At 41.6% G+C, this 955,509-nt stretch overlaps 4 protein-coding genes and 2 long non-coding RNA genes across 24 annotated transcripts; 4 read left to right on the top strand and 2 right to left on the bottom strand.

The window, feature by feature from the left end:
* The first annotated feature begins 35,477 nt into the window (after positions 1–35,477).
* On the top strand, positions 35,478–320,708 carry ESR1 (estrogen receptor 1). 5 transcript variants are annotated; one of them, XM_039530311.1, is made up of 9 exons: positions 35,478–35,781; positions 138,748–139,252; positions 175,531–175,721; positions 209,817–209,933; positions 252,511–252,846; positions 286,715–286,853; positions 303,331–303,464; positions 314,823–315,006; positions 316,326–320,708. In XM_039530311.1, exons 1-9 carry the CDS (start codon positions 35,664–35,666, stop codon positions 316,555–316,557), a joined length of 1,956 nt encoding a protein of 651 aa, XP_039386245.1. In that variant the 5' UTR covers positions 35,478–35,663; the 3' UTR covers positions 316,558–320,708. The 5 variants fall into 5 exon arrangements, with proteins under 5 accessions (XP_039386245.1, XP_039386248.1, XP_039386249.1 ...); XM_039530314.1 differs by lacking the exon at positions 35,478–35,781 and adding an exon at positions 35,971–36,092; XM_039530315.1 differs by lacking the exon at positions 35,478–35,781 and adding an exon at positions 73,658–73,681.
* Positions 82,182–106,377, bottom strand: LOC120400948. Of its 5 annotated transcripts, none has more exons than XR_005596187.1 (5): positions 105,580–106,377; positions 91,086–91,157; positions 90,270–90,325; positions 87,545–89,256; positions 82,182–82,354 (listed from the first exon to the last, which is right to left on the bottom strand). It is a non-coding gene; the product is annotated as an uncharacterized LOC120400948 (long non-coding RNA). The 5 variants fall into 5 exon arrangements; XR_005596186.1 differs by lacking the exon at positions 105,580–106,377 and adding an exon at positions 93,314–93,385; XR_005596185.1 differs by lacking the exon at positions 90,270–90,325 and having other exon boundaries at positions 87,541–89,256.
* Positions 320,709–329,719: 9,011 nt separating the features above from the next.
* LOC120400830 lies at positions 329,720–348,585 on the top strand. Its single transcript, XR_005596101.1, has 3 exons — positions 329,720–329,741; positions 330,808–330,875; positions 348,425–348,585. It is a non-coding gene; the product is annotated as an uncharacterized LOC120400830 (long non-coding RNA).
* SYNE1 (spectrin repeat containing nuclear envelope protein 1) lies at positions 341,946–814,659 on the bottom strand. Of its 6 annotated transcripts, XM_039529938.1 has the most exons (145): positions 814,370–814,659; positions 804,616–804,904; positions 719,400–719,643; positions 718,573–718,634; positions 701,190–701,285; positions 697,781–697,864; positions 692,649–692,741; positions 686,746–686,924; positions 684,244–684,440; positions 684,001–684,107; positions 676,885–676,992; positions 674,851–674,988; positions 673,299–673,463; positions 669,249–669,361; positions 668,529–668,697; positions 666,092–666,188; positions 663,119–663,321; positions 658,152–658,316; positions 656,199–656,351; positions 655,597–655,740; positions 653,693–653,866; positions 651,845–652,003; positions 645,946–646,110; positions 645,282–645,416; positions 641,149–641,307; positions 640,582–640,790; positions 640,186–640,294; positions 635,376–635,540; positions 629,584–629,751; positions 625,074–625,250; positions 623,785–623,925; positions 622,351–622,511; positions 617,393–617,543; positions 613,703–613,930; positions 613,027–613,125; positions 609,643–609,830; positions 609,406–609,529; positions 608,157–608,323; positions 606,933–607,086; positions 606,010–606,638; positions 605,034–605,213; positions 601,280–601,430; positions 599,473–599,631; positions 598,032–598,214; positions 595,465–595,566; positions 594,498–594,701; positions 592,841–593,048; positions 592,148–592,281; positions 591,242–591,447; positions 590,136–590,291; positions 588,553–588,844; positions 587,920–588,092; positions 586,725–587,034; positions 583,750–583,914; positions 579,221–579,577; positions 576,606–576,742; positions 572,439–572,616; positions 570,119–570,301; positions 568,084–568,227; positions 567,579–567,734; positions 564,224–564,388; positions 561,806–561,978; positions 560,064–560,217; positions 558,747–558,890; positions 556,922–557,086; positions 547,035–547,352; positions 546,452–546,607; positions 545,163–545,333; positions 543,732–544,058; positions 540,650–540,802; positions 538,634–538,801; positions 537,333–537,509; positions 535,223–535,369; positions 532,717–532,842; positions 531,112–531,288; positions 528,329–528,594; positions 524,799–526,959; positions 524,033–524,370; positions 523,043–523,187; positions 520,108–520,326; positions 516,092–516,354; positions 515,091–515,256; positions 514,059–514,214; positions 513,691–513,843; positions 510,966–511,148; positions 509,111–509,248; positions 506,335–506,520; positions 505,078–505,200; positions 503,097–503,279; positions 500,182–500,325; positions 494,560–494,754; positions 493,279–493,419; positions 481,376–481,543; positions 479,188–479,349; positions 476,775–476,969; positions 472,113–472,286; positions 464,582–464,773; positions 458,266–458,400; positions 457,346–457,452; positions 455,810–455,966; positions 453,849–453,980; positions 453,490–453,645; positions 450,431–450,640; positions 448,399–448,500; positions 446,282–446,401; positions 443,615–443,815; positions 442,849–443,022; positions 442,202–442,333; positions 440,680–440,876; positions 439,555–439,687; positions 438,861–439,043; positions 436,861–437,010; positions 430,738–430,914; positions 429,551–429,706; positions 425,848–426,003; positions 424,198–424,368; positions 419,829–419,962; positions 418,170–418,374; positions 414,541–414,723; positions 412,798–412,944; positions 411,068–411,222; positions 405,935–406,082; positions 404,131–404,225; positions 402,852–403,086; positions 401,520–401,714; positions 395,650–395,775; positions 394,548–394,703; positions 391,529–391,687; positions 390,516–390,682; positions 382,991–383,153; positions 376,130–376,317; positions 374,615–374,765; positions 369,513–369,695; positions 368,963–369,100; positions 364,389–364,580; positions 363,165–363,498; positions 359,049–359,191; positions 357,195–357,321; positions 355,748–355,959; positions 354,230–354,430; positions 353,272–353,400; positions 352,497–352,709; positions 351,138–351,230; positions 349,278–349,336; positions 341,946–343,062 (listed from the first exon to the last, which is right to left on the bottom strand). In XM_039529938.1, exons 5-145 carry the CDS (start codon positions 701,229–701,231, stop codon positions 342,822–342,824), a joined length of 26,190 nt encoding a protein of 8,729 aa, XP_039385872.1. In that variant the 5' UTR covers positions 701,232–701,285; positions 718,573–718,634; positions 719,400–719,643; positions 804,616–804,904; positions 814,370–814,659; the 3' UTR covers positions 341,946–342,821. The 6 variants fall into 6 exon arrangements, with proteins under 6 accessions (XP_039385872.1, XP_039385867.1, XP_039385868.1 ...); XM_039529933.1 differs by lacking the exon at positions 719,400–719,643; XM_039529934.1 differs by lacking the exons at positions 719,400–719,643; positions 814,370–814,659 and adding an exon at positions 814,197–814,333.
* Positions 814,660–841,811: 27,152 nt separating this feature from the next.
* LOC120400828 (vasoactive intestinal peptide) lies at positions 841,812–896,994 on the top strand. 4 transcript variants are annotated; one of them, XM_039529941.1, is made up of 7 exons: positions 841,812–841,931; positions 888,817–888,933; positions 891,308–891,448; positions 891,679–891,783; positions 893,841–893,972; positions 894,439–894,553; positions 896,149–896,994. In XM_039529941.1, exons 1-7 carry the CDS (start codon positions 841,912–841,914, stop codon positions 896,155–896,157), a joined length of 639 nt encoding a protein of 212 aa, XP_039385875.1. In that variant the 5' UTR covers positions 841,812–841,911; the 3' UTR covers positions 896,158–896,994. The 4 variants fall into 4 exon arrangements, with proteins under 4 accessions (XP_039385875.1, XP_039385874.1, XP_039385877.1 ...); XM_039529940.1 differs by having other exon boundaries at positions 891,305–891,448; XM_039529942.1 differs by lacking the exon at positions 841,812–841,931 and adding an exon at positions 887,283–887,504 and having other exon boundaries at positions 891,305–891,448.
* Positions 846,788–865,303, top strand: MYCT1 (MYC target 1). Of its 3 annotated transcripts, none has more exons than XM_039529944.1 (2): positions 846,788–847,039; positions 863,345–865,303. In XM_039529944.1, the coding sequence occupies exon 2, from the start codon at positions 863,350–863,352 to the stop codon at positions 863,875–863,877; it is 528 nt and encodes a 175-aa protein (XP_039385878.1). In that variant the 5' UTR covers positions 846,788–847,039; positions 863,345–863,349; the 3' UTR covers positions 863,878–865,303. The 3 variants fall into 3 exon arrangements, with proteins under 3 accessions (XP_039385878.1, XP_039385879.1, XP_039385880.1); XM_039529945.1 differs by lacking the exon at positions 846,788–847,039 and adding an exon at positions 862,503–862,533; XM_039529946.1 differs by lacking the exon at positions 846,788–847,039 and adding an exon at positions 863,098–863,156.
* Positions 896,995–955,509: the final 58,515 nt, after the last annotated feature.

Here is a 955,509-nt window from a genome sequence, read left to right as displayed (position 1 = left end):
TAATTTGTCTCTGACTTTGTTGCCAAATAAGACACATCATGTACAATTTTTAAAATGTTCTAAATGCAGACATAGTATAGTACATCAGTGAATACATCCCTTATTCTAAATATTTGCTTTTCTTCTGGAAGAGTTACTGGCATCTTTGCTCATTTAGCTAAAGCAAATAAAAAAATAAATAAAGCAGTAGTTTGACATGAACAAAGTTCAGAGTGATTTTTTTTAACCATGCAGTTTAATTAACCCCTGAACAAAGTTTAAGCTGACTTGTAATCTTCTATTGGGCTTTGTTTCATGTAATGTTGAGAACTTCAGACTCAATTTTAATTAAATCAGTTTTCCTTGTGAAAAATAATCTTTGAATCTTTCATTTTCAAACCAGGATGCAGCAACCGAAATCCAAACTAATTAAAACCTTCCCCAAAATATGTTTTAAGATTGAAAAGGCTTGGAATACCATGCACTAACCATTACTCATACGAGTAGAGTATTTTTTCACTGGCTTGCTTCTGTGAGTAAGAATTAAAAGAGTAAGAGTTTGCAGAATCAGCCACTATTTCTTTATAGGGATTACCCTTTCACTATAGTAAAGGATTATATTAGGTACTATATATATATATATATATATATAAAAATAAAAAATGCATTTGCTTATAATGTGCAAATTTTGCTCTCAATTACAGTGGTAAATCTGGAGTAATTCCACTGAAGGCAGTGGTGTTGCTCAGATTTGCAATGGTAAACAGAGCAGAATTTGGCTCCTCTTGTTTACAATTTTCAAGGTAACCACTGAAATTAAACAAATAAATTGCCCATAATTTGTTGAATTTTAATCTCTCTGCCTATCTTTCTTTGAACAAATTGTCTCTTACAGTATTTGTACTGAAATACAATATTGTATCATGTGTGCCACAAAAATTCCGATAAAACATTGTTTTAAAAAAAGAAGTGATCTTGAGTTAATTTTTGTACTTGATAACACACTTGTCACTACTATGTTTTAAAAACAGAGAAATTATGCAATAGGGCCTTGATTCAGCAAAGCACTTAAGCAAGCTGAAATGCTTTACTGAGTTTGAGCCTAGAAGATGAGATCCCCATGAATAAGTGCTCTACCTGGTGGAGATTTATTTTTTTTAAACTTTGAGAACATGAGCCATTGACATTTCTTCAAAAACAGAGGGACCAATGGTACTCATGTGAACTGGTCAGTTATAATTTTGAAGAAAACACAAATGAGGGGACCCAAAGCTTATAAAATGTTGACAAAGAAAATCTTGAGTATACTTCCAGAAAGATACAAAAGTTCTGGAGCAAAACTACTGTAAATGCTATCATCACCAAAACTCTTTGATAGTGATATGTTTTCTGTGCTTGAAATGGTGGAAGAGACTATCAAAGGAAGAGAGACTCCTTGAATAGAAGAAAGTATCATGAAGTTAGAGAAGAAGATTATGTACTGGTAGGATTGGAACCCACAAAACCAAATGAAAAAACAGGTTTAGAAGCTGGATAACTGGCTTGGGAGGAGGGGGAGGTCTGACAATATTCTTCACAGTAATATTATATGATTGACATAATTGTAATGTATTTTATGCAAGGTAAGTCATGTGAGGTGTCATTGCAAAAGTTATGATTTGCTGAATATGATTATCCTATTTGTGTGCATGTATCATTTTTGTATCGCAAGTTATGAATGTTGACTATGCAGCTGTATTTCAAATGTAGTTACACCTGGGTAACGCCCACTAGGCGAGATGCTTTCAGTCTAAATAGTGGGTGGGGAAGAGCCTATTCTGGGCAATGGGCCATTAGGAAAAAACAATAGGCCATCTGAGAAACTTATTTCCCACCTGGGGAGCCTTCCTGAGAACGCTACATACAGCTGCCCCATAATGGCTGCTATGACTCTAAAAGGACATGTGATCAGATCACATGATGCTGGACTCCATCTTGAGATGTCACTATTTTTCTACAGACTGGTCTGGGAACCAAGCTTTGAAACAAAGGGTTTCTGCCATATGCAAAAGCTATATAAGGCAGGGAGTGACATCATCTGGTGTTCTTCACGCCCTGCCCAAGAAGACTCCTGGAAACAACCAAGGAAGAAAGACTGAACTGGGGAAAGTGTTGGACCCAGGCTAAAGGGATTTTTAGCCTATGAATGGAACACCTGGGGATTCCAAACTATAAGCAAGAGCAGCTTGCCCCTTAAGAACCTGTAGCCTGATTGTATCATCTCTTAGGGTGAGAATCTGCTAATTCATATCCAGTCTATTTAGTATATTAAGCTTGGTTTGCATTTTTTGTTTATCTGCTAGGTAATCTGCTTTGATCTGTTTGCTATCACTTATAGTTATGTAAAATCTATCTTTTGTAGTTAATGAGCTTGTTTTTGCTTTATCGAAACAAGTGAAGTGTATGGGGCAAAAGCCGGTGCATATTCCTCTCCACATTGAGGGAGGGGGCAAATTTTATGAGCTTGTGCTGTACAGTTCCCTGTGCAGTGCAAGATGGTATAATTTTGGGTTTATACTCCAGTGGGGGTGGGGGTGAGTCTGGAAAGCTAGGAAATTTTCTGCTGTCTGCTGCATATGATTTTGAGTGGCTTGGGTGCAGCTGCTCTCGCATGTAGCTCACTTTGGCTGTGTGGCACCATCTGCTGTCATGTTGGGTGATAACAGGGCCTGGGTCCCCAAGCAGTGTGAGCAGGGCCAACCCAACTGAGTAGTTAGAGGGGGCCCCAGCAGTTCCCACAGCTGCCAGACCACCCCAAGGGTGACAGCTCATCACAGGAGGGATGGAAGAATTGAGGGTTAACAGAAAGGACTGGTAAAGTTGCTCATTCTTAATAATTTTCAAGCAGCAGTTTTCAATTTGCTTTGGTTTTCTTGCCACAAGAAGTGATAATCTTGCATAGATTAAATTGTCTGAAATTTTTTTGGCAGGAGAGGGTTGATCTTAGATGGTTCCACACATAAATATTGTTCAGCAATAGCCTTGAAATTACATAAAATGAAAGGACGATAAAACAAAAAAAATCCAACTTGCCTGACAAAACTGTCAGACTTCTCTGGCAGCTTCAAAGGTCAGCTGATGACTCATGGAAACAAAGAAGAACATTCCTTTTATAAATTGATGAAAAAAATCAGATATATTTTCTGTGGGTTTTTCTTCTTTTTCTTGATGGCAGTATATCATATATGAAAACAAGAAATTTTTCTTTCCTAGGAGTTCATAGGCTTCTGTGGCTTATGTAATAAAATTACATTTGTCAACATGATCTCCACAACAGCTGTGATATCACAGACCTGACAATTGGTGCCCTTATTGGTAGACTAAATAAAGTAATTATGGAGTGAATTGGCAAAGAGATTGAAGCATCCTCTCAGCCTTCCCTATCATTCCTCCAATAGGTAATAAGGCACAGTAATAGGGCAGTGGAAGTAAGCTTGTATTGCTGCCTCTCATGCTGTACTTATTCGATGGCTCCCAATAGGAGTCATTCTGTAAGTCAGTAGGGCACCTTTCACAGACACAAAATTCATATTAATAAACCTCTGGCCTCTTGAACTTTTTCTCACCTAGGCAAACTTCACAGTAGTCAATCACATTCTCAGGTTCCCAAATGTCACTTAGGCCTGTAAAGTGCTGAATGTCTCTGGAGTGGTACTGAGCACCTTTAACTCCCATTGCACTCACTGCCAGAGGCAGGTGCTCAGAACATCAGAGGTTTGAGCCTTGATTATGTTCAGTCGGAGTTTGGCATGCACAGAACTTACAGGATCAGGTCCTGCATCCTACAAGACATTCTTGTTGTTGCTAATATATATTATAGCTCTAACTATAGAAACAGATCCTATGTGCATTTTATTTAAGTATTGTTACCACAGTTTTCAGTTATGTCTAGAAGAAGTCTGATCTGTTACTAAAGAGTACAAAATTGAAAAAACCTGAAAAGTCATTTGTCTATATATCACTTTGTTTGAAGATAGATTACTGATTACTTTTGTGTTATGGATGTGAGGTATATACATTGAAACTGTGGTCATACTTGGTACTATAACTACCAAAGCTTGTCTCTCTCACCAACAGAAGTTGGTCCAATAAAAGATATTACCTCACTCACCTTGTAGCCATGTCAGTCCCAGGATATTGGAGAGACAACAACACTGCACACATGTACTCTGAGTTATTTAAATAATTAACTGTTTGTAAGTGATTGCTATTTAAATTAAACAAGGTTCTGCTCGTTATTATGCATTATTAGAAATAATTAACAGATTACATTTAGGAATAATAGAATTCATCTCAAAAGATCTGAAAGTGCTTTACAAATGTAACCTCCTAGATGGTTTTATATCTCATGGGGGGAGCTGTTCAAGTTTACTGCCAATAGTCATAGGAAGTGGTAGGTTTAGATTTTATGTCACTGTTTACTTTGGGTAACATATTTCTGTGTTTTAAAAATAGTTAACTGAAGTACTGAGCTGCTACAATGATAAACACTAGAGAAATCAATGAACAAGTGAATAAGAAACACACTGTCCATCTCTGGGTAATATGTGGCATTTAGCATCACTCAACTCCCCTGTACACAGGAAATGAAGCACACTTTATTAGTTGAAACGTCAATCAAATAGTGTATCAACTGAAATTGAATGTAGGTAGACAGAATGTAATTACTTGGGTTGGTGTTTGGCAAGTTACATGAGACTTGATTCAGAGTGTCATATACTGAATCATCAGTATTATTTCATGTGGGGATTGTGTTTCCACTAGAAGACTGCTACTCAAAACAGCAATCCAGCAGTGTTTCTGAGGTCTGAGGGAATCAAAACAAAGATGTTTCCAGTTTATTATTGTTACTGATTTTTTGCAATACTAACTTTCAGTTTTTTTAAAGTTTCTTGTTTCAGTGGCTGTTTTAATTTTTTTTGTAAAGAAGCTGTTAAAATAGTTTCATACATAATCTGGACAAGAGTCTCTGTACAAAATCATCCTGCTGTCCCCATATAACTAAGCATGATGTTCTCTCTTCTGATTATAATATGTTGTAACTATCAAACACCAATTTAAACATACATGTAAAATGGGTAAAAAGACACTTTAAAGCATCTTTAGTCCTATCCAGGCTGTATTCATATATAAAATGGAGGAAGGCAATAAATCATGCAACTTTTTCAATTATTAATGCTTGTTTTCATTGTATGTTTAACAATTTTAACACAATCTATTCTTCAACCTGATCAGTAGATTTCAGAAAGGGGAGCCAGATATTCAAGTAACTTTCCTCTTGGTAACATTTATTATATGTTAGTTAGCCTTAGCTAACAGTGATCCTCTAGAAGAAGGTTGCATACAGCTTGACCTTGCTGAGAAGTACTGCACTGTGCCTTCCTCTGGAGCTCATCAGTGCTTCTCTGAACATTGAAGAGAGAATGGTCATTTTGAGTTTGATCTTGTACATACATGGCAAAGCTCCCATTGACTTCAAAGGGGCCGGATCAGGCACTTTCTCCCTGTGAAGCAATTGCAGAACCTGCTAGCGATGGTGAGCTCAAAACTGAAATTCATACCCCTTAGATCTAAAGTGAGATGGAATCGGAGACCAGACCCAAACAATTTTAAACAGCAGACAAAGACTATAGAAAGTAAAAGATAAAATATAAAGGGATCAAAACACCAGGAACAGTATTTATAAACTTGGTGCATGCTCTGTGTTTTGTTACTGTAGACGCAAGGGTTATGTGAGCATGTAAATGAATCTCTGTGGCTTGTCAAAATTGGCTCAGGGATCCTAATGAACCTAATTAACTTTGTTCAAATGAAATATTTGGTTAATAGATTTTATTTTGGTAGTTTGTTAAACCTGAAAAATCAGAAGAGTTGCAATGTTGGCTACCAGCAGCATTTTTTATCTTCCAGGTATGACATGGAAATATAGTCTCTAATTTCTAAAGGAAGTAAGGGGTTTTATTTTGTTTTTTGATCTGTATACTGTATTGTACACAAGTGCAGCCGGGGCTCGACCCTCTCCGGGGTGGAGGGGAGCCACGCCGGCTCACTACACGCCGGTGGGTCCGGGGAAATAGCCCGGCAGTCCTTCTGTCAATCGCCTGCCCTGTGGGGGGCAAGGGGCTCAGGCCCTTTGGCAGGGCTGAGCCGTAACAGCTATGAGCCTGGCCCTAGGTCAGGGCGGGGCAGCAAAAACTGAGTCAGGGAGCTCAGCCCTTAGGCAGGGCTGAGCAACAACAACAGGCTTTGGCCTCCTCAGGCCACAGGGAGGGGGAGTCTGCCACCCAGGAATGGGGTGGCAGGGGGGACGCAGGCCCTCCCACTCCACTGCGTCCCAGCCCGGGGCCCTAGCTGACGCTCCGCTGCTTAGTCAGTGGGGATCCTGGCCACAACACACTGACAGGCTCTGGTAATGCTGCAGCCAGACTGGGGTCAGCTGCCCCCGGGCTGCTTCTGTACTCCCCCTCGGGACCTACCTGGGTCCTGACATCGGCCTCTGCAGGGTCCAGGAGCATGGGCTCGTCATGGCCGGGGCTGGGTGGCAGGTCCGGCAACTCCTCCGGATAGTCTGCCCAGGGTAGCTCCGGCTACTCCTCCGGGTAGCAGGTGCAGGGGAGCTCTGGCTGCTCCTCCGGGTAGCAGGCGCGGGGGAGCTCTGGCCAGTCTGGGCGGCTGCCTTGGGCCAGAGGAGCTTCCCAGTCTCGAGCTCCCCAAGGGACATCTGCTCTCTCCGGCTGCTGGGGCCCAACTGAGCTCTGAGGGCCGGCCTTTATAGTTCTGGGTCGCTGCCTGACCCTTTGAGGGGCAGGCCTAGAGCTCCCTAGCTCCGCCCACTCTGACCTCGGGCTGGGCTCTTCCTCCTCTGGGCTGGAGGGGAGCCACACTGCCTCACTACATGTATATATGAGCTGTTTGACAAAGACTCTATTCTATAATTGCGAACAGGGGCCACTAACTGGGAGTGTCGAGAGGGAGTTTGGAAGGGGAGCGGGAAGGGGGCGAGGTACACTTGCCATTCTTTAAAATCTTTAAACTAAACTATAATCAAAACTTCTTGATTTAAACAAAAACCCTATCATGAACCTACGTAGCTGTAGGAGAGTATGCAGGCAGAAGCCCAGCAGCACAGTGGGTGCTATCTAGGATGACCAGACGTCCCGATAAAATCAGGACTGTCCCGATTTTTAGGCGTTTGTCCCACATCCTGATCGATGTTTGGTTGGGACGCAATTTGTCCCAATATTTCGCACTGGTTTTTTTTTAATTTTTGTTTTGTTTTGTTCCACCGGCAGGAGTCCGCTTTTTTTCCCCTCTCTCTCTCTCTGCTGGCAGGACTCCGTTTTCTTTCTTTCTTTCTTTCTTTCTTTTTCTTTTCTCTCTCTGCTGGTGGGACTCCAGGACTCCGCGCTTTTTTTTTTTTTGCTGTGCCGGTGGGACTTCGCTTCCCCCCCCCCCCGCCGGTGTGATTCCGGGACTCTGGGGCTTTTTTGGTTTTTGTTTTTTTCCTCTCTCTGCCAGCGGGACAATTGGGACTCTGTTTTTTTTTCTTCTCTGCCGGCGGGACTCCATTTTTTGTTGTTGTTGTTGTTTTTTTCCCCCCTCTCTCTGCCGGTGGGACTCCAGGACTCCATTTTGTTTTTTTTTCTTCTCTGCCAGTGGGACTCCCCCATGTGTCCCGATATTTTCTTCATCTCATCTGGTCACCCTAGCGCTATCCTGTTTATTGCCTCAGTGTAGCATGTATGATTACCTGCCCAGTGGGCAGGTGGCATATGTGTGCATTCGGTGCAAAGAGCTGCTGGCCTCAGAGACCGCGTGTGGGCTTTGGAGGCCAGGGTGGTGGAACTAGGGGAGCTAAGGGAGGCAGAGAGGTATGTTGATGAGGCTTTCCGGGACACTGTAGAATTGTCCCACCTCTGGTCAGACAGCCCCTGCGCTGTTAAGGAGGATGAAAGGCTCAGTGAAGGAGAACAGTTAACAGGAGCAGAGGGAAACCTTCCCATAGTTGGGACCCTCCTTCCAGATGGTGCTGGGGTTGCCTCTCGCACTGAGGTTGCCTCTCCGGGGGAGGGAACTCCAGTCACTAGGAAAAGGCAGGTGTTAGTAATGGGAGATTCGATCATTAGAAACGTAGATAGCTGGGTTTGTGATGACCGGGAGAACCGTATGGTGAATTGCCTGCCTGGTGCAACGGTTGCAGATCTCTCGATAGACTTATGTGTAGTGCTGGGGAGGAGCCAGTGGTCGTGGTACATATAGGTACCAATGACATAGGGAAGGGTAGGAGAGACATCCTGGAGGCCAAATTTAGGCTGCTAGGAAAGAGACTGAAATCCAGGACCTCTATGGTGGCATTCTCAGAAATGCTTCCAGTTCCATGCACAGGGCCAGATAGGCAGGCAGAGCTTCAGAGTCTCAATGCATGGATGAGACTATGGTGTAGAGAGGAGGGGTTTAAATTTATTAGGAACCGGGGAAACTTTTGGGATGGGGAGAGCCTATACAAGAAGGATGGTCTCCACCTAAACCAAAGTGGATCCAGACTGCTGGCACTTAACATTAAAAAGGTTGCAGAACAGTTTTTAAACTAAGATGAGAGAAAGCCAACAGCTGCAGAGGAGCATGTGGATCGGACAGAGACTTCTCTTAGAGGAGAGCTTATTGATAGAGATTCTCTAGGATTTAGTCAGGAGCAGAGGATGGAAGAGGATAATGTAAGGGCCAGACCAGACAAGAAACATTCACATAAAAAAGAATCTGACACATCAGAAAAGGGCAGACAAATAAACAGTGACAAGTTTTTAAAGTGCTTGTACACAAATGCTAGAAGTCTAAATAATAAGATGGGTGAACTAGAGTGCCTCGTGTTACAGGAGGATATTGATATAGTAGGCATCACAGAAACCTGGTGAAGTGGGGACAATCAATGGGACACAATCATTCTGGGGTACAAAATATATCAGAAGGACAGAACAGGTCGTGTGTGGGGGGGGAGAGGGAGGGGGCAGGGAGTGGCACTATACGTGAAAGAAAATGTAGAATCAAATGAAGTAGAAATCTTAAATGAGTCCACATGTTCCATAGAATCTCTGTGGATTGTAATTCCTTGCTCTAATAAGAATATAACAGTAGGGATCTATTATTGACCACCTGACCAGGACAGTGATAGTGACGATGAAATGCTAAGGGAGATTAGAGAGGCTATCAAAATAAAGAACTCGATAATAGTGGGGGATTTCAATTATCCCCACATTGACTAGGTACATGTCACCTCAGCACAAAATGCAGAGACAAAATGTCTCAATACTTTAAATGACTGCTTCTTGGAGCAGCTGGTACGGGAACCCACAAGGGGAGAGGCAATTCTCAATTCAGTCCTGAGTGGAGTGCAGGAGCTGGTCCAAGAGGTAACTATAACAGGACCGCTTGGAAATAATGACCATAGTATAATAACATTTAACATTCATGTGGTGGGAAGAACACCTCAACAGCCCAACACTGTAGCACTTAATTTCAGAAAGGGGAATTATGCAAAAATGAGGCGGTTAGTTAAACAGAAATTAAAAGGTACAGTGACTAGAGTGAAATCCCTGCAAGCTGCATGGACACTTTTCAAAGACACCATAATTGAGGCCCAACTTAAATGTATACCCCAAATAAAAAAAACAGTAAAAAAACTAAAAAAGAGCCACTGTGGCTTAACAACCATGTAAAAGAAGCAGAGAGAGAGAGAGAGAGAGAGAGAGATAAAAAGGCATCTTTTAAAAAGTGGAAGTCAAATCCTAGTGAGGTAAATAGAAAGGAGCATAAATACTGCCAGATAAAGTGTAAAAATGTAATAAGAAAAGCCAAAGAGGAGAACGGCTAGCCAAAAACTCAAAAGGTAATAACAAAATGTTTTTTAAGAACATCAGAAGCAGGAAGCCTGCTCAACAACCAGTGGGGCCCCTGGACGATCGAGATACAAAAGGAGCACTTAAAGACGATAAAGTCATTGTAGAGAAACTAAATGAATTCTTTGATCCAGTCTTCACGGCTGAGGATATTAGGAAGATTCCCAAACCTGAGCTGTCCTTTGTAGGTGACAAATCTGAGGATTTGTAACAGATTGAAGTGTCACTAGAGAAGGTTTTGGAATTAATTGATAAACTTAACAGTAACAAGTCACCGGGACCAGATGGCATTCACCCAAGAGTTCTGAAAGAACTCAAATGTGAAATTGTGGAACTATTAACTATGGTTTGTAACCTGTCCTTTAAATCGGCTTCTGTACCCAACGACTGGACGATAGCTAACGTAACGCCAATATTTAAAAAGGGCTCTAGAGGTGATCCCGGCAATTACAGACTGGTAAGTCTAACGTCAGTACCGGGCAAATTAGTTGAAACAATAATAAAGAATAAAATTGTCAGACAGATAGAAAACATAAATTGTTGGGCAAAAGTCCACATGGTTTCTGAAAAGGGAAATCATGTCTTACTAATCTATTAGTCTATTATTCTTTGAAGGGGTCAACAAACTTGTGGACAAGGGGGATCCAGTAGACATAGTGTACTTAGATTTCCAGAAAGCCTTTGGTCTCTCACCAAAGGCTCTTACGTAAATTAAGTTGTCATGGGATAAGAGGGAAGATCCTTTCATGGACTGAGAACTGGTTAAAAGACAGGGAGCAAAAGGTAGGAATAAATGGTAAATTCTCAGAATAGAGAGAGGTGTTTGCCAAGCATCAGTCCTAGGACCAATCCTATTCGACTTATTCATAAATGATCTGGAGAAAGGGGTAAACTAGTGAGGTGGCAAAGTTTACAAATGATACTAAACTGCTCAAGATAGTTAAGACCAAAGCAGACTGTGAAGAACTTCAAAAAGATGTCCCAAAACTAGGTGATTGGGCGTAGCGAGCTGATCAGCACAGGTGACCATGGAGTCCCAGAATCGCAAAAGAGCTCCAGCATGGACCAAACAGGAGGTACTGCATCTGATCACTGTATGGGGAGATGAGTCCGTCCTATCTGAACTCTGTTCCAAAAGATGAAATGCTGGAATATTTTAAAAAATCTCCAAGGGCATGAAGGACAGAGGTTATAACAGGGACCCGCAGCAGTGCCGTGTGAAACCTACCAAAGAACCAGAGAGGCAAATGGCTGCTCTGGGTCAGAGTCCTAGACATGTCACGTCTATGATGAGCTGCATGCCATTCTAGGGGGTGCCCCTACAACTACCCCACCCCTGTGCTTCCCTTCTCCCCAACCCCACCCAGGCTACCCTGGCAGTTATCCCCCCATTTGTGTGACAAATTAATAAAGAATGCATGAATTTGAAACAACAATGACTTTATTGCCTCTGTAAGTAGAGAACAAAGGGGTGAGGGGAGGGCGGTTGGCTTACAGGGAAGTAGAGTGAACTGGGGGGCGGGGGTTCATCAAGGAGAAACAAACAGAACTTTCACACCGTAGCCTGGCCAGTCATGAAACTGGTTTTCAAAGCTTCTCTGATGCACACCACGCCCTGCTGTGCTCTTCTAACCGCCCTGGTGTCTGGCTGTGCGTAATCAGCAGCCAGGCGATTTGCCTCAACCTCCCATCCCGCCATAAACGTCTCCCCCTTGCTCTCACAGATATTGTGGAGCACACAGCAAGCAGTAATAACGATGGGAATATTGGTTTCGCTGAGGTCTAACCAAGTCAGTAAACTGCACCAACGAGCTTTTAACCATCCAAAGGCACATTCTACCACCATTATGCACGTGCTCAGCCTATAGTTGAACTGCTTCTTACTACTATCCAGGCTTCATGAACCATGGGAGCAAAGAGTAGGCTGGGGTAGGTGTGACCGTGTGGTGCTGCTGACTGGGAGAACAGCCTGAGGCAGAAGCCTCCAGCTGGCATGATATTCCAGTGAGGACTGAATCTCCATTAGATGAAACTTAAAGAAGAGAATGATCTGGAGTCATTCCCATTTTTGTCCAGGCGCCCCTGACTGACCTCACAGAGGCCGGCCAGGAGCACCCATGTCTGCCCAGGCGTCCCCAACCAACCTAACTGAGGTCGGCCACGAGTATCAATGGGACAAGGACAACAGCTAGCAGTCGTATTGTACCGTCTGCCATCTGCAAGGCAAGGCAAGGGGATGCTGCTGTGTAGCACTGCAGTACCGCATCTGCCAGCAGCACCCAGGAGACATATGGTGACAGTGAGCTGAGCAGGCTCCATGCTTGCCGTGGTATGTCGTCTGCATGGGTAACCCAGGAAAAAAGCGAGAAACAATTTTTTGCCGTTGCTTTCATAGAGGGAGGGAAGGGGGCCTGATGACATGTACCCAGAACCACCCGCAACAATGTTTTTGCCCCATCAGGCATTGGGAGCTCAACCCAGAATTCCAATGGGCAGCAGAGACTGCGGGAACTGTGGGATAGCTACCACAGTGCAATGCTCTGAAAGTCAACGCTAGCCTCAGTACTGTGGATGCACACCACCGACTTAATGTGCTTAGTGGGGACACACACAATCGACTGTATCAAATTGATTTCTAAAAAATTGACTTCTATTAAATTGACCTAATTTCATAGTGTAGACATACCCTTAGTGCCAAAAGAGCTGAACAGTGTGGACAGTTCCAGACAACCCTGCATTTATGTCTGTAAGCCTGCTGCAGTGGTCCATCAGTCCTTGCGGCACCCTGAAGAAATACCTTTTTCTGTTTATAAAGTCTGCATCTGGCAGGGGTGGTGGTGGTGGTACAATGAGTTGCACCTATACAGTTTGGGAACCCCATGTGTGCAAAGCCATCAATGATCTCCCGAGAATTACTCAGGTTCATGACCTGGTTAGACAATATCTTATCAATGCCCCAGCAGATCTGCAGGACAATGACCCCAACAGTCGATCTTCCCACTTGGAATTTTTTGGCTACTGACCAATAACATTCTGGGGTGACCAGCTTCTCCATGAGTATGTTGGTATGATGTCACTGACACTTTAGGGCCTGACCTGTAGAATCCGGGGCAGCAATTTTTGCTTCAACTATAAGTGATATAGAAACTGCTGCGGACAAGTGTGAGATGGAGGAGGGTTATATTCAGTGTTCCCAGTTCTTGTACGGTAGATTGCCAAGTGTATATGCTTGATAATTCCCTTTACAAACCTTTAAAACATCTCTGAAATTCAACTTTTCTTCTCTGTCCTCAGAGCTTCAAAAAGGTAACCCTGAAGTTCTCTTGCCACAGTTGGGTGATCTAGCTATGCAGAATAATCCTCTCCCACCAATCCATGATAGCTTCCCAGACCCAGAAATGGCACTGAATGCTGTGTAGGTGATCCAGGAAGTCCTTTTGTTCCAACAGCTCAGTATCCTCCTATTCTTCTACCTCATCCTATTGCCACTGATGCAGAGCATCCCATAGAACAGTCTCTTGTGTCAGCATCAACTGCTCAGTGGTGTGACGGGTGGCATCCAATGCCAGATTCAACTGGCTCTGAGTAGGGTCATACAGCCCAAGCAGATTGTGTGTATTCTTGCTTATCACCATAGTGATGTGGAGCATTGTTGGGTCCATGCTGGCTGACGGTAATTTGAAATGCCATGAGCCAGCTCGGAAAGGAAGCATGGGATAAAGACAGTGGAATCGTGAGATTATTTTTATTTAAACCCACCTGGCTTCCCACAATTTACAGAGGGAAAAGGAAAAAAAAAGCATCCATGGCTTGGATGAGATCCTCTTGAATCCTATGGAAACCATTTTCAGTGTCAGTAATACAGATGTCATCAGTACGCACATGCTTTCCAGCCTGCAACCTTCAGGAAAGTTGTAAGTACATATATTGAACAAAACGGGAGCCAGCACTGACTCTGGTGGAAGGCCACTGGGGAGATGTTTAAGGAGACTGATTTTTCCCCCATAACTGGCAGGGTGAAGCTTTAGTTACTGATCATTTCCTGGATGATGTTTGCTCTGCTCCAGACATTTGGGTTGCTACAATCCTGGGCTCAAGGACTGAGAGATCAGAGTAGGCAGCTTTTGGTGACTGGACCAAAAGGAGCGATGAACCCATTGTGGATGTTATCCAGACCAGCTTTGGTCTAGATCAATTTCTGAGCAGAGTAAACTTTTAATCATATCTCCCCAAATGACATTATGTTTGTCTGAAAGTGCAGTAGCAGTCAGAACACTAACACTTTGGTTCTCCTAGGACAGTTCCTTAACCTTTTCCGGGTGATGATCCCCTTACTGGAAACATTTTCACAACACCCTTACCTTTGCTATAAAAGAGTACAGTGTAAGTGGTAACCCCGTAACATTTATTATTGTGTGCGTTTCAAGAGGTAGACAGAGAACACTTGACCTGGAAGGGTAAAGGTGTGCCTGGAGAAGAGGAACAAGGTTTAATTTGCTTTAGATTATAATACATTTTTCAATTTCTTGCAACCCTCTTTGACTGCCTTTTATGAAAAAAAGTTTGCTTTTTTGCCAGAAACTTCCAGTAGTTTGGCTTCTTCTGTTTTCCCAGAGAGAGACTGTGGTTTGCATAATTCTGCTCAGAAAGAAATTGCATAATAAGAAAAACAAGCCCAGCACTAGTACACTCTCCAAAAGCTTGAAAGTGCACTTCTAAAATTTTTTTTAAAAAAAGACAAAGTTCCTGAAATTATTATTTACTATCTTTTTTTTTATTTTAGTAGCAGCTAGGAGCCCAGCTGTAGACCAGGATCCCATGAAGAGTTACAATCTCACTTAAACATGGATGTGGAAAAACAGTTTTACAAGCCAAGAAGTGACTCCTCAATGGTGAGGAGGGAAGTACAAGCAGGCTTCTTGTCACTTCTCCAAGAGGCTGTTGCTGGTGGGGATAGAGCATCGTGCAAGGGAGGTGGAAGGCTGGTTGAAGTGCAGGTTGGGAATGGAAGAAGGTACAAAACTGAGAGTAAGAGAAGGTCACAAAATAAATAAATTCATGCTAGGGCACAGGACTCACACAAAGCCCTTCAAACCACAAAAACCCTTACGGTGGGGCTTTGTAGGGTGTATACTGAACCTGACTCAACACCCATGGAAGGCAAGAGGTATAATATTTCTACTGATGTCAAATGGTATTGGATTAGGCCAGTTATGCAGGTGAATTCTCCAAAAAGGAGCTTTAAAGGGAGTTTAGGCTGAGTAAGGGCAGTAGATTTATGTCTACTATATGAACTTGTAAATAAGCCCACGGTTACTTATTGGCTTGAATTTCTTCCCCCTTTTAAAGAACATGTTTTAATATGGAATGATTCTCAGCCATGCAATTCATGCTTTGTTTTTGTCAAACAGGGTGGTATGGCATTTTCCACCTATAGCAACAATACAGATTACCCATTCTAGTTCCAGTCAAATAATTTTACATTTGAATTATATATTGGCTTTGTTATTCTTGAAACCCATGGAACATGCAATGAAGCTTGATGTAATCAATCTTTTTTTCAGCAGGTTATGCAGCTTTACAAATATTTTTTCATTCATATGCTACATTTAGGTTTAGCCAGTTCTTGAAATAGTTACAAAATGAAATAGTTACTCCTATGTAGCATTTATTGATTGTGCGAAAGCTTTAGGACTTGGTTCTGCAGGAGCTGGTGTTTGGAGTATTGAGATGGATGGGAGGAGGACTTCAAGAAGTGGCAATGACAGAGGAGCTGTACTGAAGGTAAAAAGCTAAGGTGCTAACAGTACATGGAATTTTGGAGAGCTTTGAGGTGGTGGTGGGGTTTAGACAAGGCACTGCTGAGTTCCCTTATCTTCATCCTAGTTATGGAGTTCATTAGTAGGAGAACCAAACCTATGGAGACACAGAAAACTAATGAATGCTGACCTTCTGGCCCTTTTGGCTGACTGCAAAGAGGTATTGGTAAATATCATGGGTGTGGGCATCTGTTTTTGAAGACCATGGTTTGAAGGGAAACACAAAGAAAACTGAGGTTATGCAAGTAGGGAAGGTGGAAGAAGAGCTGTTGATTGAAGTTTTAGGAGAGAAGCTAAAGCAGAAGAAAGAATGTGTGCTTGGGAAGTACATCGGTGCTGGTGGCGAGAGATCTGGAGGAATGAAAAGAAGAACCCAATGTGCATGAGCGGCAGTGAGAAAGGTGAGATCAGCAATTAAGTAACAAACTGAAAGGAAAAATATATGCTGCATGTGTTTGCCCCTGCCTGTTCTATGGTGTAATGGTGGGTTTTATGCAGATGGAAGAAAAGAAAATGCAGGTAGTAGAAAAGTGCCACCACTTGCCTCAAAGGGTGGGGGGACTTGATAGGGCTGATGTTGAGACAGGACAGTTCCATCAGCGAGGGAGCGCACTGCTCCTTTTGTCCTGCTTCATCCCTTCTTCCTGCTTTGGCAGGGAGGGGCTCTTGGGGCTTTGGTCAAGGGTACAGCCAGTGGCCCTGTGGGTCCTGCTCCAGAAGCTGCTTTGGGGTAGCTAGGCAGAAGAACTGGTCCTTTCCCCCCCTCCGTTGGTGCAGAGGATAGGGGTCAGGTTGTAAGTATTAGGAGGCCCTTCCATAGGCATCGGAGGCACCTAGCCCTGCCCTACTGGAGAAAGGTGGCCTTGGAGGTGGGTGTGGGTTCATTTGGGCAGCTTTGCAGGGGAGTTGTGGGCCTGGGATCACTGCCCTGTGGGGAAGAATGTGCTCAGTCTTCACAGGAGCAGAGATTGGGCGAGGACTAATGGCCTGCTAATGATGCAGAAGGGGAGTCACAGGGTTAGGGGAGCAACTGGGAGGGAACCAGGACCCCAGATGGGACAGTTCACTTTGGTGATGTTGGATTCCTCCAAGAGGGAGCTCCTGAACCCTTCATACAGGAGGTCCATGGGAAGGATTTGAGATCTGAGATTGAGGATAGCGAGGGTCTGAGCCTCATCGAGGTGGACAAGGATGATGAGGAGCGGGTAAGTGTCCCCAGGCCCGCACTCACCAAGAATCCTACAGGCCTCCTCAGGATATGGCAGTAGAGTTTGCCAGCAGCCCACAGATACTGAAGAAGGAATTGTGAGCCTCAGTGCTTGGGGGAAAAGGTAGCTGCCAGGTAGCTCCTCCTTTTGACACTCCCCTCAAAGGATGTGGGGTGACCTGGCAAAATCATTGGCACTGGTTGCCATAGGCTGGGCAGCCTGCCGGAGAAGAGTGGGCCCTCTCACATGAGGGGGTAAACCTGTCGCGTGTTTGGGTTGGACTGACATGGAGCAGTCAGGGAGGGATCCCCACCATCGCCAGGCAGCAGCATTCTTAATGGGATAGAGATGGGAGCTATGGTCAGGGCCGGCTCCAGGCACCAGCTCAGCAAGCAGGTGCTTGGGGCGGCCAAGGGGAAGGGGTGGCACGTCGGGCTCTTTGGCGGAAATTCGGCAGCGGGTCCCTCGGTCCCTCTAGGAGGGAAGGACCTACCGCAGAATTGCCGCCAAAGAAGAAAGCGGCGCGGTGGAGCTGCCGCCGATCACGATCCGCCCCCTCCCCCCCGCTGCTTGGGGCGGCAAAAACCCTGGAGCCGGCCCTGGCTATGGTGGCTAATGCCCCTGGATTTTATGCAGAATCCACGTGGCTGCTTAGTCTAATGGCTAAGGGAAAGATTTAAAAGGGGCAGTTTGTGGATTTATTTACTTGCTGTTTAGGAAAGACAGAGGAAGTGTATAAAAAGGACAAAAAAAGACAAAAAAAGCTAAGGTGCCCCAAACACTTGAGAAGTGGTCAGCGGCCTTTTGCATTTATGCAAGTATAGTTTGTGTGGGGAGCCCCAAGAAATGTATTTCTTTGTTCAAGTACGAGGATTTAATAGCAGGGTTTATGGTACATGTAGTTGCGTAGCACGGTTAAGGTATGACAGAGAATTTAGAAAGGGCAGCAGAGGAGCCTGAATTACGCTGGCAAAAAATAAATCAGGAGCTGTGGCTGGAGTGTATGATTCTTTATTGCCCCATCCAGCTGGCATTCACAGACAGCAGGTTGCCAGTGCCAAAACCTCCTTTTCAAAATGCAGAAATGTGTACTTTGCATTTAACTATCAAAATGTTTTTGCTCCCAAAGCGAGTACAAATATTGTTGTCGGAGGTGCGGGGGTCAGCACAGAGCCCTGGCCTGTTATTAGGGGTGTGACACAGAGGCCCATTTGTGGTTCACTGTTCTGTGTCAGCAGTTCTCATCAGGCCTGATATACTCACTGCACCTAACTCACTGTGGTTATAATCTGTATCGGAAAGGTGTCATGTAACATGGCACTAGAAAACTAATAACTCACCGATCATTAATATTCTTGTGTGATGTATGTATGAGGTGTATACTAAAAGTTATAGATATATGCTGGTTATGTGAGGTGCTTATGTGTCTTTCAAGGAGAAAATGAACCTTAATATCTCCCTGAATGGTCCAGGAGAGGGCTGGACATTGCAGAGCACAAATCTTTGAGAAATGTGGCGCTGGGAGTATGTTGGCGTCAACCTGCAAGGCTGGTAGGGACCAGGGAGTGTGAGTGGTGTGTTGCTGGCAAGCTGCTGGGATCAAAGCTGCTGGACCAGGACTGCAGTTATACACAGACGCTCAGTGTATGGAAGCCAGTCTGGGGCTGTTGTGCTGTAGGCAGGCTGCTGGAGTCAGAGTTACTGATCCAGGGATGCACAGCACACAGACATTCAGGGTATGACCTGCATGCTAATCTGCTGGCTGCTGGTGTTCAGACAAAAGAATCACAGCAGCAGAGCATTTAAGACACCAAGGGTTACAGGACAGGCAGTGACACAATCCCTCACTGGTCTGGATTGCAGACTGGTCCGGTAAATGGCAGTTCCAACAGGGTGGTAGGAAATGGGGTCAGCAAGGACAGAGGGAGACAGTAACCAGGGGAAAGGCTCCTTCTCCAGTTAAGATACAGGTAGTATGGAATTTGTTACTGAACTACCCCCAGACAAAAGTCACAGCTTATCTATGGAATGGATTTTCGGACGGTTTTCAAATCCCAATGAGGGAGTGAGGTGCCACTTATGGGCAGAGAACTTGAAGTCCATTAAAGGCTTTGAACATATAGTGAGGGCCAAGATCACCTTGGAAGGGGCAGCAGGGCGAGTGGCAGGCCCCTTTCCACGTCGTCCAGTGCTGGAATTGCACATACTTCCCCAGGGTGTGCTACCAAAGAAGGTGAAGGGTGAATACAGGCTTATCCATCACCTGTCCTACCCCCAGGGCTCATCGCTAAATGGCTATATTGACCCCTCAGTTGTGCTCGGTGAGATACTCCTCATCTGATGCTGTGATAGCCATAGTGAAGGAGTGTGGCTCTGGGGGCGGCATTAGCTAAATGCAACATCAACTCTGCATTCCAGCTGCACCCAGTGCATCCCAGGGACTTCAACTTGCTTGGGTTTCAGTTTGAAAGCCACTGCTACTTTGATAAAGCCACGCACAGGGGCTGCTCGGTGGCATGTGCTACTTTTGAAAGATTCAGCTCTGTGTTGGAGTAGGTGATTGTGCACAGTTCACTATCGCCCTGACTTCTTATTTGCAGGAAGATTAGGGACAGGCAATTGCAAGTACTTGCTTCAGGCATTCCAGAACCTAGCCAAGTCCCTGAGGGTCCCCTCACCACAGAGAAAACAGGAGGCCCTGCCCAAAATGTAATGTATCTGGACATTGAACTGGACAGAGTTTGGGTTGTTTCTCCTGCAGAGAAGTTGGAATTGGTCAGGGCACTGATATGGGCTCTCAAAGGGGCAAAGAAAATTACACCAAGGGAAGTACAGGTGCTCATGGGGCACCTAAACTTTGTGTGCCAGGTGTGTCTCCTGGTTGGGCATTCTGTACCTACCTGACATCAGCCTATTTAGAAGTATGGGAAAGTTTTCTGGAGGTGTTGAATGATGCTTCAATATGGCATTCAGACTGGTTGCTCAGAACTGAGCCGCAGGTACAATCCAATGTCTCAGGAGGCCTAGGTTTTGGGGTTTACTTTCAAGGAAAGTGTTGTGCACAGAGGTGGCCAGAAAGCTGGGTGGTTCAGGGAATTATAAGGGATGTCACCTTCCTTGACTTTTCCTATAATGGTGGCAGGCACTATCTGAGGAGAGAACTTTCAGAACAGAAAATTCTGTTGCTGGTGCAACAACAAATCTATGGTCCATATTGTAAACAGGCAGTCGGCTAAGTTTGCTCAGGTAATGAACCTGGTGAGGGCCTTCATTATACACTGCCTGTAGTTTAACATCCTTTTTTCATACAGTGCATATCCTAGGAGAGCAACTCTGGAACCTGGGCTCATGATTGCTTTGTGACTAGTCTAGGACTCCCTTGCTCTATGGACTTCGGGGGTCTATAAGGCCAGCCTTACAGAGTTCATGGAATTTAGGGCACAGGAAGGGCTTCATCATTGATGCACCCTACTTACACACCAGGTGGTGCAATGTGTGGTGTCCTTGGCCCACTGTGGGTTGGCTTCCTCCCTTATATCTGGCCAGCTACCGAGTCTGTCATACTGGAGTAGGCTGGTGGGTTTCCCAGACTCACACGGACATTTTGTAGTGTGGAAGCTGTTAGAAGGGTGGCCTAGGAGGGGTGGGTGCCAGTGGGATGACAGGTTACCCATAACACTGAAAACCCTGACAGTGTTATTAAAGGCTCTACCCTGAGTCTGCAGGCCAGTTTAATTAGGGCAGCATTCATTGTTGCCCTTTTCGGCGCTTTTGGAGTGAGTGAGCTGGTGCCTTTGGCAGCTGCAGACAGGTTCCAGCATTCATTGAAATTAATGGACTCTACCTACAGGAACAATGCTCCTGTACTTAAGGTACTCAAAAACAAACTAGAAGAGCAGTGGAGCTTAAGTGGTACTGAAGGAATGTGCAGACAAATGATTATGCCCCCATAAAGGCAGTAAAAGCCTTACTAAAAATACAGGGTCAGCAGCTGGGCGCACTGTTCACACAGGGCAATGGCAGCTTCCTGACAAGGTACCAATTCACTGCTGTACCAAGAAAAACCGTAAGCTACTGAAGTCTTGCCCTGGGTAAATTTGGTACTCATTTTTTCAGGGCAGCAACGTCAGCAGCTGCAGGGAGGTTTGGTCCATGAATGGTGTAAGCAATAGGGCACTGGAAATCAAGGTTTTACATGACTTATGTCCACACCAAGGAAAAGATGACAGGAAATAGTAAAATGTAACTAACACAACGCATCTTTTGTTTCAGAAGATATCCAGAGCATACTCAGTATTTGGATTTTCAGGCATTCTGTAGTGCATTGGGCCCACAAGAGGATAACCAGGTCAGCAAGCGGATTTCTGCTGGGCTTCAGGCCTGAAGCTGTTCTCATCCAGTGGTTCAGCAGAAAATATATGCAGTGGGAGAAGCTTGTGCCTCTTCTGCACCCGCTGATGAGCAACATGGAATCACCTCAGTCCTGGTTATTCACCTCAGGTAGAACAATCTCAGGGGCTGTACAGGAGTCAACGTAAGGGACAGAATCCAGAGGGATGTTAGCGTGCTTAGGCAATCATGGGCAGAGGTGAGGTTGCTCTGGTCAGAAATGCTCACGAGGCAGGTTTGGTAGGGAGCCACAGATACAGCCCACATGAACAAGGCTAGTAAGAAAGTGGATAGGGAGGTCGCTAGGATATCCCTGGATAGAGGGGGTTCAGTGATACCACATAGGAATATCCGTTATAGTCGGCCTGAATTTTCAGGGATGATGGTGTACACTTGTCAGATGGAGGTGCTGACATTTGGATATGGAATGTGAGGGAATGGATTGGGCAGGAGTTGTGATTCCAGGCAGCGTGATTGTGAGAGGGTGTGGGGGGAACCAGGCTAGTCACTGGCACCCCCAGTGGTCAGTGTCCAGTGTGTTTAAAAGGATAAAATGAATGGTTCCCAGAGGTAAGAGACCTGGGATTTGCTGATGGGCCTTGGGTTCATGGGATGGGGTGGGATATTGTGGCCTTCATGGGGCTCAGGTCAGACCTTGTGGGCTGAGGTCCCTGCCCTGCTGCACCCTCTGTCCTCCTTGCAGGGGGAGGGTGATAGGACTCCGAGTAAGTTGAGTCCTGGGGGCTAGGCTGATGGGTTATATGGTAGGATCCCTGTAACCCCTGGACTAGAACCAATTAAATGCCTGGTATAGGAAAGAATGTGTGATGGGTGAGTAGCACCCTCCTCTATATTAAAGTTTAATAAAAGTTGTGGCCTGCTACTTAAAATCCATCCATGTGTCTGTCCTCATTTTGCCACTGTGTCCACATAAGAACATAAGAGTGGCCATACTGGGTCAGACCAAAGGTCCATCTATCCCTGTGCCATGTCTTCTGACAGTGGCTAATGCCAGGTGCCCCAGAGGGAATGAACAGAACAGGTAATCATCAAGTGATCCATCCCCTGTCACCAATTCCCAGCTAATAGTCATTGATGGACCTATCCCATCAATAATATTCTGAGGAAATGGCAGGCAAGCGGAGGATAGACAGAGTGTGCATGGCAGAAATTACGGGGAAGATGAAGTTGGGACTCTCACTGACATATAGACTGGAGAGCATAGGTTTGAGGTGGGATGGACATGTGACAAGAATGGGAGAAAAATGACCAGAAAAGAGAGCCTTGGAGGAAGAGGACAGTAAGAAAGGATGTGCAAGACTGAGGATATAATGGAAAAACTTTGTCAAGAGAAGTTTGAAGAGAAAAGGACTGGAACTCCAAGACACAGTGTGTCACACACTGGAAAGAGTGGTGAAGAATTGTGGGCACTTCCGACCGTGTGTAAATAGGAATAGGAGTTGAAAAGTGAAATGAAGTGTTGTAATCACTGCCTGGAAATAGTTTGCAAAGAGAATGTTGTTAGAGCAGTAATCAATATACAGAAAAGGAGGAGTTTCTTCAGCAAAAGGGTCATTAGTTTGTGGAAAAAATCTGCCACAAGAACTAGCTGCGGTTGCTGGTGTAATAAGAGGTTAAGATTAAACAGGACAGTCTTTGGGACATACCTGTACATGCCTGCAGAGAAGCTGGTGGTTTCTGTCACAATTTAGAAGTTGAATTAGGTGGGCCAAAGATTCTTTCCACCCAGAAATGTCTATTTCTATGGTACCGTAGACTCATCTAAGGTTGGTAATATTTACAACAATCTCTAAACATATAAATAGCTACTAAATAAATAGCTATTACCAATTTTTGTCATCCTGTTTTTAACTTTAACTTTACAGTTAAAAGTAAAAATGTTTCTTGTATTAGGAGTAGAAGGTGGGTTATTTTTTAAGCATAATGATTGGCTGCAACAGAGTACTCGTTTAAAGGAGTTTTATTCTTTATAGAAAGTTTGGGGGGTTGTGTCGTTTTAAAGAGTATCTGATGGCGATATACAATTGTACAATAAACCAGGTGAGCTCGCAAAATACATTCAAAATGGAGGTTTACTGGTTGATAATCTAGGAAGAAGTTAATATTTTGGTTACTGGAGGAGGGTATTTTTTGCACTGCTTCAGAGCTCTTCTTCTAAGAAATCCAGCCTTTACAAAAAAGTGAGATGCAATATCACTGAGCGTTTAAGAAGCCATTTACTTAGTATATTGTTTTACATTTGTATTTATTATTTTTAGTCTATTACAAAACATTAATATGAAACTGAAATGTGAGTTTATTGTTGGTCTCTCATGTTGTAACTGATTCTGTAGACTTGTATAACGAAGTGCTGTTGTGATACAGGGAAATACATTCAATGATAATATAGAAAAATAAAGTCAGAAATTAAAATCAGTGCTTACAGCACAGTAGTCAGTGGCCCTTTTATGCCTAATAAGGTTTCCCAAAAGATAAATGTATCTGTATATTTTTGACACATACGGGATGTGGGAATTCTCATGTGAATTCCCAATTAAATCATTTTAGAGGCATGATAACGTCTGTTCAGTTCACTGAACACCTAGCTATTCCTTCAGGAACTAGGTTCTGCTTGTTACTTACATAGGTCTTAAAATCAGGATGACTGACTGGGGAATATTGAATAAACTCTATTAGCACATGAGAACAGCAGAACTGAAGGACAAAGTGCTGCAGATACTTTTATGGTCACAGTATCAGTCTTTTGAGGTTATTACATAATTCTGTTCTGCAAATACATTCAGGTATTTGCATCTGTTATGTTAAAAGGCTGCCATTCTAATGGAATCAGTTGATTATAGTGTCGTGCAACTCTAAAGGTTAGTACGTTATTTATGATACATGTATTTTAATCACTAGATTTTTTTCATTGCCTTTTGTTTTATATTTTCTATCTCATGATTCAGGCTGTATTGTTAATATCGATGTAGACGCCAGTGTAAAACATTCCCTACATCAAGAAATTCTGGAAAATGTGGTATTCTGCTCACTAATGAGAATTTAATATTTTGGTAGAGTGGTTTGCATTTTTATCCCTCATTATCAAGAGTCCATAAAACTGACTTCCATTTATAGTTCCAATTTAAATTGTTCAATAAACTTATCAATGAAAATTGATTTATATCAAGTTGGCCATTTGCATCTGATAGCTTAGCTAAACAACATGTATAAAGGAATTCCATAAAGAATATATGCGGATATTGATAAGCACTGAACTAGTGATAACTAATAAACATTTTTCTTTGAGCAGCAAAGTACACATATTTATCTTTAGCAGAGTGACCCACCAAAGCATTGTCAGACAGCCAATCAGATAAAGGTCAACTATTGAGCACCCAATGAGTCAGTACATTGAGCACCTGAGTGACTTGGGCAGTGATACTTTTTTTTTCAAATGGAGTATTTATATTTGAATAGTACATTTTAAAACATAGTTTAAAAAAGAAATGGAAATTCTCTGAAATAAATGTAATGTTTAAATGCTTCTCATTTTTGAGGTTTAGTAGCTCAAAGGAGATTGTGAATACTGAAAGCAAAAAAACAGAGTTAAAATATGTTACATCTTACTCTTTTTCATTTCCTTGCACTTTTCATTTAGCTAGCCAGACTAACTCTCCCCCACACTGTGATTAAAATTGGAAGGAAAGACTAGCTAAAAAAATCAAGAGATTAAGAAGGAAGATATATGATTTTTCTTCAAATTGTCTTTGTTCAGAAGTACAGGGGTTTAAGTTTCACACTGTAATTCAATGTCTTATTCCTTCATAATTTTTTAATATGTGTTTAATCATTGAGTTCAAACTGGTTTCAATGTACATAAAAAGGGATGCAACTAGAAAAAGTATATTTGATTCTATGCAAGGTGTCCAATATTTGTCCTATTCCAAAAGCACTTTTGTACGTTTATTAACAGATCTGTTTCTTGATTTATCATGTATAATACACTAAGGTCAGTTTCAGTTTGAGGATATATCTAAACTGCAGGTTCTCTGCTTGTTGTTGCTCAACCCTCCATCTCCCACCACCCACACTCAAAATCCTTAAAAGCATATATAAGCGCATGTTGAACTCATGCTGGCATGCTAGGCTGGGGATACGGGGCAAAGTGTGTGTTGAGCTGTGAGCGGTGTCCCCACTTTGAAGTGTACAGTGTGCTACACTTCTGTAGGTTGTCCTCCAATTCCATACCCATAATTCCCTGTATCTTCCAGCCCTTCTACCTGCTCACTTCTCTCTTGCTGCCTCTGCAATGGAAGCCACCTGCTGGTTTATATATACTTGCTTGGTGTTTAACCCTTCATTTCCATGTGGCCTACTCCAGTTCCTGCCCAGCTCAGCCCAGCTCTGCCAAACAGGAAGCCTGCAGCCTGTTTCGCTAGTCAAGCCGAGCAGCCAGGGCTCCACCCCCTAGTGTGCTGCTAGCTGGCCAGAGGAGCACTCCAGGGTTGTGGTTAATGAGGTGTGAATACAGCCAGGATCATGATTTTGTGAGAAGCACCTGAAATATCCACTTTTATGAGACCATCTAGACGACACTAGTGGAGGTGGCCATCAGCTGGACTGGTGTGCAGTGCAGGCATGCATCAAGCGCCTGAAGATCCTCTACTGCAAGGCTAAAAATGGCAACAGCAGGTCCAGCCACCTGTCTATATGCACCTTCTGTGAGTTTGATTGGGTGCTTGACACCACCATGAGCACAGCGCCCACCATCCTCCGTGACATACTTCTGAACACAGACAGTCTGACATTTAGGTTGGCGGAAGAGATTATGGGAACAGCACCGAAGGAGACTGCAAGTGGAGCAAGGGGCAAAGTCCCAGGAACAGACTACAGAACTGGAAGCCCAGGATCAGCCCACACAGCCAGATGGGCTAGTAGGTATCCTGGATGAATTTTCTGAGGACAGTTCAGGGATGGTCCTGGGGAATAGTCTGGCGAGGGAGTGACGCAGAAGTAGGAACTGGATCCGCAGCTGGGTAAGTGGTACCTGCCATCTTTATTATCACGGGGAAAACTATAGGATAAAAGGCAGGGATTTCTGGATTATGACCAATAAAATTATTGTTATGGAGGATATTGCTTGGTGTTTAACCCTTCATTTCCAATGAGTTAGGTCTAGCATTCACTGAGGGCAGTTGTCCTCCCCCATTCTCCCACCACTAAGTGTGATTCAAATTTATTAAGGCTTACAGTCTTAGCAAGCATGAGTGCACATCTCTGGAAATACTGCTCTTTTTTGTAACTCAGTCACACTGGTGGAATGATATAGCTTTATACTATAACTAGCATTGAAACATTGTCCCAGACAGTGAGGATTATAAATTGCAGTGTCTGTATTAAGTGGTAAAAGTCCCTGGTGGACCTCAGCGCTTGGCCTTCTGGTTCTGTCCGTTTGCAGCATATTGTCCAGTCTGGGGCAGGGGATGAGGAAGAGGTGTGAATAAGTTCAGCTGTTAGCAAGCCTCTGCATCCTAGCTCAACATCCTGTTAATTAATAGAGCTCTACCTCGATATAACGCTGTCCTTGGGAGCCAAAAAATCGTACTGCGTTATAGGTGAAACTGCGTTATATTGAACTTGCTTTGATCCACCAGAGTGCGCAGCCCCGCCCACCCAGAGCACTGCTTTACCGTGTTATATCCGAATTTGTGTTATATCGGGTCGCGTTATATCAGGGTAGAGGTGTATTTCGGCAACATTATTGGGTCAAATAGTTTAGTCACCAAAAAAAGCAGGTATGGTTGACCCATATTGTGAATCTAGCCCACCATTTATTTTGCTTTATGTCAAAAATTGTCCAGAAACTAAAACAAAATGGAAAATTTCATTCAACCGGAAACAAAATGTTTAACTTTTTCGATTTGCTGATTTTTTTTGACATTTTCGGACTCTGTTTGACACAAATAATTTTTTTTTCTGTTTTTCAGAGTGCCAGCAAACTGAAAAAATAGTTATTCACCCAGCTTTATATTGATGTTCACTCAAATTTTCCCCCACGCCTGGCTGGTGATGCTTGAGAACTTTTAATACAGGAGAAACTCATGATAGTTTGTGAGATTCCTGGGTAAGGCAAACTTCCAACAGCTGGCTCTGTGACTAACTAGCCCTCTCCATTCCTTGATATGCTGTTCAGTCACCAGGCAATACAAAAATCTCCTTTGCATGGATAGATGGAACTCCACAGGTAGTCTGGAAAATTTGTCCCTTCTTTTAGTCCATAATCTCCAAAATAGTAATATCCTTTAAGGTTTCCCTGTCCTAAAATAATGTTGAAACCAATTCTGGTAACAAGGCCCTGGTCTCATTGCCCTAGCCCCCTTCCCCAAACCAGATCCTAAAACTTTATTTGTTTGTATGTTTGTTTAAGTAATTAATTAATGAATTACATAAATCTAAAGTTCTTATCTAGGTTTGCTTTGGTCTGGGTATGTTGCTAGAAGGAGCTTCTGAATAGCCTAGTGTATGAAAGAGGAAATAAAAGCATACTAGGTTGTTAAAAGTTTCAAACCATGCCGTTGTCTTGATGCACCATGTAAAGTGGAGGGATTCTTTCCTTTTTTTTAAATTAAAAAATATATTATGCTCTTGGCAGGCATTTCCACTTCAGCTGCACTATCACTTGCACCCAGGGGAAAAGACCCTGACCCAGCTTTGGAAAAGGAAGAGGGTCAGAAAGAAGATGTTCAGTGATGTGATGTGTGAGATGGAGACCATTGGGAGTATCAAAAAGCAAAGGAGGAGCATGAGGAAAGAATGGTCATCCAATTCACCAAGTATGACCATATTCTCACAGATGAATGTCTACCCTGCTATCTGTATAAACACTTCAGCCACAAGCAGGAGCAGCTCATCCAGTGGATCCATGCCTTGGCACCAGCTGGAAAGAACAGAAGTGAGGAAGGTGTAGAGCGAAATGTACCGGCAGGCTAAAACCACTTCTACACAGTGGTCTAGGAAGGACAGACAAGTTCTCCTACAATACACTGCAAGCCAATTCCTAGAGTGGCTCCATTTGGCAAGATGCTAGAAATCCCAGTGCCAAACAAATGTAATTGCAATGCCACTGTGGACATGGGCACACTGCTATAGGGCACATGCTGTTCTGCAGGGTGGATGCTCAGAGGTGGGCTTGGCTAACACAAGCAGACACACACTTCTGTGTAGACATATCCTAAAACATAACATAACTCTTCCTATGTCACAATACCACAGAGGTCAGAAAACCAGTAACATCTACTTCCTGCTGTTTAAAGGGCCTACTCCCTGCTGATGGGAGTAGTCAAGACAAGAGACAACCAATATACTGATGAAGGGGATTAGCTGTATTCTGTCCATACATTGTTTTTAGGAGGGTTAGCAGTGGGAATGGAGAGGAAAGGGTAGATTTTGGATATGTTATATGTTTGGAATTTGTGACCTCCCAAACATGGGGGTAATCTTAAGAGAATAAAATCAAAAGGAAAGAGAGAAAAAGTGGATAAAACAATTACTATATAACCCTGCTATGTGTTGGATGAAGGATCATTCAAATCTGTTAGTTGCTTTAATCTCTTTTATTTTAATCAGGTCAAATTCTGCCCTTGTATACACATTCAAAAGCCCTGATAAGGTCAGTGGGAGTTGCACATGTGCTGGCAAAATTTTGACCTCAGTGTAATGCATGAGAAATATGTCAGCAGTTTGCTTTTGCTTCTATTCTCTTGTCTTTCTGAGAATCTCACATAGGTCAGCTAATTTGTCTAGTCCTCTATTAACATAAGAATATAAGCACATGGGATTTGCCATACTGGGTCAGACCAGCATTGCCTGAAGTTCAATATCCTATATCAGTAGGGCCAGCTCCAGCTTTGTCACTCCAAGTGGCGAAAAAAAAATCTGCAATCGGCGGCACTTTGGTGGTACCTCTACCACGCCGCTTCATTGTTCAGCAGCAATTCGGCGGCAGGTCCTTCCCTGTGAAAGAGAGTGAGGGACCTGCTGTCGAATTGCTGCCGAAGACCCGGACATGCTCCCTCTTTCCATTGGCCACCCCAAGCACCTGCTTCCTTCCTGGAGCCAGCCCTGTATATCAGGCAGTGGACAATGTAGAATACTGCAGAGGGAAGGTTCAAAAAACTGTAGTGGACAACTATGGATTAACCTGAGTTTCTTCCTAATCCCCATCAGTTAGTGGTTGGCTTGTACCCTGAAACATGAGAGTTTACATTCCTTCTAAAATGAATAACAATAATAATGTACACTACCTACTGTAACTTTGGATGATGTCACTATACAGATAATTGTCTATTTATCTATGTGAAGTTAGGTAACTGTTTACATCACCATCTTTTGTTTTCTATGTGGCTGTTATTGCACATCTCATAGCAATGAACAAATATCTTCCATGATGCAAATAGCTGAGCACCCTCAACTCCAAGTAAAGTCAGTGTGAACATCAAGCTGAATAGGTTACTACATATATTAATCCTTTAGTATTGGATTTTCCTTTTAATATTCATATTCCCTTTACAAATATTTCATCCAAGGTAACAAAAACACACATCATTTATCTGAAACACCTTGAAATGATGTTATGGTCTGTGAAGCACATATAGGGTCATTTAATTTCCTCTTGGTACGTGCACGTAAATTCTATTATAATAAATGGAAGTTACGCAGAGAGTAGGAACTGGAACTGAGTATTCTCCCCTTAAAACAAAAGCAAACTACCCCTCTCCCCGCAAACCCTCTGTTTTCTGTAAGGCTATAAAACTCAGAAGCTTATTCTGCCGCTGGTCAATACACATTACCCCCCTGTAATGGGAATTACATGTGTGCATCAACAGTAGAATAGACTAAAGAAACCCAGGAGAGTCTATAGCAATAGACTAAAGAAATATTAGTCTAAAGAAATCTAGAGTGATATGATGGAGAAAGTAGAGTCCAAAGAAACTCAGTGGTACCATATAATCTTGCTTTAAGTGATTACTGTAAGTAAAAACAACTACTGTAAATAATTACTAATTGTTCAATTACAGACACAGTACTGGTTATAGAAACTTGACAGTGGAGATTCTTTTTCATTTAACTGTAGTTTTTTTGTTTGTTTTGATTTCTAACTGTGCTACTTATGAAGCTGGAAATGAGTATGGATTTTTTTGTTTATGTTCTGGTTTGTGCAGCAATATCCCCAGCAATTGTCAGGATTATTTTAGGAAAAGATTTAACTGTTTCTAGGGTGTCAGCCAAAGGAACACAAGCTGGTATAAACTGACAATATTTTCCTTTTTATGTTTAATGTGTACTAATATTTTTCTGTGGTGCTAGAAGAATAATGTTTCTGGAGCTGGCATCCACTGCAGAATTTTTTTTTCTCTTTAAAGTGCTCTGGCAACACTGGAAGTCTCTTTTTAGTCACCACCTGCTTTTTATCTCTGCTCTCTCACTGCCTTCCTGCAGGATGAGTCAGGCGTTAATATAACCCGGCCCTCTCTTTCCTCATCTCCCACTTACTCTCTAAAAGTCTGAGCCAGCAAAAGGAAGGATGTTCATGTTGGCTTCTTTCCCTTAATGTGGGGCAGCTTTTGCTGTGCCCTATGAACTCTGGGACTCCAGCCCTAGGGTAGGGACACTTGAGTGCTATCTCCCCAGTTATGTTTCAGACAAAACTAAATTATCGTAGGTGGTGACCTTAGGGACATTAATTTTTCTATCCACCTACACTAGTATTGCCAGACTCAGAAATTCAAAAATCATGGATCAGATGGCCCAAAATCAGGAAACTGTTTTGGTTTAAAGATTACATCATGCTTTTTGGGCTGTCTTTGGATTTTTGAACTCCTCCTGCCCACCCACCTACTGTGTGTGCGTGTGCGTGTGTTTGCCAAATTTATAGTCAGGTGATCTGACCCCTGCCGCAGGAGCTCTTGCTTGCTGCTTGACAGTGTGCACCCCAAACCTCAAAATTATCATTAATTATGCACACCCCAGCTCCACATCTGCCACTCCAGAGCCCTGTAATTAATTCTGCCTGCCAGCCCCAGATCTGTCCCAGCCTCAGAGCTGCATCTCTGCTCCTCCTGCCATTCCAGGGATTATTTACTCGCTCTCTCCCTTCCCAGGCCTGGTGTTGCCTGGCTGGGAAGGTGTAGAGGTTGAGAAGCCACAATTGCCCTGATTGGCTGGGCTCGTTCCTCCTTCCCCCGCCCCTCTTGGGAGAATGGTGCCAGCTCCAGAGGGGAGGGGGCTCTGCCTGCTTCCTACAGCAGTTCTGATTGGCTGCTCTTCTCCAGGAAGCAGGGAAGTGGGGAAAGCAACAAATCAGAGAGGGGTTTTCCCCAGTAGGCAGGGTTGAAATTTGTATGAGGGCAGGAGCTTCTCCCATCATGGCCAGATTGTCTCCATCAGGGGGCTAGAATTGCTTTCACTGCCATCCCTGTTAGTTGCTTCCCAGATACCAAAGAGAGGAGAAAGCACCTGAGATCTTATGGATGTTCTGCCAAAAGCCGTCCAATCTTGTTCAGCATTAGAAGCCTTGAGTCCTAAGGAAAGATGGTCAGAAAATGGGAGGTCCAAGGTCAGGAACCCTACAGACAGTTCTAAACCAGGCACTGGTTAATAGTAGTAACCTGAGAACCTAGGCAAATCAGAAGCATTTGGACCATCCAAGCCCCCTGCAGGGTCACTGGAATCAAATAAGGGGCAATTGCTGGCCTAGGGTGCAGACTCTGCTGGGCTAGTAGCACAGGGAGCTGAGACAGAAGCTGTGGGAAGAGTCACTTCACTCCCCACTGTGGGGATGGCAAATGGACTCAGCTGGGAAATGATCTGTTTCAATTCTGATGAGAAACCCATGAATCAGAAGGGCGTTTTCTGTTGTGCCTGCAGAAGCCAGAAAGAGACAGAATTATTCTGGGAATATAGTTTTACTGTTTGTGGAGCACTAGTCAAAGACACAAAGACACTATTCATACCAACAATATTGTTCTTTTCAATGTTTAATGCACAGTGATATTTTACAGTAGCACTGAAAGGACAGAATCTATGGGGCTAAAGTCCACTGGTGGAAAATGTATTTTTTCATTTAAAGTGCTTTGAAAGATGCCAGATTAACAATATGAGAGACAGAAGCCTCTGCTTTGTTCACCACCAGCTTCTGTCTTTTCTCACCTGCTCCTCTTCTGCAGGAGGAGTGGGATGTTAATTTTGGGATAAGGGTGGATGGCCCAGCAAGCTGGAGGCTCTCTCTAGAGAACAGTAAGCTAAAGCACAAGCTCTCTCTAAACCACGCATTTAGGTGAGGCGGGGAGAATTTTGGAGGGAATTGGACTCTACCTCTTACCATGTCCTTCCATGTCCTCTGCTGCTTATCAAGGTTGTACAGGCGGAGAGAAAGGGGCTGGACGGAGGGTTCCAACTTCCACTGCCCCTCTCAGCTGAGGGAAAAGGGCTTCAGGTTGGTGTGTAGGCTCCATCTCTCACACCACAGCCTCCTGCAGGGTTCATCCAAAGACTGGAGAAACATATCTGGCTGGTCTACATGGTTCCTCCTCTTTCACGATGGCACCCAGCACAACCCAGCCTTATGAAGGCTGCATGGCTACTGGCTGGTCCAACTCATTCTGGCTCCGCTTACTCATTGCAATAGGCCACATGATACATATTAGGCCAGAGAAGGGCTGTTGCTTGGTCCAAATGACTCCAGGAAAGGGAAACAGGGCTTCTGCCTTTCAAGTCAACATCGCAGGAATATGTTTCTCCCTGTTCTAAGGAGGATTGATTCAGGACAGAGCCAGAAGCCAGATTCTTAGAGGGAAGGCAATGATCTGCAGACCCCTGACTCTCAGATCTTCCCCCTCTCTGAGCAGAGAGATTAACTTGTTGCCTTCCTCTGCCTTAATATACTTCATCATTCAGTTCTCCTCTATCCTCATAACCCTGTCTGGATTGGCGGTGGAACAGGGAGATGAGAGGACTGAGGCATGAAGAGTATTTTAAGAAGGGTCCTGTGTATTTTATTCTGACTCATAGCTCTCTTCATCCCTTGTCCCTTTCATGCTAGATGGAGTCATAACAGTCTGCTAGGACTGGTTTTCTTCTACAAGGTGGGAAAGTAGTAGTATTTGGAAAGTGATTCAGTAGGGCCTACTGAAATTAAAAAAAGAAACATGAGCAAAAAATGCATTATGGCACCAAAAAGTCAATTCAAATGTGTGCTGCATGCAAAGAGGCATCACAGCACAGAGTGGGAGGTAATAACTTCTTTCTAGACATTTGTAGTGGGGCCACACCTGAAATGTATTGCATTGAGTTCTGGGCAGAGAAATGCTGATAAAATGATGAAGGCACTAGAGAGATTGGGGAAAGTTTACGATTTCACACATGCATAGTTGAGTCAGCATAGAATCTGCGAGGACGTGGATTTGTGTAAATATCTGAAGAATGTGGTCGGAGTGTATTCTGAAAGCCACAAATCCCAAGGAGAGAGAAATGATGTTTAGTGCACAGAACTAGAAGTAATAGGATAGGATGAAAAATAGAAAATATAGGCTGAATATCAGGACAAAGTTCTGGACACTGAGGTCTGTTAGAATGTGGAATAATCTTCCAAGGCAAACAGTGGACATTTTTTAGGAACTTTTAGAATGGCACTAGAAAAAGCACTAGTAAATATACAATAGGCAACAGTCTGGCAGTAGTAGAGAGGTAGATTAGATGAGCCAATGGTATTCTGTGCCATTTCTAACACTTCTGAGTCTATGAAAGCGTAAGCGTTGGCTAAAAGATTAGAAATGTTAGGAGCTGGAAAAGGCTATCCAGCCCAAAGTGCCTGTCTTTGTAAAAATTTGGACCCTCCTTTTCTTCTTTTTCATGATCTCTATATCTACTGTATATTATCTGTTTATGCTTTTCTGATGTGGCCATCAAAATAGAACCAAGGTCAGCCATCCCCTTCCAAAATCAAAATCTGTTGAAAGTAATGAATGTTTTCAATACCTCTATATTATGTTTTTTTTGCACGGAGGACAGGGCCTGGTAAGGAAATTACAAAGTCATTTTTAATAACACTATAAAATAGATTTTGTTAGGTAATTTAGGTCCCCATATGAGGTTTTGGTAACAAAAAGGTTGAACAGGACATAAGCTCAATAGAATCATAGAATCTCAGGGTTGGAAGGGACCTCAGGAGGTCATCTAGTCCAACCCCCTGCTCAAAGCAGGACCAAACCCAACTAAATCATCCCAGCCAGGGCTTTGTCAAGCCTGACCTTAAAAACCTCTAAGGAAGGAGATTCCACCACCTCCCTAGGTAACCCATTCCAGTTCTTCACCACCCTACTAGTGAAAAAGTTTTTCCTAATGTCCAACCTAAACCTCCCCCTCTGCAACTTGAGACCATTACTCCTTGTTCTGTCATCTTCTACCACTGAGAACAGTCTAGAACCATCCTCTTTGGAACCCCCTTTCAGGTAGTTGAAAGCAGCTATCAAATCCCCCCTCATTCTTCTCTTCTGCAGGCTAAACAATCTCAGTTCCCTCAGCCTCTTCTCATAAGTCATGTGCTCCAGCCCCCTATGTGCTTTAATGTATTTAAAAACATATGTAGAGGGTTTTATGCATTTAAACATTCCTCTGCCGTTTTTTCAGCCTAACAGTTGCGGTATTGTTGGATTTCATGAGAACCAGAAAGCAAAGTTCATTTGAAATTGGCTATAAACAAACATTAAAGTGACTGGTTTGTTGTTTTTCATTCCCCAAGCTGAGTGAAATGCAGTAAGGTAGCAAACAGCATAGATGGCCAAAAGTTAGATTTTAACAAACTATTTCAATGCTGAAAGTCTTAAGTCGCAGTTTGTAACACGGATATCAAATTTGTTTTTTAACAAATATGATTTTTTAAGTGGAGAGTGTCCCTTTAAATTGCTTAGCTATATTTTTAGCTCATTTTCTACCTCAGAGTCAGAGGCAAACTTAAATTGCTCCAGGAAACACCAGGCAGAAATGGAAAGATCATGTGACAGAGGGGAAGGGCTTAAGAGTCAGTGGGGAACTAATCCCTTCCAGGGTCACTTCAGACAAGTACCCAGCTACTTAGCGGTAAAGGAGCGGAGGGCAATGAATGGGCAATAAAAAACCTGTTCCTTAACGGGGCACGTGAGTCTCCCGTTCCGTTTCTGCACATATTTGCCAGCGTTCTGCATATGTTTCTTTTCCACCGTGTGCTTACCCCCACGTATTTTATTATTTTTTTGTCCAACTAATATATTTCTAAGAAACCCAGCTCAAAACAGTTTAAAATGTTTCCAAGATTTATAGCACAGGGAAAGAAAATCATCTGGACTCCATTAAGATTTTCCTGGCAAATTAATAACGCTGACAATGTATCTTCATCAAACATCTCCAATAACAGCAATGGTAAGTAAGTTAAAATCATGCTTGCAGTGTAGAGACATGATCCAAAGGGGCCTTTACGGTTTAAGATAGTTTTTCCATCCCTAGGCGAATGGTGGTGCTAGTACTTTATTTTTCAGTCACTGTGTTTCCTCATTTCATGGTCATATCAGCCTCCTGGTTACTGCCAGTAAACGGATCTCGTCACAGCTGAAAATACAGGCACACATGCACAGAAGCCATTCAATGGACATGAAATTGTAATATTTCATCCGCTTCATTTTTGCTTTAAAATAAGAAGACTGATTGATTGCAAGTCATACGCTCCTGTGAAAGTAGGTAATCTTATTTGTTTCTTGGTCATTTATGTCTTGATTTATATTTATGGTAACTTTAGCCCATGCGTTTGTGTATACATACAGTGGCTAGGTGTGTATTCTTCCATGTTAGTACATGCATCCACTGCGCATTTTACAATGTGGGTTTATGAGAGCTGATCTAAAGGATTCTAACTAAACCTCCTGCAGTGGAAACTGACATCTCGGATAGTAATGAGCTGAGCTGTAGTGTGAAAAGGGTGTACTTTTCACAGAGCAGTGATGACAGCCTGTCCTCTGCACTCCAGGCAATATATATTGCACCCGGCTTCCTGCGTGTGAAGTGCCACAATGTAGGAATACCTGTTGGCATCACACAGTTCTTAGTTCAGTTGATTATGCCTGGGCTTGAAGGAGAATATTTGAGCTAAAGATGATCCTGTACCCTATTAAATTTGTGGTAACTAGTATATGGATTCACATATTTAATAAATCCATGTGAGTTCAAGTAAATATTTGTCAGTTACAAAGTAAATACAGTTGCCTTTAGGTTTAGAGAGATGTCTTTCAGAAAATGTTTGTTGACTTAGAAAATGTTGTGCAGTAGCAAGCAGATCACCACTGTAGCTTCGCCCGTCCAAGCTCACAAACTTTAGCTTGGAATGTTGTGGCACTTAGTTCTGGGCCGCCAAAATTCAAATGGCTTCAAATGCGGGAACTACTGGATTTGCAGGGTAACTCTGGGAAGGAGGTTACCTAACGGATGATCCCAGGCAGACTGTGGTGTTTTCTTATGGTTGTATACAGCGTGTAACTGCCAGACAGAATTACAGCGATGCAGTGATAGACCACCTCTTTTAAAATGTATTATCCTGCTTTTCAGTAAGAGAAGGGAGGCTTTGGATTGTAAGCACAGGATCAGCATTAAATTAAAGCACTTTTAAATGAAAACTTTCCCCCCTAGAGTTGGGGTGTCTGTATACAGGTTTATTTTGTTTTCTAACATCTGTTTGAGGGAGTAAACATTTGTGGGTATCTAAACAACTAGTTGTAAGTATTTACCTAAACCTTTATTCATACACTCTTCATATTGTACCTCACCCCAAACCTTATTTATTGACACACATCATTTGTTCATAAGTTTGTCATTTAGAATGAAGTGGGAGGACTGCAGGAGACTCCAATCAGAGTGCTAGCTCACTATAACATCCTAAGACACCTGTAGACTCCAATCAGAGTGCTAGCTCACTATAACATCCTAAGACTGCTTCATCTTTGCATACTGGCCAGGTGCCACTTAGGCTGTTTCAAACAGTTGCAGCAACCACAGCAAAGAGGACTGAATACTCCATTGCAATGCAATGGCTTTGCTGTGGGTACTAGAACAAGGCAAACACATTTAAGCCACTCTAACAGGAGTTCACTTTGCTTCATCAGAAACTACCTCGCCACTGCAATATTTCCACACAGTTGTCTTTTCCAGTGTTCTAAAGTGAAGTTGCATCTCCCCTAGGCAACATGCAAAAAGGCATAAGTTGGAAGCAGCAGGGCTCCTTTTCCATGTCAAACACAAGGAAACAGAAAAAGACCACTGAAGAGACAAAAATGCAGATAGTACTCTGAATACACTCTGGTGGGTGGAATTTGTAACATTTAAAATTTTATCCATGCAAATACAAGCTGAACAGGAACTTCATGAAAGGCAAGTGGATAGATCTCCCAGTTCTAGCTACTTCAAAATGAATACTTAAATATGGTATTTCTATTCAGGGTTCACAAAGTTTTCCTTTCTCCCTGGCTGATCTCTCACGCCAAATGTAAATCATAATGGATTGGTAGCTTACTGGCTTGTTTTCCATGCTGAGCCTCCTGGATGAAGGATAGTGAATTTGGGTAGTTTTTCAGTTAGCCTAGAGACAGAACTGTACTGAGGCTGAGTAACCATTCTGGTTTGCTTCTACCACTGTCTTCTCCTCATTTCCTGAGCACAGAATGAGAGGTAGACATGTCCCGAATGGGAAAACTTCAATTTCCACTTCACAAACTACTGCGCTTCTTCAGCATTTTTTGTGTCACTGCTGTTTTTACTATGACAGGGCCAGGAAGAAGCATCTCTGGGGAGCCAAATACTTTGTCAAAATTTAAATCTTTGATGGACAGTTTGTGTCAGCCGTGGCTAGAAATTTCTACCATTGCTCACCCAGCAGAAAAAGAGGCACACAGAGGAGAGAAGTTCTAACAAATAGTATCTTTTTACTTTGGGCTTACAGCTTGGACACAAAGAGGAAGATAATATTCTCACTCATCATAAAATCCACCAGTTTGCAACAGAGATGTGGTCCACACACCTGTCAATGCAGGGCTGTCATAGTTAAGGCCCTACCATAGGTTTTGCCTCCATAAGAGACAGCAGTTGTTGTTTGTTTTCCTGCTTGCACAATTAACATAAATCCTGAAATGAGAGCACTGAAAGTATATGATTTGGGGAGGAAGGGGAATTATTATTTTGGAAGCACACTTAGCAGCTGGTGTTCCCACCACACCATGCTTATTATAAAGGAAGATAAATGAAAAAAAGCCCAAAGCAACTGAAAATGTTGTTAAAATTGAAACAAATTTGCAATTATGATGCCCACTCCTGAGAGCAAATTCTGTCTGCTATGTGCTAAGCTCCACTTAGCACAGCTAGCAATTTAGAAATGTTGGATTCAGAACAGGAGCTTCAGAAAGAGGTTATTTTCCCCCTTTGTATTCCAGGAACAGACTGAATCAGCAAATAAACAAACAGGCAAAATTCTAGCTTTTCAAGCAAAGGAACATAGGAAAGGAGTGTTTCCTAGTGGTAAAAGCACATGACTAGGAATCATGACTTCTGGCTTTTTTTTTCTAGTTCTGCCCATGTCTATGCTAGGGGTCCTCAAGCTAGTTACTTCAGTTTCCCTATATGTAAACTTAATTTAATAAGTACCTCTCAGATGAGTTCTCAATGAAAGGCAACATGGAACTGCAAACATGTGACTAATGTTAATTAACTAATGCCCCAGCAGAGAAGCATATTGTGAGTGGCAATTCTGAAACCTTACAAATAGAGCCAAGAGCAAATTTTATCTTCTGCTGTACTAATACCAAGGCAGTACTCCACCAGTACAGCAATTCCATTGGAGGTTCTGAATCAGATTACTTTTTCATTTGTGAGGGAAACAGGTATTTTACTTTCGGTGCCATTTAAATTGACTACTTTATCAGGCTTTATTTAAACTCACTCTACACAGATATGCCGGAACACACAGTTGTCAGCGAATCATGGATAGTCATTAACTGAAATATAATACAGTGAACACAGTCATAGTGATTTAATGGAAACCATATCTGTGATCTGGGAAGTTGAAAAGATTAGTTCATGAGCAAAAATCAGAGTTCATTTTGTGTTGTTAAAAAAAACAGTAATAAGAAATCAAAGAAATACACAGAAGATAAAAAGAAGCCAGAAAGAAAAAAGTCCTGCTCCAGTACACTCGGTGCAATTTTTTTCCTCAAAGAAAGGGCAAAAATTCGAAACCAGAGGCAGCTGGCTCAGTCTATGATGTACATGCACGTGTACCAGTCTATTCCCCTAGCCTAGACAGATACAACGAACAAGAGGGTGGTAAAGGAAACTGGGTTCTTCTTACTAAATCAAGAAGACTTCAAAACCAAAAGTTAATAGAGAAAGGGCGAGCTTGATTTAAAAATAAACAATGTAGAATCTTCTGTAACTTGACAATCAACAGTATCTTAAATATATTTTGCTATGCTGGAAGAATGTGACAATATTCAGATCAATTTTCTGAATAAGGTTGGGGAATTCAAACCAGTCATTAACAAACCTTCTTTAGCAGGTGCATTTATGGGTGGTATATCAATGGAAGAACTCTAGTTAGGGCAATGGCGTCCAGTATAACATCTGTGGTTAGGCCTTGGAAAGTAGACAGCTTTTTGAAACGCTTGTCTTTAGCTGAGATCGGTGGCAGGTAGAGAGGAGTTACATAGAGAAATTCTTAAAAAAGCAATTTCAAAGGGATAAGTTGCCTCCATCTGCAATACCACAAATGGAGGAGTTCAAATCATTCAGAGGAACAGCTTCTTTCTGCTCTATCCAGGGCCGCCCGGAGGGGCGGAATTTGCCCCAGGCCCCATAGGAGCCCCCACGAGAGTGTTTCGGGGTCCCTGGAGTGGGGTCCTTCACTCGCTCCGGGGCCCCCAGAAAACTCTCGCGGGGCCTGGGCCCCCGGAGCTTCTTCCACTCTGGGTCTTCGGTGGCAATTCAGCGGCAGGGGGTCCTTCCGCTCTGGGACCCGCCGCCGAAGTGCCAGGTCTTCGGTGGCAATTTGGCGGCTGGGGGCTCCCGCCGCGGAAGACCCCAGGCCCCCTGAATCCTCTGGGCGGCCCTGGTTGTATCAGAAATCAAGAATTATCAGAAGGGACTATTTACATGGCAAAGATGCAAGAATAGGTCTTCATAAGGTGGAACATATGGACAGAATTTGGGCAGCAGGGTACATCCTTGAATTCTGGACTCAAGACAGAATTCAAGATAGAGGATGTGGGAGCTTTCAAGCATACACCACTGAACTTTGGAGGTAGTAAAGGATACACAATAGAACTCACATTGCTTATTCAGTGTACAAATAATCTCCGGCTTCATAAAAATGGGGGGAGGGGAGAACACAAGTTATGTTTTAATAATCCATGAAGTATGGATTTTAACAGACTTTGGATCCTAATAAAACTAGTATTAGGGCTGGTTTCTGCAGCAGGGGGTAAAATAGTACTTTAGGGAACAGCACAATAGATGTTAAAGATAGATAAACTTGTTGTATCATTCAGTCCCTCTCCAGGTAAGTGTAGGATTGTTCCTTTGAGTACAGTTCTTAGTCTTTCCCAGTCATTTTAAAAGCCCTAAGCAACTGGCTTTTCACCACATCCTCTGGAAAACTATTCCCCACCTAATAGATCTCACAGTCAGGAAGCTTTTCATTCATCATGTGGCTTTATCATAGCTTTTTTCTTTATTTAAATTTCATACCATTATTCCTACTTATGCTTCTGTATGCTACACAAAATAATTCCTTTCCCTCCTTGGTACACTTTCTGTATTTAAACTGTTGACTCTTAGTTATCACTTAGCCAAGGTATACTTATGCAGTTCTTTTAATCCTTCCTCAGAGGTCAAACTCTACAGCTACCTGTTGATTTTTGTTTCTCCTCTCTGAACTCCCTCCAACATATCAATATCTTTCTGGTGAAACGGTGCCTCAAAATTTGTGCGCTTGCACCACAGACATTCAGAGATGGCTGTTCACTTTCCTGCTCTGTGACCTGATGCCTTTTTTGGTTATGATTATTTATTTGTATTGTGATATGTTATACAAATGTATTACAAATCCTCAGTCCATCTCCTAAGATCTTACGGAAGACAAGCAACAGATGATTGGTAAAGAAAAGGGATAAAACATGTAATGAAAGTTTCCACCAACTGCCTCTCCATCTAGCCATTAACAGTTTGGCTAATTTCTTACATGTGTAGTGGTAGAAATGAGTCATCAAGAGTAGGAGAGAATAGTGACCTTTATAGACGAGTTCAGAGAGTGTATTCCAAATGTAAAGGGACACATGGAAAACTGCTCTGAGATGACTGGGAGAAATGGACTGGCTGGCATAACTGGTGAAGCAGAGGGGGCTGGAGGCTGGAAGAATGCGACACGACAGAGCAGACAGTAGATAGAGGCAGAATTGTGAAGGGCCCAGGTGAGGATGAGATGTTTGAATTATATCTCCAGTCTGAATGGTGTTCGTAACTCCTCCCAATTAAGGCACTTCCATGCTAATGACTGAGTCTCTAACTAGTTAGTGATGAGATTAGTCCTAAACATAATTCATGTCCATACACAACATGATGAATTATGGCATCTAATAGTGTTCCACCCTGTCTAGAGGTCTAGGCTGAGACATGGCTGTTCTCAGTGGCCACAACTGAACTGTTTGTCATAGCAGATGGGAGTGGTCTCAACAAGGTTTAAAAAACAAAGCTGTATTTGTTCTCCTGAAACTTGTGTGTCCCTTTTTTTTTTTTTTTTGCAATACATGCTGGCCTCTCTAATCATACCTGTTTAGCCAGTTTGCCAGCTCTTTTATCCTCCCAGCTCTGTGTGTGCTAGGACAGCCTGGAGTGCACTGACCTGCGTGCTGCTGGTGTTGCTCTGCTCGCCTATTCCCTTGCTGAGACACTATAGGATGCTGCCCAGTTTTTCCCAAGATGCAGTGTTACAAGCCCAGTTAGAGCGTGTTGTAAGTGTGGATGTGCAAGGAGGTTAAAACATCTTTTATCCAAGGGCGGCGTGCTGTCTTTGCACTATTTGAAGCAATTTTCTGTGAGGTGTGTTACAGGCATACTAGTAGGGGGGACCAAAAGGTCATTAGTGTGCCAAATCTCTCTAATGTAGACATGACCACAAATGTGAAAAATGCTACTTGGTGGACACAACTCAGCTGTGTACGTAGTACGTTATAACCAGGTTGTATGAGAGTAGTCTCAAACTTGTTCAAAAAACAAATATGTATTTGTAGTGCAGACAGAGCCTTAATATAATCTGTGGCTCTTATGTGCTGTTTGCTCCCTCTTACTGAACATCTGAAGAATGTGGGTATTCTTGCATCTGAAGAAGTGGGTATTCACCCACGAAAGCTCATGCTGCAGAACGTCTGTTAGTCTATAAGGTGCCACAGGATTCTTTGTTGCTTTTACTGAACATGTTCATTAAATGATTTGTAAGACCGGTGTTAACATGCATCACTGCCCCACTATACATCTTTCTAACATGATATATTTGCAATTTATCATTATCCTTTGTTTATGGTCTTTTAGCTAGTTTTCATTACACTTACCAGTAGACAATTTGAATTAGTTTTCAAATTAAGATGTGTCAGACACTGTATCAAATGCTTTACTAAATTTCAAATATATTGCTTCTAATACATTCACCTCTTCAACTAATTTTATAATTGCATTTTTGGAAAGAATCAAGTATGTCTGGCAAGATTTTTATTCTTAATAATCCAATACTGTCTAATTCTCTTGACTCCATCACCATCCAGATCTTTAGTGGATATATTTTTGAATATTTGTTCCATTATTTTATTAACAATAGAGATTAAATTGATAGGATGCTTTTCTCCTTTCTTCTGATACCTCTCCAGATGCTCATAACTTTTCAAAAAGAATTTACAATGGTTCAGTAAGTGTAACAGGTGTAATATGTTATGATGCATATTATCTCATTCAGCTGATGTCCAAATTTTCCATATATTCCCTAGACTTTATCTTTTCCTAGAGATACTATTCACAAGGATTTCCTTTCTAATTGTTCCAACTTTCTATATATTGGGATACAGCAGGGCCAGGGAGCAGTGGGAGAGGGGAGAGTTATAAGCCCTAGGCTAATTAAGGCATGGTTCCCTGTAGACTAGGGAAGGTTACTACAGGTTAATTGGAGCACCAATTAAGGCCCTGTCAGCAACCTAATAAAACCCCCTGCTTCAGGCAGACAGGGTGGTGTGAGGAAGGAGAGAGGACTGGAGTTTGGAGGTGTGTTACTGAGAATTGAAAGACCAGAGAACCAGAGGATGGGATCCTCTGGGTCCCCAGTGTCAAGGACCAAGGGTAATCCTACCCAAGGGGAAAGAGGGTAAGAAACCTGCAGGGTTGAGAGGGGCTGGGGCTCAGAGTGAGGAGCAAACCCAGACCCCTTCTCTGCTTCCCTCCTCTACCACCTTCCCGGGCCACTAGCAGGGTCTTTGGTGCCCCAAAATCAGGGGTAAGAGGTGGTGTCCAAGCCCCCCACCAAGAAAAGCATGGGATCCTCATACCAACATTGGCTATTTTGCTACAATATTTTGTTGAAAACAATTTAAAGTGGAATTAAGTATCTTGGCTATTTTTGAGTCCTTGTTAGTGTGACGGGTTTGGTCACAGCTGGCCCTTTGGACTGTCACCTGATGTGCTGGAATTACGTCTGAGCCCGTTTTCTCTGCCAGCTTGGGACTCCAGAATCCTGTCTTGTTAAGCCAGGCATGCTAGCCTGCTGCAACACAGGTCTGGTCCATGCCCCCAAAACTGCAGGCTTTAACCAAAAACTGCTCAGCAGATCACCTGTCTCCAGCACCCAGACACCCAGCTCCCGATGGGATCCAAACTCCAAGTAAATCCGTTTTACTCTGTACAAAGCTTATACACGGTAAACTCATAAATTGTCCACCCTCTATAACACTGATAGAGAGATATGCACAGCTGTTTGCTCCCCTGGGTATTAATTACTTACTCTGGGTTAATTAATAAACAACAGTGATTTTATTAAGTATAAAAAGTAGGATTTAAGTGGTTTCAGGTAATAACAGAACAAAGTAAGTCACCAAGCAAAATAAAGCAAAAACACGCAAGTCTAAGCCTAATACATTAAGAAACTGATTACAAGTAAAATCTCACCCTCAGAGATGTTCCAATAAGCTTCTTTCACAGACTGGAGTCCTTCCTAGTCTGGGCCCAATCCTTTCCCCTGGTACAGTCCTTGTTAGTTCCAGCAGACATCTTAGATGGAAACTGGGGGTATTTTCATGACTGACAGCCCTTTGTTCTGTTCCACCCCCTTTTATAGCTTTGGCACAAGGCAGGAATCTTATGTCTCTCTGGGTCCCCACTCCTCCTAAATGGAAAAGCACCAGGTTTAAGATGGATTCAAGTATCAGGTGACATGTTCACATGTCCTGTGAGACCCCAGCCTCCATTCTTCCTGGGCTGGCTCACATGAACACAGAAAGGCTTGCAGGTAAATAAACCATTTACAACCAGTTGTCCTAGTCAATGGGAGTCATCAAGATTCTAAACCACTATTAGTGGCCCACACTTTGCATAATTACAATAGGACTTCAGAGTTATACTTCATATTTCTAGCTTCAGATACAAGAATGATACATGCATACAAATAGGATGAACACACTCAGTAGATTATAAGCTTTGTAATGATACCTAACAAGAGACCTTTTGCATAAAGCATATTCCAGTCACATTATATTCACACTCATAAGCATATTTCCATAAAACATTATGGAATGCAACGTCACAGTTAATTTAACATTTTCATTTATTAAATGGTTTATTTTCTCACTGATGTGTAGGCTGCAATCAGATGACACATGGCTAGTTAATAAAAACACTTTGTCATAATAATTGGGTCAGAAAATCATGCAGTAAAAACATGTAGAATCACAATAAAGAGGACAGGGCTTCAGATGTTTAATTAAGGTAGGTTAGTTAAAAGTTGTTTAGGAAGAGGGAGAGTTAAACTCCACAACCCGGAGCAGAGAATGAATCCTTTGTCATCATAACTGGATGGATGGAATCATGTAGTGATACAGAAAATTTATACAATTATCAATTTTAAGGACAGAAGGGACCAATATGATTATCTAGTTTGACTTTGTGCATAATATAAAACAGGTAATCTCACCAAGTTTTTCCTGAGGTTTAATCTAAATCTGCTGTGCTCTAGTTTGAAGTCATTACTGCTTGTCCTGTCCTTGGTGGCAAGAGAGAACATTTTTTCTCCATGTTTTTTATGGTAGCCTTTCAAGTATTTGAAGACCAGTATCATGTCCCCCTCTTAATCTCCTCTTTTTCAAACTGAACATACCTAGTTCCTTCAGCCTTTGCTCATATAGCTTGCATTCCATCCCTTTGAGCATTGTTGTCACTTGCTTCTGGATCCTTTCCAGTTTCTCTACATCCTTTCTATACAGTGGTGACAAAAATTAGCCATAGTACTCTAGCTGAGGGCTACCCAGCACCAAGTAGAGCAGTACTATCACTTCCTACGACTTGCATGCTTTGCCTCTGTTAATGCAACACAAAATTGCATTTACTTTTTTTGCAACAGCATCACATTGTTGACTCTTGTTGAGGTTGTGATCCACCACAACTCCCAAATCCTTGCTGCTGCCAAGCCAGTTATCCCCCATTTTGTATTTGAGCATTTGGTTTCTCTTTCCTAAGTATAGCACCTTACACTTGTCTTTATTAAATTGCATTTTGTTGTTTATAGCCCAGTTCTCCAATTTATCAAGATCCCTTTGAAGTTTAGTTCTATCCTCCAAAGTGTTTGCAGCCCCTCCTAGCTTTGTATCATCTGCAGATCTGATCAGTATGCTCTCTATTCCTACATCCAAATAATTAATAAAGATGTTAAACATCACTGGACCCAAAACAGATCCCTGTGGAACCCCACTTGAGACCTCCCTCCAATCTGACATAATTCCATTTATAACTACTCTTTGTTTGAGGTGTTTTAACCAATTATGTATCTACTTAATGGTAGTTCTACCCAAGCACGCATTTCTCCAGCTTACTTATGAGAATGTCATGTGGGACTGCATCAAAAGTCCAGGTATATTATGTCCACTGCATTACACCTATCCACTAAACCAGTTGCCCTGTCAAAGAAGGAAATCAAGCTGGTTTGGCATAATTTGTTCTTGGTAAATCCATGCTGGCTGCTAGTGATCAGCCCTTCATCCTTCAGGTATTCGCAAATGGAATGTTTTATACATGGTGTGAATAGCAGCAGGCCTTGCTGACTTGAATCCATTTAAATAAGTCAGAAGATTTCTGACACGTTCTTTACTTATTCTGATCTGCATCTCTTCCCCTTTATTGTCTATGATAACTTTGTTAGTCATCCGGTCACATTTTTTGCGTGAAGGCTGAAGCAAAGTAGGCAGTGAGCATCTCTGCCTTCTTATATCTTCCGTTAGTAGCTCACCTTCTCCATTAGCAGCAGACTCACACCATCCCTGAACTTTCTTTTTTTGTCTGACATATTGTAGAATCCTTTCTTGTTGTCTCTAACATTTCTTGCCAGTTGTAACTCATTCCTTGCCTTAGCTTTCCTGATTTTGTTGCTATTCCCACATATATTTTCTTAGTGACATGCCCTTCCCTCCATTTCCTGTATGTATATCTTTTTGGTTTTAGATGGCTAAAAAGCTCCTTGTGTGGCCGCATTGGCCTCCTGTGGCTCTTCTTACTTTTCCTCTGCATTGGAATAGCTTGATATTGAGCAACTAGTATTACATCTTTTAGGAACTGCCAGCCCCCTTTGACTCCTTTTCTTCCTAATTGATCTCTCCATGGGACCTTGCCTACTTTTTCTCTGAGTTGGTTGAAGTCTGACTTTTTGAAGTCCAGGGTCCTTGTTTTGCTGTTCTTATGTCCTCTGTTCCTTAGGATCTTGAATTCTATTACATCATGATCACTTCCCCCCAAGTTCTCAACTACCTTTGCGTTTGCAACTAATTCATTCCTGTTGGTCAAAACTAGATCCAAAATCAGAGGGGTAGCCGTGTTAGTCTGGATGCATCCGAAGAAGTGGGTATTCACCCACGAAAGCTCATGCTGCAAAACATCTGTTAGTCTATAAGGTGCCACAGGATTCTTTGCTGCTTCTATAGATCCAAAATGGATCACCCCCTAATTGTTTCCTCAACTTTCTGAATCAGAAAGTTGTCCCCTACACATGCTAAGAATTTGTGGAATGTATTATGTTTTGTTGTATTTGTCTCCTCACAGATATCAGGAAGTTACCCCCCCCATTAATACTAGCTCATGTGTATTAGCTAATCTTGTTACCTGCTTGAAGAATGCCTCATCCACTTCCTTTCCTTGACTTGGTGGTCTCTAACAGACCCCCACTATAACATCACTACTATTCTTTTCCCTTTTTATCCTCATCCAGATACACTCAGTAGGTCTGCCACTCACTTTGTCTTGGATCTCGGAGCAAGTGTATACATTCTTGATGTACAGCGCAAGGCCTCCTCCTTTTTCTATATCTATCCTACTGAAAAAAACTATATCCCTCAATGCTGGTACTCCAATCATGGGAGTTGTCCCACCAACTCTCCGTAATGCCAATTAAGTAACAATTTTCTTCATATATCACAAATTCTGGTTCATCCTGCTTGTTCCCCATACTCTTTGCATTGGTATATACTATATGCATCAAAGATATTTTGCAGACTGCCCTGTTGTTCAGGCATATTATGTCAGCACAGTGACTATTATCAACAAAACTTGTAATCTCATCAAAAACAATATCAAGTTTGTTTGACAAAATCTATTTTCCATAAAAGAATTAGATTGGCATTAATTATGCATATATTTTAATTGTTTATGAATTGCATCCTGTCACAGGGTGTATTAGTCCTTTAAGAAAACTCTTCCAGGGAGTTGGAATGAACAAAGACCCAGAAAATGTCCTGGTAGTGGAAGAGAGGAAGTGCTCCTCGGGAATGAGGTGTTAGGGGGTGGTGGACCCTAGGACACTCTTCCTTTATGGAAGAGTCCTGGAGTCAGGAGCTCTGTAATGTAGGGTGGCTTCAGATGGAGCAGACTGACAGAGGAGGGGCTCTAGGTGTGCCAGAAGAACCGGAACTAAGTATGAACTGTTGAATTATGATTATGGACTTTATGTTGGGGGCTCATTGAGGATTGTTTGGATTACTTTGTGATTTAGGACTATGAGGACTGTTTCATATTAAACCAGACCCAGAAAGGGGTGCTATGAGCCATAGCAGAAACTGTCTGGAGTGTTTAAGGGGCTCACAAGAGAGGGATAACTGGGGCAGGGCATCTACAAAGTGACCATTGGCCATGAGGGGATGCTCAATGGTTGGCACATCCCATATCAGTCTTTCCATAATTTTTCCCAGGATCAATTTTGCCCAGGTTAACTGGTCTAAAGTTATTCAGGTCATCCCATCTGCCCTTTTAAAGGATTGGCACAAGATTAGTTTTCTTAAGTCTTCTGGAACTTCCCAACCATTCCAAGATTTGTTAAAATGGACATCAGTGGTTCAGAAAGTTCCTCCCTCAGCCATTTTTAAAAACACTCTTGGGTGCAAATTATCTTGTTTGTCTGATTAAAAGTTTTAAAGAGATGCTATTTAGCATCCTCCCTAGTTACAGATAGAATAGAAAATATATCCATATCATTGGAAGATTTGACTACATCAGCGGTTCTCAAACTGTGGGTCGGGACCCCAAAGTGGGTCAGGACCCCTTTTTAATAGGGTCACCAGGGCTAGCGTTAGATTTGCTCGTGGCCGGGGCTGAAGCCCGAGCCCTGCCATCTGGGGCCAAAGCTGAAGCATGAAGGCTTCAGCTCTAGATGGCAGGGCTCAGGTTACAGGTCCCATGCAAGGGCTGATGCCCTTGGGCTTTGGCTTTGGCAACCCCCAGGACGGCAGGACTCAGACTTTGGTCCCCCCTCCTGGGGTCATGTAGTAATTTTTGTTGTCAGAAGAGGGTCAAGGTGCAATGAAGTTTGAGAACCTCTGGACTACATCATCCTATTTCCTTCCAAATACAAAACAAAAATATTTATTGAATACTTCTACCTTTTCTGCATCACAGCATCATAGAAATGGACTGGAAGGAACCTTAACTGGTCATTGAGTCTATCCACCCTCATGCTGAGGCAGGACCAGGCAAATCTAGACTACCCCTGCCACATTTTCTAACCTGTTCTTAAAAAAACTGTAATAACAGGGCTTTTACAGCATCCCTAGGTAACTATTCCAGTATTTAACTAGCCTTACAAACAGAAAGTTTTCCCTAATATCTAACTTAAATCTCCCTTACTGCAGATTAAACCAATTACTTCTTGTCCTACCCTTGGTGGACATGGAGAATAATTGATCATAGTCCTTAACATATCTGAAGACTGCCATCAGGTTCCCTCCCCTGCCCCCCTGCCTTTTCCCCTCAAGACTGAATATGCCCAGTTTTTTAACCTTTTCTCATAGGTCATGATTTCTAAACCTTTCATCATTTTTGTTGCTCTCCTCTGGATTCTCTCCAATTTGTCCACATTTGTCTTGAAGCATGGTGCCCAAAACTGGACACAATACTTCAGCTGAGGCCTCACCAGTGCTGACTACAGCAGAACAGTTTCCTCCTGTCTTATATACAACGTTCCTGTTTATATACCCCAAAATTATTTTTTGCAGCTGCATCTTATTGTTCACTCACATTCCATTTGTGATCCACTATAACCCCAAGATTCTTGCCAGCAGTAATACTGCCTAGCTAGTTATTTCCCATGATTGACAATGTTACCAGCCTTATCTGGTATCAGGCCTATGCCATTGTTAAGATTCCATTTGTTCCTGATTTATTTAAATAATTTTCTCATTGTTTTTAGTCCCTCTGGTCATAGATTTTTTTCTTAAGTACTTCGTACTGATAGCTTCCCTTATCAATTGTCTGTATTTCCTAATTGCTAGTTTGTACTCCTTGCTGTCAACTTTCACATTTTTCCATATGTTACATATTGTTTTTTAGTTTTAATTGCTACTTTCACTTCCCACCAGGATGGTGCTTTAACTGAAGTAGCCTTCGTATATGATTGGGGACTTGTGTGTTTTTTGGGTATGTAATAAAGCATTCTTAAATAATTATCATTCACATTGTTATGTTTAACTTTTTCCTCTGACACAACTTCACTCGTGATTGTTTTCAGATTAAAGCAATTGGCCCTTTTAAAGCACCCAAAATATATCTGACTGGTTGGGGCTATATTCTGTTTGCACATATCAAATTAAATTAGGTTGTGATCACTTGCACCTGGGAAACCATCAATTTTTAGTTCAATGATCAATTCATCTTTACCCGTCAGAATGAAGTTACTGTAGAATTACCCCAAATTGGTTGCAATGGTGGCTTTCATGCATGAGCATAATTATAGGAGGGCTGGATGACAAGTCTAGTCCAAGTTTCAGCCTGAGGGGTGGGAAAACAATGTCTTTGTCCTCCACACCCCCCACCCCACATGAACACAGAGTAATGGCTGGCTGGAGGGGAGGGACGAGCACAGAGCAATCTGAGGCTGCAGTAATGCTCAGAACTCTCCTCTTCCCTCCACCTTCCAGCTGCTGAACCGAGCAGTTGGCCATGGAGAGAGATACAGCTGCAGTGCAACTTTTTGCTTCTATGGGGGCACTCTGTCCTGTTTTGGGGCAGGCTGGAAGCTGTAACTCCTCTCTGGAGCTGGCTTAGCTTCCTCCCTCCTTGGACCCATCTCATGCAGTTCAAAATGTTGAGGGGAAAAGGACTAGCAGCACCTCTTCCACTGGGGCAGAGGAAGCAAAGACAAGAGGCACTTGGAGAGAGAAGTATGGGTGAGGTGGAGAAAAGTGGGTGTGGTTGTGGGACCCTAAGAGGCAGAGAGGGGAATGGCAGGGGGAATGGAAAGAGAGAATGGGATCCTGGTTGGGGGCAGAGCAAAGGGGACACGATAGGTGTAAGTTTCTGAAACCTAGGGAGCAAGAGTGCTGGGGGAGGTGGGAGAATGGTTGGGGACCAACTGCAAAAGGGGAAGAAAGAGACTGATGGGGGAGTAGGAAGAGAGAGTTAGACATGAGGGAGGGGAAATCAAGTGGAAGAGGAACTTAGGGAAATGAGATTTGGGGAGAGAGGGAGGAATGTTGAAGGAGGAGAGAGACATAAAATGAAGAGGGAGGCTGGGAGGATTTGGAGAAAATGTTCTCTGTAGTGAGTAAGTGCTGCCAACTCATGATTTTATCATAAGTTTTGCAATGTTTAGTGTATTTCTTGAGGCCCCCGCTCCTGAAGTTGTGATTATGTGAGAATCTCAGATTTAATTTAAAGCAGTAAATTAGCCCTCATCGTTCCAGAGGGACACTGGAAAACAAGACCCCTAATATTAAAAAAACAGATGGCAAATCAAAGAACCCCATATTTATATTTTTTCGAAATCCTATGATTTTATAAAGCTTGACTCCTGATTTTTGAATGGTTGGGACTGACAATCATAAAGAATCAAAGAGCTTTGAGAAAAGACTTGGAAGCAGGAAAAATGATGGGACTGTGAGAGGAGACTGGTGTGGGTGTGGAGGTTTGGGAGAAGAAGTAAGGCTGGTAGAGAGAGAGTGAAGAGAGAAAAGAAAGCAACATCATTTGTTAGTTGAGATAGGTGCGTCCATCCCACAGATCATTTAGCAGTTTGGTGAGTATGATTTGTAAACTAGGATGGTGTCAGAATAAGAATCCATTCTGACTACACTGATTATAATTGCAAAGGTAGTACTTCTGAGTTTTACCTTTGGGAAGCAAGGTCTTAATGGTTGAGAACTTTTGATCTGGAAGCATAATTATTTATCTACATAAATAAAAAAGGCAAAGTATTTGGGGATGCTTTATGATAGAATAAAATCAAATGCAAAATGATACAACACAATGAAAGCTTTTTAGTGGTGGCACAGATCTTGATGCCTAAAGTTAAGGTTACCCAGTGCTTTCTAATATAAGACTGTTTTCAATTGCTTGTAACTTTGCCAAACTTCAATCACTTGGGCAAAACTTTTCATGCCCGTGTCTGCATAGGCTGAATTCTTTTGGAAAATGTCAGTCAAAATGATTCAGCCAGTTCCGAGAACTAAGTTACTTAAAATACATTGACAAAGAGTTCTGTGGCACCTTATAGACTAACAGAAGTATTGGAGCATAAACTTTTGTGGGTGAATACCCACTTCGAAGTGGTATTCATCCACGAAAGCTTATGCTCCAATACTTCTGTTAGTCTATAAGGTGCCACAGAACTCTTTGTCGCTTTTTACACATCCAGACTAACACGGCTACCCGTCTGATACTTAAAAATACATTGTTTTGCTCATGTTACAGTTCATCCCTATGCCTTGAGCAGGGACTTGAACTTGATAGAAGGGTCACCTTGGTGTCAGAAATATGCTTTTTGTTGTTCCTGTGCAAATCCACTCAAATTTGTCCAAGTTATGAGTCTCTGCAAATCTGTTTGCACATGCTCAGTAGATACTTGTTAGAGTTTAGTAGCTAAATTCGCTGAAGATTTCATCTCCACTGAGCTAACTGTAGCCTCAGGCTGCAGGGACTAAGCAGGACTTTCTCTGTAGTTGTTCCTCTCAGCAGCCTGTGGCTGCTGGGGCTCCAGGTATAGACGCTGAAAGCGGGGAGACTCTCATGGTTCTCAGTGCTTCTCCTGCTGGTGTGAGGAAGAGGAGAAGGTGAAAACATCCTGATGTGAATGAAAAGTGGTGAGGAGGTGGACTTGGGGGTGGTGGAGGTCTGAGGGGGAAGACTGAAAGGAATGGGGGGAAGTAGTGATCGGGTGGGTGCTGAGACTTGGAACCAGCAGGAGGGGTGCAGGACTGGGATGAGCTGAAGGCAGGTGGTGGTGGATGAGACTGGGACTGGGATGATCAGGAAGAGAAAGGAGGGATTGGTGGCTTAGGCAATGGAATTCTGCCTTGAAGAATGGGATTCTATCCCTGCCTCTGCCACAGAGTTCCTACATGATGCTGGGCAAATCACTTGAATCAAACTTTTCACAGGTGGCTACTAATTGTGTGTTCCTCATTTTCTGGGTTTCTGACTTGAGACACCTGGGGTCCAATTTGTGGATCAGCACTTACAGCTATAACTGAAGTCAATGAGAGTCTTAACAAATGAAGGGCTATAATATACAAGGTTCTCTGCAAAAATCAGGTCCTACGTCTCTCATATTCGGCACCCCAAATTAGTTCACATTTTTTATATAAATGAGTCTGTTCCTCAGTTCCCCATCTGTATAATAGAAATAGTAATACCATCCTTGACTTATAGGGATGTTGTTGTAAAGGTAGATTCATTAATATTTGTGAAGCAATCACAGGGCTGTCCGCACACTGAATGATGAGGATAAAATGAAATACTGAATAGTTCATTAAGTGAGCACTATCTGTGCCGTACACTGAATGAGGTAGAAGTCCTGTAGAAAAAATAGTATGTTATCATGTAGTTAAAGGCTGCATCATAATGCATACAAGTAAGACAGCCACAGTAAGATTTCACAGGCAATCTTAATTCAGATGTTTTCTAATGTTTGAGGGCTTGACTTTTCAACTTTACTGTTAATTTAATTTAGTGTTTTGTATGTAATAATAAGCCTTATTGTAATTATTAGCCCTAATCTGGGTTTCTAAACTGAGAATTGGATCATGTAATATTCACTGTGGCTAAACTTGGGCAACATGTGTAGTGTCAGGCAATAGTAGAACCATATTTAAAAAGATATACAGTTTTAATACATATTACTACATTCACACTGCATCAGAGGAGCCACATTAGAAACTGTTTTAGAGGAAATGATATTATAATTGAATATAAACATGGTTCCTTGAAGCCCTTTGTAGATGAATCAAAGACTGAAAAACACATGAGGACATTGAAATATAATATATGTGAATTTCAGTAGGTTAGAATCATAAAAGCTGGAGATGGAAAAAACTTATTAGATAGCCTGTTCATGCGTCTACCACTGTGCAGAAAGATTATCCCTTACAGGACACTCTCTAGAGTTTTGTCTAGTTTATTTTTAAATGTTTCAAGAAGTGAGCCTTCCAGAGTTTATCTTGGGATACTCTAACGTAATCTACCAGCTATGATTGCTAGAAAGGTTTGTTTTGTTTGGGTTTTTTTTTCTGTTCGTATGATGCTTGATTGCTTATTGGTACTCTTTATTTTTTTCTATTTTGTAGCTGGATATTATTCCCTCTTCACCTATTCTTCATTCTAATTGTATTATTTTTATTCTCTATTATAGCTTTTTGTACTGACTTACAGCGTGGAATTTATCAGTTAAATACAGCAGCTAGACTACAGTGATATGTGATTAAAACAGATAGAAACTTTGATCTTTCTCCCCAGGTTTGAGTGAAAGGCAAAAGTTCTGTGGTATATGAAACCCTGCAAAAGGTTAATCAGTTCTCATTAGTTGTTATGTAAAGATGCCTGTGTCAGGGTATTTAGCCAGTGCGTATTCCAATGCTGTAAATACCTCTGACTTGTACTTCATTTGCTTAGTTTGTTGTCACTTAGTATCCTGCTGGGATTGTTTTTCAGATGGGGCTCTGTAATAAACCAGAAAAAAACAACGTCTCCTGCTCATGTAGTTTGAATTAACCTCTTAGTATTTAATAAACCTTGAGGAGTTTTTTCTTAATTATTTTTATTTCAGAGACAACCAGATCACATCAAGGAGACCAGAGCTTGTTCCTTTGCTCACACAGGCAGAGATTACCACGGGCACAAGACTCCAGGCCTGTTTTTTGGCCTGCATATTGAAGAAAGTGTTAACTGCCTGTTGGGAGCAGCTGTTTCCCTGCACTTGAGGAGCACCTAGTCCCACAAATGTAGATATCAGTCCATCTGTCCTTGTAAATCTGTCAGTGTGTACCTGCTGATTTTGAAGACTCCTAAATACAATTTGAAACTTTCCACTCTCAATTTTTTTTATTGGGAAGAAGTTCATAAATTAGGTCACTGCTGCCTGGTATTTGGAAAGAAACAGAACATACTAATGTTTCAGAGGAAGAGCAAGGTTGAAAGGTAAAAATAGGCCTTTTTACATTGCTCTTTGCATTATATATATATATGGAGTCCTGAGATGAATAAACAAATTTAAAACAATATCACATTTTAAAAGACCCTTTCAAAAATATAATGGGAGCTGTTAGAGGGACATTTATTGATTGATACTTTATGCTAAATTGTTTTGGGGAGGGCAAGAGAGAGAACAATACAAAACAGCCTCCTTTTATTTCTTTTTCATATCTGTTGCCCTTGCTTTTAACTTGACTTGGGTTTTCTCAAGATTATGTCTACTGACAACACAATTTGTTAATAGATTACATTTTGGGAGGTCTTTTGATTTTGTTCTATTTTCTCCTTTTTATCTTCCCACAAACACACAAGTCCTTTATCATGGCCACGCTCTCTCTGGTTAAGGAGGATGGACTTCAGTTCCCTCTCGGGTCCATCAACACTGCTTAAAGTTGTGGTTCCCAAATTGTGGTTCAGGGATCACAAGCGATGTGCAAAGCACTTCTTGGTGGTCTTCAGAATAGAACATATTATGAACCAAGCAATAACATTTTGGAGGTTGAGCTGCTGGCAGTAAGGTTAGTCCATAGGGATGCTCTTACCAAGTAGTTCATAGAACAAAACCTTTGAAGAACTATGGATGTAAAGCAATGGTTTCTTCTCCCATACCCTAGCCTTTACCAGCCTGAATCTCTTGCATGACATTTTCTAGCTGCCATTAGTCTGCTAGCTAAACCTGACATAGGCAGATTTGTGATGGAAAGCTTAAACTGCATTATAATGTTTAGTCACTAGGTGGTACTGTGTGAAGAATACTGCAGCACATATTTTATCAAGTGCCGGAGACAGTCTACCTTCTTTATTTACAATGAAGTTGTTGTTGTTAGCATACATTTTGCCTCTGGCTTAGAGTGACTAACTCAACATTGTGTCAGATGAATAATAGAAGCTGCTGAATTTCATCAGAATGCCATAGTTTCATGCCCCAGAAAGCTTCAGCTTTGAAAGACCAGCAGACTGGCCTGATTGGAAGGAGAGGTTTGCATGTTTTTACATTGTGACTAAACTCCACGAGGAGAATGGGGAGATGCAGGTGCATTTCCTAGTATATGCCATGGGCAATGAAGCTGAACATATTTTTAAATCCTTCCCCTTTCCAGAGGAGAACCGCAAGAACACCTATGTGGTGGTGCTGGCAAAATTTGAACATTTCATAAACCACATTAAGCTGTGGTATAAGCAAGCATGATTCTATCAGCATGTTCAAAAACCTGGAGAATCTGTGGAATCTTTTAAAAGGTGCTTGCAGAAAACTGATTTTGAAGAGAAAAAGGAAGAGCACATTAGAGACAGAGTAGTGACTGGCATTTTAGACAAGGGACTGACAGAGAAACTACAAATGAAGAGAGATTTTTATTTAACCTCAGAGCAATAGAAATGGCAAAACAATCAGAGATGATTAAAAACCAAAATGGAGATCAGTGGCTGCCAGAAAGAAATCTAGAGGAACTGACTTACAAACAAAGTCATGATGGGAGATATAGCACAGCTGCAAAAAGGCAATGTGAGGCAAGCCGCAGGTAAAATAACACTTTTCAGACTAGATGTACTAGATATGAGAGAGACCCCGTCCAAGAGGTGATTGTCCAGCTAAGAGAGTCAAATGCTGTAAATGCCACCAAATTGGACATTTTGCTACTGTCTGTCGCACAAAGGCAGTTCAGGACATGACCACTGAGAATCAAGAGCCATTTTTTCTGAGATCAGTCACACGTATCATCCACCCTCCTGAGCCAGCCTGGAGGGTAGAACTGAATATTTTTGAAAAGACTGTTACTTCTAAAATAGTTTCAGGGACAGACACAAGTCATATCAGAAGGGACTTAGAATCACCTTCAACCCCTGCTGGAGCTGAAACCTGCAAACATGGTCCTAAATTACCCTGGAGGTATTGTGAAGTGCATTGGACAATTTTCCACAGGAAAAGAAATACAAAGACGTAAGCTTTAATTTTAATGTATGTGTGATTAGAGACATCTCAGTTGCAGTGTGGTTGTCATGATGGATCTAATATGAAAGATGGAAGAATTTAATGGACTATTTGGTGATATTGGCCTTTCAAAAAGGAGATCCAGCAGAAATGATCTTGACACAATTCTGAACCTACCGTCCTCACGGCGCGTGATCGATGTCCGCGGCTCCCCATGTCGACTCCGCTACCGCCATTCGGGTTGGTGGAGTTACGGAGTCGACAGGAGCGCATTCGGGGATCGATATATCACGTCTAGATGAGACGCGATATATCGATCCCCGAGAAATCGATTGCTACCCGCTGATGCGGCAGGTAGTGAAGACGTACCCAACATCTCTGGGTCAATACCAGGGTGCACACCAATGGTACCTGCTATAAAGAAAAATGGGAAAATATGAATGTGTGGATCTGAAAGACCTGATGAAGCAGTAGTGAGAGAAAAATGTATCTTCCCAACACTAGAACACTTCATCCCTAAAGTGGCAGGAACTACTTTGTTCTCCAAGCAAGATGCCTCAAGTGGTTTCTGGCAAATTCTGTTAGCTAAAGAGAGAGCTAAACTGACTACGTTAATTACACCATTTGAGAGATTTTGCTTTCAAAGTTTATGATGGCAGAGCTACTAAAGAACACAAATGGGGTGGTTGTTTTAATGGACAACAGTTTAATATATGAGTTGTCAATGCAAGAACATGACAAAACCCTCAATGAAGTTCTGAGCTTGATCAACAAGTCTGAACTCAAACTAAATAAAGAAAAGTGTTTTCTCTACCTGCACCAAATTGAATTTTTGGGACAGATGATAAACAAGGATGAAATTAGCCTAACCCTGAGAAAGTAAAAGCAGTTAGAGAATTGAATGCACCAACAAATGCACCAGAACTGAGACACAGGCTGGGGATAGTAAATTATCTTGGCTGATACCTGCAAGACCTGTCTACAGAGTCAAAACCACTGAATGAATTATTAGGGTCCAATACATCTTAATTATGGGGGCCAAATCAGGAAACTCTTCTCAAAAGGGTAAAAATATGATCTCGACTGCTCCAGTTTAAAAATTCTATGATGTAAAGAAACTCTTGGCAGTCAGTGCTGATGCCAGTAGCTATAGCCCAGGTGGTGTATTGTTGCAGCTACATGGATCTGAATGGAAGCCAGCTGCATTCTGCTTTCGTACACCTACAGAAGAAGAAAAATGATATGTGAAGATTGAAAAGGAGTGCATGGCAAGTGCATGGGCATATGAGAACGTCTACAGATATCTGTGTGGACTGGGGTTCCTTTAGACAGATAACTGAGCATAAACCACTTATAACCCTTACCAACAGAAAAGACCTGGATCAAGCACTACTGAGATGCCAGTGTCTTTTGATGAGGCTAATGAGATTTAACCCAACTGCTGAATGTATTCCTTGTAAAAATCTGATAATAGCAGACACACTGTCATGGAGCCCAGACTTGCACGCAAACACTTGTGGGCTAGAGGAAGACATAAAGGCTTAACTGGATGCTGTGGGAGCTTATAGACCAATGTCAGGTAGGAGACTCTAGCTGCTATAAAAAGCAACCTTGGCAGGTAAGCAACTTCAGGAAGTTTGTAGTTACATTTGGGCAGGATGGCCCAAGAACACTGTGGCCGTGGCAAGAGACTATTTTGCTGTTTGCAAATTAAGCAAGTCCCAGGAACTGATGATGAAAGGTAATCACATTGTCATTCCATGTGCTTTGAGAGAAGAAATTCTAGTCCTCATCCATGAAGGATATCAACGACTAACTAAATGCCATGAACAGGCCAATCAGTCAGTTAGCAAGGACATAAAGAATACATCTTCATGTGAACTTTGCAGAACTGCCAGACCAACAGACTGCAAAGAGTCTCTAATAATAGCTCTACCACACAGACCCTGCAAGAGGCTAGGAGAAGATGTATGCGAATTCAGAGGACATTATTATCAAGATGTAGTGGATTATTTTTCTAGATATATTGAAATACTAGTTGCAGTGTTACTGAGAAATTCAAGAGCACATTTGCCCATTTTGGTATTCCAGAACAACTACTGATAGACCACAGACTGCAATTCATCGAAGCTGAATTTGGAATTTAAGTTCTAAACCAAATATGATTTTGAACACATCACTAGCAGCCCGTGTTACCCACAGCAAATGGAAAGGCTGAGGTGACTGTACAGACAACCAAGAAAATATTGAAACAGAAAGATCCATTCCTTGTTTCTCTGAGCTATGGATGAACACTGTTAGCAGCCACTGGCTCTAGCCCAGTCCAGTGGGAAGGCAACTCAGGACTACAGTTCCAACCCTGGGAAAAAATTTAGCCCCAAAGTGGCCAGACCTGTGAAAAGTAGCTAAATTGGATCAAAAGGCAAAAAGAGCTGATGAGCACTTTTATAACCAATATCACTCATTTAGAGAATTGCCTGATCTGGAACCAGGTGACCATGTTTGTGTCAAACTGGATGGTGGAAGAGGATGGAAGAACTCCCGCTGTTGTAAAGAAAATAATGTATCATCTAGGTCAGAGGTTCTCAAAACTGTGGTCCATGGGCTCCATTCAGGTGGTCTGCAGATAGTTCCCTCTAAGGTGCACACCTGGGCAGCCGCACAGGAGAAAATGAAGGGCCACACCTGCGAGGCTCCACTAATTAGGTGCCTGGACCCTGGAGAAGATGCACATGTATAGTGAGGTGGTGGCCTTGGGGGGAATAGAGGGTAGGTGGGAGGGGGCAGTGGGGTGAGAATTTGGGAAATGCAGGGCTGCAGCGGCCAGAGAGAGAGATGACTTTCCCCAGCTCCAGGGCTGCGGCTGCCAGGGAGAGAGATCTCCCTCCTTCCCAGCCCCAGCTCGGGGGCTGCCACAGCAGAGGAGAGAGGGAGAGACCCCACTCCTTCCCAGCCCCAGTTCATGGGCTGCTGCATTGAGGGAGAGAGGGAACATCCATCGCATTAGAAAGGTAAGACTACTGATATTAAAATATGAGTTGTGTGCTTTTATTTGTAGAACAAAAAATGCTTATTATTATTAAGGGTTTTTTTCATATAACACTTTTATCCAAAGCACTTGACAATAGTTAGCTAACAGTACAAACAACATTTGGAAAGATCATTACGTTGTCCGCTGAGACCCTCAACAATTTTAAGTGGTTCGCAAAAAAAAAAAAAAAAAAAAGTTTGAGAGCCACTGACCTAGATCATACACTATTGAGACAGACCGCGGAGAGTTCAACAGAAACCACTGACATCTTCAGTTCATTCCAGAGCCAGAGCAATCAACTGAGCAAACTCTACAAATTGCAGATGCAGAACAAGGAGAAGAAGATTCTTCTATTCCAAATCTGCTGTTGCAAGTAAGACAGCCTAGTTACCAAGTTGTTACCTATTCTGGCCGTATAGTTAAAAAAAACAGTCTGATTTAGAGATGAGTAATGGATGGATATGTGTTGAAATTTAAAGTTATTTTAAAAATAGTTTTATTGTTTTAAAATTGTTAAAATGCAGATAAAGAAAAATTAAAAATGGGATATCTGGTGGAAAGCTTAAACTGCATTCTATTGTTTAGTCACTAGGTGGCATGGTCTGAAGATTACTGCAGCACATCTTTACCTGGGGCTGGAGACAGTCTACATTCTTTTTTTTATAATAAAGTTGTTGTGGCTGCTGCTAGTATCCATTTTGCCTCCGTCTCCGTGTGACTAACTTGGCAGGGTTATCTCGATAAATTAGGGCCATTTTTCTTATACCTGGTTTCCTTATACCTGTTAGCAACTTACTTTGTAAGTAGTCCTATTGATGTCAATCCTTTTCCCATTGGATCACTCCATTTCATACTTGCCAAGTTTAGATTTCCCCTACACTGGATTTCCTGACTCTGGTAGAGGTCAGCAGGCAACTCCCTAATTATAGGGAAATCCATGTCTGATTGGCTACCCTTTCTCCATTCCACTTCCTTTTGTTTAAGGGCAGCTAGTTAGAGCTACTGCATGTTCTGAAGGACAGCCTGGTTCTTCATCACATGGAGTGACTAGTATTCTCTCCCTCTGAAAAAATGGGGATAAAGTGCTCCTGCAAGAGCTCCCAGCCTTTGAACAGAATGGCTATTCTATTCCATGTAAGGTCTTTTACTACCCTCATCAGCATAGAAGCTGACCATCTTATATCTGTCACATGTATTTGTTCTCGCTCTCATCCTCTCCCCAGGAGGAGAATTGTGTGTGGAGTGTTTTATTTTGTTGGCTTTTGTTTCATGTTTTTAAATGTACATGCTGCTATGTGTTTGTTAAAGAAAGCAAAGTAGAAGAAGTGTGCCTTGCACTTGAAGCAGAAGGTGGTGAGGTTTGTGATGGTTCTTAGTTCCTGTGGGAATTTATTCCATAGTCTTGGTCCTGACCCCTGAGAAGTCTCTGTCTCCTGCACAGAGAAGCTTTACTCTTAGGCTCAATGGAACTTTCTTCCCTGATTCTGAGGACTGGAGTTGTCAGCTATGGTCTTCATCCTGGAGCTTTAGGTGATCTTTTAGACAATTTGAGCCTAGGCCATTGGGCACTTGAAGAGAAGGACTGACACTTTGAATTTGATTTGATATTCTACAGGAGGCCAGTGTAGAGAGTGGAGGACAAGGAGGAGAGTGCTCAGGGTAGCCTGTGTTGCCGAGTAGACATGCTGAAGTCTTCTGAGCTACATGGAGTTTCGTAAGGGCTGATGGCTTCATGCTCCTGACAGATCTACAGCTCCTTCCGCCCATCTGATTCTTCATTCCCACTGCGAGATGAAGAGCCCGAAACTGCCCACACCCCATTTCAGTGAATTAATTGGTCTGTGTTTGGAAGAGAGAGAATTTGAATGAGAGCTTGGCAGAAGGTGTCATGGCTGGGTCATGGGCAGCCATACCTAGTAGTTTGAGCAGGTAACAGGAGTCAGTTTGGTCAGGATTCGTGGAAGTCAGAGGCAGGAGCGAAACTGTAGATCAGAACCGGAGCTGGACCCAGTATCACGGCTGCCCAGCGCTGCGTGGGGCTGTGAGTACTGGGGCTTGTGACTCTGCACTGGGAACAAGGAGGGAGGCTGTAGCTAGTTAAGTGGGGAGGTGGTCGCTCTGTGGGGCTTTGCAGAGAGCGGCAGGAGAGGGCACCGGAGGGGTTTGCTGGGGAGAGTTCACTGGCGCCGAAGACGACCAGGAGCACCCAAGACTCACCACCAGACTGGAACTTTGCTCAGGCCTCCTGAACTCTGTGCAGAGTCACAAGCCCCAGTACTCACAGCCCCACGCAGCTCTGGGCAGCCGTGATACTGGGTCCATCTCCAGCCTGTCCTTCTCGGGCGATTCCCCCCTGGCACAGGGCTCCTCCTGGCTCCTGTCCTGGGCTGTCCCCGATCGGGTCTGTCCTCCTCAGGCAGGTTCTCCCTGCTTCACTTCTCCAGGGCCAGCCGTGCTGCCTCTCTCCCTCCCTGGAGCTCCAGACCCGCCCCCTGGAGTTTCCCTCCTTTTTTCTTACTCTCCCCCTCCCCCCGGGAAAAAGATTTAAAGGGGCCATGCTCTCTAAACCCCAAAGGGGTTACACATGAGTAGGTAACCAGGCTGGGTCAGGATACAGAGAGTCAGAGGCAGGAGCCAAACTGGAGATCAGGAACCACAAGTCAGATGCTGGGAGTCAAGCTGGGTAGGGAGGCCAGGAAATCAAGCTGGGTGAGCAGGAGCAGGAAGCATAAGGCAGATGGTCCAGAGCAGGGTGGAGCCCAGATTTTTGGACAGCTTCCTGTTCTTGCTGATGGTTTAAGTAGGGCCAACGGGCAAATCAGCTGCTATGGGACTTCACCAATCAGACTTCAAGAGTGGAGCCTCACTCTGGGGCTGTGCTACATGGGGCCCAGATAAGCAATTGTGAGCAGGCTGCCAGGTAAAGGGTTGGAGTGTGGCTAATCCTGTGGGCCTGGGTTTGAGACCCATGGATCATGATAGAAGGAAGGAAATAGTATGGGGAGTTCATGGGGGAGAAGAGAAAGAGGCTACTTCTTTGTTCTTTAGCTCAGTGGTTTGAGCATTGGCCTGCTTAAACCCAGGGTTGTGAGTTCAATCCTTGAGGGGGCCATTTAGGGAACTGGGGTAAAAATCTGTCTGGGGATTAGTCCTGCTTTGAGCAGGGGGTTGGACTAGAAGACCTCCTGAGGTCCCTTCCAACCCTGATATTCTAGGATTCTATGACTCCTCAGTCTCTCCCACCAAAGATCTAGTCACCATTTTATCTCCAGATCCTCTCTTCCTTATACATACTATTCCTTCCTCCCCTCCACCCAAATTATTTTTAGACTATAAATTGAGGGTAAGGTTGAAAACGGTAGAGGGAGAGAGCACCTGCCACCATCACCCAGTGGGCGAGGAGTCAACATGCCCTGCAACACTCATCCTCACCCGACGATTATGCTGCCACAATCTATCACACCCTCTCCGGCCCTGAACCCAGTGGGAGAAGAGATGGCATGTACTGCCCATACCTTTGGAGTGCCTGCTCACACTAAGGGAGAGAGAGGCTGCAAGCCCCTAAGCAAACATGTGAATAAGTTTTAGGCAAATACATATAATGTTCTGCTAACCCAGGTAAATTTAAAAGCCCTTTTTGCTAGATGTTGGCAGGTATGCTATTTACTAGTATGCTCATTTTGAGCAAATCTATTTGGATGCTCAGATTATTTTTTGTTTTAAATAAAATTCATTCTCGTGCCCTAAGTTAACAATGAAGTTTATTTGAATTAATAGTGTGATGTATAAATTGCCTTCTAAACACACCATGGTGCTTTGAAAATAGTATATAAAATACTGTTATTTTTGTCTGGGAATACCAAGTTCACTTAGTTCATGATGACTGTGGAAAAACAGCAATAAATAAATCCACATTTGCAAGCTGCAGATCTCCCGTGTCTTGGCAAAACCAATACAAATCAAAGAGCTGTATCACTAAATGCTTTTCTTCCCAAACCCCCTTTCCTTTCTTTCTTCAAAAGAAATGTATCAAAACTGAGATCTAGAGAATGTTTGCAAATTAACTTTAAAAAATATTGATGCTGGTAAGGCTAAAGAAAACAAAATTACCGTTAAAAATGTACTGACTGTGGTTAATAATTACAGTGTTTACTTCCAAAGGATTCTGTCTCTCAAACACACATTCTGGGCTTCATGCTTTACTATCGGTTTGTTTCTTTGTTTCTTTATTTCTTTATTTGTTTCTTTATTCTTTATTACTATTCTGTAATAGTTTTTATTTTGTTTGTAACTGTATAAGAGAATCATATCCTACAAGTATCTTAAAATATATCACACTGGACTGTGTAACATTAGACTGGAATAGTGTGTACATACTGTAGTATGAAATGCCAAAACCCTGGGCTCAATCTTGTGGCCACTCTACATATAGTACCCCCAATGACTCCAGTAGGGTTTTTGTGTGGAGTGGCTGCAGGATTGAGTCCACTGAACTTAAATAATGAAATTGTGACAGCAATACAAAAAGGGCAACTAATTATAATTGAAGGATGGCTCTGACCTTAATTCAGATGGTAATGGAAAAATCACAGACGCTTGTGTTAATGGTGGAGATGTCAGCTTTACTTTTGAATTGCCTGACTTGTGTTGGTTAATATCCTAGTTATTGTTTCACCCGGAACTGGGTGGCTGCTCTAATTAAGGTTTCATGACCAGTTCTACTCCAACCTCCTCTTTTCAGTTGCTCAAAACTTTCAGCATTTAGGATGTAACTTTCTATACTTGATCTCTGCCCAAAGATGAGGTTTTTTGTCATTTTTTTTAATGGAAAGTTTGAAGGAAAAACTGGTTCTGCAATTTTATATTAGAGTATAAAAATCCATTATCTCATTACAATACAATATGTGTGTGACATTCAAACAGCTCTGCAGAGCAAATTCTGAGGATTGAAAGTTAAAATTTGGCATGAAAATAGTCCTCAGCAAGAATACTTGGTTTTGACTATTATGAAAATAGCTTTGATTAGGCTATGTTATGAGTTTTATAAAACACACTCTTAACAGATGCAGTGCATTTTGCAAAGAGTTTTTCTGTACAGCTCCTAAAGTGCATGGCTCTGAAAGGCTACCCTGTGCACTACTGAGTGGCTAACTTGACTGCATAGTGAACCATGTAATGAACGTATACATGGCATGAGGGAAAAGCTCTGCAGAAGCCCTTTGCTCAGTCCCTGCAAACTTTCATATCCTCCTCAATTTCTTTTACCTTTTGGAGATCCTCCGTTTCTTCCCGCTTAATGATTCTCTCAATTCCACATTTTTACACCCCTCTTGCTTCTGTTAGACTTCACCTAAATTCCCTCACTGTGATTGCTCTTGAGTGCCGGCCTCTCTGTTCCCCGAAAACTGTTTCTTCTAAGCAGAGACACCAGAGTGTATAGCTGCCGAGATGTGAAAGGGGACATCAATCTACTGCTAGCCTACTACTTGCTCTGTATAGCATCCTCTTTTGACAGGAGGCCAACACTGCAGAACAACAACTTCAGGCTTCAGCAGCTGCAGTGCCTGGGGAACTGGCCAGGACCATGAATATGTGAGAGAATGCTGACCACATCACGAATGTGGCAGATATCCCAAATAGGAAGGTCCTATAGCAATTCATAAGGAATCTCCTTTTTATAGAATTTTTAAATCAGTTATATCCTTGCTGCTATAGAATGCTATCATTCTCTACTAAATTGTATAGGTTAATTTAAAAAGTCTATGAAAAGGAAGTGATTCACTATTAAAATGTGTGGGTTTTAAGAATAGTTTCTACATAACTATTTAATTTCCATAGAACTCTCTATTCTATAGCTTAGTTGTTCAAAAGTGACTAGTACTTTGAGGTGCCTCTGTTTTTGAGTACTCGACTTTATAGCCCTTAAAGGTTTCAGAGGGCATGTGTTCATCACTTTCAGAAAATCAGGTCCCTTTAATAAGTCTTAAGTTGGATACTCAAAGATTGAGGTCACCATACATCACTTGAGACTTTTGAAAATGTAGAACTAGGATTTGTCCACAAATGGTTAAGTAATTTACTATATTGACCAAATCAATGAGAATTTATTTTGTTGATGTCCCTTTAGTTCTATGAAAACATTCTTACAGTTGTATGCTCAATCATGCTTCTGTGGAAGACAATGACAGAATTCCCATTTGCTTCAATGAGAGAAAGCTGAGGACGTATATTAGGTATCCTCTCAGTCAGGTGCTTGCCGTAGGCCTGGGTAAAGTCTTGGCTATTATGAACAGGTTATGCCAGGGCTAGACACTCCAGGTATGCAAACCACATCTCATATAATGTATTCTGTTATCATTTTATGGTATATGTAAGTTTCACCTAGCAAACAGAAAAAACGTGTTAAGAATCTCCTGATACACTTGAGGCCATTCACATAAATTTGATCTAAAGACCATTGAAGACAATGGTAGTCTTTCCACTGACTTCACTGGATTCTGGATCAGGGCTGTAATGTCCAGAAGTCATAACACGGAAGTGAGTTGTATGACTTTCCCATTTGCAGCAGGATAGAACTTTTGAATTGGAATCCAGAAATTCTGAATTATTAAAGAGTTGTTGGTGGGGAAATGTGGCCCTTATTGAGTGGCATTTATGATATGCTGGGTAGAGCCCATAGTTTATTGGTAATAAACAGGCAATAATATAATCTGTTGGTAATAAGGCCTTTTATTTGAACACATATAGTACAAATTGAGATTTTATGTAAAAACATGAGTGCTACTCGCCAGTCAGATTCTTCAATTTAAATACCTAGGTCTCTCTTCCATTAGTGTGTGGTTGCTTGGTGTTTTTTACTACGTGAGGCTGTAGTGCTGAACATATTATAGAGTAAATCTTGGTTATCCATTTTTTAATTATTTCTGACCATTAACTGCTGTACTGTATTTTCTGGCTGAAGAAAGATGGGACCTGTTCTTTCAAATAAGGGGCCTGATCTTGCAATTCTTAAGTAAAATTTCCATTAAAACAGCATTGCATTTCCTGAGTCTGCTGAAATAAGCTGAAGTCACAAAGTTGCAGCTACATTAAAAATTGCTTATTGTGTATATTGGGGTTTTCCCCTTAACTAACTTGTGCATACAATTCATACAGAATATCTTGGTAGCAATATTAAATTGGATTGAGATTTATAGATTGTTAGTCTCTGAAATACTTCTGTAAAGCAGGTTGAGATTGTGATAGCCTGGCAGCTGGGAGGGTGGGCATTAGATAATGTCCCATCCCTAGAAATTTCCTGGTTTCCTGCCATTTCATTATGCTATATAAGGACTGGGTGAGGCTCGTCTGTTGAGAATATGGTCTGAGAGGCAGTGAGTTATTTCAAGTATTTTTCAATAGTAGGCCAAGTTGGTCCTGAGTGAGTGAATGTGTGTGTGGATCAAATGTTTCTGTTTCAAAACTGTTCTTACAGAATTTCACAGTATCATTATCTTTCAGTTTGATAAGGTAAGACCTCCTTTAAAGGTTGGTAACTGCATTTTAAGGAAACTCTCCCTTGTTTAGTGTTTGTTTTTCCTTAGAAATTGTTTTATTCAGTGATTGTTATTTCTAGCAGGGATGAGATATATGAGAATGTCTTTAGAAGTGTAGAATAGTGCCTTTGGGAAGATATATGTTTTAAATAGATGTAAGCCTCCCAAGAGTAAGAGGAGTGGATTGTGTTATTTTGCTAAAGCAGACTGGATTTTTCTGTATGAGGGATGAAAGAGTTTTTTGTTTTTGTTTTTTTCCAAAATTGTGCATAAATTCTTTTTTCCAGTGATAGACATCTAAATCTATTGGGTGACCACTTACGTTGAGAATCTGAGAGCTGTGTTTTCCACCAGAGTGGTTCTATGAGAATAGCTTTGCATTTATGTATATTAATTTCTAAGCCAGATGTATCACCATATTAATTTAGAAAATCTGGAGAGAGAGAGGTTTGGGATGAATTTAAATAAATTAGGTAGTCATCTGTACACAGGCTTATCTTTATGTTCATAGAGACCAGTTTTGACACCAGGGATATTAGAGTGTTCAAATGGCTATGCAGGCAGCTACTGGTTTGATTACTGTTACATATAAGAGAGGTGAAAGAGTGTAGCCCTATTTGACTCATCTTTTTCATTTTAACAGTTTAGGTTGTATATTGTTTGCAATAATTTTTTTCCTTGATTGTTGGAAAAATAAATTTATCCAGGATCTAAGTTGCAGAATAAAATCCCAAAACACTCTGTTGAATATCTTTTCTGAATCAAGACAGAATAAGCTGTCCTGTTTTATTCCGTTATAATTGGTTGATAATACTTAATAGCCTTTTGATATTGTTGTTGGCCATTCTATTAAGTAAATCTGAATTAATCTGAATGGATAATAGAGGATAAAAGAGTATTAATTTTTTTGTGTATACTTTTGACAGAATTTTGCTATCCTTAAGGGAGTTCATTGCTTTATTTGGGAACTCAGTGATAGTGATATGATTTAGGTTTTAGCATGTTCGTGGTGAGGAACATGCATTTGTGTGAGGGTTGTATATACAGTGTAAATAGGGAGTGATCAGAGTATTGCGTTTATAAACAGACAGGGAATAGCCAGTCAGCCTTGCTACTTTGTAGCTTGAAGATATTTTATTACTTTATTGATTTTTGGCTTGGGAGAGATTCTCTTCATATAGTGAGATGTTTTGGGGATAAGTGTAAACCCTGAACCAGGCTTGAAAAAATTACCCAGTATCTACTAGCCTGAGGACTAAACAAATCAGCCAGAGTATAAATAAATCTAAAGGCCCTACATCTCTTCCCCTGAAATTAAAAAAAAAAAACAAAAAAAAAAACAAAAAAGAGTTCTGCACTATATTTAATTGCAACATACTGTCAATCAACTTTCTACTGAATACATTTCAAAATATGGGACTTATTATTAGGGCAGGTCAAATAGCAATCTCCCCCCCCCAACATATTTGTCAAATATAGTATTTGATTTATTTTCCTGCTATTTTCTGCATATCACACACACACACACACACACACACACACACACACACACACACACACACACACACACACACACACACACACACACGTATTTGACTAACTATAGAACCAGTTGAATATTTCAGAAAAAAGCATTTGTCACATTACATGGCTATTTAATGGCACTCCACAATGTTATAGAGCAGTTTAGGATGGGAATGAAGAGTGTTACTAAAAATGGGAAGCTAGAAAGCAGAATGCCACAGAATCCTTCTAAGTTTCTGAAATTTAGAAAATGTCAATTAGTTTTATAGTTCCACTTCTGATCTTGGGTATCATTCTCATCTCTAAATACCTTTTACTTGGTTCTTAAGATTTTTACCTTGTATTAGGGCCCCTTTGTTGTCTGACTTTCTTTGTGCTCCTTTTCACCTTAATCTCTCTCCTTAAGGTTGTCTTCTAAACTTCATCTCTCTCTCTTTCTCATCTAAGCCTTTCCACTTCAAGAACATATTTCTGTCCTTACCTTCCCAGTCCTCTACCCATTTGCTTTGTTGACTATGCTTCCTTCAGAGTTTGACTCTCTTGTTGCTATAATTACATTTCTATCCCACTATCCTTGGGGTGGTATATTCTGGCATTCCTCAGCATGTTACTGTGCTGAACTTTGGGAATTGCACTATTTTAGGCAGGTGGCACTGCTGAAAAGTTAAAGGTGGGAAACTAGAACCTATAATGTTACCATCAGGATATGTCATTGATCATGAGATGTTGCTGAAATGATAGCAAGCATGATTTGGGAGGGGCAATTAGAATCTCCTGAGAGTGGTTCCACTTAAATCTTTCTAGATCATTCCCAGAGTGGGAGTGACTACGTCTTCCCAAGTGCTGTCAGCTGTGGGTCCAGTCCTGGTAAGGTTCAGTCCTGTTATGTTCTGTTCAACATATGCTGGAAGCCAGAGCAGAGGAGAGGGAGATGATGTGAGTGGCAGTGTCATCAATACACCAATGACACCCAGCTCTTGATCTGACCCAGACACTGCTGTCTCCAGTGTCACTAGTATCTGTCAGAGTTTGTGATGAAAGCCAACCACTAGCAGCTCAACCTGAGGAAGTAGGAGGTGATGCTGATCAGCAAGGGGAAAGACTTTGAGGCTTTAGTTAAAAATATAATGATTCCTTCAGCTGAGGTCATCTGACCAACTATCACTGAATTGATCTACAGTCTCAGGGTCTGTTTATTTATTCACCAGAGTAGAATCATTTAGTGTTTGGCTAGCAAAGAGACTGTGGTTTTTTTTGTTGTTGTTGGTTTTTTTTCAGTTTATGTTAGGTATGGATCTTGCCTCAATAATCCGTGGTTTTGTAACTTCTTGGTTGGACGATTCTAGCAGACACTACCAGAGACTATTTTTGAAAGCCATTCAGAAGGTCTGTAGTAATCCAGAATGCAACCATCTTTTGAGTGGGGTGTGCCAAAAAGAACACATCATCCTTGAATTCTGTTCTCTGTACTGATTCTCCATTGACTCTCATGTGAAATTAAAGGGCACTAGTTCCTATTGACAAAGTCCTAATTCATCTAGGCTCACTGCAGCAGCCTATAGGATGGCCTCATCATCTGAAAGCCACTGCACATCATGCTTTCCAGAATGCCGAAGCTCTATGTTCCAGAGGTGAAGCTTATGGGTGCTGGTAACAGGATATTTTTGATAGAGGGCCTGCATTTCTCTTCAGAAATATGTTTAAGCATGAACCTTGCCACATTTAAAAAGAACTTCAGGGTGCTCATTTTTTGGTCTAGACCTCACTGATTAATAATCCATAGGGTGGGCTTTTAGCTGTTAGATCAGATTCCTCTCAATCTTCTTTCTTGAAACTGTGGATCTCAGGGGAGCATGCTGTGCTCCCCGTCCCCTTACTTGGAATGTTAGAGCCCAGTCCTGCTTCTATTGAAGTCAGCGGAGAACTGCCATTGACTTCATCATGCAGGATTGGGTGCTGAATAACCAAATTCAAACTGTTAAGGTGTACCCAGATACCAATCACTGTGCTATCTTTGCATGACTGATAAAATAATAACAAATACCTTCATATTATTATTTATATGAATCACATAATACACATTTTATTCTTTATTATAAGAAAAAAATGAGGCCAAAGAAGTTTGAGAAGATTTTCTTTGAACTTTATAGGCAGTTACATTAACTAGATACATGCTTCCATTCCTATACTTATAGTGAATGCCTAAATTTTTCCTTTCAAATACTGAGGAAAGGGTTAGTAAAAGTGGGGTTCACCTAATTGACATGATAAAGGGCAGTTTGATACCCATATTTATGCTGTGTAGTACCTTACTCCATAAGAATTTCCACTCTAATTAATGGGACTTCTCATGGAGTAAAATACTCCTTAATATAACAGGGACACCCAGAAGATTCAGGGGGTCTGAGGCAAATTTCGGGGGCCTCTTCCATAAAAAAAAGTTGAAATACTATAGAATACTATATTCTCATGGGGGCCCCTGTGGGGCCCGGGGCAAATTGCCCCACTTGCCCCCACCCGGGCAGCCCTGTAATATAAAGTGTATTAGAATCTGGCCCAAAGAAGTTTACAAAACGTTAGCTGAAAAAAATTACTCTCTCTTTGTCGGAATAGATGTATAATTAGTTCTTTGGTGCATATTCACAGGTTTTTTTTTAAATGTTCATCTGAGATCATATAGTTCAAACAGATTTCCTTTTGTATTACTTTATCAAAGGAATGCTAACCTAACTTACTCCCCCCCCCCCGACTCCTTTTGTGATTTCTACTTCTCTTCAACAATGTGGATCTCTGAGCAAAAATTTCATATTGTGTTCCCTGTCCCAAAGCCTGTCTGAATATTTGCTTTGAAAGTTTTGGAGTCTCAATATTTTTCCTTGGAACTGTAAGGTGAGGGTCATTCCCGTGAAGAACTTTCCAGTGAAACAATAAATTCTCTGCTGCCCTTGTCCTGCCATCATACAGACATCCCCTGCTGCTTGATCATCCTCCCCTACACATTCTTGCTCTGTGCATCCCTTAGTATCTCTCCCCCTTCAGTAACAAATGTGACCGATACATAAAACAAAGAAGACACTTAGCAATTTATCAAGTTGAAGCTGCATCAAGCTAAAAACTCAACAAGAAACCTGAGTAAACCCTTAAAAAGTTTCCTGGTGTGAAAGTTACCTAGGGGACTTGTAGTAATTCATGCTAGTGTCATTGTGTTATCTGCCTGAATCTTTTAAAATAAGGTGTCTGGAAAAGCTTCTTTTTTGAATGGTGCAATTAAGCAATGACCTTGAAATCAGACAGTAGCTAATTTGCATTTAGCTGTTAGGACATCAGCACAGCTTGTTAGTCTGGGATCCTTTGCACTTTATCTCTATTTATAACTTGCAGATTTACGGCACGTTTTAGTAATTTGTAGTTCTGCAACCATAAGTTTTACTTATAAAAGAATGAAAACTGTACTGCTCAGCTACATATGTTGTATAGCACTGCCATTTACCTCCAGAAAATATGCATTTTTCTTATGACTTCCCTTTTAGATACCAATAGTATGACTGAGATATAAAAACCTTAGACAGAGAATGAAAACAGCTAGAATAGTGGAAGATTTTGGTTTTTAAATCAACCAGATAATATATATTTTTAAGGTCCTGGTAATATATTGAGAATTGTTAGCGTTTCAGTTATACACTGATGAGAGCTGAAATTTATAGTAGAAAACTGTTTCCCCCACGCATTGAAAAGATGAGTGATATTGGGATATAATGTTCAAAGTCATAGGCTAAGGGTATTGTGGCCTATCGGAGGCCACCTTTTCAATCCAATGGACCATACTTTCCCCTATAAATTAAACACTCCAGTCTAGAATATGCGTGTTATATCATACCATTTAACATGTATTTTGTTTCAAACCTGTTGCTGCTTCAGTTTCCCTCTACTAAGGCTTTTCTATTTTAGTTCACATGGGTCATGTGACCCTCTCAGCCAATAACAGAACTCCAGAAGTAATGCCAACAGCCTTCTTGGATAAATGTAAGTGAAAATAGCTCTGTTTTTTCAGTTTCCTTCCCTCACGCTCACTTTTAAATGTTGTTTTTACTCACAACATTGCTGTGCATACCTCATGGTGCCCCGGGGAATGCTAAAAGTATTGTTTTAACTCTTTTTCTAACGTCAATTTTATTTACTGTTTCTTTGTTTTCCGTGTCCTGCAAAAAGCAGCAGAAAACCAAGGGAATGCATTCCAAACGTTGCCATTAAGTATGGAATAAGTGTCCAGTGAAAATCTTTAATGCAGTATTATTTAGCCTTAAGTGTGCAATAGCATGAAAATTACCCTTTGCTGAAGCTCCAGACACAGTCACATGACTCTCTGAGCCAAAATTGATCAGCTATGAGAACAGTTGTAAATGAAATTATTAGCTCTCTTGATCCTGTCTCAACCAATCACATTATAATGAACAATTAAAGGGTTCAATAATTTCAATTCCAGGACATAGTAAACATGTATAAAGAGAGGGAATGCAGTACCTTTTGGGGTGATGTATTTATTATTTTCATGAGTCACAAAAAGTCTACCTGGTTCCCTTTAATGAGTGTAAGTACTGTATTTTGATTCTAAGAGATGCTGAAATCTATTTACAGAATATGATATTTAAGTAGTGGGTATAATGAGTTTTTTTTTCTCTTTCTTTACTGTTATGGGTACATTCTTTAACCCAAGCAGAGGGTCTTTATCTGAGCATTAGTTTTTCCATTAAAAGGATTTCTGGGACAAAATTTTTAGCTTAATAAGCAAAGATTATCTCAAGTATTTTGAGCTGCCTTTTCGCATAGTAGGCCTTTTTCCCCCTGAGATAATACGTATTTATTTTCCTGTGTGGCACATACATACATAGTATTTTGCCTTGACTACTTCATTATTTTGACAAACTACAGATACACTTTTTGAAGCTTACAAATAATCTTTATAGGCCTATTTTTGTTTTCTAAATCAGTATGGGGGCGATACCAATTGATAGTTTTGGGTTTTGCATAGAATTTGGAAGTAAACTTTGTAGTGAGGGCCTGATCCAACACATGATGAAGTTAATTGGCATCTTTCTATTGACTTCAATGGCCTTCAGATCAGGCCCCATGTCGCAGCTCTTTTAGGTGCAAAGGCCACCACAAGAGCTTGTTACCTTTTTTATGTATTTATTTTTGTGTAGCTAAGATATATACTTAATCATGAGGCATATCTCACGTACATATAATGAACCAATTTCACAGAAGAAAAGTGATACAAAGAAGCCCAGACATATCTCTTAGCAGTTTTTTCTGTATTGTACAGCAGAAGGTGTGACTCTGTGCATTTTAGTTTTGTTTAACTGGATGTTTCAAGCTCATAATTTGGGAGGGGGGGGTATTTACTTTTTTGCTTGTTTGTGACATAAAAATTCTCAGACTTAATATGAATAGAATTTTTTCATTAATTGTTTAAATTGAAATAAAGAGGTTTTTATTTTATTTTTTAATATCGTCCAAAACAATAACACCAACATTTCATAAACCCGAATGAAAACATCAAGATAGTAAACCAAAAGAAAAAGTGATCAAGTGGGTTATTGTCAAAGAGTACAAAGCAGATGTTGTACAAAACAAATGAGAGGTTTTGGAATCTTAATAAGGAAATAAATTGGTGAGGAGTACTGCCTTTGTAATGCAGCTTCTCATTTCAATGTACGTGATGAAAGGTAAGAGTGTATTCAGATATCTGATGTATTTGATTTCAGTATTCCCCCCTGTGGTGTTGGAAACCCAAACACAACTGCCATGTGTTGGTGCATGATATTCAGAAATAAAAACAAATTAGAAAGAGAAGACTATTTGCATTATTCAAGTTGAGTGAGCATCAGGAAGCAAATAGATTTACTAACATTTTGAGTGTGAAGTCAGGAACAATTGTATTTGGTGGTAACTCCTTTGTGTCAAAATTGCACAGGCTAGGAAGGGGAATGTATTCAGTTTTTGCCATTTAAACAAATATGGTGGTTCATAACATTTTAAAGTATATTTCTAATTTTATTCAACATAACAAAACCTTTCCTTCAAGATCCTGGCAATTCCTCCCTGGTGTTGAGTGCCCTCAACTCCCAGTGACTTCAGGAGGAATTGAGGATGATCTGCACAATGTAGGAGGTGCTCACCTCCTACCAGAGCAGGGGGCCTAACTTTAACATAGCCAGAATAGTGAGACAGGTCGCATTAACAGCTGAATAACACCATGCATCTACTTATTCAGCACAGTGGCATCTGAGCACTTTCCCATCTGCCCCCAAATTAAAAGAAATGTGGCAGTTTTTCCATGAAACAGCAATACAATGCAGCACACAAATTATAAATAAAACATAATTAATTGGAGGATCTGTTATCACTTCTGTTCCTGCTTCCATGTTTTCTGCTATTGCAATTTCTTTGCTGCTTATCCACTCGCCTCCTCCTTTACTTTCAATTTCATTAGAAAACAAACAAACAAAAATCACAGCTGTGAAATTAGACCACACCATAAAACCAGTGGGAGTGAGATCAGAAGTCATGTGTGTATGAATTCTAAAATATTTTCTTTCCCTCATGTTATGCCCTCCTCTGATCTTGGTCTCACCTCACTTAAACTTGACAAGTGCTACTCATCTGGAATAACCGCCACACATATCCAAACTGTCACTGTTTCACTCCAGCCAGCTGAGATGTCACTCATAAGCAGTGCAGCAGACAGTGAGCAAGGTGTCCCCTTCAGCTCTTCCTCCTGGCTGCTAGAGATTACTTCTGGGTTTCTGCTCAGGCAGCCAAAGGTTTCTCTAACCTCTCTCTTCTTAGTGTTACCTGTACTGAGTCACTCAGGCCCACTGAGCCGCCCAGTGTGCCAAACAGAGGCAGCTAGTAGAGAGGAATAGGTGGCCAGACTTCCTGCTTTCTGGTTCTGAACAGTAGCATGTTCTACCCTCAGGAGGCAGCCAAGGGAGAGGGTGACAGGTCCAGAGAGAATATGAAGAAATTCAGGGAGAGAAAGGATTGTGGTTGAGATTGGACCATTGCAGGCAGAGGGTGAGTAGCAAAAGGGGGGCTAGAGGATCAACACGCACACACTTCCCGCATGCTGCCATGTTACCATATTTGAGTACAACTGCTTATTGCAGCAAGGAACATGGCACAGGCTGAACAAGGGTTGCAGGAGCCAGCAAGGGAAACTCTGAGAGCTGGGAAAGGAAGCGAGGAAGCATTTTTCAGGGTGGCCATTATTGGCTAGAAGAACAAAAGCTATAGCAAAAGAAAGAAATACATTATTGCACAACTTTGCTGTATGCAGGACAACCTAGTGGGCCTCTGGGATGGGGGAGACAAATGTGGAATGATTTAGCAAGTCTAAATAAACAACTAGGAAAAATAGTTACATGTAAAATTAAAGTAAAAACATCTTCACTTATAAAATAGAAACACCAAAGCATGAAAATACAAAAGCATTAACAGATAGTAATACATGAACATCAATTTTAAATAGAAAAAGGACACTGAACAGTTTTAACTCAAATTCCCTTTGGAAAAGCAGATTAGATTTCCTGTTTTTTTTCTGCCTCAATAATCTAGGCTTTGATTCTGCACAGCACTTAACAACATTCTAAAGTCACATTGATTTCAATGGGATATAAGTACCTGTTTAAAATGAAGCATGTATTTTAATTCATTTCTGAATGAGGGCCCTATGTTGTGGTTTATTAGTAACAGAGAGGTAAAGTTTAAAAATATGAACTGAATTTGACTATATCTCTTTTGACTGCATTTTTTCAGTCTGGCTTCTTTTGTGGTGACAACGCCCTTGGCAAAACGTGATAGGAGTTAATACAGTGCTTCTTTCCAAATGGAAGTTCACACTAGACTTCTTTACTGGTATATCCACTCCTCCTGGGTCATTTTTAAAAGCTGTACATTGTAATAATTCTCATGGTTTGAGATAAAATTAACACATACTAAGACATCAGTATCTGTGTGAGCTATTTTGTTAGCACTCAACTAGCTGGTTTGAAAAAGGAAAGAAAGCTTGACATATTTTTTGCAGTATTTTAAATCATACTATGTGATATTAAACATTTGCTAAATGTACAGGATACATTTACATTTCATTTGCATATGAAGTGGTGTTACACCTTCTGTACATTCTGTCATGAGCAGTGTGGCCTTTTGATCTCTTGGTATCCAAAAAATACTGTTTTTCCACCCCATCATATAATATGCTAAATTTAGTTGGGTTTAATTAACTGCATTAATAATTGCTTACAATATGTCTGCACTGCATTTGGGAGATGTGATTGAAGCACGTGTAGACGTACCTGGGCTAGGATGACCAGACAACAAATGTGAAAAATGGTGACTGGGTGTGTGTGTGGATAATAGGAGTCTATATAAGAAAAAGACCCAAAAATCAGGACTGTCCCTATAAAATCAGGCCATTTGGTCACCCTAACCTGGGCTAGCTTTGATTTTGCAGTGAAATTGTGGCAGCATGGGCAGGGCCTGATTACTCCATCACTGGGCCTTAGGCAAACATACGCTTCTGGGTCCCTACCTTCTAATATGACCATGTGCTAGGTTGTAATGCCTCTTGCTCAAATTGGTCCCTTTTTCATGATGGAGGGGTTACTGGGCCAAACTCAGGTGAGTGCTATTATGACATGGTGCATGGGGTTGCAGCGCTACTCGGATTTGGCCCAGTCATGAATGTGGGGTGAGGGGTGGCCAAGCCAAACTGACACCTCCGTGAATTTCCACCCCCTCTCCCCAAATTTGGGCCCTAGATGTGTGTAGTTTGCCTATGAGTTAATTTGGCCTTGAGCATGCACAGTGGCTGCTTGAGTATGTAACCAGAGTCCTGGGTGGGCAGGGTTAGCCTGTACAGTCACCTGTGTTGCCGTGGAATTACTGGAATTCATAGAAGATTAGGGTTGGAAGAGACCTCAGGAGATCATCTAGTCCAATCCCCTGATTTAGTTTTGCTCTAGCTAGATCAAACTAGCTCTACATGTGCTGCAGTCACATCTCCCAACTGCATGGGCAGCTCTGGTGCACGTCTAGCTGTGACATGAGTGCACAAATAACTGAAAAATTACATCTTGTGACCAGCAACCAACAAGGCACTAGAAAAAAACATCCAGGCTTGTCAAAAACAGGTCAAGTGGCAACTCTAATTATTATTATGTAGATTCCTATTAAATTCCATGGGACAGTCACATAATGGTGGTTAGGGATTTTTGTACTTCTGCATTATCTTTCACCAAACTGTCCTCCAGTTTTCTGGCAAAACTAATCAAATTTCATGGCCAGGTTAATCAAGATAGTTTCTTTGCTGTCTAATTCTCTTTCTGTATCTTCAATCCATATGTAATCAGTAAGGCTGTGAGTCTTTCACGGAGGTCACAGAAGTCACAGTTTCCGTGACTTCTGTGATCTCTGTGACTTTCTGGGACCTCCGTGACTTCCGCAACGGCTAGTGGGCTGACCTCAGGGCTGCTCGAGCAGCTGGGGCAGCCCTGGAGCCAGCCCCACCGGCCGCTGCTCCGACAGCCCCAGGCAACTGGTCCCGGGTACTGCCCTGAAGCAGCTGTCTGGGAGCAGCAGCAGCGCCTAAGGTGACCAGACAGCAACTGTGAAAAATCGGGACGGGAGTGGGGAGTAATAGACACCTATATAAGACAAAGCCTCAAATATCAGGACCGTCCCCATAAAATTGAGGGCCCCGGACTGCTCCTGACCCGGAGAAACGGCAGTGGGGCTCTGGGCTGACCCTTGCCTGGAGGAGTGACAGTGTCTGCTGTCAGAAACCCTCCCCCTCCAGCACCTAAGATTTTGTTAGGGGTATTTTTAGTAAAAGTCACGGACAGGTCACTGGCCATACCTTTTTGGTTATTGCCTGTGACCTGTCCATGACTTTTATTAAAAATACCCAGGACTAAATCGTAGCCTTAGTAATAGGCCCTTCCAGAGGGGCAACTAGAGACAGGTTCTCAACTGGAGCCAGTTTTGAAAGTCCACATTAGTTGGATTTTAATTTTTCAAATCCAAAATCAGTGATGGCTCACATAGGTGTTTAATTTTATCAGCCCTCTGAAAGTTTGTGTGGGTGCAGGATACGTGATTATGTTTTTATTCAGATTTGTATTTTTGAGAGAGGTAGGCAAAACTGGATTAGGTTTTGCAAACTAGGTAGTAGGGATTTTGTTTTGCAAATCTAAAACCAGGGGTGTCTTATAGTCAGGTCCCATTTTATCTGAACCCATGAAATTGGGATGGCGGGGTTCAGATAAATGATTTTGGGTTCATCTCTATGCACAGCATTCTGTTTCTGATGTAATTATTTGTTATATGACTATAATTAAGCAACTCCTTAATCCCCTCCAAGAATACCACAAAACTCAGAGAGCTCTGCTGTATGTTTCTCCATGATCATTGCCAAGCAATATCTCTATCCTGCCAATAAATCATTCTATTTCTATTGCTGTTAACGATTTCTGGCTTTGTGTAAAGGGCCCTTTTAATATAGGCACTGATGTCCTGCTCTTATATCCCACTTTTGGATGAGATAGAAAACAGAGATATTGACTGCTCATGGTCAGTAAAAATCCCATGTCGCTTTTCACAAGAGGGTTTTAATATCAGTATCCTGGCCAATTTACAATTTGGATTGCTAGATTGTGCCAGCTCAAATTCTCTCTTCAGTTCCCACTAAATACATTTCACTTGGATTCACTTCTTGTTCTAAACTGTTGTGTCATGTTGCTATGCACTGTTAAACAGCTGCTGTGCTCTGCGCCAGACATGGCTGCATGTCCGTGGTGTTTGTGTATGCAATGATTCCTCTATATATAGCTTTTAAAGAACCTGGGGATTAATGACACCAATAAATATATTTTTATTATTTTGTTAGCACCTCATTTTCTTGGACAGTCTTCCTGTCAACAGTACATTCCTTATTATTCCTTCATTTTCATATTACAGTATGTTCAGCATAGAAAAATTGTTTTTGTTTTTTTAAAGGGGGCAGGGGCACATGCACATTTTACCTTCTGGAGTGACAGTTGGCACAGCACTGGGTTGTTTTGGTTTTTTTTTTTAATACTTCATTTTCTTCCTTGAGCTTTTTCTCTCAAAACATAGTAATATCAAAGATACACTACCCCTTGTTTTACAAGGAGAAGCCTTTAGAAATGCAACAGAGAAAGACAGCTAAGTGCAAAATCAGTGGGGATTCAAGAAAGCAATGGTTTAAGTACCATGTATTGAACTAAAGTGGTGTTTGGATGAAAAGGTAGAGAAATCATGTATAATGAAGGTTTTGTTTTCGTACCTAATGGATAAATCCTAGGCTCTGTCAAGGAAACTACCAAGCACATTTGACCTTCTAAGTCTCAAATGACTGACAGCTAGACAAAACACTGACAATTAATTAATTATGTTCAAGACAGAGATTTCAGGCCTGGACAGTGTAGTACACGATGTCATCAACAAATTCCTGTTTTTAGCTGTGGGGCAATGTAGCATCCTTGAACCCAAGCTTTGGATATGTAAAATAGCCAGGGGGTTAAAAAACTAAAGCAAAAAAGAGAAGAAAGAGTAGGCATCTTTAATGAATATTGAACACTCATTCTTTCAGAGAAAAATAGCTTAAATCTAGCCAAGTATATCTTTATGTGTTAGATTGAAGAGCTCTGTTATCAAATTTCTGTTCTCTGTATAGATCCTTATAGACTGTGATCAAATCATCCTTAACATTCTTGTTGTTAAGCTTGAGATAGATCTCCTTGTGTCTTTCACAATAAAGCATGTTTTCCAGTCGTTTAATTATTCTCATGGGTCTTCTCTGAACCCTCTCCAATTTATCCACTGTCTTTCTTGTACTATGGACACCAGAGCTGGACACAGTAGTCCAGTAGTGGTCACCCCAGTGCCAAATAAAGAAGTAACATAATTTGTCTAGTCCTGCTCAATATTCTCTTGTTTATACATCCAAGGATTGCATTAGACTTTTTATTCAGTGTCTCACTGGGAGTTCATGTTTTGGTGGTTATCAGCCATGACCTCTAAGTCTTTTTCAAAGTTCATGCTTGTCATGATAGAGTTCCCAATTCTTAAGTGTGGCCTGCATTCTTTGATTCTAGATGTATGACTTTACATTTGGATATGCTGAAACACACATTGCACACAGCTTACCAAGTGATCTAGATTGTTCTGTATCAGTGACCTGTCCTCTTCAACTTGTTCTTTACCAGTTAGAACACTTATTCTCTCTGGCCTTTAAATTTGATATAAAGAAGCCAGTGGAGTGAGAATCTTACCACAGGTATAGTAACACCAGAATCATATCAAGAGAGAGCCTATTACCGCCCTGCTTTGTGGCATAATACCATAGCATATAGATCCTAAAATCATATTGTCATTTTCTTGTAGCTGTGATCACATTTATCACATTGCAAACACATCATTAATTTCATATTTGCTTTATTGTGATGTCTCTTTCAGTGTTTCTGCTTACAAAGTTTCCTTCTTACTCCACCCATTAAGTATATATGTTTAAGATGATTTTTCCCTTGATGTATTCGCTTGCGTAGAAAATTGGAAGGGTGAGGTCATAGTTTCAGTCTTGGTGTTTATGTAAAGTAGAGTGATGTTCACATCCTGAAAAACACATTTAAAACAGTGTTAAACAGAGAGTTTTGCTCAACAGGAAAGTTCAAATGGGAGATTTTGTTCCAAACTGGGCTGTTGGGCCAGTTGTTCATTATGTTTGTTAGCAGTGCCAGTCTGGAAAGTAATAGAGTAGGTTAGGACTGGGAACACTGACAGAGAGAGAAGAAAAAACACGGGAGCTATGGGAACTGGTGAAAGTATGTGGAGATGACTGGGGGACCTCTCCCCTTAATTGAGTAAACTGTTGGTCAGTGAGAAGTACAATCCAAAGAAAGTTTAAGATGTACAAAGAGAAGATACTGTTAGTGACCATTTCAGTCTTAATTCTGTAAAGTTCTATTTAGCTTCTTGAAAGAATGTTTCTGTACCTGTACATTTCTTCCAAACCGTTCATCTATTCAGAGTTCAAAAACTGCATTTTTCCAGGTTGAAGCTTATTTTATTTTCTGTGTATATTCTCCATTTTTAAAGGGCCTCTGGTATTATTTCTCTGTTTTTCCTGGGATTTACTGTTCCACTCAATTTAGCTTATTCTGCAAATGTCATTGACGTGCTGTTTATTTCCTCTCTCAGACAGTAAATACGTTAAATAACCTGCACCTCACCCAACTCAATATACTGTCATTTAGGATGCATGTTAGTCAGTTTGAGATACACATGGCAAAATGAACAATTTAATTCAATTATTTTTTCTTACATTTTAAGTTAAGATTTTGTGAGGCAGAATCTCAAAGATTGTGACAGGAGTGGGGCAGCTTTTACCCTCAAGATACTGTGCTTTTAAGGTGTCAATAGTCTCTGGAGTCCTTGCAGCCTTTCACCCCTCCTTTCTGAGCCTATGCACTTCTCCTAAGTGCCATTGGCCCTTTAATTAATGGTCCTATAAAGCCAGGCCTACCACTTGCCAGTATATTGCAATACCTCCAAACCACAAGGCAGGGGTGCTATATGACAAAGCAAGTTATATGTTTACTCTCCTTCCACTGTTCTTTTTCTCTACATCATTGGTCCTTCACCTATTTCTCTTCTTCCCTTTTCTCCTTTGTCCCTAGCTAGCCAGCTGAGCACATAAGCACGTGCTAAAATTTTAAATTAATGGTAAACTTCAGTGGGTTTAATAATATGATTGAAGTTAAGCACATACCTAAGTGCTTTGCTGGGTCAGGGCTCTAGTTCCATCTTGTTGCTTTTTCATTAACATTCTTACTCTTTTATCTTGCTTTTTACTTCCCTCTCTTGTCTTCACTTTATACTTTTTTCTTCATCCTGTCTACAAGTCCCACATAGCTTTCTCACATACTTGGGGGCAGGGATAGCTCAGTGGTTTGAGCATTGGCCTGCTAAACCCAGGGTTGTGAGTTCAATCTTTGAGGAAGCCACTTAGGGATCTGGGGCAAAAATTGGTCCTGCTAGTGAAGGCAGGGGGCTGGACTAGATGATCTTTCAAGGTCCCTTCCAGTTCTAGGAGATTGGTATATCTCCAATTCTTACCTATTACCTTCCCTGCTTGGCTCTACTTCCTCCCCTGCCCTCCCTTTCCAATCTCTCTCCCTCCTCCTCTTCTCTCCCTACAATATTTTTGACCCTGAAGTACGAGTTACACAAGCCGACTTTATGCTATCAAGGTTACTATTCTTGGCGATGGGTTCATCCACAGTGTCTGGTGATAGCATTAGAAAGAAGTCTCTTGTATTGAAAAAGGGACTGCACTTTGTAATGATAGTGACATCAAAGAGCCTCAAAACCACAAAGTTACTAACAGCTATGAAATGTTTCTTTTTAAAGTCTAACTCCTGGGGTAATGATAGCAGAAGTAAGACAGCTGTGCAGGTGCACTAATTACATTACTAGCCAGGGAAAAAAGGCTGGCGGTTACGCTAAAAAGAGAGATTTGTTCTCTCCCACTTTGTAAAAAAATATTAGTCCTGCAGTACTGGAAAAGCAGATTGTGGGACACTGAGAAATATACCATGGAAGTGGAAGCCAAATGTAAAATGTAAGGGAATAGCTGTTCTGCTTTGTCAGGGTTTATGGGCTCTTGCAAAATCATTGAAACTCATGCACTTGAAACCATGAACCTTACTCCCTTCTTTGTACATCAGAACACTGATGTTACCTCCTACTTTGTGACAGCTGCTTGCTCTATGCCTGTTTCTTTTTTTAAGAGATAGTATCTGAAAACTCTAATAACTCTAATTTGCTGTTCAAGGCTTTTTGTGAGGGGCTTGAAGAATAAATGTTCCCTTTCTCCTGGAATGACTGTTATATTTCAATTGAAAACTAAAACGTACACCTATAAATTGCCAACTAACTTCACAGGATGTTAGCATGTTCTGGGAAGCATCAATAAAATAAAATGCTTGTAGAAGAATTTGTACAGTTGATTTCAGCACCTCTTCACTTTTTCTTGGCAACCAGAAGAGGAAAACTTGATTTTACAATAGGAATTTGAACCAAAATCTTCATTGTCTTAAACTGATACAAATGGTTCAGGTTGTAGGGGAAAAATATTTTTCCTTGCTCTTTGACTCATTTAATCTGCATCACTTTATCATGTAATGGGCGCACAGCCCATTTGCTGGGGCTGCCCCTGAGCTGCAGATTTTGGATCAGGCTTCCCAGCAGCCTGCCAGGAAACCAGGCAGGGTTCTGACAGAATCCTGCCTGCCATTTGATGAAGGTTGACACCCTGAGACAATGTTGTGAAACATTTAAGGTTTGATTAATCAACATTTTCTGTCAGAAAATCTCCAACCAGCTCTAGCCACACTAACTATCCTGAACTGGTGTAAGGTTTCCACTGTGTCCACGCAGCACTGATTGCCTTACAGTGATTCAGGTAGGATGGCTGTTGTTTTATAATGAAGGATACCACCAAGATAATAGAGTCATGCAACCCAACGGGATCCAATGGGACCTGACTACAAGTGTCAGGTTCAAGTTGGGTTGGGTCTGAAAATGACATGACCTTCTAGGGCTTGGGTCAGGTCATCTCTGATTGTGCAGTGGTGGCTGCATGTCCTGCTCCTACTGGGCACATGCCCTGCTCCTGCCGGCCACCACCACCTTGCTGCAGTGTGTGTATTGCAGTCATTGTACCAACAAGTTGCAGTGTCTCTCGCCATATGGCAAGTTGCGATGGTGGCAGCCAGTGTTGGTGGGAGCACACAGCCCACCTCTCAGTATTGTGCACAGTGTGGTGAGGCAGAGGTGACTGGTGGGGTCAGGGGGCACAGCTCCTTCTCACTCAGGTGAATTCGGGTCCTGTTAGGGCTTTAAAATTAGCCCTGATCAGACTTGTACAAGCTAGAGAAAAAGTGATTCCCAAAGAAAAGGACACAAGGAAACAAAACCTTTTTTGTAGAAAAGTTTATTCAACTGTGGGTTTACCGTTCCGCATAGTGAACCATTATGATTATGCAAACTGGGATGCTATGTCCAAGTTCACCAATGGGCTGTCTGAAGGCGAGTTCTAGTTCCTCATGGTGGAAGGTCAGGTGGTTGCAAGGTCAGCTCTGCAGGCTTCCCTGAATGCTGTGGACTCAGCAGCCAGAGTCATGTCGATGGGAGTAACCATGCATAGCTCACTGTGGCTTCTGTCATTGGGGATTCCTAACTCCTCCCCTCCCCCATATGCCAGGCTGCATCTCAGAGGTTTACAGACATGGCTCAGGTCAGTGCACTGCCCTGAGGTGCATCACCTGGACAGACTAGTGTCTATCCCAGACAAGATCCTATCATCCTTGGTTTGGTGGATTAACAAAGACAATGTTTGCACAGGAGTCCTGTTCTCCCCAGCTCTCCCCTCTTGACTTTGGTAATGGATGCTTCAACCACTGGGTGGGAGCACATCTAGGAAACCTGGAAGCTCAGGGCTTGTGGGCCACTCAGGAGGCCAGACTACATATATTATCTTACAGTTATGGGCGATCACTAGAGCCTGACGCCAGTTTTTGCCACATATACAGGGCAGGACTATCCAGGTGTTTACCTACAACACCACATCACTAGTTTTTTTGTCCATGAAGAGGGGACACCAGATCAAACAGCCCATTCCAGGGGGCAGTCAGGCTTGGAATTGCTGCATACAGAATTCCCTGACTCTCATAGCATCACATCTACCAGGGGCTCACCGTGATTTAGTGGACTGACTGAGCAGCTCATTCCATTCTAACCACGAATAATCTGTCAACATGGCTATTCTAAAACTAGTGTTTCAAGTAAGGGGAGTCCCAGCAGCGGACTTATTCTCATCCCAACAGAACAGGAAATATTCCCAATTTTGCTCAAGGCTGGGCCACAACTCGAGGTCCATCTTGGATGCATTGCTCTTCCCAGGGGTCAGGAGCCTCCTGTATGTGTACCCTGCAGTGCTGCTTATCCCCAGGGTAATTCTGAAACTGAAACAAGAACGAGGGAAAATGATCCTCTTACACTAGCATGGGTGAGACAACCATGGAACTCACAACCTGCACAAGTTAACCATTTGGGAACTTTTCCCCCTCCCTTTCAGCAAGGACCTGTTATCCCAGAACCATGGGCAGGTGTTGCATCTGAACCCCCAGTCACTGAATCTCATGGCCTGGTTCCTTAGTGGCTAAGCCCAGAGGAGGCACGCTGTTTGGCAGCAGTCCAGAATTCCCTGCTGAATAGGTGGAAGCCATTCACAAGGGCTACTTACCTTAGTAAGAGGAAGTCCTTCTCTACCTAAGTGGTTAGCCGTAGTGTGTCTCTTACTCAGTCTACAATTCAAAAAGATTTTGGACTATTGATTATCCTTAAAAAGAATCCGGTTTGGCAGTCAGCTCCATCAAGCTGCAATCTCTGTGTTTCAGCTCTGTATCATGGGTAGGACTGTATTTTCTAACCCCATGACTACCAGATTCCTGAAAAGCCTAGAAAGATTGTTTGCACCTATCAGAGATCTTACTCCACAATGGGATTTTAACTTAGTGTTTTCCCCCGATGTCTCCCCGTTTTGAGCTGTTAGCCTCTTGCTCATTGCTACACCTCTTGGTGAAGGCGGCTATTTTCATAGCCATCACTTCTGTGAGAAGAATGTGTAGGAGCCACATGCCCTGGAAATTGATCTTGGAAATGTTAGAGGTACTGATATTTGTGAACAAACCTTTTCTACTAGGAAGCTGAACAAATCATCAGAAAAAGGCTCACACCTACATTCCATGTTGCAGGTGTCCACCACAAAGATAAAGCCAATCACCAAGAAGCTGGTGTCAGAGAAGCACAGCTGGTCTTCCCCTTGATACTCCTTCCTTTGCAGTCCTGGAAAAACACATTTTGTCTTTGTTTTCTGCTGTGTACCCTTGAAAGCATTTTGTAACAAAAGAATAACTGTACATTTATATAACTAAAATTCTGTGTACATTTGTATGAAAGTTAAGTGCTGTTCTCGGGCTAGTGCCAAGTTGCCTGTGCAGCCCTCGGTACTTTGACATATCATCTTCTGCAAAATCATATGTCTTTGTAAGAGCCAGGTGACCATTAAGGTTCTGCTCAGGTAAGTATATCCAAATTTAACTAAACCTCTTAGGTCTACAAAAATTGGGCTGGAAATCTCTCACACAGTTCTTCTTGTGGGCTTTCCTAGTACTACCTGCTTGCAGTTGGGGTGGAAATAGTGAGAAAAACAGCCTTTAGGCTGTCTGTTCCTTGGGGAAGTGGATGTCTCTTCTTTTGCACCTTGTACAGAACAAAGCATGCAGATAGCACCTGCCAGATAATAAACAACAATATTGAAGTGCCTGTGCAGTCTGTCATAGCAACATGGAAGTATAGCCATGTACAAAAATGAAATACTGTATAAAGAAAAGCCAACTTTCTGCCCCCTCAAAAAGTAGGTTGGGTTTGCATAGATATGAGTTCTTCAACAAGTGGAATGCAGGCTGGGGAAAGGACTTTGTATTTTATCTGAACTGATTCATCCAGCTTTATGAAATTTGTCACTTGCAAAGGTGATTGGAGGTTTTATGTTGTTGCAGGAAAAATAGTGTATAATAGTGTTATAAAATCAACAAGAGGGAGGCACAAGCCATCACTGAGTTTCCCAGCCCTGTAAGCAACATTGGAAAACTACAAATAATGAGATTGGGGACAGGGAAGAAATGAGGATACACCAAATTCATTCCACAGAAATGAAATGTACTGGGAAAATGGTATATATCAAGAAACCATATGGGGCCAGTTGTGTGTTTGTGAAGTGAGCACTGTATTGCTGGAGGATAAAAGATGGTGTGGCTGAAATAAAGGACTCAAAATTGGGTGACTGGGAATGGTCACAATAACTTCCGGTGATTTCCTTATTCCTACCCTGTAATGGAGATTTTCAGTACTCCTGCTGCATTATTCTTGACTCTATTCTCAACTCTGCCAGAAACTCCTTGTGTGACTCCAGGGAAATCACTTAACCTTTCTGTGCCTCAGTTTCCCCATCTTTAGAACAGGGATAGTGCCTCACAGATGTGTTGTGAGGCTTAATTTGTTCATATTGGTAAAGTTCTTTGAAATCTTCATATGGAAGATTCTGTGGAAGTGTAAGGTAGTATCATCCTAGTTTTATTGTCCACTGGGCCGTGTATCCCTCAAGGATTTGGTGCTCTTATCTTTTACAATATGAATGGGTTTTTTTCTTTCAAGAGATGCTTGCTTTTCAAAAGCTTTCAGATTGTGTTTGAAGAACAGCTTATTTATATTGTATTGCTCTTTCCCAGACTCCTGCACCACATTATGTACGAGGTGAAGATTTCTATTTTAGATCCTACTCATCTCCTTTTTCTTTGTTACTTCCTGCTGTCTTGTTAGCTCTTTGGATCCACTTTGCAGCATCCTCTACTGGTAGCGAGACCGTGACTCTTTCTTCAACCTTGCTGTTACTGAAACAGAAATGAGAGCGCACTTGACAAAGCAAAACCACTTTAATTTTTCTTGCATTTCCCTAAGTATCAATATGGGTTTGTCCTTTAGTCTTGTGCATCATGGAGATTTATGATGCAAAATTTATGATGCAGCCTTCATCTGCCCTTTGTGTAGCTATTATTGCACCTTAATGAGTGCCAGGAAATTTAATAGAAATACGGTCTTCTGTGTGCAATAGGATCTATGACGTAGCCTCTGGGCTTCATTATGCAGGGCCTTAAATACATTCTACTTATGATTACATATAATTGATTCCAACTATAAAGAAAGCATTTTGCATTTACAGGAACTTCATGATAAGAGTCACACTGAAGACTCATCTTGCTCTACTTTCCTCGACTTATCTTCTGCTACAGTTTCTTAACTTAGGAGGGCAGTGGGTGCTATAGCTTCAGGGACTGTGACCAGTGCGGAGTTACTAGTCATCATTTAAAATTCACAGAAATTGTCCTATTGCTTTTTATCTCTGACTGGATTTCTGGGAAAGTCTGTCTGTCTGTCTGTCTGTCTCTCTCTCTCTCTCTTTTTAAGTAATTCTTGTGGTTGACTCCCTGTGTGAGCAAGTGTTCGTGCATGTGTCCTCCGTCTCTCAGACACGTAGAAAGAGAGAAATATTAAAATTCACCTGTCAGGCAGGTAATAAATAATGTGATTAATTACATAAAAATGTTTCTAATTCTGTCTGAGCCGGAACAGATGTATGTATTGAAACTAGTTGACCAATCTAGGGTAAGCTGATCGTTGAGCGTGAAGGTTATTTAGAATATCCTTCATATAGTCCAACTACATTGTATACACAGATTCATTTATATGAATCTTATTGTTCTGGCTGAGAGAAGTAGTAAAGAGATGGAGACAGTGTGTGAGGCTGCGAGATGCTAAGGCCAGGCAGTTCTTTTTGCAGAGGAGGATTTTCAGTATGGAATGAAATGAGGTTACAACGTTTATTTCCCAGATACAACCCACATACCTTGATTTTGTTTTTCACAGTCAGGAATTTTGAAACATTAATTCCGCCCTCCTCATCTTCAGGAAGGAAGTTGTATATTATTAAAGTCTTGTGCAAGACAATAAATTATTTGAATTACATGGATACAAAGGCAATTACAGTGGTCAAAAGCTTGTATGTTATTCCCTCCCTTGCTAATCATTCAGCACAGTATGAATGGAGAGGGGAGTGTGTGGTGCTAATCAGTTTCTCATAAACAGATAATACTGTGTACATGAATGCCCTTATAGCCTAAGCGCAAAAGAGACACCAGCAAATATGTTTTTGTTTCCATGTAACACACTCGAATGAATGAACCATTGATTAGCCAAATGGGTTGTGAATGGTATGTCCTTTGGTCACGGTTTTTTAACCACTGAAATGTTTCCCCGAGGTGGATATTTCAGATTCTTCACACCACCACAAACTAAATCTTTGACTTAAGATTTTAATTGCCTTTTAATGATAATTTCCAATTACATTTTGTAACCCTTTGCATCATGATTTTAATAGCCTTTCTGTAGTCCAGTTATATACTGGAAGAGAGAAGCAGTAAAAATGATATATTGATCTCTCATTGCCAATCTAGAATAAAATGCAGATATGCCACGTAAATGCAATATTATACACACAAGTGCACATGCACATAACACACAAACACACAACATAATATACCTCTCTCTCTCTCTCTCTCTCTCACACACACACACACACACACACACACACACACACACACACACACACACACACACACACTTTTGCAGAGTTGAAATTTGTTTGGAGAAGAATCTTGCAAACCTTGAAGATCTTCCACATTCACATGAATAGCTTCCCAGAAGTGAAGGGCTTTGGAGGATGGAACCTAATTTTCTTTTATACATAATTAAAAGAAAACAAGTTTTAGATTCTGATTTTTTAAAAAAACCCAAATACCCTAATTTTTACTTCTAAGAATGAGTTACACTTTGCCTAAAAATGAATGAATCACAACCCAGAAACCCATGTCTATGTGCAAAATGTCAACCTTAGGCTGGTGCAGGAAAACTAAGATTCTGAACCTGCTATCAGAACCATACAGGCCACTTGAAAACACTGGGGCTTTGCATGTGTGCAAGGCTCATCTGGCCTCATTCTCACTACAGGACCAAAACAGACAGCTACCGGTACAGTTACTGTGAGAATCATACTCAGTGTCCTCATCTGTGCCTATAAACTGTCAGTCATAACTTTTTTCACATTGATATTTGTATATAATTTCCTTAAAAAAATGAAGAAGAAAAAGTACTTGTGCAATTGTTTTAATGTATGTGCTTGAATACATGTGGTGATCACATGGTCAAACGCTTTATGGATCCACTGGATAGTGTCACAAAGCTTATTAATCCAGCTCTCTGCCTGGAGAACTGGCTGTTGAGGGGCTTTGCTGCTGATCCATCTCCTGAGGTTGGGGAGGTTTACTCTTCTGGTCCCAATAGAAATGATGAGCATCCAACCCTGTTACTCAGATTGAGTGTTGAAAACAGGGTTTGTATCAAATTCTGATCTCAGATGCATATGTGAGTCTCCCAGTGATACAGTTAATGCTAGCCAAGTGCATTCAGTGGCAGAATTTAGCCTTCTATGTATAGCATGAAAATTCTTTTGCAAGGATGTCTTTGTTAGGCAGCCAATCAGATGTAACATATAACATCTGTTTATTACTCACACAACAATTTACTGTTAAGAGGCAGCTTTTACTATCTATCAGATTTGCTAAAACCAAGTATCTTTAATTATCAGTAATCATGTGCACCTGCACATAGTATGAATGCAGCACTTTTCTGAGGAATTGAATCTCTTCACATCTTTGCATTTCATGTTGAAAAGATAATTTTCCTCTAGATTTACCCCGGGAGAGCAAAGGGAAACTAAACAGCATGTGCTGAAAGGAAGAATTCCTGGTGTTTGTTGGTGTTTTACCACTGATAGTCAAGAAGAAGTTTTGAAAATGTTCTCAAAACACGGGCAGAAAGTAGTGGCTTTCCTATGGCTATGATCCCTTAAACACTGCTTACCCTCCTCTTATCTCCCAATATTTATTTTCTGTGGCTTTGTGTGAGAATAAGGAATGGATTTTTACAAAAAATATTTACACCTACATATTGGTAAATATCACAACAATTCCTACTGTGTTAACAACGTCTATTGGCACAAATTCCAGCATGTTACCTGGAAAACAATGTGTTTTCTCAATCTATGTTAAAATATGAAATCAAATTGATACGAAACCAGATTAATAAGAAATCAAATTGCATAAAATGTGCATCAAGTTGATATGAAATCAAATTGCATTAGAAGTATACCTAGATATAAATCCAGTATCTATGGCGCTGCAAGGCTCTACCGGGAACCGCAGCGGTGAAAGCAGCAGCCTGGCAGGCTGCCACTCCCATGAGCCAGTGCCCTGCACTGGCAGCTCCTCCAGCATGGCTATACTGCCCCCAGCCCTGTCCCCAGCCCCACCCATTGCACTAGCATGGCCAGGGACAGCTGCCAGTGAGCCTGCTGCCTGCCCCGGTAGGCGGGGCTAGGGGCAGTACAACTACTCTAGAGGAGCTGCCAGTGTGGGGTGCTGGCTCCTGCTTTTGCTGCTTTGGTTCCCAATAGAGCCCAGCAGCTCTGCAGATACCTAATTATATCTGCGGATACCCACATCAGTGGATATAAACTTTGTATCCGCGCAGGGCTCTAATATTGGTTGCAGCTGTGAGCACTCAACACTTCTGCAAATCAGACCCCACTGTCTCAAATTGGGCACACAGAAAAGAAGAAACATGGAATTAGTTAACACGTGAAAAATTTCATTTAAGTAACTCATCTGACAGGAACTCTGTGACAGAGGCAGGTATAGAATCTAATTTTCCGGGGCAGCTTTGAATTTTCTTGACCATGAGACCCTCCTTTCTCTTCCTGCAATTCACTGCCTCATTCACTATATATCTTCCAATTTGTGAAACAAATGAGGCAGGAGTAATAAAGACACCAACCTCTTTTAGTACACAAGCTTGATTCATTCCCAGAGCAGGTCAATCTGGTGCACTGAATGAGGCTGGGGTCCTATGGGAAAAAATAGTACGTGATCACGTAATAAAAGACTGTAATACATATATACAAAGGGGCTGAATTAAAGAGTATCAAGAGATGACATTACTTCTGTATTTGGCACGAGTGCAACCACTACTGGAACACTGTTCCAGTTCTGGTGTCCACAATACCAGAGGATGTTGATAAATGGGAGAGTGTTCAGAGAAGAACCACAGGAATGATTGAAGGATTGGAATACATGCCTTATAGTGATAGACTCCAGGAGCTCAATCTGTTTAGTTTAACAAAGAGAAGGTTAAGGGGTTACTTGATCACAGTCTCTAAGTACCTGTGTGGGGAACAAAACTTTGATAATGGGGATTGTTCAGTGTAGCAGAGAAAGATATAGCAAGATCCAAGAGCTGGAAGTTGAGGCTAGACGAAAGATTAGAAATAAAGTGCAAAATTTTAACAGTGAGGATAATTAATCATTGGTACAATTTTTCTCAGCCTGTGGCAGGGCCGCCCAGAGGGGGGCGGGGGGGGGGCCCCCCCCCCGGCCCTCTGGGGCCCCCCCCAGAAGAGAGAGCTCCCGCCCCCGCCCCTCCTCCCTGGGCAGCGCATCAGCGCCGACTCCCCTCCGAGCCCCCCCCCGAGCCGCCCGGTGAGGTGGGGGGGGGGCGGCTGGGGCAGCGGGCCCCCCCTCGCCCCGCTCAGCGGGGCGGGCGGGCGGGGGCGCTGCCTCGCCTCGCCCCAGCCCTCCCCCCCCCCCCGCTGCCGCGGCTCTGAGCGGAGCCTGGCCCCCCCGGCCGCCGCCGGCCGGGCCCGCGCCGGCCGGGCGGGGGCGCGCGGCGGGCGAAGGGCCGCCGGGCCGGGGGGCCGGGGGCGGGGGGGGGCGGGGGGGGAGGAAGCGGGACCCGCACAGCCCAGCGCAGCCCCCGGTCTGTTCGCCGGGCCCGCGCCCTGCCCGCCCCGGGCCGGCGGCGACTCCGCCCGGGGCGCGGGCGGCACTTCGGGCGCAACGGGCGGAGGGCGGGCCCCCCCGCCCCGGCCCCGGGCCCCCCCAGCCTGTGGTGGATTCTCCATCACTGGCAATTTTAAAATCAAAATGCAATGTTTTTCTAAAAGATATGCTGTAGTTCAGATAGAAATTAATTTGGGGAAGTTCTATGGCATGTGTTATGCAGGAAGTCAATCTAGTCAATTACAATGGTCCCTTCTAGCCTTTGAATCTATAGATTTCAGAGTAGCAGCCGTGTTAGTCTGTATCTGCAAAAAAACCAGGAGTACTTGTGGCACCTTAAAGACTAACAAATTTATTTAAGCATGAGCTTTCGTGAGCTACAGCTCACTTCTTCGGATGCATAGAATAGAACACACAGACGGGATATTTATACATACAGAGAACATGAAAAGGTGGAAGTATGCATACCAACAGGCAGAGTCTAATCAATTGAGATGAGCTCATCTCAATTGATTAGACTCGGCCTGTTGGCTGGTCTGCATCTTCCACCTCTGTTCATGTATAAATATCCCCTGTCTGTGTGTTCCATTCTATGCATCCGAAGAAGTGAGCTGTAGCTCACGAAAGCTCATGCTTAAATAAATTTGTTAGTCTTTAAGGTGCCACAAGTACTCCTGTTTTGAATCTATAGAGTTGCACAAGCAACCTTAGTTCTGGCATTTCCTAAATTATGAATGTTTGGCTTTGTAACTTTAATAATAATCTTTTAAAATAGGATTTTTGTGTGTAATTTCCTATGTTTAAAAAACCAGAAATTCCATCATGTAGCATCATACCGACATCCATATGGTTCATCAGCAGGGTTGGAACCTTAAATCCACTTCACAGACCTCTGCCACTTGAGCTAATGGAATAACTCATAGCAGTAGTAGTTTGTTATCCTCTATGCAGGCCAGCACTAGATGGGGATGAGACACACACTTTGCTAGTGGGTTTCACAAAGATTTGCTGACAGCAGAGGAATGGCGAGACTCAGGAATCCAGGTTTCCATTCTAGGCTGTGGAGGGAAGAGTGATCTTGTGCCCATTTTCCCCAAGCTTGATGCTTTCATCCTGTCCTCTCCAAATAGTCCCTGTCCCAGTCCTGTCTCTTCCCCTCTGCTCTATGCTTCCTGGGCCCAGACTGGGGTGCATTCAGGGGGCAGGAAGAACAGGCTCCCTTATCTCAGTTACAGTGCTAAGCTCTAGTCCACAGCCGCTGGGAGCAGCCATCACAGGGAAAATCCAGCTTCGTTCCTGTAGCTAAGGGCTTGAGCATGCTCATTCAGTCCGTAGAGAGGGTGCATGTGCAGCTGGCAGCTGAGAGAGGCTCAAGCATGATCAGTAAGGATGGAATCATCAGAGATTTTAGTTGCTAAAGTCTAAGAAGTCTCTACTGAGCACATGTGAACTGTGATTTTTTTCCAAAGGCTTATAACTTGGCCAAATTTAGGTGGATTTTCACAGGAATAGCACAAGGCACATCCCTAATACAAAGGGCACTCCACTGCCAAATTTCTCTAAAGCATAAGGATGCTAGAGCTGTTAAAATAGGAATTTCTTACCATGGGCAAAATGACGTTCTCCCTTCCCTCCCCGATTTGTTCTCAGAAATAGCTGGACTTTTGCTGAGGTTTTCCATTTAAACAAAAATCAGCCCAAGGCAGACACCCATCGTGGAAAATTTCAGCCCAAATGGTTAAAATTTGTCCAAGTTATAAGCAACTGAAAACTGAGTCTTATAATAATAAGTGGCTCCTCCAGCTCCCCTATAATGTATTTAAATGAGTTTTACATTTGAGAAAGTTATAGTGCTTTTGAAAGAACAGGTCTTAGAATGAATTACGTGGTGAGGATATAATATGTGACAAAATGGGAATATTCCATTTATATAATTACTAATGAATGAAAGCTATTAATTGAATTATCAAGTTTATTAGTGGTGACCCATGAACAATTGTGTTTAACACACTTTGCATAAATGTTTTGTGAATGTGCATATAACAATTACAGATTAATGTCCCAAGGTGGTGAGCTGCAATCTATAGACTAAATTCTGGCTAGGCCTACTCGAGTATGCTGCTGAGAAAAGGGCACTTGGAGCCTCTTCTCCTACGCTATTGACACTGCACAGTACCCTGGCAGAATGCTTTCACTAGCATTCCATAAACACTACAAAGGAACTGGCTAGTGTGCTCAGCAGTAAGTTGGGGAGGTGGCAAGGGCCCTGCCTTCCCTGTACACCTGCTGGCATCCAGCTGCAGGCACTGTGGGAAGGGTATACTTCTTATTTTTGATGAAATTGTAAGGGCCGATGCAAAGTGTGCCACTCCACCATAGCAGCTCTGCTTTCTTGTGCTGTACAGAGGCAGAAAGTTGCAAGGAATCTCTGCATGGCTTCTGGAGCTTCGATCCTCCCTCCAGTGCTCCTTTCAGGAGGAAAGCCAGAGTGCAGTCCTATAATGTTACGACTGTTATTTACCCGTCTGAGAGTCCCTAACAATAATCACATGCTTTTTAAAATACTTTTTAAGCAGTGATTAAAGTAGATCAAAATTTGAGGGGGAGCTCACCAGTGCTGGTTGTTGTGTGTTGTCATGGATGTTGACAACATGTGATGAAATTACATTGAATCATCTTGTGATGGGACATGGCAAAGGGAAGACAATAGAGAAAAGGAAATAAATGAATTGGAAAGGAGTTAGTTGTTCCTGCCCAAGTCCATTGTCATCCAAACAAAGCTGGGTGTGTGGCCTGCAAAAGTGCATTGTGTATAGGGAACATCCTCGGTGTTCCAAACACCTTTAGCTTTTACCCCTTCCTCACCCCTACATGCTACTGGAGAGTGCCAGAAGGGAAGAGGGCACTAAGAGGGTCATGTTTCCCTTTGATTTGGCACAGAATGGGGGAGCCAGTGCCACGGTCTTCCTTTGTCCATGTAGGGGAGAACTGAGGGTAGCAGGCTGTCTTTCTTTCCTTCTCTGTCCCCTGATCTTCAGTCAGGGACCAGATCCTTCTAATCCTCGCACTTTAAAACCTTCCATCTGAGGAATCTTTATTTCTTCAGCCACTGAAGAGGCAGGAGGAAGGGGCGCTCTCTCACCTCAGGAGAGGGACAGGAAGCAGAAATCTCCCACTGTTGTAGCCAGGAAGAGGGGAAATTTGCTTTCACACACTCCCCCTTACTTTTAATCCCTAGCTACTAGCATATTCTTAGGGACAGCAAGTCTCCATTCACCTGTTTGTGCCAGGCGGTCAAGTGGTTATCCATATGTTATCCAACCCAGGGCCTTTTCCCTGTAAAATGACCTCTTTTCCTTCCTACTCGTTCTTAGAATTCATTGTTTCCTGTTAGTGACATCAAACTGCTGCTGTGGGAATGGCTGGGATTTTACAATGACAGAGATCACAAAGGATTATGAGCTCTCCATACAAAGAAGAAACTGGCAAAGGGATATGGGGAAAGTCTGCTTCTCACACAAACAACTTCAGAAAAAGCACTATGAAGAGAGGAACTAGAAACATTGTTGAAAGGTAACTTGATTTACATTTAACTCTCTTACTGATCCCTCATTTGAATTAATACAAAAGTTAATTTTAAATATAGAAATAAAATAAGACAAATTTCCCCCTCCCTCTTGGCAAACTGTAGAAAAAGTGATCTTAATCCTAGGGGAAGTAACACCTTTTCCCCCAGGAACTAAAATGACAGTACCAGAACGGCTTGCAATGTCTGCATGGCTGTGGGTCTTAGCATTGGCACAGGGGATATAGGTTTTTACATAATTGGAAGCCCATTGCCCAGCACATCTGTACACACAAATGATGTCTGTCTGTCCTGCATTAACTGGATCTCTGATGTCATGTTTGCGAGTAATGTCTTCAGATAGTTAACCATTCCAAATACTTAGTATAACTGCGATGTTCTGAGGGATAGGATCTCTTAGATGTCTTTGATTTGAACTGAGTTGCATTTTAGCTTCCAGGGCTCAGTTGCATTTTAGCCCATATGTCCAAAATTCGGAACCTCCCTCATGGGGATAGATCATACTGCGACAGTGCCTGAGGGCTCATGATTCCAGGGGAGTCTGCAGGAGTCTCAGGAGTAAGAGACAGATTCTAAGCAATGGGGTCACCCTTCAGTGAACCAGCAGACGTGAGGAAAAGTTCCTCCTTTACTGCAGGAAGTTCCTCTTGCTACCAGGAAATGGCAGAAGTGGCTAATGACTTGTTATAGGCATCTCACCAACCCATTTTATTAAGACGGTTAATTCCCACTTCTCAGGGAGCAAGTACATCAGTGTGACCATTGCCTCCCCCATCCCAAGCTCCCTCAGAAAACTCCTAAATCAGCAGGCAGCCATCTGTCCAGGAAGGTAGCAGATGATGGCAGCTTCTTTTTCCAATCACTACGTTAGGGTGAGGCAGAGACACCGTGCTGGAGAGAGGGACCAAACCACAAAGGACTTCAGGAAGGAAGTGAGGAGAAGGGCAAAGTCACCAGGGACTTGGTGGTGAGAATAAGGACTGGAGGGCAGAATCAGTGGGAAGGGGGTGGCATGATTTGGGTGGTCACTTTGGATGACACTCAGATACCACGGCGATGAACATAATATAAATACCAATAATAAGTAAACCAAAAGGGAAAGGATGTGAGAAGGATGTATTCAAAGTTGGGTGCTCAGTTTGAATTTGTGCTTGAGGGCCCGTACAACTACTGTTATGCCCCTGATTTCACTTTTTTTTTAACTTGGCACTTGCCCTGCTTTAGTTTTAATCACAGTATTCAGCATTGTTTTCAAACATGAAGTATGTACCTCTTCTGTCTTTCTGGGTGTAAGAATGTCATTGTGACCATGGGTCACTTTAGGCTACCTGTGTCACCTGTAGCTGTGGAAATGGGTTACTATACCAGGACTCTGTTTAGTTGGGCCTTCAAAGCTTGAATATTTGAGGTGGGATTTGTTTTGCTGTTTGGGAAACTGCTGTGGCTCATTTCACTGGGTTTAAAAGTGTGGTGTTTTTGTTAAAATCCTTGCTCCTGGTAATTTTCACCTGGAAGTAACCAGCAGACTTTTAAGATTTTTACATTAACCAGAAGAATTTCTTCATGCTTCTTGAAGGAGGGTTCCCTCCAGAAAAGGACTCAGGATCTGACTGAAGGTGGTAGTAGTGAATTGAAGGGCCTGTGGTTGAAGCAGTACAACTGGGGCTATGACTTCCCAAACATTTTGTCCCTGAGGGTATGTCTACACTACAGTTAGACACCCATGGCTGGCCGAGGTCAGCTAACTTGGGCTAGCGGGGCTCAGACTAAGAGGCTGTTTAATTGTGGTGTAAATATTTGGGCTTGAGCCCGAGCTCTGGGACCCGGGCTCGGGCTCCAGCCCAAATGTCTGCACTGCAATTAATCAGACCCTTAGCCTGAGCCACACGGGTCCCAGGCAGCTGACCCAGGCCAGTTGCGGGTTTTTATTTGCAGTGCCGACATAGCCTAAGAATCTCACAGACAGAGAAGCTGTAGGGAAGGGTCTTCCTATGCTTCATCTAGGGTCATCCTCTAGGAAAGGTGGGTTTACAGGCATCTGCAAGAGAATGTCTCAGTAAAGTCCATTTTAACTGACACTGGAGAGAATGGGGAAGATGTTTCCTAGGTGATGCCTCTCTGGTCTGGGATCTCTGAATTTCCTACCAGTTAAACAACTGGTCATATTTTGAGTTTTTCGCTGTTGTCCTTGTGCTTGTTTTTTTCAAGCTTCTGTGTGTTTTCACCAATAGATTACCCCTCTCTTTCAAGCTCTTTCAACCTGTTTCTCAGTAATCCACACTGTCTCCCTTGGCACAGACAGCCATTATTACTAATGAGCACGTTGGAGCTCAGACATTATTCTCTAGACGATTTCAACTAAAGAGGCAATTCCAAATGGAGTTTGCTGAAAACAGACTCTTCCAAATGGGGTTATAAATGTGATTTTGACACTGTCATTGTGCAGAGGTAGCCAAAACCCAGTGAAGAGAAAACACAAGCTCCATCTAATTTAGGAGCAATATCATTCTAATGTAGGAAGCATAAATCTTTCTCGTTTCACTGCCTCATTCAACAGCTTAAGGTCTGCTCAAATTCTTATTCTCCCATTCTTTTTTGCCTCTAGGGTTATTGGCATACACCCCAACTCATTGGCTCACTAATTTCCTCTTTGAAGTTTATATTTTTTATTCTGATTAATGTTTGCTTTCACTTTTGGAAGCATTTGAAAAGGACACACCGTCTGGTGTATCAAATCTATGGGATGTAGATTGATCTATAGGAAGAAGATCTTTCATTTCAGTTTAAACTAGTTGAAACTTAAGACCAGTGTTCTTGGACCTCTAGGTTTACTTCCTCTACTGGGCACAGGAGGCCCATTCTACAGACTGCATCGTAAACAGTAAATTGTTGTTTGTTACTAGAAAGTTAAAATTAACAGCCCAAATGTAATTTCCCTTGTGAGATGTGTACATTGGCTATCACAGGCTCGAGCAATGTCTGCTGTGCTATGTACTGAAATGATTTCTGGGATACTGTAATTATATCTTCATCTGAATTGATCTTAAAATTCACTCTTCTGACATATAGCTGTACTGCTACTTGCTATATATTACTGTTCTCTTCACAAGTAATCAGTCCTAAAATCAATGCTCTTAATTCCTACTCTTTGTCTCTGACCACGATTTACTTCACCATTTTAGTGCAGTGGATCACCTGAATGTGTTCCAGTTAGTTGCATTTTCTGTGTCTTTTGTTTCATGCTGAGCAATAATCTTTTGATTGTGTTTGTGTTTGCAGTGAGTGCCAGATCCTTCCTTTCTGCTACTTTTCTTGAGTGTATTCCATTTCTTTCCTTACTCTTGTGTAAAATGATTTGGCCAATAAGCAAAGTCACCTGGGTTTTTAGTAGTTTCCTGATCTGCATTTTGATTTTTAGGTTCCGACAAAGCTCCCATTTAAGTCAGCAGCAAAACTACTATGGAGTTCAATGAGATCAAGATCAATCCCTTAATGAGTTTAGAGTGGCATGCTATTTTTTTTTGCATTTTTTCAGTGTCATCTGTAATGCTAGTGATATTCTTCGTCATAAAATCCCGATTAAAAATAGATACCAGAAGGATTCTTCTTTTGTCTGCCAGATGTTGTTATGCTTGGCTAGTTTATGCAAGCTTCTAATCATTTATCATAATAATGATAATTAACACTTCTATATTGTCTTCCATCTGAAGAACTGTATGCACTTGGCAAAGATTAATGAATTAATCTTTACCCATCTCACCTGGTTGTTGTATTATTATCTCCACTTCACACAAGTGGAAATTGAATCAAAGGGTATGTCTAGACTAGATTTTTTGGTCCTGTTGTAACTTGAGTTAACTGATTAACTCGAGTTGTAGTCCCACTGTAACTTGAGGTAATTGATTGCCAATACTTAACTACCACCATTGTACATCCTAATGTAAACACTGCACAGATGTTTGTTCCATGACACAAACTTTTGTGGAATGCCTAGATTAGTATTTACAAAGGCGTTATAGTTAACTGGCAAATTTACGTTACAACCGGGCCACAGATTCTAGTTTACATATACCCAAAGAAGCTTAAGGACTTTCTCAAGCGGACTCAGCAAGTTTGTGGTAGAGTCAGGAGTAAAGTCCAGCTCTTCAGACTCCCAGCTGTGTGTATTAATAACTGAGCCAAGCTTTCTCCCTAACAAATGCCTCCATGGATTTCCTGGTGCCCTACTTCTCATCAGATTTCTTTATTCCAATAACCTAGTTACAGTAAAAGCTTTTTTATCTGGCATGCTGGAGGAATGTGGGGTGCCGGTAAGTGAAAAATTCCGGTTAACTAAGAGGGCGGGAGTTTGGGTGCAGGAGGGGGCTCAGGGCAGGGGATTGGTGTACAGGTGAGGTTTCGGGGTGCCAGATCTGGGGGGTGCTCACCTCAAGCAGCTCCCCACAGGTGGCAACCTGTCCCTGCTGCTCCTAGTCAGAGGCATGGTTAGGCGGCTCCGTGTGTTGCCCCCGTTCTGAGCACTGGCTCCGCAACTCCCATTGGCCAGGAACTGCATGTGAGCCGCCCGAGGTGAGCGACGCCCAAATCTGGCACCCCAAAACTCCTCCTGTGCCCTTGCCCCTCACCTCCTCCCGCACCCAAACTCCCTCCCAGAGCCCATGCTCTGCATCCCCTCCTGTGTCCGAACTCCCAGCCCTTCACCCCCTCCCACACTCCAAACCCCTCGTGGCCATTCCTCCACCTAGGAGCAGCAGGGACATGTCGCAGCTTTCAGGGAGCCATGAGGAGCCAGGTAGGGAGCCTGCCGGCCCCGCGCCAACCGGGCTAGAGACTGGACTTTCTATGAAGTTTAGAAATGCCCGTTTAGAGAGCTTTCCGGTTTACACAGAGCTGAATAACACAGCTTTTCCTGTATTTACTGGCCTCCTCATACGTAAAAAACACTTAAAGAAGTGCTTAGGCTCTTTCATTGTCTCATATGGGAGAGTTAATTTCTTTTTTCCTCATTCAGATTGGCAGAAATATGAAACCTGGTAAAATGCTGCTTCAAATTCAGGCAACAGTAATAGATGACTGAGCTCTAAAGGGTAGAGCTAAGCAAATAGTGGGACAATATATCTGTGAACATATTTACTAAATCTAATTCAAAATTAAATTTGTACCCATTTTTCAATTTGCTTTACTGTGACCACCTGAAACCCTATTTTTTTATTTATACATATTTTGGGGAGGGGGGCAGGGGATGACTTTTATTCATAGGAATGTGGTTATTTGGAATATAATGCCATCAGGCTTACTAGGCTGTCCATTTGGAAACAAAGGGTGGGATTCACAAAGTTACTTAGGTGCCTATGAGTGAGATTTAGGCATCTAAGTGTCGAGTTTAGGTGTCTAAGTCCCAGTTTTAGGCTCCATTGTGATCCACAAAACTCCTGCTGAACACTGTAGGTGCTTAAACTTACTCAGCACCTAAATTTTCAGGGTAAAAGTTCCCTTGGTGCCTACATTTCTGCCTCTGGGCACGTGCACTACTGATTCCTTCTAGGCATCTGGCCACATATCTCCCTAAGCCTCAGAGTGATTCACAAACTGGGGGAAGACAGGCATTTGAGTACCTAGCTGGCATGTGGGGCTCGAGCCAGTAGGTGTGCTTGGAAACTTCCTATCAGATCAGGTCCCATGTAAAATCTGGCTGGAGGAGGAATGGTTGTGGTGGGGCCCACCTTATAACTCAGTGGTTAGAGCACTTGCCTGCAATGGGGAAGACTCAGACAACCAGCAAGACTAGGTCTCTGTTGACAGAAGAAAGTTTCCAGGCAGTTTGTCACAGTAAGTGGGTGGCTTAAAGTAATATGCTGTGGTTGTTGAATCTGAGCTGCCCACATGCATTGGGAGTTTGAGTCCTAACTCTTGGCAGCTTTCCGAGAATGTGTATTGTGTACATTGCTTGTGCTTTGCCTACATTCTGCAGGGGCTCCTTTTGGAAGATTTGCCCCGACACCAACATTTTTCTTTTAAAAGTGAGATTTTAAAGTGCTCCAAAATCCATATGCAGACTCTGATTTTGTTAAGGATATTAACAGTAATTAAATAAAGGGAAAATTAAAGACTTCGGTCAGCAGTTAGGATAACGTAATCATTACTCATACTCTTAACCCTTTCTTGAGCAATGGAACTGAGAGTGACTAAATGAAAGCAGTTAAGGTTGCCAAATGGTGGTTCATGACATCAAGTTCAGCTGAACTCAAACCTCTGAAAACAAGGAACAGAAGCGTTAAAGTAACACACACTTAAACCTCTGAAAACCAAGAGATAGAGAGTTAGGGAACGTGCCATGCTCACAGAATAACCTTAACTCTGCCCTCTTTGAGAGCTGCTCTAACACATTGATAACACATATATTAGTAGTCTTCACTTGCAACAGAACTCTCAGAGAACAGAGCATATGAGCACTGTAGGACCAAGTCTAACACCTTCTCTTTGCTAAGACAAAACTTGGGGTTAGGTCCAGTGTAGGGAACAGGAGCTACCAATACCTGGCCTGCACTCAGACACTGAACCTGCTCCACACAAACCACCCGCTTGCTAAATATTACAACCCTTTCACACTTGCTCAGAGGAGTCCTCCTAAGACATTGCCCTCTCTTACCCATCACTAAACTCCAGAGACCAATCCCCAAGACAAGAAGGCTGCTGTGCACCACTGTTGATGCAACCTACAGAACTCAGTGGTGAAATGAGCCGTACTTGAATCTTCATGGTACTCATACATGTCTCTTCATATCACAGTGACAGCTTGTTCAATCTGCTCCAACTAATTCCTCCACTGCCTAACACAGTGAATACAGCTGGAATACGTGCAGATAAATGCTGGAATTCAAATCTGTGGAACACAACACAATATACGCAATGGTGCCTTCCCCTGGTTCACATGTCTACTTATTATGGCATGAACCCTATTGAACCATTCCCAGTGACTATTTCCAACTTCAGTGGATAGAGTTAAGTTTGTGATGTGGGGGTGGCATGTACCTTAACTCTGTATTTCCTAGTTTTCAGAGGTTTAAATTTGCGTTCCCGTAACTTTTTATTTCCTGGTTTTAATTAATATTATTAGAGATATGTATCCATAAAGGCGAGCCTTATAATGCTATTTAATTTCCTGGTGAATGATATCTGAGGAGGGAGCATTCTGTAGTGGGTAGATGAAGGGACTAGAAGCCATGATACCTTGTTCTAGCTGTTCCTGCTCTGCCACCAATTTGTTTTAGGACCTTGGACAAGCCATGTAACCTCTTTGTGGCTGTATAGAGGGTATAAAAATACTTGCCTACGTCACAGAGATGTAGTGAGGCTTATTTAATATTTATAAATAACTTTGAGAACATTTATGAAAGCTGATGTATAAATGCAAATTAATATTATTATATTAACTTTATTAGATGGCAGTTGGGTGGGGGAATTGCATAGCTGGAGGCCATGTGCGGGTTTGGGAAATAGGAAGGTTGAAAACCTAGGAGGTGTGTTGGGCAAGATACAAGGTTAGTGAGCGCAATTCACAAATGAATATATTTATCTGTATTACTGTGTACTGCAGTACACTTTAGTGAGGGCAAGTATTCTATCCAACAGTAGCCTCAAGGTTACCTGTTGTTTTGCATAGACATTGTAGCACTCACCTGCTATCTGTATGGCACGTCAACCAAGCTTGACTGATAGATAATTATATGTGCAAAGTCAGGGCTGGTTCTAGGGGTGGAGCAGTGGAACAGTTGCTATGCGATTGTGCTCTTTTCCCCCCTTCCGGTCTGATTGGCTGGCCTTTTTTTGGCCCACTGGTGGTGCAGTGCTGAAAATGTTTTCCACCCTGGCTAGCAAAATGGCTAGAGCCACTTCTGTGTCATATGGCAGCTTTATTTTAGAACCAGTAGCTGAAAGCTGTTGCCGTTGCATGGATGTTGTAGTTGGGCCAAGGGAGCCATCATCTGCATTCTGTATTCAATTAATTTTCACTTTATGTTCTCCTTCTTTTATCCACTCTGTGGCCAGAGAGGGTAGCCTTCTTTCTTGGCATTGTGTGTGGTCAAAACTTTGAGGGGAGCACATGGGAACCATTTTTACTTGTGCCCAATCCTGTATGGCTTGGCATCAGATTATTCCAGTACTAGTGGAAGGGCTTCACACCAGTATGCCTGTGTACTTTTTTGTCAAACACTGTGTCAGGAAACACTCACAAAACATGGTAAACACGCTAACACAACACAGAGCTGCATGTGTTAGTGAACAGGCAATCACATGGAACGGCAGTAAAGCCAGATAGGTAAGTAGTATTTTGGGGGTCTTGTTTCTATGTGCTGTGTTGTAGTGAAAAATGTTGCTGTTTGTACATGTTCCCCAAAGTTTGGTCACGGGACTTGCCTCAGCTGGAGACACAAACACTTCTTTGTTATCCCACACAGCTGTTACTCTCACTTTCTCTGATCAACTGTCACATTCCAACTGCCACAGAACTTGTGGACTCCAACATTCCATCTGGTTCTTACAGGGCTCAGGGATGACTGAACCTGGTGGTATTCCGAACAAAAAGGGCTCTCCGCCATGCTTGTAGCTGTTTCCATCAGTTCACACTGAAAGATTTGTGTTGATAGTGAATGAGGGGTATGTGTTGCCATGGGGGACTATGTGTGTTTCAGGTTGGTTGTGTTGTTGTGTGGGTGGTTTTGAAAAACTGTGGCACTTGCATGGATGCTAGTAATCACTCATCTGTGCAGTCTCTCTCCTACAAGCTATGAAATTGTTGCATGCAAATTAGCTGTAGTATAAGGCTGGTGATTGGTTGAGTTACTTCTGATACCACACTGGTCTTGAACTCTTGGCATGGCATACTTGGCATTCCTTATGGTAGCTGTACACTGCATGGGTGTAATTTGTAAAGTCAAAATGATTGAAAGCTTAAAAATTGGACTGTAACAGTCTACCAAACCCAGTGATGAGTCAATCTGGTGATATTCTGATCAAAAAGAGCTCTCAGCTAAGCTTTACAGACATGCTAGGCTTCAGAGTGACCTACAGAGTGACAATCCTGGAATCTTATTATATAGATTCCCTTGTTTGTGGGCTTTATGTTGCACATTAATTTCAAATCTAGTATAGTAGTTTGTATATCAGTTCCATTTTAAAAATAAATAGAAGCTGAAAATTTGGCAGGGAAATGGCTGTGAGGGAGGAGAGGTGCATTTCAATGTTCTGTGAAATATAGCTTTTGGTTTGGATGTGTTAAAAGAGTTTGAAAAGCATAATTTGTGCAAGCGCAGTAGTCTTTAAAAGAACATTCGTACTCTTTTCAGCTGTCTTCCTCCAACAGTTTGAAAGAAAGTGCTGCACTGCGCATGTATGCACAGCTAGTTTAGTATCGTAGTAAGAATACAGGAAATCCTGCATTCTTCATTTAAGCATGACCTCAGTGAAGGAAGTAGGCACTCCAAGGTTCCTGGAAAGCTCTTACCCCCTTCACATACATTTTCCATGTTAAATGGTGGAATCTGATGTCACTGGCAACTTTAAAAGGCCAGATTCTGAGCTCGTGTGGATCAGTCTAGCTCCACTGAAGTCATTTAGGATCTGGTCCAAATGTGCAAGCTGCATGAAGTTTTCAATGTAGTGGCAACACACCTAGTTTCAAGAGAACTAATAAAAGTGTTTTTATTATTTTTAATATTTTCTTCAGAAAAAATACAACAAAACCCTAGGAAATTTAATTAAAAATAAAATAAAAAGCAGGTCAGAAGAAATATTGAGGTCACAAAGAGGAGCACTCACAAGTGAAGAAATGCCAACCTTACATTGTTTGCACAAATGCTTGCACAATCTTAACTTTGCTATCTTCCTCACAAGTGAGGAAATGCCAGACTTACAGTGTTTGCACAAATGCAACAACCTTAACTTTGCTACTTTCTCTGACTGTATTATGAGACAAACCTAATTCATTAGGTCTGGCCAATCTCTGCTCAGCACCGAACCTGGGGGAGGGAGGGCAAAGGTGGCTGTATGCAATATTTATTCCTCTCTTTCTTTTCCTGGAACTAGCAAAGGATCAGTTTAGCCTCTGGTGAAAATTAGAGCAACCCCAGGTCTCCTCTTATTTGCTCCCAGCTGCAATGGCCCCCAATGAGCTGTTCTGGCAGCCAGGGATCTACAGGAGTTCCTGCAAGGACTTCTTCCCTCAACTATGCTGTTGATGTGCTCTACACTGGGGAATTCAAGGGTGGGTTATGTAGGGCTGGCTACACAAGCCATTGGGAGATTTGCAAGGAGAATCTTCAGCTGGGTACATAAGCCAGCTTTAACTCTGCTTTGTGTCTGTGGAGCAGATTCCAAAGGGGCTACTCACACATGAGTAAGTAACGCATGTGTATAAGCATTGGCAGAACAGTGGTTCTAAGTTTCACATCATCTAGGCTAGTTGATTTGTGTATGTTTAAATTTCCATGGATTTTTACCTACTCTTTATCAACAGCTAATTTGGTAGTCTTCCTCATTTCCTAATTATTCAAACTACTTTTTGTTTGTTAAAGATAGATTTTTAAAAGTTTAGTATCTCAGCCATTTTTGAGTCATTAATTTTCTCATTTATTATTAGGAGTATTTTATCTCTAATACTTTCCCCATTAAATATTTATTAAAACTCTCTTTGTTCCTTTAATTCTTTTGGCTACCATCACTTCATTGTGCTCTTTTGCTGTCTTTTTTTCTCTCTGCAAGGTTTACTTTAGCAGCTGTTTATGTTGGACTGCGTCTCTACTTTTCTATTAACAGTACAGAGGTTTTCTTCAACCTCAGATCTTAGAGCAGTCTCTTTCCTTGTTACTTGTATTCTTCTTTTTCAGGGGAATTGTAATCTTTTGTGACTTAATTATGGTATCTTCTTGGATTCCCCATACTTGTTTTCCACTGATGGGTTTGAATACGTCCTTCTATCAGACTTTACTTTCTAGGGGACTGCTTCTGTAACCCTTATTAACACAAGTAGTCTTTACTCACACAGTTAGTTCCATTGGACAATTAGGACTATACTCATGAGTAAAGGTTTCAGGATTGGGCTCTAGATTTAATATTTCCCCCAAATTTGCCTTTCTGAAATGTATTCCCCTGGAACACATTTTGCGGTCACATTCCTTCCTATGCTGAATTCAAATATCTTGTGATGAATGGTTCCAAGCTTCTCTGTTACTCTCATATTGTCAATGCTTTTCTCTCTGTTGGTAAGAAGTGGATGCAGGATAGGTTCTCCGGTAGTTTGACTGACGTGATAATTCTTTCACACAGTGGCAGTTAGCTGATAAGCCTCCAAAGTCCATACTGTTGAATCACATTCATAAGTTACTCCAAAACATTGACAGAAGCTTGGGAATGAAAAGTTAACACTGTTATTCTGTCTTTAACTCATGAAAAGAAGAGGCCCTGGCTTGAGTTAAGGAAAGAATTGAGTATTGACCACCAATTTAAATTTTACTGCATTTTGACATTTTAAAGTCAAAACATATAAATGTTATTTTAAAAACCAAATTACTTGGTATCTTATTTAAGAGAACATCTTTATTGAAGATAATAATCTGCTTATTACTCATCCAAGAGACAAGAGCATCTTAGAAAATACTTAATGAGCTAAATTTTTTTAGGTGGAAAGACCCATTCAGTGCGTATTTTAAAATGCTGTCTTTTGCAATGGATGCGGGAGGGGGGTGAGTAAAAAAATCTTTTTGCCATTTGTACAGGATTTTATATCAGAAGTCCGAATAAATCCTGCACAGGAAGGAAGATATTAAGGTTCCAAATCAACAGTCATGTCAGTTTCTAAATCTGTGGACAGCACTGCCTTCTGAGGGTGGAAATACTGAAGGTTTTGAGGGGAGGGCGTGATCGATACACAAGGATAGACCCTCTGCTGGAAAGCACAGAGACACATCATTTCATGCTGCTAGGGAGCATATTCTTAAAGATGGGGAAACTATTGTAGTAAATATGGGAAACTATTGTAGTAAATATTATTCTTTCTCTGGTTCTCTTTGTGACCATATTATGCAGGCATGTTGTTTTTACTCTGATTTTACCATTTTCTCATAAGTGGCATCAGCAGAAAGAACTCATGACCTGCTCTGAAAACACAAATCTCTACTACTTGAGCTAAAATTAAAGAAGCTCCATTGTCTGTCCATTGGAGAAAGACTTATATCATTTTGGGGGGCCTGCAACATGATCAAAAAAAGTTTGAAAATCCCTTATGTGAACTCAAAAACTTCAAAACCACACATGCTCTCATAGAATCATAGAATCTCAGGGTTGGAAGGGACCTCAGGAGGTCATCTAGTCCAACCCCCTGCTCAAAGCAGGATCAAACCCAACTAAATCATCCCAGCCAGGGCTTTGTCAAGCCTGACCTTAAAAACCTCTAAGGAAGGAGATTCCACCACCTCCCTAGGTAACCCATTCCAGTGCTTCACCACCCTACTAGTGAAAAAGTTTTTCCTAATGTCCAACCTAAACCTCCCCCTCTGCAACTTGAGACCATTACTCCTTATTCTGTCATCTTCTACCACTGAGAACAGTCTAGATCCATCCTCTTTGGAACCCCCTTTCAGGTAGTTGAAAGCAGCTATCAAATCCCCCCTCAGTCTTCTCTTCTGCAGGCTAAACAATCTCAGTTCCCTCAGCCTCTCCTCGTAAGTCATGTGCTCTAGCCCCCTAATCATTTTTGTTGCCCTCCGCTGGACTCTCTCCAATTTATCCACATCCTTATTGTAGTGTGGGGCCCAAAACTGGACACAGTACTCCAAATGAGGCCTCACCAGTGCTGAATAGAGGGAAATGATCACATCCCTCGATCTGCTGGAAATGCCCCTACTTATACAACCCAAAATGCCATCAGCCTTCTTGGCAACAAGGGCACACTGTTGACTCATATTCAGCTTTTTGTCCACTGTAACGCCTAGGTCCCTTTCTGCAGAACTGCTGCCCAGCCATTCGGTCCCTAGTCTATAGCAGTGCATGGGATTCTTCCGTCCTAAATGCAGGACTCTGCACTTCTCTTTGTTGAACCTCATCATATTTCTTTTGGCCCAATCCTCTAATTTGTCTAGGTCCCTCTGTATCCTATCCCTACCCTCCAGCATATCAACCACTCCTCCCAGTTTAGTGTCATCTGCAAACTTGCTAAGGGTGCAGTCCACGACATCCTCCAGATCGTTAATGAAGATATTGAACAAAACCGGCCCCAGCACCGACCCTTGGGGCACTCCACTTGATACCGGCTGCCAACTAGACATGGAGCCATTGATCACTACCCGTTGAGCCCGACCATCTAGCCAGTTTTCTATCCACCTTACTGTCCATTCATCCAGCCCATACTTCTTTAACTTGCTGGCAAGAATACTGTGGGAGACTATATCAAAAGCTTTGCTAAAGTCCAGAAATAGCACATCCACTGCTTTCCCCTCATCCACAGAGCCGGTTATCTCATCATAGAAGGCAATTAGGTTAGTCAGGCATGACTTGCCCTTGGTGAATCCATGCTGACTGTTCCTGATCACTTTCCCCTCCTTTAAGTGGTTCAGAATTGATTCCTTGAGGACTTGTTCCATGATTTTTCCAGGGACTGAGGTGAGACTGACTGGTCTGTAGTTCCCTGGATCTTCCTTCTTCCCTTTTTTAAAGATGGGCACTACATTAGCTTTTTTCCAGTCATCCGGGTCCTCCCCCGATCGCCATGATTTTTCAAAGATAATGGCCAATGGCTCTGCAATCTCATCGGCCAACTCCTTTAGCACCCTCGGATGCAGCACATCCGGCCCCATGGACTTGTGCTCGTCCAGCTTTTCTAAATAGTCCCGAACTACTTCTTTCTCCACAGAGAGCTGGTCACCTCCTCCCCATACTGTGCTGCAGAGTGCAGCTGTCTGGGAGCTGACCTTGTCTGTGAAGACAGAGGCAAAAAAAGCATTGAGTACACTAGCTTTCTCCACATCCTCTGTCACTAGGTTCCCTCCCTCATTCAGCAAGGGACCCACACTTTCCTTGACTTTCTTCTTGTTGCTAACATACCTGAAGAAACCCTTCTTGTTACTCCTAACATCTCTGGCTAGCTGCAACTCCAAGTGTGATTTGGCCTTCCTAATTTCACTCTTGCATGCCTGAGCAATATTTTTATACTCCTCCCTGGTTTTTTGTCCAATCTTCCACTTCTTGTAAGCTGTTTTTTTGTGTTTAAGACGAGCAAGGATTTCACTGTTAAGCCAAGCTGGTCTCCTGCCATATTTACTTTTCTTCCTACACATCGGTATGGTTTGTTCCTGCAACCTCAATAAGGATTCTTTAAAATACAGCCTGCTTTCCTCGACTCCTTTCCCCGTCATGTTATTCTCCCAGGGGACCTTGCCCATCAGTTCCCTGAGGGAGTCTGCTTTTCTGAAGTCCAGGGTCTCTGTTCTACTGCTCTCCTTTCTTCCTTGTATCAGGATCCTGAACTCGACCATCTCATGGTCACTGCCTCCCAGGTTCCCATCCACTATTGCTTCCTCTACTATTTCTTCCCTGTTTGTGAGCAGCAGGTCAAGAAGAGCTTTTCCCCTAGTTGGTTCCTCCAGCACTTGCACCAGGAAATTGTCCCCTACACTTTTCAGAAACTTCCTGGATTGTCTGTGCACTGCTGTATTGCTCTCCCAGCAGATATCAGGGTGATTAAAGTCACCCATGAGAACCAGGGCCTGTGATCTAGCAACTTCTGTTAGTTGCTGGAAGAAAGCCTCGTCCACCTCATCCCCCTGGTCTGGTGGTCTGTAGCAGACTCCCACCACGACATCACCCTTGTTGTTCATACTTCTAAATTTAATCCAGAGACTCAGGTTTTTCTGCAGTTTCATACTGGAGCTCTGAGCAGTCATACTGCTCTCTTACATACAACGCAACTCCCCCACCTTTTCTGCCCTGCCTATCCTTGCTGAACAGTTTATATCCATCCATGACAGTACTCCAATCATGTGAGTTATCCCACCAAGTCTCTGTTATTCCAATTACATCATAATTCCTTGACTGTGCCAGGACTTCTAGTTCTCCCTGCTTGTTCCCCAGGCTTCTTGCATTTGTGTATAGGCATGTAAGATAACTCACTGATCGTCCTGGTGTCCCAGTATGGGGCTGGAACCCTCCCCTCTTGCACTCACCTACTTGTGCTTTCTCCCGATATCCCACTTCCCCACTTACCTCGGGGCTTTGGTCTCCTTCCCCCGGTGAACCTAGTTTAAAGCCCTCCTCACTAGGTTAGCCAGCCTGCTTGCAAAGATGCTCTTCCCTCTCTTCATGAGGTGGAGCCCGTCTCTGCCTAGCAATCCTTCTTGGAAGACCATCCCATGGTCAAAGAATCCAAACCCTTCTCTCCGACACCATCTGCGTAGCCATTCGTTGATTTCCACGATTCAACGGTCTCTACCCTGGCCTTTTCCTGCCACAGGGAGGATAGACGAGAACACCACTTGCGCCTCAAACTCCTTTATCCTTCTTCCCAGAGCCATGTAGTCTGCAGTGATATGCTCAAGGTCATTCTTGGCAGTATCATTGGTGCCCACGTGGAGAAGCAGGAAGGGGTAGCGATCCGAGGGCTTGATGAGTCTCGGCAGTCTCTCCGTCACATCGTGAATCCTAGCCCCTGGCAAGCAGCAAACCTCTCGGTTTTCCCGGTCAGGGCGGCAGATAGATGACTCAGTCCCCCTGAGGAGAGAGTCCCCGACCACCACCACCCTCCTCCTCCTCCTCCTGGGAGTGGTGGTCGTGGAACCCCCATCCCTAGGACGGTGCATCTCATGCCTTCCAATCAGTGGAGTCTCCTTCTGCTCTGTTCCCTCAGATGTATCATCCACTCCACCCTCTACACTAGTACCTGCGGAGAGAACATGAAAACGGTTGCTCACCTGCATCTGTGTTACTGGTACATGGACATTTCTGGTACTCTTTCCTCTTCTGGAAGTCACATGCCGCCAATTATCCTCACTGGCCTTCTGTCCCGCTGCGTAGCCTGCTCCGAATCTTCAGAACATTGTGCCCGCTGAAGCTGATCCTGATGTCTATCCAGGAAATCCTCATTTTCTTTTATGGAACGCAGGGTTGATATTCGTTTCTCCAGACCTTGAATCTTCTCTTCCAATATGGAGATCAGCTTGCACTTTGTACAGACAAAGTCGCTCCTATCCTGTGGAAGGAAGACGAACATGGCACATCCTGTGCAGGTCACAACAGCGGATCGCTCAGCATCTATAGTCTCTTCCTTCTAAGAGCTTCCTTACTTGTGGCAGACGCTACTCAGAGGAACCTCAGTAGGCTCTCTCCAGGCAAACTCCCAGGCAAACTCCTTCTGTTTGCCTCTCTGCTGTTCGCAGCTGACTGCCTTTTTATAACAGTCAGGCCCAGCTGGAACAAAGCACTCCCAGGTCACACTGGTCAAACAAGCAATCAAACAATCAAGCACACAGTCAAACTGCCAAACTGCCCCCCCAACAGACACTCAGATACTCACCAGCGCAGTCCCCCTTCTGCAGCACTTAGCGTACCTCTGCTCAGAGGGATCCCAGGCAAACTCCTTCTGTTTGCCTCTCTGCTGTTCGCTGCTCTGAAGAACTACACACATAATTGTTTGATACTGAATTGCTTCTGTAGTTTCAGTAGGCTTTATTGCAATGTATTTTGGTATTCCAGACAGTAGAATACATACTGCAAAGCACACAACAAAACGTGAGATGAGCGGTAATAATCAACACCTACGGCTGCTGTGAGCTTAAAAGGATTCCTATTAACTGAGCAAGTTTGAGACATGGCAGATTGCTTTAGTATAGTATCAATTCTTGGGTATGAAGGAACTTTTTTAGCACTGAGAACAAAGACTATGACCTTCACTTTCTTACGTGCCCAGTGGTGGATAAAATTTAAGAGTCTTCCCAAGGAATTTTTAGAAGATAATAAAGCCAAATTGAAGACAAATTTGATTAAATAACTCTCAAGTATTCCACTGAAAACCAGCCAGTATTCTGGCCAACTATTTACGTCTTTACTCATTAGTGAATTTTAGGTCTGTGAAATAGTAAGCCAGACCTTTTTCACTTGGTGGCCAATTGCATACATTCTGAAGTCTTTCCCTTGCATGTAAGCTCATCCAAAACGACTTGAGGGATAGAAGCAAGGTTTTGGGAACATTTAGATATGAAAGTCTAACAAACTCTAACTGCATATGTCAAGTATCGGGGGTAGCCGTGTTAGTCTGTATCCACAAAAACAACAAGGAGTCCAGTGACATCTTAAAGACTAACAGATTTATTTGGACATAAGCTTTTGTGGGTAAAAAACCTCACTTCTTCAGAAGAAGTGAGGGTTTTTTTTAAACCCACAAAAGCTTATGTCCAAATAAATCTGTTAGTCTTTAAGGTGCCACTGGACTCCTTGTTGTTTTAACTGCATATGGACCCCCAATTTCAATCAGTTCAAATAACTGAACTAGTGTCATTTCTAATTGCAGTGACTGTTACGTTGAATGCCTCTTCATTTGCATTGGAAGCAATTGCTGTGTCATCATACTGACCTCCATCATAAATATCAGAGATCCAAGATTATTTGGCATGTGAGGGAGCTGTCTTGCCTGAGGAAATCTCCATTTTTGCTCACTGGTGGAGCTACTACTTGTAATCTACAAGGGATTTGGTTCAAGTCATCTAAGCCACTGTGGTGTGCAGGGTATATACACAATTACATTCAGCAATTGCATTGGGGACTCTATATTAATAATAATTAGTTGGTTGCCTGACCCAGTGTCTATCCACTGGTTAGCAAACCAAACAACATCTTTATTCCTGTTCTAAAAAAGAACATGAAGTCTTCAGTATTCTGCTGATATCCAACTCTGTTCTCCATCTTGCCTAATTTACCTAGTATCTGGTTGAGACTGGAACATGGTATGAAATATCTACACCCTTTAGCAATGTAATTAAGCTGACCTAAAGTTGGCATAGACAGCATTACGTCAGTGGAATATTTCTTCCAATCTACCGCCTTTCAGGAAAGTGGATTAAGTATGCCTACAAGAGAACCCCACCTGGTAATGTAGAGAGTGTCTGCTGCTGACATTTGTAGCATTTCAAATGTAGACAAGACCAGATTGGTAAATTTAGGAAAGCAATGGTCTGATACTATGGAGACATTACTGGTCCCTTTGAGGATGTGCAACTGTCATCTGTCACTTGACTTAATGTGTGTCTTTTTAGATCCCCAGCTGCTGCGAGATGATCAGATAGCAGATGTGATTAGACTTTCTTTTTTCTATCTGCTTCTGGTTTGAATGCAGCATCTGCAATGTTATCCATTCCTTTAATCTTGAGGTGACACATTACTGCAATGTGCTTCACATGGGGCTATGCTTTAAATCCTTTTGGAAATTGAAACTGGTGCACAATGTGGGAAACCTATTTATTAGACAACGTATTTCACTAGGATCACTTTACACCAGTCCCACATGATCTTCATCAGCTGATTGTTCATTTCTGGATTTTGTTTAAATTGTTATTGGTCTATAAAAGCTTCCTTGAGAGATTGCAACTGCAGCAATATCAAAACCAGGAGAGATGCAGTCAGTAGAGACACTTGAACTAGAGTCCCTTCAAAGAGGAGGTTGCTGGCAAGATGTTCTTTATGAAGGCCCAGTGACTTTAGAACAGGGGTCGGCAACCTTTCAGAAGTGATGTACCGAGTCTTCATTTATTCACTTTAATTTAAGGTTTCGCGTGCCAGTAATACATTTTGACATTTTTAGAAGGTCTCCTTCTATAAGTCTATAATATATAACTAAACTATTGTTGTATGTGAAGTAAATAAGGTTTTTAAAATGTTTAAGAAGCTTCATTTAAAATTAAATTAAAATGCAGAGCCCCCCGGACCGGTGGCCAGGACCCAGGCAGTGTGAGTGCTACTGAAAATCAGCTCATGTGCCACCTTCGGCACACAGGCCATAGGTTGCCTACCTCTGCTTTAGAACTTACTCCTCACACCCGATCTGAAATACCCTAAAAGTCAACTCATTTAGGTTATGTTGCAAGCTTAAGCTTTTTTCTTAAGCTTTTGGGAAAGGGTGAAAGGCTGGAAGGGTGAGGCGTTTTCAGGGCTTTTTTAAAATATAAGCTGTGGGTAAACTGTTGGATTTATTATTTTTATTGTATGATTTGTGGTTTTAAATGTGTTAAAGAACCCACAGACTGGGTTGATACCTTTTTAATGTATCAAAGTAGAAATAAAGTATTATGGAGGCAGTGTTAGCTTTGTTTCTAAATCATTGTGTTGGCACAAGATACCTTAACAATGTTTTAATAAGGCCAGTTGTTTGCTAAATATATATTTTTTTAAATGGAAGTATCTGTTAAAAGAAAAGCACGTAAGAGCAAATAGACATGTTTTGTCATCTTTGTGTAAAGTGTAAGTGTCACCTAGCATGCCTTTAGGAAAGTAGATCTGTTCTGCTTCCCTTTATGGTCCTCTAACACTGAGAGCTTATGAAACAGCATTTCTTGTGGGCCAAGAGATGCTATAGTGTAGCCACTGATATTGGCATATAAGGGAAATAAAAAATGAATGAGTTTATCCCCTCATAGTGAGCACTTGAAGGTAATTCAGTCATTTGGCTTTGCCTGCAATTCAGATGCTGCTACTAGGGAATCTTTTATCTGAAGTATCTACATCTTTTGATTCAGCCTCATAAATTTTAAGGAGTGAGTGGGAAATCCTGTCATGAAATCAACTGCTGATCTCAGTATGGTGCTAGCGTAGTCAAATAAATGGGGCAAACGAATAATAATTTGTAGTGGAATCTTTTAATAAGATGTAGGGCTCTGTTGTGTACCCCTCACTGAAGTTAGTGAACGCTTACTCACAGGAATAGTCAAACTGATTTTACTGGGATTATTTGCATAAGTGTTCAACAATCAATACTATAATGTTTATGGTTAGTTTGTCCTGTAGGTGAAATGTTTTTAGTAGCGAAAACAGCTACTCCATCTACCCACTGCTTGGATTCTGCATAAATTTCTGTTTTGTGACAGAGTGCAGATTTCTAAGGCACATTAATAATTGTAGGTGCTTATTACCACTTCACAATAAAGGCAAAATACATATTTTTGCCATTTAAAGTACAACAACAAGCAATGAGGCCAGAAATACCTAACAGGAAGAAATAGGTTAAGCCAATAATGGACCTTGGCTGCCATTTTTGTGTAAAGAGTCACTGTACTGTGAAATTGATTTGTGATGGAAAGTGAAAATTCTGTACGCTGGAAACTTTTGGCTCATGGGTCCAGATCTTGCAATATGCTGTGGTGGAACAGACAAACTCTTCCCCCTGTACTCCCAAGTCAACAAGGGGTTAAATAACTCTGGGAGTCACAATCAACCCCAATCTGCAGTTACGTGCTGAAGGCCTTAACAAGCTTTGCTGTCTCTGTACAGGTTAGCGATAGACACACACCAACCCCGCAAGTCCTCTGAGCCTCCCTCTGGAATGCTCAGCCCCTGTTCAACTGAACAGTCACAGAACATTCAGCTTTGCTATCCCCAAAGGAACAGTATATGCCAGCTTGCAAGATTCAACTCAGGATCACCACTCTAATTAACACCTAGCACTTATATACAGTGAAAACAAGAACAAGTTTATTATCAAAGAACAGAGATTCAAGTGATAGAAAGTAAGAATTCTGGAAACAAATGGTTACATATAAAACAAAATCATAATATGCATTCTAGAGACTAACAGGGCATTCCTGTATCTTCTACAAGATAGCTCACCCCAGGTCCTTTCCCCTACTTTTTCAGCACGTTTGGCTGAGATCCCTTCTTATAAGATCAAATGTGTCAGTGGCTTGTCCTCACAGTTTGAAGTAATACCAGAGTGTGTCTCTCTGCACCCTCAGGTATGCCAGACCAGACCTCTGATGTTCACCTGAAAATAGGGTCTCACCCACTCTGTGCACTTCTTCCTGTTTATAGGGAAATTAACTCTCCACAAGCTCTTCATTAACATTTGACTCAGTATGCTAATAGATTTATGTTGTATGACACGCTATACACAATGGTCCACTACAGTGATAAGTGTCTCCCCCTTCTGTCTGAAAAAGTTTGTCTCAAGATACCCTATCTTTGAATGAGCTGCTTTTAACTACTGACCCAGGGAACATATTTTTTAGTATATATACATAATTCCTCACATATTTTCTGTACATACATCTCACAATGATTATGATGACCAGTGTAACACATGCTTTCAGAAGAGGCCATACATGACCCCTTTTAGTGAACCTAAGGCATCCCTTACCCTAGGTAAGAACATAATAATGACCATACTGGTCAGAGCAATGGTCCATCCAGCCCAGTATCCTGTCTTCTGAAGCGGCCAATGCCAGGTGCTTCAGAGGGAATGAACAGGGTAATCATCAAGTGATACATTCCCTGATGTCCAGTCCCAGCTTCTGGCAAACAGAGGCTAGGGACACTTCAGAGCGTGGTTTTGTATCCCTGCTCATCCTGGCTAATAGCCATTGATGGACCTATCCTTCATGAACTGATCTAGTTCCTTTTGAACCCTGTTATAGTCTTGGCCTTCACAATATCCTCTGGCAATGAGTTCCACAGGTTGACTGTGCGTTGTGTGTTTGTTTTAAACCTGCTGCCTATTAATTTCATTTGGTTACCCTTAGTTCTTGAGAAGGAGTAAATAGCATTTCCTTATTTACTTTCTCCACACCAGTCATGATGTACTTTTGTGACCTCTGCCAGTTGACATCAAGAGGTCCTTGGATCACACTATGAAACTATTTCCTTTTGTTTGGACTATTTTATATCTTCCTGGAAGTGGGCAGACTCATTAAGAGGTACAGCCAGAGGGCTATACCCCAGGACCAGACCACAGTGCTGCCCTCAGCAAGGGAATGATGTATGAGGTAAGCAAGGTGCCTGCCTTTACCCCAAGGGGGTGATCTCAAGACATAAACTTCAACAAGTGGAGAAGGGGGGCAGGCATCCCAGCCCTGTAATAGATTGAAAGTTAATACATATGAAGAGATGTAGACAAATGCAGCATGAATTCAGAACAGTGGTTGAAATGGTTAGCTGAGAACTACCCACAGCAAGCAGTGCAGCAGCAGCAGTTTCAACAACAATTATTGTAGCAGTGTGGAACACAGCAGCAGTTTCAGACTGCCCAGCAGCAGCAGCTGTTACGTGAACTGGTGACCCAGCAGAAAGATCAATGACAACAACTGGTGCAGCCACTAATGGGGTGGGGTTACAGCTACTGCGAACAGCCAGGGGCCACCATTACTCATGAAACTTACAAAGATGAGTCTGGATAATGACTCCAAGGTATTTCTGATTACCTTTGAATGGGTGGTGATGGTGACACAATGGGCACCAGAACACTGGGCCCTTGTACTGTCCCACTACCTGACTGGCCTAGCCCTGGCTATCAGAGGCTAAACTCCATGGCTGTACAGGATTATTCATTAGTTTAGGTGGCTGTCCTGAATTTTCTGGACATTAGTGAGGAGCTGCACTGCAGTTGCTTCTGGGTGGAAAAATACCCCCTGGGAGTCTGGTCATGAATAGTGGCTCAAAAACAGAGACCATAACTAACCGTGGTTACGGCCTAAAGAGCAGACTGGAGCACAAATGGCAGATTTGATCCTGGTGGGAGCATTTATACAAATACGCCCCACGGTGGGGATGAGATTGAATACTGAGACACCACTTGGGGATATTATCAGAAGTAGTACCATTCAACTAGCTGAATGCATATACTACCACATCAAAACAATCCCAGGACAATGAGTTAGATACCTCAGCCCCTACCCTGGAAGATCCAGGGTGTGGTTCAGGAGGAACTATGGGCCATGCTCGATTTGGGGGTAGTCAAAGAGTCTCAGAGTGACTGGTGTAGCCCTATCATTCTTATTCCCAAGTCCAGCTCAACACACTTTTGTATAGATTTTCGGAAAGTGAATGCAATTTCAAAATAAAATGCATATCCTATGTTGCACGTATAAGAATTACTAGAACATTTAAGATCTGCCAAATATATCAGCACCTTGGACCTTACAAAAGGTTATTGGCAGATCCTAGTGTCGTCACAATCTTGGGAGAAAACAGTCATCTTGTCATGTTTAGGACTCTTCCAGTTCTGTATGATACACTTTGGCCTGCACAGAACAACAGCAATGTTTCAGCAATTAATGGATCAAATTCAGGCCCATCATCAGTATGCCGCTGCATATTTAAATGATTGTCATATATGATGGAGATTGAGATACTTGCCTGTGTCAGATCTGAGCAGTCCTCCAATCTTTGGCTGAGGCTGGCCATATGGCAAGTTTGGCCAAGAGTAAGATCACTAATTGAGAAGACCTTGGATCTACCATGGGGGAAGGCAATTTAGACTGCTGGTTAACAAGGTACAGGTTTTATTGATGTGTCCCATACCTCACACAAAGAGGCAGGTGAGATGTTCTTCAGCCTGGCTGAATGCAACCGGCAATTTATACCTGGTTTTGCTACCATTTCGCAGCCCCTCTCAGAGATCTAATAAAGGATGGTAGCCTGAAAGATCCAATAGACCAGTGGTTCTCAAACTTTTGTACTGGTGACCCCTTTCACATAACAAGCCTCTGAGTGCGACCTCCCAATAAATTAAAAACATTTTTTATATATTTAACACCATTATAAATGCTGGAGGCAAAGCGGGGTTTGGGCTGGAGGCTGACAGCTCGTGACCTCCAACCCTCAGTTTGAGAACCCCTGCAATAGACTGAGGCTTCTGGGGAAGCCTTTAAAATGATTTTGCAAGAACCAGTCCCTTTTAACCCAAACTTTACAAAAACATTTATCCTGCAAACAGTTGCTTCTGATGCCAGCCTGGGGCGGGTCTTTCTCAGAGAGTGAACGATGAGGAATATCTTGTCCTATATCTAAGTCAAAAGAGTTTTCCCAGAGTGAAAAAAAGAAGCTCTATGGTCAAATGGGCTATAGACGTTCTCAGATGTTATTTGTTGGGTAAACCTTTTTTTCTCATTACTGATCATGCTCCACTGGAGTGGCTGAATAGGATGAAGGGAATGAATTCCCGCATCCTATATTGGTATTTATCTCTCCAGCCCTATAACTTTCAAGTTCAACTCTGCACAGGAAAGGTATGCAGCAACCCAGACTTCTTGTGAGAAGTGGGTGAGTCAGGCTCAGACATTGAGACCACCCCCAGCCCCTGCCCCCCCGCTCCCAGTGAAAAAGGGGTTAAAAACTGTTGTGGTCACAATCAGCCCCAACATGCCACACCTGAACAGCCTAGGGATGGGCCTTGAAAGGGAGGAATTCTACACAGTTGGGCTGGCAGTCTGAAACAAAAAGAGCTAGAGTTCCCAGACCAGGGCACTGTGCTGAAGCGTGGCTTCAGAGCACTGCAGCCCGACCCCTCTGAGATAAGAAGACAAGCTTGTTTATTTCTTTTGTTGAAATCACCAGGACTAAGTCATAGCCTCTGGTTGGGTAGGTGGATGGGAGCTCAGACTTCCTGCGGAGTCTGCTGAAAAACTGCTTCCTTCCTTTGCATGAGGGAGGGATCTGGCTCCTCCTGGGCCATGAAACTATTTTCCTTTTCTTGGATTGTTTTATACCCCGGCCACCCTCCAGATGGAGTTGGACTAATTAAGAAATACAGGGCTATACCTCATACCCCAGGACTGGGCCACAGGACTGCTGTCACCCTGGGAACAATGTATGGGGTAATTGAGGTGCCCACTTTCATCCCAAGGGAACAACCTCAAGATACAGTATTCAGCATATGGATACGCACAAAATCTGCCAGTGCCATTGGGTTTTAAAATATATTGAAGATTGAGAGCCAACTGATATTGTAAATCACCCAAATTGTGCCCACAAGACATTTCAGGTTTCAGACCAAACCTGGGCCCCCACATCTTACTTGAATATGTCACAAATATATTGCTATATTAAAAAAAACAACTAAATAGTACTGAAATATTAGGCAAGAATCAGATAGAGTAAAGCTAACCACAACCTCTCCCTGCAACTGGCTCACTGGCAGTCCAAAACCAATAAAATTGATTTAAAGGACAAATCTGAGAAATCCACCTGCCCAAAAATAACTAATTCCAAGAAATGATATTCCAGAACCATAAACATGACCCTGTTGGGTAGGCCAACAGTATCAAACTCGATGGGGAAAAAATTACCCAAATCTGTTTCTATGGCTCTTGCTCATGTGAGTGGTTTAACTGACAGCAAGACTAATGACTACAGAATTGGGCCTCAATAAGGACAGTAATTCCTGCACCAACTGAAAACACTTTGTAACTGTATATTCCATGTTAGGGCCATACCAAACTAGAAGGGAACTTTTAATAGTTGTTTATATTCCAAGACATGAGCTACAATGTATGAGATTTTATAATGTGGGTGTTTGCCCAAATGTGATGTTGTGCAACAGATAGAGTGCTGTGCAACATTTATCTACTATTTGGAATAACAAACTATTTTGCAATGATGGCTGATGAAAATATGAAAATCATTCAGTAATGAACAGCTATTCAAGTGATTCTTCAGCGTGGGTATAGGTTTGGGAATCTTTGAGTTCACACTAGGGCTTTTTAAACGTCTTTAAATACACAAACTCTGAGCTTATGATGCTAGAAGCAAAGAACAGTCACTCTTGCTGCCTCGGCTTCAGTAATTGCTGAGCATAGGCTTACATTGGTGATATTAACATGAGTGGATAGTATAGTATAGTAATGTTCCAAAATATTTAAATGATAAAAATAAATCCTATGCTTTGAATGATGAAGATATTACTCTGAATAATTTGTCCTCTAGTTCTTATTAATGTGAGGCATTTTTGAAAACAGCCCTACATTTCACTGCAGAAGTTGTAAGTGAAAGAATGTTACCAGAGGTTGTAAGTATTAGTAACTGTACATGCAAATGCCGCTAGCAATAGGAGACTTGTTGCTCAAGCAGTTTTGATGAACTTCTTCAACAGTTTACATTGCAAAATAGCCATTGCACTAAGTTATTGACGATAGCTGTCTACTTCAGAAAGAACTCCATCTTGTTGCAGAAAACAATGAACATGGTAGAAAAACAAATAAAGAAATGAGAATGCTGAAATAATAAATAACTTTGACCTTTTTTTTGGCACCCAGTAATGTCCTTTGATCTTCTCTGACTTGAACAAGCAAACATCTGCCAAGAAAGAGCAACTGTTACTGCATCACTGAGGTCCTATTTGTTCCGCTTGAGAGATGACAATGCATTTTTATCTTTCTACAGCAGCATGGAGACAACCTAGAAAACTTGAAGTAACCATCCAGCAATGCCAGGTTTTTGCCAACCTGCTTGGTGGCTTGATGATTAGATGATGTTTTGCTGACTGTTGAAGCATTCTGTGGATGACGGTGACAGCCCTTCATGACAACTTATGGTGCTTGGAAAGCACTTGAAGATAGGGGGTTTTGTGTATCTGTGTACTCTTGTTTTTTGGTCAAGAACTGAAGTCTTACCATACCCGTAACATATGTAGTGAGGCTTCATAGTTAGTGTTTCTGGTGTGTCAGGGTGAGAACCTTGATTTCCTTCCACAATTACAATTTACTAATGCTAATCCTAAACCCCTTGTATTTTCTATTACCAATTGTCTGATAGCTTGACACAAGGATTTTTTTACAGGGGTAAAGTAGTTACTTTTATTAAATGAACACAGCCCCATGATGGAAGTGTGAGATCCTGCCACATTATCACGTCTGTCTGTATGTGTGACGTAGTAATGCATTGTTTTCTGTGTTTTCTTTAACGATATTGTTTTTATTTGTTGGTCTTATAATGTCTAGACCTACGTTTACATTCGGTAGGTACCTATTGTTGTATATGTGTACAGTACTTGGCACAGTGGGCCACCAGTTCCTGATTAGGGACTGTAGGTGCTACTCTAGTGCAAATAATAATTGGAACAGAAATTTTTCAGGCAGGACCTTTTTTGTACCAGCCCCAGTGGGCATAACTGTAGATTCATTAAGTCAGTTTTAAGACTGAACAGCTTCCCGAAAGTAAGGAGTTGACCTTATGCCCGAGGTACAGAGTTTTGGAGAGTGGTTAGCAAAGAGTGAAATATTACTTCCATGGCTGCCAGTTTTGACTGCTGCAATAGCTGAAGATCAGAGAGTGAGGGAGAGAGTTCAGGCCCTGATCCAGCAGAGCACTTAAACACATATTTAACTGTAAGCTCACAGCTAGTCCCATTAAGTCAGTGACCCATGCCTAGTAAAGCACAGCCTTGTTTAGTTTCTCTTGCAAGTTCTGATGGTACATTATATTAGTCAATACTGTCACTGTTAAATTTTGGAAAAAATATATTGTGGTATTAGAAAATTTCTTATAAAGTTGTATGTTTATATCCACCAGTGCCTGCAGCTATTTACTAGTTTGGAGCTGTCTAATAGCTTCTTAGATTGCATTTAAACTAATGTCATTCTTTAAATTTGTGGTAAGTTTTTTTGTTAATTTGGGGAATTGTATCTTCTGCAGGAATTTTTTGATGTCAGTATGACTCTTCTTCAGGAGTTCACATCTGTGTAGATATCAGACAGGTAACCGTGTTAGTCTGGATCTGTAAAAGCAGCAAAGAGTCCTGTGCCACCTTATAGACTAACGGATGTGTAGAGAATTTCAGGAATATTTTATTAATTGGAGATAGCACTTTATAAATAATGCACTATACTTGAGTTATGTTATAATAGCTTTTTGATGTTGGAGTTTATATAAATTGGCCAGCATTTTGCCAGATTTGGTCCCAAATTTGAATAGTTTCTGTTTCTTATAAATTTCTATTATTTTTTTTCAGATAAGGGAATGCCCAGTTCCTTTTTAGCATGAGTTACCTGTTACAAGTGGTTAGAGTCAACATTCTAATAGCTTTCTTGTTTATTCACTTGTTTTAGGAAATCCCTCTTGATTCGGGAAGTATGGGCTATTGTAATTCCATGCAATTCCATTGTGTGGAAAATAATTTTAGGGTGTTAATTAAAAAAATATTAGGTTTGTGAAATAATAAACATGACCAAATAGGGATTGTCTAAAGTTAAGTAAGAAATGTCCTATGTGGTGGGAGTCTCTTAGGTCTTTAGTGCCTGTCCAATGGCCACTGAAAAGACTCCTACTGATTTCAATGAGCTTTAAATCAGGCACTAAATCACCTATTCAGAAGTAGGTAACAGTGTAATCAGAGATTATTATGAGGCCTATTGCTGAACCTGCACATCTCTTGGTAATTTATTCCAAGTGTCAATCACCTTCTCTGTTAAAAAATTGTGCTTATGTCTAATTTGAATTTGTCTGGCATTCATTTCCAGACATTAGTTCTTGTTAGGCCTTTACCTACAAGAATGAAGAGCCATTTCCTCCCTGATAAAATAAACAGATTGGGCTCAATTAGTCTCTCGTTGTAAGGCACTGTTTTCCTGTCTCAAATAATTTTTGTGATTCTTCTCTGCAACTTTTCTAAATTTTCAGCATCCTTTTTAAGAGGTTGATGCCAGAACTGGACACACTATTCCAGTATTTGTCTCACCAGTGCCATATACAATGGTAAAAATTAAATCCTTACTCCTTCTCACTACTGCCTGTTTACACATCCAAGGATCACATTGGCCCTTTTTTGCCACAGCATCGCAGCTGGAGCTCATGTTCAATTGCTTTTCCACTATGACCCCTAAATCCTTTTCAGAGTCACTGCTTTCCAGGATACAATCTCCCATTCTGTAGGTATGGTCTGTATTCTTTGTTCCCAGATGTATGACCTACATTTGGTTGTATTAAATGCAGTGGACCCAGTTTACCAAGCAATCCAGATTTCTCTGTATGACTGCCCTTTCTTCATCATTATTTACCACTCTTCCAATCTTTGTGTGATCCACAGATTTTATTAGCAGTCATTTAATATTTACTTCCAGATAATTGTAAAAATATTGAATGGTGTCAAGCCTAAATCTGATCCCAGCAGAAACACTGAAGGTGCTCCTATTCAATAATGACTCCCCATTAACAGCTACATTTTGAGATCTGTTCGTTAGCAAGTTCTCACTCCATGTAACATGCTTTTTTTATATTATATAGTGATAGTTTCTTAATCAGAATATTCTGAAATACTAAGTCAAATGCCTTACAAAAGTCTAAGTATATTATAGTTGCATAGTTACCGTTATCAACCAAATTTATAATCTCATCAAAAATGAAATCGTGTGTTTGGCAAGATCTATTTTCCATAAAACTGAGTTGATTGCATTAACTATATTCCTTCCTTTAATTCTTTATTGATTGCCTCTTGTCAGCTTTTCTATTACTTTGTCCTGGATTGATGTGAGGTTAGCCAATCTATAATTAACCAGGTCATTCTGTTTTCCCTTTTTGAATATTGGCACCACATTAGCTCCCTCCTAGTCTTCTTGAATTTCCCTGGTATTCCAAGATTTATTAAAAATTAACATCAGTGTGCCAGAAATCTGATCAGCCAATTCTTTTATGGCTGCAAATTATCTCAGCTTGTTAATTTAAAAATGTTTACCCTAGTAGATGCTGTTTAACATCCTCATTTGTTACTAAAGGACTGGAAAATACGTCGTTATCCACATGTAATACAAGCACATCATCCTGCTTCTTTCCAAATACAGAACAGAAATATTTATTGAACACTTCTGCCTTTTCTGCATCATTTTAAACAATTTTACCATCTCCATCTAGTATTGGGTCTAAATCACTATTAAAATTTCTTTTGTTTCTGATATACTAAAAAAAAATTCCGTCATATAGTCCTGAGCCCTTCCAGCTGTGGAGTTTTCACTGATGACTTTAACTTCCCTTATCAATTTCCTATATTTAATATCTCTTAATTTATCTTGCTTATTATCTACTTCTACTTTAAATGTCTTTATTTGTCAACACCAGGGCTGTCAGCAAAAGAGGAGTTTAGCTGGATTTCATTTATTGAAAGAGAGAATTATGTAGTATTTCAGGAGGCCAATCCATTGTCTGGTATTTCATAGTAATTTCCACCTTATATGTTGATATCTATTGAAAATAAATCTAAGTCAGTCTATATCTCAGTTGATTTTTTTAAAGTACATATACTGTCAATATTGACCTTATTCACATTTAAGAGTTCCAATATTACAGCATCAATCTCTATAGGTGTTTACAATGTAAATAACTTTAAAAAAAAGTGCTGCTTTGATGTGATGTGAACAACATACAGAATGTTTATCCTTCAAAATTTCCCACCAGTCATTTGTTCTCATTTCTTTTTAGTTGTGTTTCTTGCAAGTGGGCAATTTCAATTCTCTTTTTAAAAAAATGTCAGAGCATGTATATACATTATATGTGTGTGTATATATACACATAAATAATGTCTGTGTATCATTCTTATTATTTTATTAAAACCAAAAAACTAAAAGAAATGTATGTGAAAAGATAATTATTGAGGTTGCAAAGTTCTAGCACTCAAAACTTTGGAATTGCCTAACTTGCCTGTGCAACCTTAGTTCAGCCCCCTTCTTGTGCGTATGCATTATGGTACAGTCTTTAATTACATGATTACAAATTATTTTTTCCACTGGACTTCTGCACAGTATGGATTCTGCCCACTCAATGAGTAGCTATTCAATATTTTGTTTTTTCATCATTGAACAATGTGTGAACAGTGCTATGTTTACTGCACACTATTTAAACCCTGCTGCGAGGACAGAATTATTCATTTCCGTAAGGAATTGTTTATGGTGCTCTCATTATAGTCCAAAATCTCTGTGAGTGTAGTGACTTGGAATGGTTCCTCCCTGTCAGTGTCAGAAGGAGGCTGCTCCACCTTGCTATGCCATCTAGCAGCTGAAAGGCAATCAACAGGGAATTAGCATGGTCAGGCTCAGCCCTCTGGGCTGGGCAGAGCAATTGCCAACACTTAGGCTCCCGCCCCACTGGACAGGGCAGCACAAAATCAGTCTATGGCCCAGCATCCTGGCTGGGGCAGAGCAAAAGTAGTCTAGGAGATTGCTTTACCTTTCCTGCTGAGTTTCTTTCACTACCCCTTTTGATCTAACTTTATGCATTCAGCCATGGTAGAAATCACACAGATACACTGAGGAGCATAAGACATTTATAAAAAATAATACAAATATTTCCCAGTTCTACACACATGCAATTAAAGATTGTATCAAAATCCATACATACAAAGGAGTGGATTAAGATCACATAGACAACTTTAATCCTAGCATTTCCTAATTTTTGAGTGCATAACTATGCAATTTTAATAATGTTCTTTGAACATGTTTTTTAAATGTAATTTCCTAGGTTTTTAAACAAGCAAAGTGAAAAACTGATTCCAACTGGTGGCATCATATTGACACCAAACTGGTTCATCAGCAGGGTTGGAATCTTTAGATCCACTGCACAGACCTCTAACTGGAGCATATGGAGTAACTGACAGCAATAATAGCAGTGCTTAATTTGTGCCATGGCTTATCTCTAAGCTTGGCAGTTCGTAGCCCCAGCACCTCTGGTTTGGCTGCGTTAGTTATGAAAGTGAATGAGATGCTGGGGTTCAAGCAATTTTTTTCATTACAAATTAAGCACTAAATTATAGGTCATAGTCGTCTGTGGGAAACAGCATTATAGGGGGATGAAACACACTTTGTCAGTAGGTTTCACAGACATTTGCAGACAGCAGAAAAATAGTGAGATTCAGGACTCTTGGGTTTCATTTGAGGCCCTGGAGGGATGTGTGCTCTAGTGGGTACAGACTCTTGCCTATTCCCACCAAGTCTGACTCCTTCTGCCCCATCCTCTCCAACCTCTCCTTGTCCCAATTCTGTCTTTTCCCTATGCCAACTCCTTGTCCCTGACCCATTCTCCATTCCACAGACTTCTCATTGCAGTCCTAGTCTCCTTGCTTAGCCAATCCTAGTGTCTTTCTCAGGGCTCATTGTCTGAATCCCAATCTCCTCCTCAACTCCCAATCTCTCCCACTCCCCAACCCAGTCATGGTCTCCTTGACCAGCCAGTCCCATTTCCCCCATCCCAGCTCCTCATCCAATTTGTCTCTCCCCTTTCCCTCCCTTCCTAGACTCTTAATCCAATCTGTCTCCCCACTCCCTTAGACTCCTCACTAGCTCCTTGTAACAGTCTTTCCGCCCAGCCAGTTCAATTTCTGTCTATGCACCTCAGCTCCATGTCAGATCTCTCTCTTCTCCCACCTCAGGGCCAGCCTTACAGGTAGTCAAGGGGGGTGGCGTGGCCAAGAGGCAAGGAGCGGTGCGGGCCTGGGGTGTGAGACTGCAGAAAGGAGCTTGGGGCAATGGGCAGGGGAGGCTTCGGGGTCAAGGGTCAATGTGGAGTGGGGAGCCCAGGGAGGCAGCAGGAGCTACGTGGGATAGGTGGGGAGCCTGGGGATGCAGTGGTAGTCAGAGGTGATGGGGAGGCAATGGGGGCCCAGGGGCTCCAAAAAAATAAGTTCACTCTGGCCTATCCCAGCCCAAAACAGCTGGGAGCAGCAATTATAGGTAAAGTCCTTCTGAGCCCCTGTAGTCCCGAGCTGGAACATGCTCAGTCCATCTGTGGTGATGGCACATAAGCAGGCCAATCATATGCAGCAGCTGTGAGGGGATGCAGCATGCTCACGTGCTCTATGGGGATGGTGAATGTGCAATCTGGTTATCAGTAGCAGTTGTGGGAAGCTTGTGCATGCTCAATGAGTATAGAACCTTCATAGATTTAAACTTTTGAAGAAGTCTCTACTGAACATGTGTCAACTGTGATTTTTTTCAAAGGCACTTGGCCAAATTTGGGTGGATTTTTGTGAGAGTGGCAAAAGGCTCATCCCTGACACAAAGGCCTGTGAGTCTTGCATGTAATTTTTGTTTGATTGGGTCCTAAATGCCCTGGATGTTCCAAGTGCAGAACTTAAGATCACGCTTACCCTGTAATATTCTGAATATAATAAAAGTAACATGGTACCATGATAAGTGCTAAAAACATTGTATACAATAGGCTGCCATCCACTATAGAAGCAAGCGTCAGGATTTTCCGAAAACTACCATGTTTAAAATAATAAAAATTAGGCAGCTTAATCTCTAATATATATATGTTGACTTTAAAAATTATTTAAAAATATTTGTTCCTGTATTCTCTATTTTTGTTTGGGCTGCTTGGTCAGATTTTTTTTTTCACGAAAAATTAAACCACCATCTTTAATTATATAAACCAATCCAAAATGTGTGTAAAACTAGGGATCTTAAGACCAAGCCTTTTGGCACCATCCCTATTTGTAGTATGTTACTGGGAAACTGCAGATTACATATGCCCCTCATATCAACATATGAACATACAAACATTATAAGCCCTGCATAATATATTGAAGAGCTTATCTCTTTGTTGATGGTGTAAGCAGACCCTGAGCATACTTCAGGGCTTCATCTGGTGATGTGAAGGTTTTATGTTCTTTTCTGGTGATGATTTATAAAACAGATAGATGGTGCTGTATCTCTAGCCATCTAGCTTGAGGAGCTTCCTCACTGCTCGAAGGGCTGCATGATTTCTCTGCAATGCAACAGAAGAATCTTGGGAAAACATGGTGTTCTTGCTGTTATATGCAACAGATTCTTCTTTAATTGCAGCACCTAAAACAATTTCTCTCTTAATAGTTGTGGGAACCAAACTAATAAAGTTTATGGTCTTTCATGGTCAGCAGACTTAAAGGCAAATGTGCAGTGTACTCTTTCAATTCTGAATTTGCCATATTTTGTTGGAATTCCTAATAAAATTGAAAGTCAGGATTAAAAAAACCAAAATAGGATTCCTTGAAGATACTGACATGCCTAAACCTATAATCTGAATATTTTTCATATAACTACCATTTTCACTTTCATCTTGTACCTCAAGCTGTTATAGTTTTCCAGGGACAGAAATACAGCTGGCTGAAAGTTGAGATTTCTGGTTCACATGAAATATTTTGAAACGTGGAAATTTCTCATGAACTTAAAATTAAAAAAAATTGTTTTGGAAATATGGACATGGTGTTTCTGAAAGGAAATATGCTCCCTGGGATCATGGCAGCTGCTGACTGAAACTGAAATTCTTGTCAGTTTCAGTCAGAAGCTGCCTAGGCACCAGGGCAGCCCAGCAGCTTGGACTGCTCTGCTCTGGGGACCCCTGAGTTTCCAGACTTCCAGGGTTGCTGGCTCCCTGGGCTGTCCTGGAGTTGTGAACCCTGGAAACACATCCCAGAATGCTCCAGACTCCCACCTCTGCAGCAGGGAGCCAGGAAGTCCTAATAGCCCTGTGAACCCTAGCTTGAATTGGGGTTCAGGCTTTCCAGGCTCCCAGCTCCATGGCAGGGAGCACTGGCATGGTGGCGCTGCCCTGGAGTCAGACCCTGTAAACTCTGGGCTTCCTAACCTGGGGCAGTCCATATGATGGGTCTGCCTCTGAGCTGTGCGCCCTGGAATCCTGGGCTTCCCAGCACCCCACCAGGCGAGCAAGCAGGGAACCAAGCAAGTTTGTTGAATCTAGCTTATTTTCACAAGACATTTTGGGTTTGACAAATTGGCATTTTTGTTGGAAATGACCAGCTCTAGCTGGGAGTCTGTCTTCATGTTCATGCTGTTGGTTTTTTCCCCCATAAGCATACCTTGCTGCTCTGCCACTTCCTGTTGCTCAGGCAGGTCTTTTCATTTAGTAGAAAACTTCTCCAGGGTAGAATGCAAAGAGGTTTGGAAACCCTGAAACTTCATTTCTAATATTATGGTAGAGTTCTATGTCATTTCTACCACAGTTCTGGCTTCCATTGGATCTTTTTCCCCCGTCTTCTGTTGCTTGTGCTAATTCCCAGAAATGGCCCAATGTTTCTGCTATTGTAAAATTCTAATTTGGTTTGGTATCTTCTTTTTTGCTGGTGAGTTTATTGGATCAGTGGGGAAAAGGAGCCAAAACTTAGTGTGAATGCAGCTGTTAGTTAGATCTGCATCATGTGACCATTTGAAACTAGGTTTTCACCAAAGGAGTCAGAAGAACTGTAGGAACTACAAACCAACTGGTTGCATCAGTGCCCTAAAATTAATAGGGAATGCCTATAAGTATAAGAAAAAGAACCTGTACATTCTGAAGCTGAGAGATCCATGAATTGTAAACAATGTTAATTTAACCATAGAATTATGATGGTTAGTGCATTATCTATTTAGTTTTTATTTAGTGCCGTTCCAAGTGCAGCTTTGAAGTGTCCCAAAATAGCAAGTATTTAGTTTGGGATTTTAAAAGTACAGCAGAAGATTTAGCCACATATTTTCCAATAACATTAATAAAATACATATATCTAGGTCTTGTAGACTGCTTTCAGAATCTCAGTGTAAAAGAGCAAAGACTTGCCATGGCGCCTCCTGCTGGTCATCTGGGAATTAGCGCTTTCCAGTGCTCAGAGTGCCTCCTGGTGGCTGGTGTCTTGCCTGCCTCAGGCCCCCATGTCCCTCCTGGACCGGGTGCCCCTTACCCTGGGGTTCTGCCCCCCCAGCAGTCCCCACGCTCTGGGTCTCCCCTCCCCAGGAACCTGCCCCCAACCCTCTACACCCACCTTGCCTTAGTGGCTATTGCCAGTCATCATCTAGCCCCCTTTCGCTGGGGCAAACAGCAGTCTGTAATGGCCACTCATCATTGGCAAGGAGGTCAGACCAGCTGCCTCTGCCTATCCCCAGGCTACACCTCTGCAGCCCCAGTACCTCTTTAGGCCTTTAACAAGGCCTCAGCCTGGGGAGTTGCCAGGCTGGAGCTCCCCAGCTCCTCTTGCTCTGCTCTGCTCTGCTTCTAGTACCCTGTGCTCCCAGGCAGCTAGGCCCTTCTCACTCTAGCCCTGGAGTGAGACCCACCCAGCTCCTCCCTTAGTCCTTCTTATAGGGCCAGCTGTGGCCTAATTGGACGTGGCCCCAGCTGTGGCTGATTCCCCAATCAGCCCAGCTTTTTCTGTCGGAGCGGGTAACTGCCCTGCTACACTCAGACATAGGCTTTTTGTCTCTATCACCACGAAGGTCGGTGTGCGCGTGCGCAGATAGTTTCTGCTTTGGTTTATTTGTTGTGTGCTTGGCACACCTCAGTTGCAGAGACCTGGCCCTTCCTTCACAATGTCCCTCTGTTGCTATCGTCTCTTTCCTTACTTTCTTCATCCCTTTTTGGTCATAGGCATATTTGGAGATGGATCAAAGCCAGAACTATTTTTATCTGCACATTTCTAAACTTTGGGAATTTAGATAAAATCCAATCCACCCCTCACTGAGGTTCTGTAAATCTCATCTGCTGAAGTTTTGTAAAACCAAATTCTCTTTAGATTTTACAAGAGAGAGTGACCCAGTCTTGTCTTGTTAATATATGCTGTGTACATGCCAAGGGCACAACTGGAATTTTCCTAAGGAGGGGGCCCAGAGCTCTCATTCCCCTGCCTTGCACCCAGCCCCAAGCTCTCTCCCCTGCTGCTCCTTTATACCTAGTCCCGAGCTCACTCTCACTGCCTTTTCACTGAGACCTGTGCTCTCTCTCCACACACAGCTCCACACAGACTACCTTCCTGCTGCCCCACACCGATCCCCGGGTTTTCCCCAGGCATTACCCCACACCTAGTTTCAAACTCTCCCCTCTGCATTCACCCCCATGGTTGTTCCTCTCCACATGCAGCCTCATGCTCTTTCCTTGATCGTGCCCCACACCCAGCTCTGAGCTCCCCACCCGCACACCACACCCAATGCTAAGCTGTTTCCCCAGAGAGGCAGTCAGGCTGAACTGCCCTATCCTTACCAGGGGCCAGGCTGTTCTGGGAGCCCTAAGTCCCATCCTCCTTCTGCATCTCCGCTTCCCCTGAAAGCATCAAAGCCAAAATCCAGTTCTCCCATTCTCCTGGGGACTGGGAGTTTCTGGGGCCCCCTATTCTGCTTGTCCCCAGGGATTGGGGGACCGAGTGCCCCTGGGTGCCGAAGGACTGCACACATGGGAGATCAAGCAGACGCAGGGGTCACAATGCTACTCAAATTGGCCTAGCTGCCCTTCCATCATTGCCCAAACTGCAACTTCAAAGCACTGTCTATGCAGCTATTTTTAGAGTGCCAGCACGAGCCTGCTAATCAAAGTCTGTCAACCTGGGCTGAGAAGCTCATTCTTGCTCCTACCAAAAAGCTGTGTAGACATATCACAAGATGTTTGTTAGCTTGGCTGGAATTGAATATAAGCACCCTCTCTGAAACCAATGGACCTGCCATTGACTGGGTATTTTTAAAGAACTTTTGACGAGTGTGTGAAGTGAAGGTGTTGCAACATGTGTCTGGGGTAAATTTTGCGGTTTAGTTAATGTACATGTCTTTTAAAGTGCACAGCAAATGAAGCAGGTTTTATTTTGCAAGATATGATGTAAACTTAGGCAAATGACTAATTTTTCAGTTCATTTGTAAAGTGTGGCTACTTTGCACACATTTTCTGTAAAGCATTTTGGGATCTACCAATGAACAAGTGCCAAATATTATTATCAGGCATATTTCAAAGATGGACTTGTGTGTAATGGAATAATCCCCCTGACCTCTAAGCATAAAGACCTGGTTTTAAACTCTGGGTCTCACATTCATTTATTATGTAAACTTGTGCAGAACATTTAGCCCCATCTGTAAATTGCTTTGAGATTTATAGAAGAAAGTAAAAGTGAAAAATGTCATGGTTTATCAAAGGCTTTCACTAGTTCGTAAGTTATGTGCTGATGCCTAGTCTTCTTGCTCCAAACCAAGTCCATACACTATGCAGAGTCAAAAATTCACCTCCTTCTTGGCATTTGGCTTTATTAATAAAGAATATATCATAAAATTCACCCAGAACCTTCTCTCCAGGCTTGGCTGTGTTCTAGGACTCCTACCACAGGACTGCTCAGCTCACCCGCTAGATCCTCTCTTTGGAGAGCCACTCTCACCTTCCTTATATGTAAGTGGGGTAGCAAGCCATCTGAGACAGTGAGTCAGCAGAGCCCACTTAACCCTTTTGCATCAGGATCAGCATCTGCTGACTAGGTTGGGTAATTCAGGCAAACACCGAAAACCTATTACAGTTTAGCTTAAGGGTCTATTTTAGCAGCCACTCTGCATCAATTGCATAGGATACTGGGTCAATGTAAATGCAGATCCCATGTTTCCACTCCTCTGATGGGTCCCGCCTACCCTCCTTGCAGCCATCCACCCTGGCCTATATGGAACTGGTGCAGAGACCCTGAGTTAAGGTGATATAGGAAAGGAATCAAGATTCCTACACCATGGTTTGTACTTACTGTACCACACAGAGGGTTCTAATGCCATCTAGAAAATAGTTGTACATGGGTAAATTCAATTAAAAAAAACTGTATTAAAAGAACATTAAGGTTGCAAAGTGAAATACTTAAAAGTCAGGAAGTGGTAAAGTTAAATTTGTGTGCTTAACCTTAAATCTGCTCTCTTCTGTATATGCATTATAATGTAGTATATTATTACATAATGATATAATAGATCACACAACATTTTAAATAAAGCCTTAGATTCCTTCTTGCAGCACGTTGTAAAAATAAATGCTACTCTTCCTCTGGGATACTGTCACATTGTTTCTCAGATTATGCAATATAATACCATAGTATGTTAGACAGTATTGTGTTTTAAATATTAGAGATGCACCAAGTGACTCTGTAGGCAGTAGCCTACCTTAAACTGGTAATTGCCCTTCGTTATAGCCTGTGGAGCCAGCTACTGGCTCTTATCTTCAGGAAGATGTTGAGAGCTGTGCTTGCTTGCTCTTTCAGGAGCCCTTGCAAATACACACACACACACATACACATGCACTTTCTCTCTCTCACCCCCTCTAATACACATGCATTTGCACACTTCGGCATATTTTTAGAATATCTCTTGGAAGACTCTCACTGTTCTGCTGGGTATGATTGTCTGATGTTTTTCTTACCAGGTACTTGTATAGTTCAGCCTTATTTAAACATTGTTATCTCTTTGATCAAAGTCTATAACCTGAAATTTGAGCTGGAAAAGAAGGGTGGGGGGAATCTATCAAGTACATATATATTAAACGTGTGCTGCTGTCTCTGTATGTATGCAGTGATTCAAATGTATTTACTTCAGTGAAATCTTGCAAATGCAGATTAATCATTGGCTTTTTTAGCAAAAGCTCTAAAAATGTAATATGATTCAAGTATTGTCTGTTGAATTAAACAATTTATAGTAAAGTTGTTTTGAAACTATTTTAAGTTGAAGACAAAAAATAAATTTCTCAGTTGATTCTTTTTAAACCCCCATCTCACTTGATGATCAGAATTTCCAAATGCTGGGCTGAATTAATGTAGAATTATTTTAGTATGGCTTGGATTTACGTTAATAACTAAATCATGTTATCTAGAGCCTTGTATGCGTCTATTGAGGGTTGGCACTAACCTAACTGTGCCAGCTGAACTGTAGACCATTATAGCATTGCTATAGAACTTGAAACAATTTTCGGAGGTTTTCATTAGCCTGATGCAAGACAAGTAGCTTCTGCAAAGTTAAAATAGTATAGGAATAAGTTGCAAGATGAAACTTGCTTGCCACACCTTTGCTTTACAATTCTGTTTTCTCTTGCTGAGTTTTAAATATAGTTTTAAGGGGGACAGTTCAATTTATTGTAAAGTTGGTCCCTTTGGATTTTTTTGATTTCCCAAACTCTGATCTCTAAGTTGAAGTGTGCCAGGTATTTGTCAATGGACAAGGAGGAAGAACATCCTCCTGCTGGATTCATTAATATTCAGTTCATATTTCACGTAATTAACATGAATTTTGTCTAACTGTCTTTGGTTTTACATGAGGGTCTGAAAGATGTCTTGTTTCATGTTTAAGTTTATGTTGCTCTGATTTTACATGCTGAACAAGAAGCAGGCAGAAATGTACAGAAGAATTTAACTAAAGGTTTCCCCTGCCTTTTCATGTTACTTTTTACACTTCAGCTAAATACCAGGAATCATTATAATTTAGCACATTTATATATGACTTTTCTCCTACATAGATAGAATACATCCATTGATTTCTGTTAAATACGGTTTTACTGACTGGCTGGCTGCACAAACACACACACACATACTCTGCTCTGCCATATCTCAGTTACAGCATAGTCCTACCCAGGGTCATTACAATGTACACATTACATATTTCTAGCAAACATGAAAATGAATCAAACAGGAGTAGAGATAAACAGAGATAGATTGGAGCCTGGCGGGGGCATAAAAGCAGCAAGCTGACTGACCACTGGACTAGTCTTCCTAGTTTGGTATAAGCACTGTTTTCCCTTAGCCACCTTAGAGCAGCAGGACCCCATGAAGTGAAAAATTAAACAACTAATAGGAGTAAAGTTTAGTGGAACAATTATTTGGTATCACTCCAAAACTAATTGTTTCTGAAGAGATGTTTAAACCAATGTCAGTGCAAGGCAAGAGTTCTTGGCCTATGGCCAGCACCTTTGTAATGCATATTAGCTCAGATGAGGAGTACTTAGAAGTTAGAGAGAGAGGGAGACAGGGAGAGAGAAAGAGAGCGTTTTCTCACTGCTCATGCTGCATTGGATTGTATTCTTGTCCTTGCTGAGACCAGCTGAATACCTGTGCAGTGCTTCCTTAACATGATTTTTGCCAAGGCTGACACCAGGTTCTGCTCTTTTTTCAGGTGGACTATCAGCTGTTGATCTCTCTGCTGACAGTAAAAACAGACATGCCAATTGCTCGCTGCCATTAACAATGACCATGACCCTTCATACCAAAACCTCTGGCGTTGCCCTGCTGCACCAGATTCAAGGCACTGAACTGGAGACTTTGAGCAGACCTCAGCTGAAGATTCCCCTGGATCGGTCGCTCAGTGAGATGTATGTGGAGAGCAACAAGACTGGGGTTTTTAACTACCCAGAAGGCACCACTTATGACTTTGCCACTGCCGCTCCGGTGTACAGCTCTACTAGCCTCAGTTATGCCCCTGCTTCTGAATCATTTGGGTCCAGCAGTCTGGGAGGGTTTCATTCGCTGAACAATGTCCCTCCAAGCCCCGTGGTTTTCTTACAAACTGCGCCACAGCTCTCGCCCTTCATCCATCACCACAGCCAACAGGTACCCTACTACCTTGAAAATGATCAGAGCAGCTTTGGGATGAGAGAAGCTGGCCCCCCAACTTTCTACAGGTAAATCTTACCTTTGACTTATTTTCACAGGATATGCAAAGTAGGATGTAGAGAAGCACGCAGAATTGTCTCTGTATAAAAGGCCATGTAGTTTGATCAATTGAGTCAACAGTGAATAATTAGACTGTAAATGATAGTGGGGAGTAAACAAAACAGCTGTTGTGACTGTTGAGTAATTGTTGCTGTAAATGTTAGAAAGTGTACATATATGAAAAATATGTCTGATAATGAACATAAATGTGACCTAGGAAAAACAAGCCTAAAATAATAATCTGCAAAAGAATGGAAAACAAGAACAAAAAACACATTAAAGAAAAATGAGAGTCTGAAATACACTAGAAGGGATTTCTCCACCACCTTTGGTTAACTTCAGACCTGGTGTAAGTGATAGTTTGAGTCTGTAGCAAGAGGCTCTTTCCTCTGGCTGCCTGTAGAATGCTATGGGTGGCTTATACGAGAAGCTGTTCAGAAACTCAGTGTTCTTAGCAAAACTGTTGTAGTTGACTTAATGACAAACAGCATTTCAATCATACAGAGCCTTTAGGAGAGGCAATAAATGCCTCATACCTGAAATGCATATTTGGTTGGAGAGAGATAAAGAGATATTATTTCCCTAAACTGGCACATTTTATTAAAAGACGGTATTTTTACTTTCTTTTCTCTATAGCTTCTTGTGTTCCTTAGTGGAACACTTTTATAAAGATGTTCTATGTGGGAGTACTGCATTAATATTTTTGCAGTTGTAGATGCATTTCGGTACTTTTTTCGGATTAGGTGGTGGAATGTGGCTGCAGAAAATTTTTAGATGGCATAGAATATATAAAACATCTTTAAGAGATGCCAAGGTTTTTATCAGCTCTCCTTCCTCATTCTTAATTTAAAAATAAAATACCCCACCCGCAAAATAAATAAATAAATCTCCATGACAAAGTGAAAATGTATTTTTTCTTTATTGGGAAAATACCAGGAATGCAATGCCCCTATATCCACTCTCTCATGAATTTTAATGTTTAGTAGCAACATTTTGTAGGATATTGTGCTGGGTTATGTTAAAGGCGATTTCCCCCCCTTTATCTGTGTCTCTGTCTCAGTTATCTGGGAGGTCTGAGCAACAAACTGCAGCTTAGGAAAAATTACTGTGTGTAATATTTAAGGCCAGCTTCCTGCACCCTAACTCTGTTGGACAGTAAAATAATACTCAGTATGAGTAAGAATCAGGCCACAAATCAGAGAGGAAGATTGAAGTTTTGAAAATGATTTGTGTATCAGATGGTCTGTACTGATTATCTCACATTGGCAGCCATGGTAGTAACTTGAACTAAGTTAGAGAAAGCAGTGCTGTTTCTATCTCTGTAGGGCTGTACTTGATTGGATATTGCCCTGAAAACACTAAACTGTAGCTCTTTTTTCCTCTTGGGCACGGACCAAATCACAAATATCCCAGCAAAAAAAAATAATTTTAATAGTGCTCAATTTATGAAGATATTTAAAGATAAAATCAGGAGTTAAAGTACAGGCATTTCCACAAAGGCAGTAGAGGGCACAAATTCCACACATCTCCAGTTTGCTTTACTCATTTCAGTTATCCCATTGACTTCAATGGGATTAGATGCGTAAGGAGAGCAGGATTTAGTCCTTTGGTGTAATAGTGTTGTATGATTGTGTTGGAGAGTCACAATATTTGCAATGGAGCATCACAATAACATTATGGTTTAGGGATGCAAATGCATTCTCTGGGGCCAAATCAGCTGGAGCAGTAACTATTTAATAATTACTTACGATAAGTAGGAGATGAAGGTGTATTCTGCCATACACTGCCCCACTTTAACACATGGTTAAAATGTTAGAAATTTTCCTCCTCCTCCTCACTCTCTTATTGAAGAAGTTAAATACATATTATATTATATTTAATTAGCATGACATGTTGCATGTATACAGATAGGTCTATGTATGAATTCAGTATCACTTTGATTTGATTTATTTATTAATTTTTCCTTGTTTTTCAATACATTTCCATTGAAAAATAGTTCCTCTGAATTTCACTGCATGCTATGACATACTGTATGTCTAGTACTGGATACTATCTTTTCTTATCTTACCAAGATAGTACGTTCAAATCATGAGTGAGGAGTAGCTGTGGTTAATCTTTTAATTTTCTTAGAATTTGTGCATGTTTTATTGTCCTTTCGCTATTTTTAGTACTTAATTTATCAAATATTACTATGTATTTTCATGAAAATATTGTATTTTATATTTTGTGTGTATGAGTATCTTGCTATCAACTAAGAAATGACTTCAGGCCATCTCAGTTTTTATATTAGATTTTGGTGTAAAAATTTTCACTGTACTTTGCAACAGGTTTCTGTCTCATTCAGGAAACACCAGAGGAGCTCTCCAGTGGCTAACTTAACACCTGTAAATCCCCATAGACAGCAACAGATTCATTCCTTTCTGTTGCCCTATTAGAAAACTAAAAGGTTACCCCACAGGCCTTGCACCTTCTAAGGGTCAGATATAAAAACTTGTCTGCCCGCTGTCTGGCTAAGAAGCTGGCTCCAAATTCAGCACAAGTTCACACAAAACCAGATTGGACTTAGTATCCAGTCGATTATGGAGCCACTTATTTGTCAGTAGCAAAACACAAGACCAAGTCAAGTCAATACACTAGAGGAAACATTCTGTGAAAAAGCATCTGTGCATCACTAACACTCTCTGTCTTTCTCTCTCAAATGGAGCTGGAATGTTTTCTGGTGCCTCAAGCCTAGAGCATATGGATAAAGTATCTGTTTAATTTTGCAGATGCGTAATATCTCCAATGCTTATTAAGGCTGAATTATTATAAAATGTCTCTTGGCTGTTTCCCATCAATGTGATCATGTTCTTAACACTTGCTTAAAGCAGTCCAAAAAAAATGACAAAGATACATTGATCCCCATCCTGCTGGAGTTCATAAATCCCCACACAGGGTATCAGAATTTGGAAAAAGAGAGCTGGCTCTGCTAACCTAAGCTGTTCTCTTTAGCTTGAACGACTTCAGTGGCTAAACCTTATGGCTGTTTATATAGGGAACGGAATTTTAAAAAGTACTACAGTATGTACAAAATCCAAGGATAAAATGTTTCTTTTTCTTTTTAAATATAGCGTGGTATGCTCTCATATAAGGAAATACCCACATAGTAGTCTCTTTTCTGTGGAAAGTTTCCTTTTGATTTCACAGTTGGCGTTAGGCATCCATAATATAGGAATGCTGATGTTATGTCCTGAAGACTAGGAATGGTTCTGTTTATAGAGCCTGTCCTCCTGTCCCTGTCAATTTTGCAAAAATGGCTGATAGAGGAAGGATGGCACCATGCTTCCCTATGTTATAAGGGTGTTGTGAGAATAAATCCATTAGAGATTGTGATGTGCTCTAATTTTATGGTGATGGGGGCCATACAAGTACCTAAGAGATCTATATCTACTAGTTTTCTTTGAGTATGTGTCAGTGTGGGTTCCACTCTAGGTGCACATATGCTCCATGCACTCAAGATTGGATTGTTTTTAATAGCAGTGCCCATTGGGGCTGCTCATGTGCCCTGTGCCTCCTTGTGCTCCTCTGAAAGAGCATAAAGGGCAGTGCACTCACAACCCTCCTGAGCTCTCTTACCACTTGCCAGACTTCATCGGTGGCCCCTTTAAGTCTGTTCTTCTGTGAAACAGCCAATACACAAGAAGATCTTAGTACCCCATCCTATCATAGCAGGGCTGGCTGGAGGTTAGAACTCAAACATACAGAAAGGAGTCCCCTTTTCATTCCATCCCCTGACAAAGACATTAATTGTGGACAGACTGGGGAGCTCACTTGGGCCATTTACAAATCCAAGAACCCTGGTTCCCGAGTGACATGGAGCTACAGATAAATATCCTAGAGCTCAGAACCGTAAGAGTGCCGTACATAATATTCCTACTGGGCTGCCAAAACTCAGTCGTGCATATCTTCACAAACATCATGATAGCCATGCATGACATAAATAAGAAAGGAGGTGAGTGCTCCACACCCATTTGCCTGGAAGTCCTTGACCTCTGGAATTGGTGCCATCAGAATAGGGTAACTCCAATGACCCTTTGTCTCCCAGGAGTCAGCAATAACTTAGCAGGCTTCTTGAGCAGGCAATCAGTGATCACCCATGAATAGTCCTTGCACAGATCCATCACAGAAGAGCTAGTCGATCAGTGGGGATTCCCCCCAATAGACTTGTTTGCCACCAAGGACAATACAAAATGTCAGAACTTTTACTCTAGGAGAAGCCTGAGTACAGGGTCACTATTGGATGCCTTCCTTCATCAGTGGAACAGAGGCTTATTATGCTCCTTTCTACCAATTTCCCTGATTCTGAGGGTGATTTCCAAGATAAAAAAAGATAAAACCATGATCATTCCAGTACTTCCATGTTGGCTGAGGCAGTTCTTCCATTCAGCATCTCATCCAGCTCCCAGACAGACTGGATTTGATCTCACAGAACCCCAAATAAATGCTCCATCCAGACCAGAAGTCAGTGTGCCTGAGGACTATGGCTAGGGACTGCTCCCTACAGGTCCAGGAAATCCTCATAAAAAGCAGGAAGATGTCTACCATAAAAATGCACTTTTCAATATGAGAGGTCCTCAATAGGTTCAGGTCTCTCTGAGCTGCCCATAATTCAGTCCTCAAGACTGAAGATTCTTGACTACCTACTACACCTCTAGGAGGTTGGTCTTTTTCTCAGCTTTATTAAAATCCACTTTGCATCGATGTTGGCACGTCACCCAGCTGTGCAATCATGCTTAGTCATCTCTTACCCCACGGTATCAAAGTTCCTTAAAGGGCTACTACACACTTAACCCCCAGTTAGAGAACTGAGTCCTGCCTGGGACATCAATACAGTCCTCCTGAGACTTGTGAAGTCTCCTTTTGAGCCTCACAGGATGTTTCTTACACCACTTCACTCTGAAGATGATCTTCCTAGTAGCTGTTACTTCAGCCAGAACAGTGAGTGAGCTTCAGGCGCTTTTGGCTGAACCTCCCCTTCAGCATTCCATAGGGACAAGGAAGTGCGAGATAAGTTACTGGAGAGGTGATGCAGAGGCAGTTAAAGGTGATGGCACAGAGATGACATCACCGATAGAGGCGGTGGCATGGCAGGAGATGATACAGGGGCAGTAGCAAGGTGTCTCTCGATGGAAGCCAGATAGCTCTTTTCCCTAGGGGCAGAAGATGGACCTGCCTGAGTGCATTCCTGGGCTGTGAGACTTCACTAACTACTGAGCACAAACCGTGGGTAGGGAGCATGGAAAGGGAAGAGGAAGAAGTGAGGAGTCAAAACAACATATGTCTTTTGGACTGTTGCACCAAACTGAGGCAAAGGGCTACCCCTAAGATGCTGAGGGGCTGGTGTTTTACTTACTATTCATTTAAACATACAGGTGTTGTCTTGTCCCAAAATAATGTTGTATTTCTTTTCCCCCAGTGAAGTTTTCTTTGTTTTATACATAGACTCAGTGCTCGCGAGAGGGGAAATACTGCCCATTCAAGGCATGCAGGGAAGGTATTTAGTTCTTCCAAGATTTCCGGAGCTGGAGCTGGTAGTATTTAGTTTTAAGAGGAACACCAGGATATTTGAACCTGGCCCTTTCTGCAGCCAAGAACACCTGGCAGAAGGGTTACATGTTTAAGTTCCATGGTTTTATGGATGTGAATAATGGAAATAAATAGGGCAGTTGCAGTTTTGATTAGCAGTTGGAGCCTAACAGCAACAGGAGAAAATTAAATGTTTTTGTTAAGGGCGGCAGGATTTTCCTCTCCTAGTAAGAAAATCCTCAGAAAAGGAAATGCAGAAAGAGCTAGAGGGCATCAGCAGTGTAGGAGAGCAACTATGTGTCCAGTTAATATCAGTAGCAAGTAAGCATGAATGTGCATGTGTTTGCTGGAGACTATACTGAGTTTAAAAACACTGAGCCTGATTCTGCTCTACTCATGTAAATTTAGAATAACTCCATTCAATTCTACTTAGGCTGACCAGACGTCCCAATTTTGAGGAGTTTGTCCCGTGTCCAGAGTATGGTCGGGAAGCCATTTGTCCCAATATTTTGTTTCCTGATCTTCGACGGCAATTCGGCGGAGAGTCCTTCAGTCGCAGATGGTCTTCGGCGGTATTTTGGCGGTGAGTGCTTCTGTCTTTGGCGGCTAGGTTTATTACCCACTGCCGAAACACTGCCTAAGACGACCGTGACTGAAGGGCTCTCCGCCGAATTGCCGCCGAACTCCCGGACAGGTGAGTGTAAAAAAACCCAAACAAAACCACCCACCCTGCGGTGGTCCTGATATTTCCCCTTTAACATCTGGTCACCCTAATTCTACTGGGAGAGGATCCCTCCCCATTTGACGTTAAATTCCTTTTGTATTTGTAAGCAACACATCACTCAACATCCATGTGCCATACTTGCAAGTAGCAAGTAAATTTGTCAAAGGTTGGTCCTAATGTCCCAGGTGGTTTTAGCAAAACCTGCTTTTTTTCCTGGTTTCCTTGGAACTGGTCAGGCTCTTCCTTATTAGCTGCTGTATGACACAGCTGTGCCTGTCTCAGCCTGAATACACTGCCTTTTCCATTGCTGGCTGCTTCAGTGTTGATTTGCTCCAGCCACCACAGGATTTTGAAGCACAATCTGGCTTGTGGATGTCCTATAATTCACTATACAACCGCATGGCAAATTCTGTTAAGAAGTGGCAGGGTGACAGAGTGGCAGAAGATTTGGTCCCAGCACTAGAAACAGGTGCACCTGACAGTAAAGTGGGTGGGAAGTTAAAATGGCAGTAGCAGGAGGGGTGAATGCAGCAATATTATTCAGGGCCCAAGGTCTCCCAGGAGGGGATCTGGAACAGATTGTGTGCCCCACTAAGCCCCACCCCTCTCTTTGTCATTTCCTGCTGTCTAGCTTAGGTGGCTAAGTGTGCTGGCTTTTGTGAATTCCATTCTTAGGTGCCTAACTTTTTCCATGCATTGTATAGGGAGTGTGGTCTCCTAACTCAGGATTGTGAATTCCATCTAGGCATCAGGGAGCCTAAAAGTTAGGTGCTGCGACGCTCAAGTCTCTTTGTGATTCAAGCTCCTGGTGTCCAAAGAAAAATAAATTAAAATAAGTGACCCATGTTTATGTTTTGGTTATACTTTGAACCCAACAGTTAGATCCCTGTTTCAAACCATGTGCCACAGAATCCTTTGTATCAGCATGTTCCCTTAAAATGACTGTAGCAGTTGCAAAGAATACTTAGGTGTGCTTGGAGCAGATGTGCCAACTCCAATCATAATTTGGGTAGCTAATACACTGAAGGACAGCTCTATCTATTTACTTCCTTTATATAGGGTTTGTCTACACTATGAACTAGGTAGCAGCAGTGGAGGCATGACTGGGCTGTGCTGAGTACAAACCTGTGTGAAAACTGTGCGTATGTCCTTGGCACAGCAGAGCCGTGTCTCTACTGCTGCTGCCCATGCTACCACAACTACAGTACAATTTATACATGCACTACCTCTCATTGAGCTACTGTGAGTATCTGTACATGAGCAGAGAATCACAGCCCTAGCTTGCAATATAGACAAAGCCATAGTATCCCTCCGTAAGCAAAAATGATTAATATAAGCAAGAAAAAAATGTGCATGCCACTAATGTGTAAATTCCTGTAGCTCTTTTATTACCTGGAAATAGAGTGCACAGTGTGGATTATTTTAAACTTAAAATGTATAGATAAAGAAATATTTCTCTCTTTGTTTCATCCCCTATGAGAACTTGTATCCCATTTTCTTGTGGGCTGCTGTCCTTATTTATATCAGTAGTAGGGATATGCATGCCAATCCCAGAGTTGCAAATTCAGCTGAATCTTCAAAGACTGAGAGGATGATTCAGACATGTTTAATGGAAAGTGGTGGTGTGATAAAAAGCCAAATTAAAGGAGATGCAACATAAAATTATGTAACTGGATGTTCTTTATGATAAGCATGTGAGAATCAGTACACTTGGAATAGGTGTAGGAGTGTGCATGAGGCATGCACAGCACCAGTCAAGGAAGCCAAATGTTGCTAAGATTGGGTGTCTGAGTGAATGTTTATTATTGCTGTTTCTTGCTGGTCCAAGTTACAAGTATAACAAACAAGATGAAAGAAATAGGAAACACATCGAAGAATACTACAAAGAGAATGCAGCAAAGAGTCTTGTGGCACCTTATAGACTAACAGATGTTTTGGAGCATGAGCTTTCGTGGGTGAATACCCACTTCGTCGGATGCATCCGACGAAGTGGGTATTCACCCACGAAAGCTCATGCTCCAAAACATCTGTTAGTCTATAAGGTGCCACAAGACTCTTTGCTGCTTTTACAGATCCAGACTAACACGGCTACCCCTCTGATACAAAGAGAATTTTTCACAAATGTCTTGGAGGTAAATTTCACTGTTCTTATGGACACAGTGAATTGGTAGTGCTGCCTATACTTAAGGTTGCCCTACACTTCCCATTTTAAGACCCACTTTTCAGTTGCTTATAATTTTGTCAAACTTCAATTGTTCAGGCTGAAATTTTCTATGCCAGGTGTCTGCCTCAAGCTGATTTTTTTCTTTTTTTAAGTTTCAGGCAAAATGGCTCAGCTGTTTCTGAGAATGATGGGAAAATACCTTGTTTTGCCTGTGTTAAAATAGTCTTGTTTGTTTTTTTGTGTTTTGTTTAAAATTGAGTATCAGAGGGGTAGCCGTGTCAGTCTGGATCTGGATCTGTCTGTTAGTCTATAAAGTACCACAGGACTCTTTGCTGTTTAAAATTGAGACATTCTAGTGCCTCCATGCTCTAGAACAGTTTGGCATTGGGAGGTCACCCTGGTGTCAGGGATGTGCTTTTTTGCTTTTCCCAGGAAATCCTGCCCAAATTTGGCCAAGTTATAAGCCTCTTAAAAATCTCAATTTGAATGTACTCAGTAGACATTTGTTAGAGTTTGCCAGTTAGATTCTCTGAAGATTTCATCTGCACAGAGCATGCTGCATCATCTCATGGCTCCTATATGCTGACTGGACTGTGTATGCATCACCCCAACAGAGCGACTGAGCATGCTCCATCCCAGGGCAGCTGGGGCTGTGCAGGACTTTCACTGCAATTACTGCTCCTGGCTGACACTGTGGTGTCAGGCCACAGAAACTGGTATCTGGAAGACCGTCTCTCTTGTACTCTTAAGGACCCTCCTGCTGGCCCAGCCAGCATGAAAAAGCAGCCTGACTCAAATGCAGAGAAGTCAAGAGGTGGACTGGGCAGTGGAACAGAGAGAGAGAGTAGAGACTAGATTGGTACAAGGAGTGTGGGGGGCGAGGGAAGGGAGACTGTGAGTGGGGTGGGGTGAAAACTGGGAATAGGAGATCAGGTGAGGAGACTGTGACTGATTGGGTAAGGTGACTGAGAGCTAGGAGCTGGTGTGGGGGTGGCTGCGTGAAAAGACTAAGATTGGATGAGGAGCAGGAAGGAGACTGGGTCTGACTGGACAAGGAGACTGGGATACGGAGCCCGGGAAGGAGTCTGGACTTTGACAGGGGGCGTGGAGAGCGAGACCCAGACTGGGTGAGCAAGGGCATTGGGATGAGTTGCTGAGGGGAGGAAGAGACAGGACTTGGGACAGGTTCAGGCTGGAGAGTACAGGAGTCAGATTTGGGGGGAACAGGGGTACTATTGGGTCTGTCCCCACTAGAATACACTCTTCCGGAGCCTGGAATGGAAACCAAGCTTCCTGAGTGAGTCTCACCATTCTTCTGCTGTCAGCAAATATCTGTGAAACCCATTGGCAAAGTGTATATTTCATCTCCCTTTAGTGTTGGTCCTACGTGGAGGATGATGACCTACTAGTGTTGTCAGTTATTTCGTTAGCCAAATGGCAGAGGTCTGTGCAGTGGATCTGATGTCCCATGTAGGTGTCAATATGATTCCACATGTAGAATTTCTGTTTTTCAATTACTTTTTTTAAAAAAGAACCCTAGGCAAATATACACAATTAATAGAATGTTAAGATTGCAAAGTCAAGCTCACAAAAATTAGGAAATGTCTGACTTAAGGTTGGCCATACAACCTTAATTTGGTCCCCTCGTGATATCCATATTTTAAGGCTACGATTTTGTCACAGAGGTTGTGGAAGTCATGGAGTCTGTAACTTCCAAAGACCTCTGTGACTTCAGCCTGCAGGCAGCTGGGAGCTGTAAGGTCCTGCCAGTGGCTGGGAGCTGTGGGTACCCCTGGCACCCAAGGCAGCAGGGCCCCCCTGAACTCCAAGCTGCCGTGGGCAGCAGGGGTACCCCACAGCTCCTGGCTGTGGGGGAGGGAGACCCTGGAGTTCCGAGCCCCCACAGGTGATGGGGGCCCCTGGAGCTCCCAGCCAGGCTCCCGCAGCTGCGCAGCAGCTCCCCATTTTGTCATGGATATTTTTAGTAAAAGTCAGGGACAGGTCACGGGCTTCTGTGAATTCTTCTTTATTGCCCGTGACCTGTTCCTGACTTTTACTAAAAATATCGGTGACAAAATCTTAGCCTTATCCATATTGTACTGACTTTAATTATATGATCACATATTATTTTTTCCACAGGATCCCTACATCATTCAGTGCACGGGATGGACTATGCTCTGCAGATCAATCAGGCTTGTGTAGTGAATGAGGCTGTTGTCTGTAGGACCCCTATGTTATTTGTTGCAAAAGTTGGAAGACATGCAGTGAAAAAGGCATAGGATTGCAGAAAGAGAAAAGATGGTCTGATTGTTAAGGCAATTGAGTACTGCCCTGGAGAATTTGAGTATATCCCAGTATCAGCCAAAAGTTCCTATGTGATGTTGAGCAAATCACTTAAACCAGACTTTTCACAGGTGGTCATTAAGTGTGTGTTCTTCATGTTCTTCATGCACAGCTTGAGACACCAGTGTCTGATTTGCAGAAGTTCTGAGCACTCACAGCTGCAAATGAAGTCAATGGGAGCTGTGCTTTTAACATATAAAGTTCTATACACTACTAAATATTCTATAAAATCAGGTTCTAAGCATCAAATTGGGCACCCAAAATTCAAATTAATTTTTTACCTTAACCTCTCTGTGCCTCAGTTCACTATCTGTAAAATGAGAATAACGATACCATCTAACTTCACAGGGATGTTGTGAGAATAAATGTATAAATGTTTGTGAAACACTTAAGATACTACAGCGGTGAGCACCATGGAAAACTCCATTAGGAAATTCATAATTCTGTCTTTAGAGCAGGGTTTGAAAAGTGTGTAATAAATAAGGCATGAGGCCACAGGTTGAATAATGAGGAAAAAAATATAGAATAGCTTGTGAATTCAGTAAGACTGGCCCTAGAAATCAATGGGAATAGGCAGATGAGAGACCATTGCACAAGAACAGAGTCAATAAACCATCCCTTAGGCTCCCCTTGTTTCCTTCTTCTGACATGCATTCTTTGAGCTACTCTTCCCAATTTCTTACATGCCCCAGCTCAGGTGAAGAATTTTGCATACTGTGTTTTAACGAGACATTGAAAGTCTTACTCCTTAAGAATTAGATGTCTCATAATAATATTATAGTGGAGCGCTAGTTCCACTGTAGTTAAGGTTGATAAACCCTTTCTGTATAAAGGATTATTCTTCTTAGTGCTCTAAAATCCTCACAGTTACTCAGATTGCCTTGAAATTTAGTGTGCCTCATGCTTTTCTTAGGGGGTCTGCCTTGCCTCCTCCACATGTGATCTGGGATGTGTAGGAGAAAGTATTGGTCAAGGAATCTGGTCCAAGGAATCTGGTCCAAACACAAGAGGAAGCACAGCATAAACTGGCGAGACCTCAGAGCAATCCAATATGGTCTTAAGGCTCTGCTTCCATATCTGGGCTTACTTCAAGTGCTGATCATGACAGACAGCACCTCAGTGATGTCATACATCAATTGACAAAGGGGACAAGGTCTACAGTCCTTCAAAGAGAAGCTCACCTCATGATGACTTGGTCAAAAAAGAATCTGCAGTCAATTTGCTCCATTCACATCCAAGACAAAATTGAATGTTACAGCCAACTGGCTCAGCAGGCAAAAGTTAAGTCATCCAGAATGGATACTATGTCTAGAAGTGTTTCATCTCCTGGTAAAAAATGTAGTCTCTCTCTGTGTTAGATCTGTTGGCCTCCCACCTGAATCAAAAGGTTTCAGTGTTGTTGTCTTTCAGTGGGATCGCAGAGCCACAGCAACAGATGCCTTGTTGCAAGGATGGCCAAAAGAGACTCTTATATGCCTTCCATTCCTTTTCCTCTCCTCACAAAAATACTGCAGAAGAACAGATCAGGAGAGAAGCAGCACTGGTAATTTTGGTATTCTGATTCTAATCAAGGAGGCCTTGATTCTCTGATGTCTTTGACGGTACAAAGACCTCCCCATCTACTTCCCATTGAGAAGGGATATGATATTACAAAAGCCAATCATGCATCAAGATCCAGACAGTTTGAGCCTAACTGCCTTGTTCTTGAACAGAGCCTCTTAAGCCAAAGAGGTTATTCAGACAGCTAATATCCACAATTTTAGCTTCCAGGAATAAATCTATTATCTTAGTGTATTCAAGGGCCTGGTTGAGCTTTAACAATTTGTGCCAGGACAGGGGTCTCACTCCCACACCCTTTCAGTCTGCGTCAGTTCCACAGATTCTCAAATTTCTTCAAAATGAATTCGGGTTAGGCCTGGTAGTTAAGACTCTAAAAGGTCAAGTTGCTGCTTTGCTGTACTAAGGATGCTAGACAAAGTAGTGAATTCCATCCCCCTACATGTCCAGCATTTTTCTATGAGGGCAGCATCTCTTCTACATCATCCTGACGTGCTGCTTCTCATTGTCATTACAGGCCCTCCATTTGAACCACTCGCAAAGGTGTCTCATTACTTTCTAAAAATTAAAATGGCTTTTTTCATGACAATCATGTCTGCTGGGAGTGTATTTGAGCTAGAAGCTCTTTTGCTACAGACTCAGTGCTGCACACAAGATTAAAGTGGTACTCAGAACCAACCCTGTCTTCACAGTAAAGAGCTTCAGCACATAGCTGACATCAGAAGGACAAATGCTTGACAAATTGTGTTTTATTATCCAATATGAAAAGGAAAGAAGGTTTTAAAATCTTCCATTTCCAGGTGGATGAGATATTGAATCTTAGAAGTCAGAAAGCGTAGCTCCACCCTGAGAACCAGGGCAGCCTCATGGGCAAAAGATTTCAAGTCTCATACCAGAAAATCTGTAAAACAGCAACCTAGTCATCTGTTCATGCCACCTTCAAACTTTTACAAGCTGGATATCAGGCATTATCTGATGCTGCCTTCAGTAGACAGGTGCTCCTTGCTCTAGCATCACAATAACTACGAGGAAAGGATTATCCCCTTTCACATCTGTACATAACTGTATAGAGTTCCCTCCTGTTGAGTGGACACTGCTATAAAAATCCCAATGTCATGGATCTGTGGATCTCATTACAAGTAAGAATAGGAAAATTTATCTGAGTCTTACCTGACAATTTCCTTTCTTCAAGTAGTGAGGTCTACAGAACCAACCCACCCTGAACGGGGTGTGTTGGGAAAAGATACTGAATTATTAATTGGCACTCAAAGCCTGTTGTTCATGGAATTCCTTGCTCTGCAGAGGATTGCTCAATTTAGTCAATATTTAATTTTCCTTACTGATCTAGAATACTTAGTTTTTCCTAGGCTATGGAAGTGTCTCAACTGATGGTTTCTCAGGTGGAGCCTTAAGTCCCCTGCCTCTGACTGACAGGTTTGGCCTACCTCCAAGGCCGCATAGAGCAGAGTGCCATGGATCTCTGGCTCTAATTACTTCAAGAAAAGAATTTTTCAAGCAAGCTATAGATAAATATTCCTGTTTTCAGACGGAAAAGGTCTGTTTTTTGATTTGTTGTCTTTTTCTCTATTCTTTTTTTCCCTCCATCTCCCCCTGCAAGTTCTTGGAGAGTCCTTTGTATGTCTCTGCAAAACATTTCAGCTTTGACAAAATAGTATATTTTGATAAAAAAACATTTAATGGAAAATGTTCTCACCCGCTCTAATGCTGAGCACCAGCAACTCCCAGTTGAATTCAATGAGATTTGTGAGCGCTCATTATCTTTGAAAATCAATCTGCTTATGTAGGTGTCTAAATCTTACTTTAGGAGCCTTAATTTAGATACCCAAGTTTGAACACTTTGGTCAAGGTGTGTAATACTGTTTCCATACACACAAGTGCATGGATGGAACTTACAGTATAAATGTAATCCAAAAATAGATGAAAACTGATTGTCTCTACATTTATAAAAAAGCAGGCATCTTTGGAAAAAGGATATTTTTCTGTTAGACTTTCTCTCCCCTATCCCAGTAGTTTTATAGAAAAGCTGAGCACTACTGTCCAAAGACAATCAATGGTGAGAAAGGTAATGAAGTACCATGACATAGAAGCCAGAAAGAGTTCTCTAGTTCTCCATTGGTGAGATCATTGTAAGAACGACATCAGTAGATTGGAAGTATTTGTGAAAAACAAAACAAAACTTTTTATTTTATAAGTTTTGCAAGAAAATTAACATCAACACAAAGGGCAAAACTAAGGAGAACATACCCAGAATATTATTTATTATTACTAATATTTATTCAGCACCCATGATTGTGATAGTTGCCACACAAATCCAAATGAAAAGATACAAATCCTTGCCAGGAGAGCCTGAAATCTAAAAATAGTCAAAATACAGACAGAGGAATGAGAAATAGGAAAAGGCAACATAATTTTTCTTATCACAATTTTTCATCTTTTTCCCTTGATTATTTTAACATCAGTGTCATAGTAGCCTTAAGCCAAAATATTTAAAAGGGCCCTCTGATTTTAGGGCTCAACTTGAGATATATTTGTCCTGATTTTCAGATATGCTGAGCTAGTCAGTCAAAAGTTGGAATTTTTGCTCCATAGGAAATTTCAAAAATAATTTAGTTTAATTTTGGAACAAAAAGCTGAATTTTGAAATTTACCATGGAAGGGAAATAAAAAAAAATCAGGAGTTTAGCAAACTAATGGGGAGTTTAGCAGACTAATGGGGAGCTAGGAGCTACAGCTCCCATCTCTGTCCAGGTGTTCATCCTACAATACCCAGTAGCCCAGTTGTTAAGGCATTCATGAGGGATATGGGAGACCCAGCTGTGGTTATTCACTCTGCTGATTTGGAGCAGTGACATGAACCCATGTCGCCAACCGCCTAAGAAAGTGCCCTAATCATTGATGTGCAGCTTTCAACCAAGCTCTCAAATCTGATGTTTGGAGGGTGATGCTGGGGGCTGTGAGGGAGTGTGGTGAGGAATCCCATTTCTGTATTCCTGGCATCATTTAACAGCAGCAGGTTTAGTAGTAGCACATCTATGTGTGCATCCCTTAATGTAGGTGTGAGGCCAAAGGATCTAAGCCATGTTTATCTTCTGAGATCAACTCCTGTGGCCATTTCTCTCACACTGTGTCCAAGGTGTTTTATGCTGCTCTCAGAGCATGTCTAGCAAGTGTATGACCCTCAGTGCCAAGAGTTTTAGTTGCTTCTCTTTGTTCTTCCAGCAGGGAGTCCAAGATGAGACTCATGGCATCCCACATGACTGTGGGACATGGCGGCCAGATAATTGGCAACCCAAAGGCCAGAGGAACTAGGTGAATAAGCCCTTCTGTCAAATGTGTCCAGCATCTCTCTCAGTCAGTGTAGGTGGAATGAGACGCTCTGTTTAGCTCTTACCTCTACTGCCAATGTTACTGTGGAGTTGGCTGGAGGATGCTGTAACAGGAACTCGTGTCCTTCGGCAGATATAGGATACATACTGTCTTCTGTCTTGGACAATGGCAAAAATGAAAAGAGTGACAGCCAGATCTCCTTGGCGAAATTGAGGAGACCAGTGCTGAAAGACAGACAGCTTTTCTTTGGTATATGTCTGTAAAATATCAAATAGGGGATCAAATATGTCTGGTGCTGTGATCCCTGTTTGCATGAACCATTCTCCCTTGTAGTTCCTGGAATTGCCTCTGTTCATCAGGAGGTAAAACACATGAAGCTCCAATTTGGTCTCCTGGTGAGGTACTGTCAGTGTGTTCCTTCAGTGGGGACTCATATGAGTCCTCTAAAAGGGGATTTCATTCCATTCCTCAGGAATGCTATGGATCTGAGGGATCTGGTGCCAATATTAGTCCTGGTAATGAAGGCTGCATTGGTGCTGGTAAGGAATCAGCTCTGGTGAAGACATCAGTGCCAAAGGACAATACAGTGCTGGAAGGGATATTGGTGCCAGTGGTCAGTGCTGGAGCTGGTCTCACAGTTTCCAAAAGGGCTTTCAGAGTCCTGTTCATTAAGCCATGTAAGCAGTTGCTGTAGACCCTGAATAATGTTCCGCCATGAGACCTGGACTTGAGAAAAGAAAAGGGGTGCAAATATTCCAAGGTAAAGTTGAGGGACCCTCCAAACGCATCTCCAAAGGTGTCAGAGGCACTTCAGAATGACCCCAGATCTGAACAGGTGAACAAGCAGTAGCAGAGTCCAAGCAGCAGTAAAGCATGTGGTGATTCCCAACTCATTCATGGAGAAATCAAAACTCCCGTTGAGATCTAAAATGGTGACTTGTTCAGTTTATCGGTGAAGAGATGTCTGGCGCTGGAGGTTTGTGAAGAAGAAGTAACAGTTATGCCATTTGAGAAGTCTCAAAACACTCCTATGTTGGAAAGTAAGAAAGATGAAAGAAATTGTGCTTCCTCTTTCTTTTGTTTAAGCTCCTTTTGTGGAAAGGTGTGCTTCCTCTCCTCCTTTAACGTATCTGAATGGGTCTCTGACCTGACTTGAGGTGTCGAGGCAGAGGTATCGTCACAAAGGGACAGGTCTGTTATAGGTGTCAGAGCTGGTGCCAGTGGCAATGGCACTGGATGAAGAGTCAGCATGGAGTTGGAGCTTTTGCAGCTTTATGGAGGCAGTGCTGACTTAATCTTTGGTGCCGATTTTATGGTCATAGACTTGACCGGTACTGACTAGTACCAGCCAAGGGATTTGCTCTCAATATGGGGCTGTCTCAAACTCTTGGTGGAAAGCAGCACTGGGCCAGAGCTAAGAGGTATCTTCGATCCTATGGAAGAGGACTTCGGCACTGAGGTTGGTCATGACACTAGCAACGGACCTGCCAGACTATCTGGCTGTAGGTCCTGAGAGGCAGATGAGTTTGGCTCCTCAAACATGTCTCTTTTCTGGCCCAGTTAGTAAAGATGTGGGAGATCATACTCTGGGTAACAGAAGAGTCTTCATCCAGACATAGAAGGCATGGGAAGATATCAGTCCCTTGGTATGATTACTGGACAAGAGGCACACCACTAAAATCCCTATAGGGCTCAGGGCCTGATATGGTCCTGGTAAAATTGCTCAGAGGATCCCAGGACAAGGAAAAGAGCTCAGTTAAAAATGAACTTAACCTCACTGCACTCTGTACTAACTATTTACAAATACAAGAAAAAGATTAAATGAAGGTCTAGTCCTAAAGACATTAAGCTAAATCTGTTCACTCTCTGCAGCAGTGATGAATGAACTCAGGCAACTGAGGAAAGTGCACTCCCTCATAAAAAGTATAGTAGTGATATCACCCACGGATGAGAACGTCTATGCACTTCCTAGCAGATGTGGTTTTTCAAGGCAGTGTCTCACCTCAACCCCAGAGATGCCAAATCGCACAAGTGGGAATACACACGTCCTTGAAAAAGAATTTGTCCAACCCAAACCATTCTAGTGTCAACATGGAGGCAGACAAGATAGAATGATTCAAATATTCTTTTCACCAGTGTCCCATAGTGCACTGATGTCCTTTTGATTGCAACTGAAACAGTTAAGAGCATTACTGTGGATACAAGACAAATGCAAAGGTGCTTAAATATGCTGAAGCATTTGCACTTAAGTGTTCAGTAATTGTCCAATTACAAATGGTTTAATTCCCCGGTGTAGACTACGTTCAAGAAGATCCGTACCCACCCACCCAGAGAAAAATAATATGAACAGCTCTACTTTCTTTGTTGCTCCTGCCTGCCAAAAGCAGGCCAGGTAAATGCACTGAAATAGCCAGCTACTGGCAGAACCTGTTTGATTGCACATTGGTATGGTTCTCTGTATCATACACAATGGGCTAATTCAACATATTTTATAGAATCAAGGTTTCCATGGGATGCCAGGTCTAAATGTTCATTGTTATCTGTCTTTGTTGGTTTTGTGTATGAGCAGGAACTGTGTGAGCCATCCAAGGAGTTCCAACTGAATTTCTGTCCTTAATTCAATATATACATTTCCTGGTTCATAGATCATGCTTGTAAGACTGTTGTCAAAAGTTACAAACTGTATATAGTTTATATATAGATTAGTACTAAAAGGGAGTTGATTTGCTACTAGGGCGCAATGAATTAGTTAGTACATTAAGCTTTTAACTTCTGGATTATTGAGTTAAAATAATTGTGGGTCACTAATGAAATGAGTTTGATTTTGTGCTGTTCCATGTCACAATACAATTCAGTATAATTTTCAGTCTTTGTTAAACAGAAGCTGAAGATTAGAAGAGTGGAGGTCAAACATTAAGATGATGGGTTGTGATATAAAAAATCTTGATTGGATTGGCTTGACTTGACTTTAGTTGAACATGTTGCGAGTGAAGAATGAGGCACATTGTCTGAACTTGCACGGTGACAGGTTTCAGAGTGGTGGCCGTGTTAGTCTGTATCAGCAAAACCAACCAGGAGTACTTATTGTTTTTATTGTCTGAACTGTGTGCAGATATACACAGCACCTGTCAACACTATCCCTGGGCAGAGCTGCTAACAATAGGGGGACAACTGGGACTGTTGTCTAATGCCTGGGCTTTATGGAGGGCTTGGGAGTGACAGTTCCCTACCAGATTTCCAAAGTTTGTGCTGTTGCAGCACCAACTCTCACTAGGCAATCAAATACTTCTCCTGCAGTTTGTTGTAGGGAGTCAGTAGGGGGAAGTTTGAATAGAAGTGCTGTGTGAGGACATCTTCACACACAGTACCTCCCACAGAAACTCGCAGCATAAGGAGTCTTGAACCAGCCATTATGACATATGGATCTAGTAAGAGGAATAGGGGGCCAAATTCTCAAAGGGATTTAGACATTACAGTGTTCAGCATTGCAATGCCTAACTACTCGGTGCCCTGCCACCTAGTGGCATTTACAGGACGGAGTTAGGGGCCCAGGCTTCCCAGGCATTGTCTGGAGAGAGAGAAATGCTTAAAAGAGAAATTCACAGAAGCCAGCAAACTAAGTAGGGAGCTGCATAAACTACCCACAAATTAAAAGAAGAGGAAATAGGACCCAGCTCTTCAAAAGGACTTAAGTACCTGACTCCCCAGGCTCAAAGAAGGCATCAATCTCTGCTCAAGATTCATGAGCCCTCTCGTGGAGTTAAGTGCCTAAGCCAGGTCAGCCCTTTCTCAGGGTAGAGGGGGAGAGGAGAAAGACAGACTCACCTATACCATTGTAGCCAATAGCCTGCTGGTTAGGGCACTCAGTGGGGAGGTAGGAAACCTCTTCTCAAATCCCTGATCTACCTGACTTCCAACTTGAATTTTTTTTCTTAGTTTTCAATTCCATGACAAATTTTGATATTTTGACCTTTATACCAATTTGGAATGAAAATAAATGTTGAAATGTTAGATTTCCAACCAGCTCTACTTACCTGGTTTCCTCACTACAGCTGTGATGGAACTGCAATTGGTCTGTCTATTAGAATAATTTAAAAAGAGATGTTGTCTCATGCAGGTCTCACAGATTTTTCCAGTGCTGTTGTGGAAGTTATTGAGTCGTCCTTTAATGATTTTTTTAAACAGAAAAATGTAAAACACACATGTGTTTTGTGTATTGTTTATGCTCACAACAAAGGGATTATTAATAATAAATGAAACCAGCAGATAGTGGAGTAATGTGTTCTCAGTTTCAACAATTAAGCTTACATTTCATGTTGACATTAATGATATGTAAAGAAATGTTAGAACACTCTGTATTACCATAGAATTTACAGTTTTTAAGCTCAAAGTAAATGGGAACAATTTATTTACTTGCTTCTATGCCTGAAGAGGGATTTTCCTACAAAATTACAGATTTTTATGCATTTAACATCACAATTTAATTTTAAAGTTAAAGGCAATGTAATACCTTAAACTAGTTTATTGGTCAGTTAACCTTAGTTGTTTTATCATGCAATCTTAAAAAGTCAAAAAGAGGGATTGCCTAATAATGAAAGAAGCATGTGAACCTATCAAAACACCACAAAGCGATGAAGACAGATTTATGACTGATTAAAATCAACTGTAATTTCAGTTTGCATTTTGCTCTCTAAGTGGGTGTAACAAGCTGGCAGCATTTCTTTGAAACTCCCTATCATATCACATTGAGTCATCAGAACCCACTTACCCTTTTCCCTGCAGATTTAAGGGAGGTGGGAGTGAGTTTCTAGAAGAGAGAGGACCTAGGGTATGGACTGAATAATTTTGAGGGAGGTCCTATCTAGGAGCAGCCAGCCTGGAGATAAGATTTGATCTGGCCTTTATGCTGTTTTACCCTTAAACTGTGACTTTCTAATTCTGTGTACTTAAGTCTTAACAAAAGAGTAGGTAAAGGTGACCATATTTTTATGAAATGTATATGCTGGAGAGGAGGCCAGACAGCATGGTTTGAGCAGCTGGGGATTAACAAGTACTTGTATTTCTTTCTTATCCTTCCAGCTTTTCAGATTCACTCTCTGCTTTTACACTGCTTACATGGGCACTACATTTTGTTTCCCTCCAGAGGCAGTTAGTTTTCTGTTGCCAAGTCCCCCTATTTCAATATACCTCTGAGCACAGCTGCCTTTGTTGGCCCTTGACACTACTGCTCAGATTCCTTCTTCCTCTACTATCAAAGCCACACACACACTTTTTACTGTTGCCAGACTTAGTCAAATCTGTGATGGGGGCCAAATGTGCTGCACCTCTCTCTGTCAACTGCTTCCTCATCAAATTTGGCATGCTTCTGTGCAATGAATTATGGGTTGTCTCAGATTGCACTTCATACTCGACAGGCTGGGGGCTGGCATGGTTCAGAGAGTAAGAGGTTGGCAGAGAAAGATACAGCATTCAGGCACAACTGTGCCTTGACTGCAGCAGGGAGTTAATCCCAGAGTTGGTAGGGTGGTCACTAGTTTGGGTACAGTGAAACTTGGACAAAACATGGATTTAACTAAAACTGTCTGAGACACTGAAACCATCCCTCAAAAAAAAAAAAAAAAAAGGGCATCTTGTGATCCCAGTGTAGGCCCGATTAATAAATGTTACACTAAACGCTGATTTATGTTATTAATACTAATCCCCAAGGAAACAGAATTCCAATATATTTTAATTAAACAGATTACTTTGGTAGCTGTTAAAAATAGCTGTGATCTGAAAAGGAGCCATTTGAAATTCATTACAGGCACTAAATAGCGCAGTTGCTGCCATCAGCACACACATATATATAATCCAGGAGCCAAGAGTTTATATTTGTATATAAAATCTTGACTCTTGCATTGCCAAATTCAATTTAGTTGTCTGAACTAGAGTCTGGTTAACTAAAATCATTGTGTACTGTTGCCTTATTACCTGGCCAGTATTTTTTTTTTTTATGGCCTAGCTGTTAGTCAAATCCAGAAGCCCTTCACAAGTTAAGGGCTTGGCTACATGGGGAAATAGCCCAGAATAGCTATTGCAGAATAGATATTCCACACTAGCTCCCCATGTGGATGCTCTTACTCTGCATTGTGGGTATATTTACACTGGAGCTGGGAGGGTAATTTCCAACTTGGCTAGTCATACCTGTGCTAGCTTTAATTGAGCTAACATGCTAAAAAGAGAAGTGTAGCTCTGGCGGGAGGGGCTAGCTGCTCAAGTAAAACCTAGTGTCCCCTGGAGCTATTGTAGTCGGACCAGCTAGCCTATCTCACCTCCTGGGCTGCTGTGGCTACATTTCTATTTTTAGCACATCAGTTCGATCAAAGCTGGTGCACATAAGTCTACCTGAGCTGGAAATTACACCTGCAGCTCAAAGTGTAGTGTACCCTAAGAGTGCTTTTGTGTGACTTGGGTTAAAACACTTTGGAAGTCGATTAAACTAATCTGAAAAAAGGTAGTCTTAGTGCAAAATAAGTGTATCCACATGGGCAGTTAGAATTCACCCCCTAGCTTATTTCATAATAGCTTTGCCATGTAGATAAGCTCTGAGATTGATGCTGCAGCATATATAGGTCATAAAGAGTCTGGGTCAAATTCTGTTTTCAGTTTAAATGGGTAGATCTGTGGTAACCCCACTGGAGTCAGTTCACACACAGACTAATATAACACCTGAGTACCAGAACAGAATTTGGCCCTCATATTAAATACTGTCTTTATGCAGCAGTTGGGGCATATTTTCTTTCTGTCTTTATGCATTATAGGCTTGTCAGCTATACTCAGTTGCATTTTATACTCTCTTATTTCATATAAAACTCACTACAAATTTAGTAGGATTAACTTACAAAGTGCAAAGTAACATTAGTTTGAGTAAATTCTGATGAGACTGTCCCCTGATGAGACAATATTCCTTGGGACATTCCACATGGGACATATAAAGGGAAACCGAGGCAAGTGTGCATGTTGTGCTGCAGCCTGCTGGGGGCTGTTCCATGACAGTGAGTCATTAGGAAACCCAAATGGTGCTGCAGAAATGGAGATGACAGGGACTTACTTCTGGCTTCCCTTCCATATTTAAGTTTTATTTAAACTCTGCATTGTCTCTGGAATAACAAGAGACAGTGGCATATGGGGTTAGAGGTATGTTGTTATCCTTATTGTATGAGTAAAGGGCAGCAGAACTGTTCTTAGCCTATCCTGACTGAGGGGATCACTCTAAACTGAAATTCACTTGCTAATTAGCAGGTAGGGATGGCAAATTCCAGTGAAGAAGAGCAGGGGTGTGGAAAGGTGTTCCTTCTGGGTGGTGTGGGTGCCATTTGACCTTTCACTCCCCAGAGCTTAAAGACTGTGCTGGTTAAACTCAACTGAGAGTCATCATTTCTGTTCAACTATTGCCAGAGCTGAATCACTGATAAGTAGGTCTAAGGGCTATTCCTTAAACGTGGTATAGGGACAGTGGTGAAATGAAAGACCATGCAGAGGCTGTACTGGTGGTGAGGTTCCCTGCTATCCACTGAAATCCCTAAAAGACCTGGGTTAAGTGGTGGAACATAAGAACGTGGCAGTGTGTGACCAGTGACTACTGAGAAAAGCAGTGGAGGCAGTGGCAAACTGCCAGCTGCAGAGGTGCACAGAGACATCGCTTGATATCTCCCTGCTTTTTGGGTGGGGTGACCCCCTGTGAATGCACCTTGGAACTCTGGGTCTTTGCTAACCAAGGACAGCCAACTGTGAGTGTGGTGCACCAGAGGGAGAAGGGAGTGATGTGTTAAAGGAACATTTGGTTGGTGGACTTTCCCACTGCAAGGCGGGAAACTGAGGCAAAAGACACTGCCCAATACACTGTGGGTTCAAGTTTGCTTATGGTCATGTTCTTTTGAATGTGGGTGTGGTGTTTTCCCAAATTAATGTTTGGTTCCCTTTCCCTTTTAATAAAATTTCTCTTGCTATTCACAGATGCAATACTTGCAAGTGGGGAAGAATTGCTTCTTGCGGGTTCCTGGGGTGGTGTTAAGTTCTCCCAGATTTCTGGGTGGGGACTCAAGCTAGTTCTATTTTCTATTATTAAGAGGAACCACTGAACCTGGCTCTTGTTGCTGCTGACTCCACCTGGCAGAAAGGTGACACTAGTCAAATCATTTAAACCAAACATGTATTTTTAGGTGCCTGACCTCAGACCCTGGGGTCTGATTTGCAGATGTGCAGAGAATTCACAGCTCCAACTAGAGTCAATGGGAAGCTGTATTTTGAAAATATATAGTGCTCAGCACTCTGAGAAATCAGGATTTAGGTATTTCAAATTAGGTGTTCATTTCCCCCAGAGCCATTAATCCCTCATTCATTTTCACCATGCACTCCCAGTTACCTGCTCATTCATTCATTCAGCTCTCTTCATGCTCAGCCACAGAGAAGGGGGGAGAGAGGGCCTGAAACACAGCTCAGGTGATATTGGGGCGGGGGACTGGAAGAACTTCTGTACTGAGAATTTGCACAAATGTTTTTTGCTCTGGCAGACTTCAGGTGTCACACTTGATTTCCTCTGATTTGAGATAATCTGTACAGGCAATGGAGGGAAAGGGGTCTAGGGTGACAATGCAGCCCATAATGGGAACTGATCCACCAGGCAGTTGCTTGGTTACCTGGCAGCCCAGTCCCAACCTAGCAGGAATCATCCAGCGACATCCTGTATTTTCAAACTCTTTATTTTGGGAATAACTGTGGTTGACTATGTCCCCACTTCATTGCTTTCTTGTGAGATAAATATCAAGGCAATAGATCCCTTATAAATACCTAAGACAGATGTCGTTATACTTATTTTTATAGCTGGACAAACTGCTGCCAGATTGACTTTCCCAAGGTCAGACAGCAAGTTGACAATGAAGCAGAGCCAAAACAAGGAATCCTGGTTGCCAGCCCCTGCTCACTAGGTGCCACTTCCATGGCTATTACATATTATTTTGCTGTTTGATACATGTTGTTACAATTAGTTTAATTAGAATGCTAAAAATTATGAGGGTATCTCTTCAAAGTCTACCTTTTTTGCTTTTAGCTAGAAAGTAATTTTTTCAGTCTGGCTAAATCTTCCATCTGAGATTACCATTTAATTTATTTGCTAGTTTCCATTTTTGTAAAATCACCGTCACTTTATAAAAAAGTTTAATTTTGTCCAGATCACCTAGTATGACCTTTTTTATATATCAAATGGAAATTGATATTCTAGAATATTAATTCCATTTTGGAGAGTAGACCATAAGACCAATACCATACTAATGATTAATACAACTGTACAAAATATTCCCAGTCAACCTCAGTTACACTTAAAATAGGTCTTGGTTTCGGGTTTGATGCATGTGAACTTCAGCCTCATCTTGTAAATGTGGACTAGTCTTGTTTTCAAAGCTGGGAATCCCACAAACTTGCATCTCCCTCACTCTCTCTAACAAGGGTTCCCTTACTCTCAGCAAACCCTGGGACCTCCCCTCCCTCTTATCTTAGATGTCTTTAGGTTTGTGAACAGGCTGCATTCCTACCTCACTTTAGCACAGGACACAGGGATCCTGGGTTAGAGCCCAAACTGACCCCTCTTCCTGGGATTGTGGGGTTTTTTTTGTTGGCAGTTGAAATAACAATAACATAACCCAAAACTCAGACTAAGTCACCTCCCTCTCCCCCAAACTAGGTTGTTCCTAGGGTTTTACTGCAGAACTTTTCCAACCCAGACCCTACATCCCTCTGCTTAAAGAGACTAATCCTTAGTATAGCCAGGTAAGCTCCAGAGAAGGTTTTCAATTTAAATAATGCCAAACTTATTGTTATGCACAAAAGGGAAGCTTTAATTTTCAGTCACAAATTCCATGCTATGTTTGGTTTTTACTTTCTGGGTCATTTGGTTGCCCCCACCCCCAGCAGTAGTCAATAACTGGTTTGTTTGTTACCATTTGCCACTTGCAAAGAGCATAGAGAAGACTAGTGTTGCATGGTAATAAAAAGGCTGTGCCCTTATCTTTTGGACATGGTGATGTCATCAGTGCTTTTGACACCTCTCTGTTAGATTGTTGCAATGTACTCTTCACGAGGCTACACTTGAAATCATTCAGAACTGGATCTACTGCACAATGTAGTTTCTTGCGAGGAGCACGTTGGACCTGTGATTCATGATGTGCACTAGCTAGCAATTGAGTTCTGGGTGAAATTCAGGAAACTGCTTTTGACTTTAAAGCTGTAAGTGGGTTGTGTCCTCTTTACCCAAAGAATGTCTGTCTCCTCCTGTAATGTTTTAATGCGATGCTGACATGATAATGCAAAGCTCATGCCAACACTCCTCTGCAATAAGTGGGAGGGGCTGGCAGCAGCATAGTTCTGGTGTGGAGTGAGGGGTCTGTGGCACTGCAGTTTGCTTCCCATTTTGGCATACCAGATCCTGGCTATGAGACCCTTACGACAAACAGCAGGACACAGTTATTTTTCCTAGACTCTTTCTAAAGGGGATGTTTGAGTGGTGATGTTTCTGGGGAGGGAAGCCAGGAAGGAGAGTCTAATATTGGAAGGTGCCTTTAGGTGTTTGTCCCGCGTCCCGACTGATTTTTAGTCGGGATGTAATTTGTCCCGATATTTCGTTCTGCCGGCAGCACTCTTTTTTTTTTTTGCTCCGCTGGCAGACACTACCCCCCCACCCCCCAGGTGTCCTGATATTTTCTCCCTCTCATCTGGTCACCCTAGATCCCACATCTCTGCTAAAATTGTGCAGTAGAGAAGTGTGATGTTAAAATTCCATTATAATTGCAAATTATACTACAGAAAGTATTACTATTTATTATGTCTATTTATATATTAAATATATTTATATAAATAATTAAAGTATGTAAATTAAATACATTATATATAATAAATATATAAATAATTGAACTACACTGGTCAAATAAACAAAGCATATTCCATGCTGCATTATCTCCACTTTAAGTATTTGCTTTATTTGTATTTTCCAAAATTTATTAATTTGCAATGGGTCTCCACAGTCATTCATGTGAATTAGCAAGATTCAACAATAGGTTGTTGGGGCTTTTTTAGATATGATATTCATGTTACAACAACTTAAACCACACCCATAAAGTGTTTATGAGGTGTCAAAAGCAATGGGAAATATGTCAGAAGTTGTGTTGTTCAGGTATAAATATTCATATTCAGTTGTGGTGAATTCTCAAGGAAGTATCTTGAGACACTAATACTTGGAGGCAAAAGAATAACATGTAAAGGTATCGGTTCAGATTTTTAGATATAATTTTGAATGCAAATTAAGATGGATTAATCACAAATTGTGGGGTGGAAAAATTATTGTTATTAATATGTCAGGTGCATATTAATAACTTCTGACTTGCTCTAATCTCCATCCCATGCATTCTTGTTTCCGTTTGGGTCTTAGCTATACATTCTGTAACTAACAAGAAAAGAGGACTGTTGCAATATTTCAGTTTATTCATGCATTTTCCAGAAATGATATAAACATTTTGATAAAGAATAAAATCTTCCCTGTCCTATCAAGAACACAATGAAGAAAGAACCTTATGACTCTGTATTTGTTAGTGAGGCTCTTAATGAAAGTGAACCTTTGAAAAACTCTGCCTATGTTCACAGAGCCACTGGGAAATCCTGACCTATTTCAAATGTGGGAACCAGTGATGGTGCCATTATAAAAACATATGTTCAGAGTAGGACATTGCTTTGTGACCTCAGTGTGAACATGCAATGTAGAGAATAGGGCCTGGTCCAAAGCCTATCAATAAGATTTAGGCTCCTAAATGACTTAGGTGCTTTGATCTCAAATGGTTTGGTAGGCAACCCTGATGACTGAAGATCTCCAAATGTTTGCTGGGATAATGATGCCTTTTACTGCAACCTTTTTTAAAAATCACTTGTACTTAACTGCAGGAAGCCCTGTACAGCTGAATTGGAGTAGTTGGCAAACATTTGAACTTTGCTAGTAGGTCAGGAACCAGGGTATTTGGAACAAGTAGTTCAGACCTGATTGGCATGTGGCAACAGCAATGAAACACTTAACCCCACTTTTTCTTCTGTTAACAGTAGTTTGTGTGTAGAAAGTGAGCATTCCTATGGGTGATTCACAGCTGTAGGAATCCCCAAAGCTGAGCCACTGGGGTTCTCTCTTGCGGCTTTTTTCTATTATGAGGGAAGCTGATGGAAAGCACATCAAAACTGGGCAAGATAACAGAGTGGCTATTATGGGACTCTATGAATAAGACTGAAAAGAGGGTAATATAACTAATGTCAATTAGCATGGGTCTTTGGAAAATAGATCTTGTCAAACTACCTTTTTCTTTTGATGAGATTACAAGTTTGCTTGGTAAAGGTAATAGTGCTGATGTAATATACCGAGACTTCTGTAAGACATTTGACTTGAAACCACCCAGTATTTTAGTTTTTCAAAAAAACCTTAGAATGATATAAAATTAACCTGGCACACACTTAATGGGTTTAAAACTGGCTAACAGATAGGTGTCAATGTACTTGTAAATGGAGAATCATCACTGAATGGGTGCAGGGATTGGTTCTTGGCTCTATACTATTTAACGCTTTTATCAAGTGTTTTACCTGAAAGAAAACATAAAATCATCAGTGATAAAGTTTGCAGATGACTCAAAAATTGGGGGACTGGGAAATAATGAATACAATAGGTTGCTGATCTACATTACTTGGTAAACTGCTTGCAAACACATTGTGTTTTTAATATGGCTAAATGTAAATGTATACATCTGGAACAAGGGATGTAAGTCATATTTACAGGATAGGGGACTCTATCCTGGGAAGCAGTGACCTTGAAAAGGATTTGGGGGTCATGGTGAATAATCAGCTGACCAGAAGTTCCTAGTGCAAGTTCCTAAAGGGCTCCTTGGATGTATACATAGGGGAATCTCAAGTAGGACCAGAGAGGTTAATTTCCTGGTACTGGTCCAACTGCTGGTGGAATACTGTTCCATTTCAGGTGACCACAGTTCAAAAAGGATGTTTATAAATTGGAGAGGGTTCAGAGACGAGACCATGAGAATGATCAAGGGATTAGAAAACATGCCTGATAGTGATAGACTCAAGGAGATCCATCGGTTTAGCTTCATAGAGTCATAGGACTGGAAGGGACTTTGAGAGGTCATCTAGTCCTGCATGAGTCTCCTGCACTCATGGCAGGACTAAGGATTATCTAGATGAGGGGTGGGCAAACTACGGCTCGCGGGCCAGATCCGACCCCTCAGGGCTTTGGATACGTCCCGCAGGCTTGCCCCCTGTGGCGCCGTGGGCCCTGTGCTGCTCACAGAAGTGACTGGCACCACATCCCTGCAGCCCCCAGGCGGGGGGGTGCGGGTGGGGGGCAGAGGGTTCCGTGCATTGTCCTTGCCTCCAGGGGAACTGTGGCCAATGGGAGCATCGGGGGAGGTACTTGGAGGCATGGCAAGGGCAGTGCACATGGAGCCCTCTGCCCCCCACCCCCAAAGGGGCTGCAGCGCTTCCTGGAGTGGCTCAGGGCCGGGGACAGAGAAGGCATCCAGGGAACCTGCCCTGACCCTGGTGCGCGCCACTGCCACCCCGGAGCCACTTTAGGTAAGTGGCGCTGGGCCAGAGCCTGAACCCTGCCTGCATCCTACACCCCAACTCCCTGCCCTAAGCCCCCTCATACAACCCTCCTGCACCCCAACCCCCTGCCCTGAGTGCCCTGCTGCATCCTGCATCAGGACCGGCTTTAGGAAGTGTGGGACCTGATTTGAATTGTTTCGACGGGGCCCCGGCAGGGATGACTCACCCGGCGGCGCTCCAGGACTTCCGCGGCACTGAAGGACCTGCCGTCGAAGTGCTGCCGAAGACCTGGAGCACTGCCCAGTGAGTAAAAATTAAAAAGGCGCCTAAGTTTGGCGCTCTTCTTTAGGGCTCGGGGCCCTCTTAGGCGCAGGCACGGGGGCCCTCTTAGGCACAGGGCCCGATTCAAGGGAATCGGCCTAAAGCCGGCCCTGTCCTGCACCCCTGTGCACCCCAACCTCCTGCCCTGAGCCCCCTCATACATTCTGCACCCCTCCTCTGCCCCAATCCCTTGCCCTGAGCCCATTCCCACACCCTGCACTCCCTCACTCCCGCACCCCAACCCCCTGCCCCGGCCCTGCATACAATTTCCCCATCCAGATGTGGCCCTCAGCCCAAAAAGTTTGCCCACCCCTGATCTAGACCATCCTGCATAGGTGTTTGTCTAACCTGATCTTAAAAATCTCCAGTGATGGAAATTCCACAACCTCCCAAGGCCATTTATGCTAGTGCTTAACCACCTGGACAGTTAGGAAGTTTTTCCTAGTGTCAAACCTAAACCGCCCTTGCTGCAATTTAAGCCCATTGCTTCTTGTCCTATCCTCAGAGGTTAAGGAGAATAATTTTTTCTCTTCTCCATCTAAACCTTTTATGTACTTGAAAACTGTTATCCTGCCCCCTCTCTGTCTTTTTTACTCCAGACTAAACAAACTCAATTTTTTTCAATCGTCCATCACAGTCACATTTTTCTAGACCTTTAATCATTTTTGTTGCTCTTTCTGGGACTTACTCCAATTTGTCCACATTTTTCCTGATACTCCAGTTGAAGCCTAATCAGCATGGAGTAGAGCAGAAGAATTACTTCTCAAGTCTTCCTTACAACACTCCTGCTAATACATCCCAGAATGATGTTTGATTTTTTTTGCAACTGTTACACTGTTCACTCATATTTATCTAGTGATTCACTCACCCCCAGATCCCTTTCTGCAGTCCTTCTTTCTGCAGTACTCCTTTCTAGACGGTTGTTTCCCATTTTGTATGTATGCAACTGATAGTTCCTTCCTAAGTGGTGTACTTTGCATTTGTCCTGAAAATTATTCCTATTTCCTTCAGACCATTTTTCCATTTTGCCAGATCATTTTGAATGTTAATCCTATCCTCCAAAGCACTTGCAACCCCTCCCAGCTTGGTATAATCTGCAAACATTATAAATGTACTCTCTATGCCATAATCTACATAATTGATTAAGATATTGAGCAGAACCACACCCAGAACTGATCCCTGTGGGACCCTACTTGATATGCCTTGCCAGCTTGACTGTGAACCGCTGATAATTACTTTCTGGGAATGATTTTCCAACCCATTATGCACCTATCTTATAGTAGCTCCATCTAGGTTGTATTTTCCTAGTTTTTTTATGAGACAGTCACATGAGACAGTATCAAAAGCCTTAATAAAGTAATGATATACCACACCTGCTGCGTTCCCCCATCCACAAGGCTTGTTGTTCTGTCAAAGAAAGCAATTAAGTTTGTTTGACATTATTTGTTCTTGATAAATCTATGCTGATTGTTACTTATCACCTTATTATCTTCTATGTGTCTGCAAATTGATTGCTTAATTATTTGCTCCATTATCTTTCTTGGTACTGAAGTTAAGCTAATTGGTCTGTAATTCCCCAGGTTGTCCTTATTTCCCCTTTTTTAGATGAGCACTATATTTGCCTTTTTCCAGTCCTCTGGAATCTCTTCCCTCTTCCATGACTTTTTGAAGATAATCACTAATGACTCATATCTCTTTAGTCAGCTCCTTGAGTATTTCATCAGGCCCTGGTGACTTGAAGACATCTAACTTGTCTAAATAATTTTTAACTTGTTCTTTCCCTGTTTTAGCTTCTGATCCTACCTCATTTTCACTGGCATTCACTATGTTTGATGTCCAATCGCTACTAACTTTTTTGGTGAAAACCAGTGATGAGCTGCCAAAATATTAACAACCGGTTCCCTCCTTCTCACCCCACGAGGGGGTCGTCCCCCCCTCTGCCCCCGGGGACTCCTGCCCTATCTAACCTCCCACGTTCCTTGACACCCCATCCCCAGTACCCCTGCCGCCCCATCCAACCCCTCCTCTTATTCCTGATGGCCCCCCGGAACCCTTGCCCCATCCAACCCCCCCTTCTCTCTGTCCTGACTGCCCCTGGAACCCCTGCCCCTGACTGCCTCCCACCGCCCCATCCAACCCCCTCTCCTTCCTGACTGCCCCCCCAGGACCCTTGTCCCCATTCAATTCCCCTGTTCCCTGCCCTCTGACTGCCCCGAGTCCCGACCCTAATCCACCCCCCACCCTCTATCCAACACCCCCTCCCTGCCCCCCTTACTGCACTGCCTGGAGATGGGGGCTGTGGGCGCCAGGCCGGAGTTGGGGGCTGGGCCAGAGCCGCTGGCCAGCCTGAAATCGGGGGCCGGCCCGCAGTTGGGACTGGAGCTAGCCCAGAGCTGGGGGCCGGAGCTGCTGGCCGGCCCGGAGTCGGGGCCAGGGGCCGGCCTGGAGCCACTGGCCAGGCCAGAGTCGAGGTCCAGGCCGGAGTTGGGGACTGGGGGCTGGCCCGAAGCTGGAGGCCGGAGTCGCTGGCCGGCCTGGAGTCAGGGCCGGCCCAAAGTTGGGGCCGGTCTGGAGCCACTGGCCAGGCCGGAGTCAGGGGCTGGGCTGGAGACTGGAGTCGGGGCCGGGGGCCGGCCCAGAGCCACGCCGCCCAGCCAGCGTCGGAGTTGGGGCCGGGGGCTGGCCTGGAGCCGCGCGGCACCTAGAGCCTTCCTCATGCCCCCCGCCCCAGCTCACCTGCAGGAAGCTGCTGCTTCCTTCTCAGCCCTCTCAGGCTTCCCGCGCTAACAGCTGATTGGCGGGAAGCCCAGAGGGGAGCCTTCAGAGGAGGAGGCAGAGCTGGAGCCAGGTGAGCTGGGGCCTGGGGCAGGGCAGGGAGCTGCTGGAGCTTTTGTTAAATTTAAAAGCCCTTTACAACCGGTTCTAAAAGGGTTTCTAAATTTAACAACCGGTTCCCACGAACCCGTGGGAACCGGCTCCAGCTCACCACTGGTGAAAACTGAAACAAAAAAGTCATTCAACACTTCTGCCATTTCCACACTTTCTGTTATTGTTCCCTCTCCCTGCCCCGCCCGCCGCCCCATGGGAGTAACAGGCCTAACCTGTCCTTGGTCTTCCTCTTGCTTCTAATGTATTTGTAGAATGTTTTCTTGTTACCCTTTATGTCTCTAGCTAGTTTCATCTCATTTTGTGCCTTGACCCTTCTAATTTTGTCTCTATGTACTTATTTGTTTATATTCAGCCTTTGTAATTTGACCTAGTTTCCACTCTTTGTAGGACTGTGTGTGTGTGTTTCAGATAATTGAAGAGCTCCTGGTTAAGACAGGGTGGTCTCCTGCCATACTTCACATTTTTCCCGTGCAGTGGGATAGTTTTTCTCTTCTGCTCTTAATGTCTCTCTGAAAACTGTCACCTCTAGAAGTGTTTTCCCGCTTAGACTTGCTTCCCATGGGATCTTGCCTACCAACTCCCTGAGTTTGCTAAAGTCTGATTTCCTGAAATCCATTATCTTTATCTTTATTTCCTTCTACCGTTCCTTAGAATCATGAACTCTACCATTTCATGATCATTTTCACCCAAGCTGCCTTCCTCTTTGAAATTCTCAACCAGTCCCTCCCTATTTGTCAAATCAAATCTAGAACAGTCTCTCCCCTAATAGCTTTCTCTGCCTTCTGAAATAAAAAATTGTCTCCAATACGTTCCAAGAACTTGATGGATAATCTGTGCCCTGCCACATTATTTTCCCAACAGATGTCTGAGTAGTTGAAGTCTCCCATTGCCACCAACTTCCTTAACAAAGAGATGGTTAAGTGATGCCTATGTTCCAGTCTAGAAGTATCTAATAGGGTAAACCTATTTGATAATGGGCTTTTCAATCTAGCAGAGAAGGGTGTAACATGATACAGTCTAGTTTCAACTTCCGTCTATTGGAAATAAGGCACAATTTTTTAACAGTGAGGGTAATTAACCACTGAACAACTTGCAAAAGGTCACAATGGATTCTTTATCAGTGGCAATTTTAAGTCAAGATAGGATGCTTTTATAAAATATATGCTCTAGGAATTATTTTGGGGAAGTTATATGGTCTCTAGACAGGAGATTAGAGTAGATCACAATGATCCCTTCCAGGCTTGAAATCCATTAATCATTTTGATGAATAGTTAAGTGTATAGTCTCATTCACCTAAACTGGTGTATAGGTTATCCTTGTTAAAATGTGGCTAAAGGTGTTTTGTTAGTTTATTTTTGCTTTTCATTGGAGTAAAAACACTGAAAACTTCAAAAAGCCCTACTTCTGGAGGGCTGTTAATTTCCTGAGTTACGTTGAGGCTATTGGGGCTGGCGGACAAGAGGGAAGATCTGTGATCATAATGAGGCAGAGTTAGGCCATGAATTCTGTTTATGAGTCCAAGCTAGTCCACCTCTCCCCTGCCAGAACCATCCTCTTCTCCGAGCTGGCCCTGTTGCTGTGAGGTACTTCCCCTTTCCAGTGGCTCCCATCCCCTACCTCATACCAAGAAACAATGGGAGGGTTGGGAATCTCAGAAAAGCAGCAAAGACTGAAGCGTGGAGATCTCTTCTCCTCCACTATGGCCTGGTCTACACTGGGGGGTGGAGGTGGGGATCGATCTAAGATATGCAACTTCAGCTATGAGAATAGCGTAGCTGAAGTCGACTTCTCTTATCAAGTATCAGAGGGGTAGCCGTGTTAGTCTGGATCTGTAAAAGCAACAAAGAATCCTGTGGCACCTTATAGACTAACAGACGTTCTGCAGCATGAGCTTTCGTGGGTGAGTACCCACTTCTTCAGATACTTGCATCTGAAGAAGTGGGTACTCACCCACGAAAGCTCATGCTGCAGAACGTCTGTTAGTCTATAAGATGCCACAGGACTTCTCTTAGATCGACTTAGAATCACTTTGCATCCTTGCGGCGCGGGATCAATGGCTGCCACTCCCCTCTTGATTTTGCTTCCGCCTCTCGCTGAGCTGGAGTTCAGCAGTCGATGGGAGAGCGATCGGGGATCGATTTATTGTGTCTACACTACACATGATAAATTGATCCCCAATAGATCAATCGCTACCCGCCAATCCGGCGGATAGTGTAGATGTACCCTAAGTGATGGTCTTAGCAGTTCCATGTGTTGGAAGGAAAGGGATGTTCTGGCATCTTTATGGCTGTGGCGGAAGGGTACAGGGAAAGTATAAAAATGCAGGTTTGATTAGTGCTTGGCTTCTTTTGCTTATTTCTAAGTCTCGGCAACATGGGAGAAGAAGTAGTGAAGTGATACAGTAAAAGGGATGTGGTTAAATGAGACTTTGAGGTAAATCAGCTTCAAAGGGAGAAATCAAAGCAATGAAGGACAACAAAATGATGGAAAAAACAGGAAAGGGTTAAAAGTAGACCTAGGGAGGGAGGTCTCCCTCCTCCTCTTAAATTTTAATAGTATCCAAAATATGCAAATGAATGTTACTTTGCATATTATGGTCATGCTTATGGTGTCAGGAATTCTGTCACCTCCCCACTTTCTAGAACCTCCGAAAAGCCAGAGGTCTGCCATGTCTGCATTTCACTGTTCACAGCTGTTTTCAACTTACACAAGTCACAAATAAACCACAGGTGAATATTAAAAGAAGAGTCCAAAATGAACTGGAATACAGGGCTTGAGGCAAAAGCTTTCGCTTGACTTCAAAAATGCTGTTAACCTGGATTTTTGGCATAATTCAGTTGCTTAGAATAGCCTATCACTCTGATATTCTATGATTCTATGACAATACCTTGTATTTCTATAAGTGATATCCATTCTAAGCAGTTGAATGCCAATGAATTTAATTTGGGCACAGAAGGCATATGAGTTTTGACAGGTATGGATGGTGGCATTTGGGAGTGGCATAGGAATGCTTCCAGGAAGTTTTGGCTGATATGGATACTTGGGAGGAGTGACAGCAGATGTTGGGGAGTAATTTTAGTTACATGAAAGGAAGATGGCATTTGAGAGTAGGAGTCTTTGGAGAATTGTTGGGGAGTTTTGGCTAGGAGCTTGAAGTTGCTGTTTGTGACAGATGCCTCATTAATTAAAAAAAACAGGGATTCCTGCTGCACTCAAAATGGGGAAGAGGACAACATGTCTGCACCTAAAAGTAAAACCTGGAGAAAGGTCCAACTTGTTAGATTCAGAAACACAATGTAATTGGCTAGGACAAGATCATATGATCCTGATAAAATAACTGACATCTGTTCAAGAATTGAAAATTAAATAAACTTAAGTGATCAGTATGTTAAATAGTAAGCCAAATAATTTTTAGTATTTTTGGTCTCATGATTCTATCTCAGACAGTTGCATTCCATTTCCCAAAGCAGTCTTGTTCTTCGATATTTTCATAGTGCGGACCACATCTCAGCAGTGTCTCTCTGACCACATTCCCTTCCATTTTCAATCCCACAAATCACTTCCATTCCTTTTCTTCCTTGTGATCATATAACATGCCTGTGGCAATTACTTACATGTAAAAGTAATGTTAAAGTATTTAATATATTTTAATGTAACTCAGCATCTGGAATGAGACCTTTTAATATCAATAAATTCACTGAAATTTCATTTTACAGGCCAAGTTCAGATAACAGGCGACAGGGGAGCAGGGAGAGGATGTCCAGCACCAGTGAAAAGGGCAGCCTGTCCATGGAATCCACCAAGGAAACCCGCTACTGTGCTGTGTGCAATGACTATGCTTCAGGCTACCATTATGGAGTCTGGTCTTGCGAGGGCTGTAAGGCCTTCTTCAAAAGAAGCATTCAAGGTAATAACTTGTGGAAGGGTAGTACTAAGTTCCTTATTCCTAGGGAATTGTGTATTTGTGAAGGTACGGAGACTATAGATTGATTCCCGAAGAACAAAACAGTATATTTCACAAGCTGACAACCATCATGCATTTATGTCCCTGTTTGTTAAATTATATATATCAACTAATAACATTGTAATTAGTTTAGTCCAAGATTTAAAAAACAAACAAACAAAAAAACCCACTTCTCCTTTCTATCGTTGGGTTCGTGTATGTCTCATCATGGCACTGGTGAGGAATCTAATTTAAAAATAAAACTCCATGCTGAATCCTATTCAACGTTCCAGGGTTGTTCTCTTCCCTCCTCCCGCCTTCCCTTTGCACATATACTGTGCAAAGCTCTTTTATGTAAATACTCCTTATCTGAAATAGCCTTTTCTTGTGAATTCCCTCTCAGAGTGCAGCATAATTTTTGCTCATTGATTTATTATAAATTCAGTGCTAGATTAGCAAGATAGTTCAGTTCAAGGCACAACTTAAGGACATCACCTCTTTGAATGCAAATGCAATAAAATAGGTTTCCTTTTCAAAATATATTGTGTCCTGCAAGCAGTTGGGATGGGCGTGAGATGGGAAGAGTCACCCTCATGTTGTCTCTTTCTTTCATGGCCGTTGCTGTGCCTTGCCACTTGGTATCACACAGGGAGGTACAGCACACCATCTCAAAAAACAGTGACCAAAAACTGAACTGTCCAGGTAAAACCCTGTGGAACAGAGTACACCTGGCAGAAGTAGAACTGAAATCTAGTGGTTAAAGCTACTGAATAGTATATCCTGCATGTACAGGGTCTGTTGGACAACTGATTCTGTTGTCTGCGGCAAGTCATTTGACTGCTTGGTATTTCATTCAGCTCAGCTCCAAATTTAAGTAAGAAGCAGTTAAAACTCACTAAAAACCATACTTGGCTGCTGTAGGGAAAAAATTGAAACAACTTTGTTTCTTTCTGAATACAAACTAACCAAGCATGAAACTTGGGTGACCTCTATACATTACCTCCAGCTCATATATGAGCACAGAAGGCTCTTGTAGCTTTTTTCACAATTTGAACTAAACATAGACTATTCCTACCTCCGGTCACAAGAATGTGATTATTGCCTCTTTGCATAGCTACCACTTAGATGAGGCAAATGTTGTTGTTCTGAGCATTCAGCTAAAGCTCCTCATGTTTCTGCAGGAAAAGTGTTTTTGTAACTTTTCAGTGAAAGGTTGGCTCCAGGGGAGACATTGGTGGATTTTAGTGGTAGTGGTTGGTTACTAATCATTTGTATTTCTGCTTTCCTAGGCTCATCTAAGTTATCTTAGCCATGACTTCATTATTTTTACTCAGTTATAAGGGGAACTGGAGGGAGGCAGAATGAAATGCAGTTATCTTGATAAATTCAATGACTCAATATAAGTTTATGTAAAGGACAGATCTCCTAATTAAGTGTTTATCAGTTGAGTCCTTAGTTACAGGTGACATGGCAAATGGGGATGGAAAGGATCTTAGATGAAATAGCATATGTTTCTATTTATGCAGTTTCTATTGTCTTCATAACAGAGTATAGAGAGGCATCTGTGAAATAATTCATTTGCAGAGTTGGTCAGGAATTCCCCCCGCCCCCCCAAAATGTTTTTTTTGTCTAAACTGAAACTGTTCACGAAATAATATTGAGATCAACAAAATACCAGACTTGTAATATTTTCAGTTAAAGTAACATATTTTGAGACTATCAAATTTTAAAATTGTCAATCTAGAAAGTTTTAGGTTTTTTTAGTTGAAACAACTTTTCATTCAAAATTTTAGAAAATTTACCCTGAAAGAAGGAAAAAAGTTTGAGATTGAAAGGAAACATTTCAAAATTATCTGAACATTTTGATTAAACCAAAACAAATGTTCTGGATTTTTAGTTCATGAAAACTTGGGTGGTTTTTTTTGACTTTCGCTTGATTCACTATGGGATTTTTTTTCAAAATCCCAAATTCTCATGGGACAGAAACAGTTTTCCACCTAGCTCTAGTCATTTATACTTTATCAGGGTCACTGCTCATCCAATGAATAGGCCTTCTCTATGGACATTTATTGATCTAAGATGTAAATGAAGCAAGTTAGCATCCTTTAAATCATCTCATTTCATTGCCACTTCTGAAAAGAGGTGGGTAAAATAGAAAAGACCCTCCTCATTTGTCTTGTACCATGCAGCCAGTACTTAAACTCAAGTGACAGAGCACTCTTCTGGGAAGTTTGCAGACCTGAATTTTCAGAAACTACTTCATTACTGAAAAATTGAGAAGAGCTACAAGAATGATTTGAAGGCTGTAAAATATGCTTTGTAATGAGAGACTTTAAGAAGCTCTGTCTATATAGTTTATCCAAGAGAACATTAAGAAGTAACTGGATCCTACATAGAGAAAATATTTCTAATAATAGATGGCTTCTTAATCTGGCGGAAAAACGACATGAGATCCAATGGTTGAAAGGTGAAGCTAGACAAATACGGACTAAATGTAAAGTGCACATTTTTAACAGGAAAAATAAATAACTATTCGAACACCTAAGGACATGATGGATTCTCTATCACCTGAAGCCTTTAAATCAAGCCTGGGTATTTTTCTAGATGAAATACTATAGTTCAAACAGAAGTAAGAGGCTTGATGCAGAAATTTTTAGGTGAGGTTCTTTGACCTGTATTATGCAGGAAGTCACTTCTGGCCTTTAATATTTTTTAATAGTCTTCAATTAAGACAGAGACATGGTATAAGTCTCATGACTAGAATACTGGTATAAAGGAGCACAGCTTGTTCAGGAAGGACAGGCTAGATTAAATGGGAGAAGGTGTTGCATTATACATCAAGAATATATAGACTTGTTCTGAGGTCCAGAAGGTGGTGAGAGGCAGACCAGTTGAAAATCTCTGATTAAAGATAAAAGAGGTAAAAAATAGGAGTCATATCATGGTAGAGGACTACTATAGACTACTAAATCAGAAAGACGATGAGACATTTCTTGAACAAACAGAAATATCCAAAATATAAGACCTGTTAGTAATGGGAAATTTATCTACCCAGATATGTTTAAAATTATGGCAAAACACAATTTCCAATAAACTCTTGGAATGTACTGGGGACAACTTTTTGTTTCATAAAGTGGAGGAAGTAACCAGGAAGAAGGAAGATCCGGGGAACTACAGGCCAGTCGGCCTCACCTCAGTCCCTGGAAAAATCATGGAGCAGGTCCTCAAGGAATCAATTCTGAAGCATTTAGAGGAGAGGAAAGTGATCAGGAACAGTTAGCATGGATTCACCAAGGGCAAGTCATGCCCGACTAACCTGATTGCCTTCTATGATGCGATAACTGGCTCTGTGGATGAGGGGAAAGCAGTGGATATGTTATTCCTTGACTTTAGCAAAGCTTTTGATACGGTCTCCCACAGTATTCTTGCCAGCAAGTTAAAGAAGTATGTGCTTGATGAATGGACTATAAGGTGGATAGAAAGCTGGCTAGATCATTGGGCTTAATGGGTAGTGACTCTATGTCTAGTTGGCAGCCAGTATCAAGTGGAGTGCCCCAAGGTTGGTCCTGGTTTTGTTCAATATCATCATTAATGATCTGGAGGATGGTGTGGATTACACCCCCAGCAAGTTTGCAGATGACACTAAACTGGGAGAAGTGGAAGATATGCAAACAATTTGTAAGCACCTAGAGGATAATGGAGTTATAAGGAATAGCCAGCATGGATTTGTCAAGGACAAATTGTGCCAAACAAGCCCAATTTTCTCTTTTATCAGGGTTACTGGGCTAGTGGATGAGGTTGGGGGAGCAGACATGCTATATCTTAATTTTTAATAAGACTTTTGACACACTTCCACATGACACATTCTCCTAAGCAAACTAGAGAAATGTGGTCTAGATGAAATGACTATAATGTGGATGCACAACTGGCTGAAAGATTGTACTTAAAGAGTAGTTATCAATGCTTGCGGGCAAACTGGGAGGGAGTATGTAGTGGAGTCCTGCTGTGGACATTCCTGGATCTGGTACTAGTTGTCATTTTTATGAATGACTTGGATAATGGTGTAGAGGAGTATGCTTATAAAATTTGCAAATTACACCAAGCTGGGGGGGGGGGGGGTTCAAACACTTTGGAGAAGAAGGTTAGAATTAAAACTAACCTTGATAAATTGGAGACCTGGTCTGAATTCAACAAGAACTTCACTTAGGAAGGAGAAAAAATCAAAAGCACAACTACAAAATGGGGAATCACTGGCTAGCAGTAGTACTACTGAAAAGAATTGGGGCTATAGTGAATCACAAATTGAATGAGTCAACAAATATGCTGCAGTTGCAAAAAAGGGTCATACCAAACACCAGAATGGATAAAGGTCATGTTATATGTAAGACGCAGGAAATAATTGTCCCACTCTACTTGGCACTGGTGAGGCCTCAACTGGAGTACTATGTCCGATTCTGGGTGCTTCACTTTAGGAAAGATTTGAAGAGAGTCCAGAGGAGAGCAACAAAAATGATAAATGGTTTAGAAAACCTGAACAAATGAGGAAAGGTTAGAAAAACTATGTGTTTAGTTTTGCAGGGCCTGATAAGTCTTCGAATATGTGAAGGGCTGTTATAAAGAGGACAGTGATCAATTGTTCTCAGGGTCCACTGAAGATAGGACAAGAAGTAACGGGCTTAATCTGCAACAAAGGAGATTTAGGTTAGATAGTAGGAAAAACTTTCCAACTATAGGGATTGTTAAGATATGGAAAATACTTCCAAGGGAGGTTGTGAAATCCCCATAATGGGAGGTTTTTAAGAACAGGCTGGACAAAGATGGTCTAGGTTTACTTGTTCCTTTTTCAGTGCAGGAGTCTGGTCTTGATGATCTCTCAATGTCCCTTCCAGCCTGAAATTTCTGATTCTTGCAAAGCAGTTTAAGGGCTAGTCTACACTTACGAGCTGGGTCGACGCGGTGAGTTCGACTTCTCGGAGTTCGAACTATCGCGTCTAATCTGGACGCGATAGTTCGAACTCCAGAAGCGATAGTTCGAACTCCAGTACTCCACCACTGCAAAAGGCGGTGGCGGAGTCGACCTTGGAGCCGCGGACTTCGATTCCGCGGCGTCTGGACGGGTGAGTAGTTCAAACTAGGGTATTCAGCTACGCTATTCACGTAGCTGAATTTGCGTACCCTAGTTCGACCCCGCTTCTTAGTGTGGACCAGCCCTAAGAGAGCAGAATGCATACCTGATTACTAAAGAAGTTATGTACTATCTTCCATTTGACTGTGTTTGAGGAAAAATAGAGAGCACTAGTGGATACCTATACATTTTGGTATTCCTTATTGCTAGTTGTACTGTTTGAGCCATATGGACTATACCAGGAGTAGGCAACCTATGGCACGCATGCCGAAGGTGGCACGCGAGCTGATTTTCAGTGGCACTCACACTGCCCGGGTCCTGGCCACTGGTCTGGGAGGGCTCTGCATTGTAATTTAATTTTAAATGAAGCTTCTTAAACATTTAAAAAACTTTATTTACTTTACTTACAACAATAGTTTAGTTAGAGCAGCAAAGAGTCTTGTGGCACCTTATAGACTAACAGACGTTTGGGAGCATGAGCTTTCATGGGTGAATACCCACTTCGTCGGATGCATGTTTAGTTTAGTTATATATTATAGACTTATAGAAAGAGACCTTCTAAAAATGTTAAAATGTATTACTGACACGCGGAACATTAAATTAGAGTGAATAAATGAAGACTCGGCACACCACTTCTGAAAGGTTGCTGACCCCTGGTCTATACAGAAGACAGGCAGAAACATATGACGTTCATGCATAAATTACTGGTCTAAGGTTTCTCCCGCTTTGTGCCGGTGCGAATACCCACAGAAATTACAATTTCAGGAGACTAAGAGATTTATTAAGAGCAGTTTGCATTTCAAACGCACAAAATGGTAAATATCACAAACTATTCCTGGGAAGGATATTCCAAGATCCCTATCATCACTCTGTTACTGTCCCTGTAAAATTTTGAACCCTGTGGATGCCTCTTATGCACGTCCAGAACTTTAACATGTCACCTTGTGCTCATCCTATACTGCTTCTCCTTGTCCTGAGCACTCCCTTTTCCAGGTATTGGCTCCTTTGCTACCATTGATGTTTACAAGAATAACATGATGACATTATAGCTAAACTGGAGAAATCATCAGTTTCCCTGTTTTTTGGCTTCCTTGTTATACCCCTTGCCCTCATGGCTTGAGTCAGTATGCTCTAGTCGTTCCATGCACGGTGCTCAGCAGTATTCATTCTATAGTTCTGTGTTCCACTTGGTAAAAGTTGGTTATTGCTACACTTGCAGGTTGGATGGTAATCTAATCTTTAAGTGTAAGAACTTTAAAAAAATAAAAATAAAACTTCACATCTAAGTAAGTTGTTAGCACTCAATACAAATTATTCTACCATCTAATTTTTTGCATGTCCAGAAGATCTGGATACTGGTTAGTATCTCAGTAAGAGAAAAACAAGGAGAGATCGCTCAGTTGTGGCAGCAACACCCCAAAAATCTCACCCTATGAAAGAATGCCAACCTCATTAGCAATTACTTAAATTTATGGCCAGTGTTGACATAAGAACAAATGGATAGAAACTAGACATGAACAAGTTTAGGCTTGAAATTAGATAGTTTTCTCCATCAGAGGAGTCAAGTTCTGGAACAGCCTTCCAAAGGAAGTAGTGTGTGCAAAAAACCTAACTTATTATCAGACTGAGCTTGTTAAATTTATGGAGGGGATGGTATGATGAGATTGCTTACAATGGCACATGGCTGATCTGTAACTACTATTGGCTAATATCTCCAAAGGCTGGAAATGGGACACTAGATGGGAAGGGCTCTGAATTATTACATAGAATTATTTCCTATGTGTCTAGTTGGTGGATCTCACCTGAATGCTTGGGGTCTAATGGATTGCCATGTTTGGGATCAGGAAGGATTTCCACCCCCAGGTCAGACCAGCCGAGTATCTGGCTTTTTTTCCCTCCTTTTTCTCTTTCATGGGCCAAAGGTCACTTGCTGGTTTGAACTAGAGTAAAAGGTTGATTCTCTAATTTGAAGTCTTTAAATCAAGATTTGAGGACTTTAGTAACTCAGCCAGAAGATATGGGTAAATTGCAGGGGTGGGTGGGTGAGGTTCTGTGACCTGCAATATGCAGGTCAGACTTGATTATCATGATGGTCCCTTCTGGCCTTAAAATCTGAGTTGGTATGTGTTGAGCAATGGCACTGGAAATAATAATTCCATCTCTGTCTCTTTTTTTAAGCAGTCTCTCCCCCCCGCCCTTCCCTAAGGGCATTTTGGAATAAGTATTGGCTTTGAGATAATTTACACAATTATATCTGGCAAAGAAGTATAGGTTTACTTGCAATATTTCTTAACAATTCACCTAGACACAACCTAAGCTTTCATAATGCCTTAATAACAATAATTGCTTCGGAAGGTTCAGAGTATTTCTAATCTACGTTTTTTTATCCTATAATTTCAAACATACTTTTTTCAAAATCTTTTTCTCTCATTCAGTAATCCTTTCTCTCACATGCAGTTCTCTTGATGTCAGTGGAAATAGCACACGAGTAAAGGCTACTTGTACAAGTGTTGGCAGGAGAGGCCCTATATTTTAGTTTCCTTGGTAGGTTATTCTTCCTGGATGGGCTGTTTTAGTGTAGTGGTGCAAATGGACAAGCTCCTGCCCCACCCTGCCTCTTCCCCGCTCCCATTCCGCTGAGGACTCCAGAGGCGGTCGGGCCTGCACTTATCAGTAAGTAGAGTGACCCGGCCCCAGCCTGCTCCGCTCCCCTGGCCCTCAGCTGCGCCACCGGCAAGTGCTGGGGGGTGGTTTCCCCCGTCCCCCAAAGCCTGGGAGCCAGGGGAGCAGAGCAGGCTGGGGCCGGGTCACTCCACTTCCTGCAGGAAGTGGCCAACCCCCCTTCCCCCCATCCCCCACGAAGGCCTGGGGCCAGCCCCCCCACTCCCCACTGCAGAGGCCTGGGGCAAGGCCCCGCACAACCCCCCCCCCCACACGGCGGGGCTGCATAGGGCACCAAAATAGCTAGGGACGGCTCTGTGCACGAGTATGGGCCAACATGAAATAAAATATTTCAACGAATGACTAATTTGATGATTTTCATACATTTTAAAATAATTTAAACACATTTACAAAGAATACACTTAATTATATAAGGTGGGTGAATTATAGCAAAAATGGTCATTTTATTAATTATCAGGACATTTATCAGGTAAATATCACTCAACCAATTCTAGTGTGTACTTCTTTTAAATAAATGTGTACAGATTTTTAACTTCATGCATTTGAACAATTTAGCTGGCACAATAGACTGGAGTCATTAATGTCAGTGAGGATGAATAATCAAAGGGCTTAGCTCTTATATCAGAGAATTGTGATAATCAATTGGGTCAAAAAACCTCTTTAAAGAAAGTTTCATGCACTAGTTTGTAATATGCATGAGCCTAATCCTGTGAATGCTAAATGCTTTGTTTCCAATGGTAGTTGTGAATGATCCATACTTTGTGTGTGGAGAGAGAGAAATTCCCTTGGATCCATATAAGGAAATCGCATTGATATGAATGAGGTGGAGTGCATGTGTGTGCATGTCTAAAACACTATATAACAGTTTTTAAATCAATTTTTTGTTTCTTTGTATTTAAATGAAAGGGCTTAAAATACAGCAGAACCTGATTAATCAGTCAGTATAGCTCTTTTTCTCTTCTCAAAGGTTTCATAGTAGAGATGCTATAAGGAGGTACCAAGTGAAGATTTTGCTTTCAAAATGTTCAGAGTTTTTATTAATAGCACTATAAATGAGTTACAGATATCAATTAAATGAATATAGCACATTTTGTGATCTGTTATCCTTGAGGTTTTTTTAATGTGTTCACTTATTCATGAATTCCTAGAATTCAAATAATTTGCAATAGGTCTATTGGTCAGTAAGGTCAAATAGTGATGGTGAACTGCTTGTATTTCTCCCACAGTAATTGGAATGGCTTAAGAGATGTTTTTTGCAGCCTTTGGATGACTTTCTTACGTCAAATAGCTGAAAGCTTGAAATACAGCCAGAGTTGGATGCTCTAGTGCTTTTTTGCACTCACACAATATATATGTTTCATTTTTTGATTGAACTGCAGCATGAGTTAATGGCAATGTCAAGTTCATCCTGTAGTTTTAGATTTTAAGCCTTCTGCCAATTTGTCCTGATTACAAATGCTATTTTAGTGTCACATAGTTAGGAATGTTTTTGTGAATAATAATCCTCAGAATATTCTCAAATATTTAACAAGAAAGCAAACCAGATAATAAAATGACCAATCCATTGCATGCCTTGCTTGATGATTGTAAGAGTGTTTTACCCCTCAAAGGCATGCAAGCTGTAGGCGTTTTGGGCAGGGATGTGCTGGTTTGACTGACCTTGAATCCAGAGGTATGGTAGGAGTGGTTCTTGTACCAGGCGCACACTGCCAGAATAATTAGAAATGCTTCAGATAGAAGGTATGATAGAATTAGAATAATCTATTAAAACTGCTCAGATTCCTTAAATACAAAAATTGGTCACTGGCTGACACAATTAGGAGAGCTCATCACACACTGTAATGAGTTGGGCAGAGCGCTCAAAAAGGTTTGAGCTATTTTATTTTCTGTTTCTAATTCTTTAAGACCTCCAGGGAGGTGCTTCGGTAGGAACAGCCATTTAGTGACTTCTGCTTCTAAGAGTTGAACTTCTCTGTGTTCTAAATGCAGGAAAAAAGAATCCAAGCATATGCTTGTAATTAGAAAATAAATGGAACTGGTTTATATCTTTTTCAATAAAAATAAGGAGGGAAAATGGTTTGACTTGCACTTATTCATAAATGAGGTGTTTTACTCTTTCTTCCATGTCCCCCTTTCTCAATACCTTGTTTAAATGTTGCTGAGTTTCAAAGTTTGCCAGCACACGTCAGGCTTTTCAGAACCCACAGACCTGCTTTTTGTCTTTCTTTTCCCATGGGAAGTGACCTGGAAGGTAACATTCTCCTATCTAAAATGCTATTCTAGCATTACAAGCAGCCACAGTAAGTTATACTTCTCTATTCACAGATTTAAGGCCAGAAGAGACATTAGATCATTTCATCTGACCTCTTAGAACACATGCCATAGAATTTCACCCAGTTGTCCCTCTATTGAGTCTAATACATTGTTTTAATCAAACACCATCTTCAGAAAGGCATCCAGTCTTGATTTGTGGACTCCAAAAGCTAATAAACTTTTCTTGTTAGTTTGTTCCAATAGTTAATTTACCCTCTGTTAAAAATTGTCTGATTTTTTTTGTCTGGCTTTAACTTCCAACCATTTGTTCTTGTTTGCCTTTCTCTGCTAGATTACAGAACCTTTTAATACCTACTATTCATCTCCCAGGAAAGTACTTTTAAATCATCATCAAGTCCCCTCTTGATTATCAAAAACTAAACAGATTAGTTCCTTGAGTAGGGCATTTTTGCTAGCCCTCTAACTTCTCCATCCTTTTGAAACCATGGACACAAATACCACATCTAGTTATGTAGTGTTGGTTTTGTCAGTCTCAACTCCCTCTCTACTCCTCCTCTCCTCTTTTTTCGCCCCTGTTTATTGCTGCACTCCTTTGCAGTCAAGGCCATTGCAGGTGAAGGAATTACTCTTGCTTTCCCAGAGCTGGATCCAGGAAAGTGCCGTGCATGACTGAGGTATGGGACACCCTCAACTTCCACTGATTACAGTGTGAGTTGAGGGTGCCTAGAACCTAGCAGGATTAAACCCCCTGGGAGAAATTCTCAATCTCAGAACTGCCAAAGTGTCTCACATCTTCACCTCCTCCTTCCACCCATCCCTCATTATTTTCTGTCTGTTTCCTCCTTTTTATCCCTCTAGCTGCAGGTCTTTACAATTTCTTTGAAATTTCACAGATTTCTAGTTATGAATGAGGCTGTACAGTAAGGTAAGGTAAGGTCAGCTAGGTAGGAAAGAGCTGAGACCAGAAAGTACATTTTTCCCCAAGTTCCTAAACACAAGTAACGTGCTGACAATGTGAATGAGCATTCCTTAATCTCTTAAACCACCCAGACGTCTGGGTCTCTAGCACTGCGGGGATAACCCAAAGAAATGAAGTATTTCAGTCATGCAGCTGAGAATGGATTGTATGTACCAGTCATGCATTCTGGGCCACAGGGAGGAGAACCTTTTGGCAGTGGATATGGGGCTTTATCAGTTGTTGATTTAGCTGCAGAGCGATAGCGCTGGACCCTGTTGAAATAAACATTTGAACTGCAAACTTTCAGGGTTGGTAGTAACTTTTTTCTTTTGTGTTGGGGGTGGGGAGGGCCAGGAATGGAATTCCAATGTCTTCATTTCCACTAGCAAAAGATGCCTAACAAGAAGGTTGCAGGTATTACTGTCACAGCACCTTAACTCCAGGATTTTCAGCTAGTCCAAGTGGGTTTCATGAACCGCTCATACCGGTATTTCATTATTGCCTGCCTCCTCCTTGCATTTCCTTGTTTAATCTCTTTGATAGTAGCTACAACTGCTACAAATCATCCTGCAGCCAAGAAAGCAGAAACTTTTTAATAAGTTTGTGTATCCAGTAACTCACCAGTGTGCCCATTGCATTGCTCTGCTATAAACATCAACTGAAGATTGTATCATAAGTATTATCAGAATAGTTGTTCTTGCATAGCTCCCACTTTATTGGAGCATAAATAAAGTTAAACCTCTATTTTTTCCCTCTGTCTGGGACCAGGGAAAATGTAATCAGGGTAGTCTGTTGGAACAGTTGTTGAGATTTTTTTTCCCATCCCGAAAAGAACCATTGAACAGATCTGACAATATCCTCACATGTTTTATAAAATGAAAAACAAAATGCATAATATGTGATTTACGTCATAGATATATTTGTTCTTCAAACATAAAGACATTTGCATTATCCCAAATGAAAAGCTTGGAATTCTGAAAGTAAAATGTAAGAACACAATAATTAAGTCTCCAGTTTAACTAATAGAGCTGGCAACAATATTGCAACAAAAATGGAAACAATTTTTTAAAAACTTTTAAATATGTTTTCCATGTTCTGACCCATTATAGAACTAGGTGGAAATGAAAGAATTGAAAGACATCCCCCCCCCCAGAATTTCAACATCTCTTTTCTCCTCCCCTCCCCGCAAACACATACACGTTCCTACCTCCTGTATTCAGGCATAGCTCTCATGTACCTGCCCTTTGATACTGATATACTTTTACCAATGTTTTCAGAATCTGAGACGTTATGAGCTTTGGACAATCTGAATGTGCTAAAAGCAAAGAGCTAGATCCACAAAGAGACTTAGGTGCTTAACTGCCAATTTACACACTTAAGTCCAAATTTGGACCTTCAAAACCTCCTCTCAACTGTTATCTAACCCTGTAGATGCCTAAATTCCCTGAGCAACTAAATTTGTTTGCTTGGGCAGGCACAAAGCTGCCTCAGTTTTGATGACTCTGTGTAGCTCTGTGCCTAAACTCCATCAGGATCCTTGAACTAGGTGTTTTTCTCAACCTATTTTGCCTGTGGGGCCCGATACAATAGGCTTTCTTAGAGCATGCTATGGGATTGGGCCCCACACAAAATAGCCGATAAGGTAACGGTGATGCGAGCTAGTCATGAACCAGGACCCCATTGTGCTAGGCTCTATACTGACATAAACGAAACAAGAAGTCCCTGCCCCAAGGAAGTTACAATTTAAACACTGAAAGAGAAGTAAGGAATTCTGGATTATATTCCATCACAAGTGTCTTAGCTTCTTGTTCTGAGCTCACCTTGTGAGCGTTGTATTTAGAATTATACATGATGGCCAAGTTATGGAATTTTTCTGAAACTTCTCTTAAATATTTTGCCCGTGTGTAGTTCCAGGTCTTTATTAATTAGGCCATGCCATATTTCCACTGACTGTGCAGCAGTAGTGCTTGTGACAGAAGTGTATAATCTGTAATAATGCTTTGAATACCAAGCTATAACAATTTTATGGGCACTGTATGTGACTGGTCAATAAGTGGAAGTTATTTCATATTGAGGGTCTAATATTTTCCTGTATGAATGCATTCATTTAGATGAATAAGGGGCTGTGGGAAAAATAAACAGGAAAGAACATAAGAATGGCCGTATTGGGTCAGACCAAAGGTCCATCTAGCCCAGGGATAGGCAACCTATGGCATGTGTGCCAAAGGCAGCACGCGAGCTGATTTTCAGTGGCACTCACACTGCTGGGGTCCTGGTCACTGGTCTGGGGGGCTCTGCATTTTAATTTAATTTTAAATGAAGCTTCTTAAACATTTTAAAAACCCTTATTTACTTTACATACAACAATAGTTTAGTTATATATTATAGACTATAGAAAGAGACCTTCTAAAAATGTTAAAATATATTACTGGCATGTGAAAACTTAAATTAGAGTGAATAAATAAAGACTTGGCACACCACTTCTGAAAGGTTGCCGACCCCTGATCTAGCCTGTTGTCTGACAGTGGCCAATGCCAGGTGCTTCAGAGAGAATGAATAGAACAGGTAGTTATCAAGTGTTCCATCCCTTGTTGCCCATTCCCAGCTTCTGGCAGACAGAGGCTAAGGACACCATCCCTGCACATCCTGGCTAATAGCCATTGTTGGACCTATCCTCCATGAATTTATCTAGTACTTTTAAAAACCCTGTTATGGTTTTGGCCTTCACAACATCCTCTGGCAAAGAATTCCACAGTCTTACTATGCAATGTGTGAAGTAAAATGACAGTGGCTACAGATAAGAACATCCCCATCCACACTTAAATGACAATGCTGGGACCTAACAGATCAAAGGGCAATGTTGTAGTTGTGATGGTCCCAGGGTATTAGAAACAGTTTTTTATTGCATCATCTTCTGTTGGTGAAAAAGACAAGCTTTTGTGCTTACACAGTTTTTCTTCTAGTCTAGGAAAGTACTTGGAGTCACAGCTAAATACATGGTGAAACGGATTGTTTAGCATAAGTAGTTCACACACATTATGAAAGACCACTCAAGGTGCACTGGCCAGTTAACACCTCTGCAGTCAAAGGAGAAAAAAAGGGGGCTAGTGGGTTATTTTGTTGTAATAAGCCATAAATCTAATGTTTTTATTAAGTCCATGATTTTTAGTGTTTAGCAAAATTTAAGCTTCCAGGCTTGTCTTTTGAAGGTGTTGTGTAGATTTCCTTTGAGAATGAGGACTGAGAGGTCAGATATGGAATGATCACCATGAAAAGTTTTCACCAATGTTTGATAAGGTGTGTTTATCATTTTTTGTATGAGTTCTTCCGAATGCATAATGACAGTCTGTCCCACCAACAACTATGTGGGTGAAACCATTTAGTACACTGACTGAGATATCCCACATTTTTGATAGGCATGTGTAGGACCCATGGATCTTGAAAGGTGTGTTGTGGGAGGTATTGATCCTCCTAGCAGTGGAGATATGTCTGCAGGTTTTGCATCTGTTGTTCTGGCAGGGTCTGGTGCTGCTTTGAGTTGGTGTGTCCGGATCTGTAAGCGGCTTGCTTCTGATGAGCTTGGTGACGTTGCAGGAGGAAGGCGTTTGAAGGCCAGAAGAGGGGATTTGAACAGGATTTATTTCAGGGTGTGGTTCCCATCGAGTGTGGGTTGTAACTGTTTAATGATACCCCACCCTGAAACCCATACAGGGTTGTAGGTGACACTAGCTGTGTGAGGCTGGAGGGTTTTCCCCCCCCATATTGAAGCAGGTTCACTCTGTGTATTTGGATGGCCTTTTCCATGATAGAATCTACTTCTCTGGTGGAGTGTTATTGTTTGTATGTTTTTTTGTTTGTTTGAAGGCAGTTTTAAGTGTGTTTATAAAGTGTGTATCCCAGACTTTCTCCTTGGAGTATATTCTGTGGTATCTGAGTGCCTGGCTATATATAACCGATTTCTTGGCATACTTGGGGTAGTTACTGGAACTGTGAAGGTAAGTGTGGTGATCTGTGGGTTTCTTGTATATAATTGTCTGTAAGGTTCCATTGCTGAAGCTGATTGCGGTGTCCAGGAAGTTGATGCTGTTGTGGGAGTGGCTCTCAGAGAGTTGATGGATGGGAGGTGGTTGTTGAAGTTGTAGTGGAAATCTGTGAGGGAGTTTAGGTCATCTGTCCAGAGGATGAAAATAGCATCAATGTATATCATTGGTTTCATGGTGCATTTGTCCAGAAATTCTTCCTCAAGGTAGTCCATAAAGAGATTGGCATATTGGGAAGCCATCCTACTACCCATGGCTATTCTTATAGTCTGGACAAAGTGTTTGTTGTTGAATGTAAAATTGTTATGAGCAAGGATGAAATGGATGAGTTTGGAATTGATATCTGAATGTAGTCCATTGTCTTGTAAATATTTGAGGCAGGCAGCAATGCCGTCATTGTGAGGGATGTTGGATGTCACCTCCCTATACATCATGGTGCCAAGGATGGTGTTCTGAGGGAGATTGTTAATGTTGCTGAGTTTCTGCGGGAAGTAGATTGTATTCTGCCAGCAGCTGACTCTTTTGTGTGGTGAGTGACTGGAGCATGGTTTCTATGAATTCTCATATTCCTTCAGAAAGAGTGCCATGGCTGGATATGATGGATCTGCCTGTCTTCTCTTGTTTTGTGTTCCTTGGGAAGCATGTAGATGGTTTCTGGAATGAGATCACAGATGAAGTTGTAGACTTTCTCTTGGAGTTGTTTGGGGAAGGATTTGTCGATATCCTTAAATTCCTGGGTGAACTGTGGTGCTGTGTCTTCTCTGAGTTCTTTATAGTAGGTATCAGAGTTGTTTGTTGGCCTCATTAATATAGTCATCATGGTTGAAGACTATGATGGAACCCCTGTTGTCTTTGATCATTATCTGGTGGTTGTTTTTTAGGGCCTATATGGCTGTCCTCCCAGCAGGGGAGAGATTGTGGTGGACGTGATATTTAAAGATCTCAGTCAATTTTTTTGTTTTGTTTTTTTGTGAAGCAATCAATATAATGATAAATAGTGTGGTCTCACCTGCTGTGGGGTGTCCAGCTAGATGATTCTTTTTTCTTATGACTGTTGGTGTGGGTGTGGTAGTTATGGGTGGTGGTGTCACTGTTGTGAAATAATTCTTTGAGGTGGAGTTGGCAAAATAATCTTTTAGTTCTCCACATGTTGGTATGGTATCAGGTTCTGTGGAGGGGCAAAAATTTGATCCCTTCAGAGTACAGGTAATTCAGCTCTGGTTAGAGGTAGTCTTGATAAATTGATGATGTTGGGGTGCTGTGTATGGCCCATGTGGAGGGTCCTGAACAGTTAGTGTCTTTATTCCTACAAAGGAGTGTGAGTTGTCAGGAGCTTGTGTGTGTGTGTGTGTGTGTGTGTGTGTGTGTGTGTGTGTGTGTGTGTGTGTGAAAGAAAGAGAGAGATTGAAAAAGTCTAAAGAAAATGGTCCTTGCTGGATCCATGGAATGCTAAACCATTGAAAAAGCTAGAGATGTGCACAGTCTGTTTTGTTCAGATATGTTGTTTTTCTGAAATGCTTTTATTTTAAATGATACCTTTGCTTTAAGGAAGCTGTTTGGTCACTGATTACCATGGTCATTTCCCCCAGAGGGAACATAACAGTAGGGCCTGAGCCTAAGTCAGACCTGCTGAGGTAACTGAAGTTAGTACTAGAGGACTGCAGCCACAAGCAGTTTGAGAATTGTGTCATTCCATCCTGAGACAAGTGATGACAGCTAGAAACTTGTGACCAAGGGTACGTCCATACTACCCGCCCGAGTCGGCAGGTAGCGATCGACTTCTCGGAGTTCGATATATCGTGTCTCATCTAGATGCGATATATCAAACTCCGAATGTGCTCCCGTTGACTCCGGAACTCCACCACCGCAAACGGTGGTGGCGGAGTCGACGGGGGAGCCGCGGACTTCGATCTCGCGCCGTGAGGATGGGTAAGTAGTTCAAACTAAGGTAGTTCGAGTTCAGCTACGCTATTCACGTAGCTGAACTTGCGTATCTTAATTCGAACCCCCCCCCTCCCCCAGTGTAGACCAGGCCCAAGAGTGGGTGCACTCAAAGGTGCAATTAGCCTGGTAACTGTGATAGTGCCATTACTCTATAATCTTCCAAATACTTCTTAAACACCTTTCAGTAGCTTTTGCAAACTTAGTGTTTCTCTGTGGAGTCCCTTTAATTGTGTTTTGATCAAACCCTCTTTATGCTCAGTGAAAATGTGAGTATTTTTAGGGTAGTTGATCTCAATGCAGAGACACAGGCCTGGTCTACACTAGGCGTTTAAACCGGTTTTAGGAGCGTAAAACCGATTAAACGCTACACCCATCCACACTGAGAGGCCCTTTATATTGGTATAAAGGGCTCTTTAAACCGGTTTCTGTACTCCTCCCTAACTAGAGGAGTAGTGCTAATATCGGTATTACCATATCAGATTAGGGTTAGTGTGGCCGCAGATTGACGGTATTGGCCTCCGGGCGGTATCCCACAGTGCACCACTGACCACTCTGGACAGCAATCTGAACTCGGATGCAGTGGCCAGGTAGACAGGAAATGCCCCGCGAACTTTTGAATATTTCCTGTTTGCCCAGCGTGGAGCTCCGATCAGCACGTGTGGCGATGCAGTTAAAAATCAAAATAAAGAAAGAGCTCCCGCATGGACCATGCGGATGTGATCGCTGTAGGGGCAGGCAAATCTGTTCTATCAGCGCTCCATTACAGAAGACGAAATTCAAAATCATTTTAAAAAAATCTCCAGAAAGACGCCATAGCAGGGGCTCAGCGCACTGCTGCGTGACAAGCATAACGGAAAGCCAAAGAATCAAATGGACGCTCATGGACTGGAGGACTCAAGCTATCCCACAGTTCCTGCAGTCTCCGAAAAGTATTTGCATTCTTGGCTGAGCTCCAAATGCTTCTAGGGTCAAACACAGTGTCCGCGGTGGGTCAGGGCATAGCTCGGCAATTTACGCACCCCCCCACCCACCCCCAGAGGTGAAAGGGGAAAAAATCCTCTCTTGACTCTTTAACATGTCACCCTATCTTTACTGAATGCTGCAGATAGACAGGATGCTGCAGCACTCAACACCAACATCCTTGCTCCCCCCCTTCCCGCCATGGGTGGCTGATGGTGCAATATGACTGGTACCCATCCTCATCATCAGCCTATAGGCACATGGGGCAGTCCAAAAGGACTGGTAACCATGCCGACTAGCATCAGTTAGGTCAATCAAGGGCGCCTGGCCCTAATTTTTCCTGGTAGATGGTGCAGTATGGCTGATAACCATCGTCATCATAGCAACAGGGGGCTGAGCTCCATCAGCCCCCACCTTTCATGTGTAAAGAAAAGATTCAATTGCCCCTGGACTAGCAGAGGGATGCTGGGCTCCTCTCCTCCACACTCCTTACTGTCCTGTCTGGACTATCATAGCAGCTGGAGGCTGCCTTCCACTCATTTCTCACTAACAAGTCACTGTGTCTTATTCCTGCATTCTTTATTACTTCATCACACAAGTGGGGGGACAATGCTACGGTAGCCCAGGAAGGCTGGGGGAAGACCAGAATGAACAGGTGGGGTTGTTGCAGGAGCACCCCCTGTGAATAGCATACAGCTCATAATTTCAGCAGGATCTGACACAGAGCAGCTGTGCTCTCTGGTTCTATGATACAGTGGTTCTCTAGTACACTTGCCCATATTCTAGGCAGGACTGATTCTATTTTTAGATACCAAAAAGGAGGGATTGACTCAGGGAGTCATTCCCAATTTTGGCTTTTGCGTCCCTGGCTGATCTCAGCCAGGGGCACTTATGACAGCAGCAAATGGTGCAGTGCAAAAGGACTGGTAGCCATGATCATCTTATTACCAATTTATCATATGGTAGATGGTACAGTATGGCTGGTAACCATCTCTGCTGTCATGCAAAAGCAAAAGCATGCTGCTGTGTAGCGCTGCTGAATCGCCTCTGTCAGCGGCATCTAGTACACATACGGTGACAGGCACAAAAGGCAAAACAGGCTCCATGGTTGCCATGCTATGGCATCTGCCAGGGCAATCCAGGGAAAAAAGGCGTGAAATGCTTGTCTGCCATTGCTTTCCCAGAGGAAGGAGTGACTGACGACATTTACCCAGAACCACCCGCGACAATGATTTTTGCCCCATCAGGCACTGGGATCTCAACCCGGAAATTCCAAGGGGCGGGGGAGGCTGCGGGAACTATGGAATAGCTACGGAATAGCTACCCACAGTGCAACACTCCAGAAATCGACGCTAGCCTCGGACCGTGGACGCACACCACTGATTTAATGTGTTTAGTGTTTTATACAATCTGTTTTGCTAAACCGGTTTATGTAAAATCGGAATAATCCCGTAGTGTAGACGTACCCACAGATGTCATTGGGATTCAAGGGCATCAATTCTCTTTCAGTCAAACAACTTTGAGACTGATGGTAGTTATAAAAGAATTTATGAACTTCCGCAACATGTTTTGTGACTGTGTATGTTACAAAACTTTCTCAATAAGGTTTGAATAGTATGTTCAACATGCATATGTAAAATTTTTAGGATGTTTGCACTTGAGAAGTTCTTTCACTTTTCATTTTTATATCCGTTGTCTGCCCAAATGGCAAATGCCTTCTCATGTTTTTCTCTGAATTCTTGGATTGCATCATCAGCAACTCAAACAAAATATTCTGCAATTCTATTTTATGAAATAGAATCAATAATTTATGTAGGAATGTGTTTTCTCCCAGTATGAATGGATGCATTATCAGATCATTTCTCAGTTTCAGCTAAGCATTGTGCTGAAATATCAATACTGTTGGGTTTTTTTTTCTTTCTTTAACATTTCCTCTGATTCCTTACTAGCAGCAACTACCAGTGGACCTGAATATTTAAATTACTTATAGGTTTGAGTGCTTCGCTTCCTTGATTTAGCATTTTGTGCTACTTTGATGGAATTTTAAGGTTACAACTTTCTTATCAAGTTCAAGTCATTGCCTTTTGATCTTTGCTGGTTTTTGGGGTAGGTGGGATTTCAAAAACGAAGATTTCTTCTGAATGAAGATGCTGCTGAAAGGCCTGAAGCAGGGACATAAATTAACCATTGTGCCAATGTTTCAATTATGATAACTATGAAATGCCTCACTCACAGGATTGTTACATTCATCAGTGTTCTATCCTTTCACTTCAGTGTACAGTGTTTCATTTAGTGATACACTTGATCTTGAGAAATCCAAGGAAACTAATTTGCTGCACTTTGAACACAAATCCTTTCTATCTTGCCACAAAGTATACATTTTACTTTCATAGAGCCATCTCTTCCATTAGCTCATGCATTCACTTGATTTCTACCACTTCTTAAGGCAGGGGTCGGCAACCTACAGCACACGTGCCAATGGTGGCATGCGAGCCGATTTTTAATGGCACACCAAGGTCCCCTGGGGTGAAGGGAACCCCAGGCCTGTAGTGGGCTGAGCAGAGCTGGCGGCTGAGACCCCGGCTGGCAGGAGCTGGTGGCCAGAACCCCAGACTGGCAGTGGGCTGAGTGGGGCCCTGGCCCTGCTCAGCCCACTGCCAGACCAGGGTCCCGGCCGCCAGTCCCGCTCAGCCCGCTGCTGGCCTGGATGGGTGGAACCCCGGGCCGGCAGCAGGCTGAGCAGGGCCAGTGGCTGGAACCCCGGCTGGCAGGAGTCGGCGGACAGAATTCCAGACTGGCAGCAGGCTGAGCCGCTCAGCCCGCTTCTGCTCTGGGGTCCCTGCCACCAGCCCCTCTCAGCCGGGGTCCTGCCCACCAGGACCCTAGCTGGCAAGGGGCCGGCAGCCGGAACCTAGAAGTGAAAGTAGGGCAGATCGTGCACGCTTGGACCTGGCCGATGCTGGGGTGCTCTGCTGCAGCTGGAGCCACAGCGCGTGGCGTGCTCCCAGCTGCGGTCCTGCTGGCTGCTAGAACTCTCTGGCAGGCTGGCGCTGGCGGCCCCATGCACCAGACTAAGCAGAAGGCAGTCAGGCAAGTGAAAGGGGCCAGCAGGAGGCGCGGTGGAGGTGTCCGTGTCCCAGCCTGTCCTGCTGCCCCCCTCTTGCCACTGTGGCTGAATTCCAGGGCACTACAGGCACATGCTGTCCCTGCAGCATGCACAGCTGCGGCCCCTCGGGGGGAAGGGGAAAGGAGTGGCAGGCCAGGGGCTCTTCTGCCACCGCCCCCCATTTGCCTGCAGATGCAATGCCCCCACACAGCTGGCCCAGAGCTCCCTTGGCAGGAACAGGAACAGTGTGGTGCAGGGATCCATCCACCATCCAGGTAACCTGGCTGCAACCGAGACTGTCCCAGGCCAGCCCCAAGCCCCGGCCCCCCTAGGACTTCCCCCCTACACACAGATATCAACCCCCTGCCCTGAGCCCCTCATGCCACCCAACCCTGATTCCTGCACCCCCCATGCTCCCAGCCCTGACTCCTGCCTCATCCACATCCTCACCCCCTGCCCTGACCCTGCTGCACCCCAACCCTCTGCCCTGAGTGCTCCCCCTCACACCTACACATCCCCAGCCCCATAGCTCCTCCCCCCAAGGGGGGTTGCAATATGACAGTACCTGTAAGAAATTTAAGTTACTTTCACCCCTGCTGGAACCCCAGACCAGCAGCAGACTGAGTGGAGCCAGCGGTGGGCTGAGCGGGGTTCCGGCCGCCAGCCCCGCTCAGCCCACTGCCAGCCTGGGGTACTGGCAGCCAGCCCAGGGCTCTGCCCCTGGCCTCAACCCAGCGCTCTTCAGTCACTCCCTGCTGTAACCCCCATTGGAAAACTCAGCAAGGAAAAGTGAGGGCAAGGATCACATTAAACTGGTAAGATCTGCATTTAAATTTTATTTTAAATGAAGCTTCTTAAATATTTTAAAAACCTTATTTACTTTAAATACAACAATAGTTTATTTATATAATATAGATTTATAGAGAGAGACCTTCTAAAAACATTAAAATGTATTACTGGCAGGCGAAACCTTAAATTACAGTGAACTTGGCACACCAGTTCTGAAAGGTTGCCTACCCCTGTTTTAAGGCATCTTAGCTAAATCCATACACTTCTGTTTGCTAGTTACTAAGCCCTAGATCATCCACTTACACTACTGATCATCTTTCATGCTGAAGTTAGATTGGGGAAAACTAATGAATCTAACAATGTCAAAGACTGAAAAGTAAGGTGAGCCAGCCAACTTTAAATAGAGCCACATTTTAAAGCACCCATCCACCTTCCATAAGTTTCTATATTGTAGCAAACCAAGCCCCACAACAGCTTGTATCACCTGCTTCCTTCTTTCCAATATCTAATGATAACTGATTATATGCACTAACCAAACACCTCTCCCAGTCACCAGTGTCTCTACCCATTCCTTTCTAGTCAGTTTTCTAAGTTTCTTATTGTTTTCTAATTGTCAAAATGAGAATCTTGATGTCCTCATTACTCCTCCTCACATTTTTACAGTGGTGAAAGTTTTCATTCTGAAAAGAGACTGAAATTAGCCTTATCTAGTGATAGCATATACTGTAGTATTAGATAAAGTAAAATAAAGTAAAGTTTTCAGGATTAAAATTTGTTACATGTGCATTAATTTCCTTTAATGTTGATACAATCTCTGTGCTAAGCTATTATTACTTAAGAAGCTAATTTATTATTCTGAACCCTCTTCTGAGTTAAGCACTTGGATGTTGGAAATAATAGTACAATGAAAACTTTTATCAATGTTACAGTTAACATGACTAACGATGCATAGAGACATTGAAAAACATCAGTTCACATGTAATGAAATGAATGCAAAAAAAGAAGTGAATTGTTAGAAAGAAACTCTTACCAGGTCATATTGATTTCTTCAGTCTGCAGGGTAGTCTCTTCTTTGCATTATTAATTTAAGAATGGCTTTGATTTGATTTCCTGTTTAAATCAGGTGAACTGCAAATAAATAGAATATTAATTGGGTTTTGGTAATTTTTCTTCCTGTCTGTAATTCTAATCTCATTCAGCTCTAACAGAGTGCAGTGTTGTGTCTAGCCATTCACAGGTACAGAACTGAATTTGGTAAGAAAGGAATGGCAGGTTAGAAATAATCAGCAGGCTACAAGTGACATAAATGTTATGAAGGCTTCAGGAGCATAATGTCACTATGGGCAATGACTGACTTCAAAACATCAAAGTGCCTCCAATCTTAAATATTTAGAGTACTCAGCAGAGGACAGCGTACTGTACACAATAACAATACTTTACATTTCTATAGTGCCTTCCATCTGAGTATCTGACTTCATTTTACAAGCATTAATGAAGTAAGCCCCACTTACATTAGTGATATAGGAACCATAAGTGGTGTTATGCCCGTGTTATGGAGGGATAAGCTAGGCACACAAGAGTTATGTCAGTTGACAGAGCCTGGAGTAAAATTCAGGAGATTCTCAGTCCTGTTTTAGTGATAAGAGTTTCCTTTCTCTGCTCCACATAAGCATAGCTTTGAATGAGAACTTTTGGAAGAGCAGCCAATGCTAGTGCTTCTCTAATCTGTTTTAAAATTTGTATTCACTTGGACAACACATTTCACTAACATGAGAAGAATGCTACTTGTTATCTAATCACATAGACTGGTATTGAGTGATGAGAGGTTCTTTTGTTTACTACTCCAAAGCTGTGCACACATCTTGGGCAGAATTCTGAGACCTTGCTAACTAGGAATTGAAAATTAAAGACTCTAATATTTCCTGTTTCCTCCTTCAACGTATATTTGGTTGTTTAGTTGGAAAGACACCGCAAATGACCTCACATGTTATTTCACACTCCAGACTGCACACTGCACTTCAGATTTGATTCCTAGCTGAGAAGACCATGCATTTAAATCCATTAAATAAATATAATGAATCTCTTCATATTAGCCATGTAAATATGAGGAATTCTGAGAGCTTTAAGGAGTTGTCAGGATTAGTTCATTTTTGTAAATTATTAGATGTTATGAGGATAAACTGAGACTGAGGGTGCTAAGTGATTTATCGGCGGTCAGATGGTCCATGACAGAGCCAGTAATTGAATCAGAGCTCTTGACTTTCAGACCATAATCACTCTTTAAGACTTAAGGGTGGGATTTTCCATACAGCATAAGGGAGTTGTGTCCAACTCCCAGTGACTTCTTATTGGAGTTGGGTGCCTAGCTTCCTTGTGCTCTGTTGAAAATCCAGTCATAAGACCATTTATGAATTTCAAAAGATAACCACCCCTATTTTTTATGATGTGTTGATCTGATCATTTGGATTCTTAAGCATGTAGCTGGCTTTTTTTTCAGTGAGGGAGCTAGGACACTCTGTTCAGCACAAATACCAGTATTACCACATTGGCTTGTCAATCTTAATAGTGCCCACAGGAAAGCATTTTGAAGTGGCTGCTGAATCACCAGCAATGACTGGTATAGCAGGTTGTATTAAATGTACCCAATGCTAGCTCATGTTATACTCAGTGCTATCTATCTCAGCAGCACAAATATTCACTAGAAAAATAAAAGCTGAAAATCCTCATTACAAGAATTTTATCCTTAAGAAGTGCTGATATATTGTCTAGCTGAAAAGGGCTTAACTCTCTTATCAAACCAGTTTTATTTCAGAGCAACTCTATCCACCTCAGTGGAGTTACTTTTGATTTACACCTGGGTGAGTGGAGAAACAGGCTCAGAGTTCTTTGCCTATTAGACCTGAAATTGTATCTGAAAAGAAACACCTGTTAGCGCATTGGAGTATTGATTTAGACTGTACACTCAGCTGCATCAGTGAAATCTCCACTGAAGTCAGAGTACCCCAATGCAGAATTTGGTCCAAATGTCCTGTTTTGATTGTATTTTTTGAAAAAAGTTATTTTAGTCAAATTGGAGAGAGAGCATTGTAGGATAGCTAAAATGATAAATGTACGGGAGGGATTCACCTGTGAAAAGACCTTTGTGAAATTGGTGGCATTTAGCTTTCAGAGAAGACTAACACCACTTGATTGAAATATTTAAATGAGCTAAGGGTTGTTAAAAATTAAACTTGTTAAGTTTACATGGTATTTAACCATTGAAACAATGTACCAACAGAATTGGCAATTCATTATTACTTTGATTTGAATCAAGACTGTACATCTTTCTAAAAGATTTGCTGTAATTCAGCTACAAATTATTGGGCTTAAGGGTGTTCAGTTACATATTAGGGAAGAATAATTACTGGAGGAATTAATGGGTGAAATTCTATGGTCTGTGTTATACTGGAGGTCCCACTAGGTGTCTTAATGGTCCCTTTGGGTTTTAAAATCTTTGCTTTATTTTAGTTTAATTCGACAAAGTAAACAAAGGGGGTATTGGTGTAGATTAACAGGTATAAGAATAATTGCAGCAGGTTTTATTTTACAGAGAAAGTTCTGAATAAGCAAAATGGGCTTTCTATTAAAGTAGTGATTTTCAAAAGTATTAAAGCATTTAAACAAAAATACTAGGGGACTACACTACAACTTCAGTTAAGCAAACTTCTGTTGCTGGGAACTCCCTTTGTTAAAAACAGCAATAACCACTGATGTCTATTAATTACATTGAAAATTCTCTCAATTGTCGCTTAGCCTGCCTGCCTCCCTGCCTCAGTTTCTCATCTCTAAAATGAGGGTAAGAGAAAACTTCCCTATCTCTCAGGGATATAGAACACTTCCCTATCTCTCAGGGATAAGTACATTAAACATTGTGAGGTATTCAGATACTACAGCAATCAAGATCATATAAGTACCTAAGATTTAGCCAAACTATCATGTACTCCATGATGATCCAACAATACAGGCTATATATGAAATTCAATTAGATATGTTTATTTTCTGCTTGGGAGTAGCTGACTGAATTTTTTTAGGGGGGGTGTCAAGAGGGACTTAATTGATTTTTAGTTTGTATCCCCATGTTGGCTATGAAGTGTTTGCATAGTAGTATTTTTCCCCTTTCTTACGCAGGTAGTTTAAGAGGATGGGGATATCAGAAATGTCATTCGAAAGTCCCAGAAATAATAGTCCTACATGACTGTGTAACTCTGTAACTTTGTTTCTGAGCCATAAGGAGCATCACTGAAAATACTTACTTATTGTCTCTGGAGTGATCACAATGAGAGAGATGGTTGCGAGTGATACATCATGTTTTTTTTTCTTTAATACAGCTGTTGGTTTGATCATGTGCCAGACATTTAAAACAATTGTGATTTATCAAGTAGAGAGAGACTGAAAGAAAATGTCACTGTTCCTTGCCAGACTCCTTCAGAGATTGGGATCTGCCACAGTCAAGTGGACTGGAGACTTATTAAAAAAAAATGTCATCTGGAAAAAACATGCTTCCTATTTTATTACCGTATCTACAATTGAAAAGATGCACATTGGGGTGTGGAGGAATTTTAATGCACAAACAATGCTTTAGTCTTTTTCTCGTTCTGTTATATAATCTCTAAGTAAAAAAATGAAATGCCATTTAAGATTTGGGCTTGGAGGCTGGTGGAGAAGCTCTCCACTGATCTGCTATAATAGAAAATAATTAGATGTATTTCTAAAGTAATGTTTTTCTTTTTGTGTCATTCTTTATGGACTTCTGGGCTTAATGATTATGAAATAGTCCAGATAACAGCAAATTCAGTGTCCACACCAATTCTTGTGCAATGTGTGCTCTCCAACTCTCTTGCTTCAATTTGTCTGGGTAACTGGATTGGCAGAAGGAGGGGTGAAAGGCAGAGAGGAATCTCATTAGTTAGTTCAAGTCAAATCTTACTGAAAACATAGGACTGTTCAGACTCAAAGGGCTTTATGAACATGGAGAGGGTTTCACTGGAATTTGAAAGTGACCTACAAAATCTGGCACGTGAGGCAGCACTTAATATACATTAGTAGCTGAAAGCCCATGATGTTATATGGGTGTGGCTGCTGCGCCACACAATCCACCATCTGTTGAGTCTACCTTATTACAACTAATGAAATTGTTGCATGTAAATTAGCTCTAGAGTTAAGATGTTTGGTTGAGTTACCTCTTAACTAGGACTTCTGCCGTGATGCACATAGTTACCTTATTGTAGCTGTACACCACATGGGTGAAATTAGGAAAGTCAAACTAGCTGAGAACATAAAAATTGGATGGTAACATTCTGCAAATTCAGTGATGATTGAACCTGGTAATATTCTAAATAAAAAGAGCTCTCAGCCATACTTGTAGCTGTTTCCATCACTTCACACTGACTCAACAGACATTCTGTCCGTCAGAGTGACACACACAAATTACTTTGCGGTTGATCAGTTTCACTATTGCATTGCCTCCCTTTTAAAGCTCAAAATTGAAGCAGTGTGAAATACTCAAATGAAAGCCCCAAAGTACTCAAAATCAGTTTTGGGTCAACTTTGATCTGCATTTGCATACCCTAGTCTATGCTAAGTAGGGTGACCAGACAGCAAATGTGAAAAATTGGGACAGAGGGTGGGGAGTAATAGGAGCCTACATAAGAAAAAGACCCCAAAATCGGGACTGTCTCTATAAAATCAGGACATCTCGTCACCCTAATGCTAAGCAAGGCTGAGGTTTATGTAAATAGGAAACTTCCCTCTTCTCAGTCAGCCTCTCTTGCTCCTTCATCAACAGCTCCCCCCTTTTCGAAGGTAGCTAAGATGAGAAAGGGGCTCTAAAATTTGCTGGTGGGGAAGAGTGTAGCTGAGCAGTGAATCCCCTGAAAACTTGAATTTATTACTATTGTATTTGTATTACCATGCCACCTATGAGCCAGATCAAAAAGATGGTTGCTCCAGAGAAGAGCTTAAAATTTAACTTGAACCCTCAAATGAACTTGCAAAGGCTAATTTCATTCTTACTTAAGGAACGGGATTGATTTGTATGATTTGTCTTGCTCTTCTCAGAATGCTGGGCAGATCCTCAACTGGTATAAATTGTTGTAGCTCTATCAACTTCAGTTCAGCCTTATAAAGGAGGTCTGGATGTCAAATCTATTTTATGACTTAGTGACTGGTCTGAAATTGCTCAAAGGCTGACTTTGTATATTTTTTTTGGCTTCATGTCACTGCAGCTGAATATCCCAATTTGTTTCTTGGAGTGAAACTATACAGCAAAGACATGTATAAATTACAATAGTACTTTTTAGATTTTGGTCCTTCTTTCTTTTTAAGTCATTCATCGGTGTCTTTGTATTTTCCTCTGAAAGAAAGGCCACAAAGTGAGACTCAATTGCTCACCGGATGAAAAGAAAATAATGGATGTATATAAAACCGGAGGCCCTTTACCACATATTAAAAACTTCATCTTACATACAATAAGCAGCTTTTAGTTTAGATTTAAAAGCAGTGATTCAGCATTTCATCCAAAGTCCAGGGGCCTTCAGTTTATATTATGGACATACCCAATGATAACCAAAGTTGTGTATTTGGGGACACAATGTGAAGAGTTGTCACAGAGGTAGGTGTGGGGACTGTCAGGAAGTGGTGAACTCTTGAAATCAAAATGATGACTTATTGGGAGACACTAAAGAAACTTTGGAGACAGATGTGAACTGGCAGTTCCCAACCCTCATTCGATGTGATGTGTGTGCCGGCCCAGGACCAGTGTCTAAATCTCACCACCTTTCCAAGGATTCTCCTTTATTCCTAATCAGGACAACAATATAAACCTTACTCTGAACATCTGAGATGATTCTTCTAGGGTTTTGCCTTGCAAAACTTTAGCCTGAGCCCCAGTCTGTTGTTTGCCTTAGGGAAACTCCACATTTTATCTTTTGAGCTGGACTAATGAAATACTGCTGATGTGGCTGTCAAGATGGGTCCATAGAATAGCTTTGTATTGCCAATGCAGTGCCCTAGAACCTACTGTCCTGATACAACGGGGGTGAAGAATGCTTGAAATAGCAACATTTAAAATGAACACTTGGCCTAAATGAGCAGAATTGATATCTAATCACTGCTATCACTTTAATCAGTTTAATTATCTCTCTTATAATTCCAGTGACTATAAATTACATGTGAGTGTGTTATGGAACAGAAGGTGGTGGCATCTAATTATACAAAGTGTCTGAAACCTTGTGCTGCTGTATTGAAATCTATATTGGTTTCAGTTTAGGTTTTTGTGTATGTGTGGTTACTACACTAATTAAATTAAACATACTTTTGAGCTCATCATTTCTGGGATAGATTCTTATTTTCCTTCACTGAAGTGAAATGAAAGTCATCCATCAAATTAGAAATTAAACTTTTTGTGGGAGTGCTCACAGAATAATAATAGGATAGGCTAGTAGTTTAAGTCCAGTGACTGAAAGGTGGTACCATATGATGGCTGTTTACTAGCCTATGTGAAATGAACTGATGATCTCAATCAAATTTCTTGTGTAGAGGTGTCCAATTACACAATCACTATTGCCATTTGCACTATTTGCATCCTTGCTATTGACCCAGATGGAATTATTGGTAGGGTCAGGGCCTTTGTCTATGAGGCAGGCCCTTATAGGGTCTGTACGATGCAAATCTTTTAGAAGTGTGATGGGCCTGGACTTAGACACTTGCCATGTGACTTTTGATGACTCTTAAGAGAAAGCACAGTTCACAACAGAAGTGTTTTACTATCTTTCATACAGCATGTGCAACAAGAAATATTCTCTGATCATGAGAGAGAACCATTTTGGCCTAATGAATAACCTTGATCTTGTTGCAGTTGCCATTGTGCTTCCTCAAACCCACCCTCCTAAATGTTTGTTACCTGTGCATGTGGTTTCACCTCTATAACCAGAATGCAAGCTCTTTGTAGAAGGGACCAGAATTTGTAAACTGTTCTGTAAAGTGCCAAGAACATCTTTAGGTGCTGTAAAATATACAGAATATTCTACTACTACTACTACTAATTAATAAGGCAGACTTTAAAAAGAACGGTTGAGCTATGTAAACCCATGATATCTCTAAAAACACCCACAATAGGAAAATTAACCATTTAGATCCCAATTCAACAAAACACTTGGGCATACGTTAACTTTTACCTCAATGGAACTACCACCTCCCTTCTTAAAGTTAAGTCTGTCATGAAGTAGTTTGCTGAATTGAAGCGCTAGTCCTGCTCCTGGTCTCGATGTGAGTTTTAACCTGTTGACTGCTATCGGAGCAAAGTCGGGATCTTTAACAGTCAAGATAAGCAACACTACTACACACAGCTCACAATAAAGGGTATGCTTACACTCTTTTCTCCATTTCAGTGCTCTCACATTCAGTTTATAAACTGAGACTGAGGAATGGGGACAAGATCTACAGTGATTTTTTTTGTTGCTGCTGTTTAACTTGACCATATAAAACAAGATTTTTTTTTAATGTTACTTTACTTTTTTTTCTAATAGATACCACATCTTTATGTGGTTGGAACTGTTCTTTTTCCAGCTTGACTTTTTTACATGTGAAATGTTTTGAATCAGATATAGAACATACTGTATAATACCAGAAGGAAGTGGAAAATTTAAAATGGGCTTGCTTAGATTGAGGTAGTATCTCTGAAATATTTCTTGAGCTCAGTCCTGGAGCACAGCCTGCAGATTCAGGTTGTTTTAGTCACACCACTCTATTAGCCAGGGCTTATAAATAATATTAATTCTAATAATTAATATGCCTATTTATTTCAGGCAGTGTGTGGTCTGCTGTCAGCATATTAGCAAGTTACCAGTTCTGCAGCTGATTTTGATTGGATCCCAATTATGCAGCATAAAACAGCAGATGTTCTTGGTGTAATCTGATAGCCGTTTTTATTCTGTATTTTCTAATGTATAATCAAGGATAGAGGGTTTGATGAGACCAAGGCCTCTGTCAAGCCCCCACCCCACTCTACCTCAAACTGATCCCTGACCTGAATAAGGAACAAACAGTTCTGCAGTAAAATTGTTTCATTCTGTGCTGTACCTTGTCCTGTTTAGTTGGAAAAATAAAGAACACTATGCAAGATCTGTTTGGACAGCATTTTCCATCCTCAGCAACTTTCTCTATAACTGGAAAGTTGTAGGGTGTTTTTTTTTTAAATATGTGAGACAAGAAAAATCCTTGTGCATAAATTTAATACCTCTTACTAGGAATAGATAACAAGCCTATGGAAAGTAATCACCTCTATTGTGGCAGACTTGACTATATGGTAACTGTCTGCAACAAGAATCAACAGGTTTCAAATGCAGTGGTGCTCACAGTGAAAAGGCACTACTGCTGGAATACTCTATTAAACACTGTCACTTTTAAAATTTGTAATTTAACCCAAGTTGAAGCCCACCTAGATATGAAATGCAATTAGTTGATTGTTTGATTTATATTTGGCACTTCTGTATTATGTTTTTATGATTTCATGTACTTTTTTCACTGCCCAAAAGTGTTGTGGGTGCTAAAAAATATTCTATGGTCCTTTCCATTCCAAGGACATTTGGGAAGTATTGTAATCAATTACCTAATCCGCCCAACAGACCTGTGTGGGAGGTAGGTAGATATTTCACCTATTTTCCAGATAGCTAAACTTGAGGCACTAAGTTACTTGCCCAAATGACCTCAAATCAATGATCGAGCTGGTAATAGAACACAGGAGTCCTACTATCAATGGAACCGCTAAACACTGAGGATGGAATGGAGGTTAAGGATAATCTAGGCATGGCCCAATATCTAAACAAATACTTTGCCTCAGTCTTTAATGAGGCTAATGAGGAGCTTAGGGATAATGGTAGGATGACAAATAGGAATGAGGATATGGAGGTAGATATTACCACATCCAAGGTAGAAGCCAAACTCGAACACCTTAATGGGACTAAATCGGGGACCCCGGATAATCTTCATCCAAGAATATTAAAGGAACTGGCACATGAAATTGCAAGCCCATTAGCAAGAATTTTTTATGAATCTGTAAACTCAAGGGTTGTACCGTATGACTGGAGAATTGCTAACATAGTTCCTGTTTTTATGAAAGGAGAAAAAAAGGTGATCCAGATAACTACAGGCCTGTTAGTTTGACATCTGTAGTATGCAAAGTCTTGGAAAAAAATTTTAAGGAGAAAGTAGTTAAGGACATTGAGGTCAATGGTAATTGGGACAAAACTCAACATGGTTTTACAAAAGGTAGATCATGCCAAACCAGCCTGATCTTCTTCTTTGAGAGGGTAACAGATTTTTTAGATAAAGGAAATGCAGTGGATCTAATTTTCCTTGATTTCAGTAAGGCATTTGACACGGTTCCACATGGGGAATTATTAGTTTAATTGGAAAAGATGGGGATCAATATGAAAATTGAAAGGTTAAAGGGGAGAACACAATGGGTCATACTGAAAGGTAAACTGTCAGGCTGGAGATAGGTTACTAGGGGAGTTCCTCAGAGATCAGTTTTGGGACCAATCGTATTTAATCTTTTTCTTACTGCCCTTGGCACAAAAAGTGGGAGTGTGCTAATAAAGTTTGCGGATGACACAAAGCTGGGAGGTATTACCAATACAGAGAAGGACCGGGATATCATACAGGAAGATCTGGATGACCTTGTAAACTGGAGTAATAGTAATAGGATGAAATTTAATAGTGAAAAGTGCAAGGTTATGCATTTAGGGACTCATCAATTAGAAGTAACAGAGGAGGAGAAGGACCTCAGAGTATTGGTTGATCACAGGATGACTATGAGCCGCCAATGTGATATCGCTGTGAAAAAAGCGAATGCAGTCTTAGGATGCATTAGGCGAGGTATTTCCAGTAGAGATAAGGAGGTGTTAGTACCATTATACAAGGCACTGGTGAGACCTCATCTGGAATAGTCTGTGCAGTTCTGGTTTCCCGTGTTTAAGAAGGATGAATTCAAACTGGAACAGGTACAGAGAAGGGCTACTAGGTTCACCCGAGGAATGGAAAACCTGTCTTATGAAAGGAGACTCAAAGAGCTCAGCTTATTTAGCCTAACCAAGAGAAGGCTGAGGGGAGATATGAATCCTCTCTATAAATTTATCATAGGGGTAAATACCAGAGAGGAAGAGAAATTATTTAAGCTCAGTACCAATATGGACATAAGAACAAATGACTTGAAATTAGACGAAGGTTTCTAACCATCAGAGGAGTGAAGTTCTGGAATAGCCTTCCCAGGGGAGTAGTGGGGGCAAAAGACATATCTGTCTTCAAGACTAAGCTTGATAAGTTTATGGAGGGGATGGTATCATGGTATGGCCTAGTTTTGGCAATTAATTGATCTTTGACTATTAGCGGTAAATCTGCCCAACTGCCTGTGATGGGATGTTAGATGGGATGGGATCTGAGTTACTACAGAGAATTCTTTCCTGGGTGTCCGGCTGGTGAGTCTCGCCCACATGCTCAGGGCTTAGCTGATCACCATATTTGGGGTTGGGAAGGAATTTTCCTCCAGGACAGATTGGTAGAGGTCCTGGGTTTTTTTTGCCTTCCTCTGCAGCATGGAGCCCGGGTCACTTGCCGGAGGATTCTCTGCACCTTGAAATCTTTAAACCATGATTTGAGGATTTCAGTGGCTCAGACATAGGTTAGAGGTTTGTTGCGGAAGTGGGTGGGTGAAATTCTGTGGCCTGCATTGTGCAGGAGATCAGACTATATGATCATAATGGTCCCTTCTGACTTTAAAGTCTATGACTCTATGACAGTCCTCTGTTTTGACTATTAGAATTGTGGTGTCCATTCTTTTTATTAAGTAAATGTTGGCATATTTCTAACACTTCTTCGATATGGGATACTAAAATGGAACTTACAGTGGAAGTTTAGATTCTGTCTTCACTATAGAGCCACTACCAACACATCCGTAATAAAGCACAAGTATACACCTAACACGCTTGTTTGGGGGAAAGCTATCAATTTCCTTATGATTATAGCTGTCATGAAAAATACTCAAAGAGAAATTAAGATAAAGTATTACAGGAACCCTGGAAACTACTCTGTTAAGGGATTGTCTATTTTTCATTAATTCTACTTTGTTTTTCCTCTGGCTTTACAGGGCACAATGACTACATGTGTCCTGCTACTAACCAGTGCACCATCGACAAGAACAGGAGAAAGAGCTGTCAGGCCTGCCGGCTGCGAAAGTGCTATGAAGTGGGAATGATGAAAGGTGGTACGTACACAGCAACCAACACATTTTTTAGCACTGATGGCTGCTTAACTGGACAACCAACACAGTTAAGCAAAGAGGCAACTGTTGTTGTGGGCCAAAAACCCCAACCAATGCAAAATGAGGGTGATATCCTGGCTGAATCGAAGTCAATGGAAATTTAGCCATTGACTTCAGTGTGGGTAGGATTTCACCCCTAATATTTTATAATTCATTTGTTTTCTCACAAGTGGATTTGTCTGGCCGCAGGCTATCATGAGTGAAATCCAGTCCTAAATGTTGTTTCTTTCTGCAATATGCCATTCAGCACTCTGTGAAACAAATTGATGGTCTCAGTTCAGTTCCCAGTGGACAGGTATCCATATTGTAAAACCCAGCATCATTATTGCGATCTTGTGGACTGTTTCTGAGTGTAGGACAAGAGTTGTATGGGAATAGATGGTTGATTAATTACCATTTATCTAGGTCAGGTATGAAGCACATTGGTGGGGTAGTTTGGAGAAACTTGCAGTACTGCTGCTCCTACTGTACTACTTCTGTGGATTAATAAAGGGTTGCCACCTTCAGAGCTATTATTCCAGCACCCTGCAACAGCACGCAATGCACCTGAATTAATTTCTTTTTCCGGTATTGAAATATTGAGGACCTGATTCAGATCTCAGATACACTGAGCTAAATCACAAGTAATTACACTGAGACACTGGAATTATGCTGGTATGAGAGAAGAATCAGTCTTAGATGTCAACACTGGTTGCTGCACATCCCAAAACTGATTGTACTAGAGATATCTGGTGTTTAATGTTCAGAGGAAAAGTTTTATAAATAGATGACACTGCCATCAAATAACCTTTATTGTGCTGTTCTCAGAGCAAAGGTTCTTTCCAAGGGGCCTTTGGGATGTTTTAGTAGTGAGTTTTTTGAGCATTTCCCCAGTAGATGTCTTCTTTCCCTCCTTTAAATTACTGCTCCTTTTATTTATAAGAAATAGACAGAAGGCAAGGGGAGGGGACAGGCAGAGATAAAAAAAATTAATCGTGACTAATCGCATGATTAATTGCGCTGTTAATAATAGAATGCCACTTATTTAAATATTTTTGGATGTTTTCTACATTTTCAAATATATTTATTTAAATTATAAATAAACAACATAGAATACAACATGTACAGTGCTCATTTTATATTATTTTTTATTACAAATATTTGCACTGTAAAAAAAGACATAGTATTTTTCAAGTCACCTAATACAAGTACTGTCATGCAAGCTCTTTATCATAAAAGTTGAACTTACAAATGTAGAATGATGTACAAAAGAACCCTGCATTCAAAAATAAAACAATGTAAAACTTTAGCACCTACAAGTCCACTCAGTCCTACTTCAGCCAATCCCTCAGACAAACAGGGGTGGTTACAATTTGCAGGCAATAATGCTGCCTGCTTCTTGTTTACAGTGTCACCTGAAAATGAGAACAGGCGTTCGCATGGCACTGTTGTAGCCAGCGCACAAGATATTTACGTGCCAGATGCACTAAAGATTCATATCTCCCTTCATGCTTCAACCACCATTCCAGAGGACATACGTCCATGCTGATAGTGGGTTCTGCTCGATAACGATCCAAAGCAGAGCGGACCAATGCATGTTCATTTTCATCAGTTGAGTCAGATGCTACCAGCAGAAGGTTGATTTTCTTTTTTGGTGGATCGAGTTCTGTGGTTTCCACATTGGAGTGTTCCTCTTTTAAGGCTTCTGAAAGCATGCTCCACACCTCGTCCCGCTCAGATTTTGGAAGGCACTTCAGATTCTTAAACCTTGGGTCAAGTACCTGTAGCTATTTTTAGAAATCTCACATTGGTACCTTCTTTGTGTTTTGGCAAATCTGCAGTGAAAGTGTTCTTAAAATGAACATGTGCTGGGTCATCATCCGAGACTGCTGTAACAAGAAATAAATGGCAGAATGCGGGTAAAACGGAACAGGAGACATACAATTCTCTCCCCAAGGAGTTCATTCATAAATTTAATTAACAGATTTTTTTAACGAGCATCATCAGCATGGAAGCATGTCCTCTGGAATGGTGGCCGAAACATGAAGGGGCATATGAATATTTACCATATCTGGCAAATAAATACCTTGCAATGCCAGCTACAAAGGTGCCATGCAATGCCTGTTCTGACTTTCAGGTGACATTGTAAAAAAGTAGCGGACAACATTATCTCCCGTAAATGTAAACATATATTTTTGTCTTAGTGATTGGCTGAAGTAGAACTGAGTAGACTTGCAGGCTCTAAAGTTTTATATTGGTTTTGAGGTCAGTTATGTAACCAAAAAAAATCTACATTTGTAAGTTGCGCTTTCACAATAAAGAGATTGCACTACAGTACGTGTATGAGGTGAAATGAAAAATACTATTTCTTTTGTTTATAATTTTTACAGTGCAAATATTTGTAATAAATATAAAGTGAGCATTGTACACTTTGTATTCTGTGTTGTAATAGAAATCAATATAATTGAAAAAGTAGAAAAAACATCCAAAATATTTAATAAATTTAAATTGGTATTCTATTGTTTAACTGTGAAATTAATTTTGAAATGCAGGGAATTATAAAACTGGAGATTAGATGCACCTGATTTAAAATGGAAGGAAGATAGTTTCTGTGTTTTTAATGAAAAATATTTCAAAGTAACATTTATTTTAAAAATGATTACTAACCTCATTTCAACCTATTTGTAATGGAAGTCTTAGCAATAGTATCTTGCAGAGACTTAAACCTGGATGATGATGTCTTCTGAATGTTCAGACTCATTGGGAGGGTTTCCAGTGCTCATTCTTTATTTTTTCAGGTGAGAGAGGTTTGGCTCAGGACTCCAATTTTAGGCTATTCAGAATGTTCCTGCTTTTCTCCATCATTATTTCTATCATCCTGGTGATTAGGAGCAGCCAATTACTCCCTTCATGTGGTTTCTAGCTTCAGACTGAAATAGAACTTCGATAATTGATTCATGGAATGCATGTGTGTGTATTGTGGCTCTCTTAATATTCTGGAGCACCTGGCTGGAGTTCATTTCCATCATGAAAAACGTAGTCCTTGCAAAACAAAAGAAAAAAATACAGTAAAGAAATGTTAGGGCTATATATTTAAGCAATTAGAAAATATCACAATTAAGGCTGCAGCTGCTACCTTAACTCTGCCCTCTTGTATATAGGCAATATCATAATTTTCAGCTATATGATCATACACTATTTCTCATATACAAAATATTTGTATAATTTTGTGCTACACCTTACACTTGATATATTTTCATTCATTTATATTTACATTGCTTTCATTGTCAGAATAATCCAGTACATCTCTATTGAGTTAAGATTTCTTGATATTCTCTTCCCTCTCAGGTATGCATTCTATTAATTTTCTCACCTGTGATATATTCAACAGCAATGTACATATACTTCTATTTTTAAGCAGCAGTATAGCCTTAGCATCAGTTCTGGGGATTAAATTTAGGACAAAAAGGAATTGCTACTCTTAAATTTAAATTCATCCCTGACCACCTCCTAATTCAGGGGTTCTGAAACTTTTTAATAATGTGGACCATCTCTTAATAGAGAGACTTTTTGTTGCCACCATCCTTCCCATTTGCAGTCCCATGGACCTTTCCATGATGTCATAAAATCCCTGTGGCAACTGTAGCAACTGATATTGAAAAATATTAGAAAACCAGTTAATGTATTTTAGCTGTCTTTTAACTCACTTTAATAGCTGAAAATAGGAAGAGCCAATGCCCTGTGATCAGCCAATTCTCTGTGCACTGCAAGCAAGCACTGTATGTGAACCACCAGTGGTCCACAGAGAGTAATTGGAGAACCTCCGGTTTTAATGCAATCCTGTAGAAATGTCTTAATATCCCTCACCACCAGGCTCTATATCTCCTCAGAACCTATGACCATTACCATCAGAAAGTTTCAGTGCCTGACAAGATAATACCTGGATCCAGAACTGATAGTTCAAACTACACCCAAGCAACTCTATGGAGACATTGGTGATCACTTAGTTCTCATTCTGTGCTTGGACAGCATAGAGGTAATTGAACGAGTTATGTACCTCCATGATGTTCTGTCCTGAGCCAAACTTAGCATGTTACATGGTAGAAAACTTCTGAAGGACAGCCATCATGTTTTAGGTCTTCTGGGAGTGCTTGAAAGCAGCAGAGAAAACTTGGAAATGATTCTTACAAAGAGGTTGGTAAGCATTTGGAGCAGATGACCTTACCACCTTAGGGAGCATTGGTGACTGGCATCTATTCTTTCCTAACTGCTGTCTTTAAGGTGGATTTCAGTGAGGCCAGTGACTGACATCTTTAACTTAGACATTTCTTTGACAAGCAGCACCTTTGAGCCTTCCTTCTTCAAGGGTAACATGTTCCACATTCTGATATGTAAAACCTGTATTTGTTAGATTAATTTTTATAGGTCTCAAGTCAGGTTGATCTGAAACACAGCACATTTTATGAGTTTCATAATAGTCAGGTGGGAGGTCACTAGCTCATCCAATTCTATGCCGGGGTCCCACACAAAGACATGAGAAACCTGTGATAGGGTTTACCTGCTCCAATACGGTTGCAAGTGTCCGGTATAGTGCATTGAGTGCAGGTAGTTAGGTTGTGAACTGGTGAGATGTGGCAGTGTGGTTGTGGCAATCATGCAGTACCAGAATCAAAGCTGCTCAGACAAATACCTCTTCCACCATAGTGATGTTGGTGGGAAGAACAAAATGTTTTAAGGAGCCAGTCAAGACTCTGACCACTCCTTCCAGTGACATCTTCTTTCTTCCATTCAGTGACATAGTGTGAAGCCTTTGAGGTCCTACTGGACTTCTCACTAATTCGTTTGTCCACGTAACTATCAAAAGTGAGAAATGCCTTCCTACAGGTGTCAAACTGTCTGGAGGGGCTCAGGAGCATAAATACCAACCTCCAGGGCAGATTATTAAGAAACAGGGCACAAATCCCAAACTGGTTGTGAATTCCATACTTAGATTCTACCAACAAAGTATCAAGTACAAACTCCTCAAGCACTCTCACAGCCTTAACATGGAGTCACAGACTGTACCCATGGGTACTTGCTGCCCAGGAAAGCCCGTCTTTGTGATAGATGGTCCCTTACACCAGAAATCACAACAATATTGAGGTTACTCCGAGTTCCAAAGGACCAGTCACTTACCCCAGGTTTATTGCATCTTAGATCCTACACCAAAGCCAATGCTTGTAACCAATCCTATAATAAATTAACTAAAGACCTATTAACTAAGAAAAAGAAATGAGTTATTTGCAAGGTTAAATATACGCAGACAAATGAGTTCTAGTCTTAGGTTCCAAAAGGTGGTAGAAGCTTCTACAATAAGGAAGCTCTATAAGTCCTTTAGGGCTGACCCAGGTCAAGCAATGGGGATCATTTGCTAATGCAAATCTTGCTCTCCCCAAATCCAAGCAGCATAGAGGCCTGGTCTACACTACGCATTTAAACCGGTTTAGGAGCGTTAAACCGATTTAACGCCACACCCGTCCACACTAAGAGGCCCTTTATATCGATATAAAGGGCTCTTTAAACCGGTTTCTGTACTCCTCCCTAACGAGAGGAGTAGCGCTAATATCGGTATTACCATATCAGATTAGGGTTAGTGTGGCCGCAAATCGACGGTATTGGCCTCCAGGTGGTATCCCGCAGTGCACCACTGACCGCTCTGGACAGCAATCTGAACTCGGATGCAGTGGCCAGGTAGACAGGAAAAGCCCCGCGAACTTTTGAATATCATTTCCTGTTTGCCCAGTGTGGAGCTCCGATCAGCACGGGTGGCGATGCAGTCCGAAATCAAAATCCAAAAAGAGCTCCAGCATGGACTGCACAGATGTGATCGCTGTATGGGCAGGCAAATCTGTTCTATCAGAGCTCCGTTACAGAAGAAATTCCAAAGCATTTTTTAAAAATCTCCAGACAGATGCCATAGCAGGGACTCAGCACGCTGCTGCGTGACAAACGTAACGGAAAGCCAAAGAATCAAATGGATGCTCATGGAGGGAGGGGGGACTGAGGACTCAAGCTATCCCACAGTTCCTGCAGTCTCCGAAAAGCATTTGCATTCTTGGCTGAGCTCCCAATACCTGTAGGGTCAAACACATTGTCCGCGGTGGTTCAGGGCATAGCTCGTCAATGTACCCACCCCCCACCCCCAGAAGGAAAAGGGAAAAAAATCATCTCTTGACTCTTTTAAATGTCACCCTGTGTGTACTGAATGTTGCTGATAGACGCTATGCTGCGGCACTGAACTGTAGCATCCTCGCCCCCACTCCTTGGTGGGTGATGGTACAATATGGCTGATATCTGTCGTCATCATCAGCCTTGTGGCAGATGGTATAATGCAATAGGACTGGTATCCATCCTCGTCATCATCCCATGAGTGCTCCTGACTGGACTCCCGGTCATTCCCAGTAGACGGTACAGAACGGCTGGTAACCGTCTTCATCATAGCAACTGGGGGCTGAGCTCCATCAGCCCCCGCCCTTCATGTGTAAAGAAAAGATTCTGTACTGCCTGGACTATCATAGCAGCTGGAGGCTGCCTTCCCCTCATTTTATTTCACTAACAAGTCACTGTTTCTTATTCCTGCATTCTTTATTACTTCAGCACACAAACGGGGGACACTGCCACGGTAGCCCAGGAAGGCTGTGGGAGGAGGGAAGCAACAGGTGGGGTTGTTGCAGGAGCACCCCCTGTGAATGGCATGCAGCTCATCATTCCTGCAGGATCTGACACAGAGTGGCTGTGCTATCTGGTTCTCTGATACACTGGATCTCTAGTACACTTGCCCCATATTCCAGGCAGGACTGATTCTATTTTTAGATACCATAAAAGAGGGATTGACTCGGGGAGTCATTCCCATTTTTGTCTTTTGCGCCCCCGGCCGATCTCAGCCAGGGGCACCTACGACAGCAGCAGAAGGTATAGTGCAATAGGACTGGTAACCATCATCTCATTGCCAATTTACAATGGCATGGTAGACGGTACAGAACGGCTGATAACCATCTCTGCTGTCATGCAAAAGCAAATGAATGGTACTGTGTAGCGCTGCTGAATCGCCTCTGTCCGCGGCATCTAGTACACATATGGTGACAGTGACAAAAGGCAAAACAGGCTCCATGGTTGCCACGCTATGGCATCTGCCAGGGCAATCCAGGGAAAAAGGGCACGAAATGATTGTCTGCCGTTGCTTTCCCGGAGGAAGGAATGACTGATGACATTTATCCAGAACCACCCGCGACAATGATTTTTGCCCCATCAGGCACTGGGATCTCAACCCAGAATTCCAAGGGGCGGGGAGGCTGCGGGAACTATGGGATAGCTACGGAATAGCTACCCACAGTGCAACGCTCCAGAAATCGACGCTAGCCTCGGACTGTGGACGCACACCACCGAATTAATGTGCTTAGTGTGGCCGCGTGCACTCGATTTTATACAATCTGTTTTACTAAACCGGTTTATATAAATTCGGAATAATCCCATAGTGTAGACGTACCCAGAGATCCAGTTTATTCTTGTCAGGGATTTTTACTCCCTTCCCCTGGAGTTCACGCTGATGGGATAAGTCAAAATGCAGATCTCCTCTTCAGGGAGGAGAAGTAATCAACAAAGTATCTGTCCTTTGATGTTTCACAATGGCTCATTTGATTTCTGTTGGCTTTCTTGTGGGCAGGACCCAACACCTTCTATAGGAAGCGAGCCTTTACATTAATTTATGCTTCTTTCCTGTTTGGTGAGTTACACAGTTAGAGGTTTATAATGCAAACCATAACCATATAACATGGCGCACGGATGTTCAATGAGATTAATACATGCAGCAGCTTGCAAGCATTTCATTAAGTCTTAACACTGAACACTGGCTCATAACCCTAATACCTATTTTAGCAAAAGAAGGGTAAGACTGACTTGTTTCCAGCTATGCATTTGGCAGTGTTCAGTTGGGGCCTAGAGGCCTTAGCACCCTGGTCTGCCAGCATTACATCAGAATTTGCCAGTAAACAAGCCTCTTCATCTCCTATGAGTTTTTATGAATCATGCATTTGTCACCTGCAGATTGGACTATTGTAACTCACTATATCAGGGACCAGAGATGGCCGCATTGCAGCCCAACTTGTGTGGAGTGCAGCATACCACCTCAACAGGAAAAAGCACCCGAGAACACATTGCACTGCCAGTGCTGTTGCTCCTCCATTGATTCCCATTTTCTTTCTCATGTTAGTGTAAGGCTTTGGTCCAAATGGATTCAGTCCTGTTACAACAGAAACCACTGAAGCACCAGCACTCTTGTGGCAAATTCAGCTAACAGTGCACAGGACGCACACGAGATCTGGAGATAAGGCATTTTTGGTCAAGGGAACTGCCTGTAGAATGACCAATTTTAGAAGATGAGACTGAGTCAGTCTGTTTTCAGGACACGCTACATGAGACACCTGTTTGGCAGAAGGTTTCTCACAATAATGGGTCCTTATCCATGAGTAATGCTCCTCGGTGCTACAGTAATACAAATACTAATAGTAACAATAAGAGAGCAGTATGCAGAGCTACTGAACCCAAGAAAAATAAATGGCAGAGTTCCACTATAGATGACGCTATGCAAATCTTAATTATTGTATTCAGTGCAAAAATCTTGAAGTAATGAGTGCCCTGAGGCATGTTAAATAAATAAATTAGTAAAGACTTTTCTGCTTGCGTATGTAAGGCCATAGTGTCAGCTGATGTAAATCAGCATAGCTTCACTCACTTCAGTAGAGCTTTTCAAAGTCATTCGGTGGAGAAGGTGAAATTCATTTTTAGTTATGGTACGTAGCCATACATTTAGGATACCTTACCCCTTCCATCCACAGCAGAATCTCCATGGATGTCAATGAGAAGATGCACGAAGATCAAGGGTGTAATCTAGCCTGTATGTAGTAACTAAACTTTTAATTACTATTATGTATTTATTGTCACAATCAGTATCACTCAGTGGGAAAATATGCCTCCCTCTTTGGATCGCCACTGTGTTTACCTATTTTATTTCTTACTTGTTTTTGTTTTTCTCCTGTTCTCCTGTAGCTCAGCCTCTCCCACAGTTCTGATATGTATAGGCTGTTCCCCTTCTGTCTGCAGTTTGAGGAGGCTGTTCAAAGCTGTAGCACAACCTGTGCTAGCCACTCCCCCTTCTTCAGCCTGCTGCCAGATCTTTCTGCCTCTGTGGCAACAGTCAAGTGGTGGTTCACTTTGCTCCAGATTTTTTTGACAGCTTATTATTTTAGCCAATTTTTCAGACAGTAGCAAACAGATTTTCTTCTCCCTCTCCTGGTTTGAATATTGAACCGTGGCATGGTCTCATCCATCCAGAGCCAGTACTGCAACACCTCTCTGACAGACGCCTCTCCTTTGCCCCCGCAAGGTGTGGTAAAGCTGTCATGCAAACACGAGCTTAAATCCAAGCAGTGTTCTATTTGTGAAGCAGCTTTTAAGGCTCATAGGAGGGCAAATTGTGCCCTGCCTGTTCTCAGCCAGCTGACCCTTGCACTGCTAAGGCAGCGGGCTGTCAGGCAGGCATGTTGGGTCCCCACCTGCCCCAAGAAGTCACGATTCCCACACACAAGAGCCTGATCTGGAAGTGTTGAGCAGAATGGGGGAGAGACTCCATGGATGAGGAGAACATCAGCCAGCCTGGGGTAAGTTCCAAGGCAGAACAGGCCAGGGGAGTGGGGGAGGGAGAAACCCTTAACAGGTATGTGTCCCCCCCCGAGCCCTGAAATGGGTCTCACGTTCTGTTCTTCCCAGTTCAAGTCAGGGAACCTATGGCAATGAAACCACATCCTACAGAAAGGGGAAGTGCAACCCTGAGAGGGAGGACATGAAGGGAGATGCATCTAGAGGACTCAAGGTGCTGCATAAAACACCAAAAAGACCATGTGTTAGCCACAGCTGGGCAGCAATGCCTGCAAAGTGGGCCAAAAGGCTAAAAAATCCAAAAAGAGCAAAAAGGAAAATAAAGGCTGTCTACTGAGGAAGGGAAGCTCTCAGATTCAGGCACTGAGGAGGACATGTAAAAATGCAAAAAGGATTTTTTTCCCTCCTTAAATATTCGAAAGCATATGCAAGAAGGTTGCATTCAAAATCCTGATCCAGCCTGAACTGGAGGTAAAGGCAAGACTAAATGCAAATACAATACCTGCTGTCCAAAGTCTCACCTGAGACAGCAATCTCGCTGCACACATCCTTTCAGATTGTGATCAGAGAGGAATGGGAAAAAACCTGACAAGGGTAAACACGTAAGTAGGCATGCATTTAGATATGAGTTGCGAGAGCTGAAAAATGCCATTAGAGGAATACCAATGGTTGATTCTTTAGGGGCATCTCTAGCTAAATATATGATGATTCCATTCAACTATTAGAAAGGTGGAAACCACCCTCAAAGGGACTTTGAGGCCTTGACAGCCACTTTTAAAGCAGTCTTGACAGCTACATGCTTTGCAAGAACTGGTTGGATGACCTTAAGGCCCTGAAGGATAAACTGTTCTGACTAATGGTCTATACTTAAGGAAATTTCTGTAACATCAGCCTTTGTGATAGAGGCCTAAAAATGTATGCAGTGAGATTTTAAGCCATATCTGGCTTCATCCCAGAAGTCTGATACTCACTCCAAATATATTCTGTGCTCATCTAAATTCCCAGGCTCTCCCCATTTTTATGGAAAATCTAAATCAAGTAGTGGCAGAGAATACTGCCAGACTGAAACAGTCCCCCCCCTCCACCCTCAGTGCTCCAAGAAAGAACTACAGGGCCATCAACAGACAAAAACACTCCTTTTGTCCATCCTCACAAAGGTACCAGAGGAAATAAACAGGTATATAAAGGGAAAACCCTGGAAAAGGGTACCAAGTGGAAAATCCAGGGGTGGAGCCACAGCGTCTAAGAGCCCACTATGATGATAAACAAATATGCCTCTGCCGAGACCTGAACTTATGAGGTAGAATTTCCCATTTCTTAGTAGAATGGTCTTGATTTACCACAGACAAGTGGATGAGAGAGAGGAGTTGCAGATACTCCCTTGAATGAAAGGCCATACCCCATCTCTTCATCCATTTCCCCCATCTCGAGTTACCCCATAAAATGAAATCTTGCATCTCTTGGACATAGGATAATAGAAAGGGTTCCCCCAGAAGAAAGATTCTTAGGACTGTATTCCATTTTCGTCATTGTCCAGCAGTGTATGGGTGGGTCAGAGCCATCCTGGATCTCAAGCTGCTGAAGAAACTGATGAAGAAAATGAGACTCCAGATAGAGATCCTTGCTTTCATGGTGGCATCCCTATACCAAGGGGAGTTTCTTGCTTCAGTGGATCTAGCACAGGGATTCTCAAACTCCCACACACACACCAATTCTGACAACAAAAATTACTTTACGACCCAGGATGGGGGGACGGAAGCATGTGCCCACCGAAGCCCTGCTGCCCCAGTTGGGGGGCCAAAGCTGAAGCCCAAGGGCTTCAGCCCCGGATGTGGGGCCTGTAACCTGAGCCCCACTGCCCCCAGCTGAAGTGGAAGTCTGAGTCCCAGGCAGTGCAGCTAGGGCTTGGTCTTGGGCCCCAGGCCCCAGCCAGTCTAATACCAGCCCTGGTGACCCCATTAAAACTGGGTTGTGACCCACTTTGGGGTCCCAACCCACAGTTTGAAAACTGCTGATCTAGCGCATACATTTCTCCACATTCCCATATAAGCATGCCACCACAGACTGCTGAGATTTGCATATGGCATGGCCTGCTGCCAGTACCAAATGCTCCTGTTTCAGCAGTCCCCAGGCTCTTTACCAAGATGCTGGTGGTAACAGCGAAATTCAGGTCTTGCAGCACTCACCTGTATCCCTTCCTAGATGACATCTTGATCAGATTTCTGGCCCAAGCAGTGGATGCTGGATCTGCTTCAAACACATGGATTTACAATAAACACCAAGAAGAGCTACTGGATTTCTTCCACATAAGTAATTCACCTGGGAATGGAGATAGATGCTTCTGTGGTGGCAAAGGTCTACCCATCACTGGACAGATTCCACAAGATATGGAACCTGATATCCATGTTGGTAAAATGTGCAAGGCTGAGCCTAGCTCAGTGTCTACAGCTATTGGACCTCTTGGTTTCATGTACAGGATTCGCTCTAGGGCAAAGTCCCATATCAGGTGCCTCCATGCCTTTCTCATGAAACTGTGGAACAATTCACCAGAACACATGCAAGATCAGGTACTGATTGTGAACAAGGTGCTGAACTCTAATGTGCTGGACAGTCCTACAAATGTCTGCAAGGGTCTTCCCATGTGCCTTTTAGATCCAGGCGCACACACAACTGATGCCAACCTGACAGGATGCGGAGTGCATCTGGGGCACAGAAGAGTTGAATGTACTTGGATTCCCAGAGAAAGGAACCAGAGAATAAACCTACTGGAGATCAGAATTGTCAATCTTGCCCTATGGAAATTCCAGAACTACCTGGAGGGTGACTGTGTTCTGGTTCAGCTGACAATGCGATCACTGTGGTATATATCAACAACCAAGGGGGATCAAGGAGTGCAACTCTTCCCGAAGAAGTGATGGAGATGATGGAATGGAAACTTCCTTCTATTAGTGCAGTACACATAAAAGGAGAGCTGAACCAAAAATCAAACTGGCTCAGCAGATTCACAGTCAGCAATTCAGAATGGTGCCTGAATCAGGAAGTCTTCACCCTGATATCACAGTACTTCACCAAGGAAGCAGATCCCAAATTACTGGGGACAGATGCCTTTTCACACAGATGGCCACAAGGTCTGGTACAGTTGTTCCCACCCTTTCTATTTCTAGGAAAGGAGATCCAGAAGATAAGGTGAGAAGAAGCAAAGGTGATAGTGATAGCTCTGCACTGACTAAGGAGACCACGGTTTGCTGATCTGATAGAGCTGAAAATCGTACTGGTGTTGCATCAATCAGTGAGACCAGATATCCATTACCAAGGCCTATTCCTCCTTCCAGATCCAGACTGCCTTCAAATGACAACCTGACTATTGAGAGGGAAGCATTAGTTCTAGCACAGCTCTCTTCCAAAGTGATTGGAACTCTCCTTTCCTCGATGAGCTTCAGCACTAAAGGCCTACTTCTCCACCTGACAAGGTTTAGTTTGTGGTGTCAAACACAATGAAAATCCCAAGGATCCTGGTTTCCCAGTTACCATGGGCTTTCTTTAGGAAGATGTAAACTAGGGACTTCAGTCCAGCTCTATAGGGTACAAGATGTCAGCATAAGTAGTGTTATATTCGCAGGATCCTCTGATTCCTTGACAGATATCCAGATTTGTCAGAGCAGTTAGTCTGGTTAAACCTGTGGTCAGAACAATCTTTCCTAAGTGGAATCTGCCACTGGCATTGAAAGATCTAACCACACACCCTTCTGAGCTACTGACTTCAATATCTCCATTCTACCTATCCATCAAAACCTGTTTTCTGGTTGCCATCGTGTCTACTAGGAGAGTGTTTTTGTTTTGTTTTTTTAAACTGGCAGATTTATCTATACTGAAACTCTATTGTATATCCATGGTGACAAAGTGGTGTTAAGAACCCAAAAATTATTCTTGACTAGAATGAATTTCTTTCCATGCCTCACAGGAGATTGTCCTCCCTTCATCCTGTCCAAAACCACGGCACTTGACAGAAAAGCTGTGGCACACCTTAGATGTTTGAAGATTGCTGAAGATCTCTGTCAAGCACATTGAATCAACAAAAAGTTCCTTGTTTGTCTCCTTTCATCTGAATTGCAGGGGCTCAGGGTATCCAAGCTATCACTAGCTAAAATGGATCAAGCTATGCGTGCATTTACAATGCAAGGAGTCATGTGCTTCTGTTCCAGATGGCATCAAGGCACATTCCACAAGATCTATTGTGACTTCATGAGCAGAAGGAGCTTGCTTCCATTGCAGAGATCTTCAGGACAACAATGTCATCAATTAACACCTTTATCTGATGCTATAAGGTTGACTTTCTGTTCTCTGCAGAAGTATCCTTTGGCAGGAAAACACTGCAACTGGAGGTCCAGTAATAATAATGCCATTTTGGGCAATTAACTTGGGTGTAGGTCTTCCCTATCTCACTCTGCTTTTCTTATGACTCCTTATTTCTGTTCACAGCTTGCTACTTTCCATACATATCAGAATTGTGGGAGATGCTGAGCTGCAGAATGGTAAATTTCTTATCTGATGATTTCCTTTCTGCTAGTAGTGTCTTTCACAATGCTACCTTCTGTGGTTGGCTTCCTAGCCAAGGGACCATATTTAATTTTTATATGTTTGGTTGGCCATATCCTACTATACAGAGTTTACTGGTTGGTAATGAAGTTATTGTTACTAATCGTATTCTATAAATTTTTTACACAGCTTTGGAATGAATCTTCTGTCAGCAGGCTACAGAAGGAGGCATAGCTATCATGGGCTGTGCTATAGTTCTGAACTGCCTGGAAACTACAGACAGAAGGGGAATAACCCATACATTTCAGAATTGTGGGAGATGTTGCTAGCAGAAAGGAAAGTATCAGGTAAGACTCTTACCTGATTTCTTTCCTTTCCTGCAGCAGTTTCCAGTTCTGACACTCTGAGCTTGTCCTCCACTCCATCCCCATTCCATCTGTTAAAATGATCAGCTTTGCAATACTTAGTGTTGACATTAAAGTGTTGTCATCATTTTAGTTAACATTCCAGTTGGGGTTTTGGAGTCATCCTATGGAGTTTTGGAGTTCTTCAGATAACTGGGTTCTTCTCTCTGTAGAGTAATAGAATTCCTTAGTTTCCCATGGGTTTCTGATACTCCTTGCTTTGTCACTAGTGAGTAAAGCAGATCATCCCAAATTCATGATAATAAAACCTTATATATACATTAATTTACTTCCAGATCTGGAGTAGGGAAACCTCCAATACCTAAGATTGGATGCAAAAAGCCACTCTTCTCTGGTATCCTCTCAGGGTATGTCTACACTACCAGATTAGTTCGATTTAACTTAATTCGAATTTGTGGAATCGACCTTACAAAGTCGAATTTGTGTGTCCACACTAAGGACACTAATTTGACTTTGTGAGTCCACACTAACGGGGCAATCGTTGACACTGGAAGCGGTGCACTGTGGAAAGCTATCCCACAGTTCCTGCAGTCCCCGCTGCCCATTTGAATTCTGGGATTTCCCCACAATGCATGCTGGGGGGAAAATGTGTCAAGGGTGGTCTTGGGTAACTGTCATCATTCAACGTGCTTTCAGACATCTCAAGGGGAGATGGAGGAGCTTACTGACTCGCTCGGATCTCAGCGAAACCAATATCCCCATTGTTATTGCAGCTTGCTGTGTGCTCCACAATCTCTGTGAGAGCAAGGGGGAGACCTTTATGGCGGGTTGGGAGGTTGAGGCAAATCGCCTGGCTGCTGATTACGTTCAACCAGACAGCCGTGCAATTAGAAGAGCCCAGCGGGAAGCGCTGTGCATCCGGGAGGCTTTGAAAGCTAGGTTCCTCAGGGAGCAGGGTAACCTGTGACTGTTCAGTTTCTTTACAGAGATGCTGAACCTGCCCCTGCTTCACTTACTGTTGACTTTCTTCTGTGATTACATACCCCGTTCACCACGTTTCCCCCCTTCCAACACACGTTTAAAAATAAAGTTAATGGAACATTGTTAATTAACAACGTTTTCTTTATTAATGAATTCGCGTTAAAGGGTTGAAACAGGGACGCAGACTGTGGTGGGTAGGGTGTGCAGTGATGTTAACACCGCTTCTACACTCGAGGAATGATAGGCTCCTGCTCCTAGAGCGGTCTGCAGTGCCGGACTGGTTGTTTCAACGGAGCCTGCCATCCCTCCTTTTCGGGACTCTGTGTGCGGGGGCTATGTGACCTTGTGGCGGGGGAGGACGGTTACAGATTCCCCTGCTGCGTGGCTCTGTGGTCCAGGACAAGGACCGCTGCATAAGTTCTGTAACATGCCACATGCCACAAAGTCACATACCCTCCACCCACACAGAACATGGAAAACACCTCCCAGACCGACCAGGGTGCCTACTGACTGCACTGTGTGTGTGACCTGCTGTTGATCCTGCCCCCGTGTCTGTACCCTGGTAAAGGTGACTGTCCTATGCAATTAACAACCCCCTTCCCCCCACCCTTCACAGACAGTCTTCTGTAGAAAAATGTGGCGGAAATAGTAATTAACAGCAAACTACTTTTAATAATCAACTACACAGTTAGGGGATGAAACTGGGATTGGGGCTTCGGTGAGCCAGGAAGGGAAGGACTTCTCAACATTTAGGGAATGAGATCCTTCTTGTATTTGTGCACTCTGCAGGGGTGCAGTGACAGTTTTCATGGCCCCTGTCGCCCCTCCTTCTTGTTACTTTGGGTGAGGGGGGTTGGGACTTTGTGGCGGGAGAGGGCGGTTGCAGATACAGTGCAGGGGGGCTCTGTCCTCCTGCCTACGGTCCTGCAGAACATCCACAAGGCGCTGGAGCATGTCAAAATTTCCCTGGGCATTTCCTGTGTAGCTGGTCAGAACATCCAAGCTCGGACTGCTGTCCAGAGCGTCAACAGAGTGGTGCACTGTGGAATAGCTCCCGGAGCTACTAAGGTCGATTTCCGTCCACACATAGCCTAATTCGACATAGCCATGTCGAATTTAGCGCTACTCCCCTCGTCGGGGAGGAGTACAGAATTCAAACTAAAGAGCCCTCTAGGTCGAACTAATTAGCTTCCTGGTGTGGACGGGTGCACGGTTAAGTCGAATTAACGCTGCTAAATTCGACATAAACTCCTAGTGTAGACCAGGCCTCAGTTACCGTTGGACCAAGTACCCACTCGTATCCAGATGGGCTAATGCTGGTCTTTCAGTCTCATCTAGCTAGGCTGGAATGCTGAGGCAGGACAAAAAGTTGAAACCACAGAACAGAATAAACATCCTTGGAAGGTCCTATCTTTTTTTTCTTGTGAGGAACTTCCAAACCCTTTGATTTTTGTCTTTTGTGGAGGGGAGCTGCGCTTTGTTTTTTCATAGTGTAGGTTCATGAGATGTTAAAAAATAACAAAAAAGCCAGGTAGTTATTAAAAGCATTTTCAGAAACAGGGGTAAGCAAATGTTTAATGCAACAACTGGAAAAGTTCCAAACGTTCTAGTCTGTCATGCAATTATCTTCTAGTGCAGCAATTTATTAAAAATAGAAATTGTTGAATAAGAAGAAAGCAACTTAGCTATGAAACTGTTTGTGTTGTGTCTGAAGTGACTCTATAACATTTACTAGACACGCTGTTCTGTTCTCATGCAAATTGGTACAGGTGGTGGGAACTAATACAAATAGGAATAATTGCTTATTTTAAAGCAATAATTGATTAAAAGGATGCAGACAAAGTATTCTTAAAACAATTTTTTCTTAGTGTTGTTTATAATAGCCACTTGGAAGGAAGCTGGAGCTGAAATCTGACTCTTTATTGAAATTTCTATTCACCCACTGTGCCCACATGCAGAGTGGATGATTATTGTAGTATCATCCCAAAGTTTAATCTGTTCCCCAAACAGAGCAAAAGGTAGATCGTATTGAACCTTGATTCTTAGCTGCACATGTGCTTGTTTATTATTTGAAAATGCCACTTGGTCATATGCAATGGCTGCTAGGCTGTTACTAGGGATGTAAGAATATTCGTTGTGCAGTTTTTCATGGTTTACACATGTACATTTGTTTAAGATTGTATGAACTAAGGATATTTGGATATTTATTTACCTTTGCTTATCTATTTATGTCTGACATTTCTTGGCAAGAGGTATGTTAATGAGGCAACCTTAACTTATAGGTAACATTATAGGTATTTATCTGCTAATTTCCTTTAAAAACAAGGTCAGGGCAAATTTTAGGATCTCTGTGGGATCACCAACTTCTCCATACAATGAGAACTTTATGGGACTGTAGGTTTTCTGTTTATCTGTAGCTTGCACTGTCCTATGGAGTTTTGGAATTCTACAGATAAGTGGCTTCTTTTCCCTGCAGAGCTTTAGAATTCCTTAGTTTCTTTGCATTTGACTCTCCTTGCTTTGTCATTAGTGAGTAAAGCAGATCATCCCAAATTCATGCTAACAAAAACTCATATCATCCAGGGCCAGATTTAGTGGCAGACAACCCATTACCAGGGCACTTGAGGGGGCACCAGGCTCAGGATGCTGTTTTTGTTGTTAGCAACAAAAGGGAAAATAGAATGTTTGAAGTAGAATGTATCAGGTATTCCGTATGTGGATTAATTTTTCATTAACCTCCTAGAATGTTCTGGATCTTTCTAGAATCTCGTGGAACCTTCCAGACTTTCTGAGAACTACATTTTCCTTGAACCTCCTACAATGTTGTCATCCATGTCCTCACGGGTACATAAGGGGCAGGGTGTCACCATCAGTCCGTGAGATATAAGAATGCAGTGAAGTGAGAGCCCAGCTGCAATATTGTGAACTTTGTTTTATTGTGTAATTGTAAGCGACCTTTTGATTTAAAGGACTAGGATTTTAAGATTCTAAGGCTGTCACCTGTTGTAACGCTATTTAATACTGGTCCACCCAATGTTGGTACAATTTCTTGATATTAGTACATTTCAGTTATTCTTAAAATTAAAAAGTTTCTGTAAGCTTAGAGGCAATGATTTTTTTTATTTGCTTACATATGGCATGAATAAATATAGATTTACAGATCCTAGCATGCAGATTGATCATCTTATATGATGGAAATAAATCATGCATGCAAATCGTGCATCAAAGTCATGAAATGGGCTACAAATGCAATACAAAATAAGGCATCCAAAAGTTTAACAAATAGAGCGGCAGCACCAAAGATGCTCATTGCTTGGGGCACAATTTGCTCTAGGACCAGCCCTGATACCATCCTACACCATCATATATTCATTCTTTCTCCCACTGTATGCATATGAAAGGTTATAACTATGGAATACATTTCTTAATTCTCCAACCATGTGGCTGAGAGAAGAACTATGAAAAAGTGTTTATTGTGATCTTTTTTACTGCTTCAGTTGCATTCTGCCTACTAATCAATCTTCCCTGAGATTTATCCTAGTATTTCAAACCAATCAATATTTAAACAGCCATCGCTAAGGAAAGCACTGTGTCAACTTTTATTTTTTTCTTTCACCTCGCCCCAGAACTAAAATTGCTTGGATGCAGGAATTACCAGGCTGTGTCAGAAATGTTATATTAACTTCTGGACCAGTGTTTCATAAAACACAAAGTTGTGAGTGATTAGGGGTTTTTTTTTGTTTTTTTTTTAGCATTCCATTGGAGAGCTGGGATTACATGATTTCCAATTGTATAAAGAGTTCAGTTCTTCTACTGCCAGTCATGCAGTGCTTAATTTATGCCAGGGCTGAGCCCCGGTACCTCTCTAGGCATGGCAACTCATAGCCCTGGTATCTCTGGGCTTGCCACAGCAGTTATGAAAGTTAAAAAATTGCTTGAGCCCTGGCAACTATTTCATTACAAATTAAGAACTGCAGTCATATTCGACTGTATAATCAAAACACCCTGATTTATAGGAAAGCTCATATCAGTTTTGGAAGTTTCTAAAATGTATTAGTTACAATTTTCTGTCTGCCACTGAGGCTGGTAAAATTGGACTTGTAGCCATAAGGGAACCTGACTTTTCTGTAGTATCTGGTTTAACCAAATACGTCATAGTATATGGTAGTATAAAGTATTGGACACTTGTTTGTGGCGTCACCATTGTGATAATGATCTAAAGTAGATATGGAGCTGGATGTCATCTGGCTGTTGATGTCACTTAAATGTGTGTTTATCTTGCAATTTCCCCTGAGTGACTTGATATTATAAATAAGATGTCAAGTAGATGGGGGAGAAGGTTGAATCTCATGTGACTCCATGGATAAGGGCATTTCAGGCAGTGGAGCAGTTTCCTTTTATGATTGTCTGCATTTGGTCTGATGATTGATATCAAATGCAACAGGGAGATCCAGAGGAATGAGCATGGATGGTAAGCCCCTTGTCCACAGACAAGAGGAAGTCATCTCTCAGTACATCTGGGGCTGTTTCAGTTTCATGCCCTTGCATGAAACCTGTGAGGATCCACAAATGTGATTCAGGGTCTTCTGGCTCCTGAACAGCTGCTGTGTCCACACTGCCACCTGACAGCTCTGTCGACAGGGGCGGCTCTAGACATTTTGCCGCCCCAAGCACGGGGGCATGCTGCAGGAGGCGCTCTGCCGGTCGCTGGTCCCGCGGCTTCGGTGGACCTCCCGCAGGCGTGCCTGCAGAGAGTCCACTGGTCCCGCGGCTCCACCGAAGCCGCGGGACCAGTGGACCCTCTGCATGCACGCCTGTGGGAGGTCCACCGGAGCCCTGCCTGCTGCCCTCCTGGCGACTGGCAGAGCACCCCCCGTGGCATGCCGCCTCAAGCACATGCTTGGCGTGCTGGGGCCTGGAGCCGCCCGTCTGTCAAAGCAGGAAACAGCCTTTGAGCCCTATGGGATCAAGCACAACTGGATGTCCCACCCCCTTGGAGGCCCTGACTGGCACTGCCTATTGCATTTCCTGATTTGTCTCAGGTATGCTATTTAAGGCCCAGAGAATACACCTGGAGGCTGTTTGCACAAGTAGGCAGATCCCCAGCTTGCTACTACAATAGATGCTGTTGCCTGTCCCCGATACCTTGGCTTGTTTCTGGTTCCTGGCCCCAGCACTGCTCCTGATACTGTGAAAGGATAGATACCTTGCCTCTTTACATCTCACCCTGACGCCAGCTGACCTACTCAGCTCTGACCCAGTGTGGCTCATCAACTTGACTCTGACCTGATCCTACAGAGTGACACTAGCACGAACAGGGCCGGCGGCTCTAGGCACCAGCAAACCAAGCACGTGCTTGGGGCAGCACATTTTCAGGGGCGGCATTCCAGCCATCTTTTTTATTTGCTTCAGGTGGCAAAAGCCTAGAGCCGGCCCTGGTAGCAGCAGCACGTCGTGCGCGGGGGGTGCCCTGGGGCTGCTATGGTTCGCGCCATGGGGAAGCAGCACCTGCGCCTTGTGGGGGCCGGGCAGACTCTGAGCGTGGGACACTTGGGCTGAGGGCGACCCCACGGGGCACACTGAGCCGCCTGCAGGTGCCGCAGGGTAGCCGCCTCCCAGTGCCACTGCCGGGGCTGGGCAAAGCAGCCCGAGCACCCAGGGACTGTGTCAGGGCGGCCAGAAGCAGCAGCGGGGCCATAGAGGACAGGATGCTGCCGTGCGGGGCCCACATTCTGCTCTGCAGGGCTCGCTGGGGCTACCCTGCCCCGGCTCCTCAGCCTCCTGCCAGGGCAGTCCCCCGGCTCTGCCCTCCCGGGTCCCAGCCGGTCCTGGAGGCAGGACCCCTGGCTGGAGGGACCCTGGGCTGAGGTGCGGCCCAGGAGCCCCACTGCTTACCCCAACCCTGCCAGTGCCAGACCAGCTGGAGGTGAGGGGGCAGCAGGCGGAGTCAGTACTGGAGGGGGGAGCCCAGGGCTGGGGTGGCAGGGGGTGCAGGTGGGGGGGGAGAACCCAGGGCTGGGGCGGCAGGGGGGTGCGGGTGGTGGGGAGAGCCCAGCGCTGGGGTGGCAGGGGGTGCAGATGGGCAAGAGCACTGGTGGGGGGGGGTGAGAGCCCAGGGCTGAGGTGGGGGGCAGTCAAAAATTATTTTGCTTGGGGTGGCCATAAACCTAGAGCCGGCCCTGAGCATGAATGGCTGCTTCTGGCCTTTTTCCTTTGGACTGAACTTAGATCTGGTTATTGAGCCCTCCATCCAACCTAGGCCCCAGTCTTGACTTGCACCTCATAGCTGGGATCCTGACAAAATCTGATTGAGAGGCATCTGGGATATGGCAGCTATAGGGGAAATGGGAGACTATTCTTTGCTAAATTCTTGGTCAGCTTGCTCAGAAATTAAAGATTGGAACGAATGTCAGTTTGCAGGGCTATTGGCATTCAGCAATGATTTCTCTTGCTAATAAAACCTTTGTATACAACCTTGTATGCAAAATATAGTGTTCATAAGTTAAAGTAGATGAGCTTGTGCTTGCATCCACCTCAGAATGGTCATGTCTTCATTTTCAGTTTGTGATGTAATAAAGTATTTATCTAAACTCTACCTTTCCCAGGGCTCACCCTGCTGTTGCTTTTGCTCCTAGAAGTTTTCTAATTCTCCAGTACAGATAATGCACAGTGACTGAAAATAGCTTCTTTGAAAGAACAAAATGGTCGAGGATTAAGTCTGGTGATCACCCAGGCTGGTGATGTAGCCACAATACTACTCTTTCTTTCGGTAGATGGATTCATGTATTGAGAAGATTTTATGAAGCAACTATAGAATTGAATAATCATAATCAAGTTACATAGCTATACATGAAACAGTAATTAGCAATGAGTGGCTCTCCTAATATATAACTTCCGTGAAATGATTTGAAAAACTGGAGTGTTAGCAGCCTATGTATCTGGAATGTAGTTTTCTACCTGTAATGCTATGTGAAATGGGCACTGTCCCCTCCCCCCATTTCCAGAAGTACCAATCCCAGAAGGGCCACTTTTAGGTATGATGTTGTATTAGAAATCTGGACTGTCTTCTGATGCTGCTCTTACAACTGTTGTCTTATAGGAGAAGTAATGCTATTTGGGCTATAATGACAAATGGCAATATTGAGGTTGGCCTATCCAATGGCACCCTTATAGAGGTATTCTACATAATTTAACTAGGATGAACCAGCTCTATAAGAACTTTAGTATAATTTCCATAGAACCTTTTAAACACCTATGGAATTTAATATAAAATGTTTTCCTTTATGCAAGTCTCTTACAATCATTACATAAATTCAGTAGCAACGATATCATTAGTTAAGTGCTCTAGTATGGTCCAAAAAGAGCTGTGACTTTTTATTAATTCATTAGTTTGGTTTTTCACCCCATGAGGGCGCATGAGTGCACACAGAATTTTCCAGCAACCTTCACTCGCTTGATAGAGAATGGCCAAACCAAACTAAGTTTAAACAGTTAGAAGCTCCACAAAACTTTTTAAAAAGTGTCTAACATATAGTATTACTAGACTCAGAAATCTAATTTGACATCTTTGTTTCATTCCATTTGAGCTATCTACCTAAAGGTGTCCTTGTGTTTGGCTCCTGTGCAGAATTCAGCATAATCAGAAGGGTTCCTGAAATATTTATTGGTAACTCTTGCATCCGAAGAAGTGGGTATTCACCCACGAAAGCTCATGCTGCAAAACGTCTGTTAGTCTATAAGGTGCCACAGGATTCTTTGTTGCTTTTACAGATCCAGACTAACATGGCTACCCCTCTGATAATTGGTAACTCTGGAGTTTTGTTTCTCTTTGAAACAAATTCTATCTACTCTTGTCTGTGAATAGTGAAGTCCATTACACTGTTGCGTGGCTGTGAAAATCAGAGTCTGAATATGAATCAAAGATCACTCAGGGAACGTTTTTTTCCTAAGAAGGAAAATCTTTGGTGTGTGTGTGTGTGTGTGTGTGTGTGTGTGTGTGTGTGTGTGTGTGTGTGTGTGTGTGTAAACTGGACTGAGGTACAGGGTGCTGGGAGCAAAATAAATTGTGGAGGAAAGGGCAAATTTGGATAATCAGTTTAATTTACAGCTAATAAAACTGGTGGGGAGGTGGGATTTAACTTTTTTACTTTCACAGTTCAAACCCTCTGTTTTCTTACTGCCAAAGACCATTTTTGCAGAGATTGAAGTTTGAACTCTGCTAAGCCAACAGAGGGGTTGCAAAGCCAAACCAGAATTAACTCTGGGTCGGGGGTGGGGAAGGAGTATTGAAAGCATTCCAGGAATTGTGTAGCCAAATATATTGACTTACTGATAGTTTTTGTTAAAATTCACATACCCTTATAGGAACATAATAAAACTTTAGTAGCTCTATTTTCCCCAGTGACTCCTCCAGGCCACCTTATATATAGTACTTATTTGGTGAGTAAGGGAAGCCCACTACAAAGGTTTGTCAAAGAGATCAAATTTGTTCAATTAAATGTTGCATCTGCTGTCTTCAGCAATTAGTTTTAAACTGTAATTGACTATATGTTAAGCTGCTTTCTGGACCCATTTGTATGTACTGTATGCAACATTTTTCTGTGTCTTTATACTGCAGTGGTTCATCCCCTACACAGAATGTTGGTAAGTTATTGCCAGAAATGTACTCTATTTCATAGCCAACCAAAATATATCCTACACCAAGCCTAGAGATGTCCTATTTCTCAACAAACAGGACTTGAAAGTATGATATATTTCTTGAGCTTCTACATAACCACTTAATCCACCAAATGAGACACAGACATATGATCCAAATGCCAAAGTACATCTGTCTGTGCTTTCCTGGCCCACAGTGCCTGGATTTAGCTACATCTCTTTTTAAACAACCTGTTGTGCAGTGCAATATTCAGTAATGAGACAGTGAGGACTGCAGCAAAACAACACCTGCGTTGAGGATACAGATACACACATAGAAGCAAATTATCTTGATAAGTGAGCAAATCATTCTTCCCCTGCAAGGTTATGCATTTCATAAATGGTTTGGTTAAAAGTAAGCAATGAGCAGCAGAAAGATGAGGATAAATCTGTAACTCAGCATGTCCATCTGCTATCACACAAATAAATCACATTCTCTTTTCTGAATGTTTAAGTATTAGAAAATGGCAGATTTCCCATTACATGTTACCCCAGACCTTTTGAATATAGTAACTAGAACTGAGGTCACCCAGCCTTACTTAAGGTGAAACTATCAGAAGAAAAATTACATCTGAAAAACACCCATTCCCTCCCCACTTCAGGCCATTTTCCTTACCTACATTACGAATAACAGCTTAGATCATTAAAAATGAAATAAATAATGGTAAAAAATAAAAAAAATCTTAGTTGGAGTCAAGAGGCTGGATTTTAGTCCTGGCTGAGTCATTGGCTCACTGTGTAACTCTGGAAGTCATCTAATCTCCTTGCCTCAATTTCTCCATCCAAAAACTGGGGATAATATTATCCCATCTACCTACCTCACAGGTATGTTGTGAGAATTCATTAATAAATGTTTGTAAAGTGCAGTATAGGTGGTAGGGAGTATTATGATTATTTCCCTCCAGTCTTATATTTCACTGTACTTGGACAATGAAAACGGGTTTGTTAATCTGATTTTTGTGTAAAATCAGTTAGTCTCATGATCTATTGCCAAGGGACTAGTCCAGTGTTGCAGTGCTTGGGATACAAACACTTCAAGGGAATGTTTAAATCAAAAACATAGTTTATTGTCTGTAAAAACCTAAATTTGGGGTTTTAATCAACCTTTGTTATTTACTTTCTATTTTATTTGTATTTATTAGAACTTGATGAATAATGAGAAAAATTAATTGAATAAGTTATTTGTGGTAGTAAAATCAATTGAATACATTATTCAGCCAATGCTGTTACTTACATAGTGCCATACATAAAAATCATCTGTCCAAGTTGTTTACAATATAGATGACTAACACTGGGAAGGATGACAATAAGTAAAGAGGTATGGGAGACATGCACTACAACAGTGAAAAAACTAAATTATTTCCATATATTGGAATTTGTGAGTGGAATCCAGAATGAAGGCCAACATACTAAGAACTTTACAACATCAGTATCCCTTTTAATTTACTGCTATTCCCAAAGATAGCTATTCTTTCTCTTAATGACTAGACTTTGGGTCAGCTCTGAAGCATCATTACGGAAAAGCTGCGCTCTAAGAGGCGTTACAACTCCTGCTCTAGTAAGGAGGTACTTACAGAAACTACAAGAAAGCTAAACAACCTTTCAAAGCATTTACAGTTCCTGCTTGATGGTCGGTACAACAGGATAAGGAGAGTCCAAGGTTCTGAGCACTCCTATAGAGTGAGGGCATTCGACAAATCTCAAATTCATGATCTTAATGTGTATTCAGAACATTATCCTAATAGTTTAAGAAAATCAATATGGATGCACTGGATATGGCAAATTCTTGTATTTTAACTCTAATTCCTTTTCCTAAGATGGAAAGTGACTTAAGAGTAAGACACCAATTTTAAAAAATGAAGTCAGGCAACTGCATACCGAGTTTGCAAGCAACTCCATACTCAGTTTGCACATACAGTTACTGCACTTGCACATGAAAACCAAGTAACTAATTAGCATTTACAGTTCCAGTAACTGCATGCCCTAATATCCACCCTAGACCTCCCCCACTCCAACTTGAGACCATTGCTTCTTATTCTGTCATCTGCCACCATGGAGAACAGCCTAGCTCCAACCTCTTTGGAAACCCCCTTCAGGTAGTTGAAGGCTATTATCAAATCCCCCCTCACTCTTCTCTTCTGCAGACTAAATAAGCCAAGTTCCCTCAGCCTGTTTTCATAAGTCATGTGCCCCAGCCTGCTAATCATTTTCGTTGCCCTCCGCTGGACTCTACAATTTGTCTGATACTTTCTGTAGTGGGGGGTTCAAAACTGGACGCAGTACTCCAGATGTGGCTTCACCAGTGCCGAATACAGGGGAATAATCATTTCCCTCAATCTGCTGGCAATGCTTCTACTAATGAAGCCCAATATGCTGTTAGCCTTCTTGGCAACAAGGGCACACTGTTGACTCATGTCCAGCTTCTTGTCCACTGTAATCCCCAGGTCCTTTTCTGCAGAACTGCCACTTAGCCAGTCAGTCCCCAGCCTATAGCAGTGCATGGGATTCTTCTGTCCTAAGTGGAGGACTCTGCACTTGTCCTTGTTGAACCTCATCAGATTTCTTTTGGCCCTATCCTCAAATTTGTCTAGGTCACTCCGGACCCTATCTTTACCCTCCAGCATATCTACCTCTCCCCCCAGTTTAGTGTCATCTGCAAACTTGCTGAGGGTGCAATCCATCCCATCATCCAGATCATTAATGAAAATGTTGAACAAAACTGGCCCGGGACCAATCCCTGAGGCATTCTGCTTGAGACCGGCTGCCAACTAGACATCGAGCCGTTCGTCACTACCCATTGAGCCCGATTATCTAGCCAGCTTTCTATTCACCTTATATCCATTCATCCAGCCCATACTTCTTTAACTTTCTGGCAAGAATACTTTGGGCGACCATATCAGAAGCTTTGCTAAAGTCAAGGTATATCACGTCCGCTGCTTTCCCCATATCCACAGAGCCGGTTATCTCATCATAGAAAGCAATTGGGTTAGTCAGGTATGACTTGCCCTTGGTGAATCCATGTTGACTGTTCCTGATCACCTACCTCTCCTCCAAGTGCTTCAAAATGGATTCCTTGAGGACCTGCTCCATGATTTCTTCCGGGGAATGAGGTGTGGCTGACCGGTCTCTAATTCCCCATATTCTCTTTCTTCTCTTTTTTAAAGATGGGCACTATATTTGCCTTTTTCCAATCATCCAGGACCTCCTCTGATCACCACGAGTTTTCAAAGATAATGGCCAATGACTCTGCAATCACATTAGCCAACTCCCTCAGCACCCTTGGATGCATTGCAGTAGTGGTGAAGCTGCAGCAGCATAGGCAGTGGCCATTCGTGTATCTGTGTGTACCCAGGTGATGCTGCCCATGCTGCTGCAGCTCCACTGCCATTTGATCTAACTAGATCAAAGCTAGCTCAGATAGATCCACAGATCCTCAGAGAGGGAAAACATATGGGACTTAACACAGGACATGCAATGAGGGCCCGGGTAAACAGGGATAGTGAAGCCTTGTTCATACCATAAGTAACATCTGATGATTGATGTGGGAAGGATTCAGAAGAGCCAGGTGGTGGTGTGTAACCTATATCCCCATAAGCACGTCCCTGAGGCATTGTGACTATGGGAAACAATTCCCTCATGTTTCATTTTTGCTTTGGGTGGGGGTGTTATAATTTTGCTGCTGGTCTATAACAGCAGCAAATGACCACCACCTCTGTGCCAGCTCAGTTTGTTTGCCAGTGATGTGGGGTGTGAAGATCAGACTCTGCTCATTCTATATCCACTTCATCTGGATGGGGAATAAGCAGCATCCATGTACTCCTACACACCTGAACATAAGGTCCAGGAACTCAGATCAACCTGGATGGTCTACACACTCCCTTTTCCTCCCTTACATAAGGTGCGTAGTCCAAGTCCCAGTCTAGTTCTATGGATTTGGGCAAGTGTTTATGGGCTACCATCTTAACTGTGCAGTTGAATATACATTTGTTTTAAGACAGACCTTAATGCTAAAAAAAATTCAGCTAATTCCTGACAACATTTCTCTTTTAAAGTAACTGTTTACCCAGCTGGGACTCCAGCACCATTCAAGTTTCTATTTAATGGCATTCTTAAAAGCATTCTATAATAAATGAGTGTTCAGATGGTCTGAATTGGATCCAAAAGTAGTACATTAATATCTATAAATCCTGAATTTGGAATATTTTCACAGTCAGCTTCCCAATGATCACAGTAATTTATAGAGAGAGAACAAAATGGAAAAAGAAAGCATCTCAGTCTGCCAGGCCTCTAAATCTCTTTGGGAGGACCATCATGCTGAAACACAATAGGACATTTGGACTTAGAACATAATCACAAGTGGCTTTGGCAAATCTCCATCTTCTATAAACATAGTTTTTAAAATAATGAAAATTGGTTTGAAAAAACAATACAACCCAGCCTTCTGCTCTTATCTAGGCCAGATAGCAGCCCCAGCAACTATATATTTTTGGGGCACCCTTAGAGCCTAATTCCACTTCACTTTGTTAAAGCTATTGATTTAAAGAAGTGCCTGATTGGGAGTCCTGTGTATAAAGCAAAATAAAGGCACTGAAGTGGTTAGATGTGTCAGTACAGCCTCTGGCAAGAGTGAAACATAACTAGCTGCCATGTATTCTAAGTATTGACCATGCTGTGTTCAGACCATGCCATGTTTAGTGCCAACCATGCCACTATTGGCTTGTCTATGCTACTTTTCCTGGGAAATCTCTCACCCTTGTACTACCACTAGTGCAGCTCCACCAGTGGTAGCAATAGCAGAGGTTTTAATGTAGACACAAAGCAGTTGGGCAAATCCTTCTTCTTTACAGTTCTTTGTGTGATATGTCAGAATATTGATCCATAGCCTGCTGATGCTATTCTGTGTGCACGTCACACTCATTCCTTTTTTCTATCAGTGCCCAGTCTATACTAGTGTTTCCATTGCTGCTAAATTAAATCATTTTCATTATTCTCTATTATATTTATGCTTTCAAATTGTTAATCAAATCAGTTTCCAACTCAATTAGAAGAAGTGTCACTAATTTTACTATATGTATTTTTTGGCACCAGCCAGAGTAAAGAAGCTTCCAAGTTGCATGGAGTCTAAATTCTGGAAATGAAGTAAAGTCACATCTGCAAATAAATGTAGACTATAGAGTATCTTAAATGACCCAACCCCCACCCCCAAAATATTATCTTCATTCTGATGAAAATTGTAGTATCCAGTCATGGTCTGTAAGAAAAATAAATTGAACCAAGTACATTTTTGGGAAGGAGCATCTGCTTTTTAATTAACCAGTTATAACTTCTTTTTTTCAGTGTGCAAGTGGGCTGGATTGTACCTACAACCTGTGCAGGCAGTATACTACCAGTTTCTATTCCCACTTCATCTCTCAAATGTAGAACACAGCAATCCATTAACAGACCCTGTCATTTCCATATTTTATTGCAAAGGACTAGAGAAAATCACAAATGGTGATATAATTATAATCATATATATTGCATACAGTTTATTCTTAAATGTATTCTGTTAAGTTTCACCCAATTCATGCTAATATTCACTCATACAAATTAGAATGATTAAGATAACAGCTTAATAGGTACCTTTGGTACATTGGACAGTTGTGTACTTAATCACTGTATTTATCTGCAAATAATGTGCAAGTTTTTACTAGAAGAGGTTGATTATTACTAGAACATTTAGAAAGTACCTATCTATTTGAACTGGCCTCTTCTTTAGAAAGTACCTATCTATTTGAACTGGCCTAAGAGGACTGGAAGGCTGAGGTCTGCCCAGTGTAATGTTGAACGATTTCATCCATTGTAATGCTCTCAAGAGGAAGAGCTGCTGGACACCTCCCCACTTCCACACCCGTATCCTTATATTTCAAAATAGCATGGACTCACTGATGGAGAAACCACTGTTATCTCAAAAATGATTGCATTTTAAGGTTTTGGATAGTTTGGCAATTTCAGAAGTATAGTAGCAATTCAATTTTTCATTATTTCCTATTTCTACCAAGTATAATTCATCATTATTTCATTAATGCTTATGTTGTCTTGCCTACACTGGACGTGGGTGTTATGTAATAGTAGGCCAAAAAGTATGATCCCTGTCTTTGGCAGCTCAGCTTCTTCTTCCTTATCTTTAAAGACTTCTGCAAAATAACTGTTGTTTCCTTAGATTTCTCTCCAATTCCTTCTTAACAATTTTTACAATTTTCTCTTAACTTCTGTCTGTATAGAATTCTTTTATTGAACATTTTTCTCTACAATTTGATCATTATGTCTTGTTTCTCATATTATCCCTTTCACTTGTTTCTGCTTGGTTTTGTGTAGTTCTGAAATCTTCTTCCTTTTTTCAGGTGTTTATATTTTTAGTCATATTATTGTTTAATCCCGTCTTTTAAACCCCTGCTTAAGTATACCAGTTCCTTCTAAATGTGGGATTCTTTACAGGAGAAAGGTTGTACATGTATTGGGAGAGCAGTCTATGAGGTTTTGTTATTGTGATATATAATATAGTAGGTTATTGCAGTAAAACACCACAATGTCATATAAGTTGCATGGATAAAATGATTGATAGCTGAAAAACATATATTTGATCTAATCTCATAAAATAAACCAACTGTATTGCTGAGGATGAAATAAAATGACCAGAAAAAAAAGAAGAGGAAAGTCTGTATACCAGAAATCCAAAATGGGGAGAAAAAATTTCTGGTTCAGGAGAGCTAAAGCCCAAAGCTATGCAGCAAATGTCTAGATGGAAGCTTCTTTGTTTATTTGGCAAATCAGCAGAAATTCTATATGCAATAGCACTGATGTGGAAAAACAAAGCAGTACTCCGGTCCTTGGAGAGAAGCTGCTACCTACAATCCAGTTGCCTAGTAACTGGACTCTAACTCTCCTGCCCTCTCAGAAATTTGCTTTCTTAGCTTGATAGAAGTGTCAGGTTTCCAGGACTATTGGATTCCTTGCCTTGTACATTTTTGGATTTTTACCTATCTGTCATCTGCATGGGTTTCAGTCTAATGGGTATCGACTATAGGACCCTGAAATTGAGAGGTAGCAGGCTGCTTAGAAGTACCTTTACTCTAGAGTGTTTAGAGGTTAGAGGACAAAGAGACCAGGCATGAAGGAAGGGATGGTTCTTGTAAGTTATTATTTTGGGCCACCATGTCGACAAATTAATGCCTTAATTCTTGAATATTTTGTTTCTGAGGTGGTATTCTAACTCAGGGAGCAAGTTTTTAAAGCTAATGTAAGATGGCTCCTCTTCCAGACCCTCTGGCTGTCTCTACCATTAAATTCATAGCCTGCAACAACATAAGGAAGTAGGGAATTTGAGGTAGAGCTGGAATGTTTTTTTCTTTTCGCAGCACAGAACTCCTGTGCCAGTCCAGTCAATTGCATCTGCAGAATTAAACAACATTAAAAAGCAATATTTCATTTATATGAACAAAACTTTTTCCTCTGTCATAGAATCCAGATTTTTAAAAATACCTGTGCAAAAGTGTGTGAGCTGAATATGCAAAATGCCCAGTGGGCATGTAGAGGTCAGGGCTACATCCACAAGTCTCCATCTTGCTGCAAGCATCTGGCATTCATGTGCTCAAAAACCTGCACACTTTTTGTGGGCCAAAAGTTTCTGTTAGATGTATTTCAAACAATGACTTAATAGACAAGATACTCATGGTTAAGGCAGAGCAATGTGTCAGGTGATCTAGGGTCTATTTTCAGCTCTGCTATGTATATATTGTGTGACCTTGGACAAGTCACTTAATCTCACCATATCCCAGTTCCCTACTTCTCAGGAGCACTGGGAACTTAACTCACGTATGTTTGTTAGCTGCTTTGAGATACTCAGGTGAAAGGGGTGATAGTAACCAAATTTGTTGTTATACTACAAGTTCATGTAGGGTTTTCTCCATTATTTCATCACATACAGTCTGTACAGCTGATTTAAATATTTCTGCTTATATCTATCTATATCTATATAGATATAGATATGTAAGGGCTGGTCCACACTAAGAAGCGGGGTCGAACTAGGGTACGCAAATTCAGCTACGTGAATAGCATAGCTGAATTCGAAGTACCCTAGTTCGAACTACTCACCCGTCCAGACGCCACGGAATTGAAGTCCGCGGCTCCAAGGTCAACTCCGCCACCGCCGTTTGCAGTGATGGAGTACCGGAGTCGACCGCGGCGCTTCCAGAGTTCGAACTATCGCGTCCAGATTAGACGCGATAGTTCGAACTCCGAGAAGTCGAACTCACCGCGTCGACCCAGCTGGTAAGTGTAGACTAGCCCTAACAGACTGCAGGAGATACTAGAGACCAGATTTTGATTTTTGATTCAGCACGGCTTTCTTAAAGAAACAAACAAAAAGCAGAATAATTAGTTTCTATAGCAGTGATACTCAGACTGAGGCTCGCGAGCTGCAAGTGACTCTTTAAAGTGTCTCCTGCAGCTCTTTGCAACACATGATATTAAAAAACTGTGTGCTTTTAATTATTAGCCAATTTTAGTTATTAAGCAATCCAGATGCTTTTATAATCAATTTGGATGTTATTAACCAATTGTAGTTGATAAAATAATAATAGTTGGTCAGTCATTTTGCTCTCTGTGTGTACACACACACACACATTAGTAAACGAAACAATGAATTCACACTACTGTGGCTCTTTTGGGTAATTTGGCCCCTAAGCCACTGAGGTCTGAGTATCACTGTTCCATAGGAAACCAATGGTTATTTCATGTTGCTAAGCAACTGCCCGCAGGAGGACAAATATTCTGGATCTGCATATATTTATCATTTGAAGTACTGGAATGGGTTACCTAGGGAGGTGGTGGAATCTCCATCCTTGGAGGTTTTTAAGGCTCGGCCTGACAAAGCCCTGGCTTGGATGATTTAATTGGGGTTGGTCCTGCTTTGAGGAGGGGGTTGGACTAGATGACCTCCTGAGGTCTCTTCCAACCCTATTTTTCTATGATTCTATGATAACAAACCTGTTTAAGAAATCTTCAATATAGTATTAGCACTGCAAATTGTAAATAAAAGATCCATTTGGTGTTTTGTGAGGTAAGCAGATATGAACGTGCTGTTTGCCATCATTAATTACCCTTCTGTGACTGAAGCTAAATAGGAGAACTGTGATCTACACCACAGAACAATAGGTACAGGAAGGCTCTTATGTCATGATCGTGAGCACAGCCTAAAGAATGGATGTCCTTCATAGAGACGATACTAGATTTGGGGAGAAGGAAGGGAAATAGACTCACAATAGACAAGTCTTCTTCCAGCCTATTGATGGAGAAACATTGCTATCCTTGCCCTCCTTTCAGGAACATAAAAAAGAAAAGGTTTATGGAGAGAATAGTGAGAATTACTGTACAATAAAGGGAGGAATATCTACAATTCCCTGTTAGGATCTGTCTTTGATCATGGACCAAAGCCAAGAATGATGGAAAAGAAACTCTTTTCAGTTGTTATTCTTTCAAAATAAACAAAAAAGCCCTCCCAAATTAGAGAGTACTGAGGATAAAAACCAGTTTTTATTACAAAAAAGTTTAAATTAATGCTTATATTTATAAGGCAGTTTTTCTAAGATAAAGTGCACATTGACCTACTATATAGAGTCAGAAAGCCCCTTAGGGGCTCACTATCTTAGAGCCAAGATCTCCTGTCTGACCTGACTTTAAGGGCATGCAAGTACTGAAGTAATTTATATAGCTTTGCACACCAATTGACTGATCACAAACAAGAAGTTGTCACTGAAAATGAATGGCTAGCTGAGGTCAAGCTGCACATCGGTGATGAACTTTCAGATGATTTCTTGAAGAAAGGCGATAAGGCCTGCATCCCTACCAAGTTAATCAGTGCTATGGAGAATTCTCACAAGCTACAAGGAGTTGGACTAGGTCATGGTTTTTTTTGTTTTTGTTTTAACGGGATACCTTGAGAAGAATGCCATAGCTGCAACACATGGGTGCTTCAATAACATTTTCAGTCTCAGTCGCTACTGAACCAGGGCCCCAGCTTGGTACTAAGGTGGGATCTGGACTGCTGTAGGCACTGTCTTTTGAATGTGATGTATAACTAAGGAGCTGACCACTTGTGGTCCATTAAGATCCTATGTCACGTACTGCAACAGTGAGGATATTCACTGCTGGTCTGAATTCTCATTTAGCCTACTTAAATTGCTCTACAATTTTTATAGGATACTGCGCTCATGTCCTGTCCTAATGTGCGCTTTTAAATGGCTGTTGTTTCATCTAGTGGTAACTACATTTCAGTTATAGATGCAGCAATTCCTATGTACTATGTGTTATATAAAATATATATAATACATTAAAAGTATATTAACGTTGCAAAGTTAAGCAGTCAAATGTTAGTAAATGCCAGAATTAAGATTGTGTGCAAACTTATTTCAGCCTTCTTGTGCATATGCATTATGATACAGTCTTTACTTGCATGATCACATGCCCATCAGTTATTTGTATCATCCCTCTTCAAGAGGGTTTGCAAGGTTTTGTTATTACTGCAGCTCTTAGACTCTCTATCCCTATTAGTAATAACTGGTTTCACAGATTGTTTGTTACTATTCATATTCACCAACATATGTTTGAAACCAAGAAGAAGGATAATTTAAAGATTGTCCAAAGTGTCTTAGTAGAGTTGATGGTCTCCTTCTGTTTGTCATACTTAGTACTTCTGAGGTAGTGAATGCACAATAATGACTGAAGAATCCAGTGGTAGTTACAAAACATGCAGAACTTTTTTTTTTTAGGTTTCACAAAAGTTTCCTTGCGTTTTGTGAAATACTTTCCCCCACTTAATTTAAACCATTGTTTTTAAACAAAAATTTAATTTAAAAAAGAACCATGCTTTAAGTACTGCTGTGCTATGAAAACAATAAGTTATTTGTTTGATAGTTGCCAAGCTTCTAGGACTACAGAAGAAATAAAATAGCAACATATAAATCATTCCAACACTAAGGCTTTTCCAGAGTGAAACAGAATTTGGACTTCAAAAATGTTGAATGATCTTCTCAATCTAAAATATACAGTTTGGGGTCAATTCTGTGCAAAACAAATTTTCCTGCTCTCTCAGGAATAATTGACATAATGTACAAATGAAGTTGATGTTTCATCACTTTCCACTAGTAGATGGGAGGAAAAATAGAGACTGTCAGAAAGATTAGAAGTTGGACTTTGGGTTAGGTTAAGATAATCACCCAAGAGTTCTACTGATTATTCAAAGCATTTCTAAATTATCTAAGCTTATTAGCAAAAGTTTTCAAAATAGGTGGCTAGATCCATATATAGGCACTAAATATATGCTCTAGTTTTCAGCTGTTGAGCAGGTCCTATTGACTTCTATGGGAGCTGCCAGTGCTCAACAATTTTGAAAATTGGGTACTTATTTGGAGTTTGAAAAGCTTCATCCTCGTATCTTTAAAACTCAAATGGAAATAGTGCAAGAACAAGATTTTTTTTGCAAGATTCTCAGTACTTCCATTTTTGGTAGAATAGCCTTCCTCATAGTATTTTTGCAGTTCTGGTTCTGTACAGACTGGAATTAATGTATCCATACATTGTAGAAACTTAAAGATTCAGTTCAAGTTTGGCTATAGAAATGGGTCAGTCAAATTGTAACTTGATAGAAATGTTTGCCTTAGGAATAAGGGTCTGTGGCTTGTTTTTCTTTTACTTATGAAAACCCAAGTTAAAATTTGATAGGTTGAAAGAATTTTGGAGGCCCTCAAATTTTTCAGGGAGAGACTCATTACTTTAGTCCAAGATAATGAATAATAGAATAAACATCTCATTTCTCCATCTAGGAGATAAGTGAAGAGTTAGTAGCAGAAACTTACATAAATCTCTGCTGAGCAGTAATTCTTATGCAGATTTAAAGGACTTTCTGTCTGTGATCATAATAATTTCACTGCCTGATGTGAGACATGAGGAATGCATTTAAAATTCTCAGATTCAGTCTCTGAGGCTGCAAAGCAGAACCTTGGTTATTAAGATGTTTCTTCTGAAGTAAAATATAACACTTGGTTTGCACCAAGGTATGTTGGGTACATTCTCTGGGTTCAAAGAGCTGACTTCTGAAGAAACCTCTTTCTTCATTTTTAAAGTAAAGTTAGTGGGAAACTCTCAAAAATCAATCCAATATACACATATGAAATGTGAATTATTTGTATGATTACAAGTAGTCAGTTCTTTCACAGGTCAGCAACAGCATATGGCACATAAAATAACTGGCAGACATACTTCACCTGTGTGTATTGCCCAACACTTCCCTGTCTGACTTAAGAACACAGACAGCCAAATATGGAGCTGTTGAGGAGACAGGTTACATAAATTTGGTTAAAATATTTGCTTAGATTAATACTCTCATTCTCAAACTGTGAGACTGGCTCTGATTTTTTCTAGTGGAGGCACAGATGTGCCATGGGGAAATGAAAAAAGAAATATCTTTTCTTAAACAGATTATTTTCACTTAGGACTCAGCAGAAATGGACCTGTTTAATTAAGTGAATATTCAATATTGAATATTCAATTGACAATTCAGCTTTTGTTGATGTTAAGTGCCAAAACTAAGAGTTCCAGCAAGAAAATGAAATTAACAGGTTGCTCTGTAGTCTGCGAAAATGCACCATTTAGAACAGTTTCCCACTGAAACATTTTATCTCACTGATGTCAAAGGAACCCTAAATATTTCCTTAACATATAGAGAGGAAAAATCCTGGATTAGGACATAACTAATCTAAATCCTAACCTAAGTGATAACTTCCAATCTAAAATACAATATGGCCCGGTCTAAACTTGATTTTCCTGATTTATAATAAAGTACCCATTTCATTTGTCGCTGCATGCATAATTTAAACAAAACAACAAAATTAGTTAACTGACATTAAATAAAAATAATATGCTCCATCTAGAAAATAAGCACATCATCAATACTGTATATTCCCCACTTTCACCACCAGGCAGAGAGTCCTGTGAAAATAGATGGTCTTTACACCATGCACTGAAGGTTGACAAACTGGCTCTTTTGAACCAATGTGGAAGTGAATTCCAGAATTGTAGATGTCCTATCAGGAGCCACCACATATGCAAGTCAAGGCAATGTTAGAAAGAACACTGCACTCTAGTTGATCTGAAAGATCATGGTGAAACAGAGAGACAGGTGATATCTCAGGTATGTATGATCCAACCCAGATAAGACTTTAAAGATCACTTTAAATTGCATTTGTAGGCAAAAAAGATGTCACCAGAAGCCACTGTTTGCAATGCCTTGTGCTGCAATGTATATACTACATATTAGCACAGTATTTTACAAAAATTTTTAACAAGCATTGAGTGTATTGGTTGTTATTTGCATGACTGTACCATGTTTTGTGTACCAGTTGACTGTACCACTGACCATCACTGGAATGAGATACTTAGCTTAATTCTGGCTGAACTGATGAAGGTCTACAAATGTTCCTCTGCAGTATGGATAGAAGCAGGGGCGGCTCTAGAGCCCAGCGGGGCAAGCACCCGCCTGGGGCGGCCCTTTCCCGGGGGGGCGGCAGGCTGGGCCGGCGGACCTGCCGCAGTCATGCCTGCGGGAGGTCCACCGGAGCCCCGGGACGACCGGACCTGCCGCAGGCATGACTGCGGACGGTTCGCTGGTCCCGCGGCTCGGCTGGACCTCCCGCAGGCATGACTGCGGCAGCTCAACCGGAGCCGCCGGACCCGCGAACCGTCCGCAGCTGCGGGAGGTCCAGCCGAGCCGCGCGACCAGCGGACCCTCCGCTCGGGGGTGCCTCCCGGGCATGACTGCTTGGGACGGCCGAATTTGTAGAGCCGCCCCTGGATAGAAGGCAAGTTTAGTAGACTCATGAAGTTGTCAGATCATCCTAGCTCCATCCTATAATGCAGTACCTTACCTTTAGAAATTACCTCTGCTCCTAGCAATAATCATGAGCACTATCAGAAGGTGTCCGGGAATGAAATGTGGGTGTGTAGAACAATTTTGACACACCTATCAAAAACAAGTGAGCCAAAGCAACAACTACATGCTCTGTCTCTCCAATGTGTTTTTTCTTGTTTAGTATAGAAATAGTCTTTTGGGTTTATATCCTGAGCTAGTGTTATGGAACTCAGCTAACTTTTACACCATGTGAGGATCTGGCCCTCTGCATCTTGATCACAGGAAGACCAAACAATTCGGTAATTTTATCCATGCCTTGCTAGTGAGGAATCTTCCATTTTTAAATTTGATCTTGATCCTGCACAGAGATTGGCCCATATGGACCTTTATGCCTGTGTAGAGTCAGTGGGACCCCATGTGGGTGGATTGCTGTGCAGGATCAGCTCCGTTGTGTGTTTGGTTTCCAGAAGAACATATTTAGAACATAGACAAAACTTGTAGAAAATCAGAGTAAACATGGATTGTAGAGCACTTAAGAGTCAAACTTTAAATTTTAAACCTTAACTATAGAAGAGTATATTGTGTTTTTGAAGAGGAGAAAAAACCCTCACACAAATATAGCAAAAAAAGATAGTGTACAATAATTCGTTACACCAGACATCTACTTAGATGCTTCACTGCTGTGTAAGATATAAGAAATATAGGCCAGCCAACTTTACTGGTGACTTAAATTCGCAAGACAAAATTCACCTGTATGGATATTAATTATTAGTGTATACACTTATTGAATCTTGGAATATTTCTGGGCCTAAAATGTTCATGTAATCTTTTTTGTCTTCACTGTAGGTCTATTTGACCACTGAGTGGTATTATCTGGTGTTGGTTTACACCATATCACATGTTGTGCTCTAAGTGAATGTTCTGTGATCTTCTTTGCTGTAATGAGCCATGTGACTTTATCAGAATTTGGTGGCATTGAGAATGTGTGATGAGGAATAGTGATGAGACCATCTTGCCTCCACTCCCAGGCACAAAGCTTTCTCATGACCTTGGTGCCAGTTCAGATGTGGTCTTCTGGTTTCAACATCTGCTAGCACCAAACTTATCATTCTGTGAAACAATGATCTGGGAAGAAGGAATGACTGGATGGACAAAGCATATAAGAAAAAGTCTTTTTCACACACAACAGAATGTTGCATTCTTGCTAATGCCAAGTGGTGATTTTTAATAGATGAGTTTTGGGGTGGGTTTCGTCTACACAAAATGGGCATGAATTTGCATGTCAATCGATTATATACTGCTAATCACAGCAAGCGAGTAAATGTTAACAGGTTTCATAGACATGCACATTTTATATTTCAATCAATCTGACTTTTTTTTTAAACAAGAGATGTGTTGAATCAGTGATTCTATAATCCAGGATGTGGTTAAGTTATGATGTGCTCAAGTATATGTGAACCACATGGCTTTTTTTCACACAATTGTGGCTGCTGATTTCATAGGCAAGTTTTAATTCACAAACATCATAGTCCTATAAACCATGCAACAGAAAATAGCAGTTAAGATCTCTTATTCAATAGTCTCCAGTAATCTACTTGTGAGAATTGGTGTTGGATGAAGTTTTGCCAAAATGTCTTTTGTTCCTGCTGTTAGGAAGCTTTTGTGGTAGGCAAAATAGCAATGAATTTATGAAAAATGGGAAAATCAAACCTTTTAAGGTACTTGGCTTAGAAAAAATATTAGTTTAACTAATGGGTAAAACATGAAAAGGTCAGGTGATGGGTGTGAGAGATTTAATGAACCCAGTGTATGTGGAAAGATTCATTGAATATGGTTAGTGGAGTTAGTAGATTAGAATAAAAATTCTGCCCTCTTCACTCTACCCTAGTTCAGTGAAATGTCATTTTCTGTGGGAAGATGTTTATTCATAGAGATCAGAGATCCTCAGCCTGGAGGTCATGAAGAGGTTTCAGGAGAGTCATGGCCACCCTCCCTTTCTTTCAGGTGTGTGTGTGTGTGTGTGTCTTCTTATCTTGTAACATTGGTTCACATTATGGGAAAGTTTGAAAACCATTTATATGGATCTTTGTTTACAGAAAGAGAGCACTATGTTGGGGTGGGGAGTGTGGTGTCAATGCTACCAAATTTGGGGCCCCTTTTTATATTTAAAGCATGCCCATAAGTGTGACGATTTTGACACCTTTGAGAGGGCTTGAGATGAATTGCTTTTCAGTGGGTGCAGTGAGTGCCCAATATGACACATCCGCCCCACCCAATCAGCATGATATCTCTTGACCACTCTCTGATGGTGTCAAGGTTCCTTCCCCACTCTGAACTTTAGGGTACAGATGTGGGGACCTGCATGGACACTTCTAAGCTTAATTACCAGCTTAGATCTGGTATCGCTGCCACCATCCCCCAAGTACTACCTTTTTTTCCCTTGGGTAGTCTTTAGAGACTTCACCAATTTCCTGGTGAACACAGATCCAAACCCTTGGATCTTAAAACAAGGAGAAATTAACCATCCCCCCTCCTTTCTCCCACCAACTCCTGGTGGATCCAGATCCAACCCCCTTGGATCTAAAAACAAGGAAAAATCAATCAGGTATTAAGAAAAAGGTTTTTAATTAAAGAAAAGAAAGGTAAAAGAAAACCCTCTGGGAGAGATTAGCATACCAGCTACTCTCACAGACAACAGATTCAAAACACAGAGGATGTTCCCCTGGGCACAAATTTAGTTACACAAAAATACCCAAATACCCAATTTTGATAATTCCCTTAATGGTATCAAGACAAGTTACAAAGAAAATAAACATAAACCTATTTATTCCTTTCTAAAACTTACTACTCTGATAAAAGGCTGGTTCCTTGATCTTTTTCACTCCGGCTGAAACTGAAACTCTCAACAAAGGAAAACTTCCCTCCTTCCTTTTGAAACATCTTGTTCCCACATTGGTTCCTCTGGTCAGGTGTCAGCTAGGCTAGGTGAACTTCTTAACCCTTTACAGGTAAAAGAGGCATTAACCCTTAACTATCTGTTTATGACAGGTGGTTCTTCTAAACCAGTGGTTCTCAAACTTTTGTACTGGTGAGTATAAAGTACAAAGTGAGTACAAGCCTCTGAGTGTGACCCCCCTTATAAATTAAAAACACTTGTTTATATATTTAACACCATTATAAATGCTGGAGGCAAAGCAGGGTTTAGGGTGAAGGCTGACCGCTCACGACCCCCCATATAATATCCTCCCAGTCCTGACCCCCAGTTTGAGAACGTCTGTTCTAAACTATTCTCCCAGCCTCCTCCCCAGTTCCCTATCTGACCTCTGTCTTCTCTCTGCATTGATGGAACCCACCTACGCCCCTTCAGAATACTTTCCTTGTAACTTTTTCGACAAAGGGAGATTTTGTTCTATGGCCAGGCTTTCTGTTGTAACTGCTGCTGTTACTACTACTATGGTAGGTATCCCAATCAAGGATCAGGGCCTCACTGTGCTAAGCACTATCCAAACAAGGAACAAAGACAGTTAATGCTCCAGAAATCTTACAGTCCAGGTGTATTTTCTGTGCTTCTCTTCACTCAACAAGAGGTTGCCATTTTATATTTATATCTTATCTTATCATTTTATATTTATCCTTATTATATAGTTTTTGTCTGCTTATGTAGCACTCATTACCATAGTATCTGAACAACATATGATGGGGAAAACCTCCCTGAGTGGTTCTTCCCCACTAACAAAGAACAAGTGCTCAGTGCTGGATTAAGCTCTAATTAAAATAGTTCATGGATCCAAGCCTCGTAAGGCTTTCAACACTAGCACCACAGCATTCATGAACAGTTTTGGGGTCTAACATTTGTTATCTATTTGAGCCACACATAGTGTTCAGCTATCCCTGATGACCTGCTCAGTGAAACGTGTGTGATTAGTTGTACGCTAGAAGCTAGGGCATGCTTTGGCAGTTCAAATAGTAGGACAATATTTATTCAGTTCAGTTACTGATTTTTTTATTTTTTGAGGAGTGGAGCATCAAATCATGGCTCCCCCAGGCTGGTGTTTGACAAGCTTGTCCCAAAACCAAATCCATTTAAATGTTATGAATCACTTGCAATAAAGAAGCATTCTTAATGTTATACTTTACAAATATACATAATGTTCTCCCTGTGTACTAGCTTAAGATTCTATGTTTACAACAGATTCTTGGGAAAACAAACCCAAAAGGAGTGCTGCATGACGCTACACAAACATCTGCTGATTGGTTGAAGTTATAAACATGATTAGTTGTACAGGTTTAAGGAAAGGAAGCTAATCGTATTCTTGTGTGTCTCCAGGGATCCGAAAAGACCGCAGAGGCGGGCGTATGCTGAAACACAAACGTCAAAGAGAGGAGCAGGATGCCAGGAATGGAGGGACTTCTTCTACTGAGATGAGAACCCCCACCCTCTGGACAAGTCCTCTTGTGATTAAGCATAGCAAGAAGAACAGTCCAGCTTTGTCCCTTACAGCAGAGCAGATGGTCAGTGCCTTGCTGGAAGCTGAACCACCCATAGTCTATTCAGAGTATGATCCTAACAGACCTTTCAGTGAAGCCTCCATGATGACTCTGTTGACCAACCTTGCAGACAGGGAACTGGTGCACATGATCAACTGGGCAAAAAGGGTCCCAGGTAAGAAAACAGATAATTTGAACACTGGTTAACTAGAAAAGTTCCAATATGACATTTAAGTGAAGAAATTTCCTTCGCCCTCTCCCTACTCCACAGACACAGTTTCCTCATTATCTACAAATCATTCATTTAAATATCCTTATCCATAAAATTGCAAACTTCATGTGGTGCTCCTTAGAAGGAAACTTTTGGGAAACACAGGTAAAACTTTAGGGAAAAAATCAGAAAAATTCATTACTGTACATTATAATATATAGTCTGGCAAATATACTAGGTAGCTTGCGGGTAACTGGCACCAGTCTTTCATTGCCAGGTCAGTGAATCAAACTTTGCCTAGATCTGTCACAAATGCAAGTCATTGCTGTATGAAAGATGTTCAGAGGCCTATGTGAAATGGGCTAGTTATCTTGGGTCTATTTCCTAGCGCACAGGTGTCCAGATCACAAAATGCTACCAAATTTGGCACTGATTGACAGTCCAAGCAGAGAAACCAGTAAAAACCCTCTGATGTCTGAAGTCGTCAGAGTTGAAGGTCATTGACAGGGTAGCGTGGGGAAGATCGCATTTCTGCTGGACAGACTGATCCTGTTATGTGGATAAAAAGAAGATACTAGCCTCCAGAGCTATCAGTCCAATACCTTTCATAACCATTATATTCACTAAACATTTATTATGAATGCTGACTCTTTAATTTTATCACAGCACTTCTCTTTACTAGGCCTACTGGCACAATATACATACTGGTGTATTTTGCCTAGTTTAGCCAGTTTTTAATATCTGTAATTTCATATTCTAGCCCTTTATTTCATTAACATTATGTAGATTCTGTGAACAGCTGTTCTGAGAATGTCCACTACTACAGATTTAGTTAGGTCAAATGCTGTAGGTCGTGCCTCTTTTCTGTGTCCTTCACTTAAGCTTGGCAAAACTTTACTTAGTAAATCAATAACACAGAGAGTCTGTTTTCCAGTCCTTATGTGTTCTTTTTTTACCACCTTTCACATCTCACTTTGTGGGCTCAAGCTGTGATCAATGAGAAGCTGTAAGGGATGTGTGATTTCTCATAGAAACTTAAAGGAAATCACATGGGGAATTTTATTTTTAACTTAGTTGCGTTTTTAGGGCCTGATTCAAAGTCAGTGAGAGCCTTTCCATTAATTTCTGTGTGCTTTGGAACAGGCCTTTACAAAGTATTTTTGAAATAGGGACCTTAATGTTTAAAGCTATTGGTCACACTAATTTAAACACAGTAATGGCAGTGTGGACTAGAAAGGCTGAATTACAAATCTCTTCTCTGGTGATATAGACTAGAATGTCTGTTGCATGGAAAAGAGAAGCACACTGCACTCTTGTCTTGTCTTGCTCTAGAAAAATATCTCAAGTTTTGGATTAATTTATATTTAGAGTTTATAGGAATTTGAAAATGGATATCTTGTTTAAAGGAACTTGCCCTACAAACTTTTAACCATCCGAGGGCTAAACATAGAGTTAAATTATGTGTGATCTTACACTGTTGTGCAAGTTAGTGGAAAGCTTTCCTCCTATTTACATCCCTGTGAAAAGTCCAAGCATGGCAGCAGTCCTTGTGTCCCTGTGAACAAAGTCTGCTCAAGATCACTGCTACTTGCCCCTAGTAGGACTGGTGGAGCTCATGCAACATCCTGTCATAGGGTATCACAGGGTGTTTGCACATCTTTCACATAATGCCTCTTGGAGCTCTCCTGCAGAGGTGCGTCTGCACAAATGAATTCATAATGTACACTTTAATGGCCACTCCAGGTTCTTCACCTTTGTTAAGGTGATAGGAAGGAGGCAAGGATGTCTGATACAAGTGCCTAGAAATGTACAGATATCACTCTTCTGAATGTGCATTGGACACTATCTGCCACTGCAGGAGTTAAGCTCTAGTATTGGGCATGGATACCTGCCCCTTTCCTTTCCCAGTGGCAGCATAAGTCAATTTGGAATGAACACTGGAATTAGCGAATACTGTTTTTCCTCCTTCAGTTTCTCCTCCAGTATCTTCTGCTGCCGCTGGGTAAAGGAACCATAAGAATCATTTTTTGGAACACGCTTCAATGAAAGAGTAAGAGGATGAAATATTTGAGCTTGAAGGAAGGTATTGAATAGATCTAGTATTTGCCAAATCAAATGCTTCTACCTAGCTGATCTACAGCTTTCTCTTATATATAAGTTTAAACATGTTAGGTCAGAGTCATCCTGGGTATAACTCTGTTAAAGCCTATGAAGTTACAATTGGGCTGAATTTGTCCCATTCGAAATTATTTATCAATAGTCCATTTTGCAGTGTTAAGTGGAGAAGTTAGTCTTCTATGGCATTTGGGTTTGGTTTGTTAATTTAATGAACCAAAATATATTCAGATAGAGAATAAATTGTGTTTGGGGAACTAAAATAAATTTTTATTATTGTAATTATCCCTGATGAGAAATCCATAAAGTTGCTTACTACTGGAATACAGCCATTTATGATAAAAAGCCTTCTGAAACTGGAAAATCAACAGTTCTCATTGTCAGCCATTTGTATATATTACATGTTTTATTAGTATGTCATATATATATTAATGTCACTGTCAAGTGCCACACAACACAAAGAAAGATAACTGCTTCCTAAGTAGGGATAGAGAGACGAGGACTTACAAGGAGAGACGGATGAGCATATGTAGCTAATAGCTCTGCGTAGTTTGAAAGCTTGTCTTTCTCACCAACAGAAGTTGGTCCAATAAAATATATTACCTCACCCATCTTGTCTCACAGATGAGCATGTTAACTTAGGGAGGTTTTTTTTTTCTTCTTTTAAAGTTTGGTTCCTGATCTCAGATTCTCTTTCTCTAAGGTAGTTTTCGGGTGGAAAAGGAGTTTTAATGTGTGATTATTGTGGAAGGTGTGAATCTTCAAGAGCCATTTGAACATGAAAGAGGGTGAGGACCTGGCATGCTGGGTTTGAGTAATTATTCCATAGAAAAGGCAGCAGGGAAGAAACTGAAGTGGCAAAAGAACATGAATAGAGTAGTGAGACTGGCTGCGCTGGCAGAATAAAGAGGGCACAGGAGAAAGATAAGGACATGATCTGAGAGGTAGGGCAAGGCCAATATGTGCAGGCCATTAAGGCAAGGACAAAAAGTTTAAACTTGTTGCAGTGGGCAATGGTGATTTAATGGAGAGATTTTAAATGGGACTACCTACGCGGTGGTAAGTATCTATGTGATAAACTGCAGAGCCATCTGATACATTGCATTAATCATACACGTTTGTCCACCTCATCTGCCTATTAATCCTCTAGTGATTCTACTTTCAAAATTCCAAACCTCTGAGCAGCTTCAAACAACTGCTTTTTTTAAAAAAGAAACCACACACCTTTCCCCAAAATGGTTTCTTCTTTCCTCACAAAATTAGTTTACACTGGTGTTCAGGACAGGCAATTTTCAGTCTATGACTAGTAGACTATGTTATGTAGGACTTCAAACATTGCATGATTTTATATAAAAAAGCAGGTTGTGGTAGGAAGGGAACTTGCAAAATTTTAGTTTTGATTTTTCTTTCCCTCTGAATATTGTACAGTGGCACTTGTGATTAATAAGGTAGCCTGGCTTGGTGTAGGGATATAAAATATTCAGGATAAAAGTTTGAAAACACCATCAAACATTTCTAAAATGTTTTTCTGTAATACAGGCAGTGCCAATAGAATTCATGATGGTGTGGTGTGGTATAGAGGTTTTACTGATATGTTTTGCACATGACCTGCAAAACTTATTGGTAGCCTCAGCACTCATGAGTTAATGCAGCTCTCCTGAACTCATACAGATAATACCTTTATAACATACTATCTTGTATTGTCTTTCTCTTACATAAAGTGAAATTTATTCCTATGCAGAGGGCCAGCACAAGACCTATGCACCTCTTAAATCAAACTTAATACTGCACGGGCCTTGTGCTGGCTCTCTGCCCAGCAGTAAATTTCACCCATGCTGAATATCTCTATAATATGGCGCTTAATGATTGAAAAGGCTACCAACAACAATTATGCATCCAAACAGAATGTGAAAATACAACTGCCTTTCCTACTTTCACAAATATGCTGCAGCACCTGTACAAAAGTCCAGATCATGAACTTTGAGGTGTTCATCACCTCATTGTGGGTGCACTGTACCTTAAATGCCTATTGATGTTAATGTGAGTTAAAAGTGCTGAGCACCTTGCAGGTTTTGGGCCTACATCTGTTGCTCTGAAATTGTAGACTGGCTCTCTACAATCCTTGTGTTACAGAGCTAGTCTATGAACACCAACATTTAAAGGGGATGTATCTAGTGATAATATTTTGCCCATTTATAGCACCTTACATTTGAATATCTCATAGTATTTAACAAATATTGATTTATTTATGCGTTACAGCAACCTTTTGAATTAGGGAAACATTATTATACACCTTTTACACATAAGTAAGTGCTCTACGAGTGCATTTAAATGAGTTTCGGTTCTGAGAAATAATCTTGTGAAAATATCATCATGTTCCAAATTTATCTATCAACTATTTCCATATCCAATTTCCTAAAGTTACAAGTAAAAGGATTTTTTTTTCTAACTGCAAACTCAGTCTGGGTTTTGAGAGTCAAGATGAGTATTTGTACCAGGAATAAAGGCAATTAGGCCTGCAATTACACCTGTGCAACTTAACTGACTTCAATGGGGTTGCATTGGTGTAACTAATTGGAACTTGGTAAACAGTTCTGTTAGTGCACAGTAAAAAGCATGCTGATTATGAATGCATCCTGGTTATATTGACTTGGGGAGTAGATCTGTTGAACAAGAAAGAAGCCATTTTTATAAAATCACTTTTCAGAGTAGAATCACATTTTGAGTAGCTTGATGAAAGTGCAATGCATGGATTCAGTGGAAGAAACAAGGACAGAGCCTAGGAGTCCTGAATCCTGGTTTGTTGGTCTAACCACTAGACTAGACTCTTACTACATTTACCAAAACAAACGTGTCAAATATCAATATTATGTCAACTTTTCTAGCCCAATAACTGTGCTAAATCTACTCAGTCATTTAACATGACATTTGCTAGGATCTATAAGGAACTAAGAAAGCCTCAAATGAAACAGCTGCCACTGTCACCATTAAATTCATTTTCCCTTCCGTTGATGGAAGTGGAAGCTATTGTACTATACCCAGATGTACAGATGCTCTTTTCGCAACTATGTATTATATATTTTTTAACATCAGCTTCAATAAAATTTGTAAATCTATTCTCTGTTTCCTTGTTGATCTAAATCTTTCTTATAATTGTATTCTACATCTGAGGTTTGGATCTATTCTGACCTCACATTGGCATATTGTATCTGAATCAGTCCAGTAACTTGAGTAATGTTCCTCAATTACTATTTTCTTATGTGACAGCCTGATCCATGTACCCTCCCCAAAAGCAATCTCCAGTGTCAAAGTATAGCATGATTGCTAGCTGAGGCCCTGAAGAAAACTCCCAGGTGACAGTGCAGCTCACAATTGGCTAAGTGCACTGCAGATTTGTTTTCACCTCCTTTGAAGCATCATGTATGGGCTACTGCTGCAAATAATATATCAGTGTAGATGGGTAAAGAGTCTGATCTAGGTTGGCATAGCCTGGCTCTCTGTCCTCCTCTAATGTCTGCACTATATAAATGTTTTTGAGTCTGCTACAGCCTTGGAACTAATATACTTGGGATTTTTTTTAATTTCGGCAGTAAAGGTTCGTGGTTTTAGATCCAGGGGGTCCTAGGTTCTATCCCTGCTGCCAATAACACATCCACAGGCATCACAGTATTATAGCAATCCTGATGAAATAGCAATGCTGGGAATTCATAGACAGTATTTTATTTTTCATATATACCACTGTATTCATATCTGGAGCATCACGTGAAAGGGAGGAAGTTAGTACTTCCAGTGTGACAGTTGATGAGCATGTTTGAGGGGATGTTTGCTAGATGTTTAGGTTGTATAAATAGTGGAGGGGCAGAGGAGAGAGAGAAGGTAGTTTTGAGGAGTTTTGGATTAAAAGGTGCAGTTTTTGGCACAGCTAATACAAGCTTGGCTAATTATTTATTCTGAGTACAGTAGCTGAACAGTTTAATGGCCCTAAAATGGTACATTGGGCATACAGGCTTTGAAGTTTTGAGATGATTCACGGTGCTGTACTTATTTTATGGTTTCATGAACTGAGAAGATAAACATTTTGGCACTGAATTTTTATTTTAAAGCTGCAGAAGTTGCTATTTTCTTAAGATATTGTTTTCTTATTTGACCTTCTAAATTGCTCTGTTTGTTAAATTAGGAACAGTGTGTGAAGGGACCAACAATAGCCACTATTTTACACTGTGTTTTACTGACAGCAAAAAAAAAATTGTTGTTTGAAGGCAGGTACTGATATACTGAAGTGCATATTACTACTGTACGTGTTTATGTACATGGTGGTTTGCAGCACTGTTCAGTGTAGTAGCCTTCCTGACAATAGATAATCCATATCTCTGATGCTGTTAATCCAGGCAAATAAAGTGCATTTAGTGCCAGTGACTCTAGTTGTTGTTGTTTAAACCCTCTAACATATTCACTATGTTTTCTTATCTGAGTTGGCTAATGAGCTGTATTGGAGACTGTGACAATGTTATCAAGTAATATTCTATTTGTAATCAGTTGTGGGTTTCTTTGACAGAGCTGGCATGTACCACACTCTGGAGGTTTGGTACCCCACATATTTAGGGAAGATTAAAATAACTAAATATGTAGCTAAATGAAAAATGATGATGAACCTAATTCTGATTCCAAACCAGCTGTATATTAGCGTAACTTCAATGAAGTTACTATTGATTTACATGGATGTAAGGGGGATCAAAATCCAGATGGCAGGATATAGTAACCACCTATAAGCCTCTGACGATGGTAGACACCAAACAGAGAGAGGTATTGGTCCAAGGGAAGTATAACTAGGAGTGATGAGATGAAATAAAGCAAAAGAAAAAAAGAAAGCTGAATATCAAGTAAAACCTTCCTAATACTCTGATCTGTTAGTTTGTGGGCTAGTCTCTGTGTCAAGAGCCCCATCGCTTGAATTGTTTATATCTAGTTAGGACAAAATACTGATGAATATGCTGTCAGGAGCAATACTGTTCTGATGAGGCAATGGGCAAGACTATTAATAAATAGTAGGAATAGTTTATTTAGTGCCATAAATATACATTATTCTTTACAAACGTAGAGTAAGGTATGTTCCCTGCCACACTGAGTTTCCCCTAGAAGATGGACCAGACAAATTAACATGACAAGACATCGGAGGATAGTTTTAGAGAAGAAACTGCAAGGAGAGATTATAGATAAGGAGAAGAAAGAAATATCAGTGTAAGAAGTTGATTCAAAAAAGGAGAGAAGGGTTTGGAAAAACTGGAAGTTAGTATCACAAGAGTAGGAGTAACATGTTAGAAGCATAAAGACACAAAGGCAAGAAGGTAAAAAATAAATAAAAGAAAGATTAAGTTGTAAGGATTTGGGGTGGGGGCAGCATAGGGTTCAGCAGTGGGAGTAAGGGGAGAGGAGATCAGAGATGCGTATATATAGACTGGGAGGTGATGACAGGTGTTTGAATTTGATGTGGAGACAGAAGAGGAAAACCAGAAAATAGACAGTTATATAATCAAGGTGACTGACCAAGTTGTGGGTAAGGGATTTAGCAGTGAAGATATGGAAAGGTGACTTAATATCTTTTCCATCTTTAATGTTTATAATTCTCTGTTAAGACTCCTAGGAGATTAAAGCAGTAGCCTAACACTAATACCGCACATCTGTTTTGTTTTCTCCTTCCAAGATGCTGCACAAGTTGTTACCTTTAGGCTGAATTTCAGAGATTACTTCATTGACTTTTAAAACAGGCTAATATTAACTGTTGGGTTTGTTAAGCAGAATGTTGTGTGCACTAACCTGCAGGTCATAGAAGGCCTGTGAATGAACATAGATGAACTCATGTGGAGCTTTCCACCCTGTATTTGAATTGTGTGAGGACTTTGGGGTAGACATGAGCTGTTGTTGTGGGCAGAGTTTGGTGAAATGTAAAGAGGAGAAAGAACCGCTGATGCAATTAATGAGATCTCAGTCAGCAGAACATTTGGGAGCAGGGAGAGCTCATGTTCCAGTGAAGCATTTGTGTTCATAGAAATAAAGGGAATTACTACTGGCTGAGTGTAATTAAGAGAAAGGAAGCAAAATTATTCCTCCCCAAGCCAGCATCCCTCAATGGCTTTGCAAGTTAGGGTTAAAGTCCATAGATGTAATCACTAACTTGCTGCAGGAAGTTATCACACCATGCACAACATTAAATGAATACTCTATTTACACCAGGGAAGTGACTCTTTCCTAGTTATCCCATTGACTGGGAACTTTCAGCTAACTGCCTTTCTCTCTCGGATTTGTGACACTTCTCTTTGGGGTCTGTTTTCATCGGGGTAATCTGGTTGTTTTGAGATTCAGGGTACTTGATTGGAATTGGGAGAAAACTATGATTTATTCAATCAGAAAGAAATGTGATGTGCCATGGACTAATCTGTAAAATTTGCATTAGGAGAAACCCTAAAGAAAAATATGTAGTTTGCCATTTGATTTTTGAAGTGCCAGAACCAAGTTATTTATAGTCCCCAATAATGCCAGTTTAAATCCTGGGTAAGGGAAAATCTGTAAACGGGAAAAATGGGAGTTCTGTTAAAGAACTACAGCAGTGAAGAATCTGGTCTATTTAAGTGTGATGATTCTATAGTATACTATGGTATGGAAGATAAATGTGTCTGTTATCTTTGTCTCTGCCTAAGAAGGTTCTATGCCTAACTTTGCTGTGGATAAAATGAGAACTGTATCTGCTGTGTGACTTTCTTTAAAGGTGCAGCAATAATTAATCATTTCTCAGGTTACAAAGACTCAGCAATGTAGTAATTCCTAGAAAGTGCTATGCTAACATTTCATTCCAGAAATGCAGTTACTTTGCACATGTAGATGCCAGCAGGAGTTGAGAGAGAGAGATTGAATCAAGCATAGGATCCCATATTTTGGTTTCCCTGCTTCTAGAAGAGCTGTAGAACCTTTTTAGACAAATGTGGGGTTAGAGGCCAATTCAATTAAATTGCTGATTGTAATGATTATTCTGTCAAGTATCAGGGGGTAGCCATGTTAGTCTGTATCCACAAAACCAACAAGTAGTCCGGTGGCACCTTAAAGACTAACAGATTTATTTAGGCATAAGCTTTTGTGTATCTGAAGAAGTGGTTTTTTACCCATGGAAGTTTATGCCCAAATAAATCTGTTAGTCTGTAAGGTGCCACTGAACTCCTTGTTGTTTTAATGATTATTCTGTGATCATAGGCCAATAAAATGGCATTGTGTCCCAACTCTTAAAGCTTCTTTTTATACATAAATGAATGTGTAATATGAATTTAAAGTTCATCTGTCCGATATTTTCAGGTAAAAGCATTTCTATGAGGTGGTACTTGGATACCATCCCTCTTGTTGTGCCCTATTCTGCAAACACGTTGCCCCAGTGTGGTGAAATCTATTTCCTCCACCTCATAAAGCCTTGAATAGTTTGACAATTGTCTGCAATCAGGCAATTGTCAAACTTCAAATTCCAGTAACCAACAGTAACCAGTCTTTCAGACATTGTTTTATTTGTTGTGGGGGAGGGAGGTTGTCAAAGCAGTCTTAGAGGAAGGATACAGCTAGAAACTGGCCCTCTGAGCATAGAAAGGATAGGAGATGCCTACGGTGTTACATTTAAGATTGCACTGTAACTCAGAGAAAAGATATACTTCAAGTAGAACTTGAGTTGGCTGGCCAGAAAACACCCTGGAGCCAACACCTTGAAATCAATCAGTGGAAATGCGCATACTTATCTCAGTGGTGAATTAGTATTTTTAACCTCTGGGAGCCCACTCTGAAGTTTGCCTAAAGTCAAGTTCTCTCTCCTAGTACATGGTGTGAGGCTATGGAAGAAAGTGAGGTGGAGGACCTTGAGAATGGTGGAGGGGAAAAGAGATGAGGAATAGAAAGAAGAATTAAGCCTGTTGCTAAAAAGGACTTGTAGGCCATTCTTTGAAAGAGATGGGCTATAGGTCACAAAATTAGGGTTCAGGTTTGAGACCAAATTTTACGTATCCTGCCCCAAAAGGGTCAGAGTGGATTTAGATTCTGGTTACCAGTTTAGACCCTGATTTCATTTATGCTAGGCTAGATCAAGGGGCAGATCCACAAAAGGGTCCTAGGTGCCCTGCTATGCTCTCCAGGGCCATTCACAGTCCCAAGTTAAGTGATGAAGCTCCCCATGCATTGCATGGGAAGAATTAGGCACTTAAGAAAGGGGTTTTCAGAAGCCAGAAAGCTGAGTGAGGAGCTGCCTAAGCTAGCCAGTAGGAAATGCTAAGGAGAGGGGCAGAGCCTAAGCCTCAAGAGTGGTAAGGCCCTTATCTCTGCTTAGGATTCACAGCCGTGAACCCTCTCCTGAAATTAGGCATCTAAGCCAAGTCAGTCCTTTCTCATGCAAAGCAAGAAATAACCCCCCATCTCATTATAAGCAATAGCTCAGTGGTTAGGGCGTGTTCAACTTCCTGCTCCAAATCAAACAGAGTGAATGCAGAGGTCCCACATTCCAGGAGAGTGCCCTAATTGCCAGATAATTGGGGAGAGGGGTGTTTCTGTCTCTCCTGTGGAAGCTGTTCCACTTTGAATGAATAAATAAATACTGCAAACTCAAATCCCTTATGAATAAAAAACTTGAGAAAAATGAGTGGCAAGACAGATAAATGTCAATTTCTGAGTCTGTTCATTCAGCTTTACCATTTCATCAGCCTAAACACTAAGCTATTTCCCAGTGTTTTATTAGTCTGCTTAAAAAATAAGGGCTACATTTTCCAGAATTAGCACACCATGCATCTGTGTGAGAAAACCAGGAACTGAATATGCACATGTCTGAACAAACTACTACTATTACTTGAAGCATTCAGTGCATGCATAGACTGTTTTTTAAACTGGTGCAAATATGTTAATGTATGCCTGAGCAACTGTTTCTGCCATGTGCAAAAAAGCTGGAGCAACACTTACTGTCACATATCTGTAATTTTCATAGGAAAATGACATGCAGTTTATTATAGTTGATCATGTTTAAAAAAATGGAAGCTCAACAAATAATCCCTATACATTATGAATCAGTAAGTCGAAATGTTCTCTTAGGGTACGTCTACACCACGGGATTATTCAGATTTTACATAAACCGGTTTAGTAAAACAGATTGTATAAAATTGAGTGCACGCGGCCACACTAAGTACATTAATTCGGTGGTGTGCGTCCACGGTCCGAGGCTAGCATTGATTTCTGGAGCGTTGCACTGTGGGTAGCTATTCCGTAGCTATCCCATAGTTCCCGCAGTCTCCCCTGCCCCTTGGAATTCTGGGTTGAGATCCCAGTGCCTGATGGGGCAAAAATCATTGTCGCGGGTGGTTCTGGGTAAATGTCGTCAGTCATTCCTTCCTCCGGGAAAGCAATGGCAGACAATCATTTCGCACCCTTTTTCCCTGGATTGCCCTGGCAGACGCCATAGCATGGCAACCATGGAGCCTGTTTTGCCTCTTGTCACTGTCACCGTATGTGTAATAGATGCCGCTGACAGAGGCGATTCAGCAGCGCTACACAGCAGCATTCATTTGCTTTTGCATGATAGCAGAGATGGTTATCAGCCGTTCTGTACCATCTACCATACCCTTGTAAATTGGCTATGAGATGACGGTTACCAGTCCTTTTGTGCTGTATCCTCTGCTGCTGTCATAGGTGCCCCTGGCTGAGATTGGCTGGGGGTGCAAAAGACAAGCAGAGACAGTTACCAGTCATATTGCACCATCTACCACCAGTGAGGGGGAAAGAGGATACTGCAATTGAGTGCCGCAGCATCGTGTGTACCAGCAGCATTCAGTAGACATAGGGTGACATTTAGAAGAGTCAAGAGACAATTTTTTTCCCTTTTACTTCTGGGGTGGGTGGGGGCTGTAAATTGACGAGCTATGCCCTGAACCACCGCGGACAATGTGTTTGACCCTACAGGCATTTGGAGCTCAGCCAAGAATGCAAATGCTTTTCGGAGACTGCAGGAACTGTGGGATAGCTTGAGTCCTGAGTCCCCCCTCCCTCCATGAGCATCCATTTGATTCTTTGGCTTTCCGTTACGCTTGTCACGCAGCAGTGCGCTGAGTCCCTGCTATGGCGTCTGTCTGGAGATTTTTTAAAAATGCTTTGGAATTTCGTCTTCTGTAACGGAGCTCTGATAGAACAGATTTGCCTGCCCATACAGCGATCACATCCGTACGGTCCATGCTGGAGCTCTTTTTGGATTTTGATTTCGGACTGCATCGCCACCCGGGCTGATCGGAGCTCCACGCTGGGCAAACAGGAAATGATATTCAAAAATTCGCGGGGCTTTTCCTGTCTACCTGGCCACTGCATCCGAGTTCAGATTCCTGTCCAGAGCAGTCAGTGGTGCACTGTGGGATACCACCCAGAGGCCAATACCGTCGATTTGCGGCCACACTAACCCTAAACGGATATGGTAATACCAATATTAGTGCTACTCCTCTCGTTAGGGAGAAGTACAGAAACTGGTTTAAAGAGCCTTTTATATAGATATAAAGGGCCTCTTAGTGTGGACGGGTGTGGCGTTAAATCGGTTTAACACTCCTAAAACCGGTTTAAACACGTAGTGTAGACCAGGCCTTAGAGGAATTCCTCTAGTAGCTCATTTTAGATGGTAAAATGCTTCCATTGTTTTGGCTTAGAAAGATGATCTTTTAGAAAAACAAGACGACACTATGTCCTAAGGAATATCAAATACATCGAGTAACAGTTTTCACTTGGCAGAAGAGCATATTTTAGAGTAATATGTTAAAAGCAAACTGTTTTGAGTGTGTGTGAGATAAATCAGCACAGTAGCTGTGCTTTACTTGTAGTGATTTAAAAATTACTTGTTTGTAGTGATGGACCTGAAATAAATTTCCACATCTGAACACCCCTGAACTTCATATATTCTGATCCAGACCTGAATCAAATTTTTTTCTATCAGGCTCCAATTCCACAAACAGTAATGCATGTAAGTAGTTTCCAGTGAGTTCAACAGGACTATTCACATGTGTAAAGTTGCTTATGTACAGCAGAGTTTCTTCAGATTGAGGCCCAAACTGGTAACATGAGCCAGATCCATTCAAAACTTTCCAGGCTTTGAAATCTGGTCCCAGACCTGTTTCTTAATTTTGTGACCTGGGGACCGCTTCTCTTAAAGAATACATCTCTTTGGCCACTAGTATTGGCTTGTAGATGTTCTACAGATAACTAGCCTAACCTTTTGTTTTCCTTTTGCTAAACAGCCACAGGAGCAAAGTCTGATGTTAACTTCATTAAAACTTGCTAATATTCTTTTAGTTATAGCTAACTGGAGATTTTTATCCATTTACTGAGAGTTCATTGTCCATCAATACTATACATGCTCAGAACATTTTTTCCAAAAGGATTTTTTATTATACAGGTGAAAAGGATATGAAAAACAAGCACCAACAATATAATGTTTGATATTTTAAATAATAAATGTTATAAGCCCTTAAAATTAATTTTTGAAAAATTCTTCAAAGATAGGGAGCTTATCCCTTAAGCAATTAAAGGGAAATGCAAGTATGTGAATTGATTATTATCGGATTGAAACTTAGAGTTACCAGACAGCAAATGTGAAAAATCGGGACAGAGGTCGGGGGTAATAGGAGCCTATATAAGAAAAAGACCCAAAAATCAGGACTGTCACTATAAAATCGGGACACCTGGTCACCCTATGATGAAACTCCAAGCAGGGCCAGCTCCAGCTTTTTTGCCACCCCAAGCGGCGAAAAAAGAAAAACCCAACCGCATTGGGGACCCCTGAACTAAGGGAATGAATTCAAATAGTCGGTTGGTTGGTTGTATAGGGGATAACCAGGATGTGTGGTGATTCTGACACTGATAACCCTGTAGAGAAATGTTTAACAAAATAGACATCTACACACAAAACTACACTAGCTTTTCTGTAAGTCAATGTTGATCAGTAGGAAGTAGCTACTCAGAGGAGCGATGCAGAAATATGCATATGCAGGACACTATAACTTTAAAATAAGATCTATGTTCCAGATCTATATAACATCTGAGGTGTCCCCTATTTAGTAACATTTGAAGGATGCTTGAGACATTTTGGAATCAGTAGAAGTCGTCAAACCTCATTTGATTTATCAATGTAGAAAATACGGCATATTGCTAGGTTCTGTAACGGTGTGGATTTACCAGTAAGTAATTCAATTGAACCAATGTTATTTGGCATGATTCAGAGGCTTAAGTATAGCTTTAAAGCCAGATTTTCTATCTCTTCTCTTAAACTAATTCACCTTGCTTTCTGGTTCTAGGATCTTAAAACTATAGGATTTCTATACCAGGTCAGACCACTGGTCCATCAGTTCCAGTATCCTGTTTCTGTCACTAGACAGTGCCTGATGTTTCAGAAGAAAAGTCTCTCTTGCAATGGATGCAATAGCAGCACACTATCCTTGTGAAAACAGTAGTGACAATTGTAAACGCTAGTTGTGAGTAACCATCAACAACAATGCACAACCATTCTGTACTAAAACATTGAACAATATTTGATCTGTCATGCACTTGTTTCTGTTATGTTCGTTTTTGCTAGGATAACAGTAGATTTATTTTGTTTGGTAAATTGCAAAAAAATTGTTTTGATAGGTGAGGAAAAACTACCTTGTAACAGTGGACTGTTTATTATCCAGTCTTCAACATGGCCTTACAGAGCATTCTTTAGAAGTAATTTTTTTCCATCAACACTCTTGATAAATTCAGCAAGCATATTAAGAATTTGTCCTTTTGTGCATAGTTCATTACACTTTCATGCCAATCTTTATTGGTTAAATGCCTGTTTAGTAGTAACAAAAATCTCAACAATGTCAAAAATCTCATTCTTTTCTTTTTTTAAATTTCCATTTCCTTCTGCCCTTGCAGAATTTTCACTGTATCCTGACTTCCAGGTGTTGATATCATTCAGTCTTTATGCCACTCACTGAAGTATATATTATACACCTTTTGTTGTGGTTTTATAGGCCTATTTGCTCCAAAATGTTTACTTAGATATATTTTAACATCACTCTGTGGAACCTCTCCAATGGAACGGATCACCACCTTTTCTGCTGTTCATTCACTTGTGTTATCTGTAGGCCTAAAGAACTTCTTCTGATTTGCATCATGCTTAGTGATAATTGTGGCTATTATTTTTCAGAACTCATTCTTCTGCCTTCATGTTCCAGCAGTACATCAAACTATTTGTTTGTTTTGCTTCTATCTGGAGTTGTCCGTGAATGAACTTGAGAGCCTTGCGTAAGTTCTGGAAGTCCTTTCAACTGAAGTTTGAACTCTGCATACAATAGCTGGTGATCTGAGTCAATATAGACACAAGGCAAAATTTTACAGAATTCAGATTTTTTCCTCTTCTTCTGAATAGCAAAATCATGTTAGTGTCTGTGGAACTGATCAGGAGACCACTAGTGTATCTTATTCCATGGTACCGGAATGAAATATTAGCAATAATTAATTTTCTGAAGATAACAAAGCATTTTACATAGGAGAGTATCACAGGTGGGTAGGGGGAGCTGCAAATAGGGACACAGCATATTAATAAAGGCTTCTGCCATATGCAGGGGCGGCTCCAGGCCCCAGCACACCAAGCGCGTGCTTGGGGCGGCATGCCGCAGGGGGGCGCTCTGCCGGTCGCCGGGAGGGCAGCAGGCAGGGCTCCGGTGGAGCCGTGGGACCAGCGACCGGCAGAGCACCCCCCACAGCATGCCACCCCTGCATGGGGCGGCAAAATTTCTAGAGCCACCCCTGGCCATATGGCATTTTAAACATTTATTATATGTACAACATGCCCTTTCTTCTGCTTAGTATTCATATGAACGCAGCTATGGAGAAGCAGTGGCATTCATATGAATACCAAAAGCAAATCACATTGTATTTTATTACATTGCATCTGTTCGGTGGAAATGTGCCCTTTAGAGCAGGGGACTAGAGCGTCTAGCTTTATTCCTGGCTCAGCCAGTGACTCATTGTTTGACCTTGGACAAGTCACTTACCCTCTCTGTGTCTCACTTTATCCATTTCTAAAACAGACATGGTGACCATTACCGGTCACTCTGGAGTGTTGTGAGTCTTGCTTAATCGACCTTTATAAAACATTCATTCTTGGCTTAAAGGTATGATACAACTGCACATTATTGGTTTTATTATTTTTCTCCCACTTTACAGCATTATAACTGCCCATGATCAGCAGTACATCGCTCTTTGGGACAATGTCTCTTACTTTTCCCAGGTGATTCAAACACTGTTTCATCAATGCCGTTAGACATGTGCCTTAGGGAATGGTCAAGTTGACCCCAATGTCCAAGTTTCTCTATAGGAAAACAGGATTACATTATAACATTGAAAGAATTCATTCTAGTACAATGTAGCAATATACTTGTTAGGAAACAGAGCTGAGAAATAGAAGTTATTCCAAGCTACCCATATAGTACTATTCCTATGGAAGTATTCCTTGATTATTTTGAAAGGGCCACTGCTAGTCAAATTAGTTTCAGAAAGATTACAGTACTGACACTTGGGTGAGACCACTCTTGGGCAGAGCCACTGCCTCCTAAGCACCTCCTCCCGCCCACAATGGATTGGGTGGCTTTGTGATGCCCTGCCTCCGTTTCCCCTCTTCGGGGCTCCTTAATAGACTCCACACAGACATTTTGGCCAATAATGCTGCTCCTACCTGGGTCTAATTTATTGACATAAAACTCAATCCTGTGGCTTCCCTTTTCCCCTGGACTCTGCTCTCTGCAGCACTTCCCTTCTTTGACTGACCATTCTCAGCCCTGCCTGGCTGGAGTCTTTTTTTCCTACTTCCCAGGTGTTTGCTCCCTCTGGCTTCCAGGCCCAAACTTCTCCTGTGGTCAGGGGCCTTCTGCTTTCTGCAATCTCTGCCACAACTTTCTGTTTCCAGTTCCCCTCTGGCTCTTTACAGAGACCAGATGCCATTTATTGGTCCCATCAAGAGGCTGTTAGTGAGGCACAGCTGGTCTGCACCCGTTCCCTCTTAAAAAGCCCCATCTACCTTTTGACAGACAGGATGGCACAGTTTCCCCATTAATGGTGACAGGTTTCAGTGGTAGCTGTGTTAGTCTATATCAGCAAAAAAAAACCAAGGAGTCCTCGTGGCACCTTAGAGACTAACAAATGTATTTGGGCATAAGCTTTTGTGGGCTACAGCCCACTTCATCAGATGTACAAAGTAAAAAATACAGGAGCAGGTATAAATACATGAAAGGATGGGGGTGCTCGTTCACCTGAACGTCTACCAATGTGATAGATGCCATCATGTGCCAGCAATGGCCCTCTGCCATGTACATTGGCCAAACCGGACAGTCTCTACGCAAAAGAATAAATGGACACAAATCTGACATCAGGAATCATAATATTCAAAAACGAGTAGAACACTTCAGTCTCTCTGGTGACTCAATAACAGACCTCAAAGTGGCAATTGTTCAACAAAAAAAACTTCAAAAACAGACTCCAACATGAAGCTGCAGAACTGTAATTAATTTGCAAACTAGATACGATCAGATTAGGCCTGAATAAAGACTGGGAGTGGTTGGTTCATTAGAAAACCTACACTTAATTTCCCCAATACTAATTTCTCCCAACTGTTACTCACACCTTCTTCTCAACTGTTTGTAATGGGCCACTCTCTTACCACGTCAAAAGTTATTTTTCCTCCCTTGGTATCCAGCTGTTAATTGATTTATCTCATTAGACTGACCTAACACTTGGTAAAGCACCCCCATCCTTTCATGTATTTATACCTGCTCCAGTAATTTTTACTTCATACATCTGATGAATTGGGTTCTAGCCCACAAAACCTTATGCCCAAATAAATTTGCTAGTCTCTAAGGTGTCACGAGGACTCCTTGTTTTTTTTCCCCCCATTAACTATCTCATTTCAGCAGATATTTCAAGTTGCAAGGTTCATTTGTTTAAATCCCAGACAGCCATTTCTGTGACTATCAGTAGTAGGACTCCTGAGAAATTTTGTGAAGTCCATCATTGTGATCTAATGTATTTGGGCCTGTTCTTTTTTTAGCAGCATAGTGTCTAACTCAAGGGTTCTCAAACTGGGGGTCGGAATCCCTCAGGGGGGTCACGAGGTTATTACATGGGGGGTTGTGAGCTGTCAACTTCCACCCCAAACCTCGCTTTGCCTCCAGCATTTGTAATGGTGTTAAATATATTAAAAAGTGTTTTTAATTCATGGGGGGAGGGGTGTTGCACTCAGAGGCTTGCTATGTGAAAGGGGTCACCAGTACAAAAAGTTTGAGAACCACTGGCTAACTTGTTCTTTCTTTCCTGAAAGATGTTTACTTATAAGTGATATAAAATAAGTAGTGGGTTTAAATTGGTATCACAGTTAATGTACTCAGCTTGCCACTGGAAATATGTAACACTGTAATAAAAGGTGATTCTAGTTCTTAATGGATCAGCATTCTGTATGAGAAAGCTAGCAGCACATAATGGCATTATCCTGTCAGTAGCTGCTAAAAGATGTATAATGGTAGAATTCCAGAAATGTTCAAAATGTTCCTTTGTGGCATCTGCTTTCAGTATTTCATTAGAATTTTGATCATGTGATCCTCCCTTTCAAACAAACTGCCAGTCTAACTCCTTGCCTATTGACATCTGGTTGTTTAAACTTAGTTATCTATGTGCATTTGATGTTCTCCAAATGGCTCTTATGACTAGAACTTTTAATTATACGAACTACTTGGGCAACATCAAATGCTTTATTTGCTGCCCCCTTCAGTCCTGCACCAAGTACAACTTGTCCAAAGCTTTCAACCCTGTTTGTAATATTTATCCGATAGTTTCTGTAGGTTTGATATGAATATGGTTCATAAAAAGTTGTCCTAGCGCAGGTTTGAGCTGTGCAGGGAAGTTCCATTGTCTGGCCATAGCCAAAGTTTTCATTCTCACCTGTGAGCTGTCAAATTCAATAACTAGGTAAAAGAGAGAAGAAAAAGCAAATCAGACTTTATTGTAAAACAGGACAAGACAAACTACAGACTTTTTTAGAACTTCAAAAGGATTATAAAGCAAGATTTTTTTTCATAATCATAACATAAATTACCCCTCTATCATCTTCTCTTTTTCTGCCAATTTACTCAAGTTATTTTTAAAAAATCACAATGATTTGTTACACGTTTGTCTGTGATGACATTCTAATCAGTTTTTCAGCTGTGATGAAGGATGAGTAGGGTTCATAGGTCCAGTTCAGATTGGATGCAGTTTCAGATGCTTATTCAGACTTCTCCCAAATCTTTGTATTGGAAATTTGGCTAAAAACTTAATGGGAACAAGCTTTCTCCACTTCCTAATTTCATCCAGTTTGGAAATAATGCAACAACAGTGCTTGGTATTTTGTTATTTCACTTTCCTGACCAAAGCCAGGAAATGCAGTGGCATGTGAAAATATACATTAAAATATTGTTTATATAACTTTTTCTGTAGTTTGCACTATGAGTGAAATTTTGGGCTTTCACCTGAATTGGGAATCAGCTTCAATTAGAGATGGCCAAAAACTGGAAAAGAGAGACATTTCTAATCTTCCTGAGAAATGGCAATTCAAGTGGGAAGCTGGGCAAGTTTAAGTCAGAACCTTGGTGAAATCAGCACGCTCCTGCAGAATGTCTTGATTTGATCAAATTGGTATTTTCTGATAGAAAAACATTCCATTGGAAAATTTCCAGCCAGTTGTAGCTTCAATGTATGTGTGGGCGCTTACTGTTACACATAAAAGGCAGATTTCTCCAGTTAGACTAACTGTGTTGTGTATGCATGCAAAGGATTTTCATTCACCCCAAGTTTCTTTGGTTGTTTGAGGCTTGGCAGGTGCCAGGGACTTCAGTAGATCTTGTTCAACAAGAGGTAGTTCACAGCAAAAGGAGCTTGAGCTTGTTAGGTAAGCGATGTGTTTTCTGGGAACATGCTGCTTGTTAACTGAAGTTTTACTAGACAAGAAAATGAATACAAATGGTCAGCTGCATTCCAACTTCTAAATCTTCCCCTTATGTATTCCTCTGCTCTCTTAGATTGTGACACTCCCACACAGCAGCTAAAGTGCTCATGCTATTGCAGTGGTTAAAGGAAATTGCTGCAATTAATTTTGCTGTCTCTTTTCTCTTTGATGTGTCCTCATGATTCCTTGGATGATTTTTCAGAGGTTGGATTCTATTCAAAACCAATTGTTTGGGAGTTGGGGGAATGAAAGGGGAAAAATAAATTTTTAATAAAGATTATAAAAGCATTATTTTTTCATTTGTACTTTCTGATGACAAGAAGAATGTCTCTAGTTGACGTTTAAATCATACACACGCTACATTTTAAAGCCCAATTATTATTTTTTTCTGCTTGGGTGACATATACAAGCCAATGCAGTTATTTTGAGAGAGAGAACATATATTTATATTTGGTTGGTATTGCGCACATACATACATGCAATAAGCAGGAGGAATTTTCCAAAATTCAGCCATAGGAAGATATAAAATGGCTGCAGGTGTCTTAGTGGAAGACTGATTTTATTTTCTAATGACTAAAAAGAACGACCAGACCATGAACCCTGAGGTTATGCTTCATTTCTTGGGTACAGTACATTATGTTCTGAACAGTTTCTAATTGTAGTCTTGAAGCTGTTTTAGTCTTCAGCTGCCTGACAGTTATTCCTCCCCCTCCCCCCCAGCCTTTGGATTGCAAAAGAATCCACTTTTCTGTTTGTCCCATATATTGCCATACCTGAAATGATGACTGACGGGTTCAGAGATAATCACAGTAGATATTAGACTGAAACATGCTGTGGGATAGAAAGCTTCGTAAAGCGTCTTCTTCTTTTTGGTTTTACTATGAAGAATAATAATAAAAAATCATACCTGTCATTTTTCTCAATTCTTTCAAAAGTCGGAAAGTGATTATACTCACAGAGGTGTTAAAAACAAAACTGAAACTTAAGCTTCCAAAAACTACCGATAGTAGGTGCTCTAGTGATTTTAAAAGGGAAAAACTAGGCCCAGGTGGAGGTTCAAAATAAATAGATATAGGCAAAGGCTTAAAATAGAGGAGAAGATGGAAACAGAGGTTTAAAAAAGAAAACAAATGGAAAGAAAAATGATAGGGGTAACATTTTCAAAAGCACATAAGTTTCATACCTCATGCCTATTTTCATACCTTAACATCTAATAAATGGGACTCAGGTTGCTGAGTCACTTACGTGCTTTTTAAAATTTTACCCCTATCGTTTTTACCCCTATCGTTTTAAAATAAGTTGGAACAACCAAATTGTTTTTTTAGACGTGTAACAGTATAAATGAATGCAGTTCATTGACAACCGGGGTAACTAATAATGACTTTTATCTATTTATATTTTTTTTAACGCATGTGCACGCGAGCATGTGTGTCCATCCATCTCCCCTACCCTTCGTATGTTTCTTTTCCTATTACATTGTACATTCCTCAGTGCAGAAATGGTACTTTTTGGTTCTGTAGAGTATCAAGAAGAACAGAGTCCTGGTCATGATTTTGGCCTCTAAGTGCTACTGCAGTATAAATAAATAATAAGTAGGTATTCTGCTTCTCTCACAGAATGAAACAAAAGGAAGTTGGCTACAATGGAGTCCTTTGTGGGTTTTTTTTAACTTTAAAAACAGTCCCCCTTTAGGTTTCAAAGGGACACTTTTCAGCATGCACAATGATCAAAATGGCTTTTTGAATACAAAAATCAGCCTACACAACAACTGTTTGGTTTTCTTCCTTTCATGGGCTGCACCTTCACTAAGCATTTTCAGAAATTCCCCAATGGGCTGGCACAGGTGTAGCAATGGTGGGAGCACTACCATAGACCAGCTACAGGCATTGTAATACTGGGTTGTCTTGATCTGCTCAGAGTAGGTTGGATGACACCATGCCAGCACCTGTGGAGCTGCACTGATTCTACACTAACAAAGAATTTCTGAGTAAGCTCAAATACAGACACAGGACTGGGCCACTTTCTTTTATAGCTGGCATATGCGTGATAAGACAATAGTAATAGAATGAAAGGTTTTGCTCAAATAATGGACTGTAACAACTACAAAAATAAACCCCTTATCTTAACCTTAGCATTTATCAGCCTCTGATTTAGACCACTGCTGGAACACAGCCTTTCCTTTTAGTAACGTTGTCATCTAGTTCAGTGGTTCTCAAACTTTTTTTTTTCGTGGACCATTTGAAAATTGCTGAGGGTTTCGGTGGACCACTTAATGATCTTTCCAAATGTTGTTTGTACCGTTAGCTAACTACTGTAAAGCGCTTCGGATAAAAGCACTATATTTTAAAAAATCCCTTAATAATAATGTTTTTTTGTTTTACAAATAAAAGCACACAACTCATATTTTAATATCAGTAGTCTTACCTTTTTAATGTAATGGATGTGCCCTCTCTCCCCCACCATGGCAGACCCCGAGCTGGGGATGTGAAGGAGGGCGGGATCTCTCTTCTGCCACAGTAGCCACAGAGCTGAGGCTGGGAAGGAGGGCCATCTCTCCCTGGCAGATGCAGCCATGGAGCTGGGGAAAGTCACCTCTTTCTCTGACCTCTGCAGCCCTGCACATCCCAAATTCCCCCCACCTCCTCTTCCCATCCCACTGCCCCCTCCCACCTACCCTCTATTCCCCCCCAAGGCCACCACCTCACCTTATGTGTGTGTCTTCTCCAGGGTCCAGGCACCTAATTTAAAGGAGCCATGCCTGCACGGCTCCACTAATTAGGTGGATGGCTTTTCATTTTCTCGTGTGTGGATGCCCAGGTGTGCACCTTAGAGGGAACTATCCACGGATCACTGAATGGAGCTCGCAGACCACAGTTTGAGAACCTCCAATCTAGTTAACTGATAAAACACATTGAATTCTCAATGAAGCACCCGAACCCATTTGTAGCCGTACCAAACATCGACTAATCAATAAAACAAAGGCTCCCTTCAACTGGACTGAAACCTGGAATAATTGTACAGTACTAAGTATCCAGGGAGGAGGAGGGAGACCTGCTCCTGTACCACTAAAGCCAGTGTGAGTTTTGCCATTGACTGTTTGTTTCTTGACTTCAGTGGGAGAAGCATAAGGCTTGTGTTGCTCTGTGGGCAGTCAAGGCCTTATCCATTTGGATTGTAAATCTGAATTTCCCAAGGAAAACAGACAACCTTAAAGGGAAAGAAAGAATAAACAGCAGAAAGAAGGTGATACATTCATCAAAACCTAGCACGAGTCCTGGATAAGCATTACTGGACAACTAGATTAGGGACACAGCAGAAGCAAACAATTAACAACACATGCTACGGACAACAAATGTGTGTTGTTATATTTGACTGTTATATAGTGATGAACATCATTTTGCTGATCTTTGTTATATCAAAATAATTGTTTCTTAGAGGCAAAATACAGAAGTTATTCCTTTTACCTTTATAAATACAGTATAACAAACTCTTACTGGCAAGTTGGCAGCCTTTACTAACAAATAATCTTTAAAAATAACCATTTTACATAAATACTCCAAAAGATTTTCTTTGAGGTGGATGGGGAAGTTGGGTCAAGCCAGATGCAATGATTCTCAGTTACTTTGCTCATATTAATGAAGGTTTGTACGGACTAATCTGTGTGCCTTTATTTCATTCCAGCCAGGACTTTCTGCTCACATTTTAAAATCAGTTACTCCCAGCTCTCATATAGTGAGGCTTTCATCTGCTCTTTAGGAACAGTTTGGTTTCACTTGACTTTATTTGTTCTTTTAATTGATTCACAAGTACCAGAGTGAAGGTTGAACTAGATTTCAAAGACAGTTCTGCAGCTTGAAGATTTTAGAGGATTTGAGTCTGGTACCTGGGAGCCAGATGTGTCTAAATCCTAATTCCAGTCTGCCACTGACTCGCTGTGCAGCCCTGCACAGAGCACTTAACCCGGCTGTGCGCCATCTGTAAAATGCAGTTAATAATATTTAATGCCCTTTGAAAATGTGAAGTGCTGTCTGAGTGCTAAGTATTTTTATGATGTTGCCCTGATGGAAAGCTTTAACATATTTGTACAAAATGGTCATGTTAATGCACTTTCTGGAATATTCTTTTGTTAACAAAATGACTGCATTGCCAAATGAAAGTACATTTCACTCAATTTAGACGTTGTGAAACATGCTGAAAAAAGCCAGGAAATTAAGTTATGGTTGATACTTAGCCTCATGGTGACCTGCAGAGAGAGTTTTTTTTTCCCCAATGAAAAACACGAAACCTATTTTTTTTTAAATCCTACATAAAGAACAGAATATATAGGAAGATCAAGGGCCCGATCCTATTCCCACTGAAGTCAATGGGAGGACTGCTTGTGCAAGAGAATTGGGCTTTTTGGCTACAATCATACACAGCCTTAACTTTATGTACCTGAGTATGAGACTACACCCATGCAGAGAGTTAAGCATATGCATAAGTCTTTGCAGGATCAGCTCTTTAATTAGTCAGGATCAGGTCTGTGTGTTGTCCCACTGAATTCTAGTGGGACTATTAAAGTTATGCACATGCATAAAAGTTTCTAGGATGGAGGCCCCAGAAACAATACAGCCCTTTCATCGCCAACATTTTGAGATAAAGTGAGTAAAAATAAGCCATTCCTTTAGCCTCACCCTTGTCTTAGAATCTGAGTCTGCACTTTCAGTATCTCCCTACTACTGTTGATTGTAGTGCATGGATCAGTGTTCACATTGCACTCCCCGTCAGTGGCCGGGCCGGGGAAGCTAATGATCCAATCAGCGGATTAAATTTGGTGGTTAATCCTGGTTGTGTGCCACCTGAGGCACATTGAACATCCACTAAGAAGACCACTGTTGATAACTTCAAAGCCACCATTGACCTTCAGTAATAATTATTGTTCTTTATGTATTTGAGTGCTGGAAATGTATTTGATGCTGTACAACCTTTACAGGAAAACCGTGTCTGCCTCAATGCACTTGCAATTCATGGTAGAGAATATACAACATGAGGGGGAAAGCAATGTGTAAAAATCAAAATTATCTAAAGCCATTGGAGCGTATCCTCTCTTGGCACATCTCCTTTTAAGAACTGAAGCTGGTTTTGTTTCCATTCTGTTCTCTATAGGTTCTTATACCATGCTCATCCAGGGAATATCTGAGCACCTTCCAGTAATGCATTAAAAACATGACTAACTTCTGTTCTTGTTCTCAGCCTGAGAGGGAAGCTTGTTGTGAGAGTAGTTCTTCCCAGGATGTCAGATTTATCTAACTAGATCTATTTTAATCTATCACCATTTCTTCATGTTTGTGCTGGGGCTGATGGTAGCTATTCGTTGAGGGATGTTACCTCATAACCATCTTCCCCCTCCTCCCCCCACCATTGTGTGTCTGCCTCATTTCCATAGAGCTTTGTTCCCAGTGTAGATTGATGCCTTTTGTACCTGATTTTGAAGGGTTGAATTACTACATAAAACAGTAGAAAGCAGCTTCTATTAATGTGTAATGCTATTTTTCAAAACTTTCAATACTGCAAATAACAATAGTTTGTTATAATGAATACCAAGGTATGTGAAAAGGGGACCATATCTCAAATTTCCCTGAAGTCCCTAGATGGTAGTGTCTTCTACAGTGTATGGATTATAAGAGACCTCTTGTTGTTGGTTTGAAGACCTTATAGACAAAAGCCAGGAAATTCAATATTAAGTTGTCTCAGTAGGTCCTATTGTTTATCTTGGGAACAATGGGATGGGCTTTGGATAGAGGGGCAGCTTTAACTTTGAATTTCCTGGGGTTTTGTTGTTGTTTGTTAGGTTTTTTAAAGTGTTTATGTTAGTATAGTAAAGATGAACACAGCTTGTTTTAAGTATTTCATATTGGGCTGATTAGAAAGTTCTGTTCAAAGGGAACAAAAACAAGATTTTTTGTCTCTTGTATAACGTCCTGTTGAGCCTTTTAGTAATGTGTTGCTCACTGGAAAATAGTAGGAAAATATAAAAATCCCACATCTTGCATGGATGCTCCGAGAATGGAGAATTTGGTTTGATACATCAGATGATAGATGAAGTCTGAACTATGTCATATGTCGTTAATTTGGAAAGGGTTTGGTGAAATAGTTTCATATGGATTATGGCCTGGAACAGCAATAAGCAAGGGACAATGTCCAGCAGTCAAGAGACAGATGATAAAAAGGATACAAAGATAATCTTTAATAATTTTTTCCTAATTGCTTTTCATTTTCTTTTTTTATTTGATTTTACACATGTGTTTTTTATGGCCCACTGAATTTTATGGCTCTTTGATCATTAGAAATTGTGCCCCATTGTAGTCTACTTTGCATATGAAAAGTTGCCTGTTTGCCTTATTTCACAGCCACACCTGAGGCAGCCTACAGACTGAGGACAATTTATGTACTTCCTTTTACTTCCTGGCCTTAGATGGAGTAGGTTGGGAGATGGTGGGACAACATATTTCATCTCAGCCAGAGCAACAGAGAGGGTTTATCTATCATTAGAAGGGTTGACTCCCGAGTACTTCGTTCCCTTCAGTAACCAGAAATGTTGCTGCTTTTGACATTTTTCCAGGAGTTATTAGTGAACACCTTTGCCCAAGAAATTACAGTTCTAGAATCCAGTGAAGTTGGAAGCCATTGACAGATGTTTATTTACTTTTGATATCAATGTTGGAATCTTAGTGGGGAAAAACTTCTTGACTAGTGAGTGGAAAACCCAAAGGGGTTGGATAGTTGGTTCTGCTCAGATATACACATTTGGTCTAATACTGGTCTTTTGCCTTGCTGTGGTGTGGCAAAGAGGCCAAAAAACTATCCTAAGTGGTCAACTATTCTGGAGGAATCCCTGGCTGGCATTCTGCTAGAGCTGGAGCACATTGCAACTTGGTGTTCCCTGATGGTGTAATGGCCTATTCAGGGAGTATTGCAGGCAAGTGTAGTTTTAGTGCAGGGTTAGGCAACCTATGGCACGCATGCCGAAGGTGGCACGCAAGCTGATTTTCAGTGGCACTCACACTGCCCGGGTCCTGGCCACTGGTCCGGGGGACTCTGCATTTTAATTTAATTTTAAATGAAGTTTCTTAAACATTGTAAAAATCTTATTTACTTTACATACAACAATAGTTTAGTTATATATTATAGACTTACAGAAAGAGACCTTCTAAAAACGTTAAAATGTATTACTGGTACACAAAACCTTAAATTAGAGTGAATAAATGAAGACTCGGCACACCACTCCTGAAAGGTTGCCGACCTCTGTTTTAGTGCATCCTCAGCTACAAACTATGTTTGGGAGATGACGGAAAACAGGCCAGAGGATTCCAAAATAGTTCCTTTGTGATTCTTTACCTAAGTTGCACCCGCTAGTCGCTCCTCCTGCCCAAGGATTTGAACAATCCAAAACTCTTAGGAATGCAAAACTGGCTGAAAATCTCAGAACAGTAGGGTTTCTGAAAATATTTATTGTATTTCCCCTTTTCCATTGGGCTAGAAATAGTGAACTGTGAAATTTTTAGGGGTTCTTGGCCTGGCCAGAGCCTGGAAAGGCAGAGGCCACAAAAAGTAGAAAAATTAGTTAGAAGGGAAAAAGAAGACCAAAGTTTTGGTTCAAGTCTTGAGCAAAGGTTTAAATTCTTACTTTATTCAAATCACTTTGTCTATATTTGTTCTTGACCCCCCCAAAAAAAATAACACTGTGTGGAGTAAAGAGCCAGAGTGATGTGATGTAGAAGATGGATTGATGTATCCTGGAGATAGGAATAAAGTTTGACCTACAGCATTACTGGATAAGTTATGGAAAAGAAAAAATAAGAACTGCAAATAATGTATTTGTTTTAACAAGAACTCAAGAGACGGTTAACGGAATATTGTATGAACAGAGGGATGAGGCTAAAGGCTGATCTCTTTAAGGTCTGCTTGAAATGTTGTATGTGAGTGTGTTTTTTTTCTTTGCTTTGCTTTGCTTTTTTCTTCCACCAAATGGAGTTTGAGTTTTAGGAATATTTATGTTAATGTGGCAGGCGTCACCTACTTGCAATTTTTTTTAACGTACATCTGTACCTGAGAGACTGTGATTATAATCCATGATATAAAAAATAAGAAAAGCAGATATATTTATAATTGTATCAGAGGATAAACTGAGGATGACTTATTAGTATCGTTTCCTACTGCAAGAGAAACTTTATACATTTCATCTGGCGAGCCTTGGTCTATTTTTCAAGAAATGATAGACGTTCACTGTAATGATCCTCCTTGTGGTGTGAAGGCAATCAATGGGATTGTTTTTGCATATGTAGGCTGACAGCCTTGTTTGTATGGCTTTAGTTCCTTTCCCTCCTTCTTCTGAAAATTGTGGTGAGTATGCTATTTGGGGAATAAAGAAGTGCAAGATAGCTGTCAAAATTATAGAATCTTATTATAATATCGCACCGCTTTTAAAGCCTTCTGTGGAGGGCATTTAGGTTTGAAGAGAGCTCCCGTATGCTTTCAAGTCTACACCTCTTTTACTTAGTTAGGATAACTCATCCACCGTTTATATAAGGTATTATCTAATTTAGTTTTGAACTTTTCCATAGGCCACACTGGAAAAATTCCTCTACTGACCCCTTAAAAGTAAAATAAGTGAATAAATGAAAGCTCCTTCTGCATCATTTTGATAATTTTGTAATTATGCAGATCTTTTGAAAGTTTAATACCCTTTTCTGCAGTCCCTTCCACTAAGCAGTAAAGGAGAAAGATGTTCTAGATAACAAGTTGTCTGTCAGACCTTGAGGGAGTTGTAAATACAAATGATGTAAAGCAAGTCACTAGTGTCTTATAATGAATGTATAGGGTCTGATCCTTCCCTATTGAAACTGATGGGAGTTTGGCCACTGGCTTGAATAGGAGCATGGTTTTGTCTAACACGCTGAAGAAATCTGAATCCATTGGCTTTGTGGATTGGACTCTTAATAACCAGCTCCTGGCTGGGTTGCTTCACATTTGTGTTTAAAACATTCTCGCTGTTCATAAGCAAGATGCAGGTATCAGTAAAGCTCCAACAGAAGAACACAAAGTCACCTGCAAGCTTGATAGTGGAGATGTGGGTTCCAACATACAAGTGGTTGTTGTCCCTGAAACACACAGACAACAAGTGCCCTTTGTCAAGGAACTTGGAACAGTGGAAGAGTTTCTTGCACTTGCAGTTCAGCAAACACATTATTTCTTGTGTTCTGAATCAAATTTAAATGAATGTGAACGCATCAGTGTAACAAGAAATGAAAACCAATTGACCACTACATAGTGTTGTGTCAAAACAAAACAACTTTGTGCACAAACATCTTCCATGAAGTCAGCATGGGAATAAATTCTACCCCAGCAGCCACTGACGTGATTGGGTGCCTTCCCAACTACCTTGAAATACTTTCCATGGTGACACTTCCTCCAGTAGGAATGCTCCAAATGCTAAATAAAGAAGGTTATGAGAGTCTACAGAGGTATGTGCTTCCTCCCACCATGTGTGGCTACTCTGTCTGTTTTCAGATGGTGGGACCTGCAAACTTTGAATCCCCAGTCTTATTCCATTTTTTGTAGTCAATCAGTGAAGGAATATGGTATTGCTTCCGCTCCATTGATTTGCTGCTGCTTTAACATGCTCTGCCTCTCTGGTATAAGGTATAATATATCAGCTGGTGTATGCGGCATATACTGCTGCCTTCTACAGGATAGTGTATGTGTCAACTGGAGCCTGTGACAGCTCTATTTGTAGGCAGAACTGGGCTGATTTTATAGTTTATTATTAATTTGTCAGCAGTGGAGTGTGTTGTTTTTTTTAAAAGCACCAAAATGAGATATTAGAATCTGGAAGAATTTCACTTTCAGACTTTAACAACATGAATGTAGCCAAAAATGGGATTTTATGAATGTACGCCGTACATTTTGAGTGTCGGTAATGAAAAAAAGTAATGCAGTATCCCAATCTATAGATCTGGCAAAGTGTTTTATTAAGTAAGCACTTTGTTGCTTCCTGTCTTTAAATGTCATGTAGACTTGCTGCTAGGGATGAGCAAATTTTTTCCTAAATGTCCTTTTTGGGTTTCAAAATTCAGTTTAAAATTGAATGTTATTGCTCTGATGTGGGGATGGGGGACGAAAGGGGGACCAAAACATAGCCAGTGAAAAAATATAGGGTTAAAAATGGAGCAGAAAATAGGCAGAGTGAAAAACAAAGACACGAGCGCATGTGAGAAATGGAACAGAGGAAGAGAAGTTCTATTTGGGGGAAATAAACATTCTATAAAGGGCAGTCTAGCATTGATACACTGTTTTCTATCACTAACTTGTAGCAGAGGCCTCCCTTTCGTTTGAAAAATGTGGTTTTGCTTTTTTAAAAACAGAATAAAATAAGTTAAAATAACAGGAAGAAAAGGCTTACAACTCCTAATTCGCAAACCCAATAAACAGTTCACAAAACTTTAAGTTCCATGACGTTCGCTCATTTCCAGTTACTCTGTTCCTAAGCAATAGCAATGGCTGTATTTCTGAGGTGGGTGAAGTTGGTTCTTATGTTTTATTAAATGATTTGGGAACTTTTGGAATGAAAAGAGCTATGTGGGATGCTATTGTTGTTACTTAACTTATTACTCTGCTGAGTTTCAAAAAGGAAGTGGTGGCTTTGTTTGTTTTTGCTTTTAGGTTGAATCCAAATGTGAAATATGGCTCTAGCTTTACAGGAGTGCCAAAAATTTGGCATTCAAAGTACTGTAAAACTACCACAGTTTTACAGTGTAGTGGATTAGGACAATTGCAAAAAATTCAAATTGTCTGCAGCATATTCTTTTTCTTAGAAGCATTCCATTGTGGGACAGTGTGAAATGGTGGCGATATAATTGGCTTTTAATATGCTGAATGGGAATTTGAAATAATGGTAATCTGGGGGGCAAACTGCAAAAGAAAAGTAGTGATACTCTTCCAGGTTATTGCTTACAACCCAAGTACCACCAACCAGAGGCACTAAAATGAGACGCACCACTTACACTAGATAGCTTGCATAGCCTGACCATTTTTCTTATTCCTTGCACACTCTGCATGCAGTGATGTCAGGTTATCTTTATCTGTGTTCATTCTTGCATGCTTTGATTAGCACTGAGAGAGTTAACAACGTTCATGTTTAGGCTGCAGCTCTATTGTTTTAGGCTGTCTACAAATTCAGGCAGACATCAGTGTATCAGTGCACAGTTTATGGTTGCAAAGAGAAACTTCAAAGTGGGAGAAAATTACTTTTTTTAAGAAATGAAAGCTTAGATTTTTGGACACAAGATTGCGTCCTCCAAAACAGTAGCAGCATAGTGAGCTGTGCTGAGCTGGCCCACTTCACCCTCGTTTGTCATATCTGAAAGGATTTAATCCAGGATATAATCAAGTTCACCAACAATTTGAGTAGGATGCAGTTCACAAACAGACCTGTTTAACACTCAACAGCATTACATATAAATCCATAGTTCAGTGTTTTGAGGGAAAGAAGTGAACATATTTTTTATTTTCTATGAATTAGATCTGTTCTTTCTCCTCTTTATGTACTAATTCAAAACCACATTTTTAACACAACAAACAGCTTGAAATGTGGAGATAAATACAATACCAGTTTCTTAGACATCTCAATGTAGTGAAGAGAGAGAGAAACCAATTCTACACTATTGACTACATACAGTAGTATATTACTTGGAAATTATTCATTTACTTCTTCTGAGAATATTATTTGAAAGCCAAGAGCACTTACTTGGTTAATAAGGCTGTTTACCATGTAACCTGTGTGCCTTAATGTGCAAGTATGAATCATTTATAAAATCTTTAAAAATATTTCACAGTGGTAAAGATCAGCAGTATGGTTCAAGTGTTCAGATCAGAGTTACATTGTATTGGAGAGAACTATATACAAATGATAAATAACATTTGTTTCAAGAGAATTTCTATGTATTTTGTATATTATCAATCTCTCTATAAATTCAGACTGGAATTTCAAATTCAGACTAGAAATAAGGCACACATTTTTAAATGTGAGGGTAATTATCCATTGGAAAAACTTACCAAGGTTGGGCAGTCTCCATCAGTAGTCATTTTTAAATCAAGATTGGATGTTTTTGTAAAAGATCCGCTCTAGGAATTATTTGGGAGAAGTTCTGTGGCCTGTGTTATACAAGAGGTCAGACTAGATGAGACCAGTGGTTCCTTCTAGACTTGGAATCTACGAACCTTTTAATGAAGTACATATAGATATGTTATTTTGTAACTGGTCTCTTTTTGTTCACTTCATGTTGTTGTACATCTTTATAACTTCCAGGATATGTTTTGTGTCATCTAGTAGGTTATATTATGCAACCAATACATTATTTATTCCTTTGGACTGAATGTAGTGCTTATAAAAAGAGCCCGATTGTCAGACCTGGAAACTGAAGTCCCTCTATCTGCAGAACATGTACAGCAAGGGCAATAGTAGTGGATGCTTCTCCTCACTGCCCTACCAATTTACTGCAACCCTAGAAGAGACAACTTCTAGGAATGAGATGATTCAGTCTCCATACTCAGTAAAGCCTGGGTGTGTCTATTGTGATGATTGTAACTGGGTGGGGTTGTTTTGTTTTTGTGATATGGACATCTGTGTAGTGCTATTAATCTTACCAACTCATTTCACTAGGCAAACAGATGATAATGGCAGCCAACCAAAGCAGAAGATCATTCTCTAAGACTTTTTGATACCAGGGACTGGCTTACTGCCTTCCTAAACTGTGCCAAGGAGATCTCAGGGACTGGTGCCAGTCCACAGACTGGTCATTGAGAAACACTGCTCTAAGAAACTACTTTGTTTCAGGCCAGTGACATAGAGCCTAATCTGGTTTTACACCCGTATATCTACACTGAAGTTATTGCTGCTTTATATCAGTGTAACTAAATCAGAATCAGGGCCATAGGAGTTGAAAGGCTGTGTATCTCATTAGCATATCACTTGACTACCCAGACAATGTGCTTTTTATTTTACCATTTATTTATTTCCTTGCTGACACAGTCTCTTCCATTATTATTATTATTTTATTTATTAATTTGTATTGACATATCATTCAGAAGCCACATTTATATCCGCTCCATCACACCAAGGGCTGTACAAATGCATAGTAAGAGACAGACTGCAGTGTCTTCGGTGAAGGGACTAACTCACTACAAAAGAAAATTGTTGCATCTAGGAGCTGCAGTTAGGCTTTCATAAGTACTTGCTAATATATTTGTAGCACTGTCTCAGGCAAAAGCACAAACTCAACATTTACAAGGTGCTTAGTTGCTCCAGAGCTCATGCAACATCTGTTCTACCATGAAGTTCATAATGTTCCAGGTTCTGGTGATTAGAGCCATTATTGCGAACTATTAGTCAGTTTTGCCATTTTGTCATATTTTCTAAATGGATGGTAAAAATGATAACTAGTATATGTAGATATGAGTCAGACATGAAAACAAGGAACTAATTTTTTTTTTAATTCAGACCATCTAGAACCCAGCCCTAAAGCCTCCTAATACAGCCTGTTATCTGATTTTCTAAATACTTCGGTTTACTAACAGAAATATTTAATTATTGTTTTCACACAGAGTATGGATCTCCTGTAACCTGTTTATTTTTTTCAGGGTTTGTGGATTTAACACTCCATGATCAGGTACATCTACTGGAATGTGCCTGGTTAGAGATACTGATGATTGGCTTAGTCTGGCGTTCAATGGAACATCCAGGAAAACTCTTATTTGCACCTAATCTATTACTGGACAGGTTAGTCCACTTATTATTTATTTTTGTTTGTTTGTTTGTTTATTTATTTATTTATTTATTTATTTATTTATTTAAATGAAATGTATCTCTACCACGTTTAGTCATTTTTAGCCTGCAGCCATCCCACCTGATGCTGAGATCCCATCACATTTCATAAATTAAGTAGCACTGGCCTAGTTAGTATTGAAAGAGGTACCTCTAAAGAACGCCACCGAAGGTGTTGTTAGAAGTGGTGTTGGTGATTCAATAAATGGCACTTTTAGTTGTGAGCTAATATGGTGTTAGAAGGTCCTCTCCTGCTGCAGGTGCTTACTTTCAAAGGAGACAGAAAACGAAGGTACTTGCCATTTGTAGTCCTTAAAGAGTCCATTGCGCTTTTGGCAAGGGTAAGGATACGGAATCCAGTGTTCTGACCAGAAGCCATTTTGTTTATTATTTCTGCCTCCTAAAAAATCTCCCCTGCAGTTTCAGCCAGTTTTATACTAGTGCTATGTGCCATTAAACAGCTGCCTCTTGCCATTTTAGAGGAGACTACTTTTCCACTGTAGAGGAAAACCATATGCTAGACCTCACTCTGTTTTGTGATAGTCTGGTTATACCAAGCCACCCAAAAGCTGGCTTAACTGACCGCATTTCGGCAGCGAGGGGCCCTTCAGTGCTGCTGAAGATATGGAGTGACTGAAGGGCCCCTCGCCGCCAAAATGCCACTGAAGACCCAGACCGCCGCTGCTTCCCCTCTTTGCCCCAGGCCCCTTGAATCCTCTGGGCGGCCCTGCCTTGGGCAGTAGAATAATGAAAACAGCTCACTGGATGTTCTGATTTGTTCCACAGGTCTGAGCTGTAAAAGTGGTTTAAAGCAGGCCCCACCCTGCCCCCCTCACACACTTTTAATCTCTTGTTCTGGGCTCATCTTGGCTGGACTGGAGGGTCCAATCCAGGAATGCTATAGAAAAACAGATCAGTGCTCTGTCAAATCCAGTATCCTGAAACTTAGTGTCTCTTACTACATACTTCAAAGGGAGATGGAAAAACAACTATCTACTTGTACAATATGGTTCTATGAAAGTGGGGAATTTCTTGTTGATTTCAGCTGGCATTCATTTCATGCACTGAAGCATGAGAATTGACATCTCTTAAAACTTATCCTAGCTAATGTACTATAAATTCAAGTGCTTTCCTTATATTCATGAAAACAATCATGTTTCAACCCCAAAGGAATTTTTTGAGAAAGATACAAAGAGATGAAAAAAGTGAATGAGAAGAGAAACAGTCTCTCAAACTTATAATAGTCACCCCAACTAACATTATAATATCCATGTCATGTTCTGGTGAGCAGTTCAGACCATTGAAAGGTTGTGTCACACCTTGCATTGTAAACCTGAGTGCCCCAAAATGCTTCTGCTAGTTTTGGCTTCCTGCCTGGGTCACACACACAGCCAGCAGCCAGCATGCACTTCATGTTCTGTGTGCTATTCAGCTCTGATTCAGCTACTTTGAAACCAACAGCCTGCCAGCAGTTATCACAGACACACTCTTGTCTTTACCCGACTTGGTTGATGTTAACAGGTGACCCCAACACTTTCCCAGACTTGTGTGTTCTGCAATGTCCAGCCCTCTCCTGCAACATTCAGAGGAATAAAAAGATCTGTTTGCTCTTTTAAAGAGACAAAACCCAACAGCTTGCCACATTGACTGGAGTTAACATTCATTTTTACTTAAACACAGTGCTGTTCATTGAGATTAATAGGAAAACAAGCTGATGAACAACAAGAAGGAAGGATTTTAAGTGACCAAGTACAAGAGAGAAAGTTAGAAATGGTTGCAAGCAATGAAAAGTGAAAACATGCATCTAAAAGTCTAAAACTTAATTTAACAAAACACAGGCTTTTTTCAAGATGGCTTTGTTCATGATGGGTTTTCTCACCCATAGTGTTCCAGCAAGATGGTGGCTGATTTCCTCACCCTGGTCAGGATTTCCTCCAGAAGCCCCAAAGTGCTGGTTCCTTTTAGGGTGACCAGATGTCCCGATTTTTGCGTCTTTTTCTTATAGAGGCTCCTATTACTCCCAACCCCTGTGTCACATTTGCTGTCTGGTCACCCTAGTTCCTTTGTCTTTTTAGGTGAAAGAGATCACTTGGTGTTTTCTGCCCCTCCCTTTTATAGTCTAGTGAACCTTTGAAATGGATTGTTTCGAAGGTTATCCCTCAAAGTAAAGTTTATTCAATCTATAAGGAAGGTGACATGGGGTCTGGTAGTGAAGGAAACTCATTGCTGTTCCCCCTCTCCCCACTAGTGTTTGCTAAAATGCAGATTGTTCCGTTTCCTGCAATCTCCTCTCTCTGCTGTCTTGATAGTCCTGATTACTGCTTGTATGTAAACGGAGGTAAACCCACATTCCTTTGTTTAATATAGACCTGTTTTTAACTCCCCTTGACATGCCTGGTGTTTAAATACACTTTAGTCATAATTCCGGCATATATCCATAACTCTTAATAAACACAGCTATTAATGATCAGTGGGTTTTCAAATGATACTTCACAAGGAATATTTTGTACCGAGATATTACAATTCTGTGGAGGGTGTGAATACCTGGGTGCTGGACTGGGTCACAATCCACCAAAACTATTTAAAGAAAAGCTTGCTAATGTATTTTCCTCAATAATTTTCTGTGCTGATAAGTTCCACAGACTTATTCCATACTGCATAGCAAATTATTAGCTTCATCCAATTGTTGCATGCCTTTGGAGCAGCCTTGCTCTGTAAAGTTTGATCCAACAGGATTGGTGCAAGCCAGAGGATTAGCACTGAGCAATCTGCAAGAAACAGGGTTTTGGTTTTTGTACTTTTAATCAACAGCTTAATAGAAATGCTAATATATAATAGTATAATAACTACTATAAGAACAGGAAATAGATATATTTATTGCCTCAGAAAAAGCCCTATTCTGCTTAAGTTTCCATTGAAGCACATAATCTTTCTGTGTGCTTTGGCATTAGGAAATGTATAAAACATTTTCTCTGTACAGAGTAGGAATTTCTCTGTTCATTTAAACTTAGATTTCCACCAGTGCTTATACTGGACAAAAAAATCAAGAGAACAAAATAAAATTTTAAAACAGTCTTTAAGTCTTTGCACAGTAGCAGTATAATTTATTACTTCAGGAAAGAAAATAAAGAATATTACTGGAAAATACAACATAAAGTACATATCTACCTTCCAAGAACCCATCTGCTCTACGTTTGATATTTTTCTAAGAAAATTGCAGAGAAACATTTGCAAAATAGAGAGCAGAACCAAAGTACATCTTTTATTTTAAAGAATCCTTATTGAGGTTGCAAGAACAAACCATCCCAATGTGTAGAAAGAATAGTAAATATGGCAGGTGACCTGCCTGGCTTAACAGTGAAATCCTTGCTGATCTTAAATGCAAAAAAGAAGCTTACAAGAAGTGGAAGATTGGACAAATGACCAGAGAGGAGTATACAAATATTGCTCAGGCATGCAGGAGTGAAATCAGGAAGGCCAAATCACACTTGAAGTTGCAGCTAGCAAGAGATGTTAAGAGTAACAAGAAGGGTTTCTTCAGGTATGTTAGCAACAAGAAGAAAGTCAAAGAAAGTGTGGGTCCCTTACTGAATGAGGGAGGCAACCTAGTGACAGAGGATGTGTAAAAAGCTAATGTACTCAATGCTTTTTTTGCCTCTGTCTTCACAAACAAGGTCAGCTCCCAGACTACTGCACTGGGCAGCACAGCATGGGGAGGAGGTGACCAGCCCTCTGTGGAGAAAGAAGCGGTTCAGGACTATTTAGAAAAGCTGGACGAGCACAAGTCCATGGAGCTGGATGCGCTGCATCCGAGGGTGCTAAAGGAGTTAGCGGATGTGATTGCAGAGCCATTGGCCATTATCTTTGAAAACTCATGGCAATCGGGGGAGGTCCCTGATGACTGGAAAAAGGCTAATGTAGTGCCCATCTTTAAAAAAGGGAAGAAGGAGGATCCAGAGAACTACAGGCCTGTCAGCCTCACCTCAGTCCCTGGAAAAATCATGGAGCAGGTCCTCAAGGAATCAATTCTGAAGCACTTAGAGGAGAGGAAAGTGATCAGGAACAGTCAGCATGGATTCACCAAGGGCAAGTCATGCCTGACTAACCTAATTGCCTTCTATGATGAGATAACTAGCTCTGTGGATTAGGGGAAAACAGTGGATATGTTATTCCTTGACTTTATCAAAGCTTTTGATATGGTCTCCCACAGTATTCTTGCCAGCAAGTTAAAGAAGTATGTGCTGGCTACATCATCGGGCTCAACAGGTAGTGATCAATGGCTCCATGTCTAGTTGGCAGCCAGTATCAAGCGGAGTGCCCCAAGGCTTGGCCTTGGGGCCGGTTTTGTTCATTATCTTCATTAATGATCTAGAGGATGGCGTGGATTGCACCCTCAGAAAGTTTGCAGATGACATTAAACTGGGAGGAGTGGTAGATACACTGGAGGGTAGGGATACCATACAGAGGGACCTAGACAAATTAGAGGATTGGGCCAAAAGGAATCTGATGAGGTTCAACAAGAACAAGTGCAGAGTCCTACACTTAGGATGGAAGAATCCCATGTACTGCTACAGACTAGGGACCGAGTGGCTAGGCAGCTGTTCTGCAGAAAAGGACCTAGGGGTTACAGTGGACGAGAAGCTGGATACAAGTCCACAGTGTGCCCTTGTTGCCATGAAGGCTAATGGCATTTTGGGCTGTATAAGTAGGGGCATTGCCAGCAGATCGAGGGACGTGATCATTCCCCTCTATTCGACATTGGTGAGGCCTCATCTAGTACTGTGTCCAGTTTTGGGCCCCACACTACAAGAAGAATGTGGAAAAATTGGAAAGAGTCCAGCAGAGGGCAACAGAAATGATTAGGGGGCTGGAGCACATGACTTATGAGGAGAGGCTGAGGGAACTAGGATTGTTTAGTCTGCAGAAGAGAAGAATGAGGGGGGATTTGATAGCTGCTTTCAACTACCTGAAAGGGGGTTCCAAAGAGGATGGATCTAGACTGTTCTCAGTGGTACCAGATGACAGAACAAGGAGTAATGGTCTCAAGTTGCAGTTGGGGAGGTTAGGGTGGATATTAGGAAAAACTTTTTCACTAGGAGGTTGGAGAAGCACTGGAATGGGTTAGCTTGGGAGGTGGTGGAATCGGCTTCCTTAGAGGTTTTTAAGGTCAGGCTTGACAAAGCCCTGGCTGGGATGATTTAGTTGGGGATTGGTCCTGCTTTGAGCAGGGGCTAGATGACCTCCTGAGGTCCCTTCCAACCCTGATATTCTATGTTTCTATGATTATCCTCCCTTTAGCTAACTTGGGGAGGGGAGCGGAGGAGGAACTGAGGGGAAACATTCAGAGAAGAGGAGGTCTGCATTGACAAGTAACATTTTCTTCTCTGTCCTCATTTCCTGGATGGGGTGGTCACGCCTATGAGCCATTTCCCTGGCCACCCTTGTGCAGATGGAATAGCAACAGACTTTAAGAGCAAAGAATGCTGTTTGGGAGTCAGGAAGCAATTGTACAAACAAGAATCTGTTTCTGTTGCTGTACTGTTGATAGTGTAACTAATGAGACAGATATCTCTATCAGGGTTAAAATATTAGGGACGATTGGTACAATACATGCAATTTTAAAGTGATAGCTGGCCCCTTTAGAGAAGCTCAGTTAATACATATTGTGAAGTAGAAAAATAGACACACTTCACAAAAAGTCATGCAATGTACATGGTTCTTCTGAATGATATGCCATTTTTAAGACTATATCTCATGAACAGGCCTGGTTGGAAACAGATGCTTTAAGCTGTTGAAAAGGGGAGATGCTTTGCTCTCCACAGGACAAGGCAGATGTTGCTAGTCTGGATGGTGCCCAAGAAAATAGATTTTAAAGATGTCACTAGTCCAGGACTGAAATTTGATAGATTTGACCCTTAGCTCATTGTCATTTGGGAGGGAAATGTAACATTACAAAACAGAACCAGCTCAAGAACAGTAAGTACCACCCTGGTACAACTCTAAGACAGAATTCTTCCTCTCTCGCAAGCACTATGTCTGTGCTTAAAAAAAAAGCTTTTATTAAGAGGAGAGGGAACACAGCATCAATTATGAAAAGTGTGCAAGCAGTAAGTAAACACCTGCCCCACAGTATCTTGGGTGGTAATCGTTTGCCCCTCAACTAGGGCATATTAAGTACAGTTCTGCTGCCCTTTAGTCAAAATTTAAGTGAATTTTAACCCAAAACAGCTACAGTTTGGCAAAACATTCTACTGAATACCTTGGCAAAGTAGGTGTTTCTGTGCAAATATGCTCTGCCACGGAGGTCTTTCCCTCCATGTCATCAACAGATGGCAAGAGAGAATTCAGATCACTGGCTTATGTCATCTAAGCCTATGATTCTATCAGCTTTCCTGGTACAATGCTATGTTGGTAGTGCTGTATTAAGCTCCAGATATGTACCTAAATTTAGCTGAATGTTAGCCCCTGACATCATGTGACCTGCAGTGTCAACAGCCTTGTTCCTTCTGTCTCTTGTTGGAGAGGATAACTGGGCAGAGCCACAGGGTCCAGAGAGCAACAGAAGGGTTGTGAATGGGTGTCTGGCTGTAGAGTACCTCCGTCCATGACCACAGATGGAGCACTCCCCAACTGGCATTGATTCCACGGAGTGGGCAACCTTTTAAGCTGCTGGCCTAAATGCTGATCTTTCCCTTTCAATTCATGTCCTGCTGCTAGAATTACCAGGAAAACAATAATAATAATGAAATTAATTAATAAGGCAACAACCTAGCATTAATATTTCATAATTACATGTAAGTGTGCCAGACTCTATCATCATTACTTCAAAAATGGATAACAGTACATAATACTGTTATGCAAACCCCAACTCTTCTACCAGCCTACTTTTGTGTTGTTGGGGAGAAACTCAGGGGCTTGCTGGTCCCATTTGGTGTGTTTGGGACAAATGTATGTCCAGCATCTTCTGGGCCTTCTTCCCTCTCTGTTTCTTTTCCTGGGGATCCACAAAGGTCTCTCTTCACTCCCTTTTATGTTGAACAATGGCAAAGGGCATTGGTTGGGTATCCTGCTTAACCCACAGCTCTGGGTGAATCAAATAATTTGAAGACTAGCATAAATATCTGCTGCATTCATCAGCTGAGTGCAGATGAACAGTTTCCATTCTTATTTAGCTTTCTGGCTTTGGTTTGAAAATGTCCCACCACATCTAAAAACTGTCTCTTACTGAGTTTCCTGTGCATGTTGTGCTTTCAGGCACTCAGATTCTACAGCAATGAGTCTGTAATAAAAGGCTAAGCACAATAGAATAAAATCAGAAAGGGATGCTTAGCTGGTTCCTCACATCTCATAAAATGTTTCAAATGCCTCAGCACATCACACTCTTAATAACTCTGTCTCTTGATTAAAGGGACAGCAAAACTTTGGTGCAGAACAAAGTAAATATGATTGCTCCAATTTACCATCAGCTTATTAGAAAAAATAGAAGCAGGGTGGATACAGAGCTTTGATTCAAAGCGTTTAATTAGTGACATACTGTTTGTATTTATTGCCAAGGAAGTAAGCACATAAACACTAACTAAATCCACTGCCGCATTTCAAAAACATTTTTTTTAAATCTATGTATAGATTTTATTTTCAATTAACCAATGACAGCGACAAGTTCCACTCTGGAAACCAAACCTCCAACAACCAGTCTGTAAACAAGTCACTTACTTAACAGAGCTGAGTGCAGCAGCCTGCAGAGAGCTAATAAAATGCAGAAATTGATTAAATTCTCTTCCACTTTTTGCTTTATTGATATACTTTGAGGCTTGTTATTACATTGGAGTTATAGGCTATGGATAACTAGATAAACATGCATTTTAAGTATCAGACTTGCAATTCCTTTTCAAGTTTTCAATTCTGCTTACTTGTATTTGGGGTCTCTACAAGCCACAGTGAATACTTTTCAAGGGTATTTCACAAGTCAAAGAACTTTAAAAATAATCAGGAGAAAGTCTATCTAGAGTTTTGGATCATCTTGGGTATTTATAGTCTATTTATATTATGGTAATGACATTATGATTTTATGTAAGGTATATTAGAAATCAGAACTTGGAACTATAAACAAAATCCCATAGTGGTGGTGGTGATGTTCCTTTATATTAAGAACAAGGGTAACCCCAGAGATCTGTAAATATGATTCCCCATCAGAAACTCTTGATAAGAGTGTCTTACATCCTCCGCACCTCTGTGCCAACTGCTGTCATGTTTTGAACACAATAGCTATCCCAGTTTTATTATAATTATCATAGCAGAGGCATGAGGAAGGATGGAGATTTCTGCCACCTGTTAGCCTACAGATCTATTAAATATCACCTCTCATCAAGATGAATGAAGCCTTCTAGAAAAGATGCTGTGCTGCTTGCACACTTCAGGACAAATTCACCCCTGGGGGTTGAAATTCCATCAACCTCAATGGAACCGTAAATGTGACCTTTCTAATAAAACTGCAAAATTTGATTAAAATGACTTGTCCAATGCTCATTTGCTTTATTCTCACCATAATTAAGTGTATAGCAGAGGCTACACTGATCTGGCAGTGCCAAATAATGCTACCCCTGAGTGAAAAATGATTGCTAAAAAAATTACTGTTTGTGTATGAATTTGCATTTGTAAAGCACTCATCTCCATAATATCTAGTGAAGTATGCAGCAAGAGACATTTTTAACCCCATAAACTGATATTAAAATGCATTTATATAGGTTATGGCCCACAGTTGATCCAAACCTTTGTGAGGGATGTTAGCATCTCTTCAGAACAGTGCTATAAGAAAGAGGCAGTTGCTATTGAGAACTACAGTGTGCAGTGAGGCATAATGCCACCTGTGAAGATCAGAAATATGCATAGCCTGTACTTCAGTAACAAAGGAATTCATTCTTACTACAGTAAAGAGGTTTATTGGTTTTCTATAAAATTTCTATAAAATTCCTTTCTTTTAGTATCAAGGAGAATAATGGTTCAGGGCTAGCTGTCCCCTGGATCACTTTCTAGTTCCTGAGTGCACCTTTTCTAATGACAGGCCTTCACTTCTCTCAGGGTGGAATCCCACAATTCTCCTGTTATTGACTGCTCCCCTGCACTTCCCCTGTGCAGACCTGACTGGGTTCAACTACTGCAAGTCTCCTCCTTGGGAGCTGTGACCAGTGGTGAATACAATAACCCCAAACAGTCTTTTAAAGAGAGTATTGTTTGTTCTCAATAGTAGGAACAAAGCATAAAAAGAGAGAAGGGTTTCACACAACCAACCAGTCTACATGCATCTGTCTCTTACCTTATGGCCCAGACAAGCCTAGCTTATCCAAGAACCCCACCCTTTCCCCAGCAGTCCCTGCCGTCCTCTCTCCCTCTTGGTCTTCACAGGCTGTCCTTTTATCTGCCCCAAAATTCTGGGATTCAGTTTTTCCTGCTTGGTTCCTACTCTCCTGGGGTTACCAGCTAAATCAGTGGTTCTCAAACTTTTGTATTGGTGACCCCTTTCACACAGCAAGCCTCTGAGTGCGACCCCTCTTCTGAATTAAAAACACTTTAAAATATTTAACACTATTATAAATGCTGAAGGTGAAATGTGGTTTGGGATGGAGGTTGACAGCTTGTGACCCCCCCCCATGTAATAACCTCATGACCCCTGAGGGGTCATGACCCCCAGTTTGAGAACCCCTGAGCTAGACAGTTGAACCCAGCATGGTCAGAGGTAAAACTTCAGTGAGAATGACAACCATATTGTCCTTTAAGTACCATCTGATGCTCTTGTCTCCTGTGTAAATGCAAATAACCCCTGCTTGAATTAAACATGTGTAATTATAACAAACCCCACAATTTTTTTTAAATGGAGATATACCTATCTCATAGAACTGGAAGGGACCCCAAAAGGTCATTGAGTCCAGCCCCCCTACCTTCACTACCAGGGCCAAGTACTGATTTTGCCCCAGATCCCTAAGTGGCCCTACTTGAGGATTGAGCTTACAAGCCTGGGTTTTGCAGGCTAATGCTCAAACCACTGAGCTATTCTCCACCCAATACTAAGACAGATAACATGTAATATTTGTGAAATATTAGACAGCTCTCGCAGCCTTTACAAATAATCTACTGCATTATGGCTGTTCTGAATTGCTTTATTATCTGTTTCCAGTCCTCATGCATTTTGCTGCTGCTGTTTTGTTTTGATATTTCCCATGTAGGCTGAGAATGAGTCACTCTGCTTTTATGGTGGTTACAGCTAGTGTATCCTCTTGTATAATTTTCTGTGTTTGCCATCTAATTATTACAGTGATAGTTGCTACATAAATATACTGATGGATTGTACAGGTTAATTATTTCTTTTTAACTTAAAGGGTATTTACCACAACATTCCCCAAATGACATCTCATACCATAGCATCCTGAGGCAGAGTTAAAAATGGGCCCAAGCTTTCAAATCCAAAATAGCGTTTGAATCCAAACATCTCCAAAGTTTGAGGTTAGTTTGGAACTGATGCTCCAATTTGGCCTCTTTGAGGAAAAAGGTTGGAGTTGCAAAGACCCAAACTAAACTTCCTCACTATTTGGGGGCAAGCAGATTTCATTCCACCTATTAGTTTGGGTCCAGTTCTAATCCCCATACTGCTAGGGATTCTTAGACTGTGATTCGTACATTGACTCTATTAGCACATGCTTCTGCATAAGGTGACAAAATATTAATGTTATCTGAACAACAAAAGATAGCTGCTGTTAGGGCTTGAGATATTAACTGAAAAAAAATCCCCAGTAAATTAAAAAGCAGCAAATACTGAGGAAAATCATACACACAAAATCCATACATAGGACGTGACTGACGAATGGAATACATTTGTTATTTATTTTTAATTAAATAGAAATATGAGGATCAGAAGTAAGATGTATTAAAGGATTGGGACGTAATGTTTTAGGGATGAACAGAACACTATGGATAAAGTAGACTCTCCATTCCCTCCAAATCTTTGTCCAAAATTAAATCGGAACCAAAACTTAACCGCTTTTTGAAAAATGAAAAGTTCATGCTCAGTTACCTTTTTTCATTTTTGTGCACATCTTCACTCAGTGCCAGTTTGAAGCAGAAGCTACAACCACAGTAGTCCAAATATAAACCTTTTGCCACGGTCTTTACAGAGGAAACCATCTTGAAAGAGGGTGATGTAAAGGCTTTTATTCTGTATTCAGGTGCTGGCTGTGTATTTGTATACTTGGTTAAAAGGCTCAACACTAATAAGAAATAATTGCTGGAACTAGACCTTCCATGAACCTCTCCAAGCACTCACTTAAAATCCTTCTTTTTTACCATAGTATAACAATAAAGGATCAGGTGCCACTGGGGACTTATAAGTATCTGACAGAAATTTCTCACACTGAGGGCTAGTCTACACTGGCAACGCTAAAGCACTGCCGCGGCAGCACTTCAATGTGGCTTGTGAAGTCACGGCAGAGTGCTGGGAGAGAGGTCTCCCAGCGCTCTAAAAAAACCACCTCCATGAGGTCTCGCATTTCAGAGTAAACAGACAACAGCTGCTTTCACTGCTCTTGACAACATTAGTAGGGATGACAAAGTAGAGAATAGGAGTATTTGTGGCACCTTAAAGACTAACATATTTATTTAAGCATGAGCTTTCATGAGCTACAGCTCACGCATATTCTCACCAGTAACTGCACACCGCACCATAGTAACTCTAGCTCAGGAACCAACCCATGCAACAAACCTCGATGCCAACTCTGCCCACATATCTACACCAGCAACACCATCACAGGACCTAACCAGATCAGCCACACCATCACCGGTTCATTCACCTGCACGTCCACCAATGTAATATATGCCATCATATGCCAGCAATGCCCCTCTGCTATGTACATTGGCCAAACTGGACAGTCTCTAAGGAAAAGGATAAATGGACACAAATCAGATATTAGGAATGGCAATATACAAAAACCTGTAGGAGAACACTTCAACCTCCCTGGCCACACAATAGCAGATCTTAAGGTGGCCATCCTGCAGCAAAAAAACTTCAGGACCAGACTTCAAAGAGAAACTGCTGAGCTCCAGTTCATCTGCAAATTTGACACCATCAGCTCAGGATTAAACAAAGACTGTGAATGGCTTGCCAATTACAGAACCAGTTTCTCCTCCCTTGGTTTTCACACCTCAACTGCTAGAACAGGGCCTCATCCTCCCTGATTGAACTAACCTCGTTATCTCTAGCTTACTTCTTGCTTGCATATATAAACCTGCCCCTGAAAATTTCCACCACTTGCATCTGAAGAAGTGGGTATTCACCCACGAAAGCTCATGCTGCAAAACGTCTGTTAGTCTATAAGGTGCCACAGGATTCTTTGTTGCTTTTAAATAAATTTGTTAGTCTTTAAGGTGCCACAAGTACTCCTGTTTTTTTTGCGGATACAGACTAACACGGCTGCTACTCTGAAAGTAGAGAATAGCAACTTGAGAGTTCAAGTAGTGATTTTCAAGTTTGTCACTTAATTTAATTTGACCTCATGCCCCATAGTGTGCTATACTTAGCCTAAGCTGGTTTAAATAGATGTACAAGCTCGAAATGTTTGAAAATACTCTTATTCATTGTTGGAAGAATAAAAGGCAACAGAGCAGAACTCTGACAGCGGATGTGTTAACAGTATCACTATCTCACAATGTGCAACAGCCAGCTGCCACAATACAAAGGGGAAAGTAAATGAGAGATGTGAAGGGTTGGTAGTAGGGAGTGCAAGTATGAATTACAGCTTCCTGATTGTGGGCAACACAGAAGAGGTAGAAGTTTTGAGCTGCATTTGAAGAAGGGATGAGGAATCAGGAGGGATGAGAGCAGACTTCACCAAATAATTGCTGTGGGAGCAGCAAAAGAGCAACCTCTGATGTAGGTCGACACTGGAGAAAGGGGATGTGGCAGACGTGAGACTTCGGAAACATGGAATATTCAATGTGTATTATAAGGAGACACACAGATGCCACAGAGATATGGTATATTCAAAGACTATTATAATATTTATGTGTTTGATACATCTTTATGAGCTTGCAGGTGATTGAGATTGGATTTCTGTCTCAAGGGGTAAGATAAAGGAGGTGTCTGGCAGGAACTAAAGTCAACGAGAGGTAATTAATGAAAATCTCCAATACCGAAAACAATGTAGGTAACAAGTCATTTTGAAGTTTCACTCCCTAGAAATAGCTCAAGAGGCCTAACATGCAAATACCTGAAAGTTTATAAAGTGACATTCCTAACTTAGAAAGAGGGTGTCACTCACACTTGATCCAAGAACTGACATGAGTCTATGATCAGAGACAAGCCCTATGAGAGGTCTGAAGTACACTAATCCTATGAGGGGCTCCATGTAGAAGATGGCTGACCAGCTGGTAAGCTAAAATGCAGATAAGTTGTTTGTTTTTATGATACGTTTTCTCTGAATTGCTTTTGTTCTGAATAAATAGCACTTTTCTGTCAGAGCTGACAGTCACTGATAACCCTATTATTGCTCCTGAGAGAGTGGAAATGCAGATGCTGAACTGAGGTCAGATATGGTGAAGTGATCACAGTGAATTGCAGAAATCTATAGCCTAAGTCCCCAGTTTGAAGAGAGAGGATTGTTGCACTCTGCTCTGAGATAGGTGATTGCTGAGTGGGGTGCTCTCAAGCAGGCCATGAAGGGGTCAGAGGTGCAGTTATGTTGGGAAGTGTGACAGGAAGCAGAGGGAGAGATGAAATATTGGGATCATGAGGGTTCTTTAAGATGAGGAGAGCAATCTTGAGTGGGAAGGGAGTCAATGGATAATCAAATATTCACTGGTGTTTTCACTTTCCTTCCTAAACCAAGATACAGACATCCCATAATTTCTTCCCCATAAGTTCTGTCATATGAGCATCCTATACTCTAAGCCTTCTAATACATGCACAGTTGGTCAAACTTTAAAAATCCTTGTGACTGAAAGGATCTCTGAAACAAAACAAACAAATAGCATAGAGTCCTCACCAGAGAAGTTTCTTATTTTCTCTTCTGGAACAGATATTAATTCATCTATCGCCTATAGCTTTAGCAGGGTAGTTTATCAGCAAAAGGCATTAAGAGCCAATTGGCCATCCTGGCAATATTAGACTCGTGGCCAGATTTTTTTCAAAGTTGCCAAGCACCTGCAGCTCCCATTGACTTCAGTGGGAGCTGAAGTTGCTCCACAGCTCTGTGAAGAAGGCACAAGTCTCATAAGCCAATATTTTCAAATCTGGGAACTTAGCGTTCGGCAACTAAACCCACATTGACACCTAATTTAAAAAGTTGGATTTTTTGGAGGGTCTATAGTATCCTCAACTGCCATTGGAGTAAATGGGAACTGCAGGTGCTCCGAATCTCTGAAATTCAGGTAATTTTTCTGGAGATGCTTAAATGTGAATGTAGTACTTTTTAGACACAAGTTTGAAAATTAAGGCCATGGTATTGCAAATAACTAAATGATAAATATTTAAGATTTTTGCTCTGGCCAAAGTAATCTAAAGTTTTAGCCATACAGTAGAGCTACTTGACAAGGCATCCTTGACTGGAGTATTGAACTTGTGAACTAATAGCCATTAAAATATCTAAATAGGTCAGTATCGTTATACATGAAGTTCTTTACAAAAACATCAGTAGGGTACCTGATTGACCAAAGTATATTACTTGCTACTGAAAGATCTTTTTCCATTCAGTTGAATCATATGACTCTTTAAAATGAGAGCTCATTGGAGCACCTAAAAAAATCTATCTTTGCCAAGAAATATACATTGAAAACAGTAATGTGAAAATCTCAGAATCAGTCCAGACTGTGTGATGTTCTTAGGTGCTTTAAGCTGAAAACTGGCTGATAGTAGCTAGATGGCTTTTGAGGAGCAAGTATATTTCTTACACAGCCTCCTTAATGGTCTGCAATGGAAACATTCTTGTCTCATTTTTATCTGGGAATTTCCAAACCGTTGAAATGAAGACTTTTAGCTCCTCTGAAACCTTCTACATGTGGAGGTTTAATCCTGCTCCAGTTTAACACAAAACTACTAGCTGCACTGCCAAAAACAAAGAAGCTGAACAGAGCAAGATGCCTGCCTTCTTATAAAACTTCATGGAATGATTCAAGGGTTTTGTTTTCTGAGGATGTACATTTTAACAGGAAGTAGAGATTTGAGGAAAAGCGTGAATTGTATCCATCTTTTACCCCTTACTTTGCATTACTAGTTATTTTTATTTGTTCATGAAAATTGTTAACACCTCTTTTCTTTTTGCTTTATTGATGTCCCTACAGAGAGGTACATCTTACCTTACCAATGTACATACTTTCCACACTATTTTACCCATGCAGCGTTTCACCAGTCTTACTGCTCTGATGTTAGTGAGTCAATACTGAGGCTGAGCAGCAGCTGCTTTTGCAGATGATCACACCCTGTCTTTTAGCTGTTGTTACTGCTCTGAAATCAAGTGACTGATAACTAAAATTTTGAGAGAGAGACCCCCACTCCAGAACAGGCAATAGCCCAATGGTTAGGGCATTAACCTGGACCGTGAGTGCCTCATTCAGAGCAGGGACTTAAACTTGGGTCTCTAACCGCCCAGGTAAATACTCTACCCACCAGGCTATAGAGTCACTCACACTCTTCCTCTTCCTCCTCTGCCCCATCCATGAATATTTATTTATACTAACTACTACTCTGAGTGCATCTGAACTATCTGATTTAATCACCCAAAGTCTGTCATTGTGAACAGTGGGTCCTGGATTAAATGCCATTGTTAGTGGGCTGGTTGGATGCTTTACAGCATCACTGAGCTTTGTCTTGAGATAAACAAAATCATATAATGTCATGACATGAGTGCCATTAAATAATAAGGGACTCCTGAATCATTACACTAATGTAAGAGAAATATGAGTAACATGTCAGAATACTAGTTTACAATGCCAACAGGAAAAGATTAGGGAGAAGTACTGTGAAGCATAAAGAAAAATGTTTGAGGGGTTATGTAAAGAAAGAGTAAAGAAAAAGAGAAGACAAATTAATCAAAGCGGGAAAAAGGAAAATATCTTTTAAAAATATCTTTGTTCTTAAGATGGTTTGCTCACAGGAAGTTAATCTTCATGATGACTCCTACTGGTGTACAGACCATTAAGTAATTAGCAACTCTTTTGGAAAAATAAACATTTCTATATTTTAGCTTTGAGATGTTGGCCCTTATCCTCCACTGCCTTCCACTTTGTTTAGACACGTTGGTGCAAAGTGAGCATAGTGAGTAAATGCACTACACAATCAGAATGGAGTTGATAGTTAAGAAGTCAAAGTGTAGTGGAAGGATCTAGGAATGAAAAACATCTTGCTGTTTGGATAAATTTGTGAATAGCTTGCTCTGTGATTGTGTTCTTGCAGGAATCAAGGGAAGTGTGTAGAGGGCATGGTGGAGATCTTTGACATGCTGCTGGCCACTGCTGCTCGGTTCCGTGTGATGAATCTCCAGGGGGAGGAATTTGTGTGCCTTAAGTCAATCATCTTGCTCAATTCAGGTAAGTGACATGTTCACCTATAACACTTTTATTATTATTTAATGTAGTAATTTAATTTTACTATTGCTGTGTGATTTCAGTTGTTGTTTAATGCGAAAAGAGGCTGGATCGGAGAATTAGACTGGGAATTTGTGATGTAAAGCCTTAAGGCAAAGACAGACAGTGTAAACTTGTGCAGTACAAGAGGGAGCCAGGGAATTAATTAAAAAAGGAATTGATATACTGAAAGCAACAGACCTGAAGGATGATTTGGGCAGTATTTTCAATGGTTTGGGGGTGAGTCAAGATTGGTATGAAAAAGATCTGAGAGGAGGTGATGATAGTAGTTGAGGCAATCCTCATAATGTCAAGGGGTGATTCTAATTTTAGTTTTAGAACTGGAGCATAAACATTCCTGTTTAGGTGGTAAGACTAAGGGAAGGGATGGCAAAGGCATGGCTAAATTTGTCAGAACTTATGTAAAGACCTTGAGATTGAAATGGCCAAATAAAGCTGAGAAGTAAGGCACAAAAAGAAAAGATCTTGCATCTCTGACCAGAAGGTTTTGTCTGTTTAAAATGAAAGAAAATAGAAAAAGATTTATTCTAAATGCAGGCTGAAGCATACAGCACTTTTCTAAAGCCATAATGTTAAGTTCTGTTAAACAAGGCTCTGCTCCCAGAAGTGATTACAGAAAATTGACACCACCTATGTTAAAAATATATTTAACACTATTATAAATGCTGGAGGTGAAGCAGGGTTTGAGGGGCTGGAGGCTGATAGCTTGTGACCTGCATGTAATAACCTCATGACTTCTTGAGGGGTCACAACTCCCAGTTTGAGAACCCCTGCTCTAGTTCAAACCAGCAAGTAACCTGTGGCCCATGCTGTAGTGGAAGTTGGCAACCTCCTAAGTACTCTACCAATCTGTCCTGGTGGAAAGTTCCTTCCTGACCCCATATTTGGCAGTCTGTTAGATCCTGAGCATGTGGGTAAGACCCATCAGCCAGACACCTAAAAAGAATTCTCTGTAGAAACTCAGAGCCCTCCCCCTCTAGTGTTCCATCTACGGGCATTGGAAATATTTGTGAATAACAGTTGTAGATGGGCCATGTGCCATTGTAAGCAATCTCAACCTTCATAAACTTATCAAGCTCCATCTTATAACTTAGGTTTTTTGTCCCCACTGTTCCTCTTGGAAGGTTGTTCCAGAACTTCACTCCTCTGGTGGTTAGAAGCCTTTGTATAATTTCAAGCCTAAATTTGTTTGTGTCTAGTTTATAACCACTTGTTCTTGGCCAATGCTGGAGCTTAACTTAAATAACTCCTCTCCCTCCCTGACATTTATCCCTCCGATGTATTTATAGAGAGCAATCATATCTCCCCCCAGCCTTCATAGAATCACAGAAGATATGGGGTAGAAGAAACTTAAGGAGGTGATCTAGTCCAACCTTCTGCTCAAAGCAGGACCAACCCCAACTAAATCACCCCAGCCAGGGCTTTGTCAAGCTGGGCCTTAAAAACCTCTAAGAATGGAGATTCTACCACCTCCCTAGGTAACCCATTCCAGTGCTTCACCACCCTCCTAGTGAAATAGTTTTTCCTAATATCCAACCTAGACCCCTCCACTTCAACTTGAGACCATTGCTTCTTGTTCTGTCATCTGCCACCACTGAGAACAGCCTAGCTCCATCCTCTTTGAAACCCCCCTTCAGGTAGTTGTAGGGTGCTATCAAATCCCCCCTCACTCTTCTCTTCTGCAGACTAAATAAGCCAAGTTCCCTCAGCCTCTCCTCATAAGTCATCTGCCCCAGCCCACTAATCATTTTCCTTGTTCTCCACTGGACTTTCTTCAATTTGTCCACATCCTTTCTGTGGGGGATGGAGGGAGGCAAAACTGGATGTAGTATTCCAGATGTGGCCTCATCAGTGTCAAATAGAGGGGAATAATCACTTCCCTCAATCTGCTGGCAATGCTCCTACTAATGCAGCCCAATATGCCACTAGCCTTCTTGGCAACAAGGGCACACTGTTGACTCATATCCAGCTTCTCGTCCACTGTAATCCCCAGGTCCTTTTCTGCAGAACAGCCACTTAGCCATTCAGTCCCCAGCCTGTAGCAGTGCATGGGATTCTTCCATCCTAAGTGCAGCCTTCAGTTGGTTAGGCTAAACAAGCCAAGATCTTTACATCTCCCCTCATAAGGTAGGTTCTCCATTCCTCTGATCATTCTAGTTGCCCTTCTCTGCACATGTTTCAGTTTGAATTCATCTTTCTTAAACATGGGAGATCAGAATTGCACATAGAATTTCAGATCAAGTCTCATCAGTGCCTTGTATAATGGTACTAACACTTACCTATCTCTACTGGAAATACCTCACCTGATGCATCCTCAGTTTTCATTAGCATTTTTCACGGCCACATCATGCTAGCAGCTCATAGTCATCCTGTGATTGACCAATGCACCCAGGTCTTTCTCCTCCTCTGTTGCTTCCAACTGATACATCCCCACTTTATACCAAAAATTCTTGTTGTTAGTCCCTAAATGTATGACTTTACACAATTAAATTTCATACCATTTCATTTACTCCAGTTTTCAAGGTCATTCAGATCTTCTTGTATGATATTTCTGGTCCTCCTCCATACTGGCAATACCTCCCAAATTTGTGTCATCCACAAATTTTATTAGCACATTATTGCTTTTTGTTACAAGGTCAATAATGAAAATGTTAAATAAGATTGGTCCCAAGACTGATCTTTGAGGCACTTTATTTGCAACCTCCCTCCAGGCTGACAGTTGATCTTTCAGCATGACCACTATACTCTCCCCTGTAACCAGTTCCTTACCCTCCTTTCAATTCTCATATTAACCCCCATCTTGTCTAATTTAATTAATAATTTGCTTGTGGAACTGTATCAAATACTTCACTGAAATCCAGGTAGACTAGATCTACTGCATTTCTTTTGTCCTGAAAATTGGTTTTCTTCTCAAAGGAATAGATCAGGGTGGTCTGGCATGATCTACTTTTGTAAAACCGTGTTGTATTTTATCCCAGTTACCTTTTACCTCTATATTCTTAACTTCTTTCTCTCTCTCTCTCAACATTTTGTTCTAAAACCTTTCATACAATTGAGGTCAAACTAACAGGCCTGTAGTTTTGCTGATCACTTTTTTCCTTTCTTAAGTATAGGTACTATATTTGCAATTCTCCAGTCATAGGGTATGACCCCCAAGTTTAGGGAGTCATTAAGATTCCCTACTATTAGACTAGCAATTTCATATGCCAGGTCCTGTAATATTTTTGGATGGAGATGATCTAGGCCTCCCAATGTGGTCCCATTAAGCTGTTTGAGTTTGGCTTCCAACTCAGATGTGGTGATTTCTGCTTCCGTATCCTTGTTCCTATTAGCCTTGTGCCACTGCCCCCATAGCTGCTCATTACCCATTTTAAAAACTGAGGCAAAGCATTTGTTGGGCCATACCTAGCTTATCTTTAACCTCCACTCCATCCTCAGTATTTAGCAGTGCCGCTGCTTCTTTCTTTGTTTCCTTTTTATTTATATGGCTAAAGAACCTTTTACAATTGTTTTTTATTTCCTTTGGAAGGTCTAGCTCAGCTTGGCTTTTGGCAATTCTCACTTTTTTCTGATGCTTTCTGACCTGCAAGAGACAGTTTTCCTTGCTAATCCATCCCTTATTCCATTACTTGAAGGCGTTTTGCTTTCTCTTAATAACCTGTTTGAGATGCTTGTTCATCCAGTTTGGTCTGCAACCTTTCCCTACGATTTTTTCTGCTTAGTTTGGGATGCAGGGTTGCAGAATGTTTTGTCAGTTTAAAATCAGAGAAAATAGACAAATGTTTATTTTAAATGCAAGCTGAAGCATACAGCAATATTCTAAAGTCATAATGTTAATTTCTGTTAAAAGGTTCTACTCCCAAAAGTGATTATATAAAATTGATACCACCTTACCTAACAGTGTCATTTTTAGTCAGAATCTAAAGTAACTTTTGAATAATGTAGAGTTCTGGTAACTGTGGGGTCAAAACAGCCATGGGGGAGCAAACTGAATTCTGTTGTAAAGTGCATAATTATCACAATGGAAAATTAATTTCCAGTGGTACCGGACCACACTCTTATTCTACTTAACCTTAGAGTCTCCTACCCTTCTCCAGGTTATGCTCAAGGTGAACACAGGTTAGAATCCCAGCCTTCTGACTGACTCCCAGGCTGCTTGGGCACTGGCAGTACTTCTCAACAAGTGCTGGATGGAGAACTGAAACTCTGTTTCACAGATGTTTCTGAAAATTTGGTTTGGTTCCAATTTTGGGACAAAAAACAAAAATTTCAAAATTCTCAGTGAGAGAAATCTGAAAACTGTTTCATTGCAAAAATATCAAATATTCATTTTGATAATTTCAAAATGAAATAGTTTACAAACTCTGCAAAAAAAAAACCCAGTGATTTGAATTGGATTGGGGAAAAGGAGCTGCTCTGTGTGGCATGCTTACCTGAGCAGCTGTAATGGGTCCTCTATGCCTTTGATAACTGTTTAGAAGGTCACTTAGGGTGGTTGTGAGATACCAGCCAATGGTAGTGTGACATTTTGGTTGCCCCTACTATGAATAGTTTGGAAGGGAGTTCTGAGGCAATTTCTACATGGGAAATCAGCTCTACGGTGCCTCATGTGTATCCCCACAAATCTCAGCCCAGTGTGGTTTTTAATGCATTTACCAATAACTTTAGCCACACCATTTGTCAGTAATTATCACAAAGTGCATCTGAGGTAACACAGTTATTCAGCATACTTTAAATTGATATGGCAAATGTAATTATCAATGTGATAAATGGAAGATAAAATGACAAAATATAAAAGTCTCTTCATAAAAGCAAAACATTTTAATACTTCCTGAAAATAAAAAAGATCTGTGTACGTGATTATCATGGCAATTATGATCATTTTTAGCCAATACATTGAAACTGGATTATCCTCTTTGCATATTGTTGATTTACAAGAAATATCTGATTTAACCCTAGAAAATGATTACTACATCATTCAAGTTTTTCATTCCATTTATGTTTCTTGTCTGTTTTGTTTGACCCACACTTTGAAGTGTCCTTGTTCTGTGATTGGAGTTTAGCAAGTTGAGTGTTCCAGGTGCAATGCCATTTAGACTGGCAATAGCAGGACTTGCTTAGAAAGTGTCCTTGCCAGACCTTGCCCACCGTGCTTTGTGGTATCTATCCGGCTTTTGTTATAGAGGGTTTTGTTTTCTTCTTATAATGGGGAAATTGTACAAAGCTAAGAAGTGAGTGCACTTGGATCTATATAGTCTATGGTTGATGTATTCTTACCTCTTGGGTGTCTGAGCAAAATAACTGTAATAAATCTCCCGTCCAGCATGCACTATTGAAAAACGAATGCAAAGTTTTTGTTCTGTATGTGGTGGTGTGCTATTAAAGAAACATTTTATTGTAATGATTTTGGGATGGCATGGCTGCATTACACACTCAGCACTGAAGAGAACAACTCTGCAGCCTTCAGAGGGAGAGAGAGACACACAGGGCTAGCAGCATATGCTGTGTGTCCGTTGAAAATATATGTAGCAAAACTTCATACACTCCCTCTACCTCCTAGTTGGGCTGTGAGATATCAGAACTTTAATCAGGTCCAGGAGTGAATATTGCCCAGAATTCACCTCAGGTCAATGTCACTTTTTTGTGGATGGTTTAGGTCCTCTTGTGTGTACATATTATGGTTCATTTGTTAATTACACAATCACATACTGGTTTTTCTACAGGCCCCTACCTCATTCAATGCATAGGATGGCCAGTGCTGTGGGAATGAATTAGGGTTGTATAGAGAATGACTGTGGTATCTGTAGGACTCCTGTGGCTTGTTTCTTGCAGGAATGTGTGTAGAGAAAAAGGTAATGGGCCACAGAAAGAGAAAGAATAGCATCGTGGTTAAGCTCTTGAATGCCACCCTGAAGAATTGGATTATATCTCTGCCTCTGCCACAGAGTTCTTGTGTGATGCTGAGAAAGTCTCTTAAACCAAACTTTTCCCAGGTGGTCACAAACTGTTAATTTTATGGGTGCCTAACCTGAGACTCCTGGGCCTGATTTGCAAAAGTGCTGAGCTCTCGCAACTGCAGATAAAGTGCTGAGCTCTCGCAACTGCAGATAAAGAGCTGCAGCTACTTAAAACCCCTTGCAGTATGGTCTGAGGAATGAACATGGCTTAGGAGAAAGGAGGCCCTATGTTTGAAACCTAGGCAAGTCACTTTGCATTTCAATTTCCCCATCTATAAAATGGGGTCATAGTATTTCACCCACCTACCTCACAGGGGTGTTGCGATGATGAATTAATAAATAACTGTACAGTGCTGAAAACATATAAAGTGCTAAAAAATGCTAAGTACTCTGTGAAAAATCAGGTTTTCAATGTCTCAAGCTGGCTGCCCAGTGATTGAGCCACCCACAAAAAAGGCTTGCAAAGTTTGCCCTTAATCTCCCTCTGCCTCAATTCTCCATCTGTAAAAACTTCCCCCTCTCCAGGGATGTCATAAAGATAAATTAATGAATATTTGTGTTGCACTTAGAAACTACTATGGTAAGTGTAATAGAAAAAGAAATGAGTAATTCTGTACTCAGTGTGGATAGTGTGTGGTAAATCATGCCTGTGGCCACACATTGAATGAGGAGGATAAACAGAAATATTTTACAGCTACCTCATTCCATGTATGCAGAAGGAGATGGGATGCCTGTGGAAAATATGCAGAAAACATACAGCTATTATATTTGGAAAAATAACCTATAGAAAATACACATGAATCTCACATAGCAAAAGCAGATGAAAAATGCACACAAAAATCTTGGAAAAACTTATTGAGAACCATGTTACGCAAATTACATATACATGGAACAAACACAATTGATCTCAAGAGGAACTAAATGTGTTTTCAGCCAATTTGAATTAGCCATATTTAGCCATAAATATTTAAAATCAATCTCAAATCTAATCTGTTAAATTGCATTTCTAAGGTGTTGTGTAGATTTACCGCACCAGATAAATGGTTTTTATTAAGTCTAGAACACTTTCCTTTCCCTGAAATTTTTAGTGCCTGGTCATATTAGAGTATCAGAGGGGTAGCCGTGTTAGTCTGGATCTGTAAAAGCAGCAAAGAGTCTTGTGGCACCTTATAGACTAACAGACGTTTTGGAGCATGAGCTTTCGTGGGTGAATACCCACTTCGTCGGATGCATGTCATATTAGAAAATATTGAGATTAATTGTAGACATATAGGACAGGAAGGGACCTCAAGAAGTCATCAAGTTCATCCCCCTACGCAATAGCAGGACTAAGTAAATCTAGACCATCCCTGACAGGTGTTTGTCCAACCTGTTCTTAAAAACTTCCAATGATGAGGATTCCATGATGTTATCATCATCTGCTATCTAATTCCACAATTCCTCCACCACCAATCAGATCTCTGTCCCTTTTCACTGTTTCTTGTAACTTCTTTCTTTCCCTGGCCTTAATCAGAAAAAAATAAAAGTGGCTTTTTTTCTTAAAGCCTCTCTCCTTCTGTATGGAGAAGTGAGAGTTTATATTTGCACTGCAAGATACACTATATTGATACCATTTGTGAATTTCTCCCAAGATACCATGGTGACAGCTTGTCTCTTATAACTAGGACAGTGCTGCGGTTTCAATAACAAAACAGAATCTGTCCCTCCAGGGCTGCAGAAAATGAAATAAACCCTTCAGCTGCAAAACAAAGCTGTATTTTGAAAAGCACATTCAGTTCAGCTGTGCAGTGCTTCAAGGGCTCTTCCTTACCATTGGGGTCAAGGAGAACAAGCACCAAAAACACAAAGGCAACAACATAATGCCGGACTTCTTGCTGTTGGATTGGATCTGATAAAAGGATCAGTGGTATGTGGCAAAGTGATCACCCTTTCTCTCTGGAAACCAATGTGGTGTTATTTCTGTCAAGGCAGAAAATTAATTTAATTGGTTTGCCCATGGAGACTGACAGAACTGAGTTAGTTGTATGAATACTTCAGGGAGAGTACTATACAGTCTTAAAACCACATAGTGGATGGCTTCATGGGACAGCATAACCACCTGTTGTTCTTTTCCATTGATATCGTGGTTTTTAAACATCCTTTCCCACTGAGTCATTCTTATATGTCAGTGGTTTCCAACCTTTTTTCATTTGCAGACCCCTAAAAAGTTTCAAATGGAGGTGCTGACCCCTTTGGAAATCCTAGACAGTCTGCGGACCCCCAGGAGTCTGTGGACCACAGGTTGAAAACCACTGATCTAGGTCATTTTGTGGGATGACCCACAAAACATGCAGGGTGGGATGTTGCATTGCCAGTAGTGGTCTTCAGATTCCAAGGCTGAACAGACACTTTACACTCCACTTGTGTGGCTCTAGAAAGGGTGAAATGAGCTTTCTCCTCAACAATAGCATCCAAAAAGTCTGTCATTACCATTTGCCAACAGCATATATGGTAACATACTGTTTAGCCCCCTCCACAAGTTCATTTGAAGCACAGCTTTGCCTTATTGGCACAGAATGTGGGCCTTACCCTTGCAGTGGCTCTGGTTTTCCCTGTGTCTCTCCTTCCATGATGTTCAGGATATTGGATTGTTATACTGATTTGGAAGAAAACAGTTTTGAAGGTACTTACTTAATCTTAGATTTTCTGCTTCAGGGCTTCGAGACAGCTTTAAGGCAGCCAGGACTTGCCTTGCTGAGCAAACTTTTCTGAAGGCAGCAGCCCTTCTTTCTGGTGATGAATAGCTGATATTTCTGTTTCTGAAATGCCTGCTCAGTGAGGAAAGGCAGCAGTAATCACCTGGGGCAGTGAGATAACCGATAACTGTCTTTCATTCAACATTTAATTAGTAGGGGTTGCCAATTGCCCAAGTCTTTGGGCATTTTGGGGGTGTTTGTTTTGATATTTTTAAACAAAGCTCTTCTATGGCTCCTCTGTTAAAGAAGTGTGAGACCTGGGAGCTCCTGGCAGGACTCCTTCCTTTTGAGAAGGTTTTAGAACTCTGAAACTAGGAGGAATTCCTAAAGTATTCATAACACATGGCAGCATCCCCTGGCCAAGCTGAGCTGTGCTGGTGCTATTATGGGACTATGAAAACATTTCCCACTAATGGATTAAGCCCAGTGAGTCAGAATTAAGAAATTAGTCCCTCTAGAATATTGCTAAACCATAAAACCTGTTAGTAGCATGGATGTGTGGAGGGTTGAAAATCATTCGGCTGAGAAAGGTCTAAGGGCCTTGTTCTCTTCAATGGAGTTGCTCCAGTCTGAAAAATGATATAGGACAAGCAGTCACTGCTTCATATTTGTAAAACAACTTCATAGCAATAGTCCAGTGCAGGCAAACAAATAAAAGGAAGCAGTAAAGAATCCTGTGGCACCTTATAGACTAACAGAAGTTTTGCAGCATGAGCTTTCGTGGGTGAATACCCACTTCTTCGGATGCAAGCAGTGGAAATTTCCAGGGACAGGTGTGTATATATAAGCAAGCAAGAAGCAAGCTAGAGATAACGAGGTTAGATCAATCAGGGAGGATGGGGCCCTGTTCCAGCAGCTGAGGTGTGAAAACCAAGGGAGGAGAAACTGGTTCTGTAATTGGCAAGCCATTCACAGTCTTTGTTTAGTCCTAAACTGATGGTGTTAAATTTGCAGATGAACACTGTAATAGCTGTTCTGTTCTCTATCAGTAGGATAGATTCTGATCTCACTTACTCTGGTGTAAATGCAGGGCTGGTGCAACCATTTAGGTGATCTAGGTGGTCGCCTAAGGCGCTAGGATTTGGGGGGCGGCATTTTCTTTGGCGGTGACTGTGGCGGCCGGATCTTCGGCTGCCCCGGTCGCCGCCGGCATTTAGGCGGAGGGAGTGGGGCAGGGGGACGCGGGGAGGGCCACCTGCAGCAAGTAAGGGGGGGAGGGTGGGGGTGGGGAGCTGCTGCAGGGGGGGCCTCAGGGCGGAGGGGAGGGAGCTGCCACAGGGGGGGCGCCTCAGGACGAGGGCTCGGGGACAGGGGAGGGCGCAAGGTAGAACTTTCGCCTAGGGCGTGAAACATCCTTGCACCGGCCCTGTGTAAATGCCAATGAAATCAACAGAATTACACTTATGATCATTATTATTATTATTATGATTATTTCTAATGGTGTCCATAGGAGCTCAAGATGCCTCTCAATACAGATAGAAAACCTGGTCCCTGTACCAAACAGCTAACAAATGTGAGGGACTAGGAGGTGACAAGACAGTAGAGGCAGGGACGGGAGTAACTTCAAAGAGATTACACAATCTGAGGTGTAATACACAGCATGATGGAGCAAGGAAAGTGGGAAATGTATTATAACTATAGTAAATTGATCTCTTACCTGGGTTTAAATCTGGAGTAACTGAACTCGTAATCTGGCCCATTTTCTCCAGTTCCACTTGACTGTTTCTCCAGATGCTGTCATCACTACTACACTGGTTTCAGATTGCACCAGTGCTATCAGTCTGCATTGAAAGAAATAGAAAACTGCAAGCGTTAGATTTTATTGTAGATTGTTTATGAAGGTGTGTGGCTTGGAATTTATAAAGAATAGAGTTTAGTCTTTCACAGATCCCACCCATCTTATTTGAACAAGACAATAACTGACCTAATAGCATCACCTGCCTTGGGGAAAAAAAAGATTCTTTGAAATAACCAGAGACCCTAAAACATGGAGCAGGTGGGATTAAGGCTGCAGGGCAATTTTCCCTTTCAGTCACTTTGATTATCCCACATTATGTATATCTATGAGAAACACTTTTCCTCATGCAGAAACATTTTTCTACCTTGTTTTATTTTAGGTACAGCATAAAGGACTCCAACCAAAGTGCCAATCAGTTTGCTTTCATCATATCCTCTTTGTGTGTGTGTGTGTGGAGGTGGGGGAGTTGGGTTGGTTTGTGCATGAAAGCCACCACCGTTTAATAATAATCTCTGGGAGCTGAAGCAGCAGGAGTAGAGGAGGTTTAACAAGAAAACTGATTATTTATTACTTCATACTCATATTTGCAGTTTGGGTTGTATAATATTTTCTGAGTATCCCATTGTTTTGTTTTTCATCTAGACCAATGTGTCCACTCCTGAGTCTCACCATTGTCATTTTAGAGAGACCTCCATTCTTTCCTTAGCCATGTTCTCTTTAGATTGTCTCTAACCTCTTACTGCCAGAAGAGAACTAAGTTCACAGTGCGGTTGGCTCTCACGCCTCTTCTGACCTCTTAAGATACCTATCTATGAGACTGTAGCTGTGAAAATCTAATCTCTCTTTGTGTTGTTCCCCCCACACCCACCAGGTGTGTATACATTTCTTTCCAGCACCTTGAAATCTTTGGAAGAGAAGGAGCATATTCATCGTGTTCTGGACAAAATCACAGATACGTTGATTCATTTAATGGCCAAGTCAGGTCTCTCTCCAGATCAGCAACACAGACGACTGGCTCAGCTCCTCCTCATACTCTCGCACATCAGGCACATGAGGTGAGAGAGTGCACATGCAGCCTTCTTGCATTGTACAAGGCAAAGGCACAAAATTCAGCATGCAGGGAAGGTTTTGCTCTGTTGATACAGCCAGACTCTGATAAACTCATGTTGAATAGTAACTTACTCCACAAGTGGGCTTTTCCTTCAGAGACTACTTGTGGGGCAACATGCTAGTCAGTGTGAATGAGGGTGTTACAGTGTGGCCCATAATTCCGAAATACAAACAGCCCTTTGCTTAATATCATGTGGGAGGGGAAACTGTCCCTAACGCTGTTTGTTTCTTGTGCTCTTTATGGTTCCTCTGCTTCTGATGTCACTATACTGCAAATGGGTCTGATGGTGGAGGCAGGACCTGATTGTTGTTGTGTTATACACAATGTCTTACTCTGTTTATAACATACCGAGTAAATTGAAACAGTCTGTAACACCCCAGTTCTGCAACCCCTACTCACATTGAAGTAGGGGATTCAGACTCTATCTCCATGATTTTTAATAATAATTAACAGTTAGAGGTGATGTGTTTGAAGAATTTAATTTGCTCTTAATCTAAGCAAAAGGTCTATAAGATAAGATAAGAATGGCCCTACTGGGTCAGACCAAAGGTCCATCTATCCCAGTGTCCTGTCTTCCGACAGTGGCCAGTGGCAGGTGCCCCAGAGGGAATGAACAGAACAGGTAATCATCAAGTGATCCATTCCCTGTTGCTTATTCCCAGCTTCTGGCAAACAGAGGCGAGGGACACAACCCTGATTAATTCAATTATTCAGTTCTTGAAGTGAAATTGGGCTCCTATACCTTATAGCTGGAGTGTTAGAAATCTGACAGTTCTAAACAGGTACTGTTTATTTTTAAGGTGTCAAAGCACACTGATTGGTTGGTTAATGGAGTTATGGTTCCTTGATCCCACTACATAAGTAGCATTTAAAATAGTGGCAAGCGTCACTGAAGTTACTAATGTGGGTGGTGAAAGGGTTAATAACACTCCCTAATTTTTTTTCCTCCCAGAACTGATCTAAACGTTCAGGCAAAAGCCAGAGTGGTGGTTTGGTTTTGTGTTTGTTCTTTTTACTTTTGTAAACTTTAAGTTATTTTTCTTGTTATGGTAAGTCTGACAATCATTGAGTTGGTAGTTATGGACTGGATACACGATTAGCATTAAAAGCCAACACTTTGTGGGGGAAACTGTGATATTGTAGATATCATTGTGTGGTAACTGTTGCCAGATGGTGGCTTTTTAATGGCAATCACTATAAATATTATGGCGTGTCATCTCATTATGGAGTGTCCTCTGACTTTGTTTTCATTGCAATCCACAGCAATAAAGGGATGGAGCACCTATACAACATGAAGTGCAAAAATGTAGTCCCGCTTTATGATTTATTGCTGGAAATGCTAGATGCTCACCGACTGCATGCCCCAGCAGCCAAAAATGCTCCCCAGATGGAAGAAGAGAATCGGAGCCAGTTGACAACTGCATCAACTTCATCACATTCCTTGCAGTCCTTTTATGTAAACAGGGAAGATGAGAATTTGCAAAATACAGTATGAGCGTTCACATGTTAAAAAAGCCTACAAGGTTCTGAGAATCCCAACAGCATACTACCTAGTTCATACATCACTTTAGCTAAATTGCCACACGTGTAAACACTCCAATAGGCACCAGTGATTTCCAGTCTGAGTGTTCATTGATCACTTGCTAAAATCCTTAATGGAAGAGGTTTTGTTATTACGGCTGGCCTGCAAGGATGGGAGGCCAACTTAATTTGAACTGGCTCTTATTTACCCCGTGTATTAATTAGGGTGAGGATTCCTGTAGCCTTTATCAGCCCAAGATTTTGGGCTTTGTTGACCGTTTGCTGGGAATCATTTGAGCCTGGGCCCGAGCTGATTTTGAGTAATTGATGTTTCCACTGAAAGGTTGAGTGGCTCCAGGATGAGCCACAAGGAAGCCCCACTAAAGACTAGTTACATAGCTCAGATCTTGGTAGATTCCAGCCTGTCATATTTGCACCGTGACAAAGTACTCCTTTCTGAAAGTAATATTATTTTAAAATTTCCCTTACTGGCTGACATCAGCAGATGTTTCCCCCTTCATGAATACATAGAATTTATATCCAGTTGCGGTTATATCATCCAATGGCCATACTGGATTGAATGCACTCAGTATTCTCTGATCTCAGTCCTGGGGTGGGTAGTACTTTGATGGAAAGCCAGCTGGGAAATGTGTGCCTTTCTGTGGATGTATGCCATTGCCTTTAATATTAATAAGTGTTGTCAAACTCTATTGAACTCACCCATCCATTTATTTTGAGGAAGCTTTATGGCTTGTGTTATACCGGAGGTCAGACTAGATGATCACAATGGTCCCTTTGGGCCTTGGAATCATGAATGTATGTAATTCCCATTGATACTAATAGGCGTTTAAACCACTTATGAAGGGCATCTAATAAAGGGGAAGATAAACTTTAATCTTCCCTGTACTGGGTACCATTAAAAATTAGGCATTTACCACCCTTTCTAGTTCAGTTGATTGCAGTATCTCACATTCTAATTAAATGATCATTTCTAATGGTCCCCACTGCAACAAAAGTAGAACTCCTTGTATGCTGATAAACAACTTGCAGTAGGGAAGAACAGACATAGAGAGGGACAGTACAAGTGTATGCTGCAAGCCAAGGGCCTAATATACCCGCAGGCATGTGCATCTTGACCTCAGTAGAAGTTGGGAGGGGGAGGGGGGAAAGGACAGGAGGATGTATATATCAGAACACAGACTTTAGTTCTAAATCTGCAGGTAACTGCTAGCTGCATGTGTTGTATTTTTTCAGACTCCCTAGGAAGCTTGTGAGCTTTCAACTTGTGAAGCGCTTTCATCTCATCTTAATTTAACAACCCTCTTGCTAATGCAGATCACTAGTTTCGTTTCCAGTAGCCTCATTTTTTTGTGACTATGATAAAGCACTTGTCTTTGTGCTTATGCAGAGAAAGCATTGGTCTTTCTTTGCAATTCATTACCCAAAGGCCATTGGGGGCTCCTAAGTGCCTTGTCCAAAATGTACACATTTTTATTTCCATTTTATAGCAATTTTTTTTGTTGAGAAAATCTTGGTGTACTGTAAATTATGGACATAAATAAGCAAAGGTGAAGATCTGAATGGGCCACAGGAATCTTGTACCTAAGTTTAAAAGACAAATGTCACCCAATTGTAGCCCAGAGTTGCCCATCAAATATAGTGTGTTTACAACTTCCATGTTCTTTGTAATAAACTAGACAGAGCTCCTCTAAACTTCACATTATCTAAATTAATGGCTCCTTCCTTGGTTCTCCCAACAAATAAGCACACTGGGTCAAATTAATCCTTGGATGAATTTAAATAAATGCATTTGGGCCATGGCTGGCAACTGGAAACAGAGGGCTGGATTCTGATACTTTAGCCATGGTGAGTAGCACCCTCAGCTGCAAATTGTCCCACTGAAGTCAATGAGCCTGCATATGGAAAGTGCTACCCAACATAAGGAAGGCTACCAAAACATGGCCCAGACTATTAAAAATGATTTGACACACCAGCAACTTGGGATTCTTTGTTAGCCTTGGCCTTTGCAATAAGACCTCATTTAGTTCAACTGTACATTGTAACAAAAGCAGTGGGAGCCCAAGAGAGAAAAATAATGATTTCCCACAATACATATTTTTAACTCGGAGGCAATGTCTGTGATTGACATCATTAACTTGTTCAAAACTTAATTTTTTCTTTAAAAAGCACCTTAAATAATGTTATATATAAAAGATGCATTGCTCACATATCAGACAATTGAATGTAGCCATTCAGTAAACCCAGTTGACAAAGTCTATAATACATAAAACAAAATATGTTTTCATATGCTTTTGAGGTACCATATCACATATGTAGTTATTTGTGCCTGAGGCTAACTGATTGTTAGCTTATATGATGATTATATTTCATCTATACTTTTATATTTGCAGTAGATAAGCCAGCACTAACTGCAATACCTAGTGCTGGATATGAAAAAGAAAAATAATATCCTGTAGTGACTACATTTGAGAAGGAAAAATATTCAGGGAAGCTAATTATGCTTTTACCAACAATAATGGAGCAGATGAACTTGCTTTGCATAGCAAACCTGTTGCCATTCAAATAACAATCATTTTAAGACATTCAGGGCACATGTGAAAGTAGTAATGTGAACTTGCTCATCTGATGATGTCAGGGTTTCCAACAGAGTATGAACACTTTCCAACACGTCTTGTTTGTAGTGGACTTGATCTTGCAGACTTTGTCTCAGGTAAAACTCCTATGAAAGACAACAGGAGTGGTTCTGAAGTAAAAATAAAACAAACAAACAAAACAGGAGCAATTTCTTGGTGTTTGTGGTGACTTTCCTGATTTTTCCTTCTTGTACATTTAAGAAATTGGTAGATTAGAAAACGTGTCACTAAGGAAGAAAGAACAACTAGCTTACATTTCTACTGATAATGCAAGGTCAGTATGTTTTGCAGTGGAAGCAGTAGGTCTCATACTGGAGTCATGATCTATTTCAATAATTGATTACCGGTATTTTAATTCTTAAAGAGCTGTGCCAAAAATGAAACCAAACATCTAAGAATTAGAATTCTTTCCACCAAAATCCTGCCCCACTGAAGTCAATCTAACCACAGACTTGAATGGGAACAAGATAAGTCCCTGTTCTTGTATATATATGTATATCCTGCTTTTAAAACTAGGATGCAACCCAATTTAAAACTAGCAGGATTGTGTGGATGCAAACACTAAGATAGTGACAGCAGAATTAGTGTGATCAATTACTCTACATTATGTCAGCTATTTTGAAAGCTATTTACAAATATATTACATCTTTACAAACTGAATATTTTTGTATTTACGAAGTTAAGACCAGGTCTTAATGCATAGCATGCATAGCTAGTACCCAAAAATATACCACAATTTCAGATTGCCTTCAGTGATTTAAATTTTGGGTACCAAAAATTCATATTTCATTAAAAACCTTTTCTTTCTACTTGCATTCTCTTTTTTTATGTTTTAATTCAAATGTAGATATTTTTTATGTCCTAAAGGTTGTTTTCTAAGTGATTGTTGCCTTTGTGAGGGCACTTCAAATTTTGCACTGTCTGTAAGAGATTTTTTTTTTTTTTAAAAAAAAACCTCATTTTTTGCATTCAAATGTGCCTAAACTTTTAAAGAAATATATGCTGCCATATTGCAATCCCCTCTTCAATGAGTGCTCTGTATCCCTGTGCATCTCCAATAAGTAATCTGTTTTCATTAGACAGTGACCATCTGAGAGTGAAAAGAAAGAAGTTGCTAGTCACAAAGACTTGCATTAAAAAGCCACTTTATGCTCCCTTATTGTGTGTGTATATATATTAAAAAGAAGCTTCTTTTGTGCACTACCTATTTTTTCATTGTAGAGCCCTTTCTTTAGTACCAGGCTCAAGTGCCATAATGTATTTGTTGGATTATTCTGCTGATGCGTATACTGTTTTTGACGTCTTCTTGTTTTGTTAAAGTTTTGCTATGTTACATGAAACACACATGTAAACCTCTTTTGCACCTTGAAACGAACGTTACAAAAGACTTTAAAAAAAAATCCAGCAGCATACTTGACCTGTCCAAGATTTTCTCAACCTATTTGATGTCAAAATAAAGAATTAACTAAAACAAGGTCTGTTGGATAGTTTTTAAAACTGTTTTTTCTGCTTATTGCCTCTTGATGACTAGCTAGATGATGGGTAATCATTTAGTGTTATAAAAAATGTCCCTAGTGCATTTGTCTAAGGCTAGAAAGTGCATTTGCAAAAAACATGGAAGTTTTGCCTTTATTGCAGGGAGAGAAAAGACCTCTTGAATTCTCCCATGGTAGTACCCACATCCAAAGACCGTGCATTGCCTGTGTGCATGTATGTCTGTACCTGTTGAGTCAGGGCTCCTGCCAGAGCATGGATGCTCAACCTGCTGACTGCAGAGTCCTAAAATGTGGCTATGGGCTGCACCATTTATGAGCAGTTGGAGGCTGAAGAGAAACCCTTATGGCCATGAGTCTTTTGTCTTTTTTTTTTTAAATGTGACTCTGTCATTAGATTTCACTGAATCAGTCCTTCATGTCACAGGGTTTGGGCAACTTCCCTGCACAGCCACTCACTTAGCACTGTGCGGCACTCTCTCCTTTTCCAGAGTCAACAGGCATGACTAGACTAATCAAATAGATTGTGTTTTACAAGCGGTTAGTCATTTAGCATCTAGTGCAGACAAAGATAGTGATGGGTTAATCACAACCAGCATATACATTTTTTTAAAGATCACTGTCTGTCTGCACTTGTTAACAGTAACATGTCACCAGGACCAGATGGCATTCACCCAAGAGTTCTGAAGAACTCAAATGTGAAGTTGCGGAACTATTAACTATGGTTTGTAACCTGTCCTTTAAATCAGCTTCTGTACCCAATGACTAGAAGATAGCTAATGTAATGCCAATATTTAAAAAGGGCTCTAGAGGTGATCCTGGCAATTACAAACCGGTAAGTCTAACGTCGGTACCAGGCAAATTAGTTGAAACAATAGTAAAGAATAACATTGTCAGACACGTAGAAGAACATAACTTGTTGGGCAAAAGTCAACATGGTTTCTGTAAAGGGAAATCATGTCTTACTAATCTATTAGAGTTCTTTGAAGGGGCCAACAAACATGTGGACAAGGGGGATACAGTGGACATAGTGTACTTAGATTTCCAGAAAGCCTTTGACAAGGTCCCTCACCAAACGCTCTTACGTAAATTAAGTTGTATGGAATAAGAGGGAAGATCCTTTCATGGATTAAGAACTGGTTAAAAGACAGGGAACAAAGGGTAGGAATAAATGGTGAATTTTCAGAATGGAGGAAGTAACTAGTCATGTTCCCCAAGGGTCAGTCCTAGGACCAATCCTATTCAACTTATTCATAAATGATCTGGAGAAAGGGGTAAACAGTGAGGTGGCAAAGTTTGCAGATGATACTAAACTGCTCAAGATAGTTAAGACCAAAGCAGACTGAAGAACTTCAAAAAGATCTCCCAAAACTAAGTGATTGGGCAACAAAATGGCAAATAAATATAATGTGGATAAATGTAAAGTAATGTACATTGGAAAAAATAACCCCAACTATACATACAATGTGATGGGGGCTAATTTAGCTACAATCAATCAGGAAAGAGATCTTGGAGTCATCGTGGATAGTTCTCTAAAGACGTCCACACAGTGTGCAGTGTCAGTCAAAAAAGCAAACAGGATGTTAGGAATCATTAAAAAAGGGATAGAGAATAAGACGGAGAATATCTTATTGCCCTTATATAAATCCATTGTACACCCACATCTTGAATACTGTGTACAGATATGGTCTCCTCATCTCAAAAAAGATATACTGGCATTAGAAAAAGTTCAGAAAAGGGCAACTAAAATGATTAGGGGTTTGGAGAGGGTCCCATATGAGGCGAGATTAAAGAGGCTAGGACTTTTCAGCTTGGAAAAGAGGAGACTAAGCGGGATATAATAGAGCAGGGGTGGGCAAACTTTTTGGGCCAAGGGCCACATCTGAGTGGGGAAATTGTATGCAGGGCTGGGGCAGGAGGTTGGGGTGCAGGAGGGAGTGTGGAGTGTGGGAGGGGGTACGGTGTGCAGGAAGGGGCTCAGGGCAAGGGATTGGCGCAGAGGAGGGTTCAGAGTGTATGAGGGGGCTCAGGGAAGGGGGTTGGGGTGCAGGAGGAGTGCAGAGTGCAGGGGGAGGCTCAGGGCAAGGGTGCAGGAGGGGTGTGGACTGGGGGAGGGGGATCAGGGCAGGGGGGTGCAGGAGGGGTGCGAGGTGCATGCAGGGGGCTTAGGGCAGGGAGTTGGGCAGGGTGCAGAAGGGGTTCAGGCTCCAGTCCGGTGCTGCTTACCTAAAGTGGCGCCGGGGTGGCAGCGGCGTGCACCAGGGCCAGGGCAGGCTCCCTGCATACCTGCCCTGTCCCTGGCCCGTGCTGCTCCAGGAAGCGCTGTGGCTCCTGGGGGAGGGAGGGCGGAGGGCTCCAGGTACCTCCCCTGAAGCTCCCATTGGCCGCGGTTCCCCATTCCCAGCCAATGGGAGCTACAGGGGGCGGTGCCTGGAGGCAAGGGCAATGCATGGAGCCCTCTGCTCCCCCCGCCAGGGGGCCTCAGGGACATGGTGCCAGCTGCTTCTGAGAGTGGCACAGGGCCCATAGCGCCATAGGGGGCAATCCGGTGGGCCGGATCCAAAGCCCTGAGGGGCAGGATCCAGCCCGCGGATCGTAGTTTGCCCACCCCTGTGATAGAGGTATATAAAATCATGCATGATGTGGAGAAAGTGGATAAGGAAAAGTTATTTACTTGGTCCCATAATATAAGAACTAGGGGTCACCAAATGAAATTAATAGGCAGCAGATTTAAAATAAATAAAAGGAAGTTCTTCTTCACACAGCGCACAGTCAACCAGTGGAACTCCTTGCCTGAGGAGGTTGTGAAGGCTAGGACTATAACAGGGTTTAAAAGAGAACTAGATAAATTCATGGAGGTTAAGTCCATTAATGGCTATTAGCCAGGATGGGTAAGGAATGGTGTCCCTAGCCTCTGTTTGTCAGAGGGTGGCGATGGATGGCAGGAGAGAGATCACATGATCGGTTCACTCCCTCTGGGGCACCTGGCATTGGCCACTGTCAGTAAACAGGACAGTGGGCTGGATGGACCTTTGGTCTGACCCAGTATGGCCGCTCTTATGTTCTTAAGTGATGTTTAAAATACATTTATTTCCACAGTCTAGCCAAGTCTAGATTCTTTTATTTCCTGGGAGTATTCATGCCTAAGTGGACTCTCAGGATGCCTCGTTACCAAAAGGTCTGCTCTTACCAAGTATTACTAAGTGCATCCTAGCGAAGACAAGGTTGTTTGTGGTTTTTCACTACCTTAGCAGGTCAAGGTAAAGACTGCAGAGGAGCGTAGACTGAAAACTCGGGTGTTGTCTTGTGTTTGCTAATACGGGTAAGAACACATCTTTTTCCTAGTGAAGACTTTACCCTTTGCAAAAAAAAATACAGGTATAGCCTCAAAATAATTGTGTGTCTCTGAGCACAATCAAGGCAGCAACATGTATATTAGATTAGATTCTGTGCTGTGATTTTTTTCGAAAAAAATCTCTTTGCAGTGCTACTTCAGGGAGGGACTATTGGCTCCGCTGATTGTGAGCCTGTACATTCAGTAAGCGTGGGATTCACAAAGCTGTTTAGGCGTCTAACTCCCATTGATTTCAGTTAATTTTGGATGACATCAACAGAAATTAGGTGCCTTTGTGAATCCCAACCTACAGGTGTGCTTTTGGATTATATTTTTCCCTGCTGCACAATGCTTCATTTTGGCTTCTAAGCAATGTAATTTTTCACTCTACATAGCCCAGCATAGGAACCAATAAGGATATTATCCCTGGAAGATTATAAATAATTTGGTCAAGATCTGTAGCATGTTTTCTACATATGAGTAACAGATCACTCTGCAGCCTGCCCGACATGATTGCATATGAGCTATTTGTTTTAAAAGGAAGCTTTGGATCTTTGAGGGCCAGCACTGGGCTTTTCTAGCAGAAATGAACAGTGGTCCTCCCCCCCCCCCCCCAAAAAAAAACAACCCAAACCAACACAAAACATTTTACCGGTACTGCATTTAACGATCAGAAAACCAGGTTGTGAATAACATCATACCCAGCTCATTTAAAGTGCTTTTTATCAGCAGCTCGCAAAATGATTTAGAAAGGAGAGCAGCAGCCTCATCCCTATTTTACAGGTGGGGAAACTGAGGCACAGCAGGGAATGTAACTTGCCCAGAGTTGTGCAGCAGGCCTGTGGCAGAGCTGGGAATAGAATCCAGGTTTCCTGAGTTCTAGTCCAGTGCTCTATTCACTAGGAAACACCGCCTCAGTCATTCCCCACACAGTCACCCTCACACATATGCCTTGGGACATGTGAAGGATTTGCCAAAGATTTAGATTCATTGCACATCTGTATGTGATCAAACACATAAGCCAACGGACATGAACTGAAGTAATATCTCATATCACAGGATTGGCTCACAATCTAGCTGCACTCACTGGAAGCATCTAGTTTTATCTATCCATTTGATCAATCTGACGCTATATTTGTAAATCACAAATGGGATGTTGGCTGATCACTGAAAACTGTTTTAAGATTGCTAATTTGGTTCACACACTTCCAGGGCCAACCCAAGAAATTTTTCCCATCAGTCTCTGTGGAGTCAGCCATGGTGCAACCCCTGGCCTTAGCTCCTCACCAACCAAGTCCATACCAAGCTCAGCCCCTGCATTCCAGCCAACCCCATTCTGATGCAGTGTCACTCCCCTCACTCACTGGGATTCCCCCACCCCAGTGCATGGGGTGGGGGAATCACAGCACCACTCTCTCAATTTTCGCCCCCCGCCATGGCCTTTTCACCGTGATGGAGGGGCCACAGAGCCAAGGCTGAGCAGTGTCCCCTCCCTCCATGACTGGGGTCACAATGACACTCACTCAAGTTTGGTCACATGGCCTGAGCTGGCAGTGGGGCAACCAGTGCTCCTGTTCCTGGCTGCTGGCACCAGACATACCGTGCACAGGGCTGCAAGTGCTACTGCATACCTCACTGACAGAGCACAGCACAGCCAGGGATGTGAACATAATGGTCTGTGGCTCAGTGTCAAGCCCATCATGGTGCCAGTCCCAAATCATTATTTGAAATGTCATTGCATGTGGCTAAACCTTCCATTAATGAACAGTTAGAGGGTAGTTGGGTATGGGGAAGGCATCCCCTTGCAGAACGCTGAGTTGACCAAAATCGGCTGAAAGCAGGTACTGCACAGTTCAGATTGCCTTCAGGATACTGCTGACAGAGGGCAGCATTACAGCAAGCCAATCACGTCCTATCCCCCCCTCCCCCAACACCTTTACTCTGCCAACCCACAGTTGCTGAAAGGAACAAGCCTGTCATCGCTGTCTTTTACAAACCATTCAGGCTCACCCACAGGATTCAAGCTACTACTATTAAAGGACAGCAACAAAGGCTGCCCACCCCATCCATTTGCTATCATCTACCATCATTGACCTCACACTCACCATCCCTTGGGTAGGGCCAATTGAATCGCCCGCTCCAGGCCCTGCACTGGGGGAGGGGGCACCCTGTGGGCTGGTGCGATTGGCCGGCACAGTCAGTCCTGGAAAAGATGACTCTGTCACTTCTTCCCCAGGCCCCAACTTTTCTCAAATAACATGAGTTATTAAAATCTTTATTGCCTAGGTGCACAAAGATTGGGGCTAGACAGAGCGGTGGCGGGGAGTTCACCAAGTGGTACATTTCCGCCAACTACTCAGCAAGCACAGAGTGGCTGCACAGAAACCTGCCATGATTTTTTTTCTTTATTGGCACATCACACTGTATTCCGTCCACATTGCACATCTATGCAAGCAAAGAAGTTAGCATGTGCCCAAAGGCTGGTCACAATTTGGGTTCCCCCAAAGACTTAGTGGGTGTCAGGACCTACCTTGGGTAATAATTGAGTGGCTGAGACCATTTTGACTTGCATCATGCAATAATGTGAGCGCTAGTGCTGCACCCAAAAAAACCCAAACCAAAACAGCAAGAAACTTTTTGAAAAATGGCTAGGTTGGGCTTATATCTCTGGAACGCCTGGCTCAAATGACTGCATGAATGGGTCACTAACCCTTCCACAAGGCACAGCACATCAAGAAAACTGGTGCAAGCAGGCAGATTTTAGAGCAGTTGTCCTTTAAACAGGAAGGACAGAGGGGCGGTGGAGGGAAAGGGTGCATCTGCACATCCATCTGCACCATAGGAGGCTCTGCAAAGTGCGAAGTGGCCTGTTGATCTCAATGTGATGTTTCTCAACTGAATGAGCTCACCCCATGGGGATGAATACAACCCAAAACAATAGCTCTGAGCCATGTGACCAGCTCCATTCACCTCAGTGAGTGTTTCCATCCCACTCTTATGGGCTTTAGAGCTGTGCATGAACTATGTTCTCAGCTCTCCAGCCAGATCCTGGCTCACATGGAGAAAACCTCGCAGACCCTCTCAAAAGGGCAAGACGCCTCTTCACAAATCCAGTTCATGTGAGGGGCATTAGAATTCAGCTCCTGGCATACACCAAGGAGGCAATGAGAGGGGCTCAGACATTCACAGAAGGGCATGGTGAGGGGGCAAGGCAGGGCTCTCAGACACCCCCTCAAGGGACAAAAGCACACGCATGGGAGCGGAGCATGTGGGGCTGACAGGTATCCCCGCCCCTAGTCTTTCCCCAGGCCCCTGCCGCTCATCCACACATCCCCTTTACCACGGTCCCACATCTCCTCACTTGAGCCCCCAACCTGTCTCCCCTCCCCTACCACCTATCCCCATTTATCCCTCCTTCCTGTAACGCCCTCACCTCACTGCAGCTCAAACCCCTCTGCCCCCAATACCCCTCCCACCCAGGAAGCTTTGGCTTCTAATTTTTTCCTCCAGCTACTTTGACTACATGTCCCCCACAAAATAAATAAATAAAACTGCCACCCTTGCCTCTCAAATTGTAGCAACCTCCAGTCACTTGATCCAAAACTCATTTGGTCTTAGGTGGGGGCCTTAGTTATGTTCAAGGAAGGGTGAGGTCACAGCCTTCACCAGTCAGTTGTACCTCTCAGTTCACGGTGGTAGAAGGACACCGGTTTTTTGGGTGTGGGGGGGAGAAAGGCTGCAACTCAGGAATCCGCTGGTCAAATGACCCTAAATTTGGGTCACTAATGCTACCCCACATCCCCATGGGGCACACCAGATTTCAAAGCAATCCAAGTAACTGGTCATATTTTAGAGCACTTGCAAGAGTCGAGCTTTAAAGCATATAATGGGTGGCCAAACTCAATGACCATCTGAGCCACATACGACAACCTTCAGAGGTTGGAGAGCCGGGGTGCGCCTGCCAGGGCTTGGGGTTTTAGCCCTGCAGTGGGGTGGTGGGATTAGGGGCTTCAGCGGGCGTGGGGCTGAAGTCCTGATCCCCAGGAGGTGCCTCCTGTGGGGCTGAAGCCTGAGACCTCCCCTCCCCCTCACTGGGCAGAAGCCCCAAGTTCCCTCAAACAGTCTGGTAGGCAGAGGGGGTGGGGGGGGGGGGACATGTGGGTCATTCTGCAAGCTGCACTTTAACTGTAAAAGAGCTGCATGCGGCTCACGAGCAGTTTGGTCACCCCTGGCATATAAAATGGCAGGAATGGAAACGCTGGTATCATTTTTCTGTATTGGTCTATGCGCACTGTAAAAAAAGTGTAGTGTCTTAAACAGTGTTCTCAGCTTACGTCTCCCAGAGCTTTACTGAGTGCCATGCAGCACCGCGGGGAACACACCCACTTTGACTGGCACCACATCAATGATTTGATCTCTAGCTCTGCACAAATCCCCACCCCCAAACCAAACAACCTCCCCCTGGAAACATTTTGGAAAATGGCTATTTATTTTGAGCTTTTATCTCTGCAGGCCCTGTCATTCAAGCTACCTTGCACCATCCTAAAACACATAAAATTTCAAAGGAATTGAACTAAGACTGTCAATTTGAGAGGCCCTTTAAACAGAACTTTAATGTGACACAACCTTAACGACAGCAGTGCTGCTGAACCACTGTAATACAGTCAAACAGCAGGCTAGGGAGCCTGCCACGTTATGTCAGTCAGGTGTCCCATGGCCAATTCTGAAATAGGGCTAGCACCACTCAGCTTAACTTTCCCGGCCTATTGCCCAGGCTCCCAAACTGTTTGTGACACAAACTTTACTGCACATAGCTGTAGCATCTTGATCAGTGAAATAAATGGGAGTTTTGGCTTGCCAGCACCTCTGAAAATCCGGCCCTGTTGATTTCACAAACTCAAAAGCAGCTACTAAGGAGTTTCTCCTTCAGAACTACGCCAAAGTATCTGTGAGTATTGGCTGTGCTCATGGGATCTTGCAAAACCTTATGTGTTTGTCCCAGCCACTGGCCAACCTTTTAAGTGACAAACAGACACTTCAGTGCAATGCAGAGTACGGAGCTCTTCAGAGCACGGACTGTCTCTTTGTTATATGTTTGCACTGTGCCTAGCAGAATGCGCCCTCATTGTAGACACTACCACATTATAAATAACAACAATCATTAATACACCCTAATGGAAGAGATCACGCCAGGGTTTCAATGGCATATTTGATCAGGGATACAGTTTCTGCAATCAGCAAAGGTGAAAGTACGCCAGTCCGCTCCAGTGTATCAGTAAGAGCCGGCACACAGCCCACTGTACCGGCACCGGGCAGCTTCCCCGGGCCAGCAATTTAAAAAGGCCTGGGGCTCTCACAGAGGCCGGAGCCCCTGGACCTTTAAATCACTGCCAGAGCCCTGGGGCTCCCTGCCACTGCCACAGCTACTGCTACCATGGGGCTCCGGTGGTGATTTAAAGGGCTCGGGGCTCCCAGCCGCCGCTACCACAGCCAGAGCCCTGGGCCCTTTAAATCGCCTCCAGAGCCCCAGGGTAGCAGCGGCAGCCGGGAGCCCTGGGGCTCTGGGGGCGATAAAGGCCCTGGGAATTTAAAGGACCTGCTCCTTCTGCCGAGGCCCTGCCCCTTCCAGTTGGGCCCCCCCCCGCACACCTTACTCAGGACCCCACCCTGCGTATTGGTAAGTCCCTGGCAATCAGATAGCAACATAGACATGAATTGATCCTCACACACATTTGCCGTGACCTCCCCACCCTCCACTCAACCATCACTTCTCCGTGGCATTTTTTTCCAAGCTGTACATTCCTCAATACCTCCCCAAGAGACCTTCCTCTGAGCTCTGTAAGGGAATCAACTAACTGGTGCCTAAAATTAGGCTGATTGTGGTTCACTCCCTGGGGCGGCAAGCTGCGGGGGCGCCCTGCCGGTCCCTGCAAGGGCGGCAGTCAGACAGCATTCGGCGGTGCGCCTGCAGGAGGTCTGCTGCTGGTCCCCTAGATTCGGTGGCAATTGGGCGGTGGGTACGCTGAAGCTGTGAGGCCAGGGACCTCCTGCAGGCTGCCTGACTGCCGTGCTTGGGGCGGCAAAAAAACTGGAGCTGCCCCTGACTCTATACTAGCAAGGTGAGCCTTAGTGACATCAATAATAATATCATGTCATTATCCTAGTAATAGTACTCTGGATTGTGGCCAAACGGTGATCTGATTCTAAAAAAAAAAAGAAAAAATATATCAGCCAAATGGGAGGATCTTCTACTCTATTATAAAGTAACCCCAATTAGCAGATTAGGATTCACATCCATGACATTTCCGCTGTTGTAGCATAAGCAACCAATCACTGTATAGCTACAGCACCCCCTCTCCTCCCCTGCCCCCAATAAACCCCACCCTTCATCCAGCCTGCTTCAGCTGCTGTTTCAATTAAAGAGACTGGCTTTGTCTCTTTGCTTCCCAGCCTATAAATGATTTATCAGTCTGCCCAGCACAGCACTCCTCTGACAAGGAAGCTGGCCCATTCAAAACTGTTTAATTTTCTGGCTCATATGCAAGTGTAGTAAATATATTTGTGACTGACAACTTTTATTCTCAATTGGGTCAGTCAGGGCGAGCCTATTGCCATGGAATGATAACAGGTCAGGGATCTGCACTGGAACAGAACATTTAATGCCGCCACTACATTGTAGCGTGGCCTGCTTAAACATCCTATGTAACAAGTTCTTCCTATAAAAGCTGATGCACCTTCCACAGAACCAGAACACAGTTGCTGACACCCACAGGCCAGAAGCAGCACAGGCTGAAGACAGGAAGATAGAAAGGTAAACTAAATGAAAAAGGAATATTAATTACTCTGGTGACTGGTAATCCTTAAATATAGTGAAGCTGCACAGGCTATTCTTACTGCAATAGGAAAGTCTGTGGGTTTTTTCATCCATATATGATCATACTAGCCTTTAAAATCCTTCGCAATGATTATTTCTTGGTCTGGTTAAACACTGCATTCCTTTCCACTCTATTACAAAGTCACTTCCTTCAGATCAGCTAGTTAGAAAGAAAGAAAGAAACCTAGGCAGACCACAGCAGCATGGCAGTCTACGGTCGGTGCTGCTGAAAGTGTAAAATCACCCACTGAATGAAACCCACTTATGTTCTTTTTCTATGGCCCACCAGGCTGTAGTTATTTCCATTTTATCATGGCAACCTGCTGACATATATAAGCAAATTGGGGGGCATGTCAGCTATTGGGACGTGACAATTAACAGGCAAAATATTATATTTAGAGCACTTCAGATTTTTTCCCTGCTGAAATCTCTCTGGGATCTCTGCTTTTTCGGGATTTAGATATCACCACCAAGGGGCCGTCATTAGGAATTATTTGACTTTGCTCTGTCACATAGATGATGCTTGTATTTATCTTCTGCTTCCTTCAGGTCTCAGATGTGTCCATGTTAGCTCCAGCTTTGGCTGCCTCATTATTTCAGGAAACTTAATTCAAATGCAGCTGAAATTGTATTAGTCCACTCAGTGAGGTTTCAACCATAGGGATTTTGGTACATAATGTATACTCTGAGATTTTTCTCAGGGAAAAAGAGCTTGCATATTACAAAGATCAGCTATCTGTGGGCATGCATCTTTGCTCTTTCACTAAATATGTTTACAAAATAGAGGCTGAAAGATCCTTGCTTAGCATGAAAGCCTTGAAGCTGCTGAAAAAATACCTCAGTTTGTCTTTGAGAACATTGCCTCTGTGTATTCACATTTGTGGGATTCATCTCCCTCCTTGTGACAGACCATACCCCTATGTTCATCCTTATTACAAGACTAGGATACATTTTGTACAAAGTATGTCTTGTGAGGTATCATTTGAAAACTCAATCTGCTGAACATTATTGTCCTGGTAAAATATGTGTATCAAAGTTGTTTGTAAAGTTATAAGATTCTCTTGTATAACATTGCTGTAACATGCTCCAAAATTAGAAACGCAGGCCCAGGCAGTTCTTCAGAAACAAAAGACACACTGAAGCTTCAGCCAGGTATCAGCATAATCAAATGGACTATCATGACCTATCATCTGGCTAAGCCGCCATTCTTTGGCAGGAAGAAAGGTGTGAGTAAAAACTTTACATATTGGCAAAGACACAGCGGGGGGGTTCTGTGTAAACAGACTGGCTGTTGCCTGAAACCCAGCTGGAAATATACCCTCCTCCCCTCTTTGAGGATTAAGAATGAGAAACAGAGCCCCCCCCCTCCCCCCAATCACCTCTCTCCCCTTATCTGTACTCACGGCAGTAACAACGTTTGAAAGACAAAGGAAGCATCATTAAACTGGAGAAGGGGTCATTTTAGTTTGTGTTTTACCTTTTATTTCTTTGCAAACAATTCTGACGTTTATGCCTCATTACTTGAAATCACTTAAAAATCTATCTTTCTGTAGTTAATACATTTGTTTTATTGTTTTATCTAAACAAGTGTGTTTGGATTGAAGTGTATGGGAACCTCCATTTGAGACAAAGGATCTGTGCCTGTCACTTTCCATTGATGAAATGATGGACTTTATGAGCTTGTATTGTCCAGAAGGAGAGATTTGGGCAGCACAAGATGCACATTTCTGGGGAAGGTCTGGGACTAGGAATTTGCTGGTATCACCATGTATGTAATTCATGAGTGACTGGCCAGAGCATTCATGTAATACAGCTGGGAGTGATCTTGCATGTTGGAGGCTGGATGAGCAGGACCAGGAGTGATTGCTCTCACAGCAAAGCAGTGTAAAAGGCACCCCAGATTGCAGAACTGAAGGGACACAGCTATTCATCAGTCCAGATTCTACTCTGGGGAATGTCACACACAGCCCCACCTATATCTGGTGATGCTGAGCTTCAGAAATCTGCTGTGTCTTTTGGCCAATGACAGGCAATGGGAATTAAAGCAGCTTTGAGTAATGCCAGGAGATCACAGGGCCCCAGGACTGGGGTAGTGGGAAGGTGGTTTAAAGCCACCTTGGCACCCCACTCTTCTGAGCTGGCCCAAACACTCTTTGGCTGCAGCTCAGGTGCTAAGCCAACATTTTGAATAGCCTTAACATCTGCCAGAAGAAGTAGGCTTTAATGGTTGAGCTTCTTCACTGTATGGCACAGAGGAAATGTCTTATGCCCAAATTCCAAATCTGTACTAAAAGTAGTGTCTGATTTTCACCATTAGCTTCTCTCTCCAATCCTCTCCTCCTTTCCCCCTCATCTTCCATTTGCCCTTGTGAACTTCATCTCTCCAGCTATTTTCTCTTCCTTCCTCCCCTCCTCTCTTTTCTACCTGGAGCTTGCTCCTTTTGGGAAGTGGAATCTAGTTCCCACTGCCTGGTCTTTCCAGACCAATTAAGCCTAGATGTTGTTGCAGTATGTGGGCTCTCCAAGCATTGTAGCTGTCCTTGTCCAGACTCCGGCAAGACTGGCTTTTGCTTTTAGGTGACAGTACTCCAGATGAGGCCACACCAAAGCTGAATTGAAGCTATTTCCCATCCTCTCTAAAAACAATCCTAAAATGCAAAGGGAGTTTTGCCCGAATGAGGACTGCAGCTTGTTAGTTGCTATGGCGTACACTACCTGCATCGGCATTGATCACCATATTTTCTGTTCCTAAGCCATTTTCCTCAGAGTACCCTGGAAATCCTGAACCCACCACTGTTTCTGAAAAAGATGCATTAGCAAAATAATGCAAAGAGTCCTGTGGCACCTTATAGACTAACAGACGTATTGGAGCATGAGCTTTCGTGGATGAAGACCCACTTCGTCGGATGCATCTTTGCTGCTTTTACAGATCCAGACTAACATGGCTACCCTTCTGATACTTAGCAAAATAATGTATTTCCTCCCCAAAACAGTTTAAATTTAATCTGCCATTGTGCTGCTCAATGGCACCGTGGTGAAATCCATCTGCTATTTCTCAGGGCCTTCACTGGTTTTAAGCCAAACAGGTTTGTCTACTTCCTCTTGCACATACAATAATATATTAAATAATTCAGAACCCTAGGATCTCTCACTATTCATTTCCCTCTGCTCTTCAGAGCAGCCATGTAATATAACTCAGATTCCTATCTCTTAACTAGTTTTTAATCCATGACAGGCCTTTGCCCCGGTCCCTGTGATTATTTATTTTCCTTTATCACTTCTCAGCAACTTTATTTAAAGCTTTTTTTTGGCAAACCAAGTAGATTGTATTTGTTTGGTCACTGCTGTCTACTCCTTTATCGTCAATTATATTGAAATAATTCTAATAGTATTAAGCGAGTCAGAGCTCTCCCTTTAGAGATATGCTACTATAGAGGTCTATATTTTGTATTACCATTAAAAACAATCCGTTTTATATTGCACCTTTCATGCAGCCACCCTTGGGTTTGAGGTCAACAATCAGCTGGTGGGGGCAGTAATGGGATAGTCTGGCAAAGTCACTGGCCTATGACAACCATGGAAACTCATGAATTGGGATGGGGAAGCTCCATATCCAGGGGCTTGCATAGAAGACCCCTAGGACTTACACAGAAGTCAGATTTTTTTACCTTAAAATCATGAAGTCTACAGCCACTCGTTGGAGGACTTGAACCTTGTTTGTACCAAATCCAGGTCCAACCTCAACCAGGCCGCTGGTCTTTCTTCCATTGACCAGTTTCCTGAGACGCAGGTGAAAAAACCCAACAATCTAGATTTCACAGTATCTCCATTCACCCTGCTTCCTGCCCCACTTCTAAGCATCATATTACTGACTTTCCAGCTCACAGCAAGGGTCTGCTTGTTGAAGTGTTTATTTCACACCCATGGCTCTGGCTTCATTATTTCCCACTTATCGTCAGAATCCTCCTACAAACACCAGCTAAATCCTGGGGAGTTATTGCTGTGGAGTGTCTCAGGTTGCTGAGATACTTCAATCTACATTAACCCTTTGAACACCAGTTTGTTCTGAGGTAACTAGCAGCTGGAAATAGGAGTGGATGGTCAGTCATCTAGAACTAACTTGTCCAGGCCTAGGTGGGGGACAAGGGAGAGGAAGCCAGACCTTTACTATCTCATTACTACAAGGAACCATTCCAGCCCCTTCATCCTGATATGCTCTGTACTCACCGACCAGTCCAGGGTTACTAACCAGTAGTGGGGACAGGCTTCATAGGACTGGCAGGCTGGAGGGTGGGATGGGGTTGTGTGTTGAGTGAGAACTGGCAGAGTAGCTGGGAGCACACATTTGGGCAGCTGCCAGGTAGGTAGCTTTGTTGGAAATGAAGCAGGGATCTCTGGGGGATGGGTGTGAGGCGTGAGGCTGAGCAGTCAGGCTTATGGCTGTCAGGATTACAAGCACGCATGAGGGGCGAGTAGGAACAGTTCGTGAAAACACAGCCAACCCCAAATGTTCAAAAGTTCCAAGTTGGCTGTGCAATCCTGAGATTGTATCATGAGTTTTGGGCTGCCTTTCGCTTTCCAACCTCCCTCACCCATCCCCCGTCTGGGTGACAATTAAGCTATGTCCACACTACAGCTTACGTTGGTATAAGTTACGTTCCTCGGGGGGTGAATAAGCCACCCCCTGAGCGATGTAAGTGCCACCGATGTAAGCGCCAACGTGGACAGGGCTGTGTCGGTGGGAGAACTTCTCCCACTGCCATAGCTACCACCCCTCACAGGGGATGAAGTCATTAAGTTGACAGGAGAACTCTCTCCCCTCAGCTTAGAGCATGTGCACTAGCAGCCATAAAGCTCTGTAATGTAGCCTAGTACTGCCAACTCTCCCAAATGTATAAAAATGATATTGGCCTCATTGCAGGAGCTCTCATTGGCTGCCTTATGGTGCAGAGCTTGCCCCTTCTCCCCAAAATTATAATTAACTAATTACACCCCCCACCTAGAAATAATTATGGAGCTTCCCCCACATACATTTGCCCATTCCTCCAGCCCAGCAATTAATTATGCAACCCCACCGCTGCCCACCCTCTACCTAAGCAATTAATAATACATCTCCCAGCACAGCAATTAATTATGCATACACCCCAACACAGCCCCACCTCTGCACCTACTACAGCCCTCTCCCCCTTCCCAGCACTGGTGTTAAGGGGCGGGGAGGGGGAAGGAGCAGAACACAGACCGACCCATTGTTCCTCCCTCCAGTCCCCTGAGAATGATGTCAGCTGCACCCTCTCCCCTCCCTGAAAACTCCTCTCAGCCAGTCAGGCTAGAAAGACCCCTCTTGTGCCTCCTGCAGGATCCCAGCCTCTAGGGCGGGAGGGGGGGTACGTGGGGAAGGCAACTGGGGTGGCTCCAGCAGGAGCTAAAGGTTTATTTGCTGCAGTGAGTTGGCAACACTGCTTTATCCCTCTGACCCTTTGATGGGCCAGCAGGGGTCACCAAGGGCTCTTGCCCTGCAGACTGGGAAAGAGAAAGACAGAGAGGTGGGGGTGTGTGTATGTGTGTGTGTGTGTGTGTGTCTTGTCCCTTCCCTCCTGCCTCCAAACCAATCACAGGAGAGCTCTCCTCCTGAGTCCCCACTACTCCCTCAGCCACAGCCTAGGAAACGATGCGCCACTGTGATACCAGCTAGCTGGTTTTTGGGCACTGTTAGTCCTATTCTCCTGCCTGAATTGACTCCAGAGTATCACAGAAATGAAGCCGAGCGCCAATGCCTGTAGGCACTGAAGCAACCTGTTCTCCCACCTGTCCCACGCAGATTTGTTGCTACAGCAATTTCCTGCAGCACTCTGAGCTAAAACAAAGAACAACAAGAAAAGTACAAGATGACGGCAGTACCCAGGGGCAGTAGAAACCGTCTGTGCTAAGAGGGCTCTCTCTAAGGGTTTGAGTGCCAAGCGCGAGGGTGTTGTAAGTGTAGCAGCTGAGTGACAAGAGGCTCCAAGCTGAGGGCAGGAGTGGGAGACAAAGGGAGCTGTTAGAGAAAGGACTGGAGGGGATGGGAGACATGGAGAAAGGGAGAGAGACAGGACAGAAGGAGATGAGAGAAGGCAGAGTGGAGTGGGACTGAATTATGAAGGGGGAGACCAAGGAGCTTGAATATTATGTAGCAATGGAGATGGATCCAGTAATAGGATTCAAGGAGCAGAGAAGGGGTGGGGAGGAGAAAGATCATTGTATTTTCAACAGCTGAGTGGATTGGAGGAGCGAGGTAGCAAGAGGCCTGAGCGGTTGAGAGGGCAGCAACAGAGGGGAGAGGCAATAAGACATGGGCCAGCAATTTGACCATAGGGACGGAAAGGGCAGATTTTATGTTAGCTTCTAAAGGCTTCAATCCTGATTGTATCCCCATTGCACTAGGCAGCGTACGGACACATAGGGCTAGATGTACAAAGGTACTTTGGTGTTGCAAGGCACCCTGCTGCCCAGGGGCAGACTCAGTCCTGAGTTAGGTGCCCGGGATCTTCATACAATGCATGGGTTGTAGGAGATGGGTGCCTAAGGAAGGGATCCTCAGAAGCCAGCAAGGAGCTGCCTCAGCTAGCCAGGAGTGAAATGCTGAGGAAAACGGCAGGGCTAAGCGCCCAGATTCTCAAAGGCAGTTGGCACCCAACTCTCATTGATCTGGGCCTTAGGCACGTGGCTGACTGGCTGGAAGGAGGCCCCTTCCACGGCTCAGGATTCTCAGCCATGAATTGTCTCCCAAAGAGTTCCATGATTAAGCCAGGTCAGCCCTTTCTTAACAACAAAAAACCCCCAAACAAACAAAAAACCACACACCAGAGTGAGAGAAAGAGAGCCCCCCACAATAGGTGTTGGAACTAGGGGTGCTGGGGGTGCAGCCACACCCCTGGTTTGAAGTGGTTTTCATCACATATAGCGTTTACAGTTGGGTTCAATGGCTCTCAGCACCCCCACTATACAAATTGTTCCAGCCCCCATCCCCACACCCATTATAACCCATAGCCCAGTGGGGTTTTGGGAGACCCAGATTCAAATCAATGCTCCAATGCCTTTTTAATTGTTTGTACAAAGTGGAATAGCTTCACAGGCGAGATTGAGAGAGACTCCAACATGGAATAATCTCCAGTGGTTGGAGGACTCCCATGGCTTCCAGACCCTGCTCCAAATCAGCCAGAGTGGTGATTTGAAAACAGACCTCCTACCTCTGTTGAGTAGTGAGTGGCCTAACCACTGGGCTATTGCATCAACACTCCTGTGGATCCAACAGGTACGCTTGTAGGTAGGCCCGTTTGAGAATCTCACCAGGGCTTAGCCCTGAAATACGATACCAGACTGCTCAGCATCACGAGGATTTAGGCAGCTTTGCACATGCCCACCTGCAGTGAATTCAGGCACCTCCAGGGTTAAGGGACAGGGTTTTGAGGATCTCAGTGGTGCCTAACGGTTGGATTTAGATACCTAAAGTAGATCTAGCCCATACAAATAATGGAGTGAGTAGAGCAACAAGGGATCAAACTGAGGTTGACAATACTAATTACAATTCTTCTTAAAAACTATTCCTTTGTACTAGGGCTGTCAATTCATTGCAGTTAAGTCACACAATTATCTAAAAAATTAATTGCTATTAAAAATTAATCACACTTAATCACAGTTTTAATCACACTGTTAAACAATAGAATACCAAGTGAAATTTATAAAATGTTTTTGGATATTTTTCTACATTTTCAAGTACATTGATTTCAATTACAACACAGAATAAAGAGTGTACGGTGCTAACTTTATATTATTTTTGTTTTTGCAATCCAAAAAGCATAAACATAAATAGTATTTTTCATTTCACCTCATACAAGTACTGTAGTGCAATCTCTTTATTGTGAAAGTGCAACTTCCAAATGTAGATTTTTTGTTGTTACATAACTGCACTCAAAAACAAAACAATGTAAAGCTTTAGGGCCTACATGTCCACTCAGTCCTACTTCACGTTCAGCCAATTGCTAAGAAAAACAAGTTTGTTTACATTTACGGGACATAATGTTGTCTGCTTATTATTTACGTCACCTGAAATGAGAACCGGCATTTACACTTTTGTAGTCAGCATTGCAAGGTATATTTACCAGATATGCTAAACATTCTTATACCCCTTCAAGCTTTGGTCACCATTCCAGAGGACATGCTTCCATGCTGACGACACTTGTTAAAAAAAATGTATTAATTAAGTTTGTGACTGAACTCTTTGGGGGAGAATTGTATGTCTCCTGCTCTGTTTTACCCACAATCTGCCATATATTTCATATTATAGCAGTCTTGGATGGTGACCCAGCACATGTTGTTTGTTTTAAGAACACTGCAGATTTGACAAAATGCAAAGAAGGTAACAAATGTGAGATTTCTAAAGATCGCTACAGCACTTGACTCGAGGTTTAAGAATTTGAAGTGCCTTCCAAAATCTGAGGGATGGGGCGTGGCGCATGCTTTCAGAAGTCTTAAAAGAGCAAAACTGTGATACAGAAACTACAGAACCCAAACCACCAAAAAAAAATAAAAAAAAATGAACTTTCTGCTGATGGCATCTGACTCAGATGACGCGAATGAACATGTGCCAGTCTCCACTGCTTTGGATCGTTATTGAGCAGAACCTGTCATCAGCATGGATGCATGTCCTCAGGAATGGTGGTTGAAGCCTGAAGGGACATGTGAATCTTTAGCGCATCTGGCACATAAATATCTTGCGATGCCGGCTACAACAGTGCCATGTGAACACCTCTTCTCACTTTCGGGTGACATTGTAAACAAGAAGCGGGCAGCATTATCTTCTGGGTGATTGGCTGAACAAGAAGTAGGACTGAGCGGATGTGTAGGCTCTGAAGTTTTACACTGTTTTATTTTTGAATGCAGTTTTTTGTACATAATTCTACATTTGTAAATTCAACTTTCACGATAAAAAGATTCCACTACAGTTCTTGTAATGGAGGAATTGAAAAATATAATTTTGTTTTTTACAGTGCAAATATTTGTAATAAAAAATTAAGTGAGCACTGTACACTTTGTATTGTGTTGTAATTGAAATCAATATATTTGAAAATGTAGAAAACATCCAAAAATATTTAAATAAATAGTATTCTATTATTGTTTAACAGCACGACTAATTGTGATTAATTTTTTTAATTGCTTGGCAGCCCTACTTTGTACCCTTCCTAATAGGTCCTACTCCCACCTTCCCTTCCTCTCCATGATAACCAGGATTGGCCAATGTCCATTTCACCCCTTCTTCCCCCCACATTTCTGATTTTCTCCAGTCTATGACCCCCTAACCCCATAGCCCAGGGGTTGGGAGTTAAAGGCCAGAGGAACCAATCAAGAGATGCCCTAAACAGAGAGAAAAGTCACTGCAAACCAAGAAGTTTCTCTGAAGATACTGACACTTCTCCCCTCCTTGGAGAATGGGGGTCGGAGGGCACTCCTGGAAGACTTCACTGTCCCTGCTAGCTTCTCTCATACTGTAGTGGAAGGCTCAGCTCCCGCAGACTATTTGACAGACAGAGGCTTCTGCACGGTCACCATACACCATCCTTGCCCAAGTGGCCCAGCATTCAGAGGTATTGTGGAGTAAGCAGCAAGAAAACTGAATGAGCAGGGGAGCCAAGGATGAGAAGCTTTCAAACCTGGAGGACAGGGAGAATAGCAAAGCTGCAACCAGATGGGAAAGGCTGGTAGAAGGACAGGAAGTTCAGTTTTGAATGGATAATTTAAGGCTTAATGTCTTACCTATTGCCTCCTGTATAAGACTTATTAAATAATCTTTTTCTCCCTCTAATTTTTAATTCATGTACATTAGCACGTACTGATCCCTGGGAAGTCACAGGTGAGGCCGTGTACTCTTCCTAGCACCCTCTTTGGTGAACTCCTTGAAGATAAAACTTTAATGCTGAGTACTTGCTTTCAGATAACATTTGCTGGCTTCCTTGCCTGCATTGCCATCTCGTGCTTCACAATCTCAGCTTTCCTTTTTAAAAACTCTCTAATCTGTATGGCTGTGAAGAAACCTTCAAAAAACACAAATCCAATTCAGTGACATCTGCCCAAGAATCTGGAACAATTGCTCTGAGATTTTATGAACTGCCACACATGCTAACTCGGATGCCTACTGGTGATAATTTTAATGACCTCCTGACTGGCCTCAATAGCTCAGTTCTAATCAGTCTCAATTCAAACCATTGCTACCCAGAAAGGCAATCCCAAGAAGCATCAACAATGCAGTAGTTTTGTTTTCTTCAGGCTCAGCAAAAACAGGGCTTCTTTCCTTCTGCTTACACACTCCAGACTATTCGCTCTATAAATGAAAACATTTGTTCCTAAAAGTAATGGGAAAATATACAGTATGTGCAATAGGTTTTTTTTAAAAAACAGAAAAAACTTATTAAACCAGAGATAACTTTAGGGCAACACTCTGCAATTTCTCAAACTTGAAAAGAATTTTGTTTTGGTTAAGTTATGACTCATAAGCTATGTGAAGTGCCTGCTGCTGCTCAGAGAGTGAGTTTGCTGTAATGTTTCTGGGAAATTTATGAGTTTTCATTTTGTTCTGTTTTTCTGCTATTTATGCCTGTGTGTTGGGTATATTCCATGACAATACTTCAGCTATTGGTCAAGCATAAATATCAGTCTTAATGTCAGTCTATATCAAGCTGCTATGGAGAAGATTTAAACGTTTTCAACTCTCAAAAAACAGTCTTCTTCAGTGTTGACTGATAATAATAATAACTGGAGTATGGGAGGCAGCATATATACACATAAATCTAACAGTTTGGGAAACATGGACTGTAAGAAACATATTAGAAAAATCTGGAGTTTCCAAATGTTAATTCATAATTAAACAGCTTTTTATATTCATCACTGATTCTATAACTGTATACTTTCCCATATCTCATACTGTTCTGCAGCAATTTTGCAAGGTCTTTCCATTCCCACAGATTCCTGCTACAATTCATTATTACAGCATTTCTTTTTATTTTATTTTTTTCTTTGAGAATTGCAGCATATACATGGTCTTATAATTGTTTTTACCATACATTTCTCATTCTAAACTTACAGGTTTCTAGAATTGTCATTAAAAAGCACGTAGACAAAATATTGTATGGTATCTATAATAAATGCAAAGAAATCATTACAAACAAAACTTGGCTTAGCAAACTGTACATACATAAATAGGTTCCTTTTTATACTTGATATTCAATATTTTTTCTCATAAAACCTTCCATGATCTTATTTATTACATCCATTTTTTAAACCTTAAAAAAGTGCCTTTCAGATTTACAGCCTGTGCATCCAAAGAAAAGGTTAGAACGCCATGCCCAAAACAAAAACCAAGGAAAAATAGTACATTGCCATACAAGCTCTTTAAAAATGTATGTTACAAAGTCTTTCAAATGTCCTTAGCACTGGTTCGTTTGAATACTGTTAGATACTGATAATATATTTAACAAAGATCGGCTAATAGCTCATTCAGAGCCGCACACAGGAAAGGTTCTATTGAAAGTATAAAGTCCTTGGGCTATGCATAGCACAGGGCAGTGACCCAGATATAAAGTGGCCAGAAGATCCAGAATGTTGGATAGAAAGAAAATTCCCTCACTTATTTCATAGCTTTCTTAGTGCCAGAGATGTGAGTTTTGAAAGGATATTACTCACGTAATGCATTACACATTTTGGTACGGATACATTATTAATTTAGTGCCAGCAGAATGATATGGGAACATTGGCTACAGTAGACAGATAAAGCTGCCACGTTGAGTGCATTGACATTTGAAACAGGTCCATCTCCTGACATGCTTCTCCAACTTTAATAGCCTTTCTACTGCTTCATAAAGGAGGAGGGCCATTAGTATATCTTAACATGGGGTGGAAGGACCGGGCAAAATTATTCGATAGGGTACAGCTGTAGTCCTCCTCAGTCACTGGTACAAGGCAGGCAAGACCAATCAAGAGCAGCAGAAGAAGCTGAAGTGGTAGAGCAGCTCTGAGGACTCTCAGGAAGAAGGACGGGTGCTGCTGAGCTGCCAGTGTCTCAGAATGGGAGGAATCTGAGCCACCTCTTATGGACCTGAGAAAAGAAATCAATGCAGGATAAACAGATTTTATCAAAATGGACACTGCTTACTGGAAAAACAACAACTCTTCCTGGGGCATTAACTTTAAAATCAATACAAATCCTATCATTAACAAATGCCAGAGGTGTTTTATAGTGAATATGCCATTACTCTGACACTGTCACTATTTAGCACTGGGATTGGAAAAAAAAACCATCTGATCAATCATAAAAAGAATAGCACATGGGCAGCTCAAGTGCCATCATTCTTACTTAATTGTGTAAAAGATTTTCCATGTGAAAAAATGAATGGATTGTACTCTCTAGACAAGACAAAATATATTCTATCATGTCAGTTGCTGACTTAGTCAATATCTGCACACAGTCTAGAAGGGAAACCCCATTGCTTTAAATGTCAACTGCATTTCCTTTTAGGAATTATCACGATGAGTCATGCAACTAGAGCAATAATATGCCAGTGTTGGATCAGAGGGATCTCAGTGTCCACAGAGTACAGCATAGCTTCATTTTGCACTGAATCAGAAGTTAAAGTTCCTGAACTTGGATGGACTTCTTACCCTTTCTTTGGAACTTATTTCCTTGCGGTCTTTCTATGAAAAACCTATTACTAGCATTGCAGTCACAGCCTACTCTCAGTATCTGGTGGGGAGGTAGGCCTCGAGGTCAACATTTTCTAACCTGTATGTCTGAAGGTAAAGCACCTAAATCCATAGCAATTTTTTAATCGATAGGAGATGTGGGAGCTCAGCACCTCTGAAAAACAAAAATCAGGCTATCCATTTAGATGCCTAATTTTAGGTACCCACATTTGAAAATTCTGACTGAAGTTTTTAGGATTTCCTGTAACATGGAAGTTCTCCTTTCTAGCACTGGATACAGTTTGAATTCCATTTTGACACAAACCCAGAGTTGCTGGAACTGGAGGTGCTGTTGCACCCCCTTACTTGAAGCGGTTTCCATCATATACAGGGTTTCCAGTTGGTTTAATGTCTCTCGGCACCCCCACCATAAAAACTGTTCCAGCACCTCTGCACAGACCTTCCCATTTTGTCCTCTTGACCTAACCTGTCAGAAAACTACTACATGGGTGACCTACTGAAAGGCTTCTTACAAGTTAGATGGGTTGATAAAGCCTGAAGGTTAAAAAACCCAAACTGAATGATTTAGATACATGAATTATGTGGCACGGAAAGGTACTGTGTTTCGGCAAGTACTAAAATGCACAGGAATTTAATGGTTCTCAAGCTATCTTCTAATATTACAGCCTACGTCAATCTTGCTTCATTTCTTTTTATTATTAAGTGTGTCTCTGATATGGAAGTCTCACAGCAATTTGATTACAGTTCAGCAAGAACACAATGGTGTACTGAGGCTAAGGAGGTAGAAAGACGTATGTAAAACAGCACAAAGGAAGATGAGAAGCCATCTTCAGAATTACCTTTGCCATGAAATTATGCCCTCCCTTGTACCTTCTGGATCACCGAAGAAACTAGTTCTCCAATTATTAATATCTTACTGGAGGACATCATTTGTTGTTACTTGCTCACTTATCTACAGATGTCTTCCCATGCTGAAGACTTCAAATGAAGCCAGGCAGCTTTTGGTTATGTTTAGTTGACTAATGGAGAGCTGACTATTCGAGTCCACTAAATGATTAACTTACTGGGATGATTAGGTCAAGAGGTCAAGATCAAAACAAAAGATTACACATTGCTTAAATCCACAGCATTGGAGCCAGAATGGAAAGCTGCTTATTCTTGCATCATGTAAGATCATATATTATATAGAACGCAATGAAAGGACATGGCACATTTAACAGCATCAGAGCATTCCATATTAAAGTTCAATTAGACCAGGCCTTCCACTGTATAAGAATGCCAACACAGAGAGTTAATGGGCTGAGGTAGGAACAAAAGGAACATGGAGTGCTTAATTACCTTCCAAGCATTTCGCTGCACAGTCTACCTACTTACGTGGCTTTTTGCATAAATACTATTGCTTACAGCTCATCAACAAATGCCACATTTTGCAGAGTGTCCACTCGTCATTGGGGTTAATGATCATGATTTGAAAAGCGGAGTCTTTTTTTTAAATAGTTATCCAGTGACCTGAAAGTTTTTCTGGGACTACCAAAAGGGTCTCTAAGGGAATTTCCAAGAGACAGATCAAAGGAGTGGGCTTGTTCATCAACTAGTAATTTTCCTCTCTTCTCAAGTCTATGGGCAGCGGAAATGCACCACCAATTTTGTTTCTGTATTTATTGAAAAACATAAAAACATTCAAAGTAAAAGGTGGTGGTGGGAAGTGTATGGAGGCTCTCGATTATGAGCCTAGTTAATTCTCTGAAGAATTAATGCCGTTATTGGAAAAGTGCTCTGAAATATAGTAGTAGTAGAGCAGGGCTGTAAACATTAACGGGCTAATACTGTATGGAAATGATACAAGAAATGAATAATGAAACATTTGCCTCTGTAGGAAATTCCTTCAGAAGGGTCTGTTTTAAAAAGTTCAAGCGCTATATTCCTTTGGCGACATAACTGCTGTTTATTACACTTACTCATACCATAATGGACACATTAATAGTGATGGAAAACTGGATATGCAGCTCAAAGTGTTTAATTGCGGGTGGAAAGGGGTGATTAAATGGTAACATCTGCAACCAAAGACCTGCTGTGATATTGAAGTAAATGGAAAACTTCCTATCAATTTCAGTGGGTGGGGACTGGGCCCAAGTGCTATACAGTATATTACTTTTGGGGGAAAGCATAGTTCGTTTCTCTTGCCCATTGATTCCCTGCCTTCTCTTTCAGACTGCTCTGCCATTTGTCACACTGACAGCTGCTCAGTTTGGACTGAAGTCAGACTACTTCACAATTGTTCTTTACTCCCTTAAATAGATTCTAGTGACTAGATATTGTGGAAGGCACAGCTGCAAATCTGACCAAATGCATGTTTCCTAATGTCAAACCAAGTCATCTACACAAGAACTCTGATGACTTGACCTTAAGTTACATAAAGCAGTCCAATTCCTCACCTACAGAGTTTGCAAAGTCTGGAGAACTGGAGCTCTACTCGTCTCTTCTGAAAAGCTTAGCTGATAGGCAGAAATTAAACTATCATGCACGGTTACCAGATGAGCAGGGGGAATTCTCATTTCACCTCCTGTGTATCTTCACCTTACTGCTCAGCATGCAGCTCAATTAGTTGTTCTTTGCTACTGTGTGTTCTACATTGGCTACTCTGCCTTCCTCCTTCCCCCAAAGTTAGCTAGCTTACATTGTAAAGAAGATTAATATATCCATTTTACAGTTGGTTAAACAGGCAGTTTAACTGACAAGCCCAAAGTCAAGAGTGAGTGGCAGAACTGGGAACAGAACCATGGAGATCTGAGCCCAAATCTCTTGGCCTAATCAGTACACTTACACTGCCTGCTATTATGCAGTCAAAGCCAGTAAGAATCCTGCGGCCTAGTTTGGTTCAGGAACTAAAGGTGAGTTTATAAAATTGCTATTTGATTCGGGGTGGAGGCAGAGTGCTGGTGGTGTTAGGAAGTGGGGACTGAATCAGTGGCGCCAGAACTTGAATAAAGCTACCAAGAAAGACAATGTAAACACACTGATGCAAACTGTACAATTATTTTTGTCTTTTTAACATTTTAATCACTTCAAAAAATCTGCAGGCAGGCATAGGTCCAGGTGTGCATTTTCTGAAAGCTATGTTAGCTGCCATGGGGAAAATGCACTTCTGGGATTTGCTTTTCCTAAATAGCATGCAACAGCTTGTACTGCCTGGCAAAACAGATTCATGCCATACTGTAATCGTGGAGATCTGGGAGGATATCTTGATAAACAGACATGGGTTATGTGACAAATGAACAGGATACAGTAAATATGTTAACCTATTTGTTATGATAATGGAAAGGCAAAATGTCATCAAGCTTAATATAAAACCCCACTGACCCTCTAATTTTTAAAGTAAGTAACTTTCCATTGCAAAATCCTATAGGATAAACATTTCTAATTTCTCTTTGGTTCTCCCTTACACTATAGTCTATTAGGGTTTGCTGATCCAGTGCAAGATCAAACACAAAGTACTCTGATCAGAGGCATGTCAAAATATTTAAAAACACAGTGACAGCTTGTACTGCTTTATCAGTTAAAACCACATTACACATCAACCACAACCTGTCTGGCTTGCGCATTTGATTAAGTTTCCTATTCAGTAGTAACTCATTTGTATTCCACGCTTGTCTGAATGACAAATTGAATATTGTGTTGAACAGCTATGAGATGTGTTAATATACAGTGCTGAAGAAAGCTGATCTGAGAGGTGCCGCGCAGATGCCACTGTTAGAATGTGGGCTGATCCCAAAGCTGCAAAGCGCTGCTAAGACGCACGCTGGGCCAGTTGCTAACCCTTACAACACAGAAGCCTTCTCAAAGGGGTGCTTGTGTGGCAGTGCATGTAAAGGGGAGCAGAGGAGCAGACACAACATATTCCTTTAGTTCAGTGTTGCTAGTGCAAGCATGCTTATCTGCCTGATTTAAACATTGTTCTTCAGACAGATTCATAAAAGAAATATACTTAGCTGTTAATGGTCATAGATTAAGTTTCCGATCCCCTCTTCCCCCTTTCTATAAGAAACAGAATGCCAACCCTTATAGTGACTGGAGGTAGAAAAATTCTCTCTGAGTCTCCATTTGAGAGAAGAACAGAGAACTGGGGTCACTTGTTTAAGTATACATCACTTATTCTGTATGCTATGTTACTGTTTTTTCAACCAAGCAATCTACTTTCTTGGAAGCATTGGAAGACTAAATGTTCTACCTACCATATATCACTTGGATTTTGATTGTGAACTGGTACAACTAAAGTCATGAACTGAATCCCTTTACACATTTAAAACATTGCAAATATTACTTGGAAATAATTTGGATATTGACTAGTTCTAAATGCTAGCAGTTTTTGCCTCCCCCCACAATATTTCACACTGTTGCTTTGTTGAGCAAAAGCAAGGTTTGTCTTTATGGAATAAAGGTTATCAGGTACAAAGTGCATTCAAGGTTTTTTTTAAATGCCTGACCATTGCTCAATCACTGTATAAATCTATTTTGGCCCGGCTTCAAACCTAAAATTTCTTGCATTTGAACAAGAAATATTTTAGTGGATTTCAATTTTACTACATAGATGACAAAGAAAGTGTAAGTTTGATTACAGTTCCATATAAATTTCCCCCCTCCCAATATAATTTTAATTTGTTGTTGCAACTCACTAGATGCTGGAATGGGACAGGGCCTGTACCTTACAATGTTTATATATTTTTTGTTTTTTAAAACATTATTTGTTTATTCTATAGGGCGAAGTGAACTGATCAGTGAAAGAGTGAAGGGACGCACACATCACACCAACAACAGAGAATGCAGAAGCACTGTTAGCCGCAGAGATGACAGATTGCTGGAGACAAGGTGGAAAGCAAAAAGCTGCAGCTGCAAGTCTGCTCTCTAGTGGTCATCTAGAAATGGGGCAGCGCTGATCCTAGAGTGATAGTGGATGCAAGCACTTGTCAAGTGTCACATTAATGTCAGTGTGTAATATCTGCAAAGAAGTTCTATGATTTCAGAGAGAAAAGATGCTACCAATTTTTAGGATGAAAATTCTCAAATTCTGACTTTTCATTCTGAATGATGAGAACTGAAAACCCACAAACCGAACAAAATATTAAAAATTAAAAAAAAAAAAAGAAGAGGATGTTAGTGTGTTTTCTTCAGATTTGTGGGTTTTACAAATTCTAAAATATTGTATTGGTCTAATGCCTGCCTTAATTTAATATCTAGAAATAAAGAGGATGATAAAAAGTCTTTGCCATGAACCTCATGGTATATCTGCTGATCAGGTTTTAATATAACAAGCAATATTATGAATGTAAACAAACACCCATGTGATCAAATAAATAAAATAAATTTAAATTTAAATGATGCTAATGGGAAGCAAAAGCTGTATATTCCAAGAATTACCCGATATTTCTGTTTACAGATATTTTGGTTGTAATAATTGAATCCTGCTTACAAAGGAACTCTGCACTTGAAATGGTTAATTCCTGTCCTTTTGACAGACTAAGTGTGGAGAGACACTTAATGGACATCATGGGCAATTTCCATCATCCTCTTGGAATTCTAGAACAGAGTGCGGAAACCAGGAGAATAAGGTACCTGCTGTGTGGACTGCTGACAGAGGGTCCAGGCTGTGAGACACTACATTTGCCCCGTGGCTGTTTGCAATGAACAGGGGGTAAAGAAAGAAGAATGTTCAGTCCAGGCAAATAAAGACAAGCTACTGATGAAATCAAATTAAAAGTGCAGCAAAGGAAACATAAAATCAAATGAAGTGACCAATACCCATGAACCAAGGAAACTGGCTTTTCTTCTGCTTCGAGCGGAATATGAAAATGCTTTGAACAGACAAAAGAAACTTGACAGAATGTTTTAATCATTAAAATAAAAATCATACTAGGCTTGGTACCAAAAAAAAAAGTGTTAAATATTTTTTTAGCTCAAGTGATTTGTTACATGAGATATTAATTAATTCATCTTATTGAAAGAGATGCACTTAAGTGTATTTATATTTAATTGCAGCTGAATTAATGTTCTGTAGAACATTAAAAATTATATTCCAAATGGCACCTTTAAAAAGTCTGGCTTCCTTCTTTCCACCCATAATTCTGAGGGCCAAATAACTGCGGGTGCATTACTGCACTTGCAATTATTTCCTAGCATAATTAATGCTGCTTAGAAAGTTAACTAGCTGAAAGTCTCTGGATGGTAGGCAATTATTATAGATATAGCACTGGTGATGTGCTTGGCATTAGAATTCTAAGAGACATCAGTTTTTGTTTCCAAAATTATAGGTGCAAAAAGGGAGGCCCTTAGGAGTCTTGCATTTTACACTGTACATTATGGACAAAAATGAAGAAGATAATGTTTGTAAACCACAGTATTATATTAGAGATGAACAAATACAGATTAAAAGGTTAATATGAGGCATACTACATTTCTACCAATTCTTTAGCCAAAGTTTGCTATAGTAAATTGCTTTATCACTTTCTGCAGTGTGCAGGCATCTTCTAGTTTATGGTATCATGACTTTTACTAGTAATTTTGTAAAAGTGGCTAATAAAAATATGAAATTAATGACTCCAGAAATAAAATGTTTCATGTTGTTCTCAACCCTTTTGAAAAGCCAGTATTCCTTTACATTCTCAAACTAGGATCTAAAGAAAACTAGTGAATGTAGCAAAATCAATTTCAAGAGACCACAAAGTTCATCAGGACAGAACTCAGATGTTTTATAAAAAGTGCAAATGAAAAATCGATCGTTAAGAACGAAGGAAAACTGAATAATAATTAAAATAAATCAAACACAAGAACTGTAAAGAAAGACAAAAATTCCAGTTCCATACAGGGATCAAAGTGTGGAGAAGCAGAGTGCAGCATGGCGTGCTGCATTTCTTGTATTGTGTTCTAGTGGTGACAACATGAAACATTAGAGCTGTTGTCACAGCCATTGATCAGGTTCTGTTCCAGTGTTTCTGCCAATGCCTTATAAGCTTTCTATGCAGCCTCTCAACCAAAGTCTCAATAAAATTCTGGCTCCAGCTACAGTTTTAATCAATCATGAAAACAAAGTTTTATTGAGGTTCTTGACAAAGCAGCTCTGCAGAGGATGCCAGGTAGAAAGCAGAGGGATTGGCTGGAACTGTGCTGGGACAAGACCAGACCTTGGGATGCTGCCATCGCTTGAACAGAACACAAGAGAGTGTGCGCCATACCACAAAACTCCAGCCACAGTTTGAGCCCAGATTTTATACAGAGCAGTTTCTAATTCTGATTTCATGCAGGGAGAGAGAGATGCAGCAGGGTTGGGGAAGCAGCTTTGTTTGAAGGGAATTCTTGGTTTGTGCCCTTTTCTTTCCTATCAGGGAGACGGTGTAGACCTTTCAGCTGGCTCCACCTACTGTAAATATCTGGTGCTCCCGCCCAAGAGGTGATGGAAGGTATCTGGCATGAAATTACCGTTCTTTGTCTGCTTGGTGTGCTTCTTCCAGATACAGGACTGAGGGATCCTGAAGTGTCCAGTTCATCAGCTGAGGACCATGAAGACAAATCCTAAAGTTCAGAATCATAAGAGATTAGAAGAACGTAAGTAATCTGCCAAGGAAACCACACTCAGAAAAAGGGAATGAAATCCTTGGTTTTAGCAGAGTGCTTTGCACTACTGATCCTTGAAATATGACAAAGGGAGGTTTAGATTTATGCAAATCTGTAGGATTAAACCACTATAAATTACATGTTAGGATCTGAAGAGAAAGACAGGCAAATTAATATGCTGCCAGAAATAACATTTAACTGCCCAAGGTAAGGCAAAGGCAGTACCAAGAAAACGACAGCTCTTTATTGGTTTTTAAAAGGTAAAGAGTTGTTGTGTACTCAGTGAAAATTCCCACTGGAATCCCAGACATCACTTTATACAGATAGAGACAGAGACAGAGAGAGACAGACACTAGACAGATTAAAAACAGATCACATTCTTCATACTTTGTGCTAATTCTGGTTTTGGGGACTACAAGAGGAGGGACTGAGAACAATGGAGAGTGTTAAAGTCTTCTGACTGGTGCAGGTACAATGAAGACACATGCATAACATTCCCAACTCTCATCTGCAAGAGAACTTGTGCTGTTATGGAATACACTTCCAAAGCTAAGAAAACACAAACAAATAGGGTCTTTGTTAGCAAACTAGAGAATTTATTTCAAGCTTTTTCATTAGTCTGTCAATAGGAAAGCAGATGCTGTTTACTCTGTGGAAATAACTCACATGCCACAGGTTCAGATACTGCAGCTACAGTAGCTACCCCATGTACTCTGCCAGTTGACTGAATCAATGGCAGCAAAGTAGGCAGCCAAGGCTGGAAGCGGAACCCAGACAAATTCAGATTGGCAATAAGGTGCCAATTTTTAACAGTGAGGGTAATTTAATGACTGGAACAGTTTACCCAGGGTCATGCAGGATTCTCAATCACTGACGATTTTAAAGCAAGATAGGATGTTCTAAAAGATCTGCTGTAGCAATTTTTTGGGAGGGATGTTCTTTGGCCTATGTAACACAGGAGGTCAGACTAGATGATCACAGTGGTCCTGTCTGGCCTTGGAATTTATGAATTGCTGTCTCAGAGACAGGAAAGTTATTGGCCAGTACAAATTATGAAGGAGATTTCATAACGGTTTCATACCACTTAGACAGGCATCACAGTCCTAAGCAACAAAATAAGGGCCAATAGTGTATTTTACAGCTGATCATCTGAAAAAGGTCAGTGTGATTACAAAACTAGCCCTCAATGAGTGGTAAAGGAGAGAATACAATAGGACAATTTACCAGCTGACTGCTTGAGATGTCTAAGATTTTCTCTAGGTCCTTGATATGATGTGTGACCTCCTTCAGTAGGAGCTTGAGTCTGTTTCCAATGACATGGACCTTCTCTTTAGCTTCCAGGCAGTCCTTGCCTTCAGCGTTGACCAGCAGTTGGCAGGACATATCTTGGAGTGACACCACTTTCAGCTGAGACTCTAGCAACTCGCGTCTGATTTGCTATTGCAAAGCCAAAGAATCACATTTTTTTACTTAAATATTATGAAATGTGAAAGAGAATGCTACAACTTCCACAAAAACAATAAAACAGACAGATGGCAATGACTTCAGTTTCCAAGACGACCACTATAGACACACTGAAAAAAGCTTTATTAGCCCTAAAATTCTGGCAGGTTATAATGAAGAAAGGTGATAAATGCCTTGCAATTTCTTTTAAACCTCATATCACAAGCAGTAGACTCTTTTAGACTTCCTGTCGTGCCCAACAAGTTGCAATTAAAAATAGCCTTTTCAAAATAATAACCCCAAACTAAAAAACAAACAAACAACAGCCAATAAGGTAATTAGACATATGTTTTCTATATTAAACCAAATGTTTTTAACCACCAATTTCACTACCCCCCTCTATCCATGCTAAAGAGAATCCCTGACCTTCTTAGTACCACAGGGTTAAGTATACTATATACCTCACAGACCAATCACTAACCTCAAGAACTACCTTCTCTATGCTTGTCAAATTTTTTTTGAAGGCTTTAAACATTCCAGGCATTTATGATCCTACCATTAGCAGTCTGTGATGATCCTGCAGAGTATCCAAGTCTTGGTTTGGATTAATAGGCAAGATCTCATTTTTTCTTCTGTCAATATTCTCCAACCAAAGCAGCAAACCATGGCTCATTTCATGGAAATCCTACAAGAGACATGTGAGAGCTTAAGAGAACCCTGAATTATGCCGAGGTTTTCTGTCACAGTGCTATTTCCCACAACAGATTCGATTGGTTATATTCTTATATTACTATAGTATTACAAGCCTATATTAGTATACTCGATTACAGTATTATTGCAAATATTGATGGGGCTGATACCCCTGCCACTGCATGAATACTGTTCTGCTCTGGTAGTGGTTTACACCCACTTTGCATTTGCTTTCCATAGTGTGAATGCTAGCATACAGAATATAGATGTGCAGAAACATCTTTTAACTATACTTCAGTTTAGAATACCTGGAATGTCGACTTAGAACACACCTTTCAAGAGCCAGCCTTCACAAACTGAATTTTAGTTTGCATATGTGGGTAGCATTAGGTTTGATCTTTCAGGGCTAGTCTACACTTACCTGCCGGGTCGACGCGGTGAGTTTGACTTCTCGGAGTTCGAACTATCACGTCTAATCTGGACGCGATAGTTCGAACTCCCCGCGCGCTCCGGTCGACTCCGGTACTCCACCACTGCAAACGGCGGTGGCGGAATCGACCTTGGAGCCGCGGACTTCGATCCCGCGGCGTCTGGACGGGTAAGTAGTTCGAACTAGGGTACTTCGAGTTCAGCTACGCTATTCATGTAGTTGAACTTGCGTACCCTAGTTCGACCCCCGCCCTTAGTGTAGACCTGCCCTCAGATTAGGAAGCTGTGAAGTAAATTGTGTGTGTAAAAGCTGATCATTTAAAATGAATCTCATCATCTCTAGAATTCCTCATTATGTCCAAGAAGGGAACGAGATTTCACACACCAATACTGACCTGACATTGCATTAGCGCATCCTGCAGTGAGCAACGCCATTCTTCAATCATACTGCATACACGTTCCCAGCGCATGTTCATCTGAGATAGGCGCTCCTGCAGCTTCTTGCTTTCTTCACTATCAGATTGAGTGAATTCGGAGCTGCACAGGTTGATGGACAGGACAATAGCTTTGCGGTTATCAACAGCTTTCTGCAACTCCTGGATGACAGGAGAATGGAGTTAAAAACACCCAGTAAGCATGCTACAGACTTTTAGAAGAATCAAATGTAGTGGTTGCCATTAAAGAGCAATTATTTGCTGTACAGTAATGCAAGAGTATTTTAGCTAACCAGGTTCCCTCTTTACTTAGGACAGGAAATATCTGTGGCAATTGTCGTAATACTGGAAGTGTTCACTCTTTAACGTCTACTATTTTATGTTTGCAATACAACTTAATATACGCCAGTTAAACTTTTAAGATTTAAAACCCTGTTGTCATGGCTGAATTTTAAAGATCAGAAGAACTGGCTTGTGTTTCAAATGCCTGAAAGACAAGGAAGGCCTGGCAAAAAACAAACAGCCTAGTTATGCAAATGTTGGAGCAAATATGAGATACAGGGAAAAACTGTGGTGTAGCTCCTGACAAATGCTTGACAACACTAAGGCTTCTGCCTCTTAGTTATGTTGAAAATTATGTTGGCTTTTTTATGTTCATCATCTTCAGACCACTGTCCATATTATTCTTTTTTTTTCCCCCAAAGGAGAAAAAGAGGGTTCTTATGGAAGATTCCATTTTTCTCCCTAGTTTACAGCCTTTTCCGCATGTCCCCATAATGCCCCGTATCACAGTGACTTTCATATCAATGAGGGCAGCTGGACTGGCTTCCATCTAAAATACATTAATGCTGCCCCTGAATTGACTAGAGAGGCCACTGAAAGCAGCACTCTCCCTCTCCCCGGATATCCAAGTGCTGAACATGCTGCCTTCCCATTGGCTCTGACATCCTTCTCGCCCAGGGTAAGAGACACTCAATCCAGCAACTGAACCTGGGTTGGTAGGGTGGTAGCAGAGCGCACCAAGCTTAGGACCGCTAGGAAGGTGCAATGTCAGGACTCAGAGAAAGAAGAGATTGTAACGAACAGAAAAACAGAAGCGTACCATTTCTTTTAAAAACGGCTGGGTTTTGTCATGAGCTGGGCTAGGATAGATTTTAATTTACTTAACTTGGCCTTTTCTAAGCTTCATGAATTCAGCTGGCTTCTGCTATTCTGGAAATGTAGCTTGCATATAGAGGGGTTTCCAACATTGATTTGGAATTTCAGAAAAATGGTGGTGGTTTATTATTCTGCAAATAAGTGATTTCTCAAACCATTTTTCCAGTTCCTCACCCCAATCATTAGTCACATTCTCCTGTGCAGGGAATGCAGAAAGTGAATACTAAATATCAACTGTATCTCATGAATGGAGTGCAATGCACAGGATGCATGGTAGGCCATTACTGAAGCAACTGCCAGAAAACTGAGATAAAACCTTACTTTCAGTTTTTTAATTCGGAGCTCAATGGTTTGTATGTCGGTGCTGAGATCAAGATGACAGAGTTTCTCTAGCTCCTCTTCAGTCTCCACTAACCAAACCCAAATGTTGTTCAGGTCAGAGTTGAACTGCTGCCACTGCTGAAGGTTCTGTTTCATTCTCAGTTCCTTGCTTAGAGCTTGGGCCTGGATTAACTCCCAGCGATCAATCACACCTGCCCAAGCAGAGACATAATACAATAAAAACAAAGGCATATACATAATATGCACAATTACATCCATGTTTACACTAAATACAACACTCAGTATGCAGCAGCCTAAACAAAACATTAGCACACACAACATTAAGTTAAGACGACACTGGGTATGTGGCTTTACATAGCAAAAGATGGACCAGCTGATCTAATAAGTCTTTTTCAACTCTCACTTCTATGACTTTATGCAATTAAATATTTAGCCCACTGTGTGATATACAAGGGTGTCAGAAAATAAAACTACCCGTCTATATTTGCATGCACACTTATACCTACCTATATTATAGCACTTACATTTACAAAGCTCTTTGCAGATATTAGTTAATCTTCACAACAGCCCTGCGATGTAGGCAATTGTATTATTATCCCCACTTTACAGTTGGGGACACTAACGCAAGAGACTAGGTCGCTTGTCCAAGGCTACACAGCAAATCCATGCCACAGCCAGGATTAGAACTCAGCAGTGACTTATTTCTCTCCTGAAGCCCTACCTCCATGAATAAAGCTGTTTCATTCATATAATGAATGACTGCGTGTACAATAAGGATTTTGTATTTGCAAATGGCCATTTATATATTTAACTAGCCATCTGCACATATAATTATTGCTATCTGCATGCATCCTTGGACTTTTTCAATAAAAATGTTTGTCCTTCCATAAATATGTTTAAATTACTGCCAGTGTATAAGACATACATCGGTGTTACATGGAGATAAATAAAGGCTGTTTTCCATAGTCATTCACCCCATTTTTCATGTGGCTTAGAGAGGAGCAGGTTACAATATTCACTTTGCTAAAAATGTAAAAGTAATTTAGACCAGTGATTAAAATAGGCACAAAGGGTATTTTGTAAACTCAACTTTAAACACTTTTTTCCCTATAAGAAGATATCTAACTTGTATGAGCAAATCTCTCTAGATGCTGTACAAGTTCTTAGAGATAGATATAATGTGATGAGTTACTTAAAATGTGCACGTGTTTGATGCTTATGCCTGGTCGATACAAAGAACTGATTCATAAATAAAATGACGTGGAAACAACCATACGTACATACACATATGGAGTAGCACAAGCTTGGTCAATATGAAGCAAATTCCTACTTTCCTGCATAATCCCAAGTGCTTACTCTGACAATACTATACAGATTGCTGCTCATTTCACATGCGTTTCCCATGGAAGGATTCAACACTACGTACCAGCTGTTTGTGTTTCAGTACTATTCAGGTTTATAAATCCAGAGAGCTTCTCCTCTTCCTCTTTCAGTTTGTAACCAAGCCTTTTTACTGAGTCTATGCTGCCACTGCACTCACCCAGTAGCTTCATCTGTTTAAAAAATATAGTTCTCATTAATCTATGCCATGGTAGAATAACTCTAGAGGTAAAAGGCTAATTACAAAGCAATTTTCAAAAACATTCTGAAAATGGGTCTTGACATGACAGAATGGGAAGCAGTCTATTGTTTTAATGATCTGCCAATTGTGAGTGTATCTTTCTGTCTCAAAAGCCATTAGATACCCTGGCCAATACAATCTCAATGAGACACTGTGTCTCTTGATATTATTTTTATCATTTTTCCATTGATCCACACACAAAAAAAGAACTGTACATTGAGATTTAAGGGATTAAACGTAGAGTAGAGGCTCAAACGCCACTAACAGAAATAATTCAGTGGCACTGTATCAGGATATTGCCGCAGTCAAAGAATGGACGTCTTCAGGTGATATTTTTTCTATAAACACTAAGACACTAGGACAGTGGTGCCCAAACTTTTGAGGGGCATGCCCCACCTTTACCCCTGTCCGTGCCCCCCAAGTCATGGCTGGGAGCGGGGCCACGGCTCAGGGGGTGGAGAGAAATGAATGCGAACAGGGGTAAGGGGCCAAGGCTGGAGCCATGGCCCGGGGCAGAGGCTGGGGCAGGACCTGGGCTGAGGTGGGGGCTAGCAGCTGGGCCCTTGGCCAGGTGTGGCTCTGCTCCCAGCCCTGCTCCCCACCTTGACCCTGCTCCGTGAATGGAGCCGTGGCCAGCAGCTGAGGCTGGGGGCGGGGCCGGGAGCAGAGCTGCACTGAGACTGGGGCCAGGTGCAGGACGGGCTGCAGGGATGTGGCTGCGGGTGGGACCAGAGCAGAGCTGGGGCAGGGAGCACTGGATGATGCCCCCTTCCTGCACCCTGTGGGGGCTGGCCCAGGCCCTGCCACGCCCTTTTGAAGGCTCCTCCACCTGCCCTTGGGAGGGGGGATGCATGACGCATTTTGGGGACATCTGCCCTAGTAGCTGGAAAGATGATACCGCAAGACTTGGGGAGTGAAAGTTACACAAGAGTGGAAAAATTATGGTGCATCCACACATAAAATCTCTTTCATTCTGAATATCATAGAATCATAGAAACGTAGGACTGAAAGGGACCTTGAGAAGTCAAGCCCATCCTGCTGCGCAAAGGGAGGACCACATTAAACCTAGCTGCTTACAATGCTGTGTGTTGAGGTTTAGTCTACAAAGTTTTCTCATTAAACTTTTTATCACTGATTCCCATATACAACATGTTTATAATGTGTCTTTAAAACAAGTATCAGGCATTAGTCTATAAAATTCTGATCTTAACAGGTAAGGAAGTTTTCTTTAAAAACAAGAATGATCTCATTAGAGGGATAAATGGGTGCGTGTGAAATTACTCTGGGATATCGAGACAAATTTAATTGGAAAATGAACTGACTGGGGTTATGTTCCTACAATCTCTATAGACTCACAAATAATTACATAAGTTCAAAATAACAATAACTGTATGTGATCCGAGGGTAGAGATTGTGTGAGAGAATGGGGCTGAGAGGCAGTAATAGCTTTATACCTAACCATCTGTTCTATTGCAAGAGCCATTTTTTCAATGGCTATTCTGTTAATTTATTAGCACTTGTACTCTAAATATAGTGCCCTGTCACAAGGACTGTTATTTTAAGTATCAGAGGGGTAGCTGTGTTAGTCTGTATCCACAAAAATGAGGGGTAATGTTATTTTAAATTCAGTCACTAGGTGGCAATACACCTTGTACTCACATATCCTTTGTAACTAGAATCTAGTTCCGGTCCTGTGGGCGTTTTGCTGCGAATGATGTTTTCTGTTTGCTGTATTTGGAAACGACTAGTGTCCAAGGCCTTGTCCAGCTGACGGATGTGTGTTTCCAAGGCACCCGGTTCTCCTGTGGCAAAATTACAAAAGATGTGACTACTGATTTGAGATTTTTCAAAGCCTTTGCTTTATATCCAAGGAAAAACGTAAGAATTACTAACCAGGTTAGACAGCATGGAAAAGGTGGCTGCAATAGCACGTGTGTTGGGAAATGACAAAGCAAATTTGTAACTGATTACATGTTAGCGGGTTAGCAACTTTCCAGAGCACAGATGGTTATACTGATGAATGGGCTTGCCATGAGAACACTATTAAAGCTTCCATAGGTGCAAGTAGGCCTGCAACTTGTTGTGAATAGACTCTCTCCCCAAAATAATTCTTGATCCCCCTGGAAGTCTAAATTCTCAGTGGGCTTTATACTAGCCTCTCACAGTGACATTTTCTGTGACATCGCTCCTTTTCGGACCTGGCAATCACTCAGGACTAAGTATTTGTGCCCCTCTCCTCAGTTTTTATTTTAAAGTTCAATTTTTCTCTCTCACTTCTTTTTGCAGTAGACATTGTGGCATTTCCCCTGAAGCTAATAAGAGTGGAATTTTGGTGTACATTAAGGATTCTATTGCTATACTACTTTTGAACATGAAAAGCAGTATGTAAATACCAAGCGATGCTGTTATAGTTACATCCACCAGGTCCAGCAGGCAATGCTTCTAAAACATGGCAAGCTTGTGATTTCTTCCTAGAGATGAAGTCACTTTTGGAATATGCCTGATCTCCATTGGTTTAGGTAGGAGGAGATGTTCAAAAACAACATTTTTTTAAACAGCTGCAGATGATCTTGCATCCCTTATGAAACCAGCGTCTTCCCGGAGGAAAACCAAGGGTTGGTTCCCTGTTATAAGAATCTCTTATTTTGAATCCCTCTGCTACAATACTGGAGTCTGGACACCAAGGAGCCAGTACCAATTTGAGTAAAATACTGATTAGCTACATCTAGTTAGCCAGTAATTTAGCTAAAAGGTATTGCACCCTAGCCAGCTTTTTAAAACTCTCTCCACTCCTGCTGGGTGCATGGAAGAAACAAGACCTTTATGAATGGTAGTAAAGCAGGAAAGTTCTGCATGAACATGCTAGTGCTGTCATGTGAGAAAATAACTATCTTGTGAGCTGTGAGAAGTACAGCAGATGAGCTAAGAGAAGAGGACACTGTTACAGGTATGGGTTGGGTTATCTGGGTCTGGCTATGCTTAGGCTTTTTTGATGCCTACCAGAGATATTTCTGAGTGCATTTTCAGTAAGTTTTACATAGGCCTCGGGGCTTTCTGGGATCTCTACATCTGCAAAAATACAAGCACAATCTGTGTTGATATCTCAGCAATTGTTGTCTTCTTGAAACAGGAAACCAACTTTCCCGGAAGGAGAGTAGATCACCAGTTCTAATTTCCAGCACATTTTCCTTTTGAATAAACGGAGTTAAATTGTATCACAAAATTCCTGCTGAAAATAGCTTTAAGTAAGTCAGCCTCTTCTTAGAAAGTGTCAAGGAACTGAAAAGCACAAGACTATCACAATTAAAGACACAACAGAATCTGGAATTTAGGCTTCCCTAACAATAAATGGACCATGTCTACATGCTTCAAACACATAGACACATTAGTCCTCATTAGTAATTGTTACACAATATGCACATAGTCATACAGACAGACAGGTTTCATGAACTCATAAAAGGCCAAGTCTTGAAGTCTATGTAAAACTTCCCAAAGATGTCAATGTGAGTCTTGCTTGAGTAAGGACTGAGTAAAAACTCACTCAGGGTACGTCTACACTACCAGATTAGTTCGATTTAACTTAATTTTAATTTGTGGAATCGACCTTACAAAGTCAACTTTGTGAGTCCACACTAATGGGGCAAGCGTCGACATTGGAAGCGGTGCACTGTGGGAAGCTATCCCACAGTTCCCGCAGTCCCCGCTGCCCATTTGAATTCTGGGATTTCCCCACAATGCATGCTGGGGGGAAAAATGTGTCGAGGGTGGTCTTGGGTAACTGTCATCATTCAACGTGCTTTCGGACGTCTCAAGGGGAGATGGAGGAGCTTACTGACTCGCTCGGATCTCAGCGAAACCAATATCCCCATTGTTATTGCAGCTTGCTGTGTGCTCCACAATCTCTGTGAGAGCAAGGGGGAGACCTTTATGGCGGGATAGGAGGTTGAGGCAAATTGCCTGGCTGCTGATTATGCTCAGCCAGACAGCCGTGCAATTAGAAGAGCCCAGCGGGAAGCGCTGTGCATCCGGGAGGCTTTGAAAGCTAGGTTCCTCAGGGAGCAGGGTAACCTGTGACTGTTCAGTTTCTTTACAGAGAAGCTGAACCTGCCCCTGCTTCAGTTACTGTTGACTTTCTTCTGTGGTTACATACCCCGTTCACCACGTTTCCCCCCTTCCAACACACGTTTAAAAATAAAGTTAATGGAACATTGTTAATTAACAACGTTTTCTTTATTAATGAATTCGCATTAAAGGGTTGAAACAGGGATGCAGACTGTGGCGGGTAGGCTGTGCAGTGATGTTAACACCGCTTCTACACTCGAGGAATGACAGGCTCCTGCTCCTAGAGCGGTCTGCAGTGCTGGACTGGTTGTTTCAACGGAGCCTGCCATCCCTCCTTTTCGGGACTCTGTGTGCGGGGGCTACATGACCTTGTGGCGGGGGAGGACGGTTACAGATTCCCCTGCTGCGTGGCTCTGTGGTCCAGGACAAGGACCGCTGCATAAGTTCTGTAACCGCCCTCCCATGCCACAAAGTCACATACCCCCCACCCACACAGAACATGGAAAACACCTCCCAGACCGACCAGGGTGCCTACTGACTGCACTGTGTGTGTGACCTGCTGTTGATCCTGTCCCCGTGTCTGTACCCTGGTAAAGGTGACTGTCCTATGCAATTAACAACCCCCTTCCCCCCACCCTTCACAGACAGTCTTCTGTAGAAAAACGTGGCGGAAATAGTAATTAACAGCAAACTACTTTTAATAATCAACTACACAGTTAGGGGATGAAACTGGGATTGGGGCTTCGGTGAGCCAGGAAGGGAAGGACTTCTCAACATTTAGGGAATGAGAGCCTTCTTGTATTTGTGCACTCTGCAGGGGTGCAGTGACAGTTTTCACGGCCCCTGTCGCCCCTCCTTCTTGTTACTTTGGGTGAGGGGGGTTTGGGACTTTGTGGCGGGGGAGGGCGGTTGCAGATACAGTGCAGGGGGGCTCTGTCCTCCTGCCTGCCGTCCTGCAGAACATCCACAAGGCGCTGGAGCATGTCGAATTTTCCCTGGGCATTTCCTGTGTAGCTGGTCAGAACATCCAAGCTCGGACTGCTGTCCAGAGCGTCAACAGAGTGGTGCACTGTGGGATAGCTCCCGGAGCTACTAAGGTCGATTTCCGTCCACATATAGCCTAATTCGACATAGCCATGTCGAATTTAGCGCTACTCCCCTCGTCGGGGAGGAGTACAGAATTCGAACAAAAGAGCCCTCTAGGTCGAACTAATTAGCTTCCTGGTGTGGACGGGTGCACGGTTAAGTCGAATTAACGCTGCTAAATTCGACAAACTCCTAGTGTAGACCAGGCCTCAGACTTTAACATGTGGTCCAGTGGGTGAATATGTCAGACATTTCTTTGGAATTTTCTCTCCCTCCCATTTTTCTTGCAATCATCCAGTACCATTTCCTCCAGTCAAAAGACTGTATTAGCCAACCCTGTTATAGGCGAGACCAGTCACATCTGGCAGACACAGCGTGCAATAAAATAGCCAGTTCCCTCTTTGTCATTCAGTGAATATGCCTCTGTGATATTCCAAGCCTGCACTCATCCAGAAGCCTGTAATATTGTGTCAAGAAGGCTAAAGACACCATTCCAGGACAGCTAGTTGAGGTCTTCTGAAGCTCTTTGGAATATTTTCCCATTCCTAGGAACTCCCCAGCAGTATGATCCTATATGCAATATTTATTTCCCTTTATTGAGAGCGATATAAGAGAAACAATCAATACCTGCTATACTAGCTGCTCCTCTAAGATAGAAATCTGTGTCTTCTTGTCCTTCCTCCTCCTCTAAGTGCAGTGCCCTCGAAACGGCTGTCTCCAAGTCCCGACTGAGGTCATAGTCATGATCCCATTCCAAGGGGATGGAATCTACACTTGCAGGAGTATCCCGCCCTGACCGCTCACTTCTCATCGGTTGGGCAAGTGACAGTGAGAGGTTGGAGGAGGGGTGGGGGAAGAGAACGCTGTCTGCAGATTTGTCGTGCCAGTGTATGTCAGAGAGATCTGCTGATTCATCCAGATCCACCTCTCTGTCAGAGAGGTCATGTTCATCGTCTGTCAGCTAGAAGGAAACACCAGAACAGAGACTATTAATTCAACCCATGGAAACAATGTCCTTTCTACCTGGGTCAATGAGATAAAAATGTCACTGGATAACATTCAGACTGACAGGATTCCCATTTTGTTTCCTTCTTTGATCCTCCTTTGATTTTTTAAAAATGCATATAAAATAAAAAGATAAAATGAGTAAAAGAGGCTAAGAATAAATTCATCTTCACTGCTTAATGCTCATCTGTATAGTCTCATGTAAGGCAACTGTCTCCAAATTTTCTCCAGATATTATCTCTACACAGACAGCAAAATTAGAGCAACATTTTGGAACCAAATTATAGAAACTATAAAAGGCGTTTATCTTGACTGTTGCCCTCATCCATTCTTTCATGTTACGAAAAGCACTTCTCACTGCTTTCCCTCAGTGGGTTTTCCAGTTTGATTGCCAAAATCACCCTCTCTCACTTCCCAGCTGTACATTCAGTTCTGGATATTTAAAGTTCCCTCTGCCCTGCAAGGAAGGAGTGTCTTTATTTCTGTGAACTCAATGCTATTCAACAGAATTCACCCTGCAGGGCAAGAAGAATTTTATGTCTCCAGTACTGCACCATAACGCTCATTCATAAAGCTCTGATTTATAATGCATAGGTGTGCATGATGCTTTATAGAAATGAGACAGGTTCTTTGCCCTGAAGAGTCTGCAGTCTGAGTAAGACATAACACAATATGTGATGATAACACACAGAGGTGCAGGGGGAAGGGAAGAATCAGGGTTACAAGAAGTAAAGATTATGGGGTGTTTTGTCATATACATTACACCCCCCAAAAAACTCTTTCACCATTATTATATTTGTAAATTAATAATAAATCTTAAAAAAAGGAAATAAAGAGGGTACATACAGGAAGGCGGATCAATTTCTTGTGGTAGCGTTCCACACGACCAAAGACCTCTTGACAGTAATGCCGGAGCTCATCCAGTTCTTCTTCAATGACAGCTGCATCTATGGGTTCGCTTTTCTCTATCAGCTGCTCACCCTGGACAATTATCTGATCAATTTTATTGTTGTTCAGGGAGATCTCTTGCTGGAAAGCCTGTGCAGCATAAAAAGCCATGACTTTATGTTATCATTAAAACCAACATCAAACAACCCTCGGTTACCAAGAATGCTATGTCTTACAGAGCTGTGTAGCAGAGATGGTATATCTACCAAACACAAACAAGGACCATTACACAGAGTAAGCAAAATTTGATGGTGCAACTCAGCATTCCCTTGCCATACTCTCCCATATAAGCTAATGGGGTAGCACTTAAAGTTCGACCCAGCAAGTCTCATGATTTACCGTGCTGTACTTGGGAAGAGGACTGTCCTCTGAACAAGCCACTCCTGAGAGTTTTGAAAGGCTTAGGTAGATAAGGTGGTTAGAATGAATGCAGATTCTAAAGCTATACTAACAAATTGTTTTATGTAGTGCCGTTTACACTGCAGATATTCCAGAGCGCTCAGCAAATGATGAGTCACATTGTGGTAGAGCAGAAACCGTGCACAAACAGGGCAGGGCAGTTATGCCCTCAGTCATAAACATACATAAAATCATTTCCAATGGCCAGGTTATCGAAAGAGGAAAAATCAGAGCACTGAGGCTATCCCCTATGCTTTTTAAAAAACCCATCTTTAATTGCCACCCATGCAACCTCATGTGGGCATAGCTCTTCTCTCTCACCGAACCCTAACACACTCTAATAATCTTGTTCTGTAGTGTCAGTACTGGGGCTGAGCTCATGACATTAAACTGCATCCTCCACTGCCTTGTGGATGTACTTCTTGGTTGAAGAAAGGCTAAGGGATCTCACCCTGATTAGAAAAGGTGCTCACACTGAAGCCAGAGGCAGTTAGCAGCTCTATGTAATTTGCTCTCTGGCCGGAGATATAGCCTCTATCACTGAACATCCAGACTCTCTCTGACTTTGGATTCTGGCTTAGTGGTCTAAAGCAGGGAGGGTGACATGTCTATGGCAGCCTCTGCTCCTCCATAACTTTGTCTAGGCGTATGTGCTGAAGGTCTTGGCAAGATGGTTGCAGGGACCTGAAAGAGGCATAAGGGCTGTGGGGCAGCTAACAAGATTTCCAAGCAGCCCAGTTTAGGGATGGCCTGCTTGCCTCATGTGAGGGTGGCCCTAGAAAAGGTGGGTCAGACAAGCCCTGTCTCATTGTTTACATTCTGGCCCAACTGCTTTTACAAATAGAATTGCTTGCTGGAATATTCGGACTTTGACCCCTGGATACGACTTTGATCTGAATTCGGATTTGAGGAAAACGTCTGTGTTGAGTAACAAGCTTGCATGTTTCAGAATTGATACTGCAGCTTTTTTGGAAACTCAGCTCTCCGACACAGGGTTCAGAAGGGAGAAGGACTACATCATTTACTGGTATGGCAAACCTGAAGGAGTGTGGTGTGGGTTTTGCTCTCAGAAATGAATTTGTCATTGTGTGAAGCTCCGATTGCAGTGTCCGTACGTATCAACTAACTTCAAGTTAGTCTACAGAAAGGATTCATCAACCTCATCAGTGTCTACACACCAACTCTGCAGGCTAGCAATGAGGAGAAGGATAGCTTTTACCAACAGGTGGAAGAACTGATTGGAAGATTCCATGGAGAGAACACATCCTAATACTTGAAGACTTCAATGCAACAGTTGGATCCAATGTTGAGAGCTGGCCTCAGACTCTGGCATGGCATTGAATGTATGAATGATAAGGGTCAGAGAGTTCTTAAGCTCTATGCCAGGCAAGGCTTATACGTGACCAACGCCTTCTTTGCTGGTAACATAAGAACAACCACCTGGTGGAGACACCTGAGGGCCAAGCACTGGCATCAGCTGAAATTGGTACTGATAAGACATACATATTTGAAAGATATCTTGCATACATGATCCTTCCACAGTTCAGACTGTGACACAGAAGACTCTCTTGACTGCTGCAAAGTGAAATTTCAAGCTAAGAGGATGCACCTAAAAAAAACTGTCATGCAACCTCATATTGACATGTGCCAAATCAATGATCCTATCAAGAAACGGGCTTTTTAATGAAGTAGCAGCAAAGACAATCAGAACAAATGAAACTGCTTCAGATGCATGGGAAGTGCTGAAGATAAGTATGTACAATGTGGCCATCAAGAGTTTTGGCAAGAGTACAGAAAAAATGGTACACAGACCATTTGGAAATACTGCTACCACTCACTGATAGGAAAAGTCTGTGCTGATCACTTACAAGTCTACTTCTACTACTGATTCGTTCGACAACCTAAGAGAAGCTCGTAAGGTAGTTCAAATAGCTTCCAGGATGTGTGCTCAAGAATTTTAGTTGGGTCTCTGTGACCGGATCTAACAGGCAACTGACGGAGGCGACACAGATGGTTGTATGAGAGCATTAGAAAAGCCATTGGGCCAATAAAGAACAAGACAGCTCTGCTGAAAGATCAGGATGTCAATATCATAACAGATAAAAGGAAAGCAATGGGTGAGGTGGATTGAGCACTATGGAATGATATACTCAAGGGAATCTGTAGTAGGCCAATGTGTGCTACACAAATTTCCAGGGTTTGAAGTTTCTGGATGCCAAACCTACACTAGAGGAACTTGACCAAAGCACCCAAAAGGTTCCCAATAACAAAGCTTCAGGATCTGTTTCTGCTGAAATCTACAAATGTACAAAGACTTGCTGCGAAGATTGCATGAGGTATTGCAATGCTTGTGGAAGGAAGGAACTGTTCTACAAGATTTTAAGGATGCTCGTTTCAGCCAACTCTCTAAAAACAAGAGAGACATAAGTGATAGTAATAATCACAGAAGTATCTCTCTTCTTAACATCGTTAAAAAAATCTTAAACTATATTATTTTACTTAGACTTCAAACTTTAGCTGAGAGAATCTATCCTCTAAGCCAGCGTGGCTTCCACTAAGGAAGGTCTACCATAGACATGGTCTTCTCCATGAGACAACTGCAGGAAAAGTACAGAGAGAAGCGTATTAAACTGTACATGGCTTTTATAGATTTAACAAAAGCCTCTGAAATGGTTAGTCGGTCAGGGCTTTACATTGTTCTGAAGAAGCTTACTTGTCCACCTATATTGCTAAACCTTGTGAAATTCTTACACAATGACATGAAGGCAACTATAATGTATGAAAATCAAGAGTCTGACTCATTTAACATCAACAATTGAGTGAAGCAGGGAGGGCTATGTACTGGCTCCTATATTGTTTAATATTTACTTCTCATTCCTGCTTCAACATGTGTTCCATGATGTTTGAGAGGGTGTCTATCTTAGCTCTAGACATGATGGAGGTTTGTTTAACATTGCAAGGTCAAGAGCTAAGATGAAGGTGAAGGAGATATCATAAGGGACCTGTTGTTTGCAGATGATGCTGCCCTTGTGGCTCACAGTGTTGATGCCCTACAACATCTTATTACCAAGTTCTCTGATTCATGCAAAATCTTTGGGCTAGCAATAAGCTTGAAGAAGACTGATCATGCACCAAGGCTCTTCAGAATCAGTTCCAGATATCACCTTATTCATATGGATGTTGTTAACCAATTTTGCCACCTTGGCTCTACTGTTACCAGCAATGTAGATCTGGATGCTGAGCTTACTAGTAAAATCGGCAAAGCCGCTAGGAACTTTGGTCTTTTGTAAGACAGAGTCTGGAACAATAACAAATTGTCAACTAAAGTGAAAATCCATATTTATGAGATATGTGTTTTATTCACCCTTCTATATGGCTCAGATACATGGATGACTTATGCCAAACATAGCAAAAGAATAAACAGCTTTCATGTTAGATGCTTGCATAAAATTCTTCTAATAAGATGGCAAGACAGGGTGACACATGCGGAAGTGTTAAATTGTGCAGGTATGTCATTAATGGGAACATTGATTAGTAAGAAAAGACTCAAGTGGCTTAGACATGCCAAGCAAATGCCGGATTACAGGATCCCAAAGAGTGTGCTGTACTCTGAAGCTTGCGAAGGGGTCTAGAAAGAGATGCAGATTTCAGGATGCTTACAAAGATGATGTAGTATCCTTTGGAATCTCTGCGGATGATTGGAAAAGGAGTGCAGAATGCCGCTCTGGTTGATGGAGACAGCTTGTAGATGGAAAGAGGCGTTGCAAGGTGGGCTGGATCAAGCTTTGTAATGACTGGCATCAGAGGAGGAAAGAATCTGTTGCTCAGATTCAAAGGATTGCTAGTGCATGGGTGTGCCCGACCTATGCACAGGACTGTCACTAGTGCACTGGACTCAGCCGCACATACACCATGCTCTATAAAGAGCGACGGTTCCATTGATTGACTGGGGCTGAGCTCACATCCTGGGAATAAAGGGTTTTAATCACATAACACTATTCATGGAACATTTCTTACACTCTCAGTTCCTATTTGGATATTTTTGATGCCACAGACTGGCTGGCGTCCCGTACCTTGAGTTGCTTTATCTTTGCTTGGACGTCGCACTCTGAGAAATGTTCAATATTCGTCAACTGCAGATCCATCTCTGTTAGCCAGACCAGAATGTTGTCTCGTGCTGTCTCAAACTCCTCACGCTGGCCAATAAAATGCTGAAAAAACATAAGGGAAAAAACAACCGAAACAATGTGCCGCCTCCACAAAAGTTAGTTTTCACTTCACTACCTTCTGAGTCTGACTGAAATCAGTACACGTTCTTCACTGATCTCCTCTATGCTCTTTCAGATTCCCACTTCAGTACCATTGTGCCTCTAGCAGCAAAGAGCAAAGTATTCTTGGTCTTCTCTTCTAAGGGGAAGTAGGGCACCCACGTCCAACTCTACATCTTCCTGCAGCGTATTACTTAACTACTTTAGATAGAGCGCCCACGAAATCATCAAAATAAAATTTAAATAACCCAGCCAAAGAGAAAACTTGCATGGGCTTGAGGAGTCAGAAGCTCACAATATCGTTCATGCATACAGTCTAGTTCTGTAAGAGAATGGCTTGAAAATGGAGAAATACTTTTAGCCTGCGCAGGATGGAAGTGACTCGCTTTTGTAAGTTGTCCCATCTCTGGTTCCCTTCATGGACCATTTGTTTGAGGCTGCAAGCAGAGTCAGTGCGGTTTTCTCGGGCCAGGCGACGGTACTGTTTATTAATCAGTTCCAGCTGTGTCAGACTTTCATGCACTTGTCTTTGGAAGGCCTAAAACAAAACAACAAAAGACACTATCAGACTGTCAGCTCCTGCAATTGGTAAATGGTCTCAGATTGTTCTTGTCTTTGGCTCCACTCCTGAAATTAGATCTGTACCAACATGGGTGCAAACATTTGCTGGTCCTGACCTGATTGTAAGACTGGGGCCTTTTGATTGGGATGAGCAAAGAGAAATGTTGTTGTTTACAAAATCAATAAATGGCAGTAAGGACCAAGCATTTCAGTGAGAATGCTCCTGTCACAATGGCAGCAGCAAGCACAGTTTTATTCCAAGAATGAGGTACTGTCCTTTCTTGGCTGGCCAATATTTCACCTGCATATTTTAGAATATGGAGGGTGTAAATTCTGAAACAGATTAAAAGTCTCTTAAAATGTTACATTAGAGGGCTGCATATGATATTGGCTAATTAAATTTCAGTGGGTTACAAACAAACAAGCACTGTAAATGGTGATGTCAAATTTTTAAAGACATCAAAGCAAAAATTTCTATGGTTTTATAAGATTTCTCAAGTCTCAATGAATCTATTTAGCACTACCTCTTGGCAGATGCTGAGAAGTCTTCATATGAATAATAATTGTGAATTTGCTTTGACAGTATTCCAGCTACCTTTTATTTATCTTTAATATGACAGGTATGAGACCCATTTTTATTTCCACAGTCACAGAGAAAGAAAGTTTTGTGAATATTTATACAAATCTGTATTTGAGCAAATGGCCAGGCCACATGTGACTTATTCAAATCCTACTTGTTACCTATCAGCTCTGTGTTCTTGGGGAACCAGGGTGCAGTACCCAGCCTGTCTGACTCACAAAAGACCGCCCCCAACTCTCCCGCCAGCCTCTGCTTGAACCAAAGCCGATCAGAAGAAAGACTTACAGAAAGCAATGAAAAGGCAGTGCAAGACACACCTAAACCCCTCTGGACAAGGGTGACAGGATTAAGGAAACTCCCATGGCCTCATTTGCATCAAGGATGGGACAGGGAGGCATCTCCATTAGCATATAGAATGGAGAACAGAGATACAAAGGCGAGAACTGCACTGAACTCTGGGGGACCTCTGCTCCAGATGTTAATGAACCCATGCCTGCATGCACCCAGCTCAGTAGTTATCAGACCAACTCTAGTAATAAATCCTTTATTGGTATCCAGAATACTGAAGCTGCCTAATTGCATTGTGGAGCACCCTCGAAGGTACACCGTCCATAGCCAGGAATGAGCAGTCCCTATTGTCTAGCCCAGGGGTTCTGAAACTGGGGGTCAGGACCCCTCAGGGGGTCACAAGGTTATTACATGGGGAGTTGCAAGCTGTCAGCTTCCACCCCAAAACCCGCTTTTCCTCCAGCATTTATAATGGTGTTAAATATATAAACAAGTGTTTTTAATGTATAAGGGGGGTTGCACTCAGAGGCTTGCTATGTGAAAGGGGTCACCAGTACAAAAGTTTGAGAACCACTGGGCTAGACTGAACAAAACAACTTTGGTAAATCTAGTGTTCTCCCTCGAACCACTGTTCTTTCCCTACAAAAACTCCTACCCATGCTCAAGTAAGTGCTCTGATGCCTGGATCCAACATTTGCATCAGTTTCATTGGGACCTCATCTTCTCCTGACTGATCGTGCTGGGGGCTCTGCCTGTCTCCAGCACTCTGGACCCTCAGCTACCACCAACACTTGGGACCCCCAATCAATTCAAGCTTCACCAAGTGGTGAGATCCCAGCTCTCTCTCTCTCTCGGTATAACCTTCTGACCCTGACTTGTGTAATCAGTTATAGTTTTCTAAACCTGACTTTTATAATCAAATTTAAGTTAGATTTAATATTATAACTGTTTTGTTTGTTTGGCTCCCCTTGTATGGCTATTACTTGGCAATAAATAACTTTCATGGTTAAGCTGGTTGCTTCTCTCCCCCCCCACCTGCTTGGGGGTATTTTTTGGCTTCCCCATTCGCTCTGCAGCAACAGTCCTCATACTAAGCTAAAGATCCCTGCAGCACCCAAAAATCCTGTGGGGTTTGCTCATTAAGTGGGTTACTACCAGAAAAACTGTAACATGAAAGTGGGGATAGAGACATGCTGAACCTGGGGCATGCGAGGCTAGCAGCCTGGAAGTGCTGCCCAATCCAGCCTGCTGAGTCCAGGGGCATATAAGGGTGTCAGATTGAAAGTGCTGCCCAAAGCAGCCTGCTCAGGCGTGCTCTATTCCGACGCAGTGTCCATGGCATATGAAGGTGACAGCTTGGAGGTGCTATTCGACCCAGCCTCCTGAGTCCAGGGACATATAAGGGGTCAGCTTGGGAGTGCTGATTAACCCAGTCCTCTCAGACGTGCTCTGTTAATGTGTGTGTGTGTTTGCCTGATTCTGGGGCTGAAAGAACCCAGCCCTGGGGAACCTAGGTCTTGCGGGATAGCTGCATTGGGAGGGAACTTGCAGAAGGGAGAAGTGGAGCTCTGTATAAGAACACAAGTGACACAAACAATACATTGATAGAATTACAGACCCCCGTACACACATAGAAGAGTAACCCTAATAAATGAGCATACCCCAAAGTAATGGGCAAATATGGTAACATTCTCCAGGTTATAAAAGTTTCAGTCAACCAATTCGGGAACAGAAACAGTACCATGTGACTTAGATGATCAATCACACTGTGTGAATAGCAAATACTCACAAAGCAAATCATAGTAAGAACCTGGTGAGCACTTTGTAGGCTTGAATTTGTTCACATATTTATTGTTGAATTTCTCAAAAGCAAAGTTTGTTTTGCTGATAACTCATGAACAGAGAAAAGGGCTAAATGTGCTGAATATTTCACTCAGCTATATTTGGGACACATACAATTTAAAGGAAATGATAAAGAAGTGAATTGGCTTTGGTTCCAGACCACAGTTGTGCACGTTTGCATTGTGTAGCATTAGGTAGCCAAAAAAGTGACAATGAGGATAGGAGGAGGGAGAGAAATGATAGCACTGGAAAACAAATATGCTAGCGGACCCGAATAAAAATTCATTATCAGTATCAGCTATGTTAATGCATATTGCCTCAATCCTGCCACTTGCCAGAATACGTGTTAATTAAAAATGAAAATAAGCACTTTTGTGCAATGAAGTCACAGGGATAGCTAAAGGAGCTAGTTAGAAACAACCAAATACACCGAAGGGTCCTTGTCACAATAATTACTTTCTTTGTTTAAATGCCAATGAAATAAGAAAGCAACCAACATGCGGTTCTGTAACTGGAGTGAGAAGCACATTCTCTCACACAAGAGACATAAATCTGACCACTGATTTACTACTAACTCAAAAGATTTAACCTTGTAATCTACAACTTTGTGTAAATTTACGTCACCTCACCTGTTATCAAGACTTGTTTAGCAAAAGAACAATTATATATGTTTTCCAATGTTCAGTTCAGCCATGCAGTAATTCATTTGCTTATGTTCCTCTTTGCATTACAGCCTCAGTGAAATACTAGACTACCGTGTGATTTTGTACAATGGAGTTCATGACATACTGGATAACTGAAGCCTTCTAATGTGCTTTGCTAAAGTTCTTAAAGGTTTTATCTTATTGGTGGGATGGATAGGAGAATAAAATTAGGAAAAATTACAGTTACAATCTGAAGGAACTCAATTTTCTACCTCTGATCATGGCTGCCCCCATGTGAACATTAATTTTGGAATGACATCCCTACTTTGAGATGATAGTAGCTGCACGTACATGTAGATGTACCAATTTAAACAGGAGTACTAGACTAAAAACTATTCTCCTTGTCTGCAGTCTAAGTTCCATATGTCTGGGTGAGAATACTGTGGTGTGTGTTGGAAGATAAAGGTCAGTGTATAAAGGTTGACACAGTGAGAGAGCATAGACAGAGAAACCGGCTAAGGGCAAAGTTAGGTCAGCTGTGATCATAGGAGACAGCTGAGAGATGCATGGTAGTCTCTCATTTACAGTAACTCACTAAACATGATTTAGACTCTGGTCACTGAATGGAGGGAGGATGGAACGAATGGACAGGATAATTGTGAATTTGGCTTCACTATAATTAAGAGGTCTGTCAGTGGTTCAGTAATGACCATAGCTTCCAGAGGTTTGTACACAGGTAATAAAAACTGAGCCTGGCTGAAGCATTCCAAAGCCTAAGCCCAAAGAGTTTATTTTCTTGTGTTCACAATTAGGAAAGAAAACTGAAACTAACTCACCTGAAGGGCCCCCAAAGGGTGCCATTTATTTGCACACCACACATACACTAGTCACAAACACCAATCAGTTACATAACTATAACATGGCTAAGCCCCAGGTAAGGCCCCACCCCTGCTAACACATAGGCACATGCTTAACATTTAGCTTGTGTGTGCCCGAGTGATGTCAAAGGGAATACTCACACACGTAAAGTTACTTAGAGTATAAGTGTTTGCAGGATCAGGATCTAAGGTGGGAATGTGGTAACACTTTGCAAATATATGAAGAGTGTAAATATGAAAAGGGAGAGGAGTTATTTAAGGTGGTACACTACCAGAAATTACAGCCAGGAGCAATGGGATGAACTATAGTAAAACAAAATATTTAGGGTGTATATAGTCTTCAAAGAGAAATGGTAGAAGGATTTGGGACATTTAAAAATTACAGTGGACAGAACCGTGGACGATGCACAGTAAGGAACAATCCTGTATTGACAGGGTGAGACACTGGATGACCTAGTATGTCTTTTCCTATATCTCTATCTATATATCCATATATCTATAGCCTCTAATTTTTTTTCTTCAAAAATGCTAGTGGGGACAGCTGCAAAATCATCAACTCTTCTGTATCGAGTGTCTGTACTGAGCAGCTTATATACTGAAAGGAGAACCAGCTGGCTGCTGTAATAGGAACTGGAGATATTAAATTTCAAACATAATAAGTTACCTCAAATTTCTTTAGCTCTTCCTTGGCAACCGTATACAGCACACCAGAGGAGCTAGGAAAGGCAGCTGTCCTCTCTGAAATTTTCAGCCAGTCTTCAAAGCGAGAATAGTCATCTAAGAACTTTTGCCACAGTCGCCATGTCTCTTCAATTCTGCGACAGAAAATGGAAAATTAGGATACGTTTAGATTTGAGGTCATTTGCCCTGCATTGCGCTGTCTGATCATAAGCTACAGTAGGGAACCAGGGCTGCACTGAACAATAACTGGCTCTCAACCAAGCCTTGATTGCAAGGTTGATAAATGGACAACATAAATGGCTGGTTGATTCCAGTTTAAGCTGGAATAAGACAGCAATGTTTTTTTGTGTGTGCTGCAAATCCTCATTTACAATTGGTATAAAAAGAACATTATGAGCTGTAATAGGAGTTCTAAAAATGTGGCCATTTGCCAAAATGTAGTCCTATGTATACAAACTCCAATTAGTTGAATGTTCTAGAGCAGTGGTTCTCAAACTGGGGTCTATGGATCCCAGGGGGTCCACAAGGGTATTCCACGGGGTCCACGACTCATGTCCGGCTCCAGGGGGGCCCGAGAGTCATGTCCGGGGCTGCTGGCCCCACTGACCAACTCCTCCCTCCCAGTGCCTCCTGCATGCTGTGGAACAGCTGTTCTGCAGTATGCAGGAGGTGCTGGGAGGGCAGAGGAGGAGTGGGGACGGGGTGTGCTTGGGGGAGGAAAGAGGAGGGGTAGGGGTGGGGCCTTGGGGGAAAGTGTGGAGTAGGGGCAGGGACTGGGGCTGAGCAGGAGTTGTGCACCCCTGGGGAAAATTAGAAGCCAGCTTGGGGGTCCACAAAATTTTTTAAATCAAAATGGGAGTCCTTGGGTTGCTACAGTTTGAGAACTGCTGTTCTAGAGACAACATTCAGCTGTAGAATCAAACCATTCCTATAGGAAACTAAAATGTTGCAGCATGAATTGTTAAATTTTCCAGGGTAACTCAGCCAGGAGGAGGTAGTGTATTGGTGCTATTTAAAAACAAACATTAAAATGACTACGTATATCTGTCATAAATGACTTTGAATTAACATAAGGATGTGGTGACATTCTTTTGCATTCATCAGTAAAAATCAGTTTCAAGAATATCCACTGCAAATATGTTTTTGTAACAATGTATTTTTAAAACATGAAATAAGTCACTGAAAAAAACATGTCAGCTGATGAAATAAACATGTTGTTATAATTATACATGTAGTAGAAATGTAATTTGAGCCCTGATCCTGCAATTCAATGGACAGACTTTTAGGACTGTACATAACCCCAGTAACGTCAATCTGGTTCCACATAAGTGCAGAGTCCTGCTTGCGCAGACCTCCTTGCAAGAGCTGGGACTTGGTCTGCTTTTTAAATATGGAGAATATTTTCTCAGGTAAGTGAATGTCTGAGAAAGAGCAACTGTTTTTTCCAGATTGAAACATCTGGAAAATCTCTTGGGTTTTATGAGTACTTTGTACTTACTTAAGTCGCCTTTCCATTGACATTGCACAGATGTTTCTCCATCTTCTGTCCAGGTTCCGGGTGGCCTGCTGGATGGAGTCGCACTCTGTTTCTGTGGCACAAGCATCGCAGTCATGGAGAAGTACCTCACACAAGTTGAGAACAGATGCAACTCCAGTGCTGTGTTTCTCTATGTCCCTTTGGAGTTCCTGCAGGTCAAGAAATCAAAGCTTAAATATGTAAGCCAAACCATGTGCTCTTTGAAAATATGCTATTTAATACGCTATTAAATAATATAAAATAAAAAGTCAGGCAAGCTCACAAGAATCAGGCTGAATGAGTATTAAAATGCCCAACCTACATGGCATTACTGCAATGTTACTAATAAACAAGTAGGTTAGTAGAGGTAGGTGATAGTTCAGAGCTATCCAGTACTTGAGAAAACCTGCAGATAGAGGACAGATTCTCAGCTGGTGTAAACTGTCATAGCTTCACGACAACCAACGAAAGTTTTGTCTCATCAGCATTTCTCACCACTGCCATATTACAATGGAACTGGGTTTTTTCCAGTTTTCTTCCTCCTCTTCCTCCCCCCCTCCCCCGAAACACAAAACAGAATTTCAAAAGAGAAAAAAACTGACAGCCAACAGGGACAGAAGCAGACAAAGCAGGGACTACTGAACTGGGGGTGAGAGACTCTGACACACACACACACTGGGGGCTCTAGGATCCAGATGTGCCTCACAGGCCCCTCGCCACATGGGCTTGGGAGAAAACTGCAGAGAGGAGCCAGCCAGAAACTTGAGCTGGTAGGAGCAGAAGCAGCCAACACAAGGACCTTTGGACTTTCAGAGAACCTACTACTACAGTTTTGACTGGATTTTCTCTGCCCTGTGCTCATTGGTGTTTGCTCCAAACCTACCCCGCCGGTACAGTCTCTTCACCTCAGCATCACTCCACACCTGTCCCCCCATCCCTCTCACCCTCTGTTCCTTTTCCTTCCATTTAGCTGAGCCTCTTGTTGAAACTAACAAGCCACTTGTCACCATCACATTGTTCCCTCTGCTTGTGTGTTCTACCCCTTCCCCCACTCTGCGTTTGTCTTGGCTGTTTAGACTGTAAGTGCTGCAGGGCAGGGACCATCTATTGTACTGTGTTTGTTGGGTGCTTAGCACAGTGGGGCCCTGTTTTTGGTTGGCCCTTAGGCACTACTATAATACATATGATGATGGTGATGAATGTGTGTTAGCATGCATTGAATGCCTGCAGGAGTCTCACTGGGAGAGAATATATGAACAGACACAATGAGGTCAACAAGTGTCTGCACTGGAGCCTCTCTGGGAAGCATGGATTTAAAGAAACCATATGGTATTATGACCACCAACTTGACAGTGATCTACAGAACAAAGAGGCTAAGATTTTATTGGATCTCTCAATTGTGGCAGCCCGAATGGTGCAGGCAAATAGGCCGGACATAGCAGCTGTAGGAAAGATGACAGACAAGACCAGGTTAATTGATATTGCCATACCAGCAGATAGACATATAAAAAAAGGAAGAACAGAAAACAGACCAAAGATGATTACTTGAGCACTTGGGGCAACCTCTAAGGGTACGAATGAGCAGCTCAGGAGCATGTTAGGTGTGCAAGACATCATGATCAGTGATCTCCAGAAGATAGTGTTCTTAGACCCCGTGAGAATTTTAAAGAAAGTCAAAGGTGAATCAGTGATTTGAGCACCTAAAATGCTGGAGTTCTGTGAATAGCTTAAGAAAAGCCCTGACTACCCAAACTTACAGAGTCAGTTCATGGTCAGGATTCATTGGTGACTCATGGGGATACATTTTAGACAGTAGCTTTCCTCTTTTTATGCTTAAGTATCTTTTATGTTGTGAAGGCTATTTCTTAAAAAAACCCACATACCTGTCATGTCATACTGAGTGATGATGATAATAATAATGGCAAAAAAAAATAAGTTCCACTGTACTGTGGGCATACACTCTGCTATACTGTGTTCCCTTCTAATTCTATTCTTCGCTAAGTCAAGAGGGTGTCTCTTGACATGTTCTGCAGGTGGGGCAGCAGTAGCACGTATATAGAAGTACATCTTTAATACGAAATGTTGTTGTTTTCCTCTCAGCTGTCCAATAACAACATTGTTTTTAATTGGTGATGGCAGGGGAAAATACGGGAGAAAAGTGACTTTCCACAGAAGTTTCATAGACATGGAAAGAAAAAGCAGTCCTCCTAGTGTCAGCACATTTACAGCAATTACACTCTAACTAATCTATGTCCATCTTATTGTAATAAATTAAGAGGTGCGAATAGGAATTTAAAAATTTATCCTGAAATTGGTTAGCTTTCCAACTCTACACATCTATAGTAAAATCCACAACAAAAATGAAGAAGACGCTAGAGACATGTGGACAAGGTGAGTAAGGAATCAACATAGGTTTGTGCCTGTCACAACTAGAGCCTGTCAAACTAATTTTTTTTTAAATGAGATTACAGATTTGGTTGATAAAGGTAACAGTGCTTTGATTTGGAACCACATGACATTTTGATTAAAAAACTAGAATGATATCAAATTAACATTCTACAGATTCAATGGATTAAAAACTGGCTAAATGATGGATCTCACAATATAGGTGTAAATGAGGAATCACTATCAAGGGAGTCTATTTCTACTGGCGTCCTACAGGGATCCATTCTTGACCCTACATTATCTAACATTTTTATCAATGACCTAGAAGAAAACACAAAATCAGCATTGATCAAGTTTGCATACGACATAAAAATTAGAGGGATAGTAAATAATGAAGAGGACAAGTCACTGATACAGAGCAATGTAGATTGCTTGATGAACTGGGCACAAGCAAACAAACAATGTGCCTTTTAATATGGCTAAATGTAAGTGTATACATCTAGGAACAAACAACGTAGGCCATACTTACACAATGGGGGACTCTATCCTGGGAAGTCACGACTCTGAAAATGATTTGGGCGTCGGGGCGGATAATCAGCTTAACAAGAGTTCTCAGTGCAATGCTGTGGCGAAAAGGGCTACTGTACTGTGATCTCTGGATGCATAAACTTGGGGATCCTAAGTAGCAGCAGAGAGGTTATTTTACCTCTGGATGTGGCACTGGTGTGACTGCTGCTGGAATACTGTGTCCAGTTCTGGTGTCCATAACTCACAAAGGATGTTGATAAGGTTCAGATAAGAGTCACAAGAATGATTAAACGATTAGAAAATATGCCTTAGTGTGATAAACAAAATAGATTGAGCTCCTTGAGTCTAACAAAAAGAAGGTTAAGGGATGACTTGACCACAGTTTATAGGTACCTACATGGGGCACAAATATTTGATAATGGGCTCTTCAATCTAGTAGACAAATACATATGATCCAATAGCTAGAAGTTAAAGCTAGACAAATTCAGACTGGAAATAAGGTGTAAATTTTTAAGAGTGAGGGTATCCACTGGAACAATTTACCAAGGATAATGTTGGAGTCTCCATCACTGGCAATTTTAAAATCAAGATTGGCAAGGTCCCAGCATTCTGCAACACTGTTACAGCAAAGTGGAAATTCTTTGGCAGCTTTATTTTAAAAATGGAGCTTTTTTGTGAAAATGAATGTCAGAGTCAGTTCAATAGCACGTGTACTATTTACTTGAATATTACATTTCCCAGAGAGCCTGCAGTTAGGATAGCCACATTTACTGGGCGTTTTTCCTATGATGATCATCAGTAAAATTGTTAACAAATGTTGCCTTTTTAATTGTCATCTTTAGGTTTCAGATTTCATACCCTATTCAGACCACACCTCTCAGAGTCATTGTTTCAGGATGTTGTAGGCTCAAGAAAAGAAAGATGCACTGGTTGCAGTAAGCCCCATTTTCAAGGTTTTCTCTGCAACTCTAGGGGCTAAAAGCCAATTTAAACAAACAAACCAAACAACTGATATTTTTTAGTACAATTCCACAGGATGGTATAGATTCTGCAGTAAATTTTGTGGCCTTGGAATTATAGATTACATGGGGACCAGCCAATACAGAAAACCATTTGCACAAGTTTGGTTAAATGAACATAGATCTTGCCTCCTCCCTTGTGACTTCCTCTGCTGCATTATTCATCTGCACATAGCATAACCTCAGAATCACCTTTTTGAAATGGAACTCAAACATGAGTCAGTTGTTGCCATGAATTCAGTGAATGCTTTTGCCGAAAAATCAATCCACAAATGAACACTTCAGTGTTTTTAAAGTCCAGTCTGCATCCATAAATGATTTACTGTATATTTGCTTTTACTTCTACTGCTTTTACTTTCACAAGGTTTAGTTGCTAATCTGCCCCTAGCACCAGCAATCCACACTATTGCAGCTCATACATTTCTTAACAGTGTTTTAACTCTTGGGAGTACTCCCAAGGACATGCATGATACAGGACAACTATGAACGCCATCTGAAACATCCTCAAGGATTGCATTGCTCAGGTATGATCCTCTTTATTACTAATCTCCACTTCTTGGTTTTCATGACCTTTTTGCACTGGAACTGATGTTCCATCTTAAAATGTCATTTTAACATATTTGTCTTCAACACATTACTGGTGCTTGTGAGACAGACTGTGAAAATGATCTGCTATTATTCCTGGATATGTGTAAGAAAAATTCCTGCCCAACTGCTGAATACATTTGGATTGAACCTCATGATTCAAATGGCTGGTTAAAGATGGAGAGTAACACTACCTGCAAGGAAACAGGAGGGAGGTTTCTGTAACACCTTGCCATGTTTCACATTTGTTGTGGCCTGATTAACAAAAAAGAGAAAAAAAAACAAAAAAGCAAAAAAAAGGAAAAAAAACTAGTTTTCCAGGGTTGGCAGATTGCAGTGAGGTTACACTCACTCTCCTTCAGATCGTACTGCTTTAACTGCCCCCGAAGAGCAACTGCAAAGTTACTATGTGTGTTCCCCTCCAACTCAGACTTGGCTGATGAGCCAGTAGAAGCAGAGTGTGGGAGCCATAGAACTGGTATCCAGCCCTACTTTCTGGCAGGCAATGCTACATTTTTAATTAAATTTGAGATTTGTAGTTGAGTGATAGTTTGTGACAGTGGAGGCGGAGAGATAACATGTCCCTAAGAGAAAACAAATGTGGAAAATATACAGCTCAAACAGAAAGAAAAACTAGTGCTGACATAGCTGGCTGAAAAGGTAGCTGAAGTAACCTGTGCTGTGAAAACCAAACAAATATTACTAGTAAAAGCTATAATAAAAATGCTTTCTTCTTGATGTTAAAAGTTCATGTTTTCTTTGCTGTTAGTGTTATAACAAATTGATTGGCAGGGAGCTGCCAAACGTACTATGCTTACAAGGCAAAATACACTTCCAGTGTTTGTCCCCTTTGGATTTCCAATGGAACCACTGGTACTTCAAAATGAACATGCCACCATCTAGCATTGCACAGAAACAACCACCCAGAACTGCAGAGACTGAAGAGTTCAACTGATGTCTGTACCCAGAATGAATGAGTAGCAAAAGAATCATAGCAAACCTTGGGATGCCCACGTAGGTACACTTCCAGCAAATCTCTAAACATCTGCTTTAACATTAATACTTAGCACTGGACAGCACTTTACATCTTCAAAGCTCTGCACAGTATTAGCTACACTTCATACCTGTCCTGTTTGTATTATTCACCCCATGTTACAGATAGTGAAGTGTACAAAGAGGTTAAAAGGCTTTTTCCCATAGCCACACAGTATGTCAGTTTAGGAGCTAGGATTAAAACTGAGGATATTCTTAGTTTTTAGACTTTCACTCTATTCACTGCACCACATTGTCATTCTACATGCTTTATAAATCAATTGTCTGCAAAATGTTACAGTACTTTTTTCCCCACAAAAAATTAAACTTCTCTACTTTATTGTGTGTTAAGGACAGGTGTTATTTTGCTTTTCACATGCTCATCACATACTGCACTGATATCAGTCAGCGACCAATCTGCCAAGAAATAACTGATGAGAAAGCAATCTGCTATGTGACAGGCAACAGCATTTCTGCCCAGTGTGTCAAACAGAACTGGCATAGAGAAACAAAAATACGTACAGAAACATGTATTGCTTTACTTTGCAAAACTGATGTTACTCTTTCGTAAGTTGTGATGGAGGTGTAAAGTTTAGCAGGAAAGGGGAAAGGAAGCATACTAACAGTGCAGTACAATGTAAAAACTACTACCAAAAAAACAACAACAAACCAACAACTTATCTTCCCCATCCCACTTTTCCCATTTGCAGCATGAACTGCTTCATTCCAGCACTGTGTGCAGGCTTTGCACAGTGCAAATCAGTTTAAAGTTAAACATCAGTTTTGTATTGCTCATGCAACTCAGCATGCAAAGGGACTCAAACATGTTTATGAACTGCGAAACAAAACAAAATCAGAAGGCATTTCCAAAGATGGACAACGTCAAGCACTTATAAAACTTGCAAGAAAACACTACAGTATGGTTTCATTTTAATTCTGGAAGTGGACGGTAGTTCATTATATACTAAAAAACAAAGAAAAAACCTCAACCACAACAGTAACCCACATTCTGGACATAACATCATGGTACCTTACCTCTTTCTGTCAGATCAAGCAGCTCCTTGTAGATTCAATGTCAAAGCCGGCAGAAGACTCTACCAGAGTGATGCAATAAGCACTATCTGCCTTGAAATCTAAGGGCATCTTCTCTGCATCAGTGCCTTCTTTCAACACTGAGCTGGATACCGGCAGCCCAAGGGTATACATTACTTGGGTCTCCCCACACCACAGTGCAACTGCCAGTGTGGTGACTGTGTCAGATTTTTTTACTCTTCTAACTCATTTTGTATTTTACCTGCTGCTCGTTCAGTTTCCTTTGTATCTCTTCGGAATCACAGGTTTCGTAGACAATGGGTTTGGACAGCTCTGACTCAATATGAGCGAGCCAGGATCTCAAGCTGTTCATGTTCTTATCCAGCTGCTGCACAGCAACCAGGGTCTCCTTCAACTTCTTCACCCTGCCAAAAGGAGAAACAAAAGCACGTGCACATCATTAAACAGCCTTTATAAAAAGACATCACTTCTGCATAATTTTCACTGGGAAAGAAATTCAACTTAACCTTCACACAAACAACAGAATTGCTAATCTAGGGCTTCCCCTTACTATTTACAGAACTACAAGCATATAAATAGTGTCCAAACCCAGTATTTATAATTAACAGAAATACAGGATTTTCAGAGGCCACACACAGAGATTTTATAGGCTTCTGTATCTCTGCCGGTGGAATCAAAGCTTGCTTTGGGGAAAGAAACCGTATTTAATACGGTCAATGTAAAAAAATCCATCTAAATGAGTTGTGCCTTCTGTTTCACTAATGTAGACACCTGGTCAGATTACAAGTAAATGGCTGTTGCAATTACCAAAAGGAAACTGACCTGCACTGGTGTTGAACTACATGCATCTAACAAGACTTATTCACCTATAAGTTCTAAAGACTGAACTCTCTCGCCCTTAGAGATAGTGAGCTCAGTCCTTAGCTGGAGCAGAGCTCAGTACACTAACTCAGACCTCCTGTGGGTACACAGAGGTCTTCCAGGTGGTACATCAACTCAACTAGTTTTACAACAGACTATATAGAAAGCACTAGCGAAGTCAATGCAAACTAAAATTTCATACAATGACTTGTTAATACTGCTCTATATACTATACACTGAAAAGTACGTACAATATTTATATTCCAATCAATTTATTTTATAACTATATGGTAAAAATGAGAAAGTAAGCAATTTCTCAGTATTAGTGTTATGTGACACTTTTGTATTTTTATGTCTGATTTTGTAAACAAGTATTTTTTAAGTGAGGTGTAACTTGGGGTATACAAGATAAATCAGACTCCTGAAGGAGGTACAGTAGTTTGGAATGTCTGAGAGCCACTGTATTAACCCACTCTTCTACCTTCTTCAATCTTAAGGACTACTCTGACTTGCACTGGATTTTAATAGTTACTTCAGATTTACACTGGTATGTAACTGAGAGCAGAATCTGCCCCCACAATGATTTCTTGGTTGTAACACGACTGGTAACCTTGCTGTACAACAGTAATCACCAAGGACACCAATCAGCTCTCTTTTCAATAGAACATTAGATAGGAGAATGAGAGACCTAACCACATTCCATAAGTATTTATGGTCAGATGTTAACCATTAGAACAATTTACCAAAGGTCATGGTGGATTCTCCATCACTGAGAATTTTAAAATCAAGATTACAGGTTTTTCTAAAAGATATGCTCTAGGAATTACTTTGGCAAAGTTCTATGACCCGTGCTATACAGGAGGTCAGACTAAATGATCACAATGGTCCATTTTGGCCTTGAAATTTATGGATAGTCCTTTTGGTCTCCACAAATATCAGGGTTGTGCTGTTAGTGTTAAAAATCCCAAAGAGAGTGAGTGTGTGAGAGGCAGAGTCACAGTCCTATCCCTACTAGTGTACTACTTTGTGGAGTGGAACTGGCAGAGGGACAATCTATGCTTCACTGTTTAGAGCAGTAGTTTTCAACATGTGGTCTGCGGACCCCTGGGGGTCCGCAAACTGTCTAGGATTTCCAAAGGGGTCTTGCACTTCCATTTGACATTTTTTAGGGGTCTGCAAATGAACAAAGGTTGAAAACCACTGGTTTAGGGGGCTCAGCAGTAACTGCTGCTATGTATTCTCCCGGAACTATAGGGCCTGCTTCAGACACAATGACTCCAAACAGGGGCTTCTGGGGAACTGTGATTCAACCACTCACCGCAGAGCATGTAATAAGCGTGCACCCCACAGAGCTATTTTCAGGGCTTCAGCTTTTATGATTCCTCCAAAAAAATCAGATCATATTGTCTCTGAAATTTGGACAAGTTTGATTGCAAACTTCGTGGCTTAAGTCCATCTCTCTAGTCTTTAGGAGGTTAAAAGCAAATAATTACAGAGCTGTCATTCTGTTCTGTGTTTGTGCCTAGCACAATGGGATTTTGATCCATGTGTAGGGCTCTAAGAGGCTTTTTAATTATTCATCAAATGTGTAAATCTCTCAAATAACCTCAACATGTGCCTTTAATTACACTGAAAACACACCTGCATGCTTATCCAGTGGGACATGCTTACATGCTCACCTAATTATTCCACCCCCCTCTAGTTTGAGCATATAAGAAGTTTTAAGCTTTGTGTCACCCATTGAAATTAATTGCACGTGCACAACTACATATTTTGTGCATGTAGCAGAGGCAATATATATATATATATTTTTTTTTTGGAAGAAACTTATTTCTACATTCTTCAAGAGTCTAAAATCCTGCCCCTACAGGGTCTGAGAGATGGTGGGACTCATGGAGTTCTGCCAGCAGGCAGGAAGGGAGCAGGCTACACAGAGTCTACACATGGGGGTCTGCAGCCCCCTGAGCAAAATGCAGCTGTGCCCTTTTGGAGTTTCATTTGCAACAGCATTATATGAAAAAAAGCAAATTCTTCTGGGAAAATCCCACTAAACGTGTTACTGTAAGAGGCTTTGGCTGAGTTCCCCTGCTTGCTAACAAGGGTTCCTAATTCAAATTAGATGCTTGGAACTATCACATGGCAGGTTTAAGCAGGGCTGTATAAATTTAGCAAGCTTGACATATAAGTACAGGAAGTCCCTGAAGCTTGCTGTACTTTTCTCGTAGCCCATATTAAATCTCAGGCATTTGTCCTTGCTCAGGAAGGAAAATACTATGTAACGCAATTGCTCAGTTTTGCAGTTTATTGCTAATGAGAAAACATTTGAAAGTTTAAATTAGATCATTACACATGCTGGTATAATTTAATATTTAAAGGAAAACAACATGATTCTTTTTTAAAAGCCAATTTCAAACCAAGAAAAATACTCAGAAAATATTCTGGAGCTGAAAACAATATGGAAGGTCTTTTAAAACGCAAACAGTTAGCTAGAGTTAAACTAAATATGCTTAAATTCTGCTTAACTCTAAACATATACTGCCCCATAAGCACACAACAGCGTAGTGTACAGAAGTCATAACTTCAGTATTAGTCATTAGACAGCTGGTTACTAACATTATCTTAAAAACCAACCATAAAATATATGCATAAAAATGTGACATCAGCTGAATCTATCACCAGCTTATAGTTTTAATTAGCTGTTAATCATTCACACACAATGTCTATAGTAATATCTAAGCTCAAACAAACCAGAGTGGCAAAACACTGGAATTCCAACTCAAGAGGGAGAAAACAATGAGAAACGATTACTCCACCCATTTGGAGATACTTGAATTCTCAAATTTCAGGCAAATATATTGCAAGAACATAATGCAAGTGCAGTATTCATACTTGAATGCTTCTGTTTGGGGAATAGTACCATGGGAAATGTTATGCATGCACCTGAACATATTGTAAAATTCTATCATCTAAAATAAATTAAATAGTGAAATGCAAAAAAAAAAAAAAAAAGCTTGCAAAGTTCAGTAACTAATGCGTAGTTGAAAATGCCACATTTACTCTTCAGATTCTATACTTTTATCTTTACTGAAAAATTATTTTACAACAACTCACAAATTAGCTTACACTAAAAATAGTGAAAAAATACAAGATGGAAAAAAAAGGGAGAATATTTGACAAAAAATAAAAATCTTTCAGTCCAATTATATACATTGTTCAAAATTAAGCTACGAAGATCCATCTGGCTACAGACATTTTAATAATATGTACATGGAGGACGAGCTTAGCACACACCACATATTTTTGACTTTTGGATGTAGCCAGGCCCCCTTGATTACACAAACAGCAGGTAGTAAATTACAACCCTCTGGATCCTCTCACATGTTTACATGATCTTGTATTAAAAACAGTAGTAAAATCAGGTCTATGGTTTCACTCAGCCTAATTTAAGCACCTACTTACTAGTAGTGGTCAGGCTGTTTTCAGTTAAGACACACATTCAAGGATCCCAGAATTACAGCAATACAACAAAGCACATCATGATTTCCTAACACTCATCAACACCACTAAAATTCTGGACGGAAAAAAAAAGTTTTTTGGTAAGGCAGCATGCCTATGGATTAATATCATGACAACTAGTTCCTCAGCCAGTTCAGCAAGCTATAACAAATTCCAAAAAAATGCATAAGAAAAGTAAATAGCTGCCTGCCTTGTGACATCGCAATTGCAGTCTGGGAGGTCTGAATCCACACTGCAGTCCTCTGCCATCCTCACAGCACATAAATCCTCTCCTACCACCATGAAACTTTCCAGTACTAAAACCAAGAACTTGCGGTCCAAAAGCTTGTAGCCCAGCAGACTGTCCTGCAGGCAAGCTTGCCTTTGCGAGTACTGTACAAAAATGCTCACATTCCAAACAAATGTTAGTAGACCCGGCCTGCTAACATGAGACTAAACGGTGACAAGTGGTCATGTTTCTAAATAAAACTTACATTCATCAACATGCGCCAGGCTTGATCTCCTGGAATGCAGGCCATGAGTGTCAGGAAAGGGGCGGAGGGAAGGGAGGGAAAAAGAGGCCTTCAGTTGTAAACTTAACTGCCCAAGAAAAGTCTTGTATAAAGCATGCAGCCACACACTACCCCTTTACTGTGCACATATGCAGCTGGCCTATTTATCATAATGGACAATTCGTAGGGAGAGAAAACTTTCCAGTCATGAGAGGTCAGAAATGGGAAATCACTGAAGTAGAGAGGCAGCTGTCTTTCTGGGGAGTTCTCCCTTCTCCTCCTCTCCCTTCTGCAGAAGGAGTCAGAGCATGTTGAAGAAAAAGTGAAAAGAAAATATGTGTGTGAAAAAGAAAATAGGCCAGAAGGAATATTTAAAATGATTACCTGAAATGGCATGAAAAAATAATTTTCTGACTGAAATATTTTCTCCAGGAAGAACAACTTGCTGTAAACAGAACATAACATTTTAGCCTGCTCACAGGTTAAAGTCAAGATTCTTTAATACAAGAGACGTAATTTAAAAACACAAATAAAATGTTATGTAGCCAAAATATATTATATTCTTATTCATCTTCTGAAACAAACATACTATGTGTCTGTGTTCCTACGAGAGACAAAGTGGGTGAGCTCTGTGTAGTTTGAAAGCTTGGCTATTTCACCAAATGAAGTTGGTTCAATAAAAGATATTTCCTCACCCACCTTGTTTCTCTAATATTGTGGACCATCACACTACAACTCTGTATTCTATTTTCCTGTAAATAGGTATTTCCCATTGGTGGATGGCTGCTGAAAACAAACCAATAAGCACATTCGAGCAAAAGATGGCCTTGGCTTGACAGAGAGAGCAGACACATGGAGAATGTATGGACACAGTTAATATTAATATTGTCAAGGATCCAGAATGCAGAATTTGCACTATAATGTCAGCAGTGCCAAAAATAAGCTGCATTTTCCAGCTGAATGTATGAAAGTAGTAACATACTCTTATATGCCAAAGTATTTTACAAACTGTTTTTTGAGATGTGGGCATCTTTTCACTAGGAACTTTTCTCTTTTCATCTTTTCACTTTTCACTTAGATCACAAGCTCATTTCACGCAGGTTAACAACAGACATTAGATAAGTCACAACCCACTTGGGCCAGAGATGAATTAGCAAAAGCTCTCTATCCCTTCAGCAATCTTTTGAGCCATTCACTACTTCAAGTTTAGCCACATGATATACAAACTTCACGTAGGGATTCCTTCACTCACAATTCAAATGCAGCCAGCTCTGTGGTGAAAAGGGGCAACACTAAATTTATTAAATAAGAAAGTATCCAACGGAAATTGACTGGGAAATTGAGGCAAATCTGTAATCACACCAATTAATCTATGGCCAGGAACATCACTCTGTACTTGAGGAAAATGGCATGGGAAGTTCAACAAGTGTGTAACAATTCAGTTTTACAGCTCATCTGAAAAGACCACTGAGAAATAGAATCCTGAGACCCTGATCACCCTCCCAAGGTACAACATTAATCCCAGCACTGAGCATAACAGATACCTAGAGTACACTTTGCCATCTGCATATACCATCGCTTCTCGCTGGAAACCTCTTAAAGCTTGGTCTGGGCATAGTTATGTTTAAACATTAGAAATGCCTTCAAGAAAAAGTATAGAATGAAGGTAAGTAACTGTTTTGCTTAAGACCCGGTGAGACACCACATCCTCTGAAACCAACAGACTTTTAGTCTGTAAGAAATGCCACTTCCTGAATAATGTTACATTAAAACAAAACACAGCCACCTTCATTTTAAAAGATCTGTACCCCTTAATGGCTTTGCCACTGTGAAATTCACTGATTCCCCACACTCACAGAATTCTGAGGAGGAATATTGTAGTACCGGGATCGGGGAAGTGACCAAACATATTTACAGAACCTAATGGATAAAGAGAGAAATGTAAAAGGAATTGCTGCAAATAGGACACTGGGTATTGATACAGATAGAAATATCTTTCAAGTTACGGAAACTCAAGCAACATGTCAAACATCCTTTATACTGCAGAGTACAGACACAATAGCCAAAGCTATGGCAAAAACGATTGTTAGCTGGAAAGTAGTTGCACTACAGCTCAGAATGGACATTAGAAATTTAAACGAATATTCTTCATGTACTAACCGAGAATCGCATGTGCACAGTATATACTTCTGTAGATAACCTACTGCAAACAACTTTTTTTTTTGGTTTTTGTTTTTGCAAGCTATTAAGCCCAATGGACATACATGTGTCTACATTATTTTCTCTCTCTCTCTCTTCACTAATCTAAAAACAGACAGAAAAACTAAACCACCTGCCATAAACTGTCCTTTGGGTAGGATTTTTAAAAGTGTCAAGTATCAGAGGGGTAGCCGTGTTAGTCTCTCTAGAGTAGCAGCAAGCAAACCACTGAGAGTTAGAGAAGAACAGAAGAAGCATGAGCTGAGCCTATTCACCCACTAAAGCCACTGCTGCAAAACTTAAACTTCTGTTATGCCACAGCCATTCTTTGCTGCTTCTACATTTTTAAAAGTGAGTCACTTAGCACCCTTTGTGCTGCCTTTAAAGGGAACTGAAGATTTACGTCTCGCTTTAGGCACCCCGTTTCAACCTAAATAACCACCCTCGACCACAAGACACTACTCTTCTGACTGTAGCCAGTCTTGGTCATCCTAATAGATACAGTGGATCAAGAAGGATAAGTTCAACCAAGCATGTTGGCTGAGAGCACTTACAGATCACAGTTAAGTGGACAGAGTGGGTAGAGACAGGTAAGAAAAAGTTCTGAGTCCTTCCTTGAGCTAGGAAGTCAGCTGTCTTATGAATGTCAATACAGGTTTCTATTCCATGAAATGTTTAAAAACAAAGCAGCTGTTTTACCTGGCTGCAATCAGATCCAGAAGGTGCTGCCATCTGTCATTGACCTTGCCAAGTTTATATTCAATTTCTGATGCTTTGCTCTCATGACTGGCTTTGGCAAGACGCTCTCCCATTTGCTGGAGCTGGATTTTATTCTCTTGGGCCATGGCAATTTCATCTTGATAATCCTAGATGGCAAAGAGGAATCACAGAGATCAAGAAGCTTATTCAGAATGCATTCAGCTCAGCGCTGCTGGAAGAACTAGAATAAACATAAGCAGTGTCTAAGGGTAGGTCCATACTTACCCGCCGGGTTGACGCAGAGTGTTCGACTTCTCGGAGTTCGAACTATTGCATCTAATCTAGACGCGATAGTTCGAACTCCGAACACGCTCCCGTCGACTCCGGAACTCCACCACCGCGAACGGCGGTGGCGGAGTTGACGGGGGAGCCACAGAGTTCGATCCCGCGGCGTCTGGACAGGTAGGAAATTTGAACTAAGGTAGTTCGACTTCAGCTACGCTATTCGCGTAGCTGAGGTCGCGTACCTTAGTTCGACCCCCCCCGTAGTGTAGACCAGGCCTAATACTAAGTTGGAAATAGCTTGGTGAATGAACAAATCCTTGTAAACACCACCACCATATAAACATAAATAATCAAAAGAAAGAAAAATATTTTGCAAATGCATGTACAATAATTCATAAGTGGTTTACGGACACTTGTGATCAGGCATTTAGTAAAGCATTCACCTTTCTTGGTGGTGTATTCATTTGGGGTATTTCTTTGTATTTTGAGAAATCCACTTCAAGAAGCACAGGGGAAAAGGCACATAATTAGAGAAAAACATTGACAAAAATTCTCATTGGAACATACAAACTGCCATATATTGGATCAGACCAGTGGCCCATTTAATACAGTGTTTCTGTCTATAACACAGGCCAGTACCAGATTATTCAAGTTCTGATAACCCAGAAAGAGAAGAGGAAAAGGTGCACATAACAGTAGTTAAACATATAAAACCAAAAGAACTTTACCTTCTTGAGTTTCTCTATCATCTCTTCTATGAGGATGTCTCCATTTTGAGACACCTTACTCTCCATTTGTGTCAGCCACTCACAGAGCTCCTTGTTCTTCTCACTGAAGACTGCCCACTCATTCAATCTCTCATTCACCTGCTGCCGCCGCAAGGAGATCTTGTAATGTTTACAGAGGGAGTCAATAAAAGAGTACAGTTAGTAGATGAGAACACACTAGTTCTCAGAGGTAATTTCTCAGCCCTGCAAAGAGTTTTAGCTACCTGGCTGCCACTAAGGTAAAAGGGAGTTGTGCTGCAAAAATCTTGCAGGACTCATTATAAATTCAAGGTCAACATTAATCTCAGGATGCCGGTAGCCAGATCCTGTTGCACACAGGGAAGCGTATACTCTAAATATAATTTGCTTCATGATAAGATACAAACCTGTGGCCTTTAATTCAGGTTTCCATAGCACAGTTATAAAATAGCCCTTTCATTGTCTTTAGAGTCAATATTTTCATTTATTAAGAATTACAATGTACATGTAATTACAATGTACATTGATACTTTTGTTTATTTGGAAGCACAAACTCCAACAGAGACAGATTGTTTAGCACAAAATAGATGCCTGACCCTTAGAACAATGACATTTTTAAGACCGCAAACCAAATGGATGTCTAGGAGGATGCATACATGGTATGGCCAAACTATAAACAACTGGTATGTCAATTGTATCTGTAAAATGTGTGCACGGATGAGATAGGCAGCACTCCTAAACCAAGCAATTGCAAATGCATGTGCAATTCCATGCTTGTGTCCACATGCACATATTTTGTGAGTGCCTCTAATTTTGCAACATTGCTACTCCGTGACCAGAGATTCCCAAGGGCTAAAGAATGCTATGACAGAAATGAACAGGCGATAAGTGCAGACTGAAACAGAGAACAAAGCAACAGCATACACAGGAAATGGAGGCTTGTGTCACGTCACTTGAAAAGTAAGAGACTGCTGTACATTTAAGAAATTAGAAGAATGATATTTCAATCTCAAACTGTGAATTACAAGACATTTGGGCAAATATGAAGAGGACTTGAAAGAATATTAAACACAGTATTCACAGTAAACTAATCTCTCCTGTCAGAATTTCTGATAATCACATGGCTACAATGTAATGACATCCTACTTACTACAGCTTCTTCCTCCTCATCTGAAATATGAGTTGCTTCTGACTCTACATCAGCTCCACTGATCATATGAGCATTGCACCTGCTCTTTCGTATATAACTTACTGCTCTTCTAACTGAAGCTTTTGATTTTTAAACTCAGATACAAATGACAGCACATTTCCTTTTGTGGTAACACCCAACTACTGAACAAGAAAAAAAAGCCTCATTCGATTACATCCTGGAAGGTTAAATATATAAATAACAGACTAAGACATCCAATCTTTAATCAGCCCTCCCCTTTAGCATGAAAGGTGTGTTGCAAGAATCTGGGAAAACCAATCAGAGTCTATATGGAAAAGGTCTTCTAGTCCATTCACCCACATGCAGCCACTTCAGCTTCTGCTTTGTTTCATGAGAGTTTATGATGCATGAAAGCTTTTCACCCATGAATGCTGCTTAATGGTCTCTCTTTCTCATGACCCTATCAAATTCATTCACAAGACAGGAAAAGCATCCTCCAACTGGAATTCTACAGGTTTCCAAAACTAAGTCTATTCCTTTGATACCTTTTAATGTTTATCCTGCAGGACAGATTTGTTTGCACCATACCATAATGAGAAAGGATATCACGTCACTGGCACAATATAACTATGTTTTGCTGACCTACAATGTTTGTTTGTATTTTGACAGTGAAATGGTTCTTCACTGCTCGATACGTTTTGGAGTACACAAGTAAAATCAGGGCAATCCGGAAAATTTGGGATAGGTGGCAACTTTAAATCTGGAGCCAGGATTTCTAAGCATAAGCAGCAACTATAAAATGCACCGGGAGCACTGTGTATTTATCTCCCACATGGTGCCAAGGGATTAAGCGAGCAGCCAAGCCAAAGAGAATGAGAAATGTGTAGTCTTTTTTTTAAAACACAAGGAAAAGCATATCAAGAGTACAAGGTACAGTAGATTTTTTTCTCACATCAGACTATCTTGTCCCCACCTCCCTCAAGCCAATGATGCTGTTCTGTTTCTTCTGTATTCCTGTGGGCCAATTATGCCATAAATTTAACGTTAGCTTTAATATAGTTTTTCTGAGTTTGTTTATACCCTGGCTCAGTAAAGTGATCATTTACAGGAAGTCTTGAAATATTAGTGGTAACTAAAGCAAATACTTGAAGATACACTGGACTGTTATTAATCTTAGCTCCACAGAGAAGCAAAGCTTTTAAGAGGAAATATTCTGCTGTTATAATAAAATACATAATCCGGCTTTCTTTCTTTTGTTGGTCTTGGCATGGCCATTGATTTCAATGGACATTTCACCAGGAAAGTTGGTCTCCAGGAATGTAAGGATGAACCCTTTTAGAGATTGCAGACACATACTGTACACATCCTTTAACTATGAGGTTAGTCACAATTTCCTTCCTGGAATGAGATTCTTTGTGATTATTGTTCCATTTCATGGCCAGACTTTTGGTTATTCCACTCTAAGTTAGCTATTAAGTGAGTGATCATGTTAAGATTACATCTGCTAACTCCTGAATTTTAGTGGGTATTTTCTCCACTCTTTTGTTTTAAATATCTGTAAATCAGTATGGCTGAAAATATTTCCCACCTCGCCCTATCCTCAAAAGTGTGTGTTGTTCCTCTGGATAAAGCTTGCATTTGACATGCCAAATTCTACTTCCTTAGTTCTGCCTCTGCATTAGGAGACTGATGAGATTATACCTTACAAATGGATGAGTCTCAGTTCAAATTCAAATGCCAGGTTTGTCATCCAGCTGGTACCTGTCGGTTCTAACAGTTGCTAACCATATTCAGCTGTTCCTGTGCCCCTTTCACATGCATAATCACATCCAAGTTCAGTGTCACATTTACCTGGTGGCACAGCTCCTCCCATTGCCTGTGCAGCAGCTCAATGCGCTCGTTGAGGATCGAGATATCATCAGCACTGATGTAGGTAGCTAGAGTCTCCTTCAGCAGTGTCAGATGCGCAAGGTCATCCGTCCACCCTTCAACAGCATTTTCTAGCTCCTGGTTTAAAAAAAAAAATCAAGCTCTTTATGCTACTAGAGGTTTGGCAATAGTTGTGTTATACAAAGTTGTGTTTATTTGTTAACCATAGGCCCGAGCATTGAAGTCCTATTGTATCTAGCAAACCAAGTCTGATAACAGAGCCAATGTTTAGATGGAGAATTACAACTATATTTAATAGTATAATTTATAATAGACCACCTGTAAGACAGCATTATTTTTTCAGTTAGAAGGGAGGTCCCATTGGTAGTAAAACTGATACAGCAAGATACATCAGCCCTTAAACAAGTTGAAATGAGTCTAAACTAAAATCCCAGAGTCTAACTTCTCCAAAGTTCAGGGCTATCTGGACTCAAGATTTTGGTTTGGGCTCGTCTCTAGTGATCACCTTTGCAGTCTGCACCATGTTTACCCTCTGATTTTAAGAAAGGAAGAATGAGATTGGGATTCCAAGTTTGTTTCTAAATTGCAACTAATGCAGGATAAAAGTTTGTGAGCTACAATTATCCTGAGTAGGAGTAAAGAGCATTGAAATGACACGGTTTTTAAATCTGTGAACTTTTACTTGTCTCATCTATAAGAATCATGCAGTAAGAACTTCTAAACTAAAAAGAACCGCCAATACTTAGCACTTTTATAGCTCTTTATGAGCCTAATTCTGATCCGATTTACTTTAGTTTTACATTGATGTAACCTAATTTACACCTATGTTAGATTAAAGACAGGACCTATATCTTCTAAGTGCTGTACAAACATTAATCAGTGCTATGCAAACACTAACGAACAGATGCACACACAAAATGTGCATGCAGACACAGGCAGGAAATTGCACATGGAGTAATTATGGGCTGCTGGTGTATATAGTCAGTAATGCCAAGGCTTATAACGGCTAAAGATGTTCCAAGACAAGCAAATTGCAGATCAGATGGTGCTCAGAGTGCTTTACCTTGCAATGAATCTGCTCTGTATGCAGCTCATCGTGGTGATCGGGCAATGGCTGAGAAAGTTTTTTCTTGAAGGATCTTAGTTTCTCCAAGGAGTCTGCTATGCCCTTTTCACATTTTTCCCAGTCCTGAAAGCAGAACAACTATTATTAGACTTTATTCCAGATGAAGGGGGGGAGGGGAGAGAGTGGAAAGACGCTCATCATGCTGAATCACTCAAGCTGACTAAATAATCATGGAATCATAGGACTGGAAGCCACCGCAAGAGGTCATCTAGTCCGGTCCTCTGCACTCATGGCACCAATATCAACAAGCAGTGAGGAGATTTGCATAATAGGATGTCCCCATAAGCCCTTTTTGTATAACATTCAAGTCTCAGAATCTGGATGGCATGCACCAGTAGAGCATATTGTCTATTGTGCTGTGCTCCAGTGCTAGCAGCAGGCAAAACTAAACCCCTCCTATTGCCACAGAGTCCTCAAAGTCTGATTTTGACCTTGCAATGTTGCTTCTCTCTGCCAAAAAGGGTTCCATGAGTCCCCTTAGGAATGACTTCATTAGGCAACCCATTGTACTTTGAAGAAGTAATCCCATTCAGTCTACTAAAATCCTAGTAGACAACAGCTGACATACATAAATACTGCAGGAATTGACCAGACTAAAGAACTCAGAGGAGTACAGCTATACGTTTATTTTGCAGAATGTCAGTTGTATGATACTAGAGAGGCCAGGATTTAGCTTCACAAATTCCTTTTTATGATAGCAGATAAAAGTGTGTGTGTGTGTGGGGAAAACAGTTAAGAATACAGGGAACACCCCAGCTGATTTCTCCCTTGAAGTGGTAAGATTCTATTTCTGTACATTTTTGGGGGTGCGAGTTTCAGCATAAGAAAGAGTTTTGCTATCACATTACCTTTCAAAAATAAAACAAAAAGACTTTGCAGTCATAGACTACAAGTTTCCTTCTGATCAAAGATTTTCGACCATCTTCGGATGATGTAGTAAGCAAGAGGAAGGCAAATGCATCATTCCATCAAAAAGCACAGACCCAGTTAACATTTCAGTGTCAGGGCTATTTCTAAATATCACATAATGAATAAACTAGATACATGCTCTGTAAAGTTGCATTTGCAAGTTGTTGAATGAATTAGACCTTGCTCGTTTCAACAGTGAAATGCATGAAAAAGAAAGCCTTGTGAGTTTATGTGGATGAATTTTACTTACAGTGCCACTTGTTTATAGCTGTTTAGCCAAAATTTCTCACAAGTGGCATAAGTCATCATGCATGTATTTTTACTGGAGTTTTTGATGCACACTTTTAACTACCTAAAGATTCAAGTTCTGAAATGTAAGGCACCACTCATCTTCAGTAAGAACTTCCATTGCCACTGCTGACATTTCTGTTGTCTTAATGAGGTCATAACTATGGTGGATAAAAATCAATTATTTTTATATTCAAATTATTTTTTTATTTACATCATAATAAGTTTTACTTTTTAAAAATGAGCCGGTTTAAAATGAAATCTGAATTTAATACAAAATACGTTAAGGCCTAAACTTATCATAATCTCTTAAAACATTTAAATAAAAAATTGTTTTGTATGTTTAATTAAATCTCAGTTACCATCTTAATGCAGATTGACACAAATCATGAGCAAAAGTTAATTATCTAGTAAATAAGCAATATATCATTCAGTATTTTCTTACATACTAAAATGTACAATTAATAAGAATCTGAAAATATTACATTAGATGATTACTTAAATAAAATGTATATAGTTATAGCATACCTTCCAATTTGTGGTACTGTCTTTTCCCCTGGGGTGCAACAAGGGACCCAGGTACCTGAAATTAATGTGAGCTGGCACTAGACTGTTTGTACAACTCTCATTCTTAAGTTTCTTCCCCTTCTCCACTTGGGAATGTCATGTGACATATTTTTGCTTGATCACAGGGATTTCAGAATCTATTAGACTTCCCTAACTACCAGGAAGACTTCAAGTGCATGACACTTCCAGACCTGGTAAGGGATTTGATGACATAGCAGCAAAGTTTGTGCAAGTTGGGTATGGAGGAAGGAGGCTGGAAAGAGAGAATTATTTATTTGCGCTTTTACAAACCATACATGGTTTGGCCCTTTTTTCTTGAACTATTTTGCTTCCTCCTACTTATAACAAAACTAGAGACATTATGAAAAATGGTTAAGAGCCAACTAGTTACATCTATTGAACCCAAGTTGTAAGTAATTAGTTGCTTCTCAGGGAGACGGGTGGGACTAAGAGGCACCAGGTGATAACTTTATGGAACCTGGGCCTCATAAAAGAGAGAGAATTCAGTCTGAGGGGAGGAACCACTGGGAATCCTGAGAAGGGTCCTAAGCCAGAGTCTGTAGGAGAACAGACACCTCAAGAAGGCTCAGTCGAGGGGCCAGTGCTCAGTATGGGAGCTGGTGGAGAAAACTCCAGCGTAGCTGAGAAAGGAGACTGAAGCCAGGGCCCAGTGGATAGAGAACTTACTTGCCTTTCTGTAACTGGAGTTCTTCAAGATGCGTGGTCCCTATCTGTAACCCACTCTGGGTTCATTTGTGCTCCATGAACATGAGATGGGGGAATTCTTGCTAGCAATGTACGTTGGCCTGTTCCTGTGCCCTCTCCTCACTGAGGATGTCAGGGGTGGGGCAGACTGACCATTTCTCCAGTTTCTTTCCTACTATGAATCTTGCCAAAAATCAAAGCAGAGGGGAAGGAGAGTGGGAAGTGGAATACAGACCCAGACCACACATCTTGAAGAACTCCAGTTACACAATAAGGTGTCACTTTCCCTTCTTTGAAGGGATTCCACTGTGGGTGGGTGATGAACAGTACTCAAAGAGAAGGAGGGAACAGTGATGCAGGTGGTACTACTGCTTCCAAAATCACTGTCCCAAAGAATGCATGAGCCAAGGTGTAACATGTAGATGGAACTCCAAGAGGTGCTCCTGCTTAATATTTGGAGGGCAACTATGTGAAGTGATGCTACTGAGGCTGCTTGTGCCCTTGTAGAGCCCTTGCCCTGGGTGAGAGAGGAAACTGTGCCAACTGGTAACAGAATATGATAGAGCCAGAGATCCACTTGGAGATTCTTGTCCTTGTACTCATTCTGCTATGGCAATGAACAGGCCAGGTGACCTTCTGAAAGATTTTGTTCTCTTCAGGTAAAATACCAGTGTTTGTCAGATGTCAATGGGATGAAGTCTCCTTTCCTGGTTAGAGGCTTCAGGAAAAACATGGGTAAGTGTTCACATAAACAACTGGTTTATGTGAAATTCTGAAACTATTTTAGGAGTGAATTTTGTTGTGGTCAGAGAGAAACTTTTGTCTTTATGGAATATTGTGTATGATGGATTGGCCATTAGGGCCCCAAGTTCACTTACTCTTCTGGCCAAAGTGCTGGCAATGAGGAAGGCAACCTTTATCGACATTTGAGACATAGAATACTTAGGCTAGTGGTTCAAAGGGTAGCTTAGTGAACGCTGAAAGCACTAAGTTAAGATTCCAGTGAGAGGCTGGTTTCTTTATTGGAGGAAAGGTTCTGATCAGACCTTTCAAAAGTGAAGAAAAAAATCAAACACCACCCGATGTTGGATGACATACACTGACTGCCACCAGGTGAACCTGTAGTGAGTTAAGAGAAAGGCCTGCTGTCACAAGAGTAAGATAGTCTAAAAAAGAAGGAATATCGTGGTCTCTGGGTTTTGCTTGGCCCAGAGAGAGAAATGTTTCCACTTGGCAGGTAACATTTTCTGGTGGAAGCTTTTCTGCTATTAAGAATGAGTTACACAGCTTCAGAGCAGGAACATACTAGGCTTGATGCATGAGATGAAGTGGGTTGGGATGTCTGAATCTGCTAGTCTCTTTAGTCTCAGAGATCCAAGAAAGGCCAAATGCTGTTAAGTGGATGGGATGACATTTGTAGGAAGACTTGAAAACTAGAATTGCCTGGGCCATTTGAGGACGATGAGGGTGCCCTATCCAGTCAAATCTTCCATAGAATCTGAGGTAGTAGTGGGATGAGAAGGAAGGAACAGCTGAAGTGATCTATCCAAGGCAGTAGTATAGCATCACCTCTGGAGTACTGACCTTGAGCTCCCATGCAGCAGTATTTGTTGTACTTCCTGTTTGCCCAAAATGCTGTTCACCACTGAATCACATAATTCCTACATGTGATCAATGGCAAAATGCCCGTTTAGGCTGTCTGCCAACAAATTCTGGGCTCTTGGAAGGTATGCAGCCAATAGGGTGATATGGTCCTTGATACACCAGTTCTATAAGGTGACCACTTCTATACACAGGGGGATGGATCTCCCTCTTCCCTGCTTGTTTATGGAGAATACAGTTGTTAAACTGTCCAACATTATGAAGATCTGAGAACACGGATGAGTGGTAGATATGATTTGTAAGATTCTGGAACTGCCCCATGTTCCAGAAGATGTGTATATGTTCTGGTCTCCGGAGGTGTCCAAATGCCCTATACTGTCTGATCATCCATGTGAGCTCCCCAGCCTACCAGGAAGGCACCTGAATTATTGTATTGTCAGGTGTGGGGGATGCTAGAAGATGACAGGGATACTGGCCTAATCCATGAGGGAAGCATTAGAAGGGATATATTTTGATCTTAGTAAGATTTTTGACAGTCCCACATCACATTCTCATAAACAAACAAAGGAAATGCAGTCTAGATGAATTTTCTAGAAGGTGGATGCACAACTGGTTGAAAGACAATACTCAAAGAGTAGTTATCAATGGTTCACTGTCAAACTGGGAGGGTGTACCTAGTGGGGTCTCACAGGGCTCAATCTTGGGTCTAGCAGTACTCAGTATTTTCATTAATGACTTGGTTAATGGAGTGGAAAGTATGCTTATAAAATCTGGGGATGACACCAACCTGGGAGGGGATGCAAACACTTTGGAGGACAGATTCAGATTTCAAAATGACTGTAACAAACTAGAGAACTGGTCTGAATGCAACAAAATGAATTTCAAGAAAGACAAGTACAAAGTATTTCACTTAGGAAGGAACAAATCATATGCACAACTACAAAATGGGGAATAACTAAGTAGGTGGTAGTACTTCTGAAAAAAGATCTGAGGGTTATAGTGGATCACAAACTGAATCAAAGCCAACAATGTGCTGCAGTTGCAAAAATATTTCATCATCATCCATGGGAATTTAATGACATGTCCCATTTCCATTCATGAAATGGATGAAAGAGATGTGGCTAAATTCCAGTCTATCATGTTGGGTGCTTACATTGGGTTTAGCACGCATTTTGGAGACTTCTTAAAATAAAACATGTTTTAACAGTCTCTCCTCCAAGATCTAAGAAATTTGTCTTAAATAATGAGTAGTCAAGATGCTGGAGAGAAAACTAGATTATTTGGTGGCTAGGTAAATCCATATACTGGCATTTGAGTTGAAGGGGGAGATTTGCAATATTTGTAATATAATGTATATGTGGAATGATTAATCATAATGTTGCAAAATAAAATGCACATGCTTTCTGCAATGTTCACGAAAAGTATCAGCATAATATTTAATACATATATAGACCTTTACACATCAGTGCTGTGCAAACACTAACTAGTAAATATTCACAATAGTCACATAAGAGAGGGAAGTATTATTACTCCTATTTTATAAATGGGGAAAATGAGCAGTGTAGTTAAATGACTTGCCCATGTTTATACAGTGAGCGAGTGGCAAAGCAGGATTTAATACACAGGAATTCCTGATGCCAAAGCCTATGATCATTCCTCTTGATTACACTTCTTCACTATGCCATAATAGTTATTGTGTGTGGTTTTGTGCCTATTCGTTCAGCACGTGCACTTACTTTCAGTAGGAAGGTGAACTGTTTCTTCTGTTCCTCAAGATGAATGGTGGCTAATTTCCAGTGCTCCTGAATTTCCGTGAGTTCTGTCTGCAGGGCTGCTTCAGCTCCACTATCAGCAGAGAGCAGCAGCTGCTTCCCAGCTTCCACAGTTAAAATGTAACTCCCTTGTTGCCGTAGGAGAACTTTCTCTCTAAGCTGCAAAGAGTCAATGATTTGTTAGCATCTTGTTTTTAATTCCAGTGAGTTATTACGTGTAAATGACCCTAAAGCCAGCATTGATAAAATACATTTTTCATTGCTACATGAGAGATCTTAGCTTAGATACAGTGGGTTGCTACCCAAATGCATAAAGCTACCATTTTACAGTTCAACCAGTAGATCACTAGACAGAAGGTTTCCTCTCTTCCAGCTTGGCTACACTTACAAATTTGCAGCGCAGCAGGTGTGTGTGAACACACTCTGCAGCAGCGCTGTGCGGCGCGCCGCCGCCAGTGTAGTCAAGCCCCAGCGCTGCGAGCGCGCCCCCCGCTCGCTGTCCTCCACCGGGGGCTGGAGGGAGCGGAGGACGGCTGGAGGAGCTTTTTCTCGCTCGCTGCTGCTGAGCGCTGCGCTTCGCGCGCTGCGCTGCGCGCGCGCCCAGCGCCAGCGCGCGCTGCTAAAGTAAAGCCCTTCATCCCCAATGCATACAGAGATTTTGAGGGTGGTGGGGATGAGAAAACTGACTTCTCCCGGCTCCTCCTCCACCTGAGTAGTTCAGAAACTCTGCAAGGGAGAAGCTCCTCTCTCCTGACTTCTGCTGTGAAGAGCACAGCAGACACGTACGTGCATCAGCACTGCTATTTTCAGCCCTGCCAATTCCAAGCTAATAAGTGGATTTGTCTGACTTTGCACAAAGATGGACAGCATGAGAGATCAAGGCCTTCTAAACATTATCTTAGTTCTGGTATGTCTTTATGACCAAAGACTAATTAAAAAAAACATAGAGGAGCACATACAGACTTCATTGGGAGGTCAGTTGTGAATCAAGGAAATAGGTAACTGGGTGAAAGGAAATCCTCAGTTGTTGCTTGCATAGTCTTTGTTAAACACTAAGTCACTGGGATTTCTTTAGATCTATAAATCGAGCTTTCATTCTTTCTGAGGCATGCTACTAAGTGTATTCTCTACTGTGAAAAACAACTATGTCCAATATTTCTGTGGCTGGACTCCATTGATCCATGACTATAGTAGTTAATTCGACTCTAGCACACTCTTAAGATAAAAAACCTTTCAACTAAACATGAAAGCATATGGGAAAAGGACTGTACAAGTATTTTAACATATTGGACATACCTGCACTTCATCCAACAGGGCTCTGGCTTGCTGCAGTGGAATAGGAACACCACCCAGTCCACTTACTGGCTGATGGGACACTTCCACCAGCCATTTGCGTAGTCTTTCTGCCATCTCTGTGTAACGCTGCCATTGGCGGATCTGGCTGTCAATGATTCCCCTCCTCTGCTGTGCCCTGCGAATCACTCCTTGCCATTGATTACTGAGCAGCGTCAGTTTCAGATTAAACTCATCCCTATTAGAGAACAAACAAACAATACAAACCTGGGGTAAGAACTGTATCTTTGATCCATTTCTTTAATAAATGAAAAGCTGAAAAATGTATGTTTTCTGACAGCTATCTCTAAAGTCCGAGTAGAAAGGGATGCACTACTCTTTCACATGGCAGCTAACATTCAACTGGGATCTAAAACTACTACATTTCAGGACAATAGCCAGAACCAAAAGGCTGTAATTCTCTTCTCAAGGAAAACATCTTAATCCAAACTGAAATCTTTGTAAAAATTATTGGCAAACCCAATGCAAGTTCACAACCCTCTCTCAGACAAATCTAGACATGAAAGACACCTATCACTGATCTCAAAGTAGGAAACTAACATTTGTACTGGGAGAGGGATTTATGGCAAGTCCTGATATATAGTACAGTTGAATAAGGCTGGCATCTCTACAGCAAAAGCATTCCATATACATTAGTGGTATGTGTTGATTTTTACTTGTTTCATCATTAATATTTAATTCTCCTGGCCACATGCTTGTTCTCACTCCATCCCATTTGTGCTGCTCTGGTGGTACAAAGTGGATAGAAAACTGATATGACGACTCAGTGGCGGTTCTACTGGGATAGTGTAATTCCCAAATGACATAAAGCAGGTGTAGCTGTCTGTACACCACCCACTGCTCGCCCCCTTGGCGTAGGGGGCATTTTGGAGGCACGTCATTGTGGAAGGTGACAGGGACTATGTGCATTCTAGCCTGCAGAAACAGCCTCGGAGCTGCTCTGTTCCCAAAAATGACAAGTTGGAGGAGTAAATGAGAATAATTTACATTAAAAACCCCAGTATTGTGCTGACACAGCATTGTATTACCAAGACATGGACAATCAGTACCTTTAGCTGCTTTACTTACATCTTCTGCGACTTCCACCTATCCTCTGCCTGTTTGGTTTTAATGGTGTTCTCCTCAATGTCAGCACCATATTCCTTCTTTTCTGTTTGGCAACTACCTAGCACACAGCATGTGTTACCACACATAAACAAACAACAAACACACGAGTGTCTACCTGTCATCCACCTGTCCTTGCTCAAGTAGGTGCTGCCCATCAGCGATGATTGAATGTAAAATCTGCTGGCGACTGAACATCTCTGCCTGGAACAGCTATTACAAAAGAGACAGAAGTGGTTTCAAAGCAAAGGTCTCAAAGGTTTTCACCTCAAAGGTTTTTGCTATCACCGGCAAAAATTTCACTTCTCATTTAATTCACTCAGGCTTAATCCTGTTCCGGGTGAGCTCAATGGGAGTTTTGGTATCAACTTCAATGAGAATGGGATTAAACTCTCAGTCTTGGGGAGGAGGAGGGAGGAGTAATTATTCTTCCCAGGAATGGAATATTTTTTACTGTACATAAAAGCTAAACAAGTTCAACAGAATCTCAGCTCTAGGCATCCTTTGGAGATAATACTGTGATTGACAGTATGTTTTAAACACAAGCTGTATGAGGAATTTAGAATCTTGTGGTTTGGGAGTATTTGTGCACTTCTCATTTTCTGAAATGTTTTTAAATATAAATATGTTCTAGTTCTTTGCTTTTTGAAGTCAGATATCTGCATGCAGAATTTTTGAACCAAAACCTGGTACAAACTTAACAACATTGTAAGACAATTTTACATTGCTGATAAACCCTCTTTGACGGAGGTGCACAGTTGTATGGTGACACTGAAAATGTATTGGCTACTTTTTTATTTTTACACTAATCAAATCAAAATTTTGGATTTTTAAAAAGCTTTTAGTAGAACTACTACTACTGGAGTCAATCACCATAACTCTGCTTAAGTCAATGGAGTTGTGCTGATTTACATCAGTGAGCATATGGTCCATTGTGTGATTATTTAAAAATATATTTTTCTGAAGGACTCAAGGAGGAAAAAAGACAAGGTAATATTTTCAGAAGAGCCCAAGCGACTTGGGAGCCAAAATCCCATTTTCAAAAGTGACTTAGGCACTTGCAAGCCCTAAGTCTTAATCAAAGTCAATAGGATTTGGGCCCCTAAATACCTAAGTTACTATTGAAAATTTGTTTAGGCTCCTAAGTCACTTAGTTCCAGATTTTAAAAGGTATTTCAGTGATTACTTCTCATGGGAGTTAGGTGCCTAAATATCTTCAAAAATCTGGGTCTTAGATCTTTTGAATTTTTTACCCAATATATCTTATAACTTTTCAGTACAGAAGAATGGTGCTTTCTGATATCCTTGCAGAATTTTTCTGACAGTATTTTTGGGGATATGTAGAAACCTGAGGCAGAGAATGTTTTACGTTAAAACATACACATGCACACCATTTGTATGTTTAATCCATGTAAAAAACTAGTATCAATTCTGTTACCGGTAGGTATGTGGCACAGAAAGGAGTTCATCACTTAATCATCTTGTTATTGCCAAAACTGGGCTGTGGGCCTGAGAATTTCAGAAAGGCAGCTAAGAAGCTAGTAGTTAATACGTTTACAGAAGTTCCCATCATCTCAATCTCACTCCAGGAAGCTAACTGGATAGGACAGGGAGACGAGGATGGAGTAGGGGAGCAATGGGAGCTAAGAGCGTGTTGGGAGATTAAAAAAGACTGGGAATTGATGCAGCAAACACTGCAGATGAGGACAATGGGATGTCAAATGGAAGAAACAACCCTGTGAAATTACAAGATGATTTTTATATACAGAAAATATATATATGGGCCACAGACTGCACACTAGTGGTCTATACACATGCTTAAATTATTAAGGTACAATATTCTCAGTGAGGATATAACAGAGGTAGCTTATTTCAGGGTACGGTAAAATGTCTCTCCATAAAGTTGGTTTGTTTTAACTTGCCTCGTGTGCCCTCTGTTGCTCCAACAAACTCTGGTAGTTTCCTGAAATCTCTGCAGCCAGTTTCTGCTCAGTCTGAACCAGAAATTCCATCCAACTCTCACATTTATCCAAAAAGGTCTGGTGTTGCAGCAAGAAAGACTGCAGCTTACTAAAATGATGAAAGGTCGATTCATTAATGCCTCCAGCTCACACAAAATAAAATGACAGTGGGTTTCCAGGGAGTCATTACAATTCTGGCTGATGCAGCTTTTCCATCACAAACCCACATGCTGCCTTATCCTAGAAGACTGTTTGATGTGGAACCCCTTGTCCTCTCACCCTTTTTTCCCCATTTGTTTAGTCTACATGTAAACAAAAATAGTATCATTTAAAATGTCAACTTGTGTTCATAAACAGACAACCACCATAACTTTTCTTTTGGTAGAATTCCCTTTGCCTCTTAGCTCAATATAAAGAGGAACAAGCTCATTATTACTTTATAACAATGCCTGAGGTCACGTCTCCACTTAAAAGGGTTTGCCAGTAGAGATCTACCACAGAGCTATACCTCCCTAGTGGAGACATAGCTCACACTGCTAAAAAAAGTTCTTCTGATGATATAACTTAAACCAAGCCCCTAAATGGAATACCAAAATAGGATAACTGCATCTATACTAAATGGGTTTTTTGCCAGGAGAATTACATCTACACTAGGGCTTTTGCCAGCAAACCTATATTGTTTAGGGAGGGGTGATTTTTCACACTCCTAATCTACATAACTGTGCTGACAAAACTTTTGAGTGTAGACGGAAACCCTAGTTGTGATCCCAAAGGCAAGTAGCATCAGTTAATGCAATATTGATAACATAAAAAGGCCTGATCCACATTTAAGTTTTACTGGCACAGCCACATTGGTTGGGGATGTGATTTTTTTTTTACCAACATAAATATACTGGCAAAAGCCTTGGTGTACATGCAGTGATGCTGGAACAACTGTATTTATATCAGCATAGTTTATGCTGGTTTCAGAGAAAAGTATAAGAACTTTTATACTGATATAACTACATCCACACAAGAGCTTTTGCCAATGTAGCTATACTCAGGAAGACATGGGCTATAAAAAGTCAGCTCCTAAATGAACAGTGGAGCTAGCAAACAGGAGTGACTAACAGAGGAGTTTTGCGAGGGAGTTTAAGATACATGTAACATTCTTTAAACTTCTTTAAACTTAAGCCACAATCTCACCCCCCCCCCCCAAAAAAACCCCAAAACCAAAACAAAAAACCAAAACCTCAACAAAGGAACTAACTTCAGGAGCAAAAAGAGAATTCAGGCAGAAGTCCTGCAACAGAATGGGGGCTATCCAGTTTATTGCATCCGATGCAGCATGTCTGATTACCTGCCCTATGGGCAGGTGGCATGTGTCTACATTTGGTGCAAGGAGCTCCTGGCCCTCAGACCATGTATGGGCTTTGGAGACCAGGGTGGCTCAGCTGGAGGAGCTAAGGAAGACAGAGATACATAGATGAGACTTTCTGGGACACAGTAGAACGGTCTCACCCCCATCTAACAGCCTCTGTGCTGTTGAGGAGGATGAAAGTCTCAGGGAAGGAGAACATCCAACTGGAGCAGAGGGAAATGATCCCATAGTTGGGACCCTCCTTCCAGATGCTGTTGCGGTATCCTCTCCCAGGGGGAACTCCAGTTATTAGGAAGAGACAGGTATTAGTAATGGGTGATTCGATCATTAGAAACATAGATAGCTGGGTTTGTGATGACTTGAGACATCTAGATAGACTTACATGTAGTGCTAGGAAGGAGCCAGTGGTCGTGATACATGTAGGTACAAATGACATAGGGAGGGATAGGAGAAGAGGTCCTGGAGGCCAAATTTTGCCTGCTAGGTAAGGGACTGAAGTCCAGGACCTCCACTGTAGCATTCTCTGAAATGCTTCCAGTTCTATGTGCAGGGCCAGTTACACAGGTAGAACTGCAGGGTCTCAAAGCGTGGATGAGATGATGGTGTAGAGAGGAGGGGTTTAGATTTATTAGGAACTGGAGAAACTTTTGGGAAAGACGAGCCTATACAGGAAGGATGAAAAAAAGTCCCATTCAATTACATCATGTAAATGGCAGACAGCTAAAAAGTGATAAGTTTTAAAAGTGCTTATATATAAATTCTATAAGTCTAAATAATAAGATGGGTGAACTAGAGTGCCTTGTATTAAATGAGGATATTGATATAATAGGCATCACAGAAACTTGGTGGAATGAGGATAACCAATGGGGGACACTAATACCAGGGTACAAAGTATATCGGAAAGACAGAACAGATCGAGATGGTGGGGGAATGGCGCTACATGTGAAAGAAATTGTAGAATCGAATGAAGTAAAAATCTTAAATGAACCAAACTTTACCACAGAATCTCTATGGATAGTAATTCCATGCTCAAATAATAATATAGCAGTAGGGATATACTACTGACCACCTAACTAAGATGGTGATAGTGACTGTGAAATGCTTAGGGAGATTAGAGAAGCTATTAAAATAAAAAAAAACCCTCAATAATAATGGGGGATTTCAACTATCCCCATATTGAATGGGAACATGTCACCTCAGGATGGGATGCAGAGATGAAGTTTCTTGACACCTTAAATGACTGCTTCTTGGAGCAGCTAGTCCTGGAACCCATAAGAGGAGAGGCAATTCTTGATTTAGTCCTAAGTGGAGCACAGGATCGGGTACAAGAGGTGAATATAGCTGGACCCTTTGGTAATAGTGACCACAATATAATTAAATGTAACATCCCCGTGAAAACTCCACAGGAGCCGAACACTGTAGCATTTAATTTCAGGAAAGGGAATTACACAAAAATGAGGTGGTTAGTTACACTAAAATTAAAAGGTACAGCACCAAAAGTAAAAACCCTGCAAGCTGCATGGAAACTTTTTAAAGACACCATAATAGAAGCTCAACTTAAATGTAAACACCAAATTAAAAAACATAGTAAGAGAACCAAAAAAGAGCCACCATGGCTAAACAACAAAGTAAAAGAAGTAGTGAGAGGCAAAAAGGCATCCTTTAAAAAGTGGAAGTTAAATCCTAGTGAGGAAAATAAACTCCGGCAAATAAAGTGTACAAATATAATTAGGAAGGCCAAAAAAGAATTTGAAGAACAGCTAGCCAAAGACTCAAAAAGTAATAGGAATTTTTTTTAAAGTACATCAGAAGCAGGAAGCCCGCTAAACAAGCAGTGGACAATTGAGATGCTAAAGGAGTACTCAAGGATGATAAGGCCATTGTGGAGAAACTAAATGAATTCTTTGCATCGGTCTTCATGGTTGAGGATGTGAGGGAGATTTCCAAAACTGAGCCATTCTTTTTAGGTGACAAATCTGAGGAACTGTCCCAGATTAAAGGTGTCATCAGAGGAAGTTTTGGAACAAACTGATAAACTAAACAGTAATAAGTCACCAGTACCAGATGGTATTTGCACAAGAGTTCTGAAGGAACTCAAATGTGAAACTGCAGAAGTACTAACTAACATCTGCTTCTGTACCAAATGACTGGAGGATAGCTAATGTGACGCCAATTTTTAAAATGGACTCCAGAGGTGATCCCGGCAATTACAGGCCAGTAAGCCTGACTTCAGTACTAGGCAAACTGGCTGAAACTATAGTAAAGAACAAAATTGTCAGACACACCAATGAACATAATTTGTTGGGGAATAGTCAACATGGTTTTTGTAAAGGGAAATCATGCCACATCATACTTTGAGGGGGTCATGTGGACAAGGGGGATCCAGTAGATATAGTGTATTTAGATTTTCAGAAAGCCTTTGACAGGGTCCCTCACCAAAGACTATTAAGCAAAATAAGCTGTCATGGGATAAGAGGGAAGGTCCTCCCATGGGTTGGTAACTGGTTAAAAGATAGGAAACAAAGAGTAGGAATAAATTGTCAATTTTCAGAATGGAGAGAGGTAAACAGTGGTGTCACCCAGGGTCTGTTCTGGGCCCAATCCTATTTAACATATTCATAAATGATCTGGAAAAAGGGGTAAACAGTGAGGTGGCAAAATTTGCAGAGGATACAAAACTACCCAAGAGAGTTAAGTCCCAGGCAGACTGCGAAGAGCTACAAAAGGATCTCTCAAAACTGGGTGACTGGGCAACTAAATGGCAGATGAAATTCAATGTTCATAAATGCAAAGTAATGCACATTGGAAAACATAATCCCTATACATATAAAATGATGGTGTCTAAATTAGCTGTTATCACTCAAAAAAAGAAATCTTGGAGTCATTGTGGATAGTTCTCTGAAAACATCTAGTTGATGTGCAGCAGCAGTCAAAGCAAACAGAACATTGGGAATCATTAAGAGATAGATAATAAGACCAAAAATCCATGGTACGCCCACATCTTGAATACTGTGTACAGATCTGGTCACTCCATCTCAAAAAAGAGCAACAAAAATTATTAGGGGTATTTAGCGTCTGCCATATGAGGAGAGATTAATAAGACTGGGACTTTTCAGCTTGGGAAAAAAGGGGGATATGATAGCGGTCTATAAAATCATGATTGGTGTGGAGAAAGTAAATAGGGAAGTGTTATTTAGTCCTTCTCATAACACAAGAACTAGGGCCACCAAATGAAACTAATCGGTAGCAGATTTGAAAACAAACAAAAGGAAGTATTTTTTTACCCAACGCACAGTCAACCTGTGGAATTCCTTGCCAAAAGATGTTGACCAAGGCCAAGACTATAATAGGGTTCAAAAAAGAACTAGATAAATTCATGCAGGATAGATCCATCAATGGCTATTAGCCAGGATGGGCAGGGATGGTGTCCCTAGCCTCTGTTTGCCAGAAGCTGGGAATGGGTGACAGGGGATGGATGACTTGGTGATTACTTGTTCTGTTCATTCCCTCTTGGGCACCTGGCATTGGCCACTGTTTGAAGAGAGGATACTGGGCTAGATGGACCTTTGGTCTGATCCAGTATGGCCACTCTTATGTTCTTGCTGGTTTTGTTATATCACCAAAATTCACATCGTGCAGGCAAAGCCAAAGTTCCACATGCCATGCATTAAACTGCATTTTCCAGCTCAGAATGACTAATAGAGAGTAATACATGTCCTTCTAGCTGACCCAACCTGAATCTTTCTGTCGTCTGAGATGAGATTATGGACCACCGCCTGTTCAGATTCTGCATCCTTTTGATTTCTTTATCATTCAGGGGTAGCCTGTAACCCAACTCGTTCAGACGGTCCAAGTCCGGTGCCATGCTACTGAACTTTAACATCTGGCTCTGGAACAAGTGACAAAGAACATATGTAGCTATAGACAGAGAAATTCAATAATTATCTTATTGGAATCTGAAAATTATGGGAAAGCTCCCAGTTGACAAATTTGGGATGGCTTGGATTGCCACCTTGTGGTAAGTGCTCTCCATTGCCAGGCAAGAGACTCATAATCCTAGATCCTGGCAAAAGGAGGCATCTCTTCAAAGATAGTGCACTTAGCCTGTGAAAAGAAATTTCTTGTGCTGATCAGTACACCCACCAATTAAGACATAGTGGAGAGAAGTTCTGTAGCTATTTCTGGTGGAAGGATAACAGCAGGGCTAAAATGGAGGAAATACTGGGTTTGTGGGGGAGAAGGGGTGTCATCAGCTTTCTGTCAGGGATTTGTTCCTGACAGAAGTAAAAAGACAAACAAGTGACCATATATATAGTATAATACACATACACATTCACTTTAATTATTAAGATATTAAAAAATGAGCATATAAGAGAAATTACTTAATTTAGGGTGTAGAAAATATCACTACATAAAGTTCATTTGACTTAACTTGCCACTTGTGCAGATGTTAAGATATATTTTAAAATGTGTAATACTTTCTAGAGTTGGTAACAGACCAAAAATCTGGATGTGCACACTCCCAAACTCGAAGAAGTTTGGATCTGGTCCTGAATTTCCAACAGAGTATTCTGGGAATCCCCTGTATAGTAAGCAGATTATATATTAAATTTCAAAGTGTGGTCATTCTCATGGGATCAGGCTATTAAACTCTGCTTCATATTCAGGGGTCATTGATGCATCTTGCATCTCTGTTGAAATGTTACATTGGGGTATTTATTTTCTTTCCTGACACTATCCAGATATGAGAGGAAATGAGATACAGCACATAATATTCAGGTAGCTGTCCAAATGTTTGAAGGTTCAGTTTAGGTAAGCACCCAAAGTTCTGGATGTCCAAATCATTCTTATGTGAACCTCTTGTATCTGCAAAGCTTATGTGAACAGTCTTCCTGCTTCCATGTAGGCAGAAATAAAAGAGCTTCTTTTGTGGTACTTTATCTTTTCTACTTTCTGTGCCGGGCTCATGAACTGCAGAGGTTCAGGAATATGAAGAGAACAGAGATAAAAGAAAATACACAAACTTTTCTGAACTTCTAAATCTGTTCAATTCAAGTTTGGATGTTTTCGTACTTATTTTATTCCAATCAGTTTGCCCACCCAGATCCTTCTTACACTGAGGCACAAGGAAGGCAGTTAAGAATAGAATGCCAGAATTAACTTTTGGTTTTCTGTCTTTAGTGTGTGTATGTGAGGCCTTTGATGAGAAGTGAATGCATGTGTGGATTTTGTGCATACGGTATACTATACATACGCTCCCCGGGTTGTGCAAACCTGACTTACGGAAATCCGCTCTTACAGAAAAAGTTCCATATGCCTTTTTTTTTTTGGGTGCATAATTGTCGGAGATATGTTCCCGATTTACACAAAATTCAGAACGGAACGCTTGCATAAGTGGGGAGTATCTGTGCATGGATCATGCTGACCTCAATTTAATGTCATACTGTCTATATTTGCCACTCACTTTGAGTTCTTCCATCCTAATCTGGATTGTAGAGAGGTCAGATGAATGACTGGGGTCTTGTCCTTTCAACATTTCTTCAGCTTCTGTTATCCAGGCCTCCAGACCTTCTAGGCTCTTAGCAAATCTCTCATAGTCTAGAATTCCAGCCTTAGAAAAGAAAGTCCACAATTTAAAAGCTTAACATGAGGTCACATAATATTCATGTTCTTGCTGTGCTCTTCACTGCCCTTTCAATCATCCTGATGCTCCAACTCCCATAATAGCAATTCTCATTGGTAGCAATGGGACTGCTGATTGCTTCTCCATGGTAGAACCAATATTTTTTTTATTACAGAGGCAGTGATAGTAAAGGCTGTATTTGTTTTGAAAGTGAGATTATAATCCTTCTGCTAGGCATGAAAACAAGAGTTGATTGTAACAAAACTTACACCATTTAGTCTTTAAAGCACCAATTCAGCAAAGTACTTAGCACATGCACACTGAAGTCAATGGGACTTAAGCACATGCTTAAGTGTTTGATGAATAGAGGGCAACAGTAAACCTTTACTTTTCAAGAAAGTTGCGAGTAAATCAGCTCTGTTAGGAGTTCAAAGGAATTAACAATGGCGCTTTTCAAAAAAATTAGGGCTGATTTGGAGGTCCTTTACCATAAAAATAGCTTTGTTGTAACACTTGAAACTCTGCAAAAATGTAATTCTAAATAAAATCACATACACAAATTAATTTAAAAAGAAAAATTCAACCCCCAAAATTCTTAGCTTTATCTTAATTTTAAGGTTTCAAGACTGAATGCTAAAACTGTAATGTTATTTTAAAAATAGTTAAGGTGTCTTGAGATAATTAAACTTTTCCCTTTATAAAACCAAATTGTCGGCTTAAGTAATACTGTTAATAAAAATTAAGAGTAGTCACAGTTAAATTCTAGATTGCTATAAACCCCCCTTCTTTTACACTGTTTAAAATAACAAGCATGCATGCCATTTTTTATAGGTTTAACAAACCGAACCAGCAGTCTTATGAGCACTTTCTACAGCACACAGCCATCTGGATATAAGCTACTTCCCTGTACTTTTTTCATGCTTGTGTACGTTTGCTGAAGGACTTGTGCTGTGCCGCCATTGTTGTGCTTTAATCAGCGGAACTGGACATTTCCCATGCCATTGGCAACTGATTTATGAGCACAGTTTCTTTACTGACTCCTGTACATATTTAAAGTGGGATTTTCAAAAGCATTCAGCAATGGCCTTTTCCCATTGAAGTAAATGGTAACACTCTCACTGACTTCAATAGGAGCAGAGCTAGGTTAATGATGAATGCTTTTAAAAATCCAACCCTGGTTTCCCTACATGTTTATTGACTGTGAGGGACTCCTTGATATTTCCTAGCCCCTTATAGCTAAGTAGTACCTGTGGATCTGGAGGTTAGCTCTATACACTGACTGACTGACTGTCATGTCCACAATTGCTACGTGGTTTCTAGCTTCCTATGGTAAATTTCTGCCCCTCTTGCAAGGTTTGTTGTCCCTTTTTCAGCACTGGGATTCACCTTCCTAATTTCCTCTTATAGGTTTGGGCATGCTAGTTGGATTCTCCCACCTTTAGCTTCACTACACATACTACATGGATCTCTAGGGAATACACCTGTGCAGATTATGCACCTTTCTTTGGGTGTAATTTTCTGTGCACACATTTTCAGGCAGAATGGAATGATCAGGAGCAATTAATACAAGCAAGCTTTTCATACCTGAAGTATAGCCTTTTGCCTTATGAGAGCCTGCTCTAAGGCTGACAAGTTTTGGCTCAGGGAGAGTTGATCAGACTGAATAGCTGCTGCTGCAGAAGTCTCCACTTGTTGCTTAAGCTGCTCTCCAAGTTCATGAAGAAGAAACAGAGAATCCTGCACTGTCCCCAGGCATTTCAATAGATCCTGTAGTGAACAAAAGCTTAAAAATCACTCTGATTCAAAACAATCTCAGCTGAGCTCTTGAGGTTCTCAAAATCTGTAATGTAACTCATGAAAAAAAAACTGATTACATTTAAACATAAATACTACTACATTCCACTAGAAAAGCTTTTAGTAACTCTTGATTGACCTCTGTAGTATGGAAAAGAGCATGTTTCAATACATATGTTCAAAGGATTGGAAAAGGAATGACTGATCAGCTATTTAAATGCAAATTTTGAGCACTGATCAGAAACATGTGGAAAGCATCCACGTGGATCAGTTGATATGATGTCATTTCTAGAAGCGAAAATACCTCACTTTGGATCAGTAAGTTCAGCTTTGACTGGAAACACCCTCTTTTTAAGTTAACTAATCTAGTTGGAAGATTTTTTAAATCCATATATTTTTGTGCTTATTGTCTTCATGGCAAAAGCATGCCAAATGAGCACAGGAGGAAACAATCCTACTTGGGTTCACAACCAGAAATGCCAAAGTGCCTGCAAAACCCATGAATGCAATTTTAGGTTACAATTTTTTATCTGTATATTTTGACAGCTTACACTAAATAGAATGAAAATGGTGAGGACCTGTGTCACAGGATGGCTGGCCCCAGTAAACGAAGCAGGTCCAACTCTCTGTGCCAGAATAGGTGAACATAAGAATGGCCATAGTGGGTCAGACCAAAGGTCCATCTAGCCCAGGATCCTGTCTTCTGACAGTAACCAATGCCAGGTGCCCCAGAGGGAATGAACAGAGCAAGTAATCATCACGTGATCCATCCCCTATTGCTCATTCTCAGCTTCTGGCAAACAGAAGCTAGGGACACTGTCCCTGCCCATCCTGGCTAATAGCCATTGATGGACTGATCCTCCATGAATCGATCTAGTTCTTTTTTGAACCCACTTATAGTCTTGGACTTCACATCCTCTGGCAAAGAGTTCCACAGGTTGACTGTGTGTTGTGTAAAGAAATACTTCCTTTTGTTTGTTTTAAACCTGTTGCCTATTAATTTCATTTGGTGACCCCTAGTTCTTGTATTATGAGAGGGAGTAAATAACACTTCCTTATTTACTTTCTCCACACCAGTCATGATTGTATAGACCTCTATCATATCCCCCCTTAGTCGTCTCTTTTCCAAGCTGAAAAGTCCCAGTCTTATTACTCTTTCCTCATACGGAGGGCATTCCATATCCCTAATCATTTTTGTTGCCCTTTTCTGAATCTTTTCCAATTCCAATATATCCTTTTTGAGATGGGGCGACCACATCTGCACACAGTATTCAAATATGGAAGTACCATGGATTTATATAGAGGCAATATGATATTATCAGTCTTATTATCTATCCCTTTTTTAATGATTCCCAACATTCTGTTCGCTTTTTTGACTGCTGCTGCACATTGAGTGGATGTTTTCAGAGAACTATCCACAATGACTCCAAGATCTCTTTTTTGAGTGGTAACAGCTAATATAGACCCCATCATTTTAGATGTATAGTTGGGATTATGTTTTCCAATGTGCATTACTTTGCATTTATCAACACTGAATTTCATCTGCCATTTAGTTGCCCTGTCACCCAGTTTTGAGAGATCTTTTTGCAGCTCTTCTGCCTGGTACTTAACTGTCTTGGGTAGTTTTGTATCATCTGCAAATTTTGCCACCTCAGTGTTTACCCCTTTTTCCGGATTATTTATGAATATGTTGAACAGGACTGGTCCCAGAACAGACCCCTAGGGGACACCACTATTTACCTCTTTCCATTCTGAAAACTGACCATTTATTCCTACCCTTTGTTTCCCATCTTCTAACCAGTTACCAATCCATGAGAGGACCTTCCCTCTTATCCCATGACAGCTTACTTTGCTTAATAGCCTTTGGTGAGGGACCTTGTCAAAAGCTTTCTGAAAATCTAAAGCTACCAGTTTGGCCAATTAAGAGGGCCAGTCAGCACCTGGGGCTATAAAGAATGGGGAGAATTGGAGACGTTCTCTCAGTGAGTGAGTGAGGGCTGTCTTAGAGCACAGTCTGAGTCATTCAGGAAAAGGGCAGGTGAGAGCTGCCAGATACCAGGTGGATGGCGAAAGGTCCCAGGAGGAAGCTGTGGAAGGTTCCAGGGGAAAGCTAAAGGCAGGATAGCAGAAGAGGGGTTTGCTGGCCGGCATCCCCAAGCCAGAGAGCTGATGGCAGGAGACCAGTGGAGGGGCTTACTTGCTGATACTTGCTTGACTCCACACTAGAGAGGTGGGTCCAGGGAAGGATACTCCCCTGGTGAGGGATGATCTCCCAGCAGAGCAGCTGTAGGGGTTTCCTGCTGGGAAGAGCGGGGTTGCACTCTAGCTGATAGGGCTGGGTGGCTGTCCTAGCAGAGGGACAGAGGAGCTTACATGTGGCAGATGGCACCAGAGTGTGGTAAGGAAGGACTACCCACAGAGAGGGCAGGAGGGGGGTGCTTGCTGGGAAGAGCAGGGCTTTAAAGACTATATCCACCAGATGTGGGAGATGGACTATGTGTGGGACTTCTGTTGCAGATGCAATGAGCTATATTTTGGTAATAACCAGTTCTAAGAAGGGATATTATTAAAGCAGGAGAGCCTGAAGTGGAGTGACTGAGGACTCAGAAAGAGTGAACTGAGGCTGACATGCCTGTTGTGCCATGGCCTGACGCTGGAGGGTGCTCCAGGCAACCTTCTATGACAATCTGCCTATCAAAGGCAGTGGTATAATGGGCTATCGTAACTCATAAATGAAGAAATTTGTCCATGTTTAGGAGATAAATTGTACCTTTGACATGAGATGTGGGTAAACTGGTGAAGGGTTAGAATCTTGAGATTTCAACAGAGTGCATCATGTCCTTTCACAATCAAAGAGAGTCGGGAAAAGATTTTAAACTTCTCTCTTCTGTTCTGCCTGACGTATTTTCCAGTCTAGAGTATGTAGGCTAAATCATAACAGCGAACCTTGCAATCCTCTCTCATGTGAGCACTCCCACTGAAATCAATGGGAATATTTGACCAAGTAACTGTGACTTGGATAAGGAAAGACTGAAGGATTGGGTCCAAAGATAGGTGCACACAGTAATTTAATTCATCTGCCTCTAGCATGGGCCTAGACCAATACACAGAATTGTCTGAACTAACATTTAGGATGAGGAATGAAGTTTGTGTGAGAAAATCCGAGGAACCCAGGAGAACTCAGTACCCTGAATTCCTGATTCTGGAAGGTGGGGGCCCCTTTGGCCTTGTCCCATGGTAGGATCTGGGTAGGAAAGGCAAAGCCCATGGTTAATGCCTGAAGGATTCTTTAGTGAAGAGAAAATATCTCCCCTACATACAAATCTCAAACTATTTTGATTAGCCCGGATAAACAATTTAGTATAGAAAACCCTGTTGTGATATTAGCCCAGGTAATTGTGCTAAAGCAGTGAGCTTACATTGCAATCCTGAATCCAAGTAGTGACTTCATCATCAGCTATGTCCTTGTTAGTGGCTGTCTTCAACAGCTCATTGGTTTGGTCCTCATGCTGCTGGACTGAGGCGGAGCACTGGCTGTAACAGTCTTTGTACTTCTGCCAGAGCTGAAGCAGGGCCTTACTGGAGTGTAGCTGCTCTGCAATCTCTTCCAGAAGGTTATTCCACCTGGCAGATATATCAAATGGATATGTCAAAGCATGTGAGTTAACAGAGCTATACAGAAGAAGTCCTAAAGTAGCAATTATATACTGTTCATAGATACGTAAAGAATTACACATCTGTTTGCTTTGACAAGCAGTGGTATAGAAAACAAGTGAGTAACTCTTATGACACTTAAATTAGATTAGATCATGGTTATTACATAAAACTGATGCTGTTTTAAATCATACTTTTAAAAAAAATCAGTAGTACAATATTCTCTGAGCACTTAAACACAGGAATGTATGTTCATATGAACTGCCATACTGCATCATATTTGTCTCTGACAATAGCCAGCACTAGACGCTTGCAAAAAAGGGGCAAGAAAAACCGCACAGCAGGCAGAAGAGGGGCGATACAGTCTCCTGCTAACTTCTAGTAGCCACAAATTGGTTAAAGCTCTGAAGTCTGAGGGGTTACATCCTTTCTAAAAAATCCTTTTAAAAAAAAGTATTAACTATAACAACTTTGGATATTCTTGTTATCCATACAATCCCTCTTTAAATCTTGCTAAATTCTTGGCTGCAATGACATCTTGTGGCAAAGAGTTTTACAGTCTAATCATGTTTTGTGTGAAAAAGCGTTTCCTTTATCAGTTTTGAAATTTGCTGCCCTTCAGTTCACTCACTTTTCCAGAACTATGAGACACTGAAAAAAGAAATTCCCAGTTTACCTTCTCAATATTGTATATTATTTTTAATACTTTTGTCAAGTCCCGTCTTATTCCTCTGTAAAGTAAAAATCCCAAACTATTCAATCTCTCCTCTTATGATAATTTTCCATACCCCTAATCATTCTCCTCATTCATCTGTGGAGCCTTCTAATTCTGCAGTATCTTCTTTGAGATGGGATGATCAGTACTACAAACAGTATTCAGGATGAGGGCGAGCCATTGATTTATATAATGGCATAAAGATGTCTTTGGTATTATTCTCCATCCTGTTCCCTGTGCATCCTAACATCTTGTTTGCTTTTTTTGACTGCAGCTATACCCTGAAGAGAGGCCTTCATTGAGCTGTTTATGTGAAGCCCAGGTCCCCTTCCAGAGTTGATACACTTAATTTAGAATACATCTAAACACTGTAGGTGCATGCGTATATGAACATTTAAGTTTTTCCTTCCATTTTGCATTACTTTGCATTTATCAACATTGAATTTCATTTGCCATTATGTAAGCAAATTACTTGGTTATGCCCTTCTGTTTCTTCAGTCCTCTCCGGACTCAAGTAACCTAAATATTTTTGAACAATTTACAAATTTTAAAGTATATTTAAAGCTCTAAAATATTTCATACAAAATCAATGAACAAAATAAAATAAAATGAGGAAATCCAAACATATTTAAATTAGGTTTTGAGAGCTGGTAGCTTTCAACTGTAACTTTCAGTTTAACAACGTTGAACACAAAAGCAGCCTTTGTACCTCATATTGACTTCTTTCAGAGAGTCAGAAAGTGTTTCAGTGACTGGTGGGTGACACTCTTTTAATAACTGGTTTGTCACTGAACCAAACTTCCGTAAGCTGTTCTCTTGCTTTTCCAACTCATCCTGCAGGCTCTGTATAGAGAGAAAAAAGAAAAACAACAACATTGAGATCTATTCCACTCCTGTAGAATAAAAAAGATTTTAATCTCACCATAGAAGTGCATGAGTCATATGACTTCATGAAATCAAGTTACATTTCTTATTTTTACCCCTATATTAATTCAAATCATACTTAAATACATGTTTAAAGAAACACTGTCAGGTTAAATTTGGCTCAAAATCTAGATTTTATAAAAATTACATTTTTACCAAATAAATCCATTTACCTAAATGTAAAAACCTTTCAACGAAACAAATTGACTTTAAACAAATAGTCACATGCAGTGCTTGCAACCAAAAGACTACGCTATATGCTAGTCTATCAGGAATAAAAAGCAAAACTGACTGGAGGCTAACTACTGAAGAAACAATATTAAAATTGACTAGTATATTTTCCACAATCCAAGTGAGAGAAATGCACAAAAGTGAACTAGCAGCACAAGTAGTGAAAAGTAAACCTTATTTTTAAAATTCTTTCGCTTATTAATTTAGGATGTTCTTAGCAACACAAGGAAGTATGTTTACAAAAATATTGTTAACCTATTTATTTATACTGAGCAGAAGTTTAAACAAGCGTGGAATTCAAATCATCGCCATTAGGGGATCTCAAACTTTTTAAACAATGTGATCATGAGATGCTCTCTTTGTTAAGAGACCTCCCAACCCGTCCTTGGACTCATGAACAGCTACAATAATTGCTGAAGGCTAGATCATGAGTTAACAATCTACCCTCAACAAGGGATAGTGCAGCCTGAGAAGGAACTTGTGACTAAGGGGAGCTCTACAGGAACATTTAGTTCAGAACAATCTGGGATGTAAGTCTATCCCACACCAGTCTTCCACAGACTAACTCTCCATGTGGACCCTGCTGACACACACGAACAGTCCATTAGTGAACTCTGATCTACCCTGCTTTGAAATGGGAGTAGATGAAAGTGTTAGCGCATGGCAGCAGGGTCCACATGGAGAGTTAGTCTGCAACAGGCTAGTGAAGGGTAGATTCACACCCCAGCTTGCTGCAAACTAAACGTTCGCGTTGACAAGTCCTAAGGGTATGTCTATACTGCAACTGCAGCACGTGTAGGCATAATTGAGCTAACTTTGATCTAGCTAGCTTGCTAAAAACAGCAGTGAAGCTGTGGCAACACAGGCAGTGGCACTGGATAGCCACCTGAGTATGTACCCAGGGTACTGGTCGGTCGGACTTATACTTGCATCATTTAGCCTATATCACCACCCATGTTGCCATTTTTAGCGAACTATCTTGATCAAATCTAGCTTGGCTATGCCTAGATGTGCTGCAATCACACCTCTTGACGGCATAGCCTCAGATCCTTTCCCAGTCTCCCTGCTGCTTCAAGGAGGGCGTAAACTGGACTGGGTCTGTCTGCTGCTGGATGTGTTCGGGGGGAGAAGGGGTACAAGGGAGCTCTGCCCAGTCACCTCCTCCTGCCCACCCAAATAAGGAGAGGAGGAATACAGTGCTTCTGCTGAGCCTATTTCCCTTCCAGTGCTGTGAGTGGCAGTACAGGCTGTCAGCTCAAAGTAGTAAGGTGACACCTTGGGCCCACAATCTGTCCCAAAGAAAAAAAAAATCGAAAGTATTTATTGTTTTACTTGCTGCCTTTTATGTAATGTAATATCTGTGAACAAGGAAAAGAGGCAGCACCATTTGTCAGAGAGTGCTCTGTGGACCTCAATTTCGGAATTGCAAATTTACACATATGCCATTTTCACCTTCACTTGTATCTTTGCAACTCCACTGACACATGTATATAATCTATCTAAACTGCCAATCATTGCAACACCGTCAACTTAAATTTGCCCCCAATTTAACTATTAATAAAACACATTTTTAAATAAGTCCTAAGACACATGAAATGTTTCCACAATTATTTTTAATTCCAAAAACAACTGTTTTAAAACAAATACACTTCTGTGCTGGCAGTGCTTTCAACGATCATGTTTTTTTTATGAGCTTGTGATAGTTGATGTTTTTCATAAATCCCCTGCTCCTGGAGTCATTTGAATATGTGAGAATCTCAGCTTTTGTTTTTTAAAAAGTGTAAGCTTCTAGCCCTCATGATTAAAAAGGAAAACTTGAAAATGTGACCTGAGTGTTCCCTAAAGACTCAGAAACCTGAAGGCAAATAAAAAGGACTCTATTTTTCTTAAACCCTCATGATTTTTAAGCTAGTCACATGGTTCTGAAAGTTTGGGGTTGGCAATACTGTGTTTGAAACACATACACTGCAACACTGAAACCTGAAAAAGGAAAAAAAAAAAACAATTACTTGCCTTTCTGTAACTTGTTCTTTGAGATGTGTTGCACATGCCAATTCCACTGTAGGCGTGTACATGACTTGTGCACAGTTGTCAGAAAACTTTTTCCCCTCAGCAGTACCTATCGGGGCAGCTCAAGCACCCTCAGTTGTCACGTGCCACTGCATGTTGGCACAAGAGGATGGAGCTGCCCCGACCTCTCTCAGTTCCTTTTTACCTCCCACAGTGAGGGGAAGGAGGGCAGGTTGTGGAATGGACACATAGACCACATCTCGAAGAAGTTGTTACCGAAAGGTACGCAACTTTCTTTTTGTCTTCAAGTGCTTGCATATGCTATGCATATTCCACTGCAGGTGACTCACAAGCAGACAAACGTGGAGATGAGCTGAGTCTACCTAAACTGTGACTGTATGACATCGCCCTTAGACTGAAATGGCACTGCCCTTTGGGGAAGCTTGGGAGGTAGTGGTATGGTGAGTTCCTGACACAGAGAGGTAGGTGCTGCAGGCATCGGTGCTAACAGAAAACTTTCTTGCACTGCTGGAGATACCGGTACCGAGAAGCTAAGCAGGTCACTGTGACTGCATACATCTTTGGGGTGGTTGGGAGCAACAATGAGTGACGGCTCTGCCACAGAGATCTTTCGGGGATGCCCTTGATGGACCTGGCACAGGCTCTCGAGGTGGCGATCAGGTTTTTTTAAGCTGTAGAGTGCTCCAGTGAGAGACTCTTCCCTGAATGTCTCTTAGAGTCTCTTCCTCTATTAGGCTTCAGCACCAACATGCCTGAGCAAAGTACTGAGCCTGAGGAAGGTCTAAGACTTTCCTTTGGTATCGTGAATGGGACTGAGGAGCTACTGTCACTTCTGGTCTTCTCCAAACTTAGGCCAATGTACTTGGGGCACTCTTCGTGTGAGAAGATTCTGATGGGGGATGAAGTGCTGCCTCCATGAGCAAATATTTGAGCCTTGCCACTTTAGCTTTCTTTAAGTGGGGCTTAAATTCCTTAGAAATGTGACAATTGTCACTTATGTGGGATTCTCTTGAATATTTCAAACAGGCTGGGGGTGGGTTACTGACCAGCATAGATTTAGCACAAGCGAGGCGGGATTTAAAACCTGGTGAGTGCAGCACCATTTCAGTACTGATCTCGGTACCGGCAGATGAAAACTAGTCCAAAAAGACCTAAAACAAAAAATCTACCACTAAAACTAGCTAAAACTAACTTAAACTTAACTGACTAACTACTTCCTAACAATAACAAAGTACAGATACGAAAGAGGGAGGAAGCTTATGACAATAAGTTTGAGATTGTTTTGACAACTGCCACTGGTGGTAAGAAGGGACTGAGAAGGGTTGGGGGGCAACTCTGCCCTCTTATACTAGCATGCAGTGGCCTATGGAGACAGAGTCGCTCGAGCCGCCCTGACGGGTACTGCTAAGGGAAAGAGCTCTCCGACAACTGAGCACAAGGCCCGGACCTCCCTAACAGTGAAATGGACATGTGCAAACACTTGAAGAACTTATGATAAACAAGTGAAACTGACTTTAATTGTTCAGGGATGGAGAAATGCAAAAGTTATCAGCGCATGAATAAAGACAAGTAAGTTGGATTTTAAACATTCTATTAATCTTCATATATTTTTAACAACTAGAGATGGTTACAAAATGTAGAGGAAAAATATTTTGATTAAAAAAGCAATTTCACAAAAAATTACTTTTTTTAAAAAAAATCAGGACCAGCTCGTCTAGGAACGCATATAAGGACATTTGTTAACATCAAATGTTGTGGTTTGGCAGAATATCTAAGATTCCATATTTTAAGGGCCAGATTCTGCAGTCAGCTACATCTGTGCAGTACTGAGGGCAGAATTTATCTTTAAATCTTTTCTTAAGATGTCAGGAGGCTCAGTACTCATTAGTCACCTGAAGGTTATCGACTTGGACTTTCACTGCTTCCAAGGAACCTGTGAGGAGATGAAAGCGGGACAAAGAATATCTAGCTTCCATCAGGTAACTATTCAGTTCTTCATAAGCCACTTTGTGAATGCTCCACTGATCAAGCACAGACTGCAACAATATCTTCAGCTGGCCGACCTGGGAGGAAAAAAACAATCAATCAATCAATATGGAATGTGTGAGACGCATTTGCTATTTGCTTAAATTAATTCTCTTCATTTGATCTTGAATTAAAAAAAAAGGTTAAGCACTCCAGGCTCAGTGGTATTTGTTCTACAGTCATGCTTAACAAGAAATGTGCTTGGTCACATAACAATTCTAGCCAAGATTTTCAGATGTGATTAGTGACTTTGGGTGTCTCAATTTTTGGCTGCACAACATATGACACCTTAAAGGGGGTCTGATGTTCAGTACTTAGCCCTTAAACCACATGGTTTGTCATTATTGATAGCACACACAGTGACTATGAGAAAAACTATTTTTCACAGCTGTTGATCAGGCTTTTTCATGGGCCAGTACACAGCAGGGTGAGGTACTAGAATGTCTCTGAAGCTCCTGTCTTGTTCTCTAGAATCTCAGCTTTCTTCTTTTTTTTTTTCCTCTAGTAGTTATGGGTGAGAAAAAAAATCTCAGATACACAAACTGAGTGTAACCGTTGCAGCATTGTCTGCAGAAAGCCTGGAACAGTATATCTGAGAGTTGTGAACTGCCCCCTGAATCCTAGTGAGGCGGTAACTCAGAAGCCTACTGATGATAGATAATGATGCTGACATTTTAATGATTTTATTCTTCATTAAAGGAAAGGGACCGACCTGCACAAGTTACTGTAAATGGTGTCTCGTTTGGTGCCAAAAGTGAGTTGCGTTTGGAAAGTTCTGCCACCCCCCACCTGCCAATCAAAAAGCAGCCCAGCCCAAGGAGCAGAACCAACAGCAGAGTCATGCCCCATGGAGGGGGAGTCAAATTAAAGGAGCCCAGTGGAGCTCCGAGAGCAGCATTTTTTTATTTTGATCCTCTGAACAATCTAATGGGAGCAGCGTCTGATTTTGGAAACTCTTATGGGTGGAGATTACTTTTGTGGGTGGAGCTTGGAAGCAGCAGTGCTGGAACAATTTGTAGAGCGGGGGTGCTGAGAGCCATTGAACCAAGCTGCAAGCCCTGTATGTGATGGAAGTCACTTCAAGCCAGGGGGTGCTGCCGCAACCCCAGCACCCCTAGTTCCAGCACCCCTGCCATTTTCCCCCTAATTCAACCTGTGGCTGTAGGTTTATTTATAGGCTCGAGGCAGTACTGCATACACTTTACTTGTAATGTGTGTACTTTAAAAGGTGGTCTTCGTAATGAATACAGTGCATTTCATGTGAAATCTGAAAGCACTGTGAAAACTTTAATAAATAAGAATTCAATACCCCTGTGAAATAGGAATTTTTATACCCGTTTTACATGTGTAATCACATGAAGGTTGGTAAAGACTCACTGCCCAGTCTCCTGGAATATCTACTCCCCTCCCTCCCACTCAGAAGAAATCCACCTGTTGCTTTCTGGTAAGAGCCATCTGCACTCATAGGAATACCAGGCACAGTTTGCCTCCTGATTAACAGAACCACGTTCTCTCACCATGTGGTCCAAATTGGCCCAGGAATGGTTAAGTTCTTGGAGGGTACTCATGACAACAGTAGAGACTTCTTCCTTCTTATTCCGGACCAAGGAAAGGCCACTCTGTTCTATTTTCTCGACTTCTTTTTCCTTTGCTTTAATCAACTCTTCCAACTCCTGAAAGAAACAAGCATTCATGTATTGGGTTTAGATCGATAATGCTTCCAGATACAAAACTCTCTGCAAACCCCCAGCTTCTGCAATAAGAATGGGAAGAGCACAGTGGTATGCTTATTATTCCCTTAATAATAAAAATCCATCAACAATTTCTATGGCATATTTTCTATTTCCCATATTTATTTTAAAGAAAAAAAAACAATGTTAATGCTGAGTGTGCGTGATTCTATTTACATTACTACAATGCAGAATGTCTTGGTCTCATATACAGGTCCAAAATCATTTAAAATAATAGCTAAGAGATACATGGATCTACAGGAAACTGCTCTATTAATTATCAAAAGAGAAGCATTTTCTTGTTTCTTAGTTCATTCATTTCACATACCTTTTAATTGGTCATTGGCATCTGGATTTACTAATCCTAACATGGACCCATTATTAAGAAATGGAGCACAGCAGCTCTGCTGCATGAGCTGCTCTGCCTGCAGAGACTCCACGCTTCTCAACTTCTCCAAGGCTCCAGCAGTTTTGGAGTGGAGTGACAAACTCGGATGGAGGGTGGAAGAACTGAGAAAGGAAATGCTCTCAATGGCGTGCTCCCTTGGCTAACTGGTGCACTTCTAAGTGGAAATCCCTAACACCTTGGTGGAGCAGTAATTACTCATCTATGCCCATCCTGTTTGGAGGTAGTGTAAAGGGATCCATGCTGCCAGGTCATGGCTTGGGATCTGCAGGTCTGCCCTCTGGGTTGCACACTGATCTTGAGGTATCTGAGTCTGCACTCCCCACCTCCTCTATACCCCCAAAGCTACTCCTTTCTGAGAGATGAATCAGACAAAAACTGTAGATACTCATTAATATTCATCAGGTAGCAAGTGAGTATTAAGGACCAAACCCTACCCAAGTTACACCCCTGAAAAGCCATAATATCAGTAGGAATGCATGAGCAGAATTTGGGGCTCAATCTATAGCATACAGAGACATAAGCACATTCTAAGTTTTACAAGTATGATGAATTTCAGTCTATTGTTTCTTCTTACCATTTCATGCATTCTGTTCCATGTTTCTATTATTTTTAACTTTGTTATAATCCTCTGTTTCTCTTATACTCTTTATTTTCTGAGCTCATGGCATCTGTTTTAGCAACTAAAATGTAGAAACTAGGTGATAATCAAATCATTTGGCATATTTTTCTTTACTGAATTTCAGTATTTCTACGTATTTCCCCCGCAATCTCATGGACAATGGCATATAAATTGGGATGGACCCAAACCAGAACATTTATTGTCCTCTCATCACTCCTTAGTTTTGGTGGTTGTTTCCAAACCAAGTCTGCGGTTTGGAATCAATGAGGTTTCAGAAAATAAAAACCTGGACTCCTTGGTCCATCTCCAGAACAAGAGCTTGGAATAATACTTGCATCATTTTCATAACATCTGACACCAAAACAGCCAATTGTTCACTTTTTAGCAATGCTAATTAAATCTGACATTTTTAACCAATCTAATTGATTTTAATGTTAAAATGTATTATTTAAGTCTGTATGTGGTTGTTCCAAAAAAAAAAAAAAAGTGGATGTGATTTAAACTGGCAAAGCATCAAACGCCAGAAATACACAGGGAGCCAGAAATATTTACAGAGGAAACTGAGATGTCTATCCTTTCAATCTGATAACTCAGTTAAAGAGTCATTTATGTTTCTGTTCTATGATGAAAAAAAATAAAGGCTGCCCTTAACTATTTAAGTGATATTGGATCAGTCTCAGTATCTGTTAATACATAAACTGTAGCTTTTGTGTTAGTTTAACTGAATACCTGACAATGTTTGACACCCTAGTGAAGTTATTTTTTAAACAATTTGTTTTTCTAACGATCAAAGTCTTGCCATTCACACAGCTGTGAATTTGTTGACATCTCTGACCCAAAGGAACCACAAGTGTAATAAATCGGATCAAGCTTTGGACCTCTGCCAAGCAGAATCTGCCAACTATGTCAAGTTGTGCTAATTATGCATGGTGGCTTCATTGTATGGGTTATTTGCTTTATTGTACTGAAATAATAAAGTCATTTGTACTGAAGCCACAAGTTGGATTCAATTTGAAGTTCACAGGAAAGAACTTTAAAATAGTAACTTCTGACACTGCCAAACATACCAGCCCTCTGCATTCACAGAAACATAGATGGAATTACTAAATTCATGAATCCTGGCAATATTTTATTGTACTTTCTAGGATCTCAGTTTTCATGTGAAAAAAAATTTCAAGCCCTTCTGATTATGACGATTTACCTGTGTCTGATGAAGTGGGTATTCACCCACGAAAGCTCATGCTCCAATACATCTGTTAGTCTACAAGGTGCCACAGGACTCTTTGTCGTGATTTACCTGTGACTTAACTAATATAGGGTCATAATACCGTGTTAATGGAAAGCTTGGGGAGAAAGAAATGAACAGCACCAATAGGTGAAAATTCCCCTATTCTTCTTAACAGGACCATAACATTGAGCATTACAGACTCTCCACTCTCATGGGGATAGAGCTGGCCTACAGCTTTGAATTTTTCACCATTTCACCATTTCCTGTTTGTTGTCTAGTAGATTAAATCAGTCTGGAGGGATCTGATCCCTGATACCACACTGATGCTCTGGCTTGGAAGTCCCTATCCAAGCTGATTTCTCTAGAGGCTCCTACTCTATTTTCCCTGATCTGAAAAGAAGCAAGACATTCCTTCACATTTACAATTCCTAATATCATGCTGTCCCTACTGGACTAGAGAGCTGATTGTGGTTCCCTGATTCAGGCCACCAGGCCCTGGAGCATGTTAGGGCTACCAAGGCTCAGTGACTTAAGGCCAGTGGAGGGTTCCATCCATGCCATGCCTCACCTCCTCCTCCCTCTCACAGGAGGGGCAAGGGGGAGGGCAGATGATTCAGGCGGTGCCACCTTCACCAGCTGTCCATCAGCAGAGAGTTCCCTGGCAGAGGTGGAGTTTTCCACTAGCTGTCTCTAGCTGATTTCAGGCCCTTTGAGTTGCTTATGTGACACAAAATGGCCTTAGTGGTCCAGAAAATCTGAATTAATTTGGTTTCTTTGTGCATTTTCCATAGGGAAGGAGTATATAGGCCAAATTTGTTTTAAAGCATATTTTCCCCAGCATGTCCAAGGAAGGGAAGGCATCAGAAGGAGGGAAAGTAAACTTTTTAAGCTGTCAAGCGCAATGTTCCTAACAGTGAAATCCAGAAAAGTGGCTGCCCAGAAAACAGAATGTATTCCTTTAACTCATAGAAATTCAGCATACCTGGGCATGGCCCTGCTTCATTATTGCTATTACAATTATTATGCTAGTATTCACATAAGTGTACGCATTTAGGTACGTTCAGCACACTATTACTCCTTTACACGTTGCACTTTAGTGGTGAAATCTTTACCTCACTGAACTCAAGGGGAGTTTCATCATTGATTTCAATGGAGCCAAGATTTCACCCCATGTTTGTTAGGTGCTGTTTCTATATGCAGGAAAGAGAACCCGCAGTTTTCAAGAAAATGTTACCTGGCAGTCTTTCATGGTATTCTGGACTGAAGCCTGATCTCCAATTCTCTGTTGTTTCTTCAATCTCTTCTCTTGGGTATCAAACCAAGTTTTCAAGCACTGCACATTGTTTTCATATTCTGTCCAGGACTCCAGCAGGCTTTCCAACAGCTGGATCTGTAAAGAAATTCATTTAGGATAAATACATATGTAACAGCTTCTCTGTCAAGAAAATTAAATAATTCAGTGCAGATGAATGCTGATAGGTGCTTTCCTCAGAATTCAGTGTATTCCTGCATTCAGAATTTAGAACAGAGTATATAGTCAAACTCTATTTTATTCATTCTCGATTTATTAAGGATTAAACAGCAAAGAAACAACTCAAAGAAGTCTTTCACTGAGGAGTTTCTCTAGTGATCTAGCTCATGATACCCCAAATTTGTGACAAGATGGAAGGAGATTTCCACATAAAAGTTTACATGGAGTGGAATTCTCTTCAGGTGAATGGTGATGGAGTGAAACAACATTTACATTGAAGAAGAATTCCAGGCCAAAATTATTTCAATGTAATTTACTTCTATGCATTTGTGGTTAACGAGAACTACCACTCATTAGGCACATTTATATTTTACTTTGAAATAAGATTATAGGTTATTCACTTTTCTATTTTATGTTTGTAGAGTGCCTGGCACAATGGATTCCTGATCTTTATTGGGCCCTTCAGTGCTATTCTATTATAAAACAAATAAACAAAAAAATATAACTATACGTGTGTTCTTTGACAGATTAGCAGAATTTGCTAGTTGACTTCATAAGCAAGAAAAGTCTGCTGATGCCCAATTTTAAGCTCAACCTGCCACAAGTGACAGGTTAAGACAGCATCAATCTTCTGAGCACTTTAACTAATAGACATTGGAGAAACAGAAAGCATTCATTCACTCTTTGTTTCAATCTGAACACCATGGTCATAAGTGTGCAGGAGCATTTGAAATAATTAGGAAATGCATTAACATAAATGTAAAACTACTATTGGAAAGAAGATGACAAGTCTCTGAGAACACTGAAGCAATTATGTTGATGCTAGATCTTTTGCAAAGGTGGTGTTCATATTACTCAGGACATACTAAATTACTTTTAGTATGTCTACTCCTGAATGAGTTGCATCTATTTTTAAATGCACACTTAAGAGCAGCTGGCCTTTTTCTTACCTTTTCTGTTATCAGGCTCTGGAGGATCTGCCAACGTCTGTTCATTGCTCCAAGCTGTTCTGCAAAATCAGTCTTGTCGCTGCGTTTGCTTTCCACATCCTGGCTGCTAATCTGTAGTACGGACTGGTTCACAAAGTCTACTGTCAACTGTTTGCAATTTATATCAATTCTAAAGCCCTGGCAAAAAAAGAGAGGGGGAGAAGGGGAGGATCCATCATCACTTTTCATGCTTATTCCTGGAGAGTTAGCATGGAAAATAGCATTTCTGGTTTATGATCTAGCAATAAACCAAGAGGTAAAATATCCAGACAATACACTTCTAAAAAATGAATGTAAAAATATCAGTCCTTAAAACTGTATGTACTAACTTCTGGAAAGTTTATTGATTATTACCTATTCTGTAAGTGTTGTTCTTCAAGATATGGGTGCAGATGTGCTTTTCACTAAGGTGTGTTTGTGCCAGGAGTACCAGAACTGGAGATTCTTCTTCCATAGGTTGCAGATGTGTATTCTACTGAGGCAACTCACAAGCAGTACCGTAAGAGGGGGGCTACTGAATCTATTTAAATAATGATTGCAACACATATTTGCAAAGTTCACATCAAATTTGGATGAAGTGGTGATGGCATAATGAATGAACGTACATACTGAGGTCCAGGTGGCGGCCCTACAATTGTTCAGTATAGAAACATCTTCAGGAAGGTGACAGAAGTAGCCTGGACCCTTGTTGAAAGGCAGAGAGTCTTTGCACAGGAGTACTGGCTATCCTGTAGGCTGTTGTAATGCGGGAGGTAATCCATGTAGAGATCATCAGCACTGACACTGTTTGACTTTTCATGCAATCAGCACTGGAGACAAAAAGATGAGAAGACTGAAAGGCTTGGTCCTGTCCCGACAGAAGGCCATTGCCCTCCAGACATCTAAGGTACGTAGATCAGAATGTGGTTTCAGGAGGAAAACCAGGAGATGCATTGTCTGACTTAAATGAAAAGCTGACACTACTTTATTAACAACTTGGGGCTGCCATCAAAGCTTCTAGTTCAGATGCTCTCCTGGCCAACATAACAGTTACGGGAAAGTGATCTTTTGGCTTAAGTGAGGTGAAGAGAAGATTGTCAAGGGCTCAAAGCCCATAACAGCTGCTAAGGTTGAGATCCCAAGGAAGTACCATGTCCTTAAATAGGTTGGAAAAGATGTGCCACATCTTCGGATGACTTACTTAGCAGAATATTTTCTCATTACCACGAATAGTCTCTCCAACCAGTGTGCTGAGGTCCATCTTCGAAATTTAGTCATCATGGGGTTGGAGAATAGCAAGGCTCCTTGGACAGGAGGGTGAATAGCAGAGATAGCCACGAGGTGTACCCTCAGAGCTCACAGAAATAGGATCTCCAATGCAGAAGATACTCTGCAATGTCTTGGACCCTCACTTTTGAAGGCTGTATTCCACGATTAGCAGACCAGATGGGAATTTTTTTCCACTTAACCAGGTAAGTTTACCTTGTTGATTGCTTCCTACTGTTGAGTAAAATCTCTTGAATCGCATGCCCTATACTGGCCTAGCCACTCACAAGCCATGCCAGGAGATGGAGGCTGCATTTGTAGCAGTTGACTGTGATGCTGCGACAGTCTGTCTGGGAGGAGAGGCAGACTGTGAAGAGATTGAATTGAGAGACTGTGAAGGTCTGAGAACAAGCATCCCCTGTCGTCCATTCCCAGCTTCTGGCAAACAGAAGCTACGGACACTTCATGGTTTTGCATCCCTGCCCATCTTGGCTAATAGCCACTGATGGACCTAGCTAGCTCTTTTTTGAAGCCTGTTATAGTCTTGGCCTTCACAACCTCCTCTGGCAAAGAATTCCACAGTATTAACATAATGTGATCTTGTTTCAGTTTGTGAATGACATGTGGCATCAGAGGGACTGGGGGAAATGCATACATTAGCCCCGCTCTCCAGTCCAATATCAAAGCATCGTTTAGTAAGCCCAGACTTTGAGTTGCCCAAAAGCAAAATTGCTGATACTTTTTGTTGTCTTTTGTATGTTGACTGAAGGAATGTCCAATGCCCAAAGGATGGACCTCAGCATCCTGGTTTTGAGACACCACTCATGGTTGTGGGAAAATCTACCGCTGAGGAAGTTGGCCAACTGGTTCTGGGCGCCCAGTAGGTGTGCAGAAACAGGAGTGATATCCTCTGTGATGCAAAACTCCCAAAAGCTCATTGCCTCTTGGCAAAGCTGGCTAATGTGAGCCCCACCCTGCTTGTTTAAATAGTACATTGCCATTGTGCTGTTGGGCAAAATTTGGAACAACAAGCCCCTAATGCAGTGAAGGAAAGCTCAGTAAACTCTCTGACTTGCCCAGAGCTTGAGGACATTGATAAAGATCAGACTCGTGCTCCATCCAGAGTGCTTGTGTCCATGACCCTTCTAGGTGAGCTCCCCAACCTAACAAAGAGGCACCTGTTACAACTGTTGCAGCTGGGGTGGGGGTGGGAGGGTGAGAAAAGAGAATGCCTGTACATATGTTGTCCTGGTTTATCCACTGCCATAGGGCATGCAACATTGCAGGTGGGAGCTGGACCAACTTGTCAAAATGGTGCTTACTTGATAATAGACCAATTTCAGCCATGCCTGAAGCATATGAAGACACAGTCTTACACACTTGGTTGCACAGGAACAAGAGGCCGTGTGGGCTAGCAACCTCAAATGAGTCCATAAGAACGTAAGAATGGTCATATTGGGTCAGACTAATGGTCCATCTAGCCCAGTATCCTGCATTCTGGCAGTGGCCAATGCCAGGTGCTTCACAGGGAATGAATAGAACAGGTAATCATCAAGTGAGCCATCCCCTGTCATCCATTCCCAGCTTCTGGCAAACAGAAGCTACGGACACGTCATGGTTTTGCATCCCTGCCCATCTTGGCTAATAGCCACTGATGGACCTATCTAGCTCTTTTTTGAAGCCTGTTATAGTCTTGGCCTTCACAACATCCTCTGGCAAAGAATTCCACAGATTATTGTGTGAAGTAATACTTCCTTTTGTTTGTTTTAACCTGCTGCCTATTCATTTCATTTGGTAACCCCCAGTTCTTGTGTTATGAGAAGGAGTAAATAACACTTCCTTAGTTACTTTCTCCACATCACTCACAATTTTATAGATCCTCGTATCGTATCCCTTAGTCATCTCTTCTCCAAGATGAAAAGTCCCAATCTTATTACTCTCTCTTCATAAGGAAGCTGTTCCATACCCCTAATCATTTTGTTGCTCTTTTCTGAACCTTTTCCAATTCCCATATATATTTTTGAGATGGGGCAACCAGATCTGCACACAGTATTCCAGATGTGGGCGTACCATAGATTTATATAGAGGCAATATGATATTTTCTGTCTTATTATCTATTCCTTTCTTAATGATTCCCAACATTCTGTTCACTTTTTTGACTGCCGCTGCACATTGAGTGGATGTTTTCAGAGAACTATCCACAATGACTCCAAAATCTCTTACTTGAGTTGTAACAGCTAATGTAGACCCCATCATTTTATATGTATAGTTGGGATTATGTTTTCCAATGTGCATTACTTTGCATTTATCAGCACTGAATTTCATCTATCATTTTGCTGCCTAGTTCAAGCCATGATGGATAGATGAGACCTGAGGGACATGTATACGTTGTAAATCATTTGAAATCTCTATTGGAAAATGAAAAGCAGTTAAAATTGTTGAGTCATGCAGGGTATGAATGAACTGGAGTTTTGAGTAGGAATAAGTGTTGATGTTTCCCTGTTCAGGGTGAGTTCCAGATGACTGAAAAGACTGATGGTAAACCTGACAAGGCCACTAATCTGGCCCTGGGATGGCCCTCAAATCAGCCAATGATTCAGGTGAGGGAAGGCATGGATTCTGTTCTTTCTTAAGCAGGCTGTGAGCACCATCATGCCTTTGGTGAACACACGAGGCACTGATTATATGCCAAACGGAAGTACTGTATACCAACAATGGTGCCCCCCCGTCACATAATCTAAGGAATTTCCTGGGACTGGGCAACATTGTGTGTCTTGAAGAGCGAGGGCAGTGAACCAATTGTTACAGACTAGGGAGGGAACGATTGATGCTAGGGTAACCATGCAGAATCTGACTTGCTTAATAAACTTGTTGAGAGCCAGAAGGTCCAATATGGGTCTCAGGTAACCTTTGGACTTGGGGATCAGGAAATAGCAGGAGTAGAAACCCCACCCCAAAACCTTTGGGGGAGGGATAGCTCAGTGGTTTGAGCATTGGCCTGCCAAACCCAGGGTTGTGAGCTCAGTCCTTGAGGGGGCCATTTAGGGAACTGGGGTAAAAAAAAATCTGTCTGGGGATTTGTCCTGCTTTGCGCAGGGGGTGCACTAGATGATCTCCTGAGGTCCCTTCCAACCCTGAGATTCTATGATTTCTAACCACCGGGGAACTTTCTCTATAGCCCTCAGAGTAAGCAGAGTCTGAACTTCTTGTAAGAATATACATTCATGAGATGGATCCCTCGAAAGAGACAGAGATGGAGGTTGTGGAGGTGGGATGGAAAGACACTGGATTGAATATACCAGTCCCAGCACTCAGGACCTACTTATCTGAGGTTATTGCCTACTAAGCACTGAAGAAGTGAGATAATTTTTCCCCAAAAGCAGCAGGAGAGGGGAGGAATGGGAAGATCACTGCAGGCTGTATTGCTTTCTTGACAGCTTGTTGAAGGGGAGAAGTTTGGTTAAAACTGGAGAAAGATGACACTCTCTTCTGAGGCTTATGTTTCCTCCTCAAGATGTCTGTTGGCTCCGAGAACAGAAGGGCTGAATGGTACTGGTGAGAACATTGCTGTGGAGGCTTATATTGGCATCTCTTGATAGCTGGACTATAAACTCCTAGGGAGCGGGAGAAGCACACAAATCTTTAAAAGAGTCAACACCTGGTCAGTCTGGTGCTATACCAGATTTATATAATTATGATGCCCTTTTTATTATAATTACAGAAGCTATCACCCTTGAGGGAGCATCTGTGACTGGAGCAAGGTCTTTGCAGCCAACCAACCCTCTGCTATGAAAGCCCTGAACTCCTCTTTTGAGTAGTCTGGCAACTTATCTGAGCAGTTAGACATTGCCTCCCAGTTGAAAAAATCATATTTTGCTAATAGAACTCATTGGTTCACTATGCACACCTGGAGCAAGGCATTGGAATAAATCTTTCTTTCTAACGAGTCCAGTCTTTTAGGCTCTTTTTCCTTTGGAATCGACTTAAAGTTCCCCGCCGCAATTCTCATTGTCAGTGGCCATGACAATTAGGGAGTTTGGTGCTGGGTAAGAGTAAAAACACTCAAATCCCTGAGATGGGATGTCATATCTCGTCTGTTAATTTAGCTGTTGGGGTTACACACACTGGAGTAAGTCATAAGGCTTTCACTGGCTGCAAGACAGCTTTGTTAATCAAGACGGCTACTCTTCCTGGAATTGTTGCCTGGAGGATGACCAATAACTCATGGGTATTTTCCTGTACGAGTTCAGCATGAATATCCAAAGCTATAGCCACTTTCCAAAGGGTACTATTGTGGGGAAAAAAAAGTCTCCAGCTCTAGTATGCTTTATGCAAATACACCTGAGGGAATACATGTCTGCAGCGATTTGAAGAAGAACTTCTTGTTGTTGATGCTCTTTTAGAGTAAAAAAAAAATCTGACATTGAAAATAAAATGCTTATGTGCAGATGTATTTATCAGAGTAAGAATGTTACCAATTTGAAAGGAACTGGAGTTAAGAATTTACATTCTAAAATTTTGTCTTTCAAATTTCATTTGGATAAGGAATTTTTCCTATTTGGCCTAAACCATTGTCTAGAATTGTTTGGTGCTAGAAAACAACAGTTACCTTCCTATTTAAGAGGTAGGTGATCTTTCTATGTAAAGAATTCATAAATCAATATGCAACATTTGCCGAATGTTTTGTGGTCTTTGGACAAAATTCAATCATAATAAAATTCAATTATTTTCATGTCACCTTGCCTTTGTACTGAACTTACAGAATACAGAGCTTTAGTTCATATGCTGAATCTGATAAAATAAATCTCATGTATTTGCCAACCATCCCCAGTTAATTACCTTATACTTCTGTAGATAATCCTGAATGGCTTTATGTCCTACTACATTTTTTATATTCTCCTCATCCTCCTGAATGATATTTTCCATTAGTGAAATCCAACTCATGAGTTCAGTAATGGCATGACGAGAAGGAAGCTTGTCCATCTGAAGCTGTAAAGGCAAAGGATTTCAATTAATGACATACTGTCAAGAGAATGGATAAAAGCACTTTGCTCTGTTAATTCAGCATACTCTATCTTTCTCTGTCTTCATTATTCTGCATACTTACCAGATCATTTGGTCAGGTTTTCTGGATGTTTATAAACTGTAAAGTATAAGTTCTTTTTGGAAGTATATTATATTACATATATAATTATACAGGTTAATTATTGGTTTCAGAGTAGCAGCCGTGTTAGTCTGTATCCGCAAAAAGAACAAGAGTACTTGTGGCACCTTAGAGACTAACAAATTTATTTCAGCATGAGCTTTCGTGAGCTACAGCTCACTTCTTCGGATGCATAGAATTTTTAAACCGTAATATTTTTAAACCGTCACTGATCGTAAACCATAAGCAATTTTGGATTTACTTCCATTTGTCACTGTCACTTTAGGTAGACATCTGAATGAGCCTATGAAGATTCCACTACTGAATTTTAATAACCTGTCAATTATCAGCTGTAACTACACTAATTACACATTGTACTAGATATACATGGGTCCCTGGACAATATCCTATACCCTCTTCCTTATTTGTTAATGGCTGATGAGCAAGTTTGCTGCAATGATTTCCTACTTCTATGCCCTCTTCCTACGGCAGTTGATTTCTCAATGGATTTGGGAGACTGGATTATTTAAAAAAACAAGCCATTTTCAGCTTTTGATGCAGCATTTTTAACTTAAATTTAGTTCTTCATTTCTTTTAAAAGGATAAGAAAATTATTCTCCCTGATGGCAGCTTATAGCTCTCTATCAGATTGCTTCTCTGTTTCTTAAGAAAAATAAAAGTATATAACCTGCATTAGGAGACGTTTCAGAAGGCTACAATATGGTACTATTTTGCATGTATGACACGCCATCTAATGCAGTGAGTGCAATTAAAACTTTTTTGCCTTTTTCCCAGCGTGTATACTATTACCAGGTCTAGTAGTATTCCTCATTATATAGTGAAAATTATACCTGCTTGAAGCCATAATACCTTACCTACCAATGAAAATAATAGAAGAAAACTTCTTCACTGAGACCATTATACCCTGTGCAGTAGTACTGAAGTTAACAAAGGAAAAGTATTAAAGTAAAATTTCCTATTTCAAACATCCAGTTTCCCCCTATGAGGCCTGCAGCAGCCTTTTCTATACTTGTTTTTGTCTTTCCCAGAGTTGAACTCTGCCCACGCAATTTTGGCATATAAGCAACAGCCTTTAACAAACAAACCCCTCCTAAGCTGACATTTCTGACCACAGGCTACTAAAAGGCTAGACTGCAAAATGTAAAAATGACTCCCCCTGTTTCTTGCAAATGCATATAATAAAGTTCTAATAAAATATAAAAATATGTATGTTTAAAAACACTTCAGGCTTTTTGCTTCAGTTTGTAAGATAAAATGTAATACTTACAGCTTCACTTAGCATTTGTGAAAGCAAAGGACTCCTAGCACTGACTAGAGTCAGACACAGGGTGGGGTACACACTGTGTAAGCTTTGCCACAGAACTCTGCCACTGCACATTAGTAAAGACTTCTATCCCAGCCCAAGTGTAGGAGGTTGGAGGGGAACCGTGCTCTCTCTCTTTAAGAGACTGCCAATTATGCCAAGAGATATGGCGGTGTGTGATGAGAAAGATGACGAGGAGAATCCATTTTAATTTGAATTGGTCACAGTTTGAAACTTAAGTGAAAGGCAGTGTTATTGATCCATTGTGCCACCCAACTGCACTTTAAATATTTCAAATGCAAAAGCTTTGAATTCAGTGACTGTATTTCTCTGAACATCAAAGGCTGTTGTAGCAGTAAACTTCTCCCCTACCTGATGCAGTTTTTCTTGTACTACTGGAATTTGTGTAAGTAACTCTATCCACTGGCTGTCGATCTGAGACAGTCCTGCACGCAATGCTGCTGTATCCACTTTCTTTAGCCGAAGGAGCTGGTTCCCAGTGCTTAAAACAGAAGATTTCTGGGATGATTTGGCATCAACCTCTTTTGAAAACTCCTATAAAAGGATCATAATTTAATGGAGATAAATATGTGATATTAACCAACTAAAACTAACTTTATTCCTCTACTAAAAAAGAAACATCTTTTAAAATATGTATTGGATTTGGTAGCCTCTTACATTTTAGTCTAGGTGAAAATATAATTTTTTTAAAATTTCTTTTTTTGTGTTTTAATTAAAAGTACAAAATCTTTGTACAAGAACAAAAACCATCAAAGCCTACAATCACTACATACAATAGGTGTTACAAAGTACGAAGGGCACTTTCTAGTGACTTTGCTCAGACATTCTGTATTTAACAGTGCTGTTTAACATTCAGACATTTGAGGTGGGGGTTTAAAAAGCAAGCATTGTATTGTACAGCCGGTCTACACACACACACAGACAAGGAGAACATTTTTTCACGTGCAACATTTTGCTGATGACATATGCATAAACCTTATGAGAGTGGGACCATTTGTTTGCAATAAGAGATGAAAAGGTGCCTAAGATTCCTCAAGTGACTTACCAAAAAAGCATTCAGATGATCTCGCACCATTTCAAGTTCTTGAGGGACTGTTACTGACTGCTGAGTCCAGAACTCCAGCCGGTCCATTGCCGATTGTAACCAATGAATCAGCTCAACTGATTCACTCTGATATCTGTGGGGATATTAATGATAAAAACACAGTAATTGCCAACCCTAGTCTCTAGTCTAGTCTCTCAACAAATGAGGTGCTACACTGGAAGCCTGATTTTACAAAGACCACCACCTTCCTCTCCTAAAATCCACAAAAACATCATATGGACTTGAAAGTTGGTAGGAGAGAACTGGGGCCCAGCTCAAATTTGTTTTGGTTAATTGTGATGTCCTAAAATTAGAACTGTTAAAGCCAGCTACAGAAATGTACTTTTCCCTACTTTCTAGCAATCCCCAGCCTCCATCCAGAAGCAAGATGACAGATGAAACCTATTTTGTCAGATTCCTCTTGCAGAGATCTGGTAACCAGGATCAATAATTAGTGAATAGAAGTCAAATTACAAAAGTTATTAATATTTTCCTGGTTTGACAAACTACATACTGAGGCAAGCTTTCCCTACTCTTCACTGGGGTGATTCTACCAAACGTGAATGGCACAAAATGTCTCCGTTATATGAACAACATCTTAATGGCAGGGTCCTATATTTCCATCATGGTCTCTCTTTAGGAGATTGCCAATTATGCCAAGAGATATAGTGGTCTGTGATGAGAAAGATGATTAACCAGCCCATTAACCCAGGGTCATTAGACACAGAGCCTGAGTGCCTCCATATACAACACTGTACATACGGATCATGGAGTTAAAGCTCTCAGAAAAAGCAAAGATTAGTATAGTGACAAATCAGCCCATTTAGTATCAGAAACATGTATTGGTATGTATTAAATTATAATACAATTGTTTTATGGTACACATTTTTGAGAGTTTTTATTGAAAGAAGAGAGTCAGCTGGCACTTTATGTGGGCAGAAGTAAGGTAGTTTGGGAAGTGCAACTTTAATATTAATTTCCTGGGATTTTTAAAAAATAAACTCTACGAGTTTTTGAAAACATAACTCTCCTTGATTTTAATGGCACAGGATCAGACACTTAATCCCTCAGTTTCATTAGCACTACCTTGTCCAGTGCTTTAGTATAGTCTCCAGTCTGTGCAGTTCCTTGGTCACTTTGCTGGTGTTGTTTAACCAGTGCTCTCCTAACTGGTTCAGTTGACTTTCTAGAGCTGAACAGCTGATGGAAAAAAGTAGTCTTTTCCCATCATCCAACACCTGGTAAAGCTTGGGCTGGTATTCAGTCAGGCTAGATTTCAGGCGCTGTAATGACAGAGGACAGGAAAGACGGTTGATCAGTAGCTTCTCAGTGCCCCATTTTCCTTTTGCTGTTTTGTTTGGTATATCAAACTCCCTCTCTGTTTCAAGGTCTCTTTTAATTCAAATTCTAGAGCTCAAGAAGACCAGGCAAGGAAACACCGGCTGGACCTCCTGTTCATCATTTACCATGCCACAAAGTTGCTCTGCTGAAAATGACACTTGCAACATGGTGTGTGTGGTGTTTGCATGCCTGAAATTTCAGGGAAGCTTGCAGAAGCCAACATTACTACTGAGAGGAAAGCAGAATCAAACTCAGAGCCCAATCCTCTGACTGCTGAGCATCCTTGACTTCAATGGAAGTTAAAAGTGCTTGCAGGATTGGACCCTCAGACACCAACTGCCAAGCCTCGTATCTCCTGTAGTGATTCTCCTCAGCCACTAGGTCTTCTATGTGTCTTCTCCTTCCATCATCACTGTGACTTTCAGCTGTGCAGGTGCACAAAATAAAAGTTCATTCAACCTGTCCAGGCCATAAACTGTGTAACTGTGGGGGGGTGGGGGAGGAACATCTGGGTCATATGCAAAGTACAGTACAGTTTAGGATGGACAGTTAAGTGGGTGAAAGGAAAAGAGCACAGGCACGTGAGAGTCTTAAATTGTGCAGAATGGGAAATTAAACTGAATTTTTTGATTAAAGATGGGGGCGGGGTGTCTTTTGACCCTGACGGGTAGCATAATTTGCATTTTTCAGAGACATTAAGAAAATGTGGTTTCATTATTCAGGCTGTGGAGACTTTAGAGACACATATACATGCATCCCCCAAGGTAGTCCAGAGCATATGGCAGTGTTCTAAGGGTTAAGAAGTAAAACACAACATCAGAATAATCACATAGTACGGGGAAAAATCTCTTGAGCACAAAATGCAGAGGGAAAGATCAGAATATGAAAATCACTACTGTGGAAGAGCATCAAGATGGGTCCAACGCTTTCAAGCTACAAGGAAGCATCTAATGTTCCAGCTGGTGAACAGTAACGTAGTCGAGAAAGAATAATCCAAAATATCCACTAAAACTCAGCAGTGACAGCATCAGAAACCTAGTTGCGACTGGGTCTTCCTCTGGGTTGGACAATCTTGCCAGTTAGAAGATAATCAGGAAAAACAAAGATAGGCACATCCGTCAAGACTGAGAGACTAAAGCAGAAGATCTTTCCATGCAGGATTTAGTAGAAATCCAGATGTAAACTACTAGCTTTTACTGTGCTTAAGAGATTTATAATGAATGATCAAAAAGTACATCATGTTTGAAAATCCCATGCTGCCACTGACCTGATAAAGCGTGATCCGGTCTGTAAGCCTTTCCTCTGTCTCCTCTACCAAACCGACACTAGGGATGCTACTTTCAACAGCCTCCAGCTGTCTGGTCAGTTCCTGATAGTCCTCGTCCAGGTTTGTCCAGGTCTACAAGAATAATTTATACATACGTATGGCAAATACTTGCTTTGACTTCTAGGTTTTTATTTCCAACTAAATTTAAAAATATTATCTACATCCTTTACGTAAATTTCTTCAAATGCATTTTTCCAGCTCTAAAGGAAATGCACAGTGTATATATATATAATATAATGTTACCTCTGTCATAGACACTCAGGATCAGCCTTTAGTCATGTGATCCAAATCGTAGACTTGGCTTCTGCTTGGAAGATGACATTTTCTCCTCCTTGACGGGTCAAGTCCATTTAACTTTGAAAATGCTATACTACTAACATTATGGTTTGGCTGCTGAACCTGATGCTCTCATTGCTTCACAATACATGAGCATCAAAGATCGCACATAATTCTCCACTCCGACATAGGGGAATATGACAAGAGGGACCAAGGTTCACCAACACTGCCCTCCCTTTTCAGGGACAGGTGGGATGCACCCTTAATAGCGTATCATTGCAGAGGAAGGAGAAAACAGAGAAACCCCTCACCTCTAGAATGTATTCCAGCTCAACACCCCGCTTGTGAGCTTGTTTTAACACAGCAGAGGCTTGTGCCATCTGTTTCGTATGTGACTGGGTTTCCCTCAGGAGGGCAAAACTGCTTATCTTTCTAAACAGCGTTTCTGTCAGGATCATGTGAGATTCCAGACCCAGGAAATATTCCTGAAAGGATTCCAGAAAACAAAGATCAGAGTGTACCAGTTAGACTCAAGTCACCATAAAAAAAATTGCCAAACTCAAACCTTATCTAAAGAAAATAGCATTAACTGGTGTATAAATCAAGCAACTTTTATCTTTCTAAAGTTTGCAGTGTATTCCTGACAATAGCTTTAACATGGTCAATAGGTTGCTTTCAAGCAATAAGAGAATACCGAGTACAATGATGCATTCCAGAGAGATTCCCAAGTTCTTCAGCTTTGCTAGGCAGCATAAAAGCATCAGACTTGTTATTCAAAGTCAGAATAAACTAGAATGAGTGAGAAAGTGACTACCATAATATATGGAATTTACTTACTGCAAGAGTACTTGCCAAACAATCCACGCTAGTCACTGATTACTCAATTACTCAACACCATTTAGTTAAAAAATACTGCATGTATCCTAAACCAGCAGTAAATCACCATCAAAATCCCTGATGCCTCCCCAGATGTGAAGGCTGGCTACAGAATGGTCAGAAGTTAGTGGAGTGCAAGACAAGAGTTTTACTTAGCCTTCAAATAAACAGTTTTTTTTTAAATGCATATGTTGTTTTTACCTTGTGTTTGTCTAGTAGCATTTGGACTTCCTCCTTGGAAGCAACAATAATTTTCTGGTCACCTGCCATCTTTTCTTGCCCAGTTTCTATTAGGTCAGCCAGGTCCTGCAAAGCTTGTTCATACTGACCCTTGAGGGCCAGATTTTGGTTCAGCCCACTGCGTCTGGATCCAATGATCATCATCAGTTCATCATACATGTCCTTGGGAGAGACAAGCATCAACAGCGTTCCTAATTTCATGCATACTTTTACTGAACACATTACTTATAAGCCAACACTGAAAATGTGCTCACTATATTCAAACAATGTTACCACAATTAGAGCTTGTCTTCACTGTGCCGCTGTAGTGCTTCAGTGAAGATGCTACTATGCCTATGGAAGAGTTAATCCACCTCTCCGAGAGGCGCTAGCTATGTTGGCGGGAGAAGCTCTCCTGCTGATATAGCGCTATCTACACAGGAGGGTGCGGGGAAGGCCAGTATAACTATGTTGGTCGGGGGTGTGTGGATTTTTCACACCCTTCAGTGACATAGTTATATTGATATAGGTCTGGAGTGTAGTCCTGGCCTAAGTATCTGAGTTGGGAACCTGCAGAGGGCGTAAACAGACATTGAAGACACACTTAACTCACTGGCAAATTAACAGTTCAGTGTTTAAAGAGAAAAACAGGTGAGAACTGCACCACACTTGAGACCCTGTGTTTAAGAATGAAGTTAACTGAAGTGGCCTTCCTTAAGTAGCAGAGCAACTGGAGAAAGGACACACCCAGACACCTTGGGATTCAGTCTCAGTTATACCAAGACCCATTTACACTGCTCTCGCAGTGTAAAGGGGCTTTAGGCCTGGTCTACACTACAAACTTATACCAGGATAGCTATGTCACTTGGGGTGTGAAAAATCCACACTCCCTGAGGAACAGTCATACCAACTGAACCCCCGATGTGGACAGCACTAGGTCGATGGGAGAGTTTCTCCCATTGCCTTAGCTACCGCCTCTCAGGGACATGGGATTATCTATGCTGACGGGAAAAGGCACGCCTTCGCTGAAGCGCTACAGCGGTGCACCGCTGTATATGAAGACAAGCCCTTACAATCAGCAGAAAAGGACCCCTAAAATTTTTCCTACGTAGAGCGCCTTCCTGACCAATGCAGAACTGGCATAAGGGCTGTAACTAAATGCTGCCTGGCGGAGAAGATGTGTGTGCACTATGGCTATTCCCTGCCTTCCTAGGGCCACAAAAAGCAACCACTCCACAGCTCATCCTGTCCATCTTTACATGTAACTACCACAGACAGCTAAGAACAAGAGAGATGACTCAGTAAGAAAACAACCCAAGGAAAACCTCCATGAGTTGGCAATAAGAGAAACAACTAATAAAAGCTGGCTTATTGTTTCTCTGGACTAATTATTTTGTAGTATTTTTAAAAATAAAATTGGTATCCAGCAATTTAAAATGACCCCTTCCTACTCCACAACGATAAGAGGAGCTAGAAAAGAAAGTTGCAGTCTGAATTGCTGAGGCAAAATGACTACCCTAAGGCTGCAGATGGCTCTCTCTCCCGGAGTTAAAGGGAGAGCTAGCAGAGATGCATGCTGGGAGAGGCTCCTATAAAAGAGAAAAGTCAAAGTAGGTAGTTCATACGTAATCAGGCAGGATGACTGGAGGAAAGACTGATTTCTCACCTTCCTGAAGGCTAAGGAACCGCAGGTTCTAACTAGATCTCAGTGAGCATGCACATGAGCAATTAAAGTCTGTCTTTTGTTTTGTGACTATATGGCTGTTTTGTTGAGCTAATAAATCTCCACGTCCCCTCTAAAGTTTAGCTTTTTCCTTTGTGTCAGATTTATCTTCCTTGGGACAGTTATATTACCCTGTCATTGGTCCCAAGCACCTTCACTGAGTTAGTCCTGCTGGTTTCTAGGTCTTTGTCCACACCTCCCCACCCAAAAGGATCCTGCAAGTGAAGAGCTAATTGAGTTCTAGAATGTGCTACCCCTGCATAGATATTTTGAAGAATACGTAATATATAGTCATGCAAGCTGCATTAATTCATCAAGTTTTAGTTGATAAGACTGTAGAAACAGTAGAGATACACACAGGTTACAGAAAATAGAGGAATATCAAATATATGTATAGAGACCCTGAAAGGTCATTGAGTCCAGCCCCCTGCCTTCACTAGCAGGACCAAGTACTGATTTTGCCCCAGATCCTTAAATGACCCCCTCAAGGATTGAACTCACAACTGTGGGTTTAGCAGGCCAATGCTCAAACCACTGAGCTATCCCTCCCTCCTTTAAAATAATTCAATTCAGATGGAACATAATAGAGGTCACGGAGCTCTGGAAAGGACAGAGGTCAATATACAGCAAACGTGCACACGCTTAACTTTGTTCACCTGAGCAGCCAATGGGACTGCACATAAACTGGAAATTAAGCAGGTAGGGATTTGCAGGATTGAGGTCAGTGATGCTACAAAAGTGTTAAATACAAGAACAAGGAGGATGTTATGGAGAAAATTATAAATCTCTTTTATACACAGTGAAGTGCTATGAGACATATTTTTGTAAATTGCCCCATGTACAATAAAGATAAGGGCAGTTTACAAATATCCTCAATATCAGTAGGAAGTTATTATAATATACCTTTCTTTGGAAGGGAACTATACCTGGAGCTTAGATAGCTCTTGCATGGAAGGCTGGTCAATCTGTAGCTTGTCCCCACGTTTCTTTAATTTGCTGATTCCAGCATCCAATTCCTTCAGACCATCTTCTGCCTGTAGTATAGCCTGTATCAGGGAATTAACAATTAGCTAGAAGGTCTCAGAACAACCTTTTACCTGCACTACATGATTACCATCTACTTGAACTGTTTTAGATATGAAGTATTAATATATCCCCATTTTTTTACTTGTGAATTTTGTATTTGTGGTGTTTCACAGAGAAACCTGGAAACTGAACAACCTGAAGAAATACAGCATAGGAAGCAGAAACAATCATTCAAGATAATTTTTTGATTAAAGGTTTATTGTAGCATGGCACTTTTATATCACATACATTGAATGTTATATTTGAATTGTTTAAAACAAAATCTGATTCTAGTTCTCTATTACTGATTAGTAATATATCATGTTTATATTAGAAATCTTACAAACAATTAATTTAGCTTTGCAATGACCCTGATGTTGTACCATTGAAGAACATAAGCGCTTTGCAATTATCCTCATTATTAGTCCCAACATTGCTGTCAGGTAAGAATGTATAATTAGCCCTGTTTTGTAGATGGGAAACTGAGTGACTAACGGTTGGATTTACAAGACTCTCAGTGATGGCCTAACTTCTCTCACTGAAGTCAATGAAAGTTTTACCAATGACTTCAGTGGAAGCCGTGAGACCAATGCCTTTTGAAATCTCACTCAGGTGTCTGCTGAAGATCATACAGAAAGTTTGTGTCAGAGCCAGGAATAGCATGCTGATCTCCTGAGACCCAGTATAGTACCTTAACCACAAAGCCAGCCTTATTTTTTAAGGCCCCTCTCCTGAAAGCATTTATACAAGTGATTGATATTTCACATGCACAGTCTCTTTGACCTCTAGAAACTTAGAGCAAGTATAGTTTTAGGACCTAATCCTGCAAACACTTATGGATGTGAGCAGTTCTATTGACTTCAGAATTGGGCCCTAAAACTGTACTTACCCAGTGCAGGGCTTGAATCCATGACACTGAGATTAAAGGATCTATGGTTCATCAACTGAGCTAACATATTATTTCAGTCTGTTTCCTTGAATACTTGCTTCCCTCCTTGTGTTCTATATATTGGGAACTAAATTCTGATTGCCTTTTTTGGGTAGGTAAGCTAGGGAGGAAAGGGGTACCAGGAACTACAAAGCACATCATGCATGAGCCTGTCAGAATACAGACCTAAACACTCTCTGCACTGTAAGGGTGTGTGATGCCTAATGTCTAAGCCCCACCCACCTACTGGCATCAAGCAACAGATGCTGGAGCAAGAACTCAATGAGTTTTTTAAAAGCTGCTCTTTGGAGAACTTCAAACCATTATGTTTAGGTTTCTCCAACACAGGCAGAGTGACTGCCAGAATCAGTTTATTTATTTAGTTTCTCATATAGGTACTCATCATGGTAGTACCTGAGCAAATCACTTTGCTTCTACATCTCTGCTCCCACCTATTTCCTATCACAAAAAAGCCAGAAAGTGGCCATTGATGCACACTGCATTCACCGAAGTTTGTTTTCAATACCAGGAATAACAAAAACATGGGACAAAAGATATCTAGGTTGAGATTAATTATTCAGTGCACATTTCCTGCTAAAGCATATTTTCCTCAGTCTGAAAAACACAGAATGTGGAGGTCAGGATATGAACACCTCAGAGCACCAAAACATGCCACTTAATCAGTCACCAGCAAGACAAAACTTACTGAAGAGATCTAGGTCAAGGACTTATCCTTCTAATTTGTCTGTACTGAAATGACCATACTTTTGGATGGTCTCTGTGTGTCTATATGAATCTCCTTAGCTGCCTTGGTTTTCTGTGCGTGTATTCCATGCCCCTTCTATTTTAGACGTTTTTAATATTTTGCAGAAGTACATTCTTGGACATGCACACATTTTATTTTCACATACAATGTACACACCATAAACATCCTACTCCACACATCTGGTTCTTGTCCTACAGAGACTATTTCAACCTCAAGCAGAAAATCTCTCTGTATTCACCATACTCACACTGCTCTTCTTGTTCATAATAGATATTTGATAATACCTGCATTTGTTCCATTTCAGGTCGCTCAGCTGCCTCTGCTAGTTTCTGCAGAACTATGTATTTGTGATCAGCCAATGATGTAAACAGTAGCTTTAGATCGTTCTATAAGAGACAATAAAGTTCAAGTGAAGTTTTAAAAGAAAAAAATGATAGCCAATCATAACTCACAGCAATTAAACATTAGTCTCTTCCCAAACCAGAGTATATCACTTGTTGACACAATGGACTAAATTTTCAGAACATGGTATGTTACTTGTATGTATTCAGAATGGGAATTATGAACACAAATGCATACAATCTATTGTGGATTCAGTTAGATGTCAGATGTACAAAATGCTTTAAAAACACGTGACACTGTTGACAACTTCAAAAAAAGGTGAAACAACAATTATGCAAGTGTAGTGTTCAGAGGAAAAAACAAAACAAAAACCCCACTATGTGGGCCCTTTCCATTCCAATTCGACAAAATGAATTCATACTTCCCCTAAGAATGCCTTCTTTAACAAAAATGAATAAGTGACAGCTCAAATTTTTCTAAATCGCTCATTTTAGCTATCAAGCTTCTTCTATGAAAAATAATCTTTTTGCCTGTAAACTGAGCAAATCTAACATGGAAGTCAATGGGACACAACAAACATGGAACCCAATATTGCCGTTTTCAGTCATTTGTCAAAGCAGGACTATATTTTAATCTGTTTGTTGTTTTTCAGAACTACTCTCTAATCAATTCTTAGTGCTTTCTTCTCTGTTCACATATTTAGCACAGCTATGCTCACAATACCAGAAAGCATCAGCAACATCACTACATTTTCAGACACCCAGCAAAGGCAGAAAATAATGGTGATTTATTTTTAATTTCATATGATGACTTCTTGTACAACAGTACCTATGGTATTGCAACAATATACTCTTCTGATCTCTTTTCTCTACCAGTTAGGTGTTTTACACCTAACACTTGTTGCTAGTGTTTGTTTCATTTGTGCCAGAGCAAACTATCTCTATGGGGGTTTTGGAGTTTAAAACAAAGAAACATGACAGGCTGTGTGTTGAGGGAAGTTCCAAATATATGTAGAATAAAGATATTCATTCAAGATGAGACAACACAGGCATATGTGTCTAAAATAGATACTGTACTTGCTTCACTCTTGAATGTTATGAAAATCCTTTTAAAATACTCATTCGGTTTGTGATCCTGATCTAAACAGAGACAGAAGGCATGGGATATACCAATTTTACAACAGTTGCTGGAAGTTCTAATTCCTGTAAGAGACTTACTAAAGTGACTGGCAGTGTAAGCTTTATGTGGCAGGAAAAGGGGAGAAGATGGCAGTAATCCCCTGATGCCTGAAAAAGTTTCTAGGCGAATAAAGGGTGAGGGTAGTATGTACAGAGTTTTTCACACTGTAGGACATTTGAGGTAGGAGTGGTAAAGGATAATGGGATGGTGTAAATAAAGTTGAGAAGGCAGATATCAAAACAAGGCTAATATTTGTTATATATTTTGCACTGTATCCCACCTTACCAACAAAGCACTATGCTGTTTGTACCTTAGAAATATGAAAGCTATAGTTACTTTCCCCCCCTTATGTATAGCAGTCAAAGACTGCTGCTTATTGTAATACCAAATGTGTGCCACGCATTATTAGATGAACATTTGCTGTAGCACACAGGGAACTATACGTACAACTATTCTGCTAAAAATAATGTGAGTTGAAACTTTGGCCCAAATTTTTAAAAGGAATAGTGATTTTGGGTGCTTCCATTTTTGGATACTCAACTTGAGACAGACATCACAGTGTGAGTACTCAACACTTTCTGAAAGTCATGTTTATTTAAGGTGTTACCAGTCAGATACCAAAAAAATGAGGCACTTAACATCTCTAGTTACTACTGAAAATCCTGTCTTAAAACTCCACTTGTCATGTGGAAATTTTACCCATTTATTCTATTCCCTAATAATCCCCCAAAACTTTCAACAGATAAAGTGACATGGGAGAGGGTCTAGAGAATTCCTTGGGAATAGGCAACCTACCTGGAAGGTGAGTATTTGCTGAAGTCTCTCTTTCATTTGATGGCATCTCTGATTTACTACTGACTCCAGCATGGTCAGTCTCCCCAGTAGACAGTCCAAAGTGTCCTCTATAACATCCTTGTTATCGCTGTTCTCGGGAAATGTTTGAGAAAACAAATTCTTGTTCTTATCCATTTCTTCTGACATCTCTTTGATATCTTTGGCAAGAGACTGGAGTTTTTACAGAAGAACAGAACAATTTTTGGAATTAGACACAAATAAGTAAACCTACTGTATTGCTGTAACTACCACCCCTTCATTCACAATAGACTTTAAAACCATGCTAAAAAGCCCAGGAAATCTTTTCAGTAACAATAAAAGCCCATTGCTCTGAGAAAAAAAGCTCTGAAACATAAAAGGGCTGTGGAACGGAACCCTTAGCCTAAACAACAGCTGTCCTATGTCCAGCTACTGCAGAATGAGGCCGCCTTCTGTTCCACTCAAGCAGGGTCTGGTCCTTGTGAATTTGCATTGTGCATACAACCAATGGCTACATCCGCCATTGCTCTACTTCATTCCAATTTCTACATAGTAATATGGACATGCACCATCTTGCAGGAGTGCGCAGTGTGGCTTGTTTACTGATCCCTCCAATGCCATGGCCTGGTTTTGAAATTGATGTTTTATCATCCTTCTACATAAGCTTGTCAGTTTACTCTAGTCAAAGAGAGTAGGCACAAGAGCCTCTAAAAGTGTGTGATCTTATTTCTCTTCTGACTAGACAAATATTGGGTCAGATTCTGCTTTCTGAAATCAGTACAGTCACTTTACACAATGTAATGTAGCTGAAATCATATTTTGGCCCACTGTATGCAAGTGTGCTGTTCACAGAATCACCGAAATGTAGGGTTGGAGGGGACCTCACAAGAGGTCATAAAGTCCATCCCCCAATGCTGAGGTGGGACCAAGTAAACCTAGACCATCCCTGACAAATGTTTGTCCAATCTTAAAAACGTCCAGTGATGGGGATCCCACAGCTTCCCTTGGAAGCCTATTCCAGAGCTTAAACTACCCTCATAGCTAGAAAGTTTTCCTAATGTCTAACCTAAATCTCTTTGCTGCAAATCAAGCCCATTACTTCTTCTCCTAGCCTTGGTGGATGTGGAGAACAATTGATCACTGCCCTCTTTGTAACAATCTTTTATATATTTGAAGAGTTCTCTCTCTACTCAGCCTTCTCTTTTCTAAACTAAACATGCCCCATCTTTTTAACCTTTCCTCTTAGGTTGTTTTCTAAACCTTTTATCATGTTTATTGCTCTCCTCTGGACTCTCTCCAATTTGTCCAGATCTTTCTTGAAGTGTGGTGCTCAAAACTGAACACAGTACTCTAGCTGAGGCCTCATCAGTGCCAAGTAGAATGGAACAATTACCTCCAGTGTTTTACATACAACATTCGCGTTAATACATTCCAGAATGACAGTTGCTTTTTTCACAATTGCATCACGCTGTCCACTTATATTCAACCGGAGATCCACTATAACCCCCAGATCCTTTTCAGCAGTTTTACCGCCCAATTATTCTCAATTTTTTATCTGGGCTCTTGGTTTTGCTCTGAAGTGTAGTATTCTGCATCTCTCTTTATTGAATTTCATCTTATTGATTACAGACCAGTTCTCCAATTTATCAAGATCATTTTGAATTGTAGTCCTGTCCTCCAGAGAGCTTGCAACGTCCCCCACCTTGATGTGATCTGGAAATTTTATAATTTGACTCTCCACTCCTTCCAAGTTAATGAAAATATTGTATAGTACTGGACCCAGGACTGACACCATGCAGGACCACACTTGAAATGTCTTTCTGGTGTGAGGGGAAAACATTAATAACTACTCTTCGATTTTATTTTTTCAACCAACTATGCACTCACTGTATAATAATTTCATCTAGACCACATTACCCTAGTTTGCTTATGAGACTGTCATGTGGGACTGTGTCAAAAGTCTTACTAAAGTTGAGATATATCAAGTATACTGCTTCCCTAGGCCAGTAACCCTGTCAAAGGAGGAAATAAGGTTGGTTTGGCACGAGTTGTTCTTGACAAATCCATGTTGGTTATTAGTTGTTCTATTATCCTCTAGAAGCCTACAAATTGATTGCTTAATAGTTTGTTCCAGTATCTTTCCACATATTAAAGTTTGGCTGACTTGTCTATAATTTCCCAGGTCCTCCTCCTCCCACTTTTTAAACATACATACTCTCTTTGCCTTTCTCCAGCCCTCTGAGACCTCACTCATCCTCTAAGAGTTCTCAATGGTTCCAAGATTGCTTGGGCTCTTCCTTAAGTACCCAGGGGTAATGTCATCAGGCTCCGCTAACTTGAATACATCTAACGTATCTGAATATTCTTTAACCTGTTCTTACCCTCTTCTGGCGTGTTGCTTCCCCCTTGTTGTTAATATTAATTGTGTTAATCATTTCAATGAAGACTGAAAAATAATGGGCATTAAATACTTCAGCCTTTTTTGTGTCATCTGTTATTAACTCTCCTTCCCTGGTAAGTACTGGACTTACACTCTCCTTTGTCTTTCTTTTGCTCTTATGGTATTTCTAGATCATCCTCTTACTGCCTTTTATGTCCCTTGCTAGGTGCAACTCATTTTGCCCCTATATGCTTGTGCTATTCTTTTGTATGTTCTTCTTTCCACTTTTTGTATTATTGCTTTCTGATTTTAGATAGTTAAAGAGCTGCTGATACAGTCACTCTAGACTCTTACTGTTCTTCCTCTCTCCTCCTCATCTGCATAGATTACTGTTGTGCCTGTAATACTGTCTCTGAGGAACTGCCAGCTCTCCTGAACTCCTTTTTCCCTTCGCTTTCCTTCCCACACTATCTTACCTACCAATTCTCTATGTTTGTTGACATCTGCTTTTGTGAAGTCCCTCATTCTTATGATGACAGAGTCTTAACTGGAAGGAGTTTTCCAGTTGCATTCAGTTATGCAAAACTATTATTCTAGAGTCTTACTTCTCCCCAAAATACAAAGCAAAACAGAACCTGATTGGAAAACTAAAAATACTTACTTCCTGGTTATACAGGCAAGTTTCTGTCTCTTCCGGAAGCAGGGCTGTAGCAACAAACAAGCATTCTTCAACACCATCTAGCCAAGAAGAGGTGGCTGCGACGCTGTCATACAGCTTCTGCTCCACGTGCAGGCTTTCCTTCTCTGCTCCTCCAGCCTGAGTGAAAGGAGCCAAAGTGATAGGAATGTCTGTCAGTTCATACTGTCTCCATACAGGGAAGCCTCATACCTTACTAATGTCCAGTGGTTCTCTAGTGTTCAGGGAGGCCAGCTCACTGCCAGGGGGGAACTAGAGGAGTGTTCATGCTGTACAGCAGCTCTGCATAAAATTAGATTTAAAAACAAACAATGTCACTGTACCTGAGATGAAACATCTTCAAAGGCCCGGTTCAAACCAACCAGTATAGATTCAAATGACGATTTATCTTGTGCCTTTCCTTCCCCTTTATACAAGGGTAGGCCAGACATCAGTCTGTTTGGTCTGTTGTAAAGCTGTTAGGAGAGAAGTAGTGGTTAGAGTATTTCTGATGTACACTGGATCTCTCAAACAAAAACAGATACTACTGCTGGCTGAGGAACCCCTACCAGGGCCGGTGCTACCATTAAGGCGAACTAGGCGGTTGCCTGGGGTGCCAAGATTTGGGGGCGCCAAAAAGCGGTGCCCCCAATTTTTTTATTTTTTTATTTTTTTTACAGCGGTTCCTCCCCAAGCGCGCAGTCGCTGCTCCACTTCTCCCGCCTTCCAGACTTGCAGCACCAATCAGCTGTTTGGCGCCGCAAGCCTGGGAGGGGAGGAGAATTAGAGCAGGGGCAGCGTACTCGGGGAGGACGTGGCGCAGAGGTGAGCTGGGGTGGGAAGGTGCTGAATGGCTCCCCTGTGGGGGGGGGGGAGCTGCCACGGGGGGGTGCCTCAGGGTGGGGGGGGGCGGGGAGCTGCCACAGGGCTGGGTCGGGGGAAGGCACAAGGTGGAAGTTTCACCTAGGGCGCAAAATTTCCTTGCACCGGCCCTGGCCCCTACACTATTAAATAAGTTACACACACTGTTATAAATTCATATTGTATAAAAGCTGCTCACACTGGAGGGTCACAGCATGTATGGACAGTTTAGCTGAGCTAGACTTAGCAATGAGATATGTATACCCCGAGATGCTGAAGTAGTAATATGTTGGAAAGCTACAGTTACTACACCATTCTGGAACAGAGCACTAAGCCAGTGCCTAACAAGAGAAAAAGTACAGTATAACACAATCCAATGGCTGGGAGCTGAAGCTAGACAAATTCTTCTCTACCTTGCATAGGCACTGACTTTGTGGGTGTGCCAGGGCTGGAACACTCATGGAAAAAAATAGTGGGTGCTCAGTTTTTGGTTTTTTTTAATTAATCAGGACAAATGAGAGGCCAATGAGGATCGCTGACTATATTTATACTGTACCATATTTTTAAATAACAAAACCATCTACATTTGCACATAAGGCCCAATCCAGCTTCCATTAACATCCACGGGAAAGTTTTCACTGGGTTTTATGCGAACTGAGTCAAGCTCAGAGTGAGTCTACATAAACATGCACCTTCATCACTGTTGTTCTCATTCTTCTTTCCTCATTCTCTGTTTGATGCACACACTTGTTGCATTTCACTTTAAACTGGGCTGCAAGCTCTTTCACACAGACCCTGTCTCTTGCCATATGTACAGCATCTCGCACAGGAAGGCCCCAATCCTAAATGGGGCCTCTGGGCACTACTAAAATACAAATAAACTAATAATAATTATTAGTTTTAATCTCAGCCAGACCCTTGGATAGTTGATAAATGGTTCTGCTTACATCTAAAGTGAAGGTGATCTTCGATCCACACAAATCTTGAACCATTTATCTCTTGCAGTAAAACCTCATGAGTGAAATCCTGGCCTCACTGAGGTCAGTACACTGAATGGGACCAGGATCCCACACAATGAGTTTAAATTCTTCTCTGATTTACTCTAGATTCACCCCAGCATAACACAATTGATTTGAGTTGAGCTACGACAGAATTATATTGGAATAAATGAGAGCAGGACTTGGTTCATAATTTCCTAGACGTTTTATAGGTTTTTCAGATGTATGGAAGCATGTGGTTCAAAGTGTTTTGTCTGGGATTAATACTACTTCCAATTCTGGTTAATTTGTAAAATTTTACAAAAATCATGTTTTATGCTCCTTGAACTGACTATTTTTATATACATGTATTCTACATAAGGCATTTTCTGTGCATAAACTGTACTTTGTGTGCTCAACTATATGCTTTTCATATAAGAGTGCACAGAGACATTAAAAATAGCTACCGGCTGTGCCTCTTCCTGTTCCAAAGCATTCCGCAGCAGTCTCTGTTTGGTGCTGAATTCCTGGTGCAAGCTTTCCCATTTCATTTTCATTTGATCTTCAGCTGATGGAGTCTCACCTTCCAAGCCTAACTCCTGAGATAACACATCAGGCTTCTCACTGTGACAAAAAAATATAAGTTAAGCTCAAACTATACAGGAAGTATTGTAATTAAAGGTGTTTCTTGCCCCTTTCAATTTTGATTTTTCACGTAATTCAATTTTGAAATAAAGGCCTTTAAAAAAAAAAGCTTTTACTTGTGCTTTCAGGCAGTAATATGAAGGATACATTTAGAACAGAAATAAATACTCAAATATAACCAGACAAGTCCAACTCTTATGAACTGTATGGAGCTGAAAACACTCATATAAGCTAATAGGAATACACATACAACCCCCAAATTGATGAAAAATACATTACATTCAAATTAAAAATCTGAATCAGTTTTTATTTCAAAGAATGAGAAATTGTTATTTAAATTACTAGTTATTAATTTGGATCAACTCTCTCTTTCTCTCTTTTTCCCCCCGTATGTATCCTGCACTACTTCTCCTCATGTCAGACATGTTACCTGAACCTTGGTGAATAAAAGGTTAAGTTCAACTTTCCCCCTTCTTTTATAACCAAGTTCAGGGGTAAGGCTGTGAATGGGGCTATTTGGAAAACAACTGTTCCACAACTGGGTTGAATCCCAAACTTGGGAGATTTTCAATTTACTTTAAATTATTATACTTCCTTGCTGTAAACACTAACCCCCGAGGAAGACAAACTGCTGAGAGTAACTGACCTTCTTCCCCTGCTGAGTCATTTCACATGCACTGGTTTTGATGTAAAAATCCCTAATATTGAGCATCAAAGCTTTTGCTCCGCAATCCTATGAGCCACCTTTATGCCTCCCAGATTCTGGCACATTGCAGGAGCCAATGTTATTTAAGCAGCCCTGAGAGCTGTTCTAATTTATGGCATCCTACTTGCCCCACCCCCAGGGCTGTTAATGGCCAGCTTTGCAGCAAATGGAAATCCAGGACTCTCCACATTCCCCAGCCCCACCCCTGCATACTCCCATGCCATGGCTTGCGGGAATCCTCAAGCAGGCTGTATATGTCTTCTTCAGTTATTGCCAGGGAGAATTCTCCCCCAGCCTGAACCAACGATTGGCATAAATGGTCCAGAGTAAGGGTGAGAAGCTCACCCTAAGGCTCAAAATTCAAGAAACACTCCGGGAGCCAAAGATAAAAGTCTTAATTAACTTAATGCAGAGAAAATAAGTTATAGACACTTCAACTGTTAACAAGATTATGCTTTCAGATCACAATGGTCTGGGATAGTATTATTAGGAGCCCCAGTCATGGACCAGGGCCCCATTGTGCTAGGCTCTGTACAAACACAAACAGAACAAAAATTAGAGAACACGATGTGGAAGAAACAGACAGAAGCAAGGAAGCCAAAGTATGAAGGCTTAGGGATCCCCGCTGAAAAAAAAATGTATCAAAGCTCACCTAGCTCGACGGCCATCTGGAACAGAGTGTTGGGTTAGGATTTCTTCTCCACGGCTTGCTACTAAACGAAGCAGGTTCTTCTGCTCTGCCAGCTCTTGTTCCAGCTCCTAACAGAGAACAAAGACAGCTATGTTAATAGGTTGGTTTTTTTTCTGATCATAAATTCATGCATATACTATGCATGTTTTTACCTCTCTTAACCATCAGAATTGGACAGCCATCAAAATAAATGCTCAGGAGATATGCATAGATGCCCACAGATCTTCCCAGAATGATATTGATGTCCATAGCCTTCCCCTCATTGTTATTAAGGTGAGTAATCTCAAAAAACCAATATGCTACTTATGACTCAGTCATGCCAAACTATGACAGCACAAGGGTGCATGTATCTATTGTCTCCATCAAGACAGCAGTGGAGCACTTCAGAACCCTAATGAATGTATCCTTACAACACCTCTGTGAAGTAAGGTATTATCCTCAATGTACAGATGGGGAACTGAGGCACAGTGAGATTAAGTGACCTGCCCAAGTTTACAGAGGAAATAATGGGCAGAGCCAGAAACAGAACACAGACTTCCTGGGTCCCCATTCATTGCCATAATCACAAGGTCATCTTTAATTTGGTCTGGCTGGCTCTATCAGACCTTTGATGGGGAGCATAATCTCTTTAGTGTTCCAGGTATGCAGGATAATGCAGCATGCTAGCACAAAGCTTTTAGGCCCTTATTCAGAAAGTATTAAAGCACATACTTAAGTAATTTGCTGCACTGGGGCCTTAGATCCCGTGGTGCTATAGAAAACCCTGCAACATGGCTCCCTCTCAGTAGCTAGGTAGCTTGGCTGGCTTGTGAGAAGAGGAGGTGGAAACATGGCCCCATACCCACCCTTTGGTCGGTGCATAGGAAGTACAAAGTACTAACTTTCTGTTGCTGGAGGTTACTCTGTTGCTGCTGGGAACGGGTTGTTCGTGCTTGTGCCAGCCATTCTTGGACACTGGGACTGTGTGAGGATACCAGGTCCAATTCACACTCCTCCTTGTCTTGTAAAGTTCCCTGCTTTGATTAAGAAGAAAAGAAACAATCACTTTATATAACAGGGACCTTTAATGTTACAATGAAATGTGAGACACTGGCTTGCTCAGTCCATATTAATGTGGTATAGTGCCTTTCAACTCTTAAGTTGCTGGTTTACATAACTTCAAGTCACAGCTGAGCTAAATTTATTAGTTTGTTGGTCTGTATCAGGTAGGTCTCCATAACACAAACCAAGCAAACACCTCCACCACAACTGGCATCTTGCTAGCAGAATCAGAGGAACAGGACCGGCATAGACTTTCTTACACGAGGTCCCTTAAGTTCAGAGAAAAGATACATTAACAAGACAGCAATGAAAAGGGTTGCAGTTAGAACAGGGCAAAAAATTGATCTTTCAGTTCAGCCAGCAAACCAAAATATTAGGGACAATATTTGGTTCAGTTTCATTCAGAAAATGTTTAGAATTTGTCAGCAAACTGGAAAAGTCCAGTCAGATTCAGAAAAGTGAGAGCGTGTTTCCTTTTAACCTTTAGCTAGTGATGAGGGAACTGGCCAGGCATGTGGGAGACCTGTGAATCTCCACTCTAGAGCAGAGATTTGAACTCAGATCTCCCCCCTGAGCAGCCTCACCACCAGGCTATCCTGGGGTGAGTTACTCTCAGTCTCACCTACTAAAGATGCCCCACTCTGTATACATATTTAAGCAAAGACTTAAACTGAGGCACCCTCTTCTACTATGCAAGTACCCCAACCACCAAGATATTAGCTATTCTGGGACAGGCTACTCACTCTCTCCTGTTCTGCTTTGTATAACTACTTAACTATCCATTGGACCAGAGAACACAAGAGAATAAAGCTCTCACCTGGGAGGTAGGAGATGTGAATTTAAATCTCTCCTCTGAATCAGGCAGAGAGAAGATTTGAATCCACACCTCTTAGCACCAGGTGAATCCCTTAATCACCAAGTTATAGCCTCTCTCTCTCTCTCTGACTCAATTATAATCAATATATAGAGTGGAACAACTTCAGCAGAAGAGTTTGTGAGTAGTATAGCTCAGTGGTTAGACAGCTCACCTGGGCTAGGGAAGCACTGAGTTCAAGTGTTGCTCCAAAGTAGGGATTTAAACCTGCATCTCCCAGCTAAGTGCCCTAATCACTGGCTAAAGGTGACACAAGTATAGTTTTCTGAGACTGGCCCTGAAAAAAATGTTTCTCAGATGAAACTAACTGGGTCAAATTCATGAATCATTTTGGGTCAATCAGAACTGCATTTTTTCATTGAATAAACTACTAGTCTGAAAAATTTCACCCAGCTCCAGTTGCAATTGCCCTGTGCATTCATTTTGTGAATGTTATTTCATGGATAAACTGCAGATCACTTTCTTCAGGGCTGCTAATCCAGTACCTCACTCAAACACTCCATTTGTTTTTTAAAAGTGAAGACCTCCACTAATTGATCCCTGGCCTAAAATGCCTACCAGCTTTAAAAGTTCCAACTGACAATGATGGGAATCAGTTGATTGTTTCCATCAGCTTACTGATTATTTACAAATGAGAGAATGCTGGTTGTCATTCTGGCTTACACACTAAGCCCCAAAATTAATAAGTATATTTGAATCAGTTTATCTGTGGTAGATAAAAAGATAAATACAAAAGATGGAGTGTTGATTGACAGAGAGAGACAAAGAGAGATAAAGAGATGGACAGTCAGCAATTTTAGGAAAACTGATTCCCATTCACCCTCCCTTACACTCTCTCTCTCTCTCTCTCTCTCTCTATATATATATATATAGATCCTTTCTTCTCAAATAAATTATTAGACAAATTTTTTGTATAAACAAATCCCAAAGAGAAAACAAAGCCCTCAATTGTACAGATGATATTTCGTTTGATCCAGCCACCTTTCCATAATCCTTGACCCCTAAAATACTCAATGAAATCCACATCCATCGTAAATTCAGAAGTGCTGATCAGCAATAGCAGAAGAATGTATTTAAATACAGGGATTTAAGCACAAATTTTCTTCTCCAGCATTTTACAGACATGAACTTATATGGTTCTGGAATTTTGGGGATTTGTGGTTGTCTGGGTATATTCAAAGTTAGCACCTTTTAAATATCTGTATACAGAAATACCAGGCTATCATGGAACACTTTCTCCTGTTGTTTTTCTTTACTGATTCCAAAACCCCAAAATATATTGTTTGCTTTGAAAGACTAAGAATTGCACTGCTTACAGAGCTACAAGAAATGAAAAAAAAAAAAAACCGAACAAAGACAACTGGGAAAGAATCTAATAGTCACTGAATTTGTAGGAAACTAGGGACAAATTCTGCCCTCAGAGGGGCACAGACAGCTCCCACTGATTTCACTGGGAGCCAAATACGTGCAGTCAATGGTAAATTTAGGCCTCTGCTTGATTTTTAAAAAGCTACATGAAAGTTAGCCAACAACACTTGAGTAACTACACTGAAATTGTGGTTAGTGGGCTTTTAACATTAACTGAACTATAGAAATTTGGGAACTTTCTGAGGAATAAAATGTTTTTCAGTCTTTTATTGCATTAGAAAAAGTAAGTGTTTCACTGGGAGTTGTGGATGCTTAGCCTTTCTGAAAATCAGGCCATTTATTTAGATGCTGATTTATGGACATAGGAGCCTAAATTTAGACATCACTTTTAAAAATTCTGGCCATTATCTTCACCATTTTCCTCATCTTTGCCCCTCTGCATCACCATTTCTGGTTGCAAGCCCATGATTTAGGGAGGGGCTAGAACGGATTGGGCCTAGGATGGGAGATGGGAAGAGGACCTGACCTGTAAACATTTAATTGAATGTCTCTGGCTTACAGGTCTCTGCTTCCTTCCTACCCACAGCCTCAGGCTTCCTCGCCCCTCCTGTCTAGTCCCTTCTAAACCTTTCCATTGAACACCTCCTTTTCCCAGCCTCATTTAAGAACTTGTCTCTGCTTCTTTTTCTGACTCCTTGGCTTCCATGAACTCATAGAATCCCTGCTTCCTGCTCAGTGAGAGGGGAAGGAGCAAAATGAGGCTGGGACATAGACTCAGGGACTGGGGAAAAAGCAGAGAGAGGGGATGATATGGCTCCCCATATAAGAAGTGGGTGAAGGGGCCAGAAAGTGGGATCAGGGAGAAGTGGAGAAATTGGGCAGTGGAATGAGGATGTGCTGCAGGGAAAATTGGTTAGCTGGAGTAAGACAAGTGTGTATTATGTCCCCACTATTATTTGACTTTGCCATGAGGACAATAACCACAGAAGGCAACTGAGGAATTTTATGGACAAATGATAGAATACAATTGGATGACCTCATTTTGGCTGAATACATTGTCCTGCCTCAGTTCAACACATTACTTAATAGAAGAAAAGACACAGCTTTTAGCAGAAACAGCAAAGCAAGTTGGTTTGTTCATCCACAAGGGGAAGATAAAATATATGGCTATCAATGTCCCCTAAATAACCATTTGAATGGACAAAGAAACACTAGAAGTAGTAAGTACTTTAATCTTTCTAGGGAGTGAGTTGTGCAATGATGGTGACACCACACTTGATGTCAAGTAACAAATATCAAAAGCAGCAAACAATTTTCATACAACTGGAAAAGATTTGGAGAAGTTGCATGATTGGCACTGACAGAAAATGACACATTTTTAACACTAGCATCATGTCAGTCCTCATTTATGGAGCAGAGTCATGGAAATCTACAACAGAAACTGATAAGATCAACTCATTCATGCCTATGGACGATATTCAGAGTCCATTGGAAAGAGTTTCTTACAATATCAGAGAGTCTAAGTAGAGTAAACCAATCTAAAGCATCAAACATGGTAAGACAATGATGGTGATCGCCATATTTAGGACACATTTTAAGTATGCCGCCACCATGACTTCCATGGGAAGTGATATTATGGACATTATCTGGACAGAGAAAAAGGGGGCAATCTAGAGAAACGTTAAGCAGAACAACAGAGAAAGTAGTATAGCCATCAACATGATACTCAAAAAGCCTGAACAGACCAGCAAAAGACCTAAATAAAAGGCAGAAACTGGTGGATGCCCTGTGCATCAGAGGGTGCTGGAAGACAAAGAATTTTGTCTGCAAAATAGTTTGTGCTCAAAGTAGTTTAACTTCTCCAGCGTATTAGAGAGCAAGCTATTAGGATAGGTACAGGCACAGAGCAAGAGTGTTTTGCAGCAGTTTATATACTGGGTCACATTTGCAGCAGGGATGTGGGGGAAGTGAAGCACCTCAGAGGGCACAATGCTTCCTGAGTCTCCTTGAGGAACAGGGGTAAAGTGGTTGCTGTAATATTACTTGGGACAGAACAACATGCATTCCCTTCATTGCTATCCAGCTCTATTGTCTGGTATAGGTTGAGGAGAGACCCTCTTACCCCTCTCTGTGGCAGTCTTGTACCCAAGAGCAGTGACCTAGAGAATATGCAGGTTCAGGAGAGAATGATAAGCCTGTGATTTTATGTTTGCATTTTCATCTGATGCGAGCAATAATGGCCTTGGCACATAACATCTCCTCAGGATCAGTGATCAGCTGGGGTTAATGTCCCCTCAACTATATGTCAGGCCATCAGCTCCTCTGATCATTAATCCACAGGAAATTCCCTATGCCTTGGTCACCTAATCAAGGAAATAATTATAAGATGAGAATCATGAATTTAAGAGAAGAGAGGATGCAATATAACTTGTAACTTCTTGAAATAGAAGTTCAGACTAGGAAATTATTATAAGAATGGGTCATTTACTAAAATATCCTTCACTGATCTGATGTTACACAGCTTCCTCTATCTTCTTATGTTCATGACCTGCAACTGAAGTCCTAAAAGCTAGAATAGCTGCTTACATGGATATATAAACTTCTAAGAACATGGTCTTTAAATAAAATGGAAGTGTTGCATTTATGTAACATTTTGGGGTAAGCGAATGATTTAAGTCCGGTAATAATTTTAAATTATAACAAAATTATCTTAATATTAGCAAAGTAGCCAAAAATTCTGTAAATAAGCTTACAATAAAACTGGGGTTCATTTATCTTATCGTATTTAAAAAGCCATCATGCAAGAAATAAAATTTTGATACCTATTTCTATCTTTGCATTTTGCCAGTGATTTTATTTGACATATATGTGACAATATTATACCTCAGCACACTGCTGATAACATTTATTTAATTTGCATAATCATGAGGTTTACTTTGAAGGGGTACTTGGGATAAAATGTTTTCTTTTCAGAATAAAAAATTCTCAACACATCTAATACCTAATCTGAACAGCAAAAGCATGATATCTGCTTTTTTGAAGAAAAAAAAAAGTTGTTTTTTTTTTGCACTTCTGGACTAAAAATAGTTCCTAGTAACTTTTCAAGCTAAGTGCTCTATAAACTTTAATCTGTATTACAATACAGACATCTTTTGAAGCTTATCATGTATTTGATTTGCACACCAAAGGCTAGAGAAGAAAAAAAATCCCAGAGCAAGCAAATTCAAAACCAAAAGCAAGTCTGTCATATTACATGTTCGACTTTCTTGCGTGCTTTCACTTCTCCCCATGCTAATTTAGCCTAAAGAATAAATAAGAACTGTTAAAACAAAAGACATTATCTAGTTGCATTAGGTACAGTCATACTGATAGGAATAATATCATAAAGCAATATTCAGGTTAAATCTGTTAATCTTTGTTCCTCATTTCTTCAAGAGAGAGAATACCTTATCTAGTTGGATGATACTAGTTACCGATTGCAATATTTAATATATGTTCCATTATTTTGTTGACAATTTGGTTCTTGTATGGAAAAAAGTAAGTACAGTCCCTGCCCCAGAGAGCTTACAATCTACAACAGACAAAAGACTGGGGACAAGGGTTCAGTAAATTTAGGCCAACTAATCAAATAGTAATGTTATTGCTGTCTAGTAAAGATACTGAGATAAAAATAGCTTAATTAATTATGAAATCAATGATCTGTGTTATATCATGCAAATATTCAGCTACAGCTTGCTAGAGAAATTCTGTATATGTTTTAGCATACTGCTATTTGTTGTTTTAATATGTGTAACTTACATTATAATGGTAAAACTTTTCTTAACTCCCTCTTCCAATTGTTGGAACCCCCCTACCTCAATTGTTAGGGGGAAAAATACTGGTCCCTGCAAAGCCAATTACAAAGAGCTGCTTACTTGAATGTTGATTTGTTTGTCGTGCAGCACTCTCTGCAGCTCCAGAAGGCTTCCCTTTAAAGTTCTGAGCTTTACCGCCAACAGCTCTGCCTCATCCTTTGTGTGCGCCTTTCCTTCCATGAGCAGGTTCTCATTGTGCACGGAGAGCTCTGACAAGGCCACCACTTTCTGTTCTATTTCCACCAGCATGTTCTGCAGCAGCAAAAACAAAGAGGCAAATCCATACATTTTCCAGCATCCACCAAGCTTCCTGGCAAGGAGACCCGTGGCCTACCTCATCCTCTTCCAAACTAAAGATTTTCCTTGTTTTACTCTCCAGTCCCCTCCAGAGTCCTCAGAAATATGCTTCCAACCTTTTGCATGTCTCGTCTTTTTATTTTTGGTTGTAAATTTTAAAAGAAGTTCATTGAAAAGTTGGCTTATTGGAAACAGAAAATGTGCTGCAAAGGAGACACCCTTTTTTGCATTTAAACGGCAACTGTGGCTAAGATGCCTAGTGGCTACTTCATTCTTTTTGTGATGGACAGTGACACCACTGCATAAGGACAATAAATAGATCACACACAGCTATGGCTACTCCTTTCCTCTTCATTGAATATACAACAAGAAATAAGTCATTCTCTCTGCCTTCCCACCCTCCTTCCCCCACAGTGCTGTGTCTGTATTGATAAGCTTCTCTTCTCACTGTTTGCCCTTTCTGATTGGTGCTTGAATGGCCCTGAGATCCCCTGTTTAATCCTCTTTAGTCTAGAGAGCGATTTATAGTGACAAATCTGTGGCTTACTTGTTTTCATAATCTATTTTCCTGATATGCAGCTCACTATTTATATATTAAATAGATAATGAGGCACATTTTGCTACTTCCAAATTAAAAGATGATAGATTTTTACTCAGATTTAGTTTGATAAAGGTGCGTTTCCATTTTCCACAGCACCTGTCAAGTGCTCTAGAGCAGAGATTCTCAAACTGGGGGTCGTGAGGGTATTACATGGGGGGTCATGAGCTGTCAGTCTCCACCCCAAACCCCGCTTTGTCTCCAGCATTTATAATGGTGTTAAATATATAAAAAGTGTTTTTAATTTATAAGGGGGAGTCGCACTCAGAGGCTTCCTATGTGAATGAGGTCACCAGCACAAAAGTTTGAGAACCACTGCTCTAGCAGCTTTGTCCTCTGAAGGAATGTGTGCTGTAAAAGATGGGCAGAACTTGAAAAAATGAAAACATTTGTTAAATTTGTTACACAAAGGATTGTCTTGTGAATTTTGAAACACAGGCAATTTAAAGTACCATTACTTGAAGAGCAGTACTAATTTTTCCACACTAGATTAGCTATTGCCTTTTCACTAATCCATTTCCTATAGTTTACATACAAATGATACATCATTCCACCATTTTATTTTAACTTCAAAGTGTTGGTCTACAGATAGCAACACATTTCCCAAGAATGAACAGTGAAAGATCATGGCAGGATTGGGCAGACTGAAAATCCAACTACTGAAGAGGTCTTAAAGACTGGAAATATGGTTTGATGCTAATCTCTATTACATCAATTTTCAACCAGTGTAACACCACTAACTTCAACAGAGTTACTCATGATTCACCCCAGGGTAGTTGAGCTCTGAATCAGTGCATAAAGGAAGACTAACCAGCACAGAAATCAGGGACCAGACCAGGGCTCAGATTTTCAGTACTCTAGCATTACCCCAAAAGAGTATGTGGCATTCACCAGTCCTTTTGGGGGAAATCATATTAAAACATTATTTAAAAAAAAAGAGTTTGCTTCTCCACTTATGCACATCAAGGATAGGGTGACCAGACGTCCCGATTTTATCGGGACTGTCCCGATATTTGCTTGTTTGTCCCGCGTCCCGACCAATGTTAGGTCGGGACACTGGACAAACAAGCAAAGGCTCTGGAGCCCAGAAGGGCTCGTGCCCTCCCCCGCCCTGACTCTGCCCCCTCCTTCCCCCATTGGCTCCCTCCCCAAATCACCGCCTCTTGCCAAGCATGCCATGCCCAGGAGACGCAGGGGAGTGCGGGGCCGGGGTGAGTGTGAGTCTGGCCTGGCCCCGAGCAGGCAGGACTCGGTACCTGAAGGGAGAGTAGGGGGGTGGCCCGCGGGGCCAGGCGGCGGCTGTTCTCCCCACCTGGGCAGCAGGACTTGGGAGCAGCCGCTGCTGCAGCTCCCACTGCTGCGGGGGGAGGAAGCAGCCAAGCACGTGGCGCTCAGCGGCTGCGGCTTTGGCGCCCGGGCCAGAACCCCCCGAGCCCGGGCCTGCTGCAGGGACCCAGCAGCGCGCACGCTGTGCCCAGCCCCTGGCCAGTCGTGTCTGGGCTGGCTGCCCGGCTGGTGCAATCCCGCAGTGGAGGCATCGGCAGCCCAGCCCCATTCGTTCTCCTGCAGGACCCAAGCGGGATGGGGGGGCTGGGGCCTGCTGCCCCCACTCTGGGGCCGCCCGCGGGATTGCACCAGCTGGGCAGCCAGCCCAGACATGACTGGCCAGGGGCTGGGTGCGCGCTGGGTCCCCGTAGCAGGCCCGGGCTCGGGGGGTTAATGGGTGCTAGAGCCGCAGCCGCCAAGCTTGGCCAGCGGCCGCTTCCTCCTCCCGCGGCAGTGGGAGCTGCAGCAGCGGCTGCTCCCAAGTCCCGCTGCCCAGGTGGGGAGAACAACCGCCGCCTGGCCCTGCAAGCTGCCCCCTACTCTCCCTCCAGGTACCGCGCCCGAGTCCTGCCTGCTTGGGGCCAGGCCAGACTCACACTCACCCCAGCCCCGCGCTCCCCTGAGTCTCCCGGGCCTTCCTCCAGCGCTTGCGGAGGGAGGAGGAATCGGGGGTGGGGGATTTTTTTTTTTGTTGCTCTGCTGCCATTTTTTCCCCCTCTGTCCCTGTTCTCCCCCCCCCACCCATGTCCTGATATTTGACCTGGGTGATCTGGTCACCCTAATCAAGGATTACCCTGAGCATCTGCAGAGAGAGGTACTAATTACCTGAAAAAAAAACTACCTCCACATTACAGAACCTGGGTGGTTCTTAGGCTATGTAATTATTGTTAAATCTGAGCACCACAACTGGCTGTGTGAATTTTAATCCAACCTAGGGTAGAAATCTGAAGTGAAAAAAGCAGGCATGATGTTCCAATCTACCTCTATCAAACTGGAATTTTTATTTCGGGAAAATATAATCTGAATACAGTAGAATATTCAGAAGTGTCACGACCAGCATGTTGGCAGTCTGACCTAGTGGTCAGAGCAGGAGTTGGGAGCCAAGCACGATCAGATGCCAGGAGGTCAGAGTCTGAGACAGATCAGAAGGCAGCCTGAGAGTTAGGTGCCAGGAGGGATGCAGGGTCAGGTTACCAGGAAATTACTGACAATAGGAGCAGGTACTGCAGGAGAAGGAGTCCTAAACAGGGAAACACAGTTGTGCAAACAACTTCCTGCCCCCGTGCTCTGTTTAAGTACAAGCAGGGAACCAATCAAAACCCCCAGAGCTCTGCCAATCATAGCCCAGCACTTGAGTCCTCTGTTGGAGTTCAGATTCTAGTTGTGCAACTGTTAGCAGATCACTGGATGGCAGGTTAGAGCTTATTGGGGCTTACAAGCCCTATGGACCAGGGTTTGAGACCTCTGATCCCTAAGAAAAAGGCACCAAAACTACTTCTTAAAAAGAAAATAAACTACCCAAACAAATGCACACTTGGAGGGGAGGGTTCTTAGGGGTGGAAAAGTAGGTGGGAAGCAGCGTGAAACACTAAAACGGGGGACATGGGGCTGGGAGAGTAGAGGCATCTATCTGCCCCCCTTCCTGTGTGCACCACAGTCTGAGGGCCCCCAGCCCATCTACAAGCATGTGACACCCCCGATAGGAGCCAGGCTCTGGAGGGAGCTTGCCAATCTGGGGGTCTGAGCCCTGCTTGCTGTCCCTCATGTGTGTGCCCAGAGCTGGGGCTCCCTGAGCATCTCTGGTGGTATGACCCATCCTTCTCGTCCCCAACATGAGCCAGGTTCTGGAGGAGCTTGGTTTTCTGGGAGGGTTGGGCCCCTCTCCCTACCTTTTAATATGTAAACTGGGATCTGTGAGGTCTCTGCCTCCCTGCTGGAGTCTAACTGTCTGAGCCCTGCTGCACTGAGTCTGTGCTAGGATCTGGGGCACTTGCCCATCTAGGGGAGGGTTGACCTTCCATTCTTACCCCATCATGTAAGCCAGGTTCTTGACTTTCTGCAGGTGTCTGAGCCCCTTTCCCTCTGCCACCCCGCATGTGAGCTGGGATTTGGGGTGTCTTGTCCCTCTAAGGGGATCTGAGCCCATCTCTCTACTGTCCCCCGACTCTGTGAACCAGGGTCTGGGGAGGCCCTGCCCCTCTGGTTTGGGAGCATGCTCCAAGAACACAGTGCTGAGTGTTCTTATTCACGTATTCTACTGTGGCTAGATAATACTCAAATAGTGCTGGGGTGGGGAGCTGAGAATGGATATGCCTGACATGTATCAGAGTCTCCAGCACGGTGGAAGTGAGATGGAACACCGACTGACATGAATGGAGTAATTCATAAGTCTCAAAGCTCTTGTTTCAGGCTGTATTCATCTCCATTTCTCTTTCACTTGAGAACATCCCACTGAGATCAATGGGCAATGTCAGACCCCTAAGCCTGCTCTATTGCTAACGGATGTGTAGAGCCCCTCCCCAGAGTTAAGGTTAAGGCCAGCTTTTGATTTCAAGAATGACTCTTCTAAATGCTCTAAAAATCTATGTGCGTATACAGATTGTCTTGAAAATTGTTATGCCTCATGAGAGTGTAGGGTAGGATTAGTGATCCAAATGTGGGCTTGTTTGAGCAAAGAGTTCCTGAGATACAGCCCCCAGAAAAAACAACAACATTTCATTAAGTTTAGAGATTCTTGCAACTTTGAGGTTTGAAACCCACCCTGGGCTGAAATCTGAGAAAGAGCTGTAAACATCTGTAAAAATCTGCTTCTGTCAAGTGCTGATATGGGTTTATTTACTTTTTTTTTTTTTTTTTTTAAAAGAACTGTCATCTGTGTACAGTGGAATATTCAAAAGACGCTGAAACTATTTTTGAAAAGAAAATAAATTACACGTGCATTCAAATGCTTACTGACAGGGAAGTGGTGATTGGGCTAGGGATGTGGGGGAATGGGTGGATAGGTCAGGGCCTAAGATGAGGGGTAAGTAGGTAGCAATTAGGGGAAGAAGATGAAAGGGGCTGGAGAATGTGAGAGGTAGCAGAAGATGATGCTGTTGTCAGTCCTCTCAGAACCAGCTATGCTGAATTCTCCCCTTCTGGGGATGTGCTGAGATCTGGGGGAGTCCTAACCCCCTGCAGGGGTCTGAGCACTCTCCCTGCCCACTGTGTGTTCTGGGAGACCCTGCTCCTCTTGGAGCTGGAATTTCAGGTGGGGGAATAAAGTTAACATGAATTTAAACATCTGAAATTGAGAAAGTGAATAGTTAATAATATACACGTTACCCCAGTTTGGGGGCTGGCCCATGTGTGGGGGAGGGGCGGACTAGAACATAGATAGGTTGAGATTTCTTGGAACAGCCTTGTTAGCAACTACACATTGCAAACATTTCAAACCATGACCATCATCCCCATTCCACTGTACCAAACCAACAGGAGGGGGGAGGAGCACTGAGGAATTACACAGCAGCCATGTGGCCTAGTGGAAAGACCACTGAACTGAGACTATTGCTAGCTCTGTGACTGGCCTGCTGGGTGACGTTGGGCAAGCCACTTCACCTCTGTCTCTCAGCTGTAAAATGGGGATAATGATATAAAGCTCATTGAGATCTACTGATGAAACACACTGTATGAAGACTAAGTCTTTTGAGTATTATCTAGCCACAGTAGAATATCAACTGCAAACTTAGGTGAAAACCACAACTGCCTAAATGATCACTACCTCCTACCAACAAACATTTCTCTGTTTAAAAAACTAGGAAATTAAATGGCAAAAAAGACTACATTAATGCAGAGTTAAGGCTGCCCAGTGATAGCTTGTGTTCTTCCAGAGCATCGAGTTCAGCACAACTCAAACTTCTGAAAACCAGGACAAGCCAAGTTCAGGTAAACACCTATCCAACTTCAACTCTGCCCTCTTTGAGTGATGCCTCACCCTCTTTGAGCGATGCCTCACAACACCCATAACACACACACTCCCACTCTGACTTTTCACTGTGAAGGACAGGCTCTATCTGCACCATGCTCAAACACTGAGCCTACTTGTCTGACACAATACTAGACTTGTAAAATTTAACAGCTACGTCCTATCCTTATATAACCACTTCACACTTGCACACAGGATACCACCTAAACCTGTACTTTCCCACTCCCATCATTACCTCCACAGACAGTTCTCATATCTCAAGATATTGCAAGATGACCCCAGTGCCCTGCTACTGTCACCACCTCCACAATTCTGTATTGCAGAGATGCAGACCTCAAGGTACTCATGCACCTCTTTCCTTTGATGCCTCACATGGGGGGACTCAGATCCAGATCTCTTCATATCACAATCACAGCTCTTCCAAGCTACTCCAACTTATTCTTCCACCATGCAGAACAAGCTACACCTAACACAGCAAATGCAGCTGGAGTGTATGCCGATAATTCCCAGGGGCTATTGCCATCTTGAAAGGGGGTAGATTTAAGGTCGCTGGCTTTACCTAAACTCAGTATTTTCTGGTTTTCAGAAGTTTGAGTTTTGCTGAACTCAATGTTCTAAAAGGGCACAAGCTATCACTGGGCATTCTTAACTTTCTCAACAAAAGTTTTAAATATTAAGGTTCCATTTTTTGTTGGAAGGTTATAATCCCAAGGATCTCAGTAACCAGGATATAACAGTTTGTTAACATTATGTTTAAATATTGTTCCTTTTAAAACATGCTTTGACTGTGCTTGATCACTCTTTTTGTAGGTATGTGGGTGGAAAAAGCTTCCTAGACACCCCCTCCCTCCCCGCAGGTCCCACTGTCCATAATTTACCTTCTCTTCTACCCCAGCTGGCAACACTTGGGGTGGCTGGAAAAGAGACAGTATCTCAGACAGCCCCAGGATGTTTGGCTTTATCAGCTTAGTCTCCCAAAATCTATTGCCCCTTCAAGGAGTTTACCTCCTACCCCTCTTCCTGGGGCATACTGCTTTGCTGACAGCCAGGGCACCTCTGGGAATAGTTTTTCCCACAGCTGACTCCTCCTCAGTTACCCTCAGTCTCTTGGAGGAGCAGTCTTCTTACTGTTCACCATGCCTTACCGTGGTAAAATTCCCCTTTTAAGCTCCTCCTGTTCTGGTCTGAACAAGCCCTGCAGGTGCGCCTTGCTAGTGCAGCACAGGCCCAGAAGAGCTCCTTAGCTTCCTCCCGGAGGGTGTGTCCCTTCACATGGTAACAAAGAATAGGCCTGATTCTACTTTTCTAATTCCACAGTGATGTCACTGAAGTCAATGGAACTATTCATGGAACAAGGTATTAGTCAGTGTAATAGTAGAAGAACTGAACCATCATTATTGTTTTACCTGACAGTCAACCAGTTGAGCCTCCATGTCCATGGGTTCCTCAGAAGTAATCAAAGTGGTGTCCAAAGAGGCTCTAGTATTGAGTAGCCAATGGTCAAGCTCATCAGCTTCACAGCGATATCTCTGCAGGGCTTGCTCTTGTCGCTGTTCTTCTAGCTGCTCATTGAGTTTTTCCTAGTGGTACAATGTGGGCTGTTATTTGGGGGGGGGGTGTCTTTCTTTAGAAATACAATATAAAGCAGATGAGAGGTACCTTAAATGGCAATATAGTAGGATGTGAGAAAGGCCGTTGCAGCCAGAATGTAGAACCGAGTTTGAACCAATAACTTCTATATGCAGAATGTACAATAAAATTACCATACTATTCCATCATTAAGAGTATTCTGTCTTTTTTAAAAGACTACTGATACATTGTATGTTTCTATCTCTGTCTCTCTTTCACACACAAGTTCTCCAGCCATCATCTGTCCATTTTTGCATAGCAACTGGAAAATCTTATAATAATGCTTCCACCTACAAAAACGGTTCTTTAACACCTGGAATTCTCTATTATAAAAGGAGCCAGATTCTCAGCTGGTATAAATCGGTGTAGTTCCACTGAAGTCACTGGAGCTACGCTGCTATACACTAGCTGAAGATATGGCCCAACATTTCCATGACACATACTGAGTTCATACTTCCTCTCTATAAGTATGATCCAAAGCTAACTGAAGTGAATGGGAATCTTTCCATTGAATTAATTGGGCTATTAAATCAGGTCCTATTGGGGGTAGGCAAATACTAGACACAGCATATGTTAAGGATCTGGGTAGTTTTCTAGATGTTTATCTTGTTCATTTTATCTTAAAGAAGATAAATTACACCGCAGGACTTTTGAAAGAATTCTGCAGTTGGTTAAGTATCTCAGCCAGCAAATACTGAATTTAACACTATTCAAGTTCTGGTTTACTTGTTAGTTACTTCCACATGTGGAGTAACACGGACATCCCACACTCATGGCAGTACAATCTGTATATCACACCACTCTAAAAATATTTCTATATTTATATTCCTCATGGATGTAGGCAGAGCTTGCTTTCTGTACAATAATAAGAAAAAATAGCAGAAGGCAAGAGCAATAATACCCTGCATTGGCTAAGCCTGTGAAATATTACACAGTATCATATTGATGTTCTTCAGTAGGTACAAACAGGACTGGAAATAATGAATGGATTAATACCGCGGGATAAATTTGCTCTGTTACTCTATAAAAATCAATATTCTAGTATAACAGAGCAGTATTTGGCCTTGCATTTGTGTGAAATCGGTCATAAGCACTTGCCTCTTTTTATTTATTTGCTATGATCTCCTAAATGCAATCAAGCAAACATACAGCCCAGTGCTACAAAATGCAAACTATACAGAGGGAGGTCCTCATTCTTGTTCCAGGACCTTTATGGCACATAAAAGGGTCCTAAGAGCCCTGGTTCTGGCTGAGAGGATTCTCCCAGTTCAGGCACTGTGGAGAGTCCAAAGGCTGCCTCCTAAGGACTCTTTTTCAAGTCCTGGGGGCACAGGAGGTGTGCTGGGGGTGCAACGGCAGCACTCAGCACTACTCCTCACAGGGCAGCCCTAGGAACTGCCATAATTTAGACAGGGTCCCTGGGGGAAATTATGCTGTGGGTTCCAGAGTAGACCAGGGTTAGGAAGCCATGTTAGCCTTCTCTCCCCTCCCCCTGGGCTGTGAGTTCTGTGCTCTGCCTCTTAGGGTATGTCTGTGCGGCAATCTGAGGTGTGACTGCTGCATGGGTAGATGTACCCACACTAGCATGGCTAAAAATAGCAGCGACGATGCAGCTAAGATGAGCTAGCAATGTGAGTATCTAGGGTCCTGGGCATGCTTGTATAGCCCACGCTTAAGTCCGTGCCACTGCATCTACATTGCTATTTTTAGCCATGCTGGTTCACGTAAAGCTTGGCCGAGTATTTCTTTTGTGAGTGCGCTGCAATCACACACCTTTGATTGTGGTATAGATATATCAAATGACACAGCACAACACAGAACAGAACCAACCCTTCAGTATTTAAAGTAATCTTATATGAAAGACTGTAGCCAGACTCATAATGTGATTGCATTCTCTTACCTGCAAAACTCTGCAACATTTCTGAATGTAAGCAGTTAGTGAAAAATTAAAAATGCTTTCAAGTAATTCTGTTAAAGTCAGTAGTCAAAAAAATGAAAGGGCCCATCTTCCTGCTAACTGAAAAAAGCTAATTGAAAAACTCAACATTAATAGAACAGCGTATGAATGCCATCTCTTTCAAACTGTTTTGTTCCTCAGTTTTCACTCCATCCCTTAACTTCCAGCTTGGTTAGCTGGACTCCTATGTAAAGATATGTAAAGTCCTTGTCCTTAAAACATTCTAGTATCACCTTAGATCAGAGGTGGGCAAACTACGGCCGACCGTCCTGCCCGCACCCCAAGTTCCTGGCCCAGGAGGCTCACCTCCAGCCCCTTCCCGCTCTTCCCCGTCGCCCACAGCCTCAGCTCACTCGCTCCGCCGCTGGCGCAATGCTCTGGGCGTGGGGCTGAGAGCTCCTGGGGCAGCGCAGCCACAGAGCTGGCCTGACTCAGTCTCTGTGCTGCATGGTGGCGGCGGCGGCGAAAGCAGCATGGCTCGGCTCCAGCTGGGTAGCGCGGCTGTAGTGTCGCCAGCCACCGGTGCTCCAGGCAGCACCATAAGGGGGCAGGGAGCAGGGGGGGTTAGATAGAGGGCAGGGGAGTTCGGGGTGGTGATTGGGGGCGGGGGTGTGGATAGTGGTTGGGGGGAGGAAACAGGGTAGTTGAATAGGGCAGGAATCCCGGGGGGGGGCAGTCAGAAAGGAGGGGAGACTGAATGGCGGTGGCAAGGGGCAGTCAGGGGCAGGGGTTCCGGGGGCAGTCAGGGGACAGGGAGGGGGGGTGGCTGGATGGGGCAGGGGTCCCGGGGGGGCTGTCAGGAATGAGAGGAAGGGTTGGATGGGGCAGGGGTCCGGGGTGTGTGTGTCAGGAATGAGAGGAGAGGTTGGATGGGGTGGCGGGGGTCCGGGGGCAGTCAGGGGACAGGGAGTGGGGGTGTGTGTGGATAGGGCAAGAGTCCAGAGGGGCCATCGGGGGGGGGAGGTTGGATGAGGCAGGAGTCCTGGGGGGGGCAGATAGGAGGTGGGGGCAAAGCCATGACCCCCTCCCCTAACTGGCCCTCCATACAATTTACAAAACCCAATGCGGCCCTCAGGCCAAAAAGTTTGCCTGCCCCTGCCTTAGATAATACTATCTCAGCATGCGCAGCATTTACTTTATTTTACTTCTCCTGGGGTAAGTATAATATCTAGGGAACACTGGACATACTGAAGTAATGTTATCTAAGGCTAATTAAAAAAAATTATGCTTGACCACTGAACGGGGTGTTTTGATGCTCTTATTCCCTGAGATTAGGGACTGAATTGCTAAAAAAAATTAAACAAGGTTTGAGGAGCATTTCCTTGGTGGAAGGGAAAGTGAGAAGAAAGCAAAACTGGGGTGGTCCAGTGTTCATTTAACTGGGAGTATTTAAGGGTGATTGGCTAATAATTCCTTAAAATGTGGTTCTACTCTGAACAGTGACTAAGAATGTCACCTTATTACATAATAGTTCTGCTTCCTGTTGGTATTCAAAGTCATACCTGCTTATGTAAAGATAAAAATTACAGTTTACTGCTTCCAACTACAGAGTTACATTCCTCCCCGTTAACATGTACAACTCCTTGAAAGATCCCATGAAGACAATAGGGATGGGCATGTGTAGCCAAGGGCCAGGCTTTTAAAGCCTGAATAATTTTTACTACTGGTGGTGATATGTGAGCTGGAAACAACATTGTTTGCCATCGATATCCTAGAGTGATGTTTCAGGGCTGCCAGCTCTCAGCTGGAAGTCACTGAGGAACAATACATTTGCAACCTTATATTGCAATTTTTTCAGAGTAACTTGAAGTGTGAGGAGTCACAGGAGAGGATGTTCGTGGAAATTCTGCTCGGTCAATGGGGAGTTTTTCTAAAAATGAGAGAAGAGAAATTGGCTGATACTGAAGTTAATACACAGAGGAGGCAGAAGGGACAGAAGGAATAAAGTTGGTCCTTTGATTAGCAGGTACAGGAGGAGGATTGCCTGAGAGTAGAAGTATCTTTGTGTGTTGCTTTTGCTAATGGGAGGGAAACAGAAATATTTAGTACTGTGATTATGGTGAGAACCAGGCTGGCCCTTTGGTTAACAGGATGATTGGGCAAGTTTCTCAATGTGAAAGAATGAAAAACTGAAATCAGATGAAGCTGAACTAAAGTTTGTGGAGAATTACCTAAAATAGAAGGGAAGGAGGAACAGAGGATCAATCAGGATAGAAGCTGGGTGGTCAGGGGGTAATAGGAAAGTAAAAACAATTATCAACATGACAAAAACCCAGAGAAGAGTACAGTAGCACAAGGTCTCTCATGTGTAGCATTTTACATACACTGAAGTACACATTGTGATATCAGCAGAGTGGAATGTTGCAGCAACTGAAGTCTTTGGAAGAAAAAAGTCCTTGTCTATTTAAATATGCTAAACCCAGTTTTCAGAATCAGAAATGTGGGGGAAAAAACAAAAAATCCTTTCAAAGTTCTCTTGTACCTCTAGCAGTTGTCGTTTTCCTGAAGCTTTCATTCTAATAGTGGCCATTCTCTCTGCCAGGACAGTGAGCGTGGACTGCAAAGCCAACTGATCAGCAGCATCTGTGTCCAGTGATTCCGACAGCAATTCCTCTGCTAACGATGTTTGAAGCTCACTGATTTCATCTTGTAACATCAGAATCTCATCCATCAAAGCCTATTCAAAGTAGAAGCAGACAGACAAATTGATTGGTTCATTTCTTATTGGAAAAAAATGTAAAGAAACATATACTGGTATAAGAAACTAAAATGGAAGTGGTCTAAGTGAGTGCAAATGTGTTAACATAGAACTCACTGCAATGCAGTTTATCATATTTTACTCTTCAAGATCAGGGGGCTAGAAAGATTGGAGCTTTAATTTCTATGCTTATTTGGGGATCATTACATCTCCTAATTTAAACGTGGATTTCAGGTATATAATTATTAGCAATCTGTAGGAAATTTTATAAGCGAGCTTGAGCTCCACAGCAAACATTTAAGGCTGTACAAGAGGTTGTCTATAGCAGACAGAAAAGACAATATTATTTTAAATATGGCTGTGATATGGGTCCAACTAGAAAATTCAATTAACCTAAAATTATAGCGGGTTTTAGTTTTAAGGAGGAACTGAAAACCTCCACCCGGATACATAAACATTCAGAAGATGCCTCTATGCTGCATAGGAAATTCCTTCTACCATTCCCATTTTAGAACCCACCTTCCAGGCAAATCAGTAGGGGATGGCCCCTTGCCAGCCCCTCTGCATGGATGCTTCAGATCCAGAAGAGTTTGTTTGGCTCAAATTACAAAGAACCAAATTTTGTGTTCCTTAATTGCACAATGCTCCCACTGAAGGGAAAGGTGGCTCTTCAGACAGCTTGATACTAACTCATGGATTGTTTTGGAGATCAGGACCAGGGCTTGCACTGAATCCAGTATTTGACTGGAGTCCCTGAAGTACCTGGAGCACTCAGCTACAGTAGCTGCCAAGAAGGCAGGTTGCCACATTCTGAACTAGTATTTTGCTGAGTCTAGTTTTAATTTTCTGAAGTGTGCCGTTTGAATACTGTTCACTAACAGGAATACTGGAAGGGTTTTCCATTACAATGGGAGTTCAATTTTCTATTGTGTTATTTTTGTCAGAGCATGGCTAGAAAACATATGCAGCCCAGAAGAATGTCTGGGTCCAGATTTTTGCAACCTTTCTGCATCCACATCTGCATGTGCAGTTTTGTTCCCACAATTATTTGGGGGTGCAAATTATATAATTTATATATCTAACAATTTGATAAACAGTCCCAGTCAGAGGCATGCCTAAATAGCAAACTGCATGTCAATTACTTTGTGAGCACAAAAAGGGAGGGTGGATTAAGTGTGGGCAGAAAATTAGGCCCATCGTTTTTCTCCTTGGGATAGATAATTTTGAAAGGCTAAACCGAACCCATTTTTAAATACGATGACTAGCTGGCTGGGATACTGCATCTTCCTCCTTCCCACATGAAGGGGTGGGACAAGTGCTTCCTCTCTGGCATCATCTACCCTCCCACCCTATGGACTTCGCTCACTTGTGAGTGCAAATATCTCCAGGTGGCACAGGCCATCCAGATTTCTGTGCCATGGAAATTTTCCAGATTTTAATTTGAAGCTTTAAGCAGTTGAGTATGAACCCTGATAAAATAAGTCAAAAATGAAAATACTGGTATAGCCCATTGCTCTGACAGTAAAGTTGTATATGCTAAGGGAAAAATCCTACTCTGAGATCTACATGCGAGATTTCAACTCTATTATTTTGCTTCTCTTGTGCTCTTATCACTTGTGTCAAGGTTAGAAACAGCAAAGAATCCTGTGGCACCTTATAGACTAACAGACGTTTTGCAGCATGAGCTTTCGTGGGTGAATACCCACTTCGTCGGATGCAAGGTTAGAAACGTGCATGTTGTGTGGCTATCAGAACAAAATGGTTATTATACAGTCTTATTATTTCAGAGCCTCATTTCCTAAGATAACCATCATCTGTGCTTATAACAAGCCAAAGATCAGAATGAAACTGATTAAAATGCACCCAAACTAGTTATAGTCTTCTCTTCCCTTAACTGGCAAATTTAAACATTGTGAACGGCCAAATGCTGTGCTGACTGACACACTGTGTTTTGCTGAAAATGATGGTCTAAACCCTGTCTTTTTTTTTTTTTTTGAGTCACTTCGTAAATCTTTTCCCATCTCCATAACAGTGGGGAGTTCAAGAGGAGGAGCAGTCTGCAGGGAGCTCTTTCCTAAATAGAAAAATTACATTTTAAACAATGTTTCAATCAGCCTGCATGTTTTTGTGAAGCATTCCGTGAGCAATGATACAGCCATTTAATTCAACAAAAGCTGTAGCTAGTTAGCTTTTTTACCTGATGTGCAGCCATCTGGCTCTCTGGGCTCTTGCCAGGTTCCAAACTTTCATTCAGCTTCACCTCAATGGTCTCCATTTTTGTGGATATGGACTGGAGTGAGTCTTGGTATTTCTGCTGGCGTTCAAGAGCTTCATAGAGGGTGCGCTGCTTTTCACTTATCTAAAGAAGAAAGCGAGCTGTAAGCAGATATTCTGTCTCCTGAAGTAAGTTTTTGCTCATTCTTCTCTTCTCCCTCCTACATCCATGGTTTCCATGGGACACTAAGCCAAGAGCTTGGTCTGCAATACCAGTTTTTAAGAATATAAATTATATAGCAAAACAGTCATACTAAGGATGTTTAGTCACAGTTGGCCAAATTCTAGTTTCTATGCCTAACCCCCCTTATTTTAATAAAAGGGTGAAAACTAAGCACATTTCTCCTGCCACATTCTGGGCTGTATGTACACAAACATGCCATGTGCATAAATTGCTACAGGCATGGTTCCACATTCCACATAATAGCTACTCTGTCTCTAGCAAGCATTCGAATTAATACCACATAAATGAACCTCTGAGGAAAAGTGTATAGGATGGGTTATGTTTGTACATTGCTGGATAACTGGGCTTTGCTGCTGTGCATAAATGTGTCAGGTTGATCCAGTACTTCTCAGGATATGCCTACATTGCAATCAGAGGTGTGACTGCAGCTTGGGTAGGCAAACTCGCACTAGCTTTAATCCAGCTGGCGCTGCTAAACATAGTAGTGAAGACATGGCAGTGTGGGCTTTCGTGTGAGCTGTACAAACCTGCCAGGAACCCTGGGTGTGTACTCATGTTCCTCACGAGTGCCAAGGTCCATGGCACTGTGTCCTCACTTCTGTATTTAGCTGCACTAGCTAGATCAAAGCTAGCCTGCGTATGCCTACATGAGCTACCGTCATACCTCTGAATGTAGTGTAGACATATCCTCAGAAACAGGATCCCTGAACTTTCTCTGCCCTCCCATACAGGATGTGTGGATTTTTGTGCAGGGTTATTTCAATTCATAGCTGGAATAAAGTCCTTGTGGGCTTAGAACAGACAAAGAATTTTTTTCCCTTATCATGCTTAGAATGTCACTTTGGATGGTACACGCCCATCTTTACTCAAGCCTCCTTTGGAACTGTATAACTATATACCTTCAGTCACAGAACTACCAAAGACGAATTTGGGCATTAATGACAATTGGTGTGTTTCTAGAGGGAGCTATCATCATTTATGATTTACTCATATTTTCTGGCTTACAAATGGCCTTATTTTGCAAAAGACTTTCAAAAAGTAGGGCTTAAATAAGTAGGGAAAATGGCAGACTATCGACCAACTGCAAGTAATGTATACACACACCTCCTCCTTCCCTCCCCCACCCCCGGAACAGTGCAAGTAAGTAGGGAAAAAGCCAGAATGTCCAGCAAAAATAGGGATAATATTGAACCTGGCTTTGGCACAGTTAATTGAATCGGAGCCTCCACAAATCTCTCCTCAAAACTCACCTTTGCCATGCTGCCTACAAGACACTTGAAAATGGGCTGACCGCTAGTATGCTGAGACCACTGGCCATCATACCAAGCACAATCATATGTTCCCCATCTGTTTGCTGTGTTCACCCATTGTCTCTCAGACTCAGAGTGTCAATTCTTTGAGGTAGGGGCTATCTTTGCATTACAAGCATGTGCATGGCTTAGCACAAAGGGGCCCCAATTCCTCATTGGGGCATCTACATGCTACAAATAAATAATAATAAGCCACAATTGAGGTGATGGAGAGAATAGGGCTTCCCCACATCCACTCCCTGCTAAGCTCTAGAGTGCAGACACTCAGCTACAGGGTTCCCTCCAAGGTTCAGCATCTACTGTTCAGACACTTATTTCCACACCACTAGTGAATCAGAAGTACCTATGCAAATTATGCCCTTGTGTGTTGTCGGATAGTCCATCACCCTCATTCACTCAGGCAACAGCCTGCCTTCATTGTATATATGCAGCATGGTATAATACCATGTGGGACTGGCAGTTCTTGTTGCCATGTGAATGCCAGCATTTAGACCAAAAAGTGTTGAGAAGTATTATGTAGAGCTGCGCCTCTGAGGTAAATTAGTTGTTTGCATTTTATTCCTATGAAACAGACATACCACAGATCAGTTTTGATACCTCTACATTCAAGGACTTACCACATTCTTCAGTGTTTCCCAAGAACGCTGCAAATCATCCAGTTTGGCACTGGCAGCTGACTCTAAGCCTGGCTCATAGAACTCCGGAGTGGATGATGTGCTGGGCTGAATCTTGGCCGCTTCTGTCTGCAACTGTTCAGCAGATAAGGCTTGGTAATAAGCAATGTCCTACGAGCATCAAGCACAACATTGCACTTTCAAAACAAAAAATATACCACCTTGCTGTAATTATATTCCCTTAACAGCTACTCTAAGGTATAAATCTATTGACAGCCAAGACCATGGTTTATCTTATTTTTTCTTTTTTTAATAAACAAACATACAAACATTAAAATGTGGTGCACGGTGATTTAAGCAAAACTACTGATATGGTTTGGAGCTCTAACGTGGTGGAGAAGGGAGCACTTGGCAGAGAACATGATGTGTTTTTTGCCTTACTGTCTTTGAGCTAAAGGCCAGGAGGGCAACTCAGGTCTGAACAGTGAGGGAAAGGTCAGGGCTGGAGAGCTAGAATTGGAAGTCAAATGTGGGGAGATGACAGTCAAAGCTATGAGAGTGGATGAGATCACTCAGGAATAAAGGGTAGAAGTGGCAAAGAACATAGCACCAAGGGGCTGTGACTCCAAGAGGGAAGGAGAGGAGGAGTCACCAAGGGAGACACTGAAAGAGTGGTTAGAGAGATAGGAAAAGAATCAGTCAAACAAGCAGACTCCTCCATATTGTGTGAGCACATCCTTTCCTAAACTTTGGGAAGCTGAGGCTCCACTGGGGAAAATGAAACCAATCACACCTACCCTGTAATGTATTGTTAAATGTCAACCCACTTTGATTGTAACAATTTGCACTCCCCCCCCAGGTATGCAGCACACTTTGGGAAATACTGTGCTAGTGCAACTAAAGCAGACAGTGTAACTGGCTGTGAATGTCAGTTAAAATGATAGGTTAGTGTCTGAGCTGAAAGGTACAAAAAGAACAGACATACATTGAGCTGAAGTAGGAGAAATAAAAGTGATGCTTTTAAAATATCCTTCAGTTTTTATAACCTAGGGGGTCACTAATAACACAGGTAAAGAGTCCCTTTGAACTAGAAGTGGTCAAAACCTGTGTTCCCTAACCAGCCAAAATTCCCACTCAATTCAGTGGGAGTTTTGATTGAATTTGGAATAAAGGGCTACAGGATATAGTCCATGACTTTTAACCTGGTGTCTCCCATAAAACAGTTAAAGATTGATTTTGATCTCATTTATTATACACCAGTTCAACAATTACTGATTACTTTACTGGTATCACCTTCGGTAGAGTTACTCCTGATTTACATCTGTATAACCTGAACCAGGGTTCAGGTCCATTATTTCACATCATATCTTTTTCTAATGGTTTGGACCCAGTCCTTCAGAGAGCTCCACACTGATAGACTCCTGTACTCATGTGGAGCCCCACCTGAATTCAATGGGACTGCATTCAGGCACAAAGATCTGCCCCTGCAGAGCTCCGTGTGGGATCAAAGTCTTAGATTTCAAAGGAGTAGCTTAATAAATAAGCTTGAGAAATCATTTAAAAAATAAATATGGGACCATGCTGTGTCCTCTATTTGTAATCGTTTAAGGAATTCAGTTGAATTCAGTGGGGAATTCTGCTTAAATATGGAGGAAACATAACCATGTAATATGTCTTTTTAATTGTGTAATATTTATTGGTAATAATTGTTAAGTGATAACATTTGTTTCTTATTTTTGAACATTTAATGTATAGTAATAAGTGTGAAAATAGTATAGAAGAGTATGAATTTAGAAATAAGGGCCTGAAATTATGTGTTGTATCTCATGGAGGCAACAGCTCTTTGTTGCCAAAGGACATTTCTATTTATTTGTACACATATATGAGTTAGATATATTCCATTTTTGAAAATACAGTTTAAGATCACAGAATATTGTAGAAGAGTTTAAAATGTTTTCCTTCTTTCCCTCATAAGAATTTGGAATATCTTTTGATCAGTTAGGAATGAATATATTGCTGGCTCACAAGTTACAAAGCTCAAGCCGAAACTTGGCATGCAAGATTTTCACATGGGAACAATTTATTTTTTAATCTAAAACAAATGGTTTACTCCTTTCTTGAATAGCTGATGAGCAAATAAAGAGATAAGTAAAAATGGACATTTGTGGTTTCCTACATTTAAACTGGTTTTATTATTTCTTTAAAATTGAACATATCTCAATTCTTGGCTCATTATATAACAAACGGCTGTGGGAAGTTTGAAAATACAAACAACTCAATTGTTTCATTTGGTAAACAGCAGCCTTTCTACAACTTTCTAACATAAATGTGGCCTGCTTTAGTGGTAGTTCCAATGATGTAACTGAAAGTAATGGCTATCAGTCTACATGGTCTGTGTCTGGAAGTGTGGAGGGGCTTAGTGTGGGGGGAGAAGATTCTGTGTGTGGTAATCTGGCTGCAGACGGCTCGATGGGGGGTCCGGGAGCAGGGAGAATGGGACTCTGTAGGGGGTTCTCTCCGGCCCTTCTCCTCAGTGCCTCCCTTGCTTATCCTGACGTACACCCCCCACGGCTGCTGAGGAGGGGCACATTAATCAATTGTTCTGTAGGGAAAGTAAAATCTGCCAGGAGCATTAATTCTGTGATGCGCAGTGGCGCAGAATTCCCCCAGGGGTACCAGATATGTGCCTCTGAAACATTCTAGTAAACATGCTAGAAAAACAAAAATGTTCAAATGTTTGTGAAAAGTTATCATAGTACAGGGCACAGGCATAGCTGAGTCAAAGTCACTTCAAAATAACTGAAGTCCTGACTTTGCCACCTATGCTCATATTGGGTAAACAGTCATCATATCTTCTCTCCTGTCAGGGAGACGAGATCTGTCCAACTAAGGTACTTATAGGCCCCCATTTCTACAACCTCACAATCTTTTAATGCATTTAGCTTCAACACCCTGTGACGTAGGGAAATACTATCCCCATTTTACAGATGGGGAACAAAGTTACTATGTGACTTGCCTAGCTTCACGCTGGAAGTCTATGGTGGAGCAGGGACTTGAACTCAGGTCTCCACTGGACCTTCCTGCCTATCTGCATGGCCTTGACAGCTGACTTATTTCTGAGACTTTAAGATAAGGAAGGATGGGGAGGGAAAACTGAACTGAACCAGTCCCTTTCCCCCTTTCGGTACATTCTGCGCGTTCACAGTGCGGCAGCTGCTGTTGTCAGATTTCAGTAGTGACACAGAGCGGGGAAGGAAGGAGAGAGAGATTTAAGCACATCAATCTCGGCAGGTTTTTCTGGTTAGTGTGTATTTTTGGTGTGCTTTATATATAAAAATTCTTTCCCTGCACAGGGATGGAAGTCTAACCACCTCCTTTTTCCTCTGTGGAAACTGTCCAGAAGCAAGAGCAGCACTTATGCTTCCTTATGATGTTTCCCCTATTTAAGGGCAGAGGAGGGGGGGATATTTTGGTTTCATAATGAATCTGACAACGGCTGTTACTGCTGTTGTCTAGATTTCATGAGGGTGAGAGGTGATGAAGGTTTGTTAACTAAGTCCTGGACAGGGAGAGAAAATGTTAACTGTGGCCCGGTGTTGGAATTACAAGACTCGCTGTGGCCAGAATGGGTGTGTGTCAACCCTTCAGCTTTCCCAGTTCAAGCAGTGCCCTGCTTTTATATCTCAAAAAATTGCACCAAATGAAAAAAAAAATCTTTGAATAAAGAATAAGTATGAGAAACTTCAAGCCAAAAGGGGCTTTCTGTAATTGCTTCCTCCTTCACAGTTGCAGTGGATACTAGCATGCTGATATATGGTCTGTGTTTATATCACAGACATACAAACAAAAGACCGATTCAAGTAAGATTATCTTTGTGAATAACATACACACAATATTAGGACGTTCTCCCCTGAGGCGTGGAGTGCTTTGAATCCAGTGCTGAGCCTCCTCCACTCCCACTTGCTTCAGTGGGAGTTGAGCATCTCACAGCACCTCACAGAACAGGGCCTATGAGGAACAAACTATTTGCTTAATTTCCTTATGTTTCAAAACAAATTGCATGAAGCGATTGCTATCTGTTGCAGAAATGCTGTACACCATAAGAACTTTTAAAATCCTTTGGGGGTTTAAAAATTATGCTTATACCCATATTTAATATTTTTGGTGTTGTTCTCTTTTAGTTCTGATCTCTTTAGAGCAGCCCTAATGGCTGCTGTATTTAGTGAGCAACTGATATTATATATTTAAAATGTACAAGTGTCAATTTACCACATTCCTAGGTTTTGGGATATCTTTTTAGTATTTATACACTTCTATTTTGGTCTATTATAAGTAGTATCTTGGCATTGCCATTGTTATGCTCATGATCTGTGATATTAAGAACAGCCCAAAGGCAGAGGACAAAAGGCACCCAGATATCTGGTGATGAACAGGAGCTGGCTTAACCAATTCAATGTACCGCACTTCTTTAATGTCATGAAATATATCTGATAAGTGCAGTGCAAGGTGTCAATGAAAAGCTCACGACTCACTGCTTATTAACATCTTCATGTAATGTAGGGCAAGCAACTGATGCAGTTATGGACATAAACTGAAATTATAATTCTTAGTATGTGTTTGCCAGCCAAACAGAAAATACCCCAGCCTAGGAAAGAAATGTGGTTTCCCCCACCTGGGTATTACTTCCATAGTATTTTGAAAGACAATGAGAATGTATTTACATGTCCTGTAAACAGACTCATCAACCAAACAAGTGGTGGAGGCAAACCACACATTATCACGGCAGGGGAGGAAACTGATAATCACGTGTCTAATGTTCATTCATTTGAAGTGGAGGGGGCAGGAACTAAAAAAAAATGCATTTTAGCAGACATCTCCAGCAGAGGAAGAATCATCAGGAAACTTCCTTCAAGATCGACTTCATTTTGCCTACCTTTCAGCTGGATATAGACATTTATCTGGAGGTATTCTTCAGAAGAATCAATTTCAAAAGATTCACTGGACTATAAAAGAGAGGGGCCAAGAAACCCCAAGTTATCTTTCATCTAAGACGACAAAAGGTACCAGCCCTTTGACTTTGGGAGCTAGGTCCTGATCCAGGAGTTTGGTCAGCTACCTTGAAAGAAAGGTGTGTTGAGGATTTTACCTAGAACCAAGTCTAGCTTGCTAAGTTTTAGTTACTTGAAAATGTTTTATCTTTATTTCTCTTGTAACCATTTCTGACTTTAAACCTTATACTTGTACTCATTTACAATGTCTCTCTTCTTAATTAAATAAACTTGTTTTATTTTTAATCTAAACAGTCCAGTGCTGTGTTTAAACTGAAATGTTTGGTAACGCCAATAAAAATAGCAAACGCTTGAATACTGATTCTTCAAGGAGCAACAAAGTGTAATGTTCCTCTGATTGTTCCAGGAAAAGGCTGGACATTTCAGAAAACATGTTTTTGGGAAAATGTGGGGCTAGAGAGAATGTGGAGTAACCTTATCACTCATTAACTAAGGTTGGTGAAGACCAGTGGAAGTCTGTGGTATTGCAGGCAGGATCCAAAGCATTGGACCAGAGCTGCCTAATACATGGACATAAAGTGCATGCATTTTTTTTTTTAAAACAGAGCAGGAGACTGAATTTCATTTGACTTTCATAGTGCATATAGTAACACAGCAAATCTAAATTGTTTGCTAAAGCATAGAGTCTTCAGTGCAATGATTACACTGAAATAATCACTGGATGTAAATGAAAAACAAACAACCAACTGCAGCTTAATCATCATGATGCTTGCTGCTGACTGTGGGTGGCCCAGGCAGAGAGCCACAGTAGCAAGGGATTATAGGGTAAGAAGTGATACAACTCTTCACTGGTCAGGATCGTGCTCCAGAATGAGACATGATCTTATTTCTTTTTTTCGCCAGTAGTTTGTAGCATTTTAGCAAGGTGTGAAAAAGTACCCCTTTTGTAAAATGTCCATGATGTTTAATAGGGATGAAACCAAGGGACCCTTACAGAAACTTAAGTAGGATCTATAGAAATTACTCAAAATATTTACAGAAATTAAGACAGAATTATCTCCTCTCTAGAGGTTAAACTGAAATATCCTATAGAACAGTGTTTCCCAAACTTGGGAGGCCGCTTGTGTAGGGAAAGCCCCTGGCGGGCCGGGTTGGTTTACCTGCTGCGTCTGCAGGTTCAGCCGATCGCGGCTCTCACTGGCCATGGTTCACTGCTCCAGACCAATGGGAGCTGCTGGAAGCGGCGGCCAGTATGTCCCTCGGCCTGTGCCGCTTCCAGTGGTGTCCCAAGTTTGGGAAACACTGCTATAGAATACTACTTGTGTGTGTGTGGTGGGGGAAGGATTCTATACTGAATTCTATAAGGTGGCTATTACATTCGATAGCTGTGGTTCTCAACCAGGGGTACATATACCCCTGAGCATAGGAAAAGGACTTCCAGGCAGTACATCAACTCATCTAGATATTTGCCTTGTTTTACAGCACTATTGAAGTCAGTATAAACTAAAATTTGATAGAGACGACTTGTTTATACTGCTCTGTACTATACACTTGCATCTGACGAAGTGGGTATTCACCCACGAAAGCTCATGCTCTAAAACGTCTGTTAGTCTATAAGGTGCCACAGGATTCTTTGCTGCTTTTACAGATCCAGACTAACACGGCTACCCCTCTGATACTTGTACTATACACTGAAATGTAAGTACAATATTTATATTCCAATGGATTTATTTTATAATTATATGGTACAGAAGCTCTCTGACTTACGCAAGCATTCCGTTCCTTGCGTAAGTCGGGAACATATCTCCGACAATTATGCAACAAACAAAACAAACAGCCAGATAGCTTACGGAACTTTTTCCGTAAATCCGGATTTCCGTAAGTTGGGTTTGCGTAACCCGGGGAGCGTCTGTATAAATGAGAAAGCAAGCAATTTTTCAGTACTAGTGTGCTGTGACACTTTTATATTTTTTTCGTCTTATTTTGAAAGCAAGTGATTTTTAAGTGAGGTGAAACTTGGGGGTTCGCAAAACAATTCAGACTCCTGAAAGAGGTACAGTAGTCTGGAAAGGCTGAGAGCCACTGGTCTATAGGACTCTTCCATAATGAGCGCTGGTCCCCAGACCGGTTGTAGAGAAATGCTGCCCTAGATGATCACTGCAGTGAAGTGCTCTTACCTAGACTTCTCCATTTAAAAGGATTCCATCTTTAAACTGAAAAAGCCTGGATGTTTACTTCCTTAAGATGCACTGGAAAATCTCTCTCTCACACCAAGCTATTGCTAAAACCTTTTTAAACTAACTATGAAATAGCTCCAGGCTGATAGTTGTAGGGGAGAGACCTTAATATTGATGCAAAAATATTAATTTTATCATTAAACTTGCCTGTGCCTTTAGTGAAGCTTACGATATTTATAATTACTTTCATACATATGCTGCTTGGAGAAAAGTACCTCATATGCATATATTTTTGTTTATTAAATTATTTTGAATAGTCAAGCTAACCAAAGAAATTTGGGGAGGCTTCTACCTTAGCTCCCAAGGACAAGCAAATGTCAAGGAAGATAAACATGGCTTTATGGCTAAGAAGATTTTATTACCCTAAGCGTGTTTATGCAAATTCAGAAAAGCTGTGTTTTAAAATTTACCTTGCTTTAACTTTATATTATTTTCATTTGTGCTACATTTAAAAAATATAGTGATTACTGAAATGTGCACTTTGTACAAAATATTTAAAAGCAGTTTAACAAACAATTGTAATTCTAAGGAGTGTGGTTCACAAAACAACAAACTATGTAAAACATTTATATTTTAGGAAAATGAATGCAGGGTGATGTTGTCAGAACAATAAATCCAAAGGTAAAGAGGGCTTATTGTTATAATAATAATAATAGGAGATTTACCAATCTCCTAGAACTGGAAGGGACCTTGAAAAGTCATTGAGTCCAGCCCCCTGCCTTCACTAGCAGGACCAATTTTTGCCCCAGATCCCTAAGTAGCCTCCTCAAGGATTGAACTCACAACCCTGGGTTTAGCAGGCCAATGCTCAAACCACTGAGCTATCCCTCCCCCTGACATCACCCTGCATTTGTTTTCCTAAAGCGTAAATGTTTTACATACTTTGTTGTTTCATGAGCCATTTATTTCCAAAGAAAAACCCTTCTTGTGTTTTAAAGCTTTAGAAAAAAAACCCATGTGTAGTTAGAGATATTTTATACTTTTGTTTATTTCTTAAATGTTAAAATGGCAAACACTTCTGTGAAATGCATATGTTAGTTAATGCAAAGCTTCTAATATCACTGCTATATAAATGGCAAAAAACGATGTACCAACATGGAATCTAAGGACCTTGCTAAACTAATAACTAATGCAGGAAGCCATTTATGTACAGAAAAGGGAATTAATTAATACTGGCAGTGTACATGAAATCCCTCCCCCAACTCTTGAAGACAAGAATCATCTCTCCAAAAATTGTTATATGAGTCAATTTTTTAATTATATATAAAAAAAAGGACTTTGTAGGAATTACTTAAATTTTTTAAAGACTGTTTTGAGAATTAAAACCTTGTATATAAGGAACAGGAGTCTGGACTTTTTGAAAACAGAATTTAATTTCCTGTCAAAATCTAATAAAATTGAAAGAATATCTCAGAAAATGGATTCAATAAATTAAGTTAAAACTAACTTTAACAGTTATTTGACACTTTCCCACCATAAGAAGAACAAAAGCAATTAAAGAATGTTGCATATTCATTAGGCAGACTGCATACTCAGAACTGAAGGTGTCACCTAAGGCGACCCCAAAGGCTCGGAGCCAGTGAAAGGGTAACAGCAACCAACTCTGCATCTAAACAAGGCAGAAAGAGGTGTGTTTTCCTATAATTTCATTAAATAGGAAGGATAAGGGTATACAAAACTGAAGTGAGCACCACAGGAACACACCCTGTGCTACCCCGCTTTGACAGCAAATACTCCACAACTCAACCTGTCCATCTCTACTAGCAAGCTGCGACAGACAGATAAGAAAAACAGATAATATTCAAGAAGAAACTAATTCAAGGAAAATCTCCTCAAGACTTGAACATGGATGGTGAGAGAAGGTTAACTAAATCACAGCCAAGGGATTAGATTTAAACTCTTGTTATGAGTTGTTTGGGATATGAAATTGCTATTGTAATGTAAAATACTAACAATTTCTCCTGTTAATCACTAGCATGGTTAGACCATGTGTTCCTGGAGCAGAAACAGGGGCTAAACCTTGGTAAACTGAGAAATAGTGGAATTTAATTGGATTTAAGATTCTTAATCTTTATAATTGGCCTATCTCTTTTTATTTCTTTAATAATATAACCATGATTAATAATTGTGAATATTTTCTTGGTCTTTATCATGGTGTCCACTGAGATATGTAAGAGAACCTCTGGGACTAAAATAGTGGAAGCAGTAAGAGAAACAGTTAGAGTTGGCCTACCATTTCATGTTTCCTCTGGACTAAATATTTCTAGTAATTTTTAAAAGAAAATTTCCTGTGTCCAACAACTAAAATTATCCCCTTTCTACCCCACATAGTGTTTATCAGAAAGATTTAGGCCATGTCTACATGGTATGTCAATCCACACTGAAGAGGTGGAAATTCTAGTGCACACTAGTGTGTTGTACACTAACTGGTCTGCATGGATCCTGCTGGCATGCATTAAAAGTTCCCTCACGTGTGTAAATGTAGTCGCAATTCAAAGAGCACTACTTTAACATGCACTAGGGAACTTTTAGTTCACACTAGCAGGGTCCATACAGATCAAGGGTGCATACTAGAATTTATGCCCCTCTAGTACAGACTAAACCACTATGTAGACAAGCCCTTAGAATTATTCTGTAAAAGCCTTCATTTCTTTCAAGGTTAGATTACTACAATTTCCTGGAATTCCTGCTCAGTTTCTAGGATGCAGCAGATCACATTCTCCCAGGAACACTGCTCTCTTAGCGTATTACTCTCATTTAAAAATCTTTACTTTAGCTCCCAGTAAAGTTTTGCATTGACTATAAATTATATTACTTACATTTAAGAACCAGAATTGCTGCAGTCTGGCATATTTAGCCTATCTTCTCTCCTTGTACATTCCTAGACATTCGTTATGATCTGAACTGGCAAGGTTATTTAGCTTGTTTAGATTACAATTTCATGTGAATAGGAACCTAAGCATTTTGTAAGTAACCCACTTGATTGTGGAACTTTCCTCCTTTTATTGCTTAGATCATCCAGTTTGTTTCAACATTTATCAACAGACTGAAGAAACCTATGTCTGCTGACGCTTTTATCTATCCTGACATCACCAATAATTTTACTGCTTTTATGGGCTCAGTGACATTTTGTGAAAGACACTGTGTAAATATATTTTCTGCCTACTAAGTTAGGTTCTACAACTTTTGTATTTCTTATGCCAATTCTTGAGGTAATAGAATTTCTCACTGGACTTTTGTCGTTCTTTGAGCTGTCTATGTTGCTAAACTGATTTTCATTCTTATAAGAGAATTTTAGTGAGCTTACATTGAATTGCATTGTGTTCATTACCAATTGCATTGTGTTCATTATCTGGCCTTGTAGATGTTTCACTGTTTGTTTCATTAACATGGCCTCCTGAGTCTTCTGCTGAATAATGGAACTGCCTTTCCACTGCAGGCAAGCTTCACTGGGAACTATCCTATTGTGTAGTGTAATATGATTTTTAAAAGCTCCTGGATTATTAAATCCCTTTGTTTGACTTTCTTTCTTCATATGGCTTGTCACTGATAATTGCCTTATTTTTATGTTTGTTCTTGGCTTAGCCAGTACAGCAGAATCATTATCTATTTAGCAATAATTTCAGAAATACATGCATCTTTGAAAGAAATTGTGGGAAGCTTAGAAGAGTTTTAGCAAATACCATAGCTATACTTAAAAAGATTAAAACAACATCATTGTATTTCTTTGGTACTGAACTTAAAAGAAATACATGGTCAAGGAAAGCTTCATGTCTTCAGTTACTCAACTCTAGAAATACTTAGCCACAAAAATGATAAAGAAAAACACTGTTTAGACATGAGGAATAAAAATCAGATGTTGAAGTCAATGGAGTTGGGCCTACTCAGATACACTGCATATATCCATCTACATACATGATATTGAAAGCACAAACAATAAACCAGCCTACCAAGAAAAACAAGTGTGATGTACACCAGGTCACTTGAGTACCAGAAGTCTTAGTTCTACTCTCAGTTTACATATGTGACCCCAGTGATTTCATGGGGTTTGAACTGTTACAATTGAAAACAGAATCTGACCCAAAGTGTAGAATGAACACAACCCCCAACAAAATACATCACAGTTGATATCTGAATAGCTGAACCAAGGAAGACTGAACTGTGGCATCGGTTGGACAATGATACAAGGCAGACAGACAGACACACACATACAATGTAATATTTCATCACATGAAGTACAAAATTGTGTTCTCTCAGAATGCCAGATGCCATCATATGTACTATTTTGAAAACAAAACCATGCTATAAATGCAACAGACACACCAATGAATTAGAAAGACTATGTAATGCTCACTCAAAATTTGTTTAAAAAAGTAACCAACTTATTGAGTCTTTTTTTGCCAATGACAAAGGGTACCAAATTGATATGCTTTAAGCTTCTTGCACAGTATTTGTAACTTTTATGTATTTGGAAGCCAGGTCCTGATTATGCTTGATGACTATTCTCAATTCACAGGATGGGACACTGAAATTGTGTGCCCAACATTTAAAGAAAAATCTGCCCAAATTTTCTGAAGAAGGAATCAACCACAGAGTACACAGAATGGGACCATGCATCTTTCCAGAGATCATAGCTGAATGAATGCCAAGAGGCAGGTACCTGGTTAACAGAAGCATCTGTATTAGCCACAGGTGAAGGAGAGCGACAGGCAGGTGGAGAAGAAATCTCACTGTTGGTTCCCTCCTCCCCAGACTCCTCAGTGACAGGTGAGAGTAGTGTGTGACAGCGACCAGCAGTCATCTGTCACAGGAAATGCAACCCCAAAGGACAGGAAGAAGATCTGTCAATCATCTCAGTAAACGTTTGCATTAGATGCAGACCAAAACAAGAAAACTCACACAACGTTGGAATTACCAAAACACAATTTAAGGACTGCTGCTTCCTCCAAGCCCCTCAAGAGTTGCTATATTAACAGTTCAGGAAAGCAACAGGCAAGTAGAGGTATTTACTGCTGATAATTTGTTACTGAGATGTTGGCCATCTCCTGTGTTGCTAGGGAATTTAAAGAAGTTTCTACAGCCAACACATCAAAAATAAGTTAGAGGGTAACACACACAATGCATTAGGAGAAGTTATTGAAAGCCACAGAGTAATGCTGCAGATAGCCAGAACTACTGCCCTCAATACTTTACCTTTCAGGCCTGGTTAAATGATGAAGGAAAGAATGTTGCAGAGCAGAATTGGATCCAGGTTAAAAAACCCACAATATACTATAATAGTAACATCTCAGTTTTGCTTTTCTAAGGTTTTAATATAGGGACAAATCCTGAAGTCGTCACTCCATTTTTACTCAGTCCTTCTCAGACAGAACTCCCACTGACATCAGTGGGGGTTATATTTGCATCTGGACTGAGCAAAATAAAGTAGGAACTCCAGCATGTATATATTTATTCATCCTTTATAAACGCGAGGATATAGTAGCAACAATGTCAATTATTGCAGCATATTTAATCAAAAAATGTTTTCCAAAAAAATCAGGGGTATAAAATATGCTGCAGAATACATTTGATTCTGCACCCCCACCCCCTTTGTCATTCATTTCAGTGCTTTTTCAGTGTTTATTGTGGTGCATTGAGAAAACAACTCAGCACACATCCTGAAAGGTAAGAGAGCTTTAAATATTATTTTCTTTTTAACGGACTGATTTCTGTTATCCTCATAAACAACTTCATTCCCTATCTGTTGGCTTAGAAAACGGAGGTGACACAAAGACACTATAAGAAGTTGCAGTTTGTTCTACACCTGCAACTTCCAAAACATGTCAGTAAAGCAAAGCACACAATGTGCATTGTGGCAGTTAGCTGTATGGTAGGGTTTGAACAGCACAAAAGAGAGCAAGCAGCACCTAATGAACAGTGATGATACCAATTCAATTCTTACCATAACCACAGAGGGATGAGCTGAGTGTGTTGGGAGGAGTTCTGAGTCCAGCTCCTCCAGTCCTTCTGATAGCCCTTCCACTTCTGTCACTGTCAACAGCATAGTGGCATGTTTGGCTTTCATTGTTAGCATCTTGCACTTGGAATTCAAAGAGGCTATTTGCTCCTGGTATCCTTTAATCTTCTGCGCCAGCTCCTAAGGAAACATTTTTTATTCAGTGGGTCAGATGCAGGATATAAAGGCCACAGAACTAACTAATAGCAATTCAGCTTCCGTTAAGTACGCAGGCTACCTCTCCGAGGCCAGCCAATAAAAATCACAGCTCTGTGTCTCAAGCCCCGATCAGCAACAGCACAAACTGAAAGGCAGGATGTTGACTGTGGTAAAGAACAAGTCAGGCAGCATCTCACTGCACAGCTAAACCACAAAGGAGCAAGCTATGCAGTGAAACCGGAAAAGCTCTGTGAAAGCCACATCTCTGTAGGACACTGACAAAAGGGAAGAATATGTCACACTCACATACAATTCCTAATCTGCAGCAAATTCTATAAGCTTTATCTTAAAGCGGAGGAAAGGGGAAGCTCTCTCTTTTTCTCCTGTTACTAAAACAAGATGAAAATCTCCAGATGGTGCATACCATGGAAATGAGGTCATGTGATGACTGGAACTGTAAAAAAATGCAACACTCAGCTCTCACCAGTCTGAACACAATGAGTAGCAGAAACAGATACATATAGTGGTTTACATGCTGGATCACTCTTAGTTATAACACATACGTGTTTGCATGGAGGTTGGAGTGGATATATTTTATCTTCTATGTATAATTTCACAGATATTTTTCCTTAATAATTTTTGTTTTGCTTATGTCTTCACAGTCAAAATCCAAATTGTACAGTTATGTCCCTATATGAATTTGAGTTCGGGAATTTGGCTGAAGACAGGATTGACCAAAAGCCATTGTTTTCTCATTGCTGTGCAGTAGTCTGTGTGAAATCGATCCAATTCCCAACACTGCTAAAACACACTATCACACCTGTCATGTCAGTGACTGCAAAGGGACACACAATTAAATAGGCTTTAGACTGAATGATCCTTTCACACATAGGATTGCTCCCGCCCAACAGGGGCACATCTAGTGTTGTCAGTCCACCAATTTTCAGAGCACTAAATTCACATTAATAAATACTAAAAAAGATCAGTGGGGGAAGATCACACTGCTAGAGATACTCTTTCTGTCTCCATGGAGACAGGAGCTGCTCAAGTCATAGGAAACTAGACAGCTGCCTAGGGTGGCAGATTCTGACTTGTACAAGCAGGGATGGCCAGGCCAAACCTGAATGGCGCTGTGACCCTGCATGCCAGGTCAGAATGTCACTCACTCAAATTTGACCCGTCCAGCCCACCATCATGGAGGAACAGCTGGGCCCAACCTGAGTGATGCTGACCCCTTCCCCCACCAAACCTAACCACCAAACCCATCAGAAGGCTCACTGCACCGCCCCACAAAGGACTGGTGTCTCCATCTCCCTCTCCCACCCCCTAGCTGAGAAACTCTGTTCTAGCGGGTAGGAGAGGGGTGGCACTCTGAAGGTTTGCCCAGGGTACAGAGTGTCTTGAGACACCTCTGCCTGGAAACTCAGTAACACAGCAGCATATTGATTTACAAAGTGTTAACTAAATGTGCAGAGTTATTGCTGCTACACCAGCAACCACTGTGTTTATTCTTTCAAATAGATATTTGTATTTTACTTTAACATCTGTTTAGATGTTTTTCTAATGCTGGCTCCCAAATCAAAAAGACAGGAGAAATGTCTATTTATAAATAAGGCTACAATTTAGTCATGGGTATTTTTAGTAAAAGTCAGACAGGGTCACGGGCAATAAACAAAAATTAACGGGCCCGTGACTTTTACAAAAAATACACGTGACTAAATCTTAGGTGATCTGGGGCACTGCAGCTGCTGTCCTGGGGCCCGCCGCTGCTGCTGTGTGTGTGTGTTTGGGTGGGGGGGGGCAGCCCAGGGACCCACTGCTGGTCTGGACTGCTGTTCCAGGGCACCGCTGCTACTCTGGAGGCCCCTGGAGCCAGCTGCCTGGGCCCACCTGAGCAGTCGCAGGTGCAACTGGCCATGGGACCGCCCCAGCTGCTCAGGCGGCCCACGGGATCAGCCGCACCGGCTGCTGTAGAAGTCACGGAGGTCCCAGAAAGCCACGGAATCCATGACTTCCGTGACCTTCGTGAAAGACTCGCAGCCTTATTTGTAAAGCATGAGTGCCAGTACCTTTAATATTTCAGAACTATTAAATGCAGTGGAAATCTATTCCCTTTACTTCTGGGGCTGCCCAGGAGATCCTTCTCTTCAGTACTACCTGCTCTGTGTATATGAGCAACAATTAAACATTGAACAGCTGCTGCAAAGCATACTAGATAAATATTCAATAATTAACATATATTGAAAAAATGAAGCGGATAAGTTATGGCAGCCCCAGGGCAGTTTAGCTTTTGACTCTGCAGGTTATGTAAACTTTTATGAAACTACTTACTCAACATCTCAATGGAAAATTTCCAGAGAGGTGAGATACAGAGTTATAAACCGACACATATTACTACTTAGGGTGAGCACCTTTCTGACCTGAACTAGCCTTAGACTGGTGCTCTGCTCCCTATACTCTTTGCACTTTCAGATGTCAGCAACCAAAGGGATTCTCCAGCTTCATCAGGAGGCTATGCAAAGCCTCAGGTGTGAAGCAAGTGGTTTTGGAATAAACAACTTTTTAAATCAAGTCAGGTTCTAACTCCAATGACTAATGGCCCCAAAACAGTTATTTGCTCCATTTGCCATGATACTAAGTTGTGAGCCAACCCCCACTCCAACTCAGGAGCTGAGCAGAAAGTCTATCACAGTTCTACCCACTGGGCTTTAGTTACTTAACTCCATTACTACTATTAGGACTCTGTAACATCTGCACAGTTAACAACCAGCACATTGAGTACAAAACATACCCCTCTCCATCAAAATATATACAGTATTATAAAGTAGAACCTCGGTGTTACGAACTGACTGGGCAATGACACACTTCATTTGGAACTGGCAGAATAAAATTAGGCAGCAGCAGAGACAAAAGACCCTTCCTCCCACCCCAGTACAGTACTGTGGTAAACAAACTATTACAAAAATAAGGGGAAAGCTAATTTTTTTTGACAAGCTAAGGAAACTGTTTCAGTGCTTGTTTCATTTAAATTAAGATGGTTAAAAGCTGTATATTTTTTCTGCTTGGTAAAGTTTCAAAGCTGTATTAAGTCAATGTTCAATTGTAAACTTTTAAAAGAACAACCGTAACGTTTTGTGTGTGTGTCTATATATATATATATATATATATATATATATATATATATGGAACAAAATATATTATACAGACAGATATGTTATATAGACTAAACAAGCCTAAAACTGAGATTCAGAAGAGAAACGTATGGGTGTAAAGAAAAACAGGCGAGGCAGCTTGTGAGTACACACAGAAGTGTCAGATTTCTTTGCACTCGTCATTTTGTGGGAGCGCAGTTTTTCAATCAATATGCCACAATGTAAATCCAAGTTATTTTTATGGATTTGATTCAACAAACTACATATTGTGCCTGGTCTGCATGCCATAGGTACCCAAATTGAACTTTTTGGTAGGACAACTGCTTGCATCGTAACATCATCATGTTTACACTAGAAATATCCTCCAACAAAGTTGTGTCACCACACTGTAATGCAACATGATAACACTGAGAACATGATCAGGCTATATTGTAATCTCACGACTGCATGGGCATCTAATGATTGCAGAAGACACCTACTATCTTGCAAGCTACTGTATTGCCCATCAAAATCACAATGCTCCCAGAAACATCAGAATAGGTGGCCATTCTATAACATGGAAGCCCAGAGAAAAAGACTTCTGTAAACATATTTATTGGGTAGAATGATACTCTGTGTTACCTATGTACAAGGCTACTGCAAAACCAGGGGGAAATGACTTTCTTCTTCCCGTCTTATCTTTGTATTTTAAACATAGCTACTGTGTGTCCTGTTAACCTTCACACACATGGACTACAATTATATGTCCGGGTAAACTGTAATTTTTCTTTTCATTTATGCATGCAATCTGCATCTTGCACACCTGATTAAAAATAAAAGGTGTAATCATACAATGACCCTGTAAGTCTTGTTTGTTGTATCGTGTACTCTTATGCAAAACTTAAGCAAACAAAAACTTAAATGCAGAAATGTGCATCATCTGTGTCTCTTTAAATGCATTCCTTTGAGATGTTTCAGACATTATACTCCAGAATGAAGCTCCATTTTATTCTACTTCCCACCATGTGAAATTCATACACCTCACCTCCACTGCCACCCAAACACTGAATAAATAGGGTTTGGGCAGGGGATAGACGACACCTCCCCAAACTTGGAGCAGCTTGCAGGTCTGCACCACAGCCGTTTTACAGCTAGTGGTTCAAATAAAAAGTACTGGAACAGCATCTATTGCTTCTCTATGGTCCTCTAAAGGGATTCCCAGCTACTTTACTCATACATGTGTGGGTCCAGTGAACCCTGTGCCTGCCCCACTCTTAATGCCTCCCTCTGCACTGATGTTTTCAGATCTGTCTGTGGAGACATTATTAGGAATACCCTTCATGAAAACAGCAGAAAGCATTTGTATCAAATAGCTTCTTTTTCATTTTACTAAATAGCTTCTATGACAATTGTGACAGAAAATTAACTAAGCAGTATAGGAGGAGTATTTCAGGGCTAAACATGGACTGTGAAAGACAAATGTAACCTTTTCTTCTATAACTAAAGCATAATGCCATCTAGTGTCAAAAACTAGGCAAGAGAGCCACTACCAATTTGGCAATCTAATGCATGGCATACCACAACACAATGTGAAGACCTGGGATTCCAAAATCAGTTTGGTGGCATGGAGCCTCCACACAGATTGTCCTGTCCTCATCTGGTCTCCTGAGATCCACAGGGTTTGAGGTCTGGACCTGAAGCTCATTCCTCAGAGACAAAACTTTGCCCCACCGACAGAGTAACCAGAAAAGGACCCTTTAAGATGATCTTTGCAGAGTTTTCTTCCTCTAGAACTGCCTTCTGTGGGCTTTACCTCAGGAGGGGTGATTCTGACCCTTGCTTTAACTCTGTCTGTTCTCAGGCATAGCTCTCAGTAAACGAGGACTTCAGGATAGGCCTAAGATCACTAAGTGAAAATGATCTTCAGCACTGTGTTACCGCATGATGCAGAGAGTTCCCACTGAAATATTTTGGAATTCCATACACTGTGTCTTTCAACCTTTGGTAATTACTTAATGCTTTAGTAGATTACCATGCCCTCAAGCCTTCAGGAGACCTACTCGGTAAAGAAAAAAAAAAAAAAAAGAGATGCTTGGAACCGTGGTGTTAACAGGAATTTGCTATTTGTGAGTATGTGAGGTATAAATCCTCCCTGCTAAGCTAGCCTTTGTGGACCTCTAAAAAACTGCTCTGTGACCTCAAGAGAACTTAAGCTGACCAAGAGATCTCTCAAACTAATTAACTGAGAACCTGGACAGTTGCATCTCTGCTGCATTACCTCATGGCGTGAAATCTGGGCCTGCAGCTCCTGGATGTTACTGGTTGCAACAGGTTTGTCTTGGATCTCACGGTGGGCACCCTCTATCATTTGCTGTAAATGCTTCATCTCTTGTTCGTATTGCTCATACTGTACCACTGCTTCCTAGAGAGAAAAGATACAGGAGATGTACACAGAAATAAAACACTGATAGTATTCATTCGATCGATCCAGCGCGGATCAATTTATCGCATCTAGTCTAGATGCGATAAATCAACCACCGAGCGCTCTCCCGTCGACTCTGGTACTCCACCAGGAGCAAGAGGCGCACGTGGAGTCAACGGGGGCGCGTCAGCTGTCGACTCACTGCAGTGAAGACACCGTGGTGAGTAGACCTAAGTACGTTGACTCCAGCTATGTTAGTCATGTAGCTGAAGTTGCGTAACTTAGATCGACCTCCCCCTGCCCCTGGTGTAGACCAGACCTAAGTGCTATAAACAGCCAGCTATCTGGAAAACAAGATATGAACAGAAAGCATAACTTACAGCTGAGTAGTACAAAGTCTTCTGCTTACACCACTTCAAAACTGGTTATACTCAGAAATGTTACTGGAAAAATGACATTGGGAAGCTCCACATTCCCTTTTTTTTTTTTTTTTTTAATACTTTCATATCAGATTCTCTTATTTTAAAACTCATGTGTTTTTTAAATACATACACCACTGTAAATGCACTCATTTGGGACCTGAAGATAAACTTGCTTTCTTCCTATCTGCATTATACTTTAGCTGATGTGTATTCTGAGCAAACCTAAAACAGAAGATATCTGTATTCTGAAGATAGTACTGCAAAGCCAATATAGCTAGCACTAGTAAAAGTTTGATTTTGGCTGCCAAGTAAGTAGATAATACTACTTATAAAGGGAGTCAATATGTCAAGTGAGAACGGGCCACATAATCACACTATCAATTTCTTAGTTAACAGGAGAGTTGGTAGTCTAGGGGTTAAATCAGAACTGCTGGCTTTATTCCCACCTTTGCCACTATCTTACTGTATGATTTGGAGTGTTACTTAACCTAACCTCTTTGTGTCCCAGTTCAACCACCAATAAAATGGTTGTGATACTATTTACCTTCCTCCCAAGGCGGCTGTGAGAATTAAATGACTGAAATGCCCACAAAAACCTTTGGCACCATATAAAATGATGTTTATTACGGATACAGCAACCTTTTGTCAGCTACATTTATAATCAAAGCTAATTTAATTTGAAAACAAACTTCACTCAATAAGTCTTATTGAAGAGCCATGTCTATACACATTTTGAAAGTAATGGTGCATGACTAGAAAAAATATTACCAAATACATTGTAGAGCTCACTACATAAGAAATATTTTCTGGTGAGATATATTTCTGTAGACAGAAGAATTAATAGATTTTTTCTTGGCATGTAATTAATATGGAGGGTTGTTGAATAATACAGTTACAATGTTACCATGCAAATAACCACAGAGAACGTAGAACTGGAAAAAAATTAGTATTCAACTTTGCCCATCTCCTTTCCAATGATTAATTACTCTGTACAGTATATTCAGTTGTTTTTTCCAATCTGTTTTTAAATTACTGAAAAGATGTCATCTTCCACCTTTGTATTAGCATGCAAAAATAATAGGCTGAGACTTTCAAAGCTGGCTCATTAATTTAACTGGGAAGTGTGAGAATAAATCCCCTAGTTGGCTTTGAAAAAAATCTCAGCCACATAAGCCGCAATGCCAAAGTGTAATGATGGGATGAAGGTCAGCACTGGCAAGTAAAGCAGGAGTGCTCTCATTGAGAAGCTAGTTCATTGGGGGAACATTACGAGTTGCAAGGAAGCAAATAATTTAAAAAAGTCTTTAGGCATCTGAGCAATTAAGATGGGCTTTGAACTGGCAATGCCCCAACAGAAGTAAAAAAATATATATATATATGATAAAGAAGCCTTTTTAAAAGAGCAAATGTCAACCACTGGGGCTCAAGACTTGCCACTGGCTGCTTCACCAACCATGCCCACCAACAACACAGTGTTGCCCACTCTTCACAATTTTATCACAAATCTTGTGGAATTTGTTGTTTTCTTAAGGCCCCAAGTCCTGGGGCTGTATGGGAATCTCAGCTTTCATTTTCACAAAAAAAGTTTCTGGCTCTCTTGTTTGTGGAGAAAAGCTTAGAAACATGATCCGAGTGCATGTTAAAGGCTCTAAAACCAGAGAACAAATAAAAAGAACCCTGAATTAATAATTGGGGGAAAACCATAAACTCATGATTTTCACGATAATCTCATGATGCTTAGGTCCTGCCTCATGATATTTGAATGCTTAGGACTGGCAAAACTGCATGGTCCCAACAACATCATCAGGAAGAGACTGCTACAGGTCACCTCAGGTTCTTATCCACCATACAGTAAAGAAACCATTAACTACATTTGAAATGCAAATTTCATTTTTCAATCAAAATGGATAGGTTAGACAGTCAAATTATGCCATGGTGACGAATGGAAGACCCAGGAGATTAACAAGAAAACACAATTCAGATTTTTGAAAATTAAAGCAATAACTGGATAAGTTGTGCAATAACCCTTCACAAGGACGTGGAATGAAAAGGGGAGTAATATTTTTTAACAATGATCACAGGGTAAAAGGCTAATTGGGTACTGAAGTTTTATTTCCTTACTTCTTTGGGAATTAATGCAGACTGAGAAAATTGTCTAATAATATGCTTAAAATTCCAATAAACATGGAGTTCAAAATCTTTCAAATATAAGTAGTGGGCATGTTATGCTTCCAGGCAAACATTGGGCTTAAAAAAAAAATGTGAGTTATTCTGTGCCAGTATAAACCTTTCTAGTGGTATCACAATCTCTAACCCCCTACCCTCACCCACAGCTCAGTTTGCACTTGCCTGCATTATATTGCATTGCTGGATAGCCATGTGCTGCAGACGGCTGGCTTCCTCCTGAAGTCTGAGAGCAGTGTGACATATCTGCAGGCTGGTGACCACCTCTTCAGGCATCCTTAAGGCACTCTGGCAGACCTGCACGGCATGAACCTTTGGCTTCAGTGACTCCATTTCAGACAGCAGATGCTAGAAATAAAATTGGTGCCATAGTAAGTCATTCTCCCATGAATTTCAAAGACGATTCACATAGCCAGTTATTAACAAGAGTGAGTTCAACCAGCAAAATAAAAGATGAATTAGATTACCCACAGTTAAATGAAGCATAACCAGGGCACTCTCAGAGTGGAGTTGCTTGTTGATTTTGTGATAAATATTTTATATTCTTAATTAAACAAAATGTATTTCAGCTAATAAAGAGGAACAAAAATGATGCAATTAAATCACTTTATGAGCCCCCTTTGAAATAAACCATTGTTTATCCCTGTTCATGGGTTTATGTCTAGACTGAAAGTAATTCTTTAAACTATTCTAGAAAATACATACAAAAATGCTTAAAAACCAAACGTAGTTTCTGAGCTACAGGCATTTGTTTAATTTTGTTTATATGCACATTTTAAACGTAAAACCAAACTGGGAGCCCTTCTGAGATACAGTTGCACATTTTCAGATGGGGCATGTAAAACCCATTATTTCTGCTCATAATCCTCCTTTGAAAATTTAGACCATGGCTAAAAATGATGATGTTTAAAATTAAATAAGCAACGAAATGGAACAAAATGCAGCTACATAAAGATTCTTCCCCTTGAATAAGCACCATCTGGCCTCCTTTGTTTATCTGGCCTCTCTCCAAGCATCTATTCTTCCCACATGCATGTGCCTAACTTCCATTCATATGCATGAGAACTGCATATGCACAATTACAGGGGGGATAGATTAGATCTACATTCTTTTTATTGTCATTGAGGAGTTTACTGAATTCTCAATAAAAAAAATGCATGAATGAAGGCATGTGTAAACATATGCAGTCTGAAATTGTAAATTCAACAGGCTGAAGCCTCAGTACCAAAAATTTGACAGTATGAAATACAGACACTCGTCCCTTTCTCCCTCTATTGTGCCCCCAGGATTACGGCAATGGAACTGTGGTGATGAGCTAGGGGAAGACCCTGAGATCTGGGGCACCCAATGTGTTATAGACTCACAGACTCTAAGGTCAGAAGGGACCATTATGATCATCTAGTCTGACCTCCTGCACAACGCAGGCCACACAATCTCACCCACCCACTCCTGTAACAAACCCCTAACCTATGTCTGAGTTACTGAAGTCCTCAAATTGTGGTTTGAAGACCTCAAGCTGTTGTGGGTTATTTTCCCTTTTATGAAGGAGGGTGGATGAACTAAAGGTCGGTGGTGCATACCTATTTCTTCTCTCTGGCCAGCTTTGAAGGGGAAAGCGCTGCTTCTTTCCGGCCGCTGGCTGCGTGGCTGCCCCTGGCTCCTCCTGAGTCCTCCAGCCGGGCTCACAGGGCCGCATTCCGAAAGGGGCTTTAGAGCTGCAGGCCAGGACCCCGGGGCCCCCTTAGCCCAGGGCCCTCCAGCCCCTAAAGCCCCTGCATTCCAGGTGGCCCTGCCTGCCGGGGGACGGGGAGGGGGGCAGATTCCCCACTCGCTCGCTCTCTGCCTCCCTCCCTCCCAGAATGGGGGGGAAGTGCTGGGAGGGGAGAAAGGGAGGGGGAAGAGGAGGCGGAGAAGAGGAATTTGTACAATGCTCCCTTGTAAAGTCAGCCAAACGATGTTATAGGGGAGCATTGCACAACTTTAAACAAGTATGTTCCCTAATGGAGCAGCGACATAACCTCGAAACGACGTTAAGCGGGAGGACGTTAAGTGAGGAGTTACTGTAGTGCCTTACTCCATGGGCAGCCCCACTGATTAGAGCTGCTCACTTTGCTTCTATATTATCTTTGTGGCTTAACCCTTTTACCTGTCTGTGAGATAGCTGTTCTTTTAGACTCAAACGCCCAAGCTCTGGAGAGGTCAGGGTAGCTTGGGCTTGTTCCAAAGCAGCCTGTAGAGTTTTCACCTCAGCTTCAAATTTCTTCATATCCTGCCAAAAATAAAATACAGGGACAAACAAGAAAGAAATGAACGCCACAGATGTATCTGGCATTATAGTATCTACTATGTAATCCACACACAACACCAGTTTTTCCCCCCAATATAAACTACAATTTTAAGTTATCGTGAGTGTCAAAAATCTTTACTCTCATTACACCCCTCCAAGACACAGATATCACCGACAGTATCCTCTCAAACAAATTCAATCTGGACTTGATTCAAGTGATGCCATTCACTTCCGTGATACTTAAGTATTCAGACCAGTGTCTGATTTGTACCATAAACAATAAAATCAGCCTTGACTTTATGAGCATTTGTGGTTTGACACGTTTTGTGCCTCAGATTTTATTTAAAAGTTCTGTATCACCTTACTGTACTTTATTACAGAACATCTGCTACACTGTAATATATGATTGCTGCGCTCAGATCAAGGACCGCATTTCAGATTTAACTAGAAAAAGCAGAGCTATCTGCCATACCTTTAACTGAATTTACATAACTTTCCCATATTTATCAATTTATATCTTTTCTGTACAGCATCAGAAGAAATACCTTAATTGCAATGGAAAACCCTCTCCAGCACCAAGAAAGCTACATTATGATACAACAGTTTCTTGTTTGACTATTGGCTTAAAAAATAAATCTTTGAGCCATTTTCTGGCCGTAAAAGTGATAGTTTTTAAAAAAAATTTCCAGTGGGTGTACTGAAAAACATTTCTGCCCTTTTGCACGTGCCCTTGCCGAACTGTGCAAATCCCTCATGCACATGCACTAGGTAGGGTTAACACACACATTGTGGCGTTTGCATATTAAATCATGATACATGTGAAAGTGCACACTCTTTCGGGTACACCCATTTGGAAATGGGGACCTTACTCTACAGTTTTGCCACAATCCAACTCCCACTGAAATCAGCAGAAAGACTCCCATGGACTTCAGTAGGAGCTGGATGAGACCTTGTAGAAGGAAGATATAAGAAATGGCACAATATCAGTTCCATTTCTTTTTCTATGATAAACTCTTTATAAACCATAGATGACCTGTTCTGCTGCTGCTCCTACAAACATGACAACATGAACAGTTACTCCAGTTGTCAGCCAGTTATGAAGAGCACTTCAAGTACCTTGGCTGCATCCTGGAGATTTTGGAGCCGCAGTTTGATAATTTGCTGTAGCTCTTCCGTCTGCCGTCCCAGTTCCGACACTTGCTGAGTCATCCCTTCAGTATAGTAAACGCTTGAAAGATATTCTATCTTCTCATTCATGGACTCGAGATCACCATGAATCTCTCCAGACTCCTCAAGCATGGCCTGAATGGAAGAACCATATCAGAGTTAAGTGTCACCTTTTAGGCCCTGATTCAGCAAAACATTTAGGCATATGTTCAACTTTAAGCACACCTTTATTTAGCACAGCACTTAAAAACCTACTTATTCTTAAGCATATGATTAAGTTCTATGGATTTCAATTAGACTTAAGCAAATCTTCACGTTGAGCATGAACTTCAGTGCTTTAGTTTATTAAGGCCATAAAACACTAGCATAAATTTTATCATTTCAGAAGCTGTACCTCTCCATACATCAGTTTTTTAAGAATTTCTCGATATACGTTAGCATGTTGTTAGATAAAAATATAATACACACTAAGTATGGCCCTGATTCAGCCTGAACATCTGCTGGGCCTACGTGGCAGCAGAAAGATCTCAGGTGGAGCAAACAGTGCGGTGGCAGAGACAGTGGGTGTTAGCTCGGCCTAAAAAGTAGATGGCCTGCCCAGGAAGTAGGCAAACTCAGGGTGTCCTGGGGTGTGTGCTGAATCACCACAACTCCTTAGTAGCCTGTAACAGCAGGGTGGGAAACCGTCACGGATGGGAGAAATAGCAGCTTCCTCAGGGTGAACTCCCTTGGAGCAGAGCAATGTCACTAATACAGGGAACTGTAACTTATACCTTCCTGCTCTAGTGAGAATTATACACCTGGGGCCAGATTCACGAATACATTATTTTCTTTTGGTCTTGGTGAGATGACAGCACCTGCTGTTGGGTCGGATTTATTTTCTATTGATGGATTGGGATGGTCTGATTCTCAGAATCATGTAACACTCCACTATTCCCATGTATGCACAATCCACACAGTCTCACACACACACTCCCCATACAATCAACACTGTTCAGGGGACATCAAAACTTGTGGATAAGCAGAGATGTGGAATATTCAGGGAGCAACTAGGAAAGTGGCTACATTTCCCAAAGGATGGGTTCAGATAAGAGGTAGCTGTGATTCAGCAGGGCTTGGTAAACGGGTTTGCTGTATCATCATAACTGTTACATTTTTTAAAAACTGCACCAAAGTCATGTTTAGAAAATATACAGTGGAATGCACATTTGCCTGCAGAATCAGTTAATGACACATATTTACTGTAACTTGTCAATCTGTAAAGAATTTTGGAACACTTAATATGAACGTTGCCATATGAGATCAAAGTCTCTTATTTTAGTTTACACTAGAAAAACACATCAGTGCATGTGTTACCAAATATATAGAAAATGTTGCTAGACATTGCTACACAATGCTAGACATCTGGATTTACCTGTCTGACCAACTTGATTACAATAGGGACAATGACAGTATCTTTACATATAAGGTAAACAAAGCCATCAAGTTAACAGGTCGTGGAGGAGACAACTTAGTAAGTATGCCAGAGAATGTAGTCTACGCCCCAGGAAGGCTTCTGAGCTCTTGAGACCAAGACTATGGACTTAGAGAAATATAAGGGGAGCAAAAAGACATTTTAGTTATCCATCTCTTGGTGGACATGGGGTACAGCACTCTCTGAGCCTGTGAAAGTTGGATTCCCTATGCTGGTAGCTAGACGTAAGTAAAAAAACTGCTTAGGCAAAGACTGTAACTTGCTAAAATTAAGTTTTAGTCAATAGAAAGCTTGTATTGTTTTGTTTATTACCATACCTGTCTCTTTCTCTTGCTTAGTATCACTTAAACCTCTGTTCCTTGTTAGGTTTCAGAATAGCAGCCATTGTTGAGTCTGAACTTTTGATGAGCTTAAACTTAATCCAGACTTGATGTCTCTGTCTGAAACTTTTAATCAAAGCTCTGACCTGCGAACTACTCATGACACCCCCTCTCCCCTTAAGTAGCCATCTCCCCTTTTGTCTTTTTAAATCTACATTTTAACCTGTTTTATCCTGTAGAATCTTGATTGATTATGCATGACCATTATGATCTGTTAATCACTTTGTTTACTTCTGTGTATAAATATTGATGCTCACCCCTAATAAACTTGCCACACCTACTCCGAAGGCTTTTAAGCTAAGGATAGTGTGAGCCCGTTGATCAACGAAGTGTTGTCTGGTCTCTGACAGATTTGTGAGCCCCATACCAACTCCGCACGAACTCGGGTGCTGGAGAGGTGAGTAAGGACTTGCTTTTTTACCTAACACCGTGTTAGTCTGTATCCACAAAAAATACTCCTGTTCTTGTTCCTTGTTAGTAAATGTATTCTTAATTTTACTTATTCTAAATTTCAGTGCTGTTATAACTGAATTAAAGTGTGAGTCCTCAATTAAACTAACAGGCTGGTGTGCGCTCTGTCTCTTTGGAAGCAGCAAAGAACGATTTCTGTTAATGTCCAGTGAGAGGAACTGAAAACTGCAGAGTGCTGTCTTTGGGAGAACTTGGGCTCACTGTATGTTACCTGCAAGGTAACGTTTAGACTGCCAGAGTCTCAGGGATTTGCTGGTAAAGCAGACAGACACACACAGTCTAATCCCTCACTTGCTGAGGCAGAGGGGTAACACACTGGCTTACGGTTCTGGGTATCCTGAACAGAATGTCACAAATGGGAATTAAACTGTCCCTTGAAATCTGTAGCTCATATCGTCACCTGATATGCCATAAACTGGTCACGAAGCTGGGAGGCAGAATTCCACGTGATGCTACCATGCACTAGACTCTTAGCTTTCTCGATCCATTTCAGTATGAACTCCAGCATCTCACTGTATTCTTCCAAGTGTGAAGCAGCCTGAAAATAAAAAGATCAATTTTATTAACCTGCACAGTAGGACTCTGAACATTTTTTTAAAAGTGGCAAAAGTAGATCAAACTACCTATTTTTTGGTGGGGAAGGTTATTTGTAATATTTTTCAATCACTATTATTAATTATTATTATTATTGAATTTAGTAAAAGTATTCCACATTATGAAGATAATGTATGTATGCCTCTAAAGTCTGGAGTAACTATTTTTTGAAAGTTCTTCCTCAAGAAACTAGGACACATTAGGAGTATGTGGGTGGATGTGCATGCCTGAGATTGTCACACATGAATGTATTCTCCCTTCTTGCTCAGCTCAAGACTCCCACTTAAGTATAGTCATTCTTATCTTTGTGCCTTATCTTAGGCTGTCCCTTGTGTCTCTCTTCCCCACCTGCAATCCCACACATCCCCCGCTCTCTATTTAAAGCCTGCTTTCTCTGTCTGGCCTATCAATGTTAATTTTCCAAAAGATGAAAAGTGGTATACTTATTTTAAAAATACAAAGCCAAAAACTGCACTGATTTCTGATACACCCACTTTTCTGGTTAGCAAGTATATTATAACTCTGATTCTCTACTCACTTAACAGGAATAACTTTGCTGAAATCAATGGATTTGCATTGTGAGAATGGAGACAGACCCTGTGTATCGGAATTGTATTGTTTGCCTAAAGCACTTGGACTGTAAGCTTCTTGGGATGGGGAATGGGGTTTCTTCTGTGTTTTGTACTCTGCTGAACTAAAATACCGGACAACAAATAACTCTTTCACCAAGCACTTTTTGCTAAAAGTAACACTGATTGAAAATTATTCTGACAGATATTTCCGACCTTCTTTTGGGAAAACTTTCTTGCAGAGGCAATGGAAAAGAATACCATCAAACACTATCCACTTCAAGTTCTGTAATATCTTCTCAAAGCATTTTGAAAATGGGGCTCATGACGTATTAGGATTATGGATGGCAGGACCACAAAATGTCCCCTCCCTCACTCTTATCTCAACTATTCAAAATACCAACATGCCAAGATAGTATCTCAACCTCCTTCCTTGTTAGCCCCTTTTTCTATGGCTCAATTGCTTGTACTGATCTAAATTTAGCAAAGCATGTGCTCAGTTAGACTTTACACACTGAAGTCAATAGGACAAAGCATGTGCTTAAGTGCTTTGCCGAGTAGGAACAGACTGCTGAATTGGAGCCATTTTTAATAATTTTATTTCTAGACTTTTCTATTAATGTATACAGGCTATGGTCACCCTTCCCCCCAGCACCCCCCATGGTGCAGGGCATTACAACTTCCATCCAAATGAATAGGAACGGGGAGCTGCACTAGCAAGATTTAACTCCAGAGGAGGGGACAGGTACTGCACTGGGCATGCTGTCTGTTGGAAGGCAGCTTTAAAACCTGGTTAGGTCTCCATAGAAGCTTTGCTGACACGTTTCCTGGCAAAGGTGCTGAATCAGCATCTCTCCAAGTTAGAATTATTCCACCCTCCTGACTTGGCCACACTTCATTGAGCCAGACTTACATCTGCCTAATGCCCATCCACAAGGAGTGAATTTGGCCCTGAATATGCACATATTACACATTATTCCAAGAGACAATAATGTTTTATGTAACTATACAACAAATAAAAGTCATTAATCAGAAATCGCCATTTTCTTGGAGCCTCTAAAAGGAAATAAATTAAATGATTTGACACCATACCTGGTTGAGTTTGGCTGCTCTGTACTCAGCCTGCCTAATGGTCTGTTGGTGTAGCCCAGTCAGTTTCCCTATCCTATTAGCCAGCTGTTTAGCCAGCTGGTGGTTCTGCTCTGCGAAATCTTGTACAGATGCGTCCAGTTCCACCAGCTTTATATTGCAGCTGTCCAATTCCTCACCTAGGATCTGGAACAGGGAGAGAGCATTTTACTTACAAAATCAGTTAGTGGGGGTTGGTTTTTAACAGCCTTTTTGTGATTTTGACACTTTCCGAAGTTTCCATAGTTTGTTCCATTTCTATTTTGGCTGCATACCAGTAATGTTTCTTTAAGCAAAAAGGCAGTAGAGCAGGATGTGTGATCATCTCTTCAATGACTGTCATTGCTGTTTCTTCCCCGTGTTCCTGGACAAGATGGATAACATTTTCCCTCCCCCACCAGAAAAATGAGTCACTTAGTGTTACATCTACCAGTGTTGGCTGTGGTCCTATGTTTGTCCTCAAACTGAGTGGTCAACACATTGTTATCAAGATGAAGGTTTGGGTTGGTCATATGGAGTATGGGTTTTTTTTTAACAAAGAAACCTTTTCTGAAAAATTCAGAATGTGTCATTAAATATCAGTGTGTCCAGACTATTTTGTTTTTTCTTCTATTAGTACCATCAGTTTGTGCTGTGCACCTGACAATTTGTTCTTGTCACTGGAGGAGTTTGGACAACATTTCAGTAGAAAAAAAAAAGAAGACTTAATCAACAGAATCTCTTAGGTAGAAATAGACGTCATTGTGTACAATGGTGTGGTGTGATAAAGATATTATACGAGTTTGGGAGGAATCTACCACAACAGGAAAAGCCATGAATTATGCAGTTCAACTTAAATGAGTGACAATAAAACTTTCTAACATACCAGACCTTAACGTATTTTGTCCTGTGTGGATGTATTTAAAAACATATTGGAAATGATTTAAATATAGTGTTTTATGTACACCACCACATGCAAAGGCAGGTGTCCTAGTTATCTATGATTCTTATTGCACAAATCTGTGAAGGAGAGAAGAAATGTTAGCTATTCCATGTTAGAAAAGTTTTTATTAAAAATTAAAAAAGTGACATGACATCTTGGAATCATTCAGGGCTGCAAGAATATTACATGTATTATGCTGGAAATCACTCATTTCTGGTGGCACAAAGTTCAAACAAAAAAGTTCAAGTTGCACTTTACAATTATTATTACACAAATCAAACAAAAAAAAATCTGGTCCAGGACTGAACATTGTCCATGATGCATCTCAGAACAGTTTTATTGTGGGGGAAATTCTAGTTTGGATTGTTTTTCTATGATGGAGAAGAGTCCGGGAAGAAAGGAAACATTTATCTGGCAGGTTAATCTTTATTTTTAATAGGATCTGTTTCAAGCTATTCAGAGATGCGGAATATTCTGAAAATGATGGATTAAAGCGCAAATGGGATGGGTAAAGGTTCATGGTAAATCAGCATCACGAAAGTGACACAGCTAATCAATCTATCCATAGACATACCTATACAGATATACATCTACCTATTGCAACACACCCTATTGTACTGTAGGTGTGAATATGTTCATCTCTATATTGCAGTATTGAAAGCTGCAGAATTTATATTGATTAAAGTTCCAATTTTTAAAAATGGAGCAACGAGAAATAATTTGATATATTCAAAACTAATTTGTATTCCATATATATAATTACAGCCATAGTTACATCATTAAACAAAACTATTACTGCTGTGATAGAAGCCAACCTTGTCTCACAATTAACAGATAAATGCAGCTGTGGAAAACTACTAGATGTCCAATGATGCAAGAACATTTCATCTAAAGTTGGAGATACAGGAATACACATTTAATTGGTTTTACACCAACTTAACTGGGGCAATTATGAATCAGTTTCAGTGGGATGCATTTCAGTGACCCTGTAGAGCAGATAAGTATACTTGGGAGGCAAAATTTTAAAGCAGCATACTGAGAGAGACTGGTACTTTCTGTCACATCAGTAAATTTTCCTCTGTGTGCTGCACTTTGCTCACTTCCATCGACCAAGTCCATCTTACCTTAGTGTAGTTTTTAAAAATATGTAATATTTTGTGACAAACTTAATAGCAACTCTTTCATACAAATGAGCATTTGTGAGCACAATACATGTCTAACAGCCTCTGCAACCCAGCAAAATCATGAAGGGCCAGATTGTGTCACCCTTACTCAAACTGAGCAGCACATTGAGCTTCATGAGCAGTCTCACTGATATCAACGGGACTACTTTCTCAGAAAGGTACTAATCAGCATGAACAAAGATAGCATGAGTTATCTCAATTGGCTGTTTTGGTGCAGCCTGAATAAAGGGGCAGTGTGGTTGTCTCATGAGGCTCCCTAATTTCACTGGGTATGATGGGGGTGATTTACCACACCCTCTTTTTTTTGGTGGGGGGGAAGCATACTCTTCTACTTATGGCCTGACAGCTCTGCCTGCTCCCTGTCCCTCTCACCCACTTCATATTTGTTCCCATGGGAAGCATTTGAGGGCAGCCCTGCATGTGCACATGTGCAGAGGTTGTGGAAACCCTCAGACAGCCTGGATAAAAGGGAACCTTTACTCCTTCTAGCTGCATAAGGCAAAGTCACCATTCAGCCCTTTGCGAGCTGGAATGTGCCAATTCAGAACATGCCACCGTATAAGCAAATAAAGCGTTTTCTTACCTTTTGATCTATTTTAGCTTGTGCTATATTATTTGTCTTCTCCTTCAGCTTGGACAGAATTCCATTTAGTTCTTTTGCTATCACCTGGATTTTCTGACCAAACTCTTGGTTTAATGTTTTGCTCTGCTGGACTTCCTTCTCTTTGGCTTGAATCTACCAAAAACAGCAACAGTAAGCAGCAAACCAATTAACCATACACTTTTCTTTCATAGGAGGATTCTCTTGCAAAACTAAGGAGATAACAACCCTTTAGAGAGTTTTAGTATGATCACACTTGGAATATCACAACATTTCATTCAGTTACTGTCCTTTTGAAGATTATCATAGTATCATAGGTTTATATAGTGCCTTCTTCCAGTAGATTTTACCTGGTCATGTATAGTTACCAGGGCTAGTCCCACTTCTGCTAACTGAAGAGACAGTTCAGAAGGTAAAATGGTGTAAAGCCCCAGGTACTTATTCTGCTGCTGTTCGGCCATTTTCTCAACAGCTTGGCGGTGAGTAGTTACTTCACTGAGGAGAGCCTAGAGGATAGAAAAAAAGATGTAATTCAGGAACACTGTAAAAGAAAAACAATAACTGAATAGAATTAGCTTGCAGGCATCAAGAGTAGAGGCATGAGAATGTTTGTAACAAAGCCTAGAATCACATGAAAATCCCCAGTTTTTGAGTTTCACTAAAAATTGAAAATTCAGATCAGTTCCATCTGAATGTTTGCTAGCTAAAGTAAATCAAACAATTTAGAATTTTGCATCAAAACATCATGCAAACATTTTCTGTTTCATAACATGGTTTTAATACAAAACCAGCAGTTTATACTGAGATTTTGGGTTCATTCATACACAAAATGTAAATCAATACTCAGGTAAACTGATGCGGAAATTATTATAAAAGCTGTGTTGGCTCTTAAGCACTCAATCCTTTGTTAGACAGGGAGTTGTCTGCATAGCTAATTTCTGTACATGCCATTATATTTCAGTTCACCTTCTCTAACACTTTTTGCCACCTAAAGAAAGAAAATACTTGTGTGAGCTCATCTCTATTGAAACATCTTTGAGCATCTTCATTGAAAATGTTTTTCCCCCAAGAAGAAAATAAATACTTTATTATACTCTGCCATCCATATTCTAGAGTTTACTTTTATTTGAGATAGAATGAAGAAAGCTGCTAACTCCTATCCTAGGTATCTAGGAAGGGAGAATGTATCATAGCTCTCTTGCTACACATCATTTCTGAAGCTGATGGGATTGTTTTATAAGTTTGTCCAATCGCTAGTGAAAAGATTTCATTCTTATTGTATAATTCCAATTCATTATAATTCAATCTGATTTAGTGCTAATAAACAGAAAACACCAAAGATGTTTCACAAGGGGCACAAGAAGATTACAAGTTTGATATACCTGCAACTCCTCAAGTTGAGCATCTATTTCCATGGTGGGGTTTAGCAAATATTCTCTAGTTTCCTGAATCCAAGACTTCACTATATTAATCTCTAGCTCCACCTCCTCACGCTCCTTGAGTTCCTGTTTCACCAACTTCCCACTTTTCTTCACCTTCTGTTGCATGCTTCAAGACATAAAAAAAATATTTGTGAAGAACTACAGCTTGCTAAAAATTTCATTATATTTTGTCAAATTTTACTGAATGATACAAAGAACAAATAAGGGAGACGGTTGCACAACATTATGCATTTACAGGGTGACTAATAAAAAATAAAGTGGTGTTACAGAAAACTAAGTTTCAGATGTTTAACTCCACAGATCACCCATTTTACGTAGTGTGTCTTGACTGTATATATGCAGTATTGTTGTAGGCATGAGTGTCCCAGGATATCAGAAAGACACGGTGGATGAGATAATATATTTTATTATACTATCTTCTGTTGATGAGAGAGACAAGCTTTTGAGCTTACACAGAGCACTTCTTCAGGTCTGGGAAACATACTATGAGTGTCACAGGTAAATACAAGGTGGAACAGAACTACTTATGCTAAACAATCTGTTCCACCTTGTATTTAGCTATGACACCCTGAGTACATTTCCCAGACTTGAAGACGAGCTCTTTGTAAGCGTGAAAGCTTGTGTCTCTCACCAACAGAAGTTGGCCCAAAAAAAATTATTATCTTACTCACCTCTCTCTCATGACTGTATATCATTGTGACACTCAGAGAGAGACGGGTATTGATAGAGTAGCTGTTATAAGACACAGTTTAGCCATTTGGACTTGCTACTTGATCAGGCTACCCTGACTTTAAATACATTTACCATACTTCCATCGAGGACTTGAGTCAGAAACTGAAGTTTTTGAACTTTTTATTGGTATGTTGCCAACAGTACACTAATGTAAAAGAAGATGACTTTTCTAGCAAATATACTTTATTTAAATATTGTTTACTCCTTACTTGTGGCATCGGTCTTGCATTGCTTTGATTTCTTGCATGAATGGTAGATCCTCTTGAGAAGAAGTCTCCATTTCCACATCCTGGAGCATGCTCACTGCATGCTGCTTGAGCAGACCCAGAGAGGACAGCTGCTGCTCCAGCTCCAGAATGAAAGTGCTGTGGTAACCCAGAAGATCCAGAAGCTCTGTCTTTGATGCCTTCTCAACTGAGCTCTCTGGTAAGCGACCTTGTAGCTGATCTATCATTATGGTGGATTTTTGAATCTAAGGAAACGATACAGGTTTTGACAACAATAAAAGTAAAACAAAAGGTGGATACAGTTGATAGGAAAAGATTTAAATCTAGTGCTGTATCACTAGATCAGTAATGCATTATGATTATACAGGACCTGGGGGATCCTAAAGCTATGTTATGGTCATACCATAAACCTGAGCACAACACCAGGCAGTGAGTTCAAATCCAACCTATAGCAGAAATCTGAAGTAAAAAAACAAACAAACCATCATGTTGTTCCAATCTGCCTCTATCAAAGCTGGATTTTTTTTATTGGTAAGGGAGGGTACAGCTTGTTCAGGAAGGTCAGGCAGGATAAAAGGGAGGAGGTGTTGCCTTGTATATAAAAGATGCAGTGTAACTGAGATAGAAGTGGGAGGCAGAGCTGATGAAAGTCTCTGGGTAAGGATAAAAGGGGTAAAAACAAAGGTGATATCATGTTAGGTGTCTGCTATAGACCACTAACCAGGAAGAAAACATGGATGAGGCTTTTTTTAAACAACTAACAAAATCATCCAAAACAGGAGATGGTGATGAAGGGGGACATCAACTATCCAGATATCTGTTGGGGAAACACTGCAGCCTGGCATATTTTCCAACAAGTTCTTGGAACGCTTGGGAGACAACCTTTATTAAAGAAGGTGGAGAAAGGGACTATGGGTGAGGCTGTTCTAGATTTGATTCTAATCAACAGGGAGGAACTGGTTGAGAATTTGAAGGTGGAAGGCAGCTTGAGTGAAAGTGCTCATGAAATGATAGCATTTATGATTCTAAGGAACGACAGGAGAGAAAACAGCAAATAAAAACAATGGACTGCAGGCAGACTTTTGCAAACTCAGAGAATTGTAGGTAAGATTTCATGGGAAGCATGTCTAAAGGAAAAAAGAATTAAGGAGAGTTGGAATTTTTCAAAGAAACATTATTAAAGGCACAAAAGCAAACTCTCTCGATAGGAAAGATAGGGAGTATGGTAATAGACCACCTTGGCTTAAATAGGAGATCTTCAACAATCTGAAATTAAAAAAAAAAAAAGTCATATGAAAAGTGGAAACTAGGTCAAATTATGAACAGAAAAAACCCAACACAAACATGTAGGGATAAAATTAGAAAGGCCAGCATACAAAGCAAGATTAAACAGGCTAGGGACATAAAGGGTAACAAGAAAACATTTTTCAAATACATTAGAAGCAAGAGAAAGACCAAGGACAGGTGGGCCCATTACTCGGTGATAAGGGTAAGACACTAAAAGAAAATGCAGCAATGTCTGAAGTGTTAAATGCCTTTTATATTTCAGTTCTCATCAAAAAGGTTAGCAGTGACTGGATAACTAACATAGTGAACATCAGTTTAAATGCGGTAGGATCAGAGAGGCTCAAATAGAAGAGTTACTTGAACAAATGAGATTTCTTCAAGGGCCTGATGAAATACATCCTAGAATATTTACGGAACAGGCTGAAGAAATATCTAAGCCATCAGCAATTATCTTTGAGAACTCATGGAGGATGTGAGAGATTCCAGAGGACTGGAAAAGGGCAAATATAGTACCCATCTATAAAAAGGGAAATAAGTACAATCCAGGGAATTACAGACCAATCAGCTTAACTTTGGTACCTGGAAAGATAATGGAGCAAATAATCAAACTATCAAACCTAATAGCCTTCTCTGACAGGACAATAAGCCTTGTGGATGGGGGGAAGTGTTAGACGTGGTATATCTCGACTTTAATAAGGCTTTTGATACTGTCTCACATGACTTTCTTCTAAACAACCTAGAGAAATATAGCCTCACAACTGATTGTAAAAGCGTACTCAAAGAGTAGTTAGCAATGGCTCAAAATCAAGCTGCAATGGCATATCAAGTGGGGGTCCCACAGGGTTCCGTCCTGGTCTGGTTCTATTCAATATTTTCATAAATGATTTGGATAATGGCATAGAGAGTACACGTATAAAGTTCAGAGATGATACCAAGCTGGGAGGAGTTACAGGCGCTTTGGAGGACAGAATTAAAATTCAAAATGATCTTGTCAAACTGCAGAAATGGTCTGAAACAAATAGGATGCAATTCAATAAGGACAAATGCAAAGTATTACACTTGGGAAGGAATAACCAGTTGCATAAATACAATATGGGAAATCATTGCCTAGGAAGCAGAAAAGGATCTGGGGGTTAAAGTAGATACAAACTAAGTAAGAGTCAACAATGTAATACTGTAATCAAACATCATTCTGGGATGTCTTAAGCAGGACTGTTGTAAGCAAGATACTAGAAGTAATTCTTCCACTTTACTCAGCACTGATAAGCAGCAATCATAGAAAACTTTTTGCCAAGGAAAAATGCAGAATTTGTATTTTTACAGTGAATCTTTCATTTTTACGTTTTGTGAAAATATAAAAAAAATTAACTACAGGGCATCCCCATTTATCCAATCTAACTGGGACCATGGTCAAATTGGATAAGCAAAACATTCAGATAATCTGGAAAATGGGCAAAGAGCTTCAGCCCCAAACAGTGGAGCTCCCTCTGTCAGACTTTCAGCTTGAGCCCCACTGCCTAGAGCTGAAGCTCTGTGCCCATTCTCTGGATTATCCAAATTTTTCCCTATCTTGTCTGGACCCGGTCCCTATTAGATTGGATAAATGGGGTTTCGTTGTATATTGTGGGTAGGGAAACTAAAGTTCAGCATTTCATTTTAATTGTAGAAAAACACAGATTTTAATGTTTTTTAAATCTGAGAATGTTGTGCTTTTTAATCACAAAAAAGTAAGATCGCTGAAGATAAGGCCTCAACTGTAGCACTGTGTCCAGTTCTGAGCACCACACTTTGGGAAAGATATGGACAGGAGGGTAATCAATTGTTCTCCTTAACCACAGAGGACAGGACAACAAGTAAGGGGCTTAAATTGCAGCAAGGACAATTTAAGTTAGATTTAAGAAAAACTTCCTAATTGGAAGGGTACTTAAGCACAGGAACAAATTATCTAGGGAGGTTGTGGAATCTCTGTCACTGCAAGTTTTAAAGAATAGGTCAGACAAACACCTGTCAGGGATGGTTTAGATAATATTTAGTCCTGTCTCAGTACAGGGGATTGGACAAAATGACCTATTGAGATCCCTTCCAATCCTATATTTCTACAATTCTAGGATACTGGGCTGACCCAGTAGTCATTGAGGGAGAGCTCATTTGGGTTCAGAGACTGTACTTTCACTCTGGCAGTTGGCAGTGATGGGGAGGATGGTAAGGGAATGCCTTGCATTGCCATTGAGTGTTGAGTGACACCTTGTTGTTGAATCAGGCATTGTACCCCATTCTCTTTATTCAGAAGGAGTCGTCAGCCTAGAGTTGGCCCTTTGGGAAGGCAAAGGAAAGAATGAGGGATTAGAGAGAACTACCAAAAGTATCAAAAACAAAAACAGGATTGAATTTACTGTACAGAATGTTATTTCCATTCCATTCCAGGAGTGCAATATGGTCTGGAGGACTAGGCATAGGTGTCAGGAGTTCTGATCCTGCTGTTGTTAATCCCTTGCTGTTTGGCCTTGGGCAAGTAGCTGGGCTTCTTAGTCTGAGTTTCCTCATATGTAAAAACGGGGATGACAACATTAATGGACCTATCGAACTAATTCAGCCTTCAGCCCTGTGAGGTAATGTCTGTACAATGCTCTGAATCTGTAACACATTATATATTACAAGTAGTGAAAATGTGCAAACAATTAACTAGAAAGGAGTTACTCAGACCCTTATACCTTATCATTAAAGCATTTCCACTTCTGCACTGCATCTTCCAATATCTTCTCCTGCTCTTGGGCCACACTCCGGAGCCGTGCCCAGCGCTGCCAGACAGTTGTCATTGACCTGCTTATGGTTGCCTTACTGGCATCATTTCCGATTTTTTCCAGCTGAGAGGCCTTTTCCTCCAGAGCTGTGATCTTCTCATGAAAGGCATTTACCATAGACACCAGAGACTGAAAAAGCAAAACAAATGGCAGGGTTTTCCTTTATATAGCAATACCTAACAGTACCAGAGTAGAAGCTACATCAACATTTCCCTTGTGAAGTCTATAGCACAGCTATGGGCTCAAATGAGACTTTAGCCTCAGAGCATTTATTTTCAAAATAGTTTTTTGCCATTAGAATGTTTTACATACATACATAATTTTAAAGTGTATCCATTATCAATATTTGCATGCGAAGATTTATATTCAGTAACTTCAAATTGCAAGTTTGTCTAATGAGTAGCCAACTTAGCCAAATCAGTTTTTATATTTTAAAGCTCACTTAATTTATAAAATGCCTTGTGGGCAAGCCTCAGACTAACTGCATTTTACAAACTTGGTTTAGATCTGTGCAGTATTTATACAGGTATTAATGAGTGAGGAGTCCATGAGCAGAATGCGAAAAGTTTTGCATACCAGCAGTAGCTTGAGTGGAAGCTATGTGTGCACACTAATGAGTTTAAACACTAAGGCCCTGAATCGTCACTCGGTATGAACTTGGACATAATGGACACTAGTAGCCAAAAGGAGCCAGTTTCAGCTCCTCAATTCAGGGCCACCTGATCCCAGCAGAAGTCAGAGCAGAAGGAGGTCAACTCTAATTTCTGTCCCAATCCCCAACCTACTGGGACGGTGCGTTCACTTGGCAAAGGAGGCAGATAAGTCACCAGTACCAGTTCTATGTCAGTGGAAATTCTCTGCTGGGAATCTCCAGCTGGTCTCCAATGCTAGCTTTAAGAAATCTGGAGAATCTGGCCCTAGGCATAGTTCTCTACAGTGAGTAAACGTTTGAAGCTCCATATGCACCTGCTTTCTTAAGCTGCGTATGTGCTACAAGCTAGGGATGTAATTTCTTTGCTCGTGTATGTGTGCTCACATTATGCTCGTATTAGTTTGATGAGAGGTAAACAGCAGCGTACCTGCAGTAGCATTGGTAGCTACAGTGGAGGCATGGTTAAGCCATGCCGAGCAGAAACCCACCTGAAACCAGTGGATAAGTACTCGGCACAGCTCAGCGCTCCCTCCTCTGCCACTATCCTTGCTACTGCAGCTACACTGCTATTTATACTCGCACTGGCTTAATGAAAGCTACCGTGAACAGGTATATATGAGCAGGGAAATCACACCCTTAGCTCTGTGTGGACATAACCTCACTCTCAAGAACACAAGGTAAAAAGGGGTGGGTGTGACTGAATGCACCCCTGTATTTATACCTACACACCACTGAAATAATCCTTGTGAGGTATCATTTGATAACTAATAGCTTGCTGATTAAGAATATCATAGTGAAATGTGTGAGGCAACATTACATGTAAACTTATGAACATAAGATGAAATTATGACAGAAAGTCTGGGGCGGGGGTAAACCTGTTCCTCAAAGACAAAAGTACAAACTAATGCCTCTAACCAAATGTCATCAAAGTTACAGGGCAACTGCCTGTCAAGTGGCCATTCTTTGGCAACGAAGAGGGGCAGGAACAGATGTGTCTGCATTTTAGTAAATAACCACATGGGATCTCTTTCACCACAAGACTCCATGTTTCCATCCCCACAGCAGGAAGGAAATTTATCTCGGGATAACCCTCAGGAAAATGCATTTCAAAGGGTGACTGGACTATAAAAGTGAGGGGCAAAACCAACCCATGTTATCTATCTTTCTCTCTGTCTCATTTTTATCTAAGAAGACAAAGGAACCAGCCTTTGGACTTTGGAAGGGGTTCTGATCAAAGAATTTGGTCATCCCTGTTGCTGGGAATATATAGTAAGAATTTTATCTTGAACCAAATATAGTTGGTTAAGTTTTAGTTACTAGAAAGCATTTTATCTTTATTTCCCTTGTAACAATTTCTGACTTTAATGCCTTATATCTGTACTCACTTAAAACCTCTCTCTTTGTAGTTTATTTAACTTGACTTACTGTTTTTAAATCAAAACTATTCCAGCGCTGTGTTTAAAACTGAACTCTTTGGGTAATTCCAGTTAAAGTACCAAACTGTTTGCATATGGACTCCTTACAGGGGCGACAAACCTCTAATATCTGAACTGCCCAGGAGCAAGCAGAACACACGTCTTTGAGAAAATTCAGGATTGGGAGTGTGTTGGGGTCACCCTGCAAGTGGTAACCAAGGCTGATAGAAGCCTGAGTGTGACTGGAGTGTTCCTGACAAGCTGAAGCTACACACAGACACTTAGGGCGTGACCTGCATGCTGTTTGTAAGGGGAGCCCGGGTTGGGAGCTACAACTGCAAAGCACTGTGAGGGAACCCAAGGTTGCAGGGCAGGTGGTGACAACCCCTCACCAGTCTGAATTGCATCCCAGAATATGATAGTGGAATGCGAGTGTTTAAGATATCCCTGCAATACCATGAACTCAACTCAGAATTTTTAAACTTTTGATTGTTTAAAATAGATCCATATGAATATTTCAGTGCAGTTATTTTATATTTAATTAAGCCTTTTCAGCGTCTACCATTGAAAACAATATATAGAGGAAGAAGTCACTCTTATAAGACAACTCTTATTTCATTTAGCCTGTAAATAAAAGTCTACATTATAAACCTGACACCTCATCACCTCACATATCTATCTAGTGGAAAACAAACAACGATGCAAGTCACTGACTGTCCTTGGTATCCTGCGTATGGCACAAGATTTAACTGATTCATAGCGTTTTCAGTAACCTTACCTTATGTGCTAACAATTTCTGTTCTGCTTCATGACCAGAAGGAGCCTTGGCTACAGAGAATTCAGATAATTTCTCCTCAGCCTCATTCATCAATTCAATAACCTGCTGCCTTGCTGTTTGGTACTCCTGCCACTGAGACGTATGCCTTGGAAAATGAAACACCAGCAAGAAAGATTTAATATAACACAAAATCATTTAGAATCAAACATTGTAACACCAGGGTCTACATTTCACATACTTTGCTATTAGCAAATATCTCCAATGGCTGGACATGGGATGCTAGATGGGGAGGGCTCTGAGTTATTACTGATAATTCTTTCCCAGGTATCCATGTCTTGCCCACATGCTCAGGGTTTAACTGATCATCAAATTTGGGGTCAGGAAGGAATTTTCCCCCATGTCAGGTTGACAGAAACCCTGGGTTTTTTGCCTTTTTTTTCCCTTTGCCTTCTTCTGCAGCATGGGACAGAGGTCCCTTGCGGGTTTAAACTAGTGTAAATGGTGAATTCTGTGTAACTTGAAGTCTTTAAACCATGATTTGAGGACTTCAGTAACTCAGCCAGAGGTTATGAGCCTTTTTCAAGAGTGGGTGAACGAGATTCTGTGGCCTGCAATGTGCAGGAGGTCAGACTGGATGATCATGATGGACCTTTCTCGTCTTAAAGTCTCTGAGTCTAATACCTTTCATGAGAGAAACTCAACATTTCCTACAATCATAAATCTCACAAAATCATGAAGCCCTGTAAATAACATTGATGGGTACCACTATACTAATTTAAAAATAAATAAATTGAAACTTAGAGAACTTCCTAATGGTCAGACAGCAAGTCAGCAGCACAGGAGGAAACAGAATCTAGGAGTTCTGAATCACAAGCTACTGCTCTATTCAATAGAATACACTCTTTAACAAACTCCAGTGAAGTTTCTGAAGTGTCCCCCTTTCTCTCATCAACAAAACATGTTAAATTTAAAAAGTGAATAAAAAGGTACTTCTGCAGTTGATCCTGCTGGGTTTCAAATTCTTGCTTGGTTTCCTTGCCCTTTTCTTCTAAAACAGCTACATTCTGTAACAGCTCCTCTCTTGCTGTGGCCTGGATAAATGGTTCCATCTCAGACACCAGGGCTTGCAGCTCCTTCAGATGACCAAGGAATTGGTTTTCTGTGCTGAAAAATTCAGTGTGATTCCTCAGGTTCTCCTCAGAGCTCTCCACATCCAGACCATTCCTTGCCAAATGTAGCAATTGCTGGGCATCCTCAAGCCAGTCACCAGCTGTTTGTATCACTTGGTAGTACCTTTGGCATAGGCTATAGAGTTTAGTCAAAACAGCCTGGAACAACAGTGAAAATACTGCACACAGTTACAGAGGCAACTATCTACAACAGCAACAAAAAAAATCACAAACAAGGTGTGACAGCTCCACCCACTCCCCACCCCTTTCCATCCTCTTGCTCATTGGGGGAACAGCAGCTGTGGACAACGTTCTCTCTCTGCCCACTACCGAGACTCAAGCTCTGAGGAGGCCACAAGGAGTATGTGTGTGAGCTGGGGTGGGTCTTACTTCTTTTCTGTCCCTATACCGCTTCATAGGACTGGGCTATGAACTGTGCCTAAGACCTCAGAAAAGACAATATGATTAGCAAAGCCAATCTGTTCATCATGATCACAGACAATAAGCCAAGGCAACCTTATAATGATTGTTTTCAGCAAGAAGCAAATAAATAAATAAATAAAATACAGACTAAATGATGCACTAACCTGCCTCATATGAATGGCTTCTTGAACTTCACCATCTAGTTCCGATAGCTCAGCGAGGCTGTTCTCCAAGTCAGCAGGTATCAGTTCTTTAGCCTTCACGTACTTCTCCTTTTCTTTACGGTTCAGCGCATTCATTATTCTCAGGCTTGACTGCACTTCTTCCTGATGAATCTGAACCTTTCGGATCTCTTCCTGAATGTTTTGCAGTTTTGGGTCCAAGCTTAACGTTCCATTAAGTTCTGCTTTCACCCATCTCAGCCAGTCAAGTGAACGGCAGATCTCAGTCTGGAAGTCTATGCTTTGCACCAGCCTGTTTTCACACTCCATCACTGTGTCATCAATGGCAGCATGCAACAACTTCATTTTCTCTTGCCAAGACTGTACCTGAAGATTTGCCATCTCATAGATGGATGGGTCAAGCTGAGGATAAAGTGCTTCCAGATGTTCAGTAACTCGCTTCAAAAGAATCCCTGTCTCTTGCAGGCTGCCAGCCAGAGAATGGTAGCTTTTCAGCTTCTCCTCTGCTGGGAGTGTTTCTTCATTCACTTTCATCTGATCTCTCTTCACTGCCTCTAATTGTGTCTCAAGCTGCAGGCACATTTCCTCGTGTTCCTTGTAGGCCTCTATAGTGTCCTCCAAAAGATTAACTCTCTGTTCTATTTGCCTTTTCAGCTTGTGATACAGGGTGGTGAGTTTTAACATCTCTTCAGGTTTCCATGGTTGGCCAGTGCTTCGAAAAGCCTCCTTCTTCTGGTTCAATTCATCCACTGCTGCACCAAGGTTAACCAATTCACCTAAGAGAGCTTTGTAATCCTGCTGGAGTGACACACTCTCTTTGGATAAAAGAGCCGCAGGAGCTTTGTTCATGCTTAAAAACTGATCTTCCAGTTCAGTTAGAGCCTTAGTTGTCAACTCAATCAATGAAGCGTATTCTTTGCGAGCATGAATTGCTTCCTGAACCTTATAGAACTTATCTTTGGCTAAGGCAATGACAATATTAAATTGCTGTGGCAGGGCATTCAGTTTTTCTTCCAGGTAAGAATGATCCACTTCATTAAGCGATGGCAAGATCTCCTGACCATCCTTTTCCAGTGTAAGTAAAAGATTTTCATATTCAGGAGACTGCTCAAGAATCTGCTGATACTTTGCCAGCTGTGAGTATAATTCAGAGTTACTATTCATTAAATTTATTTCTGGAAATGTGACAATATCAGCTTGTTTTATCCAATGAGAAGCTTTATCCAAATCTTCCTTGAAATATTTCCTTGAAACCATATTTTTCTCCAGTTCTACCAGTCGCTGGCTACACTTTTGTAAAACAGTGTCATACACATTCTGTAATTCCTGGAGTTTGTTTAACACCTCATTCTTTTCTTGTTCTGTTGTTTCTTTCATTAAATCCCTTCCCTGAGCCCACAGCCCAGTTATTTCACTCTGATAGGCCTTCAGGCTAGCTTGGGCACTCTTACAAGTCCTGATCTGTTTGCTCACATCTTCTGGCAACAGACAGATATGTTCATGGAACATTATCTTTTTCTCATGTTGCTGAATTTGGTTTGTAGCTTGAAAAGCTGCCATAAGGAACTGAGTCTTTTCAGATAATGACTTATTCAGGTATTTTCTCCTCTGGCCAACCAGATCACTAAGACAATCCATGTGATTCTGTGCATCTGAAAGGGACTTCTGGAGGATCTGCCTTTCATTAAGGCCAAGGTTAGTCATCACCCTGTCAGCATCCTTTATGAGTGCTTTGAGAACAACCTGTTTGGCTTCCAGTTCACTGCAAATGGTGAGATGATCCATGAGAAGGCTCTGAGCCAGGTCTGGAGGAGGGCTTTGTTTAACAGCCTCAGAGATGCTAGGCTGCTGCTCTTCTGCCCACTCCATCAGTTCCTGAAACTTAGAATGGACCAAACTCAGTTCCTCTAAGGTTGTAACAGAAACCTGGATTTTCTTCTTGACTAGATCCTCCAGCTGAGACCAGCGTTGTTCAAAATGACCAGTCTGCTCTTTCACTAATTCTTTGTCATCTAGATTCAGATGTTCCATCATTTTCTGTTTCTGGTCTTTCAGGTCTTCAAGGGCAAATCTCCTCTCCTGCAGAGCCAATGCTAAGTTTTTCAGAGCCTCAAGGTGTACAGTCGTACTTTCAGCATCTGATCTGTTGACAAAATGCAGGGTACAAAAATGAAACGCCAGATGATATCTCAGGGTACGGTTTTCAAAGGCGCTAAAGACAGTTAGGTGCCCACATCATATTGAAGTTCATTGGGATCTGGGTGCCTAAATCCCTTAGCTCTTTTGAAGATAGCTATCTCAATCATTAACTACAGGTTTAATATTTCTACTATTCCTCCCCCTCCTCCACAAGGTGTCTGTCACTTGGTAAAACATTCAAATTAGCAATGTAAGTATGGCAGTTCACACATGTAACACTGTATATGTAAATAACAAATCAAATATTGCACTAAAGAAAATATTACAACAACAAAATATACCTTTGGTTAGGATCCAATCCAGTCAACTCAAAGGGAGTTTTACCAATTGACTTCAATGGGAGCAGAATTGACTGTTACTCTTTTAAAATATACGGTCTTTGGCAGTGCCCAAAATATTATCTCAGTGATGCAGGAGAAATTAAGCTTTCAATAATCTGACCATTAAAACTAACCATTATATAAAATACAATGGAATAGTTTAGATATGTGCTACTAATATCAAAGCATGCCTTTTGGAAGTGCATTCCTGATTAATTTGGTCATGTATTCATTTATGATTACAGAATTATGCATGCATAATTATGCAAGATCTGACAACCCCTGTGAATATTAAAGGGCTTCTAAAGGGGAAAAGGTAGCACAAGTATAGGCCCAAATCCTCAGCTGGAGTTAGTTAGTGTACACCCCTTGAGGACAAGAGCTGAGGATCTCGCCTATTTAAAAAATACAAGCATTGTGTACTTCAACCTCCTTCCACCTCAAAATAACAAATTCTGCAATTAGGAGTTTTTATTAAGCAAGGTATAGAAAAAGGATTTTAGTGGATGTTGCCTCTTAAGACACTGTAACAAACAGGGTTGCCAGTTGTCTGTTTTTTTACTGAAAAGTCCGGTTGAAAGGGGACCTGTACAGAGTCCGGTCACGTACTGACCAGACACTAAAATTCCAGTTACCACAGGGGGGAAGGTGAGGGGGACAAGAGAGGATGTGCTGGATCATCAACCCACGCCAGCCCCTGCTCAGCTGGGGCTGCCTCCTACCTGCATCTCATGGGCAGGCAGGCTCCCGTCCTAGCCTCAGAGCAGAGGGATCCCAGCTCGTTGGAGGGGAGAGAGGGGGTCAGGATTGAGCGAGAAGAAAGGGGGAGAGCAGTGAGTGACAGGGGCGGGGCCTCAGGGGAAGAGGTGGGGAGGGGACCCCACTTCTGCTGTAGTGTCCGGTTTTCAGAAATCAGAAAGTTGGTAACCCTAGTAAGAAGGTTTCTTAACAAGTGTGGGATGTGTCAGCTTTGTGTGAGTCAGGCCTCTCTACCTGGCCAGGTTGTCCCATTCCTTTGTAAACTTTTGCAAGAAGATTTCTACTACATTCATGCGATCATGGTAATCCCTCGTCCTCTGAAGATCATCCTCCCGTTGTATGAGCAAATTGTTTGCCTGAAGGCAGAGGTCCAGCCACTGGTTGCTGAAGTGACCTATTTCCTTATGCTCAGGAGACTCCTGTCCTTGTGTTAGTTTATTCACCTTTTCAGTCACAGCGTTAAGAGCTGCCTCTTTAGAATGCAGCTTCTGACTGAATTCCTGTTAGAGACACAAAACAAAAATGAAATGGAGATGTTCCATTATAAATATAATCTGAGGTTTGAATGAAAACTCTGAAAACATTGTGCTTAGAGCTAGGCTGTGGCACAGCTTTATGCAGCTGTGCAGGCATACAAGGGGGAATAAGATCCTTTCCTGACCCTGGCTTGCCGCTCCAAGCACCGGCTGGGGGAAGGGTATAAGAGCAATCTCCACAAACCTGCAATTGGGAAGAGGCTAGTAGCAAATTACATCCTTCATGGGAGCAAGGATGGACAAGGAGAGGGATTGTGACTGGAGTTATAGTCCCTTCCCTGGACTTCTCCTGGGCACACAGCTAACCCCACCTCTCCCACAAAGCAGAACAGTCTAGCTTTTATTAGAGTCAATTCTGCCAGTACTATATATATCTATATATCTCACACATTTTTTTTTAGGGCTGCCTATAAATCGCAGTTAACTCACGTGATTAAGTACAAAAATAATAATCATGATTAAAAAAATTAATTGCAATTAATCGCACTGTTAAACAATAGAATACCAATTTAAGTGTATTAAATATTTTTGGATGTTTTTTCTATGTTTTCAAATAAATCTATTTCAATTACAACACAGAATACAAAGTGTACATCACTCACTTTGTTTATTAATATTTGCACTGTATAAATGATAAAGAAATTGTATTTTCAATTCACCTCATACAAGTACTGTAGTGCAATCTCTGTCCTGAAAGTGCAACTTAGAAATGTAGAATGTTTTTGTTACATAACTGCACTCAAAAACAAAACAATGTAAAACTTTAGAGCCTACAAGTCCACTCAGCCCTACTTCTTGTTTAGGCAATCGCTCAGACAAACAAGTTTGTTTACATTTGTAAGAGTTAATGCTGCCTGCTTCTTGTTTACAATGTTACCTGAAAGTGAGAACAGGCATTTGCATGGCACTGTTGTAGCCAGTGTCACAAGATATTTACATGGCAAACGCACTAAAGATTCATATGTCCCTCATGGCTTCAACCACCATTCCAGGAGACACACATCCATGCTGATGACAGGTTCTGCTTGATAACAGTCCAAAGCAGTGTGGACCAACACATGTTCATTTTCATCATCTGAGTTAGATGCCACCAGCAGAAGGTTGATTTTCTTTTTCAGTGGTTTAGGTTCTGCAGTTTCCACATCAGAGTGTTGTGCTTTTAAGACTTCTTAAAGCATGCTCCATACCTCATCCCTCTCAGATTTTAGAAGGTACTTCAGATTCTTAAACCATGGGTCAAGTGCGATAGCTATCTTTAGAAATCTCACATTGGTATCCTCTTTGCGTTTTGTCATATCTGCAGTGAAAATGTTCTTAAATCGAACAATATGTCCTGGGTCATCATCTGAGACTACTATAACATGAAATATATGGCAGAATGCAGATAAAAGAGAGCAGGAGACAGTCAATTTTTTCCCCAAGGAGTTCAGTCACAAATGTAATTAATGCATTTTTTTTTAAACGAGCATCATCGGCATGGAAGCATGTCCTCTAGAATGGTGGCCAAAGCATGAAAGCGCACAGGAATGTTTTGCGCATCTGGCACATAAATACCTTGCAAAGGCAGCTACAACAGCGCCATGAAAACACCTGCTCTCACTTTCTGGCAACATTATAAACAAGAAGCAGGCAGCATTATCTCTCGTAAATGTAAACAAACGTGTTTATCTGAGCGATTGGCTGAACAAGAAGTAGGACTGAGTGGACTTGTAGGTGCTAAAGTTTTACATTGTTTTGTTTTTGAGAGCAGTTATGCAACAAAAAATTCTGCATTTGTAAGTTGCACTTTCACAATAGAGATTGCACTACAGTATTTATATGAGCTGAACTGAAAACTACTATTTCTTTTGTTTATCATTTTTACAGTGCAAATATTTGTAATAAAAATAATAATATAAAGTGAGCACTGTATACTTTGTATTTTGCGTTGTAAATTGAAATAAAATGTTTGAAAATGTAGAAAAAAGATCTAAAATATTTAATACATTTCAATTGGTATTCTATTGTTTAACAGTGCGATTAAAACTGTAATTAATAGCGATTAATTTTTTTATCGCAATTAATTTTTTTTAATCATGTGAGTTAACTGCAATTAATCGACAGCCCTAGTCAAATTATATCAGACAATAGTTTAGACTGCTTTAGAAATAGTTATGTTATTTAGTTAGTTTTCATAGTATGTCACAGATTTTAACTTCAGACCAAATGCAATAGGCAATTAGCCTCCTGAAAACAAAGGAAACCTAGCACAGTAAAGATTTGACTGACTGCTCTAAAACCATAGGGAAGTATTAAAGTACTTCCCTTTTTGCTTTAGCTCTCCGTAGCACCAAAATAATAAACACAGTCCCCTCTAATCCTTGCTTGCATGGTTGTTACAGAATTAATGCACCCACCGCAGGGCATACAGCAAGTTCTATAATCAAATGAACTGTTGGATACATTTCCTCCTTTCTTCGCTTTTAGAACACGACTCCTTACCTTAGCCTGCAAAACCATGTTCTGGGCAACGTTTAGTTCCAGTTCTGCCCATCTCCTCTTCATATTCTGTAGTTGGTAGTCTGCATCCTGGAAATATATCCAAAGCTCAGCCTTCATTTGTTTGATCTCTTCCCAACCCTGAGCCAGGTACTGTGAGTGCATTATCTGCTGCTCGATCTTAAAAAAAAAAAATTAATAGTGATGGGGATGTTTTAATGTAATTATTCATGTGCTGTGTGACATGTACAGTAGAACTGTGCAAAGGACAGATTTGAGGAGTAGATTCTTGAGGGGACTAAGTGGAGCTTGCAGAAGGCATTACTGTCCAAAAAAAGCCTTAACCTTGGAAAGCCACAAGAAATTACTAGGAAAGCTAACAAAGAAATTCATTTTGATTCAATTGTGAAAGAGGCTTAAAAAGAAAAAGAAACTAACAATTATTTAGACATAATTCAGGGCTCAACGATTCCTTTAAAAGCTCAAATCAACTATACAATTAAAGTCTCTTTACTCTCTTGCTTGCACTTCATGAATCACTGACTTAGTGAAAACTTAATTCAATTTATGTGTTTCATTCTAATTTGCCTAACACAGTTCTTTTGCATGTGTGTCTTTTAGGAGAATTCCAAGAATTCAGCAAGGAGAATGCTTACCAAATCTGAGTCCATCAGTCACGTTAAACCCATATTAACAGAGTGTCACTTGCTTCAAATGCAACAGTGAGATGCCTTTAAGACTTAGGTTCTCAAAAGGCTTAAAATGTCTTGGTGCTATCCTACTTATGTTTTTTTCTCCTGCTTGTTATTTAACAAGCCATTCCTATTGCTAAGACTAGAAGAACCTTTTATCTATTCTGTATATATCCGCAGACTGTAGTTTATGGGTTGCTTGGATATGGATTTTAACTTGCTTCTCTAATATGGAATATGGTTACTGTATGGATTAGACTGTTACACTCAATGGAGTGAATTTTAAATTTTATCAGAATGTGGTTTCTCCTGGTAAAGCATATTCTGCAGTGAGATGTTTTTATGGAAGAATGTAACTGATGTTTCTTCGTGGATAGCTTAGGTGTATATATTTTTAAGTTAAATCTCTGATATAATAGTATATTTCTACACATGCACATGTAAAAGTATATTTTATTTAAAAATTAAAAGTACCATTGTAGAAGATTTTATGGTATACCACTTTTAGTGATAAACAGGAAAATCAGCCTAGTGTTGCTTAGTGTGTAAGAAAATATAAACTTATGAATTAGAAAATAGCCAAAGTCATGTTTGTGCAACTGAAAAAACAGTAATACATTGGCCCAGTTCTTCTTTCTCACACAGCCATAATATACACTATATACTGCTGCCCTGAAGCACTGTTCCTGAATATCCCCACTCCAGCAACCTTACTCTAAGATGCTTGTGTTGGATAGCAGGATGGCAGCATGAAAGTATAATTTTAAAAGAAGTAAAATTTCCTCAGGTGAGAAAGTTAAGATGCAAGTACAGAAGATGTTTCTTTACCTAATATGAACCTTGTATAAGCGGATAGATCAAGACAATTAAAACTCTAAGGAGGATTAGAGGTTGGCTGCTGTGGTTTATCTCCTACCGTTTGCTTTGTTTGCTGAATGTCTGTTGCTGTATTCTTCACTCTGGTGTCTGACAAATCGCACATAGAGCACAAGAGATCCAAGTATGTGTTTGCCTGTTCCTGCAGAGCTCGGAAATGTTTAACCTGAAGGAAGACAATCCTCACATATATTCTGGAAGTCATCACATTGCATTAAAACTTTCATTTGTCATCATTTTTAGATGGATAGTAAATGTAAGAGACCAGCACTTCAGAGAAGGCTATTTTGTCTTAACCACAAATTACCTGGACTATTTACGAATAAGCTTATGGGAAATATATTGCTCACAATGCTAAAGAATGACGACTATATCTTGTTTATTTTTTAGATCAAAGCACTGAAGGACATGCTCCCCCCTATACAGATTATTCCCTTACAAAGAACTGGATGCTCTGCATGTTTAAACATGCAGAGTTTCATCTAGATCATTTCCTCAGTAGAAAAGGAAACAGGATTTGCCCCACTGTTGAACTGAGAGAGGTGGCTGTCTAGACCTATGAATTCTCCAAGATCTGAATAGATTCTGGGGGGATTCAAGGTAATCTGTGCAGAGGGCTGATTTCTCCATATTCCCTTCAGAGCCCTCCCAATCCTCCTTTGCCTCCATGGCAGCACAACTCTGACAGGGTTGCGGGCTTTCCCCTCCAGCTACTGTCCATGGGATGCCCCTTGAAGGAGGTTCCCCGTCACACAGGAAAGGGTTACATTAATGTTGACAAGCACAGCACTAACTTACCTACTAAGTCATGTGTGGCTGGTAAGGAAACTGTATCCTATAGAAAAAGCTGTCTCCCATAACTGGCCCCACCACAGAGTGAAAAACCGTCCCTGAAGAACTCTTTCAAAGAGGCTCAAGGGAAGGGAAAAACAATGCTACAGGGATGGTATTTCCTCCTTCCCTATCCTACCCAGCCATAATCTGTGGCATGAGTCCTCTCCACTAACAGATGTAGGTGATATGACCCTAAATTTCTGAATGCGCAGCTTCAAGTCAGTTCGATTTTAATACAGGGCACAAAATTTATGCAAAATAGTTAAGTATTAAAAACAACCGCGTAATAATGAAACAACAACAACAACAACTCCAAATTACTCCAAATTAAGATATCAGAGTCTTATGACAACACCTTACTTCATACTTCCTTTGTGTATGGGGGAAAAAAAAACAACCAGCAGAGGTCAAAATCCACAGAAAGGGACACGGAAAATTCCTTAAGGCAATTTTGTATGACATAGTGATTCTGCATGGGTGCATCTGAAATCAGATCTCAGATAAGGACATTGTCAGATGGATCGGGCCCTATGGGATATACAAGCTGTAGAAGACCAGAGATACTTCATTTCAGGTTGACAGAGCACAGAATTAAAAACTTACCTACTAAAGTCACGTGTGGCTGATATCTTATAGATATAGGTATCTTATAGAAAAGCCGTCTCCCATACCTGGCCCCACCATAGAGAATGGCTGGATGACTATGGAGGCCACCCCGCCACAATGCCAGTGTGATGGCTGCAAAGCACGTAGCTGTCTGGAGATGCGGAAATTCATATGCGAGCTCCCCAGTTTCCGCACTCCACTATCTACCTGTCTTGTCATTTATATCATCATTATCACCACTGCTACCAAGGTCTCCTAGTCCTGATGGTTGGGACAGTGAGTATTCCTATCCAACAGCCAGCATTATTTTTGTTTGTCTAGGATCTGGGAGAACTCCCCTGTGTAGCTGTGGGCAGAGGAATTGATCAGCTTTGAACTTAGCTTTGTGCACTTCAAAATAAAATAAAAAAATCCTGGAAGCACCTGGGGATGGATCTTCTCTACCAACTTCCAAGTGCTGACGTGCCGTGAAAAGGAGAGTGTCTGCCACCCTCTACTGTTTGGTTTCCATTGGAGAGTGTGGATGAGATGCTTTTTTTCAAGTCCCATACTTCTGTGCGAGGTTCTGGGGAGCCTACATATCTCCTTGCTTCCTTTCCCTGGCAGAACTCCAAAAGAAAGCTATCAACCAGGGACAACCCAATAACCTCAGGCTGACACCTTTTTAAATGTTTCCCATGACACCACTGTGTGCCAATGACACCATTGTAATGGGGCTGGTACAAGAACATAAATAGACAGATGGATGGCTAGGCAGACAGGGAACCTCAGTGTTAAGCTCTTCAATGAAATCTCTGAGCAAGTTTACTGAGTTGCTCAACTTTATGTTAACTATCTTATTTTCATTTATGATGCTGGGCTAGCAAGAGTCTCAGTCCTGGGATGGAGTAGGTGCATGGTGCCTAAAACTGTATTATGCTGCCCCTAGTGCATGAACACTTAACATTTGGAACTGTGAGTAGCCAGTGAGGCTCTGAAGTTTCCATGAGTGAAGAGCCAGAGAGGCAGTTTTCTGCTATATTAAGCACTTGGATTCACACCAAAAAGCATAACTGAGTGTATAAACCCAGTTTGCTCAAAATGTCGCTCACGTGCACAACTTTTACCTGCTTAACTGCATCTGCCAGACTGAAAGGTGGCCACATGCTTGGTTTTAACTCTAGCTGAACCGTAGAGAGCCAAGCCTGACACTGTTGTAGAGTATCCTGATGGTTAACATGCTTCTGGAGTTCATGTTCCAAACTCTGGTACACCTAGAATAAAAAGAACAGTAAGGTAATTGACACTTCTGACACTGATTAAAAAATGGAAGATAATATAAAATACAGGTCTCTCAATAAACTCCAACCAAGCTGTATTTTTCAGACATTAGGTAAAATTTGCAAAAGAGGCTAAGGGCTTGTCTACATGGTACCTTAGTCTGAACCATGGTGCACTAACTGGCCCATGGTGGAACTTGCTGGCATGCACTAGAAGTTCCCTTGTTAAATTAATTAATTAATTAATTAATCTTGTTCAAACTTCAGATGCTTTTAAAAAACAACAACAACACTAAATCAGTCTAGTACAATATCCATAATATCCTGTTTCTGTACTTCAGCTACATCACATTCTAGAAATATTTATATTTTTTTCAATGTAATATATCTTAATTGAATAGGATGAGGCAATTTCACACTTTTCAGGGAGTTTAGGTTAATAACTCTAGATGGCGATAACTGTTGCTTATCTGCCATGTTAATATTCATTTTTCTTAATGGGAAATCATTTGGCTAGTGTCAATTTGTTCAATGATGCTTAACTATGTGTTGAAAAATTAAGCTCTGGACTTTTAACAGAGACAGTTTCAAATAAAGGCTTGGTTATGCCTTGTAAATACAACTCCATCTATGTGGTTGGGAACAGTGAAGAGGTCTGGGAGTGAGGGGGGCATTATGCTTTCTGGAGCAACCCACCAGGCCATAGTTAGTTAAATCTACGTATGGAGTGTAATGCACAATCCCTTTTATGATTGGTCAGATCTGCTGGCACGTACAGAGAGGCAGGACCATGGGTCTACTGCCTGTGGGGACTGGCAGCCCTAACACTGTGGAGTCTTGTGAGAGCAAACCCTGCAGTGGTGTCTCACCCCATGAAGTCAGGGGTGTAAGGGGGAGGAAAGCTCCTGATGCTCTCACCATGCCTTGGACACTTGAGGAGGAAACAGACACTGTGTAGCCCAGAGATTTTAGGAGGAAAAAAACAGATATGGAATGAAGTGATTATTAGGTTGTTTTTGTATCTTTATTCATTACTTTTCATTTTAGGTCTTTTCTGCATACACACACCCCTTTTTAAAGAAAATGGCCCTTTCTGCTAACTGGATCAACAGGAAGGCCTAGCTAAGACTCTTCTATTGTGCCAGGGAAGACAGAATTTCTTAGCACATCATCAGTTGCTAGTTGATGTTCACAAAATGCTGGCACTAAGTATGAAGTTCACCCCAATGAAGGGGACCCCACACAAGGTTTTCTTCAGAGGGGTGAATTTCACTCTAAAGAGTTGAAACAGACTTCACTACTGCCCCAATCCCGTGAAGAATTACCAACATGTTTCACTTTACACACTGAACAATTCCATTGACTTCAGTGGGATAACTCATACTGCATTAAGTGAAGCGAGTGGGCAAGTGTTTGCAGAATCTGGGCGTATATGAATCAATCTAAACCTAAGCTTGCTCAAAACAAATAAGCTTCAATAGAACTTTGACCTCAGCTGATTTTTAACACCTTTTATTATATACAGCATGGAGCTCCACACGTGGATTTTATTTATTTAGCCAAACTTAACCTTTATGCTTTAATAATAAATATAGTCAAACTCTTTCTAAAATTTGATTTAAAAACTCAGTCCCTTCCTGGATGGAGACCATGTTTCCCTGATTTTATATTAATAATACATTTGTATATCCCTGTAAATAGGGATTTTAAGTCAATCTGGGGTTACGTGGAGTATAAATTATGGCAAAAAATGGCCACTTTAATCAATTTATCTCTAGCATAAGGAATGGTGGCACAGTTAGTAACCTATAGAGTCAGCTTTTACACAATTTCATGAAACATCAAATTATTACAGAAATTCTAATACATTATTCCCATCCTGCACAGAATTACAATATTGTACATAACCAGCATGTTTATAGTTATATCCCATATACATTGTTGAAAAAAGACTTACTCTCTGAGCTGTACTACATATGGCTGAATAACTGTCCCTTGTCCCCTGCAGATGGGTTTGTATGTTTTGCTTAAATTTTGCTTGAAGATGTTCTGCACATTGATTGATCAAATAGTCACCTTTATTTTTAAGGCTGTTCAAATGGTCTTCAAATCCTGCAATCTCTTCCATCATTGCCTAAAAAAGATTTTAAAAAAAAAACACAAAAATACTTTGATAGTCAAACTGCATCTGAGTGATGACTTCTTAAAGCAACACATTATATGCTTGAATATTTTTCTTAAATGTATTTGTCATTAGATTTCATGAGAAAACTGTTATGTTCAAGCTATTGGACTGTACAATCTGTCTTAAAGCCTTTGTCACCCAAGAGATCCTAGTTTGTCACAATCAACAGAATCCAGCAATTTCACATACATAGGTATCCTCTAGACATATTACAAACATCTTAAATGAGCCAACATGATGTGCTTTGTCCTAAATTGAGGAACTTTCATCTTTCCTTGTCAACAGTCCCTCCCTGTTGCTGCTTATCATCTCTTTTTCATATCAAATCTAATATTAGGATCAAATTTTGACATTGACAGTAACTGATCCAAAATGGCCCCATTAAGAACAATGGATGAAATTATGGCCCCATGGACGTAGACAGTAATTATGCCATTGACTTCAAGGGAACCAGGATTTCACACAATGAAACGACTTAAGGAGTAACATGCTAATCAAAAAGTAAGTTAGGACATCACTATCTGGCCCATAGTTTGAAGGCATTTTGAGGTAAGGATTTTGACTTTCTTTAACTTCAGTGTGTACTAACCACAGCTGTTGGTTGCTAGCAATAATTATGCCTTCAATGAGAGTATTTGAGGGTATTTTACAACCTAACAACAAGAGAATTATAATACAAACTCTTCTAAAAACTAGGAGGTTTTTGTCCTCCCAAGAATCAGGAATCAGTAGTGTCCCGGTAGGAGGGCCCTCCTCTGCCTCTTGCGGTCTATTTCTTCTCAGCATGAAATAGAGAAACTCTAATACAAAATTCAGACATATATACATAACCTTCACATGTTGTCACTGATGCTCACTGAAGGTGACATGAATCAGAAACACACTGATCTGGATGTAGACAGTGAGTGCATCAAGTTATTCTTGTTAACCCAGTCAATGTTACAGATATTCAAGTAAGTACAGAAAAGGATGATAAAAAAGTTACAGCTCCAGAACTGAGATGGGGAATTGCTGGAGTAATACTTTTTTATTTTTACTGAGTAAATTACATGTGTTCAAGTACAAAGACCTACCTTGTGGTTGGCTAGTTGCTGAGTTATTATTTCTACACTGCTGCTCTCCATAAGGTCAGGAGCGACCAGCCTGCTGGACATCTGTAACAACCACTTTTCCACTTCTTGTAAGTCACAGTTATAATCTTCATGCTCTTTTACTTTCACCTCCAAGCTTTCAGCATGTGTCTGTGGGACCAACCAAAATACAATTTTAGAGACACTTTCAAGAGAAAGGATGTCAAAAGTTGCTTTGAAACCTGAAAAGTTACTAAGACTGATCCTGCAAACTATTTATTTCATAGGAGTAGTGCTTATATGCCTCGATCACAGTGAACACATCAAAAGAACTTCTTGCATCAGGATGGGTTGGGCCCAATTAAAAAAAAAGTACAAAAATATTAATGATAAAGAAAATTGACTTTTTTTTTTTAAGGGCGAATATCAACTTGAAATGTAGTTAATCCTTGTCACTTACAGTAATCGCACACGTTACTTGTAATTATAGTAGCAAAATAACAGACAAGAATGTTACTTTTAAATTGATGATGTCCTTTTAAAATATATTTTACTGTGAATTTTTTCTGTTAAAAGTTATATATATGTGCTAGAGTTGAAATCACCCAGCTTGCCAAACAGCCTTGGGGGAGGGATAGCTCAGTGGTTTGAGCACTGGCCTGCTAAACCCAGGGTTGTGAGTTCAGTCCTTGAGGGGGACACTTCAGGATCTAGGGCAAAAATCAGTACTTGGTCCTGCTAGAGAAGGCAGGGGCCTGGACTCAATTACCCTTCAAGGTCCCTTCCAGCTCTAGGAGATAGATTTGTTATAATAATAATTGGAGATACACCTAACACAATAAAAATCATTCAGAGAAGCAACATTTTGTTCCTGTAAATTATAACTCACACAAAACAAAACAAAACGACATCCACAAATTTGGTTCTCTCTTCTTCCGCCCTGGGAAGAAGGAATAGCAATTAAAAGGACACTACACAGTTTTACTGTAGCCTAGTCCTGTTCGAGGCATCACCTGTTAAGAGCTTTAGGAATTATTTTATATATATATATATCAGCATTATATTTTCAAATTATTATATACACATTAACTAATTAATTAAAATTACTTAAGTAAATTTTCCTTTGTGATCTCAGCCATGCCTAGCTTGTGAGATCTGGCAGGAACACTATAGAAGGTGATGTGATTCAAGGACATTTTTACTTTTGAAGGGTCATTTACTCAGGAAACTACTTTTATGCAATGAGATTATTAGACACAGGTCTGTGCCTTGTGCTTGTCTGAGAATTCCTTTGCTAAGTGGAGGCACTTCTCTAAGGTCATATGCTCATTCCTGATAGAGTTGGCCCAGTCTTCAAGTTCAGAGTGGTCACTGGTATCTTTAAAGCACTCTCCTTTAAGCTGTAAGTTTCAAAAGGAGACTTCTCCCCTAGTACCTCAATACTCATTTGAGCTCTCCTTGTGATATTTACATAGGTACTCATAGGCGCTGAGTTCTACTGGCGCCGGTGGGTGCTCGACCCCCTTCTGCCCCTGGCCCTGACTCTTCTAACCCATTCCAACCCCTTCCCCAAAGTCCCCACCCCAACTCCGCCTGTCCCTGTTCTGACTCCTTCCTCAAATCCCCGCCCTGGCCCCACCTCTTCCCTGCCTCCTCCCCTGAGCATGCCACATTCCCGCTCCTGCCCCCTTCCTCCCGGAGCTTGCTACAGCTGTTTGGCAAGTGCTGGGAGGTAGGCGGAGGAGCGGGAACGCAGCTCACTCTGGAGAGGAGGTGGGGCAGGGCGGGGCGGGGCGGAGCTTGGCTGCCGGTGGCTGCAGAGCACCCACTAATTTTTCCCTGTGGGTGCTCCAGCCCCACATAACCTTGTAAAGGGGGCTTCTACCAGCCCTCTGCATTGGGATAAAATGTCACCCACAGGAAAAAACCTCAACCCTTTAAACTGGAAAAAAAAAGTTTCTCATATTGTGTGTTAGTGACATAAAAGGATCCCACAATCCCCTTGCTGATTTCTTTTACCTTTGCCGCTTTGCAGAGTTCCTGGTAATTGGCCTGAAGTTTCTGAATTTTGTCCCCTAAAGTAACGTCATGCACAAGTTCAAGAAGGGCTTCTCCTTTTTCAGTCACTGATTTTATGGAAGGCTCGTGGGACAGCACCGTCTGTTGTACTGACTACAAGTGCAAGCATTATAGTGAAAAAATATACTGTAAAAAGAATAAGGTAAGATCACTTCCCTTAAATTCCAGGCTCAGAGGGTCCCCTCTAATCATGGATCTTCCCCTTCTCATACAGTAAAGGGCGCAGCCACCTCTGTGGCACCATCCTTCCCCAACCAGCCTCCAGAGCTGTATTATTTTTTCCTTGGAGCCCCCTCAGGAATTCTTGGGGCAGCTACAATAAGAGACTGAGCATGTGTGTGGAAGGGGGCAAGTGCTAGAGGCCAGAGCTGGTGCAGAGGCAGAGTGCCTCTGATCACATGGCTATAATCTGCAGGTTTGGGGATGGACCCCACTGCCTTTTCCAGGAGAAACTCCATCCCCCTTAATGGGATGATGCAAGGGGAAACAATCTGGTCAACTGTCCCCTTAATCCTGCCTTTTTAGAAACAACAAATGACACAATGGCAGTGTGTGCATGTCCTGTCAGATATTGGCTTCCTCATACCTGATGCCTGAGAGTTGCAAGCAACATCTGCAGCCCTGTGGTGTTTTACAAAGACACTAATAAGGTGGGTGATTGGTATTATTGTTGTTGCAATTTTTACTTTTGGAGAGTTATTATTTTGGTACAATGGTAAATGTTAAATAAAACTATTTTTGTCTGCAATGTTGTTGTAACCGTGTTGTATATTAGAGACATACGGTGAGGTAATATCTTTTATTGGACCAACTTCTGTTGGTGACAAAGACAAGCTTTTGAGCTTACATAATGCTGTTCCTCAGGTCTGGGAAACACACTCAGACCCTGCCAGAACAATAGATGCAAAACCTGTAGACATCTCTCCATTACGACAATGATCAACACCGATAACACACCATTCAAGATCCATGGGTCATACCTATCACAACATGTGGTGCACATCATCCAGTGCCTGACATACCCCACTATGGTGTGAAATCACACTCATTACGCTCTTGAATAAACTCACACAGGAAAATGATAATAGACAAAAACACCCTTATCACCTGTGGGCGAACATTTTTCACAAAACTATCACCCTTTATCTGACCTCTTAGTCCTTATTCTCAAAGAAAAACTGCACAATACTTTCAAAAGATGGGCCTGGGAGCTTAACTTTGTAACTTTGCTAGACACTAAAAATCATGGACTGAACAGACACTGGATTTATGGTTTATAATAACAGTCTATAACCCATTAACAATCCCCAACACTAACTGCCTTTTTTTCCCCGCTCTCCCTTCCTTCCCTTCCTGTGACTAATGGGGTATTAACAAGCCACTTCACCTTGAATGGTCTCTTGAAATATGTGTGATAAACAATCTGTTCCACTACTTGTTGACTGGTCAATAGTAGAAAATTAAATAGTAAAACCAATGTCGGTCAAGGATGTGAAAAATCCACACCCTAGAGCGTCATGGTTAAACCTACCCAAGTCCGCATTTAGACAGTGCTAGGTAGATGGAAGAATTTTTCCATTAACCTAGCTACTGCCTCTCAGGGAGGTGGATTACCTATACTGACAGGGGAATCCCTCTTTGTTCCACTGTAGCATTTTAAGTGTAGACATACCCTGAGTATGTTTCCCAGACCTGAAGAAGGGCTCTGGGTAAGCTCAAAAGCTTGTCTCTCTCACCAACAGACACTGGTCCAATAAAAGATATTTCCTTACCCACCCTGTCTCTCTAAAACTATTTTAATTCTTAATATTTTTATAATGCTTTTAAAATTAATTAAAAACAATGGAGCCCACACTCTCCCATGTCAGCTAAAGTTTCAGGTTTAGTTTAAAAGACATCTCAGAAGAGTTCTGAATTATGCGTCTTTTGTCTCAGACCAAAACAGGCTAGAATTTTTTAGACTATTCAATAAATCAACAGGTATTTTAAATTAGCCAAACGTGTGGCATGGCCAAATTCTGCTTTCAGCTATATCAGCATAAATCCAGAGTAACCCCACTGAAGAACAAAATTTGGCTCAATTCATTGTGTCATTACACCTATAAAGCTAGTAGACTGATGAGGAGTTCTTATTCCTTCAATATTCAGGGTTAAAATCAGAGGTGATACAAATAACAGTATGCAGTACATTATCTATATTAGCATGTATCGCTAGGTGAAAACTTATGCACTTTAGGAATACAAAGGAAAGGTGCAACAGAAAGTGTAATTTAGATGCTGAGTAGGGGAAGCTAAATTAGGAAATGTGTAACTTACACACATTACACGTGTAATTTACACACTGAAGTGGCAGTGTGTAGTCAGAAAAGCATTAATTAGAGGTCTATCTTGATTTCCTTTTCACCCTCTTATTAGTTGCTTTCCCTGCTATATCCTTGCCCTTCCATTCCCCACTAATGTTTAAAACTATAACAACTTCTCTGAGTTACCACCATATAATTTTATACCACCATTTATGTCACCTCTGAATCTGGCCCTCAGTTTTCAGGTTAATTCTCATTATCTTTGTGGTAAATAGTACTATAAACAGTACTATAACCTATTTTCCATTATATAGAAAACTTAAATATAGCAAAAAAACAAAAGCATAAGGAGGCAATGTCAGCAGTGACAGAAAAGTTCCAGAAGACTGCAGGTCAAATTCTATTGTCACTTAAACTAGTGTAGATCCAGAATAACTATTGATATCAGTGGAGTTACTCCATACTTATTCCATCAAATGAGAACAAAAATTAGCCCCAAGTGGATAACCTTCAAACATGGAAGACTTATTATGGCACCAAATTCCACATTTGGATGCTTACATTGGCTCTTTGGCGCGGACACTATGCATTTATGATTTGAGCATACAGATGAGGGATCTCATGGAATCTATCAAGGCCCCCATGGCTGAAAACTGGACCTCAAGGACTTTTAGCTCTAACCCTCATTCATACGATAGAGTCACAGCATCAATTCTTACCTTGTATTTGGATAACTGGGCCTTCTTCTCATATAATTCAGTTTTGGGCTCCACTTGAGTGTGCAATATGGCTTGGTACTCTGTAAGCCACTGAGTCTGTGCCTTGTACTTGTCTGAGAATTCCTTTGACAACTGGAGGCACTTCTCTAAGGCCATATGCTCCTTCCTGATAGAGCTGGCCAGCTCTTCAAGCTGCTCCATGTAATCACTGATCTCTTTCCTTAACTGGTCAGCTTTATTTCCTTCCATGTATTTAATAGCCCGATCACCTTTCTCACGGGCAGATTTCAGCAAATTATGGCCTACATCCATGTCACTCAAAAGAAGCTGTAAAGAAAAATATGGAGATTAACAGAGAAAGTAGATGGAGTCTTTACCCCTTTCAGTCTCCTTTGTTTTAATTTTTATGTCAAAGAGATGCTAGTAGCAATGTCTTTTTCAAACTACTGAGGCCAAAGAGATCGAGCAGGGAAGTGTGGAGAAGCTTGCACTTGTGCTGTAATTCAACACAATATTGTCAACTGAGGATCTGGACTTCTCTCTCGAAGACTATCAGCTCACCACTTTTCATAATCAAGAAATTCACTTTAAAACAGATAACTAAACAGTTCAAATTCATTATACTGTTTTATTGCAATACAATGAATGCTGACAGTAGACGTAGAGTGACTACTATATGTTTTATCACCTAGGTCAATATTTCAAAGGCTGGCTTAAGTGGAACAGATACAAGAAAATATAATTCTTCATTCTCTACTGCTTATTAAGTAGGGCTAACTGGAAAAACAAAACAGTGTGCATCTCAGAAAGGAATTAAAGCTTTTATTAATTTAAAGATACAATGTTTTAAAACCACATAATAGAAATCAGCCAGTGGTGATGAAATTTCAGGAGTTGAACCAGGAAATTTTATTTACGGAGTTTGTCAAATACAACGTACACAAGATAATGTGGAACAGTTGAAAACTGTTCTTTGGCACAGCAGGTTTAAATATTGCAAGGAGACTGAGGAATTAATTCACAACTCTGAGGTAAAGTGTGAGTTCTACCACTGGGTTAGTTCAGTGGGAGGAATGGAAGAGTTTTGCTCCCCACAATGCATTTTTATAATAAAATTTGTATCACATGATCATTTGAGTGTCTTTTATTTTAAACTAAATCAAAATATAAACACCCTCTATTAGAAGAATGGGATTATACCATTTGGCATCATCCATGAATTTCACTATGAAGTTACCAATGTCATCGAACTCCACACACTAGGAGAGCATCAAATTTTACACCCAATGCTCTCTATGCTGCTAACTACTCTGGACTGTTGGAATCAGAATTCGGAGTAACTGTGAATACACCATTAAATGTGGACTAGTGTGTGTGACATAACTCATGAAGAAAAATGACTAACAAATCCCAAGTTCAGGTGTACTGTACCTCCAGTTTCTGCATTTTCTTCTCCATTGCTGTTTTATCCACTACATCAGTCTTGGTTACCACATTTTTAAAGTTCTGGCTAGTGGCTCCATACCAATCTGTGTAAGTGCAGAAAGCTAATTCTGACTCCTCCATACTTCGAATCTCTTCTTCCAGGAACTTTATTTGTTCCTTCAAACAAATGTTGGAAACAGAAAGTGAAATGCTTATCGTTGTCCAATTCTTGACAAGAGAATGTTTAATAAAAGCAACAAAATACTATTTTATGAAAGAATAATCAATTTACTAAGTTCATTGACTTGTAAATAAGTCCTTTCATATCCACCGGATAATTGTTCTCTTAGGGGTTTTCTGTATTCTCTTCTCAATGTGTGTGTATAGCAATCACTAAATGTTAAAATGGAGTAATATTTTAGCACTAAAGGGGGAAGGTACAGGTGATAAAATTCTATTTTATATTTTTAAGTCAATTTAGGCCTGATTTTCACTAGGAAATTATGTAGGTGAAACTTACACACCCCTGAGCAATACAGTTAAACCGACCTATCCCCCAGTGTAGACAGTTCTAGGTTGATGGGGTAATTCTCCCACTGAAATAGCTGTCGCCTTTTGGGGAGCTGGAGTACCTATATTGATTAGAGAAGCTCTCCTGTCGGCATAGGTAGCATCTTCACTGAAGTGTTGAAGTGGTGCAGCTGTGCCGCTGCAGCATTTTAAGTGTAGATGTACCCTTAGTGATTGTGAGAGGTGTCAGATTGAAAGTACCATAATCTGAAGTGATCTGCAGAATGGACCTTGCCAGTTCAAGTTTCCCCACAACACCTCATCGATGTGCCTCCTCCATAACAACCTGAAGGCACTTCTCTAAAATTCATTCAGTGTCCATGCACACTGAACCCTCAACTTGTCTGCTGGGACTGCCAAAAGAGGCATCAGTCGGTATCCCCTGGCATGGTATTTTTGTGATGTAGATAATTTACACACACTGTCCATAAGAAAACAGAATGTGACTACCAACACATTTCACACAGATTGCTAAACACCCATGACATGGTGACAATTTATGATTACTGCAGAAGTTGGCTGAAAGGTCTGTTTCCTATTAACAATGCTCTGATCCATCTAGCCCACTGAAATCTAGAGAGAGGAGGGTTCTTGTATGTGCACATTATATGATTAAGGATTCTACATCAATGATTTCTGCTAACCGCGCCCAATAAATAATACCTACCTGTGTCTCCCCCTTTGCTGACATTGCATAATAAAATGAATGAATTTCCATTACTTACCAGTACATGAAGGATAAGAGCTTGGTACCGAGAGGTAAGCTGGGTAGCTTGATTTCCCATTCTACTGGTGGTATGACTTTCTTCCAGGATTTGCTGAGCTAATACCCCAACTTCCTCAACATCATCCTTGTAGATTGTTATTTCTTCATGCCATTTCTGAGACAAAGAAGACAGACATTATTAAGTGTATGTGATTACAACCATGTATCTTAACACTGGAAATGTAGTAGTTTACTTTGGTCAGCATGGCAGAGACACTCAACACAGCCATGGGAGAGTGCACTGGATTCGATTCTGGTTCCCTCATCATGAAAATAATTGAATAGATTCCAGTTCCAGGAACAAACTCTTCTCTCTATTGTGCCTGTGCACTCTACAGGCCAATTGAATTTCAGATCCCACACTGAGATTACAGCTCTGGCAAAATCATCTCTTCACCTGTAAGTGGAGCAAATTTGATCTGGACTCCCTGAGAGGCAACGGCAATGTCATATTTACAGTCATTTTTCATCGCAGATCTACACTAACATATAAACCATGTGTGATATATACAGGGTTTCTCAAACAGATGGAAAGTAATTACCTTCATTTGCTGTAGCTGCATCTCCTTTGTTGCTCTGTCAGACTGCCGCCCAGTCCTGATATTAACTTTCTCCTCCAGCGTCTTAAGCCAGTCATCTACCTTCTGAAACTTTTTCTCCATTAACCTCAGTCTGTTCAGAGTGGTGTTTAGCTGGGTCCTGGCCTCAGAAAGCCTGTGCTGGTAAACTTGCCAATCCTGTCGCATTGACTCCAGTGCTCGGTCTTCTATCTGGGGTATGCCCCAAGGTATCACCTCCTCCCTGCCATGGAGTGCTGCATTTAGTAATGCCTGTCCCTCTGCACAATTGACCTGTAGTTCCTGCAAGTTTACAATTACAGGGGTAACTTTTTCACATGTTTTACACTAACAGTGGTAATCACGTTTTGCAGAGTAGATAACAGCCTAGCTCCTTTGACTTCAATGGAGCCACAAAATTACCCAGTGTATTTAAAGTTGAGTACCTTATACGACCTCAGTGGTAGTCTGGTCATGAACACCTTAACACAGCCTGGCACAGTGATTTTTTTTTTACATGATCACTAGCGTTGCTCAATGAATTACGGGATACATTTATGGCCAAAATGTGCTTATGTTCCTCCTTCAGCTGCTGAGCTTATCAGAACTTCCAAAACATAGGTCATCTTTGCCAGCATGGGCACTTGGGATACCTGAGCACATTCAGCACATCCTTGAACTCAAGGCTTTCGGGCTGGCAGCCAGAACACTACTAGCTTGCCAATGTGGTAACTTTAAAAACCAAATCTGTTTAATTAATTCCTGGATCTGTTTTCCATTGATCTTAGCCAGATGCTTATTTTTGCCCTATGTAGCTAAAAACAGCCACAAAGGGTACCACATTTTAAATAAAGTTGATTAAAAAAAAAAGGCATACAAAATCAGGAAACAGCTGGTTTGGAGGAGATTTATGGCCCAGATTTTTTAGTAATAAATATGCCAGCATTTTCCCTGTAAATATTTCACATACAATTACAAACGAATTCCCGGCATCCTTTATAGTTAAGAATTACAACGTGCTGGATATTAACTTTCTCCTCCAGGGTATTAAGCCAGTCTGGTTTTATTTTGAGACTGTGCAACTCAGGCTCGTCATAAATCCATTTGATACCAAAATGGGCTAACCAAATTATAGAGTATGATGGTCCCCAGTTTTCTGATGAAGATATCTGAAACAGAAGACACACTTGAGTTTCTGCTGTTAATTCCAGAACAGAATGAAAATGACTTTAATAAAAAAGCCAAGAAGGGACCATCTGTTCAAACACTGCACAAGAGAAGAGCACAGCAATCTGAAACGTATACTTCTTTTCATTTATTTCTATGAAAGATCCCATCCTTAATTTTAAGAAACTTTCCTTCCATGTAAATATTTTAGAAGTATAATTTTGCAGAGAGATATATACACGCATATCCACACTGACTTTAATACCTTTAAAAAATCTTGTGTAAGATAGTGGGTATTTCACATTTGCAGCCCTTAATCACAAATTGTCCCATCAACTTCATAAATAGGTTATATTTGATTAATACTGTATAGCCCTTTGTGTTATTGCTATGTCAAGAACAGGACTAAAAAAAAAAATCTCTCAGTTGCTAAGTCATGAAAGACTTAAGACTCAATGAACAAAATTCTCTCTAATGTGATCGTATGGATTTATTTCAGCTGATTAAGAGAAAAGTGGTATCATGTTTCCTCTTCAGATCCCTTCAGTTCTGGCTTTTAAAACCTGACAGTACTTTACTGTAATATTGTTGACTATATTGTAGACTGAGAGTTGTACAAAGTTTTCTTCTTAAAGACTTAAATTCAGGCCAGATTTACTGCAGTCTGCAAAACTGCAAAAGTTTTGTGTGACTGTGGCCTTATGGGCTGATATATGGGGTCAACTGGAAGTCACAAAACTCAATCCCTAAAAGTCAACAGGATTTTAAACAAGAGTTTAAAGGCACCAGGATTGAGTCTACTAGTTGGGCCTTATACAAGAGTCCTTGTGCAAAATGTAAATCAATTAACAAGTCCAAAGCCCACTATATCTAGAGATCTAGAAAACTTACCAGTTTCAGTCTGCAGTGGTTTGTGTGAACCACTTTGCCAGTTTTGGTTCATGAAGGCATTGATTCTTTGAGTTCTGAGTTCAAACTACACCTGAAACTCTAAGAAAAACTCAGCTGAAAATATTAGGTTTTACCTGATATTTTTGCTCTACTTCCATTGCATAGTTAAATAAAATAGTAGTACCAACAACAACAATAATATAGTCAGAGCCATAAAAAAGAACTGTAAGAATCTGAAGGAAGCCTTTGATGAACCACAATATGTTGGGGAGGAGTCAACATGGCTACCTATAAAGGAAAATCATGCCTCACAACTCTAAAAATATTATTTGAGGATGTCAATAAGCATGTGGACAAGGGGGATCCCCAGTGTAGTTGGACCTGCAGAAAGCTTTTGACAAGGTCCCACATCAAAGGCTCTTCAGCAAACTAAGCAGTCATGGGAAAAGAGGGAATATCCTCTCATGGATCAGTAACTGGTTAAAACATAAGAAACAAAGGGTAGGATAAATGGTTAGTTTTCACAATGGAAAGTAGTAAGTAGTTGGGTCTCTCAAGGATCTAGGATCTGTGCTGTTCAACTTATTCATAAATGATATGGGAAAGGGGGTGAACAGTGAGGAAACTCAATATGCAGACCATACAAAATTACTGAAAATAGTTAAGTCCACAGCTGATTGCAAAGAGTTACAAGGGGATCTCACAAAACTGGGTGACCGGGCAACAAAATGGCAGATGAAAGTCAACATTGAGAAGTGCAAACATATATTGGAAAAAATAATCCGTACAATACGTACAAAATGATGGGGTCTAAACTAGATGTTACCACTCAAGAAAAAGATCTTGAAGTCCTCATAAATAGTTCTCTGAAAACATCTGCTTAATATGCACAGCAGCAGTCAAAAGCTAACAATGTTAGGAACTATTAGGAAAGGGATAGATAATAAAACAAAAATATTGTAATGAGGTTATATAAATCCATGGTGTGCCCACATCTTGAATACTGCATGCAGTTCTGGTTTCCCCATCTCAAAAAAGATATATTAGAATTAGAAAAGGTGCAGAATAGGACAATGAACATGATGAGGGGTATGGAACAGCTTCCATATGAGGAGAAATTAAAAAAAAAGACTGGGACTGTTCAGCTTAGAAAAAGAATGAACTAAGGGAGATGGATATAATAGAGGTCTATAAAAAGGACAGTTACCTGTTCCATAACAGGCGTTCTTCGAGATGTGTTACTCATGTCTAATCCACAGTAGGTGTGCGCGATTGCCATGTGCACCAGTGCCGGAAGTTTCTCCCTTAGCAGTACCCATACTGGGGGAGCACTGTGGCAACCCCTGGAGTGGCGTCTGTATATCGTGCTATAAGGGGGACCGCGCGCTCCCCGCACCCTCCATTCCTTCTTGCCGGACAACTCTGACAGAGGGGAAGGACGGTGGGGTGTGGAACAGACAGGAGCGACATATCTTGAAGAATGCCAGTTATGGAACAGGTAACTGTCTTTTCTTCTTCGAGTGATTGCTCATGTGTATTCCACAGTAGGTGATTCCAAGCCATACCTGTTGGAGGTGGATAGGAGTTCACAATAGGCCAGGACAGAGTACTGCCCTGCCGAACCCGGCGTTATTCCTAGACTGGGAGACGATTGCATAATGTGAAGTAAACGTGTGAACAAAGGCCCAAGAGGCTGCTCTACAAATATCTAGGATAGGGACATGGGCTACGTAGGCAGCTGAGAAGGCCTGAGCCCTCGTAGAGTGTGCCCTGATGATTGGCGGTGGGGGAACCCCTGCCAGATCATAGCACGTATGCATGAGGTGATCCAGCGGGAAAGGAGATAAGTTGCCCTTTTACCCACTCGGCTGAGGCAACAAAAAGTTGCGAAGATTTCTGGAATGGCTTGGTCCGATCCAGATAAAAGGCCAGCACTCTACGTACATCGAGTATGCGGAGGCAGTGTTCCTCGTTGGAGGAATGGGGCTTAGGGCAGAGCACGGGAAGAAAGATGCTCTGTTACATATGGAAGGCAGAGATCACCTTCAGAGGGAACGCCGGGTGTGGGCGGAGCTGGATTTTGTCCCTGAGGGTGGAAGGCTGATATGGCCGCCAGGTGTACCCTGACAGAGGCAGGTGCCAGTCCCTGGGTCCTAAGGGACACGAGGTAGTCCAGGATAAGCTGGAGAGGAGCGGAGGAAGGGGAGACTCCCTGATCACTCACCTACTTGGATAACCTGGACCATTTCACCATGTATGTCCCGCGTGTGGATGGTTTCCTACTTTCCAGGAGACCCGACTTACCTGCTCCGAACATCTGCCCTCCTCCTCGTCTAGCCACGGAGCAACCACGCTATCAGGTGGAGCGTGGCTAGATTGGGATGGAGGAGGCGGCCCCCATCCTGGCAGAGGAGGTCCGGGCGAAGGAGCAGTGTCCTGGGCGGGGAAGGAAGGAGGGTCCCGTACCAGTGTTGGCGGGCCCACGCTAGGGTTATGAGGATGACTTTCGCTTTGTCTGCTTTTACTTTCTGCAGGACTTTGTCGATGAGGGGGAACGGCGGGAAAGCGTAAAGGAGCTGGCCCGACCACTGCAGGAGGAACGCATCGGAGATTGCGCCCCTCCCCACTCCTCCCCTGGAGCAGAACCGCGGGCAATGTCGGTTCTGGCGGGTTGCAAAGAGGTCGATCTGGATTTTGTCCCTGTGGGTGGAAGGCTGATATGGCCGCCAGGTGTACCCTGACCACTTGTACTTGGGGGAGAAAACCCTGCTGAGGCGATCTGCTTGCATATTGCGGTCGCCCGGGAGGTATACGGCCCTCAGGGAGATATCGTGGGCTATACAGAACTCGCATAGGCTCAGGGCTTCCCGGCAGAGGGGTAGGGAGCGAGTCCTGCTTTGCCTGTTGACGTAGTACATGGTGGCAGTGTTGTCCGTGAGGACCCTGACCACCTTGCCGCAAAGGTGCGTGTTGAAGGCCACGCATGCCAACCGTACTGCCCTGAACTTCTTGACATTTATGTGAAGGGCCAAGTCCAGGATTGACCACGTCCCCTGGGTTTGCATGTTCCCTGTGTGGGCTCCCCAACCTAGGTCCGACGCATCGGTCACCAGGTCCATAGATGGGTTGGCATCCTGAAAGGGAACCCCTTGCAGCATGTTGCTTGGGTAAGACCACCATTGAAGGGAAGCCAGTATCGGGGACGGAACCATGAGGACCTTGTCTAGTCCATCCCGGCCCTGGGAGAATTGGGAGGCTAGCCAGAGTTGGAGGGGCCTCATTCGAAGCCTGGCATGGCGGACCACGTACGGACATGTTGCCACATGCCCTAGAATTCGAAGGCACGCCCTTGCCATTGTCACCGGGAAAGCCGTGACCGAGGTGATGAGACCTCTTAGGGCCTCAAAGCTGTCCAGGGGAGAGAGGCTGTGGCCCTTGAGGAGTCCAGCAGCGCCTCAATGAACTCTATGCACTGAACTGGAACTAAGGTTGATTTGGTCTCGTTCACCACTAGGCCGAGACCAGCACATGTTGACAGGAGCAACTTCACGTGGGTCTTCACCTCGGAACAAGAGTCGCCCTTGAGAAGCCAGTCATCCAGGTACGGGAAGATCTGTACCCCCTCCCGCCTGAGGTAGGCCACTACCACAGCCATACACTTTGTGAAAACCCTGGGTGCCGTGGATAGGCCAAATGCGAGGACTGCAAACTGGTAGTGGTCCATCCCCACTAGGAAACAGAGGAAGCGCCTGTGGCCCTCGACAATATGGATGTGGAAGTACGCATCCTGGAGGTCCAGGGCCGCATACCAGTCCCCCGGGTCCAGGGAGGGTATAATAGAGGCCAAGGATACCATGCAGAACTTGGAGTGGGCTAGAAAATGGTTCAGGCTCTGCAGGTCCAGGATGGGCCTGAGGCCTCCTTTGGCCTTCGGGATCAGGAAGTATCGGGAGTAGAACCCCTTGCCCTGGAATTCTACTGGTACTCTTTCCACCGCCCTCACGTGCAGTAGACGGTCCACCTCCTGCCCTAGGAGGTGGGCATGCTCCGGGTCCCCAGGGCCTATAAGGGAGGGCGGGTGGTTCGGAGGGGAGGAGTTGAACTGCAACCTGTAGCCCTGGGAAATGGTGCTGAGGACCCACTGGTCCAATGTCATATGGGACTACGCCATGCGGAAGGCAGACAAACGGTTGCAGAACACAAACTTTATTAATCGGGGGGTCTCCCTGACAACAGGCCCGGTGCCTCCCGGCAAATAGTCAAAACCGCCTCTTTCCCTGCCTCTTGCTCTTAGAGGGCCCAGACTGCAGGGTGGAGCAGGACTGCCGCTGAGATTGTTTTTGGTCTCTTATAGGGGGGCTTGAATCTGCTCCTTGCACGTTGAGCTGATGGTTACAGTCTGGTCTCGTCCTTAGTTGGAAGGATATAGAGGCCCAAGGTATGCAAGGTGGTGCAGAAATCCTTCATCCCATGCAGCCTGACATCCGTCTGGTCCACAAAGAGCGCTTTCCCATCAAACGAGAGGTCCTGCATAAGGGATTGGGCCTCCATCAACAGTCCAGACAGGAGGAGCCACGACGCCCTGCACATGGAGATCACCGAAGCCATGGAGCAGGCTGCAGTGTCGGCTGCATCTGACGCCGCTTGCAGGGCCACTTTCGCTGCCGCTGCTGCTGCCCCCTCTTCTATTAGTGCCCTAAAGTCCTTCCTGTCCCAGTCTGGGAGGAGAGGCTCAAACACAGGCAGAGACTCCCACAGGTTAAAGTCATATCTGCTCAGTAAGGCCTGGTGGTTGGCTACCCTGAGCTGGAAACTTGCCAAGGAATAAATCTTTCTACCAAAGGAGCCCAGTCGTCTGGCATCCTTATTCTTGGGGGTAGGTGCCAGATGGCCTTGACGCTCTCTGTGGTTTACCAACTCTACCACAAGCGAGTTAGGTGCCGGGTGGGAACAGAGGTACTCATGGTCCTTGGCGGGCACAAAGTACTTCCTTTCAGCCTTCTTGGAGATTGGCACCAAGGAGGCGGGAGTTTGCCACAGTGTTGGAAATGTTGGCTACACCCTGGTGCAGGGGTAGAGCCACCCGTCCTGGTGCCAAGGGGGACAATACATTAAAGAGGGAATCGGAGGGGCCCTCCATTTCCTCAGCCTGCAGCTGAAGGCTGGATGCCACTCGCTTTAGCAGGTCTTGGTGTACCTTAAAATCCTCCTGAGGGATTGGTGGTGGAGGCACCGTTATGGTGTCATCCGGTGCCAGGGAAAGAGCAAGCACGGAGCCGTGGGCCTTGGTCAGTACCAGGGGGGGGGTCGAGCCCCAGATCAGAGTCTGGGTGTGGGTCCACCGACTCGTGGCCCGCCAATCTGTCTCTTAGGCAACCAGAAGACGCTGAGGGAGCCTGAGATGCCCCGGTGACCGAGCGCGCCCCCCTCTGGGCGGGCATCGGCGGCCACAGTGCCCACTGGCACCACTGTCCCTGCCACGGGGCCCCTTACCACTGACCTGGCTGCGGGCCCGGTGGCGGTAGTTGTCCCAGCTGAGCCACGTGGGCTGAGGCTGGGCGTCTGGGTGCGAAGGCCGAGGTCACCGTCAAGCGCACGGTCTCACGGGAACAGTATAAGCAGCGGTGCCTGCGATGCCGCCTCCCTCGGGACGTGGACCTCTAAGTCGAGGAATGGTACCCGCCCTCGAAGAGCTGCTTCAGTACTCATGACGGCAGCGGGAGTTCTGGTGCCCCGATGCCGAGGTGTCGTGAGGGGAATCTCAAGCACGATGTCTAGTTGAGCGGGAACTGGAACGAGAACAACGACATCTATCCCATCGAGACCGGCTGCGGTAGTCGTGTCGCGAAGGGAAATGTTCCCGGTGCCGCTCTCGATGCCTGTGCTCACTGGAAGGCAGCGTAGAGGGTCCCCAAGACTCCCATCCGGGTGGTGACCGGGATGGTCTGGTCGGCGTCGAGGAAGGGCGTGAGCTGCTGGACGACCGGTCGCTGCACAGTGCGGGGAATGGTCCTAAGAGTGGGAACTGTGACCCGCAGGAGAGGTTTGATGGGCACCGATTGGAGGTTTGGCCCGGGACTGGGGACCCATCACCGGTCGCGCACCTGGAACCGGGAGACTCAATGTCTTTCGCAGTCTGAATCGCCTCCGGTGTCGATGGCATCCATATCGGTGGAAATGTGTGCGCAGACGGCGCTGGGCTGCTCCGCTCAACACGAGTCAGAGGTCTTGAGCACGGGGGTGGGGGGGAGGACCGTCGGCTGCCCGACGCAGGAGCAGCCTCCCCTCTTTCCTTGTCTTGGCGCCACTGCAAGTTAGGGCCCTTTCCCTGCTTCTTGGAGGGGGAACGGTGTCGGCTAGTAGAGGGTGGCTCGCTACGTACCGATGGTGTGACGACGGGAGCAGAGTCCACCCGGTGCGCCGGAGTTGGGGCCAACGCCGATTCCATCAAGAGAGCACGGAGTCTAATGTCTCTCTCCTTCTTGGTCCACAGCTTGAATGACCTGCAGATCTTACAACGTTTGCAGATGTGAGTCTCACCCAAACAGTGGAGACACTCAGCGTGCAGGTCACTCCTAGGCATAGAACGGCGACAGAAGTCGCACAACTTGAAGCCTTGGGCACAGGGCATGCCCCGAGCCCACTCTAACAACTGAAGTAACAATTCCATGAACAGTACCACTAAGGTCAAGTAGAAAGGCTGCAGCAGAGCTGGAGCACAAAGTTCCGACTATCTTCACTGGCAGCAAGAAGGAACTGAGGGTGGGGGGAGCGTGCGGTCCCCCTTATAGCGCGATATACAGGCGCCACTCCAGGGGTCGCAACGGTGCTCCCCTAGAACAGGTACTGCTGAGGGAAAAACTTCCGGCACCGATGCACGTGGCGATCACGCACACCTACTGTGGAATACACATGAGCAATCACTCGAAGAAGAATCATGAATGATGTGGAGAAACTGAAGAGAAAAGTGTTATTTACACCTTCCCGTAACACAAGAAGTAAGGATAACCCAATGAAATTGATAGGCATCAGGTTGAAAACAAACAAACGGAAGTACTTCTTCACACAACACACAGTCAAGCTGTGGAACTCATTGCCATGGGATGCTGTGAAAGCCAAAAGTCAACTGGGTTCAAGAAAGAATTAAATAAGTTCATGTAGGATAGGTTCACAAATGGCTATTAGCCAAGATGGTCAAGGATGTGACCCCATGCTCTGGGCATCTCTAAACCTCCAACTGCCAGAAGCTGGGACTGGACAACAGAGGACGGATCATGCGATAATTGCTCTGTTCTGTTCATTCCCTCTGAAACACCTGATATTGGCCACTGTCAGAAGACAGGTTACTGGATGAGATGGACCATTGGTCTGATCCAGTATGGCTGTTCTTATGTTCTTCAGATGAACTAGTAGGCTGGAGGTGAATTGCTTGTCCCTTTGAAGTGAATGGGATTTTTGCTATTGATTTTATTGCCGTCAGGATTTCACTCTCATTTTCCGCCAATACAATGGGTGGCATATAGATTTCTCATTTGTATCCAGAAATCAGGTAGTTAGAAATAAAGTAAATGTCATTATCTGTGCGTGAAAATGGGAGGACCTGTTGAAGTCCACTTATAAAATCAAGGCCTGTAAGTCTTTTGCATGTCTAGAACGTGTTTTAAAAAACAACAATAGCAAAATAATTGTGTTACTGTGCATTAATTTTTTTCCAAGATAAACAAGGAATACAACCTCTCTGTCATGAAATTATTGTTATTCTATTTTACAAGTGGAATTAATTTAGATTGGGTGCCATGCCACGCATACTATACCTGTAGGTCCCGGAGTGTTGACTCATGTGTCTGAGCATCACCTTCAAGGTATGATAAACATTCAAGTTTTTCCTGTTCCTTTTCCAGCCATATTTCAAAGGCCTTCAGTTTTCTTTGGTACTCATGATGTAAGTGAAGCAGTTTCTCAGATTTGGTTACAGCCTCCTGTTTGTTAAAAATACTTCATTAGAGCCACAGCCAGTTAAGAGATTATAGAATCATAGAAACATAGAACTGGAAGGGACCTCAAGAGGTCATCTAGTCCAGTCCCCACTCAAGGCAAGACTAATTATTGTAAATTATATATCCTAGAAATGGAATACAAAGTTTGGATCTAGAGCTGAACTTTCCCAAAGTTCAGGGTGTCTAGATTCAGGGGGATTGTTTGTGTAATTACAGAAAAAGAGGGTGACATCTATGAAGATATAGATGTAGATTCAGTTGGGAACTTTGGCTCAGTTTGAGGCTATTTGAATCTGGTCTTTTGGTTTGAGACCATTTATAGTTAAATCATTGATTAATAGTAACAATGGCCCAGATTTCATTTCCTTTGTTTTTAAACTAGCACAACTCCAGTGACTTAGTTGGAATTATTCCTGATTGTCATAAGTGTGATCTCAGAATCTGGCCCATTTTCTTTTCAGGAATTCAGACCCTTGTCAACTACATACAATAATAGTTCCACCTCTTATTTAGAGTATATAATAGCATTCATTATGGAGAATCTCACAGTGTTTTGCTACATCTAAAGATGACTTTGCTGATCACTAAGAACTAGACTGTAAATCCTATACTTACACTGATAAACAATCACTTTCATGAGTAGTCCCTCTGATTTCACAATCTGGCCCTAAAACACTGCCATATCTGGGGCACACCACCATAGCCATCATATGTCAGCAACATTACAGAATGGTGTTTTCACAGGCAATACTAAAAGATTATCTGCAACTGAAACTGCAGGGGGATTTCTGTAATTACCAGCAGAGGAGTTTGGTCAGGACACTAGGGTTAAGTCCCATGCTTACTAAATGTGCCATGAGATCTTTGCTGACTACAAGAAGGTTAGGCTTCATTTTTACATCTCATGTAAAAGATAATGACCCCAGCATTATGCTGGACTACTACTTCAGGACTGATTGAGAATCTCAACATTATTATTGCACCTCGATTTCTCATCCACATTTTGTCCAGGCCCTCACTGGTTATTTTTTTTTTTATCAGATGTCACAAAACCACAGCCCAATGTGGCGTGACTACAGAAGAGTTTCTGCAAGTACATATAATTTTCAAAAGTTCATGATTTTTTTAAAGATATTGTATTAAAACTGCTTCAGCCTTCATCAGTCTGTGACATAAAACTTTCCAAAATCCTTTCTGGGCTAGTGCTGGAACCCGCCAGCACTTACCATTGAGTGTAGCACGTACTCTGATGAGTCATATGACACAGAAGTCAATGGGACTCAGACCAGTAATAAGCACTATATGTAGTAGTAACTGTTTGTAAAATTAGGCCCTTGGTGAATTACTTAACAGTTTGTCTAGTGTTTACATTTGCTGTATGACATGCATTCATGGTCAAACAAAAATCCTTCTTTGTATTTGCACTAAATGTTTCTAAGCTTTCGGTCCTGTTGGGTGAAATCCTAGTTATACTAAAGTCAATGAGAGTTTTGTTTTTGAATTCAAGATAGCCAGATTTAATATATCTGCCCCCCAAATTATACACATTAAAAAAATCTGAAATATACAAACCAACAGGCCCTCTCTCCTTCCACCCCAAACTCAAAGAAAAACGTTGGAGTACTGCCAAGATAAACTGTACCATTGTCCTGTCTTTGAGGAACCTGTATCGTTCTTGGAGGTCCTGGAGTTCAAGCTGGGTTACATAATGCTCAGTCATGCCAGTGCCTTTTGCTTCAATAGTCTCTAGCAGGCTGCTGTGACTCAACACTTCTTCACTGAGTAACTGCATAACAGAGGGTAAATGGACAGGTTTACTAATGATCAATATTCAAACAAGTCCAGAGACAGCTTGTTTGTTTGTAAGGTAATTAGTGGGGATTTTTTTGGTCTGTTAGTTTGTTACTTACATACATTGCTCTTAGAGATTCTGCTCTCAATAGGTCTGCACAGGCCTAAGTGACAGTGGAATTGTGCCCACTGAATTTATTATGGTTCAAGTTCCTCCAAGTGCAAGACTAATTTCTTCCACCTTGCTATTTCTTTCATAAACACATAGCAGTGTATGCATTAGGGAAAAAAAAAGACTCCAAAGCCAGAGATGCCTATCAAAATAGAACTCCACTCCACATACCTCTCCCTTGGGAGAGGATGAAAGAAGGAATGAATCACAGTCAGATGTTAGCCACATTGCTTAATGCACAACTCAAAGGCACTCCGATATAAAGTGGTTAAGGGTGTGCATGTGTGTAAGAAACTATCTAGCATAACACTTCACTGGAGAAGTAACAGCAATAATGACATTGCATGGCAATTAATAACCACCTGGATTAAGCACTTGAGGCTTCACCTTGGGTCCTTAACTCCTTTAACTGGCTATTTATTGCAATCAAATGTCTGACTCAAAACACATTATTACTTAACTAAATGCAATGGATGACTATAATGCAGAAAGGGTCTGATTCACTGTTGCCCAGCACTCTGTGTAGTTATATACACCAGCACAGAAGCAATGCTGTGAAGTAAAACATGTCCATTCTAATTTGGTAGCATATTGTGCCATTTTGCACAAGAATATGAGAGAATGATGAGAATATAAACTTGAAGAAGATTTATCTCTACGGCTTTTTTTTTTTTTTTTAAAGTCAGTTGGCCAAAATTTGAACTTCACCCTACCATGTACAGATTTCCTGTCTAGTATGGTTTATAGTACAGTTTCCCCGCGCCCCAGAAATTAATGGCTGCTGCAGCAGATTTTAATGAGGAAACAGGACTTCAATCCGAACAGCTATTTGCCTGATTTCTAGTGCGTACATCAGGGTAGCATCTAGGTATCAAACATTTGTATCTGTCGGTTTAGACATCATCATCATATTTATTCCATTATAATATATAGTAAAACTATTACTCATACTACCAAAGAGGATTTTTCTTAAGACTATAGTAACAGTAAACAAACCTTTGCTTTGCTGAGGACAGCTGTTTTTTCCCTCAGCTCTGCACACTGTCTCTCAGAAGCATTCATGCTCGCTTCTACTTTGTCCATCCAGCTGGAAAATTTATGAACATCATCCTGGTAACTTGTCCATTTGGACAGAGCTCCTTCCAGCTGACTACAATTTAAAAATGCATATCAGTTGATATTCAGTATCTCATGTTATTCTAGCAATGAGTTAAGGCAATAAACTGTAATTCAAGTTTTATGTTTATTAGGGGGACAGAATGAAAGGAGATATGTAATATGCTGAACTGCCCCACGAAAAGTTGCAAGAAACTGTGCTCTGCTACAGATCTTGGTTGGTTAATATACAGAAGGGTACCAATACTAAGGCTACTTGCTCACATCTGAAAAGGGACAATTAAAGGACATTAGTGGTGGATACAGGATGCTCTAGTAAATATATGGGTAAAGCATGGTATAAAGGAATAGAATCTATAAGTCTTGACTCCAAGTACCCTACTTTATATCTTATCATACACTAGGGAGCAGATACTATCTACTGATAAATAGTCTTAGCTGTTTGAAACTTGGAAACATTTGTAATTAGTGATGCTTACCATATCAGACCGCATTTTTCTGTATTTCCTATTTAAGTATCATCACCATGACTCTCATTGACAGTGAGGGAATTACTATCATCACATTTTACATAACATTGTTCCAGCCTTTGAGGTCATGAGTACCTCCCGAGAAGTACCTAGTGACACACAGTTCTACTGAAGTCAGGATCTTGCAGGATTTGGCCCTTAATTTTCTTAATGTCCCTTTTATTTGGATTTCATACCATGGTTTTCATACAGCACAGTGATTAAAATAACTGAATGAAACTTAAAATATTGGAAAATAAAGCTTACAATCAAATTATTAATACAGAGTCCATTTTTAATGGTAACAATAATGGCCTGTTTACACAGTGAATTAGTGTGTGGCAGGCCAAGGTGTGGATCTACAGCACACCATCTTGCCACATAATAACTCGCTGTATGGATATGTGCAGTGAAAGTCCCAGAATGCCCTGTAGTGGTGTCCACATGGCAAGTTACAGCGTGGCAAGTTGGTGTGCTGTAGATTCACACTGTGGCTTGCCGTGCACTAATTTGTTGCATAGACAAGCCCTTAGACTATAACTGTAGTATCTTTTAGTGGACCAACTTCTGTTGGTGAGAGAGAAGCTTTTGAGCTACAAGGAGCTCTTTTTCAGGTCTTGGAAATGTATTAGGAGTGTCATAGCTAAACACAAGTCATAAATTCAGTGTCTTTATTAAGACCATGATTTTTATTAAACTATTACTTTTTAAAACAGTTTTAATAAAAACCATGGTCTTAATAAAGACATTTGAGTTAAGGCTTTTTACAACAATCTGTATCCCACAACCTGCCTTTTTGTCCTATGACTACAGGGGTGTTAACTGGCCACTTTACTTTGAATGGTCCCTTAGAATATGTGCTCACTACTTATGCTAAAATATCTGTTCCACCTTGCATTTAGCAGTGACACACACACAGTACCTTTCCCAGACCTGAAGAAGAGCTCTGTGCGGCTCGAAACATGGTCTCTCTGATCAACAGATGTTGGTCCAATGAAAGATATTACCTCGCTCACCTTGCCTGTCTTGTAATCATATGACTTCTGGAGATAACGCTAATATTTTCAACTGTGTTGTCTTCTGTTACCATTCCCCACTCACATCTTTTTTTACCTTTTACAGTGAATGCAAGAGGACAAGAGAGAAGCCCATGTTTCCTTAAGCATCTGTAACTGTTGTTCAATGACAGGCACTCCTGCTGGAGAAGTGTTTTTCAGAACAGATTCTCCTCTTGTCAGCATCATTTTCATCTGGATTTCCTTCTCCTGCTTCACCGATAACAGTCCCTAGAAAGCAAACAGATCTTGTTCTAGCCTCATTGTTGTGGCATATATGCAGTCCTTCTTCTACAAAGAGAAGAAATGGTTAATAAACGTCACTAGAAAAGGAGCTGTTACACTACACCCTGAATGGATTATACAAGCTGTTTATCGGGTGGGTGGGCTTGACAGATGAGCCTCCCTAGTGAAAGAGGCCTTTCAAAGGAAGAGTTTGGGCCATAAACGAAACCCTAGGACTCAGGGAGAGACAGTTTTCCTGGAATCTGGGCAGAAAGGGCTTTGTTCGACAGATTTCAGAGCTGAACACTACAGAGAAGAAGAGACTATAAAAACAGTGAGAGTTCAAGTTCCTAGTGATCCATGGAGAACTGGAGATATTTTGTGGTGAAAGAGCCCTTCTGCTGCGGTGCTGAAATAAAATTGTGTTTAAGACCCACCTACAACATCGACATGCCTCGACTTTTTAAATCCAGTGACCCCAGTATTGCCAGCTCTCACAATTTTATCACATCTAGCAGCATTTGGTGTTTTTCCTAAACCCCTGCTCTTGGAGTTGTGTGTGTATGGGGTTTTCAGCTTTCATTAAAAATAAAAAGGAACTGTCTAGCTCTTATGGTTGTGCAGAAAAGTCTGAAAACATTAACCATGACAGCCCCTCAAAACAGAAGGCAAATGAAAAGAATGCTACATTTATTATTTGGTTAAAAAACATGAGATTTCAACTCATAATTTTGGGGGCCTGACTCAGGATTTTTAAATGCTGGAGATTGACAATGCTGGGGATGCCCAGTGTTACAGACAATAATGTAACCAGATCATCCACCACTTTTTTTTTTTGGGGGGGGGGGCGGCGGGAGGGTAGAGCATTGCAACATTATCTGAGAGTCACAATTAGGGTTACCATATTTGAACACTGAAAAAAAGAGGACACTCCACAGGGCCCCCGGCCCCACCCAAACTCCGCCCCTTCCCCACCCCCATTCCAACCCCACCCCCTTCCTTCCCCATTGGGCCCCAAATCCCCACCCCACCCCGCTTCCTCCCTTGAGCACGCCACATTCTCCCTCCCAGCCACCCAAAACAGCCGCCTCCTCCCCAGGCTCCAACTTTCTCGGCTCCTGCCGCTATCCAGCCCGTGCGCCCTCGGACGGGCGCTTCCCCGCGCAGCAGCAGTCGGAGCCAGGGGCCTGCCCCCGAGCTGGGCATCCCAGCCCCAATACGCTCCCAGCTGCGAGGCTGCATCCCAACCGCAGGCTCCCTCCAGCCCGCTACCAGCTGGACCCAGCAAGGCTGCGGCAGCTCAGGCCAGGCAGCTGGGGGAGGCGCTGCAGTGCGGGCCCTTCCTCGGGGGGGAGGGCTCCTGAGAGCCACCGCTGCACGCCGAAAAACTTTCCCCTGCGCCGGGACCCTCCCCCCAGGCAGTGGCTCCGCAGAGGGGTAGGGGGAGGCAGCCTCAGCTGCACGGACCGCTGGCAGGGGGGCTCCTTGCACAGCCGAGATGGAAGAGGGAGACTGAGTCCCTGCCAGAGCCGTAGGGGATGCTTGGAGGAGGGAGAAGCGGCCACACGCCCCCCTCCCCCACCCGCAGCTGGCTGCAGAGACACCACCGCTCCTAGCCGTGGGGCACGGGGTTGCAGCAGCAGTGGGTGGGGAGGGGAGGTTGCAATCCACAGGCTGCAGCAAGCTGACACCCCAAGAGGAGAGCGGATCAGTGGGTAGGGTTATCATACGTCCGTATTTTCCGGATATTTTTATATATTTAAAAAATCCTTCCGGACGGTGATTAACAAATAAAAAGCTGGACATGTCCAGGGAAATACGGACATATGGTAACCCTAACCACAATCTACCCTGAATGAGCAATGCATTAGTTACTACAAACAAACAACAAACTACGTGAACAGAATGTTATGGTTACACAATACAGCACTTAAGTCACTTGTAAAATTTGACAGATTGTGTAACTAAAGAAAATATCATACTTTCTCTATAGCCTTAGTTAACCATGTATCATCTTGAAATTTTTTCTTCAATATTTACACCATTGTTCATGTCACAATGGTCCAGTATATCTTTATCTTAAATAAGGCCATTTTACTCCAAAAGGCAACATTTTTCCAAATGTTTTTTTTGAAGTACATGAAAAATTGGTGTTTGAATTTTGCAAACTTACTTATAGTGGTCAGTATTTCATAGCACCTGAAGGAATGGGTCCTATGTATGTCATCTTTGTATCCATTTGTTTACATACCTCCAGCTTTAACATTCTGCTGTCTAGAACACTTTTGTCAGCTGTAGGGAGACAGTAAGATTCCAGCATATGAACTACATCAGCCATCCAGTCCTGGAGTTCTTTCATGCCGTGAGAGAACTGATGGTGCTCTGCGACAATCCTATCCATTCTGGAAACCTTCTCCTGAAATTCATATGGATATTAACACTCCTAACCATTTCAGTGACTGCTCAGTATGCACTTAGAGCTTGAGATGCAGGTGGCTAAACTGTGTCTACCATATTTCATGCATATGTTGCATACTCAAGTGCGTATACTTGCAGTTATCTACTTTGCATATACAAACATGAGTGGTGCACACACTATATGCATGTGCCAATTTTACAAGTACACTCCATTCAGTCCCCCAAATTAGAAGATTTGGCTCTTCAAATATTCCCTTTTTCAGTCTGTTCAATGTATCAATAGATTTAAGTGTTTAAACAAATCAGTCAGTCAGTCTCCTAAAATACTACACTAGTAAAACCATTTGAAGGGCCTAGTTACAAGTGAGAATTTTTTTTTACGTAAAGTAGCCATTTTCATTTACATTTCTTCGATTCATAGATTCCATGGTCAGGAGGGACCACTGTGATAATCTAGTCTACCCACCTGTATAACACAGGCCATAGAACTTCCCCCAAATAATTATCAGAGAGGATCTTTTAGAAAAGCATCCAACCTTGATTTAAAAATTGTCAGTGGTGGCGAATCTACAACAATTGGTAATTGTTCCAATGGTTAATTATTCTCACCATTAAAAAAGTATGGCTTATTTGCAGTCTAAATTTGTCTACATGCAATTTTCAGTCATTGGATCATATTATTAAAACTTTCTCAGCTAGACTGAAGAGCCCATTATTAAATATCTGTTCCCCATGCACATATCTATAGATTGTAATCAATTCACTCCTTAACTTTCTCTTTGTTAAGCTAAATACATTGAGCTTTTAGAGTCTAATCACTGTAAGGCATGTTTTCTAATCCTTTAATCATTCTCGTGACTCTTCTCTGAGCCCTCTCCAAATTATCAACATCCTTACTTAAATTGTGGACACAAGACCTGGACACAGTAGTCCAGCAGCAGTCACACAAGTGCCAAATACACAGGTAAAATAATCTCTCTCTCTCTCTACTCGAGATTCCCCGGCTTAAGCTCTTTTGGCCAGAGCATCACATTTGGAGCTCATGTTCAAGTAATTATCTGCTCCCACACAAAACTTTTGCCATTACTGCTCCCCACTATAGAGTCCCCCATTCTGTAAGGATGGCCTATATTCTCTGTTCCTAATGAATAAATTTATATTTAGCCATATTAAAACACGCAATGTTTGCTTGTGCCCAGTTTACCAAGTGATCCATATCGCTCTGAATCGATGACCTGTTTTCTTCATTATTTCCCACTCCCTAAATTTGTGTGTCCTCTGCAAACTTTATCAGTGAAGTTTTCTTTCAGTTCACTGATAAAAATATTAAATAGCATAGGGCCAAGAACTGGTCCCTGAGGGATCCCACAGGAAACACAGCCACTCTATAATTCCCCATTTACAATTACATTTTGAGAGCTATGTTAGTCACTTCAATATATACTCTATACAGAACTAAATACAAAGAATGATTAAAATCATATTAGATACTAGCGCTTAACTCTATAAAAATACGTATACTTCATAGTCTATCATCCTTCTAGAGGATGGACACAAAACCTGACCTTGTGGACAGTAAATTCACTCCTTAATTTTAGTTACTATCTTTAACTCAGCCCATTGTGTCTATGTTCTGAAGTGTCATATGGCAGAGAGATTTAGAGTAGTTAATGGATCCCAAATTGCATGTAATTTCTAATTTGAATTTGTCTCACTTCAGTTTCCAGCCATTGGTTTTTGTTAGGCCTATTTCCATTTTCTTACATCCACATGTGGACTTTGCCTTACCTTACCAATGCCTTCATCATCTCAGGACTGAATTACTTCAATACACTCCATACAGGGCTGCACCTGAAGATCACTTAGAAACTTCTAGTAGTACATAATGTGAGAACACACTTGTAGAAGGCATCTCACAGCTCTGTGCAAGCAGTGGCACTCTGCTTTGGATGCTTTGGGTACAGATCTTTGGGATTGCCCCATATAGGAAAGCACAGAGGCGAGGGGGGTGGGGGGGTGACATTCCACAAACTCCCATTCTCTGACTTTAAGATGTGCAAGGAATTCCATTAGTTTCAACTCATGAGAATTTCCCCATATTCCTTTTCCCTTCCTGTGGTTTTTTTTTTTAAATCATGAAGAGCAGGATATGGCCCTATATACAATATTTTTTACATTATATATGACTATATGTTTCATAATTCTCTATTTGTATACACTTAGTTGACAAATTAACAAACTAGTAATTATTAAAAATAGAAATGAGATACTTTATTAAATGGTCTCAAATGAAATGGTCTCCAACACACTTCTAATATTCATAATTGTTTATATTACAGTAGTGCCTGTAGTTTCCAACTGAGATCAAGGCCCCACCACAATAGACATCACAGGAGTGATAGTCCTTGTCCTAAACAGCTTACAATCCAAATAGACAAGGAAGACAGAGGGTAAGAGGGGAAAGGGAGGCACACAGTGGTGAGCTGACTTGCTCGATGTCACACAGCAGGTCAGTGGGATAGGATGCAGGTCTCCCAGCCTCAATCCAGTGCCCAAGCCACTGGAGAATGCTACTTCGCTCTGATAACTCCAAAGCACACTAACAGCTAACAAATGCTTTTAAAAAATGCTGAAACCAATCTTCCAACTTCTAGACACAGAAATTAATAATGCAGATAATAAACTTTAAGAACTGGCTAAGTATTAGCAACATTTCATTATTGTGATTCCGTATAAAATACCCCCCAAGTTTTGAAAAATAATTACTGGTACCTTACATGCTCCTGGGGATACTAATTATCAAACTAAATTATCCTAAATGCTGTAAATCATGGCTTGCTTTTTTTCATTCAAAACATCCAAATTTGTTTCATTTCAAACATAATTCCCTGTGATGGGGGGTGGGGGGTGGAAGGGGGCGGGAGAAATTATATACCATGTATGTGGACTCTCAGTTTCTCTTCTCAGACCAATGCATTGGAAAAAACAATTAGCTCAGTGTTCAATCAGGTAAACGATCCACACATACCTTTCCCCTCTGCAGCACAAGCCTCAGACATAGGATAGAGCAGACATACCGTACAATACAGCAGCAAGACAGTTGCGATATTTCAGAATTCAATCATTTGTTTTCACATCGGTCACATTCACAAGAACTGCTGGAAAGTGCGCACGGGGGGGTGCATTACCTTGGTTAGATTGCTTAGAGCTAGGTATTGAGAAGATAGCTGAGACACTCTGCGCATAAAGCTTTTGCTGGCAGCTTGCTCCTCCCACAGCTGCTGAGCTTTTTCTTTTAGCCTGTTGAGCTGAGGCTCGTGGCAGCTTATTTCCTCAAGGACAGACTGTAAAGCACAAGCATGTTACTATTAAGTGCGGGTGCAAAAGAGCAAGCAAAAAAGAAAGCAAGCAGCCCTGTTAACATGGACATTCATGCCCTTGCCATTAGCAAGCATCTTAAACAAAGGCAACAGTTGATCATTACGCACACGAGACAGTCACAGAAAGGAAACAACACATGTCATCAAGAAGTGCTGAGACAAAAAATCTGCCTGAGGATTGAAGTAGGCCCCAAAACTGGATGCAGCCTTTAGTTGGAGATCAGGGTGCCAGCATGATCAAGCATTTATTAGGAATTCATGACACAGGAAACCAGGCTAGGGATGGCTGGATGTGTTTTTAGGCCCTTATCACCTGTAACTTTTGTTGTTCTCTCCTCTTTGCAGGGAGGTCATGAAGTCGACTACTGCTTTCTTGCACCATCTTCTCAGTTGTGTTCAGCCAGTCCTGGAGAGGCTCAGCACTTGTTTCAAAGTCCTTCATCTGGATCTTTAAGTTCTGTGGAGACATGCGATATGCACATTTAAAAAAACAAAAACAAAAACAAACAAAAAACAATGCACCACTATGTTTGCTGCAATGTTATTATGCAATCTATAATCCAATCACAGAGGTATGCTAAGGTGTGAAGGGTTCATTTCAGCTCTGCTTTCTCCCCTACCCTGCACAAACGCTCAGAGAAAAGGCTATGTTTGGTAGCCAGAGTGGGGGAAATGATTTAAAAATGGACATCTTCATGGTCAAGAGCTGTAGGACTTAGTTGAACCATTACTTTCTGATTGTAATTTGCTTTACTTTCAAGGCCTTATAAATAAGCCTTACAAAGCCCTTGCTGACTGCATTTTTTCCCCCATGGACTCATTCCATTGGCTGAGTGGAGAATATCTAAAACAATCAATGTGGAGTAAAAGCTCTAACCAGCATAGTTCAAGTAGTTTAGTTTTCTCAAGATTTTTAGACTAATTTTCTTTTCATCCCCATCACTTCAGAATGAAAGATTTAGGATGTGGATCTGAAAATTCTGGGGTTAGAAGGATTAATCCATGTGAGAATTAGTCCATGTGAGAACAGCACAGGATGTCTCTACTGTTCTGTGTGACATCTCTCCACACATCCACTCTGAAACAATGAAGGCCTAAATCAGTATAGCTCCATTGTCTTCGGTGCTGATTTACATGAGGTGAGGATCTGGCCCAAAGAGTTTCCTACATTTCCTGTCAATGCAATTTAAAACTGACCTAAAAGATATTTTCAGTCTCAACTAGAAGTTAGGGCTTGAAACTGGAATCACTGGGAGAGATTTTATGGCCTATGTTATGATCATCCAGTCTGAAGTTCTGTGTCATGGCCCCTTCTGGACTTGAAGTATACTGTGTTAGTTTTAAAGATGTTTAATTTCTATGATACTTGCATCAGACATTTTGAAAGGAGCAGACTACTGTGGTATCACATTGTATCTATGATTAAAATATTTGCTTGGGTAATTTTTAATTACATTTCAGTGGGACAAACTTGGTCTACTGATTGCATGAAGGCCCAGATTCTGACAGCAAGGTACTATTAAACACGAGTAAGACTATTTGAGCTGGCCCATTTAAATCAGTCTAACTACTCATGGAGCAAGGGTATCAGAGTCTTGCCCTAAAACAATGTATTTTCATGCATCTTAGCTATTTGGTTTATTGGATGAAGCTCAAGCTGCTGAGGTTGGGCCAGATTCCACCATCCTCTACCTTGACTAGTACCTTATTATGTGAGCTATGCCATTTAAATTAATGAGATGACTTGTTTGGTAAAGAACTACTCAATGGGAATAAGGGTGGCAAAATCTGACCCTCTGAGTTGAGCCATTTTCCAGTTGCATCAAAGGAGAGGCACTTAGAACTAGTTGTCATAGAGCCATAGATTCCAAGGCCAGAAGGGAGAACCATGTCATCTAGTCTGTCCTACTGTCTATCACAGACAACCACCACCACCACCACGCATCTGTACACTAAACCTCCACCAAAATTAGGACAAAATATTACAGCCCACAGGAGATTAAATTATTATATGTGACAGGCAGAAAATAAGAGGAACCGAGACACAATAATACCCACTTAAACCCAGCAAGTGACCCACACTCCATGCTGCAGAGAAAGGTGACTCCTCCTATTCCCCACAAGCCACTGCCAATGTGACTTAGGGAAAAATGCCTTCCTGACCTCACATATAGGTGATCAATTAGACCCTGCGCATGTGAGCAAGAACCAGACAGCAAAGTGGACCTTACTCAGTAACAAGAAATGTAAACTACTCAGTCTATCAAGACACTTACGATCAGAAAGGCAAAAGAAAAAAAATAAAAAGGTTTCTAGTCAATCCATTCCCTGTTTGACTGGCTCCATACCTCCAAAGCAGATTCCTTCTGGTGCAGGGTGGAGAGAAAATTTTTCCAGTCTTCTTTAGCAGTAACAACTTTGGCCTGGATAACTTTAGCCTTTTCTTGGGGCAGAATAGTGCTCAGCAGTTCTCCCTTGAACACCACAATGTTTAGTTTATGCTGGCCATTTTCGCTTTCAGATAAGGATTCCTTGGCAAAAGAAACTAGCCAATTAGTTATAGATAATGTGCAGAAAGAGCTTTCACAATCACACTAATTCACATTTGTTTAAATTCATTCCACTTTATACCCAGTAAAAATCAGAGGTTTTAGGGACAGCAACAACCTAGATCAGAGGTACCATGAGCCTAAACGAAATGGATACTAACAAGCTAGGGCTGTGTGTGAATTCATAAAATGACCCATTCTTTACTGGGATAGGATCTCTCTTTGAAAATCTCAGGTGTGTTGCAAGAAGAAGCAATACTAGGGATTCAGTAGGTGACAGGTAGACTTTGCTCAGAGTAGATACTGAACCAATACCCAGGCATAGTGGTCTCAGTTACTTTGCTACTGAAGAGATCATCTTTTAGGTGACATACAGTGTACATACAGTGTAACTCAGTAGGAATCTTCAATAATCACAGGCCTTTAAAAAAAACAAAAACCCAAGAGTGTTGGGTTGTTAAACCTGGTACTCGGGACAAACGCTAATTGTGGTAGTTACATTCTGCTTAGTTACTTCTGCAATTCAAGGTATTCTTCACTTCATGGACCTATTGCATTATGTGGATAGGTTAATGAACAGATTTCAAAGTTTCACCTCAAAAGTACTGTATTTCAGTTATGTGTGAAATTTCTATGAATAATTTGTAAAAGTATTTTGTGACTCTCTGGACTGAAAGAAAATATATAACTAAAGACATTTATTATGATGATCAGAATTGCCATAATATAAAGTTTCTGGTTCACAATTACCTTACTAAATTACCTCCAGATTAACAAATTATAGGCTTAATGCATAAATTACTGGGTGAAGTTCTACGTTACACAGGAGGTCAGACTAGATGATAAGACTGGCCCCTTCTGTCTCTAAAATCTATGAGTGAAAACCCAGCCCCACTGAGGGCAATGTAAGTTTTACATTATGAACCTATGAATGTTTACTGATATCAAACAGGCTAATGGATTCCTAAATGTTGGAGGGATTAAGGAATGAAAGTGAACATGGTTTCTTGAGAAATGCCTGGAAGTATGAGCAGAATTTCTTTTATGTAGAAAGCGTATATTGTGCGTAGCAATTATGAATTTATGCTTTTAAGCAGAAGGTGAGCAAATTATTATTTTAATCATGAAAGGTTTTCATGACGACTAAAAATTGCTTGCCACTGCTCAAATGACAAACCTAAGATTTAATGGGCTGACATTTCTGTTATTCACAAACATGGTTACCAGAAACAGCCAAAGAGTTCTCTCCTTCTAAAGTGGGCTTCCTTAGATGAAAAAGTGGAGATATTAATCCAACATTATGCAAAATTTTAAGTACAATTCCAAGGGGAAAACTATCTGTTTTGGGACTTGGAATCTGCAGATAAACTATTGGAGACATATTAGTATTACCTTTAAATGAAAAATATACAAGTTAATTGCCTGCCGGCATGATTGTAGTCCTTTACTTACATTATATTATAGATTATATTCATACATGATGAAAAGTTTGCAGAAACTATTACTTTGAAATAGTTTCAGGTACCACATAATGTTCCTGCCTTCCATTTTGTGTTGTTGTTTTACAACCATTTCCTATTTAAAAAAAAAAAGTGTCCCCCCGTCAGTGTGTGAAAGACCCAGATGGAGGGAGGAAACTGACTATGAGTATATCTAAATGTAATCGCACAGTGTGACTGCAGCTCAAGCTGACATACCTGAGCTAACATTAATGGAGCTGGCTTGGGTCCCCAAGTGGTGACGCTCTGGCAGAATGGGTTTCTGCACAGACTGTACAAGCCTATCCAGAACCGTGGTTAGACCATGCCTGCGCTACTCAGACTTGAGCTAGCTAGAGAAAAGTTAGCTCAGGTACGTGAGTTTGGGCTGTAATCACACCCTGTGTTTACAGTATAGACATATCCTATAATGGGGAAAATAGTGAAAATGGCTATCCACAAAATGAACAAACCAAACGAAGAAAAAAAAAAATTTCTAGTCCTTCTCAGTTATAATCATCGTTAGTCTTGCTGTAACAACAGTAAACTAAAAATAGTAAGTAAACAAAATTCAGATAGATGAGTTGGTTTTAAGCTAATCATGTCTCTCTTAAATCACTATCTGACTGCGGTACAATTACCTGTATTTTCTGTAGACTTGCCAGTGCTTCATTGATATTTTGAGGCACGTCAAAACATTTGGCGGTGGTGATTTTTGAACTGACCAGCCACTGTTGGAAGTCCCTGAAAGCTGTCCGGAATCTCTGCTGCAAAACCTGCTCTTTATTCTGACAGCCCTTTGAAGCTTGTAGACAGAGGCTGAGTTTGTCATTTTACAGAGTTAAATAAAAACAGGGGGGAATGGGAGATTCAATTAGATACAAGGAAATAGGCATTTCCACAGGTATTACACTAAGACTCTCATTATATATAGTTTGAGACTAAAAGCAACTGAATAAACTGTTTAGGGTTAGATTGCGTTCTTATCTTGCATGGCCATGGGTGAAAAAGCCACATCTCCTTAAAAACCTAAGAGGTCTAGAATGCATACTTCCCACCACTACAACCAAGTAAGAGGGAGTGAGCAGAACCTTGGCTCCACCCTGACATTGCACCAGCCAGCAGAGTTGAGCTGAAGTGATGGCAGTAGGGGAGGAGGGACTAAAATGAACACTGTAAAGAGCTGTTGCAACTTAATTCCTCCCAGGAAAAAGGGAAAAACGGGAGGAATTGTGAGCCCGAGTCACAGATTTTTGCCAGGGCTCATTCTGATGAGTAGCCCCCTTTGCTAGAGCTGGGTGACTTTTTCCACATGAATAGTTCACCAAAAAAAATGACATTTTGGTAGACTATTCATGAATTCAACAGCAATTCACTAAGTCGTTTCAGACACACTTCCCCCCCCTCCCCGAATTTAGGTGCTGTTACAAAATGGCCAGTGGTGATGCTTCTGCCATCCTTATAACTCTTAGCTAAGTGTGCAGGACACTCACTTGTAATGTGGAAGACCCAAGTTCAATTCCCTCTGTGATGGGGGCCCTGCGTGTCGAGTTGGGGTGCCCCCATCGGCCTAGTGCCGGTTTGGTACACCCTGTCATTGGGATTCCCCGTTAAGTGGGTGATTTCAGCCAAGTGGGTCTTGGTCACTTGACAGGGTCACTTAACCAACTAGTCCGTGGTCTCTGGGCAGACAAAAGGAATAAACAGCCGCGGGAGGTGGGGGGCAGGCAGTAGTATTTAGCAGCAATCAGGTTGCAGCCCCTGGGGGGGGTACATAAGCAATCTAGGGCCCTGCAGCCCCCCAGCTGGGGTAGCAGCGGCACTTGGTGAATTAGCCTTCTGGGCACGGCAAAGCAGCAATCAGGCTGCAGCCCTGGGGTGGGGCAAAACAGACAGTCTGTAGGCCTTACTTCCCTCTGGGCTGGGACATAGAGCAGGCAGCAGCCTCCTCAATGGGCAGTGGCTTGGCTTCCCCAGCAGTCTCTGCCATTGGCAAGTCACCAGGAGTGTCGCAGGAACTGGCAGTGTACATCCTTCCTCCTCTGACACCTGCCCTACCTGAGCTGGGCTGCCTCCTTTTATCTAGTTTCTCCACCTGGAGCATGTGCAGCAGGGGAAAGGGGGCATGGCTGCCTGGGGCCACGATTGGTCCGCCCCTGGCGGCCCAGTGCGGGATTGTTACACCCCGTCACACACCCTCCCCCTCAAATCCAGATCAGATGGTTGCCCCCCCTCCTCTCCTTCCCCACTCCTACCAGGAAAAGAAGTTTGCATTTGCATGGGCTTGGCCCAGGTGATGAAGTACCTCAAATTCGTAGGGTTGGAGGGCAAGGTACCATCTCATGATCCTGGCATTAGTGTCTTTCATAGAACGGAGCCATTGCAGGGGTGCATGACCTGTGATAAGTTGGAAGTGATTACCCACCTGGTAGTACCATAGGGCTTCAACGGCCCATTTCACATCCAGTGCCTCTTTTTCCATTGTGGAGTACCTTGTCTCGCGATGGAATAACTTTCTACTCAGATGGAACATCGGGTGCTCCTCCCCCTCGTGCTCTTGTGACAGGACCACTCCAAGACCTACCTCTGAAGCATAAGTCTGGAGTATAAACCTTTTCGAAAAATCTGTGTGAAAAAGGACTGGCTCACTCAGGAAGTCCCTCATCAGTCATCAGCCATTCCCACTTCACTTCCACCATTTCCCCTCCTGCGGAGCGTGGTTCGGAGCTTTCTGCAGGGCAAGAGGGTCTCTCCTCCCGTCCTCCTTCTTCCTTCTGGCCTAGGAGTCCCCTCACCCGTGGCTTTTGGTTCATTTCTGCCAGCAGACGGCACCTCCATTCTCGCAGAATCTCCCTAAAGCAGGAACAGTCACAACCTAGGACTGTGGGATATGCCATCTTTTTGGCCAGGCTGACCTGGCATGTCTCCTCGTGATCACCCACCGTTAGCTTTTCCTTAGCTCTGGGATACAGTTGTACATCCCCGTGGATGTACCGGAGGCATATAGGGGCCTCTATCAGGTCCAGTGACTTCACTAGATTGGCCCGTATGAGGGTCTGGCTGCAACCCAAGTCAATAAGACTGGATACTGGGGTGCCATTGACCTGCATAGGGATTATCAGTTTCGGTGAGACTCTTTGCCGGGCCCGAGAACCTGCTACCTAGACCTGGCCATAATTGCAGTCCATGAAAGGCCTTTAGGTCATCTCCAGGTCCTATCTTGGCCAGTCTCACTGGTAACCCAGTAAGACTGTTCTCTGAACCCTGGCTCACTCTAGCAGGTCCGGGTGGGCCCCTAGGTTGCAGGAGCACCGCCATCTGCCGAACTAGCTGTTCTTGCTGGGATTGGTGTTGTGCAGCTAGCTCTGTAATCAGCTACTGCTGCTGCTCTTGGTGGTGGGCCATCTGTTGTTTTGTTGAGCGGCCATTTGCTGTAGCAGCTGGGCTTGTTGTTATTGTTGCTATTGTTGCTGCTGTCTTTCCAGCATCCATTTTAATATCTTGTCGCTATCCATGGTGTCTGTGTGGCTCTTTCAAATAGATCTCCTTGGGTTTGTCCTCTTAGTAGGACCCGATCAGTGCCTATATTCTCCATCACATGTGACGGGGGCCCTGCATGTTGAACTGAGCTGCCCCCATCGGCCTAGTGCAGGCTTGGTACACCCCATCACCCTGTTGTCAGGATTCCACGTTAAGTGGGTGATTTTGGCCAAGTGGATCTCAGGCCCCCTGACGGGGGTCACTTAACTAGTCTGTGGTCTCAGGACGGACAAAATAAAACAACCAGTATGGAGCTCTCTTCTGGCTGGGCCAGCAGTGGCACTTGGTGAATTAGCCTCCCGGACAGGGCAAAGCAGCGAGCAGGCTGCAGCCCTGGGGTAGGGCAAAGCAAGCGAACAGCCTAGAACCCTGCAGCCTCCTGGCTGGGGCAGGCAGTAGTACTTGGGGAATTAGTCGCCTGGGCAGGACAGTTAGTTTATGGCCCCTGGATGGGGCAAAACAGTCTGTAGGCCTTATTTCCCTCTGGACTGGGATGTAGAGCAGGCAGCAGCCTCCTTAGTGGGCGTGGCTTGGCTTCCCGGGCAGTCTCCACCATCGGCGAGTTGCCTGGAGCGTAGTTGGGCTCTACCGCCAGGAGCGTTGCAGGAACAAGCAGTGTACATCCTTCCTCCTCTGTCGCCCGCCCGACTGAGCTGTGCTGCCTCCTTTTATCTGGCTTCTCCACCTGGAGCATGTGCAGCAGGGGAAAGGAGGTGTGGCCACCTGCGCCCACAATGATTGGTCCCCAGCAGCCCAGTGCAGGGTTGGTAAACCCCGTCACACCCTCCTCTGCGTGATGTGAAAAAGGGATGCGAACTTGGGTCTCCTACACTGCAGGAAAGTGTCCTAGCCACTAGATTATGGGATATTCTCCCAGTCTCTCTTGTGGAAGCTTTTCCACTTTGTATAAACAATTAAATAACGATTGAAGCAGGGATTTGAATTCGATTCTCCCACATCTTTGGTGAGTGTCCAAATCACCAGGCTAGAGAGTTATTTTCACTCTCTCTCTCTCTGGCCCAATGACTATCTGTTGTCATTCACAGTGACAATTCTTAACCATTCAAAGCAGAGTCTTATGGCTCAATCGAGGCCTTAAAAAACAAGATGGCAATTTTTTCAACCTTTATTGCCATTGAGTTTAAGGCAATCAGTAAATAATCAATCCACTGTTCACTTGTCATTTTTTAACTTATGATATCCTAGATCAAAATGTATATGTTATACACACAGAGTATTGTTTAACTGTATATAAGAGGAATGCTTACCTATTGTACTCTTTAATTAACCCTGAAACTTTTGTAGAATAGGTACTCAAATCCCTGGAAAATCTACAAAGGTCATTTAATTGAGTCTTGAGCTCTTCTGTCATATTCTCTGCCTTTGTTAGAGCATCCAGTGTTTCCTGGTGGGGAAAAAAAAAAACAGAACTGAAAATTGTGGCTGTTCAATACTGTTATCGACCAATTTAGATGAGGTGTGCCTTACATTGTTTGTGCTGTGTTAAAGTGAGATTGTACTATTACTCAGAAAAATGGGATGTGTACAGTTCCTCAGCACTGTAACTTTTAAATAAACAAATAAAAATCAACACAGAAGCAAAGTGTTTGGTACTTCTGCAAGAAATACTGTCATATACAGTTCTTTTGTAAGACCTGGCCAATATTTTTAATTCTCTATGCCTAAAAGAAGGCTCCCAAAATCAAGTTTAGGCACCTAAACAGAAATTGCCTGATTTTCAAAGGTGCTGTGCACATCCTGTTCCCGTTAACTTGCAATAAGATATTTACTATCTTATTAGCTATCCCTTTCCTAAAAAGTCTCGTAACATTTTATCTTTTATGACTGCCGCTGCACATTGAGCAGATGTTTTCAGAGAACTATTTATCATGACTCCAAGATCTCTTTCCTGAGTGGTAACAGCTAATTTAGATCCCATCATTTTGTATAGTTGGGATTATGTTTTCCAATGTGCAATATTTTGCATTTATCAACATTGAATTTCATCTGCCGTTTTGTTGCCCACTCACCCAGTTTTGAGAGATCCCTTTGTAACCCTTTGCAGTCTGCTTTGGGCTTACCTACCTTGAGTGGTTTTGTATTGTCTGCGAATTTTGCCACCTCACTGTTTACTCTTTTTTCCAGATCGTTTATGAATATATTGAATAGGATTGGGCCCAGTACAGATCCTTGGGGGACTCCACTACTTATCTCTCTCCATTCAGAAAACTATTTATTCCTACCCTTTGTCATCTGTCTTTTACCCAGTTACTGATCCATAAGAGGACTTTCCCTGTTATCCGATGACTGCTTACTTTGTTTAAGAGCCTTTGGTGTGGAACCTTGTCAAAGGCTTTCGGAAAGTCTAAGTACATTATATCCACTGGTTCACTCCTGTCCACATTATTAATTTTCCTTAGGACTCTTAATTTTTAGTACTCCCTATGTTTCACTATAAATTAGATTATAAAGTAGAGGCGTACACAGTACGACTTCCGTTTTTCTGCATTCTACATATTCTAAATCAGCATATTTGCTATTAAAATAGCAAGTATATTAGACAAGTACTACATTCAGCTACAATTTGTACACAGTATAAATATTAACAAGCAACATTTTGAAGTCTCTTGAGATTTTAAGGAGTTTAATATTTGTTTTTTAATACAAAATCTCTGGTAATTACTGTATGTGTGTTGATAATAATACAAGGTTAAAAATAGTATGAGCCAAGGGGAATTTTGCATATTCATACCCATAATATTTAAAGTAGTATTACAGCCTCATCAGACCTGCTGCTGTGCACTGAATGCTGCATAGTGGTACTGTAAATCTGCATATCAGAGGGGAATTCTGTGAAAGGGGAACTAACTAAGCAGGAGATGGAGATTAATAATCTCAGGTTAAAGGAAGAACACTTCTGGAAGTTTTAGAACATTTCAGATCTTCAGTGAAGGAGTGATAGTGCAAGCAGTACATGGCTCTCTCACTCTACTAGGACTGCTTTGGTGCAAAGCTAGCAGAAATTGAAACACTCTGCAACCTTTTTGGGACATATAACCAGAGCTTTGGAGCTGTGCGCCGGCTCTGCTCCAGGCAAAAACCTGCAGCTCCACTGCTCCGAAGCTGCTCTGCGCTCCAGCTCCAGGCTCCGCTCCAAAGCCCTGCATATAATATTCACAGTTATAATACAGGAATCTTTTTGCCTCTGCTGTGGAAGATCGGCTTGGAGAGAAGTAAGAAGGAGAAAGCGTTTCGACTGCCTCTCTCTCTGTCTTGAAGTAGTGCTGCTGAGCTAGTTAAGGGAACAGTTAACAAGTAGACAATAGCTTCTAAGTCCTCTTCTCTAAATATACACCGATAGTTTATAATGCACAACGCCAAGATGTTCTGAGAAATGAGAAGAATAAACTGGCAAAAAGCAAGGATTAAATACAAGGAAACATGATGCCTGTGATGGCTATCTGACCTTACGGAAAACCACAACATACAATACCCATTTCTGCAATCATTTGCTTTTGTGGCTTGAAATACTGAGGGATCTTGAAGGAAAACTCAAAACTAGCATTCACTGGTGTCTGCCTCTGCTGAAAGGCCCTGTTTTCAGTGTCGGGAGAGCTGAGAAACATATATTATGCCTTATACAATGGAGGCCAAAGAGAAATGTCTCCATAAAAACACTGCACACTGTGACTCCTTTTTAAAAAGTTTACAAAGTCATTATTAGAGATTTCAGCTTTGAATTTTATATTTAAAAATGTATTTCAAGGCTTTCTACTTTTCCTATGCCCGTGTATTACAGTCACTTGCTGGTAAGTTTTCTTCAACAGAGTATCTGTATATTTACAACCAAAAAAAGGATTAGAGAAACAGAAAGTGGCCTTACTTTTTCTTGGTGCCAGCATTCAATTATTTCTTTATCAGTTTGCTTGCCATCCAGGAGGGTCAGCTTTTGAGACCAGGCTGCAAGAAGCATGGTGAACTGTTGCAGGGCCTTTTCCAGCTGAGCAACCTGTGCTGTGAACTCCTGCTCCGAGGAGGCCATTTGGCTAACTATATCCTCCAAGTTGTTTTGGGTTTGAAATATGCTCTCTTCCCACTGCTTCCAGTCCGCCCGGAGGGCCTGCATCTCTGCATCTAGCAGTTCGCACCCACTGGGAGTTGTGTTCTGTTTCACTGCAGGAGCCAGTGTCTCCACTCTGCTTAGGCGGCTTGCACCAATCTGCCTGGAATCTATCAGCTCCTGCAATGGAACATTGCCATGGTAACTGAAAGTGCTGTGATTCACTACAGCTGGAAATCTGAACACTTACAAATGGAGGGCAGCACATTCTACTGGGAAGTAACAGCCAGCATTTTGTGGTGAACAAAGCAGCAGTTTCAACAAAACCATTTTCACAATACCCACACCATCTAAAAATGTAAGTGAAAGGTTAAAATAAAATTAAAATAACAAAGCAGACAGAATGCTTTAAACAGAGTGACTCTGCAGGTAGTAGACTCTTAAATTTTCAGAAGAGTAGAAGAAAAACAACTTTCCTTAGATAACGCAAAGAAGCTTTTTTAGACTAAGACGGGGAAAAAACATGTTATCTTTAATACAATAAATGCTAGTGTGTAGCTGATCTCAATTGTTTTAAGGACATATAAACAGAAATGTGAAGTGCAGAAGGAGTGTTTTGCAATTCTGTCCATGATTTGTGATGCACCATTATTGGCTACACAATTTCTTGCTTTCCGTGAGACAGCATGTTGTGTATATTTGATTTCATACATACATGTGAGATCACATGCTGTGATAGGGACTATAAAAGACCTCTATAACCTGGGGGGATATAGCATGGAAGAAGCAGCTCTCTAAATAGCCATCTATGCAGTATATGACCCTAATATCAATAGTACTTGAGTGCCCCCCAATCATTCATGTATTTATTCTCTCAACAGCCCTGTAAGGTAGGGAAGAACTCTCCCCATTTTATAATTGGGGAACTGAAGCACCTGATAGACCAAATGGCACAATAAGGCTATGACTGGGAACTGAACCCAGGACTCTTTGTCAGTCTAAAAACCTGCTTACCAGACCAGCTTCCTACACTTTGCCTCAATCTAAAACTCCTCTATGAACATCTGAAGTGAAATGTTTTGACAGCAAATATATGTGAACTCTGCTCTTATACTGCATGCAAGGATACATAATTTGCTCTGGAGTGTATAAACACATTGACAGGCCCTCAGGGATTCAAGGGGGGCAGGGAGCGTGCAAGGAGACTCCCTCACAATATGGGCCCCATGCATCAGCACTTCCCCAGTGCTTGGAGAAGTGCAGAGATCGATCTCCCTGTGCACCCCAGGGCACACATTGCCCTAACACAGGGGTCGGCAGCCTTTCAGAAGTGGTGTGCCGAGTCTTCATTTATTCATTCTAATTTAAGGTTTCGTGTGCCGGTAATACATTTTAATGTTTTTTAGAAGGTCTCTCTCTATAAATCTACATATTATATAACTAGTGCTGTATTGTAAAATAAACAAGGTTTTCAAAATGTTTAAGAAGCTTTATTTAAAATTAAATTAAAATGTTGATCTTATACTGCCGGCCCACTCAGGCCGCTGCTGGTCTGGGGTTCTGTTCACCTAGGCCACTGCCGCTCAGGCAGGGGCGGCTCTAGAGATTTTGCCGCCCCAAGCACGGCAGGTAGGCTGCCTCCGGCGGTTTGGCTGCGGAGGGTCCGCAGGTCCCGTGGCATCGGCGGACCCTCCGCAGGCAAGCCGCCGGAGGCAGCCTGCCTGCCGCCCTTGTGGCGCCGGCAAAGCGCCCCCCACGGCTTGCCACCCCAAGCACGCGCTTGGCGTGCTGGGGCCTGGAGCCGCACCTGCGCTCAGGGTTCCATCTGCCGGCTCCTGACAGCTGGGATCCCAGCTGCCGGATCCGCTCAGCCCGCTGCCAGTCTGGGGTCCCGGCCCTGCCCACATACAGTGGGTACCTACCTTCTCCCTGGTTCTGACCCATTCTCTTCCTCTCTCTGCACTGAGCTGGGGGTGGGAGTGCACTGAGCACAGGGCTGGGGGTGAAGGGCCAGGAGCTAGAATGAGGGAGGGGGCTCAGGGTTGGAGCAGGAGGTTTGGGTGTGGGGCACTTACCTGGGCAGCTCCCATTTGATGCGAGGGGTGCAGGTGGGAATGTGTGGGGGGGTTCAGGAGCTCCTATTTGGTGCTCAGGGTGGGGGGGTGCATGCGGAGGTGGGGGCTGCGGATGTGGGGGGTGCAAGAGTCAGGGCACAGGGCTGGGGGCACGTGAGGGCGGTGCAGGTGTCAGGGCAGAGGGGGGCTGAGTATATGTGGGGGTGCCAGAGTCAGGGCTGGGGTCGTGGATGGGGGTGAAGGAGTCAAGCAGAGGGCTGGGTGTGTATGAGGGATGTACAGGGCTCAGGGCAGGGGCCTGGGGGGTGTGCGGGTCTCAGGGCAGAGGGCTGGGTGTGTGTGGGGGGGGCGGTCAGGGCTCAGGGCTGGGTGACTGCCCCCCTCAGAACCCGCAACCGCCCCACTCCTTGGCCCCTGACTACCCTCTCCTGGGACCCATGCCCCTAACTGCCCCCCAGGTCCCCACTCCGATCTAAGCCTCCCTGCTCCTTGTCCCCTGACTGCCCCCCCTAGGACCCTACCCCCTACCTGTCCCCTGACTGCCCTGACCCTTATCCACACCCCTGCCCCCAGACAGACCCCCAGGTCTCCCATGCCTATCCAACCGCTCCCCGCCCCCTGACAGGATCCCCAGAACTCCCGACCCATCCAACCCCCACCTGCTCCCTGCCTGCCCCAACCCCTCTCCGCACCCCTGCCTCCTGACAGGACCCCCAGAACTCCTGACTCATCCAACCCCAGCTCCTTGTCTCCTGACCACCCCCTCCAGAGACCTCTCCACCCTAACTGCCCCCCCGAGGACCCTCCTTGATCCCTGTCCCCTGACTGCTCTGACCCCTATTCACCCCCCATCCCCTGACAGACCCCAGGACTCCCATGCCCCATCCAACCTCCCTGCTCCTTGACTGCCCCCTCCAGAGACCCCCCCGGCCCCTAACCACCCCACCTCGGATCCCACCCCCATCCAACCCACCCTGCCCTCTGTCCCCTGACTGCCCCCACCCCTTATCCAACCCCCCTGGCCCTGGACCCCTTATCATGAGGCTCCAAGCAGAGCCAGATACGCTGCCCCGCAGGACCGTGCAGCCCCGCCCCTCAGAGCATTGCGCGCGTGGCGGCAGGGCTCCAGTTAAGTGGGGAGCGTGTCTGCCTCCCTGCGGAGACAAATACTGCCCTGCGGGAGTGCACAGTCCCGAACCCCAGAGCGCTGCACACGCGGCAGGACTCCAGGGGAAGGGGGGAAGGCGGGGGAGGAGCTGGCGGTTTGCTGCGCTTGGCTGGGCGCTCCAGCCTGGGAGCACGGACCCCGTGCCTTGCCACGCCGGGAGAGTGGGGCCATTTGCCCACCCCGTGCGCACGCATATGCTTCTGCTCCCTGCCCCTGCGGGGGGAGCGGAGGGCAGAGGAGAGCTGGCCAGGCTGGACAGGATATTTAATGGCACGCTGGAGTCCCAGCAGGCAGCAGCGTGCCATTAAAAATCGGCTTGTGTGCCGTCTTTGGCACGTGTGCCATAGGTTGCCGACCCCTGCCCTAACAGGACAGGAAGAGATGTGGCAGAGGGGTGGCCCTGCCCTTGTCTCTGTTTCCTCTCCATATAGCTCTGCGGATGGGGCAGGCATTCTCGGAGGACCAGGGTGGTGCAGCCTGTGTATTGGCCCATTAAGACAGTGGTTCTTAACCAGGGGTCTGCAAGCAGGTTTCAGGGGGTCCACCAAGTATGTCCAGTGTTAGACTTGTTAGGGCCCAGGGCAGAAAGCTGTGCAGGACTGCAGCCCGAGCCCCAGAACCCAGGCCTGAAATTGAAGCCTGAGCAATTTAGCTTGCTGATGCTCCTTGTGGTGTGGGGCCCTGGGCAACTGCCCTGCTTCTTACCCCTTAATGCCAGCCCTGGATTTTATATTGAGAAAAACAGTTGTGGCACCGGTGGGCTGTGGAGTTTTTATAGCATGGGGGAGGAGGGGTGGCTCAGAAAGAAAAACGTTGAGAACCCCGGCATTAAGGCACAATTGCGCTCTGAGCCCACTGAGATGCTGCTGCTTCCAGTGTGAGCCTGTGACTGAAGACCTCCGTTTTGGTTTTACTTAAACCACAGGCACAGCAGCTGAGAACAGAGTTTGGCATAGCAAGTGCACTCTCAGCTCAGTGAAAAGTAACAACCATTTCGAACAAATAAAGGGAAACAGTATCTTTAGATCCCACAGCACTTCTGGCCATGTCCTGTTTTAGTGCCCAGGGACAAAGTTACAGGTAAAACCAGTCCAGTTGACTTTTCTTACGTTAATTTTGGCTAGTTTTTTCTGTATGGCTGATGTATCTCCAGACGCATCTGACCAGCGATGCAGTTCTTCCTTTGCAGAATGGAGCCAGTCTGTGAATTCGTGGATGGCATCAAGGTATAGCAAATGGTCCTTCACAATATCTTCCACTTTCCTCATTTTCTCCTGTCAATCACATGGAAAACACTCATTTGTGCACTTAAGGAGTAGCATAATCTTTGGTTTCTCCTCCCCTTCCGTTTGTAGTGCTGTTTTGCATGCCGTTTGCAGGGCTGCCTCCAAAGTATTCTTTTTAATAATTGCCTTATAAACTATCTATAGTAAAGAGCTATGTTTTGCCTGGTCCTCCCCTTCCCCATTATGCCTCAGCATTAAAGATGTGCACAGTTTGGTTGAGGAGAGGAGAAACTAGCTTCCCCAAAGTTCAGGAGGAGGGGAAAGTGTGAGAGCAGAGCCATGGCCCTGCTTCCCTTCTGCACCAGCCAATAGGGAGGCTGTAGGGAGAACACTCAATATATCCTTTCAAAGGATGGCAAAGCTGCTGCTGTGCTGATGCAGCATGTAGACCCAGATAGCTCCCTTGTAGACCCAGATAGCATTCTGGTAGAGTGAGCAAAAGTTGCCACTTTCATGTTGTAAATAAGCAACCTGGCTTTCACAGTAAGCCAAAAACCAAGCTTATCCCATTTCACTGGCTGTAGTTTAGATGCACAGTCTGGCCTATCCTCCAAAGTACTTGCAACCCCTCCCAACTTGGTATTGTCCACAAACTTTATAAGTGTACTCTCTGTGCCATTATCTAAATCATTGATGAAGATATTGAACAGAAACAGACCCAGAACCGATCTCTATGGGACCCCACTCAATATGCCCTTCCAGTTTGACTGAACCACTGATAACTATTCTCTGGGAATGATTTTCCAACCAGTTATTCACCCACCTTATAGTAGCTCCATCTAGGTTGTATTTCTCTAGCCAGTTTATGAAAAGATCATGTGACACAGTAACAAAAGCCTTACTAAAGTCAAGATATACCATATATAGGCTTTTATATTTTATATAGGCTTGCAGAATTCAATTTTTATTTATTTAAAATTTTCACAGTTGGGCAAAATTATGGTGTTTAAAGGATTTTTTTATTTAAATTTTCAGTTGTGTGAAGTTATGGGAGTCAGACAATAACTATTTAAAAACAGTGGATGTTGAGATTCATCAAGTTAAAGCTTTATAACCATTAAAACACGAATTGTCAGCATCACATGTCAAAACATACAAAGTAAATATCCTTAAATAAAACTGTAACAAGTTCTCAGCCAGCATTTTTTTTATTTTGCCTATCTGTAAATTTCTATTATTATTGGTGGAAACATGTTTTCATTGGTTTGCCTGTGACTGGTGAGTCTATCAACATTTACTAATAAATATTTAATCCTTCCAAGCCTAACCTTATGGAAAATGTTATACTGCTGGCCCCTCCTTATTAAATTGAGTAAATTCCAACTTGAGTACCTCTGCTGACTGCAGCTGACGCATAATGGCATGGGGAGAGAGGTAGTCTCTCAGACAGGCAGGTCCCAACCCATTTAGGGTATACAGGGCAGAACAGAAACATATATACCACTAAAAGCCACTCAGGGATGAAACGTGTCAACTGTGCTACAACGTGCTACAACATTACATAGCTTCAGGACAGGAAGGAAAAACAAAGAAATATTGTATCCAATAAGAAACTAGTTCTGTGGCCTGTATTATGGAGGAGGTCAGACTGGAAGGTCACAGTGGTCCCTTTTGGCCTCATAATCTACACATTTATGAATCTATTGATTACAATCCAACTTTGCCTCCAGGACATTGCAAGGAAGGTGGGGAAAAACAGAAGACCTCCGAAAAATTGGTCCAACGCAAAGAAAATCCTTCATGATCTAAAAACAGACGATTTGTCAGACCTGCAGCACTTTAAAAAAACACAGCTCCTACACTACACCTGAGGGAGGGCAGCTAGCAGGAGCAAGAGGCTTTTGAAAGGCCTTGGAAAGTATAAATATGGGTGCAGGGGCATACAGGAGTCAATTAGCTAGCCTGGGTATTCACCCCCAGCCAATGGGAAAGTGGCAGACCTGAGGGAGGGTGGGCTCCCCCCTTTGCCACATTAGCCCCCGTGCACACGCACACACACTCTCTCTCTCTCTCTCTCTCTATTTGGGCATTAGGTTGCATCCCCTGCAGTCTGTCCAAGATCCCTCCCTTGGTGAGCTTGGGGGAGAGACATTGGCAGAAGGGGTCCAAGAACAAACAGTTTGTATCCTCTTTCCTCGGAGACCATAAAGGTGTGCCCTATGACATACCTAATATTCAATGGCCCATAAAACAGATACTTTCATCTTCATCTTCTTTATAGAAATGTGTTTTCTGTTCATTAAAGCAATTTGTTCTTCTCTCATGCCTGTGTAAAACACGCCCCCCCTTCTTTCCCATACATACACAAGTGAAACATGATGGAAATAAATGAAAAAGAAATAAAGTTTAAAAAAAGGAATTGCAGAAATAACATTGTATATAAGACCTCAAGCTTGAAATATATGGATCTCATTACTCAAAATTCATAAATATTCCATCTGATAACCCCAGTTTCCAAGGGAAACAAATTGTTGCATCCCAGTGAATTACTGCAAATTAAATTAGACTCTATCTTAATAACTGAAGCAAAAAAGCGAAGAAAACTTCAACACTTACATGGCTTTTCATGCAAGTAAAATTATTGAAATTGAGTGTCAGGACTGCCCTCTGATTATGTTTCAGCATAAATATGCAAGCAGTATGTTATTTAAGATGTGGTTCTTTAGTTTCCTTCTATGTTGATTTTACAGAAGTGAGTGTAAATATGCTCATTACTTGAAATGGAACTGAAATCTTGGCACAAGCTCATTTAATAAAACAAGTATGTAAAAGTTTGCCTTCTCTTATGAGGCATTTACCTTGGCCACAGTGGTGATGTCACTAAACTGTGTTTTCAGTTCCTCTTCAGCTGCTTCCCTGATAGAAGCATCCTCAGTTTTCTCATATAGTTCCTTGGCTTGTTCAGTGAGTCGATGCAGATCACTAGAGTGATCCTCTATATCAGAAACGATAGCCTGGAAGTGATCCAATTGAGAAAACTTCTCTTTCAGACCAATCTGGGTCTGTAAAGGCTGTTCAATTTTGTGATCCACTGACTCCAACCACTGGTCCAGCTGGCTTTTCCGCTCCAGATGGTCATTCCACTGCCTAATCACAGACTCCAAACAGCTTACATTAAAGACACAAACACAGATACAGTACAGGTCAGAAGTCTTGCAGGCCTTAAGGAAAACCAATTCAGTGGCTCTATAATACTCACCTGAGGAGCCCCATGGAATAGTGTTCCACAGCCTAGCACACTGACAGATGTTGTTCAGTATGTAACCCCTCTTTCACTAAAACTACTTTCACTAAAAATAGTATTTTGTAAGAGTCAAATTGCCTGAAATTCAGTTGTGAAAATTTTCACAAACATATTTTCAGAATTTCACACAGCGCCAGAACAATGAATTGCAATCAAAAAGTTTTCATTCACCATTTTACTGGTAAGGTGATATTACCTGTTGTAGCCCAATTCCCTCTTCATAATTGTACTGAATACAGCAATTACATAGTTGGGTAATATTGACTAACTCCAGACAAGGAGGTGCTCTGCAAGTTTCACATGAAACTCCTATGTACCTTAATCCTGACTCCTGAATAAAAAATATCCCTTGTCTCAAAACAATAATAAAAAGTGCAGCAATTCGGTGATTATTGAAAAACTGACAATTTTTGACTACTCAGTTCTAGTCCTCTCAGTCTACCAAGCACACTGAGCTGTGAGAGTTTTCTTATTGAGGGAAGTATTTTTGCAGTGACCAGTTTACACTGAACTCTGAACTCAAGCAGAGGAATCACCACATTGTCTTTCTCCATATTTTTTTTTTCAGATAAGCACTTCTAAATTACATTTCATTCTGGGCCAGATTCTGCCAGCATTACTTACTTCGAGCAGAACACTACATTTCAAGTAGTCATCAGTGGAACTACTTGCAGTGTAAGGTACACATCGCTGGGAGAAAGGATGTCAGAATCTGGCCCTATGTTTAAAGAGAAACACAGTGAGTTTACCTCTGACAGCTCATTGAAGTGTTGATGATGTCATTCCATACATCCTTTAACGTTTGTAGCTGGGTCTGTATCATCTTCTGCCCTTCCTCATTACTGCTTCGAAGGGCTTGTTCGCCTTTACCAATGGCCATGTTCAACTTAACTTCACCTTCGCCTTTCATTAAAAGGATCTCCTGTGCAGCAAAAAGGATCACATGTATCAAATCCAACCATCCAGCAAACATAAAGGAAACCTCCGAGTTGCTACTCCTCTAGCAATATTCACCATTGTCATTTAGTTCATTTACCCCTTCTGCACCATACTCCTGTGCATCTCTAGTCAACCTGGACTGCCTCACTGTAAGCTCGAAAGCTTGCTTCTTTCACCAAGAAAAGCTGGTCCAATGAAAAATATTACCTTGCCCATCTCGTCTCTCAATTTATATTTATGCAGAAGTGCTGTAGCAGCAAAGCATAAAAGCATACAAGTGCCATCTGGTGCCTCCTAAGGCATTTACCTATTTTGCAGCAGCTAATGAATAGCTATGCCCTAAAGTTGTATGACTGTGGCAGGAAAAATCCCTCTGTTTCCATGAATTAAACTCTAATGCAATTTTGACCTGATGTGCTAGCTCATGTAGCCTTGTGCTTTACCTGAATTTGCATCAGTCGCCTCTCTAATGTGGCTTTGCTGCCGACAGTGCTCTCTGCAGAAGCCAGCTTATCTTGAACATCTTTCACCCAGGACCACATACTCTGCAGTGCTTCCTCCAAGGCTTGATGCTCCTGGAGTGCAACCTCACATGTTCGCAACTTCTCCTTGACAGTTTTGACTAGGTTTTGATAGCTGGTGAGGTTTTGCGAAGCCAGACGTACTTCCCTACCAGCACCATGTCCTTCTTCATTTAAAGCTTGAGCCCTCTGGGAAAGTTTAGCAAAGGATTCTCTAAAAGAAAGATTTGGGATTGACAATTAATTTTAGAAACCACTTGAACAGTTATTGCCATAGTGATGATGGAAAATTACTTAATGCTGCCAGCATAACCAAGTTTGACTGCAGTCAGACAACTCATAGCTCCTAGAAAAGTTATCTGAACAAAGCCAAATTTGAGTGTATAATATATTGATTTAAAGTAACATAAATAACCGTAATGAGGGCCTACACTCTTGCTTTAGCAATAACTGTTTGGTGCCAACAGTAATCAAGCTAAGAGCAGCGATCAGCTCGTTCTAATTGTATTTCCCATGACATCCACGTCTATTGATATTGCCAATTCCTTCTCCAACATGTAATCTATCTTAAAATATTTATCTGGCTCCCATTACAGTAGTATCAGAGCACTTCACAATCTACGAGGTAGGAAAGTATCATTATCCCCATTTAACAACCAGAGAAACCAAGACACAGGAAACCAGAGCTAAGTGACTTGCCCAAGGTCACACAGGAAGTCTGTGCTGAACAGAAAACTGAACCCAGGTCTCCCAAGTCCTAAACTAATGCCCTAGCCACTGGATCATCCTCCCTCTTGTTCCTGTATGTACTATGTTGAAGTCACATCAGACAAAAACCCTGCTGGAACAGCCCTGGATGGATGGATGAGGATCGAGTAAGTGCCTTCTTTTAGTATACTGTGAGATTTAGCAAAACAATTGAATAATATTTTTTCTACCTTTTCCAACAAACTATAAAATGTTTGCACAACTACACAGTATACTAAAAATGGCAATTACCTCGTCGTCCACTGGCTGATTCCCAACTCAAGTAGGATTCCATGGATGGGAGGTTTCATGGGCACAGTGCCTGGCGGGCAGCATATGAGCGTGCAATCCAAGTGGAACTGGATGCCAGGGGGCAAAAGCAATAAAACAAAAAAGTTTTTAAACGGACAATGTGATGACTATTACATTAATGTGACTTTTGGGGGACATCTAAACCATATTGCTAAAGCTGAGGGTGCTGTGCTGTAGTGCTGTGCAGATCATCTTTACTAACAAAGTTACTTCAACTCCCCTTAAATAGAAATGAGCCTCAGCCATTAAGTTTGGATCCAGATTCAAATTCAGATTTCCCCAAAGTCTGGAACGGTTTGAACGCAGCCTCTTGTAAGTTGTTCCTCAGACAAACTGCATCCTCCAGCACCTCTCTCTCATACTACCCAGTCAGTTCATTTAACTATGGCTGAACAGAAGGAATAAAGAATGCTGGCAACAGGACATTAGAAAAGGTGTTTTTATACCTTGCAGCCAGTAACTCTTCAAGAAAATTTTCCACTTTCTGCACCTCATTTTTCTTCTCTGGGATGTGCTGTTTGCTCTCTCCTAGTGCTTCAGTACTTATCCTTTCCTCCATTCCACGGATCCACAGGGTCAGTTTCTTATGCTGATCCTCAAAGCTACAGAACAGAAAAGTATCCCTTTAAAAGCAATTCCTAGGTGTGCAAAGATACTATTGAGTTTATACAATATAATGCATACCCAGTAGAGCAGAAAAGCAGGCTGGATACCACTTTAATTTTTAGTGAATGAGAGCGTCACACACAGCATATGTCTGCAGTGACTACTAATCTAAAAATACTCAGCAAGGCTCTAAAAATGTTCAGCAAGATCATGGGAATTATGGTGTGCAAAGAACCTTCCAAAATTTAAAGTGACAGTGCTTGTATTTGTTACTATATTCAGTAAAGATAAGGAGCCTTAAAAAAAGTCTCTCCAAATCTTGCTTGTAATTAAAATTTAACCCAAGATTTTATTTTTTTTTAAAAAGATGTCTACAATTAGGCTCTTAAAATGAGACTTAGGCACATAAACAGTGGCCAGACTTTAAAAAGTATTGTGCACCCAACAGATCCCATTGAGGTTAATAGGAGTTTCTGGATGATCAGTATTTCTGAAAAATAAGGCCATGGATTTAGGAGTCTACTTTAGTTTCCTATTTTTGAAAATCTTACTTCAATGCGCATGCAGGCACACACGAAATTTCCATCTGATCTAATCTTGCTGTTTCATCCAACTACCCATTAATACTCTTCCTGTTACATTAGCAGTAAACATATTCTGAGGTAATAAATACCTTAGAGCCTTTGGCTTTTGAGTTTGTTTAATCTAACATACAGAGCCCAATTGTTTCTCCAAAATGATTAGCAGAGATGAATCTCTGAACTTCTCTCCAGAGGAGGGGGTGAACAGGCCCATAGTTATTACTTCTTTAACTGCAAGTTTTAATCTCAAATCATCATCTATATCCTCACAGTCTGAAAATTTAAGCATTCACTGTAGTGCCCCACCTCCAAGCCATTTTATAATAATGTTCTGCAGCACATCTGGTTCTGTTGAAATAACCCACCTTCCCAGTTCTAAGGCACAGTCTTCCAGAGCCTCTTTATCTTTCAGGCATTGTTTCAGGAACCCCTGGAAGTCCTGGTGTGACTTTGCTATCTGCTCCTGGATACTGCTCACAACTGGTTTGGATAAATAAGCATACACATTTTCTCCTTGCTTGGAGACAGCATCTAGTTTGTTCTGTCCCTCACTAATCGAGTCCAACACTCTCTGTGTGAGAAAAGAGTACAGGTTAAACAAGCAGGATTAGCCAATAGCTAAGGAAGCACTGTATATACTAGGGATGACCAGACTTCTCCAAGAAGTTCAGAGCCAATGTCTAGCAGTGGAACTGATTACAACTGGACCATTTTATTAAATCTATGATGGATAGAATGGACAATTCCTGTCTGTTCCCAATACATCCCCAGCCCTTTCTGCCTGTTTTATGTAATTTCCAAGACTATGGGCAGACATTTTAGGGATTAGGGTTATTTACAAGAATTGGAGCAGCGTTTGCCCTGTTTATGCTCTTTTCCATGACAGATCAAGGAAGTCCTAATATATCATATCATTGTATATCTCAATGAAGGAGTGAGCAATAAAGTGTGGAGGAGTGGGAAGAAGAAAGAAAGATATTGTAGGGACAGATAGGAAAGGGGTAAGGGTCAGAGTGAGAGGAAGACAGAGACAAAGGAGAAAATAGGATATAGAAATTTGCAGAGAGGAAGCAAGAAGAGTTTGAACAGAACAAAAAATCCCACAAGCTGAAATACATTTGGTTGGCATCTTTTGGATGTGGTACAGTAATTTATTGCTATTTGGAGCCATTTTGATATTTTCTTTCTAGAAAAAATGGATTTGTCAGATTTCTGTAGATATAAATTAGATAAGACATGGATGCAAATTGCCAAAAGTAGCTAATTATCACCTCTTGATTTGATATCTCTACCTGCAAATCATGTAGCTTTGCTTCTATGGCTTTGCTGTCCCCAGACCTATCAGACGACTCTTTTACTGCTTCCTTCACACCAGAAAACCACTCCTGGAATTCCTGCATCGAAGCTTTTAAAAAGAAACAGAAGATATGAACAAGTTTCCAAAAAGGCATTTTACACTTGTACAATCCAAAATACCAGTGCAGATATCTTATCATCCCTCATTAGGCGCCTGATCCAAAGCCTGTTGGAGCTAAAGGAAAGACTCTTATTGACTTCGGTGGCCTTTGCATCAGGCACCATGAGACTGGCCTTGGTGATAGACTATATAGAGCATTTGTGTCCTATAAAGAGATGTTTTCAGGGGGATTATAATGGGACTAAGTGGAAGATGAGAAACACAGGAGGATTTCATCAGGGAAGGCTGAATTGGAACTCCTGTCATGAGGACTGCGTGTATTAAATGAGGTTGAATTTTGTTTTTGTAAATCCTTCAGTTTGCAACAGACGTTGAAACTAGCATTTGGTGAAAGCACTTTTATGAAAGTCTCTATACAAGAACAAGAGTGTAACTGTAAATGATGTCAATGGAAACTTTCCACCAACACTCTCTGGCAGACTCTTCTGAGGCAGTCTGATTCATGGCTGCAGTCTAACGGCTCATCTTAACAAGCACTCAGACTCACTGAGGATGTGTTTCTCCAGAGAGTCCTGCATGCTGGCCTGCGTTCTGGAACACAGTTGGGTCACAGCTTCATACTTCTGTATCAGTGAAGTGACACTGCAACCCAGAGTCTCCAGTTCTACTGTGTGGTACTTGCGGCACAGGCTATTGAGATTCTCCTGAGTCGAATCGATGCTGCTCTGCTGGAGCTGAAGCTCTTTTTGTGTTTCCTAAAGGATAAGATTGCATTGTCAGTGTGACACGCCCAGCTAAACAAAACAGCTGCCTATTTCCTCTACTTTCCTGCTCCTCTGCCCTTCATCCAGCCACTAATTGCAGCTACCAAGAGCACTCTGCAGCAAGGAATTTGTGGAGGGAATTGAGGAACAGGGTACTGGATTATACAATTTCCTGAAATTTCCCAACTGAGATGGCTCCTAGAGAATGTCAAATCAGCACAGAAAAATAGCTCTTTTTAGCATTCACCACTGTCATTTTTTTAAAATATACTTTTTCAAAGCACAACTGAAAATAATGTTTATTTGCAGTCAACAGTGAGGGTTCATTTGGGGTACAATAGAGCTGTGTGGAGAAAGATCATTCCATTAATGGAGGATTTTGATATTTCAAAATTTGGTTTCATTCTGCTTTGGAACAAAAAAACAATTTTTTGGACATTTTCCGTTAAATGAGATGGAGCTCCAGCTCCAGGGCAGTCCATCCGGTGGGCTGCCCCAGAGCCATGGACTCTGGAAGCACTGGAGTCTTTGACTCCAGCTGCTGAGGAGCCAGGTGGGCAAGCTGGCAGAAAAGCAGATCAGTTTCTGATCAAAACCTGCCTGGCTGACAGGGTTTCACTGGCCCCAGTCTGTGTCCCATCAGAACTTTATAAAAATCAAACCATCTCTGTAAAACATTTCTATTTTGACAAACTGGCACATTCCAGCAAAAAAATGTATTGTCAGCATTTTTCTGCCCAGGTCAAAGGTACATTAGGAAAGCAATGTGAGTTGCGAGTTTGGGAGAGAGTGGGAGGATCATTAGCATTGCCTTTACCCATCTGGGGAACAGCATACAAAGCTAAATTTATATCAAAACTGAAGTTTCATCAGAATTGCTATTTATTTACACCACAAAAACTTCCATGCTGTTTGTCATGATATGGCCATGCGTGGTAGTCAGTATTCATGGAGAGTCTAGGATTTAGATAGCGAAGCTGCTGCCGGTGACAACTGAGGTGCATTAGGGCAGAACCTAATATTATGCTGAGTTCTATCAGAGCTATTAGCCCCTTAATTGCTCCAAATTCACAACAATTAGAAGGGCAAAAAACAGGATAGCATATATTCTAAAGCAAAGCCTGAAAACAGTTTGATGAAACAACATTAGTTTCTGTCACAATAAAAGAGACTGCTATTCATTTCATTTCTCCAAAAGCTTTGCAATACAATGAGAAAAAATGAAGATCAGAAATGCTGTTCATTTCTTTAAAAATATGACTGTGTGTTCTTCATTGATATCCTAAAGTATAAAAATAGATAGTTTTAATCTGATCAGATTAAAATTAACATGTACATTTTAATAAATTGACTGCCATTATGACCAATCACATAAAGCAATGCTAGAGTTAAATACAGGAGCCACTATGCAATAGAAAGTTTATCTTCTGTAACACTTACCTTCACTTTACCTAGGCTCTTGGGATCCTGGTTACAAGCACAGTTTAACAGTGACTCTTCTACTTTTGTGAGCCAGTCTGTCATGTGATCTATAAACTTTAATAACTGCATCTTCTGAGCACTGAAATCTTCCAGTGTGTCTTTTGCTGTCTCAGACATTTCTTTGGCATGTTCCAGTTTTTGCCTTAAATCTGCTTCTAGGAACTAAATCCAAAATTTCATACATTAGAGCACTACAGTGAATCACTTGGGCCTAATATTGTAACTGATGGGCAGTTCACATGGTATAACAGATGGAAAAAAAGGAAAGTGAGATGTGAGGCCCATTTTTTTTTTATGTGAATGGAAACAAATATTTAAAGTAAATGAAAATGGCAGACACTGAGGGTGAAATCCTGGCTCCACTGAAGTCAATGGAAGTTTTGTCATTGACTTCAGTAGAGCCAAAATTTAACCCTGAATGAATGGCCATCCAACTCTGAAAAAATTAAAAATTTAGTCTCCCTCTCTGCAGATTCAACATCGGAGTCATTAAACAAAATGAGTCTTCATCTGAATCAGACCTCCAAAATAAAAATAAAAAAACAGTAAATGGGGATTCATGGTTCCTGTTTTGGCCAATTTCTAATAATAATTAGTCTGATGCACTGATTCTAATCCAATGTGCTGTTTCTTGGTTTTGTAAAGTAGGCCAACATAATTATGCTCCACTGCAACACCACTGTTCAAATAAGAAGCTATATCTAAATTCAGATGGAGGCAAGTGCTTATAAAACTTCAACTTCTCTGTATTCTACAGTATTTTGTTCAGAAACAATGTCAGTAACTAATTTAGAACTCTCTCAGTAGGAAGAAAAATGATCAGAATAAGAGCAAGTGTAATATGTTCCCCCAAATAGACAAAGGCTATAGAAGGGGCACAATTTCAGAAGGATACAGATTGTGATGAGTGACACCTATATCTTACCTGAAGATCTGCAGTTGACTCTTGACTATTGGTCAGTTCTTTGAGATCTGAAACTTTTGAACTAAGCTGCTCCAACTTCTGTCCTTTATCTATAACTTCAGACTGTAAAAGAGAATGTAATAAATATTTTATACTGATCATAAAGAGCTGAATGAAGCTATAGGTAGGTGCTTAGTAAATAGAAAGAAAGAAAGAAAGAAAGAAAGAAAGAAAGAAAGAAAGAAAGAAAGAAGTTTAGCTATTCAAACACAGTTAAACATCATTATCCCTCGGTTTCCTTGTCTCACAAAAATACTTCACTTTCTTCCTTCTTTATATTAAGTTCAGACATTTCACTAAAAAACCACACAGCTCATTTTAGAATTTAAAATGATTAACAGCTTGAGTCTCTGAAAAGTGGCTCAGTAAAAATGGGAATGCCTTTGTTTATGAGACTGGAAAAATTTATTATGGTCATTAGGTTCCACTTAATGGAATAAAGAGTATAATGCACAACCCTCTGTTTTTTATTACAGAGAACTGAGCTCTGAAAAAAAGTCAAATGCAGAACTAAATTCTGTGTTGAAAAGAGAGTTGAAATAGGACTGCTGCCTTTTATTCACTGACATGTTAGGATCTCTAGTTTATTCTATATATTTCGATGAAAATTCTAGAGAAACATTTTATTTCTCAAAAATTACAGAGAAAACTCATAACTTTCACTTTGTAGTTTCCTGAGATCTGAAATACCAAACAAATTTTGGATACAAATATGCATGCTATTTCAGGGAACATTAAATTAACACAGATCTCATTGATTAGAAGAGGTACATTAAGAGCTAAATTGTGGCATTAAGGTGGTGCAGAACCACCTCAGCAAAAATTCCAGGAGGCCTTGTGCTTCAGGGATGGACAATGCCTTCCAGAGCTCCTGAGACATGCAGATGCTGTGGCACTTGCAAAGTGTGCTTCTCTCTGTGCTGCTGAGACTTCTCTATTGGCTGGTCCAGATAGGGGGCAGGCGGGGGGTGGGGTGGACTAATGGGCTACAGCCCTGCTCACTCCCTTGCAGAAGCCAATGCAGAGTAGTGGTAGCTGTGCAGAATTCCTGCATTCCTTGAGTGTAAAGACATCCACTGTACTCAACTCCTGTACAGTTCTTGAGCTCAGTTTGTCCCTTGCACACCTGAGGCCTGGGCACAATCTGGTTCCATGCAAAATCAGTTTGTTTGGCTGGTCCCAGTGAGAAATGGATACTATCGAATACAGTTTTAATGTAATCGAAGCAAATACATTCCCTTTGAAGCATTTAATACTATCTACCTGTATTACTAATACAAACTTATTATCTGTTTAATACACGATCACTATCTTTTTTATTAATTCCAGACGAAGTAGAAGAAGCCCATTCTACAATGGACCTGCTGTATATTTTTGACATAACACTGTTCTCCTAAATACCCATAGCAAGGGAGTGCTGTAGAACCACAGCTCCTTCACTTTTCTAGGATTTAGAGTCTAATACAGTGAGTGGCTCTCAAACTTTATTGGTTCACATACCACCTTCTTAGAAAACTGTTGAGAAGTGAACTAATGGGCCATCAAGCTCACATGCCACCAATGGTCACATACCAGAATTTGGGAATCTCTGGTCTAATGTATTAAATCAACTCTTATTTAACAGCCCATTCGAGACAAAAGGAAAAGTAATGTATTAGAGTATTATTAATGAATGTGAATCTGCTGCACTTGCTGTTAATGCAGGGTAATCACAGTGTCACAGAAATGGAGTACTAGTGAACTTCAACACTGGATCCACCACCTGCTGTGTGACTAAGGCATAGCTCTAATAAAGTAATGAAACATTCCAGATATGCAGAGAGATTTACCATGGAGTGAGACTTGCAAGAAAGGCTGCTGCAAGGAATCAGCAGCAAAAGGGATTTGAGGCACTCAAACCAATTTAAGAGTGTCCACGTAAGTGGGCTTGCTCTTATTTTACTAAATTAGTTTCTGAACATATTGAGTGAAATCAGAGCAAGCCCAAATAATTTGCCCTTTACTCTTCAGCACACATCACCTTCATTGTATCTACAGGAACAACTGACTTTTAAATTGGGATTTTCAAAAGTGCTCAGCATTGGCCTAACTCTATTCCTATTGAAGTTAATGGTAAAACTCCCATCAGCTCCAATGGGACTAGAGTAAAGCCAATGCTGACTGTCTCAAAATCCCATCCTTAATTTTCTGACAAGACTAATAAAAGGAGGCATGGTTACAAGAAAGATAATGACGGAGTTTAAATGCAGTTTAATGCCAAGGTACATCAGTATTAGTTCTGATACTAACAGACAGTCTCAAAAAGAGGGTGGGATATAGCTATTAGATTTTTGACATTCTCCCTAATGGGTTGCTATGTTTGGTAATAGTGTAACTGAACAAAAGATCAAGAAGAAAAAAAGCCAGATTCTCGGCTGATGTATATCGGCATAATTTCACTTACTTCTGTGAAGCTATGCTGATTGACACCAGCTGAGACTCTAAATTAAAGCATTTCAAACATTTGCATCATTTTTTTTGGTAAGCACCTGAAATTCCTTCAGGAAGGCCTCCATTTTCTGGCTGCTGTTCATGTTGCTGATACCTTCATTCAATTGAGAGATGGCATTACTGCACCATGCATCAATTTCATCTCCAATGGTGAGCACATCATCCCATAGAGACACGCTTACACTCAACTTTTCTACATTGTCTTCAGTCCTCTCTGACACCTGTTGGAGAGGGACAGACATCAATATCTTTAATAATTAATTTCATATTTCTTTAAGCTTGAACCAATTGCAGGAAAAGTAGCTCAGAAACAACTGGAAAACCTAACCTCGGGTTTCTTATTTTACAGACAGAAACACATTCAGAACAGCAAGACTTCATTATCTGCATTTTAGGTTTATTTATTGTAAAACTGAAATAAACCAGTACATGCCAATGCCTGTGAATGTGTATACTTTGACTAGGGAAAGAGTCGCAAGTGGAATTAGCTGAACAAACATCCATTGACTTTAAAATGTGTTATATTGCTAGAACCCCACCAAACATTGAAAATTCACCTTAGAGCCAATTTTGATGCATCAAAACTGGTTCATTAATAGTGAGGGATGAAATGGGTCCAAAAAACCCAAGTCTCAAACCAAACATGAACCTTCTTTTAGATTAACTCTCTGCGCGCGCGCACACACACACACACACACTCACTCTCTCTCTCTCTCTCTCTCTCTCTCTCTCCTTCCCAGCTTCTCTTCTTTGACTACAAATAAGCATCATACCTCTGCTTAAACCCATCTAGGGACCTCAAATGGCTTAGCAGTCTCAGCTAAATAGGCTGCGGTTTTCAAAACTCATGAGGTTTGCAACTAACCTGGGGTCAGGAGGTAAGTAGGGAGCAGTTCATCATGCACGCTAAGGAATTTTTCATCTGAGAAAATCCCAAATGTATGGTACAAGAACAGAAAAGAGCAGCTCACTAAGAGCTTCAGAAGGATTTCAAACCATAAGGGAATTTGCAAATAAAGTTCTATAGATATGAAATCTTAAAATATTACATTTTGTAATATACGATGGGCCACATACTCAGTTGGTGTAAATCAGAGTACCTGCATTGACTTTAATGGAGACTCACTGATTTACAGCAGATGAGGATCTGGTCCAAATTTACACATATTTCAGACACCAACAGAACTGTGCACTGGTCTAGTTTATAGTAAATTACATCCAAATAGTCAGTTCCTCATAAAATGCCTTTTTTAAAATCTAGTAAATGTACCTAATATATATTTATATGAGCACATATTGTAGGTATAAACCAAACCCCAAATACTCATGATTTAGCCCTCTGAGATTTATTCCAAAGTCACCTTTAGTTAAAAAAAAAAAAGTATTTTCAGTTCCTAAGAGAAGCACACACATTGCAACATATTCTCGGACTGTAAACTGAGTCTGCCGTATGAGAAAAACATCATTCATTGTCCTTACATCCAGCCACTTGTCCACAGTACTGTTCATATCTGTTTTCACCAGCATGGGATCACAGTTATGAATTCTCTTCAGCTCTGCTAGCAAGTGTTTTCCTTTATTAGTGAAGGCATCCAGCTCTTTCTGCTTGTCATTTAGTTCATTCTTGACAGCTTCATGCTGTAAACATAAATATTTCTTTGTTTAATGCAGTCATAAATAAATAAATAAATAAAAATTCAGCTCCCCAGCCATCCACCTCTAGAGACCTAAAGTCATTGAACATATGGAATGTGTTTTATAGTTATTCTAGTTTCTTACTAACAGTTGTCGGTGTCACTAAAGACAAGGCAATCTATAGTTCTTGGAATAAGTGGAATAAGAAATTAATGTTCTGACAGTTAAAATACATAAGTGGTTATGCAATAAGAGCTAATGGGCCTATTACAGGACTGAGTGGGTGAGGTTCTGTGGCCTGTGATGAGCAGAAGGTCAGACTAGATCAGGGGTTCTCAAACTGGGGGTCGTGACCTATCAGAGGGTTGCAAGGTTATTACATGGGGGGTCACGAGCTGTCAGCCTCCACCCCCAAATCCCACTTCACCTCCAGCATTTATAATAGTGTTAAATATAAAAAAAGTGTTTTTAATTTATAAGGGGGAGTCACACTTATAGGTTTGCTGTGTGGAAGGGGTCACAATACAAAAGTTTGAGAACCACTGGACTAGATGATCACGATGGCCCCTTCTGGCCATAAAGTCTATGAGTGGGAGTTACAAGATCTGAGTTGTTTTCCCACTCTGCAATAACTTGCTGTGGGACCTTGGGCTAATAATTTACAAACTTTCCAAGCCACCATTTTCCCACCTGCAAAATGGGGATAACAGAAACACATAACAGTCATGCAGCATAATTCACTAATGTTTGAAAAGTGCTTTGAGAGCCTCAGACAGACGTGCATGTAGAATGTGCTGCAAGTGAGGGTTGACACATGCTGGCATGGCTGTATGAGGAATCTTGCAAACTCCTGCATATGTTTTTTTGGCCAATGTTGTCAGGAGGTCATTGTCATAAGGCTTATATTAAAAAATGTTACCAGCAACATCAAAATAAACTAAACAGAAATAAAATAAACCCTTTGTAAAATAGACGTAGCACTATGAACTAAAAGTCTTCTATGCAACAGTTTGTGAAGTTATAATTCAGAGAACTTCACTTTAACAGGATGATTATCTGAATTATAATTCCAGATACTATGATTTTTATAAAACATAGCCCATAAAGAGGCATGTTTTAGTATTGTGTGTTTTATGGTGCTGACTACTAAATATGAATGAGGATTTTGCAATATATCCACTACAAGCTTCCCATCAGAATTAACACTTTCTAATGAATGGAGAGAGTTTAACTCAGAACTTACTCTCAAGGCGGGTTGAGGCTTAAGAGTGACTTCAGGCTAGCAGAATTGGAAATTTAATAAATGTAATTCATGAAGTGTATGGAATATAGGGAACCAAAGTCCTTGACACTTTTCCGTGTCCAGTACTGTATCAAAGTAATCACTTTGGAGAAACTAATCCACAGGCGCTGTCTTTCCAAAGTGTCGGGGGATGCTCAACCCCCGGTTCTGACCCAGGCTCTGTCCCCACTCCACACAAGGCCCCACCCACCCCGCCTTTTGGGAGATGATTTGGCACCCAATACTGCAAGGAACTTTAAGCAAGGATCAGAGACCAACTTCTCTTCAAACAGAAAAAGAAATGATTCACCAAATTTGTTGAAACCGAAGATCCATTCAGTTATTTTTAAATGAAAATATCTGAATTACCTTTGATAAAGCCCTTCTGATATCCTCCTGATCCTTCAAAATGGATTTGGTCATAGTCACGTTGTCACCATTCTCTATGACTTTAGTTACTGCCGATTTCAAACACTGATATTCTTTCATCAAATCAACCAGGACGCAGCACTGCTCCTGTCTGTAATGGAAAATAGCTGTGTTGAAAGAATGGTGTTCATTCTGACATTTGTGAATCCAGGGGCTGTGACACAGGCATTTGTCAGGGAGGCCTTCCTCCAGAGTGGCCCAGGGGAATCAGGTTAGAATGTTAACGCAGCAGGATCTATGGAGTTTTGTATATAATCATCCTTATCACTTATACAGCACTCTGGATTCACCAATCTCAAAGCACTTCACAAAGGAAAGGTCTCTCACTGCCATTGTACAGGTGGGCTACCTGAGCAAAGTGACTTGCCAAAGGCTACACAGCAGGTCAGAGCTGGCAGTACAACCCAGGTTTCTTGATTTCCGGTTCAGTGTTGTACTCACTGGACCATTCTGTCTGAAAACCACAGTGCCATGTAGCTGGCTTCTGATTGTGCGTTTTCAACCTCTTGTATCAACTAACTTAAATTCGGTGAAGGATTTCAAGCTTCTTGGTTAAAAAGGAAAAAGTAGAAATGAAGGCTGAAGAAGAGGGAGACCTGTCCGGCCTCGCTGATTTTTCAGTCAAAATATTTTCTTTCTTAAGTTTAAAATATTGTTTCAAACCTCTCTGGCTTGAGACCATTCACCTGGAAAAGGGAACAGTTTGCTGCTGAAGCTGGATGTTATGATTTTATTTTGGATTTCCCTGCCTAGACAGGGAACTTCAGGTTCAATAGAAGTTTTCAATCAATTCAAGCTCTTCACGAGGAGGAGTCAGACAGAACAGGAAGCCCATATTTCCTTTATATAATTTACTTTGTTATAAACAGTGTTCCATTGACAAAAGGAATTTGAGAGCCACAGATGACAAAGTGTGAAAGACGGTCACTTCTGAGTTCATCTCCTTCTCAGGAGCACACCAGAGAAATAACCATGCACAGCAAGATCCCCACTGGCTTACAGGAAAACAGCTTAACATAAAGAATTATATTTGTTAAAAAATGAGAGTTCAAATTCTATTTCTTCAGGTCAGAAAGACTCACTATGAAACTGACTTTCGGGTACTTATATGGTTCCCATTACCATAGTATCTGAGCAACTCACAGTCTTTACTGTATTCATCCTCACAACACCCCTGTGAGATAGGGAAGTGCTGTTATCTCCATTGTACAGATGGAGAGATCAGGCACTCAGTGACTAAATGACTTCCCATATAGCAAGTCTGACACAACAGGGAATTCAACCCAGGTCTCCTGAGTCCCAGTCTAGTGCCCTACCCACCAAATCATTCTTCCCCGCTGCCATAGCTGGCCTGTAGTTGGGTGAGTTAAAGGGAGCTAAATAACCCAGTTACATAACTCTTAAAACTGCATGTTTTATTCTTGGCTCTGTCTCTAACTTGCTGCTTTGTGTGTCCATGGGTAGGTCATTTGGCTGTTCTGACTCAATTTCCCCATATGTAAAATAGGGATAAATATACTTCCACAAAGGATATTATGTGGATTAGTTAGGTAACGTCTATTCATTGCGTTGAACATGTACATGCTATTATTAATTATTATTTATTATTAAGCAAGCAGGTATGGCTTTATATACGTATGGTATCTTCAGTTCCCAGGTGGTGATGTCTGGCCTCTGAGACATCTGAGGAACTGGGAGGCACTGGGGCTAGTGCCTCCACAATGGAAATGCTGATCTATATTTCCATCTCCATGTGTCATTCTTAAGTGAGTTGTTTTATGCACTCGGGCTGAATGGGGCTCCACGACTTCTGGGAGTGGAGGTGAGAGCAGGACCCAGAGCAGCTGTCGCAGCGGGAGCAGGCAGGAACTGGGATGTTAGGGTTGGGAGCAGCTACTCCACTGAGAGACGCAAATCTCCAGAACCCCGCCCTCAAACTGTAGCTGGCTGCCCCCTCCCAAAGGACCCCAAGTCTTTGTAGCTCTCCTCACTCCCCATACAGAGCACCCACCCTGACTCTCCTTCCTATTCCTGACACCCCGACCTCCCGCACTGTCCCTGACTCTTCCCACTCCCCATGTCAAGCAGCCATCCGGACTTCCTCCTGCTCCCCAGGTTTAGTACAATGCGTTGTGTGTTTAGGTCACCTCTGTCCCCCGCCATTCAAAGTGAGCTTCCACTGCTTTATCCATGCCTAAAATAAAGATGAGCAGCAGGTAGTGACCTTGACAGAATAGGTATAAGAGCCTGGTAAATTCAGTCCTCCTCCTCCCCTTTGTTCAGATCTGTCCACCTCGTTACCAGATAGATATTGGGAAACTAGAGTGCATTCAAATGAACATAACACCTGTGGTGACTGTGATAAAGGGACTGACAAAGGACGAAATCTATAAAAGTGAAATGCACATAGCTTGGCTAAGTGCCAGCGTGTATACAAATATTGGAAGGGTGTCAGTACGAAGGAGAGAGAGGAATTTTACAGTATAACCCAGAGTCATGTTTGAAAGAGCCTACCGCTTATTTCAGCAAAAAAACCCAAACAAACAAACAAACAAAACCGAATGTACAAGCCAAAAACCTTAAAAGAATGTTAGTTTTCTTTTCAAACAAATGCAAATGCAGTTAAGACTGGGAAAAAATTACTGGAATATATATCAAGAGAATATATATCAATATATACGTATATAGAGAGATAGACCCCACCATGCCCTGCTGAGTATTATCTAACACAGGGGTGGGCAAACATTTTGGCCCGAGGCCACATTGGGGTTGCGAAACTGTATGGTGGGCCGGGTAGGGAAGGCTGTGCCTCCTCAAACAGCCTGGCCCCGCCCTATCCCCAACCCATCCACCCCCCCCCCGCCCGCTCCTTGTCCCCTGACCGCTCCCTCCTGGGAACCCACTCCCTATCCAACCCTCCCTGTTCCCTGTCCCTGACTGCCCCACCCCCTATCCACACTCCCACCCCAAATCCCACGCCTATCCAACCACCCCCTGCTCCCTGACTGCCCCCCGGAACTCCCTGCCCCTTATCCAACCCCCACAGCCCCCACACCCCACCTCCATACCATGTCGCTCAGAGCCAGCCACGCCGACCAGAGCTGGCATCGTATCGCACTGAGGCTGCAGAGGAGAGAGGACAGCAGGGGAGTGGCCAGGGACTAGCTGGGCAGGACGGTCCCACAGGCCGCATGTGGCCCGTGGGCCACAGTTTGCCCACCTCTGATCTAACAAATGGCTTGAGTTATGATTTTACTCAAAACATAATCTTGAGCTGGGCTGACTGCCTAGAGGGTGGTGCTACATGCAGACACAGAGGAGACTTAAGCTCAGGAGTAGTTTCAAGCCAGTGGAAGATTGGCATGTTGCAGAGGTAGCATGCAGGGAAATAGTGCATTATGTACATTCTAATTACATAATATTCATGTAGTCTTAATGGACATTTCCAAACTTTCCAGCCATAGGGTAAGTTCAGAAAAGCACAAAAGAGCACATAATTAATGGATTTATTAATTATATCATATTTGTACAATGCTTTTAAGATATCAAACAGTATATGATTGCTAGGTGGTATTATTGTATATTGGAGTTGATGTAGCAAAAGAAATAATATACAAATACCTGAGCTCTCTTCCTCTACCAAAAGAAAGGTACTCCTTCTTCTTCATTTTAAGTATATCCAAAATCTACTTACTTTTCATGGATTAGTTTCTTGGTATCCTCCCAGGTAGCTTCCAAACGATTTATCTCTTTGTCAATTTCAGGCGCTAATGTTATATCCTTCTGGGCCATTTGTTTTGCTTTGTCCATCAACCAATGCAGTTCATGCTGGTGAGAATTCAGTTCATCCTCTAGTTGGTTAAAGATCTTTAATCTGCAAATTGAAAGAGTGGTTACATATTTACTTCTTAGCTTCACTGAAATTGAAATGAGAGCGAGAAAGGGAGAGATTGTATATAAAACATGTCTGAGGGTCAATGATTGGCTTTAGATGTAACAGTGTGAATCTGGGACAACTCTACTGAAGTTACACTGGATTGATGCTGGTGAAACTAAGATCAGAATCTAGTCCTCTTTGTTTCTATAACCACACATGCATACGCCCCCTCTCCTCACTTCCCACACAAAGTGTACTTGGAAATATTCTTCTAGAATTTTAGAATCCCTTTTAAGTCAGTCTCCTTTATAATCTGACAGTTTATTACAGTTAATGGGTTCCATTCATGCCCTGCTAATGTGTGAATACACAATTTGCAATGTCTGTGCTAATGGAGGCAGCTGTGCCTCAAGAAAGGGCTAGCAGTTTTTGTACTGACACTTTACAGTATGGATTCTCTCAGGATAAAGCAACTTTTAGTGGCAGGGATTTCACCATCTGCTTTTCCAGAGAAAGAGATCTGAGGGATGTGCTGAAACAGAGCATCTGCCGTGCCCTCTCTTCTGCCAGACTGCTCACTTTTGGAACTGTGCTGGCTGGCACAGATTGTGTGTAACTTGCACCACTGCAACCTTTTCCTTTGCAGACTTTCTACCACTGGAGACCTAGAGGAGTGAATTTAACCCCAAGGAATGAAATGATTATGGAGTAGTCTGTCATCAAAACATCTAATACTACGGAACAAAAAAAAAAAGGCACCAAAGATCAAGTACTCCTAAGATTTTTGTTTTACCTTTGTTGTAGTGCCTGAAGTGTTGGCTCCTTCAATCCTTCTTTGTCAGCTCTTTCCTCAATATCTTCAATGCTCTTTAACATCTGTTCTTTACGTTCCATGAAAGACTTCTGTAAGGCTCCAAGGGCTTCTGCTTCACTCTGTTTGGTTCCCAACAGATTTTGGACTGACTCCAGTTCTAAGCACAGATTATCAGCCATAGCCCTACAGGATGACCTCTGCTCAGAACTTCCATGTCTTAGATGATATTGGGCTTTTGTAAGGGCTCCATCCAAACTGATTGCTGCAGGTGCTAATTTATTAATATCTTGAACAACATCCCTTAGTTCTTTCTCCAGCAGTTCTGATTTAGCCTTATCCATGTTTCCAGTAGTCTCTACTGTCTGCCTCAGGTGATCTAGCACACTTGATGCAGCAGCATGTAACTCTAGGAACACCCCAAGCTGATTCAGAGCCTCTTGTCTTCGGCTGGTTATTTGACTGGCCTCCTGGAAGAGCAGGATGCAGTCTTCAGCCTTCCCCTGTAGCATGTGGTGCTCCTCTGGGCGACTAAAAGAACACAGCTTTTCTACATGTTCCCTCAGACTTTGAAGTTCCTGTTTCTTGCTTTCCACTTCCATAGAGTGGTCCTTTTAGAAATAAAGGAAACAAACTGATTTTCCATACAAAGGTTCAGAGACAAGTCTTGACAAAAGAAATTAAGCTCATCAGTACAATTAGCACTAAATAGAACCCAGTAGGAACAATGCTGCATTGCTGACTTGCATTAACCCAATCAAAAAAAGTGAACTGTGTAATATGGACAATCAGATTTCCAACAGGTTAAGCAGCTTCATCATAGTTTTAGCTGCATGGTCTTTGGAATGCACTGTGCATAGGATGCTTTTCTTTATTTTTTCGAATATTTCAACTGGATAGTTTACCTGATTGTGGCATACAGCTGGGTGCTGATCAGCTGCGTTTATCTCAGAAGTGTCTTGCAATTCACCAAGAAACTGGTTAATCCATTCTGAAAAACTGAGCAGCAGTTCATCAAACGCCCCATGTTCAGCAACAAGAGACTGAAGGAAACTGATCCTACAGGATATCAAATATAAAAATGAAAAGTTAACTTTTCAGTGTGAGTGAGTCACTTTGATTAATCAAAACTGCAGCTGACTAGACAGTATTAAAATACATTCCAGGTGAGAAAGAAAGAAAGAAAGAAAGAAAGAAAGAAAGAAAGAAAGAAAGAAAGAAAGAAAGAAAGAAAGAAAGAAAGAAAGAAAGAAAGAAACTAGTTAATGGGAGCAAAGGTTGCAGGAATGGGCCCATGATCTTAAACTTGAATTTTCAGACATAACAATTCTGTTTAAAGTAACTTCAAGCAAGTGCACTTTGGGCTCCATCCTGAAAGGTGCTGAGCAATCCAGAGAGATGTTCATCCTTTCACAGGCGTACTCAAGATTAAGCCATTACATACTAAACTGAAAAAAAAAAAACAGCTATATCATTTCCTATGCAGGAGAAGACTGAAGGAGGACAAGAAATGCTGCAAGATTTCCCTTGCAGAATTCCATACATATTCCCCTCGAGAGAGTTGGCATTTTCTCTGAAGAAGTAAAATGTTTAGTCTCCAAAATCAGGGGATACTTGAGATCCATATGGATCTTGAGGAATCCATGGAGACAGGAATATCTGAGTCGATTCTAACTCACAGCGGCTATCAGCGTGGTTCTTGCAGAGGTCAAGATGGTAGGGGCTCCCGCACCAGCTGCTACACCGGGGCCTCCCCGCAAAAGGAAGGTTCCGTTGTACCGAGCAGGAAACAGCAGTATGTTAATGCCAATGTTAACTTACATGAGGAAGTCCCATGGCATTTGTGTGGGGATAATACTGCCTCCACCGCCTGCCCCACCCTCCTCCTAGCACATAGATCCTCAACACTTCCACTGGAGAAGGGGAAGAATGATGTCACAGAGGCAGCATGCTGGATCTGTTGGATTCCCATACTCTCCACTTCTGCGAGCATATGGCCCATAAAACCTAACATTTCCAGTGTCACACTGTAAAGCTGTGACTGAGACAGGGTATTCTTCATCTGCATTGCTGATTACTATTTTTGAGCATGTAAGGACACCATGTTAGACACACCCGGAAACACAAACCTCTTGCTAACAGTCTGTGGTAAAGCTTTCCATCTCCCATCCAGCTCTTCGAACTCTTGTTTCATGGCTTTCACGCTTTCTTCAGAAGCTGTTGTGAACAGTGACTCATTTAACTGTAACAGGCTGGTATACAGTGAAGCATGGGATGTAATATCAGCTTGCAAATCCTGGGGAACAGTAGATTGCACATTTTAGGGTAAATATGGTATCATAGTATGCAAGTAAACATGTGAGACTGTAGTCAGCTGGGGAGCTCCAACACACTACTCTCAGTCAAGACTCAGGTATGACCAAATCCTTACAGGTGTTCAGGGTTTTTAGGACATCTAGACACTCAGCAAGTGCTCAGTACCTCTTGAAGGGCAAAGCTTTGCAATCATTTCTCTGCTTGTGAGCACTTATTCAAACAAATAGACAATGAAACGGCTTGTGAGATTAAGAGCTCACACAATGGCTGCAAAATCTAACCCAGAATTTGGTCCTTGTCACCAGTGCTAGAGCTGTGTGAAAAAAATCACACTTTGGCCTGAACATAGAAAAACCTCTCCATTCTCTTCAGTACTGAAATGAAATTATGTCTTCATCCGATTTGTAAAAAAGAGCTGCTTTTGCCCAAATGCTTCCCATTAGTCCACTACACAACACAGGGCATTTGTTCACAGGGGAAAAGTGCCTTAGACCTGTGTGAAATTTTACATTCAAAAACTCAGTGGAAGTGCTGCAAAATCACCATTTCTATTCTGAATGCAAAACCCCTGCAAGCTTTGCTCTCTGAAGTCTTCTCATATATGAAAAAAATACACAAGTGTGTGACCTAAAGAAAATACAGCCCTGCAGTCTGAAGATCCTGTGACACTCACCCTGAAGCCCCTCAGTCCCCGGTGGGTGGTAGGGTATCCTATAGAACTCTTCCCCAGGAAACAGCATATACTAATTGCAAAATATTTTTTTCCTTAAAACCCCCTCTCTGATTTTGCCTGCACTTTGATAAACACCAATATCTTTTCTGAGTTTGTACAGCACCTAGCACACTGAGGTCTTAGTCCATGAGTGGGGCTCCTAGGCACTATGATAATAAATGAATCAATAAATAATAATGTAAGCACTTTCAGTTGAGTGAATCTCTACAATTCAACGTCAGCCAGATTGTCAGAGGTCAAATGAGCAGATCCATTCCTATAAAGCTTCAGAAAAGCCAATCCATAAAAGCAGGTACACTTCTGGGCTAACTTTCAATCCCAACATTTACCTGTACTGACTGTAATTCACCTTCCAGTTTGACTCTGTCAGCGGAAACGTACTGCTCTGGAGGTCCGGCTGCAGTTTCACACCTCTCTAACCAGGTCAGGAAGATAGATCGCTCCTTCTCCTGCCTAACAAAAGCATGGCACAGAACATTACCGACTCAAGCGCCCCATGTTCTCTTGGACAATCTGCAGAAAAAGTCTCTTGTATTTGTCAAAATAAAGGCGAGCGGGTTACTCACCTCTGCCACTGTGCTAGCAGAGTCTCTAGTAAGATTTGTTTCTCTTTAGCTCTTCCTAGCAGCTTTTCATATCTCTCCTGTAACACTGTAACCTCTTGAATAGCTTTTTCTTTGTTGCTGACCTTATGGGCAGAGGCTAAAAGGGAGGTCACAGTGTTGTTCAATTTTCCCACAGCCTGGCAGAGATCCTGTTGATGGTGATAAGGAAATACAAGCCACAAATTAATAAACAAACAATAATACCCACGAGCCAACTCCTACTCCTCTACAGAGGCTCAAAGGAGGCCATGAAATTGGTAAGGTTTCTCAACACATGAAGGGAAAAGCTATGCACAGAGAGGACTCCTTGCTCCCTGAATGGCATGGAGCATTATTCCGTAAGTGCTTGGATTTGATCCATGCTACTCCTTAGGAGGCAGGCCAGGGAAGTGGCAGGACTGTGCCAGGACATGAATAACTACCAAGATCCAGTGGCACAAATCCTGCTGAAAGAAGCACAGTATCTGCAGCACTGCTACAGCCCAAGGATGATGCAGTTCCTGCATAGGTGCTCCATGACATTAGAGAAAGGATTCCAACACCTCTGCCCCCCAACAAAGGTCCACTGCACGATGCTCCTTTTCTCATTAGGTCGGAGAATTTGTCTTCTATTAGAAACAAACAACATGAGCACATCAGACACAAAGGGTATATAGTACGTGGGGTAAGAATGTCCTTGTAAATAACTAGGGAAAAACCCACTCAGCTATGAAATGGCCAGATCCTCTGGACTGGACAGGCTGTGCTTGGCACAAGGCTGGGTTGGAGGCCAAAGATCCAGACTCCCTAACAGCTGCCTAAGGCTGTTCTCATTTCTTTTGGCAGCTCATAGCCCTACGGGGTCATTCCAGCAGCCGAGGATAGCTACAGAGTAGGGACACTCAGCCATGCCCTATGTGCTGGAGTGGGGGGAGGCATGAGAACAGTTATAGGGGATATACACTAACTTAGGCAAAGGGAATCCTGCACTAAACAGCTCTGCCAGTCTTAAAGCAGCCTTGTCATGTGCCATCTCAGAACTGGGGCTAAAATGTCTACATGGAAACAAACCAGAAACAATAACAATGTTTCTGAACCCCCCCCACACACACAGAATCCTAAGCTTGAAATAGCAAAGCAATTCTATCAAATGAATTACAAGGTGTGGAAAAGGATGCAATTATATTTCATCACAGAAGAATCAGTCTACAGTGAGTATCTCAAAAAGAAACAAGAACGGCACAGAAAGAAATGCTAATATTTTAAGGTAAATAAGGATGCAGAATTTGTTCTCAAAAGATTACATTATCATGGTACAGTATTCATTAGTAATGCTTAAGCGCCAAGCCCATTATGACTGCTTAATAAGCAGTAACAGTAGAAATAATTTCATCTAGTGTATGGCTACATATCCTACATGCAACAATATTTTTTCCTCATTAAACAGACCTCTGTTGTTGCTACTATCTACAACTTTTTGCAGTTTAAGGGGATAGATCATCCTTGCAGATGGCCTTTGCAAGCAGCTGTCATTGACTTCAGTAAGAAGTATGCACACATATCTGCAAGGGCGCTCTGACCAAAGATTTGTATTTATTTTCCTAGAGGAAATAAGAGAGAAGTAATGATGAATGTGTATGTAATATATAGAGAGAGGTGAACCAAAACCCTGGAAGAAACTCCCCTGAACTTTGGCTTTTTGAAATCTGAATCCAGATCCAAATTTTGCTAATTATCTGTATCTTTACAATGGACGACATCAAAACTCAAAATGGAAGCGCCCCGAGAGTTCTAGAAGCTAGAAATCTGGTTCTAGATATGAATTTTCCAGCTTAAGTCCATGTCTAGTGTGAATAATCAGTGCGATAAAGGGAAAATAAACAAAAGAAAATCCATTCCTAATCATAGATTTCTATAAACCAGAGGTCACCAACCAGTCAATCACAATCGACTGGTCAATCCTGGAGCCTCTGTCAGTCGATTGTGATCTCTGGACGCTAAAAGTCCGGTGGTGCAGCAGGGCTAAGGCAGTCTCCTTGCCTGCCCTGGCCACGCGCCGCTCCCAGAAGAGGCCAGCATGCCTCTGAGGCCAAGGGGAAGAAGGGGAGGGGCAGGGGTCTCCGTGCGCTGTTCCTGCCTGCAAGCACCATCCCCACAGCTCCCATTGGCCAGGAATGGGGAACTGTGGAAAAAAGAGAGCGGCAGGGAGGAGAGCAGCGGTGCCTGCAGAGAGGGGCAGTGTGCAGAGCCATGTGTCCTCCCTCCCCCCAAGTGGCCGCATGGACATGCTGGCTGCTTCCGGGAGCAGCGTGGGGCCAGGGCAGGCAGGGAGCCTGCCTTAGCCCTGCTGCACTGCTGCCCGGGAGCCACCCGAGGTAAGTGTCGCCCGGTGGAAGCCTGCACCCCTCCCACCCCCCAGTCCCCTCCCAGAGCCAACACCCCAAAACCCCTTCTGTACCCCAACCCCCTGCCCCAGCCCTGAGCCCCCTCCCAGAGCCAGCACCTTGCACCCCTTCCTACACCCCAACACTCTGCCCCAGCTCGGAGTTCCCCCCTCCCCCCAAACTCCCTCCCACAGCTTGCACCACTCACCCCCTCCTCTACCCAAACCCTTGCCCCAGGCTCAGCCCGGAGCCCCGTCCCACACTCTGATACCCTTGGCCCCAACCCAGAGCCCACACCCCCTCTCGCACCCAACCCCCTACCCCAGCCCAGTAAAAGCAAGTGAGAGTGGGGGAGAGCAAGTGACAGAGGGAGGGAGGGTGCGGGGCCTTGGGGAAGGGGCAAAGTAGATCCTGAGTTGCACTTAAATTCAAAAAGTGATCTTGTGCATAAACAGGTTGGAGACCCCTGCTATAAACCAAGACAAAATGTCTTGACATTTCTCAACAGGAACATTCATAACTATGTGCATTTCTTATCTTTTATTTATGACAATGTTTTAAAATGCAGACGAATTTATAAGTTCTCAAGGCTTGCTTCACTCCTTTATCTGCCTCCCAAGAGCAGAAAAGTCAGCCTGAAGGAATGGGGAGATGTAGTGACAAATCCCACTTGGTTGTGGGACTGGGCTATCTGGGGACATGTGTAGATTTCGTGTATTTCCCAAGGAGTCTCCTGTGGAACACTGGCCCAAATTTAAAAGCTGTGCCTTCAGGCAGAACCCATTAGAAGGCATAGCAGGGTGGGGGTTGGTAGCATTAACTTGCATGCTCCTCCCCAGATCCAGTTGCTCCATAGCCCATGGAGGTAAATCAGTCTCTCATCCGTAAGTTATTTCTGTTTTCTGTAAGAAGGTCAATGTAATACAGGTTCCCTCAATTAGTAAATAAATATACAAGCAGCAATTATGGCACGTGTTTTTACCATGTGATCTTGAAGAGCTTTGTAAGTATCCGCTGATGAAAAACATGAAGTAGCTGGCTCAGCCAGTTTAGCTTCAAATCTAGACACAGCCTGCTGCACCTATGAAATGTATACAAAACAGAGGTTTAAAAAAACTGCAAAAAACAAATTCAATGACACATTTTAAAATTATATGTTTGCTAATAAATTAAGTATCAAGAGCCAACTACAGTTTGAAGGCCTGACCCTGTGAGGTGTTTTGTGTTTCCTGAAGTTAATAGGAGTCTAGGGCACTCAGATGCTTTCAGGAGATGCTTAAGCACCTTGCAGGACTGGCCCTTTATGCAAACAATATTCATTCCAACCTGGTACTGAAGATGGACCATTTCAGATGTCAAGTGTCTGGACTGGACCTGATTTACTGTTGCAGCATCCAGAAGAATTTTTCTGTTATTTTAAAGGCATATAACACTATGGTTCTGCATTATGATTTGTCTATTTCATTACCTTTTAAATCATTTTAAACAAAATTTACCAGTGGAGGATTTGAAACTGCTTAGCTAACTAAAAATAGACCTTAATACAATCTCTTGTATAATATAATATGCTGTATGTGTAATTTTAGGGTTCTACTGGGAAACTATAGACATTCTATATATTGTCTGTGAATAGTCTACTGAGAGTTTGCAATGTTTACCTGTTTGAGATTTTCTTCATATTTCTGCTGCTGTGATGCATTCCCCGCGATTATTCCTTCCAAACAGTGTGCATGATCTCGAAGCTCTTCCCAGTACCTTCTGATCTGTGTTAACTTGGCTCTAATATGGGCAGATTCTCCAGAAGTAACAAACTGAGAAAAAGACTGAGCTTCCTCTTCTAGACTTGGGATTCCATTTATTTTACCATCTATTTCTTTACTAATAACCTAAAATGTAAATAATAATAAATCAGCAGCCACAATAGATTTTCAATTGATCAGAATAATCACTCTCCGTTTTCTTTCTATTAGTGCTAATAGTAGTCACAATAATTTTCTTATAAATTAATGTACAGGACAACTCAGAGATCACCCTACACATATGGTTATAAAAATCCTTATTATATTATCTAAGCTCCCTTTCCTTCTTGGATTTAATGTTGGAAAGCTGATTTAAAAAAACATTATCTACAAAAACCAACTCGTGCAGGTTAAATGAAATTTACATTAGTATAAGCAGACAGGATGATATTTAGAATCTTCTGCCTTTGGAATTGGTTGAATAATTCTGGTTGGGATTCAAGAAGGAAAAATAAATGTAACTTAGTCACCAACTGACATTTAAAATTAGGCTTGACAAATAAACTTAGTAAATGTACAATGAAAAACAAACTACATTGATCAAGAGACAAACAATAAGCGAGTATGAATGTAATTTAACAGTTTGCAAGCATGTGCCCTAGAGTATAAATAGGAGCATTTTATTAATCAGAAAATAGGCATTATCTATCTCAATTTTATGATCTCTCAGTATAAATCAGATTAGAAACATAACTAGGGTGATTCTGCCTCTCAAGCACAGGGTTAAATGGAGAGCCAGATTGGAGTTCAAGACAACATTCTCCTCTAGGGTAGATTGATAGTGGCCTTTGATACTGTTCAACTTGCTCTGGGTCATTGAGCAGAGGTCTGGGATAATCTAGCATTGGCTTCTGATTTCATTAACTGCTTTGCAGGTAGGCACTAGCTGATCACAGTTTATCTTATTTTATATGCTTCTATGCTTATTTTCATTGGCAATTAGAGATAAGCATGAGACCTTCACACATGTTGGAAACTTGTGACACCTACACATATTTACTCATTAAACATCTGTGCACATGGAAAACTACATTTTCTTCACCAGGGAAGAATGTTCACTCAGACCACGTGGCATGCTCATGAAGCTCTGCTCACAAGTAGTGAAATATAGTTATCAGAACTGGCTGGCAATGGGGAGAGAGAAGCCCTCTTTTACTAATGTTGGGAAATGCTCTATCATCCTCATAAATGTTTATGTAAAGATATATGTGAATGGAAGAATCCCAAAATTGTCATGAAACTGTACCATTCTAGCCACTAGATCTACTCAACCACTGTTATCATGATGATAACAAAAATACGAATTATATTTTACTTGATATTCAAAAATAATTACTCAATTTTGGATGAATAGAATTTTGCAAGATTAGTATCTAGAACAGCAAAGTTATATAGTATAGCTAGAATGCACTATAGTAAATCAGCAGTTATAAAGTCTATGTGTAATGTTTTGAATTAATTCAGATTATAAAATAACTTTTTTTTCTCATGAAAATAAAATGCTAATGAGAGGTACTAGATTGACAGCACTGGAGCTGTAATCCTCTCTCAGCAGAACAGGAATAAATTAGGCAGTACAAGTTTGCACCTACAGTGCACCTAAGAGGAGGTGGATAACTGAGTCTGCCAACAGTGGTACCATTTAGTGATAACTGTAGTAGTAATTTCTGTGGAATTAGGAATTACAGTGAAATCGCCTAGGGTGAAACCCTAGCTCTACTGAAAGCAGTAGGAGTTCTGCCACTGACTACAAGGCCAACATGTCAACCTTATTAGACTTTTCACATAGGGGTTAGTGAACAGTCATGCAATGATAATTATATTCATCTGTTCTGGTGATCTAGAGATGAGAAAGTGTGTCTCACACAATTTTTCCACTGAGCCACTCAGATTGTGACTTGTTTAATACTGTCTACTACACTATAAGCACTATTAGGAATGTGACACAAAGCAGCAAATACACCACAATACACAACACAAGTTCTTCAAATGTAGACAGAACTATAAACATTATGAAAGCAACTGAGGTGGCATCTATTTATGTCTCGATGTTGAGGGACACATAGCTAGTTTCACACTTTGTCGTGCATCGCCTTGCTTTTGTTCATTAGAAACACACTCATCTTTATTTCATGTAGCTTCATGTTGAAGAACTTTATTTTATGGTAATTCACTCAAATGTTTATCTATTTAAAATAATTTTCAGTCTGATAACTGGCATTTAGTTGAAGTGTTATACTGAATTTCTCATAAACTTACACTGGGATGGAATGTAATCACTGCTAATCTGTTCAAGCACAGCACACAAATAGGTGCCAATTCTCCAATCAGATCTGCATGGATGAACCACTATGTATTTGCGTAAGTCAGTTAGTCTTCATGCAGAAGAACCAGTTCAGGGACGTGGTTTCTCAGTTATAACATAATGTCATGTGCAATTCAGATGTGCTCAATTTTCTGCATCAGAGTCACTGGGGTTCTATCTAGTAGCTGCTAACAAATAGGGATGTATGATTTAATGTGTCTCTGTGAAAAACACAGAGATATTAATTTTACTCAGAGTTTTTTAGAAACATTGATTTAACGACAAGGCAAGAATTCAAGCAGTGCTTTATTTTTCACTGCTGCAATCAAGAGATAGATGATTTCATTTATTTAGTATATGTTAATATGATCACAACTTCAGAAATTAAAAGAAACTCCTCCAGTCACCTGAATCAAATTGGACTTGGGACCCTTTCAAAGATATATTGTAACAGCCTGCAGCAGCTGAACTGCAAACCATTGCAGAGTTAAAGGGTTTATAGAAAACTCTACATTTTGGGACTTTGGATCCATGAGCACATGCAGGTTGAGAAGACATACCTATTATATTTTGCAGGGGGATGTAAAGTGATCCTTGGAACTGACAGCGTATTTTTTACTAAATGCAACTTTTAGAGGTATTGGGCATCTCTGAGGCCAATAAATGAACTAGGAGAAAATGTGTACCTACAATACTGTACAGATAATTTGGAATTCTGTAAATACTGTAGCAATAAAGGTCTATGGGTGCACAAGCTAGTGAGCACACTAGTTCCTTTATTATTTCAGCATAAAAGATACACAGAACATCAGGTGCTATAAAATAAGGTGCTATAGCCACTGACTGATGTACATTTTACAATACAAAGGCTTTCTACACTCCGTATTAACATACCACATGACTATTTTGTAAGCCAGTGAGCTTCATTCAAAAAAAGAAAAAAACTGTGCATTAATTAAAATGTTTTAATATTACATACAATGAAGGTTTTGTAGGTATAAACAGTCACTAACAGAGAAACCAGCCTATAATGTTTTTCCTTTAGCTCTTGCAAAATCTTTGAGCTTGGTATCTTTGTATACAAAGTGTAACATCTTTACATCATTGTAGCTCTGAAACTTGAGTCAAATGTCTGTTCCTTGCCCTTGCAGCCACTAGCAAAAAAAAAAAAAAAAAAAAGAAAAAGAAAGAGAGAGAGAGAGAGACGAGGTTTTAATGCTTAATGTAACATGTGAACCAATCACCTTCATTTGGCTGGTTTGCATATCCAAGGGAGATGATGATGTTTCCAAGGTATCCAGTTCTTTTTCTTTTTCAGTTATCCAGATGGACAGAGCTTCAAAATTATTGCCAAAATGTTCCCACTTGCTTTTCACCATTTCCATGGTTTTAATACTAAAATTAACCAAATTAAGTAGAGAAAATAAACAGTTTAATATAATGAAACTTTTCTTTTGAGGTCTAATTAAAAAAATACTACTTACCCAAATTACAGGCAGTTTGTATTTTCAAAAGAATGTTTTTAGAGAATTTAGATGTGTGTTTTGGACCAAAGTCATATCAGACTTTGCACAATTCCATTAATTTCAATAGTGGTACATACAATATGAGTATGTGTAAAATCTGTGTATGAAGGAACACAAGAAATAACAAAGAGGAGCAATCCAGGCACCATATATACATAATAATGTGTGGAATATGAACATTATATGGCTGTACCAGATCCCTAAAAATAAAGGGGTCTGCTTTATTCTCTTGTGCTATAAACAACAATCTGCCAGCCTTGCAAGTAGCTGCTTTTTCCGCAAGAGTTAACACCGAGTGAAAGAACGGAAAACTGATGACGCCTGAGCTTGGTCCAAAATATGTTTTTGCCCATAAATGTACATTTTAGATGTGTTAAAACAGGAAGAGATTCTGCTTGCTCTTGGCTCGGGTCCAAGGCTTCACACAAGAGGTACCCTTCTCCTTTCTCTCATACGCCCCCTCCCCCCATTGGGTATATCAAAATTAACTCCTTGGCCATAGCTTCAGCTCCTCTCAAAAAATAGGACAGTGATTATGAAACCCAGGCCTGCTTGGTGTGGCACTTTACCTCCTCTAGTGGCAGCTAGACCAGATAGTGAGTAATGAACCTGCTACTGTGTTGGCTAAGAGAGGTTTGTCTTTTAGCTCAGGCATACGAAGGTCATGCATTAAGCTCCAGAGGTCCCAGGTTTGATCCCAGCTGATGACGACCAGAGTCTGTCAGTGTTACAAGTGGGGGCTCATCCGGAAGCCTCTGAAGCTCAGGATGTGCTTCCCCAGCTAGAGGAAGCACGTAACCCATGTTTGCTTGATGTGGCACTCTGTCCCCCAAGAGATTGATGAGCCTGCTGCAGTCTTAGATAAGGGGTATGCATGTTTTAGTTCAGGCAGGAAAGGGTCATGCATTAAACTCTAGAGGTACCGGGTTTGATCCTAGCCAACGACAAGGGTCTGTCGACATTACACTCAGATAAGGTGGCAATACGTATCCTAAGTGCATCATGATTCCGGGGATCAGAGTACAGGAATCAAAACACTGAGCAACTGGGATCTGATTTCCTTATGATTCCTTGGACTCTGCAGTATTTAAGGACACTCTATGTCCCCTCTGATCAGCTACAAATCCATGTGCACAAAAAGTATGTGTGTCAGTTTTGCTGTGTAGCTGACCATGAAGAGCTGTTATTCTTTTTTCTCCTCCTGAATGTTTTCCCAGAGAAGAGCAGTGTGTGAGACCTGCTGTGTTTAGGGGGACATCTTCAATACAAATCTATGGGACCACATTTCTAACCACTGGCACTGCTATTCTGCAGTATGCAAGAGCCACCCCATGACCGTATGTGCAAAATATTCACTTCAATGTAAAATACATGTTTTGCAGGTTCATCTGGTTCTAACGTCCAGTTATACAGGCATGCATGTTTTGCAGGAAGAAGTTATGGGCTATTGGGTAAAGATGCCCTGTTCTATCACAGTATCACAGACATATGACATGATTTTACTTCCAAATGAAAATCTATTCCAAACCTAGGCTGCACGGGAATATGGCCAAACTGTCTAGCTTTCTGCAAGGCTTTGTAAAATGATACCACATTATTAAAAACAAAAATTAATATATATCACTGGCAGTAAGGGGCTACTCAGAGTCTGTTGAATCAAAGGACACCAGTGGCCTGCTCAATGATGGTGGGAAAAATCACACTAGCAAGTCAATTATTAAGTAGAAAATTATAGAATATTTAACAGTAAATGAATATAGTATTTCACACATTTTAGTGAGGGAGTGTGTAAAGAATGAAACTGCCAATAGCCAAATACATGTTATAGTAGCTGTTGGGATCAGGAGTCACATTCGGAAGAAAAAGTGGTTGAACTATAATCAAGCTCTTTCCAAAATTTCAGAGTAGCTGGATAATGATCAATAATGAAATAGCCAACAATGTTGGCATTTGAGTTGCCTTTGGTTAGGCAACCACTGAGATGGACAGTAACAGATCTTACTTCTTGGAACTACTGGGGCAAATTCAACCCAAGAGTAACTCCAGTGAGGCAGCATGGGACTGAGATATACTTGGAAGTTTATCTTACAACCAGTGGATCAGATCTCCAGCTGGATAAATCATTGTAGTTCCACTGAAGTAAATGAAGCAAAGCAGATTTGAACTAGCTGAGAATCTGGTCCACTATGCTCGGAAATGCATATGTTTAATGAAAGCTTAAATGTAGGGCTGTTGATTAATCACAGTTAACTCAGGCGATTAACTAAAAACAAATTAATTGCGATTAATCGCAGTTTTAATTGCGCTGTTAAACAGAATACCAATTGAAATTTATTAAATATTTTTCATGGTTTTCTACATTTTCAAATATATTGATTTCAATTACAACACAGAATACAAAGTGTATAGTGCTCACTTTATATTATTACTTTTGATTACAAATATTTGCACTGTAAAAATGATAAACAAAAGAAACAGTATTTTTCAATTCACCGCATACAAGTACTGTAGTACAATCTCTTTATCGTGAAAGTGTAGCTTACAAATGTAGATTTTTATTTGGTTACATCTGCACTCAAAAACAAAACAATGAAAACTTTGGAGCCTACAAGTCCACTCAGTCCTACTTCTCGTTCAGCCAATCGCTCAGAAAAACAAGTTTGTTTACATTTACGGGAGATAATGCTGCCCACTTCTTATGTACAATGTCACCAGAAAGTGAGAACAGGTGTTTTCATGGAGCTTTTGTAGCGGCATTGCAAGGTATTTATGTGCCAGATATGCTAAACATTCGTATGCCCCTTCATACTTGGGACACCGTTCCAGAGCACATGCTTCTATGCTGATGACACTCATTGAAAAAATAATGCGTTAATTAAATTTGTGACTGGACTCCTTGGGGCTCCAGAATTGTATGTCTCCGGCTCTATTTTTCTCGCATTCTGCCATATATTTCATGTTATAGTAGTTTTGGATAATGACTTGGCACATGTTTGTTCATTTTAAGAACACTTTTGCTGCGATTTGACAGACCGCAAAGAAGGTACCAATGTGATATTTCTAAAGATAGCTACAGCTGTCGACACAAGGTTTAAGAATCTGAAGTGCTTTCCAAAACCTGAGAGGGATGAGGTGTAGAGCATGATTTCAGAAGTCTTAAAAAAGAGAAACATTCCAATGTGGAGACTACAGAACCCAAACCACCAAAAAAGTGGTGGCATTTGACTCAGATGATGCTGAAAATGAACATGCTTCGGTCCGCACTGCTTTGGACTGTTATTGATCAGAACCCGTCATCAGCGTGGACATATGTCCCCTGGAATGGTGGTTAAAGTATGAAGGAAAATATAAATCTTTAGCGCATCTGGCATGTAAATATCTTGTGACACCAGCTACAACAGTGCCATGAGAACACCTGTTTTCACTTTCAGGTGATATTGTCAAGAAGCGGGCAACATTATCTCCTGCAAATGGAAACAAATTTGTTTTTCTGAGTGATTGGCTGAACAAGAAATAGGACTGAGTGGACTTGTCAGCTCTAAAAGTTTTACATTGTTTTATTTCTGAATGAAGTTATTTTCTGTACATAATTCTACATCTGTAATTTCAACTTCCATGATAAAGAGATTGCACTACAGTACTTGTATTAGGTGAATTGAAAAATACTATTTTTTTTGTTTTTTACAGAGCAAATATTTGTAATAAAAATAAATATAAAGCGAGTGCTATATACTTTGTATTCTGTGTTATAATTGAAATCAATATATTTGAAAATGTAGAAAACATCAAAAAATATTTAAATGGTATTCTATTTAACAGTATGATTAATCACATGATTAATTGTGTGTTTAATTTTTGAATCGTGTGATTAATCACGATTAATTTTTTTTATTGCTTGACAGCCCTACTTAAATTCTAAAGAAATTGTTGAGATCACAACATGGTGCAACCAATATTTTTTTTGACACTGAATGCCAGTTTCACCTGCACTCAGGCCTCTATAGCTGGGCTGGATAAGAGTTTTTGGTACTAACAGCCGGAACTATGTGAATCTACCAACAGTTTCACTAAATGTCACTGCCCACGCTGAAATATTCACAAACTTGTGAAAATATATTACATTTTTTCAAATGCAAAATGTCACATTTATTTTTCAGGATTTTCTCAATATTTCCATGGATCTTGATCTTTCCATTTTTACACAAATTTTGGCAAACCTTTTCTTATTTTCACCAGCAGAAATACTTATTGCATTGCCAATGAAAATCAAATTGGGCCATTCACTAAGATAAAGGCACTTCTTGACATATTCCTGTGGAGAAGGTGGGAAAATGTGAGACTAACATGGTAATTGTGTTGCTTTCAAAAGGTTCTAGTACCTAGAGAACATGACTAATTCGCAAGATTGCAGCTGTGGCTTAGAAATAAAAAATTCTATTGGTTAAATATGCCTGGAATCATTGTAATTACTTTGTATTATCAAGCCACTATTTTCTTTATTGGTAGGTATTTGTGTTCTCAGCAATGTTTAGTACTATTCTCCTGGTTATTATCCCATGGCAAGTTGAAATGTACAGTGCCCTTTGAGACTTAACATGAAATGTTGACAATGTAATGTAAAAATCGGATAAATTCTTATGGCAGAGAGGAAATACTAGGACTTGTTAAGAACGTACTCTTCTTCAAGGGTAACTTCCACTTTTTTCACTTGTTCCTGGATTGACTTTGCCTGCTGTTGAAGGGATTGCTTGTTCTTTGAGCCCAGCTGTATCTCAGAGGAGTTCTTCACAAGATTCTCAGCCTGTGCTGCAATGGCTATAGTCTGTTTAGAAAGTTCCTGTAAAGAGGCATCATAGTTATTATGAAAAAAAATGTTTTACATATTCTGATCCTAAATTTATTGTTTTTTCTTCCCCTGTGGGGAGAGAGGGTGTTTCCATGATTATTCATATTTATTTGTGGTATGTGTAAAAACTCAGGAGCTTTTTATTTTCACATTTCTATTCACAAATCCTCAGTTAACTATTCCGATCAAACTAAGGCAAGAAAGTACTATGATATGATAATAATATTTCAATGTACTCAGTTAAAAATCAGTGTACCAGATGGATTGTGAAGCAGTTTTATTAATGAAATTGCAGAGGGCAGTGTGTCTAGAATATTCATTACATTTAATATCTTTTAGGTTCTATAACCCCTACATATACGGTGGATTTATAGCTTCATGTAGCTTTTAGCGTCATGTTTTTCTATGTTTAGCATTATTTCCTTTCATACAAGATAATGGTGGATTGCTAGATTGACCAGATTTAGATACAATTTGGTATCATAGTCAACAGGGAAAGGTATAAGTATTGAGAAAAACAATACACTTAGCTAGGGGGAAAAGCAAGCACTATGGGCCCGAACCTGCCCCCATTTAAAGTCAGTACCAAAGCTCTGATTGACGTCAATATAGGAAAAGGATCAGGCTTTAGATAATATGAGTTGTGTTGTCAACACCAGAGGGAGAGCAGAAAGAAAAAAGAAAGAGGATTTAGAGAGAGAAAAAAGGAATTAACTAGTGCAGTGTTATGCTGAATGTGAGGAAAAAAATCAACTTATTTGATGAACTGACTTCAAAATTACTTGCAACAACAGGCTGTTGCTGTGCACGCTGTAGAGAAGAAACACATATCAGAGACATGATCTCCAGACAGAGTGGGAGGGAAGTAAATAGTTTTGTTTATATCTACCCTTAAATTTATAATACTTGTATTGAGTAAACTAGTAAAGCTCAGGCAATTACTTTACTCTCCATATATGTGCTTCACTGGCAGATATATTCATTTCAGTGGTGAAATTATCATTTAACTCCTGAAGGCACTATACTGTCTCCAACCTGCATTCACAGCTTCGACAGACATTAATGGGAGGTTGGAAGTGGTATAGCTCGAAAGTTTGTCCCTTCCACCAACAGAAGTAGGTCCAATATAAGATATGACCTCACCTACCTTGTCTCTCTCATTAATGGAGAACCATACAGAGATCAAAAGACAACTTTTGGCACTACTTGTTAACAAATAAGAACAGTGTCACAATTCCACTAATTCACACAGTGGCATTTATACCTTTGTCTGATCCAGTTCTGATGAGAGGCTCTCTAAACTGCTAAAGCTTAAGATCCGTTCAAGCGCAGAGCTTGCTTGCTTAAGATATTTGACTACTGTTTCTTTGTCTCTTTCAAACTGTTCCCATTTGTTTACTGTGACCTACAAAAAAAAAAAAAGACAACAACAGAAAAGAGGTCAAAGGTTACAGACCTAAAAGCAAAATACAGCCATCTTTTTTTCCCCCTCTCAGAACCCCAGCTACACTACAGACACAACCATCTAGGAGACAGTTACGGTCTGGTTGATCCCTGGCACGTGTTCTGTTTTGTTGCATAGAAAAGCACAGTTCTCTCTGGTACATTTCTCTCTGGATTTTAAGCACGTATCTGAACCTACTAAAGCCTCAAGGCTATATAAGTAAAGGTGGAAGGACTGGATCGCTGCTCAATGATACCTATAGAATTAGAAAAAAAAATGGTTAAAAAAACCTAGACAGGCAAAATGGTAATTGTATTAATACCAAGCTGAATATAGAGAGCTATCTGTTCTGTTTATCTAACGTAAATTTTGGTTAACATGTGGCATTTGATTATTAGCTACTCCAAGTTTGGAACCCAACCTAGTATCATCAGTGTAATGAATATTTCCTTGAAATGTCAAATTTCTGAAATAAACTGAAGCCCCTATTAAGACTTGACAGAAGGTAGACCTTTTAGAAATATCCTAATTTGCTTCCACCAATAATTACAATTAAGACATCTTCTAATACTCTGCAATGTCAACCATATAGTTTTAACCTATCATAACAGGAAATAACCATGGTGTCGTCAAACCTCCAAGCAAAATGACAAATCCACCCTTCATGAATAAATATGCCACATAATCCCCATCTAAAAACAAATTCATAGGCATTTTGTTTATTAAATGAGAATTAACATAGTCAGTTAGGACTGAGCTAGAAGCTAATAAAAAATTAAATGATGTACTATAATCCAAAAGGGTTCCCACATTTGGCTCACACAAGGAAAAAAAAGTATCAGGAGGGATGGCTGGGTTCTGACTGTGAAGTTCTCACATACCAAGTTTCAAAGGTGAGAAACTGATCACAGGTTTGTTAAAAATGTTAAAATGTAGAGCAAACGCAACTCTCATCAGACAGATACAAGAGCAAGTTAAAGAAAAAGGCATTGACCTGTTACCACTGGAAGAAGTAGGAAGTTGTCAATCCTATAACTAAATTACATGAAAAAATGGGAAAATAGAATACAGGATACTCATTTCTGTAATGTTACATGCAGAACACTCACCTGTAATTTTTCTTCCCGTTTCTCCATATTCTGCTGCATGTTTTCTAATGTACCTTCCAGCTTCTGTAAATCTTCTTGCACAGTGCTAGGCAGTCCTCCTTCGATCTGCAGCTCCTTAGCTCGCACAATCTGCTGTTGAACATCTTGCCTCTTTGCACAGAGCCTCTTTGTCCTTTGCTAGAAGCATTTATTCAAGAGGATTGATACAAATTTAAATGATTCTTAGTTAAGTGTTGAAAACAGGCACACCAGAAACACACGCACAGCTTTCTGTATGTGTATATCTATTCAAAGGGAATAATAGACAAAGGGCTACACTATCTCCTCCCTGAATAGAAAGTCAGTCAGAGGGCGAGGACACATGCAGCCTTTTTGCCCTGCTTGTGCACCCACACAGGAGGCAGGCATAAGCTGGCTACCAAGTAGTGAGTAATGGCTAGAGGCTGGCTCACGCTGCTTCACTACCCCCTGCCTCCAGAGCACCTTTGGTTGTGTTCTGAACATGGCAGTAGCCCTGCTCCTTCTCTGTGTCACTCACCAGATGCAGAGCAGCACTGAGGGAAGTACACTGTACAGCCACACAGCCAGCAAACAGCAAATGCCAAAGCTCCACCCCCTTGCATGTCAGTGTCCCACCCACCTCCAGCTCTGCCTCGGACATGTCCCTTTGCTGGGGTTTGTGAAGGAATCCTCAGAAAGCAGCCTGCCTGTCTCAGTTCTCTTCTGGCCAGTTCCAGGGCTTTTAAAGACCCATTTGTACCACTGCCCCCATCTGCCATACAGGGGCCAGGACAGGGTGAGAATTTCACCCATGACTCTTCCTGGCTTATGAAAGCCAAGTCTCTGTGAGTAGTGCTCCTCTTCTTGCCTCTCTCAGACTGGCTCAGGTTTGCGGAGCCTTAAAACCCCAGCACATACAGCAACTATAACACAGACGTAGTTTTTACAAATATGACACGTGCTGTATAGAAACAGAGCTACAACACAGCATCGTCTGGTTAGACAACAAGGCACATCCAACTGTGCAGAAACACGGGTTAATAAACACCATTTACACCAGGCACCGACACTGAGAATAATGTGATTCTTATTAAGGAAGCCCCAGAATGACTGTCACACAATACAGCCTTATTCTACAGCCTGTAATAGAACATAATCCTCAACCTTTATTTATTACTAATAGTAGTAGTAGCAGCAGTATTTGTTGCTATGATTGAAGTGAACAGGAACAGTTAGCATAGATTCACCAAGGGCAACTCATGCCTGACTAACCTAATTCACTTCTATGATGAGATAACTGGCTCTGATGATGAGAGAAAAGCAGTGTACGTGTTATTCCTTGACTTTAGCAAAGCTTTTGATATGGTCTCCCACAGTATTCTTGCCAGCAAGTTAAAGAAGTATGGGCTGGATGAATGGACTATAAGGTGGATAGAAAGCTGGCTAGATCATTGGGCTCATCGGGTAGTGATCAATGGCGCCACATCTAGTTGGCAGCCAGTATCAAGTGGAGTGCCCCAAGGGTGCGTCCTGGGGCTGGTTTTGTTCAATATCTTCATTAATGATCTGGAGGATGGCGTGGATTGCACCCTCAGCAAGTTTGCAGATGACACTAAACTGGGAGGAGTGGTAGATACGCTGGAGAGTAGAGATAGGATACAGAGGGACCTAGACAAATTAGAGGATTGGGCCAAAAGAAATCTGATGAGGTTCAACAAGGAAAAGTGCAGAGTCCTGCACTTAGGACGGAAGAATACCATGCACTGCTACAGACTAGGGACTGAGTGGGTAGGCAGCAGTTCTGCAGAAAAGGACCTAGGGGTTACAGTAGACAAGAAGCTGGATATGAGTCAACAGTGTGCCCTCGTTGCCAAGAAGGCTAACAGTATTTTGGGTTGTATAAGTAGGAGCACTGCCAGCAGATCGAGGGACATGATCATTCCCCTCTATTCGGCATTGGTGAGGCCTCTTCTGGAGTACTGTGTCCAGTTTTGGGCTCCACACTACAAGAAGAATGTAGAAAAATTGGAAAGAGACCAGCAGAGGGCAACAAAAATGATCAGAGGGCTGAAGCACATGATTTATGAGGAGAGGCTGAGGGGACTGGGATTATTTAGTCTGCAGAAGAGAAGAATGAGGGGGGATTTGATAGCTGCTTCAACTACCTGAAAGGGGGTTCCAAAGAGGATGGATCTAGACTGTTCTCAGTGGTAGCAGATGACAGAACAAGGAGTAATGGTCTCAAGTTGCAGTGGGGGAAGTTTAGGTTGGATATTAGGAAAAACTTTTTCACTAGGCGGGTGGTGAAGCACTGGAATGGGTTACCTAGGGAGGTGGTGGATTCTCCTTCCTTAGAGGTTTTTAAGGTCAGGCTTGACAAAGCCCTGGCTGGGATGATTTAGCTGGGGATTGGTCCTTCTTTGAGCAGGGGGTTGGACTATATGACCTCCTGAGGTCCCTTCTGTGACGAACTGGGAATGTTCTTAATGTTTTCTCTGAATACTGTGTTGGTGCCTCAGTGTCCCCTATGTAGTTCTTAATATCTAGGTGGTGGAATAAGGGTGTGTGATTGCTGCAGAGGAAGGGGGCAGTGCACCTAAATGCCTGACACTCTGTCTCCTAGCAACTGATGGCCTGGGCCCCTCCCCTGCAAGGTGCCAGCTGAAGGTGTTGGAGACAAAGATATCAGGTGACCTCCTGGCCCGGGGAAGGAGCTGAGCAGAGGAGGAGGGACTGGAGGGGATTGTTATTCTGGAGTTGGCTGGGGACGAGGAGTGAGGGCAGATGTGGGGGTCTGGCTCGCTAGGCCCCAGAATGGACCCGGCCGAGGGGTCCGGTTCGCTGTATCTACAAGCTCTGTTTTAGACCCCGTTCCTGTCATCGAATAAACCTCTGTGTTACTGGCTGGCTGAGAGTCACGTCTGACTGCAAAGTGGGGGGTGCAGGACCCTGTGGCTTCCCCAGGACCCCGCCGGGGCGGGCTCACTGTGGGAAGCGCACGGAGGGGCAGAGGATGCTGAATGCTCCAAGGAGAGAAACCAGGAGGTGAAGATGTGTGAGCTTCTTGCCCTGAACAAGTCTGCTCCAGGGGAGAGGAGGCTCCCCAAAGTTCTGACTGGCTTGGTGGGGAGCAGTTCCAGAGCATCGCCCGGTGACTCCGTGACACCTTCCAACCCTGATATTCTATGATTCTATGAAAACAGAGGTGTGTGTAACTATTGCATAATTGGGTTCACTGTCTGTTAAGATTTAAAAAAAGCTTTTTTTAATTCTGTTTACCTGCAATCAGTTAAAATAAGAACCTATTACTGCAGAAGCTGAGCACCTGATTTGGTGAAAATATGACATCTTGCATTACGTATCAATTAACGTTAGCTACACAAAGCAGCTTTTTATAGTCAGCCAGAATATTAAGGACAAATTCTGCCTTCAGTTATATACACTCATGTAACTGAAGGCAGAATCTAGCCCTCAATATTAAAAATATTAATTGTGCAAATTGAAACATTGAGTTAATTGAACCATGGCAATATAATGTCATCAAACCAAATTCTGTTACTGGAGGCACAGTTCTGGAAGAAATGATTGCTGTAAATAATTCCTCCAATTACACTAACAACAATCAGATCAGAATCTTAGCCTTTAAAAATGGTAATACTTGTGCACCTTGTCAAAAATTTCTAACTTTGGCACTTAAATAAAAATGGTCTGATTTTCAGAGGGTCTGGAACGCAAGTGAATTCAATGAGAGCTGCAAGTGCTCATTACCACTGAAAAATCTGGCTATTTTTATTTAGGGCACTCAGGTTTGAAAATCTTGGTCTCTTTATTTCAAAACAAAGTAAATGCCATCATTATAAACTATTATCACTTAGATCATGTCTACACTAGCACTTATGTCGGCAAAACTTTTGTCGCTCTGGGGTCTGACAAAAAATACCCCACCCCCTTGAGCGACATAAGTTTTGCCAGCATAAGTGCTCATGTGCACAGCGCTATGTCGCTCATTGAGCTGATTTTATTATGTCGATGGGAGAGCTCTCTCCCATCAGCATAACGTAGCTACATGAGTACTCTTAGGGTAGGTCTATACTTATCTGCCGGGTCGACGCGTAGAGTTCGACTTCTCAGAGTTTGAACTATCGCGTCTAATCTAGACGCAATAGAATATCAGGGTTGGAAGGTCTAATCGAGACGCAATAGTTCGAACTCCGAACGCGCTCCCATCGACTCCGGAACTCCACCACCGCGAACGGCGGTGGCGGAGTCGACGGGGGAGCCGCGGACTTCGATCCCGCGGCGTCTGGACGGGTGAGTAGTTCCCCTAGTGTAGACCAGGCCTTACAGAGACACTATTTCCCTATGCTGGGGCCATACTTTTTACCTGACATTGTCATATTAAATACACTGCAGTAAACCATAGGAGAAGCCACACAAACACTCTATGCTTGTCAATGACACAAACTCCACATAACAAGTATATCAAATCTGGGTATGACCAGTGTCCTACCTGATGATGCAGAAGCAGTTGTTGAGCCTGTAATAAGCTTTCTGTATCTAAGATTTTCTCAGCCTCGACCTGGGCTTCTTTTGAGTTGGTAATTAGTTCTTCTAGGGCACTTTTTACTTCTTCTTTGTATTGGACACAATCCCCAACAGTGCTTAACATCTTCTCAATCTATATTTATGGACAAAATTGAAATATGCAATAGCTGAACAGGGTTAATTTACATTTGGGGTATTTTTTGTAACACATGATAATTGTCTGTAATGCAAAACCCATACACCTCCAAGTCGTTTAGGACCTCCTTTTTGCTTTGTATTTAAAGAAAAACTAAAAACATTCATAGCCCTAAAACATGACTACCCTACCCTAATTTCTATCTGTTTGCAATGTCTTTGTAATACTTTATGGGTCATATCTTCAAGTGGTATAAATTGTCATAACTCCATTTATTTCAAATCAGTTATGACAATTTACACATTTTGAGGATCTCTCTCAGTATATTAATTGTATTTCCTATTAGCCTAACATTCATCAACAATTCTACAATAATATACCAGTGGAAGAAAATACAAATATAAAATGTAGTTAGTCAGAAAACAGATTTCAGTTTTTAGAAATGTGTGAAATATTTCAGACAGATTAAGAATCAACAGAACCTTCACTCTAAATTTGAGGACAACATAAAGCCAAACCATATTTAGGTTCTGAAAAAGTTTAGTAACCATTTCCTGGGTTTATTTTAAATGTTCATGGATCTCTGCTCTTCTTGGCTCTTGCTTTTGGGTGAGACAAGAGGTAAATTCACTTAAATACCATGAAAAGTTATATTATGCAGTATTTCCAACCCACTGGAAATCAGGACATTATGAACCAACAGTTTTCACAAAATTTCAAGCCCAATTTTCACACCAAGGAAAATTAAATTAAGTGTGAATAAATACTTGGAGCCTGTATAAATCTGGAGCAAGTACAATGATGTAAGAAGGTCTCTGCAAGAGACTGCAGTGAAAGTGCCACTAGAGTCTCCATCCTGAATTTCATCTTCCTCCTAACAAGGACATCCCCAAACTCCTCCTAGTCTCTCTCTTATGAAAAATATGGAGTAGAGTCTTGAGAGGCAGGCTCAACTGCCTCTAGACCTAAGAGGAGCACAATTTCTCCAGGACAGTTTGATGCTTCTCGTTGTCTGTCAAAGCTGGATGGGAAATAGATAAGAGCTGTGAGGGTATCCATGTGTCTGAAGTTGACAGGGTCCATAAACTTAAGCGAGATATCTTGCCTATTTTTCGAAGAAACAGGCCCTTGAACAGTCACACTGATGATGGCTATATCCTATTACTGAATCTAGTCTTCACCGGTGTTTTGTGCACAGATTCTGCCCCTGGAATGTGAAGAGTCTCTCCTTGGGTTAGGAATGAAAGGATCTTCTACCTTTGTACCAGAGCTTGTAGTCCTTTGAGCTTGTAGGAGAGCCGGTAGTGCTTTGAGGGCGTCATTAGAGTAGATAGCTCACACTATGGCTTATCTGCATTGTCAGCCACCACCTTATCAATCATTTCCTCCTGAGATTTTTGAGGCACAGAGAATTTGCTATGAATAATTTGCTGCCCAGGTCAGAAGCCAGAGTCAGTGCCTGAACATTGAGTTTGCTGCCATGACTCTTGCTGGCAACTTTAAGAAATCTACAGATAAACTGGTATAAATATGACAGCCAGGAATATCTTCTATTGTATCAACTTACTTGAATTCATCATAGATCTGGAGATGCAAGCATTTTATATCATTATAAATATAAATATTTTGGCTCAGTAAAACTGGTGGTTGCTAGAGAGCCCTTTGGGCAGCTGAAGAAGTTTTGAAGTCGCTTCTGAGGATGACTTCCATCATCTAGTCTTCTGCGAGAATTATCTTGCCATTTTCCACAAATGGCTCTATTGCATCAGCTGTAAAATTCTAGGACATCCCAAGTGATCCTTTCCCCTTTATCTAGAGTTTCTCCCCATTAACATCTTTGATGAAGGAACGTCGGGGGTAGCAAAACTTTGTCATGCTGGCCACCACTTTCGTCCTCTTGGTTTGAAACATCTCCAGGGGAAAAAACTTCTCCTGCTTCTCTGGCTCAGAGTAATAGTCTGAAATCAAGAGTCTTCCCTCTTTAGGAAAGTAACTGGAGCTCATGGAAGGAGTTGAAGAGCTGGAGGGCTTTGGGGATTTTTTCTAGTGTCTCCTGTAAATTTTTGGCTTTTTTCTCATCTTCTGCTCAATTTTTCACTTCCATGGCTGTAGCTCCTGCCTGAACATTGAGGGGTGGGGGAAATTTTCACCCTTTGTCTCTCAGAAACGCCACCTTGGGACTCCTAAAGTATGAGCAGGTGCCCACTCCAGACCTCCGGCTCCCTTGCTTTGTCTGCCATTTCCTTCATCTGCTTTCAACACAAGTCCAAAACCTTTAGCACTTGGTACAGGGGTTCATCCCCTTTGGTACAGGAATTCACAAGAGAAGGTTCCTCACCCTGTGCAATAACTGAGACTCTTTGAAATGGTGTCCCTGTGGGTGCCCCATTTCAGGTGTTGGTGTGTCCCTGCACCTTTGAGCAGAGAATTTCAGCAGCAGTGCTCATTTGAGTTGTGCATGTGCTCTCCCCATGTTGTGCCATTTTCAGTGCCTATCTAGCACCATACTACCAGACCTCCCTCAATTACTTTCTTATTCTTCGAGGAGTGTCTCTGTGGGTCCTCTACTTCAGGTGACTGTCAAGCAGCGCCCCTTGTTGGACGGAAGGGGCTTCGGAGTTGCGTAAGTCCTACCAATGCGTCCAATCTTGAGCTCTGATTTATCACATAGTGTTTTGTTAATGTCTGTGCGGAAGCCCAGGTGGCCGCTTTACATATGTCCTTGATTGGTACATTGTTGAGAAATGCTACTGAGGTTGATAATGACTGTAGAGTGGGTTTGCATCCCTGGTGGAGGTTATATGTCATGCTGTAGGTGAATACATCCAGAAATCTATTTGAACAGCCTCTGCTTGGAATAGACAATGACAACGCAGACAAATCTTTAGATAGTTCCGAAGTTCTGAGTCCACGAGCGCAGGGCTGGCATTTGGGACTTCCAGCGCAGGGAGGCAGCCGGGACCCCGGGCGAGGGGCAGCAGCCAGGACCCCGGGCGAGGGGCAGCAGCGTAGTTCTGCGCGTGCAGGCTGGCAGCAGAGTCCCGGGAGTGGGCGGGCAGCAGAGTTTAAACGTTAATTGAATACATTACCAATAAGATTGCTGCTTATCAGTTAACCAGTTAACATTTTACATACGTACACTGGACCCTTACAAATATGCAGCATTTTCTGAGGTCTAAGATAGACCATTCTTTTCCTGAGTTAGGAAGTAGTGGGAGTAAAAATCCTTCCCTCTGTGTTGCGATGATATGTGTTCCAGGACATCCAGATGTGGGAGATGATTTACTTCTTGCCGTAGAAAGTGTTTGTGAGGGGGTCCCTGAGGAGGGATGGTGGGGGGGGATTAATGCTATTGTATAGCCTGAAAGGATTATCTCCAGAACCCATTTCTCTGTGGTGATGGATTACCATACTGGGCATAAACAGGTCAACCGGCATCCAAAACGAGGGATGGTTAGTGATGGTGTCAGTGCATAAGAATGGAGGAGGTTGGTGATGCTTTGAAGGCCCCTGTCTTTGCCTTTGCGTGTCGTAGTGCCTCAGTTGTGAGGTGTATGGGACAGTTCTTGCGCACTGAGTGGGCTAGTATTGACCCTGTTTTCTTTTTGACGCAGGTGTCTATATATCCAGGGAGCAGAGTGTCACCCTCGAGTCTTTCAAAGTATGAAATGACTCATCAGTTTTTGCCACGAACAGCTTCTGGCCATCAAATGGGAGGCTCTCGACAGTGGATTGTACCTCCCTTAGGAAGCCAGACAGGTGGAATCATGAAGCCTGGCACATAACTATAGCAGTGGCCATGGAGCATGCTGCTGTATCAGGAGAGAGATCACTTGATCACTACCTGTTAAGTTCACTCCCTCTGGGGCACCTGGCATTGTCCACTTTCTCTAGACAGGATACTGGGCTGGATGGACCTTTGGTATGACCCAGTATGGCCATTTTTATGTTCTTATCAGCCACATCTAGAGAGGCCTGTAAGGAGGTTCTAGATAGGAGTTGGCTCTCTGAAATTATGGACTTAAATTGGTCTCTTTTGTTCTCTGGTATGATGTCAATAAATTCAGTGAGTTTGGAGTGTGGTTGTATTTTGCCATTAGGGCAGCGTATTTGGCAATCCAGAACTGAAGAGTGGTGGATGAATAGGCCATGTGGCCAAAAAGATCCAAACATTTCCGCTCTTTGTTGTATGGAGTGGATCTGTGTTGTTGTTGTCTGCCTCGTTAGTGAATTTGGTGCAGGGTGAGAAAATAAGAAGCCTAGTCCTTTAGAGGGAACATAGTACTTCTTATCCACTTTCTTGCAGGTGGGTGGCATCATAGCTGGGGTCTGCCATACATTTTTGGCTGGTTCCATTGGTGCACCATGTATGGGAAGTGCAATTTTAGATGAGGAGGATGTATGGAGAATGTCCAGTAGTTTGTGCTGGGACTATGGAACCTCCTCTAGACGAATCTCTAGGATAGCAGCGATTCTTTTAAAGAGTTCCTGGAAGGGTTTAAAATTGTCCAGCACTGTGGGTGGCAGTGGCATTATGGCCTCATCCGGCGACGAAGAAGGCTGTTGGTGTTGTAACCTGTTTCCAGGCTTCTTCCTGTTCTTCAGCTCTCTCCTCAGGGGGCTCTGAAGGTGCAGCAATGGAGAGTGATGGGGGAGACCTAAGCGTCTCTCTGTATAGGCTCGGGGGGTTGAGATACTGTCTCCTGTATGCCCTCAGAGGTCCCAGTAGGGTCACTGAGTGGGGAATGGCATAAGCAGTGGCATCCAAGGGAAGCCCCACCAGGTCTGGATGTCAGCCCTGTGATGGGTTTTAGGCTGTACCAGTGGACCCAGATTAGATTCTATGAGAGAAGACTGCTAAGATAAGAAGACACCTTCCTCTTCAGTATCTTCTTCCTCACTAGAGAATGGAGTGGCCAGAGGTGAAGTGGGCTGACGTGGTGCTGGGGAATCATCGGTGCCCAAAAGACGTGATTCAGGCATTGATGAACCATGCAAAAGCAGTTCTGTTTGCAATGACTCATCAAAAACCCTTTTCACAGGCCAGAAAGTAGTGTCCTAGTATGCTGTCTCTTAGGGGCCAAAAACACCCACTGACTTCAGTGGTACCAGAATTTGGTTGCAGATCAGCCAGTAAGGATGGCAGGGGGCCCCAACCACTTAGAGCCTGATTCTGCCAATCTAATTCATGTTAGATGTTCTTACTCTGGAGTGCAAGGGTGTGATTTAGCCTAGGGGTTGCAACAACTGAAACCTGAAACTTCCAAACCTGAGAAACCCACATCACCAGGCTGTCAATGTGAAATGCCTGATAGTATTTAATTATAGCAAACTAATGTTCCTCTTTTAGATAAAAACTCCTAAAGCACTGCAGATATTCTGGATTCAGAAATGTTCATCCGAAGCAGAGAAAGATTCAGGAGTCTGCTGATCAGCTCTGTCAATATTTTTGTTTGTTAGACTCAAGGCTTTGTTGCATCTGGAATCTGAATGAATTTGGGTTATTGTGTGCTTCTAGTGTAATTAAAAAAAACAGCAGGTCACTTAGTGTTGTGCAGCATGGCTGATGTCTCTACATAGGATGCTGTAAATGTAGTGGCAGTATGTTTCTCATATTATACCTCAGCCAGCAAATGTAGGAGTCCCTTGAAATCACTAGAAAGTTTAGATAACTCATCCTCTTTCTTTCTGGCTTCATCCTCGGCAGAAACCTCAGTCAGAACAGCAAGTCTAGATTTCAGCCAGTTGACATTTTCTCCTTGTTTGCTGATATCTTGTCGGATTATCTACACAAGAATCACAAATGTACAAGCTTAGAATCAATTAAATATACCAGCGAATAATATTCATGGGCAATTTGCCATCAATCCTATGGTTAGCAGCACAAAAGTATGTGTGTAAGAGTCTGTGTATTATCCTTTGAAGACTGCAGGATAGAATTTTTCTCTAATTCCCATGGGGTCTGTCATGTTCTACATAGGGCTGAATCCTGCATTCCTTCCACAAGCAATACAGGATTGTCCCCTACTGATTACATTGCTGAAGCCTGTTTTTTTTTCTCCTACAGGTTAGCATTTTTGGTGCTCATTATCCACATGGTATATATTGTATATATTTTTTTCATATATTGACCATACCGTATCCTGCATATATGTATCTAAAATAGGATTACATTGCATATTTTAAAGCAGGGATCGGCAACCTTTGGTACTCGGCCTGCTAGAGTAAGCATCCTGGCGGGCCGGGCCGGTTTGTTTACCTGCCGTGTCCACAGGTTCAGCTGATTGCGGCTCCCACTGACCGCGGTTCGCCATCCCAGGCCAATGGGGGCTGCAGGAAGCGGCACGGCCCGAGGGATGTGCTGGTCGCTGCTTCCCGCCACCCCATTGGCCGGAGCGGCAAACCGTGGCCAGTGGGTGCTGCGATCGGCCGAACCTGCCAACGCAGCAGGTAAACAAAGCATCCCGTCCCTTCGGGGGGCTTACCCTGGTGGGCTACGTGCCAAAGGTTGCCGGTCCCTGTTTTAAAGAGTAGGGGGATTAGCCAAATTAGCAACATTTTATTATGTTTTCATCTATTTTCAGATACTTAGGCCAGAGTCACAAAGAAACTTTTTTAGAGCACTGGTGGGTTCAACTCCCTTCTCACCCTCAGGTGGCGGGGTGACAGAACTGGCGGTCTCCCACATCTCAGGTGAATACACTAGCCACTAAAAGTTAAGAGGGAGGTTCCCCCCCTCCATTTTGTATCAGTTTGTCTATAACTGCTGAATTTGGAAGGTGAGGACTGAATACGCTTCCTGGGTGGGCAATTTAGGAGGAGGAACACTGATCTTCTCTGGATTGTGCATTGCTCTGAGGCTTAGGCATCCAGACCCTTGGAGTGAGGCTGCTGTGATCTTGCTCAAAGGCAGAAACATAGGCACCCAGGGAATTTTTACTGCACAAATGTAGGTGCCCACAGGGTTTGGTGACAGCTAGGAGGGGGTTTTGTGAATTCCAGTGGTACCTGATTTTGGGAGTTAGGTGCCTAAAACGGCAATTAGGCACCTAAGTCCTTCTGTGTATTAGCACTCACAGTATAAAAGGTAAGTGAAGCACATTTTCCCTACATATAAAAACCCATGCTTTTAAAAAATATTGATGTGGTCATTTTAGGGACCAGTGGTAAAGCCTTTCTGCATGTGAGAAGTCCCATTGACTAAAATGGAACTGCTCAGAGGTGTAAGGGCTGAAGGGCTATTTACCAAAAACAACACTATTTTGCCATCTTACAGCTATCTCTCAGACGTGTATACCTTCTCATCACATCACAATGAAGTCATTCAATGAGGTATTAGCACTTCAGTGCAGTGTTAATAAACTGGTACTTAAACCAGTCAAACCTTGCCTTCTATGGCATGTAGAAATCGCCTGCGAAATCAGTGGGGAGTTCTGAATAAAACTGGATGGCATGGTATGGAAAGCATTGCATTAGCTTTGACTGGCTTTCATTAAGTACCAAGAAATGGCTTTTATCTATAGGTGACCGCACAAGCTCTTCTACTCAACACAGCAGATGTGGAAATTAGGAATGATCCGAATAGAAACAAAATGTTTCTTATTATACCTTCATATTTTTTACAAGGTGAAGAATGTTAACAGTGCAAGAAATCTCTCTGCTGCTTGTTAAAGAAGCCACAGTTATTTATAGAATGTAATAAAGATTTTATTTATAATTTGTAATTAATAATTTAATTTCTATTATTAACTCTGATTTTCCCTAGAGTATTATTTGTTGAATAATATTTCAAATTATATAAGCATCTATATACTTTTTTAAAATTTCTAAAATAGCAATTCTTTCCCATTTCATTTACTTTTTCCCAACTGTTTATGTCTCTAGGCTAGTGCTAATAAGAGAATATAGCAGAGTCATGCCATTAATCCTCTGACTTGTGTGCTTTTTCAAGGTCACTCAGATTCCTTTTCTCTGCATAGATATGCCTTATAATCTGTTAATGACTTTCACAAACCTCGAGAAACTGTACTAATTTGTAGACCTGTTCTCCCTTCTACTGTAAAAAAGAAAAAGGGTCAAATTCTGTCCCAATATACATCTTGAGTTATTAACATCAATGAATTTAATCAAAGGTTCAGATCCTCAGCTACTCTACCAGCTCTCTCGTCTTAAAGAGCTTAATGCTCTCAAAGGGGGTGGGGAGAGCCTGGATAATTTCCATCCCAAAACACTGAAAGAACTGGCACGATAGATTGCTAGCCTGATAGTAAGGATTTTTAATACTTCTGTCTATTCAGGGGTAGTGCCATAAGATGGCACAACAGCTAACACCGTAGGTATATTTAAGAAAAGGAAAAAAGTGATTCTGGCAATTACAGATCTGTTAGTCTGACCTCAGTTGTTTGCAAGGCTTTAGAACAAATTGTGAAGAATAATTAAATTCATGGAGGCAAATGGAAAAGGGGATATAATGCAATATGGGTTTACCAAAGACAGACTATGCCTAACTAACCTGATTTCCTTCCGTGAGAAAATAACTGATTTTTTAATAAGAGAAGTGCGGTAAAACTAATATTTTGGGACTTTAGGAAAGCATTTGACATGATACCACATGGGAAATTATTAGTTAAATTAGGGAAGGTAGGGGTCAAGAGAAGTATTGTAAGGTGGAAAAGGAACTGGCTAATGGGGATAAGACAACAGGTTCTACTGAAAGGTGAATTACCAGACTGGAGGGAGGTTACTAGTGGAGATCCTCAAGGACCAGTCTTGGGACCAATCTTATTTAATATTTTTGTTAATGACCTTGGCACAAAAAGTAAGTGTGCACTAATGAAATGTGCTGATGATACAAAGTTGGGAGGCACCATCAATCCAGAGGAGGGTGGGAATATTATACAGGAAGAGCTGGATGACCTTGAAGCCTGGAATAACAGAAATGGGATGAAATTCAATACTACAAAGTGTAGTCTTAGGCTCTAATAATAAGAATTTCTGCTACAAGCTGATGGCTCATCAGTTGAAAATCACAGTACAGAAGAGAGACTAGGTGTGTGGGTCTATCACAGGATGACTATGAGCCACCAATGTGATGCAGCTGTGAAAAAGATAAATGCAGTCCTAAGATTTTCAAGCTAGGCATTTCCAATAGGGATAGAGGGGTATTAATGCCATTGTACAAGACTGGGGTAAGACCTCATGTGGAATACTGTGTACAGTTCTGGTCACCCATGTTCAAGAAAGATGAATTTAAACTGGAACAGGTGCAGAGAAGGGCTACTAAGATGATCAGGGATATGGAGGGCCTGTCTTCTGGGAGGAGACTGGAAGAGTTGGGCTTTGTTTAGTCTAGCAAAAAGAAGGCTAAGAGGGGATATGATCGTTTTGTATAAATACATCAGAGAGGTAAATACCAGGGAGAGTGAAGAGCTATTTAAGATAAAGGACAATGTTGGCACAAGAACAAATGGATATAAACTGGCCATGAATAAATTCAGGCTGGAAATAACAAGAAAGTTTCTAACCCCCAGAGAGGTTCCATCAGGAATTGTGGAGGCAAACAACTTAATTAGTTTTAAGAGAGAGCTGGACACATTTATGAGTACGATTGTATGAAGGGGCCACTTGTGATGGTGGAGGGCAGGGCTTGGCATCCGTTCCAGTTTATGTCCTACGCTCCTAAAAATCTCGTGTTTCAGGGCTTCAGCCAGTCACCTACAGGGGTCAGGAAGAGATTCCCCCACCCAAATGTATTCTAGGGTCTTTTGTCTCCTTCCTCTGAAGTATCAGGGATGGCCACTGCTGAAGATGGGACACTGGCCAGGGTGGGATGTTGCACTGAGGTGGTGCCCAACTTTCTCTCTTTCAGGTTGGCTGATTCTTGTTCACATGCTCAGGGTCCAACTAATGGTCTTCTTTGGGGTTCGGAAGGATTTTTCTCCCAGATCAGATTGACAGTGACCTTGGGAGGGTTGCCCCAGTATGGGGTGTGGTTAACTCTCTAGGATCATTGGGGTATCCCTCACTATATTCCCTGCTATTGCAGGGGTCTTGGGCATTAGTGCCACTTGGTCCCTCCTATTCTCTGCTTGTGGCAAACAACAGTTTAGTCTTCTGGGGGCTGTAACACTTCGGTCTAATTTTGGTTGTTGGGTTTAGTGTGTGGGTGCTGGGTGGTGTTGCTGGCTTGTGATATATGGGTCAGACTAGATATTCTGGTTGTCTCTTCTGGCCTTAAACACTATGTCTCTGTGTTGCCAGCCAGGTCTGCTCACTGATGTGAAGGTAGGTGGTGAGATGGACCTTGCCTCTAGCTTCTCTTTTTGTATAGGCCATAGGTACCGACTCTGTGCAGCTGAACTGATGGGGAGCACCGTTGAAGTCCAGGGAAGAAATCACTCTCCTTTATTTGAATATAAGCTAAGAACTAACCTCTGTGGCTGTTTTAAATTGTTTGTATTTGGTAGTATCATTGACATCATGCTTAATCTTCTTTAGCTCACTCTCCTTTGATGAAATCCAACTTGCTAATTCAGATATTCTGAAATCAAAGACACACAACAGAAAACAAGTTAAAAGTTAGCTGTAAACTAGCCTTTATCAAGCCACAGCTGATAATTATTAGCTTAAATTAAAAAAAACAACAAGAAGAAAAACAGATTATTTTGGACCTACTATGTAAAATAGAGTTTTCTGTTTGTGAACAAAAAAAGCATTTACTATTCCTTGAATTGTATTTTTCTATGACTGGAAGTTTTAAAGAAGAGCACATATACTAATTGTTCTGACCAAGGCTCTATCATACCCAGCTAACAACAGAACTAGTACCTATTCCTGTACTCCTTCCATTTGTCAGGGTTCTCTTTTAGCTTCACATAGGTGCTATCAATCTGAGATTTAAGTTCCTTGAGGATTTCTTGGCTGCTTTCTGATGTAGTCTTAAGTTGATCCCATTCTGGGAGTTTTAGGCACAGTTCTTCAATTAGCTGCAGCCTTTTCTCACACAACTGATAGGGTCCCTTATCACTGAAGAAAAACTGAAAAGGGGGAAAAAGCAACAATAAATCAAACTGACAAAGCCACAAATCACATTTTTTTTTAAACTAAGTAGGCTCCCAGCTTTTGCATATCAGTACAAATGTAAATCAAATTCACCTTTCCTTTAATATTTCAAATCTTAGTACACTTAAAAGTTTTTCAGAGAACTTATAGAACCTCCATCCAGGGGGTCCAATTTACTGCCATGTTACACCAGTTTCACATTGCTGAAATCAATCGAGTTGCATTAGTGTGAATCGGGAATAACCTGATTGTGTCAATGAGACCTTGGTTTTTATATCCTTTGTATTTGAATGCATTTACACACACGTCCACTTGGTGGCACATGGTGCATACCTTGTGCTCTTTGATGATCTTTTCACTGCCCTTGCTGGCAACCAGCTTGTTCTCTCTAGCAAGTTCAGATCTACACTCTTCCACTGTGCCTAGGAGTTTGCTTTTCTCCACTTCAATCTTCAGATGGACCAAATGATATGGGGCTTCTGCCTGGAGATCCTATACTCCATAGGGAAAAAACAAACACAGAAAGCAAGCATGATTCTCATTCATCCAATGTAAGGCTACTAAATGAGAATTATAGAACAATTTTTAAAGTGCAACAGAAATCACATACATGCTATAACACACAGAACAGATGTTGTTCAGCATTCATGTATGAAGGGAAATAAAATAAATCTATTACACAGAATTACTAGTTATATACTTAGATCACAAGCTCTTTAGGACAGGTACCTTCTTTCACAAAAGTGACAGGTTTCAGAGTGGTAGCCGTGTTAGTCTGTATGAGCAAAAACAACGAGGTGGTACCTTAGAGACTAACAGATTTATTTGGGCATAAGACTGTCCAGTTTGGCCAATGTACATTGCAGAGGGGCATTGCAGGCACATAATGGTATGTGGACAGTCTGTACGCAAAAGAATAAATGGACACAAATCTGACATCAGGAATCATAACATTCAAAAACCAGTAGGAGAACACTTCAATTTCTCTGGTCACTCAATAACAGACCTCAAAGTGGCAATTCTTCAACAAAAAAACTTCAAAAACAGACTCCAACATGAAACTACAGAACTAGAATTAATTTGCAAACTGGACACCATCAGATTAGGCCTGAATAAAGACTGGGAGTGTTTGGGTCATTACAAAACCTAAACCTAATATCCCCAATACTAATTTCCCCCTACTGTTACTCACACCTTCTTGTCAACTGTCTGAAATGGGCCACTCTCATTACCACTTCAAGTTATTTTTCCTCCTTTGTATCCTGCTGTTAACTGATTTATCTCGTTAGACTGACTTAACACTTGGTAAACCACCCCACATCCTTTCATGTATTTATATCTGCTCCTGTATCTTTTACTTCATACATCTGATGAAGTGGGTTCTGGCCCACGAAAGCTTATGCTCAAATAAATGTGGTAGTCTCTAAGGTGCCACAAGGACTCCTCGCTGTTTTCACAATAGTGTGTACAGTGCCTGGCACGGTGAGGTTCTGATCTATGACTGGGGCTTCTAGGTGCTACCTCAATAAAAATAAATAATGAAGATAATAATAGTGTGGCTGCATTAGCAACAGCCCCCAAGGGCACCTGCTTTTGTGTATATAAAAAGCCACAGGTTCACATATGGGGCAGGATTTTCCAAAATAGCCAGTGTTGGCCTAATTTTGCTTGCATTGCAGTCAATGGTAAAATTCCCAGAGAATTAGGACAATGCTGAGTGCTTTTGAAAACCCCACTCTAGATATTTAGCTACCCTAATGATGTATGCAAGATGGACTCAAATGGAGAGCTTTGTGCTTCCCCACATGTTGAACCTGAACATTCTCTAGGCATGTTCTTAGAGGACTATTTGAAAACTTGGCCCATAAAGTATAATACAATTGTTCCGTGACTTATTATCAGTCTTTACTCAGTCACTTTAGTCTTTGGCAATAAGCACTGTTTAAACTGAAAGCCTAATCTATTAAAAATCTGTTTTATTAGTGTTACTATGGTAACGACAGGCAGCTCTGCTTCAGTGTAAAGCATGAAAAGGTTAGGTGATATTAAAGGCAGCACTAGTAGCAGCACTGGTACCACCTCTTATTGCTCGACACTTCCCATTATAAAACTTGGGTTTCAGCTGCTTGCAACTTTTCCAAACTTTAACTGTTCTGGCTGAAATTTTCCATGTGAGATGTCTGTCTCAGGCTGATGATTTTTTTTTGTTTAAATTTCAGCCAAAACAGTTCAGCCATTTCCAAGAATGAGACTAGGGAAAAAACATAGTCTGGGCATTAGAAATGAGAGTTGGGACAGGTTTGGCAAGGAGACTGGAGGTGCGGGATGTGCGATTGGGAGCAAACAGATGGAGTGGAAAGATTGAGATTGGATGAGGACCCTGGGGAGAGACTGGGACTGGCTGGGGCAGTGGGAAGAAGGTTGAGTGGACACATCTGACAAGAAGCGAGGATGTAAGGGGAGAACTGGGACAAGGAGATGGCTGGTGGGGAGACACTGAGATTGGAGCTCAAGGAGGGAGGGAGACTGAGACTGGGAGCCAATGGCAAGGGGGAATGTGGGCAGGGGGTGACTGGAGGCTGAGGGAAGAGGACTACTTCAATGAGAAGCCGAGAGTGGGAAACTGGTACTAGCTAGTCAAGGAAACTGGCACTAAAAACCTGAGGAGAGAACTGGAAAGGACAGGGCAAGGAGACCGAATCATGGACATGCGGGGAGGGAGACTGGGACTACTATTCTAGTGGAGTAGACTACAACTGGGTAGGAATGGAGACTGGGACTGAGATTAGAAATCTAAGGAGTGGAGATTGGGTAGGTGAGGAGAATGAGATTGTGATGAGGAGTCAGGGATGGGAAAGAGACAGGACTGGAACAAGAAGAAGTTGAAAGGGACATAACAGAAGAAATCAACCTAGGGAGGAAACAGGCAGAAGAGTCTCTACCCACTAAAGAACACATCCCTCCTCAACCTGAAATGGAGCCCAAGATTCCTGGGTCTCACCATTCTTCTTCTGTCAGGAAATATCTGTGAAATCCACTGACAAAATGTGTGTCTCTTCCCCCTGTTGTGCTGGTCCATATAGAGGATAATAACCTACTACTGCTATCAGTTAGTCCATTAGCTCAAGTAGCAGAGGATTGTGTGGTGGAATCTAAAGGTTCCAACTCTGCTGATGATCCACGTGGGTGTCAACATGATGCCACATGGTGGCTTTTTTTTTTCAGTTTGCCTTTTTAAAAAAAACCTAGGAAATTACACACAAAAATCTACATTAAAAGAACAAAGTCAAGTACTCAAAAGTAGAAAGTGCCAGAATTAACTATGTCTTAGAAATCTTACTTTAACCCCACTGTGTGTATACATTATGATACAGTCCTTAAATACATGATCACATGCTGTTTTTTCCACATGATCACTGCATCATTCAGTGCAAAGGATGGACCTGCTCTGGGAGATGAATCAGGGTTGCATAGCAAAGGAGGCTGTCATCTGTAGGACCCCTATCTCATTTGTTTCAGAAGTTGGAAGGTGTGTAGTGAATAAGACAGAGGACTGCAGGAAGAGAAAGGTGGGTCTCATGATTAGACAGCTAGCCCTGGAAAACTGGCCACCAAGTTTCTATGTGACGGTGGGCAACTCACTTACACTAAATTCTTCACAGGTGGTCACTAGCTGTGTGTTCCTTATTCTCTGGGTGCCCAACTTGTGATCCTGGGGTTTGATTTGCAGAAGTGCTAAGCAGTCACAGGTGCAAATGAAGACAACGGGAACTGTGTTCAAATATATAAAGATATAAAGCAATATACTACTAAATATTCTGAAAAATCAAGTTCTAGGTGTTTCAAACTGAGCAATATGCTTGACCTAATCCTTTGGTGCCTCAGTTCCCCATTTCTCTAATGGGGATAATTTCCCTCACCTCACAGAAGTATTGTGACTATTAACTCATTAATGTCTACGAAGCACTCAGATTTTATAGTGATGGGTGACAAGAAATTAATAATTCTGTCTGTGTTTGAATAGTACAATAAGGTCTAGAGCCTAAACAATGAGGGAAAAAGAAAATATTGAATAGTTGCTATTTAAGTGAACACTGTTCATCTTGTGTTCTGAATGACACAGGCATCCTATGGAAAAAATAGTATGTGACCATGTAATTAATGACTGTATCATAATGCATATGCACAGGGGGACCAAATTAAACTTGCACAGGCAAGCTTAATTCTGGCATTTCCATTACTTCTGTGTGCTCGACTTTGCAACTGTAATAATATTCTTTTAACATAGTTTTGTGTAACGGTATTTGATTTTACAGTCAATGTGTCTTTTTCACTTATTCAGAAAGAGGAAAAAGGAAGAAGAGGGACAAGATGTCCCCAGTTTCCATCCACAACATATTGCTTGGGCAGTTGGGTCTCTGCAGCTATTCAGTTTACAATTCCAGAGTTCTAATTTAAATACTAACCTTCCACTGCTTATGGAGTTTCCGAACAGCTTCCTGCAGGCTGTGTTGTTCTTGCTCAGGAAGGATGTCAGTAAGTTCATCACAAGCTTTCAGGAAGGCATTAAGCACTCTTTGGTCCAACTGGCTGAAAAACTCCTGATGTTGAAAGTAAAGGTTAGAAGAATAAGTTGCTTAGTGTTATTGATATGGAAAGCAGCAGGAATGAAGTTCAGAATTACATATTTTATACTACCACATACAAGCTCTCTGCAAGTTTGGAAGATAGCGCATTAGAAAGACTGAATTCAAGTTAAGAAATGGTACAATATTTAGCAGGAAGTTGGAGGAGTTAGCAGGAGATATTCCTGAATAATTTCTAAAGTAGAGAATCAACTAACTCTTGTACATTTCAGTAACTGTACAGAGTTGGTAGCTTATACACATAGGATTCTGCACTGAAACAGTATTTTTAAAGAAGAATAAAAGTAGTAATATTACCAGTTAGCTCATTTACTTAATAAGAACTCCTATATTTTTTCTTGCCACTACGTCCTCCTGAACAGTATCATTCTAACATCAGATTCCATGTCATTTATAAGATTAAATAGACTTTGTACTAGTGTAACATATGTCCATTGTTAAAGCCTACATAGTGACTGAAATGAACGTCAGAGAATCTACTCACAGTATGTTTCCTGAGAAGTTCTTCAGGATTTCCTTTTTCTTCTAGGTATCCATTGGCAATCTGTAGCACCTTCTCTAGTTCTGCCCTGGACTCCTCAAATTTTTTCATCAAACGGCTATTTGCTTCTACATTTTTTCTCCAGTCACCAGTCTTCTTGACCATATCCTACGTTACAAGTGAAGAAAAAATGATCTTGTATTTTTTCCCCAGATTATTTTCTGAATGATGATCTTTATTGACTATACTATCCACAGTCCTTCATTAAAATGTTTCCCGCTGCCCTTTGGGTTTATGGTGTTCACAGCTACTCCTCTGGTACCTATAAATGTCCATGCTAATCTCATTCTCCCATTAACATAAAATAAATCTAAGGTAATGAATCTGGGGGATGTCCATATGACCTATCATTATGACCTTTTTTAGACCTTTTTTATGCGAAGTAAATCTTGAAATGTAAACTGGCTGGTACTGTAGGAAGTTTGTCACTCGGATTTTTCTAAAGATCACAAGTTATTCATGGTCCTCTCCCATCAGAGATACCCTGGTTTGGCATTTGAGACCCATGAACTACAGGTCTCTTGATTTTTGAGGGGCCTAAACCAACCTCCAGATGTGGAGGTTGGCAAAAAACTTATTTCCATCTAGCTGCCTGCATCTGAGCACTGTGAATACTGCTCAGTACTGTGAAAGACAGTCACTCTTATGGTTTAATCCCAACTCTAACACTCAGTCCTTCTGTGGTCTTTGTCAAATCACTTAACTTTTTTGCTTTAGTTTCCTAATCTGCAAAATGAGAGGAACAATACTTACTGATGGGAAGAAGAGAATGGAGAATATCATGTGTTTGTGTTAGCTAATGTTTCTAGAGTTCAAATACACAAGTTCTCTTATTCACCAAGATGCATAAAAAACCCGCAAAGGGCTCGGAGCAATAAGCCCCCACAGAAAACCAACAATCAAAAAAACTTTTCTATAGCTTACCTAGCTGCACTTCTCTTGCAGCAAGAAGCCTGAAGATACCAACAATGGCAACAACTCCTGCTCACCAGAGACACTTTAAAGAACAGTGGTTTTCAAACATTTGGAGCAGAGACCTCCCCTTTGAATTACAATTTTTGGTTGTGTCCTCCCCCAACCCAGACAAAAACAGACACATGCAAAAGTATGCTTGATAGCCTATTCATAAACCTAACAGAGACCTTAACACAACTTTAATTAAATTACAAATACACCGATACTTTAATGTGAAGGGTGTGCCTGTTTCTCTGTTGACAGTTTATCAATTTGTAAGGATTTTTTTTTTGAAACTGACATTCTGAGGTTGTCCTCCACTTCCAGTCTCAGATGGTACTTTGTCTTTAGCACAGCCAACACAGAGAATCTGACTTCATACAAATAAGATGAACCAAATGATAAAAGAGCTTTGATTACACACTTTGACAAAGCAGGATATTATGAGCCAACTTTCAACCAAAAACCCCCCAAAGACTTTTTTTTAAATTGAACGTCCAGGGTGCTATCACCCTGTCCTGAATGTCAGGACAGCTTGTCCTGAATGTCATTTGAGCGATGGGACAAGGTCACTGCCTCAGCTACAAAAGGTTGGATAATCCAGTCATTCAGGGGTGTGTTTCCTTTGGGAAAATATTTACCCAAACTGGCTCTGAGAGAAGTCAAGTGATTCTCAGTTGGCTCCACAACACTGAATAGTTCTGTTTTGTCGATAACATCAGTTAACAACAGAACTGGAATGCTTAAACCAGTTTTGATTTTTGTTTTCCAGAGATCTAGTTTTCTCTTGAATGCCGGTATTTTGTTGTGCAGTAAAACATAGTACTTTCTGCTCCTTTCAAAAAGACAATTAAAAAAGAATTCATTTTGTCAAAAATATCAGCAAGGTAAGCCAAAAGCACAAGCCAGCAGGGATCACACAGTGTCTCCACACTGGTGAAATTAAAATCCACCAGAAAAAGTCAAATTTCATTTCTCAGTTCATAAACACGTTGCAACACTTTCCCACTGATAGCCAACTGACTTCCATGTGAAGCAACAAAGCATCATGCTCCTCTCGCATTTCTGCAAAAAGCATTGCAAAGAGAAGTACCTTTGTGGGCTGCGTCTTGATAAAGTTCACGATTTTAACAGCAGAACTGTAAGTAGGTGATCCATTTTTCGACTTTCAAGGGCTTTGCAGTGTATCACACAATGAGTCCACAACATATGAGGCACGATTTCAAAGACTTAGGCCTTTAAGTCTGCCCTACCTTCAGAATCAGAAGGGGCTCTATCCGTGCAGATTTCAATGCAGGCATCCCACTTCAAGTCGTGGGAAGTTAGAAAGTCACTTAAAATGTTAAACAGTTCAGATCCAGTTGCATGAATCTTAATTGGCTTCCAGAACAAAAAAAACTCCCAATATTGATGTTTTGTGAGAGTACCAAACGTAAGCAATTAAATGAGCTTTTGATGTATGCATTGCTTCATCCAACTGGATTTCAAATAAACTGGTTTGCAATCGAGAGATCAGCTGTGCAATATTTTCTGACATGTCAAAGATTTGGCAGCTGACTGTGTTGTCTGACAGCAGGACCATTTTTAACTTCTCTGCCACACTGTCACCAAGCCTAGTCCTGCCAACGTCAATTGCTGCTGGGAGAATCAGTTTTTTCCCTAATTGTATAAGGCTTTTTATTCTTGGCAATGTGGTATGCAACTGGATACGATGCCTTTAAATCACTTGCAGGGGTGGATACCACATTTTTCACTGTGTTTTTTTGTTGGTTAATTTCTTGTACTTTCGTTCGAAAAAATCTGTTCTTTCGTACCAGATTCCATGTTTTCTTTCTAAATGGCATCTTAATTTTGTTGGCTCCAGGCTATTGTTTGCTAAAGTTACTGCACACACTACACACTGAGGCCTGACTTCTCTGCTAACGGCAATGGAAGTGAAACCAAAATGCAAATATGCTTAATCATATTTTCTTGTTTTTGCAGATTTTTTTGTCTGTAACGACTTTAGCCATTTCAGTTTCTGCCTTTCGTTTCGGAACACTACCATCCTTTGGCAATAACTACCAATCCCTTTTTCACCAGTGGAATAAGCATGGCATAACTGCTTGCTGTAATGACAGGATACGATATACTGAACTGGAAGGCAGGAAAGGTAATTATTGCTATAGAAACGATCATTGGCATATAATTAAATACATGGCAACATTTTCCTGTGTACTGCATCAGCAGCCTTGTAGTGTCCAAAAAAGTCCATCTGATTCAATCAGTTGCAAAATGTTTACTCCTACTTAAGGCCGTACTTAATTTGCGATATTGTGGAAATTGCAGATCCCACAATATTAAGACTCCACCGCAAATTTGTCAACCGGGTGGCTGACAGCGGGAGTTCTGCCATACGTGGGGCTGACAATGGGAGCCTTAGCCCATGGCGGTTGATGACCAGGGTTCCCACTGCTGGCCCCAGTTGGCTGGAGGCACCTGGCTGACAAAACTGTGGCGGAAGGCTAATGTTGAGGGATCTTCAATTTCTGCAATATTATGAATTAAGTAGGGCCTTAGTAATACCAATTTTTAAAAAGTAAAAAATGCTTCGTGCATCATGCCCACCCCTGAACATCTCTCCATGCACCAGTTTGAAAACCTCTGTTATAGAAAATATGTCAGTTAATTACAATACCTAACTCCTACATAACAAAGTGCCACATCCTCTTTACTGTATTTATCTTCGCAACATCCTGTGAGGTAGGGAAGTATTATTATGCTTGTTTTGCAGATGTGAAACTGAGGCACAAGAGGCTAAGTGACTTACTTAAGGTCACACAGGAAGTCTCTGATGGAACAGAGTCTTGAACCTGGGTCCCCCAAATCCTACACTAATGCCCTAACACTGAACCATTCTTTTGGGGTGCCTCAAATAATCATCTTTCTCAATCTCCCCAAAACTCCCAGGCTGACTCTGTGCACAGTAGTATGTTCGTATAGGAACTGGTTCCATTCATTGAAAAATAATAATCCCCAGGTCCACAAATATACTAAGGCTGGCTCTGCCCCGTGAGGTAGGTCTTCTTCAAATGTAAACTGAGATAAAACTAACTACCCACTATTATAAGACTGGAATACTGTATAACATGAGCTACTTATCAAGCTCCATCAACTGAACCTGCCTTTGTAACCCATAAATATAACCCAAGAAAGCACTTTTTTAATGATAAGCCATATAATGATATCTACAGATCTTCACTGAGAATCCAGATGTTCAGAAACACTCAATGACAGCAGTGGTTCTCAAACTTTGTACTGGTGACCCCTTTTCACATAGCAAGCCTCTGAGTGTGACTCCCCTTATAAATTAAAACCACTTTTTAAAATATGTAACACCATTATAAATGCTGGTGGCGAAGCAGGGTTTGGGGTGCAGGCTGACAGCTTGTGAGCCCCATGTAATAAGCTCGCAACCCCCTAAGGGGTCCCAACCCCCAGTTTAAGAACCCCTGATTTAAACAATCAGCACTTCAGTGTAGCTTAAAATTCAAAACATTACATTTCATAGAGTAATTAAGAGTCCAATTATGCCACCCTTATATTGAATAGTACATTAAAAGGAGTGTCCTTGAAACCAACATTTGGAAAATCTGACTCTAAACCATACTGGATAATTATGTGCCAGACTTTGTTACACTTACGAAAGTTATATAAGTACTTTACTACTCAAATAGTCCAGAAAATATCATTGAAACTATTCACAGAGTAAAATACTACTTCAAGTGAGTAAGTGATACAGATTTGGGCACTAAATGTGGAGTACTATATAAACCAACTGTAACTGTGATTTATTTCCAGTGGAAAAACAAACCCAGCAACACTGAGTTTTGCAAAATTCGCCATGCTCTATTCTTTGAGTGGGGTGGGGTGCATGAACAGATGGTTGCCAATGAGAGCCCTGATAACACATGTTGATAAAGAGGTCTGGACAGTAACACGGAAGGGCAGTCCCTCTGTGTGGATCTTCAAACCCTGTGAACAGATGGCCTGAAATCTGTGGGATTTCTCTGTTGATCTCAGGTTATCAGAGGGGTGCAGAGGACTTCTGACCTCTAGGTCATTACATGGAGAAGCAGACCCCAAGCTTCCTGAACGCAGGACACCATGAAAAACCTGAGAGTCTCAATTCACAGAGCTTTGTGAATTATCTCCTCCACTCCCACTGATCTAGTCTTTATTTCTGCTGCAACTTCAAATTCTAAAAAAGGTGAATTATCCCACTGTATCATGGCACTGTTGGTACAGATGGGAGTAAGAGAAAGATTTCAGTGAGAATGAGCATCCGTGGCTGTGTATAAGTATATTGTATTAAAGTATTAAAAGTATATTAGATTTTAAAGTAATTTAGTTACATCAGTGCAAGTTTTATAATACACATAAGCCCCGTATTTGGTTTAAAGAGTATGTGGATGTCAGGAGAAGAGAAAAACAAAGGAAACATCTTTGTGCTCCCTGTGGCAACAGCTGAAGACTGACAGAAAGCAAAGAGAACACAGTAACAACAAGTGCATACTAAGGGTATGTCTGTCTACACAGCAGCTAGACCCCTGTGGCTGGCCCATGTCAGTTGACTCGGGCTCCCAGAGCTCAGGCTGCAGTGTTGTTTCACTGCTATGTAGACGTCTGGGCTCGGGCTGGAGCCTGGGCTCTAGTACCCTGTGAGGTTGGAGGGTTCCAGAGCTCGGGTTCCAGCCCAAACCCAGAAGTCTACAAAGCAATGAAACACCCCTGCAGCCCGAGCTCCACGAGTCTGAGTCAGCTGGCAAAGTCCAGCCGCAGGTTTTCTTTGCTGTATAGACATACTCTAAGAGATTCTCAAAAATATACTAAGAAGCAGCAAAACTACCTGAAAAGCGACCTGGATCTCTGTGACCTTCTTCTGAAGCATCAATGGATCAAAATGTTGTAACACCTTACTCGAAGCCACAAACTTCAGAATGCCCTGACTGTTTCTCTCAATCAGGGACAGAGCTTTCTTGCAGTTTTCTTGGTATGCTACCAAATCCTGAAAGAAAGAAACACAATTCTGTTCTGGCCAGAAACAAAGGAAGGAAAAGTTCAGGAAAAAAAACGTAGAGGGGCATTTGTGACAATAAGAAAATGGACATGATCAGGCTCCATCAAGAACAATTCAAACAAGACATGAGAGAGAATAATATAGATCCTGCAAACTTTTTCCAGGGGTGCTCAACCCCATCCACAGGAATTCAGTCATAGCTTGCAGGATAGGATCCATATGGGTAGTTTTACAAAATGCAAGGGTCTTTTCTGGCTTTGTGATTCTGTCATTACTCTTGATTTGGGTATTATTAATATCTGTACCCACAGTATCGATTGCAAACCAGATGTCTTCATTTATTCAGTGAGTAGATAAAAGAGTGACAACACTCCCTAGCTTGCTAAAATGCTTACACATATGGTCCTTGCCATCTATCAATCCCATTATTGGAATTTAAATGACCACAACAAATCATTAGACAAGAGAATCAGTAACTACAACTACACAAATAAGAAGAAAAATTTCATTAATTCTCATGAGAGGAAAGCACACTGTGACCCTTTACTGTTTAATGAACTATCTATTCCATGATTTACTGATCAGAAATCAGCAGCTTCTGTATAATCTGGCAGACTGTCACGGCTCTCAGTTCCATGGTTGATAAATCCTTTTAGCAGAAATAAGCCATTTACTTAAAGTATGATGTCTGGGCTATGGTAATCTAAAAGCTGGAGACTTCATGATAATGCACTCTCCTCATTCTGCAGCTCTGACACCTGTTTCATTTGGTGTCTATGCTCAGACAGGACAGGATTTGTTCAGAACAGTGAGGGAGTTTAGATCAAGGCTGGACTGGCTCACATGCACAGTCAAGCTCAGCAGCCCAATATTATTATTCTTCAAAAAACAAAGACATAGCTTCAAATCACTGGTGGAGCACAGGCCTTCCCTGACTGAAGTGTGGCTCACATCTCCATAGTCACTGCAATTAGAACACGATTTCTCACTGTTCTTTCATATACTGTACTAAGTCCATTATTTTGCTAGCAATATAATCTCCCTGTACTTGACTCTAAACAGCCCTTTAACATTCCAGCCTTACATTCCAGATGCAAGAAGCCAATCTGAGATATTTTCTTCTAGATCCAATATGTTCTTTCATTGTCTAACACAGTTCCTGCATTTCTTCCTGCAGGACAGGTGGAAATTTAAGGCTCCATTACATTATATCTCCCCCACCTCCAATGACTTCAAAGAAAACTCTTGTCAAACACATGGGAAGCCCACCAATGTCCATGAAAATCAATGAGAGTTCCTAAGCATTCTCAAGGAAATCTCAATGTTCACTGATGCTGTGTGCAATTGTATAGGGGCCTGATGTAGTTTCCATTGAAATCAAAGGAAAGTCTCCCACTGACTTCAGTGAGAGATGAAACAGAGAAATCCACTTTCAATTTATGTGAGTTTGTGGGAAAGTTGGTGGGCAGAGGTGAATTGTAGAGCTGGCATCTATATCCCAAAGGAAGTGTTTAAATATTATTAAATGAAGATTAAGAAATTGCCACTCAATTAAGAATTGCTCCTCAATTCTTGCTGCTGCAATCCAGAGTCCTAGCAATCTAATGTGTTGCATAAATACTCACAGGGAGTCTCATATTTTCCAGATAGGGTTTTGGGTGTTTTTTTTAAACTTACCTGGTGGTTTTGTTTAAAAACAGCTGCAGGTTGCACTTCAGGATCTAACGCAGAAATTATTTCATTGACTTTCTCAAGAGACTCATAAAAATATGTAATTTGCTTTTCTAATTCTTCCAGAGGAGACAGCAGCTGCTGAGCTTCATAGAGCAGGACAGGGCAACGCTCCTTAGTCTTTTGGCAACATAAAGAACAAATCTCATTACAACAGAAAGTTACTGAAATGCAATAAACAATAAATAACTTTTCCATGTACACTACTTTACGTAAGCCCCCTCCCGCTTTTAAAGGTAAATGGACCCGATATTTACCATTAATATCAAGTACTTCAGGATCTGGTAATATCTTCTTGCTACTATATTCCACCCATAGTTATTTTAATATATGTGCACTAGATATCATCTGAACTTTTGTGTGGGAGATCTCTTCTTTTATTCTCGGTTACATTATTTGCTACCTTCTACCTCATGGTCTCTCTCCTGCATTTCTTTTTCTCCCCTTCCACCTCCCTCCTTCTCTCTTCCATCCCATCCTTCCACTCTCATTTTTTCTACATACCCCTTCCTTTCTCCATTTCTTTTGCTTCTCTTTCTCTCATTCTCTACATTGTCTCTGGCCCAATCCTGCATCCCTTACACAGGAGTGTTGCATATATATGATTTGCAAGATCATCTATCTCTCCCCGCTGTACCTCTTCAGTTCTCCATCACTACTTCCCACTCAGCTTCTGTCTTTCACTACTCCATCCCCTTTATTGAGGTGAGTTTGAACTACTGTATTGGTTGAGAAGACAATATTGACAAAGGGGGGAGAAGGTGTAGGATGTTTGGGGTGTGTGTGTGTGTGTTTTGTTTTTTTTTACACTCTCTGTACCCAAAGGAAGACTTACAAAAATGAATACAGTCTCAGGCTATACTATTTTTGGATTCCCCCCACAATCCCTATTGGGACCCTGAATGAAGCTGCCAGGGGAGAGACCCTGGGAGCCTGTCAGTTTAGAAGTAGTGCAATGGTAGTGACACAAGCTAAGGTTCCATGCTCAGGCTTAAGCTCCATGAGATGATACGGGTAAGAAAGAGTATCTCATATATAATAAAACCATCTATTCAACTCAGGAGGAGTGTTAATGACTTCAGGAAGAAGCTGCTTACAACACTCTGACTGTAAGGACAGGTCTGACTAATGCACAGCATTTGGTGTGGAGAGAAACTTGCATATGAAAAGTGTGCACTGGTCTATCATATATATGTACTGACATCCTGGTATGGGAGCTAGCACTCAGTCTAAATGCATACACCTGAAACATTATAATATATATAACTTCAATGATTTTTTCCAAGTTTATGCATTACCTGCAATACTTCAGTTATACCAAAAAACAAACAAACCCCACCCAGCTATTTTTGAAAATATCAACAATTCTAACATAAGTTTTCTTTTTAAGTAAATTGCCCATGTGAAAGCATATTTTTCAAAGACCGCTTATAAATGTCACTTTAGTACAGAATCAGATGGACAAAACTGGGGTGGTTTCAATTATGAAAAAAAAAACCTCAAACCGGGGGGGGGACAGACTCAGATATGGCTCCCATTTTATCTAACCCCCTAAGGTCTGGAGGGGGAGAAGAGATGTTTAACATAAATAGTTTAGGTTTTAGCTCGTGTCCATTGGAAATAAAAAGGGGTCCAAACCAGAGTGTAGGTTTGGCTTTATAAAAACTCATTGTGTGAAACAAATCATAAGCAACCAGCACTAGGCCTGGTTCAGATATGGGTCCCATTTTACTGAGTCCCCTGAGCTTGGGGTTGGTGTGACACTTGGCTACATGGTTCCTGTTTGGGCTCATCTTTAATTATTAGGCCAACAGTAAACACACTGCACAGCAGAAAAGATATTCCAGGACCTTGCTTAGCTGTGCTTTGATCCCTGTCATAGTTGCAAGCATTTCATTGACTTCTTCTTGGGGAACTTCCTTTGTAACAAGCTGTGCTGTCCTTGTAATTATCTTGTACTGAGCTTCCATCACAGGCACCTTCTGTTTAATATCCTGCAACAAATATTTTAACAGGTACTGTTATGAATTCATGTGGCACATCAGCTTGTTCTCACAATAGCTGTAGGCAATAGATCCAACTCCCATTAACATCAATGGGATTTTTTCCATTGGCTTCAGTGCGTGTTGGACCAGGTCCAGAATGTATTTGATATATACTAAGTGGAGGAGTTCATCTGCAAAGCTCTGTATTAAAGTTCAGCATTCAGCTGAAAATCTAGCAACACCCCTGCTTGTTGCATTAGAAATGTGTTCCTGAAACGTCACTCATAGAATGCAATCTTTTAGATTACCTAAAACACAAAATGCACCATTGTAGCATAAAAGTGCTGATAATGGCTATGTAAATAAATAACCTTCTGATCCTTTTATAAAATTAAATAGTTAAATAATTCTCTCTTCTGGGAAGAAAAAAAGAGAGAGAGACAGATAGACAGAAGGAAGAAACTCACCTCCAAATCTTGGACAAACATCTTGACATTTAGAAAGGACACTTCAACAGGCACAGAAAATTTTCCATTAGTGCAATCAGCAAAGGTAGACAATGCGGCAACACCATCCAAGTATTCCTTCCTCATTCTGTCAAATTCATCTGCCCGAGCATACTATGAAAAATGGAAAATAAAAACACAGAGAACATGTCAAAATATGCAATGCTGCTGCTTAAGGAAACTAATGCGTTCTTGGGAGTAACTGTTTAATTTTTCTTTTTATTCAGTGTGATTTGCTCGTGATCTTTTAAGCTAAGGGTCCAGCAAGTCACTGGCTGGTTGTTTTTAAAAAAAAAATTATTGATTAATGAAGCACATAGTTCTTTTCAGAAATGGGAAAACTTGTTTCCAACCCTCCAAATGGCCCTCACTTCAATTCCATCCATGAAAGAAAACCCAAACATATTTTAAAGTTTGGATCACTTTGAGAACTCCTTTCTCTCTCCAGTTTCTGAAGTGGACCCAACTCCCCAACTCACTACTCCTGACCTACTAGTAGCCTTCGTTTTGAGGCTTCGTATTGTACCCTTTACTCGGTTTTGGCCCTAGACAGGGACACATCCCACCTGAGCATCTACTTTCTCCCAAACTGTGATTTCCTAGTTTATCGGTTCAGTGGGTAAAATGTGAATAGTCTCCTAATATTCTCAATCACTGCAACCCTCTAATAGTGTCTTTGGGGATCTGGTTTTAATGATACAGCAAATATGGCAGCCTCTCCACTAAGGTCCTGGTGCCAGTCCATTCACATTCTCTGCATTGTTGACAGCATTTGACTGTGAAGCTATTAACATCAGGAAATATAAACGCATCAGCATCTGCAGCTCAGCAGGGAGAGAGGTAGCCAAACAAAACTGGGGGAGGCTGGGAGGACTGAGGAGAGAGAGGTCAGGGAATTAGTTGAGGGCTGAGGTGAAGGAAGAACTGAGGAACTGTTAGAGGGCACAAAATATACTGGAAATAATTGAGTGGGAGAATTGCTAGAAGGTCATGGAGAGGGATGGGAATAGGAGTAAGGGGAGCATTCAAACTCTGGGTATTAGTGCCCATCACTAGCAAATAATAAAGCTGTGACTATGGTACAAGCAACAGTTTGAAAGGTTTAAAAAAATAAGAGCCAAATGCTGACCACTTTACTTATGTGATATATTGACAGCAATGGGAATACGCATGAGAGTAAGGAGAACAGGATTTGGCCTCAGGTGAGTAGTCAAAAGTAATTAATAAAAAAGTTCATTAGCCATATGATTACTTCAGTGCAGATGTCTTTAAATGTATATATAAAGCTGTCAAATACTTTAGTACAAGTTATATCTCACATCTTCCCTCCCGCCGTTTTGAATAACTTCTTAAAATAACATTTATTTTCCAGCCAGGTGAGTCTCTTTCCTGAAGCAAAGTTTTTTGTTCTCTGTGCCTTGTAGAGCACAAGACAACAATGATGTCATCATAGCTTTGGGAATGGGATTGGTTGATTAATGTGTGCTGCCTCTACTGCTGATTGGCTTTAGCCCTATGATAAGTAGGTGCAGCTCCTATTAAAGAGCATTAGATGCATCCACTTACACAAACAATGGCTATTTTTTGAAAATCATTTTAATTTCTCAACTATAGAGAATGTGCATTTTTTAAAAAGTCAAGGTCAAATATTACAGAGATAAGCTACAAAGTATGTTTGCTGATGAACTTGAACAAACCATCTCTAGCCATCTTTCTAAAAAGGTACAAATGCAACCAACTATTCTGGTGGCATGTATTGATTTACAATTTTCATATTATATACATTTACATTAGACATGGCCCCTGGACTCCTGGTAAATTGTCGATGCAGGCTTTAGTGGTGCAAACCTTAGGCAGCCTTGCTGCACTGCAATGGTAAAATAATTATTTAAATACAACCATAACAACACATACTTGCTTAACTTTCATAAACAACTCTCTCCATCTTCCATTTAGTAGCAGCAGCTGTTGTTTAAGATCTCTGGAAATAGTCTCATCACAAGTTTCAATAAGAAAGTTACCAGCATCATTCATGGCTGTGTGCTGCTGGATCCAATGAGGTAAATGTCGGAAAAATTCCTAAACACAATATAAGCAACATTGCTAAACATTTTGCAAAAGTCAGTATGTTACACAATAAAATATAAACCTAATCACCAACTAAGGACATGGATAAAACTGCCTTTTCCCTTCCAGGCACATTATCCTCTGAAGCATCCAACATTGGGTACTCTGGTAAATTCTTATGTTCCAAACTAATATTTTAAAATAGAACTATCAAGATAACCTGCTGTGTTAATGGAGGGGACTCTATATTATATATCTATATCTATAATATGGATATAAACTATCAGTACCTTCTCAATTTAATCAAGTAGGTAGCACTACTGAAGTCAATGGGACTACTCTCCTGAGTAAGATAAAAGGATCTGAGTCTTAATTAACAATATTGTCACTGCTTCATCTAATTTCTGTTTAATTTCTACACACTTGAAGATTACTTTTGTTCATTTGAAGCCAATGAACTACTAATTCACTATGGGCTGAATTGCAACTTGGACTTCCTGCCAGCACACTAGGAAGAAACCCCCTTGTAAACCCAGGGCAGGTAATTGTGGGCCTCAGAGCAGAGGGGAAAACAAGTGCTTCATAGCTGCTTACTCTTACCTCACAGCAGGTGAGTGGGGAGGGAGAAGAGAATGGATGAAGCCTTGGTTATGTCCCACTCTAGTATTCTAGGCTACACAGCTGAGTCTGGGGGTTGGGGAGGTGTGTGTATGTCTGTGCAGGGGCAGCTCCAGGCACCAGCACGCCAAGCGCGTGCCTGGGGCGGCAAGCCACAGGGGGCACTCTGCCGGTCGCCGCGAGGGTGGCAGGCAGGTTGCCTTCGGCGGCATGCCTGCGGAGGGTCCGCTGGTCCCACAGTTTCAGCGGACCTCCCAAAGGTGTGCCGCCAAATCCGCGGGACCGGGGACCTCCAGCAGGCAAACCGCCGAAGGCAGCCTGCCTGCCCTGCTTGGAGCAGCAAAATACCTAGAGATGCCCCTGGTCTGTGTGTGTGTGTGTGAGAGAGAGGTGTGTATGTGAGATGTGTGTGTGTGAGAGAGAGAGAGAAAGAGAGTGTGCATGTGTATGTGTTTGTGTTAATTTTCTGCTGTGAGAGGTCCCCAACAAATGACTCCCCACCTTCCTTTTCCTTTTTTCTCTGCCCTAGGAGCAAAGGGGATCCAGGGAGGAACTGTGCTCCAAACGGCTGTCTGAAGTACAATCCTTCCCAGCGCTGCTCCGGGGACGGTGCTGTTTACACATTGCCTCTTGCTCATGGCTGTACCAAGAAGCGCAATCTCAAGGTTTCAGAAAGTCTCGTGACAACACAATAATTGATGCAGATGTCATAACTTATCCATATTTAAAACACCTCCCATATAGCTACAAATAAAATGTCAAATGGAGGCATATTGCTTAAATGTGTTGGACAGATAATTCAACATGTTATTTAAATCCCTAAAGAAGAAATGAGTAAAGAGCACTTTTACTATGTACATAGACATATTAGTGAATAAGCTTCATCGTCTCAGAGTACACTGGGTGTCACCTTCCATCATCTTTGAGTTTGAGAATAGTGTTGCTTTTTCCTGGGGCCCAAGATAACAATACTGATTTGTCAGGAAATACCCAACAGCATCCCAGATATATTATATAAACATTTCCTTGTTGTTTTTTCAACTGCTGTACAGATGCCAGGTATGCTAGAAGGAAAACAAAAACAGCAGTCCTGTTTCACAATAAAATAACCCCTTCAGAACAGGCACTGACCAGTTCTCTTGTTGGCAGACTTAGCAAAGAGGTCAAAGAAGAAATGAGATGGTAGAATGAATTACTCTGCAGAGGCAGATCTTCTTCATTCCAGGTGTGAATCTCCTCTCCAGCAATGGGAAGCAGGGCTTGGATACCTCTGAGGCACCATTTCCCACCCCAGACCCTGCAGAAGTTTCTCTGCATAGACCCATCAGCATGAAGGAGGAAGCAGAGTCAGGGCAGGCTGGGGAGCAGGCTGGGGGGAGAGGCACTCCCTGACCCAAAGGAAGACTTACAAAAATGAATACAGTCTCAGGCTATACTATTTTTGGATTCCCCCCACAATCCCTATTGGGACCCTGAATGAAGCTGCCAGGGGAGAGACCCTGGGAGCACGGCTCCAATGGAGCTGTGCTGGGGGGGATCTGAGAGGGACTACTGGGGTTGAAAGGGTGTGGGGTTTCCCTGTGAATGGCTGAGGCCATCTGCAGGTCCTCAGGAATCCACTAGGTTGGAAGGCAGGTCTCAGCAGGTGACAAACCCTGCTCCTCCTGACAGCATGGTGCAGGGGCATCACAGATATTTCCCAGTAAATAGCATCCTTGTGCAACTTTGAAATTACTGGGCCAAATTTATCTTTAGTTAAAGTTCCTGGTAGTTGATGGAGTTACAGAAAAGATGGATTTGTTCAGTGATGAATTTGTTCTGTTGTATTTCAATTAACCAATGGAAAACGGGGAAGACCCTTATATTTTAGCATTGCAAACACAACAATGATGCAAATATAGAACTTGTAATCAGACAGGGAGATAAAAGAGAGTGAAAGCATTATGGTGTGGTATGAAGGTTTTATGGCCTACATTTGGGATGCACCATAATTCTCATGAGTGGTGAATTTAAGAGTGAGTTATGTAGGTCATTCTATGTGAGTGCCATAAAGCCCTTATATCACTCCACAGCATCGAGGATTTTCTATGTGACACATACATTACATTATAGAACAAATATTTTAGAAATATTTCAGTAAGTTTTACTTTATGTTACTGATGCTATTTAATTACCTCTATCCATCTAGAAGCCAGGATGCCTTTGTTAACATTAGTTGAACTGTACAAACCTCAGTGAGAGTGAAAGTTATACCTGATAAATTATAAAAGCCTCTTAAATGACCTAAAATAGATTTGCCATACATGATCATGTCACTCTCTTAAGGTCTAGTATAGCATCTTGAAAACACCTAGGACCAGAAGCAAATTCTGTTACCTTCTGATAATTGGGAACAATTCTGATCCTTGAGCCACTGTAATATGAGGGAGAAACTGCACATTTTGGGGGAAAGGGAGTAATATTCCTGTGTCAGAGTGCTGTATTTATGTATTTATTTATTTAAACTGGCTATTTGAAGCTGCTGAGAGATTTGGAACAGGATTGCCAACCCTCCAGAATTGCCCTGAAGACACCAGGAATTAAAGATTAATCTTTAATTAAATATCATGTCATGTGATGAAAACTTCAGGAATACGACCAACTAAAATTGGCAACCCTAGTAGTCAAAGAGTCCCTGTGGAGACAGATTAGCGGAGTGCAGATTAGGAGAGTGCAGATGGGCTGGTCAAAGCTGCATAATGAACGCAATTCATCACATGGATATCAGTAGCACATGTGTGGCATTATACACGCATGTTCAAATTTTGTTTTTAAAATCTGCTTTAAGGTGAAATTGTAGAACAGACTAGACACACAGATGTTGACTTAAATGTTCATATGCAAAGAATATATCAATATTTCATTTTAAACAATATATACCCACAAACATAAACCACACATATAAGCCACTGACACCCGTGTGCATTTATCATGTGTATGACCATCTGACTGTCCCATTAATCTACTGTTGCCTGGATAATTTATAAGATGCCAAACCACTGAGACAACTTTTACAGGCACAAATTTTGTTTAAACATGAGAAATGCTCCTTTCTTTCCCCCCAGCTCAAAGTACTGAATTTCTAAAACAAAACAATTAAATTGGCTTGTGGCCCACAATGTGCAATATTCTGTCCTTAGCTAGTGTCAGGATTAAAGTCTGATTTTTTTTAAATAGGAGATATTTATTATTGGTAGTCCCAAAGATATTAAAATTGTGCCATTCAAATTGTAGTGTTATCATTGATGTGTGTGAAAAACTATTTTAGGTCATTTAAAGAAGTTTCTAAATGCATTTGTCATAATTTTTCACCCCCTCTGAGGTCAGAGTACAACTCATGAAACCAAGACAGACAGTCTTATGGTGAAATATATAAATGCACACAATAGTTGGAACAACTTTTAGAACTATTTAAATCATTTCTAAAATAGTTTTTAAAACATCCTTATTTTTTAATTTGCTGGGCAAACAACTACATATATACGTAGATAAACTGGCTGCAGGCAGAGTGATTATTCAGAGAAGTTACCTAAGTGGTAAACAAAAAGGTAAAAGCATTATATTTACCGCACATAAATGCTTGTATAAGAAGACCTTATTAAAACAGGTCACTTAAACTCCTAAACTGTTGCAAAGAAGAAAAGGGATTAAACCAGTTTTACTATAAAATATGTGGCATATACAGAACACATAATGATGTAGTGTGATATGGCACTTGTTTTGAGTCAGCTCATAACAACACATTCTTGGCTTTGCCATTTGTGAACAATGCAGCCATCATAAATTCATGCAAATAAAGCCTTTATGCTATACCATCATAAATGTGCTCGTTCTCTTCCCATATTTATACATGCATACATGAGTGCACACATGCGCACACACACAAACCTAAGACAAATATGCTCAGACAGAAAGTGTACTATGCATCTGTGAAGGTTTCTGACAGTGAAGAGAGTAGGGCAGGAATTATTCCATGCATAAATCTCAACCTGCCACAACTCTCATCATCTACCTGCCACAACTTCTCTCCAGTCTTCTGCAAACAGCCCCCTACTTGGTCACTGATATATTTTTTTTAAACTTGTTTCCTGTAGGTTGTAAAACTTTTACTGAATAGTCATAAAAGCCATATGCAGGGGTTGGATGAAGTTCCTTACCTTTTTGGCATGTTCAGGCTGATTCAGCATTTTTTCAGCATCTTCCAGCCAGGCCTGCAGACTAGCCACAGTGCTGCTATATCGATCCCAGTTAGCAATCACTTCTTCTAACATGCTCCTCACACTTCTCACCTCTACCGACAGGTTCCTCCACTGGGCTGTTGTTTCATTCATGAATTTCATCACATTCTCTGCTTCTTCCACTAAGACACAGAAAGCATATTGAATTTTTAAACCCAACTTAAAGTCTTGGAGCTGCTGGAAGTATTTATCCAAGTATTTAGCATGTGTTTCTTTTATTAAAAATATTAACTCTCTTTTATTATTCTTGTTAAGTAATTATATTTTATATTCTTTTCAGCATCAGAAGGTTTGTTTAAACATATATTAAATGCACAACCTAATCACAGAATCATAAAACCATAGGGTTTAACCTCCTGCTAAGATGCAGGATTTGTTGCGTCTAAATCATTCAAGACAGATGGCTATCCAGCCTCCTTTTGAAAAACCTCCAGTGAAGGAGCTTCCACAACCTCCTGAGGCGTCTTTTCCATTGTCCTTCTGTTCTTACAGTTAGGAAGTTTTTCCTGAGGTTTAATTTAAATCTGCTGTGCTGTAGTTTGAACCCATTGCCTCTTGTCCGGCCCTCTGTGGCAAGAGAAGACAATTTTTCTCCATCTTTTTGTAGCAGCCTTTCAAGTATCTAATGACTGCTGTCATGTCCCCTCCCCCCCTTAATCTCTTCTTTTCTAAACTAAACATACCTAGTTTTTCAGCCTTTGCTCACATGGCTGGCATTCCATCCCTTTGAGCATCTTTGTCACTTGCCTCTGGATCCTTTCCAGTTTCTCTACATCCTTTCTAGACAGTGGTGACCAAAATTGGACACAGTACTCCAGCTGAGGCTTAACTAGTGCCAAGTAGAGCGATACTATCACCTCCCATGACTTGCATGCTATGCCTCCGTTAATGCAACTTAAAACTACATTTGCTTTTTTTGAAACGGCATCACATTGTTGATTCATGTTGAGGTTGTGATCCACCACAACTCTCAGATCCTTCTTAGCAGTGCTGCTCCCCCGTCTGTATTTATGCATTTTGTTTTTCTTCTCTAAGGGTAGCACCTTACACCTTTGTCTTTGTTGAATTTCATTGTCTCTATAACCCAGTTCTGAATTTTAGCTTTATCCTCCAAAGTATGGGCAACCCCCGAGTCCCTCCCCGCAAGCTCTATGTCATCTGCAACATTAAGGTTGAGAAATTAAGCATACATTGTATAAAATAAAGGATACAAAGAATGTCACAATAACTGAGTCATGTTGCATACCCTGCATGTTATTGGTGTATGCATCTAGTAACAAAAAGGTAATATAGGAAGGGCTATGTTTAACAAGGAAAGAGAAATAGAAAACTGTATGTATGGCTGATTCAGTGCGGAGTTTGCATTAAAATATTAACTGAAAATCTATTCTCATTTACAACTATGTAAATCCAGATTAATGACATTGGATTTTTGTCATTTACTTTTTGAATTTTCTGTCGGTGGTGTACTTGACTTCTGGGTCATACCATTGCATTTGATTCCCTCTTTTTAAGGAAAAAAGATAATGCATCTGCAATGCAAGATCCTTTAAGAAATGAATTCATAGCTTAAGTGTCCTTAGTTTGCGCTATTTATGCTGCAAATAACTCAGGTGAATATTATTTGTTGGAAAATGACTTATCGCTGGGTTTTTTTAAAAAAATCATGAAATAATGTATATTGCTCTTACATTTTGTAAAGTGTATTTTTACAAAAATCTAAGTTTGGGGACAAATTTGTGTTGACAGTGTCACTTTAAGTGGGTAAGATATTCCTTTTCACTCCCTATCCATAAGCCATTTTAACAACTGCAGCATCTCACTCCAGAGATTGATGCACTATTATTTGACAGTGTTTAAAGTAGTCCCTACCAGATGCCTCCAGAGCCATCCATGCAACCTCATGGGACCCAGTGGGGTTGTATAGGGGGAACAGAGCGTAGCCGATCCATCCATAGGTCATCGTATACTGCACCTATCATTTTGATCAGTCTTTGTAATTCTGGGAAGCTTGTGAAAGATACTTCAGTGAATACTGTCTCTGCTAATGATGATACTGGATGAGACTGCTTTGCACGTAGGTGCAGAGGCATAGTAATACAAAAGATCCTTCCACGGCTTGCACACCAGGAATAAAAGGCCACTCCTTAAGCCTGGAGATAACAGGATGATGCAGCTTCCCCCTGTGTACTGGGGAGTTTAGCAAGGGCTAACAATCCCTCTACAACTTCCCCCTGGATAGCTGCTGCTCTGAACTGCCCCAACACAAGGCTGTTCAAAATGGCACAAATTGCATCATTAATATTATTGTTGTGACTGTCATTAAATCCCCATTCCAGATATTTTAAGAGGAGGTCGTTGCTTTTTTACGCCACCCACCCCCACCCCCCAAAAAAGCACAGATGACCTATGTTACTCAGGTCTCAGATATTATCATTTCATAACTCCTTCCAGTTATTCAAAGTGGGTGAAATTCACCCCAGTCCAGAGGGCCAATACAAAGTATGTGAGACTTATTTCATGCATGGGCATTGTGCTAGCCCTCTGCACCGGAGTGAATTTCACACTTTGTGAATCAAAATCATCTTCAGTTGCAACCAGGGGTGCTTTTTCTACAAGTCAAAAGTGGAAGAACATTTTTACAATTAACACTTAGATTTCCTCATGTTCCAGTAGCATATTCTAACAATCACACAGTCAACACACACTGGCAGAAATCCACTGGATTCTAGTTTTGTCAGATCCCACGTGGTTAATTACAGCTACAGTAGAACTATATTGCACAGAAGGAATTGGCTTCTAAATATACTCTGAGGAACTAATTAAAAAAGGATATTAAAATCAACAGGACTAAAATGCCTTCAGAATTGCAACAGATACAGAGGTATTTACCTGAGCCATTAGCTTTGGCATACATCTCAGCTGCCCTTTTCAAGATCTGGTATGTAACTTCATACTGCTCAAAGAATTTACTGTTTTCAATAACAGACTGAAAAGGAAAAAAAATGGTTATAAGGGGCAAAAGTAAATGTCACATGGAATAATGACAATTCCTTTGAATTACAATTGCATTAAGATACGATTTCTCCAATTTCACCAAACCATCCCCCACTTAATTTACAAAGTTCTATCCAGAGTTCCCTTTGACAATGACAGGACAGGATAGTCTCCTCCCATAGGGTTTTTCTTTTCTTTTCAATAGTACATTTAGGATGAATATTCTTAACATGCTCATAAGGCAACCTGTTAATTGCTCTTTCTTGCTGGAATTCTTGAGACTTCTTAATACTTAGAATTCAGCAGAAGCCAAAGAATTGCCAGAAGAGTCACTATTTATTAGATAACTCCTTCTCTGCTGAGATCTAAGTGAAAACAATTCAGTAAGGGCAAAATTAATCTTCATGAAGATGGCTACCACAAAACCTATGCACCATTTAAATCTCACTTAAGGCTTCAGAATAGCCCTTGTGCTGACCCTCTGCAAAGGGATAGATTTCATTCAAAGAGAAGAAATATATTCCATCAAACTTCAGTTTGCATTCACATCTTCCAGAAGAGATTGAACAAGGTGTTAAAGAAATTCTACAATAAGGGATGCTGCTTTACAAAGTGTTGCATAGGTTTTTACCTTTGCGGTTGATGCTAAAACTCTATATCCTGCTTTGAACATTTGCTCTTAAACAGAGCTGGGTAAATAATTTATAGGGAATGCTCATTCAACAAATGTTGCCCCTTTCTTTGTTTATGGACGGTCAGTCACTTGGTTTTTTTTTTCCAAATGTATTTGTTTTTCAAAATTATTTGTTAAAGTTGTTAATGTGCTTAAGAGTTTTCAGGGTTGAGTTCTTAGTTAGGCCAACTGTCAAATGGAAATAATGTTTTCCTACCTTTGTAAATTCCTTTCAGATATGTAAGTGCAAGAAATATTAGCCCTGTTTTTCAGATAGGCTAACCAGGCTCACTGCTTTGCCACGGACAGTGGCACCAAAGGACTTGAGTCCCAGTTTTGTATTGGACACATAATTTGATATGATTTTTAAACACTTTTTGCCAACATTTTGAGAGAGTGTATGTTGTACAATGAAGGCATGTTGGGCTAACTTAGCTATGCAGTATACAAGCATACTTTATATCATCAGATACACACTGAAGCCCTACCCCAATCTAGCAAAGCATTAAGCACATTAGTAAACTTTAAGAATGTGAGTAATCCTACTAAAGTAAATGAGAACACACATTCTCAAAAGTTAAGCACGTGATTATTGAGTATTCTCTACTCTAAACACTTTGCCCATTCCAAATTAGCATTAAGAGTATGGAATTCTTGATATGCAACGGCTAGAGGACTATAATTATTAATACCGTCAGTGAGTTGCTTTGATGAGCACTAAAAACATAATGGAAGTGAAATAATTGAAAGGTGCTTTTGGATCATTATTTTATAGTAAGCAGGAAATGATCTTATTTTTAACTATAAAATGAAAAGTTATCTCAGGTAGTGAATTTGTTTTATTTTGAATTATTGATCTGTTGCTCTGTACATTGAATTTGGCATGTGTACACATTCCAAAAACAAACAATACAAGAAGATATTGAAAAGGAACAGTTCAGACTGCTAACAGTAGTAATGTGGGGAACTACCACATCATTTACAAAACTGAAACACATCAAAGCAAGGGAATAAATACACGAGGACTTCATAAATCTTACATGGCACATAATAAATACATTGGGCAAGAACCTCACCTAATGAATACTCAGCTCAGCTGAGGGGGCTCAAATGTGCCTTATGTGTTTTCCCATTCTTAGAGCTGCTCTGCCCAGGGCGGAGCCCCCAACACAGGTTAGACTGATCTGAAAGCTGCTTTATTCTCCATAAGCCACCAGTGGTCTCAAGGAGCCAAGTGACAGCTGGGCACCACAGTGTAAGAGATCCCTGACCATGCCCCCTTCCCCAATACCCTGGGCAGCCGTCTGCAAGGAGCAATGATGTGGAAGTCCCCATGGTAGTTCTGCACCACCCAAAGATGCTCCTAATTAGAGAGGCTGGATCTGCTGGGGTTAGAAGAACTTTGTACCATTGGAGCAGCATGAACCAGTTGGAGCACAGCCAGGATTGGGGGCCATCTGCTGGATTCTCTGTTGTCCTATACTTTCTGTGGTCCTTTACACCTCTTCAGATTGGGTGCAAAGTAGATGTAAAATGCGGCCCTTCTCTTACGGTAGCATGTTACATTGTCTTTACATAGGTGTGAATCACAACATAAGGGGCAAGGCAGTGGAGTTCAGATGTAGATGAAACAACATTAAACAAAGAACAAAAGCTTACAATATAATTTTGTAGAAGTAGTTCTACCGACTCTCGTCTTCCATATTTGATAATCCATGACTTTAACTTTGATTCTGCAAGGACTAACAGTGACAGCAGACGGTATTTCAATTCCAGAAACTCCATTTTCAACAGATGGAGTTCAGACGTAGATGCAACAAAATTAAACCTAGGAATGAATCACACTGTAGTAAAAAAGTGCAACATTCAATATGTAGGAGGAACGGAAGGATTTTTCTATAGGTTCAAGCTACCTTGTTATGTGTGAGATATATCTCTATTCCTTGCTCTAATGCAAAGCCTAAAGGCATATTTAATTTTGTATGATAACCACTCTGAAGGCTGCTCATTAAAATGTTATAATTCTGTTTATACACAGAAGTAAAGCATCAGTTTAGGTCTAAGACTAAGTTGTTTTCATTACCAAAGCATCCCTCTTCCAGTTTGTTCATAAGCATTATGCTGTTACATAATGTTCCTTCCTATGCCGAGTCTGTCTGAAAAATTATTCCTCTTTGAAAAATCAATAACTTGTTCAAATTGACCACTATCAATTATGAATATCAGGCTTTTCAATATATTTCTCATTTGTTTCAGCTCCCATTCTTCTTAACTAAGAACCAAATGTAAAATCTGATTTTTACATGAAAACATTATAAATCAAACAGGTTCTCTGTCATTCACAGAGGAGGTTTCATTTAAGATTGAAATTCTTCTTACCTCTCTGCCATATCGTCTAACTGCTCCAGTGGAACAGGGACTCCATTAACAGACCTAGCCCGGTGGATCCCTTGAAATGCCTTTTTGTGACCATCTATGTTTTTAAGCAGGTCCTGGTTTGATTCAAAAAGAGAGAAAAGGCTCACAGCAGACTAACTAATAAGCATGATTTTAAGGCTGCAATGATGAGTCAATGTAGTTAAGTATTTGAACATGCTGTCACATTTGCATGCAAGTTAATTCCTAATATAAAAGCATTATATAGCAGCTTGAGCATCCGCACAGTGAAAGTACCTTATGAGATGTTCTGCTAAAGCTGTGCGTTATAATTCTGGCAGTTTTTAAAATAGATGGCACTTGCACTGCCTCAGAGATTTAAAGAAACACGATGAACTCTGTTATATGTGACTAATCTGAGATAAAGTCTGCAACTGCTGAAATTTCATGAGTACATAATTTTGCTAAATTTACCATTTATGTCTTTACCACAAATACCAGCTTTTATTAATTGCTATTTCAAATATTACACAATTAGTCTAATCCCTCCCCCACAATACAAAGAAGCAGATTCAGGGTTCCTGATGTTATTGCATATTCAATGTGAAGTGAACTCCTGACTCTCAGCACTAGAAGATTCAGTGATTATATGCTATATATTACGCAAACCTACACTGAATGCAGTACCTAAACCTGTAGGCTTATGATAAGATATGAACAACCATAAGCCTCATAATAGCTCATTTCTATAGTAACCAAGCAACACTACTTCAAAGGATTTCCTGGAGATTACTTATTAAAATGAATGAGTGGCAACGGTTTCCAAAGCGGTAACCATAACGATGTCAAGTCTTCAGAAGGCTGCCAAAATGTGAGGGAGTAGATAGCTTATTGTACAGTCCCTCGCTGAACCTGATCAGTATTGTACTGACAAAGAATATCATGCACAGCTCCTCCTCTCTCAAGGCTGAGGGAACTGGGTTAAAAACATACAAACTAGTACATTTATCTCAAATGTCAATTTTTTCAATGTATTAAAATATCACCTCTCCACAGACTGCTCTGACTGAGCACTTGTGCAACAGCAGAGATAAATATACAATTCTATTGGCTCAATTCACAAAATTGTGCCCAATATCCCCCATGATCTTCCACCAACCCACCTGACTCTACTCAACCCTCCCCTTTGGAAGAAAGTTTGAGAGAACAGATAAAACTCTCAGTGTTTCTGAAGGAGGATATATCAGGCTTTGTAAGGCGAAGGGGATAGGTCAATTTGAGAATCAAGAAACCCTGGCTGAGAATTCTCTGCAGCTAGCCCTCTCACATTTAAATGAGGGATGTTAGAACAAACATTTCACATGACTGCATTTGCCACCTGGCCATGCAAGGGGGGAAGTTGTCTCTAAGGGCTTGTCCACACTGCCCCACAGTTCAGAGTCCAGGGGTGTGAATAGCAGTAAGCACCAAACTGCTGCTTTGCAACCTCCCCACATATGGATGGAGTGGGCATGAACTGAAAGTGTCTTAGTTCACATTAACATAGTCCTCAGCTAACCAGACTACATTAATGAAAATAGAAACCTTTTAGTTTGCACTCACAGCATCCACACGGGGCAGTTACAAGACAGCACTTCGGTGTGCACTTCTAGTCCCACTCCCATGTAGACATAGCCTGAGATCCTTAGATAGAAACAAGCTTTTTAGATCTTTATTAGTCAAAACCAGTACTTGAAACTTCACCCACTAATCTAGTAGAGGCCAATGAAAACTCTGGCTTTCAGATGCAATTTGTTCCCCAAGTGAATTACTAATTATTAAGGTCCTGACCCATCAAAGACTAATATACGTGTTTAACTTTGAGTTAAACAACTGTGCGTAGTCCCACTGACTTCAATAGGGGGCAGGGCTGCCGAGAGCAAGTTCGGGTCCCGGTGAAAAAAAATTTTCGGGCCCCCCAGCAAGGGCGGACCGGCTAAACAGGGCCGACGAAGCTGGCCCCCTTCCGGACCACTGGGTCCCGGTAATTTGTACTGGCTTCCCCTCCCCGCCACCTCATTGGCCCTGAATAGGACTACTTATGGATGTAAAGCTGAACACAGCAAAGTTTGTGCAGGATGGTGCCTAAGAAGGCAAAACACACTTTGAAATATACTGATAAAAGCACTATATAAAAGCTAGATGTTATTATTAATAATAATGTATTCTGCATTAGGTGAAACTTCAGAATAACCTTAAGGGGCCATATAATATGTAATGTCATGTAACAACTTCTGCAGGTGACAAAGGTATGGATAATGTGTTGAGGTTCCCAGCAGAGAGAAATTTAAAAAAATATTGCAAAGCACAGCTGCAAAAACACACTGAGCCATTGCTGTTACCTAAGCAGCTGAGGACCTTCATGACCCCTGCGTCACGAACCTGAGTGACAAAGATGAGCAAACTCATACAATACAGGGAGCTGATTTCTACTAATTCTTCTGATGCTTTCTCCATCTCACATGCACTACATATAGGGCAGTGGTTCTCAACCTGCGGCTCGAGGGCTGCTTTCAGCCCATCAACACACAGCTGCAGCCCATGTGATAACTTCAGAGCCACACAGGTAGTACTGAATGTGGCCCACATAACACATATATGTGGCCCAAGGTGTTAAATAGGTTGAGAACCACTGATAAAGGGCTTGAAAAATTTACCTGACATCTACTAACCTAAGGACTAAGTTTACTTGTCAGGGTGATTAATTAAGATGTGAGAGCTCAAAATACATATCTCTAAGACTTCCAGGAGTTGTTCTAGCAAAAACAAGGGCTGACATTCATGATATTGCCAAGATTGACAAAAACTTTTTTGCTAAGAAACCTTTCAAGCCTTCACTATACTGTACACCATAAAGAAGCTAAAAGGACTACAAATATAATTTTAAATAAATCCTTGCCAGATTATTTTTGCAGCAATAAAACAGTTGTGCCTTGTATTTCTTTATACCATGCCGTCAATCAACTTTCAATATAAAACATTTTAAAATATAACTTACTATTACAGCTCTCTCTTGCTTCTGTAATACCTTCTTTCCCTTGCTGGTTCCACTCCAATTTTTCTTCCTTTTCTATCCTTATATTTTCAGTGTCTGTCCTCTCTTTTATTCCTCTCTTTCCCAGCTTACATACCCTTTTTTTCTTTCCCTACATTGTTCTCTACTTCATTCTCTATATTTCCTGTCTCAGCTTTCTTCTCCTACTTCTCCCCAAAGATTTTTATCTGCCTGTCTATATATACAACTTACTTTTAAATGAGAGCTTAGAATCTGCAGATGGCACTAATATTCAAATTTGCCAATGAAAGCTTCTTATTCACCATAGGAAAGTGGATTTTTCAAGCCCTGTTCAGGCGCAAAATGATCTAGGTTCACCCCATTCTCTTCCAAGCCTCAGTCTTGGTTAGGCATTGGTTAAGACCAACTGCAATGCGGGTTATCAGCATATTTAAAATGTTGTAGTCTCTCCATTACCTCACTATTTCACTTGGTTCCCATATAGGTTGAGTAATAGAATGGTATAGGGTGGAGTTCTGTAGGAGAGAGCTCCTGGAGCAGATGAACAGCTATGGAATATTACACTCTGGGACCTCTCAAAAAGAAAGGAATAAGAGCCATTCAAAAATAATTCGAACTACTTCTTCTAGAATCTGCAGACATGTTAATAAAACCTCATAGTCAAAGGTATCATCTGATAGATCTAAAAGAATAGGCATGGACACCTGATCCTCATCTACCACCGGGAGGAGATTATCTACCAATACAACTAGTACATGTAGCCTCCTAACTACAGCATGTCAAAAACCCAATTTGTATGGCATCAAGGAAATCTTAGGACTCCATATGTTGTGCAAATTGCCTCATCATCACAATTCACTTTCAAAACAAACCAAGTAACAACAACCACAAAAATTTGTTGTTCATACAGCATGAGTTCTCAGTCACCCACAATCCTAGGAACAGTGGCCACTCTGAAACTGGAATGTCATGCATAGAGATGTCTCATACAGAGTTACCTTATGCTGTTCAAGCTTCCGATGTATTGTATTTGCTGTTTCCTCATGAGCTTGCTGGACAATTATTTCTTCCCTAACGGCAGCCTCTGCTCTGTAAAGCCAGGCACCTATGGTACCCAAAGGCGCAGGAAGAGATTTATCAAGATATTTGTGCCAATCTAGTAGCTGGAAAACAAAATTAAGAATACTGAATATCCTTCCAGGATTAATTGCACAAGTAACTATCCAGACAATCAGACTCCTAACAAACCTGGAGCTGGATAATTACAAGGCCAAAAAGAAATTAAAAGAACAATAAGTGATGTATAAAATGTAAATGTTGATATTCAGTTTATGGCATTACAGTATTAAGGATGGTAATTTATAATTTTCCATTACAACAATTTGTTCTGGATAAACCATGCATGGCATCATTATTCATTAATGGTGCAGGTTACATTAATACATATACATTAGTAAAACTTGTCCACCACCATAAGCAATCAGATGTTCTATATTTATACCACAGATGTGAACAGGTTTGTGAACAAAAACTGAAACCATGTCATAAATTGAACTTCATACATGTCAGATAGTTTCGTCTGCCCTCTGCTCATTACCCCATCTCAGAGGAGACAAATGTCAACATTCCAGGGATCTCAGCAGTTTCAGACAGATGCTTATACACTGTGCTTCAGAAATGCAACTTTATTCCACCTAGCTTCCCATTTCTCTTCAAATTATAATTGTCTGGCATTATGCAGACTTGAACCTGACAAGCTTAATATGTCATCAGTTATCAGGGATAGTAACACTTTCCTTATCCCACTGAATGCCAAGAATGCTTTTTCCAGGGGGATACAGCACTTGTTTCTTACCCTGGTAGACTGTAGAAGTTCAGATCTGAAGATTTAATATTAGTTATACAAAGAAGCTATTTTCAGTAATATTGAAAGATCTCTATTAATTTTTCTCTTCCTCAGAAGCCTGTACATTTGGATCTATAGAAATAAAGTAGCCTGTCTTACTGGAAGAGTCCCAATTAAGAAAGAGAAAAATAATGTCAATAACAATTATAAAGCTTCAAAATATTTCTAATATAGTTTATTTTAAATACATGACATAGAAAAATTCATGACAGCATGGTGATTTATAAAGGTTTCATTGGCTCTTATTTGGAATGACCTACATACTCATTTGTTGCTTCACCACTCATAAGTAATGTGTCCATGCCAAACGAATACCGTTACACTTTTACAACACACTGCAACATTTAGTAGTTGGTAGGCAGACACAAATTGTTCTGTAAATGAGCAGATGTAGAATTTTATAGGGCATTCAATATTGTCTAAAACCTGTTCTGTCAATCCAATTTGAGGGGAACTGTGTATTGTACTTTAGTCGTGTTTTCAAAATACTCAATACTACTATGTTTTTATCAACAGATTTTCTAACAAAAGGCAGTTCAAGGTAGATGCCCTATTCTAAAGACTTTATTCAATCTTTGCTTCAGCAAAACTTAAAAATTTAGGTCTAATAAAATGTATGTAGTGTATTAATTTTTTTAACTTACCCTGGAAGAAACCCTGTCCCAAGCTTGCTTCACCATAGCTTGCTCAAGTGACAATTTACCATCTTTACGTGAAGACTGGATTACAAGTTCAATCTGTTTCCTCTTTATTTCATACTGGACTCGGAAGTGTTTAAATGACTGCATGAAAAGAAAATCAGTACGAGGCATAGAAGGAAATAACAGGACACGTACGGGGTAAGGTTGGCTATTTTACAATTCTGAATTGATAAAAGATTCTACCCTTCATAAGTGGGAATATGTATTCAATTATGAACTTCCTTGAAATACATTTTTAATAAATGTTTTAACAAGGTAAGAGACTCAAGGGACCTCTGTAGAGATACAGGACTCCTTTGTTTTCCTCCAGTTATTAGGTACCTGAACCCTACATGAAAGGCAGAAATTACTGTTGAGTAGAACTAGCAATTACATTCAATTAGCTTTTAGCAGGTTAAAAGAGGGGTTGGAGCCCCTCTCAGAGGCAGAGAAAACTAGGTTTTGGTACAGAAATGGCCTGTATGGAAACTCCTATGAATAACCATATTTGAAGTTTAGGCTGAAGTTTCCGATGTGGTGTTACCAATAATGCCAAACCCCAGGAAGAAGCAGGACTCTGATACTGCAAACGTTTATGTATTTGAGTAATTTTATGCACAAGTGTGCTCTGAATGAGCTGGGACTATTCGCTTGTGTACTTTTACTTATATGCATAACTGTTTGCAGGCTCAGGGCCTCCATTTGGACTTCATACATTGTACATATAATCTGTTCAGCAGAGGATGGGAATTCCATCTGCTTCAAAGATCTACCATGATTTTTGAACCAGCATCTTACAATCAGGAGTTGGTCCTGTAGCTGTCCTATGTATGGCACTCCCACTGAAATCAATGAGTATTTTGGCTGTGGTAGGATTCTGAGAGGAAGACTTATGGTATCAAAAAAATATAATTGGGACTTCACTGCTGAATCTGACAAAATAAGAAAGTAGGCTGTGAGGCAAAAAAAACCCTATGATTTAACAAAAACTGCTGAAATCCACTCTTTAGAGCTAAAGCAATTTAAATCCAGTCACACATGAAGTTCAACAGCCTTCTTCAGGATTCACACCAACAACTGAGTTACTCCAAATTCATACAATTATAACTGAGCAGAATGTGACCCAAATACATATATTTAACGATAGAAGGAAAATAAAGTAAAGTGCAGGCAACGAAAACTGCTTCTTTATTTCAATGATTTCAGGACCATTGTCAAGGCCTAGATCATCACTTCCCACAGCAAACCCTAGGGCAGGGTTTTTAGAGGGAGCAAATCTCTACAAACCCTCCCTGACATCATCCTGTTACAGGAGAAGAATTAACCGATCTAGAAAAGGTGGTAGGATCTGCACCTAAATTAGGCAGGGAAGACATATCCACTGGAGGCAGACTCCATATTGACTCTGGCTCTTATCATACCCACCCATTCCCCCACATGCAGCATGGCTCCACTGGAGCCACACTATCAAGGCCTATCCTGGGCTATGACTGCCCCAGTGGAAGAAGGGGTTTCCATTAAAATATAATACAGGCCCATTCTCCATTAGCCATTTTGACTAATTTCTAGGACCTGGCTAGAGGGGAGTGAAATGTGGCCTCCATTCCTGCCCAAGGCCTGCCCACTCTTCCTCTTGGCCCACCTCCCCTTCAATTATTCCCCCTCACAGAACCTCTATCATGCAGAGCAGCCTCTGCAGCATCCAGAATGTATGTTTGGGGAGAGAGGACTTAGCTGCCCCTAGTTGCCCACCTAAGGGCAACCTAGCCGTTCTTCCATCCTGCAGGATGCAGATCTGTGTTAGTCAAGTCCCCTTTATTTGAAGGGGGCACAATGGAGGCATCTGCAGACTTAGATTTGTTTCACCAGTGAAACACTGTATACTTTCATGCAGTGAGCACACTGTATTAGTTATATGGAAGGATACAAATTCCGGGGTACATATTACACCAAATCATGACAAAAATCTTCCACCATTTAAAGTTTTCCACAGCTTACCTGGTATTTTTCCTGTAAACTTGCTTCTGCCATCTGTGTCCTGGTCAGGTCCCTTTCAAACTGTTCTACCCAAACTTTGAGGTCTCTCAGCATCAGTCTATCTTCTTTCTGTGAGATGGGAAACCCAAACAGCATTGTAGATGGTTATTAGTCAGTGCCAAAGATAGGCAATATATTATTCTTTCCTAGAAGGCCAATTTCATTTACAGAAAAAGTCAATGTAGACATTTGGGTCAAATTCGACTGTCTATTATCTGCACACAACCTGAATGAATGGGGTTGCCTGGATGTGAGAGTAGAATTTAGACCCCTAGACATGAGGTTCATACTAGCAAGGGGTACTGCAGTGTCACATGGAGTTCTCATTTAAAGCCAATTTAATGTGCAGCCACTGCAATAAATCGCAACAACTAATTTTAATCTGCCACAGATTAAATCATAATTTGTTCACAGTGAATTTCAATGAAGGTCAATTTGTTTGGAAAAGGGCATTATTCCTGATTTTATCATTTATTATCACTTATGGTATTGATGATAAACCGTGTGGTCATAATGACATCCTACATTACCAGACTGTTGGCTCCCTGATTTAAGTGCACCCTCCGGTATCAAACAGCAAGTTGGTATAAATGACAAATGCTTACATATTCTACCATTTTAGTTACGACAAAAAAAATTTGCAAGGTACTGATCTTCACAGTTTCTTTTGCTCATATACCACAACACACTGATCTTTCTACATTCAACAACAGTATACTGTTTATTCATTTCAACATTGCTTTAGTACGGTGTACTGTCAATCACACAGTTCTTATTAATGCTGTATCTGGAACACTGTGATCAGAGAGTCAGCAACAGAAAAATATCAACAGGAAATCACAGATCTGTAAACTTGTCATATCAGGATTTAGCATCTGATAGAAGGGACATTTGTGCAATGTGTAAACAGCCTAATCCTTAAGCAAGATATAAGTGACTGAGATTTGCACACAGTGGGCCACATGCATCTCTCACTATCACTAGTGTAACTCAGGAGTAACTTCATTTAAATGAATGAAGATATACTCCTGTAAAACCAGTCAGAGGAGAAGCAAATCCATTATATTCAACTAAACCCAATTATTTAGTAATCTAAAGTATGTGAGTAAGTTTCAAACATCACACCAAATTAGTGGATTCATGCTTACAAAACTGTAGAGGAAATACCTATACGTTTTTAAAGCAACTGAAATGTACTAAAGAACAGTCATTTTAAACTTAAATATTTAAGGTTCCCTCTTTACCAAAATCCTCTCCTTACAGAGGGTTGTCACGGAGTCAGTAATAGCTCTCTAATTCTCAAGCTGCCCTCAGCCCAGAAGTATATTAGGGCAACCCTGGGGAGGCTATTATTTTATAACCATTAGCTATGGTCTCTTTGGACCATCCATCAGCTGAGAATTGCTGTATGGGAATGGAGCAACCCAATCCCTCAGTGCTGAGATGGCAGGATAGGCAAATCTGGCACAGGAGCCATTTCCACTGGCTATATGCCTGATGAGAATTCCCTTCCAGGGGAGTTCTCAGCAGGATAGCTGCAGCCAGATTACATTAACTTTGCATGCATCTTGTGGAATTATTTATACCTGTGCAAAGTATGTACAAAGGGCTTGTCTACATGGTCTGGCAGTACATGGGAAAACTGGGGTATAAATCTATAGCGCTCTAGCCTGCTGCGCACTAAACAGCTATGTATCCCTGCTACCGCACACACACTGAAAAGCTCCATCGTGTGCTCTGATCTACAGCAGTGGGTCAAAGAGCACTACGGAACTTCTAGTGCACGATAGCAAGGTCCACACAGCAACTTAGTGCACAGCAGGCTAGTGATTTGTACCCCAGCTTGCAGCATACTAAGTGTTTATAGAGACAAATCTAAAATGGATGTAAAACACTACCATTCTGACTTGGTGACTGACTATATAAGCCACAAAGCCATGTGGGGGAATCAGGCCCAAGATTCTTTGAAACACAGAATCAGCAGCCGCAAGAACATGTCTACGTTAGCTGAAAGTAGACTTAACAGTTAAAATAAATCCTTCCATAATGTCCTTTGAAGACTGCTAAACAATGTGTACAATCTTGTCATCTAACAGCAAAGAAAAAAAAGGAGCTACTTCTATATGCAGTAAGATTGATTTTTAAGACATCACAATTCTAAAAGAGTGACAGGCATCAAGGTTTTGTGTTATTCCTCAACTGGACTTCCATACATTCTGTATCTGACGTATAAATACCAATGGGTGGGAGATACTCAATAGGTGAGACAACTTTTATGTGATCTTGTGTGTAACACAGAAATGATATGCTCACTTATGAATATGAGAAGAAACACTACCTCCCCTGCAGTCAGTGGGAGTCTTGCCATAAGGCCAGGATTTAAGCCCTGAAGTTTAGCTCTTTACTTCCATATAGCACATTGTATAGTGGCACACAACCTCTGGGTGAAATTCCTGATCCACTGAAATAAATGGAAGTTCTGCAACTGATTTCAATGAAGCCAAAATTTCATCCTATATCTGTAAATTCCAATACCGTATTTCATAGAAACCATAGAAATGTAGGAGTAGAAGGGACTCAAGAGACCATCTAGCCACCCGCATGCTGAGGCAAGTCTAAGCATACACAGACCATCCAGGACAGATGTTTGTCTAATCTACTATTAAAAAACTCCAATGACAGGGATTCCACAACCTCCCTTGGTAACCTGTTCCCGTACTTAATTATCCCTCGCATATTTGAAGAGTGTCATCAGGTCCTGCTTCAGTCTTCTTTTCTCAAGACTAACCGTATCCAATATTTTTAACCTTTCCTCATAGCTCATATTTCTTTTTAGCATTTTTGTTACTCTTTTCTGGACTTGCTCCAATTTGTCCACATTTTTCTTAAAGTGTGGCACCTAAAACTGGACACACTACTCAAGCTGGGGCCTCCTCACCAATGCCAAGTAGAGGAGGACAATTACCTCCTATGCCTTATATACAATACTCTATTAACACACCCTGGTATATCTGCCTTTTTTGCAACTGCATCACATTGTTGACTCAGATTCAATTTGTTATCCACCATAACCCCCAGATTTTTTTCAACATTACTAATGCCCAGCCAGTTATTCTCCACTTTGTATTTGTTCATTTGATTTTTTTCTTCCTAAGTATAGTACTTTGCATTTGTCTTTATTGAATTTCAGACCAATTCTCCAATTTACCACACTGTATAAAACAAATTATTCATGTTGATAGACATGGCCCCATTATAGAGAAGGGATCAAATTCAGCTATGCTGTAAAATCAACCTAAAGTCAATGGATTTGTATTTACTTACACAAATGATGAATTTGGCCCAGAATGTTTTTGCTTAGGAATAATCGTTTGTTAATTTCTTAAACTTTTAGCCATGCTCCTATTTTACCACTCTGTTTTTGCAGCCTGCGTCACTGGACACCCAACTGCTAGGCACCTTTGAAAATGGCACCCTCAAAATCATCACAGACATATGGTAATAAAAGCTTCATCAAACCTCACATTGTTATGCATATATTTTCTCTTTCAAACACATATAATATATACCACAGCTACGTGAAACAACCTAATAGCTACCCAGAGGTTTTCAAACTGTGGGCCTGAACTCCACCCGCACCTGGCGGCAGCAGGGCTCGGACTCCAGACCCCTCTCCCCTCCCTTTTCCCCACACCCAGAGTCGTGTAGTAATTCATGGAGGACAGGTCCATCAATGGCTATAAACCAGAATAGGCAGGGATGGTGTCCCACGCCTCTGTTTGCCAAAGGTGGGAATTGGCGACAGGGGGATGGATCACCTGATGATTACCTGTTCTATTCATTCCCTATGAAGCACCTAGCATTGACCACTGTCGGAAGACAGGATACTGGGCTAGATGGACCTTTGGTCTGACCCAGTATGGCCATTCTTATGTTGTCAGAAGGGGGTCATGGTGCATGCTAAACTCTATCTATCTACAAATAGATAGATAGATAGATAGATAGATAGATAGATAGATACTTTTCATTTATCTATCCAACCCTGTCTTTCTATATATAGACTTAGATTTAACAAAACCATAATGAAGCATGGCTGAGATACCCTACATATAAGTTGTTCTGCTTTTCTACCATATCACTATAGAATTATTTACTAAATTAAGTGTCAGTGAAAAAGTTTATAGGAGTAACTGGTGTGAAAAAGTAGCAAGCAGTAACACTCAGTTGAGGGATACGTTCTTATTCCAGAGTGTTTAAACCTTACCTTTAATTTAGGAATAATAATGGAAAAAGTTGGGATTGCCTGAAGTGTGTCCTGGCAGTATGAAGAAACAATGGATAGCCAATAAAACCGAACCAAACCAAAAAGCAGAGCAGATACAAAGAAGTACAGAGAGAAGAAGTACATTAAAAAAGTCACTCATTTAAAGAAACAGAAATGACCTTCTTTGAAAGAGAGTGACATTGTGAGGTCAAGGTCTAAAGCTGCTATAAAGGGTAAAACACTGGATGCCTGTAGTGATTGCATCACAAAAACAGCACAGAATGACTTTTACATGCTTAATTTATTGTGTTTTCCTACAGTGACCTGACACATTTGCTGTTTTACACTCAGTCTCCTTTTTCTGGAACTGGAAATTTTTTCTACATTGCAATAGCACAGCCCAATTATTGGTCCAAAATACTACATAAACCCTGTATCTCCACTCTTAGTTTCTCGCCTCCATAATACTACATACCAAAAAACAAAAAAAATGGTGGCTGCATTATGTTTATTTTAAGCAATCATTTTTTTACCACAATTGGCCTCTCTAAGCTCTGGTAAAATAGAGACTGTGTATGTTCAGATTCAGCAGTTCATGAGATCAGTCTCTGGTTATATATTTGCTGTTCTGTGTAGCAGAAATGGCATTGCCTTACAAATTCAGCTGTCCTCCCCCAGATATCAAAGCAAAATGACTGAAATAATAATACAAGTGTGGAGGTTGCCAAGTGAAGGCTCTCAAACCAATAAATCAAGAAGACAACTCCAGAGACTGTATATCGAAGCCAGACTCTACCAAAGCATTGCCAGTCTGTTGATATTCGGCTTTCTCAAAAAGCTTCTGCAGCAATCAGTTCCACGTTAAACAATCCATTGGTGATGTGAAAAAGGGCAGCTGGTGAGTTCTTCATCAAGGGAATTAAGATTTCTTGGAAGTAATAATATAAGATTAATGATAGCTAAAATTAAAAATGTTGGTGTGCTACTTCTTCTATCATTTATTTTTCTTGGACAAGCCCACAGCCTGCCAGCTGACATCAGTAAAAAATATAGGCTTTCCTCAGGTTAATATAATCCGGGTGGTATCTCTGGAGTGGTCAGAAACCAGACAGCAAGCCATGGCTCCAGTGCAAACCCTATTGAAGTCAAGGGAGTCCCTTCCATGGACTTGAATGGGCTATGTTTCTGGCCCTATGTTCCTGGAATTTAAAACAGATGCTAATAACTCAGAATTTCCAGAGTCTAATTTCCAATTCATTTCCCATGCTTGTATTTTAACAAAAGAGGATTACAGGAAATGTCTATTAAAGTTCAGCTGCATCTTTTAAAAACTCCTTTGAGAGTAAAGCTAAAAGGCCTTGACAGATCATAACAGGCATCCATAGCAATGATTTATGCAGTGCAATATTTATCCTTTACTGTTCAGGGAAGTGCTAGTTATATCAAACTACCTCTAAATCTTTCTTAGAGAAGAGAAACCCACAATGAGAAGAGGTGATTCTGGACAGACGGACAGACAGGCAGACATATGACTGATGTCAAATGAATAATAATGTTGTTCTTGTTCTTCCAGATGATCCATTAGGGAGCTCCCTAGGATAAATCAATATCTTCCTTCTTTTCCAACTCATGCATCACAGTCACTGGTGGTTTAGCCAAGGAAGATCAGATTATGCTCCATTCTGAGCTCCTCAATATCTCTCCATAATCAGCCATAGGAACTGTGGCTGAAAACTGTTGGATACATCTTCCCACTTTTCTCCTTTGTCAGAGGCTGAGCAGATTGTCTCTGCAGTATTTCCAGCCTCTGACAACCCAAGGAGCAAATGATCAGGATTAAGAACTAAGCCATGGTCTCTTGCACAGAGCACTACCATTTAGAAGGGAGGCCAGTCCCAAAGAGCATGTGTAAAATTGAATCAATAACAAGAAAAATCATTGACTGAAAGCACCTTTTTAAGGTGAAAAATCACGCCAGACTGTGCAATGGAAAGGAGACCTTCTTGCCATCATAACTAACTCCCAAGTCCAGAAGATGCATTCGGAGCAGGCTTGGACATAAGCAATTTTTCAAACTTGAGATCTTGATGAAAAAAAGCAGTGGTGGAAATATAGCAAAAATAACTCATTCCTTCAGGTAATACATTATTCCACTTTCACTGACATTATGTTTGAAAGCCACCTACAATTTCCTAGGGTTACTCAGGCCTGGCCTCTGCCTCAAAATTTAGGTCAACATAGCTACAGTGCTCAGGGGTGAAAAATCCATACCCCTGAGCACCACAGCTATTCTAACTTCATCTCTGGTGAAGACACAGCTAGGTTGACGGAAGAATGCTTCTGTCAACCTAGCTACTGTCGCTCAGATAGGTGGTGTTTCTATAGCAATGGAAAAATCCCTTCTGTGACCGTAGGCAATGTCTACACTATGGGATTATGCCATTATACCTATGGCACCACAGCTATGCCACTATAGTCCCTCTGGTGTAGACATGGTATGATATTGCTACTGTTCACCAGAGCTACTCCTGCTCCCTCTGCCTTCTGCTGTTATATGCAGGGTCATTATTTCCATCATCATTCTATTCTCTCCCACTTCAAAATTGTTACTAGTGTTCATTTACAACACTGGCTTCTTTTATAGTCAGCTAGTCATTTCTGGACAATGGTCTTTCTAGCTCTGGTGGTTCTGCACTCAGCTGCTCCTTAAAAAAACAAACAGAGATAACCTATATGTTTTGAAAATAGATGTCAAAATACGGCCATTATGTGCATAAGCAACTGATTAAAATGGAAATGTAATGGACACCTACATCATTCTCCTGCATTTCAGTTGTATTATGAAGATCGGGATACTGTTTCAGGAACTGTGCTACATAGGTCATGATAGACTTTTCGTCTGGCTTGTCAACATCCACATCTGGAAGAGTGCAGAATATAAAGTAAATTAATTCTTAATTGCACAGCAAAAATGTTACATACCATTGAAAAACTTCCAAACAAAAATTAGCCTATCCTAGTCCAAAATTTGATGCAGTATAGTTTACGTAAAGTACCTTCAGGATCAAGAAGTCTTGGGATTCCTAGTTCTGTTTCTGCAATTGTGAAGGCCTCATTTAGGTTTTCCCTATTAGATCTTCCTTTCACTTTCTCCATGTCCACTAGCTCTGGACGAATAGCATGAATAACTGAATGAAAGGCAACACCACTCCTCCAACTTCGTCCAAAATCTTTGACTTCAATTCCAGCCTGCCTTAAAATTTAACAAAAAGAAAAAAAGAGACAATGTATCAGTCTAGTCATATGAAGACACGGGATACAAGGTTATGTTTTCTATCAATGGCCAAGAGTGCATTTTCCAATATGCCTCAAGCTAAAATTTCTGTTTCCAGTGAGCTGTTTGGTTACATTAAGCCCCATGGGTTATGAGCAAATGAACTACAACTCTGTTTTTGTATGTGAGACACTACAAAGTATGTTGCTATATAAAACACTACTCACTATTCCCTCCCCCCTTACTGAACCCTTCCAGTCTTCCTTCACAATAAGTATACTTACCTCATTATCTGCATCTGGATTTTTAAAGTAAATGATTACAATAAAATTTTCTCATTTAAAATAACATCCTAGGAAGTAATGCCATTGTGGTTCAGTCCAAAAAGGTAATGTGGAGTACTTTCTTACAGTTCTTGTTCCATGAATGAGTGATAATGTCCTCACACAACATCCAATCCGCCTACACTGCCACTGTGAAACTCACACAATGATGCAAGAGGGAATCCAAGGGCATGTCTACATTATGTGCTGGATTGACGGGCAGCGACTGATCCAGCAGGGGTCGATTTATCGCATCTAGTCTAGATGCGATAAATCGACCGCCGAGCGCTCTCCCATTGACTCTGATACTCTACCAGACTGAAAAGGGTAGGCGGAGTTGAAGGGGGAGCATCAGCTGTCGACTTACCACAGTGAAGACACCGCGGTGAGTAGATCTAAGTACGTCGACTTCAGCTACGTTATTCACATAGCTGAAGTTACGTAACTTAGATCAACCCCTCCTCAGAGTAGACCAGGCCTAAGTGATTAGCACTAAAGAGAAAATAATCAGCAATGGGTAATACTTTAATTTTTCAAAGTAATTCTGAAAACTATGTTCATGTCCAGATACTGAAGTCCTTATCCCACTTTTTATACAGTCCTTATTCAGGCAAACTTCCAGTGAGGCCATCTTGTGGCCTTCAGGTGCTTGCCCTTTCTTGGGGTAGTGCGGAGTCGCAGGGGTAGCTTAGAGAGGTTTGTTTTTCATGGAGGCAGTGTCTTTCTCTGATCCAAAGCCTGATCCAAAGCCCACTGAAATCCTTGGAAAGATTCCCAATCCCTTCAGTGGGCTTTGGATCAGTTCCTGAGGGCTGTTCAGGGTACCCCATGCTTTCAGACGGCACAGCCTGCTCCTGCAGTGCAGCCATTCCACTCTGTGAGTTTGTATAGAGGGATGGGGACCATGATGCTCCTTCCGCTCCCCATGTTTGGGTCAATTTGGTTGCTGTATTCACCCATCACTAGAATTTTTCACTTGCCACCTGTCTGGATGGTGCTGCTATCGGCTTTCAGTAGTCTGTCTCTCACTGCAAACAATTTTGTAGGAAGAATGGTATGCCAAAGTAGATTGCATTGTATTGTAAATTGCCTTATACTGACTGCTCTGGTGTTATAGAGACCCGGACATAGGGTTCTATGACATTCTGATCATATTTACTCTCTCTGGGGCTCCATTCTATTTCTCTGTGCTGGTTGTTCTCCCTGGATATTTTTGTGGATGTCTGTATGTTCAGATAATTATTTGTTTTATTTGAACAATTAAATACAGTTTATTCTTTTATGGCTTTTGGGTGAAGGATCTGTCTTTTTATTTTTCTTATTGTGGAAGTAATCAGATCACTACTGTCTCTTTGATATAATTTACTTTTTGTTTTATGCCCTCTTTGGAATCGGCAAACATAGGAGAATTGTACCAAATGAAGATAAATGTTTTGAAGCCAACAAGAGGCTGCCCTGTTAAACCTCTGAACCAATTTAGTTTAATAGGAAATGAAAATTAATGCAATTTTTATAATAATATGTAACTGTGAGTATCAATGATTAAAGCATGATAGTCAGAATTTTCAACAACTCGCACTCAAGTACAATTGTACTCACTCACTGAGACAGAAATGACAGAAAAGCAGTCTGTAAAGAGTGCCCTTTCAATATGGGGCAAACGTTGTATCAAAGGTTTTGGCAGCAAGAGCCAACACTGTGCCATTCAGACAACATCCAACTCTCCTTCCAGTTTTTCACTGTCTCAGGGATAATTCTGCTTCATATACCATAAAATGGGATTGCTTTGCAAACGTAATCTAAATTATTATTCATTATTATTATTTGTATTATAGTAACACCGAGGAGCCCCAGTCATGAGCCAGGAACACATTGTGCTGGGCACTGTAAAAACACAGAAAAAGAACTCCAGTCCTACGTAAAAAGATTACGATCTAAATTAATTCATGAGTTTAACTTACTTTGCTGCTGTGTACTGCACCCACTTTAACAAAGCCTTCTTAGCGTTTCCTTGAACTTTGAGTACTACCTTCCGTTTTGTTGGTGGACTTGCAGCTTCAGAGCTGACGACACTGTCCACAGAAGATGTACTGCTAGACAATGACTGCAGCTGTGGAAGGTTGCTTGTCAGCTCTTCAATCTGTGTTTAGAATGACATCAGTTTATTGTAATACTGATATTTATTTTAATCATAATGAACAGGACATTAACAGGAAAAGACAATTCCATCAACTTAAACAGAGCTGCATCTCCTGATGCCATTGGTGAATTTGAATCAGAGTGAACACTTGAAAGCGACCTTTCCAAATAGGCTATGTTTAACGAACAATGGCCAAGAAGAGGGCATTTGGTGGCAGCTGGGGAAGTTAACAAGGCCTCGGTCCTCTTTGCATGACCTCTTCAAAATAGTTAAAGTACTCTGATGAACTCAGTGTAGTAGTTTCATTTTCATCCCCAAACTAATCCATTGTTATGGCTTGATTCTGAATGACTGGATGTCTCTAGTTAGGAGAGGCCTTGCAATGGAATAGTACAGGGGTGTACATCAGCAAATACCGGTGAGGGAATTCGCAGAGCACTTATATGCCCCATGCTTAGCTCAAATGAAAACCATTAGTGCCACACTTTTAACAGCATTACATTCACAACTTGGTTTTAATAGGAAATAGTTTTTTATACATATATTTATAGTTGGCACATATTTGCCTACTTGAAAAACAAAGATTCAGAGAGTTTACACTGCTCATTACAGAACAGCTCAGTACCTTAAAGAATCAGGCTCTCCTAGAGAGTATCAGGGATTGGCAACAGCTGCTACATGCCCATACCCTGTACCAGCACTTCTCTGGTGCAAAGGTTGCTTTAGAGACAGCTTGGAATAACAGCTCTGCCGGGTGAGAAGTGCCCCACTCATCTCAGTGAGACATTAACTCAGTTGCCCAGTGATGATAATTTAAATGTCAACATGGTTAATTATTGCGTTCCTCATGTAAGAAACGAGAGGGAGAATCTCAGATCTGCACAATTTACTGTAGTAATTTTGGTGCCACATATGGGAGATACCACCACTTTATTTTTCCCCCTGGTCAAGAAGGAGCCAAGCCCAAGAAGCCTAGCAAGGCCCATGGGCCAGCTGAAGCTATACCAAGGGGAAGCCAAACTCAAGGAGCCCTGTGGAGCCAAAAAGGACACACCATCATCCCTTTGTGAGCAGTGTCTCATTCTGTCAGCTCAGAGGGGCAGAGTCTGAAGAGTAACACCATCTTTTTTCCAATTTTGACCCCTGGGGAGCATTAATGATTTCCACTCTACCACCCACAGTGCTGCAGGGTGTATTCGGCTTTTGCAGTTCCCTGCTGGAGGCCCCATGGTCCTATCATACCCTGCCCCAAGAAGCAGTGTGCTGAAAGGAAAAAAGCAGCTAATGTGGGTTCTTCAAGCTTGCCTAGAGAGGATTCTCTGGAGTAGTCATTTTGAAAGCTAGAGAGATGTGGCCCTCCAAGGGATAGAGGGGCTAGCACAGCCAATCAGGGCCCCGCTGGCCTAGACAAAAGAAGCTGCCTGGCCCGAGCAGCTCAGTTCCTGGCTGTTGTGTTGATGCTCTTATGAGGCAGTCATCCAAGTATAGGAAGATCATTACCCCTTACATGCAGAGGTGAGCTGCAGCAATGGCTAAGACTTTGGAGAATACCCTTGGGGCTGTCAATAATCCAAAGGGTAGCACTTTGTATTGGTAATGTTGATGGCCTAGTGTGAAGCGCAGGAATCTTCTGTGCGCTGGATGAATGGTGACGTGAAAGTAAGCATCTTGTAGGTCGAGGGACAAGAGACAATCTCTTTTCTCTAATGCCGCAATTATGGTTGCCAAGGTTACCATTCTGAAACGCTGAATCCTCACAAACCTGTTGAGTTTGCGTAAGTCCAGAATGGGTCTCCATCCACTGTTCTTTTTCTGAGTGAGAAAATAACGGGAATAAAACCCTCTTCCCCTGTGCTGAGACTGTACTCGTTCCACGGCTCCTAGTTGCAGGAGGTGATTTATTTCCTGCTGTAACAGGGGTGTGTGAGAGGGGTCCCTGAAGAGGGATGGGGAAGGTGGGTGGGTAGGGGGAGTAGAAGTAAATGGGATAAAGTTACCCTTCTGGATAATTACCAGAACCCATTTGTCTGTAGTGATGTTGTTCCAGACTAGGTAGTGTGGTAGTACACGGTCTGCAAATGGACTGGAGGTCATCTGATATTCCAGGATGGGAGAACACAGAAGTCTCGAGCCCTCGACTGATATTTCCAAACAATTGACATGATGTTGAAGCTTGAGACGTGGCGGGTTGATCTTGGTTCTGCCTGAGCCTCGATTATTTTTGTTTGCGGTGTTGATCATAATGTCTCTGGGGGTGAGTGTACAGAGTAGGGCATAATCTTTTAGTGTAGAATCTGCCCTGTTTCTTCTTGTTTGGGGGGGATGTAAATATCTAAGTTTTTCAAGGTGGTTTTCAAGTCCTTTAAGGTATGTAGAGATGCATCTGTGATTTCTGCAAATAGTTTTTATCCCTCAAAGGGAAGGTCCTCAACTGTGGCTTGTACTTCCATAAGGAATCCAGACAGGTGGAGCCTTGATGCTCGATGCATGACCACAGACGTGGCGATATAACAAGCTGCCATGTCAGCAGAATGAAGGGAGTCCTGTTTTGTAGAGCTGTTTTGGCAATTAAGGAGCCACACTGTTAGCTTTGTATTTTTTTTTTATTCCTCCGGCATTTGTTCATAAAAGATGTCATTTTATTAAACAAGTTGTAAGTGTATTTCACCAACAGAGCCGAGTAGTTTGCTATGCGAAATTGCAGTGAGGCCGAGGAACAGGCTTTGCATCTAGAGAGGTCAAGCCTTTTCCAGTCTTTGTCATACTGGGTAGTTTTTGGCTAGTGCTGTTTTCCCCTTTGGTTTACTGCCTCTACGACCAGTGAATCTGGAGCTGGGTGAGTAAATAAGAACTCAGCCCCTTTCGCTGGTACATAATATTTTATGTCTGAGCATTTACAGGAGGGTGGGACAGTGGCAGGTGTCTGCCATATTATCTTTGAAGGTTCCATTATAGCAGCATTGATGAGCAGAGCTATCTTTGCTGATGGGGATGCCTGCAGGATGTCAGTAAGTTTTGCTGGGTCTCTGGCAGCTCTGCTAGAGAGATGTCCAGGGATTCTGCAACTCATTTGAATAAGTCCTGGAGAGACCTGAAGTCATCTCCTGTGGTGGGAGGCGGTGGCATAATTGTTTCATCTGGAGACGAGGATGAAATATTTGTGGGTGGCAGTGTGCCGCCCTGAGGGGCCTCTTCTGGCTCCTCTCCCTCTTCCTCCTGGGCCTCTGATGGTGGTGCATTCGTGGGTGAAGGGGACCAGGTGGCCTTGATGCTTGTAGGTTGGGGGGTTTAAGATTCTGGGCTCTGTAGATTGCCCATGAGTCCCAATATGGCCAATTGGGTGGCATAACAACGGACAGTGGCATCCATGGTTGTGCCTGATAGCTTTGCCCTTGCATAGATGGTTGTTGGTGAGAGGGTCCCGGTTTCGGGGAGGAATGACAAGGGGGTATAAAGACCTGATTCATCCTCTTCATCCTCATCACTAGATAGTGGAGGTGCAAATCGACTAGGAGTGCCTATTCGGCTCGGTGCTAGTCTAACTGGGGTACCATTGGTGCTGAACAAGGGAGTCCCCAGCATGGAGGTGACTAGAAGGTCCGTGTGCCTGCTGAACTGGCATGGTACTGGGAAGCTCGGTGTCGGGGATGGGAGTACACTCTAACTTGCTGTTGATATCAGAACTGTTAGTACTGCAGACTTGCTATGCTGCGTGGGTACCGAGGGTGACCTCATTGCAGTACTTGGTGCCGAGGATTTCCTTGGCTCCGCCGATGCCAAGGTAGATGTTTTATTCTTATGGCGCACACCTGAGAGAGAGCTTACCTGTGCTGGGTCTTTAGCGCCACGGGATGTCTCCCTACCGAACATTCCCGGTGCCTCGCAGTCCGACAGTTTCGGTGCTGTTGATACCAGGGCAGATTTTCCACCTGGAGATCACATTCTTTTGGGCGAATCTCTCTGTGGGGATGTATGGGTCCGCTTTTTTGCATCCTTTTTGAAAGCAGGCTCCTTGGTAACAGGCTTAGAGATAGAACCCCTGTCAGAGGCTACCGATGGTGATCATTGGCCCGAATGCATTCTGGTCTCAGTGTTGGAGGCTGGTCTGAGGGATTTTTCCATCCTTAATAGTTTAAGTTGAAGATCCCTCGCCTTTTGTGTCCTAGCAGTTCATTTTTTACAATGCGGACACTTCTAGGCAATATGTGTCTCTCCGAGGCAGCGGACACACTGAGCATGGCCGTCCAATACAGGAATGGAGAGTCTGCAGGTTAGGCAGCGTTTGAAACCAGGAGAGCCAGGCATGCCTGAGGGAAGGAGATGAGTCCCGCACTTAGCTGTTGTTATTCAAAGTTGGGCCTGCTGGAGGCGAGGTGAAAGAAAGAAACTATACAGAAAATGAAAGGAAAGGGTAGCTATTTATGATTTGAGAGAGGCGCTGCTGGCGGTCCAACTCAAGCCAAAGGCAATAGAGAAGGAACTGAGGGATGGTTGGCTGTGCATGCTAAGTGGCCGCTCAGAAAACCGGGGCACTGCTATTACAAATCTCCGATTGCAAGCGCAGGGCGCCAAGACACCTAAAGTGGAGCACCCAGAGGGACACTCCTTGAAAAAGAACCAGAGTTTGTTTCTGGCTGCATTTGCTTTATCTGGGTTTGCAGGGAGAGGGAGGGTCTAAGAACCTTACCCTAAGATAAGCTAACATGGATCAGGTAGGGAGAGGGCCAAGGAAGAAGCAGCAATGAACTGAAATCAAGCCATACATGGCTGCTGTATACAGGATTACTAGATTGTAACTCAGAGCAGTGTAACCCAGGCTCCCCCACTGGCCACAATAGCATCAACCACAAGAAGGGGGCAGGGCTTATTTTAAAGCCTGAACAAAGGGCTGAATTTAAAGAGACCAGAGCCAGGGACTTAATAGGACTGTTCATTTAGTAGCTCTTTACTATTGTGGTAGGGATTCATTTGGACTTTGTGACTCAGTCAAAGGGCCAAGCCACAGAAGATCCTAAAAAGTCAGCCAGCAACCTACAGGGGGTGCCAGGAGCAGGAAAAGGCATGCAGTACCACTCCCAGCTACAAGAAAGTGCTCAGAAGGTGAGTGCCTCATTACACACAGGATCAAACTTTGTCCTTGAAAGTAGCTGCAGCTCCCAATGAAATAAGCAAATGTCACACACGTATATGTGAGGCCAGACTTCAGCCATTAAATAGTAAACTGTGTTTACATATTGAATGTGCTGGACTTGAAAACTTGGTACATTCGCTAGCAGGCTCTGTTAGTATAAATAAGGCTTACAGTGATTGATGGTGCTTGTTTACAACTAGTCCTTTTTTATTTACTTGGTTATATGTATGTATATATACATACACACACATACACTCCCACTTCTTTTCCTGAAGAAAGCAAACTATATATATACTATACTATATATATATAGCTTGCTTTCTTCAGGAAAAGAAGTGGGAGTGTATGCCAATAATCACTTGGCATCATTTTAAAGGTACATTCCTGAGCCTCAATCCTGTAAAAACTTACACACACGTTTAACTTTATACATAGTGAATAGTCCCATCCTCAAACATACATTGGGCGAGATCCTCAGGTGGTGTAAACTGCCATAGCTTTAATGAAGTCATTGGAGCTACACCAACTTATGTCAGGTGAGGATCTGGCCCATTACTTCAAAAAATAATAGTCAAATGTAGAAAATACAATACCTGGAAATATAAAATTATGGTCCACATCAAGCCAAGTACAATAGAAGGCCTACCATCGGCAATATCAGTTGAATTGATGTTGACTAGCTTAATCTGTTTAGAAAAGAAAATACACATTATAAAGCAAATGCAGGAGAGAGTAACAATTCTGGATTCTGAATGGGTTTGGTGTGTAACAAATTTATGCAAAAATAGTTTTTTTCTTCAAAAATTCAGTGCAGTGACCAGAACTTCAGTTAATATATTGCACAGCTACAGTAATGCCTTAAAATGGAGCAAGATAACAAACAGAAGTATAACAAAATGAATATATTTTTCAGTTTGTGATTAAACATGATATATCATAAAATCATAGAAATTACATATAAAAACTAATCTAAACTACCACCTTGGCCAATACTGGATTGTTCCATTAATATATTCAACTTCAAATGGAAAAAATATAACACTTAATTTATACTTTTTGTACTTATGCAAGTTTGTTATAGGGTTAAAAATTCCAGAAAATCTTTGTACCAACCGGTGATCCTCTGTACATGGACTAGCATGAAAAGCAAAGGGGAAACAGTGATATATAAAATCAGCTTAATGTGATACATTAATTCCTTTTACTGGTAATTAAATTCTGGAATGTAAAGAAAGCACTGCTATAACAAGACTAATCAGCAATGCAATGCATAGAATCCACAGTATTCCATTCTTGTACTCACTTGCTGTTATCTCAAGTTACTCGTTTAGCTATGAACAAGCTGTTCTTGCCATATTTTGTGTGAAGATGATCAGGGAAAGAGAGAAGAAGGAAACAGGAAATAAATGGGGAGCCAGAAAAGAATAAACAGACGTTGAAAAGAAAAGATGAGATGTGTGTCTAGGAGAGATCTTTTCATCCAAGCGTTGTAAAGGACTTTAACAACATTAAGATTAACTATATACCTAGTGCAGTTGGCATTATTATGCATCTTTTAAAATAGGTAAATGGATGCACAGAGAAGAATGAATGACTTTCCAAAGTCATGCAGTAAATCAATCACAAAGACAAGAACAGAATCCAGGATCAGAATCCGACTCAGGGCTGGTCTAGACTACCATGATAAATTGACCCAAGTTATGCTACTTAAGTTATGCGAATAACATAACTGAAGTCGACATAGCTTAGGTCGATATACCATTGTGTCTACATCGCGCTGTGTCGACGGGTGATGCTCTCCCATCGACTTCCCTTACTCTTCTTGGGGAGGTGAAGTACACAAATCGATGGGAGAGTGTTCTCCCATAGACTTAGCAGATCTTCATCAGACCTGCTAAATTGACACCTGTTGCATCGATTGCAGCAGTGCTGTTCTACCGGTAAGTGTAGACATGGCCTCAGGGTCCTACACTAACCACTAGACACATGCTCACCAAAAATAACCTCAAAAGACAAAACTCAGTAAAGAAGAGGTTGAATATAAAATAGACTGTAGAATCAAAGAAAATGTAACAGCAAAACAGAAAACCATGAAACAGAAAAAGAGAGAATATCCACAGAATTAGCATTAAAAAGCAAAGAAAAATACATAGTGGATCTGATTCTTCTGTCAGTTACAGTGATGCAAATCATAAATAACTTTTCTGAAGTCAATGTTACATTTGTGTAAAACTAGTAAATTTCAACTTTTTTCTTCTTTTTCACATTGGATTTTTGATATATTAGGTTTCTATTGAAATTTTTCAAAAACAAACACAGACAATTGGAAAAACTGTGTAGCTTAAGATAAAGCACCACCTCCCAATACATCATCCTGCTGAGAAATTCAGGAGAACTTCCTTTTGTTTAAAGAACCAAATATCTATGCACCTGGGCTTAAATTCTCAAAGAGTATTTCCCGGAGCCCCCTACATCGCACCCTCCAACATGTTATGAAAACTCCAGGGGGGTTAAAAATATTTACCGGATCTCCGCTCCAGACAGTTCTGGCTGAATTTCAGCTCTGCCATGCACTTCCAAAATATATTAATGAATAAATGAATTAATTTAATGTCAATGTTCTGTATCCTCAGGCAGACAGATCCTCCTTTTTTCTGTAAAAAGCATTAGTACTGCCAGTCACCACCAATAACTTTTAAAACACTCCTTGGGTGCTCCCAGTCACTGTGTTATCTCTGACCAAGAACTCCCAAGGTGTCCTTGTTATGCAGGTATGTTTGTGAGAGGAAGATGGGGATGAGGGTGGAAGTCGGTGGAAGAACCTTCAAATGTTGGTTGGCACTAAGAGGGCAGGAGACTAATTTCATGTGACCTTTAACCATATGGAGAAAAGAGATGTCCTTTGACCCAGCAACAGAGGAGTCACAGAAGCTTCTATAACAGGGGTGGCAAACTACAGCCTGTGGGCCAAATACATCCCACCAGCCATTTTAAGCTGGCCCTCGAGCTCCTGTTGAGGAACAGGGTCTGGGGCTTGCCCCACTCCGGTGCTCTAACCAGGGAGCAGGGTCGGGAGCTGCTCCATGTGGCTCCCAGTAGCAGCCACATGGCTCTGCTCTGGCGCTGCAGCCAGGGAGCAGGGTCAGGGGCCACTCCACATGGCTCCCAGAAGCCATGACATGGCCCCCCTCCAGCTCGTATGCGCTCCAATGGCCCCCTCTGGCACTCCAATGGGAGCTGCAGGGGCGATGCCAGCAGACGTGGCAGCATGCAGAGCTGCCTGGCCACGCCTCCACCTAGGAGCCGGAAAAGGGACATGCTGCTGCTTCTGGGAGCCACTTGAGGTAAGTGCCGCCAGGAGCCTGCACCCCTGAGCCTCTCCCCATGCCCCAACCCACTGCCCCAGCCCTGATCCACCTCCCCGCCGAACCTCTCCATCCCAGCCCAGAGCACCCTCCTGCACTCCAAACCCCCAGAGCCCACACCCCAACTGGAGCTTGCATCACTTCCTGCACCCCAACCCCAATTTTGTGAACATTCACGACCTGCCATACAATTTACATTCCCAGATGTGGCCCTGGGGCCAAAAAGTTTGCCCACCCTTGTGCTATAACATTTAAAGCAAAGGATCAAGGTTTGTTTGGCAAAACTTTCATGTAGGGTTGTACAGCTAACTCCCTCCTCTCTTAAAATCCCACAGAAACCCTGAAAAGAGCCCTAGAGGAGAATTCCCCACAAGATATTTTGACAATCCACTCCACAAAAATCTGGTATAAGTCTCCTGGGGAAACTAGGATTCTGTATTTCTTCTACTGGTTAACAAGGAAAAGTTACTGTATATAGCCTAGCTCAAAAAATATATATTTGGGGGCTCATCCCCCAAAGCTGCCTCAAGCCCCAACAAATCTTCATTTCCTCTAGAAAGTGAAGCTTTCCTAACAGATCCCACAGATAAAAAGATTGGCAGGGCTCTCAAAAAAGCTTTTGATTAGGCAACTGCTCATATGAACATATCCCTTCAAGTACTGTATTTTCTTTGGCTTGTACCCTATTAAAGTTGATTGAGGAATTAGAAAGGAAATCTTCCAGGTCCACGGCAAAACCCAGTTTTGTCCAAAAAGATATTAGGTTAGTGCCAATTAGTTTTCAGATTTTTGCACAATGCAGCACATGACTCACTCAATTCTACCTCCGAATATATGAAAATGGGAAGCAATGCTGTAGCTCAAAGGGAACTTTGATTGAATCCCTAGTCCCAGCCTTATCACAGGAATATAAAATATTAGCTTCATTTTTAAAGACATCCCTGTAGTATTTGTAGAATCACTGGATAAATTCATAAAACTTATCTGACAAAAGCTTCGCTACCCCAACCGAGACCAAAGACAACATTCAACAACAGAGCGTAAGATGGATCCCGGGGCTCCTTCAATAGATGGTCCAGCATTCCTTCTATACAGAAGGAGAGTTTTTTGATGAAAGAGTGGAAATCACATGAGATTGCTTTAGGTTATGTAATGTGGCCTCTACTAAAGATTACGCAGGCCTCTCTGAGAGGAGGAAAATAGGTATGTCTTTCTTTTTGCACCCCGGGTTCCCTCTTTCCCTGGTCCTAGTCATTTTTTTTTGGCACCACCAGTCTGAGCAGGCAAGGCAGCCCTCACTGCATTTGAGCACAAAGTTCTCAGGGTGAACGGCTGCTGTAGCTCAGTTTGTATTAACAAACTTCACTAGGTCAGCCGAAGCAAAATTTTGTTTTGGGAATACTTTTGTCTTTTCTTGAAATCTACCTTTCCCACCCATGACTCAGCCAAAAAAACCCCAACAACCTGAGGTGGATTTATTTCTACAGGGAGCTGCTATGACAGTCTCTTGTGTGGCAGAAAAGTAAAGTAATTAGGTCAGAGATATCATAGTGTGAGATGGAAGCAAAATGTGCCAAAAATCACTGATGGCTGTTGGTTCATAGGTTTAATCTCTCTTATCACTATGCTATCAGATGCAATCTGGTGTTGCAGAAATTTTAAAAAAAGCCAAATGTAAAAAGGAACTAAAGACATCTAAGCTAATAAAAAAAGATAAACGTAAGTCAAAAGACAGCAGGAGGAGGAGACCCAGGAATACATGCAGAAGTAGGATTACTTTATTTGGCATTCATACCAAGAACATTCTGAATTTTATTTATTGTGTTTTGTTTCATTTCTGGCACTAAAATGGCAACAGTTCGGTTTCTCCAGAATCAGGCAGGATCTTGGCCTGAATGCCAGTTAGGGAAATAATGACCAGAATGTTTTCAAGTTCTCACATCTATTCTTTTCGGGAATTTATTTTTGCAAATATCATTTAATTAAGTTTGGGGATGTGTTCTAATTGCAGATGAGCTGCTTACCTCAAATGTATCAACAGGTAGGGCAGCTTTTTATTCATAACGGGATCTAAGAAAATTAACTGAAGAGCACATAATAATTGAGGAGTCCATTAATAGTTGTTCAATGTCCAAAAAAGAAAAGTTGCACCAAAAATATCATATCTTGGAAGTTGATATTCGGATTTCTTTCTGTCATACGTTTATAAGCATATCTCTGTACAGCACATAGATACTTAGGATTCTGTGTAGCTCAGACGCTTCAAGATTACAGCCATTAGGTGAAGATAGAATATGGACTTCAGGAAAGAACAACTGAGGAAAACAAAATGGTGCTGACAGAATGTTAATTAAACTTACCCGCCTTCCTTCTAGAAACTTAAGGGCAGAGCCAATATTAGCCACCCAATGGATTCTCTTCAGATGACGTCCCTGCTCGCAGGGCTTAAAGAAAGAATAGTGCAAATTACAATCAGATTTATACCAACGTTCTTACAAAGTGACAGCCATGTCATTATAAAAGCACACATGCATGTGCTGTGACCTGATTGATATGTGAAAATATTGTTGAATGCACTCAAATTAGGATTTTTGTATATGCAAATAGATATACAGCTAATATAATAATAGATACGAATACTGAAGGCGAATTTTACAGCTTTGCTTAAATTTTAGATCTATGTATTGCAATCCAAAAGTATAATCAAGTTCTATTTAGTTAACAACCTCACAACACAAGCTAGTAAAAACAATATTCACTAATTTCTCTATTCTTTACTACATTTTTTTCTAAAGGTATAAATTTAGAAGATTCACTGAAGTTTAAATAACAAATCACAATTCCTATAATACTAATAGCTATTTTTCTTCCCAATAACTCTTATGTATTTAAGCAGGTTTTGTTTTCTGGACACATAAGTAAGGGAAGTGAACATGCCATCTCCAAAGTATTGTTTACAAGGGAATGATAATGGTGGTTATTACTTCAAAAACTCAATTTGCAGTAGATCTTTTCACTTTTTCCAGGGGAACGCTATCAAATATGGTTCACGGCCTTTCTGAGGCCAGCAAACTATCATGAGTCCTTTCTGAACAGGGGATTTTCTCCAACGGAGAGACATACAAGTCTTTGAATGTAATCAAGACAAAAACACCCCTTAAATCCTAAACTTTTAAAATTTGAAAGTGAACATTAACATTTACATCTAATCATCCTGTGATACATTATTCCATCAAGAAAGATAGAGAATGGTTGTATCATTCTCAATTAATCTCTTTGGTAAATTTTAAAATCAAAGTGTAGTCTAGACAAGTTTTAAGATCAAGTAAATTTCATATCTGAAAAATGGATCTCTGTGACCCAGACCCATAGGTTTCCCCTATCTTGAACAACTCATTCTACAGAATGCACCTAATAGGCAATCCACATTTTGGTATCACTGGATCATTACCTATTTCCATTTTCATTCCTATTCAGAAAATCATGAACAACTTTAATAAAGGTCTGCTATGGATCCTGAAATTCCCCCTGCAATTCAGTGGGTTCTAATAATCTTCACTTCCTGTCTTAAACTGTAGTGTGCTGTTGCTGTGCACTGTAAAACACCAACTATGTTCCACCCCAGCAGTGGCTGTATTTCCAGAGATGGTAATCCTAACTAATACTTATATATACATTATAAAACACTCTGGCATCATACTGGATGAAAAGTCCTTTTCAACCTGTAAATTATCTATTATTATTCTTTTGCCTATCCTTTCAGTAAACCAGATACAGTGGTTTTTTAAAACTCCAGTCATTTTTCTGGGTCTATGTTGCTTCTTTTCTTTCAATAGTGTATTTATGTTGACTTTGATATAATGAATTTGAATGTCACTATTAACTAAGGTAAAGTTCCTTTCTTGGATCATGAATAACGTTTTACCACAAGGGGGAGACTTCCCTTCTTGGAAAAGCATAGAACAGAGTAAAAAAACTAGTGCAGTTCAACACAGCAGAAATCCTAGTAACCCTTCAGAACACATAACTCAAATTAAGCAATCTTCATTCAAGTGAAGTATCCTTATGCATGCTTACTGTCAGACTGGCAAATAGTTTAAATGACTTTAAAGCTGTTATAATCTAGTGTAGGTTGCCATCTGGAATCAAAATGCCTCCCTATATTTTATGGAAGCAGATGATAGCTAGATACGACTAAAGAATAATGGCTGAAGTGTGGCATTTAGATAGTGACTTGAGTAGGGGGCAGAGTGAAACTCCTGAGCCCTAGAGTGAGTTCAGGGAAGGATTCTATCTCTATCCTTTAGGAACTTGCAATCTGAACCCTGGGCTGGTTTGGAAGGAGCTGGAACTCCTAACGGATAACCCTACTCACCTCTGCTGACCCACATAGGGCCAAGTTGGCCTCAGAATTAAAGACTGATTTATCCTGACATTTCATCTCAGGAGGTATGCTGCCTGCCAGGGGCCCGTATCCAAGATGTTATAGAGGCATTGTTGAGGATCATCCAGCCCTCTGACTACTACCCCATGCTACTCATCCATGTGGGAACAAATGATACTGCAAGGTGTGACACTGAGCGGATCAAGAGCCATTACATGGCTCTGGGAGTACAGGTGAAGGACTCAGTAATAAAAATAATGTACAGTTGTCTCTATACTTTACTGGACCTAAACAGAATAGAAACACAAATAAGGTGCTTTGCATGTTCTTGTCTTTTATTGTTGTTTCTTTTGCTTTTTTGGTTGCCATTTTTTTTTAAATAAAGACTTGCTAGCTAGGCCCTCAAAAGTGATATTAACAAACATACAAATATCACTTTTCACAGCAGACTTACTCAGCCCCAGCAAGCCAGAGACAAATTAAGCCCCGGATGAGGAGGTGGGTAGGGAGGCAGCAGAGGCTAGGGGCAATGGGGGGGATGGATGGCAGGCTGGGGAGATAGTGGGGGCCAGGGACGATGTGTGTGGGGGTGAGCCGGGGGCCGGCACGTGAAGCCAGAGTCCATTGCCAGGCACCTACAGTCCACCGACCCGCAGCTGGGAGGATGGAGCCCACTGACCCAATGCTGAAGCCAGAAGCCCAAGTCCTACTGCCACCAGGAAGGAGGGGAATTCACACCGTCTGCCTGCTCCTCTGGTGTTTGTGGCTCCAAAGGGGGGAAGGGCCCAACCCCTGCTGGCGGCCCCAGAGGAGGAGCTACTGCTTTGCCCATCCCGTCCCCCTCCAATCACTGCCCAGGAGCCTGTGGCCTCAAGAACAGCCTCTGGTGGCCGGTGGCCACATTTGAGAAACGCTGCTCTAGCTAATATTAACTATTCACGACTCTCATAAAGAAATGAATAAACTAAACAAGTAAGATAGCCACTATTTCTGTGAGATGTACAGAAAGTGTTGTATGTTCTTATTTTCCCTCTACTGGCTCTAACGGTGCACAAACACAACAAAAATAATGTTGTGTTTTAATGTTAAGCTCCAGTGAAACACATACACACTGATAGCAACAGACACTGTGTGCATATTTTCAGCATATCACAAACAGGGAGTAAAACAAAAAATGTCAGTCTATAATAAAGTATTCCTTATACCTTAACCCGGCAGACCACACAGCTAATATACCTGTTTTATGCTGTAACACACAGGCACCTGTTGACTTTCATGTATTACAATGTAAAAAAACAAAAAACTGAAAATTATTTAATTATAATAATCAACTCAGAAGTTCAGAGAGCCATCTTATCTCAATTGAAATGGAAACAAATCCTTACCAGTTTCTGACCAGAAAGAACCTCCAAAAGAGCAAGTAGCATAACTCCATCTTTGATATCTTCAAACAGATCATTGACCACCAAGGGGGGATTGCGCTGAAAGGTGAAAAGAAATCAGATGTCATAACTACCAATACTACTACTTTGTTAAAATAGAAAGGGATAGAAAATTAATCTGGTCTTTGTCAGCAATGGTTTAATGGGACAGTTACTATTTGGCATTGCTGGCTCTGGAATGTAATACTAGATGAATTCATATCATAATGGAAGGACCTGAAATAAATCTACTACCCTGCACAGTGAAGGCATGGAATGTTGAACATATAGGGCCAGATCCCCAGCTGATGTAAATCAGCATAGCTCCATTGACTAGCTGTGAGATCCAGGTAAAAATGACAAGAGGGACCAAGAGTGAAAGGTAGCTATATTCTGCATTAGTGAGATAGGCAGCTGCCAAGTTATTCCCACCAACTAGCAGCATTAAGGTCAAAGAGAGGAGAGTAATAATAGGCAATATACCAATCTCCTAGAACTAGAAGGGACCTTGCAAGGTCATTGAGTCCAGCCCCCTGCCTTCACTAGCAGGACCAATTTTTGCCCCAGATCCCTAAGTGGCCCCCTCAAGGGCTGAACTCACAACCCTGGACTTAGCAGGCCAATGCTCAAACCACTGAGCTATCCCTACCACCTGTGTATAGTTATATGTTCAGTTTTCATGCTCAGGATCACACTTCAGCTTAAATCTGTTTATGCACATTGATTTGCCCTCCCACAATTAGTTCTGGTTTTGATTCTGTGTTCTTGAGAGGAAGGGAACATTCAAACAATAGGCTTAGATGCTCCATATGAAGGACTATGCCTACTTTTTAATCTTATTAATAATGCCCATGGATAGCTTCCACATCCACTTGCAATGAACACATAGACTTGCAGGATACAAAGTTATTATACAGATGTGCAATGTAAAAAATAATATGGTGGCACTTTAAATATTCTTAAACTGTAAGCCCACATCACTGAACCCTTTACCTTAAGTCCCGGCTTTGAGTGACTGTTTACAATTTCAATAATCATTACTGATTTCCAAACCTAAAAGCATCTTTCATCTACATTTAGATTCACCATCATTTTTGCTGTAGAAACCCAAAAATCTGTCATTCTTATTAAAAACTGTAAACTTGGGAGGAATCTACAATGGCGATATGCACATTAAGAAACTATTAAGTAAGGTCAAACACACAGTTCCTGAATACAAAATTACAGTCATATTTTGATTTATCTCATATTCCACCTAGTATTCAATACAATACAGGAATTTCAACAGTATCTAAGCCTGAAACATACAACTAGGTGAGTAGTATGAAGGGAAGACAAGGTGTGCCAGGAAGTCTTTAGTGTGCTGGATCTGTTGGAGTGACAACACTACTTTTACATTGCTGACAATTGTTTCAGAAGGTTGCCATATTTCCCCCTCCCCTTCTCCTCAAGGCACTGCAGTTCTCCAACACTAAGTTACTCAGAACATCAGTTCCCGCTCATGACAAGTTACTGTAACACATGCTATTAAATTTTCAGAGACAGCATGATAATATTGAAAATATACTTAAACAGATTTTGTTTCCAGATATTCTGAACAATAAGATGTCATCATTAAACTCTACTCTCTCAACTGCTTTGACACTTCTTATGCCATTTTATGTAACTCTATCAGTTGGCTAGTACAATAACAATTTCATGCATTTTCCCTAACCTAGCACATCAAAAAATATAGTGAAATCCTGGACCCATTGAAGTCAGTGGAAAAATTCACATTGACTATACTGAAGCCAGGATTTCACCTCGAGTTTATAAGCATCCACATGTTTTGTTGCTGATAATTGTCTAATAGGGCAACAATAACATCGATTTTTCAGGTGCACACTTTTTTTCTAAACTTTATTTTTATTTCTTTATATAAAACAGGGGTAGGCAATCTATGGCACGGGTGCCGAAGGCGGCACGCGAGCTGATTTGCAGTGGCACTCACAGTGCCCGGGTCCTGGCCACGAGTCCAGGGGGCTCTGCATTTTAATTTAATTTTAAATGAAACTTCTTAAACATTCTGAAACCTTATTTACTTTACATACAACAATAGTTTAGTTATATATTATTGACTTATAGAAAGAGACCTTGTAAAAACGTTAAAATGTATTACTGGCACACGAAACTTTAAATTAGAGTGAATAAATGAAGACTCGGCACAGCACTTCTGAAAGGTTGCTGACCCCTGATATAAAATATAAACACATAATGAAACAATAACAAAGTTCAGTCTTCATTGTTTGTAAAACCTAGAAAAAAAAGAAACAAACAAAAAACCCTGAGCTCACAGAAGTCATGCAGGATAACAACTGTTACCGTGACTAAATAGATAAATAAGTGAGAGCATAACCTATGAGTATCAGGGACTAATATACACTAAACTGCAAAAGAGGTGCCTATTTTGTTTTATGGTTACATTAGATGTACATCTGAAAAATCATGCTTGCACAACTAACTTGATGTACTGCTGTTGTATAGTTAATACAGAAAGTAACTGAAGAGCTGGAGATAAAAAAAGAAGCATTTCCCTTCAGGAGCAGCGATCATATAACAAGGCAGGAAAAAGCAAAGTATCCCTGGGTTTGTAGCCTCCAACACTGAAAATACTCTCCCTTTGTTGTTTTATCTAGATTATCTATTTCTTCTATGAAAAAATACTTTTAGCATTAGGTGAAAAGAACATTCTTTTGTTGAAATGAGTCTGTACATTTAAGACTTCTTATGTGGTTATGCTGTGACAGCTACAGGAAGAGAACTTCAGGTTTCCTTTACATTACTGTACAATGTGTTGTACAATTTTAAAAAAGATGATCAGAATAACATGTAAACTTCTTTTCATTCTGATATGCCAGTGTCACCAAACACCAGTCGGTAAATTTAACAGTACCAGATTAATGAATAATTTTGTTTAAAGAAAAACCCTCCGCTTACCACACTTACATTTTTACTCATACCTCGATGTTAGACCAAACTCTTCCTCACTGTGACTCCAGTGAAATCAATGGAGTAACAAATTCACTAAGAATGGATTTGTCCCAGGCAATCTTGCATTACATGCTACAGATATAGATACAATTCATTTCCTTCTGTGATGTTTTTTCCCATGTAAATTTTGAAGCAACATTGTACTTCTTTCAAGTATTTGGATTTAGCAGTGAAGATAATGATCCATAAGGGAGGTCATCATATCAATAACTGTGGGTGAAATCGTGTCATTTTGCCATTGTCTTCAATGAAACCAGGATTTCTCCCAGAAAATTTAACTTCTAAAATGCTGTGCTTTCCATGCAATCTAAATCTGTGAAGACAGATTTCATAGAACTTGGAAAAGGAGACAAAATATAAAGAGTGCTGGAAAAGATGAGAAGTGGCAAAAAAACAACCAAATTATTGACAAGCAAAGATTCTGAGATCAAATGCTGAGAAGTAAGGGAAACCACAACAGTTCCTCTTAAATCAAGAGACTGCAATTCATCTCTTGCTGGTACTAGCTGGTAAAAATAAACCTCAGCGTATTCTATTGACTGAAGTTGTCTTATTTTTTTCTCTTTACAATCACTCGCAGCGCATAGCAGAAGAGAACACGTGCATAGAGATATAAATAAAACCAGTACAAAAGGGATAAAAGGGAAGCAGAAAACATAGATAAGTGACATGAACATTTAAGAGCTAACTTTGTGCAATACACAATTACTAGATTGGTACCATTCCCTCATAAATTGGAAATTAGGTAGGTAGCTTGCTTCCTAGCCCAAAATGCTTGGTGCAATATACATCATAATGTAAAGTCTTCTAGTGCCATTAAAATATTGACATCTGTTTCAAAAGAGAAAAGCATCTAAGGACCCGATTAAAAATAACGTGTATGCATAGCTAATAACTCAAGACTCTTTCTTACGAACAATAAGTAAATGACATAGCAACTTTTTTTTGTTCTGTTTTTTTTTGTATGCTGCCATGGTCACGCTGTATTAGTTAAGACATTACTGATTTAGCAGAAACAAACAACAATATAAAGCCAAATGCTTTGGCAGCTCTTAGAGTTCTCACTGACTTCCGTCTGTATTCTGGTTATATTGTTGCAGAGTGTGATGAAGTGAATTGGGATTTTGCCTGAGTAAGATCTAAGTCAGGACTGCATGATTTGGCACACTGCATTTAGAAGCATCTATATGTGAAGCATGTATACAGTCTGCGATATTTAACTGCAAAAAAATCCAACACGCACATCGATCCATCTCCAACATGTTTATTATCAATATACAGTGGTCACAAACTCAACATTTCTCACACTGTTATGCCTATGATACCACAATTATCTCCTGGAGTATTTCATGCCAGTGTGAGAATGGCTAGCAAATGTTAACTTTTTTGGCAATCACTAACTCTTCTTTTTAAGGTTGCTGTGGACATCAGCCTTATTGTAGTTCAGCTCCATGTACCTATGAAATTCAGTATATCCCAAGTAGCATACACAAACTTCCTGACACTAAGAAGTTTCTAGATATTTATTTTATACTATTGTATATGCAACACTAAATATGATAGCTTAAATAAAATTCCTGTTTTTCATGGGAAAACTTTCCATTCACACTAACATAGAGTGATTCTTTTACTAGAATAGATAAACACATGTCCCTTGGCAGCATATGTAATGTCAACTTGAATAATGTGAGTCAGCTAACATGTACTTTTTCCTTGGTAGCCTCCAAATGAGAAAGTCATTACCTTTTGTTAAAAATGTGAATAAAGTTAAAATCTACTGAATACTGTTTATACTAGAGATGGGCCAGAACTTAACAAGCATTCCATCCAGCTACCAGTGTGTACTGTCAAAATGTTAACATGAAATCTGTAGAAACACGTGGTACAAACATACCTGAACTTTAGAAAATATTAGATCTATATCCAGACACTGGCTTTGTGATTGGTCCCTACAGCTATAGTGACTGAATAAATAACATTGATCTTAACATGCCATATGTGCTGGCATTATAGAAAAGTTAGTGTTGATATAATATATATGATTTGCTATTGCTTTGATACTTTGTTATACTGGAAGCAGTAAGCAGATAACAAAGGCCTTGTCTTCATTAGGAAAAGGGGTGTATTTTTAACATATATTAACTAACATACATTAAAATCCTAGTGTAGCCAAGTCAAGCTGTAAACATATAATTTTCCTCAATCAGCTAACATGTATATAAACTACAACTTACCTTATCTATACTAGGATTTTAATACATCTTAGTTTGTTAGCTGATGTGTTAACACCCTCTTTTCCTAAAGAAGACAAGGCCTTAGGTGTCTGCTTTCTTCCTCCAAAATATCAAAGCAATAGCAAAGCACACATATTATATCAACACTAACTTTTCCATAACTCCAGCACATACGGCGTGACGGTTACACTTGAGGTAATAATGATATTTAAGAGTGGCTGTGAGGAGGCAAGACATGAGTGGTGAGGCACATTCACCACAAGTAAATTCATGAGCACTGTGGGAGGCATATGAATTAACTGGGAAGCTTCTTAAAGGCTAGCAAACTGATTTTTTCCCATACTAAGTATTTTATTTAAATACAGATTAGAACTGATCACAAATGTAACCTAATGTGGGAATTTTTTGGATAATCCTGTTGCTCTTTGAAATTGGTCTCTCGTTTGTGCTAATATTCAGAAAATGTCTTTGAACATTGAAAGCAATACAATTTAGAGTTTATCAATTAATATACATAGTATGTAATTATTAAAATCAGAAAAGCAGATTTTTAAACAGCCTACAAACTGTAGTCTCTCGTCTCTCAGAAGTATTAAACCGAGTAACAGAAAACTTTTTGAAAAACCCGGACAAAAATCATGGAACAAACAAGACATTTGCTAAACTTCTCTGTTCTGTCCTTTTTTTTTTGTTGTTGTTGCATTGCATCTCATTTTCTGTATTTTTCTGTTGTCTCTCTAAACTGTAACTGCTCTGAATCTTTCTTCGCACCTTTGAGTGCACTGCCTAAAAAACACTGTTGGTGCTGTACAAATGAAAACAATAGTGTTCTGCAGATCCTCTGTAAAATGTTCTGTAGAATGTCGTGAGACTTCTGTTACTAAAATAAGTGGTAGCTGAATTTTCGAGTAGCTTCAAAACTGCATGAGCAAATCTGGCACATGCACTCACTCGCACAAAGTGATATCTGTGTGTATAATTACCTGATTTGTTTGCACTGATTTGTCTGAACAAGCTGATGTGCATAATTTCAAAGGCTGTTTTGAATATCTGACCTTTACTCCTCAATAGCAATTTGAAGGATTTATCCTGAAGCCTCTGGATCACATGCCCCTTCTCTACAGGCATGCTCATAGATTTATGTGCCATCCGTGTGAGTACGGGCTGCAGGATTAAGCCCTAGACTTAATGTGGCAGTTGTCTTCCAAGGATACCTTTAACCAATGTTTCATTATTAAAGGAAACATACCACAATTATTGAAGCAGGAGACTGGGAGTCAAACCTCCTGGGTTTTCTTCTCAACATTAGATTGCTTGTTTTTTGGCTTATTGTGTGACTCCATGCAAGTCACTTAGTTTATCCAAGCCTCAGTTTTCCCATTTGAAAAATAAATATAATAGTACCCAATTCTGATGGTTACTTATCTAATAGATGTAAACTATTCAGCTCCTTGTATGAGGCCACTACATATTCTAAGTGCAAAGTATTATTACAATTAAGCTCACAGTTGACTAGATAAGACCTTGTTATGGTCTCAAAAATTCAGTAACTATTATTATAGATGACAATATCTATTCTTGGTTATATTTCTATTTCCTTTTCTAAATCTATAGAGGTTTTTTTTCAGTATACAATCCTGAATATAGAGATACATCCACAGTACAACATGACAATGCAGAATAGTGTTTCATAAATATATCCTAAAAACCTTTCAATCTTAGCTTTATTTTGGTTTATTATCCCTCATCTGCTTTTGTTTTATGATACTCTCCATTCTCCTTTTTATATAATTATTAAGTGAATCATATTAGTTCATTTCTGTGGGTGTCTGTTTCAGAAAGTAGCTTGTTCTGCCTGACACTTGGTAGCAGAAGTTAGATAAATACTGTAGGTATTCCCAAAGTTGGTGGAATGAGAAGTTACTTATTGTGTAGACTTACCAGGGTTGTTTGAGATGTGTTCTCCATATGCACCTCATGAGCCAGAGATAAGAGGGTTTTTGGCCAGCAATACCCATGTGCTCTTTCAGACCTAATGCTTTAAAGTGAGAGCAAATGGGGTGAGGCCCACCAATCATCATTTGGCTCCTTCTCACTGAAGAATTCCTGGAGGTAAGGATTTTGAGTTAGAGGGGATGGAAGGACAGGTTGTAGAATCTGCATATGGACAATATATCTTGAGGTACTCCAGTTACTGTACACAGTAACTTTTTGCTCTCCTTCAAGTGCTTGTCCCTATGCACATTCAACTGATGGTGACTCCCAAGCAGACATTTTGTTAAGGAGGTGGGATCTTGGAGTAGTTAGGTAAACAACGACTGAAGAAGGGTTTTATCAAATGCAGCATTGGACCTGGAGGCTTCAGTTGGGGCACAGTGTCATGTGAACATGTGGACTGAAGCCTAAGTCATTGCTTTACAAATGTCCAGTACTGTAAGTTTTGCAGTGATGCTGCTGATGCAGCTTGTGCTCTAGCAGAGTGACCTCTGATTGTGGACTGTGCATCTACCTTGGTCACCTTGTAGAAGGTTCTATTGCATTTGGAAATCCTGTTCAATAGTCTCTGGGAAAAACTGCAGAACCTTTGTCCTGTCTGCAATAGAGACAAACAGTCCTGGTGATGTTCTAAAGGGTTTTGTTCTGTTTAAGCAGCAAGCCAAGACTCTCCTAATGTATGCAACGTTGGCTCAGATCTGGCTGCATGGAGTTTCGGGATGAATATTGGTAGATGTATTTGTTGATTCAAATGGAATACTGTCACTACTTTGGGGAGAAATTTAGGGTGTATTCTCATGGACACTGAGTGGAACACCATGTGTGGCAGGGTTAGCCATTATGGCCTCAATCTCTCCCACTCTTCTAACCCAAGTTATAGCAACCAAAAATGCCACCTTCATTGACAGGCGTAGCAGAGAAGGAGCCCAGAGGTTTTGAAGTGTAGTCTCATGAGGGCTGCAAGTAATAGGTTTAAATCTTGTGGGAGTACAGGTTCCTTGACAGGCAGGAACATTTTATTAAGTCCCTTTAAAACCAAATTACTGCTGGATGGGAGGAGACTGTATGATCCTCCACTAGCAGATGGTGAGCTGAAATTGCTGCCAAGTGCACTTTGAAGGGACTGAGGGACAAGTTCATCCTTTTTCATTATTGAGTAACTATCTGAGAATCTGTGGAAACAAGAACTGACACAGAATTAATAAATTTTGGTGGCACCAGGGGGAGATCCTCAGCTATTTTGCCAGTAAGTCCTCTCCCACTGCTTGTTGGAACTTTTCTAACCAGGGAGGAAAAAGCCTGCTATACCAATGACATCCATCCAACTGCCATGCTGAGAGATGTAGGGATGTTAGAATCAGGTGTAGAATCTGTCCCTGGTTCTGAAACAGCAAATCTGGGAGTAGAGGTATGGACCTGAGCTGAGATACTGACTGGTTCAACAGCTCCTTGAACCAGAACATGTCTGAGCCATGCTGGAGCTATGAGGATTAGCTTTATCAAGGCCTCCTTGTGTTTGCAGAACACTCTGGGAATCAGAGGGGTCAGGGATAAGTATACATCAGGTCTCCTGACCATGGTATGAGAAATGTATATTCTATAGACTCTTGACTCAGACCCCTTCTTGAGCAGAATTTCTGACACTTGTACTGAAGTTGACAGCAAGGGGGACTGTGGTTCCAGATGTATCTCCATTTCCATCAGGCCACGTACTTGAACAGTGCTGTGCAGGGAAGTGTAGATAGGTGTGCTGGAGCCAGATTTTTCTCAGGGTGGTACCGCAATCCTTGTAGTGGCAATAGTGCGCTTCCCTGGTTGGCTTGGTTCAGGTGCCCAGGGAGTTGGCATTGGGGCTGTTGAGGTAGACGATGTCAAGGTTGGTGCCAAACTTTTTCCCAAAGTCATGGATTTTGGTGCCAGGTGCTTTGTGCCATCAAGTGGGAACCAGCACAAGACTGAGTTTCAGCAGGAACCATTCTAGGCTGCAAAATCCCAGATGATGTTCAGTACCAGGGGAGGTTTTCTTCTCAGAGGAAGCCTTGTTCAGCAATCTACTTCTGGGGCTTCTGGCTCCCTGCAGCTTGTCAGAGGACGACTCTGTTATCATGGCCATGGTTCTAGTCGAGGCTCTCAACAGCAAAAAGCCTGGCACTTACGCTCTTGGGCTCTGAAGGTCCCTGAACTGGGGGTGGGCGGAGGGGTGTCATCTAGCAAGCCCAAGTTGGAAGTGGGTCTCATAAATTTAGTCATCAGGAAGACCTGAAGGTGGACCTTCAAGTGCTTCCTAACATAGGAGCTGAAGGACTTACAAATTGCACATTTATTGGGAAAGTGTGATTCTCCCAAACAACAGAGGAACTCTGAATGTCCATCTGAGGTTAAGATAATTCCTTCACATGAGGGGTAATGTTTGAATCTGGGAGAACCAGACGATGCCATACCAGCAACAAATAAAACTAAAAGCAACTGAACAACTATAATTACTGTAAAAGCAGCAAAGAGTCCTGTGGCACCTTATAGACGAGGGGTAGGCAACCTATGGCACGGGTGCCGAAGGCGGCACACAAGCTGATTTTCAGTGGCACTCACACTGCCTGGGTCCTGGGTCCTGGCCACTGGTCCAGGGGGCTCTGCATTTTAATTTAATTTTAAATTAAGCTTCTTAAAATATTTTAAAAACCTTATTTGCTTTACATACAACAATAGTTTAGTTATATATTATAAACTTATAGAAAGAGACCTTCTAAAAATGTTTAAATGTATTACCGGCAGGCAAAACCTTAAATTAGAGTGAATAAATGAAGACTCGGCACAACACTTCTGAAAGGTTGCCGACACCTGTTATAGACTAACAGACGTATTGGAGCATGAGCTTTCGTGGGTGAATACCCACTTCGTCAGATGCATGTATATAATTACTGGTTAACTATGAACTAAACTGCAAAAGTAATAAGCTATCGACTATAATAGAAAGGCTGCCAGTACCTCAGGCAGTCAGGGTACCATCTCTAAGCCATGAGGAAGCGAGAGGAACTAAATGGCAGCTGGCAAGCCTCACTCTTATATGATTTCGCTGCAGAGCATGAGGACTGAAAGAGTGCATGAGTGCCCTATGGGTACTGCTGGCCAAAAAGACTCCGACTTCTGGCTCATGAGACACATTCACACTGTCCCTGGAATGTGCATAAAGACAAACACTCAAAGGAAAGCTGACATTTCCTGACTGGTTAAGCCTGTGTCTAGTTTATTGCCTTTTTTAAAGCTTTGAAATTACTATTTTCAATCACCTTCTGCCAATGATAACACTAGCAGAAAAAGATAGGTCTTTTGTTTATTCTGACAGTGAACGTCATTATTTCCTCTTCTTTAATTACTCAAGGCTTATCTAAAAATTCAGGAAGACACTGAAATGGAAAACTCTTGAATAACTGCTGCTCAGAACTGCTGTACTAAATCAGTGTTGCAAATATTTCAATTTAACTTTGCAGTGCTGTTGTTCTCCATTTTAAACTCAGGCCCTAGATAAATTCATCCAAACCAGGAACAGGCAGCTTTCTCAAATTATTTCAGATTTATTTTTATGCCTGCCCTTGACAGAAATAAATAACCTTCATTCAAACAATCTGATTTTAAGGTTCAAGCCCCAATCCTGTGCAATCATGCATATGCCCAACTTTATGAACATGAGTAGTTCCACTGTCTTCATGGGTTTTCTCATGCACAAAGTTAAGCAGATGAGTAAGTCTTCACAGGATTGTAGCCTTAAATTTGAAATTATCTCAAGGTTTTTAGTTAGTAACTTTTGACTTACTGGAGATTTTAAATATGCATTGTATACTGAAAGTATTTTCAGCATATTTTTTAATCTATTTTTATCTATTGTGAGTGTTTTAGTGATGTTCATCCTGAGCTAGAATCAAATAAGTAAACTAGAGGTAAAGCGATTCCATATCTCATTAACAATCCATGGAGATATCCATTCCCCTTTTTACTTTTATTTATAACTTTGTATAAACTTAAATTCTATAAGTTTAAAGATACATTCATTTACTTATGATTTCATAACTAAAAAATAAACCTAACCTTACACTGATCAACTGTTACATTACACAAAGCAAACAAAAACCTGACATTTCATGGAGATTTATTAAGGACTCAAATACCACTCATATTCAACCCTCACTTACCAAGGTGATAGACATGTTCTAGATTAGACACACTTGATAAAATAAGATTAGACTAAACCACACTAAAATAAGATTAGATTAGACAAACAGAGTAGAATACATTTCAGTGAGAGCTTGTGTCCAAAATAACAGTTGCCAACATTTAAAGAAAAATCCTTGGACCAGTCTGCGAATGGTACACCTGACAGAAGGACAGAACAGATTTGATGCTCAAAGGGCATGGCAGAAGGTGGCTTGCTGGGTTAGGGGAGCAGAAAGGATTCCGTAAATTAGAGAGGCAGGAAGGGGGAGGCAGATGTGCCCAGCTACAGTAGTAGTGTAGGAAAAGGTTCACTAAACTACAGGCTAAGAGCTGAAGGATCTAATCCTTGCTTTTCTACTGAAGCTTTTAATATTTCCATTCACTTCACACCCTTTATTGACAAAGGCTGCATAACCCAGACCAAGGAAAGGCAACTATCATTTACCCATTTTACAGATAAGGAAACTAAGAGGTTGCACAGAGTCACTGCAGGTAGAGCTGGGAACCTATGTCTCATCCACTTTGCTACACTTACTTTCAGAAGAAATAGGTCAACACATGCTAATACTCTTAGTGACTATTTGCCCCTCCCTGGTGGCTAGACCATATGTAGAGGTTTATGAGTCTGGTACTGCCTACATACTAATAGAATGATCCTGTAGTTCAAGGCCTATGCTCAGATATCCCAGAGTTCAAATTCAGCAGAAGACCCAAGTAGGGCCTATATTACACTTAGCGATACTGTCTGCAAGCATGAAACTATACTCTATTCTCAGAGTCAGGAAATGAACCCCAGAATCCTGATACCCAACTTTCTAGTGCTGTTTCACAAATAGTCATGGTGAATATTCCTGTTTATACCCAGGTAGCAGGCGGTGATATAAATACTGGCTTCTGGAAGCACACGCTACTGCACATACTTGACCAAAATGATGTAAAGACAAACAATTCTACAGAGACAAATTTGGCTCTCAGATGCACACACACAGGGCTGCTGTTGAAGTTAAATCCAGTTTTTACCCATGTGCATATCCAAGGGTAGGATCTGGCCACACGTATCTTCTTTGAGGTCACCATAGTCTAACACTCCTCTCCAAGGAGAAATTAAAAAGGAACCAAGTATCAGAGGGGTAGCCATGTTAATCTGTATCCAGGAAAACAATGAGAAGTCTGGTGGCACCTTAAAGACTAACAGGTTTATTTGGGCATTAGCTTTCGTGGGTAATAAACCCACTTCTTGAGCCTCCATGCATCTGAAGAAGTGGGTTTTTTACTCACGGAAGTTTATGCCCAAATAAATCTGTTGGTCTTTAAGGTGCCACCAGACTCCTCGTTGTTTTTATTCAAAAGGAACTAGCCCTAAGCAACGTTTCAGGATCAGCAGAGCTATCAGTTGGTTATAACCCAGGATACAAGGCAGAAATCAGTTATGGTGAAACTTTGTAGTACACATCCAAAAAAAAGGCAGACAATATCAATCTAACGTATCATGAAATTGCTAAGCAGGCATTTATTGAGAGCAACAAGACACAAACCAATTAAACTTACTGCAACACTACAGGACCAGCCACTGAACATAGCAATGGTAAATTACACACCCCTGAACCAGCCTGGCTGGCCCCTTGCAGCATTCACTCCAAGAGTGATCAGGATGTGATACCACTTCCATGTTTTTAAATTATGGTGGATGCTCCCAAGGATGCTCACAAGTGGAGCAGAAGCAGTGCATCACATACTTGGCCTGGCCATACCCCCTTCTAGTAATGCTTTTTGGTGTTTTTCCTGTACATGAATTTTGCATCATTTTCAGTCTTTTTTAAAGGTTTTCGGGAGGGAGGAGATGTCTAAAATCCTTCTCTCCATCCCCCTCTCTGTTGTCACCTTCTTCTCTCCTCTCCCTACCAATGAAATATGAAATTTGGGGTGTTGTCTGTCCCTTTTTTATTGCCACCATATAATTTGGGGGGGTGAAACTTCTCTCTCTCCTGTTCTCCTTGGCCTTGTCTGCCACCCCATGAGAATCCAGAGGTTTCAGCTGCTGCAGTACCTCAGCAGAGAAATAAAACAGAGGGGAGAATAAAGTGGAAGTCCTATAAGCCCAATGCAGCCCTGAAGCACAGCTAACAATTTAGATGGGGGCAGTTTGTTTTGTTGAGAAACAGGGACATGTTTCTTTGTTCACCATACAGGGATGTTTTAGTGAACGCTGCCTGCACTTATTGAGGTTCCGGGGATGGGAGGGTTTGGCCCCATCCACATCTAAGCCTAAAGGAGGAGCCACTGGACCTAGGCATAAACTCTGCCTACAGCTGAGGAGACAGAATGAAACTAGGGTATTTTTTAGTGGAAGGGCTGCTGCCCTCCAGTTTACATAGTTATAGAACTATGGACCTTACCGTGATCATGACTATCCAACCAGGCTTCTGGACACACCTGTTTTCAGAAGTACCTGCCTAGGGGACTGTTAATGGAATATGAAACCTTCCATCTTTGGATCCCAAGTTTGATTCTGAGCCATGCTGATAGTGTCAGAAAGTCATTACCATGTAATGGCTGTTTGGTGAGCAATGTGGAATAAGCTGAAAATATCAGTCCAGTTCTTAGTGCTCATATCATACTAGGCATCTTGTTGCAGGTCTCATGGACTTATAGACTTTAAGGCCAGAAGGGACCATCATGATCATCTAGACTGACCTCCTGCACACTGCAGGCTACAGAACTTCACCCAGCCACTCCTGTAATGACCCATAACCTCTGTCCAAGTTACTGAAGTCCTCAAATCAAGTTACAGAGAATCCACCATTTAAACTAGTTTAAACCTGAAAGTGATCTATGCCACATGTTGCAGAGGAAGGTGAAAAACCTCAGGGACTCTGGCAGTCTGACCTGTGATGGCCTAGTGGAATGGGGCCTGGCTGTTCCCCATCCCCTCACTACAGCTGCTCTGGCTGTTCCCAGGATACCATGAGCAGCTTCTATGGTGGAGGCATGACCTCAATACTTTAGAATGATCAAGACTGGCTATTATTCTGGCAGATGGCCAAAATTTAAAAGTTTATATCTTCACCAAACCTGAATGGAATTTCATGGGGAAAAAGAAAGATGTATCTCCAGGGCTTTCCCCTGACAAATTTCAAAGGTCTACTGGAAACAACAGAAGTGTGAGAGCAGCTCAAGTAAAGGTCACAAGAATTTTTTATGTAGAAAGTGTTAGACAATCTACATATAGGAGTCTTTCCCTTCTACATATAGGAGTCTTTCCCTTCTTTCCCTATATATCTAGAGTATGGGTGCATTCCAGGGGTTTAGAAATCTCATCAGCAGTTCCTACAAGGTATGAAGAAGTTGATGTACACATTTTTTACACTATTCAAAACCATGTTTGTGGCTAGCTAAAACGATAACACTTTAACACTCAATAGAATATTCAGCATATTCCTTCTGTTTTTCTGAGTCTAAATTCCATAAACAAATCCTGTTAAGGGACAGACACACACTTATGGGCCTATAGAAATTAGGGATGTAAAATATTAAATGGTTAAACAGATAACCTTTAAGTATTAGTCTTGCTGTTGACATATTGCAGTTAACGTTTAAAACACATTCGTAAATCAGGTGCTGCTCAGCTCCCCCTGCTTCCAGCAGCTCCTTTTCCTCCTTCTCTTCTGCCGGTACCTGGGGGAGGCGGCGGCAGCCGCTGCGGGGACATGTGCTGGGAAGCATGTGCCCAGCCAGGGGAGGGGAAACACAGCCAGGATGTTCCTGCCCTAATACAGTCTGCTTCAGCTGCTGCTGGGCCCCCAAGTCCCTGCCAATTTCTACCCATTCAGCGGCGGCCACCCGCAGGTGGCTGATCACACTGGGTGCTGAAGACCAAAGAGGAGAAGCATGAGCGAGTTCTGCTACACTACCACCCCATCCCCGCCGCCTCTCCCATGCACCCGTCCCACCCACCCCCCCACCTCTGCCCTGGCTCCCGGAACCTCGCATGTACACACCACTCATGTGCAAACAGCCTTCTCCAGTTGCAGATGGTGCTGTGCCCCCTTCTGCTGGCTGAACTTGTTAACGATTAAACGGTTAACCAATATAATTTTAATAGTTTAAATGGGTACTTTTTAAAATGGTATTTACATCTCTAATGGAAATGATCAACTGTTAGCAATAAATAATAATTAATAAGTTTGTCTCAAAAACTGAAGATTCCCAAAGAAAGAGGTGACTTTTCCCCCTCCAGTAAATCTTTATGGCCTGATTCATCTAAGCACTTAAGCTCATGCTGAAGTCCCCCTGAAATCCAATTGAAGTAAATGTGACTCCAGCATGTGCTTAAGTGCTCTGCTTAATCAGGGCCCAGGCGCTGGTATTTCCATGCATTTCAGGAGGGTTGGGGAATGAAGCTCATTCCTACTCTAAATCCTGAGCACCCAGAACCAGGACGGTTTAAAAATGCCCTTCCTCTTGCAGCTGAATTCTGCAAAGCCAAGTCAATTCATTTCATATGGGGTATTTCTTATATTTTCCTCTATAATGCAAGTAAGCTTTGTTGATCCATTAAAGTAACGCAGTAGGCCATATCAGATGGATATATTTGATTATCTAGAATATACAGAATTGAATATACCCTTCAGCCTGGATATTTTTGAGAATGTATTAACCAGTACATTCTATAGAGTAAAACATCTCTTCAGGCTTTTAGATACATGACTTAGAAAATATGCCCTTCAAAAAGCACTGCCTTTATTTAAATATTGTAATTTACCAATTTAATTGATAATCACAGGTAGAGCTGTGTCCTAGAGCAGGGTCCAGGAGCCCAGGCTTCAGCCCGAGCCAGGAAGTCTATTCAGCAATGAAACAGCCCTGCAGCCTGAGTCTGAGTCAGCTGGCACGGGCCAGCCGCAGATTTTTCTTTGCTGTGTAGATGTACCCTATGAGTCTGAGAACCTAAGGAGCAGCGGGGTCAAGTTTTCTCCTACTATCCTTTGAGTGATAGTATCAACACTGCTCAGCCTGCACAATGTCCTGGTTTGTACAAGGCAGTCACACATTCCTTCTTATATCAGAGGGGTAGCCCTGTTAGTCTGGATCTGTAAAAGCAGCAAAGAGTCCCGTGGCACCTTATAGACTAACAGACGTATTGAAGCATGAGCTTTCGTGGGTGAATACCCACTTCGTCGGATGCATGTCCTTCTTACTGACTGTAGTAGCAGATGCTGTGCTACCCTTTTTTCCCAGGCAAGGGGTTTTGGCCAATGCAGCTGAGCAGTTGTGATTCTACTGGCCATGCCACAGCCCCCAAAACCATTGTCATCTTGAAACAGGTTAAACCTCTATAACGTACAAGTAATGTGGATCCCATTTTGAGGGGTCTCTGCAACCTACTTCTATCCCAATCAGCAGAACTGCAGAGGTTCCATTGCCTTAAACCCTCCAGTGCCTAGTTATCAGGGGCGGCTCTAGAGCCCCAGGCAAAGCACGCCTGGGGCGGCGGCCTTCCCAGGGGCGGGCGCGCAGGCTGCGCGGTGGACCTGCCGCATGCCCGCGGAGTCGAGGGCGCCCGGGGCGGACCGACCGGACCGGCGCATGCAGGCGCGATCGGGCTGGTGTCGCTGGGTCTCGCTGCTGGAGCTCACCTCCGCGCAGCTCGCGCGCGGCAGCTCAACCGAGCCGCGCCAGCCGCGGCGGGCGGCTGCGGCCAGCTGAGCGAGCGCGGAGCGACCGGCCGCGCGCGCGGCGCAGTCGCGCAGTTCGCTCTCGCGCTCCCTCGGCGGGCGGGCTGGGGGCATGATTTGCTTGCCCCTGCCCCTGCAGCGCTAGTTATCAGCAGAGGAGCAGGATTTGAATTAAAAAAAAGATCTTTCCAAGATGTTTATTACCTTGGCCAGATGAGTGTTGATCCATTTTGTGAAAGTCCTCTTTTGCACTGCCTCTTGCTCATCTGGAAAAAAAAATGGAACCCATGTGATTAGACATTGCTAAAGCTCACTGGGGAATTACATGATGGGGGAACAATATTCACTACATATCATGCAACAGCTCCACAAATGTCACTTTTTCTTGTAAATCTGTTAATTTTGCCTGTAATTCCCCTGTAACAAAAAACTGTATATTCTCCCAGTAATGTCCTGACAGTTGTTTATTAGCAGTGCTTCACAACAGTGTTTAAGTATTATACTTTCTTTGTGTTTTGAGAGAGAGTACAAATGGAACTGCCTAAGTTAGACTCCTAAATCCGTGTTTAGGCTCTGAAAAAAGAGGCCTGATTTTTCGAGGTGCTAAACACTCACAATCTCCACTGCATTCTGCATCTCTGAAAATCAGGCCATGTTTATTTAGGTGACCAACTATGGATTTAGAAGCCTAACTTTTTGGGACATTGCCAGTATCAGACAAGTTGACAATGCACCCTAGTAAGCAGGAGCTGCTAGCATATCCAGTTTCTACAGCACTCTTGCTCCTTGCACTGGCTTAAGGGGCATGTCTGCCATTACAATGAGCTCTGCCAATTCTCAGCTGGTCCCTTGCAGGTTGCTGATAGCTGACACAGGTGAAAACAGTTTCTGAACTAACTGTTCTAACCTATGCTGGGGTTACAGCTGTAAAAAGCAGAGAATCAGAGAGCCATAACTGGTGACTGAATTTGGCATAGGAAAGAATTTTACACCACTGGGGTCAAATGCATAAAGTTTTTTTTTTAAACTACCTGTTTCACCAATAATGTGATTTTTTTATCACCACTGAATAGTTTTGAACATTGCTCTTGTCCTACACTACAGAAAATCCAATGCTGGCTGAAGTTCTTTCTTTCTTTCTTTCTTTCTTTCAATAAGGATGCACTGTGGTTCACCAGATGACACAGGTCTAGAGCCATGAAACTTGGATTCTATTCCTGCCTCTGCTACTGACTTGTGGTGTCACCTTGAGAAAATCATGTGAGCTCTCTTGAGCTGTAAAAATAGTATGAAATAATGTTTAATCATCTTTCTAATGTGCTTTGAGACTGAGAGATGAAAAGTGTTAAATAACATTATTAATAAAATGCCCCCTCATTTCTAATTTTCATTGTGGTCATACTACCAAGTACTCTGACAATAATACCACTATCTCTACCTTCCCACTACCACTGCCTTTCTAACTCTGGAATGTGTTACAGCAATGTTATAAAGTAGAAACTTATAACTTTACATACAATGTTGATATATATATTTTATCAGGACAATAATGATCAACAGATTATGAGTTTTCAAATGATACATCACAAGGCATACTTTGTACAAAATTTAGCATAATCTTGTCAAAGTGGTGACTAATAGTATAGACTGTCACAGTATGAAGGTTTGTTGTTTTTTTTTTACGAATAGCAGGACAGATATTTTAAATGGTTAGCATATACACAAGGAAGGACAGTAAAAGAGGGAAAATACATTCATGAAATGGCATTACATAAACTAGTGAGATGAGTTCACCATGAATAAAAGTGGTGAACTTTTTATAATTATGGTATTTATCCTCTACTGTACATTTCAGGAGCTATGAACTGGACTGGGGAAATAATTTGAAACTTGCAAATTACTTTTGCGCTGTTAATTTTGTTAATCTTCGCTATGGTTGGTGGGTCTGATCCAGTTTTCCCTTGTTAAGTTCATTCAACTTTTAGAGATTCTATTGGTTCCACTGGTATTTCCCTTTATATAGGTATAAGGAATATCATCCAAACTGGTAGGGGATCTCTCAAAATTGAACGAATTTTTAAAGTGCAACAACTGCAGCTGCCCTGACACAGAGTTGCAGTTATAAAGTTATATATAATTTGTAAATCTGTATATCTTAGAAAAAGGAATATTGGCGTGCGATAGTGAAATTGTTACCATACAATATTTCAAATCTAACTGACCATAACAAATATAAAAATGATCCTAGATGAACACAAAATAAATAGTTTTAGTTACATGTGCAACAAGACTATATTCAGGAGTGTTTCTTTTGGTAACCAATGTAAATAGGGTATTTCACATGTGATGTGCAGTAAGTCATAAAGGTCAAATTCGGAATCGATGAGCATTTGCTCATGTAAGTAGCCTCATTAATTTTAGTGGAACTACTTGCAGAGAAAAGTACACTTCCACCTGAATAGGAATTGGGACTGAGACACAGAGGCTATGTCTACACAAGGATAAAAACCCCATGACTGGCCCAGGTCAGCTTACTCAGGATCGTGGGTCTTGAGCTGTGAGACTGAAAAGTCGCTGTGTAGATGTGCAGGCTCAGACTGGAGCCTGAGCTCTGGGCTGGAGGGCGGAGGATCTCAGAGCTCGGACTCCAACCCAACCATCAGCACAGAGATTTTTAGCTGCACAGCCCAAGCCCAGCAAGCCCGAGCCAGCTGTGGCCCGCTCAAGGGTCTTTTAGAGCAAAATTAATCCCTGATTGCTATTTCATTTACACCCCTGTTTATTAGGAGTAACTCCATTTAAATCAATAGTGATGAGAATTGGGCAATTAGAATTCAACTTTCAGATCAAAGAAATAAAACAAAAGGGAAAAATAATCAATTCTGGCCTGCTTGTGAAATCTTGGAAAACTCCCTAGGCAGAATACCCACAGGGTTTATTGACTGTCCTTCTGACAATATACTGAAAATCAGGTGAAAAATCAGGCTAAACTCCTAGCTACTAGTAGCTGACCTATGGTAGGCATAGTCAGTTTAGATCAGCAGATAAGAGAAACATTCTTTAATGTGACCAATCCCAAAGCAAAATCTGTTGACTCATATACCTTTCGATCTGTAAAATAACTATTTTCAATAGTTTCCTACTTTTTAGTACTTATTCTTTAAAAGTGTAAAATAAATAGACTGAATTACACCATTTAGAGATCCAAGATACAAGTAAAATAGAAACGTGGTTTGATTTCTACAAATACCATGGGAATTTAGCATGTACTTTTTACAATTTCCATGGACAGGAGGGCAGTACTTTCCATTTGTTAAGATAATTTGAATTCTCCTTAGATTTCACATTTCTCCAAGATCACAAGACACAAACACTTTACAGTTTTTACACCCTGTATGCCATTGCTTACCCCACTTGCAAGGGTTGTCAGTGCTTCAAATTGCACCACTTACCCAGCTGGTATTGAAAGAATCCGGTCACCAAATTTAACGACGTAACCTTTTTGCCACTAGCATCTTTGTAACGAGCCATTGCTGCTGTTGCTGCTGCTGCTACTTTTGCGTCTTATATAGTAAGCCTTGGTTATTTAGACTTGAGCTAAGAGGTAATTTTTCAGGAAAGATCATATTATTTCCTTTACCAAAAATGCATGCCTCTTGCATAAATCCCTCTACCGTTTCCCATTTAAAGTGGGATCACATTAATGCAGGGTTTTTATAGCATCTTTCACATATTTTTTTCATACTACCCGACAAAGCCAGCTGTGTTCTGAGTAACAACCCTGCTGGTCTCACTGTCATCATTCCTCCTAACTGTTTTCCTGAGGAAAGATTTTATTTTGTAAGCCCCAGCCAATCGGCTAGTGGAAATCTGTGATGTCAAGAGCCTGAATAATTTATCCAGGGATTGGGACAACCCAAATGTAATGCTGAGAACCTAAAGCAGTAGGCTGTGTGGCTGTAAAAAGCAATTCAATCTTCTCACCAGAACTTTGATAGTAATATAATGTACAGTAAGCATAAAAACACTGAATAAAATATTCTGTTATTGCTTGATATGCAAATATATATGTAGCTTTTAAAAACAACCACTTGGATTCATCTTATCACACTGTATGTTCAGACATGGATGTCCTTCAGCTTGTATCTGAAGTACTGAACTGGAAGAGATAATGAGTAATGAATCTGAAGAGACATATAGGCCAGTTAGCTTTTAATAATGTATTAGAACTATTTTATAGTGAATATGAAATATATCTAGTGATGCACACAATTTTGTAGTGTATTTGAGGAAGCATTATACATGCTGAAAAATGTGAAAATATGCAGTATTTCCTAGTTCAAAAGCAAAAAATCTGAGGTAAATAGGTTTGAAATAGACTTTGTTTTGCCATACTAAAATAAATATAGTGATAACCAATAAGATCTGGAGCACATGTAAATGTTATGCAAATTCTGTTTATTCTAGCAATAGAATAGCATATCATTTTGAAGAGGATAAAAGTTGTCCACTTTGTGTGTGCTGTTCTGTGTAATGTACCTTACATGTACAGGCTTTTTAAATTCACTTTAATAAATTAAATTTGGAGGTTCAAATGCTGCCTGCAATTATGCCTGTGTAAGACCCATGAATTTATGCAGATGTGGCTAAAGAAAGAATTTGGGCCTACAATTTTGTACAGAATACCTTTCCTTTATTTGACTTGAAGTATTTGCATTTTTTTTTCCTAATGCATCACTAACAAATTACTTTTTCAGGTAGCTCAAAAATAAGCAAAGCTATAGTAACTGGCTATTTTTGTTTACAATAACTATGGATAAGATGCTATGAAAGATGAACCAAAACAATTTTCTATTTTTAGATATTTGCAAATATGTTGCAGAAATCTTCAAGAGCAACAGGTATATTTTAACAATCTGTGGACAAAGCCATTCAGCTATCAATAATTACCGGTATTATTTTATTTTAAGCAGCATGGCCCCTACTTTACACTTCTCATGCAGGCAAAACTCCCTTTAGTCTTGAATGTGGAGTGTAGACTTTGGCTAACTGAACAGCACTATGAGACATTTAGCAGATGATGGAGAGATTTTCAAAGGCCGAAATGGCAGGTAGGTGCCTAATTTCCTTTGAAAATTAATGACAGCTAGGCGCCTAACTGTCATTTATTCCTTATAAAATTTCCCCCCATGTAGAATGTTGTCACAGGATAATGTCCAGCTAAGCAGGCAGCAAAGCAAAACCTATATCTATACTTTTAAAGTTGGCAGCACTGATCATACCACATTTTCCACACAATGTTTCCGCTAAAGTTTATGGGCCAGATCCTTAGCTGGTGCAAAGCAGCACAGCTCCATTGAACGATGTGTACTATTAAATTATAGACCTGGGCCACTAAAATATATCTTTTGATATCTTAGGCTACCATACAGATTGTTTGCTCTGATGAAACAAAAAAGAGTATTCCAGCTGCTTACTTTTCCCCATAATTTTTTTTTGTAATTTGTCTTAAAAACTATAAAGAGTTTCTCATTAACCTGCTTTCATTTTCATTTTCCAGGGGGATTTCAGAGCTGCTAGGAATAGTGTCAAGAGATCCATAACTGCACAGAAGAGTGCCAAATCAGCTACAGCATGACAAGATGGCATCTGGGAACATGTAACACTCGGCATACAGAGATGCGAATGGCACTGCTCAAGGAAAGTTCCTTTGGTCAGCAGTTTGGCACTGGCACTGTAAAGCTTTAAGTGAGCAATATTATATGGCAATTTCCATCTCCATTAATTCAATTTTTAATTTAAAGCAGCTGTACAAAGGCTTGCCAAGTCAAAGCAACAATGTGGACTCTTTACTTATAAAAGGTAGCAATGTTCTACGCTTACATAGCAGTTATTGCAAATCTACTCCGCTGAGTACATGAATTACCCCATTCAGACTTACTGGACAAAGGGGAACCGGGAAAGACTTAACTGTATTTTTTGTATTTTTAATTATTTTTTACAGGCCTGTGCCAGAACTATGCCTCTTTCACAACAAAAAGGAGAATGATAGCGACGCTAAAACCAGTGTATGCTTTGTAACGTGCTAGGCCTACCCTGTCTGCTTCAATCAGGACAGAAATAAATGATGGGGAATAGGAGGAAGAAAATGAAGGTAGATGAAAAGAGATTCAACAGCAACAGCAATACAGAAGCCACTGAAATTCAAGAATGTGCATGTACTGATGTTGGGAGAGCCAATATTCTTCAGATACTCTATGTATTCACGTGAATTTTGCCCCTCCCCTTTTTTTTTTGTGGTGAAGGGGAAAAAACAGGATTTGAATCAGTATGGGCTTGGGCTATATCTGTCTCTACTGAAGACATTTTATCAGGCCTTAGTGTGCCAATAGAGATGGTGGGACAGCCTCATCACCTGATCAGTTAGTGTCCTGGCTCTGAGACCTGGTAGTCTGTTATTTGGAGAGTGCGAAACCTTCTCCGAGTGGTGGACATGGTTGAGGAAACAGAAAAGTAAAAGTACAGTATATCAGCTGTTTATATATGGAGTAGATGGTTGTTGGTTTGATTAGGACAAGGGCAGTTGTGATTATTGCCGGTATGGAGTTTGCTATAAATATTTTAATTTTTTTTTTCCATTTCTAAAACAGAAAAGATGCCCATCCAAAGCTCTAGGAGCCCTGCCATCTCTTAAAATCACGTACAAAATTAGTCACTTGTCCAAATCAGCTTTACCCCTTAACAAAATACAGGTATAGTCAAGTATTAAAAATAAATGAATCAGTAGGACATCCTGCCTCAAATTCTGTTCCGATCATCCTATACTCCTACCCTCCCCAAAATCCCACAAAAACAGAAGGGTTTGCAGTGTGCCTGGATGGTTGGCATATCTGGGCTATTTCTGACCAAGGTGAGAAATAAATTCTAAAATCTAGGAGTGCTGATGAAGAACAAACTGCCCGTAGCTCCCTCTCACACATAACAAGAGAGCGTATTGTGCCTGCCAACTTGCCACATTTACAGTTCTATAAGGATACCAAAGAATTAATATACCACAGACTTTCCCAAGAAAACTACAGCAATGTCAAAATCACTTCCTGGTGGAAACTGTTGCAGAGGTCAGCACAAAAGAAGAAAACAGATGTTGAAACAGATTCTGGACTATGTGCCTGCCATTTTTTTTCATTTTTATTGGTAGCTTCACAATAATTGTTCACTTACACTGAGGATATTTAACAGAAAAATGATTTGGAAATGCACTTATTTACATTTACAAACTAACAGCCTATCCTCCCTGGTTCAGTTCATTCTCATTTAGAGAGGAGGAACAAATTAGTTTTGACGCACTGACAGAACTTTCTGGGAGCCTGGTTTGCCTTGCCCCCCACGCCCCTTCCCACACACTCCATGGATCTGGAATGGGGGTTGCTACTTGGAACACACAGATTTCAGGTTTCAGAGTAGCAGCCGTGTAAGTCTGTATCTTCAAAAAGAACAGGAGTACTTGTGGCACCTTAGAGACTAACAAATGTATTTGAGCATAAGCTTTCATGGGCTACCGCCGATTAAGTGGACTGTAGCCCACGAAAGCTTATGCTCAAATACATTTGTTAGTCTTTAAGGTGCCAGAAGTACTCCTGTTCTTTTTACAGATTTCAGGGGAAGCCAGACCATTTGTTCAGAAGCCCTGTGCTTCCACACTATCTCCTGGCCCAGATTCATGGCAGCACCTTCAGGAGCTGTGCTCTCATTGTGTCACCAACTGCTGCTGCCACAACCCCCTGATCTGTGAGAGAACCCACATAAATTAATGCAAATAGAATCAACATTAATTTATGGTGAAAATCTGCACTAGGTTGAGGGTTTGGGATGATGCTATAGACTAGGGTGACCAGACAGCAAATGTGAAAAATCGGGACAGGGAGTGATGGGTAATAGGAGCCTATATAAGAAAAAGACCCAAAAATTGGGACTGTCCCTATAAAATCAGGACATCTGGTCACCCTACTATAGACAGTGACCTCTCTACAGCCTGCTCCTCTTGTTCCAATCTGTGGATGCCAGTCCCTGCAGCGTACTCACACATGTTTTTCTGAAAGGTTGGGGGTGGAGCGGCACTCCCCATGTAACCAGCACTCCCCAACTTCTTCAGCATGCCTGCCTGGGTCTGCTACATTTTGTTCCCCTCCACTAATGGTAGCACAGGAGCGCATTTAGCCCCACACACTATAATTATAATTGCATTTCATCCATACAGCATTTCCCCTGTGAACTGCAGCTCTTTTATTGTTCTTATTACCTTTATTAACCTTTGTCTTAATCTCCTTGGGGATTTAAATGCATGTGTTTATTCTCCCCTCTTTCTCTGCTAAATTATTACTGTCCTAGACTGTATTCATTGGGATGTATATGTATTTTTTCTTTTTAACCCTCTCTTCTTACATTCTGCCATTTAAAAGTATTTGATTATTTTCCTGTTAAAATAAAATAAAATAAAATAATAAAGCTTTGAACCAGCTCCAATAAGCCTTCCCTTTCAGGTATCCAGGCCGTCAACTCATAAAGACCATCAGTAGACAACAATCCTCATTTCAATGTGGTGGCCTGAGGCTTTCTCCACTCTGAAATCCTGATATTGCACAGAGAATTGTTGGACCTGTGTGGACTATATTATCTTCCTTCATACTATTCTCAATGAAGTGAGTAAAGCTGCAAATGAAAACAACCTCCTATTGGAAAATCATTGCTATAGTTTTCAAGAGATTTACATGCATTTAATCCACCTTTCAAGGCACTAATCTAAAGCTGGTTATTAGCTAAAATCAGTATAATCAACTATTGAGGTGATTATTTGAAGCGAATTTAGTGCTTGTGAAAGATGCCAGATTGGCAGCCCTAGCAGCCTAATTGCTCTGTTTATTCACAGTCCAGGTACAGCAGAAGCAGCACAAGCTTCTGCCTCCGCATGCCTCAAACCTGACCTAGATGGATCACCTCTTGGGGTGACAAGGTACTTCATTTTCAATACCCATCCAACTCCCAGCCTCTCTGTTGAGACTGCCAGAAAGGATGCCAATAAATGCCAATGGTTGGTGATCAGAGAGATAAGGTGGCTGAGGTAATATCTTCTATTGAACCAGCAATCTTCTATTGAGAGAGACAAACTTTCCAGCTTACACTGAGCTCTTCTTCAGGGCTAGGAAACATACTCAGAGTGTCACAGATAAATACAAGGTGGAACAAATTATTTAGCAAGGGAGGAGGGTCCAAGAACCCAGGCTCAAGACTGAGCCTGAATGTTTACACTTCAATTAAACTGTCCTGTATCCTGACTCCCACAAGCCCAAGTCAGCAGACACGGGCCAGACATGGTCGTAATACTGTCTCAAAGAAGTCTGTCTGATCTATGAGCGCCCTTTTCCTTAGCTTCCTTTGCAGCATGCAGAGTAGTTGTAATACTAGTCAGCAATGGCAGAGTGGGTGCAAATGTGAAAATGATCTGATTTTGCTGACTGGGGTGTGTAGCATGTCTGCATCAGCTACTGAGGTCTGTCCCTACTGCAGCAGAGTCTGGGGTGTTGCCAACAAGTGGGAAAATGCAGTATTGCTAACTCTAAGAGTTCTAAAATCAGAGCACAATCCAAATTGGACCCAGGTGATTTATTTCCAACCTCAAATGAATGTGCAACCCATTCCTGGTACATTTGTGCCTGTGTCCTAAATACCTATTATGGCAGCATTGAGAGCAGCAGCATGTCCTGAAATGATCAGGAAAATACTCCTCTGGGGATAGTTGAGACAGTACTGCACTTTCTGTTTCCCAGTCAGAAAGCATTGCATTAGATTCAGCCATGCAGTCCCCTTCGCCAGCACAACTCACACCCCAAACCCAGACACACCTCAGAGCTTTTCATTTGTTTTGGCTGGGACATTAACCCTAGGTGACCTAGCCCACTTTAAGCCTTGATAATAGCATTTCTCTCAGTAGTGGATTAACACTGGGAGGCTTCACTGAGGAAGCATGTTTTGAAGAGGAGCAGGAAATTGCTTGCCACTCGAGTTTATGGTGAGTGTTCCAGAAGTAAGAAGCAGCAAAGAAGAAGGTGTTTCATGTGCCACATGCCCTCTGAGGTCCATGCAGGTTTCTACAGGAGACACTTCTTTTTTCTGAACTGAAAATAGGGGTTTGTACTGAAAACCTTGAATAACCATAACCAAAGTAATGCTATCCAGCCTGAAGTAGAGTTGTTTTCATCACAACAAACTCCTAATCACTCAGGAACAAGGGATTTTTACATCAGCCAAACTGACACTTTGGAGTCCAAAATATCCCTCACTCCAGAACATGATTTCCAAGTTACAAGGTTCAACACAGGATATGAAATCCTTGCACCACGTGATAATAGACCACAGGAGACATTAACCCTTAAGGAGTATGACTAACAGATTTTGAGACTGCTCTTTGGGCTGCCATGAATACCTGAGCATTAAAAGTAAAATCCTGGCTTCACTGAAGTCAATGTGAGTTTTATCATTGATTTCAATTAAGTCAGGATTTCACCCTAAACCTCACATCTCTGCAAATTCCTTACAAAATATATCTATCTCAAAAACGAAAACTTTGTCAGCCTAGTGGTTACATCTTAAGCTTATGAGACTGCTACCAAATCTATGTTAAAAAGTCACCAGCTTTTCTTCACTGATATTATGAAGCTAGCTCAGTGATAACACTACACTCATATTCAGTGCCCATTCTTGCCGTCCTTATTCAAGCAATACTCATATGGACTCAAATGGGAGTTTTGCTTGAATAAGGTCTATAGGATCCTGCAGACATTTCCATCTTTCTTCATGTCAATATTCCCACTGAAGTTATAGGAATACTCACTGACCCGTAATCATTTTCAGTGACCAGTACTGATAACTACCATATGAAAATACTGTGAGTGTTCATTCTTAGACCATTACACAAAATACTTTTTTCTTTTAAACACCATTAAACAAATATCATCATTTAGTATGGGACACTGGGGGGAGGAAAATCCCTAAATAAATAAAATCATACATAGTTTTTATTTTATTTTCAGTCATATTTCACCAGCTATATTGACTTCTGTATTTTGGAGATACCCTAATTCAATCAGAATCAGAAGCTAAATGAAACACAGGCCTTTACCAAGGAAACCTCTAAGCAGCCCAGCAGAATTATCCTCCAGGAATTGCTATAGCAACCCCACTGTACAGGCATTTCATTATCATTATCCTTTTTTATTCTCCTCTGCCTCCGCAGCAGGTTCACTGCTCCTCAGATTCCAACTATTGCACAAATGCCAAGAGATTTTCATACAACTTTGGGACAAAGGGAGGAAAAATTTGATTTTTATACATTTCCTATTTAAACAGTATTACAGCACTACAAATATTATTTTAGACAAATAAGAATAGAAGAAGAATCTTCGAAACGTACAGTACCAAAGTTTGTCAGTAAAAACAGCATCCCAGGCATAGGCTATCAGTAATGAAGACAAGAGAAAGAAAAAATAGTGTTCTGTTAGCATATTGCATAGTATTTCTACATTTCTGGTGGCAATGCAATCACCAGAAAGAATCTCTACTTCAGAATAAACATCTCAAAAAAGTTATTAAAAAAGTATGATATATTAAGAAGGCTCCATAGAGGAGAAAAAAGGATCATTAAGAGTAATCTCAAAACAGCAAACAAAGCAACATTTAGATCTAATAAAATAATAAAATATTTGCAAACACTTTATATAGTCTAAATAAATATTTTGCTTGTGTCATATGTGTAAAACAATTTTTCTAACATTTTAATAATCAAGAACCACTTTAGAAACAAGTTCCATGTCAGAGTTAAAAAGAGCTTCTATTTTGCTTCTGATTTTTCATTAGGGGAGAGGGATAGCTCAGTGGTTTGAGCATTGATCTGCTAAACCCAGGGTTGTAAGCTCAATCCTTGAGGGAACTACTTAAGGATCTGGGGAAAAATCAGTACTTGGTCCTGCTAGTGAGGGCAGGGGGCTGGATTCAATGATCTTTCAGGGTCCCTTCCAGTTCTATGAGATAGGTATAGCTCCATATATTAAATTTTAATAACTACCAAAATACTGTAGATGTTATAATTACATTCCTTTTAAATATTTTGTTGAAAACAACAGTCTATATTATCTATTCTTGCACTAATAGAAAAACATGTCTGTTCTAAAAAGAGACATTTTCTGCAATCAAATCTCAGTGATTTTTATAATAAAGTGGCCAAAATTAAATGAAATTAAAAGTATTATTTAAAAGGGCTTATTCTTATCAACAAGTAAAAGAGAACTCACTAAAATCATAATGTCACGGTATCACTTCAAGCAGATTCTGCTTTCCAATCAAAACTACTGTATGTTCAAAGCTCATTTAACTTATGATTTAAACAATGTACAATGCTTTTTATTTACTCTGTGGATAATCTGGATGATTTCCAAAGTTGTTCTCTTGAGAACACGTTGCAATAGTTACAACATAACAGAGGCGTGATGTTCCATTAACATGTACACAGAGGAAGGAATACAGTTCTTCTGGACACAGGAAGAGTATGAGAAGGGCTAAATTATGTATCATTTATTTGCACATGAAATCCTTTTGAAGTCAGTGGGACCACTGCTATGAATAACTGCTTACCAATGTGAGCAAGGGATTCGCAATATTGCCCAAAGTAATCAGAAGAGTTTCTTGAACCTTGATTCTGCCAACACTTAAGACATGTGTAACTTTATGCATGTGGGCTATCCCACTGACTTCAATGGATTAGTCCTGTGTAAAGTTACACACATGCTTAAGTGTATGCTAGATGAGGGCCTTAGATTGCAAGCTCTTTTGGAGCATAGACTGTAGTATACTGAAGCTACATGCATGTGAAAGAATTCACTTCTTTGAGAAATTGTTATTACAACTCAGTAACACAAAAGAATGTCAGTTGATTAAAAAATATATGATACCTTCAACTGTAGCAAATGATTATTTACAGCCATTTGGAACAGGGTTTCAACCAGAATTAATGTTCAGAACAAATGCTACTATGTTAAATATTTTTAAAATTCATTTACTAAATAATAATTGTCCCAATTCTGCTACTCTTACTTAGGCTGAGAAGTATCTTACTCAGTGAGTAGTCCCAAGCAGGGAATCAATGAGACTGCTCACTAAATAACATACTACTCCACTTGAACAAGGCAAGCAGAGACAGATCATTCATTCATTCATGGTCCCAAGAGGTGGATGTTACTGATGGTGTCTGGCCAGCGATCTCTGGAATCCTTCTGAGGCAGCGACTGCACTTCTTCAGCCGCCTTCCTGTCTTCATCATGGTGATGGCCGATGTCTGGTGGATTTGGTGGTGCTGGTCTGTTCAGGAGTTCAGTCCATCCACATAATCTCTCTTGTCCTTCCTAATATTCCTCTTCACACTCTGTCTTCTTCTTCTTTCTGTCTTCTATCTTTGTCAAGGACTCTGCTGTGATCCACTCTTTCTGCTGGTGTTTCTAATTCCAAGCACTTCCTGGCATGCTGACCTAGTGTGTTCTCTCTTCTCTCTGCTCTGTTTGTGTACACTGTCTTCTTCTTCTCAGACCGATCCTGTAGTAGTACTGAAAACTTTTCTCAGCCAATCCAAAAAAATCTTTTTGTCTTTTTGGTCACGCCTGCTCCTCTTCTAACTCTAACGTCCTGCAAGGGATCTGAACTAAGATGCTGCCTCCTATGACCAGATTGTTAAGTGCACACAGATCCACAAATCTCTCTCCTCTCTCATCTCTCTCCCAGTCCCAAGGATGGTAATGTCTTTGTCTGGGAGAGTCTCTAATATTTTCTGGAGTCTGTTGTAAAAGTAGTCTTTGTCCTCCTCTCTTCACTGTCATTGGTTGGCACTGCACTGAACAACATTCATCTTAATCCTCTTCATTTAGTTCTGAAGGATACTGTGATGATCCCTGGGACCATGCCTCCCAACCAATCAACCATCTCTCTGTGCTCATGTCCTGAATACAGCAACAGCTCTCCTGTCACAGTCGCTCTCTGTCCAGCTTGCCCAACCCTCCTCCTTTACCCTGACTTGGGACAGGCAGATGGCCCCAAAGGACCTCTCTGGTGGAGTTAGAGACAGATCACTATGATTAAATATCCTACAATGGCGGGTTTTCCAATAATTGTTTATTTCTCTGTTCCCGTTCCTGAACATCTCACATCACATTACAGACTCAAAAAACAAGGGGAAACCATCAAATAGCATTATTATAAAAAATACTACCCAGGGGGTAAAAAATATGGTCTGGATCCTCAATCCAGGAGAGCAGAAGTTGGTAGAACTAAGGAAGGAATAAAAGGCAGTAGGTGGAATTAAGTCTGTACATTTGTATCTGTACACAAATGCCAGAAACCCTTAGGTTTAAAGGACTTGCAGATGTGGCACTTGTTACTTATGTGCCCTTCGCCTAAGTACCTTAGGCAGCTGGTATGTGGATCACTGATGGGCATAGGACATTTGCAGCGATTGCAGGGCTTAAAGCCTGGGGACCAGGGCATGACCCGTCCCGTGGCTGAGTCCCATTTGGGACTAATGAAAAGTTTAGAACTACTACTAAGGGTAACTAAGAAACTACTAACTATATACAACTATATTACAGGTTTTCAAAGTTCACAAGAACAGAAAACGAAACAACGCTAGCCGAAGCAGCAGATGTTCCTGCACCATCACTGTTGGCAAGAAGGAACTGAGGGTGGGGGGAGCCAGCGGTGCCCCCTATACCACGCCATGTGGGCGCCACTCCAGAGGGCACCAGAGCCGCTCCCCTATGGATACTGCTGAGGGAAAAACTTCTGGCACCGGTGCATGTGGCAAGCACACACACCTAATATGGAATGGACATGAGCAAGCACTCAAAGAACTAGTATGTTTATGTACACTTTTCATTAGTCAATGTAGCTTATGTATTTCCTGGTCTGTATTTTACCTGATTTGAATAAACAAGGAAAAATAATGAAACTACTACTCCAAAGCTTGAAAAATTCACTCACCCAATCATCAATAGTAAGGGGAAGTTTTACTAATAAGCGTAGAAGCCTAAGGTATCAATTTCTGTAGAATATACAATTTATTTAAAAACACAAGAAAACTACATTCAATGTCATGGCTGCTATTCAGAGCCCTGTGGGCATCCATGAAATTGACAAAATGGGCAAGAGAATTCCCTTTTCACCAAAGCATTGTCCATAGACCTCAGGGGTGGAAACCTCACCCACATCTTTCCTATTTACCTTGAGCTACTAGATTTAATCTTCCGCCTCATATGCGTCTTTAAAACTGTTCAAATGCTGTACTTCCAACATAATTCTTGCTCCCTGAGGACAACAGCTCCCAGCAAGCCCATATTCAAATTGATATAGTTTATAATTCTTTTCCCCCTCACCATAACTGTAGAGAGAAACACCCACATAGCACAATACAGAAACCCTTACGCAACTAATTGTCACTCTCAAGGATGATCCCATTGAAATCTCTGGGATTACTCACATGAGAAAGTGTTTCAATTTGGATCCATAACAAATAAATTGAAAACATCATTCTTTGGAACTTTTAACAATAAAATCAACTCCCTTCAGTTTTGTGGATTTTTTCTTTATGCTGCTTATAAATTCTGATCAGTTACAGAAACACAATGGGCAATTAAAAACAGCTCAACAAAAAACACAACACCTTCAAATTAAAGGAAAAGTAAGTGAAGAATGGTAAAAAGGTTAAAGCAGTACTAGCTTTCTGGCATCCAATCACAGATCCCACTGAGTTCTACAATGAAACTCATCAGCATAGCTTGTGAAGAGAACAACTAGTTGCCAAATGGACATCAGGTAGGAACATAAACTGCAGCGTGTACAACGTGCCAAGATGTCAATGCCAAAACAAAGTTAATTTAGGCACACAGCCTGATCTCCAACCCAAATTCTAGTAGGATCATAGTTATCTTGGTGACTATCACAACGTCTATCTTCAGAGCCCTGGAAAAGTGACCCATCTTGTGTAATTTTGGGAAAATTCTGTTCACTGATTAGGTACCACTCTTGTCAATCAGCTCTTTAAGTGAAAGCTGCACAGGAAATACTGTCTAGGAACTCTTAAGTTCTGATAGGGCTGGGACGGGGGTCCTCACCTCACTGGGAACATCTTTGAAATTAACATACAGATACTTGGTTGAAAGCATCTCATTTCTTAAATAGTCTGAGTATGTGTCAGGCACAGTAAATTTCCCTGGATAAATTAAATAGGAGGGAGCCAGTGCCCTGCCTGAGCAATGGTGGCAATTCAACAGAAGAACTGCCTGACGCTTACAATCTAAATGTGAGAAACTGAATTTCTGTTTCTTTTCCATGATGAGGTACTGAGATACAATATATGCTCAAGTTTTGATTAGTCTTAATGAAAACTTGATATTTATGGAAGTTTTTTTGTTACAGTAAGGTAAAGAGTTGGAAGGCTACCCAGTTGCTCAGTATTGTTCTAACTGTATTCTGTTATAACCAGTTCTACCTGAGAGAAGGCGTTGTGGTTGAGATATAAAGGCAGTGGTGATTTATTAGATGCAATGTTTTACCAAGTCTTCTAGAAAAGTACAGTACTTTTTGCCAACTCATGTAGGTAATGATATATAGATATAGATGTACACATGCATATGTGATATAGATATGTCAAAACTCTCTTTTAATTTTAGATTGTCATTGTCCTCACCCTCATGCCTTTTTTCTTTTGTTTTTTACACTTTTTATTCATATATTTGTATCTCATTGCCTTGTACCATACCTGTTACTATAGGCGGGGCTGTTGGCACTACATGTTATTAAAATTCCCTGACACTTCTCATTAAAAGATGCTGGTTTCAGTTGCTTTACAACTTTGATAAACTTTAACAATTTAGGCTTAACTTTTCCATGCCAGGTGTCTGCCTCATATATATAAAATGTTCAGCCAAAATGGTTTAGCCATATCAGAGAATGAGGCTTGAAAAAAATAGATATAATTTTGCCCATGTTAAAAAATTCTCAAGACCTTTTCTTTGAAATGTTCTATCACCCCCTATACTTTGGAGTAGAAATCTAAAATGTGGCAGTGGTTGGCCTTTCTGTCAGGGATGTGCCTTCTGCTTTCCCCATAAAAATGTGGCCAAGTGATAAGCCTTTGAAAATTTGCAGTTTATACATGCTCAGTAGAAGTTGAAGACTCCAACCTCATGGAGCATATTCCATCTTCTCATAGCTACTAGTGCTGATCATACAGTGCATACATCATCACCACAGAGTGACTAAGCATGCTCCAAGCCCACAGCTACGGGGGCACAGAAGGACTTCCTTCTAAAAGCTGATCTGTGACAGACTGGGGCCGGGCACTGGAACTGAGAGCAGGGAGCCTGTTGCCTGTGTTCTCTCTCTCTCTCTCTCTCTCTCTCTCTCACACACACACACACACACCACCCCTGGCACTAAGGCAGCATGGAGAAGATAGCCTTCTGATTCAAATGTGGACAGGACAAAAGCTGAACTGGGGAGAGGGAAAGTAGTAGAATGAGGAAAAGAGTGTGGTGAGACTGGGACTGGAAGGGGTGGGAGAGAAACTTGACTGGAAATTGGAAGGGGAGACTGGGACTGGTTGGGCCAGGATACTGGGAGTCAAGGGAGAGGGCAAGCCAGGACTGGGTGAGTTGGGAAGATGGGCTGGGTTGGGCAAGGAGACTGGAGGCTTTGAGGAGGGGGAGAACGGGGACTGGAAGCTGGTGAAAGAAACTGAGGGGTGCATGGGGAGTGGAGACTGGGAACCAACTGTTGGGGGGGCAATGAAATCAGCTGAGGAACTGAGGTGACAGGGGAAATTGGAACTGGCTGGTCAAGAAATCTGGAACTAGGAACCAGTGGGGGGTGGGAGGGAGCAGAGACAGATTTGATAAGGAAATGGGTTGTGGGAAGAGAACTAGGACTGGCTGGGTTCAGAGACTAGGATATGCAGTCAGGGGGGAGGTGGGGTGGAGACCGAGATAAGAAGAGCAGCACTGAGAGGAGACTGGGAGCCAGGGTGGAGGATGGAAGAGGGGATCAGATACAGAGCCAGAAGGGAGAAATGGACCAGATGGGCAAGCAGTGTTGCATCAGGAGGGGAGAAAACTAGGGCTGGCTGGGCAAGGAGACCTGGACTGAGTGTTGGGTGGGAAGAGACCGAGAATCAGGGAGGACTTTGGGATTTAGACAAACGCCCTGTCAGGAATGGTCGAGATATTACTTAGTCCTGCCTTGGGTGCAAAGGACTGGACTAGATGACCTGATGAGGTCTCTTTCAGTCCTACACTTGAAGGATTTGGACACCAAGCCCAGAGGCAGGGACTAAGACTGGCTGGGCAAGGAGACTAGGACTACAATGAGAACTGTAAAGAGTAGAAACAGGAACTGAGTCAGCAAAGATAATACGACTTGGACAAGAGGCCGGGGGGAAAGACAAGACTGGGACAAGGAAAGCTTGGAAGGGACAGGTCAGAATAGGTCAAGCTTGAGGGAAACAGGCAGAAATGTCTGCCTCACTAGAGCAGACTCCACTCCAGACCCTGAAATGGAACCCAAGATTCCTGAGTCTCATCATTCCTCTACTGTCAGAAAATACTTGTAAAACCTGCTGATAAAATATGTGTCTCATTTCCCTCTAGTGCTGGTCCACACAGAGATCTCAACTACTACTACTATCAGTTATTCCATTGGTTCAAGTGGTCTGTGTGGTGGATCTAAAGGTTCCACCCTCTAGGTGTCAATATGATTCCACAGGATGGATTTTTGGGGGTTTTTTAGTTTGTTTTTTAAAAAATCCTAGGAAATTACTCACAAAAATATGTTACAAAGTCAAGCACTCAAAAGTTTGGAAATACCAGAATTAAGGCTGGCATATATATTTGTATTCCTAACTTTCGACTTGCTTGTAAACTCTGCCTATAAAAACTGTTCTAACAAACGTAGTTTAAAAGTAGATCACGTTGAGATCAAATAGCTGCTAGCTCTCTGAACAGTAAGCAATCAAAGGCATATATATTACTCAGTATAGCTCATACCCCAAAAACCCCTTTCTGTGGTACTAGTCCACAAGTGTCCCAGAACAGATAACCAAAAAAATCCCAAACTAAATTAGTAATAACATATGAAATGTGTAGCAGTATTTATTGCCTGGAAGCAAAAAATCTCCAATAAGTTAATAGGATTAGCTCCTAGGCCTGGGTTTGCTGCACTGGCAGAACTCTCTGCCCTTAGGGGGAAAGGAAGCAGCCTCACATCTCTTTGCATCAACTCCCTGGCTGGCTTAGAAGTAGCACTGATGAACTCCACAGGGAGTTCCAGCCAGTTCTCCTCAGCAGGAAGGTCACCACAATGAAGAAACTTGAGGGTTCTGGGTCTGAGTAAATAGTGGAGGAGGGAGAACAGGGCCTGAAAGCAAATAATTCTTCTTCTCCTCCTCCCTTAAAATCCAGCAACATGATATGTTAATCTTTAATGATACAAGGCAACTACTTAAGAAAACAACAAGGTCATTTTGGGTAACTGACTGATATAATAAAAAGGCTTATTAGCCCTGTACCTCCTTGCTACTCATCATTTTTTCTCTACGGCAGCAAAGGATTTTGGGGGAAAGGGCAAAGCAGGGAAGGAATTATGATTTTCACAGTCTTTCCCAGGGCTCCTTCTCAAGCAGTGGAACTACACACGCGCCCTTATGCAGGATTACATCTAAAGGTACAATCCAGCCCTAAACACATTTAATTTAGAGTGTGTTTTGTGATCTCTATCCCTTGGGCATTTCATTATTGAAAAGTGAATAGTGAATAAAACAGTCATGCTTTCATGATGCTTGGAGCAAGAATTTAGAAAAGAGCCCTTTGAGCTACAAGGCAGAATTCTAGGTGAATCAGCCTGAATGCCTTCTGCTTCCTCCAGGCCTCCAACATGGGAAGAAGAGTGGGGTAAAGAATGCTGGAGGTAGTCCCCTTGTGGCTGGGGGCACTGGAGAGTCAGATGCAGAGAAGTTAAGTAACTTCCAGAGAAGTACTGAGGTCTGGTAATTTTGGTACAGGAATGCAAGGACTTGGGACTAATCCAGGCTCTGACATTAATACAGGAACCAATCCAACTCCCATTGAAATGAATTGGAGTATTTCTATTGACTTCAACAAAAGTTGGATTGGGCCCTAGCTGAATAATCTTAGTCAAATCTCTTAACCTCTCTCATCTTACATTTTGTTATTTGTAAACTTGAGATAGTGTTTTTTTGTAAGTGGCAAAAATGTGAAACTATATAAGGTTTAGTTTTAGCATGTCCACAGCCACAGGCAGGCAGGGTTCATGTTTGTTTCACTGTGAAAGTACTAATTTATATATACAGTGTCCTTGTTTAGGGACATGTTTCTCTGCTGAAGAAGTATAACCAAAAACAACAATAGCAATGCATAATTACTTATAGGGCCTAAGACATCTGGGTGCCTAACAAAATGTAATCAAATATGTTTTAAGCAAAACCAGAGATTAAAATGATTGTATACAGAGCAGGTGCAAAAACAATGAAAGCAAAACAAAATCCCATAGCCATCACCCAAACATACAATAAATAAAACAACATCCATCATAGACTCTAAAAAGAAAAAGAAAACAAGAACATCTTGAATCTCCCCAGGAATGATGTGATGAGTGTACTCTGCACTATATTTAACGCAGTATTTACCAAATCCAACAGTTTTACCTTGTTCTTTAATCAGCAAAGTTTCCCACAATCTCAATGCAAGTTTTGCCTGAGTAAGAAGTGTAGGATCAGGATCTGTACTGGTGAAGCATAGAGACAGTGAGTGAAATCCTGGCTCCACTAAAGTCAATGGGAGTTTTGCCATTGACATTAATGGGACCTGGATTTAGACAAAGTATTTAGAAACTATGGAGGGTTCTTAAGCTAACGGACTGATACGCATAAGAAAAAAATGACTCTGGAAGAAAATATTGGTACATGATTGAGAAAAGATAACTGCAGACTGAAACATAAACAACAAGGGTAACCTGAATATTTTAAACAAAATTGAAAACCACGGACAAGACAATGAAATCCTCCTGCCAAAAAGACACTAAGGTCTACACATTGCAAAGAACTAAGGTCAATAGGAAATTAATATGCTACACTTCAACAAGAGCAACTGTCACAAGAGAAAATAAATGTTGGGACCCCTCCTTCCAACTAGCCATAAAAAAAAAGGAGAGTGATCACAACCCCCTAGACCTACTCGTGACCCCTTACAGGGGTTGTATCCCCCAAGGATACAGCAGTGGCACTGTTTGTAGTCTGGTGAAATAAACAAGACTCCAAACACTATTTATTAAAAGATTGTTTGTTATGCTGAATGGTATTTTCATAAAAGCAGCAAAGAATCCTGTGGCACCTTACAGACTAACAGACGTTTTGGAGCATGAGCTTTTGTGGGTGAATACCCACTTCGTCGGATGCAAACATAGTAACCAGAGTGCTGCATGCACTATTCATGCCCCCGCCTGCCCCTAATCTGTCCCTGACTCACCTCCTCCATGGAAGGGGAGAGTGGGTGGCACAGAGTTGAGTACCCTGGCTACATGCCACTGGGAAATTCTCAAAAGGAAAATCCCAAGCTGCCCTTTAAAACAACTTTGTTCTGCTGGAGCAATGCAAAGGAGAAATACGCTGGGTAGGGGTCAGGTGCAAGAATAGGTTGATTACTACTAAAAATTGTAATGGCAATGATAGTGAGCACTAGATGTCTAGTTATGGTTTCAATAGGGATTTGTAATCAGCACAGTAGCACCATCAGACATTTCAGGGGCACAACGTTTATGAGTTTTGCTGGCCAGAGGAGGCTGAGGACGTGGTAACAGAAAATGCTCCTTTTCAGGGTGATCCAATCAATAAGGAACAGACAAAAGTCAGGTGTCACTTTCCCTTCCTGGCAGGTACCACCAGCTACAACAAAATTGCAGACCTATCTTAAGGTTAAACTTGTGTTTTTTCTTTTATTATTGTGTTTACTAATCAAGGAATTTACAAGGGAGTGGTACTTTGTTTTGAGGGCTGCACTGGAATTGCAAGCTATCACTTTATGGGCATTGAAGAGGTGTCCAGGTCCTGATTGTGGGCTAGAGACCTCTGTAACAAAGCATGCAAATACAGTCATTCTGGAAACACCCAACTTAAAGCAAGGTGGGGTGAGTTGTGACACCCTGCCTTAGTGGAGCAGCTTATTTTCTCTATTTTGGGTTCTTGTATGTTCTGAACTCTAAGAAATAAAGTAGGGTAACACAGTACTTTCATTTTTATCTAATTTCTCTGTTTCCATGCCGTAAAGATCATGTACTATCCAACAACTAAGCATGTAGTGTATTTGTTTGAATTTACAAATATTACAGTAAACTAATGAGAATACTAATTTAAGTCTTTCTTTGGACCAATGCTGAATATGTAGGACACCATCTGACATTCTGCTGAGACATTTTCATTATGTCTAGTGCATGTCTGTTCTTTTTCTGTGTTAGTGTGTTCCATGGCATCCCAGAAGGCATTTTTATGCAAATTGTCCTAATGCTGTCATGCTGAACACTTAAAAGCCTGATCTCATCTTAAAAGCTCAAGTTGAACACTTAAAAGCCTGGCCTGATCTCATACTGCTCCATCTACTTCATTAAAATGGCTCCTGGTCTACATTGTTGTGAGAGCAAAGCAGACCCACAGGTATCTTTTTAATAAATACTGTAATTCTAGTAAGCATACAGTACAGGCCTGATTCTGATCTCAGTTCCATTGGTGCACATCAGGAGTAACTTCACTGTAGTCTATGGAGTTATGTGGTGTAAAGTCAGGAGAATCAGACCATATTTATTTGGAATCTCCCTTTTTAACAGACATTTTTTCTTTTGGTATTTCCTATCACACTTTTATTTTATTCGAACAATAAGAAAATGAAGGTGCCACCACACAGATACCCATTAGCTGAATGTCCTAATTGGCAAACAAAATTCCAGTGGTTTACTCATTTCAGAAGGATCAGTGTAATTGCCATCCTGAACTTTGCTAAATTTAAACCATTTGGATTGAAATTTTTCATGCCAGACGTCTGCTTCAGGCTGACATATATAGAAAATAAATAAATAAATTTGTTAGTCTCTAAGGTGCCACGAGTACTCCTGTTCTTTTTATATATACAAAAGTTTCAACTAAAACAGTTCAGCTGTTTCAGTGTAAGAGGTTAGGGTAAAATACGTTGGTTTGCACGTTATACAAATTCTTGCAATTGTTTCTTTAAGAAACTCTAGCACCCCCTCGCATTAGAACAGAAACTTGAAATTTGGCAGGGTGATCACTGTCATGTCAGGAATGTGCCATTTGCTGTCCCTTTAATATCAGCCCAACTTCAGCAAAGTTATAAGACTCTGAAAAAATCTCAGTTTGCATATGCTCAGTAGAGATATCTTAGAGTTTAGTAGCTAAATTCTCCAAAGATTCTGTAGACACTGAGCATGCTCCATCTCCTCATTGTTCCTATGTGGTGATGAGACTACATATGCACCATCTCCACCAAGCTGGGGAATGGGGGAATGACCAGAGGGGGCAGAAGAAGATGGTGAGGCTATGAACACAGTGAAGGGAAGCAGGAGCAGATGAGGGAAGACAGGAACAGAGGGGGAGCAGGGGCAGGAGCTGGGAGGAAGGATAGGAGCAGTGGGTGAGGCTAGGGCATGAGTTGGACACGGGGCAGAAGGGGATAACAGGACTGAGGAGGTGATAATAGAAGAAAAAGGGGACAGGAAGAAACTAGCATTGAAAGATCTGTAACAACTAAATAACACTCTATTCCCCTCTAGTGGAAGGCTACTCCACTATTAGTTCAAGTGGCAGAGCACTGTACAGTGGGTATAAGATCCCAATCCTGCTGATTCACCATCTGGGTGGGAGGGGCAGTATGGTTCCACAAGATGACATTTTTATGTTTTCAAAGTTTAAGTTTTAAAAGTCTAGGAAATTACTTTAAAATATATTAAGAAAACACTCAGGTTGCAAAGTCAAGCACTCAAATCGAAGTAGTACGTGTGTATGTATTAGTTTTATTACATGGTCACATTTATTAAATTTTTCACAGGACTTTGAACCCTTCATTCTAGCATTTCCTAACATTTGAATGCTTAACTTTGCTATCTTAATGTTCTTTTAACATAGGTTTTTCGGATGCAATACAACATTACTAGTTATAACATTATAAGTGCCTTACCAATAGTAACTGATAGGTAACTCCTTATACAAGGAGTGTAATGCAGCTCTGGCAAAAAACTATATCAATGAAAAAATGATAGCAATGGCTTTTTTATTTATTAACATCTTTATAATAAATGACAACGCATAACTATTTGTATTATTTTTATGCAGGAATCATGAAATGATAAAGGAGTTCTTTATAAACTGGCACTGCAGAAGAATGTGATGACATCAGTAAGCAGAATGACAAAATGATTTTACTCCAGTTCCTGTATTAGAGATACTATCTATATAACCACAGGTGTTATCCGGGTATTGCAACCATGGCATGGGCTAACAGCAGCAGAAAGTGACTTCGATTTGCAAAAATTATCAGCATTTTTGGAGCATAGCAGCAATTTGGCTAGTATTTCAATTTTCTGTAATTCTGAAGTTTCTTTAACACTTTTAAATATAGGTGAGGAAATTGCTGTGATAGCAGAGACAAACCAAACTACATGCCACTTTGCAAATTAATATTTACATGTTACATTTTAATTTTCTGATTATTAGAACTGTCAAATAACTCTGACATTTTTCTGCAAGTATTGCTCAAATAAAATACTGAATTAGTTCTGTTCTCCTGTAGCTTCTCGGTAAGGTTGTATATGTCTGTCATAGCCACAATCTCCATGGAAACGGTGACAGAGTTTGTTTGTTTCAGAAAAAGTCCTGGTCCTAGTCACCAGAGTAAGTTCACTACTGAGCAGACTTCCTATATGATTAGTTATAAATTTGGTTTTCTACATGTCTCGTGAAGAGGATTATGACACATAATGTTGAGGACTGCAAAATGACTCAACTTCCTGGAGGTTTTCATGCCTTGAACATCGTTGATAAGAACGCTGTGGCTTGACTTGATCCTACAGCCCTGGGCTGACCAGAATCCAACTACTGTTAACAGAACAGAGATATTCATAGCACTTTATTAATACTGAGCTAAATTCTTCCATCTTTAAACTACTTCTTACACAAGTTCCATTGACTTCAGTGGGACTACTTACATGAGTAAGAATCTAGGAGAACCTGGCTCTTTATTATTAACAGTGCTATTTTACTATTGGATAGCAATCAGGTATTATGTCTCACAAGTTTGTACAGAATCCACTTTTTCATCAACTTACCGGTAATTACCATTCCAGCACTAATGACAATTATTGTATTCAAATGATTTTTCAAATTCAGGGCTTTTCCTGTAATTCTTTCCTTTGATATCATTTTCCCTATCCTGGGAAAAGCAGTATTTCTTAATCGGTCAAAGGGCAGAAAATCAAACACTGTCTAGTAAACAAACATGCCCATACTTGTCTTTTGGAAAGTACTGCAACAGCATACAGAGCTTGAAGGTTGTAACATTCACAGTTTTCCAACCAATCTACTTACAGCACTCTCAGCCCCAACTGCATTTAGATTCTTTGCATACTGCTTAGCAGCTGCACATATATTTTTATTCTAGAAAGCTAGAACAGTGCTAGAAATGACTACCTGTCCTAACCTAATGTGTTAGTTTCTCCCTTGAAAACTAAACTACATACAATAGTTGATGCTTCCTAGTTGCTATAGAGATAACGTTTTTCTTCCTAAAAGAAATCAAAAGACACAAAGGGCCTGATTCAAAGTCCAAAAGCTCCCATTGCCTTCAGTGGGCTTTTGATTGATGTCTAAGCTGAACTGAAGCAAAACTATATTAATTGCAAGTATTCCAGTTCGCTATTGATATTCTGGACTAGCCCAAGTCTACATGCAATTTTTTTAAACTAACCAGCAGAGTATTCATGAATTATCCTGAAGGCAAATGACAACATCATGCAACTTACACAGGACCAGAAAGGAGTAATAAGCCCTTCATGTCAGGAACAGTATGAGGACAACTCTGTCATCTATGTGCCATATAATTTACTTAGTTCACAAGCATTCCTACACAAGTATTTTTGTGGTCAGCAAATATTTTCATATTTTAAACTTTTAAAAACTTTTAATTAAAATTTCTCATTTTTCAACTGTATCTTTTTTCAAAGATGACTAAAACTGAATGCTATACTCCACATGCAGACTAACCTATGTTTTTTGTAAAGCCATAGCAAAATCTGCTTGAACTTATCGAATATATCACACTGTTGATACAGTATATAAAGATGCTTTTAACATGCCTAATTAAACTATGCTTAGCTTGACCTGAAAGTGTGACTATGGTTCCCTTCATTTTCATCTGCTGTCCTTTTTGTTTTGTATTATCAGAAAGGGTAAACAGGAGCAAACGATGTAGTTATTTCATTAGAACATGATTTATACCTTTCACAAATCTATGTGCAGCTGGTAAATTTTACATTTCTAAATATATCCTTAAACCAGCCATAAATATAATCTCCAAAAATGTGCTTATTACAGGCCCTGATCCAGCAAAACAGTTAACTTTAAGCATGTGACTAGCCCCGCTGAAGTTGTTTTTGAACAGGCATTTTTACTATTATTATTTAAATATAAATAAATTAACAAACAGCTTAGAAGAAATGAGCTCATACTAGATAACAGAGCCAACAGAAATGTGGCATACAAGGTGTTAACTCATGACAACTCCGCTAATCTGAGGTATAATCAGTTTTAAGGATTTTGAAATTACTGTAGTGCTTAATGGTGTTAGAGGATCATTGGTTATTAGTGGCAGTTAGCTAGTTAATAAGGCAACAGTTATGCATAAGGCAAGAGTTGCACATTTCTGATTATGGAAACTTAGCTCTACCAGAAGAGGAGCAAGAGGAGTTGTGGAAGTACAGAAAGAACTAACAGGGATTTGTAGGGGATCTTAATGCATGACAGTCTTTGTTAGCAAGAGTCAGGCTAACTGTAACCCCAATAACGCAAGATTTGTAGAAGCAAGGATTGTGTGAGGGGAGTGGAAAAGAACTGTGTGAGAAGTTGTTTTTCGACCTTGTGTAGATAATACAATATGTAGACTGGTGTCTCTTAAGTGAGAAAAACAAGATATCAGGATGACCTATGTATAAACAAAATGCAGCTGTTGCTTATTATTGTCTGTAACAAAAGTATAAATGCTTGCTGTAATTGTTTACCTGCTGAGAGACCTGTCTAGGAAGGGGAGACCTTATGTCCTAGTGCACTCTCTCCCTGTTGTAGCTGCTAAACAGAATAAAGTATCTGACTCTGCTGCACCCAAACAAAAAAGCGAGAACTGAGTTTTTCTCCGACAGAGTCAACTCTTACTAAATGATTCCAGTTTTCTTTTTCATTAAAAATATTTCTAGTTTTAATCTCCTTCTTCCCCAGCTGTACAGTAGTTTGAATTTGTTATTTTGATCTACCAGAAGTACCTATCCCAAAATCTAGGTATCTGGAGGTAAATTATTTCTAACATTTATTAGAAAAAATCCACACAAAATTCTAGCAGCTTAGCAACCACTAAACTCCCAACCCACCATAAAAACACCTCCTATTACCAACCCATAATAATCACCTACCCTCCCTTATCAGAAAAATCCCGAGGGCTAGATGAAGCCTAAGTAGGGTTGCCAACTTTCTACTCGCACAAAATCAAACACCCATGCGCTGCCCCCTGCCCCGCCCCTCCTCTGATGCCCCGCTCCTTCTCCGAGGCCCTGTCCCCCAACTCACTCCAACCCCCTTCCCTCTGTTGCTCGTTCTCCACACCCTCACTCATCCGCTCATTTTCACCAGGCTGGGACAGGGGATTGGGTTGCGGGAGGGGGTGAGGGCTCTAACTGAGGTGTGTGGTCTCCAGGGTGGGTCCAGGAATGAGGAATTCAGGGTGCAGGAGGGGGCTCTGTGCTTAGGCAATGGGTTGGGATGCAGGAAGGGGTGAGGGCTCCAGCAGGGGCGCAGGCTCTGGGGTGGGGCCAAGAATGAGGAATTTAGGGTGCGGGAGGGGGCTCCTCTGGGCTAGAAAAGGGGGTTGGGGTGCGGGGTGTGTGTGTGAGGGCTCCGGGCTCGGTTTGAGGGGTTTGGATGGCGGGAAGGGGATCAGGGCTGGGGCAGGGGGTTGCAACATGGGGGGATGAGGGCTCCTGCTAGGGGTGTGGGCTCTGGGGTGGGGCTGGGAATGAGGGGCTTGGGCTGAAGGAGGGTGCTCCAGGCTGGGATCAAGTGGTTTGGAGGGCGGGAGGGGGATCAGGGCTGGGGGAGGGGATGGGGTGGGAAGAGGGCCAGCGTGTCAGGGGATCAGGTTCCTGGCAGCTCCTGAAAACAGTGGCACGTTCCCTCTCCTACATGGAGGCATGGCCAGGCGGCTCTGCATGCTGCCCTATCTGCCGGCGCCGCCCCCGCAGCTCCCATTGGCCGCGGTTCCTGGCCAGTGGGAGCTGCAGAGCTGGCGCTTGGGACGGGGGCTGCGTAGGAGTCGGAGGGGGACATACCGCTGCTTCTAGGAGCTGCACAAAGCCAAGAAAGGCAGGGAGCCTGCCTTAGCCCCCCTGTGCTGCCGACTGGACTTTTAATGTCCTGGTCAGTGGTGCTGCCTGGAGCTGCCAGGGTCCCTTTTCGACCGGGCATTCCCGTCAAAAACCGGACACCTGACAACTCTAGACAGCCTAAGGCACAGTCCTGAGCCCTAACCCATAAGGAGCTCAGCGGAGGGAACCATTACCCCTCCTCTTCTTCACATTTTTTGGGGTGATGTGTGTTCTCCAGAGCTCAACGAGGGAGCAGTCTCAGCACTCCCCTGAGCACAGGACTGCAATTGTCCCTGACCCTGGCTCAGGGCATGCACTGGTGAGAAGGAACACTCCTTGAGCCCCTTCCCCCGCCCCCATACAAACCCACGTCAGGGCTAGTGACAGTATTGCCAAACCAACATGCTCAAAAAATGTGCATCAGACCCTTCAAAAATCATGAGATTGACTTTAAAATCATGACATTTTTGAGAGGAATGACTTAGGCATCTTTTTATTTGTCTTCTGGAGTCTTAGCCTTTAGGGGTCCTGTTGCAAGCTATTGTCACCACCTTATGAAATTAGTAGCTTTTAAAAAAAATTAAAACTTGGATTTTCATGTAATCCCATGAATTGAGAAACTGGGGCTTTCAGTAAACTACCAAATATTGTCATGTTTGACAACGTTGCAATCAGGACCTGAAAAACGAAAGGGGCCTTACAGCACACTTCAAAGATTGCAAAATCCAGGTGCTGTAAAACCAAGCAAGGAAGTTTGTTCCAGAGATGAAGAGCCTTACCTGAAAATGCCTTACTGTGTTTCTTGTTCTAACACTTAATGCTCTGCGCACAGTCCTGGAAGTAACTCTCATTTTGAGCAAGCCTGGGACTGTGTGAGTACTAGAAGCTACACAGAAAGAAAGTTACATGGTCAGCTACCATAATCTTTAGCACCTTCATAATTCAGAGATCCTTGCTGCTTTATTGAATGTCATTTGACTTTTGTTTAAAATACCAAACAACTTTTTGTCTGAAACTTCCTGTACATGGTCCTGATGAGTGCTGGACAGACAAACAGATCCATCTTCCTGTTTAAAAGTTTAACTTGTGCAAATAAAACAACATGTATTCATTATGGTAAATAAGATTCATGGGAAAAGATCTGTGTGTTAAGAGCAGAAGAGGGTTTTATCAGAACTATGATATTGTGCAGCATTTATTGTAGTCCCATTGAAAACAGTGTAAAATCAAAGTTGTGTTACTGTTCCCACTATCTTAAAGTTATTTTTAAGTGACAAAGTGAAGTGTCAAGATTAAGTACTACTGAACCAGGCAGGAAGTTCTGCATAGGTAGCATGAATTGCTGCAGAGCATTCTCAGCCAACATCTCACACACATACACACAATTCCACATAAGGCCTTAAGGAGGTATCTGATTGTGGTTTATTAACCTAACAATACAGTTTTGCTGAACAACAGAGAATGTGAATGCAAAGTCTGATCCACATCTTTCCACTGGAAAGGGTCCACGGAGAAAAAAGCAACATCTAACATGCTTCAAAAACTGCCTATTCCTTGTTACTCACTGTCAAGCTCATACTTAATCTCTACTGTATCTTTATAAATCTTACCATGCCCACTATGGGCAAATCTGTAAGCCATACTTGGGTTTTCCTCCGTTTTTACTTAATAATAAAAATAAATAAATAAAAAATAATAAAAATAAATAAATAAAAGCAGAGTAATAACTGAGTAAAGACCTTGGGATTTGGCCTTAATTTACAGTTCAGAAAGAATAAAGAATACCCAACCTGCAGGATGTAGCAGAGATGTAGCTTTTTTAATGCCAGAGAAAATATTATGAACTGCAAATGTACCTTTTCTAGGCACTTCGTGCATTATAAAAAAGGATCTTCTTACCACAAGGAAACTTATATTGTTTTATTTAGAATTCATAATGCAAGTATTTTATTCTTAGAAATTGAAAACCAATCTATTCTTAACCTCTGATCATGTTTACTAGGTTGAGAGTACTTTTGGCTTAATAAGGTGGAGATAGAAAATGCCTTCTTCAAATTATTGTGCATTTAGAGAGAGTCAAAATAGGAAATCCTGTAAATTAAAGAGTTTGGGGCTTAGGAGAATCACCTTTGATTTGCAGTCATCATGGGATCAGCAGAGGACGGTGAGAAATTTTTGTTCTTTACCAAAAGACTCCTCTTAATTATGTGATGGAGCTGCTAAGCAGGGGACTACAACTCCCATCAGTGCCACTGCACTTCCCTTTCTTCCTGGCCAGGTCAGAGGAAATGTCCTGAACCAGGAGTGCTGGGCTCTGTTTGGAGAAGTGGCACTGGCAGCCACATTGAAGCCAGGAGCTGGACAGAAACTGGAGGCAGAAAATCCCCAGAAATCATATGCAGAGCTGCGTGTGGAACAGGTTGTGAGTGTCAAAATTTACATCTGGGTGCAGGTCTGTGTGGGACTTATGGGGGAGCAGCAGCAGTTGGGCAGGCAGCCAGTACAGAGGGGCCCCAAGGAGAGACACTAACTGAGCCTCACTTGGAAACCCACAAGCTCCTATTTTCCGGAATAGACCCTGGACTGAAGAGGACACCCCAAGTACTAAAAATCTGAAGAACCTGACTCTCCATTTGACTAGCTCAGAGGCCCAAACCAGAACCACTACTGCTCCCATTGAACGGTGCCTGGCTATCTGCAACCTTTGCCCTTTTCTGCCAGTCCTAGTAAAATACTTAGCCATGTTTCTGAGTGATTTTGGGGACCCACCAGGGCTAGCACTGACAAGGCCTAGCTGCTGAAAAAACTACAGTGCTTACCTCCCAGTCGTGATACACCTGGCACTAGAGTGGCCACTCACATGTTCCCAGAATACCAGACATTCTAGCACTTCAGTGAATGGCACAGACCTGCCCTGCCGGCGTACCTGGCCCGTCACCATGACCTCATATGTCACATGGGGGATGCCACTTTCAAGAGGGCATCATCCTGGCCCCGCCAGCCTAATCTCACATGCAGCATGTATACACGGTCACACTGGTGAAGGTGGAGTGGTACACTGTTCAAAATGGTGTCCCCTGTCCTATACCGGACTAAGCCACATCTGGTTTTGTCTGAGTCCAGGATGAGGGCCAAATCAGCTAAAAAGAGGGCTGTCTGGTATAAAGCCGGACAAATGGCCTCCCTACCTGGCACACTACTGACACCCTAAGGGTTTGGTGTACTTCAGCACTGAGCAGCCATCTCTGGTACCAATGACCATTTTTACAGCAAATCTATTTCATGCTATTATTTTTTCAAAGTTGTCCATTAGTTAATGAATTAATATTATGTACGCACCAATGACCCAAATGTGTGCTGGGTTCCAAACAGACCCCTACAAAATACACAGTTTCTATCCCAAAAAGATGGGCTTTTCCTTTAACCCATGAGTCACCTCAGTGATATCAGTGACAAATACATGTGGGCATAAAATTACAGGCCAGATCCCCAGGTGACATAAATCAGTATAGCTCAACTGAAGTGAATGGAGACAGGATGATTTATGTCAGCTGAGGATCTTACCCTATATCTTTAAGTCTTGGCAAGACTGGACCATATATGAAACATGCTTTAGTGAAGTGATGACAAAAGAGAAGGATGAAGATAGAGCATATAGCTAATATTGCCATGGGATTATTATGTAATCATGGTTGATTCTGATTTAAATTTTACTTTAAAAATTGTAAGATAAACATAACCAAATAAAAGAGCTGCTTTGAAGTAGGTCTTACGAGATTATACTTGATCTTTAAAATCAATCATAGTTATTTCCTGATGTAATACATAATCTTTAGCTACTGCAATTTTAATACAAATTTCTCAACATATTATTTCATAATTCTGGATATCTTGGCTATTGCATGGGTTAGTGAGGAGTAAATCTGGTTGAAGAATGTAAACACAAAAGAGCTAACTTTGAAACCTGAACAATGGAATTTGAAAATTTACAAAAAAAATGTGTTCACCAGGTTATGAAATGGACCCATTTAAAATTATATATATCATTTTTAAATGCACAGCCATTCAGTTTCATCCAGTGTCCCCTTGTTCTTGCATTATGCAAAAGAGTAAATAGAAATGCCTGGCCCACTTTCTCTGTATCACTCATTATTTTCTATACTTTATCATCTCTTCCCTTATTCATCAACTGTCAATGGTAAACAATCTGCAATCTTTTCAGTCTCTTGTCATAGGGTCATTTTTTCAGGCTTCTAATGATTCTCTGCCCCCATCCTGAACTGCCTCCATTTCTGCCACATCCTATTTGATATAGGACAACTAGAACTGAACAGTTTTCTAGATGAGAGTGTACTACTGCTTTATATAATGGCATTATAAATTTTGGTACTATTCTCCATCTCACCATTACATCTGTATTCTAACATGTTATTTCCTTCCTTGAGCAGTGATGCTCACTGAGTAGAGGTCTTCACTGAGTTGCCCACAAGGATGATACAATGATCTACTAGCTGTTAAGTTTTAGCAGGATTGTACTGCACCCAGAGATTTTAGGGGGTGCTTTTATAAATTTAAGTAAATAGCTAAATGCTTTGTAGCAATTAACATTATTTGAATATTGAAAAACAGATTAGGAAACACAAAACAGGGCTTTTTAAAGGCTTCTAAATGTCAAAACTTGGAAGGAACTAATGTTTTGTCACAACTCATCAAGATCAAAGTCAGTCAAGCTTTCTTGTGAATTATTTAATAATGCACAAGAATAGTTTTCTTTGGGTATGTTCAAGCCTGAGTATTATAATGACAGGGTAAAAGAATTGCTTGCGCATTTAAAAGGAGCTTCATTTTTTATTATTAGAGAAACCCACAAATCCCACTAAGTCAGTTGGAACTGCAGGTGTGCTGCATCTTAGAAAAATAGCACACTCGTATAATGTGTCTAAATATGGATTTAGCTGTAGGTACCCAGGTTTGGAAATGTTGGGGTTAAAGAAATAGATTGAGTAGCTCTATTGCAGTTAGACTGAAAAATCTTAAGACTTCCCCCAGGCCTGAGAAGGATAATTAATAGAGCCCCAATCTCCACTGTGTGTGCCACTACAAATAATTGTTTGATTGTAGATGTCACCCTGTAACACACACACACACACACACACACACATACACACACACACACGAAATATAGGATTATTGTAGCAACCTTTTCAACTTTCAGTATACTGAGAGCCAGAATACTACCAGTGACAAAGTCTATGATGCCACCCCCAACTCCCGTTGAAAAGGGGATTTTCTGCAGCAGTTTTCCATGATACCCACCAGCAGTTGCTCCAGTGATACTGTTGGGAGTTTCAAGTATGATGATGTTGTTTTTATCCTTGTTGTTTTTATCCTTGAAGATGTAGGGTTTGCTTGATAGGGTCTCATGTCATTGGATATGGAAGTCTCTTGAAGCCACATACTGCACATGCTTTAAACAGCCCTCCCCCATTAAGACCATAACTAGATGTGGATCACCTAAAGCTGTCATCCAAGGTTTCTCTTGTCATGATAAACTAATTAATTCTTTGTCTTATTTTTTGCCAAACACAGATACTTTTCTATTTCAGTGCCCTAAATCCCACTGACTAAAAGAGCTCTAATCACCCACAGGATCTCTTTGGGGAAACTTTTAAATCTATATACTATGTTAGGAAGAAAAGAATCTGAGTTGTGCTGAAAGAGGATATAGAGAAAATTCTCTAAAGCACCTGTAAATATTAAGAGAAAAATTAGTTGACAGCCTCTCTCCACAAGCCTGAAAAACATGCTGCTTTTGCTTCAAAATCTAATGGCAAGAATTTCACATTTGTAAATGAAAGAAGATTAGGATAATTAAAGATTAGGATAATTTAATAATCCTGTGCCTGCTGTTCACTTCTTTGCTTTCCTAAAAGAAATAACCCACTCTTCAAGTTCCTATAGTCCATCCACTCATTATCTTGACAAGATTTTAATTTACTATTAAATTTGGAGGAACAAGAATCTCTCTTTTAGGAACAAGTACTAATGAACTGTATACTGGAAAAGTGTCACCAAGGACAAGTGTCCCATGACTGGCCAAGTCTAACCAAGGACTCAGTGGAGATCTTACATGAGCTATCTTATCCTTGCCTGATGTTTTCTGTTTTTCATTCAACTGGCTGGAAAACAAGCACACCTCATTTACCCAGCACAGTAGATATGACTTTTCAAAAAAGTGATAGCGTCCCAATGTCTTGTTTGAATCTAAAGTTTTTTAAAATGTAAATATGCAGGAACTCTTACATTCAAAACTAATGAAGCCTGAGGAATATTTCACAGCTGTAATCATTAAAGTGAGACTGTGTCATTTTATTACTGAGTCACTGCTTTAAAAATAAACTCTCTGTGTAACATCCAGGACCAGACTCTATAGGATAGATCAATAATTTGGGCTTAAGCAACTAAGGGTATGTCTACACTACAAGAGTAGTTCGATTTAACTTAGGTCGAATTTGTGGATTCGACCTTATGAAGTCGAATTTGTGTATCCACACTAAGGACACTAATTCGACTTTGTGAATCCACACTAACGGGGCAAGCGTCGACATTGGAAGCGGTGCATTCTGGGCAGCTATCCCACAGTTCCCGCAGTCCCCGCTTCCCATTGGAATGCTGGGTAGAGCCCCCAATGCCTGCTGGGGGAAAAATGTGTTGAGGGTGGTTTTGGGTAACTGTCGTCATTCAACCGTCACTCCCGCCCTCCCTCCCTGAAAGTGCTGGCGGGAAATCTGTTACCGCACTTTTCTGGTCAGTGACAGCGCAGATGCCACAGCACTGTGAGCATGGAGCCCGCTGCGATCATCGCTGCACTTATGGCCGTTGTCAACTCCTCGCACCTTATTGTCCACCTCTTCCACAGTCAGCTGCTGAGAAATCGGGCTAGGAGGCTCCGGCAGCGCGGTGAGGACATGAAGTGTCAGAGTGGCACAGACCTCTCACAAAGCACGGGATCCTGCGCCGCAGAGATCATGGTGGCAATGGGTCACGTTCATGCTATGGGACGGCGATTCTGGGCCCGGGAAACAAACACGGACTGGTGGGACCGCATAGTGCTGCAGGTCTGGGATGAATCACAGTGGCTGCGAAACTTCAGGATGCGTAAGGGCACTTTCCTTGAACTGTGTGACTTGCTGGCCCCTGCCCTGAAGCGCCAGGACACCCGGATGCGAGCAGCCCTGAGTGTGCAGAAGCGAGTGGCCATAGCCCTCTGGAAACTTGCAACGCCAGACAGCTACCGGTCAGTAGCGAACCACTTTGGCGTGGGCAAATCTACCGTGGGGGTTCTTGTGATGCAAGTAGCCCACGCAATCGTTGACCTACTGCTCTCAAAGGTAGTGACCCTGGGAAACGTCCAGGTCGTCATAGATGGCTTCGCCGCGATGGGATTCCCAAACTGCGGTGGGGCTATAGATGGGACTCACATCCCTATCCTGGGACCGGCCCACCAGGCCAGCCAGTATATTAACCGAAAGGGCTACTTTTCAATGGTGCTGCAAGCACTGGTGGACCATAGGGGACGTTTTACCAACATCTACATCGGGTGGCCGGGCAAGGTTCATGACGCGCGTGTTTTCAGGAACTCTTGTCTGTTTAGACACCTGCAGGAAGGTAGTTTCTTCCCGGACCACAAAATAACTGTTGGGGATGTGGAGATGCCTACAGTGATCCTCGGGGACCCAGCCTACCCGCTAATGCCCTGGCTCATGAAGCCCTATACAGGCGCCTTGGACAGTGACAAGGAGCTCTTCAACTATCGGCTGAGCAAGTGCAGAATGGTGGTGGAGTGTGCTTTCGGACGTCTCAAGGGGAGATGGAGGAGCTTACTGACTCGTTCGGATCTCAGCAAAACCAATATCCCCATTGTTATTGCAGCTTGCTGTGTGCTCCACAATCTCTGTGAGAGCAAGGGGGAGACCTTTATGGCGGGATGGGAGGTTGAGGCAAATCGCCTGGCTGCTGATTACGCTCAGCCAGACACCCGTGCAATTAGAAGAGCCCAGCGGGAAGCGCTGTGCATCCGGGAGGCTTTGAAAGCTAGGTTCCTCAGAGAGCAGGGTAACCTATGACTGTCCAGTCTCTTTACAGAGAAGCTGAACCTGCCCCTGTTTCAGTTACTATTGACTTTTTTCAGCGGTTACATACCCCGTTCACCAGGTTTCCCCCCTTCCAACAGACGTTTAAAAATAAAGTTATTGGAACATTGTTAATTAACAAAGTTTTCTTTACTAACGAATTCGCGTTAAAGGGTTCAAACAGGGACGCAGACTGTGGTGGGTACGGTGTGCAGTGATGTACAGACCGCTTCTACACTCGAGGAATGACAGCCTCCTGCTCCTACAGCGGTCTCTGGGGGGAGAACGGTTACAGGACAGTTTGCAGGAAGGGGTGGGTTTGCAGGAAGGGGTGAGGGGTGTGTGGGAAGGGTGAGTAGGTGTAGGGGGATGATGGCTCTGGCTGGGGCTCAGGGCATCGGAGAGGCTCATGGCTAGGGTGGAAGGGCATGGTAAGGGCAGCCTGCCTTGCCATTTGTGGATGCCAGGCGCTCGGACCCTGGGGCAGCATACACCTCCCAGACTGACCTGGGGCAGCAGACACCTCCCAGAGTGACCCGGGTGCCTAGTGACTGCACTCTGTGTGTGACCTGCTGTTGATCCTGCCCCCATGTCTGTACCCTGGTAATGGTGGCTGTCCTATGCAATTAACAAACCCCTATCTCCCCTTCACACAAAGTCTTCTGCAAAGAAACATGACGGAAACAGTAATTAACAGCAAACTATTTTTAATACTCAACTACACAGTTGGGGGATGAAACTGGGATTTGGGATTGGGTGAGCCAGGAAGGGAAGCAATTCTCATACTTTAGGGAATGAGAGTGTTTGGTACATGAGCGCTCTGCTGGGGTGGAGTGACAGTTTTCACGGCCCCTAGCGCCCCTCCTTCTTGTTATTTTGGGTGAGGGGGGGGACAGGACTTTGTGGCGGGGGAGGGTGGTTGCAGATACAGTGCAGGGGGGCTCTCTCCTCCTGCCTGCAGTCCTGCAGAACATCCACAAGGCGCCGGAGCGTGTCCGTTTGCTCCCTCATTAGGCCAAGCAGCGTTTGAGTCGCCTGCTGGTCTTCCTGCCGCCACCTGTCCTCCCGTTCGCTGTGTGAGCGCTGCTGCTGAGAGAGGGTCTCCCTCCACTGGCTCTGCTGGGCCGCCTCGGCTCTGGAGCAGGCCATCAGTTCAGCGAACATCTTGTCCCGAGTCTTTTTCTTTCGCCGCCTAATCTGCACCAGCCTCTGTGAGGGGGATGCCGGGGCAGGTCGGGAAACAGCCGCAGCTGTGTGATGGGAAAAAGGAAGTGATTTCCTTGCAAAGATACATGTTTGCGAACACTGAACACAGTCTATTCTGTTTCTGTGAACAAGACCATACACGGCACCTATCTCATGCGCTCTCAGGACAAGTTCGAATTTTCGGCATTCGCTTTCATTGCCTGGGGTCTTGCACTGGAGATCAGACAAGCGGGGCAGGACAGCAGAATCCGTGTAGCAGCCAGGCCTGGTAAGCCGTAAGCTTTAGGCTGTTTAAAAGTTAATGTATAGCAGTGCCCTCCTGCTGCAGGCAATCTGGAAAGCATAAAGTCTGACCCTGTTCCACCCCCTCGCGGCTGTCCCCGGGAAAGATCCCTGTATGCTTCCCCTCTGCAGCCTCCACCACGTGGCTGTTAAACGACGCTTATTGTTATGCAAAGGAAAAGTGAAGCATTCCCAATAGTAACATTACACTAATTCCCCTAAGTAGATGCAGCAGTCGCCGAGCAAGATCACCTTGAGGCAGGTCACTAAGAGAGACAGAGAGCGCATGCTGCGTGAAACCCTGCACAGACCAGGGCCCTATGCTGCCATGCTCGTCGAGGCAATGCTCCCACTGTACGTGAGGATAGCCTGGTGCGGAAGAGTGTGCTTCCACGGAGCACCCAATAAGGCACCTCTCCCCAGGAACCTCCTGCAGAGGCTTTTCGAGTACCTCTACGAGAGCTTCGTGGAACTCTCCCAAGAGGATTTCTGTTCTATCCCCATATGCATTGACCTTCTTTTCATATAGTTTTATTCCTGTTTTTTAAAAAATAAATGTTTACATGTTTATAGCACTTACCGACTGATCCTTCCCCTGATTCAGAGTCCGGGTTAACGGCCGGGGAGGGTTGGTAGGGGATCTCTGTGAGGCTGATGAAGAGATCCTGGCTGTCGGGGAAAGCAGTATTGTAAGCACTGTCGCCTGCCTCGTCCTCCACAAACCCTTCCTCATCTTCCCCATCCGCGAACATCGCTGAGGAACTGCCCATTGACACTATCCCATCCTCAGAGTCCACGGTCACTGGTGGGGCAGTGGTGGCAGACGCACCGAGAATGGCATGCAGTGCCTCGTAGAAGCAGCATGTCTGGGGCTGGGCTCCGGAGCGTCCGTTTGCCGCTTTGATTCTTTGATAGCCTTGTCTCAGGTCCTTGATTTTCACGCGGCACTGTGTTGCATCCCGGCTGTATCCTCTGAGTGCCATGGCTTTGGCGACCTTCTCATAGGTCTTTGCATTCCGTGTTTTGGAGCACAGCTCCGAAAGCACAGACTCATCGCCCCACACAGCGATCAGATCCAAGACTTCCCGGTCAGTCCATGCTGGGGCCCTCTTTCTACTCTGAGATTGCATGGACCCCTCTCCTGGAGAGCTCTGCATCGTTGCCGGTGCTGCTGAGCTCGCCCCGATGTCCAACCAGGAATTGAGATTCAAACTGGCCAGACAGGAAAAGGAATTCAAATTTTCCTGAGGCTTTTCCTGTATGGCTGATCAGAACATCTGAGCTCGGACTGCTGTCCAGAGCGTCAACACAGTGGTGCACTGTGGGATAGCTCCCGGAGCTACTAAGATCGATTTCCGTCCACACATAGGCTAACTCGACATAGCCATGTCGAATTTAGCGCTACTCCCCTCGTCGGGGTGGAGTACCGAATTCGAACTAAAGAGCCCTCTAGGTCGAACTAATTAGCTTCCTGGTGTGGACGGTTGCACGGTTAAATCGAATTAACGCTGCTAAATTCGACATAAACTCCTAGTGTAGACCAGGCCTAATAGCCTAAGCCACAGGCACTATGGGTGAAATCCTGGCCACAATGAAGCCAATGTCAAAACTCCTATTGACTTCAACTGGGCCAAGATTTCACTCTATATTTTCATAAATATTTACTTAATTGTCCTTTTTGCAATGGACATTTCCTGAAGATGCCTTCTTTCAAGGACTATGTGAAATTGAGGGTCATGACTAAGATAATTAAAGACTGTTGAGTCCTTTCCACAAAAGATGGGGTATTAACCCCATTGTCTTGGCCAAATTCCAATCTGAGCAATTACTCTCTAGTTGCCCAGATTTCCCCTGCAGATTAAATTGAATGATATGGTTTGTTGCAGTACTGTTGTGCATTTTTAAAGGCAACTTGCAAAGGAAAAAAAAGTGACTATTTCATTTTTTCCTTACTGAGTATGAAAAAGGCCTGCTATTTTTTACTCTTTGTTAAAGATTTCTTCCCTACTAAATTTTATGTTAGATATTCTGCTCTTATCTACTCTGGAAGTCTTCCATGACTGGAGATCTAGCGAGATTATGACATCATAAAAGACTAGAAAATGAATAGTTAAGAGGGGAACTGATTGTTGGTCAGGTGGCTTCCAATTCTTTGTTTTTTGTGAAAACCTTTTCAACTCCAGTGCCAAATTAACACTTGAGAAATAGGCTGTCTTTGTTAAATATATCCCATCTCTTCAATTATAGGATGAGAGAACAATCCCTGATGCCTAAAGTGTAATCTGTGGTGGGCAAGGGGACAGCACAGGCTGCACCATCTTTTAGAATGGTGCATCTTGTTCATCTGTTGCAAGCAGGCTTCTCACCAGACCAGGCTGCTCACCTCCTTCCCTGCTCTTTAACCCCTCAGAGAGCCACTGAAGGAGTAGCCCCTAAATGCACACAAGTGCAGGGACTGCAATTGTGACACATCCTTGTGCAATGAGAGATGCCCCTAGTGGGGAGGAAAAATGGATGGGTCTGTAGCAATCTTGCCCAATGAGAGCCGAGACTGGACCGTCATATAATTTTATGTAAACAACCATATATGTGTTACTGGAAAAGTGGAAAAACATTGGGACTCTATCACTTTTTTGAAAAGTCATATCTACTGTATTGGGTAAATGAGGTGTGCTTGTTTTCCAGCCAGTTGGATGAAAAACAGATCCGATTTGCAGACAAAAAATAATGGAAATGTCTCTGAGTTTGAGCCTGTCTTCCTATTTATGGTCAGATCAGTAAGTGCAGCCATGGTAAATTGATTAGTCTGGGCCTGCCAGGTGAGGCAGTCATTCTTATAAGTAGCTGCTGAGTGAGCAGAGGCAACTGCAGAAAGCATGGGTAATTGTGGCAGTAGAACTCAGGCCATGAAAATCTATTGCAGCAAGCAAAGCATGCTACAGCACAGCATCAAAAACATATGGGGTGAGAGAGGTAAACCTAGGTCAAAACTTAGCAGGAAATATATACACTGCACCGCTAAAATTACCTAAGGCATAAATGTGGCCTCAGAAAAGTAGGATTTTTTCATACAAGTTATATTTTTTACATGAGCTAGCATGCAGTAGAACGCCCAGCTCATGTGACAAAATCAGAACATTTCTCCTGGTTAGGGTGACCAGGTGTCCTGTTTTCGACCGGAACCCCCAGTTAAAAAGGGGCCCTGGCGGCTCCAGTCAGCACTGCCGACCAGGCCGTTAAAAGTTCGGTCGGCGGTGCTGCAAAGCTAAGGCAGACTAGTCCCTACCTGTCCTGGCTCCGCGCTGCATCCCATAAGCAGCCAGCAGCTCTGCCTCCTAGACAGGGGGGCCACGGGGCTCTGCACACTGCCCCCACCCTGAGTACCAGCTCCGCACTCCCATTGTCTGGGAACTGCGGACAATGGGAGTTGCAGAGGTGGTGCCTGTGGGTGAGAGCAGTGCACAGAGCCACCTGCCGTGCCTCTGCCTAGGAGACAGACCTGCTAGACACTTCCAGGGTGCAGTGCGGAGTCAGGACAGGCAGGCAGCCTGCCTTAGCCCCCCCGCTGCTCTGCTGACTGGGAGCTGCCAGAGATAAACCCAAGCCCCCGCCCCAGCCCTGAGCCCCCACCAACCTGGAGTCCCTCCTGCACCCCAACCTCTCATCCATGGTCCCACCCTAGAGCCTGCACCCCGAGACAGAGATAAGCCCTCACCCCCCTGAACCCCAACCTCATGCCCCAGCCCAGAGCCCCCTCCCACATCCTGAAGCCCTCTGCCCCATCCCCCAGCCTGGAGCCCCCTCCTGCACCCCAAAGCCCTCATCCCCAGCTCCATGCCAGAGCTGCACCCCCAGATGGAGCCCTCACCCCCCTGCACCTCAATCCCCTGCCTCAACCTGCAGCCCCTCCACACTCTGAACCCCTCAATCCCAGCCCCAACTCCAAGTCCACACCCCAATCCCAGCCCCCTCCTGCACCCTGAACCCTTCATTTCTGGCCCCACCCTGGAGCCTGCACTCCCAGTTAGAACCCCCACCTGCATGCCAACCTCCTGCCCCAGCCCAGTGAAAGTGAGTGAGGGTGGGGGAGAGCAAGCCACCGAGCAAGGGGGGGAGGTAGTGAGCGGGAAGAAGCGCATCGCGGAAAGGGAAAGGCTAGCGTGTTCAGTTTTGTGGGATTAGAAAATTGGCAACCCTACTCCTGGTTACCTCAGAAGTTAGAATAGTGAGGGCTATTTGGGAATGTTCCAGATAAACATTTTTTTCATGGGAAAATGCTGATTCATCAAAAGTGGAACTTTTCATGAATGAATGTTATGTCAGGTGTCTTGCTGAACTTAACAAATTTTTGGTTAAACATTTTTTGAGATTTTTGTTCCAGAAAGTTTCAGTTTTTTTAGTCTAAACAATTTTTCATTTTGAAATTTTAGTAAATTTACACTATTTTTAAGGGAGAAAAGCCTATCAAATGAAATGGTTCAAAATTATCAAAAAAAGTGATCTGAACCGGAAAAAAATCTGATTTTTGGTTGGTGAAAATCTTCAAGATTTTGACTTTTCATCCCTATTGAAGACAGCAAAAATTTCCAAATGTTAAAAGTTCTCACAGGTGTGATATCTGTTTCCTACTCAGCACAAGTCTGTAGTAATATTAATGATTCAGATTATTTATACCCTACCTTGCTACAGCTGAATTTAATAAAACAGTTATTCAATCTCAGCAAGTCAATTGGGAGGCATACACAAATATATTTGTTTTGAATGACTCTTTAGCGGTGAACAGTAATTTGTTCTGCATTTAGTTATATCATCCCTTTAGAACACTATTTTAAAATAAAGTTATCCAGTTTCACATTTCTAATTATCTCCTTGATATATCATCCTAGAGGTCCAGTCAGCAACTCCACTCCACATGGCAAAAGCTCATCTCCTTCTTTTTTCTCTCATCCTCTATTTTCCATTGACATTGACAGCATCTCCAATCACACTTCATCAGCAAAGATCAGAACCTTGTTGCAATAGTCACCTCTCCTTTTTCTTTTGGCAATTGTAAAATCCTGCCTGATCTTTCTCTCCAATGTCACACAATTCAAACACTTCCTCCCTACTCCTACAGACAATATGTTTGCCCACAGGGCTATCTCCCCACCTCAGCTACTCCGAACTCCTTCTCTTGTCTTGTTTGCACCATCTCCATTGCACTCTTCAGCGGTACCCAGAATGCAGCAACTAAAATCATCTTCCTCACCCACACCTTGGGAAATCCGACCTCCCCTATCTGACTCCTTCCCTTAGCTTCTTCTCACTTTCCATAGCCTCATCCTTATTTTCTAGGCTCTTCATGAATCTGGCCCTGCTTTTTCTTCTCGCCATTAGTTTTTTCCTCTCACTTTTGTATTCATGCTTTCTTTCAGGCTTCCTCCTATACCTGGAATGCCCTCCCTATCCCAGAGTGCCAAGCTTACAGCCTTTCCTCTTTCAAATCCTTCCTCAGAACTTACCTCTTCCATAAAGCCCACAGATGTTAAGCCATCTAAGTAAAAATGCTGCCAGACACCCAATAGTTAAAAAAACAAACATTTCAAAGACAGTATCTTCCTCTGAGTCTCCGAGGACATTTAGAATCCAGTTTCTGTATTTGAACATATAACATTTATTCGTCAATTGAGATAGTTCCTTGGAGTAGGGACTTGGGTCTTCTTCTGTATCTTATATAATGGCAACCACATTGTCAACACTTAAGACATCCATGACCTTAATGAAAGACTCTTTCAGATGTTTCCTAATGAAATTATTCAGAATTTATATAACTCTCTCTCTCTCTTTCTACCTATCTATATATATATACACACATACACACACACACACACATATACATATAAAACTCCTTCTCTCTCTCTGTATGCACACACAAACACACACACAATTTTGTTTGATTTAGCATCAGTACTGCCTGTCTTTGAGGTAAACATTGACCAAGACAAATCTTCCAAGTCAATACATTGTGATGTTCACCTCAACAGAAGTCAGTAGGCCCAATGCTTAATGCAACTCAGAAGGATGGCGGGGGGCACAAAGGTACACTCTTTGCTTCTCTGATTCTGATCTGTTCAGGTATTGGGTCAGTTCCTGGCATAAATTAGAGCAGCATGCTTTCAAGAAGCTGTTATAGCAGACTAGGGTTGTTGGAGCTCAGGCATCCCCTAGTAGCATATCTTACACCAGCTGCAAAGAGAGGGTTGATATATGAGCCATTAAGGCAACTCTACTACTCCCAAAGATACTCCTATGAAGGGAAATCCTTCTGTGGCCTGTTAAGATGGCTATGGAGATGTTTTGTGCTGTTGGGACAGCACAAAACTTCACCAGAACAGCCACAGGTTGGATCCAATATTTGTTATCACTGGTAAAAGAAGATGCACATTTACATCTGACTTAGACACAAAGGAAATTAGTCTAGTGATCTCATGTAAAAACCAATCTACAGAGGCCATCCATCCTCATCACAATCTCCCTACACATACTGGGTTAACTAATTGTCTCTGCTTAAGAGAGTCCAACAATCAGTAAGTTGTGAAGGTCAGGGCAGAGGCAACTGGTTATGTTGTGTGGATAAGTTTGGACAAATACTATTATATCTGTTTACAGCTTTCCTAGCTTCACCCAATGTTAGTCCTTCATATTTATGAAGACTAAAAAACATCAACATTTTATGAAAGAACCCCCTTCACAGACATAATTCAATATTTGAAAGTTTATTTTTTAAAAACCATAAATTTAACACAGGAATTATATTTCCTTTTCCTGACTTTCTGCCATGATTTCAATTCTTCAGGAAAACAGTGTATGGGTGGAGCACTGTAGAGATTGGAAAGAACTGCTATGACCTCATCAATTATTCTTGTTAAAGCAGAACAGTCAGGCCTCTTTCATTGAAAACATTTGCGATTTCAGATAAGTTTTTATGGGGTGCTGTTTGTTCACTCCCAGTTTTCAAAAAGACTTACTCCAGTTTAATAAGAGGAGCATAGAGCAAAAAACACACAACAAAACATTTAGCGGTTGATAAATCAGCACAATATTTCTGAACAGAGATCAAAAGATTACTTGAACTGCATACATTTTTAAACAAAAGGGAGATTTATTATAATTGATGATCCAGAAAAGAGTATCTACGGCCCCTACTACAAACCTCCTGCTCAAAACTTTTTAACAATCATTTCAGTATAAGGTAATATTTCACATTATTTTTTGATTTGCATGTCCTGTGACTACAGAAATGCCAAAAGACTGCAAGAGGGAGGCTAATATTGGCATTTCTGCCAAAAGCAGGAAGTTCCATTAATCCCCTAAAGGCTGCTCTCATGAGATTTCAGGCCGTATTTTGAAGCCCCAAGAGTTCTGCATAATTTTGATAAGCACCTGACCTTTTGGATGCTTATTCACACCAGACTCAGGTTTACCCATCACTAGTAAATTGTGCCTAAGTTCACAAATTTTATAGAGCATTAAAATAATAAGTAGAAAATATATTACAAAGAGAGTGAATCCTGTTAAAGTGATTTTTTGCCACAGAGGTTACAAGGTACTAATAAAATAAACAATTTGCATATAGATAACACTTTTCATCCACACAACTCAGAGGGCTTTGCAAAGGTAGAGAAGCATCTTTATCCATGTTTTACAGTTGGGAAAACTGAGTCACAGAAAAGGGTTTGAGGATCTTCTTTATGGTCCAGTGTTTAGGGTACTAGCTTAGGGCTTGGGATATCTGGTATAAAATCTATGGCCTTGTCTCAGACTCCTGCAACCTTGGACAAAAGGCTTAGTCTCTCTGTGTGGGAACCACAAAGTCTGGGGTTTAGTCACGTTGGTCCCAGTTTTGGCTGGACAGCGATCCACAAAGCTGCTGCCTAAAGTCACTCAGTGCCTAAGTTTGCAGAGTGAAAGCTCCCTACGTGCCTACATTTCTGCCTCTGGGCATGTGCACTGCTCCACCACTTTAAGCATGCAGATGTCCATCTCCTGCTAAGCCCCACACTGATTCAAAAACCAGGGGAAGATAGGCATTCGACCACCGTTGGAAGACAGATACTGGGCTGGATGGACCATTGGTCTGACCCAGTATAGTTGTTGTTATGACCACTGAAGCTGCTTGCAGGGCCTGATCCAGTAGGTAGCTCCCGAATGCCTACCAAATCAGGTCCCATTCAAAATCTGGCTGAAGGAGGAGATGGAGGTGGTGCCCAACTTATAACTTTTAGTCCAGTGGTTAGCACACTTGCCTGGGATGCAGGAGATCCAGTTTCAATCCCCTTCTCTGCCTGATGGGGTGAAAGAATTTGAATAACGGTCTCCTACCTCTCAGGAGTATACACTAACCACTATGCTAGGTGACATCCTGATGTGGGGCTCAATCAAACTGTGCTGCTGAAGTTGTTCCAGGGTGGATAAATAATGAAACAGTGCTTGGAACTGAAGGTCTGGACCCAGGGTCTCCCATCTCCCAGGAGAATGCCCTGACAAATAGGCAACAATTATTATTCCCCCCACCCCCACCCAATGATTGTTTAAGTATTTATCCACAAAGTAATAGTCACTGGGACAGAGAGAGCATGTGAGAGAGAATGAGAATGACTCTCGCATTGGAGGTGGGTCCAGTCCCCTACTCCAATGATTCTTTCATTATCTGTCCACAGTGGAATAGCTTCAACAGACTGAGGGAGCCTTACATCAAAATACCCCATAGCTCAGTGATTAAAGCACTCTCCTGAGAGGTGGGAAACCCCTGATTAAAATCCATTTTCCCCCTCTGGCAAAGAGGGGGAAACTGAACCTTGGTCTCCCACATCCCAGGCAACTGCTGTAACCACTAGGCTAAAGCTTATAAGATGGGCACCACCATCACCACCTCCTCCTGCTCCAGCCATTATGTGAGGGATGAGGCAGGTGTCTTACTCATTGCTGTAAAGAACAGCTTAGGCATCTAAGCCACTGGACTCCAGGAGATGGGTTCCCATTTGTGGATCACTCAGCAGAGACAGGCGCCTCCCTGCAGCCCGTACTTAGATGCCAGCACTTAGCACACACCCCTCTTATCAGTATCTCCCATTGGCTAGCTTAGGCAGCTCCCGATTAACTACTGGCTTTTGTGGCTCACGTTCTTAGGCGCCTGTCTCTCCCTGTTCACTGTATAGGCGCGTAGGTGCCTAATTCAGCTTTATGGATCGCAGTGTTGTTCCTGTGATTTCCTATGTCCCTTCATTGATCTCACTCTCTGTGCCTTAGTCTGTCATCTGTACTATGGGGATAACAGTATAATAGTACTTCCCTGGCTCACAGGGGTTTTGTGAAGATAAATGTATTATATATTGTGAGGTGCTCAGCTACGATGGCAATGAGGACCATACAACTACTATACAGAGACAGGAGTAACTTGCAGAAAGATACAGTGAATGAGTAACAGCATCAGAACCAAAGTGTCTTTTTCCCCCGCACTAATACTCAGTTCACTAGATTATGGCTGCTTCTGATCATAGCGTCAATCCACCCTTCCACTCTGCCATCCTTTTCCTTTGAACTCTAGTATTTATTTGTCCCCGGTGATGATGATTTTTTTTACTGCCGTGAACATTACTTTGTTCTATTTCAAAGATAAAAATGATGTTACAATTCTTAGACCCTATTTTTAATAGCACTTATGACTCTACTTTGTGCAAGTTTTGACATTTAGAAAATGGATCTTGCTGTCCATTAAGTGACCTCACCTTTAGCTCAGGATCAGGGTGGATAAAAATAAATGATTTTTTTTTTAAATCAAAAACATCGGATATATTTTATTTAATTCGGATTTTTTGATAAAATGCTTTTTGAGGAAAAAACCTATCTAGAGATAGTTTTAATTACGATACATTATAGCTCAAAGATATCTCATCATGGAATAGGGATTATAAATTCTAATTCTATAGTATGAGACAATATATTCATGTAACGTTTAAGAAAAGTTTTGTAAATGAGTTCCAATAGTTCATTGATTAGGGACCCAATCTTATGGGGTTCCACAGGCTTTGGTATAGATTATTTAGGTTAATCTTTCCATCTACCCAATGGGACTCAGTGCTCAGTCTAGAAAATGCCATCAGAGATGATTAGTTTTGCAGTTCTCAAACTGTGGATTTGTGTCTCCAGAGGTAACATGCTTGTTAACAGCAAAACTGTTTTTAAATAAATAATATATAGAGGTGAGAAATAACAGACCTCAACTCTACTGTCCCTCTGCAAATTTGTGTACACAGAGTCAATCCCTTACATCTCTCTAAAAGTGAAAAGTTTCAAAAAGTTTAATGAATAGAAGATAGTTGGGGGCGGAATAGATCTGGACAAGGAGAAGAAGTCTGGAGATAAATGTGAGAAGCGAGGGACATATGCTTGTTTTGTTAAAATATTATATGTTTGCTGTTGAAAAAAAAATCCAGAATACTCAAAGTTGTTGTTTTAGTTAAATAAAACAATTTAAATGTCTGTCTGGTGATGCTCTCCTAATACAACATGGCAAGAAAATCCTCCAAATATTAATGATTAACCTGTTGAATTGGAGATAGTTCACCTCCCAATGACTTCATAAATATCTGCTTCAATTACCTTTGGTAAATGAAATAACCAAACAATCATTCATTTTCTGATATAGCTGTAAAACTAATCTGAAAAGTTTTCAAAATAAATCACTGTTTAAAAATGAATAGTGTGTACTTTCTAAAAAGGAAACCTACATCCATCTGAATTATGGAAGAATATGTATTAAGGTTATAAGAACCAACAAGAATGCACTTTTATGTAGAAAACCATGATTAAATCGAGTCTTTCCGACTAATGATTTAAATCAATTTGATTTAAATCAAATCCACCCTGCTCAGGATGTATTAATCCTGTGGTTGCAGACCATAATCTGATCAGCAGGGCCTGCAACAACAGTGACTATTGCCCTGGTTAGAAAAAAAGTCATTTGGGGATCAGAGCTGGCTAATATAAGGGTGCACTTCTGGCGATCAATAGCCAAGCTTCCAGATCGCACAGGGGTACGAAGTTGGTAAGGGCATTTGTTCTACAATGCTTAACCTTCAATATGGTCGGTGGAATGGAGATTTTTGGCTCCAGCTTACAAGTTGTTTATTTCGTTTTCTTTTAAGGAGTCTTGCCAGAGGGACCTAGACAAATTAGAGGATTGGGCCAAAAGAAATATGATGAGGTTCAACAAGGACAAGTGCAGAGTCCTGCACTTAGGAAGAAAGAATGCACTGCCTGCTACAGACTAGGGGACGAATGGCTGGGTAGCAGTCAGAAAAAAAGGACCTAGGGGTTTACGTTGTGTGAAAAGGTGAATGAATATGAGTCAGTTGTGTGCCTTGTTGAGAAGGAGAATGGCATTTTTTTTGTTGTGTAGGGCATTTCCAGCAGAGCAGAAGGATCATGATCATTCCCCTCTACTCAGCACTGGTCACTGGCCTCATTTGAGTACTGTGTCCAGTTTTCTACACACCACAACTACAAGAAGGATGTGGATAAATTGGAGAGAGAGAGGCAACAAAAAAACAAAAGGGGGGAGGGGGCTGAGGAGAGAGGGAGAGGGAAGGACTGGGGATTGTTTAGTCTGAGAAGAAGAGAAGAGAAGGGGATTTGATTTCATATTCCTGAAAAAAGGGGGTTGGGGGGGGAAGGGATGAGACTGTTCTGGTAGAAGACTGAGAAGAGAACAAGACAACAGAGGGTAATGGTCTCAGTTGGGGAGGAGGAGGAGTTGGATATTAGGAAAAACTTTTCAACTTCACTAGGTGGGGAGGGGGTTGGTTACCTGGGAGGTAGTGGGTCCTTGGTCCTTAGAGGTTTTTCAGGTCAGGGCTTGACAAAGGCTGGGCTGGACATTTAGTTGGCTGTGGTTTTGCTTTGGGGGGGTTGGACTGACTAGATGGTCTCCCACCCCTCTGACTCCCCTGATCCTCTATGATATGATTCAATTCTAGGATCCAGAAAATGAGCCGCCTATGGGGCCCTTCATGGAGGGCGGTTGTTGCAGCACCAAGTCAAGGACAATGCGGCTGCTGGTGCCCCTCAACAATCACACATGAGACAATGGGTCCTTTATCCCCAGTAGGGCTGCTAGGCAAAAGGCCATTTGGAGATGGCTGGGAACCCGGCTGGGTGTGGGGAGGAGGCAGCAAAGCTAATGGCTGGCGCCTCCTTGTTGCTGATGCTCAGTGCAGGTATTCCATAAATTAAGGCACAAAAGAACGAAAAAATGGCTTGGGAAAAAAGGAATTAAGGAGAGGTGCTCGGTAATTGAGCAAGCTGGGGGCAGTTAGGGACTCCTATGACTGGCATAGCAGGGAGCGACCCCCCCCTTCATTAGTACATCTTAACCCCTCCTACAAGGGGGTGTGGTTGGTAAGGTCCTGGCAAGGAAATTGCTGGAGGGACGTGGTCCCGGCAAGAAAATTGCTGGAGGGACCTGGATGAAAAGGGGGAGGGGAATTGGTGAAAGCTGTGGAAGCCCCACCACCACCAAAATTGGCTGGAATTGGTAAGGTCCCGACAGGGAATCTGCTGGAGAGACATAAATTTTGCACCTGGACTGTACACATTTTATCTGCCGGGTTAGTCCCAGACATCTGTCTAATAATAAAGTTGCAGCGTGATTAAACCCATATCTAATGTCTCCTGTCATTCTTTCAGCATAGTCAGACAACAGGTTATAAGAGGAATTTGCTCACTTTGATAAGTTCCTCTTATTATTTCCTGATATTTTCCTCTTTTCACTTCCCCTCACCACCTCTTGCGCACTATCTCCAGGTCACTTTAAGCAATAGTATTTGCCCAACCTGAGATCATTGCTTTTTGAGTGATAGCACTGCTCAGTTTATAAGAGTTTACAGTAAGTGTGTTCACAAAAATCCTGACTTTTCCATGCACAGGCACGGGCACGTTTTTACTCTCACCCAAATGGGAGAATCCCATAGGACTATCATTCAGCACAATCGTGCTAGTTGCAAAGTTAACGAAGCCCCGTGTAAGGACAACGTGGAGCAACACTGCTCTAAGAGCACAGGAGAGCGTTTGCCTCAGGAGAATCTTGGACAGAGATTGTCTCAGGAAGAATCTCAACTGGGGCTTCTCAGTGTACATAGGAGGTGTGCTGTCTATAACACCCATTCGGATGAGACAGATTGCTCTCCCCTCTGTGCCAGTCCCATTCCACAGACCTCTGCCTCCTCCCTGCCTTCTTTCAGGCAATTGGTTCATTGGATGAAGAGGGGACAAGCAGGCCATGTTCACAAGGACTGCTACTGTGATTAGCAGTTTCATGTTTCAAAGGTGAAAAGGCTTCTTGTGCATATATGTGTCCCCACCAGGGCTGAAATCAATCTAATCCAAAACAGAGTGGTCAGAGGTGAACAGAGAAAGTGGGAAGCTGACATTCTTTATACCAATATTAAATACAGAAATTACAAAAGGATAATACATTCCAAAACAAGGGTTACAATGATCAACTGTGGGAAGCACTCTGTGATGCAGTGAAATTAATCATATATTATATATAGATGCCTCAGGCTGCCAATCAATCATTTTAAAAAACAGACTACAAAAACTAGGCTTACATAATAGGCCATAAACTACTTCAACCACAAAAAAAACCAAAACCCTACACAACATACATTGCTATATTAATTCCATGGCCAAGACAGTCCATACAAAACAAGGACAGAGTCTGGTAAACTGTGAAGTCAAGGCTTCATGTGAATACTGAGATAGCAATTTCCAAATAACTGATCTTATCAAATGTTTGATCTACAAATCAGGATAGAATAATTACAGATTTAGTTAAAACGAAATTTACTGAAGAAGGTGCTGCAAAGAGCCAAAATCAATAATAACCGAACATTACTGCAGATATTACATTTTCAATTAAAAATGAAACAAAAAGTTAACTGTTACATCTCCTTTCCCTAAAGCAACATTAGGAGGGATGAGCTTGAAAATAGTTATAAACCACTCTTACAAAACCATAATAACTTTGCCAGTCACACTCATAAAAGAAGTCACTCATATCCCCAGGGCCTTGGTGTCAACAAGGGATAGGAGTCTCAGGATCTGATCCAATGCTCAGTTAAGTCTCTGGGGGAAAAAAAACCATTTACTTTAACTGGTATTGGATCAAGTTCTCAGAGCTGAGGTCTCAAGTGGCAGCCATTGCCTATCATTTGATACTTAACTCTGAACATCTAACTTTATATGCCTTTGATCTCTACACCAAATACTTTTCTAACATCTTTTATTATTATTTTATTACACCTTTACCCCAATATAACGTGACACGATATAACACAAATTCGGATATAATGCAGTAAAGCAGTGCTCCAGGGGGAGCGGGGCTGCACACTCCAGTGGATCAAAGCAAGTTCGATTTAACGCGATTTCACCTATAACGCGGTAAGATTTTTGGCTCCCGAGGACAGTGTTATATCGGGGTAGAGGTGTATTTTAAAGAATCCACTCTGAGCTCAATATTATCTGTATATAGTGCATTGAAACAGAGATGGAATCAAGACACAAAGTTCAGATCTACAGATTTTCCCTAACATTCAGGGATATTTGGATCTGTAGTTTTCACTCAGCCCATTACAGAGATGGCCTCAAGTGACCAAGCTGATGAATATGTAAGTCCAGAGGGTTTGTTTAGTAGGGATGGGCCCATGTGTACACTGAATTGGATACAGTAGCTACGGCCTTCATTATATAAAGTACTGTAATAACTTAACTAACTGCCAAACACTGCTGTAATGAAATACGAAGATAATGAATAAACTGTTTTTAAAAATTGTGGGAATGCTAAGGTGTTTCATAACTTTTCAAATAGGATATAGGTGAGTTCCCATATTAGCTGTTATTGTACATTTTCCTGTATGGGATCTATACTTAATAGACGACACCACTGTACCTGTCATTAAATACATGTACTCTTTCCTCCTGAATTGCTACTTTTGAGGATATCCCTTCTCTTATATGTCTGTGAGAGTCACTCCTGGAGGAGGTTATTGGGTCAAGTACTGTGGCTGGATTTAAGAGGTAGGATAATCGTATGCCCAACAATAATGCTGTAGCTAGATAAACTAGGATCATGCTAATGGTAGTCAAATCTCATGTTGGAGAGAATAAGGTTATCATCTGAAGGTGTCAGGAAGGATTTTCCCCCTTCTTGTGTATTAGCTGCTGGTGAGGGCATATGTCTGGATTATGTAAGTTGACCGATAGTTGGATCCTGACTGGCAAATCCTACTGGATATACTTCCATGTTTCTGTGTATATTCCTTTCCTTCTCTCAAGACATTAACAGCAATATTTTCAAAAGTTCTCTCTGGTTATGAGTACCCAACCTGAGACACCTTGAATTTCCTGATTCTGAATGTACTGAGCATTCACAACTCCATGTGAAGCTAACACTTTGTAAAACCAGGCCCGAGGTGTCTCAAGTTGGGCACCTAAAATCTGAGGCACTTTTGAAATTGTGGCTGCAAATATTTGAAAATATTGCACTATATCGTATGTTTGTCAATGGTTTCTTGGTTGTCTTTGTTTAACGGAGAAGGGGAATTTCAACCAAATTCGATTTTATTCCTGATTCCTCTTGTCGATGGCAGGGCAGAGTAAAGGTGGAAAATGAAAGGGAAAATTTTTCTTACTTTTAGATTTTAGCTTCATCACTTAGTTTTCTCGGGTTTTCTAATCAAGTTCCACAGCAACCCCTCTGCTAGTGCATGCAGACAGGAACCTAGGAAGGCACAATTCTTCTTGCCCATGCAGCAGGGGAGGAAAGCTGCCCCTGCTGCACCCTCTCCCCCTCCTGGCTCTCCAAAGAATTCTCTCAGCTGAAGCATTGCAGGAAGTGAGACAGAGACAGAGGCAGGAGGTGAAGCCAAACAGCATAGTGTCATCCCCTATGCAGCCTCTGGTTATACAAGCAGGTATCCTTGTGGAAGATGATGACACGGCAAGGTCTGCAGCTATTCCTGAAGCAGGCACAGTGCCTATTGGAGCTCCTTTCAGCACAAGGCAATAGGATGCTGCACCATCCCTGAAAAAGGCACAGAGACCACTTTTCTCTGAGACCAGTGGAATGTGAAGGAGGGATGGCCATTTACCCCTCTCATCTTTGCTCTCTATAGTCCTACCTGTGGTTGGACACTAGCTTTGTACACGGGAGGTAACTGGCCCACTCTGCTATGTCCTGTTCTGGGCACCACTCTTAGAAAGAAGTGAAAAAATTGGAGAGAGTCATGGGAAGAGCAACAAAAGTGATAAGCAGTTGAGAAATCATGTCCTACAAAGAAAGGTTGAAAAAACTGGGCATGTTTGGAGAAGAGAAGACTGAGGGGGGACAAGATAACAGTCTTCAAATATGTAAAAGGTTGTTACAGAGAGGACAGCAATCAATTGCTTTCCATATTCATTTCCAGTGAAGTAGGATAAGAAGTAGTTGACTTAGTTTGCAGCAAGGGAGATTTAGGTTAGGTATTAAGGAAAACTTTCTAACTACAAGGATAGTTGAGCACTGAAATAAGCTTCCAAAGGAGGCTTTGGCATCCCCATCACTGGAGGTTTTTTAAGAACAGGTTAGACAAGTACCTGTCAGGGATGGTCTAGGTATACTTAATTCTGCCTCAGTGCACAGGGACAGCCTAGATGATCTCTGGAGGTCCCTTGTTGGCCTACATTTCTATGATTCTAAAATCTGCTCCAGCTCCCACTGAAGTAAATAGAAACAGTCCATTCAGGTCACTATCCCTTACACTAAAAGGAGAATGCAAAGACCACACTGGGCCCATTCCTACATGGGTGTAACAGTTGGGAAGGCTCCTTGATTTTATACTCCCTTCCTTTGCCCTCCATCCACATTCGTGCACCATACAGTACAAAGCAAAATCTGACCCTGAATGTGTGTTAACTTCTCTGTTAATCACGTCAGAGTTTTCTTAGAAGAATCTTCATGAATACTGTTGCTAGCGCATTAAAAAATTGCAATGTGGCCGTGGTGTCATAGGGAGCGTGTTGGGCTACTGGCCTGAGTACGTACTAGGATGGCTAGCCTCAGATGATGCCCTTGCCACCAGGGCCACACTGCTATTTTTAGCACACTAGCTCAATCACAGCTAGTGTGTCTCTCTACCCACACTGTGAAGCATCCTCCCAGTTGCTCTGTAGACATAGCCTGTGAGACTACTTACCAGCAGCTAAGATACTGGGATGGGGGATTATTATTCCCCTGCCACTGTACATAGCTTTGATAAATACTCTGAGTATATTTTTCTGCCAGTGCTTAAGTCTCATTAGCAATAACAGGGTTTAGGTTTGTAGCTCCCTATTAAATGCACTGGAAAGATTACTTTTCTTTGATTACTGAAGCTAGTGTAGGATTCTATTTATGAGAGAAGTTAGACCAGAGTGAACACGTTGTGGGTTTAAGGAAAACCTAACAATTTTATCTTATTTTATCTTTGTTCATGATAGCCACATTACAGTCAGCCTCTGCTGGCATTAGAGACAGATGTAGGGAATAGAAAGATGAAATCTTCAGCCTAGGATACAGCTACTCTTATTATATTTGTTACTTTTTCACTGGGCCTATCTCAGCCTCATTCTGAAATTTTGCAGCATGGGATACAATTTCCCCTCCCAATAATGCAAAAGACTCAGAAAGGAAAATCCACCAAATCAGCTTATGGCTGACACTACTGGCAAGCAGCCACAAATTCTGTCTAGTCAGTGAGAAACAGCCTTCTGGAAGGCAACCAGAACAGCATCCTATAGCACTGGTTTGAGATAAAATGAAAAAGGTCACATATATGTAGCAGATGGCTTTCAGTGACATGCTACTTTAGGCTGTATTTTTGCAGGTGAATATTTCTGGTTAAATATTTATATATTAGAAGATAAATATAGCCTACAATCCCTAAAAATACACCTGAGCTGCTAGACAGAGAACATTTTTATCACAAGCTACTATCTGCTATTAATACAAGGTTTTTTCCTTGATCCGCTTTTGGCTTTGCACCAAAAAAGGTAAAGATATTTGACAAGCCGAATAATGTTGAAATTACTTGCCCTGAACCCAGTTGATTATTAGTAACGGTTAAGTGAAACTGAAAGCTTTGAAAGTCTACAAGGATCTAAGAAAAATCTTCTAGTTAAAGAGTCTGAGGGAAAAAAATAACCTTGAAAATGTGGATAACAATTGACTGGTATGTAGCTAGTCTAATTACATGGACTAAGGGCTTCCAAGAATTGAGGAATTGAATTGATGACCCAGAAAACAAGCTCCCATTCTTAAGTTTATAAAAGATATTTTTAGAGTGCAGAAAGAGAAGAGAAACCAAGATAATTTTCAGTAATTGATTAATATATTGCTACAGGTGTATAGATTAGAACTCTTCTAAGACTGTGTAACAGAATGTTATGTGGTTAGGAAAGTAACCTTGCTGGCAGCATCTTTTAAGATATTTGTGAAGCAGACAAATCTCAGAATAGAACAAATAAAACAAAGCTAGCATGTACATTTTACTCTGCTGTTTTGGAGTTAAAAATTATGTATCCAGATTAAAGCTGTGTTCATCTTCAATTTAAGGTTTTCATAACAGAATAATAGGAGAGCGCCATGGCTGAAATCTATGCTTGTTAAACACAACAGGGTGCAGGCGCTCTGTGGAAGCCAGATAGTTCTTTTATTGACAGCTGCTATATTGTGTCTTTATAAGAGGGTAATAAACTATAGTCAAACTGTGGGGAAAATAGCTCTTGGGGACAAACACTAACCATCGTCACCATCATCACACTCTGTCTACTGCAGATGAAGTTCTTGACTTGGTGCCCCCTATCCTGAGCAGAGTACACCACACCCTATGTCTTGCAAAGGCAATCTCTCCATTTTCATTTCTGGAGACAGCATCACCAGTGGTCCCTATCATATGTTATTTTCCATTCCACTCTATTCCATCCAGTGACATAACAAGGAACATCACATGGCCATACAATGAATGTCTTCAAAATGTATTTCACTTTAATGTGTTTTCTCAACCACTGGTTTGTTCTGTTTCTTTCTTAGCACTCCTTTTTCTATCTCTGGTTGTCAAGTTTTAGTTACTGGTCTTTCTTGAGGGTAAGACCTATGTTTCTGCTTTTTTTTTAGTAATATGGGAGCTCTCTCTTTATGAAAGTGTACTCTCCCATTCAGCCTTGATTTCTCTTTCCATCACACTCCTGCTTTAGAATAACAAATATCTAGCGGGTCCAGAAACTCTTCAGCAGCCTCTAATTTTGACCCATCTACTCTAATCTCTTCTTCAATGTTTGTTACACATGATAGGGGTTCAAGTCCCTTTGAAAGTGTCGCTTGAAAATTTAACCCATCCACATAATTGTGGCCTTCTGTATACCCCTTGTACTCCAGATTAAGTTCCCTGATATTTCTAGCTACATCAAAGTCTTTAGGGATTTAAAGTGACGATGCCATTCACAATTCAGATGAGACTGAAGTGCACAAGACTTACATCCAACAAAGCCAACATTTTCCTTCTGTTTCCTAGACTCAGTCTAATACAAAAGTACTGGTTAATCGCAATCTAGCTGGGACAAATTTAAAAATGTAATAGTTTGTTATTTCTCTGTAATGCTTTAAATTTTGCTGTTTGTCCTGCAGTATTCTCTGCTTCATTTTTCCCCCACTGCATACAGTAGTTTGAAATGATACTTGAAAGTCTTCATATCATCTTTTTTTGTACCATTGCCACCTCTCTCTCCTCCACCCAAACATAGTCCTTCTATTCTGAAGTATTTCAGGAGAGCTACCTCATAATACTCTAACCAGAAACATATGTACACAGCTTTTTTACCAGACCTGAACTCTGGCAAGTGATGTTTTACCACCATTCACAGTCAGGAAGGTAACAACAGATTAAGGGAGGTAACAATAAATGTGATGTGGGGTTATAAAAACAAACATGTTTATGTAGAGAACAAACACACGGATATGTTTAAATTATTCACTAAAATATCAAACACAAAATCACTGAGAGAGCAAACATGGTTCTTAAGCTTTGCAAGCTTAAAGATGGTGGGAGGTTAGTTTCTTAGGAACTAGCTGTAAACATTAAAATTAACCTTTCAGATTCAGTTAACTATCAAGTCACCTTTGGACAGTTTGTCACACCCATAGATTTCTTAGTAACAACACAAATATAAAGCCAGGTTTCAGCTTCAGGAATGCTGAAAAGGTATTATGTAGATATTCTGTATATTACATTAGCACACTGCTCAAGCAAAAGGACATTCTAAATACTGTGCTAACTAACTGGAGCAGGAAGAATCATAGAAATGTAGGACTGCAAGGGACCTTGATAGGTCATCTAGTCCAGTCCCCTGCATTGAGTTAGGACTAAATATTATCCAGACCATCCCTGATAGGTGTTTGTCTAACCTGTTCTTAAAACCTCCTATGATGGAGATTCCACAACCCCCTTAGGTAATTTGTTCCTGTGCTTAACTACCCTGACAGTTAGGAATTTTTTCCTAATGTGTAACCTAAATCTCCATTGCTTCAATTTAAGCCCCTTACTTCTTGTCCTGTCCTCAGTGGATAGGGAAAACAAATTTATCACCATCCTCTTTATAACAACATTTTATGTACTGGAAGACTGTGATATCCCCCCTCAGTCTTCTTCTCCAAACTAAACAAGCCCATTCTTTTCAATCTTTCAGCACAAGTCATATTTCCTAGATCTGCAATCATTTTGTAGCTCTCCTCTGGACTTTCTACAACTTTCTACATCTTTTCCAAAGTGTGGCGCCCAGAAGTAGACGGATAAAGCTGAGGCCTTATTAATGATGAGTAGAGAGGAAGAATTACATCTTGAGTCTTGCTTACAACACTCCTGTTAATAGATCCCAGCATGTTGTTCGCTTTTTGTGCAACAGTGTTACAATCTAGTCAAAGAAAATTATGCAACGTATTCTTCCCTTTTCTACAATATATTGCTCCACTACTGAGACAGCCAATATTAAGAAACAAGATGAATTCCTGTCTGCTCACTTAGCAGTCACCACCAGCTCTGCAGTAACATTCCAGAGCTGTATATTCAACAAGATTGCTATGTAGATAGCATCAGTTATACTATCATTTATGTGTATTAAAGAACAAAAAAGGATGCCTGGGATTCTTCTCTCAATAACTTCTTATGAGACTATTCATGAATGAAAAATCAGAATTCAACAATGTTAACATTTTTATATTATTAACCAGATCTAAAAATAATCAAGTCCTCCAGACTTCTGATAACTGAATGGAAATAATATCCCAAACCATGGGCCAGATTCATCTTTATGTTCTTGGGGGGGTCAGATTTCTAAAGGTATTTAGGCATCTGAAAACACAGCCAGGCACTCAGGTGCTTTTGAAAATCCCAGTAGGCACCTATTTGCATCTGTAGATACCTAAATATCTTTTAAAAATCTAGTCCTCACTGCATTGCACCACTCCAGTGAGGAAAAGCAGCCATAAATCCAGCTTAATTAGCCTAATGTTCTATTCAATCAGGCTCAAATCTGGCTACAATGATCCATGTATTCGTGACTTCCAGACTTGATTACTGCAACTCATTATCTATCAGTGAAGCTACAAGCCCTGAAAAAGCTCCAGCTAATACAAAACACAATTGCTTGGTCATAATGCTTTCTGCACTGGTTTGCCACTGAATACAGAATTGAGTCTGATGTTCTCTGTCTTGATCTTTAAAACCCTCTATGGCAGGGGTCCCCAACGTGGCGCCCGCGGGGGCATCTAAATGCGCCTGCATCCTGGCCGGCGGTGGAGCATCCGCCGAAATAGCACCAAATTTCTGCGGTGTTTCGGCTGCGACGCCTCTCGATGACGTCGCTTGTTGGCGGCAAATAGCGTCATCGAGAGGCATAGCCGCCGAAACACCGCAGAAATTCGGCGGCATTTTGGCAGATGCTCCACCGCTGCCACGGTCCTTCATCTGGCGCCCGCCAGACAAAACGGTTGGGGACCACTGCTCTATGGGATTGATTTTAGCTACCTGAAAGATCACCTCTTCATCAACAACTTTGAACTCCTGGAAAAAAACAGATTGTCAACCGATAAAGAGGCTCAGGAGTGGAGGAGACAAAACTTTCATGAGAGATGGACCAACACTACAGGACTCATTACCATCAAAGATAAGAATTAAAATGGACCTCCCTCACATTTAGAACTGAATAACACTCATGTCTTCAGTCTAGCTTTCCATCCGTATTCCCTCCACTCCGCCTCTCATTCATGCACACACATGCACACACACACATACCACACACACACTAACCCAGCTCCCCTCCTGCCTCCTCCCACAAAAAAAAACAACTTATTCTAATGAACCATTTTCTCCTACTGTCTAGGAAGTGAGAGAGATATGTATTATGTCTTTTTAAAATGTTTGGCTGGTGTTCAGATAGTATAGTGATGGGCATCCATATGACACCATAGGCAGATGAAAGAACTTTGAGGAAGAATTTGCTGTTAATTGTTCAATCCAGTGACATGAAAGAGAGGCCACTATGTTTTGTGATATGGCTTTGACAACGTCCTACATGGCATCACTAATAACATCAGTGATCCAGTCAAACAAAGGCAGAACATGACCTAGTTCTGAGTAAACATCCGTTGCCTATCTTCTACAGCTACCTCGCAATAAGCTCACTAGCAGCATAAGCTACACAGCCCAGAAGCTTTCATGGATCCTAGGTACTCACATACTATGTTGTTGCTATGCAGTGTAAGAAACTAATAGAAAACTTGTAGAAAAATTACAAGACACGCTCTTAAAATCAACTACAATTCTTGTAAATCAGATGTTTGCTTCTGAAGACACACTAAAAACTGCAAAGGACACCATGTTGTCTCCAGTCTATATAGTGGAAATCTGATTTGGCAGTCATATTAAAGCAAGGAAAATACTCTTATTTTGTTGACCACAAAATCCAAGATTTTTGGCTCTTGAGAAAAATTGCTGAACACACATAAATGTGTATGCAATTATTTCAAGGTTTTTGGATGAAACACAAATAACACAGAGCTGATTCAAAAGGGGTTTCATCTTCTACTTACAACCTAGGTACTTATACTTTCAGAACAGAAAACAGATTTATCAGTCCATCTAAGCACAATCTGTACTTTTCACTATAAAAATATAATGGTAACATTTACTTTTTTCAATTGATTAGACTCTGCCTGTTGGTATGCATACTTCCACCTTTTCATGTTCTCTGTATGTATAAATATCTCCTGTCTGTGTGTTCCATTCTATGCATCCGAAGAAGTGAGCTGTAGCTCACGAAAGCTCATGCTAAAATAAATTTGTTAGTCTTTAAGGTGCCACAAGTACTCCTGTTCTATTTACTTTTTTGGCGTTTTTTTGTGTTTGCAGTACAGTTTTTCTATTTTAACCCTTATTAAGTAACCAACAACATGGAAAAACAGTCTTGTGCTTCCTTTGGAGACAACTAAACCAGAACCTGTAACCTAGAAGAATGCTACTTGGTACCTAATTGTTGCAAAGCATTGTTGTCTCTAAGTTGTCCACAGAGAAAAATGCAGCAGCTAATGTTTCTTATCAAATAATCTGATCTATGTTAGCAAGTATTCCTGATAGTAAAACGCTGCTGAATTGGGAAAATGTATTCAATACATTTCAAGACCACTTCAATAAACTTCAATTCAGGAGGAAAAAAGCTTCAAGAAAAATTGCATTATAGCAATCTTGGCTGGTCTGCTACTATGGCTGAGTCAACATTTCCATTATAAACTCCATTGCTGAGGGTTTTTTAAAATGTATTAAATGAAAACTAATCTCAGGCTGAAACTTGGTATAAAGTGAAATGACCATGTGGTTTCAAATTTGAATAAAATTTGTTTGCGTATTTTTAAGTTAGAAAATGGCAAAATAAAACAGGTTTCTCTTGTTTCAAATGCTTTATTCCTCTAATGCAGGGGTTCTCAACCCTTGGCCACTTGTGGCCCAATCACAGCCCAGGTGACATCAATCACGGCCCAGGTGACATCCTCAGGGCCATACAGGTAATATCTATATTGTGTGGATGCATAAACACATAGAGAGCTGCATACGCGGCCCACAATTGTAAATAGGTTGAGAAACTCTGCTCTAAAGTAAAGTTTTGCTTTTTGAAATGTGGATGTGGGACTAACTTAAAACATGGTAAAACTACTCATTATTAAGGTTAGAAAAGTGACTGACGCATATCCCTAGAGATTACTCTTGCTAAATGTGTTTTGGTATCAATATTCTATAGTAATATTATAACAGTTCCTTGGGGACTGTTATGATGCTTCAAATCAGTGATCCATTAGGAATCCACAGTGGCATGCAATGTAGATTTATAATTTTAGACTGTTAAATCAGATTTATTTCAAAGGAGACAAAAGCTATCAAACTGGGTTGACGTTATCCATAGTGTCAATTAGGCATTAGAATTTTAACTTGCATTTGAAATACACTATAACATAAAGCTTATCTTCACTGCTACCACTCTGAAAATTTCACTGCATCAGTTACTTTGGGTTACTCCACTCAAGCTTCACTCTCTTCAAGTTACTAATTTCCTAATTATTCTATTCAAGTACTTAGCCTACCTCAAATGTAAGTGGAATGAAAGTATCCACACTGCAAAACAACACTCCAGCTACACAGTGATTTGATTAGCAACACAGTGTGATCTGATTATCAGAGGCCTGCCTCATCATCAGCATAAGCTGATCATTAAAAAATGATGAAATCTATCTCATGATCAGCTTCAGCTGATGGGACTTTTCTGGTGGATGGATGGTGCAATATGGCTGGTAACCATCCTCATCGCTGCCTTCCACTCATTTCTCACTAACAAGTCAGTGTCTTATTATTCCTGCATTCTATTTTATCATCACACAGTGACTGGATCAGCATCTCATGAGGAGTTGTACTACAGATGCCTCATCCCCACAGTATCACTAGTTCCAGAATCAGCAGCACTGGAGCTTCTACCCCGCTAGCTCAAGTTTAAAGCACCACTTAACTCAAGCTAGATATTTTTGTGCATGGATGGTAGCTGGACTGGGGCAACTCTCAAGTTATAGCTCAAGCTAACAGCAGGAAAGACAAGATTTAGGCCTTGTCTACACTGCCATTTTACAGCGCTGAAACTTACTCACTTAGGGGTGTGAAAAAACACCCCCCCCCCCGAGCACAGCAAGTTTCAGAGCTGTAAAGCGCCAGTGTAGACAGCTGTGCTCCCAGCGCTGGTAGCTACTCCTCTGGGCAGCTCTTTAACATTGCTAGTGAAGACATGCCCTCAGTCTCAGTTCTGACTCATTCTCAGACTAGGGATGGCTGTGCCATTTGGGCCTGGTCTACACTTAAAAGTTGGGTCAACATAGCCATGTTGCTCAGGGGTGTGAAAAAATCTGAACTTATTCTCCAATGTAGACATGGCTGGAATTCTTCCATCAACCTAGCTACTGCTGCTCAGAGAGGCAGATTATCTATAATGATGGAAAAAATCCTTCATCGCTATAGGAAGCTTCTGTTCTACAGTGCCATAGCTGCAGCACCATAGCTGTGCCACTGTGGCACCCATATTGTAGACACAGCCTTAGCTTATGTTTAAAGCAAGGACAAAACTAAATATAAAAGATTAAATGTGAGTTAGACAAGGACATAAAGAATAAAAATGAGACACTCTGAGACGTTAGTCCAGAACAAACAGAATGCAGAGCCGGGCCGGCTTTAGCTAGTGCGGGGCCCAATTCGAACAGTTTTGTCGGGGCCCCGGCAGGGATGAATTAAAAAAAAAAAAAAAAAAAACACGTGGGGCTTGTACTCACCGAGTGGTATTCCAAGTCTTCAGCGGCGGGTCCTTCACTCACTCCAAGTCTTCGGCGGCTCTGAAGGACCTGCCACCGAAGTGCCGCCAAAGACCTGGAACGAGCGAAGTACCCACCGTCGAAGTGCTGCCAAAGACCCGGAGTGCTGCCGGGTGAGTAAAAATTAAAAAGGCACCTCTAGCCAAGGAAGAGATTCTCACTGGGCATGGGGCCATCTTAGGCGTGGTACCCGATTTGGGGGAATTGGTGGAATAGGCCTAAAGCCGGCCCTGATGCAGAGAAATGTTTTTAGACAAGCATAGCTGCAACATTACTTCATTTTAATTTATTTGACAGAAATGAGTCCATAGCCCAAAAATTGGGACAACCGTGTTTTCCCATCAATAAACAAATATGACATGTTAACCAAAGGGCCAAATCCTGTACCTTACTTTGCAACAAGCCTGAGGACATAGGCTAGGCCCATGACTCCCCAAGGGAATTGGAGTTGTGCGGTGAGGTATCCTACTCCCAGGACTGTGGAGTGGCAGCAGAGCTACTCCTTATCTGCTGCTATTGCTGATACAGTTCTTCCTATGGGTAGTGCATCCCCCTTGATCCTATACACATATGCAATACTTCCATTGACTTTAGAGGGCTTATGATTTAGTTGGGAATTGGTCCTGCTTTGAGCAGGGAGTTGGACTAGATGACCTCTTGAGGTCCCTTCCAACCCTGATATTCTATGATTCTATGATCAGCCCCTAGGGGACAGCTGGTGGGTTCACAAAGTCACGGATCTAACAGCCCTTTCCCAAAGCTCCTCTGAGCAGCAGGGTACCAAGATCCTATACATAAATGTGATCACTGGCACATAGACAGGCAGCAGATGTAAATTGTCATAGTTCCATTGCCCCCAATGGATTGTAGTCCATGGAGCAATGGCAATTTATGCAGTATGACCAGCTGAGGATCTGTCCCAGAGGATGCATATCATCTGTTCAGTCTAGAGCAATACTGTTCCCCCTTGAACATCATTACCATGCCATTCCAAGGCATGCAGTGCCCTCTGCACCCATGGAAGAGGGGGCTTGGTTTTCCCTAGAAGTATGCTGGCACAGCTAAGCAAACCACGAATTAAGGCAAAGTCTGTAACTGTCATTCTGCAGCACCAGCTGTGCGAGGTCAATGTGAAGTCATTGCTAGTTCCAGGACACATGCTATACCATGCTGAGTTACAATGACAGTCCTTAACATGAAATTTCATTGGCTCCCCTGGTTTGTGTCATAAGCTTAATAGTATTATAAACAGCTTGCACAGATTCTGCAGAGGCAGTAAACCAATGTGCACATATGCAGGGCTGGCCTTACCATGAGGCAAACTGAGGCGGCCGCCTTAGGTGCTAGACTGTATGGGGGCGCCACTAGGACCCAGAGTGCAGAAAATTGTGTCTGCTGCTGGTGCATATGTATTCTCTCTGCTTTAGATGCACAGAGATGGTGGAGTGCTGTGCTGGAGGAAGGAGGGGACAAGAGATATAACAGGCAGGCAGGAGTAAAGCTGAGAGGGAATAACAGAAAGCAGCAGGAGCTGCAGGGAGAGAGAGGAGGAGCAGCCTCTTATGTACTTCTCTAGCAACCCCAAGAGCCTGGACTGATTAACACCAGCTTCTCAGGGAGCTTCCAGTTTCCTGCTGCTTCCCTGAACCCACTTGAGGAGAACAGGCAGTCAACTGAAGTAGTAGGAGCCAGTTAGGCCCTTAAGACGCTGATATCTTCCCTCACTCGGGCCCTGCTACCAGCCTGCTTATTTGTCCCCTTCAACTGAGGGCTGAGAGCCACTATAGCTGGCACAGAACAGCAGTCATGAGTGAAAGAAGAAAACATCCCTCTGGGGCAGCATTCAGAAAAAGAAAGAAAGCAAAGGAAGCTTTTCTATCTAAGCAGGAAGGAGCTCTCCTGAGATACATGGACACAAATGTTCATGGTGAGCCTTCCGGCCCCAGTGAGGATGTGAGTGGTGAGGAGATGCCTGATCTTCCAGTTAGTCAGAGTGCAGGTGACCTGGCAGCTACTGCAGCATCCATATCTCCATCTCAAATGGACGTAACCATGCACATTCCTGAAGAAAAGTGTAGATCAGAGAAGAGTGTGGTGGAGGCGCAAAAAACAGCTGCTGCTGAGTTTAGTTCCTTAAGTCTAGATGATCCAGGAATGTGGATCCACTTGAGCAGTAGCCTGAGGGACTTCCTTCTACTGCATAGGCCACAGCAAGTGAAAAACTTCATGTTCCCCAAAGACAATGACAATAGAAGTTCCCATCCAACACATTACTGGCGTGAAATCCCCAATGGTGACAAAGTGGAGAGGCCATGGCTTATGCACTCAAAAACCCAGAATGCTGCATGCTGTTTTTGTTGCAAACTCTTCCAGTCTAATGTTCCAGCCACATTGGGTTCTACAGGAACAAAGGACTGGAAAAATCTGTCTAGAAATCTGGCATGCCATGAGAAGGCAGCAAATCACCAGAAAGCATTCCAAAGGTGGAAAGAGCTTAAGATGAGACTAAGGTTAAAGGCCACCATATGATCAGCATCAAGAGAAGATTGCATCAGAGTTTCTTTACTGGCAAAATGTTCTGAAAAGGCTCATTGCCATTGTGAGAATGCTTGCTACCCAAAACCTAGCACTGCGTGGCACTTCGGATCAACTGTATGTGCCAAACAATGGAAACTTCCTTAAAATTGTGGCGCTAATGGCTGAGTTTGATGCTGTACTCCAAGACCATCTAAGACGAGTCACCACCCAAGAAATGTACACACACCACTACCTTGGAAAAACAATTCAAAAGGAGATCATACAGTTACTGGCAACAAAAGTCAAACAGAAGATTGTGGCAGATCTGAAGTCAGCAAGATATTACTCTGTTATTCTGAACTGCACACCTGACATCAGCCATACGGAACAAATTACTTTAATGGTGCATTTTGTAACAAGAACAAATCCTAGTGAAAATGTCCCTGCAGTGGTGTCTGTCAGAGAGCATTTTCTAGAACTGATTGACATTGTTGATACTACAGGAGCTGGTATGGCAAATGTGCTTCTTAAAAAGCTGGAAGATACGGGAATTGCGATAGCTGACATGAGAGGTCAAGTCTACGATAATGGTGCCAACTTGAGAGGAAAGAACAGAGGAGTGCAAACACGGAGTTAAATCCTCAAGCTTTTTTTGTCCCATGCAGTTCTCATTCATTGAACTTGGTGGTCAGTGATGCAGCCTCAGCTTCCAGTGAGGCTGCTGAATTTTTTAATGGAATTCAAAGCATCTATGTATTTTTCTCTGAATCAACTCATCCATGGCAAATTTTGAAGCAACATCTGGGAACATCCTCTCTGACACTGAAACCACTGAGTGCCACACAATGGGAAAGTTGAGTGGAGGCAATAAAGCCTATCAAACACCAAATTGGGAAGATAGATGATGCCATAGTTGCCATTATGGAGGATAATGCTATGACAGGAACTGTTCCTGGGAAAACAGTGGCAGAGGGAAATGGAATCACCAGAAACATACATAACTTCAAATTTCTGTGTGGCTTAGTGTTGTGGCATGACATACTGTTTGAAATAAATGTTGTAAGCAAGAAACTCCGAGGTGTTGACCTTCATATATTTGGACCAATGGAACAACTGGACAAAGCAAAGTCATACCTACAGTCTTACCAGTCAGATGAGGGATTTCAAAACCTTCTTAAGAGTGCACAGAAGTTGGCAGAGGAACTTCACACTGAAGCTATTTTCCCACCCATTCAAGAACACAAGAGTCACCGAAAAAGACATTTTGATTATGAGGCACAGGATAATCCCACAGGAGACCCCAAACAACAAGTCAAAGTTGAATTCTTTAACCAGGTGCTAGATTGTGCAATAGTCAGTTGAAGAACGTTTCATTCAGCTCAAGGAACACAGCAGTATATTTGAATGTTGTGTAATATTCCAAAACTCCTCACTATACCTGAAGAAGACCTGCACCAGCAATGCAGGGCACTAGAGACAGTGTTGACACATGATGACATGCACAATATTGATGCGAGTGATTTAGGTGATGAACTGAAAGCCCTTTCAAGATACATTTCAGCAGGATCAACTCCAAAGGCTGTTCTGGAATATATGTGCACAAATAAGATGACCACCCTCTTTCCAAATGCTTCTGTTGCTCTGCGCATACTTCTAACACTTCCTGCAACAGTTGCCAGTGGAGAATACAGCTTCTCCAAGCTGAAGTTAATAAAAACACATCTACGCTCCACAATGACACGGGAGAGGCTGGTTGGTCTTGCAACCATCTCAATAGAGCATGAGCTGGCCAAGACTGTGGACCTTCAGAAAGCAGTGCAAATCTTTGCAACCAAGAAGGCACCAAAAGCACCACTTTGATTATTCAAACAGATAAAAATGCCAGTGTTCACTATGCAGACAAGAAAAGTTACATTTGCTGTTCAGGCATTTGAAAGTTAAGTGTTACTTAAAATTTTTGAACAAGGCATTTTAAGTTGTTAGTTCTCCTTTATTGGGGTAGGTAGCAGAGCAGTAGTACAGGAAAAAGGCAGAATTGAGACCTTTCAAAGTTTTGGCTCAAGCGAGGGCGCATGGGGGTGACATTTGAGCTCCCCGCCTCAGATGTCAAAATGTTGTGGGCCAGCCCTTCATGTATGAATGAATAATCCTCTTAAAAGAACTAAACCCTGTGTACCAAATAGTGAGATATAAAATCTGGTGAAACAATAAAGAAGCTACATTAATTAAAACAGTTGTACATCAATTAATATGCATGTTCTATACAATGATAGTTCAGACAATACTTCATAATGGTATAAACCAATGCCTAGATAGCATAGTGATGGGAGCATTTTAAATCGATAAGATAGAGACAGAGCTTTATTGGGGAGGACTTTGTGGTGGGGGTTTTCTCATAGATAGATTTTGTGTTTTGCTGGTTATAGCCTGAAAATTAATTTGTTTGGACAATGAGACACCAGTCAAAAAAAAAAAAAGAATTCTCCTCCCACTCCCCCACAGCCCTTGCCATTCTTGTCTGATCATTTTTACACAGGGCTAGATCTCTGTCTTCTGGTTTCTCTGAGTGCCCCCTCTCAGGTGTTAGGCCTCTTGCCTTCACCTGTCCAGGAGTGGGATACCACATTTCTCCCACTCAGACTAGGTTCTGACTAGTCATGATTGCTCAGCAGGCCTGACTAGGTTTGTCCCCCAGAAATCTTCCCTGTGGGAGTATGGCCAGTGGTTAATACAGTGACCGGACAGCTTCCTCACACCAAAGTATTGTTTAACCTTAAAAGCAGAAATGTAGCAAAGCATAATAAAAATGATTTTTACAGCAGTAAAACAGTCTGTATATATGTCTCTCACACCTATGGCTTACTATCCCCTGAAAACAGGAAGACCCTACTTCAGAACCCTCCACTGGACCCGCCTCTGTTTCAGCCTGTACCCCGGGAACAGCCCTTCTCTCTTGTGAGCCTCTTTTTAACTGTTTCAAGTCCATTTAATCTCAATGTTCCCAGCTTTGGCAAAACAGCTATGTAAATTTGGGCTAGATCCAAGGAAGTAGCATCTTCAAGCTTAGTATTGTTTCTTAACCCGTGCCAAGTTTACCATTTTGTTGCTTTCCTGTTAGTTCTCTAACAGCTAGTGAAATAAATCAATATATGCATATAGTAAACATATGCCAAACAGTAACTATTCCAGTAACCAGGTCACATACAGTATTCATAAATGATTACAGATCAGCCCCACAAACTTCTAACAGAGCTGGAAAAATTTACTAAATGTGGACTAGCCCAGGATGAAAAAGACCTGTCACTAGATCCACTTAAGACAATGCAATGTAAAGTAATGGCACAGTTGTGCACTCTTTGTTATACACCAGGAGTAGACAACCAAAGGCGGCACACAAGCTGATTTTCAGTGGCACTTGCACTGCCCAGGTCCTGGCCTCCGGTCCAGGGGGCTCTGCATTTTAATTTAATTTTAAATGAAGCTTCTTAAACATTTTAAAAACCTTATTTACTTTACATGCAATAATAGTTTCGTTATATATTATAGACGTATAGAAAGAGACCTTCAAAAAATGTATTACTGGCACGCAAAACCTTAAATTAGAGTGAATAAATGAAGACTCGCACACCACTTCTGAAAGGTTGCCGACCCGTTACACACTGTATTTAAATGTTAATATATCGTACATCTTCTCTTTTCTAATTTACTGTATGTGATTAAACTCTTACATCCACTTCTTTGCAAGACTCTGAGAAGCAGCAGAGAATGTGGACCTGTCAGTCTGTAGACTCAAGGATATAGCACTGAATCAATTTACATGTAGTTCATGTTTGGAAAGTTATTCTTGCAACTCTAAGAGTTAGATTTTTTTTAAGGGAAGCTTGGATTCTGCAAATGCTGATGGTCCTTGCCTGGGAAAGCTTCCTTCCTGGGAAAATTAGTGTTTTTTTCAAGACCTGATTGATGGCATATAATTTGAAGTGATCCATTTAGATACATAGGATTAGTAATAAATAAAAGCCTGTATGAGTCAAAAATCAGAATTCTGGAAATTGAGTCACAAAAGAGAAGCTTTGTGACAGAAAATAAAATAAATCATTTTGTTTCAGCAGGCGTGGTTTACAAACAATACTTTCTCACTAGAAATAGTCTATGGCAAAAATTATCAGTAATTGTTAGGTTTTATTTTAGATGCATGTCTTAATTTACTTTGAAGTACTTTCTCTGCACTCTATTATCATCATGGCTAATTAATGCTAATGAAACTTCTCATTTCCCTGAAAGTATAAATCAAGACTACAGAAATACAGCAGAATGTCCTGGCTAAGTTTTTTTTCCCTTTACACTATAGGAGTCTTATCTTAGTATAGCAGTATAACTGACAATACTTCCTTTACCAAACCACTTTTATGTTTTATTAATTAGTAACAAAAGACAAGAACCATGCCATTTTGTAATTTCTAGTTTCTCTATTAGTACAAAAAAAAATCACAGAACCAAAAGTTCAAAAAGGAATGGTATTTATGGTACACAAAATCTGTAAGTCCAAATAATATTAAACACACAGGGTTCACTGCAGGAAATTACTAGTATGAGACACCTCTACAAAGATAAAGATTAAATGCTATTAGGTCTGTAATAAACAGTGTAAGCACAGTCAATGAACTAGATGCAGGGGCGGCTCTAGGCACCAGCGGGCCAAGCGCCCGCTTGGGGCGGCATCCTGGGGAGGGCGTCCTTTGGCTCCGGTGGAGCTCCCGCCGGCATGCCTGCGGCAGGTCCACCGGAGCCCGGGACGAGCGGACCTGCCGCAGTCATGCCTGCGGCGGGTCCCGTCTTCCCGCGGCTCCGGTTGAGCTCCCGCAGGCATGACTGCGGCAGGTCCGCTCGTCCCGGGCTCCGGTGGACCTGCCGCAGGCATGCCGGCGGGAGCTCCACCAGAGCCAAAGGACGCCCTCCCCAGGATGCCGGAGCCGCGGGAAGAGGGGACCCGCCGCGGGACTGGGGAAGGGCAGCGCAGCGCTCCGCGCTGCTTGGGGCAGCCTACTTTGTAGAGCCGCCCCTGACTAGATGTTACAAAGCTAATGAATGGTCACAGTGCCATAATCCGTTTAGAAAGAGGTATACTGAAATGGTCTGAAAGCCAGCCACAGTACTTTATATATTTGCCCTGTAAAGCCAACTCTACTACTAAAACAATGCTATTATTATATCTGCAGCTCCGTTGCAAAATATAGGCGTTGTTCACACTAATAACCAACATTGTGCTACTTTCATTCTTAGGAAACTTGAGAACCGTGGACGTGGGACCAACTTAAAACACTGTAAAACAACTCATTGTTAAGGTTACACCCTCACAGCTACCTTCATAGTTGACACTTTTCTGTTCACACTTACAAGTCCCAAAAAACCAGCCCCTTTGATTTTGTCAGCAAAAATGACTGACAGTCTTATGGAAATGTTTAATGTCTTAAATAGCATATCTATTCTGAGACTTAAGAATGTGTTAGTTCTTGTCCATAAACACAGTGTGCCGGACATACCTTTCAAAATAATTGGGTAAGATAAATGGTCACTCTGCATTTTCATTTTTCCATAGGAGAACAGCGGTCACTTACAAACCACTTCCCCAAGAATGAGCCAAAACAATGACATTGTGGCACGGTGGAATTTTAATCATTTTCTGCCATGGAAAATATAACAATTTTATAATCTGAAGCAGTAGGTTCTCCGATAATTTTTTTAAACCCATTACTCAATGGAGAAGTATATTTTTTCTTACATTACACTTTCTGTAGTCCCTCTACAGCCAGCCAGAAGGAAGAGCACAAGTTAACTAGCCAACCCTTGTTTGAGAACTGTGCTAACATTATCAGTAAGTGTGGGGAAGAAGCAAGGAAGAAAACTAAATAGGAACTTCTTGGTCTGTGCACAGCAATTAATTCTGGGATGAAAAGAAATAGGAAAGGACAAATGAAAGGGCAAAATCAGTAGGAAAAGAAATTGTATTTTTAAAACCTGCTCAGAAGGTTTTGCAAACAAAGGAAATGTTTACAATAAAAAACAGTGAATTAATAAACAAAACATCAGTAAGTACATTCTCCGCTCTACAGTCCCCCTTTAACTGCACTGCACTAAAATGAATGCTTCATCCCACATAGTGCCCTCACACACAACTTCTCCTGAGGAGAGCATACAAATGAACCCAAAGCATCATATAAAGTGATATACTGTGGCTCAAGGACAGCATATGGTCCTTTATACTGAACTATTTTTGTTGATCCATATTGCAAAACATCACACAGAACAACCAGTGCATGTTTTTGTTATTTTTTAAGACTAATTCATGCCACTTTTTCTTGATATCCTTTCCCATAAGTTTCTGTAGCTCCTAAAGATGATTCAGGACAATGCTACGTCAGGGTTTTAGCAAAATACTAGATTACCTCAGCATATCTTTATTGGATCACCTGCATTGGAAGGGACCTCTAATGGGTCTCTTACTCCATACCCTTGCACCACCACAGGACTTATTTCAGTATATTCAGTCTCCACTAATAGATGGTGTCTAGTCAAGCCTTAAATACATCCAGCAATGACAATTTCACAACAGGCTTTGGCAGCTCCCCTTGTGCAGTTTTAACTAATATTTAACCTGGATCTCCCTGGCTGCAGCTTAAACCTTTTACTTCTTATCCTGTCCATTAAAAAATGAAAACAACTGGCCTCTTTTCTCCTCTTCCTTTTAGTCCTAAACAGTTATCGAGTTTCCTCAGTCTCTTTTTCGCTGCATTGAACATGCCCAGCTCTCTTATCTTTTCCTCACACATCTTAGTTTCCAAACATTTTCTCTTGAGTATTTCTCACCTGTATCTCTCTCACATTGTAACAAATCAATTTCCTGCTAAGCAACATATCAGCTGTCAACATTCCTATTTAGACTTGCAAATCATCATTCAGACTTGCTTCTTACTTCATTAGTACAAATCTTTTAATTCTTCCTGGTCCTTCTATATGAGAGATACTGTAGGGGAATGCTATCAATTACATTTCCTTTAACCCAGTTCCAGTGGGTAATGAGTTAACTTGGCTAGAAGACTCATTCACTTAAGGAGGGAAAACAAGTTAACACAATAACTGCTGTATTTCAGAAACAATCCCTGGGATCCAACTGGGAAATTTCAGGGAAGGAGGGTCCACAAAGAGAAGGCACCAGAAGGAGAATTTGGAAACGGCAAGTATCAGGGGTTGGGAGGAAACGCAGCCATGCAAGGAGCATGGGTGGGAAGCAAATGTGATTAGGGACTAAGCCCTGTGAAGCAGGGACCATCTTTTTGTTCTGTGTTTCTACAGCACCTAGCACAGTGTCTATGACTAGAGCTGCTAGGTGCTACAGTAATACATATAATACATAACAATAATAAAGACTCAATTGGGCAAGATGCTCAGCACTCTGCCCCCTATTCAGCAAAGCACTTAAGCACGTGCTTAACTTCAAGACTTAGTTCCATTGCCTTCAAAAAGAGAAAACAGCAAAAGCAGGAAGATTTTTGGAGGCAAAGTGGGCAGCAGTATGAGGAGACAACTCTAGTAGCTGATCTATGACTGATGCTACCCCTTTATGGGAAAGGAAGAAGAAAATTTCGAAAGAAAGAGAAAGAAGAGATAGAAATGAGGGGGAGAGGCGGAGAGGGAAGGAGGCATATACAGAGGGAGAATACACTGTCTTTGTTAGCATTAGCAGAAGGAAGTCACTACCGCTTACAAAAACAGAACCTATCCAGGCTTATGTAATCTGAGATATCATCATTATCGGGCTTTTAGCCAACTGGTTCCTGAGCCTCTGAAATCAGTCACGGCTACTGTGCATGTTACAGTACTTCAGGGGTCGTCAACCTATGGCACGCATGACAAAGGTAGCACACGAGCTGATTTTTGATGGCACAATGGTGGGCTGAGCGGCTCAGCCTGCCGCCGCTCTGGGGTTTCCATCGCCAGCTCCTGCCAGCCAGGGTCCCACCACCAATCCCACTCAGCACCCGCTGCCGACATGGCTGAAGGAACCCCAGGCTGGCAGTGAGCTGAGACCCTGGCTGGCAGGAGCCAGTGGCCAAAACCCCAGAGCAGTGGCGGGCTGAGCGTGGAGCCCATTCAGCTCACTGTCACCATATGTCTCCTGGGTGCTGCTGGCAGATGCGGTACTGCAGTGCTACACAGCAGCATCCCCTTGCCTTGCCTTGCGGACAGCAGACGGTGCAATACGACTGCAAACCGTCATCATCGTCCCGTGGGTGCTCCTGGCCGACCTCAGTGAGGTCAGTCAGGGGCGCCGGGACAAAAATGGAAATGACTCCAGGTCAGTCTCTTCTTTAAGTTTCGTCTAATGGAGATTCAGGCCTGCCTGGAATATCATGCTAGCTAGGGCTTCTGCCTCAAGCTGCTCTCCCAGTCGGCAGCACCGCACGGTCGCACCTACCCTGGCTTACCCCTTGCTCCCATGGTTCATGAAGCCTGGACAGTAGTAAGGAGCAGTTCAACTATAGACTGAGCAAGTGCAGAATGGTGGTAGAATGTGCCTTTGGATGTGTAAAAGCTCTCTGGTGCAGTTTACTGACTCAGTTAGACCTCAGCGAAACCAATATTCCCATCATTATTACTGCTTGCTTTGTGCTCCACAATATCTGTGAGAGCAAGGGGGAGACGTTTATAGCAGGGTGGGAAGTTGAGGCAAATCCCCTGGCCGCTGATTACACACAGCCAGACACAAGGGTAGTTAGAAGAGCACAGCAGGGCGCTCTGTGCATCAGAGAAGCTTTGAAAACCAGTTTCATTACTGGCCAGGCTACGGTGTGAAAGCTCTGTTTGTTTCTCCTTGATGAAAACCCACCCTCTTGGTTCACTCTACTTCCCTGTAAGCCAACTGCCCTCCCCTCCCCCCTTTTATCTCCACTTGCAGAGGCAATAAAGTCATTGTTGTTTCAAGTTCATGCATTCTTTATTAATTCGTCACACAAATGGGGGGATAACTGCCAAGGTAGCCCGGGAGGGGTGGGGGAGGAGGGAAGCACAGGGGTGGTGTAGTTGTAGGGGCACCCCCTAGAATGGCATGCAGCTCATCACAGAAGCAGCATGTCTGGGGCTCTGACCCGGATCGGCCGTTTGCCTTTCTGCTTCTTTGGTAGGCTTGCCTGAGCTCCGTAAGTTTCACATGGCACTGCTGCGGGTCCCTGTTATAACCTCTGTCCTTCATGCCCTTGGAGATTTTTTCAAATATTCCGGCATTTCGTCTTTTGGAATGGAGTTCAGATAGCATACAGTGATCAGATGCAGTACCTCCCATTCGGTCCATGCTGGAGCTCTTTTGCGATTCTGGGACTCCATGGTCACCTGTGCTGATGAGCTCTGCATGGTCACCTGTGCTGATCAGCTCGCCACGCTGGGCAAACAGGAAATGAAATTCAAAAGTTCCCAGGGATTTTCCTGTCTACTTTGCCAGTACATCTGAGTTGAGAGTGCTGTCCTGAGCGGTCACAATGGAGCACTCTAGGATAGCTCCCAGAGGCCAATACCATCAAATTGCTTCCACACTACCCCAAATTTGACCCAGCAGGGTGAATTTCAGTGCTAATCTCCTCGTCGGGGAGGAGTACAGAAATCAATTTTAAGAGCCCTTTAAGTTGACAAAAATGGCTTCGTCGTGTGGACGGGTGCAGGGTTAAATCGATCTAACGCTGCTAAATTCGACCAAAACTTGTAGTGTAGACCAGGGCTAAGAATGACAAGGTCAAGGAAAACTGACCCCCTGTCATTTGTGTAATAGGACTGCATAGGAGTTACCTGACGACTGTCACAAGCATGACCACATAGCTTTAACTGTACAAGCATATCACTAGAGGAAAGAACAAAGTTACACCCATGCCAGTCTTAAGAGTACAAAGACATAAGGCACTAGAATCTGCACCTCCCAGCTTTATCTTTGGAGGGTTATATTTTGATTTTTACAGCAATTACAAGGGCTCTAAAAAAATCTTGAATCTCTCAATAGCTATAATTCCTTTGGAGAGGAATACATGCATTATTGCATTCCTGTGGAAACTCACACGTATTCTGGGCCTAATAGTTTGGCCCTTACATGATTAACATTTGCTCCCATGAGTAATCACAATGACATCAATGGAACTAATGTCATGAGTATTATTCGTCTTGGTACAGCATCCAGGAAAACAGGGTCCCAATCCTAATCACAGAATCATAGAAACATAGGGCTGGAAGGGACCTCAAGAACTCATCTAGTCCAGCCCCCCAGCACTCAGGCACAACCAAATAAATCTAGACCATCCATGTCCAACCTGTACTTAAAAATGGCCAATGATGGGGATTCCACACAGGGCCGGCTCCAGGCACCAGCTGAGAAAGCTGGTGCTTGGGGCGGCAGATTCTAGGGGGCGGCACTCCGCCCAATCCTAGGGCAGCACTGACGCTTTTTTTTGTTTTGTTTTTTTGCTGCTCTGGCCGCCCTGTAGGAGGCAGAGGAGGGGAGCGCCCTGCAGCAAATTTGGCAGGGCAGCCCACGTCCTTCCCTCCCTGCCAACCAGAGCAGCTCGGAGCCCTCCCGGCAGGCGGCGTGGAGGTCAGAGTCGCGGGATGAGCGCCCCCCTGAAGCCCTGGCTGCCCCCCTCTCTCTCTCCCCCCTCGCTCCCTCTCCTTCCCCCCATTAGACCGGGTGCGCACTCTGCAGCACAGGGAGTCCCCTGGCTCCGGCCGCCCTACAGGGTTTTTTTGTTTTGGTCTCCCCTGCTTTGCCGGCCGCGCCGTCCCCCACCCCCACTTTGCCGTTCCAGCCGCACCGCAGGTTATTTTTTTTCTTCCCTGCTTTGCCATTCCAGCTGCGCCATTTTTTTGTTCCCCCCACCCTGCTTTGCCGCTCTGGCTGCGCCGTGTTTTCTTTTTCTTTTTTTTTTTCTTCACCTGCTTTGCCGCTCCAGCACCCTGTTCCCCGCCCCCCTTACCGCTCCAGCCCCACTGTGGTTTTATGTTGTTGTTTTGTTTTTTTTTCCCCTGCTTTGCTGCTCCAGCTGTGCTGCAATTTCCTCCCCTCCCCCTTTGCCATTCCAGCCGCGCCGTTTTTTTGTCCCCCCCCCCCCCGCCCCCTGCTTTGCCGCTCTGGCCTCGCTGTGGTTTTGGTTTTGTTTTTCCCCTGCTTTGCCGCTCCGGCGGCCCCTCCCCCCCCCTTTTATTTTTGCTTGGGGCGGCAAAAAAGCCAGAGCCGGCCCTGATTCCACAACTTCCCTTGGAAGCCTATTCCAGAACTTAACAACCCTTATAGTTAGAAAGCTTTTTCTAATGTGTAGCCTAAATCTCCCTTGCTGCAGATTAAGCCCATTGCTTCTTATCCTAACTTCCGTGGACATGGAGAACAACAGATCACATCCTCTTTGTAACAGTAATTAACATATTTGAAGACTGTTGTCAGGTCCCTTCTCAGTCTTCTTTTCTCAAGACTAAACCTGACAAGTTTTATAACCTTTCATCATAAGTCATGTTTTCTAAACCTATCATCATTTTTGTTGCTCTCCTCTGGACTCTCTCAAATTTGTCCACATCTCTCTTAAAGTGTGGCACTCAGAACTGGACACAGTACTCCAGCTGAGGCCTCACCAGTGTTGAGTAGAGTGAGACAATTACCTTCTGTGTCTTAGATATGACACCCCAGAATGATATTCACCTTTTTCACAACTGTATCACATTGTTAGCACATATTCAATTTGTGATCACTATCACCCCCAGGTTTTTTTCAACAGTATTACTGCCTAGCCCCTTATTCCCTATTTTGTAGTTATACGTTGGATTTTTCCTTCCTAAGTGTAGTACTTTGCACCTGGCAGAGTCACCTTACTGCTTTCAGACCAGTTCTCCAATTTGTGAAGGTCCTTTTGCATTCTAATCCTTTCCTCCAAAGTGCTGGCAACCCTTCCTAACTTGGTGTCATCCACAAATTTTATAAGCATACTCTCCACTCCATTATCCAAGTCCTTAATAAAGATGTTGAACAGACTGAACCAAAGACAGATTCCCATTACATATCTCCTCCCAGTTTGATAGAAAAACACCGATAGCTAGTTTGTAATATAAATAGTAAAATACATAAGTAAATATTAATAACATAAATTACAGTTGGAGTTACAGAATCTTGCTCTTTGTTAGCACAAGGTGAATCACACAAGGTCACTGCACAAGGGTATGCACAATAAGGAATGACGGCAGTAATTTGTGGGATTTAGCTACTGACCTACATAAGGTTCAATGAAGAACCATATCTCCTTTTCAAGCAGCTTGGCACATATGGTGGCTGCACATGATTCTTCATTCTTTAAGATGCTGTAGCCTGCTACCCTTCTTTGAGTGCTGGTCCAGAGGAGTATGAAGCCATACCCTCACTTCTCTCCTTCCCTCAGAGTTGGGCTGAAGGAACAGTACCTATGCTGTCCTGAGTGCAGGGACTGGAATCGTGCTCCTTTGCAGGCTATGGAAAGTGGAACAGATTCCTTACATACTCCCAGCCCCAATGCAGGTTTTTCAGACCTTTTCCCAATCTGGCCAGGTGAGGTGCTAGCATTGACTAAACAGACTGAAAGTTTTACATTCTGCATCTGCCATAATTACTCTACCAAGCTGAAATAACTGATGATTTAAAACAAAGAAAGCTTAGTTTCCTGGGGTGATCATTAGTAATTCGATCCACATACAATATCTACTTAGGTATTTCAAAACGTAAACGTAAGGATCCCTACTAGTAAATATTTTTTCCCAAAACATCTACAGGCAGGTCATCAAGTGAACCTGAGCAACTCACTACACAGTGGCAAAGAACACAGATGGATTTCCATCACCTTTCTGTCCCGTCACCCATTCCCAGTCATTTCCAGAGGCCCTTCCAAAGGCTCAGTATCACCAGCTTGCAGCACAGTTCAGCCATGCCAAGGAAAAGCACCATCCTACCCCAACATCAGGGCAGAAACAGAAGACATATAGCCAGTGCAGCAGGCAGAGTGGTGGCTCTACACTAGTCCAGGATTCCCCTACTCAAGGCTGTTACTATTAGGTGCTGAGCACCCTCAACTCTACTTTCAGTGGGGAAAAAGTGCTCAGCACCTGGCAGGAGCAGGACCTGGGATTCAGTGCAATTACGCCAGGCACATAGCTCTGCAATCCTCTATATTCCTGTCTGTCCTCACATGGCTATATTTAAATTAAGATGACAGAGATAGGATAGTTGTACTTTGTAAGGGCTAAAGGGAGTCTGCACAGCAGATTATCCACTCATCCATAATGCAGCACCACAACCTATAAAAGGCTTATGCTCAAACTACTATCAATCTCGCCAAAGATAAAATATTTATTTAGCTACTGCAGCAGAAGCACAATCCTAACAATATCAGGCTTTTCATTTGAAAAGCAAGGTAGCTAGAAAATGATTTTTAAAAGCTATTCTGATGACTAAAAATTCATAAGCAACTCCATGTCTGGTTTCAGTCTACTTCATTTTAATGTCAATTATTTATGTTTTTGTCTGATGACTTTCGGAAATCTAAAGAGCAAAATTATTATAGCAATTTTTGTAACAAGTGTAGCAGATCTTTAATATGTAAAAAATATAATCTAAAAGTCATGCAGTGCCACAAATGAACAGGTATCTGAAGACTAAATGCTTCACAAATGGCTATGAGGCACCAATTTTTTTGGAGGATAAGATGCAACAACTTGACCATTAAGACACAATATCTCCACAAGGATTACACACAGCTACTAATTAAGTATCACTTGCAGCAGCATCCTTGCTCATAACTTCTGCGGAACAAGAAGGAAATATAGCAGACATGGTAAGAACATAAGAATGGCCATACGGGGTCAGACCAAGGGTCATTCTAGCCCAATATCCTGACTTCCAACAGTGGCTGGTGCCAGATGCTTCAGAGGGAATGAACAGAACAGGACAATTATAGAGTGATCCATTCCATGTCATCCACCCCCAGCTTCTGACAGTCAGAGGCTTAGAGACACTAAGGTCATGAGCTTGCTTTCCTGATCATTCTTGGCTAACAGCCATTGATGAACCTATCCTCCATGAACTTGTCTAATTCTTTTCTGAACCAGGTATAATTCTGGCCTTCACAACATCCCATGGCAAGAATTTCCACAGGTTAACTGTGTGTTGTGTGAAGGAGTACTTCTTTATGTTCGTTTGAAACCTGCTACTTATTCATTTCATTGGGTGACCCTTGATTCTTGTGTTACATGACAGGGCAAATAACACTTCTTTAATCACTTTCTTCATGCCATTCCTGATTTTATAGAGCTCTATCATATTCCCCCTTAGTCATCACTTTTCTAAGATGAACAGTCCCAGTCTTTTTAATTTCTCCTCATATGGGAGCTGTTCCATACCCCTCATCATTTTATTGCCCTTTGTGATACTTTTTCCAATTCTAATATATCTTTTTTGAGATGGTGTGACCAGAACTGCACACAGTATTCAAGATGTGGGCGTACCACAGACTTGTATAGTGGCACTACGATATTTCCTGTCGTATTATCTATCGCTTTCCTAACAGTTCCTAACATTCTGGTAGCTTTTTTGACTGCCACTGCACATTGAGCAGATGTTTTCAGAGAACAATCCATGATGACTCCAAGATCTCTTTCCTGAGTGATGACAGCTAATTTAGACTCCATCATTTTGTATGTATATTTGAGATTTTTCCCAATGAACATTACTTTGCACTTATCGACACTGAATTTCATCCGTTTTGTTGCCCAGTAACCCGATTTACTGACATCCCTCTGTAACTCTTCACAGTCAGCTTTGGATTAACTATCTTGAGTAATTTTGTATCACCTGCAAACTTTCCCACTTCACAGTTTACCCCTTTTCCCAGATCATTTATGAATACGTTGAACAGGTCCCAGAACAGATGCCTGAGGGACTTCACTATGTCCCCTTCTCCAGTGTGAAAACTGACCTGAAGTGGGGTGGTCACCCACTCCTGCCCTGAGGGCTTAGAACAGCCCAGCAGAGGGCTGTGGCTGGGGCAAGCAGCTCTCAGGCTGATTGTGGAAGTAGGCACAGCTGGGAGCCATGCCCCAAACAGACCACAGCCGGTCTCTATAAACAGGCTTTGAGCCAGGAGCACAGACATTCTCTCTCTGCCTTCAGAGAGAGGGGGGCCTGGCAGCTGGGAAGCTCAGGGTGCTTAGAGTGAGGCAGGGCTGGGGAGCTCCAGGCTGGCAACTCCCCAGGCTGCAGGGCCTTGTCTAAGGCCCCATAGAGGCACTGGGTTGCAGAGAGAGGCAGCAGGTCCAGACCCAACCTTACCTATGATGAGTGGCTGACACTGCAGTCTGCCCCAGGGAGCGGGGGTGAGTAGGTGACTGGCAGTAGCCTATGCCTGAGGTGAGGTAGGGATGGGGGGGAGGTTCCACTGAGACTGTGGAGGTATTACCAGGGGGCAGCACCCCAAACACAAGGGGCACTGGGTTCTGGGAGGGACATGGGGGCCAGCAGCAGCGGGACACCAGCCTGCAGAGGGTGCTCCAGAAGCTGGAAGAGCAATTCCCTAGACAGCCAGCAGGAGGTGCTGCAGGGGTGAGTCGCATTGCTACATGACTATTTATTCCTACCCTTTATTTTAAACAGTTACTGATCCATGAGAGGACGTTCCTTCTTATCCCATTACTGCTTACTTTGCTTAAGAGCTTTGGTGTGGAAACTTGTCAAAGGCTTTCCTAAAAGTCCAAGTACACTATGTCCACTCAATCACCGTTGTTTGCATGTTTGTTGACACCCTCCAAGACTTCTAATAGATTACTGAAGCATGATTACCCTTTACAAAACCTGTGTTGATTCTTCCCCAAACATATCTGTGTCTGAGATTTCTCTTGTTTACTACAGTTTCAATCAATTTGCCTGGTACTGAAGTTGGGCTTACAGGCCTGTAGTAGCCAGGGTCACCTCTGGAGCCTTTTTTTTTAAAAACTGGTGTTACATTAGCTATCCTCCAGTCATCTGGTACAGAGGCTGATTAATGCAATCGGTTACATACCTCAGTTAGTAGTTCTGCAATTTCATATTTAAGTTCCTCCAGAACTCGTGGGTGAATACCATCTGGTCCAAGTGACTTATTACTGTTTAATTCATCAATCTGTTCCCAAACCTACTGTATTGATACCTTAATATCAGACCGTTCCTAATATTTGTCACCTAAAAAAGAATGGCTCAGGTATGGGAGTCTCCCTCACATCCTCTGCAGTGAAGACAAATGCAAAGAATTCAACAGCCTTGTCTTCCTTGAGTGCTCCTTAGCACCTCAATTGTCCAGTGGTCCCACTGATTGATTGGCAGGTTTCCTGCTTTTGATGTACTTAAAAGAAATGTTTCTATTAGTCTGTGTGTATTTTGCTAGTTGCTCTTCTAATTCTTTTTTTAGTGGGCTTAATTATACTTTCCATGCAGTTTGCAGACATTTCACTCTTGTGACTGTTCCTGTAGTTCCCCTTCCTGAAGGTAAATGTTACTGTGATGTGTTTCTTTGGTATTTTCTCCCGTACAATAATGTTAAATTTAATTATGTTATGGTTGCTATTACTGAGCGGTTCATCTGCATTCACCTCTTGGAGCAGATGCTGTGCACCACTTAGGACTAAATCAAGAACTGCCTCTCACCTGCTGCTCCAAGAAGCAGTCATTTAAGGTGTCAAGAAACTTTATCTCTGCATCCCATCCTAAGGTGACATGTACCTACCCAATATGGGGACAGTTGACATCCCCGCCCTTATTACTGAGTTTTCTGTTTTTGTGGACTCTCTAATCTCCCTGATCATTTCACAATCACCATCACCATTCTGGTCAGGTGGTTGGTAGAATATTCCTACTGCTATACCCTTATTTTTCAGGCATGGAATTTCTATTCATAGAGATTCTATGATACTGTTTGATTCAATTATGATTTTTACTCTATTTGACTCTATGCTTTTTTTACCATATAGTGCCACTCCCACACCAGTTTGACCTACAAGGTCATTCCTATATATTTTATAGCCTGGAATTGTGTCTCACTGATTATCATAGTTTCACCAAATTTCTGTTATATCAGCATCCTCATTTATACCAGGCACTCAAGTTCACTCATATTAGTATTTAGACTTTTAGCGTTTATACACAAGCACTTATAAAATTTGTCACTATTTAGCTGTCTTCATGTGATGTAATTGAATGGGACTCTTTTCCGTTGGACTGCTTCTTTTCAGTGCCTACCTATACTTTTTATCTATTTTTATCTTCTCCTCTTTACTAGGATATAGCGAATCCCCTTTAATAAATCCTCCCCTAAGAGAGATCTCCGTCCAAACTGTGTGCTCCTCTGCACCTGTCAGCTTTCCCCCAGCCCTTAAGTTTAAAAACTGCTCTATGACCTTTTTAATTTTACATGCCAGCAATCTGGTTCCATTTTGGTTTAGGTGGACCTCATCCTTTCTGCATAGGCTCTCCCTTTCCCAAAAGGTTCCCCAGTTCCTAATAAACCTAAATCTTTCCTCCCAACACCATTGTCTCACTCACACATTAAGACTTTGCACTTCTGCCTGTCTAACTGGCCCTGCATGTGGAACAAGAAGCATTTCAGAGATTGCTACAATGGAGATCCTGGACTTTAGTCTCTTACCTAGAAGCCTAAATTTGGCCTCCGGGATGTGTCTTACCTTTCCCTGTGTCATTGGTCCTTACCTATATCATGACCACCAGCTTCTCCCCAGCACTGCACATAAGCCCTTCTAGATGTCTTGAGCAATCCGCAATCTTCACACTCAGCAGGCAATTCACTATGCAGTTCTCACAATCATCACAAACCCACCTCTCTATTTCTAATGATCAAGTCCAGCAATACTACCTGTTTCTTCCTAATACCTGGGGCTGCCTCCCCTGGAGAGGTATCCTCGGTAAAAGGGGATATCATGACATCATCTGGAATGATGCACCACATTGCAGAAGACATGCACTACATTGCACTAACCACTACACAGCTCCACGATCCCTCCACTTGTTAAACCTTCAAACAACACCTTTATTGCTTTTTCCCATGCCCCTCACTCTTGGGAAAAAGCTGCCTGTAAACACCCATAACACTATCTGATTGTCCAATTTTTTGACAGCGGGACTAAGGTTAAACATGCCACCATGACTGTATACACAGAAATGGGAGGAAAAGAACAGGAGAACAAAGGAAGCTTCAAGATGTAGAAAGTATAGACAATTCTGTGCACTCAACTCGAAGTCCATGGAAGTTTTGTGTGTTGAGGAATTGCAAAATTAGGTTTTGATCCTGAAATATTGAAGTTAATGGGAGTTTTTCCACTGAGTTGAATGGGAGCAGGATTGAGCCATTAGTCCCTAAAAGTCACCCTACTGCTGGTAACAAAAGTGCTACTGAGAAAGTGTTTACACATGGCTAGTGAATACTTTAAAATGCAGGCATTTAAAAAATATATATATATTAGATGGTACTTTTTTACTTCTAAGTTTATAAACTTTAAAAAGTTTTAATGAACATTATCATTTCAGTTAGCCATGTTTGTTTGTGGTAAAGAGAACTTAAAGCAACTTATTAAGTTCTATCTGATGACCACTGACTGCAACAATAATCAGAAGTCCCATGATTCATATGGATATCAACTCGGACAACAACAACACTTAGCCTCTATACTGTAAGTTCTTCAGGGCAGAGACTGTCTATTACTGTGTGTCTGTAACAATACCCAGCACAATGAGGCCCTAATCTTGTTTGGGGCCTCTAGGCCTTATTGTAATAGCAATCATTTTTAAGTTATTATATTAATTGAGGACTTTTCATCTGTAGTGCTCAAAGCAGAGAAGGAAAGTAAGTGTCTTTATCACCATTTTACATATGGGGAAACTGAGGTATAGACAGGTGACTGACTTTGCCCAAGGTCACAGAGCTGGTCAGGGGCAAAGCCAGGAACAGAACCCTGATGTCCATACTGCCAATCTACTGCGCTATCCAATAACCATGCTGCATAATGCCATATGCTTTTAAACATCATTAATAATGTAATACTAGAGGAAACATAACCAGAAATATGCAAACACATCATAAGCAAACATTTTCCTATAGATTAGTTTAGAACAGCAGGTTTTTGAAATGTATAAATTTTAAAATGCTTTCCTGGCTTTAAAGAGTATTGTATTTGTCATCTATATGAACAGATGACAGATATAGCCATTCGGAATCAGTCACTTACCTTGAAGCCTTTGCATAACATCAGCAATATCCCTGGGAGATCTCCCCACTAGCCTGGAGGAGGCCATGGTCTCTTTGCAGCAAGAAAGTTTTCAGTGACAATCTCCACACCAAGCCGCAGACCTCAACAGGATGGAGAGTTTGGACTACTTCCTTTTAGAAAACATCCCTTAGCTTGAGCACAGCATGCCTACGATGAGTCACAGCAGCCTTTCCCCCAATGAAAGCACAGTACTCGCTTGCAATGATTGTGCTACAGCACTGTCCTTCCTTCGTGAGACCTCAGAAGTCTGAAAAAAGAGAGACGTGGGCTTTAGAGAAACCTGCACCAATTCCTGTAAAACTAAGAACCATCATCTTATTAGCTATTCTAACGCATAAAGAGTGGCATGTGTGGCATAGATTGTATCACTCAAGCCAGAGACACAATTACCGCTGAAAGCTTGGTTGGCAATCACTACTTCAACTGAAAGTACAAAAACAAATGATTAAAGTCAATTGAAAACATGCCAGACATTGATACTTTTTATGACAGGATTGAGTGTGCTGTTTCAGAAGGCTATGGTACATCAAATATTAAAATAATATTGCATCTAAAGGAAGAAATATAAAGTCCCTGGTAAAACTGAAACAGTTTAAAACTATCGCTATATTTCATTGCATTAAAAAACAGGTAATAACTTTTTGATCAGGATAAAATGTTAATCCCTAGTTCTACTAGGTTACTGTCCATAATCTGAAATGTCTTTCTTTGCCTATTATAATTTTTTAATCACAGTAGTAATGTATAGTAAAGTTGCTTTTTTGGTTACTTGGCATAAAATTTGAAGTGTAATTAACATTACAGGTCCTTAATTCACCACTGTTAATCAAGTTTTATGCTAGTGTAACGCTATTGAAATCAATGGAGCTACATCAGTGTAAAACTGCCCTGTTACAGCAACACCTTGGGCCTCCAAAATGCTCCTGTAAAACAATATCTGAACAGCAAGAAAAAAATTGGACTTCCAGAGTGGTTAGTTCCTCAGTGGAAGAGAAATAAGTAGATACTGACCTAGAACATTCTTTCCTACCTTGTTTTATTCATAGTGCATACACAGGGCCAGCATCCCCTCGTCACCCCTGGACACAGTTGAACTGCACTTGACACAAGGTGGGAAAAGTAGCTGGAGCCAAAATGCCCATTGCCCTAACAGAGAGCAGTCGTTGGACTGTTCTACATTAGGCAGTCTAGAATGGTCCGGTAGGGTCTGCACCACCATCTGAGGACTGTAAAAGCACATCATACTCCAACTCCATCCTCATCCTCCTCATATCCCCTTCTGCCCTTGAAATACTCCCTACACCCTTATATCCAGGGAATCCCTATCTGCCATTTTAGGCAGTTCTTGGTCCTCTTTGCACTGTCAGAGCAGTACAAAGTGCACAGAGCAGGGAGTCAGGATCCAGCCCATTGTTCCTATTCACAGTGCTGTGCTCAAAATCTCATACCAAAGAATGTATGATTCTGCAGGCCTAATTCTCCTCTTAATCCTAATAGTTTTACATCAGTGTGGCTCCACTAACTTCATTGGCATTGTTTCTGATTGAACCTGTTTCAGTGAGAGGATAATCAGGCTCTGCAGCACTATCTGTATGTTATATCTGTGCCAACCCTAAGGCAGTGTGAAACATGGGTTCAGCTGGAACAGATTTGCTAACATTTTGAACAGTAATATAGACAAGGTGCAGGCATTTTAAACTGCATGCAGCTGGAGGAGCTCCTGTGCAGGGCTAGCCGACACAGTGGACCCTACTGTCCACTCTCCAGCCAAAAACGTAAGTAGTACCCTGACAGCTGCACCTGTACCACATGTATAATTCTCTCTTATAGCAAATAGTCAAATGCTAGTGTTAAATGGATGGTTCTGGCCAGAGAGAAGCATGGCCAGCGCAATTCTGGGATGCATCAATTCAGGTCACACACTGTGGAAGAGCCTCCTCTGGTGCTCCTGACAAAAATTAAAGCTACCCTTCCATAACAAAACCTACAAGGTAGATTGGCAATGGAAACAGTGCTTGCCCTCCCCAAAAAAGTTAAATCCACTTTGAAGTACAGTGGCTTGTGCTGGTGAAAATAGTTGCAATTTGCAGCTCTCTCCTCCAGTTGCAGTGAACCTAGTCCACCAAGCTGAGTCAAGGATGCACAGAACTATTCAGCCCTCTTAACGATTAACTTTGAGTATCTATATGCACAGTTTATCAGCTTATTCAGTGAGTGGTCCAAAGATAGCCACATCAATTGAATACACTGTATTTTTAATTTTCAAAGAACTAGTTTTGTTGTCAAACAGTTCTTTTTTCCTATTGACGCAATAAAAATATTTTCTTAAAATGTTTGTATGAACTGGGTCTGGATGATCATTATTAACCCACTCAAAACATGTGGCCCTAGATCCTCAGCTAGTATAAATCAGTGAAGTGCCACTGAAGTTAATGTGTTTTTTTAGACCAGCTGAGGAAGATACTCACTCCTTAGTAAATTCCAATTCCAACGTAAAAATCTAGAAAATGGTGCAGTGCATGTATATTTAGATTTCCCTTACACGTACTGTTTTCTCTGCATAAAATTTACAGGCTGAGCCAGTTCACCTTTATAAACGGGATTGTAGCAATTAATAAATTATCTTGCTGAGATAAAAGAATAAGTGCTGTGTAGTGAGAATTTGTGGCCCTAAATCATAATTCATAATCCTTTTTAAGCAGTGGGAAGCAATTCTAATGTAAAGAGGGGGAACTAAGCTGCAACAGATGGGGAGAGAAAAATATACTCCCTATTACAACGGTATTAGCAGACACGGAAACAACAGCATCACTACAGTCACCTCATCAACCAGAAAGAACCATAGGAACGTACAGTAGGCATTACCAACACAGATTAAAGGAATATTCTTTCTAGTCTAGTATCCTGTCTCCAGTAGTGGCCATCACCTGATGCTTCAAAGGAAGATAAAAAATAAAAACCAACGTGCACATAGTCAGTTTTGCAGTGTAATAGGGAGTATATTTTTTCCTCACTCCCACAGGCAATCAGTTTATATCTCAAGATATAAGATTTGTTTGTTGTTCTAACAATGTTTTACTCTTCAGAGTTGCAAATACTATTAAAAATCTCATTACACTAAACATATTTACAGCACTTACAGAAAAATATTTCATTATAAAAAGCTAGCAGGTTTTCCCATTGTGTATCAGCCATATGTATTAAAAACTTGAAGGAATAAATTTTCAAAACATTGCATAGGTTTGTAGCTATTTGGAGTCCTTGTCTTTAATGGCAATTACATGGCTTACAACAGCAATGCTTTAGAAAATTTGCTCTAAACACAAGCATTTCTATAAAACTTAGACTGAAGTACCCAGTAGTCTGCAAGCTGCTCTAGGTTTTAGCATTCTACAGGTGACTAAAGCCTTGTTTTTGTTACATTATTATTCTGCCATATTATTAATTACATTTACTTTTTTACACAGATATACGGTAGAACCTCACAGTTACAAACACCTCAGGAATGGAGGTTGTTCGTAACTCTGAACAAAACATTATGGTTGTTTTTTCAAAAGTTTACAACTGAACATTGACTTAATAATACAGCTTTGAAACTTTACTATGTAGAAGAAAAATCCTGTTTTTAACTATCCTAATTTAAATGAAACCGGCTCAGAAACAGTTTCTTAAACCTTGTCAAATATTTTATTTTACTCTTTCCCTTTATTGTTTTAGTAGTTTATGTTTAACACAGTACTGTACTCTATTTGCTTTGGGGTATTTTTTTGGCTCTGCTGCTGCCTGATTGGGTACTTCCAGTTCCAAATGAGGTGTGTGGTTGACTGATCAGTTTGTAATGCTGGTGTTCATAACTCTGAGGTTCTACTGTACAGAGACTGGTGCTAGTTTTGTATGTTGACAAAGACACTGTTGGGATTACAACTCAGGAGTTCCTGGCCTGCAGCCCCATGCCAATATCTTAATCTATGCTCCCTCTGGAAGAAAGTTTAATAAAGCAGCCAGATTGTTCACCTACAGCTGTAGCAACTACACTATACGAAGTCCGTTTCAAGGAGAAAATTTAAACCTGAAAAGCATTAGGATAACAGTGTTTCAAGCAGGAATACCATTTGGTTTTTGGCCTTGTGAATAAAAGAAAGAAATTGCTATTGGACCACATTTAAATTGCAAATCTGTACTTGTTTGCTAATGCATTGTGCAAGACAACAAGCCTATGTGTGCTGGTGCTCTCCCAAAAACTGCTGGATTTTAAACATACACTACATAAGATCATGGAAAAAACGTCAGTTTGGCTCTGGAAAGTGTTTAGATACTGCTGTTCCCAACTCCCATCCCTGTCACTTTGTACTTCCTCTTTTCTACATCATGGATTGCTTTCGGAAAAAAGGTAAAGGAAGATGTAGATGTTGACCTTTCAAAAAGAACACAATATAGAGACATTCAAACAGGACACCAGGTTCTAAGCTATTGTAAATGCCTCCACTCCAAAACTGAAAGAATTAATACTGGAAAATTGTCAGGTTTTTCTTTCCTGAAAAAGCAAGTGAAGTACCCTCTCTGGAGCTTCAGATGCTTCTTGTTCTGGCAGTTATATTTCTGCATGCTTTTGCACTTTATGTTTTAAAGTTGAGGGCTTAATAAATTGACCATATGAGGGGTTTGGGTAAGGGGTCATATTTAACAAAAGCTGACACTTGACATTTTAGAATATGGCATATTCATCGTGCAAATACCCTGTACCTTACTCTGCAGACTGTAAAATGGTCAGTGAGGCTCCAGTCCTGTAAACATATAGCGATGTGCTTAACTTTGTGTGAACAGTCCCACTGATTTCAGTGCAACTATTCACTTGTTACAAGTTAAGCACCTGTATAAACAAAGGAAGGAGATCTAAATGTGTATTTGCTTTTTATATTTTCTGTGAAACCAGGCAAAATATAATAACACTAAGGTGCCTACCTTCTCAGATGGGTATGTACTCAGGCAGCTAGCCCCTCCCGCAGCTTGCGCCATGGTTACTCTTTTATTTTTAGCACACTAGCTCGATCAGAGGTAGCATGGGTATGTCTACCCAAGTTGGAAATTTTACCTCCAGCTGGAAGCATAGACTTACTTTTCCGCAACTTTCACTTTTAACTGTCCCATTCAGACAGAAAAACATTAACATTCTTGATCAGTCCTGAGACTTCCAAGCAAAAAGGGGCAAGTGGCCTATGGTGATAAACACTTCCTTTCCTGTTCAAAAGAAAGAAAATTCATAGTAGGAGTTTTCTTTGACACTAGGCGCCAATGCTAATGTAACTCAGCATAACTCCACTGATGTCAATGGGCTGTACCAATTTATGCTAGCAGGGGAGCTGGTCCTAGTGAAGTATCCTTTAATGAGTCAAGCTCCAATTTTAATAAACTAAAACAAATGCCCCATCCTGATGTACATTCATGATTATGAAAACTCTTGAGTACAGTTTATTTAAATTGTAACAGTCTGAAGCACAACTACCATTTATTAAAACAATTAATTTATTAACTGGAAAATGTGCAGAGCTGGTGATGAAAAGGAAAGTATGGATTTCCTGCATTCAAGAGACCAAATGGAAGGGAGAAAACAGAAGAGGTACTGGGGAAGGCTGTTAACCATTCAGCTATGGAATGTTGAATAAGAGAACTGGAGCTTTAGCCAAAGTGATGCGGGAATGTGCAGTGGTTGTGGATAGGATAAGTCACAGGATAATTTTCATTAAGTTAGCTCTTGAAAATGTCCCCCTAAATGTTGTATGTGCATAACCCCAAGTAGGATTGGAGGAACAAGAAAAAGAGAATTTCTGGGGGGAAATGGACACTGTTGTACAAAAAACGAAAGAGTGACTCCAATGATAAATCTTAATGTCCACATGAGGAGCGACAGTAAATGCTTCAAAAAGGCAGCATGGCACCTATGGGTCTGGACATAGTTTCTCCTTCCTTGTTTCTACCTTAAAATACACCCAGACATATGATTTGGTAGTCAATACATTCTTCACATTGGATCAGAACAGTAGTAGAAGGTAGCAGATGGTTTATCAGAAGAACATCAAAAACTGTAAGATCATCCCAGGGGAAAGCAGTGCAACTCAGTATAGAACGCTAGTTCTTGAAAAATGGGTACATAGTGACTATGCGAAGAAAATGGTCCAAAGCAATACAGAAAACCAAGCGCTGGAAGCTTAATGAAGTTAACAAGGAGTTTAAAATGAACATGTTGGAGATCTATTTAGAAGAGTTAAGAGAAAATACAAATCAATGATGGAAGCATACTGCAAGCAAAATTCCAGAATGTGCAAAGAGTCTGCTTGGTGAAACAAAAGCAAGAGCCTTTTCCCCCCCAATCACATCTGATGGTGGAATGAGTAAGTTTGAGAGGTTGTGGAGAAAAAAGAACAAGCATTTTTAACTTTGGCGAGCAACGTCCAACAGCAGGATTTTCAGCAGTATAAAAAAGCGAAAAGAGGTGGCAGCCGCTAATGCTAAAGCCATGGAAGGCTTATATGACTGTCTTGAAACAAAGGAGAGTGAAAAGGAAAGATATAGACTAGCAAAGACCTATTAAAAACATTGGTGAGATCAAAATAATTAAACTAAAAGTGCAAATACATTGATCAATGAAAACCAGATTAAGGAACAGGGGAGAAATTACTTTGAAATGTTTATGAATGAGGAGACTCCAAGAGAACCATGCTGCATGATAAAACCAAACCAGGGTCTGCTGGCACCAATCCTAAAAGAAGATGCAGAACCAAGCAACATGGAAAAATAAGAAAGCTCTCAGCCCCAATGGCATAGCAGCAGGAGTATGGAAGTGCCTGGGTCAAATCGGTGTGAATATATTGTCACAACTCTTTAATTCCACTCTGAGGACTGAGAAGACAGCAATGCCTGAGAAAAATACTGGTACTAATGTGCTCTAAGAGAAAAAGAGACATACAAGACTGTGTAACTACCTTGGCATTAAACTTATGAGCCACACAATGAAAATTTTGGAGAATGTTATTGATAAGAGACTATGAAGAAAAGCAGAAGGTCAGTGACAAACAGTTTGGATGCATTCCAGGCAAGTCAACAATGGATGTTATTGCTGCATTAAGATTTCCCTATATTTTTCCATAAGCAAAAGAGGAAAACCTTGCACATAATATTCATTGATCTTCAAACAGCTAATGACCACATTGTGAGAGAAATAATCTGGTTGTGTACAAGAATGAAACAGATATTTGAAGAATATAGTAGAGTCATCCACAACATGTACAAAGGTGTTGTTACCACAATTAGAAGGCTATGTGGAGAAGCCCAGCAGTTTCTTGTAAGAGTTGGAGTACATCAAGGCTCAGCACCACGCCCTTTTTTGTTCATGTTGGGGCTTGATTTACAGAAAACATGCAGAAAGAGTGGCATGCGTTCCGCAGAAGATGCAGTGCTCATGGGGGAGAGCAAAGAGGGAGTGGTAGAAGATTTAGAGAGATGGAGGTAGCTATTTGAAAGAAATGGCATGGAAATCAGTGACACAAAACAAGAGTATATGGTCTATAGATTTGATGATGCATTTCAGAAAGACAATGAGACTAAGTCTGGGGGAGCCAATCACTACCCAGAGGTACAGAAATTCAAATACATAGGTTTGATAGGATAATGGTGTACTCAACAATGAACTTTATATGCAGAACAGGAAAGGCATGGACTAAATGGAGAGAAGTGAGTGGAGTGATCTGTGATAGGAGAATGCCTATCAAACTGAAAAGCAAGACCTATAAGAGTAAGTAGGCCTGCATTTTTGTATGGCTCTGAATGTTGGGCACCAAGGAAGAGCCAGGAGTAGATCCTAAATGCAATGGAAATGAAAATGTTAAGATGGATGCTTAGTTACCAGAATGGACTATATTCAGAACAAACAATCTAAGGGAAGTGTGAAAGTGGTACCAATTATAAAAAGCTGAAGGAATCCAGGCTTAGGTGGTTTGGACATGTGAAAAGATCAGAAGAATATAGGAAATACAGTGAAGGATTGGAAGACCAAAAACTGGATGGATGAATGTTATACAAAAGGATCTCATTAGCTGCGGAGTTTCCAAGGAACTGCTTCAAGACAACCTGGAATGGAGAAGAAGGACTCAAAGAGATGACCCCATATCGATGGAAACAAATGCTAGAAGAAGAGATTTAATTTAAACACAAATCACACATGACTTTAAGCACTTCGTGATTAATGTCTATCCAGTTGTATTTCATAACGAATGGTATAAAATGGAATTGCCACTGATTTAGTCAATGTCTGAAGACAACATATTAAAAATTAAGATCACAAATTAAAAGAAATCCAGGAAAGCAGAGACACTCTTTCAAACTTCACATTTGGGCATGATCTGTTTGATTTTTGGACAGCAGTTCCTCTTTTCTTTAATAAAATGTCTTAAAGAATGTTTCAAATATTCACAAAATAATGAACAGGTGGTTGCTGTCAGAAATAGTGAGCATCTCCAAAAATTATACTATTGTATTCATAAAACATTGTGCCATATAATTTACCATTTAAGGTTAGTACCACAATCAAAGTATTTCTATTATTCATAATTAAGCCAACATAGCACCCAGACAGATGAAAGTAACATTTTAATATAGTTTAGCAACATTTTGTTATGAAGACCTGAAGTGTTAAAACACATCTTAGCCTTTGTGAAAATGATTCTCTGAGATTAAAATTATCATCAATACTACTAGAGAAAAATACACCCTTTTGGGGTTTCTTTCAGACAACAGCCTCAGCACTTGCAAGGTTTTGCAAACAACATACAATCTCCCCACAAATCACACAGGAACAGATTATAAGCCCCTTACTGACATTGCTGTGCAGTTACTCACAGGAGTAGTCTCACTGACATCAACTGGCTAACTCATGAGTATCTATCTGTTCACACAATCCGGCCCATAACAGCAGACTCTGAGAATAGTTCAAACAAGCAGCTTTCTGTAATCATTAGTATCACTAGAGGAGAAATCATCATGCTTCAATGTCAAAATCCTACTTGACTGTTCAGGATTTCCGATCTGGTATCCTTCAAAGTTCTCTCTCACTCTCACTCACACACACACACCAATTTTTGTTGCAATACTCTTGCCCTTAATGCAATGGAATAACTGCCAAGCTGGGCAAATACATACAGTTATAACCTGACAGGTCATATGTTTCTAGGTGAAATATATATTGCTCTGTAGCAAATGTCAGGACTGGATGCTATTGTAACATTTGTGTGTGCAGTTCCCTAGCCTTTGGTGCATATTCCCGCCCCCCCTTGGGTAAGGGCCTGATCTATAAAATCCACTGAAGTCCATGGAAAGTCACTGATTTCACTGGGGTTTGGTTCAGGCCCAAGAACAGTTTCTGTGGTGGGGTGCTCTGCCCCATAGGGTTTGATTACAACCCCATACTTTCCTATTCAAAATCGAATACATGATTATTAAGAACATCAATGCCCAAAAGGCCACTGTCCCTGGTTCCTGTCTCGCACCAGCTAGCCCTGAGGCAGAGAGAGCTGCTCCTAACGGAAATGACACTGTAGAAACTGAGCCATCTTCGCGCAGGACGCAGCGACCCAAACTGCGCCCATCCTCGGGAGGGCAAGTCAGCCGGGCGGCGCGGCACAGCTCGGATCGCCGCTTGCTCCCCCGGCCGGCACCGTACCTCTTCCCGCCGCGCTCCGCTCCGCTCCTCCGCGGCCGGCGCCCCGGCCCCTGGGCTCTCCGCGGGATCCTGCCTCCTCTCCGCGTCCCGGGCTGTGTTTGCAGGGCTGACAGGACGCCCCTGGCTGCCTGGTTACCGAGCGCAACAATCCCACACACGCGGCTGCACCTAGCAGCGGCCACCTCCCCCCTCCCCTGCCCTTCTGCAGTCAAACCATGCGGACGGAGCCTCCCTCCTCCCCCCTTCACCGCGGGCTTCGCGCCGCCGTTGCAATGGGGAAGCAGGTGTGTGTGTGTGAGGGGGGAGGGCTCTGTGGCCCTTTGGTAATTCCCTTGCACGTACAGGCGCCGCTCCTCTCAGGCTCTGGTCCCTCCCCGCCGTTACACGCAGTGCATCGCTCGGGGGTGCACTGCGTGTAACAGTGGGAGAGGCTGCGTGTATGTAGGCGATGCAGGATTTCCCTGCTCAGAGAGCCCCCCCACACACACACACACCACCCGCAGCAGCACACACGCGCGCGCGCTAGCCCGCCCCCTTGCAGTGTTTCCCAGGCAGCGGCTGAGCTGTCATTTGTCCCCAGCCTTCTCGCTGTCCCCTCCCTCCCCGGGGAGGTTTCCATTAGTGGGAGGAGGACAGGCTGCTCTCGTAACACGCGTTCCTCCAATCTGCTTCTCTCGGCTCCCTGTGATTTGCTTTGCAGAGTCCAAGCACAGCGCCTGGTCCGTTGCACATTATTTCTAAGGGAGCAAATGTGTATACCAAGCCCTACATTTTTCAAGCACAGACTCTCATATCGTGAATGCAGTTGGATACATGTAATTGGGGAAAAAATTGCAAGTGCAATCAACCTGGGCCCCAACGCCATCCTTCTACATGCCTAACTGCCTGATTTACCCAGTTCAATACTAGGATCTAAATTGCAATGCAATTTTGCACTAACCTGTAATTGCAGGTATATAATTGCACCTGTGATATTAGAGGCAAGCTTCAGACCCAGCTAAAAATGAGGCCAAAATATTCTCTAGTAATGATCCAAAACATCACAGCTTATTCTTAAAATACCTTGTATTTGTACAGGGCCTTCAGTGTGGATCTCACAGCACTTCACAAATATTAATGAGTTAAGCATCCCTGTTTGAGGAAACTGAAGCACAGAGAGATGTGACTTACATACTATGACCTTACTAGAAGTATTTGAGGGATCTAGGAATACAGTCTAGGTCTCTTGACTCCCATTCCTGAGTTTGAAACACAAGATTAACCTTTGTCCAACTGTATTACTCCAGGGTTTTGAACCATTACTGTAGAATAATGCTGTATTTGTTAGTAAGGGATTGCAGATGTCCCTTTTATTTTAGGGTCTTTATTTTTTTCCCCTTTCCATTTTTATTACATTTTGGTTAAAGCTTTTTCATGCAAAAGATAATGAGGAAAAAATCCTCTTATGCATCTCTGCTCACCTCTCTTCTGTGGCACTGAAGGGAACAAAGGAGTGGTATCTGGCTGCAAAGTGAGAAGGGGAGAGGAGCAGAGCCAGTGTAGCACATTCTTTACCTTTCCCAAAGCTCTGAGAGCCTCTCTGTGGCAACTAGAACTTGGCAACATTCGAGCACTCTGGGTTGTGGGTGCCTTGGCTGGCTGGAGGGAGTCAGAGTTAGGGAGTAGAAGTGTCACATGCAGGGGCGGCTCTACAAAGTAGGCTGCCCCAAGCAGCGCGGAGCGCTGCGCGCCCGCCCCCCCCAGTCCCGGGGTCCCCCCCCCCCGGCCCCCGCGGGGGGGGGAGGGAGCGGAGCGGCTCGCCTCCCGCGCGCGCGCCTGCGCGCAGGTCTACGGAGCCGGCGCCCGGACCGCGCCGCGGGGCCGCCTGCGGGGAGCTCAAAGCGAGCCCGGGAAAGGGGGAAGACCGCACCCGCCGCAGGCATGGTCCGGGACTCCCCCGCCGTGGGGCTCCCGCGACGCCCCGGCCGGCGCCTGGGGGCCAGCCCCACCCCCCCCCCCGCCGCCCGCCTGCCCGCTGCTGGCGCGCCCGCTTGGCCCTGGCCGGTCACATGGCATCCTCTCAACAGAATACCCATGATTTAAGTAAGGATGTTAGTGCTGCCCTTCCAACACAAATTTCTAATCTGCAGCATCTGCCTTGCTCAGAAGGGTAAGTATGCAGCTCGTGGGCTAGTCTACACTATCACTTAAGTCGATGTAACTTACCTTGCTCAAGGGTGTGAAAAAGACACACACACACCCTGAGAGACATAAGTTACAGTAACCTAAGCACTGTCCACACCGGTGCAATGTCGGCAGGAGACGCTCTACAGCCAACATAGCTTCTGCCTCTGGCAGAGGTGCAGTAATTATACCAATGGGAACTCCCATCAGCACAGTATATCTTCACCAGATGTGCTATAGCAGCACAGCTGCATCAGTGCAGCTGTGCCGATGCAGCACTGTAGTGTATACTTGCCTATAGTATGACAGACAGTAAGACCAGAAAGCTGGAGCCAGGACATCCAGGGGTGGATCTGAGGTCTGCAGAATTACAAGGCAAGGATTCTCTATGGAGTGTATGCATTTGGGAGGCCTGCCCTGGGTCACTTCTCTAAGTCCCAAAACCTCTTTACCCCTGGGCAAGCATAGCCACAGATATTTTTCCTTACATTTTCCTCTTCTTCAGGTTTCTGTGTAGGAGGGGGGTCATGGAGCCCTTAACATTTGTTTTGTCTTTTAAAAAAAAATCTCCACGGGCCTTGCTATTGTGTCTGTTATATCATGTCAGTTGCAGCACAGAAGGTAGTAAAAGGAAGTGGGTGGTGACATACTTGCTAAATTTCCCCTTAAGGCACACCACATCTTGTTCTGAGAGAAATTCCTCTTCTTACTTGCTGTCTCTTTCCAAAAATTTGGTTTCCTTTCATCTTCCTGAGCAAAGAATAAGAGTATCTTTTTCACTATAAGAGTGTTAGACATTATACTATAATAAAATCCCATTACTGAAATAAATGAGCAATAAAAGTATACAAAATGGTAAGAGGGTATACTATCTTCATTGTTGTATTATGCAACTTAACTGTACAACAGTTAAACTATTGAGATGTATTTTGCCTGTCAGTTACACTGGAAAAGCCCAGAGAAACTTCAGTGCAGTTACTCTGGATCTACTGTGATGTCACAGAAAGCAAGAGTTGGCTCTTTATTTAAATCTCCCCCTTTTTGTGTGTTACACAAAACTATAATGTAGGCATCATCCTTCCTCCTGACACAAAACATCATACCCACAGTTGAACAAACTGGAGACCACCCTGAAAAATAAATGTGTTCAGTGATTAAACTGGGTTGCATTTCAGAACTTTATTGTTTAAATGCATAGATCTAGATTTTTGCCACAGTCAAAGGAGTGACAGTAACTTCATTCAGACTCATGGCTTATATCTTTCTTGAAAGCAGAGTGTTTTCTCACAACCAAATAACGTTTATCAAATTTTTATGAACAAGCCCTTCTGCAGTAATTGCTTCTTGTACCTTATTTTCTTTTAATATTACAGTGTTTATGAGATCTAGAGGAAATAACCAAACTTATTTGCAGCTTTTTTGTTAGAGAAATATCTAGTGTGACATCTCAGTGAAGCTATACTACAATTCTCCTCCAATAGGTTGTTTTGGTTTTGAAAGGTTAAACTCAGAAACTGAAATCCTGTTTGTCAGTAGGATGTTTGCAGATAACGCCTCTGACGGGAAGCGAGATTACTTCTGCTAAAATGCAGCAAGACTGAAAGGGGGATCCACCTGTCTTGCAATACACACTAAGCCAGTGTTGCTGGGGCTTGTGGGGAAGGGAAGCCCATGAACATAAAAGATCTTTTTATCTTATTAGATATTTTTATCTTCTTATGAGACTATAAAAGAAAATAGTGAACAGCGTTGATGCTTTCCATATCAATGTCACTGACATCCTGTCACTTCTACATCTTGGTTATTATTAATTGTTATTTATTATTTGTATTACCCTAGCACCAGGAGCCCTGGCTAGGTTCTGTACAAACACCAAACAAAAAGATGCTTCCCACTCCAGAGAATTTACAATCTAAATATGTTTTGATGGTCTTATGTCTCTTTAAAAGGATGTTCGTTTTTCAGGACTAAGAAAAATGTGCTGATTGTGGCACAAGAGAAACAGTATAGATTTCTGCTGAGGACCCCTGTACCATTTGTCACAGAGCAACTGGCACCTTTAAGGGGAGATGGGGCCAGTCACACCTGTGCCATAATTAATTACCTGCTTCCCACCCTGAGGGGTGGGGATAAGGGCATCAGGTCATGCCTTAATTGTCATTTTAGAAGGCCAAGGTGTCTAAGATCGCAGTTGGGGGAATGGGCAGGCTGCTAGGGAAGGCCCTGAGCCAGAGTCTGCAGGAGGCTGGGCACTCAAGGGGAACCAGTCAGGGGTCCAGTGCTCTGTACTGGGGCAGGAAAGAATGCGAGGGCTAGCAGGGGCTGAAAACTGTACTCCAGAGGAACCAGCCTGGAGGCTGAGTGTTGTATCCCAGAGCCAGAAAGACTCTCAAAGATGGCGCAGAGGATGGGCTGAAGAGAAGCTCCAAAGGACAGAACCACAACTAGGAGGCGGCCATCCCACATGACACCATTTTGCAGCTTATCCCTCTGGGTGACCTTTTGGCCCCAACTCAGGAAAGTGCTTACGTCCATCTTTATCCACACTTAATCACATGCTAACTTTAGGTACATACTCAAAGCCCATTGACTCCAATGAGACTTAAGCATCTGCTTAAAATTAAGCACATCCTTAAGTGGGGTCCTTCCTGAGTAAGGATGTTTTCCTAAATCAGGGGATTTGTTATGATCAGAAGAAAATATTATTCCTAGCCAAAAAATGAGACAGGGAAAAAGGTCTAAATTAACTTGGATGGCATAGTCCAGTAGTTATAGCAAAAAGTAAGGAGGGATAGCTCAGTGGTTTGAGCATTAGCCTGCTAAACCCAGGGTTGTAAGTTCAATCCTTGTGGGGGACACTTAGGGATCTAGGGCAAAAATCATTATTTCATCCTCCTAGTGAAGAAAGTGGGCTTAGACTCAATGACCTTTTGAGGTCCCATCCAGTTCTAGGAGATATACCTATCTCCTATTATTATAGTATTAAAATAAGAAATGAGATACTCCCTCACCCAGACAACCTTGTGCCTCAGTTACCAGCTATAAACAGAACAGTGTAAGACACTTAAAATAGCTCTACAATGTTAAATTTACAAAGTGAAACACACAAAATGTAATAAATTAATTTGCAAACTTAATAGTATTAATTTGGGCTTGAACAGGGACTGGGAGTGGCTGGCTCACTACAAAAGCAATTTTCCCTTTCTTGGTATTAACACCTCCTCATCAATTATTGGGAGTGGACCACATCCACCCTGATTTAATTGGCCTTATCATCACTGGTTCTCCACCTGTAAGGTAACTCCTTTCTCTTCATGTGCCAGTATATTTATGCTTTTATCTGTAATTTTCACTCCATGCATCTGAAGAAGTGGTTTTTTTTACCCATGAAAGCTTATACCCAAATAAATGGGTTAGTCTTTAAGGTACCATCGGACTCCCCATAGTTAACGGTGACTCAGCACCTTAATGCTTCCCTTATTAATATACAGCCTTAGATACTTAATCACATATTATTTCAACAAGAATCCTGCCTCATTCAGTGCACAGGTTAGAAGTTGTACAAGGAACGAAACAGGGGATCTACTGATCTGTAACTCATTTTGAGCAAATTCTGTTTGAAATTACCTTCAGACATCATAAGCAATGATGCCCTGCCTCATTTACAGGGCTTGCGTCACTCTATAAACATTATTGCATTGAGTGAAACAGGATTTCCACAGTTTTATAGTATGATACTAGTTTCCAGACCATATTTCTATGCATGCATGAGCATTCCCATTAGAACACCATTTAGACAACCCTAATTGTTATTACCAAATTAAGGCCCTAAGTGTACATGAACTAAATATGAAGTTTAAAGCATAACTGCATGACTAAATCATAATGGATTTTCATCAGACCAACTATTTAATAAATGCATAGATGTTGCAAACTGATAGTGCAGCAACACAAAATGCTCAGACTACACAGTGCTGAGTACATTAGAAATACTGTACCTAGATAAAGAAGATGGACTACATACAGCTATGATTTGTTAGTTCTCAAAGATAACCAGAATTGCCTCGCAAGTTCTTGTTAAGAGATGTGTGTGTGTTACTAGTATGGGAGTACCTATGTTAATGTAGGTCTTAAGTATTTAGATGATTATGTTTGACATTTCCAGAAACATACACAGTCTCAGTCTGTGCTGCCGGCTCATACAGTTAGCTAAAGTGTTGTGCTTCCTGTTCTGACAAACCTTACTCCTGAGTGCTCACAGAACATGACAAATTCCAAGGAAATCTAGCCAGTACAATCAATGATGCTGAGGACATGGTAGGTGGTATTTCACCTGCAAAGTTAACTGTGCCTGTGAATGGTGGAGGCCACAGCACTATTACCATGCCAACTTTCAGCTGAGTTGTGCCTGGAGATCCTTACCTCTGGAGATCCCATAGCACTTTTCAAAAGAGTGGGTGTGTTGGGCCTAATGTCCTTGCCAAATTCAAAAAAATGGGTAATGAAATTCTTCACATTACATTCCTTCTCCAGTTTCAATTTTATATGATATTCACCATTCCTCCCTGTCCTAAACTGTTGTGTGTTGTTGGTGTGCGCTGCTAAATAATTGCCACATCCCACCTAAGAGGTGTCTGCATTCTTGTTGTAGGGGAAGTGGCTCCTATACAGTATAGGTTGTTTGTAAAATGCTTTGGGGGTATCCTGGATAAAGGTTCTATTTTTATTAACATTATTTTTTTTTAAAGTGGCAAAGCTTGGGCCAACAAATCTCAGCAGTAAGTTGGGTAAAAGTAGGACACCAACAGAACACAAAGAATATGCACATCTAAACTTGACTATCCTGAGTTATGTGAACTGAAACAAAAACAAACATTAGCTTTCCTTACCTTATATTTGGATGAACAACTGAAAGCAATAGGATGAAACTGTACAAAGGGAAACTGAAGCTATATACAGTATACAGAAAAAAAAATCTCAATTAGATGATTGAGTTTTCTTGCAGTATGAAGTTACTGAAGCTCTGTCACCAGAGATATTCCTAATTACAACTGACAAAAAACACGTAAAGATTGAGCACAATCTGGCACTTGGCAGGGGATGACCTAAAAAGAGTTGCATTATATTTCTAATGCCATTTACTTTAATGTTTTCTAGAGGCTAAGTATGGATATTTTGAATAGTTTATTGTTGTGACAACTTCTCTGTACTGTGTGCTTTAAAAGTTCTGTTAAATTCTAAATTCATTTCTGAAAATTCCATATCATAAATGGAGCTCAGAGAAAAATAGGGAAATAGTGACAACTTTTTGTAAACAATTTCCCCCCATTTTTGTCCAACATTTTTTAGGAGTGGGGGGTGGGGAGAAGGAATGGGACATCAATCACCTCTAGTGAGCTTGATATTTTAAAACAGGATTACTAAGGTTAATAGACAGTTAAAAGAACCAGCTCACCAGTTAAAAATAACATATGTTGTATAACGGTTGAGTTTTAGAAAAATAAATGCAAATGAAACATGTCAAAAGTTTAACTTAGTCTTCAAATTAGTAGTACAAAACAAATATAATCAAATAATGCCATCTGCTGGACTGTGACAAAATAAGCTGGGCTAGAGCCATGTACAATTTTCATTAAGAACTCTCAAGCTAGCAAAACAGAAGTAACTTTGCATTTCAAACTGCCCTGAAACTCAAGCTATGCTACTCAAAAGGTTCACAAATCTTTTGGCAAAACTGGGCTGTTTTGATCTGAGGGAAATGGAACCAATTCCAAGCAAAGACGGTCATATCATTTCAGTAAACATCGTCAGGAATGTTCAGCGGTTTAGATTTTTTTCTTCTTCTTTTATATGAAACTAGCTAAGAGGACAGACCCTGCTGACTTTATTCACTTTAGCAGTGAGTTTGTTGACATTTAATGGAATTATTCACATGAGCAGTGGAATAATTTTTCCCAAAATGATGAGAGGACAAGACAGAGACACTTCCCTGTAGCATCATAACATCACCCTCTTTCACTGTAAACCAAACAGGTACCAACAAAAGCTATTGTTTCTCCCACCTCCCTTCGAAATAAACAAGACCTGCAGCATTTATTTTGGCCTCCTCCTTCCTGTCTTGTAATGGTGAAGTCTTTGACTGGCTCCTGTTGGGTGCTGCAAAAATCTTCAGACAACTTGCTGACCTTCCAACATCCTCCTAAATTCCCTAATCTCTCCTCTTCCACTTCCAGATGTCTCTCCATATGAAATCATCCCAAACACTCCTATATCCATTAAGTCCTCCAATGTCTCTTCCCTTTCCCCTGACCCAAATCTCTCTTCTCTTTCTCCCAAGACTTGCCTCCCACTAAATCTCAGTCTCTTCTCTCAAAATCCCCATATTGCCAACTCTCATGATTTTATTACAAGTCTCATAATATTTGGTGTTTTTCTTAAACCCTCAAGTGTTGGAATCCAGCAAAGCCAAGAGAATTGTAGCTTCCATGTTAAAAAAAATATTAAGTGTTTGGCCCTCATGATTGCAGAGAAAAGCTTGAAAACGTGAAGAGAGTGCATCCTAAAGACTCAATAACCAGAGGGTAAATAAAAGGAAACCAGTGTATTGTTAAAAACAAAAAGCATATTATATTTTGTGCCTGACTCATGATTTTTTAAACACAGAGTTGGTAACATTGTGTCTCCTCCCTCAGACACAATCTACATTGTCTCCGTCAATATAGCCCCAACACCCCTCATTCTCTCTTCTGAAAATTGCCTCTTGTCCCAGTTATTTTCCTCTCTCCAAAGTCCTTCCATCTCCTTTACCCTTTCCCCAAACTCAGACCATAGCTTCTCCCTTGGGCCTGTGTTGTTCCCCATTTCTGCAAGTGGTGTCCCTGTTATGCCCATCCTCCATAGCTGTTGCCCCATCAGTGCTGCAGCCCTGTTTGGCTTGGCCTGACTCCTTGGTGGTGGGGCAGCCAGCCAAATCTGAGTGAGTGACATTGAAACCTTGTACTGCAGGGGCCAGGTCACAGTGCCCAGAGCAGGGAGTTGAGCCCAGCCAGCCCTATGGGACAGGAGCCACTTCAGCTGGGACAGAGGGCTTCAGGGGTGGGGATGGGACAAAGCAGGACAGTGTCATGAAACCCAGGAGTAGTGGAAGGTCTGTCACTCAGGGGGTGGAGGAGAATGATAGTCTGGGGTCTGGCTGAGAGAGAGAGTTGAGGACTAGTATGGAGTCCCTTTGTCTTCTGTCACCACCCGCTGAGCAAACACTTGCTGCTGCTCTTTCCCTGCTTAGATCCAGCAGTGGGAGCAGCCAGAGAGAAGAGAGACATGGGGCTACTCCTGGGAGAATTCTGCACCACTGTGCAATGCAGAATTTTGCAGAAATTAATGTTGTGTATGCAGAATTTCTCCCCCCACACCACAGAAATGGACTGCAGTGCTGCTAGCCACCACTAGGGGCTACTGGATTTAGCAGAGCCCCGCTTGCACACACAAGACACTGCTGGGAGAGGGAGCTAGATGGTTCCTGGCACCTGTAGTTCCCAGCATGCCCTAAGGGAAGGAGAGGGCAGCACGCAGGAAACTCTATGCAAACCTGAGACCAAGCATCAGGCTGTTTCTCCCTCTGGGCTCTGGGGGCGGAGAGGGGGAGGAATGGGTGTCTGGGCAAGGGGGGGAGCGTAGTTGGGCTCTGAAGGGGAGGGGTTATGGGGGTCTGGCCCCCTAGCTGCACTCTGGGAAGGGGGCAGAGAAACAGGAACTGGGTTGTCATGGGGGTTTCTTTAACTCTCTAGTCCTCGGGGGACTTTTGTGTTTGCCTGTATTGTTGTAAACATACTTGCTGGCAGATATTTTGAAATAAATTACCAAAATAATTGAAACTGGTGTGATTATGTAGTGTTATTTTGACAAATAAAGTTTGCAGAATTTTGGAGAATTTTAAAATACTGTTCATAGAATTTTTAATTTTTTGGTGCAGAATGTCCCCAGGAGTAATGGGGCCCGGCTTCAGGCAGCTGGGCTCCACAGCAGCCTCTAGACGGCCTATAGGTGGAACTGCAGCTGAATGCATGACATACAGGCTAAGCTGTGGGCAGGAACGACAGGGCTGGCAACCGAGACTGTGATGTAAGAGGTGTAACACTGGAAAGCCCTGCCTTGTAAACCTAGACTGCTCCTTCAGGAGGATGGGGAGGTGAGAGGGGGAGTGTTTGATAGGGGACTTAAAAAATCTATAATATGATTTCCCCAGCACCACCAAGAAGGAAGTCACGTAGGTGGCACAGAAGAAAAACAAAATTCCTAAACTGCTTTTGTTAGTTGTTTGTACATTGCCTGGTACAATGGGGCGATAAGTCTTAGGGCAACTACAATAGAAATAATAGAAAATAAGCTATACCTGGATATTATAGTCCTGATTCAGCAAGGTACTAAGACACATGTCAAACTAAACTGATTGAAAGCAGGGAGGTTAACCATGTGCCTGATTTTAAGTATATGAGTAAGTACCTTCCTGACTCAAACCTTCAGTACATGGGGTCCAGACTTGTATTCCTCACACCCTGTGCAAAACTTTGCAAGGATGCAAGTTCAGGCCCTTAAAATATACTTGGTTATCATATCATACCCTTCTGTATTATATCATTTTCCATCAGATCACTGATAGATGAGTGATACATAAAGCAACAAAAATAAGTTGTTTATCATTTATATCCAAGAATTGCTTGATTTAAGATAAAAATGGATATTCTGCTATTAGTGAGTGGTCAAAAAAACCCAACCAAAAAAACCCACAACAAACAAACAACCCACCCTACCTAAATCAGTAAATGAGGCCCAGAAAATTAAGCATTCAGTGATCGCTGAAAGGCATTTCCTTCAATTGTTGGTCTTACCTCCACTCTTACCCTTTCCTCCCTGATTTTCTTTTGTTCTAAATTTCAGCAAGGCTTTATTTTTCCAGTAAACAATATCTTCATAGTGTTAGTAAACCAATGTATCTCCTCTGATGTAAAAAGCCATCATGATCAAAAGTTTACCATTGTTTCCTTTAGCATTGTGTGCTTATAAATGGTCTGGGCTCAGAAAACAAACTTTTACTATTGTAAGTCATTTGGGTAGTAAGATGAAAGAGGGATTTTCAGCCTACATCGGCACCTAAAGAAAAGCAGTCCTGAAAAATTAAACAGCTTTCACTCCTACATGAGACCTACATTAATAAAAGCCAAACCAGGGTATACTGCAGGTGTTGTGGCAGATCATTCGATGTGGGACACTTTTGTGTCTCCACAAGCCAAATCTACCAGCTGGGGGGTTAATTGGACCCAGTATCTGAAATTAGACTGTGAGCAAACCCATGTTAAATCAGTTCTGAAAAAAAAAAAAACGTTTTTGGAGGTAACTTATTAGTATTGGAAACAGTAATACTAGAAGCAGCAACAGCAATGGTTTTGCTCATGGAATCCTCCCATTAGATCTCTGGGACAGATTTCAGATACTCAGCAGCAATAAATATTAACATCACTACAGAAGTATTTATCTTTCCATTAGTATAATGAATTTTATCCAAAGACGATTGATGTCTACAGAAGTCTTTTTATTAACTTTAGTGCCTCTTGAATTAGGCCCTTACATAATGTATACTGCATCCACAGATGGGAAGCATTTCTGAAAAATGCAATGTAAAATTTGGTCCCAAAGAGAGGTTTTTTATGCATTGCCCCATACATTCAGATTCTGCTCACAGCACAGGTAAAAAAATGAAGCCTATATATTCCAGACCACGGTGGAATATAGGCTATAGACAGCAGGATCCACCTGTTCAACAACAAACCAGTTATGGAACTATGTGTGATGATGATGTCCTTTGTGATCAAAGATGACACTGACAACAATTTTAAGTCTTGTGAATATGGTTGTGGCTAAAATGGCTGATGTGAGTGGCAGTCCTTTCCACATGAAGTACATAGGTAGCTCGGGGCTGGGGAAGGGATTACAATCTGCTGAGTTTGACACATCCTTTGTGCCTCAAGATCCATAGAGCAGTTAATCTCAGACTGGGTGACCCCATCGTTGACTACTGCTTGCCAGAGCGATCTGTCTGTTGCTGATGACTCCCAGCTGTCAGCCTCAATGTTGCACTGTTTCAAGTTGTGCTTCAGCGTCTCTTTGAAGTGTTTCTTCTAGCCTCATATGCGGTTGCCCACTTTCAGTTCACTGTACAGCAACTGCTTTGGCATTCTGGTGTCGTCCATCCTCAACACATGACCAACCCAGCCTAACTATGATGCACTAAGTATGGCTTCAATCCCTGCAGAGTGATTATGTTCCAGAACCTCATTATTGGTAACTTTATCCTGTCATACGATGTAAGTATAGCACACCGATGTCATATATGGAATTTATCTAGCAGCTTCGTGTGATGCCTGTAACAAGTTCAGGTCTCACACCCATACAAGTTGAGTAGCACAACCACATTATAGACTTAACTTGGTTTGATGCTTAATACCATATTGCTGCCAGACTCTACCAGATAGTATCAACAAAGTTCATTATTTGGCAGACTATAGACCAGGAGCTGATAAGTTGTAACAATACACTACCAAGAGAGCAGAAGTCTGTAACAGCATTCAGCTGTGTGTTACTAATGGTGACATTTGGTTTTGTGTAGGTGTAGTGAGGTGGTATGGCTCCCCGCCACCCCAGAGAGGGACAAGCCCTTCCGGACACCAGAGCGGGAAGAGCTAGGGAGCTCTGAGCCCGCCCCTCAGAGGGTCAGGCAGCGACATGGAAGTACAAAGGCTCAACCTCAGAGCTCACTGGAGAGACAGCCTCTGGGGAGGCCAGAGGCCTGTGGCCTGGCCTGTGGCTGGGAAGTCCCTGTGGCCCTAGGTGCAACCAAGGACTGGCCTGACTTGCCCCTCGCCTGCTACCCGGAGGAGTTGCCATATCTGCCTCTTGCCAACTACCCTGAGAACCCATGGTGTTGGACCCCCCCTGAGCAGGGCTGGCTTTAGGCTGATTCCCCCCGATTCCCGTGAATCAGGCCTCACAGTGTCTGGAAGAGGGGCCCCGCAAGGTAAGGGGCCCTGCTCCAGAAGACAACAACTGCTGCCGAGGAAGGACCCTCTGCTGAAGTGCTGCGGGAAACAGCGGCAGCGATTGAGCTGCCGCTGTCTTTGGCAGCATTTTGGTGGCAGCTCTTTCAAATCGGACCCAGCACATCCTAAAGCCAGCCCTGCTCCCAAGGACACCACCGTGACCCAGGTACCACCAGAGGAGGAGTCTGGAAGTAGCCCGGGAGCAGCCGACCGTAGTCTGGCTGCAGCACTGCCAGAGCCTATGTCAGTGTGTTGCGGCCAGGATCCCCACTGACAAATCAGTGGGTCTTCTGCTGCTGCTAGGGCCCCGGGCTGGGATGCAGTGGACTGAGAGGGCCTGCGTCCCCCCCGCCGCCCAACTTGCGGGTGGCAGTCTCTCCCTCTCCTAGGTCCTTTGGAGGCCTGGCCTTATTGCTACTGTTTGTACTGCTACTGCTCAGCCCCTGCCTGAAGGCCTGAGCACCTGACTCACTGTTGCTCTGCCCTGACCTAGGACCCGGGCTTACTGTCCTTATTTCAGTTGCCACAAAGGCCACTGAGGGAGACTCCCGCAGCCGGACTAATTCCTCCAAGACATCAACAGTGTATAGTGAGGTGGTGTGGCTCCCCGCTGCTCCAAGAGGGACGAGCCCCAGCTAACCTCTTTACAGTAGGGTTTCCTTGGCACAGGTTGATACATGATCTCTGTCTTTTTCAGAGTGATTGTCAGTCTGTACCTTTCTACAGACTCTGCAAATCTGTTAATAATCAATTGTATATCTTCTAGAGTATGTACCTCTACAGCACAATCATTGGCACATAGCAGGTCATGAACAGTTGCCATGAAGACCTTCATGGAAAATTGCAGTCTGTTCAGATTAAATCATTTTCTAGAGGATTGGAAATGTATTCTGATACTGACATTCAAGTCTCTCGTAGCATCTTTGAGCATTACTGAATAGGAGAGATTAAACAAGAATGGAACAATTATGAAGCCCTGCTTAATACCGTTAGTAATAGGAAGTGGGTCAGACAGAACACCATCTAAGCATCCCATTATGAAATAGCCTCCGGATGCTGGTGAATTTTTCTGGACAACCAAACTTATGTAGTAATTGTTAAAGCCTGGGTCTACTGTGTCAAATGCTTTAGCCAGGTGAATAGAGACAGTTTAAATGCCCTGTTTCTGTTCTCTGCATTTTTCCTGCATCTGATGGGCTGCAAATATCATGTCTGCCATTCTGTGTGTTGGCCTAAATCCACGGTATGACTCCAGTAGCACTTGTTTAACAAATGTTGAGATGCAGATAAATGAAGAGTATGCAAGTCAGAACGTTTCTAGCTATGGAGAATAAGGAGATACTGTGATAGTTACCACAATCAGACTTTTCACTGTTCCTCTTGTATATGGTAACAGTGGTGGTATCCTGGAAGTCTTGTGGTACAACTTCAATACTCTATGTATTGAGGAATAGTCCATGCAATCGGCTCAGCAGGATCTCACCTCCACACTTAAATATTTTTGCAGGAATACTATCAGATCTGGGAGCCCTGCTGCTCTTCCTGGCACTGACTGCAATGCTTTGTCAAGGGACAGGGCTGTGTCCATGTTGTCATTCCATGTAGGCTGATCCTCTACCCTGATTGGTGTCTCATCTGTGATATTAGAGATTTTAAAAAACCTACACATACCTGAAATGCTGTTGCCATCTCTGAAGGATCTCTCCTTTGTCGGTGATCAGTATTAAGCGGTCAGCACTCTTCAACGGCATTATAGTGGTATGCGTAGGACTGTGTACATCTTTCAAAGCAGCACAGAAACCTTTTGTCTCATGATGATCAGCATAGCCCTGGATTTCATCTTCCTTGGCATTTGACCATTGATCCTGCGTGTCTCTAAGCTTAGACTGGATGTCATGGCAGATTCCAGTATGTTATAACTGTGCCTACAGGACATGGGTTACAAGAATTTGACAATGCATCTCATGCTTAGTGAGTACCTGTTACATGTCTAGATCATATTTGATTATATCATTTTGTTGTACCCAACATGGCAGGAACCACTTGATATAGCATGTCACAAAAACTCACCCATCTCACTGTTTAAATTATCACTAGTAGTCAAGCCAGCAGAGTCAGGAAAAGCTGCTGTAATGTTATTACAGAACTGCATTTGTGTAGTTTCATCTGGTAATCACTTTACATTAAGCAGCCTGATTGGTTTAGATGAGGGCTTGTGACACACTGGTTCAACTACAAACAACAGTTTGGAGTGGATCATGCGATGGTATGTCCATCAGTCTGGCCCAGGCATGGCTGCAGTGATTTGTACATCCTGTAGACCATGCTGCTGGAAGATGTAGTTGATAAGATGCCATTGTCTGGATCTTGGGAGCATCCATGACATTTTATTTTTGTCTGGTAGGTGGAAAAAGACATTAATGATTGCATCAAATGGCAATTATCCCTCACTAGCAGAGTTCCATTGCTATTCTCTTTCCCATGCTGTCCAATGGCATGCCACCTGCTTACCACATTACTTTCAACCCTTGCATTAAAGTACCCCGTGGCAATCAGTTTATCTGATGCTCATGTAGACATGAGTTTCTCATTGTTGACATTTGTCACAGTAGGAGCATAAGCACTGATGATGGAAACATACCACTTATGTTTCAGTAGCAACCGTAGAACCATAAGCTAATCACTTATGCCTTTAGGTAGACTTTCAAACTTGGAAGAAATCAAGTTGCTAATGGCAAAGCCAACACCTGATGCCCATCCTCAGAAACATGACTAACCTTGCCAGAAGAATGCATACCACGCACCAATCTCTGAGAGTTGCCCTTCGTCAGCGATTCTGGTTTCACTGAGTGCAGCAATGTCCACCCTATATCTGGCCAGTTCTCTTGCAACAAGTGCCATTCCACTCAGGTCGACTGGCAGCAGGGTTGTCACAAAGTCCTAACATTCCACAAAGCAATTATAATTTGCGTCATGAGCTACCTACATGCAGATCTGCAACTACAACTGCCAGTGTCACCACATCTGTCACGGCGCCACTCACCCATCAGTGTATAAACAACAAAAAAAACCTGTCTATCATTGGAGACATGCATTAATTGTTGTTTTCAGTGGTGATGGCTTGCATTGTCCCATCCACACTCTTGCCCTGTTCATCTCTTCTCCAGTGGCATGCCTTCATAAGACAACTGGCAGGAGTTAGGGTGCAGTCTATGGCTGTCAATGTGGAATCATTCTGTGCACCCTCTTTGGTAGGCAACTGTTATGCCTGCATCCACTTGCTACGCCATTATAGAGTGTAACACTCGTCTGCCATGGAAACTGTGGAGGTCCTTGCTACCAATCCAGTAGCTAAGGGCCTAGGTTTATGACCATCAGGGTGCATTCCATACACCAGCGGGCCTGTTCACTACACCTCTGAGGACCCAGGCTGCTCAGAAATCCCTTGCAGAATTTGCCTGGGCATGCAATACCAACCAATAATTGGGTTATCACTCAGGAGGTACTGCAAGGGTCAGAGAGGCAATGTACCAGCAGGGACGGCTTATGTATTCTGCACCTAAACGAGGCTTGTTGTCAGCCAACGATGATAGTAGTTGAATCATTACATTGATCATTGGCATTAGACAATTCACACAGGCCTGTGCCAATAACTGTGCAGTGGCACTAACCAATCTGTGTATAGCTCCATACAGAAAGCCTTTGATAAGGACCCTCACCAAAGACTCTTAAGCCAACTAAGCAGTCATGGGATAAGAGGGAAGGTCCTCTCGTGGATCAGTAACTGGTTAAAAGGAAACAAAGGGTAAGAATAAATGATCAATTTTCACAATGGACAGAGAGAAATAGTGCAGTCCCCCAAGGATCTGAACAGGGACCTGTGTTGTCCAAGATATTCCTAAACTACCTGGAAAAGTAGGTGAACAGTGAGGTGGCAACATTTGCAGATTATACAAAATTACTCAAGACAGTTATATGCAAAGCTGAGAGTGAAAAATTACAAAGGGATCTCATTACACAGGGTGACTGGGTGACCAAATAGACTAAATTCAGTGTTGCAAAGTTATGCAAATGCAAAGTAATGCACACTGGAAAACATAACCCCAACTGTACATACAGATGATGGGGGAGTACTCATGCAAATACATTCCAGAAGAGTGGTACCAGAACATCCTGATAGAAAGGATGGTACAAAAACATTCCCTAAGGATAGAATCATAGAATCATAGAATCTCAGGGTTGGAAGGGACCTCAGGAGGTCATCTAGTCCAACCCCCTGCTCAAAGCAGGACCAAACCCAACTAAATCATCCCAGCCAGGGCTTTGTCAAGCCTGACCTTAAAAACCTCTAAGGAAGGAGATTCCACTACCTCCCTAGGTAACCCATTCCAGTTCTTCACCACCCTACTAGTGAAAAAGTTTTTCCTAATGTCCAACCTAAACCTCCCCCTCTGCAACTTGAGACCATTACTCCTTGTTCTGTCATCTTCTACCACTGAGAACAGTCTAGATCCATCCTCTTTGGAACCCCCTTTCAGGTAGTTGAAAGCAGCTATCAAATCCCCCCTCATTCTTCTCTTCTGCAGACTAAACAATCCCAGTTCCCTCAGCCTCTCCTCATAAGTCATGTGCTCCAGCCCCCTAATCATTTTTGTTGCCCTCCGCTGGACTCTCTCCAATCTATCCACATCCTTCTTGTAGTGTGGGGCCCAAAACTGGACACAGTACACCAAATGAGGCCTCACCAGTGCTGAGTAGAGGGGAATGATCACATCCCTTGATCTGCTGGAAATGCCCCTACTTATACAACCCAAAATGCCATTAGCCTTCTTGGCAACAAGGGCACACTGTTGACTCATATTCAGCTTTTCGTCCACCGTAACCCCTAGGTCCTTTTCTGCAGAACTGCTACCCAGCCAGTCGGTCCCTAGTCTGTAGCAGTGCATGGGATTCTTCCTTCCTAAGTGCAGGACTCTGCACTTGTCCTTGTTGAACCTCATCATATTTCTTTTGGCCCAATCCTCTAATTTGTCTAGGTCCCTCTGTATCCTATCCCTACCCTCCAGCGTATCAACCACTCCTCCCAGTGTAGTGTCATCTGCAAACTTGCTAAGGGTGCAGTCCACACCATCCTCCAGATCGTTAATGAAGATATAGAACAAAACCGGCCCCAGCACCGACCCTTGGGGCACTCCACTTGATACCGGCTGCCAACTAGACATGGAACCATTGATCACTACCCGTTGAGCCCGACCATCTAGCCAGTTTTCTATCCACCTTACCGTCCATTCATCCAGCCCAGACTTCTTTAACTTGCTGGCAAGAATACTGTGGGAGACTGTATCAAAAGCTTTGCTAAAATCCAGAAATAGTACATCCACTGATTTCCCCTCATCCACAGAGCTGGTTATCTCATCATAGAAGGCAATTAGGTTAGTCAGGCATGACTTGCCCTTGGTGAATCCATGCTGACTGTTCCTGATCACTTTCCCCTCCTTTAAGTGGTTCAGGATTGATTCCTTGAGGACCTGTTCCATGATTTTTCCAGGGACTGAGGTGAGACTGACTGGCCTGTAGTTCCCTGGATCTTCCTTCTTCCCTTTTTTAAAGATGGGCACTACATTAGGTTTTTTCCAGTCATCCGGGACCTCCCCCGATCGCCATGATTTTTCAAAGATAATGGCCAATGGCTCTGCAATCTCATCGGCCAATTCCTTTAACACCCTCGGATGCAGCGCATCCTGCCCCATGGACTTGTGTTCGTCCAGCTTCCCTAAATAGCCCCGAACTACTTCTTTCTCCACAGAGAGCTGGTCACCTCCTCCCCATGCCGTGCTGCAGAGTGCAGCTGTCTGGGAGCTGACCTTGTCTGTGAAGACAGAGGCAAAAAAAGCATTGAGTACACTAGCTTTCTCCACATCCTCCATCACTAGGTTGCCTCCCTCATTCAGCAAGGGGCCCACACTTTCCTTGACTTTCTTCCTGTTGCTAACATACCTAAAGAAACCCTTCTTGTTACTCCTAACATCTCCGGCTAACTGCAACTCCAAGTGTGATTTGGCCTTCCTGATTTCACACCTGCATGCCTGAACAATACTTTTATACTCCTCCCTGGTTATTTGTCCAATCTTCCACTTCTTGTAAGCTGTTCTTTTGTGTTTAAGACGAGCAAGGATTTCACTGTTAAGCCAAGCTGGTCGCCTGCCATATTTACTTTTCTTCCTACACATCGGGATGGTTTGTTCCTGCAACCTCAATAAGGTTTCTTTAAAATACAGCCAGCTTTCCTCGACTCCTTTCCCCGTCATGTTATTCTCCCAGGGGACCTTGCCCATCAGTTCCCTGAGGGAGTCGAAGTCTGCTTTTCTGAAGTCCAGGGTCTCTGTTCTACTGCTTTCCCTTTTTCCTGTGATAACAGGAACACACTAACCGCTCCTAAAATATAAGGTCAGGATGATGGTGTGATGAATAGAGATGTTTTGATTGAACCAACACGTACGAGGAGATGGGTAATAACTATCCACATCAGGGGGCAGTACGTAACTTATTTGTATCAGGGTATAAAGAGGTATCTTAGACCGCGTCTTGGTCCAGCCAAGGGGGGGAATGGAAAGTCCCGCCATTCACTGAGCTGTGTCCATTTTCACAGGCATACATGTCTTAGTATCCTTGAAGAGTCTCACAGGTGCTATTACTGTCCTTTGTCGACAATAAACCTGGCCTGCTGCCTTCATACCTTAATGGATCCTGTGGTCATTGGGCGGTTCGCTCAAGGTCTGCTGTACCAACTGCCTGCACAGAGCTGGGGCAGCACACAGGGAGAACACACACATGCAACCAAACATCTAACCACAAGAACCATTAGGAACAGAACAGATAAGATAGAAAATATAATGCCACTATACAAATCCACAGTATGCCCACACCTTGAATACTGCATGCAGTTCTGGTTACCCCATCTCAAAAATATATTAGAATTTGAAAAGGTACAGAGAAGGGCAACAAAAATGATTAGGGGATATGGAACAGCTTCCATACGGGGAGAAAGATTAAAAAGGCTGGGACTGTTCAACTTAGAAAAGAGATGACTAAGGTGAGATATGACAGAAGTGTATAAAATCATGAATGATGTGGAGAAAGTGAACAGGGAAATGGCATTTACCCCTTCACATAACAAGAACTAGGACCATCTGATGAAGTGATTAGGTAGCAGGTTTAAAACTAACATAAGGAAGTACTTCACAAAATACACAGTCAAACTGTGCAACTCATTGCCAAAGGATGTCATGAAGGCCAAAAACATAACTGGGTTAAAAAAAGAATTGGACAAGTTCATGGAGGATAGGTCCATCAATGGCTATTAGCAAAGATGGTCAGGGATGCAACCCCATGCTCAAAGTGTTCCTAAATCTTCAACTGCCAGAAGTTGGGACTGGAGGACATGTGATGGATCACCTGAAATTGCCCTGTTCTATTCATTTCTTCTGAAGAATCTGGATCTGGCCACTGTCAGCAAAAGGATACAGGGCTAGGTGAACCATTGGTTTGACTCAATATGGTCATTATGTTCACACATCAGCTATTCTGCAAGTCCCTGTGTAAACAACATTACTCAGCAATATGTTTGTGGTTATGTAAGATGTCAGGTCCTTTAAAAGCTGTTTGGCAACTTAGGACACATGTAATTCTGCTCTGATATATGTCATTCAGTTTAATAGGTAAAGTGGACTTCATGTCTTTCAAAAAAATTCATCTCTCTAGGTTAAGCAGCAGAAGCATCATCCAGCATGAATAAATTTAGGCAGATCTATGAAAGTTATTTTTCACTGTCCTTTGAAATTTCAGGCCTCCTTCAGGGTGAGCAAAATTGGTATGATTTTCTTTCATTGTTTTAAAAAAAAGAACAGCAGGTGTGTAAGAATCCAATAGATCAAAAATGGTTTCACCAAGATAGAGTAGCTGGATGCACAATCATATAGGTTGGTTTTAAAATGCTCATAGACTTTAAGGCCAGAAGGGACCATCATGATCATCTAATCTTACCTCCTGCACATTGCAGGCCAAGAACATTGCCCAACCACTCCTGCAATAGACCCATAACCTCTGGCTGAGTTACTGAAGTCTGCAAATCATGATGGCTACAGCAGTGTTATTTTCTATTGAATGATTTTTCATTTTCCCCACAAGGGAACATAGTTTTTCCTTCTGTGTCGTAGGCTATGGGGGTGGGGGTGGGGGTAATACAAACAAATAGTTAATAAAAGTGCAGTGAATTCGTATGTACACACAGCAACATCAGAAGGAGAGAGCTAACACAGCCTCTCCCCACCAGGTTTCCACATGTGGTTGTTAAAGCAGGCAACTGTGAGAGAAAGACATCAATCATACGAGCATGTAAGACAGCCAGATACAGATCAATGCAATATAAATGAAATACCAGAGAGAAGCTCAAGCTGAGTAATTAGTATAATACTGGAGTTGGCAGGTGGACCAGTGAACCTTTTTCCCCTCTCTGTGTCTCATTCTTCAGCCCCACACTGAAGTCAGTGGCTCACAGAGATTTGTTTTTCTAGATAACAGGAACATCACTCTGCAGTTCTGGGCTGGCAGGAAGAGAGGGGACTCATCTTCTCTGCCTCCTCTCCTCTCAGCATCCTCAACTAAATTCCACATGGTTATCACATTCAGTGATATTCAAGATTGCAAGGTGTTGTGTTGAATGTTGGACCTAAAAACCTTGAAAAAGTGTCTCTTTAAATCAGGCATATTCACATCCAACAATGTTGCATTGTCCCATCGCTAGTGTAGTGCTACAGAAATGGTCAAGAAGTTGCTTTCCTTCTAAGCTCCACACACACACCACTCCTGGTGCTTACTATACTTTCTTGGGAAAGCTATGTCACTGAAATTCCTAATGCTTGTTCTCAGCCCAGGGAAGAATTTTTCTGGTAAGTATGATGAAAAGTAGTTAAGTCTTTGCCTTTACTGGAAACCAAGAACCCTCTTCTCCTCTTGACATGCTGATGCAGTCTCTAAAAGCCATATTCTTTTAGCATCCACTGAGGGAGAGGCAGGCTCAAAGAAGCAACATGCTAGACACATCATTTTGAAGATAGGTTAAGTAGCCAATTTAATCTTCTCAGTGAAGATTAAGCTCCACAGCAACTAAACTACAAAATCCTGCATTGAGTCTATGTCTTTGTTCATGCACAAATGAATCATTGAGTGTACCTTTCAGTGATAATTTCTTTGTCATTTATCATATTATGACTATCCCTTTAAATAGATAGCCCACTATGAGATGAGAGCATTTTTCCATCTCTAGTTAAGGAAAAACAACTATTCCTTGGTTGTTCTTCATGCCTCTGGACAGCTGTAAATGAACCAAGGACAAATCTGAGATGGCTGAAAAGTGAAACAATTAAAGGAAATCCCAGTCTAAATCAGAGCCTCCAGATGGAAAAAGTAGAATAAATTACTGCACATACTCAACTGTAGTCTGTCTCACTCCTTCCTTTCAGTGAGCTTTATAGGCTCTTGAACGGCAAACAAAGGATTTCAAATTCTCTCAAAAGAGTTCAACATAAATACGTACAGTGCATTAAACCCTGAAAAGTGCTAATAAAATGAGACCTAGTTTTCAAAAACAGTTAATATCTCAGGGCAGACGTACATTGCTAATTTATAAATGGAGATATGTCAATTTCTGCTTCTAATTACTCTGGTGTGAATCAGGGTAACTCTTCTGACTTTGCTGACAATGTTTAAGCACAAAATTTAGTTCCCTTTTATGGAGGAGTGGATGATTTAATTCATTTCAGTGGAGTTATGTCCGCATCTACCAGCAATGAATTTGACAACTTGTCATCCACTTATTCACCATCTCATATCTGTCTGAAGTCAGTGGGCCAGATTTAACCCATCCATACTCAAGCTGAGTAGTATTTTAGTAGTCTTGTTTACAATAATACCATTTGCAGAGTAAGGTAGTTCTTAATATGAAAGAGTATGGCAGAATTGGCCCATTGAAGAAATGCAGCAGCATTTCTAAAAACATATAACCAGGACATTCAAAACTTTCACCACTGTCATATTTTTAGTAGTGTTTAACATGTAGAGGTAAAATAGGAATTGCCATACTGGTCAAATTAGTGGTCTAAATAGTCTGGTATTCTGTCTGACTGGCCAATACATGATGCTTCAGAGGAAGGTAAAAGAACTTCAATGATGGAATAACCTGCCCATAGAGAAACTTTCTTCCTAGCCATCACCTGTTAGTGCTTATTTACATAACATAGCATGAGGGTTTATATTCTACAGTGGATGTTTGCATTAGCCATATAGATGTCCAGTTCATTTTGAATCTTGCTAAGCTCTATTTCTGAATGATACTTACTAGTAATAATCATTTCCATAGACTAATTATCCATTGTGTAAAAATATTTACTTCTATGATTTTAAAATGTGTTACATTACAATCTCATTGAATATCCTTTTGATCTTATATTATGAGAGGGTAAGGCAGAACAGTGACTATATGACCATCTATACCATTCACAGTATATCTTTATCATGTGCCCTCTTATTTGTCTCCTTTCTAAAATAAACAGTCCTAGTCTTTTCAAATAAATGGATTTCATACTTCTAATCTGTTTCATCACCCATTGCTGTTACCTTTCTATTCACTGATTATTGGAAATTGGATTATTACTGTAGTCGATTCATTCATTTTGGCAACATGGTGTGAATGGCATCACTATAATGTTATTTCAACTAGATCTGCAGAACATTTCCAAAATCAGCAAATTTTCTTATGTTCTTTGTATTGACCTTGATTGCCCTTCTGTTTACTCATCTCTATATGTTTAACATCTCTGAAAAACAGGCCTCTTTTGGTTAGGAGTCTAGACATGGATGTAGGCACCAGGTTTGAAAGTTCTGGCCACTGTATTTTATTATCTCTTTTAAACATACTCCAAAAAGGATGATTTAGACCTTAGACTTGTTTAGGAGAGAGAAGATTTCTTCCCTATTAATAATTTTCAAAATAATTCATACTTCTGAAAGTCATGCCTCTTTCACTTAGGTGTCTAATACTTGGCCCCCGGTTTGAAAATATTGGTCATTGAGTTTTCACTAACAAGTCATGTTTCTTTCTTTAATACATTTTAGCTTGGTGTAACATCAGAGTTTAGAATCAGTAATATTGGTCTAGAACCAAATCCTCAGGTCTAAATATGCCTGAACTTTGGGGTTTTGGAATTCAAAGCCAGACATGGATGATGTAACTGATCCTATTGTCTATGAAAGGCTGAACTGCACCCTACAAAAACTCTGGAAGAGAAAAGAGGTTTGAAATCTGTACCAGAATTTTATAGATCTTATAGACTTATCACTAATTAATTAGCAGGCGCATTTAAGAAGTAAGAGCTTTTGTGCTAGGACCTGCGATGTTTTCACAAGAATATATGGTCATCTGTAGTCTACTGCTCTTTCTACATTTTCACAGAAATATAGCATATAACAATGTACATACCATTAAGTCTCTTGATTATATTTTTGGGGCATAAAGTGTGTATTATTATTACTATTAGGGCTGTCAAGTGATCGAAAAAATTAATCATGATTAATCGCACTATTAAACAATAATAGAATACCATTTATTTAAATATTTTTGGATGTTTTCTACATTTTCAAATATATTTATTTCAATTAAAACACAGAATACAAAGTGTACAGTGCTCACTTCATATTTATTTTTTACTACAAGTACTTCTACTGTAAAAAATTCCAAAAGAAATAGTATTTTTCAATTCACCTAACACAAGTACTATAGTTCAATCTCTTTATAATGAAAGATGGACTTACAAATGTAGAATTATGTACAAAAAAAACCTTTCACTCAAAAATAAAACTATGTAAAATTTAAAGCCTGCAAATCCACTCAGTCCTACTTCTTGTTTACCCAATCGCTCAGACAAACAAGTTTGTTTACATTTGCAGGAGATGATGATGCCCACTTCTTGTTTACAATGTCACCTGAAAGTAGGGTGACCAGATAGCAAGTATAAAAAATCAGGACCGGGCGGGGGGGGGGGGGGAAGTAATAGGTGCCTATACAAGAAAAAGCCCCCAAAGTCGGGACTGTCCCTATAAAATTGAGACATCTAGTGACCCTACCTGAAAGTGATAACAGGCATTTGCATGGCACTATTGTAGCCGGTGTCGCAAGATATTTCCGTGCCAGATGCGCTAAAGATTCATATGTCCATTCATGCTTCAACCAGCATTCCAGGGGACGTGTCCATGCTGATGACGGGTTCTGCTCGATAACAAGCCAAAGCAGTTTGGACCAACGCATGTTCATTTTCATTATCTGAGTCAGATGCCACCATCAGAAGGTTGATTTTCTTTTTTGGTGGTTCGGGTTCTGTAGTTTCCGCATCAGAGTGTTGCTCTTTTAAGACTTTGAAAGCATGCTCCGCATCTCATCCCTCTCAAATTTTGGAAGGCACTTCAGGTTCTTAAACCTGGGGTCGAGTGGTGTAGCTATCTTTAGAAATCTCACATTGGTACCTTTTCTGTTTTGTGAAATCTGCAGTGAAACTGTTCTTAAAATGAACATATGCTGGGTCATCATCCGAGGCTGCTATAACATGGCAGAATGTGGGTAAAACAGAGCAGGAGACATACTATTCTCCCCTCAGGAGTTCAGTCACAAATTTAATTAATGCATTTTTTTTTAACGAGTGTCATCAGCATGGAAGCATGTCCTCTGGAATGGTGGCTGAAGCCTGAAGGGGCATACGAATGTTTAGCTTATCTGGCACATAGCATATCTGGCCAGCTACCAAAGTGCCATGCAAATGCCTGTTCTCAATTTCTGGTGATATTGTAAATAAGAAGAGGGCATCAGTATCTCCTGTAAATGTAAACAAACTTGTTTATCTTAGTGATTGGCTGAACAAGAAGTGGGACTGAGTGGATTTATAGGCGCTGACGTTTTATTTTTGAATGAAGGTTTTTGGTACGTAATTCTACATTTGTAAGTTCAACTTTCATTATAAAGAGATTGTACTTGAATTAGATGAATTGAAAAATACTATTTATTTTATCATTTTTACAGTGCAAATATTTGTAATAAAAATATACAGTTTGATTTAAATTACAACACAAAATACAATATATATGAAAATGTAGAAAAACATCCAAAATATTTAATAAATTTCAGTTGGTATTCTATTGTTTAACAGTGCGATTAAAACTGATTAATTGCGATTAAAAATATTAATCACGATTTTTTTTGAGTTAATCATGTGAGTTAACTGTGATTAAATCAGCAAAGAGTCCTGTGGCACCTTATAGACTAACAGACGTTTTGGAGCATGAGCTTTCGTGGGTGAATACCCACTTCGTCGGATGCATCCATCTGTTAGTCTATAAGGTGCCACAGGACCCTTTGCTGCTTTTACAGATCCAGACTAACATGGCTACCCCTCTGACACTTGTGATTAAATCGACAGTCCTACTATTTATTACTTCTTTTGAGTTGGTAGGTAGAAACCCCAAGCAGGGATTAGGGCCTCACAGCACTAGGCAGCATTCAAACCACAAAATTGCTTTCTGGAACATGGGCTCTCTCTTTCCTCCCCACATACATCCTTAGATTAACAGAGGAACTGTGAAATATAATAATTAAAACAATATTCATATGAGTGGTCAGATTGTCAGGTCTAAGCTTTCATTCTAGTTGAACAAATAAAAACATACTCTTATGAGACATTTAAGGAAAGGATATTTAATAAGACACCAATCCTGCCTTCCTGGTATATTGAAAAATCCCCACTGAAGTCAATAGGTGTTTTGAAATGCTTAAAGCAGGCAGGATGAGGGGGATTGATGTGGGGCAGAGGAAGGAACCCTCATCTCTCTCAGATGACTTTGGATACAGTGGCAAGCTTCAGAAAAGGAGGAGATTTGGTATTGTTTTAAGTCAATTCACTCCTTAGCTGAGGAAATGACGAGAGGGAAATTGTCCCCGTCTCAGGCACCATGTGGCACGCCAAGATAAGACAAACAGTTGCTAATTTGAGTCTAAAAGCAGGAAATGTGATACTTTTTATTTCCTTCTATGCAAGCAAAACAATGTGACTGGCTGCGTGAACCCATTTCTTCTCCTGCTGAATTGCAGACATATCAAAATCTAGTGCTTCATCGCGGACATACCAATTTCGCATTTATTATTTTGGATGTTATGGATAAAAACAGTACTCATTCGGATAGTTCATGGCCGCCAAACTTTTGGGGTAAGATTTTTTTTTTTACTAGAGTATTATTAGTAGGAATTATAACACAAGTATGCCACCAATTACTTTGTAAAATGTCATGTTATCACTGGGGCAGATTTCTAGAATTATTACCACTGAAACAATTAATGGATTACTTATTTTTGTGGTGCAAATATTTTCCAAATGCTTCTTAATGAAGTGTCAGGATAGTTTCTTGAAAAATCCAAACAGTTGAGATCTAGCAGGTGGGTTTTTGGACCAACTCTCACCCATGGTCGGATCCAAAGTCCATTATTGAAGTCAATGAGAGTTTGTCAATTAATTTCAATGGCTTGTTAAGCACCTAATCTCAGTAATTTAATGAAGCCGCTCGTATAAGGAAAGCAAGCAGGATTTGGCCCATTTTCAGATGAAAGAGATGTAGCAAAGACTAAAGGAAGTGCAATTTTTTAAATAATCGGTTTGTCTTTCCAAGCTGTGAAAGGTTTCTAATAAGCTGAAAGCCTCACAAAATCAACTCGTCTTCACTGTCTCTCAGAATCTGACCTGTTCTTTGTCCATTAACTCTAATGTGCTATTGTTAAAACCTGGGAAGGGTTCCTTAACCAAAATATATTGGGTATGAGACAGGGGTATTAGTAATATCAAAATTCAGTAGGTAGATTCACACACACACACACACACACACACACACACACACACACACACACACACACACAAAAACACCAGCAGCAACCATGGAGATCCCTTCACGCCAAAAAGTCCTAAAACTTGCCCTGCTTTGCATTACACAAGTCACATAATGTATATTTGCCTATTTTAGTCTTACCATCCCTTGTGATCTTTTCAGGAGTCCTTGCAATATGTAAATCTACAAAATAATATACACTAAAAACAACAGAGGCCTGCTTTACTATGAGGATGCATTGGGAGTAAAGAGGGAGATAAGCTTACGGGACACTTTTGTGGGAGTTCCTTTGTGTCACCTTGTGTGAGTAACAGACCTCTGAGTGCCAATCTCTGATTCCTGTATTGATACATGCACTTCATAGGATGTGCTCTCCTTGTTTCGGGTACTGTCCTCCGGTATCTGAAGCAAAGATGACTGCCAGTTTTTAGAGTGAAACTGCGTATTTTTGTAAATAGCTATTTCAGAACAGGAGTGAAAGAGTGCTTTCATATAGCCGATATTTTGAGAATCCTTGAGTAAGAGGCACTACCTACTGTAAACCCCAGATTTTATTCCGTTCTTAGCCAAGTATCCAGAGCACTATATTTTCTCTCTAATGGAAAAATCCATCAGAAGGGCAAAGTTACATGAGACATTGTGAATTCACAATCCAGAGTTTCTAACTCAACAGGCACTGTGGCTTTCCAGCCAGAGGAATCTGTGGACAAGGTCCTTCATCTGCACTGGGGGCTGGGCATCTGCTCTACCTCTGGGGCCTAGTGCTGGCACTATGGCCCCCTTAGTAGCTGTATTGCTATTACTTTTCTGCTCACTTTTGGGTGCCTCCCAGGGCTTGCCAAACCCCTGATTGTTCCATGCTCCTGGCTGACTGTACAGAGAAGCACCTGCACGAGTTGCTATAATGCTGAGAGAATCAGCATTCACTTCCATAAAAAATTTCTTGTGTTGTTACCAAGGAATTGATATTGCATAGCACCACAATTCCCTCCACTTGGTGACACCCACACAGTAGATCAATTTCTCAGTGAACCAGCCAGTGTTCCCGTCGAAGGGCTTCCATGGTTACAGAGAGAAGATAGAGATGCCTCTGGCTCAATGCTTCTCTCCCCCAATAGTTTTGGGACATAGCAGTGGGATTGGCACTTCTTTCTTTCCTGCCATATCATGTGGGAACAGGTGGAATAGGAGAGGAGATCAAATGACACTGATTTTCAGGAGATGTCATCAGTTAAACTGAGCATATAACATAGCTGCTTTCAGCAAAGTCTGACTTTAAGAATACATTTTACACTCTCTTTTTAAAGAAGCATATAGGATTGTGGGCACTAACAAATTACTTAGACTAAATCCCGCAGTAGTTTACACACAGTCTTAAATTTACTCTTGAGAATCATCCAGTTGGTTTCAATGGGATAATAAATGGATAGACTTAAGTGTGTGTGTAATTGTTTGCTGATCAGGGACTTACTAGAGGTGGACAAAATTAAGTACTGTAAAAACTGTTAGAACAATTCACCATCATTATTAATCTATTGTCCAATAGCTGGTATCATACTCTGGAAATTATCTACAGGAATCCTGTTTTCTGGAACTCTTGAAGTTTCCACTGTTAACTTGAGACGATAGCTCTTTTAGAAGTGATTTTAAGAATTTTAAAACAATGAACAAAGTCAAGTCTCCACTGCGAGACTTACTGTTTGTTTATATTTGAGCACACATTATTCTTTTCCAAACCAGTCCATGCCACAGTATATTATTAAAAGCCCACATGTTCACTCACCACTAGGTTACCTCCTTCTGGCTAGTCAGGGGATAAGCTCCATCCGGATCTGATGCCCCTTTCTGTCATTTGCTCTCACTGCTGCTCTTTTTGCTTTCTGAGACTCAGCACACTCTCTCTTCATGACTTGGCCCTCCAGGCAGGTCACTATTGGTGTTTCCCCTTTGGGGTATTAAAGTCCCACTAGATCAGCTATCTTCATGCCACTCCAGACAGTTTTCCAATCCAAGGCTAGGTCTAGGCCTCTTTCCCAGTGGCTATAAGGGAAACTCAGGCCAACCCAGTACTCTAGGCTCCAATCTAGGGACCCTATGTCTAGCAACTATGGTCTGCTTGCTTCCAGGACACCTTTCTACCTCTCTGCTCTATTTCCACCCCCAGTTTTCCAGCCTAAACACTCTTCTTCCAGGAAGCAAGTGTACTATTTAACTGTCTAACCCCAAACATCCTCCCTTCTCCCAGGAACTAACTACAGATGACTTCCCCTACAGCCCCCTTCTGGTCTCAGCTTGCTGGCTTTGCACAGGGCCAGCCTATACCTGCTCAGCTGAGCTTCATCTTCTGTTAGGGTTTGCCTGTCCAGCCTCATTCTTCCCCAGGTGCAGCCTCCTAGTTTAATTAGCCCCTTCCCAGTTATCTTAACCCCTTCAGGTGAGGTGTGGAATGAGCACCGCATCACACCAGCTAAGCAAAGTTGTATAGATATATATGATAGGAGCAGCATGTATGCACAGCTTGGTTTGAGTCACGTTATGTGAATTGTGTTAGTGGTCTCAGACCACTTCCTATTAGACAGCTGTCCACATCATAAAAAAACACCTTGAGAAATGACTCCCAAAACCCAATATACAGAACAAATACATGAATAAACTGTAAACAGAATAATTTTGTGGGAATAAAAATCATGAGTTTTTCTATTAGGTATAGAAAGATTGATTTTAACCTCCTTTCCTAGTGTACACTTCCATGGGTTTTGTAATGGATGTCATGGCCTTGTCATTAAACTTCCTCTATTTAATTGGGAAACCATAGCAAACATGTGATAGGATGTGATACCTTCTCTTTCTGTCACCTAGAGGTACTTAGCAAGGTTGTTGTAGCCTCTGGCAGCTCTGCTCCTCCCCTAGCCAATTCAAGAGATCTCAAGAGGTGCTTCCTGGTTGCAAGGAGGAATTTTTTTTCCCCACTTGGAAAGCAAGCATATGCCTGTCTCGGACAACTTGGCTGGACTAATCTGGCAAGGAAGAAACCTCCCCCTGTAGCCAGTTATCTCTTTTTGGATCCCATTTGTTTATAGAATTATAGAATCATAGGGTTAGAAGGGACTGAAAGGGTCATGTAGTCAGGGGCGGCTCTAGACATTTCGCCGCCCCAAGCAGGGCGGCATGCCGCGGGAGGCACTCTGCCGGTCGCCGGTCCCGCGGCTCCGGTGGACCTCCCGCAGGCATCCGGTGGAGCCACGGGACCAGCGAACCCTCCGCAGGCATGCCTGCGGGAGGTCCACCGGAGCCGCCTGCCGCCCTCCCGGCGACCGGCAAAGCGCCCCCCGCGGCATGCTGCCCCAAGCACACGCTTGGCATGCTGGGGTCTGGAGCTGCCTCTGCATGTAGTCTACCCCCCGCCAAGATTTTTTGTTGCCAATATACTCTCTCTGGGGGGAAATGGGCATTAGGTGTGAAGATACAGTAGTACCAGTTTGTGTAAAGAAGGATCAGACTGCCAGACTCGTCAGAATGGTGGCTACGGTCTCATAGATCTCACTGAAATACTACTGATGAAGAGAAGTGCTGGCATGAAATGTTGTAGGATAATCAGTGCCTTTCTAGTGTACTCACTAAATATGGCATCTTGGGAACAGGGTCTGGGGCATCTTCCTCCAGAATTCTTTTAGAAACTCACTCTGAAAGTGAATAGTTGTTTGTCTCCCATTCCCCACTTTCTGAATGAGTCTCCCACTCTTCCTACTATGTCTCTCACTTCTCTTTTCATTGTCACTTCCTTTTACGCACACTTTCACTTCACCCATGCTCCTTCTACACTCTTTGCACTCCTCCATTTTACCCTTAGCAGTACAGCATAACAGTTTCAAGAACTGCTGTGACAGTCTATATCCCTATGTCCACCCTTTTTACAAGACTATGATGGATTTTGTACAAACTATGCCTTGTGAGGTATCATTTGAAAACTCATAATGTGCTGATCATTACTGTCCTAGTAAAATATGTGTGGCAACATATTATTTACTGTATGGCTTGACTAAGACAGGCTCCAAGTTTAGAAAAGCAGGCCAGTTCCTCAGAGACAAAAGGCAAATTGATGCCTCAGCCAGGTGTCAACAAAATCAAATGGACTATCACCTGGGTAAGCAGCTATTCTTTGGCAGGAAGAAGGGTGTGAGCAATAATTTTACATCTTGGCAATGGAACAGATGGAAGTTCCTGTGAAAACAGACTGGCTGTCACCTGAACCCCAGCTGGAGATGATTCACAAAGAAGAGAATTGTTATAAAAATGGGGAGCAAACTCCCCTGATTACCTCTTTCCCCTTGTCTCTACTCATGGCATCAACAATACTTGAAAGACAAAAGAAGCCTCATAGAACTTGGGGGAAGGGTCCTGGCTGAAAGGATTCCAGACAGACTGCTGTAAACTTGTGGTGAGAGAGAGCCTTTGCTTTTCATTCACTTTAGCTTGTTCGCTTAGCTATTAATTGTATTTTACCTTTAATTTTCTTATAACCAAATTCTGTCTTTTATGCATCATTACTTTAATTTCTTAGTCTTTCTGTAGTTAATAAACTTGTTCTATTGTTTTATCTAAGTCAGTGTGTTTGGATTGAAGTGTTTGGGAAACTCCACTTGAGATAACAAGGTTTGTGCATATCATTTTCTATTAATGAAATGATGGACTTTATATGAACTTGTATTGCCCAGGAGGGTGCTGGGCAGTACAAGATACACATTTCTGGGGGAAAGTCTGGGACTGGGAATTTGCTGGTGTTGCGCTGCAGTATAATTCAAGGGTGGCAGGCTGGCTGGCTGAAGCACTCTTGCAGTATAGCTGGGGGTAATTTACCTGGTGAAGGCTGTGTATGAGTAGGCCAGGAGTGGTTGCTCTCACAGCGAAGCATTGTAAATGGCACCCCAGGTTGGAGAATTGAGGGCACACAGCTGTCCAAGAGTCCAGATTGTACCCTGGAGAATGTCACAGCTGCCTTACTTTCTTGCTATAGTTACAGACATTGAGAACCAGAATCTTGAGTCCATGTGTGGTGCACATGGGGTGGGAGGGTAATGGTGGCTTTAACACATCATTTTCTTACCTACTCCCAGGGCTGTTCTGTGCTGGGCCAGATCCCTGGCACAACCTGAAAGGGCCATTGTTCTGGCAGCCCATGATCACTAGGGTGTATGATGGGCCGGACACCATTCCTGTGCCAGCAGATAGGAGGTGGGAGGGTAAGACACCAAAGCTCCCCACCACCTGAAGTTCTGTTCTGCAGGGGCACTCCCCAAGAGGCCTGCTAAGCCAGCTTTAGGGCAGCCTTGCATAGCTGGAGTGGAACAAAGCAGCTGGAACACACCCCACAATCAGGGCCTCAGACTCCATGTGCTGTGTCACCCTTAGTAGCCTTGTTTCCTGAAACAATATTACTGGTTTTCCTTTTTTAATCATTCCATGCTGGAATGGCTGTTTTTTCTAAAATGGTGTTTTAATCAGTAGGGATGAGCCAAACCTGTCTCTGGGAAGGATGGCTTAATACCTCAACTGCAACTTTCCCTGCAATCATTTTCTTTCTGTCTCTTTTCTAGGACCCTTATTATAATGCGTAAAACCCAAAGATTAAAAGATGTCAAACCACTGAAACATATCACCCCACTTATTGCAGAGGGGTAACTTAACGCTAAGCACCTCCTTTTCCCCCTGCAGTTGCGGCCTCCTTCTGCAGAATCTTTGGGCTGGATTAAGACTGACCCCTGCCTAGATTTACAACTGGGATGTGGGAAAAGAGTGTGAGGAGCCTCTTCTGGCCTTGCACCTCCTGGGCAGGCATGAGACAACTGCAATCTTTACAAACCCTTGTAGGTGGAAGCAACCCCATGGGACCAAAGTAGGGAGGAGAAGGGCTGTAGCCTTTCGGCAGAACTATCCAGCCATGCTGTATCATCCCAAAGTACAATCCCTTCCAGAGCTCTCCCTGGGGCAGTAGGGCTCTCCACCTCTCCCATCATGAACTAGTAGCTAGGAGCCATGATGGAGCCTTTTGTGTGCAACTGAAGATATTGTGATGGCACAAAATGCACATATGCAGTAATTCTGATGCCTGGGTAAGCAGGTTATCAATATATAGTACAGTATGTGCAATGTGGATGAATTGATGTTGCTCTCTTTGTCTTAAAATTATTTATATTAATTGTTTTGCCATCTTTAATTGTCAACCTCACTGCGGGCTTTTTTTAAAATTAGTTACCATATATAAAATATAGATCAACTCAGTAAAGTGTTTATGTAAATATCAAGCCAAATTTAGCAACTGGATGTGGAGGAGTAAAGAGGGCAAAGCAAAGGGTGGTACTTTTAAGCAACATGGGGGAGGGGAGGAAGGGAATGGAGGGGAGAGATTTAGTGAGCTTGTAAGACCAGGAGTCAGAATATCCCTAAATTCTTCCTAGAACAATGTGTCAGCATCTCTCACAAACTGCCAATAGGAGCATATAACGCCCCCACACTGACCACACCCTCCCAACTGGCAGACTCTGCCCTTTTGGAGCTATGGATCACAAGCATGTGAGTTAGCCAGCCCGCCAGTTCTATCAAACAACAGATGGCTAAAAGTGTACCATGTCAGCTACTATGTAGCTGTACTTGGAGAGGGTGATGAGGAGACACTCCTTCTTCCTCAGCAGTGAACCTGTGCAATAGAGGACAGGATTTTATTCACTGATTGAATACTCTGAAATGTATTCAGATTCCTGGGTTAAGGAGCCCATTTTAGGGTGAAGTGTTAATTCTTATCATACCCAATGAGAGATTAGAAGTGCTGTCTTCTCTTGGGAACAACCAGAATTTGGTTCTATCTGGCTGCAGCAGGTAGAGACTTTCTATGGAAAGAATTACACTGTCAGACAGTGTTTCGTTAATAGCCATGGGTGGCATTTGGGGCACTGATAGTTATGGCAATTCAGAGTGCTGTAGAATAAAGATGATCTGATGGTTAGAGCCTAGTCTGAGACTTAAGATAATAATTGGAAATATACCAATCTCCTAGAACTGGAAGGGACCTTGAAAGGTCATTGAGTCCAGCCCTCTGCCTTCACTAGCAGGACCAATTTTTGCCCCAGATCCCTAAGTGGTCCCCTCAAGGATTAAACTCACAACCCTGGGTTTAGCAAGCCAATGCTCAAACCACTGAGCTATCCCTCCCCCTCTACTTGGGAGACCTGCTCTGGCACAGACTTGGGAGACCTGCTCTGGCACAGACCTCCTGTGTGACCTTGGGCAAGTTACTTAGTCTCCTTGTGCCTCAGGTCTCTTTCTGTAAAATGGGGATAGTAGCAGTGCCCTACCACACAGGGGTGTTGTGTGGATAGATACATTACAGACTCTGAGATGCTCAAATACTATGGTAATTGGGGATACCTACAACAGAACACAGAATCTGATAGACAAAGAGGCAGACTGATATGTTTTTTTTGTGTGTGATCCCCTGGAAATACACAAAAAATGTGTAATTGCTTAACAATAAATCTATTTTAGGGACAGAAAGGAAACCTATATATCACCAAAACTGAAACAATTAAACAGCATTATGAAGGAATCCTAGAGTGTGATTAGATAACTCCTTATATTTTTTTCTCCACCTTATCAGCAATCTCAGATACAATGTGCCTCCAAGACCTTCCTCCAATTCCACAGGGAAATGTTACACCGTGACATGCATTTGATAGTGATAAAAATTCTCCTTTCACTTAGCAAAAGATTTCATTTGTATGAGTAATTCTGTTTTTCTTATTACTGGAGCATAGTGACAATGTGTTTACATGGTGCATTTGTGGCAATTGGGATGACTCTGATTGCAAACTCGGTTTGAATTGTAAGCCCTTTTGGTTAGGAAGTGTGCATACAGTGCGAGCACAATGGGGCCTTCTTTGGGCCTCTCAGCACTACTGCAATATAAATGAATATAGTAATTGTAATCCATATAAACCTTGTCTAATGGATACTGAAAGCACTGGAAAGGCTATTTTTTTCTGAAGAGGGATCTAGAATGTGTGTATTCCCAGTGGTCTCAGTATAACATTTGCTAGATGGCTTCTGGGGCAAGATGGGTCTCTCTGGATGAAATGCCAATTTCCTGCTTTCTTTATTGGAGCTGATATAATTCAATGCAAACCCATAAAGTATTTAGGCCCTGATCCTCAGGTACAGCTGAGGAGTGCACAGTACAGCTATTCACCATTGCACTCCCCAAGTGCTGGGCTGGCTGGCTGCTGATCTGATCAGGCATAAGCTAACAGCCTGAGGGCTGCCTAATGATTCTGATATCCTGGCATCCCCTCATACACTGGCTACCTCTCTTACACTGGTGGAAGTGAGGCGGGTTGGTGTTTTAGCTATTATACCAGCTCTACACCACTTGAGGGTCTTCCTCTTCCCATCTACATTGACTTTAGGGTGATCTGTACTGGTGGTATGGTGAGGTCAGTCATGCCCATCAGGATTGCACCAAAACATAGAAAGCAATCTAAATCACACAGACGGCAATACAACATTCAAAGACTTCAATCCTCAGTGCACCAAGAGAACTTCCAAACACACCTCAGTGGAAAAACTGGCCATATGCACACCTGGAAATGACAACACAAGTGTTGAAGACTGGGAAGCCCTAAAACAGACCATCCATGAGATTTGCGAGGAATCCATTGACCTTGCTACCTGCTGCCAACAGGACTGGTTTGACAACAACAACATTGAGATTATAGCCCCTTTGGACCAGAGAAAGAAGCTTTCTGCGACTGGCAAAACCAACCACTATCCAGTCAGAAGCAGAACATTTTCCATCAGCTCAAAGCTGAATTTCAAAGGAGGATATGAAAAATCAAAAACAAATGTGGGAGGACAAAGCAAAAGAATTCCAAACATTCGCTGACAGACATGATATGCGGAGCTTTTTTTGTGAGACAAAGACCCTGTACGGACCTAGCTCATGTGGCCTCACACCTCTGAGATCCGAAGATGTAGCACCCTTCTTAAAGATAACAAATCCATCAAAAAGCATTGGAAGGAACACTACCAAAAGCTTCTAAATCAAGAATCGACTGACTGACAACACCATAGACTCCATCCCTCAGCACCCAATCTGGGAAACTCTTGCCAACCCAACAACACCTGAGGAGGTCTGCAGAGCTATTAAACAAATGAAGAAGAATAAAGCACCAGGTCCTGATGGCATAACAGCTGAAAGTGGGGGAGAAACACTGACTAACAAGCTTCACTTGCTGCTCCTCAAATTCTGGCGCACTGAAGAAATCCCTGCCAACTTACATAATGCTAACATTGTCGTCATTTTCAAAAAGGGGGATAGGCTGATTGTGGCAACAATTGAGGCATTGCCCTCTCTCCATCGGTGGGAAGATTCTTGCTAGAATCTGACTGAATCGCCTGCTCCTTCTTGCAGAGGAAGTACTTCCAGACTCCCAGTGCTGCTTCAGACCATCACGAGGCACCATCGACATGATTTTTGCAGCTAGCAGATCCAGGAAAAATGTAAAGAACAACACCAGGAGCTGTATATGGCCTTTATCGATCTGACCAAAACCTTTGACTCTGTCAACCATGAGGCTCTGTGGAAAAGCATGTCAAAGTTTGTCTGCCCAAGCAAATTTATCATCATTGTAAGACTCCTCCATGACCAGATGATTGCCTCCATCCTGTGCAGTGGCTCTACAGTGGGCACTGTGTGCGCATGCCTGATGTATGCATACCACAACAACTGCTGTATGCCCAACTCAGCAAAGGAGAAAGGAAACGAGGAGGTCAAAAGAAACACTTTAAAGACACCTTCAAGATAAACATCAAGAGATGTGGCATCGACACCACACACTGGGAGACAGTATCCCAGGATAGGGATAATTGGCGAAGACTTGTCAGAGAGGGAACCTCCACCTTTGAGGAAAATCGCCTTGCTCTGGTCGCAGGAAAATGCCAGAAAAGAAAGGAAAGACAATAGTCATGCAGCAATCATGGCCCAACCCTGTCTTTCAACCATAGGCACTGACTCCGTGGATACTCTGGGGCTCAAGCACCCACAGAAAAAAATAGTGGGTGTCCAGTGCCCAGCAGTCAGAACTTGGGTGTGGAATGTGGTGTTTTCTGTGCTGCTAACAACTGCTTCACTTGGGGCAGGAAGTTTGTTTATAAACAGAGACAGGGTGATTAAGATAACAAAAGTCTTGTCATTAAATTAAATTAAGGAGCGTTAGATGATCCTGAAAGCATTCCCAAGCACTCCAGTTAAAATATAGTGAATAAAGAGTAGGAATAAATGGTCCATTTTCAGAATGGAGAGAAGTAAATAGAGGTGTCCCCCAAGGGGCTTGTCTGGGCCCAGTGCTGTTCAACATATTCATAAATGATCTGCAAAAAGGGGTAAACAGTGAGGTAGCAAAGTTTGCAGATGATACAAAACTACTCAAGATAGTTAAGTCCAAAACAGGCTGCAAAGAGTTACAAAGGGAGCTGACAAAACTGGGTGACTTGGCAACAAAATGGCAGATGAAATTCAATGTTAAATGCAAAGTAATACACATGGCAAAATATAATGCCAACTATACATACAAAATGATGGTGCCTAAATTAGCTGTTACCCATCAATAAAGATATCCTGGAGTGATTTGCGGTAGTCTGGAAGCACTTTTTCCAGAGTACTGCAAATTCATAAGAATCCTTCTCACTGTGCCTGTATCATCCTGAACTGTGGAATGCTCATTGGCCTTTTTCAGAAGACTTAAAAATTATCTCCAGCCATCAATGGGACAGATGCAACTGAATAATGTAGCGGCCCTTAATGTGCATCAAAATAATACCAGGGAACCTAGATGTAAATAAGATTGCTGACAGTTTCATCCAGAAAGCTACAGTGAGACATAATGTCTTTAACTGGGATGTTAGTGAAGACAGCTTGTAGGTGATTGCAATGATTTTAATATACTGTAATTCATGATAATGTAATGTTGTAGTTCATAACAATTAAATCATTATTAAAATAGTAAAGATACCAACAATAAACACAATCAATAGCTAGAATATGAAAGAAGTGTATAAATATGCTGAAAATAATCTCCCCCTAAAAGTGGCAGAGTGCCCCCCCCAACACACACCTCTTCCAAAGCAACCACTGGCAAAAACAAAGGTAAGCACCTTTGCTTCCAACACCACCTGCAATGTCTGCTAACGAGCCTCTTCAGTCACCAAAGGACCCATGAAAAATAAAACCTGTGAAGGAGCTCATCCTCGAGGGCTTGCCGCCACCGCTGACTGGTAGTATGACATAGAGTGGCTACAGGACAGGCTGGGCCAGGGACCTTAGCTTTAAATCAGAGGGGATTAGGGCAATGACCATATTATAATGGAGTACAAGTGACACAAGGTATAGCACTGTTATAATTGCCCCCACACTAAACTCTTTGAGACTGCTTTCATTTCAAACATTGTTCTTGTTTAGGCTGACACTACTAGATGTAAATGAAAGGCAGTTGGAAAATGGAAATAGTACTCAGTCAGAGCTTGATCTGCAAAGGGATTTAGGTGCCTAACTGCCAGATTAGTGCCCACATCCAAAATTTAGACCCTTAAAAACCCTGCTCAGCTGCTGCCTAACCCTGTAGGTCCCTAAATTCCCTAGTCACCTACACTTATGCCTGTAAAGTCTGATAGATGCCTACATTTCTGCCAGTGGGATGCACAAAGCCAACTATATTCTGTCACTACTGAGCGCTTAAGCCCTGGTGAGATCCTCAAACTAAGCATTCCCTTGCCAATCTCACCTATGGGGCCTAATCCAGTAGGCATGCTCAGAAGCTACCTAAGAGCAGGCTTATCAGATTGGGCTTTACACAAAATACAGCTGCCAGTAAACCTGCTTCTTCCTCTTTATAACCCAGGATGTAAGAGATGTGAGTTCAAGTCCCCACTTTGCGTGATTCAGTGCAGGGACTTGAACCTACATTTCCCAGCTCCCAAGTGAGTGCCCTACCTATTGGGATATTGGGCATTCAGGAGTGGGCCTTTTGTTGAAGCTGTTTCACTTTGTAGGAAATATTTAACTGTTCTTTAGAGGACTGGAATGACTCCATAGCCCTAACCACTGGGCTATAGTCAGGGATGAAAGTAATTTAAAGGATTTACCGGTATGCCGGACTCCTGAGCAGGGGGTGGGGCCTCAAACAGAAGGGGTGGGGTCTTTAGAGCACCAGGCCCTTTAAATTGAGATTTAAAGGGCCTGGGGCTCCAGCTGCCACTAATGCAGCAGAGCTTGGGGCCCTTTAAATCACTACCTGTGCCTCCTCTGCTACCCAGGGGCTCTGACAGCAATTTAAAGGGCCCAGGGCTCCAGTTGCTGCTCCAAATCAGGCAGAGTGGGAACTTGAACCTAGGTCATACACATCAGCGGTGAGGGCCCTGACCAGCAGGCTATAGGTGGGGCAACAGCAGTTCATCCTAACTTTTTTGCAAGAAAGGACTGACTTGGCTTAGGTGCTGAGCTCCAGGCATGGGCTCACAACTGTGAATTCCAAGTGAAGATAGGTGCCTCCCTTCTGGCCTAGACTTCCTGTCCCCTTGGCATTTCCAACTGTCTAGATTAGGTGACTCCTCACTTATCACATTAGTTTTTGTGAATCCCTTGCTTAGCCACCTAACTGTTCTCTTAGGGAGAGGGATAGCTCAGTGGTTTGAGCATTGGCCTACTAAACCCAGGGTTGTGAACTCAATCCCTGAGGGGGCTATTTAGAGATCTGGGGCAAAAATCTGTCTGGGGATTGGTCCTGCTTTGAGCAGGAGGTTGGACTAGATGACCTTCTGAGGTCCCTTCCAGCCCTGATAGTCTCTGATTAAATCTATATAGGGATCCTGGATGCCTAACTTAGGGCTGAGGATTCCTCTGCTGGCAAGGGGCCTACAGTTGGGTATTGCAGTGCTGAACTTTGGTCACCTGCTCCTACAATATTTGTGATGATGGCCGCTATATATAGTGCCATTCCTTTGGCAAACCAACAGCAGTGATTCTCATCACTCTGTAGAGCCTGAGGTTTTTTTCCCCCCACAAAACTATTAGAAATATTCATGTACCTTAAAAGGGAACCATTGTTCATCTTCCCAGCCACTTTTCCAGCATGTCAAGCGTCTGTACTCACCAGCAATATTTGAGAAGGAGGGATTTGTAAGTAGTTTGTCAGTCAGATTTCTTATGTCTTTGGCAGCATTGCTGCAGGATGTCTCTCTGGCTGCTGTTTTTGTTGTCTTTCTATGTTACTAAGGAGCACCTGAAGCAGTCTAGTATTCACCCATGCACTGTGCTTGCCAATTTTGCAACCCACCCAACAACTGCAGGAAGCTGAAACTTCCTCCCAATTTGATCATGAGTATGAGTAGAGGTCATAATTTGAAAGGAGGCACCATTTCCTTGGGAGGGACAGTGGTGTGTCAGCTATGTTATTGTGTTTTGTTTTCTAGCTAGCCCCTTCATTACTGTATGTCAAATATAGACTATTATCATTTATATAAACTTCAGTAAATATAAAACTAAAACACTAATGCACCCTCTTCTGATGAGTCTTATTTAGACCAGTTTTAGACTGGTATAACTGCACTGATGTCACTATCAGGGGGCAGCTGAGGATGGAGATTTGGCAGAGAAGACACCAAATGTATCCTTGGTATAATTCAGATGAAGTCACTGATGAATGTTGGGATGCGCACAGGCAAGCAGATAAAACAAATCACAAGCTACATAGGTGCAAACCCACCGGATAGAGAAACTGTGTGCATTGTACTGGGAACTTAGTTTCCCTTTGCCATTCTTCTGCTAAACCTGAGGTAAACATTACAGTGGCTGTAGCTGGGTGAAAAAAACACACCCTGTAATGGTGGGGGGGGCATGATCTTATGCTTGTATGCTGTCCTTGCGGGCTACGTATGTTGCCTTCTGCTAACTGCTATCTTCCTGATCCTTTTGCTCTCAGGGCTTAACCATTCCACTGGAGGAACACAGAGCAAGTGTAGTGGTAGGGGGGAGAAAGGCCAAGAAAACGTTGCTTAATAGTATTACTTGTTTAAGTTAATCAAATATATTTTACACTATATTTGCCAAAAAAATGTGTGCAACAGTTACGGTGCTGCTTAGCTGAGGGCTGCTGTTTATTCCCACAGCTGATAAATCCATGACCCTTTGGGGAGCTTTCTCATTTGAGAAAAGATTCCAAACCCTGGAAATAGTTTTAGGAGGAGGTCAAGGGTATTTCTTCTGTCAAGGACTCAGTGAGTGTTTCCTTGTGTTGCTACTGGGGCAGACACATTCAATCTTTCTTTGTGCTCTCTCTTCTCTGGAGGATAAGTTACATGCAGGTGAATTCTACATTTAGGGATCACACATGTCAAAATCTAGCAGGACCCAGCATCAGATCTGACCAGCATGTCATGGGGCCAAGAACTGTTCTTCAGCTAGTCTTGTTACTGAGCCCTCATTTTAAAGCCTTTTGAAGAATAATACTTTGTTACCAAGTGGCTTCCATCTGATTATCTCAGGATACTTTAACGTTAAAGTGCACGAAACAAAGTGTTCCTCCTACATTCATAAATGTAGCTTCAGTCTTCCTGTGAGCTATGTATTATTATTACAAGTGTTATTGTCCTCATTTTCCAGATGAGTAAGCTGCAGCTTGGAGAGGCAGGGGGACTTACCCACAATTACAAAAGAAATGTGTGTAAGAGCACTAAATAGAACTAAGTTGCCCGGGTCACAGTCTTGTGCTTTACAAGACTATCCTTCCACACATAACACAATCTTATGCCCCATAACTGGGGGCAGAGGGAGGAAGTGAAAGAAGTTCAGCATCATACGGAACAAGATTTAGTACTGACTCATCGTATTTTCCTCACTCTTTATAGCAGAATTTTAACTTCTCGCATGAGTCTAATTTAAACTATTGACTATAGAGATTCTGGTAGCCATATTATAGCTAAGGTTGCAACCAGTGCTCCATTATAAGATCCACAATCAGCCGTCTACTGACGCTTCAAAAACGAACAACCACCTTTACCATTTCTAAATTCAAAAAGCTAACTCTTACTTCTGAAAATCTGAGAAGATGCCTTGCCAATTACTACTGGATGAGAACTTAGCATTGTATTCTCAAAATGGCATGCACAAAAAAAAGAAGATGCAATTTTTAATTTCCCTGCTACACTAAATTTAACACTAGTGGCTGGAAATCAGCTATTATGGCAATGAGAGTGTAATAAGAATCTGTATAGATTAGACTAGGGTTCTCTCCATTTTACCAGCCTGAAGTCAGTAGTCAATAAAATGCACTAACGGCTAAAAAAATGAGACTCTCCAAGTGAAAACAAGAAATACAGAGAGGGGAAAGAATGGGGGGAAATGGGACAATCTGAACAAGTAATGGAGAATATAAGTTGATTGATTAAGGAAACACATGGGATATTTTTGAACTGGTGATGCAGAAGTTAAATCCATCAGCAGAATTCTCTCCACTGACCTTGGCAGCATTTCAGTGATCACAGATTTCTACTTAATGAGGGACTGTTTTTGAGAAATTTTTCTAATGCTTTAGGTTCCAACAGGATGTCCTTCAGCATCAGGCAGCCAACAAAAATATTATAGAATTGCATGTGTTAATATTGAGGACCTTTTAAAAGTCCTTACATCAAGCTGAAGATATGCATCTTTGATCCAATACTGTACATTTTCTTTATTGTAATGTGCTGCTAACTACCATGTATCCCATTAAAGAAATCCCTCTTCATTTGTGAAGTCTCCATTTTAACCACAGTGTTAAATATCAAAATTGTAAATGATTTTACTGTCAGTTTTTATAAGATATTATTAGCTAAGTACTTACTACAATAAAAGATTATGCAATATTGCATTGTGCAATTATGTTCACTGTATCAGTACATTAAATTGGTTTAAGTTCTTTAAAAGTGCATGCTACTCCAACTTTTACAAGATAGACAGTCATGCTGTGCTAGAGGCTCGCGCGCTGCATGTGTGAGCAGATGAAAACCATATGTTGCTATTTCAGCAGTGTTTAGGAAAATAGGCCAAAGCCCTGAAGTAACAGTTTCTACAACTGCCTTCACACAGGATTCTTTAGAAGAGCCAGTTACTGCTTTGCTTAGTTCTTTACATGACTGTGCTGATGTCAGGAAATAAACACATTAATGTCTTGATCTTAGATGTTTCCTCTTGGTCATTAGAATTACTCTGTCATTATTATCCCTTTCAATGCTGGTCACTAGTGAAATCAAGTGAGGTCTCACTTGGTTTTTATGATTTTCATATGGCATCTTAAACTTTTCTTTTCAGCTTTTTATCAAGAACAAAGGCTGGTAACGTAGACACAAAGCAAGTTTACTGCTCCAACCCTAAGATAGAGTTTAATGCAAACATTCACAAATCCCTTGTAAACAATACTTCACAAAGTTTGTTTGAACATTCCCCTTCACGTGAGCGTTCCAAACTCTGAGCAGAATACTAACCCAAGAGTCTACACCAGAGACGTCAGAATCCTCCTGAGTTTCTGGTAATTACCAAATAGAGCATGGTGCTCTCCATCTCCTGCATGTTTGCTGTGAGTACTTCTAGCACAACATCATCTAAACTTTTATCTATTGCTCTATTTTCATCAGTGTAGATTGCCAGCAGAGGGCAATCTTGTTACTAGGTAGGTGGCTTGGTTATGAAATTTAAACCACTGTACTTTCTGTTCATGAGCATTGTTCTTTTGATGGCAAACATAATAACTATACCTCAGGGACTCATGATTTTCCCATTATTGACTCAGTTTAGCTAATTATTTATTTCCAGAAGCTTCTAGAAACCCTTCAGGTAGAAGAGTGTTAGATAGCTGCCTACGTAACCCAGCACCATCCAGGCCTGCTGTGTAAGCCTCCACAACATCTTTTTGTTTTCCTAATGTCCCAATTACCTGAATCAGTCTGTGCTGCAGACAACCACTTCTGTTCTTTTCACCATTACCACACTGTGACCTTTCCCAACATTTGCCATGACAAACATCACAGCTGGTTCATTCTGTCAACCCACTGATTCACCCAGCCTACTGAATCAGGGATTTGTTACAAACAATCAGAGGGTTGTTTGGACCAGGCAATCAGTGATAAAGATCAGGGAATAGAATCATTCTAAACACTTGTCAGTTGTAGAAATGTTGTTTTGGCAAACTACACACAACAACAATGCTGTATGCCACATGGGTTGGCTTATTGATCTGAGCCTCAAGTACCTTGCTGGGCTTTTTAGAAGCAAAGTCCAAACCCTAGCAGGTTCAACTCCTTACCTCATAAGTGCTAGGAACATTTATTTAGTTTGTTTGCTTGTGATCTTGCATGAATCAGATCGCAGAATGAACTACAGCTGATGACTTGAGAAGAGACTGCTTTATCGTAGCAGAATAATCAGTCCTCACAGTTTTTCTATTCCAGTTATTTAAGAGTTTGCTGATTGGATGCAGGTGCAATTCATCTTTTGTCCACTAGTCTGTGTTCTACATTAAATTTCAATCACCTGCTCAAATGTGGCTTTCCATATCACAGATTATTTCATTTAGCATTAAGGCAAAATTGTGATGAAGAAGACCATTTGGCTGGCTTGCAGTCTGCATGCCTGAGATGGAAAATGCCTGATCAACCATTGTTTCCAGCTTTAAAACACTGTATTTTGTGGATTAGGCAGTTGGGAAAAAATGAGTCTCCAAATAGTATCCATGCATTGGGTTGAATCAAGTTTTGTCTCATCAGCACATGCTGATCTACTGTCCCAGCACAAGGGAGGAAATGCTTGCAGGAACATGAGAGGGAGAGAAGTTTAAAAAGGGAAGGGACAAAAATAATCCTTCATTGTACAACAGACACTTTCTGATGCATCCTCCTTCAACCCAACCAAAGTCAAGCAGCTTGAATATGACATGTTCTATGCATGAATCTGCTAGAGCCCCCAGAAAGCAGAATTTGCTTGTCTGATACATAGCACTTCATTTATTTGTTTTATGTTCTATGCAGCTGCTGTGAGATTTCAGTGAGGGAGGGAATCACTCCTAATTATTGTGGAGAAATAGAGGCTTGCCCTAGCATGAATAAATCCTTCTCTACAGGAGGCTGTGCACTTGAATTCAGAGCACGGACTCTCCTGCCTGATGCTAAGTTAATGTTCCCAAACAAAAACCTTTGTTAAATTTCAGATAGGTTACTAAATCATTCTCCTTTTTAATAAAACAATAATAAAAGATTGTGGTGGCCCAAAATCTTAGAGTAGATTGCAGTAGCTGGGACTGATCCAAATGCCACTGAAAGCAGTAGGGATCTTTCAACTGACTTCAATGGTCTTTAATTAGGTGCTTTAGTCATAGTCCACAGTAAGGAGTTGTCTCATCCTGGGGGGAGTTCTGGATGTTTCACTTGCCAGATAATGTGAGTGGACTCCAAGTTAGAAAAGCTAATCTGGCTCTTTATTCATAGGTGCTGGAACACAGGGTGTGTGTGGTTTGGGGGATGGGGCTGGGTGGCCGGCTGGCTTGAAGATGTTTCCATTATATACAGGGTTAAGTCAGTTATTTTTGTCAAGGTCCAGATTTCTTGATCAAAGTATAGTTAAGGTCCAGACTTCAGAGAAAATAATAAAATTATAATAATGCTAATAAATACATAAAAATATTTTGGGATCTATTCAAAAACATCTGGCAGGCCAGATTTGGCCCACAATCTGCCTATTGACTACCCTGGGTTTACAGTTTGGTTCAATGGCTCTCAGCACGCTCACTATACAAAGTGTTCTAGCACCCCGTCTTTATTAAAGCTACTGTTTACAAAGATGCTGCAACTTCAGCTAGTATTTGCAGCATGTGCACACTGACTGATTAATTTGTTCCTTTCCAAACTCTTTCCTCCTGCAGCCCATGCTCCAACTTCCAAGTTCCCTGCAGGCTGCTACACTGAGAAGCATCTTACACACCTGCTACTACATCTTTTTGTAGGGCACTACATATTCCCCCATTTAGAGGGTCAGTTCAACTTGCTAGCAGAGTGGGGTTAGTCATGGGCCCAGCTCTACTGTGCCACCCTTGGCAGAGCAGTGTTCTACCTGGGAATAAAGGGAAGGAGCAAACCCCACAGTCCTCTGAGCCCAGGGAATGGAATTCTGCCTTGGACCTTGAATGAGACATAAAGCAGAGGGTGGGGGTTGAGAGGTGGCTAGGGATAATCTCTAGCCCTTAATTGGAGAAAAGTTTGGAAATTCACTGTCAAGGCTACCCATGTATGTCAATCACCAATAACTTATAGTTACTTTTAAATTTTACTATTTGAAACTAAAGCCTTTCAAATGAAACCTTTGTTCACCCTCTTGGTGTGGTACATGTTATGTTCATGGCATGCACATAGAAGGGTTAGCTAAAAACATATTTTGAAAGGTTGCACTGTAACTCTATTTTATTTCTTAAAATCTAGAGCCTTATCAACAGAGGAACCAAAAACAGAGAGAGACAAAACAGGCTGCTCCCCGAACAGAGAGGCACAACTCACCCCATCTTAATGTAAACTGTCTGTCTGTTGCAATCTGATTGCTACTAGGCCCAGATTGCACACAGAGCCCCCTACCATGCATGGAGAACCAGGAAAACCCACTGAGCATTTAAAAAGTGACAAAGAGTCCTGTGGCACCTTAAAGACTAACAGACATATTGGAGCATAAGCTTTCATGGGTGAATACCCACTTCATCAGACGCATGTGGTGGAAATTTCCAGAGGCAGGTATAAATATGCAGGCAAGAATCAGTCTAGAGATAATGAGGTTAGTTCAATCAGGGAGGATGAGGCCCTCTTCTAGCAGTTGAGGTATGAACAACAAGGGAGGAGAAACTGCTTTTGTAGTTGGCTAGTCTTTGTTTAATCCTGAGCTGATGGTGTCAAATTTGCAAATGAACGGAAGCTCAGCAGTTTCTCTTTGAAGTCTGGTCCTGAAGTTTTTTTGCTGCAGGATGGCTACCTTTAAATCTGCTGTTGTGTGTCCAGGGAGGTTGAAGTGTTCTCTTACAGGTTTTTGTATATTGCCATTCCTAATATCTAATACAAAAACCTGATCATGTGGGGAAGAAAACTATCCTAGCTAGAGTCCTTTTCCAGAGCCTCTCAATGCTGATTATTAGAGTGCAGGCGAGTGTAAGAGGGCTAGAAATTTTACGCTTTGTGCAATGACAGCTTGACATATATATATGTCCCCAAAACTGGGGGTCAGAAGGAGGAAAACATCCATTAGCTTTTTGTGTTTCAGTGGTCACCTCTGACCAAAGTCATCTCAGTGCTTTTCTGGTAGAGCTGTACATCTGGTCTGCATCTGATTTTAATAGGTACTAACTGCCTCCTGCAAGCTCACGAGTACCTTCCACTTCCAGTCTTCTCTCGCTCTCATTGGTATCAAACAGGAGTTACTGACTGGAGTCACACTGTTAAAAACTAGTGTAAGTGAGATCGGCATCAAACCCTGTATTTCTGTTGCAGCGTAATTACAAGTTGCATGTGTCCTCTATAATGTCACTAAATGAATATCTTTAATCCTTATTGATATTGCCATATCAAATTCATTTTCTAGACTGAATAGTCTGTATGGTAAATAAAGCAACCTTGCTGTTTATTTTCTGTGTTTTAGGTCAGATGATAATAGCCTTCTCAGTGTCCATGGTGATTGGATTGGTGATTGGAGGGATAATCTGGGCTTTGTTTACTTGCCTGTCCCGTCGCAGAGCCAGCGCACACATTTCGCAGTGGAGCTCGTCAGTCTCTAGCCGCCGTTCCAGACCTCCTTCTCAGGGCCATGCTGCCAACAGGACTGGATTCTACCGGAACAACAGCTGCGAACGCAGAAGCAATCTCAGCCTGGCCAGCCTCACCTTCCAGCGGCAAGCCTCCCTGGAGCAAGCCAACTCCTTCCCAAGAAAGTCAAGCTTCCGAGCCTCCACCTTCCACCCCTTTTTGCAATGCCCTCCGCTCCCTGTGGAAACTAACAGTCAGCTGATTACTCTGGCTCCCACCAGCCCCACCACTACCCTTGTGGGGAACACCACCAACAGCTTAACTCGTCCTGAATTCCACTGGTCCAACAACAGCCTCCGCATCTGTCATTCAACACAAACACCTCCTCCTGCCTATGAGACCATCATTAAAGCTTTTCCAGACTCTTGAACTGGAGTCTTCCTTTATTTCGTTAAAAGGAGGACTCTCTGTTGTCTAAAGCAGATTTTCTGTATGCTCTGAAGGCCTCTGGGAAGTTCCCTGGTGCTGCGGCATGCCGCAGGCAAACAGAAGGGACATGTGCAGATGACGTTGATTTGCTAGGGCAAGGTGTGGTATCCTGCAGCCACAAGGATCTTACCCTCCCCCCCCCAAGTTAACTGGTCTGCAGTATAATTCTGTATCTATATTATACCTTTAATTTGTAATCATTGTAAGGCTTTTAGTTTAGAAGAGAGAAACTTCTGCAGTCTACAAAACTGGCAACTTAAATGAAGAAACAAGCCACATTAGGAACCATCTGTTGATAATCGCTTACTAATTTCCTGCAAAGTTCACTCATTCATTGTGTTTGTTAGAAACCCTGGTTTTGTACATTTGTCTTTGAGTCTTACATTTTCATTAGATACTTTCCTTCATCTCTTACATTCTGGGTGGCTTCTATGCCTCCTGAACCACAGGGTTTCCTATAGCTCAGGAATCCCTTGGCAGAAGTAGAGTTTAAAGTGATTTTAGTGTCACAGTCTTGTGGCAGGTACTAGGGCCCCTGTTTTGATATTCGTAGGGGGCTCCAAATGACCACTGGCCAGTCCTGTTTACAACAAATTCCCAAAAATAGAGCAAAAAAGGAGTATCCCAAAATTTGTGCAATGGGAGAAATTTCTAACCAACTGAAAAAAGAATAACTCTATAAAAGGACTTCATCCTGCAACCTAGCAGGGATCACATTTTATTACCCTATAAGGTTACAAGGATACTAGGCTTGGTCCCCAAGATAAACAACATGAATGGCAACTATTTTTTATTTGAGCTTCCTGTTTCTGTATGGGAATACTCATTTCCTTTCTTTAAATTGTTTCTCAATTTGTACCAGTGTTTTATCCTTCCTGGTGTGTAATACAGTGAAATCCTGCATTTTGCTAAAAGAAAATTTCTTAGACATCTAGGGTGAAATCCTGGCCTGACCAAATTCAATGTCAAAACTCCCATTGACTCCAGGATTTCAACCCTTCAGTCTATAATTATGAAACTGCTTTAGAGTATGAAGATGCTTAGGACAGATTAATGCCCATTTTGGACTGTCAGACCTGTAGAGCTATTATAACATACTGGCCCACTGGCTCAGAGGTGACCGATTGCACTCACATTTGAGAAGTCAAAGCCTGGAAGCAACAGAGATAGCACAGAAACATGGATCTGCAATGGGAGCTGGTTCATTTCTAAGGTGGTGCATTTGAACACAGAGAAGGGCATTTCAGTTTAGAGAGTACCACCTGCTGTGCCAGGCCGGATTAACGCTCCTGTGGGCCTGGGGCTATTAGATTTTGTGGGGTCCCTGTATACAAGTCTTTTTCCTGGGAAGGAGTTTGGTGCAGGAAGGGGCTGGGGCAGGGGATTGGGGTGCCAGAGGAGGTGTGGGGTCTGAGAGGGAGTTTGGGTGCAGGAGGGGATTCTGATCTGGGGCAGGGGGATGGGGTGGAGGAGGGGGTGCGAAGTGCAGGCTCCAGCCAGAAGGCGCTTACCACAGGCAGCTCCCGGCCAGCGGTGCAGCAGGGCTCAGGCTGCCTGCCATAGCCCCATGCCACTCCCGGAAGGGGCTCACTGCTAGCATGTCTCTGCGCGCCCCTTGGGGGGAAGGGGAAGCGGGTTTCTGTACGCTGCCTGTGCCCACAAGCGCCACCCCGTAGCACCCATTATCTGGGAACCAGCCAATGGGAGCTGTGAGGACAGCGCTGGGGGCACGGGCAGCACATGGAGCTGCCTCCTCCGCCACCCCAGGGGCCACAGACGTGCTAGTAGCCAGCCCCTTCTGGGAGTGGTGTGGGGCTATGGCAGGTAGGCAGCCCGCCTGAGTGCCCCTTTTAGTGGCCCAGAGATTGCTTCCCCCTAAAGCCCCTGCCTTAATGCGGCCCTGCTGCTGTGCAACACCACCATTCCTGGATTATTAAGAACTCTTTGGCTCTTATGGAGGGTTAGGGGAAGAGGTATTAGTTACAGTGGGCCTGATCCTTAGAGGGCCTGATCCTGTGCATGTACTGAGGACCTGCAATCACAGTTGTAGTTAATGGGAGCAGCTGTCAGGAACACACAAAGTGGATAACACCTTAAACTTCCTCCCTGGTCAGCAGCAGCTGAGGGAGTGCATTGCATTGCAGTGCTCAGCATCTCTCATGAATGGGCCCAGAGTAACCATAACTGCTCTTATTGCTGCAGTCTCTAACCCTGCTATTTTCTCTTTGCAACCATTACCACTAATGCTAAGCAACCTGTCCTGCTATCTAACTTTAAAGGCAATCTAATTTGAATGTATCAGACTGACTGGCTTTTGTTCTTTTTATGTGCAATTGTTTTCATTTTAAGAAGTTAAACCTGATTGCTAGAGATGCACATTGTCCATACAGATTGCATACAGCATTTTATTGCAGAAAGTATGGTTTATAGTAAACTAAGAACACTACGATGTCTGAAAATGCCATCTGACTCCAGTGATGGCAGGATATGGCCCTAAAATAGTGAATACAGACATGTTGTTTACCCTTTCCCATAATATAGCAATCAGAACTCACCCAATGAAATTAATAGGCAACAGGTTTAATGAAACAAGGGGAAGTACTCTTTCACACAATGTTCAGTTAACTTGTGGAACTCATTGCTATGGATGTTGTGATGCCAAAAGTATTACTGGGTTCAGAAACGAATTACATAAGTTCATGGTCAATTGGTCCATCAATTGCTATTAGCCAAGATGGTCATGGATGCAACACTATGCTTAGGGCCACCCTAAATGTTTGACTGCCAGAAACTAGGAGGGGAAGATGGAGTGGATTGCTCTAAAGTCCCCTGTTCTGTCCACACTCCCTGAAGCTCTGATACTGGATAATGTTGGAGTCAAAATACTGGGCTAGATGGACCATTGATCTGATCCAGTATGGCTGCTCTTATGTTCCTATTAAAAATATACTCTTTTTATGAGAGGAGGCTTCTATTATTGTATTAGATCTCTTATTGTTTTTATTTAGATTTTCAGTAGGCTTCACTGTACTCTAAAGGCTTACAGTGTCTAAGCTCTCTTGCAGATAATGTCATCTGTTGCAACATGTCCATGAAAAATTGCATCTAATACTGGCCCCCTTGCTCATTGACTTTAGTGGTCTACTTGAATAAGAACAGCAAGGAGGATTTGGTCCACAGTGTGTAACCAAGGTGTTAGAAATGATCATTCCTTCACAGAGAAATTATTTTAAAATAACTGAATATGTACTTATGGGTTATAAATGCAGGATTTGCAATAGAGCTTTACATGATATATTATTCCTTGTATTACACTATATTTAGTAAGTAATATAGGAAGAAAAGCTATAATGTACTGTATTTTTTTTCTCTTGAAATCTGCATTGGACACAAACTGTTTTACATTCCCTGGATTAGGGAAGTTAAAAATATGAAATATTTTGTGCATAACCAATTTGGAAGTCAGCTGCTTAACTAACAGCTTAAACAATAATGGATATGAATATTTTGTAAGCATTGTGGAGACTCTGAAATGTGAAATAAAGGTAGAAATTATAATCTGTACTGCATGATTTTCCTTACGCTACATTTTACATGTGAAAGAACTAATTTATATGTCAAATCCTGGCTGTAGAAATCAGACATAAAGAGCTGGAAAAGTTATATAAATAATGTCAAGTTCAGCTTTTATTCTATGATCATAAGATCCAAAAGCTAGAAGCTGATACTAGAAAAATTCTAATGGGAAACAAGGCTCAAATGTTTAACAGTGAGAGTAATTAACAACTGGACCCACAGGATGAGGCAGATTCTCTGTGACTTTAAATCTTTAAATCAGGATTGGATATCTTTCTAAGAAATGTGCTCAAAGGGGTTCAAACTGGCAGGGTTTTGAGCAGTATGTCCCTGATGCAGGAAAGTGGGTAAGCATACAATTAAGCACGAGTAGTCTCTATCAGGTCAATGTTTAAGGAGGTGGTTTATATTTTAAAAAAATGCATTCTATTTTTTAGGCTAAATTATTAGTGCTTTTCACCTTCTGTCATGCTGCAGGAAGGCTTTTGGAGGGGGTCCTTCTTTTCAGAGATATTGTACTGACCTTATACAACAGCATGTTCCACAGGAAGATCTCAATGCACCCTCACATAATGAATTAATAAGCCTCATAACAATTCTGGACAGTAGGTAATCACTACTTCCACCAAGTGAAGCACAGAGAGATTAAGAGACTTGCCCACAGTCACACAGGGAGTCACTGGCAGTGCTATGACCAGAACTTACGGTAGATATCTTGACACCCAGTCCTGCACTTTTTAAGCACTAGACAATGCTTCCTCTTCTCTTCTTAAAATGAAATACTGTCCATATCTTAAATCACACACACAAGCTATTGCCCATGTTTCATGCAGAGAACAGATTAATGTCATTCCAAGGTATTAACACAAGTGGTTTCCACTATATTCCTTGACCTTTCCTTACTGAAGAATTTCTGATTGCTTATTCAGACATCTACTGGATTATAATACTACTTCTCTGAACATGACGTGTCATTGCCAAATCAAATTTTTAAAGTTCACTTGCAATTTACCATGAAGTTTTTTAGTCATCTTGACATCTCGTCTTAAGTGTAAACTGAAAACTACATTTACTGGAAATGTCCACTCAGAAACAAAATGACACATGCCAGATCCCTGACCTATAGGTACTTTATAAAATTAGACAATGTCTGTGATGCACTGCAGCTTCTGGAGAAAAGAAAGAAAACACTAATAGGAAATTTACCTCTACCATGTCCAAAACAGATTAAAGAAAAGAGTGTTGATATACTATATAGAGAGGAGGACCATAAATCAACTTTGTCCAACCTTTTCAAACGTAGGTGCCTAAATCTTTTTTTTTTTTTTTGGCACCTTGACAAAAGTGACCTGATTTGCAGAGGGCCTGACTTCAGTGCCTATTTACCTTTTTAAAAAATGGTGATAAGGACAAAATCCTAATTACATGTGGGTTACAATTCGGTGTAATAACAACATAGACTTTTATTTCTGTAGCACTTTTCATCCAGCAGGATGATTAAACCCTTTCACCTCAGGACTGGAAGGGGCTGCCAGCAGATTTTCTTGAACCTCAGAGAGCAACAGGAGGGGGAGAGTCTTCCTCAGCTCTCTGAGAATCATTCCCCCATCCCATCCTCATTCCATCATCCCCTCAGTATTCTCCCCCTCATCTACTGTCCCCCTAGTCTCTCTAAAATCTAGGAATTATTACTTCAGCAGTTGACTATTTATAATACACCCAGCAGTGATAGTCAAGGACTGTGGCCCCATTGTGCTAGGTGTTAGAAGGAAAAGACCTAGGGTGACCAGATAGCAAGTGTGAAAAATTGGGACAGGGGGTGGGGGGGTAATAGGCATCTATGTAAGCAAAAGCCCCAAATATCGGGACTGTCCCTATAATCTGGTCACCCTAATTAAAGACCATCCCTGCCCCAAAGAGCATACAGTCCACATAAACAGCTTGAATGAGAGCTCACAATGTTCTACGGGCCGCTAACCAGTCCAGTGCAAGCAGAAATTAATGAATAGTAACAAATCGCTTACAAAGGTTCAGCAGGTTCACTGAGCACACTCCTCCTTATACCTCATCTGGAAAGATTCGATGCTGGTTACATTGCCACTTGCTGCTACGGGACAGTGGCAGACGCATGACAAGCATGAAACAGACTCTGCTGAGGTACTGCTGTAAGCCAGTTTTATGTCTTCTGTTTGTACAGACATGATGAAATGGCAACAGGCACTGAAAACAAGATTTTCTTTGTTCAGCAGCAAAAACAGGCCGATTTTGCCCTTATGGACACTAAACGATAGAAATACTGGTGCTGAGTAGCCATTTGGCTTAAGTAAGGCCTTACTGGGGGGGCAATGAGATGACGGTTACCAGTCCTTTTGTGCTGTACCATCTGCTGCTGTCATAGGTGCCCCTGGCTGAGATCAGCTGGGGGCGCAAAAGACAAAAATGGGAATGACTCCCCAAGTCAATCCCTCCTTTATGGTATCTAAAAATAGAATCAGTCCTGCCTAGAATATGGGGCAAGTGTACTAGAGAACCAGTGTATCAGAGAGCACAGCCGCTCCGTGTCAGATCCCGCAGAAATGATGAGCTGTATGCCATTCACAGGGGGTGCCCCTGCAACAACCCCACCTGTTGATTCCCTCCTCCTCCAGCCTTCCTGGGCTACTGTTGCAGTGTCCCCCATTTGTGTGATGAAGTAATAAAGAATGCAGGAATAAGAAACAGTGACTTGTTAGTGAGATAAAATGAGGGGAAGGCAGCCTCCAGCTGCTATGATAGTCCAGACAGGACATTAAGCAGTGTGGGAGAGAGGAGCCCAGCATCCCGCTGCTATGATAGTCCAGGCAGAACAGAATCTTTTCTTTACACATGAAAGGCGGGGGCTGATGGAGCTCAGCCCCCAGTTGCTATGATGAAGACGGTTACCAGCCGTTCTGTACCATCTACTGGGAATGATCAGGAGTTTTTTACCCAGGCGCTCCCAGCCGGGGGCCAGCCAGGAGCACTCACGGGCTGATGATGAGGACGGATACCAGTCCTTTTGTACTGCACCATCTGCCACAAGGCTGATGATGACGATGGATATCAGCCATATTGTACCATCAGCCACCCATGGGGGGGGGCGAGGATGCTGCTGTTGACTGCTGCAGCATCGCGTTGATCAGCAGCATTCAGTAAACATAAGGTGACATTTAAAAGAGTCAAGAGAGGATTTTTTTCCTTTTTACTTCTGGGGGTAGGTGAGGTGGGTAAATTGACGAGCTATGCCCTGAACCACCGCGGACAATGTATTTGACACTACAGGCGTTGGGAGCTCAGCCAAGAATGCAAATGCTTTTCGGAGACTGCAGGAACTGTGGGATAGCTTGAGTCCTCAGTCCCCCCTCCCTCCCTCCATGAGCGTCCATTTGATTCTTTGGCTTTCCGTTATGTTTGTCACGCAGCAGCGTGCTGAGTCCCTGCTGTGGCCTCTGTCTGGAGATTTTTAAAAAATGCTTTGGAATTTCATCTTCTGTAACGAAGCTCTGATAGAACAGATTTGCCTGCCCATACAGCAATCACATCCGTACGGTCCATGCTGGAGCTCTTTTTGGATTTTGATTTCGGACTGCATCGCCACCCGTGCTGATCGGAGTTCCACGCTGGGCAAACAGGAAATGATATTCAAAAGTTCGCGGGGCTTTTCCTGTGTACCTGGCCACTGCATCCGAGTTCTGATTGCTGTCCAGAGCGGTCAGTGGTGCACTGTGGGATACCGCCCGGAGGCCAATACTGTCGATTTGCGGCCACACTAACCCTAATCCGATATGGTAATACCGATATTAGCGCTACTCCTCTCGTTGGGGAGGAGTACAGAAACCGGTTTAAAGAGCCCTTTATATCGATATAAAGGGCCTCTTAGTGTGGACGGGTGTGGCGTTAAATCGGTTTAACGCTCCTAAAACTGGTTTAAATGCGTAGTGTAGACCAGGCCTCAGACTATTGGTAATTAGACAAACCTTTCACATCTAGACCACCAGGTCAAATCCAGACTCAGGTCTGTAGTTACTGAAAGTCATTGCCAGATGTCAGCACTTTGGTGACTTATGTGGAAAAAGGGGAATGATATCCAATCTGTTTCTAGTGGATAGGTATGAAAATCACAATTGGCAATAATGTAAAGCCTTTTGGATAAGATCAGTGAAGCCATCAATGATTAGAGGCACCTTAAGACTACTCTACTCCCTTAACTCTGCATATGGTCCTTCTAGAACTGGGCTGATGCATACTGGTGAGTCAGAGTGAGGAAGTTTTCTCTCCCCATGCTGCATGTGTTCTGTGGACTTCTGTCAGTGTTCTCAAAAGCACAAAATTCACTGGAAACTAAATATTATCATCCATAACATTACACTATGCTATTTTCATTGTGGGCGAAAGGAAATAATTTAAAGTATACCGTTTAATAGAGACTATTTTTAGAGTGATTTAAAAACTGATATTTCTCATGACACCAGGCAGTTCAGTAAGGAACTTCTATCCCTCTTTCTGTAGATTCTGTCAAAATGTTGGTAAAAATCCAGAGGTCTTCCTCAGACCTAATTATTTTGTTACTTTGGCAAGCAATAGAAAAGGTGACACCAAAGAATCAGTTTGTGTAATGTACTGGCTTGCATTATTTGATAAAGCCTTATGAATTAGTTTGCCAGTATTGAAGTGCTGTATTTTTTTTTCTGTAAGGCTTTGGGCACATGTCATAAAATGGTATGGACAGTCACTTTGTAAAGCTTTGAATTGCCTTGCAAAATCCTGGTAAATCCATAATATAATAATTCATCATTCAGATATTTATGAGCATCCTGAATAAAACAAGCTGTCTCCTGCAGAAATCCCTGTGCACTGAACAAACATAGTTTTGCATATTTTACATATATATTTGTAAACTTTTCAAAAAGTGCCCAGGTGGCTTAGGATCCTAAGTCCCATCGACTTTCTCTGGGAATTTGGCTTCTGTCACTTCTGAAGATGGAACTTAGGCTCCTTAGTAACGTAGGCACCCTTGTAAATTTTACAAATACCTTTTTAAAAAAAGCTTAAAATGTTAAAGGTTGACAAGTCAAGCACTCAGAAATTAAGAAATGGCAGGATGTCAGGGCACGCATTCATTATACAGCCTTTAATAATATGATCACAAACTATTTTGAAACAGGACTCCTCAAGCTCTCTACAGAAACAGTAGTATGCCTACACACAGTGAATTGTGGGTTCAGGGCCTTTGATTGGACCACTCTACTGGCTTAACTGGAATTGAAAAGGTCTCATGTTGCAATATCTTCACAGAACATGAATTAAAAAAATTACCAATTATTAAAAATATTGATAATTTGTATTAAATTCATAATAGTTTAGTACTGCTTCTTGTTATGTATTAAATTCACAGATTCCTTGGTTCTACTAACATCACACAACCATCTTCCTTTACGTTTCTCTTTTTGTAATTTTAAAATATTTGCACCAAATCCTAAAGACCATTAAGGCCTCCTAGTCCCATGGGTATGCCTGCACAGCCCTCAGCAGCAAGACTCTGAGCTCGGGTTGACAGATTCAAGCTAGCAGGGCTTGCTCTACTGGACTAAAAATAGCTGTGTAGATATTGTAGCTTGGTCTCTGTGATAAATGGAGGGAGGGAGGGAAGGGTAGCTCCCTTTTATGGACACCCAGCCAGCCAGTTAGCTACAAAATCCCTGTTAGTAGCTGTTCTTTACTCGCTTTACCTGTAAAGGGTTAAAAAAGCCCATAGGTAAAAGGAAGGGAGTGGGCACCTGACCGTAAGAGCCAATGGGAGGGCTTGAACTTTTTAAAATTGGGAAAAAACTTTCCCTTTGTCTGGTTGCTGTTGTTTTCTCCAGAGAGGAGACAGAGAGCAGCAATGCTGTAAGAAGCTTGCACCAGATATGAAAAATCATCAAATCATACCTAGAAACTACTTATCTGAAACCCCAGATATGTAAGTAGCTCAGGAAATCTCTAGGAAGATGTGATTAGGTTTCTCTCTTTTATTTCTCTAAGGCTTGTGGACTCCTCTGTGCTAACCCCAGGTGCTTTTGTTTGCTTGTAACCTTTAAACTGGACCTCAAGAAAGTTATTTTAATGCTTAATCCTTATACGTGGTTCTTTTTAAAACCTAGCAATAGTCTGAGTTTTTAGATGTATTTTCTTTTTGTTTTTAATAAAATTTACCTTTTTAAAGAACAGGAATGGGTTTTTGTGTCCTAAGAGGTTTGTACATATGTAGTTTAATTAGCTGGTGGCAACAGCTGATTTCCTTTGATTTCCTCAGCTCTTCCCTGGAGTGGGGGTGAAAGGGCTTGAGGGTACCCCACAGGGAGGAATTCCCAAGTGTGCCTTCCTGGGTTCAAAGGGGGGTTTTGCATTTGGGTGATGGCAGCATCTACCCATCCAAGGTCAGAGAGAAGCTGTAACCTTGGGAGTTTAATACAAGCCTGGAGTGGCCAGTATTAATTTTTAGAATCCTTGCTGGCCCTCATCTTTTGCACTTGAAGTGCCAAAGTGGGGAATCAGCCTTGACAGGCTCGGAAGCCCACTGTGTAGATGTACCCACTGAGGGTAGCTGCATGTGAGCCTGACTGATTTGAAAATGGTCAAGCTAGTACAATAGGGGTACTGAAAAGTTACTCTACCATTCTACAATCTGAATCCACAGAGGTCCAGAAGGAGGTAAGAGGATCTTTACTTGCCATCTGAAGATCCTGATCTCCATGGAATCACAGTCAGGGAGGGAGGCAGGGAGCAAGGGTAGGCAGTCATCAAGCATCAGATAAGCTATGTGCCATCCTTCCAGAGTTTGTTCACTGCTCTGCATCCTTGCAGCTTGGGAGCATCATTATTAGTTCAGGCAGTCAGTGAATTTGAACTGGCAGAGCCACTTGCAGTTTAAGAAGTAGGCTCAAGAAAGCATAAGTCTATGAGTGCTTTTTTTGCCTCTGTCTTCACAGACAAGGTCAGCTCCCAGACAGCTGCACTCTGCAGCACGGTATGGGGAGGAGGTGACCAGCTCTCTGTGGAGAAAGAAGTAGTTCAGGACTATTTAGAAAAGCTGGATGAGCACAAGTCCATGGGGCCGGATGCACTGCATCCGAGGGTGCTAAAGGAGTTGGCCGATGAGATTGCAGAGCCATTGGCCATTATCTTTGAAAAATCATGGCGATCGGGGGAGGTCCCGGATGACTGGAAAAAAGCTAATGTAGTGCCCATCTTTAAAGAAGGGAAGAAGGAAGATCCAGGGAACTACAGGCCAGTCAGTCTCACCTCAGTCCCTGGAAAAATCATGGAACAGGTCCTCAAGGAATCAATTCTGAACCACTTAAAGGAGGGGAAAGTGATCAGGAACAGTCAGCATGGATTCACCAAGGGCAAGTCATGCCTGACTAACCTAACTGCCTTCTATGATGAGATAACCGGCTCTGTGGATGAGGGGAAAGCAGTGGATGTGCTATTTCTGGACTTTAGCAAAGCTTTTGATACAGTCTCCCACAGTATTCTTGCCAGCAAGTTAAAGAAGTCTGGGCTGGATGAATGGATGGTAAGGTGGATAGAAAACTGGCTAGATGGTCGGGCTCAACGGGTAGTGATCAATGGTTCCATGTCTAGTTGGCAGCCGGTATCAAGTGGAGTGCCCCAAGGATCGGTGCTGGGGCCGGTTTTGTTCAATATCTTCATTAACGATCTGGAGGATGGTGTGGACTGCACCCTTAGCAAGTTTGCAGATGACACTAAACTGGGAGGAGTGGTTGATACGCTGGAGGGTAGGGATAGGATACAGATGGACCTAGACAAATTAGAGGATTGGGCCAAAAGAAATATGATGAGGTTCAACAAGGACAAGTGCAGAGTCCTGCACTTAGGACGGAAGAATCCCATGCACTGCTACAGACTAGGGACCGAATGGCTGGGCAACAATTCTGCAGAAAAGGACCCAGGGATTACGGTGGACTAAAAGCTGAATATGAGTCAACAGTGTGCCCTTGTTGCCAAGAAGGCTGATGGCATTTTGGGTTGTATAAATAGGGGCATTTCTAGCAGATTGAGGGATGTGATCATTCCCCTCTATTCAGCACTGGTGAGGCCTCATTTGGAGTACTGTGTCCAGTTTTGGGCCCCACACTACAAGAAGGATGTGGATAAATTGGAGAGAGTCCAGCGGAGGGCAACAAAAATGATTAGGGGGCTGGAGCACATGACTTATGAGGAGAGGTTGAGGGAACTGGGATTGTTTAGTCTGCAGAAGAGAAGAATGAGGGGGGATTTGATAGCTGCTTTCAACTACCTGAAAGGGGGTTCCAAAGAGGATGGATCTAGACTGTTCTCAGTGGTAGAAGATGACAGAACAAGGAGTAATGGTCTCAAGTTGCAGAGGGGGAGGTTTAAGTTGGACATTAGGAAAAACTTTTTCACTAGTAGGGTGGTGAAGAACTGGAATGGGTTACCTAGGGAGGTGGTGGAATCTCCTTCCTTAGAGGTTTTTAAGGTCAGGCTTGTCAAAGCCCTGGCTGGGATGATTTAGTTGGGTTTGGTCCTGCTTTGAGCAGGGGGTTGGACTAGATGACCTCCTGAGGTCCCTTCCAACCCTGAGATTCTATGATTCTATGAGTGATATGAGGAGCATGGTACATCTCTTGTTACCGGCAAATGAACTCAGTTCTGGTCTGTGAGTAGTGCATAAAATGCACTCATTTTATTTTCTTCCATAAAGGGTTAAACAGCATTTCGGCTCTCACAGCCTGTCTGGGTGTTTTTTGGTCTACAGGTATTTGAGTGAAGTCTTAAAATACAGTGACAGGGATGTCAATCACCAGGGCAATAACAAATCCATGTCTGAAAACAATTCACAAGGGCCACATATTGCTTGATAAATTTACTGGTGAAGTGAGGATGTCACACAACTCATAGTCCTTGATGTCATCGAGTGCATTTAAATGCATTTGCTGGGATCACAAGAGATATAAATAGGTGCTCTTGCTTCCTCCAGAGCTCCTGGATGACACTGAACTGCCAGTTGATTTAAATGCTACTGCCCATGTTACAAAAGATTTGGAAACGGAGTGTAGATATTACATATCTAGATGTATATTTATTTATTTTATTTTATTTCTTGACAGTGAACTCAGACTAAATCAATGATGGAGGAAACTTTTCAGGCTAGCTGTTTAGCCATGCTTAATTTGCATCTGGATGGCAACTCCATTCTCCTTTCAGGGTCAGCTATAGCATAGATACCAAACAAAAATAAACGTAACATGGTTCTTTAAATATTACTGCACTGGGGATAGATTTGCAAATAGTGCATGTTAACTGCATGGTTGATTACTAAGGTATGGAAAATTGTGTGTCCAGCAAAGCATTTAGGCACATGCTTAACTTTAAGCCTGTGAATAGTCACATTGATGGTTGACTGGATTAGGATTTCCTCTATTATTGACTTCCGTGGGACTACTCATGGGCTTAAGTCCTTTGCTGACTCAGAGCCTAATTTCTTAAACTATGTAATTCCAGTGACTAAATTTAGGAGCATAATTTGTGCCCTAACTACTGAATGCTGCTTGTTAAAATGCTTCTTGCTGTGATGGGTTGGATCACAGAAACCCCCTTGGGGCTGCCAACTGATGTGCCAAGACTACTTCTGCCCCTGCTTTCCTGGCCAGCCTGGGACTCCAGCACCCTGTCTTGTTCAGCCAGACATGCCAGTCTGCTCCAACACAGACCCAGAGTCTGAACCACGTGCCCCAAAGCTGCAGACTTAACTGAAAGCAACTTAAGAAGTGTTCCTGTCTTTAACACTCAGATGCCCAACTCCCAATGGGATCCAAACCCCAAATAAATCAGTTTTACCTTGTATAAAGCTTATTCAGGGTAAATTCAAAAATTGTTCATCCTCTATAACACTGATAGAGAGATATGCACAGCTGTTTCCTCCCTCCTCCCCCCGAGGTATTAATACATACTCTGGATTAATTAATAAGTAAAAAGTGATTTTATTAAATACAGAAAGTAGGATTTAAGTGGTTCCAAGTAGTAACAGACAGAACAAAGTGAATTACCAAGTAAAATAAAATAAAACACGCAAATCTAAGCCTAATACAGTAATAAAAGTGAATACAGATAAAATCTCACTCTCAGAGATGTTTCAATAAGTTTTTTTCACAGACTGGATGCCTTCCTAGTCTGGGCACAATCCTTTCACCTGGTACAGCCCTTGTTCCAGCTCAGGTGGTAGCTAGGGGATTTCTCATGATGGCTCCTCCATTGTTCTGTTCCACCCACTTATATATCTTTTACATAAGAGGGGAATCCTTTGTCTCTCTCTGGGTTCCCACCCCCCTTTTAAATGGAAAAGCACCAGGTTAAAGATGGATTCCAGTTCAGGTGACATCACATGTCACTGTAAAACTTCATTACCCACTTGCCAGCACACACATATACAGGAAGACTTACAAGTAAAACAGAGCCATCTACAGACAATTGTCCTGGTTAATGGGAGCCATCAAGATTCCAAATCACCGTTAATGGCCCACACTTTGCATAATTACAATAGGCCCTCAGAGTTATATTTTATATTTCTAGTTTCAGATACAAGAGTGATGCGTTTATACAAATAGGATGACCACACTCAGTAGATTATAAGTTTTGTAATGACACTTTACAAGAGACCTTTTGCATGAAGCATATTCCAGTTACATTATATTCATACTCATCAGCATACTTTCATAAAAATTATAGAGTGCAATGTCACACTTGCGTGTTAAATTAATGGCTACACTACCAGGCCTCTCTACTCATCTTTCATTCTTGTTTAGGTATGAATGAGGCATGGTACCCCCACCATGGATTGCCTGTTGATGGACATAAAGGAGCTCCTTACACCCACTGTGTAGGCATGTAAGAGGGCTCATGAATGAGCTCTTAGTGACTAATCAGTAATCAATGTCCTGCTTGACCTTGAAGAGGACCTTTTCTTCACTGCAGTATTTGTAAGGCATTTGGTGTGATATAAGATCAAAGAGGAGAACTCCTGAGTCACAACCTCCTCAGAGGCAATGTAGGTTCAGTTGTTTATTTAAACCTGATTTCCTCTGAATGCCACATCATCTCAAACCTCTGGATGGCACCTATATGTATCAGTGACATAGGGACTGACAGCAATAAGGGCTCTATGGAACTTCTTTAGGGTCATTGCCTCTCACTGCTAGAGGCCTCTGCCAGGGGAAGGCACAGCATCAGGGAGGGAAACAAGGTCATTCCTGGGTGTCCATTTGGGAGAGAGGCTTCTCAGCTGGGAGTCCTGAAGTTACTGAGGGAAGTTGGAGAGCAAAGCTACACAATGACAGTTCCAGCACAAACAGGCCACTTTCACCACCTGATCTGCCCCAGAGACTGCACAGCACAGCACAGCACAGCACTGAACTGACTCTAGCAACATGAGGCCTCAGCAGTGACTAACAGCACCAGAAAACCTGGACACCAGAGGGGTGTCGTCACGGGTCGATGGCCCCTTTAAAGGGAGTCCAAGTCCAGGCTATGATTGATAAGCTAATTTAAAGGGAACATGCCCATCTAGATAGTTAATTAAACAGTGGGGATGCCTGCGGGGTGGCCAGGGTCAACCCTCCCCTCCCAGATTTGCAGCTTGGCTTGAACTGAGCATGCTTACATGGACTGAGTATGCTCACTAACACTGCTGAAGAGAGCTGCCTTCACTCACCCCCCCTTCCACTATCGGCAGGCATGGGTCACCTCTGTAATTAAATAATGAGCACCTGGGCCAATTAAAAGGCTATCAGGGCTCAGTTACAGGGAGGTGGGCACAGACAGAGAAGCTCTCCTAAGGGAGTGGAGCTCTCAGAGGAACACAGTCCCTAAGCAGAAGGGCTGTACAGTCCCTAAGCAGAAGGGCTGTGCAACCCCTAACACCAAGGGGAGAGACTTTATTTCAAGTGTATTTGTACATAATAAAGTAGAACCCCAACAGCAGAATATTGTCTTATGCCCTTTTGGACTGCGCTGAGTAGGTCTGGAGAAAAGAGAAACAGATGCAGAGTGCCTGCAGTGCCACAATAGGTCAGGAGGGGGCACTACAGAGCAGACATGCCCTGCAACAGGCATGTTCCAATGGATTGTGCCAAAGGGAGAAAAGCCAGTTAAAACTGAGCTTGAGAAACCCCCACCAAACTCATCTCCTTCATTTTGTTGCATTATAACAACCTGAGGAATCCAACAGCATAACCAGCAAACACGGTGTAAGTTACTCTGTTAGTCACAATTACTAGTGTGCAGAAGTATCTGTGATTATATCTTGTGGGAGGGACAAATGGAGTGCATTTATTGTAGTTTATTTCTATTTCACTAGCTATAATCCTATCTAACCACTGACCCAAGTTCCTTGTCCCCCCTTATCTAATGAATAGGCAACCTTGTGTCTAAATCTCAATCTGGTTTCCTACAGTGTTTTGCTATTTCTGCAGAAGCTCTGCATTAAGTAATATTTGTTTGTTTTCTGGAGATTGCCAGGTGAAGGTACCAGGTGTTAATTTATATTGAATCCAGGGGTAATTTATACTCTTGCCACAATTTTAGCACATATTCTATAATCCCTGGGGTGTAAGAATGGCTACATTTACACTTGTGTAATTTCTGGATCTGAGTCCTCTGTGCCTAGTGCTGTTATTGAAGGATAGACAGCCAGAGTTTGGATGATATCATTCCCCATCAACTGGTTTCAAGTTCCACGGCTAGGTAATAAGGAGCTATACCAATCTCCTAGAACTGGAAGGGACCTTGAAAGGTCATCAAGTCCAGCCCCCTGCCTTCACTAGCAGGACCAATTTTTGCCCCAGATCCCTAAGTGGCCTCCTCAAGGATTGAACTCACAACCCCGGGTTTAGCAGGCCAATGCTCAAACCACTGAGCTATCCCTCCCCCCAATAATAATAATAATAATCATCTTTCCCCTGCATTTTAATTTTCCCCTCCTTTTCAACAAGAAACTGTAATGCATGATCTCTGAGTTTGCACATGCACCTACCTGTAGAGCTTCCCAAGTGTCGTAATACTTTGATTTGCCAAATAACTTAGCTATTGACAGTGTGACATACAAAAGTTGCTGATAATAATAGTTTCTCACTCTGGTGCCAACTGATTTTTACCTTTCTCCTACAGGAAGCCACCAGGGTCTGCCTTATAATTTACAAGATTCCAAATTGCAAGTGGTTGTAGATCAGGTCATGAGTTTTCTCCTTTTCAGGTCCCACTTTTGGCAAGATTGGACAATTAGAATAATCTGCCTTTGGCTTTGTTGCTGGATTGGGGTGTTCAGGTCTGCTACTGAGTTGCATAGGGTCCTTCTAATCATGGATCCCCTTGCAGTTGCTTCTATTTCTTGTGCTTGGCTATGGCCCTGGGATCAATCCAGTGCCTTAAAAATATCTTAGCTACATTCTGGAAGAAGGGAATAGCATGAGTACAGCTACTGCTGTAGCTGGATCATTCATCTGGATCCCTAAGATCAGATCTGGATCAATGAAATTTGAAACCAAGCTTCAGTGCAATTACAACCTGGACCTTCCTAAAGTTTGTCAGTATCCAAAATCTAAGGCTTGCCATTCAGCTCATGTCTAAAGAGTAGTTAACAACATTTTAGAATGTTCCTGCACTGAATGTTTCATTAGTGTCTCTTAAAGACCCTTTAATTCTTTTGCACTTCTTCACTTAAGAAACCAGGGCGTACAATGATGTACATGTGATAGTTGTCATAATTATTGCTGTGTTGATTAATCTCTCTTTTTGTCTGTTGCAACTGAGTCTATCTTTTACTTCTCTCATCCTCCTTCCAAAATTCTTAGGAATCCAATTAGGAGTAAGTTTATTTATGTGGAGTTAATAATGTGGAATACATTGATTGCAGTACCATGTTCACTGGAACATTTTTTAATGCTTTATGTGGGGTAAAAAAGGATAATGAGCCATTGATTTATCAGCCAAGAAGCAAATTAAACTAGATGTAGGGTTTTATTGTTTGTTTGTTCCAGTGACTTGTGGAGTTGAACTAACACTGTATTAGAACTGTATCTCTCTTGTTCATGATCACTGTAGAAATGGTTTCACAATTAATATTAAAAATAAGATCAAAACTGAAATTTATTAAAGAAGAAACTAACAGATTGATAATTTCTTCTCTGTAGTTTATTTAAGTAAATTAATTATGTTGATTGTGTTTTTTCTCAGCTAGAGTAGTGTACATTAGGGGTAGTTTAAGGTATATAGAAAGCCTCATCAGCATATCATATTATGCCCTCTGCACTCTTTATACATACATGCAATTTTAGAAAACATCTTTAGGCTGATTTAAAATGAAAACAATAGGAGTAATTTGTTTGAGACTGAAGCATCTTTTAATTAATTTCCACAATCACTTTTAAATTGTTGCCTTGTGGAGTTTAGTAAACAGGAAATGTGGGGTGGAGGGGTGTCCGGGCCAAAGGGTGTTGTGATCTCACACATGGAGAGTCTGCTTTTGTATGGCAGAGCGCAGGGGAGTCCGCTGAGAACTCAACTCCTGGTGGCACCAGCTCATGCATTGTGTGGGTAAGAGAGAAGGTTGATTGTCAGGGGGAAGGATGAGCTGGTGCTGGAATGGGGTCTCTGCCCATGGGAATCCAGAATCCCTTCCCCCAAGAAACATCTGAATTGGTAACAAAAAGCAAGGGCACAGTGTGAATGGTGGAGATTCTAAAAAGGTCCATTGGAACACAACCTATAACATGCAAGAGATGACAGCACACCACAGTACTTCCTGAGGCAGGGCTTGTGAAGTGCTAGATGTTTTTACTTTTCTTTCAGAGCATGCAAGCCACTGAAACCATTGTCTTTTTATACAGTTGTTTAAAAAACCAATACTATGATAAAGTCATTTGTCATGTCTGCCAATTTAATTTCATTTACTTGATATGAAGAGTAACCTGGTAAGCACTGATGTGACTTCAATGAAACCATACTGATTTTCAGCAGCTGAAGAGTATTGACCTAAGAATTTTTTTAATACATCAGTTTCACCACATTTCAGACATAATAAATAGCCATATACACAAAAGTTATGTTAGCCAGAAATTCATAGCCAGCCAACAAATATCCAGCTCTTCTCCAGAAAGTTTGTGGCCATTTTAGTTCACAGTATATGGTTGAGTATGTTGTGTGTACATACACACCTATGTATATGACCACATACGTACGCACACACATCCCCACACACTTTTCCCGCAATTTTTTCCAAATTTTGCAGTCTTTCCTGAAATATCTCAAATGACAAGGTTTCTGTCATTATTCAGTGTTCTACAATTCCATTTTTGAGAAACTTTTTCTGATATTCAAACTAAACTTTCCTTAATTTAATTTCATCCCACTACTAGTTATACCACACTCTAGAATCCAAAATAAATCTTTGAATTCTTTGGTGATTACACCCTTCAGATACTTTTGGACAGCTATATTCTTATTCTTTTGCTTGCCTAAAAGAAGGTAAGATGCGGTTAGGTAAAATGATATTCCTGTTGAAAACTTTGGCATTTCATGGGCTATCAGCTGCAAAATACTATCTTCGGTGGCAGGGGATGGATTATTTGATGATTCCTGTTCTGTTCATTCCCTCTGAAGCACCTGGCATTGGCCGCTATCAGAAGACAGGATACTGGGCTAGATGGACCATTGGTCTGACACAGTATGGCCATACTTATGTTCTTCTTATCTTCCTGAAAATTATTTGTGCCCAGTTCTTACTCAGTGGAAACTCCACAAGTGTTATCTCATATTGTTTCCTGATAACTTTTTCCTTGTGGGAAAAGGTTTTCCCATCAGTGGAAAATGCCCCAAGCCTGTGGATCCACCTAGATCTCAGGGGATCAGCAAGCGGCAACCAGCATTCGTGTAGGGACTGCTTGTCTCTCCTATGTCTCCTTAGGCAGTCATGTTTTCTTGTATGCATGGCTTGTGCCTACCCAAGTGTTGGAATTATGGAAATACAACACAATAATATTATTATTATTTCAAGAAGAGATTCCAAAACCCAGAAGAGGAAGTAGTCATTTGTAGTGGCTTCCCCAGAAGATTTTGAAGGAGAGGAGAGTTTGGTAGGGAACTCGACTTGCCACTCCAGCCTCTTCCTTGCTCATCCTGCAGAATATCTACCCTACAGAGAGACCTCTGTGGCAGGGGGAGAGAGAGCCAAGAGAAAAAGAGGAAGCGTGCTATGGAAGTGACATAATCCCCTTCTGCACCACTTAGCCTGGTTTCACAGGAGGAAATAGAGGGTGGCATGGGGTCATCTTTGGAGAAGAAAGATAATCCAGTCTGGAAAGAGGGAATTGGCATGTCTTTACTTGCCTAAGCAGTGCCTCACCATCTATGCTGCTACTTATACCTATTCTAGCGGTGTGCACAGAGTATGTATTCTGCATGTATTCTCCTTCCTTAGAGGTTTTTAAGGTCAGGCTTGACAAAGCCCTGGCTGGGATGATTTAGTTGGGTTTGGTCCTGCTTTGAGCAGGGGGTTGGACTAGATGACCTCCTGAGGTCCCTTCCAACCCTGAGATTCTATGATTCTATGTTGCCATGAGGAGTCTGCAATGTAAGGGTACATCTACACTGCAATTGAACACCCATGTCAACTGACTTGGGCTTGTGGGGCTGTTTAATTGAGGTATAGATGTTGAGACTTGTGCTAGAGCCAAGGTTCTGGGACCCCCTGAGTGGGGAGGGTCCCAGAGCTCAGGCTCCAACATGAGGCCACATGTCTACACTGCAGTTAAACTGCACCTTAGCCCAGGCCCCATGAGTCAGAGTCGCTGTGTGAGTTTAATTGCAGGTTAGACATACCTTAAGAGAGGTAGGTTCAGTTCCCAGCTCTGCCATTGACTTCATCTATGACCTTGGGCAAGTCACTTAGTCTTTCTGGGCCTTCATTTCTTATTTGTGAATGGGGATAATGCCCTACCTTCCAGGGGGTTGGGAGCTGCTCAGATACTGGGTCTATGGGAGCAATATAAGATAGACAACTCTTTCAGGAAGGGTGTCACATCTAGACAGGGCCTGCTGTGTTACCTCATCCACACAGCACAGAATTGAGCTCCACAAAACATTTGTTAGTGCTTTGCCCCCTCTAATTCTCTACTAGCCACATACATGCCTTGTGAGATTAGCAACAAGGTCGTGGCAAAACAGGGAGTTCTACATGCTTCCTATATCAGGAGGTACCTGATTTTTCCCAACCTAGACCAAGAATATCCATGTTTGACATTCACTCCTGTACTCGGTTGATTAGGCTAGACGCAAGGGAATTCCTTTTACATCAAGCCACCACAAGGCAAGAATGTCAGCGCTTTAGCGTGTAGGTGGCGCTCGCGCCACATGTAGATCCTGAGGTTTCACGCTTTCATGAAACTCACCCGCATGCTTTTTGCCAGCTGTTTGTTGTAAAACTTTTCCAGGGAATTGGCTGGACAAAGAACCTGCTCGGGAATAACCTTTGCAAGCGCAGCTTCAGTTCTACGTCTGCGAACAGTCTAACGTTGCCAAAGTCACACGCTCCCACACAGATAACTAGTCTTTCAAAATTAGGAGTATCCTCCCTTAAACTTTTACCCTGTGTTCTTCCACAGGCCCCTTCCTCTACCTGAAATTTCAAAAATGCCATTTACCAATCGTTTGAAGCACTTTATTTAAGCTTCTGTTTATCATCACTAGCCAGCAGTGCAACACCTTGTAAACTCCACGTAGAACATTTAAGAGGAAAAACTTCACCAGGAGTCAGGTGAAGAAGAGCTATTAATGCTCATCCTGCCATTCCAGAACAGAACTGCTTATTCGACCTCCAGTTATGTAGTAACAAGGGAAAATTTCCTGGAATTAGGTCATTGCAGGAACTCTGGTTTGAGTCACAGCTGACATCCGAGAAACAAATTTCCAGGCATTTTTTAGTTTAATCCACTTAATTGTTATGTAACCTAATTAGAGAATGCGATTAAGGCTCGCAGAATATTCACCGTCGAGCCTGTCTAACCTTACGGATACATGAAACAGAGAAGCACGGAAAACGTATTATAAGTCAGAGGAAATCGCCTGCACTGGTTTTGTACATCGGGTATCTTGGGTTAGGAGGACTAGGTGTACATCACATACGCAAGAAAGCTAAGGCAGAACTGGATATTGAGCCTTTACTGGAATGATTACTTGGCGGGGCTCTTTTGATGTATGAGTTTTAGATACAAAAAGTAAATTCGGCAAACAAAAGAGGAACGTGCGAAAACTTCCTAGGCTGTAGAAATCAGACTAGCGCTAGGCAGGATACCGTGTCTAACTACCACGTGCCTTCCAATCTGCTTCCCCGCAAAACAACTTCTCAGGCAACAATTGGGGGCTGTATTAAAACTAAATGACTCGCCACATGCCGTGGTAGTGATTCCTCCTCTGGTGCTAGGGGCATGATTCAAATTCGGAACACGCGTGGGCTCTCCTTGCAGGCGCAGGTCCCCTTGCCATTCACCTGCCCAATGCCAGGGCGTCACCTAGTATCTGTTCTGGAAGCCTAGTGTCTTCCAGGCTTTGATTTAGTTTCCAAGCACCTACTACTACCCCCGAATAATCGGAGTGAGCAAATACGCTTTAAACGAGAAAACAAAGAAGAGTAACTTAATTCACAAAAATCATATCTGTCGGCAAACAGAGAGTTAAAAAACGGCACTCCTTCTCATCCAGCTATACTGCCCCAAATCTCCGCGTTAAAGGTTACACGGGAAAGCCCTCTCGCGGTATAGAGCTTTCTAACTGTGTCCAGTATGGTGATATTTCACCGCTGTTCCCGGAGGACGGCAGATAACGCTCCTACTGAGCAGCTCGGGTATGTCTGTAGCATAGCTGTGTATCTGCAGAGAGCGGGAGCTCTTGGAAAGCGGAGCTTGGCAGAGTCCTTACACTTCATAAGTAAACCGTGAATAGAGACTTGTAACATACACCCAGAAAAACAAAGAGGTTTCTCTATCTATCTATCTATCTATCTATCTATCTATCTATCTATCTATCTATCTATCTATCTATCTATCTATCTATCAAAGAGTGGAAGCAGCCCCCCGAATACTGTGTACTGTGATAGCGAAAAAGAGCTTTAACAAACTCTTCCTTCGACGCAACCTCAGCGGGACACTTAACAGTTTACAAGACACCAACACTTTTCTGGCAGTGGATGTGAGGCTGCTAAGGTCCTTGCGACTGTTCTGGACAGAAGCTCTGCTCAGAACTCGTGCTTGGCCATACGTCCAGCTGCTACCCACATGTTCGCTCTCTCCCCCATCCCTCGTTGTCTTTAATGTACAGACGGAGAACCAGGCTGCTAACAGTTCCCGGTTAATCATACACAGGCTAATCATACAACAGGGCTCCCTGTTGCAGCCCACAGAGTGGCAGGACCTACCCAACTATCTTCTGTTGTTTTAAGCTGAATTATGTTGTCAGCCAAGTCTTACTCACTGGATAAGCCATTCATTAATATAAATCAATAAAAATAGGGTACGCAGGCTGCTCATGAATTAAGTATGAACTTCTTTCCCGGCTCAGAGCATCCTGAACAAAGCGATCACGGACTTCCATTCATCCCCTTGGGAATAGTGACGTCTCCCAAGTAACGTGATTGCTTTTTCTGAAGCAGAAACGTGGTCCTATGTATAAACCCTATAAAACGAGGCTGTTTGGAGGGCTGAGCAGAGTGCTACTGAAGGGGAGAGACGGCATCAGCCTGAGGAGGAGGGCTGGGGAACACCACGAAACACGGACCCAGCCCCTACACATTCCCCTTCAGGACCCAGGACAGAGTGCGGGTCGAGCTGCCGAGGAATTCAGCACCTAGGAGAACTCCCAGCGCCGGGCGGACTTCCCAGGAGAAAGGACCGTCGCCCTGCCTCGTGAGTACCGCCAGCTAGCCCCGGTCTCAGTAAACCCACTGGAACTTGCTAGCGAGTAGAGAGAAGAAAGGACCCCCCGATTGTAAGAGCAATGCAAACAGTCTTAACGCTAAAGAGTTGCTGACCAACCAGCAAATGGGATTGTATAGAACAGTCCTGCCTTCTCTGACGCTACCGTCTCTTTCTCAATCCTTGATCAATTCCTATGGACTTTAGCTCAGATTAACCAGTTTAGGGTGTCTTTGCTTTGCTCGGGGAGGGAGCGCCTTCCCCTGTACTTCTCCTTACTGCTGCATGTTAGCTACCCCTCCTCCAGTGCCGATTTCTCCCTTATGGATAGTTATCACGCTTTGGTTACTTGGGCTCCCTCTTAGCGCTTTTATTATTCGATATCCTCAATTTAAATTCACCGAATTAACCAAATCAAGCCGATCGTTCTTTTCTCGCTTTACCTGCACTTTTCTTTCCTGCCTGGGGTGTGTGTATGTGGGGGGGGGGGGGAGCAGGGGTTGGAGGAACTAGAAGAGGTGTTGATACTCTACAAAAAGTTTCCACTGGAAGTCTCTGTTTCGAGCTCAGAGGGATACAGGCTGGTTTTGAGCGAACGTGAACATTCATGTTTAGAATGTTCAACTCAAGTTCCTCACTGCCTGCTCCTGCCTTTGGGTTGCTTGAAACAAAGCGCAGTTCCGCTTTCCACGGCAGCATTGTACAGTGCAGCGTGAGAACCACCATTCTTTATTTAATCAGATTTAAGTTATTAAACTACTGAAGTGAAGTAAGTGTACGTGGCTTCCCCAGCGGAGCACAGCGTAGAGGACGCACAATGTTAGTTCCCATTATTACTTCGTTCTTCAAATTCAAACGGGTTTATTTTTCACTAATGTCTGAGTTTCAAGGAGGTTTACGTTTTGGATAGAACTTCTCCCTTTCACCCTCTCCCTGCCTTTGGCCTTCAGCAGATACTGGGAATTACAAAGTAGAAGCAATAGTTTCCTTCCAGATAAATTTAGAAAAAAATAGTTTATTGTCAACCAGATCTGTATTATCGAGCGAGTGCCCCCGATTTTTAAAGCAAAAGCAAAAAATTATAGCTCGCAGCAAATTTTAAACAGCAGTACCCTGGCATGCCATATTTGAGGGATGAGGTGTAGCCCGCAGCAGGGATCCTTACTTTTCCATGTGGGATCCGAAACCTTCCGCCCCCTTTCCTTCAGACAGCAACAAAAGCATCTTAGAAATGGCCCTCTGTCTATGCAGCCGGAAACCCGTGCGATAGGAGATAATTATTGCCTCCTATTCATTAACTCAGGTCCAGCATGATGGAACATAGAAGCAGCTCCCAGCTTCTTCTGTCCTTCACACTCTTCAGTGTTCTCTGCTCGCCAGCACTGGCATTACCCCCTTTGGGGACATATTCGGCTATGAGGTAAGTGCAGTTCCAACTCATGCGGCCTCGAGCTATAGCACCCCGCTGCTCGCTAATGACACAACACGATCTGCGAAAGGCGAGGTTGCAGCAAATGGGCTAGTTAGTTAGCATCAGCGGCGTCCTACTGTACTTGTTATCTTGGAAACTCTAATCCAAGGCTTGAATACAAGGCTTCTCTTTAGCAAACGTGGTTGAAAGGCTCATTTATTACATTCTCACATCAACATTGCAGGAAGGGACTAATCATTATTGGGTACGCTGGTAATCTTTGCAATAGCGTCAGTCAAGATTTCCCCTTTTGGCAGTAGCATGGATGCAGGGGCGGCTCTACAAAGTAGGCTGCCCCAAGCAGCGCGGAGCGCTGCGCCGCCCTTCCCCTCTTCCCGCGGCTCCGGCATCCTGGGGAGGGCGGCATTTGGGTGGAGCCCGCGCTGCATGCCTGCGGCGGCCGGACCGGGAGAAGAGGGAAGGACGACACAGGGCGGCATGCCGGCGGCTCCACCACCAGCACAAACGCCCTCCCCAGGATGCCGCCCCAAGCGGATGGTATGGGCTGGTCTACCTCAACTTTCTGTAAATAACGTAAACGTTAAAAGGGTTTTAAGAAGTGGCACTCCCTTCTCCATCTGTTCCCCAAGAACACCAGGAAGTGATATGATCCTTTCATTTAGCTAGTGCCAGCATCACTGGTGGATAGCAATTAAATGGCTTCTTCTTATTTTAAAGGTCCTAAGTACCATTTTCACACGAAAAGCTCTTTAGTAATGATTACTATTTACATGAAGAATATGACAAATAGTAAAGTAAACATGCTGAATTGTGTTTCTGGGGTTGCATTGGCCTCTTACAAATAATAAGTATCAGATCTTTTTATGGCAAAACCTCCATTTCACCTCAACCCTACCATTGTAGCTGGACTGGCATCCTGTAATTCTTTTCAAATATATAGCAGATTCAATGTGCCTCAAATTATGGCTGTAGACTGTATTACAGTAGATTGTGAGAAAGTGACTTGCCTACATCTATGCATAACTTTGGCATAAAGAACACATTGTAGTTTGATATTTTGAATTTTTGTTGTTGTTTATTTCATAGATTTCATAGAATATCAGGGTTGGAAGAGACCTCAGGAGGTCATCTAGTCCAACCCCCTGCTCAAAGCAGGACCAATTGGTAAAGTCAAATGTTACAATGCAGTTTTCAGTATTAAGTTGAAACAAATGTACACGCTGAAAAGAACAAATGAATATAACTATAGTTATATAATTTTAAAATTTTCCACTTGGGTTGGTTTATTTCACACAACAGTAATTGTACTTGTTTCATAAAATATCTGTAGCTGAAGGAATACTGGTAAGAGCTAAATCCTGCGTTTCTTACTCCAATAGGTATAATTTGTCCACAGGAAGTGTATGCCTACAATGTTAGCATGAAATCTCTTCCCAGCCTCAGTGTGTGATTTGGTACATCGTCACATGCTGCGTCTACCACTCTGACAGGAAGCTATCATTTTCCATAGAATACAATAATGACCCAAAGGAATATCTGTGGCCATACCACTGCAACATAGTCATGTTATCCTTAATAATACATGAGATCATGCATCAAACTGTGGGAGTGGGCAACATTAACAAATAAGCTAACAAAAAGTTTATCAGTCAATGTTTGTGATATTAACACTACTTGAACAGAATTATGGTTATGATGAAAAACACATTAATTATTAGCAGTGAGATATTCTGATGAGTTACTAGCAAATCAGTCTTAAAAGATAATAACAATCAGTATATAGCTATATGTTTATATCTTATGTGGTAAAATTCATCCCTCTTCAGAGAACCTGAACAAAGGCCTAAGAACCACTTAGTTCCACTTACGTACCATTTTAAGGTCTTGACTGGAACTTAAGTTGTACATAGATCTTCTGGCCCTTTACACAGAAGTGAATTTAATCCATAGTTTATATCATATACATATTCCTGTATATTGCAATGGTTGCCATTAAAATTTTTACAATTGCCATTTGCAAGTAATTATAATGACCAGGGATTGCATGGTATTCCCTTAAGTCAATTATTTGCAAAGATAAAATTATAAAAATGTGAATGCTGACCCATATGTAGATTCATGTAAATATATGGTTAAAGATGGAGAAAATCTATTACACCAGATACTGTATCATCTTGCCAATGGAGGATTATTACTTGCAGAGTATTTTCTTATGCTTTATCCAGTTTGCTTTAAAATGTCTTGGGCATTAGACACATGTATATTGTTTGACACATAGGAGACTGCATGCAAATTGCATTGAAAGAGACAGTATTAAATATCCTCATTTTGCAATACTTTACGAGATTTTCTACTCCAGTAGGTTGGGAAACAGAATGCCATTTGATGGAGCAAGTGAACCTGATCAAGCCCAAGGTTCATTAAAACCTGAAACTGACATTTTGCAAAATGCACTACCAGAAAATGACAAATTTTATCTTGACATGTCCAGAGCTTTGGATAGGTGAGAATTTTTGTTGCCATAAATATAAGTTTTGATGCATTGCTTGAATGATACCATGGTAGAAAGTGCTTTTCCTGCATTTATTCAAATGAACTTTTCAAACTGCTTAAGACAATGACTGATAATGACTTTCAAAAGAAGTGCTTATGAAATCGAAAATAAAAACTGTATTTACTTGTAATACATGAAGCCCAGATTTTATTGTGGAGTTATTTTTTCATCCATATTAGGAATGCAAGACATGCTGATGGACTTTTCACCAGTGGCTACAGCAAACTTTTGGGTCAACTTTCTGCAAGGAGATATCTGGAATCACTTATTGGAAAACGGGTTAGGTGAGGTTACACTTCAATAGAGCTTTTATTCAGCTTGCTTCACTAACTGTTCTGTGCATAAGTTTCCCCATCTGCAAATTGGGGCAATGATATTTACCATGCTTTAAAAAGTTTTTTGAGATCTTCAGATATAAGAGCTAAGTAATTAAATATAATTCAGTAACATTAATACATTATTATTTATTTGTATTATATGTATTGTAATTTTTGTCCAAAAGTGACTTTTTGAATTATAGTGTAATACCTGCGAGGAGTCACATCACACACTAAACACAGCTCTGAAAAAAATCAGACTGTATGCTGTTCAGACTAATGATAAATACTGTCAGTAATATGACAACTATTGGGTTAATTTTTTAATATTTTTCCCTTTGCAGGCCATGCACATCCTACACTTTGACATTCAAACTTACACTTGGGTGCATAAATTCCCATTTTACATGCCCAGAAGGTGATTAGAAATTGGACACTGAATAGGCACTTATTTCTACCCAGGCTACTTTGTCCCTAAATACAAAGGACTGGATTCTGAGCTGGTGTAAAACCGTGTAGTTCCTTCAGCAGAGTGATGGCAGATTACACCATCTGAAGATCTGCCTTTAAACTATGAGGCAGGAAATTTCTGACTTCAACTTTGGCTTTCCCAAATTTACTTAAAGCCAGCGGTGCAGTGGTTAAAAAAAAAAAGAAGTGGGTAAATTAACCTAAATTCCTCATTCCTCAGGTGAGAAGTGGGTAAACTCCATTTACCCATGTTTACTCTTGACTACACTACTGCTCAGAGCAAACATTTTAAAGCTATATATAAACATGCTGTAATACTTGGAGCCTGCTCCCATTGAAGTCAAAAGCAAAATTCCCACTGACTTCAATGGGAACAAGACTAGGCCCTTTAAGAGGTTATTTATATTTCAGTCAGCCTATATACCGTATATACTCGTTCATAAGCTGAATTTTTTCAGTAAAAAAGGGAAGCACCAGAGACTGGGGTTGGCTTATGAAGGGGTATAGAGAGGGGAAGAGATGGTACACAGTCCCTCCCCACAACAGAGGGATCAAGGAGAGGCAGCACAGCCAGCAGAGCCAGAATGGAAGAGGCGGGGGCAGAGTGTCTTCGCTTCTGGCCATGCTGCTCTCCCCCCAGCCTCTGAAGCAGCTGCCGCTCCAGGGCTGGTAGGCTGCAGCCATGCCAATCGGCCCACCGGAGCAGCTCCGGCCAGGCCAGAGACATCCTCCTCTGGCCTGCCCCGACCCAGATAAGGTGGGAAGGGATGGGATGTGGAGAGTATGGGGGTCCCGGGTTAGGGGTGGGGTCATGTGGGGGGTGGTCACAAATTTCCCCACCAGTTGCTATCCCGGCCTGTCAGGGTAAGCTGCTAGTGAGTCAGGACACTTTGCTTACTTAGGTTTACCTCCGTGCCTGTGGATGCTCGAGGTAAACAAACCATCTCGGCCTGCCAGCGGCTTCTCCTGATGGCCCGGGAGCCAAAGTTTGCCAGCCTCTGAATTATAGGGTTGGCTTATTAAAGGGTCATAACAAATTTCCATTTTTACTTATCCATCTTGCGGGGGTCGGCTTATAAATGAACTGGCTTATGATGGAGTATATACGGTAATTTGATAATTTACTAAAATAGCTTTCTAGTGTAAATCAGGATGGTTTCAGTTTGTTTAAAAGGGTTTCCTAATTTACGAGAATTGGCACATAAGGGTTTGTGATTTTAATTATTAGAAAACAGAATGGGCCAAATCCTAAAAAGTCTGTGCTCAACCCTTGCTCATACAAAACTTCCAGAGACATCAATGTGAATTCTAATTACACTGAGATGGGAGGAAGTCAACAGGAGATCTGTCTAAGTAAAGACTGAATAAACATTTCAGGATTTTACCCATATGATCATAGTGACTTTTGAAGTAGTAAAAGAAAATTGGAATAGAAATGAATTTTTACTCAGCCACTCAGCAATTGAAAGACTTACTGCATATAGTTCAAAGTCTTTATCTTTTCTAGTTGAATGTATTTGTGATAAGTTTCCACTGTTTTTGTGTTTACATAGCAACAACCTCATGGACGAACAGATGCCCGTCAAACGTCACTCTGATGCCGTCTTCACTGACAACTACAGCCGATTTAGAAAGCAAATGGCTGTGAAGAAATATTTAAACTCAATTTTAACTGGAAAAAGAAGGTATTAATAAAATAAAATAAAATACAATGAACATTAACGATCTTGGAATGTAATCTTAATATATAGACAAGTATTAGTGACATATTCTTCTAGTGATTTATTTACAGCACACTTTGCAATCAAATTCGAATGAAAGAATAAGAATAACACACAGAATTTGGGAGTCTTAAAATAAAAGAAAATGCTATTGAAATATCCTTAAAGTGCTTTTATTTAGAACAAACATCCTAGTAAAGGAAGAACTAAAGAGCTAGGGCTTATGCACAGGACTTGCAATCAGGTAACAATTTTACAATGAAAATGCACAATGTTTGAAATTTGCAGATATCTAGGGAAGTGCTAGACATGTTACTTCACTGAATGAAAAAAAATGTTTAATAAAGTTTAATGAAACAGAAAGTTACTATGATTAGTTGTGTCTTATATTTCTGAGTGCAACAAAATCCATGTTTCTTGTCTGCAACAGCCAAGAAGAGCTAAACCCTGCCAGTCTTCGAGATGAAGCAGAATTGCTTGAACCCTCCTTTTCCGAAACCTATGATGATGTTACAGTAGATGAGCTGCTGAACCGCCTCCCATTGGTAGGTCCAAATTTACTTTTACCCTTCCAGTTCAGCAGTAGTCACCCCACCCTTAAGATATTAATCTTACACAAAAGATGGCCTCTCGGTAAAGTGCACCCCTCTGGCATGAGCCACATTCCATTATATATTTTATATCTCTACAGGGAATGTGTCTCAGTGTAATGACCTCTTTAATAAGATTAATTAATGATCCCCATGATTACTTTCACTCTAACTTCCTAATTAAATGAGCAGTCTGACACTGTTGGTAATGCACCTAGCTCACTTGGGTGTTTCAAACCACATGCACTGAGGCAAAAAAGCATAATTGACTTATTTTTAATTAGGAAGAATATTCTGGCTTCTGAGAATAAATTCACTGGTTTTCTGTAATTAAAAAATAAAGTTCCATCCCCCCTTTTTGCCTTACATCATTCTTTCTAATTGAAATCCAAGCTCCCCCTAAAACTGTAGAATGAGAAACATGTGCACCACCACCCCAACCTATGTGACAGCTGATTCCTATCTGAAACTGTGTATCAAGTGGGGAAGATCCTTTTTTCCTCTGTTCTGATATGCTTAATATCTGAATTACTACTTAATATCTGTGTTACTACTTCCTGTTTAGTTGTGTGTCAGAATTTTTGGAGACAATGCACCTCATTCACAACTGTGTTACTCTACTTCATAGATTTCAATGTATTACATAGACCTTAAATTGGAGTGATAACACAGTGGTGAATCAGGCCTGATATTCTTGAAAATATATTAATCTCTGTTAGAGGATTTTTCATATCAGTGGTGCTGTTGATGCAGTTGGGCAAAAAATGGACTACAAATAAACAAAAAGTAATTATTTACCCATCCTATCATTTGATGGACACTATAGCCTTATACGAGTACGAAAATGTTTTTCTTCAGTTTTTCATTTCCTTCAGATACTAGAAGAAAATGCATGTTTCCAAACATAAGCAAAGATCCAAAAAATCACACTTCAGGGTATAAGAGAACTTCTAAATCATGGGTTTAGGAAGAAATGTTCCCTGTGGGAAGGTTTTTCCATCATTTCCTCCTGCAAGGTTTCTTACACCTTTTTCTATAGTATCTGGTGCTGGCCACAGTCAGAGTCAGGATATTGGACTAGACCATTGATCTGATCCAGGCAATTCTTAAATTTGTTCCTTCCTTCCACTCTCCCAGATTAGGGGACTGTAACCATGCTACAGATTTCCCTGAAGAGGGAGAATCTGGTCAGTGTTGTCCATTATTCTGTCAGTATCCATTGGTGCCATGTCAGCTTGGTAATCTGCACTTCTTCACTCGAAGGATACAACTGCTTTCAGTATCATCCCTCTTGCCTCGTATGATGATATTCAACAACACTCTTGTTAGTTGGGCTTGATTCTACAAACACTTCCTACCAGGCACAGTTCTTATTGCCATGAATAGGGGTTCCATAGATATCAAAGTTGCTACTCCCAGTAGGGACACTTGCACCCAGTAGTTGGTGTTTGTGGGATTTGGGTCAGTTGTATACACTTTAGATAAAGTTATCTGATGTTGCAGTCACTTATAACATTGATTTTGAAACATACATTCTTCTTGTTTTTCAGAGTCTCTGAAGGAGAGCTGGTAAAATCTATGACAAGAACAAACTATTTTTTGAGTTCCACATAGTATTTCAAAGAAATGACTTCAGTATTCAAACCAAAACAAATATGTTGTGAAGTGACAGTTGTGATATATTTGTTTCTGATATAATAAAAGTTGATGTTTACACTGTAAATATTACTTTAGAGATCTCTACCTAAAGCTGTACATATGTATGCTAGTCTAACTCATGAAAACCCTGTGATTTCATATGATGTAAATCCTATACTTCAATAAATGCATTTGAAAAAGAGGAATGCACACCAGAAGACAGCACCAAATTACTGATTAACTGGCTTATTTTAACTATGGGAACACTTCAGGTAAAATTGCATGATGCAATAGATACACTTGCAGACAACTTAATAAATACAAAAGACCATAGAAAGGAACTGTGTTCAGTATGTTCAAACTGTGTACAAAAAGATTGTCGGGGTAGGATCTGTACAAAAATATATGCTTTTCTAACAATTAATCGACTTAAATAAATAAAAAGGCATTTAAAATGATTGGATCTTTCATAGAACCTTATTTTTGTCCTCCTCCATTTTGAATGTTTTCATTAAGTTAAAGCCAGTAATATTTCCTTTATTTTTAATGTTGAACACTTATTAATCCAAAGTTGCCAAAGCACACAGAAGGAGAAGGGAAAAAAAGCTACCCCTTAATGTTTGATGTGCTAAAGTCATAGCAGTAAGTTTATTCTACATTTGGTTGTGTATAACTTTGCTGATGAGCGCATTCCTTATATATAAAGTAGATCTGAAGACAGTTTACTATTTTTTCAAAATGAATGTAACTTATGAAATACGCAGACAATAAAAAACATTTTATTATCACTGCAACTATTATTGGTTTGCTTCAATGCTGCAATTGCCTGAACAGACAAGACCCCCTATTAATAACAGAGACAAAATAAACACATTCTTCCTCTGGGATATACTATATATCTCTCTGATTGTATTAAAAGACACAATGGGCCTGATTCCTGATTGTGTTATTCCAGTTTAATGTCAGTGTAACTCTGATGTAAAACTGGAAGAATGTTGCTGTGAATCAGGCCCACTGTGTATTTTAATATAAGCTACATAATCATTTGCTCAAGAAGGACCTTTTCAGAGGTTGTTTATAGGGCTTGATAATTCTAGTACAGTATGAAAAAGACCTACTGTATGTACTACTTATGTAGCATAGACACCTCAGTACAAATTTGTATGGAATACCAGGCCTAAAGCTAAGAAAACCCATTCATAATTTAAATTATTTTCAAGTTTGGAAAGGGTGAGGAAAGCATGTAGAGGCTGCTTAGCAATATGCATATTTCCATTTGGAATTTTACTTAAATGTATGTATTACAGACTTAATCTTCCTTCCATTGATGTTAACTGCAAAACTTTATTGACTTCTATGAGTGTGGGACTGGTCTTTAAATTACTGTTGAGTTAAGTGTGCACAGAAAAAGCTTGCCGTTCTTTTATTCATGCTGGGAAATGTTAATGTGTTTCAAAAGAAAATGTCTCAAAGTTGCTTGTGCATGCTAAGCCTAAGGGTGTGTCAACACTTGAAATGCAACATAGGTGCAGCTGTAGCGGTTCAGTGTAGACGCTACCTACAGTGATGGGAGGGGTTATCCCATTGGCATAGTTAATGTACCTTCCTGAGAGGAGGTAGCTAGGTCCACAGAATTCTTCTGTCAACCTAGTGCTGTCTACACTATAGGTTAGGCTGGCTTCCCTGTATTGCTCAGGGGCTGTGGATTTTTCACACTCCCGAGCAACATACTGGGTGAACATAACTTTTGAGTGTAGATTGACCCGAGACTTACATGGAAAAAGGTTCATACAATATGCAGGCTGCCAGTTTTTTTCTGAACACATCCATTTATGTACCTAAATGGAAATCAGCTTCCATAAATCAAGTAACTGATTTTCTAGTTACTTGTCTTGGATTTTCAAATTCTTTTTGGCATAAGCCAGTACATGTATATGCAAAAATTACACACATAATTTCAGTTTTGCAATTTGACACACAATGAATATTGTGTTCCATTGGCAAGTCCTACCTAAACTGATTATGAGAATATGAGTGAACAAACAGCTGTTGAACATTGCTGACACATAACAACTTTTTACTTCATGATGTTTTATCCAATGTAGTTGAATTCACTCAGCATTTCCATGAGAAAACCTTTTTAAAAAAGATAATAGATTGGAAAAATACTCCTTCAGAAATAAAAATTGGTATACATGTGGTCTCAACACACAATATTTTTTGTTTTAAAATAGGAAAAGTTCATTCAACCATTTTAAAGTACACAAAATAGGAAAATAATGTAGAGGACAGAAGTTTCCAAAAGTTTTTAACTCTTAAAAAAATAAGCACATTTTGAGTAATTAAAAGTTGTATAGTTCTAACAGGCCAAATTATCTTTAGATATTTGCAGTTTGGATCTCATAATCTGGAATGGTTTATTTGATTTAAACTCACAAAAACTAAACAACAACTTTTTTTCAGTATATCAGAAGCAGGAAACCTGCCAAACAATCAGTGGGGCCACAGAACAATTGAGCTGTTAAAGGACCACTCAAGGAAGACACAGCCGTTGCGGAGAATATAAATGCATTTTTTGTATCAGTCTTCGCTGCAGAAGATGTGAGGGAGATTCCCACACCTGGGCCATTCTTTTTAGGGGACAAATCTGAGGAACAATCCCAGATTGACGTGTCAATAGTGAAGGTTTTGGAACAAACTGAAAAATTAAACAGTAATAAGTCACAAGGACTACATGGTATTCACCCCAGAGTTCTGGAGGAACTCAAATATGAAATTGCAGATCTACTAACTGAGGTTTGTAACCTATTGCTTAAGTCAGCCTTTGTGCCAGATGACTGGAGGATAGCTAATATAATGCCTATATTTTAAAAAGGCTTCTTCGGTGATTCTGGTAATAACAAGTCAGAAAGCCTGTTATTGCCAGGAAAATTGGCTGAAACTATAGTAAAGAACAGAATTATCAAACAAATAGATAAAAATAATATATTGGAAGAGTCAACACAGCTTTTGTAAAAGGAAATCACGCCTCTCCAATCTATTAGAGTCCTTTGAGCGTCTCAGTAAGCATGCGGACAAGAGTGACCCAGTCGAAGTAGTGTACTTGGACTTTCAGAAAACATTTGACAAGGTCCCACACCAAAGGCTTTTAAACAAAATAAGCGGTCATTGGGTAAGAGGGAAGGTCCTCTCATGGATCAATAACTGGTTAAAAGACTGAAAACAAAGGGTAGGAATAAATGATCAGTTTTCACAGTGGAGAGAGGTAAATAGAGTGGTCTCTCAAGGATCTGTACTGAGACCAGCGTGGTTCAACATATTCATAAATGATCTAGAAAAGAAGGCAAACAGTGAGATGGCAAAGTTTGTAAATGATACAAAATTACTCAAGAGATTTAAGTCAAAATCTGACTGTGAAGAGTTAAAAGGGATCTCACAAAACTGGGTGATTAGGCAACAATGGCAGATGAAAGTAAATGAGATAAGTACAAAGTAATGCACATTGGAAAGAATAATCCTAACTATACATACAAAATGATGGGGTCTAAATTAGCTGTTACCACGCAAGAAAGAGATCTTGGAGTTACTGTGAATAGTTCTCTGAAAACAGTGACACTCAAAAAAGTTGACAATGTTAGGAACTGGGAGACTTCCTCTGAAACTTCGAGCTGCCTGAGTTTGAGTGACTGCAAATGTTTGCTATAATTGGATAGTTTGAGATATTATTCTTCTATTTTTAAACAGAAATACTAGGACAGATTCACATAATAGATTAATATCAGTTGAGGATCTGACTCACTTTATTTAGAGAACGACCAGATTTTCAAGGTGAAAAAAAACTTTATGGGAGGAGGCTATTACTTAGCAGGGTCAGTGAGATGTGATAGGAGGGTTCTGCTTACTGGAGCAGGGGCTAGAGAAGGTAAGAGAAAAGGCTGCCCAATCCACCCTCTGATATTTCCAATGCTTTCCTCTACCTTTCCCCCACCCTTTCCCTCATCCCCCCTTGATTTCTCCACTTTCCCCTTGCTTCCAAGGGTCTCCCCTTTTCCTCCTCCCTCCCTAGCTCTGTCACCATTGTATCCATAGCAAAAAGCTATTTGTTTATTCTGTTTGGCATGTCTCTGTCTTTCAAAGCCTGACCTTTCTGTGACCTTTCTCTGTGCCTTGCTCAAGTTGGGAGAGAATAGAGGCAGCCATGTGCTAGGCTGGGAGGCCTGTCCTCAGTACACAATCATTCTCCCTATCACATCTACTCTCAGTCTTCTAGGTTCCCCCTTCTTCCCTCATGTTGTCCCCTTTGCTCAATACTCTGCCTGAGCATGGTGTTTACTTGTGGTGCAGGGACGATGAGCAGCAGCATGGATGCCTTATCCCAGCCAGTGTCCCAAGCCACCATGAATACAGTGATGGCCCAGGGGCACTGTCTATAATCTCATCAATTGCAAGCGGACGCTTAAGTGCAGCTTTTGCACTTGTATCTGCTTCCAACCCTACTGCTGGTACAAAGTGGCTTTGTGCCGCCTCCCCTGCTCACTGCTGGTGTAGGGGGCATGGACCTGGCCACCTTTACACACACTTCCCCACTGTGCTGTGCCATGCACTGTAGGGCTGGCAGGTTGTCTCCTTCAGTGTATATGTGCTCACTCCAGTCAGTTGTCGGGCTGTACTTCCATGTGGCCAGTCTGATGTGGTTTAAAAGACAAACAAGCCAGCACATAATACTATTTCCTGTGAAGATGGCAGGATCAGACCCTGAGAAGAGGGACATCCTTGTTTTCATTGTTACCCTAGTCATGTATAAAAACAGATTGTGCTGCTCATGCCCATGAATGCAGGGTGAGGTGCCAGCATGGTGAGCAAGGATTGGTCATATTTTTTGCAGTAGGGAAAGGCTGGGACAGAAGCAGATAACTTTTGGGTGCAACAGAGAACGTCTTGTAGGCAATGCACAAAATTCTTATGCCAGCCCTGGATAGGGAATTAATTTTCAAGAGCGCTGGCACAAACAGAGTACAGGAGGTGGAGATATCATTTGCAAAAGCTCCCTTTCCTGCTCCCACACAGCTTTCCAACTCCCCTCCACACAGTTCGAGTTTTAGTTTGGTTTGTGACTACTGCAGCATGCTGACCTTTCCCTTGGATAAATCCACCTTCTGTGGATTCTGCATGTGTGGTCTTCTGGGGCCTGTATGGCTCAGCTGGCCACAGATATTTTCAGCTCTGCTCAATTCTGCTTTGGAACGTACAAAAACAAATTGGTTGCCAGTTTGACAAGCTGGCTCAGGACTGAAGCCAGATTATGAGAGCGTTGATCTCCTAAATCACCTTTAGCAAAAACTACTTGGAATAATTAAATATGACTTTCACTTTTGAGATGCAGAATATGAACCCTATTACTGAATAGAAAAGTTTTATTTCACTTTATTTCTCTCTTTCATATACAGACACACTGGCTGTACTAGTGCATCAGTAAAAGTGCATCAGTATATAAACTTACGAGGAAGGAAAACATTTCTACCCCTTTATGAGAGGAACACCAAAAGCCAGTATTTGATGAACAATAATTTTAAGAGATCAAAAATATCTGAATTTAAAAAATGATCCTCTCTGTTAAGCTCAGAGAATGAATACAGTGTGATATAGCAAACAAAACAGTTCTGTTATCTAAATATGATCTTTAGAAAGATTCACTCTGTGACCAAAGTATATTTGAAGGAGTGGTATATTGGAGGAAAAAGAACAGGCTAAATTTCAGCCACAATCCCCTCCCCTCAAATATGTGAGTTATTAACTTCTAGATGCAAGATGTAGGGACCTAGGGCAAAATTTTCCAAAGCAAGTGAGTGATTTAAGAGCCTAAGTCCTATTTTCAAAAAATGACCTAGGATTTAGGAGACTAAGTCCCATATACCTTCAATGAGAACTAGGCTCTTAAATGGCTCAGTCACTTTTGAAAATAGGACTTTGGAAAATTTTAGCCCTAGTATAAACATTTACTTTGATCCACATTGCATCCTTTCTACTTGGAAAAAAACAGAAGGAAAACCTGATTGCTGACTATTCGAGTCATACTCTTCCCCTGCTGGTTTATTTTAATCAGTGATAACCTTTCAGACTGGAAACATACAGAAATCAGTAATTTTGACAAGTATCTTATTATGAAGCTGGGCTGCTGACAGTGACAAAGAGAACAGAACATTAGAATGTGGCATGTCAAATTCTATGGTATTGTTGCCCGCCATGCTGTGCCAGGGACCTTCCCGTCAGCTTCCTGATGGAGGAGAAATCAGTGATGTGGAGAGTGGCTACATTATCAATAGCACTTGTTTATTCTCCACTATATACCCCAGGCCTTTGATGCCAGGTGTCACACAGAACACGCAGACTATCCCTTCTTTTCAGAGGCACAGTCACACAACAATGTCCAGGTCCCCAGGAGCAGCTCTGCCTCAAGAATTGACTCTCTGTAGGGAGACTAAGGCAGGGTGCAACCCTCTGTCACAAAACAATACAGCGTTTCTTTGAAGACTGAACCCTGCTCACACACGACGACCCTGGAGGCTAAGTCTACACTCCGAGCTGGGGGCATGATTCCCAGCTCATAGCTCAGACAAGAGCTAGTACAAGTCTGTCTAACACTCTCTAAGAGTAGTGCAGCTGCCATAGCTCAGGCAGCGGCAGAATGGGCTAGCTGGCCCAAGTACAAACCTCCCTAAACTCCATGGTTGGGACAGCCTGGCCACATGACCCTTGCACATGTTACCATGGCTACACTACTATCTGTAAAGAGCTAGCTCAGAGGAGAGCTAGCACAAGGATGTGTATTGCACCCCGGCTTGTATTGTAACATAGCCTAAATATACCAGTGCCACCTGGTGATTCCAGCCATAACACTATACTGCACATTATGTCGTGGAGACATTAAAATATGCTGCCCTTCTACAGCATGTTGTAACTGAGAAGATCTGAGCCCCATTCTTGAGGACAATAACATATGGTTAGGGAGTGAGAAAGAGAAATCGAGATATGTAGAGAGAGTAAAAGTGAGCAACAAAGAATCTCCTTTTAACAGTACTCAGTGATAAGTGATACATCCAGACATGGCTATTATGGGGTTTATTCTGTTGTATAATTGTGGTCTACATTTTCAAAAGTGACTAGTGCCAACTCCAGATGCCTTGAAGGGTACTGATTTTCAGAGACAGGATGATCAGCATTCAGACAACTTTAAAGTGTTTCCAGTTGGACATCCAAAAATTGAGGCACAAAAATCATGAGTCACTTGAAAAAGTTATGCCTGTGTATTTTTATGAGGGTCTGCACTCATCCACACCAGCCAAGGGTGCACCCACAGGGAAACTCTGACTTTGTAGAATAGCTGAGACTCTGCAAATTGGGTGGTCTGATCTTGATCCTTGGATTTTACCCTTCCCCTTTATCCTGAGGCCAAGGCAGCTGAGAGCTCCATTTCTAATGCTCCTCTTCAGTCAGCTGCGAAGGAATATTGGAGAGTGATGTAATGTCATCTGAACCCATCGTCTGTTGTGAACATCACCTCTGCAACTTTCTGCCACTCTGAGGAAGGGAAACCTGAGGGTCAATCCACTGCACACTAGTGAACGGCCCACCACGCTTAAAGAGGCAATTCAGTGCAAGTGTAGGTTGCTCACTGTAAGAGTGCAGTGAGGTGAAAACGTAAAAGGAAGAGTAAAAGCAGCTACTACAGCACTCGCTGACGTATTTTGTGTATATTAAAATATTATGCAAAAGTGCAGTGCCAATGACTAGTAGGAGGTGGGGGTCTCCTTTTATCCACAGCTAAAGGGATTACCAGAGGGATTACCTACTGGATCATTAGTCTGCTGCTGTGCAGGAATAAAGAAATCCAGCTGAGAGAACTGCTTGGGTCATTTGATGCTTGCTCTTTGATTAATGATTCATTCTCTGTTCCATGGAGGTGAGCACACGAGTGCTTAATGTGCCCTTCTCTCGCAGAAAAAGCCCCAGCTCTGTAAAGACTGGATTTAATAGGCTGTAGCAGGTTCTATAGCACTCCGGCCCTATTTGAATATATTTTCCTGCAGAAGTGGGTAATTCAAAATTTCATTTCCCTTGCTTCAATTCAGCTGAATACCTTTTGAACGTTTTTGGTATTCTGAAGGGTGTCAGCACAACACATGAAATAATTAAGTTGCTTTTTGATGGCAGAACATCACTTAATAAAGTCAGAACAGCATTTCAATAAAAGTCTTTCTTTTCTATTCTTTTAAAACTTGGTTTACATGACCTTATTAATAAGAAGTGCCTGGCCAGCAGGTATTTTACTGTCTGTACTAAAGATACTTAATCCAAATGAATGTTCTATTTTCCATGTCTAATTATGTTACCACTTAACTGTTTCCTAAAAGAAATCCATCTATCTGAAATCTTGCTTTGGAGAGGTACCGTGTTGTGTGATAAACTTGAGTGTAAAAACAACAAGCCATCAGAAGTGCTATTTTTCTGACTAAATTAAAAACTGATTAAATCTGAATGAATCCTGGGTCCAGATTCTTTACTTCCTCTATTATTTACTGGCTGCAGCAGTGGAGGGCCAAAAAGGAGCCAGTTATGGTTCCTTGATACTTTGTCCAGTCTACATTGGTCTTGGCAAAGTTTAGAACAGTCTCAGAGCTGCCCTAATGTACACTGGCTGGTTATAGCTCACAAGAGCTGTCCATCAGCTGAAGGTGATCAGTGTAACCTGTGTACTGTTCATGTACCCTCTCATGCCAAACTCAACTCCAGCATCACCACTACCCTAGTTGTTGCAGAAGGCTGGCATACGAGCTAACTCTGCACCAGCTGAGGACTTCCTTGCGCTGTAGGAATCCCCAGCTGGGGAGATCCATTAGCTTTCTAGCTTCTTAGGAGGGCTGGTCAGCACCAAAGAGACATTCTAACCTATTATATCAAATAGCATCTCAGTCCAGATATTTCAAGCTAAGACACAATAGAAAAGCTTAGTCAGATAGATGCTTTGTATGAATATTAGTAATGGTGAATGTAAAATGGGGTTCCACTCACTGCAGGTGTGCCTACGCGAGGCTGGGTCTGGGAATCAGCTCTCACTGCATCTGATGCCCCTGGCCAGAGCTTATTCACCTCTCACATGTCCTCCCTACCACCTCTGTGTTCCTACAGAGAGATTGCAGAATCTCTCTCTACAGCCTTCTGCTTTTAACATCTTAGTTTCCTACTACTATTTCTGCTTCTCCCCCAGCAGGGCTTCATCTGCCATTAGGCCTTTTGAAGCCCAGGGTCCTCTCCAGGTGCAACATATCAGGTTAATTGGCCTCTTCTGGCCCACATTAACCCTCTCAGGACTTGTGTGGGGGCGGACATCCCATCACGGTGAATCTGTTGCTAAAAAAAAAAAAAAGGACAATTCCAAATCTTTGCTGATTTCTAAAAGTCAAACTGGACCCTCACCTTATTGCAGAATTCTGAAACATTCTGTTCTGTTTTTCCACCTCCACTTTCGTCCTGTCATCAGAAACTGGAATGCCAAAATAATGGGAGGAAACCCTTTTTTTTTTTTTAACAGCAGTTCAGGCCAGCACCAGAAGTGCCACTGCTTGAAATCTTGTTTTGAAAGCTTTTGAACTTTTGGGTGCTAATTTGAAACAAATGTAAACTCAGAACATTTCAGAGTCTCCCCCCACCTAACACAAAGAATAATAAGTGTAAACATCAAATCAATCCATATTTCTTCAATTGCTTTTTGAGTTATTTCTTCAATTACTGCTTTTCAAACTTCGTATTGATTATAGAACTTCATCCAGGCAATAGTCCCTGGTCAATTATCATACAACATATTAAGTTATTATGGGCAGACTGTCCACCTGTCATTTTTCTTTTGCATTCTGTAACATTGATGCAAATATATCTTTTAATGAAGAACTGAAATTGCTAATATTCCACACAAGAAACAAAAGTAAATATTACAATAAAAGAAAAGTGGTATTTTCTCCACAAGTAGTGTCTCTCCAATTTATATTCAGTAGTAGTGGAACATTTTATACTGAACCCTTCAAGTGCATATACAGAACGTTCATTTAGACTCCCTAAATCTAGTGGCACTGACACACAGGCAAATTAATGCTTTTAATCTTGTTTTCCTTTTGCTGATATTGACAGCCAGTGAAAGAGACTCCACCAGACTTGGATTTTAAACAAAGTGCTTGGAAGAACTTGATTCAGTTAGGATGTAATTCATTTAATTAATAAGCTTCCCCTTTTCAGTCTAGACAATATCAGGAGAATGTGTTGCAATCAAAGTATTCTCCAGTTAATTCATTACCTTTCTACTGTGATAACGGATAAAGTAGTAGTATGAAATACTAGTATGAAATACTAGTACTAAATACTACTACAAGTAAAGAACATGTTCACATTCTGGCAGAAGGAAAGTGTTTTTGCACTTACACCTGTTTCTTTTTCTAATTATGTGCTGTGTACACATGGATTTTTTCAATCCCCCTATCTGTGGTGGAGGCCAAGGGTCTGCTGAGTATTTCCTCGTCCCCACAATAGTCTCTTAAGGCCATACCTTATGAGCATTCAGGGAGTGAAGGGGTTTGGGACAACCCCCTCACCTGCTCCCATGGTTAGAAACTCAGCAGGTTGAAAATCTGCATAGTGGATGCTTTGGGCCTCAGTCAGTGACTCATGTCACCACTGTCTCTACTCTTCTTTCCTTTTATCCAATTTAAGAGAATATCTGGCCTCTGTCACACACCTATCTGGCTGCTCTCTTTTACTTAGTATGCCACATACAACCCTGGGTGTAAGCAGGCACAAAGCTGATGTTTCAAGGGGGAGGGATAGCTCAGTGGTTTGAGCATTGGCCTGCTAAACCCAGGGTTATGAGCTCAATTGTTGAGGGGGCCACTTAGGAATATGGGGCAAAAATCAGTACTTGGTCCTGCTAGTGAAGGCAGGGGACTGGACTCAATGACCTTTCAAGGTCCCTTCCAGTTCTAGGAGGTTGGTATATCTCCAATAATTATTATTATTAATGAAGGCAATGGGGTTACACCAAAGCCAAGTTTGCCCCATCATAAAATCTTTAGGAGCATTTTTTAGGTTTGTCTTTAAAGAAAGTCATGAAGGGTGAGTTGAGAGTATCTAGAGAATAACAGTGCAACCTCTGGAAGTGCTTATTAGGTTTATCCCAGACAAAGGATATATAGAAGGGAACTCCAGGGGGTCATATAATTCATGCCCCAGCATCTTGTCAGGAGAGTGTCATTATTCATTATTATATTCATTATTATTATGAACATAGCAAATGATCAGGTCTAATCTTGTGTATCTCTGGTGATGAAGATTTCATCGACTTCTTTGGCACTTTATAGCATCGCCTAAATGCCTTTTTGGAGATATAAAGGTTTTACTTATGCATATGGCTCTGGTAACTGCATGACTCAGGCTAGGAACCAGAGATGAAGTCACACATGCAGTTGTTCATGTAGACCTGTGGTCTGAGGTGCAAAAGGGAAGAACAGAGACCCAGCCCACCACTACCATGTCAAGATTGAAGTGAGATTAAACTATGAACAAAAAAATGCAAGCAAGAAAGATTTGTTCTTAGTAAATCAAGGTTTTACATTAACTGAAGGGAAATTTTCCCACCAATTTTAAACAGATTATTTAATTGAAGATACAGTAAGAGCTATAAATCTGCAAAAGGTGAACCTTTCAATAGCAGATGGCTGTTATTCTGCAGTTCCTAATCAAGCTTCCTAGTTTTGTTTTTGGCTCTTTTCTTGTGTAGATGTTCACCTGCTTCAATCAGCTTTTCTTCTAAGTGTCATCATCACCATCATATTAATTCTTTTTTAAAGTTATTACTAAGTTCAGCAACACTGATTATTTCCTATCTTCAGTCATGAAGCTCCTGCAGAGGAATTGGAATCTTCTCTATGTAAGCAAGAATTGAGACAAGACTGGAGAAGATCACAAGAGAATTGGGGCTAGATTGTGGTACCCCAGCCTCATATTGAATAACACTTTACTCCAGAAATAATTCCTTTGATTTCAATGGGACTGTGTGTCAAGTAAATTACTAGTCAGCCTCAGCAAGGTTAGCAGAATCTGGCCATTTGGTAAGAACAGCCTTTTGTGGGAGCAGAGAAGCAGCACTGCTTACAAATCTTAGAACTGCTGTACCTTTTACAGACCAATCTCTCATCCAAGAGGGATGTAGAAAAATGATCACCTGACCCTCAGCTTATTGGTATCAGCTGTGCCTGTTTGAAACATCATGAACATTTTGGATATTGTATTCATGGTACAGATGCATATATTAAAAATTCTCACCTGGATTTTGCCTCATGATGAAATTTCGTACTCAGTAATGATGCTGCAGAACTCTGGCGTATTTCTTGCCTAAAATTTTAAATGTTATTAATAGAGTGACTGACGTTTCATGTTGGAGCAGAGCTCATTCAAACCAATGACTACTTGGTTCTAGCAGGCCAAAACAGACCACTGAAGACTGTCTGCAATCAAACCTACCCTTTTGCTCTGTGAATCTAGCCCTGCGTGATAACTCTGTTTTACTACTAGGTTAGTTAAAAAAATATTTAAAAGCAATGATTAATTTATTTTATTAAAATCAGCCTCATATGTAAACTCTATGAATTTCATTTGTTCCCAGGGAAGGACGGGGTCTTTAGTAGATTTTAAGGCTGGAAAGGTCCACTAGGCATAATATAGGCCATAGAATTTCACCCAGTAATTCCTGCACTGATCGCAGTGATTTACAGTTGACTTGAAGTTTATCTTCTAGAAAGACATCCAGTCTTGAGTTCAAGATTACAAGGGATAAAAAATTCACCACATCCCTGGTTAAACTGTTCAAATGGCTAATTACCATCACTTTAAAATATGCACCTTTGTTCCCGCTTGAATTTGTCTAGCTTCAGTTTCCAGTCACTGGATCTTGAAATCTGTAGCACTTGTCCACTAGCACATTCCTTGAAAAATTCTCAGTAGGATTCTTTGCCCAGGTCACTGTTGCATAAATGTAAATAACACCTCTTTAAAAACTTAATCAGATCTAATCATTTGGGAGATACAAGACATCACAAAGAGATTATGTGAAGCTGGGTAAGTGTGTGTGCTTCTCTATCCCACGGTTTTATCTAAGACTCAGGGTGCAGGTTTGTCTTTTATGGAAGTCTGATTTTGTAGGGCCAATGCTGTGGTTTAGAGACCCCAAACAGAAACCAAAGGAGTGAAGGAGCAGTACTGGCTTAAGAGGGCAGCTGCAGAGCATGCTCCAAATGTAGGAGCTCCTCTAAAGTGGGGTTGTAACATTTAAGCAGGGGAAGAATGAAGGAGAGAGTGATTGAAAGGTAAAAGTCAGTTTGCAGCTTCCAGTGACAGAGTAATCCACCAAAGAAGTGTCTGGACTGGGGGGTTAGACCCCAACAGCGGCTCCATCCTTTCCCCTTCCCTGCTGAGGGAGAATAACGGATCATCGAGAAGAGAGCTGGGGAACACTTTTTTGACCAACTGAACCACTGAGATAGATAGGGACTGTGACCAGGCCCCAAGGCAAAGGAAAGGTAGGAAGCGGCCCAGGGAAGGCTAGTTAGGTATGCCAGAATGAAGTGACCGAGTGCCTCTCTCCCTTGGGCCCTGGGCTGGGGCCTGGCTGACAGGGAGGGCCAGTCCCCCTAGCTATTCCCCACATCTGTCTGGGGAGCAACGGGCTGTTCCTTGACCAGTGAACCTGCTGCCTGTCAGGAAAGTCTATTCCAGGACTTTGGAAAGACTGTCAAGCCACCATCTGCCCATTAGGCCTGCTGGCCTCTGAGCAGAACCCACTACAAATTGGTGGGAAAGACTGTTGAGAGACAGCCTGCAAACTAGGCTTGTTGGCCTTCAAGTGAAACCTGCTGCAGGGCCATGAAACAGGAACAGATTGCACTTCTTTTCCACCCTTTTTGCCTTGCAAATGCACAAACCTTCTGAGAACGTGTACTTTTTTACTTGTTTATAAATAGCCTTCATGTCACATTTTGCTTTAATAGTCAGCTATTTTTCTGGCTCCAGGCAACTGTTGGCTTGTAATTCCCAAGAGAAATGACAGTGAAATGAAAGCCCTGTTAATCTGAAGGTTATTTATCAGTATCCTGAAGGTTATTATAGGTTGCTGAAGTTCACTTTTCATAACCAAGAATAAAGAAACATATATTTTCTTTGACTTAATGCTCCTGGGCTCGGGGGGAGGAAGCATATTATGCAGGGAAATACATATTTTCCAGGGACTGGTCTTTTGATGCAGCATCTAATCTTAAACAAAAGGCACAATCTATGTTAGAAGAGGAAGAAAGCATGCCGCAGAAAACACTGCCAGTGGCATAGCCCGTCTGCATTCTTTGTGCACCCAAAATCCCTACTGAAGTCAATGAGAGGTATGCAGGGTTGGATCCTATTGAACTAGAAAACCCGGAAGTATGTGGCTTTCAAGAAGAATATTGCTGATGACAAACAAAATACAAGTACTATAATTAGAAACTGGGACTGAGAGAGAGACAGGACTTGGACAAGGTTTTTATAAAAGCCCTCATTGACTGAAAATGAATTTAAGTCAAAGCCTATTGAAGAAAATGGAAAGTGCCTTGGATCAAGTCCTAAATGCACCTAGGTGCTGGTTAACTTCACTGAAATAATTGAACTCAATGGGAACTGAAAACTAACACCCTGTAGAATCCTGGGGTGAATGTTGGTATCTATCCATTTCTCCTTCAAGCCAGAACCTGACAGAAAATAATTCTGTCAATTATTAACTGAATTGTCTGCAAAAGAAAACCTTAAATGTGGCTGTGCCTTAGAACCTACATGATGCTTGCAAGTAAATGAAACAGAAAGCTCAGGCATGAGCCTGTACAGTTGGCTCGTAGTGCCAATTTGCTTGCATGGAGTTGGTGGCAGGATCTGAGCCTTAGGGAAATACTAAGCAATGATAATGCCATAGTTTATCATCCTATATTATATTCCTGTATCTGAATGCATTAAATGAATCTGAGCTTGTACAGTCAATGCATTTTGACTAACTGGCAATTTCCATTTTTTTCTTTATGTTTTGCAAATGAAAAAAATAAAGCTCATTAAAACACAAGAACCAAACTAAACAAACAACAAAAAACTCAAACAAACTTGGATACAAATATGAAAATGTGTGACATCCCAATCCTGCCATCAGGGCCGGTGCAAGGATATTTTGCGCCCTAGGCAAAACTTTGAACTTGCGCCCCCTCTCCCTCCCCTTCCCCCGGAGCATCACTTATTATAAACTTTCAAAAATGAATACAGTGGAATCACATCTTACGCGGGGGTTAGGTGCTAAGCTCAGTGCATAAGAGGAAAATTGCATATAGTGAAAATTAACATAAAGTACAGTACACACAGTACACACAGTATACACAGTATACACTAAAACAGGGGTCCTCAACCTATGGCACATGTGCCAAAGGTGGCACGCAAGCCGATTTTTTTTTTAATGGCAGGCTGCGAGTCCCAGCAGCCGCTGAGCCCCTGCCAGCCTGGGGTTCCATTCACTGAGCTGGCAGCAGGCTGAGCGGGGCCAGCAGTGGGCTGAGCAGGCAGGTGGTCAGGACCCCAGGCTGAGACTGCTGCCGTCTGGGGTTCCGGATGCTGGCTTCTGCCAGCCGGGGTCCCAGCCACCGGCCCCACTCAGCCCACTGCTGGCCCCGCTCAGCCCGCTGCCGGCCTTGGTCCCAGCCGCCAGCCCTGCTCAGCCTGCTGCCAGCCGGGGTTCCAGCCACCGGCCCCACTCAGCCCACTGCTGGCCTAGGTGAATGGTCTGGGGTTCCGTTCCCCCAGGGTTCCGTCTGCTGGCCTGGGGTTCCGTTCACCCAGGCTGGTGTAGTAATGAATTAAGCCAAGTTCGTTAGTTTATTTTAGTGGAGCGCCCCAAGCGGTGTTTTTTTACGTTTTTTATTATAATGGTTACATAAATCGTTCTGTTATGCGCATGTGCTAACATAATTCAACTACTTTGCCCCCTCCCCTGATTGGTGCTTTATCCCTGTGTACTCCAGAAATATGCACCTGGTTGGCGCTTTATCTATGAGTCTTCTGATTGAGTGTGGGGGTGTGGGAACCACTTCAGCCGCTTGAGAAGTGTAACATTCCTACAGGCTGGCAGGAGGCTGAGTGGAGCTGCCGACTGGGACCCTGGCTGGCAGCAGGCTGCCAGCAGAGTGAACGGAACCCCAGGCCAGCAGCGGGCTCAGCAGTGGCCGGGACCCGCAGCCTGCCATTAAAAAAAAATTGGCTTGCATGCCACCTTTGGCACACGTGCCATAGGTTGAGGACCCCTGTTCCAGTGTGTACTGTACTTTATGGTAATTTTCACTATACGCGATTTTCCTCTTATGCGCTGACCTTAGAACCTAACCCCTGCGTAAGATGTGACTCCACTGTAGTGTAAAAAAAATTGGGGGGGGGGAATGCAGGCAGTCCCACATGGAGCCCCTTTGACTTTAATAGAGTCACTCCGTATGGAGTCACTTGTAGTATAGAGCCCTAAGTCAATCAAAGTTAAAATTAACTACTTGGAAATAAACATTGGCAATATTCACAGAACTGCTAAAAATGGGTGTGTGGGGGTGTGTGCATTCTTCCAAACCCACTCATAAGCATGTAACTGAAGTTAAAGGAATTACACTGGAGATGAATTTAACCCATTAGCTCAGATGCTGCTACTTAATTCCCTCAAGACAGCTTTATCTTAAAGTGTCCTTAATGTGGTATTTATTGGGGATATTTATTTCTTCTGTAGTGATTTCAAACCCTTTGGATGAGAGATTTCTCTCTATCTCTGATAGAGCTTACTTATAAGTTGTTGTGTATTTTTTCTACTTCTGCCACATAAGTTTCCCATGAAAATTTGCTCCAATCGTTTCTTCAGTCAAAGGCTGGTGACATACTGTATATAGAATTGTTATATATAGGTTTGTTGTTGTGATTGCCTTCCTGGTTCTAATTCTGATTTCATTTACATGTTACACCCCCATTACAAGTTGCAACATATATACATAACATGGACCTGTGGTAGCAATTATCATATTTAAAATGAAATGGGAGACCTCTTTATTAATACAATATGATACAGTACAGGCAAAATCCCCCAAAGTAGTATTTAATCATAGCACTCTAGGTGCTATGCTAATTCCAGTCCATTTTATAAAACTCTCAGCGAGGTACAATACATTTAATAGAAAGAAGACAAATTATCAGGTGAGTCACTCATCTCAAATTATTTTTAATTCCCAATGATTTAGGGCACATCAATGAGTACAGAAAGAGAAGAAGAAGTTAAGTAAAACTTTCCATTGCATTGAGGCTCACAATAAATGTCTGCCACAAAGTGAAAAATTATTCTGAACTAAAATGACCTGTTGGCCTCCTACACAAGGATCCAAACCACATATTTATGGGATGATTCAGCTGCACTAATTCACAGTTTATTAGCTACACTGATTTCCTTATCCTTTAAGAGAAAGGAAAAGAAATAGAGGGACATTAAGAGAAGAGATGGAATTAATAGACACTGGAAACTGTCAGAAAGGTTACAGCAAGCACCTGGGAAACCCAGTGAGATCACAATAAGTATGCTTTTTTATTCAGTATTTAAGAGGTCAGCCTGTTAGCACTCATTGCAGCCAGTTCATGGAAGACCTTCAGGACTGACTAAATCACAAGGATGTCTTGACTCCTTTGAGATCATAACATATACTCCACATACTCATCCAGGGAACAGCACAAATAACAAGAGCTTAGTTTGTACATATGACATTTACTCCATTGCAATTTTGTTACAGCAGCACATGTTCTTATGACAATGATATTGTGTTACTGCAATTCCTATGTGAGAGGGTTCTCAGCAAGGTTTCTCCAGCACTTGGAAACTGAGCAAAAGGCAGCAGCACATTTGCTTGCTGGCTTGAGCTTTTAAAGCCTGTTAGAGCCTGCTCTATATTCTTTACACTGCCTGCCCAGAAAGTAGCAGGTTGACTTTTAATTTTTGAAGCCCTTGATGTTGAAGTTCCCAAACTCTCTCTGAAATCTCCTCATTATGCTCCGGCTACGGGTCAATCCTCTTTCATATAATGCAAACATATATGAAAATGGCACAAATCAGCTTTATACAAGAATTTAAATCCCCTTATTCCCTGGCTGTTGAAGCAACTGTCAGTAAGGTAGAAACAGAAAAAATGTGTCTTCTTGCTCCTAGTACTATGTAGCAAATGGACTGAAGGAACTTAAAGATATTCCTAATGAACATTTTACTCCACAGTGTTGAAATTAGTGCTAGCAGAACTTCATAGGAATCTGCAGAAAATTGTTTGCTTCCTTTCACTGGTGACTGGCCTCTCTGTCATTTGTGCATCTCACCACTCTTTCAATCCATGCCCAGTTCAATTACTGGTGCGTCACCCATATGTTGGGCCAGAGGGTGACATTCTCATGTGCTGCTGTAGTCTGTGGGAGGAAAGATAAAGCCAAAATTCAGGCATCTAAACTCAGTGGGGAAAAGGAAAATATATAATTTTGGTCCCTAATAACCATTATTAGCTCCATGGAAACAGAATCCTCAAAATCTCTGTAATCTCTGTGGCCAGAGATTTTTCTTTTTCTTTCTTTTTTTTTTCTGCTGATTGCAGCCATATGCTTTCATAAAATAGTTAACTGCCTAGGCATAAGAAGTGAACATTAAAATAATTAAATATTTTATAAGATGCATAGGGTCCAGCCCGCACTTTTTACTCAGACAAAACTTGTGTTAAATAAGACCACACCCTTATGGAGTTAAATAGGCACATACATTAAATATGTATATTAAACTGGACCTTTGTGAAAAGCCTGCTGTACTCTCTTTCCTTATGGGATGATATTGCTCTAGTTCATTATGTACTGTAGGGAAGTAACTTCACTGGGTTATATTCCTAGAAAGAGCATGGTAATTTTCACAACTCAGATACATTTTTAGCTCAGCAGCTGTTCCAAACGTCAAGCTGTTGATGTCCGATGTTAATTGGTAAGCACTTGTGAGGAATATGCAGAAAGAAAAACTAAGCTGCCTAATAAAGCTGCATTTGCTTCTTGAAGTGAGGGGGATTAAATAAGCAAGTGCAGTAATGAAGGGGTGCAGTGACTTACAGAAAAATCATAACTTTTAGACTACCAAAGATAATGGAGTTTTAGACCACGTTTGATGAGCTTTCTTTCCAGCTGTTGGATTGCCATGGGCTGCTTTCCTATCACTCTCTCACTCTGGCAATCTGACACTCTAGCATTAAATTTAGCTCTTGATCTTTGAAATAAATGTCACCATCGTGTCTAATTTACTACTGTGTTACTCCAGTTTCATGCTGGTGTAATTCTATCGATTTCAGGGGGTTACACCAGGAGTAATGCAGTGGTGAGTTAGGGTTATTATAGGTAAGACCATGCAGATTCTAAATTAGTACTGTAATCTATTGCATCAGAGTCTCAGCAGGTGTAAATCGACATAGCTTCGTTGACTTCAATGCCAATTTACACCAGCTGAGCATCTGCCTCATTTTTGGTAAAACCTGAAATAATTTCTTTTTACTCTTATTTTAAAAATTGTTAAGTACAGAGGCCTTCACAGAAAATGTCAGCTCTCCTTCCCGAAAGTCTTATAGGGTACAGGTTCTTCCAGGGCAGGACAATTCACAGTAATGGAGAGCATCTACTTTTAAAGGAAAACAGAATAATATCTGGTGAGTTGCTCCTCTCACATTGCTCATGCCAAAACCAATTAACATAAAATGCTTCTTTTTGCAACTGCATATTAAATGTAAAATGGAGTTTGGGTATTTGATGCATATGGGGGCTGTAGATGGAGCTGTGACTATTCACACTAGCTTTCTCATAGTTTGGAAAAATAGAAAAATTGCCAACTGTTGATTAAAAATTATTTACCTATTATTCAGAATTCATTGGCTGTTTTTGATTCATTTAGCCAGATGAATGAGAACAAATAACATTAAACAGAGAAAACTCTTTGGAGTAGCATTGCCAGTAGCTAGACTTTTAATATTTTATTGGACAAAGGAGTCCAATATCAAAGTGGATTTGGAGAATAAATGTACAGAATCTATTGAAATAGGTTCTATCTTATGTGACCCAGGGAGCCCTCATTGCCAACTGGCAGAGGGCACACCATACCATAACTCTCTTCAGACCCGACATACTCATTGCCCCCAACTCTCTGTTGTCATAATCTGCATCTAAAACATGTAGTGTAAAGTGTCACATACAAACTGGTAACAAGCTAGTCATTAATGTTGTGTGCTGTATGTGTGGGCAGTGTATAAACAATTATAGATGTGTGCTGGAAATACGTTCCTAAAATGTGTTTGGCAGGCAGTGCCAAAGCCCAGCCTGTGCTAGACAAAGGAATGTTGTTTTGCAGGCTTGACTGTGTCTCCAGTGTAAATTGAGCAAGGTGAGACCAAAGACAATGAAAAGCACACTTACAAGTAAGGTTAAATGAAGCCATCGGGTGAGTAAGTGGGGAAGATGGCCACTTAGCAGTCTTGATGGGGATGGAGATTTCACCCTGGGAAAGCCTGCCTGCCCCTTGAAACAGGGTCAGTGAGCTTTGGGAAGATATAAGCAGAAGCAAAAAGCCATTTTGTCATCCATCACTGAGGAGACAATAGGATACAGCAGCCTTTGAGACTATGAAAGTTGGGTCCCCTGGTCTGGAGGACTAGGGTTGCTGATATCTTTATGTAAATAAGTAAACTACTCAGGTAAAGATTGCAATGCGGTAGAATTAAGTTTTAATCACTAGAAAGCGTGTTTTGTTTGGTCTATTTCTAACCTTTCCTCTCCCTTTCATTCTTACTTGTAATCACTTAACCCTATATTCTTTGTTAATAAACTTATTTTTGTTTTTATTACATAACCATCTCAGGGCTGTATATAAAACTGAAGTGTGAGTCTTGAGCCAAACTACCCAATTAGTGTGTGCTCTGTCTCTTGGGAGGCAGCAAAGGTGATAACTTCTGTGAGTGTCCTGTGAGAGGGACTGGACACTGCAGGGGAGAGGGTTTGGGGGAGATTCAGGACTGGAAGAGCTGTTGGTGTCACCCTGACAGGAGTAGCCAGGCTGGTGGAAGCCAGGGTGCTGTGAGCAGGCTGCTGGTCTCAGGGCTCTGAGCCAAAGCAGCACAGCACAGAAGCAACCCGGGTTACGGGGCAGGCAGTGACACAACCCGTTACTGGCCTGGGTGAAACCCCAAAGCTTATTATTATCTATTAACTGAGAAGTCAGCCAGAGACATTTAGTGGTATGGCATAAATATTTGAACTTAAACTGAACGTAATTTCCTTTATTGATACGTTTTTTATATCTGTGGTTGGGTGTAGTGTTCTTGGTTCGTTGTAATACAAAAATAGGGTTATATTTATAAAATAAGTAAAAGAATGACCTTAGCAAAGCTACTTATCTAAGAAAATGCAAAAAAAATTGTTTTAAAATTGTTTCTGTTCCCACACTTTTAGGGAACATTGGTGTGGAGGGGAAGATCCCACCCCGGTCAGAAAGGGGTTAAAAAGCTGGTGCACCTGTGAGGCCTGTCAAACCTGGAGATGGGCAGGTCCTTAAACAAGAGGATCCCTGCTCAGTGCAGTGTGGCACTCAGGGAAACAGAGCAAGTATTCCCTAGCCCCACAGAGTGGGAGTGGCTTACCAGGACTGCCGCTGAAGAGCCTCTGCTACCTGGACCCTTCGGAGAGGTAGAGGGACCCTCTTTACCTTGGCTTCCTTTTTATTAGAGCCCAGGGTACTTGGCCTGAGCCCCTCAGACACACACTGGTTAGGAACCTAGACTGTTCACAGGTGGGGAGCAGTGGAGTGAGCCTGGGTTGCAGGATTATTTTGTTTGCCCTTTTCATTTAGACTGCAGTCATCCCCAGATGCGGGGGGGAGGGGGGGAGCTATCTCCCTAACACATACAGCTGGAGGCTGTACTCTGTACGAGGAAGACATCTGGGGTCAGAGGGGTGCTCACCTTCACCCCAAGGGGGCACCCAGGACAAATGGACACAGGTTACTATGCAGTCAGAAGGCATCCCTAAGCTATAAGTAAAGCTGTTTTTTTTTTGTTTTAACTAACACACACAGATAAAACACTCTGTTACAAAAAGGTGGGGGTGGGGATGAAGGGGGTGGGGGGTTATCCAATAGAAAAAACAATGGAAATGTTTACTTGTATCGAAGGGCTTTTCTATATGGGACAAGCAGTACAGGCGAATCTCATCTTACGCGGGGGTTCTGTTCCACGGTTAGTGCATAAAGCGAAAACTGCGTATAGTCAAAATTACATTGAATTGAATGGCGGGCGCAAGCACCTGCACTACAAGTACAGTATTAAAATTGTTATTTTTCTCTTTTTTGTTTGTTTGTTTGTTTTTGCCGACCGCGTAAAGCTGAAATTGCGCATGTTAAATGCGCGTAAGATGCGACAGACCTGTAATGTGGAGCTTGTGAGTATGATTTCTAAAGCACACTAAAGCATTAATTGGTCTGTGTAAATCCTGCTATTGTGCACTAAAGGTTCCTTAGTGCACGTTAACATTGTGCTGTTTGAAACAGTACTACCTTTAAACACACCAGGGAACATTACAAAGAGATTACTCATTACAGTAGTATGTACTATAATGAGTAATGTATCTAATATACATTATATATATCATGAAAAGTAAAGACAAAGCCCTGAAAACCTCTTATTTTTGTACATACCCCCTCCCCGCCAAATGAAATGAATAAATTGTCCAAAACGGAAGTCCTAGCTATAAGGAAATTGCAGCTATTTCTTTTGAACTGAGGTGCATGGCATATTGATGACATGTAATAAATATGTTCCATTTTAATCTTACTTGGTGTAGTGATACTTCTGATTTCCAGTTGTGGATTCTCTAATACCTTCTCATCCATGAGCTGTGCTTGTACAAAGGAACTAAAAGTGCCACCGGTTTATTTGTATGTTAATAGAACTCCCTTCCAGCCAGGTGTTATCTGGAATCATTTGCAGTATGAAAAGAAAGCTTATTAAACTTTATGCAAGAAGTTTTGTTAATTTGTATTGTCAGAAAACAACAAAGAAAGTTGTCACCTCAAAGGAAGAGAACTTGCTTTGTAGAAGAAAGCTTTTTATCAAAGTCTTGTTTGAACCCAGAATATTCATGTAAATTGGGGAAACTCCATTATTATGCAGAATGAATCCTAATCATATGCCAATATGTGTCTAATACTAAGGAAGGTTCACATTGTAACTTGGTTCCTTCATACCAGATGAACTCTTAATCAAAAGCTATTGTGTGTGACTACTAGTGACATTTTTACAGCAAAAACTGTTTGAAGTGGTTCCTAGACTGTCCACATCCTACAAAGAGCTCTGATTATCTCCATGACAGTGAGTGCAGGGAATAGCCTCAGCTGTGGAAGCGGTGAGGTAACATTGCTTTCAGTTATTTATATAGTCCATGTCAACATAGTATCATAACCTCAATATATTCTCACTACACCCTGTAAGGCAGATATTATCCCCATTTTACAGATGGAGGACTGAGGTGCAGTGACTAAGTTGAAACACTCCGGCAGTTGGTAGCACAGCCAGGAATCGAACACAGATCTAAATCCCATAAGACCAGGCTTCCCTTCTGTCTTCATCACATATCTAATGCTAATGTATAATACTTGTTTATTAATGGTCCAACAACAACATGTCTGCTTCAATAATAAAACACTCCTTTTCTTGTACAAATATCAACACTTAAGTGCCATTTTACTGTGGCATACTAACAGTCCAACTGGACTTTTTTCAGCTAAGAGTTTAACATTTACTATGATGGCATATGCTAGATGACTGACAATTTTAATTAAAAGCAAACAGTGGAATTATCAGTAGATGTTGAAAGCCAGATGTGAGATGTAGCTATTGCCAAAAAGGGGGAGAATAAGTGACATCTTAGATTTCTCCAAATATTAAGAAAAACAAGACTTATGATTGGATACAGCATGAATAAAATGCTTTAGGAGAGTTAATATAGAGGGGAAATGTATTATGTCTTAAGTATAAAAACACAAAGGACCCAGATGTTAGTAAACCTTATGTGAGACTTCAAGAAGTTAACTATAATGGCAGCAACACTGAACTGAAACTGAATCAATGCTACATTTGTCAGTACTCATTTCATCAATTAATTATCTTAGGTAAATGTAGTGCTCACATAAAGTATTAGACATCCCTGCAGAGCGAAGTCTTATTTTTCAACAGAAGAGGTACAGTGTGGGCAGCTATTTCCCAGCACGGCTTCATTAATGTGCAACCCTCACATAAGACTGTCTTTTATGGGTGTGTTAACTGCTTGAGAGGCAATCCCTGTAGAGAGCTCCCAGCTTCCTCCTAACTGGTCTTCCTGTGTTCATGACAAATTAGCCCAGTCCATCAATTTAACCTAAAATAAATCAATCAGCCCTTCAACTCCAGGGCTTGCAGTCTTCCTTTGTCTCCCTGTCAGATTCTTAGAGGCAGTCTGGTGTAGGGCTGTTTCCCTGCCACTATCCCAGGCCTTTCTGCCTCCCCATCTCTCTTTGTTCTCCTTCCTCTTATAGCTGGGCTTGTTTTCCTTATTGGTCTCAGCTGGGGGTCCATCATCCATGCCTTCATAGCTGGCAGTTCTGGCATGTGTGCTGGGGTGTGGTCACCCTGGTTGTCTGTAAGCAGGGAAGTCTCTCCTCTCCCTTCTGCCTATGCTCAGTGTGGGGTTTGTAAACTCTGTTACAGGGCGACAAGGTTAGTTTTGTTTCCATGCCCATTCACAAGTCTAGTTTCTCTGTTGAAAGTGCCATCAAGGGTGGCAGTTCATGGCAAATGTGATGCACATCAGTTCATCAGGTGCTAGACTGGGACAATCAAAACATTTAATGTATGCCACTGAATAACAATTTGATGGCAATGATCTTTGGCCATTGTGGAAAGGGGCTGGATTCAGACTTATTAAATACTGTATCTGGAAATCATTAGCATTTAAAAACTATATTGGAAATCCTTTTTTGAAAAATGCGTGCCTTAATTGACATGGGATTTTGTGAGAGTCATGAAGCTCACTTTTCATCTAATTTTCCTGCGAGGGAGTAAGTTCTATTTTGCCACCATATCACTGATGAATAATGTTACTTATTTAAAAAAAAAATCTGACTACTTTGGAGAACTCTGAAGTCAACACAGATTTTTTATTATAACTGCTTTAGACATGACACTTAAAAAAAAGATTGTAATAAAATTCTTCAGTCAGCCTCTGGGCAGGTGAAGGTCCACAACCACATTACCTGACATGAAACCTGCCAACAGAAAATATCAAAATTCTGCACAGTTTTAAGCATATTATTAATCTTTTGGGGTTTGATCTTAGCCTGGGACCATCACTTCTCACAGTTCAGTCTTTGGTCCTCAGGCGTTTTCAGATGTGTTGCTGTAGGGAGAGTAAGGGCCCTTCATGTTGTCATTGTCCCTCTTTTATATCTTCCCCCCACTTGCTGGAAAGCTTTTTTGCTGTAATCTGGGTCAAACAGTTCCCACTGTATAGAGCTGTCTCTGGGAGGTTTCTATTGCACACCGTTCCTGGGATGATCATTATGCTAGTGTGCATTTCTTCAATAAGTCCCCAACATTGTTTGGCCTCATCCAACATAGCACATTTGAAATACAGAGACATGGTCAATATTCCCAGCTTCAGATACAAAAATGATACATGCACACAAATTGGATAAACACATTCAGTAAATTATAATCTTTCCCATGATATTTTACAAGACCCATCTCGCACAAAGTATCTTAGTTAGACCATATTCATATCATAACCATATTTCTATGAAGAATATGGGGTGTAACGTCACACCAGTCTTTTATGAAGCACCTCTGCTCATCAAGGTACCTCCTCAGTGAATGGATCCAGAGTCCGTCTCTCCACCCTGTGATATACTTAATCAGTCTTTTGTCTTTATTCGCAGATAGGATGATCCCCTTCCTGTTACTTGCAAGTGGTTTCAATGTTTATAGTTTGTCTTTCCATTGACTTTTCTGGGTTGGTGCAACGGTGGATAATTAAGCAATGCATTATGCAACTGGATAGCCAGGAAGGGGTGACAACTCCCTCCTGCTTGTATGGGTATCATGAAGACACACGATTCCCTGGTGACTCACTTTCAATCCAAGACCACAAGGAAATAATTTTAGTATAGTTAAATTATTCCTCTAAAGTGGCTTCATACTAAGGTGGCTTCATACTAACAAGGGAAACAACAAGAAACTTCTCCGCTGGAGCTTAGCTCTCCAAGACTTTGATTTTGAAATTCAACACATTTCAGGAGCTTCCAACAAAGTTGCTGATGCACTCTCTCGTGAAAGTTTCCCAGAATCAAGTGATTAAAAAGTGTTCTTCACATGTTTACATGCGTAGTAGTATATGTAATACTGCATGTGTTTTAGTAATCTGTTTATTTTACAGTTCTAGGAGGAAATCACCGCCAGTGGTTCCCACTGTTGGCGATTTGGGGGGCATGTCATAAACAGTTAGTTAAGGGTTAAGGTTTTTGTCTACCTGTAAAGGGTTAACAAGCAGTACCTGTGAACACCTGACCAGAGGACCAATGAGGGACAAGATTATTTTCAAATCCGTGGAGGGAAGTTTTTTTTCCCTGTTCTTTGTTTTCTTAGAGAGTCTCTCTTGGGTATTAAGAGAGTCCAGACATCTTAATCAAGTCCTCCCAGGTTTCTGCAACAAATTCTTCTATTCAAGCTAGTGAGTATTAGCAAGGAACTAGTATTCTTATACTTTTATTTCTGTATTTGCAATTCTGTGTTTTGCTATAGAATTTCTTTAAGTCTGTACTGATATTGCTTTTACTGAGAAAGGGGGAGGGAGAATTCTCTCCAGAGATTGATAAGTTTAGACCCTGTATTGTTCCATCTTGGTTACAGAGACAGTGACTTTTCTTTTTTATTCTTTAATAAATTCTTTTCTATTAAGGACTTGGTTGGTCTTTCCTTGGGTGGATTCTCAGGGAAAGAGAAGGGGGAGGTATCCCTCTGTAGTTAGATCCCGGTATCTCTCCTAGTAAAAGGGAGGGGGGAGGAAGCAGGGGGAATGGTTTATTTCTCCTGGGTGTAAGAACTCCATGGATTTGGGGCTCTTGGAATCCCCTAGGATTTTGGGGAAGGACTGTGTCTCAATCCACATATCTGATTGAGTGGTGGCAGCTTACTAGATCTAAACTAGAATTTTAGTTTAGAGGGAAACCAGTGCAGGTCCCCACATTGGAACCCAACAGCTCCAAGTGGGGGTGAGACCTATGACAACGTCTCTCACTGATTGAGTATCAATAAGTTACAAGGTTTCAGTAGAGATCTCACATGCTATCCTTTATGGATAAATATCATGTAAGTAGTGTCTTGGGTATAGTGAGTTGCTTGTAGAGAATAGTGAACCCTTTACTAGTTGGCACCAATGTACCTGTGTCACACTGTATGGGGTGGCTGCCCCACTTCTGCAGAACAGCGGTTAAAAACAGCCCTGGAGTGGGCTGTGGAGGAGATAAGTAGTGAGAGCCGCTGAGTGAGTAGCTGACCACAGGTGTGGCCAGCTCCGTCAGGGCCCAGCTGGCCCTGGTAAGAGGGCTGTGGGCCAGGAGCTGTAGGAGTCTATCTCTAGCTGTGGTGAGAGAAGGACCTGGCTGACTGGGAATAGGGTACCTGGAGCAGATCAGTGCTGGTGAAGGGGAAGAGGAGCTGGGGAGCTCCAGCCTGGCAACTGCCCAGGCTGTGGCCTTGATAACGGCCTATGTGAGTACTGAGGCTGGGAGGTGCAGCTTGGGAATAGGCAGAGGCAGCTGGTCATAACCCCTTGCCAATGATGAGTGGCCATTACAGACTGCAGTCTGCCCCAGAGGAAGGGGGCTAGATGATGACTGCAGTAGCCACAGAGGCAAGGTGGGTTTCCCTGGGAGGGGAGACCCAGAGAGTGGGGGTACTGCTGGGGCAGAACCCTGAGGAAAAGGGCACCAGGGTCCAGGAGGGACACGGGGCCTGAGGCAGGCGAGACACACGCTGGCACACGGCACTCTGAAGGCTGGAAAGAGCTAATTCCCAAGATGACCAGCAGGAGGTGCCGCACTGGTGAGTCTCGACTTTGCTACACATACCTTTCTATAGAGCAATGAAACCCAAGGAGTACAAATTGCATGAAATAAGAGCTGGTTAAATAACTAACTAACTAAATAAATAAATAAATAAAAATGAAAAATTTAGACCTTTTTTCCCAAGTGTTCAAAATGGAACCATTTTTTGTTTTTTCCCCAAAAATTGTTTTTAAAGTATCTTTTCAAAACCACAAAAAAACCCCTGCTATAAATCATTCATTTTTCTTAAACTGGGTTTTTTAAATTACCATTTTGATCACAATTCTGTAAAATTTTAAAGGCATTTTTTTTGTGAAATGGAACTTTTGACAGTCAGCTATTTTCTGTGCCAACCCCCCCCCCAAAAAACAAAAACCAACCCCCAAAACACCGTGATTCAAAACAGCAAAAAATAAAATAAAATAACCAATTTTGCTCAGCTCTAATTGGAACCTTCCTTGCAATTTACAAATAAGATTTCTTTCACAGATATTGAATTCTTCTATATTCAATATATTTTCTTTCCTCTTTGGACTTGAGCCTACCTTTCATTGCCATGATTTTTAGAGGTTTGGAATATGGGACCTCCCACCCTTTACTGTGATCTTATAGGCAATGCAGAAGAATATATAATAGAACATTTGTTTTGCAGTCCAGACTAGGTTTTACAATAATATCTTTCCATCATCTTTGTAGACTGAACACTCCAATTTATCATCTCATAATATTTTAAAACTCAGATAACTACTTCAAGCTTTTATGACATCACTGCTGTTCTAGGTGTCCTATTGCCAAAACATTTTAACTCAAGATTTCTAGACAGCTTACTAAAGCTTGTCTCTTTATTGAATAAAAGACAACACTTCTGTAGCTTTGCTAGCACTATGTTAACTGAAAATTACCTGCCAGTCTGGATGCAGAACAAGGAACACAAGAGTGTCATGGGGTGGGACTCATCCCTGCGGCGCCTCCTGCAGGCCGGTGTCCCACTTGCTGCTGGGCCCAAGTCCCTCCTGGACCCTGGTGCCCCTTTCAGTCCGGGGTGCTGCCCCCTGGCAGTACCCCCACACATCTTGGTCTCCCCTCCCTGGGGAACCCCCCACCCTCTATCTCCACCTTGCCTCAGACTATAGTTACTGCCAGTCTCAATCTAGCCCCTGTTCACGGGGGCAGACTGCAGTGTAAATGCCACTCATCACAGGCAAGGGGGGTTTGGACCTACGCCTCTGCCTACCCTTGGGCTGCCCCTCTGCAACTCCAGTACCTTTTCTGCAGGGGCGGCTCTAGGGATTTTGCTGCCCCAAGCACGGCAGGTAGGCTGCCTCCGGCGGTTTGCCTGCGGAGGGTCCGCTGGTCCCGCGGCTTCGGCAGACCTCCCACAGACCTACCTGCGGGAGGTCCTCAAAGGCCATGGGACCAGCGGACCCTCCGCAGGCAAGCCACCAGAGGCAGCCTGCCTGCCGCCCTCGCGGCGCCAGCAGAGCGCCCCCCGTGGCTTGCTGCCCCAAGCACGGGCTTGGCGTGCTGGGGCCTGGAGCCGCCCCTGTTTTCTGACCTTTAACAAGGCCTGAAGCCTTTCCAGGCTGGAGCTCCTCTAGCCTTCCCCCAGCCCTGCTCCACTTTAGGTACTCTGTTCAGCTCCCAGCAGCCAGGCCCATCTCCCTCAACAGCTAGAGAGAGACTCTCAGCGCCTAGCTTCACTGGCTTTTATCGGGCTAGCTGCAGTCTGATTGGGGTGTGGCCAAGCTGCGGCTGCTTCCCCATTCAGCGAGCCTTTAGCTCGCAGCTCCATCCCTCTTCCAGGGCTGGCTTCAAGCCCTTTCAGGGCAGGATCAGGTGACCACCCCGCTACAAAGAGAATCAAGAATATTAGCTGCTAGCAGAAAAATAAGAGGAACATATATTCATAGGCTTTACAGATGAGGCACATGCATCTGCTAACAGTGTAGATTCTGATCCAACACCTTCTGAAAGACACCCATTGACTTCAGTGAATGTTAAATCAGGCCCTTAATTTCCTTCAACTTTGTCTTTTAGTGTCTATGACCATTTTAATATGTAGTATACAATATTGAAACATGCTAGCATTATCCCCTTCATGCTGTCATTATGGCTATCCTCTTTTCCATTGACTTTCATTCATTAAAAACAAATAGTATTCACATTCAGTGTTCACATTCACAATCTAGGTGAAATCACTTGAGTAGGCACTTTAGCTGACAGCATCTAACTAAGTTGAATGTTGTTTACTGCATCTGCATGAAACAACTAAAATGGTGTAAACAAATTACCTTTAGTGTAATTATTTACATTATTATAATACAATTATTTGTGTCATGATTCTATGGTAAAGGAGAAGGAAACTGCTATCAGAACTCTCACTGAATTATGATGTGCTAGCAAACTAACTTTTTAGCAGGAACACACTTGATTCTGCAGAGGTGCTAACCTTTGTAGGGAATGTTGTGATGACAACTTCAATAAGCTTTTATGATGATTAGACTACCTCATCATATTGCACTTAGCCTCATTGACTCACATAACAGTGGCTCTTCCTCATGCCCCACTGTGTCAATAAACAAATAAATACATTAATTAAATAAAATAATTGCACAGCATGACTGACCCATGCCTATGCACTCCAGTGCAGAAGGTACTATATTTCTTCAGTTTTCAGGTACTGGAAATCTCCACAATAGTTTCCTTTGCTAGGTTACAAAATCTCTATCTGTATCTCTTCTGTATGAACTTTTATCAGCTCTAATTGCCTCTCTGCTTTGATGTACTCACAAAGTCTTTCAACACTTCCATTCCCTTCCCTCCCACTTGGGAAAATATCCCAATCCCCAGAATGTGACCTTTGGCTTCTTTCATGAAGACTAAGGCAGAGAATTTATTCAAGCTCAGAGCAATACTAACGTCATCATTAACTAACTTCCCACTTTCTGTATTTCCCTCAGTGGCTTCACAGAACTCTTGGCTGGCTTTTTGCTTGTGTAGCTAAATGACACAACTGATAAAGTATCTGTTTCCTTTTATTATTTTATTACATTTGCTGCTTTAACTTTTGCTATTACTTTTTAAAATCTCCTTTTTATATCTGGCTATATTCCTTTCCAGCATCCTGATTTCTGAGCAATATTACAAATTTCCCATTCACTTCTTTTTCCTTTTAACACGCAGGGTGAAGTCCTGGTCTCACTGAAGTCAATGAGAGTTTTGTTATTGACTTCAGTGAGTCCAGGATTTCACACTCTGGCCCATTGCCTTCCTAATTCATGTACAAATTATCCCCATATATGTATTTCTCACCAACATGTATTGCATTCACACTAAGCTTTCTCGGAACTCTGTTTTTGCATTTAGTTCTCCTTGGGCCTCCATTTCAATAGTGAGCAATAAAAAACTTAGTGCTTCTAAAAGATAGACAGAAATCCTCTCAAGCTATATAGCAAGAACAACCTAGGAAACAGCACCATCACACTATCCCAGGATGTGCCTGAACCTTGACTTGCAGAGACCACCTGTGGGGGTAAGAAGGTTATTAAAAACTCATTCTAATGTCCATCTAATTCTTGTCTACAGTAGGAAAGCCCTTGGAGAGTTGTCTACAGTAGGACTCCCACTGTTTCTGACACCTCAAATACCAGAATGAAGGCATGTAAGGATGTCAGCTGTGGACTTCAGTGATGGCTTTCAGTGATGTGGACCATATTGTCCTGGGAACTGGGCTGCGACCACTACTTGATTTCACAAAGGGCATCAAACAGTTACAACATTAATCCTTTTTGATATCTCTCCACTGGGAATTGGCCCCAGTTTCACATTAATTCCTGTAACCGGCCCCTCTGTTCCTGTTTACTATTTTGGTTTTATCTTTTTCCCATTTATCATATCACACCTAATGTGATGGGTTTCCAAATCTTATCTATTAGATTTCTAACAGGCCTCTCATGATGGCTTCTAAGTACTCTTTAAGTAAAGACTCAATGGAGTCTGGTTCCTCTTCTTAGGGTAGGATAAATAAAGGCTTTTCCTCCCTGTCCCAATTCCATAAACGTATTTAAAGCTGTTTTGCTTTTGCCCATACAAGTTTCTGGCTCTGCTACGGAGAAACTCTTTGTTGGCTGTCTTGGATTACTTGTTCTTGGGTGTCATCATTTCCCCCCCTCTTTGTTTCCTTATTTTTGCTTTGTCTGTGGGGCTGGGCAAGTGGCTTTTCCTTAAGCCCAGGTCATTACCACACTGTGGGTACGTCTATACTACCTGCTGGATCGGTGGGTAATGATTGATCTATCAAGGATCGATTTATTGTGTCTAGTGTAGATGTGATAAAATCGATCCCCGGGCGCTCTCCCATCAACTCTGGTACTCCACCGTTGCAAGAGGCGCAAGCGGAGTCGATGAGTCAACTGCTGCCGCTCCCCCAGCACCGTGCACACACCGCGGTAAGTAGACCTAAATACGTCAACTTCAGCTACTTTATTCTCATCGCTGAAGTTGCGTATCTTAGGTCGATCCCTCCCCGTGTAGACCAGGGCTGTGAATCAAAGGATAAGAGACTTTTGTAATAAATGGCAGTCACTCAGTCCCAACACTAGGAGTCCACGTAGCCCTCACAATCCACAGAATCTTCTCAGCAATGTACCTGGCCTGTGGAGTGAGAAAGTTTCCATTTTTAGATACCCAGCACTGAGGTATACAGTACCACTGCACAGTACTTACCCACTCTCACCACGGTTGTAAGCCATATGAAGGCAATGCACTCTGGACCCCATGCATAATCATCACAGACAACACTTCTCAGTTCCCATTTTTAGTAGACCATGTAACACAGAGATTATGTTTCCAACAACACTTTTCTTCTACATTCACTTTTCATAATGATGCTATGGTAATTGTGTGCAATTGCTGTCCTGCAGGTGGCCTCTAAGGTAATTTCTTTAATGGTTCAGAACAGATGTGCTAATCATCCTATCAGTTAGGTGCTGTCATCATGCCTGTTTCCTGTCGACGGTATGCTTGATTATGAGCCTGATTCCACTCCCAATAAACGTAATAGGAGCTTTGCTGTTGACTTCGGTGTGAGCAGGATTGGGCCCTTATTATGTTAACAACTTGAAACAGGTGTGAATACTTCATTAGTAAAAATCAAGAGAGGAATGAATAACTGACTATCCCAGTTCAATGTTTCTAAACAGGAATTTGTCTCACTCACTTGCCAGACAGTTTTGCCATTACAAAGCAGGTCTAATATTTGGCAACTCCTCTAACTTTTTTTAATCTGTTGGAGGAAGAAGTGCACCACATGGAATTTTGTTTAATGAATACAACAGTTACATGTAAGTTGTTTATAGACTAGTTTACTTTTTAAAAAGTGGCCTTGAATGGGTTGACAATATAATTGTATATGTTTTTTTTCACTGCATAGATTCCATAGCTCAATCTGTTCCAATCAATCAAGCTGTCCACTTTCTCATCCACAATCATTCGAGTGGACATATCCAATAGCCAAACAGAGTAAAGAACTGAAAAACATGAGGAAGTACCTAAACAGTTTCATCTCCAAACATGGAAGTAAAAAATATTACCGAGACTGCAGAACACTCCCCCCCCCAAAAGGGAGAGACAAATGGTAAAGTTGTAGACATGATATTACTGATTGGTTAGTCTAAAAATATTTGTGGATACTCTTAACCCAATTCTTATGTATGTCAGATCAGTGGAACAAAAACACATGGACTCGTACATAAATACTCAGGTACATTAATTCTAGTGTCCCCTTTTTGTTTAAAGTACTATTTTCGCAGATCTAAGGGCTAGAAAAGAGTTGGAGACTTGGTCCATGTTTTTCCCCCCTTTTCTCTTGATCTGTAGATGTTCATGCACTGTAGTAGCAAATATGAGGTCTGTACATTATAGAATGGTCCCTTACACTACGCACTATCTACTTATGCTAAACAATTTATTCCACCTTGCATTTCGCTGTGCCGCTGGGAGATCTGAAGAAGAGCTCTGAGTGGCTCAAAAGCTTGTCTCTGTCACCAAAAGAAGTTGATCCAATAAAAGATACTACCTCATCCACAATGTGGATCTGGCCATCTGCTAGTGGGGCTCCCTACTAGGCTATACACCCTGCTTCCATGCTTTTTTAGGGAAGAAAAAATGGGATTCAGGGCTGGCTTTTCTGTCAATAAACACTGCAGATTTTCTCTTCATCCAGAGCCCCTTCAGAGACACCCTCTCCCACTTCAAAGTTAAGTATCTGCATACAGTGCTCCCTAAGGGAGCTCAGTGCAGCAGTGGCTGATCCTGCTCCACCAAGATTGTGCCAGGAGTGGCTGATAGAATCCTTTGGACTTCTGTTCTTAATGTTCTTGGATGTGGTTCCCATCAGCCACTCCTGGCATAATCTTGGAGCTAACAGATACTTAGGGACCAGGCAGAACTTCTCACCACTTCTAGGTGGCACCACAGAGCACTAGTCCCTGACTCCTCCTATTACTACTGGGAGGCTCTAGTGGCTAGAGCACTGGACTGGGACTTAAGAGGCCTGGGTTCCATTCCTGCCTCTGCTACTGGTATCCTGTATGGCCTTAGGCAAGTCACTTTGCCTCGGTTTTCCCATTTTATAGATAGGAATAATGATACTGACTGTCTTTGTATAACACTTTGAGATCTACTGATGAAGAGTGCTATGTAAGAGCTAAAAATTATTACTACTACTTACAGTTCAGTCCTCCATTCAAGTAGTTCATGGCCTGTATTTATGGGGCTGAAGAACCAGAGTTCCAGTCCAAGATCCCCATGTAAGTGCTTAGTGGCCTGATCTGGAGGCTGAAGTCCTTTCTGGACAGTGGCAATTCAGTTTAAACTTTCTCACATTTTTCTATCCACATACCATAATTCTGACGTGGTGCAGACTCTTATAGAGATGTAATGGTAGTTCAATTTCCAATGCCAATTCTATCCTTAGCCTTTCTGCTAACAATGGTCTCACAATGCTAATTGTAATAATAGCTTTGAAAACAAATATTTGCACCCGAAAGACATTTGAACTTCATCAGACATGCACAAAACTTGACAAGAGTTTACATTAATATATTGTGAGGACAATCTAATTTTAAACTGTACATAGAATTAGAAACGGGCAGGTTTCAAATAATGACAATATTTATGCTATTTTCATATAACTTACTACACTGCCTTCTACGGTGTATAATCAGCTAGATAATATTTTTTTAGAACCGAGTACACTATAACAGTTGAGTATCAGAGGGGTAGCCGTGTTAGTCTGGTTCTGTAGAAGCAGCAAAGAATCCTGTGGCACCTTATAGACTAACAGATGTTTTGCAGCATGGGCTTTCGTGGGTGAATACCCACTTCTTCGGATGCAAGAGCTCATGCTGCAAAACGTCTGTTAGTCTATAAGGTGCCACAGGATTCTTTGCTGCTATAACAGTTGAAGAACTCAGAAGTTTCAGATCACAATTCTGATTCATGTAACGAAGACAATATTGGGAATATCTCATTTCATTCCCCCCCCCATACTTTTCCCCTGATGATCCTTCCAAAAACAATGAGATAAATGACACCACCACCATATTTTATCACAGTTATTCTGCTCAAAAGGAATTCAACAGACCTCTACAATCAGGTCATCATCACCTCCTAATAACTGAACACTGCCTATAACTTAGGCCAGCTGCAGATGTTCCAGAAATTCAGATCAGAAAAGGAATTAAGTTTTCTACTAAAAAAAGAACTATTGAGAGTTTTACGCACAGGACTTTGTAGACAACGTAATGCACCATTCACGCCATAGAGTAGGCCTGGGGATTTCATACAATATTAACTTAGTGCAACAAGAAATGTAGCGTTTTCTGTATCTACCTAGCTTTTGTTTTTCTGGAGCTGAAAATGTGGAGCTGCTCTGTGACTGCCAAACTTCACTTCTTCCTTCAGGCATGGAGTCCTAGTCTTGCTGCCATACATATCACTGCGTGAAGATGTCACTGTGGAGGGAGATGGATTTTTCTGTGATGCCCTAATGGGGGTGGCAGGGTGTCCTTGGCTGATTCACAGCTGGGAAAGCAGAGAGAGAGCAGAGTGACCCTTCCCACTAGGTACTGAGATGAGGCACAAATATCTCCCATATCCATTATGGAAAATGAAGCAGAGGAGGCATCTGAGTTCCCCATTGCCCCTCCTCCCCAAATCCTTTTTCTCGCATGCTTTGTTCTTGGAGGACTCTCGCTGCACTGCTGAGCCCAAGATTTCCCTCTCTCTTTCTCATGTCCGTGGCTTGGTGAAGCTAAGTACAGCCACTTGCTCCACAAAAAGAGAAACTGGGATCCACACAGCCTGGTGGAGAAATAATTTGTATGAAATTCCTGCTCCCTCCTGAGGGTATGCAAGACCCAGTGGTTGGATGGCTGAGCAGCTGCATTATACCCCTTTCTGGCCCAGCCTCATTCTCCTCGGGATTGTTCCAGTTCCCACAGAGATCCCATTCATTGAAGTAAAAGATCCCTGCACCTATAACAGTTTGCCTCTAGGAATTTAAATAACAACAATCTAGACATTTATGGACATTTAAACTGTTGGGCACAACACATTAAATAAAATGCAAGTCTAAATAAATACATTACTTCAATTCTTGTGAATTTGAAAAAGTAAGAGTAACAGCTTCTTTGAGCTGCAGCTCCTGGCTGGCTGGCTGAATTTATCTCCAACTGTTGAGCCCTTTAATGTTCTTTGCTTTCTTCTTATAATGCATCACCTCACTCTTGAGTAGAGCTGGACAAAAACTGCCAAATAGACGTTCTATGAACATCCTTTTAAATGTTTAAATGAATTCACTTTGACCATATTCAGGCCCATGTTTGTGTTCACTTTCTGTGCATAGTCTAGCAAATGAATTTACTGACAGGAGTTTTCACTAAAACAAATAGTTTTGAGCAGATTATTTGTAGAAAACAAATTTCAAATTAATCACCTCAGGAATTCACACCAGGAACTGATTCTGAGACACACTCTCACGCAATTAGGAAATACAGATGTGCATTATGACCTGTGTGTCTGATCAAAACAGCTCAAATGTCAAAGGCTGAAAGGGTGGGGGCAGGGCTGGCTCCAGGCACCAGCGCAGCAAGCAGGTGCTTGGGGCGGCCAACAGAAAGGGGTGGCACGTCTGGTTCTTCGGCGGCAATTCAGCGGCGGGTCCCTCAGTCCCTCTCGGAGGGAAGGACCTACCACCAAAGAATGAAGTGTCGGCGGTAGAGCTGCTGCCGAAGTTCCGCCAATCGTTGCTTTTGTTTTCATGGCCCTGCATGGGGGGGAGGAATCAAACCCCGCTTGCAAACTGTTTACAGAACAGGAGCCTCATTGTCCACTGCTTTGCGCCTTGGGTTGTCACTTACCCTTGAGGAAAATAAATACAAATTAGGTGTAAGACGCTTTTATCTATAAACTCATAAAATCTTCCCTGCTGTGACTACCTGAGCACAAAGCACAGGGAAACCTGACTGTCCAACGACAGTGCTAGATGCCAGAGGTGAGTGGACAAATAGGAGAAGTCTCAGGTGTAGATCAAGCAAAAAAGGCCTCACTCTTGCCCCATCTCTGACTTTATCATGGTCATGGTGGCTAGGCAGCCAGCGGGGAGCCTTGGGTGTCACCACTGGAGCTCTGCCTTTTACACCTAAGGCACACTCCTCTCTGTGGCAATGGAGACCATCCGGCCAATAGTCAGAACAAGGATCTCCATTATGACAGCACTTCTGGGACAGAAAACTACGCCAGCACAACTGTCACATTGCCCCATCCCTTGTGTCTCTGTGACCCATAGAGGATTAGGAAGTTACCACTCTTTGTTCTCCCTCCGACCTCCCATACACTGGCTTGGCCCAGTTGCAGGCCCCAATGGAATTGATTTCCAGTAGTATTTCACCCCTTATTTTCTACACTCATTCCTCTAATGATATAGCTGCACCTGCTTGCTCCAATTGCCTAGCTGGCTGGCTGGCTGGCTGACTAGCTAGCTAGGAAGGGGAGGGCCTATTTGATCTTTTGAGGAGGGCTTGTTCTAAATCCCTGAGGAGTGGGTGGAGCCCACAAGAATGAAAGACCTATCCCCTCAAACAAGATGGGTGGGGGAGAGCTTGACTGGCTAGGAGAATGAGTTTAGATGTCACTCAAACTTCCTGTTTCTAGACAAGTTTGATTCAGATTTTTGTTCCTTTAATCACAAATTTCAACTCAGATTTGTTCCAATGGGGGGCAGCTCTCAGAAAATGCTATATAAAATGTAATATTTTATGACCAGCATTCCTTTGTTTGAAGGAACCAATTTTTTTTTCCATTTAGCAATTTCCTGTGCTACTGTCTCAGGGGTTAGAGGAAAATGCATGAGCCACAGGTACTGACCTTGGCAACCACTGTGAGATAAATATTAAAGGAATTGTCAAGATTAGGGGCCTTGTTTGATCTCAGGCTGACATGATTTAAAGATGACAACTAATCTCATACTTGTCAGATCATGGCTCTGGGGGTTTCCAAAAGGACAGAAACTCAGATTTGTCATTCACTGTGAGCTTAGGGTGTCTCAGGGAGCTTTTTTACCTATGGTGTGTTTACCAGGCTCTTTGCAGGCCTGACTGTACCTCCAAAGATGCATGGTCTTGTTCTGTAAATCTTTGGTGTCAGAAACATGAAAGTACCAATATTAAACCTTGACTTTTTTTGTACAGACCAAGAAAAGCATAACTTGGAAAGTAGATATTCTAGCACAAAGAACAAATAAAAAATGTCAAAGTGAAAACATGTTTGTAAACTTAGTAAACTCTTACCAGTCTCTGGGGACAGGAAGGGAAGGGTTAAGGTGAGAAGGGTTAAAATATAGAGTTACTCCCCTAGTTGTTTCATGCACTTGTTCTAACCTGTCTTAATCTAAATTTGGAAGCTCTCTGGGGCAAAGGCTATCTTTTACTGTGAGTCTGTACAATCTTGACACAATGGGGCCCTGAGATAGTTGGGTCCTCCAGGTGCTATTGTAATAATGCTAATACCTTTCTAGAAAGGTAGGTGAACTTTGCAGGCCTCCAGGGATTTTAGTCCAACAAATCTGGAGCCCTGTTCTGAAGCACTAGCCCTTACAGGATTAGATGTTTAACCATCAAACGTGCAAAGGTCAATTAAAAACAATTATGTTTGCCATTTCAAGCATAGGTAGGGCTAGAACTGAAAATGGCAAAACACAGCTGTACTGAGGAAAACAAAAATTGCCAAGAAGGAGCAGTATGTAGTTATACCACCCGTCACAGGGAACCTGGTCCCTGTGAGCAAAGGTAGGCCCAGCTCCCCTGTGTCAGAGGGCACTAGGCTGGGACTATAAATGGCAGAAAATGGGCACAGGCTATGCCTGAGGAAGGGAAGCTGATGAACTGTTTTGACTCCAGTGGTGGGTCCCTGGAACAAGGGGCCAGGTACTCAGGGAAGCATCCCTGGGCTGCTGCTCCAGGAAGGGAGCAGAACTTACTGGCATTCTTGCTCCTGGGATCTTCCCAGTTTTAGAGACCCCTGGGAGAGGTGACCTGAAGTCTGAGACAAAGGACAGAGTTAAAATATGGTTCTCTGTTTGTTTCCTTGTCTGTTTTAAGCAAATACGTGTTTTAAAGAAGACTGGACATGGCAGAGTGTGCTTGGAAGCAGGGGGGAAGCTCTGGGTTGTTACACACACAAGGATGAGCCCTGGGAAGAATTTCTTCCCTGCTCCCCAACTTGTCCCAGGGCCAGCAGCAGATTTAACTTCTGACCTACAAAGATTCAGCTGTTGTAGGAGGTGTGCTGGGGTGGAGCTCCACCCATTCCTTGCATCTCTCCTTCCCCATCCCAAAGCAGGTGTACCTGGTTTATAGCCCCTGCTTTCACCTCTGTGACTACAGTGGTGATCCAGGGAGGCCATGCAGGGGTGGGTGTCTTTGAGTCTAATTCCTGATCATGTCCCTTAGCAGCAGCCCAGAGCCACCACAATTTTCCCTGTAACCATTGTGCCTAGCCGTGACTAACCCTTGTGCAGTTGCATGAGGAGGAAGAGTAAGACACTGACTCTTTCAGAGCTCCCCATGGGAAGGCGTGGCTCTAGGCAGGTGGTATATACCTGCCACTATCTGGCCTTCCTTATATATAAGAATCCCCCCCCTTTTTTTTTATTCTTTCTTCTGCTCTACTAGGAAGTTATCCAAGCTTTAGTTTATATGATGGGGTTTGACCAGGTCAGGTCTTTAATGATCCCATATGGCTTTTTCTGTCTTAAAATGCTCCTTTGCCATGGAGCATACACAAGACTTGATAACTGCTAGGAAGCTGGTGTGCTGACACCACAGCCTACACCATGCTGACCAAAATATCTAATTGTTTCCTTGTACTTCCCTGTCTGTCTCCTTCTGTTGTCTCTCCTCTTACACTCACGGCTTGTCTTCACTACTGGGGTAAGTCGACCTAAGTTACGCTACTCCAGCTATGTGAATAATGGTGTCACTTAGGTCGACTTACCCCGGGGTCTACACCACACTGTGTTGATGGGAAATGCTCTCTGGTCAACTTCCCTTACTCTTCTCAGGGAGCTGGAGTACTGGGATTGCCCGGAGAGCACTCTGCCATCGACTTAGTGGGTCTTCACTAGACCCATTAAATTGACACCCGCTGCATCGATTGCAGCAGCATCGATCTCCCTGGTAGTGAAGACAAGTTAGATTGTAAGCTTTTTTGGATGGGGGCTGTCTTTTTGCTCTGTTTGCACAATGCGGTCCTGGTCCTTAACTAGGGTTCCTAAGTGCTACCATACTGCTACTATTAATAATAATCAAAGGCTCTATAGCAAATGACTTTATGTTGGATCAGGAAGAGAACATTAATACATAATTAGATTTAATGTACCTGCACAGCATTACAGGAGAGGTTGGAGACTTGCAAGGAAGCATTGCTAAAGATATATTGTACCTACATCACTGAGAAATGGGAAATTACTGACGGCTTTACAACTACAGTCTATCAGCTATTCTATGACATATGGTACTGAGGTTAGTCTTTCAGACAAATATTTTTAACTGTTACTCTGCCAAATGTTGATGCCATTTGTATATGGTATTTTCCCCCTGAGAGCAGTAAAGGTCATTGAGAATGTGCTTTAAAATCCAGTTTTGTCTGTGAATGTTTTATACCATAGATTGTGTACACAGAATACTTGTTAAGGAGACACACTCAGACTATCCTTCTTCAATTAGCTCCCCCACATGCTAACCAACTTCCTGGGAGTAAAGAAAAGCAATCTACAAAACAATAGTTCTGAGCACAGTTAAGTTAGCAGACTACCATGGTGACATTAAACCAAGAGAAGGTGTTTAATGAAGTGGGGTATGTATGTAGGAGGGGGATTAATTGTAAATTCACTTTTGGACTCTAACTAGATAAGTTTGGATTTGACAATTGTTTTCTGTCAGAACTTCATATGAAAACCTCCTAGCAAAGATTTATAATATTAACAGTGTGTATCTTGTTGTGATGCGCAAATTGTCCTGGTTTTAATTCCCCACCTGGAAACTCCATTGGCAATGGAGTTAATATTGACACCGTCAAATAATGTTACTGATCTGACAGGAAAAGGGGCTGAGGGAGGACATGGAAAAACAGACTGATCTGCTGTCAGAGAAATGAGAGAAATATGTAGGGAAATGTGAAACAGGAACAGGAGCGGAGAGAGATACAGAAGGAGATAGGCATAGAAACAGGATAATTGAGGGATAATAGAATGGAAAAAGGAAGACACATTTAACATGAAAGGATGGAGTGAAACTAACCATTGTTGTTGTAGATATGTTGGTCCCAGGATATGAGAGACAAGCTTGTCCCTTCCACAGAAGTTGATCCAATAAAAGATATTACATCACCCACCTTCTTTCTCTTAGAATATATGTACATAATCATATGTATGCATAAGAAACCAGCAGCTCACACAGTCAGCAGCAGAGATACAGTGTCCTGAGACAAACTGGCTTAAGGCAGCATGAAGATAAAACATTGGTACTGCATAGTCACACCTAACAGGATATGTTCTTGACAGAGCTGGGCAAAATATTTCAGAAAAAGTTTATTTGCTGAAAAAATTAGTTTCAAGTTGACCAAAGCTATTTGTGAATTTGCTCCATATTTTGGCAAATTTTGTCCAATTTTTTTCTTCTTCTTCACAAAAGTCAAAATGTTTAGTTCCAACATTTTTTAAAGGAAACTTGCATTTTCATTTCAAAATTTAGCTAGACTTATTTTAAAAAAAAATAATTTCCAGTTGAATGTTTTGCCGAGACCTGAAAAGAACTGTGTCAACCCAAAATTTATCCTCCCCCCCCCCAGATTTTTCAGTTGGGTCACTGAATCAAATAACTAATGATTTTGCTCAGCTCTAGTCCTTGATATCTAGAGGGTGCTTGTTTGCCTTTTCTTAAGAAGGTCTAAAATCTGGGGGTACTGAAAGTCAAATAGCAAGAATAGCCAAGAGCAAGTTTTCACAATCTTTTCATTAAGATGGGACATTTCCCATGAGACATGGACTTTGTCACAGTTATCCATGTCTTTTATCACCTCCAGATTAGATTATTGCAGTGTCTTCTAGAAGATGCTGCCACTGAACACACACAGAAGCGTCAGCATAACACAACTGCCCACTTTCTTAGCGCTGTTTCTAGTACAGCAAAGATATATTTTACATGAGTACACTGGTAAAGATAAAAGCCAAGGGCTATCTTTTTTGCTGTGCCACTTGGGAGACGCAGCATAGGGGGCAAAACAGGTCAAAGACAGCTTTACCCTAGAGAGAAATTCAACATTTTCTTATGAGAAAAAGGACAATTTTTCAAAAGAAATATTCATTAAAATGTGTCCTGATTTGACCAGCTCTATTTATGCCACCTTTGCTACCTCTGGATTGTGAGCTACTCTGTGTGTGTGAGTGTGAAATGGGTCCCTGAGGACTGCACTGACTTACAATAGCCTTCTCAGGGTTGTCTATGGGCTTTGCGGCAGTCCCAAATCCCCAGAGCACTCAGAGCTAGAGGGACATGCTCTCCAACCCCCTTCCACCACTGGTTTATTCCATATGCTGGGGCTTCTGAGGGGGAGGCACAGGGCTGTTTATGTTTGCTCTAAGTGCTCCTACAGCAGCCCTTGCAACTCCGTATATAGCCCTTATTCATGACTGTAGGGGCTGGAATTGGTGCCAACAATTCTATAATTATATTCATATCAGAAAGTCTGACAGGTATAATGTAACAAATTAGAAAATAAAACAACAGTGATGCCTCTGTTCAGCAGAGAATTGAACTGACTCATACTATTTAAGAACAGTTCCTGTCTCTGGGGGCACTTATATCTTACCATAATTCAAGTACTTATACATCTTGTATGGAGATGGGTTGAAGACCTCATATTTGCTACAGAAGTAATTTTGGAGCTGGCTCTGCATTTCCTGTTTCATGCTTAATAAGAGCTATTTTTTTCTGTTTTGGTTCTTGCTATTTAACCATTCTGGATGAAACAGGGGGCACATTTGGCTAACATCAGTAAGAATATGAGGGTGTTATTTTGGCCACCAAGGAATGTATATTGTTCCAGAGCTGCAGCGCTATGTTGAGAATTGCACACAAATGAATTTTTATAAAGATACAAAGACTATAGTGCTCAAACAATGTCTGAGGAAGGTGTGTGTGTGTGTGTGTGTGTGTGTGTGTGCAAGGCAATCCTGCAGGGTTGGAAGGAGGTGAGGAGACTTCAAGCCCTGTCCCTATCCCCACTGCCTCGAGATTGGTAGGGGGTTAGTGAGAGGACTCCAAACATTGCCTTGGTCCCAGAAAAGGGAATCAAGTTTGCCAAGGAGAACAGTGCAGGGCACATCTCTGCAATATCCTGCCTAGACAGGGACAAACCACCAGGAATCCCCAAGTCCTGCAAGCTAGAGGAGACTTCTAAAAATATGGGGGGGAGGAGAATAAAATGCTGATGTTGCTATTTTTCTACACCTTTCTCCTCATCTATCTTTTTCTCTCTGCATCTCTGTTCAAATTAGGTAAATTAGTGTAAATATATGCAAACTGATGTGTATCTGCAATCTACTGACTTACATTTTTAAGCTTTTGGCAGCCCAACATTTTGCCCACAGCTTGTCTTGAATTGAACCCACTCCTTTACTGAGTTTCGAACACAAGACAATGCCTCAATAGCTGTCTTTTGCTCTTAAAATAAACAGCTTGCTTTACTGGGGCACTGAGTCATCAGTGATGGACAATCATTGGGGCACAAACCTACCTATATCTAAAACTAGGAGGAGCTTGTTTGGATAATGAGTTACACCTCCCGTGTTTGATTATAACCCCCTCTCCCATCCTCCTTCACTAGGAGAAACAGCTGCACCTTCAAGGATTTGGCCTGGAAGAGAGCAACAAGTTGTGGCTATTCTCTGTAGGACACCATGCAAGCAGAGGCTGCATTACATTTCCCCTTGCCTCACCAGACAGTGCCTTGGTCAGCATAATCAAAACTGAATCAAACTTGTTAAAATGAGAGAAATTATTCTAGTATGGCGTTAGCATTGGAACAGAACTGAAAAGTGACTTGTCTGAATGGTAAATGTTTCCCTCAGCCAGTTATATGTCATTTTTGCTCTCTTTTGAAGATGGAAATTTATTTTTCTTCCATTTGGATAAAGCTCAAAAGCAAGTTTCTATCATGGACAATGGGACTGCCTGATATTGTAAGAAGAGTTCCCCTTGCAATTCTTGAAATCTCTACTTGTAGTGTGATGTGTGGAAATGGAGAAAGAGGGTCAGATTCAAGAAGACACCCAGTTTGGTGTGACACCAGGGACTCAGGAGTACAAGCTTGGTCAAGCTGCTACTTGGCAGATCCAGGCCTGTCAGCATGCTCAATAAAAATCTCTTTCCTACAATTCTGCCTGCTTACTGCATCACTTGCTTCTAATGAAGCAGTAACAACATTCTCATGCTCCTTTTATTTTCTTAATATGGTTCTGGCAGCATTGGTCACCACTTCTTACCAACTGCAGCAAATAGCCTAGTTCTTCCCAGCAAATGATACCATTTGTCACTTGGGAATTTTGCAAACTTTCATAAGGCAAGCCCTACAAAATCATGAGATTTAAAACAACAATAGTAAATGTTGGTTTCTTTTCTTTACTGTCTGCTTTCTGAGCCTCAGGGAGCACTTGCTTCATGATTTCAAGCTTTTCTCCACATCTGTGAGGACTAGTAATGTATTTTGCTTTTAAACAAAAGCTGAAATTCTCATGCAGTCTCTTGTTTCCGGCACCTGGGGTTTTAAGAAAAACAAAAGATCATGAGACTTGTAATTAAAATCTCAGGCACTGGCAATACTAGGTAAATGGCAAAGCTAATGTGGAGACTGAGTTAAGCCCAGATTTGGGCACTGAATGCATTATTCTGTAACAACTCAGCTGAAGTCTCATTGCAAACCCTTTTCACTAGGATGCCAGGGAATACTGTTTTCTAGGATGTGCTCAGCAAACCAGGAAGTACCAGAAAGATTTCACAGAGGGGAATTATTTTAGTAAAAGGCAAGCTTGCACATTTTCCTTTGCCATTTGCCCCCCACCCACCATCTAGCGAGTGGGATCATTCCCCATGTAAATATATGCTTAACTCAATTTTCATTTTATCATTGCAGTTCACCATTAACAGCAAAGCTTCTAGTGCTCTCGAATGTTGTCAGCGTTAGATCTGAAAATCCCATAGGGTCCAAGCACACATCCTTTATACACACAAAGCTCTTGCCAACTCTGTTAAAAAACAAATTAGACTTCCATAACTTTGACTTCAGATCTGTTGTAATTACCAGCAAACATACAGCTTCCCCTAACTTCTCATGCTCTCCAAATGACAAGCTTCTATTTTCCTCTCCTAATTATTTCCTTTCTTGCAGTAAGCATTTAATCAAAATGGCTTAATTTTGCATTAGGGATGCTGGCTTTCCTACCTACTAAAGCATTCATCTCTTCTTGTGATGGTGCCAGAGCTATCATAGAAATAATGATGCAAACCATCATTTCTCCAGATGATTGAGGTTCCCCCTTCCCATAATTAGTGTAAAAGTCTCTCTCCATGGACTATATTATTACAAAGTATACAGCACAGAGGAAGAAGGTGCTCAGAATACTCAGGCTGGGTTCCTGCATCTCACCATGATGTAATATCTACAAAAAGCAAGTTGGTTCTGAATTTGTGAAGTTGTTTCTATTCCTGATTAAGGTTTTTATTATACTTATAGTAGGATTTTTTTAAATAAATCAATCTTCTAAATATTGCTTTAATTAAACAACACTTTTTAAAACTAATTTTATATTCACAAGAAATAAGTAGTAGAAATAACAGCCGCATGAAACCAAAGAAGCATTGTTCTATGCATACAGAATTCAAAGTTGCTTTTAGGCTATACACTATATAGCCCATTTAGCTATCATTAATACATAACACTGCAGTTGTATTTTTGTTAACTGGAGAGAGAATAGGATGAAGAAATTTCTGATTGTCTCTGCTGCATACATTATGCGAAGTCGATAACAATTCTGATAGAGGGTTTCTGGTAACATAGCTCTTGACTTTGTTCCTATAGTTTGCTCCTATGGCATAGCACCCTACAGGGAGAGCAGTGTGTTTCTTACTCCAGATACCTATCCTAAATTGAATAGAAAGAAGCTGCACCTTGAAAATATGATTTGGAGATGGTTGGTGCTTTGGAACCAGCTTTTTAGTCTAAACATTCTTGCCAAATAAGAAGCAGAAGAACAAATGTGTAAAAAAACGAAACAAAAAAGCCTCAGGATTCTCCTTATTCACACCAGTGCAACTCTGTTGAAATAACCAGAACTACAGCGGTATGAGAGGATAATCTAGTCATGAAGAAATGATAGTATCAACGAGACAGTAAGTAGAGGCACCAATCACACAGTAGGTCATAGCTGTTAATGAGAGCAGCCATTGCAGTGTAGAAATGGATCTGGCTATTGGGCATACTTCAAAGAAATGAGTGAATGTGCAGTTTTTGGTTTATGAAGAGATAAACACTCCCTTATATTAGCAGCCTCTGGACCACAATGGAGTGCTTGTGAAATATTCTGACAACTAAATGGTGGGAGATTGCGGTGCAGAGAGCTGAAGTGGCCCAGGAGAGGATCTTTCTCTGCAGAAGGACAAATCTGGAGAATCTCTGTCCTACATATCCATGGAGAAACTCGTACCATAAATGACAAACTAAAAATTGGCATTTTAGGTGACTGGACATTCCCATGATACCTTGAAGTAAGAATGTGAGTGAAGCTGGGCCAACTAGATACAAGAGCTTGATTTAACTCTTTACACACAGTTAATAATTGAATGGGGAAGGAGGAGAGTAGGGCTTCTGATTCATTTTCTAGCTATCAGCCACCCCATGTTCTTACTGGGGGAACCTTAAAAAGTGAAGTTCTACGCTGAGGAGAGACACTGAAAATGACCTTGGAGTAAGAAGAAAAGGCCAAGGAGTAATTCTGAGAAGCGTAGTCCTGTGTTTGCTTTCAAGAGTTAACTTGCTCAGGTTACAAGTAGAAAAATGATTTATTTAATTGCCAGTTCTGCAACTCAAGCTGAGTTCTTGCGTATCAACACCAGTGGCAAAAATGCTGCAGAGCAAACTCTGCCCTCTGCACAGCGACTGTATGCAGTGGGGCTCTATGGGCGTAACTGAAGAGAGGGGCCTGGAGGCAGGATGCTGCTCTCATTCAATTATTCCCTAAAGAGGCAGTTGATTATACAAGCAGATATCTGCACCCAAGTTAATGCTGCTTGGAGCTGTATCAGCCCAGGCGCCACACTAAGAACTGGAAAGGCTGGTCACAACTCCTGCCATGGATATTTCTGTGGGAAGATATAATTTAGACCTCAGAATCACACATTGCATTTTGAAGTGTCATTGAACATATTGGTTTCCTAGAGCATAGTTTCTTAATGTATGTACTTGCTCTGTGAAATTATGTTCTGCTCTTAAGAACTGCATACACTCTTGCAGTTACTTCATATAATGGAGCTCTAACAACGGTGGTTGATTTATGCATTCAATAGCTTCAATTCTTGTTTCAAGAGGGTTGTTATTGCCCAGAAAGTAGGACTAATGAAATATACATCCACTTTTGTTGACCTTTCTGCTGCTGAGTAACACCCAGGCAATATTAACTCAGTGTTAATTTCTTGCTGAATCCATGGATGGGTGAAAAAGAGTGAACTCTACTTTTATTGTGAAAGGATGAGATGCTTACTTCTGAAAAACCTTGAGCAGAAAATTCATTCTGAGATAAAAGAATCAAATTTACAATTTCTTCCTAGTGCAGAAAAATATGAAGGGTCCATGTATGTTCATAATGTTACTGTAATCCTACAAAAAAACATATAAAAACATTCACATAATTATCAATTGTTTAAGGCCTGATCCAATTCCCACTGAAGTTGAGCCATGAACATCAAGATCATGATTAGTACACAGCTCTTAATGCCACATAGCTGTGCTCAATACCATGGTGATGGGAATGTTATAAGTACATAGATGGATAAATCACAGATAAAGAAGGACATTTAAAAGATATCCCAAATGAATGTTGAAATTGCAAACATAAGCTTTGCTTGGTATATTAACAGTTTTTGTCCTTAATTTAAGGTTGCAAATATTTGCTGTTGGCTCTAGCAAGTGAAATAGGTATAACGATGATTTGGCAAAACTATAATTATATAAAAAGTGTGACCACTGCACTTTTCTACTAATCTGATGGGGAAGATCAACCTCACACATTATTGAAACTACAAGGAAGATCAGAAAAAAAGACAATGCACTATAGACTATATAAAGAATTATATGTATATTTAAGACAACTCTAGAATGCAATGGATTAGAAAATATTGTGGAACAAGATTCTGTTTGAGTATTTTTTGTTTAATCTTTATAATTTAAATTAGTAGCTGTCACAGTGATTAGCACTACAGAAATAAAGCATAACATAATATAGCATAGTTAGTAATTGTAATGTAGCCTGGGAAATCACTTTCAGGCAAAACTGAAAAGATGCAAAGTTTCTATTACTTTGGAGACCACCCCCGCAAGTATGATGCTAGGAATATTTTTAGATAATTTTTCAGTATGCAATTTTTTCCAATATGTGTTTTAAAAGTAAATTAGGAAATCAGTCTTATTCAATACAAATTATTTAAATTCCACAACCAAACCAAAGAGGAGTTCACAAGCAATAATATAATAAAGGGTAAGGTTTTATTATCAACAGAAGGACAAGATAAGAACAACATTGACAGTGTGTCCTTTCCATGTTTTGTCCAAAGAGTACATTGAGATCCTTAGACTTAAGGTGCATTAGAAGGGCAAGATGATATTATTACCACTCAAAATTAGATTTAGTTTAGGCAGCTTCTTTTCATGTTTAATGGTTTGAGTTGAGTTTCTGATGCCTGGATTTCCACTCTGCCTATTTTCTTCATAATATTCTAGCACTGTAATTCTGCAGTGTGATGCTTGGGCAAAAAGGGCTAATGCAACCCTGATATGTCTAAACAGGGGACTAGTGAGTAGGGATAAGGTGGTGATGTTTACCTCTGTATATGGCACTGGTGAGACTGATACTGGAACCCTGTGCGCAGTTTTGGTGTCCACTTTTAACAAGGATGTTGAGAAACTGGAGAAGATTCAGAAAAGGGCCATGAAAATGCTTTGAGGGCTGGAGAAAATGCCTTACCGTGAGACTTAAATCCTTTTAGTTGAACAAAAAGGGGATTGGAAAGTGACTTTTATGGGGAGAAAATACTGGGTATCAAAAGGGCTCTTTAATCTAGCAGAGAAAGGCATAACTAAACCCTGTCTGGAAGCTGAAGATAGACAAAAGGAAATTAGAAATTAGGCACAAATTTTAAACAGTGAGGTTGATTAACCATTGGAACAATAGGAAGTGGTGGATTCTCCATCTCTTTGATGTTTCGGGTCAAGACTGATTGCCTTTCTGGAAGATCTGCTTTAGTCAAACACAAGCTATTGGTTTCAATTCAGGGGTAAACTTGGTAAAAATCTATAGCCTGCAGATCTGGGTTTACAATGGCGCCGGGACCACACTCAGAAGGGGTCCCAGTGCCCGGACTGTAGCTCCACCCACCCCCTGCTCTGACTGCACGTCCCAAGGCCACACCCACTCATCTCCACCCTCTCCCTCCCCACCTGCTGCTCACTTCTCTCTGCCCACTCCCCTCATGCAAGCACTGGGTGGGGCCTCAGGGGGAAGAGGCTGAGTGGGGGCAGGGCCTCAGGGCAGAGCATAGGTGGAGTGGGGGTCGGGGCCCACAAGAAGTTAATCTGGCCCTGATGGCCTGTGGTGTATACAGGAGATCAGACTAGATGATCTAAGAGTCCCTACCATTCCTAAAATCTATGAATAAGCCAATTTCATGCCATATCAGTTCATAGTGGAATTGAGAATGCCCTGATTATTTTCAGAATAGTCTACCAGTTTGTAATCATTTCTACAAATATTTCGCCTGTCAACAGAGAAGAATTAAATCTCTATCACATCTCTTCAATATGAGCCTGATCCAGAACCTATTGAAATTAATTGAAAGATTCCCATTGACTTCAGTGTGAGCTTGACCAGACCCTTCATGTCTGAGGAACCATCCAAGATCAATGTGGAGAGGAAAAGCAGATGATATACCCTGGTGAAATTTGCAACTTTACACCTGACTATCAGACTCTCACCGGAAGAAAAAACCACCTTGTTAATATATTTGGTGTGTGGGGAAGTTCAGAAAGTTGTTTGCTTCCGGGTGTCAGAATGTGCCCCTATTTTTCCAAGTGAAAATCTCAGTTATATTAACCCCTTTTGAGCCTCTTGCCACCATTTCCCTTCCTCTTTTCCCTTATGCACCATCTAGGGCTAGATCCAAAACTGCATTCAAAACTAGAACAATAAAATCAGAAGGCAGCATGGTAAGTTTTTGCAAACTTTAAAATAACAAATTCAAGGTCAACCTAGTTAAGAGAGTGGATGCTTCCCAGGGTCCTCTTTGATTCTCTTATAGCACCAAAAGCCTAAAAAAATCTGACCTTTGCATGGAAAGTGAAATCAAGAAATCACCACAAATAATGACTCCAAGAGAAAGCTTTAATGCAGAAATAGTAACCCAAGGCCAGTGGGAGATTTCATTTCCTCAAGATACTGATGGTGCTGTTGACACTGCATGATATTCCAGAAGGCGGATGTTGTGTTTCATGTACAATTTCCATATTTCATTACAACTGAATAACTGGGGACATGAAATGAGCTATCAATGCTAGGGATTTTGAAACAGTTCAATGATATGTCACTGGTGAGGCACTCCTTAGCTAGTGGAGTGGAACTCAGACTAGCTCCAGTGAAGTCAATGGAGCAACATTAATTTACACCAGCTGGGTTCTGGCCCTGAATGTTTATAATGCAGGCACTTAAAACCCACATGACTTATGGATGAAGAGTAGAGCTCAGGCTTTAGCATTACCATTCTCCCAACCTTTATGTGCTTAGATATACAAGAGAAGAAAGACCAGTGTGTTATAATCATCCATTTCCTTCCTTGCCTTTTAGGCCATCTGTATATAGGCCCCCTCAAGGAAACTATTTAAAGCTCATGCTTTTGATTGTGCTGTTTGTTTCCTTCTTGAAAACAACTGTTTGTTCTATTATATCCAAGAAAGGCCTCATGATGAGCTGACTTTGCAATTGATTGGGCTTTCCAGAGCAGGATATAACCCTTCCTATGTAATTCTTCATACACTGAAAAAATATAGGTTCACAGGAGCACCAGTGTCGGGTGTGGTCCAGGGAGAACATTAGCAAATGTAAAACAGAAATATTGGAATAGTCCGTTTCTCTTGTAGAAAATCCAAAGTTTATTCTTTTTGCTGGGCTTGAGTTTATGACATGCTGTGCACCTTTAACATCCACTGAGTTCAATAGGAGTAGAGTGAGTTCAGTGCCTTACAAGATTGGACCCTTGGTGAGCTAGTAATTATAGGATAGATCCTCAGCTGCCATAGTTCCATTCACTTCAGTGGCGCTATAACAATTTGTGCCAGCTGAGGAGCTGCCCCTATATCTAGAAGTTTGGGGGAGAAGGGAAGAGAGAGCCCCAAAAGGGTCAATAACTTTAGCTAATTCCATGGCATTAATTTTTTACTTTGAACTGGGAATTTTTTGTTTAGGGGAGGAAGCTTTAAAAGTGAGCCCTCTAATGACCTTTATATTTGTAAAAGGTAAGTAAAGAGTTATTGAACTACTGTCTGGTAATCTCTTTGCACAACAAAACTGGGAAATATTTGCTCAGACTACTAGCTGGGCATTGGGCAGGGATTGTTTTGGATTCATGAAAATGGAAGACTGTCTGGCCAAACATTTACCTTGTATGAAATTTGAAGTGCTCCAGTGGAATCAAAGGTCTGTATGTGACATTTGCAGATATCACCTGACGATACTAAATATAGGCAAGAATTCACCTGTGGGGAAAGAGGCCTTGGTGCAGAGATAACATTACTTTTAGAATTTACTTCAGACTTCCACAGACGTGTCCAAGATGGCTTTTGTGCGTTCACAGAATATAGGTGTGTGGCTGAGCTGTGTGAACATAGAAGTTCACATACAGGACACAGCTAGGGTGACCAGATGTCCCAATTTTATAGTGACAGTCCTGATTTTGGGGTATTTTTCTTATATAGGCTCCTATTACCCCCCACCCCCGTCCCGATTTTTCACATTTGCTGTCTGGTCACCCTAGACACAGCGCCCTGACAGTCAGTGAGGACTATGGAACTGGCCAGGAAAATGTAAACCTTTTCAATTAGTGTGTGTCGCTGAAAGCATCAGTACAAGGTGTTGCCATGTGATTTGTGACATCTGGCTATTTAGATATGGGATAAGAGGCAAGGTCCTCTCAAGGATTGGTAACTGGTTAAAAGATAGGAAACAAAGGGTAGGAATAAATGGTCAGTTTTCAGAATGGAAAGAGGTAAATAGTGGTGTCCCCCAAATGTCTGTACTGGGACCAGTCCTATTCAACATATTCATAAATGATCTGGAAAAAGGGGTAAACAGTGAGGTGGCAAAATTTGCAGATGATACAAAACTACTCAAGATAGGTAAGTCCCAAGCAGACTGCGGAGAGCTACAAAAAGATCTCAAAACTGGGTGACCTGGCAACAAAATGGCAGATGAAATTCAGTGTTGATAAATGCAAAGTAATGCACATTGGAAAACATAATCCCAACTATAGATGTAAAATGATGGGGCCTAAATTAGCTGTTACCACTCAGAAAAGAGATCTTGGATTCATTGTGGATAGTTCTCTGAAAACATCCACCCAATGTGCAGCAGCAGTCAAAAAAGCAATCAGAATGTTGGGAATCATTAAGAAAAGGATAGATAATAAGGCAGCAAATATCATATTGCCTCTCTATAAATCCATGGCACATCCACATCTTGAATACTGCATGCAAATGTGGTTGCCCCATCTCGAAAAAAATATATTGGAATTGGAAAAGGGCAACAAAAATTATTAGGGGTATGGAATAGCTGCTGTATAAGGAGAGATTAATAAGACTGGGACTTTTCAGCTTGAAAAAGAGACGACTAAGGGGGGATATGATAGAGGTCTATAAAATCGTGACTGATGTGGAGAAAGTAAATACGGAAGTGTTATTTACTCCTCATAACACGAGAACTAGGGGCCACCAAGTGAAATTAAGAGGCAGCAGGTTTAAAACAAACAAAAGGATGTATTTTTTCACACAATGCACAATCAACCTGTGGAACTACTTGCCAGAGGATGTGTTGTAGGCCAAGATTATAACAGGGTTCAAAAAAGAACTAGATAAATTCATGGAGGATAGGTCCATCAATGGCTATTAGCCAAGGTGGGCAGGGATAGTGTTCCTAGCCTCTGTTTGCCAGAAGCTGGGAATGAGCAACAGGGGATGGATCACTTGATGATTACCTGTTCTGTTCATTCCCTCTGGGGCACCTGGCATTGGCCACTTTTGGAAGACAGGATACTGGGCTAGATGTACCTTTGGTCTGACCCAGTATGGCTGTTCTTATGTTCTTATGATATTGAATGAGAGAGTTCCTTTCCTTTTTCCTCTTTGGTATGAAATGGATAAGAGGTCAAAAGTCAGTCAGGGTATTGGTTTGTCCATCAAAATCACACTCTGAGTGGAGGTAGATTAAGAAAGTCCAACTTTCTAAAGAAAATGAATTGATGTTCATTCAGGATCAGATCTATTTAAGGTACTTATATGGCACCCATTACTGTAGTATCTGAAACACCTGACAATCTTTAATGTATTTTCCCTCACAACACTCCAGGGAGGGAGAGAAGTATTATCATCCCCTTTTTTTTAAGATGAAAAACTGATGTACAGAGAGACCAGGGGCCAGATTTTTAATAGTATTTAGACATCAAGTGGGATTTTCAAAAGGGCATAGGCGCCTAACTCCTATTGACATTAATTGGAGTTAGGCACCTAACAAGCTTTTGGAAATCCCATTAAGCACCTATCTGCAAACTTGAGCACCTAAATACCTTTAAATATTTGGTCTAACGTGGCTTACCAAAGGTCACACAAGAAGTGTGTGGCAGAGCAGGGATTTGAACTTGGGCCCCAGGCTGGTATCCTTACCACTTGACCATCCAATATATATATTAGGATGTAATGCACCTGCACGGGATTGCTGGCAAGTGCTGGTGGAGAGCAGCTGAAGATTCCCCCATCCCAGATGACACCACAGATCAAAAGATCCATTGGCTTTACAGTCCCTTTGTGCCAGTAAGCTGGTGCAAAGTGCCCATGAGCACAGGAAAGAGTGTAGGCCCTTATATTAGGCATGCTTGAAACCTCTTCCTGCAGATTCCCATCAACTTTCAGCAGGATGCCTAACTAAAACGTGCCTTTGAAAATCTGGCCCTTGCATGTACTCCATCCTTCCCCGGTCTGATGGAAATTCTGTGAAATAGGCATTGTCTAAAGCAGGGGTGGGCAAACTTTTTGGTCTGAGGGCCACATCGGGGAATAGAAATTGTATGGTGGGCCATGAATGCTCACAAAATTGGGGTAGGGATGTGGGAGGGGGTGAGGGCTCTGGGATGGGGCTGGGGATGAGGAGTTTGGGGTGTAGGAGAGTGCTCTGGGCTAGGACTGAGGGGTTTGGAAGGGGATCAAGGCTGGGAAGGGGTGCAGGAACGGGTGCAAGTTCTGGCTGGGGGGTGCGGGCTCTGGGGTGGGGCTGGGGATGAGAGGTTTGGGGTGCAGGAGGGTGCTCCATGCTGGTATTGAGGGGTTTGGAGAGCAGGAGAGGGATCAGGGCTGGGGCAGTGCATTGGGGTGTAGGGAGAGGCTCAGGGGTGCAGGGTCCAAGTGGCGCTTACCTCAAGCAGCCCCCGGAAGTAGTGGCATGTCCCTTCTCCGGCTCATAGGCATGGAGCATCCCACGACCTTCGGAGAGGGGACCATGCTGTGGCTTCTGGGTGTGGCCCCAACCCAGTGCCCCGGCTGGAGCACCAGAGGGGGGCCAAGCCGTGCAGTGTGGCTCCCGACCCAGCTCCCCAGTGGGAGCTTGCGGGCTGGCTTAAAACAGCTCGCGGGCCAGATGTGGGCCGTTGTTTGCCCACCCTGGTCTAAAGTGAAAAGAATTCTGATGCACTGAAATGAATGTTGATGATGAGCTCACAGGCAGCTGTGGAACTCTGCATTACAAGAACTCAGGTGTTTCGGGCATCCTATCACAGGGAAATATTTTTGATTTCATCCTCTGTTGGTCTGGGCCCTTTTGGCTCCTATTCAGTGACTGAACCCTTCATCATCAATTAACCAGGTTTCAGTGGGAGTTAGGTGCCCAGTAGAATTTTCAAAAGCATATATCTACATCTTCAGGCACCTAAACACCTTTAAAAACCTGGTCTACAATGCATATTGTGGTGTCTTTGCAGAAGGAAGCCCAAGAGGGAGGGAGCGAGCATGATACAAATGGCGCAAGCAGCTCAAGCCCAGCCAGACAACTAGATCTAACAAGTTTTTAGACCATTGTTGCTAAAAATAGGGTGGGGGAGAAGAAGTTTGAGGGGGCTGTTGCAAGTTGCTAAAAGCTATAAGGGACAGGGCAGGGCAAAGGTGAAGAACAGGAAGGGGGAGGGAGATAGAAAGGAAAGCTCAAAGGATTTTGATAAGCATCAAGGATTTTCAGGGCTTAACTGAATCAAGCTTCCAAAGCTATTGAGATACACCCTTTACTGCTTGCAATTCTTGTCATTCAGCAATCCTAACAATTAGTGGTTTAAAGATGCCCCTTTTGCCCTTCACAATACTTGCCAACTGGTGAACGGTGGAATGAGCAGTCCGAGTGGAATACAATCAGCACACCAGACATTATCTGTCATAATAGTCTGCAATTTAGCAAGACAGTCTAGATTTGTGTGTTTTGTTCAATAACCAAAGAGACAATAGGTTTTTACACCACAGCTAAGTACTGTACATTCTGTGTTGCCCTGTGGATTAGTTTTACTTTATAGCAAGTACCAAAGCACCCCCCCCCCGCCCCCAAAAAAGATCCTTTTTGGTAGAACAATATTTAACAATTTGTTCTTGAGACAGGTCTGTTTTATTCCCCTTCCCTGATATACTTTGGTGGATGTACTGTATCTTTATTAGTTGATTAACTGACAGTAAACCTAATTACACAATGTTCACAATGTCTAATTTACCTTTGCTTTCAGCTAATTGGTCAATTAGTTTGATTTGGGCAATAATCAGTTTACAGTGCTGAGTACATAAATGGGATTTGTAAAGGGAGGACTAAAACAGAGCAAATAGTGATACATATAATTATTACTTTAAACGCTTTTTTTTCTAAAGACATCTTGCAGCAATGCCTATGAGGTTTAAATCCTGGCATACTAAAGATAAACCAAGGAATCAAGCTGTTAAAAACTAATTGGCTCCGTTCACCAGAACACTGTGCCTACTTTGCACATGCAAAAGTTGAAGATGCAAAAGTGGATATATGCCCAGTCTGACCAGGTAGATAAATAGGGGCTGTGCCACCTTTTTCATCTCTGGAACAGTCCAAAAAAGCCAAAGTGTGCATCTAGTCTGATATTCCAAATATGGTAAACTAAAACAGGTAAAATGACTGAATGTAGCTGGATGGTAACTGGATACTTAAATCATTAGCAGAATAAACCTATGCCAGATTTATTTGATTGCACACCAAACAAACCCATAGTTACCACTATGGAGCTCTTTTGAACAAATCTCTGTTATTACCTCCAGTAAGAGGTACATTTCCTGCATTTTACTACTTTATATACTCTATATAAACCCAGGCCAAAGGAACATTTTCTTAGCTTTGTGATGCAGCTTCCATCTCTCATGCCCCTTGTGGAATCAGCAGCTGTAATTCCAGTCTTCTGGGTTTAGGTGAGAACGACTGCATGACACTGAAATCTCTCCAGCATCTAACACAATTTAATAAGAGAACATTTTTATGAAGTAGAATCATGGGTCAGTTGGGGTCCAATTTAAACCCCATTTTAGAGGAAGGTTATTTATTCCTACAATTGTAATCAGCTTTATTATTATATTTGATTAAAAATCTGTTATTTCAACACTGACTTTACAATCAGTTTACTTCTGTGTATCTAGAGGTCTAACCTTCCCCCTGACCTGCTGGGCTCCCTTACTGAAATTCTGCCACATAGCTGAAGGAAAGGTTGGGGTAAATTTGCTGGGTCTCTGGTGCAGTCCTCCCCGTCTCCCCAGCAGAGATGTTTTTATCTCTAGAGCTTATAAAAATAAGTCTGAAGAGTAACTATTTTACCTTCAGAATGGACCAGATTGTACCAAAGGGCTGGCATTGTCTAAAAATTCTCAGGGTAAGAGACATCCAGGTTCTCTCCTACGCCCTGCTTCAAATAGTACATGCTGAACTTTGTCCTGTACTATCAATATACTTAGAGTTTTCAGGAACCAAGCATAAACAGACAGAGCAACTTACCAAGTTTGTTTCCTATGTGGCATTTTCTCCCTCTTTGATTAGATTTATGATGGCTAGTTGTTGGGTAGAGGGGAAAATGGAATGAATTCTGTAGCCCCTTACTTGCAGCACATATATCTGGTACAGTGGCTTTAACATCAACTATGTAGAAACTTTCAGGGGGATCCATAGGTTAAAATACTGGCAGCATATCACTAGTTTTGGGACCTGGGTAGGCATTCTATCTTTCTCTGAAGTGTTTGCTTTCTATCCATGCCAGAAGCATTACTGAGATTGGAGGGATTCTACCTTCCCCTGTGGTTATAGACCACATTCAGAGGCTGTTATGGTATGTCAATCCCTGTGTTCCTATGTCTTGTTTTGCAGTAGTAAAACAATCTGTCTTTTATGTTAGAAACATAACATTTTAGAAGCAGTATTTTAATTTGGGATGGACCAGCAGCAGATGTGTATAGCTACTTTTCTGGTTCAATCATATCAGTAATTTGAAACAATTATGTCATGTACTGTGCTTCATCAACTCTGTTATCTGCTGTAACACAATTTGATTAACAAACCTCACTTGGCTTATCAACCTTCCCTGCTGGTTTTCTGCTGTTAAGTGCAGTTTTTCAATTTGGGAAGAGTTTGGAAATCTTGTTTTGAAGGTCTAGTAACCAACTACTTGAACTCGAAGGGCGTAGTTCATTAAGGGCCTGTTCCAGCTCCCACTGAAGTCACTGAGGTCTTTCCGTTAACCTTAATGGATGCCGGATTGGACCATATGTCAATAGTACAGTTCAATGAAAT

This window comes from Mauremys reevesii, linkage group 3, assembly GCF_016161935.1.
Source record: "Mauremys reevesii isolate NIE-2019 linkage group 3, ASM1616193v1, whole genome shotgun sequence".
NCBI lineage: Eukaryota > Metazoa > Chordata > Testudines > Geoemydidae > Mauremys > Mauremys reevesii.
The sequence above is the reverse complement of the archived record's forward strand: the minus strand, read 5'-3'. Positions and strand labels throughout refer to the sequence as shown.

What these genes read in the sequence shown, in the direction of transcription:
- ESR1 (XM_039530311.1), top strand. Translation starts at nt 35,664, where the DNA reads ATGTTTCCAAGATTTATAGCACAGGGAAAGAAAATCATCTGGACTCCA. An exon ending in CTGGGCAAAAAGGGTCCCAG is followed by an intron (nt 252,847 to 286,714) that starts GTAAGAAAACAG and finishes TATTTTTTTCAG; the next exon opens with GGTTTGTGGATTTAACACTC. An exon ending in TCGCACATCAGGCACATGAG is followed by an intron (nt 315,007 to 316,325) that starts GTGAGAGAGTGC and finishes TGCAATCCACAG; the next exon opens with CAATAAAGGGATGGAGCACC.
- SYNE1 (XM_039529933.1), bottom strand. Translation starts at nt 804,682, where the DNA reads ATGGCCTCCTCCAGGCTAGTGGGGAGATCTCCCAGGGATATTGCTGAT. An exon ending in ATCATCTGAATGCTTTTTTG is followed by an intron (nt 439,044 to 439,554) that starts GTAAGTCACTTG and finishes ATCCTTTTATAG; the next exon opens with GAGTTTTCAAAAGAGGTTGA. An exon ending in AGGAGCAGCTAGTATAGCAG is followed by an intron (nt 359,192 to 363,164) that starts GTATTGATTGTT and finishes ATTTTGCCACAG; the next exon opens with GAGAACCGGGTGCCTTGGAA.
- LOC120400828 (XM_039529940.1), top strand. Translation starts at nt 841,912, where the DNA reads ATGGCCGCCAAACTTTTGGG. An exon ending in ATGGCCGCCAAACTTTTGGG is followed by an intron (nt 841,932 to 888,816) that starts GTAAGATTTTTT and finishes TCATTAACTCAG; the next exon opens with GTCCAGCATGATGGAACATA. An exon ending in ATGTCCAGAGCTTTGGATAG is followed by an intron (nt 891,449 to 891,678) that starts GTGAGAATTTTT and finishes CATCCATATTAG; the next exon opens with GAATGCAAGACATGCTGATG.
- MYCT1 (XM_039529944.1), top strand. Translation starts at nt 863,350, where the DNA reads ATGATAATAGCCTTCTCAGTGTCCATGGTGATTGGATTGGTGATTGGA.